At 44.4% G+C, this 880,662-nt stretch overlaps 7 protein-coding genes and 5 long non-coding RNA genes across 27 annotated transcripts; 4 read left to right on the plus strand and 8 right to left on the minus strand.

Annotated features, from left to right (window-relative positions):
• Nucleotides 1-242: 242 nt before the first annotated feature.
• Nucleotides 243-70,632, minus strand: tmem9b (TMEM9 domain family, member B). 4 transcript variants are annotated; one of them, XM_086007959.1, is made up of 6 exons: nt 70,516-70,632; nt 47,550-47,641; nt 43,450-43,492; nt 40,026-40,134; nt 36,383-36,514; nt 243-2,571 (listed from the first exon to the last, which is right to left on the minus strand). In XM_086007959.1, the coding sequence occupies exons 2-6, from the start codon at nt 47,590-47,592 to the stop codon at nt 2,416-2,418; spliced, it is 483 nt and encodes a 160-aa protein (XP_085864085.1). In that variant the 5' UTR covers nt 47,593-47,641; nt 70,516-70,632; the 3' UTR covers nt 243-2,415. The 4 variants fall into 4 exon arrangements, with proteins under 4 accessions (XP_085864085.1, XP_085864083.1, XP_085864084.1 ...); XM_086007957.1 differs by having other exon boundaries at nt 70,361-70,608; XM_086007958.1 differs by lacking the exon at nt 43,450-43,492 and having other exon boundaries at nt 70,516-70,623.
• Nucleotides 70,633-70,828: 196 nt separating this feature from the next.
• LOC147107003 (uncharacterized) lies at nt 70,829-76,900 on the plus strand. Its single transcript, XR_015081001.1, has 3 exons — nt 70,829-70,936; nt 71,885-72,029; nt 73,200-76,900. It is a non-coding gene; the product is annotated as an uncharacterized LOC147107003 (long non-coding RNA).
• Nucleotides 76,901-119,191: 42,291 nt separating this feature from the next.
• LOC147107004 (nuclear receptor-interacting protein 3-like) lies at nt 119,192-146,613 on the minus strand. Its single transcript, XM_086007961.1, has 7 exons — nt 146,172-146,613; nt 138,952-139,134; nt 138,067-138,149; nt 135,656-135,795; nt 133,996-134,048; nt 133,782-133,879; nt 119,192-128,523 (listed from the first exon to the last, which is right to left on the minus strand). Exons 1-7 carry the CDS (start codon nt 146,343-146,345, stop codon nt 128,514-128,516), a joined length of 741 nt encoding a protein of 246 aa, XP_085864087.1. The 5' UTR covers nt 146,346-146,613; the 3' UTR covers nt 119,192-128,513.
• A 23,994-nt stretch (nt 146,614-170,607) lies between these two features.
• On the minus strand, nt 170,608-340,265 carry scube2 (signal peptide, CUB domain, EGF-like 2). Its single transcript, XM_086008515.1, has 23 exons — nt 340,256-340,265; nt 338,855-339,011; nt 334,449-334,516; nt 332,163-332,384; nt 326,726-326,851; nt 298,969-299,103; nt 252,892-253,017; nt 252,211-252,327; nt 249,064-249,153; nt 245,767-245,883; nt 243,800-243,922; nt 236,985-237,101; nt 235,922-236,044; nt 235,255-235,371; nt 225,357-225,524; nt 224,610-224,825; nt 201,509-201,679; nt 188,979-189,146; nt 187,176-187,337; nt 182,160-182,357; nt 179,143-179,295; nt 176,470-176,549; nt 170,608-173,174 (listed from the first exon to the last, which is right to left on the minus strand). Exons 1-23 carry the CDS (start codon nt 340,263-340,265, stop codon nt 173,022-173,024), a joined length of 3,117 nt encoding a protein of 1,038 aa, XP_085864641.1. The 3' UTR covers nt 170,608-173,021.
• LOC147107006 (uncharacterized) lies at nt 226,640-231,996 on the minus strand. The gene is made up of 2 exons (XR_015081002.1): nt 231,909-231,996; nt 226,640-226,762 (listed from the first exon to the last, which is right to left on the minus strand). It is a non-coding gene; the product is annotated as an uncharacterized LOC147107006 (long non-coding RNA).
• Nucleotides 340,266-341,056: 791 nt separating the features above from the next.
• Nucleotides 341,057-365,838, plus strand: LOC147107007 (uncharacterized). Of its 2 annotated transcripts, XR_015081004.1 has the most exons (5): nt 341,057-341,394; nt 341,641-341,736; nt 363,480-363,589; nt 363,775-363,880; nt 365,379-365,838. It is a non-coding gene; the product is annotated as an uncharacterized LOC147107007 (long non-coding RNA). The 2 variants fall into 2 exon arrangements; XR_015081005.1 differs by lacking the exon at nt 363,775-363,880 and having other exon boundaries at nt 341,059-341,394.
• A 1,888-nt stretch (nt 365,839-367,726) lies between these two features.
• On the minus strand, nt 367,727-378,154 carry sinhcafl (SIN3-HDAC complex associated factor, like). 3 transcript variants are annotated; one of them, XM_086007968.1, is made up of 6 exons: nt 378,033-378,154; nt 376,112-376,269; nt 374,632-374,731; nt 373,541-373,694; nt 372,601-372,751; nt 367,727-371,977 (listed from the first exon to the last, which is right to left on the minus strand). In XM_086007968.1, exons 2-6 carry the CDS (start codon nt 376,237-376,239, stop codon nt 371,824-371,826), a joined length of 687 nt encoding a protein of 228 aa, XP_085864094.1. In that variant the 5' UTR covers nt 376,240-376,269; nt 378,033-378,154; the 3' UTR covers nt 367,727-371,823. The 3 variants fall into 3 exon arrangements, with proteins under 3 accessions (XP_085864094.1, XP_085864096.1, XP_085864095.1); XM_086007970.1 differs by having other exon boundaries at nt 373,571-373,694; nt 378,033-378,152; XM_086007969.1 differs by lacking the exon at nt 378,033-378,154 and adding an exon at nt 377,153-377,539.
• Nucleotides 378,155-378,301: 147 nt separating this feature from the next.
• Nucleotides 378,302-421,243, plus strand: LOC147107009 (uncharacterized). The gene is made up of 3 exons (XR_015081003.1): nt 378,302-378,403; nt 378,517-378,583; nt 419,627-421,243. It is a non-coding gene; the product is annotated as an uncharacterized LOC147107009 (long non-coding RNA).
• On the minus strand, nt 403,905-643,228 carry LOC147107010 (DENN domain-containing protein 5A-like). Of its 5 annotated transcripts, XM_086007963.1 has the most exons (25): nt 642,907-643,228; nt 556,482-556,553; nt 555,408-555,517; nt 551,592-552,264; nt 535,412-535,599; nt 521,873-522,190; nt 505,790-506,005; nt 503,420-503,654; nt 500,432-500,521; nt 496,786-496,936; nt 495,705-495,798; nt 494,424-494,522; nt 489,047-489,178; nt 485,701-485,853; nt 476,712-476,799; nt 476,021-476,102; nt 446,817-446,945; nt 430,941-431,062; nt 426,647-426,792; nt 424,195-424,313; nt 422,217-422,398; nt 420,152-420,234; nt 419,418-419,541; nt 418,799-418,967; nt 403,905-415,514 (listed from the first exon to the last, which is right to left on the minus strand). In XM_086007963.1, exons 1-25 carry the CDS (start codon nt 643,001-643,003, stop codon nt 415,331-415,333), a joined length of 4,056 nt encoding a protein of 1,351 aa, XP_085864089.1. In that variant the 5' UTR covers nt 643,004-643,228; the 3' UTR covers nt 403,905-415,330. The 5 variants fall into 5 exon arrangements, with proteins under 5 accessions (XP_085864089.1, XP_085864093.1, XP_085864091.1 ...); XM_086007967.1 differs by lacking the exon at nt 521,873-522,190; XM_086007965.1 differs by lacking the exon at nt 494,424-494,522 and having other exon boundaries at nt 642,907-643,227.
• A 16,265-nt stretch (nt 643,229-659,493) lies between these two features.
• On the minus strand, nt 659,494-664,030 carry LOC147107011 (uncharacterized). The gene is made up of 3 exons (XR_015081075.1): nt 663,947-664,030; nt 660,247-660,339; nt 659,494-660,152 (listed from the first exon to the last, which is right to left on the minus strand). It is a non-coding gene; the product is annotated as an uncharacterized LOC147107011 (long non-coding RNA).
• A 79,986-nt stretch (nt 664,031-744,016) lies between these two features.
• On the minus strand, nt 744,017-788,107 carry tmem41b (transmembrane protein 41B). Of its 5 annotated transcripts, XR_015081006.1 has the most exons (8): nt 787,545-787,786; nt 779,010-779,127; nt 771,782-771,910; nt 768,140-768,233; nt 765,593-765,697; nt 763,404-763,542; nt 756,172-756,262; nt 751,346-751,431 (listed from the first exon to the last, which is right to left on the minus strand). XR_015081006.1 is itself a non-coding variant. In XM_086007974.1 (7 exons), exons 2-7 carry the CDS (start codon nt 779,093-779,095, stop codon nt 751,262-751,264), a joined length of 723 nt encoding a protein of 240 aa, XP_085864100.1. In that variant the 5' UTR covers nt 779,096-779,127; nt 788,033-788,107; the 3' UTR covers nt 744,017-751,261. The 5 variants fall into 5 exon arrangements, 4 of the variants coding, with proteins under 4 accessions (XP_085864100.1, XP_085864097.1, XP_085864098.1 ...); XM_086007974.1 differs by lacking the exons at nt 756,172-756,262; nt 787,545-787,786 and adding an exon at nt 788,033-788,107 and having other exon boundaries at nt 744,017-751,431; XM_086007971.1 differs by lacking the exon at nt 756,172-756,262 and having other exon boundaries at nt 744,017-751,431; nt 787,545-787,785.
• Nucleotides 788,108-798,719: 10,612 nt separating this feature from the next.
• Nucleotides 798,720-857,537, plus strand: ipo7 (importin 7). 2 transcript variants are annotated; one of them, XM_086007976.1, is made up of 25 exons: nt 798,720-799,074; nt 806,849-806,930; nt 817,289-817,442; nt 819,856-820,014; nt 820,934-821,090; nt 823,410-823,499; nt 824,226-824,320; nt 824,739-824,823; nt 825,316-825,450; nt 826,788-826,887; nt 828,416-828,492; nt 829,621-829,737; nt 830,269-830,358; nt 838,404-838,569; nt 839,542-839,702; nt 839,973-840,101; nt 840,283-840,349; nt 840,431-840,556; nt 842,020-842,117; nt 844,217-844,312; nt 845,608-845,828; nt 850,307-850,512; nt 853,654-853,854; nt 855,151-855,267; nt 857,180-857,537. In XM_086007976.1, the coding sequence occupies exons 1-25, from the start codon at nt 798,991-798,993 to the stop codon at nt 857,413-857,415; spliced, it is 3,249 nt and encodes a 1,082-aa protein (XP_085864102.1). In that variant the 5' UTR covers nt 798,720-798,990; the 3' UTR covers nt 857,416-857,537. The 2 variants fall into 2 exon arrangements, with proteins under 2 accessions (XP_085864102.1, XP_085864103.1); XM_086007977.1 differs by lacking the exon at nt 857,180-857,537 and adding an exon at nt 855,618-856,794 and having other exon boundaries at nt 798,721-799,074.
• Nucleotides 857,538-880,662: the final 23,125 nt, after the last annotated feature.

The raw sequence follows: 880,662 nt of genomic DNA on the forward strand, positions 1-880,662 counted from the left end.
TAAAACAAAAAGATGAGGCATTTCAAAATGATAGCAACTCTGAACTAGGGAATTGAAATGTTAATAACCATACAATTTGTACCTGTGCTGGATCTACTTTTATGTGCTGTACAACAATGTATCCTAATATTTCTATCAGTTTTGGACATGAGCCCCTTGTAAGTTTGCTTTCTCACTTACCTGGGGTATTTTGCACAAAGATATAATTATATATGCCATTGCACATGAATAAACAGTCAGAATTTAAAAGTCAGAGTTTTTTAATTTATGAATTATAGCTTATAAAAACAAAATTGAAGCCCCAGACTATACACACTTGTATCATTTGGATAGAGAAGGGAGGCCGGGGTGGTTGGGAGAGAAATACAGCATGATTTAAAGGGCTCTAGTCTGTTCCATTTAAATACTGAACGTGTGTAAAAAAAACAAAAATCAATTCCTATACAATCCCACATATTTAATCATTAATTGTGCAAATAGTATTTAACTGTTTGGAATAATAGCCATTGACTTTTCATAATGTAGTGAATATCAATGTAGTACTTCTTATAAACCTTTTTGTGGCATGATCTGTTTTGATCCCAAGTTTAAACACGCCAGCAGCCATTCAGTGACTCATCAGAATGCAATATATGAGTTTACCAATTTAAAAAAACACAAATGTGTTTTTAGAAGTAAACTTTTTCTTTCAACTTTGTGTGGCAGACATTGAACAGTTAAAATTAGACTGAAGTGTTGGTGCAGCACACAACTGTAACATGCTACACATAGAACAAGCCTTGATGCCCATTTTTCCCCACTTGGCAAGTTAGTTTCAGTTGCGCTATTGTATGTGTATAGAGGGTGGAGGGAGTAATGCTCCTTTCTAAAGGAAAGGAAGAGGCAAAATAACTTCAGGTACTCCAATAGCCCCTGACAGCTGGCTGCAAAACAGTACAGACAGAAACTTGCTAGCCCAGCCGCCATCTGACCAGGAATAGTGTATTTCACAGAGATTGACAGAGGAATACTTAAATCCCATAAAGTATAAAATAAAAACAGACCATCATTGTGTTAACATCTAATTACACGATAAGGCCAGGGCTCCTCTTGGGTAAATACATTGTATGTCACGGTGCTGAATCATACAGACCAGAAAGATCTCCAGTTCAGTCTCTGGATTGTGTTGATTTTACTGATCTGTGATGTGATAAGGGAGGGGGTGAGGGGAAGAGACACTACATCTGGTCTCAATGCCCATCAGCTGGGGGAAGGGGGGGAATTGATTAGCCAGAGTGCTCTTAACCAGTATCCAGTGAACTCTACCAGAGAGTGCACATGGATATTAGGTGTGGACAGGGTTGAGCTTGGCTATGGTGCTTCCCACAGTGGAATAGTTTACCAATACAATGTCTTGGCCAACATTTGAGCAATGTAAGAGGAAGGTAGTTGCTGGCACCAATGGAACTGTGCCCCAGACCGAGTCGCTGCCTTCAGGAGAGAAGGAAAGGGAGAAAAATTGGGGATAAAAAAAATCTAAGACTATTGATAAACTGCAAAATCAATTTTTTTAACTGTACAATGGAAACAGGCACTTTGAACCAACACTGGTGTAAACAAATAGCTGTAAAAGGTGCATCATACCCTAGCACCATTTTTCAAAAAGTTATTAGTCTATTTCTGTAATGTTTGGGTCTGCAACAATGATCAAAACTAACTCTTTTCATCAGTGCAGCAGTAGGTGTTGCATTTAATTTTTTTTACACTAGATCAAATTAGCTGCAAACAGTTCCTTGGCAGGGGGGTGACACATACTCCTGTAATGTTTGATCAGTTATCTTCATAATCATGTTTACAGTTGTCATCTTTAGGCTTCACTACTTCATTAAAAAACGTCAAGTTAAAAACAAAAATGAAAAGGAGGTGTTGGGTGTCAACAAAAATCTTAGGCACTTCCTCTAGGACAGGGAGTGCTGGGAGAGCTCAGCAAAGAATGAATTTTGTTAACAGTCATTCTGTGATTATATCAAGAGTTGCAAGTTTTAGCCTTCTGTCATTATCCTGTGTTATTACCAAATTATTTTTTTGTAACTGCACCATAATTAATGCATCCAGGAAAAAATATTAAATATTAACTTTTACCTATATTTTATAATTAGCTTGTTATCTTGTGGCATTTGTTCCACAACTATACTATAATTTAGAGGGAAAACTATCACTAAAATAATTAAATGAAAATCGTGATATCAAGAGAATATTAAACTATTAGCATGATTACTATACTATTTTCTCAAAGAACTAACATTGAGGCGATAAAGATAAAAGGAATTCCACGAGCAGGTAGGACCATAGAGAAGATCATCAGTCAGATTGTTTCTATAGGTCCACTGACTTTTCTCTTCCTGTTTTCCTGTATATTCTTCAGAGGCAGTGTTTTTAGCTGAGGACAACATGGCGATCAAAGACCGATTTCCGCTGTTCTTGAACTTGTCTCTTCCAGCGCTGTTGTGCATATTCAACTTTATTCAACACGTTGGCACGTGACCGAGAACGGGACAGCACTTCATGAGCATTGGCAAATGGCTGTGTGTCCTAAAAAGAAAGCAGGTCCTCTTTAGACAATACAGAAGACAGACAAGTCAATACAGAAAAATGGCAACAAAAGTACCAATATATTTGTGTCTTGCAATAACTAAAACCAGTACCCTTTAACTAACAGATATTTTGTAATGAAAATGAATGGGAGAGCTATCAAGAAAGTGACAAGTGGTGTACTATTACCTGTGGGTGGAATAAATAGACTATATGGTGCAAAATTGCATTGTAGAACTTATTAAAATTATGACTTTTTCAAGCTATGGTTTTAAGAGTATTTCTTAATACCATCAAGTAGGCAAGTTTAAAAATGTAAATAAATTCCAAAACAATGAATCTGTAAGAAGTCCAATTAATAGTTACAAAAATTATTTTTCACTTTTAATAAAATTGGTATTCAATGCATCAAATTGTCATGAACTATAAACCAGTTGCAAATTAATTTAACATTCACATTAAAGTGGTTAATATGATGCAGGAGATTTTCGGTGTTCTATTACAGGGGAGAAAGGAGCCTACTAATGTAGCGCTTATAAAGTAGTATTTTGGTACGTGCTTTTGCTCTATGCTGCAAATACTGGTACTATGAAGGTGGCAGAGCAGCACTAGACCTCCGATCATAGCAAATGAAAGAAAAATAAAATATACCTCCATCCTTTCCAATAGAGCAGAACTTTAACACACAATCTAGCTTGACACACTAGTGCAGTACTGAAGAAATATTGTATTGTTGGAGGTACCAAGGTACCATCCTTGGATGAGTCATTAAACCGAGTCCTGTCTGCCTATTCAGGTGGATATGAAAGATCCCATGGCACTATTCAAAGAAGAGCAGGGAGTTCTCCTAGTGAAAATTCCTCCCTAAACCAACACCACTAAAATAGATTAACTGGTCATTCAAGTCATGAAATTGTGGGGCAACTTGCTGTGTGCAAAATGGCTGCCACATTTCCTGACATAGGAACAGTTACTACACTTCAAAGTACTGTAGATGATTGTACTTTGAGACATACCAAGAAATGTCATACGGCAATATATAATGTAGTCTTTTTTCTTATTTATTTTCTGGCACCAACCTGCACGTGCTTCATACCACTGAATAAGATTTATTCTTCACAGAACAAAAAAAACTTTTCTGTCTTAATTTTAAAATAAAACTTATGTGAAAGAGTTTACTGCCATACAAATCTGGCCCAAGCTAATTGGCTTATTTATAATGAAACTAACAAAACTTCTGAATTCTTTAGGTTATATAAAGGAGATTCAAGAACGAAATAGACAAACTGTTGGTACCAAGAGACATTAAAATCAATCTAGGGGGGGGATGTGAGGAAAAACTTTTTTACGCAGGGAGTGGTGAAGACCTGGAACTCGCTGCCGATGGAAGTGGTGGAAGCGGAGACACTCAATGTTTTCAAGGGGAGACTGGATAGGCACTTGAGGGAAATAAACTTGCAGGGCTACAGAGATAGAGCGGGGGAGTGGGACTGACTGGATTGCTCTGCAGTGAGCTGGCGCAGACTTAATCAGCCGAACGGCCTCCTTCTGTGCCATTGACTCAGTGACTATGATTAGTAGCTACCAGTGAAGCAGAAGAACGGTTAAAGATAAAATAGGTCTATTAGTTTGGAATGATGCATCAATACTTTTGGGTGGATGGGTAAAAAGTTTTAAAACAGAATAAAGAAATTGAACAAACTCCAAATCAAAACAAATTAGGTTTGTAGCCTATAACAAATCTGGAAGTCAATAAAGCATATTATAGTGAAACATAATGTACTTAATATCTATAGGGCACTTGGGACAAATAATATGCAGTATAGAATCCAAAATAAATAACAGGATGGCCAAACAAAAGATGGTCAAACTAAGTCAATTGTTTTTATTATATGGTATTTACCACCTTACATCATAGTCCAACCACTAATTCTGTGTCTGAACTACTGTTTTAATAAGGCTCTACGGTCATCTGCCAAAAAGGCAATATGGAATATCTGGACAGAATGTTCGAGGTCACCAAGTTTATAATGATTTTGCAAGTTGGCTAATCACCATCAGATACATTCATGTCATTGATTCAAACAGAATTACAAACATCTGATAGTAATGGAAGATCTACCACTGTAGCTAATGTTCTATGGATCAGAATAAACAGAGATGTTGTTCATCTAGTGTAATTTAAGAAATGGTTTTATTAAAAGAATAGTCAATATATACTTTTGCAATATTATATAAGGGCTACTAGCTAATTCAATGTACATATTCTTTGTCACAATGGTTTGTGTATATATAATATTCATAAATCTAAAAACTAGTCCCTATGCACAATTAATGAACTTGTGGCCTGCAAATTGTTGGGTTAAGGCTTTTGTGATGAGCTGGAAATGGAATTGTCTTCATAATACAATGACAAATACCACAGTGAAATAACAAAAAGAACTCCAATTACAGGTAATAGGTTATAAGAACATAAGAAATAGGAGCAGGAATAGGCCACTTGGCCCCTCGAGCCTGCTCCGCCATTCAATAAGATCATGGCTGATCTTGGGCTCAAAGCCACTTCCCTGCCCGCTCCACATAACCCTTCACTCCCTTATCTTGCAAAAATCTGTCTAACGCCACCTTAAATGTATTTAATGACCCAGCCTCCGCAGCTCTCTGGGGCAGAGAATTCCACAGATTTACGACCCTCTGAGAGAAGAAATTCCTCCTCATCTCAGTTCTAAAAGGGCGACCCTTTATTCTAAAACTGTGCCCCCGAGTTCTAGATTTCCCCACGAGGGGAAACATCTTCTCTGCATCTACCTTGTCGAGCCCCCTCAGTATCTTATATGTTTCAATAAGATCACCTCTCATTCTTCTAAATTCCAATGAGTATAGGCCCAACCTGCTCAACCTTTCCTCATAAGTCAACCCCCTCATCTCTGGAATTAACCTAGTGAATCGTCTCTGAACTGCCTCCAATGCAAGTAATCCATGATGCCACCTACTGATTCAAGGGTGAGTCTTTACCTCAAAATCAGCTCTTGCAAACCATCAGAAACTAAAAATATTTCACAAACAATCTTAGATATTGTTTCATTGCTCAGGTTGCAGTTAAATTTTTAAATCTTTGTATAATGCCTGCTGTACCTGTTGCTCAGTTTACTAATCCAGCAATCAACAGTTAATATATCCATCTGACTAGGATGTCTTTCCTGCAAGTTACAGTACGGGCAGACTTGGTATACATTCTGGTACACATGAACAGATAACTAATCATATATCTTGGTACAGCCAGAGACTACAAACAGACCTATGTTAAGTTGATACTAAGCAGAATAGGTGAAGTGCACAATGTTAAATAATAAACAGACTTGCTGGACAGATAGTGAATTGGAAAAAAGCGATCCCTAAACATTCTGTTGAAAATGCAAAACAGTACTGAAGAATACAGCTGTATTTTTAAACTGACAAATGCCCTAATTGCTCACATTAATCTTCATTCTTAAGTGAACACCTGCAAGTCTGCAAAAGTTTTCTTAGTAAATAAAAAAAAAAAATCTGAACCAGGTAAATTTTACAAACAGAAATAAAGTGGAGAACTTTCTCCAGTATGTCACGTTCCAATTCCTCCAAAGTTCCATTAGCCTGCGGTTCTGGGACATGGGCCTCTTGCATCTGAGCCAAGACGCTTAGAAATGGCTTGGGGCGGGTGACGTTCCGTTGGACGGTTGAGTTTCCACAGCAAAACTGTCAAGATGCGGTGAAAGTTGCTTATACAATTCAAATGCTTGTTGGCACTTCATAAGAACGCTGAAGCAACATGTTTTACCTGTTTTACCTGTGAATTTGCCTTTTGCAAAACATCAATAACTATTTCAGTGATAAGACAATTTACCCAAGATCACACTCGTCTCAAACGGCAGCTGTCCATAATTTAAAATTAATTTCTGTCCTTTTCGCAAAATTTCAAAAAGATTTATAAAGCAAAGAAACTTTATTTGTCCCATATTGATGTGTACAAAGTAACCAGAAATAGAACAAGAAAAGTTTAACAGGTTAAAATTCTAATCATGAACCTGAAACAGTTCAGCACTAAAACAATTTTGCAATTGGGAATTGTTTCTTAAATGTTATAGCAAGGTTAACTCCTTGGGCTTTCAAAGCATACTTTGTGAAGGCCTTGGGGCAACATTACAGAAATACAATTATTACAGAGATATACATCAGCAAAGATGACCAACTTAAACAGATACAGTACCATCCTGATACTGGGTGAAAAGTACAGGTACCAGATTAAGATTTAAAAAAATATTCTGTTCTCTGCAGTGTCATTATAATACCACTTCATATGAATGCCAAACAGTTATGAATGTACATCAATGCTAAAGTGGTTGTATAACTTGGAAATTAGGTTGGCAATCTGACTTGAGAGAATATTAAAACCAAGTGGTGCAAGACCTTCTCCAGGAGAGCAGCATCAGAATTCTGATTATTCAGCATTGCTGGTCTGTGGGCAGGCTGAGGTTAGCCCCAAGATGGCATAACTGGAGGCAAGAAGTGCCAGCGGGAATCATTTAGCTTTGCACCACTGACACTTATCAGAGGCACCCAATGAAATCGCCACTAAAGAAATATTTCTGTGCTACTTATGGTACTAGCGCTAGGTTCATTAATTACAGGGTTGCCTCTGATGGCACACTTTTCTTTGTAGGCAACATTACAGTATAAAAATGGCATGCAAGGGCTCCCTCAATAGCTCAGTGGGTTCAGGCAGTGAGTAATTGAGTCATGCAGATCAGGAAATCCCCAGGTTGGATCCCCAGCCTGTATTGATCTCAATCAAAACAACAGTAAAGCATTACAATTGGCATCAGTACTCTTGGAGTTTGAGAGTACAGGGGGAAATGGCTATGGTTCCTGCTCGAACTGCTAGCCAACAAGCCCCTACTGCAAGTGTGCATGTGTAGATGTTGACTGAATTGAGCTGACCACTCATACTGCCCGCAGTCAAATAGCTTGCAACTAACTCACTGTCAAGAACACAAGAAAAGTCAGAGATGAGAAAAGGTAATTCAGCCAATCATAACTCATCATTCTAGTACCCGGACTCTGGGAACACAAGGCAAAAGTTGCAGCGGTGCTGCTCTGTGACACTCCCTATATGACTGTCTTCATTGAGGTGATAAAATCGATGCTTCAAAAGAAACAAAAAAAAGTGTCATCTTATATAAAAGGGGTCATATGATGAACAAACCCTATTTCCCCTATAACAGAAATAGAAAATGGAATATGGACAAGGTCTCTTTAAACTACCCCAGAACAATCAGCATAGTGCTTCTTGTGCTGAAGTAAGATTTCAGCTATCAGAATCAATCTTTAATTCCTTCTGTGGCCCATAAATGCACTGAAATAGCATGTTATGTCGTCTCTATAATTCAGTTTGTTGCTCAGAAAACAATCTGGACTGCTCTCTCGCAGCCCTGTTAATTCCCAGTCTTGAGCGTTCATCATTAAGGTGTAATATTGTCCTGAGTTTCTTGAATTACTTTCCCTCACTGAGTTTTAGGAATAAAGGAAAGACAACCGAGTAATATTCACAGTAATTAAAAGCAGTCATTCCATATAGTACCAAAGAGTCTAACTGTCCCCATTCAGAAACCGTACAACACCTAAGATTTTTTAACAGCTTTGTGTTATGGCCAACGGTACATCTTGGTGGCTGATTTGGTGACATTAGCCACCTTGGATTGTCTTCTGCAGCTTTGCTTCAGTACAGTTTTAACAGCATGGTATCATTTGGAATGTTTCTGTTATGAAAACATTGCTTTGCAGCAGATGTCTTATACTATACACACAGGTGAATAAAGTGGTGGTCAGTAACCAAAGAAGATATCCCCTGTACTGTACAAAACAAATGGAAAGTACAATGCTTGAGAGAAAATAGAACATATTTATACATTAAAAGCAATAAATACCATAAATATTTTCAGCAATTTACTGTTTTGTAGCTCCATGCACCTGTTTATTGCAGTTGCAATGTCATTGCTGGGTGATAGATGAGTCCTCGTTTGGTCGGAACAATCTGCACGTAGTTTTCTCCCTTTATTTACTATCCTATCCTAAAGGGGATGATTCTTGCTAACATACAATTCTATAGTGTGAACCTAAATAATGAATGTTGGCAGGCAATTTGGACATAGAGGGCATCACCAATGAGCCAAATCCTGTGAGGCCAATTGTAGTGCCACATCTGCTTCCCTGGTTGAGACGAGCTAACTCGGCAGAATCTGGGAAACTAACCTGGGACCTTCTGGTCTGTATGGCTTAGTAGTACATTGTACAGACCGTTGCCCACTCAGGTAATTCGGGATCATTTTTAAACCAAGACTATTCAATCACATTTTTAAAGGTCAATACATATACAGTATATAGCTTTTCTGCAGGTCCTTGATAATTATCTTCCAAAAATACTCTTCAGTTTATAATACTCTTCAGTTTATAAAGTTAACTTAAAAAGTAAGATTTGCCTACCATGGCCATTCATTTTATTAGATTTCACTCAGTCTATAATTTTCCAAAATTTTGCCAGAGGACTGGAGAATGGCAAATGTAACTCCCCCTCTTCAAAAAATAAGACAGGAATAAGCCAGGAAATTATAGGCCAGTTGGGTCTTACTTTAGTTGTTGGCAAACTGCTAGAGTCTATAATATGGGATGAAATTGCCAAGCACTTAGAGAAACGAGTTAATCAATGTTAGTCAACATGAATTTCTGAAAGGCAGGACAACTAACCTTATAGAATACTTTGAAGAAATAGTAAAGAATAAAGGAAATGGCAGTCAATGTGACTTAAATGGATTTTCACAAAGCATTTTAAGGTTTCACGTAAGTTAAGTGCCTTATAGCAAAGATAATGGTACATTGAATTAAAGGGAATGTGGCCAAATGGATAGAGACATGGTTGGAAGGCAGAAAGGAAAGGGGAGGATAAGTTTCTTGTACTAAGATGTGGTAAGTGGTGTTTCACATGGGTCTTTATTTACTACATATATAATTATCTGGACTTAGGAATTGAGGCATGTATATCAAAATTTGTTAATGACATTGTGGTAAACCACTTTTGTCGTTCACTATTGTTACACTATAGTTATCACTGTTATATCGTTATCACTGTTCACACTGTTGTATCACTATACGAGGTCGCCTCTTGTCACGCTGTTATACCTGGGCTGACCACTGCTGACTCCGCCCATGGCTCCACCTACTTGCCCAGGTATAAAGGTGGTCGACTGGCTGGTATTCCTCCTTGTTGGATCCGATCACCCACGAGGGTGGGCTCTGTTATTTAACCAATAAAAACCTATAGTTACTTTCTTAACTCGTCGCTTTTCATTGGATGAATTGATAGGTGTATCAATTTTATTGGCTAAACTTTAAAAATGTCGACACCTGGACAGTCAAACGACCAGCCAAGCGACCAGCCAGACGCCCAGCTACAACAGCCACAGCAGCCTGCCTGGCTGCGAGCCCTCAGACCACCGTACCTGGACCTAAATCCACAGGCAGCAAACTCAGCCCTCGACTTTGAACACTGGCTGAGCTGCTTCGAAGCCTACCTGGGAGAATCCGGCGTGCCTCAGAAATCCATGCTAAGAGTTCTGAACGCCCAAGTGAGCCCTAAAGTATTCGCACTCATCCGGGACCTCAAAACATACGAGGACGCCATCAACCGGCTGAAAAGACAGTACCAAACCCCGGTAAATTCCATGTATGCCAGACACCTCCTAAGATCCCGCCCGCAACAGCCAGGAGAGCCCGTGGAGGAATTTTTACGGGTGCTACAAGCACTCGGCAGAGACTGTAACTTTAAAGCGGTAACGGCGGCAGAAAATACTGAAGACAATGTCCGCGATGCCTTCGTGAAAGGCCTGCGGTCCGACTACTCACGGCAAAGACTACTGGAAGCAAGGGACCTCGACCTGGACAAAGCTGCAGCCCTCGCTCTCTCTCTAGAAGTGGCCCATCGGGACCTCGAGGCATACTCAAGGTACTGTAACTCGCGACCCTGGGACTTGGGACCGACCCCGACCGCGATACCCCCCGCAGCACCCCCCCTGGGACCTACCTCAGCGTCGGCGTCCCGGACCCGATCGAGACCGCCACCCCCGGTACCGGCTCCGACATCGGACCCCCGCGATCGGGCCGCCGGCTGCTTCTTCTGCGGCCAGGCGAAACACCCGAGGTCGCGCTGCCCAGCCAGGAACTCTACCTGCTCAAACTGTATGAAGAAAGGCCAATTCGCTAAGGCCTGCAGAGGTGGATCATCAGAGGCCAGCAGTGCCTCATGCGAGCTGTGGGGGCGGCCATCTTCCTTCAAGGCAACAGAGGCCAGCATCCCCACATGTGAGTCATGGGGCGGCCATCTTTGATACAGGCAACCGACACCAGCAGTGCCTCATGTGAGTTACGGGGGCAGCCATCTTCGCCGCCATTTTGTCCAACCTCGTGGGAGACGCCATTTTACCCACCACGCTCGACCGCCACCGTGCCTCTAGCCCCGACTACCGCCTCACCCGCAGACTACAACGACTCGCTCAGCCATACACTAGCCTCCGTGACGACACGCTGGACCAAGCCCGCCCGCATCACCTGTCCAAGTCAATGATGGACATCAGAGTAAACGGCCACGCCACGACCTGCCTGTTCGACAGCAGAAGCACGGAGAGTTTCATCCACCCAGACACGGTGAGCCACTACTCCCTCCCTGTCCTGCCAACGCGCAACCGGATCTCGATGGCATCGAGATCCCACGCCACAGACATCAGCGGCTACTGTGTTGTGACCCTATCAGTTAAGGGTACGGAGTATAAAAATTTTAAACTCCTCGTCCTTCCCCAGCTATGCGCCGCCGTCCTACTAGGGCTAGACTTCCAATCCCACCTCCAAAGCGTCACGCTAGCATACGGCGGACCCCTCCCCCCACTCACAGTCGACAACCAACAGATTTTAAACCGCCCACCGCGTAACACCTGCGGCCTATCCACCCTCAAGGTCCCGCCACCTTCCCTGTTCGCTAACCTCACCCCCGACTGCAAACCCGTCACGACCAAGAGCAGGCGGTACAGCGCCGGGGACAGAGCTTTCATTAGCTCTGAGGTGCAGCGTCTCCTAAAGGAGGGCATCATCGAGGGGAGCACCAGCCCCTGGCGTGCCCAGGTCGTGGTCGTTAAGACCGGCAATAAAAACCGCCTGGTCATCGACTACAGCCAGACCATAAACAGGTACACCCAGCTGGACGCATACCCCCTTCCCCGCATATCTGATATGGTCAATCAGATTGCGCAGTACCGGGTATTCTCCACCATCGACCTTAAGTCGGCCTATCACCAACTCCCTATCCGCCCTGAGGACCGCCAGTATACAGCCTTCGAGGCGAACGGCCGCCTCTACCACTTCCTTAGGGTTCCCTTCGGCGTCACCAACGGGGTTTCGGTCTTCCAAAGGGAGATGGACCGGATGGTTGACCAGAACGGGCTGCATGCCACGTTCCCCTACCTAGATAACGTCACCATCTGCGGCCGCGACCGGCAGGACCATGACGTTAATCTGGAGAGATTCCTCCGTACGGCCCAACGGCTGAACCTCACCTACAATAAGGAGAAATGTGTGTTTAACACCTCGCGCCTTGCCATCCTCGGCTGTGTAGTAGAGAACGGAGTCATCGGCCCCGACCCCGAAAGAATGCGTCCCCTCATGGAGCTACCCCTCCCCCACTGTCCAAAGGCTCTGAAGAGAACCCTGGGGCTCTTCGCCTACTATGCCCAATGGGTGCCCAATTATGCAGACAAAGCCAGACCCCTCATGAAGTCCACATCCTTCCCCCTTACGGAGGAAGCGTGCGCAGCCTTCTCCCTCATTAAGGGAGACATCGCCAAGGCCACAATGCACGCAGTGGACGAGTCCATCCCCTTCCAAGTGGAGAGCGATGCATCCGACTTCGCCCTAGCCACTACCCTTAACCAGGAGGGGAGACCAGTGGCCTTCTTCTCAAGGGCCCTACAGGGCCCTGAGATCCGACACTCGTCGGTCGAGAAGGAGGCCCAAGCGATTGTGGAGGCGGTACAACGCTGGAGGCATTACCTGGCAGGCAAACGATTTACCCTCCTCACCGACCAGCGTTCGGTCGCTTTTATGTTTAATAACAAGCTGAGGGGCAAAATCAAGAATGACAAGATATTGAGGTGGAGAATCGAACTATCCACCTATGATTATGATATCTTGTACCGGCCAGGTAAGCTGAACGATCCCCCTGATGCTCTGTCGCGAATTACATGCGCCAGCGCGCAAAGTGATAGACTTCAGACCCTCCACAACGACCTCTGCCACCCCGGGGTCACCAGACTTTACCACTTCATTAAGGCCCGCAACCTGCCATACTCCATCGAGGAGGTCAGGACCATGACCAGGAACTGCCAGACCTGTGCCGAGTGCAAACCACACTTCTTTAGGCCGGACAGAGCAAGCCTGATCAAGGCCACCCGCCCCTTCGAGCGCCTGAGCATCGACTTTAAGGGGCCCCTCCCGTCCTCTGACCGTAATGTGTACTTCCTCAACATCGTTGATGAGTACTCCCGTTTCCCCTTTGCCTTCCCCTGCCCAGACATGACCAGTACCACGGTCATCAAATGCCTGAACGACCTCTTCGCCTTGTTCGGGTTCCCAAACTATATACATAGTGACCGGGGCTCCTCCTTCATGAGCGAGGAACTCCGTCAGTTCCTACTAGCGAGAGGTATTGCTGCAAGCAGGACCACCAGCTCCAACCCCCGAGGGAACGGCCAGGTAGAAAGAGAGAACGCGACGGTATGGAAGGCCGTCCTCTTAGCCTTAAAGTCTAAGGGCCTCCCAACCTCCCGCTGGCAGGAAGTCCTCCCGGCAGCTCTGCACTCCATCCGGTCACTACTTTGCACTGCCATTAACGCCACCCCCCATGAACGAATGTTTGTTTTCCCCAGGAAGTCGACTACGGGAACCACACTACCAACCTGGCTGACCTCCCCGGGGCCCGTCCTGCTGCGAAAGCACGTGAGGACCCATAAAACGGACCCCCTGGTCGAGAAGGTGAACCTCCTGCACGCCAACCCCCAGTACGCCTATGTGGCTTACCCGGACGGGCGGGAGGACACAGTCTCCTTACGAGACCTCGCACCCTCGGGCATTCCGGAGACACCACCTTTACCCCCCCCCCCCCCCAATTCCAGCTCAGGTAGACGGCATGCCGGAACCCCACGAGCCTTCGCCGACCACGCAGACACCAGCATCAACACCGGAGAATGCAACACCGCCGCTGCGACGATCAGAAAGGCTTACGAGGCCTCCGGACAGACTGACTTACCAGAACTGGTAGTACACTTCACCCCGCCGGACTCAAATCTAAACAAGGGGTGAATGTGGTAAACCACTTTTGTCGTTCACTATCGTTACACTATAGTTATCACTGTTATATCGTTATCACTGTTCACACTGTTGTATCACTATACGAGGTCGCCTCTTGTCACGCTGTTATACCTGGGCTGACCACTGCTGACTCCGCCCATGGCTCCACCTACTTGCCCAGGTATAAAGGTGGTCGACTGGCTGGTATTCCTCCTTGTTGGATCCGATCACCCACGAGGGTGGGCTCTGTTATTTAACCAATAAAAACCTATAGTTACTTTCTTAACTCGTCGCTTTTCATTGGATGAATTGATAGGTATATCAGACATCTAATTGGGTCTATGGCAAATTGTGATGGGCATTGTGAACGTCTGCAAAAGGACATAGAAAAGCTAGTAAGCAAATACAATCTTTGTTGTATCTAGAGACATAGAACACAAAAAAAAACTTATACAAGACTTTAGTTAGGTCACAGTTGGATTATTGTGCTAAGATGCTACTAGGGATGATGGGCTAGACATGAAGAGAAACTTGAAACATTAGGGTTTTTTACATTACAGCTGAGAAGGTTAAAGGGAACTTGACAAAGGTGTTCATGATTATGAAAGTATAAATAGTGATAGATTGTTTCCACTAGTTGGCAAGATGGTAATGAAAGGGACCAAATTTAAAAATCACAACAAGAATTAAAGGAGAAGTTACAACAACAGCTTGTATTTATATGGCCGCTTTAACGTAGTAAAACATCCCAAGGTGCTTCACAGGAGCGTTATAAAGCAAAATTTGACACCGAGCCACATAAGGAGATATTAGGGTAGACAAAGAGGTAGGTTTTAAGGATTGCCTTAAGGGAGGAAAAAGAGGTAGAGAGGCGAAGAGGTTTAGGGAGGGAATTCAAGAGCGTAGGACCTTGCCAGCTGAAGGCACGGCCAACAATAGTGGAGCAATTAAAATCGAGGACGCTCAAGAGGCCAGAATTAGAGGAGTGCAGATATCTCGGGAGGGTTGTGGGGCTGGAGGAGAAATCTGAAACAAAGAGGTCTAGACAAAGTAGATAGAGAGAAACTGTTCCCATTGGCAGAAGGATCGAGAACCAGGAGGACACAAATTTAAGGTGATTGGCAGAAGAACCAAAGGCAACACGAGGAAAAACTTTTTTTACGCAGCGAATGGTTAGGATCTGGAATGCACTGCCTAAAAGGGTGGTGGAGGCAGATTCAATCATGGCTTTCAAAAGGGAATTGGATAAGTACCCGAAGGAAAAGAAATTGCAGGACTACGGGGAAAGGGCAGGGGAGTGGGACTAGCTGAAGTGCTCTTGCAGAGAGCCGGCACAGGCTCGACGGGCCAAGTGGCCTCCTTCTGTGCTGTAACCATTCTATGAACATTAGTGTTGCTTGTATATATGTATATACAATCAAATCACTGAGCACAACTTTGTCAGTATGCTACTTCATACAATTTGATTGGTATTTGTTTATTAAGCAAGTGTGAATTGTGAATGAAGTAAGTGCTGTTGTTTTACACCATGCTTTTATTACAGAATCAGTGCCAACATGACAGAATGTCATTACCTGGAATACTGTATCTTGAATGTAATATTTTAAGTGAAAAGTTAATTATCACTAGCTGAACCAGAGTTGCTGGACCATGCACAAAACTATCGCCTGTGACTTGCCCACTCATACTCCAGTACAACTTCTCCAAGAGTTTCTGTGCTCCCAGCAACCAGCTTGGCCAAATTCATAAGACATCTGTCCTGGTTACAGTTGTGTCTAGCCACATGGTTATGCTACCTAATCTATCTATATTTATATTTAAACTCTAACATAAGGCATGCACCCTCCAGTCAACAATTCATACTTCCTGTTGTCACTATTTTTGCATTAATATTTTCTATTATAAATTGGTATGTCAACATTACCCATTCAATCTTGCTATGTCAACTGTGAACTATCACAATTACAGGCTTTGTACACTAGGTGGTGTGAGGAATGATTTTTGAAATTGCCAATGTATTTCCACTCAGACCACTGTGGTGCTTTTAAAAAAAAATCTTTCTGAAACACGGTAGTCATTTCTTCCTTGACTTTGGGTACTTTCCCCACTTTGGATCTTCAAAACACGATTTTCAGATTTTTCAGCCAATAATCAGTTGCTAATTTCCAGACTTCTCCCTTCATCAGTCCATGATTTTTGAGTGTTTATTTTTTCCTCCATGCTTAAAGCCCTATTTTTGGGATCAGGAATTATGCACTTATTTCTATCAAACAAAATGAATAGAAATATCTGATGTTATTGCATTCCATGTGGTGAAGGTACTCCCACAGTGTTGTTAGGGAGGGAGTTCCAGGATTTTGACCCAGCGACGATGAAGGAACGGCGATATATTTCTAAGTCAGGATGGTGTGAGACTTGAACGGGAACTTGCAGATGGTGGTGTTCCCATGCGCCTGCTGCCCTCGTCCTTCTAGGTGGTAGAGGTCGCAGATTTCAGGAGGTGCTGTCGAAGAAGCCTTGAAGATGGTACACACTGCAGCCACGGTATGCCGGTGTTGGAGGGTGTGAATGCTGGTCTTTCGAACGCCACTTCTCTGTATTACACCCGACCACAGCACTTGCCTCCCCCACTCCACATGCTTTTCCACCAATTACAAGGTGACACTGTACCAACTCTCCTTCTCATTCCAATCACACACTAACCTTTTGCTTGCTGCCTTTACAACAGGCTCCAGCAGCATTCTGCCTTCACCTGGTAGCATATTGATGTATGTTTTCTCAGTTCACAGTCCAACTTCTTCCTTTCTATTGACCAAAATGTCACAAATTGCTGCTTCTCACTCTCAGAATGCAAACTATAGGAAGCCCCTCACATATGCACATCACTTTGCAAATGATTCTCTCTCTTTCTGCAGTACAAAATGGCGCAGAATACAAGAGGGGCAAAAACAGGGAGAATCAGCAAGCACGTAGGTGCTCAACCAGATGGAGCTCGTATCCACAAATATCATCAGGGCAGAGTGAAGAGCATCAGCGATGGCGATGCTGGGAGCTGCAATCGGCAGGGTGTCTGCCCATTACTCGTACCCTTTCCTTGTGTCAAGTAACCACTCATTCAAGCAGCTTGGCAACTTTATGTTGCACAGTGATGCCAGTCAGCACCTACTACGTAGCCTTTCACTACCATTTTAACTTTTGTCCCTTTTCACTTTTTCTAGGTCCTTCTCAACACCTGGACCCAGTGGAAGAGAAGTCGGAGATGGACAATCCTCCAGAAGAAGCACCATCACTTGAGATTGGCAGCCTGCATGGGTTAGTCGGTGAGTTAATGGGCATTGGTGAAGCACTCAGCACGAGCGAGCAGGAACTGGGAGTAGTAGAAAAGACAGCCCAGGAGATGGCTCACCAGAGGGCAATCTCGGCTCCAAGCTCTGCTGAGGACAGAGATGTTGAATTCAAGGGCTCAAGGCATTCAAAAGAAAGCTGTTTTCTGCACAAATGCAATTGTATGATGTAATGGAAAGCCTGTCAAGGATCCGTCGTACCATGTCTGAAAGTTTGGAGGAGTCCGTTTCCAGCTTGTGTGGCATTCTGGCACAGGGCATCATCAGAGTGCAATCTACCATGGAGAGTATGGTCACCTTCACAGGCGCTGCAGCCGGGCCCTCACAGCAGGAATCTGCATCACCAGCTCTTGCAGCTTTGTTACAAACTCAAACTACTTCCACTCAGTCTCTGGGCTTGAGCATCTGCACTGCCTTGGAAAGGCTGGTGTATCACATGATATGGGCATGACAGCATATCTGCCCCTTTGCTACCCCCTCAATCAATGCCCGCCATTGTGCCAGAAAGTCAGTTGGGCCACACTGCCCCAGCAGCAGCCGAGATGCTGCAACCCGCAACCAGGCCCTCTCATGCCTAAGCTCACAGAGTTAGCCGACCACAAGCAAGTGTCCTCACTTAAGCAACAGCAGCCTTCCACCAGCTATGCTGAAGCTACTGGGGGGCACCTTTTCGGAATGGTAGGATAGTTGAAAATTGTAAGAAAAGCACAAGTGTCTGGCACATGGGTGCTAAATGATGTTATGGTTATTATTGGGTTAGCCATTTTGATAGCAGGCTTTGAGCCTACACTGTCAGGAAATCATTGTGGTAGTGTGCTGCATCTTGTACTACCTCACTGTGCAAAGGGGAATGCACATATAGGAAGAACAGCAAGAAGACCACCCTCCATTTGACGAGGAAAGAGCAAAAAAAGGAGGGCAAAGACACCAGCTTGCAGATGTTCAGGATTAGTTAATTGCCATCGTTTGCTTGATCTACTCATTCCACAACACCCTCTCCACAGTCCTCATACATCCTCTACCAGTCTTTCCACCCTGCAATAAAGAATCTATAAAGAATTATGATAGTTGGCTCAGAGATTGGAGGTTTGTTTAGTCCTGTAACATTAAGCTAACAGTGCCACTTGCAGGTGCAATTCCTTTAGCATGCTGAGACTATTGAGCATTTTAAATATACAATTGATAATTATAATTGAATGAAGAATGAAGGTAATGGGAAATCCAGTCCAAGCTGCAGCTGTACAATTTTTGCTTTGTCTTTCTGTATCCTATAGGAAATGTTGTGCAATAACAGCATGTATTTTTTAATTATTAATTTATTATTTATACATAGTAGAATATGTATTCTTAAACTGGTTACAAATACATGTAGAAACACTAATATACTCTTTGAACACGAAATTTCCTGTGGTTTTTGGCTGCTGAAGAGTTAATTACCCAAGTCTCAGCCAGAGTACAGTCAGTTTTACGGGGATATTTAAAAAGACCTCAGCATTGTTGCAGTTACATTGCTGAGTTTCACTTATGGCCCGAGGATAATAATTTTTGTAAACAATTTCAGTTCTTTGTGAAATAGGAGATCCAAACTGCTATTCTTTGCTCAGTAGCTGCCTCTTGTTTTTGAGCGTCACAAATGAAGACTGGCCTACATATATCCTCCTCTCTGTTGAATAAGGCATATGCTTTGGACAAAGGCTAGCAAATATGAGGCAAGTGAAATCTGATGTGTGAAGCATACAGCAGCATAGTTTATAGTTGTGTAATGTGTGCACTGTGTATTTGAGGTCTATAGGTAATATGTACACTATGTATATAATGTGCATCACTGGTTCACCCGTGCTGCAGGCTGAGTAATACCTACGCTGCATATCTATCTATTGATCTATCTATCTATCACTTATGGACAATCTTGCACAGGGCAGGCATTTTCTGTCCACGAAACTTACTTCATTTTGTCACACTTTTTGGTTAAGATTTACCATTGCAAATTGCTATCTCAACAATTCCCATTAAATTTTGCTATGTCAACTGTCACGTTGGCCCGGAATTTGCGGTCAGCGACAAAGCAAAAGGCACTCGCCACTGGCCCCAAAGTAAGCTTCACACAAAGATCTTGTGATCTCTGTCGAGATGTATGGGTTTTCCGACGTTTAATTCAAATCAACGTAGTATAGTGGGAATCCCATACTGTGATGTCAACAAGCTGTCTAAGCAGCCAATCAAAACACAGAATTCTCACAGACAGCAAACAAGGAAGTGGGTAAGCTCTTAAAATACTAACTTTTTAAAAATGTTAGAGAGCGCAAAACAAAGATTGGGACTCTCACATGGGGAAAAGGCAAACCTGAAATAAAGATGAACACTTTTTTAAAGTTTTAGTAAAATGGATAATTTTGACACTGCACAAAATTAAAATCAGATTTTCAGGCCCATAACCTTTGTTTAGCAGTCAATATGCTGTTAAAACCTCAGTTACACCTAATCCCTTAGTGTCTAACTTTTAGTGGGGAATTTGACAGCGTAATTACTGCGGAAGAGCCAAAGTTTTCATCAGTTTCCATGATTTGAGAAATTTCACTGACTGCAAGCCTGTGGAGGAGCAGTGAATGACAGACCGCAACTTCAGGATTTCCACATTAGGCTGCGCAAGCGCTAAATCCTGAAGTTGCGGTATGTAGTTGCAGCTCTGGCCACTATGGAGCGAGTTTCTGAAGTCGCTCTCCCAGCTCTGACACCATATATAGGTGGACCAGTGGCATGAGTCGCCCAGGTCTGCCCACCTTTTTGTTTATCCCACACAATTTTCAGCATTTTTAAAATCCGTGGCAAAGTTTATTTTTAGCTGCTCTCCCCAAGTAAACGTTGAATCTTCTCTGTACTGCCAGCAAATTTTGCTAGCCACTCTTCCAGTTCTGCTAGTGCCCCAGTTATTTTATTCTTCTGCATGCTATATGAATGAACTTTCAGTGTTCTGCAACTCATTTAACTTTCCGGGCTGTATTGAATTAATTTACACTGTTTGAAGTCCAGCTGGGTGGAACTGCACTCGCCTGGTTCCATTCTTATCTATCTAATCATAACCAAAGAATCACCTGCAACGGCTTCTCTTCCCGCTCCCGCATCGTTACCTCTGGTGTCCCCCAAGGATCTATCCTGGGCCTCCTCCTATTTCTCATCTACATGTTGCCCCTTGGCAACATCATCCAAAAACACAGTGTCAGTTTCCACATGCACGCTGACGACACCCAGCTCTACCTCATTACCTCTTCTCTCGACCCCTCCACGGTGTCTAAATTGTCAGACTGCTTCTCCGACATACAATTCTCCAATTAAATATTGGGAAAACCGAAGCCATTGTTTTCGGTCTCCGCCACAAACTCCGTTCCCTAGCCACTGAGTCCATCCCTCTCCCTAACATCTGTCTGACTGAGGCTGAACCACACTGTCGCAACCTTGGTGTCATATGTGACCGTGAAATAAGCTTCTGACCACATATCCGCAACATAACAAAGACCGCCTACTTCCACCTCCGTAATATCGCCCGTCTCCGCCCTTGCCTCAGCTCATCTGCTGCTGAAACCCTCATCTATGCCTTTGTTACCTCTCGACTTGACCATTCCAACGCACTCCTGGCTGGCCTCCCACATTCCACCCTACGTAAACTTGAGGTCATCCAGAATTCGGCTGCCCGTGTCCTAACACACACCAAGTCCCATTCGCCCATCATCCCTGTGCTCGCTGACCTACATTGACTCCCGGTTAAGCAGCGCCTCGATTTCAAAATTCTCATCCTTGTTTTCAAATCCTTCCATGGCCTCGCCTCACCCCTTCCTATCTCTGTAATCTCCTTCAGTCCCACAAACACCCCCGCCCCCCCAACCGAGATATCTGCGCTCCTCTAATTCTGCCCTCTTGAGCATCCCTGATTATAATCGCTCAACCTTTGGTGGCCGTGCCTTCTGTTGCCTAGGCCCCAAGCTCTGAAATTCCCTGCCTAAACCTGTCCGCCTCGCTACCTCTCTTTCCTCCTTTAAGACGCTCTATAAAACCTACCTCATTGACTAAGCTTTGGTCACCTGCCCTAATTTATCCTCATGTGGATCGGTGTCAAATTTTTTGTCTTAAAATACTCCTGTGCAGCGCCTTGGGACGTTTTACTACATTAAAGACGCTATATAAATACAAGTTGTTGTTGTTATTGTTTGTGAATGAATTCTCAGTTTATTCAATTCCTTTTGGAAACTGTATATATTGTAATTTATTGAAACATAGAAGATAGGAGCAGGAGTAGGCCATTCGAGCCTGCTCTGCCATTCAATGAGATCATGGCTGATCATCCAAATTCAGTACCCTGTCCCCGCCTTCTCCCCATATCCCTTGATCCCTTTAGCCTTAAGAAATATATCCAACTCTTTTTTGAATATATTTAATGAACTGGCCTCCACCGCCCTCTGTGGCAGAGAATTCCACAGGTTCACCACTCTCTGGGTGAAGAAATTCCTCCTCATTTCAGTCCTAAATGGCTTACCCCTTATCCTTAGACTATGACCCCTGGTTCTGGACTCCCCGGCCATCATAAACATCCTTCCTGCATCTAGTCTGTCCAGGCCTGACAGAATTTTATAGGTTTCGATGAGATCCCCTCTCAATCTTCTAAACTCCAGTGAGTATAAGCCCAACCGACACAATCTCTCCTCATACGTCATTCCTGCCATCCCAGGTATCAGCCTGGTGAATCTTCGCTGCACTCCTTCCATGGCAAGAACGTCCTTCCTCAGGTAAGGCGACCAAAACTGCACACAATACTCAAGGTGTGGTCTCACCAAGGCCCTGTACAACTGCAGCAAGACATCCTTGTTCCTGTACTCGAACCCTCTTGCTACGAAGTCCAACATACCATTTGCCTTCTTAACCGCCTGCTGCACCTGCATGCTTACCTTCAGCGACTGGTGCACAAGAACACCCAGGTCTCTTTGCACTTCCCCTTCTCCCAATCTATTGCCATTCAAATAATAATCTGCCTTCCTGTTTTTGCCACCAAAGTGGATAACCTCACATTTATCCACATTATAGTGCATTTGCCATGTTTCTGCCCAATCACCCAATCTGTCCAAATCGTACTGGAGTTTCACGACATCCTCCACACAGCTTACCCTCCCACACAGCTTTGTGTCATCTGCAAATTTGGAGATATTACATCCAATTCCCTCGTCCAGATCATTAATATATATTGTGAACAGCTGTGGTCCTAGGGCCGATCCTTGCGGTACCCCACTAGTCACTGCCTGCCACTCGGAAAACGACCCGTTTATTCCAACTCTTTGCTTTCTGTCCGCCAACCAGTTCGCTATCCAAGTCAATACCTTGCCCCCAATCCCATGTGCCTTAATTTTGCACGCTAATCTCTTATGTGGGACCTTATCGAAAGCCTTCTGAAAGTCCAAATACACCACATCCACTGGTTCTCCCTTATCTATTCTACCAGTTACATCCTCAAAAAATTCCAGTAGATTAGTCAAGCACGATTTACCTTTTGTAAATCCATGTTGACTTTGTCCGATCCTGTCACTGCTTACCAAGTGCTCTGCTATTACATCTTTTATAATAGATTCTAGCATTTTCCCCACTACCGATGTCAGGCTTACCGGTCTATAATTCCCCGCTTTTTCTCTACCACCTTTTTTGAATAGTGGGGTAACATTAGCTACCCTCCAATCCATGGGTACTGTTCCAGAGTCTATCGAGTTCTGGAAGATGACCAGCAATGCATCTACTATTTCTAGGGCCACTTCCTTAAGTACCCTGGGATGTAGATTATCAGGCCCTGGGGATTTATTGGCCTTCAGTCCCATCAATTTTCCTAACACCATTTCCCTACAAATACTGATTTCTTTCAGTTCCACCCTTTCATCAGGCCCTATGTTCCCCGGCATCTCTGGGAGGTTATTTGTGTCCTCCTTTGTGAAGACAGAACCAAAGTATGAATTTAGTTGGTCTGCCATTTCTTTGTTATAAATTCCCCTGATTCTGACTGCAAGGGACCTACGTTTGACTTCACCAATCTTTTTCTCTTCACATATCTATAAAAGCTTTTACAGTCAGTTTTTATGTTCCCTGCAAGCTTACTCTCATATTCTATTTTCCCTTTCTTAATTAATCCCTTTGTCCTCCTTTGTTGAATCCTAAACTGCTCCCAATCCTCAGGATTATTGCTTTTTCTGGTTCAATTTATATCTCGTCTCCTTGGATCTTATGTTATCCCTAATTTCCCTTGTTAGCCACGGTTGAGTCACCTTTTTTGTTTTATTTTTATGCCAAACTGGGATGAACAAATTCTGTAGCTCATCCATTCGGTCTTTGAATGTTTGCCATTGCCTATCCACCGTCAACCCTTTGAATGCCATTCCCCAATCAATCCTACCCAACTCGCTCCTCAGACCATCGTAGTTTCCTTTATTTAAATTGAGGACCCTAGTCTCTGAGTCAACTACTTCATTCTCCATCTTAATGAAGAATTCGATCATATTATGATCGCTCCGACCCAAGGGGCCTCGTACAACAAGATTGCTAATTAATCCTTTCTCGTTACATAATACCCAGTCTAAGATGGCCTGATCTCTGGTTGGTTCCTCGACATATTGGTCCAGGAAACCATCTCGTAAACACTCCAGGAATTCCTCCTCCACAGTATTGTTACTAATTTGGTTGGCCCAATCTATATGTAGACTAAAGTCACCCATGATGACTGCTGTGCCCTTATTGCACGCTTCTTTAATTTCCCTTTTCATGCCATCCCCAACCTCCGCCTTACTGTTGGGAGGTCTACATACCACTCCCACTAATGTTTTTTTCCCCTTAGTATTTCTCAATTCTACCCATACAGATTCCACATCATCAGAGCGAATATCCTTCATTACAATTGTATTAATCCCTTCTTTAACCAGTAATGCTACCCCACCTCCCTTTCCTTTTTGCCTATCTTTCCTGAATATCGAATACCCCTGGATGTTGAGTTCCCAGTCTTGGCCATCCTTGAGCCACGTTTCCGTAATCCCAACCAAATCATATTCGTTTACCTCTATTTGCACAGCTAATTCGTCCACCTTATTACAAATGCTCCTCGCATTAAGACACAAAGGCTTCAGGCGTGTTTTTTTAACGCTCTTAGACCTATTAGAATTATTATTTACTGTGGCCACGTTTGATTTAAACCATTGATTTCTCTGACTGCCACTTTTGTTTTTCTCCTTCCTATCTTTTGCTTTTATCCCTGTTTCCCTTTCCTCTGTCTCCCTGCTCAGGTTCCCAACCCCCTGCCATTTTAGTTTAAACCCCCCCGAACAGTGCTAGCAAACCTCCCCGCAAGGGTATTTGTCCCGCTCTGGTTCAGGTGCAACCCGTCCGACTTGTATAAGTCCCACTATTCCTCAGCTTATTTAAATCCCTTTGCATGCTTCTGAATTGATTTACTGTTGCTCGATTCATTTAATTTATTTTGCACGTGGTACTGAAATTAATTTATGTTATTCAGCTGATTTCCTTTTCCATGCTGTACTAAATGAATTTATACTCTCAGCTTAATTAATTAATTTCTGATGTTATTTAGAATTAATTTACATTTTCCTCGTATGATTTAATTCCTTTTTATGCTACATTGAATTAATTCTGTTCCCCAGCTCTTTAAATTCATTTGCTTGCCATACTGAATTAAAATACACACTTCCCCAGCTTTTTCCATTATTTCTTTTTGTAGGAAAAAAATTCTCAGTTAATTTTTTGTGCTCATGCGCCAGTTTAAATAAAATTCTGTACACCTATGAAGAACTCTGGCCTTTTTGTGCATATGCAAGTTTTTAAATATTTCACCCAACATCAGAAAATAACCTGCTAATCTATTTGTGGTGGTGTTGGTGGAGAGACATATTAGCCAAGTCAGTGCTCCTGTTTGAAAAAGTATCATGACATCCTTTATACATGAACAGGCAGCCATGGCCCCAGTTTAATATCTTGTCCAAAGGACAGCATCACCAACCATGCAATACTGCTTCATTACGCCAGTGAATTGTCAAATTAGACATTGGCCCAGAAATTCGGGTCTCCATGGGTGAGTACGCATGGGGTACTCACCCGTAAGCCCAATGGAAGTGCCGGTTTCCTGAATGAAGGGGTTCAGAGGTCGAACGCGTGTGCAGGAGAGGCTGCGCATGCGCATTCGAACTTAGGTTTTTTTTGCAGGTTTTCCCAGGAGGGTAAGACTGCAGAAGTTACACATATAAAAAGCAGGCGTAAGGCCTGCTTTTTACAAAGTAAGTGGTGAATTAATTAAAATTAAAACATTTTTTCCACAGGTTTATTATTTTTAAATACTTTAAAGCAAGGTAAGTTTATTTTTAGCCCCGTTAGAAAATAAAATTATTTTTTTCAAAACTTTAAATTATTGTTTAAAATAGTTATTTCATGTAATTTATAGTTTATTTTAAAAATGTGATTTTTTTTAAAATTTATTTGAAGATTTAGTGATGTTTTGGGGCCCGTAGTATTTATAAGTTTTGACAGGTCCTTATGAATGGGCATTCCCTGCTCCGATTGGCTCTCCATGGCGCACGTGATCCCAGGGGACGCATCAAACTAACTGCGCCCCTGGGATACGCAAGCACTGCGTGCCGGCAGTTGGAGCAGGCCCAGCATCAGAATCCCACGCGGGCCCACAGCTCAACGGCCGGCGCGCAAGGTAAGTGCAGGTCAGGGGCTTACACCCGCGGGAAGCCCCCGACCCGAATTTCTGGGCCAATGTTCTAAAGTAGGGCTTGTGACGCAGAGGCAAGAGTGCAGCTACTCAGTCAAGCTTCTTTGCTAATTAATTCTCGGTATGTGGGCATCATTGGCAAGGCCAACATTTATTGCCCATCCCTAGTTGCCCTGTGAGAATGTGGTAATGGGCATTCTTGAACCACTACAGTCCATGTGGTGAAGGTGCTCCTATAATGCCATTAGGTAGGGTGTTTCAAGATTTTGACCCAGGAACAATAAAAGAACAGTGATACATGTCCAAGTCAGGATGGTGTGCAACTTGGAGGTGATGTTGTTCCCATGCACCTGCTGCCCTTGTCCTTCTAGGTGGTAGAGAACTCGGGTTTTTGAGGCGATGGCGAAGAAGCCTTGGCGAGTTGTTGCAGTGCATCCTCTAGATAGTACACACTGCAGCCATGGTACGCCGATGGTGAAGGGAGTGGATATTTATTCCAGTGGATGGGTGCCAATCAAGCGGACTGTTTTGTCATGGATAGTATCAAGCTTCTTGAGCTGCAGCCATCCAGGCAAGTGGAGAATATTCCATCACACCCCTTACTTGTGCCTTGTAGGTGGTGCAAAGGCTTTGGGGAGTCAGGAGCTGAGCCATTCGCCGCAGAATACCCAGCCACAGACCTGCTCTAGTATTGTCCTTGCTTTGTTTGATGTCTCTGAACCATAGGGGTTCAAAAAAAAATTACAGACAATTGATTTTGTTCCCAACAAATTATATTTGGCCAAAAATTGTGGTTGGCAGCGTACCTGCAAAAAGAATATGTACCTACCTGATGGTGGCCCTCCTTCGTAAACTTGCTCTCGGACGCTGCGTACTGGAGGGCAGCATAATGGCCCACAGATCACAGGGACGCAGCCTGTGTGGAAGCATACCTGGGATCACGTGGGCCTGGTCCTCCAATCAGAAAACAGATGTTCTTTCATTCATTTAAATTACTACATTACTTCATTACTACAGCCTTTAAAATGCATACAGATTTAGCTTTTATCATGGGAATCCAATTCATTACTCATAATTCCCACTTCTAAACAAATACTGTGCACTGTGCAGAAAGTTATGAAATGTAATAGTTATTTTTAAAAAAACCTACAGCATTAATATACACTAGGATTGCTTCTCATTAAAATTTATAATGTACCTGGGTGTCAGTTAATTAAAAAAAACAGTTTTTCAATTCGGGTATCCCCTTACGCTGTGGAAACAGGCCCTGCACCTGTTTCCACCAGCTGTAAAATTTTTGTACGTAATTGCTGGGCAAATAGCCCAACTCTGTGCCAGCAATAGATTTTCGGTGGCAGAGCGGATGACCTGTCAACGCGCAGGCTGACAGACCGCAATTTCAGGATTTAGCGCATGCGTTTCCCGAACTTGTGGTGGATTTCAAAGGCAGTATGACGGCGTACTCAGAGTACACCATCATACTAAACACAAACTCCGGGGCCAGTACATTTATTAAATTCAGTACATGGAGCACTCATTTCATTGAAAACCTGCAGTACCTGTTATTCCTATAGGTGGCACTGTAATAGGCCGTTTTAATGTTAAATGTGTCACACTGTATGACGCACAATAGCTGATCTATTTTGTAATTGTGCAAACTAACGATAGGTTTCCCATAAATTATTATTTTTTTAAAATCCACCATATTCTCCTCAATAACTGAATTTTCTATTGTACAAAATATGGGTATAAACAAATAAAAATTCCAAAAAAATTACATATTTCACAGTAGCATGATTAAATTTTATCAAATAAATTGTTTTCTGTCTTTTATTGTCTTCTTTAAATTTTTTACTTTCATCTGAAATTTTTGCCCAGAACTGGGACTCTTATCAGCTGAATTTGGATTGTACATTCTGAGCATGTGCACCTAATTTCCCAGGATGCACAGTATTGTTCAGTCAGTTATAATGATGGATATTTTTCTTCAGCTCCCGAGCACTTTCTGCCTAGTAGCTTTTCTTCAAATAATTTTCAAAAACCAAGAGGGTACATTCCAAAAGCTTTACTGAGGAAAAATTTGTATAGAGTGTTTTTTCCCCCCCAATAAAACAGAAGCTATGTGCGTGCATGTGTGAAAGAGAGAAAAATTAATGTTCTGATGATCCATCTATTGTAGCTTTTGTTTTATGTTCTATAAACTCTAAAAAGTGCATTAAACTGAGGGGGGGGGGGGGGAATGCAAATGACTTTTTATATTTGTCTTTTAATTCAGATTTCTAAAGCTCAGTGTCCATGCTGTTAAATCTGTTTTCTGTAGACTGGTGGCAGACTTAAAGATTCAGGTAACACTGGGTCTACAAGTCTGCTGGTACTCTATCGAAATTGGACCGAACAGTATAAATGCTGGGAGCCAGCTGACAGATGATGTGGTCCCACAATTCCTGTTAAAGATCAATATAAAAAGTAGTTTAAGAGAGTCAGTGGATTGAAAGTGTTTAAGTGTTTTTTTTTTAAATAGCGGCTCCAGTTTCCTACTCCTTGTATGGTTTCACTATAATGTAAGTTAGTGTTAGTGCTAAACCAGTTAGATTGCCACATATCTAGTTCTGAGGGTCCAGTTTTTGAACAGTGTGTCAAGACTTTTTAAAAAGAGTAAAAACTGGATGCTCAAATTTGTTTTTGTTTTTTTTAAAATAGCTCACTTTTTTCCATTTTCTTCTCATATTTCATTATAAGCAAAGCAAATACTAAAACTCAAGCCATGAACCCATCCTCTGTCCTCTTCCTATTCTGCCCCTTGTGTGGCTTTGACTTGGCAAAAGATAGTAACCCTATAACCAGTTCAAACAGGAATTGATGAGGTTTGTACTAACATCCTTTCCCACAATGGCACTTAGTTTAATTTTCATATGAATGTAAAGTTAGTAGTGTAAACGGGGCTATTAGTAGTATTTACTATTCCTCTCCACATTGTTATTTATGGGGTATTGCGCTGGCACATCTCCAGAATGACTAAAATATAAAATCTCACACATTGTTAAGAAATGATAAAGCTTTGTACTCTAATGTTAACAATACAGAGTTAAAAAGATTGGGTTTAGATAAATTTTCTCTCAATTTTTTAAATATATAAATAAACACCTTAAAGATTAGATTGACAAAAAGTTGATTTACATCACAGCAGCTGCATTTCATGAACAATGGATTAACCTCTTCACAATAAGTGAACAGAATTTGGGAATGTTTATTCTTCCAGGTTTTAAAGCATACAGCCAATGTCACTTAGTATGAAAGATAACTAATGATTTCCTGCCATAAATTAGGGGATATAGCATGTTGATTCACAGCACCCTCTCATTTTGTGTTTCAAAAGCAGTACGTAATTACTGGTAGATCTTCAGGTTTCTTGCCTCCAAAAACCTGACTTCAGTTAAAAAATAACTTACTTTCCCCTAAAGTAAATCACAGCTTTATAAAATTATTAGTCCCGTTTAAATGCTTAACAAGAGTAAACCCTACAGCTTGAATACATTCAGAGATCAGATAGTCCTAAATTCCTTTTTAAAAGCTTATTTTTTTAACAAGAAAGTTTTTGTCACACTGAATCATTTAATCAGTGAACACTGTCACAACTGCATTTTTTCTCAAACTCTTGACACACAATTTCTGATTAAATGAACTATGCATTTAAAAATAAACTTCAAATGGGATTTTAAATGCTAGACGCTGATTGTATTGCGTGTATGCTCATTAGCATATTATCATTCATAATTGATGGTTTTAAGGCGATTATACATACTGAACTAATATCAACAACTTGCATTTATATAGTGTCTTTAACATTGCAAAATGTTCCAAGTCACTTTACTACGAGGTGGATGAAGGGTGTTACACAGACACTGAGCAGGAGGTAGGAGAAGAGTTAGATGAAAAGATTAAAGGCATGGTCAAAGAGAGGTTTGAAGATCTATTTAAAAAGGTAGAGAGAAACTTACGTACTAGGTGAAAGGATGAGGAAAGAAAATTTCAGAGGGCAAAGTTGTGACGCCTCTGGCGCTCATGATGAACAGAAGAGAGAGGACGATACACAATAAGCCACGGTCACAAGAGTGGAGGATGTAAGCTTGGAACCAGGGCTGGAGGAGATTGCAGAAGTGAGATGGTGCCTTGGAGAGATTTATAAATAAAAAAAGGATTTTGAAATCATTGCATTGGAGAATCTCTCCAATAAGGATTTTTCCCCTGCCACAGCACCAAAACAGTCCTAATCAAAGTCACAAATGAAATCCTCCGTGACCTTGGTGCATTATCCCTCCTCATCCTCTTTGACGCCTCGGCAGCCTTTGATCCAGTTGACTATACCATCCTCCTCCAACACCTCTCCTCTACGTCCAGCTCTGTGGGAGTGCCCTTGCTTGGTTCTACTCTTACCTATCCAAATCGTAGCCAGAGCATTTCTGAAAATGACTTCTCTTCCCACCCACACACCACTACCTCTGGAGTCTCCAAAGAATCTATTCTTGGCCCCCTCCTCTATGCTACCCCTTGGCAACACCATCCATAGATAGGAGTTAGCTTCCACATGTTCACTGATGATAATCGTGTCTACCTCGCCACCATCTCTCTCAATCCTTCCACTGCCTGTGTTGTCAGACTGCTTGCCCAACATCCAATCTTGGATGAACCGCAATATCCTCCAGTTAAACATCGGGAAGACCAAAGCCATCTTCTTCAGGCCTGCTACAAACTCCGCAAAGTTGCCATTGATTCCATCCACCTCCCAGGCCACTGTCTCAGGCTGCACCAGACTGTTCACAACTCAAGCACCTTTTCGACCCCAAGCTGAACTTCCAACCCCATATCCTCTCTATCACAAAGGCCGCCTATTTCCACCTCTAACATCGCCGCATCCACACTTACCTCTTCTCATCTGCTGTTGGAACCTTCATTTGTGCCTTTATCACCTCCAGACTCCACTATTCCAATGCTCTCTCGGTTGGCCTACCATCTGCCATCCTCCATAAAAGAGCCTTCATAACCTTGTCCTCTGAAATTGTTTATCCTCGCCCTTTCACTTAGTTAATTTCTCCCTACCTTTAAATGCATCATTAAAACCTCTTTTTGACCATGCCTTCAATCTCTTCACCTAACTCTTCTACCCCAGTTCAGTATCTGTTTAACACCCCAAACCCACATCTTAGTAAAGTGCTTTGGGATATTTTGCATTCAGCTCATCCAAATCTCAGCTGCCAGTATCCTATCCTGCACCATGTCTGCTCACCTGTAACTCCTGGCCCTGATGATCTACACTAGCTCCCGGTCCCCACAACGCCTCCATTTAACATTCTCATCCTTGTGGATAAATCCATTTATCTATTCAGGATAGCAAAATAAAGAAAGAACTTGCATTTATACAGCAGCACATCTCTCAAAGCTCTTCACATCCAATTTCTGAAGTGTCGTCACTGTTACATAAACAAATGTGGCAGCCAATTTTGTGCACAAGCAGAATAGCAAATGTGATGAATGACCAGTTAATCTATTTTTGGTGGTGCTGGTTGAGGGAGGATTGTTGGCCAAAACAGAGTGAACTCTCTGCTCTTCTTCAAATAGTAGACGTGGTCCTAGCTTAATGTCTCAAGAGAAAGATGGCAACTCTTCTCTTAGTAGTGCACTGAAGTGTCAGCCTAGATTTTGTGCTCAAACTCTGGAGTAGGGCTTGAGCCCACAATCTTTTGACTCAGATAACAATGCTTGGTGCTGAAACTAAAGATTTGTCTGATCTTCCAAATAAAATATTAGATTCTCCAGATACTTTACACCAAGGCTTAACTGACCTGACAGATATTTCATTTGAATATTTTCTCCTTGCTCCAACATACATAATTACCTAGATGAGGAGAGACATACAAGCGAACTGTTCCCATGCCTCTGACAATCCCATTCTTAAGTCAGCCTCTAGTGAATCATAACAAAGGCCATAGCCTGCTTATCCAATTTTCCTTCCTTTCCTGTGGAGAAGTAAATGACCACATGGCCGTACTGCAGTGCTCCTCCTGCTTCCAATTCTAAAAGTTAACTACAATTTCCACTGCCATTATTAGATTGTACAAATGTATCAATAACCAAATAAGTGTGTTACGAAATAAGTTACTCTTTTCTAAAATGAATAATCAGAGTCCCGTAAGGCACTGTGAAGGCTGAAAAGTGTAAACGAGAATATGAAGTAAATCAGAAGGTAGTGATTGGAAGACATCAGGTTTTGAATTTTAAAAGCTTGAAGAGCAAGGTAAATAGTTTTCGTTTTGAGGTCCTGGAAAGGATTAAGTTATAGCAGTCGACGATGTGATGTTATAATCTATATATATATAAATCGGTACTTGTGTCATTCTGTCTGTCTATCTGTCTATCTGTCTGTCATCGCGTGTGCGTTGCGGGTATGCACTCGAAAGTTACAGGGCGTACCTATGCGCGCGTTACCTCCAAAGAAAGCTTACGCTTCCGAGACGGTTTTAAGCGTATTTACGTTTCGGCCGGGCTAAAATTGCGCCCGCGGTATCCCAAAAACCTTCAACATTCCGCTCATTAGCATCTCATTATCCGCTCATTAGCGACAGAGTGACCTCGAGCTCGACCAATCGTACGCCGGGTTGCTGGCGTGTGCCGCCGGGCCAATCGGTGCGCGTGTGGCCGGGCTTTATCGTTCTGAACCGAGGTGAGTCGCCGCCATCTTGATTCCAAACTTTTCCTTTCTTTTTCCCGCTTTCTGCGTCTTAAAAAAAAACGTTGCTTTTAAAACACATATTGTTTTTAAAAAAAATGATTTAGAAAGTAATTAACTTATCTAATCTCATTAATTTTCCTACCTTTCCCCGTTTTTCCAGGTAGGCCTAGAAGCCTCGGCGTCTCCTCCGCACCCACGCCCGAGCTAGGCACCTCCCGGCCCCACTCGAAGGCTGGAGGGCCGAGCCTCAGCCCAGCGCCGCTAGGGTGCGCGCGCAGCAGGAGCGGAGACGTCTCTCTCTGCCGGGGCTTGCTGAGCGTCCAGCGTTACCCTGGCAACGGGCGCAATCGGCGGTCTTCACCTCGGGGAGAGGGGGGGGGCGGCCGCGACCCTCGGGGGGGGGGGGCCGTGCGCGCAGCAGGAGCAGCTGAGACGCGGCGTCTCTCTCTCTGGCTTGGTCAGCGTCACGGTTGCCCTGGCAACCGGGCCCGCCGGCCGAGAGAGACGCCGCGTCTCAGCTCCTGCTGCGCGCGCAATCGGCGGTCTTCACCTCCGGGGGCGGGGGGGGGGGGGGGGTCGCGACCCTCGGGGGCCGCGACCCTCGGGGGGGGGGGGGGGGCGCCCGCCGCCCTCCCTCCCCTCCGCCCTCCATCCCCCCCTCCCCTCCCCCGCCCTCCCTTCCCTCCCCCCCGCCCTCCCTTCCCCTCCCCTGCCTTCCCCTCCCCTGCCCTCCCTTCCCCTCCCCTCCCTTCCTTCCCCCCTCCCCTCCCCCCCGCCCTCCCTTCCCCGCCCTCCCCCTCCCTTCCCCTCTCTTCCCCCCACCCCTCCCCTCCCTCTCTTCCCCCCACCCCTCCCCTCCCTCTCTTCCCCCCAGTCGCTCTCTTTCTTCCCCCCCAGTCGCTCTCTCTCTTCCCCCCAGTCGCTCTCTCTCTTCCCCCCAGTCGCTCTCTCTCTCTCTTCCAACAACAACATGCCCTCGAAAAAGCCTCGGCACCGCCGGGCACTTCAGCTAGTAATCTATACATTAAAAATCTTATTCTGCATGCAGTCGTCAATATTTTCCAGTATAAATTCCCATAACCACATTTATAATGGAAACTGCTTGTCATACTGTAATTACATCCTGCCGGCAGATATGTGTTGCAACACTTCCACTGCCGTGAGCATGTAATTATAGCGTGACAAGCTTACATAGGCGGTTTCCTTAACGTGGACATAGGAAATTATAAAAGGGAAATACAAAAATAAGGACAGAATGAATGACTATCACCTGCCCTCTAACCCCGGTTCACCTGAAGACTACACTTGATCTTGACTCCCCATGTGCAGCGCCACAGGTGATTGACTCGGTTTTAACAAAAATTTTAGAAAGTGAAAGAATTACCATTTTTGTACAATGGTATGATATGATTGCATTTGTTAGAATTTGAGAAAGAGCGGGGCAAGACAGAAAGATAGTCACCAATCCCAACTTCCATTATAATAAGTTTATACTCTTCTTCAGAAAAATTGAAACCAAAAGAATACAGATCATACTACTTCCTACCTAAAGCCAACATATTTACATTGGAGAAGATCATATTTTTAATAGAAGGAGGACATTTGTAAGTGTTGCATTAATACATTTATATGGGGTGTCTCTCATTTCTCCTAATCTACAGCTCAGTACAATTATTATTTTGGTTGGTAAAGTCTTGGTAATTCAACAAGTTGCTGTTTGGACTCCAGCTCCAAAATTTACTGGAATAGATTTTTCCCCCCCCCCCCCCAAGTTAACTTTTGAGAAAAGCTGAGAGCCACACAGCAAGTTATAAATTTGCAATGGCCCTAAACAATATTCTACTGCTGAGAAAAAAATTACAATTTGGACAATTTCATTTTTAGAAATTGCTCATTAACTAAAATACTTAAAAATTGTGCATGCAAACTACCAAGCCAATTCTGAATGTTCCATCAAATGAAAAGCCTCAGAGTAAATCTGTCTTCAGTTGAAACTGAATTCTACCTAGTTAGATGATCACACAAAATGGGGTATCATGTTGGATCTATTCCAAATTTAGACAACCTATTCCAAATTTAGACAACCTGGGCTATTCATATATTGACATCTTCAGCCAAGTTTTATTTATTATCAAGACATATTGTACCAATGACTTGATCTCTCACTACTTTGCTACTTCTATATGAGTTTTATGATCAAGCTAAAAATGGACATTTAAAAGGTTTCACAAAAACAATTTGCTGATACAAATCATTTGTGTGGAAGAGAAAATCTAATTAAACACTAGCCTCTTTTGCACGTCTGCAAATTGCAAATGACCTCTGGGAAGTTCCTTTGAAGCTGTTAAGAGTCATACCTTGCTTTGGAATTTCAGAGTGGGGAGAGAAGAGTAGTAAAACTCAAAAATCCTGCTGTGCACCTTGTTGAACCTGCCATTAGGGAATGCAGACCTAGAGAGGAGTGGCCACAATACATTGAGGGCCTTTGAATGTCACATTAGATAAGTTTCATCTTGTAATTTGAAGAACTGTGCAGTCAGCAAGTAGATTTAAATCAAATTCTCAAGCTGCACCCCCTGGGGGCTTGGTCACACAGCACTGTAAATAATAGTTTCAGCCTTGGCTAACTAAAAAGAATTGCTCGAGAATATGGTACCCTTTTACATCATACACCCCGTCCATCACCACCCTCCTACCATCACCGACACTTTTAGTCAATTGCCAGGAGGCATGCAATAATAGCTCTATATTGACTTCTCATTTGCTCTGCAAGACAAGCCTAGTCTCCTCAGGGCACCTCCCCAAAACAGCTGAGGTTACAAACTACAGTTGAAGAAATCAAACATGCACCTACCATTTCACAGTACTGGTACTGGTACTGGGCTAACTATTTCTATTGGAAGAATTCATCTGTTGTGCTGCTGCCACAATTTTGGAGTGGTGCTAAACATTCAGAAACTAAACAGTGAATGATCTAAAGCGAGCAAAAATCACACAAGATCCCAGTGTCTTTAAAAGCCTTTCATTCCTCTTATGTCTCAGTGCATAAATGCCACCTGAGCCATAAAGACCAGGACTAAGCAACATAACATAATCTGGAATAACAACAGAAAATGCTGGAAATACTCAGCAGGTCAGGTAGCATCTGTGGAGAGAGAAACAGAGTTAACGTTTCAGGTCAATGACCTTCTGTCAGACCTGCTGAGTATTTCCAGCATCTGCAGTATTTTGCTTTTGTATAACATAGTCTGGTATTGTTTAGTTAATAATATCAACCAGCTTTTTCATGCAACAGAATTTGTCTGGCTAATGATGAAATTAGTTGCCTATGTATTTCAATTATATTAAATACATAATATGATCAAGACCCTTTCCTGTAATTAGCTTACCATTACATCATCATGCAATATATTACGTTTCAAATGAAGTATTTCATGTGCCATACATAAAATCAAGTACCTCATCAGATAACAAATGCTGTCTTTATCTCAGGTTTTATTCACCCTCTCGGGCCTTTATGTATCCCTAAAGTGAACATTTCAGATTTATTGCATATGCATAAGAACTCACCCCAAAGTCTTCTTCATTCTGTAGCAGCTGTGAACGGAACAAACGTTTCTTCAGCAAGGGTTCCACTAGTGTCAGGTAAATCATATAAAGTAGCAGCAAGCCCAGAATAGACAAATAAATGATGATGGTTGCCTGCAGATGAGGAAGGTTAAAAAAAGTGAATAATACATCTTTTGCCTATTAACATGAAAATAACAGTTCTACACGAGAACTACCTCTCTCTTGAACCTTTTCATCTCTCCTGTAGGAAGCTCTACCATTATCTTGGGAGGGAGGTTAAAGAGAACCTTTTCCATGAAAATGTTCCTACATTGTCTCTACATATAAAATGGTCATCACTAGTTGATATAGCTCGAAACAATCTTAAAATGGTAGCCTGAGCACAGGAATGTTCTGTATAGCAAATTCCTCCCAGTATGGATATTAACAATATGATGGCTCACAGCAGTACACTTTATGTTTATATCACCATGAAGCAGTGGCATTACTTGAGATATGATTTTCTAAATAATAAAAAAAAGCTATTTTTGCCATTAATCTGTTAACATAAATGAAACACAAAAGATTTACTAATAAAACTTCAAAGTGCATCATATGGTTCAGCCAATTTCAGCAGATACATGGAGCAGAAAGAAAATTCCAAACAATTTATTAGATTCATATTTTAGTGTTATTTTACTTATTCAGATGTGACATTAACTGAATGACAAATGTTTTTGACTGTAAACTAGAAATTCTGGTATGACAAATTATTGTTAGGAATACTTTCCTGTTTGTTGCAAGTTGTAATCTGTCATTTAGCAGGATTATACAAGAGCTCCTGGACTGATGGCAGATTGTAGAACTGTTAAAGTTGTTACGGCAAGTAAATATTTTTGTGACTTTTATGTATGTTACAGACTAGCTACTATACATGAAAAACATTTGAGTTTGTAGCTAAAGAGTAAGTTATACGGTATTTGTTACAATTTTGATTTAAAAAATAGAATGCCATCGCTTCATTTACAATTAAATAGTAATATTAAGTACAAAACCAGTAAATGTTGAAAGTATTATAAATATATACATATATACATACAAGAAAATCTGTAATGGCTCAATTACTTTTCATACATACACTTTCAGATTGAACACAAGAGTTTCCATGTACTCAATAAGTTCTGGTTTCTGGTGCAGCAAATTCAGTTGGTTTTATATGTTTGTTAAACTTTCTGTATTAGCATATTGTATCCCTCAAACAAGTTGTGAATTCTAAATGTTTCATTTCAGCAAGCCCCAGATTTTGGATCTCTTATCCTGCTTCAAGCTCCTGCTTTTAACTTCTTAGGTTGAAATCAACATTTCTATTAACTCTTTGATGTTATGGTTCTACGGTAACCTCAATTTCATACATATAAATGATTAAAAACAAAAAAAACTGTCACAAATAAAATGTTGCATATATAAATCTATACAATGGAAGAAACTATGGGCCAGATCTTCCTGGGAAAATAATGGTGTGTTAACGATGCATGCCGTAAATGTGCAAATCGGCCAGCAAGATCAGGGAATTAAGAGATACGGCGTGAGTTGCAAATCTCCAGAACTTGCTAGTTAATTGACGCTGCTCCACAATTTGCTTGGCACAAACAGCATCTCATCCTTAGCCTCCCCGTTATTGAGAACTTGCAGGATTTGCACATTAATTTCCCATTAAACTCTCCATAGAAAGTTAAGTCTCATAATTAAGAGCACAAGTACCTTTTTAACTACGAGATAATTATTAAGGTAATGCCAATCAACCTCTCTGACCCAGAATAAGGACACTTTAAAGTGTTCAATCTAATTCCTGCACGTAGTGAATTGTTGTCAGAGATTTTTTAAATGTCAAAATTTTAAATTTTAATTATTTTTCTTACTTTTTCTTTCTGTCTCTTTTTTTCCCTGTCTATTTCTCTTTCTGTACCAGATTTCATTCTAATTCACCCTTTCTAATTCACCCTCCTTCTCTTTCTGTACCTGATTTCATTCCAATTCACCCACTCTAATTCACCTTCCTTCTCAATTCTTAAATCTCATTGATTAAGGAGATGCACTGTTGGTCCCGCTGTTAACTAAGGTCTCAGTTGCCCTCGCCACCGTTATCAGCTTGCACTTCCAGCAAGTTATGGTGCAAAAAATGTTTGAGCTAAAGCGTGCAGAAAAATGTCTAACTAACGGGTATACCATGAGATGCCCCACTCCACCAAGATCCAGCCCTATTTACATAAGATATACAGCACAGAAACAGGCCATTCGGCCCAACCAGTCCATGCCGGCGTTTATGCTCCACTCGAGCCTCCTCCTGCCTTTCCTCATCTAACGCTATAGCATAACCCTCTATTCCCTTCTCCCGCATATGCTTATCTAACCACCCCTTAAATGCATCTATACTAGTCGCTTCAACCAACCACTCCCTGTGGTAGCGAGTTCCACATTCTCACCACGCTCTGTAAAGAAGTTTCTTCTGAATTTCCTATCTGATGTCTTGGTGATTATCTTATATTGATGGCCTCTAATTATGCTCTTCCCCACAAGTGGAAACAGTCTCTTGTTTCTTTGACATCAAATAAACAATGTTAAGTCAAAGAAACAAATCTGTGTGTTCTTTTGATACAAAGATACAGTCTGATCTTTAAGTAAAATTAAATGAGAAATTCAAATGTTACAGTATTGAACAAAATTTTAATGTTTCTATCAATCACTGCACATTATAATAAAGAACAATGCAACAGAATATCTTGGTGTTTACATTGGCTCTATTTGCATTTAGCAACACAAGCGTTTCCTGCCTAATCAACAATATACAAGTACCATGGAAACAGAGATTTTAGTGTAATTATCCCTAATTATTAGGATGTTATTTTAACAGGTTATTGGCGATAAATCAATTGTGACATAGTAATATGGGATAACTGAGCGACACCAAGAAAATAGATATTTCCATTTATATTTACTACCAGACAATTCCATATATTTCCCCTTGAAGAATGTATCAAGCAAAACATGGTGATAAGAACATAAAAAACCAGGAGCAGGAGTAGGCCATTTGGCCCTTCAAGCCTGCTCCGCCATTCAACAAGATCATGGCTGATCTTCTACCTCAACTCCACCTTCTCGCACTATCCCCAGATCCCTTAATTCCCCAAAATTTATCGACCTCTGTCTTGAATATACTCAACGACTGAGCATCCACAGCTCTCTGGGGTAAAGAATTCCAAAGATTCACAACCCCTTCGAGTGAAGAAATTTATCCTCATCTCAGTCCTAAATGGCGTACCCCTTATTCTGTGACTGTGATCCAGTGTTCTAGATTCCCCAACCAGGGGAAACATTTTCCCAGCATTAACTGTGTCAAACCCCTTAAGAATTTATACGTTTCAATTAGATCACCACTCATTCTTCTAAACGCTAGGGAATATAGGCCTAGTCTACTCAATCTCTCCTCATAGGGCAATCCCCTCATCCCAGGAACCAGTCCAGTGAACCTTCACTGCACTCCCTCTAATGCAAGTATGTCTTTCCTTAGGTAAGGAGACCAGAACTGTACACAGTACTCCAGGTGTGGGGAAGAAAGCCATGATGTAGGGAAGAAAGCTATTATGCTTAAACTTAAAAAAAATACCTTAATTGTAGCTGAGCTTCTTTCTTCATATTTGCATTCACATCTCAAGCAGTAAGCTTCAACATCTGGTCCAGCAACTGGCATGGGTTTAACAACATGTAGGCAGTCACTGAAAGAGACAAGATTTCAATTGCTGTCAAATGTACTAAGGTGCTATAAACTCTCTTCTTGCCCCACTTACATTTACTCCATAGAAGCAATACTATCAGGGATGTTTGGTCAGATCTTTTCTAATTGTGTCAGTGAAGGAAATTATAACTATATTTAATTCTAAATTAAAAAAGACAATGGCCTAGAAATTCAGTTTGGGGCGGCCAGCTCGCTTGCGCCCAGAAATTACCGCTGCACGCGGAGCCACTTGCGCCCGCCGGAAATTCAGTTTCAGCGCCCCAAGTCGAAGCCGGCCGCAAATCAAGGGTTTCGGCGCCCCCGCTTGGGGCGCTGAAACTGAATATCGGCGCGCTAAGTGCCGCAGCGCCACCCGCTGCGGAGCGGCAGGCTGCGGTACTGCAGGCCTTCCTCCCTCTCTTAAGGGGGAGGTGCCTGCAACAGCGCGATCGCCGCTCGCTAGTGCCGGCAAATGAGCCCGGCACCACGGAGAAGTGCCGGGCTCCCGGAAAACAGCCGGCAATGCCGTGGGGGGGGGGGGGGGGGGGTGGAGGAGGCCGGGGAAGGAGGTGCAGGCAGGCGGCCGCCGAAAAAGCGGCCGGCCGCACCTCCGCCTTAACTCGCCCCACTACCGCATCAGGTAGGCCCCGTTTTCTGGTCGCTGTTTGCGGCCGCGGCGGAAGAGGCGGCCGCAACTCAATATGGCGGTCGGGCCGGTAGTGGGGCGGTAGCGGGGCACTGCGCACACCGATGATGTCATCGGTGGCGGCGCAGCGCTACTGGCTAACGCCGCCATTACCGCACCGCTGAATATCGGGGAAAGTTTAGCAAGTGGCGCAAAAGCCCTCTTTGGGCGAAAACTGAGCGCAAAGCCAACCGACTTTCTAGGCCAATCATTCTGAATTATACTGTAATAGTTAACTTTAATAGCAGAAACACAAAAAGCTTAAGAATATTTTAGCAGGTTCAGATTTTGCAGAGAATGCTTTACACATTATTTCTGAGCTATAACTAGAAACAAGAACAACTTGCATTTATATAGCACCTTTAATGTAGCAAAACGTCCCAAGGCGCTACACAAGAGCGTTATCAATCAAAACTCGACATCAAGCCACAGAAGGAGGTATTAGGACAGATGACCAAAAGCTTGGTCAAAGAGGTGTGCTTTAAGGAGCATCTTAAAGGACAAGGGGTAGAGAGGCGGGGAGGTTTAGGGGGGGAATTCCAGAGCTTAGGGCCAAGGCAGCTGAAAGCACAGCTGCCAATAGTGGAGCGATTAAAATCGGGGATGCACAAGCTGCCAGTATTGGAGAAGCGCAGAGATCTTGAAGGCTTGTAGGGCTGGAGGAGGTTACAGAGATAGGGAGAGGCGAGGCCATGGGGGGGTTTTGAAGACAAGGATGCGATTGTTCAAACTGAGACGTTGCCGGATCGGGAACCAGTGTAGATCAGAAAGCACAGGGGTGATGGGTGAATGGGACTTGGTGCGAGTTAAGATACAGGCAGCAGAGTTTTGATACAGGCAGCAGAGTTTATGGAGGGTGGAAGATGGAAGGCCGGCCAGGAGAGCATTGGAATAGTCAAGTCCTGGCTCACATCAAAGCCAGTGTTCCCGCCTCTCTTGACCAACACCAGTTTGCCTATCGTGCAAACAGATCAACGGAGGATGCAATCACAACTGCTCTACACTCTGCACTGTATCACTTAGATGGTAAAGAGACCTACATCAGAATGCTGTTCATAGACTACAGCTCAGCATTCAACACTATCGTCCCCAACAAGCTGGCCACCAAACTCCACACTCTTGGCCTGAACACTTCCCTCTGCAACTGGACCCTGGACTTCCTAACAAACAGACCCCAGTCTGTCAAATTAGGTAACCACACCTCCCCCCCCCCGACCCTGAACACGGGGGCCCCACAAGGATGTGTGCTGAGCCCCCTCCTCTACTCCCTCTTCACCCACGACTGTGTGGCTGTTCATGGTTCCAACACCATCATCAACTTTGCGGATGATACCACAGTAGTAGACCAGATCACCAACAACGATGAGTCAGCCTACAGGGAGGAGGTCCAGCATCTCGTGAAGTGGTGCGCCGATAACAACCTGGCCTTTAACATCAAGAAAACCAAAGAAATCATTGTGGACTTCAGGAAGTCTAAAGGCGGAAGTCACACCCTCATCCACATCAATGGGGCTGTGGTGGAAAGGGTGGACAGCTTTAAGTTCCTCGGAGTCCACATCACGGAAGACCTCTCCTGGTCCCTCAATACCTCCTCTCTGGTGAAGGCGGCCCAGCAGCGCCTATATTTCCTAAGGAGGCTGAAGGGATGTAACCTGTCACCCCTGATCCTCTCTAACTTTTACCGCTGCACAATAGAGAGCATCCTGACGAACTGTATCACAGTATGGTATGGCAGCTGTAGCTACTATGACCGGAAAGCCCTGCAGCGAGTAGTCAAAACTGCCCAACGCATTACCGGCACCCAGCTACCGACCATAGAGCACATATACCAGAAACGCTGTTTACGGAGGTCACGGTCCATCATCAAAGACCCTACCCACCCCAGCCACAGTCTGTTCGCCCTCCTGCCATCTGGGAGACGCTACAGATGCATTCGCACCCGTACGACCAGATTTAGGAACAGCTTCTTTCCCAGGGCTGTCATCCTACTGAACTCCACAAATAAACTCTAAAGCCTGCACATCTGCCAATGCACTTTATTATGGTTATGTTTATGTTAATGTATTACAAGCCAAATGTATGCTGAATGTTTAAATGTCTTAATCTAAATGTACACTCTCGGGAGCCGCAAGCCTACATTTCGTTGTACTGCACTTGTGCACTAACAATGACAATAAAGTTGATTATAATTATGATTATGATTAAAGGTAACAAAGGCCTGGATGAGGGTTTCAGCAGCAGATGAGCTGAGGCAGGGTCGGAGTCGGGCAAAATTACAGAGGTGGAAGTAGGCAGTCTTGGTGATGGAGCGGATATGTGGTCAGGAGCTCATGTCGGGGTCAAACACAATACCAAAGTTGCGAACTAAGATCAACACTGAGAAGAATCCTCCTTTCTCCACAGATAGGTGCTGAAAAAAAAAATCTCTAAAGCTTTTCTAAGTTATAACAACAAGTGTTGGGGAGCACAGGGAAGAAAACAGAGATCCTGGCAAAATTATGGCAGACATTTCATTACAGGTTTAAGGGGCTGAATGGCCTACTCCTGTTCCTATTCCTGGATACTCAGCACAATTACAGATCAGAATTAACACAACATTCTGGTTTGTTCAATTTTATGCATTACCCTTACAAATGAATTGCTTGCAAATGTTGGAATTTTCTGTTGAACCTTCCTGAAGAAGCAAACAAAAAATGCTTCAAGATAAAGCTTTAAAGTCTTAAACTGTACAACATATTAATATATTTCACTTCCCCAATGAAATCTGCCATTTCTGATCTCCTGTGGCAGCAACAAACTTCTCAATTGACATCAGCAAGCAGCTTCATGTGGAGGAGCACAAATCAGCATCCTTTCCATCCAAGATGCCAACTCTGAAGTACCCAAGCCACAAAATGTTAGTACTGGCTAAGTAATCCTAACCACCTGTCCTATACTGACGTTTTCCACTCCAAACATGAAACCAACGCCAATCTACATTATGTCTTTTGAAGCCGCTTGCTGGTTGCCACCTGAACAGCTTGTTAGGTGCCAAGACCTGAAATAGCATGTCTAAACAGCTGTGTGACTTAACAGTTAATTCACACTCCCAGTAGGAAAGCTGTAGTCAAAGGGAGATAAAGCTATCACACTGGCCCGGATTCTCCAAACTGCACTCTCTTCCAGCCTATAAGCTTTTAATATTTCCTATCAGATAGCAATTTGACAAGGGTTAAGGTATTTTCCTGCCACTTGGGTCCAGTCTAGATTAATGGTAAAAGAAAGTCCCCTCTGCTGACAATATGAAATGAGCTCACAACCCAGTGTCTACTAGACACAGGACCACAGCACAAAACTGCCTATAATTTGTCACAAATTTGCAACTAATTGGGAGTGCACTCACTGAGACCACAAGGATGGCTGATGTGTGAAGTGGAAACACAGGAATAAGAGTGGGCCATTCAGCCCCTTGAGCTTGTTCCGCCATTCAATGAGATCATGGCTGATCTGTATCCGAACTCCATTTACCTGCCTTGGCTCCATATCCCTCGATACCCTTGGCTAGCAAACATCTATCGCTCTCAGATTTAAAATTATGAATTGAGCGAGCATCTACTGCTTTTTGTGGGAGAGAGTTCCACACTTCTACCACCCTCTATGTGAAGAAGTGTTTCCTAACTTCTCTCCTGAATGGCCTGGCTCTGATTTTAAAAGTTATGTCCCCTCGACCGAGACTCCCCCCACCAGCGGAAAAGGTTTCTTTCTACCTAAACTATCAATTCCTTTCAAAATCCTAAAACCTCAATCAAATCACCCCTTAACCTTCTATATTCCAGGGAATACAAGCCTAATTTATGTAATCTGTCCTCATAATTTAACCCGTGGAGCCCTGGTAATATTCTGGTGAATCTGTGCTGCACCCCTTCCAAGACCAATATATCCTTTCTAAGGGGCAGTGCCCAGAACTGTACGTAGTACTCCAGATGAGGTCTAACCAGAAAATCTAAAAATTCACAATAGCACGCTATTAAAGTTGGGGTTCAATAAGAAGATTACTCTACATCTGGCCATGATGTACTTAATTTAAGAATACATAATATGGAAACTGAATACTAAGAAATGGAAAAAGATCTCCCACTCTCCAACCCCAACACTGATATTCCCTCAGCTCAATGAATACAAAACTCACCCAAAAATAATAATACATTGGACCCATTGGTTTAATTCTCCATACCACCAGCTCCCATCATTAGCTCCATCACTGGGAGAAGGCACCAGCAAGGGAGGGGAGGGGGAAAAAAACGTTTGTATCCTCACATAGATGGACACACATCATCCTTTTCACAGTATAGTATTCATAGTCATACCATCTACTACATTTAGGTCCATTCATATGTGAAGTGGTAATTAGCATTACTCAGTCGTCAAGCTGTATGCAATAGCACCATCTAATGGTCATAGCTACAAATAAGTTTTCTGCAAAAAGAAAGCACGTGTTACATTTTCACCTGCGAGGACGTTACCAGTAAAGTACAACGGACCCGTAGTCACAAAATATCTTCCAATACATACACTGTTGCAGAAATCAGATCAGCAGGGAACACGAATACAGCATTTTTAGAACACAAACTTTAAGAGTGATGGAACAGACCAAGACTAAAAACTTTTAACAACTCTCCCAGTTCCCATCTAGTGGCCCTATTAAAAATTCTGGTCTGCCATAGATACCTGCTCAGGTTTACGGAGATCAGTCATTCCTGTAATCAGTCTAAGCATCTTACTTGATACTTATACAATAGCATAACCCTAGGGTGTAACCATAGCACCTCTTGTAACCTGAAATAGATAATAATGTCTTCCACACGTGTACTTCTTTAATCTCTCTGAAGGTGGACATTTGGCAAAACAAGGTTTGATACAAATCGTTATGCTGCTTTATTTCATAGTGAGTGAACATATGGGGCAGCTGTTATTATCAGATTCACTTAGTTCAATCAGTACAACTTCACTTCATGCTTGACTGCAACAAACTAATTTCTAACTTTTCCTGCACTGTATCCATTGTGCAGCCTTTCACTGAGCCTCACTGCTTTGCAGCTTTCTGTTTCAACAACCTGGCTGTGTTTTATCTCACTGTTCACAGGCAAAAATAGGATCTTTGACTTTGACTTTCCAATACAATGGATGTGAGGTTTTTTTGCACTCTATAGACAAATAACATCAATGCTAGCGCAATAGCATCTTAATTACCCATCATTTCAGGGCCTTTTTTTTTTTTAAACATGCGCAAACACTATGCTTTAAAACACAACAACATTTAAAGTATATCTTTTTCCAAATCCTCTCTGTAGAAAAATAGTCAAGAAATCCTAAAACATGCATTAGATTCACATCAACTGTAGGTCTGCTCAAAAAATCCTAAGATTGGACAGTGTGGGAAATGGAAATGGTACATTGGTGCAATTGTAACTGAAGCACATTGCTGAGACAGTGTAAAAGACGTTTTATTCTCCATCTGATCTGGAGTGCCCGATGTCAACACTGGAAACTTAACAGAAGTGTTTCATTGCTCAGTACTGAAATCTTCCAGCTTTTAAAAAATTAATTCTCGGGATGTGGGCGTTGCTGGCAAAGCCAGCATTTATTGCCCATCACCTGCTGCCCTGAGAAGGTGGTGGTGGTCCTTTGTAAACCTCTGCAGTCGTGTAGTGACGGTGCTCCCACAATGTTTGATGCAACTGAGTGGCTCACTAGGCCACTTCAGAGGGCAATTCAGAGTCAACCACATTGGTGTGGGACTGGAGTCACATATGGGTAGACTTGGTAAGAATGACAGGTTTCCTTACCTAAAGGAAATAAGGTTTAGGTTTCCTTACCTCAAGGAAACTAGTGGACCAATGGGTTTTTACAACCATCTGACAGCATCATGGTCACTTTTACTGATACCAGCTTTTTACTTCCGGATCTTTTAAAACTGAATTCAAATTCTCAAACTGTCATGGTGGAATTTGAACTCACATTCTCTGGATTATTAGTCCAGGCTTCTGTATTACTAGTCCAGTAACATAACCACTACATTACTGTACCTTATATTACACTCAGTCTATAATGGTAAATTTGCTTGTCCTCTCTTTATTGGGGCGAATTCATGCCAAACTAACTTACTTAAAGGCAACTGCCTGTCTGACGAAAATATTTTAACAACATCCAACAGGACAGGCTTTCACACAGAAGAGCAAGATGCTCTAGATATTCCACCTTAAGGGTGACAGGAAAATCAACATTGGCTCAAACTGCAAAGGGACATCCCATCAGCCAAACATAGAGCAGCACTGACAGGTCACAGGTTTTCAAACTGGGATCCACAAGGAGATTCCGGGGATCCTTGAAGTCATCAGATTCATGTCTGTCTGAGGCAGTCTCATGAATTCTGTATTCATATTTTTTCCTGTATTTGTTGACCTACTAGCACATTATTTTTGATATTGTGTACTACTAAAAGCATTTTCTGCTACAATGATTACAAGGTTTTCTTTTGGGTAGCGGACCATTTCAAAAGGACTCACCCACATAGGAATATTTGAAATTCATTGAATTAGTTTACTGTCAGTCCTACTCTCCTTATTGAAAGAGGCAGTCACAGACTTTTGCAGGAAAATTAATGGAGAAGCCAATAAGGAATAGAAAATGAAAAGCAATAGTTTTTCTTTAAATGACACAGATTCAATATTTTGAGCCAGAAACCTACTTACCAATCCTTCTGCGATATATTTTTGTTATAAATTTGGCCTGCATTATCTTTGTATGGTGGACAAATACACTTACATCTGATATCTTCAAAATTCTGCAACAGAACAGATGAATAATTAGACAACAGTAGCAGTACAACTTTATGCACGTTGATTTAAAACTATTGTATGAGCATTGCGCCACTTACTATTGAATGTGTAAGGACAACTTAGGAATACACGTCTATTTTGGAACATGCACTGTGAAGGCCCAGTACCATCACAAAGATGGCTTTCCATAAACATACTCATGCCACATACCACCACTGCAAAACTGTGAACCACCCAGATTGTCACTTTAAAAAGTATAGTAGAACTGAACTTCAGCATTGAGAACCTATAGGTCTGGTACATTTATCTATAATATATTAATCTACAATCATAGAATCATAGATTGATACAGCACAGAAGGAGACCATTTGGCCCATCGAGCCTGTGCCGGTTCTTTGAAAGAGCTATTCAATTAGCCCCGTTCCCGTGCTCCTTCCCCATAGCCCTGCAATTTTTTTCCTTTTCAAGTATTTCTTCAATTCCCTTTTGAAAGTTATTATTGAATCTGCCCCAACACCCTTTCAGGGCAGTTCATTCCAGATCCTAATCACTTACTGTGTGAGTTTTATTTCTTCACGTCGCCTCTGGTTCTTGGCTACTTACCTTAAATCTGTGTCCTTTGGTTACCGACCCTTCTGCCGCTGGAATCAGGTTCTCCTCATTTACTTGATCAAAACCCTTCAAGATTTTGAACACCTCCATCAAATTTCCCCTTAACCTTCTCTGCTCTAAGGAGAACAACCCCAGTTTCTCCAGTACAATAGCAAAATACTACGGATGCTGGAAATCTGAAATAACAGAAGAAAATGCTGGAAACACTCAGCAGGTCAGGCAGCATCGAGGAGAGAGAAACAGAGTTAATAGGCTCGATTTTGCCAGGCCCGAGGAGGCGGGATTGGAGGCGTGTGAGGTGTTAAAAATCACAGAAAATGGCTGGCGGATCCAATACTGCCTCCAGCCCGCCTCGAGTAATTTTGCCAAAATTGGGGTTTCAGACTCCATTTCCATCCCGCCTCCAAGAGGCGGGATAGGCCCTTAAAAACCAGTTAAGTGTCTCTAAAATCCCATTTTGAGAGGCCTTTCTGAATTTAACACTTTCCCCCCGTGCCGCACGTCTCCTCTGGAACACGCCAGTTAATCCTGGCGGCCTCGCAAGTGGATGGCTTACTAACAGCTGCAGCTCCACCATTAAAAAGGAGTTTTCAGCAATCATCATTTGCAGGTGGCAGAACTTTGTTGTCTCAGGTCTGGGGGAACTTTTAGCGGCCTACTCATTGTTGTGGGAGTTTGGAGCCTAAGACCCATCTCCAGTGTGACCTCCTGGGAAACCCCTCTCCCCACCTTGACTGAGCGTTTCCTCAACTGAGGTATTTGCCAGAAGCATGGGAACCATTTATTTCCTTTCCTCCTGGACATCAGATTCGGACGAAGACCAGCCGCGGCAGCAGCAGAACCCTGAACAACAACAGCACCAACAGCAGGAGCAACAGGAGCGCCAAGCTGCTACTCACCCACCTGAAGCTGCACAGGCCAGAAGGTGCCAGCGCATGGAAGCACGTCGCCGCAGGAGATACCCCCAAAATAGGGTTTACAGAGGATGAGCTACCTCAACATGGCTGAGCAGCAGTGCCAAAGGAGGCTCAGACTTTCGCGAGAGGTAGTGGGTGACATCTGCGCAATGCTGCAGCAAGACCTGGAGCCCAGAGGAGCGGGTGGCCCTTAAGGCACCCCATCATAATCCAGGTATTTTTGTCAACCACAAGGGCTTCCACTCCCTCAACGTGCAGCTGGTGTGTGACCACAAGGAGGAAATTTTGCGCCAAGTACCCTGGCAGTTGCCATAATTCCTTCATCCTGCGGCAGTCTAGTACGCCTCCGCTCTTCAGTCGCCAGACCAACTTTTTGGATGGCTACTTGGAGACAAGGGCTATCCCCTGAAGACGTGGCTAATGACGCTGTTGAGGAGCCCATCCAACGAAGCTGAGGAGAGCTACAACTACAGCCACATTTCCACCAGATCCATAATCGAGCAAACCATTAGCTTGCTGAAGATGCGATTCAGATGCCTTGATAGATCAGGTGGAGCCCTGCAGTACTCAGCAGCCAGGGTCTCCAGAATCGTTGTGGTCTGCTGTGCACTTCACAACATGGCACACCATCGTGGCTTGCAGCTGGCTGAGGTACAAGTGGCTCATCGCATAGCCTCCTCAGATGAGGAGGAGGAGGAGAGCGACAACGACCAGCTTGCGGAGGCACATCTACCAGCGGCAGCAGCACGCAAGCACATTGCTGCCCGGGATGCACTCATCTTGACCAGATTTGCGTAGCCTGCTCAATCAAACACTTTTGCCTTGCACCTTCTTACCAGAGCATCGACAATGGGCAAGAACCTGCGGATTCCTATCACTCTGACCACCACACTGACAATTGCAAGTCACCCTAAGCCCTCAAAGTGGAAGTCCCATTTGCGAAATGACACAGGCCACAACTTCAACAGTTTGCCATCAGGTTTTTTTATCACATCAAATCATGGATGGCTTTTCAAAAATAAACACAACAGAACACCCAAGTGACGACTTGTGCTTTATCTTCCTCTTCCGCGTGCTCCTACATGGTGCTTCCCCTGTGGCTTCAGCAGATGTGGAGGCCCCTTGCTGCTCCTACCTCGAAACCTTTGGCGAGCGTCCTCTGGGGTTGCAAGCCTGTGAGGGCTCAGCAACAGTCTGCTGCACCTGTGACTGTGCAGGGGCTGAGACGCCGATCTCAGTTGGGTGAGGACTCTGGTGGGGCTCTGACCAAGGACTCTGCAGTAGCATGGTCGTGTGAGCACTTGGAGAGGAGCCGCCACTTCCTTGTTCTCTGCCACCAACATCCCTCTCATGGGTCAGCCCCACTTCAGAGCTCGCAAGTGGCTTGACAGCACCTTGCTGCACTTCAGCGGGGCCATGAGGACCCGTTTCTGCACTGGAAGTCCTACTCCAGAGGACTTCCATGAAGGTCTGGTTTCTCTGCTCAATAGCTGACCATCGCTCCTCAAGAGATGTCAGTCTATTCTGAACAATGACCATGTTTTCAAGACCCTGGCGACTAAGCTCCTCCATGGCCGTAGCCATCCTCTCCTCTACGGTAGCCAGCCATACCACGGAGGTAACCATCCTTTCCGTGGTGATGCGTTCATGTGCCACCGCCTCCACAAAGGCTCTGCTCATGTTAGCGATGGACTCCTCCATTCGCTCCACACTCGCAGCAACCCTGGAGACAAAACCTGCCGGAGACTCCTGCACCTGTTCCTGGAGTTCCAGCACCGCTCTCCTTCTGGATGGACCCGGAGGCACAGGGTTGACATGCAGCTGAGCTGAGCTGGGAGAGTCCTGCGCCCTCCGACGAGGACTCTCCACTGCTGTCCCTGTCTCCACCATCTGCTGATGCTCACTTGTGAGCTGTGATACACCAGGTGACAATTCTACTCTATCTCCTGAAGGTCCCACCGAGATGAGAGTGTCTGCGCTGGTGCTGGGTGCGCTTAATTCTGCTGACGCTGCGCCCTCAGAGGTTGCAGCTTCCTCTGAGGAGTCTGGGGGCTCCAGCTGTTTCTCCTAGACAGTGGGGAGGGGGGCTATCGCTGGTCCTGTGAGGAGTAAAGGAAAGAGTTAGACAATGCGAGATAAATGTTGCATGCACACTGAATTGTGCAGATGATCATAAGTCAATCTGTTAGAGCATCAGAATCATTATCAGTGACTCATGCAATGTCAATGAGAGAGATGAAAAACTATTCTGTCACCAGCTGGCTCTGATGCACCCATTTGTCCGTCCCCCACTTGCGCATCCTCCTCCACTCCCGCGATTTCCAGAACCGCTTCCTCTGCTGTGGCGAGCTGAGCTATTGAGGGTGGCCCTCCTCCTGTCCTTGCCCTCTTATTGTGGGCTCTCTCTTCCTGCAATGAGGGAGACAAGTGGAGTTTGAGTGAGAATGAAGGAGTGTAGAGAATCCATAGCATAGATGCTTAGAAGGACACAAAGATGGAGTGAGGTGCCAAGACCAAGGGCCATCCCTGTGTGTTGTAAGTTGTTGTCATTGCATCACGGTGATAGGGAGTGTGAGGGCTGCATAGTCGAATAGTTAAGTGAATGTGAACATAGAGAGGGAATGGGTAAGGGTGCAGGGATGTAAGGGTCAAGTGGGATGTGCAGGAGGAGGTTGACAAAGCAGAGTGCTGGTGATGAGAGGCGATGGGGATCAGATTGAGGGTCATGTGGATGGAATACTCACTTTTCTTGTGCAGAGGTCATGAAACCTCTTTCGGCACTGCAGCCAGGTTCTGCTGCACATTGAAATGGCATTCAGCTCCTGTGCCACTTGCAGCCACACAGCTTCGGTCTGTTGTGGAGGCTTTTTCCTCCCTGAAGAAGGAAACAGCACTTCCTTATTTGCTCTTGCTCCCTCCGCCAGAACTTGGAGAAAGTTCTCATCGAATCAGGGTGCACACTTTGGTCTGGTGCTGGACATGGTTGCAGTAGGAATTCCTCAGAAGTATGATGCTAAAGTTGAAAGGCTGAAAAAGAACCAAGGCTGCTTGCAGGCCTTAAATGCAGCTGCATAGATGATGTCATTGGAGGCGAGTTTCAGCATCAAAATACTCATTGGACCAGGGGTTCCCACACGCTGGAAATCAAGTGCCCAATTAGGGCAAAATCACTCATTTGTCCCACCTCACATCAGAGGCGGGGTCCGGACACGATGACCACCTGACACGCCCCCAGCCCACCCCAATGACAAAATCCAGCCCAATGTTTTGGGTCGATGACCCTTCATCAGAACTGGCTTTTTCCAGTTCTGACGAAGGGTCCTCGACCCGAAACATTAACTCGGTTTCTCTCTCCTCGATGCTGCCTGACCTGCCGAGTGTTTCCATCATTTTCTGTTGTTATCCCAGTGTCTCTAGTCTCTCCACATAACTGAATTCTTTCATTTCTGGTACCATTCTAGTAAATCTGCTCTGCATCCTCTCTGAGGCCTTGCCATCCTTCCTAAAGTGTGGTGCCCAGAACTGGCCACAATACTCTAGCTGAGGACTAACCATAAAGGTTTTTTACAAAGGTTTAGCATAACTTTCTTGCTTTTGTACTCTATGCCTCTATTTATAAAGCCATGGATCCTATATGCCTTTTTAACAGCCTTCTTAACTTGTCCTGCAATCTTCAAAGACTTGTGTACGTACACCCCTAGGTCTCTCTGTTCCTGCATCCCCTTTAAAATTGTACCATTTAGTTTATATTGCCTCTCCTCATCCTTCCTACCAAATTGAACCACATCATATTTCTCTGCGTTAAATTTCCTCTGCCCCCTCTGTCTATGCCCTTGTGAAGTCTGTTACTATCGTCCTCACTGTTTACACTTCCGTGTTTCGTGTCATCTGAAAACTTTGAAATTATGCTCTGTATACCCAAGTCCAGGTCATTAATATATATTTCAAAAGGAGCAGTGGTCCCAACACCACTTCCCTTCAGTCTGGCAGCATCCTCCTCTTTAATGAAGACAGGTGAAAAGTACTCATTACGTACCTCAGCTATCACAAGATCTCGTTTGGTCCCTAATCGGCCCCACCCTTCCTTTGACTACCTTTTTACTATTTATAAGTTTATAAAAGACTTTTGGGTTCCCTGTTATGTTACCTGCTAATCTATTCTCATATACTCTCTTTGTCCCGCTTATTTCCTTTTTCAGTTCTCCCCTGCACATTTTGTATTCAGCTTGGTTCTCTACTAAATTACAAACATTTACAATAAGCCTCGTTTTTCTGTTTCATTTTAATCTCTACATCTTTAGTCATCTGGGGAGCTCTAGATTTGGATGCCCTTCCTTTCCCCGTCAGGGGAATGTGTCTAGTATGTACCCGAACACGCTTCTCTTTAAAAGCTTCTCCCTTTTTTATTTAAAAGTAGGGTTGGAGGAGGTTACTGAGCCGGTAGGAGTTCGGCCATTAAAATACGTGGATAAGAATTTTAAATTGAAGGCATTAGAGTACTGGGGGCCAGTTTCAGTCAGTGAGCACAGCGTTGATGGGTGAGCAGGACTTGAGAGGTTAGGATATGAGTTGCAGAGATATGAATGAGCTGAAGTTTATGGAGGGTGTAGCATGGAAGGCCAACCAGGAGAGCCCTGGAATACTCGAGTTTGATGGGGACAAAGGATTGAATGAGGATTTCAGCAGGAGATAAGCTGAGGTGGATGATGTTACAGAGATGGAAGCAGGCAGTTTGTGTGATGGAGAGGATATGGAGTTGGAAGCTTAGCTAGGGATCTACTAGAATGCCGAGGTTGTGAACACTCTAGTTCAGTTTGAGACGGTGGCCAGGGAGTGGAATCAGTGGCGTGGGTGTGGAGTTTGTGGTGAAGGCCAAGGACGCTGGTTTTGGTCTGGGGGAAATTGCGGCTCATCCAAGACTACATGTAGGACAAGCAGTCTGACAACACAGAGGCAGTTCAGGATCGAGAGAGGTGTTGGGGGATAGAGCTGGATGTCATCTGTGTACATGTAAAATTTGACCCCAGGTCTTCAAATTATTTCGCCAAGGGGCAGCATGTAGATAAGGAAGAGAAGGGGGCCAACCTTGTGGAGAGCCCACAGACAACAGTTTGGGGCAGGAAGAAAAGCTGGAAATGCTCTGGCTACGATTGGATAGGCAAGAATGGAATCAAGCAAGGCATATACCATTAACCTAGACAATGGAAGGCAGGCATTGAAGGAGGATGGTGTAGTCGACCGTGTCAAAGACTGCAGAGAGGTGGAGAAGGAGGACGAGGGATAGTGCTCCATGGTCACAGTCACAGAGGATACCATTAATTACATTAATTAGGGCTGTTTCAGTGCTGTGGCACGAGTGGAAACCGAACTGAAGATATTTAAAGATGGAGTTGTGGGGACAAAGGGGCCAAATTTGGGAGGTGATGACATGTTCATGGACTTTGGGGGAGGAAAAAAAGGTTGGCGATGGGGCGGTAGTTTGCAAGGAGAGTGGAGTTGAGAGTGATATTTTTGAGGGCGGCGGCAGGACCATGCAAAAATAGGTTCGCTGGCCTCATTTGTTTATTACCGGCAAGTTGCGGGCCCCGGTTCCAGGGCCAAAAGCAGCTCCTGGGTGACGTAGGGAAACGAGATCGGTCGGCTAAGATGTTAGATCAGGGTAGCAGGTAAGTCCTGGGGGGGGGGCGGGGGAAGGCGGCTCTTCCTGGCTGCATATTCAGGCAATTATAAAATTTTGACTTGCCTTTTTAGTGGCAGCCTTCAGTAGCCTCTTTAAGAACTGCTGGTTTGACTGCTACGTGCCCGAGAAAAACGCATGCTGAGAGTCTGTCGCAATCTAATTTAGCGAAGGGGCATGAAATAGACATTAGCCCTCCAATTTGTATTGGCAGTGGCCTGCTTCAGGTGGGCAAACTGGTGACTGCAGGGCGCTGTAACCAATATGCTGCTTGGCACAATTCTGCTGTGGAGTGAGTGTATACATGTCGCAATTGTATAATCTGTATAAAAGGGTGCTGTGCAATCAGATTTCTAGGCTTATGTTTTTGGAACTGCAGCAATAAATTACTAAACTCCCCAGATTCAGAGGCATCAACTAGACTATCAAGCTTCTAAAAACCCATAAATCAGAAACTTTTCCAAAATTTGCAGCAGTCTCCATCATTACCAGCTCTGAAAGCTGCAAATTGCAGAAGGACATGAAGAAATGAAAGCTGCTTGATTTTCATCTAAAGAGCTATAAAATAATAATCAATAATTGATCAGACTAATCTTTACACCAAAAAGGGCTGCATAAACCAAACGATCAATTGCCATCGGGAAACTACACACAACAGTAAGGCTTAAAGTTAAATCAAAAGCCAACACAAATACATACGGCACTTATGAATCACAGGTGAAGTAAATAAAGCAGTACCATTTATAGACACATTTCCTGTAATGGCAGTAAACACTGACAATTCTCTTCAGAAATTCAGATTATACAATTGCTGAATTATTGGATAAATCACTGGCAGTTCCTAGTTGAATGGTTTTAGAATTTAAAATATTTTAGGCTGTAAACTACTGCTCTCCCAACAAAATAAGAAAAGCAAAACGTCGAGAAGGATATTAAATCAGTAAGCAATACGTTCCCAACAATCTTTTTTGAAGTAAATTAATTCAATATCTAGGTTTACTAGCAGAATGCCAAGTGTCAGAGTAGGCACAGCAACTATCACAGGTTTTGCTCAGTGGGGAGAATTCACCAGTTCTCAGAACACTCCTGTTCCTCATTCACATCAATGGAATGCCACACCTGAAGAAAGGAGTTTTATTTTTGCAATTTGCTGGTGACATTGCTATTTGGATATCCTCCAGGAAGTCAGTAATCACACCAGAAAAGCTGAATGATCTGGAAGAACAGGCATGCCCGTGGTTGCCAGACTGTCAAACCCCAGAAATAACAGTGCACGCTGTTCTCCAAAAGAAAAAAAGCACAAGGAACAGACGTGATGATTGAGTTACTGTCAAAACCTATCAAAACCAGCAAAAAGAGATGCCTGGGCATAATCTTCCAGAGGAATATGGCTTGGACATGGCACATCAATGACATCATAGCCAGGGGCATCAGTCAGGTTGGACCAACACAACTCCTCTGTGGAAACAAGCAGAGAGTAAGCCCAAGAACTTCCTCAGACTACACGAATCCTGCGCCTGTCCACACATTGTGGGGGCAGGGGGGAAAGAGTCTCAAGCACGGGAGTTTAAGCAGTCAATAACAGCGGGGAATCCGTTTTCAGTGGCGTGCTACGTGCTTTGCCTTACTGTCCCCACTGCTGACATTGGTGGAATGCACCCCTCATGGGATTTTTTTTTTTTTTTTAATGTATTCATTTTAATTTCAAGGCAGGGATTGCTTTCAGCTTAAAGTAACACAAAGACAGTGGGGGAATGGAAATAAAAGTATTAGAAAAATTATTTGGGGGTAGGTTCAGTTCAAATTAATTTCTAAACAAACCTTAATAGTTCAGTGAAAGTCTCTTAGTACAAAACTTGGTTGTATGTACCTTGTTATTAACTTGATACTGAAAAGAACAATCCAGGCTGCTTGTATTTTTTTTAAAGCCTAGTATGTAATTAAATTGAATCAATATATTTTTTCTCCCAAGTACATTTCTTACACTTCTGCTTTTTCAACAATTTTTAAAGTGCTTTTCATTTAATGATTTTCAAAACAAGGTTTAGGGTGTGCAAACAAGGAAAAACATTCCTTTTCTTCCAAAAATGCTTAAAATCCAAGAGCAGCCAGGGACATTTTCCACTTGGGCATTTAACTTAATTTCAAAAGGAATGTTTACGTTCTAAGAGCTCACTTGTTTATTCATCAAAAATCGCAGTAATGCAAATAGGAATTTTAAATATTTTTTAAATCCTGAGTTGCACTTCTTTGGTTATTTTTTATTGCAAATTTTCCAGAAAATATAGGATTGCTTGAGAGAACAGGCTGCAAACAGTGTTGACTAGAATATCACATTTAATCATATTTTACAGTTGGAAAACCTGAAACTATTCTTCCATTTTGGTTTTTGTATTAAAATGTAAAATAAGATGAAACATTAAAACATATATTTTTGTGTTGTTTCATTCCAGATGTATGTTTATCTTTAAGCAGTTAGACTTCAGAAGATTTGTATGAATCCAGAAATAGGAAACAGGGTTTTTATGCTGGGCTGTTTGTTGGATGATAATATCAGTAATAAAACAAACTTGAAACAGATGGATTCAGAAATTGTATTAATTAAATATGCAATCAAAACCATGATTAACAGATTAAATTATCAAGATAAATCATGATTTTTTAAAAATCACTTGACAGCCTTACCATAAACCCTTCCTAAATGGGATGCCCAAAACTGCACAATAGATTCCAGCTGCAGTTGAACCAGTGTCTTCTAGAAATTCAACATAATTTCCTTGCTTTTATATTCAATGACCCCCCTCCCCCCCACCCCCACAAGTATAAACCCAAACTTTCATATTCCTGAGATACATTTTCATCTTCCCATTAGGCAAAATATTTATGAAGCATTTCTGCCATTCCCTCATTCCCAAATACAAGATACCTATTCATCTCTAAGTGATCTCATTCTTTATTGACTACAGTATATTTTCACTATGTGCTTAGGAAAAGCCTTTATGTTGACTTGCCAGACTTCATCATACTCCCGCTTAGCGTTTTAAAGTTCCTGTTTTGCTTCCCTTCTATACTTTTTAAATTTTCAGTTCTTCTGTATAATTGCCCCTCTATAATTGTCACATATGCCTCTTAAAAAAACTAAAATTTCCTCTAACCTCTCAATTTATCCATGGAACTCCAGCCTTTAATGCATCCCATTTAATTTTAGTCAGAATGTATCTAAGCTGCATTTCATCAATTTCATATTTAATTATCTCCCACTACTGGTCCAGGTTTGATCTGCTATTTTTTTTCCAATCAATTAATTTGGGCTCGGTCCCCTTTCATCTCAATGAAATTAGCTACTTTCCAGTTGAGCACCTTTATTGTTGGCTCCTCTTTTTTTGATGTGACCTTAATTAGATTATGGTCATGGTTTCCTACCTTCAGGTTGCTTACTTGTCCTGTTTTAAAATGGACATATATCATAAGAACATAAGAAATAGGAGCAGCAGTAGGCCATTTGGCCCTTTGAGCCTGCTCCGCCATTCAATAAGATTATGGCTGATCTTCTACCTCATCTCCACTTTGCTGCACTATCCCCATATCCCTTAATATTCAAATATCTATCGATCTCTGTCTTGAATATACTCAATGACTGAGCTTCCACAGCCCTCTGGGGTAGAGAATTCCAAAGATTCACTACCCTCTGAGCGAAGAAATTTCCCTGTAAGAATTTTGTATGTTTCAATGAGATCACCTCTCATTCTTCTAAACTCTAGAGAATATAGGCCTAGTCTACTCAATCTCCCCATCCCAGGAACCAGTCTAGTGAACATTTGTTGCACTCCCTCTATGGTAAGTCTATCCTGCCTTTGGTAAAGAGACCAAAACTGTACACAATATTCCAGGTGTGGTCTCACCAGGGCCCTATATAATTGCAGTAAGACGTCTTTACTCTTATACTCAAATCCTCTTGTAATAAAGGCCAACATACCATTTGCTTTCCTAATTGCTTGCTGTACCTGCATGTTAACTTTCAGTGATTAGTGTACAAGGACACCCAGGTCCGTCTGAACCCCAACATGTCCCAATCTCACACCATTTAAAAAATACACTGCTTTTCCATTTTTCCTACTAAAGTGGATAACTTCACATTTCTCCACAATATATTCCATTTGGCATGTTCTTGCCCACTCACTTAGCCTGTCTATATTCCCTTAAAGCCTCCTTGCATCCTCCTCACAACTTACATTCCCACCCAGCTTTGTATCATCAGCAAACTTGGATAGATGACATTTGGTCCCCTCATCCAAATCATTGATGTAGATTGTGAACAGCTGAGGCCCAAGCACTGATCCTTGCAGTACCCCACTAGTTACAGCCTGCCAACCTGAAAATGTCCCGTTTGTTCCTACTCTCTGTTTTCTATCCGTTAACCAATCCTCAATCCATGCTAGTATATTACCCCCAAACAAATTTTGTTTAATAACCTCTTGTGTGGCACCTTATCCAATGCCTTCTGAAAATCCAAATACACCACATCCATTGGTTCTCCCTTATCTATTCTGCTAGTTACAACCTCAAAAAACTCCTAACAGATTTGTCAAACAAGATTTCCCTTTCATAAATCTCTGCCCAATCCTATTATTAGTGCCCTGTTACCATGTCCTTAATAATAGATTCTAGCATTTTCCCTACTACTGATGTCAGGCTAACTGGTCTGCAGTTCCCCGTTTTCTCTCTCCCTCCTTTCTTAAATAGTGAGGTTACATTTGCTACCTTCCAATCCGCGGGAACCATTCTAGAATCTATGGAATTTTGGAAAGTGACAACCACTGCATCCACTATTTCTATAGCCACCTCTTTCAAAACCCTAGGATGTAGGCCATCATTTCCAGGGGATTTATTGGCTTTCAGTCCCGTTAATTTCTCCAGTACTATATTTTTACTACAGGTAGACTATCCTTTATCCGAACTTCCGAAAACCGAAAACCTCTAAAAACCGAAAGTTTTTTCGTTCAGCGTAAGTCGTGCGCACGACATGACCAGAGTGGCGCACGACTTACGCTGAGCAGGGCAGAGGGTCACAGAGTTCCCTCCTGGGTAGGAGATTGCAGGCCGAGCCGGGCAGTGTGAAGGAGGTACCGGGAGAGTGAACCCAACAATACAGCGGCCCGTCCGATAGCTGCAGCGGCCCGTCCGATATTCTTTTCTCCCCCCGACCCAACCCGAACCGAACCGCGGCCCGTCCGATATTCTTTTCTCCCACCCGACCCGACCCCCGATCTGTCCGATATTCTTTTCTCTCCCCCCCCCCACCGGACCCGACCCGAACCACGACCCGTCCGATATTCTTTTCTCCCCCCCCCGCCACCCGACCCCTCACCCGTCCGATATTCTTTTCTCCCCCCCCACCCGACCCGACCCGCGGCCCGTCCGATATTCTTTTCTTCCCCCCCCACCCCGAACCGTGGCCCGTCCGATATTCTTTTCTCCCCCCGACCCGACCCCCCACCCCCAACGACCTGAACCCCCCCGACCCGACCCCCGCCCCGACCTGAACCGCGGCCCGTCCGATATTCTTTTCTCCCCCCCCACCCGACCCCCGACCTGATTTGCAGGCCAGCTTCGTAGGAGTCAGCCAATATCCAGCTTTCCAGAGAAGCAGGAAGGGGAATGAGACATGGAACAGTCGCAAGAGGTAGCCTGAACTTTTAAAATTTATATTAAATACAAATTTCCCAGTCTTATAATAATACCTTCTAAAATCCGAAAAATTCCGAAAACCGAAACTCAGTTGGTCCCAAGGCTTTCGGATAAGGGATTGTGTACCTGTACTACTAATTTCTTTCAGCTCCTCATTCTCGCTAGACCCTTGGTTCTCCACTATTTCCGGGAAGTTTTTTGCGTCTTCTTACGTAAAGACAGACACAAAGTACTTGTTTAATTTCTCTGCCATTTGCTTATTCCCCATTATAATTTCTCCTGTCTCAGCCTGTAAGGGACCCACATTTACTTTTGCTAATCTTTTCCTTTTTACATACCTATAGAAGCTTTTACAGTCTGTTTTTATGTCACTCGCTAGTTTACTCTCATATTCCATTTTCCCTTTCTTTATCAATTTCTTGGCCCTCCTTTGTAGGATTCTAAAAATCCTCCAATCCTCAGGCTTACTACTCTTTTTGGCAACATTATAAGCCTCTTCCTTTGATCTATCTTCTCTTGTTAGCCATGGTTGGACCACTTTTCCTGTGGGGTTTTTCTGCCTTAAAGGAATGTATATTTGTTGTAAATTATGTATTAATTCTTTAAATGCTAGCCATTGCTTGTATTCCATCATACCTTTTAATGTAGTTTCCCAATCTACCTTAGCCAACTCGCCCCTCATACCCACGTAGTTTGCTTTGTTCTGATTTAAGACCCTAGTTTCGGAATTAACTAAATCACTTTCAAACTCAATATAAAATTCTATCATATTATGGTCACTCTTCCCTAAAGGCCCCTTTACTACAAGGTTATTAATTAACCCTTTCTCATTGCACAATACTAGATCTAAAATAGCCTGTTCCCTAGTTGGTTCCTCAACATACTGATCTAGAAAATGATCTTGTATACATTCCATGAATTCGCTCTCCACACTATTGCTGCCAATTTGGTTTGCCCAGTCTATATGTAGATTAAAATCCCCCATCATTACTGTATTACCCTTGTTACATGCACCTCTCATTTCCTGATTTATACTCTGCCCTACATTACAACTACTGTTTGGGGGCCTATAAACAACTCCCACCAATGTTTTCTGCCCCTTGCTGTTTCTTAGCTCCACCCAAACTGATTCTACTTCTTAATTTTCGGAGCTAAGATCCTTTCTCTCTACTGTCTTTATCCCATTCTTTATTATCAGGGCTACCCCTCCTTTTCCATTTTGCCTATCTCTTCTAAAAGTTAAGCATCCTGGAATATTTAGTTCCCAACCTTGGCTATTTTGCAACCACGTCTCCATTATAGCTATTAGATCAAACCTGTTAATTTCTATCTGTGCTATTAATTCATCTATTTTGTTGCAAATGCTTTGCGCATTCAGATATAGCGCCTTTAGCTTTGACTTATTTCTATTTTTCCCTGATGTCACCTTAGTCACTGATGCCTTATTACCTTTATTACTCTCGCTGTCCCTTCCCGACCCACTCTGCTTATTTTTACCCAAACTCTACTCTGCTCTAGAGCCTTGACATTTGCCTTGCTGTTTTTAAAATCACTATATCCTGAATCGTCACAACAACCCCCGCCACCCCCCACCGCCCTTCATTAGTTTAAAGCCCTGTCTACTGCCCTAGTTATTTGGTTCGCCAGGACACTGGTTCCAGCCCGGTTTAAGTGGAGCCCGTCCCAACGGAACAGCTCCCTCTTTCCCCAGTACTGGTGCCAGTGCACCATGAACTGAAATCCCTTCCTCCCACACCACTCTTTGAGCCACGCATTTAAACCTCTAATCGGTTTGTCCCTATGCCAATTTGCGCGTGGCTCAGGTAACAATCCAGAGATTATTACCTTTGAGGTTCTGCTTTTTAATTTGGATCCTAGCTCCTCAAACTCCCTCAGCAGAGCCTCATTCCTAGTTCTACCTATGTCGTTGGTTCCAACTTGGACCACAACAATTGGATCCTCCCCCTCCAAGTTCTTCTCCAGCCACAAGGAGATGTCTTTAACCCTGGCACCGGGCAGGCAACACAACCTTCGGAACTCTCGGTCACAGCTGCAGAGAACAGTATCTATCCCCCTGACTGTCCCCTACATTCCCTTTCACAATATGTATTAATGATCTAGATGAGGGAACTAGATGTAATATCTCCAAGTCTGCAGACGACACAAAGCTGGGCGGGCGTGTGTGCTGTGAGGAGGATGCCGAGAAACTCCAGTATGATTTGGACAGATTGGGTGATTGGGCAGATGCATGGCAGATGCAGTATAATGTGGATAAATGCGAGGTTATCCACTTTGGTGGCAAAAACAGGAAGGCAGATTATTATCTGAACAGCAATAGATTGGGAGAAGGGGAAGTGCAACGAGACCTGGGTGTCCTTGTGCACCAGTCGCTGAAGGTAAGCATGCAGGTGCAGCAGGCGGTTAAGACGACAAATGGTATGTTGGCCTTCATAGCGAGAGGTTTCGAGTACAGGAGCAAGGATGTCTTGCTGCAGTTGTACAGGGCCTTGGTGAGACCACATCTTGAGTATTGTGTGCAGTTTTGGTCGCCTTATCTGAGGAAGGATGTTCTTGCCATGGAGGGAGTGCAGCGAAGATTCACCAGACTGATACCTGGGATGGCAGGAATGACGTATGAAGAGAGATTGGGTCGATTGGGCTTATATTCGCTGGAGTTTAGAAGAATGAGAGGGGATCTCATTGAAACTTATAAAATTCTAACAGGACTAGACAGACTAGATGCAGGAAGGATGTTCCCGATGGCAGGGGAGTCCAGAACCAGGGGTCACATTCTAAAGATAAGGGGTAAGCCATTTAGGACAGAGATGAGGAGGAATTTCTTCACCCAGAGAGTGGTGAACCTGTGGAATTCTCTACAACAAAAGGCAGTTGAGGCCAATTCATTAAATATATTCAAGAAGGAGTTAGATATATTTCTTAAGGCTAAAGGGATCAAGGGATAGGGGGAGAAAGCAGGGACAGGGTACTGAATTTGGATGATCAGCCATGATCTCATTAAATGGCGGAGCAGGCTCGAGGGGCCGAATGGCCTACTCCTGCTCCTATCTTCTATGTTTCTATGTTTCCCCCCACTTGAATGGCCTCCTGCACCATGGTGCCATGGTCAGCTCGCTCGTCCATCCTGCAGGCTTTTCCCTCATCCACACAGGCAGCAAGAACCTCATACCTGTTGGACAAGGGCAAAGGCTGAGGCTCTTCCAGCACTGCACCTGGGATCCCCTTACCTGCCTGAATTGCAGTCACACCGTCCTGTCCCTGACCACTAACCAGACCTGCACCACTCCCTAACCTAAGGGCTGTGACTGTCCAGGTAACTGTAGTGTATGTGCTTTAAGTCAGAACTACTTTTTACAGCTCCTGTATACTGTAGTACCGGCAGTGACCACACCAGTATATAAGCTGTGCGCATGCCTCTGTACCCCAGTCTAGAGATTACCCTCCTCCAGTAAAGACCTGTTATTTATTTATGTACAGCATCCGTGTAATTATTTATCCACTGAACCACGGATCTAACAGTGGCGACGAGTGTTGATGCGAATCTAACTGCAACCTGCAACATTAAAAAAAAAGTCGAGTCCAGGAACACGGGCGTCGACCACGAGCAACCGCCCAGCAGTCAGGCAGAGATCCAACTTCGCTGGGGAGGCTGTGGAGAGCCGGGCTTGGTTCCCCAGCCACAACGAGCAGTAAGAGACCGACGACAGGTCCAGAGCAGACCCTTCCCGAGCAGCGGCGGCTGGAGCCGACCGATGGCAGAGAGGAGAGAGCAGGGCGCAGCCGGGGGTTGATCACCGAGCGGCGTCGAGGAAAAATACTGCAAACTGGAGAGAGGGTAAGAAACAGCCGGGTTCTAGACTGAGCGGCGTCGACAAATATCAAGAGAAGAACGCGCAGAGCACAGCCAGGGATCACGGGCTGATCAGGGTCCGCGGGGCGAAGCAAGGAGAGACGCCATTGAGCCGCGGAGAAGCAGGGAGAGCGCGGGAGACGCCATTGAGCCGCGGAGAAGCAGGGAGAGCGCGGGAGGCGCCATTGAGCCGCGGAGAAGGAAGAGCGCGGGAGACGCCATTTTGCGAAGCCGCAGCGGAGAAGACGGGCGAGCGCGGGAAGGAAGGAAAGCACGGGAGACGCCATTTTGTGCCAGCGGAGAAGAAGGGGAAGCGCGGAAGGCGCCATTAGTGATAGTTAACGCACAACCAAGGATGCCGAAGAGTGGCAGTATCTCTACGTTCGACAATGAAGTCGAAGATTGGGCGACATATGTGGAACGTATTGAGGTGTACTGCAGGGCGAATGAACATAGAAACATAGAAGATAGGAGCAGGAGTAGGCCATTCGGCCCTTCGAGCCTGCTCTGCCATTCAACGAGATCATGGCTGATCATCCAAACCCTAGCACCCGGTCCCTACACCGACAGCCATCCCACCCAAGCCCTATCCCCATAACCCCGTAACCCCACGTATTTAATCCCCCTAACACTAAGGGTCAATTTTTATCATGGTCAATCAACCTAACCCGCACATTTTTGGACTGTGGGAGGAAACCGGAGCACCCGGAGAAAACCCACGCAAACACGGGGAAAATGTGCAAACTCCACACAGTCACCCGAGGCCGGATTTGAACCCGGGTCCCTGGCGCTGTGAGGCAACAGTGCTAACCACTATGCCACCGTGCGAAGTGCCAGATGCTAATAAAGTACTGGTTCTGTTAAATTCCATGGGTGCAAAAACTTATGGGTTACTGCGAAATCTAATAACCCCAGAGAAGCCGGTAAACAAGAATTTTGAAGGCATAGTAGAAATCCTACAGGGCCACTTAAACCCCACACCGCTGCTGATAGCAGAACGATTTAAGTTCCATAAAAGGAACCAACACAAAGACGAAAGCAATGCTGAGTACCTAACGGAACTGCGCAAGCTATCGAAATACTGCCAGTTTGGAGCGGGACTAGCATACACGTTAAGGGACAAGTTTGTGTGTGGGCTACAAAGTGAAGGAACCCAGAAACGGCTTCTATCAGAAAAGGACCTTACGCTGGACAAAGCTTTCAGTATGGCAGTATCACACGAAGCAGCCGCAAGGGGCGCTGCAGAGATACAACGGAGACCGCAAGAATATGGCACCAACGAAATGACCTATGGAACAGGGAAGTGCTATCGCTGCGGCAGAACAACACATGACCAGAAAGATTGTTGGTTCAAGGACCAAGTGTGCAGACAGTGTGGGAAAGCAGGACACATAGCAAGAGTCTGCAGGTCTGAGAAGAAAACCAACAGTAAGAAATCTCCACAGGAGAAGTACAAAAAGGTACACCAGGTGATGGACAGTGGATCAGACGAACAGAAAAGTGACACAGACTCCGGAAGCAAGGAGCTGGGTTGTCTGAAACTACATAATGTAACCGAAATGGGGGGATCACCAGACTATCTGGGTTACACTCAAGATAGACGGAGTCCAAGTGGAAATGGAATTGGACACAGGGTCAGCTCCAACAGTCATAAATCAAAGAGACTACAAGCGGCTATTTTCACACATACCCTTGAAAGCTACAGAGATTGTCTTGAAGACGTATACGGGGCAAAAAGTCCACCCCAAAGGAAAAATAAGGGTGAAAGTGACATATAAGGGGGCCAAATGGAGGACCACCACTGCTAGGACGTGAATGGATCCGGAAGATACATTTAGATTGACATTCCATACAGGCACTGAAGGTGGAGGCCAAAAAGGATGACGACGTCACACCTGGACGACTGTCAAAAATGCTAACTGACGCAAAGAAGTGTTCCAGGAGGGACTAGGAACACTAAAAGGAATAACAGCAACAATTAAAATAGAGGATAATGCAAGTCCAAAGTTTCTGAAGGCCAGACCAGTGCCTTATGCGATCAGACCAGTGGTTGAAGCAGAGCTGGAAGGGTTGGAACGTTCAGGAGTACTGTCCAAAGTGGACTGGAGTGAGTGGGCTACACCCATCGTTCCTGTAATGAAGAGGTCGTTGAGTAATACGCCTGGGGAACCAAAGAAGGTCCGCATCTGTGGGGATTTTAAGGTGACAGTGAACCCAGTCCTTCACATGGTGCAATATCCGCTTCCACGAATTGAGGATATTTTTGCCTCACTATCTGGTGGTAAACGCTTCACCAAAATTGATCTAGCCCAGGCGTACTTGCAAATGGAGGTAGAAGAAGCTTCGAAACATTCCCTTACGATCAACGCCCATAAAGGTCTCTATCAATACAACCGGCTGGTGTTTGGAGTAGCCTCGGCTCCGGCTATCTGGCAAAGGGCGATGGATCAGGTCCTGCAAGGGATCCCAGGGACCCAGTGTTATTTGGACGACATCTTGGTCACGGGCGAAAATGACGGTGATCACCTTGCTAACTTGGAGAAGGTGCTCGCCAGATTAAAGGAATATGGGCTACGAGCTAATCGCCACAAGTGCGAGTTTTTCCAGAAACAGATCTCGTATTGCGGCCACGTCATCGATGAAGAGGGGTTACATAAGTCCCCTGACAAGATAGAGGCAGTAGTCAAGGCTCCAGCACCGGAAAATGTGTCACAACTGAGGTCGTTCCTCGGGCTGGTAAACTATTACCACAAGTTCTTACCAAATTTGTCTACGGTATTACACCCACTGAACACCCTACTGCAAACAGGGGTACCATGGAAGTGGGATGACGAACGTAGACGAGCTTTCCAGAAGTGTAAAGAATTGATCACATCAAAAGAGGTGTTGGCCCATTTCAACCCAGCACTACCAATTCGTTTGGCATGTGATGCATCACCCTGCGGCATTGGAGCGGTGCTGTCGCACAAATTCCCAGACGGGTTGGAGAGGCCAGTAGCCTTTGCATCTCGGTCACTAACCTCAGACAAGCGCAACTACGCCCAGATTGACAGGGAGGCCCTCAGCCTAGTATGGGGAGTAAAACAATTCAACCACTATCTGCATGGACAGAAGTTCACCTTGCTGACTGACCACCAACCACTTTTCTCCATCTTTAATCCTAAGAAGGGCGTGCCAGTAATGACTGCACAGCGGTTACAAAGATGGTCCCTGTTTCTAGGGGCGAATCAATATGAAATAGAATATAAAGGCACGAGGCAGCATGGGAACGCTGATGGGCTATCGCGCCTGCCACTGCCTACTGTGGAGGAAGCACCAACAGTGGACCCTATCGAGATATTTTATTCGTCGATAATTGAACGATTGCCAGTAACAAACGCGGATATAGAGGAGACCCGCAATGATCCGACGCTGTCACGGGTATATGAATTGACGGTGAGGGGATGGCCAGCACATGGCGACTCACTGTTGCCAGCATTCTCATCCAGAAGAGAACAGCTGTCAGTGTGCTAGGGGACAGCGATGTGTGGATCCCGAGTGGTGATTCCACCCATGTTAAGGGAGAGAGTGCTAAATGAGCTACATGAAGGTCATCTGGGGGGAGTGAAAATGAAAAGCCTAGCTAGGGCTTATGTGTGGTGGCCGGGAATCGATAAACAAATCGAGGACCTAACTAAGAGCTGCTTAGGATGCCAGAAGGTCCAAAATGCACCACCACATGCCCCTCTACACCCATGGGAGTGGCCCTCCTCTCCATGGCAACGGGTGCACATTGATTTCGCTGGTCCATTCATGGACTCAATGTTCTTAATAGCAGTGGATGCTCATTCAAAGTGGCCTGAGGTGATAAAGATGTCTTCAACCACTACAGAGAAAATGATTGCAGTCCTACGGACCATATTTGCCAGAAACGGGTTGCCAGAGCAGATCTGCTCTGATAATGGACCGCAGTTTGTGTCCGACGAGTTCCAAAAATTCATGAAAAGGAATGGGGTAAGGCATTACACATCCGCCCCGTATCATCCAGCCACCAATGGATTGGCTGAGAGGTTCGTACAAACCTTTAAGAAGGCGATAAAGGCCATGTGCGACGAGGAAATTCCACTACAGCATAAGATGGACAATTTCTTATTAGCCTACCGAAACGCGACACATGCAGTTACCAACCAGACCCCGGCCATGATGTTCTTTAACCGAAGGTTGAGATCTCGTCTGGACTTGCTCAGACCAAATGTGCGAAGAAATGTTGAGGACAAACAATTCCAGCACATCAACGAGAAGCCGACAAAGAGCTTCAATGTAGGGCAACCAGTCTTGGCCCGGGACTATCGAACAGAGAAGTGGCAACCCGGAACGATATGTACAAGGCAGGGGCCATTAATGTACACAGTGGATGTCGGGGAGAACATTGTGAGACGCCACGTCGATCAGATCTTAGCATCACAGGAATGCGTCAACCCCATGTCTCGAGTAGCTGGGGATGAACCCGACATACCGGTAGTATCTACTTCAGACCCAGTAGCAGTGGAACCCGATGAACTACCCGATGAAAGGGGGTCAGAATCGCCTCTGCACCATGATGTGCCTCAATAATTCTGAGACTCGAAGGTAGCAGAACAAAACAAGGCTTTTATTAACTTAGAACAAAACACGTAAGCGAGAGAGATGTCGTCCTTCTGGAGATTGGGGCTAGACTGAAGCTAGCTTACAAACGGGGCCAGGTATGGGCGGAGCCCTACACACAGCACATTCCAGCACATTCCAGTATACAATACAGCACATTCCAGTACACAATACAATGAGGTCTGGGGGAAGGGAAATGACACTGAAACCGATCTCAGTCACAGGCAGTGATGAATGGAAATATTTCATCACACACCAAGAACAAGAACCTCCGGAAAGGCGCTATCCCGAAAGGGTCAGGAAGCCGCCCCAAAGACTGAATCTATAAATGGACTTTTGTTATTGAATGTACATGTAAAAATGTAATTGTTATTTGAATATTAAGGGGGTATTATTAATCTAAAAAGGGAGGAATTGTAGTGTATGTGCTTTAAGTCAGAACTACTTTTTACAGCTCCTGTATACTGTAGTACCGGCAGTGACCACACCGGTATATAAGCTGTGCGCATGCCTCTGTACCCCAGTCTAGAGATTACCCTCCTCCAGTAAAGACCTGTTATTTGTTTATGTACAGCATCCATGTAATTATTTATCCACTGAACCACGGATCTAACAGTAACTATAACTAAAAATAATCTTTTTCTCAAAGGTTAAGTGTTTGCAATAATCTACCAGAAAGGTAGAGGAATAAACATTTGGGACATTCAAAATGCAATTGCAAACTATACGGAGTAAGTTTTTTAATGTTGTATATCAACACCCCATTAGATAGACTACCATGTTTTCGTCCCATTTTTTAGTGTATATCTTGTAAAAGTTTATCACTTTGAGCTTTTAAACTCGTTAACAAGTTAAGTCGGTCAGTCACAGGTCACTGCTTGTGATTTCCGGTAGCTCAGTTTGAACGTCACTTCTCAAAAATCGCGAGACAATTTATGGAATGGTCGAAACCAATAATGTGTACAAGTGCACCAGAGAATTACTTTCCAACCAGTTTAATAAAATTGGCATGTGGGTACTAACAAAAGGAAAATATTTATTCACAATTAACATCTTAAATCAGGCCTCCTTCGTTATCCGGGTCTTAAATTAACAGAATTAAACTTTAAAACAATCAGTGTGCAGAGTTGTCAACAATGGCATTCAAGATCAGAAAGGAGTGGCACAGTGTGTAAAGCATTTAAACAAAGGAAGGCATGTTAAAAGCGACTGATCAAAATAGATCGGATTTAGAAAGAAAAACCAAGAGACTTGTTACTCCTAATGAGACAGGGCAGAGCTGCTAACCACACACGGCGACGCCGTCAGTGAGCACCGCCCATCACTAATTCCAGCTCACATTGGATGATGAGCCCTTGATAACAGGCGGTCCGAAGCCCAAGCCCGGGGCGGTGCCGCCATCGCTCCGTCTCGCAGGAGAGGACGGGATTGTTGCCCCCGGGGTGCCCGGCCCGGGGCTGTGGGTATTTCCCCCTGCGGACAGCCTCCCCCTACCTCGTCCTCGTTCTCGTTCTCTTCGCTCCTCGCCACTACAACCAGACACAGCAGCGATATCAGGGCCAGGCCAACCACGCAGCCTCTCGCCATCACTCCGCCTCTCTCTCTTCGGTTGTCACGGCTCGGTCTCCTGGAGACGGCGTTTCCCTGGTAACCAGTGGCCGGGCTCGCAATCGGCCGCCGCCAACACTGAGGGCGGGTCCGTCACTCAACGCACACCCCGAGCGACGCCGGCACTACCGTTCCGAGGCGGATAATTACAACCCAAAAGGGATTATTTGCTCATTAGAAGCCGGCGCGCCTACGTTTATCTTTTTTATTTGCTTTTTTTATTTTAAGGCGGGGCAAAGAAGAGTTTTGCTGCTGTTTTTGTCTATTGCTGTTTGTGCCAGGCGTGTTACACACTATGTTGTCCGGAGTAAGTTATTATCCTCGAGCCAGATTGCTTTGATTCACTTTTCACAGACTTCTCCCTTCTCATCAATCAGGACATACTCTCATTTGATATGTGGTTTATCTCTATCAAAATAATAAATCATGGACAGGGTCCTATTTTATTTAAATATAGGTGACTGATCGTTAAACCTCTTACAATTTAGTTGATCTCGAGATCCGTCCTAACATCAAAAAATGAGAGTTATCAACACCAGTGAGACTGATTACAAATCCCTTTAAAAGTATGGAGCTATATTTATTTTTATTTGAACATACATTAAAATCAGTCATAAAAACCAAAATTGTGCGTGGCATTCCTAATTAGTGAGGTTTAACAGGTTTGATAAAGTCAAGTTTGCCATGCACAAGTACAAAACATGAGTGAGCCATTTTGTACAATCTTCCACACTGTTGAGGTCAGGGAGTTCAATGATTTGCGCAACAGTATGAAGGCAAGCCAACAGTAATATACAAATGGATAATCTAAAGAGAGATATGGATTCTGAAGCCATCTTATAAAAAGCTGATTGCAATGTTGGCATTCTGTTGCCATTATGACCCAAATGTGGCGTGACAGTTGAAATTAATGTACCAAACGGACAGCAAATGATGCAGACCCTCACATAAGAGGCAACCGAAACTTGGCAGTTAATTGTCAATTCAAATTTGTAAGCAAAGCACAGACTGTCCAATAATGGCAGGTGTCATTTTGGAAATAAAGAGGGAGGCATTATATAGGGAAGAAAAATATATACCCACTATAATTCACATCCTGTGTATGAAATGATGTAAATTAATTGGTATGTCTTATGCATGATTTAGCACAGCAGCATATGAACAAAACAAATCCTGATATTCACAATTGCTATAAGGCTATTTACTGAAAATGATCGTTTTGTGTTTTTTTTATGTCAAACTGGCTTTTTACCAGTCCCAGAATTTGCTACAATGGAGAAAGATTCTGTGAGAAGACCATACTGCCCTGGGAGGCACACCCAATTGAATCTGTTAACTGTGAGATCCTTCTAGGAATAGCTTCTCCCCACAGGATGGGGTGGTCCTGCAAACCCGTGAAGGTATGTAGATATCATGTGCTGAGCACAGTACATTTCTGACAAGTATCACAGTAACCAATCATTAAATAAAGGCATTCATACTGCATGGTCATGACTACACCATGTTAACATGTTCTCCATTGCTGGATGTTTTCTGTTCATAAATGAAGGTTCCAAAAGTCCAGTCACTGGCACCTCAGGAGCAAAAGAAACAACAGGAGGAGCATTCCCAGTCCATACAAAATAGAATTATATATTTATCTTTACATACATGGAACAATTTATACTGTGTACAATTTTAGGACAAAATGAAAATACATGTAATCTGATAGTAAAAAGTATGTGTCAAGGCTGAGGACATTTCAATTTTTGTCATTGATTTATTTCATTTTTTAATGCTCTATCTGTAAGATCCACACCAGGAAATTGGGAAAAATAACAGATTCTGCAGTACTGATCTATTTACATAATTATACACAAATATTTTTGTGAAATCCAGAGAGAGCTCAGCCCTTTGCTTATACTCGCTCAAACGCTGCTTGTTAAGTGGCCTCTTTAGACTATGGTGTTCACTGATTTTTTTTCCCCCAGTGACAGCTGGTAATTTGCAGACCTAGTAACTCTCAGAGTTGGTGTGAGACTCAGTTGTTTAAGTTTAAGAATGTAGCCTTTGGGGGAAGGCTCGATGTGAAAAATAAACATCACTTGTATGTAGATAAATGACCTACAGACTGTAAACAGTTGTTAGTTCGTCAAATGTTTGACAACACTATATTAGGAAGATTAGTATAGACAGATGATTCAGTTAACACTCTGCAAAAGTTCTTAGAGTAGATATGCAACTTGGAGAAAAAAATGAAATTTAATACTGATAAATGTAAATTTTGTGCATATGTCCAAAAATATGGGTCACAAGCACACAATGAATGGAATTCAATTAGCATGGGGAGACATAAAATTAACCTGGAATTAACAGTTTCATTTACTTCACTTCACTTTACAATGTCCAGACAACATAACAAAACAATTAAGAAAGTCTATAAAATGCTAGGATATACAACCAGAATCATAAAATGTAAAACTGAAGAGATTATTCAAAGGCTTTCTAAAGTACTGGTCAGACCACATTTAGAGTACTGTGTTCAGTTTTGGTCATCATGCCACAAAAATATATATACTTGCACTCGAAAGGTTACAGAGAAGAGCAAGCCGGGCATGGTGGCCAGAGCACTGATCGTGAGCGGGAGAAGCAGGCCACCACACGTGGAGCCGGCAACAGTGAGGAGGAGGCCGCGGTGACGAGGAGGACGGAGCAGCTGAGGGACATCGTGCTCCCACTGCCACTGGATGCCATTGAATTGACTTTCTGAACACGGCGCTGTAAGAATAGCTGACGTGTCCCTACGGGGAGTAAGCATTCCATTGTACTTGTACTAGTACTAGTTACATATGGCAAATAAAAAATTGAATTGAACAAGACTAATCCCACATACAAAGGGGAAGAGCTATGAAGAAAGATTAGCAAAGCTTAAACTTTACAGTATGAAAGAAAGTGTTTCAGGTGGGACCTCATCGAAAGTACATCTATAATTGTAAATAGCATAGGTAAGGTAAATCCAGATTACTACTTCAAAGTAAGCCATGAAAATAGGAGCAGGGACAACAACGGAAAATAGTGAAAAGTAAGTTTAAAACATGCATTGAATCTCCAATGGATTGCTCACGGTTAGTCAGAGGAAACAATATAGAAACATAGAAGATAGGAGCAGGAGTAGGCCATTCGGCCCCTCGAGCCTGCTCTGCCATTCATTGCGATCATGGCTGATCATCCAAATTCAGTACCCAGCCCCTGCTTTCTCCCCATACCCCTTGATCCCTTTAGCCTTGAGAAATATATCCAACTCCTTCTTGAATATATTTAATGAATTGACCTCTACTGCCTTCTGTGGTAGAGAATTCCACAGGTTCACCACTCTCTGGGTGAAGAAATTTCTCCTCATTTCTGTCCTAAATGGCCTACCCCTTATCCTTAGACTGTGACTCCTGGTTCTGGACTCCCCGACCATCGGGAACATCCTTCCAGCATCTAGTCTGTCTAGTCCTGTTAGAATTTTATAAGTTTCGATGAGATCCCCTCTCATTCTTCTAAACTCCAGCGAGTACAAACCCAATCGATCCAATCTCTCCTCATACGTCATTCCTGCCATCCCAGGTATCAGCCTGGTGAATCTTCGCTGAACTCCTTCCATGGCAAGAACATCCTTCCTCAGATAAGGCGACCAAAACTGCACACAATACTCAAGATGTGGTCTCACCAAGGCCCTGTACAACTGCAGCAAGACATCCTTGTTCCTGTACTCAAACCCTCTCGCTACGAAAGCCAACATACCATTTGCCTTCTTAACCGCCTGCTGCACCTGCATGCTTACCTTCAGCGACTGGTGCACAAGGACACCCAGGTCTCGTTGCACTTCCCCTTCTCCCAATCTATTGCCATTCAGATAATAATCTGCCTTCCTGTTTTTGCCACCAAAGTGGATAACCTCGCATTTATCCACGTTATATTGCATCTGCCATGCTTCTGCTCAATCACCCAACCTGTCCAAATCATCCTGGAGTTTCTCGGCATCCTCCTCACAGCACACACGCCCACCCAGGATTGTGTCGTCTGCAAATTTGGAGATATTACATCTAGTTCCCTTGTCTAGATCATTAATATATATTGTGAATAGCTGGGGTCCAAGGACCAATCCCTGCGGTACCGCACTAGTCACTGACTGCCACTCGGAAAACGACCCGTTTATTCCAACTCTTTGCTTTCTGTCTGCCAACCAGTTCTCTATCCAAGTCAATACCTTGCCCCGATCCCATGTGCCCCAACTGAAGATAATCATTTCACGACTAGATCAAGTCAGAAAGCAAGTTTGTATTAGGGAGGGAAGTTATGGGTGTTGCTTCTGATACCTGATATAATCTTTATGCAATGAGTGATAAATGTTGGGAATAATCTTTCAGGCAGAGCAATAGAGGCAAAAACAATTGTAATTCTTCAAAATACAGTTAGATCCTGTTATGGGAGTGTTATTATGGTATCAGAGGAATGGCCTTTCCAGACTTTTCTTATGTTCTTGAATGGAGTATAAATCAGTTTACAGTCTTTATCATTCCTTTTGATAACAAATTTCATTCCTAACAGTTTCCTCTCTGCTAGTCCACTAGATGGCGTTTTGTGTCCATGGAGATGTTCTTCAAATGCAGCGACTCCTGTGGTCGGCTGAGCTCAGAACAGGACTGCGCCATAAGGACGAGGATGTATGAGATAAATGTTCAATTATTTTTTTTATTAAGCACAGTATTTTTCTGATTAAGCAACCACCATTTTCTATGACATTCTCTTCCAACCTACTGAATATTTTTTCTGCAATTTTTACCCCTTCCTCCTGTCCTGAAGATATTGGAGAATGGTTCCTCTGGGCAAGCACCCTGCAGAATTTTATCTTATTGTCCATTACTGATGCAGGGACATTTACAGTCAGGCTACCCGATGGGGAGGGGGAAGGGAATCAGAGCTAGGCCAATTCTCTTTCACTTGATGTCCACAGATGCTGAATTCTACTACACTGCACTTGTAATACTTTCATACAGAAAAGTGCCAAATGATTATTTATATTAATCACATTTTAAATTTATATTGATGTTACTTTCAAATTTAACTCTATGGTGAGAGTGGTAAAATTTTGCATCACATTAAAGTAGGAGCATAACATTTGGCTTCAATGCTAAGAATTATATACAATTTAGTGTATCTTTCTGATTCCACCTCATGTATAATGCTTTGAACATTTAAAGTTTTATTTTATTTTAATTTCCAGATATTCTGTAATGGAAAATGACGTCATATTTTAAAAGATGCCTAGCCCATCCAAACCCAAAGAGCTAATTATTTGTTTAACATTTGATGGTGCTCTGTTATTTCAAATGGGAAAATTAATTGAAATTATTATTTATTTCCCTTGACTGATTAAATTTGATGACCTATGGTTTGGAACTGTAGTGTCCGCGTATCAATAACACACAGACTGCAGGAGAACGGTAATAACAGGTGTTTACTGAACAGAGGGTATGCTGGAACTGAAAGTACAGAAGCCTGCTACGGCTTTATATACAGGTGTGGTCACTGCCGGTACTACAGTATAAAAGCAGTTCTCTCTTAAAGGTACATACACAATAATTCCTCCCCTTTTAGATAAACAGTACATAACATTCATTTAACAATTAAATAATAACTCATTACAATTACAATTTTCTCTGTACTATATACATCAACTGAAGTAATCATTTATAAATTCAGTCATTGAGGAGGCTTCCTGATCCTGTCTGGATAGCGCCTTTCTCGAGTATCCTGTTTTTGCGGTGGAGTCGATTCTGGCTCATTGTCATTGGTTGGTTCGTCAGCTTCCAATACCACTGATTCTGAGGTAGATGCAATCTGTACTTCGGGTTCATCACCAGGTGCGCATGCTCGTGGTATGGGTTTGATTTGTTCCTGTGACTCTAGAATCTGGTCAGCATGGCGTCTCACGATGCTCTCTCCAACGTCCACTGTGTACATTAGTGGTCCCTGCTGTGTGCATATCGTTCCTGGCTGCCATTTTTCTGTTCGGTAGTCGCGGGCCAAGACTGGTTGCCCTATCTTGAAGCCCCTGGTTGGCTTCTCATTGATGTGCTGGAATTGCTTATCCTCAACATCTCATCTTATGTTTGGTTTGAGCAAATCCAGGCGACATCTTAACCTTCGGTTAAAGAACATTATGGCTGGAGCTTGGTTGGTGACTGCATGTGTCGCATTCCGGTAAGCAAACAAGAAATTATCCACCTTGTGTTGTAGTGGTATGTTGTCGTTATACATCGCCTTTATTGCTTTTTTAAAGGTTTGAACAAACCTCTCAGCCAATCCATTTGTGGCTGGATGATATGGGGCAGATGTGTAATGTTTTACCCCATTATTCCTCAAAAACCTCCGGAAATCCTCGGACACAAACTGTGGTCCATTGTCGGAGCAAATCTGTTCTGGCAAGCCATTCCTGGTGAAGATGGTCCGTAGGACTGCAATAGTTTTCTCCGTGGTGGTGGAGGACATTTTGATGACCTCTGGCCATTTTGAATGTGCATCCATGGCGATTAAAAACATTGAGTCCATAAATGGACCAGCAAAATCAATGTGTACCCGTTGCCATGGAGATGAGGGCCACTCCCATGGGTGTAGCGGGGCCTGTGGTGGAGTGTTTTGGACTTTCTGGCATCCTGTGCATCTCTTGGTCATATCCTCGATTTCTTTATCGATTCCCGGCCACCACACAAACGCCCTGGCTAGGCTCTTCATTTTTACCCCTCCCAGATGACCCTCATGAAGCTCATTGAGCACTCTATCTCTCAACTTGGGTGGAATTACCACTCGGGATCCACACATCAAGGTCCCCCAGCACACTGACAGCTGTTCTCTCCTTGGCGAGAATGCTGGCAACAGTGAGTCGCCATGTGCTGGCCATCCCTTCACCGTCAAATCATAGACCCGAGAGTGTGTCGGGTCATTTCGGGTTTCCTTCTCTATACTTGAGTTTGTAACAGGTAGACATTCGACAATGGTCGAATGGAATATCTCAACAGGGTCCACTGCAGGTGCTTCCTCCACCGTAGGCGCGACAGCCCATCAGCGTTTCCATGCTGTTTCGTACCCTTGTACTCTATGTCGTATTGCTGTGTCCCTAGAAAAAGGGACCATCTTTGCAGCCATTGCGCCGTCATCACCGGAACGCCCTTCTTTGGGTTAAAAATGGAGACAAGAGGCTGGTGATCAGTCAGTAGGGTGAATTTCTGCCCGTGCAGATAGTGATTGAACTTCTTCACCCCCCACACCAGGCTGAGGGCCTCCCTGTCAATCTGGGCGTAGTTACGCTCGGCTCAGGTTAATGAGCGCGACGCAAAGGCTATTGGCCTCTCTGAACTGTCAAGGAATTTGTGTGACAGCACCGCTCCAATGCCGTAGGGAGACGCATCACATGCCAACCGAATCGGTAGTGTTGGATTGTAGTGGGCCAATACTTCTTTTGAAGTGATTAGGCATTTACATTTCTGAAAGGCACGCTTACAGTCATCACTCCATTTCCATGCCACTCCAGTTTGCAGCAGGGCGTTCAGTGGGTGCAGAATTGTAGATAAATTTGGCAAGAACTTATGGTAGTACTTCACCAACCCGAGGAACGACCTCAGTTGCGACACATTTTCCGGTGCTGGGGCCTTGACTACTGCCTCAATCTTGTCTGGGGACTTATGCTTCAAGACCGCTACCATTATTCCTGTGCCAAAACAAACAGCTGTGACGTGCCTGAACGACTATCGACCTGTCGCACTCACACCCATCATAATGAAGTGTTTTGAGAGATTGGTCTTAGCCCACATCAAAGCCAGTGTTCCTGCCTCCCTTGACCAACACCAGTTTGCCTATCGTGCAAACAGATCAACGGAGGATGCAATCACAACTGCTCTACACTCGGCACTGAATCACCTAGATGGTAAGGAGACCTACATCAGAATGCTGTTCATAGACTACAGCTCAGCATTCAACACTATCGTCCCCAACAAGCTGGCCACCAAACTCCAAACTCTTGGCCTGAACACTTCCCTCTGCAACTGGACCCTGGACTTCCTAACAAACAGACCCCAGTCTGTCAAATTAGGTAACCTCACCTCCCCCCCCCCCCCCGACCCTGAACACGGGGGCCCCACAAGGATGTGTGCTGAGCCCCCTCCTCTACTCCCTCTTCACCCACGACTGTGTGGCTGTTAATGGTTCCAACACCATTATCAAGTTTGCGGATGACACCACGGTAGTAGGCCAGATCACCAACAACGATGAGTCAGCCTACAGGGAGGAGGTCCAGCATCTCGTGAAGTGGTGCGCCGATAACAACCTGGCCCTTAACACCAAGAAAACAAAAGAAATTGTGGACTTCAGGAAGTCCAAAGGCGAAAGTCACACCCCCATCCACATCAATGGGGCTGTGGTGGAAAGGGTGGACAGCGTTAAGTTCCTCGGAGTCCACATCACGGAAGACCTCTCCTGGTCCCTCAACACCTCCTCTCTGGTGAAGAAGGCCCAGCAGCGCCTATATTTCCTAAGGAGGCTGAAGGGATGTAATCTGTCACCCCTGATCCTCTCTAACTTTTACCGCTGCACTATAGAGAGCATCCTGACAAACTGTATCACAGTATGGTATGGCAGCTGTAGCTACTATGACCGGAAAGCCCTGCAGCGAGTAGTCAAAACTGCCCAACGCATTACCGGCACCCGGCTACCGACCATAGAGCACATATACCAGAAATGCTGTCTACGGAGGTCACGGTCCATCATCAAAGACCCTACCCACCCCACCCACAGTCTGTTCGCCCTCCTGCCATCTGGGAGACACAGATGCATTCGCACCCGTACGACCAGATTTAGGAACAGCTTCTTTCCCAGGGCTGTCATCCTACTGAACTCCACAAATAAACTCTAAAGCCTGCACATCTGCCAATGCACTTTATTATGGTTATATTTATGTTAATATACTACAAGCCAAATGTATGTTGAATGTTTAAATGTCTTAATCCAAATGTACACTCTCGGGAGCCGCAAGCCTACATTTCGTTGTACTGCACTTGTGCACTAACAATGACAATAAAAGTTGATTTGATTTGATTTGATGTAACCCCTCCTCATCAATCATGTGACCACAATACGAGATTTGTTTCCTGAAAAACTCGCATTTGGGGCGGTTGGCTCGTAGCCCATATTCTTGTAATCTAGTGAGCACCTGTTCCAGGTTGACAAGGTGTTCACTGTCATTTTCGCCCGTAACCAGGATGTCGTCCAAATAACACTGGGTCCCCGGAATCCCTTGCAGGACTTGTTCCATTGCCCTCTGCCAAATAGCCGGAGCTGATGCTACCCCGAATACCAGTCGGTTGTACTGGTAAAGACCTTTGTGAGTGTTTATCGTGAGGTATTTTCTAGATGCTTCTTCGACCTCCATTTGTAGATACGCTTAGGCCAGATCAATCTTCGTAAAGCGTTTCCCTCCAGATAGTGAGGCAAAAATATCTTCTATCCGTGGAAGTGGATATTGTACTATGTGCAGGACTGGGTTCACAGTTACCTTGAAGTCCCCACAGATGCGAACCTTCTTCGGTTCCCCAGGCGTGCTGCTCAATGATTTCTTCATTACAGGAATGATGGGTGTGGCCCACTCGCTCCAGTCCACCTTGGACAGCACACCCGAACGCTCCAGACTCTCCAGCTCTGCTTCGACGGCTGGGCGGATCGCGTATGGTACCGGTCTGGCCTTAAAAAATTTTGGGTTTGCGTTATCTTCAACTTTTATCGTTGCCGTTACTCCTTTTAGAGTCCCAAGTCCTTGTTGGAACACCTCTTTCGCGTCAGTTAGAATTTTTGACAGTCGTCCAGGTGTGACGTCGTCATCCTTTTTGTCAGCCACAGTTAGCGCCTGAATGGAATGCCAATCCAATTGTATTTTTCGGATCCATTCATGTCCCAATAATGGTGGTCCTCCATCTTGTAGTATATATAGATACAGTTTCTGTGTTTCCTTGCCGTTGTATTTAACGGGCACCCTTATTTTTCCTCTGGGGTAGACTTTTTGCCCCGTATATGTCTTCAATACAATGGATGTGTCCTTCAAGGGTATGTGTGAGAATAGCCGCTCATAGTCTCATCGATTCATGACAGTTAGGGCTGATCCTGTGTCCAATTCCATCTTTACTTGGGACCCTGCTATCATAAGGGTGACCCAATGGTTCGGTGATCCTCCTTTGCGATCACGTCATGTAACTTTAGACAACTTAGTCTCCTGCTCCCGGAGTCATTATCACTCTCCTGATCTTCTGAACTACTGTCTGTCATTTTTTTTTACTTTCTTGTACTTTTCCTTAGTAGTTCTTTTAGTGTTGGTTTTCTTTCCTGACCTGCAGACTCTTGCTGTGTGTCCCACTCTTCCACATTGCCTGCATACTTTGTCCTTAAACCAGCAGTCCTTCTGGTCATGGGTTGTTCTGCTGCAGCGATAGCACTTTTCTGCTCCATATGCCATTTCGTTGGTGCTATATTCTTGCGGTTTCTGTTGTATTTCCGCAGCTCCCCGTGCTGTTGCTTCGTAGGATACTGCCACGCTGAAAGCCTTTTCTAGCGAAGGTCCTTTTCCGAAAGTAGCCGTTTCTGGGTTCCATCACTCTGGAGCCCGCAGACAAACTTATCCCTTAAGGTATCTGCCAGTCCTGCTCCGAACTGGCAGTGCTTCGATAACTTGCGTAGTTCCGTAAGATAGTCAGCATTACTCTCATCTTTGTGCTGGTTTCTTTTATGGAACTTGAATCTTTCTGCTATCAGCAGCGGTGTAGGGTTTAGATGTTCCTGTAAGATATTGACAATCTCTTCAAAGCTTTTCTCCATTGGTTTAGCTGGGGTAATTAAATTCCGCAATAGGCCGTACGTTCTCGCGCCCATCAAATTTAATAATACCAACGCCTTCTTTTCATCGGCCACCTCATTTGCCTTGCAGTACACTTCAATTCTTTCCACATACGTGGTCCAGTCTTCTATTTCGTTGTCGAAAGCAGTGATACTGCCACTCTTCGGCATCTTGGGTGGTTTAAAATGGCGCCTCCCGCGCTTTTCCTTCTTCCCCAATGGATTAAAATGGCGCCTCCCACGCTTTCCCTTCTTCCCCTTGCTGCCAATGCTGCTCCTAGCGTTTTAAATAGTAATGGCGGCGCCCCACGGCTTCGGCGCGTCTCTCTTTTGTTAGTTAAATTCCTTCGTTTTATTCTTCTTCGACGCTGTCCACTGCGCATCTCTTTTCCTTCCCCTCTTTTTATTTTCTCTAACGCTGCCCGGCTCTTGAGCACCGACCGCGCCCTGTGCGCTCCACCCTCTCTCTTTTCCTTCCCGACGACGCTACACGGCCCCCTTGCAGAGCCGCTCGATCGAGCTCAAGCCCGCCGCAGTCCGGAAGGGTCAGCGCACTACCTGCTACCAGCACGATTTGCTGGAACACCTTGACTGGGGAGCCAAGCCCAGCTCTCCACAGCCTCCCCTGCGATTCTCTGAACTCCGATGGATCACTGGGCGGTTGCCTGTGGTCGACGCCCGTTGCTCTGACTTCGACCTCCAAGAAGCTTCTTTTCAGGGATGGATCCCTGTGAGGTGATGCAGTACTGCAGGTGAGTTCGAACCTGCTCGTCGCCAGTGTAGTGTCCACGTATCAATAACACACGGACTGCAGGAGAACGGTAATAACAGGTGTTTACTGAACAGAGGGTATGCTGGAACTGAAAGTACAGAAGCCTGCTACGGCTTTATATACAGGTGTGGTCACTGCCGGTACTACAGTATAAAAGCAGTTCTCTCTTAAAGGTACATACACAACAGGAACAGCATAGAGTAACTCAAAAAAAAACTGAAGGAAGTTCATCCTAGATCCAGCTGAGTGAGTGATCTTGCACATCACACGTACAACTGATGTGCTTGTGTATTGTGAGTTGAATCCAGTATGGAGTGGAGCTGCTCCATTTACAATGCAGGTTCTTAGCAGGAAGCATGTATAAGTGAGAAAGTTTCTGTCTTCACAAGTGCAAGCTTTTTTTCATTGATTGTATAAGGTGTGAAGAACAGAACAGATGCAGCAGCATATCTGGTAATTGTTCACATTGCACTGCCTACAAATTAGAAACCACCCTAGAAATGGATTATTTCATTGAATCATAGAAATTTCAGCACAGAAGGAGACCATTTGGTTCATCGTGCCTTTGCTGATGCGAGCTGCCTATCTTATTTCCTTGCTCTTTTTCCAGTCTTTTTCATGTTTTTCTTTTTCAAGTATTTAATTCTGTCATGTAAATTTAGGACAGAGATGAGGAGGAATTTCTTCACCCAGAGAGTGGTGAACCTGTGGAATTCTCTACCACAGAAGGCATTTGAGGCCAATTCATTAAATATATTCAAGAAGGAGTTAGATATATTTCTTAAGGCTAAAGGGATCAAGGGATATGGAGAGAAGGCAGGGACAGGGTACTTGGATTTGGATGATCAGCCATGATCTCATTGAATGGCGGAGCAGGCTTGAGGGGCCGAATGGCCTACTCCTGCTCCTGTCTTCTATGTTTCTATGTAAATGTAGTGATTGCCAATTCTCAGAAAAATCAATAAAATAATTAAATGAAATATGTGTCAAACTAATGTACATTCATTTAATTGAATACTAATATTTTTCATTTTTGCTGTAATTTCTGATAGTATCAAATTATCTTCTGCAAAATATGTAAGAAAGCATGAAAGGCACGCATGGATTCTAAAATATTTCTCTGGTACATCCTGAATTTTTCACAGCATTTCTATTTGTTATCATACCATTAGCACAATATAATAATCATCTTAAAAATATTTTATATGCAATATTCCCAGATGTATGCAGAAATATACTGTACACAATAAATCCTACTCCTCAAAAGTCCAAACTGCCAGTGTTGCATCATGGCTAGGAGAAACTGCTGATCTGAAAAAGTTCCTTCGTAATCTAAGTCCTAAAAGACGGTGTTAACTTTGCGTAAAATGGCTTTGCCAATGGGAAGACCTGACCGGTGCAGCAGTAAGCTATGCAGACCCACAAAGTCCCAGGTTTGATTTAGTGTCTGTGCTGAGTTCATTCATCACCCGTGGGGCGGCAGCCTTACAATTAATTTCATTTGACCATGTTAGGCAGTGCAAAATTGACCAGGTTACCACTAATGATTGATACACATCAATCCAGCTTAAAAGCAAGAACTCTTGGGCCGCGATTTTGCCGGCACACACAGTGCGGGTTTGGAGCGGGTCCACTGTCAAAATCGAAATGATTGACAGCGGGTTGAGAACCCGCTGCAAACCCACCTCCATGTAAGTTTCCAAAGTGTCGGGTCTGCGATTTCAGAACAGACCCGACACCAAGCGGCAGGGGAGGCATTTAAGATAGTTAACTGCTTGTTAAGTGCTTGTTATTTTCCCATATTTTTAACAGGGTTCACGTCATTCAGAGATCACGTCAGGTAAGTAGGTCGGGTTCTCTATGTCTCCCCACTGCTGTCAATAGGTGACAGCTGCAAAAGTGGTATAAAAGCTACCATTTCACAGCTGTTCACTTTCCAATGTCAGAAGCTTGAGCCGTCAGCTGTATGCAGTTTGGAAGTGTTTGGAGTAAACTCTCTATCCACTGTCACCTCCTTGGAGCAAGCTCTATCACCATTGACAGATCGCTCTGTCATCTTAACTTCAGCTGCCATCTATTCCAGCAGTATCGGTGCCCTTGAATAAATCTCAACTTGGTCCGCTGAACTCCTCCACGATCAGCCCCAACACCAACAACAACACCAGCCTTCTCTGCAATCACCTGATGCTGCACTGGGAGGCCAGCGATGGCATCACCATGGCCAGATTTAGTTCATTTGACCCTGTACACCCTGGCCACTACATGTTGCGCCAGGTTAACACCACCCCATACCAGCACCATAAAGCATTCCTACAATGAACAAGCCATTCCTTTCACACTCATCACCATTGTGGGGGATACCGTTATGTCTCACCATTCACTGTAACTCACTAAGACATTTCCAAAGGTGAGCACAGATCTGTACAATAAGGCAGTGTTGAAAATAAGGATTTCAGTGTTTGACAACACATTAACAGGGAATTTACATGAACATTGCATAAGACACCCAAGTGCCTACCCTTTTGTTTTGTTAGTTGGTATGATTGCACTAGGATGAGGGTGAGTGTGAGGGGTGGCTAGTGAGATGGGGAAGTGATAATGTAGATAGAGAGGGATGGATGGAGGTGCAAGGTAAGTTGGTGTGAGTAAGGATGTGCAGGAGTAGGGTAGGGAAGGCAGAATTATGGGAATGTGATGAGTGGCACAGCAGGATGAGGTTGAGTGTGGCTTTACAGTAACGTTTTGTGATCTACTGTGATCATTGAAAGGTTTGTGCCACTGCAGCCTGGTCCTCCTGACCACATCCCTGCTTGTGCCCTCCTGTGCAATGTGCAACCAGGCTGTGTTGGTGTCCTGGGGAGGTCTCTTCCACCCATGGGAAGGGAAGAGAACCTCCGTGTGCTGTGACTCCCTCCATAAGCATATGAAGGGCGTCATGCGAGAGCCTGGGTGCAGCCGTGCACCTTTGTGCAGTGCTTTCAGTGTTTGCAGCACCTCAATGCTGTAGAACACTGACAGCAGAACTGTCAAGATCAATTTGGACATGGCCCCTTTAAGGAAACCGGCTGATGACGCTTCATCAAATGACATCATCAGACCCGCTTCCTTTTAATTGGCCGGGAACCCCGCAGGGCGGGCTTAACAAGCCCTATTAACGGAAAATCCTTTTGACAGAGCGGCTACAGCCAGGAGCGAGACCGGAACCCGCCAACTACCTCTCCCACCGCGATCCCACCTCCGCTGGGAAAATCCAGCCCTTGGTGTAAGGAGTCCCCTCCCTGGCTTCACTTCCTTTTGCTTTGTAATGGGTGCACAGAGGTTCCACCCCTTAAATGATAACCAGGAAACTCCCTGAAATGGCACATACCTAGTGCAACCAGGTCTCTTGACATTTTCCTGCGCGGTTCGGCCTGGTTCCAGAAGGAGTTATTGTGAGAGACCAGTGGAACTCCTATGGAATTTTCCAGCCTCATTTTCTAGGCTCACACATGAAGTGCACATACCACTCGGGTGAGGTATGGGGTTGGCTGCCAGTGTCAGTAGAATCATACCATAGCAAGAGTCAGTGCCTTCAGGGTGCAAGAAAAAGGAGAGGAAATTGAAAAAACATATTTTCATATTGTGTAAAATATATCTAGATAGTTGCATTTATTTAGTTTTAAGTTTGCAAATGTTAAAAAGTTTTGCAAATGGTCACTTTTGTATTAAGAAAGCACAGGGTAATGCAATCCTTAATGGTAAAAGCTGAATGAAAAATCCATTTCAGTGGGAATATACTTCCACTCAAAGAACTGCCGCTGTTCATAGAATCATAGAAACTTACAGCACAGAAGGAGGCCATTCGGCCCATCTTGTCCCTGCCGGCCGACAAAGAGCTATCCACCCTAATCCCACTTTCCAGCACTTGGTCCGTAGCCTTTTATGTTATGGCACTTCAAGTGCATATCCAAGTACCTTTTAAAGGTGATGAGGGTCTCTGCCTCTATCACCCTTTCAGGCAGTGAGTTCCAGACCCCCACCACCCTCTGAGTGAAAAAATGCCTCCTCAACTCCCCTCTAAACCTCCGACCAATTACTTTAAATCTATGCCGCCTGGTTATTGACTTCTCTGCTAAGGGAAATAGGTCCTTCCTATCCACTCTATCTAGGCCCCTCATACTTTTATACACCTCAATTATGTCTCCCCTCACCCTCCTCTGTTCCAAAGAAAACAACCCCAGCCTATCCAATCTTTCCTCATAGCTAAAATTCCCCAGCCCAGGCAACATCCTCATAAATCTCCTCTGCACCCCCTCTAGTGCAATCACATCCTTCCTGTAATGCGGTGACCAGAACTGCACACAGTATTCTATCTGTGGCCTAACTAGTATTTTATACAGTTCAAGCATAACCCCCCTGCTCTTATATTCTACGCCTCGGCTAATTTTTTTTAAATTTGTTTGTGGGATGTGGGCGTCACTGGCAAAGCCAGCATTTATTGCCCATCCCTAATTGCCCTTGAGAAGGTGGTGGTGAGCCACCTTCTTGAACCACTGCAGTCCATGTGGTGAAGGTACTCCCACAGTGCTGTTGGGTAGGGAGTTCCAGGATTTTGACCCAGCGACAATGAAGGATCGGCGATATATTTCTAAGTCAGGATAGTGTGTGACTTGGAGGTGGTGGTGTTCCCATGCGCCTGCTGCCCTTGCCCTTCCAGGTGGAAGAGGTCGAGGGTTTGGAAGGTGCTGCAGAAGAAGCCTTGGTGAGTTGCTGCAGTGCATCTTGTAGATGGTACACACTGCAGCCATGGTACGTCAGGCAAATGCAGAGTATTCCATCACACTCCTTACTTATGCCTTGTAGATGGTGGAAAGGCTTTGGGGAATCAGGAGGTGAGACACTTGCCACAGAATACCTAGCCTCTGACCTGCTCTTGTTGCCACAGTATTTATGTGGCTGGTCCAGATATGTTTCTGATTAATGGTGACCCCCAGGATGTTGATGGTGGGGGACTCGGCGATGGTAATGCCGTTGAATGTCAAGAAGCGGTGGGTAGACTCTCGCTTGTTGGAAATAGTCATTGCCTGGCACATCTGTGGCACGAATGTTACCTGCCACTTATCAGCCTAAGCCGGAACATCGTCCAGGTCTTGTTGCATGCGGGCATGGACTGTTTCATTATCTGAGGAGTTGTGAATGTCACTGAACACTGTGCAGTCATCAGCGAACATCCCCATTTTTGACCTTATGTTGGAGGGAAGGTCATTGATGAAGCAGCTGAAGATGGTTGGGCCTAGGACACTGCCCTGAGGAACTCCTGCAGCGATGTCCTGGGGTTGTGATGATTGACCACCCACCACCACAACCATCTTCCTTTGTGCTAGGTATGACTCTAGCCAGTGGAGAGTTTTCCCCCCGATTCCCATTGACTTCAGTTTTACTAGGGCTCCTTCATGCCACACTCAGTCAAGTGCTACCTTGATGTCAAGGGCAGTCACTCTCACCTCACCTCTGGAATTCAGCTCCTTTGTCCATGTTTGGACCAAGGCTGTAATGAGGTCGGGAGCCGAGTGGTTTTGGCGGAACCCAAACTGGACGTCAGTGAGCAGGTTATTGGTGAGTAAGTGCCGCCTGATAGCACTGTCGATTACACCTTCCATCACTTTGCTGATGATTGAGAGTAGACTGTTGGGGCGGTAATTAGCCGGATTAGATTTGTCCTGCTTTTTGTGGACAGGACATACCTGGGCAGTTTTACACATTGTCGGATAGATGCCAGTGTTGTTGCTGTACTGGCACAGCTTGGCTAGAGGTGCGGCTAGTTCTGGAGTACAAGGCCTAGAAATTGAGTGGGGTTAGCGCCCAATTAGCGGCGCTGGAGGGCATTGCGCTGGAATTATAGCCGTTTCTGAAATTGACTTGGGCCTTACCATCGGCGTTAGCCGGTAGCGCTGCGCCGGCACCGATGACGTCATCGGTGTGCGCAGCGTCCCGGTTGCCGTGGTAACCCGGCCCCAAGCCCAAATTCAGTTGCGCCCGCCTCGCCCGTGGCAGGCGCAACCAACGATTGTGGAAAGGGTTCTTACACGCCTTTGCGCCGGCGCATAAAGGTGGAGCGGCGGCCGGCCGCGTTCCCAGCGGCCGCCTGCCCGCACCTCCCTTCCCGGACTCCTGCATCACCCCCCCCGCGGCCCTGATGTGTGTGTGCTGCGAGCCCGGCACTTCCCCGAGGTGCCGGGCTCAGATGTCGGGGGAATCCGCCGGTCAGTTGTCGGCTGCAGGCAGCTCCTCCTTAACAGAAGGAGGAGGCCTGCAGTTCCCCAGCCTGCCGCACCGCATCGGGTGCCGCAGCGGGGGATTAGCGCCGGAAAACCCAATTGAACGCCCGTTTTGAGGCGCTAAAACCCTCCCTTAGCGCCCGCCGCCGTCTGGGCCCGGCGCAACCGAATTTTCGTCGGGCGCTGCCGCATTAACGCTGGCGCAAAATTTCTGGCGCTACAGCCCTGGCGAACCCACAACCCAATTTCTAGGCCCAAGTCTTCAGCACGCTAGGCAGGATGTTGTCGGGGCCCATATCCTTTGCTGTATCCAGTGCGCTCAGCCGTTTCTTGATATCGCAGCATATAAAGGCAAGTATCCCGTATGCTTTCTTAACCACCTTATCTACTTGTCCTGCTACTTCAGGGATCTGTGAACATGCACTCCAAGGTCCCTCTGCTCTTCTGCACTTCCCAGTGTCCTACCATTTATAGTGTATTCCCTTGCCTTGTTAGCCCTTCCCAAATGCATTATCTCACACTTTTCAGACTGATTTCCATTTGCTACTGTTCTGCCCACCTGACCAGTCCATTGATATCTTCCTGCAGTCTGCAGCTTTCTTCTTATCAACCAAACGGCCAATTTTTGTATCATCTGCAAACGTTTTAATAATACTTCCTACATTCAAGTCCAAATCATTGATATATACCACAAAAAGCAAAGGACCCACTACTAAGCCCTGTGGAATCCCACTTGAAACAGCTTTCCAGTCACAGAAACACCCTTCGACCAATACCCTTTGTTTCCTGGTTCTGAGCCAATTTTGGAATCCATTGGCTTTTACTTTCGTGACCAGTCTGCCATGCGGGACCTTATCAAAAGCCTTGCTAAAATCCATATAGACTACATCAAATGCACTACCCTCATAAACCCTCCTCAAAAAATTCAATCAAGTTAGTCAGACACGACCATAACAAATCCATGCTGATTTATCCACTTTCAAAGATGCTAAACCCCTTAATACTTCCTCTTTCACTATGTTTATTTCATCTAATATTTCACACTCCTCCTCTCTGATTGCAATGTCGGCATCGTCCCTCTCTTTTGTGAAAACAGACGCAAAGTATTCATTAAGAACCATACCCATGTCTTCCGCTTCCACACACAGGTTACCTTTATGGACCCTAATAGGTCCTAAGGGGTAAACCATTTAGGACAGAGATGAGGAGGAATTTCTTCACCCAGAGACTGGTGAACCTTTGGAATTCGCTACCACAAAAGGCATTTGAGGCCAATTCATTAAATATATTCAAGAAGGAGTTAGATATATTTCTTAAGGCTAAAGGGATCAAGGGATATGGGGAGAAAGCAGGGACAGGGTACTGAATTTGGATGATCAGCCATGATCTCATTGAATGGAGGAGCAGGCTCGAGGGGCCGAATGGCCTACTCCTGCTCCTATCTTCTATGTTTCTATGTTTCTGTTACTCTTACTTTAGTTATCCTCTTGCTCTTAATGTATTTATAAAACATCTTTGGGTTTCCTTGATTTTACTTGCCAATATTTTTTCATGCCCTCTCTTTGCTTTCCTAATTTCCTTTTTAATTTCACCCGTGCACTTTCTATACTCCTCTCGACTTTCTGCAGTATTGAGTCCTCAGTATCTGTCGTAAGCTTCCCCTTTTTTCTTTATCCTACCCTGTATGCCCCTTGAAATCCAGGGAGCTCTAGATTTATTAGTCCCATCCTTTTTCTTTAAGGGAACATACTTGCTCTGAACCCTCACTATCTCCTCCTTGAATGTTTATATTGTACATTTGCCAGGTATGATAGGGTTATCCTGCTGCACCCCTTTTGTGGCTGTATTATTGCATAAAGTCTCTGTGGAAAAAATAGTTGCATTATCCAAAGGCTGTTGAATTTCATGAGAAGATGTAGTCATGTAAATGTCTCCTCCAATGCTCTGTGCATTTAAACCTCTTGGTATACCAGATGAATGAGATGTGTAGATGATAATACACCTCCTGCAGACTAACCACTTTGTATTGAATAAGCAACAACATTTCAAATATCAGTGTTGCATATATTGTATAAAAAATCAATTCATAATTATCCATCCCAATTTCAGTTTGGATACAGTATAATGAATTTTACAGAGAAAGCATAATAGTACACATGGTTTTTATTGTAACAAGAGCTATGGCAGGAACTGCACTGCTATTGATGCTTGCTGCTATATGAATTATAACAACAGCATGCTGGTGACCCAGTTATCCCAGGTTTCTATGACAACTGTATTTGAATGTCTTCCTTTACTGTGTACCTTCAGACTGAGTCACCAGCCTGAGCAGCTGTGACTGAGTAATGCTTTCGGATATTTTTTTCCCCTTTCTGAGTTTTGCCATGATGTGTTGGTGCGTGCGAGGCGCATAACAATTAAACAAAATGTCCCCCATCTACAATTTCTCCTCTCCCCTCCCCTCCTGATAGAGCTGTGGCTGGGATACGGCGTCAAGAATGTCAGGTGCCCTCCAGTACCGCAGCCAAATGACCATTATTCGTATGTGACCTATGACAATGTGTGCCAGCAAACCATTCAGCTGTGGAAGATATCACAGTTCAGCCCATTCCTGTCCTCCGGTGACATGCACACTTCCACAGGGGTCATCAGAAAGCTAGTTAGAGCACATGTTGGATGTTGGATAAATGCAGACTATGCTTAGCTGTAATGCCCTTCAATGTCAATATAATTGTCCACCATAATTTAAGGCTGAATTTAAGCCTAATTAGACCAGGTTAAAGAAACACACATGTCAATTTTAACTTTGGTCATTGAATCGGCATCTGATGGGCTGTGTGCCCAATGAAATGTGTGAGATACTTGAACCACTTTGATGGTTGGGTCTCTAACTCCTAATAAGAAATATGATATAAAAGGATCATAACCTCGGCCTACATTACATTTTTACTTATTTTTTATCCACACCTTTGTTTTGGCCCTCCCCCCCTTTTTTTTCTCTCTCTCTCCCACATGGCAGCTGTCTCTCATTCTGCCAGCGCATTTCACACCTAATCTAGAGCCGTCTTTTGTCTCCACTAGTCCTATCACCATCTCATCTTGTTTTGAATACCTCTTAATGTCTCTTCACTTCTCTTTTGTTCTCTCCCAGCCTGGCCTTTTAATCTATTTCATTTCCTGTGCTTTTCCAGTCTTGACAAAGGGTTTGACCCGAAACGTTGACTCGATTTTCTCTCCACGGATGTTGCCTGGCCTGCTGAGTTTTTCCAGCATTTGCTGTTGTTAGTTCGGATTTCCAGCATCTGCAGTATTTTGCTATCGTGATATAAAAGGATGGTATTCTTACCTACTCCATCACCCAGTCCTCCATTATTTGTGATCTAATAATGGTAAAGGATGATTAGATTCAATAGTCAGTGAGCTGTGGTAGGTGTATTATAAACTAGCTGAAGTGCCCGGCGGTGCCGAGGCTTTTTCGAGGGCATGTTGTTGTTGGAAGAGAGAGAGAGAGCGACTGGGGGGGAAGAGAGAGAGCGACTGGGGGGAAGAGAGAAAGCGACTGGGGGGAAGAGAGAGAGCGGGTGGGGGGAAGAGAGAGAGCGGGTGGGGGGAAGGGAGGGCGGGTGGGGGGATGGGAGGGCGGGGGGGGAAGGGAGGGAGGGCGGGGGGGTGGAAAGGAGGGCGGGGGGGAAGGGAGGGCGGGGGGGAAGGGGCGGCGGGGGGAAGGGGTGGGGGGAAGGGAGGGGGGGAGGGGGGGAAGGGGGGGCGGGGGGGGTGACGGGAGGGGGGGGAAGGGGGGCGGGGGGGGGAAGGGGCCGCTCTCGGAGCCCCCGCCCCGCACTCTCGAGAGCCCTGCTCTCCAAGCCCCGCCCCCCCCGCCCGAGCCGAGCGCGGAACACTCACCAAGGCCGAGAGCACTGTCGAGAGCCCCGCCCCCCCCCGCCCGAGCCGAGCGCGGAACACTCACCAAGGCCGAGAGCCCCGCCCCACACCCGCCCGAGCCGAGCGCGGAACACTCACCAAGGCCGAGATCACTGTCGAGAGCCCCGCCCCCACCCCCGCCCGAGCCGAGCGCGGAACACTCACCAAGGCCGAGAGCACTGTCGAGAGCCCCGCCCGAGCCCAGCGCGGAACAGAGACGCCGCGTCTCACCTGCTCCTGCTGCGCGCGCACCCTGACCCTCGTGGCTGACGCCGTTGCCCCGGGTAACGTGACACGGGGGGGGGGGTGAGGAGCTTAGCAGAAGCCCAGTCACCTAGCTCGGGCGTGGCTGGGCAAGAAAGGCGCAGGCTTTCAGGCCTAAGAAAAAAACGGGGAAAGGTAGGAAAAAGAATGTTCAGGTTAGAGAAAATATTTACAAATGAGTGATTTTTTTAAAAACAATTTAATAAATTCAATTTTATTTTGGTGGAAATGTATATTTGAAAAGAAAGACGCAGAAAGCAGGAAAAAGAATGGAAGCAAGATGGCGGCGACTCACCTCGGTTCAGAACGATAAGGCCCGCCCACACACGACCGTCAGGTCACCAAAGCGTAGGATTGGTCAATCCTCCCGTCACTCAACCGTAGGAGGGCCCGGCCGCACGCGGCAGCAAGCCGCCGTACGATTGGTCGACCTCGAGGTCACTCTGTCGTTAATGAGCGGATAATGAGATGCTAATGAGCGGAATGTTGAAGGTTTTTCGGATACCGCGGGCGCGATTTTAGCCCGGCCGAAACGTAAATACGCTTAAAACCGTCTCGGAAGCGTAAGCTTTCTTTGGAGGTAACGCGCGCGTAGGTACGCCCTGTAACTTTCGAGCGCATAGCCCGCCAGATGCACACGCGATGACAGACAGACAGACAGAAGGACAGATGTACCGATTTATATATATAAACTAGCTGAAGTGCCCGGCGGTGCCGAGGCTTTTTCGAGGCCATGTTGTTGTTGGAAGAGAGAGAGAGCGCGCGACTGGGGGGGGGGGAAAGAGAGAGAGAGCGCGACTGGGGGGGAAGAGAGAGAGCGACTGGGGGGAAGAGAGAGAGAGCATGGGTGGGGGGAAGAGAGGGCGGGGGGGAAGAGAGGGGTGGGGGGAAGAGAGGGCGGGGGGGAAGAGAGGGCGGGGGGGAAGGGCGGAGGGGGGGCGGGGGGGAAGGAAGGGGGCAGGGAGGGGGGCGGGGGAAGGGGGAGGGGGGGAAAGGGCGGGGGAGGGGGGGAGGGGAGGAGGGGCAGGGGGGGAGCGACGGGGCGGGGGGCGGGGGCGGGGGGAAGGGAGGGGAAGGGGGGGAGGGAGGGCTTGAGGCTGAGAGACGGCCACGCCCGGTTGCCGGGGTAACCCTGCCGCGCCGCCCCGCACTCTCGAGAGCCCCGCTCTCGAAGCCCCAGCCGCCCCGCCCCGCTCTCCGAGCCCGCCCCGCACTCCCGAGAGCCCCGCTCTCCAAGCCCCAGCCGCCCCGCACTCCCGTTGCTGGGGTAACCCTTCCCGCTCACCAAGGCCGAGAACCGCACTCTCAAGAGCCCCGCCCCCCCCCCCCGCCCGAGCCGAGCGCGGAACAGAGTCTCACCTGCTCCTGCTGCGCGCGCACCCTGACCCTCATGGCTGACGCCGTTGCCCCGGGTAACGTGACACCGGGGGGGGGGCGGGCGGTGAGGAGCTTAGCAGCAGCCCAATTACCTAGCTCGGGCCTGGCTGGGCAAGAAAGGCCCAGGCTTTCAGGCCTAAGAAAAAGACAGGGAAAGGTAGGAAAAAGAATCTTCAGGTTAGATATAATATTTACAAATGAGTGATTTATTTTAAAACAATTTAATAAATTCAATTTTATTTTGCTGGAAATGTATATTTGAAAAGAAAGACGCAGAAAGCAGGAAAAAGAATGGAAGCAAGATGGCGGCTACTCACCTCGGTTCAGAACGATAAGGCCCGCCCACACACGCACCGATTGGCCCGGCGGCACACGCCAGCAACCCGGCGTACGATTGGTCGAGCTCGAGGTCACTCTGTCGCTAATGAGCGGATAATGAGATGCTAATGAGCGGAACGTTAAGGTTTTTCGGATACCGCGGGCGCGATTTTAGCCCGGCCGAAACGTAAATACGCTTAAAACCGTTTTGGAAAGGTAAGCTTTCTTTCGACGTAACGCACGCGTAGGTACGCCCTGTAACTTTCGAGCGCATAGCCGCCCAGACGCACACGTGCAGATAGACAGAAGGACAGACAGAAGGACCGATTTATATATATAGATGATGAATTCAGTCTTGTATTAGTAATGATTCCAGTTAGTATTCTATGAATGGTTCACCATTAGAATGACACACTTGTCCTAAGAAAATTACTACCTCAGCCAAGGGTCTATTGCTAATGCAATTCAATTCAGACAGAGATGAAAGCAAGGACACAAAAGGCAGGATGAGAATGAGTGGAACGTAGATAGAGGAAGCAATATAATAGCCTCCACCAGTAAGAGGTTAGTTAAATTATTCATTTTGAGCAGAGTTGTTCCAGTTAAATTAATATCCAGTCTTTGAGCTTTCAGCACTGGAAAACACTCTCCACTTATGAAATCCTACTATATGTTACTGAATAATACTTATTAATCAGATATTTTTAATGATCTTCAACAAAAAAAGGAAATCTTTTTATTCTGTTTACACAAGAGTAATATATGCTAAAAATCCTTCTTTGATCAGGAATATTAATTTAATTTTTTTGTTTTGGTTAATCTTTGTGCTTATTATGGTTTGGGGTGTCAGTGCTGGGAAACAGCTCACTTTCTAATTTTGACACCCAGCATCCCAATTTTGCAAGGTCCTGCACTACTGGCAGGGGTCTCGCAAGCAGCAGGTGGGGGTCAGAAAACTAAATACAGGAATTTGTGCCCCTGATTCTTAGCACGCACAATTTTCAGACTGCAATTTTGGGGAGTGCAGGGCAGGAGTGGGAGGAGGCCATGCTGCTGGCATGAGCGAGACTCACTTAAATGCCTGATGTATTTAAAATAGACGCCACACCAAATTTCACATTTGGGTGAGGCACCGCCCAGAACTTTAGGCTCGTCTATAGAACATGGGCGCATAAATTCTGAGGCTTCACCTGCTTAAGACTGCTTCTTAAAGGCAGGTGTCTAGGTTGCAATGAAAATCTTTTTTGACTGGGAACATTTTGCAGCCTGTGTAATGAACATTTTCAAAAGATCTTTTGCTTCCCTGGTGTTTCCTTTTTGCACAATCGTTACTTTTGCTGTGTTGCATTTGCATTTAAAGTGCCAAATAGCCATAGTAGTACACATTGGGCTCGATTTTGCTAGTGTGGGCGGGCTGGGGCGTGTCAGGTGGCATTCGTGTCAGGACCCCGACTCCGAAGTGAAGTGGGGAAAAAGTGCGATTTTCCCCTAATTGAGCAATTGATTTCCAGCGTGTGGGAACCCTTGGCCAAATGAGTCTTTTCATACAGAAAGTCACCTCCAATGACGTCATCAATGCTGCTGGATTTAAGGCCTGCAAGCAGCCTTGCTTCTTCTGGAGACTGCAAACTTTATGGTGATTGTAGTAAGGAATTAATTGATCGACTATGTCCACCAGAAGGCAAAAGTGTGCGCCACGCTTCGATGAGCCCTCCCTCTGAAAGGATAATTACTAGTCCTAGCCCCTTTAGGGCTACCCCAGATCAGGCGTATTCCCCAGATGTTCACTTTCAACTAAAGTTTGAGGTAGCCGAATCCTAAAGATGCTTAATTAGGTCTAAAGGTCCAGACTATCTCTCCCTAAAGGAAAGGAACAACCTAAAAATGTTACCATCCTTCAGATAGCACTTTTAATAAGTTTAGCTAGACTGTAACGTTCCGGATATTATGAGGGTCCAGAAAACTCCCTCAGAATTCTGCAACTCCTCACCAAGGAGCGTACAGAGATTTGAGTCTACAAGTTTGATACATAGAAACATAGAAGATAGGAGCAGGAGTAGGCCATTCGGCCCCTCGAGCCTGCTCCGCCATTCAATGCGATCATGGCTGATCATCCAAGTTCAGTACCCGGTCCCTGCTTTCTCCCCATACCCCTTGATCCCTTTAGCCTTAAGAAATATATCCAACTCCTTCTTGAATATATTTAATGAATTGGCCTCTACTGCCTTCTGTGGTAGAGAATTCCACAGGTTCACCACTCTCTGGGTGAAGAAATTCCTCCTCATTTCCATCCTAAAAGGCCTACCCCTTATCCTTAGACTGTGACCCCTGGTTCTGGATTCCCCGACCATTGGGAACATCCTCCCTGCACCTAATCTGTCCAGCCCTGCCAGAATTTTATAAGTTTCAATGAGATCCCCCCTCATTCTTCTAAACTCCAGCGAGTACAAGCCCAATCGACCCAATCTCTCCTCATACGTCATTCCTGCCATCCCAGGTATCAGCCTGGTGAATCTTCGCTGAACTCCTTTCATGGCAAGAATATCCTTCCTCAGATAAGGCGACCAAAACTGCACACAATACTCAAGATGTGGTCTCACCAAGGTCCTGTACAACTGTAGCAAGACATCCTTGTTCCTGTACTCAAACCATCTCGCTATGAAGGCCAACATACCATTTGCCTTCTTAACCGCCTGCTGCACCTGCATGCTTACCTTCAGCGACTGGTGCACAAGGACACCCAGGTCTCGTTGCACTTCCCCTTCTCCCAATCTATTGCCATTCAGATAATCTGCCTTCCTGTTTTTGACACCAAAGTGGATAACCTCACATTTATCCACGTTATATTGCATCTGCCATGCTTCTGCCCAATCAACCAACCTGTCCAAATCATCCTGGAGTTTCTTGGCATCCTCCTTACAGCACACATGTCCACCAAGCTTTGTGTCATGTGCAAATTTGGAGATATTACATCTAGTTCCCTTGTCTAGATCATTAATATATATTGTGAATAGCTGGGGTCCAAGGACCGATCACTGCGGTACCCCACTAGTCACTGCCTGCCACTCGGAAAAAGACCCGTTTATTCCAACTCTTTGCTTTCTGTCTGCCAACCAGTTTTCTATCCAAGTCAATACCTTGCCCCCAATCCCATGTGCCTTAACTTTACACGCTAATCTCTTATGTGGGACCTTATCGAAAGTCTTCTGAAAGTCCAAATACACCACATCCACTGGTTCTCCCTTATCTATTTTACTAGTTACACCCTCAAAAAGCTCCAGTAGATTAGTCAAGCATGATTTACCTTTTGTAAATCCATGTTGACTTTGTCTGATCCTGTCACTGTTATTACATCTTTTATAATGGACTCTAGCATTTTCCCCACTACCAATGTCAGGCTTACCGGTCTGTAATTCCCTGTTTTCTCTCTACCACCTTTTTTGAATAGTGGGGTAACATTAGCTACCCTCCAATCCATGGATACTGTTCCAGATTCCATCGAATGTTGGAAGATGATTAGCAATGCATCTACTATTTCTAGGGCCACTTCCTTAAGTACCCTAGGATGTAGATTATCAGGCCCTGGGGATTTATCGGCCTTCAATCCCATCAATTTCCCTAACACCATTTCCCTACAAATACTGATTTCTTTCAGTTCCTCCCTTTCATCAGACCCTATGTTCCCCGACATTTCTGGGAGGTTATTTGTGTCCTCCTTTGTGAAGACAGAACCAAAATATGTATTTAATTGGTCTGCCTTTCTTTGTTCCCCATTATAAATTCCCCTGATTCTGACTGCAAGGGACCTACGCTTGACTTCACCAATCTTTTTCTCTTCACATATCTATAAAAGCTTTTACAGTCAGTTTTTATGTTCCCTGAAGCTTACTCTCATATTCTAGTTTCCCTTTCTTAATTAATCCCTTTGTCCTCCTTTGTTGAATCCTAAACTGTTCCCAATCCTCTGGATTACTGCTTTTTCTGCCAATTTATATGTCCTCTCCTTAGATCTTATGCTATCCCTAATTTCCCTTGTTAGCCACGGTTGAGTCACCTTTTTTGTTTTATTTTTATGCCAAACTGGGATGAACAAATTCTGTAGTTCATCCATGCAGTCTTTGAATGGTTGCCATTGCCTATCCACCATTAACCCTTTGAGTGACATTCCCCAATCAATCCTACCTAATTCGCGCCTCAGACCATCGTAGCTTCCTTTATTTAAATTCAAGACCCTGGTCTCTGAGTCAACTACATCATTCTCCATCTTAATGAAGAATTCGATCATATTATGATCGCTCCGACCCAAGGGGTCTCGTACAACAAGATTGCTGATTAATGCAGAAGTACTATGTGAGACAATTCTAAAAATATATAGATTTATTAAAGAACCGACATGTAATTTACAGTTGGTGATTCAATCGCAACATTAACAGTTCCAAATATAAAAATCATACAATTCTATTATCAGAGATCCTTATTCTCAAATCTTAACTTCATTACATTTTTACAGTTCTTAGTCTTTATTCCAGGATATCCACCAAAATCAAATACAGTACAATACCTTGATCCCCGAGGTACAAAGAGTAGTAGACTTACAGAGCTTGCCTCTGAAGCCGAGAATCGCTTTGCCCCTTTACAGCGAATCTATCATCCCATTTGAAAGTTCAATTTTTATACCCTTTTGCAGTGGTATTTCCTTTGAAGTTTTCTGCTGATGTGAGCTAATTATCTCATCATTTTTCTGCTGACCCCTGCTATTTTTACAGTTAGATCAGCTGGTAGCAATGTCTCTACCCGAAGTGTTTGAAGCTTATCATAAAAAACGGTGTGCAGCAGGTGCATCTATTTGATGTCATTTTTACCAAGGTCTTCTATTTGTATCTTTTTACGACGTGTATATTAAAACACCTCAACCGGGTGCACCATTGTCTTCTTAGTTATCTCAGCTGGTTGTAACACAGACTCGTGTCTCCTGTCCGTAGGTGTTCTAAGTTTAACATAAAAATGATTTGATGGCAGATGTTTCTTTTACTTGATATCATTTTTACGAAGGCATATGTTTCTTCTTCTTTCATGTGCCTGTTTACGAAATGTACTTTAGAACACCTTAACAGGGTATACCATTGTCTTTTTTCCAAGGCTTCAGACTTTCAGGAAACTCCAATCTCCTGTTTCAATAAGGTTATTGATTCAGTGTCAACAACTTATCTTATCTCAATAGCCTGTATGCTGTTTACAGCTTCTCATTGTTGAGGCTTTTAGATTTTCACGCCCAGTTTGTCATGTTACAAAGGCCAGAATTCTTCATAGAATGGTGTATTTTTCTGAATATGGCTTATTCCTTCACAGCTCCAAGTTCTGGTGGGGGGAGCAAGATCGAATAAGGAGGTGCTCTTCCTTTCCTCAGGGAGATAAAAGCCACCCCAGCAGACTAAAGCTGTGTGGCTGCAAGTGGCCAGGGAGATCAACTCCATATCGATGAGCTGCAGAACCTGGTTGCAATGCAGGAAGAGGTTTCATGATCTTCTCCACACAGGAAAAGTAAGTATGACTTTCCCATCTCCCTCAATCTGATCCCCATCACCTCTCCTCACCAGCACTCTGCTTTGCTAACCTCTTCCTCCACATCCCACTTGACACTTACATCCCTGCACCCTTACCCATTGCCTCTCTCTCTATGGTCACATTCATTTAACTATTCGACCATGTAGCCCTCACACTCCCTATTACAGTGATGCAACAACAACTTACAACACACAGGGAGGGCCCTTTGTTTCCTTCTAAGCATCTATGCTATGCATTCTCTACACTCACTCCTTCATTCTCACTCAAACTCCACTTGTGTCCCTCATTGCAGGAAAAGAGAGCCCACAATAAGAGGGAAAGAGCCATGACAGGAGGAGGGCCACCCTCAGTAGCCCAGCTCACCACCTGAGAGGAGGCAGCCTGGAAATCGCTGGGATCGAGGAGGATTCCCAAGTGGGGGACGGACAGGCGGGTGCATCACAGCAAGCTGGTGACAGAATAGTTTGGCATCTCTTTCGTTGACATTGCATGAGTCACTGATAATGAATCTGATGCTCCAACAGATTGACTTATGATCATCTGCACTATTCAATGTGCATGTAACCTTGACCTCACATCTCTAGCTCTTTCCTTTACTCCCCCACAGGACCATCGAAAGTCCTCATCTCCACTGTCCAGGAGGAACAGCCTGAACTTCCAGACTCCTCAGAGGAAGCTGCAACCTCTACGGGTGCAGCGTCAGCAGAATTCAGTACACCCAGCAACAGCACAGACACTCATACCTCGGTGGGACCTTCACGAGATAGAGTAGTGCTGGCACCTGGTGTATCACAGCTCACAAGTGAGCATCAGCAGATGGTGGAGACAGGGATAGCTGTGGAGAATTCTCGTCGGAGGGTGCAGGACTCTGCCAGCTTGGCTCAGCTGCATGTCGAACTGTGTCTCCGGGTCCATCCAGAAGGAGAGCGGTGCTCGAATTCCAGGAACAGGTGCAGGAGTCTCTGGCAGGTTTTGTCTCCAGGATCACTGCGAGTGTAGAGCGAATGGAGGAGTCCATCGCGAACATGAGCAGAGCCTTTGTGGAGGCATTGGTGCATGAATGCATCACCGCGGAAAGGATGGCAACCTCCATGGAAAGGATGGCTAACTCCGTGGTAAGGCTGGCTACGGTAGAGGAGAGGATGGCTACGGTAGAGGAGAGGATGGCTATGGCCATGGAGGAGCATAGTCGCCAGGGTCTTGAAAACATGGTCATTGTTCAGAATAGAATGACATCTCTTGAGGAGCGATGGTCAGCTATTGAGCATCGAAACCAGATCTTCATGGAAGTCCTCTGGAGTAGGACTTCCAGTGCAGAAATGGGTCCTCATGGCCCCCCTGAAGTGCAGCAAGGTGCTGTCAAGCCACTTGCTAGCTCTGAAGTGGGGCTGACCCATGAGAGGGATGTTGGTGGCAGACAACAAGGAAGTGGGGGCTCCTCTCCAAGCGCTCACACGACCATGCCACTGCAAAGCCCTCGGTCAGATTCCCGCCAGAGTCCTCACCTAACTGAGGTCGGCGTCTCAGCCCCTGCACAGCCACAGGAGCAGCAGACTATTGCTGAGCCCTCACAGGTTCACAACCCCAGAGGACGCCCGCCAAAGGCGTCGAGACGGGAGCAGCAAGAAAGTGAGCAAGGGGCCTCCACATCTGCTGAAGCCACCGGGAAAGCACCACGTAGGAGCACACGTAAGAGGAAGATAATGCACAAGTAGTCACAAGGGTAGTCACTTGGGTGCTGTGATGTATTGTATTTTGACCAGCCATCCTTATCATGGTATCATAAACAGATTTAATGGCAAATTGTTGAAGTTGTGGCCTGTGTCATTTCGCAAATTGTTCTTTCACATTGAGGGCTTAGGGCGACTTGCAATTGTCAGTATGGTGGTCAGAGTGATAGGAATCCGCAGGTTCTTGTCGATGCTCTAGTAAGAAGGTGCGAGACAAAAGTATTTGATTGTGCAGGCTAAGCAAATCTGGTCAAGATGAGTGCATCGCTTGCATCCCGGGCAGCAATGTGGTCGCACGCTGGTGCCTTCTGGCCTGTGCAGTTTCAGGTGGGTGAGCAGCAGCTTGGCACCCCTGTTGTTGCTCCTGCTGTTGGTGCTGCTGTTGTTCAGGGTTCTGCTGCTGCCGCGGCAGGTCTTCGTCCGAATCTGATATCCAGGAGGAAAGGAAATAAATGGTTCCCATTCTTCTGGTTTATACCTCAGTTGAGGAAGTGCTCAGTCAAGGTGGGGGGGAGGGGTTTCCCAGGAGGTCTCACTGGAGATGGGTCTTATGCTCCAAACTCCCACAACAATGAGTAGGCCGCTAAAAGTTCCCCCAGACATGAGACAACAAAGTTCTGCCACCTGCAAATGATGATTGCTGAAAACTCCTTTTTAATGGTGGAGCTGCAGCTGTTAGTAAGCCATCCACTTGTGAGGCTGCCAGGATTAACTGGCGTGTTCCAGAGGAGACATGCAGGATGGGGGGGAAAGTGTTAAATTCAGAAAGGCCTCTCAAAATGGGATTATAGAGGCAATTAAGTGGTTGTTAAGGGCTTTAGGGGTCTATCCCTCCTCTTGGAGGCGGAATGGTAATGGGGTCAGAAACCCCGATTCTGGGAAAATTGCTTGGAGGCGGGATGGAGGGGGGATCGGGCCTGCACGCCATTTTTTGTGATTTTAACACCTCACATGCCTCCAATCCCGCCTCCTCGGGCCTGGGAAAATCGAGCCCATTGAATCTAAGGAGTTTTTTTTAATTCGTTCATGGAATCTGGGCATCGAAGGCAAGGCCATCATTTATTGCCCATCCCTAATTGCCCTTGAGAAGGTGGTGGTGAGCCACCTTCTTGAACCGCTGCAGTCCATGTGGTGAAGGTGCTCCCCCAGTGCTGTTAGGGAGGGAGTTCCAGGATTTTGACCCAGCGACGATGGAGGAACGGTGATATACTTCCAAGTCAGGATGGTGTGTGACTTAGAAACATAGAAGATAGGAGCAGGAGTAGGCCATCTGGCCCCTTGAGCCCGCTCCACCATTTAATGAGGTCATGGCTGATCATCCAAATTCAGTACCCTGTCCCTGCTTTCTCCCCATATCCCTTGATCCCTTTAGCCCCAAGAAATATATCCAACTCCTTCTTGAATATATTTAATGAATTGGCCTCAACTGCCTTGTGTGGCAGAGAATTCCACAGGTTCACCACTCTCCGGGTGAAGAAATTCCTCCTCATCTCATTCCTAAATAACTTACCCCTTATCCTTAGACTGTGACCCCTGGTTCTGGACTCCCCCGCCATCGGGAACATCCTTCCTGCATCTAGTCTGTCTAGCCCTGTTAGAATTTTATAAGTTTCAATGAGATCCCCTCTCATTCTTCTAAACTCTAGCGAAGGAGGGGAACTTGGAGGTGGTGGTGTTCCCATGCACCTGCTGCCCTTGTCCTTCTAGGTGGTAGAGGTCGTGGGTTTGGGAGGTGCTGGCGAAGGAGCCTTGGTGAGTTGCTGCAGTGCATCTTGTAGATGGTACACACTGCAGCCACGGTACGCCGGTGGTGAGGGAGTGAATGTTTAAAGTGGTGGATGGGGTGCCAATCAAGCAGGTTGCTTTGTCCTAGATGGTGTTGAGTTTCTTGAGTGTTGTTGGAGCTGCACTCACCCAGGCAAGTGGAGAGTATTCCATCGCACTCCTTACCTGTGCCTTGTAGATGGTGGAAAGGCTTTGGGGAGTCATGAGGTGAGATACTCGCCGCAGACCCCCTAGCCTCTGACCTGCTCTTGTTGCCACAGTAGTTATGTGGCTGGTCCAGTTAAGTTTCTGTTCAATGGTGACCCAAAGGATGTTGATGGTGGGGGATTCGGCAATGGTAATGCCGTTGAATGTCAAAGGGTGGTAGTTAGACTCTTGCCTGTTGGAGATAGTGATTGCCTGGCACGTCTTTGGTGCGAATGTTACCTGCCACTTATCAGCCCAAGCCTGAATGTCGTCCAGGTCTTGTTGCATGCGGGCATGGACTGCTTTATTATCTGAGGAGTAGTGAACGGCACTGAACACTGTGCAGTCATCAGCGAACATCCCCATTTTTGACCTTATGTTGGAGGGAAGGTCATTGATATAGCAGCTGAAGATGGTTGGGCCTAGGACACTGCCCTGAGGAACTCCTGCAGCGATGTCCTGGGGCTGTGATGATTGACCACCAACCACCACAACCATCTTCCTTTGTGCGAGGTATGACTTCAGCCAGTGCAGAGTTTCCCCCCCCCCCCGATTCCCATTGACTTCAGTTTTACTAGGGTTCCTTGATGCCTCACTCGGTCAAATGCTGCCTTGATATCAATGGCAGTCACTCTCACCTCACCTCTGGAATTCAGCTCCTTTTTCCATGTTTGGTTGGGAGCCGAGTGGTCTTGGCGGAACCCAAACTGGGCATCAGTGAGCAGGTTATTGGTGAGTAAGTGCCGCTTGATAGAACTGTCGATGACACCTTCCATCACTTTGCTGATGATTGAGAGTAGACTGTTGGGGCGGTAATTGGCCAGGTTGGATTTGTCCTACGTTTTGTGGACAGGACATACCTGGGAAGTTTTCCACATTGTTGGATAGATGCCAGTATTGTAGCTGTACTGGAACAGCTTGGCTAGAGGCGCGGCTAGTTCTGGAGCACAAGTCTTCAGCACGATAGTCGGGATGTTGTCGGGGCCCATAGCCTTTGCTATATCCAGTGTGCTCAGCTGTTACTTGACATCACGTGGAGTGAATCGAATTGGCTGAAGACTGCCTTCTGTGATGCTGGGGACCTCAGAAGTAGGCTGATATGGATCATCCACTCGACACTTCTGGCTGAAGATGGTTGCAAACGCTTCAGACTTGTCTTTTGCACTCACATGCTAGGCTCCACCATCATTGAGGATGGTGATGTTCATGGAGCCTCCTCCTCCTCCCGTTAGTTGTTTAATGGTCCACCACCATTCATGACTGGATGTAGCAGGACTGCAGAGCTTTGATCTGATCCGTTGATTGTGGGATCGCTTAGCCCTGTTTATAGCATGCTGCTTCCGCTTTTTAGCATGCACATAGTCCAGTATTGCAGCCTCCCCAGGTTTTTTGGTATGCCTGGTGCTGCTCCTGGCATGCTCTTCTACACTACCTATTGAACCAGGGTTGGTCCCCTGGCTTGGTGGTAATGGTAGAGTGAGGGATATGCCGGGCCATGAGTTTACAGATTGTGGTGGAACACAATTCTGCTGCTGCTGATGGCCCACAGTGCCTCATGGATGCCCAATTTGAGCTGCTAGATCTGTTCTGAATCTATCCCATTTAGAACGGTGGTAGTGCCACACAACACGATGGAAAGTGTCCTCAGTATGAAGACAAGACTTCTTCACTACAATGACTGTGCGGTGGTCACTGCTACCAATGCTGTCATGGACAGATGCATCTGCGACAGGTAGATTGGTGAGGACGAGGTCAAGTGTTGGTTCTCTCACCACCTGTCGCAGGCCCAGGCTGGCAGCTATGTCCTTCAGGACTCGGCCAGCTCAGTCAGTAGTGGTGCTACCAAGCCACTCTTGGCGATAGACATTGAAGTCCCCCACCCAGTGTACATTCTGTGCCCTTGCTACTCTCAGTGCTGCTTCCAAATGGTGTTCAACATGGAGGAGTACTGATTCATCAGCTGAGGGAGGGCGGTAGGTGGTAATCAGCAGGAAGTTTCCTTGCCCATGCTTGACCTGAAGCCATGAGACTTCATGGGGTCCAGAGTCAATGTTGTGGACTCCCAGGGCCACTCCTTCCCGACTGTATACCACTGTGCCACCACCCCTGGTGGGTCTGTCCTGCTGGTGGGACAAACCCAGGGATGGTGATGGAGGATTTTGGGACATTGGCTGAAAGGTATGATTCTGTGAGTATGATTATGTCAGGCTTTTGCCTGACTATTCTGTGGGACAGCTCTCCCAATTTTGGCACAGGTCCCCAGGTGTTGGTGAAGAGGACTTTATAGGGTCAACTGGGCTGGATGTGCCATTGTCATGTCTGTAGCCGGTGCCGGGTGGTCTGTCCGGTTTTATTCTTATTATTGTTTCTTATAGCAGTTTGTTACAACTGAGTGGTTTGCTGGGCCATTTCAGAGGGCTGTTAAGAGTCAACCACATTGCTGTGGGTCTGGAGTCACATATAGGCCAGACTAGGTAAGGACGGCAGATTTCCTTCCCTAAAGAACATTAGTGAACCAGATGGGTTTTTATGACAATCTGATTACTGATAATGGCCCAGAAATTCGGGTCGGGGGCTTCCCGCGGGTGTAAGCCCCTGACCTGCACTTACCTTGCGCGCCGGCCGTTGAGCTGTGGGCCCCCGTGGAATTCCGATCCTGGGCCTCCTCCAACTGCCGGCGCGCAGTGCTTGTGTATCCCAGGGGCGCAGTTAGTTCGAAGCATCCCCTGGGATCACATGGGCCATGGAGAGCCAATCGGAGCAGGGAATGCTTCATTCATAAGTTTGACAGGAAGGGCTGTCAAACTTATAAATACTACAAGCCCCAAAACATCACTAAATCTTCAAATAATTTTTTTTTTAAATCACATTTTTTAAATAAACTATAAATTACATGAAATAACTATTTTAAACAATAATTTAAATTTTTGAAATTTTTTTTTTTATTTTCTAATGGGGCGAAAAATAAACTTACCTTTCTTTAAAGTATTTAAAAATAGTAAACCTGTGGAAAAAATGTTTTGATTTTAATTAATTCACCACTTACCTTGTAAAAAGCAGGCCTTGCGACTGCTTTTTATATGTGTAACTTCTGGAGACTTACCCTCCCGGGAAAACCTGCAAAAATACCCAAAGTTCGATGCGCACCCTCTCCTGCGCACGCGTTCGAACTCTGAACCCCTTCGTTCAGGGGAACGGAAGTGCCAGTTTCCTGCGCACGCAGGAAACCGGCACTTCCATTGGGCTCACGGGTAAGTACCCCGTGCGTACTCACCTGTGGAGACCCGAAGTTCTGGGCCACTAACTTTTTTTTATTCAAGATTTATTTAATTAACTGAATTTAAATTCCCTAGCTACCGTGGTGGGATTTGAACTCACGTCCATTACTGGATCATTAGTCCAAGCCTCTGAATTACTAGTCCAGTAACAGAACCGCTATGCTACCGTTCCCATTTGGGAGGATGAGGCTCATGGGGTGGGATTCTCCTCTCATTGACGGATTAGCGGCAGAGTAGGACAACGCCTGCCCTTGGTGACTCCTTCAGTAAACTGCTGAAATTTCCTCCACAATTTCCATTTGCTATCCTGATAAAAAGATAAGAAATAACTTTTTATATCATTCTTTGGAATCAGGAAGTTGCTGGCAAGGCCATAATTTATTGCCCATCCTTAGTTGCCCTTGAGAAGGTGGTGATGGTTCTACTTGAATCACTGCAGCCCATGTGGTGAAGGTATTCCTACAATGATGCTAGGTAGGGATTTCCAGGATTTTAACCCAGCAACAGTGAAGGAACGGTGATATATATCTAAGTGTGCGACTTGGAAGTGATGGTGTTCCCTTGCCACTGCTGCCCTTGTCCTAGATGGCGGAGGTCTCGGGTTTGGGAGAAGAAGCCTTGGCAATTTGTTGCCATGTATCCTGTAAATAGTACACACTGCAGCCATGGTGGTGGAGGGAGTGGATATATTTCTGAGCGTGGCTGAAGATTTCCCTGTGTGGCTGAAATCCTCCTGCTTGTGCAGTTTAGAGCTCTGTAATTTGAACTGTTTATGCTAAGCCTTTGATTCTCTTTTCCAGCAATTTACTTGTCATTTTCAGGTTAGGTTGGCATATTCAGAAGTAACCAGCCTGTGATCTGGGTGCACTCAACTGCCATTAAACAGTTGACTGCTATAGAAAGGCTTAGATATTCTAACAAAATGATAACATTGCTTAAGTATAATATTGTTATAATTCTACAGAGTAATAGAGTCCGTAATACCCATCTGACATGACTAACACTTAACTTTCAGTAATTAAAAAAAAAACAAATTGTCAAGATATCTTATTTTGCTCATGAGATAAAATCATATTTTTTTGCAGTCCTTTACTGTAAGGACATACTTTAAGAACCATGTAACTATATTCATGTGAAATTCAAAATGTGATCATTTATAAGTAGAATGGAGAACTACAATTGCAATTAAACCAAAGTTGTCAATCTGACAAGTTTATCAAATATTTTGGTACTACAGAATTGTGAATAAATATGAGCCCAGAATTTGTGACGCTGGTAAAGTTGGAGCTGTGCTCAATAGAGAGAAAAAGATAACTTTTCCTCTATAGACTCCAGTTGATTCTCCTCTATAAATCACCACTGTCAAAATCAATTTTCTCTCTATTTTTCTAACCTTATTAAAATGCTTGCTCATCTTTTAGTTTTGATAAATGGTATACAACCAAAATATGAACTTGTCAATTGTCTTTTCAGTCACTGACTGATCTATATATTTCCGGTATTTTCCATGTTATTTTTATATCGAGGAATAAGTGCACCTCCCCCTACAATAAGTACTTAAGTTATTAACTGGAGTCATTAACACTGCATCTGTCCTGTGAGCCATTATTGCACCAATGTTTTAGTAAAGTAACATACATAACATTACATATATTTAAGTATTTATGTAAAATTAATGTATAATAGAACATGCACACTAACAGCTAATGTGCACATTCACAAATATACAATACCTCACCATATGTATCTAATTTTCTAAAACTGAGCCCTTTCAAAATGTTTTAATAATGTCACTGGCTTCAGAATATTGAACCAGTCTTCAGTGCTTTGTACTGGCTGACGTCAAAAGACCAGACCGATGTAGAATTAATAGAACAGTGAGAATGACTTCCTTGGAGATAGAGCAGAGGGGGATGGAACAGTGTCTGAGTCGTTTGTCTACATTTTACAACCCACGTGCTTTTGGATGAGGTTATGTGCAGATTATCTCCTGCAACTACAAGTCTTACATCCCCATAATGGCAGTGATTTATTCAGTTATTAAATCACATTGGTAACAAATATGCCTTAAGCAGCAATTTATATTGCTCCATGTCCCTTTATTTATGGGGGGAAAAAATTATAAAAATGTGCCATGTGCATTAGTGCCGTGACAGCCTTCCTAGAAATAAAGGATATTAAATGGTGTTTTTGCAAATGGCAAACTGATTGCACAATGCATCAGCAACACAAGGTTTTGTTAATGTTTCTGAAAAGTTGGCAATGCACGGATATCTGGCTACTGTATTTTTATATCAAAAAATAGTTATTTTGATGGCATTATGTTTTTTTTGAAGATGAATATAATGTATGGGCAGCTACTGGCACCGAGGTAAAGCACCACTACCTGAAACCTTCCTCTGAGTCAATGCTACATGACCGGCTAAGGAGTATGCTGCTGTATCATTCTTTCATGCTGACTGCCACATTTTATACATGTAAGAAGTCACACAACACCAGGTTATAGTCCAACAGCTTTATTTGAAATCACAAGCTTTCGGAGCGCTGCTCCTTCTTCAGGTGAAGTGGAGAAATGCATAAAGACACAGCTTATATAGTCAGAGAATCATGTCAGATGTTTACAGGTAACCTTTCCAACTGCCATTTATCACACCTCGGCAGAGAGATCATCACAGCAGTCAAAGGTGTGAATGGTGTCCAAACAGGTCAGTCAGGGAAACATTACATCAAAGAACAATGAGGTGGGGTCACAAGGGGTCAAATATAGCAGATGCTGGGGTCTGTATGAAAAACAAAAAAAGACAAAAAAACATTTTTTTTGGCTGGAAATCACAGCAGGTCCGGCCGCATCTGTGTAGAGAGAACAAGCCAATGTCGACTCGAGTCTGGATGACCCTGCATCAGGTGGGGTTACATGTAGCGTGACATGAACCCAAGATCTCGGTTGAGGCCGTCCTCATGAGTGCAGAACTTGGCTATCAGTTTCTGCTCGACGATTTTGCGTTGTCGTGTGTCTCGAAGGCCACCTTGGAGAATGCTTACCCGAAGATCGGAGGCTGAATGTCCTTGACTGCTGAAGTGTACCCCGACTGGGAGGGAACACTCCTGCCTGGTGATTGTTGCGCGGTGTCCGTTCATCCGTTGTCGCAGTGTCTGCATGGTCTTGCCGATGTACCATGCTCCGGGGCATCCTTTCCTGCAACGTATGAGGTAGACAACGTTGGCCGAGTCACATGAGTATGTACCATGTACCTGGTGGGTGGTGTCCTCACGTGTGATGATGGTATCTGTGTTGATGATCTGGCATGTCTTGCAGAGGTTGCTGTGGCAGGGTTGTGTGGTGTCGTGGTCGCTGTTCTCCTGAAAGCTGGGTAATTTGCTGCGAACGATGGTCTGTTTGAGGTTAGGCGGCTGTTTGAAAGCGAGTAGTGGAGGCGTGGGGATGGCCTTAGCGAGGTGTTCGTCATCATCGATGACATGTTGAAGGCTGCGAAGAACATGGCGTAGTTTCTCCGCTCCGGGGAAGTACTGGACGACGAAGGGTACTCTGTTGGTTGTGTCCCGTGTTTGTCTTCTGAGGAGGTCTATGCGATTTTTCGCTGTGGCCCGTCGGAACTGTCAATCGACGAGTCGAGCGTCATATCCCGTTCTTACAAGGGCGTCTTTCAGTGTCTGTAGGTGTCCATCGCGTTCCTCCTCGTCTGAGCAGATCCTGTGTATTCGCAGGGCTTGTCCATAGGGGATGGCTTCTTTAACGTGGTTAGGGTGGAAGCTGGAGAAGTGAAGCATCGTGAGGTTGTCCGTGGGCTTGCGGTAGAGTGAAGTGCTGAGGTGTCCGTCTTTGATGGAGATTCGTGTGTCCAGGAATGAGACTGATCCCCTATGGACAAGCCCTGCGAATACACAGGATCTGCTCAGACGAGGAGGAACGCGATGGACACCTACAGACACTGAAAGACGCCCTTGTAAGAACGGGATATGACGCTCGACTCGTCGATTGACAGTTCCGACGGGCCACAGCGAAAAATCGCATAGACCTCCTCAGAAGACAAACACGGGACACAACCAACAGAGTACCCTTCGTCGTCCAGTACTTCCCCGGAGTGGAGAAACTACGCCATGTTCTTCGCAGCCTTCAACATGTCATCGATGACGACGAACACCTCGCTAAGGCCATCCCCACGCCTCCACTACTCGCTTTCAAACAGCCGCCTAACCTCAAACAGACCATCGTTCGCAGCAAATTACCCAGCTTTCAGGAGAACAGCGACCACGACACCACACAACCCTGCCACAGCAACCTCTGCAAGACATGCCAGATCATCAACACAGATACCATCATCACACGTGAGGACACCACCCACCAGGTACATGGTACATACTCATGTGACTCGGCCAACGTTGTCTACCTCATACGTTGCAAGAAAGGATGCCCCGGAGCATGGTACATCGGCGAGACCATGCAGACACTGCGACAACGGATGAACGGACACCGCACAACAATCACCAGGCAGGAGTGTTCCCTCCCAGTCGGGGAACACTTCAGCAGTCAAGGACATTCAGCCTCCGATCTTCGGGTAAGCATTCTCCAAGGTGGCCTTCGAGACACACGACAACGCAAAATCGTCAAGCAGAAACTGATAGCCAAGTTCCGCACTCATGAGGACGGCCTCAACCGAGATCTTGGGTTCATGTCACGCTACATGTAACCCCACCTGATGCAGGGTCATCCAGACTCGAGTCGACATTGGCTTGTTCTCTCTACACAGATGCGGCCGGACCTGCTGTGACTTCCAGCCAAAAAAAATGTTTTTTGTCTGTTTTTTTGTTTTTCATACAGACCCCAGCATCTGCAACATTTGACCCCTTGTGACCCCACCTCATTGTTCTTTGATGTAATGTTTCCCTGACTGACCTGTTTGGACACCATTCACACCTTTGACTGCTGTGATTATCTCTCTGCCGAGGTGTGATAAATGGCAGTTGGAAAGGTTACCTGTAAACATCTGACATGATTCTCTGACTATATAAGCTGTGTCTTTATGCATTTCTCCACTTCACCTGAAGAAGGAGCAGCGCTCCGAAAGCTTGTGATTTCAAATAAAGCTGTTGGACTATAACCTGGTGTTGTGTGACTTCTTACATTTGTCCACCCCAGTCCAACTCCGGCATCTCCACACCACATTTTATACAGTTCATGTTCCATTTTGTGCTACATAAATTCACTGCTGTTCTCTTGTAACTGAGCGCAGGGTAGCATTTCAAACTTTTTTTTAGAATTAAATTACTGTCCAAATGGATGGAAACACTTTAAAACTTCAACAGGATGAAAATAAGCTCTATGCTCAATGTAAAAGCTGCTTTGCTTTTTGGACCTTTAAAATAAATTGTAATTATTTTTCAATTATAATGCATTAGAATACAATTGCATTATTGGTTTATAGTATATCATGTAGAAATTCACGTGGGGGGGGGTAACACAAAGCAGACAGTATCGTGTTGGCCACCTGTTATACTCCTCACGCGATATTCAGTTCCATTGAAGTCGTTGAAGGTCGATGCAATACCGCCTGTTTTGCGCTACCGCCCAAGACGAACTTCTACCCCACCCCATGTCAGCCATGGCTCAGCAGTAGCACTCTCACCTGAGTCAGAAGATTGTAGGTTCCAGTTCCACTCCAGAGGTTTGCGCAGAGTACTGCACTGGCGGAGGTGCTGTCTTTCAGATGAGACGTTAAACCGAGACCCCATTTGCCCTCTCAGGTGAATGTAAATGGCACTATTCAAAGAAGTGCATGGGAGTTCTCCTGGTGTCCAAGCCAATATTTATCTCCCAACCAACATCACTAAAACAGATTATCTGGTCATTTATCTTATTTCTGTTGGTGAGACCTTGCTGTGTGCAATTTGGCTGCCACGTTTCCTACATTAGAACAGTGACTATACTTCAATGGCTGGTAATCACTTTGGGATGTCCTGTGGTTGTGAAAGGCACTATATAAATATAAGTTCTTTCTTTTATATACAAGAGTGTCAAAGGGTAGTGTAATGTATGTAATGTATATATACCTTAAGGGAGAGAACTACTTTTTACAGCTCCTGTATACTGTAGTACCGGCAGTGACCACACCTGTATATAAACCCTGAGTAGTGATCTGTACAGTTAGTTCTAGAGTAACCCTCATTCAGCAAACACCTGTTGAATCGTTCCCTGCAGTCTGTTGTCTGATTATTGAAGGACACAACATTAAGATACACGGACATAACATTGGCGATGACGCAGATTCAAACCTACCTGCAACTCTGCATCACCTCCCAGGGATTCGCTCCTGGAGAACAGTGGAAGGAGGTCGAGTCCAGAAGCACAGGCGTCGACCACGGGCAACCGCCCAGTCATCCAGCGGAGATTTGAGCATCGCAGGGGAGGCTGTCGAGAGCCAGGCTTGGCTTTCCAGTCACGGTGGCCCAGCGAAACGGGCTGGCAACAGGTACTGCGCAGGCCCTTCCCGGACAGCGGCGGGCTAGAGCCCGACCGAGCGGCACAGAAAAAGGCCGAGCAGCGTCGACGGGGGAGAGAGAGATGGCAGAGCGCACAGGGCGCAGCCGGTGTTCAGGACCGAGCGGCGTCAACGGGGGAGAGAGATGAGAGAGAGCAGAGCGCAGCCGGTGGTCAAGGGCCGAGCAGCGTCAACGGGGGAGAGAGGCGCACAGGAAAACGCGAGGCACTGCCATTGCTACGAGGACCGCAGAGAGCAGCATTGGCAGCAGCACAGGAGCAGCGCACGAAACCCACAGGGCGTCGCCATTTGCCACGAGGACCGCCGAGAGCGGCGTTGGCAGCAGCGCGGGAGACGCCATTTTAAGCCGCAGCGGGGAAGAAAGGAAAGCACGGGAGATGCCATTTTAAGCCACAGCGGGGAAGAAAGGAAAGCGCGGGAGACGCCATTTTAAGCCAGTCTAACCACACCCAAAAATGCCGAAGAGTGGCAGTATCACAGCATTCGACAATGAAGTCGAAGATTGGACGACATATGTCGAACGCATAGAAGTATACTGCAAGACGAATGAAGTGTCAGATGACAAGAAAGCACTGGTATTGTTGAATTCAATGGGTGCAAAAACGTATGGCTTACTACGAAACCTAGTAACCCCAGAGAAGCCAGCAGAAAAGGATTTTGAAAACAAAGTGTCAATCCTACAGGACCACTTAAACCCCACACCGCTGCTGATAGCAGAAAGATTTAAGTTTCACAAAAGGAACCAGCATAAAGATGAAAGTAATGCTGAGTATTTAACGGAACTGCGCAAGCTATCGAAACACTGCCAGTTTGGAACGGGACTAGCAGATACTTTAAGGGACAAGTTTGTGTGTGGGCTTCAAAGTGAAGGAACCCAGAAACGGCTTCTATCAGAAAAGGATCTTACGCTGGACAAGGCTTTCAGCATTGCAGTATCACACGAAGCAGCAGCACGAGGCACTGCAGAGATACAACGGAGACCGCAAGAATATGGCACAAATGAAATGTCATACGGAACAGTAAAGTGCTATCGCTGCGGCAGAATAACACACAACCATAATGATTGCTGGTTCAAGGACAAAGTGTGCAGACAGTGTGGAAAAGTAGGACACATAGCAAGAGTCTGCAGGTCGGGAAAGAAAACCAGCAGCAAGAAATCTCCACAGGAGAAGTACAAGAAGGTACATAAGGTGACAGAGAGTAGTTCAGACGAACAGAAGAGTGATACAGACTCCGGAAGCAAGGAGCTGGGTTGTCTGAAACTACATAATGTGATCAAAATGGAGTATCACCAAACTATCTGGGTCACGCTCAAGATAGCAGGAGTCCAAGTGAAAATGGAATTGGACACAGGATCAGCCCTAACAGTCATAAACCGAAGGGACTACAAGCGGCTATTCTCACATATACTCTTGAGAGATACAAAGATTGTCTTGAAGACGTACACGGGGCAAAAAGTCTACCCCAAAGGAAAAATAAGGGTGAACCTTATATATAACGGCAAGGAAACACCAAAAATGGACCTATATGTATTGCCAGATGGAGGACCACCACTACTAGGACGTGAATGGATCCGGAAGATACAGCTAGATTGGCATTCCATACAAGCACTGACTGTAGATGCCAAAAAGGATGACGACGTCACACCTGGACGACTGTCAAAAATGCTAACTGACGCACAAGAAGTGTTCCAGCAGGGACTCGGAACACTAAAAGGCATAACAGCGATGATCAAAATAGAGGAAAATGCAAGCCCAAAGTTTTTTTTAAGGCCAGACCGGTACCTTATGCGATCCGCCCAGCCGTCGAAGCAGAGCTGGAAGGTTTGGAACGTTCAGGAGTACTGTCCAAAGTGGACTGGAGCGAGTGGGCTACACCCATCGTTCCTGTAATGAAGAGGTCGTTGAGTAATACGCCTGGGGAACCAAAGAAGGTTCGCATCTGTGGGGACTTCAAGGTGACAGTGAACCCAGTCCTTCACATTGTACAATATCCGCTTCCGCGGATTGAAGATATTTTCGCCTCGCTATCTGGAGGGAAACGCTTCACTAAGATTGATCTGGCCCAGGCATACCTGCAAATGGAGGTAGAAGAAGCCTCGAAACAGTACCTCACGATCAACACTCATAAAGGTCTCTACCAATACAACCGGCTGGTGTTCGGGGTAGCATCAGCTCCGGCTATTTGGCAAAGGGCAATGGAACAAGTCCTGCAAGGGATTCCAGGGACCCAGTGTTATTTGGACGACATCCTGGTCACGGGCGAAAATGACAGTGATCACCTCGCCAACCTGGAGCAGGTGCTCACTAGATTGAAGGAATATGTGCTCCGAGCTAATCGCCACAAATGCGAGTTTTTCCAGAAGCAGATCTCGTATTGTGGCCACGTTATTGATAAAGAGGGGTTACATAAGTCCCCTGAAAAGATTGAGGCAGTAGTCAAGACTCCAGCACCGGAAAATGTGTCACAACTGAGGTCGTTCCTCGGGCTGGTGAACTACTACCATAAGTTCTTGCCGAATTTGTCTACCGTACTACACCCATTGAACACCCTACTGCAAACGGGGGTACCATGGAAGTGGAGTGACGAATGTAAACGAGCTTTCCAGAAGAGCAAAGCATTGATCACATCAAAAGAGGTGTTGGCTCATTTCAACCCAGCACTACCAATTCGGTTGGCGTGTGATGCATCACCCTATGGCATTGGAGCGGTGCTGTCACACAAATTCCCGGACGGCTCGGAGAGGCCAGTAGCCTTTGCGTCTCGGTCACTAACCTCAGCCGAGCGTAACTACGCCCAGATTGACAGGGAGGCCCTCAGCCTAGTGTGGGGAGTGAAAAAGTTCAATCACTAACTGCACGGGCAGAAGTTCACCTTGCTGACTGACCACCAACCACTTGTCCCCATCTTTAATCCGAAGAAGGGCGTTCCGGTGATGACTGCACAACGGCTACAAAGATGGTCCCTTTTTCTAGGGGCGCACCAATATGAAATCGAGTATAAGGGCACGAAACAGCATGGAAACGCTGATGGGCTATCACGCCTGCCACTGCCTACTGCAGAGGAAGCACCAGCAGTGGATCCTGTCAAAATATTTCATTCGACTATAATTGAATGTTTGCCAGTAACTAACGCTGGTATAGAGAAGGAGACCCGAAATGACCCGTCACTGTCTCGGGTATATGATTTGACGGTGAAGGGATGGCCAGCACATGGCGACTCACTGTTGCCAGCATTCTCATCCAGAACAGCTGTCAGTACGCCAGGGGACCTTGATGTGTGGATCCCGAGTGGTAATTCCACCCAAGTTAAGGGAGAGAGTGCTCAATGAGCTTCACGAAGGTCATCTGGGAGGGGTGAAAATGAAAAGCCTTGCTAGGGCTTATGTGTGGTGGCTGGGGATCTATCAGCAAATCGAGGACCTGACAAAGAGCTGCTCAGGATGCCAGAAGGTCCAAAATGCACCACCACATGCCCCTCTACACCCATGGGAGTGGCCCTCATCTCCATGGCAATGGGTGCATATTGATTTTGCTGGTCCATTCATGGACTCAATGTTTTTAACAGCCGTGGATGCGCACTCAAAATGGCCGGAGGTGATCAAAATGTCCTCCACCACCACGGAGAAAACTATTGCAGTCCTACGGACCATTTTTGCCAGGAACGGCTTGCCAGAGCAGATTTGCTCTGATAACGGACCATAGTTTGTGTCCGAAGAGTTTCGAAGATTTATGCAAAGGAATGGGGTAAGGCATTACACATCCGCCCCGTATCATCCAGCCACAAATGGATTGGCTGAGAGGTTCGTACAAACCTTTAAAAAAGCAGTAACGGCCATGTGCAATGACGACATTCCACTGCAGCATAAGGTGGACAATTTCCTGTTAGCCTACAGAAATGCGACACATGCAGTCACCAACCAGGCCCCGGCCATGATGTTCTTTAACCGAAGGTTGAGATCTCGTCTGATTTGCTCAGACCAAATGTACGAAGAGATGTTGAGAGTAAGCAATTCCAGCACATCAATGAGAAGCCAACAAGGAGCTTCAATGTAGGGCAACCAGTCTTGGCCCGCGACTACCGAACAGAGAAATGGCAACCAGGAACGATGTGCACACAGCAGGGGCCACTAATGTACACAGTGGATGTTGGGGAGAACATTGTGAGACGCCATGCTGACCAGATCCTAGAGTCACAGGAACGAGTCAACCCCATGTCTCGGCCATACGTACCTGGTGAGGAACCCGACGTACAGGTCGCATCTACCTCAGAAACAATAGCATTGGAAGCTGATGAATCAACTGACGACAGGGTGCTAGAATCGCCTCCGCACCAAGAGCGAGACACTCAGGAAAGGCGTTATCCAGAAAGAATCAGGAAGCCTCCCCAGAGACTGAATATATGAATGGACTATTTTCATATAACATTGTATATTAAAAATGTTAATTGTTAAATGAGTATTATGGTACTGTTAATCTAAAAGGGGAGGAATTGTAATGTATGTAATGTATATATACCTTAAGGGAGAGAACTACTTTTTACAGCTCCTGTATACTGTAGTACCGGCAGTGACCACACCTGTATATAAACCCTGAGTAGTGATCTGTACAGTTAGTTCTAGAGTAACCCTCATTCAGCAAACACCTGTTGAATCGTTCCCTGCAGTCTATTGTCTGATTATTGAAGGACACAACATTAAGATACACGGACATAACAGGTAGCGGTTCTGGATTATCGTGGCATTTTGTTTAACTCCCCAGGAGTATTTTGCTAAAAAATGTTTCATAATCCTCCATTCACTATATATGAACATCTCATTTATGTTGGACAAGAGCAGTATCCAGCCGGGGGTTACCCAATGAATGTGCAGGTCTTGGTATTGGACCATCTTCTTAGGCTGTTTTTACACTACAACATCTGTAGCATCGCATCAGCACAAGACAGTTTCTCTTGACACCAACTCCAAGCTGTTCTGGTTTGAATCTGAAGTAAGCATTTAAACTGACTCCTCCAGGGTGTCTCATTCCATTTCAGTCTGCAGTCAGCTGGGGCCCTGACTGGTTTTAGATCACAACTTTAGCACTGGTGGGAAGGAAACTGCATCTTACTAATGCTACAGTTATAATGTAAATGTCTTAAGTTCCCACAGGGAGTAGGTGGTGCTGAAACCAATTTTGCTACGTCCCACATGCCTGCTAGCAATACCACCCAAAAGTACAGAACTTTGTCAGACTTTCAATGTATATATTGGCAAGTACCACATAATCTGTAACACAGCAAAGCAGTCCATCTTGTGTCAAAAGTGTCTGAATTTTGTGCAACTCAAAAAATAGATATCCTGTCCTAAAACAAAAGATGAAATTGTGGTGACTGTACTGGTAAGATATTGCATGTTACTTTCATTACATTTTCCTAAAATGAATAAACAAACCACACACAGAGCTGCTGTAAAATAACTTTAATCAACATACACATCATTTAACATTACTGATCAGAGCTAAAAGCATAGAAACATTTTTAAAAATCTGTTCAAACAGAGCTGTTTACAAGATCTTCCTGAATGACAGCAACATGCATGAATTGTTGTTAGTTTTCAAAATACAGTTAACATACAAAGGATGTCTTTTCCTATCTAAAAAGCAACACAGAACTGTACCAGGTACAAAAAGGAGCTCTATACCACAAAATATTTTGGTTTTTTTACAACTAGAAAAGGCCAACATTAAAAAAGACAGGCACTAAGAATGATTCCGAAACTACAGCTGGTCTCACAGTACTGAAAGCACAACACCATAGCCCATGATGTTCGACTTAGGCTGAATGTTAATAATATAGAGGGACCCTCTTGAACTGAATTCTTATTCACTACAAGGAAAAAGTCTGATTAATAATGAGACTTCAACTGAATTCTACAGTTTTATTTGGTGTTACGACTAAAATAAAGAAAAAGCTGTCACAGAACCGTAAGACAACTTGCCAACAACTATTACTAGCCAAATGTGGCAAAAGCTGAGAATCTTGCAAAAAAGGTACAGTGTCAGTCATTGGGTTACTTGGGAAAAATCTCAGATCTGCTTTACACCACAACTTTAGCATTGGTGGGAAGGAAACTGCATCTTACTAATGCTGCAGTTGTAGTGTAAATGTCCTAAGTTCCCACAGGGAACAGGTGGTGCTGAAATCAATTTTGCTATGTCCCACATGCCTGCTGGCAATACCACCCAAAAGTGCAGAACTTTTGGTTCTGACGAAAGGTCATCGACCTGAAACATTAACTGTTTCTCTCTCCAAAGATGCTGCCTGACCTGCTGAGTATATCCAGCATTTTCTGGTTTTGGCCTTGTTGGTCCAGCTGCAGACTGCACCATCTCGGCATGGACCAAAGCAGTCTGCCCCAGCTGGCTGTCAGTTTAACCTCAGTGGTGGGGAGACTTTTAGAAACAATAATCCAGGACAAAACTAACAGTCACTTGGACAAGTGTGGATTAATTAAGGAAAGCCAGCATGGCTTTCGTGTTTAACTAACTTGATTGAGTTTTCTGATGAGGTAACATAGAGGGTTGATGAGGGTAATGCATTTGATGTGGTGTACCTGTGCTTCCAAAAAGCGTTTGATCAAGTGCCACATAATAAGCTTGCCAACAAAGTTGAAGCCCATGGAATAAAAGGGACAGAAGCAGCATGGATAAGAAATTGGCTAAGTGACAGGAAACAGAGAGTAGTGGTGAACGGTTGTTTATCGGACTGGAGGAAGGTATACAGTGGTGTTCCCCAGGGGTCGGTACTAGGACCACTGCTTTTCTTGATATATATTAATGACTTGGACTTGGGTGTACAGGGCACAATTTCAAAATTTGCATATGACACAAAACTTGGAAGTATAGTGAACAGTGAATAGGATAGTGACAGGCTTCAAAGAGGACATAGACAGGCTGGTGGAATGGGTGGACACGTGGCAGATGAAATTTAATGCAGAAAAGTGCGAAGTGATACATTTTGGTAGGAAGAACGAGGAGAGGCAATATAAACTAAAGTGTCCAATTCTAAAGGGGGTGCATGAACAGAGAGGCCTGGGAGTATATGTGCACAAATCATTGAAGGTGGCAGGGCAGGTTGAGAAAGCAGTTAAAAAAGCATAAGGGATACTGGGCTTCATGAATAGAGGCATAGAGGACAAAAGCAAGGAAGTTATGATGAACCTTTATAAAACACTGGTTCGGCCTCAACTAGAGTATTGTGTCCAATTCTGGGCACCGCACTTTAGGAAGGATGTGAAGGCCTTAGAGAGAGTGCAGAAAAGATTTACGAGAATGGTTCCAGGGATAAGGGACTTCAGTTACGTCGATAGACTGGAGAAGCTGGGGTTGTTCTCCTTGGAGCAGAGAAGGTTGAGAGGAGTTTTGATAGAGCTGATCAAAATCATGAGGGGTCTAGATAGAGTAGATAGAAACAGTTCCCATTGGTGGAAGTGTTGAGAACCAGAAGAACAGGTTTAAGGTGATTGGCAGAAGAACCAAAGGCGACATGAGGGAAAACCTTTTTACGCAGCGAGTGGTTCGGATCTGGAATGCACTGCCTGAAATGCTGGTGGAGGCAGATTCAATCATGGCTTTCAAAAGGGATTGGATAAGTACCTGAAGGAAAAAAATTTGCAGGGGAAAGGGCAGGAGAGTGGAACTAGCTGAAATGCTCTTGCAGAGGGCCGGCATGGGCTCGACGGGCCAAATAGTCTCCTTCTGTGCTGTAACCATTCTATGGTTCTTTGATTTAAGCAAGTGCAGAGGCAGGAAAAGGAGGGAAGGGAGGAAAGAACAAAAGGAGAGATTAAATGACAAAAGGTATGATTGTACAAGGCAAAATGAGATGGCAACAGGACAAGTAAAGAAACAAAAGATAGGTCTAGAATAGGTGTAAATGGGAATATCAGAATCATCAGCTTAAGCTGCCATCTGAAAAAATGGGGACAGAGGTTATGATCTGAAATTGTTGAACTCAGCACGATTAGCAGGTTCTATGAACCTTTCTTGTGTTTGTTGTGGGGCTGAGCGGATCTATGTATTTTATCCAGCGTGCCACCCAACACTGCTCTCTGTAAATTGGCTGAAGGGATGCTCACTGGTAGCTGAACAATTTGAATATATTTTGCTGTGAGCTTCCGATTACTTCAGAAAAATGGATGTTATGAACAGAATAGGCGGTGGCTAGTGGGAGCCAATGTTTACACAGTGCAGGTGCTGTTACTGGGCATGATTTCAAAACTTAATTTTTAAAATTAATAGGCGGTTGCAGTTATGCCCCCTAAATGCCGCAGGAAGCTTATCAGCTGAGAAAAGGCTATTTATTTTGCACTCTGATCTTTGCTCTCAAGACTCATGAAAAATTGGACCCAGGCACCATTACAGGCATAGAATCTGCCTCTTTTATATTATAGTGTGCCATTGGTGATTGGAGTACTGACAGCTCATCCATGTAAACATAGTTTGAGTAATGCAGTATGATGGATTGAAGAGATCGCAAAGTCTCTGTTTGAAGAATGGACTCAGTCGAGAATATTTTTGTGGACTTTATGGGCTGAGGGTGTTTTCCCTGTGGTGGGATCGCCCTGTGCAGATGCGTGGGGGACTGGTTTGTTAAAACTCCAGAGAACGCATGGCAGTTGGCTGTGACAAAAGAACTGTCAGTCATCCAGAATGTATGGGTTCGCCCGACAGTCCATTGAACTTGAACTTATTAGAAAGCCACTCTAATATGCAAAAGCACTTCTCACCTCCATCTCAGAAGAGAAGCAGAACAATGAACCCACTATAACAACAGAAAATGCTGGAAAAACTCAGCAGGCCAGGCAACATCCGTGGAGAGAAAATAGAGTCAACGTTTCGGGTGAAAACCCTTTGTCAAGACTTAACCAGCCGAAGAGGAGCCAGTTTTTCCTAACACAAAGACCAAAGATATGTCCCAGACTTAGGGCCATTAATCCAATCATGGAATACTCATGGGTCTGATGATGACCCATCACTAATTAAGCACTGGAGTGCTTAGAAACAAAAAGGATTTTAAAGATAGGGGTAGCCAGACTCCTATAAAGATAGAATTGCAAAATACTGCGGATGCTGGAAATCTGAAATAACAACAGAAAATGCTGGAAATACTCAGCAGGCCAGGCAGCATCCGTGGAGAGAGAAACAGAGTTAATGGCCCTGAAATTAGGATCGGGAGCTTGCCACGCGTGCAAGCCCCAGATCTGCACTCACCCTGCGCGCCGACATCTGAAGCCCGGGCCTGCTCGCATTTCCTGTCACAGGCCCGGTTCAGCTGTCGGCGCGCTGTGCTTACCTGATCCAGCGGCGTAGTTAGTGCGATGTGCCGGCTGGGATCAGGTGAGCACTGTGCAGCCAATCAGGGGAGGGGAAACTCATTCATGAGTTTGACAGTAAGAGCTGTCAAACTCATGAAAAGTATGGGCTGCCAAAACACTACTTTAACTTTAAATAAAATTTAAAAAAAACATCCCACTGATTATATTAACTATAAATAAAAGTTTTTAAAAATGTTTTAAACAATTAATCAATTTTTTGTAAAAAATAAAAAAATTTAAAATAGGGTCTAAAACTAAACTTACCTTACTGTAAATTCTTTAAAAATAACAAACCTGTGGAAAAAAAATGTCTACATTGTACTAAAAGCCCACTTACCTGTAAAACTAAATACTTACGTCTGGTTTCTCCACGCGTAAAGACCGGAGGCCTTTACACTCGGGCAACTCTGAAAAAAAAAAAAGGAATTTCACTGCGCACGCGCTGCCTGTGCAGTCGCGCGCGTACTGCCTCTTAACCCCTTGGGTCAGAGGACAGGAAATGCCGGTTTTCAGCGCATGCGCTGTGCATGCTGAAAACCGGCAATTCCTCCGGGCACACGCGTGAGTACCCCATCCTTACTCACGCGTTGTGCCCGGAATTACTGGGCCAACGTTTCAGGTCTGGCATTTAGGGGGCATGACTGCAACCGCCTATTAATTTTTAAAATTACGTTTTGAAATCATGCCCAGTAACAGCACCTGCACTGTGTAACGTTTCAGGTTCTGATGAAGGGTCCCAGACCTGAAACGTTAACTCTGTTTCTCTCTCCACGGATGCTGCCTGGCCTGCTGAGTATTTCCAGCATTTTCTGTTGTTATTTCCTATAAAGATAGATTCTTTTCCACCATTCTTTCTCTCTCTCTCTCTTGCTCTCTCGCTCCACCAAGATCGACCTAAGAAGTACCAGAGGAAGAAGCCGCTGAGCGAAGCGATCGAGACCGATTGTGTGTGGTGGTAAGCATAGTCTCGAGTGTCCCAAACTGGTAACCAGATATCCCAGGCAAGCTGGGTGAGGTGTAAGGGGCTCAGGGTTTTCCTCAGAAGTGAAGCTTTTGGGCTATTCTGGGGTGGAAGCTTTGTTTGGTTCAGCCAGGAGAAGGGGTTTATGCGACTGGGTAATTCGTTGGTAGGGGTGGAATTAGAGTCCACCATAGCAACAAGGGGATTACTGCATGTTATAGCCCCCAGTTGTGTACTGTATGTAGTTTGTAACCTGGATTTTATTCTCCACAGGGACAGTGATTTCATTTAGTGCATGTTTTAGCCAGTGTATGTTAGACCAAATAAATATAAGTTTGATTTTTCACCAAAGCATTCCTGTCCGTGACTTATTCCATTTATACTCTGAATAATAATTCCCAAGTATAGAACTTTCGTAAGGCGGGGGCGATTCGAACCATCTGTCTAGCAATTGGGCTAGAATCAAAAACCTCTTACAGGATTGAGGAGCGGGGTAAGAAATTTAACCATAAATAATTATGAACTAAAATTCTAATCTAAAATTTTAAATGTAATTTGAGCTTGTAATATTGACCAACTGAGAATATTTTAAATTGCAATGAACTAGATTTTTTCTAGATAGAAAAATGGTAATATTCAGTGCAGCTCTTAAGAGGGTTCCACTGTAGTAACCTCATCAGATGCAAAAAAAGAACATTGAGTCATTGCTTTGAAAGCTGTAAATGGCAATGTTTACTTTGATCCTCTTCATATACATTAAAGAAATTGCTTGCTGACAACTGAATGTGTACCTTGAGTTTATCAATCATTATTACAGCTCCATAGATGTGTTTTATAATAAGTAACATCAGAGTTTAACTCTCAGGCCCAGTCACTAATTAGTCTAATTAAATAATAAACTCAAGCCAATTTAATGTAACACACCCAGTCATGTTTTCCAATGACTTTAAATACATGTGTTAAAAGTAATAAGGTAGCCTAGTGGTTACAATACAGCTATATTAGAGTCACAAACCTTGAACTTTGAATTCAAAATCTCCCGCTGGCTGACATTCACACACAGACTCACATGGAAGGTGAATTTATGAGCCACAAGCTGGGCATCAAGATGAAGAGTGTGGAAATGTCAAGAAAGTTGACCAAAAAATTGTAGCATCTGTGGAGCGGGGCTCCAATAACTAACAACTAGACCAAACCACCACTCATAGTACAGAATTACAAAATAAAACTGACATTTGCCATACTTGAGCAGAGTTCCATAACTACTATGAATTTATTTTGTTTAGCATTTTCAAATACTACAGCTACTAAAATATAATTTGGTGTGGTGGTACAACACCATTCATCTTGATTGTGAAGTCACTCCAATCTTTTCATATTCCCATTCATAAACACACACAAAAGTCCCAAAGTATTTAAGTAAGAAAGTGTTAGTTACAGGAGTGTGGGGGTTTGGAGGCGGGTCTGCTGTCAAAATCAAAGATTGACAGCGGGTCGGTATCCCTCTGTAAACCTGCTGCCTTGCCAGTTTCCCAAGTGTCGGGTCTGTCATCCCTGAACAGACCCGACACCAAGTGGTGGATCAGCCAATTTAGGTAGTTAAAAGCTAATTAAAAGGTAGTTAAGAACCATTTTCCCATGTACTTACCATTTTACCAGGTTTTCAACGAGGTTCCCAGAGAGCGGCTGTCACGTCAGGTAAGTATGATGGGTTCTCAATGATTGTGGATTGCTTTGAATAGGTGATAGCTGCAAAAGTGGTATAAAACCTACCATTTCACAGCTGTTCACTTCCCAATCTTAGAAGCTGGAGCATTAATGATTTGGAAACCACTTTTGAGCTTTATGCACTTTTGAAATGTTTCGGTAATCTCTCTATCCACTGTCACCTCCTTGGAACAACCTATCTCAACATTGATAGATTACTTCTGTCATCTTAATCTCACCTGCCATCTATTCCATCAGCATTGGTGCCCTTGAAAAGATTTCACCTTGGTCCTCAGAATCCCAACACGATCAGCCCCAACACCAGCATCACCGGGCACACCAGCAGCACCAACAACAACACCAACCTTCTCCGCAATCAGCTGATGCTGCATTGGACACAGGGCATCATCACCCGTGCACATTGCTGCCCGGGACGCCAATGAAGGCCTCACTATGTCCCGATTTGCTTCACTTAACACTGTACACCCTGGCTGCCACATGATGCACCAGATTGGCACCACCCCACACCAGCACCACAATGCCCAAGCCATTTCTTTCACACTCATCAGCATTGCAGGGGGTACCATAATGTCTTACCATTCACTGCAACTCACTAAGCCACTTCCAAAGGTGCACACAAATCTGTCCAAGAAAGCAAAGTGTTGAAAATAAAGATTTCAATGTTTGACAGCACATTAACGAAGACTTTACATGAACATTGGCTAAAATACCCAACTGCTTACCCTTGTGTGTTTGTTGGTATGATTGGACTAGGATGAGGGTGAGTGCAAGGGGTGGCTAGTGAGATGGGGAAGTGATAATGTAGATAGAGAGGGATGGGTGGAGATGCAAGGTAAGTTGATGTGAGTAAGGATGTGCAGGAGTAGGGTAGGGAAGGCAGAGTAATGAGGATGCGATGAGTGGCACAGAAGGACGAGGTTGAGTGTGGCTTTGCAGTAACGTTTTGTGATCTACTGAGATCATTGAAACGTTTGCACCACTGCAGCCAGGGACTCCTGACTACATCCCTGCATGTGCCCTCCTGTGGAATGTGCAACCAGGCTGCGTTGGTGTCCTGGGGAGGTCTCTTCCACCCATGGGAAGGGAAGAGAACCTCCCTGCGTGTTGTGACTCCCTCCATAAGCATATGGAGGGAGTCATGGGAGAGCCTGGGTGCAGCCGTGCACCTTTGTACAGTGCTTGTCAGTGTTTGCAGTACGTCAATGCTGAAGAACACTGACAGCACAACTGCCAAAATGAACGTGGACATGGTCCCTTTAAGGAAACCGGCTGATGATGCATTATCAAATGACGTCATCAGACCGCTTCCTTTTAATTGGCCGGGAACCTCGCAGGGTGGATTTAACAAGCCCAATCAATCGAAAACTCTTCTCAGAGCGGGATGGAGCCGGAAGCGAGGTCACAACCCGCCACCTACCTCGGCCGCACTGAGCCCGCCTCGGTAGGCGAAATCGCAGCCAGGGAATCTAAAGTTATACATTTTTTTAAAACACACTTTTTGCTCCATGTACCACCCACTCTCTGCTTACCTCATTCATAATAAGCTCCCACCTGGCACTGAATTGAGAAGTGTTTGGGAGTAGAAATTATTTTGTTCAATTATTTTGTATTTTTCCCTTTTTCAGTCTCTCCAATGCTACTCAATGTTCTTCAGTTCTGAGGGTGGACAGGTGGGTAGCTTGCTTGCCAGCTTCTGTAAAGCCTCTTTCTGACCAATGTTAGAAAGTATGCAAGGCTGGTTGGGAATGATTCATCCTCTGAATTTCCCATTTTCTCTGTTGGGAATTGCTTGGTTATGCTTGGGACTTCCCCAGACAACCCAAAATCAGGAACTCACTATGTGCAAAATTTCAGTAAACAAATCCACATTTTCCCCTACCTTCGTACTGTTGTACTCTGCACACCAACACACTGTGCCATCACACTGCTAGTTATGAGACGATCAAAATTCAGGTAAAGGGGCGACCAGGATCTACCAAAGGTAACAGATTACTGATGTACATGGGTAATTTTACAAACTAACATCAGTCTGCTCACCCCATTATGTGTGCATCATTCATGTTGACTATATTGAATAGGCCTCCAGAGAATGGAATTTATAGACATGCATCGCTTAATCCTTTGAGGATTGCATTAATACTTGTCCAAAAACAAAAACTGCCGCTGGATTGTCATTCTATCTTATGCCAACAATTGTTCTATGACTCTGTACATAATTTGTAAGATTCATCATTTGGCAAGTACAGATAACCAGTTTTGTATAGATCATACAAGAAAAAGAGGCCTCATTTTGAAAGCAGAAAAACTTTTTCAATGCTAAGGGCGTGGAATTCCACACAAGTGTAGTTCTCACATCTGTAACCTGGACAACATGTTAGGCCCTTACTCTCACAACAGATGCCTTAAAACCTCACAAAACATACAATTGTAAAATTATTCACAAGCTATTTGTTATACTGTAGAAAATATCAAATGCCCACAATATATAAATATAGGCATTAAGTCAGAGACTACAGCAGATCTTACTGTACAGAGACACAACACCAGAATCATAAGTCTGACTAGGATTAGCGAAGTTAATCTCTCAGTTTCAACACAGTGCACAGGTGAATAAAGGTTAACCCAGAGAACAGAATGTTAATATCATTTTGTAAAAATAAATTAAAATTCAACATTTTTAAACAAAGCACAGGAAAATATTCTTTGTGTAATTAATGTTGTACCCCTGTATGCAGATACTAAATAATGAAAAATAGGCTTATATGATAGCCTAAATGCCTGGGAAATTCAGCAGCCAGTGTTAATTCTGGACAGTTGTACTGCAGAAGAAGCAAAGAGCGTAGGCTGGAGTTAGAGAAGCAGTGTATTGTATGTTGGGTCATATTTGTGCACTAACCATTGAAGAGCACCTTTGTATTCGACTGTTCACCTCTGCCACTCATTTCAGCATCAGTTTTCATCTGTACTTTATGGAGAGCTGGTTTTAGAAAGACAGCAATTATTTATTGTTATAAAGAACAGAAACACAGGCATCTTGTCTTTTTAAAACTCTTGTTTAAACAGTAAGGGGGAGAAATTCGGTTGGTTGTGCCAGCAATTAGCGCCTAAAGAGGCCGAGAAGTGGGGCGTTAGCCAATTTTTGCCCGGGCGCAGTGAACCCAACGCCTCTTGCTATATTGAGTGGGTTTTAGCGCCGGCGCTAAAGCTTAGCGCCCGCTTGCGGGCGCAGGCAGATCATGATGTCATTTCAGTGTGCAACGCCTTTTTGGCGCCCCGGACCGGAAATTCAGTGGTGCGCGCCTTCGTTCCGCCTGGCGCTAATAAGGACTGCTTACCTGGAACGTTCCCCAGTCGCTCTCGGGCTGGGGTGGGGGCGCTCTTTAAAGGGGACTGCACTGGTATAAAAGCAGCAGCCATTTTGGGAGCACAACTTCCTCGAGACTTTCACAGAGTTGCTGAGCTGCACTGAGAGCCATTGCACCAGTGAGCCAGCGCTGGCCAGAGGAACTTCAGCCTTCTGACCTTCACCTTGCTGCTGGTGAGCATTTACTATGCTTTCAATTCCTTGTGCGCTGTTATTATGGGGGCTGCATTGGAGGGGAACGTCCTGCTGCTGAACCATTTGGAAAGGGCACAGAGACGCTGGGAGAGAGGGGCAGGAATGGCCAGACGGAGGAGGGACAACAGACATCGCCACACCAGACCTTACGCTGCCAGGGTTTTCAGACAGCAGTTCTCTTACCTGAACATGTCAGAGGAGCAGTGTCTTAGAAGGCTGTGCTTCAGAAAGGAGGTGGTGACTGAGCTGTGCCACCTGCTTCAGCCAGATCTGCAACCTCAGATAAAGTGCAGGACCTCTCTGTCGGTGGCTGTCAAGATGACTGTTGCCCTGAATTTCTATGCGACTGGCTCCTTTCAGACTGCAACTGGGGACATCGCGAACATATCGCAGTTTGCGGTGCATTGCTGCATCCGTCAAGTAACAGATGCCCTATTTAAAAGGAGGCGGCAGTACATCTCCTTCCCTGTGACACTGGAGAAGCAGCGGGAGTGCGCAGGGGGCTTTGCAGCAATAGCGGACTTCCCCATGGTGCAGGGCGCCATTGACTGCATGCACGTGGCTTTGCAGGCGCCTGTTTTGAATCCTGAGGAGTTCCGCAACCGCAAGGGGTTCCATTCCTTGAATGTTCAGCTGGTCTGTGACCACTGACAGCTGATCCTCGCAGTCAATGCGCAGTTCCCTGGCAGCAGCCACGACGCCTTCATCCTGTGCCAGACTTCAGTTGCAGACCTCTTCGAGGCCCCGGCTCACCCAGCAGGCTGGCTTCTCGGTGACAAGGGCTATCCTCCGTGCCCATGGCTGATGACCCCGCTCTGTTCGCCCAGCACTCCTGCTGAAGAGCACTTCAATGCGAGCCATCAGGCGACGAGGAACATTGTGGAGCACACAATCGGTGTGTTGACGCAGCGGCTCCGCTGTCTGGACCATTCCGGAGGCGCCTTGCAGTACTCACCAGAGCGAGTCTCCCACTTCGTCGTTGTCTGCTGCATGTTGCATAACCTCGCCATCCTACGCACACAGCCAGTGCCACCAGACCAGCGGAGGAGGAGGAGGAGGAGGCGGAGCAAGACAGGAGGGAGGAACAAACTGGAAGGGCCGTCCGTCAGAGGCTGATAACAGGCCGCTTCTAGGCCCCTCTGATGGAATGCTTGGTGCCATTCGATGAGCACGAATGGAACTGGTCGGATAACCCAAAGCCTATGAAGGGCAGTATGAATGTAAATAGCAGACATGGGCAATGTAAATAAAAAAAGTTGTTTATTTGGCAAAATGTGCTTCCTTCCAACATGACAAAGCAATGGCTACAGAAAGCAAAAGTAACACACTAACACATAAGTGACTCGCACACCCGGGAGACTATCCAAAACAGAACTAACATTCAGACCAGGTGACTCGCACACCCGGGAGACTATCCAAAACAGAACTAACATTCAGAACAGGTGACTCGCACACCCGTGAGACTATCCATAACAGAACTAACATTCAGACCAGCATCCACGGCCTTGATTTCTACAAATAAGACGTCTCAGCAGCACCTTCTACTCTTTCGCCCTTGTGAGATCGGCCCCTTCCCCCCCTGCAGCTCCTCTGTAATGGGAGCCCAGTGGCTGCATCAAGGCTGGGGGAGGCCTGCTGGCTGTCCGAAAGCGCAGATGCCCCTGAGGTACGTCCTGGACGACCTCTGGCCTTGGAGGGCCCGGATTCTGACTGCTCCAACTGTGCATGGGTGGAAGCAGTCTGTCCTGCAGGTGGTGGCAGCTGCAGTGGAGATGTGCCAATGGTGGCATCAGGAATGCTGACATCCTAAGAGTGGACAGCAGCTCCCTGGTCGACCGACACACTGGCACTCTGACGGGGCAGCACCGCAGCATGCGCACCAATCGGCTGGTCCACAGATTGATGCCCTGCGGTGGTGCTGCATGGGCCCCGGGTAATACCGCCTGATCCATCGAGGGTGGCAGCAGTCATTGGTCGCATGGCGTCAATATGCGTCTGCATGAGACCAGCGAGTGACTGCGTGGCAGCACTCAGCACTTGCGTGGCAGGTGCAAGTGCTTCGGTGAAGCCCTGGACAGTCCTTTCCAGTGATGACCCAATGCCCTGGACAGTCCTTTCCAGTGATGACCCAATGCCCTGGACAGTCCTTTCCAGTGCTGCCCCGAAGTCCTTGACAGTCCTTTGCAGTGCTGCCCCAAAGTCCTGCGCACTCCTTTCCAGTGCTGCCCCAAAGTCCTGCGCACTCCTTGCCTGTGCTGCCCCGAAGTCCTGCGCACTCCTTGCCTGTGCTGCCCCGAAGTCCTGCGCACTCCTTGCCTGTGCTGCCCCGAAGTCCTGCGCACTCCTTGCCTGTGCTGCCCCGAAGTCTTGGACACTCCTTGCCAGTGTCTCGATGGAGTCAGGCATCCTCGCCACTGCAGCCATGAGCTCAGTGTGCCTGAGCCGAGCCTGGGCGCTCATTTCTGCGAGGGAACGCACCTCTTCTGCGCTCTGTGCAGCAGTACTCGCGGCCTGACTCGCCCTCCGGGGAGACGGCCCCCGAGCTTCCCTACCCCCCTTGCGTTGCTACAGCCTGCTGGTTCCTGGAACTGGTTCCTCCTCAGTGCATTCCCCCCTGCTCCCCTCCAGGGAAGTAGTCTCCCCAGTCTGCAGAGGGGCTGGCTCGCCTGAGGGTGGCAGGGATGGTCCGGCTTCCTCCTGCTAGTCGCCTCCGGAGTCAGTGGCAGTGGCAGCATGAGGGCCCGGCTCCCGAGCTGGTGATGCAGCATCTGAAAGCAGGGAGGTTGAAGAGTGGCTTTAGCGAAAGGACAGGGTGGCAGCAAGGCATGCATGAGTGCTTCAATGCTCTGACATGGGTCCAGAGTGAAAAAGCATGCTGGTGGGGGGAACAAGTGGAAGGAGAGAGTTCCAAAAGGTGATGACCTTACCATCGCTGTGCACAATGGGGCCGGCAGCTCCAGTGGTGACAGGACCAGTCATCCGGCCTCCAACAATCTGGTGAACTCGTTCCTCCAGGGCCGTCAGTGTCAGCAGCTGAGGAGGGCCTCCACCGGTACGATGCTGCTCCCTCCGGTTCCTGGCCAGCTTGGCCTGCAGGAGAAAGGACGGGAAGTGATGAAACATGCTGGCCTGAGCTGACATCACATGCCCCCATGGTAGAATAGCCCTTCCATTATGCATTGAGCTGACATCACATGCCGCCCATGGTAGAATAGCCCTTCCATTATGCATTGCGCAGAATGTGCGTGTGTTTCCAGAAAGGGCCATGGGTGCTGGCTGACAGATGGCCATTGGGGCTTCGAGCACCCTCTGGCCATAATGTCAGGTGCAGATGGAGCGATGAATAAGATGGCAAAAAAGGCACTCACCCTAACGACCCGAGTGAGGTCGTTGAACTTTCCCTGCATTGCACAGGAGTCCTGGCCACCACGCTGCTTGAGGTGACTCTTTGACAAACTTCCCTCCAAGCCCTGCGGTACTCACTCTGATGAGGCCTCCTGCCATTGTCGGGGTACAGCACAGCTCGCCGGCGCTCCACTTCGCCAACCAAAGCATCCAATGCCCCATCGGTAAAGCGCTCCGCTCTCTGCCTCACCCTCTCCATATCCTCAAAGTTTGTAACGCCACAGAAAGCACAGCGCCGATTTTGAGGCCTACAAGGCGCAGAGTGTGTCTGCTGATCCTAATTGACCCGCCCCTTTAAGAGCTGGCCGGCGCCAGCATGTCTCGGGGTAATCGATTATTGACAGCACCTGCGCTGTGCTCGGACACCGCCATATTGAGTAGCGCCTTAAGACTCCCGTGCAGCGCCTGAATCAACGCCGCAATCACCTTCAGGGGCGCAGCAACCCAATATTGCTCGAGGTGGCGATAAGTTGCGCCTGGCAATAAAATTTGCGCATTGCGAATTCTAGCGTCCCGAGCGGGGCTATACCCAATTTCTCCCCCTAAGTTTTTTAAATTAGGGCTGTAATGAAGAGTGAAATATGGTCTGACTATTTTTGGACTCACACCAATGTTTCTGAGAATGTTATTTCATACTAAGCACACCTGCAAGTGCTCTTTCTGCATTAAGCATACTTGCTTCTGATAAGCAACCCTATTTGCTCTTTTGTACACCAGGCATGTCCCCCTAGTACTCTTCCTACACTAAGCACATCCGCGTGCATTCTCCCATTCTTAGCACATCTCTCTGCATCCTCCCACACTGAGCATATTCATGTGTACCATTTCACATCATTGTCTTACAATCAGGCAGGGTGCGACATCCAACTTTCCTGCCTGTCATGGCCAGGATCTTTCCTTCCATTAGTGAAACCATTAGCAGGGTGAACAGGGCAGTTTTGCCACCTGAGGGAGCAATGGTCCTTTGTAGCATAAAACTGTGTGAAAATATTTCTTCCGCTCAGAGAACTTTTACCACTGCTGCTACCGTAGGGGCTTATCACTAACTCATTCTTCTTCAATGTGCACATTTTCCTCACAAAGTCAGGACTCCAGTACATTTTTTCATCACTGCCTTGATTACTCAATTATATCAAGTCCTATTCAAATGGCAACTCTCATACACTTGAATACTGGATTGTTAACAATTATCTTACATATAAAATCATATAAAAGAATTATATTTATACAATGTAGTATAAGTGCAGGCAAATTATTTTCATTGCACTTACCAGTCTTGATTCAAAGTGCCGTCAATACCCAGAAATGGAATCTCCTCTTTTTCCTTCTCTCCAAGAATTAAATATTGTTTTTCCATGTCTATGATGCACTAAGTACAAAATAGAGCAGACATTACTGAAGGCCTGAAGGCAAAAAAAGGACCCAAAATGTCTCTTTCCAAACCTGATTATATGAAAACAAAGAAATTGATTTGTCACTTTCTACCTTTAAAGACCTCAATGTCTGCAGCCCAAGAGAAAGAGTTTTCTCATCACCATCTGCCAAGGAAAAAAATAATTCAGTGTGAAACATTAAAACAATTGATTATGAGTATTCCTAATTATAACAATTTCTACCAATGGTATCACACTCTGACTCTCTTTATAAACTGAATAGTAATACTATTCAGTATAACCAAAGAGGGGCAGAATTCCGCATACTTTAAAATGAAGTGTATAGTAAAAACAAATCTGTAGCATTTAAATTGAACCAATAACTTGCATTGAACTAATTGTTAATCTGTTTGCTTTTAGACGTGGAAGGTGATTTCTGTAGTATGTTTCAGTATTACAGTGAAAGGCTCCGGTGGTTAAAAGGAGGCATTGGTTGCAATGTTTTCCTCTCTGACTATCTCTCACTATCGTTCCTTTCTGGAAAGTGACGTATCACGAACACTGGTGGCCATCCAGTACCTCACCTAAGTGGCTATTTTTCATTTGCGAGACTGGACAGTGAGTGGTCGGGTACATCATAGCCAACCCTACCTTTCCACCCCCAACACTCAAGTCAATTGCAAAATACTCACTGTTAGCCTGGCTACAATAAGCTACTTCAGTACAAAGTAAGAAGGGACACTGGGAGTTTCTTGGTCTATATGGCTCTGTACCACACCACTGACCCCTCAGGGAAATGCAAATTCAATTTTTAAATTCAGGTCGAACCTGAGCAGAATATTGTAGTTTTTTTCCTGTAATGCTAATTCATTTAAAACTGTTTGCTTGCTTTAGTGTTCTTTGAGTCAGCTGAGCAAATGAGATGAACAAAAACCAATCCCCATGCTTAGAATTTACTGAGAAATCCACATAAGTAGAGTTTCTGTTTGCTCATTAAGCAATCATGTCCCACCCGTCTCAGCTCAGAGAATATAGCCAAGGATTAATGACTCCCAAGTATACCTAGGGGCCCTGGTGGAATTTTACCAGCCAAAACCATGCAGCATACTAAGTTTCCCTCAGCTTGTCAGGCGCGAAGCACTCTACTTGTTAGGTCATTGCTTTGCAGAGTTATCTGGAGCCAATTGAAAAGAATTTCAGTTCCCAGTAACAGGTCTACTCCTCTAGGTCCCCAGTGAGCCTGACTGGCTTGTCAATCAGCAACAATCCCCTAGAGTACGACAGACCTACCTGAGTCAGGTATCAGATTACCAACTTTGTCACAGAGGATTGACTGATTCCCAATTTCCCATTAATTTGTCCACTCAAAGAAACCTCACTTACCAATCTACCCAAAAGAATGTACGCTTATTTTAGTAAGTTGTGCTCATTAAGATGCAGGATGTACATGCCGGGGAATAGAACATTTATTGAGCACTCGCTGGTCAGGTAGACCTAAGATGAACACTCGTTCTATTCAACCTGAAAATGTATATCAAATCTAATCTACTAAGATCTCCCCCCCTATTTCTGTTATTATTATCCGTGTTGCCTTGAAATTAGATTGTTAATTTTGCGTCAATTGGCATCAATTTGTGTGCTAAGTACTCACATCCACTAGAAACTAGGTGTAAAAGGACAATCTGTTGAATATAAATTTAAAACAAAACCAAGCGGTTAAAAAATATATAATTATTAAAGAAATGACAATTCTAATAAGTTTGAAAACTTACCCACTACAGCTGCTGAACACTCAATATTGAGCTGTCCTATAGTGATTGCAATATTTTCTATTTGGCCATTAATCTTTGAAATAAGAGGCATTCCCATTTTTTCAATTTCATCCTTGTCTGTTTTCACAAGTTCCTTCAACCTATAAAATCAATCAGTAATTTTGAAGATTGGAGTTAGATAATGTTTATAGCACACAGTGATTGTCAATACTATACCAGGCATGATTAAAAATATTCAGAGCAAACAGGTCTATTGCCGATCAGTTTAAAGAGGCTGAATATGTAATAGGATTCCATATTTTCAATACATGAATGCAATGCTACACTTATGATTGTGATTGCTTCTTGTCAGAAATTGAAACATCACCCATGATTCCCCACATTCTACATTACCAATTTCAATTGTGTCACTGTGAGCAGAATAAGAGTTTTGGAGCCCCCAATATGGTTAGTCATGGGGACTTATTCACAGGCTGTCCTATTCCATGGTGCCCAAGCTTTTTTAAAAATAGCTACCTAATTTGCTTTAATCTTATTTTTTTTGCAGTGTGTTGTACATGTAGGAAGCAGCGGTGGAAATGTTCAAGATAATTAAAACAGACAACCCAAACGAGAGCTCTGTGGCCATCCCAGAAGAGCTTGTGTGTGCTATTGGTGTACGTTTGGCAGCAAGAGAGGTCATGGTCGTTCTTCAGAGCCACCTGCTCACTGAAGTTGTCCTTTTAAAGGAAGAACTTCTGGACAGTCTTCCTTTCTTATACAAACTAATCTTTTAAAATTTTGGATATGGATGAAAGACATGAGGTGAAGGAAACTAACTATGGACATCTGCTATAGACCACCAGGCCAGAAGAAGGGATTAGACAAAGAACTTTAGAATCAAAATGGTTTCGGTCTGTAATATTGCATGCAACCATGGTCGCTGTACTATAGCAAGGATATCCAAACATTGGAGGCAGTGCAGAAAACTGCAACTGAACTGCTACTTAACTTAAGGCATCTGAGCTATGAGGGGAGGTTAAAGAGCCTGGGATTGTTTACTTTGGCAAGGAGAAGACTCAGGAGAAACAATATTCAAGATTCTTAAGAGAACAGATAAATTGAACCCAATAAAAAGTTTAAGATTACGACAAACTCTAGAACCAGCAAACGCGACCCTCAAGCTTAGAAGACAGAAGATGCACAAATAGTTTAGATTTAACTACTCGACACAGATCGTGGTGAACATGGAGCAATGGAGGCAGGTGGCGCGGAAAAATTTAAGGGACAATTGGGCAAATATTTGAGACAGTGGGAGATTGAAAGGTTTTGGGACCAGCCAGATAGACTGCAATTTTTTTGTTTAGAATAATCCTGTATTTTTCTACGGTCCAAGATTAGCACCACCTAGATCATTACTTCCTGATTTATCTCATCTGTTTTTACTCTGATCAACTTTGGTTGCCTCCTATTTTATGAGCCTTGGCCATTCATCTTGTATTCTGAATATCATTTTTTTTAGAATACTGCTAATGTACTATATTCCCATGAGAACAGGAAGTTAAAATAGAGACCTCGCATGCTACTGTGGAATTTTCAGTCCAAAACAGGTTCCCACTCCATAAACTAAACAGCTGATTCCATTTTAATTTACTTTTAAATTGATTAAAATAGTTGTCAGGTTGAAATGCTAATTTTCTAATAAATTCAGTTCATGGAAAAAGCAGGAACAACCTATGCCAAAATCTTAATACAAAAGCAAAATACTGCGGATGCTGGAAATCTGAAATAAAAACAGAAAATGCTGGAAATACTCAGCAGGTCAAGCAGCATCTGTGGAGAGAGAAACAGAGTTAACGTTTCAGGTCGATGACCTTTCGTCAGAACTGATGAAGGGTCAGCGACCTGAAATGTTAACTCTGTTTCCCTCTCCACAGATGCTGCCTGACCTGCTGAGTATTTCCAGCATTTTCTGTTTTTATGCCAAAATCTTACTGTGCTGGTCACTTAATTTCCCCAGTGTTTGTAACAAATGTTTCCTTTTTCTATTTTGTAAATGTTATTGCACCACAATAATTTATCACACATTCTACAATGTCATCTTGTACAAAGTTAGCAAATGTGGAAAATTATATTTTGAGACACTATAGATGGCATTGTTCCTTTAAATTTATTTTGAAGGATATGTTTCTGCTTGAGTTGATTACAAATCCCAGTAGGCCTTCAGCCAGAACATCTCATTATTCCAGCCATCTGTGGTGACATCTGTAAATTCACACTAGAGCTATTCCCATCCCGTCATGTGAAAAAAAATCACAGTTCAGTCCAATAAAACACACGGTTTCTTGGCTGCAACCTGAATCAGCACTGCCATTGGATGAGGGAAAAACAAGAAAAATAATGATCAAATAAAGTTCTGCAGGGTTACCTACCCTAGTTTATCCACACAGGCAGATGAAATGAGATTATTTCGAGTGCCAGTGTCAATCCGTACTTTCATCTCTATTCCAGCACACTTCAAAAAATTGAAAACAGACTTAGAACCATCCAAGATACATTGTAAAATCATATGTATTACTGTAGCAGTAGAACTACAATAGTATTTTGCAGGCTTAGGGCAGCAACAGTGATCAGCAGTCTGGTAAGTAATACAGCATTAAATGTATTATAGTAATCATTGGTAAGTTGTAGATCAGGAGTGTTCAACCTTATGGAACAGGGGGCTGGATCCATCTGCCACAGCTAGTGAATGGGCCGTGTATGATTAAAAGAATTTATGGTTAGGCAGAATTCTAATTAGAATTCAAACATCACAGGATTTAAGTGTGTTGGCAACACTGTATGCACTATGTCCCATTGTTACTCATACATACCATTTTTACCCCTGGAGTTTTCTTCCCTAATCCCTCCTGTCCTAAAGGTGGTTACTTACACTGGGTAGGGCTCTATGGATGTCTCATTGAAGCCATCAAACAGACATGAAAACAATCTATGCAATAATTTATACAGTGGGGATTGGGGTAAATAGGTGCTTAGAATCAGAACTTTCTTTATTATATACACAAGGATCAATGATGTAATGGTGGCACCACATCAAAACATGGAAATGCATCAACAGCCCTGTAATAGAAGAAGCTCAAGCATTCTTTAAAAAAATAAGCACTGTAATCTGGTTTGCCTGCTTATCCTTACATAGTGATATACCTTAAACAGAACTGTAATTATTTCCATAGATGGGATAGTTTACACAATTAGCTAATTTTAGCCATTTTGGTTGGTCAGTTATGTCATACGCTTTGTAAGGCATAGGCAATTACCTTGCAACACACAAATATCATGTCATCTTCATGTGTTCTTTTGTGAAGTTCTTGTTTAGTCTGATGAAAGCTTTTGTTCTGCACTGGAAACGAATTATTAGAAGGCCATGCCCCTCGATTGTTGGCTTGAAATTTTGACAAGTTGGTTTCTAGTAAACGTCTCTGCAAGATGTTATGTGGTTGCTAAAAATAATTTTTTTTTAAATACAACAAAGTCATACAGGCATGATGGGCTTGACAGCCTTAGCATTTATCTATAATTATCAAGTGAATTCATTTCGCTGACTTGAAAAGTAATTTCATACATTCACCTGTGTCAAATACCAGTCCAATCTATTCTTTCACTTAGAGTAAATTATCACCAGTACATTTGCTAAAATGGTACCAATCCCAATTTTCACTTTTCCCAAGGAAGGGAAAAAAGTAAAAACTTTTGAGATAAATATTGGCCCGGATTTTGCATTAAGAATAACGGTGAGGCTAACAGTGCTCACCGTTATTATGGAGTAAATCGGACAGCAACTTTTGGGGCAGGATTTTCATTGGGCCGTGGAAGCAGGATTGGAGGTGTGTGGGGGGTTAAAATCGCAAAATCGGGGGGCACGAACCCATCCCACACCCAACCCGCCTCCATGCCAGTTTCAAAGGAGGCGGGTACCCGTCCCGCACTGGGACCTGCCTCCCCGAGGCGGAAAGGGGATTAGTGCCAATTAACTGCCTGTTAACAGGTAGTTAACAGACAGTTTTTAGCCTAATCCCTATTTTTAATGTTGAAGTGTGGGATTCCCGACGGCTCCAAACCACGCCAAGTTAGAGGAGGCGGACCGTCGGGATGAAGGGCTTGGAGGGGTCCAGATGTCCGGTGTTCAGGTGAGTGATGGGTGTATGAGTGCAAAGGTAAGTGTGTTTGGTGTGTGTAGTGTTTAAAGAAGTTTTACATACCTTTACTGCCTTCCTTCCTTCAGGTCTCGGGAGTCCCTCATCTCACTGGCACAGAAAGCAGAATGGCTGCGAGCTGTCAAAAATTGCAGCATTCTGTTCCGGAGAGATCTCTAAATCAGCCTGAGAGGAAGGAATTAACCTGGAGTACAGATTATTAGTGTTTGACAGCTCCAAATGGCTGTCAAACGCTGATATTTCATCTGTCAAAAGGTCTTGACAGATGAAATATCAATCTGTGACATCACCTGTTGCCGGGTGGCCCTTAATTGGCCTGCTGAGCCTGCTGGGCGGGCTCAACAAGGTCAATCAAGTCAAAATCGCGTGGGTTGGCTGGAACTCAATGGAGGCGGGACTACAACCCCGAAAGTTGTAGTCCCACCTCCTACCCGACTCCTCAATGAAAATCCAGACCCTGGTGTCTGCACATGCACAGTTAAACGAGGAAATCCGGAAGTTGCTGTCAGAGATACACTGTTCCTCCACAAGGTGCGCTGTAGCAGTCCTCGCTGATAGACTCAGCACTGAGATGGCATGAACTTGGGGTACTTGCCCACTAGTTCCCCACTAAAGATGAGAGAAAAAGTTAGGGCTGGTGCATTCAGGATCAAGTGAATTTTTAATGGTGTGATAATTGATACTTACTGCCAAGCAACCTCTCTAGCCCTGAAAAATTAATTTTACAGATGTGGCGTCTCATTCCTTCAGAAGTTAATTAGTGGAGATTTTTTTTTTTAAAGAAAAATTAAATGTTACTTAGCTTTTTCTGTCTGTCTGCTTTATATCTCCCTCTCTCTTAATCCCATCTGTCTTTCTTACTCTTTATCCTGTTTTCTGTACATGATTTAAATCTAATTTATATTTCCTGCTTTGTGCTTCCTGGTTTAGACTCGGTGGACGGGATTTTGCTAACCTCGGCAGGTCTGGGGCGGGCGAAGCTGGTGGCAGGTCTCAACCCTGTTGCTGGCTCCATCCCACTGTCCAAAATGATTTTCTCTTGATAAGGCTTGTTAAGTCCACCCAGCACATTTGCCGGTCCAATTAGAGGAAGCGGGGCCGGTGATGTAATTTGATGACGCGTCATCAGCCGGTTTCGACCATGGCCAACTTAATTTTGACATTTGTGCTGTCAGTGTTCTACAGCATTGACGTGCTGCAAACACTGACAATCCCTGCACAGAGGTGCAGGGCTGCACCCAGGTTCTTCCATGACTCCCTCCAAATGCTTATGGAGGGAGTCACAGCACGCAGGGAGTTTCTCTTCCCTTCCAATGGGCGGAAGAGGTCTCCCCAGGAGACCAACACAGCCTGGTTGCATATTGCACAGGAGGACACAATCAGGAATGTAGTCAGGAGGACCAGGCTGCAGTGGCGCAAATGTTTCAATGATCTCATTAGACCATGAAACGTTAGTACAAAGCCACACTCACCTTCATCCTGCTGTGCCTCTCATCACATCCCCATCACTCTGCCTTCCCTACCCTACTCCTGCACATCCTTACTCACACCAACATACCTTGCACATCCACCCATCCCTCTCTATCTACGGTATCACTTCCCCACCTCATTAGCCACCCCTCGCACTCGCCCTCATCCTAGTGCAATCATTCCAACTAACAACACACAAGGGTAGGCACTTGGGTGTTTTATCCAATGTTCATGTAAAGTTTCTGTTAATGTGCTGTCAAACATTGAAACCTTTATTTTCAACACTTTGTGTTCTTGGACAGATTTCTGTGCACCTTTGGAAGTGGCTTAGGGAGCTGCAGTGAATGGTGAGACATAACAGTACCCCCCACAGTGGCTTGGGCATTGTAGGGATGCTTTTTGGTGTTGGTGTGGGGTGGTGCCAACCTGGCGCATCATGTGGCAGCCAGGGTGTATAGTGCCAAGTGAAGTAAATCTGGCCATGGTGATGCCATCCCTGGCCTCCAGGGCAGCAATGTGCTCAGGTGCTGATGCCATCTGTCCTATGCAGCATCAGGTGATTGCGGAGAAGGTTGGTGTTGTTGTTGGTGCTGCTAGTGTGCCTAGTGCTGCTGGTGTTGGGGCTGATCATGGTCGGATTCTGAGGACCAAGGATTAGACAGTATAAACGGCACCCATGTTGATGGAATAGATGGCAAGTGAAGTAGAGATGATGGTGAGAGAGTTCTTCCAATGAGGTAAGAGTGGATAGAGAGTGGAAAGTGGAAAGCCTGCAGAATCTGTGCTGGAAATTGACTGAGAAACAGCTTGTGGCTGAGGCAAGTGATGATCTGTCAGGTGGGAGCTTTTACTGTACATTTGAAGCTGTCAAGTAATCAGCTGGAGCAATGGCCACTGAACTCCTGCCTCAGGTTAACAGATGTGGTCACCGAACAGTGTGGTTCCTGTGGCCATGAAGTTAAAGTGAAAAGGTAAGTTAAAAAAGCCTCTTAATCATCTGTTAATAACATTATAATGAGTTTAATTGGGTCCCCCACCGCTGCCTGTCGGCTCTGCTCAGCGCTGACAGACCCGACATTGGGAAAGGCGCATGGCAGCGGGTTGACAGCGGGGTTCCCGACCTGCTGTCAAAAAAACCCACTTTCCCACCAGACCCACCACTGATCCCGCCCGATGAGCCCCCGGAAAATTCCAGCCTGTGTGTCTCAGTGAGGATTCTTCAATCTGATTGGTTGAAGAGCCTTGCTGTTGCTTGACCTGCTCACAGATCCTCTGTAGAGGGCACCACGCTGGATCAGACACCAGATTAGAGCATGTCTCCAGTCCAAAGCCTGTAAAAACTTTGTGGGCAGCTGTCAGCGAGGTAAATGGCGAGTGTCGTTCCTTTTCCGCTGACCGCAAAATTCGGGCCATTAAATGCCATGCAATTATGAAAAAAGCCTGCAGGGTTTGTCTGTTTCAGAAACAATGTGAGATGGTTTCATAGAAGGTTACAGCAAAGAAACAAGCCATTCAGCCCATCAAGTCACTGAGGGAGCTCTCATCCGCATGAGTCACCTAGTCTAATTCCACTATCCTAGTTGCCCCCATTCCATTTAAATTTCTTTTTCAAGCAACTAATTAATTCCATTTTAATAAAAATGATGGACTCTACTTCAACAATGGTTTGTGGCAGAGAATTCCATATTCTAACCACCCTCTCTGAAGGAATTATCTTCTAACCTTCCCTTTTTACGATTATATTAAATTTGTATCCTTCTGTTACCACCTCATCAACCAGTAGAAACAATAATTACTTACAATATCTTAATGCTTCATAACCATTAAGACCTGTATCAGGTAACCCCTTAACCTTCTCAGCTCTAGTTTCAAAAGTATCTTCATAACCATAACTCCTTAAACCTCCTAATATCCTAGTGAATATATGCTGCACCTTTTCCATTGCTTTTATATCATTCAATTAATGATGTCCCCAAAACAGCGTGTAATATTCCAACTTTGACCAAACCAAGCTCTTGTACACACTCAGAATTACCACCCTGCTTTTGAAATCTATGCCGCTAGATAATAAACTATGTATTCCATTTGTCTTCTTTATGGTCTAATCGATTTGTGCTGCCAGCTTTAATGAACTGTCTATCTGCACACCAAGGTCCCTGTGCTCATCTATTCCATTAAAAAAATTACCATTTAAGGTGCATTTCCTTTCCCTATTCTTACTCAAAATATATTACTTCACAGTTTTCTACATTAAACTGCATTGTGAACATCTGAAAAGAATAACAGTAAAAGACCAACAGGCTCATTAAGTCCACCCCAACCAGACATGGTGCAACCCACTGACCCACTCCCTAACCATGCAATCTCCAAGGAAGCCAAAAAAAACTTACAGCCATTTCACAAAAAGCTCTGCAAAATTCCTCTCCAACTCCCTAAGGCAATCACAAGAGGCCACAGAAGACATTGCAGCCCATAATTCCTCATAATCCTAGCTAACTGGCAGCTTGCTGACCATAACTGGATGTATCCTGTTCTCTCAGAAATATGCAAGTGGGTAAAGGGTCGCTATAGTCCATTTAAAGGACTGTAGTGACTCCTTACCCACTGCAAGTTTTGATAGTCTATTCAGGAAAATATCTCTGTGAAAATAAATATTTCCTAAGATCTAACCTAACTCCTTGCCTATGGATTCTATTTGCATGGCTTCTAGTCGTACCATCCATACTGAGTCCAATCCCTTTGTTATTTTAAAAACCTCAATCATATTCCCTCTAAGCCTTCATTTCTCCAAAGTAGATATCCCTAATTCTTGGAACCTATCCTTAAAGCTAAAGCCCTTAAGACTATCTGCCATCTATCTGCCCATCCAATCAACTTTCAATATCCTTCTGCAGTCTTTCAACCACCACATAGTTTTCCATCTCTCCAAATGTGATGTCATTGACAAATTTCAATACTGTTCCCTTGGTTTTGGGTTAAAGTTATGCCCTTGATTTTATTTGCACCATCTATTTGAGATGTTGGAGCAAGTCATCTTCCATAAAATGGACTTTAATGTACCATTGGGTGTTTGTGTGTGGAAAGAAGGTTAGTCGAGTGGTTAGGTCGGGGATATAGATGTGTAGCGCGTACGTTCTGAAAATATATGGCCTAGATTTCCCAACTGTCATTCTTCTGACATTGGAATTAACCTGTTTAAAATAAATGAGTTAATGAAACTGGAATTTAAATTGTGTAGTGTGACTCGATCATTAAAATGTCTTCAGCTTGACAAACAAGTAGGTTTCAGGCACTAAAAATAGTTAAAATTATCCAAAATTAACTGATCAAACCACACATATGTAAATGGGTTGGCAACAGTAATTTGCTACTAAATCTGAGTTAATATTGTGCAAGTAGTCTGAATTCATCCACTGTACGTTGGTCACATATTAAATTGTAATACTCGTATCCTCAATTCTGACTGCTAGTTCCAATTGTCATCACGATACAAACTCTGAATGGTTAACCCTTTATGGGTACATTTATTTTAGGTGGGTATGATTGAGATTGGGTCGATTGGGCTTATACTCGCTGGAGTTTAGAAGAATGAGAGGGGATCTCATTGAAATTTATAAAATTCTAACAGGACTAGACAGACTAGATGCAGGAAGGATGTTCCTGATGGTTGTGGATTCCAGAACCAGGGGTCACAGTCTAAGGATAAGGGGTAAGCCATTTAGGACTGAGATGAGGAGGAATTTTTTCACCCAGAGAGTGGTAAACCTGTGGAATTCTCTACCACAGAAGGCAGTTGAGGCCAATTCATTAAATATATTCAAGAAGGAGTTAGATATATTTCTTAAGGCTAAAGGGGTCAAGGGATATGGGGAGAAGGCAGGGACAGGGTATTGAATTTGGATGATCAGCCATGATCTCATTGAATGGCAGCAGGCTCGAGGGGCCGAATGGCCTACTCCTCCTAGCTTCTATGTTTCTATGTTTTTCCTGTTCTGTTGAAGTATCTCCTCGCTTCACTCACACAAGCACTGACTGATGACTGCTCCAGAACTGGCTGAGAGTGATGCCTGGTGTCTGTGGACACATGTCCTGATAACTTGGTCAGATCAAATCAGATTAGATCAATTCCAACACATATTGGGGTCATTTTAACTTTTGGCGATAATGTAAACCGGCCAATATCGGACGTTATACACCTCTCCCGATTTTCGTTTCTGATTTTCAGCGTTTGGACAGCGGCTAAACTCATCCAAAGGCTCCCATCGTTTCTAATAAACTATGGGACATATCCAGTACTGTGACTATTTCTAGAATTATCAAAAGAAAATAATAAACAATTAGTGCTTCAATAGACCAGGCAATATTTAGTTTGATCCCGAATGAAGGGGCCCTCATCCCTTAACAAATACTTTACATATGATGACGCTTTCAAGCAGAGAACGATATCCGATCGCTGCTGTATTTGGTGCTTCACAGTTTGGTCCCATCCTAAATGCTCTATTCTCCCTCAAAGATCAGTGGGTGAAATGGGAGCAATAGATTTGGTGAAACCAATGGTAACGGGGCATTTTCTACAGAACCCAAACAATGAAAGTACAAGAGCAAGCTTAAAGCCTGAGGTTGGGATTTCAAGCAGATCCACATTTAATAATATGCCAGCACCACACCGGACTACTTGCGAGTCCCCCACCCGGCGAAATGTTGGGAAATCCCAGTGTAGCTCACTTCAAGTGCTGATGGAGTGCGTTAATCCTCTCCATATTGTGGAAGATACCAGATACAGGATGACCATTCTTAATAATCACTGGTTACCAAGCTAACTGGTGTTTTCCTAACATTAGACAGTCACTTACGGTTTCTTTGGAGGTTCCCAGTTTTTTGAGCCCATCCAGGGGCAGCAGATCCGCCGAGTCTTTATGGATGAACTGAACAGCTTGTTTCATCCGTCTCTGCTGGCGAAGAGAGGCGGCCTCTCGGATATCCATCTGCTGCCGACGGTTTTCCCTCAGAATATCCGAGTAAAACATTCTCTGCAGCAAAGAACTAGGAGGTGAAAGGAAAACCCAAACAGTTTCCCCAGAGCGTTAGAACCTCCCGATCGAAATGAGAAGCTCTTCTGAGCCAGCCTGCTTTTAAAGGGACGCGCCTTCGCCTTCAGTGATTGACACAAACGTTCCAGCCCCCATCGATTCCAGGGCACAGTGCTCCAGAAACACCTTTACCCGACCAGCTACCTGCCCGGGAGCTTTACTCCACAGAACATGGCCCAGGAAAGAAAGGCTGCTGTCCCACCCTCTTGCAGTTTGCACTGGCCGATGAACCTACCCGCAGCTCTCAAAGTCCCAGCAATTCAGGAGCCACCATGTCCCAAACAGCTCTAGATGCCGTCAATCGACAATGGCCAACCCAAGCTGCTTTACATGTGAGGCAGAAACAATTCTTTACTCATTTCAAATCTTGCTTGAGGCTTGCTAATTTTGAGAAAGAAAGAACTTACATTTATATAGCACCTTTCATGACCTCAGGATGTCTCAAAGCGCTTTAGTCAATGGACTACATTTTAAGTGAATTCACTGTTGTAATAAGTGCTGCAGCCAATTTGCACACAGCAAGGTCCCACAGCAATGAGATAATGACCAGATAATCTGTTTAGGGTGTTGCTTAAGGGATAAATGTTGCCCTGGATGAAGAATGAAAGGTGATCTCATTGAAACATAGAACATTCTTAAAGAGCTTGACAGGGTGGATGTTGGGAGGATGGGGAGTCTAGAACTTGGGGTCACAGTCTCAGAATAAGGGGTTGACCATTTAGGACTGAGGTGAGGAGAAATTTCTTCACTCAAAATGTTGTGAATCTGTGTAATTCTCTACCCCAGAGGGCTGTGGATGCTCAGTTGTTGAGTATATTCAAGACAGCAATTGATAGATTTTTGGATACTAAGGGAATCAAGGGATATGGGGTTAGTGCAGGAAGGTGGAGTTGAGGTAGAAGATCAGCCATCAGCTTATTGAATGGCAGAGCAGGCTCGAAGGGCCGAATGGCCTACACCTGCTCCTGTTTCTTACGATCTTATGTACCTATGGACACTGAAAAAACTCCCCTGCCCTTTGACGTAATAAAACTCACTCCGCACTTGGTTTGAGCATAAAGCAAGGCTTTAATCAACTTGTTTCAGAACATGGAGGTCTAGTTGTACTTCACTAGCTCCTTGTCTTACAAAATGCCCCTGGAAAGCTGGGGCCAACGCCCGAGTATTTATACTCCTTGGACGGCGCCACCAGCTGGCCGTCCAGTGTTATTTCATAGGTAGTTTCTCGATGATGAGATTTATGACACCCTTCTTCCAATAGTGCCATGGGATCTTTTACATCCACCTGAGAGGGCAGACCTCTACGTTTAACGTGTCATCTAAAACATCCTGCACTGAAGTGCCGGCCTGGATTATGTGCTGAAATCTCTGGAGTGGGGCTTGAACCCACGATCTTCTGACTGTACTGGTATTTGCAAATTGTATGTGCAGCAAAAAAGAACAGCCTGCTTATATGATGGGTTTTGATATATATCTGGCCTTATTTGTAATTCAAGATATCACAATTTCATATAAACTGATCTATATTGTCATTGAACATATGGTACAAATGTATCATAGATACAGTCAACCCTTTTGCATCTATAACGCACTGCAGTCCTGTTCAGTAGACACTCAATTCCCCATATTTTTGTTATACATTTAACAGAGCAGAAATAAATGGGAAAATTCTGTCTTTTGAATCCAGAATATGTTGGAAAGGAGATATGAGCACATTTTATCAGATTTTGACTTCAGGCCCTATCTATTAATTCTCCAGGGTTGCCACCAAATGCTCTATAATTGACATTCTCTTATTTATAATGCTGGTGCTGAAAAATCTCTAGTTCCACATTGGTGCTGAAACAGAAATTCAAATTAACAGTATGGAAATGAAGAATTACTGCCATTTCAATACATGCAATTTGTGTGATTCTAATCCACATCCCTAAACTTCCTTAAATTTACACTTTGCTTACATTATTTTTTGCTGCTGCGTTCAGGAATTTAGCTTAAAATTTCACGGTGCATATTGCCATCATTCTTATTATTTTTATATCCTTGTACAGGGTTCTATTTTGGCTCATAATAACACTGTCCATTTGGTACTTTACAAACATAACAGGAGACACAAAAAAGGGAGTGTAGGGAACTTTGCTGGAAGGTGCAAGGAAAAATTTGAAAGCAAGCCAACTCCTATTGTTCTCTAGCACACCTCCTAGCAAATGGTTCAAGGCTGGCATGGACAGTGGCATGGGAATAAAAACCTATCTTCTTGGCCTTGAAATAATATAAAGAAAGGTATCCTGGGAGGATTTTTGAGGATAGTAATAAGGACACCAGTCTTGAAAGGATGGGGACAGAACCTGAAGAGAGGGAGCTATTGATGATGACAGATTGTGGATAGCGAGAACTTTATTTGTAAGGGAGCAGTCATTTTGAATGGCAATGCGTAGTGTATGGGTACAACAACAAAAACTTGCATTTACATAGCACCTTTAACATAGTAAAATATCCCAAGGCGCTTCATAGGAGGGTTATCAAACAAAATTTGACACCGAGCCACAGATATTAGGGCAGGTGACCAAAAACTTGGACAAAGAGGTAGGTTTTAAGGTGTGTCTTCAAAGAGGAGAGAGAGGTAGAGAGGCAGAGAGGTGTAGGAAGGGAATTCCAGAGCTTAGGGCCTAGGAAGCTGAATGGTGGAGCGATTAAAATCAGGGATGCGCAAGAGTTTGACGTGCGCTCCTTGCGCTGCCTGCGCTTGGCTTCCGCTTGCTCCCGGCGAAGAGACACAAGGTGTTCGGCACCTTCCCGGATGCTTCTCCTCCACTTTGTGCGGTCTTGGGCCAGGGATTCCCAGGTGTCGGTGGGGATGTTACACTTTTTCAAGGAGGCTTTGAGGGTGTCCTTGAAGCATTTCCTCTGCCCACCTGGGGCTCTCTTGCCGTGCCAGAGCTCCAAGTAGAGCGCTTGTTTTGGGAGTCTTGTATTGGGCATGCGGACAATGTGACCCGTCCATCGGAGCTGATTGAGCGTGGTCAGAGCTTCGATGCTGGGGATGTTGGCCTGAGCAAGAACACTGACGTTGGTGCGCCTATCCTGCCAATGGATTTGCAGGATCTTGCGGAGGCAGCGTTGGTGGTACCTCTCCAGTGCTTTGAGGTGCCTGCTGTACATGGTCCATGTCTCTGAGGCATACAGGAGGGCAGGTATCACTGCTGCCCTGTAGACCATGAGCTTAGTGCCAGGTTTGAGGTCCTGGTCTTCAAACACTCTCGTCCTCAGGTGACCGAAGGCTGCACTGGCACACTGAAGGCGGTGTTGGACTTCGTCGCCGACGTCTGCCCTTGTTGACAGTAGGCTCCCGAGGTATGGAAAGTGGTTCACGTTGTCCAAGGCCTTGTCGTGGATTTTGATAATCGGGGGGCAGCACTGTGTGGTGGGGGCAGGTTGGTAGAGGACCTTTGTCTTACGGATATTTAGTGTAAGGCCTATGCTCTCGTATGCTTCGGTGAAGGTGTTTACGATGGTTTGGAGTTCGACCTCCGAGTGAGCGCAGACGCAAGCATCACCAGGGAATTACAGGCCAGTGAGCCTAACATCAGTGGTAGGGAAATTATTGGAAAAAATTCTGAGGGACAGAATTAGTCTCCACTTGGAGAGGCAGGATTAATCAAGGATAGTCAGCATGGCTTTGTCAGGGGGAGATCATGTCTACCCAATTTGATTAAATTTTTCGAGGGGGTGACTAGGTGTGTGGATGAGGGTAGTGCCGTTGATGTAGTCTACATGGACTTCAGTAAGGCTTTTGACAAAGTCCGGCATGGTAGACTGGTCAAGAAGGTAAGAGCCCATGGGATCCAGGGCAATTTGGCACATTGGATCCAAAATTGGCTTAGTGGCAGGAGGCAGAGGGTGATGGTCGAAGGTTGTTTTTGTGACTGGAAGCTTGTGTCCAGTGGTGTACCGCAGGGATCGGTGCCGGGTCCTTTGCTGTTTATAGTGTACATTAATGATTCAGATATGAATGTAGGAGGTATGATCAGTAAGTTCGCACGAAAATTGGTGTAGTGGTAAATAGCAAGGAGGGAAGCCTCAGGCTACAGGACGATATAGACTGGTTGGTTAGATGGGCAGAACAGTGGCAAATGGAATTTAACCCTGAAAAGTGTGAGGTGATGCATTTTGGGAGGACTAACAAGGCAAGGGAATACACAATGAATGGTAGGATCCTAGGAAGGACAGAGGATCAGAGGGACCTTGGTGTGCATATACATAGATCCCTGAAGGCAGCAGGACAGGTAGATAAGGTGGTTAAAAAGGCATATGAGATACTTGCCTTCCTTAGCCGAGGCATAGAATATAAGAGCAGGGAGGTTATGATAGTGCTGTACAAAATGCTAGTTAGGCCACAGCTGGAATACTGTGTGCAGTTCTGGTCACCACACTATAGGAAGGATGTGATTGCATTGGAGAGGGTGCAGAAGAGATTCACCAGGATGTTACCTGGGCTGGAACGCTTCAGTTGTGAAGAGAGACTGGACAGGCTGGGGTTGTTTTCCTTAGAGCAGAAAAATCTGAGGGGGGACCTGATTGAGGGGTACAAAATTATGAGGGGCATAGATAGGCTAGATAGAAAGGAACTTTTCCCCTTAGTAGAGGGGTCAATAACCAGGGGTCATAGTTTCAAGGTAAGGGGCAGGAGATTTAGAGGGGTTTTGAGGAAAAACTTTTTCACCCAGAGGGTGGTTGGAATCTGGAAGTCACTGCCTGAAAGGGTGGTAGAGGCTGGAACCCTCACAACATTCAAGAAGCATTTAGATGAGCACTTGAAACGCCATAGCATACAAGGCTACGGACCAAGTGCTGGAAAATGGGATTAGGATAGGGCTTGATGGCCGGTGTGGACACGGTGGGCCGAAGGGCCTCTTTCTGTGCTGTATAATTCTATGGGCTCGATTTTGCCAGGCCCGAGGAGGCGGTATTGGAGGCGTGTGAAGTGGTAAAATCGCAAAAATTGGCGGGTGGGCCCGATCCTGCCTCCATCCCGCCTCCGAGAATTTTCCCAAATACGTGTTTTCTGACCAAGTTTCCATCCCGCCTCCAAGAGGTGGGATAGGCCCTTAACAACCAGTTAAGTGCCTCTATAATCCCATTTTGAGAGGCCTTTCTGAATTTACCACTTTTCCCCCGAGCCGCACGTTTCCTCTGGAACACGTCAGTAAATCCTGGCGGCCTCACAAGTGGACTGCTTACTAACAGTTGCAGTTCCACCATTAAAAAGGAGTTTTCAGCAATCATCATTTGCAGGTGGCAGAACTTTGTTGTCCCAGGTCTGGGGGAACTTTTATCAGGTCTACTCATTGTTGTGGAAGTTTGGAGCCTGACACCCATCTCCACTGTGACCTCCTGGGAAACCCCTCTCGCCACCTTGACTGAGCGCTTCCTCAACTGAGGCATATACCAGAAGCATGGGAACCATTTTTTTCCTTTCCTCCTGGACATCAGATTCAGACGAAGACCAGCCGTTGCAGCAGCAGAACCATGAACAACAGCACCACCAACAGCAGCAGCAACAATAGGAGCGCCAAGCTGCTGCTCACCCACCTGAAGCTGCACAGGCCAGAAGGCACCAGCGCACGACCACATTGCTGCCCGGGATGCAAGGGATGCACTCATCTTGGCCAGATTTGCTTAGCCTGCAAAATCAAACACTTTTGCCTCGCACCTTATCAGATCATCGACAATGGCCAAGAACCTGCGGATTCCTATCACTCTGACCATCATACTGACAATTGCAAGTCGCCCTAAGCCCTCAATGTGGAAGTCCCATTAGCGAAATGACACACGCCACAACTGCAACAGTTTGCCATCAGAATTTTTTATGACAATAAGCAACTGATGGCTTTTCAAAATTAAACACAACATTACACCCAAGTTACTACGGTAGCCATCCTTTCCATTCATGCGCCAACGCTTCCACAAAGGCTCTGCTCGTGTTAGCGATGGACTCCTCCATTTGCTCCACACTCGCAACGACCCTGGAGACAAAACCTGCCAGAGACTCCTGCACCTCTTCCTGGAGTTCCAGCACCGCTCTTCTTTTGGATGGACCCGGAGGCACAGGGTTGACATGCAGCTGAGCTGAGCTGGGAGAGTCCTGCGCCCTCCAACTAGGACTCTCCACTGCTGTCCCTGTCTCCACTATCTGCTGATGCTCACTTGTGAGCTGTGATACACCAGGTGACAACCTACCTTGCGAAGGTACCACTAAGGTGTGAGTGTCTGCGCTGGTGCTGGGTGCGCTGAATTCTGCTGACGCTGCACCCTCAGAGGTTGCAGCTTCCTCTGAGGAGTCTGGAGGCTCAGGCTGTTCCTCCTGGATAGTGGGGACGGGGGCTTTCGACGGTCCTGTGGGGGAATAAAGGAAAGAGTCAGAGATGTGATGCCAAGGTTACATGCACATTGAATATTGCAGATGATCAAAAGTCAATCTGTTAGGGCATCAGAATCATTATCAGCGACTCATGCAATGTCAATGAGAGATGATAAGCTATTCTGCCACCAGCTTGCTCTGATGCACCCATCTGTCCTTCCCCCACTTGCGCATCCTCCTCCACTCCCACGATCTCCAGGGCCGCCTCCTCCCAGGGGGTGAGCTGGGCTACTGAGGGTGGCCCTCCTCCTGTCCTCGATCTTTCCCTCTTATTGTGAGCTCTCTTTTCCTGCAATGAGGGAGACAAGTGGAGTTTGAGTGAGAATGAAGGAGTGAGTGTAGAGAATCCATATCATTGATGGTTAGGAGACAAAGATGGAGTGAGGTGGCAAGACCAAGGGCCCTCCCTGTGTGTTGTAAGTTGTTTTCATAGCATCACAGTGATAGGGAGTGTGAGGGCTGCATAGTCGAATAGTTAGGTGAATGTGACCATAGAGAGAGAGGGAATGGGTAAGGGTGCAGGGATGTCCGTGTCAAGTGGGATGTGGAGGAAGAGGTTGTCAAAGCTGAGTGCTGGTGAGGAGAGGCAATGGGGATCAGATTGAGGGTGATGGGAAAGTCATACTCACTTTTCCAGTGCGCAGAAGGTCATGAAACCTCTTCCTGCACTGCAGCCAAGTTCTGCAGCACATAGACAAAGAGTTGACCTCCTGGGCCACTTGCATCCACACAGCCTTCGTCTGCTGGAGAGGCTTCTTCCTCCCTGAGGAAGGGAAGAACACCTCCTTATTTCCACTTGCTCCCTCCATCAGAGCTTGCAGGGCGGCATCATCGAACCTTGGTGTAGACTTTGGTCTACTGCTGGACATATTGGCTGGAGGAATCTATCACAGCAAAGAGCATAAGGTTTGCAGTCTGCAGAAGAAGCAAGGCTGCTTGCAGGCCTTAAATCCAGCAACATTGATGATGTCATCAGAGGTGACTTTCAGGATGGAAAGATTAAGTGGGCCAGGGGTTCCCACACGCTGGAAATCAATTGCCCAATTAGGGGAAAATCGCATATTTTTCCCACATCAAATTGGAGTCGGGTGGCTAACACAAAAAGCGGCTGACACGACCCCAGCCCGCCCCAATGGCAAAATCGAGCCCTACATTAGCACCACTGCCAAGTTTAAATTCAAACTTAGTAGTCATCGAGCTTTGATATGAGTTTTCAATCGTTTAGTACTTCATGGTTCATTTCTTCCAGTAAACAAAGAAGTTAATGAAAAAAATAGACTTAAGGGGAGATTTTCTCCTCCCGGCATGACTAAGGCTTTTGTGTCTTGGAGCAAAGTTGACCAGCAGCATGGTGAACTGACTGCTCCAGTTATCCGCTTCAGCTCATTTGAATAATTATTTATAGCCGTCCATGCAGCTTTGGCCTTGTGCAAGGAGAAAGCCCAATGTGGGAAGTTGAAAATCTGGCCAGCAATCCAAATTAAAGGGATGTGCACATTTACAGGGTGTGTGCCTGTATATGGGGATGCATATTTGTTTCAGCTTTTATCAGTCTTCAAAATGATTTTTAAATATTCGTCAGCATTGGCCAAGGCTGGGAGAAGTGATAGATGTAAATGAAGCAAAAGGAAATTTAATGTGGAATCTGGAGGCAAGTGAAGTAGTGGTACAGCATCTGACCCCCATTTAATGGATGGCCAAATGGATGAGCAAATGCATGAGGTGGGTGCGAGGAGGGTTGCCCTATTTGATAGTTCAGGAGTCAGCAATACAGTATTTCTGGCAGCAGGTGATAACTAAGCTCAACACTGAGTACACTACCTGTGGACTTTGGAACAATATCAAGGCAGCATACTTAAAAAAAAGGCAAGAAAACAGTACCCAACAATACCAAGCTTGCATGCCTTGAATCCTGCCTGATCCACATTTACAGCTCATCATACCAAATCTTCATATAACCTTACAGCTCTTTCTTTGCATCGTACGCATACACAAACCTCAGTAGGACACACCTTCAAAATTAAAAATGGAATAAAAAACCATACCACACATGCACCTTCCAATGCTATAACCCTTCAAGTCTTTGTAAAATAACCTTGCTGCATGAGGCAGTCGCTTACCAACACCCAGGTATGCAGGTAATGCACATGTCCATCACTGTGAATGTGCTCCTTAAACTTTCACTATCTCAGGCTACTTTTCTACTAGTACAAAAAGATGGCACCTTGAAGGTAGAATTCCAACCAAGGAAAAGCCCTCCCTGGTCAAGTGCAGGCACATATCCTCTGCTATGCCTAAAGTATCTCAGGTAGGGTCTGTGCAACCCACCTCAGGTATGGGTAGACCTTCTCCTGATCATTCCTCTGGAATTCTTCCTTGCCCTCTAGTTCCCTGATGGAAAGAGGAATTATAAAAGCAATGCCCACCCTCAAATGGGGCTGCTGCAAATCATAGTAAATTCCATTGGCTGGTAGGGAGTAAAAATACAAGTTTTTTAAAAAGTAAAAAGCAAAAATGCATCAAAAACATTCCAAAAGGGTAAAACAAACTCACCAAACTGAGGGAGAGACAACATTAAGAGGACGAGGTAGTTACCTCTCTTGGCTGTGTCCTGCTGCGCTGGTGATGTGAAAGTGTGGGAAAATGAACTAAATATATTTTAACGCTCCGTTAAGGCTTGTACACTTTAGCAGTTGGAGTCTCCTGCTCCCCCAGCGCTGCCCAATCAAAATACTGGACAGCACACTCCGAGCGCATTTCAGAGGCTCAGGCCAAAATTTCACCTACTGAGGCGGGTCCAGGGCGACTGGGGTTGGTAGCGCGGTCCCAGCCTGCTGCCTGCTCCATCCCGCTCTGTTTAAGTGATTTTACATTGATAGGGCTTGTTAGGCCCGCCCAGCGAGGCTCCCAGCCAATTAAAAGGAAGCATTCCTGGTGACATCATTCATGACGCGTAATCTGCCGGTTTCCTTAAAGGGGCCATGTCCAAATTTACATTGACAGTTGTGCTGTCAGTGTTTTACAGCACTGAGGTGCTGCAAGCACTGACAAGCAATGTGCAAAAGTGCACGGCTGCACCCAGGCTCTCTCATGACTCCCTCCATATGCTTATGGAGGGAGCCACAGCATGCAGGGAGGTTCTCTTCCCTTCCAATGGGTGGAAGAGGCCTCCCAGGACACCAATGCAGCCTGGTTACACATTGCACAGGAAGGCCACAAGCAGGGATGTCGTCAGGAGGACCAGGCTGCAGTGGTGCAAACCTTTCAATGATCTCAGTAGATCACGTGACATTATTGCAAAGCCCAACCTCATCCTGCTGTGCCACTCATCACTCTGCCTTCCCTACCCTACTCCTGCACAATCTTACTCACACCAACTTACCTTGCACCTCCACCCATCCCTCTCTATCTGCATTATCACTTCACCATTTCACTAGTCACCCCTCACACTCACCTTCATCCTAGTGGAAGCATACGAACTAACAACACACAAGGGTAGGCACTTGGGTGTTTTAGCCAATGCTCATGTGAAGTTTCTGAAAGTGTGCAGTCAAACATAGAAATTTTTATTTTCAACAATTTGCGTACTTGGACAGATTTCTATGCACCTTTGGAAGTGGCTTAGTGAGTTGCAGTGAATGGTGAGACATAACGGTACACCCCCTCCCCCCTGCAATGGTGATGAGTGTGAAAGGAATGGCTTGGTCATTGTAGGGATGCTTTATGGTGTTGGTGTGGGGTGGTGCCAACCTGGCGCTTCAAGTGGCAGCCAGAATGTACAGTGTCAAGTGAAGTAAATCTGGCCATGGTGAGGCCATCCCTGGCATCCCAGGCAGCAATGTTGTTGGGTGCTGATGACCTGTGTCCTGTGCAGCATCATAGGAACATAGGAACAGGAATAGGCCATTCAGCTCACAGTGCTCCAGGTGTGGTCTAACCAGGGATTTGTCTAGCTGCAGCATAACTTCTGCCCCCTTGTACTCTAGTCCTCTAGATATAAAGGCCAGCATCCCATTAGCCTTTTTGATTATTTTCTGTACCTGCTCATGACATTTTAATGATCTATGTACCTGAACCCTCAAGTCTCTTTCGACATCCACTGTTTTTAGCTTTTTACCATTTAGAAAGTATCCTGTTCTATCTTTTTTAGGTCCAAAGTGGATGACCTCACATTTGCTTACATTGAAATCCATTTGCCACAGTTTTGCCCATTCACTTAATCTATCAATATCCCCTTGTAATTTTATGCTTTAATCTACAATGCCTACACTGCAGCCTATATTGGGCCAGAAATTCAGGTCCCCACGGGTGAGTACGCGCTGGGTACTCACGCATAGGCCCAACGAAAGTGTCGGTTTTGTGCATGCACTGCGCATGCGTGGGAAACCCCTTAAAGGAAGGGGTTCACAGGTCGAACGCGTGCACCGGAGAGGCAGCACGAGCACATCAAACTTACACTTTTTTTGCAGCTTTCTCTAGGAGGGTAAGTCTCCAGGAGCTACGCTTTTAAAAAGCAGTCGCAAGGCCTGCTTTTAACAAGGTAAGTGGTGAATTAAGTAAAATTAGAACATTTTTTCCACAGGTTTATTATTTTTAAATACTTTACAGAAAGGTAAGTTTATTTTTAGCCCCATTAGAAACTATAATTAATTTTTTCAAAAATTTAAATTATTGTTTAATAGTTATTTTATGTAATTTATTGTTATTTTTAAAATGTGATTAAAAAAATGTATTTGAAGTTTTAGTTATGTTTTGGGGCTGAATTGTATTTATAGATTTGATAGGTCTTCCTGTCAAATCTATCAATACAGATTCCCTGCTACCATTGGCTCTCCATGGCCCACGTGATCCCAGGGGACGCTTCGAACTAACTGCGCCCCTGGGATACGCAAGCACTGCGCGCCGGCAGTTGAAGCAGGCCCAGGATCGGAATCCCACGCGGGCCCACAGCACAACGGCCGGCGCGCTAGGTAAGCCTCCGACCTGAATTTCTGGGCCACTGTGTCATTGGCAAATTTGGATATATGACTTTCTATGCTATCATCTAAATCATTAATAAATATTGTGAATAGTTGAGGCTCCAACACAGATCCCTGCGGGACACTATTAGTCACATCCTGCCAATTTGAGTACCTACCCATTATCCTTACTCTCTGTCTCCTGCCGCTGTGTCAATTTCCTAACCAGGTCAATAATTTGCCCACAACTCCGTGGGCTTCTATCTTAGATAACAGTCTCTTGTGAGGGACTTTATCAAATGCCTTCTGGAAGTCCATATAAATAACATCCATAGACATTCCCCTGTCCACTACTTTAGTCACCACTTCAAAAATTCAATCAGGTTTGTCAGGCATGACCTACCTTTCACAAATCCATGCTGACTCTCTCTGCTCAACTGAAAATTTGAGGTGTTCAGTCACCCTATCCTTAATTATAGACTCTAGCAATTTCCCCTCAACAGATGTTAGGCTAACCGGTCTATAATTTCCTGGTTTCCTTCTCACCATTCTTAAAACGCGGCATGACATGCGCAATTTTCCAATCTAAAGGGACGGTTCCTGAATCTAGGGAACTTTGGAAGATTATAGTTAGGGCATCTGCAATGTGCTCACCTACTTCCTTTAAAATCCTGGGATGGCAACCATCTGGCCTGGGGGATTTGTCACTCTTTAGTGCCATTATTTAATTTAATTTTACCTACGTTAATTTTATTAACTGTCCCCGATTCAATATTAGTTGGGATTTCCGGCATGCTATCCTCTTTTTCTACTGTAAATACTGACGCAAAGTAATTATTCAACATATCTGCCATTTTCCCATCGTCATTGACAATATCACCACTTGATTGAGGAGAAGCTTGGTGTTGTTGTTGCTGCTGGTGTGGGGGCTGATCTTGGTGGGATTCTGAGGACCAAGGTGAGATATTTTCAAGGGCACTGATGCTGATGGAATAGATGGCAGGTGAGGTGCAGATGACAGAAGCGATCTGTCAATGGTGAGCGAGGTTGTTCCAATGAGGTGGCACTGGATAGAGAGTTGGCTCCAAACACTTGCAAGCTGCAGAAAGCTCAATATGTCTTCCAAATGCAGTAACCAACAGTTTCTGAGCTTTGAAAGTGAACAGCTGTAACGTGGGATCTTTTATACAACTTTGTCAGCTGTCAGGTCATGAGATAATTCAATACTGAATCCACTCACATGCTGAGCTGACGTGTTCCCGAGTAGTGGGTAACCGTTGGGGGAGCACGTACAATTGAAAGGTAGGCAGAAAGCAATACTTAATTGGCTGTTAACCAATGCATTTAATGATATCAATTGCCTCCCCTGCGCTTGGTGTCGGGTCTGATCGGCTCTGACAGACCCAACACCTGGGGGACTCATGTGGAGGCGGGTTGACAACGGTCCCGACCCACTGTCAATCTTTGCTATTTTCACAGCTGACCCGCCTTCCATCCCTTCCGCTCAGTGCTGGTAAAATTCTGGCCTCAGCTTCCATCCTGGTTTTTCCACTCCTGCACACGGAGGCAGAGATTCCCCCTTTATACACACCGTTATATTTTATATAACAGTTTACCGAATAAGAATTCTTAATGCAAATCACATTTCACTGGATGTTGATAATCTTGCAATGTAATAAAAGTTAATTAACATGACGCTATTCCATTTGTGCTGTTCTCCTTTTTGCACTTCTTGATGTAGTTTGTGTTTAACTAGAGCTGCTCTATACACCAACTTGCTCAGGAGGAAGTTGGAAGTGACCTAGGATTTTAGTATATTCGACATTTCTCAGGTTCAGTCACTGTGCAGCAGCAATCAACAAAGCAAATAGAATACTGCCCTATATTGCTAGCTGGGTAGAGTGGAAACTGGAGGTCATTACTGCACAGCTCGCTTTAGTATTGCCTCCAGTGTTGGCCACTGGGGCCCAAGTGAAACATTCAAGCCTTCCGGGCAGTACAGCAAAGGCACCACAAGGCTGGTCCCTTGACAGAACTGAATTATGAAGACTTCTTAAACCTGGCTCTTGAGCTTCGAAAGAAAACCACCGAGAGAGGATATTAAAATGGTACAGAGGTAATCCAGGTAATCGCAGGCCAGTTAGAAACATAGAAAATAGGAGCAGCAGTAGGCCATTCGGCCCCTCGAGCCTGCTCCGCCATTCAATGCGATCATGGCTGATCATCCAAATTCAGTACCCGGTCCCTGCTTTCTCCCCATACCCCTTGATCCCTTTAGCCTTAAGAAATATATCCAACTCCTTCTTGAATATATTTAATGTATTGGCCTCTACTGCCTTCTGTGGTAGAGAATTCCACAGGTTCACCACTCTCTGGGTGAAGAAATTCCTCCTCATTTCTGTCCTAAATGGCCTACCCCTTATCCTTAGACTGTGACCCCTGGTTCTGGACTCCCCGACCATCGGGAACATCCTTCCTGCATCTAGTCTGTCCAGTCCTGTCAGAATTTTATAAGTTTCAATGAGATCCCCTCTCATTCTTCTAAACTCCAGCGAGTACAAGCCCAATCGACCCAATCTCTCCTCATACGTCATTTCTGCCATCCCAGGTATCAGCCTGGTGAATCTTCGCTGAACTCCTTCCATGGCAAGAACATCCTTCCTCAGATAAGGCGACCAAAACTGCACACAATACTCAAGATGTGGTCTCAACAAGGCCCTGTATAACTGCAGCAAGACATCCTTGTTCCTGTACTCAAACCCTCTCGCTACGAAGGCCAACATGCCATTTGCCTTCTTAACCGCCTGCTGCACCTGCATGCTTACCTTCAGCGACTGGTGCACAAGGACACCCAGGTCTCGTTGCACTTCCCCTTCTCCCAATCTATTGCCATTCAGATAATAATCTGCCTTCCTGTTTTTGCCACCAAAGTGGATAACCTCGCATTTATCCACGTTATATTGCATCTGCCATGCTTTTGCCCAATCACCCAGCCTGTCCAAATCATCCTGGAGTTTCTTGGCATCCTCCTCACAGCGCACACGCCCACCCAGCTTTGTGTCGTCTGCAAATTTGGAGATATTACATCTAGTTCCCTTGTCTAGATCATTAATATATATTGTGAATAGCTGGGGTCCTAGCACTGATCCCTGCGGTACCCCACTAGTCACTGCCTGCCACTCGGAAAAAGACCCGTTTATTCCAACTCTTTGCTTTCTGTCTGCCAACCAGTTCTCTATCCAAGTCAATACCTTGCCCCCAATCCCATGTGCCTTAACTTTACACGCTAATCTCTTATGCGGGACCTTATCGAAAGCCTTCTGAAAGTCCAAATACACCACATCCACTGGTTCTCCCTTATCTATTTTACTAGTTACATCCTCAAAAAATTCCAGTAGATTAGTCAAGCACGAGTTACCTTTTGTAAATCCATGTTGACTTTGCCTGATCCTGTCACTGTTTTCCAAGTGCTCTGCTATTACATCTTTTATAATGGACTCTAGCATTTTCCCCACTACCGATGTCAGGCTTACCGGTCTGTAATTCCCCGTTTTCTCTCTACCACCTTTTTTGAATAGTTCAACAACGGTGGTAGGGAAATGTTTAGAAACTTTAATCAAGGAGGCATAACCCGTCTCCTGCTTGCAGAACCCGGAGGTACGTTGGGGCAGAACCTTATACACGCCTCACGGCAGAATATAGGAACAGTATAGTACTATAACTTCTCTCTGAGGACTTTTAAGCACAATGATTTAAATACTCATTTTTAAATCTCAATTTAGTTAGCATTATACATGTTTAGTAGCCCAATCAAAAATCCAGCACCTATAATCTGGCACAGGGTGGTTGTGTGTCCAAAACCAAAGCAAAATACTGCAGATGCTGGAAATCTGAAATAAAACCAGAAAATGCTGGAAATACTCAGCAGGTCAGGCAGCATCTGTGGAGAGAGAAACAGAGTTAGGGCTGGATTTTCATTAAGCTGTCGGGAAGGAGGCGGGACTACAACTTTCGGGTTTTAGTCCCATCTCCATCGACGTCCGGCCAATCGACGCGATTTTCCCTTTATTGACCTTGTTGAGCCCGCCCAGCAGGCTCAGCAGGCCAATTAAGGGCCACCCGGCAACAGGTGACGTCACAGGCTGAAATTTCATCTGTCAAGAGTTTTTGATAGATGAAATATCAGTGTTTCACAGCTGTTTGAAGCTGTCAAACACTGACAGTCTGACTTCTAACCTGAGTCCTTCTACACAGACTCAGTTAGAACTCTCACCGACACTGAAAGCTGAAGGCTGTCACTTTTGACAGATCGCAGCCATTCAGCTTTCAGTTCCGGCTGAGTGATGGACTCCCGACGCCGAAAGGAAGAAAGGCTGTTAAGGTAAGTACAGGTAAGTAAAACTTCTTTACGCACTTTAGACAGACCAAACACACTTACCTTTGCACCCATCACTCACCTGAACACCGACATCGCGACCCCTCCAAGTCCTTCAACCCGACGGCCCACCTGCTCTAACCTGGAGTGGTTTGGAGCCGTCGGGAAACCCACACGACACCCCTCAAAATAGGGATTAGGCTAAAAACTGCCTGTTAACTACCTGTTAACAGGCAGTTAATTGGCACTAATCCCTTCCCGCCTCGGGTCGGTGGGTCCCAGTGCGGGGCAGGTACCCACCTCCCTTGAAAATTACGTGGAGGCGGGTTTTGGGCGGGATGGTGTCGGGATCCCCGAATTCGGGATTTTTGCCCCCCGCACGCCTGAAAGCCCGCCTCACGGCACACTGAAAACCTGGCCCAATGTTTCAGGTCAATGACCTTTCATCAGAACTGGAGAACCCAATATTTCCAGCATTTTCTGGTTTTATATCCAGATTGTATGTGCATGTGGCTCAAATAAGTTGGTCCCATTCACACTCCAAAATGTGTTTTCTGTTCTCAGCGCTAGGTCCTCTCAGCATGACTAGCAGAAAATATGTCTAATTGTATTCCATCCACATGGAAAAATAGGGCAAGCACTTTTTCCAGGATTATATAAATGTATCCTTTAAGATCAGTTAATTAACAACCATCCAGATATAAGGGGGTACACGAAAAGGTGTATTGATTTACCAGGCAATAAAGCACAGATTTGATAAGTCACAAAAATAGTGTTATAAGGCCACCTCACAAGTGAGACACCACTCACCTGGATTTTTATACAATGCACAGGTTTTGTTTCATCGATTATAATGTTTTAGAAAGATGTGAAAAATACTGCTGACATATGCAGTGAGTGAGCTCACAGTCCATTCACTCCTGGGTTCTGGTTTAAATCCCTCCCAGGTTCTGGTTTAAATCCCTCCCAGTCTGATGGGATGAAACTCTCTCCACTCTGTAAAGGTCTTAAATGGGGCAGTTTGAAGCAATGTCAAGCCAGTTCTAGCTGGATATGGGTCACACATACTGCCCCTTAATTTAGCACACATTGGGGATAATTTTAACTTTTGGCGATAAGTGTAAAGTGGGAGATATCGGATCTGCCGCCCGTTATACTCTTCGTCAGATCTGGAGAGATATATAACGGGCGGCCGATCTGATATCGCCCATTCATACTATTGGCAAAAGTTAAAACTATCCTCTTGGCTCACAATTGCTAGAATGGGAAATGAAAAATTCATGCTGGTATAGTCCAGATCAATCTTCTGAGACAGTGCTAAAACATCTTTTTGAGGTGTGCCATATTTGAAGGGCGCTGGGTGTCAAAAGAGGAAATATTCCATTCTGCAAAACCAGCCTCCGCCACCTCAGCAACCCCAGGATCAGTCACTGCCTTCAAAAGAGTCACGGGGGAACATCAGTGCAGAAAATAAAGACTGCCGGGTTCTTTCTGCTTTGAATACTTACAAATTCTCACAAGTCTAAACATTCAGATGATAACCACTCTCACTAATGCTGAGGCTGTGAGTTGAATTGTGCAGTTGCCTCTATATTTGAAGGAGCTGGAGTGAGACGATCCTCCGAGGTGGATTTGGATACCCAGCAAGGCATCTAATGTGTCGCAAACTATAGAATTAATTTTCCCCTTTCAGAGAACTGCACTCCGGAATAGTAATCCCCCGACAAGAGAATCAAGATGGTCAGTGAAAACATTCTGGTACATACAGTGCAGACGTGACAACATCAAAATATTCCCGTGTAAGCGCAGGAGATGCGACACATGCCCTTATACCTCCCCTCTTCCCACTGTTCAGGGCCCCAAACACTCCTTCCAGGTAAAACAGCGATTTACTTGTACTTCTTGCAATCTAGTATACTGTATTCGCTGCTCACGATGCGGTCTCCTCTACATTGGGGAGACCAAATGCAGATTGGGTGACCGCTTTGCGGAACACCTCTGTTCAGTCTATAAGGGGGACCCTGAGCTTCCGGTCACCTGTCGCTTTAATTCACCGCTCCATTCCCACTCAGACCTCACCGTCCTTGGCCTCTTGCATTGTTCCACGGAAGCTCAACGTAAACTCGAGGAACAGCACCTCATCTTTCGATTAGGCACTTTACAGCCCTCTGGACTCAACATAGAGTTCAACAATTTCAGATCATAACCTCGGCCCCTATCATATATATATTTTTTATCCACACTTCTTGTTTGTGCTTTTTTTTTCCCCCTCCCACATGGCAGCTGTCTTTAATTCTGCCAGCGCAATTCACACCCCATCTAGAGCCATCCTTCATCTGTCTCAATACCATCTCCTCTTGCCTTGAATATCTCCTAATGCCTCTTTTCTTCTCCTGCCTTCCATCCTATCACAGACTTTCCCTTTTGTTCTTTCATCCCCTCCCCCATTTCTCAGCCCCTAAATTTGCTTTAAAATCTGTTCCTTTTCCTGCTTTTTTTCCAGTTCTGACTAAAGGTCTTCGACCTGAAACATTAACGCTGTTTCTCGCTCCACGGATGCTGCCTGGCCTGCTGAGTTTTTCCAGCATTTTCTGTTATTTCAAAATATTCTAGATTACATTGGATAATCTCACTTAGCACTTTACATCACGTTTTAAAAAGTCTCATTTTACCATCATAGCTCTAATCAGATACCGGATAAGATGTAACTTCAGATCGTTCTTTTCCAACCTTGTAATCTTTGAAGATTTTCTCTGTACTAAACACAGATGAAAACTCTCAAGATATTGTATGCTAAGAATGGCAACAGTTAATGTTGGACACTGCTTATTTCACGTACTGGCACCAAATTTGTACTTTATAATATAGCCCAGAATTTCCTGGAAAGTTTTGGCATAATTGCAGTGCAGGAGTAGAGTTGTGTTGTTTTTATCCAAGGAAATTCACGCGCAACTGATTCGTGCCGGTTTTACGTGATATCGGTACACGAGAGTTTCCTCAATCATTTGCACCGCTCCCGAATTATGTCCAACACCTAATTAGCTCATTAACATAGTCTTCCCCCCATGCAAAAGACCAGAGACAGCAAGTTTCCTACATTTATACCAGTTTTGAATGGGCGTAAACTTATGGCCAGAATATTAGGCTCAGTAGGACCCAACATCACTAATTCTGGTATTTTATAGCAATTTATTTCTCCACACTGAGACCTGCACTGTACTTTCTATATCTTTGAATGTTTTTATATGGCATCAGAATCTGTTACATTAAAAAGAGAAAGATTTTCTGCAATTGCATTTTTTAAACATGTTGTGCTTTATGTGCATAAATGATAATTCCATGACTTCAAACTTTAATTTTCATAATATATAAAGATGGACTTAAAGAAGATGGTGTATGTTCCACACTTTCCTTGGGTCCTGATTGTTTTGACTGATTTCTGCTTGCTTTATGCTGGTTTTTATGTTCAGGCGTATGCTGATGAGATTCTCAGGAAACTTCAGTGTAAGTTGTTGTTGGCAAAATCAACGTAGAAACTGCATAAATTTCAGTGCAAATCTGATCGAGGGAATTCCAGCACAATATACTTCAATGTTATGCGATATATTTCTTGTCCGATACTCTTAATTAACATCAGATTGCATCCATCACTTAAACCGGGCTGGGACCAATGTCCTGGCGAATCAAATAACTTGGGTGGTAGGTAGAGCTTTAAACTAATGAAGGGGGGTGGGAGGATTCAGGAAAGGTAAATTCAAAAGCAGTACGAGATATGTCAAGGATTTGGGTAAAAATAAGCAGAATGGGTCAGGAAAGGACAGAGAGCTTAACAAAGGTAATATGGCATTAGAGACTAAGGTGACATCAGGGAAAAATAGAAAAAGGTTAAAGCTGAAGGCACTAGATCTGAATGCACAAAGCATTCACAACAATATAGATGAGTTAATAGCACAGATATAAATAAATGGGTTTGATCTAATAGCCATTACAGAGATGTGGTAGCAGAGTGACCAAGGTTGGGAACTAAATATTCCAGGATACTTGATTTTTAGAAGAGATAGGCAAAATGGAAAAGGGTGAGTGGGGGTTAGCTGTGATAATAAAGGATGAGATAAAGACAGTAGAGAGAAAGGATCTTAGCTTGGAAAATGATTATATAGAATCAGTTTGGGTGGAGCTAAGAAACAACAAGGGGCAGAAGACACTGGTGGGAGGAATTTATAGGCCCCCTAACAGTAGTTGTAGTGTCAGAATATAAATCAGGAAATTAGAGGTGCTTGTAACAAGGGTAATACAGTAATCATGGGGAAATTTTATCTTCATATAGACTGGGCAAACCAAATTTGCAGTAATAGTGTGGAGAATGAGTTCATGGAATGTATTAAAGATAGTTTTCTCAATCAGTATGTTGAGAAAACTATGAGGGAACAGGTTATTTCAGATCTGTTATTGTGCAATGAGAAAAGGTTAATTAATGACCTTGTAGTAAAGGAGCCTCTGGGGAAGACTGATCATAATATGATAGAATTTTATATTGAGTTGGAGAATGATTTTATAATGGCCCAGAAATTCAGGTCGGAGGCTTCCCGCGGGTGCAAGCCTCCGACCTGCACTTACCTAGTGCGCCGGCCGTTGTGCTGTGGGCCCGCGTGGGATTCCGATCCTGGGCTTGCTCCAACTGCCGGCGCGCAGTGCTTGTGTATCCCAGGGGCGCAGTTAGTTCAAAGCGTCCCCTGGGATCATGTGGGCCATGGAGAGCCAATGGTAGCAGGGAATCTGTATTCATAGATTTGACAGGAAGACCTGTCAAATCTATAAATACAATTCAGCCCCAAAACATAACTAAAACTTCAAATAATTTTTTTTTTAAATCACATTTTTAAAATAACTATAAATTACATAAAATAACTATTTTAAACAATTTAAATTTTTGAAAAAATTAATTACAGTTTCTAACAGGGCTAAAAATAAACTTACCTTTCTTTAAAGTATTTAAAAATAATAAACCTGTGGAAAAAATGTTTTAATTTTACTTAATTCACCACTTACCTTGTTAAAAACAGGCCTTGCGACTGCTTTTTAGAAGCGTAGCTCCTGGAGACTTACCCTCCCGGAGAAACCGGCAAAAAAAACGGAAGTTCCAGGCGTACATGCTGCCTCTCCGGCGCACGCATTCGACCTGTGAACCCCTTCCTTTAAGGGAACGTAAGTTCTGGTTTCCTGCACATGCGCAGTGCATGCACGAAACCGGCACTTTTGTTGGGACTACGTGCGAGTACCCAGCATGTACTCACCCGTGGGGGCCCGAAGTTCTGGCCCATTGAGTTTGAGTGATTTTATATTGAGTTTAAGAGTCCAAAACCAGGGTCTTAAAACTGAACAAAGCAAACTACATAGGTAGCAGGGGCAAGTTGGCGAAGGTAAATTGGGAAACTAGATTAAATGATATGATGGTAGATAAGCAATGGCAAATATTTAAAGAATTAATTCATAATTTGCAATGAATATACATTCCTCTGAGGAAAAAAAATTGGGATTAGTAGCCCAACTGTGGCTAACAAGAGTAGTTAAAGATAGTATTAGATTAAAGGAAGAGGCTGAAATGTTGCCAAAAAGGATTTTAGAATTAAGCAAAGGATGACCAAGAAATTGATAAAGAGAAAAGAGAATGAGAGTAAACTATCAAGAGACATAAAAACTGATTGTAAACGCTTCTATAGATATTGAAAAAAGGAAGAGATTAGCAGAAACAGGAAAAATGATAATGGGGAATAAGGAAATGGCAGAGACATTAAATAAATACTTTGCATCTGTCTTCACAGTAGAAGACACAAATAACAAATCCAGAAATAGTGGGGAACCAAGGGTCTAGCGAGAATGAGGAACTTAAAGAAATTAGTATCAGTAATTGTACTGGATAAATTAATGGGACTTAAAAATCGACAAATCCCCTGGGCCTGGTGGTCTACACCCTAAGGTTTTAAAAGAGGTAGCTATAGAGATAGTGGATGCATTGGTTTTGATCTTCCAGAATTCTCTAGATTCTAGAACGGTCCCCATGGATTGGAAGGTAGCAAACATAACCTCGCTATTCAAGAAAGGAGGGAGAGAGAAAACAGGGAACTATAGTCCAGTTAGCCTGACGTCAATAGTAGGGAAAATGCTAGAATCTATTATTTGGGACAAGGTAACAGGGCACTTAAAAAAATCATATGATTGGGCAGAGTCAACACGGATTTATGAAAGGGAAATCATGTTTGACAAATCTGTTAGAGTTTTTTGAGGTTGTAACTAGCAGGGTAGATAAGGGGGGGGGGGGACCAGTGGATTTAGTGTATTTGGATTTTCATAAAGCATTCGATAAGGTTCCACACAAGAGGTTATTACACAAAATTAGGGCTCATGAGATTGGGGGTAATAAGCATGGATTGAGGATTGATTAACGGACAAAAAGCCAGAGAGTAGGGATAAACATGTCATTTTCAGGTTGGTAGGCTGTAACTAGTGGAGTACCGCACGGATCAATGCTTGGGTCTCAGCTACTTACAATCGAAATCAATGACTTAGATGAGGGGACCAAGTGTAATGTATCCAAGTTTGCCGACGATACAAAGTTAGGTGATAAAGTAAGCTGAGGAGGACGCAAAAAGGCTGCAAAGGGATATAGACAAGTTAAGTGAGTGGGCAAGAACATGGCAGTTGGAATATGTGGAGAAGTGTGAAGTTATCCACTTTGGTAGGAAAAATAGAAAAGCAGAATATTTTTAAATGGCGAGAGGCTGGGAATTGTTGGTATTCAGAGGGACGCGAGTGTCCTTGTACACAAATCAATGAAAGGTTACATGCAGGTACAGCAAGCCATTAGGAAAGCAAATGGTATATTAGTCTTTATTACAAAGGGTTTGGAATACAAGAGTAGTCACTACAATTCTATAGGGCCTTGGTGAGACTACACCTGGAGTATTGTGTACCGTTTTGGTCTCCTTACCCAAGGGCTCGACAGGATAGATGCAGGGAGGATATTTCCCCTGGCTGGGGAGTCTAGAACTAGGGGTCACAGTCTCAGAATAAGGGGTCGGCCATTTAGGACTGAGATGAGGAGAAATTTCTTCACTCAAAGGGTTATGAATCTTTGGAATTCTCAACCCCAGAGAGCTCAGTCATTGAGTATATTCAAGACATAGAGCGATAGGTTTTTGGATACTGAGGGAATCAAGGGATATGGGGATAGAGCGGGAAAGTGGAGTTTAGGTAGATCAGCCATGATCTTATTGAATGGTGGAGCAGGCTCAAAGGGCCGAATGGTCTACTCCTGCTCCTATTTCTGATGTTCTATAATCAGAGATTTCTCAGACCATTTTTACTGCTGGTTCTTTCTCCAGGAACTGTCTGCATTTATCTACAAACTGATATTCCCATCCTCTTCCCCAACAGTGTCTGTGGTCACAACAGAAAATGCTGGAAACACTCAGCAGGTCAGGCAGCATCAAGGAGAGAGAAACAGAGTCAACGTTTCGGGTCGAGGACCCGGAGTCAGAACTGGGAAAGTTTAGAGAACAGAGATTTTTAAGCAAGGGCAGGGAGTTGGGGAGGAAAGAACAAAGGGAAGGTCTGTGATAGGCTGGAAGGCAGGAGAGATTGACTGACAAAAGTGATGATGGTAAAAAGAAAGGTAATGGGACAAGTTAAGAGACAAAAGATGACTCTAGACGAGGTGTAAATGGTGATGGCAGAATCATCAACAGCTACCATGTGAGAAAACAAGGGGGTAAAAAAATAGGGGCCGAGGTGAGAGTCTGAAATTGTTGAACTCGATGTTAAGTCCAGAAGGCTGTAAAGTGCCTAATCGAAAGATGAGGTGCCGTTCCTCGAGCTTACGTTGAGCTTCGGTTGGAGCAGTGTACAAGGCCGAGGATGGAGAGGTCAGAGTGGGAGTGGAGTGGAGAATTAAAGTGACAGGCGACCGAAAGCTCGGGGTCACGCTTACGGACTGAACTTTTCTGTTGTTATTTCAGATTTCCAGCATCCGCAGTATTTTGCTATTGTATTAGTGTCTGTGGTCGGTTCATTCTACCCTCCCGCCCTCACTAATGAAAATTTTATTCATTTTAAATGTTTTCCTTATTATATCCCCTCCACAGAGGAGCTATTTCTTATGTTATGATCAATGACAGACCTGTACCTACCAGCAAGTAATCCCATTTATAACATAAAAATCACTAATTATTATCCATATTTGTAAAGATAAAATCAATCAACGTGTTTTTTTCCACAGTTCAAATGGACCCAAATCAAAAATGTCATATGCTCACCATTAAATGTTACTGAAATTCTGGTGACAACACTGATTAAATGAATGTATAATTGAAGTGGGTACAATAAAGCGACCTGGCATTTTCAAACTAACCTATATAAAGTATGTAATAATCACCAATGCAACAGTTTCATTCACGGTAAAAATTTGTATTTCCAGTGACAGTCAATATTAAACTTTGTAGGACAAACATTTGACAACTTTATACATAATTTACAGTAACAGTTTAAAAGCATAAGAAGGCAGCAGCATCTGTTCCAAACTAGAGCTGATTAAACAAACTGCGTAGAGCACAAACTTCAAAATAAGTCACTGAAAAGATGGAATCAATCTTGCATTGTTTAGTACAATGCATTTTCTTAAATCAGTATTAGATAGTTTTACCTATGGTATTTGGGCATTAAACTCGTGACATGTCCTGTTGAAACTTGTTTTAAGCAGAGCTTTTTGTAGAAACCTGGGATGTCTTTCACAACTGTAACAGCTGGGGTCACTGTGACTCAATAAATATGCTGCGGTTTCCAATCAACCAATCAAATTCAACTTCCTTCTTTAGCAAAATTATGCAGTGAATTGGTGGTGGTCTTGTGCATCCTGGACTTCCAACATTCCACTATGCCTTCAGCTGTCTAGGCCCTAAACTCTGGAACTCCCTCCCTAGACCACTCTGCCTCTCTCCCCTCCTTTAAGAGGCTCCTTAAAACGTACCTCTTTGACCAAGCTTTCGGTCACCTGTCCTAATGTCTGCTTTTTTGACTCTGTCAATTTTTTTGTCTAATAACGCTCCTGTGACATGCCTTTGGACTTTTTACTACAATAAAGGCACAATATAAATGCAAGTTGTTGTTGTTTGGAGGAGGGGTTAGAAATGAAAATGTGTTGAGGTGTTCCACAAACGCCCTTTTGCATTAACAGTACGCTCTCTAGAATTTATAGGTTGTTTATGGAATTCCCTTCCTAAACCACTCTGCTTCTCTACCTCTCTCTCCTTATTTAAGACGTTCCTTAAATCTTACCTCTTTGACCAAGCTTTTGGTCACCTGTCCTAATATTTCCTTGTGTGTCGGTGTCAAACTTTGTTTGTAAATGCTCCTCTGAAGCTTCTTCAGATGTTTTACTATGTTAAAGGTGCTATATAAATGCTAGTTTTGTTGTAAAAACAATTTTTTATACTGTGATGTAGTTTCAGGGCAGGAGTTGGATTGCAAAAATAAAGCGACAAGCGCAACACGGTGCTTTCCATGATCTGCCTCAGGTACCAAAACATGTAGATCACTAATGTTTTTATCACGCTTTCTTTTGGAGGTATTGCTGATAAAGGAATTCAAAGGATAACTAGGAATTCACATTTTTCCAGGTGACTATGTTACAAAGACAATTTAGACAGATATTCTTCTCTCACTGAAAACAGGAGCACTAGTAAGTATGTAAATGACAACCTGTCTGGGGCAGATTCATTTTCCTGCAATTCTCACATGTCCACAGTGGGAATGTACACTGGAATGTGCATTCAGTTTTCATGGTTCAATCCAACTTGTAACGGCAAAGATTACAATTTTTTGGAAGGGCAGCGGTGGTGGAAGAGAACCACCCAGAGCACATTTCAAGCTTTAATATGTTCAAGACAACCAATACTGAACTCAGAAAATAACTATACACCAGATACTACAATACACTAGAACAATACTAAGCAGAAAAGAACTTTCCTTAGAAACATTGTGAAATATAAACAATGAAAGTACAAGTGCAAACATATTCATTGCCACATGTAAGCATAACTACAGAGACCATTGTGATGCCCAAGTGGCTTAACTGATATATCATATTCAATAAACATTGAAATGCAGAAATAAGGTATTTGTAACTTACAAAAAGCTGATTAAGACCTACCACAATCTCATTTTACTGTTTTAACAGCAGAGATTAAAATTAATAGGTCACTAAAATAAGACCACTAAATTTAACAAAAGACAAGTGGCTGTGACAGTGTGACTAATCTACTGGATAAGACAATGCATTTTGATGGCATGCAAGCTCTCTGCAGTTGGCTAGCACATTCTGCAAGCTTCCTATGTATGTTTTATATGTCACTTCCAATAAACCCGTGTTTATGCAAGGTATAGTTAGTTATTTGTAATTCTAATGATGACCAACCAGTGCATTTTTGCTATTGCGAGTCTTTGCCAGCCACTGGTCCCATTGTTGAGTGGTCCTACAGCATTAATTTTCAGCTCTGTAACAGTATTACTTTGCCCAAAACATGGCAAGGGTGAGTGTGTAGATACAATATTTTTGATGCTTAATATAAATTAAAAAAGAAAATGAATATTGTCTTTTTTCCAATTGACCATATATTTCTATTCCACCATGAATGATTTACAGTGTTCAATGCTTTGGATACTTAACAGAGTGCAATGATGTGGGACATCCAAACTTTACGTTCCTATGTAAAGGAGTTCATACAAACTGCAGGTGAACAGATTAAATGAAACATTTTAAGTTTTTCTAATGAAATACCAAAGTGTTCAAGGGTGTCAGAAATTCTCAACTATTTGTACGGCCGTAGAAATCTGGAAACTTTTGAGCGCAATAGTCGAATAAATGACCTTGGAAACATTTCCCTGGATTCTTGTGCTGTGTATTTAAAGTAATTTTGTGGATGTGCTAACACGTCAAACAGAGCCTTGATGAGTTTCTTGTCCTGAAAAAAAGATTTGTACAAGTATCAATCAAACTCCAAATTTTGTAATCGTTAATTAACAGATAAAAAAAAACATGGGCCAATATGGCCTCTGATATGTAATTCTGATCCAAATAAAACTTGGGATTACACTCTCTGACTATGCAATTTTTGTACTTGTTTACGTATTTGTAGCAAGTTTATCGAAAGTATATTTTTCTTAGTGTTCCTGGGCTATGAATGAGGAAAAAGTAATCAGAGTCCCCACTGCTGATTGGTGACGAGTGACTTCTGCAGGAAAGTGCATGTGTATGGAAAATGGATGAAGACATGATCAGTAGAGGGCTGCCATTGCAGAATCAAAAATATCAATAATGGGCCAAATCTTCCTAGAAAAATAACAGCGTGTTAACAACGCACACCGTTATTAATGCACCAATCAGGCAGCAAGTTCAGGGATTAAGAGATAAGCCTCGAGTTGCGAATCTCCTGAACATGCTGGCCGATTTATGCCGCTCTGCTGTCTGTTTTGCACAAATGGCATCTCACCCTTAGCCTCTCCGTTACTTTTAAGAACTTGCTGGATTTGCACATTAATTGCCTATTAAACTTGCAACATTAGGGCTCATAATTAACAGTACTCTTTTAACAACGTAATAATTGCACAAGTGCAAAAGACAAAGCTTAAGCGTTTTCAACCATCTTCAGCCAGAAGTACCAAGTTGATGATCCATCTCGGCCTACTACTGAGGTCCCCACCACCACAGAAGCCAGTCATCAGCCAATTCGATTCACTCCACGTGATATCAAGAAATGGCTGAGCGCACTGGATACAGCAAAGGCTATGGGCCCTGACAACATCCCGGCTGTAGTGCTGAAGACTTGTGCTCCAGAACTAGCCACACCTCTAGCTAAGCTATTCCAGTATAGCTACAATACTAGCATCTACCTAACAAAGTGGAAAATTTCCCAGATATGTCCTGTCCACTAAAAGTAGGACAAATCCAATCCGGCCAATTACTGCCCCATCAGCCAATTCTCCATCATCAGCAAAGTGATGGAAGGGATCGTCTACGTGCTAACAAGCCACGCTTACTCACCAATAACCTGTTCACCGATGCTCAGGTTGGGTTCCACCAGGACCACTCGGATCCAGCCTTGGTCCAAACATGGACAAAAGGAGCTAAATTCCAAAGGTGAGGTGAGAGTGATTGCCCTTAACATCAAGGCAGCATTTGACCGAGTGTGGCATCAAGGAGCCATAGTAAAATTGAAGCCAATGGGAATCAGGGGAAAAACTCTCCACTGGCTGGAGTTATGTCTAGCACAAAGGAAGATGGTTGTGGTTGCTCACACCAAGTCCCGTTCACCCATCACCCCCGTACTTGCTGACCTACATTGGTCCCCAATTAAGCAACGCCGCAACTTTAAAATTCTCATCCTTGTTTTCAAATCCCTCCATGGCCTCACCCCTCCCTATCTGTGGGTTCAAGTCCCACTCCAGAGACTTGAGTACAAAAATCTAGGCTGACATTCCAGTGCAGTGCTGAGGGAGTGCTGCACTGTTGGAGGTGCCATCTTTCGGATGAGAGGTTAAACCGAGGACCCGTCTGCTCTCTCAGGTGGACGTGAAAGATCCCATGGCACTATTTCGACGAAGAGCAGGGGAGTTATCTCTGGTGTCCTGGCCAATATTTATCCCTCAATCAACATAACAAAAACAAATTATCTGGTCATTAGCACATTGCTGTGCGCAAATTGGCTGCCACATTTCAACAGTGACTACACTCCAAAAGTACTTCATTGGCTGTAAAGCGCTTTGTGACGTCCGGTGGTCATGAAAGGCGCTATATAAATGTAAGTCTTTCTTTCTTTCTTTCTATCTCTGTAATCTCCTCCAGCCCTACAACCCTCCAAGATATCTGCGCTCCTCCAATTCTGGCCTCTTGAGCATCCCCGATTTTAACTGCTCCACTATTAAAAAGAGTCTTGCATTTATATCGACCGCCGGGTGTCCCAAAGCGTTTTACAGCCAATAAAGTACTTTTTGAAGTGTAGTCACTGTTGTAATGTAGGAAATGCAGCCGCCAATTTTCGCACAGCCAGGTCCCACAAACAACAATGCGATAATGACCAGATAATCTGTTTTAGTGATTGAGGGATAAATATTGGCCAGGACATCAGGGATAACTCCCTAGCTCTTCTTCGAAATAGTGTCAAGGGATCTTTTGCGTCCACCTGAGAGAGCAGATGGGGCCTCGGTTTAACCTCTCATCCGAAAGACGGCACCTCCGACAGTGCAGCACTCCCTCAGCACTGCACTGGAGTGTCAGCCGAGATTTTTGTACTCAAGTGTCTGGAGTGGGACTTGAACCCACAACCTTCAGAAGAGTGCTACCCACTGAGCCACAGCTGACACACTGGCAGCCGTTCCTTCAGTTGCCAAGGCCCTAAGTTCTGGAATTCCCTCCCTTAACCTCTTTGCCTTTCTACCTCTCTTTCCTCCTTTAAGATGCTCCTTAAAATCTACGTCTTTGACCAAGCTTCTGCCCCAATATCTCCTTATGTGGTTCGGTTTCAAATTTTGTTTGATAACGCTCCTGTGAAACACCTGGGGACGTTTTACTACATTAAAGGCGCTATATAAATGCAAGTTGTTGTTGTTGTTGTATGGAATTAGACATAATGCTGAATCAGCAGAAGTGAATTAGGAAAGCACTATATAAAAATTCACCAAAAGTTCTACCAGAATCTGTGCAAAAGCACAGTAAAGAACCACCTCTTCCCCTAAACACACATTATAAAGTTCTAGGAACTCAGCTCTCAACTTTACAAGTCATATTTTATGAACTGTTATTCACCATAACAATGTGACTCATTGTTGCATACAGAATACTCAGTTCCCAAGGATTATGTTATGAGGGTTAAACGTCTCTCATCAATAACCACAGGTTCCCCCAGATGGTTCTGATGTTTTAATGCTAAAATAAACATTTTAACAATTCATAGAGAATACCATAACTCAGTCACTTGTGAGGTGTCTTATATTTACTTATTTCAGAAAATAAGATTTAATTGCGTGCTACTCCTAGCCTAGAAAGTATAGTCTAGTGCACAAGACTGAAAAAATGGACAGAATTCAGAGGGTGAAAATAAAAGTTATCACAGAAAATATAAATGATTATTTATCATGATTCTACTCAACAAAGAATGCTGTTAATTATGAATTCTGTGTGTATCAATGTTGTAAAATGAAAATTGAGAAAGCACTACTTTCAAATACATTTTGCTCCAGTATCTGTTCTTTGTAATCTACCTTTAGTATTTCTTGATGATTCTCAGATGCATACAACCGACCATCTCGAACTATATCCTCAATCAGCTCTTGGTAATCCTCTGTTAACAGAAAAAAAATCAAGGTTTAATTTGATGGTTTTGATAAGTACAATTGCAAAAAGTCTTCTAAACGGAGGTGATGTGACTGGACAACAGAACATTTACTCTTTTTTTCCCTCCTTTCCTTTGCTGAAAGTTTTGTTACTTTGGTAAAGAATTTACCTTTTCCCCCCCAAACAAGCTTGTTTACTTTCTACTATTTCTCGGTTCAGTTTTCTATTCTAACTATTACTATTCCTTTTAAACTTGATCTAACTAGTGATATATTAGAATGTTATAAAGCCCACTTCATCAAACAGACCACATATGATACTCCAAGTCATGGGCCGCGATTTTCTCTACCTCGGCGGGTCTGAGGAGGGCGAAGTCGGTGGTGGGTCCCAACCCCGCTGCTGGCTCCATCCCGGCCTCCGACATGACTTTCCCTTGACTGGGCTTGCTAAGTCCGCCCAGCGAATTTCCCGGCCAATTGAAGGAAGCGGGTCTGATGGCGTCATCGGCCGGTTTCCTTAAAGGGACCATGGCCAAATTTACTTCGACATTTGTACTGTCAGTGGTCTACAGCATTGAGATGCTGCAAACACTGACAAGCACTGCACAGAGGTGATGGGCTGCAACCAGGCTCTCCCATGACTCCCTCCATATGCTTATGGAGTGAGTCACAGCACGCAGGGAGGTTCTTCCCTTCCAATGGGCGGAAGAGACTTCCCCAGGAGACCAACGCAGCCTGGTTGCACATTGCACAGGAGGGCACAAGCAGTGATGTCATTAGGGAAGCCCTGGGAGCAGTGGTGCAACCCTTTCAATGATCTCAGTAGATCACGAAACATTACTGCAAAGCCACACTCAACCTCATCCTGCTGTGCCACTCATCACATCCCCATCACTCTGCCTTCCCTACCCTACTCTTGCATATCCTTACTCACACCAACTCACCTTGCACCTCCATCCATCCCTCTCTATATCTACATTATCACTTTCCCATCTCACTAGCCACCCCTCACATTTACCCTCATCCTAGTCCAATCATGCCAACTAACAACACACAAGTTAGGCACTTGTGTGTTTTAGCCAATGTTCATGTGAAGTTTCTGTTAATGTGTTGTCAAACATTGAAATCTTTATTTTCAACACTTTGCTATCTTGGACAGATTTGTGTGCACCTTTGGAAGTGGCTTAGTGAGTTGCAGTGAATGGTGAGACATAACGGTACCCCTCGCAATGCTGATGAGTGTGAAAGGAATGGCTTGGGCATTGTAGGGGTGCTTTATGTTGTTAGTATGGGGTGGTGCTAACTTGGCACATCATGTGGCAGCCAGAGTGAGCAGTATCAAGTGAAGTAAATGTGGCCATGGTGAGGCCATCCCTGGCGTCCCGGGCAGCAATGTGGTCAAGTGCTGATGCCCTCTGTCCTGTGCATCAGGTGATTGCGGAGAAGGTTGGTGTGGTTGTTGGTGCTGCTGGTGTGCCTGGTGATGCTGGTGTTGGGGCTGATCGTGGTCAGATTCTGAGGACCAAGGTGAAAAAGTATAAAGTGCACCCATGCTGATGGAATAGATGGCAAGTGAAGTAGAAATGACAGAAACGATCTGTCAATGGTGGGAGATATAATGAGGTCAGACTGCATGGAGACTTGTGTAAAGACTTGCAGCATCCTGAATCTGTAGTGGAAATGCAGTTTAGCGATGCTAGTGCTTAAGGGAAGATATGTGAATCAGCTGGGAGCTTTGAGCTGACATTTGAAGCTGTCAATTCATCAGCTGATTCAATGGCCACTGACCTCCCGCCACAGCTTCACTGACAAGGTCTAGGCACAGCGGAAAACCAGTGGGAGACCTGTGATAGTTAAAAAGCTGGGAAAAAGAGCACTGTTAAGTGGCTGTAAACAAGCCACTAATGATTTGAATTGGGTCCCCTGCCACTGCCTGTCGGGTTTGCTCAGCATTGGCAGACCCAACATTGGGAAATTCAGGTGTGCGCGTTTTGACAGCGGGTTCCCGACCCGCTGTCAATCATTTTACATTTCACAGCTGACCTGCCACCAATCGGGTCCACTGAGCACCAGCAAAATCGCGGCCATGGTGTCTCCCCAACATAACTACAACTGGCCTCAGCAACCATGAGCTAGGGAGGGAAGATGGGGAAAAATATCAGTCAGGGATCACGTTCCTAACTTCTATCCAGTGGCCCTTACTGGAAGTGAAAATGTTTGCTGTCAGGTAATGAGAGGACGAGGTTCTGCCTCTCATGCTCTTATGCCAACATTTATGTATAAACTATGACCATTTGGGAATGGTGTCAGAAAGCAGCTTGTGCCCTGGAATTGTAGCCCAATATGAGCCACCAATTTCACAAAATGGATGAAAAGAAAAACAGATTTAGTTAGTTTACCTGGGAATCAGCAGGTAAAAGTGGCTACACCATTCAAGTACCCATCTTAGTGTTTCACCAAGCATTCACATCGACAGCATCTATGGAGCTGTCTGCTAGGTGGGCTGTTCCACATTCCTGATTGAGGAGGATAATGCGGAGCAGGAAGACAAATCGGACACACATTAAAACAAAGTTTTATAAAGGAGGTATTTGTATTTACCATCATACGTTACGTATGGAACCTGAAATCCTTTGCCACTATTCCCTTCATTGGACTTGAATTGAATCCATAATTTTCTTGATCTTGAGGTGAATGCTATGGGCCGTTCATAAGTTTGACAGGTTTCGTACGTTGTCACTGAATTAGACAATGCTGGTCAATTACACAAGAACAGACATGGTCAATGATATCGATAATTTTTGAGCATAAATCAATTCATCCAAAACTCAGATCAAATTGTATTGCTGTGCAGCTCTCTACTATTAATATTGCTATAGTTAGTGTCAGTAGATTAATTGAAACAACTATCATTAAAGAAAGGCTAGGAATGCAACATTTTAAACATCACATCTAATATTGTTCTTGTGTTTAATTCAAAGCTCAATCAATTGCAGGTCGCAAAATCTAACATTTGTTCTCCTGGAAATTCTATGGGGTTGAAATTTCACTATGCCATATTTACAACACATTGGTTAATACATTCATGTGACATTCTTCTTCATTTGAATAAAGTTGTTAACCCATTACACATTTCACACAAAAGGAATTCAACCCCTATATGAAATTACAATGTCAGGTAAATTACTATTGATCAGATACCTAGGTACAAAGTATGTAATTTCTCAGTAATCAAATGCGGATTATTTTTCAATAATGAAATCATAATCAAATACTGCATTTGTGGGGACATTATCATATCTTTAGGAGATGGAGTGCACGGAGAGTTAACATGCACATGGACTGCATGGGGAGGGAGATCAGGCAGTAATTTCATGTTGATAATCTATCACTGAAATGCATAGGACAGTTTGAACCTGCTCAAATTACACTCTACACCATCAGCCAGCATTCCCCAGAGACCTCAATGGTGAAAAGCACCTTGTGATACAGTACTGAGCTATACAGGCCAGGAAGGTTTCAAGTTTGATCCCTGATCTCTGCTGAGTTCTCTGATCTCAGCTGAGGTGGCAACGAGGGGCGGGAAGAGGGGGATTGCAATTGGTCTCAGTGGGAGAAAGAAAACTGGTCAGAGTTTCTGCTTCGCTGACTAACCACTAACCTCTGCTGTCTATGGCTGCGATTTCACAATCGGAGGCAGGAGAGGGCATTGGTGAGTCCCGGCCCCTCTCCTGGCTCCAGCTGCTCTATGAAAAGGATTTTACGTAGATTGGGCTTGTTAAGCCCGCCCTGCGAGGTTCCTGGCCAATTAAAAGGAAACGGGTCTGATGAGGTCATTTGATGATGCGTCATCAGCCGGTTTCCTTAAAGGGACCATGGTCACATTCATTTTGACAGTTCTGCTGTCAGTGTTCTGCAGCATTAAGGTGCTGCAAATACTGACAAGCACTGCACAAAGGTGCATGGCTGCACCCAGGCTCTCCCATGACTCCCTCCACATGCTTGGAGAGAGTCAGAGAGTCACAGCACGCAGGGAGGTTCTCTTCCCTTCCAAGGGCAGAAGAGACCACCCAGGACACCAACACAACCTGGTTGCACAGTGCACAGGAGGACACAAGCAGGGATGTCGTCAGGAGGACCAGGCTTCAGTGGCGCAAACCTTTCAATTGATCTCAGTAGATCATGAAACATCCCATCACTCTGCCTTCCCTACCCTACTCCTGTACATCCTTACTCACACCAACTTACCTTGCACCTCCACCTATCCCTCTTTATCTACATTATCACTTCTCCATCTCAGTAGCCACCCCTCACATTCACCCTCATCCTAGTCCAATCATACCAACTAAGAACACAAAAGGGTAGGCACTTGGGTGTTTTATGCAACGTTCGTGTGAAGTTTATGTTAACGTGTTGTCAAACATTGAAATCTTTATTTTCATCACTTTGCCTTATTGGACAGATCTGTGCTCACCTTTGGAAGTGTCTTAGTGAGCTCCAGTAAATGTTGAGACATAACTCCCACCCCCTCCCCAGAATTGTGATGAGTGTGAAAGGAATGGCTTGGGATGCTTTATGGTGCTGGTGTGGGGTGGTGTCAACCTGGCGCATCATGTGGCAACCAGGGTGTACAGCATCAAGTGAAGTAAATCTGGCCATGGTGATGCCATCGCTGGCCTCCCGGGCAACAATGTTGTCGGGTGCTGATGCCCTGTGTCCTGTGCAGCATCAGGTGATTGCAGAGAAGGTTGGTGCTGTTGGTGTTGGGGCTGATCGTGGAGGGATTCAGAGGACCAAGGTGAGATTTTTTCCAAGGGCCCCGATGCTGTTGGAATCGATGGCAGCTGAAGTTGAGATGACAGAAGCGATCTGTCAATGGTGAGAGAGCTTGCTCCAAGGAGGTGACAGTGGATACAGACAGCTCAAAAGTGTCTTCTAAGTCCTGAAGGCTCAAGCTTCTGACATTTGAAAGTGAACAGCTATGAAATGGTAGCTTTTAAACCACTTTTGCAGCTGTCACCTATTGACAACAACGGGGAGACATAGAGAACTGACGTGATCTCTGAACGACGTGAAAACATTAAAAAAGTGGTAAAATAGAAATAGGCTGGCAAAATACTATTTAACAGGTGTTTAACAAGCATTTAACTATTTTAAATACCTCCCCCGCCGCTTGATGTCAGGTCTGTTCTGAAATCACAGACCGACACTTTGGAAACTTACATGGAGGCGGGTTCGGTGCAGGCTCCCAAACCGCTGTCAATCATTTCGATTTTGACAGCAGACCCTCCTCCGAACCTGCCCTCTGAGCGCTGGCAAAATTGCGGCCTTTGTGTCTGTGCATATGTGTATCCAGCATACTGCATGAGCCCAGATTGAGCCTGATTGTAATGCCAGACTGAAGATGGTAACGTATTGTAGGGCTATAATCACCTATGGAACCATATTCCCATCATGAATCCATCATCACCTTCACCAAATTGCAAGTTGAAATTACAGCCTTGAAATCACTCAAAGCTATTGACTCATATATAGTGAGCAGATAGGTGCATATTTATTTTTAAAATCTAATTGCGAAATATTATAAAGTAATGAATTTTATCATCGTTCTGACTTACAGCTTTTTCTCATGACCAAGTAGTCACCACACTCATCATCAATCGGTAGGAATATTTCTGGGACAACAATGAGAATGCGGCGTTTTGGAGGTGGACTTAAGTTCCAGGTACATTCAACATTTGCAGGGTAGTCTCCAGGGTAATTTGGAGACTCAATATATCCAGTATAGTCTCCAAGTTCTCCTCCACATTGTCTGTCTGATACACAATAACAACAAAGAATTTAATTAAGAACTGCTATGTGTTTTACTAATAAGCCATCTCAAGCTACAGAGTCAGGAGTTCTAAAATACAGGCAATCAAATACATGAGCACTAACGCCAATATACCAGGATGGTATATGAACTCTTTGGTGACTGAGAACGAGCTCTTTGGGTGACTAAGAACATGAACCCATTCCTCCTTTCCCTCATCTGGACTGCAAGAAAACAAATGCATATCCACTCTGGGGCCAGAATTTTCCTTACTTTGGCGGGTCTGGTGCGGCCGGTGTTTGTGGTGGGTCTTGACCCCGCTGCTGGCTCCATCCCGCTGTACAAAATGAACTTACCTTAATGGGGCCTATTTAACCCACCCAGCGCGTTACCCGGCCCAATGAGATGGAGCGGGTCTGGTGATGTCATTCATGACGCTTTTTAAGCCGAGATCCTTAAAGAGACCCTGGCCACATAAAATTTTAAGTTTAATCTAACATCGTGGGTGTTGAATATCTACTGTACAATCATATGTCATATGAGTGACAAAGAAATATTTAAATAATACCATGAAGTAATATGACTCCATCTACAAATACGATCAAGAATATAATTAAAAAAGTACATTAATTGGGAAGTTATTGGTGCTTTAGTCACAAATCTATAGACTTTTGTATCAGTAACTGGTACAAATAAATGATGTGTGTGTATAGGTAAGACATAAAATTAAGGAGATTTTAAATGTAATTGTAAAGGGGTGGATTTACAATCTTATGCAAGTTCAGCAGGAGAGCTGCGGAATCCCTGACAGTGTAATTGGTGTTTACAATGTGTTTCTGGGATTTCTGCAGCTCTTCCCTTGAAGTTAACAATGGACAAGTGACAGTACCTCTGTTGAAACTCACCCTAAAGTCTCAGACTGAAAAATTAAATTAGTTATATTCAGGGACTGAAAGCAAATTGAACCAGTGGAATGAGTGATGAGAAGGAAATTGTTACGGTTGATGACTTGATTTAATGTGTAATTGAACAATCACAGTATACTGCGAGAAAAACCTGACCAGAAACAACACAAAAATTTATTTAAATGGTATGTGTCATTTTTTTATTGTGCAGATCAATTCACTGCAATTACACTGTTGAGTTGGAAGGCAACAGCCTGTCAAGTAATCAGCGGGAGCAATGGCCATGGAACTCATGCCTCAGGTTGACAGACGTGGTTCCCGAGCTGTGTGAATCCCGTGGCCATGCAGGGAAATTTAAAAAGTAGGGGGATAAAGGCTCTTAAGTGCCTGTGAAGTACCTCAATGATTTCAATTGGGTCCCAGCCGCTGCAGGTCGGGTCAGCTCCACGATGACAGCTGCGCCAGTGGGAAAGGCGTGTGGGAGCGAGTTGCTGTCAAAAAAACACACTCTCACCCGGCCCGCTACCACCATGGAAAACTCGGCCTTAATACTCCTAATTATTCAACATTTCTCAGGTGTTTATATTTAATCATTTCCCAGTGCACTTTTCTTTTGTAATGTCAACAGCCCAACATGTCAAATAATTTATAGAACCACCACAATTGTGATGCCGTTAGCAAATAACAAATACTGTTCATTAAGGGTGTCTTAAGTACTTACAATAACAACTTGCATTTATATAGCACCTTTAACATAGTCAAATGTCCCAAGGCACTTCACAGGGGCATTATCAAACAAAATTTGGCACCGAGCCACATAAGGAGATATTAGGACAGATAGGTTTTACGGAATGTCTTGAAGGAGGAGAGAGAGGTAGAAAGGCGGAGAGGTTTAGGGAGGAAATTCCAGAGCTTAGGGCCTTGGCAGCTGAAGGCACGGCCGCCAATGGTGGAGTGATTAAAATCGGGGATGCTCAATAGGCCAGAATTGGAGGAGCACAGATATCTCGGAGGGTTGTAGGGCTGGATAAGATTACAGAGATAAGGAGGGGCGAAACCATGGCGGGATTTGAAAACAAGGATGAGAATTTTTAAATCGAGGTGTTGCTTAACCAGGAGCCAATGTAGGTCAGCGAGCACAGGGGTGATGGGTGAATGGGACTGGGTGCGAGTTAGGACACGGGCAACATTTAGTCACTAGTCATGGTTAATTTACATTAACACATACAATTAAGTTTAAAAACACTAGTAAAATACAAATATTTGAAGTTCACAGCTCGATCATCATTTCACAGGCTGCCCATGGGACAGATGTGACAGTCTGTTTATCAGTTCACTGTTCTGGAGGAAGACAGTTTGGTTAAAGGTGCAATATAGGAGCTCTTGAAAAAAGTTTAAAGACTGCTTCAAAGTGATGAAGATAGAATATATAGATTAAAAATTATACACCACAGAAAATGCTAAAAAAAATTACACAATGCAGTACATATGATCTGCCTCTATTGTAATCAGTATGGCAAAATAATGGGTTGACGTTACATTGCATCAATCAGTGAAACCCATTATTTTGCAACGTTCAACACAGGTATGAAGTAGGGTTGACCAATCATTGTCACAGAATTATCATTGCAAGAAGACAAGCTCCTTCACATTGATTAACTACTGTACTGACCCATTGATGAAAATGGTCACAATGCTAGCTGTTCGATTAATGCAATTTCAAATGAGTAATGTGTAGCGAATAGCACATAGGCTGCATGCAGTATGCAAGTAGGCAGTAGCACAAGGTTGAGATGATATCATGAATAACAAGCCCTAAATCCAAGTGATTTACCAATATAATTTCAAACACAGTAGGTGTTATGTCCTTGAAACATAATTTAATATGTGCTATGGTGCTTGTTATTATAATACATAAAGCTGTTGAAACCAATTTCCTTCCTTTTATGGCAAGATTTTTTTACTCAGCAGTCACAAATGACCGGCTCCCACTATTGAACCATATCATTTGAAAGGAGTTGCTATTATACTCGACAATTTGAACTGAAATGCTATTGCACTGAGTGTTGTGCATTTCCATTTGACTCAGAGACGAGTGTGCTACCCACTGAGCCACAGCTGACACATCTTGAAAACTTCGATCAAATCACGTCTTAACCTTCTAAATTCCAGGGAATACAACCCTAGTTTGTGTAATCTCTTATCATAATTCAACCCTTGGATTCTAGGTATCATTCTGGTAAATCTATGCTGACAGTGCTATCAAGCAGCACCTACTCACCAATAACCTGCTCACTGATGCGCAGTTTGGGTTCTGCCAGGACCACTTGGCTTCAGACCTCATTACAGCCTTGGTCCAAACATGGACAAAAGAGCTGAATTCCAGAGGTGAGGTGAGAGTGACTGCCCTTGACATCAAGGCAGCATTTGACCGTGTGTGGCATCAAGGAGCCCTAGTAAAACTGAAGTCAATGAGAATCGGGGGGAAAACTCTCCACTGGCTGGAGTATACCTCACACAAAGGAAGATGGTTGTGGTGGTTGGAGGTCAATCATCACAGCCCCAGGACAGCGCTGCAGGAGTTCCTCGGGGCAGTGTTCTAGGCCCAACCATCTTCAGCTGCTTCATCAATGACCTTCCCTCCAACATAAGGTCAGAAGTGGGGAAGTTCGCTGAGGACTGCACAGTGTTCAGTGCCAGTCGCAACTCCTCAGATAATGAAGCAGCCCATGCTCGCAATCAGCAAGACCTGGATGGCATTCAGGCTTGGGCTAATAAGTGGCAGGTAACATTCGCACCACACAAGTGCCAGGCAATAACTAGCTCCAACAAGCGAGCATCTAACCACCGCCCCCTTGACATTAAATGACATTACCATCACCGAATCTCCCACCATCAATATCCTGGGGGGTCACCATTGACCAGATATTTAACTGGGCCAGCCACATAAATACTGTGGCAACAAGAGGTCAGAGGTTGGGTATTCTGCGGCAAGTGTCTCACCGCCTGACTCCCCAAAGCTTTTCCACCATCTACAAGGCACAAGTCAGGAGTGTGATGGAACACTCTCCACTTGCCTGGATGAGTGCAGCTCCAACAACACTCAAGAAGCTCGACACCATCCAAGACAAAGCAGCCCGCTTGACTGACACCCCATCCACCACCTTAAACATTCACTTCCTCCACCACCGGCACACCGTGGCTGCAGTGTGTACCATCTACAAGATGCACTGCAGCAACTCGCCAAGGCTCCTTCGGCAGCACCTCCCAAACCCACGACCTCTACCATCTAAAAGAACACCACCACCTCCAAGTTCCCCTGCAAGTCACACACCATCCTGACTTGGAAATATATCGCCGTTCCTTCATCGTCGCTGGGTCAAAATCCTGGAACTCCCTCCCTAACAGCACTGTGGGAGTACCTTCAGCACACAGACTGCAGCGGTTCAAGAAGGCGGCTCACCACCACCTTCTCAAGGGCAACTAGGGATGGGCAATAAATGCTGGCCTTGGCAGTGACGCCCATATCTGATGAACGAATAAAAAAAAACTCCCTCCAAGGCCAATTAATTCTTCCAAAAGTATGGTGCCCAGAACTGAACACACTACATCAGGTGTGGTCTAACCAAGGCTTTGTATAGCTGTAGCACACTTCTATCCCCAAGCCCAGCTTTTCATTAGCCTTTTTGATTATTTTCTGTACCCGCCTATGACATTTTAACAATCTATGTTCATGGACCCCCCCCAAGTCTCTTTGGACGTCCACTGTTTTTAGCTTTTCACCATTTAGAGTGTACTCTGATCGATCCTTTTTAGGTCTAACCAGGTCCAATAACTCATCCAGAAGTTGCACCAAAGCAGATGCCTATAGACAGATGATGTGTATTCCGTGTATGATACAGATATTAAACACCTACTTTTACATTGAGCAATATTAGTTGATCCATCAAAATCTGTTGTAGTATTTCCAGGACAAGCAACGCAGTGATTCTGCCCAAACTCTGGCTGATACAACCCCACTGGACATCGTATACACCTGTGCGTGTTTGTATCATAAAAATGACCAGGCGAACACTGAACTGTGGAAATAGAATGGAAGATCCAAACAAAATCTTAAACATTTATAAAATGCAAAATTTCATGACCCTGAATTTCATTGAGGGTTCCACCAGACTCTGGTGGGAGTCTGGCAGAATCCACTGGAAAACCCACCTGGTTACGCCAGGAGTTTTCAGGTCAGACTTGTAAGGGGTGAAATCTCCATCTCCCTCACCCACCCAGCCCTGCCCCATACAAGGCCAATGGTGCTAAGGGGACAGAGCTAGGGATTCCTTGATTCAGGAGGGAGGCCAAATCACAGAGATGAGGCTTAGCAACTTCCAAATGGGTGCAAGTGGGCCTCACCACAAGGCAAGCAGTGTGAACCCCCAAAAAAGTTAGAATTTTTTATTTTATTGCGATTACCCTTTTTACACAGAGGGTCAAGGAGGAGCTGAATGGCATCTCAGAGGGCACAAGGGGCTGGGTCAGCACTGGAGGACACCAGTAGGGGTAAGGATCAGGATCACGGCCTGTGGAGATTCAGGGCCGCCTATATCTTCTGACCCAGATTGTCCAATAATAAAAATCTCTCAATCCTTTAAGATGAGAAAGCATTCCCAACAGCACTGAACATGATCTGGTACAAGTTTGAAATAAAATAATTGAAAAGGAAATACGACTCATTTTCATCCCCCATCATTTCACTAGGCTGAAAATGAAATAGGGAATGGGGCTGCACATGAATTTTCACAAAAAGGGTAGTAGAAATCTGGAATTCTGTCCCCCCCAAAAGGTTGTGGATGCTAAGACAATTGGAGCTTTCAAGACTGAAATCGATAGACTCTTTTTAGCTTTTGGCTTTTTTATATGGCTTCAGACCACCTGAAATTCAGTGAACCCAAAGCTAAAGGCAAAACCAAATTTCAGGATTTCAACCCTGTCAGTGAGAACAGTGCAGATTGATTTGGCTTCCAATGTCCCCAGAGTTTGAACAGAAAAAATGCTCCACCAGTTCACTTCAATCCATTTTAAAATGCTCCTTAAAGCAGAGAAGGGTTTTAATAGAGTAAAAAAGGAGAAACTGTTTCTACTGACAGAAGGATTGGCAACCAGAGGACACAGATTTAAGATAATTGACTAAAGAGCCAGAGGTTAGACGAGAAAAATTTGTTTTACGCAGCGAGGTATTATGATCTGGAATGCACTGCCTGAAAGGGGTGGAAACAGATTCAATCATAACTTTCAAAAGGGAATTGAATAAATACTTGAAGGGGAGAAAATTGCAGGGCTATGGGGAGAGAGCCGGGGTGTGGGACTAATTGGAGAGCTCTTTCAAAGAGTTGGCACAGGCACAATTGCCCGGTAGCCTCTTTCTGTGCTGTAAGATTCTAACATTCAAAAATATGATTCAAAAATAAAGTTGCAGCAAACATGAAGATATTAATGCATCTGTAAGCACATCATTGTGCTTCACTGTGGGATATAACCAAGGTGAAGTGTGCTGCAAAACCCTCGACAATGGCACTGTTCTGATAACCAAGGATGGCACAATTTTTTTTTCTAAAATTTTATTTCTCTCAACATTCACAAAGAAAAACACGCCAAGCCTCAAGTTTTTAACTAATACATTCAGTAAGTCTTATCAGGATTAGCAGACATAATTTACAAATTGATCCTACCTTTAGTTTCACAATCCCGAAATGTTGCTGCTCCTTCACGTTTTGTTGTTAAACCTCCACCACAAGAAAAGCATGATGTCCGCCCAACCTCTGGCTGGTATGTTCCAAAAGGACATGGTTGGCACGGCCTGAATCCATCAGACGAAAACTCTCCGTCAAAACACTGCCCTGAAAACAAAAACAAGAATGAACTATTTCAAGCTAAAATGTGTGTGCATCGCAGACCATTTCACTTAATTAAGTCACACAATATTGTTTCACGCAATTAAATCGCCTTCGAGGCTCGACTTCTAGGATACATTCTTATTTTTTTGTTTCCTTACACAAAAGAGTGTGGATTGCCCTAGTGTAAAGAAATTAAAATCTGGTGAGAACAATCTTAAACTGCCATGCTTTAATAAATACAGCCCAAGTTCTGGTCTTTTTTTCCTAAAAAAAACTGGAGGAAAAACTGCTCCCAAAGGTGCTCCATGTGAATATTTCCTTTGATTGATAATGTAAAGATGGAGAATTCCTGCTGGATGTGATTTTTACAACAGTGGACCAGTCCAGAAAAGATGAGTGATGAAACAGCACCGTTTTATGATGCCACGTGCATGAGTTAACATGAAAACATATTTACTACTTAAATAAAAGATCCAGGAAAAATAAAGTATCTAATGGGTATTATTCAAGGTTATACACCAGAGGAATAGTGTGAAACTACTTCCTAAGAATGTCCGGACTTCACTAAACAATAATGTACAGTTGAACAAAGCCTACAGCATACAATGAATAAAAATGAGTTTGTGAGTGAGCGAGAACAGCAGCAGTTTATACGGCTTTAAAAATAAGCATTCCAAAGCAGAGTAGTAATCTTGCTCCTCCTGCCTGTAAATAAGTAAACGGGGATATTTATTACAGGTGGTAATCGCACAACTGATTGACACAGGGTAATAAGTAATATTTTATATAAGTTTTATGCACAAAAAAAAATAAACTGCTGTAAAAATTATTCCTTTTTCAAATTTCAAACCTATAACAATTCTGAAACTAGATTTAAACTTGGATAGGAAAGATATTGGGGTCAATTTTAGCTTGCCAAAATCGTTGTTAAAGGGGCAGTAACGGCCATGAAATCGGCGACTTACGAACCCATTAATGTTAATGCTCTGCCCACTGCCATTTTTAAAGAAGCCTATCACTAGATGGCCAAAGCGCCTGCCTGTTTCAAACCTTTTCACATGATGAACATAGGACCCCAACTGTCATTTTAGGACAGAATTGGTTGAAGCGTGCACCGTGCACTCTCTGACCAGTTATACGGGCGATGCTTCTGAAGAGGCCCCAGAAAAGTAAAGTTTTAAATTATTTTTGTGGGGCCAGAAGGAGCAGGAGCCTGTTGTTTCTAGTTTAATTCTTGCTAGACTGGAAATTAAAAACTAATCTAATGGGGGGGGGGGGGGTCTATGATATATTACTTAATTACAAATCTGACTAAAACATTTCACGGTGGTGTTAACAGCTAGCATCATTTTCTGTCAAGCTGCAATTATTTCTGGTTGCAATTCCTCATTACCCTATGGCAATGAGCTTTGGCAGTTCACAGCCAGACTGCTAGGTGGAGCACTTCACCATGCACAAGCGCTGACACATGCAGCCTGGCCCCGTGGCCAAGCACCTTTCCTCGCAAACTCACAACAGTCACAATCAGAATATTAGAAGCAATGGTGAAATCCAAGAGCCGATTTCCAGTCCCCCAAGCTGGAGGGGGTGAATGTGAAAGCACCATGACTCTATGACCAGTAACAGGAAAAATATATATATATCAATGAAGAGAAATTCAAAATAAATCAGTGTGTACTTAAAAGTATTAGTACATATAATCTTATTTTATATCAGAATTTGTGATATGAAGATGGATAATATAGAAATTACCTATGCATTAATGAATATTCAGTTTCCTTCACAGGCAATGTTAGGGATATTTGCTAACTAACAGCTCAATACCACCTTTGACTAATTTCAGTTTTCCTCTGAAGTGATTTCCTCTACTACAGGTTGACTATCCCTTATCCGAAAACCTCGGGACCAGCTGTGTTTCGGTTTTCGGATTTCAGAAGGTATTATTTCAGACTGGGAAACTCTGAACATTAAATTAATTTGGTAATTAGTATTTGTATTTAATATAAATTTTAAAAGTTCAGGCTACCTCTTGTGACTGTTCCGTGTCTCATTCCCCTTCCTGCTTCTCTGTGCTGCCGCTCACAGTCTGTTTACAGCTCCCCCCTGCTCCGTGTCTCATTCCCCTTCCTGCTTCTCTGAATTCCTTGACTTAGCGGGGGTCTGGGGCTCGACTGCCGCCGCCAGTTGTGGGAAAGCCGGATATCGGCTGACTCCTACGCTAAGCTGGCCCGCAAATCAGGTCGGGGGGGGGGGGGGGGGTAGAAAAGAATATCAGATGGGCCGCTGCAGCTATCGGACGGGCCGCTGTATTGTTGGGTTCGCTCTCCCGGTACCGCCTTCACACTGCCCGGCTCGGCCTGCAATCTCCTACCCAGGAGGGAACTCTGTGACCCTCTGCCCTGCTCACAGGGAAAGGCAGAGCTCCCTCAGTCACACTTAACATCGAGAGCGAAGGCCGGCGTGTCGACAATCTGCAGGAATTCTTGTTCTGGGCCCCGGAGGACCACTCCTGTCATGTTTTGCGCCACTCGGGTCATGTCGTGCGCACGACTTACGCTGAACGAAAAAACTTGCGGTTTTCAGGGGTTTTCGGAAGTTCGGATAAAGGATAGTCTACCTGTACTTGCAAATGATGCTTTGTAAATAATGCAGGAAGATGGTGGTAGCCATGATCTCTACCACTAAGAACAAGAGCAGCAATATCATGGGAACTCCATCAGCTCCAAGTTCTCTTCCAAGTCACACACCTGACCTGCATATATATCTATTGCTGTTTCATCATTGTTGCTGGGCCAAAATCCTGGAATTCCTCACGTAACACCATCGTGGGGGCACCGTCACCACAAGGACTGCAGCTGTTTGAGGCCCTGTCAGTGTCACCCACAGTGAGCAAATTTAAAAAAAAAAAATCCTCTGCCAGGTGACCTACAGACCAAGCTCTCTGGGCAGGTTTTTCCTGTGTCTGTAGGACGGGTCATTCAATTCAAATATGAGAAAGTAAGAACTTGCATTTATAAAGCGCCTTTCATGACCTTGGGATGCCCAAAGCACTTTACAACCAATGAAGTACTTTTGAAGTTTATCCAATGTTGTAATGTAGGGAAACAAACCATCCAATTTGCGCACAGCAAGGTCCCACAAACAGCAATGAGACAAATGACCAGATAATCTGGGAATTAAATTCATCACCATTATCACATTTGGTGCTTTAGTCTGGAATGTGGTTTTATAGCTGCTTCTGAGTTTGTCATCGATATAGAAGTTGACTGCTGAGATCAATGGGGAAGGTGCCGTACTGTTAGCCCTGACAAACAGGGCAATGATAACCTGCTTAATGCAGTTGTGTACTGCAGGCTGGGATATGCGTGAGATTTCCCCTATAGCAGACTGAAAGGAGCCACTGGAAAAGCATGGCCCCCCCCCAGTCCAATAGGCAGCAGGTCCTTTTGCAGGAGGCTGCAGAGGTCTGCAACAGCCTGCTTGGAGAGGGGCAGCCTCCTGATACACTGCTTTTCAGATAACTCAAAGAAAGCCTGCACTCCCTGGTGCTGGGTACGGCCTCCTACGGGTGGCCTCACCTGCTGTCTTCCAACTGGACCAGGTGCTGCTGCTGCTCCTTTTCCACCAACTGTTCCTCCATATAAATTAAACTGGCAATATTAGCACCATGATAAGCAAAGAGAGCTTACTAAGGCAATAAAGTGTGAGAAAGAAGCAATTGGGAAGTTGGAAATTCAAATAGCACAATGGCACACAGATCCTGTGATCCAATTACCTACAGCTGAGTGCCTGCTTAAGTAAATGGATAACTCAAAGAAAGCCTGCACTCCCTTCTGGCTGGTTTTGCTGTTTCATTGCTGCAAGATGGATTTGTCAGTAATGAGTCACAGGCAAGCTCCCAGGTTTTCTGAAGCCTCCCTTGTGGAGCTTGAAGAGGTGGTGAGGGCGATGAGGGGATTCCTGTTCCCCAACAATGTTAGAAGGGTTGCCAAACATCTTGACAACAGGTTTGGAGAGAGATTGCAGAGGTCGTTAGCTCCAGGAGTCTCACCTCCAGGACCTGGATATAGAAATGGTTCAATGACCTCACGAGAAGAACAATGGTGAGTACTGAATTCCTCTCTCTCTCTACAACACATGACCACAGTCATTCACCCCCCTCCCCCACCATTCTCAACAATTCCCTTCCCACCATTACTTCCTTCACCACGCAGCACAAGGCCACACTATACCACCTCTCATTCCCATTTCCAACACACACTTACATCTGCCACAAGCACCATTCGCCTCTCACCTGGAAGCCTTTGCACAATCCCCAACTTGTGTCAGGACTCTTTCCCCACCTCAAACTTCAGTCACTTGATTCCCATTCAACACCTGCTCATCTTGCTTGCATATTGTTTCTTCTCCTTCTCAGTAAATGCTTTCACACAGCCACTCTGCTTAATTCCCATATTTAGAAGCTTTAAGTGATTCAATGGGATCATCCTTTCTAGATGCAGACAATCCCTTGACTAGAAAAACAAAATAAGCTATGAAAGAATTAAACAGAACTTTGCGAAAAGCCAAGAATGGTCTTTTATTTTGGAAGACAGTATATATTCAACAAAAAATTAATTGAATCCCAAAAATTAATGAACAGGAAATCACTTTTTCAATCCGAGGGATGTATTCAAAAATGAAATGGAAATGAACAAGGGGTTTAGTTAGGACAGGAAGCAAACCTTGGGAGGCATGATAGAAGCTTTCGACAGGAAATAACTGTAGCTGTAACACACAGCACCTAAATATGGCAACTGAGCAGAGTGGCTGTGTAAAGCCACCCTTCACCAATTATGGGAAGCAACGGGAGAAAGAAAAGCAGGGGCCACAACTGTTAGAGCAAGCAATATTTCTCAAGGTGACTCTTGAAAGAAAAACTAACTCAATTATTAACACCATCTGGACGAAACATTTACTTACTTCTCGTAAAAATTCCTTAGAAGCGTCCCCTCCCCATGTAATAAACTCGAAAATCAGAACTGGACAATCCTGAGTCGCCATGAGCAGCAGAGAAGGAAGCTTGGTCACTCATTCATCAATAACGTTCTTCCCTCATTTGAACAGATAAAAGGGAAATTTGGAATTCCTAAATCACAATTTTTCCAGTACTTGCAAATAGGAAAGCACTTAAGTGTGTTTGAGCCTTAAACAGATTAAACCCGACAGATCAGATTTCAAGGAATGGATTCAGACCACAAAGGACAGGAAGAAGCAGGTCTCCTGAACCTTTGCATTCCTCATTAGCAAAAAGCATCCAGGACAAAATGTTTTTTAAGGTAACTTTGGAAAAGGAGTTGGATTACCAACACAGCAGATGGCCAATAGAAAGTAGGACAAGGAAAGCCATACATATGTTATAGTATGAGGTTAAAGCTCTGACCCAATCTAAAATGGTCCACCTAGTTTTCCTTCATAAAACAGTACCGATGACCCCTGATAAATCCTGGCGAGGAGCCACATTAATACATATGTTGAGGGTATGGTTCCAGTGAAGAGTACATTGGATAAATACTCCAGTACATGAGATCTAGTATGGAAGACAATGAAGCAGAGTCTGATACACACTAGATGTTCAAGGGAATTGGTTAGACATCTGGGTTGGTTTCACAATCTGAATGAGAAAACATAAAACAGAAGTAATACCAGCAGAATGCAAGGATTTCCAAAGAGGTTATCCCAAGGAAGCACACCTTAATTCAATATGGAGTGTCAGGATAAATACATAAATAAAGGGTTTCCAAAACAATAAGAGGGGTGAAATTATATGATGATTGTATGTGCAAAATGAAAAATCCAATAAAAGTGTTAATTGCAAACACTTTTTTCTCTGCCTTTTCTTCTCTTACTCCTCTTCTGAAGGTGGTGACGTGCTGGAAGTTATGGTTTCATGGATATTAAGAAGTTTCCAGTACCTCATACAAGTAGATATCATGTGTGTGTTAGGCTACGTAGTGACTGTTGGTAGGCAATTCAATTATTGGTGTAGGGGGTTGGGGAGGTGGGAGAAAGATAATCCTCATCAAGTCTGATTCTGTCACCACACATGTGCACACTCTGGAAGGGGTCACAAAACAGCTGTCTGAGAGAGAACTCTGGCTAATCTTTGCCCTCACTAGTCCAGGGACACAGATGCCAACAGCAGTACCCCACCACTGACTGAGAATAGGAAACAACGTATCTTGGATTGTAAATGTAACCTTCCTGTTCCCAAAGGCCCAGTAAGACACTACAGAGCACATTTACGAACTGAACCATGAGGAATTATTTCTACCATTATTTTTCTGTTTTATCGTTCACATTTGTTGTGGCCTGTGTACGACAGACGTGCCAACTCATTTTTGGTTTAAAGACAGCTACTTTGTGTATGCCATTCGGAAGAACAAGCCTAGCTCCATATGCAACATGTTCCCGCAAAGGTCAAGGGTGGGACCAACAAGCCCAGGGAACCTTGGATGTCAAGAGATGTACGAGAATGGATCAGGAAAAAAAGGGGGGCTTTTGGCAGATACAAAGGACTAAAGACAGAGGAAGCCCTAGAGGAGTATAAAAAGTGCAGGGGGATACTTAAAAAAGAAATTAGGAGAGCGAGGAGGGGCCATGAAATAACACTGGCGAGCAAAATAAAGGAAAATCCTAAGGTGTTTTATAAGTATATTAAGGGCAAGAGGATAACTAGGGAAAGAGTAGGGCCCATTAGGGACCAAAGTGGCAAACTGTGTGTAGAGCCAGAGGATGTAGGTGGGGTTTTAAATGAATTTTTTGCATCTGTGTTCACTATGGAGAAGGACGATGTGGACATAGAAATCGGGCAGGGGGACTGTGATATACTTGAACATACAGGTAGACTACCTTTTATCCGAACTTCCGAAAACCGAAACCCTCTAAAAACCGAAGGTTTTTTCGTTCAGCGTAAGTCGTGCGCACGACCCCGACCCCCGCCGACGACCCCCCGCGGACCCCTGTCGACCCCGACCCCTGCCGACCCCCCCGCGGACCCCGACTCCCGCCGACCCCCCCCCGACCCCGACTCCCGCCGACCCCGACTCCCGCCGACCCCCCCGCCGACCCCGCCGCGGACACCCGCCGACCCCCCCGCCGACCCTGACCCCCGCCGACCCACCCCCGACAAATTTCCCAGTCTTATAAAATACCTTCCGAAATCCAAAATTTTCCGAAAACCGAAACACGGCTGGTCCCGAGGTTTTCGGATAAAGGATAGTCTACCTGTATTAGCATCGAGAGGGAGGAGGTACTAGCGGTTTTAGCAGGCTTAAAAGTGGATAAATCCCCAGGCCCGGGTGAGATGTATCCCAGGCTACTATGTGAGGCAAAGGAGGAGATTGCAGGGGCTCTGACACAAATTTTCAGAACCTCTCTGGCCACAGGGGGTGTGCCAAAGGACTGGAGAACAGCTAACGTAGTACCATTATTCAAGAAGGGTAGTAGGGATAAACCAGGGAATTACAGGCCAGTGAGCCTAACATCAGTGGTAGGGAAATTATTGGAAAAAATTCTGAGGGACAGAATTGGTCTCCACTTGGAAAGGCAGGGATTAATTAGGGATAGCCAGCATGGCTTTGTCAAGGGAAGATCATGTCTGACCAATTTAATTGAATTTTTCGAGAGGGTGACTAGGTGTGTGGATGAGGGTAGTGCAGTAGATGTGGTTTACATGGATTTCAGTAAGGCTTTTGATAAAGTCCCGCATAGGAGACTGGTCAGGAAGGTAAGAGCCCATGGGATCCAGGGTGCCTTGGCCCATTGGATCCAAAACTGGCTTAGCGGCAGAAGGCAGAGGGTGATGGTGGAAGGTTGTTTTTGTGACTGGAAGCCTGTATCCAGTGGGGTACCGCAGGGATCGGTGCTGGGTCCCTTACTGTTTGTGGTCTACATTAATGATTTGGATGTGAATGTAAAAGGTATGATCAGTAAGTTCGCAGATGAGACAAAAATTGGTGGGGTGGTAAATAGCGAGGCAGGAAGCCTCAGGCTACAGGACGATATAGATGGGTTGGTCAGATGGGCGGAACAGTGGCAAATGGAATTTAACCCTGAAAAGTGTGAGGTGATGCATTTTGGACGGACTAACAAGGCAAGGGAATACACAATGAATGGTAAGACCCTAGGAAAGACAGAGGATCAGAGGGACCTTGGTGTGCATGTACATAGATCCCTGAAGGCAGCAGAACAGGTGGATAAGGTGATTAAAAAGGCATATGGGATACTTGTCTTCATTAGCCGAGGCATAGAATATAAGAGCAGGGAGATTATGATGGAGCTGTACAAAACGCTGGTAAGGCCACAGCTGGAGTACTGTGTGCAGTTCTGGTCGCCACACTATAGGAAGGATGTGATTGTTTTGGAGAGGGTGCAGAGGAGATTTACCAGGATGTTACCTGGGCTGGAGCGCTTCAGCTATGAAGAAGGACTGGACAAGCTGGGGTTGTTTTCCTTGGAGCAGAGAAGGCTGAGGGGGGACCTGATTGAGGTATACAAAATTATGAGGGGCACAGATAGGGTGGATAGAAAGGAACTTTTCCCCTTAGTAGAGGGGTCAATAACAAGGGGGCATAGATTCAAGGTAAGGGGCAGGAGGTTTAGAGGGGATTTGAGGAAAAAAATTTCACCCAGAGGGTGGTTGGAATCTGGAACTCACTGCCTGAAAGGGTGGTAGAGGCAGGAACCCTCACAACATTCAAGAAGCATTTGGATGAGCACTTGAAATGCCATAGCATACAAGGCTATGGACCAAATGCTGGAAAATGGGATTAGATTAGATAGGGCTTGATGGCCGGCGCGGACGCGATGGGCCGAAGGGCCTCTTTCTGTGCTGTATAACTCTATGGTTAAATGGGTTGGCATCCATGTCCATCTTGTTGATCACAAATATGATGCAAAGCAATTCCACAATGTTGACAGTTCTGATACTGTTACAGTGACACTATAATGGTTTGAGTGCAACATGGATTTACAAAAGGTAAATCGTGCTTGACTAAACAACTGGAATTTTTTGAGGATGTAACTGGTAGAATAGATAAGGGAGAACCAGTGGATGTGGTGTATTTGGACTTTCAGAAGGCTTTCGATAAGGTCCCGCATAAGAGATTAGCGTGTAAAGTTAAAGCACATGGGATTGGGGGTAAGGTACTGACTTGGATAGAGAACTGGTTGGCAGACAGGAAGCAAAGAGTTGGAATAAACGGGTCTTTTTCCGAGTGGCAGGCAGTGACTAGTGGGGTACCGCAGGGATTGGTGCTTGGACCCCAGCTATTCACAATATATATTAATGATCTAGACGAGGGAATTAGATGTAATATCTCCAAGTTTGCAGACGACACAAAGCTGGGTGGGCATTTGTGCTGTGAGGAGAAACTCCAGTATGATTTGGACAGGTTGGGTGATTGGGCAGATGCAGTATAATGTGGATAAATGTGAGGTTATCCACTTTGGTGGCAAAAATAGGAAGGCAGATTATCTGAATGGCAATAGATTGGGAGAAGGGGAAGTGCAATGAGACCTGGGCGTCCTTGTGCACCAGTCGCTGAAGGTAAGCATGCAGGTGCAGCAGGCGGTTAAGAAGGCAAATGGTATGTTGGCCTTCATAGCGAGAGGATTCGAGTACAGGAGCAAGGATGTCTTGCTGCAGTTGTATAGGGCCTTGGTGAGACCATACCTTGAGTATTGTGTGCAGTTTTGGTCACCTTATCTGAGGAAGGATGTTCTTGCCATGGAGTGCACCGAAGATTCACCAGACTGATACCTGGGATAGCAGGAATGACGTATGAGGAGAGATTGGGTCGACTGGGCTTATATTTGCTGGAGTTTAAAAGAATGAGAGGGGATCTCATTGAAACATAAAATTCTAACAGGACTAGACAGACTAGATGCAGGAAGGATGTTCCTGATGGCGGGGGAGTCCAGAACCAGGGGTCACAGTCTAAAGATAAGGGCTAAGCCATTTAGGACAGAGATGAGGAGGAATTTCTTCACCCAGAGAGTGGTGAACTTGTGGAATTTTCTACCACAAAAGGCAGTTGAGGCCAATTCATTAAATATATTCAAGAAAGAGTTGGATATATTTCTTAAGGCTAAAGGGATCAAGGGATATGGGGAGAAGGCAGGGAGAGGGTACTGAATTTGGATGATCAGCCATGATCTCATTGAATGGCGGAGCAGACTCGAGGGGCCGAATGGCCTACTCCTGATCCTATCTTCTCTGTTTCTATGAGGAGGGTGGGAGTAAAATAGGTCCACTATTATGCTGCCTCATAATCTGCTTCAGCTCATTTGAATATTCTTAGCTGCCCATGCAGCTGCGCCCAACAGGGGAATTAGAAATTCTCACCAGCGGACCCAAAAGGATAAGCACACTAAAGTATTTCTTCCTGCATACAGGGACAACTAATTATTTCATCCTTTATCAAGCTTCAGAAATAATTTTCAGAAATTTGTCAGCATTGGCCAAGGCTGGGGAGGATGCATGGGGGAGAAGGGGCAGGTGTAAATGAAGTGGAAGGAAATCCAATGGGGAGGCATAAAACAGAAGTGAAGGACTGGCAGAACACCCGACCCCATTTGATGATGGCTAAATTAGACATGCAGTTGACGTGAGTGTGAGGAGAATTTCTCAATTTGGCACTTCAGGGCACTGTCCCCAGAGGACAACAGTGTACCATTCCTGAAGCAGGTGGTTAGCAAGTTCAACACCATGTATATTAGCTGCAGGACCTGGGAACAGATGCAGAAGACAGTAGGGTTAAAGGAATGTGGCAAGGAAACACTACCCAACAGTGTGATGGATCTCATGATTGACCCAAAGTTTGCTTTCTGCAAAGTGTTGCCTGTTTCACAAGTACTCCTCACCCACACAAAGCCCTCACACAGCCTTGCAGCTTATTCTTTGCATCTCCTGCATACCCAGGAGATGCAACGTAGAACCAAAAACCTTACCACACTCTCATCTTTTGAGGCCTTAATACCTCAATCTGTTTAGAACAATCTAGCTGCATGGTACACACTCACTTACTGACACCCCCATTACATGCAGGTTGTGCACATGTCTATCACTGTGCATGTGATCCTTCAACTTCTCACCACAACATTTATGCTGGTGCAACCACATCCACATCGAGGGCACAATTCCAACCTGCAGAAAGGCCTCAGTGGTTAAGCGTAGCCGCCAAAGGCACGTCGCTGCTGACATATCCAAGGAACTCTGACGGAGTCTGTGGACCTACCCACATGGATGCCCAACTCAAGTAATGGTAGGCCGCCTTGTAATTAATCATCTGAAAATCCTTGTTGTTTTCTAGCTCGCTGAGGGTAAAAGGAATTTCAAAAGCTGTTTCCATGCTATCCAGAGGGGACTGCTGCCTATCTCAGGAAAACTGCTTCCTCAGTGCTGCCCTAGTGCAAAACCCTGGGCTCTATGCTTTGAATTCAAATTGTGGCTCAAGGCATCTGCCCCAATTCTGCTCTCCACCCCTTGCCTGGTCCCTGCACGCACCAATGGCACACTTCAATTGAATTTCAGGTCCTACCTTTATAATATGTACTGCATATTATCTCCGTCACCTGTGGTCAAATATAAACTATTTAGCTTAAGTTGTTCTTTTTCCCCCAAAGATACTTCTGAGAGCTACCAGTTGAAACCACTCAAAAACAGTATCAATAAAATTACATTAAAAATGTAAATTTAAGAAAGAAACAACTTGCATTTATATAAGTGTCATCCATGTCCTCAGGACATCCCAAAATGCTTCACAGCCAATAAAGTACTTTTGAAGTGTAGTCACTGTTGTTATGTAGACAATGCAGCAGCCATTTTGTGGACAGCAAGGTCCCACAAACAGCAATGAGATAAATGACCAGATTATCTGTTTTTGGCGGTGTTGGTTGAGGAGTTAATGTTGACCAGGAGAAGTCCCCAGGTGTTTTTTGAATAGTACCATGGGAGCTTTAACATTACCCGAGCTGGAAAATGCGATCGAGGTTTAATGTCTGAACCGAAAAATGACACCTCCACAAATGTGGCACTTCCTCAGTACTGCATTGATGTGTCAGCTGCTTCAGGATCGGAGTACATTTATGTACTCAGATCCTGAAGCAGGGCTTGAACCCACAACTTTCTGACTCACAAAGCTCGAGCTTCACGCTCATGGCATTTAAAAGAATGGTTTTTAGGCTCTAATGAATGTTACACTTGAGATGACAATCTATCTTTATCCTTCAGAAGCTGAGAGACCTGCTGTGCATTTCCAGCATTTTAATTGTACCATATTTTATCACTATTCCATTTGTATTAGCTTGTCAAAATGCCTCACCTCCACATTCTGAAACATTACGTGCACCAGTTGACCTTTGGTTCCCTTGGCTCTCAGGGTTTGGGCAGGGCTCACACGAAAGCTGTCCTTCTTCATCCTGATATGTGCCAGCAGGACATAACACACACTTCTCCTGTTCGCCATCATAGTACGTGCCAACACTACAACTAACTAACAACAGAAATCAGAAGAAACAGTCACTGTATAGATGGAAGAGAACACGTTTTTCAGATTTGACAGGATAATCTGCACACCTCATACTGACTTGTTGAAAAGCGTAAAAATTGCTTTTATGGAGCTATGTAAAAAATGCTGAAAGATAACTACAGCAGACTGCGAGACACCAGTAAATGTAATTGCAAACAGATTTAAATCTGCTTCGCATAGAATGTCAAAAGCACATCTGACCTTTCAAGCTGATTTTGAATGTGCTTTTATCTCAATATAACATTAACGCTCAAGTTATTACATGCTGAATGTTTGTACTACAGTGATATGCTTCTACGGTTTAATTTAATTTGTATTAGTTGTGTATGAACTACTAGCATTTGGCATAGGCTTGGATAATAACATCTTATTTTAAATAACCAACCGATTAATTATTGCAGCTACACTGTAATGTGAATTAGTTGACTGCATGTTGTGGAACCCAGGTTCTTCTTGATGCTATTTACTATTCATTTCTATAGATTTATTTTCAAGTAGCCTGAACTGGTAATATTTTTAGTACTCCAAAAACTATACAGTGAAAACATATGGCAGTACATTCCCAAGAGATCCTGCAAACCTCAATACAAAGATATCAAATGCAATACATATTTTTGATGCATTATAACTTTTGCTCTAAGACATTCTACTGTATTTATGTGCCATTCCTCAAGAGAGAAAAAATAAACATAGATTTAGTATGTGTGCCCTTCACTATAACTAGCTTTTTGCATGGCTCCCAAAGAGTGTTACAAAATGTTACTTTATATTTTGTATACCACAAGTGGTCTTTTTATTCAAAGTTTTTTTTTAGATTTAGCAACGTATTTATTATAAACAAATGCATTCCTAAGATAACACATACTTCCATAAATATATCTGACTGTACTTGGGTCTAACCATTCAGATTAGTTAGCAAAAGGAATGCAGCCCTATGGGTCATCTCGTGATGATCTGAATCAGTGTACTGAACACTATACAGTTGAATTGGATTAGATTTTTCCCCCCTTGTAGCATTTCTAATATCAAAAACACTCTGAACATGACATAATTAAGATTACTGCACTTCAATGTGATTCCACATAATTAATAAGTCCAATTGAGCCAGCACATTGATGCTTATGTACTGAGCTGTGCTACAAAGTAACAGGATGTGAAATACCCATGCACCAAGTTCCTGTGATCTTTGACAAATTGTCATGCCGGAGACACCAAACATACTCAGCACTTCTTCATAAGGGTGGAGGAAAGGAAGGAAAACTAGAGGGTGAGAAACACTGGGTCATTCTCATGCAATTCATAGTTGTTGACTCAAGCGACGTTGGTAAAAGCCAAGGGGGAGGTTATCTACGTGAAAAAATGTAAAATGGGGCTAAAAAGTACATCTGCAACTTATGTTTCTACTTTCTTTTTACAAGTGGCACGTCCACTTTTCCCTCATTGTCTGTTTTCGATGCCCTGGAATGTCAGTGTAGCAAATGCATCTCATGGAATTTTGTTTAAATAACTATATTCTAAAGAAAATAGTTTATTAAATAGTTCTACCAGAGTAACAAACTGCATTAATCAATTTGGCATGTCACGGCCTTGCATGATACCATTTGATGTAATTTTCTGCTCCTCCCAGCCTATGTGGTTACTGCGCAAATGGTACAACCAAAATAATTAGCTTGTGCTGCTGATGCTAGGAGTTTGGTGTAAAGCGGACGTCAGTATTGGTATAAATTCTGTACCATGTTCTTTTTTTCCTTCATGCTTTTTCTGAAAATGTTCTTCCCTTCCCAGTATTCCTTTCTTCCTCTGCTGAAAGCATCAATCCTTGGTTATAAAAGCAGCAGGTGCACTCCAGCGTCTCACTCAACTAGTCAAACTTCATGTGTAACGTGCCTTTTAGGCCAGCAAAACATGCGAGAGCTTCATTTTAATACATTACTATGTGGTAATGACATGGGAATCAGTGCATGGAAATCAATGTGCGATTCCTCACCTTTTACATCAAAATATGCTTTGCGTTCAGTTTGTCCACAATGAACTGGCTGAGCTGACAGCAAGTTAATGCTGAAAGAGGGACCAGCTGTAATTTTATTTGGAACATATACGAGCATAGACTTTCAACGTTTGGTTTGTAAGAGTTAAATTTTTGTGTATTATTTTTGTCACTTTTTTGGGGAGACTTTTGTCTCTGATTTTTAGCAACACAATAAAAAATCTGGATATTATAATCCCAAGGGGTATTCCTCTTCCAAATAGCACAAGAAGAGAGTAAGAAAAAGATGAAAGGAGAGATGTGCATTCGGCTCAACTGCACCAGAGAGAGAGGGAATGAAAAAGAGTGAGCAAAAGAAAGAGAGAAAGAAAGTATATTTTACGCCCATCTGAAAGGTTTAACATCTCATCTGCAAGACGGCACTTCCGACAGTACGGCACTCGCTCAGTACTGCACTGCAATTTCAGCCTAGATTATGTGCTCAAGTCCCTGGAGTGGGGCTTGAACTCATGACCTTCTAACTCAGAGGTCAGAGTGCTACCACTAAGCCAAGGTTGACACTTAATTTAATTAATCTTCATATAGATTGGACAAATCAAATTGGCAAAGGTAGCCTTGAGGAAGAGTTCATAGAGTGTATTCAGGATGGTTTCTTAGAATACATTGTGGAACCAACCAGGGAGCAGGTTATTTTAGATCTGATAATGAGATAGGATTAATTAATGATCTCATAGTAAAGGATCCTCTGGGGAAGAGTGATCATAGCATGTTAGAATTTCAAATTCAGTTTGAGGGTGAGAAACTTGGGTCTCAAACTGGTGTCCTGAACCTAAATAAAGGCAATTACAAAGGTATGAAAACAGAGTTGGCTAAAGTGGACTGGGAAAATAGATTAAAGGGTAAGACGGTAGATAAGCAGTGGCAGACATTTAAGGAGCTATTTCATAACTCTCAGCAAAGATATATTCCAGTGAGAAAGAAAGACTCTAAGAGAAGAATGAACCATCCGTGGCTAACTAAGGATGGTATCAAATTGGAAACAAAGGCATACAATGATGCGAAGATTAGTGGTAGGCCAGAGAATTGGGAAATTATTAGTAACCAACAAAGGATGACTAAAGAAATAATGAGAGAGAAGATAGATTATGAGAGTGAGCTAGCAAGAAATATAAAAACAGACAGCAAGAGCTTCTACCGGTACATAAAAAGGAAGAGAGTAACTAAAGTAAACGTTGGTCCCTTAGAGACTGAAGTATTAATAATGGGAATCAGGGAAATGGCAGAGACTTTGAACAAATATGTTGCATCAGTCTTCACGGTAGAAGACATTAAAAGCATCCCAATAATAATAGATAATCAAGGGGCTATAGGGAGGGGGAAACTTAAAACAATCACCATCACTAGAGAAAAAATACTAGGCAAACTTATGGGACTAAAAGTGGACAAGTCCCCTGGACCTGATGGCCTGCATCCTAGGGTCTTAAAAGCTGCAGAGATAGTGGCTGCATTGGTCATAATCTACCAAAATTCCCTGGATTCTGGAGAGGTCCCAGCGGATTGGAAAACTGCAAATGTAACAGCCCATTCAAGAAAGGAGGGAGACAGAAAGCAGGAAACTATAGACCAGTTAGCCTAACATCTGCCATTGAGAAAATGCTGGAGTCCATTATTAAGGAAGTAGTAGCAGGAAATTTAGAACATCATAATACAGTCAAGCAGAGTCAGCATGGTTTTATGAAAGGGAAATCGTGTTTGACAAATTTGCTAGAGTGCTTTGAGGATGTAACGAGCAGGGTGAATAAAGGGGAACCAGTAGATGTAGTGTATTTGGATTTCCAGAAGGCATTCGATAAGGTGCCACATAAAAGGTTAGAGCTCATGGGGTTGGGGGTAATATATTAGCATGGATAGAGGATTGGCTAACTAACAGGAAACCGAGAGTTGGGATAAATGGGTCATTTTCAGTTTGGCAAACTAACTAGTTGGGTGCCACAGGGATCAGTGCTGGGGCCTCAGCTGTTTACAATCTATATTAATGACTTTGATGAAGGGACCGAGTGTAATGTAGCCAAATTTGCTGATGATACAAAGATAGGTGGGAAAGCAAGTTCTGAAGAGGACACAAAGAATCTGCAATGGGATAGGTTAAGTGAGTGGGCAAAAATTTGACAGATGGAGTATAATGTGGGAAAGTGCGAGGTTATACACTTTGGTAGGAAAAATAAAAAAGCAAATTATTATTTAAATGGAGGGAGACTACAAAATGCTGTGGTACAGAAGGATCTGGGGGTCCTTGTACATGAAACACAAAAAGTTAGCATGCCGGTACAGCAATAATTAGGAAGGTAAATGGAATGTTGGCCTTTATTGCACAGGGGGGTGGAGTATAAAAGTAGAGAAGTCTTACTACAACTGTACAGGGCGTTGGTGAGACCACACCTGGAGTACTGTGTACAGTTTTGGTCTCCTTATTTAAGGAGGGATATAGTTGCATTGGAGACAGTTCAGAGAAGGCTCACTAGGTTAATTCCTGAGATGAAGGGGTTGGCTTATGAAGAAAGGTTGAGCAGGTTGGGACTATATTCAGTGGAGTTTAGAAGAATGAGAGGTGGTCTTATTGAAATGTATAAGATTCTGAGGAGGCTTAACAGGATAGATGCAGAAATGATGTTCCCCTCGTGGGGGAATCTAGAACTAGGGGGCATAGTTTCAGAATAAGGGGTCGCCCATTTAAAACAGAGAGGAGGAGGAATTTCTTCTCTGAGGGTCGTGAATCTTTGGAATTCTCTACCCCAGAGAGCTGTGGAGGCTGGGTCATTGAATATATTCAAGGTGGAGATAGACAGATTTTTGAATGATAAGGAAGTCAAGGGTTATGGGGAGCGGGCAGGAAAGTGGAGTTGAGGCCAAGACCAGATCAGCCATGATCTTATTGAATGGCGGAGCAGGCTCGAGGAGCCAAATGGTCTACTCCTGCTCCTATTTCTTATGTTCTTATTATCCATCCTTACGCACCCATATGCATACAGCTGTCCACAGAGACCCTGGCACACCTAACTCTCGGTCCAATCCTTCAGTATATTGAAGCTGAACAGGACATACTCTCGAAGACTGGGACCCAAGGCCTCTATATCAGCAGTGTGAGCATTCACAAGAGATTCTTCTACAGGAAACTCTTTATTATCCGGCACCAATGGGACCGCCGTGGTGCCGGTTTATCAAAAAGTCCAGATTACAGAGAGGTATAGTTTAACAGGTACGCGAGCTCCATACACAGCAACAAATCCAGGCTTCCCTGTTGCTTAGCAACATGTGCAGGAACTCTGGCCACAGACCAAGCATCCCTGTTGCTTAGCAATAAGTGCACGAACCCCAGTTACACAGCCACAGATCCAGAAACTGCCACTAATATGAAGTAAAACTTAACTGAACCTACTCCTGAATTTTGCCGGTTAACAGAGATTTCCAGTTATTTAGGTGTCGGTAAATCGAGAGTTTCCTGTACTATGTGAAGGACCTGCATCTCCCTAAGCTCTAATTCAGATGTCACTGGAGTTCATGATAGACTGCATTTGAACGAAGTAATAATGCACATCTCCTCCATAGCCATTGCCAAACCTTCCAGAATTTTTTGACATGCTCTCTAAAAATATTCCTCATATAGCATCCTTCTTTTAAATGCTGGCCCCATGAGATCCAAATCCCCATGCTTGGGAGTTGAGGAAGGCTTTCTGACGACTATGTTTCTGGTCCTCCACTGGCACAAACAGATAATAAAATGAACTGAGGAAACATGATGTCCATGTCGCCATCTGCAGATGTTTATATTTTATACCGCTAGTATTCAGAGATTGAAAGCACCAGGAAAAACTCCTTCCAAAGAGAATGTTGATGCCTCTGACAGCATGGCCATCACTTTGCTTACTTTACAGGGTTGCCTTCAATGGTGCTCCTGTCATTGGAGGCAACCTGTAAAGTAAATGGAACATTATAATCTGGCTTCCGACCACCTGAACTGCACTAAAAATGAACTTCTCATTCCTAATCAGCGCAGACCTTTGCAAAATTATACAGAGTTTACTTTCTTATTATTCATTCTAGATAACCACTTGGAATTTCTGCCTCTGTTCTAGTTCCTCAAACAGCTGTTTGCTAAAATTTAAATCCATATTATGCAAAAACAGAATCCACTCGATGGCATGATTAAGGGTTACAAAAATGATTAAAGAACAACATTTTCTCCCCTTTTCAGCACTTCAGCCTGTCCATCTGATGATATAGACATACGTTATGGCATCACACGGACTAGGAGATGAACCAAATCAAAGAGGTCATGGTCTCACATTTTACCACTTTCTTAATAGGAATCACACCTAGACGTGTCAAGGAAAATCACAAACAGCTGATGCAGATTAATGCACACAGTGTCGTCAGAGTCACCCCATCTGAACAGTTCACACACTGAGGGCATGCTGTGTAACCATGTGTACAATGCATCAATCACAAACTAGTATGAATGCAGAACCATTTAAAATTTTAACATGGTCAATAAAAAGAATATAGATCACATTTAACTTTTATTTCCAACCAATTACAAGACTGGAAGGTTTTTGAGAGCACAGGAACTCTCAAAGAACAGACACTACTGTATTTAGAATAAGGCTGACATGATCACTACTTGATCCAATGATAAAATCTAAATAGATTGATCAAAACAGGAAATTCATTATGTATAATAATGAATGGCACATTATTACATTTAATGTTTGTGCGATTAAGTACTTAAAATATAAACATTTTCTTTGTATTAAACCACAATCTTTTGAAGGAATGAGCCATTGCATTGGTTTATCATTTAAAATGATTGCACACATCTGTACTTTATTGAATTGAACCAACATCAGAAGGCCTCTGTAGTCTATTAGTCACAGTTATTCATTCATAGATAAACAAACATGGATGAAAAACAAGCACACCAAAGGCTATTGGAGACGATTCCTTGCACATTATTAGTATCTTGGGACAAAGCTGGTACCACTCCCAAAGCTTGTAAAACAATCCGAAGCTCTGTGATGTTGTACAGCTAAATGTCAATCGACCTTATTGAAAACATACCCTAACTAAAGTTGTTTTAAATGCAGTTCCTGATGGATTGGCACATGATCTCTGATAAATCAGTTACTCGCAGCATAATATCCCAATAAAAATAGGTCGACTTAGGAAAATAAATATCTTAAAACTGAATTGTTGTATCTTGGGATTCTGTCTAGAATTACCAGTGCTGATGTCCATTATCTGTCAATACCTTAAACCATAATAAATGCAAACCACTTGATAATTATAGATTAAAACACAGACTGGAGTCTATTAACATTATCTCAGCTCATCAATGTGCTACTGTTTTGCAACATTCTCCAAAAGTGCATAACTGTATATATAACACAAACAATTGTGGCGATTTCTTCTTTTCTCTGCCTTTTCCCCGCTGGCAGACAGCTGGAGTTTGCAAGCAAACCATAATTTGGCAAAGCAGTGATATTACATCACATGATATTACAACAGTGAATTTATTGCACAGCTTCAGTTTCAGAAGTAGAGCAACTGACATGGCATATCCTGTAAACTGTTACAGTTATCAATATAACACTCATAATTTGGTGCCCCAAAGCATTGCAATTTTGTATTAAAAGTTCTGGAGGCCATGAAAATATCTGAGTGTGATACAATATCACTTACCTTAATAATGATGAATATATGATATTAAGTGACTATGTAGCTTTCAGCACCACAGCAGAAACCATTTTCCAAAATCACCAGGTCTTAACAAGAACAAAAAATATGAACTGAGAAGATTGTAGAAACCATCCCTTCCATTCATATTTCAATTGAATGTGATTAAAGTCTCTATATATCTAGAAAGCTGCATCCACCACCAGCCAACACCCCCACAATGGCTCAGTGTGCAACAACCTCACCAAGTGTGGCACTTACTGAGCCACGCAGATCAGAGGGGTCCCAAGTATGATCCTTGATCAGTGTTGAGTTAGCTGATCTCAGCTGGAGCTCTGTGGCGATGCCTCAGTTTCCACCCCCCACCCCCCAAGTTAGAGATGGAAGAAAAAAATTAGCCAAAGTTCCTGTTCTTGATCCCGACGTGACTCACGGCCTTCAGGAGTAAAGAAAAGGGGAGAAAACAATAAAAATAAAAATGACATTTGGCATGCAAAAGGTTAACTGAGCATAGCTCACCCAATGGTAACACTGAATTTGTTGAAACTTTGAACGAATTTATTATTGCTAAATATGGGAAGGGGGGGGTGAAGAGGGCGATTTTTACCCATTCCACTTGTCAGTAATGGGGTAGCTGCTCAGTTAAAAGCGCATCTGAAAACTTATTGCCCCTTCCCGCTCGATTACTGCTCACGCACTTTTTTTAAATTTTTTTAAGGTGGTCGAGGTGGCTACCAAAAGCAGGCAGGCACATCATGAATACTTGCAACTCAGGGTCCATGATGCCATTTTTAATTCGAAAAATCAGAAGTCCCGCCCAGCAGCCAACTCACTGAGTAAAACCTAGTTTCAGAGGGCCATTGGAAGCACTATTTAAAGAACACTCAGGTGCAGGCGCTCAGATCTTGGGGATTCGTGCATTATTGTGCTTTTTGGATTTCCAAGGGATTTTTGAGCTTGGAGATTGCTTGTTTCTGATTTTTTTTTCTTTACTCACCCTGAATATGCACTCACAGCTCATCATGAGTGCCATTCTTGTTTCATTGTCTTGGATGGAGGAAGAGGAGCAGCCCCAACAACCAGCTGGAGCAGCCAGTGAGCCTGTTAGAAGACAGCAGGTGAGGGGGGGCGCTCGTAGAAGAACTTACCCAGCCCACAGGGTCTACAGGCCAAGAGTAAGTTTGCTGAATATCTCCGAGGAACAGTGCATGAGAAGGCTGCACTTCTTCCAGGCAGGTGGTCGCTGATCTCTGGAGCTTCGTGCAACAAGACCCGCTGTGCCAAGTGGCCATGCTTTGCTGGTGCCTGTGAAAGTCACCAACGAACTTCACTTTTTTTTGCTTCTGGCTCCTTCTGGGCGGTTTCAGGGGACATCCCTGCATTTCCCAGTCTGCACTGCACAACTGCACCAAGCAGGTCATCAATGCCCTACTTGCCAGGGACAACCAATGGTGAAGGAGTGGATGTGCTGACATCCTGAGCGAGGGCAACGTGTGCCGCTCCCGTGGGGCAGTGGCTCATCATTCCCACTGATCTGTGGCAGAGCGTAGGAGATGAGTGAGGCCTTGAAAGCCTGATCCATGTGGTCCACCAGTCTCTTCAAGGTGGAACACACATTGGAGCAGAGTCTGGATGGCAGGTGTTTGAGCTTCCATCAAAGCTACAAAGGCTGGTAACACAGATTCCTGGTGTGAGGGCCTGGCTGAAGCATCCTTGGAGATGGCCACACGCTCCAAGGTAGACTGCAGAGTGAGGATGCCATAAGACAAGACACCACACAAGCTGGAAGTGGACTCCTCCACATTTTCAGTCATGGTGCGGAAACTCCTTGGCAGGTCTTCCAATACCTCGTATAATTGATTGTGTGACGCATGTAGTTTTTGTCTCATTGCTGGGCTCCGGAAGTCCTCAATACTGTCCTGCTCAGCAGAGCTGGGAGACAACCTCACCCTTCAGTGAGTTGTCTCCTGGGCTGTCCCTGCCACCAATACATGCTCCTGTTTATTCGGGCTTGGTACTTCATTAAGTGCAGGCCCTTCTAACTCACTGTCTAACTCAGGCAGGGTGCCAGTCTGCATGTTGGTGCTTGAGAGGGATGGGCACGTGACAGCGCATCCTCAGGAAGATTCTCGTCCTCTGAGGTTTTTTCAGGGTCTTGCTGCAGAGAAGGACCTAGAGGAAAGAAAAAAGGGGCAAGAGTTACCATGCCACTGATAGGCTGGACAGTCGCAGATGACAGGCTTCACAATGCAGCTTGAAGTTGTCAAAGTGTTTAAATGTGCAAATTTTTGAAGTACATGAAGGGGTACAAGTAATGGGCAAACACCCAGTTCGAATAAGTTGCCAGCTTCGCCATCTCCAATGTGCATCGCTCTTGAAGGGCCACTGATTCCACAGCTTTCTGCTCCATCTGGTGAGGGTTATGATGCTGGATGGTTTCCCCCCACCCATCTTATTCTTCGCCTTTGTGTTGTGCATTGTTCTGTCCTGCAGAAAGAGACGACGCGAGTTACTGAGTGGCTACTGAAAAGGAAATTATGCATGTATGGGGCTTCTGCATGTAGTGCATATGCTGAGAGGGAGAAGAAGCAGGATGAGGAGATGTTGAATGGAAAGCAAGTGGCTGGAGTTTGAAATAAGAAAGCAGTTATGAGAGAAGTTCCTGGTTCTACAGTTGCTACCATGTGAGAACAGAATGTTGTTAGTGGCTGTTGTGAAGGTAACAAGCAAGAGGTGAGTGTTTGGAATGAGCATTAGAGGTGGTATAATGTGCCCTTGTGATTGGTGGTGAAGGATGTGATACAGGAGAGGGAGTTGTTCAGCGTGTTGGTGTGAAGGGAAGATGTTATTGAGAGAGATGAGGAAACAGAGAGCTGTACTCACCTTGCTGCTCTTGTCACTGAAGTGTTTCCTGCATTGAATCGAGGTCCTGGAAGAGATTCTCTTTAACTGACCATCTCTTCCACCTCTCTCCAGACCTGGTGTATGTAAGCCCTGGGAATCTTCTTCCTACTACTGGGAAACAGATGAACCTCCTTACCTTCATCGCTTCCACTAAGACCTCCGGGGAGACATCAGAGAACACTGCATTTGATACAAGCGAGCTCCTGGACAAAACTCAAAAGAATGGTGAAATAGCATCACCACAGAGTCCAGAAAACCCGAGTTAATTAGCATGCTGTCCGACATCCGTAATTTCCTCAGGTAGCCTTAATGCTGAACAGATTTTCTACATATTCATATGAATGAGATAGAACAGTTCATTAAGAATACTATGAGACTCTCAATATAAAAAAAAACTAACACAAAGAGAGGCCAGAATTTTGCCAGCGCTCCGAGGACGGGTTCGGGGGCAGGTCCACTGTCAAAATCAAAAGGATTGACAGCGGGTCGGTATCCTGCTGTCAACCCGCCTCCATGTCAGTTTCTGAAGTGTCGGGTCTGTCATCCCTGAACAGACCCAACACCAAGCGGCGGGTCAGCCAATTCAGATACTTAAAAGCTTGTTCAAAGGTAATTAAGCAGCATTTCCCCATGTACTTAGCATTTTACCAGCTTTTTCACGAGGTTCCCGGCGCGCGGTAATCACGTCAGGTAAGTATGTCAGGTTCTCAATGACTCTCCATTCCTCTGAATAGTTGACAGCTACAAAAGTGGTATAAAAGCTACTATTTCACAGCTGTTTACTTTCCAATGTTAGAAGCTGGAGCCTTCAGGATTTGGAAGACACTTTTCAGCTTTATGCAGTATTTAAGTGTTTGGAGTAAACTCTCTATCCACTGTCACCTCCTTGGGGCAATCTCTCGCATCATTGACAGATCGCTTCTGTCATCTCAACTTCAGCTGCCATAGAAACATAGAAGATAGGAGCAGGAGTAGGCCATTCAGCCCTTCGAGCCTGCTCCGCCATTCAATGAGATCATGGCTGATCATCCAAATTCAGTACCCTGTCCCTGCCTTCTCCCCATATCCCTTGATCCCTTTAGCCTTAATATATCCAACTCTTTCTTGAATATACTTAATGAACTGGCCTCCACCGCCCTCTGTGGCAGAGAATTCCACAGGTTCACCACTCTCTGGGTGAAGAAATTCCTCCTCATTTCAGTCCTAAATGGCTTACCCCTTATCCTTAGACTATGACCCCTGGTTCTGGACTCCCCAGCCATCAGAAACATCCTTCCTGCATCTAGTCTGTCCAGGCCTGACAGAATTTTATAGGTTTCGATGAGGTCCCCTCTCAATCTTCTAAACTCCAGTGAGTATAAGCCCAATCGACACAATCTCTCCTCATACGTCATTCCTGCCATCCCAGGTATCAGCCTGGTGAATCTTCGCTGCACTCCTTCCATGGCAAGAACGTCCTTCCTCAAGTAAGGCGACCAAAACTGCACACAATACTCAAGGTGTGGTCTCACCAAGGCCCTGTACAACTGCAGCAAGACATCCTTGTTCTTGTACTCGAACCCTCTTGCTATGAAGGCCAACATACCATTTGCCTTCTTAACCGCCTGCTGCACCTGCATGCTTACCTTCAGCGACTGGTGCACAAGAACACCCAGGTCTCTTTGCACTTCCCCTTCTCCCAATCTATTGCCATTCAAATAATAATCTGCCTTCCTGTTTTTGCCACCAAAGTGGATAACCTCACATTTATCCACATTATAGTGCATTTGCCATGTTTCTGCCCAATCACCCAACCTGTCCAAATCATTCTGGAGTTTCACGACATCCTCCTCACAGCATACCCTCCCACCCAGCTTTGTGTCGTCTGCAAATTTGGAGATATTACATCCAATTCCCTCGTCCAGATCATTAATATATATTGTGAACAGCTGGGGTCCTAGGACCGATCCTTGCGGTACCCCACTAGTCACTGCCTGCCACTCGGAAAACGACCCGTTTATTCCAACTCTTTGCTTTCTGTCCGCCAACCAGTTCTCTATCCAAGTCAATACCTTGCCCCCAATCCCATGTGCCTTAATTTTGCACGCTAATCTCTTATGTGGGACCTTATCGAAAGCCTTCTGAAAGTCCAAATACACCACATCCACTGGTTCTCCCTTATCTATTTCACCAGTTACATCCTCAAAAATTCCAGTAGATTAGTCAAGCATGATTTACCTTTTGTAAATCCATGTTGACTTTGTCCGATCCTGTCACTGCTTTCAAGTGCTCTGCTATTACATCTTTTATAATAGACTCCAGCATTTTCCCCACTACAGATGTCAGGCTTACCGGTCTATAATTCCCTGCTTTTTCTCTACCACCTTTCTTGAATAGTGGGGTAACATTAGCTATCCTCCAATCCATGGGTACCGTTCCAGAGTCTATCGAGTTCTGGAAGATGACCAGCAATGCATCTACTATCTCTAGGGCCACTTCCTTAAGTACCCTGAGATGTAGACCATCAGGCCCTGGGGATTTATCGGCCTTCAGTCCCATCAATTTTCCTAACACCATTTCCCTACAAATGCTGATTTCTTTCAGTTCCTCCCTTTCATCAGACCTTATGTTCCCCAGCATCTCTGGGAGGTTATTTGTGTCCTCCTTTGTGAAGACAGAACCAAAGTATGTATTTAGTTGGTCAGCCATTTCCTTGTTTCCCATTATAAATTCCCCTGATTCCAGCAGCATCGGTGCCCTTGAAAAATCTCAGCTTAGTTCTCACAATCCCTCCACGATCAGCCCCAACACCAACATCAGCAGGCACACCAGCAGCACCAACAACAACACCAGCCTTCTCCGCAATCACCTGATGCTGCACAGAGCATCAGCACCCGACCACATTGCTGGCCGGGAGGCCAGGGATGGCCTCACCATGGCCAGATTTACTTCACTTGCTGCTGTACACCCTGGCTGCCACATGATACGCCAGTTTGGCGCCACCCCACACCAACAACATAAAACATCCCTACAATGCCCAAGCCATTCCTTTCACACTCATCACCATTACGGGGGGTAACGTTATGTCTTACCATTCACTGCTACTCACTAAGCCACTTCCAAAGCTGTATACAAATATGTCCAAGAAGGCAGAGTGTGGAAAATAAAGATTTCAATGTTTGGCAACACATCAACAGAAACTTTACATGAACATTGGCGAAAACACCCGAGTGCTTACCATTATGTGTTGTTAGTTGGTATGACTGGACAAAGATGAGGGCGAGTGTGTGGAGTGGCTAGTGAGATGAGGATGTGATGATGTAGATAGAGAGAGGGATGGGTGGAGGTGCAAGGTAAGTTGGTGTGAATAAGGATGTGCAGGAGTAGGGTAGGAAAGGCAGAGTGATGGGGATGTGATGAGTGGCACAGCAGGATGAGGTTGAGTGTGGCTTTGCTGTAATGTTTCATGATCTACTGAGATCATTGAAACATTTGCACCGCTGCAACCTGATCCTCCTGATGACATCCCTGCTTGTGCCCTCCTGTGCAATGTGCAACCAGGCTGTGTTGGTGTCCTGGGGCAGTCTCTTCTGCTCATTGGAAGGGAAGAGAACCTCCCTGCGTGCTGTGACTCCCTCCATAAGCATATGGAGGGAGTAATGGGAGAGCCTGGGTGCTGACGTGCACCTTTTGCAGTGCTTGTCAGTGTTTGCAGCACTTCAATGCTGCAGAACACTGACAGCACAACTGTCAAAATGAATGCGGACATGGCCCCTTTAAGGAAACTGGCTGATGATGGCGTTATCAAATGACGTCATCAGACCCGCTCCTTTTAATTGGCCAGGAACCTCGCAGGGCGGGCTTAACAAGCCCTATCAACGGAAAATTCTTCTCACACAGTGGGATGGAACCAGGAGCGGGGTCACCGTCCGCCACCTACCTCGGCTGCACTGAGCCTGCCTCGGTAGGCGAAATCACGGCCAGAATGTGGGGTTTAATTCAAACATTCAAAATTATTTTCTGAAATAATTAAAATCTACATTTTCAAAAATTATTGCAACCTCTGCTTGTGCTTACAGAGACCTTTGTTTGAATCTGTTCCTTTTAAGCCAGTAGAACATCTCATGCCAAAAATTAAAACATTCACTTTTCACCAATTGTAAAAATATTGGCCCAGATTTTCTTGTCAAAATAACAGTGAGGCTAATGGTCCTTGCCGTTATTTATGTGCAAACTGTACAGTAACTTCAGGCGAGGAGCAGATGCGCAGTTAAACTCAAATATCCAAAAGTTGCTATCCGAGTTGCGCCACTCTGCTGTTAGCTGTGCAAAACAGCATCTCGCTGTCTGACTCACCACTGATACATAGAAACATAGAAAAACAGGAGCAGGAGTAGGCCATTCGGCCCTTCGAGCCTGCCCTGCCATTCAATATGATCATGGCTGATGCTCTATCTCAATACCATATTCCCGCTCTCTCCCCATACCCCTCGATGCTGTTTGTGTCTAGAAATGCATTGAATGTCATGAAGAAGTTGCAGTATTTGCGCAGTAGATAAAAAACTAAATGTGCCACAGAAAGTTAAATCTTGCCCATTCCCGTCGAAGTGCCCTTTAAACAACATGATAAGTGTTAATTACTGTCAATAAACCTCTCCGGCACAGAAAGTGAACAATTACAAGTGTAGATCTCATTCCTTCAGGTTGTGGCAAAGCCACCAAGGGACTCCTGTATGACTATATAACTGCCTTTAACAGAGTGCTACAGCACCTATGTTTGTTTACTGTTTGTAAATAACCCGTTCTCGGTAAGTTCCAGAACCAGCGCGATGACATCATCACGTTGGTCACGTGACGTCCCGAATGGCAGGAAACGTGATGACGTCATGTCAGGCTGGGAGGTTCCCAGGTCAGACCTTGTGAAGCCAGCCTTAAGAAAAGACCTGTTGATTGTTTCTCCTGCATTCCATTGTTTGTTCTTTAGTTTACATTAAACTTCGTTTAATTATCGGACTGACTCGACCTCAGTGTTTCAGTTAGGGATCTGACGATTCCTACAGTGGCGACCCCGAAGCTTCGCGGACGATTTTCGCGGAGGAAGCACGACGCAGCACGATGGATGTTGATGCAGTGACCTTGAAGCTCCCTCAATTTTGGGAACAACATGCGGCCTCCTGGTTCGTCCAAGCGGAGGCTCAGTTCCAACTTCGGAACATCGTGCTGGATCAGACCCGTTATCTTTACGTGGTCTCCGCACTGGACAGCTCGACGGCTTCGAGGATCATCAGCCTGCTGGAAAACCCGCCCGTGGATAACAAGTACGATACGCTTAAGGCGCGACTAACGCAGGTTTTACGGCCTCACGAAAGCGGAGCGCGCGCGACGTTTACTCACACTGCCCGGGTTAGGCGACGCCAAGCCGTCTGAGTTGATGAGCCAGATACTCACGCTCCTTGGTTCTGAGCCGCAGTGTTTTCTGTTTCGGGAACTGTTCCTGAGCCAGCTCCCCGAGCAGGTGCAAGCAGCCCTCGCCAGGTCGAAGGCTACGGACGGTGTAGCACTTGCGGCCGAAGCCGACACTATTTATGCGGTGATGCAGCAGTACTGCGCCACCTCGAAGCGTCCCGCCCCGAAGAACCCCGCTTTGGCGCCTCCACCATCCGGTCTCTGTTACTATCACGCCCGTTTCGGCCCAAAACCCAGATGCTGCCATCCTCCCTGTAGTTTCGTGCCTAATGCAACGAGAAAGCAACAGCACTGACTACGTGAACGGAAGAACGACCCCGAGGTCGGTTTCGCATCTACGATGGCGGTTGGAGATTCCGGGAAGTTACTTAATATCACCGACTCCATTTCAGGCCGGCGGTTTTTGTGTGACACGGGCGCCCAGTGCAGCATCCTCCCCGCTTCGCTCCTCGACGTCAGGGCCGGGAGGCGCGGTTCTCCACTCCAGGCCGCCAACGGCAGTGCTATTCGTACGTTCGGGAAGCGGCGGATCCAGGTGTGTTTCGGCGGGCAACGTTTCCTATGGGAGTTTATCACCGCCCAAATCGCACAGGCAATCCTCAGCGCTGACTTCTTCTGTGCCAATGGCCTATTGGTTGATTTACGAAATCGCCGTCTGATTCACGCCGCCACGTTTGCCTCCATCCCGTGCTTTCGGGGCTTAGGCGCGACTCACACGGTTTCCTGCACCGTGCCGGCGCCCGACGACTTCGCCCGCCTTCTCGGGGAATTTCCGGATCTAACTCGGCCCACCTTCTCGGCAACGACTGCTAAACATGGTGTGGAGCACCACATCGCGACAACCGGCCCTCTGGTCTATGCCCGGGCTCGGCAGCTGGAACCCAGTAAACTCGAGTCCGCGAAGGCGGAGTTCGCCACCATGGAGCGGCTGGGGATTGTTCGCCGGTTGGATAGTCCCTGGTCTTCACCACTTCATATCGTCCCTAAGCCCGGCGGTGGTTGGCGGCCCTGCGGCGATTATCGGCGCCTCAATGAGGTCACGACGCCCGACCAGTACCCAATGCCGTACATCCAAGATTTCTCTGCACATTTGACGGGCAATTCGTTTTTTTCCAAAATCGACCTCGTCCGGGGGTACCATCAAGTGCCCGTCCACCCCCAGGACATCCAGAAGACGGCGGTCATTACCCCGTTCGGACTGTTTGAATTCCTCCGAATGCCGTTCGGGCTCAAGAATGCGGCGCAGGCGTTCCAGCGCCTTATGGATTCAGTGCTGCGGGGCCTTAAGTTCCTGTTTGTGTATCTCGATGACATCCTGGTCGCCAGTACTTCGAAAGAGGAACATCTCAGCCACCTGCGCCTCCTTTTTCGCCGCCTCCATCAGCATGGCCTCATAATTAACCCGGCCAAATGCCAATTTGGGCTGCGACAGATCGACTTTTTGGGCCACCGCATCACTGCGGAAGGAGCAGTGCCACTTCGGTCGAAGGTGGAGGCGATTGCTGCTTTTCCACGCCCACAATCCGTTAAAGCGCTCCAGGAGTTCCTCGGTATGGTAAATTTTTACCATCGGTTTGTTCCCCGGGCCGCGCAGCTTATGCGGCCACTCTACGAGGCACTCAGAGGGAAACCGGGGAAGGAACCTGTGGTCTGGACACCAGAGATGGATTGCGCTTTTGTGGACACTAAAGATGCTCTCGCAAATGCAACGATGTTGGCGCACCCGCTGCCTGGCGCCACCATCGCGCTTATGACTGACGCTTCAGACTACGCCGTAGGCGCCGTCCAGGAGCAATGGGTCGACGGGACGTGGCAACCGCTGGCGTTTTTTAGTCGCCAATTGCGTCATAACGAACGCAGCTACAGCACATTCGACAGGGAGTTGTTGGCGTTTCTAGCCATCCGCCATTTTCGTTTTCTGTTGGAGGGACGCCAATTCACCGCGTTTGTGGATCACAAGCCCCTGACGTTTGCCATGGCCAAGACGGCTGAGCCGTGGTCGGCTCGACAGCAACGACAGCTCACCTTTATTTCTGAGTTCACCACCGACATCCGGCACGTGGCCGGCAAGGACAACGTGGTCGCCGATTGCCTCTTGTGTGCGACGGTCCAGGCCGTCCAGCTGGGACTCGATTATTCACTCATGGCTGCTGACCAAGCGGCTGATCCGGAAACACAAGCTTTCCGTACCAACTCCTCCTGCCTTCAGCCAGCAGATGTGCTTTTCCACTCGGCCGGCACCTCATTGCTCTGCGACGTCTCCTTGGGGGACCCCCGCCCGATCGTTCTGCTGTCCTGGCGTAGGAACGTTTTCGATGCCATCCACGGGCTTGCGCACCCTGGCGTGAGGGCTTCACAAAAACTACTGGCGTCCAAGTTCGTCTGGAGAAGGATGCGCAAGGATGTCCGCGACTGGGCAAACACCTGCGGCGTGTGCCAGCGGGCTAAGGTGCAGCGGCACGTCAAAGCTCCCGTAGCCGTTTTCGAAGTACCGGAGCGGCGTTTCGATCACGTCCATGTCGACCTCGTTGGCCCACTACCGCCGTCACAGGGTTTCACACATCTCTTGACTATTGTCGACCGTACCACCAGGTGGCCGGAGGCCGTTCCTTTGACGTCCACCACCTCCGCGGATGTCGCCCAGGCTTTTCTTTCCTCCTGGGTTGCACGTTTCGGCATTCCGTCTGATATTTCGTCGGACCGCGGGCCGCAATTCCCGTCTGCACTGTGAAACGCCGTAGCCTTGGGTTTGGGCACCAAGCTCCATCGGACCACGGCTTACTATCCGCAGGCAAATGGACTATGTGAGCGCTTTCATCGGTCCTTGAAGACGTCGCTGCGGTCCAGCCTCCAGGGGGCCGCATGGATAGACAGGCTGCCTTGGGTGATGCTCGGGTTACGCACAGCGCCCAAAGAGGACCTGCAGGCATCGGCCGCCGAGCTGGTTTATGGACAGCCACTCCGGGTGCCAGGTGAGTTTCTCCCGTCACCAACGCGACCTTGGTCGGCAGCCGAACTGGAGGCCCACCGGGATGCAGCTCAATCTTTTAGGCCAATTCCGACGTCACATCACGGTTTGCCCGCGTCACACGTTCCGCCGGAGCTTATGCAGGCTAAATTCGTTTTTGTCAGGCATGACGTCCACCGTAGTCCTCTCACACCTCCATATACAGGCCCTTTCCAGGTACTGCAGGCGGGTGCCAAGAGTTTTTTTAGTGGACGTCGGGGGCAAGCCTGACCACATTTCCGTGGACCGCCTCAAGGCCGCACACCTGGAACTCGAGCGACCGGTCGAGGCAGCCCGCTGCCACCGCGTCGTGGGCGGCCGCCCGCTGCCGCCACACCTGACCGGACTGTTCCGCAGGCCAGCTCATCGTCTGCCCAGCCCATTTCTCTCCGGGAATATCGGAGTCCTTCGAACAGGCTTGTCCGACCTCCTCTGTGATTGACTTTTGTGGTTAAAGACACTTCTGGGGGGGCGCATGTGGCAAAGCCACCGAGGGACTCCTGTATGACTATATAACTGCCTTTAACAGAGTGCTACAGCACCTATGTTTGTTAATAACCCGTTCTCGGTAAGTTCCAGAACCAGCGCGATGACGTCATCACGTTGGTCACGTGACGTCCCGAACGGCGGGAAACGTGATGACGTCAGGCGGGGAGGTTCCCAGGTCAGACCTTGTGAAGCCAGCCTTAAGAAAAGACCTGTTGATTGTTTCTCCTGCATTCCATTGTTTGTTCTTTAGTTTACATTAAACTTTGTTTAATTATCGGACTGACTCGACCTCAGTATTTCAGCTAGGGATCTGACGATTCTTACAAGGTTTTAATTGTTATTGGATATTTTAAAAATGTAAAATTAAAAAAAAATTCTTTTACTTTTCGTCTCTCTTAATCTAATCTTTCTTTCCCTCTCTTTATTTCACTTTCTGTACCTGATTTGACATTGAATTCACACATTCTAATTTACACTTCCTTACAGTTCTTGTTAATTTCGCAATCCTTCACTTTGATTGGTTTCGCAGATTACACAGTTGTGTGGCCTGTTCACTCGGGTCCCAGATGCTCGGTTTCCCTCGCTGCGCAGTTATCAGCTCGCACTTTCAGCAACTTGCCACACACAAAATTTTAAAACCTAAACTTGCAAGAGCAAGGCTAACTAACAGCAAATGCCATTAGATGCCCTGCTACAGCAAAGTGTGGTCTATAATGCAAAGCTGACTTTGTGTACACAATTCATAAATATAAGCTGTTTGGTAAATGGTCCAAATGAGCTTCATATAAAAATTTCATAATTATTCCATACATGAGTTAAAGTTGATTAAAACAGTAAATACATAAAGACAGAATATAATAGTCAAAACAGCCATAATTCTGAGCATTGCTTGGTTTAGTGACAGTGATAACACTTCAATATTTCAAAAAGCGACTTCAGTTATATTGTGAATCTTAGACCAGGTTATTCTGCTCTGTGCTGACCAGGCCATGAATTTCTAGCCTTTTTAATGAGTGGACAAAAAATTGTGGAGTGGCAGTTTGAGGATGAGAGAGTTGGATCTCAAACCAGCATACTGAGCTTAAATAAAGGAGACTATGAAGGTATGAGAGTAGAATTGACTAAAGTGGACTGGGAAAACAGATTAAAGTGTAAGACGGTACAAGAGCAGTGGTCTACATTCAAGGAGATATTTCACATCTTTCAAGATAAATATATTCCACTGAGGGAAAAGGGGAATAAATAAAAGACAGCTATCCGTGGCTTAGTAAAGTAATAAAGGATAGTATCCGACTGAAAACAAGGGCATATAAAGTAGCCAAATCTAGTGGGAGGATAGAAGATTGGGAAGCATTTAAAAGCCAGCAAACAATAACTAAAAGATTAATTAAGAAAGGGAAGATAGATTATGAAAGTAAACTAGCAAAAAATATAAAAACAGATAGCAAGAGTTTCTACAGCTATATAAAAAGAAAAAGGGTGGCTAAAGTGAACGTTGGTCCCTTAGAGGATGGGACCAGGAAACTAGTGGTGGGGAACATGGAGATGGCAAAGACGCTGAACAAATATTTTGTATCAGTCTTTACAGTAGAGGACACTAAAAATATCCCAACACTGGACAAACAGGGGGCTATGGGGGGGAGGAGCTAAACACGATTAAAATCACTAAGGAGATGGTACTCAGTAAAATAATGGGACTTAAGGCGGATAAATCCCCCGGACCTGATGGCCTACATCCTAGGGTCTTGAGAGAAGTGGCAGTAGGGATTGTGGATGCATTGGTGATTATTTTCCAGAACTCCCTGGACTCAGGAAAGGTCCCGGCAGATTGGAAAACTGCTAACGTAAGACCCTTATTTAAGAAGGGAAGTAGACAAAAAGCTGGAAACTATAGACCAGTTAGCCTAACATCTGTGGTTGGCAAAATGTTGGAGTCCATTATTAAGGAAACAGTAACAGAGCATTTGGATAAACATAATTAAATAGGACAGAATCAGCATGGTTTTATGAAGGGGAAGTCATGTTTGACAAATTTGCTTGAATTCTTTGAGGATGTAACATACAGGGTGGATAAAGGGGAACCAGTGGATGTAGTGTATTTGGACTTCCAAAAGGCATTTGACAAGGTTCCACTCAAAAGATTACTGATCAAGATAAGAAATCACGGGATTGGGGGTAATATACTGGCATGGTGGAAGATTGGCTATCTAACAGAAAACAAAGAGTTGGGATAAATGGTTCATTCTCGGGCTGGCAATCAGTAACTAGTGGTGTTCCGCAGGGGTCAGTGCTGGGACCCAACTCTTCACAATCTATATTAACGATTTGGAGGAAGGGACCGAGTGCAACATATCCAAGTTTGCCGACGATACAAAGATGGGAGGGAAAGCAGTGAGTGAGGAGGACATAAAAAACCTGCAAAAGGACATAGACAGGCTAAGTGAGTGGGCAGAGATTTGGCAGATGCAATATAATGTTGGAAAGTGTGAGGTTATGCACTTTGGCAGAAAAAATCAAAGAGCAAGTTATTATCTAAATGGAGAGAAACTGCAAAGTGCTACAGTACAAAGGGATCTGGGGGTCCTGGTGCATGAAACACAAAAAGTTAGTATGCAGGTGCAGCAGGTGATCAGGAAGGCCAATGGAATCTTGGCTTTTATTGCGAGGGGGATGGAGTATAAAAACAGGGAAGTCTTGCTGCAGTTATACAGGGTATTGGTGAGGTCACACCTGGAATACTGCGTGCAGTTTTGGTTTCCATATTTAAGAAAAGATATACTTGCTCTCGAGGCGGTTCAGAGAAGGTTCACTTGGTTGATTCTGGAGATGAGGGGGTTGACGTATGAGGAAAGGTTGAGTAGGTTGGGACTCTACTCATTGGAGTTCAGAAGAATGAGAGGCGATCTTATCGAAACATATAAGATTGTGAGGGGGCTTGATCGGGTGGATGCGGTGAGGATGTTTCCACTGATGGGTGAGACTAGAACTAGGGGGCATAATCTAAGAATAAGGGGCTGCCCTTTCAAAACTGAGATGAGGAGAAACTTCTTCACTCAGAGGGTAGTAAATCTATGGAATTTGCTACCCCAGAGAGCTGCGGAAGGTGCAACATTAAATAAATTTAAAATGGAGATAGACAGTTTCCTAGCAGATAAGGGAATTAGGGGTTACGGGGAGAGGGCAGGGAAGTGGACATGAGTCTAGCTTTGGATCAGCCATGATCCTATTGAATGGCGGAACAGGCCCGAGGGGCCGTATGGCCTACTCCTGCTCCTACTTCTTATGTTCTTATGCAGAAGCAGAAAAACCAGGCCTTAGAGTTTTGTACCCACCACATCTGTTGTTCTGAAGAACCTGGCCAGTTCCACATGGCTCCTGTAAATCCACAGCTTTGGCTGTTTTCTTAGTCACCTCATAGTCAGTTCCAGCTACACGCAGGTAGAACTGTTCCCTGTTGATTGATTTCCTCAGTGTTCTTGTTGTTTTTCGAAGCCTTTTCTCAGTCTTCCTTCGTATGCACCCAAAATCACAGGTTTCTACAAGAAAACAAGAGAGCCAATTATACAATTACAGTACATGAAATAATAACAGTCTACTGGACAGAATCTCTTGAGAACCTCGAGAGGAAAGCACCAATTCACCACCATACCACTGACAATATAAACATGCTTTACTTACATCACCAATTCATTCAAAATACAAAAAAGTACAGGCCAACCAGCACCATAGAAATCAGTTGTACACAACATGGGAGTGGAGAGGTTTCCTTCAGATGTGTGAAGGTAAATGAATGGTCTTCATCTAATTTTTTTTTATATTGCATCCAAATATTGTACATATGAAGTCTTTATTTAGCCTGATAGAATACATGATCAATTGTTAAATGAATTTTAGTTTTTTGGGTTCAGCTTCTTCCAAGTTGAAAGCCACATCTCTCCCAACCAAAAAAGCACTGACTTCTAAAAACAGGAGATACTTTTGTTAAGAAGAACAGACAAAAGGGAAGAGAGATGAGAGAAAATAAATAAAGCTCACAAGAAGAAATATGTAAATGCACCTTCTGAATTCTTCAAACCAACCTGTCACCTCCTCTGGTTTCATTTCAACCTCAAATACAGCAGAAATGATTGATCCCTCGTTTCTCATTGCCTTGTGATTCCAATGGTCATGACTTTTCTTGGAGGAGCTGCACTTCACGTTTACAAAGTTCAGCTGACAGTTCTTTGTACTCGGAAAATTAAGTTTTTCTGTGTATTGAAATAAAGGCAAAAGAGTGCATGATTAGTAAGAGGAAAGGATTTTAATTTATTATCCGATCCATACTTAAGCATGGCGGATTGGTTTGGAGGAAGTGCAAAATAATTGTCTGTGATGGATTTATGCTGTCAGTACGTTTAGGTAGGTATTTAGAAATGTACATTATAATTTTTGGGTACACAGATGTCTCATAAATCATCACTAGCTTACAGATGAGTTTTGATATAATTTGCTTTAGTCATGCATGGTGGAGTCGGAGAGGTGAGGAGATTGTACACTGAATTTAACTGGGTTATGGATTATAATTACAAATAGGTGCTGACAGCAGCTGGGTTTGGTTCCCCTCAAGGGTGCCAGACACCTTCCAGTACCTTGCCAAAGCGGCCTTTCTTCATATATGAGCCTAGACACGTAGTGTTGACAAGCTATTTGCCCTCAAAGCAAATTAGCCAAGCCTGATCCTGTCCTCACCTAATGTCTACATACGTACTTTCCAGAAGAGATCACTGGGCGACGACCAGGAGCAAAACAACCAGCTAGTTTTTTTACCCCCTCCCTAACTGAGGCAGGCTGAAGCCAATTGTTGTACCCCAGTTTACCTCAGGTGAGATCATCTAACTCAGCACAAACCTGGAACCTTCGCTCCCGTATGGCTGTTACTTACTACTACTGCCAAATGAGCCATCAAGAAACTCAAGTGACATGTTAATTAACTTCCTGTTCTGCTATTATCTGAGTAATATGCACAACTAAATATGTGAGAAATGACTGTATCTGGTTTTGAGTAAAGTGAGTTTTAATTTGAAGGATGATTAGTAAGGGCAATGATGAAAGACATGCCATGGTTAATTTCACTTTGTAAGTAAGCAGCTGCAGAGAACAGAATAACACCACAAACGCTCCAGCTTTAATTACTTTCTTGACTCACTGTCAAGAAAAACTTATTTCTATTTCATCTTTTCGTTCTTTGTGCTTGGGACAAAATTAGAAATTGTGTAGATGGAGCAGTAATACTCTGAGCAATTATTTTCTGGTTTGATTTTTAACAAAAGGCTGAGCTAGCAGCCTAAGATGACTCATGCTCCTTAGAAATGCATCTATGTACCTGAAGAGACCTGCTTGAGACTATTTTTAAGCTTCTCTTTGATTCCTCTTAACTCACATCTTCCCATGTTGATTTTAAAAGTTGCTGTTGTCTTTACTGTTGGCAGGTTTGTAGCATTCAACCCTGGAAAGAAAAAGGGCAACATTCCTTCAAAAGCTGTTCAGGTAAGTACTGACAGAAATTTTACTATACAGCACACTACAACAGCAGCACTGAATATGGAATGAAAAACTTCATGCTTACAGAACTCATTTTATGAAGTGTTTGTTTGCACTGGAAATCAAAAGTTTTATACTTATTTGCACTACTTCATTGTCTGAGAACATTCAAATAATGAAGTAACTGAGGCAATTAATGTTCCAGATTTTGCGGTAGAAATAACGGTGAGGCTAAGTTAACATGCAGGTACTGCAAGCAATAAGGAGAGCAAATGGTATGTTGGCCTTTATTGCAAGGGGGTTGGAGTACAAGAGTAAGGAAGACTTGCTGCAATTGTACAGGGCCTTGGTGAGACCACACCTGGAGTACTGTGCACAGTTTTGGCCTCCGTACCTGAGGAAGGATGTACTTGCCTTAGAGGAAGTGCAACAAAGGTTCACTGGACTGATTCCTGAGATGACAGGGTTGTCCTATGAGGAGAGATTGGGCCTATACTCTCTGGAGTTTAGAAGAATGAGAGGTGATCGCCTTGAAACATATAAGATTCTGAGAGGGCTTGACAGGGTAGATGCCGAGAGGCTGTTTCCCCTGGCTGGGGAGTCTAGAACTAGGAGGCGTCGTCTCAGGATAAGGGGTCGACCATTTAGGACTGAGAAGAGGAGAAATTTCTTCACTCAGAAGGTTGTGGATGCTCAGTTGTTGAGTATACTCAAGGCTGAGGGCGATAGATTTTTGGAATCATGGGGAATCACGGGATATGGGGATAGGGCAGGAAAGTGGATTTGAGGTAAAAGTTCAACCATGATCTTACTGAATACCGAAGCAAGCTCAAGGGGCCGTATGGCCTACTCTTGCTCCTATTTCTTATGTTCTTATTAAGGAGTAAATTGGACAGCACTTCCAGAATACGCACATGCGCCGTTAAATGCGGAAATCAGGAAACTGCTGTCCAAGTTGCCCTGCTCCTCCAGAAGGTTTGCTATAATGGTATCTCACCGAGAGACTCGACATTCACATACATGGAAGGGCGTGAATTTGCGGTACTTACCCACTAAACACACCAGAAAAAGTTAGGGCTTGTCCTTTCAAGTGTAAGTGAATTTTTAACGGCGTGATAAGTCTTAATTACTGCCAAACAACCTCTCTGGCACTGAAATTTTACTTTTAAAATTGTGGAGTCTCAATTTTTCAGATTTTAATTATTGTTGGAGTTAAAAAAAAATTAAAAATAAAATCTTTTTTTTAAACTTTTCCTTTCTGTCTCTTCTATCTCTTAATCCCATCTTTCTTTCCCTCTCTATTTTGCTTTCTGTACATTATTTGGCATTGAATTAAATATTCTAACTTACACTTCCTAGTTTAGACTACGCGCCTCAGTAAGGATTCTTCAATCCGATTGGTTAAGGAGATACACAGTTGCTTGCCCTGTTCTCACAGGTCCGAGATCCCCTCTAGAGAGCGCCGTGCTGTTTCCGATTTCTAATCACCGCAAGTTCCAGTGCAAAAGCCCACAGAAAGTCTGTGGGCAAATGTCAGTGTAATGAACAGCGAGTGCTGTTCGTTTGCCGCTGACTACAAAATCTGGGCCAATATGCTGTGTCCTATCCCTGATCTGTGCTGAATTATCTAATTTCAGACAGCGTTTCCACAGGGTGCTACAATTGGCCTCAGTGTTCCTAGGCTAGGAGCGGGAGAATAAAAATTAGCGAGGGTTCCTGCTCCTGGTCACTGTCCAGTGACACCCGCTGGAAAGTGTGTATATTTGGATGCTGGTTGAGGACAGGACAAGATCAGACTCTGGTCCCCTGGTCAAATAACCTGCCTAGGTGCACATATGAAGAATGTGCATTTAAGAGAGATACTGGTGGCAGCCAGCAATTTTTAACAAACACTCCTGTGCCAATTATCTTTGACAGTATTTTATATCAAAGATCTGTGTTTGTAGATAAGAGAGAAGAAACAAAAAGAGTCAACCAAAGCACAAAAATAGATTTCTAAATGCAACATTCTTTGGAGTCGCAAAAAATAAAAGATTACATTTTGCATTTAAAGTTTGAAAATTAACAATTTTCTCAATTATGAAAAAAACAATTTCATTACTTAAGCAATGGTATGTTATCCTGAACATTCATATAGGATTATAGCTAATTGACAGACTCTAATGTGCAAAATAATGTGCAGACTCTAATGTGTCTGTTTTTGTGACAATTTGACAATCCAGGAGGGTGGATCGGCTGCGTCTTGTGTGCGAGCCAACATTTTCTCAGCAATCGCTCTGATGAAGTCGATAACTTCGCTATCTGAAAATATTTCTACTGGTTTGCATACTTTTCTGAATTGTAAAGAGATAATTTTTCTCTTTGTAATCTCAAAGGCAAATTAATCATTAGCATCTGACAGCTGGGGTCATGCAAGACACACTTCAGATACAATGGCCCGGATTTTCCGTGGCCTATGACTGCGTAGGCGGTGAGTGCCCCGCAAGTTCCGGGTTTCCGCGTGCGATGCGCATGTGCGAAAACCCGGAACTTGCGGTCTGTCAAGTTTTAGCTCGACAGATTCACTGCATCCCCGGGAAATGGACATTCGCTGGTGCAGGGTTGGGCTATTTGCCCAACTACTGCCCAGTGAATGCCCGTGAAACTCTTGGGCCTGGTAAAAGCAGGTGTACGGCCTTCTTTTACCAGCGTAAGAGTTTAAATAAACATTAAAAAAACTTTCAAATTAGTTTAGGTTATTTTTAGCCCATTTAAAAACGTTAAAATTTTTTAATTAAATTGTATTTTAATTAATTTTGAACAGGTAATGATTTATTTTTATTTAACTGGTGTGTAATTGGGTTTTTTAGGGACTCCTATTCATGCTCATAGGGATTCCGTACGTAAATGGAATCGCTATAAGCATAATGGGGATCCCCCTTTTTGATTGGTTGAGCCGGCCCACGTGATCCCAGGGGCGCCTGCGAGGTATACGTGCAGAGGCCCAGGAGCGCAAGTGTCCGAACCGCTGGGACCGCGGGAAGCCTCTGACCGCAAATTCAGGCCCAATATTAAAATGCATGTGACTTAAGTTATTAGCTGTTAAACGTTTTTATTAGTCAGCCTCACATCTGAGCTGCAACGATCACAAGTCAGAAATGAAGATTTGAGACCTAAATTGTGCCTGTGCTGTACGTCGAGCAAAGCTCATTCAGACTAGTTTGTAGAAGGAGACTCTGATTTGGTTAGCGCTGCAACACCAATACTGTCAGTTGGTTGTTCTACTAAACAGATGTTTAACAAGTCGCAATTCTAAATTTTACAGGTCTCACCGATATGTAAACCTCTCATCATAGCATAGCTGTGCTCTAATTCTGGTATTTTAGCTTACTTTCCATGATAGCCTTAGCCACATGTGGCTAATTGGAAATCCAGATTTGGCTAACAGCATTTTCGATTTGTAAATAAAAAAATAAGTAAGAGATGCTGTCGTTGTGCATATGATCTCAATACTCATATTCACGCAGTGTATGCATGTAAAGTTTAACCTTATTGCACGTGTGTGGGTAAAATGGTAAGACAAAAAGCAGAGTGTGCAAGTAGTTTTTAACGTTGTGTGTGCTTCACTTCCATGGTTACTGCTTGTTGGCTATCTGCTAAAATAGGGTGTGATACGGGTGAAAACGTCAGACTTGTGCACCAGGAAACACCAGCAACATTGACATGAATCAGTCATTCATGAAAGAAAGACTTATGAAATAATACTGAGCGGCCTGCGGGTGGGCCCGTGCTAGAGTATTTATACTCTCCCTGGACAGCGCCACCCGCAGGCCGCTCAGTATTACTTCATAAGTCTTTCTTTCATGAATGACTGATTCATGTCAAACATTGTTTGGAGAGGGGACCAATCAGAATAACCGTTCCAGGCCAGCAGAAGAACGACAACCAACAACAAGCAGCTCCAAAAGGGCACGTCATGGCAAAGAGCAAGCAGCTTCCAACTCCGTTCTGGATGGAGAGCACAGAGGGTGGATCTGCTGCGTCTCGTGTGCGAGCCAACATTTTCTCCACAATCGCTCTGATGAAGTCGAAGTATCGCTTACAACTGCTAGACAAAAACCTAGAAGCTGCACTAAGATGTGATGATAAACTCATGCCATAATTATAAACTCTGGTAAAAGAGAAAGACTGCAAAGTTTCACACCAAATTGTAGTAGATGTTTAAGTAAATACGCAGGTGAAGTATTTTTATCCGTATTGTGTGTACGGCGTTTTGTGCTAAAATTAGTGCATGTGGCTAAAATGGTTTCGCTGTAGCCATGCCTGTGGCTAGTCAGCGATTTCTATTGGACTATACTGCTCTGCAATACTAACACTCCAATTAAAATCCATTATTAAAAGGTTGGAGAAAATTTTCAGATAAAAATATTAGAACATTAATAAATCTATTACTAATTCTAAGTCGCTTCGAAAACGTCAGAGTAGGATCGAATCAATAGACTCGCAGATCTCCCATGGCATTGCTCACGGATACTCTGGAGCACAACTGCAATATTTAGCTGCCAAGATGGAGCTGCATTTAACCTGCATTTAACCCTTTACAACCTCTGCTCAAGTACTCCTGTGAGGAAGTGAGCCAATGAGGTAAATCATGTCATTGTACCTGTTTGTAAATTCTGCAGGTCAATAGCTGCTACTTGTAAATTACAATGTAAATTAGAAGAACCTAGCCTGAAATGACAGGCTTTCTTGTTTTTTTAAAGGTTTGTTTTGTATCTGTAACAAAGTCTGACACTTTTAAAGGTGCTAGACACAAAAACAGATGTTCAAACAGTGAAAAAAAAATCAGATCACTGACCTTCAGGTAGCTACTTCGAAATATGTTTAATCTCAAATTTAAAAGCAATGTAAAACCAATTTTCTTGTCCCCTCACTGCCAAATCCAAATATAACATTATTTATAAGATGTATCTGGGGTTTCTGCCGCTCTTCCACCGAAGCTACGGCAGCCGATTGGGAGATCCACTGAGGAAATTCTCAGCAATCATCAGTCAAACCTTATAAAATGCAATGCCAAAATATGTCTTCAAAGGAACAAATGTTAACCACATGGAAATCCTCCTTTTACTTACCTGAACAATGTGTAACATTTTTTATGTTGTGACCGAAGTGTTGGCATTCAGAAGACACGCCACATCTAATTGTGTAAGAATCTTCAGACTCTGCCAAATACAGCACATTAAAGAAAAATTAGTTCAATTGATAAAACTCTCTTCAAGAGTAACAACTTTGTAAATTAAGACCAATAGGAGATCCTTGACATTTATATTTACACATATTTCAAAACACTTAACTATTAGCTATTTAATACCTAAAAATCAGAACTTGTTAACGTGGACACGATCAAAATTTGTCATTAATCATGGAGAAATTTCATCATCTGTTCAGTGGCAGTGTAGAAATTCCAAATTGAAAGGAATTACAGATAAATTGAAGAAACATGGGCTCGATTATCAGATGGACAGTGGGCAGAGTGATCTTAACATCTGCCTGATGTCGCCAGCAAGAGGCCCGAACCATTCTGATGGTTGGGCATCATTTGCATACAACTGGTGAGGTGGCAGTGCATGACAGCTCGGTGTTTTGAGGGGATGGTGGGGGAGAATTCGGCGGGCCATCCACAGATCACAGGCTTGCGGTAAGGGATTAAAGTGGAGGCCTGGGCCAATCAGTGGATGGGGCGACACAGGGCATTATTCAATGGAGGGGTTAGCAGCAAGGTGCAGGGAGAGCAATTATGCTCATCTTACTGCCTAAAAAAATGGCAAATAAATAATTTTTTTAAGCTGCTTACAGCGATCTCTTTAAAGGATGCTGTTTCTGTCCATTTCCTGTTCCGTGAAGAGGGTGGTTCCAGCTCAGCTGGCGCCATATTTAATTGCCCGGAAGTGGCATCGGTGTCCTAACAACATCAGTGAATTTGATTTGCATTGAATAATGAAGCTCACACCTGTTCCCGGCAGGAGCACTGGCCACCTAAATGAAGCCCCACTCAAAAATGGCAGCAGGCTGGAAGTCAGCACGAAGGTCGTTTTCGCCCATTTGGTCTCAATACTACTTCGTTGCTGCTGAAAAATGCGGCAGGGACACCAAATTTGGGGCCTTGTTGTGGGTCTCTCAACAAATTTGCATTGCCAACTTTGGAAAGTCGACATTTCTACAAAGTGGATATTGTGAGTGCTCCTTCACGAGTCTATACCAGGTTATATGTTTGATTGCACATTGCTAGAGCTAGGGCTGCAAGATATTTATATTGACATCAGTAGAATAATCAGTACAAAGATATGTACAGAATCTTACAACCCTCAAGATATTCCTTTCTACCTAGATTTTCCCGAGGCAATGTGACACTGATGGTTGCTTATAAGATTATAAGTATCTGGCACAACCAAATGAAAAATATATTCAACACATCACATGCAGGAGAGTACATGAATATTGCAACTCTATTACAGAGAGCAACTATTTGTTGTCCCGTGACATTGCTCAGAATTAAAAATTCTAAATAAACTTTGTCTCTCTCAATATAACTGTATCTCTGTTCTCTCCAATTCCTTTGCTCTTCTTCTCTATCTTCCACTCTCTCTCTATGGGGCATTTTTCATCTCCCTATCATGTTCATGCTGAAAAACTGGGCAGCTGGCAGACATTTTTTTTTTTTTTTTTAAAACCTACTACCAACTAGCTGCCCAAGTCCTACCCGGCTCAATTATCAAGCGGGTCTTGAAATGGGCAGTCAGGGTTGCTGCCCAAAACTGGCGGGAGCCTCATTAAAAACAAATATTGGTTCTATGCCCAAGGCTATTGTTGGGCCCCAATGGGCTGAGCGTACACCGCGCACGCTCCTCTCATTGGTACTGAACATAGCGCAGTCTAACCAACGGTCTGTAAAAGGATTGCTGCAGGCCGCTCCAAAAATGCTGTTATGCCAATGAATGCTCCACCTGACCCCACAAAAATCTTTCAGCCCGTTACCAGTCCTTCTTCACCCACAGAACCCCCCCCCCTCCCGCGGTTGCCTTGCCTCCATTCCTGAAGCACTTCCGCTCGGCTCATCAGAGTAGCCACCAGATTTCTCTTTCCCTCCCCCAATTGGTGAGCTGTCAGTCAGGGCTCGTTGAGCATTGGCAGCTTGTCGATATTATACAGACGAGGCCTGACGATGAAAATGGTTTGCGCCTCCCGCTAGTCCCATGAGGCACGTGTAGCAGATGCCCGCACCCCCCCCCCCCCACCCCCCCCAACACAACACTCGCCCAGTTGTCACCACATCTGATAATCAGCTCCTATGTCTCCCTTACACATTCTCTTGTTCCTATTTGACTCTGACTCGGTGTCACTCTACCTGTTTCGCTCTTTGTATAAATCTGCTTTCCTCTGTCTCCTATATGATTGGTTCCCAAACTGTGCTCCTTTATTGATTTACTGAATTTATATCTTCCACCTTTCTGCTCAGTTGCCTCTATGCTATCAGACTGCTCATTCAATACCAACTGAATGAGTCACAGCTCCCTGGAATAACCCTGGAAAGAGTGGGGCAGAATGTGCAGAGGCAATCAATCAGGTCCATGCTGGAGAGTATTCTGCAGCTGCAGGCTAGTACCAATTAATGGTGTTTATGTACCTGTCCCTAATCTTTCAGACACTATGTCATTCACTAACTTAGCACGCACGAGATAAATAGGCTTTCACTTGGTTATGTCAAAATGCTTAGAATCTGCACTGACTACATCATATTTTCCACAGCAAACATAAACTCTTCCATGAACCAGCACAATCGGACAGTGTAATAGAACGTAATAGTTTCCTTTTCTTCTTTCCATTAAAAACTATACCTTGATGTATTTAAGAGTGGTAACCTGGTGCAGTTTGATTAATACAGCTGAAAATGGGTTTATCACCAAAAACAAGCATTTTTAATAAGAGTATCCAGTCCTCCACCTGGGAGTAACCTGATTTAAAAATCACTGAAAATGACTTTAAAAAAAAAAACGATACTGAATCATTTAATAGTTTTGTTGGTGTATGCTAGTCAGTTTCTTAGTAACTGAAGTATTTTTCGAAATGAAAAAAAACTTATAACTCACTTACGTTTAAGATTCCCCGATCTTTTACCCTGGTTTGGCCAATTCCGCCTGGATTGCGTTGATATTACTAGCGGAATCAAGCGGAAACTCTACCCCCTTGTCTTTAACTCTGGTTGCTGCCTTACAACTCTTTCCTGCATTACTTTTATTCTAGAGATGTGAAATCTTAGAAACTGCTTTTTGTATTACAATATGACATGCAGTACCCATCTGTCCTCAGTAGTCAGTAGACTATTCATTTAAAAAATATTTCTAACAGTTGAAATATGTTGTACTAAAGCTATATTGAATAGTTACAGGAATCTTTGTAACATCTGCTTAATAAACTCACCAGCAGCAAAGTACACATTTGATTGGCAGCTCAAAGAACACATATCAGCTCCACCTCTTTTACTGCAGTTAAGCAGGGCTTTGGCTGACACTTTAGTTGGTAGGAGCTTCTCTGCTTCTAAAGAGGATAAAAACATGACACACTCATGGGAAAAATTAATTGCATGGTTAAGACAAAATAGCTTTTAAGTCAACTTTTATACTGCGTCCAAATTACATTCAAATCCCATCACCACGAAAGGCAGTATGGTGGCAAAATTCATCTCACGGCAACCAGCTTCTGCTACTCAGTAAAGGAAAGTCAACAAAAAGCAAAGATAAACTGTATGAATTATAAAAGTATGGTGAACACAAGCACATATTTCAGAGGGAAAATGCCAATGTTAAAGAGAGAGAAAAATCACTTAGGATGATTGCTGAGAAATGAAAAATCACAAAGAAATTAGTGAAAAGTATCTCCTGTTCTCCACTTGCTACAAATACTAAATGGGTAATAAAAATTATATTAAAAGTAAACATGTTCACATCAGTAAAACAGAGGATCCATGAAGTGGGGGAACTGGTCTAATTGTTCACCCAGATAGAATCCCATCAGTGGCTTCCAATGACATTTAAAGATTTGGCAAACAAAAGGGCACAGCAATAATCAGCTCCATACGGTTTCTTACCAACACAGTCTTTCTTGTTCCAATGTAGTTTGTAGCCAGGATGACAATGGCACTCATAACTTCCCACCTTATTTACACATCTGTGTTCACAACCTCCATTGTTGATGCTACACTCGTCAATGTCTAAAAACAAGAACAACGTATTTTCAACCAAAAGGGGAAAACTACATTTACACAATTACAAAATGTAGCTTTATACTGGCTCCCTTGGTGGCTCAGGGTGAAAATCACCATAGTGTTGTGGTAAGGCATATAGAACAGGTTGTATCCTTTGATTGATCTCAGCTGAAGTGGAGATGCTATAATGGAACAATGATCAGTTCATGGTCCTGCAATGCATTTTTATCCAATGTCATTTGGTACAAAGTGCTCATGTGTGAACGTTAGATGATGACAGGATGAGATTTAGCTGTGCTGTTGAAATGTCCTCCATCTCTGCATAGCCGGCCACAGATATCCAATAGGCTCATACACAAAGAAGATCACTTGAGCGAGGGACCAGAGGACTGCCTGTGCCCACGGCCGAGTAAGAGCTGCCAAAACCAGAAGAGAAACTGGGAAGGAAAAGGACAGTTACTTCTATTAAAATTAAGTAGCACAGCAAGTTGGTGATCCAACATACAGTGCCGTGGAGTGATATGACACCAGTCCATACCCGCAACTCCCCACACAAAGAAAAACTGATCTCAGCTGAGTCATCGAGAGTAGGTACCAAGCTTGGGAGGGGTGGGTGCTTTCCCAACCGAGAGAGAAAATCTGAGCGATAATTACTCGTACTAACTATTGTCCACCGAACGTCAAGTTATAGAGCAGCATTGGTGCAGCAACTTTACAGTCCGTTCTCAGCCAGGGAAAATGCACGGCACAGAAGACTTCAGGGGTGTAAAGGGGGCAAGATAGCAACTTTAATAAATATAAACAATCACATCACAAACTATAACATATCTTTTCTGTAAACATTTTTTCCTAATTTGTGCTCCAACTGTTAACCACATGGTGTAAAATACTGAAATGAAAATATGTACTCTGAAGAATATCCTATTAGACACTCATCTAGACGTACCTCCACAATGCGTCAGCCCATACAGGGTATATCCTTTCTTACAAACACACTCAAAATATCCTGCGTAGTTGATGCAAATGTGATCACATGCTCTTTCGAAGAAGCATTCATCAATATCTACAAGTGAAAACATACATATTTTGACGATAAAGGAGCAATCAATTACAAACTAAACGCAGGAACTACTGAACAATAGAACAGAAACACCAGCTCCCCAGACAACTTAGTCAGTAAATGTATCATATGGCATGATACGGTGCAATGCCATCCAAGGGGGTACCTGTTCCGATCCCCAGTATATGCTGATCACAATCTAAGGTGGCAGGAGGTTGCTAGAATTAACCCCAGCACCTCTGGGCTAGGAAAGGAAATAAAAACTTTCAGATCGCTATCGAGTGACTCCTGCTGCAATGTGCCTGTGTTTGGACACAAGTGGGTTTAATTTGCTCTGTTTTAACATGGTTTTTAACCATTTTGTTTAATAAGTTAACATCTATGTTGAGAGTTCCGACAGGAATTTGTGCAAACACTAACACTCAAACCAGAGAGGAAATTAAACCCAAGCATAAGGACATGATTTAGCTTGGCTGTGATGCCCTACATAGCCGAATAGCCCATCAAAAATGAGGGGAGAAATTTCAAAATCAGCCTGAACAATAAGCTTGAATATGATGAACAACAAAATGCCTTTACCAACATTTCTATCCAATAATTTTTGTTACTTGAAATGTAATTTCATAGTCAATAATTGTACATAATTTCCTAGGAAATGGCATAAGCTTCTTGCCAAACAAGAACTTGGGTCTCTCAGCGTTCCGTATCATAAACAACAATATGATGACACATGACAATGTTGCATATGTTCCCACCAAGGACTTAAAAACCCTGCACCGAATGTCAGGTTCTTGTCTCCCCATTTCTCCTGAATGTGATAGCTCATGCTGGGGGACAGGTCTGAGTGTCTTCATGAGCGACCCTAGACATATTCAAACCAGGAACTTACTGGTCTGTGTTGTGTATGTACCTTTAAGAGAGAACTGCTTTTATACTGTAGTACCAGCAGTGACCACACCTGTATATAAAGCCGTAGCAGGCTTCTGTACTTTCAGTTCCAGCATACCCTCTGTTCAGTAAACACCTCTTATTACCGTTCTCCTGCAGTCCGTGTGTTATTGATACGCGGACACTACAGTGGCGACGAGCAGGTTCAAACTCACCTGCAGTACTGCATCACCTCACGGGGATCCATCCCTGAAAAGAAGCTTCTTGGAGGTCGAAGCCAGAGCAACGGGCATCGACCGTGGGCAACCGCCCAGTGATCCATCGGAGTTCAGAGAATCGCAGGGGAAGCTGTGGAGAGCTGGGCCTGGTTCTCCAGTCAAGGTGTCCCAGCAAATCAGGCTGGTAGCAGGTAGTGCGCTGACCCTTCTCGGACTGCGGCGGGCTAGAGCTCGATCGAGCGGCTCTGTAAGGGGGCCGAGCAGCGTCGTCGGGAAGAAAAAGAGAGAGAGAGGGTGGAGCGCACAGGGCACGGCCGGTGCTCAAGAGTCGGGCAGCGTTGGGAAAAAAAAATTAAAAGGGGAAGGAAAAGAGACGCGCAGAAAGCCGCGGGGCGCCGCCATTACCTGTTAGAATGCTAGGAGCAGCATTGGCAGCAGGGGGAAGAAGGAAAAGCGTGGGAGGCGCCATTTTAATCCATTGGGGAAGAAGGAAAAGCGCGGGAGGCGCCATTTTAAACCACCCAAGATGCCGAAGAGTGGCAGCATCACTGCTTTCGATAACAAAATCGAAGACTGGACCACGTATGTGGAAAGAATTGAAGTGTACTGCAAGGCAAATGAGGTGGCCGCTGAAAAGAAGGCGTCGGTATTATTGAATTTGATGGGCGCGAGAACGTACGGCCTATTGCGGAATTTAATTACCCCAGCTAAACCAATGGAGAAAAGCTTTGAAGAGATTGTCAACATCTTGCAAGAACATCTAAACCCTACACTGCTGCTGATAGCAGAAAGATTCAAGTTCTATAAACGAAACCAGCACAAAGATGAGAGTAATGCTGACTATCTTACGGAACTACGCAAGTTATCGAAACACTGCCAGTTCGGAGCAGGACTGGCAGATACCTTAAGGGTTAAGTTTGTCTGCGGGCTCCAGAGTGAAGGAACCCAGAAACGACTACTTTCGGAAAAGGACCTTACGCTAGAAAAGGCTTTCAGCGTTGCAGTATCCTACGAAGCAGCAGCACGGGGAGCTGCGGAAATACAACAGAAACCACAAGAATATAGCACCAATGAAATGGCATATGGAGCAGAAAAGTGCTATCGCTGCGGCAGAACAACCCATGACCAGAAGGATTGCTGGGCTAAGGACAAAGTATGCAGGCAATGTGGAAAAGTGGGACACATAGCACGAGTCTGCAGGTCGGGAAAGAAAACCAACACTAAAAGAACTAAGGAAAAGTACAAGAAAGTACAAAAGATGACGGACAGTAGTTCAGAAGACCAGAAGAGTGATAATGACTCCGGGAGCAGGAGACTAAGTTGTCTAAAGTTACACAACGTGATCGCAAAGGAGGATCACCGAACCATTTGGGTCACCCTCATGATAGCAGGGTCCCAAGTAAAGATGGAATCGGACACAGGATCAGCCCTAACAGTCATGAATCGACGAGACTACGAGCGGCTATTCTCGCACATTCCCTTGAAGGATACGTCCATTGTCTTGAAGACATATACGGGGCAAAAAGTCTACCCCAGAGGAAAAATAAGGGTGCCTGTTAAATACAACGGCAAGGAAACACAGGAACTGTATCTATATATACTACAAGATGGAGGACCACCATTATTGGGACGTGAATGGATCCGAAAAATACAATTGGATTGGCATTCCATTCAGGCGCTAGCTGTGGCTGACAAAAAGGATGACGACGCCACACCTGGACGACTGTCAAAAATTCTAACTGACGTGAAAGAGGTGTTCCAGCAAGGACTTGGGACTCTAAAAGGCATAACGGCAACGATAAAAATTGAAGATAATGCAAACCCAAAATTTTTTTAAGGCCAGACCAGTACCGTATGCGATCCGCCCAGCCGTCGAAGCAGAGCTGGAGAGTCTGGAGCATTCGGGTGTGCTGTCCAAGGTGGACTGGAGCGAGTGGGCCACACCCATCGTTCCTGTAATGAAGAAATCATTGAGCAGCACGCCTGGGGAACCGAAGAAGGTTCGCATCTGTGGGGACTTTAAGGTAACTGTGAACCCAGTCCTTCACACAGTACAATATCCACTTCCACGGATAGAAGATATTTTCGCCTCACTATCTGGAGGGAAACGCTTTACAAAGATTGATCTGGCCCAAGCGTATCTACAAATGGAGGTAGATGAATCATCTAGAAAATACCTCACGATAAACACTCACAAAGGTCTTTACCAGTCCAACCGACTGGTATTCAGGGTAGCATCAGCTCCGGCTATTTGGCAGAGAGTGATGGAACAAGTCCTGCAAGGGATCTCGGGGACCCAGTGTTATTTGGACGACATCCTGGTTATGGGCGGAAATGACAGTGAACACCTTGCCAACCTGGAGCAGGTGCTCACTAGATTACAAGAATATGGGCTACGAGCCAACCGCCCCAAATGCGAGTTTTTCAGGAAACAAATCTCGTATTGTGGCCACGTGATTGATGAAGAGGGGTTACATAAGTCCCCAGACAAGATTGAGGCAGTAGTCAAGGCTCCAGCACCGGAAAATGTGTCACAACTGAAGTCGTTCCTCGGGTTGGTGAACTACTACCATAAGTTCTTGCCAAATTTGTCTAAAATTCTGCACCCGCTGAACGCCCTGCTGCAAACTGGAGTAGCATGGAAATGGAGTGATGAGTGTAAGTGTGACTTTCAGAAATGTAAATGCCTAATCACTTCAAAAGAAGTATTGGCCCACTACAATCCATCACTACCGATTCGGTTGGCATGTGATGCGTCTCCCTACGGCATTGGAGCGGTGCTGTCACACAAATTCCTTGACGGTTCAGAGAGGCCAATAGCCTTTGCATCACGCTCGTTAACTTCAGCCGAGCGTAACTACGCCCAGATTGACAGGGAGGCCCTCAGCCTGGTGTGGGGGGTGAAGAAGTTCAATCACTATCTGCACGGGCAGAAATTCACCTTACTGACTGATCACCAGCCTCTTGTCTCCATTTTTAACCCAAAGAAGGGCGTTCCGGTGATGGCGGCGCAACGGCTGCAAAGATGGTCACTTTTTCTAGGGGCAAATCAATACGACATAGAGTGTAAGGGCACAAAACAGCATGGAAACGCTGATGGGCTGTCGTGCCTGCCGCTGCCTACGGTGGAGGAAGCACCTGCAGTGGACCCTGTTGAGATATTCCGTTCAACCATAGTCGAATGTCTACCTGTTACAAACTCAAGTATAGAGAAGGAAACCCGAAATGACCCGACACTCTCTCGGGTCTATGATTTGACGGTGAAGGGATGGCCAGCACATGGCGACTCACTGTTGCCAGCATTCTCGCCAAGGAGAGAACAGCTGTCAGTGTGCCGGGGGACCTTGATGTGTGGATCCCGAGTGGTAATTCCACCCAAGTTGAGAGAAAGAGTGCTCAATGAGCTTCATGAGGGTCATCTGGGAGGGGTAAAAATGAAGAGCCTAGCCAGGGCGTTTGTGTGGTGGCCGGGAATCGATAAAGAAATCGAGGAAATGACCAAGAGATGCACAGGATGCCAGAAACTCCAAAACGCTCCACCACAGGCCCCGCTACACCCATGGGACTGGCCCTCATCGCCATGGCAACGGGTACACATTGATTTTGCTGGTCCATTTATGGACTCAATGTTTTTAATCACCGTGGATGCACATTCGAAATGGCCAGAGGTCATCAAAATGTCCTCCACCACCACGGAGAAAACTATTGCAGTCCTACAGACCATCTTCACCAGGAATGGCTTGCCAGAACAGATTTGCTCCGACAATGGACCACAGTTTGTGTCCGAGGATTTCCGGAGGTTTTTGAGGAATAATGGGGTAAGGCATTACACATCCGCCCCATATCATCCAGCCACAAATGGATTGGCTGAGAGGTTTGTTCAAACCTTTAAAAAAGCAATAAAGGCGATGTATAACGACAACATACCACTGCAACACAAGGTGGATAATTTCTTGTTTGCTTACCGAAATGCGACACATGCAGTCACCAACCAAGCTCCAGCCATGATGTTCTTTAACCGCAGGTTAAGATGTCGCCTGGACTTGCTCAAACCAAACATAAGACGAGATGTTGAGAATAAGCAATTCCAGCACATCAATGAAAAGCCAACCAGGAGCTTCAAGATAGGGCAACCAGTCTTGGCCCGCGACTACCGAACAGAAAAATGGCAGCCAGGAACGATATGCACACGGCAGGGACCACTAATGTACACAGTGGACGTTGGAGAGAGCATCGTGAGATGCCATGCTGACCAGATTCTAGTGTCACAGGAACAAGTCAAACCCATACCACGAGCATGCGCACCTGGTGATGAACCCGAAGTACAGATTGCGTCTACCTCAGAATCAGTGGTATTGGAAGCTGACGAACCAACCAATGACAATGAGCCAGAATCGACTCCGCCGCAAGAACAGGATACTCGAGAAAGGCGCTATCTAGACAGGATCAGGAAGCCTCCTCAAAGACTGAATTTATAAATGATTACTTTCAGCTGATGTATATAGTACAAAGAAAATTGTAATTGTAATTAGTTATTATTCAATTGTTAAATGAATGTTATGTACTGTTTATCTAAAAGGGGAGGAATTGTTGTGTATGTACCTTTAAGAGAGAACTGCTTTTATACTGTAGTACCGGCAGTGACCACACCTGTATATAAAGCCGTAGCAGGCTTCTGTACTTTAAGTTCCAGCATACCCTCTGTTCAGTAAACACCGTTCTCCTGCAGTCCGTGTGCGGACACTACAGTCTGCACAGCTCAGGAAAACACCAAGTGGGTGAAATTGGTCATGGACAGTAACGCAGAAGGGACGATAGAGAATTGGCTGCCCATTTTACAGCCTGCCTGATTTTCATTTCCACTGTCTTGAATGGATAAGAAAAGTAGGTATCGTGTACAACTGGCTGCCAATTCGCGATAGCACATTTTGCACTACCACCCAAGACTAATTTCATCCCCAAGAGTCCAGTGATTGAAAAAGCCATAGGCAGACTTCAAGAAACAAACTTTTACCCTAATTTTAAAAATTATAACTCCCCGTTCATGCCACAATATTTTAAAAAAATAAGCAAAACCTCATTTGTCAGCTGTAGTCTTCCGGACTAAATCCTGAGCAAAATAGAAGCCCATTAAAAAAAGGTGGCTGCCAGTTACTGCCCACCTACTCTGCTGTACATCCAGTTCAGCTTCTTAAATTATATTCAGCCAATTCATAGATAACCGTATTATTCCAGCTGTTAATGTTGTCGTTATTTTTGGATTCACAGAATTAGTATTTATTCAACTGACTTTATGTAGCTTTGAATTTATTTTTCCGTAGACACCCCTATGCTTGTTGGTGGTAAGTAAAGCTGAAGTGCTCTGAAATTCATTTTTTTAAATTGAAAAATGAAGGATAACTCAACAAGTAGAGATAAACTGAAGCCAGGTTTGTGTGTGGTGTGTGTGTATCAATTCTTAAATGTTAATCATTGTATGCAACATAAACTGCATAAAGATCTTAACCTTTGATAGGTAGCTCTAGACACATACCTTTGGTCTGGAAAACCTAGGAAGCAGCTCATTTGAATAATCCTAAACATTTTTAAACCAACCTTGGCAGGTTCTTTCATCTGTTAAAAGTTTGTAGCCTTTCTTGCAGCTGCAGTCAAAACTGCCAATAGTATTCTTACAGAAGTGATCACAATCACCATTATTGATCAGGCATTCATCAATGTCTGCAAGACAATTGAAGAGCATAAGTACTTTTACACTTAAACTCTTGGTTAAGCCATCTGAGAAAAGCCATTTGAAGTGATGCATTTTGGGAGGATGAATAGGAGAGGATATATAGACTAAATACAGCAGAAGAGTAGAGAGACTTAGGGGTTCAGATATACAAATATTTATAACATGGGAGGATAAAGATTTTTTTTTTTTTAATGCATTTGGGATCCTGGGTTTTATAAGTCGGGGTATAGACTACAAAAGCACAGGGGTAATGCCTATACAAATAGCAGTAATAATAGTGTTCAGTTTTGGTTGCCTTACTTTAGGACAAGAGAGTGCAGAAGAGATTCACTAAGATGGTACCAGGGATGAGAGGCTTTATTTATCAGAACAGACTGGAGAAACTGGGTCTCTTTCCATTAGAACAGAGAAAAAGATCTAAAAGAGATGTTTAAAGTTATGAGTTTTCATATGGTAAATCGGTGAGTCAATAACTAGAAGACATGAATAATCAAAAGTACGCAAGAACATGGGAAATGGAGAAGGCCAAAGTGAATGATCTCACACTACCCCACATTGAACTCCATCTGCCATAGATTTGCTCACTCACTTAGTCTGTCTATGTCCCTTTGGAACTTTCTCTTCCCATCCACACAACTTACTGTACCCCGTAACTTAGTGTCAGCTGCAAACTTGGATATACAACTCTATTCCTCCATCCAAGCCATTAATATATATATATATTCCATGTGCTCTCATATTTGCTAACAATCTCATGAGGAGCTTCATCAAATGCCTTCTGAAGTCCATATAGACAACATCTATAGACATTCCCCAATCCACCGTGCTAGCTAACTCTGCAAAAAAATTACCTAGATTAGTCAGACATGACCTAACCTTCACAAATCCATGCTGACTCTCTGATCAATTGTTACCTGTCCAAGTGTTCAGTCTTTCTGATGATAGATCCAGTAACTTCCCCACAATTAATAAACTAAAAGGTCTACAGTTACTTGATTTTCCCTCCTTCCTTTCTTAAATAATAGAGTAGCATTTGCAATTTTCCATTTCAAAGGCACGATTCCAAAATCCAGCTTTGGATAATTATGACTAACACATCAGCAATTTCCTCACCTATTTATTTTAATACCTTGGGTTGGAAACCATCAGGAATTGACATTTGTGTATCTTAAGTCCCATTATTTTCTCCATTACCATTTTATTCTTCTTATATTAAACAATGGTCACAGTTAGAAGAATTTATTTTTTATTTTTTACACAGTGATATTAGGATTTGGAATGCTCTACCAAAAGCAATGGTGGCGGCAGAATCCATAATAGCTTTTAAAATGGAAATAGCTAAATATTCAAAAAAGAAAAAAAAAAGGGCATGGCAAAAGGGCAGAGAAATTAGGCTCTATAGCTCTTTTAGAAAGCCAACACAAATACAATGGGCTGAGTGACCAATTCTATGAAGTGTCATGAAGTAGGAGACTGTTGCAATCTATGCCCAACGTACATACAATTTACCTGCTGAGTGAGCACCAAAACGGTGGTGTGTACTTTACTCAAACTATTGTATTTTAATACTTAAGGAACTGTACATTTTTACTCAGTATGGTCACAAATGCCTGTATTATGTACCACAAAAATAACACCATATTTAATAAGCAAACTTACTTTAACAAATATGAAAATTTAACTGAATAGGGCATATATCACCACAAAAAGTTAAATTAAAACAAGTAAGAATCTAAAAGATTAAATCATGTCTAAATATCAAAAACTATAGTATTTTAAATATGTCAAATTATTTAGTACATACAGAAGTGATTAAAAGTTGATGTCTAACCTTTACAAGTCTTTCCATCTGGTTGCAATGTGAATCCGACAGGACAGCTGCATCGAACACCAGTAGAGGTGTCTTTACAGGTACGATCACAGCCCCCATTGTTAACTGCACACGTTTCTGTAGATAGCGGGAAAATTATTTGCTACCAATTTCTATTCCTGTATTTTTACTATTTGAACTCATTAAAAAATCGTAATGAACTTAATGGGCTAGATTTTACAGCCAATCATAGTAAATGGGCTAAAAACAACTGACAGTTGTTAATTTATGAAAGGAAAAAGCACCGAGTGATGCTTTTGAATATTCCTCACCTTAATGAAAAAAACAATCTGCAGTATTACATAATATTACAAAGTATTTACAGCACAGAAACAGACCATTCGACCCATCAGGTCCAGGCCAATGTTTACGCTCCATACAAGCCTCCTCCCACCCTTCTAACCCCATTAACATATCCTTCTATTCCTTTCTCCTTCACGTGTTTATCTAGCTTCCCCTTAAATGCATCTTTCTATTCACCTCAACTACTCCTGTGGCAGCGAGTTCCACATTCTAACCACTCTCTGGGTGAAGAAGTTTCTCCTGAATTCCCTATTGGATTTATTAGCAACCTTCCTATATTTAAGGCCCCTAGTTCTAGTTTCACCCGCAAGTGGAAAAACCTTCTCTATGTCAACCCTATCAAAGCCTTTCATAATCATAAAGACCTCTATCAGGTCACCCCTCAGTCTTGTCTTTTCTAGAGAAAAGAGCCCCAGCCTTTCCTGATAGGTATAACCTCTCAGTTCTAGTATCATTCTAGTAAATCCTTTTTGCACCTTCTGCAGTTTCTATAATATGGAGACCAGAACTGTTCACAGTACTCCTAGTGTGGTCTAACCAAGGTTCTATAAAAGTTTAACATAACTTCTCTGCTTTTCATTTCTATCCCTCTAGAAATAACCCCCAGTGCTTTATTTGCTTTTTTTTTTACTTTTAGTGATCTGTACCCCCAGATTCCTCTGTTCCTCTACCCCATTTAGATGCTTATTTTCCGTGGAAAATGTGGCCTCCTTATTCTTCCTACCAAAATGTACCACCTCACACTTATCTAAACTGAAGTTCATTTCCCAATTACACATCCATTCTGCAAGTTTATTAATGCCTTTCTGTATTTTATCACATTCCTCCTCTGTATTAACTGCAGTCCCCAATTTGGTGCTGTCCGCAAATTTTGAAATTGTACTTCCGATTCCCAAGCCCAAATTGTTTATGTAAATGATGAATAACAGTGGTCCGAGCACCGATTCTTGTAGAACACCTTTTGCCAATCTGAGTAAGTACCTTTAACCCCATCTCTCTTTTTTCCTGTTTTGTAGTCAGCTTGCTATCCATTCTTCTACTTGTCCTGACTCCACATGTTCTGACCTTAATCATGAGTCTACCATGTGGCACCTTATCAAACGCCTTTTGGAAATCCAAATATATTACATTACTCTTGTCTACCCTTTCTGTTACTTCTTCAAATAATTCAGTAAGGTTGGTCAAGCAGTACCTTCCCTTTTGGAATCCGTGCTGACTGCTCTTTTTTATATTTTCAGTTTCTAGATGTTTTTCTATTACTCCTTTGAGTAAGGATTCCATTATCTTTCCTACCACCAACATTAAGTTAATGAGTCTATAGTTTCTAGTCATCTTGTATCTCCCTTTTTAAATATAGGAATCACATTAGTTGTCTGCCAGTCCTCTGCCACTATTCCCTTTTCTAATGTATTGTTCTATGTATATATCTAATATCTCTATCTATATCTATCTATAGATATAGATCTATAGATAGAGATAGAGATATCTATATATCTATAGATATCTATATCTAGATTATATATTTATATATATATATGTAATAGTGCCTCTGTTATCTCTTCCCTAACTTGTTTTAATATGTATGGATGCAATCCATCTGGACCAGGGGTTTTATCCTCTCTATGTTTGATTAGTTTATCAATGATCTCTCCCTTTCCATCTTAAATGTCTTTATATCTTTTTGATCTCTTCTTCCAGTGTCATGTCCACCATATTAGTCTCCCTGGTAAATACTGAGGCAAAGTAATTATTTAATATTGCTGCCATCATTGTGAGTTTATTGTGAGTACCTCTCAGTGCCCCTATCCCTATCCCAATTTTTCTTTTGTTATTTATGTATCTGTAGAGTACTTTACTATTTCTTTTTATATTCCTTGATAATTTAATTGAGATTTCTCTTTGCCTTCCTAACTTTTTTTGACTTCTTTCCTAACCTTTTCGTATTCCCTTCTGTCATCCTCTCCTTAGTTGTCTATGTACTTAGTGTATGCCTGCCTTTTTCTTTAGATTCAGTTTTGCCCTTACAGGTTGAGCGTCCCAAATCCAGAGTTCGGGAATCTGGAACAATGGGTGGCAGGGGTCCGGAATCCATAAAATGTTCCGGAATCCAGACACCCTGAGGGAGGCTTACCAAAAACCGGAACCTGGGCCCAGGCATTTCTGGACTCGGCACGTGTTTCTGATGTCTGAAGTCCGGAAATATCGCAACCTGGGCTCAGGCGTTTCCGGACTTCGGACATCAGAAACACGTTCCGAAGTCTGGAAAAATCCGAAAACCAGCTCGGCCTCGGTCCCGAGGTTGCCGGATTCGGGACATTCTATCTGTATTTCTTTATTCATCCCCGGTGTGTCATTACTGGCTAGTTTGTTCTTGCTTTTTAGTAGGATATATTTCTCCTGGACTCTATTGATCATCGTTTTAAATATTTCCCACTGTTCTATTTCTTTGTTTTTTAGTAAATTTTACTGTAAAGACATACAAATATTATCATACGTGAGTTAAATAAGGTCAATTCTCAGTTAATATGAAATGATCCACATTTTTCTGTCCATTATTTTATCATCAAAACCGTTAATAACAATTCTTTCCTCTTTTTGGTGAGGTGACTGCTTTCACATAGAAAAGTAAGGTACATCTTGACATCTTTCTAACCTTTTAATGTATTTTCAGCATATTTAGTAAGAGATTGAGATTGCAAGAAACATCTTAGGGAAACAGCAACATTTACTTGTTAGAATCCATTGCCAGACACTGCAGAGACAATTATATGCGTATTAAGTGTGCAAGGAAGTTAATACAATAATGGTTAAACATTGAAAAGAAACCCATGCACACCAACCCAAGTGACAGTGTGATGACGTTCAGATCCAGCTGAGAGAGCTAGGCTTGCAATGAAAAGAAAGAGAGAGCAAAAAGAAACTATCCGTGCACTAGAAGCTTTTTATTTTTTTTACCCATTAGCAGTCGGCGTTTCACCCGCTTGTCCACATCAGTTACTGACGTGGCATTGTATTCAGAGTTCTCAATTGCAGCCTCAGCCTTTTCTATAATACAAGTAAGCACAAAATATATTGCAGTTGGTCAAACCAAAGCAGAAAAAGTTGCCTTTTTTCTTTTTTATATGTTGCAGAAAGGCATCTAAACAATGCCTTTCTCTTTATTGCTTTGTCTTCCACACTATCAACAACTAGTCTTTACAGAATTAAAAACAGAAAGTACTGGAAATGTACAATAAAGATATTGCCGTTGGGACCTTTCTCTTTCAGACACTAACCAACCTGCTGTGCATTTCCAGCATTTCCTATTTTTATTTCAGCTTTCCCGGTTTTTCTTTTTTTTTAATCTGTGGTTTACAGCAATACATTTTCTTATGTTATTAATTCTGTTTTCCCGAGTACATGTAGCAGCTAGGCTTCCCTTTTCTTGGCAGAATAAGAAAGGCTGTAAATGAGGGCGGTCAAAAACACACAACTATGCAAAAAAAAAATCTTAATTGAGAAACAAACAGAAAAAGCATTCAAAAGCAACAGAAAGTGCGACTGAGATTTATTTTTAAACGAAGCAGCCTCTGCAAGCTGAGAAGCAATTCAGTGCTGGATAAAGTTGGTAACCAACTAGAAACATCTCCATGAAGGAAAAAGCAAAACAAAATGCATGCAATAAAGTAAATGTTTGCTGCGGTGGTGATTAGTGCAGTGCTCGTTGTCTGCTGGTCCAGAATTGATAAAGACAAATATAAAAGCCAAACAATGTTTTGTTAAATAGCATTGCAGAAAAAAAACCAGACAAAATGAAATGGTAACTTTTTGACAGGCTTTCAAAATTCTTAACATTATTATTTCAATGTGGTTAAAAGCAGCCAATATCCAAGACAAATATGCAAGTTCCTAACTTCTATGACAAGAAAGTTAGCATCAATATACAGGGAAAGGATAAACTGTTAATGTATCTTTCTTCTGACAAGCATGTTTCCGTCAGCTTTTAAGCAGTTAGTTGAAAAAATTAACAGATCACCTAAAAATATTTGCATTTCATGCATTTCATTAGTGCGTCCAAGCAAGAACAAATGACATTATTAGCTGAAAACTGACAAACTCCTCTGTGTTACATGTGATGGAGTTTGTGCCTCTCTCCAATCCCCCAGTCAGCTAAGAGAAGTCGCAGCTTCTTGTACTCTACATGTACAACAAATTAGGATTGTATAAAATGATGATGGAGCATGGCTGCAATAGAGATCATTATGTTGTAAATGTTTTGCTTATTTTTAAGTTCAGTTTGGCTGCAGATAAGACAGGCAATCAGAGTCATCACCAGAGCACAACAGCTTAGAAAGGAGAAAAGGGAATCACAGAGGAAAAGAATTAGTAAGCTTCTTGAAGAGGACAAAACAATATCAGTGTGAGTTAAGCAAATAAATTCTCATACTTTCTGTTGCATTTGTATCACCAACCTTTCTAAGTAAATGCTAAATGATCTTAGTCTTTGAAATATGTACAATATAAAGATGATGTAAGTTTAAAACATTGATGTATCTTTTTGAATATGTTACAGCTCATTAGGATTTATAACAGAAAATGCTGGAAATACAGCATTGGTGAAGAGAAAAGGCAGGTTCTGAAGTTTCTGGTGTGTACTTTGAGTTCCGATATCTGAACGTTGGTCTGATCAGGAAACACATCCAAACCATCGTAACCTGTCTTTTCTCTTTACTGACCTGCTGTGCATTTTTAGTGTTTTCTGTTTTTATTTCAGATTTCCAACATTTGCAGTTTTTCCTGTTCAATAGGAATCATCTGAATTAAGTACAATTGAACATTTTCAAATTCGTTACTGCAAAATAAGATCGTGCCAAATTTATATCAAATCTACTTTTTTATTTTTATTTTGCAGACATCAAGTCCTAAGATGCACGTTAAATTGGATAAAACAACACTCATGCCAGCTCTGGAATTTTCCAGCGTACTTCGATTTCTATCCTCTAACATGGTAGTCAGGTACAATGGGGCAACGGACTGAACTTTCCCCAGAACAAGTTGTAGTGCATCAACTGGTCAGCATGTCTGCACTAAACTACCTTTCACTCAAGAATGATTTTTTTGACTGAGTTATAGTCCTTTTCTATAGTAGCACTAGTTATTTTTGTGGGGTGTTTTTTCTTACAAAATCTGATCACTAAAATTTTTAAGTCATTTTTTTTTAAGAAAACAATAGAATCAGCAGCACTTACATTACCACTTTGTGATTGCTAGTATCAAGTACGGTGAGAAGAACCAATGTGACCGTTGAAAGCAGCTCGGAGGTTTATTAGAGGGTAGGGCTGCCCAATGTGACATCAATCATACAATAGCAAAATACTGCGGATGCTGGAAATCTGAAATAACAGAAAATGCTGGAACCACTCAGCAGGCCAGGCAGCATCCGTGGAGAGAGAAACAGAGTTAACGTTTCAGGTCTGGGACCGTCGGGCCTGCTGAGTGTTTCCAGCATTTTCTGTTGTGACATCAATCATACTGGATAATATTTACCAGAATACGCAGTAAGTAAGTACATTGTATTATTTTCCATGCAGGCTGCATCAAATGTAATACTTCTCACAATAAGTAGTTTTACTTTATATGCAGATTTTTATGATTGAAGAAAAACTGATTAATTTCCATTCATTTCAAATAACACTACTGTATTAAGATAATTTTAACTTGTCACCACAGGTGGAGCTATAATTGCACAAAATAGTAGCCGCTTTGACCAATAGTCAGTTGTCTGAACAGTAACCACTTGGGATCTAAATTAATGTATCTATCAAAAAAAAATACACTGAATACATTCATATACTCTTAAAATAGAAACATTTATATTTCCTTTTTCAAGACTTTGAGGAAGCCGAATTTGCTTGGCTGAAATAACACTAAAAAGTTGGATTAATTTATAAAATTACAAACATCTACTGCCCAGACAGGAATAAGAGGGATCCAAATCTACCATCAGGGCAAACAGACAAGAACTGTATTACAGGAGCATACTTCAAAATGTAATTTGTCTTTGACTTGGGCAAACAGTTCAGAGTATGCAGGAAAAAGGGCAGGAAGAGCCAGTTCACTTACCAATACAGATTTTCCCATCAGACAGCAAGGCATACTTTTGGTGGCAGCCACAAACAGGTCCATCATCTGTATCATCACAAGTATGATGGCACCCACCGTTTCCATGATTACATGTTACTAAAAAAAATTACACACATCTAAAAGAAACAGCTGATCATTAAATATCACATCATATTGAAGCATCTTGGAAATCTTTAAATTTATAAACAAAATAGGACAAGCAATAAATTCAGATTTTTATTGAAATGTTGGGCTCATTCACCAGCCAAACAAGTTAGTGCTAAAGCTCTTGGCATGGTAGATATTTTGTGAGACATTCAAACTTAAATTTGTGTTGGTGAGGCTGTTAAGCACATCTTCTTGTACAGACACTCCCGACTTTTAAATCTTTATTTCAAGAATATGCAGTCTCCTATCCACAATCTTCTATCCAGGCTCATACTCAAGGTACATTTGTAAGCAGCAATCCAGCACTTTACATCAAGACTGGGGCAACTCAGGAATAAAAATCAAATTTTGTATAAGTAATGCATTTTACACCAGTCAACTTAAATCAAAGGTCAAACACTTAAGGAAAGAGGACAAGTTAAGGACAACTGGGAAGGTTAAATGTCTTTGTAGTGTTTTCAATATCCCAAAAGAATATATAATGAAACAGAAAAATGAAAGGAATTTACGTACATATGCATCCCCTCTGATTCTTGGCTAGTTCAAAACCAGGCCTACATTCACATGCTACTCCTCCTTTTGGTGTTTCTCTACAGATGTGGGCACATCCGTGGTCTTTGTTCATGCAACTCATTCCTTCTGAAGCAGGACAATAAAACAATCAAAAAGACAATTCATTAAGAAATCTTGTTCAAAGCAATTGTTTATACAATACAAAATGGAGCCAATCTCAAACAAACCGAACCAGAACTGTGTGTCAACTCATTGTATTCTGTAAAGTTACAATATTTCCTTTTTTTTTTAAGTGAGTTACTTTGGGAAAACTTTGGGTAAATGTCAATGTTAGTTCAGTAGTAGAACTCTCACTTCTGAGTCAGAGGATTGTGGGTTGAAGTTCCACTTCAGGCCTTCAGCACATAATCATGACTGACATTTGGTACGGAGGGAGTACTGATTGTCCATAGGTACCATCAATTCGGATGAGACATTAAACCAGGAACCCATTTGCCTGTCAAAGTAGATATTAAAGAGCCAATGGAACTACTCACAGAAGAGCAGACAATTGTTCCGGTGAATGATTCTTCCTCAATCAAACACCAAACAAAGGACTAAGACCCTCCTTAAAACCCACTTCTTCTCCTGCCAACATCTTTTTTTACTTGGCATCCATTTGTTTGATTACGCTTCTGTGAAGTGCCTTGGGGTGTTTTTCTAAGTTAAAAGCACTATATAAATACAAGTTGCTGTTGGCTAATCAGTCATTTGTCTTATTGCTGCTTGAGAGATCTTGTGTAATGCCGTAGTTGCCTAAATTTCAATAGTTTCTGCATTCTGAAACTTAATACATTGTGTATGAAGCACTTTGAGATCTTTCTCAAAAGTGATGTCACTATATAAATGTAAGCTTGTTTTACTTTATTTTACCTCCTCCATCTTTTTCTGACAATTTCTCTCCCCTCCTTTTTACGAAAGTGCTGACCTTGTACTGAGGAACACTTCCACAAGCTCCGGTCACCCTCCTGCCCTTGCTTAGGTGGCCATTCTTCAAGTATGTGCCAGTGAGTGAATGTTGGGAGGCTATTCGATTGCTGAGGGCATCACAACCGAACCTCATGATCCTGCCCTCATCTGACATCCAAACATGCGGAGGGGTCACTGGATAGCAATCAGCAGGAACCCTGACCAGTTTCCCCCTAAACCGGAGGTACCAAGGCAAACTGTCGAATCCATCCCACCCCTCTTGCTAAGAACAGCTAACAGCAGAGCGGGGAATAAGCTTTCCTGGTCTGTATAGCTCAGCTACTCACCGTCAAGCAGCTGAGCCATCAAGAGAGCTTACATGACATCTTTAAATCATCATCAGTGATGATTACTGCTAATGTGTGACACTTGAAAGATCTGTATGCTATAAAAAAAATGACCAAGAAGTGAGGTTAAAGCTGTAACATAATCTTGGAGATCAGAGGACAAGTAATCTACACTTCAGTCTTGAGATTTATGATGTCATCTGAACTTCTCTTGGAGTAAATCACTCTCACATATCCATTATTCTCTACGTAATTTGTCTCTGACAGTTGCAAGCTGTTCACACCAGAGCTATTAATCTGCACGCTGCTCGGGTGAAAAGGATACAGCAAACCTGACTCAGCAGGTTTTGACCAAAGGGCTGTGACCAATTAAGCTATCAATGGATGTGCCACGAGTATTCATTAAACTGTAGCTTTAACTTTCTCTCAATTATGTAATATGTAACTCTTAATCATCAGATAACTATATTACACAGAATTTGGCATTGAAGCCCCAATTGTACGAAGCTGTGCTGATGGCACAGAGCCGGTCTGCTGGTGGGCATGGCTCACAAAATTGGCCAAATTTTTCAAAGCACGATTTTCGGGGGATGAAAGTAGACAGCCTTGCAGGCAAATGGAATCCAAATTTAAATATTAAAATGATTGAAATAAGGTCCCATGCTGAATGTTGTGATTTGGGTTGAAATTCCGCCCAAATAAAATGGACATCCGAGAGCTCAATAGGCCTGGCCTGCATTAGCCTAATTCTTAATGCAAGGTTGCTGTTGTTTGAATTGTAGGTGTTGAACGGTAGTTTTTTGCCAGTAAGCAACTACAGGTACTGTGTTTAACATTTTGCATTGCTCTTTTGGCCTGTGCAATTCTGCATAAGCCTTTAGTTGTTAGGTAAGACTTTCCTGGAGACTTGGCGATTGCTGCTGCATTGCAAGTTGCAGCTAACAAAGTTGGAACAATAGGAATCCCTTTGGTTGTTCCAATTGCGCTACATGAACTTGATGACTATTTCATGGAGGGACAAAATCTACAGGATCAACAATAACTCAGCTAGGCTTCACATCAACCATAATACATAAATGAACAGGAAGGATTACCAATTCAAATGTTCAGATGGTTTCTGACCAGGGAAGTGTGATCCTGCACATTAATACGTTATCTAGGGTACCCATGATGCATTTATTATGTAGCAGTCCACAGGGCCCATCTTATTTGAAAGTGACCAAGAGTATGAATGGATGGTTGCTCGGAGACCCTTTGCAGCCATGGCTTAGAATCCTAATTAGACACCCAACATATGAGAAAAGCACAAATACAATGAGGCCCAGCCAAACTCTCCAAAATCATCACCGTCTGCTGCACACTACATTGAAGTACATCTATATATATAAAGCGGCTCTTCTGTCTGTCCCGATGTCTGTCTGTCCGTTCTCTATACGTTTGAAAGCTACAGAGCGTACCGACGCGCGCGTCGACTCAAAAGAAAGCTTGCGATTCCGGACCGGTCATAGGCGTATTTACGTTTCGGCCGGACAAAAATCCCGCCCGCGGTATCCCAAAAACGTTCAGCGTTCCGCTCATTAGCATCTCATTAGCGACCGTGTGACGTCGAGGTCCACCAATCGGACGGCGGGTTCCTTCCTACAGTTGAGTGTCGAGCGACTCGACGATTGACCAATCCTACGCTTCGGTGACCTCACCGGTCGACCAATCGGTGCGTGTGTGGGCGGGCCTTATCCTTCTGAACCGAGGTGAGTGGCCGCCATCTTGATTTTTCACAATTTTTTCCCCCACACTTTCTGTGTGTTAGGGAAGGTAAATATTTTAATGATGTGTTAGGGAATTAAATAACAATTTAATAGGGGGGGGGGGCGGGGGGGAGAGCCTCGGGAAATCGCGGGGGGACGGGGGGAGAGCCTCGGGAAATCGCGGGGGGGGGGGGGGGGAAGAACCTCGGGAAATCGCGGGGGGGGGGGGGGGGGGAGAGCCTCGGGAAATCGCGGGGGGGGGGGGGGGGGGGGAGAGCCTCGGGAAATCGCGGGGGGGTGGCCTCGGGAAATCGCGGGGGGCTCGCGCCACCCGCACTGACCGCGCATGCGCCGCCCGCCCGCATCGGCCGTCCATCAGCCGCGCCATACGCAGGGGACCTCAGCTCCGGTCCGTCCCGGCTTCAGAACCGGACCTCAGGCGCTAGGCAGGGGGAGGGGCCGGAGGGGAGAGGGGGAGGGTAGGTGTGGGGGTGGGGGGAGGGAGGGAGACGGAGACAGGGGAGGGAGGGAGACAGGGGAGGGAAGGGAGGGAGGGAGACGAGGGAGGGAAGGGAGACAGGGGAGGGAGGGAGAGGAGGGGAGGGAGGGATAGGACAGGGAGAGGACATGACAGGGAGAGGGGGGACACGCAGGGGCAGGGAGACCAAGCGCCCCAAAATTGCCCTCGCAACGCGGGGCTCCCCAGCTAGTAAAGCGGCTCTTCTGTCTGTCCCGATGTCTGTCTGTCTGTCTGTCTGTCCGTTCTCTATACGTTTGAAAGTTACAGAGCATACCAACGCGCGCGTCGCCTCAAAAGAAAGCTTGCGATTCCGGACCGGTCATAGGCGTATTTACATTTCGGCCGCACAAAAATCCCGCCCGCGGTATCCGAAAAACGTTCAGCCTTCCGCTCATTAGCGACCGTGTGACGTCGAGGTCGACCAATCGGACGGCGGGTTCCTTCCTACAGTTGAGTGTCGAGTGACTCGACGATTGACCAATCCTACGCTTCGGTGACCTCACCGGTCGACCAATCGGTGCGTGTGTGGGCGGGCCTTATCCTTCTGAACCGAGGCGAGTGGCCGCCATCTTGATTTTTCACGATTTTTCCCCCACACTTTCAGTGTGTTAGGGAAGTAAGGTAAATATTTGAATTATGTGTTAGGGAATTAATTAACAATTTATTTGAGTTTTATATTGTGTTTAGCAACCCCCCCCCCCCCTCCTCACCCTCGCGCAGGGGGGACTCGGGGCCTGAAGCTCAAAAAATTTCTCTCTCTCTCTCTCTTTCTTTCTTCCCTCTCTCTCTCTCCTTCTCTTCCCTCTCTCTCTCCTTCTCCTCTTCCCTCTCTCCTCTTCCCTCTCTGTCTCTCTCTACTTCCCCCTCTCAGGTTTCACGGTGTCGCAGACGGAGCGCGGGCGGGCCACCCGAAGTTTCCCGCTCGCTAACGGCCGCCAAGCCGCCCTTGCCTGCTCCCCGCGGGCCGCCTCGCGCCGTCCGCACTGACCGCGCATGCGCCGCCCGCCCGCAGCGGCCGTCCATCAGCCGCGCGATACGCAGGGGACCTCAGCTCCGGTCCGTCCCGGCCTCAGAACCCGACCGCGCCTTAAGTGCTAGGCCCCGCACGGCCGCTATCGCAACGGCACCGGACCTCAGGCGCTAGGCAGGGGGAGGGGCCGGAGAGAGGGACAGAGGGGAGTGGGGGAGGGGAGGGGAGGGGGTGGGGGTGGGCGAGGGGAGGGGAGGGGGTGGGGGGAGGGAGACAGGGGAGGGGAGGGAGGGAGAGGAGGGGAGGGAGAGAGGGGAGGGGAGGGAGGGATAGGACAGGGAGAGGACATGACAGGGAGAGGGGGGGCACACAGGGGCAGGGAGACCAAGTGCCCCAAAATTGCCCTCGCAACGCGGGGCTCCCCAGCTAGTAGAATATATAGCACAAAAACAGACTATTCAGCCCAACTGGTCTATGCTGGTGTTTACACTCCACACAAGCCTCCTCCCACCCGACTTCATCTAACCTTATCAGCATAACCTTCAATTCCATTTTGCTCAATGAGTAGTGAGCATGTGTAGGACAATAAGGAAGTCCAAGGGGCTGAGGCCCACAGGAAGAGGATAGTGAACAGAAGGATGTCGACATGGAAGGGGCTGAATTACAGAAAGGGAGGTTGGTGAGGAATTCTGTGATTGAGAACTTCTTCTAGTAATGGACATATTATGCCTCTGACCAATTTTGTTTTGCTACAAAAGTCTACACAGCAATCCCCCAAGAATACACGTCTGTACTGAAGTTCCCAGCATTTAGTGCATTTCCACATCCATACACATATTGTCCACACGATGGAGTTATTAAAAAGATCAATATTTATTTACTTACATTTGCATCAATTATGTGCTCTAACCCCTACAGCCATGCTTCCTCTGGTACCCTATGGGTGTGCTCGTCTCACCAAATAATCTAAGGTTATGTCTAAGTGCTTCCTGAGTGGGAGGAGCAACTGTGATGGCAGGTTGCTGTTGGGTATTAGGGATCTGTAAGGCAGGTGCATGGCCTTACCAACAGCTGGAGCCATATCCAACAATGCAGTGGCTGCCAGCACCTACTCTCTCGCTAACACTTCATTAAGCATGGGAGGAGCCTGGCTGCAGTGCGAGGATGTGTAGAGGCCTTATGTGGAAGCAAAGTCAAATAAACCTTTCTCTTCCCACATCCCAGATGCTGGGCACCACAGCTGGGACCAATACCACATGTGTTAAGCCCACCAGTACTGCTCTTTACAAACTATCACTCAGTCAGTCAAATCCAGAAAGTGACAGACTTGTGGAAATGGATATACAATGGCATCAACTAAAAGTCTTCGGCTCATACATCAACTCCAATCTGATGGTGGATCTAGGAGGATATCAATTCCTTGCCCATAAAGCAAATATGACATAGGATCTCAACCTTGCCTACTCCTTGCTGTACCCTCCTGCCACCTCCACTCGCTCCTCCTTACCCGTGAGGAGTGAATCACCTGTTCCTCCTACCTCAGAGTCACTACCTACATTTTCTGGGGTGCCAAGACCTGTGCTAGTGCTTGGGATGGGTGTGTACGTGATGCAAGTTGCTGTGATGTGCCAGGGTCAGTGGTGCCACTCGCTCTGCCCTTGCCATCTTCAGATGACCTACAGAAAGAGAAAAGGAAGATGAATTACAATACATCCCCAATGCAATGCCTTCAAAGAGAGGTACAATTCTAAGGCAGTGTGTGTGTCAGGCACCTGCTAAGCAAAGCTAGCCCCTGACGTTTGGATTAAGGAAGTGAGTTAAGAAAGTAGGATAGATAAAAATAAATGGAGGATACTTGCTGAGTAGTGGCACCATGCCTACAAACTGCCCCACAGATTCATGGCCAAAAAGCATGGCCATCCCTTCATATTGGGACAGTTGCATCAGCAAGCTGGTCCACTGCCTGTCTTGTCCTACACTCTGTGATTGTGTGCTGCCTTCATCTGTGGACAGAACACATTTACGAAGATATTAACAACTGCCTCAGCAACACAAACATCACCCCTGTGCTGAGTCTATCTCTCGCCTTGTGTCAATCCATTGCAAAGTAGCTTGCATGCCATTTTTGGTAGCCGTACTCTTGTGCTGAACTTTGAAATACCTGCTCATGGTCTTATTGTCCCCACTAATGCTGTACCCTGCAGCTTGTGTTGTATGAAAAAGTATTCCTTGCATGCTATCACCTTGATATGCAGTAAATGAACATTTAGATTTTGTCCATGCCTTCATGGACAAATAATAAGCACATATACAAAAATAAGTACACTTAGATTTGCACTTCTCCTGATACTGAACCTCTTTTGCTTCCAGATGCAGCGAACCTGGAAGACTTCACTTACTGGCTTGGAAAATGTCCATCCAAGCAGCTTGGGCCTCTGCTTTAACAGGTGGGTGCCCTCCAGCTCTAAAGAGAGCCACCCTCCTTTGCATCAGCACCTTCAAGAAACTGTGAGCGTTCCCCACTCCCCGCATTGCACATATTCTCCCACATATAATGGTATATCTCCTCCTTACAACAAATACATTCCTTCAGGATAATGCATAAAAACAGTACAGAACTCCCTTCTAATGGGGAGCAGCAGGCCTTTAACAGCTGCTGGCTTGTTGAATTTTGCATGTCTCCGCGTAGGCCTGGTTCCTATGCACATTTCCATGTGCAGGGAGAAAATTGTCATTAAAAGGAGGGTGTTGCTTCACAAATTTGGTGAGGCCAGCCCCCACTGCTGCCAAAATTGGGGAGCAAAGGTAGAACGGTCATTTTTGAATAATAATGGGCCAGATTTTGCTGCAGCAGGGCATCTAATGGCATCTGCCATCAGTTCGACTTCCCCTTGCATTCTTCAGCTTAAAACAGATCTGTCCACTAAGGAGCTGAAAGTGAGAGTTGATGACGGCGTAGCAAGCAACACAGGGCATCTGGGACCTGAGTGAACAGGGCAAGCAACTGTGCATCTCCTTAACCAATCAGGTTGAAGGATTAAGAAATAAACAACGGAATGACGGAGAAGAAAGTGAATTCAATATCAAATCAGGTACAGAAAGAGAAATAAAGAGAGGGAAAGAAACATTGGATTAACAGAGGGAAAAAAAGACAGAAATGAAATTGTAAAAAAAGTTAAAGAATTTTTAAATTTGACATTTTTTAAATATTCAACAACAATTAATAGCAGAAGGAATGAGACTCCATGCTTGTAATAGTTAATTTTCAGTGCCAGAGAGGTTGATTGGCATTCATTAACACTCATCACGTTGTTATGCTTGAAATTCTGTGACGAGTTTAGTTCGTATTTACTATGCAAATACAGCAACTTCACACCACTCAAAGCATGTCAATGGTGAGACATACAGCGAAATGCAGCAACATTTGGATATTGGCATGTAACTGCGCATTTGCTCCTTGCCTGAAGTTGCTGTACCATTTACACATAAAATAACGCAGGCATCATTAGCCTCACTGTTATTTTGACAGCAAAATCTGGCCCAATCTATTAAATAAGAGGTGTTATATGAATGGAAAATCCTTTGTTAATTCATACACCAGATAAAAACCAAAATGTATTCTCGTTTTCATTACTTATACAGCATCATAATCAGGAGCAATAATGTTGTCCTCAACTACCACTCCCACCCACTCCATGATTAATAGCAATAACTAAAAAAAAACTTCTCCTAAAATTAACCCAAAGCACGTGCTATAAACAGTACGCTGTGTTGGAACTGATCATTTATATTACACTCAAAAAAACTGCAGTCAACACCTCAGGTATTTGTGACATCTGATGACAGAATTTGGTAACACTACAGGAACAGGACAACTATCTTGTTGTTCTATTACTTACTGATGTATGTAATTATTATTACATTTTTCCACAAATCAGAAGGCTTTTTTGGAATTATGAAAATTGCTTCATAGTTAAGAACATCACTTTTCATTTTAGCAAGATAATGTACCACATGGAATTGCGACTAACCATACGCACTGAATAAATAGATTTCTTTCCAGCCTTCCTAGGAGTAGAATTCTGTGAAGTCGCTAGGTGTAGCAACATCGGAAATGCATTCTTGAAGTTTTCCTCAAGTCGGTATTTTTTAGCAATACCCATTACCATTGTTCACACTCCTGTCCCATCTTTTTCAAAACTGCCATTCCTCAAAAAACCCATCTTCAACTCCTTTGTCCTCGCCAACTCCAATGTCCCGTTCCTCACCAAGGCCCTTGAACAAGACCTCTGGCTCCATGCTCATCTGCAACTCCGTTTGAATCCCTCCAATTCAGCTTCCGCCATTCCCACAACATCAAAATGGCCCTGACCAAAGCCATGAATCACATATGACTATCATGCCATATCTCCTCAACCTCTCCACAGTCTTTGACATAGACACCATCCTCCATCAATGCCTCATCTCCGTTGTCAAGCTTGGTGGGACTGCTCTCATTTAGTTCCACTCTTAATTATCCGATCATAGTCAGAGCATTTCTAGCAATGGCATCTTTTCCCACCCTGCACTGTCATCTGAGGAGCTCTCCTAACAAAAGTATCCTTGGCTTCCTCTGGTAGATTGTAGGAGGAAGTGAAGATTGAAGGAGGTAGATAACAATGTCATGGAAAAGAATCAATTAGAGTGGAAGATAGTGTGACGAGTCTAAATTTCAACACAGTAAGGATGCAACGAGGTGGAAGAGTGCACAGGAAAGTTTATTTGGCGCTTAGAAGAAATGAGAGAAAAAAAATTAGGGGAGTAATTACCACAGTAGAATTGTTTTAACGGAGAGAAAGAAAGTTGCAAGAGACTGAGCAAGAGAAGGATATCTATCGGACAAGAAGCTTTTTCTTGAATCCTGTCCAGCAATGTGAGGGAGTTGCAAGAGGATTCTCCTGGGATTTGGGACTAATATTCAAATGTTGGACAGAGTTGTGCTTTATCAAGAGTTAAGAGTTGTTGAGGTGGAAGGAAGTGTACGGCATGAGGGGGGAACTGGGCTTCTTGCAGGTTGGTTTTACAACTGAGAAGATAATAAAGTCAAGACTGTTGAAGTATGGAGCCAAAGATAAAAGGTAGTAACTGTTGGGTGGGCTTTCAAGATACATGAAGAAAATGCGTCTTCAAAGAGTGAAAGAAGCAAGATTTTTCATTACCCCACTAAAGGAAATGTAGTGATTCAACCAGTGCACTGTGAATTAAATGAAGGTCGTGTGCATTTAGGGTATGCAAACTGAAGCAATTTTATGAATTTAGCACAGAATCAGCAAAAAAGTTGGTGTTGTTGGATAATCAGTGGAGGAGGTAATTGAGATAGAGGAGAAGCAGAATGTGAGAGAACAGAGCCCTTGAAAACCCTAGCTTATGTGTCATTGAAATCCTCCAGTGTAGTGAAAAAAACAGAATGGCCAATGTGAAATTTGAGGAAAAAAATTAGAGACTAATGTCCCAGGTATTATATATACTTCTAAACCACTCATATTTTCATCATTAATATGCGCCAGTGCCCTTCAAGAGTCATTAGGCATAATAAGCATCTCTAGGAAGTCTAAAATCTTGTACAGTATTAATATAATGGGATTTGGCAGCAAGGTGACGACACCAAAATTCTCATTGAACATAAATTTCCCAGGATCTATCATTTGATGACTAATACCAGACAAAAAAAATCAAAATCAGTCTTCGCTAATCAAAGTTTCCATTGACTCCAGGGGAAGAAAATAAATGGCACTGAATCTATTTATAACAGTGCATTTAGTTTCTGTCTTATGACCTCATCTTGTTACAAAAATCTTTGGTACCAATCCTAGCGAATGGTTGAGCAACGTTAGAGCAATGCATTGGGGTGAAATTGGTGTTGAGCGGTAGCGTACAATGGGCGATAGCGAGTCGGTAGCCCGTATTACACCCCACCCGATTTCATCTGCATTGTAGGGCATGTAAAATCACTATTGCCAGTTTTGTACTAGCGCCCAAACCAATTTCACCCCCATTTTATTTTTTGTTAACATGGAGCCTGGAGGTAAGATGCAGAAACATTGGGCTGGTCCAAACAGATAAGGTCTAACTCCATTAACAATTGATTTTACAGTAAATGATGACGAAGATGTATCCTCTTTCTTAGTCAGAGAAGTAGGGTACTATGATTAGTACTTTCCTTTCATACTTTAGGAAAAACAAGCAGCACAAATGGCATCAAAACTAAACTGTGACACCATAAAACTTTATTGAATAGCACAGCAGGATAGACTGTGAGAAACAGAGCTAATGGAGAAGTTTAACTAACAAAACAAACAGAATCCCCTTTTTACACAGTGCACATTTCATGGGCTGTTTAATATGGGCATTCTTTGCAATCTAAAGTGTAGATCTGAAGTGAAGAATGGAAATCCAGATAGCACTATCATATCCACCTGCAATAAAATTCAAACGAGTTTATGAGTGCAAAAAAATCATATACCATGCCAATCAAACAAAAAATAAATGTTTTTAAATATAAAGGAACAATAAGTGCAGCTCTGTGAATTAGCAAAAGGCATTGCTTTCTTTGCATATAATAAATGATAAATTTGAGGCAATTTTACAAATACATACCAGAATTCTACTTTTGTCAGAAGCACCAACAAAAGGTGATTGGCAGTGTACATTGACAATCAATGTTTGGTGATATGTTCTATTTGGTGATGCAATGTGATTGTAACTCCACAAATATAATTAAAGCAGTTATGCTGCCCTTTTTTGTAATGGGGCAAAGGGGATGACTGAGCACACAGCCTGGCAGAAGGTAAAGGAGTTAGTTTTTACAAATGAGTGCTTACGCTATGCCAACACGGTGCTATTCCTGAGTATGACTGGGTCATGGTCCATTTAGCACCAAACAATTAACAGAACACTGTTACCAGCACTCAAAGTGCTGTATGAATGTGTACTTTACCAGTCCTATAAAATCTTCCTGAAGTGCAAATACAGGGTGGAAGGGAATCATTTTTGTTGCACTACAGCTGTTCCTAATGCGATACACTTGTGCTAATACATTACTAAGTTCGCAATAGAGCAACAGGAAATATAATTGTTCACAAAAAAATCAGGACTGGCTTTTGGCGAATATTTAGCTCTGTAAATTACACTTTTGCATCAATCATTTTAAGGATGAAGGCAGAAGAAAATATGTTAACTGTCTTTACTGTTTGCCAGGTTTCAGTTTACTTCAAAGTTCTGTTTGAATAGCACAATGCACGTCAGCATAGTGGCAATATTACCACCAGTTTCCTACAGGTTCACACATTATTCATACCTGACACAGCCTGGAAAAAGTTCCAATCACCATAGCAACATGCTTCATTAGTGGGTCTACAGAATTTCAAATGCACAACCTCAAGATAATAAAAAAGCCATGTTAAGCTTCGAGAGCCAGGTCCATCATTCAAAGTGATAAGTGCTCCAGGGTGCTCCAGCAGGGGTCTTTTGTTCTGTCTCAGTTGAAGGTCTATGAGTTTGACAGCAATGCCAAGATGAATAGTGAGGGAGAGGAGGAACCTCTTTTTAGTCAGAAATTCGACTGCTTCAATAAGTAACATTTATTGAGCAAGACAAAATCGTTTCCCCCCCACCCGACCAAGATTTTACTCACACACGCAAATTTAAACACAGACACAGAGATAAATGCCAGAACTGCTACTTATCAGAACAAATATCACAATACAATCTATGGCTTTTGCATTTATTGTAACAGTGTGGTGGAGCCACTAAGGGACTCCGATAAATTGTATATAATTCCCTTTAATAATATGTTAGCTACAGCCTGAGTCTGTATCTTTGTTTTCACTGTTTACATGTACAGAGCGCGATCACTTTAATAGCACGGGTAAACGCGATGACGTCACGCCGTTCATCACGTGATCCCCCACCGGCGGGAAAAACATGATGACGTCATGACGTCAGCCACGGGACCGCCCAAGCAGTCCTCGTGGAGCCTCCGACCTGACTAGACCTATATTTGATGTTATCCGTTAAACTCTGTTAGTTTTCATTAAACTTCGTTTATTTGATCGCCCGAGTGGACCTTAGTCTTTTGGATAGGAACTAGGCATTCCAACAATGGTGACCCCGACTTTTGCGAACGGTTTTCGCAGAAGTTACTGAACATGGAATCGAACGCCGTTGCTTTGAAGCTACCACAGTTCTGGGAGCAACAGCCAGCCGCGTGGTTCATCCAGGCTGAAGCCCAGTTCGCAATCAGGAACATCGTTGCGGATCAGACCCATTACTATCACGTGGTCTCCGCCCTCGACAGTGCCACAGCCTCGCGGATCGTCAGCCTGCTTGGTAATCCACCAGAAGATCGCAAATATGAAATGATAAAGGCGTGGTTGTTACAGGTCTTCGGGCTCACGAAGTCGGAGCGCGCCCACCGGCTGCTCAATATGCCCGGCCTCGGGGATTCCAAGCCGTCCGAGCTCATGAGCCAAATACTCACGCTCCTGGGCTCCGAACCGGAATGCTTCCTCTTCAGGGAGTTATTCCTCAGCCAGCTACCGGAGCAAGTTCAGGCTGCCCTAGCCAGGTCGGAAGTCACAGACTGTGCAGAGCTGGCTGCCGATGCGGACAAGATCTTCGCGGTGACACAGCAGTACTGCGCTGCCACGAGGCGCCCATCCCCCACAGATGCTGCCTCAGCCCCTCAACCTGCGGGGTTGTGCTTCTACCACGCCCGTTTTGGCGCGAAAGCAAGATGCTGCCGTCCTCCCTGCAGCTTTTCGCTCAAAAAAAAAAAAACAGCAGCCACCCTGTCGAAAGAGGACCGGTTATAACGAGCGCCCCGCGGCTGCGATGGCAATTGGTAATTCGGGAAAACTCCTCTTCATCAACGACTCACTATCTGGTCGACGTTTCCTCTGCAACACCGGGGCGCAGTGTAGCATCCTACCCGCGTCAAATCTGGATCTACAAGTCGGGGGGCACGGTCCCTCCCTCCAGGCAGCTAATGGCAGGGCCATTCGGACCTTCGGAAGCCGGCGGGTCCAGGTGTGCTTCGGCGGCCAGCGGTTTTACTGGGATTTCATCACGGCCTAAGTCTCTCAAGCCATCCTCGGGGCGGATTTTTTGTGCGCCAACGGCCTCCTGGTGGATGTACGGCACCGCCGGTTGATCAATGCGGCCACTTTTCACTCCATCCCGTGCCACCGCGGTAACATCGTGGCACGCACTGTCTCCTGTGCGTTCCCACCTCCGGATGACTTCACTCGCCTCCTCGGAGATTTCCCAGACCTGACCAGGCACACTTTCTCTTCCACGGCCATGAAACATGGTGTCGAACATCACATCACCACTACTGGCTCCCCGGTCTACGCACAGGCCCGGAGCCTCGAACCTGGCTGCGAAAGCGGAGTTCGACACGATGGAGCGGCTAGGGATTATTCGCCGTTCGAATAGTCCCTGGTCTTCACCTCTCCGCATTGTTCCAAAACCTGGCGGCGGATGGCGGGCTTGCGGCGACTACCGACGCCTGAACGACGCCACTACTCCTGATCGGTACCCGATCCCTCATATTCAGGATTTCTCTGCCCATTTGGCGGGAAATACCATTTTTTCAAGTCGACCTTGTCCGTGGCTACCACCAGGTCACCGTACACCCGCAAGATGTCCCGAAAACTGCAGTCATCACCCCATTCGGCCTGTTTGAATTTCTGCAGATGCCGTTTGGATTAAAGAGCGCTGCACAGGCTTTCCAGCGCTTGATGGACTCCGTGCTTCGGGACCACATGTTTCTATTCATCTACCTCGACGACATCCTCATCGCCAGCCCTAATAAAGAATAGCACATCTGCCATTTGCGCACCCTCTTTAGATGCCTCAGTCAACACGGCTTGATCATCAACCCGGCCAAGTGCCAGTTCGGCCTGCAGCAGATTGATTTCTTAGGCCATCGCATCACATCGGACGGCGCAATTCCCCTGCAAACGAAGGTGGAGGCAGTTACTTCATTCCCGCGCCCGCAGACCGTCAAGGCCCTGCAGGAGTTCCTCGGGATGGTAAATTTTTATCACCGGTTCGTCCCTAATGCAGCTCTGTTCATGCAGCCCCTGTACGAGGCCCTCAAGGGCAAGTCCGGCAAGGATCTGATTAGCTGGACAGTCAACATGGACCGGGCGTTCGTCGACACAAAAGGCGCTTTAGCCAACGCAACCATGCTGGCACACCCGCTGCCAGGTGCCACCATCGCCCTTACCACCGACGCATCAGACTACACCATTAGTGCAGTGCAGGAACAGTGGGTGCATGGGACGTGGCAACCGCTGGCATTTTTCAGCCGTCAACTACGGCGAAACGAAAGGTAGTACAGCACGTTCGACCGGGAGTTGCTGGCCCTTTTTCTGGCCATCCGCCATTTCCGGTTCTTGCTAGGGGGACGTCCGTTCACGGCTTTTGTGGACCATAAGCCACTAACGTTCGCTATGGCCAAGACCACCGAACCGTGGTCAGCTCGGCAACGTCAGTTGACGTTTATCTCAGAATTCACCACTGACATTCAGCATGTGTCCGGTAAAGACAACCTGGTGGTGGATTGCCTCTCCCGCGCGACCATTCATGCAGTCCAGCTCGGCATCGACTATGCCCTCATGGCTGCGGCTCAAGCCTCGGATCCGGAAGTCCAATCTTACAGAACCAACCCCTCCAGCCTCCAAGCGGCGACGTCAAATTCCATGCCGCGGGCACTACGCTACTCTGTGACGTCTCCGTAGGAGATCCTCGCCCTATCGTGCCGGTCGCCTGGCACCGAAAAGTTTTTGACGCCATACACGGGTTGTCGCACCCTGGCATGAAGGCCTCGCAACGGCTAATGTCGTCCAAATTCGTGTGGTGGGGCATGCACATGGATGTTCGCGACTGGGCCAGCACCTGCGTGGTCTGTCAAAAGGCCAAGGTGCAGCGTCATGTCAAGGCTCCATTGGCCACTTTCGCTGTTCCGGAACGTAGGTTTGATCATGTGCATGTGGACCTGGTGGGGCCACTTCCGCCTTCGCACGGGTTTACTCATCTTACAATGGTGGACCGCACCACTCGATGGCCGGGGGCGGTTCCTTTGTCATCCACCACTTCCGCAGACATCGCCAGGGCATTCATCTCCTCTTGGGTCGCCCGTTTCAGGGTACCGGCGGACATCTCGTCTGATCGTGGGCCGCAGTTTTCTTCAGAGCTCTGGAACGCTGTGGCTCAGGGGCTCGGCGTCAAGCTACATCGCACCACTGCCTACCATCCACAGACGAACGGCCTGTGTGAACGATTCCACAGGTCGCTCAAGGCCGCACAGCGAGCCAGCCTTCAAGGCGCGGGCTGGGTGGACAGGCTTCCATGGGTCCTTTTGGGTCTTCGTACGGCGCCTAAAGAAGATCTTCAATCGTCCTCGGCGGAGCTCATATATGGTCAGCCGCTATGCGTACTAGGGGATTTCCTTCCGACTCCAACAGAGCCATGGTCCGCATCCCAGCAGCTCATCAGCCACCAGAAGTTTTGCTCCAGTGCCTACGTCACATCACGGCTTGCAGAGCTCCCACGTCCCAGCTGAGCTAAAGAACGCTGACTATGTGTTTATCCGCCACGACGCTCATTAGGATCTGCTCAAACCCCCTTACACTGGTCCTTTCCGCGTGATAGAGCCGGGAGACACGTCTTTTTCAGTCGATGTCGGAGGTAAACCGGACCACATTTCGGTTGACCGGTTGAAGCCGGCTCACTTGGACCTTGACCGCCCAGTCGAGATTGCACAACCGCCGAAACGTGGCCGACCGTCCACAGTCGCCGTGCCAGATCAAACGCAACCGCCCGCCAGCTCACCCGCCGTCCATCAGCTTCCACTTCAAGGTTGCAGAAGTCGATCCGACAAGCTGGTTAGGCCTCCTCGCCGTTTTACTTTTGCTATTAAAGACAATTCTGGGGGGGCGCATGTGGCGGAGCCACTAAGAAACTCCGATCAATTGTATATAATTCCCTTTAATAATGTTAGCTACAGCCTGAGTCTGTAGCTTTGTTTTCACTGTTCACATGTACAGAGTGCGATCACTTTAATAGCGCGGGTAAACGCGATGACGTCAAGCCGTTCATCACGTGATCCCCCACCGGCGGGAAAAACATGATGACGTCATGACGTCAGCCACGGGACCGCCCAAGCAGTCCTCGTGGAGCCTCCGACCTGACTAGACCTATATTTGATGTTCTCCTGTAGTTATCCGTTAAACTCTGTTAGTTTTCATTAAACTTCGTTTATTTGATCGCCCGAGTGGACCTCAGTCTTTTGGATAGGAACTAGACATTCCTACAACAGCATTATTGTATTTTTTTTTTACATAGAATAATTTGTGTGGCATGGAGTAAAGGCTAGATACATTTTCAAAATCTGTAATCAAAGTGGCAACTCATCCTATATTTCTAACTGTGCTGCTTTCAAAAGTATTTTCTTGACATTTACAGCTTTGCCCTGTTGGCAAAACATTCCTGTTTATACAATGAGCAAAGCTACTGGTTTTAATTGAAAAACAGACAGAACTGCAGAATGAAGTTCCCAAAACATGGATAAAAATACCATACTCCCATGTAATAAAAATAGCATTTGGCTTATTAAGTCATGGAGGAGACAGAATTTGTTTCAATTGAACATCAGGAGAATTGAAGCCATTGTTTTTAGCCCTCACCAGGAACCCTGCTCCCTTGTCATAGATTCTGGTTTCTAAAGCCAGCTGAACCTTGTCCCTCCATACCTCTCCCACCTGCTCTAAGTTTATGCCTCTCCTATGCCCTCTGACCATCTTCGACTGCACCCCACCTAGACTGCCCCCTCCACCATCAGTGGTACAGCCTTCAGTTCTCAGCCTCTTCTCTGGAACTTCTTCCCTGAAACTGCCTTCTATCTCTTTCTATCCCTGCCTTTAAAAGCCTCTTCAACCGATTCTCCAGGCATCTCTCGGAGTTCCCTACACAGGCTCAGCACCTCTTCCTTTCTTCCTCTGTGAAGCACCACAGTTTGAGACATTAAACGTTCTATATAATTGTAAGTTACTGTTGTTTTTGTTATTCAATCACCATAATAAACCATTGGCCTTGATCACAGGAACTAGCATTCCCTTAGCATATTATAGGCAGGGCCACTGGTTTTCCCATTTTCACAGGAAAATGGAAGGAGCCAATTCCCTCAGCCTCTTCTCTGGAACTTCCTCCCTGAAACCTCCTTCTATCTCTTTCTTTCCCTGCCTTTAAGACAGGAAAGTCTCTGGCTTGATCTCTGATCTGTGCAGAGTAGCTGATCCCAGCCAGGCTAGCAGTTGGTGTGCTACAATACACTTCAGCTACCCTAAGTTGGGGTGGGGTGGTGGAGGATAAATCAGTCGTGGTCCCTGTTCCTGGTAATTGCTTGCTTGTGGCCCCTGTGGAAGTACTTGAACATCAGGAGAATTACAAGAAAGTAATAAGCATAGAATTACAGCTTGTGATTTCCTCCCACCCTCTCCACCCTCTCCATAACCATAACTAAAAGTGGTCAATAGCTTCACGAGAGGAAAAGGAGGGGGAACTAAAATTGGTGGAGAAAGGAGGGGGGGAAATTGAAGATAAAACCCCAACTGCAGGAGCCTTTCTGCAGCATAACTGAAGCAATTTCAGGAGGATTACTGGTGCTGGTGACTAATGACTTCAAACTCGGAAAATAATAACACTTTTAAAGTTTTAACAACGCTCTCCTGACAGGTGGGATTGGTAAATGCATTACGTGATACGATAATCAGCCAAAGGAGCAGGAAGCTTCCAGGTGACAGCTGGATTGCCTTAGGCTGCATGTCCCCATAGTCTAAGAGCCTACCAACACTCTGTCCAGGTTAATAACACAAAGGCAGATGCTTGGATTGGCAGCACAAATGAAGCCATTCCCCCGAAATCAGCCAGGGCTAACTCCTGTTTGTTAGCGATCAATTTCTGCTGGAAGTACATCTGTCTGTGTGGGATTTGGCCGAGTGCAGGATGGATTGGGCTGCATTTCCCCCCCCCCCCCACTTCTTCTCTGCTCTGCTCTCCTGACAACGAGAGATTTTAAGTAATCTGCAGGTGCACCTGCCACATAACATGCTCATACATGACATACACCTACTTTTAAAAACTATTTTCATATCTCTAGCTCGTCATACAGGAGCAACGGTGCGGGTTAAGTGCTCCTAAAATTACTTTAATTTCCAAATAGAGGGTGTGGTGCCAGACAGTCAGACTGCAGGCAGCCAGGTTTTCTAGACACCACTGACGGCACTTTTGCCACCATAAGAATTTATAGTGGCAGGAAACTGGAAGTTAAAACTCATCTTTCAACAACATTTGGGCAGCAACCAAAGGGGAGGTCTGCCTAAGACAGCCAGCTTTTTAGTCACATTTAAAGTGGCAAACAGGATTTAAATTATATATTTATTCCACCCCAATGTGCTCTACTGGTACCAGGATTGCCCAGGAGGCTCCTAGAATCGACGATTAATCTCCCAGACGCTATTGCTGGCAACCCGGGAGAAAATGCGCAAGTAGGGTTTGCAGTTTGTGCACACGGGACTTCTCACAAGGCAGCTTCTCAAGTTCTGGTGTTAAACCCTTCCTGCCCCCAGTGCCCTGAAGGAGAACTGAGGAAAGGCCGTAGTCAGCAGTGCAGAACGGTCAACACTGGGGAATCAGCACCGGCAGTACGGGTGGGGTCGCCGTGTTTGGATCAAGTCCAAAACCAGACAAGAGGTCAGATAAATTCACAAAATATGTTAAGCCACAAATAAAGAACTGGTTTAAACACATTTAAAAAAAGAATTAACTTCAAACTATATTTCTTAACAAAGATGTGATGTAAAAATAGAATACAAAAAAACACATGCATAACCACTGGACTACACTACACTATTTTATTTTTATTTTCTATTTAAAGCATTTAATAAAACTAGGGACTAGAAATTCATTCTAGCCCAGGAATGGGCAGTATCATTAGAAATGTTGGAGAATTAGCACCATGCGCTAATGCTTTAGACTGCACGCAAAATTCATTCTCACTGCTCAAAGAAATGATTGGAGTGCTAATTCATCTTTAAGCTCAAGCTCATTGGTCTTACACTCAAAGGGTGGACCAATATCAGGTGCTGTCTAATCACAAGTTATGATTGCCACAGGCTTTATCCAATTCTTAAAGGGGAGGTTCATTGATGCTGCAGAACCTCATTCTCAGCATTGCTGGCTGTGCAGCTGCCTCAGCAAGCAGAAGCAGGCCAAGGAGAAGGAGCCGGAGGACTGACGCAGCTGTACTCATGGCAGACTCATGTCCCAGGGAGAGAGCCCGCAGGTTCTGCGATCAAGCAATGGAGGCATTGGTGTTTGCTGTGGAGAGATGGAGTGCAGTGCTCTACCCGGCAAGTAGCAGGAGGCCCTTGTCGCAAGTCTTCTGAACCATGTGGAGGGAGATATTGCAGCACATCTTGGGCAGCACTGTGGTCCCCAAGACCCCCACACAGAAGAAATTTAATGACCTCACTCAGGTGGTCAAGGTCAGTGAATGATTCAACAAATGTTACATACCACCATCTGTACCACAATCTTCACACACTGCCCAAAGCACCACACCCCCAGCACTCACCCACCAACAATCTCCCTACCAACACACTCACCCACATCTCACCTTGCACACAATGACAGCTATTCAACTATGGCAGGCACATCACCCAAACACATTGCTCCACACTCACTCATACACTTTCCTTTCTCTTGCAGGCCAAGGTGGCTCACAACAGGAGGGAGCAGGAGTGCACAGGTAGGGGACAAGCCAACACCCAACCACTGTCTGTGCTGGAGAATAGAGTGCTGCAGGTTATTGGGCGCCAGGTGGTTGGCGCCATGGCCACTGGTGACGTTGACCCCCTTGCTAATCATGCTGTATGCATGCATTTCACCCTTCCTGCCCCACTCCCCTCACCTTAACCCAACTCTTGTGCCTTTATGCTTAGAGATAATGAGCAAGCACCGGAGCAGCCTGCCCCTGAAGGCACCGTAGAAAGCGAGGTGGGAGAAGAGAAGGAGGAAGAACACACCGCGTCACTGCATGTCTCACCCGCAGGCACCAGCTCAGATACTGGCACTACGCGTTTAGAGGCTAGTATCTGCACAGGGTGAGGCACCGGGGATGAATGGGCTGCAGCAAGGCCAGGTGTAAAAGGGTAGCTCAGGGGCCAGCTCCCCAGAGGGTGAGTTCACGCACGAGTTCTGCTGCAGAGGACTCAGATGAGGACCTCTATGGGGAGGCCTTTAGCAGAAGGGTGATGGTCATGCACACGGAGATGATAAATACAATGGCAAGGGTGCCCGAGAGCCTCTTAGCAATGGTAAGGAGTGTGGAGGAGTCCGCCTCCAACATTGCACAAGGCTCTGCGCACACCATAGAGCCCATCATTTCCAGTCTGCAAAGAATGGTCGAGTCCCAGAGAGACCGTAGCGACCCAGACCTGATGCTGCGTGTGATGGCCGATTTGGCAGCTTCCATTGCAGCACAGGTGGAAGTGACGCAACATCTTAGTGCTGTATTGCAGTTAATGCTTGGTGGCATCCAATCTCAGACTGCTCTCATGCAGTCTCAGCTTGATGCCACGCAAGCTCTGACTGCTGTCATCGTGGCTGGGTCTACCACCGTCGACCGGAGCTTTCACAGTGTCGCAGTAGGCCAGCAATCCGTGCTCCAACAAGGATGCTGAGGTGCTGCCCCGGAGGAGTGGCAGTGGGTCAGGAACCTGCTTTCCTCTCTCAGGATGACAGCATTCCTGCTCCTACCATTGTCACTCCGCCATTGCTCTTGTCGCTGCCTGTCATCCAGCCAGCCCAAACTGCTGCCGCCCATGCTGAGGTGGTGCAGTCTACAGCCAGGCCTTCCAGGCCCACAGCTGGTCGAGGGCATCCTGCAAGGCCATCTGAAATCTCCCGCAGGGTCACTCAGCAGCCTTCCACCGTGCTGCAGCCACTGGGCCAACACTTTGTAGGAGCACTAGAGTAGGCAAAGGCACAGTAACGAGAGGCACTGAGGGATTGCACAAGGGTGAATAGTTAATATTTTTGCTGTAAATATGTGTTCACTGATTGCCGATAAGTTTATTAATTCAGTTCGGATTCTTTTATGGTGTGTCTCATTTCAGCTTTGTGCTGTGATATGGCCTGCAACAGGGATGGAATGATGGGGATGTGGCGAGCAACGGGAATCCGGGGTTTAATTCTTTGGAACCGCAGTCTGATGAGGCGGTCACAGACCGCCCTTCCGGAAGGCCGATTGAGTGTCTGCCTCCTCACTTGCTCCAGTTTGTCCTTCTCTTCCTTGTCCTCCTACTTCTCCACCTGAGGTGGTCCTGCAATCTCTGGTGTCAAGGGCTGGGCCCTCATGATGGCCAAGTTGTGGAGCATGCAGCAGACCACCACAAAATGGGACACCCTCTCAGCGAGTACTGCAGGGCTCCTCACGAGCGGTCAAGGCAGCGGAACCATTGCTTCAGCAGGCCGATAGTCTGCTTTATGATGTCCCTCGTGGCAGCATGGCTCTCATTATATGAGCGCTGGGCAGGAGTGTTGGGGTTGCGGAAGGGAGTCATGAGCCAGGTGGAGAGTGGATAGCCCTCGTCTCTGACCAGCCAGCTGCGAGCTTGACGTGGTGGCTGGAAGAGTGCTGGCACACTGATCTGGCACAGGATGAAGGCATCGTGGCTGTTGCCAGGATAGTGGGCATTGACATTGGGGATTCGCTGTCCATGGTCGCACACCAACTGCACATTAAATGAGTGATAGCCTTTGCAGTTACGGAAGATCTCAGGATTCTTATGCGGTGCCTGCAAAGCCACGTGGGTGCAGTCAATGGTGCCCTGCACCATGGGGAATCCCGCTAACCTGGCAAAGCCACATGCACACTCGTCCTGCTTCTCTCTGGTGATGGGGAAGGAAATGTAGTCCCTTCTCCTACTGCAGAGAGCCTCTGTGACCTCCCAGATGCAGCGATGGACGGTGAACTGCGAGGTCTTAGCTATGTCTCCTGTTGCAGACTGCAAGGATCCGCTGGCGAAGAAATTAAGAGCGACAGTGACCTCTCCTGCTACGGAGAGAGCCGTAATCGCCCTGATCTGAGGCTGGAGGTCTGGTTGCAGGAGGTGGCAGAGTTCTGTGACTACCTCCTTGCTGAAGCGGAGCTTACTAATACACTGCTCCTCGCTTAATTGGAGGTAGAAAAAGTGCTCTCGCAGGGTAAGGCCTCCTGTTGAGAGCCCTGATCCTCCCTCTGGGCACATGTTGCAGTCTTTCTCGCTGCCTCTGCTCCCTCCGCCGTAGATCCTGGAGGGAGAGGTCGACTGCCAGTATAGCCCCCATTAATGTAACCAAGTGTAGCGGTTCGAATTTTTAAAGAATAAATGTGGCTACCTTTTAGTTGGCGTAACACTCCCCATGCAAAATAACCTTGAAATTACTGCATTTAGCTGTTGCACTGTGAAACTGATAAGAAACCACTAAAACCCCACTAACCTGACAGCTGCGAGTCATTATTGATGATCCCTTTAAATAATGTCCCTGGATCCACCTTCCTGCTGCTTCACACCAGCTCTCCCTGTCGCTGTTTACTCCAGGTGCTAAGGTCGGTGGCAACAATCAATTTCACAGATCGGACACTCAGTGAGCGTTGCACACTCACTGATGTTACGATCCACCTGGCGTTGAGGTTCCCAGCGATCACTGTTAGCGGCGGCGCTGCGGGGGCATGATTTGGCATGCGCCGTTGGATTTGTCTCGCCCAGGCAATAATGATCTAGCGCCCCATTAGCGCCATTTGCTGGCGCTAACGGGAGGCGTTAATGTACCGAATTTTTCCCCTAAGAATCTTCAACAAGTATTGGTTTCGCTTCAAGTATTTGTTTAGCTTAAATCAGCTTCATTTGATATGTCAGTTGCCAGAACACTTTTGTATGTCTACTGTACAAATATCAACATGGACAAAAATGAATCACGGTATATAGGAGATAAAACTGGACAGATTGGGAGGTTATTTTGACTTTGGGTGATATTGTAAAATGGATATCGATTCAGTTGCCCATTAATCGGGGGGAGATGTATAACGGGTGTCTGAATCAATATTGCCCATTTTACACTACCACCCAAAGTAAAATTACCCCATTGGCCCAGAAATTCCGTTCGGAGGGCTGCGATTTGGAAAAATCTCCGCCTGGACCGAAGGGCTCCTGGGAGGTGCAGAATTCCATTGCTGTGCCTCTTCAAACTGCCAGTGTGCAGGACACGCGTATCCCAGAGGCGCAGCTAGTGCGCAGCGTCCCTGGGATCACGTGGGCCATGGGATGCCAATCAGAGCAGGGAATCTCCATTCATAGATTTGACAGGAAGGTCTGTCAAATCTATGAATAGAGATCAGCCCCAAAACATAAGTAAAACTTCAAATAATTTTTTTTTTTTTTAAATCACATTTTTAAAATGACTATAAATTACATAAATTAATTATTTTAAACAAAAATTTAAATTTTTGAAAAAATTATTAAAGTTTTTAATGGGGCTAAAAATAAACTTACCTTTCTTTAAAGTATTTTAAAATGATAAATCAGTGGAAATTTTTTTTTTTTTTTTTTTTTTTTTTTTTAAAACTTTCTTCAACTCTCAGCCTGGTAAAAGCAGGCCTTGCGCCCAGGAGCTGCCGGCTGTATGCCTGCTTTTCCAGGCGCAGCTGTTTCCGACTTACCTGGACTGAAGCAACTGTGAAAAAAACGGAAGTTCCAGCCGTACGCGCTGCCTCTCCGGCGCAGGCGTTTGACCTGTGAAGCCCTTTCTTCACAGAACGGAAGTTCCGGTTTCCAGCTCATGCGCAGTGCATGCCTAAAACCGGCACTTCCGTTGGCCCTACGGGTGAGTACACAGCGCGTACAAACCCGTAGGGAACGGAATTTCTGGGCCATTATATTTTTTGGCTAAGTAAATTTCTATAAATACTAGTATTTAATTCATATCTTCTAAATTCAGAAAAATGACTTGAACTGATGCAATTTCTATGTTTTACAAAGGAACAAACCTAAAAATGTGAGTGCACTTTACTTATCTGGACTTTGCAATAAGATAGTTACAAAGAAAAAATGGAATACATGAGTGTTCAGTTTACTTTTACACAAAATCGGCATTCTTTAACTATTTTTATATTGGTCCAGATATTCGGGTCTCCACGGGTGAGTACGCACGGGGTACTCACCTGTAGGCCCAATGGAAGTGCCGGTTTCCTGCATGCACTGCGCATGCGCGGGAAACCGGCACTTCCATTCCCCTGAAAGAAGGGGTTCAGAGTTCGAACGCGTGCGCAGGAGAGGCTGCGCATGCGCATCGAACTTACGTGTTTTTTGCAGGTTTTCCCGGGAGGGTAAGTCTCCAGGAGTTACACTTTTAAAAAGCAGGCGTAAGGCCTGCTTTTTACAAGTGGTGAATTAATCAAAATTAAAACATTTTTTCCACAGGTTTATTATTTTTAAATACTTTAAAGCAAGGTAAGTTTATTTTTTAGCTCCGTTAGAAAATAAAATTATTTTTTTCAAAAATTTAAATTATTGTTTAAAATAGTTATTTCATGTAATTTATAGTTTATTTTAAAAATGTGTTTTTTAAAAATTTATTTTAAGATTTAGTGATGTTTTGGGGCCCATAGTATTTATAAGTTCTAACAGTTCAAACTTATGAATGGGCATTCCCTGCTCCGATTGGCTCCCCATGGCCCACGTGATCCCAGGGGACGCATCGAACTAACTGCGCCCCTGAGATACGCAAGCACTGCGCACCGGCAGTTGGAGCAGGCCCAGGATTGGAATTCCACGGGGGCCCACAGCTCAACGGCAGGCGCGCAAGCTAAGTGCAGGTTGGGGGCTTACACCCGCGGGAAGCCCCCAACCCAAATTTCTGGGCCATAGTTTAGCACAAACAAAAACACACAATTAGAGGCCCCAACTTTTTTTTTTATATACGGTAAATGCAAAAAAAATTTGCAAACTGCGGGCATATCATGTGATCAAATATCACAGAATTAAACATCACATGATCCAACCCCCCGGAATACATCCAACCAGAGTTGGCAACCCTATCTACTAGAAACAATCTCTGAGCACAAATATAACAAAATATTTAACAACAGAAAGTGAGAGTTTCTGATGCTGGCACCAAGCTTTGCTAGATTTTAAGTGCATTGTCGAGGCTACAATGTTGCAGCCCTGTCTCCGACCTGCGCTCACATCTAGCGAGGAGGCTTCACACTGGCAGCAGAACCTTGCCGCGCCTGCCCATTTAGTCAGATCAAATATTAACATAAGAATATAAGAAATCAGGAATGAGAGAAATCCATTCATCACACCAGTGAGAGTTCATACTTAAGATATGTGCAAACAATTTTGATTTCTCACCCACCTTGAAAACAAGCCCTCTCTTTCTACAGCCTGTTGGATCATAAATATGTGGTTGTCCTTTTTCAATGTTTTTAAACTTAATTCGCATTCCAAATAGTTCCCTGATGCTGACCGTTCTAATTTAGTTTCTAATTTCCTTAATCATAATCATCTCCTCTAGTTCTTTCCATATAAAATCTCCAAGTTTGCAGATGACACAAAGTAGGTGGGCGTGTGTGCTGTGAGGAGGATGCCGAGAAACTCCAGTATGATTTGGACAGGTTGGGTGATTGGGCAGAAGCATGGCAGATGCAGTATAATGTGGATAAATGCGAGGTTATCCACTTTGGTGGCAAAAACAGGAAGGCAGCTTATTATCTGAACGGCAATAGATTGGGAGAAGGGGAAGTGCAACGAGACCTGGATGTCCTTGTGCACCAGTCGCTGAAGGTAAGCACGCGGGTGCAGCAGGCGGTTAAGGTGGCAAATGGTATGTTGGCGTTCGTAGCGAGAGGATTCGAGTACAGGAGCAAGGATGTCTTGCTGTTGTACAGGGCCTTGGTGAGACCACACCTTGAGTATTGTGTGCAGTTTTGGTCGCCTTATCTGAGGAAGGATGTCTTGCCATGGAAGGAGTGCAGCGAAGATTCACCAGACTGATACCTGGGATGGCAGAATGACGTATGAGGAGAGATTGGGTCGATTGGGCTTATATTCGCTGGAGTTTAGAAGAATGAGAGGGGATCTCATTGAAACTTATAAAATTCTAACAGGACTAGACAGACTAGATGCAGGAAGGATGTTCCCAATGGCGGGGGGAGTCCAGAACCAGGGGTCACAGTCTAAAGTTAAGGGGTAAGCCATTTAGGACAGAGATGAGGAGGAATTTCTTCACCCAGAGAGTGGTGAACCTGTGGAATTCTCTACCACAGAAGGCAGTTGAGGCCAATTCATTAAATATATTCAAGAAGGAGTTAAATATATTTCTTAAGGCTAAAGGGATCAAGGGATATGGGGAGAAAGCAGGGACCAGGTACTGAACTTGGATGATCAACCATGATCTCATTAAATGGTGGAGCAGACTTGAGGGGCCGAATGGACTACTCCTGCTCCTATCTTCTATGTTTCTATGTAAATAACTTCTTTATGTCCACTCCATTGATTAACTTCAAGAATTAAAAACTTGGATCATTTTTCATCTCTTCCTTTTATTCACGCTCAAAAATAACAAATTTACCTCCTTTATCTTACTTCGTGGCTCATTGACACACAACCCAGTGGCAACCTTGTTGTTCCTCCTTTCAAATTTTACACGAGTACTGATTTAGTTTGGATTTATGAAGACTGACATCCATGAGCTGACTCCCTGTGTTTACATTACTAAATCCAGCTCTTTTATACCGCTGGCAGAATTATAGACCAGAGTTTTCTTCCAGAATCCAAGCTAAGTCAACATCAGTGTAAAAACAGTTTTACTCTTTTTGTACATACAGTAATCAAAATTGTACAACAATGTCTCGTCTCATTAAACCTTTACATTCTTGAACTTATACTTCAAGAATCTGCTTGTACACACAATGTCCTGTTTCCCGCAGCAATTTTTAATTCAGAATGTGTAACATTCATTCGTTAGTCAGGTAGCACATCCTAATCTATACCATAATTATCATTGCGGTCCAATATTTGTTATTAAATTAAAACTTTTTGGGGCCTCTTTGCCAGCATCGCCATTGAAACTGATCGGATGGTGTACGGTGCACGCTCAGACCAATTCTGTCCTAAAATGGCAATTGGGGTCATATGTACATCAATTTGCATATTAAAAGGGGCCTACTGCCTAAAACAGGCAGGTGCTTACGTCGCCCAGCCGTAGGCCCCTGTAAAAGTGGCATTAATGGCGCGGTAAGTCCACTGACTTCATTCTGAGGCCGTTATCGGCCTGTTAACACCGATTTCAGCAAGTTCAAATCAGCCCGATTGTTAATAGTAATGGACAGATGAAAAGTGAGTAGATATCATAAAAAACATAAAGGACTATATATGGAATCAATTTAACTGCACTTTTTAAGCAAGCAGCAAAGTTCTCTTTGAGCTGCACAGTCCAATATTTGTAGTCATCATAATTTGTTTCACTCCTATACAGTAGCATCGAGGATCTAATAGCAACTGAACCCGAGTCATAGGTTCATTTCTAGTGACCTTCCCTAGCACTTTAATCAAAAGCATATGATCCCTCAGCCATCTGAGCAAGCATTTCCGCACAGCATTTTTCAGTGATAGTGTGAAATGGCATTTTGGCCTGTGGGAATTCATCACACTGGATTGATTTTGTCTCACGTTTACATGCTCTAGACCAACAATGAGCATTTCACTATGCAAGTTACATTTTTTTTTAAACATATAGTTTAAGCAAGCAACCACAGAACAACTCTGCTCTCACCATTGATTATCTCCCTTAAATTTTAAAAAGCAACAGTGGAGAAAGATCATCTTAGTGTTGATAAACAAGCAGGACCTTTTGTGAAAATGAATTAGTTTATGTACTGCTGTGTTGCAAGTGAAAAGAACAAGTAGCATATTGAGGAATGGATAATCTTGTGAATCTGAAACACTATTAAACCAGTTGTACTTCAAATCTCTTAAAATCATTCCTTTTTAGACTTCAATGATACATACTTATATACTTTGTAACAGGACAAGAGAAGAGTGAAGATTTAATTTTCTGCACAGTCATTGCTCATGGACTAGTGAGGACAGCTTCTACCTCCATAAATTATCACTGCAGTTCATATCTGGAGTCAACCTCTGTTCTCCTGACTTGTGAGCCGTTTACAAGGCAGATGTTGAACTAGTTGTAAAGCTAATGAACAGTGAGTAATTACTTTCCTAATGCTATCAGCTGCCTCAGTTCCATCTCGCATTCAAATAAATTTCTAACAACTCAGTCAGTGAAGTTGAGTACTGTTCTCTTTAATTCTAAAAGAACGTTTCTGAAATCAAACTATTCAAGAAAGGAGGGAGAGAGAAAACAGGGAACTACAGGCCAGTTAGCCTGACATCAGTTGTTGGGAAAATGCTGGAATCCATTATTAAGGAAGTGGTAACAGGGCACTTAGAAAATCATAGGATGATTAGGCAGAGTCTACATGATTTTATGAAAGGGAAATCGTGTTTGACAAATTTATTAAGAGTTTTTTGAGGATGTAACTAGCAGGGTAGATAAAGGGGAACCAGTGGATGCAGTATATTTGGATTTCCAAAAGGCATTCAATATTATGCCACATAAAAAGTTGTTACACAAGATAAGGGCTCATGGGGTTGGGAGTAATATATTAGCATGGATAGAGGATTGGTTAACATCAGAAAACAGAGAGTAGGGATAAATGTGTAATTTTCACGTTGGCAGGCTGTAACTAGTGGGGAGCCGCAAGAATCAGTGCTTGGGCCTCAGCAACTTATAATCTATATCAATGAATTTGATGAAGGCACCGAGTGTAATGTATCCAAGTTTGCTGACGATACAAAGCTAGCTGGGAAAGTAAGCTGTGAGGAGGACACAGAGTCTGCAAAGGGATATAGACAGGTTAAGTGAGTGGGCAATAAGGTGGCAGGTGGAGTATAATGCGGGGAAATGGGAGGTTATTCACTTTGGTAGGAAGAATAGAAAAACAGAATATTTTTTTAAATGGCGAGAAACTTTTAAATGTTGGTGTTCGGAGAGATTTGGGTGTCCTCGTAAAAGAAACATAGAAAGTTGGCATGCAGGTGCAGCAAGCAATTAGGAAGGCAAATGGCATGTTGGTCTTTATTGCAATGGGGCTGGAGTACAAGAAAAATGAAGTCTTGCTACAATTGTACAGGGCTTTGGTGAGACCACACCTGGAGTACTGTGCACAGTTTTGGTCTCCTTATCCAAGGGTATACTTTCCTTGGAGGTGGTGCACCGAAGGTTCACTAGATTGATTCCTGGGATGAGAGGGTTGTCCTTTGATGAGAGATTGTGAAGAATGGGCCTATGCTCTCTGGAGTTTAGAAGAATGAGAGGTGATCTCATTGAAACATACAAGATTCTGAGGGGGCTTGACAGGGTGGATGCTGAGAGGTTGTTTCCCCTGGCTGGAGTGTCTAGAACTAGGGGGCATAGTCTCAGGATAAGGGGTAGGCCATTTAAGACTGAGATGAGGAGAAATTTCTACACTCAGGGTTGTGAATCTTTGGAATTGCTCAGTTGTTGAGTATATTCAAGGCTGAGATAGATAGATTTTTGGAAAATCAAGGGATATGGGGATCGGGCGGGATAGTGGAGTTGAGGCCGAAGATCAGCTACGATATTATTGAATGGTGGAGCAGGCTCGAGGGGCCGTATAGCCTACTCCTGTTCCTATTTCTTATGTTCTTAAACCGATCTGTTTTCCAGTGATTTACAAATGCTGGAAATGTCCCCTGCAAGTGCGAGAATCGGCGGGAATCGCGGGCTGAGCGGCTGTATAAAGTCCCCAGAGACCAGGTAAGGCCTACCAATCTCCAGTCTCGGACCTCCGAGGGAAGGAGAGAGGTAAAAAAGTAATCCAAGTGTGACATCACCAGAAAGCGGGTAAGTGATTGGTTGGTGAGTATTTCTCTCTTTTTTAAGCTTAAACTCTGTGGTTTATAGTTTCTAAGGTGCGATATTCATCATCTAGAATCGGGGCAGAGGGTATTTAAGAATAATATTAATAAATTTAATTAATTACATAGAATGGGAGATCAGGTGATGTGTTGCTGCTGCAATATGTGGTTGCTGGTGGACACCATTGATGCTCACGGTGATCACATTTGCAGTAAGTGTTGGCTGCTCGAGGAATTCCGGCTCCGTGTTGAAGAGCTGGAGTCCGAGCTTCAAACACTGAGACACATCAGGGAGGGGGAGAGTTACCTGGACTCTGTGTATCACGAGGTATTCACACCAATCAGATTAAATTAATTCAGATGTAGTCCGTGGCCAGGGTCAGGATGGTGTGACTAGAAGTGAGGCAGGTACAGGGATCCAGGAGGTAGTGTTGGAGGAGCCACAGCCCTTGCTCTTGTCCAACAGGTTTGAGGCTCTTACTCCCTGTGAGGATGGGAACGGGGACTGCGGGGAGGATGAGCAACCCGGCCACAGCACCATGGAGCGGGGGGCCATTCAAGTGGGGGGAGGTAAAAGAAATGTTGCAGTGGTAGGGGATAGTATTGTTAGGGGGATAGATAGAGTTCTTTGCAGCCGAGAGCGAGAGTCCCGAAGGCTGTGTTGCCTGCCCGGTGCCAGGGTTAAGGACATCTCCTCTGGGCTGGAGAGAAACTTGGAGTGGGAGGGGGAGGATCCAGTTGTCGTGGTCCATGTTGGTACCAACGACATAGATAGGACAAGGAAGGAGGTTCTGCTGAGGGAGTTTGAGCAGCTAGGGGCCAAATTAAAAAGCAGAACCACAAGGGTAATAATCTCTGGATTACTACCTGAGCCACGTGCAAATTTGGCTAGGGTAAATAAAATTAGAGAGTTAAATGCGTGGCTCAAAGACTGGTGTGGGAGAAATGGGTTTTGCTTCCTGGGACACTGGCATCAGCACTGGGACAGGAGAGAGCTGTTCCATTGGGACGGACTTCACTTGGCCAGTGCTGGGACTAGAATCCTGGCGAATCGAATAACTAGGGCTGTAGAGAGGGCTTTAAACTAATTAGTGGGGGGGAGGTTTTAAGAGAGCGAAAAATAAAAATGACAGCGGAGAAGGCAATAGAGCAAGGTAGCAGTGGGGGAATTAAAAACCAGAGCGTGTCAGGAAGGGACAGAATGTATAATGATAAAGGTAAAGTAGTAAATGGGGTAAAAGCAGGAATAAATTGTCAGAAAACATATTTGAAAGTTCTTTATCTGAATGCACGCACCATTCGTAACAAAATTGACGAGTTGACGGTACAAATAACTACACATGGGTATGATCTGGTGGCCATTACGGAAACATGGTTGCAAGATAATCATGACTGGGAACTAAACATACAAGGGTATTTGACAATTAGGAAGGACAGACAGGAAGGAAAGGGAGGTGGGGTTGCTATGTTGATCAAGGATGGAATCACTGCAATAGTCAGAAATGATATTGGGTCAAAGGATCAGGATCGTGAAATAGTTTGGGTGGAGATAAGGAATAATAAGGGGAAAAAGTCACTAGTGGGCGTAGTCTATAGGCCTCCTAACAGTTGCAACTTTGTTGGTCGGAGTATAAATCAGGAAATAGTTGGGGCTTGTAATAAGGGAACAGCTATAATCATGGGGGATTTTAACTTTCATATTGACTGGACTAATCAAATTGGGCATGGCAGCCTTGAGGAAGAGTTCATAGAGTGTATTAGGGATGGGTTCCTTGAGCAGTATGTAACTGAACCAACCAGGGGGCAGGCAATCTTAGATCTGGTCCTGCGTAATGAGACAGGATTAATAAAAAATGTCCTAGTAAAGGATCCCCTTGGAATGAGTGACCATAATATGGTTGAATTCCAAATTCAGTTTGAGGATGAGAGAGTTGGATCTCAAACCAGCGTACTGAGCTTAAATAAAGGAAACTATGAAGGTATGAGAGTAGAATTGACGAAAATGGACTGGGAAAACAGATTAAAGTGTAAGACGGTACAAGAGCAGTGGTCTACATTCAAGGAGATATGTCACATCTTTCAAGATAAATATATTCCACTGAGGAAAAAGGGGAATAAAAGAAAAGACAGCCATCCGTGGCTTAGTAAAGTAATAAAGGATAGTATCCGACTGAAAGCAAGGGCATATAAAGTAGCCAAATCTAGTGGGAGGATAGAAGATTGGGAAGCATTTAAAAGCCAGCAAACAATAACTAAAAGATTAATTAAGAAAGGGAAAATAGATTATGAAAGTAAACTAGCAAAAAATATAAAAACAGATAGCAAGAGTTTCTACAGCTATATAAAAAGAAAAAGGGTGGCTAAAGTGAACGTTGGTCCCTTAGAGGATGGGACTGGGAAACTAGTGGTGGGGAACATGGAAATGGCAAAGACGCTGAACAAATATTTTGTATCAGTCTTTACAGTAGAGGACACTAAAAATATCCCAACACTGGACAAACAGGGGGGAGGAGCTAAACATGATTAAAATCACTAAGGAGATGGTACTCAGTAAAATAATGGGACTAAAGGCGGATAAATCACCCGGACCTGATGGCCTACATCCTAGGGTCTTGAGAGAAGTGGCGGTAGGGATTGTGGATGCATTGGTGATCATTTTCCAGAACTCCCTGGACTCAGGAAAGGTCCCAGCAGATTGGAAAACTGCTAATGTAACACCCTTATTTAAGAAGGGAAGTAGACAAAAAGCTGGAAACTATAGACCAGTTAGCCTAACATCTGTGGTTGGCAAAATGTTGGAGTCCATTATTAAGGAAACAGTAACAGAGCATTTGGATAAACATAATTTAATAGGACAGAGTCAGCATGGTTTTATGAAGGGGAAGTCATGTTTGACAAATTTGCTCGAATTCTTTGAGGATGTAACATACAGGGTGGATAAAGGGGAACCAGTGGATGTAGTGTATTTGGACTTCCAAAAGGCATTTGACAAGGTTCCACACAAAAGATTACTGATCAAGATAAGAAATCACGGGATTGGGGGTAATACACTGGCATGGGTGGAAGATTGGCTATCTAACAGAAAACAAAGAGTTGGGATAAATGGTTCATTCTCGGGCTGGCAATCAGTAACTAGTGGTGTTCCGCAGGGGTCAGTGCTGGGACCCCAACTCTTTACAATCTATGTTAACGATTTGGAGGAAGGGACCGAGTGCAACATATCCAAGTTTGCCGACGATACAAAGATGGGAGGGAAAGCAGTGAGTGAGGAGGGCATAAAAAACCTGCAAAAGGACATAGACAGGCTAAGTGAGTGGGCGGAGATTTGGCAGATGCAATATAATGTTGGAAAGTGTGAGGTTATGCACTTTGGCAGAAAAAATCAAAGAGCAAGTTATTATCTAAATGGAGAGAAACTGCAAAGTGCTACAGTACAAAGGGATCTGGGGGTCCTGGTGCATGAAACACAAAAAGTTAGTATGCAGGTGCAGCAGGTGATCAGGAAGGCCAATGGAATCTTGGCTTTTATTGCGAGGGGGATGGAGTATAAAAACAGGGAAGTCTTGCTGCAGTTATACAGGGTATTGGTGAGGTCACACCTGGAATACTGCGTGCAGTTTTGGTTTCCATATTTAAGAAAAGATATACTTGCTCTCGAGGCGGTTCAGAGAAGGTTCACTTGGTTGATTCTGGAGATGAGGGGGTTGACGTATGAGGAAAGGTTGAGTAGGTTGGGACTCTACTCATTGGAGTTCAGAAGAATGAGAGGCAATCTTATCGAAACATATAAGATTGTGAGGGGGCTTGATCGGGTGGATGCGGTGAGGATGTTTCCACTGATGGGTGAGACTAGAACTAGGGGGCATAATCTAAGAATAAGGGGCTGCCCTTTCAAAACTGAGATGAGGAGAAACTTCTTCACTCAGAGGGTAGTAAATCTATAGAATTTGCTACCCCAGAGAGCTGCGGAAGCTGCAACATTAAATAAATTTAAAATGGAGATAGACAGTTTCCTAGCAGATAAGGGAATTAGGGGTTACGGGGAGAGGGCAGGGAAGTGGACGTGAGTCTAGATTCGGATCAGCCATGATCCTATTGAATGGCGGAGCAGGCCCGAGGGGCCGTATGGCCTACTCCTGCTCCTACTTATGTTCTTACGTAAGTGGATCAGCATCTTAGATGCACAGAATATCACATCATAGAAAGAATGTGATATTGCATATTGACCTTGTGCACAGGGGGCTCCACGTTCACTAGATGGCTGGGAAAATAAGGACTACAGCAGCTCAAACTGGCTGCTGCACTGAAAGTGCTGCTGTTTAATTTTTCCTGGAGCCTGACCACTGGGGCCAAGATGATGGCTGCAGCAAGAGGGAGAACTACCCACTTCACTGAAAAAAATGTGGATGTGTTTCTGGATTAGGGTGCACCAGAGGAAGATGGCCATTTCTGGTGCTTCGGGGATTCCTCCAAACCAAAGTGTACCAAGCATGGCTGAAGGTGACCAGCCATGTGAATGTACTCTTCTATGTCCAGAAGTCATGGTAGCAAATATGGAAATGTTCTCTGGACTGAGAAGGACCAAGATAGGGTTGGCTAAAGGGTAAACACGCAAATTAAGGGAATGCTTCTATTACGTGCACATCAAGCAGTGAGCTCACAACATGGTGCCACATCAGCAATGCAGACTGGAAGTGCTGCCCTCCTCCTCTAATCCGACCTTCCGTAACTACTATGGCTGCAAAGTTACAACTTCAATTTGGAGCTGCCAAAGAGAAAGACTTCCTTTTTTTTTTCCACATAACTGATGCACATTCCATCACCAAGTCCCTATGGCTCCTCAAACTACTTGCATGCACTATGCTCATCCTATCGCACCAGATGAATGGTCACTGAGGTGTCCCTTATGTTAATTGTATGTATACTTATGTAGACTTAAGTGTCTATTTGGTCTATAATCATTGGGAGAAAATCCACACTGGTGGCAGGGGGTAGGGGTAAGTAGGAGAAAGAACAGAGAGAGATGGGGATTCAGGGCTAAAGTGGAGCGGGCTGGAAGTAGGGGGGGGGGGGGTGCAGGGGGGTGATTTTGGCTTGTTCCGCAAGGGGAAGGAGCGTCTCCGTGACAAAGAAGTCACTGATTAGAGGCGAGAATGAAGGGAAATGGGGCTCAGAGTCAGTTGTGGAGGTGCGGGGGATCCAGGAGTCATGCAAGGGTCAGATTATCAGCTGAGGCACTGGGAGCCATGGAGGAGTGAGCATTCGAAGTACTTAGAGCGATGAAACTGCAAAGTTAGTGTTACTGATTTTGCCTGAAATCACAATGATTTGGAAGGATTCTGTATTCTATGGGGCAGTGCTTCCTTGAGTTGTTTCAATTTTGATTGTACAGAGTTGACTGCTGTACAAAGGAAGTTTTCCACTTTGTTCAACAGGAGTGAATGATTTCATGCTGATAATGCAGCGCCAATACCTCTTGGGTAATTGAAAAAGAGTTGATTGTACTTGTTAAATGGATTTAAGCCTGGTGCTGTTGAAAGAACATGGGAGCTACTAGCCTAATTTCAGGGTTTATATGATGTGCAGTTAAGCGACATACGGCATAATAGCAGATTATAGCTTTCAAGTCGACTTCTATTTTCTCCAGGATTTAAAGCACCATTATGTGTTTAGACCAATGTGCAGTTTGTGTTGTGAGAAAAGGAGCCAAGAAGCCAGCAGATTACAATAAATGAATAAGTCTAGTGTGTGCTCTTTTTGTATACCAAGATTCCTTTTAGTAGAATTCAGGAATTTAGAACATGATGCTGCAAAAAAACCTTTCAGAATCTTGTAAATCAATGAAATCCAGACTGCTTTTACACTCTCCCCCCCCCCCCCCCGCCGCACCACTACTTACATTCTGCGTATCACTTAGTATAGAAAATAGGTGTCAAATTCATTCCAATTTGTTTATGAATCCCACATCCAGTTTCCTGTTGGTACATAAAACTGACCTGTCTACACTATGATGTACACCATCTAATAAACTCTCAAATATCAAGCATGTCATCTGAACTCTCAAGTTAAGCAGTCAACTCCGGTCTTACCTGTTTCAGACAAATAAAACAACCACATAGTTGCTGCTGCCAATCACTATCAACATTATGGGGGCAGCACAGCCTAACTCAATCCTATCCTCATCCTCACCGGACTTCCCGCGTGCTCCTTCCAGCACGGATCAGTGGATAACAATCAGAAGTGGAAACACTGTCTGATTTTTTTCCTCCCTAGCCTAAGGACATTGAGACCAGCTGCAGCACACTTACTTCTAGCACACTGACTTCTACCACAGCTGAGGTCAGCTAGCTCAGCATAGATCAGAGATCGAACCTGGGACCTTCCTCATCTATATGACTTCATACCACACCAGACAGTGCATTTACCGAGTGGGCTTTTGGATAGCTTCTAAAATTACAATTTTTAAAAATCTTATGATGTGCTAGATCTTTTGTCCTCCTTCTGTCACTGTTCATGTTTATATTTATCTCAGTATTCTCTTCTGGATTAACCCTCCTCTTCATTTACACCTGTAGTTTATTAGACCCATTATTTTGTTATATTGCCATCAGTCATATTGCCTCTAGAACTGCAGGTTACATGGCTAGAAAATTCCATTCAAATTCAATTCCAGTAGATTCTGCAAACACAAGCTCTGAAATGTTTATTGTGCTTTCAATGGCGTTGACTACGTTCAGGTAATCGTAAAGGGGTAAAAGCTTAGCTTCTAATGCAGCAGAAGGCTGGGGAAAGTATTGATACAGATGGAGTGTGTCTATATGAAACGTTTTGCTTTCATCTTCATCAATTACATTTCAAAACTGCTATTTGCATCAGAAGGTAAGCCACTACAGTCAGCTCCAATTACGATTAACTGTTCCTTTCTTGTTTGTAATACCATAGTGATTCGATATTTAGTCAGTAATGTTAATGTCAGTAATTAAATTTATCAATTAACCAAGTTATAATTTGGTTATTCCTAACTACCTCGCTGCATGTGGAACAGAGAACAGGATTTTGGGAAACGTTAACACAATAGCAAAATACTGCGGATGCTGGAAATCTGAAACAACAACAACAGAAAATGCTGGTAACACTCAGCAAGTTAGGCAGCATCGTGGAGAGGGAAACAGAGTTCACGTTTCAGGTCCTGAAGGGTCATCAACCTGAAACGTTAACTCTGTTTCTCTCTCCACGATGCTGCCTGGCCTGCTGAGTGTTTCCAGCATTTTCTGTTGTTGTTTGGGGGGAAACGTATTGGTTGAAGTGTAAAATACAATTCTCAAACTCAATGGAAAAAGGAAGATAAGGCAGAGTTTTCTAACTGAATCATAGGAATTTGTTAAGACAGATGGAAAAAAGCATAAAACAAAAGCACTCCCGTGAGTAGAATTCATAAACAAAACCAAATTCTGCTGCTTCCAGCATCATCTTCCATAACACAATATACTTAGCAGAGGCAAGTCTAACCTTAACACATAGAGAAACACTTTGAAACAACCCAGATTCTGCTTTAATATTCAGTACTAAACCAACAGTACTAAAGCCCAGTGAATTAGGAATGAGATTGCTTGCACCTGAGAAAAGCTCATTTCTCTGCTGGGTGTACAAGATATCTGAGCCAGCAGGACTGATAAACACAATAACCTTCAGCTGCTCTGATGAAGCTTCACAGAAACAGAACCAGCATTTGAGTGGGTTTCATTTATTTTCTTTCAGCACATTTCCCTTATGTCAGCAAGTTAACACTTCTGCCCATTTCCACTCATCACCACCAGAATCCCAAACCCCAAAGTGCTGCTTCCTACCCAGGTGTATTACTGACCCCAGCAATCAAATCTGTCGCTTCAAAGACACCAGAAGAAGCAAATTTTTACAAGTACTAATCAGCTTGAAGGATATTTTACACCATGACAGACCTGCCAAATTGATTAAGCAAACACTGATTTCGGGGCAGGGTAAATTATGTTTATTCTATCCATTTACTTCACCTCACATTTTCCATGCGTATCATTCAGCTGGGACTGAGTGGAGTGAATCAGTGAATGGAGCGAAGCTGACACTTAGAAATATACTTTGTACCACAGACAAGCAAAAGGATCAGGTTTTACACTCCATTCTCATAGCGTGTTCAATGTACAAGAAAGGGCCCTGGCTTCTTGTATAAATCTGGACAGATTTAACATCTGTTTTCCTGCTGGTGATTAAGCCATCCTATTTAAATTGCAGGGTGATTTCTTGAACCAGCAGGACACAGGGTCAATACTGCTCCGACAGCTTTTCCCCTTCATTCAGTTCAAGCACCCATCATAAAGGTACTGGTTTTTACCGGACTCTCATCCCTTTTCAAGTACTGTTGATATGCCTTGGCCTTTCTTTAGAGTAGTAAGTACCAAAAGGCATGCCAGACTATATAGTTATAAAGTGGCAGCACAACAATAATCAAATATCTTAGAAGTGTAATCATTTGCCCCAAAAGTGATGATTAACAAGAACAAATCTGTTCATCTAACTTTGCTTTAAGTTTTCTCACAAATTGATCCACTGTTAACGAGTACCCCAGTTTAGTGATCTGCCAAACACTATACCTTGCTATATTTTGTGCTGTTAAATTTAAAACTGAAAGGAGTATTTTTTTCCCCAATACAAGTCTCTTTATTTAAGTTTGAAGTGTATAACTAGGGTGAAAGAAAATATCAATTCTTTGAAAATTGCTGAAAACTTTTCAAATGAAACAGATCAATTTAGGATATGGCTGAAAATATTAGAAGATGGAGACAGTCACAAAGATTTAGCATCAACAACAGGATCATCTGATCCATTCTCATTCTTCACCCTTGTTAGACAACATAATGAAAAGTATGCATTTATTGTGGGTTTTAGAATACCAGAGACCATTGTGAGGCAAAGTTATATACTAAAATAGGGAATGTTGTGTTAAAGCCTATTTATTGAAAATGCAAAATGGTTTGAATAAATTATTGAAGTGGACAGTTACTGTTTATACCACTGTCAAGGGCTGATAAGCTATTTCTGCAGTCAGAACTAATTTCCGAACTCTTACTTGCACCAATTTGAGGTATTAATTGACCAAAATACAATACACTCTACACAAAATTTCTCACAACAGAGTCAGTAATTTTCAAACTTTCCAGTGCCTGGCCTAAATACTAGATTTGTGGCACTCAACAAAGTGGGTTATTTTTCTTTATGTTGGAATATATAGGGCAGAATACAGCTATCCACTATATACCTTAATATGCATCAGAAGGTAATCCTGAGCTCCACCAAGAGTTCACTGAATTTATCAGTTCTAAATTAGCCCACCTCAACCAACTGGTAAGACTCGTCACTAGTAAGGGTGCTACAATTGGCCTCGGGACTCATGGGTAAGGAGGGGAAAGTTTGGCCAAGGTCACAACTCATGGTTGTTATCCAATGACCTCTACTAATAGTGCACACATGAGGAGCCGATGACAACCTACACAACAACAACTTGTATTTATGTAGCACCTTTAACATAGTAAAACATCCCAAGGTGCTTCACAGGAGTATTAAAAGACAAAAAAAAATTGACACCAAGCCACATAAGGAGAAAGTAGGGCAGGTGTCAAAAAGCTTGGTCAAAGAGGTAGGTTTTAAGGAGCGTCTTAAAGGAGGAAAGAGAGGTCGTGAGGCGGAGAGGTTTAGGCAGGGAATTCCAGAGCTTAGGGCCTAGGTAACAGAAGACACGGCCATCAACGGTTGAGCAATTATAATCAGGGATGCTCAAGAGGGCAGAATTAGAGGAGCGCAGATATCTCGGGGGGTTGTGGGGCTGAAGGAGATTACAGAGATAGGGAGGGGTGAGGCCATGGAGGGATTTGAAAACAAGGATGAGAATTTTTAATCGAGGCGTTGCTTAACCGGGAGCCAATGTAGGTCAGCGAGCACAGGGGTGATGGGCGAACGGGTCTTGGTGCGAGTTAGTACACGGGCAGCCAAGTTTTGGATCACTTCAAGTTTACTTAGGGTAGAATGTGGGAGGCCAGCCAGGAGTGCGTAGGAATAGTCAAGACTAGAGGTAACAAAGACATGGATGCGGGTTTCAGCAGTGGATGAGCTGAGGCAAGGCGGAGACAGACGATGTTATGGAGGTGGAAATAGGCGGTCTTAGTTATGCCACGGATATGTGGTCGGAAGCTTATTTCAGGGTCAAATATGACAGCAAGGTTGAAAACAGTGTGGTTCAGCCTCAGACAGATGTTAGGGAGAGGAATGGAGTCAATAACTAGGGAACAGAGTTTGTGGTGGGGACTGAAAACAATGGCTTTGGTTTTCCCAATATTTAATTGGAGAAAATTTCTGCTCATCCAGAACTGGATGTCGGACAAGCAGTCTGACAATTTAGAGACCGTGGAGGGGTTGAGGGAAGAGGTAGTGAGGTAGAGCTGGGTGTCATGTGGAAACTGACGCTGTATTTTTGGATGATGTCACCAAATGGCAACATGTAGATGAGAAATAGGAGGGCCAAGGATAGATCCATGGGGGGCACCAGTGGTAACGATGCAGGAGCGGGAAGAGAAGCCATTGCAGGTGATTCTCTGGCTACGATTAGATAGATAAGAATGGAACCAGGCGAGTGCAGTCCCACCCAGCTGGATGACGGTGGAGAGGCATTGGAGAAGGACGTGGTCTCCCTGTGTGTTCCAGTTCACCAAGAACTTCTTAGCTGATGTCATCAAGAAGACGACCGAACGCCCGAAAGCGGTCTCCCGGTTTGAAAAGCATCGAACATGTCAACCAAAGGTCCCTTTCAGGACCAACTAACCAAGATAATTGGCCCAGTACTCAGCATTTATCAACTCAACATTGAAGGCCTATCTAGAGCGAAGTGTGAGGCCTTGTCAAGGGAACTTAGAATGCAAATGATTGACGTTCTTGCCCTCCAAGACACCCACCTACCTGAACCCAACCCATACCAGATGCAGATCAGTGGATTCCACGATAGTGTGCCAATACCACACAAAATATGGTATGACCATGTCCTGGCCGACCTAATTACTGAAGCTGAAGAAATCCCGCCGGCAGACAGCTCACTGTTTTCCATCACAATCAGAGAGGGCAAGCTGACTGTCGTGAACGTCTACAAGCCGCCGATGGAGACATGGCCAAGCATCACCCTACCAACCGCCAACCACCCAGCCATCTACATCGGCGATTTCAACAGCCACCACTACATAGCAGTCGAACGAGAAGACTGGGCGCTGGCCTCCAGTGTCCATCTCGTCTATGATGCCAAACAGCCAGGCACCTTTTTTTCTGCCCGCTGGTGGAAGGAATACTCACCGGACCCTCTGTTTCACGACCGTTGCCAGCAAAGGATGACCACTCACCTGCTCTCGGAAGATGCTTAAGAACTTCCCCCCGCTCACAACATGGACCCAGCATCGTACATGTAGGGATTGAGGTGCCGATAGTTGCCTCGTTCCCGAAACCAGGATAGAACTTATGTAAGGCTTCATGGCCCACCTTCAAGAGCATTGTCCCCAAACAACGACGACTGTTTTGCTCGGCTGCTGAAAGTGGGGGCCGCCAGAAGCATTCCACGTGGCTACAGAAAAGAATACATGCCATGTTGGTCCCAGGAGACCGAGACACTGCTGGCACAGTTCAATGCCACTCAAGACCTGGATACAGCCACAGCACTTATGGGTTCCCTTGATGGAGGCAGATTAGCACGACGGCAAGAAACCACTGAAAACCTGGATTTCTCACACTCCAGCAGGAAACCCTGGAACTTGCTCTGCTGGCTTGGCGCCACCTCACTGCCCCCATGTGAGGCGCCAAAGGTCAGTGCAGATACCATTGCGGTCTGCCTCCTAACCAACTCAAAAAGTAACTACCACCAAAAACAAACGCAGAGCGAAAAAGCTGCTTAAACTCTCTCTGCAAAAAGCCGCATCATAGAGTCATAGAGTTTTACAGCACAGAAAGAGGCCCTTCGGCCCATCGTGTCTGCGCCACCCATCCATCCCTGTCCAGTCTAATCCCATTTTCCAGCATTTGGTCCATAGCCTTGTATGCAATGGCATTTCAAGTGCTCATCCAAATGCTTCTTGAATGTTGTGAGGGTTCCTGCCTCTACCACCCTTTTAGGCATTGAGTTCCACATTCCAACCACCCTCTGGGTGAAAAAGTTCCTCCTCAAATCCCCTCTAAATCTCCTGCCCCTTACCCTGAATCTATGCCCCCTTGTTATTGACCCCCCTACTAAGGGGAAAAGTTCCTCTTTGTCTACCCTATCTATGCCCCTCATCATTTTGTACACCTCAATCAGGTCCCCCCTCAGCCTTCTTTGCTCCAAGGAAAACAACCCCAGCCTGTTTAGTCTTTCTTCATAGCTGAGGCGCTCCATCCCAGGTAACATCCTGGTGAATCTTCTCTGCACCCTCTCCAAAGCAATCACATCCTTCCTATAGTGAGGTGACCAGAACTGCACACAGTACTCCAGCTGTGGCCTCACCAGCGTTTTGTACAGCTCCATCATAACCTCCCTGTTCTTATATTCTATGCCTCGGCTAATGAAGGCAAGTATCCCATATGCCTTTTTAACCACCTTATCTACCTGTTCCGCTGCCTTCAGGGATCTATGTACATGTACACCAAGGTCCCTCTGACCCTCTGTACTTCCTAGGGTCCTACCACTCATTGTGTATTCCCTTGCCTTATTTGTCCGTCCAAAATGCATCACCTCGCACTTTTCAGGGTTAAATTCCATTTGCCACTTTTCCGCCCATCTGACCAACCCGTTTATATCGTCCTGTAGCCTGAGGCTTTCCTCCTCGCAATTTACCACCCCACCAATTTTCGTGTCATCTGCGAACTTACTGATCATACATTTTACATTCTCATCCAAATCATTTATGTAGATCACAAACAACAAGGGACCCACCACCTTTTCGGCAGCCTTCACCTACGAAGAGGTGGACACAGCGCTGACAGCCACCAAATCTGGGAAGGCCGCCAGGATCGATGGCATCTTCCCAGAATTTCTCAAGAACCAGGGCCCAAATGGACGGATGTGGCTTGCCAAAGTCGTCTCCAACATCCTCGACACTGGGATAATCCCAGAAGTATGGCGCCTTCCCAAAGTCGTTGCCATCCTCAATCCAGGAAAACCAGCCAACGTTCCCAAAAGCTACCGCCCCATATCCTTCTGTCTATGGTCTACAAGGTGGTCGAACTCAAAGGTGACCCGATAAAACTGGCTTTAGAAGCTGCCCTCCCAAAACGAGCAGGGTGGCTTCAGAGAGGGAAGAAGCTGCTCTGACCAGGTCCTTGCACTCACTACCAACATTGAGGCAGGGTTCCAGAAGCAGCTGAAGACCGGAGCTGCCTTCATAGACTTGTCATCGGCATACGACACTGTCTGGTGCAAAGGTCTGCTGTTGAAGTTTCACTAATATTCCAATGCCACAAAACTCTCAGGCTTATCAACACCCTAACAAGCAACCGTAAGTTCCACGTCTAACTTGGTGACAAGACCAGCTGAACACAGACGCTCAACAACGGTCTGCCAGAGGGGTTGGTGCTCATACCAGCCTTTTTCAACATCTACCCATGAACCCCACCCAAAATACCTGGGTGTCACCCTGGACAGGACTCTCACCTATCCGCCCCATCTCACCAACACCGGCCAAAAAGTAAAATCCAGGGTGAACCTGGTCTGGAAACATGCTGGTACATCATGGGGGGGCGCAGCCAGAACACTTCGCACTGCAACAGTGGCCCTAGTCTACTTTGTGTCCTGCAGCCGCCACACAAAGATCATGGACGTGCAGCTAAACGCCGCCATGAGGACAGTGTCAGGAACGTTCAAGTCCACTCAAACTGAGTAGCTCCCAGTGCTGTCCCACATTGCCCCGCCTGCCGTTCACCGTCACTGTGCTCCACAAGACGGAAAAAATCATGAGCAACATTGACCTTCCCATTTACGAAGACTTGAAAAACTCACCACGAAAGCACTTAAAATCACGCCGGCCATTCTGGGAAACAGCAGCTAATATTCATGCAGCTGGTATCGACCCACTATCCAGAGGGATGGACTCGTGAGATGCATGTAACAAAGAACCAACACCTCATCACTGACCCAACAGCAGAGGTCCCTGGCTTCAACCTCCCTCGAAGAAGTGGATGGTGCGCAACTGAATCCGCACAGGGCATGGATGATGCAGCCACCTGCTCCACAAGTGGAAGATGAGGGATGACCCGAAGTGTGACTGTGGCTATGAGTCCAAGACCATGGAATACATCACATCAACTGCCCACTAAGATCTGCTGTGGGATGCACCTCATTTCTCCACTTGGCATCCCAGGAAGCCATTGAATGGATAACCAAATGGACATCCCATTATAAGCTTTTCCCATCATACGAAACAAGTGCACACGTGTCAATGTTAAGAACAGGATCAGGTTCAGCTATGATGTTCCAGCCAGCCAAATAGTCGGGCAACATATGAATAACAGACATGTTAGGTGCGATACCAGAGAGCAACTTATTCCCATGGAACTGTCTCACAGCAAGAAGTCAATGGTTCCAGGAAATAAGGGGAAGAGAGAAAATTGGCAAGAGAAGAGGAATCCTAAGTTAACTATTTAAATAACGTAAATCTTATATCTTGAATTTACACTGATTTAGTAACTGCCTAATTATACGAGCATTCATGTTTTGAGATGTGTATATTCAGGTTTTTTTTTTATAAATTGAGAAACTTAAGTGAAGAGTAAAGAGCCAAAGCAGGAAATCACTAAGCTTGAAAAAAGTAGAAACAATCAAGGTGTGATGGTTAGGTGAAGGTCAGTGTGAGTTCAGAAGCATGTCGGAGAAAAGGAAGACTGAGGGAGTTAAGGAGTTCCATAGTTTTGAGTTTCTGGGATTATAAGTCTTGATTTTAATAATAGAGAGAGGATGAACAATATACAGTATAAGATAACATATGTGTAGCTTGTGGAGCAAAAACAGAGGAGCAACAAGTACATTCACATCAATAAATTGGAGACAGACAAGAAAAATTATAAAATCAGTTGGAGGCTGAAAGTGAGAGAACGATAGCCCATCAGACAACTATTATCATCAACGTTTTAGCAACACATCATAATACTGAAGTTCATAAGGTTCATATAAAAAGTTTGTGCATACATGTATCAATCGATATACAACACTATAGTAACGATACACGATTTCCACTGAACTGAACCATAAAACAACTAAGCAAAGGAACTCCTAGTGTTGTCCTCCACTTGAATAATATTCATTAGTCCTAATTTTTATGAAGTAAATTCAGTAAAATGAAGTTACATAAATGTACAGTTTTCAATTACACCAACAAAGAATGAATATTGCTACACAAGAAGCCTAGTTCTTTGGTGAACATACCTTCTGAACGATGAATACAGGTGTGCTGGTTGTCACTCAGAAAGAATCCTTCTTTACACTGACACTCATAACTACCCACCGTATTTACACATGTGTGTTGGCAACCACCATTGTTAAATATACACTCGTCCACATCTAAAAGGAGGGGGAAAAAAAGTTATTTTAGTACCAGTTTGTGATTTATTATTAATTCAGAGGTTGTAAATAGACATTGATATGAAATTAACTCTTGTATCTCTACCTTAATTTGTTAGCAAGCAATAATAACATTTACTTTTTAACAATACTGTCACACTTCAATTACTTACATACATACATGACTCACTCTACAACAAGTTGCATACAAGTCCTTATACCAAATAAAACGAGTGATTCATAATCATTGTCTTCTGCAGAGTTTGGATTTGTAAATGCTACATAAAATATAAATAAAGTACCAATTATTATGTAATCTACTTCATTAATAGCCAAGCTTGAAAGTTGTAAATTAATAAGTAGTCTCTTGGTTTTAGAGCAGTTGAATTAACTAAGGACAATGCCTGTATTTCCAGTCATCTTCAAAACTGAAGGGCAATCTACAAACACAGCTAAATGAATGAAATTTAAAATGAAACCTTATGAAACTAGAAACCATCATTCTTACTACCAGAAACTCTTGATGTACTTAATGCAATGTTGATGTTACGACAATATAAAGACTTGACATTTCATGATTTTTTTCCTGATATAATTAGTGGAAATAATCATTACTATTAACACAAATGATCAATCCTGATTTGATTTTAATAAAGCACAACAACGATGAAGAATTCTCAAATCAAATAACTAAGTTACACTTAGAGTTGCTAATTCAGAGAAAAAAGCTGTCATTTATTATGTAGAAAATGAGCTAAGTCATGAAAAAGTTTGGATCACTCAGCACCCATTTACTACTGTAAAATATAGTAGATTCAGAAAAGTCTCAGATTCACCATTTGTTTTTGTTAACCTAAAAAGTCAGATTTCCCACTGCTATAAATGCTGGTCAAAGGCGAATCAACTTCCTTCCCTCACCATTGGCTCCAACAAAACCTTCACCGTTTCCCCTCCTGGTCATTTCTCCGGTTCAGCCCTCATTTTGCTCTTTCAAGTCCAAGGGACACAAACTTGTGCATATTTGGTATACAACTGGCTCGGCCAGCCACTGTCAGCTCTGGCTCGGCCATCCACTGTCAGCTCTGGCTCGGCCATCCACGGTCAGCTCTGGCTCGGCCATCCACGGTCAGCTCTGGCTCGGCCATCCACGGTCAGCTCTGGCTCGGCCATCCACGGTCAGCTCTGGCTCGGCCATCCACGGTCAGCTCTGGCTCGGCCATCCACGGTCAGCTCTGGCTCGGCCATCCACGGTCAGCTCTGGCTCGGCCATCCACGGTCAGCTCTGGCTCGGCCATCCACGGTCAGCTCTGGCTCGGCCATCCACGGTCAGCTCTGGCTCGGCCATCCACGGTCAGCTCTGGCTCGGCCATCCACGGTCAGCTCTGGCTCGGCCATCCACGGTCAGCTCTGGCTCGGCCATCCACGGTCAGCTCTGGCTCGGCCATCCACGGTCAGCTCTGGCTCGGCCATCCACGGTCAGCTCTGGCTCGGCCATCCACGGTCAGCTCTGGCTCGGCCATCCACGGTCAGCTCTGGCTCGGCCATCCACGGTCAGCTCTGGCTCGGCCATCCACGGTCAGCTCTGGCTCGGCCATCCATGGTCAGCTCTGGCTCGGCCATCCACGGTCAGCTCTGGCTCGGCCATCCACGGTCAGCTCTGGCTCGGCCATCCACGGTCAGCTCTGGCTCGGCCATCCACGGTCAGCTCTGGCTCGGCCATCCACGGTCAGCTCTGGCTCGGCCATCCACGGTCAGCTCTGGCTCGGCCATCCACGGTCAGCTCTGGCTCGGCCATCCACGGTCAGCTCTGGCTCGGCCATCCACGGTCAGCTCTGGCTCGGCCATCCACGGTCAGCTCTGGCTCGGCCATCCACGGTCAGCTCTGGCTCGGCCATCCACGGTCAGCTCTGGCTCGGCCATCCACGGTCAGCTCTGGCTCGGCCATCCACGGTCAGCTCTGGCTCGGCCATCCACGGTCAGCTCTGGCTCGGCCATCCACGGTCAGCTCTGGCTCGGCCATCCACGGTCAGCTCTGGCTCGGCCATCCACGGTCAGCTCTGGCTCGGCCATCCACGGTCAGCTCTGGCTCGGCCATCCACGGTCAGCTCTGGCTCGGCCATCCACGGTCAGCTCTGGCTCGGCCATCCACGGTCAGCTCTGGCTCGGCCATCCACGGTCAGCTCTGGCTCGGCCATCCACGGTCAGCTCTGGCTCGGCCATCCACGGTCAGCTCTGGCTCGGCCATCCACGGTCAGCTCTGGCTCGGCCATCCACGGTCAGCTCTGGCTCGGCCATCCACGGTCAGCTCTGGCTCGGCCATCCACGGTCAGCTCTGGCTCGGCCATCCACGGTCAGCTCTGGCTCAGCCATCTAGTGTCAGGTCTGGCTCGGCCATCCATCGTCAGATCTGGCTCAACCAGATCTATCAGGCATCTCTCTGCCAAAACTGCCCATTACTCTAGGATCATTCTGGAGGGCAAAGATAACTCCAAATTCTTTATTTCCATTAGTAACTGCTTCCTTAAACCCCTCTCCACTGTCCCCTCCACCTTCAGCTCTAACATGAGGACCTCATGGATGGCTTTGTTACCAAAGTGAAGACCATGGCCTAAAAATTCAAGCGCACCCATTTCCAGGCACACAGGGAACGATTCTTTGCCTTAATGGATAGGCCCGATGCACACCTAATATTGGACCTCGGGCCTTATTATCATAGAACCAGCGAGCTGCAGACACCCAATCAGCATCCCCAGGCAGCTCACCAGAGAAGAGACCTGGAAGATTGGGCCGCTGCTATGCCGGTAGCGTCCCTCAGGTAAGTCCTTAAAGGGGACCAGGAGAGGGGGGCACTGAGAAGAGGGGGTGAGCGACTGGAAGGGACGCGATCGGCAGAGGGGAGTGACCGGTCGGGTGTGTAGCGGAGGCTGAGATCAGGAAGGGCGGATAGCGGAGGCTGGGATCAGGAAGGGTGGGTAGCGGTCAGCAACGATCAATGAGGGCAGCGGTGGTGATAGGTGGGGTCGAGGTCTTGATCGGGGGTGGAAGTGGGAGCAGTGACCGGTAGTGGCACGTGTAGTTTGATTGTGGAGCCGGGAGGGGTACTCCTGCTCCTCCTCGCTCCATATTCAGGTAAATATATTTTGAACACTTGTCTTGTTGGTTACGACCTGCAGCTGATAGGAAATCCAGGTCTACATGCGGCCTGAGCGCAACCGGCCCGGTGTTGGCTGCGTTCAGGGCAACCCAACGTTGCACAGGGAGCATCAAAGAGGAGTTAGGCCCCTTATTTGAATATACAAAGGGCCTAACACCTGTTTCAGGCGTGGGACCTGGACGCCTATTTTTTTTTTTCCGACACCAATAGGGCAGGTGGCGCACTTCTGGTGGAAAGTGTTCGACGGGAAAGAACAGGTTGAAGAATAGCTGTGAAGCTCTCCACGTTCAAATAGTTGACCAACATTCAGCATCTTGGCTCACACATGAAGTCGGCCATGTCAAATGCTGCAGAGAGGTCCAGGAGGATTAACAGTAATAACCCAACATGGTCACAGTCACAGAGAATGTCGATCATGTCTTTGGCTAGGGTTGTTTTAATGCTGTGAGGGGGTGGAAACCTCTTTGGAAGGATTCAAATTGGGTGTTGCTGGAGAGATGGGCATAAATACAAGACGACTAAAACATGAGGCGGCTGGAGGGGGAGCTTTGGCTTAGTGGGCAAGAAGAAAGGATGGGAGCAGCCGAGGCTGTTGAATGGATGGTCTCTATCCTGGAGAAGAAATCAATAAACTACTCGCACTTGTTGCTAGAGATAAGGGTGGAGTGTTTAAGGAGATGGTTGGTGGTCAAGAAAGGGAGCTTGCCGATAACTTTGCCCTCCAGGATGGTCCTCGAGTATTGGGTGGTTTTGGCAGTGGAGAGCAAGGCCAATCAGAGTTTCAGGGGGTTAAGCCAGATCTGGCGTTGGATGCCTAAGCCAGCTGTGTAATAGGTACACATCCCAAGGTGTGCGGCAAATGGCTGGTATAATGGTTGAATCCACTGCCCTGCTGTGCGCCAACATCAGAAAGTTCAACTCATTACAAGGCAGACTGGAGAAAGTGGGCAGGTGCAGGAGCAGATAGAAACTGTGTCAGAATAGGGCAGAGAAAAACTTGTGTGGTCACAAGGGGTGTTTGTGGTGACAGAAACAATTATGTTTCTGTAAACAGTTGTAATAAATTACTGGAGTATTTAATCTAAGAGTTGTTTGATGTTTGGTTCTCTAGTACGAGAACGGTGTGCAGGTAATGTGCTGATGTTGTGGCTCAGAATTAGGATGCAATGGCTAGCTGTCAGGAGCAAGGAACTTACATGGACCGTAGAGAGTTTGGTTAAAGGAGGTAGATCATTGATGGACTAGAATTTTCAAATAATGATGCTGCATTTATCTGTGAAGTTGTGCTGAATGAGTCTGTCTCTCAGGTACCCAGCAACCATTACCTCTGCATTTTCCTTCTGTTCTTCATGGGCCTGCTCTACAGCATCACCAGGCTCTATGGCCTGCTCTGGAACATCTACCATCTGTCATTTCTTGACTGCAAAATTGTGAAGCACACAACACGGTACCACAATTCACAAAACAGCGCTGGGTACATACTGCAAGGTATCGCCGGAGCTATACCAGTTACTAGAACCTTCCTTTGAGCAGCTCGACAATTTGCTCAATTCTTATTCTTGTCTTCATGTGTGCTTCATTGCGGCCGCTCCTTTGCAGCAGTAATGGTCCCAAGAGGTGTCATGAGCCATAGGACTAGCAGGACTTGTTGCCAAGCAGCCAGCAGGGCCCTCGACTCTGCTGTTGAAATAGAACTGAGATACAGTACTGACAAAGTACAAAAAGATCATGACATGTCCCAGCATGTTGTGAATTCACGTGCAAGAAGCTGTGCCTATCATTGTACAAAGATGCTACACATTTAGGGAATGGAAGCCTTTGTATAATTCATATAGATATGGAGGTTTACATTTAGGACAGGCAACACATCATGGGTGCAATCAATAGCCCCAATAACCTTGGGGAATTCAACAATTCTGAAATGTGATGGCCCTCTCAGATACGTGTGTGGGAGCACGGTCAAATTATATAAACTGAGCTACCCTGGCAAAGAGAGCATTGGTGACTTGCCTTATAGATGAGTGCACAGAAAATTGAATGATATGACAAAAGTCCTCTGCGGCTCCCTGTAATGAAGCTGTGACATAAAAGTTGAGCGCTGGGGTTACTTTCACTGCCACAGGCAGAGCTGTGTGCCGCGGACTTTTGGCTGCAGCAACAAACAGAGCTCTGCTGAAGCTTCATAACTGAAGTGCAGCCTCCTGAGACAGGTCTCAGAAAAAGCACCTGGATCTCGACATCCTTCTGATAGGGATGATCTGGCTCTCCTCTGCTGCTGCCTGATTAATCTAGTTTGCCTTACAGCCTCCTGCTGCTCCTCTTCCTCCAGCATATATATTGTGTTAATGGAAATTTCCATTGAGAAGCCCATTGCGCAGCCCTCAGATTCTAGCATTTGTCTTGAAATAGAATGCTTTCCAAGGGCAATCCAGAATGTAGGGAAGGCTTCCCAAGTACGAGTGAAAAAAATGTTGCAGCACATGGAATGAGTCCCAAGATATGGCCAAAGGTCTCCTCAAGCAAACTCAGTAAGCAATGACCATTTAATTAAGTGTTTTGATCTTGATGAACAGGCCCTATCCACTGTGCCTATTAAACAGGTGCACACTGTCACAAGGGCGGATGGGAGGCAGAAATCCAAGAATGTAGGACAGGTAACATCATCTCATCCTAGCTCTCGTCATTTGCCTGTGGTTGCCAGGAGGGCGCTTCTTCAGTGCGTCCTGAAAATGAACAGAATTTATGCCAGGGCATTTCTCCAATGGACCCCTAGAATAAATCGACTCAGATGCAAAGATGAAAATCCCAATCTATGCCCTCCCCAATCCAGACATTTATGAATTTCTGTGGAAGTGATAGATAACCAAGATGGCAGCCAAAACTATTTCCAGTCAACCTTGCATGCCTTTGGGGCTTGGAGGGGGTGGGGTAGGTGGGGGGAGTGGGTTGGGAAGAGAAGGGTAGTTGATGAAAGGTCATCGACCTGAAACATTAACTCTGTTTCTCGCTCTACAGATGCTGCCTGACCTGCTGAGTATTTCCAGCATTTTCTGTTTTTATTTTAGTTGATTTCAAGATTGCCTCACCTAATGCTCTTGCCTCAATTTTTTGATCAGTGAGAGGAGTTTGGCCTGCAGAGTTTGGATGGGACGATGAAGCATTCTCTGGTCTTCCGGTGTCAGAAATGACGAGGATGACAATTATCTTAAGACTGACCCGCATAAAGAAATCTCATCATTTCCTGCTGATGACTAAAGGGTTCGCAAGGCTTGATCTGTGGCATCCTCGATGGACAATATCCTTTGGCTTTTTAAAAAGATCCTGCTTTGACTCTGCTAACTTTTAAGAGCGCTCACATCACTAAAGATTGTGCGCCATAAGTAAACACTTCAAACAATGACTGCGTCAATCAGTGATTGTAAAGGATTGACGAGAAGCAACTTAGATTATGAAGGCTGGTTGGATATAGGCCACAAGGTTCCATCAAGCAGCTAAGATGAGGTTGTTTGAAAAAGACAGTACACACTAAAAATGGCACCAAAATAAAACGGGCTAACTAGCTTCCAGCCAGGGTCATTGGAAAACTATCAGGAACAGGAACACAGGGCAACTTTACTCCTCTGGAAGCCAGACACACTGAGGCCAGTTGCAACACCCAACCACCACCCTGACTAAGATCAACTATCCTGAAACAAACCAAAGTTCAAAGCTGGAACTTTCCTGGATGTGCAGCTCTATATTTCCTGGTTGTGTAGCTGCATCACATATTGCACTTATCTACTGAACCATCAAGGAATCCAAGAGTACTTTTTAGGATAACAGATTATATTTAATAAAAATGGAAGAGAGATCCCTTTATACTGCCAACATGCAACAAGAAAACTGCTCGTGAATTTCTTTACCCCAGGAGCATTTTGGACTTCCTGTGCCCAAGAATAATCTGTTTACCCATCAGAGAGTCAGCAAAAGAGTCCAGAAGTCTTTTTAAGGCATTAGTGGGACCAGTACAAACTGGACGGTTTACGCCTGGGCAGGACCAGGACCAATGTCCTAGGGGGAGTGTTTGCTAGTGCTGTTGGGGAGGGTTTAAACTAAAATGGCAGGGGGTTAGGAACCTGTGCAGGGAGACAGAGGAAAGGGAAGCAAGGATAGAAGCAAAAGACAGGAAGGAGAAAAGAAAAAGTGGCAGTCAGAAAAAACATGGCCACAGTAAATAATAATTCTAAAAGGTCTAAGAGTGTTAAAAAAAACAAGCCTGAAGGCTTTGTGTCTTAATGCGAGGAGCATTCGTAATAAGGTGGATGAATTCGCTGTGCAAATAGATGTAAACGGATATGATATAATTGGGATTACGGAGACATGGCTCCAGGGTGACCAAGGCTGGGAATTCAACATCCAGGGGTATTCAATATTTAGGAAAGACAGGCAAAAAGGAAAAGGAGGTGGGGTGGCATTGCTGGTTAAAGAGGAGATTAACACAATAGTAAGGAAGGATATTGGCTCTGATGATGTGGAATCTGTATGGGTAGAGCTGAGAAATACCATGGAGCAGAAAACATTAGTGGGAGTTGTATACAGACCCCCAAACAGTAATGCTGAGGTTGGGGATGGCATTAACGGGAAATTAGAGACACGTGCAATAAGGGCACAGCAGTTATCATGGGTAACTTTAATCTACATATACATTGGGCTAACCAAATTAGTAACAATACTGTGGAGGAGGAATTCTAGAGTGTATAGAGTGGTTTTCTGGACCAATATGTTGAGGAACCAACTAGAGATCAGGCCATTTTAGACTGGGTATTATGTAATGAGAAAGGATTAATTAGCAATCTTGCTGTACAAGGCCACTTGGGGCGGAGCGATCATAATATGATCGAATTCTTCATTAAGATGGAGAGTGAAGTAGCTGACTCAGAAACTAGGGTCCTGAATTTAAATAAAGGAAACTGCGATGGTATGAGGCACAAGTTGGCTAGGATGGATTGGGGAACGTTACTTAAAGGGTCGACGGTGGATAGGCAATGGCAAACATTTAAAGATCGCATAAATGAACTGCAGAATTTGTTCATCCCTCTTTGGCATAAAAATAAAATGAAAAAGGTGACTCAACCGTGGCAAACAAGGGAAATTACGGATAGCATAAAATCCAAGGAGAGGACATATAAATTGGCCAGAAAAAGCAGCAAACCTGAGGATTGGGAGCAGTTTAGGATTCAAAGGAGGACAAAGGGATTAATTAAGAAGGGGAAAATAGAGTATGAGAGCAAGCTTGCAGGGAACATAAAAACTGACTGTAAAAGCTTCTATAGATATGTGAAGAGAAAAAGATTGGTGAAGTCAAGCGTAGGTCTCTTGCAGTCAGCATATGGGGAATTTATAATGGGGAACAAAGAAATGGCAGGCCAACTAAATACATACTTTGGTTCTGTCTTCACAAAGGAAGACATAAATAACCTCCCAGAGATGTCAGGGAACATAGGGTCTAATGAGAGGGAGGAATTGAATGAAATCAGTATTTGTAGGGAAATGGTGTTAGGGAAATTGACGGGATTGAAGGCCGATAAATCCCCAGGGCCTGATAATCTACATCCTAGGGTACTTAAGGAAGTGGCCCAGAAATAGTAGATGCATTGCTGGTCATCTTTCAAAATTCTATAGACTCTGGAATAGTTCCCATGGATTGGAGGGTAGCTAATGTAACCCCACTATTCAAAAAAGGTGGTAGAGAGAAAACGGAGAATTATAGACCAGTAAGCCTGACATCGGTAGTGGAGAAAATGCTCGAGTCCATTATAAATGATGTAATAGCAGAGCACTTGGAAAACAGCGACAGAATCGGACAAAGTCAATATGGATTTACAAAAGGTAAATCGTGCTCGACTAATCTACTGGAATTTTTTGAGGATGTCACTGGTAGAATAGATAAGGGAGAACCAGTGGATGTGGTGTATTTGGACTTTCAGAAGGCTTTCGATAAAGTCCCGCATAAGAGATTGGCGTGCAAAGTTAAAGCACATGGGATTGGGGGTAAGGTACTGACTTGGATAGAGAACTGGTTGGCAGACAGGAAGTAAAGAGTTGGAATAAACGGGTCTTTTTCCGAGTGGCAGGCAGTGACTAGTGGGGTACTGCAGGGATCGGTGCTAGGACCCCAGTTATTCACAATATATATTAATGATCTAGATGACGGAACTAGATGTAATATCTCCAAGTTTGCAGACGACACAAAGCTGGGTGGGCGTGTGTGCTGTGAGGAGGATGCAGAGAAACTCCAGTATGATTTGGACAGGTTGGGTGATTATACTGCATCTGCCATGCATCTGCCCAATGTGGATAAATGCGAGGTTATCCACTTTGGTGGCAAAAACAGGAAGGCAGATTATCTGAACGGCAATAGATTGGGAAAAGGGGAAGTGCAACGAAACCTGGGTGTCCTTGTGCACCAGTCGCTGAAGGCAAGCATGCAGGTGCAGCAGGCAGTTAAGAAGGCAAATGGTATGTTGGCCTTCATTGCGAGAAGATTCGAGTACAGGAGCAAGGATGTCTTGCTGCAGTTGTACAGGGCCTTGGTGAGACTACACCTTGAGTATTGTGTGCAGTTTTGGTATCCTTATCTGAGGAAAGATGTTCTTGCCATGGAGGGAGTGCAGCGACGATTCACCAGACATGGCAGGAATGACGTATGAAGAGAGATTGGGATGGCAGGAATGACGTATGAAGAGAGATTGGGTCGATTGGGCTTATATTCGCTAGAGTTTAGAAGAATGAGAGGGTATCTCATTGAAACTTATAAAATTCTAACAGGACTAGACAGACTAGATGCAGGAAGGATGTTCCCGATGACGGGGGAGTCCAGAACCAGGGGTCACAGTCTAAGGATAATGGGTAAGCCATTTAGGACTGAGATGAGGAGGAATTTCTTCACCCAGACAGTGGTGAACCTGTGGAATTCTCTACCACAGAAGGCCGTTGAGGCCAATTCATTAAATATATTCAAGAAGGAGTTAGATATATTTCTTAAGGCTAAAGGGATCAAGGGATATGGGGAGAAAGCAGGTACAGGGTACTGAATTTGGATGATCAGCCATGATCTCATTGAATGGCGGAACAGGCTCGAGGGGCTGAATGGCCTACTCCTGCTCCTATCTTATATGTCTATGTTTCTATGTCAAGTTTCTCAAGCCAGCTATCTCAAAAGCCAGCTTGATGCAAATTTAAAGATGTTGCAATCTGCAGTAATCAAATTAAGCATATTCTAACATGTCCTTTTCATTCTGTACTACCAACACACAGCAACAGAAAATAAACTTGTCTAATGTAATAACAGGAATTCCCTTTATTTGTAGCACAAGATCAAATTGAATTAGTTCTAACTTCTCCATCAATGCTGGCCTTCCTCCAAATACACTGTAATTTATCATTGTCAAGTTTGTTATTTAGATCTGTATCCCAGGTTCCTCTCAATACTAATAGAGTATCAGCACTAACAGTCAGCAATGATGGATAAATATTTGAAGCAATGTGTTTTGACACTTAAATTTTTTTAACATTTTCAAACTCAGGGTGGTTTGGCAGGGGAGGAAAAGCTGCAGTCGTAGATCAAGTGCATCTGTTAACGTATGCCTTAGTTGAATATATACAAATAATTCAATATTGGTTTTCTATTTGTACGCAAGGAGCACGAATGAATATCTAAACAGTATGTCTGGATATTTAGAAATCATTTCATAACCGGACAATAGGAAGAATGGGCAAATGAAGCTCTTGTTATGTCACATATGTAGTGCTGGACTTCTATCTCTACAGAAAAGAAACAATTTTATCAAACACTTCTACAAAAAGTAAGAAATTATATAATTCCCTAGATAATATGGGGTTCATTTTCTATTCTGTGCATACCTGGGAAACACACGTACAGTGGGCTATCGAACCCACCCTCACCCCCACCCCACTAACTTTTTAAAAAGCCAAAGGATATTATCCGTCAAGGATTCCCTGCAATCAACATGACTTACGGTTACCTACCCTCCCAGATTGTCCAGGAGTCTCCCGGAATTGAGAATTGATCTACCGAGTACTGCTGTGAGCAGTTAGGAAAGATAATATGAACCAAAAACGGCAAATGTAGGTAATAATGTAGGGAGAGGGGTTGCACGTTAGTTTAACTTCTCTAGATACCTGCCGCATCCATCGAGTGACTAGCAGATGAAATACTAGGCATAATGGGGGTATAATTCCTCCGAATGGAAAACAAGAGAATGCCTATCTTTCTCGATTAATGACTTGGTAATGAAATTGCATTCTCAAATCATAGATTTCAAAGCTTCACATTCCCACAAATTCATTAGCAGGTATTTAATTATGAAATAATCAGGCAGCTACCCATTTCTGGCTGGGACGGAGATCACCTCTTACAGAAGGTAGGTACTGCAGGGACTTCAAGGCCAGAGCGATCTCCTGGACTAGTTTCGATTGCCTAGATGGGTCGGAGAGAAATTTCCCAGATTTTTTTCCCCCCAAATTGGCCTGGGTTTTTTGCCTCTCCCAGGAGATCACATGGTTTCGGGTGGGGTGGGGTGTATATGTTGTGATACACAAGGTATCGCAATTGTATGGGACAGGGTCGATGGACCAGATGGTTTTTACCTGTTCGTCATTGTTCATATGTACCCATTTTTCAATAGAAGGCGACTTTCTGGGCCGTTAATTATCTAAACAGGTCAAACATGTGACCTAAACCAATCCCATTCATTTCTAGAATGTGCCAGGTCTCTTGTATAACACTGATGATTTCAAAGGTCTTATTCACTGACAGAAGTAATATCGGACAATTATCACTATGGTACTCCTACTGTTATATGCAAGACAAAGAAACATTATTTTTGAAAATCTTATTTAACTCTTTGTAGTGCTCACACAAAAAAAATCACAAGGATCCATCCTCCTTCTGAACAGTAATTAATTTGGAAACCCAAATCGCTGGGTCAAAATCCTGGAACTCCCTCCCCAACAGCGTTGTGGGAGTACCTTCACCACATGGACTGCAGCGGTTCATGAAGGCCCACCTCCAGCACCTTCCCAAGGGCAACAAGAGATGGGCAACAAAATGCCAGTCTTGCCAGCAATGCCCATATCCCGAGAATGAAAAAAGAAAAATGTAGCCGAAGGTTGTGTCACCTGATTAGACAACATGGAATCAACAAAATGCTTCTCCTCAGCCCAAAATACCATCAAAACTCAGTGAGCAGGATATCATACAGGAGTTGCTGATCAGGACGCAACTGTATAATCACGAGATCAACCCGACTAATCAAATCCCCTCAAAGAATGTCCTTCATATAAACCTAAAACATTCTATGGGATGACTTCTTGTAATGTTCTCTGGCAGCATCCTTAATTGCAAACTGCTCAGAGTAGCTATGCACTATGGTAAAATATTATTCTTCTATCAAAAAGGATTACACACTTCAAAGCCTGTTAATTCTAAAACCCATCAGAGGACCCACAGGCGCAAAACTGACTACAGATGTACTTTTAATTTCATCCAAATAATTGTGAAGCTGATCAACTAAAAGGAGAACATGCTCTCGTGTGAAATAAAAACAGAAAATGCTGGAAATACTCAGGTCAGGCAGCATCTGTGGAGAGAGAAACAGAATTAACGTTTCAGGTTGATGACCCTTCGTCACCGATCTCACCGAAGTTTGCATGATCAATGGGTGAACACTGCATTGGCACGGTCCCAGTGGGTGTCCCTGTACCAGGAAATCTGAAATATGGCACAAATGTTTGCCACATCTTTGAAGGTCACAATCCTGGACTGGACCCCTAGGTGGGGGGCCACAACCACCATGAGATGCTCTCATCTGACCTGCCTTCAAGTTCCTGGATTCATTGCTTAGAGCTCCACATCAGTCTTCCAAAACTTCCCTGTCTGCTGTGAAATCTTCAACCTGCTTAGAGGCAAGTCTTATCAGAGTACAATTTCTAAAGCTAACTGTATGGTGCGAGTCACACTTCTAGAGAAACCATCATTAAGCAACTGGATATGATTGGTAGCTCAGAGGGAGTTGCTCAAATAGAGAATACCAAAAATAAAGTTCCAAAGCAATTTCCACACCACTATTACTGCCAAATTACTTTATACTCTCCAAAATCAAGGAGAACATGATCTGGTCATAATAGGGGAATGGCATTTCATTACAAGCTCTAAACTGAAAGTGTTCACTTATCTGAAATCGCAATACTGAAGTCACAACCTATAACTTGTATGTACAATGCACAATGAATCTATGAGGCCAACATTCCCTTGCAAGTGTCGCATGCGTCAGCTGCTGAGCTCCAGCACCGATCCCACCGAAGTTTGCATGATCAGTGGGAGAACACTCCATTGGCACGGCCCCAGTGGGTGTCCATGTACGAGGAAATCTGAAATATGGCTCAAATGTTTGCCACATCTTTGAAGGCCACAATCCTGGACTGGACCCCTAGGTGGGGAGCCACAACCACCATTCGGCAAAATGGTCACCGATGCTCTGCCCGGCCTCTGAGGCTGGGAAGCCAGAAATTACCAGTATTGGGAGCCCCCACCTTCAAAAGGGCCAACTGGGAACTGTGGGACAAGTTCGAGACCCAGCATATCTAGATCCGACCTCATTTGTGGTCATTCCACCAGAGTTACGGCAGAAGTGCACTGGAAGGGCTGCAGCTTTTTGGCCCCAGTCTGTCTGACATAAGTTGGTATATCCATGCCTCCAATCAAAATCTCTTCAAATGGATGAGCCACAAGCTAGCATTTGACTCTTCACTGCACCTGCATCTAGTTTTCCAGGGAATCTAGCTGGAATTGTTCATATAGTCCACAATTAATAGCACACACAGAAGAAAAGATCATTCAGCCCATCGAATTATGGCAGGCGTGTGTACAAGTAATCCATTCCTCCACATGCCAGCGTGGATGCAGAGAGTTCCTGGTATAATGATCAACAGTAGCACCATTCTGGGTTTCCTTCTGGATATCTTTATTGTCTTCCCTATAACCAGGTCCTTGGGGTTGATTATCTGGTTACCCTAGAACTTGGAGGCAGGGTGCTTACACTCCTAACAAAAGCCCTTGATCATCATTTTACACATGATTCATTTCTTCAAGGGTAGACTGTGCTTTAGATAGTGGTGGCATAGAAAGAGTGTCCACTACAGGCATTGAAAGCAACCTTCATTACTCATATCACTATAAGCCAGGATGGACATCCTGATCAATACCTCCAAGTCTAATGCAATCTAAACATGGAATTTTAGTTGCAATCACAGGGTATTACACTTAGCTCTACTTTTGTATGCGTCCATAGTTGTTCAATCCTGGATATTAGGTACATCAGCCAGGTAAGTTCTCCTAGATATGTTAGGTTCCTTATCAAATTATATTATAATGGGTTGCTGTCTGGCATTTCTTAAGAGGGCAGCACACACACTTAGCTAAATGTACTGTACAGTGTTCTCGCCATACCAGTCTTCCTGGGTGCACTGATGTATCAGGAGCTACATCCTTATGGTCACTGTCTGGTTCCTGACTATGATTCTGGATTGACTTCTTCCTTCTCCATGGTTAGGTCCATTTGTATAACAAAGTTATGGATTGTGCAGCAGACGACTAAGATCTTGGCGATCCTGGGAGTTCCTGATTTGCCCAGACATCTGAAGTGCTGCCTCAAGATGTCGGTGGCGACATGAATCTTGTCATTCATGTGGAAATGACTTAGGAAATAATACTGGGCGGCCTGCTGGTGGCGCTGTCCAGGGAGAGTATAAATACTCGGGCATGGGCCCAGCTTGCTCAGTAACAGGAACTAGTGAAGGACACAACTAAATCTCCATGTTGAAAAACAGTTGATTAAAGCCTTGTTTAATACTCAGACCAAGTGCCTAATAGTTTTCTTATGTCAGGTGGTGTGCTCAATAATGAACCTGGTGGTTGAAAGGGCCATGTTGTACCTGTGCTCTGCTTTTGTCCATGGCAGCTGGAAGAATGCCTGAAGAGAGTTGCTTTTGGTTTCTCAGGAGCCATTATTCCCCATGTTCCCTTAAGTAAACCTGATACACATGGGAGCAAATAGTTAGAGCCCCTAGGCCATGTACAGGAAGCAAATGGCTTGACAGAGTAGGTACTGGGAAGATATTTCCCCTGGCTGGGGAGGCTAGAACTAGATGCCAGAGTCTCAGAATAAGGGGTCAGCCTTTTAGGACTGAGATGAGGAGAAATTTCTTCACTCAAAGGATTGTGAATCTCTAGAATGCTCTAATCCAGAGGACTGTGGATGCTCAGTTGTTAAGTACATTCAAGGCCGAGATCAATAGATTTTTGGATACCAAGGGAATCAAGGGATATGGGGATAGGGCAGGAAAGTGGAGTTGAGGTAGAAGATCAGCCATGATCATACTGAATGGTGGAGCAGGCTTGAAGGGCCAAATGGCCTACTCCTGCTCCTATTTCTTATGTTCTATAATCAGAGATTTCGCAGACCATTTTTACTGCTGCTTCTTTCTCCCAGGAGCTGTCTGCATTTATCTACAAATTGGGATTCCCATCCTCTTCCCCCACAGTGTCTGTGGTCTGCTTGCTCTACCCTCCCCCACCCCCATGAAATCAGCTTGAGGGGCTTCATTTTATTAATTTTAAATTTTTTCCTTATTATATCGATATCCCCTCCACATAGATCAGCGTGTTAAAAAACACTGCGGCTATTTTTGACGTTTTTATATTTAGAGAAGAGCAAATAGTGAGATTAATAATGTTTATGGGTAAGAGTCAGAATGGAGGGGGAAATCTATTCGGGTTGATGATTAAACCCACCGCCATTCACAGAGGGTGTGTCTTTCTGGTCACTGAGTTGTTAAACCAGAGTTGGGTGTAGCTGGAGTTTATATTTGAATAAACCGCCACATTCACTTTGTTCTGTTCCGTTGTGCTGCCTGAATGCTGCTTGGAGAAGGCTGAAGCACTTGATCTCCCCTTCATTAAGTCCAAGCAGGCACGAGGATGCAAGATATAGTGGCGATGGGGCTCCATATCAGCCATCAACTTCAAGTTATAAGCAGTCTTGGCTCAGTCGTAGCACCAAATCAGAGGGTTGTGAGTTCAAGCGCCGCTCCAGAGACTTGAGCACACAATCTAGGCTAACACTCCAGTGCAGTACTGAGGAAGTTCTCTTGATGCCTTGGCCAGCATTTATCACTCATCTAACACCAAGAAAATAGATTTAACTGCTCATTTATTTCACTGTCTGGTTCTGCTCACCTTCATGCACATCTACTGTTGTTTGCACAGGGATGCTGAACGGGTCCAATTTGCCTTTACACTGAGCCATACCTTGAAGGACTGAAGCGACTCATGTAGACAATGCATCTTCATCTGTGGCTACTTCAGCCATGGCACTGCTGCTGGGCATGTCCACATATTTGTGAGAGATCAGACCTCTGTGCAGCAATGAGTTATGCGAATTCACTCAATCTGATTACCCAGTATGTGAAAGCCCAGACAAGGAAATCTATTGCAGATTGCAGGCCGAGGCCTCTAGATCAGTAGCTTGATCATTCATAACTCTCCTGTGTTCAAGATCAGTTCCACTGTGGGATCTGCTGCAAATGCCACATGTTCCTTGGTAGACTGCAGTACAGGCAACCACTCATCCATTACTGCACAGCTCCAGCTGGTGGACTCCTCTGTTCTCAGCCACACCTTGAAGGGTATTTTACTTAGACTGAAGTGACTCCTGTAGACGATCCTGCTTAGATAGCAATCATTTTTTATAGGAAGGTCAGAATCCCTAGGAACAGCAGCAGAAGCACCAATTATGCTAACTCTCCAAGCAGCAGGCACTACTCATCTGCCATCACCACTTGCTCCTTCTCATCGATGAACTGCGGCTTACCTGTTGCTAAGTCAACAAGCTCACTATTTACATCCTCTGGGGTGCTGTAGCTGTGCCGTGCTTGGTAAAGGTGGTGGGAGTGACACAGGGTGCTGCGAGGTGCTGGCTGACTGGGGGCATAAGATTTGCTGGCAGTCCCTTCTTCCAGGTCTAGAAAAACTGAAGAAAACATGTCAAAATGCTACCTCAAAGAAGCACTTTCAAGAGGCTTGGCATTGCAATATACTGTGTGTGTGAGATGTTTCTGAGCTTCAGTGCATGCTGGTGCGCAAGTGACGGAGTAGAGATCAAGACATAAGACTAGATGGTACTAGTCCTGAACTTGGAGGAGGTCTCTAGTTTCACCCTCCCTTCTCCTTCTTCAATAGTATCACATTCAATGATATCTAGAAGAGCTTCCTCAAATGGTGCCAAGAGCTTCGAATGCCTGCCTCCTCCTCCAGTTTCACTCCATTCCCTTTTATTATGCGCCTTCCTATCCTATACGCAGATAAAAAATCTCAAGACTTTGCTAGCTTAGGTAGCACAGACAGTAACATACAGCTGCTCGTTCTCCAGACCATCTTGCCCGATACTAAATGAACATGCATCATGCAACTAGGTTGCCTTAAAAGGATTTCCTGTGTCAAACAGATTTAATACTTCTGTGAGACTACAGTTTGGAGTTATGTATTGCAACTTGTATTACATCATTCAACTGTCTGTTTCTCTCATGCCAGGATTACACAGAATAAACCAATACTAAGGATAGCTCAGGACAAAATGCTTCACAGATGACAGTTCTGGTCTCCACAGTAAATAAAGGATATTGAGGTACTGGAAAGGTGCAAAAAAGATTCATAAGGATGGCACCAGAACTGAGAGGATATATTTATCAGGAAAGGCTGAACAGGCTGGTGCTCTTTTTCCAAGAAAAGAGAAGGCTGAGGGATGACCTAATAGAGGTCTTTAAAATTATGAAGGGGTTTGATAAGGTAGACATAGAGAAACTGTTTCCATTTGTGTGGGGAGGCCAAAACCAGGGGCCATAAATATAAGATAGTCAACAATAAATTCAGTAGGGAATTCAGGAGAAACTTCTTTACCCAAAGAATGGTAAGAATGTGGAGCTCACTACCACAGAGAGTAGTTGAGGAGAATAGCATAGATGAATTTAAGGGGAAGTTAGATAAGTACATGAGGGAGAAAGGAACAGAAGGATATGTTGATGGGGTTAGATGAAGAGGGGTGGGAGGAGGCTCGTGTGGAGCACATGTGCCAGCATGGACCATTTGGGCAAAATGGCCTGTTTCTGTGCTGTGGACTCTGTAATTCTATGACATTTTGTGGAATGCCTACTTGAGCAGGTACTGAAAGCTGTATTTTAGCCTTACCTAAACAGCTTTCTTCAGGTCAGCAATCCTCTTCTTGACCTGTATCGACGTCCTTGGATCCCGGACACAGAATTTATTCTCTCAGCATTCCACTCCCACGTCTGTTGGACTAATCAGTTTTGGAGAGGAGGCCCTTCTGTACCACACAGGACAACCCTCCTTTTCCTTTCCTTGCTTAGTTGTCAAAGTTGGCCACTTACATAATTACCATCAAATGGTTCTGTAAAACCCTGGCCTGTTCTTCCTTGTGGAAATGAAGAGGTTTAAATGCCTCCTTAATCCATTTAGCACCTGCGCCCTACTGTAATCGGTTCCACTGGTGAGCTCCAGGAATACCTGGGGTTACACTGCATGGGTGGCTCCTTAGGTAATTGCAGTGCGTTGCATGGCGCAGAGCCATATAGATCAGGAATATCCCTGGTTCTATTTCATGCTCTGCTGAGTTAGACAGTTGCTGATTCAACAGTACAAACCCCACAACTGGGCTTTGAGAACTTGGGTTACAGAGGACTAAAGCAAAAGTTCCTGCTCCTGACTGCTACAGAGTGAACCCTACTTGAAAGCCCTTGTTCAATTGGAATTTTAGTTGCGAAAGACACAAAATCAACCTCTATGTGCTGCTGTCCTGCATTTATATTATCCTTTGCTTCTGATTTCCTGTAGGCCCGTTGAAGGCTGATTTGAAAATGAAACCTGATCTTCCGCACATGCATGAAAAGATAGCCATTGTTTCTCAAATTAGCTCTAATGAGCCCACAAGAGAGCAGAGGCAAAGTAAGATTCAGATGGTTCTTGATTTTTTTAAAAGTCCAAGTCGCAGGCCGAGGTACCGAGATAGTCAAGTGCATCATGTGTGCCACAGTATGACACAATTTTACACATCTCAGGTACCCATAAACTCTACCCCTGCACAAAGCAACAAATTCAGGAAGATAGCGAGAGCTAGGAGGAAAAAAGTCAGTAAATAGGAGGAGTGGAGGGAGACCGCAGTATGCTTGTTTTCTCACTCTCTGGAACTTAGATGAGTCATGGAAATATATTAATGCTGGAGATCTCTGTTGGCCGGTCGTGCTGCCACACTGGCTTAGAAATTAGTCTGGGCCCAGCGAGCGTCCAAACTGTGAGGCTCAGGGATCGGTGGAAACCTATTACAGACTCAAACTGGCCCATAGTTAAGGCACCAAGTAAACAACTTTATACAGTACGAGTACTGAACTAAAATTAAGTAAATTTAAAATCAAACATAATAAATAATTAAAATGTCAATACATATATACTATATAAAAAGACTTGTGTATAGTACTCACCTCCTGTAAACATCACACTTACTTCCTATCACACTTCAGCCAATACATTTTAGTGGATCTTCTGGCTCACTAACAAAGCACTAGTATAGATTTACAGAGAGAAAGATTTTAGTATGCCCAAATATGGATGGATTTTTTTGGGGGGTGGGAGGGGAGTTTGCCTAACTGGGCAGAGGCAGATTTGAGGGGAAGGGCAGTGAGAGTTTTGTTTAATAGACCTGATGTCTGGATTCTTAGAGTAACAGTATTAGCCTCAGTGGACAGGCACATTGCCCCCAGTGACTGCGTCCCCCAGTGCCCGCTTCTCCCTCCCCACTTACACGTGTTCAAGTTCCTGATAAAACTAGCAAAGCAGAGTTCGAGAACAAAAGCTCTCACATTTAAATAATACCAAAAATGTATGTAGATCCTCAATTCTTCTAAATCTGAGGTTCCATATGCTCTAGACAACTCATATATTTCTCCATTTGCTAATTTTAGTAAAAAGTAGACGCGAGTTTGAAGCGATGTTCCTACATCAGGCCATGTCAAAGTTTTTGCTAAAATGAATGAAAGGAGAAAGATATATCTCTCTGTGCTCAGACTATTTTTTTTTTAGAAAAGATGCAGAAATATCAAAAACGAGCCTGCAACATGGGTAAACCTTTAAAGTTTTGAGAAGTGTTTAGGGGTTTAAAAGTTGAAACATCACACTTTTTAATTGCTCCAACAGCTAAAGAAATAAATGATGCTACACAAAAAGTAACAACAATTTTTGGACTTTTGTTAGATATCGGTACCACCAAGAAGGCAGTTATTATAAAGTTGCCACAAACCATTCCCAAACCACAACAGCAGGCAGGCAGAAAACCTGCCAATGTTGACCTGCATGCAGTTTTTCCTCCCTACCATCTACTCGGCCTCACCGTTCAGGAATTCGCCAAGTGAAGTGGGAACCTACCACCTCTTCTCTAACACAGATCAAATATAACTTTTCTGGCTTCCCGATTCTACTGGCGCCTGGCAAGTGCTTCCTCCCCCATTTCCCAAATTGGTTCTTGCAATCAAGGGAAACATTGGTGTAAAGTCTGTGGGTTGTATAGCGAAGTAACACACAGACCACAAGAGCAACTCCAACAGGACTTTACTATTCGAAGGTCAGGGCGAATCTGCCCAATAAATTCTGCCACAGCACTTATATACCGGTGTGGTCACCGTCGGTATTACAGTATACAGCAGCCAGGATAAAGTAGTGCCCCACCTAAAATAGTTCTCTTAAAGGTGGACGGTTACATAAAATAGTTCTCTTAAAGGTAGAACGGTTACATACACTACAATCCTCCTTTTTTAGCTTACAACATACTTATTCTCCATTAAACATACATGTATTCAACTTCATGTAAAACAATTCACAGATATAGTCTTTGTGGAAAACAGTTCACAATTTCAGTCTCTGTGGAAAACAGTTCACAGATTTAGTCTCTGTGGAGGCGTCTCCTGTGCTTCTTAACTCAGTCCGGACAACGCCTCCGTTGTGTAGCAGTTCCCGGTGGTGTAGTCGGTTCACGTTGCTGGAGTGACTCATCCAATAGTCCTTCCCTAAACTTAACAGCTTGAACTTCCGTCACTCCTGAACCAGCATTGCTGACTTTTAAAAACCACTGGATTCCTTGGGGAGTTTTTCTACTTCCAACTGATTTGGCTCCATTCGGAGGGAGCACGTGCATGGTCTGGTAGAGGTGATAATGGTTCAGATGGTCATTATTTTCTGCTTCGTCTTTTCCTTTTCTGCTTCTTGGAGACTCTCTGGGCTCCACTGTCAGCTGCCAGCTGCCTGCACAGTTCCTCCCGTAGTAGCGCCACCATCTCCCGATGTTCCTTAGACTTTGTGATTCATCAAGGTTTCTGCACTTTGGGAGTTTTCATCACAAGCTGGGCAGAACAGGTCCTCGTAATATTCGGTGTCGCTCAACAGGTCATGGTCATATTCGGTGTCGTCCTGAGCTAAGCCAGCGGGAGGGTCTTCTATTTCCTCCCTACCCAGCTGGATGTTAGCCAACTTTTGTTCCAAATCCTGACATCTTTCCTGAAGAGACTTCTTGTGTTCAGCTTCATCCCGCTTTTCCTGGGCTTCCTGCAAGTCTTTTACTAATGACATCATTTGTGATTTCAATACTTCAACTTCATTCGGAGATTGATTGATCGGACTATTCAATCCCTCTACTGAAGTAGCTGTTTCAGTATTCTGTTGTTCTGCATTGCCGTGTGTCAGCGTACTTTTGGCATCCAAGGGCTGTTCTGCTGCAGACTTCTCAGTCTGGGTTGCCACCTCAGCTCTTCCAATGACTTTTGAGAGCTCCCTTCCCTTTGAAGATTGAGGCTCGTATTTAAGTTTTTCCCATTTTAGAGTTTTATCCCTCAGCATATGAATGAGTTGGCTGACTGTTAACTCTTCTGCCATCATCCCTTTTCCATTAACTACAGGGCTGTTTATAACCTTGTCCTGGAGGAGTTGGCTGACTGTTAACTCTTCTGTCCTCATCCCTTTTCCATTAGCTGCAGGGCTGTTTAGAACCTTGTCCTGGGGCTCCTTTGCTGCTTCTACTTCGCCATCATCCGCAGCCCCCATCATTCGAATTTCCACTAATGAGTCGTCCGGTGATGCTGCACCCAACTTCAGTAGGAGCTCGGAAGTCATGTCGACCAACTCAGCTTTTTCTGCCTGCAACCTGCTAACAAGCGCCTTCAGTTGCGGCACATCTTGTTCCACCGGATTGGAGCACGCCCCTTCAGAAGCCGAATCAGCTTTGATTCGTTTGGCCTCCTCGTGCAGACGGTTTGTGTGCTCCTGCTCCCTTTTCTTCCCCAGCTGCTTCTGTTGTCTTTCCAGATTCTCCCATTCGGTATCATAGAACTTTTTCATTGTTTTCATCTCTTGCTCGAGACGGCAATTCAATTGTTCTAATTGCTGTCGTAATCTGAAATAAGTTTGCGTTCGAGCTCGATGTTCCTCAGTAATATATATGTCTGTAACTTGAACAGACTCAGAATTCTCTGTCAAGCTATGTTGTTGTTGTTCAGAGGGATTCTGTTCTGAAACTTTGTTCTCCTCTGGAGCATAAGCCTTTATGCCCACATTCGTTCTACCAACCTTAGTCAGCAAGTTCATTTTAGACTTGTCTTTCATGCTTGGGCTGGTCTTATCGGCATCCGTTTCAGAGTCTGAGCTGATTGTCTGCCCCGAGTCCTCACTCATTATTGCTTTGAGGTAGTGCCATTCCATGTCTATTTTCTTGATCCACTCCTGTCCTAGAAGTGGTGGTCCTCCCTCAGGTAGTACGTATAAGTCCATTCCAGGGTGTTCTTTGCCCCTGTCTCTCACCTTGACTCTTATCTTTCCCATGGGGTATACTTTATGCCCCATGTATGTCTGCAATACGAACTTGGTATCTCTCAAGGGTATATGTGAGAATAGCCGGTTGTAATCCCTTCGATTTATGACTGATAGGGCTGATCCAGTGTCCAACTCCATTTTTACTTGGACTCCGGCTATTTTTAGCATGACCCAGATAGTTTGTAGGTCAGCTTCCTTACTCACATTGTGAATTCTCAGACTACCCAGTTCCTGGCCGTTTGGGTCTGAATCCGAATTCTGTTCGTCTGAACTCTTCTCAGCCACCTTGTGTACTTTGTTGTACTTTTCCGGTGATGGCTTTTTTTGGTTGTTGGTCTTCTTTCCTGACCGGCATACTTTAGCTATGTGCCCCAGTTTGCCACATTTTCGACATTCCTGGTTTTTAAACCAGCATTGGTTCTGGTCATGTGTTGTCTTCCCACAACGATAACATTTCGTTGTACCCGAAGTAATTTGATCCACACTGAGTACCGCTGCCTTTAGCTGCATTTCCGCAGTTCCTTTCGCTGCGGCTTCGTGTGATGCTGCAATAAGGACAGCCCTATCAAGTGTAAGGTCGTTCTCTTCGAGCAGTCGCTTTTGCGTTCCTTCCTTCGACAACCCGCACACGAACTTGTCTCGCAATGCCTCTGTCAGATTTCCTCCAAACTGGCAGTATTTCGCTAATCTACGCAGTTCGACCAAGTATTCCGCGTTGCTTTCCTCTTTCCGTTGCGTTCTCGCATAAAATTTGAATCGTTCCGCCAACATCAGCGGTGTGGGGTTCAAGTGATCCTTCAGAACAGCAACAATATTAGCGAAGGTCTGATCCGCCGGTTTAGCTGGTGATAGAAGATGCTTCAATAACCCGTATGTCTTCGCGCCCATCGAGTTTAGCAAGGTTATAGCTTTATCATCATCTTCTATTTTATTGGCCTCACAATATATCTCGATACGTTCTACGTACGTGGCCCAATCTTCCACCTCGGCATCGAAGTTGTTGATGTTACCATGCTTAGGCATCTTCACTATCTCTCACTATCTTTCTGCGAAACAACAGGATTTCTCTTTAACTTTTTCTTTTTTTTCCAAAAATGGCAGGTTCCCGCGCTTGTCTTCTTCCCCCCTACTGGCAAAATGGCGGTTTCCCGCTCCTGACTTCTTCCTCTGGTGGGAGGGGTAAGCTTTGCCCTCGGGCGATGACCGCTGGTTTACGGGGCTTGTAGCCTGTGCGCCGGCTTCAGTTTATTCTGAAGCGCGCGCTAGAAAAGCCGATCGCGTTCCTTGTCCCCCCCCCCCTTCTTCTTTTCGGCAGGGGCAACCGGCGCTGGGGACAACCAGTTGGCGTCGGACAGATCCAGCTCCTGGTCCTTCACGGCAGCTGCTGCAAGCTGCTGGCCGGAACCTCGCTCGGTCTCTCTCTCGGGCTCTGTCTCTCCCGCTTGCGCGGCTCTCTCTCGGGCTCTGTCTCTCCCGCTCGCTCGCTCGGCTCTCGCTCGCTCTCTCTCGGGCTCTGTCTCTCCCTCAGCGGCTTTAAACGCCTCTCCCAGACCGGTCCGGTCCTTTCCTCCCCGGCTGCGGCTGATTCTTCGCGGGTTATTTAGTTATTTATTTATTTATTGCCTCCGCGCCTTATGATCCCGGTCGCAGCGCCTCGCGGCCTCGGTAGGTGCCCGGCCTTTTTCACCCCAATCGCGCCTCCCAGCTTCTCGCAGTCCGGTGCTTTCCTCCCCGGCTGTGGCTGAGTTCTCCGTGGCTTATTTATGTTTATATCTTCCCGCGCCTTACGATCCCGGTCGCAGCGCCTCGTGGTCGCGGTATTTGTCCGGCCTTTTTCGCCGTCGCGGTCTAGTCGTCTCACGACGCTCCCCAGCCCGCTTGTACCGCGGCTTCTGCTCCACGCTGCCCCAGTCTCAGCGCCTCTGGGCCCGACTTCTGTCCGGCTCCTTTCCCCCTCAACCGTGGTCGAGTGCACCGCCCTTATCCTCCGTTTATTTGTTTCTATTTTCCCTTTACTCACAGTCACCGTGGCCGACTTGCTTCTCGTGCTAATCGGCTCACTCCCCACCGTGGCAGAAGGGACAATCAGTGCCTGTTGCTGATGGAAGGCGTCTTGTTTGAAGTCTTCCTTCCTTCTTGCTCTGCAGCCTCGAGTTTTCTCTCAGCAAAACGATGAGGGCGGGTGCCTCTTTTCGACGCTCGTTTACTTCTTCAGAAGTATTGTTGCCGCAGGGTAAGATCGAACTCGTCGCCACTGTAAAGTCTGTGGGTTGTATAGCGAAGTAACACACAGACCACAAGAGCAACTCCAACAGGACTTTACTATTCGAAGGTCAGGGCGAATCTGCCCAATAAATTCTGCCACAGCACTTATATACCGGTGTGGTCACCGTCGGTATTACAGTATACAGCAGCCAGGATAAAGTAGTGCCCCACCTAAAATAGTTCTCTTAAAGGTGGACGGTTACATAAAATAGTTCTCTTAAAGGTAGAACGGTTACATACACTACAATTGGCAACTAATTTCTGATACCAGATAACAATATTTTCAACCATGCATGGCTCTGGCGTGCAATCACCTCCTGTGAGGCTTGGATCCTTAGATCATAAGTTTGTTGTTGTAGGCAAGTCTGCCTGCAGTTCATGCCGCCTAGCACTTATCTGCCTTAGCAGGAAGCACAAATAGCTTGCCAAAAACATTTTGGGATGTCTGTGCCATTAACTAAAAGTATACATACAGCTTCCATCTAGTCCATCTGTCTTGTAAGGGACACAAGATTATGTGGCTATGGATTTGGTTTGAACTGGTCATAAAAACATTAATATTTTATCTTGGCAAATAGATCAGTTATGCTAGTTCTGAAAGAGACTGTCAAAAGAAGTCTTCGTGACCAGCATTTTGAAGGATAGGGAGTGAGATTTTATTTTATAAAACAAGTCAGCACAGATTTATCAGGATATGCCCAGTACACCTCCCATCAGACAATACGGAGTGTCTGTGACTATGGAAGAAATCTGCAAACTAGACAGCCCTGTCTTCCTGAATTAATTGAATGTGGTCAGAGAGAAGTCAACTGTCTAGACCATCCTGTATTTTTGGCTGAAGAACAGTGCAGGGATAGGAAGGAGGTAGAAATGGCAATGTAACAGGGGAGAAAATTGAAAAAAAGCATAAATTTACCTTCATATAATTAATAGTCTGGTTGTCTAACCCCTTGTTTAGTCAGACAAGTGTTAGGTGTTTGCTTTCTGAATCAAATAGGAAACACATTTTCCTGAACCCAATTTTCCTTTTATTCCCTTGAAATGATGCAGACACATTTATGTACACTGGCTTGACCCAGTTCAGTGCTATATGGTAACTGTGGAATAGGCTCAAAGCCAGTCATCAGTAAGCTGTCACTTCATTCCTAACATTATATCTGTTAGGTCAGGAGTTAATCTTAAATAAGACACAGAACCTCCTCAAATGAACCAGGGAGACCTTTCTACCTTATACCAATCTACACGCCACATTTAATGTAATGAAAAACAGATGATATTTTATTAAACATATCATGTGCAACATTTTCATACCACTTGGCAATAATTCTACTTGAGAAAGCAAGACAAACCCAACATTATCTTAACAGAACTCATTTTTTATGTTTCATGTTTAAAGAGTATAAGTTGCTAAAAATACAACTTGGATGAATTATTTCCACTTCTTTCAGTAAATTAAAGTCTGAATAGTCACTCAGTCGGGTAGAAGCAACGACTATTTATAAAGTGCATCTTAAGAAATGATAATGAAAAAATCTTTGCCTTTTTCTCCCCCCGCTGAAACAAAGCCAAGCCTTTAGCTTTGAAGATCTGTTTAAGTTAACAGAAATGGAGAACAATACAAACTCTTTTGAAAGTATTCTTCACAACAAGAGATGATGGAGCAAAAGAGACCATTGTGTTTCTGCAGGTTGCCAGGCAGTTCAGTATGTTCTCTAGAATTTCACATTCCAATTGAAAGCAAAATGCAATTGCAGTCTTAGAACTTTTTACTGACAGCTAAATTCCAAAGGGACGATCTAAATGTGGTGTCACAATAAGTGTATCAGTGTTTAATTGATCCCATAGTCCTTTCACTGAATTCAACACTGATGTGTCTCAAACTTCATTTAAAAAAAGTCACTTAGAAAAATAAACAAACCATTATTTGATTCTCACATGCATATAAACAGATTTTTAAAAAGTGATGCCAGTATATTTAACCCAGCATTTTGCTTAAGAGAATTCATTAATTTTATTTTTAATTATTCATACATATTGGATCTAAATCTTGCACAGATGACAAAATCTAACTTCAAATAATGTTATTTGTTTGTATAATTTATATTGCTATATAATTTGAACATTAAAATCTTTGGCTATACAATTTTCAGATCCATTTGCCATACTGGAGTACTTATTTTCTCTATATATGCAAATGTACAGCAATAAATTCTTCCTACCCAAACAATTGTGTCCATCATGTGCCAACATGAATCCATCATAGCAAGTGCAACGATAGTTTCCTGGAATGTTAATGCATTCATGTACGCAGCCTCCATTGTATTCATTATCACATTCATCAATGTCTAAGAGATAGAACACAAAACAGAATGATGGATGTTTTCTGTTTAAAAAAGGACATTGACACAGCCAAAAATTGCAAATTGTTACAAAGCCATTTAAAGCCATGTTAATCGCACTTAGAACCCCACAGTCCCACCTATTCTCACTTCTAAAAAATCGTCACTTAATATTAAACCAGGCACTGAACATGCCAGAGGTAAATATAAACTGGGAATGTGACAGTGTTAAACAAGATACTGTGCGAAACTGGTCATATCAGGAACATATTTCAGGCAAGAGGCCATTTAATCTGCTCATCCAATTGCTCCTTTTTATCCTGCTGTATAATATAATAACCATGAATCTTTCTGATGCCAGGAAATTAACAATTCCCTTTTTAAAACTGAAGGACTAACATTTTCTTTATTACATGAGAATCCAACCTTGTAAGAGCCTAAAAGACAACCATTAACAGTACAACAGTGCAACATGAAACAATTCATGTTTTGGTCACAAATCATTTGGTGAAAATAGTTTCCACATCATTTGATCACAAATGAATTGACACTATTGGACATTGCATAAAAATTGGTATACAAAATAGTAAATGCACTGATGACATACAGTAACTAGGCAAATGAGAACTATATCCAAAACATGTATTCTCAACAGCCTCATGCCATGAAATATAGGTACGTTCTATACCTTCAATATAATGCATGACTATTGAGTATTTTGAGAGCAAATGTTCCAGAAGTGACCAAGAGTATGTCACATTACTTGAAGCTGAAGATTGATTCTATTATTGTCACGTTAACTAAGGTTTGTAATTACAAGTTTCGGGCCTTGTTTAAAGTGTTACCAGTGAGCTGCGGGTGCCAAAAGGGCGCTCCACAGGTCACCAGTCTGGTGTGGTGGAATATCGGATGGCTGTTGCACGCAGCTGGCTGTTGAGGGAGGGGGAAGGGGGCCCGAGGAGGTGTTGGCAGCATGCTGGAGATTTTTGTGCGGCCAGGAGGAGCATTTGTGCTCGTCCTGGCCCCACATAAATCTTTTAAAAAGCAAAAACATTAACTTTTCCGAGTGGCCTTCAACCGTCTCTTTAAGGACCACTGGCTAGGCCCCTCAGCGCTCAGAAAAACTGGGAATAATGCACTCTGCATGCTCAGCCCAGTTCTCCATGAACAACCGTCAGGCATAGGATCCCGATTTGCATCTTTAAACAGCCTCTCACCTTTTTTGGCCATGCACCCATTTAAAAGCCTGCCTGAAAATTGAAATAGGTGGGAAAATGAGTGTCGAAGGTCCCCACCAGATTTTATTCTGCCGGTCATCTGTTTTTCAGGCTGAAAACAGGTGCCCAGCAACTGAAAATCTCCCCATCCCAACGTTTCCAGTAAAATTATAAATACACACACATTTTTACCTGTCAAAAATTAAGATTTTTCTTCCACTAAATCTAAATCGTCCATTCATTTTTTGTCCCTTGTTGGTATTTAATTGTCAATAACGAACACTGCATTCTGATTTTCTGTTACAGGCTAGTTTATGTTTAAGGAGGATGTCGTGTGTGTGCCAATAAATATGTCACAGGTAGAAGATAATCATAGTTACCTCATTATTATTTTCATTTTCTTAAAAAAAAGTAAACAACTAAACACTAATATCTAATCTCTCTCCTGGATTCTCTTACTGTCCCACATGCAGTGAGGAAACCCTCTCTAATAACACAATTATTAAACAACCACAGAAAGGCAAGAAAATCAGAGGGAAGTAGAAAATTAGCTGGACTGAGATAAAGGGGAAAGTGACTGGAACATTTAGAGTACCAAAAAGTAAGAAATCTAGTAAAGAGATGTTTAATGAGTGAAATTACAGCTTAATTGAGAGTTTTGATGACAATTATGTCAATTAATATTTAATTCACTTCAAATATTTGTATTTTTTGGGGAATCAAAATTCTTATATTGTACTAGTGACTCTTCCTTGGCATTGCCCGCTGAGGAGGCAACGACCGGAGTCAAACTCAAGAGGGAGGTATTGGCAGGAGTCTGAGTTACGTCAGGCTGACAATGGCGGAAAAGGTCAGGGCCCGAGTTACGCATGCATAAACTGACAGTGAGGGGCACTGATGGCATGTGCATTCAAAGGGACCCCAAAGAGTATTGAGGGGCATGGAGTTTGGACCTGGAGAATAAATTGGAGGAAAGACTACTAGCTCTGGGCAAAGCAGAACTCAAGCTCAAGTCCTCAAAGAGATGGGCTTGCCTACGTAGAAGACAGTAGATGCAAGGTTTTCTAGCCGACAATCAGTATGTTTTGTAAGTTTTTTTTTTAATGATTTATATATTATATAAATATAATTTTTAGCTGTATACAACAATAGATCAAAAAGCAACATGGATGCCAAATTCACTTTGGAAAAAATCTTGAGCGATTTGATTGGTCAGATTTTTGGTGGTTGTTTTGCTGATTGAAATCTGATTTTGGGTAGGAAAAAGCTACCAGTCAATTAATATTGTTCACTTAACAGACTATGGCTAGTCATTGCTTGGTCCCTCAGCATGATCTTTGTGCTCCACAGATACTTAAGGTGTGACGGCTTAAGCTATAACATTCACTTTTGAGGTATGATGCCCTACAGATGCACAATATGTAGAGAGATAGATAAAGAAACATGCTGGATCTATAAAGCCCCAGAACATTCAGGGAAATAAAACCAAGTATCACTTCAAGTCACAATGTGGGTGCGTGCTATCTATCCTATGAAGCAAAAAAAAGGGCTCAAAACTGAATAAGCTTAAAGGAATTATGTCTTAAAATATGAAACTAGTCAATGACTCATGGTGTTGCTCATAATAAGTTGTTTTATATTGATTGGAGCATTATACCATGTAATGCTCAATGTATTATTCTGTTGCTAAGCTGCCCTATCCACTTAAGACCATAGAGTGTAACTGTTGTAAGTAAACACAGCCTGAGGTCAGAGAATAACTGTTGCTTGGTAAGGTACGTTTCCAGACCAGAAGGGGCTTGTACATTCCCCATTGGGGAAAGTAAGGTCAAATATATATATATATATATATATATATATATATAGAGGTTTAAAAAAAACGCATACTGGTTTGTATTTAAAACCAACACATTTCAAGATGGCATTAATAAACCAATCCTTAGGTTTTTATCTTCAGGTAGTGATTATACCTTAGCCAATATCAGCTTAATTCATTGGACAGGATGGTTGCATTTATTTTTCCTTTAATTTTCTCTACAACTTTCTCCACTTACCCCTGTTCTCCTGAACATGCTGACCCATATTCGGGTATGTTCAGACCAGAGCAGCCTACTTGTCCCTCACCCAACTGAGGGATTCCTCCTGCATGAATCAAGACAGTGCCTGCTAGGAGGCTATTGGACAGGAGAAAGTGGGGGTAATCATAGTGAACCAAATCAGTGAAACCCGATGTCTTCATATGCCCATCTTTCAGCAGAAGTTACCAAGCGGAACTCGCACCCTGCAATGCACCTTTATTTTGCCAAATATCTAAATAAATGATAGCATGGCCCAGGGATTGCAAGAGAACCCTGATTCTGTATACCAGCTATTGGAATGTAACATGCTGCCACATGAATTCTCCTGTCTTTATGCAAGGTGAAGTGAATCGACGGATAGGTTGATAGGGTGAGATGAAGTAAGGTGAGAGGAGGCTCACGTGGAGCGTAAACACCGGCATGGACCATTTGGGTCAAATGGCCTGTTTCTGTACTGTAAATTTCTATGTAATTCCCAACAGGAGTCAGAATCCTAAATTATATTTCCCTTCTCGAGCCCAAGGGCCCTAGGTCAGGGGTAGTATCAATATGACCATTGCAGCTGAGATCAGCTAACTCAGACTGAGAAGCGAATTTTTGATTTTCTTGTTCTCTGTAGTTCAGTTGTACACTGTGTGGTGCACTTACCAACTGAGAGCTTTCTAACATGCAATCAAAGTGCAAAATGACACCATAAATGTACTAGTGAGAATCCTATTCTCTAAATTTCTTAAACCACTAATGCTGCATCAACTTTAAACATCAGCTTTCCTGGCTATCCATTTGAGCTGACATGAACTGACAAGAAGTATAATCACATACATTCATGTTAGGGTCCGGCTTTTCAATATTCAAAAGCACTTAGATGTTGAACAGGTGCATTTATGAGATTCTCCAAATTCTTTTGGCACATCCTAGGTGTATAATTTCTCTTACCCACATTTGAAAATATTAGTTATTCTGCAGAACTCCTTTAATGCAACATTACCTTTAATTTGCCATATTTTAAACAAGAATCGCATGTTCTAAGCCACAGCTAAATCCTAATCTTTGAGGTAAAACTTTGTACAATCCACTAACTTCATAAAAATTACTTAATTAACCATTGTTTACCCCTTGCTTAGGGGGTAAACACACAATGCAGTGTAGTAACTAAGCCACACAGACCAGAAAGGTCCCATGTCCAATTTCTGGTCTATGCTGAGTAAGTCGATGGTGGTGGGAGTAGCAGTAATGCTACTGCTGGCCTCTCTGTCTCTGGGTTTGGGGGCTGGGGGTGGGGGGAAAGCAGAGTTACTGCTCTTGATTGCTATCCAGTGACCCCTGCTGGGAAGAGACACACATACACAGTAAGGGCAGGATCAGGTTTGTTTATGATGCTACTTGTAGTTCCCCCCAGTCCCTCGTGGTCAAATAGCTTACCAACACTCACTATCTAGATTCACACATCAAGAGTGCTCACTTAAATGAGGAGCGGCGAGGGGATTTAGTGCCCTGGAACTGTGCCACAGCATGAGTCAGTCACTTTCTTTCTGTCATTTTACAGGATATAGCATGAACAGTCCAGAATCTCCGAGCACGTATGTATTTGATAGTGAAAACTGCCTGCATATTTCAAAAGTTACCAGACATATTCAGTGCTCAAAGAGTTTACTTTTTTTAGTTGTGGCTTATATAGTATGAAATTCCTCACAGCAAAGAGTTAAATGTGTTATTATTCTTGTATTCAAAGTGAATGACAGATTCTGTGAAATGACAGACTGTTTGAAACAGGATAGGCACTAAGTAGGTATCTGTTTTTATTGAACATACACACAGTAAACATATAAAACTAAATCATTTTTAAGCTTGAATGACCCTTGAAATGTTCACATTATCTTTATCCTGTAAAAGAACAAACAAAAATGTACACTCGTTTAAAGAAACGTCTTTTGTAGATTATAGTTCGCCTGATTAAGGAAAGAATTTTTTCCCCAATTTTGCTTCAGTAATGAAATGCTGGTAAAAGCAGATTATGATCACCTTCACATTTCTTTCCATCACCCTTATAGCCCGGTTTGCACATGCATTTATACGACATCTGTGTATTCTGACAGATTGCATCGACATGACAGTCATCAGTTCCTTCTGTGCACTCATCAATGTCTGTAAAACAAACAGGAGGTACAGAATAACAAAGCAGAGGCCGAGAGAAGCCCCAGGGAACACAGTAATTACATGTCAGTTCCACATTTTGATCCAACACTCAATATCTTTGGTTTGCACGCGAATGTGAAAAAAAAACTTTTGAGCTGTTTTTGATTAGCTATAAAACAAGGTTAACAGAGCTGGAAATCAGTCAAGAAAAACAATCTCAAAAAGGTGACAAAATGTCCTGAAGTAACTGCTTCTGAACAATACACATATTCGTACCACAAAAAAGCAATGCATTTGGAAAATGTCAGACATCAAAAACAATTTAGTTAGGGACATGTTTTTAATCTGATAATCAAATTCACCAAAAGGCCAAAAAATTCAACAATAAAATGCAAAACTGAATAAAATGTAGCCTACAAATAACAAGTGAAATACTGAGTAGAAATGACACTGTCACTGCAAAAGCACTATAGAAGTACTGCAAACTATTATCCTGGGGAGCTCATAGCATTTTGTGAAATTTGCAATTAAAATTATGTCAGGACGACAAAAAACACAAACCGCTAACTCACCAATTTAATGCCCATTATCAAACTTGCAATGTGTTTTAACGTATCTGGTAGAATTTACCAAATGACCATCTTGTTTGATAAAAATCCAACTAAAATGCTGCAGTTATAGATTTAAATTATGTATAAGAACATTAACTCTTCTGTATTATATGCATCACATCTAAAAACAAAATTTCACATATAGCACAACTGTTCGCAATAGTCTACTTCAGATTCCACATTACTCAATGCAACACACCAGCCATGTACTCCAGATAATTTCAAACACTGTACCTGTTTTAATAACAGAAACAAACTAGTAAATGTGATAACATTTTGGAGACAGCAATATTGTGTAATACTTTGTTTCATTTCATACGACAAAGAGCCACTATTTTTACTTTGCAGGATATTATTCCAGCAACATTTAATACAACAATTTTCTTGTTTGGCTTTAATCTGTTGCAAGGCAATTGCAAAAGTATTTTTAAACAAACACACAACTTATCTCTCAACAACCAGATTCTTAAAATTACCAAGTCCTCGTAAAGCAGCCCATTAAGGAATATATTTACATTTGTAAATAAAATGAGGATACAAAAAAAAATTTCAACTGTCTGATATTGGAGCAAAAATTGTCTTCATCCACAGAAAAGACTAAACCAAATGCAGATCTTTCCGTCTTAAGGAGGAGTGAAATGAAGCAGGAATTTCACACCAGTGACTGCAAACTTACCTAGAATTCCAGCGCTTGCAGAGCTTTCACGAGTGTTTAACAAGAGGAAAAACAAACAAAAGTGCCATGCAAAACAAATAGCCCCCATGATGATACGATCCGATCCTTAGTGTCTCTTTGCAAAGACACGTTTGAACTGAGAAATAGGGTCGTCCTGACTGGCTGATGGATTCAGCAGGATTGTTTGTTATGCCTGCCCTTTAGCCTGTGACGTCATTAGGGTAACGGATTGATCCATGGAACTGGTCTGACTAACTTCACCACTAATTAGAACAGCTAATTTAATTACCTGCAAGTAGACCTGTCAGCACTGTACTGATACTGCCCTCTCTATAGCATAGACCGCAGATCTCGTTCCTGTGCGTTGCAGTTCATCTGTAATGCCTTTTCCAAGTAAGCAGGCTTCACATTCTGTGCTTTCTTGCTCCTTCAGTCTCTTTTTGGAGCAATCTTTATAACATTATTTGCACTTTCCATTTTAATCTTCGTCTTCTTTCTGGTCTCTCAATCTGTAAATGTAACCCTTTGTCCATATTATTTTCATTCACACTCTGCCATTTTTTCCAATTGGGCTGTTTTCTGTACTTCACTTTTCACAATTTTTTTTTTCTCCATATCCCCTTTTTTTCCTCTCTTCATGTTTACCCTCATTTTTATTCCAGTCCGATAATGCTTCTGTAACAAAATTGTCCAGCTCTGGGGTCCTGCCCCATTGACTGCAGCAGGTGTTTCAAATCTAAACTCCGAACATTGCAGGTCGAGAAATTTGGAAACAGCATTCCATAACCGTGGATCAAAAAATGTTTAAATTTTAAATTAAATTAACAACTATGGCTTCAAAGACACAATACCCATACTTGGCCTATCCCACATAACCATCCATACCCACTTCAGCATCAATCACAGTTACCAGCACACAAACCCCAATACAATTACCCACAGTTGAACACCATCTGCAAAAGATCACAATTATTGAAATGACTATACCATAGAATGTTTTGCACTGAAACGTTATGGGGCACCGTTGCTGAAAAAAATAATGGCTGCTGAGTGGCACATGCGTTATTAATGCAAAAAAAAACGACTTGTACCAAGAAAGAGACACCTCATGAATTGCGAATTGCCAAAAGTTGCTGGTCGATTTGCTCCGCCGCTAGCTTTGCGAAAATGGAATCGTGCGCTTAACCGCCCCGAGGTTTTCATCAAGTTGCTGCATTTGCACATTAATTGCCCATTAAACTGGCCACAGAATATCAAGTCTTGTAATTAACAGCACAAGTACCTTTTTAACAATGTGATCATTTTTAATGACTGCCAATCAACCTCTTGCCCAGAAAGTGAATTATAAGTATAGAGTCTCATTCCTTTAGGTTGTGAAATGTTTGAGGAGATTTTTACATTAAATTTTACATTTTTTTTTTAATGTCTTACTTTTCCCTTCTCTTAATCCAATTTTTCCCTATTTCTCTTTCTGTACATTGAATTCACCCACTTGAATTCACTTTCCTTCTCATCCCTTCCTCTTTGTATGTCACAATCCTTAAATCTCATTGGTTAAGGAGATACACGGTTTGTCCCAGTGTTCATCAAGGTCCTAGATGCCCTGTTGCCCTCGCTGTGCCATTACCAGCTCACATTTTTAGCAAAAATTTTTAAGACTGAAACTTGCACAAACAAGTCTAACTAACGGGGCACGCCGCAAGGTGCCCCATTCCAGCAAAAATCTGGGCCATTAAGTATGGAATACAACACACACAGATGTCAAAGAACTTTTTTCACCACAAGGAACAGTATGTTTCCACTTTTAATGAAATCCATAATACTGAATATAATCAACAGCCACAACATTAAGGATATTCTATGCATAATACATTTTATTAGCTTATCATAATACTTCACAATTAGGAGGCATTTGAAGAATATTTAAAACTTTTGTGCAATTAATTATTTCATATTAAAATGTTACTCCTTTACACCTCACTATCGCCAACCACCAAATCCAGGCTCAGATTATGGCAGTTTAGAGTTAGAAGCTAATTAACATTCACATAGCCTGCGTATGTCAGGTAAATCCGCAGAGGAAAATAAAAATCACAAGGACACTGCTTCTTTAATGAGATTTATCCCCTTTCCTACTTCATCAATTCATTCATTCCCTGTGGAAGTTTGGTATCATTTTTTGTGGGAATTCAAAATTGGTTCTAATCCCCTCTAAGTCACAAACAATAGTTTTACTCTGCATCTGGCCTACAGGTGAAAGAAAGGAATACATCATGCCAGTGGTACATACTTCTAACGTTTCCAGATGTCATGCCAGCTATCCTGCTGAGGAAGAGATAATGAAATTGAAGATGAAACTGCATCTGGTTTATGCCATACCTGACCAGGGAGGCTGATACTTGGTGCCAAAAGTCTTCCATTCTCCAGCACTAACTCCACTCACCTGATGAGAACAAAACCTTTACTGGGGGGAAAAAACATCTGAACTCTGAGTAACAAAAGAATCTTACAGCTTTCACTGTACACACATCTATTCTTCCACAATATAATACTGAAGACAGATGTTATAAAGCAGAACCCAAATTCAAACTAACAAAAAAATGAAATGTTTCCTTATTTAAAATGGATTGTCCAATATAATGAGGATGGGCAGAAGGAGGTTAGGGGCTCAAAAATGTTTTTTCCCCCAAAAAGAATAATAATATAAATCAACTAAACTATATCTGAGATATAGAACAGGTTTCAAAATGTTTTTCTAAACCTTCTTGCCAATGATGTTAGTAACAGAGTCCTACTGTGAGACAGAGCTGCTCAGGGTATGGCCTTGTTCCACAGAATTCCTCACACCGCGAGAGAAGACTGAAGACATTTCTTTATTTAGAAATGTAGGGTTTCCTGAGAATGAGAGCCATACAGTAACCCATATTTAAAAGGTTATTAATAGTGACAGCCCTGCATTCAACTCATTTACAAATAAAAAATTTCTTCTACGAAAATGTGTTTGCTCTTAAGAAACATATGGTTTTTCTTTGAACAGAAATGAGTGCAGAATACTTCACATATATCTAATCAAAAGTTCTTTCAAAAAAGAGGCGAGTGTATTATTCCTTACTCCTAAGAATGCTATAACTATGTATTTCGTTTGTTGCAGTGAAAGCATCAAATCTTAAGGTGACACTTAAATTCATTTGGGAACATTATGCACAGCGTGATTGTTAAATGTCTAGTATTCACTCCAGTAGGTTGTTTTTAATTATCACTCAAGTGAATTATCACTTGCTTGGCAATTAAAATAATGTTCAATCCCATAGATCGAATAGATTATATACTGAACTGGGAACTGTGCATTGCTAGCTTTACTTTAAGATGAAGAAAAACGTTAAACTCACCAGTTAAATAAATCCAGTGATGTGCTGCTACCAGTGCAATATTCTCATGATCATGTATCAGTTACAACATGAAAATACCAGGTTCGATCCCAAGTCTATGCGGAGTGAAATGATCTCAGCTGGAACAGCAGTAGAGGCACCATAACTGGCCGGGGCACCCTTAAGTTGGAGGAGAAACTCCTATGCACTATCTAGTCACCACTGCTAGAAAGTGCGTGGGCATCCAGTGAGGGCAAGATCATGCTTGACTGATTCCACCACCAACCCCCCCCCACCCCACCGTTGAATATCCTGCCAACACCCCGTGTTTAGGCTCACTGATTGAAGGTGGCCACTTAGGCGAGGTAGCAGGGGACATGCCCTGACATTGGACTGAAAACTGAAGGGATTCTAAAAAAAAAAAATCAATCACGGTTTAAGTCCAGAAAGAAATAGCACGAAACCTTTTTCAAACATTTATAACATAAAGTGATGTTTAGGTAGTCAAACAAAAATAGTTAACAATGATAATGCAGTGGACGGTAGGGTTGCAAATTACGGTTCGCACAGGTACAAGTTATCACTATCATATATACCACTGAAGTTCCCATGACAATGTTCGCAGTAAGTTAGAGGCTGCATTGTTTTAAAAGGACAATAGTATTACACCATTCCTGAAGAAGACACAAGAGAAATGTGTGGCAGAACCTGGATCTGCCGGGCTTCCACTATTTATGCTGCATCTAAAATTCTAATCATCAGGATGGATGGGGGGGGGGGGGGGGTGGGGAGTGCTTGGCTGCCCCTCCCTGATGTACACAGCCAGCTTTGGGGTGTCCCTGCACCACCCTGGGATTTCCAGCCAGCATGCACTCCTTAGGCCCAGCAGCAGCCCATCTCTTCTGTTGTGAGATTACTAAAGGCCCCAGAAGCATAAAGAGATAAAGATCATCATACCTTTTACATTGCTCCCATGTTCAATTCGCTGTTGGAGAGTAACATTTGTTATACTTTCAACTTTGGCCCATTAAAAGCCTCAGAACGTGCCTATTCAAAAGCAATTATACCAAGCATGAAACCTCTTCCCAGTCCTCTCCTAATGACAATCTTAAGGAGAAGAGTGCAAACAGCGGCCAGGTGAACTCACCCTTTCATTTTCCCCCTCTCTCTACAGTAATGTCCACTTTTACAGAGGCTTCAACTGAAAGAAGAATATTTTTGAGTGCTCAAGATAGTACTCTTCGGAGCAATGAAGAATATAATCTTGAGTTGTCATCACTCCTGTTCTGCGCAAGATACCCAGGCACTTAAATCCTGGATCCAACATTCTAAGAACTTAAAAAACAGGAAACAGGAACAGGAGTAGGCAAATCAGCCCCTCGAGCCTGCTCCGCCATTCAGTAAGATCATGGCTGATCCAATCTTGGCCTCAACACCACTTTCCCGCTCTTTCCCCATACCCCTGGACTCCCCTGTAGTTCAAATGTGTCAATCTCCACCATGAATATATTCAATGACTCCACCTCCACAGCTCGCTGGGGTAGAGAATGCCAAAGATTCACAACCCTCTGAGAGAAGAAATTCCTCATCTCCATCTTAAATGGGTGACCCTTTATTCTGAAACTATGCCCCCTAGTTCTAGATACCCCCACTAGGGGAAACATCCTCTCAGCATCACCCTATCAATCCCCCTCAGAATCTTATATTTCAATAAGATTACCTCTCATTCTTCTAAACTCCAATGAGTATAGGCCCAACCTGCTCATTCTACTGCTCTCCAAGCCTGGATACCAAACACCCAGGCTTTTCCAGTAGTTGCTACTTTCCCCACATTACCTATGTATGTGAGAGTCAGTTCCATGGCTGCGGGAAGGGGCTTTGCTTCACTCGGGCTATAATGTTGAGCCTTGATGCCAGCCCAACCTCAGCTGCTGAGCTATTTCATGTGGGACCACATCTCTGGGGGTCTCAATCAACTCAGAGAAATCTATGAAGTGGCAAGAAGCAACATGATGAAATAAGTAACCATCTCCAGAGACTCCACATGTCGAGATCGGAGTTCTGGAAAAAAGTAGCAACCCTAATTATGAAAAAAAAAACTTTTAAATTATAAACAATTGCTCTGCTCAGTCCCCAAACATTATACACCATGGTGTGAGGCTTTCTTTGTTTTGTTATGGATAGTGGTCTATATATATCAGCCAGATTTTGCTTTAGCATTGCATCTAAAAGCATCTGCCGTTAGTTAGGCTTGCCCCTGCATCCTTCATCACAGAAACATTTTGCCCACTAAGTTGCTGAAAGTGTGAGCTGATAACGTCACAGTGAGGGGAACAGGTCATCTGGGACCTGAATGAACAGGTCAACCAACAGGGTATCTCCTTAACCAATGAGAGGGAAAGAAAGATTGGATTGAGAGAGAGCGACAAAACAAAGAGACAGAAAGGAAAAGAAAAAATATTTTAAAATTTAACATTTGTAAAATCTCCTAAAACAATTCCCAGCCTGAAGGAATGAGACACCACACTTATAATAGTTCATTTTCAGTGCCAAAGAGGGTGATTGGCAGTCATGAACACTTATCACATTGTTCAAAGGATACTTACGCTTGCAAGTACTAGCCCTAAATATCTGCAGCAGGTTTAGTTCGTATCTACCACACAAATTCAGCAACTACACGCCATTTAATGCATGTCAATGGTGAGGCAGACAGTGAAATGCTGTTTTCACAAAGCTAATGGCAGAGCAGCGCAACTCGGACAACAAATTTTGGATATTTAACTGCGCATCTGCCCCTTGCCTGAAGTTGCTGTACCATTTACGCTTAAATAACGGCGAGCGCCATTAGCCTCGCTGTTATTTTGATCAAAAAAATCTGGGCCAGTGTCTTTTTGAGGGTAGGTTTGCATGCTGTGGTATTTTTGACCAATTAGATGACAAAATTTCTTATCATGAAACACTGAGGCTTGCCCACCCACAAATCCATGTAAAGCCATATGCAATGCCATAAGAGGTAATGAACTTTAGATCTAAAATTTTAAGTAAACCAATTTTTTGTTAACTCAATAAGGTCATTTTTAAAACAGCATAGTTGAGAGAAATATAGGTCAAATATTCAAACTGGTCAATTCTCCCTCATTTAACTTATTTTAATATAAACAAACTCCAATTCTTTAAAAAAAAAATTCCCTCCTGTGCCCCTCTCTAAATAGATTTCCAACCGCTCACTTTTTAATTATAAACCTCCTCCTCCACCCCTCGCCCCCATATTGCTAACTTTAAGGTGCTATACTTTTTTTTGCAACTTGTGTTTGATCTTTTTACCGCACGGCATTTTGAACAGAGAAACGTATTTGTTTACAAATGTGTTCAACTTCTGTTTCTCTCGTACCACCTTCTTCAACAACAGCTCACCCGCCACTCCTGTAAGAGAAGCGAGGCCTCGACAACCTGCTCATTCCGGCCCTGCTGCCTCGCAAACTGCGGCCGGGCCCCACCCGGGAACACGTGCTCAGCAGCCGCACACTTCCCACCAACACAACTCCTGCACCAAGAGCGAGGTTACGCTGCACCCGTTTCAGGCGGTTGGAATATTTCCAGACTCTGCTTTCAAAAATAAATGTTTGTGTAAGATATGTTCTTGTTGATTTCCACAGCCCAAGTAAGAACTCGTTTTGAAATAGGATTCCATTTTCTAACAATAATAGATTTGGTTAAATGGGAACAAGTGCTTACTGATGTTATTTTTTAATGTTCTCCGCTTGAAGTCCTTACTCGGGTTTGGTCCGTCAGCCTCTTGTTTTTCTTGGCAGTTAGTTAGGGGAACTAGGTTAACCTGGTTCTCCTGTTTTTAATTCTTTATTCAAGTACAACAGTACTTAGACAACTCATCAATTACAAAGTAAATCCATTACATCCATTGACCACAATAAGAAAATAAAGCCTTAAAAAATAGCTTTATGGTTAAGACTATAAATGCAATGATAAATTTTTACAAATAAATCAATAATATTTACAGTACAAACTACCACTATTTTAATAAACCAAAAAAAACCCCGTATCACGCCAGTCGTCAGCCTCTGTTATGTCACCCAATTGGCCGTTTTTCAAATGTGTGTCTTGACAACGGGGATTGGCAGCTATTCAACAGCAGGGGGCCATCACCATGGAGCTCGCGCCTGCTATCATCACCTGCACTTCGAGTACCGAGAGGTGACCAGGAGCAGTAAAACAGGCCAGTCTTCATCTTTAACCATAGTACCAGTGATCACACCCCTACTTCAACACCGCCCCCCCCCCAAACTGTGATTAGCTTACTCAGCAAAGATTGGGGATTGAATCTTGGACTTTCTTCGTTTCTACAGTTTAGCTACTTACTGGCTAAATTCACTGAGCCATTGGGGGAGCCATATTCAGTTTTTGAGGCGCCAAAAGGCAGCAAGATTCTTTTCTACAGTAAAGAGGTATTGACTCATTTTAAATTGGATCACCTTTCCAGTGTCTGAAAATAAATCCTCTGAAATTACACACTTGAAAATCTGTTTGCCCAATATGAAAGTGAATTAATGTAGCTACATTGTACAGTATTTTAATTAGTAAATTAAATTGTACCCTAATAATTCTTATCTAAGTTTGCTAGAGCAGGATAAATTTCATTTAATATGCCCTATTGTTTGAGGCTAACGTATCCCCGTTTAATATTCAAACAGCAGATCGATTAACTGCACTCGGCCCTTCTAAACTGTCCAGGAAAGCGCAGGAAACAAGTATGCAAACTCTTGCAGCATAAGCCATACACAGGATCGGTGAGTTGGGGAGTGGGAGAGCTCTATACTAAACATAAAAACAGACAAGGCTACATATAAAGATCACTTCCAGTCAAAATGGATCGGTAGTACACAAGAACGTAAGAATTCGGAGCAGGAGTAGGCCATACGGCCCCTAGAGCCTGCTCCACCATTCAATAAGATCATGGCTGATCTTCGACCTCAACACTATCCCACCCGATCTCCATATCCCTCGATTCCAAAAATCTATTTATCTCAGCCTTGAATATACTCAAAGACTCCACATTCACTGCCCTCTGGGGCAGAGAATTCCAAAGATCCATAACCCTCTGAGTGAAGAAATTCCTCCTCATCTCAGTCTTAAATGGCCGACCCCTTATCCAAAGACTGTCACCCCTAGTTCTAGACACTCCAGCCAGGAGAAACAACCTCTCAGCATCTACCCTGTCAATCCCCTTCAGAATCTTTTATGTTTCAATGAGATCACCACTCATTCTTCTAAACTCCAGAGAGTATAGGCCCAATCTACTCAATCTCTCCTCATAGGACAACCCTCACATCCCAGGGATCAGTCGAGTGAACCTTTGTTGCACCGCCTCTAAGGAAAGTATATCCTTCCTCAGATAAGGAGGCCAAAACTGTGCCCAGTACTCCAGGTGTGGTCTCACCAAAGCCCTGTACAGTTGTAGCAAGACTTCCTTACTCTTGTACTCCAACTTGATTACATAAAGGCCAACATGCCATTTGCCTTCCTAATTGCATGCTAACTTTGTGTTTCCTGTATGAGGACACCTATTCAAAAAAGGTGGTAGAGAGAAAACAGGGAATTACAGACCGGTAAGCCTGACATTGGTAGTGGGGAAAATGCTAGAGTCCATTATAAAAGATGTAATAGCAGAGCACTTGGAAAACAGTGACCGGATCGGACAAAGTCAACATGGATGTACAAAAGGTAAATCGTGCTTGACTCATTTTTGAGGATGTAGCTGGTAAAATAGATAAGGGAGAACCAGTGGATGTGGTGTATTTGGACTTTCAAAAGGCTTTCGATAAGGTCCCGCATAAGAGATTAGCGTGCAAAGTTAAGGCACATGGGATTGGGGGCAAGGTATTGACTTGGATAGAGAACTGGTTGGCAGACAGAAAGCAAAGAGTTGAAATAAACGGGTCTTTTTCCGAGTGGCAGGCAGTGACTAGTGGGGTACCGCAGGGATCAGTGCTAGGACCCCAGCTATTCACAATATATATTAATGATCTAGACGAGGGAACTAGATGTAATATCTTGCAGACGACACAAAGCTGGGTGGGCATGTGTGCTGTGGAGGATGCCGAGAAACTCCAGTATGATTTGGACAGGTTGGTGATTGGGCAGAAGCATGGCAGATGCAATATAACGTGGATAAATGTGAGGTTATCCACTTTGGTGTCAAAAACAGGAAGGCAGGTTATTATCTGAATGGCAATAGATTGGGAGAAGGGGAAGTGCAACGAGACCTGGGTGTCCTTGTGCACCAGTCGCTGAAGGTAAGCATGCAGGTGCAGCAGGCGGTTAAGAAGGCAAATGGTATGTTGGCCTTCATAGCGAGAGGGTTTGAGTACAGGAACAAGGATGTCTTGCTGCAGTTGTACAGGGCCTTGGTGAGACCACACCTTGAGTATTGTGTGCAGTTTTGGTCGCCTTATCTGAGGAAGGATGTTCTTGCCATGGAAGGAGTGCAGCGAAGATTCATCAGGCTGATACCTGGGATGGCAGGAATGACGTATGAGGAGAGATTGGGTCAATTGGGCTTGTACTTGCTGGAGTTTAGAAGAATGAGAGGGGATCTCATTGAAACGTATAAAATTCTAACAGGACTGGACAGACTAGATGCAGGAAGGATGTTCCCGATGGTCAGGGAGTCCAGAACCAGGGGTCACAGTCTAAGGATAAGGGGTAAGCCATTTAGGACAGAGATGAGGAGGAATTTCTTCACCCAGAAAGTGGTGAACCTGTGGAATTCTCTACCACAGAAGGCAGTAGAGGCCAATTCATTAAATATATTCAAGAAGGAGTTAGATATATTTCTTAAGGCTAAAGGGATCAAGGGATATGGAGAGAAGGCAGGGACAGGGTACTGAATTTGGATGATCAGCCATGATCTCATTGAATGGCGAAGCAGGCTCGAGGGGCCGAATGGCCTACTCCTGCTCCTATCTTCTATGTTAAATCTCTCTGAACACCAACATTTAATAGTTTCTCACCATTTAAAAAATATTCTCTTTTTTTTCTATTCTTCCTACCAAAGTGAATAACCTCACATTATATTCTATCTGCCACCTTATTGTAGTTGGAAAGAAAGACTCTAAGGTCCTTTCCCTAAAAGAAAGAGACTGTAATTAAGTGCCCAGTATATATTAAATTCACATAAGCATAGCCACTGTCCTATTCCTGAACTCGATATTTACTCCATCATTTCTCAACTTTTAGCTGAATTTCATTGTGCACTTGTTGCTCTCTGTTGGTGATTATTTGTTCCATTTCTTTATCTAATTTATACTCGGACTCAGGATACATGTAAATGATCAGATCTGCATTAATGCCAATGGAATGCAAGTCACCCCACAATAAAAGTGAGGCAAATTCCACAGCAACCAAGCCCGATATTGAATAACTGCTTCAAGAATCAGTTCTGGAATATAACTGGGGCAGAAAGATTCCCTGATGGTGTTTCTTATTTGCAGCGAGTGCTGCCACATCAGGCCCTGTTCATGTCAAGACACCTAACTCCAGTATATTTTCAAATGACACATTCTTTGCACTGATTTGCAATTTTAAATGGTAATTTTAAAATTATTTTTTTGGCCAGCACAAGAACTCTTTTATTAGCTAGGAAAATAAAGAGCAGGGTCAGCTCACACCAGTGACCCTTTCTGCCATTGAAAACAACAAGAGCGTGAACAAATGTGTAACTGTCATCTAGCCTGGGGGCAAGCTATACAGTTCCTACTCTCAGACAGAAACATCTTATAAATGCTTTTAATAAATATATATGCATCTGTTGCAAACCAGAAGATCCTGCTTTATGCAATAATGTTGTTACTTAGTATTATAAATATCTCTAGGATCAGCTAATCTCTATTTTAGATTCAAAGTCACTTAATCCTTTTCATACTCAGTCTAGGTGCAATGACCCCACTATTAGGCTGTATTAGCATATGAACAGCTCCTAACCATTGAGCTAATCCTCTAATCCCTTCACACCTGTTTGGCAACTTTTTTTTTCTAACTTTTGGTCATTTCTTGATTTCTTCCCCGTGCTTTTCTTACTCCTTTCTATTTCATTTGAGTTTTGTTCCAATCAATCTTTGTATCTGTTGCAATACATCAGTTTAATTTCACACATATGATAATAAAAGCACTCCTGACAATTCTACACCCTTTCGAAGTTATTTTGGGAGGTAAAGATATTCAAGATCTTTTTTATAACATTAAACTGGATTAAATTGGTGAAGAATGGTGTATAGTTGTCTCTATAAACATGCTTATTTACAGAATCAGGATAAACTATCCTGAGTTTTCTAAGTGTGGAATGTCTGCCATTGCAGAGTAATATTGAGCTTTTTTCAAAAGCTGTAGTAACTCCTGTTGAAATGGGGTCAGTGGGATCTAATGCAAACAATTTTGTTCAACAGGATTTAATTGGATGACCAAATAGCAGCCAGCCACGATGAATCTGCAATAATTCTCCCTTAACAAATCTGAAGCAGCTCAATTGCCACCTAATATAAATGACAAAGTTTAGTAATTCAGCCTGTGTGTGATACATGTGCATTATTAATTCAATCAAAATGGAAAAATATCTCCCCTTACAATGTTCAACAAGTAGTAGGATACTTCCACTTCCATAATATCATCCACTGCTTCCCCATCCTCAGCCAATCTTTGCTGAAACCCTCATCCATGCTTTTGTCACCTCTAGACTTAACTATTCCAATGCTCTCCTTGCAGGCCGGCTGCCCTCAAATGTTCCGTGCATCCAAAGCTCTGCTCCCCGTAACCCATGCACACCAAGTCCAGCTCACCAATCACCGATCCTTGTTGATCTTCACGAGTTCCTGGTCTCCCACCACCCTAAATTTAAAGTTCTCATCATTGTGTTTAGTTCCCTTCATGGCCTCTCCCTGTCTCTAATTTTTTCCAGCCCTACAACCCCTCCTTGAATTCTCCTTTCCTCCAACTCTGGCCTTCTATGCACCCCTTTGCCCCCACCATTGGCCTTCAACCATCTTTGTCTGGGTAGTCGTGGCCGATTGTTTAAGGCGATGGACTAGAAATCCATTGGGATTTCCCCACACGGATTTGAATCCCACCGACTACGGAAGTGATGGTGCCGTCCTAAGTGACGCGTTTTGTGTTGCATAGTACTAGAGAAGAAAGTAGTTCTAGAGGCGGAAGTAGTACCATATTAGATAGGAGCAGACTAAGAAAGACTATGAAAAATTCAAAAATGGGTTTAGAATGCATGTAAGTAAACGCACAGAGTGTGGTGAATACGGTTGGTGAGCTACAAGCACAATTAGCTGTGTGGCAATATGATGTTGTGGCAATAACAGAAATGTGGCTTAAAAATGGTGAGGACTGGGCACTTAATATTCAAGGGTACAAGGTGTTCAGAAAAGATAGGGAAAGAAAAAAGGGAGGTGGGGTGGCAGTGCTGATTAAGGAAGACATTGCAGTGTTGGAAAGGGAGGATGTTCTTGAGGGGACAAGGACAGAATCTATTTGGTTAGAGTTGAAGAGCAAAAAGGGTATGATCATGCTATTGGGGGTATTCTACAGGCCTCCAAATAGCGAGAGGGAGGTAGAGGAGCAAATCTGCAGGGAAATTGCAGAGATATGCAAGAGCTATAGAGTGGTGATATTGGGGGACTTTAATTACCCAAATATCGATTGGGGTAATGCTAGGGTAAAGGGAAAGGAGGGAGAGGAATTTCTGAAATCTGTTCAGGAGAATTTCCTTGACCAGTATGTTCTTGGCCCAACTAGGAAGGAGGCATTACTGGATCTGGTGCTGGGGAATGAGGTGGGCCAGGTTGACCAAGTGTCTGTGGGAGAACACTTGGGTACGAGTGATCATAGAAACATAGAAGATAGGAGCAGGAGTAGGCCATTCGGCCCCTCGAGCCTGCCCCACCATTCAATGCGATCCTGGCTGATCATTCAAATTCAATACCCGGTCCTTGCTTTCTCCCCATACCCCTTGATCCCTTTAGCCTTGAGAAATATATCCAACTCCTTCTTGAATATATTTAATGAATTGGCCTCTACTGCCTTCTGTGGTAGAGAATTCCACAGGTTCACCACTCTCTGGGTGAAGAAATTCCTCCTCATTTCTGTCCTAAATGGCCTAACTCTTATCCTTAGACTGTGACCCCTGGTTCTGGACTCCCCGACCATCGGGAACATTCTTCCTGCATCTAGTCTGTCCAGTCCTGTCAGAATTTTATACGTTTCAATGAGATCCCCTCTCATTCTTCTAAACTCCAGTGAGTACAAGCCCAATCGACCCAATCTCTCCTCATACATCATTCCTGCCATCCCAGGTATCAGCCTGGTGAATCTTCGCTGAACTCCTTCCATGGCAAGAACATCCTTCCTCAGATAAGGCGACCAAAACTGCACACAATACTCAAGATGTGGTCTCACCAAGGCCCTGTACAACTGCAGCAAGACATCCTTGTTCCTGTACTCAAACCCTCTCGCTACGAAGGCCAACATACCATTTGCCTTCTTAACCGCCTGCTGCACCTGCATGCTTACCTTCAGCGACTGGTGCACAAGGACACCCAGGTCTCGTTGCCCTTCCCCTTCTCCCAATCTATTGCCATTCAGATAATAATCTGCCTTCTTGTTTTTGACACCAAAGTGGATAACCGCACATTTATCCACGTTATATTGCATCTGCCATGCTTCTGCCCAATCACCCAACATGTCCAAATCATCCTGGTGTTTCTCGGCATCCTCCTCACAGCACACACGCCCACCCAGCTTTGTGTCGTCTGCAAATTTGGAGATATTATATCTAGTTCCCTTGTCTAGATCATTAATATATATTGTGAATAGCTGGGGTCCAAGGACCGATCCCTGCGGTACCCCACTAGTCACTGCCTGCCACTCGGAAAAAGACCCGTTTATTCCAACTCTTCGCTTTCTGTCTGCCAACCAGTTCTCTATCCAAGTCAATACCTTGCCCCCAATCCCATGTGTCTTAACTTTATATGCAAATCTCTTATGCGGGACCTTATCAAAAGCCTTCTGAAAGTCCAAATACACCACATCCACTGGTTCTCCCTTATCTATTTTACCAGTTACATCCTCAAAAAATTCCAGTAGATTAGTCAAGCACGATTTACCCTTTGTAAATCCATGTTGACTTTGTCCGATCCTGTCACTGTTTTCCAAGTGCTCTGCTATTACATCTTTTATGATGGACTCTAGCATTCTCTCTACCACCTTTTTTGAATAGTGGGGTAACATTAGCTACCCTCCAATCCATGGGTACTGTTCCAGATTCCATCGAATGTTGGAAGATGATCAGCACTGGTAGCAATCCTGAGATTACTACCTTTGGAGGTCCTATTTTTTAATTTACCTCCTAACTCCCTATATTCAGCTTTTAGGACCTCAGCCCATTTTTTACCTATATCGTTGGTACCTATATGCACCACAACAACTGGCTGTTCACCCTCCCCTTCCAAAATGTTCTGCAGCCGCTCTGAGACATCCTTGACCCTTGCACCAGGGAGGCAACACACCATCCTGGAGTCTCGTTTGCGGCCGCAGAAACGCCTATCTAATCCCCTTACAATAGAATCCCCTATTACTATAGCTCTACCCCTCTTTTTCCTCCCGTCCTGTGTAGCAGAACCACCCCTGGTGCCAGGAAGTTGGCTGCTGCTGCCTTCCTCTGATAAGCCATCCCCCCCAACAGTACTCTAAGTGTTGTATCTGTTTGAGAGGGGGATGTCCACAGGGGATCCCTGCGCTACCTGCCTGCGCCTAGTACTCTGTCTGTTGGTCACCCCTTCCCTTTCTGCCTGTCCAACCTTTGCCTGCGGTGTGACCAACTGATTAAACGTGCTATTCACGACGTCCTCAGCATTGCGAATGGTCCAGTATGTATCCAATCGCAGCTCCAGTGCCGCAATGCGGTCTGCCAGTAGCTGCAGCTGGATACACTTCCTACACACATAGTTGTCGGGGACACAGGAAGTGTCCCCGAGTTCCCACATAGCGCAGGAGGAGCATACCACGGCACCGGGTTGTCCTGCCATGACTTACCCTTTAGTTAATTGCGATTAAATTAAAACAAATCAATCCCACCAATTACACTACAGTTAAATGGTATATTTTAGGGCCCTGGTTTTTCAAACAGTCCCCGCTACACCACAGAGAGCTTAGAAACTATAAACCACAGAGTTAAAGTTTAAAAAGAGAGAAATACTCACCAACCAATCACTTACCTGCTTTCTGGTGACGTCACACTTCGATTACTTTTTACTTCTCTCCCTCTCTGTGAGATTGGAGATTAGTACGCCTACCTGGTCTCTGGGGCCTTTTATAGCCCCGCTGCCGCCGCTGAGTTTCCTGCCAACGCTGTGAGGCCTACCTGGTCTCTCGGAGCCTTTTATAGCCCCGCTGCCGCCGCTGAGTTTCCCGCCGACGCTGTGAGGCCTACCTGGTCTCTTGGAGCCTTTTATAGCCCCGCTGCCGCCGCTGAGTTTCCCGCCAACACTGATCATCGTATCATAAGATTTAGATTAGCAATGGAGAGGAGCAAGGAACAACCTGGAGTGGAACTTCTAAACTGGAATAGGGCTAACTTCAATGGGATGCAAAAGGATCTAGCCAGAGTAAAATGGAACCAAAGAATGACAGGAAAAATTGTAACGGAACAATGGGAGATCTTTAAGGAGGAGATATTTCAAGTACAGGCTAGGTACATTCCAACAAGAGGGAAGGATAAGGGAACCAAAGCAAGGGCTCCTTGGATGATGAGGGAAATAGAGAAGATGATGAAACAAAAAAAGAGGCTGTATGATGAATGTCAGGTGAATTCTTCAAGGGAGAACCAGACCAAATACAATAAGTTGAGAGGGGAAGTGAAGATAAAAATAAGATTGGCAAAGAGAGACTATGAGAGTAGAATGGCAGTTAACATAAGGGAACCCAAAAATCTTCCACCGGTATGTAAACAGTAAGCTGATAGTAAGAGGCGGGGTGGGGCCTATTAGGGACAAAGAAGGTGATGTATGCTTGGAGGCGCAGGGCAAGGCTAGAATACTCAATGAGTACTTTGTATTGGTGTTTACTAAGGAGGTGGATGCTGACAAAATATCAGTAGAAGTGGAAAAGATAGAAGCAATGGAAGGGGTGAAAATTGATAGGATGTATTGAAAGGCTGGGTATGCTTAGAGTGGATAAGTCGCCTGGTCCAGATGGCTTGCATCCCAGGTTGCTAAGAGAATTGGGGGAGGAGATAGCGGAAGGGTTTGCCATCATTTTCCAATCTTTCCTAGATGCAGGGGAGGTGCCTGAGGATTGGAAAGTGGCAAATGTGACACCATTGTTCAAGGGTGTCGGGACAATCCTAGTAACTACAGGCCAGTCAGTTTAACATCAGTGCTGGGTAAAGTTTTAGAAACAATAATCAAGGAAAAAGTTAACGGGCACTTGGAGAGGTTTAAGCTAATTAAGGAGAGCCAACACGGATTTGTAAAAGGCAGATAGTGTTTGACTAATCCAATTGAATTTTTTGATGAAGTAACAGGGTGGATTGATGAAGGGAATGCAATGGATGATGTCTACATGGATTTTCGGAAGGCGTTTGACAAAGTGCCACATAGAAGGCTGGTTAACAAAATTGAGGCTCATGGAATAGGTGGGTCAGCGGCAGCTTGGATAAGGAATTGGCTTAAGGACAGAAAACAGCGAGTTGTGGTAAATGGCTGTTTTTCAGACTGGAGGATGGCAGGCAATGGTGTTCCCAAGGGTCAGTGCTGGGGCCCCTGCTTTTTTTGAAATGACCTGGATATTGGAATACAGAGTAGAATTTTTAAAGTTGCCGATGACACCAAACTTGGGGCTGTGGCAAACAGTGATGATGATGATAACAATCAACTGCAACAGGACATAGAAAGGCTAGCAGAATGGGCAGACAAGTGGCAGATGGAATTTAATACAGAGAAGTGTGAAGTGATGCATTTTGGCAGAAGGAACAGGGAGAGGCAATATACACTTAATGGCACAGTTTTTAAAGAGTGTGCAGGGACAGAGGGACCTGGGAGTTAATGTGCATAGTTCCCTGAAGGTGGTGGGACATATTGAGAGAGTGGTTAGCAAAGCATACGGGATCTTGGGCTTCATAAATAGAGGTATTGAGTAGAAAAGTAGAGAAGTTATGCTGAACCTTTATAAAGTGCTGGTTAGGCCACAACTGGAGTACTGCGTCCAGTTCTGGTCACCACACTTTAGGAAGGATGTGAAGGCCCTTGAGAGGCTGCAGAGGAGATTTGCCAGAATGGTTCCGGGAATGGGGGACCTTAGCTACAAGGACAGGTTGGAGAAGCTGGATTTGTTTTCATTAGAGCAAAGGAGGTTGCGGGGTGATTTGATAGAGGTGTACATGATTATGATGGGTTTGGATAGGCTAGACGGGGAAAGGCTAGACGGGGAAAGGCTGTTCCCACTAGTTGATGGTACAAGGACTAGGGGACACAGATCTAAGGTTTTGGGCAAGAAATACAGGGGGGACATGAGGAACAGCTTTGTTATGCAGCAAGTGGTGAGGACCTGGAACTTGCTGCCGACAGAAGTGGTGGAAGTGGAGACACTCAATGTTTTCAAGGGGAGACTGGATAGACATTTGAGGGAAATAAATTTGCAGGGCTACAGGGATAGAGCAGGGGAATGGGACTGACTGGATTGCTCTACAAAGAGTCGGCATGGACTCGATGGGCCGAATGGCCTCCTTCTGTGCCATTATGACTCTATGACTTGAATTCCCTTCCTAAACCCCTCCACCTCTCCTCCTTTAAAATCCTCCTTAAAATCAACCTCTGACCAAGCTTTTGGTCATCCCTCCTAATATTGGGCCAGATTTTCCAATCAGAGGCTTCCTATGGGCGGATGCCTCCGATCGGAAAAAACCTACGAACTTACCTGCTGGCTCTGTAGGTCCAGACACTTCCAATCCTGGGCCTCTCCTGGTTCGCGCGCGCAAAGGCCCAGGTATCCCAGGGGCGCAGACAGTTCGCAAGCGTCCCTGGGATCACGTGGGCCATGGGGAACCAATCAAAGAAGGGAATCCCCCTTCTTACTTGTCTCTACGCATAGATCTGTCAAACGTATGAATGGGGATCATTTAAAAAAGTTAAACATTAAATAATTTTTTTTAAATCCCGAATTTAAAATTAGCAAAAGTTACAATAAAAAAAATTAAATTTGTTTAAAATATTTAAAATAAAGTTTTTTACAGAGCTAAAAATAAACTTATCTTTTTTTAAAAAGTACTTTAAATTATAAAAGTGAATCAAATATTTTTTTTAAACTCTTATGCTGGTAAAAGCAGGCCTTACGCACGCTTTTACCAGGTGTAAGATTTTTAAAGGTTTTCAGCGGGCAGAGGTTGTGCAGAAAACGGAACGCTCCATCCGCGGAGGCCCTTTTCCCAGGCAGGTGGATGATCGGTCAAGAATTGGAAGTGCCGGGTTTCAGTGCATGCACTTCACATGCCTAAACCCGGCACTTGCGCGGCCCCTACGGGTGCGTACACACCCGTGGGGGTCGGAATATCCGGCCCATTATCTTCTTTAGCTCGGTGTCTATTTTTAATTCTGATTTTGCATCTATTATTTTCTGTTTAAGCCTACCTGAAGCACCTTGGGGCATTTTTCTATGTTAAAAGGTGCTATATGAATGTCAGTTGTAGTAAGAATTGCATTAGAAGCACAAAAGAGGTGTCAGGATGTTCAAATTATAAATTGAATCATAAGTAGACTATTTAAAAAGGAAATCTGCATATTTACATAATTTTTTTTCTTTACAGATTTATGCAATTCTACATACATCAGTATTACTTTTTCTAATTTTTACAAATTTCAGAAAATAAATCATAAAAGTTGAATCACAGGGTGTAACAAGTTTACAAAAGTTGACACTTGAGTCTAAACTTTGTGAGCCCGCCATGGCCACAGATTCAGAAAACTTAGCCCTTGGTGAAACCAATTTTTTAAATCAGTAGGTGTAGGTACTGTTTTTTTGGAACCATGGGGGTTTATAGTTCAAAAACCCAGTGTCTGTGTTGGCTCTTTGCTAGAGCAATCGAAACTGATCCAAACTGCCCTGCTCTCTTCCCATAGCCGTGTATCTTTCTGTGCATCAAATATTTATCCAAGTTTTCCTTAAGTGATAAAGTTCTCTGTTTCAATCACTCCATGTGGCAAAGCATCGCATGCTCCAACAACCCTGTGTTTAAAAACCGCTTTCCTCATCCTTTTAGTGATAATTTTAAATTTATGACCCTTCATCACTGACTCCCCAACCAGAGGGAATAATCTTTCCTCATTAGGAACATAAGAACCATGGAAGTTTACAGCTCAAAGACACACATCGTGTCTGTGTTTGCTTTACCTTATCAAAACTTATAATTTTGAAAGCCTCTAGTATATCTCCTCTTAACATTCTCTGCTCCCGTGGAAACAGTCCCAAGATCTCAAGTCTCTCCTCATAACTATGGTTTCCCATCCCTGACAACTACTGTATTATATATTGCAGTGTGTGTGTGCCTTATATACCACAAGATACTTGTGAATCAGGAAGACCATTCGGCCCATCTTAATTCATCCATCCAGCATGGCTTTACACTTCCCTCCTCACTGCATCTAACTGCTTCCCATGTTTTCACCTCCACCATTCTGCACAAAGTCTATTCCAGGAATTGATAACTTGCTAAATGAAAAACTTCCAAATATCAATCCTAAAATTACCTTTTCCTAGTCTGACCTTGTGTCCCCTTGTCCTGTTCCCATAATTTAATTTATAGTAGTATTCCAGAATAACACTTATCCATACCACTTACTTCCCAGATGCCTCTTTTCCACATTTCTCCAGTCTTTCCTCATAACTGAGACCTGACACTAGAGATGACCCTTGTGGCTATTCTCTGCACTTCCCTCCAATGCTTGAGTCATCTCCCTTGCTTCTTGGCAACTAGAACTGGATACAGTACTCAAGATACAATCTGATCAGAACGCTGTACTGTTTGAACACAACTTTCTCTGACTTGTATTCTACTGTTTTGGAGATGGAGTTCAACATTATGATGGCTTTATTGATTGCTGCTCTGCATTGGTTGAGCATGTTTAGGATTGAATCTACCAAGACTCCCAGGTATCTTTTAACTTCATCTTTAGCTATTTCGACACCACTCATGGTGTATGTAAACCACCCGTTTTGCCTTCCTAGGTGCAGTACTTTACATTTTTCTACATTAAATTTCATCTGCAATTGTTCAGCCCGCTCACATGTTTTGTTTAACTCGTTCTGTAATTCCTGGGTGGACTCCTTCAATTCCCCTACCCCTCCTATTTTGGCACCGTCTGTAAATCTGACCATATATCTTTGTTTTTTCCTAATGTGAATTGAGTGGCTTTTATAAAATCATGTATTTACATACTGCACTGACCTTCTTGACAACAAAGATTTGTCATTATGATTAGGGCTGCTACCTTCTGACAAATCCAAAACTAGACAGGGGAGGCAGAATAATGGATAGAGGGGATCATGGCAGCCGTTCTGAGATTTAGTTTACCTATGGTGCAATTTAATCATAAACTTTAACTATCTCAATCATTAGTAAATGGAAAAAATTTACTTATTTGAAAACCGTTGTCTTAAAAGTTTCTGCACAGACCCCTCAGTAACTGGCAGCTTTAATTATGGGGAAGACACTGTTGTGGCCTGTGTGTCAATGTTCATTGGCCATTTTCTCATTCTTGATGAATATAGCTTGATGTGAACTACTAGCACCCTCTACCAGTAGTAACCTTTAGTGACAAGGAATCACACCATACTTCCAACAGTCAGATGCAGCTAAATGGAATGCTACTTTGTTGGGAAGTTTCATCCTTGCATCTGAATTTGGTAAGCTCCAGCTAATAACAAATTTGCTAAATTCAATCAATCATTCAGCAATTCATTTAAATAAAACCGTAGAAAACACTTTCTTGATGGGGCCTGGAGATGGTCTCCTGCCTCCGCCAAACACAAATTACCCGACCCTGGGAAGTGGGATGGGCACAGCAGCCTGGCAGCTAAAAGTCCCGTCATATTTCCAACAGCAGAGTGGAGCTCCAGGAATTTCAGGCCCAAAGTTTCTTTGCGGTTCAAACACTCCCACATTCTGTTCTTGTGGCAAGGTCAGTTGATATAAAGACCATGAGAAATACATGCCTTTTCCCCCAAAGGTGATGCTCCAAACATTACATTCCTGTATGAGGAAAATGGCAATTTTATTCTGTCCTTAGATCATAGCGCAGGATCAAGAATATGTGCTTATTTAAACTGAGCCAGAATAACCAGTAGCCAGTATGCCCTGCTCTTTTCACCCTCCGGTCTACTGCAAGTAAAGAGCACCATCTACTGGGAAAGTAGATCTACAACAGACCAGGAACTAAACCTTTTAGTCTATGGTTCTGCCTTTATCAACTGAGTCAACAGGGAGCCCACTACATTTAATGTAGAACCGATATCCAGTTTGTTGCCTCCTTAAAATATTAAAAGACATAAATCTTCTACACTGAAGCCGTTCCTCATCTGTAAGTATCTTGTGATATTGTGCCACCTGCTTGAAAGAATGTGTAGAAAGAAGCTCAAATGAGGACAGGAACGGGATGGCCTGTGATGCCGTCCCCGTCAAATGGCCTGGCAACACTCGGTCTGGGTTTACATGTAAATAATGGCACTTGCATGAGGAACTGTATCCCAGCATGAAAGGAGAACAGAAAATTAGGAGGAAATATCTTATTCATGTTATTGCAAAGATATGATGTCTGACAACTACAGGTTTGTGAAAACTGTTTAAACCTGTAATTTAATTCCTCTTCCATACTAAACTTTTAAACATTGGAATTGCTAGATGAAAAAAGGCCACAATCCATCGAGTTTGCTTTCTACCATCCTGGAAGTCACATGATCCTAGTATGTATCAAATTACTCATGCTGTATCCCAAAAAGTTATTTAAATTGTTTTTCTCTTCTGGTTAGAAGGTATTTTCAAAAGACATTCAATAAGGTGCCACGCGAAAGGTCGTTAACACAAGGGCTCGTGGGTAATATATTAGCATGGAAAGAGGATTGGTTAAAGGACAGAAAACAGCGTAGGAATAAACAGGTCATTTTCGGGATGGCAGGCTGTTACTAGTGGGGTACCGCAAGGATCAGTGCTGGGGCTTCTGCTATTTACAATCTATGTCAATGACTTAGATGAAGGGATCAAGTGTAATGTATCCAAGTTTGCTGATGATAAAAAGCAAGCTGTGAGGAGGACAAAGTCTCTGCTTCAGTTCTTAAGCTTTTACATTTAATTTTGTATCGATGGCAGAAAGGTCGGTAACCAGAGGGCACAGATTTAAGGTAATTGGCAGGTTAAGTGAGTGGGCAAGAAGGTGGCAGATGGAGCATGTGGGGAAATGTGAGGTTATTCACTTTGGTAGGAAGAATAGAAAAGAGAATATTTTTTAAATGGTGAGAGACTAATAAATGTTGCTGTTCAGAGGGATTTGGGTGTCTTTGTACACAAAACACAGAAAGTGAACATGAAGGTACAGCAAGCAATTAGGAAGGCAAATGGCATGTTGGCCTTAATTGCAAGAGGGTTGGAGTACAGGAGTAAGGAGGTCTTGCTGCAATTGTACAGGGCGTTGGTGAGACCACACCTGGAGTACTGTGCACAAGTTTGGTCTCCGTACCCAAAGAAGGATATACTTGCAATGAAGGTTCACTAGCTTGATTCCTGGGATGAGAGGGTTGTCCTATGAGGAGAGATTGAGTAGACTGGGCCTAGAAATATAAGATTCTGAGAGGGCTTGACAGGGTAGATGCTGAGAGGCTGTTTCCCCTAGCTGGAGATTCTAGAACAAGAGGGGATAGTCTCAGGATAAGGGGTCGGCCATTGAGGACTGAGATGAGGAGAAATTTCTTCACGCAGAGGATTTTGAATCATTGGAATTCTCTATCCCAGAGGGCTGTGGATGTAGAGTCATTGAGTATATTCAAGGCTGAGATTGATAGTTTTTTTCCAAAGGATATGGGGATCGGGCGGAAAAGTGGAGTTGAGGTCAAAAATCAGCCATGATCTAGGCTTGAAGGGCCATATGGCCTACTCCTGCTCCTAATTCTTATGTTCTTATGCAAGGATCGTTTGGCCCAGACTTTCAACTATTTTCACATATTGTCAATACAGCTCACACTACCTACAAGGATGCAAAATTCAAGTGTCATATGATGGGTAGTATCGGTCTCCTTTTGCTCTGCGCTCAATAATGTCGTAAGAGTTGATGTAACTTACGCAAACACGGCATGTGAATCTGAGTGACTGGTGTTTACAAACTTCAAGTTGAAAGTCAAAGTTTCCTAGATGTAAATTATCATTGATGAGTTTTCTACAGCTGGTATTACCATAGTGGAATTATGCAATCCTCCTGTAAAATTGCTCATTAATTCCATACCAGAATTGAGAATTCAGTCAGTAAAGCGCTCAGGCCTGGGATGGAATTACTTCATCCTACCATAACCTTAGTCCAATCATGGAGTTACTGAATTCTACCATCAAATTACACAAGAAAGAAATTGATCCTACAATGGAATTATTTAATCCTACCATTGAACTGCTCATTGAGTAGTTCAGTTGCAGGACTGAGTATCTCAATTAAGTATTTTATCCAATAGTGGAATTATCCAATCCCACTACATTACTCTAAATTATTCAATCCTACCATGGAATTACTCGGATTGAATGAATTCTACTTTGGATGAGTCAACTGTGGAATTGCTTAATCAAGTACTTCCTTGCAGAGGAGTGGTGAGTGATCTAATGATCTAACCTGTCCATAGCCTCCAGAAATCTTTTGTAGCCCTCACCACTTGTCAACCCTCTTACCTTTGTGTCATCTGTAAATTAATATTTGCTCCCTGTATGCATGACCAAATGATCTATATACACACACAACCTGAACAAAACTGGACCCAACACTGGCTCCTGGAGTACATCACTTCCAACAATGCTTCTTTCCTTCTTGTACTAGAAACATACAGCCTTAGGAAGCAGTTTTGAACGCATTCTAAAACCATTCCCCACTTTGACCACGTACATTACCTTTTTGTCTGTCTATCTTGGGATAGTTAAATCACTGAACACAAATAGGCCATTCAGCCCATTTGTGGTGGCATTTATCCTCCATTAATTCTAATTATATTTACTCGCTGTTCCCATATCTCCTCAACCCCTGGACCTTCATCTACCTATTGAATAAAGTCTTGAATGTTTACAATTTCTGCATCAGCCGCAAACCCTGGAAGTGAATGCCACTGCTTCAGTTCTTAAGCTTTTACATTTAATTTTGTATCGATGGCAGAAAGGTCGGTAACCAGAGGACACAGATTTATGGTAATTGGCAAAAAGAGCCAGGTGGTGAGATGGAGAATTTTTAAAAATATAAAACACAGCAAATTAGGATTTGGAATTCACCATGCAAATGATATGGAATGCAGTCTGAATGGGTGGTGAAGCAGATTCAATAACTTTTCAAAAAAGGTTATTGAATAAATATTTGAAGGGGAAAATTTACAGGGCTATGGGAAAGAGCAAGGGAGTGGGACTAATTGGATAGTTCTCAAAAGCCAGCACAGGCACGATGGGCCTCCTTCTGTGCTGCGTCATTCTACAACTATGATGGACCGATTGCACCTCAAGGCTGAACTATTACGGAGGCTAAACTCCACACGCTCTTGGCCTTTTGCATTCCACCGATTCAGTGTTCAAGATTAATCTAGACCAATCCATCACTAGTAAACCCAAATTTACACTGTCCAATACACAATAGCCCAAATGCCACAAGAAAAACAGCTACCACTTATATAACCAATGAATTAACCTTTTAACATCTCAAACCATTCCAAGGTAAGACCCCAAACAAACAAGTTCCTCATGTTGAACAGCTAAATTTAAGTAAATTAAAGTCAAGATACAATAAGGTAAGTCAATATTTCAGTACTTATGCCCCAATCACTCCCAGGGGCTAAACACACATGGTCCTCTCCTTTAGCATTTAAAATAAATTTCAAGACTTAATTTGGGTCTGAGCTCTTACCCATTTCATCTAATAAAAAGCCAGAACTAACAGTTATAAAAAAAGGCACGCTCCCCTCCTGATGGTTCGGTGAGTAAATATACCGCATGGTTCTGGTGTGGAGATATATATTCTGGAAAATTCCAAGTTTGATGCCTGGTCGATGCCGAGCAACCTAATCTCAGCCAGGGCAGTTGTGCGACTCGCCTCAGCATCCTCATACATAGAAACATAGAAGATAGGAGCAGGAGTAGGCCATTCGGCCCTTTGAGCCTGCTCCACCATTCAATGAGATCATGGCTGATCATCCAAATTCAGTACCCGGTCCCTGCCTTCTCCCCATATCCCTTTAGCCTTAAGAAATATATCCAACTCTTTCTTGAATACATTTAATGAGCTGGCCTCCACCGCCCTCTGTGGCAGAGAATTCCACAGGTTCACCACTCTCTGGGTGAAGAAATTCCTCATTTCAGTCTTAAATGGCTTACCCCTTATCCTTAGACTATGACCCCTGGTTCTGGACTCCCCGGCCATCAGAAACATCCTTCCTGCATCTAGTCTGTCCAGGCCTGACAGAATTTTATAGGTTTCGATGAGATCCCCTCTCAATCTTCTAAACTCCAGTGAGTATAAGCCCAATCGACACAATCTCTCCTCATACGTCATTCCTGCCATTCCAGGTATCAGCCTGGTGAATCTTCGCTGCACTCCTTCCATGGCAAGAACGTCCTTCCTCAGGTAAGGCGACCAAAACTGCACACAATACTCAAGGTGTGGTCTCACCAAGGCCCTGTACAACTGCAGCAAGACATCCTTGTTCCTGTACTCAAACCCTCTTGCTACGAAGGCCAACATGCCATTTGCCTGCTGCACCTGCATGCTTACCTTCAGCGACTGGTGCACAAGAACACCCAGGTCTCTTTGCACTTCCCCTTCTCCCAATCTATTGCTATTCAAATAATAATCTGCCTTCACTTTGCTGGCAAAAACAGGGATAACCTCACATTTCTCCACATTATAGTGCATTTGCCATGTTTCTGCCCAATCACCCAACCTGTCCAAATCGTACTGGAGTTTCACGACATCCTGCTCACAGCTTACCCTCCCACCCAGCTTTGTGTCATCTGCAAATTTGGAGATATTACATCCAATTCCCTCGTCCAGATCATTAATATATATTGTGAACAGCTGGGGTCCTAGGACCGATCCTTGCGGTACCCCACTAGTCACTGCCTGCCACTCGGAAAACGACCCGTTTATTCCAACTCTTTGCTTTCTGTCTGCCAACCAGTTCTCTATCCAAGTCAATACCTTGCCACCAATCCCATGTGCCTTAATTTTGCATGCTAATCTCTTATGCGGGACCTTATTGAAAGCCTTCTGAAAGTCCAAATACACTGGTTCTCCCTTATCTATTTTACCAGTTACATCCTCAAAAAATTCCAGTTGATTAGTCAAGCATGATTTACCTTTTGTAAATCCATGTTGCCTTTGTCCGATCCTGTCACTGCTTTCCAAGTGCTCTGCTATTACATCTTTTATAATGGACTCTAGCATTTTCCCCACTACCGATGTCAGGCTTACCGGTCTATACTTCCCCGCTTTTTCTCTACCACCTTTTTTGAATAGTGGGGTAACATTAGCTACCCTCCAATCCATGGGTACTGTTCCAGAGTCTATCGAGTTCTGGAAGATGACCAGCAATGCATCTGCTATTTCTAGGGCCACTTCCTTAAGTACCCTGGGATGTAATTATCAGGCCCAGGGGATTTATCGGCCTTCAGTCCCATCAATTTTCCTAACACCATTTCCCTACAAATACTGATTTCTTTCAGTTCCACCCTTTCATCAGACCCTATGTTTCCCAGCATGTCAGGGAGGTTATTTGTGTCCTCCTTTGTGAAGACAGAACCAAAGTATGTATTTAGTTGGTCTGCCATTTCTTTGTTCCCCATTATAAATTCCCCTGATTCTCCATTTATTGCTACAGGATTGTGCATTAAACAAAAAAGCAGCTGAAGACTCAGCCAGTGTTACAGAGCCAAAGATGCAAAAGCTTCCTCCAAGGATATGTACTGCATATACACAAAAGAAAATATTTTAATTTAGATCTTATGGAAAGCATCAAGAATATCTGGAGCCGCACCACTCAATATAAATGAGCGTGTCCATATTATGGTACTAGGTCTCCGTACAACCACGGCATTAAGAATGAGGTGCGTCAGGGATGATCAAACATGGAGGTTAACAGTTACAGCTAAATTCAAAGAGTCCAATCAGAATGCTGTAGAAGGGTTTGATTTAATAGGGATGGGGAGAAGCAAAGTTATGGATGGCTTTGGAAAGGAAACAGTTAAACTATTAGACCAAATAACAAACCTTTTTGTCTTGAAATACAGAAGCGTAACAAAATTGGCACAGATGTACTGTACCATAAAATGTATCAAAGTAATTTATGCCCACTATTTCCCCACAGGGAGAGTTCCTGATCATAGCTAGACCATCAAGAAGTATTTTGAAAAAGTAGCCACTGGATGCCATGAAGTGGCAATGCAGAGTCGGTCCACATCTCCAGAGTTTCCAATCTCAGCTGTAGTGCTCTGAGATTCTGCCAAGTGGAGGGGACAATGGCAGATTGGAAAATGGCATGGCAGAATCCTGGGAAGGAGTCATTTAGTTTCTTGTTTAGCTGCAGGCAGGCAATGGAGAAAGAGGAAGAGGAGAGGAATTTTATGCCTCCTTCACAAATGTGAAATCTCTATGGAACCACAACAAAGAGCGTAGGACAGCAGTGATGCCTATCAAACCGTACTGTTGATTCCACTCCATCTCTGTAGAAGTACCCACGTAGTAATTACAGTACAAAAAAGGCAGCACTACAGCAGTGGTAACACCTTCAGCACAGAACCTTTTCTTGGTTTATTGAGAAAGCCGTCGACATTAATTTTTTTTTAAAGAATTCACAAAACTGGTGGTGCAGTTCAAGTGTACTCTCCCATTGAACAGTACACTTGCATTTCTTCCCCATCACATCTTTGATCTGTATTTGCAATTATTATAAAATGTGGTCCAGCAGTAGTCTCTGCAGCAAGAACAGTTGTATTAGACACAGCATTTAATTTCCCATATCCATTCAGCAACTCCACCATTTGCCAACGTGCTGATTAACATACCAATCCCCGATCACATTCTTGAATGGGCTCGTGAGCAGCAATCGCTCTCCGGCACTATTCAGCGATGAATCTCTACAGCAGTCCGGAGACTTCTCTGTCCTCTTTCCAGCCTACATCTGAGATTGAGCTATTCTTCCCTAGTGTCAAAAATTGGCAGCAGCCCAAAATTAATATTTTTCCAGGATCATGCTTATACAGTGTTGCTTCGGGAGGAAATGCAAAGATAGCAGCCGATTAGGATGGTACCTTCCACATCGTCCTAATCAGCTGCTAGCTTTACATTTCTAGAGGAATGAGCAGGCCGGACAGCAAGTCAGCAGCAGCGTTCTGGATGGTTGGAGTTTATGCAGGGTGGGGCTAGAGAGGCTAGGATGGACATTGGAAAAGTAGAGTCAAGCCTGGAATGGACAAAAGGAGTGGATGAGGCTTTCAGTGGCAAGATAGGAAAGTCTTCAGAAACCAATTAACTAGTTATTAATTTTATAGCTGTCTGGCTTCTTGCTGTGCACAAAATGGGAGATGTTTTCATACATAAAGTCACTGCATTGCAAAGTAATTGATTGTAAAGTGACTTTTTATATAAAAAAAAGAGCATTCTTGATGTATCTTGCATTTTTATTAACGATTTCCTGGGCTGCTATCAAGTGAAAATCACCACAGCTTTAAAAAAAAAAAATGAAAAGCTGTTTTTCCTTTTTTCAATGACAGAATGCGATGACTTTTAAGCGCACCCGCCTAAGGAATAGAAAAAAAGGCTGCTGCTATTTCTGGCACAGAAAAATAATGGATCAGCCATGGATAATCAAAGAGAAATCCATGAAGAGTGTAAAACATTTATAAACCTTTTCAAATGAAACCTCAGGAATGGAATTATTTTCAAACTATAACTGTGATCATGATTAATAAATTACGCGGGACAGATTAGATTCTAACCGAGGTAGAAAGATACCCAAACATCTGAAAAAATATAGCTTTATACCAGGATCAATATGAAGCAGGTTGCTCCTGTCCTCACCTATCCATTTGATGTAGAAAAGAAACTATCCTAAATTCTACTAACAGTCAAAGACTCTTGTTTTAAACAATACTGCTCCCCTACAAAATAGCTCCAAGGAGGACACAAGATACTTGGCATTAAATTCTGAACTTGTACCAAATACATCTCTCACTTTTTAAAAACTCTTTCACTCCTTTTCCTAGATGGTACATCTGCTCCTGACCTCCAACACTACACTAAACAAGATATTGATAAGGCATTACAATAGCTTTCTCAGAGCAGCACAGTGGAGATCAAGTCAGCAACATACAGGGTGAGTCCATGATTCCACATCACCTGAAGCAGGTTATGACCATACACTACACTACTTATTTTAAATGAAGGCAATGATTAAAAAAAGACACATGCATCAACCAAGTTGGTTGAAGGAGGGTGCAGACAAAAACTTACACAAGTTGAAACTGGAATCCACAGAAGTGTTCTTTTCCTTCTCTACAGGGAGAGAAATCAGCAACCTGCTACCAACAGGGGCAGAAGCCGGCATCTGGTTCAAGTGCTTGCAGTTGGGATACAACTTTAGATTGCAAACACCCCATTACTAAAGGTTTGAGAGACACATCAGTATTTTCATAAAAACTACTTAACCTGAACACTATCCCAAGTTCAGAACGCTTGCAAACTAGATCATAGCTAAAAGCCGACATTGCAATGGAATAAAGACTGACCAACTGCATGGTCAACTGCTAACCGACTGCTCCAAAATCGCAGCTTTTTGATGGAATTTCTAAAAGGCGTTGCAGGCTGAAAACAGTGTTCTCCTCCTGGAAGAGCATGGCAGCAATTTTTCTAGCTTCAGTGATGGAAATGTTGATTTCTTGCACTCCAAATAGACCATACTCATTCATTTCAACAGGAATGTGATTTAGTGGTTAATTTCATGCTAAAAAAGCTAAAGATTAAAATGGTTTCACCAATTATTGTCCAAGATTGGTATTGTTTGACCAATTAGGCATTACTATATGAATTTTATTTCCATATGATTTCAAGCAAAAACAATTTAGGTACACTAAACTCAACACACTGCACCCCAAAACAATACTAAGACATGTCATCCAACCATTCAACTCCACTTATGCAGAATTTGCACAGGTGTTCAACTAGAGTAGGCTGGTAAATCTCCCCATGGAAGGATTGTCCCATCAACTTCATACCAGCTGGCTGATGGGTTAATCAAAAGGTGGACACAGAGGAAAAATGGATGAGGAAGAATATCTTAATTAGATGCATCCATTAAATATTAAATCAATATCAGATATGTATACAATAATGAATACAATTAAAGTTTCATTAAAAGGATGAATGCAAATTTAGCTATGAAATGTTCTAGAGAAAACATTAAGGCCATATTAGATGTCAATTTGTAGTATTCAAATCACTACTGCTACCTAAAACATCAAATATAGATTGTTGTAAAAAAAAGTTTGTTCGCTAGAGGTGTGAAAGATTCAGGAGACATTGTGGGGAAGAAATTTGCTAACTTGTTTACCATCAGTAGGAGAAAAGCATGATATTTAGCAGTGGTCACCTTTGATAATAGTGGTACACAGTCCAATAAACATACCAAGCTAAAGAGACAATTGTCAGTCCAAAACAAAAACTAATTCTAGAACAAAGACAACTATGCTTTTTTTCCTCTTGCATTACATCTTTATTTAAATACAAAAAGTATCACAAGTATCTATAAAACTGCAGTCATATGAAAGCTGTTGGTCACAAAAAAAGTCTCATTTGGTAAAAGTGCACAAGCTTGAAGACTTTGGGACAAGTATTGGACTCTGGTTAGTAACAGTGTATTCATGGAATGTTCAAATAAATAAATAAATAACAATGGACAAAACAGTTTCTGCCAAACCTCTGCGAGGAAATAAAACCTAAAAAAAAATCCTACATGCTTCTTCATTGGTTTTTATTAAGGCACAGCTACAAAAATTTCCATTTGGCAAAGTTTTACCAGAAAACCAGATGACAGATATGACCAAACCATTAAAATATTAATATTTTGCCCAAAGATATAACTGAACTTTAAAATTATTTTCTTGCAGAATATGCAGCATCTGGAACAAGGCAGCACAATATGCAGAGTTGAGACTTCGCTGCAAAAGCAGAAATAAAGATCCCAGAAGTACAGTTCACAGTAATGCAGGGATCATGTAACCAGAGAACTTTTCGTATCTGAATTTAGCATTTGTAGAATTACCTCCATACCATCTAGAACCCTTACACAAGGCGGCTTTGTAAACCTACAAATCAAAACCTGAAAACAGTAAGACTACTGCATCAATTGTATTTTGTGTATTTCTTTTGAAAACTATTAAGTATACAGGTCACCAAAATGAATCTGCTCCTGTAAACAAAAAGTTTCAGTGCTGGTAAGCAAGTTCAAAACAGAACTGTTCAACGTCTAAATTTATATTCTAACAACCATACTCTAGATTTCAGAATGCAATCCACTTCAGTGTTCTAACAAATGGTATTTAAATTAATACTGGCACTCCAGACTTTTAATAAAAGGTTATTAAGTACAGCCATGCACCTAATTTATTATGATGTTTTGCAGTAAGCTTGTCAAGAATGCCAAAGTATCATCGTGCATTTAATAAAAACAGGGGTCATCCCACTGAATATGTGCATATACAATGGAGAGACTGCCCCGTAAACCTATTTAAGGAACAGTACAGAATTTTTAATGTTGCTTTCATATAGCAGCTCTTCTTCCCGATTTCTCCTTGCAATCCCAGCTCCCAATATTCCCTTCTGCCCAATTTTCTCCCTTCGCCTAGGCACAAACCTATATGTGGGTACAATACCACAGACACCAGCAGACTGCCAGTATCTTGCTCAAATGGCTTTTCTTGATGAGCCCAATGACTGCTGGTAGACTATTAGACTGGGAGAGCATCACGGCAGATTCCAATCCTATTTTCTATCTTGCACACAAGTGTACCTTCCAGCAGCTATCACTAGTTAGCAAATAAGATCAGAAACCCAAGTCATTTCTTCCCCAACCCCAGCTCAAGAGGCAAGCCCAAAATAAAACATCAAAATGTTGCCCTCGAAGTAGTAAACTAACTCAGCACTGATCAATGATCAAACTAGGGATATTCCTGGCTTGCATAGCTCAGTATTACACCACTAGGTGCATTTATCCACCAAGCGATCCTAGAGATACTCCTCGCTTTATATCTTTTTAGAGATTACAAAGATAGCCTTCACAGGTCCAGCCTCTTAGTACGAAGTCCAGGCAAGAATTATGCGATGATACTGGCAAAAACTACCATGTAAAAAAAAAATCAAAAGGGAATTTGGTAGATTTACTATTAATACCTAGGAGTCATTATTCTTTACAAAAGAGAAGTGATTGATTTAGTAGATAGTTACCATTACCATCTCAAATAGGACTAAAAGTTTGATCAATCCATTCTCCTGCAAGGGGCAGTTCCTTTAAAAATGTGAAGTACATCATTACACTTTTATATAAAATTAAAATCCTATTTACAGTTTAAATGCTTAAAATACACAAGGATCTATGAAGACCAAAATTTTCCATTTTACAGGCATATAAAAAGATACGGTACATCAATGAAACATGTTTTTCCAAATACATTTAAGATTGATTTTCTTCAACCATACATACATTTCATTGGAGAGTGTTGCTTGCAGCGAGTTACTAAGCTGCAACAGTTTGCATTCACATTAAACCAGTCTTGCGCTGCATGCTGAAAGATTGACACCACTTAATGGGGCAGAATGCAGGAGAGGAAGAGGGAAAGAGAGAGAAAAGGAACCAACAGAACCAGTTGGCTAAGTTCTCACTGGGCAAAAAGAGGCAGAGGAAGTGGTTAGGTCACCACCTCCAAGTGTCAGCCTAATTCAGTGGCAGCACTCTCACCGGAGTCAGGTTATTGGTTCAAGCCCCACTCAAGATTTGAGCGCATAATCTAGGCGGACAATTTCAGTACTAAGGGAATGCTGCACTTGAGGTGATGTCTTTTAGATGAAATGTTAAAGAGTTCCTATCTGCCCCCCTCAGATGGACACAAGAATCCCATAGCACTATTTAAAGAGCAGCAGGGGAAGTCTCCCAGCTGAAATGTCCGAGCCAAAATGTATCCCTTAACCAACACATCAAAAACATTTAACTAGTCATTATCTCATTTCTATTTGCAAGACCTTGCTGTGAAAAAAATTCGTTGTGTATGCCTACAAAACAGTGATTACACTTCTTGGCTGTCCAATGCTTTGGGGTTGTACTGAGGATGGGAAAGGCACTTGGTCAGGTGCTGCCTGACCTGCTGAGTATTTCCAGTATTTTCTGTTTATATATAAATGAAAGTTCTTGCTTTCCAGTAGATAAGCTTTGAAAGGACTTTTTATTGGGGGGGGGGGGGGGGGGCGGGGGGAAGAGAAGAAAAGGAGAGAGAGAAAAAAAGGGGGAAATGAGAAACCCCAATCCAAAAGAATGGTGTCTAGCATTGGTTAAATTCACTGACCAACTTGGAGGGGGAGGAAAGAGAAAGAAGGGACAGAAGCACTGTCAGCAGGAAAAAAGGTGACAATATACTCTCTAGATATTTAACATTTGCCACCAATGACCCATACTGAAATCAGTAACCATTCAAGATCTGGGGAACTCTCAATGGTATTTTGGCAAAAACCAATTAATACTTCAAGCTGTCCAATTTAGAAACAGACGCAGCAACATATTTCATCACATGGTGACATGAGTGCAAGAGCTCCCTGCTTCAACCATTTCAAAAGTCCTTATGGATGTGGCGGTGCAGGGGAATAAGAGTAAATGTTAACCCACCCACTGGAACACAATTTTATGGGCCAGATGAACAACAGCACTAGCAAGGCCAGAGAACAGATCTTGCAGTCCATCCCCTCTGAAGGCGAATAGCCCAGCGAGACCATTCATGTCCGTAAACTCTCCCTTGCAAAAAGCATACCATGCTATGGTGAGCGCACCAGTAGGATCAGCTTTATGATGAGGTCAAATCTACAGTGATTACTACTAGACAATTAAGTAGTTGCACTGAAGACATCTTCCTAACAGTTTAGTGTCTCATGATTGCTCCTACTGCTTTCCATCAACAGGAAATAAAAGGTATACACTACAGCAAAATACCACCATTTACTTGATCAATATGTAGCAGGCCAATGAAATCACTTAATAGAAATGTCTTCATCAAATGGGGAGTGGGCAGGGGGGGTGGGGGAGGAGAAGCACTGGTGACAAAGAGAGAAGACTTGCCTTAAATGGATGCAGTTTATTCATATATTTTCTACCTTGAAATATTAGGTTGGAATTTTAGTATTTCACCCTCAGCGTTTTGGCCGTGTTTATTTTGAGGGAAGCGGGTAATCTAAATGAAGCAAATCAATTGAAAAAGGTCTCAAATGCGAGTTGTTTGAGCAGCTAAACGTTCAAATAATTTTAGGCAGTTCAGCCATCTTCACATTGACATTGTAAAAAAAAGTTCAGTCAACATATAAATAATTATATTTAACTGAAACAAAAATGTTTGATTAAAGGAGGGAAAGCTATATGCAAAAGATTAAGAATTCTGCAAGGCTACAAAAAAATTCAAATTGCTCACATGTGGAAGTTGTTCTGTTTGAATCAAAATTCTGCTGCATTTCCTATTAGTTACGTGGGCCCGGAATTTGTGGTCAGGACGACGGCGGCAAACTGGCAGCATTCACTGCCATTCTGCCTTTGAAACAGAACATAACTTCAGGATCTGGTGCTTGCGGAAATCCTGAAGTTGCAGCCAGTCTTTGACGGTTCCGAAAGAGGCAGCGCTGTGCCCATTAAAAAGTCTGTCCATCTTTATTTCAGGTTTGCCTTTCCCCCCCATGTGAGCCCCAATCTTTGTTTTGCTCTCTCCAAACATTTTTAAAAAGCTAGAATTTTAAGAGCTTACTCACTTCCTTGTTCGCTGTCTGAGAATTCTGCATTTTGATTGACTGCTTAGACAGCCTGTTGAGGTCACAGCAGCTCGCACTAGGGGATCCCCACTATACTCAGTTGATTTGACTTGAAGGTCGAAAAACCCGAAGTTCTCAACACAGGAATCACGAGATCCTTGTGCGAAGCGTACTTCGGGGCCAGTGACGAACGCCTTTGCTTCGCTGCTGACTGCAAATTCCGGGCCCTGGTTTTCAGCAACATGGTTGCCCAGAGGCCACAGCCTCTAGTGTCTCAATGTTATTTACATGACTATGTTGTAGCAGGGTTTACTGAATGAGAACCAATCGAAAATCTTTCCAATACATAAAACTTGAGATTTAATCATGTTAAATTGAATCAGTAGTTTTGTTTTATAAAAGTGTGCAGTTTTCATTTTTAGTATAACAGATAGCCATACAAGACTTTAAAATTTCAAGTCTAGCCAGTTAAACGTCAATATTAAATTAGACTTTCGTAGTCTACAGTGTAATGAACGTAAAGGGATTACTTCAAACAGGTTAATAACTGCGATAAAATGGCGCATGTTTTTAAGAGGAAGTTAAACCCTCAAACTATTTATACACATTCATTTAATCATTGTCTGATCACCTTAATCAATCATAATCAAGGGCCATGACAGTTTTTTTTTAAATGGGGGTACCCGAATTTACACCCAACTCAAATAGAAGATTTTGGTCAATTCTCCTACACTGATTAGTCTTGTACTTAAACTCTTGGTACATTTTTATTTGAATTTACATTTACAAAGTGGCATTGAAATCACTCAGAAGTTAAAATGGGTATCCCAATCTGGCATTCTGGCTACTAAACTATGACTAGCTGCAAGAAAGGACACACAAATGTGGGCTCATTTCCTTCCCAATCCCCCCCACCCCAAATAAATTGCCAATTTACATTCGTGTGATACATGCCAAGAATCTAAGCACATTTCTCTGAACACTAGTGCTGCCAGCAGTCCTACATTGGAGTGACACTTCGGTCTCGCCCAGTACCAGAGTCCTGAATCCCACCCAGGCCTCACTCCACCCTTTACTGATGCCAAACTTGTTCACCAGAAGCTTAAAGAATTACCATTTAAAAACATGGGATTGCGAGACAGACAGTTACACCAGCGAGCATTACAATCCCGATAAAATCCCAGTCAGACAACAACCACCAAATGGCAGTGGTTAGTCAAGGAAAATAAAGCAGAGTCCCCAACACAAGTTCAAATTTTGGGTTCCAACATGTGTAAATGGTAAACATTATGAAAGCTCATAGTTAAACGTTCAGAGCTGAAAGTAACCTAAAACTTGCAATATTTAAATTGAGAAGCATTAAATATTTCAAAAAAGAATGCAGAAAGGGTTGTGGGCACAGGGGGTGTTAGAGAAAGCGGGAGGAGTGAAATTGAAGGGTGACAAAAAGATGAAGCCAAGGGAAAATAACTTCTAGAGTTAGCCAAGAAACAAAACAGTGGTTTTGTTTAACTAATGTAAAAAAAAATCCTGAACCAAATTTAGTGGAGTTGGCACATTGCAAAAACAAAACTCTGTCCACATGGAAATTTACTCTACTTCTTCCCTTGCTGCAAGAAAAAACAATGACCTACACTGAATGAACCTCCCCCCCCCTTTTAAATTCACTAACATCTCCACTCAAGACATTAAAAATGGCCCAACAGTATGTAATTTTATATTCTAAGTCTCCCACCTCCCCATAGTTGGATAATGTGATAAATGTAATTTGCCATTCAGCTAACAGGACAGTCTATGACAGCAGGATGAGTACAAAAGTTACTTATTTCATAATGACTTTACTCTTAAAAGCAATTTAATTTGATTATGGAATCAAAAATACATTGGAGTGAATGTCGCAAAATACTTCCTAATTTGCCACTGAATTAAGGGACAATAAAAAAGTCTCCATTGCATGACAGATACTGCCTGTATTGTACCAACCAAAAAAGTTGCCAGTGCACATCCCAGAACAATTCTGCAATCCTGGTCATGAGAATTTGGGATATTCTGGGGTAGAAAGATGAATAGTGGAAACTAATGATCTACACTATGCTCCATTTGGTAATAGGAAATCTAATTACAAAATAGAAAATGACAAGTTTCCAGAAAGACAGAATATCTACAATTTAAACAGCTGCTTAAACATAAAACTCATCCATTATATAAAAAAATTACAGCAATAAAATTCATTCCAAACATTACAGCAATAAAATTCATGCCAAAGTATTCAATGGCTGGAGATCTCAAAACTGCGAATGAATAATCATCCTACTTTTTTTTTTAAATGCAAAAGACAGTGGAGATTTACAAAACTGAGATTGTGGTTTCAAGCAGTCATAGACCAAGAAAAAAACTCATTCATCATAATTTATCCCTTCAGTGATTTGGCTTTTTGACAAAATGATATCAAATACTTTTTAAAAAAAATAGAAGTCTGCCACTGGAGACAAAAGGTTGCAAATACAGGTGAAATGACCTGAGACGAACTTCAACTTCGAGCTGCTACAGTGCACATTACCAATCTCCTTTAACAGCCTGAAGTGGTGTTTCTGCCCGTGTCGCAGATTCAGAGTCCTTTTTTGTGCTACAACAAGGTTTAAAAAGACGAGGATCAATCAGCACCTCACCAAAACGACCCTTGTAGATAATGCCACAGCAAACCTTTTGCCTGTATTACAGAAGAAAATAAAAAATGAAACATTTGCAGCTTGAACAGTGTTTTGATTTTTATGTTTGAACTCCAACTTGCCATTTGACTAACTAGCTACAGATTTGCACTGTGATGTTCAACAGCTACCAATTTCAAGTAACAGCATGTTGAAATAGATCCACTTTTACTACTTGGAGATTGTTACTGGTTTTAAAAGTAAAGCAACAGTATTGCTCTTGTATCCATTGTGCAACTTAATTTACATGCATTTTTGTCAGGCATTTTCTTCCCCATTGTTTCCCTCCCCCCTCAAAAAAAATTAAAATCTGGCAGACAGCTCACTTTAAAAGCTGACTGCAGGAAGAGGACACATTATCAATTAAATTTTCACAATATTCCTAACACCATGAGGGCCTCTGGAAATTTTAATGTAAAAAGGCCTGAAGCACAAGTCAGTATTGTGACTGGTCATTAAATGCAGTACACGATAGATGTGCAACAGATGAAAATATTTAATTTGACAAAGAGGATTCTGCAAAAACAAATCAGATATAATTACTGGCAAGAGATGACAAGTCACGTACTTTTAATAAATTGCATGCCAAGATAAACTGAAAAAGCAATCAAATCAAAAAGCTCACCTCTTCCAATAAGTCAGATCAAGGAATGAAAAGACTGGTTCTAAGGAAAGGCTTTTCTGGGTTTCTGTATCTGAGCCTTCATCAGACTGGTTACTGTGGCTGGGCGATTGGGAAGGAGAAATACTAGATGTTGTGCTATGTGCATCCGAATCTGTACAACATACAAGAACACACACACACAAACAATTTGAGGCTACCAGATTTTAATAAATCTAGGTCATGCAAAAAGTACTAGCAAAAACAAAATCTAAAAGGATGATTAAACATTGCAAGATATTCAGTGGGACTGAAGTGAAAACTCTACAGTCAAAGATAGTAAATCATTTACTTTGTCAGCATGTGTAGGTAGGAATATATTCTATGTATTATCGTGGACTACATTCAGAAACAAGATTTCCTTAAGGAAGAAAACGACTTCATATTAAAGACGAGATTTTTAGGAATCGGAAAAGGAAGCGCAGTGGTATTTCAGTTCTTCTCCAAGCCTCAATGTTTCAGCTACAGAAATAGCCAGAAACAAAAGATGATCGGCAATCAAATGGAGGACTCATTGCCATATCCCATTTAGTTTTAAACTGTTTGCAATTTTTTTTTATAAATGGTGCCAATCTGAAGCAGATGCTACAGGTGATTTACAATTCACTGCACATCACGCTAAATGACATTTTGGTTTTGCCATTCTGACACGGAAGTATCACTTATTGCAAACAAGGGCCCTACAGCCAACTAAGGCGGATTTACTGAAGGAGAACTCTGCAATGTGAAAAATCCTTTAAGAGAAAGAAGTATGGATTTACACCATATTCCTATTATTTCAAATACAGTATGTTTAAATTAGTAACTCGATCAACGCCACATATTACCCGTCAAAACATTCAAGTTTGGCGGTAGGGGGGGGGATGGAAAGAAAGGGGACAAACAAACATTTAAAAGCACTCACTAGCAATTAAACAGCTGCAAAAAGCCTTACTCTGTTGTTTTAGCTTTTGCTGGAGTCTCCTCAATTTGTTTTTCTTTTTGCCGTCACTGCCAGATTTCATTTTCTTCGGTTTCACAAGTGTTTTAAGGCCTGGGCCAGCTCGTGCATCAACCACCTGAGATGGGGGGGAAAAAATCATTTTCTTCTTCTGAAGTGTCTCAATTGCAGATATTAAATAAATTGAATATTAGGTACTGTTTCAAATAGATTAAATGAAAAAGATTGAAGAGTAAATCTGTCCAACTAGCATGCCAGTGGCAACCACAGAAATGTTGAGATTACACATACATCACTTCAATGATAACATATAGTTGCACAAAGCTTTTGTGCTATTAGGCAGCATAGCTTTTGCTTTGCAACCCCTGTGACAGCACATCCAGATCACATGGTCACAGGACAAGCACAGCAGCCCAAACATTAGTGCACTCACACGCTATCGAAAGACTGCTCTCCTGCAATTTATAGTCCCATGGTGCTTCTGTAGCCCGGTCAGCACTCTCCAACCTTACAGAAATGGAAAGCTATTTCATTGAATGGCCCATCAGGAACCAGATAAATTCAAACACCAAACCATCATGAATTCCACCATAGCCAAAGGGCTGTTTCAAATCCAAATCATCTGGCCAAGAGCCAGAATATTTACCATCAAAACCACTAAAGTACACATGCACTACTTGGCAATTTAATGGCATGAAATATTCTCCAAAATTGAAATTCTGCCACTAAACTAAATTTGCTAAAATGAAAAATCATGCAAGTAGCCAAAAAAAATCTTCAGGTTGTCCTAAATGCATTTTACAAGTCACAATAGATAGTCAAATCATGTCTCGCATATGCACAATTGGGAAAGGTGAAGAGGTTATGCATACTGCATACTCCTGATGCACAGGAATGAACTCCTCTAAATTTTCAGATAGGCAAGACAGCAAATGCCACAAGGAGGACACACCACACTCCATGTCAACTACTTAAGACACTTAATTCTTACGGGTGTTTGGTAGGAGCACTTCACCAACATGGTGTCTATTCGGCTCAACACTTCACACACTTACATGACTCCAGTTCTTTTTGGATCCAGCGGGAAGTTTCTTCCATCTCTTCACCAAAAGAACACATGCATTACATATATCTCCTGCACGCGCCTCTACCAAACTGTGTGAAAGCAAAGAAACATCAGATTACTATAGAAACAGATTTTAACTTACACACTTGCTGCCTACTTTTAAGGACTACATTACATGTTAAATATGGGGCCCACCTCAATTTGGGGGAGTTGTTTCTGGTACTATTTTTTAAAAACTTAGTTGAATGAGATTATTAATCTATTTAAAAATAATCAACTTCCAACAACTGTTACATCTTCATTGAACATTCTGCAGCATCTAGCACACTTTTCTACACCAAGATAACCAGATTTCATTGACTGAACAATTCCCGATCAGTCAAGTCATTCTGACCCTTTAAAGGCCATTTGAAAGGTTCGTATCAAAATATCTTTTTGAACACATCCCAACCCTCAATGTTCAAAGACGTTTCCTAGTTATATTTTATCCCACAATGTAGCTTCCAGCACAAAGGAAACATTCAACTCCCAAGCACAGTTGAAAGTCAAGTGTGACATACATGAAATGAAAGGACCCTGATGGAGCAACAAAAGTACCATAAAATATCCGACACCATGAATAGATTCTCCGGCCATGTCAGAGCCAACATATTTTCATTCAACTCCCAGAATTCTAAACTTGTTTTACAAAGTTATGCTGAACCACTATAGTTCTTGTACTATTCAGAACTTGTTCACAATGGTGTGGAATGCAGAGCTCCCAATGTCATTGTCCCACTTGAAAGTCTGACAGTTACTCACTTCTGTTGAAAGCCATTAGTGTAACAGTCCCTAATTAACTACCTTCCACAAGGGGTGGAAATCTCCTCCCAGGTAGCCACTAACCAGTCCCTTAGATTGGCTGTCAGCAATAGCACTACAATAGCCCAGGGACAAAACATGGATTTTTCCTCAGTCCTTATGAGGAATACGAACCGGAGAATGGTAATTTAACTTATTCTAACCAGATTCGTAGTGTTGATGTGAAAATTCCAAGTTGGGGGGGGGGCGAGGTTAATGTCAATCAGGTCCAGGACCCGTGTCACTTTTCACTAAATTCTTATTGGGCAACTATTCTCACATCTATAGTGTCTTGATTACTGGTGCGGACACTGCGATTTCTTGTATCTGCGGGGCCGGTTGGCTACGGTTAGATTTCAGTCCCCCCCATCCTCCATTTGCTGGTTTCTGATTAGGAATGACTCACTCCTCGAGTCAGTTATAAAATTCCAGAAAGAGAGGAAATTAGACTGACAGAATGCGCAAAGCTTTTTTCTTCAAAAAGCTTACGACGTTTTATTTCTGCAGCAACAATAAGGAAGTGGACCCAAGGACTCAACATTAAGAAGCTCTTCCGGAACTGGCTAATCAGGGGAGGGAGGGAAGTGGGCACAAAGATAGAAACGAAAGAAACATCGATCGGCTCTTACCCAAAACAAAGTTTAAAGCTTTCCTCATATCGTCTGCTATCAGTGAAACGAGAGCTGGAAGATTTGGTCTTGCAGATACAACAGCCCTCCAAGCTCCGGTAGATTTTGGATTTATGGAAACCAAACATCGTCTTTCACCGTCTGTCAAAGTCTCCGCTCTGTTTAAAAAAAAACAAAGGCAATCCAAGCGGATGTCTTACTTTTCAAAAACATAGCTGTATTAAGACAACCCCCATTATCAGTTCATACGTTTAGTGGCCTCAAGTTTTATTGTACTCAGGTTAATTAGAAGTTCAGACCACAAAATAACATGATTGGTGTAATTATTATCGATGTAATAGCACTGGTTTCAAGTTTCAGGTCACTGAGCGAAATCGGCAGAGAATCAGATTTCCTCGTTCACGACATGACTGATTAGCAGATTTTAGCCAATGGCCCGACTTCAGCGAGAGCGCGGACACCCGTCCAAAAAAATTAAAATCGCTCAAAAAATGCTCAACACTTGTATTTTGCGAGAGGGTAAAATAAGATCGCTGCAATTAAAAGGAAACAGTTTAGTTCGTCCCCATATCCAAACCCTGCGACATCACATGCTCGGTGCAAGCGGACCTATTTTTACACAATCTGCCCCAATAGCAACAGCCAGACACAACAAAACAGCCGACAACTCGCTCACAAAGACAGCTAGAGTCTGATCCAGAGCAATAGCGTTGAATCATCCCACTGCATTTAAAGCAGAGCAGTCTCCCCGCTCACCGTTATCTCCAATGATGCCGATCACATTGGCTGGGAATGGCAGCTTTACCTTTGGCTCGATCTGTGCCATCGTGCTGCCTGTCTCAATGCAGTCAGAAAAAGGGCCACACACGTTTGCGCTCTCTCCATTAAGCGTGGCGTGCGTTTCCCTCACATTAGGGGAAAAAAATGACCGAAGCGCGATCTTTTGTGTGTTGGGGAAAAGCAGCAACGCCAACCTAACAATCGGGTTATATCATCCATGGAAAAAACAAAATATATAAACGCATTTACTCTTTCCCGTACCTGCGGTCTCGGACCATAAAAATAGCGCCAACACGTTGTGATGAATGGATTCTCAACAATAAACTCGGAGACTGGAGCAAAGGCAGAGTGACTTGGTAAAGAGCGGCGAGAGGCGGACGCCGCTCGCAGCAGCTGAAGTTTAGTTTTGCCGATGGATGGATGGATGTCCGCCACAATGTAGCGCCTGCGGATATCCGAGGCTGCAACGCAACAGCCTGGAAACTGAAAGTTGTCGCGCATTCACTGCAGACACATTGTAGACTTCTTGTTCAGGATTTCCCCTGGCGGCGCTGCCCTCCCTCCCCGTGCTCAGCGGGTCCTGAGCGACGCCAGCACTGCGCAGACAACTCGGCAACAGATAACAAGTCTCAAAAAAAACATTTAAACCGACTGCGGCAACTCCGCTTCTCACACCCACCCCCTCCCCTCCCAAATGCTGAGTTTTAAAATGCAGACAGGCAGTTTATTATTTACCTCCCCCTGTCACTGCTTTGTATCCCAGACGCTGCAGTGCAGTCACCCACCAAAATGGGAGGTGCTCTTTCAGAGGGTATCAACACGGCAGAATTTTTAATAAAGAGGAACGCAACGGGAAAGAGGACGCAGGATCTCACAGTAATGGACAATATTTGGAGCATCGTCAGCGAGAGTGGAAGAAAAGTCAAGCCGAACCAGTCACACGCGTTCCTATTGTGTCTCAATTTCAAACACCTTTACTTTCTCCCCCGCCCGCAACGTGCACCTATTTCAAATTTACCACTATGTATAATGTAGACAATACACAGCCCCAGAGGACTGGAGTGCCGTTTGTAATTTTAAGGGCAATATTTCGGTTTCTTCAAAAGAAAACTTCTAAATATTTGAAAACAAGTGTGCTCACCCAGCAAACAAAACTTCAGTCACCTCGTTGTTATCCTGCTGCTGGGCCGCGCATGCTTACTACTCATTCAGCATACAGCTGGAATTTAGCATCACATTTACATCCGAAAGCGCTCATTAACATAGGGCGCCCACCACCATATTTGGGCATCTGGCCCGGTTCCCCGCTGTGATGACCGGGCAGGGTGTCGTGCAGCATGTTGGGAGTTGCAGTCTGTTCCCCGGAGACATTCCTCTGCTCACAATGCAAACCGCGCCAAATGTCCAAACTCCAAATCCCAGCGCTCCCAGGAACAAAACATCTCAGCATAGAATTGTTCACGGTAGAGCGTGAAATGGCGGGAATGGTGGCAATCTGTTCTTTATTTAACAGTGAGCAACACTGATTATTGTTACTATACTGCCGAAACGCGGTGTGATGTTGCAGATTAGCTTGCAAACTATAAAGGTTTACTTGTTGACGATTGTTTTCTATTCCCATGCAGTTCTTCAAACAAGTCGCTTCCCCTTTTACCCGACGTAAAAACACGCAAGCTACGTGCACGTTTAAAGGTATTTTATTATTAGACTTGTATAAAAGAGCACATTACTGTAAATCTGAGTGCTTGTGGCAAACATGAAGCTGCGCATACAGTATTTTAGATCTGAATGTAAGTGTAATTATTTGCAAATTTTGAATTTTACCTAAAATCGCTTTCTGCATTCACACAGAAATGCAGATTTATTGTACGGCAGTGATTTGTCAGAATCGGAATCTCTCGCGTGTTGTGATCCAGCTATTTCAAAACAAAGAAAACGTGCTGCCAGAAGCAGTGGCCCAGTGAAAATGCACCACTGTGATAAGAACATAAGAAATAGGAGCAGGAGTCAGCCATTCGGCCCCTTAAGCCAGCTCCGCCATTCAATAACATGATCTACCTGAATTCCACTATCCCCATATCCCTTGATTCTCTTAATATCCAAAAATCTATCTGTCTTCAATATACTCAATGATTAAACCTCCACAGCCTTCTGGGCTAGAGAATTCCAAAGATTTACTACTCTCTGTGTGAAGAAATTTCTCCTCATCTCAGTCCTGAATGGTGGACCCCTTATTCTAAGAATTTTGTATGTTTCAATGAGATCACTTCTCATTCTTTTAAACTCACGAGAATATTGGCCTCATCTACTCAATCTCTCCTCATAGGATAATCCCCCCATCCCAGGAATCAGTCTGGTGAATCTTTGTTGCACTCCCTCTATGGCAAGTATATCCTTCCTCAAGTAAAGAAACCAAAACTGTACACAATACTCCAGGTGTGGTCTCACCAGGGCCCTATATAATTGCAGTAAGACATCTTTACTCTTATACTCAAATCCTCTTGTAATAAAGGCCAACATACCATTTGCTTTCCCAATTGCTTGCTGTACCTGCATGTTAACTTTCAGTAATTCATGTACAAGGACACCCAGGTCCGTCTGAACACCAACATTTCCCAATCTCTCACCATTTAAAAAATGCTTTGCTTTTCTATTTTTCCTACCAAAGCGGATAACTTCACATTTCTCCACATTATATTCCATTTGCCATGTTCTTGCCTACTCCCCCTTGAAACCTCTTTGTATCCTTCCTCACAACTTAAATTCCCACCCAGCTTTGTATCAGCAAACTTGGATATATTACATTTGGTCCCCTCATCCAAATCATTGCTATAGATTGTGTATAGCTGAGGTCCAAGCACTGATCCTTGCGGTACCCCACTAGTTACAGCCTGCCAACCCGAAAATGACCCGTTTATTCCTACTCTCTGTTTTCTGTCCGTTAACCAATCCTCAATCCATGCTAGTATATTACCCCTAATCCCATGAGCCCCAATTTTGTTTAATAACCTCTTGTGTGGCACCTTATCAAATGCCTTCTGAAAATCCAAATACACCACATCCACTGGTTCCCCCTTATCTATTCTGCTAGTTACAACCTCAAAAAACTTAACAGATTCGTCAAACACGATTTCCCTTTCATAAATCCGTGTTGACTCTGCCCAATCCTATTATTATTTTCTAAGTGCCCTGTTACCACGTCCTTAATAATAGATTCTAGCATTTTCCCTACTACTGATGTCAGGCTAACTGGTCTGTTGTTCCCTGTTTTCTCTCCCCCCTCCTTTCTTAAAATAGTGGGGTTACATTCCGTGGGAACCGTTCCAGAATCTATGGAATTTTGGAAAATGACAACCAATGCATCCACTATCTCAATAGCCAGCTCTTTCAAAACCCTAGGATGTAGGCCATCAGGTCCAGGGGATTTATTGGCTTTCAGTTCCATTAATTTCTCCAGTACTATTTTTTTACTAATACTAATTTCTTTCAGTTCCTCATTCTCGCTAGAGCCTTGGTTCTCCACTATTTCCAGGAAGTTTTTTGCATCTTCTCCCGTGAAGACAGACACAAAAGGCTCAATTTTATCACTGGGGCGGGTTGGGGTGGTGTAATCCGCTTTTCGTGTTAACCACCGAATTCTAAATCGATGTGGGAGAATGATGCGATTTTAACTTAAGTGGGCAATTGAGTTCCAGCGTGTGGGAACCCTTGGCCCAATTCGTTTTTTCAGTCTGAAACTCGCCTCCGATGACGTCATCATTGCTGCTGCATTTAAGGTCTGCAACAAGCCTTGCTTCTTCTGCAGACTGCCAACCTTTTGGCCTTTCATGTTAGAGGGACCTAGAGGCAGAATGACCAGCGAGAGACCTAGGTCTGCTCCCAGGTTTGATGACGTTGCCCTGCAAGCTTTAGTGGAGGGAGCAAGAGCCAATAAAGAGGTGCTCTTCCCTTCTTCAGGGAGGAAGAAGCCTCCCCAGCAGACCAAGGCTGTGTGGTCAACTCTTTGTTGATAACCCGCAGAACCTGGCTTCAGTGCAGGAAGAGGTTTCATGACCTTCTGCGCACTGGAAAAGTGAGTATGACATTCCCATCACCCTCAATCTGATCCCCATTGCCTTTCCTCACCAGCACTCAGCTTTAGCAAACTCTTCCTCCACATCTCACTTGACACTGACATCCATGTACCCTTACCCATTCCCTCTCTCTCTATGGTCATAGTCACCTAACTATTCGACTATGCAGCCCTCACACTCCCCATCACTGTGATGCTATGAAAACAACTTACAACACACAGGGAGGGCCCTTGGTCTTGCTACCTCACTCCATCTTTGTCTCCTAAGCATCTATGCTATGGATTCTCTACACTCACTCCTTCATTCTCACTCAAACTCCACTTGTCTCCCTCATTGCAGGAAAAGAGAGCTCACAATAAGAGGGAAAGAGCGAGGACAGGAGGAGGGCCACCCTCAGTAGCCCAGCTCACCCCCTGGCAGGAGGCGGTCCTGGAGATCGTGGGAGTGGAGGAGGATGTGCAAGTGGGGGACGGACAGATGGGTGCATCACAGCAAGCTGGTGACAGAATAATTTTCCATCTCATTGACATTGCATGAGTCGCTGATAATGATTCTGAAGCTATAACAGATGGACTTATGATCATCTGCAATATGCAATGTGCATGTAACCTTGGCATCACATCTCTGACTCTTTCCTTTACCCCCCCCACAGGACCATCGCAAGCACCCGTCCCCACTAGCCAGGAGGAACAGCCTGAGCATCCAGACTCCTCAGAGGAAGCTGCAACCTCTGAGGGCACAGTGTCAGCAGAATTCAGCGCACCCAGCACCAGCGCAGACACTCACACCTCGGTGGTACCTTCGCGAGATAGTGCAGTGTTATCACCTGGTGTATCACAGCTCACAAGTGAGCATCAGCAGATTGTGCAGACAGGGACAGCAGTGGAGAGTCCTTGTCGGAGGGCGCAGGACTCTGCCAGCTCGGCTCAGCTGCATGTCGACCCTCTGCCTCTGGGTCCATTCAGAAGATCAGTGGCGCTGGAACTCCAGGCACAGGTGCAGGAGTCTCTGGCAGGTTTTGTCTCCAGAGTTGCTGCGAGTGTGGAGCAAATGGAGGAGTCCATTGCGAACATGAGCAGAGCCTTTGTGGAGGCATTGGCGCATGAACGCATCACCACGGAAATTATGGCAACCTCCGTGGAAAGGATGGCTACCTCCATGGTAAGGCTGGCTACCGTAGAGGAGGGGATGGCTACGGTAGAGGAGAGGAGAGGATGGCTACGGCCATGGAGGAGCTTAGTCGCCAGGGTATTGAAAACGTGGTCATTGTTCAGAGTAGACTGACATCTCTTGAGGAGCGATGATCAGCTATTGAGCAAACAAACCAGACCTTCATGGAAGGCCTCTGGAGTAGGACTTCCAGTGCAGAAACGGGTCCTCATGGCCCCCCTGAAGTGCAGAAAGGTGCTGTCAAGCCACTTGCTAGCTCCGAAGTGGGGCTTACCCATGAGAGGGATGTTGGTGGCAGACAACAAGGAAGTGGGGGCTCCTCTCCAAGCACTCACACGACCATGCCATGGCAATGTCCTCGGTCAGAGCCCCACCAGAGTCCTCACCCAACTGAGATGGGCGTCTCAGCCCCTGCACAGCCGCAGGAGCAGCAGACTGTTGCCGAGCCCTCCCAGGTTCGCAACCCCAGAGGATGGCCACCAAAGGTGTCAAGACAGGAGCAGCAAGAAAGTGAACAAGGGGCCTCCACATCTGCTGAAGCCACAGGGGAAGCACCATGTAGGAGCACGCATAAGAGAAAGATACTGCACAAATAGTCACAAGGGTAGTCACTTGGGTGAAATTTGATGTTTAATGTTAAAAAGCCATCAGATGGTTACTGTAAATAAAAAATCTGATGGCTACTGCTGCAGTGGTGGCGTGTGTCATTTCGCTAATGGGACTTCCACATTGAGGGCTTAGGATTACTTGCAATTGTCAGTATGGTGGTCAAATGGTTAGGAATCCGCTGGTTCTTGGCCATTGCCGAAGCTCTGGTAAGAAGCTGCGAGGCAAGAGTGCTTGATTGGCTAGGCTAAGCAAATCTGGCCAAGATGAGTGCGTTCCTTGCATCCCGGGCAGCAATATTCTCGTGTACTGCTGCCGCTGGTTGATGGACCTCTGCAAGATGTTCGTTTTCGCTCTGCTCCTCCTCATCTGAGGAGGATATGTGAGGAGCCACTTGGTCCTCAGGAATCTGCAAGCCACGACGCTGTGCCATGTTGTGACGTGCACAGCAAACCACGACGATTCTGGAGACCCTGGCGCTCCTGTTGTTGCTGCTGATGTTGGTGCTGCTGTTGTTCATGGTTCTGCTGGTGCCGCGGCTGGTCTTCGTCCTCATCTGATGTCCAGAAGGGAAGGAAATAAATGGCTCCCATGCTTCTGGTATATGCCTCAGTTGAGGAAGCGCTCAGTCAAGGTGGCGAGAGGGGTTTCCCAGGAGGTCACACTAGAGATGGGCGTCAGGCTCCAAACTTCCACAGCTGTGGTTATGCCTTCTAAAAGTCCCCCCAGACCTGAAACAACAAAGTCCTGCCACCTGCAAATGATGGCTGATCAAATATCCTATTTAATGGTGGAGCTGCAGCTAATAGTCAGCAATCCAATTGTGCTCCCGCCAGGTTTCATCGCCGTGTTTCAGAGCAGGCGTGCTTCACGTCAGAAAAGGGTTAAAATCACAAAGGCCTTTCAAAATGGGATAATAGAGGCAATTTAGTGCTTGTTAAGGGCTTATCCCGCCTCTTGGTGGCGGGACGGAGACAAGAGCAGTAAACACGATTTCTTGAAAATTGCTTGGAGACGGGATGGAGGCGGGGTTGGGTCCGCCCGCCACTTTTTGCAATTTTAACACCCCACACGCCTCCATTCCTGCCTCCACAGCCCTGGGAAATTTGAGCCCAAAGTATTTGTTTAATTTCTCTGCCATTTCCTTTTTCCCCATTATAATTTCTCCTGTCTCAGCCTGTAAGGGACCCACATTTACTTTTACTAATCTTTTCCCTTTTACATACCTATAGAAGCTTTTACAGTCTTTTTATGTCTCTTGCTAGTTTACGGTCATATTCTATTTTCCCACTCTATTAATTTCTTGGTCTTCCTTTGCTGAATTCTAAAATCCTCCCAATCCTCAGGCTTACTACTCTTTTTGGCAACATTATAAGCCTTTTCCTTTGATCTAATACTATCTTTAACTTCTCTTGTTAGCCACGGTTGGACCACTTTTCCTGTGGAGTTTTTGTGCCTTAAAGGAATGTATATTTGTTGTAAATTATGTATTAATTCTTTAAATGCTAGCCATTGCTTCTCTACTGTCATATCTTTTAATGTAGTTTCTCAATCTACCTTAGCCATCTGGCCCCTCTTACCTACATAGTTTGCTGTTTAGATTTAAGATTTAGCTAAATCACTTTCAAACTCAATATAAAATTCTATCATATTATGGCCACTCTTCCCTAAAGGCCCCTTTACTACAAGGTTATTAATTAATCCTTTCTCATTGCACAATACTAGATCTAAAATAGCCTGTTCCCTAGTTGGTTCCTCAACATACTGATCTAGAAAACTATCTTGTATACATTCCATGAATTCATCCTCCAAACTATTACTGCAAATTTGGTTTGCCCAGTCTATATGTAGATTAAAGTCCCCCATGATTACTGTATTACCCTTGTTACATGCGCCTCTAATATCCTGATTTATACCCTGCCCTACATTACAACTACTGTTTGGGGGCCTATAAACAACTCCCACCAATGTTTTCTGTCCCTTGCTGTTTCTTAGCTCCACCCAAACTGATTCTACTTTTTCATTTTCCGACCTAAGATCCTTTCTCTCTACTGTCTTTATCCCATCCTTTATCATCAGATCTACCCCTCCTCCTTTTCCATTTTGCCTATCTCTTCTAAAAGTTAAGTATCCTGGAATATTTAGTTCCCAGCCTTGGCCACACTGCAACCACATCTCCGTAATGGCTATTAGATCAAACCTATTCATTTCTATCTGTGCTATTAATTCGTCTATTTTGTTATGAATGCTTCACACATTCAGATATAGTGCCTTTAGTTTTGACTTATTTCTATTTTTCCCTGATGTCACCTTAGTCACTGTTGCCTTCTTACCTTTGTTACTCTCTCTGTCCCTTCTTGACCCACTCTGCTTATTTTTACCCAAAACTCTACTCTGCTCTGGAGCCTTGACATTTCTCGCGCTGCTTTTAAATTTACTCTTTCCTGAATCCCCCCCCCCTTCATTAGTTTAAAGCCCTGTCTACTGCCCTAGTTATGCGGTTTGCCAGAACACGGGTCCCAGCGTAATCATCAGGTTAAACTCTTAAAAAGCGTGCATTTAAAAAGTTAATGATTCAAACTACTTCGAGCTTTTTTTTTTCGTGGACACATTGTTATTTTTAAAAATTACCAACACAGCCACACATTTTCCTTCTTAAATAGTTATGTTTTGAATGATTAAGTAAAAGTGGCATTTTGCATAAAAGGGGGATCCATTAGCCAACACACTGAAGCAAAACTACTGTTGAGAAAATAAAACATTTTTGCTTTTTATTGCCAAACAATAGTAAAGGCAAAGAAAGATTACCTACCTTGGTAGAGCATTTGTCTTTCTTCTCAGAAGCATTCTCTGCACACCACTCGGGTGTTTCAGGAGGCACTCTTCAGGAAGATTCATGAAGAGGAATATATTTTCTTAAAGACTTTCAGTGGCATTATGAGATCACTAAACCTGAGTAATTGCCCTTTCCTGGCGACCTGTCTGCTCAGTAACTCATGAAAGGAAAGCATTGGTTAGGTCTCAATTAAAGGGCACGCCATTACAAAAAGGTCATTGAAGTCAGAGAGAGCCTACAGTATAAACTCACCAGGATGATGCCAGGGATGGAAAACTAGTTATGAGGAGAGACTTGAGATACCTGGACAATTTCCATTGGAACAGAAAAGGCTAAGGAGGAGAATTAATAAAGGTTTTTAAAATTATGAAGAATTTTGATAGAGTGAATAGGAAAAGACTGCTTCCTCTGGTTGGAGAGTTCATGATCAGAGGTAATCAATTTACCATTGTCATTGAGAGAGGAGAGAGGTTAGGAAAATGTATTTACGCAAAGGGTTGTTGGGGTCTGGAATGCTTTGCCACAGAGAGTGGTGGAAGCAGAGATCATTGCTCTTAAGGGAAAATTGGATAAATATTTGAAGCAAGGGAAGCTAAAGAGCTATAAGGAAAGAGTGGAACAGTGAGATTAGTTTTGGATTGCTCTCGCAAAAAGCCAACACAGATACATGGCTGAACAGCCTTCTGTGCTGTAAACTTCTATGGTTTAAGCGCCTTGGGACGCATTACATTAAAAGGTACTATATATGTGCAAGTTGTTATTGTTGGTTTGAGACTTGATTTCTATCCCTCCAAAAAGATTAGATTTATAATCTTCTGAGTGGGTGAACATTTATGAGAGTTCTGTTGTTTGAATTGATTCAGGGAGATGTACAAACATCAGTAAAACCAGGATCCTGTTATTTCTTTTAAAATTTATGGCAGAAAATCTGAAATTAATGGCAACATTTCATAGAAAGTATAATGTAGGGTTAAAGACTATGGCCCCAAAATTCCATGCTGTGACTTGTGCTAATGTGTCTGGAGCATCGCTTGCTGATACTCTAAAGAGCTGAATCTGCAGAATTTCCAGAGTCAGCTCATTTGCATATCTATTGGAGGATTTCCAGCACAAATCCCATGTAAAACAGAAGGGTGCTTGGACATTAGAGTGCAGCCTTTAAAAAGCAAAGTCTGGCCAAAGAATACAGTAGCACGCAATCTTCAGCCAGACTTCGCTTTTACACTGGCAAGTACCAGCTCAGAAACTGGCATCGCACGACCTTTAGATAGTAACGTGGAGGGGTCACCACTTTATGATGCACTGACCATAAATGTGCAGGAGCAAGGGTAGAAGGAGAGGACAGCTCAGGACACACTCACTGGAAGGGAAGTTCATATCATAGCCCTACCGTAGAGGGTAGAGATGATGTATTTTAAAGCTATGCCTTGGAAGATAAGAGCTGGTGGTGTACCAGGAATTTTCAGGTGCAATGGACTACTTCTTAGAGGGCTATGAAACATGATGGAGAATGTGGAGGAGTCTATTTTCAACTTATGTGTGACAGTCACGCATGGCATCAAGTCACTGCACTACCAAGAAGCATATGGTGACCGCTATGCAAACTGCAGTTGGGCCCGCTATGTAGGTGGTTTGGCATCAGTGGTAGCATCCGTCAGGGATACACGTACTGAGGCCATGCAAGCTCTGAGTTCCATCATTTCTTCCAGTTTACTAAGCTTTAAGGAAATCACGGAGTGAGGATTCCAAGATGCTGCAGCACTGCTACGACAGTCTGCTTTTCCACAGATCAGTGGCAGTGCTAGACACTGCCCCACTCGAGTGACAGTGGCACCACAGGAGAGGAGCATGTTGGTCTCTCTCAGGATGACAGCATGCCTGGCTCCCCCTGCCACTTCCTTGTCCGGTGCCAGTCATTGTATTGCAAAGCCAGTTGGAGCAGACTGCCCCGGTAGCAGTCAAGGTGCCACAAGCTGTCGCTGGGCCTTATCCAGTTCAAGCTCCCGGAGGTCATCGACTAGGTATGTCCTGTCTACAAAAAGCAGGACAAATCCAATCTGACCAATTACCGCCCCATCAGTCAACTCTCAATCATCAGCAAAGTGATGGAAGATGTTGTCGACAATGCTATCAAGTGGCACTTACTCACCAATAACCTGCTCACTGGTGCTCAGTTTGGGTTCCGCCAGGACCACACGGCTCCAGATCTCATTACAGCCTTGGTGCAAACATGGACAAAAGAGCTGAATTCCAGAGGTGAGGTGAGCGTGACTGCCCTTGACATCAAGGCAGCATTTGACCGAGTGTGGCATCAAGGAGCCCGAGTAAAATTGAAGTCAATGGGAATCAGGGGCAAAAATTCTTCACTGGCTGGAGTCATACATAGCACAAAGGAAGATGGTTGTGGTTGTTCGAGGTCAATCATCTCAGCCCAGGACATCGCTGCAGGAGTTCCTCAGAGCAGTGTCCTCGGCCCAACCATCTTCAGCTGCTTCATCAATGACCTTCCCTCCATCATAAGGCCAGAACTGGGGATGTTCGCTGATGACGGCACAGTGTTCAGTTCTATTCGCAACTCCTCAGATAATGAAGCAGTCCATGCCAGAATGCAGCAAGACCTGGACGACATTCAGGCTTGGGCTGATAAGTGGCAAGTAGCATTCACACCACACAAGTGCCAGGCAATGACTATCTCCAACAAGCAAGAGTCTAACCATCGCTTCTTGACATTCAATGTCGAATCCCCCACCATCAACATCCTGGGGGTCACCATTGACCAGAAACTTAACTGAACCAGCTACATAAATACTGTGGCCACAAGAACAGGTCAGAAGCTGGGTAGTCTGCGGCAAGTGTCTCACCTCCTGACTCCCCAAAGCCTTTCCACCATTTACAAGGCACAAGTCAGGAGTGTGATGGAATACTCTCCACTTGCCTGGATGAGTGCAGCTCCAACAACACTCAAGAAGCTTCACACCATGCAGGACAAAGCAGCCCGCTTGATTGGCACCCCATCCACCACCTTAAACATTCACTCCCTCCACCACTGGCGCACCGTGGCTGCAGCGTGTACCATCTACAAGATGCACTGCAGCAACTTGTCAAGGCTTCTTCGACAGCACCTCTCAAACCCGCAACCTCTATCACCTAGAAGGACAAGGGCAGCAGGCGCATGGGAACACCACCACCTCCAAGTTTCCCTCCAAGTTACACACCATCCAAACTTGGAAATATATTGCTGTTCCTTCATCATCGCTAGGTCAAAATCCTGGAATTCCCTCCCTAATAGCACTGTGGAAGTACTTTCACCACACGGACTACAGCGGTTCAAGAAGGCAGCTCACCACCACCTTTTCAAGGGCAATTAGGGATGGGCAATAAATGCTGGCCTTGCCAGCAACGCCCACATCCCAGGAATGAATTTTTTTAAACTACGTTGTTGCACTAGGGTGAACAGTACTTAATGATAGGTGTAAAGATCACTGTAAATTACATTCTTTTTCAAAATTCTTCTGTGCAGAGTTTGTTTGGAGTATATTTGATGACCACCCAATGGCCCGGAATTTGCAGTGAGCAGCAAAGCAAAGGCATTCGCTGCTGGCCCCGAAGTACACTTCGCACAAGGATCTCACGATCTCTGTGTCAAGAACTTGGGGTTTTTCAACATTCAATTCAAATCAACAAAGTATAGTGGGGATCCCCTTGTATGAACTACTGTGACATCAGCAAGCTGTCTGAGCAGCCAATCAAAACGCAGAATTCTCACAGACAGCAAATATGGAAGTGGGTAAGCTCTTAAAATTCTAACTTTTTAAAAATGTTAGAGAGCAAAACAAAGATTGGGACTCTCACATGGGGGAAAAGGCAAACCTGAAATAAAGAGCAACAAACTTTTTTTTAAATTGATTTTATTTTAAAGTTTCTTAAAAATTTTAAATGTTATTCAAATGGACAAATTTCACACTACACCAAATTAAAACTAGTTTTCCAGGCCCTTAACATTTGTTTAGCAGTAATAACGCTGTCAAATCCTCAGTTACACCTGATCCCTTTGGGTCTATCTTTTAGTGGGGAATTTAACAGCGTACTTACTGCGGAAGAGCCCAAGTTTTTGTCAGTTCCCCTGATTTGGGTGATTACACAGATTGCCGGCTCTGTGGTGGGGTGGGGGTGGGGGGCACACCGCAGCCAGTTTCGGAGCTGTCAGTGACAGACTGCAACTTCAGGATTTCCACTTGTGCCTACGCATGCACCAAATCCTGAAGTTGCGGTCAGTTTCAAAGGCGGAATGACGGCGAACACTGCCAGTTCACCGTCATCCTGACCGCAAATTCTGGGCCATTATGTTTTGTCTGAAAGCCCCATGCTTGTGTTTGGGTTCACTGCAGTTGTAAAGATGGTGGAAGGCTTGGGCCTAATGTTGGGAGGAATTGTTGGTGCAGGGGAATTGCACCTTTTCAGATGAAGTCCTCCTCAATGAGCTGCTGTCGAAGAGCTCGTTCAGTTGGCAGCATAGGTGGCTCTTCCTCAGTGTCTTCCTGTTGTGCATGCTCCTCCACCTCCACGTCTTCCTCCGCAGGTGGCTTGATGGGTTGCCCCTCTGGATGGCAAAGTTGTGCAGCATGCAGCAGACAAGGAAGATCCTAGAGTCTCTTTGGGGGCTATACTGCAGGACACCTTCAGATCTATCTAGGCAATGGAAGTGTTGCATTTGTGCTCGGGTTTCATAAGCCAGGTTTGGAGAGGATAGCCTTTGTCCCTAATCAGCCAGCCTCTGATCCAGTGCTCAGGGTGAAAGAGAGGGTGAACGGAGGATTGGCACCGGATGAAGATATCATGGCAGCTACCAAGAAACCTGGCACAGACCTGCATGATGCTCTGCATGTTTTTACACACAAATTGGTCCTAGCAATACAACCTGAAACCTTAGTTGTCTTCTGTATCACCAACCTCACACTGCTTGTGCATTTTTAATCAGTTATCAACAATTACTTGCAGATCTCTTTCTTGGTCTATTAGCTTTAATGGGTAACCCTGCATGGCATAAACATGCCTAGAGTTTCCACATTGAAGGACACCTAACACAAATGGACCAGTTTCCCTAACTTATTTTAAATTGGCCTGCAGTCTATTGATTTAGTCTGAATTACTACCCACTGTATACAATTTCATGTCATCTGTGAATTTACAAATGGTATATATCTCATCCAAATCATTAATGAGGTTGATGTACAGCAATGGTCCCAAAACAGAGCCTTGTAAAACGCCACACATGACCAAGCCCCATTCAGATTTAGTCTTGTTAATGACAACGCTTTGCCTATAAGATTTAAACGAATTACCTATCCTGCATAATATTCTTTTTATAATTCCGTAAGATTTCATTTTCTCTCATAGCCTTCCATGTAGTACTGAAAGACTTTTTGGAATCAAGCTATATAATATAAACAGGACTATCATCATCCACTATTCTGGTCACATTCTCAAAGAACTTGAACAGGTCAATGAAGCAGCACCTACGTTTCCTGAAAACACGTAGGGAATCCTGAATAACCATCAAACTCTCTAAGTGATCATAAATCACATGCCGTATAATGTGTTCCAGCAGCTTTGCTATAAGTAATGTCAAAGTAATGGGCCGACTATTCCCAGGGTTTGATTCTTTCCCCTTAAGTAATAGGACTACATTTGCCTCCATGGAAACCAACCTACACTTTTGAGCGATTGAATATGTGAACCAATGGCTCACATACAACATCCCCCTCCATTTCCTTAAGCTTATGTGCAGTACTGAGGGAGTGCTGCAATATCGGATGTGCCATTTTTTGGATGAGACGTTAAAGCGAGAACCCATCGTCCCTCTCAGGTGGATGTAAAAGATCCCACGGCACTATTCGAAGAGCAGGGGAGTTCTGCTGGTGTCCTGGCCAAGATTTATCCCTCAACCAACAGCTAAAACAGATGATCTGTTCATTTATTTCATTGCTGGTTGTGGGAGTTTACAGTGAGCAAATTGGCTGGTGCATTTCCGGTATTCCAGCAGTGACTACACTTGAAAAAGAACTTAATTGGCTGTAAAGGGCTTTGGGATGTCCTGGCTAGGACAGCAGGAGAACTCCTCTGCTCTTCTTCATATAGTACCATGGTATCTTTTATGTCCACCTGAGAGCACCTTGGTTTAATATATCGTCCAAAAGACAGCTCCCATGACAGTGCAGCACTCCTTCAGTACTACACTGAAATGTCAGCCAGATTATGTACTTAAGTCTCTGGAGTGGGGCTTGAACCCATGAACTTTAACTCAAAGGCAAGAATGTTACCACTGAGCTAAGGCAGGCTTCACTTTACCATGAACAGTCCTCTTTATCCTAGGGACATACAACATTTCTTTGTCCATTAAATAAATTTAATTTTACTTCTGTATTGCAATTATTTTTATCAAACAGCATACCCTAAATTTATATCCTCATAAGTGAAAACTTAGCCATCTCGATATCGGGTACAAACATCAAATTATCAGCAGCAATAAGTTACCTCACTAACTGAAATGTAAGGAAAGCTATTCCCCAGAGGGACTGGAGTTCTTCATCATCCCCGAAACCAAATTTTAATTTGTTTTGTTAAGTTTACTTAACATTTTTAATTTACAGCTGATTGGTTGTGCCCCTTTAAAAGGGGGGCACTTTTTATATTGGTGATGACACCTGACATCAATTAAAGTAATCAACCAATAAGTAGCTGCGATTTTCCCTCATGGAGAGCAGATAGCATCTCACAATCAGTGCTAAGTACTAAATCTAATAAATTGTTCTCCCCAGTACTCTCGCAAAGATGTTGAACAACAAAGCAATCGACAGTAACTGCTAATTAAGATTTGCCTCCCTCTGAACTTGGCTGTCTACTTACACTTAATGGATGGATCATTAAAATCCCTTTTGATGACAACTCTACACTGGTGCGTTACTAATCTGATCATAAATTTCCCTGTCTTGCTCAACTGGTTGCCCTGGAGGCCCATAACAGGTGCCAAGGATCAACTCCCTGATCCAGCTGCACCCAAAACCTTTCAAATCCCTGCTGCTGACCAATATCCAAAGCTCACCTCCTCCTTTCAGACATCTCCTATCTTTTCACAATCCCTTAAAAGTTTTCAACTGCGCTTCAGATCCATCAGCCAATCCTTCATCCATATCAGTGCTGAGAATGTGGAACTCGCTACCACATGGAGTGTTTGAGACAAATAGCATCGATGCATTTAAGGGGAAGCTTGATAAGTACGAGGGAGAAAAGAGTAGATATGCTGATAGGGTTAGATGAAATAAAGAGAGTTGGTGGAATCTCATGTAGAGCAGAAACACCAGCATAGACCACTTGGGCCGAATGGCCTGTTTCTGTGCTATAAATTCTATGTAATCACTATTATTGAAGCAAGGTTCAGATATATACCTATAATATCTAGATTCTGCATCAAAGCATATATCTAAAAGTCCAATATGTTAAGGTAGATTTTTCTCCACTATCCTGTCTGAAATCAGGCAGCATAGCCGCAGAAAAGGAGCCTACCTCACTGCATCAACCTGAATTTCCCTCCCCTGCTGCTGGCCATTCCTTCCCCATGCATGCAAATATGAGTGGGGAGGCGGGGCCAGGGTTTCTGACCAATTTCCTTCCCTTCTGCCCGTCTTACTGCCACTCCCCAGGACTGCCGGGAGAACCATGGTGTTAGACTCAGGGTAGCAGCAGTAATGGCCCTAGATGTTCCAGGTGGAGGGAGAGGGCTTAATAGAGGCCTTCTCTCCCTCCAACTTGCCTTACCTGCTAAAGACCTCGGGCTCAGCGGAATCCTTCAGTGGATGTCTTTGGGGTTTGGTGAATGCTTCATCTTCTTCAGGCCTCTTCTGTTGCTGCAGTGGTGGTCCTGCTGCATCACTGCCTGTATCTTTCTGGGGACAGGAACTGGGATGCAGAATTTCTTTGTTGGAAACCCCATTGTTTAGCTGCGGGAGATGGGCTCCTTGGGGTATATCCATCATGTTTTTCAACCAGAGGCATGAAAAACATGCTGGCAATTATGATCCTAACATGTCTTATAAACAGGGTGCCCACTACTTTGACTGAAAGGCCTGCTCTTACGTATCAAATTGGGATTAGCTAGAAGCTACTGGTGCTGACACTCATGGTCCTCAAGCAGTTCTTCAACTTGTCCTTCAAAGGGAAAACTCTAAAGGCTTTTTCCACTATTTAAGGGGAGGCTCATTGCTGCTACAGCACTTCATTGTCAGGCTTATTGGGTCTGCAGCTGCCTCAACAGAAAAGCAACCAATATTAAGAAGAGATCAATTATAGCCATGGCAGACCGGAGATGGAGGGAGAATTTGTAGGTTCTCCGATGAAGTTCTTGAGGCTGCTAGGATAGCGGGCATTGACAATGAGGGTTCTCTGTGGTCACACACCAACTGCACATTAAGTGAGTGGTAGCCTTTGCGGTTACGGAAGATCTCAGGATTGTCATGTGGTGCCCACAAAGCCACGTGAGTGCAGTCGATGGGGCCCTGCACCATGGGGAAGCCCGCTATCCTGGCAAAGCCACATGCACGCTCGTCCTGCTTCTCTATGCTGAGAGGGAAGCCAAAGTAGTCCCTTCTCCTAGTGTAGAGAGCCTCAGTGACCTCCCGGATGCAGCGATGGGCAGTGAACTGAGATTTTAGATATGTCTCCTGCTGCAGACTGGAAGGATCCGCTGGTGAAGAAATTAAGGGCCATGGTGACCTTGAATGCCACTGGGAGAGCTGTGGTTGCCCTGGTCTGAGGCTGGAGGTCTGGTTGCAGGAGGTGGCAGAGTTCTGTGAAAACCTCCTTGGTGAAACAAAGCCTCCTAATATGCTTCTCCTTGCTTAACTGGAGGTAGGAGAAGTGATGTTGGATGTCCCTAGGTGGGTAAGGCCTCCTGTCGAAAGCCTGATGGCCCTCCTCCTCCCTCTGCGCACGTTACCATCTTTCTTGCTCCTTCCGCTGTAGATCCTGGAGCGCGAAGTCGACTGCCAGTACAGCCCCCATGACTTTCAGCAAGTATTGTAGTTTGAAGCGTTTCAAAAATAATGAGGGAGTTTTGTACTTGTAGGAACACTCCCCGATACCAAATAACCTTGAAATAACTAAAGAATACTCTTCCAGTTGCAGGAAGTCACACACAGCCATTCAAACTGCAAAACCCTGTCAGGTGATGATCCCTTTAAATATTGTCGCTGGAGCTGGCTTCCTGCTGCTGCACGCCAGCTCTACCTGTCATTGCTTTCTCCAGCCTATAACTGCAATGGCCAAAACCAAATTAGGAGATCGGGCGTCAAGTGAGCGTTGCACACTCACTGACGTCAAGGATCTCCATGATTTCAATGTCCCCGGTGATCGAGTTTACCGGCAACTCGAAAATGGCGCCCGCCGGTGGAACTGCCACCAGCTGGCGTTTTAGCGCTATCTCATGGCACTGAAGACACAATTTTCAGCCCACGATATCTAAGTGTAGGATTCGCAAAATTGGACTTTGTATTAATAAGGCTCAAATGGCAGAAGAGGCCAAGATTTTAAAGACTGTTTTAAAAGAAGCCCAGAAAAAGGGGCATACAAAATGGCCACCATACCATGTGACCAGCTTATTGGGACACTTCAAAATGGTTCCTGCGCAACCTCAGACAGCTTTGTGGATTCAACCCACAGCAAGTTCTGGAAGCCGTTTCTGAGAGAACGAAACCAGACCCACACGTATGCATATGGATTAGATGCAGATCCAGTCAAGATCAGCCTGGAGACAGAGGCCATCAAAATGTTGGCCCAGACAAAAGGGGACAATTTCATATTCATGAGAACAGCACCCAGGACTAGATAACGAGATCAGCAGGACATTAAAAACAATGAAGGTAATTCCAGACCAGAGATGGGTCTTTACCGGCCGTTTAAGACATTTAAAAATATAATAACTACCCCGCTGTGCTCCCAGCCCACCAAAAATAAAAGACTAACCTGATTTTGGGCGGGAGACGGAAGTTTCTGGAAGAAAGGTATATTTGGAAGACTTTTCGGCAGTTGGGGCAAGCTAGAGCTGGTAAACTTGCAGCTTGAGCTCAGACGGAAGACACACTCAGAAGAAGAAGCAGGCACTCGCAGGAGAAAGAAGAAAGCCATCATCGAGAAGGCCATCTCGAAGCCGGCGTCCCGCCCCGGGGAAACACATCGGGAGATCATCGACCATCCCTGGGCCGTTGCCGGAACGAGAGGCCATCGACCCAACTTGGGAGAAGAGACAAAAAAATAAAGGTCCCAAGAGAAGAAACCTTCCAGCCACCCCGGCTCGGGAGAAGAGATAAAAAAACTGAAGAAGCGATGGGAGCCAGCCCAAGGCTCCTCTAACCAGGGTCGAGCCGACGATCCTCGACCCCGCCGACATCCAGGCCCGCCGGTGTCCAGCCGCCCCCGACCCCCACCTCAGTAGAGAGGTGTGGCGCAGCTCGCAGGGGCTCCACGATCCACGTGGAGACGAAACGCCTGAAAGGACCAAACACAGACTCGATTTCAAAACCTGCACTTCCTAGTGGGATTGGTGAGCATGTTTCTGGCCCTTCACAATCAGATCTAGATAGGTTTAATAAGGGGGTGGATTTAAGGGTACAATTAACATGAGTTGTTGTCCCTCAATGTTCCATGTGTTTCCTTATTTCATGATGATCTTTGTAGAATATAAGATGCCTGTATTTGCCTTAGTTAGGACTGTGTCGTTATGATTTGTTTGTGTGTTTTTCCCTCCCATGTACTCTCTTATCTGCTTGCATTTGATTTGATATTTTTCCTTATGCAATAAAATTCCATTTCGTTTCATCAAACTTGGTCTACAAGAGTTTTCTCTACATTGTAGTTCCTGCCCCTAAGTCCAGATTATAGAATCTAAGGGGCGAGTGGGTCGAACCACTCAAGGTTTTACTGTGCAAGAGAGAGAGGCCTCTAGAGAGAGAAACCTCAGGGAAATCTCTCAAGGAAAACCCCTTACACTAACCAACCGAAAATAGATCAAGGTTATCTGCTTCAGCTCCCTGTCCAGTGCAAGTGACAGGTCAGTATCAGGACCGCCCAGTACTGCATCATTCATTCCCATTCAAACACCTTTTTCAGAAAATATAAGCAGAGCGCCTGGCAGATATTGGCTTGGATTTTGAGGACAGTGGTGAAGAAACGATGCTCACCATTCTCCACGCTAACAGCTGTCCACAGAGTTTTCGCAGGCTTTTGAGCGGAGACTTGCTGACATCGGGTGTCTAATCCAGCGCGGTGCCCTCTACAGGGGCTCTGTGGCATTTGTGAGCAGAGCAAGCAACAGCGCGGCTCGTCAGCCAATCAGATTGAAGAATCCTCACCGAGACACGTGGGGGTGAATTTTAACCCTATAAACAGGTTGGTTGGGGTTGGGTGAGATGTTAATTTTTAAAATCTCAAACTTGACCCTAACCCACCCGCTTCCAGATTTAACAGAAGCGGGACGCAGCCAACCTGCTCCCAGGAGTCGGGTTGGCCTTTTAAATATTATGAGCCTCTGATTTAACCTGTTTTACAGGTTTAACCCTGGCCGGCCGGGTATCCCAGGCCTCAGGGCAACCCGGCAGCTCAAGGGAGGCGAGGACAGCTTCGGGGAAAAGGCAAGTGTCTTTACAGCACTGCTTTTGGGCCAGGAGGAGCAGAAGTGCCGGAGTCAGGTATCGGAACCCCCCAACTCCAGGTTCAGACCCTCACCCAGGATTAGACCCCTCCGGGAATTGGGGATCAAACCCCCCCCCCCAACTCCAGGTTCAGACCCTCACCCAGGATTAGACCCCTCCGGGGATTGGGGATCGGACCCCCCCAACTCCAGGTTCAGACCCTCACCCAGGATTAGACCCCTCTGGGAATTGGGGATCGGACCCCTCCACGCTCCCCCCAACGCTCCCACGAGCAGCTGCAAGCTCCTTACCTGGGGCTGCAGCCTGCTCCCCGCCCAACTGGAAGCCAAGCCTGTCAATCAGGCTGACTTCCAGGCAGGGATTCTGCTGTAGAAAAAAATACTTCTGGGTTTCCTGACTAAACTCCTCCTCCCACCCACCAAACCTGCCCCTGTCAATATCGGGGCTGCAGTCTAAACCAGGCAGTATAAACCAAGAATTATAAATTAGATTTCAATAGTGTACAGAAATCGAAATAAAGGTGGGATAGAGACAGAGATATAAAAGACAGACAGAAAAAGTAAAAAAAAGTAGAAAAACATTAAAAAAAATCTCCAACACTAACTTCCGAAGGAATGAGTCTCCACACATGTAAAATTAAATTTGCAGGGCCAGAGGGGTTGTTTGGCAGTAATTATGCCTTATCACGCTGTTAAAAATTCACTTACATCTGAATGCACCAGCCTTAACTTTTTCTGCTGCATTTAGTGGGTAACTAGTGGGTGAGTACGGCAACTTCAAGCCATTACATTGATTTCAATGCTGAGTCGTTCAGCGAGGTACTGTTACAGTGCAGCCTGTGGAGGAGCAGGGTAATTCTGACCGCCATTTCACGTTTAACTGTGCGCATGTGCATTCTCCGGAAGTTGCTGTCCGATTGACTCCACAATAATGGTGAGCACCGTTAACCTCACAGTTGTTCTCAATGCAAAGTCCGAGCTATTATCTTTACTTCTTTCCATTTTAGCAGCCAATATAGTGGTGAAGAAGCATACAGATGCACAAATTCATGACCCATCCTTGTTTTTTTCCCCAAGGTTCCATGCCTTTCCTAACCTAGTTCTAAGGAATGGATTTCCACTAAATTTTCTAAACATATAATTAATCTTTACTCTTCCAATGCGAGTTCATCACCTGTAAATAAATGGGCAAAGTGATTACCTTAGGAATAGGGTTGCAAAATTCTGGGAATTTTTAAAAGAGGAAACTTTCCATGGGAATTTTGAGCTTTTTTGCACACTGATGGTTTTTGTCTCTGACCCTTATATTATCTTTGTCGTCAAAATAGACATACTGTTCCATACAAATAAAAACAGGCTTTCAAAACTTTATTTAGGTTATCATTTTGAACTTTATTGAACCCCCACAAAAAAGACCCATCTAAAATAAAATAAAAAGAGCATCAGCTTATTTAGCCTGTATTTGTCCTTATTTTGTCCCTTTGAGTCTTCTACTCATGGGTCTTCTGAGTCTCCTACTCCTCATTGCTCCTCCTGATTCTCTGACTCTGGCTCTGACATGTCCATTTCCTCCTCTGTGTCAGTGTCCAGCTGTGTGGTGGACACTTCTGTATCTGGCTCAATAAGTTGTAGGTTCGCCCGGATAGCCACCAGTTTCTCCACTCTCTTGTTAGTCAGCCTGTTGCGCACCTTTGTATGCGTATTCCCAAAAAGTGACCAGTTTCGTTCAGAGGCCGCTGATGAAGGTGGGATTTGGAGTATCACCGATGCAATAGGTGACAGGGCCTCAGATGCACAAAGTCCCTTCCACCAGGTATGTGCACTGATATGCTTGCATGATTCCCATATCCCATCCCCATTCCAAAGACCTTGCTTGGTAGAGAACTTTGCCAGACTTCCCAGAACTTTGCCCACATCCAGATTGAGATGGTGTGAGAGGGTAGAAATCACACTGTAAGCGCTGTTGATCTGTTCTCCAGAAAGTATTGGTCTCCCAACATGCTTTGGGTCCAGCATGTATGCTGCAGCATGAATCGGCTTGACACAAAATTCTTGACGTGTCTGTATGAATTGAACAATTGCCTTCTCCTCTGCTTTGAGCAGCAGGGATGTGGGTAGGGCAATGCTGATTTGTTCTTTTAAATCAGTAAAAAGCCTGAGAACATCTGACAAGACAGCGTCATCTCCTTCAATCTGAGCAATTGCAGATGCTACTGGTGAGAGTAGTTTAAGGCTGCTAACCACTCTCTCCCAAAACACATCATCCAGCAGTATTTTCTTGATGGTGGTTTCCATATCCCCAGACTGGGATATTGCCATTTCTTGCAGCGACTCCTTACCCTCCAGAAGGCTGTTGTACATTATGACAACACCACCCCATCTAGTGTTGTTGGGCAGCTTCAGTGTGGTGTTCTTGTTCTTTGTCATTTGCTTGGAGTTGTAGGTTGCTGCAACTACCTGTTTTCCCCTGACATACTTAACAACTTGCTTGGCTCTCTTGTACAGTGCTTCCATGGTTCTCAAACCCATGATGTCCTTGAGGAGCAAGTTAAGCCCATGAGCTGCGCACCCAATAGACGTAATATGAGGGTAGGCCTCCTCCACTTGAGCCCAAGCAGCCTTCATATTCGCAGCATTGTCAGTAACTACTGCAAAGACCTTTTGTGATCCAAGATCGTTGATGACCGCTTTCAGCTCATCAGCAATGTATGTGCCTGTGTGTCTGTTGTCCTTCGTGTCTGTGCTCTTGAAGAACACTGGGAGAGGAGTGGAGATGATGTAGTTTATGATGCCCTCCCCTCGTACATTTGACCACCCATCTGAGATAACTGCACCACAGTCTGCCATCGCTATCGTTTCTTTGAGCTTTCCTTGGACTCTGTTATACTCAGCCTCCAGCAAATAAGTAGACAAAGCATGTCTGGTGGGAGGACAGTATGCAGGGTGAATAACATTGAAAAATCTCTTCCAGTACACATTGGCTGTGAGCATGAGGGGTGAGCCTGTTGCATATACAGCTCGAGCAAGGCACTCATCTGCATTCTTCTGGCTATGGTTATCCATTGTATCAAAGAACCTTCCAAGTGGGTCAGGAGTTGCTGATGATAAGGAGCCTGATGCTGAATGAGAACCATCATCTTCTTGAATGGAAGCAGAGGAACTCTGGGCTGACTGCTGTGAGCTTTGAGTGAAGTTGTTGCATTTGGATAAATGCTGCTGCATCTTTGTGGCATTCTTTACATATGACTTTCTACAGTGTTTGCACATGTACACAGTCTTTCCATCTTTAATGCCTGGGGTAAAATGCTTCCACACATCCGACGGTAAACGTGGCATTGTTCTATGCAGAGAAATAAAGGGCATTCATCTCTGTGTCGAACTGCGGTCGATCAGCACGATTGCAACAGGGTGAGTACATTTTTGCTGATGCTCCATGTGATGGAAGCATGACCTGTACACACACGACGCTACATCACCAATAGTGTATTATTTTGTATATTTTAAATTGAAGGACAACAGAGTTCAACAAGTAACTGGTTTATTTGGTATAAAGTCTGATTTACTTACTGCATCATCACAACATCAGCAGAAAACAAAATGACTTCCCTCAGGACCCCTAACCTGGATCTTAAAAAAACTATAGCAGTCTTACAGATGCCTGCAGGCCAATCACAATTCGATATGCAAACATTACAAATAGAGGGAGCTAATCGCTCATCCACTCATCCAACCAATCAGGACACATTTGTTCACAGTCACACACAAAACTTGTAATTATTAAAACAAGCCAAGTAAGAAGATAAACTTATATTGATTAAGAAATTCCTTAATAATTAAGATTCCATCTCTGTTAGTAATTTTAAGAGAGGACCTGTGGAAAAAAAAGAAAGAAATACAAAAAAAACAATATTATGCTAGCATGTGCTTTTTTGGCTAAAATTCCCAAGCTAAACTTCCCGTGGAAAATTTCCGGAAATTTACCGGAAACCTTCCACCCCTTTGCAACCCTACTTAGGAAGATGGCATCATGCAATATCCTCTAAGCATACCCCTGGCAGATTCTTCAGGTTCTTGGTCTGAGTTAGTGATGATTTAAACACTGACCAGGAAGGGGAAAGTGAGTCAAGTGGGAGCATCGGAACAAGTTCGCCAGGACATATTTCCATTATAGGATTAGAAATTTCTTATGCAAAGGTAACACAGATTTTGGATAAATCAACCCCGATCCAGAGGTACAGCTTGGGGTCTCCCAAAAATCCTAAATAGCAATTTTGGGGGGATTCATCCTTGTGTTCCACAGTCCACCGACTATGAATTACATGAATATCTTTTCATTGCTTGAGAAACATGGCAACATTTGCACAAATAGGATCTATTTCCCCTGACCACAAACCTAAATTGTTAGACTGCTGCTGGAGATACTGAATATTTGTGCAAGGTGTGGATTGCATGTCACCGGATCTTTTAGGTAGCTTTTTACTCCCAACAAATTTTTGAGTTTGAAGCTGTGGCCGAATCAGCCTATCCTTCCTTTGGTGAAGGGCCTTCTCCAAAAAGCTGCAAAGAAATAATAGGCAGCAATACTTGCATTTGGCGTACAAATGCTGAAATCTCCTGTTTCACCATCTAGCATAGTTACAGCTCTCCGATTTCTCTCCAGATGTGCAATTTCAAGAATGTAATCTTTGATAACCAGGTCTATTTAGCAGACTTCAGTACAGGTGTGGTTGGAAAATTATAAACGTAATCAAGAAAACCTAAGTTCTATTCCAATTTTAATACATTAGAAAAGGATGTCGTTCTGCAAGGTGAATTACTCTTTCCACAGGTCATATTATCTGCAATCCTTTTGGATCACTAATTGGAGTCGCCATTCAATGGACTATTAATTGCAGCCTGTCATCCTGACTTGACAACTGTTTTCAGAGGTGACTACTGCAGATTCGCTGCAAGAGCTGTCCCAATCATACCTTCCAGCTGTGACTCCTTTGTTCCCATCATATCTCCAAATATCATGGTGGAAGCTTACTCGTAGTGGCCCAGTGGGAGGAATATACCTCAAATGCATGGGTTTTAAAGACCATCAACAGAAACCATTTCCAATTTTAGAACAACCCTTTCTTGTTTTCATGGGATCATCCATCCCAATAATTCTCAGGACCCTCAGCTGAGGGATACACTTCTATTATCTTGCCTGCAATAGAGTAAATTCAATCAGATCAGGAGAGGGATGGCTTTATTTCCATATTATTTCAGGGTACCCCCAAAGTTTAACAGTTTTGTCCATTTTCAATCTCTAAACAAGTTCCACCTAGAAGAGGAATAGTTCAAGATAGTGACACTGGCTTTGGTCGAAGAGACTAGCTGGGCATTAGAGAGCTAACTGCCACACAACTATCCGTTGTTGTAATCAGAAATATTTATGGTTCAAATTCCAAGGCCACGGTTACAAATACAAGGTTCTTCCGTTCGTAAGCTCCCAGAGTATTCACAAAATACTTTTGTCACTGTGGTACATCACATACTATGTTCTTTGCATATCTACCTTTATTTAGATGATCGGCTAGTGACAGATCATGCCACACATTATATGGCATATGAGCCATACAGTTAAACAATCTCAATAAGGGTGGCCAGCACTACAATTGATCTTAATTTTGCCTATGAGGAAGGGAAAATAGTTGCCCAGGGTTCTCACTCTTAATTGCTGCCCATTGACTATCTGAAAGCATATATGCATGTTGGATGAGGACAGGATTCGGCTCAATTGCAATGGTTTCTTCAACACCACCCATCTCCACGGTCATGGTATTGAAAGGCTGCGAGAAACTATGGAAACACACCGAGTACGAGTCACTGCCTTCAGGAGAAATTGGGGTAGAAATGAGAAAAACAAGATGAGGGCAGCAAAGGGAGCCAAGATCCTTATTCTTGGTAACATGAAGAACAAGAGGTTCAATCTTTTTAAATTGTGATTTGATGACTGGCTTCTAAAGTTGTTTTAAAATGAAATCGTATTTATAGGATAAGAACCTACATAACAATGGTGACATCATTTCAAAAGGTAATACATTGGATGATAAGCACTTTGGCACATCTTGAAGGCACAATAAAATACAACATAAAATGCAAGTTTTTTCTTTTCTTTACTAGTTATATAAAACTTCAGAAGTAAAGTTGGATCCTATTTTAGTTGAACATGTAATTCAGTGAATGCTGGCTCTGTGGATCTTTCCATAAGGAACTGCATGAATTCGGTTTCAGGATAATTATGGGTAGCACTGACGTCAAACTACTATTGGACAGAACAAGCTCTGTAAGTGAATGAGCTTTTCATAACTCCCAAATATTTATTTTGTGAATTGCTAAATCTGGCAGTGAGCTGGCTATAATGTTACTTGTTGATTTGACAATTTGTTGGTACAAATTTATGGCCAACTGATGTTTATTCACCCAATTATAATCACAGTTGTTACATGACCCAATTTCTGTAATGTAATTGGCTGAAGAATAAGCATGAAGCTCCGTACTGCTAACATTACATTTTAAAACAAAAATGGGAATATGAGTATTCTACATTAAGGGCACAATATAAATGAAAGTTGTTGTACACAGACAGGCAGAAGATAATTATCAAACATTTACAGTTTATTTATAAGGACAGTCTGAAATACAACATCACTAGGCCATCTATAGTACAGATCTAGTTTTTGTTTACAGAATAGATAACCAGGGCAGTTAAACAGATATAAACAAGCTATTCCTTCTATAAACCCAATCCCCCGTACAATTATTAGTCATTATCTACTCACAGGAGCAAATTCATCATGTAAAAATATACAATACACTTATAAATACAGACTTATCACTATCAATATGTCTTCATTATTAATACAATTTAAATTCACTGTACACAATTACCAGTTAGTTATGACATACATTAACACTCACCCACCAAAATCTCGGTTGAATAATTAATTCTGGTTTGTATTAAATGTAATTCTCTTCAGCTGCCTCCACTTAAGGAACACCAGGAGAAAGAACTATTAGTTTTTTAAAAAACTTAACTGGCCATAGTTTCATGAAAATAACTCCACAGCAGTAAACCCTTTCAAGGGAAAAAAAAACCATATTGCATTATATTCTCCATGTCAAAATATATTTAAAATATATGCAATGTAATTAATCTTTTATCTATAAGGGAGACACAGTATTTGTGAACAATTAAATCTTTTTATACTATCTTCTATGCAACTTGTTATAAAGCATTCTTCATAAGAATATTAATCACTAGAGCTTATGGCAGGAAAACACAAAATATTCATGTGTTAAAAAAACACAACTGTTCCAACTACAACTAGGAAAATTAAATTGTAGCCCTAATTTAGTTTCTGTCACTAAAGAACGGAAAAATTATCTGTTTTTTAGATGCATCACTTAAGTTAATGCAATAATACAACCATTTAGAATTATATGAATTTAGTATTGTGTGCATTTAATGTGAGAACTTTAAATATGCTATTGATGAGACACTTGTAAGCTCTAATGTAGGTATAATAATAGCCATTAATGCACTCATACCAGCAACACACCAAGATAAATTTATTCCCCCTTTCTGCCCTCCACTGTCCTGAAAATACCAACTCACATTAGGACATTGCCACTTGGGTGAGGTACTTTCTCCATACTTGATCCTAGACAAGCTATTCAATCATTAGGAGCATCACAGCCAAAATCAATCTGGTTCTCATCCAACACCGGTACATATGGACTTTTCAGCAGGGATCACTGGATGATTTCCCTGCCTCCCCTCCCCACGCGCCCCTAGTCCAGGAACACTACCAATTCAAACACCCCACCACCATCCCCATTTACTTCCATTCCAAATTAAAACTTCTTTGTCACCTTTTCCTGGCCAGGCACATCAAAACCATCCTCAAACTCCAGATATCACAGAAGGTATCCTCATTATTAACACTGGATCTTTTACAATAGAATTCCATTGCAGTAGTTTGGCCCAGAAATGGGTATTTTGTTTAAATGGTCAGTCGTGTGATGAAGGTGGGCACTTTAGAACTGTACCTCAGCATTTTCTCAGTGTACTTTGCGTCTGGCAACTTTTTATCATCACAAAAATCACAAGATAAGCTAGACAGAGTAGTTGGTTTGCTGCTCGCTTGCTCTGGCATTGGCCCTACTTTTAACTCTTTATCACTTCCGACTTCTCCAAATGTACATCATTGTGCTTAAAAGTAACAACTAGCTGGCTCAGCATGTGACTTAGTTAGCTGGTCTCATCTGGGACGCCATAAGGGTTGAGGATCCTTGAGTTAGAGAAAGGGGGATGTCCATAATCACTGTTGAGACTCACACTACAATAATGGCCAGTTTGATGAGGTTTCAGGAGTTTTGGAGCCCATTGAATTGTACCCCAGCAAGCAGTCAAAATCTTTGAGGGAAGAAAAGAGGAGAGAATTGGTGAGGAGGAAAAAGTGATTGATATACCTTCTAGAACATAACTAAATGACAGCTTTAGTAGAAGCTTGACATAGAACTATTTCACATCTTTTTGCTTTTTCAGGAGAGCTGTTCCCTGTCCGTTATGGCATCTTATAACCCATGTAACTTCACTCCGCATATCCAAATACAGTATACCCATTGTAAGCTGCTTTTATACTGGTGCACAATTAGATCTGATTCAGGAGACTGTTGTCTGTAAATTGGTTTGGGAATTTACATCTCTAAATCTGACTTCCTTCTCCCAGTTGCAGAAACATAGGCCCAAGAATAAACTGGGTCAATGATTCCACTGGGATAAAGGAGACGGATTTTGTATTATAAACACCAGGAGCTAGTTCATGGCTACCCAGTCTTGCAGAATCAGAGCTGAACAAGAACCAGTATAAAAGTAGCTCTACTGTGAACCAGTAACAAAGTTCTATGCAAGGGCTTTCACTACCAATCTCAGGCTACAAAACTGTATGCTTTAGAAATCTAGTTTGGGGGGTGGGGGGGGGAAAAGAGGGGAGGGGGGATGTCGGGGAAAGAGAAGGAAACCATAAAGTTGTCATTGTAAACACCAGATTATCAGGAATTTTGATTGAATTCATCAATTGGCATAGTGACGTCACCTTGAACTGAATGTTCCCATCACATTCCTATGGGACAGAGGCAGTAACTGGTGCTGCATGATTCTGCTTTTGATGGGAAAATCAATACTCAAATGGTCTTGTTCAGCTCTGATTCTGATAGACTGGTAGCCATGAACTGGCTCCTGGTATTTATAATACAAAATCCATCTCCTTTATCCCAGTGGAATTGTTGACCCAATTTATTCTTGGGCCTATGTTTCGATTTTATTGCAGGAAAACACAATGGACTTCTGCAAATTGAGGCAATAATGTAATCCAAAATGACATTTATGATGTCTTAATGAGCTCTCAAATCTGCATGTCAATGAAGTCTCTTGCAAATCCATTTTATTACCTACAGTACCTTTACAGCATTTTAGTATACAATGTCAGTGTTCTTGCTCAGGCCAACATCCCCAGCATCGAAGCTTTGACCAGCTCCGATGGACAGGTCACATTGTCCGCATGCCCGATACGAGACTCCCAAAACAAGCGCTCTACGCGGAGCTCCGGCACGGCAAGAGAGCCCCAGGTGGGCAGAGGAAACGCTTCAAGGACACCCTCAAAGCCTCCTTGAAAAAGTGTAACATCCCCACCGACACCTGGGAATCCCTGGCCCAAGACCGCACAAAGTGGAGGAGAAGCATCCGGGAAGGCGCCGAACACCTTGAGTCTCTTCGCCGGGAGCAAGCGGAAGCCAAGCGCAGGCAGCGCAAGGAGCGCACGTCAACCCAAGCACCCCACCCACCCGCCCCTTCAACCACCGTCTGCCCCACCTGTGACAGAGACTGTAGGTCCCGCATTGGACTCATCAGTCACCTGCAAACTCATTTTTAATGTGGAAGCAAGTCATCCTCGGTTCCGAGGGACTGCCTAAGGAGGAAGAATACAATGCCACTGGAGATAAAACTAAGATCAATGAACTAATTGAAATTAAACATTATTCAGTATTTAAAGAAACAAATGGTATAGGAGCCAGTGTTGTCTCTTTTGTTATACTTCAAATATGTTATTTAATATCTATATATTTGTAGAAATGTTGCCCATCAAACTTTCCTTTTTCTCTTTACCTCAATTTGTAAAAGGCCATTTTTCTGCAATAAAATATATATTTGAGCTTTGATTTTCCAACCAAAATTATGGGCCACACTTTTGAATTGAATGTTAAATATTTTGTAAGCTGCTGCTTTTCTACTACAATACTCCAATCCAACAGTCCCCCTCCCCTTTCTTAAATAGTAACTGGGAGATACATGGCACAGACTGGATTGCACTCTGCTCCGTGTTCAGTTTATGTGCTTTCACATTAAAACAATAACATCGATGTTTTGACCTTAGTGTCACTTTAAACAGGCTAAACAGTGGATCAACAGGTTATGCAAATACTTGGTTGGCGATACCCTGCATTGAACGGGAAAGGATTAAAATACATCAAAAATAACCAGATTTATATCCTTAGGTAGAAAAGTATTCATTATGATTTAAAAAAAATAAATGAACAACACTTGCAGCTCATGCTGCATCCTGCCAGTTCAGTATATGCAGAGTAAACATTTAAAACCAATATCCATGTATACATGGATATATACTTAATAGATAATGAACAACTGGATTAGACAGCTCACCTTGTACAAGACTGTACAAGCAATTATGTGGCATTAGAAAACGACAGCAATATTCCCCATAGTCACAAAATGTCATTTTTCCACAGGATACACCCGTTTCGTTAAATTTCACATCATGTTCATTGGGTCATTTTGATAGTACAGGTACTGCAACAAATTTGTATGAAAAAAGTAATAAAAAAATGTAATTTTTAGTAAAGCGACAATGTGCTTTAGTTTACATCATGCAAAAAGTACAATAAAGGAATATCTGAACTTGCATGGTTCCCCACAATGATTATAAAATGAAGTTAAAATGAGTAGTCAAGTATGCTGCTGCAATTTTGAATATTTTTAGGCTTGTAGTTGTTAAAAAAAATCCTCTTAATTTCTCAATCTATCCTATTGCCATTCTTTACTTGCAATATATATTAATATACTGTATGACCTAATGGATCAGTGAGCTTTTTTTTTTAGCAATGTCAGCCATTCAGACCAGGATAGACCCAGGGACAATCTCCAATCTGTGCTGAGTTAGCAAATCGCAGCCAGGGCGGCAGCATTGCCCTCCATGCCCCTGGGTTAGGGAGAACATGGGTCCGAATTCCCTCTCCTGATCACTATCCAGTGGCCTTTACAGGGAGAGACAGAGGTGTGTGTATGTGATTATAATCAGCTATGGTGCTTCCCACAACCACCATCAAAACATTATGGGCACATAAGGGTAGAAAGCTGGCAAGGAAAACAGCAATTATACAATATTAACTGATTACAGGTATTCTGGGTTCTGGAGCACAGTTGTGATGTTTAGATGCCAATATGGAGTATTGTTAAAATTAGCCTGTCTTTTTAGGCCATAAAATCTAATTGATATAAGTAAACACAATCTGAAGTCACTCCTCTTAATTGTTTAATGAGGGAACTTTACAGATGGGAATGTGGTCAGTTTCTGGCTGCAGCTCAGAAGCACCCCATCATTTTAAGACTGTTTTGCATCTGTAACAGAGTAGGATCTCTGTACACACTAGATATGTTTTTAAACATAGTAGCAAATCTCCTGTGGCACTGCTCATAGTGGGAGTATGTACTGTTTTATAGGGGCAGGAACATTATACATGTAAAATATATTGCATTCTAAAGTGTATGACTTTTTAAGGCTATAAAATCCAACTGTGCAGGTTTAAAAAAATAATGAAATGGTTGCAGAGATTCTGGTTTAGTATTGTGCGTCCATGGCAAGTCCTTTTATTCTTTGTTTCCCTCCCCCCTCCCAAGTGTGACATCCAAAGTTACATTAATGTGTGACATCTTAAGTGTGATGGACAAGAAGCATGTGCATTTGTAAAGTTTGTATATTACTAGCAGATCTTTCATGGAATTGTCCAATGTGAGTCAGAGAACATGCTGCTTTATAATAGGGTGTTATACCGTGTAATGCATAATGTATAATCAGGACCACTCATTTATGGTGAACGAATAAGTCAAATTTCATTGTGTTATATGGTATTTTGGGAATTTTTATTGGGCTTAGGGTTCAAATTCTGAAAACTATGAGTAGTCTTTGTTATTCTATCCCTTTGCCTATGTATTAGGATTTTATCCTTTACCATTTTTAAAGCTGAGGATCTGCAGTAATACACTGTGCAAGATGCAACAGTTGGAAGTGGGTAACTGGCATTTGACGGTACAGGTGAGTTGGAATGCAGTTTAGCAGTGCTTCTTGGTGGTCCTGGGCTTTGGTAGAGTGGAAGGATGCCCCTGGGTTTTGGCAGAACAGAGATGGGAATCCTGCAGTATAGGGTAGAAGTCCTGTGGTTTGGCACCTTTGTGAAGGGGAACCTGGGTTTTGGCTGACGGTCAGATTCCTGGAGTCCATTAGCAATTGGTAGGAAAGCATAAGTAGGACAAAATGGGGGCAGGGCAATTGGTCTGGCAGCATTGGATTGTAAGTTTCTAAGAGATCTCCACAAATAGGGAGTGTTTTGCGATTGGTTCCTAGAAAATAAGTACTGTATATACTGTTTTCCTTTGCAAAATAACTGCCATAGAATGTAGTTTATAGATTCCAATATCTGTCACTGCCTCTGTAAAACAATAAATAAACAAATAGTTGCCTTAATAACATTTATTTTTATTTTAGATCAAAATTCAGGCAGCAATTTTTACATCTTAGAAACTGGGTAGGAGGGTTGGTGCTTTCAACCATTATCCTCTGTGAATGGCTAGTCTTGCTGTCAAACACTTTGAGAAATGTGCCCTCTGGCTTTTCTTTTTATTTTAATTTTGAGAAAAAACTGAGCTGAAATAATGCTGAAAGATGCAGAGAAATATTCCTGCAGTTGGATTGACTAAATGCTACTGATACATCCTGGGAAATTGCGCAAATGCACATGCTCAGACCGCAGGATCTGCCTTCAACTGACAAGCTCTGGCAAAAGGATCAGGTCCACACCCAATCTCTTGGAACAGCCTAAAGCCTTCAAATCAAAGCTTAAGGAAAATATTATAATATGCAACAGGGCAATTCAGTGAATAAATGTGATAGTGAAATATGTATTTTTTATGTTTTTACTTTGTTTAAAACCTTATTTTGGACATAGAAATTTCAGTTATTGAAGAAAAATGGAGGTCAAAATATTTGAAAAAGCATTTTGAATGATTGGATAGGTTCACAATTTAAAAAAAAAGTAGGTTCTTCTGACTGATCATTCAAGATTGGTTATTTTTTATAAGTCATTAGCAGTTTCTAATTGACCATTTTCTAGCTGCTTTTCTTGCTTGCTTTTGATTTGCTTGTTCCCCAGCCCTTCTGATTTGGTGCTGTTTTACTTTGAGCCGATCAACAAAGTGTGCCAGCAAAATGTTGGCACCAAAATTGTTAATGCCAAAAATGTTGACAACAAAAGTGTAATTGAAAAATCATGACAAGGAAATAAGGTGAATATGTACATAAAATGTGCTATATACAATGCTTTTATTATAGACAGATATACATATATTAAGTAAAATAGTTGTTAATCATATGTCGGGGGGGAGGAATGTTCATAAAAAATAAAAGCATTCTGCAAAAAATATCAGATGGGGAAAATCTCCGTGATTCAAATGGGGCACAGAATGGTGCACACATCATCTACATTGGAATATACTATGTACGTTTTTATTTGCAATTTAATTTCATCCTAGCAACACAAAAACTGAGCAAAATGTAGTGTTTAAATTAATGTACTATTTTAGATAGTTAGGGAGAGACAGGTGAATTTATTCTAGTATCTTTAGTAAACATTGTTCAGTATAAACTAACCAAAATTTGTAACATCTCGTGAAATATCAGTGAAGAATCAAATCATTTTAAGGCACGAGATCACTTTTAATTATAGAAATGCAGATTACTGGGTAATCAGGTGAATGTGTATTCTTGTACTGTGTGTATCTAAACAAGCCTCAATAGAGTTGAAGAGGGAAGTCTGTTAAATGCATTAAGTGAATGTGCATTATTTTTGATAAGTAAAAGTTATGAAAACTAATATTATCATACACAGAGGTCAACCTCACATATAATAAACCTGAATTTAAAATTACATAGAATGTACAGCACAGAAACAGCCCAACTGGTCCATGCCAGTATTTATCCTCCACACGAGTCTCCTCCCACTCCTAACTCATCTAACCCTATCGGCATAACCTTCTATTCCTTTCTCCCTCGTGTCTTTATCTAGCTTGCCCTTAAACGCATCTATGCTATTCGCCTCAACTGCTCCTTGTGGTAGCGAGTTCTACATTCTAACCACTCTCTGGGTAAAGAAGCTTCTCCTGAATTCCCTATTGGATTTAATAGTGACTCTCTTATATTTCCAAGTGGAAACATCTTAAGTATTAGAAAAGTTCTATTTTACACTTGTGACACAACTGTTATACACTGTATAAAACCATCATAACAGTACAGATGAAGAGAAGCCAGTATGTCTACTTAGTGCTGCTACTTTTAGGTGCATTTGGACAGCAACAATTGGACTGAGACCAGTAATTGCAGTTCAGGCTTATACTGACTGGGTGAAACATTGGTCCAGAATTTGCTGTCAAAATGACGGTGAGGCTAATGGTGCTCGCCGTTATTTATGTGCAAATTGTACAGCAACTGCAGCCGAGGGGCAGCTGCGCGATTAAACTCAAATATCCAAAGGTTGCTGTCCAAGTTGCGCCGCTCCGGCATTAGCTTTGCAAAAACGGGCTCACCATTGAAATGCTTTGAATGCCGTGAAATTGCTGTATTTGCACAGTAGATACGAAAACTCGCCACAGAAAATTAAGTTTTGTAATTTTAAGTCCAAGTACCCTTTTAACTATGTGTTAATTACTGCCAATCAACCTCTCTGGCACTGAAAATTAACTATTATAACTGTGGAGTCTCCTTCCTTCAGGTTTTCATTGTTGTTGGAAATTCTAAAAATGTTAAATTTTATATTTCTTTCCCTCTCTTTCTGTACCGGATTTGACATTGAATTCACCCACTCTAATTTACACTTCCTTCTCATTCCTTGAGCTGTTTAGTTCCCAATCCTTCAATGTGATTGGTTAAGATACACAGTTGCTTGCCCTGTTTCCCTCACTGCACTGTTATCAGCTCGCACTTTCAGCAACTTGCCACGTAAAAAAATTAAAAACTTAAACACGCAAGGGCAAGTCTAACTAACGGCATACGCTGTTAGATGCCCTGCTACAGCAAAATCGCGACCGTTAATTCTGTTTCCCAGTGTAGAACTCTTCAGATACATACTTTCCCAACAGTTAAATGCTGTGAAAGTTCTGACATTTTAAGTTAAATGCAGGTAGGTTACAGTGTCCATAAGGTACAAGTGAACTTATTGAGCATTTTGTTACACCTAGTTTTGACACCACACTGAATTTAAACTCCATGCAGGGTCACCCCCCATCTTATTAGCAGTGTCTGGCTAATTGTATTCCAGAAACTATATAGGAACTGCTGACTATAACAATAACCTACACTAGTACAATCATTAATATGTGCTAAAAATCATTCTTATATATAACTTTAAGCATTTCAACTACACACTGTTCATTATTTTGAATGTATTAAGTTTTTCCACATTAATGCACAAAGACTTTTCTTAAAAATGATAAAAAAATTGCATATAACAATATTATGAATGCAGCATGATAATAGTTTGGTTTTCAAGAAATGTAATGAGTGCTATTTGATTGAAGTTCATGGTTTACTGCACACTGCAATTGCTCATAACATAAGTTGAAAACAAACAGTTCTTCATGCAACTCAATCAGAATGGTTCATCTCTTTCAGTTCTATTCAACAAAGTCATCAGATTTTGGAATGTAATTAATGCATGGAAATCCACTGTTGATATCCACAAGGAGGAATAATGGCAGAAATCACTGGCAGCAACTATGCTCTGCAGCAGTGTTAGTGCCAGACTTCTAAAAGGAACAAAGGAGAGAAAGAGATAGAGCGAGAGAGAGAAAAGTGTTTCTGTTCAGCCTATCAACAGATGTAGCTCGGCATCTCCTTTCTTCAGGAATACCAGCAATCCCCAGTTTGCTAATGGCACCTGCTTGCCACCAATTCCAAGCCAGTAGCAGTACCTGGAGACAGAACTTTCTCAATTCCACACTAACAGGACCTGCCTGCTAAAGCCCCTCAAAAGGTAGAAGCTTTGCGGTTCCTCACTATTAATTCTTGGCTGATGAATGCTACTGGAAGCAGAAGCTTACCAGTTTCTCAGGTAAAGCTAAATCATTACTAATGGCTTAGAGGTCTTTTTTCAACCTTGCATGTAAAACTAGAGACTTGTTTATATTTAATTTATTTTACAAATGTTTCAAGCTATGTTGGAAACAATCTGGGTAGTAAGTTGGGCTATTGGCGAGCTCATCTGGGAAATAATACTGAGGTTCAGACCCTGTGAAAAAAGTGTTGCCATAATAAAAATGATGCAGCGGGAATGCTGGGGAGGAATGTGAAGGCAGCCCAGTTTACAGAAAAATAATTTGTAATTGATGAGAAGTTCAGCAACTTCACCTAAATCATAGCTGGATGCCATAATTATTATTCATCAGAGGAAATCTGAAAGCTTTTGAATGAACATTCAATTTTGCCTTATTTTATGCCATACAGTAAAAAACTGGACAAAGTATTAAGAGTCTTGGTAGTGCATTTGTATATTGGTTGTAAATAAAAGGTAAACCTGAATATGTAGGTAATGAAAGACCTAAAACTACCAAGACAAGACATTTATCATGTTCTGAAATGTTAAAGTCTGACCAACGTACACGAGAGAAAGCATTGAATACAAGGGCGATAACCCTCTGGGTGGAAATTCCTCCTCTGTTCCCTTGACTACAGATGGCATTACAATAGGTAGCAGCAGCCAATCAGAAAATGCATTAAACACCAATAGTCATGCATTCACGCACAAAAATTGTATGACTTTTCGCAATACATTTTGTTCTTGAACCTTACCCACTCTAAACAAATTCTGTTTAAAGTCAATACTTCCCATAGAGACTTCATAGCAACTTAAATGCCAAGGGAACATGTTTAATTATGGGCAATCAAATCTCAACTTTCAAGTTTCAGAAGGTAAATGAAAAGCAATCAAGAAGGGGAGAGAAAGGACGAGTATCAATTTTTTTTATCGAAGAGAGTTACAAATGAGTGTATTTTATCAGAACAGTATCAGTCTCTTATCTTCAACCCTTACCCATCAACATTTGAAAAATACTACCTATTTCCCAATTAAATTTACAAGAATACTGTCTATGTGTATGTATGTATATTATATATATTACACACACACATATATATATATTCTTACAAACATATGTATATATGTACATTTTTTTTTTTAGCAGCACTGACTTTATGTACACTTTTTTAAAATTCAGACATTTTTTAAACTGCAAGTTAACAGTGCAAGTATTGGCCATCTGCAGAAAAATAAATCAAACATAATACTTTTTAAGGAAAAAAAAAGTTTGAAACAAGCATTGTTCTTGAACAGGCTGCGCAGCACTGTACAACCAAGAAAACCTACCAACAGTTGACAGTAAACATTAAAAATCGGAGTGTATGCACATTCTTTCAAACCTTACAATAGCCTGATGTGATCTCAGGCACAGGTTCAAAAAGGCTCACTGCACACACTATATGGCAAGTAGTTCCTGCAACTTCAAAACAAGTTGCTGAATTCCAATATTGCAGGTAATTTTTTCTGTAATTTCAAAATGTTGTGTCATGTAGGCACCATTTTCTGCAAACTCTTCCCTTGGGTGCTGGTGATTGGCTTTAAATGTCAATTCCTTTGACCAGCGATGTCTCGAGTGTGATATTAAATTCCTGCAAGGTTTGCAGCACTCGGATTAAGGAGTTAACCAGGGTGTGGTCTTTAATCAGAGCTAAATCTTCATACATCTGAGCGATGAAGGGGCAGTCAGCAAGCAGCGCAATCCAGTGATGCAAGAGATGATCCCTGTCAGGTTAAAAAAAAAGACACGGTGATGAATCAATCCATTTATTCAATTGTGAGTAATAAGAAACACAGCTGGAAAAAAACAAAGTACTGGAATTTAAAAAAAAAATCAGATGGGTACAAGCAGGAATGAAAAGGTCAGATTCAGTGTGGCTGAAATGCAGACTTTTTTTTAATTTAAAAAACAAAAGCAAGTGGCATATACACATCTGATCAGCCTACAAGATGAATATAAGATTAGTATGGCACTAACATTTAAATTAGTAATACATTTTGAATAATTCTTACTGAAATATTTAAATGTTTCATAGTTATTATTCCCCAACTGGTACAACAGACCTTGGAGATTCACCTTACCTTGTGTAATAGAGGACAATCACTGGAGCAACTCTGTTGTCTGAACAAAGCAGTCAGTGTCAGAAATTGCAATCCGTGTCAGAAATTGCAATCCGTGTCAGAAATTGCAATCCGTGTCAGAAATTGCAATCCGTGTCAGAAATTGCAATCCGTGTCAGAAATTGCAATCCGTGTCAGAAATTGCAATCCGTGTCAGAAATTGCAGGCACCTTGTTAGCATTTTCCCCTCCTCAACAATTTATATCACTTTCCTTTTTAGAAGAACAGCTAGCTAAAAAAAAGTGCGAAAAGTTTCCCCGAAGCCTTTAATTTTGCTACTCTGGGTTTGTGTGTGGTTAATGCAAATAAAATTAACTATACCGAATTATTTTTAAAAACACCTGGTAACAATAGTGCACACAGGAGTGCAGTACAATCACGTTAAGCATTCATACATGAATTTCACCTACGGGAATTTCTATGCAAGCAGGTAAAATTTCACACACATTCATTTGTTGATGGGTCAACATCAACTCCTGTACATTTATGCTGCGAACTAATTAAATTATTGTCCAGCCGTCCTCTGTTGTCCAGCTCCGTGAGACTACCCTTGTTTGGTTGAACCTTTACCTATCTGATTATAGCCAGAGGATTTCTAGCAATGGCTTCTCTTCCTACCTCAAAATATTGGGCTGGATTGTCAATGGAGACGTGCTGGAGGCAGGACTGCTGCTTGTCGGGTCTCAGTCCTGCCTCTATCAACCTCTGGCCAACCAGCGGGGTTTTCCCCCGATTGACCTTGTTAAGCCCGCCCAGCGGGCTCAGCAGGCCAATTAGGGGGAAGTAACTGACAGAGCACGTCAACGTCTGACGTGCCATCTGTCAAGATTTCTTGAAAGAAGAAATGTCAGCGTTTGACAGCTCTGTGAAGCTGTCAAACACTGACATTCTGTGTAGTTTGATGAGTCCTTGTGTTCAGGACTCATCAAACCTTTCTACTTTGTAGAAATCTGATGACTGTTGGTTCGGAGGATCCAACAGCCAGTTTGTGAAATCTACAATGAAGGTGTTGGGACTCCGGATCCAAAGCGGCTGAAGGCTGTAGGCAGAAACAAAGGAAAGTGAACATTTTCTAACACTTTACACTCACCTCACATACTTACCACTCCACACTTGCACCCATCACTCACCTCTACATTGCACTTTCAGACCCTTCTGACCCCCGCAGACCTGCTACTCTACTCCTCCACCCCGTCGAGGTTCTCCGAGGTTGGGATGCCTGCACTTGGAAAGGTAAAATGGGACTAAGCCTTTTTTCTGCCTGTTAACTACCTGTTAACTGGCAGTTAAAAGGATTTAATCCCTTTCCTGCCTCGAGGAGATGGGACCCGGGGCAGGACGGCTTTCCGCCTCCTGGCAAAAGGGCACGGAGGCGGGATGGGGGCGGGTTTGCCAGCCGCCCCCACATTCTGCAACTTTACCGGCAGTCCCGCCTCCATACCCGCCTCCTTGGGGCTGGCAAAATCCAACCCATTGCCTCCAGAGTCCCCCAAGGATCCACCCTTGGTTCCCTCCTGTTCCTTATCTACGTGCTTTCCCTCATCGACATTATCTGCAGATGTGGAGTCAGCTTCCACATACGTGCTTATGACGCACAGCTCTAGCCCTAGCTCTACCTCACTACCATTTCATTCAAGCCCTCCATTGTTTCTGTGCTGTCAGATGGCTGATCTGACATGCAGTCTTGGAGGAGTCTCAACTTCCTCCAACTGAACAAGGTGTGAACACCAAAGTAATCATCTCGGCCCCACTATAAACTATATTGGGCCAGGATTTACGTTGGGTAATGAAGGCGAACTAACAGTGTTCGCTATTATTGCCCCTTTGAAACTGACCGCAACTTCAGGATTTAGCGCATGCGCATCCTAACGTGGAAATCCTGAAATCAGTGAAACTAATAAAAACTTGGGCTTTTCTGCGGTAATATTGCTGTTAAATACCCCATTAAATGTGAAGTCTACATGGAATAGGTGTAACTGGGGTTTTAACAGCGTATTGACTGGTAAACAAACGTTCTGGCCCGGAAAAACTCATTTTCATATTTGTGGAGCGTCAAATTTCTCCATTATGATAAAAATTACAATTAAAATGTTTCTTATATAAAAGTTTGTGCATGATATTTCAGGTTCTACCTTATCCCAATGTGAGAGTCCCAGTCTTTGTTTTGCTGTCTGTAACATTTTTAAAAAGTCTGGATAAAAGCAGCTTCTCATTTCCTGGTATCCTGTCTGTGAGGATTCTGCATCGTGATTGACTGCTTAGACAGCTTGTTGACGTCACAACAGTATCGCACTAGGAATTCCCATTACAGAGCGCTGAAATCAAATGAATGTCAAAAAAGGCAAACTTCCCCCTCTGTGGGCGGCTTCCTTCGGGGCCAGTGGCGAATGCCTTGGTTTCGCTGCTGACTGCAAATTACGGGCCATTACAGGAAACTTTGGTTTATCTGGAGGTTGTACGTCCGGAATACTCGATCTAACGGCAAAAATCAGGAGCCGTTTTCTGTAAGTTTTTTTAGATCTCGTTCTTTTTTTTCCCCAGTCAGCCACTGCAAGGTCTGTAGCTATAGCAACAGCTTCAGCTAGAGACACTTGCAGCTGCAGCCAACTCTTTAGAAGCTGTTGCTAAGCAACAGTGTTTGTTGTCAGATACAGAGATGAAAACCTCCGTATGCTTCAACATTAACTTTGTATGTCCGGCAGTTTTGATAGATCGGCAACACGCCGGTCCCGGATATCACAAAGTTTCCTGTATATTAGTTTGCTCAAAACAAAAATATAATTCATCTAGTTTTAAAACATATAAACCAACAATTCTAGTCAAGATCGCATAGATTGCAGTATTAATGTGTTTTCACCTGTACACAGAAGTATAAGCAATTTTATTACCTTGCTCCCAGACACACCAGTAGCTGAAACTTCCCATCCTTTCCAATGTTCCTGGGGGCACTATTGATAGCAGCAACAAACTTGCAAAAATTCTTGGCCCTGGTTTGCCAATTCTCTTCCTGGGTATGTTCGGTATGTTCCAAGCTCTCAAAGTATACATATGCTTTTTCTGAATAACATAAGATATAAACGGTACAACCTTGGTTACAGGACACTGTCATGCAAATGCACTGGTAAGTACTCTGTAACCCCACACAACGTTTATGCCGATTTTGGATCATTTTAATTTGTGCTTATGTCTACAGTTTAAATACTTTAAAACAACTCTGGATTCTGTATGTCTCGACACTGGCTCAGTGGCTAGACATTTGGGTTTTCCTCTATACAATCACATATCTGCAGCCAAAAAATAAAAAATACTGCATCAACCAATCAGAGGTCAAGCATAACTATGTGCAATGGCACCGAATTCCGTTCTGTTGAAATGGATCCCAAAAAGGCAAAATTATTCCATGACAAATTGTTACCACAACATACTCTTATTGTCTCATGTACCCATTAAGAATAAAAGCATGACATATTACAAAAAAAGCCACGAGTTTTCTTTAAATAGACTTACCCAAAAAATCCCAAATGAAAACACTTTTGAAGAGTCGAGGTGACTTGAATCCATGGTGGAACACTTGTTCTAAAGCTGACACAAGTCCATTTTCCCCACAAAGCAGTAATGTCAGGCTGCCCCTCTACATTACAATCACATAAAAAACAAATACTGTATGTTGATGTATATATATATATATATTTTTTTTTTTTTTTTTTTTTTTTAAGGACAGTGTGGTTTGGAAAGCTTACATGAAGATCAATGCACTAACCGATTGGAAGTGGCGGATTATAGGAAATAACCAAGTGGAATTCGTGAACCTTTAAATGAGATTGAGAGAGCATTTGGGATATGTGCTCTCTAATGTCTTGAGCAGGATTTTCCACATCACAACTGTCAAGTAGAATACATTTTGTGTGGTACTATAGTACTCAATAATACAGGCTGAAGTTAGGTCATGTGACATCAACAGCCTGACTTTCAAACTCAACCTCAATGGAAGATCGAGTCACCCAGGAGGAAACTTTACATATCTCGAAGTCACCATCAGCATGGCTGTCAATTTAAACAAATGCCTTCACATGAAAACTTAATTACTTCCAGCATTTTGATTTGTAATCTATCTGCAATAAAAACCTGTTTTTGAAAGAAAATTTCAATGAAGTGAGTTCTCAGCCAATTGGGTAATATCAAACTTCCATTATTCTGTAAGTAATGTTTTTCATTTGTTTATTTAAACACCAGTTTCTTACCTCCTTCTCGGGCTTGTGAAAGTGTTTGACGATTCCATTGATAGCTTCACCAACAGACTCTTGTATCTGGCCGGTGTTCAGCTCTGTGACAATAAAGGAATCCCTTCAGAATATGTTCTGCTTATTCTCTGCTGAGTTTTCAAATGTGATTAATTACAGAGTACAGTGTGTTTAGATGATCAACTACTAAAGGAGAGGCAAATTTAATAAGTGGAAGGACACCAGGTAGTGCAGGTTTGCAGCCCTACAAACATGATCATTTATCAAAGATCATATGTTGCTCAAAAATTCATCAGATTAGTTTTCCCTTCCCAAACAACAAAATTTTCCAGTCGAGGATGGACAAGAGATAGTCCTTGGTTTCTGCAAATGATGCTATTGAGCTGCCATTACTAGATGTATGAGATAGACCAGCAACTGTGATAGACCAGCAATGGTTCTGCCTTAACACAGTGACTCCTGCCCAAAGTAACATTGGATACTCTATGAGCTGAATTTTGCGAGCGCTCAGAGGGTGGGTTTGGAGGCAGGTCAGTTGCCCAAATAGTAAAGGTTGACAGCGGGTAGGGAACCCGCTGTCAACCCGCCTCCACACGAGTGAACAGACCCGACACCAAGCGGCGGGGGAGGTAATTCACATCATTAAGTGGGTTGTTAACATCCAATTAACTGTTATTTTAAGCCTACATTTCAATTTTACATGCTCCCCCACGGGTTACCCACTGCTCGGGAACACGTCAGCTCAGCATGTCGTGAGTGGATTCAGCATTGAATCATCTCATGACCTGACGGCTGCAAGTGTTTGGAGCCAACTATCTATCCAGTGCCACCTTAATGGAACAACCTCTCTCACTATTGACAGATCGCTTCTGTTATCTCAATCTAACCTTCCCACCCCACACCAACACCATAAAGCATCCCTACAATGCTCAAGCCATTCCTTTCACACTCGTCACCATTGCGGGGGGGCGGTACCCTTATGTCTCACCATTCACTACAACTCACTAAGCCACTTCGAAAGGTGCACACAAATCTGTCCAAGAACGCAAAGTGCTGAAAATAAAGGTTTCAATGTTTGACAGCACATTACCAGAAGCTTCACCTGAACATTGGCTAAACCACCTAAGTGCCTACCCTTGTATGTTGTTAGTTGGTATGCTTGCAGTAGGATGAGGGTGAGGGGTGGTTAGTGAAATGGGGAAGTGAAAATGTAGATAGAGAGGGATGGGTGGAGGTGCAAAGTAAGTTGGTGTGAGTAAAGATGTGCAGGAGTAGGGTAGGGAAGGGCAGAGTGATGGGGATGTGATGAGTGGCACAGCAGGATGAGGTTGCGTGTGGCTTGGCAGTAACGTTTTGTGATCTACTGAGATCATTGAAAGGTTTGCGCCACTGCAGCCTGGTCCTCCTGATGACATCCCTGCTTGTGACCTCCTGTTCAATGTGCAACCAGGCTGAGATGATCCCCTGGGGAGGTCTCTTCCGCCCATGGGAAGGGAAAAGAACCTTCCTGTGTGCTGTGACTCCCTCCTAAGCATATGGAGGGAGTCATGGGTGAGCCTGGCTGCAGCTGTGCACCTTTGTCATTGTTTGCAGCACCTCAATGCTGTAGAACACTGACAGCAGAACTGTCAAGATCAATTTGGACATGGCCTCTTTAAGGAAACCAGATGATGACACGTCATTGGCCAGGAACCTCGCAGGGCGGACTTAACAAGCCCTATTAATGTAAAATCACTTGGAGAGTGCGGGCTGGGACCGCGACACCGACCCCGGCTGCCCTGGACCCACCTCGGTTGGCGAAATCGTGGCCTATAATTCTATAATACCCGAGGCTCATAGTTCTAGGGAATCCATTCCAATTATACTGCACAGCAGATTTCACAGCACAAATGGCACATGCTAATTTTATCCTATGATGAAAAACATTTTTTTATCTCCAAACTTCTAATAGTCCTAATAAAGAGTTCTGCTGCTAAAGCACATATCCAGTTGATTAAAAATTATTCTTCCTTTTACTGTGGTTTAATTCCCAATTCATCCCATTAGAAATCCCATCTTTACTTACTTGGTCTACTGGTAGGAGTTATATTGACAAATCTCCTGATCATACTCGGTGATTGCTGCAGTGGGGGTGTTCGACAGTGACGCTCATCGGTTTCTTGAGTGGCTGATGCAAGTTCGCCAACCAGAATCCTTTCCAGACTCCCATCATCTACCCCTTTTCCTAGCCACCTACCACATGGGAACCTGGCAACCAAATAAATACAGTTGACTTCATTATGTTGCAGAGTTGACAAATAAATACATACCTCTTGAAGGCATTCAGTTCCAAAAGTGGTAGCTCACAGGTACCTTAACTAAGTGGCTGTTCTTCGTAGTCAATGCATTTTATTCGCTGTGGGGGCTATTAAAATAGAGCCTCATCTCACCTGATGTCTACACATGCACTTCCAGCAAGCATCATGGAATAGTTATCAGGAGCAGGACTCTGCCATACAATGGCATTGCCAATTGAGTTATCAGACAAACCCCAAACCAACTGTTCAATATAAAACACTATTTAAAATCTAAAGTTATATTATCCCAGACTGAAATTATAATGTATAAGAGCAATGTTCCATTATCTTTCTTGTACCACAGTAGATTAGGAATGGTTGCTTAATTAGGGCTCTCTCTCCTCTTTCTCATCCCGCAACCCCCTTCCCAATAGTGAACAATCCACAAAGGCCATATGTGCCTGGTTCTGTAAACACTCATTTTGCATTGAGTGCACAAATATTTAATTGTGTTATGTGCATTTATACATAAGCAGTCATTGATCGCAGTTGTTTTTGTGCCTCATGAATCCATAAATTGGGAGCATCATCAGTCACTGTGCCCAACTAATGATGTTTCCCTTTTAAATTTCTTGGGCTAATTGTTGAATGGAGGTCGCCAATGAGATCTGTTGGAATAAGGTCTAAAAACAAATTCAAAGCTAAATTGATCCACCAACGATGCTCAAAAATACAACAAATGTTATTTATCTGAAGAAATATGGGGGTGATGGAGGAAGAGGCATCCTTCTTTGTGGATGTGCTGGCTCTAGCTGTATATTTTTGGCTCACTTTCCATCCGTTTACTCTTCAGTACCCACTGGTGTGCATTTGTACTTTGTACATCCAGTTATTTCCCCATCAATAATATGGAAAGAAGAAAATGTAAGTTTTTGACATCCTCTCTGGTGAGTGGAGAGCAGGTTGATGAAGTTGTCTCTCATTGCTACTGGATATCTCTAGAATGTGTTGTAAGTTCTTGTCATTTATAAAACAACCAGCCATATCTGGTGGCAAAAAAAATCATTCTGTTTTCCAGTCGAGATATTTCAAAATAAAATGCCTTAAAATCTACTTTTTTATTGCTTCTATGAAATTGATATAAGGTGGCTCCAATGTGCAATACTGATTATATGTTGTCATTATTGTTGAGCAGCTCTGAAGAATTGCAACCGGAATTGTTACTGTTAGTGGTCAAAGGCTCACATCAGTTCCTCTGAAACTACAGCCCAGTGGGTCATTCAGCACCAACAAGAGCAAGATGTCACGGTTGGAAAATACAAAAATTCCAACCACAATCCAAATGTTCACAAGCACATTACACATGCCTAGTCTCTTAAACTTATCACAGACGGTAAACAGCAAATGCTGTGAAGAACATAATGGTACTTGAGCTGTTGGGACCATGAGCATGTCATGCCAAGGCAAGTTAATGCTCCAGGATATATAGTTCAAGATCTCAGATTGTTCTGATATTCTGGAGTTTTGTTCAATTGGCTGTAGGCAGCCAGGGAGGAAAGCTTTGCAGATGCCTTCTCCCTCCCCTCCCCTGCCCCCCAAGAGGATGTGGGCTAGGTAGAGTTCACAATAGAGCAGATTGTGCTTGATATGTGGAAGGAAGAGACTTGGATGGACTGAACAGTCTTGTTTTCTTACTTTCTGCTGCAGTTTTAGTTTTAAAGAAAGCTCCTGAAATTTCCCTACTTTTTAACATTCAGAATGACTTACTTGTATGCATGACCAGTTATCTCATTTCTAACCACGACGCAGTCCACCAGCCATTTGGCATACAACCCGGAGTTATCGTGGCCAATCAGCACAGTTGTTAGCTTTCCCAAGTTCTGACACTAGAGAAGTGAAGAAATAGCGGAAGAATATTTGATGTTGTTATGTCAAGCAAGAAAACAACTCACTTTGGCAATAACACAGAAAAAGCATTTTACTGGAATTAATAGATTTCTCCCAACATCCTTGATAGTTGTCTTAACCGTAAGAGCTAAATTAGACATCACAGATTAAAAACCTGAGAAACAAATTGAAACCTAATCCATTATCCCTCCTATGGCATTCGCATCGTTTGATTTTTCTAGGGATTCGAGTTTTCTTACAATTGCGGATGGTATTTGTACTTCCAGCTTGGGCAGCTCCGTCTTTGCTCCTTGAGTAGAGTATACTGTCAGTAGTTTCGGCAGGGAGAGGAGTATCTCCTTTGCTGATCTTTTTGTCAGTTGGTCCAGTCAGTGTCAGCTGTGGCTCAGTGGGTAGCACACTCGCCTCGGAGTCAGAAGGATGTGGGTTCATAGTCCCACTCCAGGGACTTGAGCACATAAAGCTAGGTTGACACTCCAGTGCAGTGCTGAGGGAGTGCTGCACTGTCGGAGGGCTGCACTGTCGGAGGTGTCGTCTTTCGGACGAGACGTTAAACCGAGGCCCCGTCTGCTCTCTCAGGTGGACGTAAAAGATCTCGTGGCACTATTTTGAAGAGCAGGGGAGTTATCCCTGGTGTCCTGGCCAATATTTATCCCTCAACCAACATAACAAAAACAGATTATTTGGTCATTATCACATTGCTGTTTGTTGGAGCTCGCTGTGCGTAAATTGGCTGCCGCGTTTCCCACATTACAACAGTGACTCCACTTCAAAAGTACTTCATTGGCTGTAAAGCGTTTTGAGACGTCCGGTGGTCGTGAAAGGCGCTATATAAATGCAAGTCTTTCTTTCTTTTCTCATACACCTACTGGAGGTTAGTTGCAAAGACAGAGGGCTAGGAAATAGGTCATCCACCTATCCTTGATTGTAAGTGGCATTGGCAAATTAAACAAATGGGGGAGATAGTAAAGACATTTTCTGAACATTTCCCTGTCTCACAATAATAAAAGTCTAAGCAAAGCAAGAACGAGACAATACCCAAGCTTGGGCTGATAAGTGACAAGTAGCATTTGTGCCGCACAAGTGCCAGGCAATGACTATCTCCAACAAGAGAGAGCTGAACCCCTTGATGTTCAATGACAGTACCATTGCCGAGTCCCCCACCAACATCTAGGGGGAGTGACAATAGACCAGAAACCCAACTGGACCAGTCACTTAATGTCGTGGCTACTGGAGCATGTCAGAGGCTCGATATTCTGCAGTGAGAGTCTCACCACCTCACTCACCAAAGCCGCTCCACTGCCTACAAGACACAAGTCAGGAGTGTGATGGAATACTCTCCATTTGCCTGGATGGATGCAGCTACAACAACACAATAAGCTTGACACTATCCAAGACAAAGTAGTCTACTTGATTGCCAGCCCATCCACCACCTTAAATATCCGCTCCCTCCACCACCAATGTACGGTGGCTGCAGTGGGTACAATCTACAGGATGCACTGCAGAAACTTGCCAAAGTTTCTTCAGCATCATCTCCCAAACTCACGACCTCTACCACCTAGAAGGACAAGAGCAGCAGGTGCATGGGAACAACATCACCCCAAAGTTTCCCTTCAAGTCGCACAGCATACCGACTTGAACATATATCGCTGTTCCTTCATTGTCTCTGGGTCGAAATCCTAGAACTTCCCACCTAACAGCATTGTGGGAGCACCTTCACCACACTGACTGCAGTGGTTCTAGAAGAATTCCCACCACCACCTCAAGGGAAAAACTAGGGATGGGCAATAAATGCCAGTATTGTTAGCAACACCCACATCCCAAGAATAAATATAAAAACCTCAACTATATTGAATTTGTGTAATAAAATAATTAGTAGTTCTACATAAAACTGTGTTCTGTTGCATCTTTGCTTTCTTTGGAGTGAGCCAAAGTTTTCATGTGTTGTTGTGTTGGTTTATGTAGAACCTAAGAACTAAATTAAGCATCACAGATTAAAAACCCGAGAAACAAATTTAAACCTAAATCCTAATTCCTACAAAACAATCTATGACATTCTCAAACACCTACTTGAAATTAGTTGCAAAGACAGAGAGCTACGAAATGAGTCAGCCACCTAACCTTTCAGCTGGGAAATAGGTAAATGGTAAAAATCAAAAAAATGGGGCCAATGGACAAGACATTTTCTGAACATTTTACATGTCTCACAACAATAAAAATCTAAGTAAAGTTGTATATCAAACTTGGCAATGAAGAACAATAAATAGAAATTTAATAGAAAACAAGTCAATTCATCATATCTTCTACTGACCTCGAATGTCATTTCAAGGATACTTTTAGGTATTTGTAAGATACCCGTCTCTCCCAGCTCTCCTGATATACAGATCCAGGGATTAGCTGTAAACATGGAGCCACCTAACTTCTTACTGGGAATGACCAACACATGGTATGGAATCACTGTCAATATAAAATACATAATTTTCATAAAACATACTGCATGCAACACCCTTACTAGTATAGTACAAAGTGTGTGCAGAAATCCTTTCTCTTATCTTATTGATTATGGCCCAGAATTTGCTGCCAATATAACGGCAAGTTTAATGGTGCCTGTTGGTATTAATGTGTAAATCGTCCAGCAACTTGTGGCGAGGAAGAGATACCCCATGAATTGCGAATCGCCACAAGTTGCTGGACAATTTGCACTGCTCTGCTGTTACAGAAAATGGCAGCTTGTGCTCAATCACCCCACGAGTTTCGTGAAGTTGCTGCATTTGCGTCGTAGAAAGTTAGGGCTGGTACTTAACAATGCAAGTACCTTTTTAATTAGGATATTTATGTTCCTGCAATGCCAATCAACTGCTCCAATCTAGAAAGGGAACAATTTAAACTGTGAAGTCTCATTCCTACAGGTAGTAAATTGTTGTTAGAGATTTTTAAAGTTTAAATTTTAAAATATTTTTCTTCCTCTTCCTTTCTGTCTTTCTTTTCTCTCTTAATCCAATCTTTCTTTCCTTCTATTTCTCTTTCTTTACCTGATTTGACTCTAATTCACCCACGCTGTTCCTTTCTCAATCCTTAAATCTCATTGGTTAAGGAGACAGACTGTTGGTCCTGTCATTAACTAAGGTCCCAGATGCTGTGTTGCTGTTACCAGCTTGCACTTCCAGCGACGTACAGGGCAAAAAATGGTCCAGCTGAAGGGTGAGGGAAAACGTCTAACTAACAGGGCACGCCGCGAGATGCCTTATGAGGAAAGGTTGGGCAGGCTAGGCTTGTATCCGCTGGAGTTTAGAACAGTAGGTGGTGACTTGATTGAAACATATAAGATCCTGAGGGGTCTTGACAGGGTGGATGTGGAGAGGATGTTTCCTCTTGTAGGAGAATCTAGAACTAGAGGTCACTGTTTAAAAATAAGGGGTCGCCCATTTAAGACAGAGATGAGGAGAAATGTTTTCTCAGAGGGTCGTGAGTCTTTGGAACTCTCTTCCTCAGACAGCGGTGGAAGCAGAGTCTTTGAATATTTTTAAGGCAGAGGTAGATAGATTCTTGGTAAGCAAGGGAATGTGGAGTAATCAAATCAGCCATGATCTTATTGAATGGCGGAGCAGGCTCGAGGGGCCGAGTGGCCTACGCCTGCTCCTAATTCGTATGTTCGTAAAATGGTTCAGTGCTTCACCATGCAGTGGACATTCAAAATTCAGAAATTTGTTGTTTTTGCAGAGTGCTAATTAAATAGCACATTACCATCAGGTGTGTATTCCAAGAGTCCATTTAGTTCTATACAATTTCACGAATGAATAGGGTCATAAGTACCACCATTAATTTGCTCAGTCGTGGCAGCACCTATGTTACTTAAAAAAAATCCACTTTGGGAATTAGAGCACAGCACTTTATACTAGCAGCCAACTGTAGACTATCAAGCAGGTTACAAAGAAGAAGAGACCCACACACTTACATCGTGCCTCAGTTAGTAAATGCACTGTATAGTGCAGGGCTGAGTCAAACAGGTCAGAAAGGTCTCAAGGTTTATAAATAAATGCAACCAAGTTACACGATCATCCTGTATAAGATTCACTGGATTCATTAAGAGTTGACCAAAACTAGAAAACTAATGTAACTGTGGAAATTACCCTAAAAGTTGCATTTGCTGTAAAATTGAGTTGAAAGTTAGTTAACAGTAACTCCAAGTAAATAAAAACTCCCCAAACATCTCATCTTAGTAACAAGGAATAAAAATTAAATGTTTTGCTTTTGGACAATAGCAATTAGAAGAATTTTTTTAGCAAACTGCTGGCAATCTCCCCACAGCAATAAACTGATTTTTTTACATCACTCACAAAGGCGATGGCAATGTGATGGTGGGGAATGTGCGGATTGATGCTTGAGGTGGGAACCCTCCACCAGAACTCTGGGCTGTCAAGGTAGTCTGAACCATCAGTCTCAACCTGCTAATTTCAGCTACCAGGCCCCTGTGCTGTGGGAGCCTGCTCTGCTTTGCCAGTTTTTCATGATTCCCTTTCTTCCTGCCTATTCCCCACCTCATCAAGCTATTCATATGTTCCCTGTGTCTTGTAAATGTCTTTTATTTCTCTCATTATGCCTCCTGTTGTCTCACTCTAATATCACTTCTGCCATTTAACTGTATTTTCCAATACCTATGGGTGTGTACGCACTATGTACGCACCCGTAGGGACATCGGAAATGCTGGTTTCAGGCATGCGATGCACATGCGCTGAAAACCGGCATTTCCGATCTGTCAAGAATGCTCGACAGATCGGACACCTGCCCTGGAGAAGGGCCTCCGCGGGTGGAGAGTTAAATCTCCACCCGCTAAAATCACTTAAAAATCTTATGCCTGGTAAAAGCAGACATAAGGCCTGCTGTTACCAGCATAAGAGTTTTAAAAAAAGTTTAAAAAAAAAAAAAATTTCCACTCATTTATAATTTAATACTTTTAAAAAGGTAAGTTTATTTTTAGCCCCGTAAAAAACCTTAATTATTTTTTCAAAAAATTAAATTGTGTTTAAAATATTTAATTTGATGTAATTTAAACTCATTTTAAAAACATGATGGTTTTTTTATAATTTATTTAATGTTTTAGTGTCTTTTTTCAGTGATCCCCATTCATACTTTTGACAGGTGATTTCCCTTCTTTCATTGGCTCACCTGGCCCACGTGATCCCAGGGATGCTTGCAAACTGCCTGCGCCCCTGGGATACGTGGGCCCTGCGCATTTCGACTGTGGAGAGGCCCAGGATCAGAAGTGTCCGGACCTCGCGAGTCCTCAGGTAAGTGCGTAGATTTTTTTTCTGATAGGAGGCTTCCGCACGCAGGAAGCCTCCTCTCGGAAATTACCGGCCCTTCTGTTTTCCACTTAAGCACTTTACAGATCATTCTATTTCTTTATGCTCGTTAATTTTCAATGTGTTCAAGTCCTTTCATGGCCTTGTCCCTCACTATCTCTATAACCTCCTCTAGCCCTACAACCCTCAGAGAAATTGGAGTTCCTCCAACTCTGGCCTCTTGTGCATCCACCCACTGCCTTTACCCCACCATTAGCAGCCGTGCCTTCAGCGGTCGAGGCCCTAAGCTTTGGAATTTCCTCCCTAAACCTGCCTGTCTCTCCACCTCTCTCTCGTCCTTTAAGGCACTCCTTAAAACCTATCTCTTTGACAAAGCTTTTAGTCTCCTTTCCTATCTTGGGCTTGGTGTCAATTTGTTGTCTGATTATGTTTCTGTGAAGAGCTATGCGACATTTTCCTATGTTAAAGCTGCTATATAAATGCAAGTTGTTTGCGTGTATATATGCACGGTGCATATGGTTTCCCTCCCATTTCCATTCCTTCTGCGGATTTTTAAATGTGTTCATCATTACTATCTTCCAGTTTTGATAGAGTCTCCACCCAAAACATCAACTTGTCCTCTCGACAAATGCTGTCTGACCTGCTGAGTGTTTTCAGCATTTTCTGCTTTTGTTTCAGATTTCCAGCATCTGCAGTATATTCCTTTTTGTTTATATGGTAATTTATTTTTTCTTTCTGAGGCAAGGATTAAAATAAGTTATTAAACAATCAATTTATAGCTTTAATTTACAAATTTCTGAGATTATAATATCTAGAGGTTTCTTGTACAAACAAATAATCAGTACTGAATGAAAGGTTAGTTTTTCTTTTGGACAAGGGCCTTTGTTAAGTAGAATAGAATTCATTGTGAAACCCCTAGATACAAGGCGGGTAATACAAAATGGTTTTAATAAGCGATTACAAATTTATTTTTCAATATCATTTTTCTACCGTATTTGTCAAAATTCAATAGAAATGTGATTTTTCCCCATCAAATTTAAATGTGATTTTTCACCCACAAACATATAGCATTGTACTTTTTGTTTAAAGTGCCGATCTGATGAACTGTATAGATTTAAAAACATTGAAGTGATACATAAGCTACATAATTACTAATGTATGAATCCTAAAATCAAGTAAATAAATATCAAATAAATGTATTGACAGAAAAGTTCAAGATACTCTGTAGTTGCAAATTACTATTAAGTCATAAAAGTTCCTATTAATGGCTTAGTCATTCTTAGCATATCAACAATTACTTACTGATTGTTGTAAAGACATTAGTAAAGCAGAAGTAATCCACTGCATTGAATGAAAGGAGGTGGTAAAGGAACTGTTCCTTCTCATCGTCGCAGCGAAGGAAGGCATAGCGTTTATATAGTTTTCTGAAATTAAAAGAAAAGTTACATTCAAGCAAGAATATCTTCATGTAAGGAAATAATTGAGAAAGGTCACTTAAATGTTTGACCAAATGTTAACACTGTGTTAGGGTGTTTCTATATGTGCCAAATCCAACAAAATGTTAGTCATTATGAAATGTATTTTTCTTAATAAAGATCTTATATCCAACCATACGTTATAGTACTGCACAGAAGCAGGGTTCATTTCATCTCTGGAATTGCCACAAAGGTGGCAGACACTGGGATAAAAGAACATAAAGAGTGGCAAATTCAGTGGACAAACTGGAACTTGTGTCATCCATGTGCAACATCTCATCTTGAAGGTCTATCAAAGAAAAAAATCAAGACTTCTCTATTCAGAGGATCCGGTGGCTGACAACAGACTAAGAAGTAGCTCACATTAATCTCTTGCAAACATATTCTAGTTAAGTATTTTACCGTTTTAGGTCTTTTGCTTCTCTGTATTTCATCTGTAAATCAATCTGACCAAGCAGCTTTAGCCTATAATGCACTGGTCTGGCAGTGTGTTACCATGTATACTACAATAAACCATTTACTGCAATTAGGGGTTAATTGTTAAACCTGCACATACTAATCCTGTACAATACACTAAATAAGGACGTAGGTTTCAGTTCATAAGGGACACTTGTGTGCTTAAGGAAACTCTAGTCTAGCTCTGAACACAGGAGCAAGTATTGGGAAAAAGCCCAAACTGAAACAAATGTTTACTGTCTAGGTTCGCACAAAAGAAATGGCGAATTGGAAATAGCATGGGATGGCTGCCTGTACTCTTGTGCTCCTTCTGTCATCGTCTTCAAGAGAGCAGGAAAGAATGGGAGGGCGTAAAATGTGGGCAAGAAACTGCCCTTAACTAAAAATATTCAACGATAGAGTAATATTCTGTAGCACAGACACCATCATTTATATATTCTGCTGTTTGTTGCTTTGTTTGTAAATCCAGAAATGTAGCAGGCAGGTAACAGTGTGGTTGAAATTTCAGTCTTCAATCTCTACCACAGAAATATTTTTGCGCATTTCGATGGGATTTTTCTTCCCGGTCCTTTAGCACTCAGTCTATTACAACAGTCACAAAGGTAACAAGGCTAGACATGACCCAGTTCCTTTCAACCTCTGCACATTATGAATAAATAAAATGGAACAGCTTGCATCATGGATTATTCAATGTAATCAGAATCAATCAGGCTGGCCCACTTTAAAATTACAACAATCTAAAGGCAATTCAGGCAACATAGGAGCTACCATATATATTTTTTTACATTTTTGAAGATTTTTTGAGCTACAGTCAAAGTGAAGATTAGACCCAGAAAAGAAAAAGAAGAAAGATATATTGACGATTCCCAAATGGTGATGACAGCGAGCACCATTGTGGAAGCACCATCACATGGACTGCAGCAAATCAAGAAGTCCCCCCACCACTTTTTAAGGCAACTAGGGATGGGCAAGCAATGCAGCCTTGCCAGTGTTGCCCACATCCCAAGAACAAATACATTTTTTAAAAGCCGCAATTTCAATACATCCCGTACTGGCAACATTAATATGATATATGAAATCTGAGAAAAATCAAAAATCATTCCGACAGAAGAAAGATTGCTTCCATGGTTTTAAATTTTACAAAAGCTGCAGTATTGTTCAACATTAAACAAATGATCCTATGGTATTAAATAAATGTTCAAATCAACACAGATCACTTGGCCACTTACAGAAGCAAGCAATAAAAGGTTCCAAAGCTGTTTACTTTTAAACAAAGAATGCAAGTTCATAACTATTTCAGATCACTATAAATCAATGAGTATTAAAAAAGCTCTAGAAGTAATTATTGATGAGTGCGTATATGTTGTTGTACCGTGGATGGGCTGAACCGCTGAGACAATGGGGGGGGAAATTGGGTTGGTTTGCGCCTCTCATTAACGGGGCGCAAATTCCCTAGCGCCCGGGCGCGGCTAATGCCGCCTGCAAAATTCCGCGGGAGGTTAGCGGTGGCAGTAGCTGGTAGCGCCGCTGGCGATGACGTCATCACTGTGCGCGGCGCCCCGGCCGCAAACTTCCCTTGCGCCCCCTGACCTATCGCCGCACGATTTGTGCGACAGGATCAGGGGGGTGGTTTAGCAGAGGCGGCGGTGCAAGTTAAAGGGCCGGTGTCGGGCAGCCATTTTTATTTTGGCCGACTGCCTGCACCTGCCCCCTTTCGCTTTTGTATGCGGGGTGCCAGCCACGATCGCTCAGCCCAGCACTCCGAGTGCTGGGCTGTTTTCACGGCACCCCACTCCCCGGCACCCTGCTCCCTGCTGGTCCAGTAGGGCCCTGGTGTGCGCAGCGCTAGGCCCCTCCCCTTTAATCAGGGGAGGAAGCCTGCAATGACGTAGCGCCGCAAAATTCAGTATTAGCGCCCCAAGCAGGAAGTGGAGCGCTTTCCAGTAGCGCCCCGCCTCCTGTTTGGGGCGCTACTACTGAATTTACGGCGGTGGGTGCTAACTTTTTTGGGGCGCTAAAATTAGCGCCCCGGCGATGTTAGTGCCCCAAAATGGGCGCCACCAAATTTTCCCCCCAGAATCCTTTACAGCTTGTCAATTTGAAACAAGTACATGCCCCACTGCAATGCTGTTATCACATTTTAAAAAGTTTTATTTTCTTCTCCAATATTTCTTTGTCTTGTATTTGATAACTAAAGGCATTCATATTTCTCAGTATCAGCTTGGCTCAGTGATAGCAATCTCACCTCTGAATCAGAGGGTTGTGGATTCAAGCCCCACCACTTCAGTGTATAGGAAGTGCTGCATTGTTGGAGGGGTCATCCTTCTTTGCTGAGATTTTAAACTTGTGGAAGCAAAGATCCCATGGCAATATTTGAAAAGGAATGGGGAGTTCTCCCACTGTCCTGGCCAACATTTATTCTCAAACACTGCCACCATCAAAACAAATTAACACATTTATCTGTTACGTGCAAATTAACCGCTGTGTTTGCCTAAATAACTGTGATTAATTGGCTATGAAACACTTCACACACCCTGGAGGACATGAAAGACGCTACGCAAGTGTAAATTCTTTCTTCTTTCTAACACCATCCTGAAATCAATTGCCTTACAAGGTTAAATGTGTTACTTTCACAATGGCCCGGAATTTGCTGTCAGTGGCGATGCAAAGGTGTTCGCCGTTGGCTCCGAAGTATGCTTCGCACAAAGATCTCGCCATCTGTGTGTCGAGAAATTTGGGTTTTCCGACGTGTAATTTTAATCAACGGAGTATAGTGAGGATCCCCTAGTGCAAGCTGCTGTGACGTCAACAAGCTGTCTAAGCAGCCAATCAAAGCGCAGAATTCTCACAGACAGTGAACAAGGAAGCTTTTAAAATTCTAACTTTTTAAAAATGTCCAAGAGAGCAAAACAAAGATTGGAGCTCACACATGGGAAAAAGACAAACCTGATATAAAGATAAAAAACTTTTTTTTTTAAATTTAAACATTTTAAGTTTCTTAAAAAAATTAGTTTTTTTTTATTAAAATGGATAAATTTGACCCTGCACAAATTTAAATTAGTTTTTCAGGGCCATAACCTTTTTTTAAAGCAGTCAATACTTAAAACCCCAGTTATACCTAATCCCTTTGGGTCTAACTTTTAGTGGGGAATTTAACAGAGTCTTTATTGCGGAAGAGCAGAAGTTTTTGTCAGTTTCACTGATTTGAGAGATTTCACTGATTGCCGGCTCTGTGGGGCGTTGCGGGGGTGGGCGGATCACAGCGCAGCCTGTGAAGGAGCAGTGAATTACAGATCGAAACTTCAGGATTTCCGCATTAGGCTGCTGCGCATGCGCTAAATCCTGAAGTTGCGGGCAGTTTCAAAGGTGAAATGACGGTGAACGCTGCCAGTTCGCCGTCATCAGGACCGCAAATTCTGGGCCATTGTTTTTAAGCAGAGAGCAGTTACGCTATTAAATTGTAACCCTGCTGTTCAATAAAGGAGAGAGAGAGAAAACAGGGAGCTATAGTCCAGTTACCCTGACATCAGTACTAGAGAAAAGGCTAGAATCTATTATTAGGGACGTGGTAACAGGGCACTTAGAAAATCTTAATATGATTAGGCAGAATCAACACGGTTTTTTGAAAGGGAAATCATGTTTGACAAATCTATGAGAGTTTTTTTGAGAGTGTAACTGATGAGGTAGATAAGGGGGAACCAATGGAAGTACAGGTACACTATCCCTTATCCGAAAGCCTTGGGACCAGCTGAGTTTCGGTTTTCGGATTTCAGAAGGTATTTTATAAGACTGGGAAATTTGTCGGGGTCGGCGGGGGGTCAGGGTCGAGAAAAGAATATCGGACGGGCCGCGGTTCGGGTCCGGGGGGGGGGGGTCGGGTCGGGTGGGAGGGGGGAGAAAAGAATGTCGGGGGTCGGGTTGGGTCGGGTGGGGGGTGGAGAAAAGAATATCGGACGGGCCGCTGTATTGTTGGGTTCACTCTCCTGGTATACCTCCCTCCTTCACACTGCCCGGCTCGGCCTGCAATCTCCTACCCAGGAGGGAACTCTGTGACCCTCTGCCCTGCTCAGCTAAGTCGTGCGCCACTCTGGTCATGTCGTGCGCACGACTTACGCTGAACGAAAAAACTTTCGGTTTTTAGAGGTTTTCGGAAGTTCGGATAAAGGATAGTCTACCTGTAGTATATTTGGATTTTCGGAAGGCATTCGATAAGGTGCCACACAAGAGGTTGTTACACAAAATTAGGGCTCATGGGATTGGGGGTAATATATTAGCATGGACTGAAGATTGGTTAATGGAAAGAAAAGAGAGTAGGGATATACGGGTCATTTGTGGGTGGGCAGGTGGTAACTAGTGGAGTGCCGCAAGGATAAGTGCTTGGGCCTCGGCGACTTACAATCTATAACAATGACTTAGATGAGGGGGGCTGAGTGTAATATATCCAAGTTTGCTGACGATACAAAGCTAGTTGGGAAAGTAAGCTGTGAGGAAGACGCAAAGAGGCTGCAAAGGGATATAGACCGGTTAAGTGATTGCGCAAGAAGGTGGCAGATGCGCAAGAAGGTGGCAGGTAATGTGGGGAAATGTGAAATTATCCACTTTGGTAGGAAGAATAGGAAAGCAGAATATTTTTTCAAAAGGCAAGAGACTTGTAATTAATTGTTGGTATTCAGAGGAATTTGGCTGTCCTTGTACATGAATCACAGAAAGTTAACATGCAGGTACAGCAAGCAATTATGAAGGTAAATGGTATGTTAGCCTTTATTGCAAAGGGATTGGAGTATAAGAGTAAGGAAGTCTTGCTGCAATTATATAGCACTTTGGTGAGACCACACCTGGAGCACTATGTACAGTTTGGGTCTCCGTACCCAAGAAAGGATATACTTGCCTTAGAGGGTGTGCGACGAAGGTTCACTAGATTGATTCCTGGGATAAGAGGGCTGTCCTATGAGGAGAGATTGAGTAGAATGGGCCTATATTCTCAAGAGTTTAGAAGAATGAGTGGTGGCCTTATTGAAGTGTATAAAATTCTTAGAGGGCTTGACAGGGTAGATGCCGAGAGGCTGTTTCCCCTGGCTGGAGAGTCTAGAACTAGGGGGCATAGTCTCAGGATAAGGAGTCAGCCATTTAGGACTGAGATGAGGAGAAATTTCTTCACTCAGAGGGCTGTGAATCTTTGGAATTCTCTACCCCAGAGAGCTGTGGATGCTCAGTCGTTGAGTATATTCAAGACCGAGATCGATAGATTTTTGGGCACTAAGGGAATCAAGGGATATGGGGATAGGGCAAGAAAGTGGAGTTCATGTAGATGATCAGCTATGATCTTATTGAATGGCAGAGCAAGCTCAAGGAGCAGGCAGGAGCATGGCCTACTCCTGCTCCTATTTCTTATGTTCTTAAGACGCTATGGGTACCCTCCAATCTGCCTTTCTCCCATTACTTGCATAGAGCTCAACTGATTTTAACCAAATATCATCTGGAATTATCCTGTGAAGTGCCTTAGGATGGTTTACTACGTTAAAGGTGCTATATAAATGCAAGTTGTTGTTATTATTATTAGGATTGCACTATGGGCTCTTCGGATCTTAGAATTAAAGAGCTCTGGTGATCTAAATTTAGGCTTCAAAAGCGAAATATGCTAAATAAAAATGTTCAGATTAAGATGCAGCTTTGGGCTATCTGAACTGATCCCAAATCGAATATCAGGTGCTGTTTTTTATTAGATAATTTCAGATCTTTTCAGTTCCTGTAGTAACAGAACCAATTGACAATTGAAGTGCAAAATTAGATAAATTGCTCTTCATTAAGATTTTAATGCCAAAGACACAAAATTATAAAGTTTAGCTGAAATACAATAAATGTTGGTAACTTCTTGACTATTTTTTTCAAATACTGTAGATTCCTTGACCATCCTGACTGCCTTTGTACGTGTGCATCTTACAATGAGTGAGTGAAGGAATGGGTAAAGTCAAGCTCGTGCCATATTCATAAACATAGGCAACATCTGTTTAGTAGATGTTGAGGGAAGAATATTGGGGAGGACACTGGAAGAAGTCTCTGCTCTTCTTCAAATACCGCCATGGGCTCTTTAAGTCCAACTGAATAGGCAAACCTGACCTCAGGTTAACATCACAACAGAAAGACAAAACCTACAATACACAGCACTGAAGCATCAGTCGAGATTGTGCACTCAAGTTCTGGACTGGGGTTTGAACCCACAACCTTCTCATTCAGGCATGAGTGCCAACAACCTCGCTAAGCTGACATGTGATAACTGCATTGAATAGCATGCTGCAGCTGAAGCATAAATATATAGGTGTAGAATGCAACATCAGACTAAATACCATACTACATTTTAACCAAATTGATGGTAGTTGGAGAACAGTGTGGACTAAATATAATGAGTGCAAAGGGTGATTCACTTTGGACCTTTAAAAGCCATCATGTCGTTTTCAGAATACGGTAAAATCAAACTTGGATCCATAGCAGTGAAAGGTAGTAATTGGATTGTAGTATACACATAAATTAATTCAGAGAAGAATACAATGCAGGTTTAATATGTATATTTTGATTCCAAAACTGACATTAGAAGTTAGCTTAAGAGAATTACAGAATTTGTAACTTCCTGGATTTTACAACTGCCTGGTAATCAAATGATTGAATACATAAAGAATAAATATTATTTTCAACTATATTATTGTATCAGGATATAACAGAAATGTTCAAAGTCCAGAGACACAAAGCAAAGATCCATTCAATCCTTGATTTTTGCAACTGAAAACTCAGTAGATTATAAAATGGCCTAGTGACAGAAATTGGGTATTGCAGTGTCATCTGTTTGCCAAAGAGATAACCCACAACTGTTATTTAAACCAATCATCTTCTTTATAGTGGTATAAAAGTAGATTTTTTTTTTTTTTTTTTTTTTTTAAAGAATAGGTACTCAATCCCTGCCCTGCATAATCTTGACCCCATTGCCATTATATTTGATTCTAATACATAACCCTATAACCTTTACCCAATTTAAGTCAATAAATAAAATTCTGTACAAAGAAATAAAACTAATGATTGAAGCTTAATAAAAAGTAGTTTCTTTAATTTAAATGCATCCCATAGTTGTCTCAAATATCAATATTAAAACAAAAACACAGTGGGGATGTATTTTTCAAGCAGACAGGACTTCAGTAACACCAATTCATTAAGCATATCAATAATTTACCACCAAGACTCAAAAGGGATGCAAGAGTGGAGTAAGGAGAAAAGGCAAGGCTCACAGGCCGCTGCTTATTATGGTCTATAACTAGTTCCTCAGGAACAAGCCAGGAAAATCTCTATTTTTGCCATCCCACAGTGAAACAACAGGACTCTGGCTTTGTGGCTCTGTATAATGATCTGCCCCCTTTGCCCCTCATGCAGTCTTGATGATATAAAGCTAGCATGCCCAGGACTGCTACACTTGAATACTCTTATGATTCATTTGAGGACTCTGTGGCCTAGAAATTCAGTATAGCCACGTTTGGGGCACTACAGCCGGGCGGCCGCTAAAGTTTGCGCCCGGCGCAACTTCGCGCCACCTTCGCCGATATTCAGTGGCATCGCCCCAAGAGGTTGCTGCAGCGCTAAAACAGGTGATGCACGACTATCATTAGGCGCTAAGCCAGCGGCCCGGGGCGAAACCCCCGAGGGCGGGCGCAGATGCGGCGAGTTGCTGATTGACGGCAGACACTCTGGCGCCGGTGAGCTCTTAAAGGGGGAGGGTGGATTTGTTTGCCTGCCACGCCCTGCACACTGCAGCCCTGAAGCAAGGCCTGACCACTGCTGCTTGATCTGTACAACGCCCAGGACTATGGAGAAGGCCAGGGAGAGAGCGCAGCGCTTCAGCGACGGTGACCTGAGGGTGCTGGTTGGCGCAGTGGAGCGCAGGCGCGATGTTCTGTTCCCTGAAGGTGGCAGGAGGCTGCTGCCCAGCGCCTATCGGAAAGCCTGGAGGGAGGTGTCAAACAGGGTGACCTCCAACAGCGTGGTTGCCAGGACTCCTGTGCAATGCCGAAAAAAGTTCAACGACCTCACTCGGGTTGTCAGGGTGAGTACCCTTTCCAGTGTCCTCCTCATCCCTGCATGTGCACCTCAGTTTATGGGCTAAGGGACCTGAAAGCCCTAATGCCCAGCCCTCATCCAGCAGCTATGGGACGGTCATGAAAATCACTTGCACATTCAGCACTTTACACACTGTAAAAGCTATTCTGCCATGGGAGGCAGTACAGCCCAGATATGGGCTTCACACTGTCAGGGCTAGTCCACCATGGGAGGCAGTGCAGACAAGATCAGGGCTTCACACTGTACTTAGAGGCCGTCCTTTCTCTTGCAGGGCAAGGTGGCGCACAACCGAAGGCAGCAGCGTGAGACCGGGGGAGGCCATCCTGACCTCAAACAGCTCTCCGACCTGGACCAGCGTGTGGAGCGCATTATGTCAGGCCGGCTGATTAGCCCCATCGCCAGTGGAGATGCCGACCCTGTTGTGGGCCCAATGGTAAGGGCATCACCTTTTTGACCTATCTCCACTTGCGCCTCAGAACAGCATCCTTTGCCACTGTCGGCCCAATGCAGTGCATAGCAGCACTCATGCCTCCCTCGCTGCCGCCCTGTCCTCACTCTAAAGCAACTCTTGTGCCTCCCTGCTTTCAGATGGTGAATCGCCAGGTGAGGAGGCGGGCCCTCCCTGGCACTGAGTGTGAATCGGAGGGCGAGGAGGAGGAAGAGGAAGAGGAAGCCGGACCATCAGTGCCACCCTCAGCCGAGGCAGCCCATGGCGTTGATGGGGACACGTCTTCCCTGGAGGGGAGCCGGGGGGAAGGGTCGGAGGAGAGTGAAGCTCCGGGGCCCAGCGGCCTGCAGCAACGCGGGAGGGGTGGGGAAGCTCGGCGGCCTTCTCCCCGGAGGGCGAGTGCGGCCTCCAGTCCTGCTACGGTGAGCGCAGAGGAGGTGCGGCTCCTAGAGGAAATGGCCGCCCAGGCTGAGCGCAGGCACACTGAGCTCATGGCTGCAGTGGCAAGGATGCCTGACTCCATAGAGTCACTGTCAAGGAGTGTGCAGGAATTCCAGGCAGCACAGGCCAGGAGTCTGCAGGACTTCGCGGCAGCACAGACGGCTTCTAGCCAAGTGCTCAGTCGTGCCGTCCATTCACTGGCTGGTGTCATGCGGACACAGACCAGGGCCACAAGGGCACTAACTGCTGCCACCCTCGCTGGATCGGCCAGGCATCGCCAGGGCACTCGCTGCGCCGCAGCAGCCCAGCAGTCTGTGCTTCAGCAGTTTGCTGCGCATGCTGCAGTGCTGGCCCGTGCGAGTGCCAATGTCTCAGGCGACCAGGGAGTACCTGTGATCTGTCAGGTTGGCAGCATTCCTGCAGCCGACACTGCCACTCCTCCACTGCAGCTGTCACCAGCCGCTGGACAGACTGCTGCCGCCCAAGCAGAGTTGGAGCAGTCAGCAGCCGGCCCCTCCAGGGCCAGAGCTGGTCCAGGCCGACCCCCAAGGGCATCTGCCGTCTCGCCATCTGACCCTCAGCAGCCTTCCCCCAGCCTTGCTGCAGCCACTGGGGTCCCATTGAGGAGGAGCTGCAGGGCGGGCAGGGGCCAGTCACGGATGCGAAAGGCATCACCCTCACAGGGCAAAAAGTAGAAGGTGTGGCCAAATGTTTTGTTTCACTTTTAAAGGCCGAGACTGGTGTATTTGTTTTTTTGGAAAGGCCGAGACTGGTCGATTTGTGTTTTTTGAAAGGCCGAGACTGTTCGATTTGTGTTTTTGGGGGGGCTTCTCTCCATTAGTTTGCTATGTGGGAAGGGCACAGAGGTATCAAAGTAATAAATGTTCTTAAATCGCACTGTCCATGCTTTCTTTTGGAAGTCCTGGTTGCCCTGCTCGTCTGAGGGCTTGTGGAGCGGCTACATTCATCTTGTGTTGGCACAAGCCATTCCCTGAGAGGGGGCCTAGAACCGACGTGCAATAAGCCGCCGATGGGCGGCCCTTGCACTTTCTGCCTCCCTCCTGTGCTGGTCCTCCTCCTCCTCTGGTGGTCCTCCAATGTCTGGTGGCAGTGGCTGAGTCCTGCGGATAGCCAGGTTGTGCAGCATGCAGCACACGACCACGAAATGGGAGACTCGCTCAGGCGAGTACTGTAGGGCTCCTCCGGAACGATCCAGACAGCGGAACCGTTGCTTCAGGACGCTGATTGTTTGCTCAATGATGTTCCTGGTTGCTTGATGGCTGTCATTGTATCCCTCTTCAGCAGGGGTGCTGGGCGCACGGAGCGGGGTCATCAGCCAGGTGCACAAAGGATAGCCTTTGTCCCCGAGAAGCCATCCTCGTGGGTGAGGCTGGGCCTGGAACATGTCTGCCACAGAAGTCTGGCGCAGGATGAAGGCATCGTGGCTGCTGCCTGGAAAGCGGGCATTGACAGCTAGGATGATCTGCCTGTAGTCACACACCAACTGCACGTTGAGCGAATGGTAGCCCTTCCAGTTGCGGTAATCCTCGGCATTCTCTAGAGGTGCCCGCAAAGCCACATGCGTGCAGTCAATGGCGCCCTGCACCATGGGGAAGCCCGCTAATGCTGCAAAGCCCATTGCACGCTGTTGCTGCTTGACAACGGCCATGGAGAAGGAGATGAACTGACGTCTCCTTCTGAAAAGGGCATTGGTCACCTGGCGGATGCAGCAATGTACGGCAAACTGGGAGATGTTGGAAATGTCCCCAGCAGCGGATTGGAAGGAGCCGGTGGCATAGAAGTTGAGAGACACCGTCACCTTCACTGCCACCGACAGAGATGTCCTGCTCCTCAGCTGTGGCTGCAGGTCTCCGCGAAGCAGGTGGCAGATCTCAGTGACCACCGCCCTTCGGAATCGCAGCCTCCGAACACACTGCTCATCAGACATGTTCAGATATGAGAACTGCTGGCGGTATACCCTGGGTGGGTAAGGCCTCCTTAGCCGACGCCTGTTGCCCCTTCTCCGTCTGGCCATGACTGCCACTCTCTCACGGCGTCTCTGAGCCCTTTGAATGCAATGGAGAAGGCCAACGTTTGCACCCATTGCAGCCCCCATTATATGTTTCCAATCAATGCTATGACACTGAAGTTAAAGACAAGTGCAAAGCTGTGGCCTGAAACCACAAGTACCTGTGTGTGTTGAGCCAAACCAGAAAGCTCTCTACCTTTGTCTCTCTGCAAAGCTCCGTCTCTCACAAAGAAGGAGTGTTGCAAAATGGCTGCCATTTGTACTGCAGGAGGAGTGCCCTTTAATTTGCGCCCCCCGCAGCGACTGGGAACCGTTCCCCTCTACCAGTCGCTAGGGGCGTCAGGCGCACAATAGGCCGGCACCACTGAATTTCTGGTTTGGGGCGCACAAAGGGCGTTGCACGATGAAATGACGTCAGGATCTGCGCACGCAGCTGAGCGCACGCAAAGGCTTTGCGCCGCCGCTAAATCTTTACTGAAGTTGGGGAGAGGCGCAGATCGCGCTGCGCCCGGCCGCTAGCCGCCTAGCGCCCCACATCTCCTCCTCCTAAGGCGCTAGCGGCTGGCGCAAACAACTGAATTTCTAGGCCTATATGTTTTTAAAAATTAAACTCTTTATAAAAAAGTATAACCTAAAAATGTTTTTGTAATTTTTATTCCTTTTCTACCTTCCCTGGCCAAATCAGGAGCCTAACAAGCTATTATTATAGGGGAAGAATTTAGAAAGTTTTTTACTTTTTAAAAGTACTAAAAAAAAAAAAAAAATTTTTTTTTTTTTTTTTAATTCCCCTTCTTGTAAATAGGGGAATCAAACTGAATGTGTGTCTAGTGCATGATGAATCAAATTTCTTACTGGTAAGAGACTTACACTTACTCGTGAGAGATTAGTCTTGAACAGCAAGAGACCAGTGGCGTGCGAAAGGTCAACAAAATTGTGGATTTTTGCCGCAATACTGAGTTATTAATTTACTTAGTTCAATATATTTTAACATTAATTTCATTTTAGCTGTTTAATACCAGAAACTGTTCAAGTTAGGTTATTTGGTGCCTTACCTGTTGGCTGGTTTAATCCAGTAATAGCAAAATTGATTGGTTACATAAGTGGCATGATTGGCTGTTTTCTTCTTGTAGCGGTTGGGCTATTGTTAAATTAAGACAGCATAAAATTGATCTTACTAGGGAGATGAATCTTGAGCAGCAAGACGGGCAGATGGAAAAGGCCAGGAGAGTGTGGAGTTTAGCCAGAGTGGGATTTGAGCCTTCAGATCCACTTCATCTAAAATTATACTTGAGGGGTTAAATCACAAAGTTGTTGAAAACAGTGTAGTATGAGAAGACAGTTGAAGCCCATCATGTGTGGTACCCGAGTGATATGGGATGTCCTGGGTGCTTCCTGTGTCTGGGTTGGCCAGAGGTGTGGCAAGTGTCACTGACTGCTTGCAAGCTCGAGGAGCAGCTAGGCCATTCTATCATACAAGGGAGGCTAAAAGGCTCCTGGAGTGCACATTCCATCAGGTAGTTACCCTGCAGGCAGAGCAAGTTAGTCAGGAAGGGAAGTGGGTGACCATTTATCAGGACAGGAAGAGGAGAGAGAAGGCAAGGCAGTGATCTTCTGAGTGCAATGAATTGACAAAGAGGTATTCATACCTGTGACAATGACAACAACTCAGAGGAAGCCAACCACAAAGCAAAAATCACAGCACTGAGGAGCAAGTGGTTGCCAGCGGGGAAAATGAAGTGAAGATACACAGTATCAATGCATTGAATACAGACTGTAAATTTAATCTTGCCAAGTCCATACTGTAATCTTGGACACTGAACATGGCTTTGTGATAGTTACTAAGCAAAATCCAGCGAGGACTGAGATGTTGTGAAGCACTTAAATTACTGTTGCATTTATGATCATTTAGATTGTTGATTATATCAGCTTTCTTTTACTGTAGTCACCAATATTAGTTCTTGTGATGGTAATCCCCCCGGGGCAGATGTTATAACGTAGAGCTGAACGCTAGCTAACAGACAGAACAAAAGCTGTGAAAGTGGAATTCTGAGATAGTCTCGTCATTAAATCATGAACTGGCAAATACTGTCTGCACATGCCTGGCTGAACATACTAGCACATGCATACATGGTATTTTTCTATTCTGCAGGCCTGTCTCTGGCCAATTCTCACACTTCTGCCAGTGTGCACACTGTTCTGGCCCACTCTAACCCTGCAATTGTGGTTTTAATAGCTCTGTTAATTTGATTGGCTTCACAATAACATTTTGTGTTTGTCAGGCCAGCAATTTCTCCTCTTTGCCAAACAGGTCTAAAATTATTGATGTATTCTGACAAGCTGACCGACAAGATTAATTCAAGAAAACAAGGCAAGTCTCAGTTTAACTTCACAGGACACTAGCTTGCGTATTGAATTTAGAAAAAACAATCCTGACACAAATAGATACCCTGGAGTTTTCTATAAATGGAATCCACAAAACAGAACACTTCCTGCCAAACAGAAATCTACAGAATCAAATAACGTCACAGCAAGGCGTGGATAGAATGACAATATAACTAAAATATACTACTGAGGGTCACAATGGCTTAACAAGTTTATCTAAAACAGCTGGGCCATTTATATCTTGAAGGTCTCTGGTTTGATACCCGCTCTGTACGGGGTAAAAACGAGTCATCACAACTTTCAGGGAACAGGGACTAAGCGGGGTAATCACAAGGAAAAGGAGACAAGGCATTCATTTATCTAGGATGTAACAATCTAGGCTACCACTTCAGTGCAGTACTGAGGAGTTGCTGCACTGTAAGAGGTGGTATCTTTTGCAAGAGATATTAAACTAAGTTCCTCTCTACTTGTTCAGGTGAACATAGAAGATCCCTGGGCACTGTCAAAGAAGAACCGGAGGTTCTCCCGATGTCCTAGACAGCTTAACTGTCATTTATCTAATTTGTTGTGTGTTTGTGGGGCCTTCCTGTGCACATAATGAGCGGCTGCATTTTCCTATACGACAGTGACTGAACTTCAAAAGTAATTTATTAGATGTGAAGCGCTTTGAGATGTCCTGAGGACATAAAGTGTTATATAAATGCAAGTTCTTCATTTGTTCATTATAGTTATTATTTTGATCCCTTGTTGGAACTAGGTCTAGATGAAAATTACCTCTAGTAGCAACCATAACACACAAAGTCAAAAAACAATCCAAGACCACATTCACCAGTTCTAATTCTGTTGCCTTCCTTCCTTCTGGACATTTCCAGTTGGACATTTCCAGTTTTTACTGGGTTGAAGTCAACATTATTGTCTGTAAGTACCCTTTTATCTCATGGTATAACATAGCAGCACCACCTTTATCCTGCCCACAGGGTCGATAATAGACTCTTCTTGGTAAACATGTCTTCAATCTGGCTGTTAACTTAAGTAAGATTATTTCATTTTATGCATTTCCCTGGTGTGTGGGTTCAAAATAGGAAATATTGGAGAATTTAAATCAGAGTTTAAATAAGTTTTATACTGTAATTTAATTTAGAGACAAAGATCAAATATCAGAGCTTAAGTTCCCCATTACAAGTTTCAAATACCATTTCAAATACAGGAAACTTTCGATTAACCGGCCCCTAAATAACTGGAACGCTCTATCCACCGGCAAAATTCAGGAGTCGGTTCAGGTAAATTTTTTTACTTTTAGTTACTTGTTTTACTCCATTTGTTGCTATGCAAAGGTGTAGCTGAAGCTGTTGCTAAGCTACAGAGACGCTTGCAACTTGTGCCGATTGTTTTGAAGCTGTAAGCAACAGGGTTTGTTGCTTTATACGGAGCTCAGAGCTCCGTATCTTTCACTATAGCGTTCGGTTATCCGGAATTGTTGATGAACCGGCAACACGTCGGTCCCAGCCGTGCCGGATACCAGAAAGTTTCCTGTATAGTGGCTGGATTCTGAATTGCAAAAAAATGTTTTTTCTTCCGGTTTTGACACCATCTCGAACTACAACTTAATTCTAGCCCATTTGAACACATTTTACGATAGGGCATCAGTCATAGTGTAAATAGTTGTGCCATCAAGTTGACTCAGGTACATTAGAAATTCTGCAATCACTTATACATGCTGCGTAAGTTTAGACATTTTACTGGCCATACTACTCTTATTTTTTAGTTAACAGTTTACACTGGCCACTGATGTAGTACACATTAAAGATGGCTCTGGGTAGTTATCTGGAACAGTAAACTGTAATCCTTACTTTGTTAACTCATGGTCTGAGAGGAGCTGCTTGAGATGTCTGGACAGCAGTTTCTTCTCCATAGAGAGTCTCACCCAAGCTCGGGCTTTGCCCACATCAGTTTTGATCTCACCAATATTCTGGATGTGCCTGGAATAGAAAAAAAAGATTCAGAAAGTAAGGCAATCCATTCCACCCGTGCTTGCCACAACAGCCCAGTTTGTGATCTCTAGCTGACATGTGGAGTTCTGCCAGGAACCATTACTGTAAGCTCTACAAAATAGGTCAGTTAAAAGAGATATAAAATATGCAGACTAATGACAGATATAAAAGATTTCCTCCTATGTACCAAAAATAACAAAACATGGCAACACCACTGCAACTTTAAAGCCACTTGCAGCCCTTGTGAACAAAAACAACAAATCATTTGAAGGAATTGACAATTTTGTAATTAATTTATCAGGTATAACAATGGGAAGATTCTAGTTTTAAAGGAATCAACAACCCATCAAACCATGAATGCTCATTGAGACAGTTCCAAGATATGTATTCATCCGTACAGGCACAATGTGCTGAATGGTCTCCTATGCAGTAATTTCCATTACTCCGTCCTTTGTGAATTATGGCATTGGGCTCATTATCCCCCAGTTCAGTGGTTAAACTGCAAACAGATCAGCACTGATAACCTGCTGTTGCATCTGATATTTTCAAAATCATCAACTAACTCTTCCATAGTGATTTCAATTCAATCAGTGCCCCCTCCCCCCCCACCACCATTAATGACCATGATGTGGAAATGCCGGTGTTGGACTGGGGTGGACAAATGTAGGAAGTCACACAACACCAGGTTATAGTCCAACAGCTTTATTTGAAATCACAAGCTTTCGGAGCGCTGCTCCTTCGTCAGGTGAAGTGAAGAGATGCATATAGGCACAGCATATATAGTCAGAGAACACAGCCAGATGATTACAGGTAATCTTTCTAACTGCCCTTTATCACACCTCGGCAGAGAGATAATCACAGCAATCAAAGGTGTGAATGGTGTCCAAACGGGTCAGTCAGGAAAACATTACACCAAAGAACAATGAGGTGGGGTCACAAGGGGTCAAATGTTGCAGATGCTGGGGTCTGTATGAAAAACAGGGTCTGTATGTAATGTTTTCCTGACTGACCTGTTTGGACACCATTCACACCTTTGATTGCTGTGATTATCTCTCTGCCGAGGTGTGATAAAGGGCAGTTAGAAAGATTACCTGTAATCATCTGGCAGTGTTCTCTGACTATATATGCTGTGCCTATATGCATCTCTTCACTTCACCTGACGAAGGAGCAGCGCTCCGAAAGCTTGTGATTTCAAATAAAGCTGTTGGACTGTAACCTGGTGTTGTGTGACTTCCTACCATTAATGACCTTAGTGTATTAAATAGTACAGTTCAGACATGCACAATCAGACCATCAATGTACTATCCTGCAAATTTACATCAGTGTGGAAACCAGTGTACAACTCTTCTCTTTCAGAAAAGAAGGTGCTTTTCAAACTGTTTATACCTGGACTGTTGATTATTAAATATTTTGGGGGAGAAATTCAGTATCGCCACGTTTGGGGCGTTATACTCGAGCGGGCACGAAATCTAGTGCCCGGCGCAAATTATCGCCACCTACAGCTAAATTGACCTGCTTCGCCCCAGGAGGTGCTTGGCATGCTAAAACAGGTACTGCACGACTGTCCTAAGGCGCTAAGCTGGAGAAGCGAGGCGCTACCACCGAGGGCGGGTGCAGTGCAGGTGCGGCCAGTTAGCGATTGCCGCAGACACCGGTCAGCTCTTAAAGGGGAGGGTCGATCTTGGTTTGCAGCCACACCCTGCACATCGGAGCCCTGATTCTCGGCCTGGACAGACCTGCTGCCACATTCTAATGCCTAGGACCATGGAGAGGGCCAGGGAGCGAGCGCAGTGGTTCAGTGAGGGGGCCCTGCAGGTTCTGGTTGGCGCGGTGGAGCGCAGGTGATCTATCCTGTTTCCGGACAGTGGCAGGAGGCCGCTGCCCACCGATAATCGCAAAGCTTGGAGGGAGGTGGCTCACAGAGTGACCTCCAGCAGCATGGTGCCTAGGACCCTTGTGCAATGCAGGAAGAAGTTCAATGACCTCACTTGGGTCATCAGTGTGAGTACCCTTTTCAGTATCCTCTTCATCCCTGCCTGTGCACCTCACTTTATGGCCAAAGGGTCCTGAAAGCCCCAATGCCCAGCCCTCATCCAACACCTATGGGCCTTTCAGCACTTTACACACTAAGGGCTATTCGACCATGGGAGGCAGTACAGCCAAGATCAGGGCTTCACAGTGTAAGGGCTGTTCCACCATGGGAGGCAGTGCAGCCAAGATCAGGGCTTCACACTGTACTCAGAGCCCATCCTTTCTCTTGCAGGGCAAGCTGGCCCATAACAGAAGGCAGCAGCAATGGACCGGGGGAGGCCGGCCTCACCTTCAAGACCTCAGCGATCTGGAGCAGCGAGTCCAGCGCATTATGGCAGGCCGGATGATTGACCCTGTCGCCACTGGAGATGCCGACCCTGTTCTGGACAGCAATGGTAAAGTTATCACCTTTTTGACCTCTCTCCTTCCACTTGCGCCTCACACCAGCATCGTTTGCCACTATTGAACCAATACAGTACATTGCAGCACTCATGCCTCCCTCGCTGCCGCCCTGTCCTCACGCTAAAGCAACTCTTGCACCTCCCTGCTTTCAGATGCTGATTCGCCAGGTGAGGCGGTGGGCCCTCAAGCTGCCACCGTGAGTGATTCTGAAGGCGAGGAGGAAGAGGAAGCCGGACCATCAGTGCCACCCTCAGCCGAGGCAGCCCATGGCCATAATGGGGACACATCTTCCCTGGAGGGGAGCGGGGGGGGGGGGGGGGGGGCGGGAAGGGTCTGAGGAGGGTGAAGATCCGGGGCCCAGCGGGCTGCAGCAATGCGGGGGGGGGGGGGGTAGGGAAGCTTGGCGGCCTTCTCCCCGGAGGGAGAGTCTGGCCTCCAGTCCTGCTACAGTGAGCGCAGAAGAGGTGCGGCTCCTCGCTGAAATGGGCACCCAGGCGGAGCACAGGCACACTGAGCTCATGGCTGCAATGGCAAGGATGCCCGAATCCATTGAGTCACTGGCAAGGAGTGTCCAGGACTTCGGCGCAGCACAGGCAAGGAGTCTGCAGGACTTCGGTGCAGCACTGGCAGCACAGGCAGCTTCCACGCAACTGCTTAGTGGTGCAATGCAGTCAGTGGCTGGTCTGATGCAGACGCAGATTGAGGCCACACAAGCACTGACTGTTGCCACCCTCGCTGGATCGGGCACGAATCGCCGGGGCCCTCGCCGTGCCGCAGCAGGCCAGCAGTCTGTGCTTCAGCAGATTGCTCCGCATGCTGCAGTGCTGCCCCGTGGGAGTGCCAGTGTGTCGTCCAACTAGGGAGTGCCTGTCCTCTGTCAGGATGGCAGCATTCCTGCTGCCAACACTCTCACTTCTCCACTGCAGCTGCCACCATGCAGAGTTGGAGCAGTCAGCAGCCGGGCCCTCCAGGCCCAGAGCTGGTCCAGGCCGTCCCTCAAGGGCATCTGCCGACTCAGTTTCTGACACTCAGCAGCCTTCCCCCAGCCTTGCTGCAGCCACTGGGGTCCCATTGCGGAGGAGCTGCAGGGTGGGAAGGGGCCAATCTCGCAAGCGAAGCAGATCACCCTCGAAGGGCAAAAAGTAGGAGGTGTGGCAAAATGCTTAATTTTTTTGTGAAGGCCGAGGATCGTGGTCATTTTTTGTTTACTCTTTTGTTCGTTGTCTCCAGGTTGTGAGAGCCAGTTATGTGTCTGACTGCTTTTTGGGGGGTTTCTCTCTATTACTTTGTCATGCGGGAAGGGCACACAGTTTGTTAAATAAAGAAGTGTCTTTATTCAGATTGTGCATGTTTGCTCTTTGAACTATTTGTTGCCTTGACCGGCTCAGGGGTTGCGGAACGGTTCCATTCATGTTCTTTCAATGGCACAAGCCATTCCCTCAGAGGGGGCCTAGAACCGACTTGCAATAAGCTGCTGACGGACGGCCCTTGCACTTTGTGCCTCCCTCCCGTCCTGGTGCTCCTCCTCCTCCTCCTCCTCTGCTGGTGCTCCAATATCTGGTGGCAGTGGCTGAGTCCTGAGGATTGCCAGGTTATGCAGCATGCAGCACACTACAACGAAATGGGAGACTCGCTCAGGTGAGTACTGAAGGGCTCCCCCGGAATGGTCCAGACAGCGGAATCGTTGATTTAGCACGCTGATTGTGTGCTCAATGATGTTCCTGGTCACTTGATGGCTCTCATTGTATCGTTCTTCAGCAGGGGTGCTGGACGCATGGAGCGGGGTCATCAGCCAGGTGCACAGAGGATAGCCCTTGTCCCCGAGAAGCCAGCCTCCTGGGTGAGCTGGGGCTTCGAAAAGGTCTGCCACAGAAGTCTGGCGCAGGATGAAGGCGTCATGGCTGCTGCCTGGAAAGCGGGCATTGACAGCTAGTATCAGCTGTCTGTGGTCACACACCAACTGGATGTTCAACGACTGGAACCCCTTCCGGTTGCGGTAATCCTCGGCATTCTCTTGCGGCGCCCGCAAAGCCACATGCGTGCAGTCAATGGCGCGCTGGACCATGGGGAACCCCGCTATTCTTGCAAATCCCATTGCGCGCTCTTGCTTCTTGTCCAGGGTCATGGGGAAGGAAATGTACTGACGTCTCCTTTTAAAGAGGGCATTCGTGACTTGGCGAATGCAGCAATGCACCGCGAACTGGGAGACATTGGCAATGTCCCCAGTAGCGGATTGGAAGGAGCCGGTGGCATAGAAGTTGAGCGCCACTGTCACCTTCACTGCCACCGACAGAGACGTCCTGCTCCTCAGTTGAGGCTGCAGATCTGGCTGAAGCAGGTGGCAGAGCTCAGTGACCACCTCCCTGCTGAATCAAAGCCTCCGAAAACACTGCTCCTCAGACATGTTGAGGTAGGAGAACTGTTGGCGGAATACCCTGGGAGGGTAAGGCCTCCTGTGCCGACGCCTGTTGGCTCTCCTCCGTCTGGCCATGATTGGCACTCTCTCTCGGCGTCTCTGAGCCCTCTCAATGCAATGGAGAAACACAACGTTTCCACCCATTGCAGCCCCCATAGTATGTGGCCACTCAAGGTTATGCCAGTGAAAAATCAAACCAACTACAAAGTTCTGGGCCGAAGCCAGAAGTACCTCTGCGAGCGCTGACTCAATGCAGAAAGCTCTCTCCCTTTGTCTCTCTGCAAATCTCTCTCTCTCTCTCACACAGAAGGAGTGGTCCAAAAATGGCTACTACAAAGAAGCCAGGAAGAGCCCCCTTTAAATAGCGACCCCCAGCCCCACAGTGACTGGGAACCGTTCCAGTCAACCAGTCGCTGGGCGCGCCAGGCAGAAAGGAGGGGGGGCGCCACTGAAGTTCCGGTTCGGGGCGCCCCAAGGGCGTTGCACCATGAAATGACGTCAGGATCTGCGCGTGCAGCTGAGCGGGCGTTGCGGTTTTGCGCCGCCGCTAAATGTCCGCTCAATTTCGCGAGAGGCGCAGGTCTTGCCGCGCCCGGGCGCTAGCCGCTTCGCGCCCCACTTATCGCCCTCTTAAGGCGCTAACGGGTGGCGCTAACAACTGAATTTCTCCCCCTTTGTGTTTCAATTTGCAGTATGTTTCTAATGTTTACTTTCTTGTTACCATCTCAATGACCAGTGAAACCAATCTGTCACTTTTTACCCCATCATAAACCTCCAGTATCTCAAGCATTTTTATCAGGTCACTCTTCAATCTTTTCAGCTTTGGAGAAGAAAACCCTAACTTTTCAAATCAGTCTTCATAACTGGAACCCGTCATCTCTGGTAACATCCTAGCGAATACACACTACACCTTTTAAATTGCTTTTATAACCGTCCTATAATGGGGTGCCTAAAAAAAAACAAATACTCCAACTGTGGCCTAAGATCTTGTTTTCTCTCTTTCCTTTTGTATTCTAGGCAAAAGGATTCCATTTGACTTTTTATGGCAATATCTACTTGCACTTACAGTGATCTCTGTCATCAATGTCCCTCTGATCAATTTAAAATCTTACCAACGAGAGTACTTCCTGTCCCTATTGTTACTTCCAAAATGTAATCCTACATGGAATTGCATCTGTCATCTATCTGTCCACTCTGTTGGTCTTTCTACATCCTCCTGCAGTCTTTGTCTAGCCTTGTCACAATTTGCCATATCCCCAAATTTTTTAAATCAAAACATTTTGGTATTGTTCCTCAATTCCTTATCCAAGATCATTTATTTATATATTTATACGTGGATCCTTGTGGAATACCGTTCACCACATTTACATTCAGAGAAAATGTTTTGCTATTCCATCATTCTCCACTAGAAGTTTGTCTCCTTCAGCTCTGAGCAGCTGTTCTTCCTTCACTTATCCTGCCCCCTCCCAAAGAAAACCCATACTGAAAGGCAATCTGCGATGTAATCAACCTTCTTCATTAGGGAAAGAGCTGAAATGCAAGTAATCTGACCAACATAATCAAAAAAGGCAACACTTCCTCCCCACAAATGATATTGCCAACAGTTCAAAGTTTCCATATGTGATCAATGAATGCTTAACAGCAGGACAGCCCTGGAATGGAAAATCTTGCATTTAGAAAAATGGACTCAGGCATTCATTATTTATATCTCTGCAGGGTTAATGTTAACTAGGTTGGAAATAATGGAAAATCTCTGTGGTAAATGTATTTCCCCCTCTTTACTTATTTAAGGTACTTCCCACTTGTCATTGTCAGACTGACTTATTAAAATCAAGACATTTAAAATGCCAGAGTAAAAACACAATAATACTGAGCGAGTAACATGAAATTAATAGCATGAAAATGTCTTTCTTCTGTATATTTTCTCCCCCTCATCTCCTGAAGGTGTTGATTCCCTGCTGCGCAAGTGTTCCACAGATAATGTGCACCCCTACAGTACCAAATGCCGAATATTCAATGTGCGAACCTGGACACAGAGTCCAGCAAGTTATTGCACTACAAGAGGTATCTGATCCTGTCCTCACTCAACATCCACACATGTGCACTTCCATCATGGGTTGGTGGATTGCAGACAGGTGCAAAAATCCTGGCATACTTTAACTGCACGATCTCCTCTACCCCAATTTTGTTGAGCTGTGGCTCTACAGGCATCAGCACTCCCAAGTGGTCATTCTTTACATATAAACGCAGACAACAAACATTAGCAAGCTATTTAACCACAGGAACAGTAGATATGAGCCAGATAACGTTCTTGCCCACGGGCCACACATACACGGGACGGATAAAGGTATCAGAGTTGTATGGGCTCGGCAACATAGTGGTTATGTTACTAGACTAATGATCCAGAGTACACGAGTTCAAATCCCGCCATGGCAGGTGCGGAATTTAAATTAATTAATTCATTAATTCAATAAATCTGGAATAAAATGCTAGCATCAGTAATGGTGACTATGAAACTACTGGATGGTCCTAAAAAAAAATCTGGTTCATTAATGTCCATTTGATTCAAAAGTGTTGCTAAAACATGGATTTCTGGAAGTTCCCGTGATGGAGAATTTATTCACAAGTAGGTGAGCAATCATGACCAGAAACGTGGTTTGCTCAGTTAGCTGATCTCTGCGTCAGTGGCAGTAGGTAGGCTGCTAGAATTGGTCTCAGCATCTAAGTTAAGGGGGAGGAAGAAAATCTTGCTCTTAATTGGCAAGAAATGACCTGGATGAGGTACTGGAGATTGACTGGTACTGTGGGACTATTCTTCAACAAGTGGTAAATAGCGAGGAAGGAAGCCTCAGGCTACAGGACGATATAGACGAGTTGGTTAGATGGGCAGAACAGTGGCAAATGGAATTTAACCCTGAAAAGTGTGAGGTGATGCATTTTGGGAGGACTAACAAGGCAAGGGAATACACAATGAATGCTAGGACCCTAGGAAGGACAGAGGATCAGAGGGACCTTGATGTACATGTACAAAGATCCCTGAAGGCAGAAGTACAGGTAGATAAGGTAGAAAAGGCATATGGGATACTTGCCTTCATTAGCCGAGGCATAGAATATAAGAGCAGGAAGGTTATGATGGAGCTATACAAAACGCTAGTTAGGCCACAGCTGGAATACTGTGTGCAGTTCTGGTCGCCACACTATAGGAAGGATGTGATTGCATTGGAGAGGGTACAGAGGAGATTCACCAGGATGTTACCTGGGCTGGAGCGCTTCAGCTATGAAGAGAGACTGGACAGGCTGGGATTGTTTTCCTTAGAGCAGAGAAGGCTGAGGGGGGACCTGATTGAGGTGTACAAAATTATGAGGGGCATAGATAGGGTAGATAGAAAGGAACTTTTCCCCTTAGTAGAGGGGTCAATGACCAGGGGGCATAGTTTCAAGGTTAGGGGCAGGAGGTTTAGAGGGGATTTGAGGAAAAACTTTTTCACCCAAAGGGTGGTTGGATACTGGAACTCACTGCCTGAAAGGGTGGTAGAGGCTGGAACCCTCACAACATTCAAGAAGCATTTAGATGAGCACTTGAAACGCCATAGCATACAAGGCTACGGACCAAGTGCTGGAAAATGGGATTAGAATAGACAGGGCTTGATGGCCGGCGCGGACATGATGGGCCAAAGGGCCTCTTTCTGTGCTGTATAACTCTATTGACTCTAAGGAGTCAATAGCTTCAACAGGAGAGTGCAAAAATTGGAGAGAGGTTTTTTTTTTTTTTTTTTTTAAAAAGGGGAAAAATAAATCCCTGATTTCTTCATAAGGTTCTCCATTTGCCACTGCCCCGGAACAATATTTTGGGATTTTTTTTTTATTTTTTTACTAATCACTATTGTTCCTGGAAAGTTTTTCAACATGCGAAAGAATGAACCACAAATGTGTGGGTGTTTTCACGAGATGCTGCTGGTCACACGGGAATTTAAATTCAATTAATTAATTAAATAGATCTGGAATAAAAAGCAAGCATCAGTAATGATGTCCATGAAACTACCGGATTGTCCTAAAAACCCAACTGGTTCACTAATGTCCTTTAGGAAAGGAAATCTGCCGTCCTTACCTGGTCTGACCTATATGTGACTCCAGACCCACAGCAATGTGGTTGACTCTTAACTGCCCTCTCAAATTGCCTACCAAGCCACTCAGTTGTATCAAACTGCTACGACAAAGTCTTGGAGTCAATGAGTCTTAGAGTCATAACGGCACAAAAAAAAGAGGCCATTCGGCCCATCGAGTCCGTGCCAGCTCTCTGTAGAGCAATCCAGTCAGTCCATTCCCCCGCTCTATCTCTGTAGCCCTGCAAGTTTATTTCCCTCAAGTGCCTATCCAGTCTCCTCTTGAAAACATTGAGTGTCTCCGATTCCACCACTTCCGTTGGCAGCGAGTTCCAGATCCTCACCACTCGCTGCGTAAAAAGGTTTTTCCTAACATCCCCCCTGTATCTCTTGCCCAAAACCTTAAATCTGTGTCCCCTAGTCCTTATACCATCAACTAGTGGGAACAGCCTTTCCCCGTCTAGCCTATCCAAACCCATCATAATCTTGTACACCTCTATCGAATCACCCCTCCAACCTGTCCTTGTAGTGAAGATCCCCCATCCCCAGAACCATTCTGGTAAATTTCCTCTGCACCTTCTGAAGGGCCTTCACATCCTTCCTAAAGTGTGGTGACCAGAACTGGACGCAATACTCCAGTTGTGACCTAACCAGCGCTTTATAAAGGTTCAGCATAACTTCTCTACTTTTGTACTCAATACCTCTTTTTATGAAACCCAAGATCCCACATGCTTTGCTAAGCACTCTCTCAATATGTCCTGCCACCTTCAGGGACTGATGCACATCAACTCCCAGGTCCCTCTGTCCCTGCACACTCTTAAAAACTGTGCCATTAAGTGTATATTGCCTCTCCCTGTTCCTTCTGCCAAAATGCATCACCTCACACTTCTCTGTATTAAATTCCATCTGCCACTTGTCTGCCCATTCTGCTAGCCTTTCTATGTCCTGTTGCAGTCAATTGGTATCATCCTCACTGTTTGCCACACCCCCAAGTTTGGTGTCATCAGCAAATTTAGAAATTCTACTTTGTATTCCAATATCCAGGTCATTTATGTACATCAAAAAAAGCAGTGGCCCCAGCACTGACCCTTGGGGAACACCACTATCTACCATCCTCCAGTCTGAAAAGCAGCCATTTACCACAACTCGCTATTTTCTGTCCTTAAGCCAATTCCTTATCCAAGCTGCCACTGACCCAACTATTCCATGAGCCTCAATTTTGTTAACCAGCCTTCTATGTGGTACTTTGTCAAACCCCTTCCTAAAATCCATGTAAACAACATCCATTGCATTCCTTTCATCGATCCTCCCTGTTACTTCATCAAATAATTCAATTAGATTAGTCAAACATGATCTGCCTTTTACAAATCCATGTTGGCTCTCCTTAATTAGCTTAAACCTCTCCAAGTGCCCGTTAATTTTTTCCTTGATTATTGTTTCTAAAACTTTACCCAGCGCTGATGTTAAACTGACCAGCCTGTAGTTACTAGGATTGTCCTTACACCCTTGAACAATGGTGTCACATTTGCCACTTTCCAATCCTCGGGCACCTCCCCCATATCTAGGGAAGATTGGAAAATTATGGCAAGCTCTTCTGCTATCTCCTCCCTCAATTCCCTTAGCAACCTGAGATGAAAGCCATCTGGACCAGGCGACTTATCCACTCAAAGCATACCCAGCCTTTCTAGTACATCCTATCTATCAATTTTCACCCTTTCCATTGCTTCTACCTTTTCCACTTCTGCCAATATTTTGTCAGCATCCAACTCCTTAGTAAACACCGATAGAAAGCACTCTGAGTATTCTAGCCTTGCCCTGCGCCTCTAAGCATATAACACCTTCTTTGTCGCTAATGGGTCCCACCCCACCTCTTACTACCCGCTTACTGTTTACATGCCGGTAGAAGTATAATAAGAATAAAACCGGACGGACCACCTGGCATCGACCTAGGCATCCGATTCAGACACGACAAAAGCACACCTAGCCCAGTCGACTCTGCAAAGTCCTCCTCACTAACATCTGGAGACTACTGCCAAAATCAGGACTGCTGTCCCACAGACTAGTCAAGCACTTGGCATACCTAAAAATAAGGTTCCAATCTGGTGAAGCTACAACACAGGACTACATGCATGCTAAACAGTGGAGGGGGCATGCCATAGACAGAGCTAAGCGATCCCACGTCCAATAGATCAGATTAAAGCTCTGCAGTCCTGCCACATCCAGTCGTGAATGGTGGTGGACAATTAAACAACTAACGGGAGGAGGGGGCTCCATGAACATCCCCAACATCAGTGACGGCAGAGCCCAGCACGTGAGTGTTGAAGCATTTGCCAGAAGGGCCAAGTGGATGATCCACCTTGGCCTCCTCCTGAGGTCCCTCACCATCACAGATACCAATCTGCTGTGGTGGGGACAGCCAATTTGATTCACTCCACACGATATCAAGAAACGGCACAGCGCACTAGATACAGCAAAGGCTGTGGGCCCCGATAACATCCCAGGTGTAGTGCTGAAGACTTGTGTTGCAGAACTAGCCGAGCCTCTAGCCAAGCTATTCCAGTATAGCTACAACACTGGCATCTACCCGACAATATGGAAAGTTTCCCAGGTATGTCATGTCTACAAAAAGCAGGACAATTCCAATCCGGCCAATTACTGCCCCAGTCGACTCTCAATCATCAGCAAAGTGATGGAAGGTGTCGTCAACAGTGCTATCAAGTGGCACTTACACACTAATGATCTGTTCACCGATGCTCAATTTCGGTACCGCCAGGACCACTTGGCTCCAGACCTCATTACAGCCTTGGTCAAAATAGCAGAATTCCAGAGGTGAGGTGAGTGTGATTGCCCTTGACATCAAGGCAGTATTTAACCAAGTGTGGCATTAAGAAGCCCTAGTAACATTGAAGTCAACGGGAATCAGGTTGCAATCTCTCCACTGGCTAGAGTCATACCTAGCACAAAGGAAGATGGTTGTGCTTGTTGGAGGCCAATCATCTCAGCCCCAAGACATCGCTGCAGGAGTTCCTCAGGGCAGTGTCCTAGGCCCAACCATCTTCAGCTGCTTCATCAATGACCTTTCCTCCATCCTAAGGTCAGAAGTGGGGAGTGACGTAATAAAACTCACTACGCACTTGGTTTAAGTATAAAGCAAGGCTTTAATCAACTTGTTTCAAAACATGGAGGTCTAGTTTTCTTTCACTAGTTCCTGTTTACAAAATGTCCTGGGCAAGCTGGGCCCACGCCCGAGTATTTATACTCCTTGGACGGCGCCACCAGCTGGCTGTCCAGTGTTATTTCATGAGTCTTTCTTCATGGATCATAAGATTCATAACGGGGAGGTTCGCTGATGATTGCACAGTGTTCAATTCCATTTGCAACTCCTCAGACAATGAAGCGGTCTGTGCCTGCATGCAGTAAGACCTGGACAACATTCAGGCTTGAGCTGAAAAGTGGCAAGTAACATTCGCACCACGCAAGTGCTAGGCAATGACCATCTCTAATAAGAGATGGTCTAACCACCTCCCCATGACATTCAATGGCATTACCATCATCAAATCCCCCACCACCAATATCCTGGGGGTCACCATTGACCAGAAATTTAACTGGACCAGCCACATAAATACTATGGCTACAAGAGCAGGTCAGAGGCTGGGTATTCTGTGGCGAGTGACTCACCTCCTGATTGCCCAAAGCCTTTCCACGGACAAGGGCATGGGAACACCACCACCTTCAAGTTCGCCTCCAAGTCACACACCTTGGAAATATATCACCGTTCCTTCATAGTCGCTGGGTCAAAATCCTGGAACTCCCTAACTAACAGCATTGTGGGAGTTCCTTCACCACACTGAATGTAGGCGGTTCAAGAAGGCGGCTCACCACCACCTTCTCAAGGGCAATTAGGGATGGGCAATAAATGCTTGCCTTGCCAGCGACGCCCACATCCCGTGAATGAATAAATAAAAGCACTGGATAAAGATCAGGATTTTTCACTCACTATCCTGGAGAACTTGGTCAATTGTAAGGCTCGAACTGCAGCTTAGGGTAGTAACTTTGTCAACAGTTGATACTTGTTGCCTAAGCTCTCATGAAAAATGGCCATTTGGTTGAGGCACTGGATAGTTGCAAAAAACAAAAGCAAAAGCATAAATGGTGTACTTCATTTCAACCTCCCCGTGCAGAGTTATATAACTGAGTCCAGAATATGGTACCAGGGCTCAGCATAAACTGGACATTATATGGTCAGTATTGCTGCAATTCATGACTTTTTTTTGTGGAAAAAAAGGGTTTTTAAAAAATGAGACAGTACTGGATGGCTCCAAAGCACAATAATAAGTAACAAGAAATACAGCTTTGCCTGCATAACAGCCAGTGCATGTGTGAAGTGATTTGTGATGTTTCAATGATATGACATGGTGCTGTGTAAATGCAAGGACATGACTGCCAAATAAGCAAGTGTTCAAGTTTTTCCAGGAAAAAATAGCATTACCGTACATTTTTAAAGAGGTGCAGGAAGAGAGGGGCCTGGGGTGTGTGCACACACAAATCCTTTGAAGGTGGCGGGACAAGTTGAGAAGGCTGTTAAAAATTATATGGGATCCTTGGCTTTATAAATAACGGCATAGAATACAAAAGCAAGGAAGTTGTGCTAAACCTTTACTGGTTAGGCTTCAGCTGGCGTATTGTGTCCAATTCTGCATACCACAGTTTAGGAAGGATGTCAAGGCCTTGGAAAGGGTGCAAAGGAGATTTACTAGAATGCCAGGGATGAGGAATTTTAATTATGTGGAGACTAGAGAAGCTGGGATTGTTCTCCTGAGAGCAGAGAAGGTTAAGGGGAGATTGAATAGAGGTGTTCAAAATTATCAGAAGTTTTGATAGAGTAGATAGGAGTAGAGGGTCTCTTGTCTTATCTCCACGTGTTCTGGGTTGACCATATAAAAAGTGTGAAGGGCAGGCGTTCCTTATTTTATGTCATCTTTACGAGGGCAGATGTTCCTTATCTTATGTGCCATCTTTACAAAGTTTAAATTAAAACACCTTAATCCAGTATGGGCCATTGTTTTGTTTCCAAAAGACCAGCTTGTTGGAGCCATGCACCTTCTGTTTCAATAAGGTTATTTATTCAGGGTCAACAACTGTCTTATCTCAATAGCCAGAATTCTTTCATAGTTCGGTTTCTAAATTTCCAAACCCAGTTTGTCATGTTGTAATAAGGCCAGAATGCTTTCAGAAGATAGTGTATTTTTCTGAACAGGTTATATGGCTTATTCCTTCACACGCTAACCAGAGGACAGAGATTTAAGATAATCAGCAAAAGAACCAGGAGGAGAGATTTTTCACACAGCAAGTTGTTCTGATCTGGAATGCACTGCCTGAGGCAGGTTCAATAGCAACTATCAAAAAGGAATTGGATATGTACTTGAAAAGGAAAAAAATCCAGGGCTATGGGGAAAGAGCAGGTGAGTAGGACCAATTAGGTCGCTCTTCCCAAGAGCCGGCACAGGGACGATGGGCTGAATGACCTCCTTCTGTGTTGCATGACTCTATGATTAAAAAAAAGGTGTAGCTAATACTCCAAAATCAACTTTAAAAAAAAACTTTAAAAAACTTCCTCATCAGGCATAATTTGGTAACTAGCTGTATTCTATATATGTAACATACCTCAAAAATCAGGGAACAGGCACATCTTCATGGCCTATATATTCTCACCTAATCACTGACAAAATTATTTGAACAATTCTACAATTTCTTAGGCACTTTATATTATTCAGTTTATGAATTTGTTATCCTATCCTTCTCCCACTGCATTCTGTTGCTTACGATGTGGACATGTGTTATCAAAATAAATACAGTGACAGGACAGGGAGCAAATTTACTGCATTTTGTTGGTTTAAATAAGCATATGTGATGATCTGTCAACTTCTTCATCAATTGCAATGTTAGCACTGCCACACAAACAGTGTGAACTCAATAAAACAATACAAGAGGGACACTGGAGATTCAAAGTGTCAATGATTCATAGTAAAGTAATTTTTAAAAATGAATATAGCATTGTTAGTAGAATATTTCAATCTTCATTTCAAATTTTAAATAAAATTAAATTATTTTTGTCATTGATCCCCCCCAAATAAGACTGCTGGAGCAGAATTTTTGGAAAACAGCCAAGTAACTGTGTGAAATGACTGACAGGAGAGACAAATGTAGTGAAGATGAACACAAAGGATTCTGCAGACTAGATGTCCCATGGTGGATGGAGTGATTTAACTGGTGACTGACATAAGACAGCTGTGAGACAAGTGAAGCAAAATCATCTCCTTACAAAGTACACCAGTTGAACTACATCCAAAGGAATCAAGCTGCAATTGACTGCTGCTGAAGGAGCTGAAATGTTTCATGCTGTGCGACACAGCCTGTCTGATGACAGATGCACTTCAATGCAGGCTTGACCTAACCATTCAAGTGTGTAGTAATTTGGATATTGCACGAAAGCTGTACTCTGGGAAATGAGGGCATGGCAATCGTTTTATCCAACAGATTCAGTGCAGGCAATACCAATTGTTTCCAATGGTTGTACTATATTTGATAATGTTTGAGCGTGGAATGTCCTTTCGGTTTCCACAATGCAATGTGCTGCAAGTCAGCTTTGGGGTGGGACTGTAGAACTAGTAAGCGAGCTGATTTTGTCAGTTAAGAAGTCTTGTGCGTCATGCTGCTTTTCTCAGTGGTGTTGTTTAACCTCCCAATTAAATATGGAAGTCAAGAGGTTTTTCAAGAAATTCCTTCAAAGGAAAAACATTTTACTGCATTGTGTAGTGTATGTACGTTTAAGAGGAACTGTGTTTTTGAAGCCCCTGTATACTGTAGTACCAGTAGTGACCACTCGGGTATATAAGCCTGTGTAGCGTCTTGTGTAGTTAGTTCACCTCCAGACTTTGTTCAGTAAACACTTGTTAAATCTACTCCTGCATTCCGTGTCTCCATTAACACACGGATCTAACAGTGGCGACGAGTTAGAAACGAACTTACCTGCAATTCGGCAGCACCTCAAGGGGATCGATTCCTCAGACGAAGGTCGAAGCCAGAAGCAAGAAAAAAAGAGTGGTTTCACCAGCTAAACGGGCTGGTGGCAGGTAGTGCACTGATCCTTCCTGGGCTGCGGCGGGCTAGAGCTCGACCGGGTGGCACTGCAACGGGGCCGGGCAGCGAGTCGGGAAGCAGAAGCAAAGAGAGAGAGGGTGGAGCACTCAGGGCGCGGCCGGTGCTGCAAAGCAGGTCGGCATTCGGACCGAGCAGAGGGAGGGGAAAGTCCCAGAGGGTCCGCTCCACGACGGGAACGGTTCTCCAAGTAACGGAGAAACTATTGAAGCAATATATTTAAAAAAATAGAAATACCGCGAAAAGCTGCAGGTTGCAACGGGAACGGCGGAGAACAGCGTTGGCAGCAGCGGGAAAGCGCGGGAGGCGCCATCTTAACTCGGCGGGGAAGAAAGAAAAGCGCGGGAGGCGCCATTTTCATCCATCGGGGACGGAGGAAAAGCGCGGGAAGCGCCATTTTAGATTTTCAAGATGCCGAAGACTGGCAATATTACTGCGATAGTGATATAGAAGATTGGACCACATATGTGGAAAGAGTGGAGGTATATTGCAAGGCGAATGAAGTAGCGGATGATAAAAAGGCATCGGTACTTCTAAATCTGATGGGCGCAAGGACATACGAGCTGTTACGAAACTTGATCACTCCAGCCAAACCGATGGACAAGAATTTTAAGGAGATTGTTGATACCTTACAGGAGCACTTAAACCCAACACCGCTGCTGATAGCGGAACGATTCAAATTCTTCAGGAGGAATCAGCACAAGAATGAAAGTAACGCTGATTACCTCACCGAATTACGAAAGCTGTCAAAGCACTGCCAATTCGGGGCAGGACTGGCAGATTCTCTACGAGACAAATTCGTCTGCGGTCTCCTAAGCGAAGGAACACAGAAAAGACTACTTTGAGAAAGATTTGACACTGGGCAAGGCTTTCAGTGTGGCTGTATCATACGAAGCAGCAGCAAGAGGAGCTGCAGAGATACAGCAAAAGCCACAGGACTTTGGCACCCATGAAATGACACGGGGTTTCGAGAGATGTTATCGCTGCGGCAGATCCACCCATGACCAGAAGGACTGCTGGTTCAAGGACAAAGCATGCAGGCAATGCGGAAAGATGGGACACATTGCACGTGTATGCAGATCTGGAAAGAAATCCGCTGACAGTAAAAAGGTCAATAAGGAAAAGTACAGAAAGGTACAAATAATGACTGACAGTAGCTCCGAAGACCAGAAGAGCGATAGCGACTCCGGAAACAAGAGACTAAGCTGTCTCAAATTACATAATGTAATTGCCAAAGAAGATTACCAGACCATTTGGGTTACCCTCACGAAAGCGGGGTCCCCAGTCAAAATGGAGCTAGATACAGGATCAGCTCTGACCGTCATAAGTCGATGGGATTACGAGCGGCTATTTCCGCATATACCTTTGAAAGACACATCCATTATCTTGAAGACATATACGGGGCAGAAAGTATACCCCAGAGGGAAAATAAGGGTGCCTGTTGTATACAACGGCAAGGAAATACAGAAGTTGTATTTATACGTTCTGCAAGATGGTGGTCCACCGTTGTTGGGACGTGAATGGATCAGAAAGATACGTTTAGACTGGCACTCCATTCAGGCACTGATGGTGACCAGTAAGAAAAAAAACGATGATGACGTCATACCTGGACGATTAAAAGAAATCTTGGCTAACGCCAAAGAAGTGTTTCAACAGGAACTAGGAACCCTGAAAGGCGCCACCGCCTCAATAAAAGTGGAAGATGCGGCAATTCCCAAGTTTTTTAAGGCAAGGCCGGTGCCATACGCAATTCATCCAGCCGTCGAGGCAGAGCTGGAGAATTTGGAAAAAGCAGGCGTGTTATCCAAGGTAGATTGGAGCGAGTGGGCAACACCCATCGTCCCGGTCATGAAGAAAACGTTGAATAATGATAAATCTGAAGAACAGAGAAAAGTTCGCATCTGTGGGGACTTCAAGGTGACTGTAAACCCGGTTCTTCACACGGTACAGTATCCTCTTCCGAGGATAGAAGATATTTTCGCCTCACTATCCGGAGGGAAACGTTAAACCAAAATTGACTTCGCACAGGCATATCTACAGATGGAGGTTGAGGAGGCCTCTAAAAAGTATCTCACGATAAACACACACAAAGGCCTGTACCAGTACAATCGACTGGTTTTCGGAGTGGCATCAGCTCCGGCTATCTGGCAAAGAGCTATGGAGCAAGTCCTGCAAGGGATTCCGGGGACTCAATGCTACCTAGACGACATCCCTGTAACAGGAGAAAACGACAACGAGCACCTTGCCAACTTGGAGCAGGTGCTCACGAGGCTGAGAGAACGGGGCCTACGAGCAAATCGCCCCAAGTGCGAATTTTTCCAGAAACAAATATCATATTGTGGCCATGTCATTAACGAAGAAGGGTTGCATAAGTCACCTGAAAAAATTGAAGCGGTCGTAAAGGCCCCAGCGCCTGAAAATGCCTCACAATTAACGTCGTTCCTGGGATTAGTAAATTACTATCATAAATTTTTACCAAACTTGTCAACGGTTCTGCACCCTCTTAACGCACTGCTACAAACGGGAGTAATTTGGAAATGGAGCAAAGACTGTAAACGTGCCTTCCATAAATGCAAAGGCTTGATCACGTCCAGGGAAGTGTTGGCTCATTACAACCCATCACTGCCAATCAGACTGGCGTGCGATGCATCCCCTTACGGCGTGGGAGCGGTATTATCGCATAGATTCCCTGATGGCTCGGAGCGGCCGATAGCTTTTGCGTCACGCTCATTGAAGTCAGCTGAGCGTAACTATGCCCAGATCGACAGGGAGGCACTCAGCCTGGTGTAGGGGGTGAAGAAATTCAACCATTACCTACACGGACAAAAATTTACCTTGTTGACTGACCATCAACCCCTCGTCTCCATATTCAACCCTAAAAAGGGCGTTCCCATTATGACAGCGCAAAGGCTACAGAGGTGGTCCCTTTTCCTAGGGGCACACCAATATGACAGAATACAAAGGAACAAAACAGCATGGGAATGCTGACGGGTTATCGCGCCTACCGTTGCCAACGGTGGAAGAGGCGCCTACAGTGGACCCACTCGACCATAGTGGAATGTCTACCGGTGACAAATTCTACCATTGAAAAGGAAACGCGAAATGACCCGACTCTCTCACGAGTCTACGATTTAACGGTGAAGGGATGGCCAGCACATGGCGAACCACTGTTGCCAGCATTCTCGCAAAGAGGAGAACAGCTGTCAGTGTGCCGAGGAACCTTGATGTGTGGATCCAGAGTGGTGATTCCACCCAAACTCAAGGATAGAGTGCTAAAGGAGCTTCACGAGGGGCATCTGGGTGGAGTGAAAATGAAGAACTTAGCCAGAGCGTTTGTGTGTTGGCCAGGTATCAATGGAGACATTGAAGAAATGACCAAGAGCTGTCTAGGATGCCAGAAGGTCCAAAACGCCCCACCACAAGCCCCTCTACGTCCATGGGAGTGGCCCTCATCTCCATGGCAAAGGGTACATATCGACTTTGCTGGTCCATTTATGGACTCAATGTTCTTAATCGCGGTGGATGCACACTCCAAGTGGCCGGAGGTAATAAAGATGTCCTCCACCACCACGGGAAAAACCATCACAGTATTAAGGACCATATTCGCCAGGAATGGGCTGCCTGAACAGATCTGTTCTGATAATGGACCGCAATTTGTATCCGAAGAATTCAGGAAGTTCTTAAAAAACAATGGGGTTAAGCACTGCACGTCCGCCCCATACCATCCCGCCACCAATGGATTGGCTGAAAGGTTTGTCCAGACCTTCAAGAAGGCCATAAAGGCCATGGGTAATGAAGACATAAATCTACAGCATAAGGTAGATAACTTCTTGTTTGCGTACAGGAATGCAACACATGTGGTTTCAAACCAAACCCCCGCCATGATGTTTTTCAATAGAAGCCTAAGATGCCGGCTTGATTTGGTCAAGCCAAACGTCAGAAGGGACGTAGAGAACCGGCAATTTCAAAGCATGAATGAAAGGCCAACTAGAACCTTCCAGATAGGTCAACCAGTTTTGGCCCGGGACTACCGTACCGAGAAATGGCAGCCTGGAACTATTTGCACACGACTAGGACTGCTGATGTATACCGTGGACATTGGAGAAAGCATAATAAGGCGCCACGCTGACCAGATCATAGAGTCATCCGAAAAAGGACAACCTACACCACAACTCTATACGTCTAGTGATGAAGCAGAGATACCCATAGTATCTACCTCTGATCCGGTGATACTGGAACCAGATGAACCCGACACTGGCATTGAAGCCGAATCGACCTTGCCAAAAGAACCTACTACATCACCGAGGAGTCAGGAAGCCTCCAGAGAGACTGAATTTGTAATTGATTAACTTCAGCAAATGTGTATATTATTGTTCTTGTAAAAGTGTTATTTAATGATTACTTAAAATGTTATGTACTATTTATCTAAAAGGGGAGGAATTGTAGTGTATGTACCTTTTTAAGAGGAACTATGTTTTTGAAGCCCCTGTATACTGTAGTACCAGTGGTGACCACTCGGGTATATAAGCCTGTGTAGCGTCTTGTGTAGTTAGTTCACCTCCAGACTTTGTTCAGTAAACACTTGTTAAATCAACTCCTGCATTCCGTGTCTCCATTAACACACGGATCTAACACATTGGTCAGGTTTGTAAGACTTAAACCAAGTTATCAGCTGTGCCTGTTCTGTTAAAGAACCATATTGCACACTGCTCATTGTATATAATATACAATACTGCAAAGAAGGAAACTGCAAAATTGAGCTAGGACTGAAATCAAAACTGCTGCAGGTTTTTTAAAATTTGTTTATGGGATGTGGGTGTCGCTGGCAAGGCCAGCATTTATTGCCCGTCCCTAATTGCCCTTGAGAAGCTGGTGGTGAGCCGCCTTCTTGAACCGCTGCAGTCCATGCGGTTAAGGTACTCCCACAGAGCTGTAAGGGAGGGAGTTCCAGGATTTTGACCCAGTGACGATGAAGGTGCAGCCATTTTTTCCTGTTTGACGACAAGAATTGAAAGTGATCTTTGATTTATACTGAACAGAATTTCAAACAGCACCAAGACATGTGCCAACAGGATGGTCCTCCCTAAATCCAATCATTGATGCAATCCTAAAGAGATTTTCAATCAGAATTTTATTTTACATTTAAGGTGAAGGGAAAAGAAACAAAGATAATTTGACAATCTTTTTAATAAAAGTAGAGAAGGAATTCTGTTCATTTTTTGCACGGTTCTGTGTACTTGACATAGGGGGAAAAATTCAGTTGTTTGCACCTCCCGTTAGCGCCTTAAGAGGGCGCTAATGGAGCGCAAAGCAACTAGTCCCCGGGCGCAGTGATGTTTGCACCGCTCGCAAAATTAACTAGACATTTTGCGGCAGCGCTAAACACTACCGCCACGATCTCCTGCGCCGGCAGATTGTGAAGTCAGTCAAGTGCGCAACGCCCCGGACCGGAAATTGAGTGGCGCCCCCTGCCTTACCGCCTGCCGCTAGCAACGACAGGTTGAGGGGAGCATTATGCTGTCAGAAAGGGACTAGGGGAGCGCTATTTAAAGGCGACCGCTTCCTGCCTTTTTTTGTCGGTGACATTTTTGCACCACGCATTCTGAGAGAGAGAGAGAGAGAGAGAGAAAGAGCGAGAGAGAGGCTTCTGGAGAGATTCAATGCTGTGTGAAGGAGTTTTGAGTACTGAGCAGCACTTTGCAGGTTTATTTTGATTTGCCCTTCCTTGCTTCGCCAGCGCTCTGAGGTAGCGCCTCGCTCCTCGGCCTTTGCACCTTAAGACAGGTGCTAAGCGCCTGATTTAGCGCTCCAATCACCTCCAGGGGCGATAAAAGCCAAGTTTGGTGTCGGAGGCGCTAATTAGTGCCAGGCGCTAAACTTTGCGCACGGCCGATAATGGCACCCCAAACGGGGCGTTACTGAATTTTCCCCCCATAATTTACTACTTGAAACATCGTATCTCCAACAAGAGCTCGGAAATCACAAGTTCTTTGCAGGAAAATCTAGAGGGCTGATTTAACGATGGCCCGGATTTTGCTTTCAGTGGTGAAGGAACGACGCTTGCCTTTCACCTCGCTGACAGCTGCCCACAACGTTTTTGCGGGCTTTAGAGTGCAGACATTTTCTAATCCGGCCTTCTACAGGGCATCTGTGGCGTCTGTGAGCAGGGCAAAAAATAGTGCGTCTCTTCAACCAGATTGAAGAATCCTCACTGAGACACGCAGGGCTGGATTTTACCAGCCCTGAGGAGGCGGGACTGCCGGGAAAATGGCAGAAACTGGGAGTGGGTACCGACCCCGTTCCCAACCCGCCTCTGTGCCATCTTCCCAGGAGGCGAATCCCCGAGTCACGCAGGGACCCGTCTCCAAGGCGGGAAGGGGATTAGAGCCAATTAACTGCCTGTTAACAGGTAGTTAACAAGCAGTTTTGAGGTTTTTCCCCATTTTACATCTGCAATTGCAGGCTTCCCGACAGTTGCGAACCTCGCCAGGGTCAGCGAGGCGAGCAGTGGGTCTGCGGGGGTGAGAGGGGTCGAAATGTCAGCTGTAGCGGTGAGTGATGGGTGCAAGAGTGTAAAGTGTTAGAAAAAGGTTACTTACCTTTGCTTCTTCCTGCAGGCTTCAACCCTTGGGGATCCGGATGTGCCTCATCTCAACGGCAGAGATGACAGAATAGCTGCTGCATTCTCGTGCTGCAGCCATCTGCTTTCTGCTGGGGAGAGGTGTCTTGGTGAACCTTTGTGCAAGAGCTCACCTTAGAACAGAGATTGTCAGTGTTTGATAGCTTCTCAAAGCTGTCAAACGCTGACAATTCATCTAAAAGTTTTGAGACAGATGAAGCGTCATAAGCTGACGTCATGTCACCAGCTTTCCCTTAATTGGCCGGCCGGTAAGCCCGCAGGACGGGCTTAACAAGGCCAATCAAGGGAAAATAGCGTGGGTTGGTCAGACGTCGCTGGGGGCAGGACTGAAACCCGGAAACCAGAAGTCCCGCCTCCAGTACGTTTCCATTGACAAAATCCAGCCTGCAGAGTCTAAACCAGGAAGTTTAAAAAAAATTAAATCACGGGATGTGGGCATCACTGGCAAGGCTAGCGTTTATTGCCCATCCCTAATTGCCCTTGAGAAGGTGGTGGTGAGCTGTCATTTCAGAGGATGGCAGATTTTCTTCCCTAAAGGACATTAGTGAACCAGATGGGTTTTTACAACACTCCGCTTTTTTTTTTTTAAATTCCAGATTTATTTAATTAACTGAATTTAAATTCACTAGCTGCCATGGTGGGATTTCAACTCATGTCTCCGGATGCCTCTGGATTACAAGTCCAGTAACATAACCACTATGCTATCGTACCCCTATATAAAAGTATAAAGCAGGAAATCTACATTAGATTTAAATTATGTAGATAAAGTGAAATGAAGATTGGAAAATACAAATGGAATTAAGGGAGAGATAAAAGAGACAGACAGAAAAAGTTAAAAAAAAATTCTTGAGGGAATGAGACACCATACTTGTAAAATTAATTTTTCAGGGCCAGAGAGGTTGTTCGGCAGCAATTATCGCTTTTTACGCCGTTAAACACTCACTTACTCCTGAATGCACCAGCCCTAACCTTTTCAGCCATCTTTAGTGGGGAACTCATGGGCAAGTACCCTAAGTTCGCACTGTTGCATTCATTTCAGTGCCGAGTCTATCGGTGAGGACTGCAACAGCGCATCCTGTGGAGGAGCAGGGTATCTCTGACAGCAACTTCCAGGTTTCCGCATTTAACTGGGCACGTGCGGACGGCAGATGTTGCTGTCTGATTTACCCTGTTACAACGGTGAGTGCTATTAGCCTCACCATTATTCCTACCGCAAAATCCGGGCCGATATGTTCTCTGGAGGCATGAAAAGGAAAATCATGACAAATCTTCAAAGGGATGATTGTGGAAAGCTTGGGAAGGGTTTCTCACTTGTCCTCAATACAGCCCATTAACTCTTTTGATGAGGCACTTTACAACCTTCTGGATTTTCAGACAGCAGGTGCTGGTAATGATTCTGCTGTTGCCATTTACACCTCCTCTAGACCCATCTTTTGTTTCTTTACTTGTCCCATTACCATCCCCTTTTGCCTTTCACCATCATCCTTTTTGTCATTTAATCACTCCTGCTTTCCACCCTATCACAGTCCGTCCCTTTTGTTCTTTCCTCCCTGCTGCCCTTTCCCTGCCTCTGTACTTGCTTAAAAACTGTTACATCTCTAACATTTCCCAGTTCTGATGAAAGGTCATCGACCTGAAACGTTGACTCTGTTTCTCTCTCCACAGATGCCGCCTGACCTGCTGAGTATTTCCAGCGTTTTCTGTTTTTATTATATAAGCAATTTACATGGCTCACTTGGATATTGATATTTCAGAAAAAGCCACCTCCTTGTCTGGTTTACAAGTGTTCAACTATTCAAACTGAATACATGCCTCAAATTCTTTGTGATAAGGTGCTTGTCCAGCTAAGAGCAAGCAGGATTGCAAAGGCAGGGTTTCTAAACTGATTAAACCCGAGTAAGGGAGTGACAAAGAGGGGAAAAATTTGAGAGAAAGAAAAACACACACACAGACGCAGATGTTTTCTGCATGGACTAACAGAGCTGGGCTTCAATTGCTGCAAACTATTTTGCTCTCCCTGATGGCTCTGAGCTTAACCATTCCGTAGTTGAGCCATAGAAACTGGGATGGTCCTAGATTTGAGCTGGTGAAATAATTGATCACAGCCACAGCAGCTAAACCTTTTCAAAAGATAATTTAAACACCAAATCTGGAGATGCACGTGTATGGATGTTGGTCAAGGACAGCATTGGGCTCAGCTGTGATGGGCCTCTCCACCTGCTGACAACTCACTGTCGAAGCTCATACATGAATAATGGCCACTTGGGCAGAGTGTGGAACTTGACTCTGGGTGAGGACTTGACGCTTTCAGGGCAGATGGCAAAAAGAAGAAAACTGGTAGAGAAAGTGGGAGATAATTTTTTTTAAGCCTGTAAATCTCACTTGAAAGCCACTAGAAGTTTTAATTTAAATTATCTGTATGTTTAGGCTGGCCTTGGATTCAATCACACCAATGGAAATATATTATTATACTTCTGTTACAAGTATGAAAGCAAAATGCAAAACACAGCATCTTCATACAACATTCATATTTTCATGGCTTTCATTTTGGGATCATTCCAAAATATTTCAAACAACACAAACCACCATTTTATGGCATTTGTAATTGTCTGTCTGTTTGGGGATGTCAGTGCGTGATATTGTTTTCACTTTCACTGGTGTGGAAGATCAAAAGGAAAGCATGTGGAAATGCCAACAATGCCCACCAAACAAACACGGCCACTGAATTTCAGAGACTAAAAATGGCTTTACACAAACCCATTTCATGCCTCACTTGATAGCTTTTGATATGTCACGAAGTCTGATCCTGTCTTAAAGCCCCAGGGATATAGGCTCTGTGGTGTGTTCAACTATCTGTACTTAACTTTATGCTTAAAGTTTAAATGTCTCTCAGTGACATCCATGAAATGTTGCTAGTAGTGCTGAGAATACAGAATAGTTCAGGAAACTAATGCAACAGCAAAAAAATTAACTAAATTACATTCCAAGTTGGCCGCTAATATATAAAATTACCATCTACGCACATTTTTGAAAAGTTTCATATCAGGCTTATTTTTGCTTTACAAACATACATAACCAATTTTGATATGTTACTCCATACAATTTGTTTAAATGGTGTGCAATTGGTTTCACTTTATCGCCATGAACCTTATTTTTTAAATGTTGCAACTGACAGTGTTACATTATCATAGGAGTTATACTTTCCGCTCATAAGTATAATCAGTCTTGTATGTAAGAAACAAATCTAAGATTACACTTCTCTTACAAGTATGGCATTTCAGGTCAAGATAGTGCCAGAGAAGTGCTCAGTTGGAGTCAGCGCAACACAATCTGCAGGTGCCTAACTCACATAACTGCATCAGTATTGTTTTTCATTCATAGAACAGCATCAAATCAGGGGTTGCAAGTCATTCTATAAACCAGTGCCAGGCTCACAACAATAGTTACATAATTAAATGATCCTATGGATCAGTCCTACAAGTGATACACGGACTTTCAGACAAATTGTAGCAAAATCAGGGGTCAATTATAGGTTTTACCTACATTTACTATAGCAACTAAAATGAAAGGGGACCGGTGTGTTTTTACAGGATAAAATTTGAGCACCTACATTGTATAATGTACATGAACCATTAGAACCCCCCATAACAGTACTAGCTGCACCCTTAAAAATCGTTATATTAGTGACTCAAAGTAAGGCCTGAAAAAGGAGTTTCTGTAAACCATAAGTTCATTCTCTACTTTTTTGAAAAGAACAAACAAACATGAGTGTTTTGTAACAGAAGACAAGGGCACACTTTAATTGCATAAAGGACAGATGAAGAAGTTCCCAGGTTCGATTCCTGGTCTGTGCGGAGTGACCCGATATGGGATAGTGGTACGGGTATTACAATTGACTTGGCACTGTGGGCTTGGCGGGGGTCGCAGGAGCATTTCCACTTCTGATTACAATCCAGGGACCACTACTTGAAGTGCGGATATGTGCATGACAAGCAAGAACATGATTGGGCCCAGCTGCTCTCCACTGGCAAATAGCTTGCAGACATTCACAGTCTTGGCTCACATATGGAGAATGGCTATTTGGGCAAGATACTGGCACCTGTGGAACCATACTACAGCATGATTCAACAACTTCTGGAGAGAAAGGGGGGGAAAAAAAGAGACTTGCATTTATATAGCACCTTTTACAACCTCAGGATGTCCCAAATTACTTTACAGCCAAAAGTACTTTTGAAGTGTAGTCACTGCTGTAATGTAGGAAACGTGGCAGCCAATTAGCGCACAGCAAGTCCCACAAACAGCAATATGATCATGATCATTTGTTTTAGGTGTTGGTGGAGGGTAAATATTGACCAGGACTTCCCTGTTCGTCTTTGAAATAGCGCCATGGGATCTTTTACATCCAGCTGCGAGGGCAGACGGGGCCTCAGTTTAGCATATCATCTGAAAGACGGCACCGCCGACAATGCAGCACACCCTCAATACTGCACCAAAGTGTCAGCCTAGATTTTGTGCTCAAGTCCCTGTAGTGGGACTTGGGCCCACAACCTCTGACTCAGAGGAGAGAGTGTTGCCACTGAGCCAAGGCTGCCCGATGGGGGAAAAATAAGGGAATGCATTGTCTGGTCAGAAAAACAAAAATAAATTACTGTCAGAAGGTTTAATTGCTGCAATATTGTATGATGATTTCATGGAATTTACAGAAACTATTTTAAAGTAATTATGCATTAAACAGTGCATCTGAACCATGATTAACTGGGGGGGGGGGGGGGGCGGGCACCACATTTAAAAAATAAAATATTTACCATTCTAAGTGGTATTACGTTTACATTAATGGTCCTGAATTTCCGACCCCCACGGATGCAGACGAGGTGTGTACGCGCAAGTTTCGGGTTTAGGCATGCAAAACGCATGCCCAAGAAAAGTGCCTCTGCGGGTGGAGAGTTGCACAATTTGCTCAACTTCCGCCCGCTGAAAGGCCTTAGAATTCTTACGCCTGGTAAAAGCAGGCGTAAGGCCTGCATTTACCAGCATAAGAGTTTTTAAAAAATAAGATTTTATCACTCACTTATAAATTAAAAATCCTGTCCAATAAGGTAAGGTTATATTAAGCCCCATTAAAATATATTTTAAAAAATTCAATTTTTTTTTTAAACAAATTAAATGCCATTTTTAATTCATATATTATATATGTAATGGTTTTTCTTTATTTATCTCAGTGTGTTAGTGCATTTTTGTAGTCATCCCCATTCATACTTTTGACAGTTCCATGCGTACAGAACTGTCAAAAGTATGAAGGGGGGTTCCCTTTTTCCATTGGTTGAGCTGGCCCACGTGATCCCAGGGGCATTGCGAACGGCATGCGCCCCTGGGATATGTGAGCCTCTGCGCATTTCAAAGAGCAGAGGCCAAGAATTGGAAGCCTCTGTATATCCGGGACCAGCAGGTAGGTTCGTAGAATTTTTCTGATCGGAGGCATCCGCCCGCAGGAAGCCTCAGATCAGAAATTCAGGGCCAATATCTTGTGCATTGAGCAGCACGGTAAAGTAATTGCAAAAATAACCTTGCTACTGTTTCTGTTCCTCAAATTCCAGCTTGTTTGCACAACTGCCCAGCAGATGGCACTGTATAGCTTTCTTATCTGATGCAACTTTTAGACACAAAATGGTCAGGGCCACTAGTTTGCTTGGTCTGTAAACATTCAGGGGTTAGAGAGGGATTTCCAAGATTTTTAGCCCCCACAATTGGTCTAGGGTTTCTATCTCTTTTTTTTTGCCTCTCCCAGGACGTTACGTAGCTGCTGGTGGGTTGGAGTGCGGTGATGGGGGTCACGCTGTTAAGTTGCACCAGGACAGTATGGGCCAGGCTTGGTGAACCAGCTATTTTTTTTCCTGCCTCTCATTTTTATGTTTGTAACACCAATCCCATGGATCTGAACAACTGACATTATAAAAAGGAAAAATTTGCAGGGCTGTAGGGAAAGAGCAGGGGAGTGGGACTAATTGGATAGCTCTTTCAAAAGAGCCAGCGCAGGTATGATGAACTGAATGGCCTCCTTCTGTGCTGTGATTACAGTGTACCTAATTCTTGAAAAAGTAAGAAAAAAAAAACTTAATCCAATTGTTAAACTCCCGTTAAAACTCCCTGATCCTGGAGTTTGACAAAGGCTGTCTGATTCTATCATTTTAGCATGAAGTACTGAATCGCACAATTCAAAATGAGTTAACACTAAACCTTTTCAAAAGATAATTTAAACACCAAATCTAAATTTCTTTGGGACCAAGTAACAAACAGGTTAGGATAATGAACTCGCCTCATATCCTGGGTGAGTGAGATCTTTAAGGGAGGCATGGCAGGACCATCAAATTTTCTCCTCTCTTGATCCTGGATGATTCCTACGGATAACAACAAAATGTGAAATCATTTGGAATTTTCACACATTTACAGCCCCATTTCTGTACCATACATCCTTTTTCCGTTGGCACCAACCACACTGATTTACTGCAATGAGGTATGGTAGTGTCATAATGGGCTACGGTAGTGCGGTGATTGTTACTGGACTGGTAATCCAGAAGCCTGGACTAAATAATCTGATCTGAATTTGAGTTGTTAAAAAAAAAAAAAATCTGGAAATAAAATACTTGTATTACTAAAAGTGAACATGAAGCTGTCGGATTGTCGTAAAAACCCAACTGGTTCACTGGCATTCTTTAGGGAAGAAAAGCTGCCGTCCTTACCCAGAGAAAAAAAAGTTATCACCTAAAACATTTATCCATCTTTCTCTTTCAAATATTCACAAGATAATTGCAGTCACGGAAGGCCATTTGGCCCATCTGAATTTATCCATCCAGAGAGACCCGAATGTCACCCACTATAGCATCCACTTGTTTTTTAAATGATTTCTGAGTTTTTGACACCACTACTTTATCTGGAAGTTTATTCCACATATGATCAACACTTGGCAAATTTCTATTAATACACATTCAAAGATTAAAACTCCCTACCTGAGCTGCTGGTGCCTCCTAATACAGCTTCTTTTTTCTCCTTACTCTCTTGGTAATGTAACAGGTGAGACCATAGTGCTGATTTACCCTATCAACAGAAAATACAACATATGCGATATAACACTTGACGTTTATGTCGTGCCTTTCACGCAACAAAACATCTCTTTCCGAGAGGTAGGTGAGGGTCAGGGAGCAGGAAATAGCTCAAAAAAATGATCAAGAGGCTATGTTTTGTAGAAACTTTTGAAGGTGGACAGAGATATAGCAAGGCAAAAAGCAAGGGGCACAACCACTGAAAGTCTGGTTATAGATGGTGAAGCTGGGGGAAGGGGAGATGAAGGATGAAGAGGTCACAGTAGACCAGAACTGGAAAATTGGAGGATTTTAGCTGGGACATAGGGCCTCAGAAGGTTTGCAGAGGAAAGGTGGAGTGAAGCAATAGAGTATTCAGGATGAGTATTTTGAAATTGTCTAGCTGTAGACAAGGAGTCAAATGGAGGTCAATGAAGACAGTGGCAAGGGCATCAGTGATATACTAAATCATTGTTAAAATGTATTAAAATAGTTTACAATTTAGATGGAAAATTCTCAAAGAATTCAAAAGCCTTCCGACAATTTTAAAGATCAGTACTATCGTGAAATAAAACAGTTCATGGAAAATAAGTAAAAGGGGAGCGTCACCAGGGGTGTGTGGGGAAAGGAAGCATGGAGCTAAAGCAGGATTCAGTGTAAAAAAAAAACCACGAAGAATTACTGTAGAAATCAATCTTTTAATAAACCTCCTTCCTGAAAGACATATTTTAATTTGTCCCAGTCAGAAAAGCAGCCTCATAGACATCTGTTAGGAAAGAACTAGCTTAGATGGCTTTACTGGTGAATGTCTCCAGCAAAGTGCAGTGATTGGTGACTGAATCCTTTCCACTCCTTGATCCTGAACTTCTTGTTTGAGTGCAACTTAAAAGACCAGTACTGGGCAAGCACAATTTTTTTTTAAATGCAGCACAACTACAATGAAGCAAACATCTAACCGCAGGACCCTTGGCCGTCAATATGTAGAAAATACAATGGTTTTAAAGACCATGGGCTGGATTTTGCCAGCCGAGTCGAGTTGGGGGCAGGACTCCTGCCTTCCGGGTTTTAGTTCCGCCCCCAGCGTCGTCTGACGAACACACGCTATTTTCCCTTGATTGGCCTTGTTAAGCCCGCACCGGCCAATTAAGGGAAACCCGGTAACAGATGACGTCAGCCTATGATGCTTCACCTGTCGAAAAATTTTTGACAGCTGAATTTTCAGTGTTTGACAGCTTTGAGAAGCTGTCAAACACCGACAATCTCTGTTCTAAGCCTTTGCACATAGGCTTACCAAGACTTCTCTCCTCAGCAGAAAGCAGATGGCTGCAGCATCTGAAAATACAGCAGCCATTCTGTCATCTCTGCCGTTGGGATGAGGCATCTCCGAATCCTCAACAGTTGAAGCCTGCAGGAAGAAGCAATGGTAAGGAAACTTTTTCTAACACTTTACACTCACCTCTCATACTTACCTGTCCACACTTGCACCCATCACTTACCTCTACATCTTACATTTCGACCCTTTTCACCCCCGCAGGCCCACTGCTCGTCTCGCTGACCCTGGCGAGGTTCGCAGCCATCGGGAAGCCCGCAGCAGAAGGCTCAAAATGGGGAAAAGCCTCAAAACTGCCTGGGAAGACGGCACAGAAGCGAGTTGGGAGCGGGGTCAGTGTCCGCTCCCAGTTACTGCCATTTTACCGGCAGTCCTGCCTCCAAACCCGCCTCCTTAGGGCTGGGAAAATTTCCCCCCCAACCCCATGTGAAGATTTCCTCGATTTTAAGTCCACTTCCTAGTATGCAACTGAGACACACAGACCAGGAAGATACCATTCCCAGATCAGGCTGAGTTCGCTATTCTTAGCCAGGGCAGCAGCAATGCTAATACAATTGGCCTTAGGTGTGTCTGGGGTGGAAAGGCCCAGAAAAGAATGTATTTTAAAACTGAATTTCTTACAAGGATATAGAGAGTGGCTTGCAGTGATTGACATGAACAATAGCCAATCAATTGGAACCTAATAATGCAACCAGATCTTCCACCTGGGATTAAATAATTTGAGAAAACAACCCAAGATCCTTTCCAACTTTTTGATTCAGAAAAGAGAGAAAGAAAAAAGGAGAGAGTAAAAGAAAAAGAGAGAGAGAAATAGAGAGAAGAACAACGAGAGTGAGAAAAAAAAGAGCTAAAGCGAGAGAAAGTGAGAGCAAGGGAGAGAAAAAAAAGAGAAAAGGGGAGAGGGAGGAAAAAGGGAGAGAAATAGAGAAAAGAGAGAAAGGAGAGAGAGAAAAAGGGAGACTGTGAGAAAGAGAAAAAGAGGATGAGTGTGAGAGAGAGCGAACGAGAGACAGATACAGGAACAAAGAAAGGAAAGAAAAAAGAAAGGTAAGGAAAGAAAGAGAAAAGGAAAGAGTAGAATAAAGAAACAAACTCCAGCAGCTCCACTGCAGTGCTGTCAAAGTCCAGGACCTCTACCCCAGTTCTGCTAAGGCCCAGAACCATCCTTCCATGCTCCCAAAGCCCAGGGCTGTCCCTAATGCTACCAACCCATTGGACCATCTCTAGTGCAACTAAACCCCAGTCCCCCCTACCCAGTATTGCTAAACACCTCCCCATGACATTCAATGGCATTACCATCACCGAATCCCCTACCAGCAACATCTGGGGGTCACCATTGACCAGAAACTTAACTGGACCAGCCACATAAATATTGTGGTTACAAGAGCAGATCAGAGGCTAGGTATTCTGCAGCGAGTGACCCACCTCCTGACTCCCCAGAGCCTTTCCACCATCTACAAGGCACAAGCCAGGAGTGTGATGGAATACTCTCCACTTGCCTGGATGAGTGCAGCTCCAACAACACAAGAAGCTCGACACCATCCGGGACAAAGCAGCCCGCTTGATTGGCACCCCATCCACCACCTTAAACATTCACTCCCTCCACCACCGGTGTACCGTGGCTGCAGTGTGTACCATCTACAAGATGCACTGCAGCAACTCGCCAAGGCTTCTTCGGCAGCACCTCCCAAACCTGCAACCTCTTCTGTTAGATCCGTGTGTTAATGGAGACACGGAATGCAGGAGTTGATTTAGCAAGTGTTTACTGAACAAAGTCTGGAGGTGAACTAAACAACACAAGACGCTACACAGGCTTATATACCCGAGTGGTCACTACTGGTACTACAGTATACAGGGGCTTCAAAAACATAGTTCCTCTTAAAAAGGTACATACACTACAATTCCTCCCCTTTTAGATAAATAGTACATAACATTTTAAGTAATCATTAAATAACATTTTTACAAGAACAATAATATACACATTTGCTGAAGTTAATCAATTACAAATTCAGTCTCTCTGGAGGTTTCCTGACTCGGTCCGGATAACGCCTCGGTGGTGTGGTAGGTTCTTTTGGCACGGTCGATTCGGCTTCAATGCCAGTGTCGGGTTCATCTGGTTCCAGTATCACCGGATCGGAGGTAGATACTATGGGTATCTCTGCTTCATCACTAGGCGTATAGAGTTGTGGTGTAGGTTGTCCTTTTTCGGATGACTCTATGATCTGGTCAGCATGGCGTCTTATTATGCTTTCTCCAATGTCCACGGTATACATCAGCGGTCCTAGTCGTGTGCAAATAGTTCCAAGCTGCCATTTCTCGGTACGGTAGTCCCGGGCCAAAACTGGTTGACCTATCTGGAAGGTTCTAGTTGGCCTTTCATTCATGCTTTGTAATTGCCGGTTCTCTACGTCCCTTCTGACGTTTGGCTTGACCAAATCCAGCCGGCATCTTAGTCTTCTATTGAAAAACATCATGGCGGGGGTTTGGTTTGTAACCACGTGTTGCATTCCTGTACGCAAACAAGAAGTTATCTACCTTATGCTGTAGATTTATGTCTTCATTACCCATGGCCTTTATGGCCTTCTTGAAGGTCTGGGCAAACCTTTCAGCCAATCCATTGGTGGCGGGATGGTATGGGGCGGACGTGTAGTGCTTAACCCCATTGTTTTTTTTAAGAACTTCCTGAATTCTTCGGATACAAATTGCGGTCCATTATCAGAACAGATCTGTTCAGGCAGCCCATTCCTGGCAAATATGGTCCTTAATACTGTGATGGTTTTTCCCGTGGTGGTGGAGGACATCTTTATTACCTCCGGCCACTTGGAGTCTGCATCCACCGCAATTAAGAACATTGAGTCCATAAATGGACCAGCAAAGTCGATATGTACCCTTTGCCATGGAGATGAGGGCCACTCCCATGGATGTAGAGGGGCTTGTGGTGGGGCGTTTTGGACCTTCTGGCATCCTAGACAGCTCTTGGTCATTTCTTCGATGTCTCCATCGATACCTGGCCACCACACAAACGCTCTGGCTAAGTTCTTCATTTTTACTCCACCCAGATGCCCCTCGTGAAGCTCCTTTAGCACTCTATCCTTGAGTTTGGGTGGAATCACCACTCTGGATCCACACATCAAGGGTCCTCGGCACACTGACAGCTGTTCTCTTCTTTACGAGAATGCTGGCAACAGTGGTTCGCCATGTGCTGGCCATCCCTTCACCGTTAAATCGTAGACTCGTGAGAGAGTCGGGTCATTTCGCGTTTCCTTTTCAATGGTAGAATTTGTCACCGGTAGACATTCCACTATGGTCGAGTGGAATATATCCACTGGGTCCACTGTAGGCGCCTCTTCCACCGTTGGCAATGGTAGGCGCGATAACCCGTCAGCATTCCCATGCTGTTTTGTTCCTTTGTACTCTATGTCATATTGGTGTGCTCCTAGGAAAAGGGACCACCTCTGTAGCCTTTGCGCTGTCATAATGGGAAAGCCCTTTTTAGGGTTGAATATGGAGATGAGGGGTTGAAGATCAGTCAACAAGGTAAATTTTTGTCCGTGTAGGTAATGGTTGAATTTCTTCACCCCCCACACCAGGCTGAGTGTCTCCCTGTCGATCTGGGCATAGTTACGCTCAGCTGAGTTTAATGAGCGTGACGCAAAAGCTATCGGCCGCTCCGAGCCATCAGGGAATCTATGCGATAATACCGCTCCCACGCCGTAAGGGGATGCATCGCACGCCAGTCTGATTGGCAGTGATGGGTTGTAATGAGCCAACACTTCCCTGGACGTGATCAAGCCTTTGCATTTATGGAAGGCACGTTTACAGTCTTCGCTCCATTTCCAAACTACTCCCGTTTGTAGCAGTGCGTTAAGCGGGTGCAGAACCGTCAACAAGTTTGGTAAAAATTTATGATAGTAATTTACTCATCCCAGGAACAACCTTAATTGCGAGACATTTTCAGGCGCTGGGGCCTTTACGACCGCTTCAATTTTTTCAGGTGACTTATGCAACCCTTCTTCGTTAATGACATGGCCACAATATGATATTTGTTTCTGGAAAAATTCGCACTTGGGGCGATTTGCTCGTAGGCCCCGTTCTCTCAGCCTCGTGAGCACCTGCTCCAAGTTGGCAAGGTGCTCGTTGTCGTTTTCTCCTGTTACAAGGATGTCGTCTAGGTAGCATTGAGTCCCCGGAATCCCTTGCAGGACTTGCTCCATAGCTCTTTGCCAGATAGCCGGAGCTGATGCCACTCCGAAAACCAGTCGATTGTACTGGTACAGGCCTTTGTGTGTGTTTATCGTGAGATACTTTTTAGAGGCCTCCTCAACCTCCATCTGTAGATATGCCTGTGCTAAGTCAATTTTGGTTTAACGTTTCCCTCCGGATAGTGAGGCGAAAATATCTTCTATCCTCGGAAGAGGATACTGTACCGTGTGAAGAACCGGGTTTACAGTCACCTTGAAGTCCCCACAGATGCGGACTTTTCTCTGTTCTTCATATTTATCATTATTCAACGTTTTCTTCATGACCGGGACGATGGGTGTTGCCCACTCGCTCCAATCTACCTTGGATAACACGCCTGCTTTTTCCAAATTCTCCAGCTCTGCCTCGACGAATTGCGTATGGCACCGGCCTTGCCTTAAAAAACTTGGGAATTGCCGCATCTTCCACTTTTATTGAGGCGGTGGCGTCTTTCAGGGTTCCTAGTTCCTGTTGAAACACTTCTTTGGCGTTAGCCAAGATTTCTTTTAATCGTCCAGGTATGATGTCATCATCGCTTTTTTTCTTACTGGTCACCGTCAGTGCCTGAATGGAGTGCCAGTCTAAACGTATCTTTCTGATCCATTCACGTCCCAACAACGGTGGACCACCATCTTGCAGAACGTATAAATACAACTTCTGTATTTCCTTGCCGTTATATACAACAGGCACCCTTATTTTCCCTCTGGGGTATACTTTCTGCCCCGTATATGTCTTCAAGACAATGGATGTGTCTTTCAAAGGTATATGCGGAAATAGCTGCTCGTAATCCCGTCGACTTATGACGGTCAGAGCTGATCCTGTATCTAGCTCCATTTTGACTGGGGACCCCGCTATCGTGAGGGTAACCCAAATGGTCTGGTAATCTTCTTTGGCAATTACATTATGTAATTTGAGACTGCTTAGTCTCTTGTTTCCGGAGTCGCTATCGCTCTTCTGGTCTTCGGAGCTACTGTCCGTCATCATTTGTACCTTTCTGTACTTTTCCTTATTGACCTTTTTACTGTCAGCGGATTTCTTTCCAGATCTGCATACACGTGCAATGTGTCCCATCTTTCCGCATTGCCTGCATGCTTTGTCCTTGAACCAGCAGTCCTTCTGGTCATGGGTGGATCTGCCGCAGCGATAACATCTCTCGAAACCCCGTGTCATTTCATGGGTACCGAAGTCCTGTGGTTTTTGCTGTATCTCTGCAGCTCAGCTCCTCTTGCTGCTGCTTCGTATGATACAGCCACACTGAAAGCCTTGCCCAGTGTCAAATCTTTCTCAAAGTAGTCTTTTCTGTGTTCCTTCGCTTAGGAGACCGCAGACGAATTTGTCTCGTAGAGAATCTGCCAGTCCTGCCCCGAATTGGCAGTGCTTTGACAGCTTTCGTAATTCGGTGAGGTAATCAGTGTTACTTTCATTCTTGAGCTGATTCCTCCTGAAGAATTTGAATCGTTCCGCTATCAGCAGCGGTGTTGAGTTTAAGTGCTCCTCTAAGGTATCAACAATCTCCTTAAAATTCTTGTCCATCGGTTTGGCTGGAGTGATCAAGTTTCGTAACAGCCCGTATGTCCTTGCGCCCATCAGATTTAGAAGTACCGATGCCTTATCATCCGCTACCTCATTCGCATTGCAATATACCTCCACTCTTTCCACATATGTGGTCCAATCTTCTATATCACTATCGAAAGCAGTAATATTGCCAGTCTTCGGCATCTTGAAAATCTAAAATGGCGCTTCCGCGCTTTTCTTTCTTCCCCGCCGAGTTAAGATGGCGCCTCCCGCGCTTTCCCGCCACTGCCGCTGCTGCCAGCGCTGTTCTCCATGGTTCCCGTTGCGACCTGCAGCTTTTCACGGTATTTCTATTTTTTTTATATATATATCGCTTCAATATTCTCTCCGTAATTGAAGAACCGTTCCCGTCGTGGAGCGGACCCTCTGGGACTTTCCCCTCCCTCTGCTCGGTCCGAACGCCGACCTGCTTTGCAGCACTGGCCGCGCCCTGAGTGCTCCACCCTCTCTCTCTCTTTGCTTCTGCTTCCTGACTCGCTGCCCGGCCCCGTTGCAGAGCCACCCGATCGAGCTGTAGCCCGCCGCAGCCCAGGAAGGATCAGTGCACTACCTGCCACCAGCCCGTTTAGCTGGGGAAACCACAGACTGGAGACCAAGCCTGGCCCTCGTTTTCGAGTTTCTTCGAGTTATTTTTTTTTTCTTGCTTCTGGCTTCGACCTTCGTCTGAGGAATCGATCCCCTTGAGGTGCTGCCGAATTGCAGGTAAGTTCGTTTCTAACTCGTCGCCACTGTTAGATCCGTGTGTTAATGGAGACACGGAATGCAGGAGTTGATTTAACAAGTGTTTACTGAACAAAGTCTGGAGGTGAACTAAACAACACAAGTCGCTACACAGGCTTATATACCCGAGTGGTCACTACTGGTACTACAGTATACAGGGGCTTCAAAAACATTGTTCCTCTTAAAAGGTACACACACTACCTCTTCCACCTAGAAGGACAAAGGCAGCAGGCGCATGGGAACACCACCACCTCCAAGGTCCCCTCCAAGTCCTGACTTGGAAATATATCGCCGTTCCTTCATCGTCGCTGGGTCAAAATCCTGGAACTCCCTCCCTAACAGCACTGTGGGAGTACCTTCACCACAAGGACTGCAGCGGTTCAAGAAGGCGGCTCACCACCACCTTCTCAAGGGCAACTAGGGATGGGCAATAAGTGCTGGCCTTGCCAGTGACGCCCACATCCCACAAACGAATAAAAAATCATCAGAGCCAGCAATCTCCTCGGGGTTCTCCTGATCAGCTGCTACGACTTCGGTGGAAACCCTATTCCTGCTGATCTTTCACCACAGTTATAGCAGCTGATCGGGATATACTTGAGGAAACTCCCAGCGCAGATATCTAACTCCAACTGGGACATCCTGCATGTTATCTTGCTGTCTATTCTCAGGTTTAAAATTGGTAAGGGGCAAAAATTAAATACACAGGTAAAGGAAAAAATATATGCACCACTCATTTATAGCTTTCACAGAATAATGGACAGTCGTGGAAGTTGATCCAAAGCATCAGTAAAAATTGCAAAATACCACTTAACAAAAAATAGAATTTGTCTTAATCAGCAACTATAAATCAGCATTCCTGAGGTTATCCTCGACATGGCCTAAACACATCTATATTGTATATTGCTATAAAACAGTGTATCCTTTGACTCACCATAAGCAATGCCACAGAAGATCTGCATATATTTCACACACAAATGACTCCTTACATTCATGAATGGTGAAGGAAATTAATGAAAGAGTTAGAAATCCCTGAAATGTGCCTTGGTTACTTACCTGTTTGACCTGCAGGCCATGACTCCATATTCTCTCTAACAAATCACAGAGGCTGGCAATTAGCGTATTCTCCTCCACTCCTGTGATAGTCACCTCACCGTGACCCAGTTCTACTGCTTCTCGCCCCATTTTCTCCACCAACATGCGCTTAGTCTGCAACAGAGAAACATGTGGATCGATAAGCACATCCAAAAATAAACACAATGGGTTTGATTTTGCCATTGGGGTCGGGCTGGGGCATGTCAGGTGGTTTTCGTGTCAGGACCCCGACTCCAGTGTGATGTGGGAAAAAAGTGCGATTTTCCCCTAATTGAGCACTTGATTTCCAGCATGTGGGAACCCCTGGCCCAATTAGTCTTTCCATCCTGAAAGTTGCCTCCGATGACGTCATCAGTGCTGCTGGATTTAAGGCCTGAATGCAGCCTTGCTTCTTCTGGAGACTGGAAATGCTTTGGACATTGTATGAAGGACTTCATTTAGTGACCATGTCCACCAGCAAGCAAAAGTGTGCATTTGCTTTGATGAGCCCTCCCTCCAAGCTCTGGTGCAGGGAGCAAGATCTAATAAGGAGGTGCTCTTCCCTTCCTCAGGGAGAAAAAAGCCACCACAACAGACTAAAGCAGTGTGGCTGCAAGTGGCCAGGGAGGTCAATGCCATCTCTATGTGCAGCAGAACCTGGCTGCAATGCAGGAAGAGGTTTCATGACCTTCTCCGCACAGGAAAAGTGAGTATGACTTTCATCACCCTCAATCTCATCCCCATCGCCTCTCCTCACCAGCACTCTGCTTTGCCAACCTCTTCCTCCACATCCCACTTGACACCGACATCCCTGCACCCTTACCCATTCCTTCTCTCTCTATGGTCACATTCACTTAACTATTCGACCATGCAGCCCTCACACTCCCTATTACTGTGATGCAACAACAACTTACAACACACAGGGAGGGCCCTTTGTCTCCTTCTAAGCATCTATACTATGCATTCTCTACACTCACTCCTGCATTCTCACTCAAACTCCACTTGTGTCCCTCATTGCAGGAAAAGAGAGGCCACAATAAGAGGGAAAGAATGAGGACAGGAGGAGGGCCACCCTCAGTAGCCCAGCTCACCGCTTGAAAGGAGACGGCCCTGGAAATCGCCAGGATCGAGGAGGATTCCCAAGTGGGGGACAGACAGGTGAGCGCATCACAGCAAGCTGGTGACGGAATAGTTTGGCATCTCTCTCATTGACATTGCATGAGTGACTGATAATGATTCTGATGCTCTAACAGATTGACTTATGATCATCTGCACAATTCAATGTGCATGCAACCTTTACCTCACATCTCTAACTCTTTCCTTTACTCCCCCACAGGACCATCGAGAGCCCCCGTCCCCACTGTGCAGGAGGAAGAGCCTGAGCTTCCAGGCTCCTCAGAGGAAGTTGCAACCTCTGAGGGCGCTCCGTCAGCAGAATTAAGCGCACCCTGCACCAGCGCAGACACTCACACCTCAGTGGGACCTTCGGGACATAGAGTAGAGTTATCACCTGGTGTTTCACAGCTCACAAGTGAGCATCAGCAGATGGTGGAGACAGGGACAGCAGTGGAGAGTCCTTGTCGCAGTAGAGAGGACGCTCCCAGCTCGGCTCCGCTGCATGTCGACCCTGTGCCTCCAGGTCCATCTAGAAGGAGAATGGTGCTGGAACTCCAGGAACAGGTGCAGGAGTCTCTGGCAGGTTTTGTCTCCAGGGTCGCTGCGAGTGTGGAGTGAATGGAGGAGTCCATCGCTAACATGAGCAGAGCCTTTGTGGAGGCGTTGGCGCATGAACGCATCACCACGGAAAGGATGGCAACCTCCTTGGAAAGGATGGCTACCTCCATGGTAAGGCTGGCTACTGTAGTCACTTGGGTGTAATGTTGTGCTTAATTTTGAAAAGCCATCAGTTGCTTATTGTCATAAAAAAATCTGATGGCAAACTGTCGAAGTTGTGGCGTGTGTCATTTCGCTAATGGGACTTCCACATTGAGGGCTTAGTGCGACTTGCAATTGTCAGTATGGTGGTCAGAGTGATAGGAATCCACAGGTTCTTGGCCATTGTTGATGGTCTGATAAGAAGGTGCGAGGCAAAAGTGTTTGATTGTGCAGGCTAAGCAAATCTGGCCAAGATGAGTGCGTCCCTTGCATCCCGGGCAGCAATGTGGTCACGTGCTGGCGCCTTCTGGCCTGTGCAGCTTCAGGTGGGTGAGCAGCAGCTTGGCGCTCCTGTTGGTGGTGCTGTTTTTCATGGTTCTGCTGCTGCCACGGCTGGTCTTCGTCCGAATCTGATGTCCAGGAGGAAAGGAAAAAAATGGTTCCCATGCTTCTGGTATATTGAGCAAGTGCTCAGTCAAGGTGGCGAGAGGGGTTTCCCAGGAGGTCACACTGGAGATGGGTGTCAGGCTCCAAACTTCCACAGCAATGGGTATGCCTGCTAAAAGTTCCCCCAGACCTGAGACAACAAAGTTCTGCCACCTGCAAATGATGATTGCTGAAAACGCCTTTTTAATGGTGGAGCTGCAGCTGTTAGTAAGCAATCCACTTGTGAGGCCGCCAGGATTCACTGGCGTGTTCCAGAGGAGACGTGCAGGACGTGGGAAAAGTGGTAAAATCAGAAAGGCCTCTCAAAATGGGATTATAGAGGCACTTAACTGGTTGTTAAGGGCCTATCCTGCCTCTTGGAGGCGGGATGGAAACGGGATCAGAAAACATGCATTTGGGAAAATTGCTCAGAGGCGGGATGGAGGCGGGATTGGGCCCGCCTGTCTTTGTTTGCGATTTTACCACCTCACACGCCTCCAATCCCGCCTCCTCGGGCCTGGCAAAATCGAGCCCAATGACTCAAGCTAATAATACTGGCCTTCTTCTGGAAAAAAAAGGTGAGAACTTCGCATTGGCTTTGTGAGCTAATGCACCATCTGGCATAGTATTATACAGATTAGAAAGACCCCAGGTTTGATCCCTGACCTGTGCTGAGTTAGCCGATTTCAGCAAGGAAAACAGTTGGGGTTTTGATTACAACTAGCCTCAGTGGTCCTGGGCTGAGGAAGGGAGTGGACACAAAAAAAAGACAGCTGCACTTTCTGCTCCTGTTTACGATCCAGTGACTGCTGCTGAAAGATGCCTGTATGTGTAGACAGGATTGAGCTTGGCTGCAATAATCAATATGTCCCAAATAATCTGATAACAATCATGATCTAGACTTAGTCATGAAAATGGCACTTGGGCGAGCTCCTAAAAGGTGCTGGTATGGCGATACCATACCCCCAGCCACAGTCAGTGTTTTCAGGAGGGAAGGGGAGAAAATTACATAGAAAAACACAATTACCTTATTACGACATTCCTTCAATAGGCCCTCAACAAACTTCCAGTTGGTGTGCGCGATTACCGATGGAGAGAGGTTGGACAGCTTAGGCTGACGCATGCCTGTTCCCAGATTCCGAGCTTCCTGTATGTACTTCTGCAATCGGAGAAACAGAAGAATAAATGTTATGAGCCACATCACCAGAAGGTGCATGTACAATCAACTTGCATTCAAAATCAACAGGTCATCATGCTCAAATAGTTTTGAATGGGATTCTATATTGGGGAGAGGTAGGGTTAAAAAAAATTTTTTTTTTTTTTTTTAAATAAAAGATCGATGAGTGGACCAGCATGATAAACTGGAGAAAAACTAAGTTTAAAGTTATGGTAAAACCAGAAATGCAAATACTTTTCATAATACACTCCCATAATAATACATTTTATAATGTTCAAGTCAACTAACAGCAATAAATATGTACCGGAATGCCATTTTAAAATCAGAAAAAAGCTTCAGGATATTGTGACAGAGAATTTTAACCTCCCACTGAAGAGAAATACCACAACAAATTCTGCAATAACCTTCAATATTACGTTTGGACTCTTCCACATATATACACTGCCATTTCAAATGTGCCAATGTACACACTGACCCATTTCCCCAAGTATCATTAGACAATATACACATGCACTGTCAATATACACAGGACAGAACAAGTACTTTCAGCTATGGGCAGGCTGTATGCATAAAAAGGACTGGGCTCTCGTGTCTAATTTATGCACAGTGGGTTTTTGTATTTTGTTAAACTGCTGAAAATCTGTTTTAGAATCCTGTCCATCAGGTCCTAAATCCTGAAACAACATGGAATCTGAAGTTTCGTTAAAAATAAAATGAATGCAAGAAGCTGTCCTTTTAATCTCTGTGGCTAAGCTTCAGAACCAGCTCAGGCAAATGGAATAAAAGTCTCTTGGGGGAGAAATTCGGTGGAGCCGCAAACGGGGCGCCCAGTTTGCCTGAGCGCCGGAATTACCGCTGCAAATCGGAGCAGTTGCGACCGCCGGAAATTCAGCTTGTGCGCCCCAAGAGGGACACGGGGCGCTGCTCGAGGCGCTCCGCGTCCCTCTTAGGGCGCTGAAACTGAATATCGCAGCGCAACGTGCCGCAGTGCCACACGCTGCGGCACGGCACACTGCAGGCCTTCCTCCCAATCTTAAGGGGGAGGGGTCTGCACCAGCGCGATCAGAGATCGCGAGTGCCGGCAAAAGAGCCCAGCACAGAGGAGTACTGCCGGGCTCTCGGAAAACAGCCGGCACTGCCGCGAGGGGAGATCAGGAGGCTGGGGACGGAGGTGCTGACAGGCGGCCGCCGAAAAAAACGGCCACCCCGCACCTCCACCTTAATTTGCGCCACTCCCGCCACAGGTAGGCCCCGTGAACCGGGCGCGATTTACGAATGGCGCTACAGAGGCAGGCGCTACCAAATATCGCGATCGGGGCGGTAGCGGGGCGCTGCGCACACCGATGACGTCATCGGTGGCGGCGCAGCGCAACAGGCTAATGCCGCCATTAGCGCCCCAGCTAAATATCGCAGGAGGCGTGGCCAGTGGCGCTAAAGCCACTGAGTGCCCTCTTTAGGCGCTAACTGGTGGCGCAGCCCACTGAATTTCTAGGCCCTTCTCTCTTTGACACCAAGGGCCTGATGTGAAATAAGCTTAAGCTACTGTACACCCAGTTCCCAATGGGTTTGGGGCACCACAGCAACAACAAAATAAAAGATTTTGCCCGTAACACAGCACAAATTAGCAAACTTACTAAGTAAGCCAAGGACAGCCTGCTCAGTAAATGGAAGATTCTACACTGGTGCAATATGGCAGCAAAGTTGTGGCAAGTTATATTACTGGGCACTGCAGAAGGAACTTAACTCTGCACTGAAAGTGTACAAGTTCCTTAGGTTAGAAAGCGTGACAGCTCGCCTCAGCTTGTTACTTTGGTTTTCTTTGCACTAACTGCAGTCCTGTCTAATAGGATAGCTGTGGTGTTAAAGTATGTGAATTTGCTTGATTCTGAGTTCCTGTTCTATTTCATTCATTATTTAAAAATTACTAAAAATATATATTTTTTTTAAATCAGAGAATTAGCTCAAGTCAACCATACCTGCTGTTCACAGTTGAAAAAGGATTTTACATGTGTATAAGCCTTGATTACATAGAATTTACAGCACAGAAACAGGCCATTTGGTCCATGCCAGTGTTTATGCGCCACACAAGCCTCCAGCCACTCTATTTACTTCATCTAACCCCATCAACATATCCTTCTATTCCTTTCTCCCTCATGTACTTATCTAGCTTCCCCTTAAATGCAGCTATGCTATTTGCCTCAACCGCTTCATGTAGTTGCGAGTTCGAGTTGGTTTCTTCATTTCTTTCCACCAAGCACCCAACAGCAGCAGAAAATCAGACCTTCCAAACTAAATTCAGTATCACGTAGATAACTATTTTCAATGAACACCATAATCAATCCCATAAACATTTTACAGAAAACAAATTCATGGTTAATTTTGTTTGGAAAATGTTTGCATTGACCTTAAAGTGAAACTCTAGGTGTTTGATGGTATCTTTTTTAATTTAAACACATCTAGACTAGTGATCCAACCCGTATGTAAAAATTTGACAGTTTTAATTTCTCCCACTCTCCAACCAAATTTAACCACCAGATAACGTGACTTGCAATAATTTTTTATTTTTTAAAAAGACATCAAACATACCCAAAGACCGAAATATCTCATGTTTAATTAACGGTCTGCACTGAGTTCGCTGGGCGCAGAAAGTGGCAGTTAGGGTGCTATAACAGGCTTCAGTGCCCCTGGGTGCAGTGTTTAAATGTCTTCACAAGAAATGGTATTCGAACTCTTTCTTCCCTCCCCCATATTAACTTCTTCTTAACACACAAATCAATAATGCAATTGTACAGAAACTGTAGGATACGCTAGATCTAAAATCCATTTCTTTCTTTGTTGTGGAAGCTTTTGAGCAAGATGCAGAAATACTAAAAATTGAACTCAACTGAAATCAGTTTATGTTAAACATGTTAATTTTATAATCATAGAATGGTTACAGCACAGAAGGAGGCCATTCGGACCATCGAGCCGGTGCCGGCTCTCTGCAAGAGCACTTCAGCTAGTTCCACTCCCCCGCCCTTTCCCCGTAGCCCTGCAATTTTTTTTCCTTCAGGTACTTATCCAATTCCCTTTTGAAAGCCATGATTGAGTCTGCCTCCACCACCCTTTCAGGCAGTGCATTCCAGATCATAACCACTCGTTGCGTAAGAAAGATTTTCCTCATGTCGCCTTTGGTTCTTCTGTCAATCACCTTAAATCTGTGTCCTCTGGTTCTTGACCCTTCTGCCAATGGGAACAGTTTCTCTCTATCTACTCTGTCTAGACACCTCATGATTTTGAACACATCGTCAAATCTCCTCTCAACCTTCTCTGCTCTAAGGAGAACAACCCCAACTTCTCCAGTCTATCCACGTAACTGAAGTCCCTCATCCCTGGAACCATTCTTGTAAATGTTTTCTGAACCCTCTCTAAGGCCTTCACATCCTTCCTAAAAGGTGGTGCCCAGAATTGGACACAATACTCCAGTTGAGGCCGAACCAGTGTTTTATAAAAGTTCATCATAACTTCCTTGCTTTTGTACTCAATGCCTGTATTTATAAAACCCAGGATCCCGTATGCTTTTTTAACTGCTTTCTCAACCTGCCCTACCACCTTCAACGACTTGTGCACATATACCCCCAGGTCTCTCTGTTCCTGCACCCACTTTAGGATTGTACCCTTTAGTTTATATTGCCTCTCCTCGTTCTTCCTACCAAAGTGTATCACTTCGCACTTTTCTGCGTTAAATTTCATCTGCCATGTGTCCGCCCAGCCTGTCTATGTCTTCCTGAAGTCTAATCACGATCCTCCTCATTGTTCACTATACTTCCAAGTTTTGTGTCATCTGCAAATTTTGAAATTGTGCCCTGTACACCCAAGTCCAAGTCATTAATATATATCAAGAAAAGCAGTGGTCCTAGTACCGACCCCTGGGGAACACCACTGAAACCTTCCTCCAGTCCGATAAACAACTGTACACCACTACTCTCTGTTTCCTGTCACTTAGCCAATTTTGTATCCATGCTGCCACTGTCCCTTTTATTCCATTTTGGCTGATTTAATTTTTTTTTCCAAATACAAGTCTCAATTTAGTTGCCAAGTATCGCTGATAATTTGCCATGTTTGCCAGGAAAGAAACATGCAAGTGAAAGATCCTCTGTGAAATGAAACAGGCACATGCAATTCTTCAATTTATCTGAGCCGAGGACTGTTCCACACCTCCCCATGAAACTGGAGGCACACTGTTTTCAGGATTCTGCCCTTTCAGCTGACACCCAGACTTGGAATCTGCTCAGAAAAAGAGGAAGACGGATTTGTTATGTAAAGGGAAGCATGGCAAGGCAATTTAATTGATGCCATGAACAACCATATGAGTTATCACATGTCGAAAATGTATTCCATTTCTCAGCAATATTATCTCTCATCTTGAAGCTCTTATATCACTAGAATGCTGTTGACTGCAGAAACACAGTTCTCTCATTGTCGACACATTTTCAACACTGAATTTCATAAAATTCCTTGAAATTACAACACAGAACCAGGCCGTTTGACCCAACTAGTCCCATGTTGATGCTTATGCTCCACATGAGCAGTAGCCCTAATCCCATATGCACACCCTATTCCCTACAGCACAGACCCATTTCCCCCCCCCCAAAAGGTTTTAGAATCTGCCATCCATGAACTGCATCCTCCTCTGGCCCATCAAATGAAATCAGTTTAGTATGTCAGAATGCTTACATACAAACATATGAAAATGACGGGCAGGAAAAGACTAGCTGGTTCATCATGGCTGCCCCACTGTGACACATACTGACAAGCATTTTGACACACGGACGGACCTCAGCACTGATTCCCAAGCCCATTACAATATTTGGAGGACAACGGAATAAATTAATTTTTACAGGCACTGGGAACAAATTTTTAATATTGGTTATATTGCCACCATTGCCTTATGTTCCAAAGGGCGAATCTCCATCAACCATCTTCTAATGGACCTACAGAAGAGCGGAAGCAAATGGCAATATAAACGCTGGAGAATAGTACTCAGAAGTAATTCTTCTGTCGCTCTTCCAAAGGCTTATGTACAAGGCAAAAATGTCTTTAATGACAACATACAAACAAACAGCCACATCTCAACTCCATGAACATTACAGCTGATGGGTTTGCCAGAGTTTTGAAGGGTGCAAAGGATGTATGCAGTGACAAAGGTGTTAAATGATTGAGCAGCAGGTGAGCCGCTGCAACGTACCAGATAAAACTCAGACACAGATTTTATAGAGGTCCTAGTGGTCTGATTAAGCCTGTCCAAGTTGAAATACAATACGATCTCCAGTTCAGGCGACAGATACTGACGAGACAGGAATCGTGCGAGCGAGACACAGACAGACAGACAACCAGAGTAACAAAAAGAAAAGAAATAAAGCAATACAGACAAATATTCAACCTTATAAAGACAAACAGATAGACAGAACTAGAACATGAAAGCAAGTCATCACAGAAAGTAACAAAAACAGAAGAAGTTGCATAATAAGAAAAAGTGGAATTGAAATCAGATAAAGGATTCTTAAAATAAAAACAGTACACTGGCTGCTGTTTAGAATAATTAGATTTTTTAATATATATTAGGACTTTCCCATTACTGCACTCTAAGAGGCGTTCTTGTACTTCCACTTGAACACAATCAAGCCCAAAAAAGGTAGTCCCATGTACATCTCTATCCTTGTCATCTCACCAAACAACCCATCAGCCCCAGATGATGGGAAATTGTGCATCAAGTTTCTGTACCTACACTTACGTCTGTTGTGAAGATGATACCACGAGTTAGTCTCCCAGTTAATGGTAAAGCTTTTTAAACATTTAATTTCCCCCCCCCCCAAAATACACAGGTTTGTCCTTTTCAAGATGACTCTGTGGATAAGAGTAAAATGGAATGCCACTTATACAAATTTATCATGCCTTCCAGCGTGCCCTGTATTATTTTACCATATTGTGAATCTACTTCTGTGCTGAATTAATATTGTTTAATGTAGAATTCCCCAGTATACACAGTTCTCTGAATTTTTCACTAATCTAATGGTTTACCATATATTTTTTAATTAGTTTGCACATGACTGAATTAACATAGAATTGCACACTCAATATTATGACGTTATAAATGTCTTGCAAGACGCTTCAATGTGAGGATAATGTCCCTTTATGCTCAAAGTAAAGGAATGCACAAATTTACTTTGAATACTACAAACATAGGAAGAAAATCCATGCAAGCACATTAACCAGTGTACTAAAAATAGCATAGGGAGCAAATTGAACCCCTTAGAGTCTATGCAAGGATTATGCCCTATCATTTAATACTGCTGCAATGACCACAAGCAATCAGAAGCTCAACAATCAACTTCCTTTATTGATTAGTGTAGTAGGTATACATTACACGGCAGCAAACAGTCTGAAGTATTAATTTGTATTTTTTTGAAAGGCCAGGTATTGTCAGAAAATCTAACTACTGTAAATGACTGTAAATAAAATGACTGACCTCTCTCTGGTCATTGTCCAGGTGTAGGTGTTCTGTGTGCTGCTTTTGCCTGTCCTTTCGTCTCCACTGGGCTGGGGCACTCCGTTTCACCCACCTTAAATAGATTAAACACATTATAACCGTGCAACGAGATACACAATCGCTCATTTACTTTGTTGGTTACTGCCACAGTCTAATAATCAAATAACATTCACAGTTAAGGTGCACATATGAATAGCCACTTTAACAGGATGAATGCCCATGGACTCTGGTGAGGTGGGCATTGGTTTTTGTTTCAAAATAAAATAGCGAACATCCTGTGGCATACCTCAAGGCCACATCAGAGTTGCTAGAAAGCAGCACTTGGACCAGCCAGTGGCCTCAGAGCCAAAGACAAGTCCCGGACATCTGATAAACTTAACTGACACATTCCCAGTCAGAGTGGGCAATTATCTGGCTAAATTGAACAAATTAGTTATGTTTTTACATGTTTTCTATGTTATAAATTGTATGTTACTTCTACAGTTGACCAGCAGACCAACCAAAATGGCGGCTGAAAAATAATTACGTAAAATATGCGAGTGATTTCATTGATTTGCCTTTCCTTGGACCATAAAGATCAGGGTGGCCATTGGGCCCACTTACCTAACTCATTCTTCCATACAATTAGTTTATCCTTTCACAGTAGGCTTTGCTGACTAGTCATTCAGGATTGGTCATTTTTATACACCAGAGTATTTTTCCATTTATCTATCTGTCTTTCCTATCTTCGATTGATATAGTGCCCGTCTGTTCAGTTGTGAATGTTGTTTTATGAAGATGAATTTTGAGTCAATCAAGTGCAAGGCTAATGCATATTTTGCATATCAAGTATGACGTAGGAATGGTGAAGCACAAAACTGGATAGATGGACGATAGACACAAAAGGTGTTTTTTTCCAATGAACACTCAGATCACATTAAGGTCTTAGGCAGGTGTTTCTGCAAGACAATTTTTCCTGTCAAATTGAACTGGATCAGAGGAGGGGTGCACTGTAAAATAGAACAGCAGGACAATGTAACTGAGCAGCCCATGTACACTGGGATACACCAGAATTACTTACTTGTTACTGGCTGGTGAAGAAGAAAGCACGTCTGACTGCAGTTTGGGAAAGAATCCAGATTCATACTTTCCCTGCCCAATCTTCATATCCAGCAGGTGAGGGTGTACTGCAGTGTGGTCAATTTTTGCAAGTCTCAGCTCAATCGCCTTCTCTGTAGAACACGAGTCATTTTGATGATTGATTTATGCTCTCAATTATGCAAGCACAACAAAATTTGAAAAACACTTTTTTGTGCCCACTGGGCAAGAACAGAAAATTAACCGCTGCAGTGGCTTGCAGGATTTTACTGAATCAGAGCACAAGCAATGCAATTATTTGTGAAGACCCAACACAAATACCATGCAATCATATTCTCACCAGATTTTATTAGTTCAAAATTCACCACAATCATTTGCATTTTTGTTGCAGCAAAGCAAATTATTAAGAGCGGATTATCCATGCAGGGTTGAAGTGAATGTCACTTGAGTTTTGTTTCCATGGGACCTTTTCATATGGCACCCCTTCAACAAGTGTTAGAACAGGCAATGCTGGAACGTAACGTAGTAAAGTTGTGTCCTATGAAAAATTTGAGGCTCCTCAGTGGGTAAATGTCCTGCATAATGTGGTACTGAGTCATACAGACCAGAATGATCACAGGTTCAATCCTGGTGTATGAGCTGATCTCAGTCAGTGCAGCAGTGGGGATGCTACATTTGATTCTAGTGCCACGAGAAGCAAGGGGATGGGTTGAGAGATGGAGCAAACAATGGGAAATGGAAGGGGGAAGGAAGGTGTGAAGAAAGGAAGAGGGAAGGCAGCAAGAGGGGGAAGGTGGCGAGATAGGAGATGGGGGGAGGGGGGGAATGAAAGAAAGAAAAAGAGATAAACAGATGGGGAAGAGAGAGGAAATGAACCAGCCATGATTCCCACTCCTGAGCCTCGTGTGCCAACTTGGCTCAGTTGGCAGCAATCTCACACCCAAGTCAGAAATTTGAGAGTTCAAGCCCCACTCCAGCACATAAACTAAGCTGACACTCTGGTGCAGTACTGAGGTACTGCCACATTGTCAGAAATTGTATCAATTAGATGAGACATTAAACTGGTTCCAGTGGTTCAGGTGGTTGTTAAAAGATCCTATAGCACTTTTTAAAGAGTAGGAAGTTCTTCTGGTGCCTTGGCCAAGATTCTTCTCTCAACCATTGCCACCAGAATTAGATTAATTAATCTCATTGCTGTTTGCAGAACACGGCTGTGCACAAAAAGGCTGTTGTGTTTGGCTGCACTTCAAATGATAACTAATTGTACGTGCGGCATTTTGTGACATTTCTGAAATGAGAAGATATTATATAGTTGCAAGTTCTTTATCTTTCTTTCTATCTAGCCATTGACTGTTGTTGGAAAATGCATACATGTGGATATTAGGGCTTAGATTTTCAGTGTGCCGTGAGGCGGGCTTTTAGGTGGGGGGGCAAAAATCCCAAATTCGGGGGTCCCAACACCATCCCGCCCAAAACCCGCCTCCATGTAAGTTTCAGGGGAGGCGGGTACCCGCCCTGCACTGGAACCCGCCGACCAGAGGCAGGAAGTGATTAGTGCCAATTAACTGCCTGTTAACAGGTAGTTAACAAGCAGTTTTTAGCCTAATCCCTATTTTGAGGGGTGTCGTGTGGGATCCCGACGGCTCCAAACCACGCCAGGTTAGAGCAGGCGGGCTGTCGCGATGTCGGTGTTCAGGTGAGTGATGTGTGCACGAGTGCAAAGGTAAGTGTGTTTGGTGTGTCTAAAGTGTGTAAAGAAGTTTAAATTACCTGTACTTACCTTAACAGCCTTTCTTCCTGTAGGCGTCGGGAGTCCATCACTCAGCCAGCACTGAAAGCGGAATGGCTGCGATCTGTCAAAAGTGAGAGCCTTCAGCTTTTAGTGCCGGTGAGAGTTCTAACTGAGTCTGTGTAGAAGGACTCAGGTTAGAAGTCAGACTGTCAGTGTTTGACAGCTTCAAACAGCTGTGAAACACTGATATTTCATCTGTCAAGACCTCTTGACAGTTGAAATTTCAGTCTGTGACATCACCTGTTGCCAGGTGGCCCTTAATGGCCTGCTGAGCCCGCTGGGCAGGCTCAACAAGGTCAATCAAGGGAAAATCACGTGGATTGGCTGGACATCGATGTAGGCGGGACTAAAACCCGAAAGTTGTAGTCCCGCCTCCTTCCAGACAGCTTAATGAAAATCGACCCCCAGGTGAGGGCAGGTAGCTGGGTTCAACAGTGATGGCCTCCACAGGCAGATAGCAGGAAAACTGTCACTTGGGGACAGGACCAGAGGATGTGGAGCATCTGGTGGGTGATCAACACCTCAGGAGAGGAGGGATAAGGGGCAGGAGAGGGAGAAGGCGAGAATGTCAGATTGCCCAAAGCACGCAACAAGAAAACGAATGAAAAGTAGATGAGCACAGGAAGTAATTGGAAACCCAATCAGTAAGTAAGAATTGAAGGACCGATGTTTAGCAGAAAGTTTTGTTTAATCTCCCATCTCCAAAAAGTAGTTTTCATTTATAGGTCCATATAGGCTGCATTTTAATAGCACCCAATTTGAAGACAAACCTACAATGCCATCTTTTATTACATATATCTTATATATTCATTAAACAATTTTATTATTTAAAAAAATCTGAAACATTTTCATGGTGTCAACATCACTACAGGTGGTAACCATTTTTTTTTTTTTTTTTTTTATAAATAGTCCAGTTGACAAATTTAGTTTGGAGCACTTGCCACCACATTCCAATCACCGTCCCCCAATTAATTCTTCTTGTTCCCGAATTTTCCAAGGTACTTCCTCCCAAAAATACAATAAAAAGCTAACTGTTCCAAGAGCTTTGCAGCATTTGATTAAGTCATTGGGAGGCTCCTAGGAAACAGTACAGGTTTACCCTCCCTCTGAGAGTGCCTCAGCTCCACTGTTGGTTTTCCACAAAAACAGACATACTGTGACCAGGAACTTGGCAATTTAGGAATTATGCAGAACGTTTGTGTAAACTGGTCCATACAGTTTAGATTGAAGCTGAGCTAGGTTTGGAAATGCAGCTTAAATAGTCCAGTAAAATAAATACTGCTTAATTATCAAAAAGTGAATTGCATCATGGCTACTCAGACTCCATTTACAAGAACAATTTTTTTCAGGACAACTAGAATGGATTTTTAAGTTTATTTTTCTGCAGATTGGTGGTGATGCAAAGTTGAAGTAACACTCTGGTACAGGTACTACACTATGACATAATCAAATGTCAATTATCGCAGCTCACGTCTGCTGCAATTACTGCAGAACACACTCTGTTTCCCAGTTAGCACAGGCGACTCAAACTGTGCTGAAACCGCCTCTCCTTCCGACCACCACCCACGCCACCCCCATCTTTCGTCCAATGTTTGTCGATTCAAATTTAAACTAAACCAGAATTTTTAAATTATACTGTAACATTTGCTCTAAATACATCTTAAAACCTGAATTCAAACTGATAATGTAAATGGAGTCGGAGAAGCCAGAGTACTGCGCTCTACTGTATGTAAAATTTCAACAAATCCTTGATCGTAAAAATGGTAAAAAAGTTCAAAAGATAAAATGGAGCTTTAGCACCACCACACCCTAATGCAAAAGAAGTTACTGTAGTTACTAAGGTGAGCTTTGCAGTTTTCCATTCCAACAACGTGAGGCACTGGTGCTACTATGTCAATATTTTCAAACCTCTTTTTAAATAGTGCATCTGAAAACGGCAAACAAATAAAAGGATTAAAACGCCATCAGCTTGAACTTCTAAATAGCAAGGAGTATAATTTCCACATAATTTACTTCAATCGAACAACTAGCCTGACTGTGAGGTGTGCAGGAGAAGAGGGAGAGGGGAAGAAAAATGTGACGTAATGAAGTTCAATTCTCAATACAATTGATATGAGGATTACATGAATAAAATAATCTGTTAAATAAATCCAAGCCTTCAGTTCACTGGCTGCCACACACACCACTTTTTCTCATTCTTATTCTTCATGGTTGCACATCAGGTTAGAAACAACAGCATTTGATTCGAAATCAGTGGCAGTTCAAGCCTTTTCATCAGCCAACACTCTGAAGATTACCCAATAAAAGAATAATTCATTTAAGGGTAGCCTTGTTTTGCTGTTACTGTTATAATTCCTGGTGTCTAATTAATTTGTTTACATACTCAGCCTTGACTAAAGGTCCACAAAGTTGTTCAACACTTGAACCTAAAATAAAGATATTTACATTAGGTGACAAATTTGAATCTTCGAGTTCCCCTACGCCAATGGGTCAGTATGTCTTCAAGGATGCTTAAATTTATATAACTAAATATATAGTGATTTGGTAAAAGGACTGACATGAGCACTACCTTTAACCTATCAATGGAAGAGACCCAAGAAAACAGTTAAATATTGTTAATGATTCAAGCTTCTGTTAAGCTTGTAAACTTTGTGTTTAGACAAATAGTTTTTAAATAAATATTATTTTGCCCATTTTAAATATATTTACATCCCTCTATTTTGGTCTCTGCTATTTCGTCCTTTATTACATCACTCTGATTGAAGGGATGCGCATGTGTCTTGCTCCTGGGTCCCTACAAATTCCAGTCTTAACTTGGCCAGCAGAACTAAGCAATTATGGATGAATTCTTCCCTCTCCCTATCAGGAAAAGGTTAGACTCTGCTGAGTACTTCCTTTCATAAGGCCAAGATTGGGAATTTGACATATTTGAAGAGCCTAAGGATAAAACTTGTGTCCTATACACAGCACAATGTGTTGTAAGCTCCAATTGGAGCTACTGTACTATACTGCCAATGGATCAAAATACGAGTATAAAAAAAGCCAAGTCATTTAACTGAAAAAAAATACTTCACTCAAAACCCACAGAGAGATGTTCGGAACAGTTTTCCAAGGTCAAATGTTGTCAGCAATTGAGTAGTTTACTCATTCTGCTTCAAGAATTCTGCTCCATGCTAACTTCTGCTGGACTAAGCACTGAAGTATCCACCTGATGTTCCTCACAGATCCAATGTGAAAAGAAGTTGGGCAATTTAAAAAAAACCTTTGTCGTCAAGATGTGAGCAATGCTGGTAAGGCTGTATTTGTTGCCCAGGTAAGTTGGTGAGGCCCACCACTAATTCAACACCATCAGTCTTGCTCAGAAATGCCAAATGATGGCTGACGTGGGAAATGGGAAAATTTATATTGGCCCAACATTTGCGATCGGACGCTTCCCGTGGGCGGATGCCTCCGACCTGTACAATATCTACGCATTTACCTGGTGGCCCGGGAGATATGGAGGCTTGCAATCCTGGGCCTCTCCGGGTACGCGCGGGCAGAGGCCCACGTATCCCAGGGGCGCATGCGGTTCGCAAGCGCCCATGGGATCATGTGGGCCGGCCCAACCAATAAAAGACGGGAATCCCCATTCATACTTATGGGAGTTCCGTGCACATGAAACTCCCATAAGTATGAATGGGGTCGACATTAAAAATACACGAACACATGAAATAAATAAAAATTATACATTTAAAATGCCATTTAATTAAATTTAATTTTTTGAAATGTTTTAATATGTTTTAACAGGGCTAAAAATAAACTTACTTATTGGACAGGGTTTTTAATGTATAAATTAGTGATACATTTTATTTTTCTATTTTTTAAAACTCTTATGCTGATAAAAGCAGACCTTACTCCTGCTTTTACCAGGCGTAAGAATTTCACGGGCATTCAGCGGGTGGAAGTTGGACAAATAGCGCAACTCTCCACCTGCAGAGGCCCTTTTCCCGGGGATGCGGAGGATCTGCCAAGAAGATTCTTGACAGATCGCAATTTCCGGATTTTAGCACATGCGCTTCACCCTCCAGACTTCACCTTCTCCTTCTCCTTCTTCTACTTCTTCTCCTTCTTCTCCACACAGTGGTGTGCAACCCCTACGGGCTCGTACACACCCCTAGGGGTCACAAAATACGGCCCATTGTTACACTTCTGAGATGTATTGTTGCGGTAGAGTAGGAGGAGATTTATTGTGCATATAGCCATGATATATGGCCTGAGTGTGCTTGATGCCTCAGTGGTGCCCAAAATGGATTGTGTTCCATTCCCCTGAACCAACATCCCTCAGCTTATCAAGCAGAAAGTTTGAGGAAAAAAGTAATGTTTAAAAAATATGAATGTTTGCCTCCACTCCGTACCTTTACATAGTGGAATTTATCTTTGGGAAGATATGGATCCATCTGTGCTCACCTCACAGGTTGTAGATGTAGAGCTTTTGACAACACGTTCTACATCATGCTCCAGCTGAGAACTGACTACTGGTTAGACGGGCAGATCAAAATCAGAAACTGCTGTGGCTCAAACTCAAGACAGCATCAGTATCAGACAAACCAACCTATCCAGCCGAATGGATCTTAACTTATTCTGGTGTGATATGATTATTATTGCAGCATGGCTAAAATTAAACTATCAACTGAATACTGATGAGTCAAGACGCACTGACAGACAAATGTCTTTTTGATCCAGATATTCTTGTGTTTAAGTGAAATCGAAACTGATAACAGTCAACTGAAAAATAGAAGTTAAGTAGAATATAGTTCACACATCGGACATCCCATGGCTCCCTTACCTGCTGCACCTATGGTAGTACACTTCTGATACAATGACGTGCGGAGCGTTGGCGTTCTCACATTCAAAGTTCTGATTTTGTCAACTCGGGTATCAAATACCCTCAAGATTTGGTCTTTATCGTCGTCATCATGGCACATTATTTTATTGTCAATGAACGAAGCAAACATTTGTGTTTCAAGGAATCGGGACAAGAATGGCAGGTAAGGCTCAGGCTGATCGGAAAGGAAAGAGGCCTGTGGAAACCGAATACAACAAAAATGACTCAACAACATACAAGCAATTAGAGATAAAAATAATTTTTTTATTCTACAGTTAATGAAAAGCCTGGTGATCTAAACTTTGTCTGGGGGTGCCACGGTCTACTTATAATATAGCTAGCATGCACCAGGTGAATGAATGCCTGTGTTGCAATGCAATGTCTGTATGCTTAAATGAATTGACCTCGTTGTTGTGGGTAGCATCAGTTCCTGGAATACTGCAACAAAAATCACTACTTTTGACGCCGTTAGCTGCCATAACTGGAACTTTTACCCAGCAGTTTTAATGATTAGTGTTGCACATAGGGAGTCAAGATCAAGTGCAGTATTCAGGTCAAGCAGAGTTAGAGTGCAGGGGCACAATTGGGGGAGGATGAAGAGAGGAGGGAAGCCAGGATGAAAAATACCTCAGTGGGATGCAGTGCTGGGGTCTCAGCAGCGGTGGAAGTTGGGCCACAATGTGTGGCAACATCAGGAGTATGTGACAGGACAGTGAAGGAAGGAAGCAGACTGAAGAATCACAAGGGGTAGAAAGGGCCTTGGTTTAACATCTCACCCAAGAACCAGCACCTCCAATAGGGCAGCACTCCCACAGTACTACACTGAAGTGTCAGCCTTGATTATGTGAAGTCTCTGAAGTAGGGCTTGAACTAACACCCTTCTGACTCGGAGGCAGGAGTGCTACTACTCAGCCAAGGCTGCTACTCTAATACAGGTGACATTTATTTTTCAATCATACAACCTCTACATATAATAATAACACCACTGTGTGGGACAGGAATGTTGTAACATCCTTAGCATTGAAAGCTCATCACAGCGCCAGCTACAGGTGTAACTGGTACTATGGCACTATAAGGAAGCTTCATATGAAAGTTTTTGATAAAATGTGCACTTCATGTACTGAATTTAATACACAATAAATGTATTTGGCTGATAAGGTGGTTAACAGACACTTAAAAAGGTACTTAAACGTGTGATATAAATGCAAGTTCTTCCTTTTAGGATAAATTTTCTAATCTAGCCTCCAATCAGGCACGAGTTGGTGACATGTAACAAGCACCCCGCAACCCCTACTCCACTGATGTGCCGACATGTCCTTAAATTCCTGGCACAGATTCATTTACATAACATAGGTGAGCTTCTATCTGGGGAGGGCCTGGCATCATCAGCTTGCTGCACTGGGGAGGGGAAGGAAAGAGTTGCTTACCATTGGCGATGGATAAAATTGGAGACATTGTGTATATATCAGTCTTTGCAAAACCAGCTCAAAAAACTCAGTGGGTGGCGCAATAAATGTGGAGGCAGGAAATTGGGTCTTTGGCCATGGGTAGAGCAGTGCGACACTGAAAACCGCCTGTTTGAAGATTGGTGAAGAGCTCTTGCATGAATGGAGGAGGGTAGCCCAATTTGTCACTCCAGAGCATCCTCTCCACAGGATGATTGCAGCATGCTTGAAAGGTGGCAGAGGGGAGAACTTGAGGGCACAGCTGACCATTACTGCTACTGGCAGTGCCACCCAATGTTGCATGCTAGCTGTAGGTATTCTTGCAGCAGTTGGCACAGCTTTAAGTGCTTTCCTGGTGATTCAGAGTGTCTGCAGGTAGAGCTCCTCTGATAAATCCAGGTAGGTGTGCCTCTAGCTGTAAATGCAGATGTGAGGGTGCTACTGCTTGGGTGCGTCTGCCTCTGCTGTAGTCATACCTGGTTGGCATCCTTCCTCTTCTTCCAAAAAGCAGAAGTAATATTGCAGATGTTTAAAAGAAAAAGGAAGTGTCAAAACACCTGGCCTCAAAGCCTCCTGAGCAACTGAGTGTTGACAAAGGGGGAAAGGTACAGAAATTAACAAAAGTAGCTTGAAAATACAGAAATAAATCTTTTTACAAGTCTTAATTAAAAGGTCCCTGTCATGGAATTCTCTCAACGTGAGACACCACCTTCAGAAGAAGAGTGATAAGGACTGGAAAACAGGAGAAAAATGGAGGATCAAGAAAATCTGTTAAAGATGCAACACCATGACATCTTCAACAAAAAAACTTGTATGCATCCCTTCAGCCTCCACTTAAGAGGTATTCAGCAAACAGCAAACAATGTATCTTTAGTGTTTAACTTACCTTATCAAAGTTCTGCATCTGTTCCCGGTTGCTGAACCAGGATTCCTTGTCCTGGTTTGGCTGAATTACAAACACCTCATAATCTGCAAACATCTGAGTAAAGCGATTGGCAAAGATTTCCCTGATCTGAATGTTAAGCTGATGAATCTTCAGCTCTTCCTCATCACAATGAACCTTTAAATCTTTGTTACTTCCAGCTTCCACCCTCACTTCCAACTGCAACAATAAAACAGACAACGGGTCAATCATTCCTTACAGTTCAACACACTGTGGGGGTCGGGGGGGGGGGGAAATCCCTGAAGCTGCCTCAGCTTCACTGCTCAAGGTATTTAGCTACTGATTGTTTTGATGCAAGATTGCTGTTCATTTACTGAACACACACAGTAGAATTTCTGATTCTTCCAAACATTATGTACAACTTACAACCATACTACATCTAGTTGTTGTGTCTGTGTATAATAAGACACAGACTGCAGGAGAACGGTACAACAGGTGTTTACTCAACGTGGCTCACAGTTGAACTGATCTGTGCAGATTACTACTCTGTGCTATATACAGGTGTGGTCACTGCCGGTACTGCAGTATACATGAGCTGTAAAAGATAGTTCCCCCCCTTAAAAAGGTATATACATTACAATTCCTCCCCTTTTAGATTAACAGTACCATAACACTCATTTAACAATTAAATATCAAACTAATTACAATTAACACTTTTAACATGCAACATTAGCTGAAAATAGTCTATTTATATATTCAGTCTTTGGGGAGGCTTCCTGATCCTTTCTGGATAGCGCCTTTCCCGAGTGTCTTGCTCTTGGTGCGGAGGCGATTCTGGCCCCCTGTCGTCGGTTGGTTCATCAGCTTCCGATGCTACTGTTTCTGGGGTAGATGCGACCTGTACGTCGGGTTCATCACCAGGTACGTATGGGCGAGGCATGGGGTTGACTTGTTCCTGTGACTCTAGGATCTGGTCAGCATGGCGTCTCACGATGCTCTCCCCAACGTCCACTGTGGACATTAGTGGGCCCTGCCGTGTGCATATCGTTCCTGGCTGCCATTTTTCTGTTCGGTAGTCGCGGGCCAAGACTGCTTGCCCTACATTGAAGCTCCTTGTTGGCTTCTCATGGATGTGCTGGAATTGCTTACTCTCAACATCTCTTCGTACGTTTGGTCTGAGCAAATCCAGGCAAGATCTTAACCTTCGGTTAAAGCACATCATGGCTGGGGCCTGGTTGGTGACTGCATGTGTCGCATTCCGGTAGGCGAACAGGAAATTGTCCACCTTGTGCTGCAGCGGAATGTTGTCATTGTACATAGCCTTTGTTGCCTTCTTAAAGGTTTGTACGAACCGCTCAGCCAATCCATTTGTGGCTGGATGATACGGGGCGGATGTGTAATGCCTTACCCCTTTCTTTTTCAAGAACCTCCGGAACTCTTCGGACACAAACTGTGGTCCGTTGTCAGAGCAAATCTGTTCTGGCAAGCCATTCCTGGCAAAAATGGTCCATAGGACTGCAATAGTTTTCTCCGTGGTGGTGGAGGACATTTTGATGACCTCAGGCCATTCCGAGTGCACATCCACGGCTATTAAAAACATTGAGTCCATGAATGGACCAGCAAAATCAATATGCACCCGTTGCCATGGAGATGAGGGCCACTCCCATGGGTGTAGAGGGGCCTGTGGTGGTGCATTTTGGACTTTCTGGCATCCTGAGCAGCTCTTGGTCAGGTCCTCGATTTGTTTATCGATTCCCGGCCACCACACATAAGCCCTGGCTAGGCTTTTCATTTTTACCCCTCCCAGATGACCCTCATGAAGCTCATTGAGCACTCTATCCCTTAACTTGGGTGGAATTACCACTCGGGATCCACACATCAAGGTCCCCCGGCACACTGACAGCTGTTCTCTCCTTGTCGAGAATGCTGGCAAAAGTGAGTCGCCATGTGCTGGCCATCCCTTCACCGTCAAATCATATACCCGAGACAGTTTCGGGTCATTTCAGGTTTCCTTTTTGATACAAGCGTTAGTTACCGGTAGGTATTCAACTATAGTCGAATGGAATATTTCGACAGGATCCACTGCTGGTGCTTCCTCCGCAGTAGGCAGTAGCAGGCGTGATAGCCCATCAGCATTTCCATGCTGTTTCGTGCCCTTATATTCAATCTCATAGTGGTGCGCCCCTAGAAAAAGTGACCATCTTTGTAGTCGTTGCGCAGTCATCACCGGAACGCCCTTCTTCGGATTAAAAATGGAGACAAGAGGCTGGTGATCAGTCAGCAAGGTGAATTTCTGCCCGTGCAGATAGTGATTGAACTTTTTCACTCCCCACACTAGGCTGAGGGCCTCTCTGTCAATCTGGGCGTAGTTACGCTCGGCTGAGGTTAGTGATCGTGACGCAAAGGCTATTGGCCTCTCTGAGCCATCCGAGAATTTCTGCGACAGCACCGCTCCAATGCCGTAGGGTGACGCATCACATGCCAACCAAATTGGTAATGCCGGGTTGTAATGGGCCAATACCTCTTTCGATGTGATTAGTGTTTTGCTCTTCTGGAAAGCTCGTCTACATTCGTCACTCCACTTCCATGGCACTCCAGTTTGCAGTAGGGTGTTCAGTGGGTGTAGTATTGTAGACAAATTTGGCAAGAACTTATGGTAGCAGTTTACCAGCCCGAGGAACGACCTCAGTTGTGACACATTTTCCGGTGCTGGAGCCTTGACTACTGCCTCAATCTTCTCTGGGGACTTATGTAACCCCTCTTTATCAATAACGTGGCCACAATAAGAGATCTGTTTTCTAAAAAACTCGCATTTGGGGCGGTTAGCTCAAAGCCCATATTACTGCAATCTAGTGAGCACCTGCTCCAGGTTGGCAAGGTGATCACTGTCATTTTCGCCCGTGACCAGGATGTCGTCCAAATAACACTGGGTCCCTGGGATCCCTTGCAGGACTTGTTCCATTGCCCTCTGCCAAATAGCCGGAGCTGATGCTACCCCGAATACCAGCCGGTTGTATTGGTAGAGACATTTATGGGTGTTGATCGTGAGGTATTTTTTTGATGCTTCTTCTACCTCCATTTGCATATACGCCTGGGCCAGATCAATCTTAGCGTTTCCCTCCAGATAGCGAGGCGAAAATATCTTCAATCTGCGGAAGTGGATATTGTACAGTGTGAAGGACCGGGTTCACTTTTACCTTAAAGTCCCCACAGATGCGAACCTTCCTTGGTTCCCCAGGCATGCTGCTCAATGACTTTTTCATCACAGGGACGATGGGTGTAGCCCACTCGCTCCAGTCTACCTTGGACAGTACACCTGAACGTTCCAGACTCTCCAGCTCTGCTTCGACGACTGGGCGGATCGCATAAGGTACCGGTCTGGCCTTAAAAAATTTTGGGCTTGCGTTTTCTTCAATTTTAATCATCGCTGTCATGCCTTTTAGTGTTCAGAGTCCTTGCTGGAACACTTCTTTCGCGTCAGTTAGGATCTTTGACAGTTGCCCGGGTGTGACGTCGTCATCCTTTTTGTCAGCCACAGTCAGTGCCTGTATGGAATGCCAATCCAGTTGTATTTTCCAGATCCATTCACGTCCCAGTAATGGTGGTCCTCCATCTTGCAATACATACAGGTCTAGTTTTGGTGTTTCCTTACCGTTATATATAACGGTCACCCTTATTTTTCCTTTGGGGTAGACCTTTTGCCCCGTGTACATCTTCAAAATAATTTTTGTGTCTCTCAAGGGTATGTGTGAGAATAGCCGCTCGTAGTCCCGTCGGTTTATGACTGTTAGGGCTGATCCTGTGTCCAATTCCATCTTTACCTGGACTCCTGCTATCTTGAGAGTGACCCAAATGGTTCGGTGATCCTCCGTTGTGATCACATTATGTAGTTTCAGACAACTCAGTTCCCTGCTTTCGGAGTCGTTATCACTCTTTTGTTCGTCTGAACTATTCTCCGTCATCTTATGTGCCTTCTTGTACTTTCCTTTGGTAGGTTTCTTATTGCTGGGTTTTTTTCCCGACCTGCAGACTCGTGCTATGTGTCCTACTTTTCCACACTGTCTGCACACTTTGTCTTTGAACCAGCAATCATTCTGGTCGTGTGTTGTTCTGCCGCAGCGATAGCACTTCTCTGTTCCATATGACATTTCGTTTGTGCCATATTCTTGCGGTCTCTGTTGTGTCTCTGCAGCGCCTCGTGCTGCTGCTTCATATGATACCGCAATGCTGAAAGCCTTTTCCAGCGTAAGGTCCTTTTCAGATAAAAGCCGTTTCTGGGTTCCTTCACTTTGAAGCCCACACACAAACTTGTCTCTTAAGGTATCTGCCAGTCCCGCTCCAAACTGGCAGTGTTTCGATAGTTTGCGCAGTTCTGTTAAATAATCAGCATTGCTTTCATCCTTATGCTGGTTCCGTTTGTGAAACTTGAATCTTTCTGCTATCAGCAGCAGTGTGGGATTTAAATGTTCCTGTAGTATCGTTGCTATGTCTTCAAAACTCTTTTCCATTGGCTTCGTTGGGGTTACTAGATTTCGTAATAAACCATACGTCTTTGCACCCATTAAATGTAACAATACCGACGCTTTCTTGTCATCTGACACCTCATTTGCCTTGCAGTATGTGGTAAACCACTTTTACCGTTCACTATCGTTACACTATAGTTATCACTGTTAGATCGTTTCCCTATAGTTATCACTGTTCACATTGTTGTATCACTGTACGAGGTCGCCTCTTGTCACGCTGCTATACCTGGGCTGACCACTGCCGACTCCGCTCATGGCTCCACCTACCTGCCCAGGTATAAAGGTGGTCGACTGGCTGGTATTCCTCCTTCTTGGATCCGATCACCCATGAGGGTGGGCTCTGTTATTTAGTCAATAAAAACCTATAGTTACTTTCTTAACTCGTCGCTTTTCATTGGACGAATTGATAGGTATATCACAGTATACCTCTATTCGTTCGACATATGTAGTCTAATCTTCGACTTCATTGTCAAACGCGGTGATACTGCCACTCTTCGGCATTTTGGGTGTGGTTTGAAATGGCGTCTCCCAATGGCTTAAAATGGCGTCTCCCGCGCTTTCCTTCCTCCCCCGCTGCTGCCAACACCGCTCCCGGCGGTTCTCGTGGCAATGGCGGCGCCCTGTAGGTTTCGCGCGCTTCTCCTGCGCTGCTGCCAACGCCGCTCTCGGCGGTCCTCGTGGCAATGGCAGCGCCTCGCGGGTTTCTGCGCGTCTCTCTCTTCGACGCTGCTCGGCCCCTGAACACCGGCTGCGCCCTGTGCGCTCTGCCCTCTCTCTCTCTCCCTCTCTCCCCCGTCGACGCTGCTCGGCCCTTTGCTGTGCCGCTCGGTCGGGCTCTGGCCCGCCGCTGTCCGGGAAGGGTCTGCGCACTACCTGTTGCCAGCCCGTTTTGCTGGACCACCTCGACTGGAAAACCAAGCCTGGCTCTCGACAGCCTCCCCCGCAATTCTCGAGTCTCTGCTGGATGACTGGGCGGTTGCCCACGGTCGACGCCCGAGTCTCTGGCCTTGACCTCCAATCCACTGATCTCCAGGAACGAATCCCCAGGAGGTGATGCAGAGTTGCAGGTAGGTTCGAACTTGCCTTGTCGCCAATGTTGTGTCTGTGTATAATAAGACACAGACTGCAGGAGAACGGTACAACAGGTGTTTACTCAACGTGGCTCACACTGGAACTGATCTGTACAGATTACTACTCAGTGCTATATACAGGTGTGGTCACTGCCGGTACTGCAGTATACATGAGCTGTAAAAGATAGTTCCCCCCTTAAAGGTATATACATTACGCTAGTGGAAAAAAAGGGCTCCCAATGAGGACAAACGTTCAATCTGGATTAAACAGATAGCTTTTAGCCAAAGTCTATTTCATAACACTAATCAGGACATCACACAACTATTTGAACTAATGTAGAATGTTATCTGCTTACTGTTGAGACTACTTTTATCCAAAAAATTTAATGTACAGAGCTTGTGACTTAGAATACATTCACTATTTTAAAAAAAGTATTCTATGCACTTTGAACTTAGTAAAATAAGCAATAACAGAACTAAATCAAATTCATATGAAAGGAATAAGATGAAACAAGATCCAGACTATTATATGAAATAACAGCAGCTGAAAAATCCATTTTATTCAACCAACAATGTATAGTGTAGTCAGAATGAAGAATTAATTCTAACATAATAGCAAATCTGATACCACAGTAGAAGCCACGCAGAGTTCAATGCTTTGCAATTAGTTACACTTTTTTATATACAGCTGCCAAGTATATGTGAAATTATCTATTTCTTTGGCAGCTTTTAATTAAATGCTTTGTTCACCTCCCAGCGAATGCAGCAGGCTGGAATTAAGAAAAACATATTCATAATAGAAACTGCGGATCTTCCAGTGCAATAGGAGTTCAACCCATTCATGTTCAAACACCTGCACTGAATACAATTTACAGCCTATGATTGTGATTCATTTTCTTATTGATTAGATGGCAGGGTAAAATATGTACCCGTAAGAAAATTCATTGGCTCAAAAATCAAGTTGAACAATGGCTTGCTCAGAAAATTAGGCATTTCCATTAAAGTGAAAGTTGAGGCTCCAAATTCCACATCCTAACTGCTTTTTGTTCTCCACAATCTTCGTCTCTCTCTATTTCCGCCACCCACCCCCCACCCCCAATGATCCCAAAGGGGCCAACTTATGCCAAGATATAGCATCATGAGCACCAATCACCCTCTGGCACCTCACTCGCCAATCTTCATGTATGAATCTAGACAGCAAGTGTTGGCTGGTTCAATTGTGTGGGGGGGGGGGGGGGGGGGAGGGAGGAATCAGAGCCAAGCTGTCTCACACGCACAAAACTTTCAAGAAGGGTTACTGGATAGCAATGAGGAACACAAACTGTTGATTTTCTTCTCCCAAACTAAAGGACATCGAGGTCAATTATATCACTCCCACTATTGCCCCAGCTTTGATCCACTGACTCAGGGCCATGCCTGTGATTATACTGGTCTGTATGATTCAGTTCTACAATAAGCAGCGCATGTTCTAACTGAGGCAATAGGGGAAAATAAACTTTAGAAAAAGGACTTCCCAGTAACCTTTGTCACCCAGATGATGACATTATAAAGCTATTTATTAGCTAAACTGTATGGCGGGAGGGGGGGGGGGTGGAGGAGGGCAATGTTAAAGGCCTTTTAAATTACATATAGTAATATTTTTGTGGCAAAAAGAGTTTAGGCATTAACTAAAGTAGCAGTGTCGTCTGCTACTTAACAGCAATTCTGTTCTATCAAGAAATATACCTTATTTAAAAAATAAGACAGAATTTCTTCATCTGTCAAAAAGCTATTCATGAACTCGCTAAAGCCATTATTGGCCAATAATTGTCCATCTTCTTATTGCAACACAGGAGTTCCTCAAGAAAGCATGCTTCATCCAAACTCTTTCTCGTCGTCTTCAATGGCCTAGTGATACTGCTCCGTTCACTGATGAAAGGGGGTGGGAGTCTTGCATTTATAATTAAACCTTCCGATTTAAGTTTTACTTTATTTTCCTACATTTGGGTAAAAAACAGTTGAAATCATTTGCAAGTAAATCTGTTTTTTTTTTTAGTTTTCATTAGCAACAGTTTTGGAAGGAAATAAAACATTTAAATAATAAGCACAACTGTCTTCACAACGTACAATGCTAAAAGGATGCGGTATACATAATTAGCACCATCCTCAATGCCTCCTCTCCCATAACGCTCCCACTTTTAAATAACACGATTTGAATAAATTATCAAACTAAATCTTCTGAAGTGACAACAGAGGAAATAAATTTGACAGTGGTCAATACTGCTGGCAAACCAACGTTGTAATAAATTTAAAGATAAATTTCTCCAACCTCCTTTACAATGAAAGATTAGATTAATCATTGATTTTTCCCCAGTTATCTGGCTCACCGTAATTGGCTAGTAATTGGTTTGAGAAATATTCATTAGGAAATATATTAAACAATATATTAAAGCTGCATGGCGTGTTAGACTGAGAATTAGTTGATTTTAACCTATGTAAATAAACAAACAATAAAGATGTCCCTTCCATCATTTTCTTGAAAGAGCATAAATCAAAGAACAGGATTTTAACAAAATATTGAGGTGATTTTCACATGACCAAGTATGGCAGAATCACTGTAGTGGAAATTAATTGATTGAGCTTTGATTTTGAAATTCTCAAGTTCACCCTATAATTTTTCTTCAAAAATAGTTTTGGGGATTTTGTTAATGACTCCATTTCATTTTGTCCAATTTCATGGAGTCTAGGGGCAGGATTTTCATTGGGCCGTGGAGGCGGGATTGGAGGCGTGTGGGGGGTTAAAATCTCGAAATCGGGGGGCACGAACCCATCCCGCCTCCATGCCAGTTTCAAAGGAGGCGGGTACCCGACCCGCACTGGGACCCACCTCCCTGAGGCGGGAAGGGGAATAGTGCCATTTAACTGCCTGTTAACAGGTAGTTAACAGGCCATTTTTAGCCTAATCCCTATTTTTATTGCTGAAGTGTGGGATTCCCGACGGCTCCAAACCACGCCAAGTTAGGGAGGCAGGCCGTCGGGCTGAAAGACTTGGAGGGTTCGAGATGTCCGGTGTTCAGGTGAGTGATGGGTGCATGACTGCAGAGGTAAGTGTGTTTGGTGTGTGTAAAGTGTTTAAAGAGGTTTTACTTACATTTACTTACCTTTGCAGCCTTCCTTCCTTCAGGTCTCGGGAGTCCCACATCTCACCGGCACAGAAAGCAGAATGGCCGCGAGCTGTCAAAAGTTGCAGCATTCAGCTTTCTGTTCTGGAGAGATCTCTAAATCAGCCTACGAGGAAGGAATTAACTTAGTGTACAGATTGTCAGTGTTTGACAGCTTCAAGCAGCTGTCAAACGCTGATATTTCATCTGTCAAAAACTTTTGACAGATGAAATGTCAATCTGTGACATCACCTGTTGCCGGGTGGCCCTTAATTGGCCTGCTGAGCCCGCTAGGCGGGTTCAACAAGGTCAATCAAGTGAAAATCGCGTGGGTTGGCCACAACTCGATGGAGGCGGGACTACAACCCCGAAAGTTGTAGTCCCGCCTCCTCAATCAAAATCCAGCCCTACACCATCAATTATAATCTTTTAACTTTGACATGCCTTAAATTTTTCTTTTATTATTTAACTGGTTTGGAAGATCACAATTAAAGCCATATCCTGCTCAGAACCAAACTTTTTTTTAACCAAGCAGTTAATCCACAGACTTTAAACTCTGAGGTCCACAGCTGCATTCCTGTACCAAAATCCTCAAATGTAACAAGATTCAAGGTCTTGTCAGTTCCAAGAATAGCTTCAATAAAGTTTACCTATTTATTGAATTCTATTTTATAGTCCTAACCTTAAGAAATTTTCACATCAGGATTTACCTGAAAAATGAGATGGGCAGGCTGCTCCATTAGGTCTAAATCAAATTACCCATTTTTCTCCTGCAATATCATTGTTACAATTCAGGCTGAAAACTGTTCATTTACCTATTCTACATTAAATAAATTGACCCTTGGTTTATAGCCTGAGTCTTGATCTGATAGAGTGTATGTTTATTCCGCCCACTGACGAAAGGATAATCTCATGGCAGGCCATGCTACATTCCAATCGGCTGTCATGCAGTGGCAAAGGTTCTCTGCTCAATCCCTGGGTCTCACTATTATTTATGTAGAAAATGAGCAGTAAAGACACACTCCAGAACATATAGGACACAAGGTTGATGATACTAAACCAGAGTAGAATATCTTGCATGGTATCCAAAAACACAACAGTCTGATAACCTGTTGAGACAGCCATCAAAGGCTTGGTACAATGATACATATATCAGACTAAATGTGGGAAAATCAGAGCTCAAAGCAGCACACAGTATTTCAACTGCAGCCTAACCAAGGTCTTGTACAAGTTAAACATTAAACTTTTGTGTTCTATGATTCTAGTTACAAAACTAACCTTTTAATGGCCTTATTTACATGTACTGTAACCTTTACAAGAACTTGCATTTATACAGTGCCTTTAACACAGAAAAATGTGTCGAAGTGCTTCAGTGCCGCAAGGGGAAAACCATGACCTGTGTCTCTGCACACCAAGGCCCTTCTGCTCCTCTATCGTGGTCAGCCTTGGCTCAGTGGTAGCACTCTCACCTGTGTCAGTAGGTCGTGGGTTTAAGCCCCACTCCAGCGACTTGAACACATCATCTAGGGAGTGCTGCACTTAGAGGTGCCGTCTTTTGAATGAGACGTTAAACAGATGTCCCATCTGCTCTCTCAGGTGGGTGCAAGAGATCCCAATGCACTATTCAATGAAGAGCAGGAGAGTTGTCCTGTAGTTGTGTCCAGTATTTATCGTTCAATCAACATCACCAAATGCAGATCATCTGGTCATTTATCTCATTACTGTTTATGGGAGCTTGTTGTGCGCAATTTGGCTGTCGCATTTCCTCACATTATAACAGTGATTAGACTTCAAAAGTAATTCAATACCTCTGAAGCACTTTGGGCATCCTGAGATCATGAAAGGGGCTGCATAAACGCAAGTTCTTTATTTCATCCTTTACTCCATTTAATATAATAAAATAAATAAAACAAAAAAGATGACTCAACCGTGGCTAACAAGGGAAATTAGGGGTAGCATAAGATCCAAGGAGAGGACATATAAATTGGCCAGAAAAAGCAGCAAACCTGAGGATTGGGAGCAGTTTAGGATTCAGCAAAGGAGGACAAAGGGATTAATTAAGAGGGGGGAAATAGAGTATGAGAGTAAGCTTGCAGGGAACATAAAAATTGACTGTAAAAGCTTTTATAGATATGTGAAGAGAAAAAGATTAGTGAAGTCAAGCATAGGTTCCTTGCAGTCAGAATCAGGGGAATTTATAATGGGGAACAAAGAAATGGCTGGCCAACTAAATACATACTTTGGTTCTGTCTACACAAAGGAGGACACAAATAACCTCCCAGAGATGTCGGGGAACATGGGGTCTAATGAGAGGGAGAAACTGAATGAAATCAGTATTTGTAAGGAAATGGTGTTAGGGAAATTGACAGGATTGAAGGCCGATAAATCCCCAGGGCCTGATAATCTACATCCTAGGGTAGTTAAGGAAGTGGCCCTAGAAATAGTAGATGCATTGCTGGTCATCCTCCAAAATTCTGTACACTCTTGAACAGTTCCCATGGATTAGAGGGTAGCTAATGTTACCCCACTATTCAAAAATAGCAGTAAAGAGAAAACATGGAATTATAGACCGGTAAGCCTGACATCGGTAGTGGGGAAAATGCTAGAGTCCATTATAAAAGATGTTATAGCAGAGCACTTGGAAAACAGTGACAGGATCGGACAAAGTCAACATGGATTTACAAAAGGTAAATCGTGCTCGACTAATCTACTGGAATTTTTTGAGGATGTAACTGGTAGAATAGATAAGGGAGAACCAGTGGATGTGATGTATTTGGACTTTCAGAAGGCTTTCGATAAGGTCCCGCATAAGAGATTAGCATGTAAAGTTAAAGCACATGGGATTGGGGGTAAGGTACTGACTTGGATAGAGAACTGGTTGGCAGACAGGAAGCAAAGAGTTGGAATAAACGGGTCTTTTTCCGAGTGGCAGGCAGTGACTAGTGGGGTACTGCAGGGATCGGTGCCAAGACCCCAGCTATTCACAATATATATTAATGATCTAGACGAGGGAACTAGATATATCTCCAAGTTTGCAGACGACACAAAGCTGGGTGAGCGTGTGTGCGTGAGGAGGATGCAGAGAAACTCCAGGATGATTTGGACAGGTTGGGTAATTGGGCAGATGCAGTATAATGTGGATAAATGCGAGGTTATCCACTTTGGTGGCAAAACAGGAAGGCAGATTATTATCTGAACGGCAATAGATTGGGAGAAGGGGAAGTGCAACGAGACCTGGGTGTCCTTGTGCACCAGTCGCTGAAGGTAAGCATGCAGGTGCAGCAGGCGGTTAAGAAGGCAAATGGTATGTTGGCCTTCGTAGCGAGAGGGTTTGAGTACAGGAACAAGGATGTCTTGCTGCAGTTGTACAGGGCCTTGGTGAGACCACACCTTGAATATTGTGTGCAGTTTTGGTCGCCTTATCTGAGGAAAGATGTTCTTGCCATGGAGGGAGTGCAGCGAAGATTCACCAGACTGATACCTGGGATGGCAGGAATGACGTATGAGGAGAGATTGGGTCGATTGGGCTTATACTCGCTGGAGTTTAGAAGAATGAGAGGGGATCTCATTGAAACTTATAAAATTCTAACAGGACTGGACAGACTAGATGCAGGAAGGATGTTCCCAATGGCGGGGGAGTCCAGAACCAGGGGTCACAGTCTAAAAATAAGGGGTTCGCCATTTAGGACAGAGATGAGGAGGAATTTCTTCACCCAGAGAGTGGTGAACCTGTGGAATTCTCTACCACAGAAGGCAGTTGAGGCCAATTCATTAAATATATTCAAGAAGGAGTTAGATATATTTCTTAAGGCTAAAGGAATCAAGGGATATGGGGAGAGAGCAGGGACAGGGTACTGAATTTGGATGATCAGCTATGCTCTCATTAAATGGCGGAGCAGGCTCGAGGGGCCGAATGGCCTACTCCTGCTCCTATCTTCTATGTTTCTATATCTTGCCATTCAAGGTGTATTTACTTTCCTTAATTCCAATGACTGCACATTTTTTCTACTTTGAACTACATCCATCGGCAAATCCAGTTAGCGTACCTATGTCCTCCTGAAAAATTGCGATAAAACTTCCATTCTACCTGTCTATGCCTATTTACATACACAACTGAAGAACAACAAGGCCTCAGGAGCAGATGGAATCCCTGCCGAGGCACTAAAGCATGGCGGAGAAGCATTACTGGCATGAATTCATGAACTAATTTCTCTTATCTGGAAGGAGGAGAGCATGCCAGGGGATCTCAGAGACGCCGTAATTGTGACCATCTTCAAGAAAGGTGACAAGTTCGATTGCGGTAATTACAGAGGAGTTTCCCTGCTGTCTGCCACAGGGAAAGTCATCGCAAGAATCCTCCTCAATCGCCTTCTCCCAGTGGCCGAAGAGCTTCTCCCAGAGTCGCAATGCGGATTCTGCCCACTAAGGGGCACAATGGACATGGTCTTCACCGCACGTCAATTACAAGAGAAATGCAAGGAACAGCACCAACCGCTGTACATGGCCTTCTTTGACCTCACAAGGGCCTTCGACACTGTCAACCGTGAAGGATTATGGAGTGTCCTCCTCAAATTCGGCTGCCCTCAAAAGGTTGTCACCATCCTCCGCCTGCTCCACGATGACATGCAAGCCGTGATCCTGACCAACGGTTCCACCACAGACCCAATTCACGTACGAACCGGGGTCAAGCAAGGCTGTGTCATCGCACCAACGCTCTTCTCGATCTTCCTTGCTGAAATGCTCCATCTCATCCTCAGTAAGCTCCCCACCGGAGTGGAGCTAATTTACAGAACAAACAGGAAACTGTTCAACCTCCGTCGCCTCCAGTTCAGATCCAAGGTCGTCCCATCCTGTGTCGTCGAATTACAGTATGCAGACGACGCTTGCGTCTGCGCTCACTCTGAGGTCAAACTCCAAACCTTCGTCAACATCTTCACTGAAGCATATCAGAGCATGGGCCTTACACTAAACATCCGTAAAACAAAGGTCCTCTACCAACCTGCCCCCGCCACACAGTACTGCCCCCCGATTATCAAAATCCACGACAAGGCCTTGGACAATGTGGACCACTTTCCATATCTCAGGAGCCTACGGTCAACAAGGGCAGACGTCGACGACGAAGTTCAACACCGCCTTCAGTGTGCCAGTGCAGCCTTCGGTTGCCTGAGGAAGAGTGTGTTTGAAGACCAGGACCTCAAACCCAGCACTAAGCTCATGGTCTACAGAACAGCAGTGATACCCGCCCTGCTGTATGCCTCAGAGACATGGACCATGTTCAGCAGGCACCTCAAAGCACTGGAGAGGTACCACCAACGCTGCCTCCACAAGATCCTACAAATCCATTGGCAGGATAGGCGCATCAACATCAGTGTTCTTGCTCAGGCCAACATCCTCAGCATCGAAGCTTTGACCACGCTCAATCAGCTCCGATGGACGGGTCACAATGTCCGCATGCCCGATATGAGACACTCAAAACAAGCGCTCTACTTGGAACTCCGACACGGCAAGAGAGCCCCAGGTGGGCAGAGGAAATGCTTAAAGGACACCCTCAAAGCCTCCTTGAAAAAGTGCAACATCCCCACCGACACCTGGGAATCCCTGGCCCAAGACCGCACAAAGTGGAGGAGAAGCATCCGGGAAGGCGCCGAACACCTCGAGTCTCTTCGCTGGGAGCAAGCGGAAGCGCCAAGCGCAAGGAGCACACATCAACCCAAGCACCCCACCCACCCGCCCCTTCAACCACCGTCTGCCCCACCTGTGACAGAGACTGCAGGTCCCGCATTGGACTCATCAGTCACCTGAAAACTCATTTTTAATGTGGAAGCAAGTCATCCTCGGTTCCGAGGGACTGCCTAAGAAATTACAACTTCAGAGAAGAAACTCAAAGACACTCTGCATCTGTGGAGAAAACAGACAAGTTAACGTTTCAGGTATGGAAGGGTCCACATGTGAAACATTCACTTGTCTGTTCCCTCCACAGATGCTGCCTGGCCTCCTGAGTGTTTTTTTTTTTAAAAGCAATTTCTGTTTTTGTTTTAGATTTCCAGAATTTTTCTTTTTAGAATCATAGAATGATACAGCATAGAGGGAGGCCATTTGGCCCATCGTGCCTGTGCCGGCTCTTTGATAGAGCTATCCAGTTAATCCCACTCCCTCGCTCTTTCCCCAAAGTCCTGTAAGTTATTTCCCCTTCAAGTATTTATACAGTTCTCTTTTAAACGTTACTAATTAATTTGCTTCCACCACCCTTTCAGGCAGTGCATTCCCGATCACAACTCATTGTGTAAAAAAATGTTTCCTCATGTCGCCTCTGGTCCTTTTGCCAATCACCTTAGGTCTGTCTCCTCTGGTTATCGATCCTTCTGCCACTGAAAACAGTTTCTCATTATTTACTCTATCGAAATTATTCATGATTTTGGACACCTAGATCAAATCTCCTCTTAACCTTCTCTGCTCTGTTCAAAGACTCACATAACTTCGAGCCAGGTAATGTGTGTATTTCAATTGGCCAACCTGTGCTCAGTCACAGCAACAACCAAAATTTTCAACTCACTGCGACACTCACCAGCTGCAAAATCCCAGAAAGAAAAATTAAAACAGCGTCTATTCCAATTTGAAACCTGACAGATCTTAGATCTGTTGTCATCACATCAAGTCAGAGTGAAGTTTTCACAGATTGCCGAAAACACCACAAAGCTAATCATCATATACACATGCTGATTTGATTAAAAACGCAACAAGCTAGATTTCTTTAATATACAATTTCATACTCTCAAAATAGCAGTCAAATGGGTGGGTGGCAGGGGGTGGGGGGGGGGGGGGGAGGGAGAAAAAAAAAGCTTAAAGTTGGGTGGTCTGACTCCAGTTTGTAACTACAAATTTCATGACATTGACTGACTTGAAATAAATAGAACACCTCAAAATGCAAAGCTTTCATTACTATAGACATTGGTGGGGTCCATAAACTTACATGGCAAAATAAATTAAATGAAACAAAAACGTATGCCTATTGCCAGTGCACCTTTTCTCAATGGCTTTAATGTAATCCACTAAAGACAGTAAAAAAAAATTAACACCTGTAAATCCTTTCTTTCCTCACCCCTCAAAACATTTTTGCATTCTTATCAGTATGGGAGGAATTAAAAATAGTTTTCAAGACAGAAGAAAAACAAAAACAAGCATTTCTGTATCAAAGAAATCATTATTATATTTTTCAGATGAATATATCCAAGGATGAGGCCGTTCATCCTAGTGCATTTTAATGCCTCCTCAGAACTGCAATGATCTTCACAGCCATCATTGGGAGACAACTTCAAACTGTGCCGTATAACCCTAAATAAATTAAAAACTAACCTTCGCCAAACTGACACCAGTCCTTTTGACAAGGGCCTGCAACCGTGCCATGGTCTCATTTTCCTTTAGCAATTCATATGTGCTCAGTGCTGGTCCGGCTACATTTCCATTTTTCTTATCGCAGACCACATCGCTCCCTTTAAAATTCTTCAGCTTAGAGGCACTTTCACTGCAGTGCAGGTTCCCTTCAGGTGGAATCCCAAATGCCATTAGGATCTCAGAGATTTCTTGAATGAATTCTAGTTTATTTGGAAACTGTGGCAAGTCTTCTGGCAGTTCAATAAAATGGTTGTCTATATCCACAAAGCACAGATTTGCCTGAAATTGTTAAATATATATTTAGAAAGATTTAAAGTTGCGTTTCTGTCAGAAAGGCACACATTTATAATGCTACTAGCATTAAGCAACAAAAAACGACACATGCCATCAGTCCCTCTCCCAGTGTAGACAAAGGAACAGATCAGTAAGGTTTTATGGCTGGTTCCTGGTCTGTGACGCGTTCGTCAACAATGGGCCTCCAGCTCCTTGAGCTTGAATTCCGACAATAAACAGACATATTTTAAAATCAGCCAGAGTTTACATTTCTTTCATGACACAGTGACCCTGCTGGAAGCATTCAAGACTGTTGGGTAAAACAGGATCAGGCTTTGATAGAACATATGGTCAGCCAAAATACTCATCATTCAGGCTCGTATGAAAATTGGTAAGTTAAGTACACTCTACGCTAACATGCGTCATTACCTTAATGAGGAGGAATAAAGGGAGAAAACTGGATTAGAAATAAAGACAATTCTACTACAATGTTCACCAGCTCTAGCAACCACCATGATCCAAAGAGTGTGAATCACAGTTGTATTGGGCATATCAACTTACCTGACCACATTTGCCAAGCTTTATTTGTTTTTCAGCTAGTCCACCATCTTGGGGAAGTGAGGAAACCGAGAAGGAGTTGCATCCTACATTTTCATAGCCTACAACCACTGACCCATGAAGAAAATCTGCTTAAAAATAGCAGACCATAATGGGACCAAAAAGCCACAATCTGCCTCTGCCGCTTTAACAATGGCAAATTGGGACGACTTCTGTGTCACGGTTACATGCCTAACCCCATTGGGTCCCCAGGCTCCACTGAAAACTGTCAACTACAGAATAAGTAGAAAGAGGTACTCTTGTATTTAAATAGCAACATTAACTTTCTGAATAAGCCAATTACTTTTTCACTTTACAAAAGCAAAAATCAATTCTTACCAGCCACCTCCCCCCTTTAATCGAAGAGATATAATTGTTTTCAAGTAGAACAACAACAACTTGTATTTATATAGCACCTTTAACATAGTAAAATGTCCCAAGGCGCTTCACAGGAGTATTAAAAGACAAAAAATTTGACACTGAGCCACATAAGGGGAAACTAGGGCAGGTGACCAAAAGCTTGGTCAAAGAGACAGGTTTTAAGGAGCATCTTAAAGGAGGAAAGAGAGGTGGAGGTTTAGGCAGGAAATTACAGAGCTTAGGGCCTAGGCAACAGAAGGCACAGCCACCAATGGTTGAGCGATTATAATCAGGGATGCTCAAGGAGGGCAGAATTAGAGGAATGCAGATATCTCAGGGAGTTGTGGGGCTGGAGGAGATTACAGTGATAGGGAGGGGCGAGGCCATGGAGGAATTTGAAAACATGGATGAGAATTTTGAAATCGAGGCGTTGCTTAACTAGGAGCCAATGTAGGCCAGCGAGCACAGGGGCAATGGGTGAACAGGACTTGGTGCGAGTAAGGACATGGGCAGCCGAGTTTTGGATGACCTCAAGTTTACGTAGGGTAGAATGTGGGAGGCCAGCTAGGAGTGCGTTGGAATAGTCAAGCCTAGAGGTAACAAAGGCATGGATGAGGGTTTCAGCAGCGGATGAGCTGAGGCAAGGGCGGAGACAGGCGATGTTATGGAGTGGAAATAGGCGGTCTTAGTTATGCCGTGGATGTGTGATTGGAAGCTCATTTCAGGGTCAAATATGACACCAGGGTTGCGAACAGTCTGGTTCAGCCTCAGACAGATGTTAGGGAGAGGGATGGAGTCAGTGGCTAGGGAACAGAGTTTGTGGTGGGGACCAAAAACAACGGCTTCGGTCTTCCCAATAGTCCCTACAGAAAAGGATGCAACAATGTGTTAGGTAATAAAACATTTTTGTCCTGGGTCAAACACAACACTATTGCACAAAGCTCAAGTACCCTGATCAAGAATGTCTGGCACTCATGTAGTGTTACTTGCAGCACAAATTTCTGCTATTTTCCCCACAGTTGTTTAAACATTCCTATCTATGTGGAAAAACATTCGTACACTTTCTTTCTTCTTGCTGTATAAATTGAAACATCAAACAACATTGCTCTGTAATAACATCTAAGCTTATGCAGAGAACAGCAGCTATTAGAGATTCCTCAACAGATAGGTGATTATTTGGCCAAATAATCACCTATGTTGAAGAGCTTTATTCAGCCAGCAAATCAGCTTCATGCCAAGAACAAAATATACCATGGCAGACAAAGAAACACCATTCTGTACAACTTCCAACAGTCTAACTTTCCTTCCGCATGTACCACTTGGCACAGGAGACATGGCTGGAATTTTTTTAAGTTTTCAGAAGCGAGTGAAAAATCCATTTGTTGCTTCAAATTCATTGAGCATTTTCCTGCCAATTGCATTGTTTGCAGGTGTCTCTGTTATTCCCTTGCATTCCCCCAACCCTCAGCACACTATAATTAACTAAAGCCTCTTAAAGTAGCAAACTAAACCCTTATTCAGTAAAAAACATTCATACTGCTGACACAATTAAATAATTAGTCAAATACATTTGACCTAAATTCAGTCCCTGGTTAAGTCCCATTCTGCCACATCCAGTCGTGAATGGTGGTGGACAATTAAACTACTAATAGGGGGAGGCGGCTCCATGAATATCCCCATCCTCAATGATGGTGGAGCCCAGCACGTGAGTGCAAAAAACAAGGCTGAAGCGTTTGCAACCATCTTAAGCCAGAAGTGCCGAGTGCATGATCCATATCGGCCTCCTCCTGAGGTCCCCACCATCACAGAAGCCAGTCTTCAGCCAATTCAATTCACTCCATGTGATATCGAAAAACGGCTGAGTGCACTGAATACAGCAAAGGCTGTTGTGCTGAAGACTTATGCTCCAGAATTAGCCGAGCCTCTAGCCAAGCTATTCCAGTGCAGCTACAACACTGGCATCTACCCGGCAATGTGAAAAACTGCCCAGGTATGTCCTGTCCACAAAAAGCAGGACAAATCCAATTCGGCCAATTACCGCCCCATCAGTCCACTCTCAATCATCAGCAAAGTGATGGAAGGTGTTCTCGACAGTGCTATCAAGCAGCACTTACTCACCAATAACCTGCTCACCAATGCTCAACTGGGTTTCACCAGGACCACTCGGCTCCAGACCTCATTACAGTCTTAGTCCAAACGGACAAAAGAGCTGAATTTCAGAGGTGAGGTGAGGTGAGAGTGACTGCCTTTGACATCAAGGCAGTATTTGACCAAGTGTGGCATCAAGGAGCTTGAGTAAAATTGAAGTCAATGGGAATCAGGGTGAAAAATCTCTACTGGCTGGAGTCATACCTAGCACAAAGGAAGATGGGAGTGATGGTTGGAGGTCATATCTCAGCCACAGGACATCGCTGCAGGAGTTTCTCAGGGCAGTGTCCTAGGCCCAAACATCTTCAGCTGCTTCATCGATGACCTTCCCTCCAACATAAGGTCAGAAATGGGGATGTTCGCTGATGACTGCACAGTCTTCAGTTCCATTCGCAACTCCTCAGATAATGAAGCAGTCCACTCTGCAACAAGACCTGGACGACATTCAGGCTTGGGCTGATAAGTGGAAAGTAACATTCGCACCACACAAGTGCCAGGCAATGACTATCTCTAACAAACGAGAGTCTAACCACCACCCCTTGACATTCAACGGCATTACCATCGCCGAATCCCCACTATCAACATCCTGGGGGTCACCATTGACTTGAAAATTAACTGGACCAGCCACATAAATACTGTGGCAACAAGAGCAGGTCAGAGGCTAGGTATTCTGTGGCAAGTGTCTCACCTCCCGACTCCCCAAAGCCTTTCCACCATCTACAAGGCACAAGTCAGGAGTGTGATGGAATACTCTCCATGTGCCTGGATGAGTGCAGCTCCAACAACACTCAAGAAGCTCGACACCATCCAGGACAAAGCAGCCTGCTTGACTGGCACCCCATCCAATACCTTAAACATTCACTCCCTCCACCACTGGCGTACCGTAGCTGCAGTGTGTAGCATCTACAAGATGCACTGCAGCAACTCGCCAAGGCTTCTTAGGCAGCACCTCCCAAACCCGCAACCTCTTCCACCTAGAAGGACAAGAGCAGCAGGCGCATGGGAACACCACCACCTCCAAGTTCACCTCCAAGTCACACACCATTCCTTCATCGCCACTGGGTCAAAATCCTGGAACTCCCTCCCTGACAACACTGTGGGAGTACCTTCACCACACCGACTGCAGCAGTTCAAGAAGGCGGCTCACCACCACCTTCTCAAGGGCAATTAGAGATGGGCAATAAATGCTGGCCTTGCCAGCGATGCCCACATCCCATGAACGAATAAAAAAAAAAAAATTGGGAAGCAAATTACATACTAGATTTTATTGTAGACCCTTAAACTCTTTTATTGAAAGTCTACATTCCAAGATGCTTGACCAAGGCATAATCCAAAAAGTGAACACTGAGTGAAAGGCTTCATAATATGAGGAAAGAGGTGGGTTTTACAGAAGGTCTTAATAGCTCAGAGGGATTTAGGGAGGGAATTGCAGAGTATGAGGCCTAGGTAGTTGAGGTGTACGGTTCTAGAGTTACAGAGTTTGTAGGGGTGTTGTAGGCCTGGAGGAGGTTAGAGAAAGGGGAATTAAACGCAAGGATTACTGTGCGATCAGGTTGATGGCTTCTGCAGAGAATCAGCAGGCAGGTGCTTCACCAACCTGTTTCCATTTTTATTTTAATCAAATGCCTCATGTAATTTCGGTACAATTTCCTGTACTTCATCACCAACCTGTTATTGCCACCTCTCTTCTTTCTTTTTCCTTGCATTTTTTCTTCCCTTCTCTTGCTCCCATTTTTAATTTTTTGCCATGACTTGTGCACTCCCTTTCCCTTTGACTCATCTCTCCTTTCCTACAGTTCTAGTCTGTCTCTGCCAGATTTTTTCCCGTTGACGTATTTTCTCTGCTACAATTTCCCCCCTCTTTTTTTTTTAAACAAACTCACTCTACTGCCACTTTTTCCCATTTCAGTCTATCTACATTACAGATTTTTCCTCCGCTCCTTTATTACATTCCGCTTTATACTCTAGTCTGTATCTGTCTGTAGTTTATTTTTCCCTTCTTTCTACCTGCACTCATCACGCTGTCATGTGGTGGGTAGTGGAGCAGGGATTGTGCTGCCTCATTGGATAGCCACATGAAAAAGCATGTGGGCCACTAGAGCAGTCGGAGTGTCAACAGTCAGTCTGTATTAATGGACAAATAGCATGTCCTCATGTGCAAAAATAAACTTTGCACAGATCTCCAGGTGCCAGAACAGCAGGGCAACAGGCTGCAGACACTGTTGCACTAAGAACAGGTTCTGGCAGGCTAAATGTTAATAAATATATATTTTAAAACTACCATAGACAAGAAACTGGCTCGACTGGAAAGGCCAGGAGAAAGAAAATGTTATTAAAAAAGGTATCAGGATATCAACAGATTCACAACTCCTCAGATAATGAAGCAGTCCTTGCTCACATGCAACAAGACCTGGACGACGTTCATGCTTGGGCTGATAAGTGGCAGGTAACATTCGCGCCACAGAAGTACCAGGCAATGACTAAACCCAACAAGCAAGAGTCTAACCACCGCCCCTTGACATTCAACGGCATTACCATCGCCAAATCCCCCACTAATCAACATCCTGGGGGTCACCATTGACCAGAACCTTAACTGGACCAGCCACATAAATACTGTGGCAACAAGAGCAGGTCAGAGGCTGGGTATTCTGCGGCGAGTGTCTCACCTCCTGACTCCCCAAAGCCTTTCCACCATCTACAAGGCACAAGTCAGGAGTGTGATGGAATACTCTCCACTTGCCTGGATGAGTGCAGCTCCAACAACACTCAAAAAGCTCGACACCACCCAGGACAAAGCAGCCCACTTGATTGGCACCCCATCTACCACCTTAAACATTCATTCTCTCCACTACCGGCATACCGTGGCTGCAGTGTGTACCATCTACAAGATGCACTGCAGCAACTCGCCAAGGCTTCTTCGGCAGCACCTCCCAAACCCGCGACCTCTTCCACCTAGAAGGACAAGGGCAGCAGGCGCATGGGAACACCATCATCACCAAGTTCTCCTCCAAGTCACACACCATCCTGACTTAGAAATATATTGCCAATCCTTCATCGTCGCTGGGTCAAAATCCTGGAACTCCCTACCTAACAGCACTGTGGGAGTACCTTCACCACACGGACTGCAGCAGTTCAAGAAGTCGGTTCACCACCACCTTCTCAAGGGTAATTAGGGATGGGCAATAAATGCTGGCCTTGCCAGCGACGCCCACATCCTATGAACGAATTTTTTTTTTAATGATTCTGGATCATTCACTGTGGTGCAGGCAATGTATCATCAAAGTTCCTTTTATATTTCTCTCCTCGCTCCAACTCCCGATTTCCTGCTGAATATTTTCTAAAGCACTCCACTGATTAGGCTGTGACTAGACCACCAATTCTCCCTTGTAAAATGGACACATGCCAGTTCCAAAAGGAGTCATATTGGGATAAGTAAACATCATTCCTTATACGGATCCCAACATTACATATTTTTAAAAATGGTTTACATAACATTTTATCACTGTTAAAATGTCTTAAAGCGCTTCACACAATTAATTTTGGTTTGAAGTGCAGTGACTGTTGTGCAGGCAAATGTCTCCCTTTAAGGAGAAATGTTCTAAAGTACATTCTAAAACACAGCAATAGTTTGCAAAAGAAAAAGGCAGCAGAGAGATAAAATACTGTTTAAAAGCAATCTCTCTGCCAACAATTATTCTATTGGCACTGCAAAAGTTATAACATCCCTTTAAATCTGTTGTACTGTGGACATGGTCCATGTAGATAATATACAGTTTGCTGAGCTGCTTAGTTCTTTGGCTCAATGAACATTACACGCCCCTTGGAGGGACAAGATATAAACAGCAAGTCACTGATAAATGCAAAGGAATGGACAAGGCCCAGATTTCTGTTGTTTGAGCCGGAAGCAGCGAGCAAGTCTTTCCCTTTTTCATATTGCACACTTACGATTCAGTAAATAAAACTCACAGTTCAAGTGCAGTAACTACAATCCAATTTTACTTATCTAATTAATGTTATAAATATGTTGCATCAGAAAAAGGGTATAACATTTTCATAATAAAAGTTTTTACTATTTCTTCCAATTATACAGTGCAATAGGTCAGCTAATGCACATGTTCTTTACATTAGAAATTTGCAGGTACACATTGATGATACACTTACCCGCACTCCTGTTTATATAATAGTTTGCAAATGCGTACATTTACGTATTAAGTTATCGGCACTATTGTGTGTAGTTCTCGGCACTATTGTGAGTAGTTCAAGGGCACCATACAATTAACAAAAGGTACCTCAGTCATCCAGTGATTAAGAGCCTGGTTTTGCAAGTTGTCACACGTGAATGGGCCATAAGTTTGATGTCGCCTCTGATTTCATCTTCCACAAGTTGGTTTGGCGCTGGGACACAGGTGGCGCATTAAAGGATTTCCTTAAGTTTGAGGGTGGTGGGCTGATAGAAAGGGAGCACTATGATCTTATCCAGTTATCTCTTCCCATGTCTTAAAAGTCACCAGGAAGTTGGAACATTCCTACATCTTGAGGTTTTCATTAAAGTTGCGTTCATAAAAAGTTACACACAGTAGAAGATTTGTTTACTTAAAAAAAGTATCTGAAAAACCTAAACACAGATGGTCCACTTATAATTGCCAATTACCATAAACATCACTAAGATGCACAGAAATAATCAGAATTTCTTCAGTAAGAACTTGTATATATAGGAGGGAAGAATCTTTTGGAATTGCTATTTTCTATAATAGTTTCATACATTTAAATGTAGGAGGATTTTTAATAATGCACACATTTTTTCCAGTACTGTAAAGCTGGATAGCCGATATGGATTTCTGAGTGTAAACAGATATGCTACATCAGTTTAAAATGTAGACACTTGGGGTCTTCCAGGTCTCTATAGCTTAGGGTTACATTACATAGTGCATTTACCCAACAAATCATCCGGGGAGCTGCGTGAAGCTGAATTTAATTCTACATAAAATACAATTCCATCCATTTTAGGTCGAAGGCCTCATTATTGCCTCCTCTGGCATGAACAGCATGTCCCCATTTATATTATGGCATTGCCTCGGAGGTGCAGCTCCTATCGATGGTATTGATTTAATATAAAATGGGTGCAAGACAGTGAATTACTATGGTCATGGCAGTAAGTAAAATCATTCACACTAGTCATGGACCACCAGTAATGACCTTTATCCGGTTTATTTCTTACAGTAACTACACAATGGTGATATATGGTGCAAAGTTGTATCCTACTTTTTCCACATACAATTCTAAAGCTGTCTTGGCACAACTAACAATCATAAATTTACACCGTAAGCTAAAAATAAAATGAAGGGAATGAATCAGCAGATTGCAGAGTTTGCAAAACCTCTTAGAAAGGGCAAATTAATTATTTTATTTAAGCAAATGAGTGTAAGTTTTCTGATCAACCATCATGGCCAGTTTCAATAATGACATTTTAAGTTGAAATTATATTTGAATTAAGTTTGGCAGAGATAAAAATGGAACTTTTTTCAAACTGAAAATGTGCACAATATCAGTCTCTGGATTACATTACAGAACCGTCAAGTCTGCAACCACTTATTCATCCTTCCCTAGCCGGCACCAAAATGTGTATGCTGCTCGAGATCTTACAATAATGAATTCATGAACATAGGAACAGGAGGAGGCCATTGCGTCTGTTCCGCCATTTAATCTGTGTCTCAACACCAATTATAGTATAACATCTTTATAGTTCCTAACTGTTCCTACTGCAGTGGTGGACATGTCGCTTAAGGTGATTTCTGAGACTTTTATTTTTAAAAAAGTAGTCAGTCTCTTGTGGCATTGTACATAGGAAGTTAAGGCCAAGTATAGCCTTCAGGTGAAGCTGGGTTAGAGGATGGGAAATAATTGGATCATGGTATGTAATTCAATGCCCATTTTAAAGGGAAACGTTTTGTCCTGTTTTTCATATTTCCACTCTAAAATCCTATGTCCACATTTATAATGGAAACTCCCTGGGGACGATTTTCCCAATGGAGGCAGGTTTCGGTTTGGGTGGGTTCCAAACTCGCCTCCACTGAGGCGAGAAAAATTTGCGATTTTCCCTAATTTCAGCGGTGTGGGTTCCCCTGGGCAAATTAGTGTTTTGGGACTGAAACTCACCTCTGCTGACGTCACTTTTCCAACTTCATTTAAGGGCTGTTTGCTGCCATGGCTCATTCCATTGTTTTTTGGTTGATGCCGCACCACCTCCAAGCTGTTATTTCCTTGAAAAATGGCCAGCTCCAAGGCAAGGGCCTCCCCGAGGTTCTCGGATGAGGCGCTGGGTATGCTGGTTGAGGGGGCAAGAGTTAGCAGGGAGGTGCTTGTCCCCTCATCTGGGAGGAAGAGGCCTCCCAAAGAAACCAAGGCTGTGTGGGTCCAGCTGGCAAGGGACATAACCTCCAGATCGGTGTGCAGATTGGGTGATTGTTTCTGTTTATTAATGAAATGCCATCCCTGTGGGAATGTATTAAAATTAGGTGATGGCAAACTGTTGGCATGATGGCATCTATTATTTCGGCTTAGGCAGCTCCACATTGCGGGCTCCGCGACACTTACGTGGTGAGGTTGGTGGTCAGAGTGAAAGAAGGCCAGAGAGTCATATCCATTGTCTATCATGTGTTAAGAAGGAGCCAAGCACATGTGCCACAATGGGCAACCTATGCAACCTATGCAAATTCCTTGCACGGCGTGCTTCCATGCGCTGGCGCCTTCTGCCCTGTGCAGCATCAGGTGGGTGAGCAGGAGGTTGGGGCTCCTGCTGCTGAGCTGCCTGGTTCTGCTGCTGCCGTGGCTGCTTCTCATCTGAATCTGAGGTCCATGGAGAAAGGAAATAAATGGTTCCCATGCTGCTGGCAAATACCTCCATTGGGGAAGCACTCAGTCCAAGCAGGGAGAGGGTCTTCCAAGGAGATCCCACAGTTGAGAGGTAGAAGCTGCAGCACCTCCGACTTTGGTAGGCCTGCTAAAAGTGCTGAAAGACCTTTGGAACAAAAATTCTGCAAACCTGCAACTGCTCCCTGATGAAAGCTTTGTTTTAATGGTGGAGCTGCAGCTGTGAAGAGGCCACCCACTTATCAACCCACCAGGATTAGCTGGCGTGGTTTAGGAGGGTCATGCAACACGCTGAAAATGTGGTAAAATAACAAAGGCCTGTCAAAATAGGATTATAGAGGCCCTTAACTACTATTTAAGGGTCTTAACTACCTCTCCCGACTGATGGAGGCGGGACCGAATCGCACCCATCAAACCTGCCTCCGGCAAAATTGCTCGGAGGCACGTTCCGAACCCGCCCTCAGTTTTTGCCATTTTGCCAACTGTCCTGCCTCCAAACCCGCCTCCTCGGGGCTGGGAAAATCGCCCCCTGCTGTGTAAACTGGGCCTACTGTAATTACACACTCTCACCACTGGTGGTGTTGCAGCACCTCCACTGACAGGAGAGTGTAAATACAGTATGACAAGTTTACATAGGCAATTTCTATTAAATATGGACATAAAAAGAAAGTCTTGCATTTATATAGCACCTTTCAAGACCACCGGACATCCCAAAGCGCTTTACAGAAAATGAAATATGTTTGAAGTGTAGTCACTGTTGTAATATAGGAAACACGGCAGCCAATTTGTGCACAGCAAGCTCTCACAAACAGCAATGTGATAATGACCAGATAATCTGTGTTAGTGATGTTGATTGAGGGATAATTATTGTCTAGGACACCGGGGATAACTCCCCTGTTCTTCTTCGTAATAGTGGCATAGGATCTTTTACGTCCACCTGAGGGGGCAGACAGGGCCTCGGTTTAATGTCTCATCTGAAAGATGGCACCTCCGACATTGCAGCACTCCCTCTGTATTGCGCTGGAGTGTCAGAGTGCAGATTTTTGTGCTCAAGTCTCTGGAGAGGGCCTTGAACCCACAACCTTCTGACTCAGCGCCAAGGGTGCTACCAACTGAGCCACAGGCTGACACAGAACTTATAATGGGAAAAACTGACAGAAAGTGGACACAAAGGCTAGTGTTTAATATATTAAAAGTAAATCTCCAGTGGCGTAGCTTACAGAGAGTCATAGGAACTGAGGTTTATTAACAATAAAGGTGTTTATGCTATGTAAGGGATAACATCAGGGCCACTGATTTACAGTGAGTGAATAAATCAGGTTCTATTTTTATTCAAATGTATTCTGGGATTTTTGCTGTACTTTGAGTTGACTTCCACAATGCTATCCAATGCCGTGAAAACATTATTTCTTTATCTATGTATTTATTGCTCATCCCTCACCATTTATAAAGCTGATGAAAATACACTGCAGGATGATAGGCAAGGTCATAGAGTCATCATAGGGTCAAACAGCACAGGAGGAGGCCATTCGGCCCATTGAGTCCGTGCCGACTCTCTGAAGAGCAATCCAGTCAGTCCCATTCCCCTGCTCTATCCCCGTAGCCCTGCAAGTTTATTTCCCTCAAGTGCCTATCCAGTCTCCCCTTGAAAACATTGAGCATCTCCACTTCCACCACTTCCGTCGGCAACGAGTCCTCGCCACTCGCTGCGTAAAAAAGTTTTTCCTCACATCCCCCCTGTATCTCTTGCCCAAATCCTTAAAATCTGTGTCCCCTAGTCCTTGTACCATCAACTAGTGGGAAAAGCCTTTCCCCGTCTAGCCTATCCAAACCCGTCATAATCTTGTACACCTCTATCAAATCACCCCTCAACCTCCTTTGCTCTAATGAAAACAAATCCAGCTTCTCCAACCTGTCCTTGTAGCTAAGATCCCCCATCCCCGGAACCATTCTGGTAAATCTCCTCTGCACCCTCTCAAGGGCCTTCACATACTTCCTAAAGTGTGGTGACCAGAACTGGACGCAATACTCCAGTTGTGGCCTAACCAGCACTTTATAAAGGTTCAGTATAACTTCTCTACTTTTGTACTCAATACCTCTATTTATGAAGCCCAAGATCCCATATGTTTTGCTAACCACTCTCTCAATATGTCCTCCACCTTCAGGGACCTACGTACATTAACTCCCAGGTCCCTCTGTCCCTGCACCAACTGGAGGTAGATAGCTGGTATTTAGCAATACTGGGGAGGGGGAATGGGGTTTATCTGCATTTGGGAACAGCTAAATGGGGATATGGGAATTTATAGTGAAAAAAAGTTGACAAAACGGCATGTTGTGCAGAAAGAAAATGTGTGCAGATGTAAGATTTTTTTTAATGAAATACCCTGTACCGATATACAAAGTCATCCTGGAAAAAAAAACAGGTGCCTTTGACTTGTGCAATATAATATCAAAAACATTTGACCTTTCTACACTTCCAATTCTTCCTGTTATTGACAGCGTTTCAACTCCTTTCATTTGAAATGCAGCCATTAAATACTGTAAAAATAAATAGCATTACAGCCACTTCTTAGTTCAGTCAACAGGAGGCAGGCTAACCATGGGTGTGGGGGAAGGGGGGGAAATTGCAGAGAAAAAAAATTAAGTTAATATCAATATAATGTGTGTGTGTGTGTGTGTGTGTGTGTGTGTGTGTGTGTGTGTGTGTGTGTGTGTGTATCCATTCTTGTGATGCGAGTGTCACTGGCAAGGCCGGCAGTTATTGCCCATCCCGAGTTGTTTTGTAATGATGGCGGGAAGTCTTCTTCTTGAACCATTGCAGTCTATTCTTTGTAGCGTTTTGATACAACCGAGTGGCCACTTCATAGAGTAATTAAAAATCAATCACCTTGGTGTGAAACTGGAGTCACACTGGGTAAGGATGGTGAGTTTCCTTCCCTATGAAGGATGCTAGTGAACCAGGTGGGCTTTACAACAATCCGACAGCTTTATAGTCACTGAATTTTAATTTCAAGAGTTTTAATACTAAATTCAAATTCTCAATCTGCCATGGTAGAATTTAAAGTCATGTTCTCTGGATTATTAGTCCAGGCCTCTGGATTACTAGTCCAGTAGCACAGCCACTACACTAATGTACCCAGCCAATTATTCCATGAAGAAAAAGACATTACAGTATAATAGAGAACCAGACAATCTTTCTCGACAACTAGAAATATTACATATTTGGAGTTAAATAAATTAAGAGAGACTTACCTCCTGCGGTAGCTCTAATTTGGACCGGTCATCCTGCCCGTTGGAATGTAAACCCATCAAGTAAGGAACAGGAGCATCTAAAAAATGAAGGAGCGATGCAGGGAGGATAGGGACGTATACATGCTGCCACTGACAGGGGAAGAGTATTGCAGTGATACTTTCTGCTACTGTCATCAGTCGCTGGTAATCTGTTTATAAAAATACACACAACCATGAAAGTGTTATATTTAAATCCATGCAGTAACTGTCAACTCCATTTTCCAGATAATATATTTGACCTGGAAACACCACGATCAAAAGCAATAGCTATGAAGACAAGATATCCCACTCTCACCATCTGCCACTTGGTGATATTTGTTGTTTCTGTGTGAAAACTGTGAAAATATTCAATGAATAGCAATTTCTGCTCTTATGACCCCTTATAAACCTTGAAAATAGCCCAGGAAAATTCTTCTAAAACAGCAACATTGACTACAATTTTTATAATATTGCACATCCTAATAAACGTCCAGTAATTAGATCACAATTCTGAATCCAATCCTGAAGTGTGGAACCAGTCTCTCACAAACAAACAGAAAAACACTATTGCAAGCTCCATGGTATATTTGATTACATTAGCAAAATAAAGCACATAGGAATGATTTCAAAGATGTTGGCATCTAAAATTGTAACTCATCTTTCTCTTTCAGATGCCAATCAACCCACAGGTATCCCACAAATACTGGGTTAATGAGACTCTCAGAATTTTCCAATGTAGGATATCATAGACCACGAAATAATGTATAAAGAGCCAAGGCTGGGGACTACAGGTGCTGTGGTCCTTTGACCAGGGATCTCAGCCCATTTAGTCCATTTGTGCCTTAGGAATATTCAGGTTAGCACCCAAGTGTTCATATTTCACATACTTCATTCCAGATTACACAGCAACCTTGAAAAGTCATTGCGGTGTGCAAAACTGGGTCATTCACAGCAACAAATGCAGATTGTATTTTAGTTCACAATTCAGAAAAACACCACTGACATATCAGGGCTAAGTTTTTAAAAAGTGTCAACACACATGCTACTGAGCTGCAGGCTGAACAGCAAGACTCCCTGTTCCTGGGACTAGGGACAGGGTCACTGGCAAGGCTTGGAAGCTAAGCAGAGTCAGGCCTGGTTAGTACCTGGAGGGGTGACCATCAGGGAAGACCAGGTGCAGAAGGTCACGGAAGGAGCCCCGAGGAGGGGCGGTTGGTGGGAAGGTCACGGAAGGAGGGGCGGTTGGTGGGAAGGTCACGGAAGGAGGGGCGGTTGGTGGGAAGGTCACGGAAGGAGGGGCGGTTGGTGGGAAGGTCACGGAAGGAGGGGCGGTTGGTGGGAAGGTCACGGAAGGAGGGGCGGTTGGTGGGAAGGTCACGGAAGGAGCCCCGGGAGGGGCGGCTGGTGAGCAGGCCCGGGCGTTGGGCTGAAGATTGTCGTCCAGGAGGAATGGTGGAAATGGAATGGCGGCGCGCACAGACGCAGCGGCTTTGCTTCTCCCAGGACGGTGCTATTTACGTTTAATGTTAATGTTATTTGTACTGGACTCATGGGAGCTTGCAAGATCACATTTCGTTGTTCATGTACTTGTACAATGACAATAAAGTTGAATTATTATTATTAGTGATTTTCAACACAATCACAGATGAAGATGCCAGATAAGCAACTATCTAGAGCTTCTGGTCTCAGGAAGATGACTTTAGTTTCTGCTTGCCTTGATATTTAATGGCCATCTTTGGTTTCAAAAACAAAAAAGATTCCTCAGTTTCTTCCAAAATTGCAATTTTCATGAACTAGCAATTATTTAAATTAGGATTTCATGTTGCAAATCATTAAAACAACATTGCAAACTCTAAAGGTTCAAGCACTACTGACGCTTCATAAGTTTTCAGCATTCACATTTCATATCAGTTGAATATACTCAACCAATTATTACGATACAAGGCCACTGAGGCACTGACAATGTAAACTTCATTTAGGAAAGTGTCAACTGACTAAGATAAATAGTGACAGTGCAGACTAGATCCAACCAGCAGTTGTCAAAACTGACTCCTTCAGAGTACCTGGTAAATCTGTACTGCAGCTGACACCCTGCATCGATTGAAAATTTGAGATAACTCAGCATAATGAATTAATCAGAATGGGAAATTAAAACCTAATTTCATTTCAAAGATTTTGAATGGTAATATCTCCACAATTAAGTAGAATATAATGTTATCTGTAAATGGTGATATTTATTAAAATGGAAAGGTTATTAGGAATTTTTTAATTCAACCACTTTTCATTTATTATGTCTACTTCTCACTTTTATTTAGTTTACTTTTGATTTTCCTTGGTTAAATTAGGGCATTGATTACCAAATAGCTGTTACTTTTATAGACTGATAAATTATCGAATTAAGGTGAATGACATCAATGCTCTACTTTGGCACCAAGTATCAGCATCAATCCTCCCACCAGATCAGATGTGACACAACTATAGCTATATGTGCAGTAAAAGAAACTTCCTCTACTGTTCCCAAATTATGTTAACTCCAATCTCTGAACAACCCTCCACTCCAACTGCCTCAGTGCTTCTTTTCATGTCTCACACCAGCTATTCTGGTAATCTGAATAATATTTCTAATTTGATACTAATTAGCGGCAGTTTTGTGCTATTTATCTTTAATGTTGATAATCCAGAGTCCCCAAAAATGAAAGCCAAGTTCTGCAACCCACTATGAAACCCACTCCCCAGTTGTTCTTAGAATTGTTTCCTTAACTAAATTTCTTCCTTCAATTTGTTTTTCTTGCTTACGGAAGGAGAGAAAAACTGGGTGGGATTCACCTCAAGCTAAGAAATACATTGTTCAGTTGTCAAAAATGGAACTGAAGGTGAAGATTGAATGTAGATTGTAATTTGAATTGATGTCTTGGAATTTTTACATAATAGAGAGGGTTTGCAAACAGGTTACAATATTACATAGTATTTACAGCACAGAAACAGGCCATTCAGCCCAACAGGTCCATGCCGGTGTTTATGCTCTACATGAGTCTTTGTTCCTCCACTGCATCAACAAATTGAAATGTATTTTCCATTCTTGCTCCCAAAACGTATTACTTCACATATTTCTACATTAACCTGCACTTGCCACTTACCTGTCCAATCTGCTAGTCTGTTTACATTTCCCTTTTAGTCTCCTACATTCTTCCCGGCAGTTTGCTATTCTTTCCAGTATCAGTAAACTTCACCAATTTAATTCCAAGTCCAGATTATTTATTTAGCTTCCATGGTAATGCATGTGGTGAGTCTAATGTTACATACAATAAATTATAAGAGCTATTTAACACAAGTGAATAAGTGAAATTGTGACAGAATATTGTGGCAGTTATGTGGCATTTTCAGACTATTTCCAAAATTGTGTTTATATCTGTACATTGTGTGTTGCTTGAGAACGGGAGGATTGTGTGTGCATTGGAGAATGTATTATTGTGCTGATATATTATAAGGAAAATGCCCTGTAAATTGCCTGAAATGGGTCCTCAAAATGGAATTTCAGCTTAAAGGAAATGGTTAAACTGAATGCTGGGGAATCCAAAGGGCTGAAACTAATTAAAGCCATGAAGATGTACATTTAAACAAAACATTCCTCACTAGTGACAGAAAATCTATTTTGGAAGGCACAAGCCAGGAGATGTAAATATATCATGCTTTAGCTGATCCAGTGCAAGGCCCTCTGTTAAAGAAAAGATTGAGGAGCTCGGGAGTAAAACTGTACTTTGGCATGCCTAGGCATCCATTAATTTAGAGGTCTTCACTTACATGACTGTTAGAAGTGATTGACAACTAATGAGGTGAATTCTTCTGATTCGTCAATTCACTCGATTAGTCAATGGAATGGAAAGGATTTTGTTTTATACTAAGATATATAAACGGGTGTTTGGCATGCCTCTTGGATTATTTTAGATTCCCTGTTTACATTTACAGGTTGGGTGACTGGGCAGAAACATGGCAAATGCACTATAATGTGGATGAATGTGAGGTTATCCACTTTGGTGGCAAAAACAGGAAGGCAGATTATTATTTGAATGGCAATAGATTGGGAGAAGGGGAAGTGCAACGACACCTGGGTGTTCTTGTGCACCAGTCGCTGAAGGTAAGCATGCAGGTGCAGCAGGCGGTTAAGAAGGCAAATGGTATGTTGGCCTTCGTAGCAAGAGGGTTTGAGTACAGGAACAAGGATGTCTTGCTACAGTTGTATAGGGCCTTGGTGAGACCGCACCTTGAGTATTGTGTGCAGTTTTGGTCGCCTTACCTGAGGAAGGACGTTCTTGCCATGGAAGGAGTGCAGTGAAGATTCACCAGGCTGATACCTGGGATGGCAGGAATGACTTATGAGGAGAGATTGTGTCGATTGGGCTTATACTCACTGGAGTTTAGAAGATTGAGAGGGGATCTCATCGAAACCTATAAAATTCTGTCAGGCCTGGACAGACTAGATGCAGGAAGGATGTTTCTGATGGCCGGGGAGTCCAGAACCAGGGGTCATAGTCTAAGGATAAGGGGTAAGCCATTTAGGACTGAAATGAGGAGGAATTTCTTCACCCAGAGAGTGGTGAACCTGTGGAATTCTCTACCACAGAAGGCAGTTGAGGCCAATTCATTAAATATATTCAAGAAGGAGTTAGATATATTTCTTAAGGCTAAAGTGATCAAGGGATATGGGGAGAAGGCAGGGACCGGGTACTGAATTTGGATGATCAGCCATGATCTCATTGAATGGCGGAGCAGGCTTGAAGGGCTGAATGGCCTACTCCTGCTCCTATCTTCTATGTTTCTGTGTTTCTATTAGATGTAGACTCTTTTGTAGTAATCTTTACCTAGTATATGCAGAACGGTACATTTACAAGTGCCAAAGTATAACCAGGACAAAGAGGAAGTGGTTATAGAAGTCAGATTGTACGGCTATACGAGCAAGTGACAGGCAGAGATAAGTGTGTCACTTCAATGTATAAATTGTCTGAGATTAAGGAAGGTGAGAGTTAAACCACCTAGTTCAGATACAGTTACTAGTGGATAAGGTAGATTTGGCCCGGAGCAGAGGATCAACATCAAACGGATAACACCTTTACCAAGAGAGGTTCATCACCCAATAGCCCAGAAGCCAACATCAGCATCCAAAAATATGCAAATAATCAACTCATCCATAACGACACTGTTGTGTAAATTCTAGAACATTGCTAACCACCTGCACATAGACTCTAATCTATTCAATAGACTGGTTATCTAATGTTGTTAACTTGTCAGCTATCCAAGGAGTTGGTCCTAAATTGATCTCAATTTGCTGTAGTCTCAGACACTGATCTCAACTATAATTTGATGATCAACAATCTAGTTAATGCTGCACTACAGTGATATACTGAACTGCCTTCATAATGTCGGCTATTCATTTTGTTAAGTGGCTATCTATTAGTTGTTATGCAAATTGCTAGATGACTGTCTACAATTTATGTTACTAATTATTTATATATTCAATGCTTAAGTAGTGATAATTATGATTTGGAAGTCAATAAACGATTGTTAGTGTATGACTTCTTTAATGATTTAGCAGGAAAGGGTTAATTCATTCGCTCAGCATCTTGTGGGTATCCTAATTGAGGGTTGGGAAGATGAACTCATATTCAATCCAAACTGGGCGATGTAAGCCAGTTCAGCGAGCCAAACCTAAGCATCATTCACTCCTAGACCCAAGATGGATGGTAAATCCCAGATGGTCCCATACTGAGGTGTTTAGACAAGGGGGTTATGGATTTGTCTTGGTTCCTTGACATATTTGTCAGAATACCGAAATCCAGCATTCTTATCGTATTTTTGATGTTGCTGGGAATAAAAGCAATGTTGGATAAAATAAAGAAATGGAAATTGATGGATATATATATGCCTGTATAATCACTAAGCATATGGACTCCCATGGCAGGCATTGTTGCACCACCCACAGCAACTTGAAAGATTTTTTTTTTTTTTAAACTAAAAGCCCACTTAAAATTACAGGTTTTTAGTTTGCTAAGATACTTAAGAGTTAGTACTATATAATTGTATAGTATATCACTAAATGCTTGCAAAGGATTCAGTTTGTTAAAGAGTTTACTGTTTGTTTAGCCAGCACGAAGATTAGTCAGTTGGAAGAAAACTCCAACGAGGGAAGAAAAGGTGCTAAGTATAGGAAAGAGAGGGGGAGAATTGGCGAGATCAAAGGTCACAGTTGGGGCGGATGTGGTTGGGGGGGGAACAGAGATTCAAAATCCAAGGAGATAGCAGTGGTCAGGTTTCAAGCCTAACAAAATTATGAAGTCAGTGAGGACAGGACAGTAGACAGCCCATACATCTATCCAGCTTGCCATAAAATGGGTTGGTAGATCTGTGTGCTGAGCTCCAGCCCAGAGCAATTAATACCAAGGAAAGCAAACAGGGCGGGTGGAGAATCGTTAGGCTACAGCCCGAGACCCAAACGTGGATCTAGATGGCTTCACACTAGTCCAGTGGAGGGTGGAGATCCCCAGTTGCCCGACAAATTAGGTAGAAAAAAAATTGTGTTCAAAAGACCCCAAAATCAGGTGAAAAAGTAGAATAGTGGGCAGACCTGGATGACTCACGGTACAGTGCCATTAGTTGCCAGAAGCCTGTAATCATAGCATGACAGGCAAATGATAAAATAGGCTTTTCCCTGTATAAATGTTAAACACAACACAAAAAATTGTGATACAGGAAATAAGGTTACATCTTTAAAATAATGAAAGGATTAAGTTCGATCTATGTGAACAGGCTAGTTGAGTTAAATAGGTTGGGGAGGGCCAAGAGGCATAAGTATAGGTTGCATAAGCATAGACCTAGGTTAGATATCAGGAGGTATTTCTTCTCACAGACAGCCGCCGACCTATGTAACAAGTTGCCAGCTCGTGCATTTGAGTGTGGATTTGTTGCAAATGTTCAAAAGGGACAAGTTCCTAACTGTGGTTGACATCACTGTGTATAAAATAGCTGGGATATTGGGGATGCGTCTCACAGTCGCAAAGGTCTCCTGGAACTTGTTTGATCACCTTTTGGGGGTCAGAGAGGAAATTCCTAGTTTTTTCCCCCCAAAGTGTGGTATTTTCTCTTTTATTTTTGCCTCTCCCATGACACTGAGTGGCTAGTAGCTGGAGGGGGAGGGGCTGTAATGGGGGTCATAGGCCACAATTTTGCCAACCGAGGCAGGTCTGGGGCGGCGGCACGGTCCCAGCCCGCTGCCTACTACAGCCCACACTCTCCAAGTGATTTTACGTCGATTGGGCTTGTTAAGCCCGCCCTGCGAGATTCCCGGCCAATTAATAGGAAGTGGGTCTGATGACGCATCATCAGCCAGTTTTCTTAAAGGGGCCATGGCCACATTGATTTTGACATTTGTGCGGTCAGTGTTCTACAGCATTGAGGTGCTGCAAACACTGACAAGCACTGCACAAAGGTGCACGGCTGCACCCAGGCTCTCCCATGACTCCCTCCATATGCTTATGGAGGAAAACACAGCTCTCAGGGAGGTTCTATTCCTTTCTCATGAGCGGGAGAGACCTCCCCAGGAGATCAACGCAGCCTGGTTGCACATTGCACAGGAGGCCACAAGCAGGGATGTCATTAGGAGGACCAGGCTGTAGTGGCGCAAGCCTTTCAATGATCTGAGTAGATCACAAAACGTTACTGCTAAGCCACATTCAACCACATCCTGCTGTGCCACTCATCACATCCACATCACTTTGCCTTCCCGACAATACTCCTGCACCTCTTTACTCACACCAACTTACCTTGCACCTCCAACCATCGCTCTCTATCTACATTATCACTTCCCCATCTCACTAGCCACCCCTCACACTCACCCTCATCCTACTGCAAGCATACCAACTAACAACACAAGGGTGGGCACTTGGGTGGTTTAGCCAATGTTCATGTGAAGTTTCTGTTAATGTGTTATCAAACATTGAAATCTCTATTTTCAACACTTTACCTTATTGGACAGATCTGTGCTCACCTTTGGAAGTGTCTTAGTGAGTTCCAGTGAATGTTGAGACATAACTTCCCCCACCCCCCTCCCCAACCAATTGTGATGAGTGTGAAAGGAATGGCTTGGACATTGTAGGGATGCTTTATGGTGCTGGTGTGGCGTGGTGTTAACCTGGCACATCATGTGGCAGCCAGGGTGTACAGTGTCAAGTGAAGTAAATCTGGCCATGGTGATGCCATCGCTGGCCTCCCGGGCAGCAATGTTGTCGGGTGCTCATGGCCTGTGTCCAGTGCAGCATCAGGTGATTGTGGAGAAGGTTGGTGCTGTTGTTGGTGATATTAGTGTGCCTGCTGATGCTGGTGTTGGGACTGATCGTAGAGGGATTCAGAGGACCAAGGTGAGATTTTTTCATGTTGCTGGAATAGATGGCAGCTGAAGTTGAGATGACAGAAGCGATCGGTCAATGGTGAGAGAGCTTGCTCCAAGGAGAGGACAGTGGATAGGGAGTTTACTCCAAACACTTCCAAACTGCATTCAACTCAAAAGTGTCTTCCAAGTCCCGAAGGCTCAAGCTTCTGACATTGGAAAGTGAACAGCTGTGAAGCTGCCTCGTTTCCTGTGGGAAACGAGGCAACAGCGGCGAGGCTTAAAGGCGGTGGCAGAGACCAGGTAGGCTTACCAATCTCCAATCTCAGAGGGAGGGAGAGAAGTAAAAAGTAATCGAAGTGTGACGTCACCAGAAAGCAGGTAAGTGATTGGTTGGTGAGTATTTCTCTCTTTTTTAAACTTAATCTCTGTGGTTTATAGTTTCTAAGCTCTCTGTGGTGGAGCGGGGACTGTTGGTAAACCAGGGCCCTTAAGTATATCATTTAACTGTAGTGTAGTTGGTGGGATTGATCTGATTTCATTTAATTTGAATTAATTAAAGGGTAAGTCATGGCAGGAGAGCTCGGCCCCGTGGTATGCTCCTCCTGCGCTATGTGAGAACTCAGGGACACTTCCTGTGTCCCTGATAACCATGTGTGCAGGAACTGTGTCCAGCTGCAGCTACTGGCAGACCGCATTGTGGCGCTGGAGCTGCGATTGGATAAATACTGGACCATTTGTGATGCTGAGGACATCGTGGATATCACGTTTAAGCAGTTGGTCACACCGCAGGCAAAGGTTGCACAGGCAGAAAGGGAATGGGTGACCAACAGGCAGAGTAGTAGGTGCAGGCAGGTAGTGCAGGAGTCCCCTGTGGACATCCCCCGCTCAAACAGATATACCACCTTGAATACTGTTGAGGGGGATGGCTTATCAGAGGAAAGCAGCAGCAGCCAACTTCCTGGCACATGGGGTAGCTCTGCTGCACAGGACGGGAGAAAAAAAGAGGGGTAGAGCTATAGTAATAGGGGATTCTATTGTAAGGGGAATTGATAGGCATTTCTGCGGCCGCAAACAAGACTCCAGGATGGTGTGTTGCCTCCCTGGTGCAAGAGTCAAGGATGTCTCAGAGCGGCTGCAGAACATTTTGGAAGGGGAGGGTGAACAGCCAGTTGTCGTGATGCATATAGGTACCAACGATACAGGTAAAAAACAGGATGAGGTCCTAAAAGCAGAATATAGGGAGTCAGGAGGTAAATTAAAAATAGGACCTCAAAGGTAGTAATCTCAGGGTTGCTACCAGTGCCACATGCTAGTCAGAGTAGAAATAGAAGGATATTTCAGATGAATACGTGGCTAGAGAAATGGTGCAAGGGGGAGGGATTCAAATTCCTAGGACATTGGAACCGGTTCTGGGGGAGGTGGGACCAATACAAACCGGACGGTTTGCACCTGGGCAGGGCCGGGACCAATGCCCTAGGGGGAGTGTTTGCTAGTGCGCTGGGGGAGGGTTTAAGCTAAAATGGCAGGGGGTTGGGAACCTGAGCAGGGAGACAGGGGAAAAGGAAACAAGGATAAAAGCAAAAAGATAGGAAGGAGAAAAACAAAAGTGGCAGTCAGAGAAATCAACGGTTTAAATCAAACATGGCCACAGTAAATAATAATTGTAATAGGTCTAAGAGCGTTAAAAAAAACCAAGCCTGAAGGCTTTGTGTCTTAATGTGAGGAGCATTCGTAATAAGGTGGATGAATTAGCTGCGCAAATAGAGGTAAACGAATATGATTTGATTGGGATTACGGAAACATGGCTCCAGGGTGGCCAAGGCTGGGAACTCAACATCCAGGGGTATTCAATATTCAGGAAAGATAGGCAAAAAGGAAAGGGAGGTGGGGTAGCATTGCTAGTTAAAGAGGGGATTAACACAATTGTAAGGAAGGATATTAGCTCTGATGATGTGGAATCTGTATGGGTAGAACTGAGAAATACCAAGGGGCAGAAAACGTTAGTGGGAGTGGTATATAGACCTCCAAACAGTAATGTGGAGGTTGGGGATGGCATTAAAAGGGAAATTAGAGAAGCGTGCAATAAGGGCACAGCAGTCATCATGGGTGACTTTAATCTACATATAAATTGGGCTAACCAAATTGATAACAATACTGTGGAGGAGGAATTCCTGGAGTGTTTACAGGATGGTTTCCTGGAACAATATGTCGAGGAACCAACTAGAGATAAGGCCATCTTAGACTGGGTATTATGTAATGAGAAAGGATTAATTAGCAATCTTATTGCACGATGCCCCTTGGGGCGGAGCGATCATAATGGCCCAGAAATTCGGGTCGGGGGCTTCCCGCGGGTGCAAGCCCCCGACCTGCACTTACCTTGCGCGCCGGCAGTTGAGCTGTAGGGCCCCGTGGAATTCCGCTCCGGGGCCTGGCCCAGCTGCCGGCGCACTGTGCTTGCGTGTCCCAGGGGCGTAGTTAGTGCGATGCGTCCCCTGGGATCACGTGAGCCATGGCAGCCAATCGGAGGAGGGAAAAGCCCATTCATAAGATTGACAGGAAGACCTGTCTAAACTTATGAATACTACGGGCCTCAAAATAGAAATAAACCTCCAAATAATTTTTTTTCTTTTTTTTTTTTTTAAAAAGCACACTTTTTCAATAAACTACAAATTACACTAAATAACTATTTTAAACAATAATTTAAATTTTTGAAAAAAATAATTTTATAAAAAAACAGAGCTAAAAATAAACTTACCTTGCTTTAAAGTATTTAAAAATAATAAACCTGTGGAAATTTTTTTTTAATTTTAATTAATTGACCACTTACCTTCTAAAAAGCAGGCCTTACGCCTGCTTTTTAAATGTGTAAATCCTACAGGCTTAACCTCGCGTGAAAACCTGCAAAAAAAAACTAAGTTCAAAGCGCACACGCAGCCTCCCCTGCGCGCGCATTCGACCTCTGAACCTCTTCGTTCAGAGGATCAGAAGTGCCGGTTTCCCGCGCATGCGCAGTGCATGCAGGAAACCCGCACTTCCATTCGGCCTACGGGTGAGTACCCCGTGCATACTCACCCGTGGAGAGCCGAATTTCTGGGCAATTATGATAGAATTCTTCATTAAGATGGAGAGTGAAGTAGTTGACTCAGAGACTAGGGTCCTGAATTTAAATAAAGGAAACTACGATGCTCTGAGGCGTGAGTTGGGTAGGATTGATTGGGGAATGTCACTCAAAGGGTTGACGGTGGATAGGCAATGGCAAACATTCAAAGACCGCATGGATGAACTACAGAATTTGTTCATCCCAGCTTGGCATAAAAATAAAACAAAAAAGGTGACTCAACCTTGGCTAACAAGGGAAATTAGGGATAGCATAAGATCCAAGGAGAGGGCATATAAAATGGCCAGAAAAAGCAGTAAACCTGAGGATTGGGAGCAGTTTAGGATTCAGCAAAGGAGGACAAAGGGATTAATTAAGAAGGGGAAAATAGAATGAGAGTAAGCTTGCAGGGAACATAAAAACTGACTGTAAAAGCTTTTATTTATAGATATGTGTGAAGAGAAAAAGATTGGTAAAGTCAAGCGTAGGTCCCTTGCAGTCAGAATCAGGGGAATTTATAATGGGGAACAAAGAAATTAAATCCATATTTTGGTTCTGTCTTCGCAAAGGAGGACACAAATAACCTCCCAAAGATGTCGGGGAACATAGGGTCTGATGAAAGGGAGGAACTGAAAGAAATCAGTATTTGTAGGGAAATGGTGTTAGGGAAATTGACGGGATTGAAGGCTGATAAATCCCCAGGGCCTGATAATCTACATCCTAGGGTACTTAAGGAAGTGGCCCTAGAAATAGTAGATGCATTGCTGATCATCTTCCAACATTCAATGGAATCTGGAACAGTACCCATGGATTGGAGGGTAGCTAATGTTACCCCACTATTCAAAAAAGGTGGTAGAGAGAAAACGGAGAATTACAGACCGGTAAGCCTGACATCGTGAACCTGTGGAATTCTCTACCACAGAAGGCAGTAGAGGCAATTCATTAAATATATTCAAGAAGGAGTTGGATATATTTCTTAAGGCTAAAGGGATCAAGGGATATGGGGAGAAAGCAGGGACAGGATACTGAATTTGGATGATCAGCCATGATCGCATTGAATGGCAGAGCAGGCTCGAGGGGCCGAATGGCCTACTCCTGCTCCTATCTTCTATGTTTCTATGGTAGTGGAGAAAATGCTAGAGTCCATTATAAAAGATGTAATAGCAGAGCACTTGGAAAACAGTGACAGGATCGGACAAAGTCAACATGGATTTACAAAAGGTAAATCATGCTTGACTAATCTACTGGAATTTTTTGAGGATGTAACTGGTAAAATAGATAAGGGAGAATCAGTGGATGTGGTGTATTTCGACTTTCAAAAGGCTTTCGATAAGGTCCCGCATAAGAGATTAGCGTGTAAAGTTAAGGCACATGAGATTGGGGGCAAGGTATTGACTTGAATAGAGAACTGGTTGGCAGACAGAAAGCAAAGAGTTGGAATAAACAGGTCTTTTTCCGAGTGGCAGGCAGTGACTAGTGGGGTACCGCAGGGATCGGTCCTTGGACCCCAGCTATTCACAATATATATTAATGATCTAGACAAGGGAACTAGATGTAATATCTCCAAGTTTGCAGATGACACAAAGCTGGGTGGGCGTGTGTGCTGTGAGGAGGATGCCGAGAAACTTCGGTATGATTTGGACAGGTTGGGTGATTGGGCAGAAGCATGGCAGATGCAATATAACGTGGATAAATGCGAAGTTATCCACTTTGGTAGCAAAAACAGGAAGGCAGATTATTTTCTGAATGGCAATAGATTGGGAGAAGGGGAAGTGCAACGAGAACTGGGTGTCCTTGTGCACCAGTCGCTGAAGGTAAGCATGCAGGTGCAGCAGGCGGTTAAGAAGGCAAATGGTATGTTGGCCTTCATAGTGAGAGGGTTTGAGTACAGGAACAAGGATGTCTTGCTGCAGTTGTACAGGGCCTTGGTGAGACCACATCTTGAGTATTGTGTGCAGTTTTGGTTGCCTTATCTGAGGAAGGATGTTCTTGCCATGGAAGGAGTTCAGCGAAGATTCACCAGGCTGATACCTGGGATGGCAGGAATGACGTATGAGGAGAGATTGGGTCGATTGGGCTTATACTCGCTGGAGTTTAGAAGAATGAGAGAGGATCTCATTGAAACTTATAAAATTTTGACAGGACTGGACAGACTAGATGCAGGTTGTTCCTGATGGTCAGGGAGTCCAGAACCAGGGGTCACAGTCTAAGGGTAAGGGGTAAGCCATTTAGGACAGAGATGAGGAGGGATTTCTTCACCCAGAGAGTGGTGAACCTGTGGAATTTTCTACCACAGAAGGCAGTAGAGGCCAATTCATTAAATATATTCAAGAAGGAGTTGGATATATTTCTTAAGGCTAAAGGGATCAAGGGATATGGGGAGAAAGCAGGGACAAGATACTGAATTTGGATGATCAGCCATGATCGCATTCAATGGCGGACCAGGCTCGAGGGGCCAAATGGCCTACTCCTGCTCCTATCTTCTATGTTTCTATGTTTCTATACCACTTTTGCAACTGTCACCTATTCACAGCAATGGGGAGACATAGAGAACCTGACCGACTTACCTGACCTGATCTCTGAACAACGTGAACCTCATTAAAAAAGTGGTAAAATAGAAATAGGCTGGCAAAATAGCAGTTAACGAGCAGTTAACAAACGTTTAACAAGCAGTTAACTATCTTAAATGCCTCCCCCGCCGCTTGGTGTCGGGTCTGTTCTGAAATCGCAGACCCGACATTTTAGAAACTTACATGGAGGCGGGTTAGGATTGGGTTCCCAACCCGCTGTCAATCATTTCAATTTTGACAGCGGACCCGCCTCCGAACCTGCCCTCTGAGCGCCGGCAAAATCGCGGCCATTGTGTGCATAAGTTGCACCATGGGACAGGCCTGGCCCACGAGTCTCTGTTTAAAGCCATATTTTAGAATTGAGAAATTTCAGTTAGCAAGAAAAATGGCAGCCAAAAAGTTTACATGCAATACATTATAGGTAGATGAAGAATAACTGATCCCTAGAGCTGAAATAACAACAGAAATTGCTGGAAAAACTCAGCAGGTCAGGCAACATCCGTGGAGAGAAAGTTGAGTTGACGTTTCGGGTCGAAACCCTTCTTCAAAACTGGAAAGAAAAGAAAATAGATCGAAGGCGGGGCTGCGATCGAACAAAAGAAGTAAAAGAGACAATAAAAGGTATTCGAAACCAGACGAGATAGTAATAGGCCAGTGGAGACAAAAGACAGCTGAGATTAGGTGTGAAGTGTACTGGCAGGATAGGAGACAGCTGCCAGGTGGGAGAGAGAAACAAAAGGAAAGGGGGGGGGGGGGGGGGAAAGGAAGACCCAAAACAAAGGGGTGGAAAAAATTAGAAGTAAAAAAGTAATAGGGGCCGAGGTTATGATCTGAAATTGTAATTTCTAGTAATTCAGAGGAATATCAATTTACCACAGCCATTACGGTTTGGTTTTCAGTCATTTTTCTGAGACATGCCACCAATTTCTTTTTTATGTCATGGCCCTAATTTTCTCAACCAAGTTCTTATGCGATACTCTGTGAACTTCCAGAATGCATTTGATAAACAATATCTACTGCAGCCCATCTATATTTTCTGCTCTTCTCTGAAAAAAAATTCAAGTTAGTCATACATGACCTACCTCTCACAAATCAATGATAACTGTATCTATCAATCCATGCCCTTTTAAATATTCATTTATTTTACCTTGAATTATGGTCTTAAGTGATTTACCTATGACTGACATATAGCTAACAGTTTGACTGTAGTCTTGCTTATCCTTTCCAGTTTTTGAACAAAGGTGCAACATTTGCCATCCTCCAGTCGTTTGGCACATGAAATTTGAAAAATTCTTTTTAGCCCCCTCCATTACTGCCTCAAGAAGCAGTTTCAGTATTTTGGGGTGAGTATCACCTGGACACGTCAATTTTAATTCATTTACTCATTTGCTTATTAATGCATACTTCATCATCTGGTTGCTCTTCCATGTCCTCATTCACAAGTTTCTGAAGACTTACTTCTATCTCCTTTATAAATACTAAAAAGCAAGTATTCATTAAACATCTCTGCCATTTCCTTATCCTCCTCAATGATTCTCTTCCCCGCCCCTCCCCCACAGGTTTATAAAAACATATTTGGTTTCCCTTGATGTGAGCTGCAAGTTTATTTTTCAAATTCCCTTTCGCTCTCTTTAACCTTTTTGTTTCCTTTTGTAGGTTACAGTATTTCTCCCAACTGTTTTTTTGTGCCGCTGGCTTCAGCTTTTTCATACATTCTGTTTTTAGCAATTTTCGGCATAATCTAACTATTGATTCATGGAACTGCAACTTAGACGCAGCTCTATTTTTTCTCACTGGACTGTACTGTGCCATACCAATCTCGCACATCAATATTTCTCACTGTTCCACCAGTTAATTTTGCTCCTATTTATATCCAGGTTAAATCCTCTTAAATCTCTCCATAGGTTGCTCTTCTCAATCAACTATTTTTGATTCTATATTTTCCTTCTCTATTTTAACATTGAAGCTAATTTGTTACTTTCCACTCAGGTTGTGATCTGAACCCCTCGATTAAATTATTGCCTTTATAATCTCTTGCAGGTATACTACTATTTTCTATAGTAGTCAATATATCTTCCATAAAATGTAAAATTAATTCATAAATGTTGGACTTACGTTGAGAGTACAGCAGGATTTGAATCTCCAGCAATGCACAGGTGAAGAGTTGTAGCACATTTTCCAGACCCAATAGCTCAAACATCTCATTAATTGGAAAGTCAAAAAGTGGTAACTCATTGGTGCTCGGCCTTTGACAAACAATTGGGCCATATACACCCAGGAATTTTAAAGACCTCCCTGCTGGTGGCAGTGGCACCTCATACAGTATATTGTAAACATAACTTTCTAGTGGTAGTGGAGGAGGTTGAAGAGACGTCACAGCTTGATGGAGTTGCTCAAGCACCTTCTTACAGGCTTGCATGAAAGGCATAGGTGCAATCAAGCAAATGCATTTCGAGACATACAGCGTGTCCTTGCTAATATCGTATGAATTAAAACGCTGTAGCTTTGTCATTCCAGTAGGTACGTCACTGCAATTATCAGAGTTACTCTCAGATGAGTTTATGCAGATCGTAGACGAGGTGTGAAGAATATCATATTGTTCTGCATTATGCATGTGATACAATGTCTGCATTGCACTGCAGATCTGTTTACTAGCCACCTCTTCATAAAACGTGAGGGCAAATCCATAGGTGCGAGAACCATCTTCACGGGTGATGATAAACGAATGGAATTGTGGATCTCGGTTGTCAGACTGTGTTTTAAAGGAAAGCCCTTTGGGCATGCATAGCTTGAACAAAAAAATACAAGAAAATTAGATTATATACACACAACAGTGCAAAGCACATGACATTAAAACATAGGCTTTCAAATGGAGGTCCATGGATTCTTGAAAATCCATGAAGGGATCCTAACAGATCCATTAATTTGTCGGCCTGGGACATGAGCAATGTATTGAGAATTCTGTATTTTTTCCTATATTTAACATGGAATTTACAGCACAGAAATAAGCCATTCGCCCAACAGGTCTATGCCAGTGTTTATACCACACAAACCTCCATCCACCTTACTTCATCTCACCCTATCACCATATTCTTCTATTCCTTTCTCCATTATGTACTTAATCTAGCTTCCCCTTAAATACATCTATGCTATTCACCTCAACCACTCCCTGTAGTGATGAGTTCCACATTCTCGCCACTCTCTGAGTAAAGGGAGAGTAGCTCAGTATACCCATTGACCGACTAGCATCTTATATCTGTTACAATAGCAAAATACTGCGGATGCTGGAAATCTGAAATAACAGAAAATGCTGGAAACACTCAGCAGGCCAGGCAGCATCCGTGGAGAGAGAAACAGAGTTAACGTTTCAGGTCTGTGACCCTTTGTCAGAACTGAAATGTTGAGGCAGAAATTCCGGTCCCTATGGTTGTGTACTCACCCGTAGGGTCGACGGAAATGCTGGTTTTAGGCATGCACTGCGCATGAGCTGGAAACCAGCATTTCCGATCTGTCAAGAAAGCTCTTGACAGATCCTCTGGCTGCCCTAGAGAAGGGCCTCTGCAGGTGGAGAGTTCCATTTTTTGGAGACCCTCCGCCCGCAGAAAACACGTACAATTCTTGCGCCTGGTAAAAGCAGGCGTAAGGCCTGCTTTTACCAGGATAAGAGTTGAAAAAAGTTTTTTTTTTTTTTTAAATTTCACTGATTTATCATTTAAAAATACTTTAAAGAAAGGTAAGTTTATTTTTAGCCCTGTTAAAAACTTTAATTTTTTTTCAAAAAAATAAAATTTTTGTTTAAAATACTTAATTTATGTAATTTAAAATCATTTTAAAAACGTGATTTTTTTTTGAAAATTTATTTAAAGTTTTACTAAGTTTTGGGGGTGATCTCTCTTCATATATTTGACAGGTCTTCCTGTCAAATGTATGAATGGAGATTCCCTTCTCTGATTGGCTCCCCATGGCCCACATGATCCCAGGGACGCTGCGAACCGCCTGCGCCTCTGGGATACGTGGGCCCTGCACACCGGCAGTTTGGAGAGGCCCAGCAATGGAACTCTGCACCTCCCAGGAGCCCTCCACCCGCGGGAGGCCTGCGATCGGAATTTCTGGGCCATTAACTCTGTTTCTCTCTCCACAGAGGCTGTCTGGCCTGCTGAGTGTTTCAAGCATTTTCTGTTGTTATTTCTTATATCTGTTGCTCTACACTAAAAAAACATTTTCTGTAATAAAGGAACTGTTCAGCTTTGGGCAGATGCCAATGTCTTTGGAATTAGGACATGGTGTTAGAAGTTATGAAACCCAGCAGTGTGAGGGAGCTAAATCACAAGACTACTATGGCAACCCATGTGAAAGATTACATCTTGACCAATTAATTCAATTAGTTTAATAAGTTGAAATCAGTAACTTCTCCAAGTCAGTTCTCACAAATTGGCCTTCAGATTCACATAAACCAACAGAAGGGAAACAAAATACAACTCTTTGTGGCCGTTTGATTTTGTGGTTTACAGGAATTCCTGAATTTTATTTTATCAAAGAGGGAACCTCGTCAACAGTGCTTGTTCTTAAAACTTAACTTTAGATCATTTCTTATCCATTTATTTCATTTACTGTCAACAGTGTGGTAGCTAAAATTATGCCAGCTACCCCACAGCTTATTCTGCTGTACAGGATTGTAGCACTGTGAGGATTTAAAATGAGTTGCCAGATTCATTCATACAATACTCACCAGCTGTGCTGTCCCCACAAGATTTTAAGATGGTGGGAGAGGAAAATACTTATTGGCCCGGATTTTACATCAAGAATAATGGTGAGGCTAACAGCGCTCAGCATTATTATGGAGTAAATCAGACAGCAACTTCCGGAGTCCATACATGCGCAGTTAAATGCTGAAATCTGGAAGTTGCTCTCAGAGTTGCTTTGCATTAAAAATTTAATTTTACAAGTGTGGAGTCTCATTCCTTTAGAATTAAATATTGTTTGAGATTTAAAAAAAATAAAAATAAAATAAAATTGTTTTTACTCTTTCTTCCTGTCTCTTTTATCTCCCTCTCTTAATCCCATCTTTCCTTCTCTCTCTATTTTGCTTTCTGTACATGATTTTACAATGAATTAAATATTCTAATTTATACTTCCTGGTTTAGACTCTACAGCCTAAATCTTAACTCTGAAAAAATGGATGGGATGGTGTCCGGTCAGAGGTTAAAATTCAAAAAATCTGAAACCGGAACCCAACCCGCCTCAAACCCGCCCATTTCCGGTTTTAACGGAGGCAGGACGAGGTGCGGATGATCAATCCGCTCACGGGAGTCGAGTTGGTCATTTAAATATTATAACGAGGCTGTCTGCCTTCATTTTGGCAGTCATTCTATTTTTAAACTCAGGTCGGCCGGGTTTCCCAGGCCTCAGGAAACCCGGAAGCTGAAAGGAGACGAGAAGGACTGAATCCATGAAGTAAGTGCCTTTAAAGCACTCCTTGTGGGGCAGGAGGAGCAGGAGTGTTTCCTCCAGGCCCAATAAGCTACCCAGTAAATCCCACACCCCGCAATCTATCTGACCCGCCCCCCAGCAGACCCCCCAACCACCATCGGATCCCCCCCCCCCACGATCGGGACCCTCCTGACCACCATACCGATTGTCCAATTACAATAACAGATAACTTGGCTTTCAGGCTTCTATTGGGGAAAAAAAGGAGATACTCAATTGTTGCCTGAGGTGACTCAATTACCACTTTCTCTTCTTTCTGCACGAAGAAGCATCGGCCCTCAGCTCAAGCATTCACTTGAAGCTCACCATATGAACTTGTCCCACGATTACCACCCAGGGTTCAGGATGTAAAAACAAGGAGATCTATTCCTTTTCTAGAAAAAAAAGGTTTCCTTGTTTGTTTGGACTTAGACCAGTTTCTCAGAACATGTTATGCATACTAACCATCCCAACAGCATCCTGGTCAAAAGGGTTCCATTCCACATTTTCTGGATAGTGAGCCAACACTTTAGATTTAAAAGTTCTTCGCAGTGGACTCTGCTCATAGTTTTCACCTGAAACAAAGAAAACAAACATACGGACTGATAAAAGTTTTCCATCCTAAACACAAGTACAACAGCACAGCAGTGACCAAAACCCAAGAAAGGACAGAATGCATCATAATAAGTCACCCTACAAAAGGAAAGGTAGAATCCATAAAGTACTGGTCATAAAAGTGGCCATGGATGCACAAAGATACTTACATAACAAACACTGTAAAGTATTATTTAAGGCCAAAATTTATATGGCTTTATATGTGCATAATGAAGCTTTAAAAAGTGCACAGTGCTGATCTTTCATACTGCCAAGTTAAAAATACTGTAATGCAGAGTTTCATTCTATTTTCGGATTGTTTCAATTAGCAAATAAAAGGTATAAAAAGATCTTTGCACAAGTCACCACCTATTTTAAGAGTCATCGTTTTTGTGTCCATATTTATGTGCTACTAGTCAGAAAATAGTCATTCTTTTGCTCATCTGAAAATATATTTTTTTTAATATAAGGCAGTTTTTTTTACACTATTCCTCTGAAATCCCAATAGGTTAGCAGTAAACAGAAATGCAAAGTTTGGTGTTATTAAAATCTTTCAAGTGGGGGGGAAACAATTACTTTTAGCCATTACGGTCGTGTACAGGAGTAAATCGAGAGAAAGCTACAAGCACTGCTAACTGCAGTCTTTGTTTAACAGAATAAGTTCTGAAAGCTTGCTGTGGTTTTTTTGCATTAGATAAAGAGAAAAGCACACAAAACAGAGGCGGCATCTTTTCAGAAGGAGGGAGAGCTTCAAGAAAACACCACAAAATTAAAAAAGAAAGGCTGTTCCAAGAGCTGTATCCAGGCGAGGAGCCCAAAATACAATCTGGAAGTCCCGTCACCTGCTAAGCAACATTGCTGTGAAAAGGAGGAACTGGATAGTTAAAAGATCAAAAGGTCACTAGAGTCACAAGGATGACATAGGACCATCAGAAGGGATTTTACCTTCGTCTGTACTTGAACTGACACGGCCAGCACCATCTCTGCCTTTAGAAGCCTGTAAGAACTGGCATAAAGCTATATAACAAATAAAATAACAATTAATTACAAATTGATTTGTTCCTGGTACATTTAACAAGAGAAAAGAAATGAGTACATAAATATCAATCCAGTGGTGTAAGGTTACTTGACCAGTACAAATAGTGCACGGATGCTTTAATGAAAAATAATTAGCATACTTTTCCATAACCTGTATAATATTTACAATTTTGTTACCCAGTCCACTCCTAATGCATAACAGCAGAATACACTTCATAACAAACTTAGTTTTAAAATCATTTTTGGAGAAATTAATAAGAACTACAAATTCAATCAACCACTCATACAGATAGAGTATTTTGCTGAATTTTTTTTTCAAAATTAGATCAAAACCATCTATTTGGAACCATCATAACCTATCGACAGTCTGTATCCTATCCAAGGCTACAGTTGAACCCAACTCCCTAAAAGGTAAAAAAATAAAATTTTTAAACAAACAAATTTCTGCTATTATTAAAAGTATCTTCACAGTTGATAATGATTAAAACAAAAAACTAAAAGTTGCACAAAAATGATAATTGTATTAAAAAGTCAGCTACCCCACAATTAAAGTAGCATTTGCTCCAAAATTGAAAATCACATATTGAACGCAAGACCTCAAAAAAACTACTTCACAAGAGAGAAAAAAATGGATACACATCATCCAGATTGTGGCAAACCAAAGAGCCAGAACTCCAGAAGAATAAGAAAAGATCAAGCAACAAAAACTTGAACTGCAGGATACTTATCTGGATCGTTGCTACAACAATTTTAAGAACTCAACAAATTGATGGCATTAGGATCTAATTTCCTCCTTCCTCTCTTCCCCAACAACAATGTTCAACATCTGCTGACTTGTAATTTTAATAACTAAATCAGTTTGTAGATGGCACTGGGGTACAGCTCACATCGAGCACCAATGCACTGCTCCACATCAGCAGGCTCCACCCAGATTAAGCAGAGTTCTCCATCTCAGTCATGCTGTTGTGGAGAATCACTGAAAGAGAGATCAGGTCCCCTCCTACAGGAATGAAGGGAGGGAAATGTCCAAGGTACAGCCATTCATGAACTACAACAACACAGAATAACTTAACGGCATATTCAGAGCAGCACCGGCAGAGGCCGCGAACAGGCGAGATCCATCTTCATAGCCAGAACAAATTGCCCAAGACGACCATATGGCAGCTTCATACACTCTTTCACAACAACTAACACTTGTAGTGTGCCTTTAACGTAAAAAAAAATTCCAAGGTGCTTCACAGAAGTGTAATGCGACAAAATTCTACGGCAAGCCCAAGGAAGAGATATTAGGATGGGTGGCTAAAAGCTTAATCAAAGATGTGAGTTTTAATGAGGTTCTTAAAAAGAGAGGGAGGTGGAGGGGCTTAGCGAGGGAATGCCAGAGCGTAGGGCCTCGATGGCTGAAGACACAGCCTCCTGTATGGGGTATAGGGAGGGGGTTAAAGCACAAGGCCACAGTCAGAGGAACACAGTAGGAAGGATTGAGCTAACTATGAAGCAGATCACCAAATAAAGTAAAAAGCATAAGTAATGATAATGGGCTACGTGGCCAAAAAGCATTTTAAAAGTTTTAGTGATCTGCTAAGCCTTGTCAGAAAACAAGAATGAACCTGGTGTTAATATTTTTGATTAAATGCAAACCTCCTATGTTCTCATTTAAAAACCATTCCTCAGGGTACACAACTCACACATTTTGACTGTAAATTGCAATTCATGACTAAGATTTACAGTGCTATCGGGCAGGATATATTGGAACGAAAAAAAGACGGAAACAGTTTTACTGTTTACTGTTGAGTAAACACTGGGTGAGGTCAGAGTTTAACTGCTGTTCAGACTGCAAATCAGATTTCCTTTTTTTATTATTATTCAAACTGTGCTTGGTGAAGCCACTCAAGAGGTTACAGACATTGAAGTTGAATTGCCACAAGGCTTTGCCTGTTGTAACTCTAGTGGAAGATCCATGAAAACTCCGGAGAAACACAAATTATGCCATTTCTCGAGGGTTTCTGCAGATCTCGCACAGTCTTGCATAGTATTTACAGCACAGAAACACGCTATTCAGTCCAACAGGTCCATGCCAGTGTTAATGCTCCACATGAGCCTCCTCCTACCCCTCTTTATCTAACCCCATCAACATATCCTTCTATTCCTCTCTCCCTCATGTCTTTATCTAGCTTCCCCTTAAATGCATCTATGCCGTTCGCCTCAACTACTCCCTGTGGCAAGGTGTTCCACATTCTAACCAGCTTCTGGGTAAAGAAGTTTCTCCTGAATTCCCTATTGGATTTATTGGTGACTATCTTATATTTATGGCCCCTAGTTCTGGTCTCCCCACAAGTGAAAACATCTTCTCTACGACTACCCTATCAAACCCTTTCATAATCTTAAAAACCTCGATCAGATCACCCCTCCATCTTCTCTTTTCTAGAGAAAAGAGCCCCAGCCTGCTCAATCTTTCCTGATGTGTATAACCGTTCTGGTATCATTCTAGCAGATCTTTATTGCACTCCTTCTCCAGTGCCTCTACATCCTTTTTATAATATGGAGACCAGGACTGTTCACAGTACTCCTAGTACATCAAGGTTACAGCTGACAATCAGGAGAGCCCCCTCGGAAATTTAAGCCCGTTCTGTCTATGGTGTCAAATGACTGTTTCTGCATGTTTATTTTTCTTTGAAGTATGATTTCTTTTCATCTGCCACGCTTCTGCCCAATCATCCAACCTGTCCAAATCATCCTGGAGTTTCTCGGTTTTCTTCATTCATTTTGGGTGGCAGGTGGTGAGTGACATGGCATAGTGTGGTGGTTAAAGAAGTCAACAGCGGTTGCAGGCTGCATTTTCCTGCGGGGTTGCATTAGGGGTCAGTTTAGTTTTCCATCTGTCTATATGTCCAATGAAAAAAATTTAAACTACTTTAAAATGTTGGAAAATATGAAACCAACAAGCACATTTCAATCAGAAAATTTCTCTGACCAGAATTATATTGTGAGTGACTTCAGTCAGTGTTTGCTGATAACAATTAAGCTTTCTGGCCTTAAGGGACATGCCAACTTAAAAGCAGTATAATACTTCCTATTAGTAAAAGAACAATTTATTATTCGATTTACCATGAGTAAAGCAATGGGAGATCCACTAATTCTATATTAAAAGTCTTGTACAGGTAGACTATCCTTTATCCGAAAACCTCGGGACCAGCCGAGTTTCGGATAAAGGAGAATTTCGGATTTCGGAAGGTGGGTCGGCGGGGGGGGGGGGGGGGGGGCGGTCGGCGGGGGGTCGTGCGCACGACTTACGCTGACGCTCAGCGTAAGTCAGTCGGGGTCGGCGGGGGTCGGGGCCGGCGGGGTCCGCGGGGGGGTCGGCGGTTGGCGGGGTCGGCGGTTGTCGGGGCCGGCGGGGGGGGTCGGGGCTGGCGGGGTCGGCGGTTGTCGGGGCCGGCGGGGTCCGCGGGGGGGTCGGCGGTTGTCGGGGCTGGCGGGGTCCGCGGGGGGGGTCGGCGGTTGTCGGGGCCGGCGGTTGTCGGGGTCGGCGGGAGGTCGTGCGCACGACTTACCCTTTATCCTAACTTCCGCAACCGGAACCCTCTAAAAACCTTCGGTTTTTTCGTCCAGCGTAAGTCGTACGCACGACTTACGCTGAACGAAAAAACCTTCGGTTTTTAGAGGGTTTCGGTTTTCGGAAGTCCGGATAAAGGGTAGTCTACCTGTATATAGTGCGCACTTCCAGTAAAAAATGAACTAGTTGGGCGTCTCAGAGACTCTCCTAGCGGTATAAACGAACGCCTCATGACTCTTCGGCTCACCCTAGCCCGGAACCAGTGCGCTACGGTCATCAGTGCGTACGCCCCAACACTGGAAGCCACAGACAAGACCAAAGAGGAATTCTACTCCAGCCTCGAACAATCCCTGTCCCGAGTCCCAACGGGTGACGAGCTGATCTACCTTGGCAACTTTAACGCCAGAGTTGGAAAGGACACAGACCTCTGGGGAGGTGTGATCGGCAGAGAGGGGGTAGGGAAAGCCAACTCCAACGGTATCCTCCTCCTGACGAAATGCTTAGAACATGGCCTCGTCATAACCAACACCTTGTTCCATCAGAGAGACAAGTACAAGGCTTCATGGCAGCACCTTTGCTCCAAGCAGTAGCATCTGCTGGACTACGGCATCGTCCGAGCGAGGGACCACCAGGACATCCGCATCACCCACGCCATGACAGGAGCTGATGACTGCTGGACAGACCACCGCCTAATCCGCTCTGTCATCTCCATCAATGTAGCCCCAAAACAGCGGCGGCAACAGAAACAATGCCGCAGGAAAATCAATGCTGGAGCACTCAAAGACCCCGCTAAGAAAGCCCTATTCAGCCTGCGCCTCACAAACAACCTGACGATTCCCAGTGATGCAGAGACACAGAGTGCCCACACCACCTGGTCTGCACTCAAGGCCTCCATAATCAGCACCTGTGAAGAGACGCTCGGTCACTCGACCAGGAAACACCAAGGCTGGTTCGACGAGAATGACTAGGAGATCCAGGAGCTAAAAAGCCGCAAGCGCAAGGCATTCCTGATCTGGAAACAGTAACAGAACTCGAGAGCAAGAAAGCAGCTCTATAGACGCCTGAAGGCCGAGGTCCAACAAAAAACACGCGACCTAAAGAACAGATGGTGGGTGGAGAAAGCACAGGAGATCCAGCAGCTAGCCGACAACCACGACCTGCATGGATTCTTTAGTGTAGTCAAGACCATCTACGGCACAAGCACACAAGGCCCTACCCCACTGCGGGCCAAGAATGGAGAGGTACTCACAAAGGACAGAGAGGCAGTCAGTGCCCGCTGGAAGGAGCACTTCAAATATCTCCTTAACCGAGACTCTGTCTTCGACGCTAGTGTCCTCAACTCCATCCTGCAGCATGCTACCCACCACAATCTCAGCACAACCCCAGCCCAGCATGAGGTTGAAAAGGCCATCCGACAACTGAAGATCAATAAGGCCTCAGGAGCAGATGAAATCGCCGCCGAGGCACTAAAGCATGGCGGGGAAGCACTACTGCCGCGAATTCATGAACTTATTTCTCTTATCTGGAAGGAGGAGAGCATGCCAGTGGATCTCAGAGATGCCGTAATTGTGACCATCTTCAAGAAAGGTGACAAGTCCGATTGCGGTTAAGTACAGAGGAGTTTCCCTGTCAGCCACAGGGAAAGTCATCGCAAGAATCCTCCTCAATCGCCTTCTCCCAGTGGCCGAAGAGCTCCTCCCAGAGTCGCAATGCGGATTCCGCCCACTAAGGGGCACAATGAACATGATCTTCACCGCACATCAATTACAAGAGAAATGCAGGGAACAGCACCAACTGCTGTACATGGCCTTCTTTGACCTCACAAAGGCCTTCGACACTGTCAACCGTGAGGGATTATGGAGTGTCCTCCACAAATTCGGCTGCCCTCAAAGGTTTGTCACCATCCTCCGCCTGCTTCACAATGACATGCAAGCCGGTGATCCTGACCAACGGTTCCACCACAGACCCAATTCACATACGAACCGGGGTCAAGCAAGGCTGTTATCGATCTTCCTTGCTGCAATGCTCCATCTCACCCTCAGTAAGCGCCCCACTGGAGTGGAGCCAATTTACAGAACAAACGGGAAACTGTTCAACCTCCGTCGCCTTCAGTCCAGATCCAAGGTCATCCCATAGAAACATAGAAGCAGGAGTAGGCCATTCGGCCCTTCGAGCCTGCTCCGCCATTCAACGAGATCATGGCTGATCATCCAAACCCTAACACCCGGTCCCTATACCGACAGCCATCCCACCCAAGCCCTATCCCCGTAACCTCGTAACCCCACGTATTTACTCCCCCCTAACACTAAGGGCCAATTTTTATCATGGCCAATCAACCTAACCCGCACATCTTTGGACTGTCCCAACCGTCCCATCTTCTTTCATCGAATATCACTATGCAGACGACGCTTGCGTCTGTGTTCACTCGGAGGTCGAACTCCAAACCATCGTCAACACCTTCACTGAAGCGTACGAGAGCATGGGCCCTACACTAAATATCCGTAAGACAAAGGTCCTCGACCAACCTGCCCCCGCCACACAGTACTGCCCCCAATTATCAAAATCCACGACAAGGCCTTGGACAATGTGGCCCACTTTCCATACCTCGGGAGCCTACTGTCAACAAGGGCAGACGTCGATGATGAAGTCCAACACCGACTTCAGTGTGCCTTCGGTCGCCTGAGGAAGAGTGTTTGAAGACCAGGACCTCAAACCCGGCAATAAGCTCATGGTCTACAGAGCAGTACTGATGCCCGCCCTGCTGTATGCCTCAGAGACATGGACCATGTACAGCAGGCACCTCAAAGCACAGGAGAGGTACCACCAACGTTGCCTCCGCAAGATCCTGCAAGTCTATTGGCAGGATAGGCGCACCGTCAGTGTTCTCGCTCAGGCCAACATCCCCAGCATAGAAGCTTTGACCACGTTCGATCAGCTCCGATGGACGGGTCACAGTGTCCGCATGCCCGATACGAGACTCCCAAAACAAGCGCTCTACTCAGAGCTCCGGCACGGCAAGAGAGCCCCAGGTGGGCTAGGAAACGCTTCAAGGACACCCTCAAAGCCTACTTGAAAAAGTGCAACATCCCCACCGACACCTGGGAATCCCTGGCCCAAGGCCGCACAAAGTGGAGGAGAAGCATCCGGGAAGGCGGCGAACACCTCGAGTCTCTTCGCCGGGAGCAAGCGGAAGCCAAGCACAGGCAGCGCAAGGAGCGCACGTCAACCCAAGCACCCCACCTACCCACCCCTTCAACCACCGTCTGCCCCACCTGTGACAGAGTCCCGCATTGGACTCATCAGTCACCTGAGAACTCATTTTTAATGTGGAAGCAAGTCTTCCTCGGTTCCGCCTAAGAAGGAGGAGGAAGTAAGCCTCACACGTACAGGCTGTCACACACTCCTCAGGCTCTCACACTTGGTTGATTGGCTTGCCCCAACTACTACCCATTATAAAAAAAGTGTATCCTCCAACTCGGCGATAAATCTAGATTGATAGATAAATCAAAAGAGATAGCATTGAACAGTATTGTACATAGGAAATATGGAGTCAGAGACAAATATAGAAACATGGAAGATAGAAGCAGGAGTAGGCCATTCGGCCCCTCGAGCCTGCTCCGCCATTCAATGCGATCATGGCTGATCATCCAAATTCAGTACCCGGTCCCTGCTTTCTCCCCATACCCCTTGATCCCTTTAGCCTTAAGAAATATATCCAACTCCTTCTTGAATATATTTAATGAATTGGCCTCTACTGCCTTCTGTGGTAGAGAATTCCACAGGTTCACCACTCTCTGGGTGAAGAAATTCCTCGTCATTGCTGTCCTAAATGGCATACCCTTCATCCTTAGACTATGACCCCTGGTTCTGGACTCCCCGACCATCGGGAACATCCTTCCTGCATCTAGTCTGTCCAGTCCTGTCAGAATTTTATAAGTTTCAATGAGGTCGCCTCTCATTCTTCTAAACTCCAGCGAGTACAAGCCCAATCGACCCAATCTCTCCTCATACATCATACCTGCCATCCCAGGTATCAGCCTGGTGAATCTTCGCTGAACTCCTTCCATGGCAAGAACATCCTTCCTCAGATAAGGCGACCAAAACTGCACACAATACTCAAGATGTGGTCTCACCAAGGCCCTGTACAACTGCAGCAAGACAACCTTGTTACTGTACACAAAAGCCTCTCGCTACGAAGGCCAACATACCATTTGCCTTCTTAACCGCCTGCTGCACCTGCATGCTTACCTTCAGCGACTGGTGCACAAGGACACCCAGGTCTCGTTGCACTTCCCCTTCGTCCAATCTATTGCCATTCAGATAATAATCTGCCTTCCTGTTTTTGCCACCAAAGTGGATAACCTCACATTTATCCACATTATATTGCATCTGCTATGCTTCTGCCCAATCACCCAACCTGTCCAAATCATCCTGGAGTTTCTCGGCATTCTCCTCACAGCACACACGCCCACCCAGCTTTGTGTCATCTGCAAATTTGGAGATATTACATCTAGTTCCCTCGTCTAGATCATTAATATATATTGTGAATAGCTGGGGTCCAAGGACCGATCCCTGCGGCACCCCACTAGTCACTGCCTGCCACTCGGGAAAAAGACCCATTTATTCCAACTCTTTGCTTTCTGTCTGCCAACCAGTTTTCTATCCAAGTCAATACCTTGCCCCCAATCTCATGTGCCTTAACTTTACACACTAACCTCTTATGCGGGACCTTATCGAAAGCCTTCTGAAAGTCCAAATATACCACATCCACTGGTTCTCCCTTATCTATTTTACCAGTTACATCCTCAAAAAATTCCAGTAGATTAGTCGAGCACGATTTACCTTTTGTAAATCCATGTTGACTTTGTCTGATCCTGTCACTGTTTTCCAAGTGCTCTGCTATTACATCTTTTATAATGGACTCTAGCATTTTCCCCACTACCGATGTCAGGCTTACCGGTCTGTAATTCCCCGTTTTTTCCCTACCACCTTTTTTGAATAGTGGGGTAACATTAGCTACCCTCCAATCCATGGGTACTGTTCCAGATTCCATCGAATGTTGGAAGATGATCAGCAATGCATCTGCTATTTCTAGGGCCACTTCCTTAAGTACCCTAGGATGTAGATTATCAGGCCCTGGGGGTTTATCGGCCTTCCGTCCCATCAATTACTTAACACTATTTCCTTACAAAGACTGATTTCTTTCAGTTCCTCCCCTTCATCAGACCCTATGTTCCCTGACATCTCTGGGAGGTTATTTGTGTCCTCCTTTGTGAAGACAGAATCAAATATGTATTTAATTGGTCTGCCATTTCTTTGTTACCCATTATAAATTCCCCTGATTCTGACTGCAAGGGACCTACGTTTGACTTCACCAATCTTTTTCTCTTCACATATCTATAAAAGCTTTTACAGTCAGTTTTTATGTTTCCTGCAAGCTTACTCTCATATTCTATTTTCCCCTTCTGAATTAGTCCCTTTATCCTCCTTTGTTGAATCCTAAACTGCTCCCAATCCTCAGGTTTACTGCTTTTTCTGGCCAATTTATATGACCTCTCCTCGGATCTTATGCTATCCCTAATTTCCCTTGTTTTCCACGGTTGAGTCACCTTTTTTGTTTTATTTTTATGCCAAACTGGGATGAACAATTTCTGTAGTTCATCCATGCAGTCTTTGAATGCTTGCCATTGCCTATCCACCGCCAACCCTTTGAGTGACATTCCCCAATCAATCCTATCTAACTCGCACCTCAGACCATCATAGTTTCCTTTATTTAAATTCAGGACCCTGGTCTCTGAGTCAACTACTTCATTCTCCATCTTAATGAAGAATTCTATCATATTATGATCGCTCCGACCCAAGGGGCCTCGTACAAAAAGATTGCTAATTAATCCTTTCTCATTACATAATACCCAGTCTAAGATGGCCTGATCTCTGGTTGGTTCCTCGACATATTGATCCAGGAAACCATCCCGTAAACACTCCAGGAATTCCTCCTCCACAGTATTATTACTAATTTGATTAGCCCAATCTATATGTAGATTAAAGTCACCCATGATGACTGCTGTGCCCTTATTGCACGCTTCTCTAATTTCCCTTTTAATGCCATCCCCAACCTCCGCTTACCATTTGGAGGTCTATATACCACTCCCACTAACGTTTTCTGCCCCTTGGTATTTCTCAGTTCCACCCATGCAGATTCCATATCATCAGAGCTAATATCTTTCTTTACAATTGTGTTAATCCCTTCTTTAACCAGCAATGCTATCCCACCTCCCTTTCCTTTTTGCCTATCTTTCCTGAATATTGAATACCCCTGGATGTTGAGTTCCCAGCCTTGGCCACCCTGGAGCCACGTTTCCGTAATCCCAATCAAATCATATTCGTTTACCTCTATTTGTGCAGCTAATTCATCCACCTTATTCCGAATGCTCCTTGCATTAAGACACAAAGGCCTAGAAATTCGGTATAGCCACGTTTGGGGCGCTAGTCCTGGCGATGCGCAAAGTTTAGCGCCAAACGCAATTTAGCGCCACCTAGCGCGATATTGGGTTGCAGCACCCCTAAAGGGGATTGTGGCGCTAAATCAGGCACTGCACGGTACTCCTAAGGCGCTAACCCGGCGGCGCAACCCAATTTCGCGGTGGCAGTGTGCAGCGAGGGTGCTGTCAATAATCACTTTCCCTGAGACACACTGGCACCGGCCAGCTCTTAAAGGGGCAGGTCAATTGGCATCACCAGACACACTCACTGCCTTGTAGGCCTTCAAAGCGGTGGGAGCCCACCTGTGGCACACCAGCCTAGCAAGACATGGAAAGGGTGAGGCAGAGGGTGGAACGCCTCACTGATGGGGCATTGGATGCTTTGGTTGGCGCAGTGGAATCAAGGCCAAGGAAGATGGTCGGAATGTGATTTATGTTTTGGACAGTCTCCTGGGTGTGAGAGGCAGTTATGTGTCAGTGTATTCGTTTTGCTTTCTGTTGCCATAGCTTTCTCATGTTTGAAGGAACCACATTTTGTGTAATGAAACACTTTCTTCATTTACAATGGCCATGCCTGCTATTTACATGCATCTTGCCCTTCACAGGCTTGGGGGTATCAGACCGGTTCCATTCCTGTTCTTGGAATGGCAGCAAGCATTCCGTGAGAGGGGCCTAGAAGCTATTTCTGATCAGCCTCTGACGCGCAGCCTGAGAAGAGCCGCTCACGTAGAAGTTCAGGCTAGCAGGCATCTTCTCAGCCACCGACAGAGATGTCCTGCACCTTATCTGAGGCTGCAGATCTGGCTGAAGCAGCTGGCACAGCTCAGTCACCACCTCCTTTGTAAATTGCAGCCTTCTGACACACTGCTCCTCCGGCATGTTCATGTAGGAAAACTGCTGTCGGAAAACCCTGCCAGCGTAAGGTCTGCTGTGGCGACGTCTGTTGGCCCTCCTCCATCTAGCCATGCCCGCCCCCCTCTCCCAGCATCTCAGTGCCCTTTCCAGATGATTCAGCAGCAGGACGTTCCCCTCCAATGCAGCCCCCGTAATAAGTGCCCACAGGAGGTTCCCCGTTGTCAAGGCTCACCAACAGCAAGGTGATGGTCAGAAGGCTGAAGATCGTCTGTCTGCGCTGGCTCAGTGGTCAAATGGCTCTCAGTGAGCAGCTCAGCAACTCTTAACATAGAAGATGATAGGAGCAGGAGTAGGCCATTCGGTCCTTTGAGCCTGCTCCGCCATTCAATGAGATCATGGCTGATCATCCAAACCCTAGCACCCGGTCCCTACACCGACAGCCATCCCACCCAAGCCCTATCCCCGTAACCCCGTGTATTTAATCCCCCCTAACACTAAGGGCCAATTTTTTTATCATGGCCAATCAACCTAACCCGCACATCTTTGGACTGTGGGAGGAAACCGGAGCACCCAGAGAAAACCCACGCAAACACGGGGAGAATGTGCAAACTCCACACAGACAGTCACCCGAGGCCGGATTTGAACCCAGGTCCCTGGCGCTGTGAGGCAACAGTGCTAACCACTATGCCACCGTGCTGCCCTTTGTAGCTCTCAAGGAAGTTGTGCTCCAAAAATGGCTGCCGCTTTTAAACCACACCAGTCCCCTTTAAATAACGCTCCTCCAGCCCGAGAGCAACTTGGTATGGTCCAGGTAAGCTGTCACTATTAGTGTCAGGCGCTACGGAGGGGGGCGCCACTGAATTTCCGGTCCGGGGCACCCAAAAGGCGTTGCACACTCAAATGACATCATAATCAGCCTGCGCCCATGAGCGGGCGCTAAGATTTAGCACCGGCGCTAAATGCATGCTCAATATGGGGCGAGGCGCTAGGCGCCTTGCGCCCGCCCGGAAATTGGCTAGCGCCCCACTTCTCGGCCTCTTTAGGCGTTAATCGGTGGTGCTAATAACCGAATTTCTCCCCCAAAGTCTTCAGGCTTGTTTTTTTAACGCTCTTAGACCTATTAGAATTATTATTTACTGTGGCCATGTTTGATTTAAACCGTTGATTTCTCTGACTGCCACTTTTGTTTTTCTCCTTCCTATCTTTTGCTTTTATCCTCGTTTCCCTTTCCTCTGTCCCCCTGTTCAGGTTCCCAACCCCCTGCCATTTTAGTTTAAACCCTCCCCCAGAGCACGAGCAAACACTCCCCCTAGACATCGGTCCCGGCCCTGCCCAGGTGCAAACCGTCCGGTTTGAACTGGTCCCACCTCCCCCAGAACCGGTTCCAATGTCCCAGGAATTTGAATCCCTCCCCCCTGCACCATTCCTCTAGCCACGTATTCATCTGAAATATCCTTCTATTTCTACTCTGACTAGCACGTGGCACTGGTAGCAACCTTGAGATTACTACCTTTGAGGTCCTATTTTTTTAAATTTACCTAACTCTCTATATTCAGCTTTTAGGACCTCATCCCATTTTTTATCTATATCGTTGGTGCCTATATGCACCACGACAACTGGCTGTTCACCCTCCCCTTCCAAAATGTTCTGCAGCCGCTCAGACATCCTTGACCCTTGCACCAGGGAGGCAACACACCATCCTGGAGTCTCGTTTGCGGCTGCAGAAACGCCTATCTATTCCCCTTACAATAGAATCCCCTATTACTATAGCTCTCCCGCTCTTTTTCCTCCCGTCCTGTGCAGCAGAGCCACCCCTGGTGCCAGGAAGTTGGCTGCTGCTGCCTTCCTCTGATAAGCCATCAGTATCCAAAGTGGTAGATCTGTTTGAGAGGGGGATGGCCACAGGTGACCCCTGCACTACCTGCCTGTGCCTAGTACTCTGCCTGTTGGTCACCCGTTCCCTTTCTGCCTGTGCCACCTTTATCTGCGGTGTGACCAACTGATTAAACGTGCTATTCACGACGTCCTCAGCATCGCGAATGGTCCAGTATGTATCCAATCGCTGCTCCAGCACCGCAATGTGGTCTGCCAGTAGCTGCAGCTGGACACACTTCCTGCACACGTAGTTGTCAGGGACACAGGAAGTGTCCCTCAGTTCCCACATAGCGCAGGAGGAGCATACCACGGCACCAGGCTGTCCTGCCATGACTTACCCTTTAATTAATTGAAATTAAATTAAATCAGATCAATCTCACCAATTACACTACAGATAAATGATATATTTTAGGGCCCTGGTTTACCACCACAGAGACCCTAGAAACTATAAACCACAGAGTTAGAGTTTAAAAAAGAGAGAAATACTCACCAACCAATCACTTACCTGCTTTCTGGTGACGTCACACTTCGATTACTTTTTACTTCTCTCCCTCTCTCAGATTGGAGATTAGTAAACCTACCTGGTCTCTGGGGCCTTTTATAGTCGCTCTGCCCCGAGATTTCTCCCGCCACTGCCGCTGTGAGGCCTACCTGGTCTGGGTTGGGGCGGTTTGGGCATCCGTCCCCAAATTCTGCATGTATTTGGATTTCCAGAAGGCATTCGATAAGGTGCCACATAAAAGGTTACTACACAAGATAAGAGCTCACGGGGTTGGGGGTAATATATTAGCATGGATGGATAGAGGATTGGCTAACTAACAGGAAGCAGAGAGTCTGGATAAATGGGTCATTTTCAGGTTGGCAAACTGTAACTAGTGGGGTGCCGCAGGGATCAGTGCTGGGGTCTCAACCATTTACAATCTACATTAATGACTTGGATGAAGGGACTGAGTGTAATGTAGCCAAATTTGCTGATGATACAAAGATAGGTGGGAAAGCAAATAGTGTGGAGGACGCAAAGAATCTCCAAAGGGATATAGATAGGCTAAGTGAGTAGGCAAAAATCTGGCAGATGGAGTTTAATGTGGGAAATGCGAGGTTATCCACTTTGGTAAGAAAAATAAAAAAGTAAATTATTTAAATGGGGAGAGATTACAAAATGCTGAGGTAGAGGGATCTGGGGGTCCTTGTATATGAATCACAAAAGGTTAGCATGCAGGTACAACAATAATTAGGTAGACAAATGGAGTGTTGGCCTTTATTGTAAAGGGAATGGAGTATAAAAGTAGGGAAGTCCTGTTACAACTGTACAGGGCATTGGTGAGACCACACCTAGAGTACTGCGTACAGTTTTGGTCTCCTTATTTAAGGAAGGATATACTTGCATTGGAGGCAGTTCAGAGAAGGTTCACGAGGTTGATTCCTGGGATGGAAGGGTTGTCTTATGAAGAAAGGTTGAGCAGGTTGGGCCTATACTCATTGGAGTTTAGAAGAATGAGAGGGGATCTTATTGAAACATATAAGATTCTGAAGGGGCTTGATGGGGTAGATGTAGAGAGGATTTTTCCCTCGTGGGGGAATCTAGAATTAGGGGGCATAATTTCAGAATAAGGGGGCACCCTTTTAAATCAAAAATTAGGAGGAATTTCTTCTCAGAGGGTCATGAATCTTTGGAATTCTCTTCCCCAGAGAGCTGTGGAGGCTGGGTCATTGAATATATTTAAGGTGGAGATAGACAGATTTTTGAAAGGTAAGGGAGTCGAGGGTTATGGGGAGTGGGCAGGGAAGTGGAGTTGAGGCCAAGATCAGATCAGCCTTCTTATTATTATTATTGAATGGCGGAGCAGGCTCGAGGGGCCAAATGACCTACTCCTGCTCCTACGTCTTATGTTCTTATAAAACTCCAAAGAATTAATTAGCCCACTAATTAGAGTATAAAGTCTTTTATTTTACCAGCCAAGGACAACTATAATTACAATTGCAAAATATTATTAAAAGAGGATCTTCACAAAGTAACTAGACTTCCACATTCTGTAGTCTGGCAAGACTGGATCAAATTACACATTGCAGGGTTATCAACAGCAGGCAGGATCAAATTATACATTCCAGACAAACTGTTGGGCGTGTCTTGTCCTCCAAGGGGACCAATCAGAAATCTGGTCTTGTCCTCCAAAGGGACCAATCAGAAATCTGGTGTTGTAAATAGACAACCATAAAAGGGAGTTGTCATCTTTTCCTGGTCTGTCTAATGAAGGGTCTCCACCTAAAGCACTAACCCATCCTTTTCTTCTCCAGATGGTCACAGATCTATTGTGTATTTCCAGCATTTTCTGTTTTTTTCATATTTCCAGTTTTGCTTTTCACCTATATAGTGTATATTGCATGGAATATTTCCCAGAAACAAGTTGAAGATTTAGTACAGTTCCCATTATGATTTTTCAAATCAAAACATCAATTGCTGCGTTATATCTTTACACCTATATTGCTGGTGCACCAATGCTACAAGCAATCTAACCTGAACAGAAGCTGATTTTACAAAAAATTGAAGTGACAGCTGATAAAAATCAATAAATAGAACTTCCCATAATGGCTCATTGTGTTTCTGTTCCCTCATGTGGGATAGCCACAAAAAGTAAGGAGGTAGTCTGTTGAGTTAGTTGACCTCGGCCAGGGCAGAAATGAATCACTGCAACAGGACTTGGTGTCCCTGAGCAAGGGAGCAAATAATTAGAAACTAGGAATGAAACCCTGACCAATTCTCTGGTGACCCCTGCTGGAACTGCATACATGTAGATGCTTGTCAAAACTCTTGCAGGTATTATGTTACCTGTGAAAATTGCAAGGTAGCAGTTTCATATGTGGGGGTACAAATATTCCTTCATCAATCATTCAGGTTTTACTCTTGTAGTTTATATTTTAAAATCACTCAATGGAAATACTGTAACTAAATGCCATTAGAATAGCGAGAGAGCAGCATTATTTCTCCAGTAACCCACTGCAGATTACATCACTATCGCAGGAATATAGAGCTTTAAATAATTACTAGTCGATGTTCCACCCCATTGCATGCAGATTTAAAAAAGTGGAGGATTTAGTACCCAGGGTGAAGCACCACATTTCTTTTGTGAACCAGTACCAAGCACCGAGGTCATTCCATTGTAAATAACACTATTATGTATTTACAGGTTTAGACAGTATAATACTGTTTGGTCAGGTCCTAATAATCCCCTGAAGCAATGTGAACATACTGAATAAAGGTTGCAAAGAGATGAGACTAAAGTCTGGTCTGCTGTGCTCTTGCCAGAAAAGGAAGAATTAGAGAGACCCAAGTGAAAATGTACTGGCTGGTGTTAAGCTAGCTGAAGCCTCTTAAGAGGAAATCTCCAAGAAGAGTGAAGAAATGTAAAAATAACATGCAGAAGGAATAAACTAAATAGTGGGTACAAGACATACCAGTGTTCTCTGGCATAAATGATTCATCTAAGAGCCGGAGATTTGCAAATAAAAAGACCTTCCGGGGGGGGGGGGGGGGGGGGCTGAGCAACCATGAAATAGTTTTAAAATGCTTCAATACTTTAATACATTATCCTGAAATGAATAGTTACATTTATCTCAACTATTAATCTTGAGTTTGTGTGAACATTTTATGTCAGTGCATCCAATACTGTACTGAGCCTGTATCATTGCACATTAGTCACGCATCACAGCAGCCTGTGTTAACTATATGACACCAAGGACAAATCAGATCCACACAAGCGGGAGTGGACATCCTGTAACAATTGGCATTTCATATTTGTGAATTTGAACTTATAAAGTGTGAATTTATGGCTGTAAGATGATATCACATTTGGAGAACCTGTGAAGTTACTTCTTTATTGAAGCACAGAGTTAGTATCTGGGAAGTAACTGCAATGACATTCAGAAGGCATTATTAAGCCATAAGAACAATAGCATAAAAGGGTCCGATACCCCAGGACAATGGGAGGAATAGCTTGAATAGAGGATGGCTAAATACATACTCATACATCAGAGCTGAATAAATTGGGTTTGCAACAAAAGAATTAAAGGGGATCGGTTTTGGATGCTAGAAAAGGAACTGGTAGAGAGCTAAAAATGTACAGTTAGTATTCAATTAAGACAATCTACAATGATTAATGAAACAATAACCATTTAAATGTCAAACTGTTGAAGTCTGAGACATTGCGTATTAGATGTGGTTGGATCCATTACAATATGCCATCTCAAATACTGTCTCAAGATGTCATTCATAAGCAGTATTCATTAGCAGTTATCAGGGGTGAATTTCTGCGGGGGTTCTCCCGCTCATCCACCATAACTTCAGCGAAGAATCATGGAAACTCCAGAAACATAATATAAACGGCTCTTACACTATTTTTCCAAGTTTTCCACAACTCGATCAGCGAAGCTGCAGTGGGCAGAAGTTACATGGAAATTCACATTATATATTTTAAATACGACTCTGAAAACGTGATTCTGAAATGCCTTGTGGGCAGTGATATAGGAGTGTTAATACAAAGTGCTGGAGTTATCATGAAGGACAATAGGTCAACCTGTGATAAAGATAAATTGAAAATGCAAAGCTAATGAACTATGCTGTAACTACGATACATGTGCTGCTGATTGGTGAAGCTAACATCATTGTAACTGAAGCTAAATGAAAAATGAAACATTTGCAATATTAAGAAGTCTGGAGCTCAAATAATACAGACAATACTTAACATATCAAAATACAGGAACGGTCACAGTGGACTACCTAGAATCCAGGAAGCCCAATTTGAAAACTACTGCTCAACTATACTGTTAACTAAGTCAGAAGGTTCTGGGTTCAAGCCCTACTCCAGAGACTTGAGCACCTGACCTAGGCTGGCACTTCTGTGCACGACCGAGGGAGTGCTGCACTGTTGGAGGAGCCATCCTTCAGATGAGGCGTTAAACCGAGGCCCCATCTGTCCTCTCAGGTGGATGCAAAAGATCCAGCATCACTATTCAAAGATCGTGGGAGCTCTCCCGGTGTCCTGGCCAACAATTATCCTCCCTCAACCAACACCTAAAACAAATAATCTATGTGGTCATTTATTTCATTGCTGTTTGTGGGAGATTGTTGTGTGCAAATGGGCTACTGCGTTTCCTACATTACAACAATTATTACACTTCAAAAGTACTTAATTGGCTGTAAAACTCTTTGGGACATCCTGAGGTCGTGAAAGTCGCTATATAAATGCAAGTCTTTCTTTTCTGCTGTTTATTGCATATTTCAATAAACTAAATTGATCAATACTTTTCTGTAATACACATTATTTATTGGTGATGCATATCATTTGTAGGAACAAAATTTGCTCCCCTCTTTTATTGATGATCCAATTTTTTCCTTGTGGTTTCAACTGACCTTCATAGAATGACCTAGAACTGATGTTGCAATTAAAAACAGGCAAGTGTTTCCCCAGTGGCTCAGTGAGTACATTCAGTTCCAGTTTCAGACGCTATTCTGAGCTGAGTTCACTTATCTCAGACTGTGCAACAGTACAGGCATTACAACTGGCCACAGTGTCTCTGGGCTAGAGAGGGGATAATTGGTCAGGCGCCCAAACTTAGTAGTGAACCAGCAAACTCTGCTGGAAAGATATATGCGGGTAACAGGCAGGATCATACCCAACTATGAGGCCTCCCCACAACAGTTGAATAACTTGCTGGTACACACCGTCAGGGCTTCAGTGCGGTACTAAAGGAGTGCTGCCACAATAACTTACATTTATAGAGTGCCTTGAATGTAAACAACAATAAAATGAAACGTCCCAAGGTGTTTCACAGAGGCATAATAAGACAAAAATCAACACTGAGCCACAGGGGGAGATATTAGCAGGGGTGACAAAAAAGCTTGATTGTAAGCAGGGTTTCAAAGGATAAAGCCTAGAGAGGCAGAGATTCCAAAAAGGATTATTCTGGAGGACATTGCAGATTTAAAAATACTGTAAATCAAAAAGGATCTCAACTTTAGGAGATTAAGCATATGAGCAACTCTGAATAAATGATTTAAACAGAAATAATGACTCTGCAATTAAAATGGAACAGGACATCCAATGCACAATTAATTAGATCGGACAAAAATCCAGTACCTCTTGAATGGGGATGCAATAATACACCACAATTTTATCAAAAAATAACATTTCATTTTCAATCTGCATGATTAAAATGGTTTACATAAAAATTAAAATTATGTAAAGCAATCTTAATTATCTCGAACATATTACACAATTGAATTAAACAATGAGTTACAATCCACTTGTTGAGTTGAGAAATCATTAGGTCATTCAGCTCATAGGCAGTCTTAGTCTTATACAGTATTTAGCACACGTCACCTGTCAAATCAAATTGACCCAAATCTACACTGAACTCAAATTGTAAAGCAACTGCAGCTTGGCCTGCCTCAAAAGTAACTAGGCAACCAAATCTACTGTGCAAAACAACCATGTGAAACACATTTTAAGGTTAAAATTCAAGATCTATTTTAATAATAAACTGAAGATTTAGCAAGATATTTAGTTATGGGGTAATCTGTTTCACAGAAGAATTCCCTCATGGATTTTTGTATATTGTGAATGCTTAATTTCTTCGATAAAAGCAAAAATTGATGCTGTGCATGTACGACAAAAAGAAAAAGCTGCAAATGCTAGAAATCTCAAATAAAAACAGAAGTGTTAGAAATATAGAGTAGGTCAGTCAGCAACTGTAAAAGGAAATGATTGGTTACAGACCCAAATTGTCAATAACCTTTCATTAGAATATTTTTAATGCATTTCCAGCATTTGCTGTTTTTATTTTAATGCACATATAAAACATGTTAATGTAGGAATTGACGAATTCCTAACTAATAACTGAGGTCGGCTCAGGAGATCAACTCAAACAGGTCTTTAATGTTAAACTAAACGAGTTCAAACAGTTTGATGAGATCGATACAGGAGAACCACGAAACAGGTCTCAACAAGATGGAGCTTCCACGAGGACTGCCTGGGCAGTCACGTGGTTTGCGACAGGACGTCATCGCGTTTGCCCGCGTTTTCCCATGCTCTTAAAGGGGCCACGCCCCGTGCATACAAACACTATATACAAAACGTAGTAATGTCTAACACAATGGTACAGGCTTAGGCTGGTGTTAGAACATCGTTAAAGGGAATTGTGTACAGTTGCCCAGAGTCATTCAGTGGCTCCGCCCCAGAATTCGCTTTAACAGACAAAGTCAAACGGCGAGGGGGTCTGATGAGCCTGTCGGAACAACTCCTGTACTCCTGAGGTGGAGGCTGCTGGGCAGCTGGCGGGCGGTTGCGCTTGGTCTGCCGGAACGGCGATGGGTGGCCGATCTCGTCTCGGCGGTAGTGCTGTCTCGACGGGGCAGTCGAGGTCCAGATGTGCCGGCTTCAATCGATCGACTGAAATGTGGTCCGGCTTACCACCGACATCTACGGTGAAGGTTTTGTCCCCTGCCTCCAACACGCGGAACAGACCAGCATATGGGGCCTTGAGTGGATTCCTGTGAGCATCGTGGCGGATAAAGACGTATTCTGCCTTGTGAAGCCCCGTTGGAACGTGCGAACTCTGCAGCCCGTGGTGCGAAGTGGGCACCGGCGCGAAACAGCTGGCCGCCTCCCGGTGACTAGTAAGCTGGTCAGACGCGTGTAATGTATATACCTTTAAGGGGAACTATCTTTTACAGCTCATGTATACTGCAGTACCGGCAGTGACCACACCTGTATATAGCACTGAGTAGTAATCTGTACAGATCAGTTCCACTGTGAGCCACGTTGAGTAAACACCTGTTGTACCGTTCTCCTGCAGTCTGTGTCTTATTATACACGGACACAACATTGGCGACAAGGCAAGTTCGAACCTACCTGCAACTCTGCATCACCTCCCGAGGATTCGTTCCTGGAGATCAGTGGATTGGAGGTCAAGACCAAAGACTCGGGCGTCAGCCACGGGCAACCACCCAGTCATCCAGCAGAGACTCGAGAATTGCGGGGGAGGCTGTCGAGAGCCAGGCTTGGCTTTCCAGTCGAGGCGGTCCAGCGAAATGGGCTGGCAACAGGTAGTGCGCAGACCCTTCCCGGACAGCGGCGGGCTAGAGCCCGACCGAGCGGCACAGCAAAGGGCCGAGCAGCATCGACGGGGGACAGAGAGAGAGAGAGAGAGAGAGAGAGGGAGGGCAGAGTGCACAGGCCACAGCCGGTGTTCAGGGGCCGAGCAGCGTCGAAGAGAGGGAGAGAGAGGGCAGAGCGCACAGGGCGCAGCCGGTGTTCAGGGGCCAAGCAGCGTCAGAGAGAGGGAGAGAGAGACGCACAGAAACCCGCGAGGCGCCGCCATTGCCACGAGGACCGCCGAGAGCGGCGTTGGCAGCAGCGCAGGAGAAGCGCGCGAAACCTACAGGGCGCCGCCATTGCCACGAGAACCACCGGGAGCGGCGTTGGCAGCAGCGGGGGAGGAAGGAAAGCGCGGGAGACACCATTTTCAGTCATTGGGAGACGCCATTTTAAACCACACCCAAAATGCCGAAGAGTGGCAGTATCACCGCATTTGACAATGAAGTCGAAGATTGGACTACATATGTCGAACGAATAGAGGTGTACTGCAAGGCAAATGAGGTGTCAGATGACAAGAAAGCGTCGGTATTGTTAAATTTAATGGGTGCAAAGACGTATGGTTTATTACGAAATCTAGTAACCCCAACGAAGCCAATGGAAAAGAGTTTTGAAGACATAGTAACAACACTACAGGAACATTTAAACCCCACACCGCTGCTGATCGCAGAAAGATTCAAGTTTCACAAACGGAACCAGCATAAGGATGAAAGCAATGCTGATTATTTAACAGAACTGCGCAAACTATCGAAACACTGCCAGTTTGGAGCGGGACTGGCAGATACCTTAAGGGACAAGTTTGTGTGTGGGCTTCAAAGTGAAGGAACCCAGAAACGGCTTTTATCTGAAAAGGACCTTACGCTGGAAAAGGCTTTCAGCATTGCGGTATCATATGAAGCAGCAGCACGAGGCGCTGCAGAGACACAACAGAGACCGCAAGAATATGGCACAAACGAAATGTCATATGGAACAGAGAAGTGCTATCGCTGCGGCAGAACAACACACGACCAGAATGATTGCTGGTTCAAAGACAAAGTGTGCAGACAGTGTGGAAAAGTAGGACACATAGCACGAGTCTGCAGGTCGGGAAAAAAAACCAGCAATAAGAAACCTACCAAAGGAAAGTACAAGAAGGCACATAAGATGACGGAGAATAGTTCAGACGAACAAAAGAGTGATAACGACTCCGAAAGCAGGGAACTGAGTTGTCTGAAACTACATAATGTGATCACAACGGAGGATCACCGAACCATTTGGGTCACTCTCAAGATAGCAGGAGTCCAGGTAAAGATGGAATTGGACACAGGATCAGCCCTAACAGTCATAAACCGACGGGACTACGAGCGGCTATTCTCACACATACCCTTGAGAGACACAAAAATTATTTTGAAGATGTACACGGGGCAAAAAGTCTACCCCAAAGGAAAAATAAGGGTGACCGTTATATATAACGGTAAGGAAACACCAAAACTAGACCTGTATGTATTGCAAGATGGAGGACCACCATTACTGGGACGTGAATGGATCTGGAAAATACAACTGGATTGGCATTCCATACAGGCACTGACTGTGGCTGACAAAAAGGATGAGGACGTCACACCTGGGCGACTGTCAAAGATCCTAACTGACGCGAAAGAAGTGTTCCAGCAAGAACTCGAAACACTAAAAGGCATGACAGCGACGATTAAAATTGAAGAAAACGCAAGCCCAAAATTTTTTACCTTATGCGATACGCCCAGCCATCGAAGCAGAGCTGGAGAGTCTGGAACGTTCAGGTGTACTGTCCAAGGTAGACTGGAGCGAGTGGGCATGCACCCATCGTCCCTGTGATGAAAAAGTCGTTGAGCAGCACGCCTGGGGAACCAAGGAAGGTTCGCATCTGTGGGGACTTTAAGGTAACAGTGAACCCGGTCCTTCACACCGTACAATATCCACTTCGGCGGATTGAAGATATTTTCGCCTCGCTATCTGGAGGGAAACGCTTCACTAAGATTGATCTGGCCCAGGCCTATCTGCAAATGGAGGTAGAAGAAGCATCAAAAACATACCTCACAATCAACACCCATAAAGGTCTCTACCAATACAACCGGCTGGTATTCGGGGTAGCATCAGCTCCGGCTATTTGGCAGAGAGCAATGGAACAAGTCCTGCAAGGGATCCCAGGGACCCAGTGTTATTTGGACGACATCCTGGTCACGGGCGAAAATGACAGTGATCACCTTGCCAACCTGGAGCAGGTGCTCACTAGATTGCAGGAATATGGGCTCCGAGCTAACCACCCCAAATGCGAGTTTTTTAGAAAACAGATCTCGTGTTGTGGCCACATTATCGATAAAGAGGGGTTACATAAGTCCCCAGAGAAGATTGAGGCAGTAGTCAAGGCTCCAGCACCGGAAAATGTATCACAACTGAGGTCGTTCCTCGGGCTGGTAAACTACTACCATAAGTTCTTGCCAAATTTGTCTACAATACTACACCCACTGAACACCCTACTGCAAACTGGGGTGCCATGGAAGTGGAGTGACGAATGTAGACGAGCTTTCCAGAAGAGCAAAACACTAATCACATCGAAAGAGGTATTGGCCCATTACAACCTGGCATTACCAATTCGGTTGGCATGTGATGTGTCACCCTACGGCATTGGAGCGGTGCTGTCGCACAAATTCTCGGACGGCTCAGAGAGGCCAATAGCCTTTGCGTCACGATCACTAACCTCAGCCGAGCGTAACTACGCCCAGATTGACAGGGAGGCCCTCAGCCTAGTGTGGGGAGTGAAAAAGTTCAATCACTATCTGCACGGGCAGAAATTCACCTTGCTGACTGATCACCAGCCTCTTGTCTCCATTTTTAATCCGAAGGGCGGCGTTCCGGTGATGACTGCGCAACGACTACAAAGATGGTCACTTTTTCTAGGGGCGCACCACTATGAGATTGAATATAAGGGCACGAAACAGCATGGAAATGCTGATGGGCTATCACGCCCGCCACTGCCTACTGCGGAGGAAGCACCAGCAGTGGATCCTGTCGAAATATTCCATTCGACTATAGTTGAATACCTACCGGTAACTAACGCTTGTATCAAAAAGGAAACCCGAAATGACCCGACACTGTCTCGGGTATATGATTTGATGGTGAAGGGATGGCCAGCACATGGCGACTCACTGTTGCCAGCATTCTCGACAAGGAGAGAACAGCTGTCAGTGTGCCGGGGGACCTTGATGTGTGGATCCCGAGTGGTAATTCCACCCAAGTTAAGGGATAGAGTGCTCAATGAGCTTCATGAGGGTCATCTGGGAGGGGTAAAAATGAAAAGCCTAGCCAGGGCTTATGTGTGGTGGCCGGGAATCGATAAACAAATCGAGGACCTGACCAAGAGCTGCTCAGGATGCCAGAAAGTCCAAAATGCACCACCACAGGCCCCTCTACACCCATGGGAGTGGCCCTCATCTCCATGGCAACGGGTGCATATTGATTTTGCTGGTCCATTCATGGACTCAATGTTTTTAATAGCCGTGGATGTGCACTTGGAATGGCCTGAGGTCATCAAAATGTCCTCCACCACCACGGAGAAAACTATTGCAGTCCTATGGACCATTTTTGCCAGCAATGGCTTGCCAGAACAGATTTGCTCCGACAACGGACCACAGTTCGTGTCCGAAGAGTTCCGGAGGTTCTTGAAAAAGAATGGGGTAAGGCATTACACATCCGCCCCGTATCATCCAGCCACAAATGGATTGGCTGAGAGGTTCGTACAAACCTTTAAGAAGGCAACAAAGGCTATGTACAATGACAACATTCCGCTGCAGCACAAGGTGGACAATTTCCTGTTCGCCTACCGGAATGCGACACATGCAGTCACCAACCAGGCCCCAGCCATGATGTTCTTTAACCGAAGGTTAAGATCTCGCCTGGATTTGCTCAGACCAAATGTACGAAGAGATGTTGAGAGTAAGCAATTCCAGCACATCCATGAGAAGCCAACAAGGAGCTTCAATGTAGGGCAACCAGTCTTGGCCCGCAACTACCGAACAGAAAAATGGCAACCAGGAACGATATGCACACGGCAGGGCCCACTAATGTACACAGTGGACGTTGGGGAGAGCATCGTGAGACGCCATGCTGACCAGATCCTAGAGTCACAGGAACAAGTCAACCCCATGCCTCGCCCATACGTACCTGGTGATGAACCCGACGTACAGGTCGCATCTATCCCAGAAACAGTAGCATCGGAAGCTGATGAACCAACCGACGACAGGGGGCCAGAATCACCTCCGCACCAAGAGCAAGACACTCGGGAAAGGCGCTATCCAGAAAGGATCAGGAAGCCTCCCCAAAGGCTGAATATATAAATAGACTATTTTCAGCTAATGTTGCATGTTAAAAGTGTTAATTGTAATTAGTTTGATATTTAATTGTTAAATGAGTGTTATGGTACTGTTAATCTAAAAAGGGGAGGAATTGTAATGTATATACCTTTAAGGGGAACTATCTTTTACAGCTCATGTATACTGCAGTACCGGCAGTGACCACACCTGTATATAGCACTGAGTAGTATAGCACAGCATGCACAAGGATGTGGACCTGGTGGACATGGTCAAACCGTCGCTCCGGCACTGTGAAGGTGGCCAACGGAGCTTGGATGTGACCGCTGCACTTTGGCCTTTTGGCAGACCACGCAGGTGTTGGTCCAGTCGTGGACATCCTTGTGCATGCTGTGCCATACCAATTTTGCTGACATCAGCTTCTGGGAGGCCTTCATTCCTGGGTGCGACAACCCATGTATGGCGTCGAACACTTTGCGGCGCCAGCCGGCCGGTACGACAGGGCAAGGGTCCCGTACGGAGATGTCACACAAGAGCGTGGTACCTGCCGCATGGAGCTTGACGTCGGCCAACTAGAGGCCAGTGACGGTGGTTCTGTAGGCTTGGACTTCCGGGTCCGAGGCTTGATCCGCTGCTATGAGGGCGTAATCGATGCCTAAATGAACCGTATTGACGGTCGCGCGGGAGAGGCAGTCGGCCACCAGGTTGTCCTTACTGGCCACGTGCTGTATATCTGTGGTGAACTCGGATATATAGGTCAGTTGACGTTGCGGTCGGGATGACCACGGTTCGGCGGTCTTGGCCATGGTGAAGGTGAGCGGTTTATGGTCCACGAGGACGGTGAAGAGACGTCCTTCGAGAAGGAAGTGAAAATGGCAGATGGCCAGAAAAAGAGCGAGCAACTCCCGGTCGAAAGTGCTATACGCTCTCTCGTTCCGCCGTAGATGACGGCTGAAGAATGCCAACGGCTGCCACGTCCCGTTCACCCACTGCTCTTGCATGGCGCCGATTGTGTAGTCTGACGCGTCGGTGGTGAGGGCGATGGTGGCTCCTGGCAGCAGGTGCGCCAGCATAGTCGCATTGGCCAAGGCGCTTTTGGTGTCAGTGAACGCCCGGGCCATGTCATCCGTCCAGTCTACCTTATCTTTGCCGGTCTTGCCCTGGAGGGCCTCGTACAGGGGCTGCATGAGTAGTGCTGCCTTAGGCACAAAACGGTGGTAAAAGTTTACCATGCTTCGGAATTCCTGCAGGGCCCTAATCGTTTGCAGGCGTGGAAAGGATGTCACCGCCTCTACCTTCGCTTGTAAAGGAACCGCTCCCTCTGAAGTGATGCGCTGCCCCAGGAAATCAATTTGTTGCAGGCCAAACTGACACTTGGCCGGGTTGATAATCAGGCCATATTGGCCGAGACATCGAAAGAGGGTGCGTAGGTGACAGATGTGTTCTTCTTTATTGGGACTGGCAATGAGAATGTCATCCAGGTAGACGAAGAGGAACTTGAGGTCCCGCAGCATGGAGTCCATCAGGCGTTGGAAAGCTTGGGCGGCATTCTTCAACCCAAACGGCATTCTTAAAAACTCAAAGGCCGAATGGGGTGATGACTGCGGTCTTCTGGACATCTTGGGGATGAACGGGGACCTGGTGGTAGCCCCGGACGAGGTTGACTTTCAAGAAGGCAGTGTTCTCTGCCAAATGGGCAGAGAAATCCTGGATGTGGGGGATCGGGTACCGATCAGGAGTGGTGGCATTGTTTAGGCATCGATAGTCGCCGCATGGCCGCCATCCGCCGCCAGGCTTTGGGACGATGTGGAGGGGTGAAGACCAGGGACTATTTGACCGGCGAATAATCCCTAACCGTCCCATGGTCGCGAACTCCGCTTTTGCGACCGCCAGCTTGCCAGGTTCCAGGCACCGGGCCTGCGCGTAGACCGGGGGGCCGTTGGTGGCGATGTGGTGTTCCACACCATGTTTCGTGGCTGTGGAGGAGAACGTGGGTCTGGTCAGGTCGGGGAATTCGCCTAGCAGGCGAGCGAACTCATCCGGAGCCGGAAAAGCACAGGCAACAGTGCGCGACGTAGTGTTACTGCGGTAACAAGGGATAGAATGAAAAGTTGCCGCGTTGGCCAACCGCCGGTTCCGCACGTCGACCAGGAGGCTGTTGGCGCACAGGAAATCCGCGCCGAGAATGGGTTGCGAAACCTTGGCCATAAAAAAGTCCCAGTAAAAGCGTTGGCCCCCGAAACACAACTGCACGCGCCGTCTGCCGAAGATCCGAATTGCTCCGCCATTGGCCGCTTCAAGGGCGAGGCCTGTGAATCCCAGTCTGCACATCGAGGGCGGACGCGGGTAATATGCTGCACTGCGCTCCGGTGCCGCGCAGAAAACGACAACCGGAGAGAGTATCGGTGATAAACAGCAACTTGCCCGCATTGCCGATCGCCATCGCGGGCGCGGGGCGCCCGTTAGACTCGTTCCTCGGTGGTCGCAGTTGTTTTTTGTTTTGGGGGAAGCTGCAGGGAGGGTGGCAACATCTCGCTTTCGCGCCGAACTGCGCGTGGTAGGAACACAGCCCAGCAGGCTGACGAGCTGGGGCGGCGTCTGTGGGGGATGGGTGCCTCGTGGCGGCGCAGTACTGCTGAGTAACCGTGAAAATTTTGTCCGCCTCTGCCGCGAGTGTGGCGCAGTCCTCAACTTCAGATCTGGCCAGGGCGGCTTGCACCTGCTCCGGTAGCTGGCTGAGGAATATTTCCCGGAATAGGAAGCATTCCGGTTCGGAGCCAAGGAGCGTGAGCATTTGGCTCATTAACTCCGAAGGCTTGGAGTCTCCGAGCCCGGGCATAGCGAGCAATCGACGGGTGCGCTCCACCTTAGTGAGCCCGAAAACTTGCAGCAACCGCGCCTTGAGGGTTTCATACTTGCACTCCGCCGGAGGGTTCTCGAGGAGGCTGACGATCCGCAAGGCGGTAGAGCCGTCGAGGGCGGAGACCACAGAGATATTTGGTCTGATCCACAACGATGTCCCTCAGGGCGAATTGGGCCTCAACCTGAATGAACCACGAAGTCGCTTGCTGCTCCCAGAACTGCGGTAGCTTCAGCGAAACGGCGTTGGCCTCCATGCTGTGTCCTTTTTGCGAAAAACGTTCACAAAAGATGGGGTCACCAATGTAGGAATTGACGAATTCCTAACTAATAACTGAGGTCGACTCAGGAGATCAAATTAAACAGGTCTTTAATGTAAAACTAAACGAGTTCAAACAGTTTGATGAGATCGATACAGGAGAACCACGAAACAGGTCTTAACAAGATGGAGCTTCCACGAGGACTGCCTGGGCAGTCACGTGGTTTGCGATATGATGTTATCGCGTTTGCCCGCGTTCTTAAAGGGGCCACGCCCCGTGCATACAAACACTATATACAAAACGAAGTAATGTCTAACACAATGGTACAGGCTTAGGCTGGTGTTAGAACATCGTTAAAGGGAATTATGTACAGTTGCCCAGAGTCATTCAGTGGCTCCGCCACATTAATATCTATAAACTCACCTTCCCTAAGTTTATAGAACTACCAGTTATGAAGGACATTCCACTTAAGGCCATAACAAAAATTGAAATCTTAAATCAGAATAAAAGTTGAGTGGAGATATGGAACACAAAAAGTGGAAAGAAGATACCTGAATAAAAGAATTTTGTTAAATGTAAATGTCAATGATTTGGAGTAAAGAATGTGTATCCAATAAAACGGATGTCGCGACCCCATGACTGAATAGTCTGCTGAGATTCACTGGTTGGCAAAGTACCAGAGGGCTGCCAGAACCTCTGGAACCATATCCTTGCATGAGTCACTACTTCAACAACTCCACTGGGAAGTGGAGCCACATTGCTGTAAAAATATTAAAACCACAACACAGTGGGATGTTACTGATACAAATGCTTCTTTTCCGTTAACCAAACTGGCAAACTCCCAGCGTGCCCTGTGCATGTTTATTCCATCATAACGTACATCAGGTTCCGTGCTGAATTTATAGCACATAATTTAGTACTTGACTAACTAATAAGCAGTTATCCAAATTATTTATCTTAGTCAATCAAGCGCTTTACCCAAAATATTACGATATGGTGCTGGCGTTCAAGAAATATTTCTCAAATAATTATATTTGCAGAAAATTAAAGCTGGTCAATACTTTAAGGAAGACAGTGGGCTGGATTTTACAAACCTCGGGGGGGGGGGGGTGGGGGTGGCGGTCTGTGGTAGGCGACGTCGGTGGCGGATCCCAACCCCGATGCTGTCTCCATCCCGGCCTCTGAAATGAATTTCCCTCGATAGGGCTAGTTAAGCCTCCCAGCGCTTTTCTTGGCCAATTAGAGGAAGCAGGTCTGGTAACGTCATTTGATGACGCGTCATCAGCCGGTTTCCTTAAAGGGACCATGGCCAACTTTCTTTTGACATTTGTGCTGTCAGTGTTCTACAGCATTGAGGTGCTACAAACACTGACGAGCATTGCACAGAGGTGCAGGGCTGCACCCAGGCTCTCCCATGTCTCCCTCCAGGAAGGGAGTCACAGCACACACGGAGGTCCTCTTCCCTTCCCACAGGTGGAAGAGAATGCCCCAGGAAACCAACGCAACCTGGTTGCACATTGCAGAGGAGGGCACAAGCAGGGATGCCGCAAACGTTTCAATGATCTCAGATGATCATGAAACGTTAGTACAAAGCCACACTTAACCTCATCCTGCTGTGCCTCTCCGCATCCCTATCACTCTGCCTTCACTACCCTAATCCTGCACATCCTTATTCACATCAACTTACCATGCACCTCCACCCATCCCGCTCTATCTACATTATCACATCCCCATCTCACTAGCCACCCCTCACATTCAACCTCATCCTAGTCCAATCATACCAACTAACAATACACAAGGGAAGGCACTTGGGTGTTTTATGAATTGTACATGTAAAGTTTCTGTTAATGTGGTGTCCAACATTGAAACCTGTATTATGTAACGAGAAAGGATTAATTAGCAATCTTGTTGTACAAGGCCCCTTGGGTCGGAGCAATCATAATATGATCGAATTCTTCATTAAGATGGAGAATGAAGTAGTCGACTCAGAGACTAGGGTCCTAAATTTAAATAAAGGAAACTACGATGGTCTGAGGCGTGAGTTGGGTAGGATTGATTGGGGAATGTCACTCAAAGGGTTGACGGTGGATAGGCAATGGCAAACATTCAAAGACCGCATGGATGAACTACAGAATTTGCTCATCCCAGTTTGGCATAAAAATAAAACAAAAAAGGTGACTCAACCGTGGCTAACAAGGGAAATTAGGGATAGCATAAGATCCAAGGAGAGGACATATAAGTTGGCCAGAAAAAGCAGTAAACCTGAGGATTGGGAGCAGTTTAGGATTCAACAAAGGAGGACAAAGGGATTAATTAAGAAAGGGAAAATACAATATGAGAGTAAGCTTGCAGGGAACATAAAAACTGACTGTAAAAGCTTTTATAGATATGTGAAGAGAAAAAAATTGGTGAAGTCAAGCGTAGGTCCCTTGCAGTCAGAATCAGGGGAATTTATAATGGGGAACAAAGAAATGGCAGACCAATTAAATACATATTTGGTTCTGTCTTCACAAAGGAGGACACAAATAACCTCCCAGAGATGTCAGGGAACATAGGGTCTGATGAAAAGGAGGAACTGAAAGTAATCAGTATTTGTAGGAAAATGGTGTTAGGGAAATTGATGGGATTGAAGGCCCATAAATCCCCAGGGCCTGATAATCTACATCCTAGGGTACTCAAGGAAGTGGCTCTAGAAATAGTTGATGCTTTGCTGATCATCTTCCAGCATTCGATGGAATCTGGAACAGTACCCATGGATTGGAGGGTAGCTAATGTTACCCCATTATTCAAAAAAGGTGGTAGAGAGAAAACGGGGAATTACAGACCGGTAAGCCTGACATCGGTAGTGGGGAAAATGCTAGAGTCCATTATAAAAGATGTAATAGCAGAGCACTTGGAAAACAGTGACAGGATCGGACAAAAAGGTAAAATCATGCTTGACTAATCTACTGGAATTTTATGAGGATGTAACTGGTAAAATAGATAAGGGAAAACCAGTGGATGTGGTGTATTTGGACTTTCAGAAGGCTTTCAATAAGGTCCCGCATAAGAGATTAGCGTGTAAATTTAAGGCACATGGGATTGGGGGCAAGGTATTGACTTGGATAGAGAACTGGTTGGCAGACAGAAAGCAAAGAGTTGGAATAAACGGGTCGTTTTCCGAGTGGCAGGCAGTGACTAGTGGGGTACCGCAGGGATCGGTCCTTGGACCCCAGCTATTCACAATATATATTAATGATCTAGACAAGGGAACTAGATGTAATATCTCCAAATTTGCAGACGACACAAAGCTGGGTGGGCGTATGTGCTGTGAAGATGATGCCGAGAAACTCCAGGATGATTTGGACAGGTTGGGTGATTGGGCAAAAGCATGGCAGATGCAATATAACATGGATAAATGTGAGGTTATCCACTTTGGTGTCAAAAACAGGAAGGCAGATTATTACCTAAATGACAAAAGATTGGGAGAAGGGGGAAGTGCAACGAGACCTGGGTGTCCTTGTGCACCAGTCGCTGAAGGTAAGCATGCAGGTGCAGCAGGCGGCAGGCGGTTAAGAAGGCAAATGGTATGTTGGCCTTCGTAGCGAGAGGGTTTGAGTACAGGAACAAGGATGTCTTGCTGCAGTTGTACAGGGCCTTGGTGAGACCACATCTTGAATATTGTGTGCAGTTTTGGTCGCCTTATCTGAGGAAGGATGTTCTTGCCATGGAAGGAGTTCAGCGAAGACTCACCAGGCTGATACCTGGGATGTCAGGAATGACGTATGAGGAGAGATAGGGTCGATTGGGCTTGTACTCACTGGAGTTTAGAAGAATGAGAGGGGATCTCATTGAAACTTATAAAATTCTGACAGGACTGGACAGACTAGATGCAGGAAGGATGTTCCCGATGGTCGGGGAGTCCAGAACCAGGAGTCACAGTCTAAGGATAAGGGGTAGGCCATTTAGGACAGAATGCGGAGGAATTTCTTCACCCAGAGAGTGGTGAACCTGTGGAATTCTCTACCACAGAAAGCAGTAGAGGCCAATACATTAAATATATTCAAGAAGGAGTTGGATATATTTCTTAAGGCTAAAGGGATCAAGGGGTATGAGGAGAAAGCAGGGACCGGGTACTGAATTTGGATGATCAGCCATGATCGCATTGAATGGCAGAGCAGGCTCGAGGGGCCAAATGGCCTACTCCTGCTCCTATCTTCTATGTTTCTATGTTTCTATGTTTCAACATTTTGCGTTCTTGGACAGATTTCTGTGCACCTTTGGAAGTGGCTTAGTGAGTTGCAGTGAATGGTGAGACATAACGGTACCCCTGCAATTGTGATGAGTGTGAAAGGAATGGCTTGGGCATTGTAGGGATGCTTTATGGTGTTGGTGTGGGGTGGTGCCAACCTGACGCATCATGTGGCAGCCAGGGTGTACAGCGTCAAGTAAAGTAAATCTGGCCATGGTGAGGCCATCCCTGGAAGCAAAGCAGTTGGGTGCTGATGCCCTGTTTAGCATCATTGTGGATTGTGGAGAAGGTTGGTGTTGTTGTTGGTGCTGCTGGTGTGCCTGGTGATGCTGGTGTTGGGGCTAATCGTGGTGGGATTCTGAGGACCAAGATGAGAGAGTTTCAAGGGCACCCATGCTGATGGAATAGGTGACAGGTGAACTAGAGATGACAGAAGCAATGTGTCAATTATGGGAGAGGTAATGAGGTCAGACTGGATGGAGACTTGTGTAAAGACTTGCAACATCCTGAATCTGTAGTGGAAATTCCATTTAGAGAAGCTAGTGGTTAAGGGAACATTTCTCAATCAGCTGGGAGCTTTTACTTGATATCTGAAGCTTAAAACTCATCAGCTGATTCAATGGCCACTGACCTCCCGCTTCAACTTCACTGACGACATCTAGGCACAGCGGGAAACCAGTGGGTGACCTGTCAAATCCAAAAAGCTGGGATAAAACCATTGATAAGTGGCTGTAAACAAGCCATTAATGATTTTAAGTGTCTCCCCTGTGGCTGCGTGTCGGGCCTGCTCTGCTCAGTGCGGAGACCCCCGACATTTGGTAAAGGCGCGTGGTGGCGGGTTCACAGTGGGGTCCCAACCCGCCACCGATCGCGCCCACTGACCCTCCCGCCCACCCCCCTGTAAAATCCAGCACAGTGTATCTACAGTTACAGCCTTCAACTACAAGATTTAGCAACACTTCAAAGTTGTTTGCTGAGGTAATAGATGGGTCACTGTGGCTCTGAGTTGGACCATTCATTTAGGGCACAGTATAAATTCATTTCTGCAAACAAGAATACTAGAGCCAAGGGTACCAAAAATCAGATATCTGCATTCAGTTCTAGGCATAATGCAAAATAAGCATTTTTTTTTTCAAAACCTCAAAAAAAAATTATACTGGCTTTAAAAGGAAAGAAGCAAAAAGATCAGAAAATGTGTCACCTTGTCTGTCAGTTATGGCAATAATAGAAGAACTGCTTTAAGGCCCATTAATTTTCTGTATATTTTTTAGATCACTTATCACTCATGGTGCAGATGCAGGGTTGTAAATATTTCATGATTTTTCAAAAAGGGTGGTTATTCTCTCAAAAAAAGTCCAAGTGTTGATCTGGAAAGGTTTATAAAGTTTACAAATGCAGTTCAAATCTAAGAAAAAGATAAACACTAGAAGAGATTGCAGCTGAAAATTGGAGATCCTGTGCTCATTCGGAACAGGACTGAAGGTTATAAAGACAGGCAGAAATGATCAAATACTCCACGGACCATGGTGAATACTATTCTATAATAGTGGACCCACTGCTGAATAATGCAAGTCGTTAGGTTAGATAGGTATGCTGGAGTTCTGTACAATTACATTTTGGGCAGCCGGGAGAATGTTTTGCTGAACTTTCCCTTAGGAATTGTTTTTTAATGGGTACATTATAAGACACAGCAGATGCTGGCGGTATGTGTTTGGAAAGAACAACCCTTTATTATTGCACGCTTTCTTACATTACATTCTGGTCACTAAAATACTGGAGGAAACAGAACACAATATACTGTCGAATACATTCTATACTGTTGAATACATTTTTAATAAAGATGAAAAATTTGTGTCTCCATATACTATTGGTCATAAGAACATCAATGAGTTTAGAGCATTCCTATTTTTGACCAAATGCAGCCTGCTGAAAGGAAATTCTTTCACAAATTTTGTGGAATTCTTGATAGATATTGAAGTAGTTCTCAGCAGCCCCTCTTTCAGAAAAAAGTACAATGAGCATGGAGTTATGTTTGGTGAGAATCAGATAAACATTTGCTGAAGTTGCTGAGGTGACAAGTTACTGCTTAATGATGGAATGACTAAGGCTGCACACTCAGAGACACAGATAATCGTCAGTATACATTATTGTTATAATTAAGGAAAGTCGATGGTCAAAAGAATGGGGTAGCAAAAAGGTTGACAAAAGGATCATCACCACAAGACAGATCTCATAACCTCAGCCTAATTGCTCTCTGTCCGATTGCAGTAATTACAGAGGAGTCTTCCTGCTGTCTGCCACAGGGAAAGTCATCGCAAGAATTCTCCTCGATCGCCTTCTCCCAGTGGCTGAAGAGCTCCTCCCAGAGTCGTAATGCGGATTCCACCTACTAAGGGGCACAATGGACATGATTTTCACCGTGCGTCAACTACAAGAGAAATGCAGGGAACAGCACCAAGCCTTCTTTGAACTCGCAAAGGCCTTCGACACCGTCAACCATGAGGGATTATGGAGTGTCCTCCTCAAATTCAGCTGCCCTCAAAAATTTGTCACCATCCTCCGCCTGCTTCACGACGACATGCAAGCCGTGATCCTGACCAACGGATCCACGACAGACCCAATTCACGTACGGACTGGGGTCAAGCAAGGCTGTGCCATTGCACCATTGCTCTTCTCGATCTTCCTGGCTGCAATGCTCCATCTCACCCTCAGTAAGCTCCCTGCTGGAGTGGAGTTAATTTACAGAACAAACGGGAAACTGTTCAACCTCCGTCGCCTCCAGTCCAGATCCAAGGTCGTCCCATCCTCTGTCGTCGAATTACAGTATACAGACGATACTTACGTCTGCGCTCACTCAGAGGTCGAACTCCAAACCATCGTCAACACCTTCACCGAAGCGTACAAGAGCATGGGCCTTACACTAAACATCCATAAGACAAAGGTCCTCTACCAACCTGCCCCTGCCACACAGTACTGCTCCCTGATTATCAAAATCCATGACGAGACCTTGGACAACATGGACCACTTTCCATACCTCAGGAGCCTACTGTCAACAAGGGCAGACGTCGATGACGAAGGCCAACACCGCCTTCAGTGTGCCAGTGCAGCCTTCGGTCACCTGAGGAAGAGAGTGTTTGAAGATCAGGACCTCAAACCCAGCACCAAGCTCATGGTCTACAGAGCAGTAGTGATACCCACCCTCCTGTATGCTTCAGAGACATGGACCATGTACAGCAGGCACCTCAAAGCACTGGAGAGGTACCACCAACGCTCCTCCGCAAGATCCTGCAAATCCATTGGCAGGATAGGCGCACCAACGTCAGTGTTCTCACTCAGGTCAACATCCCCAGCATTGAAACTTTGACCACGCTCGATCAGCTCCGATGGACGGGCCACATCGTCTGCATGCCCAATACGAGACTCCCAAAACAAGCGCTCTACTCGGAGCTCCGACACGGCAAGAGAGCCCCAGGTGGGCAGAGGAAACGCTTCAAGGACACCCTCAGCCTCCTTGAAAAAGTGTAACATCCCCACTGACACCTGGGAATCCCTGGCCCAAGACTGCACAAAGTGGAGGAGAAGCATCCGGGAAGGTGCTGAACACCTCGATTCTCTTCGCCGGGAACAAGCGGAAGCCAAGTGCAAACAGCGGAAGGAGCGCACGTCAACCCAAGCACCCCACCCAGCCGCCCCTTCAACCACCGTCTGCCCCACCTGTGACAGAGACTGTAGGTCCCACATTGGACTCATCAGTCACCTGAGAACTCATTTTTAGTGTGGAAGCAAGTCGTCCTCGGTTCCGAGGGACTGCCTAAGAAGATAATTAAGGAAAGTCGATGATCAAAAAAAGGTTGACAAAAGGATCATCACCACAAGACAGATCTCATAACCTCAGCCTAATTGCTCACTGTTTAGACACAAATGAAGACTGGGCACTTCAGCAAGGTGCTGGAGTAAAGCTGCTGCTTGTGCAATCAGGCTCCAGCAATGAATCAAAGTCTTTAGGCGAGGACAATAGAAAATTGGCAAGAGAAAAGATCACATCTAGGGAATACCAGGCACAAACCATATTTACTATTCCATAGCATGGTAGATTAGTACACCAAACACAGAGACGTAAGGATGTTTTAAACAACTTTTTCTGGGGCGTTCAATAAAAAGATTACTGATTGAAAAATAAAGCAATTTAGATCTTTTACTTCAGGTGTCCAGTGCACAAACTGTAAGAGTTAATTACTTCAAAACTGACATTTAATTTTGTTACAAAAAAATTGAAGTCATTGAAGAGATAAATAAAGCTAATGGAGAGGTTAGAATGAAAAGGGTTCAATGTCCCTAATCAAGCTGTCTAATGATATTAATTCATGTTTGATGTAGGAGAAATAAAGATCATGTAAATATTTTAACAGTTTTAAAATGGGCCATTATAGTCCCATTTATGCACAACTGTGTAAGGATGCAGAGAGAGAAAATGGAGATTCACAGAAAATACACAAAAAACACTGCTATAAAAATAAATCATTGTGAATGTTTAATAGGTTCTGGAATTTTTGGTTAATCAATATTCTGCTACTCTCCTCATGGTTTTCAAAAGTGTCCTGAAAACTAAACCGAAATGTCAGAGCCCAGCGAGCAGACCGTGACTAAACTCTTAACGTTCCTTTCACACCCTTCACTTGGCTCACTTTTACTTGCCCAATGCCATGCAATTGGTGAGGCTCAAACTAATTACTTGCAACGAGCAGACAGGCACAAATTATTAGAAAAGGTAAACCTGAAGCAATCCCACAACCTTGTTCTGAAAATCACAGATTTATGGTTGTGTAAGTGAATCAGTAACATGAATGCCGAGCAAACTATTTACTTGGTGGTGTACAAATTAACAAAAAAAGTAACCACGATGACGGTCTCAAAATAAATGCACATCATGGAGAACTGAATCACTTCACACTAAAATATATTCACAAACAGAAAGGCAAAGAGCATTTTAACTATCTGAATACCATTCTGCCATGGAAAAATTATGGCAATTGTAAGTGTCAGCGAGTTTTCAATTTTCATAATAAATAGAAGATGGTTTGCTTCCAACTTTAGAATTACCTTATGCCAAGAAAAGTATAGAGTTCCATTCTTATTTTTTTAATGTTTTAAATGTTGATCAAAATTTGTGATGGAAGCAATTCACATTCAGCCTTACTAACCATGCTACTGATCTCTTTCACTTTTAATTGTTCCTACTTACAGAAATGGTCTGAGACAAAATAGTCACTTCCTATACACAATAGGAAAAAATGACACCATCAACAAACGTAATAGAACAGATGCACATCATTTGTGAACAGAATACAGCAATGTAAATCATGTTGATAATCCCTAAAATGTATAATCACGTGCACATTCCTTGTTCTACAGTGCTGATAAAATCTCATCAATTATACAGTGGATTGAACAGCTCTTTGGGAATATAGTTTACTGCTCCTATAAACATACAGCTCAATCTGTTGGGCAGTGCCATAGGATCATTGTCTTAAAAATCAATGCAGTCACAAACTAACAGTAATGTTTAGATTCCACAGTCAATTTAAAAAGAACACAATTTTGGACAAATATAATTTTACTCAATGGACTATGTGAACCAGTCCATGAAAGTACATTAGATATGATCAGCACAAAGCACTGACTAACGGCTATTACTGTGAAAACAAAAGAAAAAGAAAGACTTGCAGTTATATAGCACCTTTCACAACCTCATTATGTCCCAAAGTGCTTTACAGCCAATTAAGTACTTTTGAAGTGCAGTCGCTGCTGTAATCACAGAAACCCCACAGTGCAGATAGAGGCCATTTCGGCCCATCGAGCCTGCACCGACACATATCCCACCCCATCTCCGTAACCCCACGTATTTAATCCCCCTAACACTAAGGGTCAATTTATCATAGCCAATCAACCTAGCCCGCACATCTTTGGACTGTGGGAGGAAACCGGAGCACCCGGAGGAAACACACGCAAGGAAACGTGGCAGCCAATTTGCGCACAGCAAGCTCCCGCAAACAGCAATAAAATAAGTGACCAGATCATCTGTTATAGATGTTGGTTGAGGGATAAATGTTAACCAGGACACCAGGGAGAACACCCCAGCTCCTCTTCGAAATAGTGCCATGGGATCTTTTACGTCCAACTGACAGGGCCTCGATTTAATGTCTCATCTGAAAGACGGCACCTCAGACAGTGCAGCACTCCCTCAGTATTGCACTAAAGTGTCAGCCTAGATTATGTGCTCAAGTCTCTAAACCCAATGCCAAACAATGCATAACAAAACAAAACTAAGTCCAGAGTAAGAAAAAGTCACTCAGGCCATCAAGACAGCTCCATCCAGAGTCCATCTGGGATTATCGGATCACAACTTTCCCCTCACTTGCAAGTTGCTGTATTCAGAAGAGTATCCTCCAAAAATCATGAACAGCCAACAAAATAAATCATATTGATCCTAACAATCAAAAACACTAACTTTTGAAACAAAAATAAATATGGTGCAAATCAAGGCAAAGGAGGTTCTAAATCTAAACACTTTCCCCAGTTCCATCACTCGATGTCAGCATTAACTTCTCCCAGGTATAGCACATGAACAGCCAGATGCAGAGTTAAGCTCTTTCTAACCTTGACCATGGAAAATGGTCTCCAACTACACCAATGTAACATTTCCCACATCAACCATCCTTGTGACCATTAACTAACATTGCCAGTTGGTGTCAAATTAGTAGAAGTTTTGTGCTACGGGCCCACACCTACCAGGATCTGGGTTAAGATCATCCATTCTAAGATCATAAATTCATATCCTATGGGTCTCTTACAAAAGGAACATGGAAAAGTATAGAACTGGAAGACTAAGTAATCCATCTGGCTTGGTCCAAAAACAAATCCCTCCCAAATGGTTACGCACAGCAGATGGGCAGGCAACGACAATTTACATTTCTATTGCACTCATTACATACAATCTTAGTGTTTTACAGGGTAATGGCAACTGAGCCCAGCAAAAGAACATCAGTACGGGGCAAAAGCAGTCAAAGAGGAAGGCAATATGGAGTTTTTTGAAGGTAAGGAGGGAGAGGCCAAGATAAAGATACTGAGGGACGACCTGCCAGAAGGGAAGGGCAAGGTGACTGAAGCAGCAGCTGACCATGGTGGAACAAGTAACAAGGAGGAAGGCGAGTGTTGGAAAACTACAGGAAGAGTTCAAAAAAGGTAGGGACGGGGCAGTCATGAAGGGTTTTGATGGTTGTAGACTTTAATCAATTCAACATAACAATGATGGCGATGACAACTTGCATTTATAAAGTGCTTTTAAAGCAACAACAGTCCAAGGCACTTCACAAATAGGGGCAAGCAAAATGGATACTAAGCTTAGAAGGGAGAGATTAGGGACGAAAAGCTGGATCAAGAGATGTGAAATTAGGCAATATTACAGAGATGAAAGAAGCCAGTCTTGGTGACAGATCAGATGTGGGGAAAAAGGCTCATCTCAGGGTCGAGCAAGTTCCACGTCTCTGAACTAAGTCTTGTTAATGGCCAGGGAGGCATATGGAGTTACGGTGAAAGATTCATAGGTAATTGCAAGAGCCAGAGGATAGCCTTGGTTATGCCAATATTAAGCTGGCTCATCCATGCCTTTGTTACCTCTAGACTTAACTATTGAAATGCTCTCCTGGTCAGCCTCCCATCTTTCACCCTCCGTAAACTTGAGCTCATCCAAAATATTGCTGACCGTATGCTAACTAGCACCATGTCCTGTTCACCCATCACCCCTGTGCTCACTAACCTACATTGGCTCCCACTCCAGCAAAGTCTCGATTTTAAAATTCTCATCCTTGTTTTCAAATCCCTCCATGTCCTCACAAACCACCCCGCCCGGCCCAAATCTCTAACCTCCTCCAGCCCTCCGAGATCTCTTATGCTCCTCCAATTCTGGCCTTTTGCGCATCGCCGATTTTCATCACTCCACCATTGGCAGGCGTGCCGTCAGCTGCTTAGGCCTTAAGCTCTGGAATTCCCTTCCTGCCTCTCTCTCTTCCTTTAAGGCGCTTCTTCTTTGACCAAACTTTCCTAATATCTCTATGTGGCTCGGTGTCAAATGTTGTTTGATAACGCTCCCGTGAAATGCCATGGGACATTTTACTGTGTTAAAGGCACTATTGAAATGCACGTTGTTGTTGTAGAATGTTGCATAGGCAGATAGACACTGAGCAACAGCAGTAGGGTTGACAGAGGAGAGAACATGGTAGAGTTGGGCCTTACTAGCGCATATAGATTTCTTACACACAGTCAAACTGTTGCACGTTGGGAGCACTAAACTACTACTTTGTTAGGGCTTCCCTTTTTTGAAGGTAGAAGACAGATAACCAAGAATAGCAGCTCAGAAAAGAAACTAATCTGTTTTCTTCAACATCTTTGTTTGCTGAAGATGCAACAGCAGATTTGGGGAAAGGGACTTACGTCATGCATTATTTATTTTTGAGCCTCAACAGCGAGTGTCGGCAAGCTATTTGAACATGGGGACATCAACAGCGAAGAACTCACAAAAGATGCCTACGAGCATTTCCAGCAGAAGTCAGTGAATAGCGATCAGGAGCAGCAGCCCAGGCTGACTTTCCCCTTCGTAATCCAGGAGCAGTCATGCCATTTGGGGTGACCCCACAGACACCTTAGCAAAAATCAGCTGACTTAGAACAGGTCAAGGGTCAAACCCAAGACCTTTTCTGTCTGTATGGCTCCGTTAGTCAATGAATAAACTTGTTGAACTATTGGAGTGAGCAAATTATTACCTTTTCTCCCTCCACAGGTGCAATAATAGTCAGCTGCAAGTAAAGAGTGACCTTAGGTAGATGGATGGATTGGCAGTTGAACCTAGTATAACAGCAGGCTTGGTAAACAACAACAACTTGCTTTTAACGTAGCAAAACATTCCAAGGCGCTTCACAGGAGCGAGATCAAACAAAATTTGACACCGAGCCACATAAGGAGATATTAGGGCAGGAAGAGGTAGGTTTTCAGGGGCATCTTAAAGGAAGAGAGGTGGAGAGGCAGAGAGGTTTAGGGAGGGAATTCCAGAGCTTAGGGCTTAGGCAGCTGAAGGCACAGCCACCAATAGTAGGGCAATGCAAATAGGGATGCGCAAGAGGCGAGCTTTGGAGGAGCGCAGAGATCTCGGAGGGTTGTACAGCTGGAGGAGGTTACAGAGATAGGATGGGGCGAGGCCATGGAGGGATCTGAAAACAAGGATAAGAATTTTAAATTCGAGGCGCTGCTAGACCAGACCAGACCAGGAGCCAATGTAGGTCAGCAAGCACTCGGGTGATGGGTGAACAGGACTTAAGTACGAGTTCGGATATGGGCAGCAGAACTTTGGATGAGCTGAAGCTTTCGGAGGGTGGAGGATGGGAGGCTGGTCAGGAGAGCTTTGGAATAGTCAAGTCTAGAAGTAACAAAGGCCTGGATGAGGGTTTCAGCAGCCGATGGGCTGAGGCCGAGGCGGGCAATATTACAGAGGTGGATGTAGGTGGTCCTGCTGATGAAGAAGAGGTTGGAAGCTCAGCTAAGGGTCAAATAAGACACCAAGGTTGCAAACAGTCAGGAACAGCCTCAGAGGCCAGGGAGTGGATTGGAGTCAGTGGCTAGGATACGGAGTTTGTGGCGAAAAAATGAAAGCAATGGCTTCGGTATTCCCAATATTTAATTGGAGGAAATTTCTGCTCATCGAATACTGTATGCCGGACAAGCAGCATGACAAATCAGACGCAGTGCAGTAAACTACAAAATAAAAATGACATTAGCAAGTTGACCGAACTGTCAAATATTTGCCAGTGATCAATTTCTAAATTAGTACAGCAGGATTACTGATTAAAAGTTAGAGAGGCAACGTGCTCAGTTGGCCCTTTTAAGATATGTGCAAAAGGAATGATCTGTTCCTTTCTGAGGCATAGAAAATCTACCACTTAAAATTATCAATATTCACATATGCGGAGGAGTGTGAAAGAAGGTGTGCCTTGCCTCACTGTGCAAATATGCAAAAAGAACTGCAGTTGGCGCATTACTTCTTGCTGGAGCTAGAGCTGCTTTTTCCAAAAGGGGACTGTGAAAGTGAAGTGCTTTCTACATTTATTCAAGCACAGCTGTGCAAGTACCAGTCCGTTTACATTCTGGATTCTTGTAATTTGTAGCTTCAGTCAACTCAGTGAGAGTGAGCCAAGAACAACGACGAAAACAACTTTTATTTATATAGCGCCTTTAATGTAGTAGAATGTCCCAAGGCGCTGCACAGGAGCGTTATCAAGGAAAATTTGACACCGAGCCACATAAGGAGATTTCATTTCCACTCTGCAGCAAAACTGTCCTCATTTAAAAGTTGTAACATTTTAAACTGTAGTCCTCAAATATAGAATGCTCACCAAGTTATTTCCTGACAATCAATTGGAGATCATCACTCCATAATCATTTAGTTTTCGCAGAGGACAAACAACACAGACCATCTTGTCCAGCCTGACACACCAAAACAACACAGAAAGCAGCATGCAACTGCCCTACCAACAAATTAAAGATATTTTTATACAGTCTAGCATTATCATGCACTGCCTACAAGAGTAAAATGTATTATCTGTAACACTTTCCATTTCTGTTATGCTTAATCTTACATATTTATTATAATTACCGCCAATTGATTCCTCCCAGATCAGTCTAGAAGTGCGGTAGAGCTATGGAGAACTGAAAGAGCCTATAATGATCAGGCCTCTCACCCAATGCTTAGTCCTGTTGCCTCTCTCCATTCACAGAAATCACAGAAACCCCACAATGCAGATAGAGGCCATTTCAGCCCATCGAGCCTGCACCGACACATATCCCACCCGATCCCCGTAACCCCTACACCAACACATATCCCACCCTATCCCCGTAACCCCACGTATTTAATCCCCCTAACACTAAGGGTCAATTTATCATAGCCAATCAACCTAACCTGCACATCTTTGGACTGTGGGAGGAAACCGGAGCACCCGGAGGAAACCCACGCAAACACGGGGAGAATGTGCAAACTCCACACAGACAGTCACCTGACCAACCGTCCTCCCCTCCCTCCCTGAACTCTGAGGTGGCCTTTCATCCATCTTCAGTCTCTACTGCTGCCACTTCCCTCCTGAATGGCCATGCTTCTTCCTCCACTCCCCACTTCTGACCTGCAAAATGCGCAGGTGGACATCTGTTTCGGTACAGGATTAGGCTACACTGTAATGCTCATCCTACAGTCTAGTAGCAGATTGAATGTCAGGTTACTCCTGTTTTTAGTTACACCAGATCACATTAACCTGCTGCCAGTTTTCCACACATGGATTTTCTGAAATGATTTTTCTCCTCATCTCTTCCAAAGATATTAACTCATGCTAGGTATAGGTCCTGAAGCAACAGCAACCCATCCTTATCTTGCCCAAGTGGACATTTTTCATGCACGAGCCTAGACAGTGATTGTTGGCAGGTCATTCAATCAGAGAATGACTCCTGTTAGAAGTGGTCACACATGGATGCAGGTGAGAACATCATCAAGTTAGGTGGTGATGCCCCCGTCTCCTACACTCCCCATCGTGACCCAATAGCCTGCTGACACTCACCATCAACGCTCATTAAAAAATTGCTATTTGGACAAAGCAATAAGAGGACAACGGTCACCATCATACCATACCACAGCAAGGAATCACATGTATTCAGAAGAGGAAGTGAAAATAAATTGACAAAAAGAGAAAAACACATTTGGGTTGCCAGTTTCTCTCCACAAAAGATATGACCACTAACATGGAAATGTCCTCTTAAAAGTTCTATCCACAAGAGAAATCCTGATAACAGTTCAAAAATAGGTCTGCTCCAGCTTGCCAAAAAGAAATAAGTTAGTGAACGATACCTTGAGCTGCCAGATTCTAGTTTGAATTCCTGCCTCAACTGAAGTTTACACTTCCTTCTACCAAACAGCAAGTTGACGACCTCAACCTGCTGCTCAATCACAGTCCTGAACAGAGAGGAGGCATACAACCAATGAGAAGGAATAATCTAGACCTTGCATTGTACTTTAAATGTTCCCCACAAGCTGGTCACTTAGACCATGTAGATGCCTAGAGTCACCTGCCAATTCAGGATGCAGAGCTTTGGAAGATTTGGGAGGGAGCAGGGAGAATGATAGAAAACTAAGCAGCATTACAAACAAAAGGCAGACCGAGAAGGAGATACTTGTATTTATAGAGCACCTTCTTCTTCTTAGGCAGTCCCTCGGAACCGAGGATGACTTGCTTCCACACTAAAAAGGAGTTCGCAGGTGGCTGATTAGTCCAATGCGGGACCTACAGTCTCTGTCACAGGTGGGGCAGACTGTGGGTGGGGTGCCTGGGTTGGCGTGTACTCCTTGCGCTGCCTGCACTTGGCTTCCGCTTGCTCCCAGCGAAGAGACTCGAGGTATTCGGCGCCTTCCCGGATACTTCTCCTCCACTTTGTGCGGTCTTGGGCCAGGGATTCCCAGGTGTCGGTGGGGATGTTACACTTTTTCAAGGAGGCTTGGAGGGTGTCCTTGAAGCGTTTCCTCTGGCCACCTGGGGCTCTCTTGCTGTGCCGGAGCTCAGAGTAGAGCGCTTGTTTTGGGAGTCTCATATCGGGCATGCGTACAAGGTGACCTGTCCATCAGAGCTGATTGAGCGTGGTCAAAGCTTCGATGCTGGGGATGTTGGCCTGAGCAAGAACACAGACATTGGTGCACCTATCCTGCCAATGGATTTGCAGGATCTTGCGGAGGCAGCGTTGGTGGTACCTCTCCAGTGCTTTGAGGTGCCTGCTGTACATGGTCCATGTCTCTGAGGCATACAGCAGGGCAGGTATCACTGCTGCCCTGTAGACCATGAGCTTGGTGCCGGGTTTGAGGACCTGGTCTTCAAACACTCTCTTCCTCAGGCGACCGAAGGCTGCACTGGCACACTGAAGGCGGTGTTGGACTTCGTCGTCAACGTCTGCCCTTGTTGACAGTAGGCTCCCGAGGTATGGAAAGTGGTCCACGTTGTCCAAGGCCTTGTCGTGGATTTTGATAATCGGGGGGCAGCACTGTGTGGCGGGGGCAGGTTGGTAGAGGACCTTTGTCTTATGGATGTTTAGTGTAAGGCCCATGCTCTCGTATGCTTCGGTGAAGGTGTTTACAATGGTTTGGAGTTCGACCTCTGAGTGAGCGTCTTTTACTGTAGAGCACCTTATCACATGGCTGAGTACCATTTCAAATTAATTACTTTTTTTCAGTGCAATGCAATCACTGTTGTTATGAAGGCAAATGAGTAAGATCTTCATATGTTTGCATTGTTGAGATACCGCGGCAAACATGGGAGTCGAGACCAGAGTTGATGGAAGACAACTGCTTTAATTTACATCATGGCAAAGAGAGAGGTTGAAAAGCCCGCGCAACCACTTAAATACTCCCCAGACAGGAAGTGCTCCCGGCAGCCTGTCCCTGCGGGAAACAAGTTGCCGGAAGAAAGGGCCCCCGGCTGAGGGCAGCTGCTGCCGGCAGTGCGCCTGCGTAAACTGTCCGTGCTGCCGTGAGCGGATTATGTCCAATGGTGGCGTGTCGCCACAGAGCTCCCCCCAGAATCCACTTAGGAGGAGCGGACGAGTCGCGACGGTGGTCTAATGGTTCTGCCGGAGCGGCTCCGAGTGGTCGCCGGTCTAGTTGGTGGGGCCGGGCGGTTCGCCGCCGGCTGTGCTGGCTTGCTGGACGGCCTCTAGTTGGAGGTCGGGCCACGGGAACCTGTTCCCCTGGTTCTGTGTGTGCTGGTTTGAGTCGGTCGATGGAGACTGTTTCGACCCTGTCGCAGCTTGAAGACCTTGCCCCCGGTTTGTAGTACCTCGTACGGTCCGTCGTACGGGGGTCGCAGGGGTCCGCGTCGTGTCGCACGAAGACGAAGCGTGCCTGCTGTAAGTTTGGCAGCTCCCCGCCAGCATCCGCCCGCTCATGGTGGAGTCTGGCTCCACGGACCTGAATGAGATAGCCGAAAAGGCCGAGGAACTCCTGGAGGCCCTTGATGGTTTTGGGGCGGGGGAATTGCTGGACGGCCTGCACCTTGTTGGGCAGGGGGACGGCCCCAGCAGGGGTGATGTGGTGGCCGAGAAAATCGATCTCGGCTAGGCCGAATTGGCACTTCGCCGGGCTAGGCGCCCGAACAGGATGCGAAGGTGTTCGAGGTGTTCCTGTTTGGAGGAGCTGGCCACGAGAATGTCGTCTAGATAGACGAATAGGAAGTTCAGGTCCCGGAGGACTGAGTCCATAAGGCGCTGGAAAGCCTGGGCTGCATTCTTGAGGCCGAAGGGCATCCTCAGGAACTCGAACATGCCGAATGGGGTGATGACGGCCGTTTTGGGGATGTCCGCGGGGTGTACGGGGACTTGGTGGTAACCGCGCACCAGGTCGACCTTGGAGAAGACGGTTCATCCGGCCAGTTGGGCCGAGAAGTCCTGGATGTGCAGCACCGGGTATCGGTCGGGGGTGGTGGCGTCGTTGAGGCGGCGGTAGTCCCCGCAGGGGCGCCAGCCTCCGCTGGGCTTGGGGGCGATGTGGAGTGGCGGATGATGCCGAGTTGCTCCATGGTGGTGAACTCGGCCTGCGCGATTTCCAGCTTGGCCGGGTTGAGTCTGCGGGCGTGGGCAGAGACCGGGGGGCCGGTGGTGGGGATATAGTGCTCCACACCGTGTTTGGCGGCTTTGGCCGAAAAGGTCGGGTTAGTGAGGGCGGGAAACTCGGCTAGTAGTGCCGAGTAGTCGTCCGTGGCTCTGGCGAGGCAGTAGGTCGTCAGGCCGGCCAAACGGGCCGGGGTGAATGCGCCAGGGATGGGGGCCATAGTGTTGATGTCGACGAGGCGGTGCCTCGGAATGTCGACAAGGAGGCCATGGGCGCGTAGGAAGTCGGCGCCGATGAGTGGGCAGAGGACCTTGGCTGTGAGGAACTCCCAGCGGTAGCGGCGGCCTGCGAGGTCGAGCGAGACCATGCGGGTGCCGTATGTGCGGATGTCAGAGCCATTGACTGCGGCCAGCGTGATACCCCGTGCGCCGCGTTGGATTTCGAGGGCGGAGGCGGGGGTGATGCTGTGCTGGGCTCCTGTGTCGCACAGGAATCGGCGGTTGGTGCTGTCGTCGGTGACGTACAGTAGGGGCCCCTTTTGCCCCGCGGCCATCGTGGGGGCCGGTGCGGTAGGGGGTTTGAGAGTGCACAGTGGCGTGCAGCGTTGGGCCCTAGTGCCAAAACGGGTGTGGTAGTAGCAGTGACCCGGAGTGGAAGGGCGGTCGGGCCTAGTGGGCTGGGGGGACCGCGTGGTCGTTGCTATGAGGTCGGGCGCGACGTCACGGGCGGTCTGCGCGGAGAGCAGCCGGTCGGCCTTTTCGGCTATCTCATTCAGGTCCGTGGAGCCAGACTCCACCATGAGCGGGCGGATGCTGGCGGGGAGCTGCCGAATGAAAAGCGTGCGAAAGAGGGCGCCAGGGTTTTTGTCATCCGAGAGGGACAGCATGTGGGAAAGCAGGTCTGATGGTGAAGCGTCACCAAGGCCTGGGAGGTCGAGGAGTTGGCAGTTGCGCTGGTAAGAGGACGCCTGAAATTTTTTTAAGAAGCGCGGCCTTCAGATATTCGTACTTGCCTTCCTCTGGTGGATCCTGCAGCGCTGCCCAAACCTTGGGAACTGTGGCGTAGGTGAGAGAGGCGACAAGGTAGTCATACTTCATGGCGTCGACTGTGATGCTTCTCAGCCGGAATCTGGACTTGGCTTGAACGAACCAGGCCTCGGCCAGGTTCTCCCAAAAGTCCGGTAGTTTAACGGTGACTGCGTTTGTATCCGCCATGCTAGCTTAGGATTCGTCCTGAGCATCGGGGTCACCAGTGTTGAGCTACCACGGCAAACGTGGGAGTCGAGACCAGAGTTGATGGAACACAACTGCTTTAATTTACATCATGGCAAAGAGAGAGGTTGAAAAGCCCGCGCAACCACTTAAATACTCCCCAGACAGGACGTGCTCCCGGCAGCCTGTCCCTGCGGGAAACAAGTTGCCGGAGGAAAGGGCCCCCGGCTGGGGGCGGCTGCTGCCGGCAGTGCACCTGCGTAAACTGTCCGTGCCGCCGTGAGCGGATTATGTCCAATGGTGGCGTGTCGCCACAGCATTTCTAATTTCCAGTACACTGTAGTCAGCAGTAGGAAACCTTCACAGTCTCTTTAAATACAAGAAATTACCAAACCGAAAAAAGCAAGAAAAAAAAACCCATGAAAGAAAATTTTGTGCAGGGCCAAATTGAGAGGCACTATTGTAAGGAACTCAAGATTCCCCAAGGATCATTTATAATCAGAATTTCCAACAGAAATTTAATAAAAGTCCATTAAGTGCATTCATCAGATTTATTGACTGTTGCTCTGCTTGATTTAAGAATATTGCTCGAGTTTTTTTTGCTTTCCTAGCATGAGTAAACGCTTTTGAATACAAGACACTGCCACCGACTGATGGGGCTAACAACCCAGAAAGACAAAGGTAGACTGCCACAAAATAAAAACCTTGCACCAATCCCGAAAAAAACCCATTGCGAAGCAAATAAGGAGTTCCAAACTAGAACTGCTGTTACAATTATTCTCTAAAACTAAGTATATGAACAAGTTTACAAGCCATATTTATTTTTTCCCTTCTCTTCTAAAGGCAGTGACATAAGTATCAACAACACTGGTAGCCCGTCTCCATGTCCAGCGGGGGTCAATAAATAATTATCAGGAGTGGGGACCATGTCTGTTATTGAGGACATGGGTGCAAGAACTCCAATTTTGATTCATATTTTAATTAAAGCATTTTAATTTCCAGGGAATAAAATTACAGGAAACTTTGGTTTATCCGGAGGTTGTATGTCCGGAAACCTCGATCTAATGGCAGAAATCAGCAGCCGTTTTGGTTAGGCTTTTTTTCTTCTCCTAGCATTTTTTTTTATTTTTTTTTATATAAAACAGTCAGGCTCTGGAAAGCGTCTCTGTAACTTAGCAACAGCTTCAGAGACACTTCCAAGGTACGGGCCAAGTGTTTACAAGCTGTTGCTAAGCAACAGTGTTTGTTGTCAGACACGGAGATGAAAACCTCCGTATCCTTCAACATTAGCGCTGGTCTATCCGGAAGTTTTGATAGATCGGCAGCAGCTCGGTCCCGTCGGTGCCGGATATCGCAAAGTTTCCTGTATAATGTATTGTCATTTTCACATTAGCAACTCCTCCAGTGAACAGTTTCCTGTGGAGAAGAAACCAACTTCAGCACTTACACAAATAGGAAATTAGTCTATTTATCTAGATTTCTACACTTGGTGGAGCCAAGGAGAGTGGAAGTTCACAGTCTGATACAGAATGTTGAGGTGAAGCTACAGGACTTCATGTTCTTGTCATAAATACTTGCCATTCTTTGGTTGTACAAGAGATGGCTGGTCACAACTCTCAAGTCTTGTGCACGGAGGATTTTGGCATGTATTTCAATTATCTTGATCCCAGGAGCAAGAAATTTCATCTCTGTTGCCTGACAAAAAAGGCTACAATAGGATATTTGCTTTTTGACAGTGACAAATAGGCCAGACTTTTCTGAGAATAACCATTCTACCAGCTATCTGCACTATTTGTTTTTACTCAGTATAGATTGAGCACAATTACCAAAGCAGTCTACAAAAAAAAAGTCTTGCTAGGATTTGCACAAATATGATGTCTAGTAACGGGCCATCCATCCTGTACCGCAGTAGCAAGCAAAATGCAGCTTGGATGTAGATAGGAGCAATGATTTAGGAGTTTTAATTTTCTTTGAGCAGTGTAGGGTGCAACAATCAACAGCCATGAAGCAGTTAACAAAAATCAGAATTTTGTAATTTTAAGATACATACAAATATTTTATAAAGTCGCTGACAGTTTTGTCGCACAATATTTATGGGACTGGCGCATTTAGGGCAATTATGGCTATCCATACACTTGGGGCAATGCGCTGCTTTGGGTTGGAATATTTCAATGACAGTTTCTGGAGTTTGCCTGGGTCAGGGGAATGCAACAGTACTGCCCAATACTGAAAGACTTTGGAAGGTTAATTTATTAGCCTTTGTAGACAACTGGGAATCAGGAGTTAGTGACCCCATTCTAACATTCTTGGGAAGTGGTCCAAGTGTGTGTGGGGGAAAAGAATCTGGGAATTGTGAGCTTCCAGGAAAGAGCTCCAGTCTCAGTCTGTCGCTCTCAATAATGGAACCAAGAAAAATTGAATGAGAATTTTGTGATGGCTTTTCTGAAAGCTAAACTCCAAAGAAATCATACCCCACACAAAGTAGCTAACTGACAAATCTTTCTCCAAAGCAGCTCTTTGGGAAGGTTGACTTGCCCTCCAATGCTTATTACCTAGAAGCACCAACCAGATCTTTCTTATTGTAAGCAGAGTGAGATATCAAGAAGCAGGGAGAAGTGGTGAAAGAAGGAAGCAAGAAGCCAGAAAGACATGAGAGGCAAACAAGTGAAAGGGAAACAGGACACTACACTAGGACTGCCAATCCCAGTTACATGCAAGGTTTATTTGACACAAGTCAGCATATCCTGGAGTGGGCCTTTGGCGTAGCAGTAAGCATCCCCGCCGCTGGGCCAGAAGGTGTAGGGTTTCGAACCGCGCTCCAGACAGTCCCGGCAAGTAGAGTCGGAGCTCCGGCTCTAAATTCTGGGTTGACATCCAGCGGGATACTTGCGTCCGTGGGTGTGGGTGGCCCCCCCCCCCTCATTTGGGTTGTGGGAGCCCGTAAAACCCTCCCGCCATAGGACTAACCACCCTAATGGCTGGTATGAAGATGGTTACGGTCACGGAAGGAGCATTTAATGCGGCCAGAAATCCTTCCACTACTTCATACTGTTCCCCAAAGGGAACAGTGTGTAGACACGATAAGAAGAAGCATATCCTGCACACTGGTGTTAATGAACATCCTTTACCTAGCAACAAGCTAGAGGCATCAGTCTTTCCAAACAGCAGAACAGAATGTACTTGGAAGCAGAAGGTCTCCCACACAAAAAAAGACTTCTTTGAATTGCTCCATGGATAGTCATTTATTAAACATGCCCCCTGGGCCATTCAATAATCATAGCGTGCATGAAGATTTGAACATTTACTACAGAAAAATAAACTGCATTCACAAACGCTTAAAACAGCCTCTGGCTGCTAGGTTAGGATAGGGTAAGATAATTTCTGCACACAAGAGGTGGAAGCACCATTTGAGTTGATTTAGAGAATACTCAGAAAACCCAATAAAAAACTAATTCAATGCTGATCAAAAAAATAATTCAGATTAAGATAGATTCGTGACACAGATAAAATGCAACACACAGAACTGAATCACTAGAATGTTCTTGTAGCCAAGCCAACTCATCACAAAGGAGCTGTGTGAGTTCATTTATTTCGCACTTCAGAACCCATTTACCATGTAAATTTATCAATAACATTGATTAGCAGAATTTATCCATTGAATAACTGAGCCTTACAGACCAGGAATGTCCCAGTTATAATCTTCCCTCTATTCCTTCAACCAAGTCAATAATATATCTGCTGAAAAGCTGAAGCCCTAGTACAGATCCCTGGGGAACATTACATATCACATGCTGCCAATCAGAGCACGTGTCCTTTATCCCTACTCTATGTCTTCTCCCTCCCAACCAAATACCAATCAATGTCACAAGGTTATCTCCAATTCCGCATGATTTCCTTTTTGCCAATAATCCCTTGTGCGGAACCTTATCAAATGCCTTCTGGAAGTCCATATATACACATCCATTGACACTTCTCTATCCACCATACTAGTGACACCCTTTAAAAAAGAGATGATTAGAAATAAAGTTGACTGATACTCAACACAATATTTGAAAGGGCTTGAGATCAAATCCAGAGCCCATCCTCTCAACCAGGGAAAGTACATAGAAGAAGTTGCACAAAACAAAACAAAAAATAGGGAGAAATCAAAGTAAGAGAAATCAAGAACAGCCTTAGGTTTGGAGTAGCTTGGATCTATAAATGGTATTTTAAGCTCCCCTGATGGTTCAGTTTGTTATATAGAGCAGAAAGGTCTCATATTCAATCCCTGGTCTGTACTAAGTAAGTTAATCTCAGCTAAGGTGGCAGTGAGGGTGCTGCAATTGGCTTTACATAGGATTACATGGGATATACAGCACAGAAACAGGCCATTCGGCCCAACCAGTCCATGCCGGTGTTTATGCTCCACTCGAGCCTCCTCCAGTCTTTCCTCATCTAAATCTATCAGCATAACCCTCTATTCCCTTTTCGCTCATATGCTTGTCTAGCCCCTCCTTAAATGCATCTATACTATTCCCTGTGGTAGGGAGTTCCACATTCTCACCACTCTTTGGGTAAAGAAGTTTCTTCTGAATTCCCTATTGGATTTCTTGGTGACTATCTTATATTGATGGCCTCTAGTTATGCTCTTCCCCACAAGTGGAAACATTCTCTCTGTATCCACTCTGTCAAAACCTTTCATAATTTTAAAGACCTCTATTAGGTCACCTCTCCGCCTTTTTTCAAGAGAAAAGAGACCCAGCCTGTTCATCCTTTCCTGATACAGGAAACTTTGGTTTATCCGGAGGTTAACTGTCTGGAATGCTCGTGCCACCGGCAAAAATCAGGAGCCGTTCAGTTAGTTTTTTTTTTTTTTCGTTGCTTTTTTTTCCACCAGTCAGGCTCTGCAAGGTCTCGCTGAAGCTGTTGCTAAGCTACAGAGACGCTTGCAAGGTACGGCCGACAGGGTTTGTTACCAGATACGGAGCTCAAAATCTCTATGTTTTAACATTAGCGCTGGTTTGTCCGGCAGTTTTGATGGGACGGCAACAGCTCGGTCCCGTCGGTGCCGGATAGCACAAAGCTTCCTGTATGTATACCCTTTTATTTCTGGTATCATCCTTGTAAATCTTCTCTGCACCTTCTCCAGTGCCTCTATATCCTTTTTATAATATGGCGACCAGAACTGTACGCAGTACTTTAAGTGTGGTCTAACCAAGGTTCGATACAAGTTTAGCATAACTTCCCTGCTTTACAATTCTATACTTCTAGAAATAAACCCAAGTGCTTGGTTTGCTTTTTTATGGCCTTGCCTTGCTAACCTGTGTTGCAACTTTTAGCGATGTGTGTATTTGTACTCGGAGGTCTCTTTGTTCCTCTACCCCACCTAGACTCGCACCCTCCAAGTGATAAGTGACCTCCCTATACTTCCTACCAAAATGTAATACCTCACATTTATCAGTGTTGAACTTCATTTGCCAATTATATGCCCATTCTGCAAGTTTATTAATGTCCTCCTGTAATTTGTTACAGTCTTCCTCAGTATAGACTACCGCGCCCACCACCCCCCCCCCACCCCCGCCGCAATTTGGGTCATCCGCAAATTTAGAAATTGTGTTTTTGGTTCCAAAGTCTAAATTGTGAACAGCAGTGGTCCCAGCACTGATCCTTGTGGAACACCACTACCCACCTTCTGCCACTGTGAATAGCTACCCTTTACTCCTACTCTCTGCATTCTGTCTTGAAGCCATCTAGCTATCCATTCTGCTACTTGTCCCCTGACTCCGCATTCTCTGACCTTGTTCATTAGTCTCTTATGGGGTACTTTATCGAAGGCCTTTTGAAAATCCAGATAAATTATATTTACTGCATTACCATTGTCTACTCTCTCTGTTACCTCTTCAAAAAAATTCAATAAGGTTAGTCAAGCATGATTTTCCCTTTTGAAATCCATGTTGACTATTCAATATTATATATTTTTTTAATTCATTGATGGGATGTGGGCGTCGCTGGCTGGCTAGGCCTGCATTTAGTGCCCATCCCTAATTGCCCTCGAGAAGTTGGTGGTGAGCCGCCTTCTTGAACCGCTGCAGTCCATATGGTGTAGGTACACCCACAATGCTGTTAGGAAGGGAGTTCCAGGATTTTGGCCCAGCGACAGTGAAGGAACGGCGATACAGGTCCAAGTCAGGATGGTGTGTGGCTTGGAGGGGAACTTGTAGGTGGTGATGTTCCCATGCGTCTGCTGCCCTTGTCCTTTTGGTTTCTAGATGTTCTTCTATTTTCTCCTTTAGTAGGGATTCCATTATTTTTCCTACCACCGATGTTAAGCTGACTGGTCTATAGTTCCCTGGACATGTTCTATCCCCCTTCTTAAATATTGGTATTACGTTAGCTATCCACCTCTGGCACTACACCTTTTACCAACGAATTATTAAATATGCGTAGTAATGCCGCGGCTATCTTTTCTCTAGATTCTTTTAAAATGCGTGGATGCAATCCATCCGGACCAGGGGTTTTATCCTTTTGAGTTTGATCAGTTTATTTAATATATCCCCTTTTTTTTTTATTTTATTTTAAATGCACTTATCTCATTACTAATCTCATCATCCAATGTCATGTCCACCTGTTCTATCTCCCTGGTAAATACTGAAGCAAAATAATTATTTAATATTTCTGCCATCACTATCGTTACTTGTGATATTATCCTGTCTATCCCTTAATGGCCCTATTCCCATCCCAACCTTCCTTTTTTTATTGATGTGCCTATAAAATATTTTACTGTTTTGTTTTATGTTCCTTGATAATTTAATTTCATAGTTCCTCTTTGCCTCCCTAATTGTTTTTTTTAATTCTCTCCTAATCTTTTCAGATTCTCCCTCATCATGCACTCCCCTGCTGTCTATGTACTTAATGTATGCCTCTTTCCTTACCCTTAATTGTTTCCTTATGGCTTTGATGCCACTGACTTGAGTAGAGAGAAAAGAAAGTAGCCAGGATTCCCACTTTTGATTGACTCTGTTGGGAATGGGGAGTGAGGTTGTGTTGACATCAAGTGAAGACAGGATGATCATGTAGTCAAATGGCCTGCCAACACTCACTGTTAGGACTCGTAAATGAAGTGTGACCACTTGAGCAAGGTATTGTAGTGACAGTACCCATGGAGCCACACTACAAAAGAACTCAATGCCCTCGGGGGTGGGAGGGGAGAGGAGAAAAACTAACAAGGAAAAAACGACAATTCCCAGCATTGAACACTGGTACTTACACACGCTCAGTCAGAAGGTTTGTTCTCCAGTTAAAGCTAAAATATTATTACAACATTCTTTTGTGGTGGAATTATAATCAGAGCATCTATCCCCAGTGGAGTTTATTTCTGCAGACAGACATCCCCTAAGCAAAAAACATAAAGCTCACTATGTGTAGAATGATAAAACATCATAATATAACTCCTCATAACTGAGGAGGGGAGCTAGAGGTCAAGTGAAGTATTATTCACATTTGAATAAGTAGAATGCAGGGCTCAACTGATGACACCGGCACATCAAATAACCACAGGGGCCATCACTACCCACCCCTCTCCACCGCAACTGTTAGCCAGCATCAGTGCAGCACTGGAGAAATTTACATATCATGAGAGTTGGAACTGATGAATGGCAATATTATCTGGGCATTATGCAATACTGGCCCCCAAAACAATGGTAAGATTACAGTTGCATACTGTGATCCAATTTAACCCAAATTCCCCCACCCAAAAAAATACTTTATTTTTTATAAGCAAATGAAAGATAAAGTCTTGGAAAGTGATTGCAAGTTTCTATTTTTATCTCCCAACAAACACAAATATTCTGGTTACCTGAATCTCTTTCACCAATTAAACAAACGGGCATCACTACAATATATATATTTTTTTAAATTGTGGAATTCAATGCACAAGGGACCAGTAAAAAAAATCCCAGAATGCTAGTTAATAAAAATGGAATTTAAATTATTCAGTCATTGTAAATCAGTGGCCCTGATGTTGTCCCTAAGTAGCATAAACATCCCTATTGCTATAAAATAACAAATCCTCTGACTTACTATTAGCATGTCATGGAGGTATAGTAGCAATATATGGAAAGCTTTTCAAAATAGAGGAAGGCCATGTCAGACAATTTCTGTCACGCCCGGGTGTTCGATGTAAGCTGGTATGATTTAATTTCCCTATAAAACTTATATTGTATGTACCTTTCAGTCCTCTCAGCTCCTGAGATTTGGATCTCCAAAAGTGATTTAGTTTTCCTCCACAGACATCATCGCCTCCCATCCTTGAACACCAGTGCTCTGCATCGCTCACCCAAAAATTCGGCCTCCAGGCTTAATCTGCCTGCAGCTTGAAAAATAAGCCCCCCCCCCCACCCCAATCACTGCAACACGAAAAATACAACTTCAGAACCCAATCCCTCCCCGAACCCTCCACTAACAGCACAAAAATGTGGTCTCCAAGCCCAATCCCCTCCCTACCTACCTTCATGTAACCCAAATATAATTCTCCATCCAAGCCAAAACATAGAACAGTAGGCCACAAAAGGAAAAACGAGAGAGAAACGCAGTAAGAGCAATAAAAAGAAAAATAATACAGGAGAAAACAAATAAGATAGAGAAAGCTGCAAAGAAAAATTTGCATTCGTATAGCACCTTTGACATCGTCGGTTGTAAAGCACTTTGGAACAAACCAATGAATTACTTTTGAAGTGTAGTCATCGTTTTATTGGCAAACACAACAGCCGATATGCACACAGCAAGATCCCACACATGGTGCATGACCAGTGGATGTTGGCTGAAAAAAATGCATGTTGGCCAAGGCACTACTCTTCTTCGCAAAGTGCCACGAGATCTTTTTGATTTAAAAAATCATCTGAAAGATAACCCCTCTGACAATGCAGCACTCCCCCATACTACACTTAAGCATCAGCCTAGATCATGAACACAAGTCCTTCTGTGGTTCTTAAACCCATAACTTTGACTCTGATGGGAGAGTGCCAACACTGAGCTAAGCTGACAGTAAACACGATGAGGGAAAAGAAGAACGAGAGCATATGATTGACAGGTAAGGCATGGACTATATCCTTCAACTTATGTTGCGCAATGTCACAGGAGACAAACATTTACACACACGCACAGTGAACTGAGTGCAAAACAAGTGGAATATATCTATCTCCGGCCACAGAGCACTACAAAGAAAATAGAAAAATTCTAATCTTGCATTATTTTTGAATCAATACACAATTGATACAAGTACTGCACATATCCTGTAGTGTTGAATCAGCATAAGCTCAGCCTCACAGGATCTGCTTTCACTGCGTGAACTCTCAGACCAGCAACCAGACCAGTGCACAGGAAATCCTGCCAAACAGCACAAAGCCAATAACGGTTCCATTTATTAATAGGACAATTGAAACTCAAGTATAGAGCACTGCCTAATGGTCCTTTAGAATGAGTTAGAAGCATGATAGACATTTCAGTCAATAAGAACCACAAGACTCAAAGATCAGTAATTACAAAATTAGATTTAGGAATGATCGACTACATTACTAAAAATAAAGGACAACTTAGCTGTGGTACAGAATGGTGACTGGCACCCATGGAACTGTACCTCAGGAGAAATGGGGAGGAAATTAAAGAGGGGGAAAGCATACACAAGAACTGTATCCCACTTTGCAAAGTGGAAATTTCAGAACCAGAGTTCAGTATTTGTACTTATGACATTCTCTTCTGTGACCACACAGGAGAGATGCTGGTGGCCCTGCTCACCCCTCAATAACAATCAGCAAACCTTGGCACATAACTCGGTAGTATCTAAGGATTTTGACCCTTTACCTAGGTTTTTCAATTTAAAAGAAAAACCAGCATAGTTTCATGTAAGCAATTCAATTTGGCAGAATAGTACAGTGGAATAGATAACATTATTATGCCAGTATTTACATTAATGAATAAGTCTTACTGTGATCAATTTAAAGAAACACTTGGTTGCTGGAGATTAAAAGTGCTGCCTGTAATTAACAGAATACAGTTTGCGGTTATTCCACCTGCTCCAGGTTTTTTGGTCTCCTTCCTAAAGGCACCAAAATTCCTGTTGTAGTTCCACAGGTGATAAACACTTTTCTGGCCCTCACCCCAATGGGCATTCTTCATCCATGAACTTTAAATTGTCGCAAGCTACTTAACTGTTGGAACATCAAAGCAGAGCCCAACCTCCGCACCAAAAGATGTCCACGCACAGGTATTTTTGAGCAGAGATTACTGAATAGTAATCTGTAGCAGGAACCCTGACTGAATTATATTTTAACACCATCAATCTTCATGCCAAACAATCAACACACACAGCAACGAAAGAAAAAGGAACCCAAAGAACTAGCTAAATTCCTTCAAATGATGGCTGAATACACCAGCTGGGTTCAGATTTCAAACACAGGCATGAGTCTTGCTGTTGGTACACAGCTGCTCTCTGCTCACATCTGACACTTGTATGCCTGGCTCAGAATGTGTCACAGTTTAGCGTATGCATGAGAAGTGCTGCATTTTCCCCACTGACAGATAAATACAAACAATTCAGGCAAAAACTTCTCTCGACAAAAAGAATAACAGATTCACAATTCATCTTCAAAACTTGGTTTTGTATTTTAATGTTTAAGACATGCAAGTTACTGTAACTTAACTTTTGTGATTTGGGAACAAAAAAGTTCATCAAAAGTCTAATAAGAATGATTTAAATACCCTGCTCTAATGATCATCTTACAATACAGAAGAGATTGTGATCAGTTACAGTGTCTGATCACTGACTGTACCGACCACCAAACATCCAAACCATAATTTCCCAGAATGCCATGGATCTCATGTTTATCACTTCAGACCTAAACTATCTCTTCCATTTTCTTAAGAGTTGTAGCCTGGGATGTGCAGCAGCAATGCTCCCCCTGAGTTTTTTGGGTGCACGGCCCCTTTAAGGGGCTGCGCGGCCCATTCACAGATTCGTGCATGCGCAAAATTTAACACTGAAAAAATCGGTCCCAGGCTGCGTGGAACCAGCAGAGAGCTGCACGGGAATGTTGTGCAGCAGGTCTGTTGGGGAACTAAGTTAATATTGGAGGTGTGGATCAGAACAGTTCAGGCAGGGTCTGCACCAACAGGTACTTACAGCCTGCTATATGTTTCACGTCAGATTTCCAGTTTCTTTCATTTTTGATCTTTTAATGTATTTTCACTGCCTCACAGATAATTTTCATAACTCTTTCACCAGCTTTTCAATAAAACCTATTCAACCCAATTATCTCTCTTGTTTCTCCCCCCACCCCCTACCTTTTGTTCTGTCCTATTAAGGGGGCTCACTAATCATTCAGTTTTCCATTTTGACAAAGAGTTCACATAAGAAATGTTCTCTTCAGAAATGCTGACAGACGTACTGTGTATATGCGGCAGTTTCTGTTTTCATTACTGATTGCACCATGTTGCGAGATGTTGAATGATCCTAAGTGCCCTGATTCACCGGAACACACAGGAAAAAAAAACCAGAACTTGGGGAGGGGGCTACACAAATAAACAGAGCAACTGTGCCAGAAGTGTACATTAAACCAAGTGCAATATCCAGATGTCTAGAATATTGTCAGTTCAATTGTGCATATAAAGATTATCTGGTTCATTTTATCTGGGTGTAGGGGAAAGAGAGGAGGAACAAACAACTACCTGAACAGAAAGGAGGAGATATTCCCAAGGCACAGAGTAACCTCCAATACAACCAAGAAAACATTAATAGGTCGGACCACCGAGTTCAACTAACCAACCCAACTGAGTCCCAGAAATCAAAAGGTCATTGCAACCCGCAAACACACATTGTTTCCATGCAAGCACAACCATACCAAGAAACTAATGTACCGCTCTCACAGGCACCTTGTAAACAGTCACATATATAATATAAAATGTACATTTCAAGAGTTTATATTCTTAAGAATTGAAAGTCAGAATATTAATATCGGAGGCTACTAAATGCCCCTAGGCCCATTGAGTCGATGGGCGCAATAGACACTGGGTCATGTACTGAAGGACATGTACTGTGATCCACACAGCTAAAACATCAAAGTAAATCAACATTCAAATTCTTCAATTTACCAGAACATGAAATTAAGTGTATCATTTTTGTATTACTCTTAATTAAGAACAGTTTAAATGAATCAAAAAGTACAGATTGTTAATTTGATGTACAATTGTAGAACTATTTTCAACTTAACGGCTCCATGTCACAGATAACATTTTTGCAGACATGTTGTGTAATTTTGCAGTGCCATTTAAAAAAGCAGAAATAAATGCTGCATAATAAAACATTACGGTCCTGCCATTGCTACAGAAATGTTGCTACGTACTGTAGTGAGAAAGATTACTTATGGAGGAGTCTTGTATGGACAGAGAAAAGTTGCTGCTCTGAGAAAAAGGTTCTGACCATCGAGCTGGACTTTTCCTGCCTTCTCATCATCTCTGCAACAACCAAGGCTGTTTCCAACAGCAACAGCATCTTAAATTAGATTAGATCACCCACAGCATCACCACATGGACGAATGACAGATCCTTAAAATACAGTCATCAGAAGAAGGTCTAAAAATGAAGACTGGTACTTTTACTGGAGTGGTCCGCCTCTCTGTTAGACTGTCATCAATTTCTGACAGAGTTAAATTACTTGTGACTGAAAAAAAGGATTTTGATAAAACAGAATTCAGAACTAAACTTCATTCTCACCCATCTAGGCTTCCTGTAATTAAATAAAAATGAGCCACTTTAGTATCAACAATTTTTTTTAAATCTACTATTCTAAGGTCACTCCAATCTTCACTGGACCAAAAACAAATCTTCAAAAACAAATACTGTAGCTGATGAAAGCAAGCTGTTTCCTCCCCCCCCCCCCCAAATTGGCTACTGTGCTATTTTCACACTGTTGTGCTGTGGGTGCAAATTTACACTTGCTACAAATTCACTAAGTGCCCAGTGTAAGCAGCTGTAAAGTTGCTAAGTTCATTTGCGCAGCTTATCTGCTGATTGGGAAGGGAGATCCAAACTTCACATTAAGTTACAGTTTGAGACTACAGTCTTGATTCATTGTCTGTGCTGATCGCAGCCACATATCAGTAGAGGTACTATAATTGGCCTCAGCAACTCTGGGCTAGGGATGGGGGGAGGAAAATTCAGCCAAGGTTAACATTCCTGATCACCAGTGATTCCTGTCAGAAAACACACAATTGTAGGCAGGATCAGACTCTGCCATCAATAGCTGAATAAGCTGCCAACACAGAGTGTAGGCACACGCGTGTGAATGGCCACTTTGTTGAGGTACCAGAATGCTATCTGGAAGCGTAACAGAGTCAATCAATCAATGATTTTGTGTGGGGGAGAGGAGAGAGAGAATTTGCATCCACTACCCTCAAATGAGTAGCCCAATAGAAGCATCCTATTTGGTAGCACAGTGGTTTTGTTGCTGGACTAATGATCCAGAGACACGAGTTCAAATCCCACCATGGCAGCTGGGAAATTTAAATTTAGTTATTTAAATTAATCTGGAATAAAAAACTAGTATCAGTAATGGTAACCATGAAACTATCAGATTGTCGTAAAAACCCATCTGGTTCACTAATGTCCTTTAGGGAAGAAAATCTGCCATCCTTACTCGTTCTGGCCTATATGTGACTCCAGACCCACAGCAATTTGAGTGACGCTTAACTGCCCACTGAAATGGCCTAGCAAGCCACTCAGTTGTAACAAACAAACCGCTACAAGAAACAATAAGAATAAAACCGGACGAACCCAGCATTGACTTCAGACACGACAATGGCACACCCAGCCCGGTTGACCTTGCAAAGTCCTCCTCACTAACATCTGGGGAATTGTGTCAAAATTGGGAGAGCTGTCCCACAGACTAGTCAAGCAACAGCCTGACATAGTCATACTCACAGAATCATACCTTTCAGCCGATGTCTCAAACGCCTCCATCACAATCCCTGGGTACGTCCTGTCCCACCGGCAGGACACACCCACCAGAGGTGGTGGTACAGTGGTATACAGTCGGGAGGGAGTAGCCCTGGGAGTCCTCAACATTGACTCCGGACCCCATGAAATCTCATGGCTTCAGATCAAGTATGGGCAAGGAAACCGCCTGCTGATTACCACCTACTGCCCTCCCTCAGCTGATGAATCAGTGCTCCATGTTGAACACCACTTGGAAGAAACACTGAGGGTAGCAAGGGCACAGAATGTACTCTGGGTGGGGGGCTTCAATGTCCATCACCAAGAGTGGCTCGGTAGCACCAATACTGACCAAGCTGGCAGAGTCCTGAAGGACATAGCTGCCAGACTGGGCCTGCAGCCAGTGGTGAGTGAACCAACACGAGGGAAAAACCTGACCTCATCCTCACCAATCTACCTGTCGCAGATGCATCTGTCCATGACAGCATTGGCAGCAGTGACCACCACACACTCCTTGTGGAGACGAAGTCCCGTCTTCACACTGAGGACACCATCATGTGTGGCAGTACCACCGTGCTAAATGGGATAGATTCAGAACAGATCTAGCAGCTCAAAACTGGGCATCCATGAGGCGCTGTGGGCCATCAGCAGCAGCAGAATTATACTCCACCACAATCTGTAACCTCATGGCCTGGCACATCCCTCACTCTACCATTATCATCAAGCCAGGGGACCAACCCTGGTTCAATGAGGAGTGCAGAAGGGCGCGACAGGAGCAGCACCAGGCATACCTAAAAATGAGGTGCCAACCTGGGGAAGCTGCAACACAGGACTAAATGCATCCTAAACAGGAGAAGCAGCATGCTATAGACAGAGATAAGCAATCCCACAATCAATGGATCAGATCAAAGCTCTGCAGTCCTGCCACATCCAGTCGTGAATGGTGGTGGACAATTAAACAACTAACGGGAGGAAGCTCCATGAATATACCCATCCTCAATGATGGCGGAGCCCAGCACGTGAGTGCAAAAGACAAGGCTGAAGTGTTTGCAACCATCTTCAATCAGAAGTGCCGAGTGGATGATCCATATCGGCCTCCTTCTGAGGTCCCTACCACCACAGAAGCCAGTCTTCAGCCAATTTGAATCACTCCACGTGATATCAAGAAACGGCTGAGCGCACTGGATACAGCAAAGGCTATGGGCCCTGACAACATCCCGGCTGTCGTACTGAAGACTTGTGTTCCGGAACTAGCCGTGCTTCTAGCCAAGCTGTTCCAGTACAGCTACAATACTGGCATCTACCCGGCTATGTGGAAAACTGCCCAGGTATGTCCTGTCCACAAAAAGCAGGACAAATCCAATATGGCCAATTACCGCCCCATCAGTCATCTCTCAATCATCAGCAAAGTGATGGAAGGTGTCATCAACAGTGCTATCAAGCGGCACTTACTCACCAATAACCTGCTCACTGATGCTCAGTTGGGTTCCGCCAGGACCACGCGGCTCCAGACCTCATTACAGCTTTAGTCCAAACATGAACAAAGGAGCTGTATTACAGAGGCGAGGAGAGAGTGAATGCCCTTGACATCAAGGTAGCATTTGACCAAGTGTGGCATTAAGGAGCCCTAATAAAATTAAAGTCAATGGGTATCAGGGGGAAAACTGGCTGGAGTCATACCTAGCACAAAGGAAGATGGGAGTGGTTGTTGGAGGTCAATCATCTCAGCCCCAGGACATCACTGCAAGAGTTCCTCAGGGCAGTGTTCTAGGCCCAACCATCTTCAGCTGCTTCATCAATGACTTTCCCTCTATCATAAGGTCAGAAGTGGGGATGTTCGCTGATGATTGCAGTGTTCAGTTCCATTCACAACTCCTCAGATAATGAAGCAGTCCATGCCTGCATACAGCAAGACCTGAACAACATTCAGGCTTGAGCTGATAAGTGGCAAGTAACATTCATGCCACACAAGTGCCAGGCAATGACTATCTCCAACAAGCAAGAATCTAACCACCACCCCTTGACATTCAACGGCAGTACCATCACCAAATCCCCCACCATCAAAATTCTGGGGGTCATCATTGACCAGAAGCTTAACTGGACCAGCCACATAAATACTGTGGCTACAAGAGCAGGTCAGAGGCTAGGTATTCTGTGGCGAGTGTCTCACCTCCTGACTCCCCAAAGACTTTCCACCAACTACAAGGCACAAGTTAGGAGTGTGATGGAATACTCTCCACTTGCCTGGAAGAGTGCAGCTCCAACAACACTCAAGAAGCTCGACACCATCCAGGACAAAGCAGCCTGTTTGATTGGCACTCCATCCACCACTTAAACATTCACTCCCTCCATCACCAGCGCACCGTGGCTGCAGTGTGTACCATCTACAAGATGCACTGCAGCAACTCACCAAGGCTTATTCGACAGCACCTTCCAAACCCGTGACCTCTACCAACTAGAAGGACAAGGGCAGCAGGCGCATGGGAACACCACCACCTCCAGGTTTCCCTCCAAGTCACACACCATCCTGACTTGGAAATATATCGCTGTTCCTTCATCATCACTGGGTCAAAATCCTGGAACTCCCTGCCTAACAGCACTGTGGGAGTACCTTAACCGCACGGACTGCAGCGGTTCAAGAAGGCGGTTCACTACCACCTTCTCAAGGGCAATTAGGGATGGGCAATAAATGCTGGCCAGTGACGCCCACATCCCAGGAACGAATAAGAAAAAAAGTTTTAAAAATTCAGTGAAGGATCTTTAGTTGAATTAATCTCAGCCACACAATGTTCGGAACAACAATCTTTTACAATTCTCACCTAACTGCTTTATACAAATGCACAAGAGCACCAATTTCATTCAGTCTCCAAGAAGGGTGGGAATATTTCTCTTTATTCACAAAAGCTGAAATAAGAATGCTAAGTATTAAAAGTATGGCATCCTGCTACTTTTGTTGAAAGGCTTTTATTAATACCAGTTGTGGCTTGCGAGAATTAATTTAGTCCTTTACAGTGTTACTGTTACCTCAGCAATAAGTAAGTAAACTCGGAGAACACTGCTGTACCACAGAAAGATATTGATATTCCTGTATTTGATCAAAACCAAGAAGATGTATCGATGCCAAATTTGTATTCAACACACATGGACTCACATCCCAACACAGTTACTACTTTCTAGGTGGTGTTGGTGGGTGGAGGGGATAAAGCATTAAAAATTAGGGAGAGGGAGAAGAAAATAATCTTAAGAAAACATTCTCTTCATTATGGTTTCTTGTTAGTCTCTATGCCAAGCTGTATCCTCACTCAAGAGAGTGAATGCAAATAAGTTGCTCCCAGGCCTCTGCCAATGATGCCACTTTGTAACTGGCTCTTAAGCGGAGCACAACGGAGCGGACACTTCCTACAATGCTTTTCCTTCCCCACCTTCTCCTTCCTTCCTACCTTCCTCCCAGAAAGGAGGGAGAGAGAAAACAGGGAACTACAGGCCAGTTAGCCTGACATCAGTCATCAGGAAAATGCTAGAATCCATTATTAAGGAAGTGGTAACAGGACACTTAGAAAATCATAATATGTTTAAGCAGAGTGTACATGGTTTTATGAAAGGGAAATCATGTTTGACAAATCTGTTAGAGTTTTTTGAGGATGTAATTAGCAATGTAGATAAGGGAAACCAGTGGATGTAGTATATTTGGATTTCCAAAAGGCATTCGATAAGGTACCACATAAAAGGTTGCGACACAAGATAAGGGCTCATGGGGTTGGGGGTAATATAGTAGCATGGATGGAGGATTGGTTAATGGACAGAAAACAGACAGTAGGGATAAACAGGTAATTTTCCAGTTGGCAGGCTGTAACTAGCGGGGTGCCTCAAGGATCAGTGCTTGGGCCTCAGCTATTTACAATCTATATTAATGACTTAGATGAAGGGACTGAGTGCAATGTATTCTGTTTCCTGATGATACAAAGCTAGGTGGGAAAGTAAGCTGTATGGAGGACACAAAGAGCCTGCAAAGGGATATAAACAGGTTAAGTGAGTGGGCAATAAGGTGGCAGATGGAGTATAATGTGGGGAAATGTGAAGTTATTCATTTTGGTAGAAATAGAAAAACAGAATATTTTTTAAATGGTGAGAAACTATTAAATGTTGGTGTTCAGAGAGATTTAGGTGTCCTCGTACAGGAAACACAGAGTTAGCATGTAGGTACAGCAAGCAATTGGGAAGGCAAATGGCATGTTGGCCTTTATTGCAAGAGGGTTGGAGTACAGGAGTAAGGAAGTCTTATACAACTGTACAGGGCTTTGGTGAGACCACACCTGGAGTACTGTGCACAGTTTTGGTCTCCTTATGTGAGAAAGGACAAACTTGCCTTAGAGGCGGTGCAACAAAGGTTCACTAGATTGATCCCTGGGATGAGAGGGTTGTCCTATGAGGAGAGATTGAGCAGATTGGGCCTATACTCTCTGGAGTTTAGAAGAATGAGAGGTGATCTCATTCAAACATAGAAGTTTCCGAGGGGGATTGACAGGGTAAATGCCGAGAGGAAGGCCTGAATTTTGGCGGTCCTCAGAGTGCGGGATCCGTCAAAATGGCAAAGATTGACAGCGGGTAGGAAACCCGCCGTCAACCCGCCTCCAATCAATCTTCCCAAGCGTCGGGTCCCCGATTTGCACATGGACACGACACCTAGCGGAGGGAAGATGATTATAGCCACTTACCTGGCTGTTAACAGGTACTTAATACTTGTTAACAGGCTCTTTTTCAATTTTGCCGTTTCTGCCTCGGGTTCCCCGACGTCCGGACACCACGCCAGATAAGTGTGGCATGTTGTGAGTCTGCTGTAATGTTTCTGCATTGACGACAGCTGCAGAAGTGGTGTGAAGGATCCAATGGTGCACTGGTGAGTTTCAGAGGTAAGGAAATGTTTGGAAAATCATTTTTAATGCATTTACGCTTTTCTGTAGGTAACAAGTTTTGAATTGGCTGTCTAGTCACACCTCATTGGGAGAACCTCGCTCACCAGTGACAGATCGCTTCTGTAACCTCACTTGCAGCTGCCATCTGTTCTAGCCTAAGGAGGGAGTCGCTGGAGAGCCTGGGTGCAAGAGCTCACCTGTGAACAGTCATTGTCCGTGTTTGCAGCACCTCAATGCTGTCAAACACTGAGAAATGAGCTGTCAAAGAAAAATTGTGCATGGTCTCTTGAAAAAAACCGGCAGATGATGCGTTATCAAATGACGTCATCTGACGGGCTTCTTCTTAATTGGCCGGCAAGCCTGCAGGGCGGGCTTAACAAGGCCAATCGACATAAAATCACGTCCGTTGGCCGGATGCAGTTGGGGGCGGGACTGGAACCCGAAAACCAGCTGACCCGCTCCCAAGCCGCATCCATTTGCAAAATCGTGGCCGCAGTATCCCCTGGCTGGTGAGTCTAGAACTCGGGGGCATAGTCTCAGGATAAATAGTGAGCCATTTAAAACTGAGATGAGGAGGAATTTCTTCACTCAGAGGGTTCTGAATCTTGGAATTCTCTGCCCCAAAGGGCTGTGGATGCGGAGTCGTTGAGTATATTCAAGGCTGAGATCGATAGATTTTTGGACTCTTGGGGAAATCAAGGGATATGGGGATTGGGTGTGAAAGTGTAGTTGGGGTCGAAGATTAGCCATGATCTTATTGAATGGCGGAGCAGGCTCAAGGGGCTGTATGGCCTACTCCTGCTCCCAATTCTTATGTTATGTTCCCTCCCTCTCCCGCCAATTTAACAAATAGCACTGCCTCTGCTCAGCTGAGACTGGGAGCAAGCCCATATCAAACAGCACAGCACAATTCCCTAATCCAAACACCAGCCAAGTCCTCTAGTTACCTCAAACTTCTGTATTTAGTGCAAATCTATACATTCCCTGTAGACATTAACATAGTGGTGCCATATTTAAAATTGAAAATCTTAAAAGAATAAAGGACTTAAACATTAATGTCTGCATAGTGACCAAGTATTTTGTTGAATTGTCAAGCATTCTGTTTGGTCCAATTTTTCTCAAAATTCCTACATCTCCCATTAGGCCAAAAACAAACAGGCAGCCAACCCCCCCACCCCCGCCATAACAAAGCAGCGGGGCCCTCAGAGCCTGCTCCTTGGCACAGTAAAAGAAACAGTAGCATCAGCATCACATGATGAAGTCAGGAGCACACTGACACCATTAGCAGCTGCTCAGTACAAAATTACTACATTTTGAACTAGAATGACACAACCGCTCTGCACGGAAGCCTATATAAACAGGAGGCTGCAGCTGCAATTTCAAGATCAGGAAGGCATTATCAAAACTGCCCACCTCCCAACAGTTTCACAGTTCTGGCTCATTTGGTGTTAAATCCTTAGCTAATTTCTGCCTTCCCCCAGCTCTGAAAATTCTTCTTTTGAAGAGATAATACCCTAGTCAAAACTATGACTAAACAAGGCAGGATTTAGCAGAATGCAGGTCTAATGTCTGCACACATGGTTTTCTTCACCAAAACACTGATTTCCAATTGCAATACAGCTCCATTGCCGTGGTCTAAAAATAACAGACTTAGTCTAGCAAAAGTAACATTAGCTTTTTTTCCCCCCTCCTTAATTTCCTCTCATGCTATCCTGAAGATATTGAGTCCTGATCGACTATACAGTTCCAAAGGCACCAGTAACCCTCATATACCTCTTATAACTGATCATTCTTCATATGTTTGAGACTATTTGACTGTGGAGGGCAGGGGAACGGAGCCCAATAGTGTCCTCATACGATGTCCACACACGAGGATGTTACTAGATAGTGATCAATCCTGGCCTAGCCTTTCCTCCCACCACCGTTCACCCCCACTCCCACCCCCAGCCCTGTGTCCTCGCCTCCCCTCCTAACAGGACACTGAGGTCAAATGCAGGACCAGCACCACCACCAACCAGCTGAAATCAACTCAGCGCAAATGAGGATACAAAACTGTACCGTTACCGGTCTGAAACACCATTTACTGTATTTATCCAGGGATCCCCGAACCATCAGCAGAACCTTGGTATTCTTAAAATAACTCTTCAAAAAAAAATTATTTTGAAAATTCTGATGGTGAATCATTATTGAAGGTGGGAACCATCCAAGAAAAAGAAAAAAAAACACACGGTCATCTCCCGATGGTTCAGCTGGCGAGTGTTATGAGCCATACAAACCGTGCAGGTCCCAGGTTCAATAGCCATGCAGCCAGATAGCCAACCAATAGGGATAAGAAAAATAATAAAGTTGGTGCCGACCTGCAGCTGACACCCAGGAAACCGGACTCCAAAGATTCAATTACTTCAGGAAAAGGAAACTGCAAGGGGAGAACACTAGCAGTAAAAAAACAAGAAAAATACCCGACTGAAAAAAACCACTCAAGTGAAGTTACAGGAAAAGCTCATCAGGGAAACAATAGCAAAAAAACGTTAATATGTACAACTATAAGACACACTGACTAAAGTTATTCAACTTCCCAGAAAGAAGAAATGCTCTCCTATTTAACATGCATAATGAAACACCATTCACATTTTGTCTGTCATTGACTCAATCCTGCATCATGCTTCAACATTTTGCCTTTGAAGAGTCCACCATGTACCCGACTTGATTCAGGTTCAACCCAGCTTTAACAGTGCAGTACTTACAGTTCCCACTCCCAATGACCTCAAACTACTGTGGATGATCCAAATCAGTGAGGGAGACTGGACTGACCACATACTAAAATAGAAAAAGAAAATACTGCAGATGCTGTAAATCTGAAATAAAAACAGAAAATGCTGGAGAAACTCAGCATCTGTGAAGAGAGAAATAGAGTTAACGTTTCAGGTTGATGACCTTTCGTCAGAACTGGAAAAAAAGCAGGAAATGGAACAGATTTTTAAGCAAGTGAAGAGGCTGGGAAAGGGGGGAGGGGATGAAAGAACAAAAGGGAAGGTCTGTGATAGGATGGAAGGCAGGAGAGGTTAAGAGATATTCAAGGCAAAAGGAGATGGTAATGGGACAGGTTAAGAAACAAAGGATGGCTCTATATGAAGTGTAAATTGCGCTGGCAGAATGAAAGACAGCTGCCGTGTGGGGGGGAAGAAAAAAAGACAGACAAAAAGTGTGGATAAAAAATATACGTAAATGATAGGGGCCGAGGTTATGATGTGAAATTGTTGAACTCTATGTCGAGTCCGGAAAGCTGTAAAGTGCCTAATCAAAAGATGAGGTGCTGTTCCTCGAGTTTACGCTGAGCTTCCGTGGAACAATGCAAGAGGCCGAGGACGGTGAGGCCTGAGTGGGAGTGGAGTGGTGAATTAAAGTGACAGGCGACCGGAAGCTCAGGGTCCCCCTTACAGACTGAACGGAGGTGTTCCGCAAAGCGGTCACCCAATCTGCGTTTGGTCTCCCCAATGTAGAGGAGACCACATCATGAGCAGCGAATACAGTAAACTAAATTGAGAGAAGTACAAGTAAATCGCTGTTTTGGGCCCTGGACAGTGGGAAGGGGGGAGGTATAAGGGCAGGTGTTGCATCTCCTGCGCTTGCACGGGAAGCTGCCGGTCGAAGGGGAAGGGGTGTTGGGGGTGATAGAGGAGTGGACAAGGGTGTCGCGGAGGGAGCGGTCCCTACGGAATGCTGAAAGGGGAGGTATGGGGAAGGTACGTTTGGTGGTGGGATCACGCTGGAGGTGGCGGAGGATGATCTGTTGAATGTGGAGGCTGATGGGGTGAAAGATGAGGACAAGAGGAACTCTTTCGTGGTACCGGGAGGGAGGGGCAGGGGTGAGGGCAGAAGTGCGGGAGATAGAACGGACACAGTCAAGGGCTGTGTCAACCACTGTAGAGGGGAATCCTCGGTTGAGGAAAAAGGAAGACATGTCAGAAACACTGGTATGGAAGGTAGCATCGTCAGAGCAGATGCGGCGGAGACAGAGAAACTGGGAGAATGGAATAGAGTCCTTACAGGAGGCGGGGTGGGAGGAAGTGTAGTCCAGGTAGCTGTGGGAGTCAGTGGGCTTGCAGTGAATGTTTGTCAATAACCTATTCCAGAGATGGAGACGGAGAAGTCGAGGAAGGGAAGGGAAGAGTCGGAGATGGGCCATGTGAAGGTGAGGGAAGGGTGGAAATTGGAAGCAAAGTGAATGAAATTATCTAGTTCCGGGCGAGAGCAGGAAACGGCACCAATTCAGTCATCAATGTACCGGAAAAAAGAGGTGAGGGAGGGGACCTGAGTAGGACTGGAACAAAGAATGTTCCACATATCCCACGAAAAGGTAGGCATAGCTAGGACCCATGCGGGTACCCATAGCAACACCTTTGATTTGGAGGAAATGAGTGGAGTCAAAGGAGTTGTTGTTCAATGTGAGAACAAGTTCAGCCAGGCGGAGGAGGGTGGTGGTGGATGGGGACTGGTTGGGCCTCTGTTCAAGGAAGAAGCGGAGCGCCCTCAGGCCATCCTGGTGGAGGATGGAGGTGTAGAGGGATTGTACATCCATCGTGAAAAGGAGGCGGTTGGGGCCAGGAAACAGGAAACTGCTGAAGTGGCGGAGGGCGCGGAAGAGTCGCGGATGTAGGTGGGAAGAGACTGGACAAGGGGAGAAAAAAGAGTCGAGATAGGAAGAGATAAGTTCCTTGGGGTAAGAACAGGCTGAAACGATGGGTCTACCAGGACAGTCCTGTTTGTGGATCTTGGGAAGGAGGTAGAAGCGGACTGTGCGGGGTTGGGGAACTATGAGGTTGGCGGCCGTGGGAGGAAGATCTCCAGAGGAAATGAGGTCAGTGACAGTCTTGGAAACGGTGGCTTGATGTTCGGTAGTGGGGTCATGGTCCAGGTGGAGGTAGGAGGAGGTGTCAGAGAGTTGGCGTTCAGCTTCCGCTAGGTAGAGTCGGTTCGCCAAACAACAACAGCACCACCCTTGTCAGCGGGTTTAATGAAAATGTCGGGGTTGGATCTGAGAGAATGGAGTGCTGCAAGTTCAGAGGGAGGTAGGTTGGAGTGAGTGAGGGGAGCAGAGAAATGGAGACGGCCGATGTCACGCCGGCAGTTAGCGATGAAAAGATCTAGAGAGGGTAAGAGGCCAGGGGGAGGGGTCCAGGTAGAACATGAATTCTGAAAGCAGGAGAAAGGGTCAGCCATGCGGGGGGAAGACTCCTGGCCAGAGAAGTGGGCACGGAGACTAAGGTGGCAGAAAAAGAGCTCAGCATCGTGCCGAGCTCTAAATTCATTGAGGTGGGGGCGTAAGGGGATGAAGCTCAGGCCTTTGCTAAGGACTGATCGTTCGGGGTCAGAGAGGGGAAGGTCAGAGGGGATGGTGAAAACGTGGCAGGGGGTGAGATTGGGAGAAGGGATGGGGTCAGAGGAAAGTGAAGGGGAACGAGGTTCCGGAGGGGCATTGGTGTCCAAGAGTTGTTGAAGCTTGCGATCCTTGACACCTGAAAGGAAGAAAAAAAGTTTTTTGTTAAAGCGCCGGATGAGGCGAAGGATGAAATGGAACTGCGGACCAGGACAGCTTTGAGATAGAGTGCATCGGTGCTGCTGAAGAGAGAGGTCGAGGGTGTGCATGTGGCGTTGCATGGAATTCAGCGTGGATCTCAGGATACGGCGAGAGCAGTGGTTCAAGGAACGCTGAATATCTTGGAGATATCTGTAGTCCTGGGTGGATCCAAAACACGAAGGGTGGAATTTCAGTTGGAATCCACGTGGAGTAGGTCGGAGCCGGAGACAGTTGCTGAGGAAAGATATGTGCTGTGAAAGCGAGTTTTGGTAGATACCTGATCAAACACGAGAAGGGAGACAGAAAGCAATGAAGATGAACAAGGTAAAAGAGACAAACGGAACTCCCATCGGAGAGAAGAGCAGAACTTCTTCAAGGTGGGCATTCCTGGAAGAGAAGTGGCAGTGAATTAAACACTAATACAAAAAGAAAATACTGCAGATGCTGTAAATCTGAAATAAAGAGAGAAAATGCTGGAGAAACTCAGCAGGTCAGGCAGCATCTGTGAAGAGAGAAACCGAGTTAACGTTTCAGGTCGATGACCTTTCATCAGAACTGGAAAAAAGCAGGAAATGGAACAGATTTTTAAGCAAGTGTAGGGGCTGGGAAAACCATACTAAAATAGGTTCATTTGAAAATACTGGAACCTTCGTATCCAAACAGGAGAAAAGAGAAATGAAGTGATTAAATGCAGTCTAGCCATCTTAAGGTGTAGGAACTATTTTGTTCTGTACATAATATTTTGCATTCGGTTAAAATGATGGGGAAGCAACCTTGCACGAAAACAGGAAACCACGTTATTTACAATTGAATGCATAATCTAGAAGCTGCATGGGGAAGGGAAGAGAGAATGACTCAAAATTCTAGGCAAGGCAATCCTTTATTCCAGGATTAATTTGGCTTTGTTCTGGGTTTAATTTCTTTTCATAGTACAGTTACCAGGGCACATTTAGCTCAGGAGCATTTTTTAAGGCAACCTATTTAAATGGCACTCTAATCACAACATTTGAATTATGCTGGGTAGTACAACAGAGTTCCAGTAATTTTTTAATTTTTTTTTTTTTTTAATACAGTGCTCTATTGATAATGTATGGAGCAAGTCTGACCACTCCTGCACTTGTTCTGAAAGACACTCCAACATCAGAGCCTGCTTTCTCACTTCCTTCCCCCATATCTCTGTTTCACTAACAATGGTCTCAGTTTTTCACCAAATGTTATTTTTAAATTAGGTGTTTTTTTCTGTAGAGGTGTAAGCCTCTTAACAAAGTAGAGAATTGACATAAAACAAACCAGAAGTGTTATATTTCATTCTCTTTGTATTGTTCTCTTTGATATACTTCTTGGTAGCAAATGACAAGCATGTGGCCGGGGCGGGGGGGGGGGGGGGGGGGAGGAGAAAAAGAGTAGAAACGGAACAAGGAAATATTACCTATTACCTCTACTTAGAAGGCCCAGTGTGGTCAGTGCCACTTCGTGAAAACACCCACACATTTTGTGGTTCATTCTCTCACATGTTGAAAAAATTAATTTCCAGGAGTAATAGTGATTGTTAAAAAAAAAATCCCAAATACTTATGTACAATTATGGACCGGTGGCAAATGGGGAACCTTATGAAGAAATCAAAGGTTTATTTTTCCCCTTTTTAAAAAAAAAACCTCTTGCCAATTTTTGCAGTCTCCTGTTGAAGCTATTGACACCTCGTTGAAGAATAGCCCCGCAGGTGCTAGTCAACCTCCAGTACCTCATCCAGGTCATTTCCTGCCAATTAAGAGCAAGAACCCTAGCTGATTTTCTTCCTCCCCCTAACCTAAATGCTAAGACCAATTCTAGCATACTCCTATAAATCACCATATCATCTCCCATAGTTAGGTGCTTCTCTACTGCTTTCGAACTGAACAGAGACAGTGGGCCTTGAAGACCTATTGGGCCTTAGTGACAACAACAAATGCAAGTAAATACAAATCATATCCCACATTAAACTATCTCGTGGCCTACACACTTTACAGACTAGTGATGACAATGCTCAAAGATGGCTAAAATTATATACCAACTCTGCATACACTAAATAAATAACAGTTGTGCAGTGGAAGAATAAACAACAACAACATGAGTGGAGGAACAAAGGTTCAAATTCCCTCCCAGCTCCACTGAGTTACCTATCTCAGCCATGTTATTTTATGGCCTGTCAAGACCCGTTTGGCAGAAAGATTTGACACTTGCAACAGGAAACAAAAATACAACAGTTTGTTGTCTATGTGTGGCAATTCAGCTGGTGAGCCAGTAATCTTACCTTGGAAGTTATATAGATCACTAATCTAAGGGGGTGATTTTGCCCAATGGTGGTGCGTTGGAGGCGGGACTGCTGCTTGTCGGGTCATTATCCAGCCTCCATCGACTTGTGGCCAACCCACGCTATTTTCCCTTGATTGACCTTGTTAAGCCCGCCCAGCAGGTTTAGCAGGCCAATTAAGGGAAAGCCGGTGACAAAGAACGTCAGCGTATGATGTTTCACCTGTCGAATGGTCATCGTTTACAGCTTTGAAGCTGTCAACACTGACATTCTCTGTTGTTTGGCGAGTTCTTATACTCAAGACTCACCAAACCTATTTTCCGAGCAGAAAGCCGATGGCTGTTGCATCGGAGAATGCAGCAGCCGTTCTGTCATCTCTGCCATGGAGATGCCAGAGCCTCCGGATCCCCAACGATTGAAGCCTGTAGGAAGAAACAAAGGTAAGGAAACTTTTTCTAACACTTTACACTCACCTCACATACTTACCTCGCCACACTTGCACCCATCACTCACCTCCACAGCGCACTTTTCGACCCCTCTTACCCCCGCATACCCACTGCTTGCCTCACTGACCCTGGTGGGGTTTCCCAACGTCGGGAAGCCCACACCTGTTGGAAAAATGGGGATAATCCTCAGGTAGTTAAGTGGCTGTAATCCCCTTCCTGCCTCCAGGAGAGGGGACCCGGCGCGGGTCGGGTACCCGCCCCTTGTGAAGATTGCACGGAGGCGGGTTGGGGGCGGGATGGGCACCCACCCCCAGATTCTGCCATTTTCCCGGCAGTCCCGCCTCCAAACCCGCCTCCCCAGGGCTGGCAAAATCGTCCCCTAAGTTACTGAGTCACAATCGGTCCTAGGACCCCAGCTATTCACAATATATATAAATGATCTAGACGAGGGAACTAGATGTAATATCTCCAAGTTTGCAGATGACACAAAGCTGGGTGGGCGTGTGTGCTGTGAGGAGGATCCGGAGAAACTCCAGTATGATTTGGACAGGTTGGGTGATTGGGCAGAAGCATGGCAGATGCAGTATAATGTGGATAAATGCGAGGTTATCCACTTTGGTGGCAAAAACAGGAAGGCAGATTATTATCTGAATGGCAATAGATTGGGAGAAGGGGAAGTGCAATGCAACCTGGGTGTCCTTGTGCACCAGTTGCTGAAGGTAAGCATGCAGGTGCAGCAGGCGGTTAAGGCGGCAAATGGTATGTTGGCCTATGTATCGAGAGGGTTCGAGTACAGGAACAAGGATATCTTGCTGCAGTTGTACAGGGCCTTGGTGGGACCACACCTTGAGTATTGTGTGCAGTTTTGGTCGCCTTATCTGAGGAAGGATGTTCTTGCCATGGAGGGAGTGCAGCGAAGAGTCACCAGACTGATACCTGGGATGGCAGGAATGACGTATGAGGAGAGATTGGGTCGATTGGGCTTATACTTGCTGGAGTTTAGAAGAATGAGAGGGGATCTCATTGAAACTTCTAAAATTCTAACAGGACGAGACAGACTAGATGCAGGATGGATGTTCCTGATGGCGGGGGAGTCCAGAACCAGGGGTCACAGTCTAAGGATAAGGGGTAAGCCATTTAGGACAGAGATGAGGAAGAATTTCTTCACCAAGAGAGTGGTGTACCTGTGGAATTCTCTACCACAGAAGGCAGTGGAGGCCAATTCATTAAATATATTCAAGAAGGAGTTGGATATATTTCTTAAGGCTAAAGGGATCAAGGGATATGGGGAGAAAGCAGGGACAGGGTACTGATTTTGGATGATCAGCCATGATCGCATTGAATGGCGGAGCAGGCTCGAGGGGCCGAATGGCCTACTCCTGCTCCTATCTTCTATGTTTCTATGTTTCTACAACTATCTGGTTCTTGTACTAAAATAGGAGAATTCTCTGAAGGTTAGCAGGTCTTTAGGTAAATTATGTGGCACTGCATAAAGTAAAAAAGTTGTGATTCAGCTTACCAACAGCAATCAAAGATAAGGAGTAATTTGTCAAGAGAAGTTTTCCAAAAAGAAAACTAAACACAGGAGAACTCAGAAACATAAGCAGAACCAATATTAATCCAAAAAAGGACTTTGTTTTGAGAACCACCTGGAGACAATGCTGTGATATTTGAAAATAAAACCAACTTTAGACATCCATACGTTTGACAAATAGCCAAAAGAGTACAAATTGAACTTTTACAGAATAATTGGTTCGACGCTGGAAATCAAACAACAAGGAGAAATAACTACATACAAGGTGGAGTAACCTATTTATCAATCGTTATTGAAACCTCAGCTATACATTTTCCATCCTACCTTCAACTTGACCAATTAGCCTCAAGGTGGGCAGTACTGATAATGACAACAGCAAATTCGTCAATTTTATCCTTGTACCTAATCCAGGATTACTTCAAAGCAGCAGAGCGGACCAAGTGAAAGATATGCAATGTTAAAGATGTTTCTTGAGCCAGAGGATCAGTTGATTAGCATATTGCTTTTCACCGGCAAGAGTTTGGGCAGAGCTGTCTCAACCCAGTTCCCCATAGGTGCGTGAATTAGGCCACTGTTGGGGAAATGCTAATATGATTTATGATTAAGGTCATAAATCCATTTAAAATGGAGCTTCACTTATTTTTTCATTTAAACTGAATCCATTTTAAACCCAAACGGCAAGTCTCAATAAATATGAACAAAGCTCCTACAAAACAACACAATTTGAGAATCTCGGAAAAGGTCAAAAGATTGCCGGTGTGGGACATGGAAAATTCACAATTCTGCGGTAAGGAGTAAAAAACATAGAAACATAGAAGATAGGAGGAGTAGGCCAGTCGGCCCCTCGAGCCTGCTCCACCATTCAATGAGATCATGGCTGATCATCCAAACTCAGTACCCTGTCCCTGCCTTCTCCCCATATCCCTTGATCCCTTTAGCCTTAAGAAATGTATCTAACTCCTTCTTGAATATATTTAATGAATTGGCCTCTACTGCCTTCTGTGGTAGAGAATTCCACAGGTTCACCACTCTCTGGGTGAAGAAATTCCTCCTCATCTCTGTCCTAAATGGCTTACCCCTTATCCTTAGACTATGACCCCTGGTTCTGAACTCCCCCGCCATCGGGAACATCCTTCCTGCATCCAGTCTGTCTAGTCCTGTTAGAATTTTAGAAGTTTCAATGAGATCCCCTCTCATTCTTTAAAAGGTTGAGGACTTTATGCTGCATACAGTAGTTCCATTCCCCAGCACTGACATCCCTCACCTAATAATTCATCAAAATATATTGAAGATGTTGGGGGAAACTGTAAGAATGATTCATTTATTACAAGTGTGGGCAGAGGAATCATCTGGCAGATAGCTCTGTGCCAGCTAGCTCTGTATTGGCAGGTCTTCTGTGTAGGTGGTGATTGTGGACCACTGAGCACAACACCTGTATAGTAGATGGAAGTAATTTCTGACTATGGAGAGGCCTTCTCTCTATTTATCCAGTTCATAGATTTTAACAACTAGTTTGCAGTTGTGTCAAGCTTTGTGATAGAAAGCAGATCAAGGTCAGAAGTTACGACATAAGTTTGCCGGAAAAGTTTTGCATCACTTTGATTTTGTCATCAAAAACTTTGCCAATTCAGCACACTCTGGAGTTTTTTTTTAAGCACCTAGAATCATGGAAACCTACAGCACAGAAGGAGGCCATTTGGCCCGTTGTGCCTGTGCTGGCTCTTTGAAAGAGCATTCGTGCTTAATCCCACATCCCCACCTTTTGTCCGTAACCCTGTACATTCCTCATCCTCAAGTACCTGTGCAACTCCCTTTGAAAATGATTCATGGAATCAGTTTCCACGTCTCCAATTCCTGCAGAGGACACAAACAAAATTTTACTGTACGATGCACAGTCCTTCTCACCTCTAGCTCCCAATTTTTTCTACTTTAATCAACTTTCTTCACAAGCTCTAAATGCACTCAATAGTCTTCCTCTTCTCTACATCTTTAAGTATTGAAATGGCACCATCTCCTATAATCTTTCCCAGGACCTCAGAAACTATGGAACTTCTTGCCTTCCTCAGCCTTTTCCTTCCTCTTGCAATCTATAGACTTCTGAAACCCAGGCTTGGTCATCTAACTACTACTTCTTGATTTATGCATCTTCTCTTCTACTCTTCAATGTTGGAGGCATCCTGCACTATGAGCTGCGACTCTTCACAGATTCTTCAATTTTAAAAAAGTTTTCCCTGACCATATAAACGTATACAGGAGAAGAGCAAAGAAAATAAATCAAACACAAAACACTACTGAGAGACGGAGATTAGTTTATTCTAGTCAGTTGTACAAAGGACGGGGCAGGATTGACGAACCTCAATCTTTACCTAATTTAATGCAATACCGTGCAGGAATAAGTATTCTGGCAGCAAACGGATTGCACAGGGAGTGTGGAATGTTCTGGAATTCCCTCCCTAAACCTCTCTGCCACTCTACTTTTCTCTCTTCCTTTAAGACACTCCTTAAAGCTACCTCTGACCAAGCTCTCCATAATGTACGGTAGCAAAATACTGCGGATGCTGGAAATCCAAAATAACAACAGAAAATGCTGGAAAAACTCAGCAGGCCAGGCAACATCCGTGGAGAGAGAAATAGAGTCGACGTTTCAGGTCGAAACCCTTCATCAAGACTGAAAAAGCACAGGAAATGAAACAGATTAAGAGGCCAGTTTGGGGACTGGGAAATGGGGATGTGAGAACAAAAGAAAAGTGAAGAGACATTAAGACATTGGGTTTCGACCCGAAACGTTGACTCGGTTTCTCTCTCCACGGATGTTGCCTGGCCTGCTGAGTTTTTCCAGCATTTTCCGTTGTTATTTCTCCATAATGTGGCTTGGTGTCAAATTTTGTTTGACAATCGTTCCTGTGAAGCACCTTGGGACGTTTTACTGTATTAAAGGTGCTATATAAATGCAAGTTGTTGCCATTGCTGTCACTGAGCACAGACTGAACTGATAACTTAGTTAACAAACAATTCTGAATACTTAGTTGAAATAAACAGTTCTGATTTCTAACCAAGGCAGAACAATTGCTTGTGTGACAGACAACTAATTAAAAAAGAGATTTTTTTTTTTTTTAAAGAAGTACAAAAATTGTGTGGTTCAAGCAAAATTTAAGCATAGAATTAATGAAAAAAATCTGCCAATTTATCATTCAGGGGAAAAAACCTCATAGCACATCGACTGCAACTAATTCTTGGCCAAACGCAAGATCAAATAAAGATAATCTATACAATCTACTAAGGTTTAACAATACCACCAAGATATTCCAAAATTAAAAAAAACAATTAAAAAGTCTCAAACACATCTCTTTTTCCATCGAGAACCTGTACTTGACACTGGTCCACAATGATAATTATAAACTATCCCTAATTTAGCACTAGTTGACAATTCCAATGTGAGAGGCCGTGTAAATGGCTGAAAATGTAAAATGCAGTATTGGTCCTTATCTGGTTGTGGAGCAAGATTTTTTAAAAAGGTGCTTGCAAATAAGAAAGGGCCAATTGACTTTGTTCTGTCAGTAATAGTCACTGTTTATTTTTGAACTACACTAGATTTGCTAGCTCTGCTTCTGACCAACATATGCTAGCAGGTGAAAAAAGTAAAATGGTGCAGGAGCAGCACTAGGAGGCCAGCATAGATACACTCTCCCAAAACTGGCACAACAACACATAATGCCTACAGCTTTATTCTACATAATGCCTACAGCTTTATTCTGCTTGATGTACGGTGCCCAAATTAGGAAAGAATTCCATTTCCCAACATTAATAGTCCTTGCCTTGAGCAAAAATAAAAACACACCAGGGATAAAATCCTCGAACACCTCATCCTTTTGTTTCTCTTCCCCTTCCCCAAATCCTAGGTGTTCACTAATCATAGCAATCAATCCGTATCAATTAGTCAACAACAGACCCAGAGAGGACATGGGGAAAACCCCAGCTTTGAGAACCTTAGGTCCAAAGTCACTTTTTTTTCACCCAAGCATGCTACACTTACCACGTCCTAACTCAAATTACTCAGATCATGTATCCCAAAATGTTACTTGCTCAAAGAGGTCTATCTAATTTGCATTTGAATGAATCAATACCAATTGCTTCCACTGTCTCCCCCTTCAAACGCAGGCTATGTCCTCTGGTTCTACAAGGTGAAACAGCTCGTCATGGTTTACATGATCTAGTCCCTTTAGAATCCTAAAAATAACTCACCAAGGCTTCTTCGGCAGCACCTTCCAAACCCGCGACCTCTACCACCTAGAAGGACAAGGGCAGCAGGCGCATGGGAACACCACCACCTCCAAGTTCCCCTCCAAGTCACACACCATCCTGACTCGGAAGTATGTCGCCGTTCAAGAAGGCGGCTCAAAACAACTTTTCAAGGGCAACTAGGGATGGGCAATAAATGCTGGCCTTGCCAGCGACGCCCACATCCCATGAACGAATAAAGAAAAATCTTATCACCTCTCAACCTTCTCTTTTCCATTGAGAACCGGCCCAATTTACATAATCGCTCCTCATAATCCAATCCCTCCATCCCCTCAATCATTCTGGTTGCTCTCTTCTGTATCCTTTCAATAGCTGCAATATCCTTTTTGTACTGTGGAGATCAGAACTGTACACCGTATTCTAAGTGCAGCCGCACCAATGAATTATAAAGTGGCAGGATTACCTCACTATTTCGGCTCAATATTGACTTTTTAATACAGGTAGACTATCCTTTATCCGAAAACCTCGGGACCAGCCGTGTTTCAGTTTTCGGAAAATTTCGGAAGGTATTTTATAAGACTGGGAAATTTGTCGGGGGTGGGGGTCGGCGGGGGGTCGGGGTCGGGGTCATGCGCACGACTTACGCTGAACGAAAACACTTTCGGTTTTCAGAGGATTTCGGTTTTCAGAAGTGCGGATAAAGGATACACTATCCCTTATCCGAAAGGGTGGGGGTCGGCGGGGAGAAAAGAATATCGGACAGGCCGCTGCAGCTATCGGACGGGCCGCTGTATTGTTGGGTTCACTCTCCCGGTATACCTCCTTCACACTGCCCGGCTCGGCCTGCAATCTCCTACCCAGGAGGGAACTCAGTGACTCTCTGCCCTGCTCAGCATATGTCGTGCGCCACTTTGGTCATGTCGTGCGCACGACTTACGCTGAACGAAAAAACCTTTGGTTTTTAGAGGGTTTCGGTTTTCGGAAGTTCGGATAAAGGGTAGTCTACCTGTACATCCTAACATCAACCAGAAACGTTAACTTTCTCTCTCCACAGATGCTGCCTGACGTGTTCAGTATTTTCCAGCATTTTCTGTTTTTTTATCCGATTTGCTTTACTCACTACCACCGAGCATTGTTACGATCGCTTCAATTTATTACCAATCAGGACACCCACAAGTCTTTCATTTCCCATGTACATTATTTTCTTTCCATTTAAGTAATAGTTTATTCATTTACATAGCTTAATGCTTAACTATGAAATTTCTCAGATCCAAATTCAGTCAAGTAAGTGAAGATGTAAACATTTCCAAAGAGGTCATGGTTCATTAAATAGTTCAATTAGACAGAAGTTAGACTACTATATGATGCAAAATAACAACAGAAAATGCTGGAAAAACTCAGCAGGTCAGGCAACATCCGTGGAGAGAAATTTGAGTTGAGTTTTGAGTTTTGAAGAAGGGTCAAACCCGCAACGTCAACTCAAATTTCTCTCCACGGATGTTGCCTGACCTGCTGAGTTTTTCCAGCATTTTCTGTTGTTATTTCGGATTTCCAACATCTGCAGTATTTTGCTATCGTACTATATGATGCATATTATTTAAACACTTAAAAAAGTGCTTTTCTTCTAGCTCAACTGACTTGAAAAGGCAAAACAAATTCCACACTGCAAACAAAAATCCACACTGTTTCATTACTCTTAATTTGGGGTATAAATCAAGATTGGCAATAAAACATGGCCCAATTCCTGAAAAGAGGCGTCCAGCTTTGTCTCATTCCTGACATTTTTAGCACTACCACCAATCATGATACAGAGCAGTTATGTAACAAAGTAACGTGCACACTGGGTGATAGTAGTCTGTACTGGAGTGCAAATAAGGACAAAGAAACTCATGTTCCAAATTGTTGGCAAGTAGTGAATTGTAAGATTTGTAACCACATCCAGTTTTCGTCACCAAGACACAAGAGAAACATTCAGACCCCAGAGACAGTTCAGAAAAGAGTCATGAAACTGATCTCACATCAGAGAGAGCAATGAAGTGTATGAAGAAACTGGAGGTCCTCAAAAGAGGGGGCAACCTTTGCACTCACCTTCAAATAACTCTGCAAGCAAATGCCATAACTGGTAGGATGGTCTTAGCTTGACAAGCAGAAAGAAGCTTAGCAGCTGCACGATTTCACCCGATTAATCTCGAGCCCTACGTCATGCACACTTGTGGGCCCCTAAATTTCTGCCAAGCTCTCTGGACTTAGGCAAGCCAGGTGTATTATCATGCGGAGAGTGCGTGCACTTCATAATAAGCAAACAAAAATTCTAGATTTCTCAGTAACTTGGCTTGAAGATTCTTAAACTTGATGATTGATGTCAGATACACAATAGACATTTTTTTAAATGCCATAGGAAATATAAAAGCGCTTTACAAATGCGGCAACCAGATTGCACATAGCAAGGTCCCACAAACAGCAATGTGACAGCAACATCATGGTGTTGGTTGAAGGATAACTATTGGCCAGGACACCAGGAAGAACTCCCCTGCTCTTCGAAATAGTGCCATGGGACTATAGTCTACCCGAGAGGGCAAACGGGGCCTCATTTCCTGGAGTGGGACTTGAACCCACAACCTTCGGACTCAGGCAAGAGCGCTACCACTAATCCACGGCTGATACCTTGAATAATATGCCAGCTTGTACCCCTATGCTGCTGTACATTAAAATGGCAGACTTGCCGATGTTATGGGAGGAGTTAAATGTAACACTGTAGAACTATGGCTGATATTTGTTTCCAAATAACTAGAATAGCAATTATAATATCTGGAAGCAATTTATTAAAGAATGCCCCTCAGAAACTCATGCATATTCTGACAAAGGAAACCGAAGCTTGTAAAAACCATCTGTCTATGCATTGTTTCCTTAGCAGCATTTTATGATTGAAAATAGGGGCCTGGTTATTCTGTGTATATTTTATTTACATTCATACCAAGATAAACTGGCAATAGAGCTGCACAGGAAAAGGAATACCCTGGTGCACATTTTAAAGCATTTCATTCAAACCAGTTTAAATCAAGAGCAGCTGTATGCATTAACTAAGAAATTATTAATATTCTTTGGTATCCCAGCAATATTCTCGGTTCATTCACAACCGCATTAGCTAAATACCAAAGCCTGTGCCAGGATTGGCCGTTCAGCATCCCCAGAGAAACATGCAGCAGTTGCTGTCTTCCTGTAGAGAGTTTCAGTTACAATGACATCATCCTTTTAGAGCCTCGCTTGCGAGGAGCTGATGTGGAAGGACCCCAAGGACAATTTGAATGCAGACGATTCAAACCCACCCCCACCCGCACTTCTATGGATCTCTCTATTGTTTACAAGACTGTAGATTGCTCAAGCCAGTGTAACCTAACACAAAAATAAAACTAGTACTGCATTCACCATGCAAGATAACGAATACCTCAAGCAACTTTATCACACTAAACACTACGCATGTGCAAGAACTGTGTTAATACTTCACTGGGTTTATAAAATGTACATCTTCAGAAGCATACCAAAAAATTGAATGCATTACCATACACACATATACACAATGCAGTGTACAACACAAAGATACTTTCTGATAAGATTGCAGCACTTAACCCTTCAAGGCCTACAGTAGCATTTTTCACAACAAAAAGTTTGAATTTATTCAGAAAATAGCATAGCTCCACACTGTTGTAATATTCATTTATAAACATGTAGTTCTAGAAATTTAAAGAACATTTTAGTTTAGCTAACTGCTTGAAGACAAAGTGGTATAAGAAAAAGAGAAATTTAGTACTGGAAGGGTTCATGCACAGGAGGTAGGATTGTTGCAACAGTACATGAATTTTAAGACATTTTGAAATATATATCTGCAAAACCTAGGAGTCAAGAAAATTTGGTGTACTTGATAAACTTTAAAGTCTGGTAAAGAACACAACAGCGTGTACCACATAATAATTGCAACGCTGAATTACTATTAAAATCGGATGTGTGTTTAATTCCACAAACAAAATATTAATCGTGAAATTAGAGACTGATTGCAACTATTTGCTGTACCTTTATGTAGCAAAACTGTAGTACCGCAAGAGCAAGACTAATTATACTTCCAATAGCTAGACTTCAATACACCGAGCAGGACTTTGTTCAAAACGTTACATTTAGAAAACTAGGTCATAGCTTAAAATATAGTCACCAGAAGCCCTGTGGATCACTTTGAAATGTTAGTACATGGCCTATTTAATATGGTCAAAAGAGGAAACTGATAACCGCACACAAATGGTTTTCGTATCTGTGTAACGTCACATGCAAACATTAACATGTTGTGAATTAATGTAATCTATTGATATTGTGCTGTGCGTTAAACACGGCGCCTTTGTTTACAGTTGTAGCACTAGTTATAGGACTATAGGCATGAATATAATTGCATCTTTTTAAAAACTACAAATAACAGTAATAATAAATTGCGATGCCCACCAATAAATATTTGCACTAATGAAAACTTGCCAAACTATTACGGGGCTCAAAATATCAAACCAACAGTGAAGATGCACATTTCAGAATCTGCTGTAAAATAAAGAGTGGACAAAGCGAACTCCATTTCCAGTGCTGCGAACTGTCAAAAGGCAGCTCTACATCATCACTTCCTGCAACAGTCGATGGCAACAACGTTGGCTTTATGTGGACTAAAAGAGCTACCGAATCATTCAAATCTTTACTTCTATTCACTGGGATTCCGAAAGACTTTACTGAAGTGCTCCCGGTCGTGTATTTTTAGTGCAATGCGCCAGGAGCTGGGAGGTTTTTGAAGTTTGCGCTTTGCTCGGCTCCAATCACAGAAGCGGCTTGGGTTACATTGTGAGTAAAAAAGAGACACTCACCCGAGAGCTCGTCCGGCTCCAAGCCGGTCTCGATGTCCAGCCCAGAGATGACGAAGTAATCTGCAAAGCGGCAGCCGGCGGTGTTGTTGGCAGTCATGGTGCGCGGTTTGCAGCGAGCGGCGGGGACTGGGGACTGGGATCGCCGCTGCCGCTCTCGAGCTCCGGCTCCAGCTCGAGCACTCTCTAGCCCGGACTAGCGTTCGGCGCTTCCATCACAGCTCGGGCTGCAGGGGCTGGCAGCGCGCTGCACTGCATGCTGGGCCACGCCACAACACAATGTGCAAGGCAATCACTGCTTAAAGGGGCAACTGTTCACCCGCCAGCGCAGAGTCTCCGCCTCACCAAGGCAGCAACCAAGAATGCACCACCTCTATTCTACCGCACCCCCTCCTTTACCTCAGCTCACTAGTGCTACGATTCAAATCAGTACTTCCCTATCTGCAAAAAAAACCTCCAAAACTCCAGGTCAAAATATAATGCAAATTTACATCCATTTAATTTTCTAGCTGATTGAAAGTTGGCAAAATTGAATTTCTTCACACGCTAGCAGCCTGCCAATCGTGACATAATTGCACTGCAGATCAGAGAAAAAAAACAACACCCTTTTTTTTGGAAAGGGGAATCTAAGTGTAAGTCATTTTTTTCCGTCCATCTCTGGTTGTGCGGAAACTACAACATATTTCTTCATAAAATAAAGAATACTTAAATGCTGATTTTTGTTACTATTTTTTTTCTCGTGTTGATTACTGTTACCAAAAAAGGGATTCGGTAATGCAGTTTTAATGATGTGCATTACTCATCATCGACCAATCTGTGGATCAAGGAGTATCAGTAAAATGACAAAGTTCTTATAAGGACCATTTATCTTTAAATCTTTAGATATTGCTGATTTATTAAAAAGTATACAGATTAATTCATTTCGGCATTGTTACTCTTGCTATTGTTAATATTTTAATTCTATCAGCAGCAACCTGACAGATAAAAAGCATCCGCAGTATTTTACAGTATTTTTATGTCAGATTGTTGCTGATAGAAATTAAATATTAACAATAGCAAGACTAACAATGCCAAAACGAATTAATCTGTTTACTTATTTTAATATGAAGAAAGAAATATATGTCGAATCAATTTGAATCCATACAGGAATTAAAATTAGGAGGAGAAATTAATCTGTGTGATTATACATAGAAGATATAACACAGAAACAGGCCATTCTGTCCAATTAGTCCCTGTCCGCATTTATCCTCCATGCAAGGAAATAGTTCAATCACATTTACTCACCCTGTTCTCACATCCCTTCAACTCCTTTTCCTTCCTTACATATGATATACGGCACAGAAACAGGCCATTCGGCCCAACCAGTCCATCTATCCAATCTAATCTTGCATGTAGAAACATAGAAGATAGGAGCAGGAGTAGGCCATTCAGCCCCTCGAGCCTGCTCCGCCATTCAATGCGATCATGGCTGATCATCCAAATTCAGTACCCGGTCCCTGCTTTCTCCCCATACCCCTTGATCCCTTTAGCCTTAAGAAATATATCCAACTCCTTCTTGAATATATTTAATGAACTGGCATCCACCGCCTTCTGTGGTAGAGAATTCCACAGGTTCACCACTCTCTGGGTGAAGAAATTCCTCCTCATTTCTGTCCGAAATGGCCTACCCTTTATCCTTAGACTGTGTCCCCTGGTTCTGGACTCCCCGACCATCGGGAACTTCCTTCCTGCATCTAGTCTGTCCAGTCCTTTCAGAATTTTATAAGTTTCAATGAGATGACCTCTCATTCTTCTAAACTCCAGTGAGTACAAGCCCAATTGCCCCAATCTCTCCTCATACGTCATTCCTGCCATTCCAGGTATCAGCCTGGTGAGTCTTCGCTGAACTCCTTCCATGGCAAGAACATCCTTCCTCAGATAAGGCGACCAAAACTGCACACAATACTCAAGATGTGGTCTCACCAAGGCCCTGTACAACTGCAGCAAGACATCCTTGTTCCTGTACTCAAACCCTCTCGCTACGAAGGCCAACATACCATTTGTCTTCTTAACCGCTTGCTGCACCTGCATGCTTACCTTCAGTGACTGGTGCACAAGGACACCCAGGTCTCATTGCACTTCCCCTTCTCCCAATCTATTGCCATTTAGATAATAATCTGCCTTCCTGTTTTTGCCACCAAAGTGGATAACCTCACATTTATCCACGTTATATTGCATCTGCCATGTTTCTGCCCAATCACCCAACATGTGCAAATCATCCTGGAGTTTCTCGACATCTTCCTCACAGCACACACGCCCACCCAGCTTTGTGTCATCTGCAAATTTGGAGATATTACATAGAAACATATTACATCTAGTTCCCTTGTCTAGACAATTAATATATATTGTGAATAGCTGGGGTCCAAGGACCAATCCCTGCGGTACCCCACTAGTCACTGCCTGCCACTCGGAAAAAGACCCGTTTATTCCAACTCTTTGCTTTCTGCCTGCCAACCAGTTCTCTATCCAAGTCAATACTTTGCCCCCAATCCCATGTGCCTTAACTTTACACGCTAATCTCTTATGCGGGACCTTATCGAAAGCCTTCTGAAAGTCCAGATATGCCACATCCACTGGTTCTCCCTTATCTATTCTACCAGTTACATCCTCAAAAAATTCCAGTAGATTAGTCAAGCACGATTTACCTTTTGTGAATCCATGTTGACTTTGTCCGATCCTGTCACTGTTTTCCAAGTGCTCTGCTATTATATCTTTTATAATGGACTCTAGCATTTTCCCCACTACCGATGTCAGGCTTACCGGTCTGTAATTCCCCGTTTTCTCTCTACCACCTTTTTTGAATAGTGGGGTAACATTAGCTACCCTCCAATCCATGGGAACTGTTCCAGATTCCATCAAATGTTGGAAGATGATCAGCAATGCATCTACTATTTCTAGGGCCACTTCCTTAAGTACCCTAGGGTGTAGATTATCAGGCCCTGGGGATTTATTGGCCTTTAATCCCATCAATTTCCCTAACACCATTTCCCTACAAATACTGATTTCTTTCAGTTCCTCCCTTTCATCAGACCCTATGTTCCCCGGCATCTCTGGGAGGTTATTTGTGTCCTCCTTTGTGAAGACAGAACCAAAATATGTAATTAGTTGGTCTGCCATTTCTTTGTTCCCCATTATAAATTCCCCTGATTCTGACTGCAAGGGACCTACGCTTGACTTCACCAACCTTTTTCTCTTCACATATCTATAAAAGCTTTTACAGTCAGTTTTTATGTTCCCTGCAAGCTTACTCTCATTCTATTTTCCCCTTCTTAATTAATCCCTTTGTCCTCCTTTGTTGAATCCTAAACTGCTCCCAATCCTCAGGATTATTGCTTTTTCTGGCCAATTTATATGTCCTCTACTTGGATCTTATGCTATCCCTAATTTCCCTTGTTAGCCACAGTTGAGTCACCTTTTTTGTTTTATTTCTATGCCAAACTGGGCTGAACAAATTCTGTAGTTCATCCAAGCGGTCTTTGAATGTTTGCCATTGCCTATCCACCGCCAACCCTTTGAGTGACATTCCCCAATCAATCCTACCCAACTCGCGCCTCAGACCATCGTAGTTTCCTTTATTTAAATTTAGGACCCTAGTCTGAGTCAACTATTTCATTCTCCATCTTAATGAAGAATTCGATCATATTATGATCGCTCCGACCCAAGGGGCCTCGTACAACAAGATTGCTAATTAATCCTTTCTCGTTACATAATACCCAGTCTAAGATGGCCTGATCTCTGGTTGGTTCCTCGACATATTGGTCCAGGAAACCATCCCGTAAACACTCCAGGAATTCCTCCTCCACAGTATTGTTACTAATTTGGTTAGCCCAATCTATATGTAGATTAAAGTCACCCATGATGACTGCTGTGCCCTTATTGCACGCTTCTTTAATTTCCCTTTTAATGCCATCCCCAACCTCTGCATTACTGTTTGGAGGTCTATATACCACTCCCACTAACGTTTTCTGCCCCTTGGTATTTCTCAATTCTACCCATACAGATTCCACATCATCAGAGCTAATATCCTTCCCTACAATTGTGTTAATCAAAATCAAATCAAATCAATCAAATCAACTTTTATTGTCATTGTTAGTGCACAAGTGCAGTACAACGAAATGTAGGCTTGCGGCTCCTGAGAGTGTACATTTAGATTAAGACATTTAAACATTCAACATACATTTGGCTTGTAATACATTAACATAAACATAACCATAATAAAGTGCATTGGCAGATGTGCAGGCTTTAGAGTTTATTTGTGGAGTTCAGTAGGATGACAGCCCTGGGAAAGAAGCTGTTCCTAAATCTGGTCGTACGGGTGCGAATGCATCTGTAGCGTCTCCCAGATGGCAGGAGGGCGAACAGACTGTGGCTGGGGTGGGTAGGGTCTTTGATGATGGACCGTGACCTCCGTAAACAGTGTTTCTGGTATATGTGCTCTATGGTCGGTAGCCGGGTGCCGGTAATGCGTTGGGCAGTTTTGACTACCCGCTGCAGGGCTTTCCGGTCATAGTAGCTACAGCTGCCATACCATACTGTGATACAGTTTGTCAGGATGCTCTCTATTGTGCAGTGGTAAAAGTTAGAGAGGATCAGGGGTGACAGGTTACATCCCTTCAGCCTCCTTAGGAAATCCCTTCCTTAAGCAGTAATGCTACCCCACCTCCCTTTCCTTTTTGCCTATCTTTCCTGAATATCGAATACCCCTGGATGTTGAGTTCCCAGCCTTGGCCATCCTTGAGCCACGTTTCCGTAATCCCAACCAAATCATAATCGTTTACCTCTATTTGCACAGCCAGTTCATCCACCTTATTACGAATGCTCCTCGCATTAAGACACAACCTTCAGGCTTATTTTTTTAACGCTATTAGACCTATTAGAATTATTATTTACTGTGGCCATGTTTGATTTAAACCCTTGATTTCTCTGACTGCCACTTTTGTTTTCTCCTTCCTTTCTTTTGCTTTTATCCTTGTTTCCCTTTCCTCTGTCCCCCTGCTCAGGTTCCCAACCCCCCACCATCTTAGTTTAAACCCTCCCCCACAGCACTAGCAAACACTCCCCCTAGGACATCGGTTCCAGCCTTGCCCAGGTGCAAACCATCCGGTTTGAACTGGTCCCACCTCCCCCAGAACCGGTTCCAATGTCCCAGGAACTTGAATCCCTCCCCGTTGCACCATTCCTCTAGCCACATATTCATCTGAAATATCCTTCTATTTCTACTGACTAGCACGTGGCACTGGTAGCAATCCTGAGATTACTACCTTTGAGGTCCTATTTTTTTAAATTTACCTCCTAACTCCCTATATTCAGCTTTTTAGGACCTCATCTCGGTTTTTACCTATATCGTTGGTACCTATATGCACCACGACAATTGGCTGCTTACCCTCCCCTTCCAAAATGTTCTGCAGCCACTCTGAGACATCCTTGACCCTTGCACCAGGGAGGCAACACACCATCCTGGAGTTGGCATATTTTCTGCCTTAACCACTAACCCTGACAGTGAATTCCACAGCCTCACAGCTCTGTAAAGAAGTTTCTCCTGTCCTCTGTTCTAAATCTCTTACGTTTAATCTTGCACATATGGCCCCTCATTCTTGACCCTTCGACGACTGGATTCTATCTACCTTGTCCCATTCTTTCATAATTTTAAACACTTCTATCATATTGCCCCATAATCTGCATTGTTCCATTGAAAAAAGATCCCTTTCAGAGCAACAATGCCAGTGATCAATTACCTTACCAAATTAACACCATAGAATATGAAATTTGATTGCAATGGGAACATAAAGGAGAGTTCAAAATATATAACTGCAATCCTATAGTCATGTGTGTTATAAATCTCATCATTCATCAAGAAACTACTCGTGAAATAATGCTGGACGGCCAGCTGGTGGCGCCGTCCAAGGAGTATAAATACTCGGGCATGAGCCCAGTTTTCCAGGGACATTTTGTAAGACAAGGAACTAGTGAAGTACAACTAGACCTCCATGTTCTGAAACAAGTTGATTAAAGCCTTGCTTTATACTCAAACCAAGTGCGTAGTGAGTTTTATTACATTAATGTGAAATTAGAGAAATAATTTCTTGATGGAAAATAAAGTTTCAAAGGGATAGCTGTACATAGTGCATTAGTCCAATGTTTTCCTTGTCCCTCTTCTGCCAAATCCAATTCCATGTCACCCTTGAACCCAATCTTCTTGCTTGCTCTTCTGACCAATCTATAATAGCTGCACCTTGCCACATCATTATCTGCCTCTGTTATTCCCTCCTGATTAATCTCCCTCATGCCCCTTTCCTTCCAGCTCCACCTGGACAAATGTTTGCTGGCAACTGCACTCACAGCATGAGTCAATAGGCACTCATTATAAAACCAGTGTAATACTAATAATAGGAATAGAACAATTTAATCTCAGTGACTGGGATGGCTCTACTTCCCAAACCCAGTAGTGTTGATTAATTGATCTTGTCTGCGACAGGAGGAGCAAATAAAACAAGGCAGCTTAAGTACAGGAAGTAGTCTAGTGGTTATGGTACTGGACTAGCAACCCAGATGTTGTGAGTTATTACCACCATGCCAAGGTAAAACATGGAATTCAATTTGTAGGCTAGAACCAGAAAAAATGTCCATGAAAACTGTCATTTAAAACCCAACTGGGTCACAAATGTACTTCAGGAAAGTGACTTGGGATTTCTACCTGGTCTGGCGGACATGTAATTTCAGTCCCATACAATGTGGTTGACTCTTAATACTCCCAGTGCAACTAAGTATGAACAATAAATACTGCTTTGCTAGTGTCACCCACAAAAAAATTAAAAAAGGCAGACACATTAGTTGACAATGGTGAAGCAGGTAAAAGGCATGAAACAAGAAGGACATCATTGTCACAAACACTGGAGGGAAAGTGAAATGAGAGTGAGAATCACAAAGAGGAAGAATTTAAAAAAAGCAGAAAACAATTAATGAAATAACATCAGAGGAAAAAACAGGGAAACAGCAGAAGAGGAATACATACATACATTAGAGGAGAGCATACTATAACAACAACAACACCAACTTGTATTTATATAGCACCTTTAACGTAGTAAAACATCCCATTTGACACCGAGCTACATAAGGAGAAATTAGGGCAGATGGCCAAAAGCTTGGTCAAAGAGATAGGTTTTAAGGAGCGTTTTAAAGGAGGAAAGAGAGGTAGGGAAGCATAGAGGTCCAGGCAGGGAATTCTAGCGCTTAGGGCCTAGGCAGCAGAAGGCACAGCCACCAATGGTTGAGCAATTATAGTCAGGGATGCTCAAGAGGGCAGAATTAGAGGAGCGCAGATATCTCAGGTTGTGGGGTTGAAGGAGATTACAGAGATTGGGAGGGGCAAGGCCATGGAGGGATTTGAAAATAAGGATGAGAATTTTGAAATCAAGGTGTTGCTTAACCGGGAGCCAATGTAGGTCAGCGAGCGTAGGGGTGATAGGTGAATGGGACTTGGTGTGAGTTAGGACACGGGCAGCCAAGTTTTGGATCACCTTAAGCTTACATAGGGTAGAATGTGGGAGGCCAGCCAGGAGTGCGTTGGAATGGTCAAGTCTAGAGATAACAAAGGCATGAATGAGGGTTTCAGCAGCGGATGAGCTGAGGAAAGGGCGGAGACGGGCGATATAACGGAGGTGGAAATAGGCAGTCTTATTTATGCTGCGGATATGTGGTTGGAAGCTCATTTCAGAGTCAAATATGACACAAAGGTTGCGAACAGTGTGGTGCAGCCTCAGACAGATGTTAGGGAGAGGGATGGAGTCAGTGGCTAGGGAACGGAGTTTGTGGTAGGGACCAAAAACAATGGTTTCGGTCTTCCCAATATTTAATTGGAGAAAATTTCTGCTCATCCAGAACTGGATGTCGGACAAGCAGTCTGGCAATTTAGAGACCGTGGAGGGGTCGAGAGAAGTGGTGGTGAGGTAGAGCTGAGTGTCGTCAGCGTACATGTGGAAACTGACGCTGTGTTTTCGGATGATGTCGCCAAGGGGCAACATGTAGATGAGAAATAGGAGGGGCCAAGGATAGATCCTTGGGGGACACCAGAGGTAACGATGCAGGAGCGTGAAGAGAAGCCGTTGCAGGTGATTCTCTGGCTACAATTAGGTAGATAAGAATGGAACCAGGCGAGTGCAGTCCCACCCAGCTGGACAATGGTGGAGAGGCATGGAGTGGTCCGCCATGTCAAAGGCTGCAGACAAGTCAAAAAGGATGAGGAGGGATAGTTTACCTTTGTCACAATCACAAAGGATGTCATTTGTGACTTTGATAAGAGTTGTTTCAGTACAGTGGCAGGAGTGGAAATCTGATTGGAGGGATTCAAACATGGAATTGTGGGAAAGGTGGGCACAGATTTGGGAGGCGACAACACGTTCAAGGACTTGAGAGGAAAGGGAGGTTGGAGATGGGGCGGTAGTTTGCAAGGACGGAGGGGTCAAGGGTTGGTTTTTTGAGGTGAGGGGTGATGACGGCAGATTTGAGGGAGAGGGGGGACAGTGCCTGAGGAGAGAGAACCATTAACAATGTCCGCTAACATGGGAGCCAGAAAAGGAAGTTGGGTAGTCAGCAGTTTGGTAGGAATAAGGTTGAGGGAGCAGGAAGTGGGTCTCATGGACAAGATGAGCATGGAGAGGTCACGAGTCGAAATCAGAGAGAAATTGGAGAAAGATGTGAGTTCGTGGCTATGGCGGGGGGAACCTTAGAGAAAGTTTGGTCTGGTGGGCTAGGGGAAAGAAGGGAAGTGGTAGAGGTGGCTGAATGGATGGTCTCAATCTTAGAGACAAAGAAGCCCATGAACTCTTCACACTTGTTGTCGGAGGTGAGGATGGAGGAGACAGGAGAGAGGGGTTTAAGAAGACGGCTAGCAGTGGAGATTAGAAGCCGAGGTTTATCTTTGCATTCCAGAATGATTCTGGAATAGTGAGCAATTTTGGCAGATGTGAGCAGGACCCGATAATGCTTTATGTGGTCCAGCCAGATCTGGCGGTGAATGGCTAAACCAGTTGTCCGCCATATCCGTTCAAGTCTGAGTCCCTTGGACTGAGGGAGCGAAGATGAGGGCCGTACCAGGGGGAATAGCCACGGTGAGAGGGGGTAATTGTTTTAATAGGGACTAGGGCACCAAAGGTGGTGGTAAGGGTGTGGTTGAGCAGATCAGTAGCTGCAGAAATGTCATGGTGAATGGAGGGCCAAAGGCTGGACAGTTGGGATTTCATAAGTGCAATTGTAAGAGAGTTGGGAAAGAGTTTTTTCCAGGGGCGGACACAGAAGGAAGTAGGATTGGGGCTGGGGGGTGTGGTGGAGGAAGGGGGATGTGGGTGGAGAGCCATACGAGGAAGTGGTCAGAGATGGTCTTATCTGTGATTGACACGATGGGAGTAGCGAGGCCACGAGAGATGGCAAGGACGAGATGGTGGCCGTGAATATGTTTTGGGGAGTTTACATGGAGGGAGAGATTAAGGGAGAATAGGAGGCTAGTGAACTCAGAGGAGAGAGAGCATGATGAATTGAGATGGAGGTTGAAATCACCGAGGATGAGAAGTCGTTCAGTGCAGAGGCTGAGGCAGGAAAGCAGTGAAGATATCTTGGTAATCAAATTTGGGTGGGCGGTAGAGAATGAGAATTTTAAATGAGAGGTGAGAGGAGTGGAATAAGGTGAGATTCACAAAGGAGGAGAAAGTGCCAGAGGAGTAGGGGGACAGACCAAGGTGTGATTTGGTGATGAGAGCCACACCGCCACCATGGTGGTCTGAGGGGGGCAAGTGGTGGAAGGTATAGCCAGGCGGGGAGGCTTCATTTAAGGGTAAGGTGTCATCACCCCTCAACCAAGTTTCCAACAGGGCCATGATGTCGATGCAATAATCCACGATAAGCTCATTGATGGCAAGGGCCTTGTTCGCAAGTGAATGAACATTCGAGGGAGATGCAGAGAGGGTCGGTGATAGCTGACCCACTGCCAGCGTCCACAGGGTCAATGCTGGGGGGGTGAGTTGTAAGGGGAGGAGATTGGCAAGATTTGCCCCCAGTGGGCGCGCTGGGCGGGAAGGTCGGCGAGAGTAGGATGGGACAGTTGGGGTTGCTGCTCCTAAGGATGCAGCAACGAGTGCCTCGATGGGCCCTTGGTAGGATGCCAAGAGAGGCACAGTGGGAAGCTGTAGGCTTATCTAAGAGGGAGTCAAGCCTGGGACGGCGGCAGGAGAGTAGGAAGGTCAAAGAGTAATGAAGGATTGGGGTAGGGATTTGGGAGGGCTGAATATCCGAGAGAGAAGAGATGAAAGGAGGCATGACGACAGGAGAGAGCGGTCAGGGAGGGATAGAGAGAAAAGGAAAAGAGGGGAGAAAAGAGTAAAAGTATTGAATGGCTTGGGTGCGCATGTGTATGGACATGGGAAAAGCTCAGGTTACATCAGCCTGTTTAGATGTAGTAATTAATGGAATACATATTGTGATGAAATATTCCATTCATCACTGCCTGTGACTGTGGTCGGTTTCAGGTTTCTCCTCACCATCGTATTGTATATCACTGCCTGTGACTGTGGTTGGTTTCAGGTTTCTCCTCACCATTGTATTGTATATTGGAATGTATGGAATGCATTGTGTGTAGGGCTCCGCCCATACCTGGCCCCTATGTAAGCAAGCAGTCTGGCCTCATATCCAGTACTGCAGATCTCCAGATGGAAGATACCTCTCTCCACTGCGTGTTATCTTCTAAGTTAATAAAAGCCTTGTTTTGTTTCGCTAACATCGAGTCTCGGAATTATTGAGGCACATCAATTTTATTAACTTATTTTTCAACACAATGGACCAACTCCTGAAACCCGAACGTTTGGATTTGGATCAGCATGCTCCGGACGCATCAGCACGCTTCGGACACTGGTTTATGTGTATGGAATTCTTCCTGGACAATTCCGCAGCCGTCAAAGACGCTACGGACGCTGCGAGGATGAAACTCGGAATTCTGCGGAATTGGGTAAGCCACCGGGTTTACCCCCTCATCCAAGACGCCGACACGTACCTGGCCGCCTGCGACATCTTAAAGGCGCATTACCAGCAGCCTACGAATGAGGTGTATGCTAGGCATCTGCTCGCCACTCGCGCACAGCGACCTGGGGAATCGGTGGAGGAGTTCCTAGGCACCCTGAAAATGCTTGGCAAAGACTGCAAGTGCCGAGATGTAAAAGCTGCAGTGTACACCGACGAGCTTGTTCGCGATGCCTTTATCACAGGCCTCAGCTCCACTTACATCCGGCAAAGACTGCTGGAAAAAACGGGATTGGACCTGAAACAGGCTGCGGACACCGCGCGATCCCTGGATGTGGCCCAGAGAAACTCGGACGCCTACTCTTCAGCCCGCGCCGTCCACGCTGCCACGTGTGCACCAAGGGCACCGCCATCTTGGAAGGCATCTTCCCCGCCCGGCAGCCCGACACCGTTGGGGCCCCGCTCTCCCCCCAGAAGCCCTACGACAGCCGCGACGCGTCGGTGACCCAACTGCTACTTCTGCGGGCAGCCAAAGCATACCAGAAACCTGTGCCCGGCGAAAGGCACCACCTGCTTTAAGTGCGGTAAGAAGGGGCACTTCGGGAAGGTGTGCAGAGGGAACCCCGCCGGAAAACCAACCGCCGGAAAACCCGCCACCGCCGCGTGCGTGCCGTGGGAGCGGCCATCTTGGACGCCATCTTGCCCGACCTCGTGGGGTCCGCCATCTTATGAGCAGACAGCGTGGACGCCATCTTGTCTCGATCAGGGCCCTACAGTGGCATCGGTCACAGTGGACCAGACCAGGCCGCACCCGCTATCCAAATCAATGGTGGACATCGAGGTAAACGGGTGCCGGGTTAAATGTTTAATTGACAGTGGAAGCACGGAGAGTTTTATCCACCCTGAACTGGCACAACTACTCTCCCTAAAGGTGGTCCCTACTCAGGGTACCATCTCTATGGCTGATAAAACCCAAACATCGACCGTTCTGGGTTACTGCACGGTACAATTGTCCGTTAACGGAACTGTTTATGATAATTTTAAAGTATTAATCATGAAGAATCTATGTGCGAGCGTGATCTTGGGCCTGGATTTCCAGTGCAACCACCAAAGCATCACGCTCAAGTACGGTGGGTCCCAGCCGCCCCTCACAGTGTGCGGTCTGGCTACCCTGAAGGTAAAGCCGCCTTCGCTATTCGCGAACCTTACCCCTAACTGCCGGCCAATAGCGACCAAAAGCAGGAGGTACAGCTGGGAGGACAGGCGGTTTATCGCGACCGAGGTAGACAGGCTCCTGAAAGAGCGCATTATTGAACGCAGCAACAGCCCGTGGCGTGCCCTAGTGGTAAGGGGTAGCGAGAAGAAACGGATGGTGATCGACTATAGCCAAACGATCAACAGGTACACCCAACTAGACGCCTACCCGCTACCCCGCATATCAGAAATGGTGAACCAAATCGCCCAATACCGGGTGTTCTCCACCATCGACCTTAAGTCAGCGTACCACCAGCTCCCTATCAGACCAGAGGACCGCCCGTACACCGCCTTCGAGGCGAACGGACGCCTCTACCAATTCCTCAGAGTCCCCTTTGGGGTGACGAATGGGGTCTCGGTCTTCCAGAGGGAGATGGACCGCATGGTCGATGACCACCACTTGCAGGCAACCTTCCCCTACCTCGACAACGTCACCATCTGCAGTCACAACCAGCAGGATCACGACTCGAACCTCGAGAGATTCCTGGAAACCGCACAAAAACTCAACCTCACCTACAACGAGGACAAGTGCGTTTTCAACACCACGCGCCTCTGCATACTAGGCAGCGTGGTGGAGAATGGGGAAATCGGACCAGACCCCGACCGATTGCGCCCCCTACGGGAGCTGCCCCTGCCCAACACTCCCAAAGCCCTGAAAAGGTGCCTGGGGTTATTTTCTTATTATTCCCAATGGGTCCCCAACTACTCCGACAAAGCCCGCCCCCTCTTGAAAGCATCCTCTTTTCCGCTCTCTGCTGAGGCCCACGCCGCCTTCAAAAGCATTAAGCAGGATATTGAGCAGGCCACGCTACAGGCAGTGGACGAGAACACTCCATTTCAAGTGGAAAGTGATGCGTCTGACTTCGCCTTGGCGGCCACCCTCAACCAGGCGGGGCGGCCCGTAGCTTTCTTCTCGAGGACCCTCCAAGGGCCCGAGATCAGACACTCCTCCGTGGAAAAGGAGGCCCAAGCCATCGTGGAGGCAGTGCGCCACTACCTAGCCGGCAAACGCTTCACCCTACTTACCGACCAGCGGTCGGTAGCGTTTATGTTCAATAATAAAGAGGGGGAAGATTAAAAATGATAAGATTCTTAGGTGGCGGATCGAGCTCTCCACCTTCGAGTATGACATCATTTACCGGCCAGGGGCCCTTAACGAATCCCCTGACGCCCTCTCACGAGGAATGTGTGCCAGCGCCACCGGGGATCGGCTACAGACCCTCCACAACGACCTCTGCCACCCAGGGGTCACGCGGCTGTTCCACTTCATAAAGTCCCGTAACTTACCCTACTCGATTGAGGAAGTTCGGTCTCTGACCAGGAACTGCCGCACTTGCGCTGAGTGCAAGCCTCGGTTCTACCGCCCAGATAGAGCCCACTTAATCAAAGCTACACGGCCCTTTGAGCGGCTCAGCTTAGATTTCAAGGGCCCCCTCCCGTCCGTCGACCGCAATGTTTACTTCCTGAACATTGTGGACGAATACTCCCGGTTCCCATTCGCCTTCCCCTGCCCAGACATGACCAGCGCCACGGTCATTAAATGCCTCAACAGCCTGTTCTGCCTGTTCGGTATGCCGAGCTACATCCATACGGATAGGGGGGACGTCCTTCATGAGTGAAGAGCTACGCCAGTACATGTTGTCCAGGGGTATCGCCACGAGCCGTACCACCAGCTACAACCCCCGGGGTAACGGCCAAGTGGAGCGAGAGAACGGGACAGTATGGAAAGCAGTCACTCTAGCTCTAAGGACCAAGGGCCTCCCTATCTTCCGCTGGCAGGAAGTCCTCTCGGATGTGCTCCATTCGATACGGTCGCTATTGTGTACTGCCACGCCTCATGAACGAATGTTTGTCTTTCCCCGGAAATCCACCTCAGGCGTATCCATGCCGTCATGGCTCTCCACCCCAGGTCCGGTATTCGTGCGAAGGCACGTGAGGGGCCACAAGACGGACCCTCTCGTGGAGCCAGTGTACCTACTCCACGCCAACCCCCAATACGCATATGTCCGGCACGCCGACGGAAGGGAGGACACCGTGTCCATAAAAGACGTCGCCCCAGCCGGTAACGACAACAACCACGGCGATAGCAGCGACAACGATCGCAGCAACCCTTACCCACCCACTACTCTTTCATCACCCCCGGAAGAACATCGACCAACGGCACCCCCACCAACTACCCCATCAACAACCCTGGCGACACCCCTGGCAGAGACCCAGGAGGCCCCCGGGGACACCCAGCCGACACCCGCGACACCACATCAGCCACGTCGGTCGCAGAGGACTACCAAACCCCCGGACAGACTAAATCTATAGAAGGGGTGAATGTGATGAAGTATTCCATTCATCACTGCCTGTGACTGTGGTCGGTTTCAGGTTTCTCCTCACCATTGTATTGTATATCACTGCCTGTGACTGTGGTTGGTTTCAGGTTTCTCCTCACCATTGTATTGTATATTGGAATGTATGGAATGCATTGTGTGTAGGGCTCCGCCCATACCTGGCCCCTATGTAAGCAAGCAGTCTGGCCTCATATCCAGACTGCAGATCTCCAGATGGAAGATACCTCTCTCCACTGCGTGTTATCTTCTAAGTTAATAAAAGCCTTGTTTTGTTTCGCTAACATCGAGTCTCGGAATTATTGAGGCACATCACATATTTCCTGGTAACAGAGAATAAGTTGGAGGCCAGGGTCAAAGTCAGAGCTCCCATAGAGGGACAAAGCCAACATAAGCAGGATGGGGCCGACGCAGAGCATCGACGAACCGCTGTCCAAGGCAGGTGAGTGAATTCCAGAAGCTATTTGAAGGGCAGAGAGTTTGAGGATGGAGGTTGTTGCCGTAGGAATGAGTTGGTAGCGGTGCAGAGAGATAATGGCCTAGAAATTCAGTTAGGAGCGCCCAGCTCGCCTGGGCGCCGGAATTACCGCTGCGCGCGGAGCCACTTGCGCCAGCGGGATATTCAGTTTCAGCGCCCCAAGTGGAAGCCGGCCGCTAAACAAGGGTTTCGGCGCCCCGCTTGGGGCGCTGAAACTGAATATCGGCGTGCAAAGTGCTGCAGCGCCACCCGCTGTGGCACGGCAGCCTGCGGTACTGCAGGCCTTCCTCTCAGTCTTAAGGGGGAGGTGCCTGCAACAGCACGATCCCCGCTCGCGAGTGCCGGCAAATGAGCCCGGCACCAAGGAGAAGTGCCGGGGTCTCGGGAAACAGCCGGCAATGCCGTGGGGGGGTGGTGAAGGAGGCCGGAGACGGAGGTGCGGGCAGGCGGCCGCCGAAAAAGCGGCCGGCCGCACCGCCACTTTAACTCGCCCCACTACCGGCACAGGAAGGCCCTGTGTACCGGTCGCAGCAACCAAATATGGCCAGCGGGGCGCTGCGCACACCGATGACGTCATCGGTGGCAGCGCAGCGCTACTGGCTAACGCTGCCATTAGCGCCCCGCTAAATATCGCGGTAGGTTTGCACAGTGGCGCAAAAGCCCTCTTTGGGCGCAAACTGGTGGCGCAGGCCACTGAATTTCTGGGCCAATGGTTAAATTGACGCAAGTTGGAGGTCACCGTAGATCAAAGCGGCGGGTGGGGGGTGGGGAAATAAAACCACAAGCCAACGTCCAGCAAGGCTGAAAACCGGTAGAACGAGTCACCGGACAGCAAGTGAAGCAGCAGCTGCTAGATAGAAGCCAGCAGAGCAGAGAAGCAATTTGAGAGTAAACAAAAAGTTATAAATATCAATAATATAACCATTAATAAAAATTGTGGGCTCTTGAAAATATAAAGGTATTAAAACAGTTTATTGTTTCTAGACTTTATTCTTGGTATATTTTATGTGCGTATGTATGTAAGAAAATATACAGGGAAAGCTAAAACCCAAAAGCAAATACAGGAAGAATACAGAAAAAAATGTGATCTACAGGAAACGCCAATCCGAATATGAAGCACTGATAGTAAAAAAAAGAAATCCCTAACTCCCCCTCCAGCTATTTTTTTCTCTCCCATTCCTCTTATTTATTGATGTTGAGAATAATATTCTGGTAAATACTGCGTGTTGGAAGTCAGAGGGGCCATGAAATTGAAAACAACCTCATCTGATGCCTGCAAGAACACAAATTACTGATGCGGAGTTGAACTCTTGCTAACTGGACCTACCAGTTAATGGTTTCACCCCAGTTTTGACTTATGCTAGAAGTGGTGTAGTTTTTTTATTTGTTGCTTTTTTACTAACTCACCTGCCCCACACCCCCCCTCACATGCCCTGCCCCCCACACACCCTCACATGCCCTGCCCCACACCCCCCCCAATCCATGCTAACTCATGCTTGACTGCAGTACCCCAGAGATTGGCAGCCCTCCGATACCTCAGTCTATGACCATTATTCATGTGTGAGCCTACACTAGTTGACCATTGGAGGCATGACAGTAGAGTCTAATCCTGTCCTCGCCCAGGCCCAACATCCACATCGTGCAGCAGGGAGTGATTAGCTTGTGATCACGGGCAATCCTACAGGCTGATTTTTTTAGGCCCAGACAATAAAGAGAATTGTAGCAACCCCAATGTTACCACAGCTTACATCAACGACACAGAGCAGACTAGAAACTGGACATGAAACCCTCTAACTTGTACGGCTCAAATCACATTTGATTTCACCAACACCAACTTGTGATCATGAGTGAACCCACCCTAATCACTCAGAATATAATTATTGTAAAACTCCAGTGTCCCTCCTTCTGTTGTATCAAATTTAACAATTTTATCTGGAAACATTGAACGTGCTGGTTTTCTGTTCTCTGTCATGTAGATAATTACTCCTTTCAGACTTTCATCTCCCTCTCGCCTTGTCATTTGGATCAATGAAAAGGGATTTCATTCACTTCACTTGGGGCATTTTGTTCACGCCAGCAGCCAATGTTTTATCTGATCGAGAGTCTTATAACATTCCACTGTGTATAGATCCCTGTTTCTAATTGTAGAGGTATAAACATAAAATAAATTTTACTGGAATTCTGGAATAAAAATAGAAAATGCTGAAAATACATAGGTCAGATGCTGCCTACCTTCTGAGCATTTCTGACCATTTTCAGTTTGTATTCCGGTTTCTAAATCTTTATTCTGCTCCGGGGTTGCTTGTTTAAGCATGAAGGACAGATCTTTAAAGAAAATGCCACATGAAAAGAGCTGGTGAGACTTCAGACAACCGAATGAGTAATCAAAGGTTTAACATTTTAAGCATCCTCACAATTATCTGGTCCCTCCTGCAGTGGCCCAGTCACTAAGAAATATAAACCAGAACTAAGCTATATTTTCTTTTTGGTGAATTTTTACACACACACACACAATTATAGACAAGACGTTAAACCTGGGAGCATCCTGGTCCGTCTGGCTCAGTTCACTTTTTTTTTTTTTTTTAAGTCCACCTAAAAAGAATTGCCCAAAAGGAGGAATTGATCTTTAATGAAGTAAGATTTGTGTTACATCACAGCAGGTCAATTCCTCCCAATGCACCTTTGGAATTCTAGCAACAAACAAAAAGCAAATTGGAATTTCACTTAAATCCACTTTTTAAAGAAATACTTACATTTATATACAGCCTTTTCATTATTGTCATGATCTTGGACTTTACACAAAAAAAACGTATTTTGGAATGAAGTGACTATGTTACAATGTGAGTAATATGGCAGCCATTCCGCACCAGCAAAGTCCCACAAAAAACATTGAGACAGATGACCAGTCTAATTGGTTTTGATGCTGTTATGGGAGAAGAAATGTCAGCCAGATCTTTGGGATTGCTCCTTGATCTTCTTCAAATAGTGTTATTGGATATTTAATGCTACCTGAGCAGGTAAACAGGACCTCTGTTTAAAGTTCCATCCAAAGTTTCTGGACTTCAAACAATGTAGTATTTCCTCAGTACTGCAGTGGCGTGACAACATAAATTATGTGATCAAATTCTGGAGTGAGGCTCGACCCACAAAGTTCTGACCAAAAAGACAGCAGTGTTACCAACTGAGCCAAATTAACAGATGCTCAAAATATTTATTCAACAGCATGATCCCTTGGAAAGTCAAATTTTTCCTGTATTGCATATTTACTCCTACAGGATGTTTGATTCCATATTTTAGATTTCTGTAACAAATGAAGAACATACAAATGAGGCCAGTAGCAAATTTTAGTCTCCTCAGTGATATCCAGGCATTCAACCGACAACAAAGTGCTGTATATAACAATCTGTAATCGCTTTGCTCATCATCCCTCCTATTCAGTCTTCTAAAACCTGGCTCCTGTTCCTACTTGTTTAACTTATCATCAAATGGTTGATGATTTCAATGTCACTTGTCCAAAAGAGCTGTTAACATAAATATAAAACACTATGGGGGAAAAATTCGGTACATTAGTGCCTCCTGTTAGCACGAGAGCATTATCGCTGGGGTGAGGAAAGATGAATCCAGCGCCGCACGCCAAATCCTGCCTCCCCCCCACAGCGCCGCCAGTAACAGTTATTGCTGGGAGCCTCAACAGCAGGTGGATCGTGACATCAGTGAGTGTGCAACGCTCACTGACTGCCCGATCTGCAAAATTGATTGTCGTCACCTACCTTAGCGCCTGGAGTAAACAGCGGCAGGCAGAGCTGGCGTGAAGCACCAGGAAGCCTGCTCCAGGGATGTTATTTAAAGGGATCATCAGTAATGAGTCGAAGCTGTCAGGTTAGTGGAGTTTCAGTGGTTTCTTGTCAGTTTCGCAGTCCAACAGTTTTATTCAGTAATTTAAAGGTTCTTTTGTATCAGGAGTGTTATGGCAACTAAAAAGTAGCTACATTTATTCTTTAAAAAAATCAAACTGCTACGCTTGGTTACATTAATGGGGGCTGCACTGGCAGTTGACCTCGCCCTCCGGGATCTATGGTGGAGTCAGCGAGAAAGACTGGAACATGTGCCCAGAGGGAGGAGGAGGGCCATCAGGGCTCTGAATAGGAGGACTTACCCTCCGAGGGTATTCCGAGAGCACTTCTCCAACCTCCAGTTAAGCGAGGAGCAGTGTATTAGAAGGCTCCGCTTCACCAAGAAGGTGGTCACAGAACTCTGCCACCTCCTGCAACCAGACTTCAAGCCTCAGATCAAGACGACCACGGCTCGCTCAGTGGCAGTCAAGGTCACTGGCGCCCTCAATTTCTGGGCCGCAGCAGATCCTTCCAGTCTGCAACAGGACACAGCTAACATCTCGCAGTTCGCCGTCCATTGCTGCATCCGGGAGGTCAGAGGCTCTCTACAGAAGGAGAAGGGACTACATTTCCTTCCCCATCACCAGAGAAAAGCAGGACGAGCGTGCATGTGGCTTTGCCAGGATAGACAATGGTGCAGGGTGCCATTGACTGCCCTCATGTGGCTTACAGGCACTGCATAACAATCCTGAGATCTTCCATAACCGCAAAGGCTACCACTCACTTAATGTGCAGTTATCGTGCGACCACAGACAGCGAATCCTCAATGACAATGCCCGCTATCCTGGCAGCAGCCACGATGCCTTCATCCTGCGCCAGACTAGTGTGCCAGCACTCTTCCAGCCACCACGTCAAGCTTGTGGCTGGCTGGTCAGAGATAAGGGCTATCCGCTCTCCACCTGGTTCATGACTCCCCGCCGCAACCCCCAACACTCCTGCCCAGCACTCATGAGAGCTATGCTGCCACCAGGAGCAGACCATCAGCCTGATGAAGCAACAGCTCCACTGCTTTGACCACCAGGAGGAACCCTCCAGTACTCTGCTGAGCAGGTGCCCCATTTCGTGATGTTTGCTGCATGCTCCACAACTTGGCCATCATGAGGGCCCAGCCCTTGCCACCAGGGATTGCGGGACCACCTCAGGAGGAGGAGGAAGAGGGAGGGGAGAAGGATGAGTGAGGGAGGAGGAGGCAGCCACTCAATTAGCCTTGTGGAAGGGCGGTCCGTGACCACCTCATCAGACTGCAGTTCCAATGAATTAAACCCCAGATCCCCGTTGTTCACCATATCCCCATCATTCCATCCCTGTCGCAGACCATATCACAGCGGAAAGCTGAAATGAGACATCACAAAAGAATCCAAACTGAATTAATAAATTTATCAAAAATCAGTGAACACATATTTACAACAAAAATATTAACTATTCACCCTTGTGCAATCCCTTAGTGCCTCTCATTACTGTGCCTTTGCCTACTCTAGTGCTCCTATGAAGTATTGGCCCAGTGGCTGTAGCAGAGCTGGTGGAAGGCTACTGAGTGTCCGTGCGGGGTACTTCAGATGGCCTTGCAGGATGCCCTCGACCAGCTCTGGGCCTGGAAGGCCTGGCTGTAGTCTGCACCACCTCAGCATGGGCAGCAGCAGTCTGGGCTGGCTGGATGACAGGCAGCGACAAGGGCAATGGCAGAGAGGCAGTAGTGGAAGCAGGAATGCTGTCATCCTGAGAGAGGACAATAGGTTCTTGCTCCACTGACCCACTGCCACTCCCCCAGGGCAGCACCAGAGCATCCTAGCAATCTGTTGGAGCAGTCGACAGTGGTCGAGCCAGCCACAATGACAGCAATCAGAGCTTACGCAACATCAAGCTGAGACTGCATGAGAGCCGTCGGAGATTGGATGCCACCAAGCATTGTCACGGGGCCGTGCATTCACGGGGCCGTTTTGCTAGGATTTCGGTAGTGGACCCAAGTGCAAGAAACCTATCCAAGGACTCGAGACCGGGTAGAACTCGAAAGATGCTTCACTTGATACTCAAACACATACATGGTAACACCAAAAGGAGATTCACTTGAGACTCGAAAACAGAGAGCGACTCGAGAGAGCTGCTACTTGCAAGCAGGCAAACCCAGGACTGAATAAAGAGGACAGGAAACAGGAAGCTTAAATACAGGCCAGAGTGGTCACGTGACAATTAATCAAATGAGACAGGAGACAAATACATTAACATGACACAGGTGAGGCCAGAGGCATCAAGGACAAGACCGAACAACTTTATTAACTAGCCTAATTACTCTGATGAGATCAATTACTCGAGAAACAGGTGAGGAGAGGGGCCCAAAGGCACGGCAGCAGTGCACCGAAGCCTCAAAAACCACCCTCAGGCGGCGAGCAGAGGGAAGTGCCGCTGAAGTCGTTACAAGCATAGACTACATTACAGCACTAAAACGTTGCGTCACTTCTGCCTGTGCTGCAATGGAAGCTGCCAGATCGCCGATCACACGCGGCATGAGGTCTGAGTTGCCACGGTCTCTCTGGGAATCTACCATCCTTTGCAGACTGGAAATGATGGGCTCCATGGTGTGCGCAGAGCCTTGTGCAATGTTGAAGACGGACTCCTCCGCGCTCCTTACCATTGCCGAGAGGCTCTCGGGCACCCTTGCCACTGCAGCTATCATCTCTGTGTGCATGTCCATCACCCTTCTTCTAAACACCTCCCCATCGAGGTCCTCATCTGATTCCTGTGCAGCAGAACTCGCGCGTGAACTCGCCCTCCGGGGAGCATACCCCCAAGCCACCCTTTCCCCCTGGCCTTGCTGCAGCCCACTTGTCCCCGGTGCCTCACCCTGTGCCGATTCCACTACTATACTAGCCTCTAAAGAAAGCATAGCGCCAGTATCTGAGCTGGTGCCTGCGGGTGAGACATGCAGTGACGCGGTGTGTCCTTCCTCCTCCTCTTCTCCCACCTCGCTCTCTATAGTGCTCTCAGGGACAGGCTGCTCAGGTGCTTGCTCATTATCTGAAAGCATAAAGGCACAAGAGACGGGTTAAGGTGAGGGGAGGGGGGCAGGAAGGGAGAAATGCATGCATACTGCATGATTAGCTGGAAAGTGCAAAACGCTCGTGGGGTGAGGGGGAAGTGCGATGTGAGCAGAAGGATTAGGGATGAACATACCATTGTGTCCCCAAGGGGGGCCAACATCGCCGGTGGCCACGGCGCCCACCACCTGGCGCCCAATAATCTCCAGCACTCTATTCTCCAGCACAGACAGTGGTTGGGTGTCGGCTTGTCCCCTGCCTGTGCGCTCCTGCTCCCTCCTGTTGTGAGCCATCTTGGCCTGCAAGAGAAAGGAAAGTGTGTGAGTGAGTGTGGAGCAATGTGCTTGGGTGATGTGCCTTCCATAGTTGAATAGCTGTCATTATGTACAAGGTATGAGATGTGGGCGTGAGTGTTGGTAGGTAGAGATCGTTGGTGAGTGAGTGCTGGGGGTGCGGTGCTTTGGGCAGTGTGTGAAGACTATGGTTCAGATGGTGGTATGTATCATTTGTTGAAGCATTCACTCACCCTGACCACCCGAGTGAGGTCGTTAAATTTCTTCCTGCGCTGTGTGGGGATCCTGGGGACCACAGTGCTGCCTGAGACATGCTATACTACCTCCCTCCACATGGTGAAGAAAACTTGCAGCAACGGCCTCCTGCTACTTGCTGGGTAGCGCACTGCCCTCCGTCTCTCCACAGCGAATACCTACACCTCCAATGCTTGATCGCAGAATCTGTGGGCTCTCTCCCCGGGGCGTGGACCTGCCATGAGTACAGCTGCTTCATTCCTCTGGCTCCTTCTCCTTGACCTGCTGCTGCTTGCTGAGGCAGCTGCACAGCCAGCAATGCTGAGAATGAGGTTCTCCAGCATCAATGAACCTCCTCTTTAAGAACTGAAAAAAGCCTGTGGCAATCATGACTTGCGATTAGACTGCACCTGATATTGGTCCACCCTTTGAGTGTAATGCCAATGAGCTTGGACTTTAAGGGGGAAAAATTCAGTTGTTTGCGCCTCCCGTTAGCGCCTTAAGAGGGTGCCAAGTGGGGCGCAAAGCAACTAGCGCCCTGGGCGCAGCGATGTTTGCGCCGCTCGCGAAATTAACTAGACATTTCGCGGTGGCGCTAAACACTACCGCCACGATCTCCTGCGCCGGCAGATCGTGACATCAGTCGAGTGCGCAACGCCCCGTTAGCGCCCCGGACCGGAAATTGAGTGGCGCCCCCTGCCTTACCGCCTGCCGCTAGCAACGACAGGTTGAGGGGAGCATTTTGCTATCAGAAAGGGACTGGGGGAGCGCTATTTAAAGGCGACCAATTCCTGCCTTTTTTTGTCGGTGACATTTTTGCACCACGCATTCTGAGAGAGAGAGAGAGAGAGAGAGAGGCTTCTGGAGAGATTCAATGCTGTGTGAAGGAGTTTTGGGTACTGAGCAGCACTTTGCAGGTTGATTTTGATTTGCCCTTCCTTGTATCGATTTAGAAGAGACTATGGGGTCTGCACTCTGAGCTCTTTCCCCTGGTTCTCTCCATTGTTCTTTCCAGCAGATTTGATGTACAGGTCTCTCCAGGCTGAGATTCAGGCCGAGATTCAAGGCTGCAATGAGCAGGTTGTGGATGGAGAGCAAGATCAACCCTCCCCTTTAAGATAAAAACAGAAAATGCAGGAGAAACTCAGCAGGTCAAGCAGCATCTGTGAAGAGAGAAACAGAGTTAACGTTTCAGGTCGATGACCATTCGTCAGAACTCCCCTTTAAGAATTGGACGGTGCCAGTGTGTCTGTGTTACATTGCTGACTGAAATCACATGAGCTTCGCCAGCGCTGTGAGGTAGCGCCTCGCTCCTCTGCCTTAGCGCCTTAAGAGAGGTGTGTAGCGCCTGATTTAGCGCTCCAATCACCTCCAGGGGCGATAAAAGCCAAGTTTGCTGTCGGAGGCGATAATTAGCACCAGACACTAAACTTTACGCACCGCCAATAATGGCGCCCCAAATGGGGCGATACCAAATTTTTCCCCCTTAGACTTGATTTAGAACTCTAATCATTTTTTTGAGCAGTGAGCATGAATTTTGCATGCAGTCTAAAGCATTAGCGCCTGGCACTAATTCATGGGCGATAATGAATTTCTAGCCTTGTATCTTTATTCTACAGGTTCTTGCTTAGAACAGCACATACAGGTAGACTATCCTTTATCCGAACTTCCGAAAACCGAAAACCTCTAAAAACCGAAAGTTTTTTCGTTCAGCGTAAGTCGTGCGCACGACATGACCAGAGTGGCGCACGACTTACGCTGAGCAGGGCAGAGGGTCACAGAGTTGCCTCCTGGGTAGGAGATTGCAGGCCGAGCCAGGCAGTGTGAAGGAGGTACCGGGAGAGTGAACCTAACAATACAGCGGCCCGTCCGATAGCTGCAGCAGCCCGTCCGATATTCTTTTCTCCCCCGACCCGACCCAAACCGAACTGCAGCCCGTCCGATATTCTTTTCTCCCACCCGACCCGTCCGATATTCTTTTCTCCCCCCCCACCCGACCCGACCCCCGTCCGATATTCTTTTCTCCCCCCCACACCCGACCCGACCCGCAGCCCGTCCGATATTCTTTTCTCCCCCCCGACCTGAACCACGGCCCGTCTGATATTCTTTTCTCCCCCCACACCCGACCCCCGACCTGATTTATGGGCCAGCTTAGTAGGAGTCAGCCGATGTCCGGCTTTCCAGAGAAGCAGGAAGGGGAATGAGACACGGAACAGCCACAAGAGGTAGCCTGAACTTTAAAAATGTATATTAAATACAAATTTCCCAGTCTTATAATAATACCTTCTGAAATCCGAAAGATTCCGAAAACCGAAACTCAGCTGGTCCCAAGGCTTTCGGATAAGGGATAGTGTACCTGTACTAATGTTGAAAAGTGCACCCATATTTCTTTTTTTGTCTGGCTAGTTTTCTTCCCTTCCTTTCTTGAAGATGTGCGATTCTTCCTGGGGTACAGTTCTACAGCCCCTTTGATACCTCACCCAAGTGTCATTATTCAAGTTTGAGCCTTGACAGTAAGTGCTGACAAGCTATTCTGTCATAGGGGCATGACAGCCATGATTGGTCCAGTTCTTGATCAACATCAAACATGCACACTTCCAGTAGAAATTGCTGGATAGTAATGAAAAGCAAAAACACTAATTGATTTTCCCACTCCTTAACCCAGGGTGTAAGACTATCTGTAGCACCTCTGGCTGGGATCAACAAACTTTATGCCAGCCCAGGGATTGAATCAGGGATCTTTCTGGTCTGTATGGCTCAGCTACTCACTGAATAGACTTGCTGAGCCACCAGCCACATTTATTTATGTTATTCCTTATTTCAATTTTTCACTTTTTTAAAAGTATTTTACATCTTCATTCGGTTCTAGTATCTCAACTGTGTACACTGGGTGAAATCAACTAACTCAGCACAGACCAGGAATTGAACTTCAGCCATCTGGCCTGTAAAGCTTAGTAATATACCAGATGGTGCCAAAGCTATTCGGCAACCTTTCATTTGTGCTTTTTTTTGTATCTGACACATATCCCATGGCAATTCATCATTACATATTCTTAGTTAGTACTGAACAGTTTGAACACTTTCACAAATGCTAACTCACCGATTTCTACTGTCTGCTTGAGTACAATGAAAGCACAATTGAAGCAAGAGGCTTTGTCACTTTTTGCAGTTACACATCCATTATCACAGGTAAAAACACAAGGGTTTTACAGTTACTGAATCACAACAGATTGTTTCTTTCATGTTTTTCCTCTGATACGTTTTGAAGAAAACTGACGTAGCAGATTGAGAGCACTGACAATGAAATAATGTTTAACAAGAAGGTGAGGAAACGTCATTGTGTCAGAAGCAACTAGACTGCAGAGTTCACAAGTTTCAGTGGAATTAAAGGAGAGGGATTCTTTGTCGGGAAGTGCTTTCAGTCTTTCATATCTTATTTCATCAAAACTTTCTCTCTTGACAGTTGGGCTCAAATATCAGGTTAGGCAACAAGCATTAACTATCAAAAAACATGCAGGAATTAAAAGAATGCCAGTCTCCATCTTTGCAATAAAGGTACTTGCTGACAATGCAGCACTCCCTTGTGACTGACACCAGTTGAGTATATTTTCTAGGAACATAAGAACAGGAATAGGCCATTCAGCCTTTGAGCCTGTTCCGCCATTCAATTAGACCATGGCTAATCTGTATCTTAACGCCATTTACCTGCCTTGGTTCCATGGGGGAGAAATTCGGTATCGCCCCATTTGAGGCGCCATTATCGGCCGTGCTGCTCAGTACCCAAAACTCCTTCACACAGCGTTGAATCTCTCCAGAAGTCTCTCTCCCTCTCAGAATGTGTGGTGCAAAAATGTCACCGACAAGAAAAGGCAGGAAGCAGTCGCCTTTAAATAGCGCTCCCCTAGTCCCTTTCTGACAGTATAACGCTCCCCTCAACCTGTCGTTGCTAGCGGCAGGCAGTAAGACAGGGGGCGCCACTCAATATCCGGTCCAGGGCGCTAACGGGGTGTTGTGCACTTGACTGACGTCACAATCTGCGGGCGCAGAAGATCGTGGCGGTAGTGTTTAGCGCCGCCGCAAAATGTCTAGTTAATTTCGCGAGCAGCGCAAACATCGCCGCGCCCGGGCGCTAGTTGCTTTGCGTCCCATTAGCGCCCTCTTAAGGCGCTAACGGGAGGCGCAAACAACTGAATTTTTCCCCCCATATCTCGTAATGCCCTTGCCTAACAAAAATCTATCAATCTCAGTTTCGAAATTTTCAATTGACCTAGCCTCAACAGCTTATTGGGGAGAGAATGCCAGAGAGTTTTCTGCTGCATTTACAGTATATTACTTGAAGTGATTCGATGTTATTGCCCCAGGCTCCAGGTGCTGTGGAATGCATCCTGTCTGCAATGTGGATTCCATAACATTGAAACAACATAGAAGCAACTGTGCAAGTGCAAACTTGCACATGAGTAGTTGCTTTTTAAGTTATAGTTTGTCACCAGATCTTCTCCAATGGCTGGGAAAGATCCATACAATTCAGCAAGTGAAAAATTGCTTTGTTGGCCCCCAAAAAATAATGACCTCCACCGCCAACATTCATTGCTACCGAGAGGGGAAAGGCACCGACATAACTCACTTCTTTACCTTACAGCTATGCCATCAACATGATTGCTGCAATGTAAATGTGTAAACATCAACTTCAGCACAGTAATGTACGTTTAGGAATTTCAACTCAACAGTGCAGCAGTATAAATTAGCGGGGGTCATTGGATTGTGATCAGGAACAGGAATTCTGGCTGATTTATTGGTTCCATAGTCTTAGGACAATGAGGCCAATTGCATCAAACCCTCCAGTACTCCAGCTAAGGACATCTCACTCGGGAGTTTAACCTGGAAATTTCTTGGTCCTTATTGCTCAGGGGTACACCTGGGCTCAGGGGCTCAGAGGTGCTTTTACCCACTAAGTTAATTGGGGAGCCTCAGCATGCTTTTTGAAAAATGTGTCTGATGAGAGGAAGTCATATACAGCAAACTCTTTTTTATCCGGCATCGACGGGATCGGCGTGGTGCTGGTTGATCAAAAAGTCCGGATTACAGAGCGGTATACTTACCAAGGTACGAGAGCCCCGTACATGGCCACAGGTGCAGGAGTCCCGGTTACACGGCACTTGTGCAGGAGTCCCGGTTACACGGCCACAGATCCAGGAGTCCCTGTTGCACGGCCACAGGTGCAGGAATCCCAGTTACACGGCCACAGATCCAGGAACCCCGGTTACACAGCCACTAATATATAGTAAAACTTACCTGAACCTACTCCTGAATTTTGCCGGTTAAAAGAGAGTTTCCTGTACAAACATATGATTTTTGCTACAATCTGGTTGAGTATTTTAAAGGTGCTTACATGAATAGCAACTCTCTGTGAACATACTGTGAAATACAATCCAGGAGCAGCTTGCATGCCGATTCACAACAAAGCCACCACAGGCCCCATGGTAGCAGATCACATTTGATAACAAACACACCTTAGGAAGAAATTAAACTGCTTATTTTATTCAAATGCTTTCATGAAAGAGCTGATTTTGATATGTTTAATAATAAGTATCCCAAGAAAATTAGTGAGACTGCTTCTAGATACCAGTTCTCATAGAATCATAGAAATTTACAGCACAGAAGGAGGCCATTCGGCCCATCTTGTCCGTGCCGGCCGACAAATATCTATCCAGCCTAATCCCACTTTCCAGCACTTGGTCCATAGCCTTGTAGGTTACGACACTTCAAGTGCATATCCAAGTACTTTTTAAATGTGATGAGGGTTTCTGCCTCTACCACCCTTTCAGGCAGTGAGTTCCAAACCCCCACCACCCTCTGGGTGAAAGAAATTCTGCTCAAATCCCCTCTAAACCTCCGACCAATTATTTAAATCTATGCCCCCTGGTTATTGACCCTTCTGCTAAGGGAAATAGGTCCTTCCTATCCACTCTATCTAGGCCCCTCATAATTTTATACACCTCAATCAAGTCTCCCCTCAGCCTCCTCTGTTCCAAAGAAAACAACCCCAGCCTATCCAATCTTTCCTCATAGCTAAAGTTCCCCAGCCCAGGCAACATCCTCGTAAATCTCCTCTGCACCCCCTCTAGTGCAATCCCATCCTTCCTGTAATGTGGTGACCAGAACTGCACACAGTATTCCAGTGTTTTATACAGTTCAGGCATAACCTCCCTGCACTTACATTCTATGCCTCGACTAATAAAGGCAAGTGTCCTGTATGCCTTCTTAACCACCTTGTCTACCTGTCCTACTACCGAAGTATGTTAGGATGCATCTGAGCTGAAAAATGCAGAACCAAGTTCTTTATATTGAAAGTACTGCCCTGTCTCCCCCAGTGATTGAATTATAATTGAACTACTGAGACCTATAGAACAGGAAATTCCCAGCTTCAATCCCTGATCTGTGTTGAGTCAGCAGATCTCAGGCAGAGGCAATACAGACACTATGGGCTCGATTTTGCCAGTGTGGGCGGGCTGGGGCGTGTCAGGTGTTTTTAGAGTCCTGAACCCGACTCCAGTGTGATGTGGGAAAAAGAGCACTTTTCCCTTAATTGAGCACTTGATTTCCAGCGTGTGGGAACCCCTGGCCCAATTAGTCTTTCCATCCTGAAAGTCGCCTCCGATGACGTCATCAATGCTGCTGGATTTAAGGCCTGCATGCAGCCTTGCTTCTTCTGGAGACTGGAAACGCTTTTGACATTGTATGAAAGACTTCATTTACCGATCATGTCCACCAGCAAGCAAAAGTGTGCACCTCGCTTTGATGAGCCCTCCCTCCAAGCTCTGGTGGAGGGAGCAAGATCTAATAAGGAGGTGCTCTTCCCTTCCTCAGGAAGAAAAAAGCCACCACAACAAACTAAAGCTGTGTGGCTGCAAGTGGCCAGGGAGGTCAATGCCATCTCTATATTCCGCAGAACCTGGCTGCAGTGCAGGAAGAGGTTTCATGACCTTCTCCGCACAGGAAAAGTGAGTATGACTTTCCCTTCACCCTCAATCTGATCCCCATCGCCTCTCCTCACCAGCACTCTGCTTTGCCAACCTCTTCCTCCACATTCCACTTGACACTTACATCCCTGCACCCTTACCCATTCTCACTCTCTCTATGGTCACATTCACTTAACTATTCGACCATGCAGCCCTCACACTCACTATCACTATGCTGTAATGACAACTTACAACACACAGGGAGGGCCCTTTGTCTCCTTCTAAGCATCTATGCTATGGAATCTCTACACTCACTCCTTCATTCTCACTCAAACTCCACTTGTGTTGCTCATTGCAGGAAAAGAGAGCCCACAATAAGAGGGAAAGAGCAAGGACAGGAGGAGGGCCACCCTCAATAGCCCAGCTCACCACCTCGGAGGAGGCAGCCCTGGAAATTGCCGGGATCGAGGATGATTCCCAAGTGGGGGACGGACAAGCAGGCGCATCACAGCAAGCTGGTGACAGAATAGTTTGGCATCTCTCATTGACATTGCATGAGTCACTGATAATGAATCTGATGCTCTAAAAGATGGACTTACGATAATCTGCACTATTCAATGTGCATGTAACCTTGACCTCACATCTCTAACTCTTTCCTTTACTCCCCCACAGGACCATCGAGAGCCCCCGTCCCCACTGTCCAGGAGGAAGAGCCTGAGCTTCCAGACTCCTCAGAGGGAGCTGCAACCTCTGAGGGCGCTGCATCAGCAGAATTAAGCGCACACATCATCAGCGCAGACACTCACACCTCGATGGGACCTTCGCGAGATAGAGTAGAGTTGTCACCTGGTGTATCACAGCTCACAAGTGAGCATCAGCAGATTGTGACGACAGGAACAGCAGTGGAGAGTCCTCGTCGGAGGGCGCAGGACTCTGCCAGCTCAGCTCCGCTGCATGTCGACCCTGTGCCTCTGGGTCCATCCAGAAGGACAGCAGTGCTAGGACTCCAAGAACAGGTGCAGGAGTCTCTGGCAGGTTTTGTCTCCAGGGGCGCTGCGAGTGTGGAGCGAATGGAGGAGTCCATCGCTAACATGAGCAGAGCCTTTGTGGAGGCGTTGGCGCATGAACGCATTGATGTAAGAAAAAGGAGGCTTACCATCAAGTAACTTTAAAGTAAGCTTTAAGTAACTTATAAACACACTATATACAAGAGAGGTCTTTACCATGCCTCTGGTAGAAGCCTCTTACAATACTGAACAGACCAGTATTTATACCAGTCCAACAGGAAGTGACACATGACAGGAAGTGAGGTATGTACACAGTTCATAGTTCACAGTTCACAGGAAGTGATGACATAACTTCCCGGAAGTTATTATTTTTATCACATTCTTCCCTCCTGCAGGTTTAGGAGGCTGTGGTCTACCTTTTGGTCCGCAGCCGCCGAACAAGGAAGAGTCGCACCCGTTTGGATTCCTGTCGTAAAGGATCGCTGGTCCGCTTACATGCGGTTGGCCATTGGCCAGAGTCCGTGTGGCCTGGATTGCCCTGTGAAGGGTTGGGGAGATCATGGCTTCGAGTACGAGCCCCAATAGGTTCAAAGTCAGACTGCCTCTGTTCAGAGGGAGGTGCAGAGCTGGTCTGTGGCGGACCAGTACTTTCATGCGTGGTACTGGGAGGGTCGCAACCTTGAGCACGGGGTTCTACCGGCACCAAGCTAGTTGGTGTCCGATCAGGATCCTGGAGAGGGGTACCCGATAGGTCCCAAGAGTTTCCTGGTGAAATGCCATCACCCGATGTCCCACTAGGTCCTGGTGGGCAGGGAGCCAGATCCCGTAATGATACGGTAGATTCTCGGCCGTCGGAATATCGTATGTTTGCATAGGTGGGGTTGGCATCGGTTAGTTCGACCTCGTCTACAAGAGGGTCATTTTTAGACGTCCGAACGTATCTTCGGAGTAATACAGGTCCAGGAGTAGTTAGCCATGACGGGAGTGATGTCCCATGAGATGAGCGACGCTGGAATCCAAAGAACCGCTCATGAGGTGTAGTATTTGTGGCTGTAGAAAGCAGGGACCGTATAGAGTGCAATGCATCCGGAAGCACTGTTTCCCATTGCTGGTCTGGTAGGCCCCGAGATCTTAAAGCGAGACGTACGGAATTCCAGATGATACCGTTATACCTCTCTACCTGCCCATTTCCGATGGGATGGTATGGTGTTGTTTTGCTTGTAGCAATTCCCCGTTCTGAGAGGTAGTCCTTGAGTTCCCTCGACATAAAGGATGGACCCCGATCTGAGTGAATATAAGCCGGCATGCCACAGAGAGAAAATACCTGCTCAAGGCAGCAGATTACTGTGGACGCCAGCATATTGGAGCAGGGGAAGGCAAACGGAAAACGTGAATATTCGTCGATCATGGTGAGCAAATATGTGTTCCGAGTTGAAGAGGGCACTGGACCCTTAAAATCGATGCTAAGTCGTTGCATCTGTTGGGTTGCATGTATGAGTATACCATCTGAGGGGCGGAAGAACTGAGGTTTTAATTCCGCACAAAGCCGGCATTCTGAGCATATTTTCTTTACATCTCCAGTGGAAAAAGGGAGATTCCGTGATCGTACGAAATGTAGCATGCGCGTAACGCCAGGATGACACAAACCATTGTGGACATCCATGAGGGTGGAGGATGACATAGTGGAGCAGAATGCCCGTGTGAGGGTGTCCGGGGCCACATTCTCCTTGCCAGGCCGATAGAGAATGGTATAACCAAAAGAGGCCAGTTCCATCCTCCAAAGTTGTATTTTATTATTCTTAATTTTGGTTCGTTTTCGATTATCGAGCATGAAGGCGACTGATCGTTGGTCCGTGATCAATGTAAAGTGCTGGCGAGCTAGAAAATGGTTCCACTTCCATACTGCCTCTATGATGGCTGTGGCTTCTTTCTCAACCGGAGGATAATGTAGCTCGGCACCTTGTAAGGTCCTGGACATAAATGCTACAGGACGACCTTCCTGATTCAGAGTAGCCGAGATCGCCACCTCTGAGGCATCACATTCAACCACGAAAGGGAGATTCTCATCAATGGAGTGAAGAGCCGCTTTCTCCAACTGTTTTTTGAGAAGGTTAAAGGCTGCAACAGCCGCTGTTCCCAGTGGAAATGATCTAGCATGCAGCAAGGGTTGGATTTTGTCCGAAAAATGAGGAATCCATTTAGCGTAGTATGCAAACAGACCGAGAGCCCGACGTAAAGAAGCCGGATTCTTAGGTGACGGGAGCTCTTGGAGCGGGCGAAGTCTTTCTGGGTCTGGCTTAATGATACCATTGCCTACGCAATAGCCAAGGATGTTGATGGTCGGTTGCGACTCAACAGATTTGGATTCATTCAGGGTCAAATTACGGCGATGGAGGGCATCCCGAAATTTTTGGAGGTTGGAGTCGTGTTCCTGTTGATCGTGACCTGCAATGGTAATGTTATCAAGATAGGGAAAAGTGTCCCTTAGGTTTTCCTGCTTAACCAGGCCATCCATTGCCCGTTGAAAGACAGCCACTCCATTAGTAACCCCGAATGGGAGGCGACGAAATTGGTACAGCCGTCCATTAGCCTCAAAGGCTGTGTACTGCTTATCTGAGACCTTCAAGGGTAACTGATGATAGGCACTTTTTAAATCGTAAGTTGAGAACACTTTGTATTCGGCCAGTTTATTAACCATATCATCAATGCGTGGCAATGGGTAGGCGTCCAAGTCGGTATATTGGTTGATGGTTTGTGAATAATCGATGCATAGTCGCTGTTTGTGAGGTTTTAGAGGGTTCTTGACAATGACGACTTGAGCCCGCCAGGGCGACGAACATGGTTCAATGATACCCTCTGCTAGAAGTCGAGAGATTTCAGCCGCAATAAAAGATTGGTCTTCCTGATTAAAGCGCCGCGATTTCGTTATTATCGGTTGGCATTGAGGTGGAATACTGGCAAATAATGAGGGTTCATCAAGTGAAGCTGCTGATAATGCACAAAATGGTAATTTAGACGGTATATTAGAAATAGTAAGTCCGGGTTTGGATCCACCAAACTCAATGGTGAGTTTCTTATGCTGTTTTTGGAAGTCCAGCCCTAAGAGGAGGTCACTACATAAGTCCTTGAGCACCGAAAGTCGGGTGGAGGGATACATACGACCATGAAGTGTCATATCAACAACACAAAAGCCGGAGATTCTGGTATTAAGTGATGACTGGGCCATCGCAATTGCCTGGTCCGATGGGAAGACATGTAGTTTCAATTTCGCAACAATCTGTTCCTTAATGAAACTATCAGTACTTCCTGAGTCAATTAAGGCATCTAAGGTATGCCCTTTAATTGAAATTTTTGTGGCTGCATGAGACAGGTTCTGTGGGCAAGCAGCTGTAATTGGTGTCGTTGCACAGAGAGTGGCTAAAACTCTCGGTGTGCTTCTTCGGGAGAGAGCCCGAGAGGAAGCTTGATAGGTCCTAGCTGGAGCATCTTGATAGGCCCTAATTGGGGCAGTTCGGTAGGCCTTAGCTGGATTGGCCCTCGTAGAGGCCCTTGATAGGCAAACTTTAGCAAAGTGTCCTTTTTTCCCCGCAATAACTGCAGATTGCATTGCGAGCAGGGCAGGTTTTCCTAGGGTGAAAAGCATCTCCACAAAAGAAGCATTCCTTCCTAGATTGCCAAGAGGCTGCTAAAGTGGGGTCGTCCTCCTCTTCTTCATCAGAATTATCAGAATTAGATTCCCCCATGATAGGGTTCACCTGAGACCGCTTGAATTGTCTGGTTGCAGCTACAGCAGCAGCTCGAGATCTGGGCAGCTGATAGAGGTCTGCATTTCTCTTTGCCAAATCCAGTGAACAAGCTAGGTCAAAAGCTTTTTGTAGCTCAAGTGTTTTACTTTCTAGTAGACGCTGGCATATAAATGGAGAGGCAATCCCGCAGATGAAAGCATCACGAATCATTTCTTGGCGGTACAGCTCAGCTGAGGCTGCCTGAAAGTTACAATCTACGCTGAGCCTGCGAAGTTCTTGCAGGAATTCGTCAATTGATTCCCCTGGCCCTTGTCGGGCTGTGGCCAGTAGATGTCTAGCATAGACCTCATTTGGGGTCTTGGCATACAGTTTCTTAAGTGCCCGAATCACCTCATCGTAATTATCCCATTCATCAACATATTCGAACACTGTTGGGGTCACATAATTGATAAGTATTTTCAATCTAGCAGGAGCATCCGCTTCACATTCATCCAGAAAATTCTCAAAAGTATGGTACCAATGCTTCCATACCCTGCCAGCTGCTGGTGCATTCGGGTCCAAGTCCAGACGAATAGGTCTAAGGATTTTCTCCATGATGGGTGGTTCCCTGGATCCTTAATTCCGAGTTTGTCCGAAGGTCTAGTATTTGTGAGTGTAAATACTAAGTTACTTAAATTGATGTAAGAAAAAGGAGGCTTACCATCAAGTAACTTTAAAGTAAGCTTTAAGTAACTTATAAACACACTATATACAAGAGAGGTCTTTACCATGCCTCTGGTAGAAGCCTCTTACAATACTGAACAGACCAGTATTTATACCAGTCCAACAGGAAGTGACACATGACAGGAAGTGAGGTATGTACACAGTTCATAGTTCACAGTTCACAGGAAGTGATGACATAACTTCCCGGAAGTTATTATTTTTATCACACGCATCACCACGGAAAGGATGGCAACCTCCGTGGAAAGGATGGCTACCGTAGAGGAGAGGATGGCTACGGCCATGGAGGAGCTTAGTCCCCAGGGTCGTAAAAACATGGTCATTGTTCACAATATACTGACATCTCTTGAGGAGCGATGGTCAGCTATTGAGCATACAAACCAGACATTCATGCAAGTCCTTGGGAGTAGGATTTCCAGTACAGAAACGGGTCCTCATGGCCCCCCTGAAGTGCGGCAAGATGCTGTCAAGCCACTTGCTAGCTCTGAAGTGGGGCTGACCCATGAGACGGATGTTGGTGGCAGACAGCAAGGAAGTGGGGGTTCCTCTCCAAACGCTCACACGACCATGACACTGCAAAGCCCTCAGTCAGAGCCCCACCAGAGTCCCCACCCAACTGAAATCGGCATCTCAACCCCTGCACAGCTGCAGGAGCAGCAGACTGTTGCCGAGCCCTCACAGGTTCGCAACCCCAGAGGACACCCACCAAAGGTGTCGAGACAGAAGCATCAGGAAAGTGAGCAAGGGGCCTCCACATCTGCTGAAGCCACAGGGGAAGCACCACGTAGGAGCACGCGTAAGAGGAAGATAATGCACAAGTAGTCACAAGGGTAGTCACTTGGGTGTAATGTTATGTTTAATGTTGAAAAGCCATCAGATGCTTATTGCCATTAAAAATTCTGATGGCAAACTGTTGCAGTTGTGGCGTGTGTCATGTCACTAATGGGACTTCCATATTGAGGGCTTAGGATTACTTGCAATTGTCAGTATGGTGGTCAGAGTGATAGGAATCTGCAGGTTCCTGGCCATTGCCGAGGGTCTGATAAGGTGCAAGGCAAAAGTGTTTGATTGTGCAGGCTAAGCAAATCTGGCCAAGGTGAGTGTGCCCCTTGCATCCCGGGCAGCATTGTGCTTGCATGCTGCCACCGCTGGTTGATGCGCCTCTGCAAGCTGTTCATTGTCGCTCTCCTCCTCTTCCTCCTCCTCCTCATCTGAGGAGGCTATGTGATGAGCCACTTGTTCCTCGGGCATCTGCAAGCCACGATGCTGTGCCATGTTGTGAAGTGCACAGCAAACCACGACCATTCTGGAGATCCTGGCTGCTGAGTACTGCAGGGCTCCACCTGATCTATCAAGGCATCTGAAGCGCATCTTCAGTAAGCCGATGGTTTGCTCTATTATGGATCTGGTGGACATGTGGCTGTAGTTGTAGCTCTCCTCAGCTTCGTTGGAAGGGCTCCGCAATGGCGTCATTAGCCATGTCTTCAGGGAATAGCCCTTGTCTCCAAGTAGCCATCCGCAAAGTTGGTCTGGTGCACTGAAGAGCGGAGGCACACTAGACTGGCGCAGGATGAAGGAGTCATGGCAACTGCCAGGGTACTTGGCACAAACATGCAAAATTTCCTTCTTGTGGTCACACACCAGCTGTACGTTGAGGGAGTGGAATCCCTTGCGATTGACAAAAATACCTGGATTGTGGTGGGGTGCCTTAAGGGCCACATGTGTGCAGTCGACGACGCCCTGCACCCTTGGAAAGCCTGCCAGATTGTCAAACCCAACCGCACGCGCAGTTACACTGGCTTGATCCTTGGAGAAATTGATGTGATGGTGCGCGATGGCAAAAAGGGCATCAGTTACCTGCATGATTCAAGTGTTTGCAGCCTCCTGGGAGACGCCGCTGATGTCTGCTGCTGATCCCTGGAATGAGCTGAAGCTAAAAAGTTGAGTGCGGTGGTGACTTTGACGGCCACTGGTAAGGGGTGTCCACCTGTTCCTCTGGGCTCCAGGTCTTGCTGCAGCATTGCGCAGATGTCACCCACTACCTCTCGCGAAAGTCTAAGCCTCCTTTGGCACTGCTGCTTAGTCATGTTGAGGTAGCTGATCCTCTGTCTGTAGACCCTGTTTTGGGGGTATCTCCTGCGCCGACGTGCTACCATGCGCTGGCACCTTCTGCCCTGTGCAACTTCAGGTGGGTGAGCAGCAGCTTGGAGCTCCTGCTGTTGCTCCTACAGTTGATGCTGCTGTTGGTCAGGGTTCTGCTGCGGCCGTGGCTGGTCTTCATCCGAATCTGATGTCCAGGAGGAAAGGAAATAAATAGTTCCCATTCTTCTGGTAAATAGCTCAGTTGAGGAAGCGCTCAGTCAAGGTGGGGAGAGGGGTTTCCCAGGAGGTCACACTGGAGATGGGTGTCAGGCTCCAAACTTCCAGAACAATGAGTATGCCTGCTAAAAGTTCCCCAGACCTGAGACAACAAAGTTCTGCCACCTGCAAATGATGATTGGTGAAAACTCCTTTATAATGGTGGAGCTGCAGCTGTTAGTAAGCAGTTCACTTGTGAGGCCGCCAGGATTCACTGGCGTGTTCCAGAGGAGGCGTGCAGAACGTGGGAAAAGGGTTAAAATTGGAAAGGCCTCGCAAAATGGGATTATAGAGGCAATTAAGTGGTTGTTAAGGGCTTTAAGGGCCTACCCCACCTCTTGGAGGTGGGATGGAAACGGGGTCAGAAAACTCGCATGTGGGAAAATTGCTCGGAGGCGGGATGGAGGCGGGATCAGGCCCACCCGCCATTTTTTGCGATTTTAACAACTCACACGCCTCCAATCTCGCCTCCTCGGGCCTGGCAAAATCGAGCCCGATAATTGCCCTCAGTGTCTCTAGGCTAGGCAAGGGAAAAATCAGCCAGGGTTCCCACTCATAATTGATATCTAGTCAGTGCTATTGTAAAATACATTTGTGGAGATATTGGGTGAGGAAAGATAACAGAGTTGGTTATGGTGTTCCTCAATCGTCAACTGACCTAGCAACACTCAAGCACTCATTGTTTAAGCTCAAGGGGGTGGGAATTCAAAGTTAGGAAGTGATGCTTCAGTTGTACAGAGCTTTGGTCAGACCCCACCTGCAGTATTGCATTCGGTTCTGGACACCAAACCTCACGAAAGATGTATTGGACTTGGAAGGGGTACAGCACAGTTTCACCAGAATTACACCAGAGCTTAAAGGGTTAAATTATGAGGACAGGTTGTATAAATTTGGCTTGTATTTCCTTGAGATTAGAAGGTTGAGGGGTGATCTAATCAAGGTATATAAAAATGATAAAGGGATCTGATAGAGTAGATACAGAGAAATTATTTACTCTGGTAAACATAACCATAAAATTAGAGCTAGCCCATTTTGGAATGAAATCAAGAAGTACTTTTTCACATTGTGGAAATCTGGAACACACTCCCCAAAAGGATGTGGATGCTAGGAAAATTGGAGTATTTAAGACTGAGATCAATAGATCAAGGAGTATGGAACAATGGTGAGTAAATGGAGTTGGGGTACTGATCAGTCATGAGCAAGTGAATGGCAGAACAGGTTTGAAGAGCTAAATAGCCTACTCCTGTTTCTATGTTTCACACATGAAGAATGGTTACTTGAGTGAGGTGCTAGAGAATGGCCGGTACCCATGAACCGCACTTCAATATGAGTCAGTGTCTTCCGGAGAGGCGAGAACAACATTGGAGGGAAAAATGAAAGTTCTCCTCCTACATCCACCCTTTCAAGCACCTGTAGGATAATGCCACAATGGAACTTTATCCTGATGTGTTTCTTTAAATTGTTTGTAACAGAATTCTCTGCCCCAGAGGGCTGTGAATGCTAAGTCTTTGAGTATATTAAAGGCTGAGATAGATAGATTTTTGGGGGGAGAAATTGAGTATAGCCCCGTTTGGGGCACCAGCCTCGCCAGGGCGCTAAAAGTAGCGCCCCGGAAATATTCGCGCCCCCGCACCGGAAATTGAGTTGTTGCGCCCCAAAGGGAAGCGCGGCACTACTGGAGGCGCCCCGCATCCCTCTTGGGGCACTGCGAGTGAATATCGTGGCGCTACGTGCCGCAGCGCCACACGCTGCGGCACGTCACACTGCGGTATTGCAGGCCTTCCTCCCCTTCTTAAAGGGGAGGGGCCTTGTGCAGTGCGATCTGGGGCCCAGCTGGGCCCCCGAGGATTGGGAGTGCAGGCAAAAGAGCCCGGCACCAAGGAGAAGTGCCGGGCTCTTGGAGCGCAGCTGGCACGCCACGGGGGGCGGGGGGGTTCAGGAGGCCGGGGACGGGAGCGCAGGCAGGTGCTGGCAGGCGGCCAACAACAAAAATGGCCGCCCCGCACCTCGCCTTTAATTTGCGCCTCCCTGGCCGCAGGTAGGCCCCCATGAACCGGTCGGACATAGCGTCCGGCGGTAAATCAGGGGTCGCTGCCAAATATCGCGGCCGGGGCGTCAGCGGAGCGCTGCGCACACCGATGGCATCATCGGCAGCGGCGCAGCGCTAACGGTTAGCGCCACCACTAACGTCCCGCGGAATTTAGCGGGAGGCTTGGGCAGTGCCGCGCCCGGGCGCCAGTTGGCTTGCGATCCACTTAGCGCCCTCTTAAGGCACTAACGGGTGGCGCAACCTACTGAATTTCTCCCCCTTGGACTCCAGGGGAATCAAGGGATATGGAGATCGGGCGGGAAAGTGGAGTTGAGGTCAAAGATCAGCCATGATCTTATTGAATGGTGGAGCAGGCTCGAGGGGCCGTATGGCCTACTCCGGCTCTTATTTCTTATGTTTTTATGTTCTTATGTACTTTGTGCAATTTTCTGAAACACAAGTTACTTTACAGCGTTTTAGTACCTGCTGTGTCACAATGTCATGATTAACGTGTGAATGTCAGTTGAGGACAGGATCTGGTTGACATTGATTCCCTCCTTTCCCCTTCCCATGGCTGACCATTGTGCTGAAGCTCCTTGTCTAGGCCCACATACCAAGTATGGCCACTGGAGGGCTCCTAGTTCTTGTGGGACCCTGCCATCACAAAAGTCAGCTGAGGAGGAGGGAAGCAAACTGAGGGGAGACCCGATAGAGGTCTTAAAGATTATGATAGCGGTTGGTTGATAAGGTAGACATAGAGAAAATATTTGCATTTGTGGGGGAGACCAGAAGTCTATAACCAGTAGGGGTTATAAATATAAGATAGTCACTAATAAATCCAAATAGGGAATTCAGGAGAAACTTCTTTACCTGAATGTGGTTAGAATCTGGAACTTGCTACCACAAGGAATAGTTGAGGTGACTAGAATAGATGCATTTAAAGGGAAGTTAGATAAACACATGAGGGTGAAAGGAATAGAAGGATATGTTGATGGGGTTAGATGAAGAAGGTGGGAGGAGGCTCCTGTGGAATATAAACACCGGCATGGACCTGTTGGGCCGAATGGCCTGTTTCTGTGTCGTAAACACTATGTAATACTATGTAAGAGACCGAAGCTGAGCAGCATAGTTTTAAGAGCAGCTTATTTTGATGAGCAACGACTTCAACAAAACATTCACATGGTCATGAGCTGGAAGATTATGCCCAATAACCAATTGACCTAACCTTGCGACAATTAACATTTTTATCCACTTACAAACCTTACTATTGAAGCATATTTTTGATATGTATAAGTAAATAGATCATTTACATTCCTAAGAATAGAATAGATAATTAATCTAATATATGATGTATATTTTAAAGTTGGTAAATATAATGTCACAGAAGTACTTAATCATTTGTTGTAAACGTAAATGTTCTACAATTATAGACTTCATTAAAAAAAACTATTTTCAGTCCCTTGACAACCAGTAATTATAACTTGGGCACTTTGAATGGTTCAAGTTCACAGAAGAGGAATTTCCAGTTTCTCAGTACACTTAAATTTTGACTAATTGTTTTTAATTAATTTTCCCTTTTTCTCTAAAGAATGGCCTGTTGGCCAAGTTAATGAAGGTCTGCTAGCATCCATGGAACCATATTCTGGCATGAGTCACTGCTAGTAAAGGATAAATTTGGAGAAAATAGGAAAAGCAAAGCTAAATTGGAAAATTTGTCAACAACATTATCAAACCAGGTTTGTTGTCAGACAACATCATGATGCAATTGCAGTCAAAATAAATGCCAAGTCAGAGTTTTGAGTGATAGATTAGATATTTAGGTCCAGAAATTCGGTTGGTAGCGCAAGCGATTAGCGCCTAAAGAGCCCGAGAATTGGGGCGTTACCCAATGTTCGGGCGGGCGCAGTGAATATTGCGCCACCTCCCATATTGAGTATTGTTTTAGCGCCGGCGCTAACTCTTTGCGCGCGCCCGCGGGCGCAGGCAGATCATGACATCATTTCAGTGTGCAACGCCTTTTTGGCGCCCCGGACCGGATATTGGGTGGCGCCCGGAACCTTTGCGCCTAGCGCTGTTAGTGACAGTTCAATGGAACGCTACCAGGCCCTTCTCGTAGTCGGGGGGCGCTATTTAAAGGGGACAGCTCTAGTATAAAAGCTGCAGCCACTTGGCCTGTTCATTGTGATCGTTGCTGGAGAGAGTTGGTGAGCTACTGTGGAGCAGATTTTTTGGAATTTAGTCTTAGAATACTTGGGACCTTCAAACCTGTCCGGAGCAGCTGGAGCGCTACACCTAACAGCGTTTGGACCGACTGGCATCGGTATGGGAGCTGCTTTGGATGGCAATGTCCTCATGGCCGGATACTGTGAAGGGGCAGAGAGACGGCGGGAGAGAAGGCCGGGATTGGCCAGAAGGAGGAGGGGCAATGGAGGTCGGCCAATCCGAGGGTACGCTGCGAGGGTATTCAGGCAGCAGGTCTCATACCTTGCAATGTCAGAGGAGCAGTGTGTGCGAAGGCTCCGATTCGGGAAGGAGGTTGTAAATGAGCTGTGCCACCTGCTTGCTCAGGATCTGCAGCCGCGTCTATGGTGCAGGACCTCTCTGTCGGTGTCCGTTAAAGTGACTGTTGCCCTCAATTTCTATGCCACTGGATCCTTTCAGGCAGCCACTCGGGACATTGCGAATATCTCTCAGTTTGCAGTCCATTGTTGCATCCGGCAAGTTACAGCTGCCCTTTATAGACGAAGGCGTCAATTAATCAACTTTCCTCTGAGCCTGGAGAAGCAGGCGGAGTGCGCGCAGGGCTTCGCTGCTATTGCGGACTTCCCCATGGTGCAGGGGGCGATTGATTGTACACACGTGGCTTTGCGGACACCATTGCTCAATCCTGAGGACTTCCGCAACTGCAAGGGGTTCCACTCCCTCAATGTGCAGCTGGTCTGTGACCACCGCCAAATGATCATGGCAGTCAATGCCCAATTCCCAGGGAGCAGCCACGATGCCTTCATCCTGCGGCAGACCTCAGTTTGTGACCTTTTTGAGGGGCCGGCTCGCCCACAAGGCTGGCTTCTTGGGGACAAGGGCTATCCTCTCTGCCCATGGCTCATGACACCACTCCGTTTGGCCGCCACCCCAGCAGAAGAGCTGTACAACAGCAGCCATCAGGCGACCAGGAACATTGTAGAGCACACTATTGGTGTGCTCAAACAGCGTTTCCGCTGTCTGGACCATTCGGGGGGAGCCCTGCAGTACTCGCCGGAGCAAGTGGGTCACATCGTCGTTGTCTGCTGCATGCTCCACAACTTGGCGATTCGACGCACCCAGCCAATGCCAGCTGTCCCTCAAGGTCCAGCACAGCAGGCGGACGAGGAGGAGGAGGAGGAGGACGAGCAGGCGGACGAGGAGGAGGAGGAGGAGGAGCAAGCGGATGAGGAGGAGGAGGAGGAGGAAGAGGAGGAGGAAGATGGGAGGGCTCCTGCAAGTGGAAGGGCCATCCGTCAGAGGCTCATCAGGACTCGGTTCCAGGCCCCTCTGGTGGAATGATGGGTGTCATTCGTCCTGCGCACTGCGGATCTTTGAAAGGCTCTGAAGGCCAGCATGACTGTAAATAGTTACGTGTACCATTGCAAATTAAAACTTTTCTTTATTGTCACAAAAGTCCTTCCTTCCAGCATAACAACGTCATGTCAACAGAAACCATAACAACAAAATAACAGTTAACTCTTCGGCAAAGCCGCAAAACTAAACAAACCATTTCCAACTATCACAACAGGTGAGGGAGTCCTTGAATTTGGCCAAAGAAACGTCTCTGCACCTCCCTCTACTGCTGGCCCCTTGATGGAGAACGACTTCTCTTTCGCGGTCGGCCCCGTCCCTCCCTGCTGCTCCTATGTAATTGAACCCCAGTGGCGGGGTCAAGGCTGGGGGAAGCCTGCTGACTGTGTGGAAGCGCAGAAGCCCCTGAGGGATGGCCTGGCCAACCTCTGGTCTTGGAGGGTGCGGATGCAGGCTGCTTGATCTGAGCATGACTGGAAGCAGTGTGCCCTGCAGGTGGTGGCAGCTGCACTGCAGACGTACCAGCGGTGGCATGAGCAATGGTCACCTGCCAAGAGAGGACACCTGCACCATGGTCGGACGACACACTGGCTCTCTGAGGGGACCGGTTCAGCTCAACCGCCAAAATCCCTTGCTCTATTGATTCCTGGCCTTGTATGGGACTGGAAGGGCCCGGGGTGATCCTAGCTGATGCAGATAGGGTGGCTGCAGTGAGAGTTCGCGTTGCCTCAATCTGGGTGTGGACGAGGCCAGCAAGTGACTGCATGACAGCAGTGAGGACCTGTGTGGCAGGTGCCAGTGCTTCGGAGAAGCCCTGGACAGTTCTTTCCATTGCTTCGGACAAGGCCGGAGCAGTCCGTTCCACTGCCTCGGACAAGCCCTGGACAGACCTTTCCAGGGATTGTCCGAGGCTCTGAACAGTCCTTTCCATTGCAGCCTCGAAGCCCTGGACAGTCCTCTCCATTGCTGCCCCAAAGCCCTGGACAGTCCTCTCCATTGCTGCTCCAAAGTCCAACACACTCTTTGCCAGTGTTTCTATCAACTGAGGCATCCTCCCCACTGCAGCCATCAGCTCAGTGTGCCTGAGCCGGGCCTGGGTGCTCATTTCAGCAAGGCTACGCACCTCCTCTGCACTCTGTGCAGCAGTCATCACTCCCTGCCTTGCCCTCCGGGGAGCCGGTGGCCGAACTTGCCTACCCCACCGCGCTGCTGCATGCCGCTTGTTCTGGCAACTGGCTCATCAGCAGAGCCACCCCCCCTCCCCTCCAGGGAACTACTATCCCCAGTCTGCAGATGTGTACGCTCCCCTGAAGTTGGAACGGATGCTCCGGCTTCCTCCTGATCCTCGCCTCCGGAGGCACTGGCACTGGCAGCTTCAGGGCACGGATCCCGAGTTGGTGATGCAGCATCTGAAAGCAGGGAGGTGGAAGAGTGGCTTTAGCAAAAGGTCAGGTTGGCGGCAAGGCATGCCAGATTGCGGCAAGGCTCTGACATGGCTGCACACTGAGAAAGCATGCTGGCGGGAGGACCAAGTGGAAGGAGACAGCTGAAAAAGGTGAGAGCCTTACCCTCGCTGTCGAGAAGGGGGTCGGCAGCTGCAGTGGTAACAGGACCACTCAGATGTCCTCCAAGAATCTGGTGCACTCTCTCCTTGAGATCCGTGAGAGTGACCACTTGTGGAGGTCTGCCACCGGTTCGACGCTGGTCCTTTCGGATCGTCGCCAGCTTGGACTGCAGGGGAAAGAAGGGGAAGCTCTGTTACATGATGCCCTGAGAGATCATCTCATGCCCCCCATGGTGTAAGAGCCCTTACATGATGCCTTGAGAGAGCATCTCATGCCCCCCATGGTGCAAGAGCCCTTACATAATGCCTTGAGAGAGCATCTCATGCCTCCCATGGTGCAGGAGCCCTTACATGATGCCTTGAGTCAAATGTGCATGTGTGTGCCCAGAAAGGGCCATGGGTGCTTGCTGACAGATGGCCATTGGGGCATCATGGCAAGAGGGTGCGCGTAGTCAGGTGCAGATGGAGGGAATCAGAAGTTTGCATAAACAACACTCACCCTAACGACCCGAGTGAGGTCGTTGAATTTCTTCCTGCACTGAACAGGGCTCCTGGTCGCCATGCTGCTGGAGTTGACCCTCTGAGAAACATCCCTCCAAGCTCGGCGGTAATCCTTTTGATTCGGCCTCCTGCCATTGTCAGGATACAGAACATTTCGACGGCGCTCCACTGCAGACACCAACTCCTCCAGAGCCTCAGTGCTGAAGTGCTCTGCTCTCTGTCTCACCTTCTCCATCCTGACCAAGTTTTTTGCGCCAGAGAAGGAAGAGCGCCGATTCTGAGGCCTACAGGGCGTTGAGTGTGGAAGCTGAGGCTGACTGACCCACCCCTTTAGGAGCCGGCCGGCGCCTGGAAGTCTCGTGGTTATCGGTAATTGAGATCACCTGCGCTGCGCCCGTCCGCGCCGATATTGGGTAGCGCTGGAAGTTTTGCGCCTTAGGAGGCCCGTGCAACATCTGAATTCGCGCCTCAATCCCCATTGGGGGGCGATGCAACCCAATATCATGCCAGGCAGCGATAAGTTTCGTCTGGCTATAAACTTTGCGCAGCGCCAGTTCTAACACCTCAAGCGGGGCTATACCCAATTTCTAGGCCTTAATGTCATCAAAATAATGTGCTGTAGTCTATGAGCCTTCTAGTAAATATGTATGGTATTATATTGTTAACAGTACATTTATAAACATGTTTTCAGATGGTAGACTCAATTTAACTTATTCCTACGTATAATGGTTCACCATCTCATATAGCAATTGATAAACAAATTTGAGAAATTACTGAACATGCAGAAAAAATATATATTTTTTATTCGTTCATGGGATGTGGGCGTTGCTGGCAAGGCCATCATTTATTGCCCATCCCTAGTTGCCCATGAGAAGGTGGTGGTGAGCCGCCTTCTTGAACCGCTGCAGTCCGTGTGGTGAAGGTGCTCCCACAGTGCTGTCAGGGAGGGAGTTCCAGGATTTTGACCCAGCGACGATGAAGGAACAGCGATATACTTCTAAGTCAGTATGGTGTGTGACTTGGAGGGGAACTTGGAGGTGGTGGTGTTCCCATGCGCCTGCTGCCCTTGTCCTTCTAGGTGCTGGAGGGCGCGGGTTTGGGAGGTGTTGCCGAAGAAGCCTTGGCGAGTTGCTGCAGTGCATCTTGTAGATGGTACACACTGCAGCCACGGTGCGTTAGCGGTGGAGGTAGTGAATGTTTAATGTGGTGGATGGGGTGCCAATCAAGCGGGCTGCTTTGTCTTGGATGGTGTCGAGCTTCTTGAGTATTGTTGGAGCTGCACTCATCCAGCCAAGTGGAGAGTATTCCATCACGCTCCTGACTTGTGCCTTGTAGATGGTGTAAAGGCTTTGGGGAGTCAAGAGGTGAGACACTCGCCGCAGAATACCTAGCCTCTGACCTGCTCTTGTTGCCACAGTATTTATGTGGCTGGTCCAGTTAAGTTTCTGGTTAATGGTGACCCCCCAGGTTGTTGATAGTGGGGGATTCGGCGATGGTAATGCTATTGAATGTCAAGGGGAGGTGGTTAGACTCTCGCTTGTTGGAGATAGTCATTGCCTGGCACTTCTGTGGCGCGAATGTTACCTGCCACTTATCAGCCCAAGCCTGAACGTCGTCCAGGTCTTGTTGCATGCGGGCATGGACTGCTTTATTATCTGAGGAGATGTGAATGGCGCTGAACGCTGTGCAGTCATCAGCGAACATCCCCATTTCTGACCTTATGTTGGAGGGAAGGTAATTGATGAAGCAGCTGATGATGGTTGGGCCTAGGACACTGCCCTGAGGAACTCCTGCAGTGATGTCCTGGGGCTGTGATGATTGACCTTCAACCACCACAACCATCTTCCTTTGTGCTAGGTATGACTCCAGCCAGTGGAGCATTTTCCCCCTGATTCCCATTGACTTCAGTTTTACTAGGGCTCCTTGATGCCACACACGGTCAAATGCTTGATGTCAAGGGCAGTCACTCTCACCTTACCTCTGGAATTCAGTTCTTTTGTCCATGTTTGGACCAAGGCTGTAATGAGGTCTGGAGATGAGTGGTGCTGGCGGAACTCAAACTGGGCATCAGGGAGCAGGTTATAAGTGAATAAGTGCTGCTTGATAGCACTGTCGACGACACCTTCCATCACTGTGCTGACGATTGAGAGTAGACTGATGGAGCGGTAATTGGCCGGATTGGATTTGTCCTGCTTTTTGTGGACAGGACATACCTGGACAGTTTTCCACATTGTCGGATAGATGTCAGTGTTATAGCTGTACTGGAACAGCTTGGCTAGAGGCGTGGCTAGTTCTGGAGCACCAGTCTTCAGCACAACAGCTGGGATGTTGTTGGAGCCCATAGCCTTTGCTAGATCCAGTGCGCTCAGCCGTTTCTTGATATCACGTGGAGTGAATCGAATTGGCTGAAGACTGGCTTCTGTGGTGGTGGGCACCTCAGCAGGAGGCCGATATGTATCATCCACTCGGCACTTCTGGCTGAAGATGGTTGCAAACACTTCAGCTTTGTCTTTTGCACTCACGTGCTGGGCTCCACCATCATTGAGGCTGGGGATATTCATGGAGCCTCCTCCTCCAGTTAGTTGTTGAATGGTCCACCACCATTCACGACTGGATGTGGCAGGACTGCAGAGCTTTGATCTGATCCGTTGATTGTGGGATTGCTTAGCCCTGTCTATAGCATGCTGCTTCTGCTTTTTAGCATGCATGTAGTCCTGTGTTGCAGCTTCCCTCGGTTGGCACTGTATTTTTAGGTACGCTTGGTATGTTCTTCTACACTCCTTATTGAACCAGGGTTGGTCCCCTGGCTTGATGGTAATGGTAAAGTGAGGGATATGCTGGGCCATGAGGTTACAGATTGTTGTGGAATACAACTCAGCTGTTGCTGATGGCCCACAGCGCCTCATGGATGCCCAGTTTTGAGTTGCTAGATTTGTTCTGAATCTATCCCATTTAGCACGGTGGTAGTGCCACACAACATGATGGAGGGTGTCCTCAGTGTGAAGACGGGATTTCGTCGCCACCATGACTGTGCGGTGGTCACTGCTACCAATGCATCTGTGACAGGTAGATTGGTGAGGGCGAGGTCAAGTAGGTTTTTCCCCTCGTGTTGGTTCTCTCACCACCTGTCGCAGGCAGCTATGTCCTTCAGGAGTAGTGGTGCTACCGAGCCACTCGGTGATGGACATTGAAGTCCCCCACCCAGAGTACATTCTGTGCCCTTGCTTCTTCCAAGTGGTGTTCCACATGGATTCTATTAGCTGAGGGAGGGCTTGACCTGAAGCCATGAGACTTCATGGGGTCTGGAGTCAATGTTGAGGACTGTATACCACTGCACTGCCACAGGAGTTGGGGACATTGGCTGAAAGGTATGATTCTGTGCATATGACAGGCTGTTGCTTGCCTAGCCTGTGGAGCACAGATGTTAGTGAGAAGGACTTTGCAGGGTCGACTGGGCTGGGTGTACCGTTGACGTGTCCGTAGCCGGTGCCGAGGTCGATGCTGGGTGGTCCATCCGATTTTATTCTTATTTGTAGCGGTTTTTTACAACTCAGACCATTTCAGAGGGCAGTTAAGAGTCATATATAGACCTGGTAAGGACATTAGTGAACCAGATGGGTTTTTACGACAATCCAATAGTTTCATGGCCACCATTACTGATACTAGCTTTTTATTCCAGATTTATTTAATTAACTGAATTTAAATTCCCCAGCTGCCGTGATGGGATTTGAACTCATATCTCATAGATCATTAGTCCAGGGCTCTGGACATAACCACTATGCTACCATTCCCGAGGTACTAAATGAGTACTTTGCATCTGTCTTCACCAAGGAAGAGGATGCTGCCATAGACATAGTGAAGGAGGAGGCAGTGGAGACACTTGATAGGATAAAAATTGATAAAGAAGAGGTACTAGAAAGGCTGACTGTACTTAAAGTAGATAAATTACCAGGAGTGGATGGGATGCATCCTCAGCTGCTGAGGGAATTGAGGGCGGAAATCGCGGAGGTACTGGTCATAATATTCCAATCCTCCATGGATACGGGGGTGGTGCCAGAAGACTGGAGAATTACCAAAAGAGTACACCATTGTTTAAAAAAGGGTGTAAAGATAAACCCAGCAACTAAACACCAGTCAGTTTAACCTCGGTAGTGGGGAAGCTTTTAGAAACAGTAATCAGGGACAAAATTAACAAAATTAACAGTCACTTGGATAGGTGTGGATTAATTAAGGAAAGCCAGCACGGATTTGTTAAAGGCAAATCGTGTTTAACTAACTTGATTGAGTTTTTTGATGAGGTAACAGAGAGGGTTGATGAGGGTAATGCGGTTGATGTGGTGTACATGGATTTCCAAAAGGCGTTCGACAAAGTGCCACATAATAGGCTCGCCAGCAAAGTTGAAACCCATGGAATAAAAGTGGCAGCATGGATATGAAATTGGCTGAGTGACAGGAAACAGAGAGTAGTGGTGAACGGTTGATTTTCAGACTGGAGGAAGATATACAGTGGTGTTCCCCAGGGGTCGGTTCTAGGACCACTGCTTTCTTGATATGTATTAATGACTTGGACGTGGATGTACAGGGCACAATTTCAAAATTTGCAGATGACACAAAACTTGGAAGTATGGTGAACAGTGAGGAGGAGAGTGATAGACTTCAGGAAGACTTACGATAGCAAAATACTGCGGATGTTGGAAATCCGAAATAACAACAGAAAATGCTGGAAAAACTCAGCAGGTCAGGCAACATCCGTGGACAGAAATTTGAGTTGCCGTTTCGGGTCGAACCCTTCTTCAAAACTGGAAAGAAAAGATGGATCGGAGGCAGGGCTGCGATCGGACAAAAGAATAAAAGAAACAAAAGAAGTATCCCGTCGAAGAGAAGAGAACTTCTTCAAGGTAGGCATTCCTAGAAGAGGTGTGGCAGTGAACCAAACACTAGTACGATAGCAAAATACTGCGGATGTTGGAAATCCAAAATAACAACAGAAAATGCTGGAAAAACTCAGCAGGTCAGGCAACATCCGTGGACAGAAATTTGAGTTGACGTTCCGGACTCAATATCGAGTTCAACAATTTCAGATCATAACCTCGGCCCCTATTTCATTTTTTCTTGTAACTTTTCCACTCCTTTCCCCCCCGCCCCCCCTTTCCTTTTGTTTCGCTCTCACACCTGGCAGCTATCCCTTGCCCTGCCAGTACACTTTACACCCAATCTCAGCCTATTACCATCTCGTCTAGCTTCTAACACCTTTCATTGTCTCTTTTTTACTTCTTTTGTTTCTTTTATTCTTTTGTCCGATCGCAGCCCTGCCTCCGATCCATCTTTTCTTTCCAGTTTTGAAGAAGGGTTCGACCCGAAACGTCAACTCAAATTTCTGTCCACGGATGTTGCCTGACCTGCTGAGTTTTTCCAGCATTTTCTGTTGTTATTCAGGAAGACTTAGACAGGTTAGTGAAATGGGCGGACACGTGGCAGATGAAATTTAACACAAAAAAGCGTAAAGTGATACATTTTGATAGAAAGAATGAGGAGAAGACATATAAACTAAATGGTACAATCCTAAATGGGGTGCACGAACAGAGAGACTTGGAGGTATGAGTGCACAAATCCCTGAAGGTGGCAGGGCAGGTTGAGAAAACAGTTAAAAAAGCATATGGGATCCTGGGCTTTATAAATAGAGGTATAGAGTACAAAAGTGTGGAAATTATGATGAACCTGTATAAAAAACTGGAGTACTGTGTCTAATTCTGGGCACCACACTTTAGGAAGCATGTGAAGGCCTTAGAGAAGGTGCAGAAAAGATTTACGAGAATGATTCCAGGAATGAGGGACTTCAGTTACGTTAATAGACTGGAGAAGCTGGGGTTGTTCTCCTTGGAGCAGAGAAGATTGAGAGGTGATTTGATAGAGATGTTCAAAATCATGAAGGGTCTGGACAGAGTAGATAGAAACTGTTCCCATTGGCAGAAGGGTCGAGAACCAGAGGACAAAGATTTAAGGTGATTGGCAAAAGAACCAAAGGCGATGTAAGAAAAAACTTTTTTACGCAGCGAGTGGTTAAGATTTGGATTGCACTGCCTGAAAGGGTGGTGGAGGCAGACTCAATCTTATCTTTGAAAAGGGAGTTGGATAAGTATCTGAAGGAAAAAAATTTGCAGGGCTATGGGAAAAGGGCAGGGGAGTGGGGCTAGCTGAGAGTAGGCACGAGCTCGACGGGCCGAATGGCCTTCTTCCCTGCTGTAACCATTCTATGATTCTATTGTTGAGAGATGTGACATAAATATAATATAAATACAAGTCTTTTTTCCGAAGTTTCTTTGTCTCTCTGGGTGAAATCTGTAAAACTTACATGAGCATATGGTTGGCGAACTCCTCAGTCATGAATACCATTGTAACCTCAGGAGCAAAGCAGAAGGTCAGACTTCCTTGAAGTGACCAGTGTCACTTGGCAGCTTACTATAAACAGATGGTAAAATGAATCCTTAGGGAAGACTTTTTAATCTCATAGACAATCGCCTTGCTGGCTTGAACAGTAGCTTTATATTTTTACCAGCTGTGGAAGGCTTCTGGCGGTATTTTAGCAGCTTCTTTTTCCCTCTCCATTGTGATTTCCATTGTACACTTTTCCCCTTATTTACTTCCCTCACACATGTATGTTGGTCAAACTAGTTGGACAGGCGGGACCGTACAGACCATGGATATGTCCACAGATACCATGAATGTTGTCTTTTTATGACTCACCCAGGATCCATGCAGTAAGGGAGTATCCCCCACCTCCTGTCAACACACCACAGACTGGCGAGCACAGACAATACTGACTTTACTGGGCATTTGAACTTGTATAACCGGAGATAAATCCAGTGTTCCTAAACCAAGTTTGGTACGCCAGACTGGTGTTTGAGTGCATTAATGTATCAGTTTGTTTTGTGACCAAGTATCAATATGTGGGTTGATATCCAGCAGAGCTTCAGAAGGAGCATTTTGAGGTGGCACCAAGTGGTGGTAAGAGAAATTAACTCTGCAGAAAGAATTTCCCAAGGCTATTCTTGCAAATTGTCTAACAGCTTAATATAAAGTGGGATTGACAGAGAACTCGGAGACAATTGACCTTTCAGTCTGAGGTAAGTGTGGGCTGCAGCGAAGAGAATAGTACAGGTTGAGACTCAAACATATGGGTTTTAATTCATTAAAAGTACTACAACATCACAGATTAAGGCATGTCATTGGGGCAGTTCAGATGCAGCTTTCCCACATACAATATAGCTTATCAACCCTGTGCTTGCTGACCTACATTGGCTCCTGGTCAAGCAACGCCTTGATTTTAAAATTCTCATCCTTGTTATCAAATCCATCCATGGCCTCGCCCCTCCGTAACCTCCTCTAGCCAAACAACCCTCCAAGATATCTGCGCTCTTTCCAATTCTGGCCTCTTGCGCATCCCTGATTTTAATTGCTCCACCATTGGCAGATGTACCTTTAGCTGCTGAGGTCCTAAGCTCTGGAATTTCCTCCATAATCCTCTCCGCCTCTCTACCTCTCTTTCCTCCTTTAAGATGCTCCTTAAAACCTATCTCTTTGACCAAGCTTTTGGTCATCTGCAATAATATCTCCTTATATGGCTCAGTGTCAAATTTTGTTTGATAACGCTCTTGTGAAGCGCCTTGGGGCGTTTTGCTATGTTAAAGGCGCTATATAAATGCAAGTTTTTGTTGTTGTTGATTATTCATAGCATAGAACTATCTCACCTTGTTAGGCACAAACCTTGCAGGAACATACAAAAATGAACAGATTATGAAACAATGTAAGATGGTACCTTATAACTAGGACTGACCAGATGCTAAACATAGGGACAAACTGGTTAGATGTGTTGGGTAGGTTTGTAATACAGCATCTTTAGCCAAATTCATCTTTATTGCCAGGCAAGCCTTATTTCTGAAAAGGTTACATTTTGTTAATTCGATTATTTTGAATGAAATAATAAAACTGAATCAGGTTTTCAAAAGCTCAGTGTTAAAAGTATATTCTGGACGCTCCTGATTCTCAATGAATAATTGCACGACTCAGCTGGTACTAAGCCTGTAAAATCAAGCAATTCATGTCCAGGCTCTGCTGAATTAACTAATCTGAGTCAGATTAGCTGTGCGGCCATTGGAATTGCTCTCAGCATCTCATGGCTAGCAAGAGGGAACAATATAAGCCAGGTGTTCTGCTTCAGATCATGGTGTGGCAAAACCTGCTGGAAAGTGCAAGTGTATGGCCGTCAAATGAGGATAAGATCGGGCTTTGCTGTATTATTCCCCGTAGTTAATTAACCTGCCTTCACTGACTATCTAGATTTACAAATAAGGAATGTAAGGGTGTGAGGGAATAAGCCATGTTTCAAAAAGATACACCATAATATGAACAGAATACTGATATTATTAATACATGATATACTGGGTTTAAAAATCTAAAGCCTCGGAGACACAGGCTGTAAACAGAAATACAGGCTTCTGAGATAAAGATCAGTTGTTTAACAAAGTTGTAAAAACCAAACAAGCTTTGAAATGGGAATTAGTTAAATATACTAAAACAATGACACTATTGAAATGGCAGTTTGGCGCTTCCAGAGGGTCTAGGGTTTGCAACTAACACAATGAGAAGATTCAGTTTAAGGTGTTATAAGCTAACACGTGAAACAGAAACACAAACATTAAAAGAGGCATGTGCCTTTGAAAAGATGACATCAAGTAAAAGAAACACCTGCTGGTCAAATAGTTTTTATGTTAAACTTGGAAGACAGGAAACACGATTAAATATGCAACCAATTGAGATAGCTAGAAATGCATGAACCACCTTAGTTGAAGTGTCTTTAATATATACATAGTAAGTATGATACCAACAAGAACACATTGAAGATATGACTTCAATAGATGCACCAAGTAATTACATTGTGTTTGTATTGAAATTGGAACACCACGGAGTCACAATGTCTGCTAAAAACCAGTAAAGCCAATATTAAGAATTGAATAAAAGGATTTTGTAAGAATGGCATCAAACAGAAACCATAGCTGTCATATTGTTTTTATGATGGTTTTTGAAACACCTAAAGGTAGAGACATAATTATGCATGCAATAGTTGAATTGACAGTAAGATAGAAAGCATTAACAGAGGTCTCAATAAAGACAATTAGCTGACATCAGCAGAGAACTTCAAAGAACAAACCACTGCAAAAAGGGTATAAAAATAAGAGCTTTTCAAACAGAAAGTCAGAACTTACTCAATGGGCCAAGCATTTCTCAACTTCACAGGCATGCTCTGTAAGTTTTTAACTATGAGTCTCGGGTAATCAAAGTAATTGATTTTGGTGGATAATCTGGATTTAAAAATAAGTAAGAAATGTAGAAATGTAACGAAGTAAAGATTTGAAAATAAGGATCTCTGAGAAATAAGAAATGTAAGCTATCTGTATTTTGAATTGTTAATGTTGTGACTGATTCAACTGCTGTTAAATGAATGTCAGCTCTTAAATAAAACGATATATTTGTAGAATTGTCTCAAAGAGTAATTCTGTATAACCTCGCAAACCCAATTTCTGTACACTCTTTTGTAAGGAGTTGCAGAATTCTGGGGGGTATTCCGGACCCTCATAATATCCGGAAGGTTACAGTCTAGTTAAACTTATTAAAAGTGCTATCTGGAGGACGGTAACATCTTCAGTCGTTCCTTTCCTTTAGGGAGAGATAGCCTGAACCTTTAGACCCATATAAGCATCTTATGGAATTCGGCTATCTCTAACTTAAGTTGAAGGTGAACATCTGGGGAATACGCCTGATCTGGGGTAGCCCGGAAGGGCTAGGACTTGTAATTACCCCTTCAAGGTGGCTGCTGGTGCATATGGAACTGTATCCAGTAGGAGTCAGCACCTTTGCGAGGGAAGGGTTAAAAAGACTATGGGGGTCATTTTCACCTTCATTGCCTGGGTGGTAATCTAGTAGAATGGATCACCCACCTGTTGTAGAACTAAAAATGACTCCTTAACTACAGTACATTTCAGCAGAGACCACATGGGAAGCCCACCATACTCTTGTGCCTACTCTAACTGATTGTAAATACCTTTCATTTCAGGCTAAAACTAATAGTTAAACTTATTTACAAGTAAAGGTAAGATTTATTTACAGAAGTAATCAGACACAGTAAGTTACTATTGGCCTAGCTGAAGTAAATTTTTAAATCACATTTACTTTATGTAAAGCCTTATAAAATTATAATATTACACATGTTTTATTAGTTGATGCCCTGCTTTTGTCACATTACCTCAATTTGAACTATAGCTAATGCTTATATAGTGAATGGCCCAGCAGGATTAATGCTGGAATGGAAGAGCTCAAGCCATTTCAAGCATTCAGCTCTTAAAGGCTCAAGCAAGATTCGGTATATAGGATGCTTCTGTGCATCTAATAATAGTTGTGCAAATTGATGCAAAAATCCATATATATCCATCATCATATCTATATATAAATTATGAATATTGACCTTTATGCTGGATCAGAACAGAAAGCTTATTTTTGCAAAATTTGACAAGGGGATGAATGCCTGTGTTTCCTCACCAGTCCCTTGCTGCACCACATGCCTCCTGCACTTATTCCAGTATAAAAAAGCAACAACTTGCATCTCCTGGCAGCAAGACATCCCAAAGTGTTTTACATTATGAAGGAAAAAAGAATGGTTGATGCTACGCCAGAGGAGAAGGGGGAAAGTGCTGAAGACTTGTGCTCCAGCTGTAACACTGGCATCTAACCGACAATGTGGAAAACTGCCCAGGTATGTCCTGTCCACAAAAAGCAGGACAAATCCAATCCGGCCAATTACCGCCCCATCAGTCTACTCTCAATCATCAGCAACGTGATGGAAGGTGTCATCAAAAGTGCTATCAAGTGCCACTTACTCACCAATAACCTGCTCACTGATGCCCAGTTTGGGTTTCGCCAGGACCACTCGGCTCCCAACCTCATTACAGCCTTGGTCCAAACATGGACAAAGGAGCTAAATTCCAGAGGTGAGGTGAGAGTGACTGCCCTTGACATCAAGGCAGCATTTGACAGAGTCTGGCATCAAGGAGCCCTAGTAAAACTGAAGTCAATGGGTATCAGGGGGAAAACGCTTCACTGGCTGGAGTCATACCTAGCACAAAGGAAGATGGTTGTGGTGGTTGAAGGTCAATCACCACAGCCCCAGGACATCGCTGCAGGAGTTCCTCAGGGCAGTGTCCTGGACCCAACCATCTTCCGCTGCTTCATCAATGACCTTCCCTCCAACATCAGGTCAGAAATGGGGATGTTCGCTGATGCACAGTGTTCAGCGCCATTCAGAACTCCTCAGATAATGAAGCAATCCATGATAAGTGGCAGGTAACATTCACGCCACAGAAGTGCCAGGCAATGACTATCTCCAACAAGTGAGAGTTAAACCACCTCCCCTTGACATTCAATGGCATTACCATTGCCGAATCCCCAACTATCAGCATCCTGGGGGTCACCATTAACCAAAAACTTGTCTCACATAAATACTGTGGCAACAAGAGCAGATCAGAGGTTAGGTATTCTGCGGCGAGTATCTCACCTCCTGACTTCCCAAAGCCTTTCCACCATCTACAAGGCACAAGTAAGGAGTGTGATGGAATACTCTCCACTTTCCTGGATGAGTGCAGCTGCAACAACACTCAAGATGCTCAACATCATCCAGGACAAAGCAGCCCGCTTGATTGGCACCCCATCCACCACCTTAAACATTCACTCCCTCCACCACCAGCGTACCATGGCTGCAGTGTGTACCATCTACAAGATGCACTGCAGCAACTCGCCAAGGCTTCTTCGGCAGCACCTCCCAATCCCGCGACCTCTTCCACCTAGAAGGACAAGGGCAGCAGGCGCATGGGAACACCACCACCTCCAAGTTCCCCTCCAAGTCACATACCATCCTGACTTAGAAACATATCACTGATCCTTCATCGTCGCTGGATCAAAATCCTGGAACTCCCTACCTAACAGCACTGTGGGAGTACTTTCACCACACAGTCTGCAGCAGTTCAAGAAGGCGGCTCACCACCACCTTCTCAAGAGCAACTAGGGATGGGCAATAAATGCTGGCCTTGCCAGCGACACCCAGATCCCATAAAAACAATTTTTTTTTTAAATGGAACATATTAGGGTTGGGGAACTGAAGCCTTAGAAGAGAAAAGTTTAGAGGCTTTTAAAAGCAGGGATGGGAATGCAAAATTGATGGGAGCTAGGCAGAGAGTTCCAGAAGGCAGCACCATAGTGGCTGAATGAGTGGCCATCAATACTGGAGAGGAGGGACAGGCGACTGGGAGTCGTCAGTAATCTTGGAGTAGATGGTGAGTAACAGGGACATAAGGCAGGTGAAAAGTATGAAGTGTTTTGTGGCCATGGTGGAATCTGAAACTTGGCGTGAGAATTTTGAAGTCAACTCACTGAGGCATAAGGAGCCAGTAGGGTTTGGAATGATGGGGATAATGGGAATGCAGGTGAGGATGCAGAATGCAATGCTTTCGATAAGTTGAAGTTTGTGGAGGCTAGAGTACAACAGTGACTGCAATTCAAAATTACTTAATTGGCTGTAAAGTGCTGTGGGACCTCCCGAGGTCATACAAGGCGCTATATAAACACAAGTTCTTTCTTTTCTTTTGTGATCTGGGATTGCGTTAGAGAAATTGACCTCAAGGTGATTCAGGCATGGACTTGGGTTTGAGTAGTGATGGGGGTAAGGGCAGAGACAATTCGGGGTGGAAGCGAGTAGGGGTAGAATCAGAGGCAGGAATGTTAGGGAGGTGGCAGGTTAGCAAGGAAGCAATCTTAGTAATTAAGTGGAGAGAGAAACAGAGTTAACGTTTCAGGGGATAGGTTATTGACCAACATTCACTACAAGCCCACTGACTCCCACAGCTAGCTGGACTACACTTCCTCCCACCCCGCCTCCTGTAAGGACTCTATTCCATTCTCCCAGTTTCTCCGTCTCCACCGCATCTGTTCTGACGATGCCACCTTCCACACCAGTGTTTCCAACATGTCTTCCTTTTTCCTCAACCGAGGATTCCCCTCTACAGTGGTTGACACGGCCCTCGACCGTGTCCGTTCGATCTCCCGCACTTCTGCCCTCACCCCTGCCCCTCCCTCCTGGAACCACGATAGAGTTCCCCTTGTCCTCACCTTTCACCCCACCAGCCTCCACATTCAACGGATCATCCTCCGCCATTTCCGCCACCTCCAACGTGATCCCACCACCAAACGTATCTTCCCCTCCCCTCCCCTTTCAGCGTTCCATAGGGACCACTCCCTCCGAGACACCCTAGTCCACTCCTCTATCACCCCCAGCACCCCATCCCCTTCGCCTGGTACCTTCCCGTGCAAGCGCAGGAGATGCAACATCTGCCCTTATACCTCCCCCCTTCCCACTGTCCAGGGCCCCAAACACCCCTTCCAGGTGAAACAGCGATTTACTTGTACTTCTTGCAATCTAATATACTGTATTCGCTGCTCATGATGTGGTCTCCTCTACATTGGGGAGACCAAACACAGATTGGGTGACCGCTTTGCAGAACACCTCCATTCAGTCCGTAAGGGTGACCCTGAGCTTCCGGTCGCCTGTCATTTCAATTCACCGCTCCATTCCCACCCAGCCCTCACCATCCTCGGCCTCTTGCATTGTTCCACGGAAGCTCAGCGTAAGCTTGAGGAACAGCACCTCATCTTCTGATTAGGCACTTTACAGCCTTCCGGACTCAATGTCGAGTTCAACAATTTCAGATCATAACTTCGGCTCCTATCATACTTTTATATATTTTTTATCCACACTTTTGGTTTGTGTTTTTTCCCTTTTTTTTCCTCTCCCACATGGCAGCTGTCTTTCATTCTGCCAGCACATTTCACATTTCATCTAGAGCCATCCTTTGTCTCTTTACCTGTCCTAGTACCACCTCGTCTCGCCTTGAATATCTCTTACTGTCTCTTCACCTCTCACAGACCTTCCCTTTTGTTCTTTCATCCCCTCCCCCATTTCCCAGCCCCCAAATTTGCTTTTTAATCTGTTTCATTTCCTACATTTTTCTCAGTTCTGACGAAGGGTCTTCGACCTGAAACGTTAACTCTGTTTCCCTCTCCACGGATGTTGCCTGGCCTGCTGAGTTTTTCCAGCATTTTCTGTTGTTATTTTGGATTTCCAGCATCCGCAGTATTTTGCTATCATATTAGTAATTAAGTGGATGTGTGGTAGATTAACTAGGGGGGTCAAACAACAGAGAGAAAGGCCACTTGACTGTATACACTTTATAGAGATGTGAAGCTTTTTTAAAACTATGTGACTTCCAATATCATCTATAAGATTTAGTGATGGCATATTCAGTTTTTAGGTTGCAGTTTCAATGTAACAATGTGACCATTTTTTCCTCAGTAAATCAGTGGAGTGGCATGATTACAGTTCAGATATATAATTTAGGCGGCAGTGCTTGCTTTCCTAGCCCAAAATAGATTGACCTTACAAAACTATCACAAAACAAAGCTGTAAACACTTTAAACATGATCTCTCTAATGGAGGTGACACCTGAAAGAAACTGAAATCTAGGATTTTGTTTAGCTCAGCAAATATTATACCAGTAAGTTTTTCTGGCATGTGTTAATTTTTCAAAAGGCTGGAATATTTAATAGTTTTGTACAAATGTCCAAAATAAAGAAGAAATTAGAAAATATTATTCAGAACAGTTATATGGCTAAAAGGAAAACAAAAGTTAGAAATATTAGATTTTGGAAATTTCACCTTGATGGTTTCAAGTCTGCCAACTTTTATTGGAACCTTCAATGCTATATCAACTTTTTAGACCATTGACAACACTGGACAAGATCCTATCTATGAAACCAAAGACAGTTAAATTCGTTTTCCTATCTTACACTATTCTTTTATCTTTGTACCCAGTGATCTCCAGCTTTGCTTGGCTCACATGAAGCGCTGATCCAGTGATGTTCAGGAATATTTAATGGTAGTCAACACAGCCTCTACCAGTAACTAACAGGGACAGTTGTAGATTCATCACAGGACTTACTTTACACCATGGAACTGAGCTATACCTCATATTTGCAGAATGAGAGGAAAAATTAAAGGAAGCTTCAATTCAGCAACCAATTCATGGCAAGATTAGTTCAGGCCTAGAAAAATATAGGTCATCCTTTTGGTTGCAGGTGGTGGATGAACTAATAAAACCAAAGATATGAAATAAATAAGATATTCTATTTTTTCTAATTACTGAATAAATATTATGTGAAGAGTGAATTGAAGGGTGCAGGGTGACAATGCCTGGGAATTAAACATACCAGGTTATTTAACGATCAGGAAGGACAGGCAGGAATGAAGGGGAGGTGGGGTGGCTATGTTAACAAAGGAAGGAATCACTGTAATACAGAGGAATGATATTGGGTCAAAAGATCAGGATAATGAAACAGTTTGGGTGGAGATAAGGAATAATAAGGGGGAAAAAACACTAGTGGGCGTAGTCTATAGGCCTCCAAACAGTTGCAACTCTGTTGGACGGAGTATCAATCAGGAAATAGTTGAGGCTTGTAATAAGGGAACATCTATAATTATGGGGGATTTTAACTATCATATTAATTGGACAAATCAAATTGGGCAGGGCTGCCTTGAGGATGAGTTCATTGAGTCATAGAGTCATAGAGTCATAGAGTTTTACAGCACAGAAAGAGGCCCTTCGGCCCATCGTGTCTGCGCCGCCCATCCATCCCTGTCCAGTCTAATTCCATTTTCCAGCATTTGGTCCATAGCCTTGTATGCAATGGCATTTCAAGTGCTCATCCAAATGCTTCTTGAATGTTGTGAGGGTTCCTGCCTCTACCACCCTTTCAGGCATTGAGTTCCACATTCCAACCACCCTCTGGGTGAAAAAGTTCCTCCTCAAATCCCCTCTAAATCTCCTGCCCCTTACCCTGAATCTATGCCCCCTTGTTATTGACCCCCCTACTAAGGGGAAAAGTTCCTCTTTGTCTACCCTATCTATGCCCCTCATCATTTTGTACACCTCAATCAGGTCCCCCCTCAGCCTTCTTTGCTCCAAGGAAAACAACCCCAGCCTGTCCAGCCTCTCTTCATAGCTGAGGCGCTCCATCCCAGGTAACATCCTGGTGAATCTTCTCTGCACCCTCTCCAAAGCAATCACATCCTTCCTATAGTGAGGCGACCAGAACTGCACACAGTACTCCAGCTGTGGCCTCACCAGCGTTTTGTACAGCTCCATCATAACCTCCCTGCTCTTATATTCTATGCCTCGGCTAATGAAGGCAAGTATCCCATATGCCTTTTTAACCACCTTATCTACCTGTTCCGCTGCCTTCAGGGATCTATGTACATGTACACCAAGGTCCCTCTGACCCTCTGTACTTCCTAGGGTCCTACCACTCATTGTGTATTCCCTTGCCTTATTTGTCCGTCCAAAATGCATCACCTCGCACTTTTCAGGGTTAAATTCCATTTGCCACTTTTCCGCCCATCTGACCAACCCGTTTATATCGTCCTGTAGCCTGAGGCTTTCCTCCTCACAATTTACCACCCCACCAATTTTCGTGTCATCTGCGAACTTACTGATCATACCTTTTACATTCTCATCCAAATCATTTATGTAGATCACAAACAACAAGGGACCCAGCACCGATCCCTGAGGTACCCCACTGGACACAGGCTTCCAGTCACAAAAGCAACCTTCGACCATCACCCTCTGCCTCCTGCCACTCAGCCAGTTTATGATCCAACGCGCCAAGGCACCCTGGATCCCATGGGCTCTTACCTTCTTGACCAGTCTCCTATGCGGGACTTTGTCAAAAGCTTTACTGAAGTCCATGTAAACCACATCCACAGCATTTCCCTCATCCACCCCCCTAGTCACCCCCTCGAAAAATTCAATCAGATTTGTCAGACATGATTTACCCTTGACAAAGCCATGCTGACTATCCCCGATTAATCCTTGCCTCTCCAAGTGGAGACTAATTTTGTCCCTCAGAATTTTTTCCAATAATTTCCCTACCACAGATGTTAGGCTCACTGGCCTGTAATTCCCTGGTTTATCCCTGCTACCCTTCTTGAATAATGGTACTACGTTAGCTGTTCTCCAGTCCTCTGGTACATCCCCTGTGGCCAGAGAGGTTCTGAAAATTTGTGTCAGAGCCCCTGCAATCTCCTCCTTTGCCTCCCACAGCAGCCTGGGATACATCTCGTCTGGGCCTGGGGATTTATCCACTTTTTGGCCTGCTAAAACCGCTAGCACCTCCTCCCTCTCGATGCTAATATGTTCAAGTATGTCACAGCCCCCTTGCCCGATTTCTATGTCTGCATCGTCTTTCTCCATAGTGAACACAGATGCAAAAAATTCATTTAAAACCCCGCCTACATCATCTGGCTCTACACACAGATTGCCACTTTGGTCCCTAATGGGCCCTACCCTTTCCCTGGTTATCCTCTTGCCCTTAATATACTTATAAAACATCTTAGGATTTTCCTTTATTTTGCTCGCCAGTGTTATTTCATGGCCCCTCCTCGCCCTCCTAATTTCTTTTTTAAGTATGCCCCTGCATTTTTTATACTCCTCTAGGGCTTCTTCCGTCTTTAGTCTTTTGTAACTGCCAAAAGCCCCCCTTTTATTTCTAATGCATTTTTGTATATCCCTTGTCATCCAAGGTTCCCTTTGCTTGTTGGTCCCACCCTTGACCTTTACAGGAACATGTTGGCGTTGTACTCTCTCTATTTCCCTTCTGAAAGTCTCCCACTGTTTTGATGCGGATTTTCCTATAAGTAGCTGCTCCCAGTCCAATTTGGCCAGATCCTGCCTTATCATATTAAAATCGGCCTTCCCCCAATTTAGAACCCTTATTTCCGGGCCGTCTTTGTCTTTTTCCATGACCACCTTAAATCTCACCGAATTGTGGTCACTGTCGCCAAAATGCTCTCCTACTGACACTTCCACCACTTGCCCGGCTACATTCCCCAGAATTAGGTCCAGTACCGCCCCCTCTCTTGTAGGACTTTCTACATGTTGGCTCAAAAAGCTCTCCTGGATGCACTTTAAGAATTCTGCACCCTCTAAGCCTTTCACACTCTGACTATCCCAATTTATATTGGGGAAGTTGAAATCCCCCACTATTATTACCCTATTATTTTCGCACTTTTCTGAGATTTGCCTACATATCTGTTCCTCTATCTCCCCCTGACTGTTTGGGGGCCTATAGTACACTCCCAGCAAAGTGCTTGCCCCCTTTTTGTTTTTAAGTTCTACCCATATGGCCTCATTAGAGGAACCCGCTAATATATCATCCCTCCTTACAGCAGTAATTGACTCCTTAATTAATATTGCAACACCCCCTCCCCTTTTACACCCCCCTCTGTCTCGCCTGAAGATTCTATACCCCGGAATATTGAGCTGCCAGTCCTGACCCTCCCTCAACCATGTCTCCGTGATAGCAACAATATCGTACTCCCATGTGTTCAACAACAACTTCAGTTCATCCACCTTATTTGCAAGACTCCTTGCATTAAAATAAATGCCTTCCAGCCCTGCCATATTCTCTTTTGCCTTCACATATTTGCTTTGCCTTCCCAGCTGACTTGTTTTTCCCTCTGTATTTGGCTGTAAATCACCCCCTACTATAGCTCCACTCTGTACCCCATCCCCCTGCCAAATTAGTTTAAACCCCCCCCAGCAGTGCTAGCAAACCTCCCCGCAAGGATATTGGTGTATTAGGGATGGGTTTCTTGAGCAGTATGTAACTGAACCGACCAGGAGGCAAGCAACCTTAGATCTGGTCCTGTGTAACGAGACAGGATTAATTAAAAATGTCCTAGTAAAGGATCCCCTTGGAATGAGTGACCATAACATGGTTGAATTCCATATTCAATTAGAGGGTGAGAATGTTGGATCTCAAACAAGCGTGCTAAGCTTGAATAAAGGAGACTATGAAGGTATGAGAGCGGAATTGAGTAGAGTGGATTGGGAAAATAGATTAAAGGGTAAGATGATACATGATCAGTGGTGTACATTTAAGGAGTTATTTTACAAATTCCAAAAAATATATATTCCACTGAGAAGAAAAGGGTGTAAAAGAAAAGACAGCCATCCGTGGCTATGTAAAGAAATTAAGGATAGTATTCGACTAAAAACAAGGGCATATAAGGTAGCCAAATCTAGTGGGAGGTTAGAGGATTGGGAAAACTTTAAAAGACAGCAAAAAATAACAAAAAGATTGATTAAGAAAGGGAAGATAGATTATGAAAGTAAATTAGCAAAAAATATAAAAACAGATAGTAAGAGTTTTTATAGTTATATAAAAAGAAAAAGGGTGGCTAAAGTAAATGTTGGTCCATTAGAGGATGAGACCGGGAAATTAATGGTGGGAAATATGGAGATGGCAAAAACACTGAATGAATATTTTGTATCAGTCTTTACAGTAGAGGACACTAAGAATATCCCAACACTGGACAAACAGGGTGCTATAGGGGGGGAGGAGCTAAATACGATCAAAATCACTAAGGAAGTGGTACTCGGTAAAATAATGGGACTCAAGGCGGATAAATCACCTGGACCTGATGGCTTACATCCTAGGGTCTTGAGGGAAGTGGCGGTAGGGATTGTGGATGCATTGATAATAATTTTCCAAAACTCCCTGGACTCAGCAAAGGTCCCGGCAGACTGGAAAACTGCTAATGTAACACCCTTATTTAAAAAGGGCAGTAGACAGAAGGCTGGAAACTATAGACCGGTTAGCCTAACATCTGTGGTAGGTAAAATTTTGGAGTCCATTATTAAGGAGACAGTAACAGGACATTTGGATAAACATAATTTAATAGGACAAAGTCAGCATAGCTTTATGAAGGGGAAGTCATGTTTGACAAATTTGCTGGAGTTCTTTGAGGAAGTAACATATAGGGTGGATAAAGGAGAACCAGTGGACGTAGTGTATTTAGACTTCCAAAAGGCATTTGACAAGATGCCACACAAAAGATTATTGCTTAAGATAAAAAATCACGGGATTGGGGGTAATATTCTGGCATGGGTAGAGGATTGGCTATCTAACAGAAGGCAGAGAGTTGGGATAAATGGTTCATTCTCAGACTGGCAATCAGTAACTAGTGGTGTTCCGCAGGGGTCAGTGCTGGGTCCCCAACTCTTTATAATCTATATTAACGATTTGGAGGAGGGGACCAAGTGTAACATATCAAAATTTGCAGATGATACTAAGATGGGAGGGAAAGTAGTGAGTGAGGAGGACATAAAAAACCTGCAAGAGGACATAGACTAAGTAAGTGGGCAGAGATTTGGCAGATGGAATACAATACTGGAAAGTGTGAGGTTATGCACTTTGGCAGGAAAAATCGTAGAGCAAGTTATTATCTTAATGGCAAGAAACTGGAAAGTACTGAAGTACAAAGGGATCTGGGGGTCCTGGTGCACGAAACTCAAAAGGTTAGTATGCAGGTGCAGCAAGTGATTAAGAAGGCCAATGGAATGTTGGCTTTCATTGCTAGGGGGATAGAATATAAAAATAGGGAGGTATTGCTTCAGTTGTACAAGGTATTAGTGAGACCGCACCTGGAATACTGCATACAGTTTTGGTGTCCATACTTAAGAAAAGACATACTTGCTCTCGAGTCAGTACAAAGAAGGTTCACTCGGTTAATCCCGGGGATGAGGGGATGGACATATGAGGAGAGGTTGAGTAGATTGGGACTCTACTCATTGGAGTTGAGAAGAATGAGAGGCGATCTTATTGAAACATATAAGATTGTGAAGGGGTTGGATCGGGTGGATGCGGGGAGGATGTTCCCGATGATGGGTGAAACTAGAACTAGGGGGCATAGTCTTAGAATAAGGGGCTGCTCTTTCAAAACTGAGATGAGGAGGAACTACTTCACTCAGAGGGTGGTAGGTCCATGGAATATGCTGCCCCAAAAAGCTGTAGAAGCTACATCATTACATAAATTTAAAACAGAAATAGACAGTTTCCTAGAAGTAAAGGGAATTAAGGGTTACGGGGAGCGGGCAGGAATTTGGACATGAGTCTAGGTTCGGATCGGTCATGGCCCTGTGGGTAGCGGAGCGGGCCCAGGGGCCGTGTAGCCTGATCCTGCTCCTATTTCGTGTGTCTAATTCTGTTAGATTCAGGAGATGGTTCTGTGATAGTGGATTGGCGGTTAGGATCAGATCAGCCATGATCTTATTGAATGGCGGAGCAGGCTCGAGGGGCCGATTGGTCTACTCCTGCTCCTATTTCTTATGTTCTTATGTTCTTATTTTAAATATAAAGGTACCAAATTAATCTAAGTATTGAATGTTTAAAGATGCATACTCTCATACAATGCTCCAAAATGTGGATGGTTTGGAGCTTGCCCATTTTCAGTAGAGCCCGGTGTCTAATGAGGGGAGGACAGTTGAACTGGAGGCAGTACAGAAAAATGCCATAAAACTAATGCCCAACATCAGAGGACTAAGCTATGAGGGTAGATTAAAGAAACTAGGGCTTTATAGCCTTGAAGGAGGGAGACAGAGGCAGCAGTCAAGAACTTATATATTAACTGGTATATTAGGAGTATTACGCCAAAGTAAATCAGGATGAGATCAGTACAATAGTGAGAAATGATCTCGGCTCAGAAGTTCCAGATGTAGAATCAATTTGGGTGGAGGTAAGAAATAGTAAGGGAAAGAAGGCACTGGTGGGAGTAGTCTATAAGCCCCCTAACAGTAACTACACTATAGGGCATAGTATAAATCAAGAAATAATGGGGGCTTGTAAGAAAGGTACAGCAATAATCGTGGGCGATTTTAATCTTCATATAGATTGGACAAATCAAATTGGCAAAAGCAGCCTTGAGGATGAGTTCATAGAGTGTATTCGGGACAGTTTCTTGGAACAATACATTATACCAACCAGGGAACAGACTATTTTAGATCTGGTAATGTGAAATGAAACAGGATTAATTAATGATCTCATAGTAGAGCATCCTCTAGGGCAGAGTGATCATAACATGATAGAATTCCACATTCAGTTTGAAGGTGAGAAACTTGAGTCTGAAACTAGAGTATTAAATGTAAATAAAGGCAATTACAAAGGTATGAGGAGAGAGTTGGCTAAAGTGGACTGGGAAAATAAATTAGAGGTAAGACGGTAGAAAAGAAGTGGTAGACATTTAAAGAGATATTTCATGACTCTCAACAAATATAGATCTCAGTGAGAAAGAAAGACTCGAAGAGAAGGATGAACCAACCATGGCTAACCAAGGAAGTTAAGGATGGTATCAAATTGAAAGAAAAGGCATACAATGTTGCAAAGATTAGTGGTAGGCCAGAATGTTGGGAAAATTTTGGAAACTAGCAAAGGATGACTAAAAAAATAATAAAGAGGGAGAAAATAGCTTATGAGAGTAAACTAGCAAGAAATATAAAAACTGACAGTAAGAGCTTCTACAAGTATATAAAAAGGAAGAGAGTAGCTAAAGTAAACATTGGTCCCTTAGAGGACAGGACTGGGGAAGTAACAATGGGAAACAAGGAAATGGCAGAGGCATTGAACAAATATTTTGTATCTGTCTTCACAGTAGAGGACACTAAAAACATCCCAGTAATCGTAAAAAATCAAGGGGCAAATGGGAGGGAGGAACTTCAAACAATCACTATCACTGGAGAAAAAGTACTAGGCAAACTTATGGGTCTAAAGGCTGACAAGTCCCCTGGACCTGATGGCCTGCATCCTAGGATCTTAAAAGAAGTGGCTACAGAGACAGTGGATGCATTGGTTGTAATCTTCCAAAATTCCCTTAACTCTGGAAAAGTCCCTGCGGATTGGAAAACCGTAAATGTAACGCCCTTATTCAAAAAGGAGGGAGACAGAAAGCAAGAAACTATAGGTCGGCAGCAGCGGGAGCGGCAGACCTGCGAGGGAGCAGCGGCTGTGGGTGAAAATAAAGGTCGGTGATTTTCAGGCCCAGTCGAGCAGCAGGAGCGGCGGCAGAATTCGAGAGTGACGTCACAGTACAGAAAGTGACGCCGACGCAGGGGAAGCAGCTGATTGGGTGAGTATGGCCAGGTGAGTATTTATACTACACTATAGTTTGACAGTTAAGGTTAATAGTTTATAAGGTTTACAAGGTCTTACTTTTGTGGTTTATAGTTACTAAGGTCTCTGTTGTGTAACGGGGAGTGCTAGTAAACAAGGGCCCTTGAGTATATCATTTAATTGTAGTGTAGTTGGTGGTATTGATTTGATTTAATTTAATTTGAATTAATTAAAGGGTAAATCATGACAGCACAGCTTGGCCCTGTGGCATGCTCCTCCTGCACTATGTGGGAAATCAGGGACACTTCCTGTGTCCCTGACGACCATGTGTGCGGGAAGTGTATCCAGCTGCAGCTACTGGCAGACCGCATTGCGGTGCTGGAGCTGCGAATGGATACATACTGGAGCATTCGCGATGCTGAGGACATCGTGGATAGCACGTTTAGGGAGTTGGTCACACAGCAGGTAAAGGCTGCAGAGGCAGGAAGGGAATGGGTGACCACCAGGCAGAGTAGTAGGCGCAGGCAGGTAGTGCAGGGGTCCCCTGTGGCCATCCCCCTCTTAAACAGATATACCACTTTGGATATTGTTGGGGGAGATGGCTTATTGGGGGAAGGCAGCAGCAGCCAACTTCCTGGCACCATGGGTGGTTCTGCTGCACAGGACAGGATGAAAAACAGCGGGAGAGCTATAGTGATAGGGGATTCTATTGTAAGGGGAATAGATAGGCATTTCTGCGGCCGCAAACGAGACTCCAGGATGGTATGTTGCCTCCCTGGTGCAAGGGTCAAGGATGTCTTGGAGCCACTGCAGGGCAATCCGAAGGGGGAGGGTGAACAGTCAGTTGTCGTGGTGCATATAGGTACCAACGATATAGGTAAAAAACGGGATGAGGTCCTAAAAGCTGAATCACAGAATCACAGCAAGAATCACAGCAACCCCACAGTGCAGACAGAGGCCATTTCGGCCCATCGAGCCTGCACCGACACATATCCCACCCGATCCCCGTAACCCCTACACCGATGTCCTAGGGGGAGTGTTTGCTAGTGCTCTTGGGGAGGGTTTAAACTAAAATGGCAGGGGGTTGGGAACCTGTGCAGGGAGACAGAGGAAAGTGAAGCAAGGATAGAAGCAAAAGACAGGAAGGAGAAAAGCAAAAGTGAAAGGCAGAGAAATCAACGGTGTAAATCAAACAGGGCCACAGTAAATAATAATTCTAAAAGGACTAAGAGTGTTAAAAAAACTAGCCTGAAGGCTTTGTGTCTTCATGCGCGGAGCATTCGTAATAAGGTGGATGAATTAGCTGCGCAAATAGATGTAAACGGATATGATGTAATTGGAATTATGGAGACATGGCTCCAGGGTGACCAAGGCTGGGAATTCAACATCCAGGGGTATCCAATATTCAGGAAGGACAGGCAAAAAGGAAAAGGAGGTGGGGTAGCATTGCTGGTTAAAGAGGAGATTAACACAATAGTAAGGAAGGATATTAGCTCTGATGATGTGGAATCTGTATGGGTAGAGCTGAGAAATACCAAGGGGCAGAAAACGTTAGTGGGAGTTATATACAGGCCCCCAAACAGTAATGCTGAGGTTGGGGATGGCATTAAAAGGGAAATTAGAGATGCGTGCATTAAGGGCACAGCAGTTATCATGGGTGACTTCAATCTATATATATAGATTGGGCTAACAACAGAAAATGCTGGAAAAACTCAGCAGGCCAGGCAACATCCGTGGAGAGAGAAATAGAGTCAACGTTTCGGGTCGAAACCCTTCTACAGAACTGAGAGAAGAGGCAGGAAATGAAAAAAAAGGCTGTTTGGGGGCTGGGAAAGTGGGGAGGGGATGAAAGAAGAGACATTAAGAGATATTCAAGGTGAGACGTGATAGTAATAGGACAGGTAAAGAAACAGACAATGGCTCTAAATGAAGTGTGAAATGCGCTGGCAGAGTGAGAGACAGCTGCCATGTGGGAGAGAGAGAAAAGGAAAAGTCACAAACCAAAAGTGTGGATAAAAAATATAAAAATATAATAGGGGCCGAGGTTATGATCTGAAGTTGTTGAATTCGATATTGAGTCCGGAAGGCTGTAAAGTGCTTCATCGGAAGATGAGGTGCTGTTCCTCGAGTTTACGGTGAGCTTCCATGGAACAATGCAAGAGGCCGCAGACGGTGAGGTCTGAGTGGGAATGGAGCGGTGAATTGAAATGGCAGGCGACCGGAAGCTCGGGGTCACCTTTACAGATTGAACCTCCGCTTCTTCCTTGAACAGAGGCCCAACCAGTCCCCATCCACCACCACCCTCCTCCGCCTGGCTGAACTTGTTCTCACATTGAACAACTTCTCCTTTGACGCCACTCATTTCCTCCAAATTAAAGGTGTTGTTATGGGTACCCGCATGGGTCCTAGCTATGCCTGCCTTTTCATGGGATATGTGGAACACTCTTTGTTCCAGTCCTACTCGGGTCCCCTCCCTCACCTCTTTTTCCGGTACACTGATGACTGTATCGGTGCCGTTTCCTGCTCTCGCCCTGAACTAGACAATTTCATTCACTTTGCCTCCAATTTCCACCCTTCCCTCACCTTCACATGGTCGATCTCCGACTCTTTCCTTCCCTTCCTTGACTTCTCCGTCTCCATCTCTGGGGATAGGTTATTGACCAACATTCACTACAAGCCCACTGACTCCCACAGCTAGCTGGACTACACTTCCTCCCACCCCGCCTCCTGTAAGGACTCTATTCCATTCTCCCAGTTTCTCCGTCTCCGCCGCATCTGTTCTGACGATACCACCTTCCACACCAGTGTTTCCAACATGTCTTCCTTTTTCCTCAACCGAGGATTCCCCTCTACCGTGGTTGACACGGCCCTCGACCGTGTCCGTTCTATCTCCCGCACTTCAGCCCTCACCCCTGCCCCTCCCTCCCGGAACCACGATAGGGTTCCCCTTGTCCTCACCTTTCACCCCACCAGCCTCCACATTCAACGGATCATCCTCCGCCATTTCTGCCACCTCCAATGTGATCACACCACCAAACGCATCTTCCCCTCCCTGCATTCCGTAGGGATCGCTCGCTCCGAGACACACTAGTCCACTCCTCTATCACCCCCAACACCCCTTCTGCTTCATCCGGCAGCTTCCCGTGCAAGCTTGGAGATGCAACACCTGCCCATATACCTCCCCCCTTCCCACTGTCCAGGGCCCCAAACACCCCTTCCAGGTGTAACAGTGATTTACTTGTGCTTCTTGCAATCTAGTATACTGTATTCGCTGCTCACGATGTGGTCTCCTCTACATTGGGGAGACCAGACGCGGATTGGGTGACCACTTTGCGGAACACCTCCGTTCAGTCCGTAAGGGTGACCCCGAGCTTCCGGTCGCCTGCCATTTCAATTCACCGCTCCATTCCCACTCAGACCTCACCGTCTGCGGCCTCTTGCATTGTTCCATGGAAGCTCACCGTAAACTGGAGGAACAGCACCTCATCTTCCGATTAGGCACTTTAAAGCCTTCCGGATTCAATATCGAGTTCAACAACTTCAGATCATAACCTCGGCCCCTATTATATTTTTATATTTTTTATCCACACTTTTGGTTTGTGACTTTTCCTTTTTTTTCTCTCTCTCCCACTTGGCAGCTGTCTCTCGCTCTGCCAGCGCATTTCACACTTCATTTAGAGCCATTGTCTGTTTCTTTACCTGTCCTATTACTATCTCATCTCACCTTGAATATCTCTTAATGTCTCTTCTTTCATCCCCTCCCCCTTTCACAGCCCCCAAACAGCCTTTTGTTTCATTTCCTGCCTTTTCTCTCAGTTCTGTAGAAGGGTTTCGACCCGAAACGTTGACTTTATTTCTCTCTCCACGGCTGTTGCCTGGCCTGCTGAGTTTTTCCAGCATTTCTGTTGTTATTTCAAATTTTCAGCATCCGCAGTATTTTGCTATCGTATAGGTTGGGCTAACCAAGTTAGTAACAATACTGTGGAGGAGGAATTCCTAGAGTCTATATAGGATGGTTTCCTGGTCCAATATGTCGAGGAACCAACTAGAGATCAGACCATCTTAGACTGGGTATTATGTAATGAGAAAGGATTCATTAGCAATCTTGTTGTGTGAGGCCCCTTGGGGAGGAGCGATCATAATATGATCGAATTCTTCATTAAGATGGAGAGTGAAGTAGTTGACTCAGAGAATAGGGTCCTGAATTTAAATAAAGGAAACTACAATGGTATGAGGCGCAAGTTGGCTAGGATGGATTGGGGAGCGTTACTTAAAGGATTGACGGTGGATAGGCAATGGCAAACATTTAAATATCGCATGGATGAACTACAGAATTTGTTCATCCCTGCTTGGCATAAAAATAAAACAAAAAAGGTAACTCAACCGTGGCTAACAAGGGAAATTAGGGATAGCATAAGATCCAAGGAGAGGACATATAAATTGGCCAGAAAAAGCAGCAAAGCTGAGGATTGGGAGCAGTTTAAGATTCAGCAAAGGAGGACAAAGAGATTATTTAAGAGGGGGAAAATAGAACATGAGAGTAAGCTTGCAGGGAACATAAAAACTAAATGTAAAAGCTTCTATAGATATGTGAAGAGAAAAACATTGGTGAGGTCAAGCGTAGGTCCCTTGCAGTCAGAATCTGGGGAATTTATAATGGGGAACAAAGAAATGGCAGACCAATTAAATACATACTTTGGTTCTGTCTTCACAAAGGAGGACACAAATAACCTCCCAGAGATATCGGAGAACATAGGGTCTAATGAGATGGAGGAATTGAATGAAATCAGTATTTGTAGGGAAATGGTGTTTGGGAAATTGACGGGATTGAAAGCCGATAAATCCCCAGGGCCTGATAATCTACATCCTAGGGTACTTAAGGAAGTGGCCCTAGAAATAGTAGATGCATTGCTGGTCATCTTCCAAAATTCTATAGACTCTGGAACAGTTCCCATGGATTGGAGGGTAGCTAATGTAACCCCACTATTTAAAAAAGGTGGTAGAGAAAAAACGGGGACTATCGACCGGTAAGCCTGACATCGGTAGTGGGGAAAATGCTAGAGTCCATTATAAAAGATGTAATAGCAGAGCACTTGGAAAACAGTGACAGGATCGGACAACGTCAACATGGATTTACAAAAGGTAAACCATGCTTGACTAATCTACTGGAATTTTTGAGGATGTAACTAGTGGAATAGATAAGGGAGAACCAGTGGATGTGGTATATTTGGACTCTCAGAAGGCTTTTGATAAGGTCCCGCATAAGAGATTAGCGTGCAAAGTTAAAGCACAGGGGATTGGGGGTAAGGTACTGTCTTGGATAGAGAACTGATTGGCAGACAGGAAGCAAAGAGTTGGAATAAACGGGTCTTTTTCTGAGTGGCAGGCAGTGACTAGTGGGGTACCACAGGGATCGGTCCTTGGACCCCAGCTATTCACAATATATATTAATGATCTAGACGAGGGAACTAGATGTAATATCTCCAAGTTTGCAGATGACACAAAGCTGGGTGGGTGTGTATGCTGTGAGGACGATGCCGAGAAACTCCAGTATGATTTGGACAGGTTGGGTGATTGGGCAGATGCATGGCAGATGCAGTATAATGTGGATAAATGCGAGGTTATCCACTTTGGTGTCAAAAACAGGAAGCCGGATTATTATCTGAATGGCAATAGATTGGGAAAAGGGGAAGTGCAACGAGACCTGGGTGTCCTTGTGCACCAGTCGCTGAAGGTAAGCATGCAGGTGCAGCAGGCGGTTAAGAAGGCAAATGGTATGTTGGCCTTCATAGCGAGAGGATTCGAGTACAGGAGCAAGGATGTCTTGCTGCAGTTGTACAGGGCCTTGGTGAGACCACAACTTGAGTATTGTGTACAGTTTTGGTCGCCTTATCTGAGGAAGGACGTTCTTGCCATGGAGGGAGTGCAGCGAAGATTCACCAGACTGATACCTGGGATGGCAGGAATGACGTATGAAGAGAGTTTAGGTCGATTAGGCTAATTCGCTAGAAGAATGAGAGGGGATCTCATTGAAACTTATAAAATTCTAACAGGACTAGACAGACTAGATGCAGGAAGGATGTTCCCGATGACAGGGGAGTCCAGAACCAGAGGTCACAGTCTAAGGATAAGGGGTAAGCCATTTAGGACAGAAATGAGGAGGAATTTCTTCACCCAGAGAGTGGTGAACCTATGGAATTCTCTACCACAGAAGGCAGTTGAGGCCAATTCATTAAATATATTCAAGAAGGAGCTAGATATATTTCTTACGGCTAAAGGGATCAAGGGATATGGGGAGAAAGCAGGGACAGGGTACTGACTTTGGATGATCAGCCATGATCTCATTACATGGCGGAGTAGGCTCGAGGGGCCGAATGGCCTACTCCTGCTCCTATCTTCTATGTTTCTATGTTAGTTAGCCTAACATCTGTCATTGGCAAAATGCTCAAATCCATTTTTAAGGAAGTAGTAGCAGAGCATTTAGAAAATCATAATACAATCAAACAGAGTCAACATGGTTCTATGAAAGGGAAATCGTGTTTGACAAATCTATTAGAGTTCTTTGAGGAGGTAACGAGCAGGGTGGATAAAGGGGAACCAGTAGATATAGTGTATTTGGATTTCCAAAAGGCATTTAGCAATCCTTTGCTCTCTTTCCCCCCAGTCTCCTCTCTTCTGCTGTTTAAGCTCCCCTGGCTCTAACAGTGGGTGCATTTTAATCCCTAACTGCAAGTTCAAGCTGCAAGGTTAAAGTTACCTGAGCCCACTGCCCATCCCCCAACCATGCCTGTTCTTTGTTCTCAGTGAGCACTGGCTCTTCACTTAAACTTAGCTCCCAAAGCGAGAATATCAGTGCTAATTTGATCCTGTGAGAGACAACATCATTCATGTCTGAGGCCGGGACCCAGGAACGAGGACAAGCCCAGCAGCGAGGTCAAGGCCCAGGAGTGGCGCAGCGTGGACCAACAGCAGGTCGGGGCCCAGGGAATGTGCGGCACAGGCCAACAGCGAGGTCGGGAGGACCAAAATGCATCCTACGAAACCCAAGCAAAGAGGACCTGCGGGAAGGAGGGAGGAGGACAGTAGGAATATGTTTCTGTGTGTGTGCTAGGCCGTTGTAGCAGAGCCTGGTCTCCAATTGTCTTGGATTCCCTTGCCATTGGACCAAGATCTTGCTCTGTCAAGCCCGTGTGGTAGCTGGTGTGCAACAACCACCCCACATTAAAAGAATTCACGCACAAGCATCTTCCACCCTTTAAAATGAAGTTCGGGACCTGGAATGTCAGGACCCTCATGGACAACCCCAACAGTGACAGACCGGAACGCCGTACTGCTATCGTTGCCCGGGAGCTCAGACGCTTCGAGATTGACATCGCCGCCCTAAGTGAGACCCGGCAGGCAGGGGAAGGCCAGCTCAAGGAGCAAGGCGGTGGTTACACCTTCTTCTGGAAAGGCAAACCCGAAGAAGAACGCCGCCTCCATGGGGTAGTCTTCGCCATAAAAAATGAACTGGTCGGGCGTCTCAGAGACTCCCCTAGTGGTATAAACGAGCGCCTCATGACTCTTCGACTCACCCTAGCCCGAAACCAGTGCGCTACGGTCATCAGTGCGTACGCCCCAACACTGGAAGCCACAGACGAGACCAAAGAGGAATTCTACTCCAGCCTCGAACAATCCCTGTCCCGAGTCCCAACGGGCGACAAGCTGATCCTCCTTGGCGACTTCAATGCCAGAGTTGGAAAGGACACAGACCTCTGGGGAGGTGTGATCGGCAGAGAGGGGGTAGGGAAAGCCAACTCCAACGGTACCCTCCTCCTGTCGAAATGCTTTGAACATGGCCTCGTCATAACCAACACCTTGTTCCGTCAGAGAGACAAGTACAAGGCTTCATGGCAGCACCCTCGTTACAAGCACTGGCATCTGCTGGACTATGTCATCGTCCGAGTGAGGGACCGCAAGGACGTCCGCATCACCCGCGCCATGACAGGAGCTGATGACTGCTGGACAGACCACCGCCTAATCCGCTCTGTCATCTCCATCAATGTAGCCCCAAAACAGCAGCGGCAACAGAAACAATGCCGCAGGAAAATTAACGCTGGAGCACTCAAAGACCCCGCTAAGAAAGCCCTATTCAGCCTGCGCCTCACAAACAACCTGACGACTCCCAGTGATGCAGTGACACAGAGTGCCCACAGCGTCTGGTCTGCACTCAAGGCCTCCATAATCAGCACCTGTGAAAGAGACGCTCGGTCACTCAACCAGGAAACACCAAGGCTGGTTCGACGAGAATGACCAGGAGATCCAGGAGCTAATAAGCCGCAAGCGCAAGGCATTTCTGATCTGGAAACAGCAACAGAACTCGAGAGCAAGAAAGCAGCTCTACAGTCGCCTGAAGGCTGAGGTCCAACAAAAAACTCGCGACCTAAAAAACAGATGGTGGGTGGAGAAAGCGCAGGAGATCCAGCAGCTAGCCGACAACCACAACGTGCGTGGATTCTTTAGCGCAGTCAAGACCATCTTCGGGCCAAGAACGGAGAGGTACTCATCAAGGACAGGGAAGCAGTCAGTGCCCGCTGGAAGGAGCACTTCGAAGATCTCCTTAACCACGACTCTGTCTTCGACACGAGTGTCCTCAACTCCATCCCACAGCATGCTACCCGCCACCATCTCAGCACAACCCCAGCCCGGCATGAGGTTGAAAAGGCCATCCGACAACTGAAGAACAACAAGGCCTCAGGAGCAGATGGAATCCCCGCCGAGGCACTAAAGCATGGCGGAGAAGCACTACTGGCGCGAATTCATGAATTCATTTCTCTTATCTGGAAGGAGGAGAGCATGCCAGGGGATCTCAGAGATGCCGTAACTGTGACCATCTTCAAGAAAGGTGACAAGTCCGATTGCGGTAATTACAGAGGAGTTTCCCTGCTGTCTGCCACAGGGAAGGTCATCGCAAGAATCCTCCTCAATCGCCTTCTCCCAGTGGCCGAAGAGCTCCTCCCAGAGTCGCAATGCGGGTTCCGCCCACTAAGGGGCACAATGGACATGATCTTCACCGCACGTCAATTACAAGAGAAATGCAGGGAACAGCACCAACCACTGTACATGGCCTCCTTTGATCTCACAAAGGCCTTTGACACTGTCAACCGTGAGGGATTATGGAGCGTCCTCCTCAAATTCGGCTGCCCTCAAAAGTTTTGTCACTATCCTCCGCCTGCTTCACGACGACATGCAAGCCATGATCCTGACCAACGGTTCCACCACAGACCCAATTCACGTATGAACCGGGGTCAAGCAAGGCTGTGTCATCGCACCAACGCTCTTCTCAATCTTCCTTGCTGCAATGCTCCACCTCACCCTCAGTAAGCTCCCCACTGGAGTGGAGCTAATTTACAGAACAAACGGGAAACTGTTCAAACTCCGTTGCCTCCAGTCCAGATCCAAGGTCGTCCCATCCTCTGTCGTCGAATTACAGTATGCAGACGATGCTTGCGTCTGCGCTCACTCTGAGGTCAAACTCCAAACCATCGTCAACACCTTCACCGAAGCATACGAGAGCATGGGCCTTACACTAAACATCTGTAAGACAAAGGTCCTCACCAACCTGCCCCCGCCACACAGTGCTGCCCCCCGATTATCAAAATTCACGACAAGGCCTTGGACAACGTGGACCGCTTTCCATACCTCGGGAGCCTACTGTCAACAAGGGCAGACGTCGACGACGAAGTCCAACACCGCCTTCAGTGTGCCAGTGCAGCCTTCGGTCGCCTGAGGAAGAGAGTGTTTGAAGACCAGGACCTCAAACCCAGCACTAAGCTCATGGTCTACAGGGCAGCAGTGATACCTGCCCTGCTGTATGCCTCAGAGACATGGACCATGTACAGCAGGCACCTCAAAGCACTGGAGAGGTACCACCAACACTGCCTCTGCAAGATCCTGCAAATCCATTGGCAGGATAGGCGCACCAACGTCAGTGTTCTTGCTCAGGCCAACATCCCCAGCATCGAAGCTCTGACCACGCTCATTCAGCTCCGATGGACGGGTCACATTGTCCACATGCCCAATACGAGACTCCCAAAACAAGCGCTCTACTCGGAGCTCCGGCACGGCAAGAGAGCCCCAGGTGGGCAGAAGAACCGCTTCAAGGACACCCTCAAAGCCTCCTTGAAAAAGTGTAACATCCCCACCGACACCTGGGAATCCCTGGCCCAAGACTGCACAAAGTGGAGGAGAAGCATCCGGGAAGGCGCCGAACACCTTGAGTCTCTTCGCCGGGAGCAAGCGGAAGCCAAGCGCAGGCAGCGCAAGGGGCGCACGTCAACCCAAGCACCCCACCCACCCGCCCCTTCAACCACCGTCTGCCCCACCTGTGACAGAGACTGTAGGTCCCGCATTGGACTCATCAGTCACCTGCAAACTCATTTTTAATGTGGAAGCAAGTCATCCTCGGTTTGGAGGGACTGCCTAAGAAGAAGAAGACGTAAAAGGTTCCTGCATAAGATAATGTTGGGGGTAATATATTAGATTGGATAGATGATTGGCTAACTGGCAGAAAACAGAGAGTCGGGATAAATAGGTCATTTTCAGGATGGCAATCTGTAACTAGTGGGGTGCCACAGTGATCAGTGCTGGGGCCTCAACTATTTTCAATCTATATTAATGACTTGGATGAAGGAAGCGAGTGCATTGTAACCAAATTTGTGGATGATACAAAGATAGGTGGGAAAGCATGTTGTGAGGAGGACATAAAGAGTCTGCAGAGGGATATAGACAGGTTAAGTGAGTGGGCAAGAATTTGGCAGATGGAGTATAATGTGGAAAATGTGAAGTTATTCACTTTGGTAGGAAGAATAGAAAATAAAAATATGATTTAAATGGAGAAAGACTACAGTATGCAGCGGTACAGAGGGATTTGGGTGTCCTCGTACATTAAACACAAAAAGTTAACGTACTGCAAGTAATTAGGAAGGCAAATGGAATGTTGGCCTTTATTTCAAGGGGGATAGAGTGCTACAACTGTACAGGGCGCTGGTGAGACCACACCTGGAGTACTGCGTGCAATTTTGGTCCACTTATTTAAGGAAGGATATACTTGCATTGGAGGCAGTTCAGAGAAGGTTCACTAGGTTGATTCCTGGGATGGAAGGGTTGCCTTATGAGGAAAGGTTGAGCAGGTTGGGCCTATACTCATTGGAGTTTAGAAGAATGAGAGGTGATCTTATTGAAACATATAAGATTCTGAGGGGGTTGGACAGGGTAGTTGCTGAGAGGATGCTTGCCCTCATGGGGGAATCTAGAACGAGGGGGCATTGTCTCAGAATAAGAAAATGCAAGGCTAATAGCGAGAGCTGACAGCTTGGAGGGCCAGCTAAGGGATATAAAGATAGCTTATAAAGTAGCCAGGAGTAGAGGCTATGAGGAAGCAGATCACAGACAAAGTAAGGAAAGGATCCAAAAATTGACCCAAGCCTTGTCTGGAGCCAGAGGTATAGCCTGGGGAAAACCGGGGTAGACTGGGACAAGGAGGGTCAGGAGCCTGATGATAGGGCTCAGGACAGGGAAGTCCGACCGGCGCCTGAAGCGCCACTGAAGTTCGGTCCACCCGTACCAAATGGTGACCCAGGGCCTGCTGCAGAGTGATTGCGTGGTCCTGTACACAACCCCTCAGCTGCAAGCCATGCTGTCAGGGACGCCCAAGCTCAAGCGGGACGGGGACCCCTCAGTTCACTTTATGGAAGTAGAACAGGTAGGGGGGGCGGTCAACGGATGTAGTGAGGGTGAGATCAACAGGCTGATGCTGTTCTCCGTTGATGGGGGATTGTATCAGAGCTTATCCGCAGCCACAAAGCTGGGGGGGACACCACAGAGGGGTTGAAAGATGAGATCCTGAGGGCCATGAGTGTTAAGTCTGTGTGTTCTAGTTGTAATTACTAACACAGACTACAAGATTAAAGTTCAACAGGTCTTTACTGGTTGGAGGTCAGGACTATACTAAATACAATATTACTACACAGTGCTTATATACCGGTGGTCACCACCGGTATTACGTATACAGCAGCCAGAGAAAGTAGTACATCTCTTAAGGTGGAACAGGCTTAAGTTCTCTTAAGGTGGAACAGGTTACATACACCACAATCCTCCCTTTTTAGCTTAACAGTCATATCCCCATTTAACATAACATAATAACATATATAATTTCAGGTATAAACAGTTCAAAGGTTCAGTCTCTCAGGAGGCCTTCTGATTCGGTTTGGATAACGCCTTTCAGTGGTCTCTGATTCCTGTTGCTGAGGTGACTCCTCTAGTTGGTCTCCCATGCATTGGGTGTTATCATCATCAGGTACATTCCCTGCCGAGGTAGATGCTTCAGGTTCATTAACGTCTTCCACAGTTGTCTCTGTCGCAACCATGGGTTCGACCCTTGCTCTCGATTCTACCAGTTGATCCGCATGATGCCTTATCACATTGTTACCAATATCTACTGTGTACATCAGAGGTCCTTGTCTGGCCCGAATTGTTCCGGACTGCCATTTTTCGTTTCCATAGCCCCTTGCCAACACTGGTTGTCCTACGTCGAAACTTCGACTGGTCTTGTTATTAATATGCCGGAACTGTTTGCTTTCCACTTCCCTCCGCACATTTGGTTTTAACAAGTCCAACCTGGACCGCAACCTCCTGTTATAAAACATCATGGCAGGACTTTGGTTAGTCACTGCATGAGCGGCGTTTCGATATGCCATTAGGAAATTGTCCACCTTGTGCTGTAGCGGAATCTGATCATCGTTCATGGCCTTTATTGCCTTTTTGAATGTTTGGACAAATCTCTCGGCCAACCCGTTTGTCGCCGGATGATATGGGGCAGAGGTATAATGTTTCACCCCATTCTTCTTTTAAGAATTTTTGGAATTCTTCCGACACGAACTGTGGTCCGTTGTCCGAACAGATCTGTCCTGGCAATCCGTTCCTTGCGAATATTGTTCTTAACACCGCAATTGTCTTTTCTGAAGTAGTGGTATTCATCTTGATCACTTCTGGCCATTTGGAATGTGCGTCCACCGCAATTAGGAACATGGAGTCCATGAATGGACCAGCAAAGTCAATATGTACGCATTGCCATGGGGCTGAAGGCCATTCCCATGGGTGTAGTGGTGCGATCGGAGGTGCATTTTGCACTTTTTGGCACCCAGCGCAGCTTTTCATCAACTCCTCTATCTGTTGGTCAATACCCGGCCACCATAAATAAGCCCTAGCAAGACTTTTCATCTTAACTCCCCCCAGATGACCTTCATGCAGTTCTTTTAGAACTCTTTCCCTTAACTTGGGAGGAATAATCACTCTTGTCCCATACATCAAGGTACCATGGCAGACGGACAGCTGGTCTCGCCTTGCCGAGAATGCCAGTAACAGAGGATCACCACGTTTTGGCCATCCTTTCACTGTCACCTCGTAGACTCTGGACAGTGTCGGGTCGTTCCTGGTTTCTCTTTCAATACTTGCATTGGTGACTGGTAAACACTCGATGATGGTCGAATGAAATAACTCAACAGGGTCAACTTTCGTCGTTTCTTCTTCTTCAGGTAGTGGCAGGCGCGACAGCCCATCAGCATTGCCATGCTGCTTCGTACCTTTGAATTCTATTTGATATTGATGTGCCCCTAGGAAAAGGGACCATCTCTGGAGACGCTGTGCTGTCATCACTGAAACACCCTTCTTAGGGTTAAAAATGGATACCAACGGCTGATGGTCTGTCAGAAGTGTGAATTTTTGGCCCTGCAGGTAATGATTAAACTTCTTCACTCCCCATACAAGGCTGAGAGCCTCCCTATCGATCTGCGCATAGTTGCGCTCAGCGGAGGTCAATGATCTGGATGCAAACGCGACTGGCCTTTCCGTGCCATTTGGCAACTTGTGTGAGAGTACTGCCCCAATACCATATGGAGAAGCATCACAAGCCAACCGAATAGGCAGTGTCGGGTTGAAGTGAGCCAACACTTCCTCTGAGGTGATCAATTCTTTGCTTTTGCGAAATGCCTTCTTACAGTTTTCGCTCCATTCCCATGGTACCCCCTTCTGTAAAAGAGCGTTTAGCGGGTGCAGTACCGTGGATAGATTTGGTAGAAATTTATGGTAATAGTTAATCAATCCTAGAAACGACCTCAACTGAGAGACATTATCCGGAGCGGGAGCCTTTACAACTGCCTCTATCTTGTCAGGAGACTTATGAAGCCCCTCCCAGTCAATGACATGACCACAGTACGAGATCCGCTTCTGGAAGAACTCACATTTCTGCCGATTAACTCTAAGTCCATACTCTTTCAGTCTGTTGAGCACCAGTTCCAAGTTTGCGAGGTGTTCTTCATCACCATCACCTGTAATCAGAATATCGTCCAGGTAACATTGTGTGCCTGGAATTCCCTGTAATACCTGCTCCATGGCCCTCTGCCAAATTGCTGGAGCCGATGCCACTCCAAAAACCAGCCTATTGTACCGGTACAAACCTCGATGCGTGTTGATCGTGAGGTATTGGCGTGACTCTTTTTCAACCTCCATCTGCAAGTATGCCTGCGCCAGGTCTATCTTGGTGAAGTGTTTCCCGCCAGACAACGAAGCAAAAATATCCTCAATCCGCGGAAGCGGATACTGCACCGTGTGAAGCACCGGATTAACGGTGATTTTGAAATCTCCACAGATGCGAACCTTCCCTGGTTCTCCTGGCTTGTTGCTCGAAGGATGTTTCATAACGGGAACAATGGGCGTAGCCCACTCACTCCAATCTACCTTAGACAGTACACCTGAACGTTCTAGCGCTTCCAGTTCCGCTTCTACAGTAGGTCGTATTGCATAGGGTGCCGGTCTGGCTTTAAAAAATTTTGGGTGTGCATGTTCATCAATCTTGATGTTTGCCATAATTCCTCTCAGTGTTCCCAGTCCCTGCTGGAACACCTGTTTAGCATCATCCAATATTTTGGACAATCGTTTAGGTTTGACATCTGTTTCCCCGGAATCTACCGTTAGTGCCTTCAAGGAGTGCCAGTCCATATTCATTTTCCTAATCCACTCCCGTCCCAATAGTGGTGGACCTCCTTCAGGTAGCACATATAAGTCCATTACTTGGCTTTCTTCGCCCTTGTGGACCACTTTTACCTCTATCTTTCCGATGCGGTACACTCTTTGCCCCGTGTATGTTTTCAATATAATCTCCGTATCCCGTAGGGGAATATGTTGGAATAACCTTTTGTAATCTTTCTTATTCATGACCGTCAATGCCGATCCAGCGTCCAATTCCATCTTTACTTGGACTCCTGCTATCTGAAGGGTGACCCAAATTGTCTGGAGATCTGCATCCTTACCAATGTTGTGTACTCTTAAGCTACCCAGTTCATTACTGCTAGCGTCTGAATCTGACTTCTGTTCGGTCGAACTGTTCTTTGTCACCTTGTGTACCTTTATGTATTTTCCTTGCGGTGACTTTTTGTTGCTGGTCTTCTTTCCTGACCGGCATACTTTAGCTATGTGGCCAAGCCTGCCACACGTTCTGCATTCTTGGTTTTTAAACCAGCACTGGTTCTGATCGTGCGTTGTCTTTCCACAACGATAACATTTTACAGTACTCAAACCCAATTTATTTGTACTGAGTTCCGGTGACCGTAGCTGCATTACTGCCGTGCCTCTCGCTGCGGCTTCGTGTGCTGCTGCCATGGTGACCGCTTTCTCAAGCGTCAGCTCATTCTCCTCGAGCAGTCGCTTTTGTGTATCTTCTTTTAATAAACCACACACAAATTTATCTCGTAGCGCCTCTGTCAGTCTCGTTCCAAACTGACAGTACTTTGCTAGCTTACGCAATTCCATTAAATATTCAGCATTGCTTTCATCCTTCAGCTGCCTTCTGCTGTAAAATTTAAATTGTTCCGCTAGCATCAGCGGCGTGGGGTTTAGATGATTTTTCAGGACAGCAACAATCGCCTCGAACGTCTTATCCGCCAGTTCATCTGGTGATAAAAGGTGTTTCAATTGCCCGTATGTCTTCGCACCCATTAAGTTTAATAATGTTAGTGCTTTCTCTTCATCTGGGATTTTATTTGCTTTACAATAATTTTGTATGCGTTCTACATACATGGCCCAATCTTCGATGTCGCTATCAAAGGTATTAATGTTCCCATGTTTAGGCATCGTTGCAATTTAATTTATTTTTATTTTTATCCAAGATGGCGGCTTCCCGCTCTTGTCTTCGTCCTCCGCCTACAAAATGGCGGTTTTCCCGCGCTTGGCGGTCTTCACCCATCCCCCGACGCTGTCTCCGCTTCACCGCAGCTCTCGCGGCTTCAGTTGCCCCAGACGCTGCGCCTTTTTAGCCCGAATGCGGCCCGGCCCTTATCACCAGCCGCAATCGATGTCCCCGCACTGCGCCTTTCGGCCCGAATGCGGCCCGGCCCTTATCTCCGGTCGCGATCGATCTCAACGCCCTTATTCCTCCGTTTTCCCTCCCCGTCTGTACAGCCAACGCGGCCGACTTTCTGGTCGCGTCGCTGCCCGGCTTACCCACCACCGAGGTAGAAAGAAGATAGCTGACAGCCGCTGATGGAGGCTTCGAGTTCAGGATGTCTTCTGCACTCTGGTTTCTCGATGTCTGCCGCGCGACGTGTCTTCCAGCAGGGTGATGAGGGTGGAAGCCTCTCTTCGACGTCCGTTCTGTGGACGAAGCCGCCGTGGATATAAACTGCCACAGGGTAAGAATCGGACTCGTCGCCACTGTTAAGTCTGTGTGTTCTAGTTGTAATTACTAACACAGACTACAAGATTAAAGTTCAACAGGTCTTTACTGGTTGGAGGTCAGGACTATACTAAATACAATATTACTACACAGTGCTTATATACTGGTGGTCACCACCGGTATTACGTATACAGCAGCCAGAGAAAGTAGTACATCTCTTAAGGTGGAACAGGCTTAAGTTCTCTTAAGGTGGAACAGGTTACATACACCACAATGAGTCATATCCAGGGTAGCCTGTTCTTACAAATAGAACGGACTAGGCAGCTGGCCGGCGAGGCACCAGATGCATTCGCGGACAGGCTATGGCCTGTGTACATAAAGGCAACTGGAGGGTCGCTCAACCACATGCAGTTGAGAGGGGCCCCCAGGAATCATTGGCTCAGGATCCTTGTGGCGAACAGCTTGCCAAGGATCAGGGTCAGGCAGAAGCCTGGTTTGACCCCGAGGACCTCGCGAATACAGAGGCAGGCGTGCTCAGAAAGCTGAGTCTAGCCTTTAAGGCCGATTCCGGGGAGGAGGTCAAACCAAAGGGAAGGGTCCATGAAATGAAAGCCAGTGAGGGTAATAGGAAGGAATGGCGACAGGAAGGGGTTAGTACCGACAAGTCTTTGACATTGACTTGGATAGAGAACTGGTTGGCAGACAGAAAGCAAAGAGTTGGAATAAACGGGTCTTTTTCCGAGTGGCAGGCAGTGACTAGTGGGGTACCGCAAGGATCGGTCCTTGGACCCCAGCTATTCACAATATATATTAATGATCTAGACGAGGGAACTAGATGTAATATCTCCAAATTTGCAGACGACACAAAGCTGGGTGGGCGTGTGTGCTGTGAGGAGGATGCCGAGAAACTCCAGTACAATTTGGACAGGTTGGGTGATTGGGCAGAAGCATGGCAGATGCAATATAACATGGATAAATGTGAGGTTATCCACTTTGGTGGCAAAAACAGGAAGGCAGATTATTATCTGAATGGCAATAGATTGGGAAAAGGGGAAGTGCAACGAGACCTGGGTGTCCTTGTGCACCAGTCGCTGAAGGTAAGCATGCAGGTGCAGCAGGCGGTTAAGAAGGCAAATGGTATGTTGGCCTTCGTAGCGAGAGGGTTCGAATACAGGAACAAGGATGTCTTGCTGCAGTTGTACAGGGCCTTGGTGAGACCACATCTTGAGTATTGTGTGCAGTTTTGGTCACCTTATCTGAGGAAGGATGTTCTTGCCATGGAAGGAGTTCAGTGAAGATTCACCAGGCTGATACCTGGGATGGCAGGAATGACGTATGAGGAGAGATTGGGACGATTGGGCTTGTACTCACTGGAGTTTAGAAGAATGAGAGGGGATCTCATTGAAACTTATAAAATTCTGACAGGACTGGACAGACTAGATGCAGGAAGGATGTTCCCGATGGTCGGGGAGTCCAGAACCAGGAGTCACAGTCTAAGGATAAGGGGTAGGCCATTTAGGACAGAAATGAGGAGGAATTTCTTCACCCAGAGAGTGGTGAACCTGTGGAATTCTCTACCACAGAAGGCAGTAGAGGCCAATACATTAAATATATTCAAGAAGGAGTTAGATATATTTCTTAAGGCTAAAGGGATCAAGGGATATGGGGAGAAAGCAGGGACCGGATACTGAATTTGGATGATCAGCCATGATCGCATTGAATGGCGGAGTAGGCTCGAGGGGCCGAATGGCCTACTCCTGCTCCTATCTTCTATGTTTTTAAGTCCAGGGCTTGTTTCAGGTGTGGGAAGACGGGACACTGGAGACGAGACTGCCCGTTCCCCAAAGAGGGGGGAGACCAGTCCCAGGGGGTCCTCCAGTGCAAAAGCCATGTGTTACAGAGGCAGAGGGGACAACCAAGGAGTCGTTCGAGCTTCTGGTGGCTGCCCTATCGAAGGCTATGGGGAAGGACAAAGGCAAGTTAGACGCTGCCGTGAGCAGTGAAGCGCCTACCACACCCGTACGCCCCCCACCCTGACTAGAACGCGCCCAGCCTGAGTACCTGTGTCCGCTCACGTACAACGAGTGGGGCAGGGCCTGTGTAAAGATGGGGGTGGAGACGGTGCAGGGGAAATATTTGGTGGACACCGGGGCTTCCAGCACGGTGGTCCATTCAAAAAACCCGACCAATTCACCCTGGTCTAGCAGGGTCCCATTCAGATTCGTGGGGTTCACAGGGAATGAGCAGGCTGGGGCAATCTCAAAACCCTTGGCCATAGAACTAGGATCCCTCCATACCACGTGGGAATGCATCCTGATGCAATGGGAACAGCCAGGATCAGGAGTCCTCGGGGCTGACTTTATGTTAGCCAACTGAGTGATTGTGGAGTTAAGGAATCACTGCCTATGGGGGGCAGCGGATTCAGATAAAGCTGAGGAGGTGCTAGTGATCCCAAGAGATAGGGAAGGAAGGGGTAGTGTATGAAGCCCAAGGGGAATTACGACCTAGAGCAGTTGTTCTGTAATACCCCAGCCAAGTATCAGGCGAATGTGCGGGACAACCTCGCCGCATTCACCAGTAACAAGCACGACTGTGGCAGGGTGACAGGGCTAGAAGTCAGGGTGCAAGGGGACCCCATGTCATGGCCACAGAAACAGTACAGTATTCCCAGAGAGGCAGAAGACGACTTAGAGACGGCACTGGGATCCCTTGTAGAACAGGGGGTGTTGAGGCCGATAGCCACCCACGTAAGCAAAGATTCACCAGACTGATACCTGGGATGGCAGGAATGACGTATGAGGAGAGATTGGGTCGATTAGGCTTATATTCGCTAGAGTTTAGAAGAATGAGAGGGGATGTCTTTGAAACTTATAAAATTCTATAAGGACTAGACAGACTAGATGCAGGAAGGATGTTCCCGATGACGGGGGAGTCCAGAACCAGGGGTCACAGTCTAAGGATAAGGGGTAAGCCATTTAGGACTGAGATGAGGAGGAACTTCTTCACCCAGAGAGTGGTGAACCTGTGGAATTCTCTACCACACAAGGCAGTTGAGGCCAATTCATTAAATATATTCAAGAAGGAGTTAGATATATTTCTTAAGGCTAAAGGGATCAAGGGATATGGGGAGAAAGCAGGGACAGGGTACTGAATTTGGATGATCAGCCATGATCTCATTAAATGGCGGAACAGGCTTGAGGGGCCAAATGGCCTACTCCTGCTCCTATCTTCCATGTTTCTATGTAACTCACCACTTTGGCCGGTTAAGAAGCCCGACCAGTCGTGGAGAGCCACTGTGGACTATCGGGTGCTCAATAAAAATATCCCAGCCTGCGTGCCCACAGTCGTGGCTGTTGCTGACTTCATAGGGAGCATTCCAGCGACTGCAAACACGTTCAAGCTGCTGGATGTCTCCAATGGGTTCTGGTCGGTTCCCCTCAAACGGGAAGACCAGTACAAATTTGCCTTTACATTTAAAGGGCAACAGTACACCTGGACATGCCTTCCCCAGAGGTTTCACAACAGGCCCTCCATATTTCACCAGTGTATGGCCGACGCACTCAAACGTTTCAGCTGACCCAACCAGCTAATCCAGTATGTGGACGACTTGCTTTTGTTCTCCACGGAGGGGGAGGAGCACGGGCCACTGCTGGACGAGCTGTTGAGGCTGTTGCGGGGGACAGGGTTTAAAGTGAACCCAAAGAAAGCCCAGGTCGGTCAGCAGGAAGTCAAATTCCTCAGGCTGACCGTGAGGGCTGGTGAGTGAGCGATAGATGAGGCAAAAAGAAAGGCAGTACAGGAGTTACCAGCCCCCAAGGATGTAACAGGGGTAAGATCCTTCCTGGGACTCACAGGGTATTGCAGGGACTTTATAGAGGGTTACGCAGCCACGGCAGCCCCTCTGCTTTGGTTCCTCCACAAGGGAGTTGGGTGGGAGTGGGACCAGAACTGCCAGGAAGTGTTCACCCACCTCAAGGAGAATTTACAGACGGCACCCGCGTTGGGAGCCATTAACAGTAGTGAGAAATTCCTTTTGGAGGATGCAGCCAGCGGGGATAGCTTGAGCACGTTGCTCCAGGAGCGGCAAGGCAAGCTACAACCCATGGTCTACTCCTCAAGGGTTCTCTCTGAGGTAGAAAGGGGATACTCCAACTGCGAGAGGCACCTCCTAGCCACGCACTGGGCCGTAAAGCGCTCCCAGCTCTTTACGGAATCATCCCTGATAACTTTACTAACTCACCACACCTCCACTCAGATGTTGTTAGACGGGAGGATAAAGGACGGAACAGTGAGCAGTGCCCATATTGCTCGCTGGACTTTATTGCTCTTGCAAATTAATCTGAGAGTGCAGGGGTTGACAGAGCCAAAGCTGGCTATGAATTTAATCTACCCAGGGACTGCCCATGCATGTACTGTAGAAGGGGTGTGGGACGTAGGTGTGGGATTCCGGGCCGGGATACACCCGACAGGCCGGGACATATACGTAGACGGGTCCAGTTCAGTGGTGAGCGGGGAGCGTCTCACCGGGTGCGGGATTTATGACCCCACAGCTAAGGTAGCGAAGGCCATTAAACTCCCCAGCACCCTGAGCGCTCATCATGCCAAACTGTCAGCCGTGGCTTACGTGGTTACCCACCCCGATGAATTCCCCACCCCCAATACCATCTGCTCAGATTCCATGTTCACCTGTAATTCATGCACGGAGTACTTGGCCATTTGGGCCAGGCGCGGTTTCAAGTCCGCAGATGGGAAGCCCCTAGTGACAGCAACATTGCTAGGGAGAATTTTAAAAGTCGCGGGCACCCGGGGAGATTACTACATACACAAGGTTAAAGCCCATTCAAAGTCAGAGCCCAAGTGGGAGGGCAACCAAAAGGCAAACGAGCTGGCCAAACAGGGGGCCAGGGAAGGAGTATTCTGGGATCTGTACAGAGCAGGTCCAGTAGCAGCAATCCGGGACAAGGGAGGCACACAGGGGGTAGATTTGGCTGCGGACTTAACACAAGTCCAAGCGCAGGATTCCATACTTAAGGCCGTCCTTGTAAAAAGGGAGAATGGCGAACCGGTAGAGGGTCTGTTCGGGGCAGCGGACATCATGCTTTTCAAAGGGGATCGTTGGATAGTTCCAGCAGAGCACCGGGACGAGTTCCGCCAGTTGGCCCACGGGGGCCTGGGGGCAGGACACCCAGGGCCGGAAACTACCTGGCAAAGGGTAGAGGAGGCGGGGTGGTGGCCCCATCTCAGGGAGGAAGTCAAAGAATTCTGTGCGAATTGTTTGATGTGTGCGGCTAACAACCCCGATCCCCAGCGCAGAAAAGCCCCCATAGGACACACCAGGAGGGTAGAGGGACTGTGGCGGTCCCTGCAGGTCGATTTCATCGGACACTACCCATCACTAAAGCAGGTAACAAGTACGGCTTAGTCCTGGTGGACGTATTCTTGAAGTGGGTGGAGGCCTTCCCATGCCGAGCAGCCACAGCACTAGTGACAGCTAGAATCCTAGTGAGGGAAGTATTCTCCCGATGGGGACTGCCACAGGTCGTGGAGTCCGACTAAGGGAGCTATTTCACGGGGCAGGTGATGCAGGCCACCTTAAAACTCTTGGGAATACAAGGGAAGTGACATGTGGCTCACAACCCCCCGTCATCGAGGATTGTGGAGCGCATGAACCGGACACGGAAAGAAAGACTGAGGAAGGAGATAAGCCCGTTCCCGCAGAGATGGGATGAGGTCTAGCCTCCAATCTTAATGGGTGTCCAGGCCAGCCCCTCCAGAAGCGCAGGGTACTCCCCACATGAGCTCATAACCGGGAGGATTATGCGCACCCCAACCCACATGTTGGCACCAGTCCTCACAGAAGCTCAGGTCAGGGAGGTAAACTGGGACAGATTTGTCCAAAATCTGTTTGACACTTTAAAACAGATTCACTGGCAGGCAGCCAGTAACCTGGGGAGCCAGCACCAAAAAGATCGGTTGTTGCTAAAGCCCCAAAGAACCCACGAGTGGAAGGTGGGAGACCAGGTAATGGTCAGGAACGATGTCTCCGTAGGGGCGTTCGAGCCACTGTACATGGGGCCTTATAACATCGTAGATGGGGTGAGCCTCGTGGTATATATGGAGAGACTCCCAAAACGCACAAAATGGTTACACATCAACCAGTGCAAGTTGCCGAGGAGGGGAAAACAAAGGCAAGGAGAAACCTGGGCACGATAATGAGCCTGGTTGATGCGGGTCTTCCTCCCATGGTGTGGGACGATGATGATGACCCGGAGGACGGGGCGGTAAGTAGAAGCAGTCAGATACCATGGCCTAGGGTGCCGTGGACGCTTCCCTACTCGCCGACCATGAGCCACAAGAGGCCCCGGTTGGAGAGAGTGAAACGTGTAATGTCCGAGGATCAATAATACTCAGACTGCAGGAGAACAATAAAACAGGTATTTACTGAACAGAGAGTAATTCAAGACTGAAATACAGAAGCCTGCTATGGCTTTATATACAGGGGTGGTCACTGCCGGTACTGCAGTATAGAATCAGTTCTTCTCTTAAAGGCACATACACAACAATTCCTCCCCTTTTAGATAAACAGTACATAACATTCATTTAACAACTAAATAATAACTAATTACAATTACAATTTTCTCTGTACTATATACATCAACTGAAATAATCATTTATAAGTTCAGTCTTTGAGGAGGCTTCCTGATCCTGACTGGATAGCGCCTTTCTCGAGTATCCTGTTCTTGCGGCGGAGTTGATTCTGGCTCATTGTCATTGGTTGGTTCGTCAGCTTCCAATACCACTGCTTCTGAGGTAGACGCAATCTGTACTTCGGGTTGATTACCAGGTGCACCTGCTCGTGGTATGGGTTTGGTTTGTTCCTGTGATTCTAGAATCTGGTCAGCATGGCGTCTCACGATGCTCTCGCCAACGTCCACTGTGTATATTAGTGGTCCCTGCTGTGTGCATATCGTTCCTGGCTGCCATTTTTCTGATCGGTAGTCGCGGGCCAAGACTGGTTGCCCTATCTTGAAGCTCCTGGTTGGCTTCTCATTTATGTGCTGGAATTGCTTATCCTCAACATCTCGTCTTTTGTTTGGTTTGAGCAAATCCAGGCGACATCTTAGCCTTCGGTTGAAGAACATTATGGCTGGAGCTTGGTTGGTGACTGCATGTGTTGCATTCCGGTAAGCAAACAAGAAATTATCCACCTTGTGTTGTAGTGGTATGTCGTCATTATGCATTGCCTTTATGGCCTTTTTAAAGGTCTGAACAAACCTCTCAGCCAATCCATTTGTGGCTGGATGATATGGGGCAGATGTGTAATGCTTCACCCCATTATTCCTCAGAAACTTCCGGAAATCCTCGGACACAAACTGTGGCCCATTGTCGGAGCAAATCTGTTCTGGCAAGCCATTCCTGGCGAAGATGGTCCGTAGGACTGCAATAGTTTTCTCCGTGGCGGTGGAGGACATTTTGATGACCTCTGGCCATTTTGAATGGGCGTCCACAGCGATTAGGAACATTGAGTCCATAAATGGACCAGCAAAATCAATGTGTACCCGTTGCCATGGAGATGAGGGCCACTCCCATGGATGTAGCGGGGCCTGTGGTGGAGCGTTTTGGACCTTCTGGCATCCTGTGCATCTCTTGGTCATATCCTCAATTTCTTTATCGATTCCCGGCCACCACAGAAACGCCCTGGCTAGGCTCTTAATTTTTACCCCTCCCAGATGACCCTCATGAAGCTCATTGAGCACTCTTTCTCTCAACTTGGGTGGAATTATCACTCGGGATCCACACATCAAGGTCCCCCGGCACACTGATAGCTGTTCTCGCCTTGGCGAGAATGCTGGCAACAGTGAGTCACCATGTGCTGCCTATCCCTTCACCGTCAAATCATAGACCCGAGAGAGTGTCGGGTCATTTCGGGTTTCCTTCTCTATACTTGAGTTTGTAACAGGTAGACATTCGACCATGGTCGCATGGAATATCTCAAAAGGTTCCACTGCAGGTGCTTCCTCTACCGTAGGCAACGGTAGGCACGACAGCCCATCAGCGTTTCCATGCTGTTTCGTACCCTTGTACTCTATGTCGTACTGATGTGCCCCTAGAAAAAGTGACCATCTTTGCAGCCGTTGCGCCGTCACCACCGGAACGCCCTTCTTTGGGTTAAAAATGGAGACATGGGGCTGATGATCAGTCAGTAGGGTGAATTTCTGTCCGTGCAGATAGTGATTGAACTTCTTCACCCCCCACACCAGGCTGTTGGATTGTAGTGGGCCAATACTTCTTTTGAAGTGATTAGGCATTTACATTTCTGAAAGGCACGCTTACACTCATCACTCCATTTCCATGTTACTCCAGTTTGCAGTAGTGCGTTCAGTGGGTGCAGAATTGTAGATAAATTCGGCAAGAACTTATGGTAGTAGTTCACCAACCCGAGGAACGACCTCAGTTGCGACACATTTTCCGGTGCTGGAGCCTTGACTACAGCCTCAATCTTGTCCGGCGACTTATGCAACCCTTCCTCATCAATCATGTGGCCACAATACAAGATTTGTCTCCTGAAGAACTCACATTTGGGGCGGTTGGCTCGTAGCCCATATTCCTGTAATCTCATGAGCACCTGCTCCAGGTTGGCAAGGTGTTCACTGTCATTTTCGCCCGTAACCAGGATGTCATCCAAATAACACTGGGTCCCCGGGATCCCTTGCAGGACTTGTTCCATCGCCCTCTGCCAAATAGCCGGGGCTGATGCTACCCCGAATACCAGTCGATTGTACTGGTAAAGGCCTTTGTGAGTGTTTATCATGAGGTATTTCCTAGACGCTTCTTCCACCTCCATTTGTAGATACGCTTGGGCCAGATCAATCTTTGTAAAGTGTTTCCCTCCAGATAGTGAGGCGAAAATATCTTCTATCCGTGGAAGTGGATATTGTACTGTGTGCAGGACTGGGTTCACAGTTACCGTGAAGTCCCCACAGATGCGAACCTTCTTCGGTTCCCCAGGCGTGCTGCTCAATGATTTCTTCATTACAGGAACGATGGGTGTGGCCCACTCGCTCCAGTCCACCTTGGACAGCACACCCGAACGCTCCAGACTCTCCAGCTCTGCTTCAACGGCTGGGCGGATCGTGTAAGGTACCGGTCTGGCCTTAAAAATTTTTGGGTTTGCGTTATCTTTGATTTTTATCATTGCCGTTACTCCTTTTAGAGTTCCAAGTCCTTGTTGGAACACCTCTTTCGCGTCAGTTAGAATTTTTGACAGTCGCCCAGGTGTGACGTCATCATCCTTTTTATCAGTCACAGTTAGCGCCTGAATGGAATGTCAATCCAATTGTATTTTTCGGATCCATTCACGTCCCAATAATGGTGGTCCTCCATCTGGTAGTATATATAGATACAGTTTCTGTGTTTCCTTGCCGTTGTATTCAACTGGCACCCTTATTTTTCCTCTGGGGTAGACTTTTTGCCCCGTGTATGTCTTCAATACAATGGACGTGTCCTTCAAGGCTATGTGTGAGAATAGCCGCTCATAGTCTCGTCGATTCATGACAGTTAGGGCTGATCCTGTGTCCAATTCCATCTTTACTGGGGACCCTGCTATCATGAGGGTGACCCAAATGGTTCGGTGATCCTCCTTTGCGATCACGTTGTGTAACTTTAGACAACTTAGTCTCCTGCTCCCGGAGTCCTTATCACTCTCCTGATCTTCCGAACTACTGTCAATTTCTTTACTTTCTTGTACTTTTCCTTAGTAGTTCTTGTAGTGTTGGTTTTCTTTCCCGACCTGCAGACTCTTGCTATGTGTCCCATTTTCTCACATTGCCTGCATACTTTGTCCTTAACCCAGCAGTCCTTCTGATCATGGGTTGTTCTGCCGCAGCGATAGCACTTTTCTGCTCCATACGCCATTTCGTTAGCGCTGTATTCCTGTGGTTTCTGTTGTATTTCCGCAGCTCCCCGTGCTGCTGCTTCGTAGGATACTGCCACGCTGAAAGCCTGTTCTACCGTCAGGTCCTTTTCCGAAAGTAGTCGTTTCTGGGTTCCTTCACTCTGGAGCCCGCAGACAAACTTATCCCGCAAGGTGTCTGCCAGTCCTGCTCCGAACTGGCAGTGCTTCGATAACTTGCGTAGTTCCGTAAGATAGTCAGCATTTTTCTCATCTTTGTGCTGGTTTCTTTTATGGAACTTGAATCTTTCTGCTATCAGCAGCAGTGTAGGGTTTAGGTGTTCCTGTAAGATATTAACAATCTCTTCAAAACTTTTCTCCATTGGTTTAGCTGGGGTAATTAAATTCCGCAATAGGCCGTACGTTCTCGCGCCCATCAAATTTAATAATACCGACGCCTTCTTTCCATTGGCCACCTCATTAGCATTGCAGTACACTTCAATTCTTTCCACATACGTGGTCCAGTCTTCCACCTCGTTGTCGAAAGCAGTGATACTGCCACTCTTCGGCATCTTGGGTGATTTAAAATGGCGCCTCCCGCGCTTTTTCTTCTTCCCCAATGTAATAAAATGGCGCCTCCCGCGCTTTTCCTTCTTCCCCAATGGAATAAAATGGCACCTCCCGCGCTTTTCCTTCTTCCCCTTGCTGCCACGCTGCTCCTAGCATTCTACAGGGTAATGGCGGCGACCCGCGGCTTCGGCACGTCTCACTTTTCCTTCCCCGCATTCTATCCTCTCCACGCTGCCCTGTTCTTGAGCACCGACCGCGCGCTGTGCGCTCCACCCTCTCTCTCTTCCTCCCGACGACGCTGCATGGCCCCTTTGCAGAGCCGCTCGATTGAGCCCGAGCCCGCCGCAGTCCGGAAGGGTCAGCGCACTACCTGCTACCAGCACGACTTGCTGGAACACCTCGACTGGGGAGCCAGGCCCAGCTCTCCACAGCCTCCCCTGCAACTCTCCGATGGATCCCTGGGCGGTTGCCCGCGGTCGACGCCCGCAGTTCTGACTTCGACCTCCAAGAAGCTTCTCTTCAGGGAAAAGATCCCCGTGAGGTGATGCAGTACTGCAGGTGAGTTTAAACCTGCCCGTCGCCAGTGTAATGTCCGAGGATCAATAATACTCAGACTGCAGGAGAACAATAAAACAGGTATTTACTGAACAGAGAGTAATTCAAGACTGAAATACAGAAGCCTGCTATGGCTTTATATACAGGGGTGGTCACTGCCGGTACTGCAGTATAGAATCAGTTCTTCTCTTAAAGGCACATACACAACAAAACGAACTATAAATATATGTAAATAACAAAAGCCAGACCTGTGGAGGAAAAGCCTCTCACAGAGCGGTGCTGCTTTGTCTGTTTGTCTTAATATAGAAATCAGAAGAAACCGGAGAAGTAAGATGGAGACAACCCTAAGACTGAGTGTGCTCATAATTCTGGTTGGAACAGGACACATGGAGAGAGGAGATACCGAGGTGTCCTTCCTCTACGGCTGCACAGGAGGAAACGGACCTACCGTGACACAGGGGGGTAGGACAGGGGACACGGACGGGATGGCTGCTTACTTCCACGAGGGAAGGTGGCCGGGGTGGTTGGGGTCGAATTCGACTAGATACTCCAACCACACCGGTTTCACATTTGGGGAAGCATCCATACCGTGTCCCAAGCTGCAGATCACAGCCACACGGGTTAGGGTGACCGAGGGGAAGCGCGTTTGTTTAAAATGTGAGGGACACATTCCCTTGGGACGGTGGTGGTGGTTGAGAAAGTTGGACCAGGCCAAGGGTAACAGATCCGCGGACTGGGAGAGAACACGTACCGACAGATTACGGGGACGAATGGGGGAGTGGAAGTGTGCTGGAACAAGTGGTGGAAGGAGGAGCAGGGCATTTACGTGTGTGTGTGGGGGTCGGAGCGGATCTGCCCGATGGGTGTGTCGATTGCCTTTTCGCGGCAGTGGCAGGACTCTGGGGCCGGGATCGGATGGGATCGGAGTTTGGACTCCTGCGTGATCCCAGACCCTCCCAACAGAGTAAATGCCACATAACTGGTTGCACAGGAGAGGAAGCCCCTGCCCACAGCTACAGGGAACAGAGATTAGGTGTCCCGCAACCACACCAGGACCGAGAAATGGGTTAGTGTTGGTCCCGACCGGAAAGATCTTGTATCATGATGTACATTATGAGGTAGCGTCAGTCATTTTGAATTGAACCTGAGTGCAGCTGCCCCGGTGGTGTCCGGCAGAAACGGAGAGAAAGTGATGCTCCGCCAGTTTTATGAGCTACGTTACGGGGATGAGAGTCGGGAAGGGTTATAAATATTTAATACGAACAATCGCGTTGGTTCGGGGAGACAGAGGAGAGGGGTGTTCAACGATGCTGCCACAGCGTTCAGCACAGGAACATCTCTGATAAACAGTTTGGACGATGCACAGCTGCAGATGCAGGTCAACACGCTCAGGGATCAGCTGTGAAAAATACTGGGGGAGGGTAACGAATTAGCGGGGTCGGAGTTACGGGAGGACCAGGCTATGACCATACATTTAAAGGAGGTCATAGCCGAGCTGGAGGTGCACGCTCAGACGATCAATAGTTTGATCAGGGAGGATCGGAATGCGTCGGCACAGGCAGCTAGAAATGGTGCGTGTTTGCTAAACGAAGGGCGCAGTAATTTGGAGGACCTGCAGCAAGGTCGCGTCCCTTCCTGGGTTAGCAACCGGCACCTCATCACGCTGAGCCCGTATGATAATCTGATGAGCCCCGTGTCAACTCCGGCTGGCCTCAGAGGCCTACCTGGTCCCAGTTGATTGTGGCCAGTCCAACCACACAGTAATGGGGATTGTACTCCGGATGCCAGGTCACAGCGGCCAGCACCGGTATACCGGGTAGAAAACATTGGCGCCCTGAGGAACGGGGTGCACGTGCGGCATAATGGGGCCCCGCCGTTTGTAATAAAGTTGGAGCACGCCATGACCGGCACTGACCTCCAGGGGTGCCAGAGCAGGGGCGCGCATGTGGTGTTGTGTCCCCAGCACCTGAACGCGTTCGATCGACCAGTGTGTGGGTTTAAATCGGAAAGTGCAGAGCCCATCAAATGCACCATGGAGGTGATGGCCCAGGGCCACGTTCCACCCCAGATAGCATACGCGAGCAACGGGACGTACTGCGTCACGACGAGTGTGGACCAGTATCGGGTACACCGTGACACTTGGTGTCCTGTCGCCAACAAAACTTTCTGTTTCAAACCCCACACAGAGGTTCAGGTGGCGCAAGAGTACATCATCCCCATTTCAGATTTTGCCACGGTACACCTCACGGTGAATGACACGGTACAGGACCTGCAGCAATACGTAACACGGTTCGGGTATGAAATTCCTCCTCTGCCCAAACACCTCACAAAACTAATAAAGGAAGCTGAACTCTCTCAAAAACACTTCTACACCCTCAAACAACAGAACAGGGAAGCGGGGGAAGAAATAAAAGAAATGGCTACCCCGCCCTGGTGGGACTTGGGTTTGAATGTCGAGATCCCTCCATGGATCCGAATAGTTTCACACACAATAGTAGTAGTACAACTAATCATGGTGTCTTAATGTCTCTCAATGTCTCTTAATCTCTCCTGCTTCCCAGCCTATCACAGGCCTTCCCTTTTGTTCTTTCATCCCCTCCCCCATTTCCCAGCCCCTACGCTTGCTTAAAAATCTGTTCCATTTCCTGCTTTTTTCCAGTTCTGACGAAAGGTCATCAACCCGAAACGTTAACTGTTTCTCTCTTCACAGATGCTGCCTGACCTGCTGAGTATTTCCAGCATTTTGTTTTTATTTCAGATTTCCAGCATCTGCAGTAATTTATTTTTGTACTCATGGTGTTGTATCTGTTAAAGTTATCCTGTAAAAAGAGAAGGAAAGCACTCCGAAATCATTGCGAGGCCCTAATAAAAGGGTAACCAGTTGTATTGCTTGTAAATATGGCAAATTGAATTGTTATAAGAAACGGGACCCCAGGTATAATTGATAAGTAATGTACGGTTTGGTTGAGACCCACAATGCGTCTCCCACAGCAGATGATGATGAAATCCTTGATATTTCTGGTTTTGGTGACGAAATATCAAAGGGCAAAATGTAGCACCAGCTTTCTGGCCATTTTTAGGAATCATATTTTATATCCAATACCCCAAGAACGGTACTGATGGGGTAAGCTTGTGGGAGTGGCTTAGGGAAAAAGATTGCAATTTGGGCTAACCTAACTAAGGTGCATTCATATGTAAACAGCCATCTCACACTGACAGGCTGGGTGGAAGGGAACCCAGGCCGATTGACGTCATCACCATCTAACATGATCACTGGGAACAATACCCCGAGAGGTAACTCAGACACTATCAATAAAACACAGTCCCAACCGAAACTGGTGGAAGGCAGATGGCCAGGCCGTTATCTTCCAGGAGATAAGCCAGTTAAGCAAGTTCAGATTGAGATTGAAACCCATTACCTGCTAATGGGGGCCATCAACTCAGGAAACAACAGACATCCAGTAATCAGCACTCATTGTCTCTCCAGGTGCCAGGCCTGGGAGCAGGGAAACTGAGAATATCATTTTTCACAAAGATTTCAAAGGTCATGAGTCACTCCAGGCCACAGGGGGGTCCAGACAGATTACCTGAGTCAATACATCGATCAGTATTGGCGGGAGGAAAAGGCGATGGGTTTTGGGTATTTCAGGGGCTGCTCTTTTCTCTACTCCTCTACATCAGTCTATGAGTCTCCCGAGTGGGGCTCGGCTCGACAGAACACCGCAAGAAGCTGAGCGCTGCTCTTCATCCCTCATCAACGGACCTTGACTCAAACTGGAATTTGGATACTGCGTCGGCGGTACGGAACCAGGAGCGAAATGTACAGGAGGAAGCTGCAAGCAAGACAACAGGCAATCGGGGTGAGCATATTGCCTGCGCCTACACATCCACAAGACCACTTAGCTGCGTGAGGGGGTGATTGTAAGTCCCAACCAAACCTTAGAGGGGTTTAGTGCTGGGGTCCTGTGTTAGTTTATTTCACGGGAGGATTCTTTTATTAGACCGTGGTAATGTATGGCTTGTTGGACAAGACAGGGTTGTATTGGTTTGTACTGTTACGAGTGTTATTGTTAATCCTATTAAACAGCATACGGTTGAGCTCAAACAGGTGTCCAAGTCTGATCTGTTCCATGTAATCCCTATCGTCCAGAACTTGTAGTAAGAGGTGTGCTTTCAGTGCGCCCAAGAAAACCAGTTACAGATGTCTGAAAAAATGTCTTCCCACAAAGTGTAATCAACACTTAAAATAAACTTACAGGAAAAAGAGTAGAGGCAAAACCTTTAGCGAGTCACGAGCCTAATGGATAGGGTGATAGAGGACTGTAGGTTTTACTTTGAGTGGCTGAGTGAAGATGGGCAAATGGATTGCCTCATCTGCATTCATCTTGTGATGTTTGTTTAAAATCTAAGATCAATGTTATTAAATTATTAAAGCACCAGGTTATAAAGATGCGGGTAGAATTTATGTCATTTCTGCTGAAGTTACAGTGGAACATCAGGAAATTCCTTGTAGAACCTATACCCCAGGGTGTTAATATCAAACCCACTGGATTCTAGGGCCTGTTGGTTAGAAGCCCTGTATTAACCATCAATGGTTCATCGTAGCAATAAGCCACGCAGATCAGAAGGGCCCCGAGCTGGATTCCTCATCTGTGGTGATTTAGTTAACCTCAGGTGAGGCATTATAATTGACCTCAGTAGCTCCAGGCCATGGTGGCAAAAATCAGCTAGAACTCCCACTCTTGACTGCTGTTCAGTGATACTCATTATACTGTGTATGTTTGGATGTCAGGTGGGAACAAGATCCAGTTCAGTTGCCGATCTTTCCATTGCGAAATATCCTCCCAGCATCACTGTCTAGTCTCACACATGAATGGCCACTTGGGCGATGTACCAAAAGACTGCCAGTACCCACTGCAGTGTGCTTTAGAAAGAAAAAGGCACCACTTTAGTAACATGCAAAAGTGTACTGTTTATATTTTTATGTTTCTGTCACAGTCAGCTTAGGAAATGTTGTGATCATAACAGACTGTTCTTGCATAGGGTAGTACAATACAGTACCATGTTTCTCACCTGCATATTTTTGATATCAATATTAAGGAGGTGCCAGGTCAAGTAAAGGAGGAGAAGTGCCCGAGTCACCCTGGCCACTTTTGTACATCTCCAAGTGGTGAGCAGAATCAGCAAAACCCTGGAAATAAATAGTTTGACCACAAGCTTAGCTGAGGAATAGGAAATGATATTGGGAGGGGATGGAACATTAGAAAGAACACGCTGAGGGTAAAAAAAAGTTTAAAAAGGAATTTTATTCTTTAATCAGTTTTGGATATGCAACCACCAACATGTGTAAAATAAACATAAAATCACATAACTGCAATCATAATGCGCAGCATTTTGAATGTGTGGGTCTGATCAAATCATTGCTGCATGTTTCCTGACACTTACAAGCTGACCCCAGTTTCCTAGCTGCAAATAGTGCACCGACAAATGAGACACTCACTCATGTGACATATCGCTCCATTCAGTTCCAACTGTGAACCTTTCCTATTTAGCAATATGGGATTTTATGCAGGTATTTGCAACAGTTCACATCATTGCCTCCACATGTTGTAGTGATTATGGTCTTGCAAATGACAAGGCACAATAATACTCAAGTGCCTGCAATATTCAGCAGACTTACATCATTATTCTGTTGCACTGCATGAGGATCACAGCAATATCTTAGCTCCATAGGTCACCTATTCACTGGATAACTTTGCTGAGACACTGGGGGAAGCTTCAGTCACACCAATATTATTCAATTCTATCCATATACCGACAACAGTATATTTATAGATTTCCTGGTTTTGCCACCCACTCTTTACGTAGAAAATAAGTGCATTATGCATAGGTTCCCAGATCTCTGCCAATGCAGTTCAGCATATCCACCATGTGTGCAAGAATGGCCTGGGATAATCTACACTCCTACCCTCAGCTCAACACCTATGCCTGCTAACATTGGAAGCCCAGGTTATGGTTAACTGTAACCCTGAAATTAGCCATTCCATTGCACTAGGTGCAGGCTCACTAATATGAGGAATCTCTTTGCTGCACTTCTTGTTTATTGAATTATTTTATTTCTGCCTTTACAGTTGGTATCTTCACAGTACATCAGTAAACCAAACCATATAGATCATGAAAGTCTGAAAATTGACTCTTGGGGCTGGATTTTCATTGAGTCGTCGGGTAGGAGGCGGGACTACAACTTTTGGGGTTGTAGTCCCGCCTCCATCGAGTTCTAGCCAACCCACGCGATTTTGACTTGATTGACCTTGTTGAGCCCGCCCAGCGGGCTCAGCAGGCCAATTAAGGGCCACCCGGCAACAGGTGACGTCACAGATTGAAACTTCATCTGTCAAGACCTTTTGACAGATGAAATATCAGCGTTTCACAGCTGTTTGAAGCTGTCAAACACTGACAATCTGTACTCCAGGTTAATTCCTTCCTGTCAGGATGATTTAGCGATTTCCCCCCCAGAACAGAAAGCTGAATGCTGCAATTTTTGACAGCTCGCAGCCATTCTGCTTTCTGTGCCGGTGAGATGAGGGACTCCAGAGACCTGAAGGAAGGCGATAAAGGTAAGTAAAGGTATGTAAAACTTATTTCAACACTTTACACATACCAAACACACTTACCTTTGCACTCATGCACCCATCACTCACCTGAACACTGGACATCTCGACCCCTCCAAGCCCTTCATCCCGACGGTCCGCCTCCTCTAACTTGGCGTGGTTTGGAGTTGTCGGGAATCCCACATTTCAACATTAAAAATAGGGATTAGGCTAAAAACTGCTTGTTTACTACCTGTTAACAGGCAGTTAATTGGCACTAATCCCCTTCCCACCTCAGGGAGGCTGGTCGGGTACCCACCTGCTTTGAAACTGGCATGGAGGCGGGATGGGTTCGTGCCCCCTGATTTCGGGATTTTAACACCCCACATGCCTCCAATCCCGCCTCCACGGCCCAATGAAAATCCTGCCCTTGGTCTGTGCTGAATGACCTGATCACAGCTGGAGTGCTACAATGGGCCTCAGCATTGTCAGAAGCAAATGGAAACAATCAGCCAAGGTTCTCACTCTCAATTGCTTGCCGGTGATTTCTGTTGGAAAGTGTGCTTGGTTAGAAGCGTGTCAACATCAAATGAGGACAGGGTTAGTCACTAATCAAATACTTTACGGACACTCGGACCCCAATTTTAAACGGAGGGCGGTAACGGTGTGCGCAAGCCCCGAAGCGGACGGCACACCCAAGGACATGGAGGCCTAATGGGTCTCAACGGACGGGCCTCATTTCCATGAACTTTCTCGGAAACCAACCCAAACGTGGCCAGATCCACTACCTGGCTGGCGGGCAGGAGCAGAAATTCAGTGGCAGGAAGCCACAGCTGGGGGCCCAGGTAAGTGGTGAGATGATCGGGGGAGGTAGGCAAGCTGGGCGGGGCAAGGTGAGGCCCGAGGCCTGGAGTTCTGGCCCACAAGGAAACCTAAATTACACTTTTTAAAAAACTTACCTGCACAATCCACCTCCCTGCAGGTCTGGCCTGATGGGGAAGCTATCACTGCTCCCCCACTCAGGCCTCCAACTAAAATGGCAGATCGGGTCCAGATGACATCATCGGGACCCGATCTGGATATTAAAAAAGAACCCCACTGCCTTCCCGTGGGTGTCCCGCTCGACTGCTCAAAATAACAGGTTAATATCAGGACACGGTGGGAAGGCAGCGAGATCAGAAGGGATAAGTCACTGCTCTAATTTTAACTGCCCCTGCCCAGTTTCCACCAGCAGGGGGAGTAAAAAATCAGGGCCTCTGTTTCCAAGTTCACACAAGAATGATTACTCGATTGCTCATGAACCACATCCCATTATAAACTGCAGCTTTCAGGAGGAGGGGAGGAAATTTAAGAATCCCCTTCCTTCTCAACAAGTTCGTTTCAAACACTTCACACTATTTTACGTGGTTGTACAATTTGAAATGCTGTTTGCTTTAAATGCCCTCAAAGCAGTAGCAATAGTTAAAGACTGTAGAGGGGGCAGTGGCTGTATTGTGAGCTAGCTCTGAAACTATGACCAAAAATGCACACTTTAAATTTAACAAATTAACATATTAATGTTCACTTTAAGGGCAATATATTCCATACTGACTTCAACATGATGTGGCTGTACATTTTGTAATCGTTGGAATAACTTATTTAGAACTTCCATCTTGAAAAATACTCTTTTTTGAAAAATAATTCTCTTCTCTGCTGTCCCCTACCACAAATCAGGAAATCCATATTTTACACCTCAGATAATGTGAAAATGAATTATTTCTTCAGCGCTTGGATTTGTTAAGGAAAGGTTGTGTCTCACTAACTTGATTGAATTTTTTGAGGCAATAACTGGGAGGGTTGATGAGGGTAGCACGTTTGATATAGTCTACACGGATTTTAGCAAGGCTTTTGACAAGGTCCCACATGGTAGAAAAGTAAAAGCCCATGGGATCCAAGGAAAGTGGCAAGGATGTCACTGCTCTTGCTGGTGGCAGGTAATCATTGAGAGGGGGGAAAACATAAGCTTTATGCTTCAGTGGGACAGAAATAAGGTGTTTATTAACAATTCATTTTAAAAGTTACCTCAAACATTATGCATTCTAGTGATGGGGATGCATAAATCATGTGGTGCCTTGATGTAAGGCAGGCAGTTACTGTTTTTCTACATAAAAACATTTACTTCATCCCATGTTTTCATAAATAGAAGTTAGATGAACAGAGCCCAAACTGAGCTGCCAAAATTTTACTTTTTAAAAAAAATCAAAATTAAAGATGGTTAACCCATATGCTGTTGGATAAACAGGAAACCCATAGAGAGCTAGCACAAAAAGTTCCATTGTTAGTGCTTTAAATGATTCATCCTTTATGGTTCTGATACATATCTATGCTTTATTTATTGATAGAGATGAGTAGCAGATGATAACAGAAGTTGGGTCAAATTACTCCAGTTTTCTTTCAAAACCACCCAATATAAAAATTAGGCATGAGACAGGTTATTCTGGTCAACATATTTCTTGATCAATAATTCTTTTTTTTTTTTTTAAAGTCTCTTAGAATATTTTATAAACTTTACTTTTTGCTTTGAGTGCACAATAAGGCAGCGAATGATAAAGAAAGACAGCCGCAGTATATTAGCAAGATTCACTCTTGCACTTCCGCTCGGAGGTGAGCTTGCCAGTGTTATGGGGAGGGAGAGATAGTTGGAAACTGTACAAGCAGTCCTTCCCTGCACCATTTATGTGCTGACTGACAGTCAATGTAAGCTACTTTTATATTGCAGGAGACCTGTGAATTGGGAGCCAGGAACACGAACATGGGTCTTATATATTGCAAATATAAAAGCAGCTCAAGACTGGCATTGATGGAGAAATTCAAAGGCCAGACATCGTGCTCTCTTATGTGAGAAGAGCAAGTTAGATCATTAGGACAAGTAATTAAAAAATGCCCAGATCCACTCAGAAACCTTAATTTGACTGCATCGGGACATTTTTAGCAAAATTCCAGTAATCAAGAAGGAAATAGCACTACATGTAGTAATTTTAGAAATGTGCGAGATATACAAGATATTGCACCATACCAAAGCACTTGCCCTTTATTTAAAACAGTTATCCTCATCTTATACAAGCTCCACTCTGCACTTTTTAACATTGGTTTGCAGAGGGAACATGACAAGACATTTGCCCACTGACCTTTATTAGCACACAATAGTACCAACTCTCAAGGGCTTCTCAGCCATTCAGGCCAAGGTTACAATAAAACTACTAATTTCTGGGAGTTATAAGCTTTGCTTCCCCCTCGCCAACTCTGTTCCTGAACAGGTACAGTACAGTGAAGGACCACTTTGAAACCTCGTCGATAGTTTACAATTCTGATCAACTCGGAAGTGACGATTGTCAATAGCACAATACACGTTTTATTCTAGAACTGCATCTGGTCATACCAGATTTGCATTCAAATTTATTTGCAGACAGTATACCTCGATGGCACCACTTCTAAATTAGCTAAAATGTGATACAAGGTTAGTATCTGAATACTTTGAAACAGATTTCAAAGTGTCCGATGCAGGATTTGGAAGGCATTATATCCTTCCTTCAGTTGGGTAGATGCTTTTGACCCAAATATCTTCCAAAAAAAATGGAAATGCTGGAATTAGACAGCAAGTTTGTCAGCATCAATAAAGCGATGAGCTGTGATGTTTTGGGTGTAGACTTTTAGTCAAGGGCATTATCGTTCCTCTTTACAGAAGTCAATTGGCCTGCTTTGTATTTTGAGCATTCTGATGTTGTTTGTTTTCAGCAATTGCAGTTTTATCAGTCTTAAAAAATGAGTGGGTTCCCCAGACTATTGTTGATGATTGACATCCTGCAAGAATTATAAATTAGTAAGAATTTGAAAATTGCTTCCATAGAATATTTAGCAGCAATTTTGTTTGACAGTTGAACAATAAGACTTTGATGATTCAGAATTTCATTGCAAACTCTCAAGCAACAGTTTTTATTATCTTCTGTGATCCCATTTCAAAGTATTTTTCCCCTTACTCCATGGGTTCCCTTCAGCCATACTCCAACTCTTGACTAGGCAGGGAATCTTCCCCCCCTCCTCCACAGGCCTCTCTAAACTGCAACTTGATATTGTTATGAGACAAGAGTGGCTTACTGTGACTTGCTCTGATTTCTCTCTTCGTGCACCACGCCGCCGCCTCCCCCCCCACCCCCCATTACTCTATGAGGAGGGACATCAGCCTCTGCTTGATGTCCCCTCCAGATAGCTAAGCTGAGACTGGGAATTCACCATGAGGCTAACCTTATTATACCCTCCAAACCACCAGGGGGCTGAATCTGCGGTCGGAGGCTTCCCGCGGGCGGATGCCTCTGACTAGCAAAAAATCTACAAACTTACCTGATGGTCCCAGGGGTTTGGACACTTGCGCTCCTGGGCCTCTCTGCGTAGGCCTGCGTAGAGGCCCACGTGATCCATGGGGCACATGCGGTTCACAAGCGCCCCTGGGATCACGTGGGTCGGCCCAACCAAAGCAGGGGGAAATCCCCATTCATACTTATGGAGGTTCAGTTTGTACGGAACCTCCATAAGCATGAATGGGATGACACTAAAAATAGATTTAACATAATAAATTTAAAAATCATTTAAAATGAATTAAAATACAATATAATTAAATATTTAAAACAAAAATTTATTTTTTTGAAAAATAAATTTACATTTTTTAAATGGTCTAAAAATAACCTTACGTATTTTAATGTTTAAATGAATGAAAAAAAATATTTTTGTTTTTTAAAACTCTTACGCTGGTAAAAGCAGGCGTAAGGATTTCACGGGCATTCGCTGAGCAAAAGGTGGGCAAATAGCACAACTCTCCGCCCGCGGAGACCCATCTCCTGGGGATGCGTGCGATCTGTCAAGAAGATTCTTGACAGATCGCAAGTTCCGGGTTTTAGCGCATGCGCTTCGTATGCCCAAACCCGGAACTTGTGTGGCCCTACGGGTGCGTGTGCACCTCGTATGTACCCGTAGGGGCCACAAATTACAGCCCCAAGTGTTCAGAGTCGCCATGCCACCTAGTGGGCATTTTATTAACATCAGTACAGAAGAGAAATTATAATACAACCATTATCAGAAAACACATACAATTGTTTACAGTGCACTTAGGCACAGTGCTACTTGCTCTTCAGGATTTTTACAGACACTTGTTTATTAAAATTACAACATATAGCCATATTATTATACCACTTAAAACTGAACAAATAGTACACAAGGAATGAGTACAGAAAGAAATACAGCCTCCATCCCATCCAATAAATATTTGCACCAGAACGTTAACTGTTTAGTAACCAAAAACATGTATGATACAAATAATGATATGCTAAGATTTTGTGTATTTATTGCAGTGTTGATGTTCTTAATACTGTTACAGGCATAAGATTGCAGATAGTTAATTATTTTTTAAATCTGAAGTACCTTGCACAAATGCTTCCACTACATGTAACCACAAGCACAGGAAAATGTTTGCATTTAAAATGTGCGAGGGTGTGGAAGCGAGGTGAACTTAGCATATCTGGAATTGGGAAGGGCTTGCTGCAATTCCATCACGTGCTTAGCCCAGTTCAGCTACATTCTGCAACAAATTCCATTGTGAAGAATAAATAGAAAAGCAGACAAGCCATATGCAGTCTTTCTAATCAACAGCCAGTACACAACATATGACCTAGACAATGCTAATGTAGGGGAATTAAAAACAGGGAAAGGTGAAAATTTTATGACCAAAGAATAAATGTAAGTCACATTTTGCGCACTTCATTAGAAAAAAAATTAAAATTGTGATTTATTTACCTTTCAAATCCAAATATAATCTTTACTACAATGGACATTCGTTAGGCTCCGTGTAACTGAAGGTAACTTAAAGGCAAATTCTGAGCCACGATGTATGAGGTGCAAGATTGTGCTAAGGTTAGGAGAACTTTTGCTTCAGCTTTTTCTGAAAAAACACTGGAAGGAGGGAGAGGACTGCCAAGATCATGAGAACAAAGACTGAATTCCAGGAAACAGCCTCTCCTGCCGTTGTAAGTTGGTAAAGGGTTGTACCAGCTTTAATAGCCACAAACGATGGAGGTGCTACACCTGAAGGGAAACAAAAGGAATTGGATTAAGATTTTTCTTTAGTGGCAATAGCCTATAATATCCATGTCATTTGAACTTTGACATCAACATTTTAATGCTTAAGATTATTTTGATTAAAATTGAATCATAGCTTCCCCCGATAGTGTACTACGCCATATATGTCAGAAGGTCCCAGGTCTGTGCTGAATTAGCTAATCTCAGGCAGGACAGTGAGAAGAGCACTACAATTGAATTCAGTATCCCTGGGCCAGGAAGGCAAAAAATCCAACATTTTTGATTGCTATCCAATTGCTGGAAAGTGCACTATACATCTGGCATGGCCAAGATGAGGCTCAGTCCTTTGGAGACTACATTCAGCTTGCATTAGCACAAAACTAAAATTAATTGATTTGCTGTAAAAGCAATATGCCTGCTTAAGGGTACACAATTTAAAAATATTTGTTTGACTTTCATCTTACCATACTTTATTACTTCCCTCCAACTCAAGGACAGGCTATGGCCTTTTCCACAGGTGTTTTCACAAATGGGTCCTCTTTGGTTTGGGTGTCAGGAAAGTGACACAAGTGCACCATTTTGCTGTGTTTACACACAAGAGTGGAGTCGGTTTCTTATTTAAATCGGTTCTTGGATCCCTGCACATTTGAATGGCTTTAGCAATATGGCCACTACACATGCAAAAAGTACTGATGTAATGACGCCTGCTACAACCAACTCCAATCTCAGGTGCAAATACGAGGCAACAGAGCACTCCGGTTGCTCTCTCATTGCCCAGACTCCAGAAGCCTCAGTGTAAAAGCACCAAAAGAGTGATCTGCATTATTTAAAGTGAAGGGTGGAGGTGCAGGACATCTCTTCCAACTACCCCTCTGGTACCATCTCCTCCTTTGAGCACCTCACCTTGTTCTGCCCCTCTCGCCTCTCCTTTAAAATCCTCATTCTCTACTGCCCACCCAAGCACCACGCCAAGTTTCTCACCAAGATACCGTCACTGCTTTCCTCCCTCAGCCTCTGCATTGAGCAACTTCTCATCCTCTGTGATTTCAATCACCATCTCAACTCACCTTGCCCTCTTTCCTGGGAATTCACTGCCCTCCTGTCCGTCCTTAACCTCTCCCTCCATATAACCCCCCCTCCCCCCACCTATATTCACAACCAACTCCTGGGCCTTGCCATCTCATATGGCGTCTCCAATCCCATTATTTCAGTCACAGACGAGGACATCTCTGATCGCTTTTTTATATCCCTTCCCACTCGCATCCCCTTTCTAAACACACTTCCTCTGCATCCACCCCTGGAAAAAAACTCTCCCCCAAGTCACTTTAAACTGCACTTTCAAACTCCTATCTGTCGAGCCTGTGGCCCTCCCTTCTGCCACAACGTTTGCAGGTGTTGGTCTGCCCAAACACTCCCTCTCGCTCCCTCAAGTCCGAAAGTAGCAGAATTGAATGTATCTGGCACCAAACCAGTTTAACCATCCATCGCCAGATCTGGCTAGACCACGTCAAGCACTATTGGGCTCTGCTCTCTTCTGCCAAAACTACTCACTTTTCCAGGGTCATCCTGGAAGGCAAAGATAACTCCCAGCTTATTTTCTCCACTATCAACTCTAGCCTCACACCCCTCTCGCCTGCCCCCTCTACCCTCCCTTCCAACAAGTCTGATGAGCTCATGGACTTCGTCACTTAAGTTTGAGAACATCTGTTCAGCTGCCTCTGCCGCAGTCCCCCCTTCAGCTTGCAAAACAAGCCAAACCTCTTCCAAAGTCCCCCCCTATCCTAGCCCTGAACCCAAGTCTTTGTCTAGTTTCTCTCCTATCTCCTCTCATGCCCTCTCCAAGCACACGTCGTCCACGAGACCACCTCCTGCTCTCTCAATTCCATTCCTACTAAACTGCTGACTACCCAACTTCCCTTCAGGTCGCCATACTGGCTGACATTGCAAACAGTTCCCTCCTCTCAGGTTAATGTCCCCCTCCATTTCAAAATTACCGTCAAAGATACCCCCTTCCTCAAAAAGTCCACACTCGTCCTCTGTTCTTGTAAACTACCGCCGCATCTCCAACATTCCATTCTCTCCAAAGACCGTTAAAATGTTGTCGCCTCCCAAATCAGTGCATACCTTTCCTGTAACTCCATGTTTGAATCTCTCCAAATCAGGGTTCTATCACAACACTGAAACGGCTGTAATCAAAGCCACAAATGACATCCTCTGGGATTGTGACCATAATGGACTATCCCTCCTTGTCCATCTCAACTTCTCTGCAGCCTTTAACATGACTGACAACACCATCCTCCTCCAATGCCTCTCCTTCGTTGTCTACCTTAGTAAAATTGCCCTCACTTAGTCCCACTCTTATCTAACCAATCGTAGTCAGAGGATCTCCAGCAATCCTGGATGGGCAGCACGGTGGCATAGTGGTTAGCACTGTTGCCTCACAGCGCCAGGGACCCGGGTTCGAATCCGGCCTCGGGCGACTGTGTGTGTGGAGTTTGCACATTCTCCCCGTGTTTGCGTGGGTTTTCTCCGGGTGCTCCGGTTTCCTCCCACAGTCCAAAGATGTGCAGGTTAGGTTGATTGGCTATGATAAATTGACCCTTAGTGTTAGGGGGATTAAATACGTGGGGTTACGGGGATAGGGTGGGATATGTGTTGGTGTAGGGGTTACGGGGATCGGGTGGGATATGTGTCGGTGCAGGCTCGATGGGCCGAAATGGCCTCTATCTGCACTGTGGGGTTTCTGTGATTCTGTGATTGGCTTTTCTTTACACTATCTCTGGAGTCCCCTAAGGATCTATCCTTGGCCCCCTCCTATCCCTCATCTACATACTGTTGTTCAGTATCAAAAGACATGGTATCAGGTCCCACATGTACGCTGACGACACCTAACTCTATCTCACCACCACCTCTCTTGACCCCTCCACTGCCTGTGTTGCCAGCCTGCTTGTCTGACATTCAGTCCTCGACGAGTCGCAACTTAGGGCAGGTAAACACTGGGAAGAACAAAGCTATCGTCTTTGGACCACCCCCCCACCCAACAAATGTTCGCTCGCCACCGCTTACTTCCATCACATCGCCCGTCTCTGACCTGCCTTGCCCATCTGCTGCCTCATCCCTGCTTTTGTCACCTCCAGACTTAACTATTGCAATGCTCTCCTGGCCAGCTTTCCATCCCCTTCCCTCCATAAACTTGAGCACATCCAAAACTCTGCTGCGCACATCCTAACCTACACCAAGACCCTCCCACCCATCACCCTTGTACTCGCTGACCTACACTGCCTCCCTATCCCAGACGCCACCAATTTAAAATTCTCATCTTTGTATTCAAAGCCGATCATGAACTCGCCCCTCCCTATCCCCAACATCTACAAGCCCTACAAACTTCAAGATCTTTGCATTCCTCCAACTCTGGCCGTTTACAAATCCCCCACACCCTTGGCCCCATCATCAGCGCCCATGCCTTCAGCTGTCTAGGCATTAAGGTCTCAAATTCCTTCCCTAAACCTTTCCACTCACCCTCATCATTTAAGACCCTCCTTAAAACCTATCCCTTTGACGTAGCTTTTAGTCTGCCGTCTTAATATCTCCTTCTTTGGCACTGAGTCAATTATTGTCTGATTGTGAAATGACTTGGGACGTTTTATGTTAAAAGTGCTATATTGTAGTTGTTGTTGTATACGGAGTTAACCCCTGTACCTGCAGATACCGATATTATGTTACAGAATGATGAATAAGACTGAATGAGCTTAGTGGCCAGTAAACCGAGCTGTGGGAACCACTGGCAGTTGGGAAGACTGGGTCTTCCCTCCAGCAGGATTTATAAGGCCCGTTAACTTTATCTTTGACTTGTGGAGCCAGCAGCTTCACCAGAAGCTGGCGACGGAACCATAGCATAGACGTGCCTTGCAACTGAAATCAGCTTTTCCACTGATGGAGTGGCCCACCTAGTGGTATGGATTGCAAAAACTCAACACATGATAGCCATGCTAGAAATCACAGTCCCTTCAGTAAGCAAAACAGTTGGATAAAGTGTTTCCCTTAAACTGGCATTGTTGCATCGTACTGCTGCTTTAATGTGAAAAAATACAGGATTCTGGATCAATGCCATTAGATTAACACTAGAACAGAAGCTTCAAAAAGGCTCCCGATTTGTTTGACCAAAGTTTACAACTGAAAAGAACTGTGATGGCAGTTATAATAAAGAAAATTGGTAGGGCTACTTTCGCAATTGTCAAAAGGGTTAAAATACACCTGGGTGAAGTACTTAGTCATACCGACCAGAAGGTCCCAAGTTCGATTCCTGATCCGTATTGAATCAGGTGATCTCAGCTGGACCAGTAGCTAGGGAGCAGGGATATTGAGCAAGGACAAGATTGAGCTTAGCTATCATGTTCTGCACAGATATTGCCACTGCCATGCTCATATATAAAAGATGGCTGTTTGAGGAGTTTGAGTGGGGATGGAACTATACCAAACACAAGTAAACCTTCAAGACAGGAGAGAACTAGAGTAGGAGGGGACAGGGAGAACCAAGTTGCTGTAATTCAACTGAAGTTTTGGCAAAAGTCATTTTTTAATTAAACAAATAATTGTCTTACCCAACTTCTCCATTATGGAATCCAGTAGAGGAGAAAAAGAAATGTAAAACACACAGCCATTTTAAATGCTTATTTTAAAACATGAGCTCACAGCAAACAGCAAGAAGCGTCTATAAACTTATGAGTAACTGTAGCTCAGTCTTACAAGCTCATATTTTTCACCCAGCAGCATTTAAAACAGTCAGATTTTCTTCTTCCAGAGAGAAGTCAGGCATGACCCTGTGGGCAAGTTTAACCTAGATGAGCGGACATATAATTATATTTAATAAAAATTCACTAGCCTAACAATGTCACAGAGCAAGATAAAATAAAAGTTCATATCTTCGTGCACATACAAATTTGGTAAAACATTGCAGTCAGTTCTATGGAACGTGCACCAGTTTAAATGTGACAACTGGTTATTAAAGCCCTGTTGATCACCCAGGTTTTACTTTATCCTAAGTTAGATCCAAATGAATTGGGAAGTCCACATTTAGTTTTGAAAGGACGCAAGTGCCAGACACAAAACCACTTGCATCATCCAATACAACAAACAGCAGATCTGCGGTGACCTTTCCAATAAAACCCTCTTTGAAGCTTTTGAAAAGCAGCCTGATCTTCACATCGAACCTTTGATATTTCAAAGACTTTTTCCCTAAAGGGCAGAGTGGTCTCCCTGTCCACTATCATGACTGATCTGTTACTACCAAGAATAATTTCGCCTGAATATGAGCACTTACCATAATAGTTGTTCACCTTTCCAACTAAATACCCATTTATCAAAAACAAAACTGCATAACATGCACATTGGCCCAGTAATTCCGTTCCAAACGCGTGAGTACGGTCGGGGTACTCACGCGTCTGGCCGGAGGAAATGCCGGTTTTCAGCATGCACAGCGCATGCGGGGAAAACCGGCATTTCCTGTCCTCTGAACGAAGGGGTTCAGAGGCACAGCGCGTGCGACTGCACAGGCAGCGCATGCGCAGTGAGCTTTGTCGATTTCATTCATGGATTCAGTGAGGGTAAGTCCTGACAACTTACACATGAAAAAAGCATGAGTAAAGTTGCTCCAGAGGCTGCGGAGGAAGATATATTTTATCGTGGAGCTTCTGAAAGGCAATATTTTTGTTTGGGAAAGGGAGGAAAGTTATTTTAAGAAATTATGAGGTAAGTTTTAAAGTTTAATTTTTTTTTTTTTTTTTTTTTTTAAAAGACGGGTTTTCAGTACTGTAGGTAGAAGAAGCAATTGTGGCTGTGTGAATTGAATTTGCTGTGTTTATTAAATGTGAAAATGACTGTTCTAAAATGAGTAATGTAACATTTCCAACATTTTTAAGAAACTGTTCATCAGTAATATATTCTTTTAAGTAATTATGTATGTATGTCCGTATATATTCCTTTACGTATATGTATATATTCCTTTACTTGTGTATGAATGTATGTATTTAATTATGATTTTCCAATAAGTTACTTTCTCTGAAAGTCATAATTAAATACATACATTCATACACATAAGTAAAGGAATATATACATATACGCAAAGGAATATATACAGACATACATACATAATTACTTAAAAGAATATATTACTGATAAAGTTTCTTTCTTAAAAATGTTGGAGTCATTTTCACATTTAATAAACACAGCAAATTCAATTCACATAGCCACAATTGCTGCTCCTACCTACAGTACTGAAAACCCGTTTTAAAAAACAAAAATAAACTTTAAAACTTACCTCAGCATTTCTTAAAATAACTTTCCTCCCTTTCCCAAACAAAAATATTGCCTTTCAGAAGCTCCACGATAAAATATATCTTCCTCCGCAGCCTCTGGAGCAACTGTACTCATGCTTTTTTCATGTGTAAGTTGTAAGGACTTAACCTCACTGAAAGCATGAATGAAACCGGCGAATTTTACTGTGCACGCGCTGCCTGTGCAGTCGCACGCGTTCTGCCTCTGAACCCCTTCGTTCAGAGGACAGGAAATGCCGGTTTTCCCCGCATGCGCTGTGCATGCTGAAAACCGGCATTTCCTCCGGCCAGACGCATGAGTACCCCGACCGTACTCACGCGTTTGAAACGGAATTACTGGGCCAATATTTTACATGTCAATAAAATGAAAAATTTAACAATTGCACGATTTGCCCCCTTGCATCTGCGACTGAGGGTCCAAGGAGGTGCATTGCGCAAGAGGTCATCGTCGTACGTATCCTCACACTGTTCCCTTTCGGGAACTGTATGAAGTGGTGGAAGGATTTCTGGCCACGTTAACGCTCCTTCTGTGACCATAACCATCTTCATACCAGCCATTAGGGTGGTTAGTCCTATGGCGTGAGGGTTTTACGGGCTCCCACAACCCATCTGAGGGGGGGGGGGGGCCACCCACACCCGCACCCGCGGACGCAAGTATCCCGCTGGATGTCCACCCAGAATTTATAGTTGGAGCTCCGACTCCACTTGCCGGGACTGTCTGGAGCAGGGCTCGAAACCCTACTCCTTCTGGCCCAGCGGCGGGGATGCTTACCGCTACGCAAAAGGACCACTCCGCGCAAAAGGTGACACTCATACGTTTCCTGCGCCTCTTCCCTCCCCGTGACTGGAGCCCTATGCTGCCACTTGAAAGACCAAGCTATCATCTGTCCTTTTTGCGGCGCCTTGGACTTCTCATTACCAATGATGAGCAGGCGCTGCGCCTCCACCTCGTTGAGGAGATTGCTGAGGTCATCATCAGTTCAATTGTGAGTTCTTTTAATGCCGTGAATTGTGCTCATTCCAGCCATTTCACGTTGCTAATCTGAGTGGGCCTTTGGCGTAGCGGTAGCATCCCCGCCGCTGGGCCACACGGCGTAGGGTTTCTAACCCCGCTCCAGACAGTCCCGGCAAGTGGAGTCGGAGCTCCGGCTCTAAATTCTGGGTAGACATCCAGTGGGATATTTGCGTCCGTGGGTGTGGGTGCGCCCCCCCCCCCCCCCTTCGTATAGGTTGTGGGAGCCCGTAAAACCCTCCCGCCATAGGACTAACCACCCTAATGGCTGGTACAAAGATGGTTACGGTCACGGAAGGAGCGTTAATCACGGCCAGAAATCCTTCCACCACTTCATACAGTTCCCCAAAGGGAACAGTGTGAAGACACGTACGACGACGACGTTGCTAATTAAATAAATGGAATGAAAAAAATGCTTTCAGGGCTTTTAAAAGTCTTTAAATCGCTTTAATTCTGTTTAAAACTACTTCAGATTCTTCAAAATAATGTAAACGTTTTTAAAAGTTTATAAAAGTTACCAAAAGCTTCTTAAAAATACCAAAAACCTATTTAAAATGCTGCTCTACATGTAAAAATGCTTTGCAGCTTGTGAGAAACATTGGGGGCGTGTCCTTTTAAAATGAGACCTCAAGGGGCGTGTCTCACTTGCACTGCGCGCTCCAGGCTTCGCGCTGGCTGCACTCCTGGGCGGCGTGACATCAGACGCTGCCCGGGAGTCAACATTTTAAAACAGCAATTCCAAGCGTCCCTGAAGCTCAACGGCCGGCGCGTCGCGTAAGTGCAGATCGGGGGCTTGCACGCGCGGCAAGCCCCCGACCCGAATTTCTGCCCCATTAACTTTCACTGGAGAATGGATAATTAAACAGGACTAAGGTATGAAATGAGTAACATTTTTAGTACAGAGAAGGACATACCATTTCTCATATTTTACACAAGGTAATGGCTGTTGCCCATATTTTCTCACTGGAGACATTGGCTGGGAAGTTCCTCGGAGTCGTTCCTGCTCCCCCATCGCAACTTTGCCGGAAGTGCAATGGAAACTCAGTTTACATGTGAAGTTATGATGGAGAGCGGGAGCTGATCCAAGGGAATTTCCAGCCTTTTTGACATGGTTCATGATCAATGCTATCAATAATATTGCAAAAAGTGGTTTTCCCAAAGGGACAAAGATGGTTGTGAGTAATGAATAAGTTCTACATAGAAACATAGAAGATAGGAGCAGGAGTAGGCCATTCGGTCCCTCGAGCCTGCTCCGCCATTTAATGAGATCATGGCTGATCATCCAAATTCAGTACCCTGTCCCTGCTTTCTCCCCATATCCCTTGATCCCTTTAGCCTTAAGAAATATATCTAACTCCTTCTTGAATATATTTAATGAATTGGCCTCAACTGCCTTCTGTGGTAGAGAATTCCACAGGTTCACCACACTCTGGATGAAGAAATTCCTCCTCATCTCTGTCCTAAATGGCGAACCCCTTATCTTTAGACTGTGACCCCTGGTTCTGGACTCCCCTGCCATCAGGAACATCCTTCCTGCATCTAGCCATCCCAGGTATCAGTCAAGCTAAAATACACTTCATTAATGCTTTTTATTTGCTCCCTGTAATTGCCTAGTGGGTAAATACATTGTGTGATACTGTACTGTGTCATACAGAACAGGTTCAACCCCTGGTCTGTGCCGAGTCAAATGAACTCAATTGCACAACAGCTGGAGGTCAATGCAGAGTTCCTAGGAGAAAGAGGAGTTTCAGTTCTGGGGCACTTAAGTTCACTGTGTATATCAATGATTTTGATTTGGACCTAGAAGTATTGTTGAAATTTACAGATGAAGTCAAAATTAATTATTTAGAAGACCAAAGGAAGCTACAAAAGGAATATTGATAAGATGGGGAAAATGGGGTCAAAAGTGGCAGATTAAATTCCAATGTCCGGATGTATGAGGCGATACATTTTAATGAAAAAACCATGAGTAATTATACACTGAATGGAAGTAGGTTCAGTGCTGTGGAAGAGCAGAGGGCTCTGGGGGTACAAAGTCACAGGACATGAAAAGCAGCATCTCCGGTTGATAAGTCTGTAAAAAAGCAAATGGAATTCTAGGTTTGATCACGTGGTATAGAGTATAAAAGCCAAGAGGTAATGAGGAGCCTATATAAAACCTTAATGACCCGAGTTCTGTGCGCAGTATCGGTCTTCAAATTATAGTTAGAATATTCAGGCTTTAGAGGGTACAATGCAGATTCACTAGGATTCTGCTAGTGTGAGGAAATACAAACACAGAGACTTCAAATATTGAGTCCTTTCTTTCGTTAGAGCGACACAGGTTTTGGGGCAAAGATAGAAGTGCTTAAAGTTATGAAAAAAATGGTACAGGGTAGATAGAAACAGACTGTCTCCAGTAGTTGAGGGGTCTCAAATTAGGGGATATAGATAAAAGAAATGCAGGGAAGAATTAGGTGGCGCCTCCTTTGGGGTACCAACGTCGGGTGGCACTAAGAGTTAGCGCCCCTGCGTCGTAAATTCAGTAGTAGCGCCACAAGCAGGAGGTGGGGCGCTGCTGGAAAGCGCGCCCCCTCTTTCTTGGGGCGCGACCAGTGAATTTCGCGGCGCTACGTGCAACAGCGCCACGTGCGGCAGCATGTAATGCCGCGTCATTGCAGGCCTCCTCCTCTGATTAAAGGGGAGGGGCTTAGCGCTGCACGCACCGGGGCCCTGCTGGACCACCGGGGAGCAGTCGCAGCCAGCACGCCGTATACGGAAATAAGAAGGAGCAGGTGCTGGCAGTCGGTCAAAAAAGGCACCTGCCCTTTAATTTGCGCTGCCGTTGCTGCCAAAACGCCCACTGAACTGGTCAGACATATCGTTTGGTGATAGGTATGGGGACGCAAGGGAAGTTTGCAGCCGGGGCGCTGCGCACGCCGATGATGTCATCGCTGGCGGCGCAGCACCACAGGGCGCTGCCGCCACCGCTAACCTCCCACTGAATTTCACAGGAGGCATTAGCGGTGCCTCGCCCAGGCGCTAGGGGTTTTGTGCCGCTCTAGCGCCCCCGGGGGCGCTAACAGGAGGCACAAAGCAACCCAATTTTTCCCCCTAAGTGTATTAGATTTAGAAGAGAGTGTAGGAGAAATGTCTTTACACAGGGAGGGGTGAGGATGTGGAATTCACGCTCAGGTTATTGGTTAAGGCAGAAAAGATCAACACTCAAGATTAGATTGAATAAGTGGATGAAGGAAAGGGGGTTGAAGGATATGGGAATAAAATAGATAAATGTGATTAGAGCTATTGCCCATATGGAGAGTAAATGTGAACACAGACTGGCCGGGCCAAATGGCCAGTTTCTGTGTTGTAACTTCTATGTATTCTATGAGATACTGTCCCAATCAGGGTCAGTGCAAACTTCAAGAACAATGTCGGAAGCCAAAGAGGAGATGGGGAGATTCAGAATGGGAGAGGAAGGCAAAGATCAAACTTGTGATAAAATGGACATTTTTCACAAAGAAAACTTTCAATTTGGGGTTTGCCCTCACCAGGAATAACAGATACAGCATATTAGAATTGAGAAAGTACACGCAAACAGGAATTGGTCATTCCCTATTCACTCCATCTAAACTCTTCATAACTTTCAAAGGCTCTTACTAAATCTTTTCTTGACCTTCTTTGCTCCACTATAATAGTCCCAATATCTAAAAGCTCTCTACATAGCTATAGTTTCCCATTCCTGGCATCATCCTGATGAATCTATGCTGAACAGTCGCTTTAGCTTTAATGTTCCTTCTACAATGGGATGCCCAAAACTGCAGACAGTACTCCAACTCTGACCTAACCACTGCTTTATGCAAATTGATTATATGTTTCGTCATGTACTCTATAACCCTATTTATAAAACCCCAAATTATTTTATTTTTGTTTCAGCCAGATATCGGACATGCAAAACCAATCATGCTTAAGAACCTCCAAACCAAGCTGAGAAATCCACACCAGTAGAGTATCTGCTTGGCCAATATGGAGTGCCCACTCTCTTCCCACATAGCTAGTCCAGAAAATCCTGGTGTAAGCTGACAAGTACCAAGTTTCAGGAATCTCCCAAGTGAGCAGGGATACTGCAAGAGATTAAGTAGCATCACACTGGCAGGATTTCAATTGTTTGTCTAGCTAGGAACAGCCTACCAATTATTAAAAATTAGCCAGAAAAGGTCCCATACTTCAGTGACAGGTGTACCCCTCCAGATTTCATCAGTGAACCAGGGTGGCTAGTTAATCATCAACACCACCCTTGGAAACATGGAACTGGCAAAGGTATCATATTACTGAGTCTGTCATGGAGAATTGACTTGGCTCCAATCTTCCATCATCAAATGTTACTTTAGGGCCATCTCAATCCTAAATAAACTTACCTTTCCCAAACTACCACACGGAGAACAGTCACTATTTTGTCATTAAATAACTCAAAGTGTGGGTTTAGGCACTCACTAGGAAGAAAGCAAATTAATACCAGATACGAGCGGCATACTGAACAGCATAACTCACCAATTTCCCCCCAAAAACACTGTTTAGCATGCTTGCTCCAACCAAATCAATGGAACTTTAAAAAATAAAACAAACAGACTCTCCATAAAAACACACATACTTACCTAAAAATGTGCCAATGAAAAAGACACCCAGAGGTACGTTTATTACAGGACTGGTGATGTTAATGAACCAGTTTGGCAGGAAAGGAGTTATTCGCAAGAAAATTATATAATTAATAAGATGCTCCCTGTGCTTGTCAACCTGCAAGAAAATGTAAATAAAAACACATGCCAATTAGGTACAATTTGAATGATTTTTCAGTCCACTGCATTCAGACATGAATACTTCTCTTGCACTCCCCTCTTTAGTATAACTGCATTAGGAATTCTGCAACAGATGTAAGTTATATAGCATTGCCACATAACACACAGTACAAAGTGTCATTCCTGATAGACTACATTCCCAACACAATAGTCATACGTTTGCCGATGGCATAACAGATTAGGCAGATAACCTATGTCACTCTGACTACTGGAAAGTGCATGAAAGCAGAACTAAGTGATTTCATGCATCCATTTTGTTTCTGTGAGGAAGCTCCCAGGTGATGCTCTAATTCCATTCATTCCCCTGCACCTACATTAACGTGGAGGACAGTGGCAACTGGTCGTGTAAGAGTGAACCCGAATCTTACTGCTCAGATGCGCTTCTGCAAGGCAAGACTGCAGTTTTTCCTCTTCTCTTTCCTTCCAACCGTAGAAATACTATATTTGACCCAATGCAGACAGATAACTTCAAATATTACTCAACACTGAAATTTTCTTTCAATACTTCCTTTTTAAGTAATTTTCTTTCTTTGTAAACTATCCTTCATCCTCAGTTCCACTGGCTGTGTTTCTAAGAGGATGGAAGGTCAGTCTATGGCCAGAATGCCACTAATGTATATCTCCCACAACTAGCTGTGAGGAGGCCCTGCAGACCACCAGGCATGACTCCCATTTTAACCTTCCCTCATTCTTTCCTTGAGATGCTGTAATCTCAATGATGCCTCCCTGTACAGGCCCATTCAGATCAGGAATCAAACTTACTCTGTCACTTAATGTTAGACCTAACTTGGGATTTCAATTTGTAACTTTGAAGTTAGGAGAACACTTTGCCTAAATCCTTATTAAGAAAAAGGAAAAACAGTTTATGTAGATGCAAGGTGCAGTTTGCCTAAAACTGAGATCAAAACAATAAATTCTGTTGCCCAACTGAAATTTACTAGATAAGAACATTCATTGCAAATATTCTTTCCAAATTTGAAGGACACATTTCCTGTCAGAGCAAATGTAAATTGCGATTTTCTATACATTCCAAATACTGATTAAAAATAGCATTAGTGAAATATATGAAACAGGAGCACATATTAATTTCCAATAATCACTTGGTTAAACAAAAGATGTATGTTGGCATCAATATTCCATCAGCATGAATAAATGGCAAGACTAATTTTCCATACAGCCCTGAGATTGTCAGCAAAGTAAACAAGGCAATGCACACCAGCAAAAGTCAACAGGATTAATGCTCACGGGAGGCATCCATGAAACAAAAATAGAAAATGCTCAAAACACACAGCAGGTCAGTCAGCATCTGTGGAGGGAACAGACAAGTTTGCATTTTGGATATTGTCCCTTCTTGAGAACTGAAATGATCTGCTACAATATTTCAGTCATGATTCCACTCTGTGTTTGGGTGTTTTAGGATACAATTTCTCCCTCGCCTTTTTCTGATTGTATTACGATGCCTGTCCGCCTCTTCATTTTTTAAGTTCCAAGGGTCCACACCTGAAACGTAAACTTGTGTGTTCGCTCCACAGATGCTGACTGACTTGCCGTGTTTCTCTAGCACTTTGCTTTTGTTTCAGATTTTCAGCATCAGCAGTATTTTTCTTTTTAAATGTTTTTGGCTCGAGGAGATTGAGCAGCTGAATGCTCATGCCTGCCCAGTTCTTTGGTAAATCTAGACGTACAAGCCAGTGAATTAATCAGTGGGGAACACAGCAACCCAGATAAAAAGTCTAACAATGACTTTGCGACAGCTGCGCAAGTACAGTCCTTTTAGAAGGTCAAGCACACGCTGAACACTGCCCCTCAACGTAAATCAGGGCCCTTTCCAAAGCACTGGGAACTGCATCTGGCATTACAAAACCACTCTGTTATATCTAAAATCGAGCTTCCGTTGCTACATTATTTAGCGTTTCTTTTAAACTGCAAAGTGACCAACTTCACTCATAGTGGAATCTCTAAATAAGTGAAAATGAGAATAATGTTACCTGTTGCGACCATTTTGTTGCCCTGTCTGTCAAATATTTATAAACAACTGGTCGTCCGACTAAATACGAGAGCATGTAGCAGAAGGTAGCTCCAAGACCAGAACACTGCAATTATTGGAGAAAAACAGAATCTACATTGAATTATTAGTTTAAAAAACATGGGTTACTTCACAAATGTGGTTACATTTCACTGCTTGTGGCTTAAACTGCTTTCAACTTGGTTCCACTACAGGAAGTATTTCTTTGTCAAGTTATTCCCTTCCCTCTCCACTTGCAAAAAAAATCACAAATCCCAGAATGTATTTCTCTACTAATTAGTTACACAACTTTAAAATTTAGGTTACAAGAGCAAATAGAAACATTTGCAGAAATTAAAAGATTTTTAAAAAAAGGCAAGCTTTGAGATTGAAATGTTACCCTCAACCATAATACAGTACATGGATTATAGGGGAGAAATACAAATAACTTTTTTTTTTAAGCACTAGATGTACAATGAAACAGCACTGAGAGGTTATATGCATATAGCATTATCAAGAACTCTAATCCTCTTATAGTTTAAGCTTTCAATTATTTACCAAATTATTCTGCCTAAACTTTGCCAGTTTCATTAACAGTAGTGTTTCTAAATAGTCAAACCAAAATTCTAGCTGCAAATTTGAGCATAAAAAACATAAATTAACCTCAAACAGCAGGTGCAAGGACTGCAGCAGTTAACTTGGAAATATCAGAATTGGAGTGAGATTTAGAAAGTCAGAACAAAAATAACAACCATTGGCTCACAAGCTGCTTTTATATTGCATGAAACCTGCACTAGCCGTGACAGTTTCTGAAGTGCACATCTTGTCAGCTACAAGTCAAAAGTAAAATTGTCCAAACCCACTTAAAACCAGCTGCTGGGAAGTCCCATTTATAGGTCATACAGGCCAAGAAAGTCCCACGTTACTTTTGATCTCCTGTCTGTTTGGAGTTGGCTCTCAGCCATGGCAATGGCAGGAGAATTATAATAGGTCTCAGTGCCCCGGGGGAGGGAAAAATGGGAAAACAAATCAGGATTACCATTCTTAATCACTATCTCCAGTTGGAATGTGCACATGAGTGAACTTGCACAAGAAAACAATTGGGTTTAGCCATGATTCCACACTAAGTGAAATTAAACAGCTCATCAACGTTCATGGTTTATGTGCGCAAATGAAAAACAACTACTTGGGGCAGCCTGTACCATTGGAATCATATCCTAGCACAAGTCACTGCCTTTACAACAGATGTCGGGGGCAGGTTGAGAGAATGAAAGAAAAGCAACATCATCCTAGGTCACTTTCCTGTACCAACTAGGGGAGTGCTGTGTGGTCATGCACCAGAAAGAGACAAATAATCGAATTAAACATTCAGTTTAGGGGTAGAGGAGCAGAGGGATCTGGGGGTACAGATACACAAATCACTAAAAAGTAGCAACGCATATTAATAAGGCCATTAAAAAAGCAAACAAAGCACTAGGATTTATTTCTAGAGGGATAGAACTGAAAAGCAGAGAAGTTGTGTTAAACGTGTATCGAACCTTGGGTAGTCCACACTTGGGAGTACTGTGAACAGTTCTGGTCTCCATATTATAGAAAGGATATAGAGGCACTGGAGAAGGTGCAAAAAAGATTCACTAGAATGATACCAGAACTGAGAGGTTATACCCATCAGGAAAGATTGAACAGGCTGGGGCTCTTTGCTCTAGAAAAGGGAAGACTGAGGGGTGACCCGATAGAGGTCTACAAGATTATGAAAGGATTTGATAGGATAGACGTAGAGATGATGTTTCCACTTGCGGGCGAAACCAGAACTAGGGGCCATAAATAGAAGATAGTCACTACTAAATTCAATAGGGAATTAAGGAGAAACTTCTTTACCCAAAAACTGGTTAGAATGTGGAACCCCCTACCACAAGGAGCAGTTAAGGCGACTAGCATAGATGTATTTAAGGGGAAGCTAGATAAACACGAGGGAGAAAGGAATTGAAAAATATGCTGATGGGGTTAGATGAAGTAGGGTGGGAGAAGGCTCGTGTGAATCATAAACACCAGCATGGACCTGTTGGGCCCAATGGCCTGTTTCTGTGCTGTAAATACTATGTAGTGTAACATAGAAAGGGAAAAATAAAGACCGATTTTGAAAGTAGTTTTACTCTGTGTTGAACCCAAGACCCAGCTTGTAAACAGTGAAAGTGACATACTCCCAAGTTTTTATTCCCATTCTTAAAAGTAAGAGCCTTTAAGCACAGACAAACTCCCCGCACGCATGATATCTCATTGATTATAGGAGCACAATCATTGGCGGAACGCACAGGTCATTTCCGCACACACTTCTTAGAGCAGAATCTCTCCTGTTCAAAAAGCAACTTTACTGCAACACACAGCAGGAAGGTTTCCTAAATGAACTGGAGTTGCTCCAGATACAGAGAGTAAAATGGAGGTCGGTCTAGTGGAAAGACATGGAGAGAATGGTTATAACAGATATTCCATATTAACAAAAAAAATTTATTCCATTTTCTTATCAACTTACCAGACAGACAAGGAACAGGGCTAATGGGAATGGGTACAGAAATCCTGAGAGGATGCTAAGAAATATGGAACCTGGTATGGCAAATGTTTGTAAACTGGAGAGAAGGTCAAGGATTATTTCAACACAAAATGTGATATGCCGTGCAACACTGCGATCTCAGATTCATCCAACTGCATTATACCATGTACACTGTAATTCTAAATGTCCTGCAGCTGCCATTAATGCAAACTTAAATGTTTACCATATGTACAAGAACAAGCAATTACATAGGGTTTCCCTGTTCTCGATACTAGTGTGTTTATTTGTGTGATGCAATTGTAACAATGACCTGAACATCGAACAAGTCACAAGTCATTAGGCTAACGTGCATGCAAGTTAAACAACTAATCACATAATCTCATCATGAAGTGAAGACAATGAAATTAAAAAGTTTTAATCAAGTTTGTGAGACTCCAAAGTAATGACTGAATTTGTAGACAATGAGTGGGAGATGCTCGAGATGAAGGAAAAAATAGATCTCCTAGAGCCTCACACAGTTTGCTGATAGTCAGTAAACATCAGCAATGTTTGTAGTGAGAGAATTGCATTAAGGTTAGCTCTATAGAAAGCAGTTACTGCCCTTCCTTCTTGGGTCTCCTTGCAACACCCTGCCAGAAAGGACGCCAGCCCTCCACCAGTTGGAGAGAAAGCAGTTCCCCCTTCTCTATAAGGAAACCAACTGGTCTTCAATCACAACTCCGCATGGTGGCGCACTTTAAACAGAGAACCGAACACAAATTGTAAGAGGGGGGAAACAAGCACTTGAAAAGTGTCAGCTGTGGCTCAGTGGGTAGCACTCTTGCCTTGGAGTCAGAAGGTTGTGGGTTCAAGTCCCACTCCAGAGACTGGAGCACAAAAATCAAAGCCGACACTCCAGTGCAGTGCTGAGGGAGTGCTGCACTGTCGGAGGTGCCATCTTTTGGATGAGACATTAAACGGTCTCCGAGGTAGACATAAAAGATCCCATGGCAGAGTTCTCCCCAGTGTTCTGGTTAATATTTATCCCTCAACCAACATCACTAAGACAGATTATCTGATCATTATCTCATTGCTGTTTGTGGTATATTACTGTCCACAAATTGGCTGCTGAGTTTCCCTTTATTATGACAGTGACCATACCTCAAAATTAATTAACTGGCTGTAAAGCACTTTGGGACATTTGAGTTTGTGAAAGGTGCTATATAAATGCAAGTTCTTTTCTTTCTAACAAAAATACTTTGCAAGCCTTCCATTTGAAAAGAGGTCCTGTACCATGACTATCCTGTGCTACACTACTTACACTCATTCCTATAAGCAAATATATCTGAAACCATTACCTGCATTTTAACTGAATCTTTCATACACATATCAAACAGTATTTGAGAAACATACAGTATAGAATCATAGAATTGTTACAGCACAGTAGGAGGCCATTTGGCCAGCCGAGCCTATGCCGGCATAGTGTTCCTCAGGGGAAAAATAAAATGAGCTCGTCATTGAAAGGTGTCAAACTCAGCAGCAGTAATGAAGAAACAAACTCAAATGGCAAACAAGGAGAAAGTTATATCATTTCACATGTATGCCGACAACACCCAGCTCTACCTCACCACCACCACCTCTTTCGACCCCTCCGCTGCCGCTGATTTGTCACACTGCTTGTCAAACATCCAGTATTGGACGAGCAGAAATTTCCTCCAATTAAATATTGGGAAGACCAAAGCCATGGTCTTCAATCCCCTCCACAAACTTAGTTCCCCAGCTACCGACTCCATCCCTATCCCTTGCTATTGTTCAAGGCTGAGCCAGACTGTTCCCAACCTTGAACATAAGACGTAGGAGCAAGACGTGGTCATTTGGCCCCTCGAGCCTGCGCCACCATTCAATAAGATCATGGCTGTTCCAGAGATTTGACCCAGAGATGAGCTTCCGTCCCCATATCCGCTCCATCACCATGAGTGCCTACTTCCACCTCCTTAACATCGCCCAACCCCGCCCCCGCCACAGCTCATCTGCTGCTGAAACCTTCATCCACGCCTTTGTTACCTCTAGACTCGACTATTCCAACGTTCTCCTGGCCGGCCAGCTGTCCACCAACCTTGCACCCTCCGTAAATTTGAGTTCATCCAAATTTCTGCTGCCCATACCCTAACTCGCGCCAAGTCCCATTCACCCATCACCCCAGGGCTCGCTGACCAACACTGGCTCCAAGTCTGGCAACACCTCAATTTTAAAATTCTCATCCTTGTGTTAAAATCCCTTCATGGCCTCGTCCCTCCCTATTTCTGTAACCTCTTCCAGCTCTACAACCCTCCAAGAACTCTATGCACCTCCAATTCTGGCCTCTTGTGCATTCCGTGTTTTCATCACTCCACCATTGGTGGCCGTGCCTTCAGCTGCCTAGGCCGCAAACTTTGGAGGTCCATCCCTAAACCTCTCCGCCTCTCAAATCACTCCTTAAACCTACCTCTTTGGCCAAGCCTGTCCTAATATCTCTTATGTGACTCGGTGTCAAATTTTGTTTGATAACACTCAATGTTATGCTATGTCAAAGAGGCTATATAAATACAGGTTGTTATTGTTATACCAGGAAAAAAATTACAGCACAGGATTCTGGTGAAGCTCACACTTTGATCAGTGTTGATTTAACGGAGGTCAGTCTGGCAACAGGGTGCTACAATTGGTCTCAGTGCCACGGATTAAGGAGGGGAAAATGAAATCAGACAGTATTCCAGCTTTTGATCACTTTCTAGCAACTCCTGCTGAAGTGTGTGCATGTGGTTGTTTGCAGTCAAATAGCCCGCTAATATTCAGTCTCCAGGCTCATACATGAACAATGAGGAAGAGATCGACATTCAACAACACAATAATTTTATCCAACATGATGGAGGCATTTCTCAAAACAGTGAAAACACTCCAGTAAAATGTTATGCAGTATGTACAAGGTATCGCCAATACAAAAATACAGGGGGCACTCTGCAAAGACTCAGTGGCTAAATACAGTGCTCCATGTGATACTAAACCATACAAGTCAGAAAGGTGCCAGTATCCATCCTGCTACTGCAGTCTTTTGTAAGAGGAAGGAGTATACAAAAATGCCCTAGTGATTTTTATCAACTTACCAGTCACTCAAGGGTCCCTATGCTAATCTGTACAAAGTCTAACTATTAACAATGAAACGTATTTTCTAACTATTCAGCAGCCTTCATCTGTGGAGTGAGGTCATCTTACTTTTATACAGAAAACAATGTGAACAGGAGAGGAATTGTATTTTTTTTCCAAGCCATTTAACATTTATTTTTACCATCTGCTTTCAGCGCCCTCCGCAACCACTCCCTAGCACCGAGGGCTTCACCATTACTACTGCAGCCTAATGCTAAGGATTACGAGTGCAGCATAGGCAGACTCTCCTGTCGATTTTTCCCTCCTTCCTTGTGGGGATGTGCCTCGCATCTGCTCCAAGCCTCCACCAGGGCACAATCAAAATCAGGATCTTATTATGCGAGCATAAACCTATGCATTCTTCCAGTCCATTGGGTACAAGCACGTTGTGCAACTCAAAGATTAGAATCTAGCAGACTAAAGTAGATGCTCCACCCTTTTATTATGCAAACAGGGAAAGGATACAAAATATATGTGGTAAAGTATGCCACTAATACTTGTACATAGTAGGTGTCCTTGTATTTGGAAAGAACCTTTCCCAGTGCCTTGGCATCATCCATATCTTTAGGAATTACAATGGTCTTTCGCTCCTCTCTATTGAGATCCAAAAACAGAATGACAAGGTTAATAAACAGCTTTAAGGCAAATATTTTTAAAATCCCATTACCTGATGGAAAATACACCTTTTCTCAAAAAACAAATTTAATTACTTTTTATAGGTTTCCTATAGTACAACATTATTTTTGTTTCCAATATTCCCATCTCACCATCCGGACGTGGAAATATATTGCCATTCCTTCATCGTCGCTGGTTCAAAATCCTGGAACTCCCTCCCTAACAGCACTGTGGGAGTACCTTCATCACATGGACTGCAGCGGTTCAAGAAGGTGGCTCACCACCACCTTCTGAAGGGCAATTAGAGATGGGCAATAAATGCAGGCCTTGCCAACGACACCCACATCCCAGCTTTGTCTTTGCATTCTTAGGTTATTCATAGTTTTGATTAATTGTTGCATTTGATTGGTATCTGTCTGGGCTATGAAGATTTGCAAAGGGGGGGGGGGGGGGGAGGGAAAGGACACTTCTGCCTTCAATATGAGCAGAACTCAACCCTTTCTACGTAGCCAGTCAACCAAAAACCAGCCTGCACTACAGCAGGGGATTGTTTCCCCTGGCTGGAAAGTCTGAAACTAGGGGGCAGTGTCTCAGGATAAGGGGTCGACCTTTTAAGACTGAGATGAGGAGGAATTTCTTCACTCAGAGGGTGCTGAATCTTTGGAATTCTCTGCCCCAAAGGGCTGTGGATGCTGAGTCGTTGAGTATATTCAAGGCTGAGATCGATAGATTTTTGGACTCTTGGGGAAATCAAGGGATATGGGGATTGGGTGGGAAAGTGGAGTTGGGGTCGAAGATTAGCCATGATCTTATTGAATGGCGGAGCAGGCTCAAGGGGCCGTATGGCCTACTCCTGCTCCTAATTCTTAGGTTATGTCCCCTCCCAACCTCTCCCGCCAATTTAACAAATAGCACTGCCTCTGCTCAGCTGAGACTGGGAGCAAGCCCATATCAAACAGCACAGCACAATTCTCTAATCCAAACGCCAGCCAAGTCCTCGTTACCTCAAACTTCTGTATTTAGTGCAAATCTATACAATCCCTGTAGACATTAACATAGTGGTACCAATTTTAAAATTGAAAATCTTTAAAGAATAAAGGACTTAAAGATTAATGTCTGCATAGTGACCAAGTATTTTGTTGAATTGTCAATCATTCTGTTTGGTCCAATTTTCTTCTATGCAAATCTTTGGAATTCTCTGCCCCAAAGGGCTGTGAATACTGAGTTGTTGAGTATATTCAAGGCTGAGATTGATAGGTTTTTGGACTCTTGGGGAAATCAAGGGATATGGGGATTGGGCAGGAAAGTAGAGATTTTGGGAAGGTTTTCAAAAATAAAGAGGGCAAAGGGACAAAGGGTTTTGGACAGGTCTTTTAAAATGATAGGGTTAAGGGTCTGTCACCATAGGTAGGAAATAGGGAGGGACAGAGAATGCACAAAAAGACAGATTTGGAGGACTGATATCCGTGGACAGGGATGCAAGGCTGGAGGAGTTTGCAGAGATAGGGTGGTGCAAGGTCATGGAGCGATTTGAAGATGAGGACAAGGAATTAAAGTCAATGCTTCGGGGGACAGAACCAATGTAGGATTAGTAAATTGAGTTTAATTAACTTTTTGATTTTCAGAATTTAATTTTCAACATAAACATACATACTATATAGTGCTAAATTCATATTGGAACATACAAAGTAATTGGTGAGAAGTTGTGCAAATTAAAATGAAACACTTAAGAACCAGAATAAACAAGGGATGCACAGTAAAATACAGGAGCATACAAACAGTTGGACATTATTGAACATTTCATGTTGGGGTACAGTTCCAACATGACTGGCAGCTCTCTGGTAACTCTCCCTAGTGGCCATTCTTCATGCGTGAGCCTAAACAATAAGCTACTTAATTACGGGAACCTTGTGTCTGCTGGTTCTCATCCAAAATTCAAAGATACAACCTTGCCAGCAGTGGTCATTGGATGGAAATCAGGAACAGGATGCCAGGTCAATTTTTATCCTCCTTGGGATACCGAGGTCAACAGTAGCCATCATAGCCACCGGAGATTAGCTAACTCAGCACAGATCAGGAATCCAAGCTGAGACATTACTAGTCTAAGATGGTGTAATTACCCACTGAGCCATCAAAGGAGCATCACCATTTGAGCTGAAACAATTCTTACAAAGGATAGTGTTTGTTCTGTGTCATGCACCCAAAACTCTGTCAATACTAATCTTGTTTGAACTGTATTCAACACAAATGACCTACACATTGGAATAAAGTTACATGAGAAATGCTCGTGAATATTCTTTCAAGGATTTTGGTACATCTTAATAATGGACTTCACATTCTACAGCCATTAACAGATGCTCATATCATTACTATTTAGTTACATTTCTTTCAGCTGCATATAGTGACACCACTATTCTGAGCCAGAATGGAGATGATTGGTTCAGTTCCCTGTCAATCACGCTTGGAAAACACATTGCTGTAAGTAACAACAGAAAATGCTGGAAAATCTCAGCCGGCCAGGCAACATCCGTGGAGAGAGAAACACAGTCAACATTTCGGGTCGAAGCCCTTCTACAGAACTGAGGAAAAAAAGGCAGGAAATGAAAGATTAAAAGGCAGTTGGGGAGCTGGGAAATGGGGGGAGGCTGAAACGATGGGTCTACCAGGGCAGTCCCGTTTGTGGATTTTGGGAAGGAGGTAGAAGCGGGCTGTGCGGGGTGAGGGAACTATGAGATTGGTGGCCGTGGTGGGGGGGGGGGGGGGGGGGGGAGGAGGAAGATCTCCAGAGGAGATGAGGTCAGTGACAGTCTTGGAAACGGTGGTTTGATGTTCGGTCGTGGGGTCATGGTCCAGGCGGAGGTAGGAGGTGGTGTCGGAGAGTTGGCGTTCAGCTTCCGCTAGGTAGAGGTTGGTTTGCAATGAAAAGATCTAGAGAGGGTAAGAGGCCAGAGGGAGGGGTCCAGGTAGAATGAGAATTCTGAAAGCGGGAGAAAGGGTCAGCCATGCGAGGGGAAGACTCCTGGCCAAAGAGTCCAGTCTCCCCTTGTCCAGTCTCTTCCCATCTACATCCGCGACTACTGACGCCCTCCGCCACTTTAACAGTTTCCAGTTTCCTCCAAGTTAAAGGTGTTGCTATGGGTACCTGCATGGGTCCTAGCTATGCCTGCCTTTTCGTGGGATATGTGGAACACTCTTTGTTCCAGTCCTACTCGGGTCCCCTCCCTCACCTCTTTTTCCAGTACATTGACGGCTATATCGGTGCCATTTCCTGCTCTCGCCCTGAACTAGACAATTTCATTCACTTTGCCTCCAATTTCCACCCTTCCCATGGTCCATCTCCGACTCTTCCCTTCCTCAACTTCTCCATCTCTGGGGGATAGATTATTGACCAACATTCACTACAAGCCCAGACTCCCACAGCTACCTGGACAACACTTCCTCCCACCCCGCCTCCTGTAAGGACTCTATTCCATTCTCTCAGTTTCTCCGTCTCCGCCGCATCTGCTCCGACGATGCCACCTTCTACACCAGTGCTTCCGACATGTCTTCCTTTTTCCACAACCGAGGATTTCTCTCTACCGTGGTTGACAAGGCCCTCGATCGTGTCCGTTCTATCTCCTGCACTTCCGCCCTCACCCCTGCCCCTCCCTCCCGGAACCACAATAGGGTTCCCCTTGTCCTCACCTTTCACTCCACCAGCCTCGACATTCAACGGATCATCCTCTGCCATTTCCACCACCTCCAACGTGATCCCACCACCAAACGCATCTTCCCCTCCCCTCCCCGCATTCCGTAGGGATCGCTCGCTCCGAGACACCCTAGTCCACTCCTCTATCACTCCCAGCACCTCTTCCCCTTCACCCGGCACCTTCCCGTGCAAGCGCAGGAGATGCAACACCTGCCCATATACCTCCCCCCTTCCCACTGTCCAGGGCCCCAAACACCCCTTCCAGGTGAAACAGCGATTTACTTGTACTTCTTGCAATCTAGTATACTGTATTCGCTGCTCACGATGTGGTCTCCTCTACATTGGGGAGACCAAACGTAGATTGGGTGACCGCTTTGCGGAACACCTCCATTCAGTCCATACGGGTGACCCCGAGCTTCCGGTCGCCTGTCATTTCAATTCACCGCTCCATTCCCACTCAGACCTCACCGTACTCGGGCTCTTGCATTGTTCCACGGAAGCTCAGCGTAAACTCGAGGAACAACACCTCATCTTCCGATTAGGCACTTTACAGCCTTCCGGACTCAATATCGAGTTCAACAATTTCAGATCATAACCTTGGCCCCTATTATATTTTTTATCCACACTTTTGGTTTGTGCCTTTTTCTTTTTTTTCTCTCTCCCACATGGCAGCTGTCTTCCACTCTGCCAGCGCATTTCACACTTTACCTGTCCTATTACTATCTCGTCTCACCTTGAATATCTCTTAATGTCTCTTCTTTCATCCTCTCCCCCATTTCCCAGCCCCCAAACTGCCTTTTAATCTCTTTCATTTCCTGCCTTTTTTCTCAGTTCTGTAGAAGAGTTTCGACCCGAAACGTTGACTCTGTTGCTCTCTCCACGGAGGTTGCCGGGCCTGCTGAGTTTTTCCAGCATTTTCTGTTATTTCAGATTTCCAGCATCCGCAGTATTTTGCTATCGTACACTGCTGTAAGTGACTGGGATTGATTTTAACTACATAATTTATATGCAACTATCTTCCACTCACTGCATTTTGCTAGAGAAATCACCCTGCTTTTATCAGGAGACATTGCTGCAGTTTTGGTCACAAGGTCTGTTTGCTGCAGTTCGTAGTGACTCTTTTTAAATAGACTCTGTCGACAGTTTGGTGTAGTGCACTGTTTAAATAGAAATAGACTTTGTTTGCTGTAAAATACACTGCTTGCTGTGAGTCCTGCCGTATGTCTCGCCCAACCTCCAACTCATTGGCAGACAGTGGTGTCAATAGACATTCTGATTTCTTTCCAAGTTACAATCCTGTTTATCATAAAAATTCATAACAGCAAATGGTTACCCATTCAAACATTTATATTCTGGACAATTTTAAGTTTTAGTGCCTTAATAAACCAGACAAGCATCTGAACCAAAGCTCTCCAATTTAAATGGGAGTTCCACCCAATACATATTTATAGTTTTGCAATTTTTTTATGGCTAAGATTTATTGTTAGGATTGTAGTGCACAAGTCCAAGAGGTAGCACTCATGAAATAGCAAAAATGAAGCTGTTGCATATGCCTTATAGAGCACTTTAATCTATTCAAAGTAGTATGCTTAAGAATCACAATTGCCAAACTTCTGAAATTTAAACTGGAGTATATTTTACTCAGGTCAAATAAGCCCACAGGACCCACCATTTTTGGCATGCTCTCCTAAGTTTAGTTACTATCTCGCCCATTATTTTAAATCTGCTGCACAAAATTATACAATCTTGTGATTAACTCAATATTTTTTTTTCCACTGCACAACATACCGAGCAATCTACGCAACTGATTTTAGCATCTAACAATTGATTGTTGCTGAGGATACTGGAGATTTGTCCACTGGTCTAATGGTCTCACTGAAGTTAATTTCACTTCTAGAAACATAGAAGATAGGACCAGGAGTAGGCCATTCGGCCCCTCGAGCCTGCTCCGCCATTCAATGAGATCATGGTTGATCATCCAAATTCAGTACCCTGTCCCTGCCTTCTCCCCATATCCCTTGATCCCTTTAGTCTTAAGAAATATATCTAACTCCTTCTTGAATATATTTAATGAATTGGCCTCAATTGCCTTCTGTGGTAGAGAATTCCACAGGTTCACCACTCTCTGGGTGAAGAAATTCCTCCTCATCTCTGTCCTAAATGGCTTACCCCTTATCTTTTGACTGTGACCCCTGGTTCTGGACTCCCCCGCCATCGGGAACATCCTTCCTGCATCTAGTCTGTCTCGTCCTGTTAGAATTTTAAAAGTTTCAATGAGATCCCCTCTCATTCTTCTAAACTCCCAACGAGTATAAGCCCAATCGACCCAATCTCTCCTCATATGTCATTCCTGCCATCCCAGGTGTCAGTCTGGTGAATCTTCGCTGCACTCTCTCCATGGCAAGAACATCCTTCCTCAGATAAGGCACCAAAACTGCACACAATACTCAAGGTGTGGTCTCAGCAAGGCCCTGTAGAACTTGGCAACTCACTGTACACCAAGGAGGTTTTGACCTTTACAAGCAATTGGGGAAGTGGTTACATCTCAACCAGTAACTGAGGTCAGAGCAAGACAACACAATGTGGGCTGATCAGGGGATGCAATTTGGTTAACTAGCAGAAGCTATTTTCTCCAAATTTTTCAAACTTCTCATTGCTTCTATAAGCACATGAAATAGCTCCATATTTATGTTTGTTACAATGTTCTCATTCTAATCAAACAAAGATACAGCGAGTCAATCAAGAACACAATCAATTAATCAATCCCATTAATTCACTCGCACCACCTCTACATTTAAATCTTCCTCACTTATGCATGTGCCTGAGGGTGTTGTACTACACATCAGAAAGCAATACTGCCAAGCCACTACAGCAAGACTCTATTAAATACATTTATATTTTGAGAGACCTACCTACCAAGCTTGGCCAAGATGGTGGCACTCTCATCTCTGGGTCATAAGGATGTCTCTTTGACCTCCATACCAGGCATTGAGTAAATAATCCACACCAACATTCCAGTTCAGTGCTGATAGAGAGCTACATTGTCAGAGGTACCACCCTTCAGATGAGATGTTAAACTGAGGTCCTGTTTGCCTGTACAGATGGATGTTAAAGATACTATGGCACTGCTTGAAGAGCAAGATATTATTCTGGTGTGCTGTTGATCAGTTCTACCTCAACCAATAGAACAACAAAACTAAACACAGGTCTACCGGTCATTTATTTTAAGGCTTTTTGTGGCACGGATGACTGCTGTACTGGCTTACAAAAACAGCAGGCATCGCACAAAGTTATTAATTGTGTGAAATGCTTAAGGCGTTTTAACATGATAAATGCAAGTGCTATTTATTTGGAAGCAATAGTTTTCCTTTCAATCATATGGATACTTACTCATCAAGCTCTGGGAAATTCCTGTACACTAGGTACATTACAAAAGCAGCTGAAAGGAAGGTAGAAATAAGAATGAAGAGAGACATCCGGGCTGATCCTCCTTCCAATGATGTTTTTCCTAAAAATACAAAACTATGATTAGAATCAACTGGCATTATACAAATGATTTCAGCGACAGTAGAGATATTAAATATATATCTATCAATATATTCAATGTCGTAAGACTTTGTTCTTGTGTCCTAATTTGGTCATGCTCTGTGTAACAATTCTCTCCCACCCCAGTAATGCCTCAATGAATTACCTTATAAAGTTGAAATGACTGCATACTCACCATTACTTACCTTGCACTGTAATCCTAATAGGTGGCCTGTTGCACTTCTCCCCACCATCTCTCAGTTCACCCAGCCCCAGATATTGGCCCTGGCTCGTACCTTCTGCCATTCAGCCACCAACCCCACCGAGAGAGAAAGTGAGAAAATAAAGAGAGGGAGAAAAGAGAGAGAGCACGAGGGCGAGAGAGAGAGAGAGAGGAAAATAGGAAGGGGAGAGAAAGAGAGATAGAAAATAAAGAGAGAGACAGAGAAAAGAGAGAAAAACACACTGAATTGAATGTTTACAGAGATCACTTGGAAACTTACAAACCACTGATGCCAGATCTGGAACCCTCCCCTCCCCTCCCCTCCAGTGCTGTCATGTCTGTGCCCTTCCCCTCACTGCTCGGGGACACCAGAAATTCACCAGTGAACCAAATCACAAATTCGACTTCCCAATTCACCAAACCTCAGGTTTCCTTGCCAACGCTGTGCCAAACCTCACTCCTACAGTGCTACCGATACCAAACCAAAAGGACCTCAAACGATTCAAGGTGGCCAACCATTAGCTGGATCTCATAACTAGTCAACATATTATGAATACTGTCTTTAGAACAAGTAAAATTTCACCAACCAAGAAATCATCTTCAGAAGAATTTGCTTTAATGATTTCAAGTTTTATTTTTTTCTTATTCATTTTCCAACATCAGAATCTTATTTCACATATTATGGCTACAGTAAAAAAAAAAGCTGCATCAGATGTGTGTTTTCCCCTTACTTCCACAGTTTTTGTCAGAGGCTCTCTCTCATCCATACTAACGCACAAGGGAACAACAGCCAGGCACTCTTTTAGAAGACTTACAATGAATGAACATAATCAGTTACATCTTCACTCTCCATGAAAGGTTATTCTAAAACAATGCCCGTCACAATCCATAGCCTCAGTATATCCCATTTCTTTAACAGTTGCTTCATTCTGTCACAGCTTTAGCATAACCAGTGTAAGAAGCTTTGGTCTGTCAAGTTGGGATTGTACTGACAAAGATTTTTTAAATACATCACATTTAATCTGGAGGACTGAATATTATAAGTGTGCCTGTTCGAAATTTGATCCCTTACTCTCCTGGATAAGCACGAGCACCATTATTTTTCAGGATTTCTATCTTGGCGACACCATTCAAAATCACGTTGTCAGGTACCACATGTATGCTGATGACACCCAGCTCTACGTCACCATCACCTCTCTCGACTCCTCCACTGCCTCGGATTTCTCACGCTGCTTGTCAGACATCCAGCATTCGATTAGCAGAAATTTCCTCCAATTAAATAGTGGGAAGGCCAAAGCTAATGTCTTCATCCCGAACACAAACTCCTTCCCCAGCCACCAACTCCATCCCGCTCCCTGGCCACTGGCCGAGACTATTTGCAACTGAGCTTCCGACCCCATATCCTCACCATCACTAAGATCACCTACTTCCACTTCCACCTCCGTATCATCGCCCGTCTCCACCCCTGCCTCAGCTCATCCGCTGCTGAAACCCTCATCCAGGCCTTTGTTAGCTCCAGACTCGACTATTCCAAAGCTCTCCAGGCCGGCCGCCCACCTTGCACCTTCCATAAACTTGAGCTCATCCAAAACTCTGCTGCCCCGTGTCCTAACTCACACCAAGTCCCCCTCACCCATCACCCCTGTGCTCGCTGACCCGTATCCTAACTCGCACCAAGTCCCCCTCACCCATCACCCCTGTGCTCACTGACCCGTATCCTAACTCACACCAAGTCCCCCTCACCCATCACCCCTGTGCTCGCTGCCCCGTATCCTAACTCGCACCAAGTCCCCCTCACCCATCACCCCTGTGCTCACTGACCCGTATCCTAACTCGCACCAAGTCCCGTTCACCCATCACCCCTGTGCTCGCTGACCCGTATCCTAACTCGCACCAAGTCCCCCTCACCCATCACCCCTGTGCTCGCTGCCCCGTATCCTAACTCGCACCAAGTCCCCCTCACCCATCACCCCTGTGCTCACTGACCTACATTAGCTCCCAGTCCAGCAATGCCTCAATTTAAAAAAAAGTTTCTTAAAAAACATCCTTGTTTTCAAATCCCTCCTTGGCTTCTCCCCATCCAATCTCTAACTTCCAGAAAGAAAGAAAAAAAAACAGCAGAAAAGAGCTTATCACATCTCTCAGACCGTACAAATTCTCACATCCAATGAATTACTTATTTGAGGTATTGTCAATTATCTGGATAAATATGGCAACCAATTTATACACAGCAAAATCCCACAAACAGCAAATGAGATGAATCTACAGTTCGTTTAGAGGAATGTTAGCCAGATCTGTACTTCTTCAAACAATGCCATGGAATCTTTTACATCCATCTGAACCATTGGAACAGAAATGACCTCAATTTAACACCACATTTGAAGGATGGCACCTCTGACAATGCAGCACTCCCTTCATATTGCACAGTGACAGCCGAGACTATGCGCTCAAGTCCTGAACCTACAACCTTCTCACTCAGAGGCATGAGCACTAGTTAATATGACATTAACGGCCGTGCCTTCAGCTGCCGAGGCCTCAAGCTCTGGAATTCCCTCCCTAAACACCTCTCTCTCCTCCTTTAAGACACTCCTTAAAACTTAGCTCTTTGACCAAGCTTTTATAGTCCTCTGTCCTAATATCTCATTTGGCACGGTGCCAAATTTTGTTTGATTTAAAGCACCTGCAAAGCACCTTGGGATGTTTTACTACTTTATAGCCTAATTTCGTTTAAAAACACAACTTTATAATTAATGTTAGATTATTTATGGTAGTCACAGCTCAGTCTTCCTCATTCAATTAATACAACTTAACCTCACAAAAATAAATAGTAGATTCTCCTAATGGGTTGTTGACAATGTCGGATTTATTTTTGTGTGGTTAAATTCTGTTCATAGAATGAAGAAAAACATCAAGGACACTGTCTTTTTCCAAGCTCTGTGCCACACTTGCATGAGGTGTTATTCCCATGTCTGCATATACTGAGTCTTGTGACCAAGAATCTCAGTTGTTGACAGATACCAGTAATAGAGGCCATAATATTGAATGAAAGCACACAATTGTACAAAAAAAAACATTTTATGCAACAATGATCAGAAGTCAAGGGGCAGAAATGGTGGGAGCTAAATTGTATTCCTAGAATGTGGAAGACCATACCTACAATTGATACTCAGCTCATCTGCCGCTGAAGCCCTCATCCATGCCTGTTACCTCTAGACTGGCTGATCCAATGCACTCCTGGCCGGCCTCCCCACTTTCCACCCTCCATAAACGTGAGCTCATCCAAAACTTGCTGCCCGTGTCCTATCTCGCACCAAGTCCCATTCACCCATCACCCCTATGCTCGCTGACCTACATTGGCTCCCGGTTAAGCAACGCCTCAATTAAAAAATTCTCATCCTGGTTTTCAAATCCCTCCATAGCCTCACCCCTCCTTTACTGTAACCTCCTCCAGCCCTACAACCCTCCAAGATATCTGTGCTCTTCCAAGTCTGGCCTCTTGCACATCGATTTTAATCACTCCACTGTTGGTGGCCGTGCCTTCAGCTGCCGAGGCCTCAAGCTCTGGAATTCCCTCCCTAAACACCTCTCTCTCCTCCTTTAAGACACTCCTTAAAACTTAGCTCTTTGACCAAGCTTTTATAGTCCTCTGTCCTAATATCTCATTTGGCACGGTGCCAAATTTTGTTTGATAAAGCTCTTGCAAAGCACCTTGGGATGTTTTACTACTTTATAGGCGCTATATAAATGCAAGTTGTTGTTGATCGTCTCTTGCCTCTTTGTTCAATATTGCTTACAAATAAGTGTACACCAAAGTAGTGCAAAATATGGAGTTGGGATTCCCCGAAATGTGTACACCAGCTTGGAGCATTGCAACACTAAAGCACCAGCTGTCTTAATCTGATAAATCAAGACAATTAATGCAATGTGAAAGCAATGGTTCAGTGACTGTCCTACTAACAACATTTCAAAAACCCATTACAGATTGATTCATGAGGGTGGCATAGCACAGGTAGAATGGGTATGAAGTTGCCCCCATTGTTTTTAGCCAATGAAAAAGTTGCACAGGCATCTTCTATCATTATTGCTGTACAGTAGTACAGTGGTTGTATTACTGGATTAGTAATCCAGATGCCTGGACTAATAATCCAGAAAATGAGTTCAATCCCACCATGGCAGCTTGAGAATTTGAATTACACTTTTAAAAAATCTGGAAATAAAAATAAAGGCTGGTATCAGTAAGAGTAACTACCAAGCTGGTGGATTGTTGTAAAATCCCAGTTGGTTCACTAATGTCTGTTAGAGAAGGAAAGCTGCCGGCTTTACACCAATGTGGAATATCAGTAAGGAATTTCATCAGCAGGGCTAGATTCCCTTGTACAATTGGTATCTTGGTGTCAATTTTAATCAGAGCTGAAATACCGATGACTAAATTAGCTCTCACTGAGACCTATGCAAATAACGACGTTAGCACTGGAGTGGCAACCTAACACCTAAAAACCCCAAGTCACTTGCGTTACCATTGAACTGCGAGCAGTTTTGTGACTGGACCTGGAGGAGGTTCCGAAAGACCTTTGCCCTCGTGTCCCATTGGCCTGGTGAGCTAATGCAAAAAAAAACTATCTTTTTCTAATAGCTGCTGAACAGAGTTCTGATTTGAATCCAATCTTCTGATGTGGAGCTTTTAGGAAATAGAACTCAAGTTCTTTTGCTGAGATGAATTAAACTTGAACAGAATAAACTTCATTGAAAGGAAGTAAAGTTTTAATAATTTCTCAAATGGTTTGACATCGTAGCTCACACCTTCCACTCTTCTGATTTTAGACTACTTTGTACTTCCTTCCTCCTGTCATTCTACCATAGGTAAAAATGTCCTCAACAATCTCTCCCTAAATCTTCTTCCAAATTCTTGTTCAGTATCCAATCCCACCTGCTCTGTAGTGCTTTAGGGACGTAATTCACAACCTTATTGCAGATGATAACATTGACATTACAGCTTTGACAGAAACTTGGCTCATGGATGGCGACACCTTGCCCCTTACCGAAGCCTCCCTGCCTAGCTATACTTTCAATCATCTGCCCCGCCTAAACTGTCGTAGTGGTGGTGTGGTCTTCATCGCCAAATCACACCTTGGTCTGTCCCCCATCTCCTTTGAGCATCTCCCCTTGTTCCACCCTACTCACCTCTACTTTAAAATATTTGTCTATCCCCTCGCCATCCTCATCAAGCCCCATACCGTGTTTCTCACCAAGTTATTGCCCCTCCTTTCTTCCCCCAGCCTCTGCACTAAGTGACTTATCCTCTGTCATTGCAATTTCCACCTTGGCTTCCCTTGACCTCTCCTCTGAATTCACTGCCCTCCTATTCTCCCTAAAGTCTCCTACCCCTATTCACCATCACCCCCTTAACTTTACCATCTACAGTCTCTCTACTCCCAAGGTCTCGATCACTGGCATGGCCATCTCCAACCACAGACTTAAGTGAACAACTGGCTTAACCATCCATCACCAGATCTGATTGGACCAAGCCAAGCATTATTGGGCCTCACTCACCTCTGCCAAACCAACCACTAATCCAGGATCATCCTGGAGAACATCGATAACCTCCAGTTTTTTTTCTCCATTACCAGTTATCTCCTTAAACCCCTCTCCCCTGCCCCCTCCATCCTCACCTTCAACAAGTGCGAAGTTCTCATGCACTTTTGTCACTGAGGTTGAGACTATCTGTTCAACTATTTTGCAATTCATTCTCGGGATGTGGGCATCACTGGCAAGGCTGGCATTTATTACACATCCATAGCTGGCCCGGGAAAATAGTGCTAGATCTTCTTGAACTGCTTCCACACGTACCCAACTGTAGCCAAAGGATCTTGACCAAGGGCTTCTCTTCCTGCCCTCATACCATCATTTCAGTAGGGTCACCTAAGGATCCATTCTTGGCCTCCTCATTCAGTCATGGCTCAGTTGGTAGCACAAAAATCTAGGCTGACATTCCAGTCCAGTACTGAGGGAATGCTGCACTCCCAGAGGTGCCATCTTTCAGATGAGATGTTAAACTGAGGCCCTGTCTGCACTCTCAGGTGAACATAAACGATCCCATGGCACTATTTCAAAGAAGAGCAGTGGGGGTTATCCCCGGTGCCCTGGCCAATATTTATCCTGCAATCATAATCACTAAAACAGATTATCTGGTCATTATCACACTGCTGTTTGTGCATTTTTTTTTTATTATTCATTCACGGGATGTGGGCGTCGCTGGCAAAGCCAGCATTTATTGCCCATCCCTAATTGGCCTAGAGAAGGTGGTGGTGAACCGCCGTCTTGAACTGCTGCATTCCGTGTGGTGAAGGTACTCCCACAGTGCTGTTAGGGAGTTCCAGGATTTTGATCCAGCGATGATGAAGGAACAGCGATATATTCCCATGTCAGGATGGTATGTGACTTGAAGGGGAACTTGGGAGTTGGTGGTGTTCCCATGCGCCTGCTGCCCTTGTCCTTCTAGGTGGTAGAAATCGTGGGTTTGGGAGATGCTGGCGAAGAAGCCATGGCGAGTTGTTGCAGTGCATCTTGTAGATGGTACACACTGCAGTCACTGTATGCCGGTGGTGGAGGGAGTAAATGTTTAAGGTGGTGGATGGGGTGCCAATCAAGTGGGCTGCTTTGTCCTGGATAGTTGAGCTAAGAGTGTTGTTGAAACTGCGCTCATCCAGGCAAGTGGAGAGTATTCATCACACTCCTGACTTGTGCCTTGTAGATGGTGTAAAGGCTTTAGGGAGTCAGGAGGTGAGTCACTCTCTGCAGAATACCTAGCCTCTGCTCTGTTCTTGTAGCCACAGTATTTATGTGGCTGGTCCAATTAAGTTTCTGGTCAATGGTGACCACCCCCCCCCCACAAGGATGTTGGGAGATTCGGCTATGGTAATGCCGTTGAATGTCAAGAGGAGGTGGATAGACTCTCTCTTGTTGGAGATAGTCATTGCCTGGCACTTGTGTGGCACTAATGTTACTTGCCACTTATCAACACAAGCCTGGATGTTGTCCAGGTCTTGCACACGGGCACTGCAAATTGACTGCTGTGTTTCCTACATTACAACAGTGACTACATTTCATTGGCTGTAAAGCACTTTGGGATGTCCTGAGGTAGTGAAAGGCACTATATAAATGCAAGTTCTTTCTTCTTACTCATCTACATACTGCCCCTTGGCAACATAATTCGCAGATATGGTGTCAGCTCCCACATGATTCCAGTGTCATCCAGCTCGACCTCGCCACCGTGTCTCTCGACCACTGTGCTGTTGAACTGCTTGTCTAACATCCACTCTTGGGGAGGCTGTAGTCTCCTCCTGCTAGACATTGGGAAGATCAAAGCCATCATCTTCAGCCATCACCATAAACTACAAACCCTTGTCACTGTTTCAGGCATCCTCTTCTTCTTTAGGCAGTCCCTCAGAACCGAGGATGACTTGCTTCCACATTAAAAATGAGTTCTCAGGTGACTGATGAGTCCAATGCGGGACCTACAGTCTGTGTCACAGGTGGGGCAGACGGTGGTTGATGGGGCGGGTGCTTGGATTGACGTGCGCTCCTTTCGCTTGGCTTCTGCTTGCTCCCGGTGAAGAGACTCAAGGTGTTCGGTGCCTACCCGGATGCTTCTCTACTTTGTGCGGTCTTGGGCCAGGGATTCCCAGGTGTCAGTGGGGATGTTGCACTTTTTCAAGGAGGTTTTGAGGGTGTCCTTGAAGTGTTTCCTCTGCCCACCTGGGGCTCTCTTGCCGTGCCGGAGCTCCGAGTAAAGCGCTTGTTTTGGGAGTCTCGTATCGGGCATGCGGACGATGTGACCCGTCCATCTGAGCTGATCGAGCGTGGTCAAAACTTCAGGCATTCTATTCGACCCCCAGCTGCGCTTCTGGCGCCATATGCTCTCCACCGGAAAAACTACCTACTTCCAGCTCTGTAACTTTGCCCACCATCACCCCTGTCTCAATCAATCTGCTGCTGAAACACTCACCATACCTTAGTAACCTCCAGACTCGACTATTCCAATTCTCTCCCATCCTCCACCCAGTGAGAGTTCTTCTCACCCTCTCCCCAAACTCGGAACCAAGCTCCCTTTATCCGCACATCGATATGAACTGCAATCGCCGCGCGTTTTCCGGATACACCATTTTGGTCCCCGTTACCCTTAGCGTCGTCGTCGTCGTCGCCACCCGTAGCGGTCAAGTCGCCCAGAGGCGCCGCTACATGTTGGCCAGCATTGGTCAAAACCGAGCTCGATTGTCTCACGACTTCATCACTTCTCTTTCTGGCCATTTTTCTGCGCCGTAAAGACCGATTCAGCGAGCCGGTGAGTAAGCGATGGATGCCGGTCACAGTCCGGCACTTGTGACCTTTCACCTTTCACACAACAAGGCGCATCTGCAAGAGCGACAACTATCTGCAACGTGGACATGTCAAGAGCTCCAGCGCCACCGTGGCCTGGCGGTGGAAGTACTATTACATCACCGATGTGCTCTCTTTAATTCTGCATTTAGATTTTGACTTGTTCCTTTCTGCAACCATCAATTCAGCTCAGTTCAGTTCAGCTTTATTTGCCATATGTAACCAGTACAAGTACAAGCAAGTACAATGGAATGCTTATTCCCCGTGGGGACGCGTCAGCTATACATACAGCGCCACGTTCAGAGTCAATACAGTGGCTTCCCGTGGCAGTGGGAGCCCGATGTCCCTCAGCCGCTCCGTCCTCCTCATCACCGCGGCCTCCTCCTCACTGTTGCCGGCTCCACGTGTGGTGGCCTGCTTCTCCCGCTCTGGCCACCATGCCCGGCTCCCCTCCTCCCAGTCGGACTGCGAGTTACCCGCCATGGAGCTGCAAACTAAGACTATGACACTTTAAAATCCACCTTGAATTCCTAACAACCAACTATATTTTAAGTATATATTTAATGTTTATTTATTGGTATATTTCAAATCACAAAGAAGAATGAAAGTTCTGTGATAACCCAAAGCTTCTGGGGTCTGAAACCAAACCCCTGATTTCCTGGCAAATTATGCCAGACTTTATGTATTGGGCTCGTGTCAGTTCAATAGTTCACCCATGGTCATGAAAAATGTCCACTTCTGCAAGATACCAGATAGGTCAACACTTGGGTGTCAGCTGTGGCTCAGTGGGTAGCACTCTTGTCTTCTGCAATCATGAAGGTTGTGGGTTCAAGTCTCGCTTCAGAGATTTGAGCACAAAAATTCTCGGCTGATACTCCAGTGCAGTGCTGAGGGAGTGCTGCACTGTTGGAGGTGCCGTCTTTCGGATGAGATGTTAAACCGAGGCCCTATCTGCCCTCTCAGGTGGACATAAGCATTATTTTGAAGAAAAGCAGGGGAGTCCTGGCCCATATTCATCCCTCAATTAACATCACTAAAAACAGATTATCTGGTCATTTAATTCATTGCTGATTGTGGGAGCTTGCTGTGTGCAAATTGGCTGTCGTGTTTCCTACATTACAACAGTGACTACACTTCAAAAGTACATCATTGGCTGTAAAGCGCTTAGGGATGTCTGGTGGTCGTGAAAAGTGCTATATAAATGCAAGTCTTTCTTCTTTCTGTAGAATCCAGTAAGAAATGAATACCTTTAGAAGAGGAGGGAGGGGAGAACAGTGGCCGAGAAAAGGGAAATAATTTTTCCCAGTGACAGTAGAGTATAACTCTAGTGGAACAGTATATTCCAGAGTAACAGGTCCCAGGTTCAATTTCTAATCTATGCAGAGTTAGCTGATCTCTACGACAGTGGTAGGGGTATTACAATTGGCCACAACATCCCTGAGCCAGGAAGGAGGAATCTACCACGATCCCTGCTCCTAACTGATATCCAGTCAACTCTGTGAAAGTGCATGAGCCTGTATGTCAGGTGAGGACAGGATCGGACTTGGCTGTAATGACCTCCCTTGTCAAATAGCCTGTCAGTGCTTATTGTATAGATTCAGACTTTAAGAATGGCCATTTAGGTGAGCTATCTGAGGGCTGCTCGCACCTGTGAAACCAAACCTCAGTCGTAGTTACTATCTTGAAGTGAGGAGAAATTGGGGAGAATAGGTAATATATTTCATAGTCATCTAAGTTCCTTGCAGGGTAGCTAGAGCCAGGGAATCGTAAGACTTTGTGTGTGGGGCAGGAATGAGTATGGGCCCCACTTGTCTGTGGACATTTGGTTGCTGCTTACAAATGGCCTTTTTTGAGTGAGGGAGAATTCAAGTTCTATATTTTCCATAACATCACAGAGTCAATCACAAATTCTGAACTGTATGTTTTTCCTTTTTCTTGTGAACTTGCCCCAAATTTGGGACCTGTGTTATGAATTATCTATATAACAATGTAAGAGTTAACTTTATGCTTTGTCATTTTCATTTGTACACAAAGGATCTATCTCTCTAATGAAAATGCTTGTGACTGTAATCTCTGTAATTTTTTCTGATTGGTTACGTGTCTGTACCTAAGAACAGGTGTGGGTTACTCAGCACATTGCACCTGCTCCACCATTTGTTAACCATGGCAGTTCTATTTTTTGAATCCAAATTCCCTGCCCTTTCTCTATATCCCCTAATACCCTTACTTCTCAAGTAAATATTGATCTCCCTTTTAAACACCTCAGCTGACTTTGTGTCTCTGGCCTAATGGGCCAGTGCATTCCATACGATAGCAAAATACTGCAGATGTTGGAAATCCAAAATAACAACAGACAATGCTGGAAAAACTCAACAGGTCAGGCAACATCCGTGGACAGAAATTTGAGTTGACGTTTCGGGTCGAACCCTTCTTCAAAACTGGAAAGAAAAGAAACTAGATCGAAGGCAGGGCTGCGATCGGACAAAAGAATAAAAGAAACAAAAGAAGTAAAAGAGATTAGAAGCTAGACGAGATGGTAATAGGCTGAGATTAGGTGTAAAGTGTACTGGCAGGGCAAGAGATAGCTGCCAGGTGTGAGAGAGAAACAAAAGGAAAGGGGGTGGGGGGAAAGGAGTGGAAAAATTACAAGAAAAAATGAAATAGGGGCCGAGCTTATGATCTGAAATTGTTGAACTCGATATTGAGTCCGGAAGACTGCAGAGTGCCTAATCGGAAGATGAGGTGCTGTTCCTCGAGTTTACGTTGAGCTTCCGTGGAACAATACAAGAGGCCAAGGACGGTGAGGTCCGAGTGGGAATGGAGCAGTGAATTAAAATGACAGGCGACCGGAAGCTCGGGGTCACCCTTACGGACTGAACGGAGGTGTTCCGCAAAGCGGTCACCCAATCTGCGTTTGGTCTCCCCAATGTAGAGGAGACCGCATCGTGAGCAGCGAATACAGTATACTAGATTGCGAGAAGTACAAGTAAATCGCTGTTTCACCTGGAAGGGGTGTTTGGGGCCCTGGACAGTGGGAAGGGGGGAGGTATAGGGGCAGGTGTTACATCTCCTCCGCTTGCACGGGAAGGTGCCAGACGAAGGGGAAGGGCTGTTTGGGGTGATAGAGGAGTGGACTAGGGTGTCTCGGAGGGCGCGGTCCCTGCGGAATGCTGAAAGGGGAGGGGAAGATACGTTTGGTGGTGTGATCACTTTGGAGGTAGCGGAAATGCCGGAGGATGATCCGTTGAATGTGGAGGCTGGTGGGGTGAAAGGTGAGGACAAGGGGAACCCTATCGTGGCATCTGCTCCGACGATGCCACCTTCCACACCAGTGCTTCAGACATGTCTTCCTTTTTCCGCAACCGAGGATTCCCCTCTACCGTGGTTGACACTGCCCTCGACCGTGTCAGTTCTATCTCCCGCACTTTTGCCCTCACCCCTGCCCCTCCCTCCCGGAACCATGATAATCTCAGCCTATTACCATCTCGTCTAGCTTCTAATCTCTTTTACTTCTTTTGTTTCTTTTATTCTTTTGTCCGATCGCAGCCCTGCCTTCGATCTAGTTTCTTTTCTTTCCAGTTTTGAAGAAGGGTTCGACCCGAAACGTCAACTCAAATTTCTCTCCACGGATGTTGCCTGACCTGCTGAGTTTTTCCAGCATTTTCTGTTGTTATTTCAGTGCATTCCATATTCTCATAACCCTTTGTGAGAAAAAAACCCTTTTTCAAGATTTCTTTGTGACTGACATTAATTTGAATTTTAAGATATGTCTCCTTGCTCTTGATTCCTCTATGAGAGGGAAGAATTATTCCCTATTAACCTTGTTGATTTCTCTCCGTATTTTAAACACCTCAATCAGATCACCCCTTAACCCTCTCATCTGCAGGGTATATAACCCAAGTTTACTGAGTCTCTCATCACATCCAAGTTATCATCCTGATGAATTGTTGCTGGACTTTCTCCAAGACCAGTTTTTCCTTCCTAAGGTAGAGCACATAAACCTGAACTCAGTATTCCAAGTGATGTCTGATCAGTGCTTTGTATAACTGTAGTAAAACCTCATTGCTACTGCCTGCCTCCCTTCCGCGGCCATGTTCGCGCCCGGGTGGCCCTGGAGATGGAGCACGCAGTGTCCGCCGGCACGCTCGAGACCTTCCGCGACCGGTGGGCACCGCAGGGACTGGAGAACTAAATTTTAATGTAAGTTGTTAAGCTTCATTTAATGTTTTATTCGTTACAGTATTTTTTGTTTAAGTGTGCATCAAAAGAGTACACTCAAAGGGTGGGACTGGAGAAAAAAAAAGCAAAAAAAACCTTGTTGCTTTTGTATTCTGTGCCTCATGATGAAGACTAGCATTCTGTTAAGTTTTTTGCTTGCTTTTTGCACTTGCAAGCTATCTTTTGATGACTTCTGTAACTGCATTCTGCTTTATTTGTTTACCTGCCACACTACTTCCCCATTTAGACAATTTTCCCATCTGTCAGTCTGATATACTACTTCTTGTTATGTTAAACTGTTTTTTCGAGCATTCTCCCATTCATTTTATGCCCATTTTCTGCTCTCTTCTTCACAATTCACTATACTTTCTAGCTTAATATCTATAAATTTGGCTAAAATCCCTTTTATTTCCAAATCCTGGGCATTTATATATGGAGTGGAAAACTTGGGTCCTACAGCCAATCCCTAAGGGACACTACTTTTCATTGTCCACAATTCCGAGATTGTTGCCTTTACCCCACTCTCTGTCTCCCACCTTCCTTTTCATGACACAAGGTTGCGTCCAACTTCATGGGAATCAATTTTAGTCAGTAACTTTATCTGAAAATCCAGCAACTCACCAATATTACATCAACAGCAGCTCCCTCCCCTACAACTCTACCCACAGAGAAGGACAACAACAGCAATGTTGTGGGAACATCATCACCTTCAAGCTCCCCTCCAAGTAACATACTATCCTAACTTGGACATATGTTGCCCTTCCTTCATCATTGCTGGGTCGATATCCTGGAATTCTTTAGTTAACACCATCATGGGAGCATCATCACCATAAGGTTTTGAAGAAGTTTTGAAGAAGGGTTCGACCCGAAACGTCAACTCAAATTTCTGTCCACGGATGTTGCCTGACCTGCTGAGTTTTTCCAGCATTTTCTGTTGTTATTTCGGATTTCCAACATCCGCAGTATTTTGCTATCATCACCATAAGGACTACAGTGGTTCAAGGAGAAGCCCCACCAGCACCTTCTGAAGGCAACTAGGGATTGTCAAAAAATGCCAGATCCTGAGAAGAAAACAAAAATATATATGGCATTCATTGATCCTTCTCTATTCACCACATCAGTGACTTATCAATGAACTCTGTTATGTTTGTTAGACATGATCTGCCTTTAACAAAACCATGCTGAATCTCCGAATCAATATACTTTTCCAAGTGCTGACTTATTGTTAACTAATTCTAGCAATTTCCCCATTGCTGATGTTAAACTCATTGGTCCATAGTTACTGAACATGGCGCTTCTTTTCTTTATGAATAATAGTGCAAGGCATCCTGTTTTCCAATCCCCGCTACTAACACAAATCCAGAGATCTTTGGAAGGTTATATCTAATGCATCCCAAATTTCCTTGCCTATTTCTTTGAATATGCTTGGGTGGAAGCCGGCAGAACCTATAAGTTTATCTGGCTTTACTTTCATTAATTTATCCATTGCAATTTTTCTGTTTATGCTAAATTTGTTCCCTTAAAGAACATAGTCTCCCCTGTATCCTCCAGTGGAGTATCCTCCTTTTTCATTGTGAAAACTGAAGCAAAATATTAATTTAGGAGTTATTTAATTCCTTATGTTCTACTACTGTAGTATCAATCTATTTTAACTAGCAGGGGGTGCCCGGCGTTGCCAGGACAATTTTGGGCCACGCGGTGTCCCTGCCCCTGTCTGTCCCCCCTCTCTCTCCCCCTCTCCCTGTCCTGTCCTCTCCCTCCCCTCCCCTCTCCCTGCCTAGCGCCTGAGGCCCGGTGCCGTTGTGATACCGGCCGTGCGGGGCCTAACGCTTCAGGCCCGGCCGGGCTCTTGGGCCGAGACGTACCCGAGCTGAGCTCCCCCGCAGATCGCGCGGCTGACAGCCGGCCGCTGCCGCTCCCCCGCCCGCTGTGTGTGTCGGGCCGAGCAGTTGTGAGGCGTGGCCTGAGTGATCCCAACTCACCTCCCGCTCCCGGAGCCGCAATGTGTGGGTTTGTTTGGCTGGTGCTTTCGCTGTGGGGATGAAAAAAATGGCGGGGAAGTTTTGGGAGGCTGGAGGATTGGGACCCGCCCGTGACGCACTGATTGGTCAACCATCAGGTGAGTGAACTGTAGGATTGGTGAAGCAGCACGTCACTCAACGCTAATGAGAGGTAGGATTGGTCAACCGCTAATGAGTGGATTTTTGAGGATTTTTGAACGTTTTTTGTATACTGTCCAAACAATTTTTGTGTGACCAAAAAGTAAATATGCCTATGAGAGTCCCCTAATGATAAGCTTTCTTTTGATATAACATATGTGTAGGTACGCTCTATAACTTTTGATTGTATAGCCGGACAGACAGAGGGAAAGACAGACGGAAAGACGGACTTTTATATATACGGAAAGACGGACCGTTTTATATATATAGATGGGGGCACCTGCTCCTTAATTACTTAATTACTTATAAAAATTCTTGAGACCATCTGCAAGTTTTTTTTCATACTGCCTCTTTGCCATCCTTATTATTTTTCTGGACTCGTTTGTTGCTTTCTGTAACCTTCTTGTTTTCACCCTTATTCAATTCTTCTACTTTTGTTTAATAGTGGTCCTAATAACGCTTGTAGATCGTGGTTGCATCACCCCAGAAGTATGTCTTTTGCCTGTTAAAAATTGCCCCAATTTTCAAGTCTTGCACTAGACATCCTATCGGGTTGGGCGATACCAGTCACTCCTGAAAGCAGATCCCACGTCCCTTATGATCCAGAGTGCACTTTTTACTGCCCAATATCCAGTGGTTTCTGCAACAATGTGAAACACTCTATGGTATGTCATTAATGTTAAATATTTATGTTGTTCAGGATTTTGTAGCATAGATTTTCCTCTCTGGGAGAAAGCTGTCCACATTTTTTTCTCCCAAGATCCACAATCCAGGTGCAGACCTACTCCAACCATCCAAAAATTGGGAGGAAATCAAAGCACATCTGGAAGCCTCCAAGATCAGGAGATTTTGGCTACTGATGGAGATCAGGACCTGGAAGGCCCAAATGCCTTCAATTATCGTGGGAGGGAAGATACAAAGAAAATTTCACTTGACTTCAAAGACTTACATTTATATAGTGCCTTTACAGCCAATGATAGTACTTTTGGAGTGTAGTTACTGTTGTAATGTGGGAAATACAGTAGCCAATTTGCACACAGCAAGCTCCCACAAACAGCAATGTGATAATGACCAGGTAATCTGTTTTTGTTGTGTTGATTGAGGGATAAATATTGGCTAGGACACAAGGGATAATTGCTCTTCTTTGAAATAGTGCCATGGGATATTTTATTTCCACCTAAGAAAGTAGACAAGGTCTCGATTTAGCATCTCATCCGAAAGATGGCACCTCCAACAGTGCAGCACTCCCTCACCACTGCACTGGAGTGTCAGCCTTGATGTATGTGTTCAAGTTCCTGGAGTGGGACGTGAACCCACAACCTTCTGACTCAGAAAGCGAGTGTGCTACCCACTGGGCCACAGCTGACTGTCAATAACCTGCTTCTGGATCACCAAGAACCTGCTAATCAGCTGGGGTCATAGTTTCGGTGTGGGATGCTTATCAAGTGGATCCATCGAAGAATGAGCTGGGTGATCAGGAATGTCCCCTTCTACCTCAAAAAACACGTGTGCTTGCAATTTATTTGTGGACAATGTGTATTAAAACTCCTCTTTAGTATTCTATAGTGCTGTTGTAATATTAAATTTAATTTTAAAGTAATATTATGAGGGTTTGCATCATTGTTACATGTCAAAATAATATTTTGTCTTGATATTCAGTTCTAAATGCCATTATCATTTTTTTTTCAATTTGTGCTCAAAGGCTAACCATTTTGGCTGCTTGAAGTAAGACGGTTCTTTTAGATGTCGGACGTGGCTCAGTGGTAGCATTCTTGCTTCTAAGTCAGAAGGTTTGTGGGTTCATAGTCCCACTCCAGTGTGTTGAATACATAATCTAGGCTGACACTCCAGTGCATTACTGAGGGAGCGCTGCACTGTTGGATGAGATGTTAAACCGAGGCCCTGTCTGTCCTCTCAGGTGGACATAAAAGATCCCACGTCACTATTTTGAAGAATAGTAGGGCAGTTCTCCCCGGAGTCCTAGCTAATATTTATCCTTCAACTAACATCACTAAAAAACAGATTATCTGGTCATTATCACATTGCTGTTTGTGGGACCTTGCTGTGTGCAAATTGCTGCGTTTCCCACATTATAAGTGACTCCACTGCAAAAAAGTACTTCATTGGCTGTAAAGCACTTTGGGACATCCTGAGGCCATGAAAGGCTCTATATAAATGCAAGTCTTTATTTCTTTTTTCAAGAAGCCTGTCAGTTAGAGGAGGTTGTCTGCAGACACATTTGAGCAGGAGACTTTTCATTGTACTTTTCATTGTACTGATACTCAATATTTCATTTGATTCTAAAAGACTTTTTGACATATCTACTGAAAAAAACCTTTGAGACCAGTTCTTTGACAGCAGTGCTGTATGTATCTTAACATTGCTTTGTGCTCTGTAGTATTAGCTTATTCACAATCCTTTTGTATGTTCTTTAACACGTAAATAAATATTGTAGTAATTTTAGCCTGTAAACTGTGAACTATATTGTGGCATTCAAGATAAAAAATTGAACTTGCATTTATATAGCCCGATTTACATCTCATGATATTCCAAAACACTTCACAGCCAATGAATTACTTGTAAAGTGCAGTCACTGTTGTTTTTTAGGCAAACACGGCAGCCAAATTATGTACAGCAAGGTCCCAAAAAAGCAATAAGATGAATGACCACGTAATTTATTTTGGGTGGTGACATCCTTACCCCACTCCTTCAAATACTACAAGGACAGGATGAAAAGGGTCACAATTTAATGTTTCATCTGAAAAACAGCACCTCTGATACTGCAGCACTACCTGAGTACTTCATTGAAGTGTCAGATTAGATGATATGCTAGAGACCTGGAGCAGGGCTTAGAACCCATAAATTTCTGACATAGAGGCAAGAATGCTGCCGCTGAGCCAAGGCAGACACAAATGGAGCTGGAAACATGGGTTAGCTTTATTTATTAATGCTGCTGTCTGCACTCAGAAACAGGCCGTTTGGCACATCAAATCTATGCCAGTTTATTTGACTATGAAGGTGAATCCAATCCTGTCCTCAGTTAATATCAATACAGGCACACTTTCCAGCAGGAGTCACTTGACAGAAATCAGAGGCACTGAGGCCAATTATATCAGTCCACAGATCAGCTAACTGGGCACTGATCAGAAATTGAACTGAGAACTTTTGGCCGGTGTGACTCAGCACCACAGTCCAAACAGTGCTTTTACCCACTAAGCCATCAGTAGAGCTATAAAAGAAAAAAGACTTGCATTTATATAGCGCCTTTCACGATCACCGGACGTCCCAAAGTGCTTTACAGCCAATTAAGTACTTTTTATTGAAGTGTAGTCACTGCTGTAATGTAGGGAATGCGGATGCCAATTTGCGCACAGCAAACTCCCACAAACAGCAATGTGATAATGACCAAATAATATTTTAGCATTTTTGATTGAGGGATAAATATTGGCCAGGACACCGGGGATAATTCCCCTGCTCTTCTTCGAAATAGTGCCATGGAATCTTTTAGATCCACCTTTAACATCTGGAATATTTTAGATCCAACTTTAATGCCATGGAACCTTCTAGATCCACCTTTGGGTTAACGTCTTATCCGAAAGACGGCACCTCTGACAGTGCAGCGCTCCCTCAGCACTGCACTGGAGTGTCAGCCTAGATTTTTGAGCTCAAGTCTCTGGAGTGGGACTTGGACCCACAACCTTTTGTGACTCCGAGGCGAGGGTGCTACCAACTGAAAATAAAGAAAAAATGTAAAAAAAAGTTAGCGAACAACCATTAGTTCCCAGCCAGCAATTTCCCTTTAAGAATGCGCATCTGGAAGTGGGTGGCGGGGTTAAGGTGAGACTTTTTTTTTTCCTCAGTCCTGACGAAGGGTCGTCGACCTGAAACATTGACTCTGTTTCCCTCTCCACGGATGTTGCCTGGCCTGCTGAGTTTTCCAGCGTTGTTATTTCGGATTTCCAGCATCCACAGTATTTTGCTATCGTAAGGTGAGGTTTTTTTTTAATTAAACATATTTATTTAAATATGGTAGTACTTGTTACAACTCATCAATTACATAATAAATCCATTACATTCATTAGCCGCAATAAAACAAAGCCTTAGAAACAGCTTTAGGGTTAACAGTATAAATGCAGTGGTAAATTTTACAGATAAATCAATAATATTAACAGTACAGGTACCAATAATGAAAAACAATTTTACGCCAGTCCTATTGGCAATCTAGTGACTCTTCGTTTTCGTAAGGTGAGGGTTCCTCTTTTATTTAAATCTGATGATAGTACTTGTTACAACTCATCAATTACATGATAAATCCATTACATTCATTAACCGCAATAAAACAAAGCCTTAAAAAACAGCTTTAGGATTAACAGTACAAATGCAGTGATAAATTTTACAGACAAATCAACAATATTAACAGTACAGGTACCCATAATGAAAAACAATTTTACACCAGTCCTATTGGCAATCCTGTGACTCTTCGTTTTCGTAAGGTGAGGGTACGGTCCGGCACTCAACTGGCGCCTGCGCACAGGGTGCGGACTACATTTCCCTGGTCGCCCTGCGAACGGCGAGGCGGATGTGGTTGGCGGAAGCGGAAGGTGGTGAGCGGGCGGTCTCGCGCCCATGTATCCGGGCACGGCGGGCGACGCTCTTCCTTTGGCGCCGGCGGCTGTTGAAGCGCAGCTTCCATGTGCGCATCGGCCGCTAGCTGAGAGGCCAACTTAGCAGCACCCGGCGGGGCGGCCCACCAGCGCGAGTACTTCATTAATTATTTTTTTTATAAAGAGAAAAAGACACGCGACTTTTTTTTTTAATTTTTAAATTGAACGTCGATTCTCTTCGAGTGAGCGCGGCAGAGAAACTTCCGATGGATCCAAATAAAATCATCGAGGCCCTGAGGGGGACCATGGACCCTGCGCTGAGGGAGGCGGCCGAACGCCAGCTCAACGAGGTAACACAATAATTGAAGCCCAGGCCCCGGCTCTTCGCAAGTAGCGGGCGGGTTGTCGGTCGGTCGGTGTGCGCGGAGTATGAAATCCAAGGCTTGCGGCGAGCCAGGCCTCGGCGTTAGCGCCCGCGTCCGGCCTGAGGCCGGCTGCTGCTGGCAGACATGTTACAAGGTTGAGCGTTTCTTACGCCTAAAATCGCACATAACTGATCAAAATGTTCTTGGAGTCAATTTATTGACCGTTAACCTGCAGATATTGCTTCCTCCTCACTAGCCGCAATAAAGTGATGAATAGTTGAACGTGCCTTTTGGGATTGTATTTACACCAGCCTAGTAATGTCGAGTTTTTCTTGTTCATGCATCAAGTGGATTGCGAACTTTATTATGTGTATTTAGTGGGAATGCGGGTACAGCATTCGTCCCTGGGCCATAGAAGCACAACCCTCGTTTTCCTAATTTGTTAAGCAAATAAAATTGTGGCTGCAACGTTAAATAACAACAGTTGTAACGTTAAAGTACGGAGTTCTTTTGTCAAAGTTCAGAGAGCCAGCTTTTTTTTTAGGGTGCTTTAGCCTTATCTATATTCTTTCCTCCCCCCCCCCCCCCCCCTTCTTATTTATCTTCATTTCACTTTAACTCGTGCTGCTGCCAAATGTGGCTTTTGCCCAGTTCTCTGTCAGTGCCTGCTTGACAGGGCACTGTCAAGCAGGATGCCTCTACTTTGGGGAACTGAGTGAAGAATGGAACCTAGGTTGTCCTGCTCTCTTGCAATGATTACAAGTGCTCCAGTGCTCAATCACAATGTTGGCCTGGTTGTTACACTTCCCCTTTTCCCTTCCCCTCCCCCAAAGTGTATGTTAGTTTGTGTAGACTTGAGTTAATAAAAATACGATTAGCTTGTCACAAAACACTTTTTTCCTTTGCTGTTACATTTGAGCAAGCTAGATTTAAATCTATTAAATCAGCTTCTTGCAAAATACAACTTGATGTTAGAATCATAGAATGGTTGCAGCACAGAAGGAGGCCATTTGGCCTGTCGAGCCCGTGCCAGCTCTCTGCAAGAGCACTTCAGCTTGTTCCACACCCTCACCCTTTCCCCATAGCCCTGCCAATTTTTTTTCCTTCAGGTACTTATCCAATTCCCTTCTGAAAGCCACAATTGAATCTGCCTCCACCACCCATTCAGGCAGTGCATTCCAGATCATAACTACTCGCTGTGTAAAAAAGTTTTTCCTCGTCGCTTTTGGTTCTTCTGCCAATCACCTTAAATGTGTCCTCTGGTTCTCGACCCTTTTGCCAATGGGTACAGTTTCTCTCTCTACTTTGTCCAGACCCTTCATGATTTTGAACACCTCTATCAAATCTCACAACCTTCTCTACTCTAAGGAGAACAACCCCAGCTTCCCCAGTCTATTCACATAACTGAAGTTCCTCATCCCTGGAGCCATTCTTATAAATCTTTTCTGCACCCTCTCTAAGGCCTTCATATCCTTCCTAAAGTGCGGTGCCCAAAATTGGACACAATACTCCAGTTGAGGCCGAACCAGTGTTTTATACAGGTGGTTCATAATTTACACACTTTTGTACTCTATCCCCCTATTTATGAAGCCCAGGATCCTGTAAGCCTTTTTAACTGCTTTTGTAACCTGCCACCTTCAACGATTTGTGTACATATACCCACAGGTATCTCTGTTTGTGCACCCCCTTTAGGATTGTACCATTTTAGTTTATATGTCCTCCCCTCATTCTTTCTACCAAAATGTATCACTTCACTCTTTTCTGCGTTAAATTTCATCTGCCACGTGTCCACCCATTTCACTAACCTGTTTGTCTTCCTGAAGTCTATCACACTCCTCACTGTTCACTATACTTCCAAGTTTTGTCTCAACTGCAAATTTTGAAATTGTGCCCTGTACACCCACGTCCAAGTCATTAATATATATCAAGAAAAGCAGTGGTCTTAGTACTGACCCCTGGGAAACACCACTAGATTGGGACTCTACTCATTGGAGTTCAGAAGAATGAGAGGCGATCTTATTGAAACATATAAGATTGTGAAGGGGTCGGATCGGGTGGATGCGGGGAAGATGTTCCCGATGATGGGTGAAACTAGAACTAGGGGGCATAGTCTTAGAATAAGGGGCTGCTCTTTCAAAACTGAGATGAGGAACTACTTCACTCAGAGGGTGGTAGGTCCATGGAATATGCTGGCCCAAAAAGCTGTAGAAGCTACATCATTACATAAATTTAAAACAGAAATAGACAGTTTCCTAGAAGTAAAGGGAATTAAGGGTTACGGGGAGCGGGCAGGAATTTGGATCGGTCATGGCCCTGGGGGTAGCGGAGCGGGCCCAGGGGCCGTGTAGCCTGATCCTGCTCCTATTTCGTGTGTCTAATTCTGTTAGATTCAGGAGATGGTTCTGTGATAGTGGATTGGCGGTTAGGATCAGATCAGCCATGATCTTATTGAATGGCGGAGCAGGCTCGAGGGGCCGATTGGCCTCCTCCTGCTCCTATTTCTTATGTTCTTATATGTTCTTCCAGTTTGAAAAACAACTGTTTACCACTAGTACGATAGCAAAATACTGCAGATGTTGGAAATCCGAAATAACAACAGAAAATGCTACTCTGTTTCCGGTCACTTGGCTAAGTCTGTATCCATGCTGCCACTGTCCCTTTAATTCCATGAACTTCAACTTTGCTGGCAAGCCTATTATGTGGCACTTTGTCAAACATCTTTTGGAAATCCATGTACACTACGTCAACTGCATTGCCCTCATCAACCCTCTGTTACCTCATCAAAAAACTCTTATCAAGTTGGTTAAACACGCTTTGCCTTTAACAAATCTGTGCTGGCTTTCCTTAATTAATCCACACCTATCCAAGTGACTGTTAACTTTGTCCTTGATTACTGTTTCTAAAAGTTTCCCCATTACTGAGGTTAAACTGATTGGCCTGTAGTTGCTGGGTTTGTCTTTACATCCTTTTTAAACAATGGTGTACTCTTTTGGTAATTCTCCGGTCCTCTGGCACCACCCCTATGTGTATGGAGGATTAGAATATTATGGCCAGTACCTCCGCGATTTCCACCCTCATCACCCAGTACTTCCGCGATTTCCGCCCTCAAATCCCTCGGCATCCAAGGATGCATCCCATCCGCTCCTGGTGACCTATCTACTTTTAAGTACAGCCAGCCTTTCTGTTACCTCTATCAATTTTTATCCTATCAAATGTCTCTACTACCCCCTCCTTCACTATCTATGGCGGCATCCTCTTGGTGAAGACAGATGCAAAGTACTCATTTAGTACCTCGGCCATACCCTCTATCTCTATGCATAGGTCTCCTTTTTGGTCCCTAATCAGCCCCACCCCCCCTCTTACTACCCTTTTACTATTTATATGCCTATAGAAGACTTTTGTATTACCTTTTATGTTGGCTGCCATTCAATTCTCATACCCTCTCTTTGCCCCTCTTTTCGTTTTCACTTCTCCTCTGGCCTTTCTGAATATACAGGAAACTTTCGTTTAACCGGAGGTTAAATGTCCGGAAAGCTCTATCTACCGGCAAAATTCAGGAGCTGTTTCCTATAAGTTTTTTTTACTTCTCGTTGCTTTTTTTTCCAGTCAGGCTCTGCAAGGTCTAGCTGAAGCTGTTGCTTAGCTACAGAGACGCTTTTAAGCTGCGGCTGACTGTTTTGAAGCTGCAACAGGGTTTGTTGATTCACACGGCGCTCAAAAGCTCCGTATGTTTTAACATTAGCGCTGGTTTCTACGGCAGTTTTGATGGTACGGCACCAGCTCGGTCCCGTCAGTGCCGGATACCAGAGAGTTTCCTGTAGTCTGATTCTCGGATGTTTTGCAATCTGACACCTGGCATACGTGCTCTTTTTCTGCTTCATCATAATGGCTATCTGTTTTGTCATCCAGGGAGCTCTGACTTTAGTTGCCTTACCTTTCCCCCTCGTGGGGATTTACCTCGACTCTACCCTAACTCTTTCCTCTTTAAAGGCAGCCCATTGTTCCATTACAGTTTTACCTGCCAATCTTAGATTCCAGTTTACCCAGGCCAGATCCGTTCTCATCCCACTGAAATTGGCCTCCCCCGCCCCTCCCCCCAAGTTAAACATTCTTACTCTAGATTGCTCCGTCCTTTTCCATAGCTAATGTAAACCTTATGATACTATGGTCACTGTTCCCTAAATGTTCACCTACCGACACTTGCTCCACTTGACTGACCTCATTCCCCAGATTCTGATGGCAGGTGCTGGGGCAAGTGTAGCTTGGTATCCTTACCAATACACTGAGTTATAATAAACTGTTGGGAAGAAAGCTGGAGCACTTGGGAATAATGTATTTGTTTCATATTACATAGAATTTTACAGCACAGAAAAAGGCCATTCAGCCCAACAGGTCTATGCCAGTGTTTATGCTCCACACGCGCCTCCTCTGATCTTATTTCAGCTCACAATATCTTTCTATTCCTTTCTCCATCATGCACTTATCTAAATTCCCGTTAAATGCATCTGCTATTTGCCTCAAGCAAACTTGAAATAACTTGCACACACTTTCATCTTATCGTTTTACTAACATGTGTAATATGGTTAAAGTAGACATGCATACGCCATGAGAATGAGCATTGCGATCACATGGTGTCTATTACTCATTTTTTAAATTTACTAATCAAAAGTGCACTCGGCCACATCTGAAATCTCAATTAGCCACATGCGGCTAGTGGCTAACATATCAGACACCACCAGCATATATGACTTATTAAATCAAATTTAATCCTCCCATGACGTTAAATGGATCCTTCTCAACTTTAGATTCCATTACATCTCCAAATAGGTTTGCCCCTCTGATTTAGGGGATTCTACATGCAATGGCATCAGCATCACCCCAACTGATGACCCTCACTGCTCACATCAACCTCCCAGAAAAGGCATGGGGAATGCAACAAAAACGGTCACCAAAAACACAGGAGATGCAACGTGCAATCCTCACAGGGACTCCATCGTGCAACATACAGATAGCCTGTGCTGATGCAAGGCTCTATCCAGAGCAGTCTGTTGTTTCCCGGGGCACAGAGTCGCACATCTCCAGGACCATGTGGACAACCTGATGCGTGCCAAGTGTCAGGGTATTGTGGTTGGCTTACGTATTGGTACTAATGACATGAATAAAAAGCCTTTTGTATTGCAGGACACCGACAGGAATCTTGTAACCCACTTTCTACTTTTCTGAAGACATTTATTCTTTTGTCGGCGTACAGCTCATGGATGCTATTGCTCTTTGGTACTTGTCCAAGCAACTATTCTACATGCATGAGCCTTAGTGAATACTGTTAAACTATTGTACCATGGGGATATCACCTGATCTCTCCACATTTACTTTCAGTAGGGACCAGCCATCCGGCGTGGGAAACTTGGCCAGTATTCATGTGAACCTTGGCAGTGAATGTTACAAGGTTATTGAATCATAGTGGACATCACCTGACACGTGCTTGTACACTACCAGGAAACAGTGATCAGGTGTAGGAATTTACTTTTTTCTTTCTCTCCTGCTTCTCTTCGCTCAACCCCCTACCCCCCAATCTCAGGATCCAACTAGGCCCCAGAATGTGATGGGAAAATTTTGACGAAGGTATTTGCTGGAAATCGTTGGGAATGTACACTTGGTTAATGTAACTGCTATTAATGTTTAGTTTTGATTCACTCAACTTTGGAACACTGAGTTCTAGTTTCAGAATCCATGCTCATTTTAAATCTGTTTGGATATTTGCAGCAGTTATGGTTTTAGACCAGACTTGAAACAACAATCTAACCTGTGTTTCTGGTTTGTCTGAGTTTGCCATGATTATTCAACATCTCAATGTCTTTTTCAGAACAATTCTAACCTGATCTGTTGTCTATATTTATTTATTTTTATTTCTGGGAGTCAGTCACTGGAAATGAAATATCTCCGTGTCTTGTGTCAAAACGTGAATCAATGGAGGCTTTAGTGGAACTATGTATGATGCAACAAATAATGTGCATGTTGGACATTTCTGTCTCTACTTCTGTGCAGTGTATTTTCTGTAAGGGAAGGCAGTGATAGGCCATTCACAAACCTCTGTTCATTTCTTGCTCAGAACAGTTTAGCTCAGCCAATGCAATATTCCCACAGTGGCTGCAAATGGGCTCTGGCAGTCCTGCAGAGATTCTATTCTAATTTTTACCTATTACAGTAATTTTAACTATACAAGTCAAGATCTGTTAAATATTTTGGCCAGCTGCCCTCGTGATTAGTGTACCTATGTGGGCCTGAAATGGATCTGACTACTCTAGGATCCAGACATAGTACAACTGTAACTTGGGTTGAAAAGGATAAATCCCTTCCCCCTGCCTCCTTTAATGTAAAGTAAGTTAGCAATCCAACAGTGTTTTGTAATATAAATTTATGACAATTGTATCAGCTTGACCTACTGGATCTATTGAAAGTACATTTTACAAGAACTGTTCTTTTTTTAAGGATAAGACTTTACTGGTTTCTTTAAAAGTATGAACATTGATTTCAGTAACTTCAGACTTTAGCTATGCCCTCATTTTCAAACCAGCATTAATTCCAACATGACTTTGTTTTTCCATGTTTCCTATCTATCACATTTCTCCAAGATCTGCACATCCATGGCTATTTACTCACTGTCTCTTTTAATGTTTTTCTAATTGTATTAATATGCTTGTCCACGTCTCATTTTTCAATTTTGAAAAAGGGTCTGCACCTGAAATGTTAACTTGTCTGTTCTCTGCACAGGTGCTGGCTGATCTGTTTCCAGCATTTTCTGTTCTTGTTTCATTTCCAGCCTGTATGGTATTTTGCTTTTTACTTAACCTGTTTTAGTCTTGGGTTTCTGCTGAGTTAGCTTCCCTCAAACAAGATAACAGTTGCGATGACTACTGTTGACCTTGTTCCCGATAGCTGGCCAGTAACTCCTACTGGAAAGTGTGTCCATCTGAGTAGCATGCGAGGGCAGGTTTGAACTTAAATGCAATGTTCAATAGTTTGGTAATCCTCAGCCATCAAGCTCACGTATAACTAATGACCACTTGGAGGTATACGAGATCTGCTGGTTGCTGTAACCATACTCTTAACAAGAGTTGGCACCTTTTTAGGAGAAGGAAGAAAATTGGAAATATGAATACTGATACTCTGCAGATTTTGTTTCTAACATTTTGTACAGGAGAGTGTTGCCATTCCATTAAGAGATAAATCAGGAATTTGAATTGGAAGTTTGAGTGTTGCACACTGTTCTTTCACCCCTTGTAGCTAGGTTCAAATCAAGATAAACTGGTGGGGTGAAAGAAACTTCTCCTTGGCTGTAGAAGCCCTACTTGAAATGAGTTTCAGTAATATCAACCTAATCTTTAGGAAGGAATTTGTGGCATAAAATTGCACAACATCCAGAACTAAATTGCCTCAATTATAGCCAAAAACAATAACTGGTTGGGAAGTAGTGGGGGGGTGGAGAAACCCATACTGGTGTAGTATGGGGCTGCTCATCTAAGATTGGGGTTAAAGTGTATTGAGGTTACAGCATATTGTAGGGATGGGATCAAGTAGAGGGGGCTTTACATTGCATCTAACTGCTGTCGGCATGGTTCAAGCACTCTTTTTGACATCAGATGACCAGACTGGAAATGTGTTTCTCAACACTGATTCCTGTTGCCTTTATGAAATTATAATCTGCACTAATATTTTAAATAGTTGTCTAATAGATTCTTTTATTTTTTGTAAATTACAGGCCAACAAAGCTGTTACCTTTGTATCAACTCTGCTTCAAATTACAATGTCAGACCAACTGGATCTGCCTGTGAGGCAAGCAGGTAAGTGATTAACTGTCCAGAAACAAAGTACAATGAAGCCCAAAGCAGCTCCAAGTTGGACATTCCATATTACTGGCTATATGTTGTCCTAGCTGCTTGTATGTAGCTTCTGAGTAATATCCTTTTTGATCTGGTGAGATTATTCACCACATTTAGTTCTGCATGTTGCATCAGAGTCTAGTCAATAGCAAGAAATAATTTGGAAATCTAAATATGTAAGTGCAACACTTTTAAATTTCCTGGATATTCAGAATATGTCCAAATGACTAGGAGAGAGAGAGATGGTGCTAAACCATTCCACATCCCACTACTTGAAAAAGCTGCAACCCATCTCCTTCTTGAAACTCCTCTTTGCCCAAGTTTTCAAGCACCCTCCTAATCACTCTGGCCTAGTATCCATTTTCTTTGTGGTTATTTTGAAGCACCTTTGTGATATTATTTAAGGCACTATATAAGTGAAAGTTTATTGCTGAAATATGGTGGAACTACACCTGACTAATGTGGAAGCATGGTTTTATAGTTAAGCTTAAGTAAACATGGAAAACTTTGTTGGTAATCTATTTTGCTTACCGAATACTTTTTTCTCGCTAGTGTCATTCAGTGGACAATATAAAAGCTTACTGCTTGCGCATGACATCATTTAGCGCTTTGGTGCAGAACTGTGCACTTCCTTAAAAAAACATTGGATTTGCTCTTTATCCCTCGGACTGCAAGTCCTGGAAATAGACTGTCTCCATAAACCAGATAGCTTTGTAAGTTGGAATAAGCATAAATGCAGTAATTCAGCTAAAGTATCAGGTGTCGCTTGATTATTTTTGCAGTTTAACAGTTATATTAAACAATGCCTTATTAAAAACATTTTAAGTATCCTAATTTGGCCCCCTCTCTTCCCCCATCCTGTTTATTTTCTCATTTCCCATTCTGATTGTATAATTTTACTTTTTTTCTCTTTTAATCTGTCTTTCCTCGTTTTTCACTTGAAGCTAACTTTAAAAATACTAGTTGCTTTATTTAAGTTTCTCTCTGACTCCCATTGTCCATTTTGGAGGTGGCAGCTACTTTATTTTAAAAAAAAAGTACTCTGGGTGGAGGAAGTGCTCTTAACTTTTCAGTTTATTAAAGGCAGGTCAATCTGACTTTTAAAGGCTCGAACAGGAAGGGGAGGAGACTTACTCCAATGGCTACTAGTGGGTATGGGCATTGCCCAGTGCAGCACTAAACAACACTAACCAAGTTCAGTTCCCAGTCTCCGTTGAGCTGGCTGCTTTCAGCCAGCTGGGGTTTGAATTTGGTAGCTACAAATGCCATTCGGCCCAACGGGCCTATGCCAGTATTTATGCTCCACACAAGTCTGCTCAAACTCTACTTCATCTAAACTCATCAACATATTCTATTCCTTTCTCGTGTGTTTATCTAGCTTCCCCTTAAATGCATCTATGCTAGTCACCTCAACTACTGCTTGTGGCAGCGAGTTCCACATTCTAACCACTCTCTGGGTAAAGAAGTTTCTCCTGAATTCCCTATCGGATTTATTAGTGATTAACTTGTATTTATGGCCCCTAGTTCTGGTTTTTCCTGCAAGTGGAATCATCATCTCTGTCTATCCTGTCAAACACTTTCATAATCTTAAAAACCTCTATCAGATCACCCCATAGTCTTCTCTTTTCTAGAGAAAAGAGCCCCAGCCTATTCAATTTTTCCTGATAGGTACAACTTTTCAGTTCTGGTATCATTCCAGCAAATCTCTTTTGCACCACCTTCAGTGCTTCACTATCCTTTTTATAATATGGAGAGCTGTTCACAGTACTCCAAGTGTGGTCTAATCAAGGTTCAATACAAGTTCAACATAACTTCTCTGCTTTTCAGTTCTATCCCTCTAGAATTGAACCCCAGTGCTTTGTTTGCTTTTTTAATAGCCTTATTAATCTGTGTCACGACTTTTAGTGATTTGTGTATCTGTACCCCCAGATCCCTCTGCTCCTCTACCCCATTTAGACATTTATTTTCCAAGGAATATGTGGCCTCCTTATTCTTCCTACCAAAATGTACTATCGCACACTTGCCTTTATTGAAGTTCCATTTGCCAGGTACACACCCATTCCGCAAGTTTATTGATGTTTTCCTGTATTTTGTCGCCGTCCCCCTTTATTAACTACACCCCCAAATTTGGTGTCGTCCGCAAATTTTGAAGTTGTACAGGAAACGTTCTGATACCTGGCACTGACGGGACCGAGCTGGTGCCGTACCATCAAAACTGCCGTACAAACCAGCGCTAATGTTAAAACATACGGCGCTTTTGAGCTCCGTGTGAATCAACAAACCCTGTTGCTTAGCAACAGCATCAAAACAGTCGGCCGTAGCTTAAAAGCGTCTCTGTAGCTAAGCAACAGCTTCAGCTAGACCTTGCAGAGCCTGACTGGGAAAAAAAAAAAAGCAACGAGAAGTAAAAAAAACTTATAGGAAACAGCTCCTGAATTTTGCCGGTAGATAGAGCTTTCCAGACATTTAGCCTCCGGTTAAACGAAAGTTTCCTGTACTTGCAATTCCCAAGTCCAAATCATTTATGTAAATAGTGAACAGTCGCCCCAGCACCGATCCCTGTGCAACACCACTTCCCACCTTTTGCCTTTAAACCTTATAGCATTTAAAGATAATCTATATTGTGCATATGTGTTTTGGGTACTGAAATTAGCTAACCTTTTTATTTTTTTCCTCAAAGTTTAGGCTCCAGATTGAGTTTGTAAACAAAATTTGAAGCATTTGAGGGAACTATTACTTAAATTTCTAGTTCTTGGTCTCTAGAATCCCCAGCAAAGAAATGCACGCTGCATTAAACTTCAACACTGACTCTTGCATGTGTAAATGCACTTCAGTTGTAGACTTTTATTTTATTTTCAACTAAGTCACGCATTTCATTTATGTATGATGGTGCATGGGAGACACCTTTAATCATTCCTGTGAGAGCCAATGTTTGCAGCCTCAAGCCAGGCATGCCGTTGCAGATTGGTGCCAGGAGCTGGTATTGCATTGCTGGTGTTGGTGTAATGAATGTACAAGTGGTGTTGCCAGAAACTGCCTACTGACAGCAAACTACCTCAGACTTTCCCAATGTTTTTAGACTGTAAATTGATGACAGCAGTGATTTTCTTGCTAAGAATTAGGCCTGATACAGTACTTTTAAAAATTCATTTTTAATTGGTTGTTGTCCCATTAATAATGGATTTGTCAGAAAATGGAAAAAACACAGCAAATTTGGTTCATTTTATATCCATATTTGCTCAAGTTTATGTATTGGAAAAAGTATATAATCTTAGACCTTTCTAGTTTTTCATACAATAGTAATGCTGCAGCAACCGATGCCTCACTTTTACAATGAGTCAATTGGACCAGGCTTTTGATTTCTGTTCACATTTTTGCTGCTGTCATCAGTTTTTCTCTCCCTAATTCGGGGGAGCTGAGCTGAGGTCAGTTGAAGCACCATTACTACTTTCCTGTCTGAGTTCAGTTAACTGAGCAGAGAATTAGGTGAGCACAACAACAACTTGCATTTATATAGTGCCTTTAAAGTAGTAAAACGTCCCAAGATGCTTCGCAGGAGCGTTGTCAAACAAAATTTGACATCAAGCCACATGAGATATTAGCACAGATTGGTCAGAGATGGGTTTTAAGGAGCGTCTTAAAGGAGGAGATGGATGTAGAGAGGTGGAGAGGTTTAGGGAGGTAATTCCAGAGCTTAGGGCCTTGGCAGCTGAAGCACTGCTGCCAATGATGAAGCGATTTAAAATTGGGGATGCGCAAGAGGCCAGAATTGGAGGAGTGCAGAGATCTGAGGGTTGTACGGCTGGAGGAAATTAGAGGTGGGGGAGAGCGGCCATGGAGGGATTTGAAAACAAGGATGCGAATTTTAAAATTGAGGCTTTGCAAGACTGGGAGCCAATGTAGTTCAGCGAGCACAGGGGTGATGGGTGAACGGGACTTGGTGCGAGTTACGATGCGGGCAGCAGAGTTTTGGTTAAGTTTCAGATTATGTAGGGTGGAAGATGGGAGGCTGGCCTGGAGAGCATTGGACTAGTCGAGTCTGGAGGTAGCAAAAGCATGGGTGAGGGTTTCAGCAGCAGGTGAGCTGAGGCAGGGGCGTAATGGGGTAATGTTACGGAGGTGGAAGTTGGCAGTCTTGGTGATGGAGCGGATATGTGGTCGGGAACTCATCTTGGAATCGGATACAACACCAAGGTTGCAAACAGTCTGGTTCAACCTCAAAACAGTTGCCAGGGAGAGGGCTGGATTTGGTGGCTAGGGAACAGAGTTCGTGGCAGGCACCGAAGATGGCAACTTCGGTCTTCCCAATATTTAATTGGAGGAAATTTCTGGAGTTGGCCAAGCAGTGTGACAAATCAGCCAGTGGAGGGGATCGAGCCACGGATTTTCTTGGTCTGTATGGCCTAGCCACTCATCTAATAAATTCTAAACCATCAAAACCGCTTCCCCAGTTTAGTTTTATTTAATGGTTGTAGCTCCTTATTCTACATATTTAAATTATTTCAGGCCGACTTATATCATTTTACGCTCCGTTCTGCAGTTAGAATATTAGAGTATTGATGGGAAGTTCCTCATTTTGGTGAGATCGTTCCATTTATACTACAGGATGGTTTCATTAAAAGGAGGGGAGATATGTTCTACCATATGTGGTTTTAATGGGACATAATTTTAGTTTTTTTTGCTTTGCGAATAGAAAGATTGAAGGTGAGTCTTGTTGAAACCTAATGGGAGGGGATAGGAGATAGACTGGTTGCAACCACACAACTACAAGTTTAAGCCTGCTGGCATCTAAAATGGGAACTGTTTTGTATTTAAAGATGTGTGGAATAAACTGTTTACTTACAACAACTTTAATTTATATAGCACTCCTCTTGTCTTGTAATAAACTAGCACTTTTCAAATATTAAAAGTCTTGGCTTTAAAAGACCCAGAAGGTAGATACCAAGAAGAAAAGCAGAGAGGAAAATTTGTGGGATGGGTGGGGAGGCTTGATGCATCATCATACAGAAAAGGAGCCCTTTGAAGGTAGGGAGGGGATAGCAAGGTCAAGTTGTTTAAGGAAATAATTCCACACGGCAGGGTGTGTAATGTGACAGAAAGTGTAGCCTTTGACAGTGCAGTAGCAAATTGCAATCCATCAGAGGAGCGAGGATGTGTGCAGGAATGGATTGCTGAAAAAACCAGCTCCGATTGCATGGGGCAGCGACATGACATGTTGATTTCCATGAAACTGGGGCCAGTGGATCTTGGTAAAGGATGGGATGATGGTTATGTGAGAGAGGACGAGGCTGCAGAGTTTTGAATAAGTTGTAGTTTGTGAATGGTGGACTCTAAAGTGGAAAGCATTGAGACAATGAAAGGTTGGATTAGAATTTGAGCGCTAGTAGAGGTACAGTAGGGGTGTAGGTAGACAATATGAAAGAAAGCAATCTTGGCAGCTGACCAGGTGTGCAGTAGGAAGGTTAGATCCGGGTCGAACAAGGCACTGAAGTTGCATATCTCTGCAGGGGCAACTGGAGAAGTTGATGCAATCCAAGACCAATCGAGCACAAGCAGAGAACAGTGCTTTTGGTTTTGGTAACATTGAGCTTTAAGAAATTTTGACTCCAATTTTATAGCCGTTGCAGGTGAGAGATGATCACCCTTTCTTCACCTCCTACCACCAGAAATGTAGCTATTTTTGATTTGAAACACTAATATTTTAAGCAGGTACAGTATGTTTTTTTTAATACTTTCTCCCTTTACTCTCCTAAAGATGCCAGCTCTTGCAGGGGTGCAGTTCATGGTGCTGGCAGCCCTTTGGTACTTCACCTAAGTGGCCACTATTCATGTGAGCTCAGACCTTAAATGTCAGCAGGCTATTTGCTTATAGGTCAGCAAACTCGCCTTTTGCTTGTAGGATAGCACACTCACCTGATGCTGTCCTTGTCCAATATCCACTTTCCAGCAGGGATCACTGGGTAGTGATCAGAGTGGTATCCTAACTTTTCCATTCTCTAGTGCAAGGTTCAGAATGGTCAAGTCTTGAGGTTACAGATACAGATGTGTGTCTATATATTGTGGATAGTTTGTTTTTCCCCCTCAAATATATTTGAAAATACAAGAGGCAGGTGTGGGACTTCCTCACATTACTGAAGCTGTGCTGCACCACAGCTGATTTCTGGGGATCTGAAAGTGACTAGTTTTATCAAGAGAATTCCTGGAGATCAACTAGAAATTGGAATCTTCTAATGGTGGAATTGTGGGTGCAAACTGTTGTTCCCAGCCGCCACCTGGTTTCTGTCTTGGCCTGGGAAATGGTGTGCCAGCACCTCCAGCTTTGCAATTTCTTGTTTTTGTTCATGTATAGTATGAAAATTGGGCATTAGCACCTACTTAATATCCATTGCAGTTTTTCCTCATCAGTTTCAGTCCTTCTGTTACAAATTCAGATCTACTGGTTCAGTGGTGTCATTCATTCCCACAAGCCGTCTGAGCATCTCGCACTGCCTAATATCTACTTGTACAATAGCATAACTTGGAGCATACCCGTAGTGTCCCTTGATGAACTGAACTAGATAGTCATGTCTTTAGCATGGGTGCTTCTTCAATCTCTTCGAAGGTGGACTGAGTAAACACTTGGTGAGATGAAACTTGATACAAATTGATGAGCTACTTTGTTTCACAGAACAACAGTTGTGCATGTCCCTTTCATTCAAAAAGTACAACTTCACAAAATACCAAATACAGGAAACTGTGCTATCTGGCATCGACAGGACCGAGCTGTTGCCGTCCCATCAAAACTGCAGGACAAACCAGCGCTAATGTTGAAACATACGGAGATTTTTAGCTCCGTATCTGGCAACAAACCCTGTTGCTTAGCAACAGCTTCTAAACAGTCGGCCGTACCTTACAAGCGTCTCTGTAGCTTAGCAACAGCTTCAGCAAGACCTTGCAGAGCCTGACTGGTGGGGGAAAAAAAGCAACGAAAAGAAAAAAAACCTAACTAAACAGCTCCTGATTTTTGCCGGTGGCTCGAGCATTCCGGACAGTTAACCTCCGGATAAACCAAAGTTTCCTGTAAAGACAACCCTGTACTTTCCCACATCACTGGTTTGCCTTCCTTGATTTAAACAAGATAATTTCTGACTGCTTTCCTGCGCCCTAATCTTCTTGTAGCCATTGCCTCCTGACTGTCTCTGCATGTGTGTTATAGCTCACTGTCCACAACCATTAAGGCGATTGAAGGCTTTCCATCACAATACAAGAGGTGCCTTTTGATTGCTGAGATAGTCTAATGATTTGCGTATTATTTATAGTCTATGGGGAAATATTAACGATAACTTATTAGCATCTTAACGACCTATTATCTCTGCCTCTCTTTAAACCTGTGTGAAAGCGCCATGATAAACCCAGTGTTGAATGTAACTTTTTCCAAATCCTCCCTTGGAAAGAAATGACCAAAACATGCCACAATATGATCCCATGCTAATGTGTAAATAAAATGGTGGATATTTGTATACATGGTCAGTCTTGTCGCACTTGCTTTGAAATTAATTTGGTTCTGTTCTGTTGAGAGGAAGATGCTTTGTCTGCGAAGAAAGTTAATCCGATCAGAATTTTAAAAAAACGACACGTAAACCATGCAGGGAACCATACAATTCAATCTGTGCTGCGGTAGCTGTTCAGCTGGGGTGGTGGTACCAGTGATACAACACAGATGGAGGATCAAACCTCGCACCTTCCTGGTTTGCGTGTCTCTGCAATCATTGCATAAAATTGCTGAGTGTTCAATAGAGCTATAAACGCATCTTTACCTTGGTGTGATGCTGAGCCATACATAACAGGCAGGCCTGTGGTTTGATCTGGTCACTTGGTATTGGCTGATTTTGAGGAGACAGTACAATTGATCTCAGCACTTGTGGATTTGAGAGTAGTGATCCTTGCCAAAAAGTGTTCGTGTGTATGTTGGGTAAGACAGGATAGGACTGAGCTATAATGTACCCACTATCAAATAACCTGCTGACCTGTCTAGGCTCTCGTGAATGGGCAAGCTACTAGAAAGCTGCTGTTGCTCATTGAGCTGTAACTCAGTGTGAGCAGATGTTATTTACTGTATCATTCATTCGGCTTAACGTTCTGGTCAGGCTTATTCTTGAAGGTTAACTGGGCTCCAAAGTGGTCACTCAGGATTGTGCTCGTCACTGACAACTGTTGTGGCAAACTGACAACTGAGAAATTGTTCTTGTTGGTTGGCTTTTTAATTTTTAAAAAAGTTCAATTCTTTCTGTTAAATTGCAGAGAGGCCAGATGTATGGTCTTGTGAACAATTTAGTATTTAAAGTTAGTTATTACATAGATTATTAAATAATTCAATTAAGAGTTTGTAGTGGACTGCAGTTAAGGAATTTCAGTTATATAGAATTACAAAGAATGTTACAGCATAGAAATAGGCTATTCAATTGGGGAATGTTTTGAGACTCTAATTTCCTCCTATTTATGGTAAATTCTAAATAAGCTTATCAATTTTTTATTTTTGGTATTCAGTGAAATTTGATTTGAGGAAGGGAATAGAAGGGAAGGGCAGGTCATTGCCTTTTCATAATTCCTTTACTGCTGTAAGCAACGACTAGGTATTTTCCTGTTGTGATTTTCATGCTCTACCTTGTAAACAGTGATACAGAATTCTGATGCCTGTTGTTCACAACACTTGCCCATGATACAGGGGACTGGACTTTGCTATAGAAATAATGGTGAGACTACCAACGCTCACTGTTATTGAAGTGTAAATTGGACAGCATCTGCCAGTGACCGCACATGTGTAGTTAATTACAGAAGTTGGGAAGTTGCTGTCCAAGTTGCCCTGCTCCTCCAGAAGCTTCGCTATAATGGTATATTGCCGAGACACTTGACATTGAAATAATGCAATGGCGTGAAGTTGCTGTACTTATGTGAGATATACTCAAACAACCAGAAAGAGTTCGGGCTTGTCTATTCCAGTTTAAGTCAATTTTTAATGATGTGATAAGTCTTATTACTGCCAAACAACCTCTCTGGCACTGAAAATTAACTCTTAAAAGTGTGGAGTCTCATTCCTTCAGATTTTAATTATTGCTGGAGGTTTAAAAGAAAAGTAAATAATTTACTATTTTAAACTTTTTTTTCCTTTCTGGCTTTTTTTATCTCTTAATCCCTTCCATATTTTGCTGTACCTGATTTGACATTGAATGAACTATTCTAACTGACACTTCCTGGTTCAGACTCTGCTCCTCAACGATTTTTCAATCTTATTGGTAAAGGCGATACACAGTTGCTTGCCCTGTTCACACAGGTCCCAGATCCCTTGTAGAGGGCGCTGTGCTGAAATGGCTCTTAAATCACAGTATGTTCCAGTGCAAAACCCCATAGAAAGTCTGTGGGTAATTGTCATGAATGGCTGGTGCCATTTGTTCACCGTTGAGAGCAAAATCCGGCCCATGGCGTCTGGAAATATTTGCTTTACCTGAGTAACTTTAAATGAAATGAGACTGTTTCATTTAAATTTGTGTGTTTTTCTGTGCCTATATGCACACACCTCTCCGTCAACTCTGGTGCCAATCATGGTGTCGGCCGTGGCCTAATGATGGCACGCTTGCCTCGGAGTCAGAAGGTTGTGGGTTCAAGCCCCACTCCAGAGACTTGGCCGTATAATCTCGGCTGGCACTTCAGTACTGCGCTGTCAGGTGCCATCCTTTGGATGGGATGTTAAACTGCTCTGAGGTGGATGTAAATGATCTCCGCATTATTCAAAGAAGAGCAGGGGCGTGCTCCTGGAGTCCCGTCCAACATTTATCCCTCATCTAACACAAAGCGACACGTCATTTTGCAGTACTGAAAAAGGCCATTTGGCCCAACGGGTCCATGCTGGTGTTTACGCTCCAAACGAGCCTCCTTCGACCTTATTTCATCTCGCCCTAACAACATGTCCATCTATTCCTTTCTCCATCATGGGACTTGGCTGCTGTATTTCCTACATTACAACAGTGACTGTTTCAAAAGTACTTCATTGGCTGGCAAGCACTTTGGAACATCCTGAGGTTGTGAAAGGTGCTATATAAATGCAAGTTTGTTCTTTCTGACTCTGAAAATCAATTAAATTAAAGTGATTTCAACTGGAATTTAAAGTGTTCCTGCTTTACAAAAACTGGAGAATCTGCTTGTGCTAATCAAATGCAAATATTTAGTAACGCACAAATCAGTAAATCTTTCCCAGATTATGTATTTTAATCCCAGAATTGTAAATCATCAGCAATGTTGGTAAGTAATGTGATGCAGTTTCTAATGATTTAATTCTCTCTTAGGTGTAATTTACTTGAAAAATACAATTACACAGTTCTGGGCTGAGCGTGAAGCTGCTTCAAGTGATGTGCCACCATTTACTATCCCAGAGGAAGATCAACAGTTCATCCGTGACAACATAATAGAGGCTATTATTCAGTCACCTGAGTTGATAAGGTTTGTAATAGGAAAGGTACCTTTTTTTAATAAATGCTACTGTAAACACCATACTGCAAATTAACACAATGGGCGGGACTACAATTTTCAGAGTTGTAGTCCCGCCTCCATCGAGTTTTAGCCAACTCACGCGATTTTGACTTGCTTGACCTTGTTGAGCCCGCCCAGCGGGCTCAGCAGGCCAATTAAGGGCCACCCGGCAACAGGTGACGTCACAGATTGATACTTCATCTGTCAAGACCTTTTGACAGATGAAATGTCAGCGTTTCACAGCTGTTTGAAGCTGTCAAACACTGACAATCTGTACTCCAGGTTAATTCCTTCCTGTCAGGATGATTTAGAGATCTCTCCGGAACAGAAAGCTGAATGCTGCAATTTTTGACAGATCGCGGCCATTCTGCTTTCTGTGCCGGTGAGATGAGGGACTCCCGAGACCTGAAGGAAGGAAGCCTGTAAAGGTAAGTAGAACTTCTTTAAACACACCAAACACATTTACCTCTGCACTCATGCACCCATCACTCACCTGAACACCGGACATCTCGACCCCTCCCAGCCCTTCAGCCTGACGGCCCGCCTCGCTAACTTGGCGTGGTTTGGCGTTGTCAGGAATCCCACACTTCAAGAATGAAAACAGGGATTAGGCTAAAAACTGCCTGTTAACTACATGTTAATTGGCACTAATCCCCTTCCTGCCTCGGGGAGGCGGGTCCCAGTGCGGGTCGGGTACCCACCTCCTTTGAAACTGGCTTGGGGGCGGGATGGGTTCGTTCCCCCCCCCCCCGATTTCGGGATTTTAACCCCCCACATGCCTCCAATCCCGCCTCCACGGCCCAATGTCTGCTACCATCCTGTGAGAATTTGCAGTAATGCTTTCTAAATGCTTGAATTCTACATTCTCTATCCTCTCTTGTGAGGTCCTTTTCACCTGGGCCAGGAAGCCATACAGATGGCTTGCTCCCAAATCTTTGCCAATGCTTGGTAATCAACTGCAAGGTTGTCTACAAGAGCAGCCATGGGCAACTTGCATGTGTTTTTTTTCCTTGGTGAAATCCTTGAGCTTGCCCTTGTTGCTAGTCCTTCAATTTTCTCCCATCCCAGAGGCTCAGTGATGCTGGATCCTGGTTCTGCATGTTGACCACTTCCTCAAGTACTTCACCCAAGTGGTCACTCTTTAGTGTGAGCTTGATCCTGCTAGCACCTGATGTTGACGTGTACATTCCTGAAAAAGTCACTGGATGGTGATCATGGCCAGGAGTTGTAGGTTGTTTTCCCTTCTTTAGCCCAAGTCACTGCTGTCCTCCACTGTCCAGGTCCTACTGCACAAGCATGTGACAGAGGGTAATTTTAGTTCCACTGCCATCTTGGCTAAGGTCGGCTCACCCCGTTCATTCAGGTAATCGAAAGTGGGACCCTGATCTGTTTGGTTCAGTTATATGCTGGATTTACTGACTGTTGGGCAAGTTCATATAGTATCTCCCTTTTGGTATGGTGGTTTTTTTTCTTTCTCAACCTCCTCATACAATACTCCTTTCAGGCTTACTGGTCAAATATTGGTAGATGCTTTTCACTGTTGCATTTTAGTGCTCTTGCTGTCATTGCCTGTTCTGGGCAAAGAACTCTGGGTGCTGCCTGGAATGTGAGACTCAAGAATGGCAGTGTGGGGGAATATGGTATTTTCCCCTGTTGATTAATAGCCTGCTTGGATGTATTAAGTTGATCCTCTGTCAAAGGGAAAAAGAAAGCCTGCCTAGCGAGTAGCTGAGCATTACAGACAGGGCAAGTCCTAGGTTCGATCCCTGGTCTGTGCTGTTAGCTGATCTTTGCAAGGGTGGTGGTAAGGGTGTTAAAGTTGCACTCTGTGACCCTGGGTTAGGAGAGGGTTGAAAATCACTTGGGATTTACGCTCCTGATTGCTATGCAGTAACCCCTGCTGTGTGCAAGTGTAAATTTCTCAAGCGCACATTGGGCTTTGCAGTGGTACTTCTGCCAACACACACGGTTGAGGTTTGCGCATGCATAATGCCTGCTTGAATCAGGTACTTGAGCACAACTTGCACCAGAACGAGCTTTGAGAGGAAAATAGAAAGACCATATATGAAGCAGGTAACTTTATGAAAAAAATCTTATGGGATTAAAGGAAGGGGAGCAATGCACATAAAGCGCTGCATTGATGTAATCTGCATTTAGCTGGTGTGCAAATGCTGTAGCAAAGCTATTGTATTTAGGCATAGCATTTTGGCTATACTGAGTTTAAAACTTGAATGTAACTTGTCTAAAACTTAGTTACATTTTAGAGTTCATTAGCATCTGTTATTTTGTTGCATGTTCATTTATAGAACTGCGATGCAGTTTGTTTTTGTGAGTAGCTGGTGCTATCTCAATATCTAGAATTAATACTATTCTGTTTTTTTAGGGTGCAGCTTACTACTTGCATTCACCAAATAATCAAGCATGACTATCCAGGCAGGTGGTCAGCAGTTGTAGATAAAATTGGATTCTACCTGCAGTCAGACAACAGTGCCTATTGGCTTGGGATCCTCCTCTGCCTTTATCAGTTGGTGAAGAACTATGAGTAAGTTATTCATATATTTTTGGTTCTAAATAGTTTTCCTATCTGCTTTTTGGGCATTTCAGCCTGAGTAGCCAAATAGTACAGGAAACTTTGTGCTATCCGGAGGTGAGCTATCCGGCAATCTGGAGCCACCGGCAAAAATCAGCAGCCGTTTTTAATTTTTTGTTTTTTTTTTGCTTTGAACAGTCAAGCTGTGCAAGGTCTGTAGCTATAGCAACAGCTTCAGCTACAGAGGCTTGCAGGCCACACCTGAGTGTTTAGAAGCTGTTGCTAAGCAACAGTGTTTGTTGTCAAATACAGAGATAAGAATCTCCATATCTCTCAACATTAACTCTGGAGAGTACGGCAGTTTTGAGGCAATGGCAGCAGCTCGGTCCCGTGGGTGCCGGACAGCACAAAGTTTCCTGTACTTTGTTTAAAATCTGTGTACTTGAGATGTACTTGCGACTCCTCTTCCCTCCCCCTCCCCCCCCCCCCCCTCCACAAACACCTTTTCTCCTCCTCCCCCACACCTTTCCTGGACTGAGTGACATTTTGATAGTGCAGTAATTATTCATGCCTATGTAGCGTTTAAAGGGGAAGGAATGTATATGGGGAGTATTTTTTTATTGAAGGTGAAAGCACTAAAATTATTAACATTTAAAAAAGAAAATATCTAATCTTATCGGTGCCTTGCCTGTAGGTCACTCTGATACTGATTGGGTAGAGCACTGTGTCCCCTGAAGTGGTTTGATCAATTGTGAAGCGAATTGCAACTTCAGACGGGTCAAGAAAGCAATCCTACCAGGGAAGCTGATACTGATTGTTCATTGTGGCAATGTTAGACACAATGAGGGAATGTGGATTTCAAGTATAGGAATATTTTTCTGGTGCTGCGCTTGTATTTTGGCATATAATTTTGCATTTTTTGTATACACAGGTACAAGAAACCAGAGGAACGTAGCCCATTGGTGGCAGCTATGCAGCACTTTTTGCCAATGATGAAAGATCGTTTTGTCCAACTTCTCTCTGATCCTTCAGACCATTCTGTCCTCATCCAAAAACAGATCTTCAAAATTTTCTATGCACTTGTTCAGGTATTCTAATGCAAAATGAAGTGTCTTCTCCTATACTGCGTAGAATATTAACTCTATCTGTGCACTAGTTACCTAACCCAGTAAGGGTCTTTGAACATGGCTGTGCTATACATAAGCTCAATTAGTGTAAATGTTTCCTAAAAGCAAGTTCAATACCAACCTTGAGTTTATGTGGCGGCCGACCCTCCTAAATAGTTTACCATGGCCCACGAGTATCTGCCAGTTACCGACGAAGTGCAGCTTCTCCTTGCAAAGATCCTGAAGTCACATGTCGAATCCAGTGATCTTGCTCTTCCTCTGGTGATCTGGTCATAACTTGAGTGGCCATGAGACCACTACCCTTGTTCTGCAGGTCAGTTACAAGATTCCTGTCGGTGTCCTGCAATACAAAGGGCTTTTTATTCATGTCATTAGTACCAATACGTAAGCCAACCACAATACCCTGACACTTGGCACGCATCAGGTTGTCCACATGGTCCTGGAGATGTGCGACTCTGTGCCCCGGGAAACAACAGACTGCTCTGGATAGAGCCTTGCATCAGCACAGGCTATCTGTATGTTGCACGATGGAGTCCCTGTGAGGATTGCACGTTGCATCTCCTGTGTTTTTGGTGACCGTTTTTGTTGCATTCCCCATGCCTTTTCTGGGAGGTTGATGTGAGCAGTGAGGGTCATCAGTTGGGGTGATGCTGATGCCATTGCATGTAGAATCCCCTAAATCAGAGGGGCAAACCTATTTGGAGATGTAATGGAATCTAAAGTTGAGAAGGATCCATTTAACGTCATGGGAGGATTAAATTTGATTTAATAAGTCATATATGCTGGTGGTGTCTGATATGTTAGCCACTAGCCGCATGTGGCTAATTGAGATTTCAGATGTGGCCGAGTGCACTTTTGATTAGTAAATTTAAAAAATGAGTAATAGACACCATGTGATCGCAATGCTCATTCTCATGGCGTATGCATGTCTACTTTAACCATATTACACATGTTAGTAAAACGATAAGATGAAAGTGTGTGCAAGTTATTTCAAGTTTGCTTGAGGCAAATAGCAGATGCATTTAACGGGAATTTAGATAAGTGCATGATGGAGAAAGGAATAGAAAGATATTGTGAGCTGAAATAAGATCAGAGGAGGCGCGTGTGGAGCATAAACACTGGCACAGACCTGTTGGGCTGAATGGCCTTTTTCTGTGCTGTAAAATTCTATGTAATATGTACTTCAATGGTTACTGCTTATTGATTATCTGCTAAAATGGTGTGTAACACTGGTGAAAATGCTGGACTTCAGTGCCATTGGAATACCAGCAACATTGTATGATATGGGAAACTATCATCGTGGTCAGCTCAACCAATCATAATAACTGCTCTAGGCCAGCAGACGAGCGCCCAACTAATAACGAGCATCTTCAACAGGGCATGTCATGGCGAAGGGCGAGCAACATCCAACCGTCTTCTGAAAGGAGAGCAGGGCTGTGTCTGGCATGTCTCGCTGAGTGAGTCAACATTCTCAGCAATTTCTCTGGACAACAGTTGGACATTAGCCTAGAAGCTGCACTAAGATGTGCTGTGTCTAATAAATTCATGTCCGAATTCCAAGCTTTGGTGAAAGCAGCCGCAAAGTTTTGCACTGAATGGTGTTCGATTAAGTAAATATACATGTGAAGTACTTTTACCTGTATTGTGTGTATGGCATTTTCTACTAAAATTAGTGCATGTGGCTAAAATGAGGTCGCCATAGCCATGCCTGTGGCAGGTCAGCGACTTTCTATTGAATAATAATTGTATGGTCAACCTGTTTCTCTTCCCATCTCACCGTGCCAGTTATTTTTCTTCTTCGTGAAATGCATCATTCTGTGACCGAAGGTGGGCATGCTGCTTCTGCTGTTGAGACAAGCTCTGCAGTACTTATGCAGGTTGACTTGCCCTCGGATGTTTTACTCTACCTGTTTGGAAATGCCAGTCCACTTGATTGTACCTCCTTAGTGGTATGGTTAAAACTGGGGAACTTGCTATGTGAAGAATAGTGTGTTGTGTTTTTATGCAAGCCTGCTGTTGCATGGCACCATACATTGGAGTGCACCAATAAAGGGGCCAAGTTTTTGTCCATTTAGTTGTTAGCAGTTATGGTACTATGTTTGATGATAAATGCAATGGAATTGGGCAATTTAAATTATTGCATAAAATGACTTCACTGAACTTTTGTTTAATATGTGTTAATTTACAAAGGCAAATTTTATTTTGAATGAAGTGAATAGTGTTGGCTGAACTTTGTAACTTTTGTCGTTTGATTAATTTTGTTTTGTTTTCTGCCTACAGTACACTCTACCGTTGGAGCTGATAAGCCAACAGAACCTTACGGAATGGATGGAAATACTCAAAACTGTTGTTGATAGGGATGTTCCTCCTGTAAGTTTTTCTCCCTTTTTGCTCCTCCATTTCTTCCCAGTGTTGATTGCCTAAATATATGAACTGAACGTTTGTATCCTCTTAACTAAGGAGAGTGGAGTAAAGGTGAAGTGCAATTAAAAGTGCAGCATGTTTGTTTTACTAGGGAATATGTTTTTTTTTAAAACTTTGAAGCCCTTGTTTCTAGAGTAGCCTTATTACTTAGTCTTATACTGGTAAAATGTAGCAATTTAAAAAAAAAAAAAAAACATTTTTTTCCCCTTTTCTATGCTTTCTTATTTCTTCTATAATTAATGTTAAGCAGCTTTTTAAGTGCTATATTTTACTTCAAAGTATTCCTACCTGCATTTCTTTACCTCTGCCATCCTCTGAAAATGAGCTGGTACATATGTAATAAGCTTGTTGTTCTTAATTGGCTTTTAAGTTTTGAAAGTTTTATTTCATAACCCAGTTAAGAGACTGAGCATTGCATCATAGTGCTGACCAGGTCAATATATGCAAATCAGACCATTTGCAAGTCTCTCAGCTTGAGCTCCTGGTGTAAACTATGTATTCTGTATATGTATTCAATGTGTATTTCCTGCAAAATATTTCCATTATAGGTTTCTTTGTCCACATCTATAATGGAAATTGCTTGTGTAAACCCATAATGCTGTAAGTATGCACTCCTGCAGTAGAGGTGTGTGTTTAGCAAGTTCTCATAATTGAATTTGTGCTGGTTTTAAGGAAACTCTTCAAGTTGATGAAGATGATCGACCTGAGCTCCCTTGGTGGAAGTGCAAAAAATGGGCGTTGCACATCTTGGCTAGATTGTTCGAACGGTGAGGGTTTTTCAGTGGTTTGTAATTTATAGAATAAGTTGTGCAACTTTATTTTTTGCCGAATTTTTCTCCTCTTTCTGAAAGTGTTACTCCTAGCTGGGGTTTAGGTCCACAGATGTCATCCAGTACCTTGCTCAATTGTCCATTATTCATGTAAGCCTGGACATTGTGTGTTGACTGGCTGTTGAACCATGGGGGCATTACAGCTGAGCCAGTCCTGACCTCGTCCAGTGTCCATGCTTAAGCACTCCCAGCAGGAGACATTGGATAGTGATCAAGAGCCAAAATTCTGAGGCTATCCTGGTCTGTTACTTGCTTACCCATTCGGGGGACCCCCCAATTGTGAAACTTTCAAATGCCTCTCTTAAACTTCAAATGTTTCAATGAATGAGTACTGAAATGTATTTGTATCCACCAGATACGGAAGTCCGGGTAATGTTTCCAAAGAATATAATGAATTTGCTGACGTATTCCTCAAAGGTTATGCTGTCAGTATCCAGCAGGTACAATATCATTTCCATGCAATTCTTCTCAGCCCCTTCAAAAACAATATGCTTTTGTCTATTTTGAACCTTACTGCTTTTGTCTTTTGCGCTTTCGCCTTCAGCTAAGAAAATGGGAGGGGTGGATAGTTTAGTATATGGACTTTTCATATTGCCATTATGAATTGCTAATATGTAATTGCTTGATGGAAAATCCACTTCCCTGGTAAAACTGGGTCTGGAATTGAAAGTTACTTTTTTTTATTGGTTATTGATTAAATTAGCGTGCTGCACTTCATTATTACAATTTAATACTAATTTGTATCAAGTCATCTTCGTTATTGCCAGCAGATGGCCATAGAGATGATATGAGTGACTATAGTAACACTACAGAACAGTGCTGCTACATCTTTAGATTGCATGTATAGACCATGTATTTCAGATCTTTGTACTAGATATTTTCTAAAGCACACATCTATAAGCTAGTCCTTTACTCAGTATATCTTATTACAGGTGCTGTTGAAAGTTTTGTATCAATACAAAGAAAAACAATATGTTGCTCCTCGAGTATTGCAGCAAACACTGAATTACATTAACCAGGGGGTTGCTCATGCTGTCACTTGGAAGAATCTAAAACCCCATATTCAGGTAAGGATGCTTGTAATGCCAACCTAGTTCAACATGGTTTGCCAAACAAGTCTGAGCAGTGTTATTATATAGAAGACATTAAACAATGCTTTTCTATTGTTTAGTCGGTATAATAATGCTGTTGTCAAAATCAGGATGTGCCCAGGACTCTTGAATCATGCTTGTGTAAGTTCATGGTCTGTGAATTTATCAGTAGAGACATGAACCCCAAGGTACTTAATGAAATGGAACTCCCCCCATCCATTGCCTGACCTGAAGCTGTTGACACCTTGCAGATGTGCTCTTCCATGGGCACTGCTTGTCATCTGATGCTTTACCTGAATGGCCATTCTTCATGAGTCCAGATAGTGACTATTAGTTAGCTTTTTAACTGGTTGAGACAACATAGCTGAGCCAAATTCTGTCTTAATGATATCACTGTTTCTGAACTGGTGTAGAATCATACAGCACAGAAGGAGGTTAGATATTGAACAGGAGTGAGAAGCTATACTGCTATGTCTTCTTTCCTGTCTGCCCCTGCTCCCCAAACCCAGCGACAGTGAGGCTAATTGTAATTTCCCAACTGCCACCACACAGCTAATTTGGTAAAGTCTGAGAATTGCTGAGTTACCAATTGCTTCAACTACTTAAGCATTTGGGGAGCCCCAGGAATGTTTAAATTAAACTACATCATGGTCAGCTCCTTCACACTTGGGCGTAGTAATAGAATAAGCAAAGGATTTTGGTTAATTCTAATCCTAGTTAATCTTGAGTTGAACAGTAACATTCACATAGCTGCTTCTCTGTATGTCAAGTTTCTATATATTTGGAAAATTGTGTAATTAATTTTTCAAGAAATATTACAAGGATGTCTTTCAACTGAAGCAGTGAATAATTTAGAAAAAGACTTGGGCTCCCCATGTAGCTCAGTAGGTAATTGTACCACTTTGAGTTAGCTAATCTTGAGGATTGGGGAGGGAGCAGGGACTGCTATATTGGCTTTTGTGCCCCTGAGCTAAGGAAGGGCAAGATCTTCAGTTAAGGTTCCTACTCCTGATCCAGTAATTGCTGCTGGAAAATACATTAAGTGAGAACAGTGACTTTGATGGTACCCATGGGTGGAAAGCTTGCAGACATTCACTGTCTTGGCTCACATGAAGAATGGTCATTTGGGTAAGCTATCTATACCTATGAAACTGCACCCCAACAAGAACCACCATCTTCAGGAAAAAAGATGTGGGGGATTAGTGAAATTGACGATTACTGTTCCTAACCAAATTATTTTTTGAGTTTGTACTAGTTGAAGGCTGATTTTTATTTTTATAAATTAATTTAAGCAAACTGTTTGCTGTTCATAGGGCATTATCCAAGATGTTGTCTTCCCCTTGATGTGCTACACAGATGCAGATGAGGAGCTCTGGCAGGAGGATCCATATGAGTATATTCGTATGAAATTTGGTAAGTTATGTTTACTTCACAGGTGGGATTGTTGACTTAAAATATGTATCGTTGCTTCAATTATTAAGAAGATATAGCAGCCTGATTAAATATTAAGTGGCCTTTTTAAAAATTAAAAAATCAGTCCTTTGTCTTTTCCACCAAATCTCATTAGTTTTGATTGCTCTAGCAAAATCCTGGTACTGACAAAAAGGCCTCTGCACTTCTGTGGTTGTTCTTTCTGTGGTATCCTCTTCAGCATTAATTCCTTGCTGTAATATGGTTCCACGTACGCTATTACCCTTGGATATTTCATCCAAGTAGGCATTGTTCATGTTGAGTGTAGACAATGGGTGGCAGCAGGCTTTTATCCAATCACGCAGCATTGCAGCAGAACGCAATCCCACTGATCACGTGCATTTACAGCAGGGATTTTTGGATATAGATTCTTCTGAGCAGGAGTGAGAATCCTGACTTTTTCTTCCTCCCAAATCTAGGGGTACTGAGTCAGATTGTAGCACCCCTACTGTTGTCCTGTCAAGGATCAGCTAATTTGGCATAGACGAGGATCTTCCTAGTCTAAGGCTCAAATATGATGCTATTCTCATTTCATTTTCCCCCCTCTCTACTTCCAACCTTCCCACCCCCCTACAAGTGAGTCACCCATAAGATTCTCAGTTTACTTACTGCATGAAACTTCAAGTTTCAGTAGCAGTTTACAGTTGATGGAAAATTTATTCAGCTGAAGTGCTGGTATGTTAAAACTGTAGAGTTTCATAACTGATGGTTTTTGTGATGATGTCCTAACTAAAAGTTAGCTGCCACATAAATTACTTGAAGGTTTTTTTGTGTTGAACAATGGTTTGTTTGTACAGGAAACTTTGTGCTATCCGGCACCCACGGGACCGAGCTGCTGCTGTTGCCTCAAAACTTCCGGATAGACCAGCGTCAATGTTATCAGATAGGAGCTTTTCATCTCCGTATCTGACAACAAAGACTGTTGCTTAGCAACAGCTTGTCAACACTCGGCCCGTGGCTTGGAAGCGCCTCTGAAGCTGTTGCTAAGATACAGAGACACCTTCCAGAGCCTGCCTGTGAAAAGAATGCTAGGAGAAGGAGAAAAACCTAACCAAAACGGCTGCTGATTTCTGCCGTTAGATTGAAGCTGCCGGACATTCAACCTCCGGATAGCACAAAGTTTCCTGTATACATATTATCTCAGCCTGCTACTCTTTGCTGTCTTTATAAAAGTTTTCCCATGTTGTACTTTAAACTGTTTAGCAGGTGAGCTTCTTCTGCTGACACACTATCTTTAATAAACCTGAAAAAGGAAGCAAAGATGTACAAATTTAAGGGTATTGCAGTTCAGTTTGAATTTGGGTCATCTAATAATGGCTTTAGAGGTATTATCTTGAGGCTAAATTTGGTATGGGGAGATCAGTGCTATTTTGATACAAATCCAACTATTTAAACGTGTTCAACTTGCAATTGGGGATTTAATCATTATTGTAATTTATAGCACTTAATAATTGCTGGGTTTTCTGTGTAGATGTGTTTGAAGATTTCATCTCTCCAACGACAGCTGCTCAGACATTATTATACACAGCCTGCAGTAAGAGAAAAGAAGTGAGTATTTCACTGTGATCTTCAGATGTTGCTAATAGCTGGGCTTTTGTCCTACAGTTTACAAATGTCCACGCAAAATGTCGTAATTTACTTACGAACTTAAATATTGCTGTGGAGCTTTTTCTGCTGGTTTAGGTCTCGGCCATGGACACTCTGCCTAGTGTCTGTTCAGTGCTGTTTTCTAACAGTTCTGCAGCTGCATTGCAGTGCCTTGCAAGCACTGATGGCCATGGGGAAACTTGAGGTCATAATATGGTCTAGCAGTGTTTCAAACAATTTCGGTTGCTGACCAGCCTCCAACTCAAACAACTAAGTCATGTGACCACTTTAAAAAAAAAATTTGTTTTTATGGGATGTGAGTGTCGCTGGCAAGGCCAGCATTTATTGCCCTTGAGGTGGTGGCGGTGAGCCACCTTCTTGAACCGCTGCAGTCTATGTGGTGAAGGTACTCCCACAGTGCTGTTGGGTAGGGAGTTCCAGGATTTTGACCCAGCGATGAAGGATTGGCGATGTACTTCTAAGTCAGGATGGTGTGTGACTTGGAGGTGGTGGTGTTCCTATGCGCCTGCTGCCCTTGTCCTTCTAAGTGGAAGAGTTCGCAGGTTTGGGAGGTGCTGCCGAAGAAGTCTTGGCAAATTTCTGCAGTGCATCTTGTAGATGGTATGCACTGCAGCCACGGTACGCCAGTGGTGGAGGGAGTGAATGTTTAAGGTGGTGGATGGGGTGCCAATCAAGCGGGCTGCTTTGTCCTGGATGGTGTCGAGGTTCTTGTGTTGTTGGAGCTGCACTCATCCAGGCAAGTGGAGAGTATTCCATCACACTCCTTACTTGTACCTTGTAGATGGTGGAAAGGCTTTGGGGAGTCAGGAGGTGAGACACTCGCTGCAGAATACCTAGTCTCTGACCTGCTCTTGTTGCCACAGAGTTTATGTGGCTGGTCCAGTTAAGTTTTATTGCTTGAATAGATTAAATGTATGCATTATCTGTTTACCTAGTACTTACTGTGTTTTGTCTTTAAAAATAAATGTATTTATCCCCTTGTCTTTCCATTTATTCTTTGTGCTGCAATATTGTGAACTATAGCTTTAGTATAAGTATTAATCCTCCCAATGTATTTTTTTGATTCAGGTGTTGCAAAAAACAATGGGATTCTGTTACCAGATACTCACAGAACCAACTGTTGATCCCCGGAAAAAAGATGGAGCTTTGCATATGATTGGCTCCCTAGCAGAAGTACTATTAAAGGTGATTAATATAGCGGTACATAAAGGAAAGCCCTACTTAATTCATAGTTGTTCTGTGCTCTCTCTCCCCTGGCAGAAAGAGAATGGACTCCGATGCACAACCTTGGAAAATGCAAGGCAGTGTTTTGCAGTATGTTGTAACACCAACCTTTGCAGAGGAATGGGTTTGTACTTGTGGTTCCCTCCATGTCACAGATTTAGTGATCTTGGCCAATGTGTTGTGGAGAAGAGGCAAGCAGATATCGGATGTTTCTCCACTCCAATGGGTAAATTAGGGAGGAGTCAGAGGGCGTATCATTGGGCCGCTCTTGCATGGTTCCCAGAAGTTGACTCATGACAGCATCCTGGAAGCAGAGACTGTTAATTGTAGTTGGTGGGTGCCGAAAGAGACTGGAGAGGGAGCACATAATTTAAAGAATGCATAGGTTCACACACAAACATGGCTTTCTTCCTTTTATGTTGTACACAATTGATGATCTGCCCATTGTCTCAATTTTAAATCTGTTTAACCAGCTGTTTGTTCCTGAAACAGAAAAAGATCTACAAGGACCAGATGGAATTCATGTTGCAGAACCATGTCTTCCCATTGTTCAGCAGTGAGCTGGGCTACATGAGAGCAAGGGTGAGTGTGTACATATGTTCCCCATTTCATCCCTTTGGAATTGCCCCAAAACATCAAGGGAGGCTAATCAGTTTAACCTGCCCCCTCTTGCTTCCATGTAGTGCTTCATCAAATTAGTTAGGTGAAAACTGACTGGTTACTCAGCTGAGGCAAACCAGTAATGATAGCGATCCATCATCACAATCAGTACTTTACAGGGATTGAAGTAAGTCCAATTGTATTATTGCTGGGTATTCTGGTAATTTTACCAGTATTTTAGGGATGAAACTGCACAATTGTCAGGTTTCTGTGAAAACTATTTAAGGTGTGGTAAACCACTTTTATCGTTCACTATCGTTACACTATGGTTATCACTGTTTATATCGTTACACTATGGTTATCACTGTTTACACTGTTGTATCACTACACAAGGTCACCTCTTGTCACGCTGTTATACCTGGGCTGACCACAGCTGACTCCGCCCATGGCTCCGCCTGCTTGCCCAGGTATAAAGGTGGTCGACTGGCTGGTATTCCTCCTTGTTGGACCCGATCACCCACGAGGGTGGGCTGTGTCATTTAGCCAATAAAAACCTATAGTTACTATCCTAACTCGTCGCTTTTCATTGGATGAATTGATAGGTATATCAATTTTATTGGCTAAATTTTGAAATGAGTGGACCGGAGCAGCCAAATGACCAGCCAAACGGCCAGCTACAACAGCCACAGCAGCCGGCCTGGCTGCGAGCCTTCCGACCGCCGTACTTGGATCTAAACCCACAGGCAGCGAACTCAGCCCTCGACTTCAAACACTGGCTGAGCTGTTTCGAATCCTACCTGGGAGAATCCGGCGTGCCTCCGGGATCCAAACTAAGAGTTCTGACCGCCCAAGTGAGCCCTAAAGTATTTGCATTCATCCAGGACCTTACTACATACGAGGACGCCCTCAATCTGCTGAAAGAGCAGTACCGGAGCCCGGTAAATTCTATGTATGCCAGACATCTCCTAAGATCCCGCTCGCAACAGCCAGGAGAGTCTGTAGATGAATTTTTACGGGCGCTACAAACACTCGGCAGGGACTGTGACTTTAAAGCTGTAACGGCGGCAGAAAATACTGAAGGGAATATCCGCGATGCCTTCGTGAAAGGCCTTCGGTCCGACTACTCACGGCAAAGACTGCTCGAATCAAAGGACCTCGACCTGAATACAACTGCAGCCCTCGCTCGCTCTCTGGAAGTGGCCCATCGGGACCTCGAGGCGTATTCCAGGTACTGTGCTGCGCGACCCTGGGACTCGGGCCCGACCCCGGCCGCAATACCCCTCGCACCGCCGCCTCTGGGACCTACCTCAGCGTCGGCGTCCCAGAACCGATCGGGACCGCCACCCCCGGTACCGGCTGCGACATCGGAGCCCCGCGATCGGGCCGCCGGCTGCTTCTTCTGTGGCCAGGTGAAACACCCGAGGACGCGCTGCCCTGCAAGAAACGCGACCTGCTCCGATTGCCACAAGAAAGGCCACTTCGCGAAGGCCTGCAGGGGGAGAGCCACAGACGCCAGCAGTGCCTCATGCGAGTTGTGGGGGCTGCCATCTTTCATCAAGGTCACAGATGCCAGTATCCCCTCGTGAGTCGTGGGGGTGGCCATCTTTGATCAAGGCCACCGACGCCAGCCGGGCCTCATGTGAGTTGTGGGGGCGGCCATCTTCTCCGCCATTTTATTCAAAGTCGTGGGCGCCACCATTTTGTCCGCCACCTTGTCTCCAGACCCGACCACCGCCTCACCCGCAGACTACAGCAGCTCGCTCAGCCATACACTAGCCTCCGTCACACTGGACCAAGCTCGCCCGCATCACCTGTCCAAGTCCATGATGGACATCAAAGTAAACGGCCACGCCACGACCTGCCTGTTAGACAGCGGAAGCACGGAGAGTTTCATCCATCCAGACACAGTGAGCCACTACTCCCTCACTGTCCGGCCAACGCGCAACCGGATCTCGATGGCGTCGAGGTCCCATTCTACAGACATCAGCGGCTACTGTGTTGTGACCCTGTCGGTTAGGGGCACGGAGTATAAAAATTTTAAACTCCTCGTCCTGCCCCAGCTCTGCGCTGCCGTCCTACTAGGGCTGGACTTCCAATCCCACCTTCAAAGTGTCACTTTGGCATACGGTGGACCCCTTCCCCCCCCCCCCCACTCGCAGTCGACAACCAGCAGCCTTTAAACCGCCCACCGCGTACCACCTGCAGCCTATCCACCCTCAAAGTCCCGCCCCCCCTCCCTGTTCGCTAACCTCACCCGCGACTGTAAACCCGTCGCCACCAAGCGCAGGCGGTACAGCGCCGGGGACAGAGCTTTTATTAGCTCTGAGGTGCAGCGTCTCCTGAAGGAGGGCATCATCGAGAGGAGCAACAGCCCCTGGCGTGCCCAGGTCGTAGTCGTTAAGACCGGCAATAAAAACCACCTGGTCACCGACTACAGCCAAACCATAAACCGGTACACCCAGCTGGACGCATACCCCCTTCCCCGCATATCTGATATGGTCAATCAGATTGCACAGTACCGGGTATTCTCCACCATCGACCTTAAGTCGGCCTATCACCAACTCCCTATCCGCCCTGAGGACCGCCAGTATACCGCCTTCGAGGCGAATGGTCGCCTCTACCACTTCCTTAGGGTTCCCTTCGGCGTCACCAACGGGGTTTCGGTCTTCCAAAGGGAGATGGACCGGATGGTTGACCAGAACGGGCTGCAGGCCACGTTCCCTTATCTAGATAATGTCACCATCTGCGGCCGCGACCAGCAGGACCACGATGTTAATCTGGAGAAATTCCTCCGAACGGCTGAACCTCACTTACAATAAGGAGAAATGTGTGTTTAACACCTCGCGTCTTGCCATCCTCGGCTGCGTAGTAGCGAACGGAGTCATCGGCCCCGACCCCGAAAGAATGCGCCCCCTCATGGAGCTTCCCCTCCCCCACTGTCCAAAGGCACTGAAGAGAACCCTGGGGCTCTTCGCTTACTATGCCCAATGGGTGCCGAATTATGCGGACAAAGCCAGACCCCTCATGAAGTCCACCTCCTTCCCCCTGACGGCAGAAGCGTGCGCAGCCTTCTCCCTCATAAAGGGAGACATTGCTAAGGCCACAATGCACGCGGTAGATGAGCCTATCCCTTTCCAAGTGGAGAGCGATGCATCCGACTTCGCCCTAGCTGCAACCCTTAACCAGGCAGGGAGACCTGTGGCCTTCTTCTCAAGGACCCTCCAGGGCCCTGAGATCCGACACTCTTCGGTCGAGAAGGAGGCCCAGGCGATCGTGGAGGCAGTACGACGCTGGAGGCATTACCTGGCAGGCAAACGATTTACCCTCCTCACCGACCAGCATTCGGTCGCTTTTATGTTTTAATAACAAGCTGAGGGGCAAAATCAAGAACGACAAGATCTTGAGGTGGAGAATCGAGCTCTCCACCTATGATTATGATATCTTGTACCGGCCTGGTAAACTGAACGAACCCCCAGATGCTCTATCACGAAGTACATGCGCCAACGCGCAAATTGATAGACTGCAGACCCTCCACAACGACCTCTGCCACCCCGGGGTCACCAGACTTTACCACTTCATTAAGGCCTGCAACCTGCCGTACTCCATCGAGGAGGTCAGGGCCATGACCAGGAACTGCCAAACCTGTGCCGAATGCAAACCGCATTTCTTTAGGCTGGACACAGCAAGCCTGATCAAGGCCACCCGCCCCTTCGAGCGCTTGAGCATCGATTTTAAGGGGCCCCTCCCGTCCTCTGACCGCAATGTGTACTTCCTCAACATTGTTGATGAGTACTCCCGTTTCCCCTTTGCCTTCCCCTGCCCAGACATGACCAGTACCACGGTCATCAAATGCCTGAACGACCTCTTCGCCTTGTTCGGGTTCCCGAACTATATACATAGCGACCGGGGCTGATCCTTCATGAGCGAGGAACTTCGCCAGTTCCTACTAGCGAGAGGCATTGCTGCAAGCAGGACCACCAGCTACAACCCCCGAGGGAACGGCCAGGTGGAAAGAGAGAACGCGACTGTCTGGAAGGCCGTTCTCTTAGCCTTAAAGTCTAAGGGCCTGCCAACCTCTCGCTGGCAGGAAGTCCTTCCAGCAGCGCTGCATTCCATCCGGTCACTGCTTTGCACGGCCATTAACGCCACCCCCCATGAACGAATGTTTGTTTTCCCCAGGAAGTCGACTACAGGAACCTCGCTACCAACATGGCTGACTTCTCCGGGGCCCGTCTTGCTGTGAAAGCACGTGAGGGCCCATAAAACGGACCCCCTGGTCGAGAGGGTGGACCTCCTGCACGCCAACCCCCAGTACGCCTATGTGGCATACCCAGACGGGCGGGAGGACACGGTCTCCTTACGAGACTTTGCACCCTCGGGCACCCCTGAGACACCACCGTTAACCCCCCCACCACCCCCCCCCCCCCAAATCCAGCCCAGGTAGACGGCATGCCGGAACCCCACGAGCCTTCGCCGACCACGCAGACACCAGCATTAACATCGGATACTGCATCACCGCCACCGCTGCTGCGCCGATCAGAAAGACTTACGAGGCCTCCGGACAGACTGACATACCCGAACTGGTAGTACACTTCACCCCGCCGGACTCAAATCTAAACAAGGGGTGAATGTGGTAAACCACTTTTATCGTTCACTATCGTTACACTATGGTTATCACTGTTTATATCGTTACACTATGGTTATCACTGTTTACACTGTTGTATCACTACACAAGGTCACCTCTTGTCACGCTGTTATACCTGGGCTGACCACAGCTGACTCCGCCCATGGCTCCGCCTGCTTGCCCAGGTATAAAGGTGGTCGACTGGCTGGTATTCCTCCTTGTTGGACCCGATCACCCACGAGGGTGGGCTCTGTCATTTAGCCAATAAAAACCTATAGTTACTACCCTAACTCGTCGCTTTTCATTGGATGAATTGATAGGTATATCATAAGGCCTTTATTCTATTTTCCTTTTATACATGGCAAGATGTAGCAGATTCACGGTAGGTGTTTGGCAGTATTGGGGTGGATCCTGAATTTTGGCAGCATTGAAGTAGGGGTCCTGGAGTTGGGCACTCCTGTAGTGTGTGGCAGAACTGGCGGGGGGTGATGATCCTGATATCTAGTTGGGTGAGGAAGAGTAGGGGGTTCCTGGGTATAGAAGCAATTGAGGAGGTCCAAAGATCTAGGAGATGGGATCTGTTGGTATTGGGAGGAGGTGAGTCATGGGTCATGGAGAATGGGACAAGGCAGGCCAACAACCTCTGCCTGTTGCTTGTTCTTGCTGCCTAAAGTTTCTCCGCTCTCAAACCATTGCTAGCTTATAGCTGGTTTTCAGCATTGAACAGTAATTGTGTAAACTGGGTCAGGCATGCATTAAATGTCATGAAGTTGCTGTATTTGTGCAGCTGATAAGAACTAAACACGCCGCAGATATTTAGGTCTAGTAATTACAAGTGTAAGTAGCCTTTTAACTGTGATCATTGTTAATTACTGCCAATCAACCTCTGGCACTGAAAATTAACTCTTTTAAAAGTGTGGAGTCTCATTCCTTCAGGTATTGAATTTTCAGGTAGATTTTAAATTGTCATTTTTTCCTTTTTTTTTCTCTCAATTCAATCCTCCTTTATCTTTATTTCTCTTTCTGCACCTGATTTGACATTGAATTCACCCCCTTTAATTCATGCTCCTTCTCAGTACTTCCTGTGTTTATTTCCCAATTCTTAAATCTCATTGGCTAAGGAAGTACCCCTGTTGGTTGCCCTGTTCACTCGGGTCCCATTTACCCTGTTTCCCTCGCTACAGTTATCACTTGCACTTTCAGAAACTTTGTGGGCAAAATTTTTTTGAGCTGAAGGATGCACGGGCCAAATCTAACTAACGGCAGACGCCGTTGGATTCCCTGCTACAGCAAAATCTGGCCCATGGTGTTTACCTTGCATATTAAATTTCACTTTGAGTAGCGGGTCTCAGTGAATGGGAGAGTTTGGCTGGGGGTTGGTAAAGAAGTGGAATAAGAAAAGTAAACAAGCGGGCCAATATTGAGGGGGGGGAAAAGTAGATGCTGCATATTTCAAGTTGCAGGCCTGAAGTTGGATTGCATAGGGGGAAGTAAGCAATGTTGTTGGAAAAGTGAGGAATTGCGTGGCAGGCAATTATTTCAAAAGAGTAAACTGGCTGCACACTTGTAAGATGAATTCAATAAATATAAATTTGAAATCAATCTTGCATAGAATGGGAAGCAGCAAATAAATGTATTGAATAAAATTGGCAATTTGTGATTAACTTGGGAAAATTAAGTAAATATATAGGCTTTGATTATGGAAAGCAGCCTTGGGGAGAAACTGGAAAATAATTTGAATAAATTTGGCAACAGTTAATTTTTATTTCAGATTCCCAGCAGTTGCAGTTTAACGAAGCTATTTTTTCCTCACCATTTTCTCTGCTACTTTTCCACAGTTTGTGGAAATCGAATGAAGATATGTGTACCCAAGGATAAATTAGTGATGTAACTTTTGGACTGGAAAGACTGGGGTCCTCGGGCGAGATTCGTTGAAAGTTACGTCAGCTTGCTTAAAGTTGAGCATGGTTTATTAGAAGCATAGAAAGTTGCAGCACAGAAGGCGGCCATTCAGCCCATTGTACCTGTGCTGGCTCTTTGAAAGAGATGTCATGCTTAGTCCCACATCCCTGCTTTTTGCCCATAACCCTGTAAGTTCCTCATTCTGTGGCACCTGTCAAACTCCCATTTAAAATTATTTATGAAATCAGCTTCCATCGCTTTTTCAGAGAGCATTCCAGATCCCAACAACTGTGAGTGAAAACATTTCTCCGTCTTCCCTCTAGATCTTTTGCCAGTGATTTTGAATCTACGACGTCTAGTTATTGACCCACTCGCCAGAGGGAATAATTTTTCTCTACCTACTCTATCAAAACCTTTCATCATCTTGAAAACCTCTATTAGGTCACCTCTTAACCTTCACTGTTCCTAGGAGAACAGTCCTAACTTTTACAACCTCTCCTCAAAATTGAAGTTTCTCATCGCTGGTTTCTCATCCTCTGTACCCTTTCTTAGGCTTTTATATCTTTCCTGGTGCGGTGCCCAGAATTGTCCACAATACTCCAGCTGAGGCCGAACCAGTGATTTATAAAGTTCTAGCATGATTTCTTTGTTTTTATATTCTATTCCTCTATTTATGAACCCAAGTAACCTACATGCTTTTTTATGTAGGAAAAGTGAGGAAAACTTCAACAAATTTTTTTTAATTGACTTTTTAAACTTAAAAGGGAAGTAGGTGAATGGTTGGTTGGAAATGTGGAACACATGGCAGAAAGACTCAACATTATGCTGCATATATCAAATATAGAAATGTCCACTGGTTTGTGATGTTGGTAACAGTAGCTGGTGGCAGATTATAGTGAGTACATTTAATTTCTATTCTCACACATTTGATTAAAGCATATTTGTAATATAAATTCAGAATATTGCAGCTGCAAAATACATTTGGAAGCTGTTTAAATGCCTTCTATTTAACCCACAGTTACTGACTGACTTTCTGCAAATCAATATATAGCAAATCAATATATAGCAGGCAAACAGCAACACCCGCCGCTTATATTGGGTGTTGCGGTTTGCCTGCTATATAAGGTGGACTGTAAAACGAGTGGTGCTTCTAATTAATCTGACTTTCAAAATGCCCCCAAATCGCCAGTAATAAAGTAAATCGGTGTGTTTACGGATTCAAAAACTATTTGAGCCACATTTGTTTTATAAAAAACAGTAAAGCTGTTGGCGCAAACTGTAACCCGCCACTAATGACGGGGGATTAATTAGTCATGATAATTGCACTTTAACAAGGTTTGAACAGCTGAGTCTACCTGATCTAGCCATAGCATCTAATATGCTTTTGTCATTGACATTAATGTAAATAGCTAATGTTAGTTAGGCCACATTAACCACAGGTAGTATAAGTGGTAGGGACTGTAATGCTAACCATAAAACTCACTGACTTTTAACATTTCAGGCTTGTTGGGTCCTTCATTATTTCTGTGAGGTTAAGTTTAAGAATGACCAAAACCTGCAGACTGCACTGGAGCTGACTCGAAGGTGCCTGATTGAAGATAAAGAAATGCCTGTGAAAGTGGAGGCTGCTATAGCTCTTCAGGTCCTCATCAGTAACCAAGAAAAGGGTAATAAAAGCCAGTTTGAAACTTATAATGTCACTTTTTTGTTCTTAAAGGTGAATGCAATATTGTGGGAGGCATTTATCTCTTCTGACCCATATTTGACTTTGGGGAAAAAAATTATAATTTCCCCAGGTGAATGGTTCTAAACAATTAATATAGGTACAATATCCTTCAAATTGTTGTCCTGAGTATTTCTAATTTAACTCCACACTATACTGAATTTTTACCATGTCAGAAATGCTCACGTGGTTAGCACAAGTGCCTGTTTTCTCACCAGAGTTTTACACTTGTCCTTCAACAAATGAACTGGTCATTTGCTGTTTGTGGAACCTTGCTGTGAGCAAATTGGCTGCTGCCTACATAAATAATTGCATTTCCAAAAGTAATGCATCAGCTGTGAAGCACTTTGGGACATTGAGGATGTTGAAGATGCTATAAAAATGCAACTTCCTTTCCCCTCTCCCTTCCTTAGCCAAGAAGACGAGGAGAGTAATCTTAACCTGCCAGGCAGGAAACAGACTTCAGTGGAGAATAAAATCAGGCGGGATGTAAAACAAGCGGCTGACCCGAACCTGCCTCTTTCCCACCTGACAGGTTATGTTAAAATTACTCCCTAGCTATTTATGGAAATCCTGTGGCCTGGCCCATTGTGGCACAGAGAATTTCCCCATATTTTACAGTTTGAAGCATGCAGATTGTCAGACATTGTGTTGATGGAGAATATTGGGGTATTAAGGAGAGGTACTGCCGCGAGAGAGAGAAATAGTCAACAGTAGAATTGCCTCTGGCTGCATTATGCATCTACTACTGGGTGGTTTAAGAGGTTAAACCCAGCTTGCCCACCTTTCCTTTTGTCGGGTGAAAGTGTGTGGCATAGGGGAAGCATCAGAACAAATAATGGAAATGTCTCTGCCCTCTAAGTGTAATAAATCATTCTCTGGAGAAAAACTAAACTACATTTTGTTTCCTTTATAGCCAAGGAGTATATCAAGCCTTTTATTAGACCTGTGATGCAGGCCTTACTACACATTGTGAGGGAGACTGAGAATGACGACTTAACTAATGTGATTCAGAAAATGATTTGTGAATATAATGAAGAGGTGACCCCCATCGCAGTGGAGATGACTCAGCATTTAGTAAGCCGTTTGATTGTTATGTTAGATACGCTTGCAGCTGAAATTATATATTGTGTCTATGACAACCACATAATTCCAGGTAACTCTAGCACTGTTTGCTGCATGTTGTGTCCCTTAAGTGCCCTACTGCTTATTCAACTCGTTGTTCGTTCTGTGCGATTGGACAGTTGCTTGTTTCAATTGTGATAAAACTGAACTAAAAGCAGGCAGCTCCTTTAAGCTGGTATAAAAGGACTTATAATAAGATTAGAGCCTTTGTTTTTATTCTAGGCAATGACCTTTAACCAAGTCATACAGACGGGCCCAGATGAAGAGGGCAGTGATGATAAGGCAGTAACTGCAATGGGAATCCTTAATACTATTGATACTCTCCTTAGTGTTGTGGAAGATCACAAGGAGGTTAGTTCTTCAGATGGTGGACTTTTATTAAAATCTCCAACTTCTGTTAGTTTATTGGGTTGGTTATATGCTATTCAACCCTTGAATGAGATGTTTGCACCCTGATGTACAGTTTTGGTCATATTGATATCTATTACTAAACCAAGCTAATAGGATTTCAAAATTTTACATTTTGTTTTAGATCACACAGCAGCTGGAAGGCATCTGTTTACAGGTTATTGGGACGGTCTTGCAGCAGCATGTGTTGGGTATGTAATGTCTTCATAAGTGGTACGACAGTTAATTGGATCGTACATTTGTGGATTACTGAGTCCTTTTTTTTATTTCAGAATTTTATGAGGAAATCTTGTCTTTGGCACATAGTCTGACTTGTCAACAAGTCTCACTACAAATGTGGCAGCTCTTGCCTCTTGTGTTTGAGGTCTTCCAACAAGATGGTTTTGACTATTATACTGGTAAGAAAAAACACAGCTTAGATTTGCAATGCATACAAGACTTCAACAGCCTTTCAAAGTGTGTTTTATAAAATGTGAATAGCAAATAGATGTACGTATCTACACTATTACCAGGAGTTCAAGTAACCATAGCCCAATAACTCTGAACAGTTGACATCTAGTCAAGGGAGATATGAGTTCATAATTTCATCCTCAATCATTCTTGCCTGTCTTAATTTGCTAATTCTTGATCATGATCAATTACAGAAGCCTATAACCTGGAACTATGTCGACTGTTAGCTGATTGTAGCTATGGAGAAGTCTACAGCCTAGATAGTCTCACCTGGATGAAGTTAAATAACTAGCACGGGCAACCTTATCCATGGGGTTACTGGTGTCGATTGGCGTTCTGAACTTTACAGAAGAGGAAGGTCACATCGTCAGTCCCTTGTTTGTGTTGAGCTAGTTGTTCTTGGTAGGAGTGCTACAATTGGCCTTCCTGTTTGTTCTTGGGCGAGGGAATGCAAAAAGTCAGCCAGGCTTCTTACTCCTGGTGGATGTCAAGTTATCTCTTATGGAAAGTGCATATATGTGGAAATTGGACACTGGCAAGACAGATGGGCTGTGATATAGACTGCTGTCTAAGTGAAGACATAACATGGTCATTTAGGAAAGGGCACCTGGTACCTGTGGAATTGCACCTTGGCATAATCCAACTTTGAAAAGATGAGAGAGGGGGGGGGAAAAGTGAACAAGGAATGAGGAGCAAAATGTTTACAGAAAAATGTGCACTGCCAGCGAGAGCAGGTTTAATAGAAATGTTTATGGTATTGGGTATTAAATATTTTTAATTTAGAAGTTGCTGCGCTATCTTCAGATCAATGGTCATTGTGCTGTTTTGTCACTTTTTCCTGGTCTCTAGCTCACTGCCACATTAAGTGGGGCATTTACTTGCAGCCTTTGGGGGAGTTTTGAATTGAAATAATCCTACAAGTATGCTGTCCTATTAAAAGATACTTGAGTTGCTTGGGGGAAGAGAATTGAGAGGTGAGACTGTTGACTATTGGAGCAGGAAGTCTGTCTATACTTATGAGTACTTTCTCACAATCCTGTATTGTTTTGCCTTGGATTCTAATGGCTGCAAAGTTCATAATATTTAGAATGGTTGTGAATTAAACATACGCAGCTTTTAGTTTCCTGACTAGCAGACAATGGTAAGATTTTAGAAATCTGCTTTTTTTTTAGCTTAAAGATAGATAATCGAAATATGAAATCAAAAAATGAACATCAAATGCATCTGTCTCTTTCAGATACTGATCAACCTGCTCTGCATTTACAGATTTTTCTCTCTTGATTTGCTTACCGTACCTTCAGTAGTCCTTTAAAATGTTCCATAACACTTTGTAGCTAAAAGTCAAGGGAGGGGAAAAAACTAATGAACTACAGTGAATTTGATTGTTCAAAGCTTGTTTTTAAATTTGCAGATATGATGCCTCTCTTACACAATTATATAACAGTGGACACAGACACACTACTGTCTGACACCAAATACTTGGAAATGATTTACAGTATGTGTAAAAAGGTGAGTCAGTTTGTCATACATTGTGACATTGTAATTGTGTACTGCTTTTTCCTGACGTAGAAATATAGAAGTTACAACATGGAAACAGGCCGTTAAGCACCATTAGTTCATGCCAGTGTTTACCTTGCACGCGAGCAAATGGGTTAACCCACTTTGTTACCATATCCCTTCACCCACTTTTCTTTCATCCACGTATCCAATCTAATTTTGAATGTTGACAGTTTCTGCCTCAACCATTAACCCTGGAAGTGAATTCCACATCCCCTCAATCCTCTGTGTGAAGAAGTTTCTCTTGCCCTCTGTTCTATATCTATGGCCTTCAATCTTGACCTCCTGAACTACTGAAAACAGTCTGCTTCTTTGTACCCTGTCCCACCCTTTTATATTTGCACCATATTCTGCATTCTAATGAAAAAAAGCCCAATTTTTAAAGTATTTATTCATGTTTGTATTTCATACCAGCAGCATCTGCGTGAATTTATGTAACACCATCTCTAAAGCCTCAATATCCTTCCTATAATGTGGATCCCAATACTGTTCACAATACTTCAACTGACGTCTTAAGGTTTCATACAGGCTCAACATGACCTCTTTTATATTCTTTACCTTATGATAAAATCTTGAATTCCATTAATTTTATTTAATACCTTATCAACCTGAGGAGTATATTTAATGTTCTGTGAACCTGTACTTCCAAACCCTTCTGCTCTTCCACAACAGTGAGCCTACTTCCATTCAGAGCATAATTACTCTGCTTTTTTTTGATCAAATGTATCACTTCGTACTTATTGAATTTCATCTGCCATTTTGTTTTAAGCCTGTTCCACCATCTTATTAATATTCCTTTGCAGTTTCCTTTGGTCTTCTAAGGAGTTAACTAGTATTTTGTTATCTACAAATTTCAACACCACTCCCTTGAGGCCTGCATCCAAATTATTGTTGTACACAGTGAACAGAAGTGGCACCACTACCTGCTTCCAAGCACTCTGGACAAACTGCCTTAGTTCCTACTCTGTTTTCTCCCTCCTAACAATTAATTTTTAATCCAATTTGCTTACTTTGCCTAATTCCATTACCCTTAATCCTGTATATTGCATCCAGTGTCTTTCTCCTCTTTCCTCCCTCCCCACCCCCAACCATGTCTGTTACCTCCTCAGTAATTGAAGTTTGTCGAGCATGATTGTCTCTTGAAATACATGCTGGCAACTTCTAACTGTTATCTCTATCTAGATAATTGGTAATTTCATCCTTAATTGAAGGCACTCAAATTTTGCCTACCACATTTGTTAAACTAACTGGCCTGTATAATTACCTGGATTAGCTCTATCTCCCCTTTTAAAAATGGGTACTACATTGACCACTCAAGTCCTTCGCACACATCCACACTCAATAGAGCCCTAAAATATAATATCTAGGGTCTGTGCAATGTCCTCCTTCATTGTGCAGTATCCTAGGATTTATCCTGTCAGGCCATGGCACTTTGTCTTCCTTTAACATTACTAACTTATCTAAAATTTTCTGTTTATTCCATCATAATGTCGCTCTTAGCCACTTCAGGATTCACCTCTTTGATATCCTTCTCTTTTCCGTCAAAGTCAGTGGGGAAAAACTATCTGGTGGAGTGTAAAACGTGTTATCATTTGTTCCGTTTTGCACTATTGCTGAATTTCCAATTTCACTCCTGATATATTGGGGTTCCAATTGGGTGTGCCACAGAGCAGTGTGGCAGATTGTCTCCTAAAATTTGAGTTCCCAGTTCTATCCGTGTTATCAGAGGGAGGTAGAGTTGAGGCATTTTATGGAAGGAGAGGATCACCCTGTCCTGTACTTGTGAACCTCCTAGTGTTTAAGAACAACTGACAGATTCCTGGGAGCAAGTTGCCTGGCTGCACCCTTGGCTGAGGAATGGTATGCAGACTGGGAGATATAGTGTGAAAGACCAAAAGTGAAGCTGGGTGTTGATCGTCTTGAAGCTTCAATCATTCTGCCAGGAGGCAACCATTCTGGGCCCTGTCATTTTTGTAGTACTAATCCTTCAATATATCACTTCCCTTATGATGTTTTATACGGAGAAAAGTCCAATTTATTTTTCTTTTTAGGTATTGACAGGGGATGCAGGGGAAGATGCAGAATGCCATGCAGCTAAGCTGTTAGAAGTGATTATTCTACAGTGCAAAGGGCGTGGTATTGACCAGGTTAGTAAAGTACAACGGAACTTACATTTTTGATGGCATTTAGGCAGCCCTTCAATAAATCTGACTTCAAAACTTTGGTATGGTTATTTCTGCTCCTAAATCAAAATGCTCAAGCTTTTTCCACTCCATTTTGTGTTTTAGCATCTAGTTAAAATGTTAGAAGTGGAATTTATGGTAATCTGTTTTGCTTTAACACTTACTGAAAACTGATTTTTGTAAAATATAGATTTTAAATGAGCCTTTTATAGTATTTTGGTGCAGGTGTGCTAGAAGAGTTTTTTTTTAAACTGTTAACAGTGGCAGAGGGAAAAAGCTTTAGCAATCTTTAAATTAATACATCACTGCCCTAAATAGTCATTTCGATTAGTTTCCAATTGAAAATAAACATGTTCAGCTTCCTGTTGATTTAGTGGGTAAAAGCAGTGGGCTATACAGTCTTATAGAGCCCCAGGTTTGTCTCCTGTACTGCGTTAACCAATATTTGAGCAGCCTTTGTGATGATACAAATGGTTACTTCCCGTTGCTACCACAGACGACCGCTAGAGAGACCATGCAGATGTCGAGTGAAAACATGATCGGCCTTGAATACGATGTCCTCCACAGTTCGTGTACCTCCTAACACTTGCTGTCAAGGTTCACATATACAGGAAACTTTGAGACATCCCGGCACCGACGGGACCGAGCTGTTGCCGTCTCATCAAAACTGCCGGACAAACCAGTGGTAATGTTAAAACATACGGAGCTTGAGCTCCGTATCTAGCAACAAACCCTGTTGCGCTTCTAAACAGTCGGCCGTAGCTTGCAAGCGCCTCTGTAGCTAAGCAACAGCTTTAGCTAGACCTTACAGAGCCTGACTGGTGGGAAAAAAAAGCAACGAAAAGAAAAAAAAACTTACTGAACCAACTCCTGAATTTTGCCAGTGAATCGAGCATTCCGGACAGTTAACCTCCGGATAAACCAAAGTTTCCTGTAAAGAGTGGTCACTTAGGCAAGATACCAAAGTTGTTTGCATCTTTGGAAAAGCTGAGTTTTTTTTCATCCTTAAAATTGTCCACATGTTCGACTGTAACTTAAAGGTATTTTGGCAATTCACCCAAACCTCAAAAATTCAGTTAACACCAAGAACTGCCTGTTTTGGACCACGTCTGCAAATTTTCAGTACAGTTAATTGTTGCCTCAATAACTTGATATTTTGGAAACTTGACAAGTTGTAGGACATTCTCTTAAATTCTGTTCATTCCCTCTAAATGCACTTCACCTTTTGAGACTTAAAAATTTATTTTATTTTTTTCTAGTGTATACCTCTGTTTGTGGAAGCAGCACTTGAGAGGCTGACCAGAGAAGTCAAGACCAGTGAACTAAGAACTATGTGTCTGCAAGTTGCCATTGGTGCTTTATACTACAACCCACTCCTGTTGCTGAGTACCTTGGAAAACCTCCACTTTCCCAACAACACAGAGCCAATCACCACACAGTTTGTTAACCAGTGGCTGAACGATGTAGACTGCTTTTTAGGGTAAGGCTTGCTGTACCACAAAATGGGTGTCCAATTTGTAGTCTATTGAGGCTGTTAAAAGCTGTGAAAATATTGTACTATTTGTATGCTATTTGAGATTTAATGGTCTGTGTGCAACGTGATGGGTTAGTGGATTAGACTTGTATGGACCTGGAATGGTGCAACTTGCTGAGTTTTCAAAATTTGCCAGAGCAGTTGGGGAATGCACTGCTTTTATGTGAAAGGGAGGGTTGACTATTGTGGTTTGTAGCTGATTAGTGGGACGAGGCATTGGTAGGAAGGAGAATTGTGGTATTGGGAGCCTTCCACAAATGAGAGAATGTTTGTTTGTTTTGGGTGAATATTAGGAAATCTACAAATTGGTGGAACATAGATCTTGTAGATTTACATTTTCCAACAGCTTATATAGCACTAAAACTTACAAAAACAGCCAGAGAGTCTGATCACACAGCAAGTAGGAACTGGGAGGTCATAGTCATAACAGCACAGGAGACCACCATTCAGCCCATCGAGTCCGCGTCAGCGCTCTGTAGAGCAGTCCAGTCAGCCCCATTCCCCTGCTCTATCCCCGTAGCCCTGCAAGTGTATTTCCCTCGAGTGCCTATCCAGTCTCCACTTGGGGAGAAAGAGGAGTTTTAGAAGAGAGTTCCAAACAGCAGAGCTGAAGGTTGTGTTGTGAGTGGACCATATAGAAGACGTAGCAAGCCCAACAAGAGAGGGGGGTGGTTCTGGACCCAGTTTTATGGAATGAAGCTGGGCAGGTGGGAAGCATATTGGTGGTAGTGATCATATTTCAGTTAGATTTAGGGTAGTTATGGAAAAGGACAAGGATAGACCAGGAATACATATTCTCAATTGGTGAAAAGCTAATTTTACTAAGCTGAGATGTGATTTAGCCAAAGTGGACTGGAGACAGAAACTTGAAGGTAAATCAGTATCAGAGCAGTGGGAGGCATTCAGGGAGGAGATAGTGAGGGGTTCAGAGCAAGTATGTTCCCTTAAAGAGAAAGGGTGGGACTAACAAATCTAGAGCTCCCTGGATGGCACGGGGCATACAGGGTAGGATAAAGAAAAAAGGGAAGCTTATGACCGATAGCGCGGGCTCAATACTGCAGAAAGCCGAGAGGTGTGCAGGGGTGAAATTAAAAAGGAAATTAGGTAAGTAAAGAGAGTATGAAAAAATATTGGCAAATAAAATCAAGGAAAACCCAAAAGATGTTTTATAAATACATTACAAGCAAGAGGATAACTAAAGTAAGAATAGGGCCTATTAGGGACCATAAAGGTAACCTGTGTGTGGAGGCAGAAGAGATGGGTATGGTTCTTAATGAATACTTTGCGTCTGTTTTCACGAGAGGGATGATGCAGACATTGCAATCGGAGGAGGAGTGTGAAATATTAGATGAAATAAACATAGTGAAAGAGGAAGTATTATGGGGTTTAGCATTTTTGAAAGTGGATAAATCCCCAGGCCATGATAAAATGTATCCTAGACTGGTAAGAGAGGAAATAGCAGAGGCTCTGACCATCATTTTCCAATCCTCTCTGGCTACAGGTGTGGTGCTGGAGGACTGTTAACGTGGTACCGTTTTTTAAAAAGGGAGAAGCCGAGTAATTAAGGCCAGTCAGCCTAACCTCGGTGGGAAAGTTATTGGGAAAAATTCTGAGGGACAGGATAAAACTTCATTTAGAAAGACATGGACTAATCCGGGACAGTCAGCATGGATTTGTTAAGGGAAGGTCGTGTCTGACTAACTTGATTGAATTTTTTGAGGAGGTAACGAGAGTCGATGAGGGTAGTGTGTTTGATGTAGTCTATATGGATTTTAGCAAGGCTTTTGATAAGGTCCCACATGGCAGACTGGTCACGAAAGTAAAAGCCCATGGGATCCAAGGCAAAGTGACAAGTTGGATCCAAAATTGGCTCAGAGGCAGGAAACAAAGGGTTATGGTCGAAGGGTGTTTTTGTGACTGGAAGGCTGTTTCCAGTGGGGTTCCGCAGGGCTCAGTACTGGGTCCTTTGCTTTTTGTGGTATATATCAATGATTTGGACTTGAATGTAGGAAGTATGATTAAGAAGTTTGCAGATGATACAAAAATTGGCCGTGTGGTTGATCATGAAGAAAGCTGTCGACTGCAGTAAGATATCAATGGACTGGTCAGGTGGGCAGAACAGTGGCAAATGGAATTCAATCCGGAGAAGTGTGAAGGAATGCATTTGGGGAGGGCCAACAAAGCATGGGAAACACCATAAATGGTAGGACACTGAAGTGCAGAAGATCAGAGGGACCTTGGAGTGCATGTCCACAGATCCCTGAAGATAGCAGGACAGGTAGATACGGTGGTTAAGAAGGCAAACGGAATACTTGCCTTTATTAGGCGAGGCATAGAATAAGAGCAGGGAGGTTATGCTTGAACTGTATAAAACACTAGTTAGGCCACAGATAGAATACTGTGTGCAGTTCTGGTCACCACATTACAGGAAGGATGTGATTGCACTAGAGGGGGTGCAGAGGAGATTTATGAGGATGTTGCCTGGGCTGGGGGATTTTAGCTATGAGGAAAGATTGGATAGGCTGGGGTTGTTTTCTTTGGAACAGGAGGCTGAGGGGAGACCTAATTTGAGGCGTATAAAATTGAGGGGGCTAGATAGATAGGAAGGACCTATTTTCCCTAAGCAGAAGGGTCAATAACCAGGGGGCATAGATTTAAAGTAATTGTTTGGAGGTTTCAAGGGGATTTGAGAATTTTTTTCACCCAGAGGGTGGTGGGTGTTTGGAACTCACTGCCTGAATTGTTGGTAGCGGCAGAAGCCCACATCACATTTCAAAAGTACTTGGATATGCACTTGAAGTGCCGTAACCTACAGGGCTACGGATGAAGTGCTGAAAAGTGGGATTAGGCTGGCTAGCTCTTTGTCAGCCGGCATGGACAAGATGGGCTGAATGGCCGCCTTCTGTGCTGTAAATTTCTATGATGCAGTGGTCCAGAATCCAAACACCACAGGGTGCGAGTTGACACAGTTGGAGGAGGTTGCAAAAATAGGATGGTGTAAAGTTGTGGAGGGAATTATAAATTAAATCAGTGCACTGGCAGACAGGAAGCCAGTGTATCTAGGTTATGGGTGAGCAGGACATGATAGGTGGTTAGGTGGCAGTCTTCTTGATGAGTGAGTTTGTCAATAGGAGAGATAGTCCAGGAGAATGTTGCAAAAGTCAAGTATGTAGACACCAAAGGTATAGATGAAGGTTTCAGCAGTGGTGGGGGTGTTCCAGAAGTGAAAATAGGTGACCTTGGTGGCTGTTTAGCTGTGGGTTTGAAGCTTAATTCAAACCCTGAGAGATTCAACCTGGGGAAGAGGGTGAAATTTTTGTTGGTGTTTAGTGGGGGGGGGGGGGGCAGGAGGAAGAGAGATTGCAGCCAAGCCTAATGTCAAAACACAATATAGTTCCAATATGAATCACTGAATAGTTATGATTGGGAACCCTATGGCCCTATCTCTGAGCCTGAGGGCACTGAAGCAAAGGCTTGTGCCCCAGTTGATATGACTAGCTAAGCATGCAGCTGAAACCGTCTTCACAATGTCCAGACTTTAACTCAAACATGTGGAACTAGTTTGGGTGTCTATATTTTTGATCCAAAATTTATAGTTTGTGTAGACTGGTTTACCAATTCTGTAGCTGGTCTTCTGGCAGTGCCACCCACTGGTATTGGTGTGGATCTGTGCCAATATATTCTGAAATTTTTCCTGCTCCACAGCAGCACATTGACATCAGCAACTTCACAGTGGAAGGGGTTGAGCCCACTTCACCACCTCCCCCACCCTGTTACATTGGTGTTGCAGTTGACTGGTGAGGCAAGAACAGTTCTGTTCATGAACATAGAACGAATACCAGAGTCACTTAATATTGATTGGAGTGGTAACCTTGGCTTTCTTTCTCTTCCCCCATCCATAGCCCAAATTATAGAACTCCAAGCTGAGACCTGATTCTGCATAAACCTGGGATCCTCAGCCAGTATGACTTGATATTCTTGCCATTTGAGCCATCATTGGAGCCATAGCTTCTGTTTTTAATTAGTTCAGAATATAAAATCCATGCTAATGGAAGCACAGTTTGTAGGGTGTGACAGCTTTCCTGAGAATAGTGGAAGATCACCTGGATGGGAGATGTAGAGTTGAAGTTTTGAACTTCAAATGATGAAGTTGCATTACTTGCCTAGGTCATTTCCTCATTTCACTACTGTAATGGGTTATAGTACTTTGTAACTGCACTCAGGATGCGTAATGGTTTAGATCCATTCACTCCATCAATAGACTTAACCATACAACTAAATTGATATTTTACTGAGTATAATGCCTACACTTGTTGGAGGAGTTGCAATTCTTCCCTCCCACCCCCCCCAGTTTAATTTAGAAATAAGGAACTATCTTCTGTTTTTAATATGTGCTACATCCAACAAACTTTCCTTTTATCTAGTTTACATGACCGGAAAATGTGTGTCCTCGGTCTTTGTGCATTGATTGAACTCGAACAGAGACCACAAATTGTGAACCAGGTTTCAGGACAGATTCTACCAGCTCTCACCCTTCTCTTTGGTGGACTGAAGAGAGCCTATGCTTGCCGTGCAGAGCATGAAAACGACAGTGATGATGATGAAGATGGAGAAGATGATGATGAAAATGGTATGACTATCATTTGTGACTGAATTTATAGTTTCCGCCTGAATTTTCATGTCTATTTAGAATAATGGATACCTGGGAAATGAGTTACAAGATTAATCTAATCAGTGATTCATACACTATCCTGAAATGTAAGTTTCATGCTGATCGTATGAATTCTGAGACGAGCTTCCGACCACACGTCTGCACCATCACTAAGACTGCCTATTTCCATCTCCGGAACATAGCTTTCCTCCGCCCTTGCTTCGGCTCATCTGCTGCTGCTGAAACCCTCATCCATGCCTTTGCTGCCTCTAGTCTTGACTCTTCCAATGCCGGCCTTCCATGTTCTATCCTCTGTAAACTTGAGGGTGTCCTAACTCGCACCATGACCCGTTCACTCATCACCTGTGTGCTCACTGACCTACATTGACTCCCTGTTAAGCAAGGCCTCGACTTTTTTTATTTTTACTTTTTTAATTCTCATCCTGTTTTCAAATCCCTCCATGGCCTCGCCCCATCCTATCTCTAATCTCCTCCAGCCCCACAGTCCACTCAGATCTCTGTGCTCCTCCAATTCGGGCCTCTTGAGCATCCCCGATTTTATTCACTCTGCCATTGGTGGTCGTGCCTTCAGCTGCCAAGGACCTAAGCTCTGGAATTCCCTCCCTTAACCCCTCTGCCACTCTACCCCTCTTTCCTGCTTGAAGACGCTCCTTAAAACCTACCTCTTTGACCAAGTGTTTGATCATCTACCCTAATATCTCCTTATGTGGCTCGGTGTCAAATTTTATTTTATAACGCTCCTTCGAAGCGCCTTGGGACGTTTTACTACATTAAAGGCATTATATAAATACAAGTTGTTGGATTAATTGAACCCAACTCCATATATTTTTCAAAAACTATGTGTAATAAAGCTAGTGTCTAGATTAGGCAGTCGCCTTCCTCTGATTTCTATAATCCTCCCTTGTTAATGCATTATTGCTGTTATTTTTGCTCCACAGAACAGATGGCTTGGGGTGTGTTCAAAGCTGTAACACACAAGGTTTGGATGGTGTCATAAACCAGGAAAGCTAAGCTTGAGAAATTTTATGAACAGTGCAAACGGTCTTTGTGATCCAGCACTTTACACACAGGCTTACTGGTTAATATTTGCCATTGAAGTTCTTTATATTTTTCTCCCTCATTTATAGCTGTAGAATTATGTTTTGAGTTACATGCTGGCTAGTTTGGAAGGTAATAAAATCATTAGCTGACTGGAAGCATTTCACTGAAAAATAACTTTATAGATTAATATTGCAGTTTTGTTATTGGGAATAATTAGTGTATTGGTGCAAAATAGTTTTTTAATCCTGCACCAATGTTCTCCTTGCTGAGCATGATTCCAAAGGTGCTGGGTGACCCCTGGTACCTTGCCCAAGTGGCCATTGTTTATACATGAAATGCTAATGTGGATACTGGTGGCTATTTTGCCATGAGTGGTATAGCATCCCAACCGATCTTGGCCCCATCATCCGTAAAAGCACATTACTAGCACGGATGGGCAGCCCGAGCTGTTTCTCTTCCTCATTTTTAAACTTCCCACCCTCTTTGGGGGCACAGAGCTCAGTTGTAGTGTGTCTACTCTTGTCCTGGCTAAATCAGCCCAGGTTAAGGATTGAATGTGAGATCTTCCTGGCTTGTGAGGCTCACTGCTGCTCATTGAATACATTGGATTAACCAGCTGGGAAACGAGCTCGTATACTTCACTGTTAATATGCACCTTAGTACTCCTGGCAGTATTTTGTTTGAAAAATTAATATACAGGCACAAGCAAGTTACGAATTCTTTAAATTGTAGCTTCACTGCACTCCTTCGACCTTGCCGTCTCACGCAGCCTTTCTATTCCCTTTGTCTCAGTCACTTCCTTATTCTTTGCCTCTCACATCTCGCTTCTCCCTTCTACTTCACTTCCTTCTACATCTGCCCCTGGAAAGAAAACTTGACTTATCTGCTCAATCACCCCTTCTCCCCAGTAAAACCCTCACTCTCTTACAAATCTTGCTCTGAGGTGGGGAGGTGTTTCCTGTATTGCATTGCTTAAGGCAAAGGTGTGACATGCACAATGATTTTACGCAAAGAAACCAATCGAAATAAGATGTTCACATTGTTGGGGTTGAACATCCCTTTAACTTGCTACAGTAAGTTCTGGAAGTATCTTGTGGGTTGATCTTCCCACTTGGCTGTATTGAATTTATTGTCTTATCTGCAGCATAGATGATTTTAAGTATTCTCTATTGGTGGTAAGAGCAGTTATAACTAAAAGTTAATAGTGAACAAAGGCAAAATAGAGAATTAGATTTTGTGAGCATATTCAAGCATGTATTTGCAGATTTGAGGTTACTGTATAGGTGCAGTTAATAAGCAAATATCTACCACTTCAGTCCTGTCCGTGCATTCAGCAAATATCGTGACGGGGGGAGAAAATTTAATAACTTGAAAATTGCCTGAACAAGTTGTTGACCAAGCAGTCCCCAAATTTCTAACACTGCAATGGATTCACTGAAAGAATCCCCTCATGTCATCTTGGTGGCTCTCTTTTCCCCCCCCCCCCCCGCCAGGATTTGCAGAGGACTCCACCTAAAGCACTAATTGCAATTATACTTTTTCAAAAAAAAGTTAAAAGAAAATATGACTGGCACATGAAGTCAGTGCACCTCATTCATTTTAAATATCAGTGTTGGTTTCCCTTTATAGTACAGGAAACTTTGTGATATCCGGGACCGAGCTGTTGCCGTCCCATCAAAACTGCCAGACAAACCAGCGCTAATGTTAAAACATACGGAAGCTTTTGAGCTCCGTATCTAGCAATAAACCCCGTTGCTTAGCAACAGCTTCTAAACAGTCGGCCGTAGCTTGCAAGCGTCTCTGTAGCTAAGCAACAGCTTTAGCTAGACCTTGCAGAGCCTGACTAGTGGAAAAAAAACTTACTGAACCGACTCCTGAATTTTGCTGGTGGCTCGAGCATTTCGGACAGTTAACCTCCGGATAAACCAAAGTTTCCTGTAATAGGAGTTCCAGCTGGCACTGATCCAAATCTACAATTTAACCTTATTACTGAGCAAATGTGTGAACAGTCTTGATCTCTTATGTTGGAGAAACCACTAACTGTCTTACTTTTGACAGAACTGGGCAGTGATGAAGATGATATTGATGAAGATGGACAAGAGTATCTAGAAATGCTGGCGAAGCAAGCTGGGGAGGATGGTGATGATGAAGAATGGGAAGATGATGCAGAGGAGACTGCTCTTGAAGGATACTGCACCATTGTTGATAATGAAGACAGCAATATTGATGAATATCAGATATTCAAAACTGTACTGCAAAGTATGAATAGGTTTTGCTTTTAATTTTCTCTATTTGGTTTGGTCATTTTTCATGTATGAGCATTGATGGTAAATGTTGGCAGGCTATTTGACCAAAAGACATGATGAGGGCCTGGTCCTATAATCAGTCAGTGCTCACAAACTCACTTTCCAGTATGAGATGGTGGATAATCAGGAGCAGAAATACTGACTGACTGTCACTCCCTACCTATGAACACTGATGCCAGCTGCGGCACACTAATTGGTGGCTCTTGATATAAATGAATATAATTTAAATCTTAATTCTGACTGCATTTTTGTTGAGTCTATTGATGCTCTGGTCTTAAATATAGGAATTCATCAAAGTCATGGCTTAAGAACATCAAATGTGCAAGAGCACATTTTAATTATTCATTACCTGGAGTTTTATGCTTTTTTATTTTAACAGAATCTGCACCGAGGGAAGTCCAACCTGTGGCCTTCAAGTACTGGCAATCTGGTCCTTGAAGCTCAAGCAACTCAGTCCTAACTGTGTGCATTTCTTGTTGATTTGCCTTGTTTTAATTTTGTGGGCCTGGAGATACAGAAAGAACTGTATTTGGTGCTGTTGCCTCATTGGTGAATAAATACAATACCAGCAACTTGAGAGATATACAAATTAATGGGGACACAGACATAAACTACATGTGACACCTGAGGTTGCTTGGTAACCACTGATATGGCCCACAAAGACGACAAGTTTGGACATCCTGGTTTAAACAACTGGTATCTCCAGAGCAGCTCCAGTGATATATTGGCCCACTAACCCTCTGCACTAGAGGCTGTTCAGACATGTGGGCACATTCTAAGTTGAGAATGTGGAGAGAGAAAATGTACATCAACTTGTGACACCAATGTAGTTCATTCAGTGTTGTGGAAGTTTAGGAACAAGATGGTTCCATATTGTGCTGTGACCTTTGATTTATTTATTTTTAGTAACAAGTGCTCGTGGGTGTATTTAGATGTTTCAATTTGGTTTGTTTATCTGGAAACTAGCAATTGAATTAATATTTATCACCTGACTACTTTGACATGGTATTACCAAAAATAGTATTTGAGTTTATAGACTTTACTCAAATTGTACTGTTTTACTTCTGTTTACAGTATTTCAATGAGAATAGAACTGATTGGTATAAATTGGCTGCAGCTAGGATTTCAAAAATCTGTTGCTTAGTATTTCATCTTTAATTACTTTGTGATTACTGCAACAGTATTGGTACAGTTCAGATGGTATCGTAGCTCAGTGTACAGTGTCATCAGTCTAATTTTTCTTTTCCAGCTATTCAAAACTGTGATCCAACCTGGTACCAAGCCCTAACATGTAATCTTACTGATGAGCATAGGAAGCAGTTGCAAGACATTGGAACTCTTGCAGATCAGAGACGAGCTGCTCTAGGTATTTATGTAATCTGATCTTATTAAGGGGTTCCTCCGTCGTTTGAATATTACCTATTATGTTACAATTGAAAATGTGTTGGAAAATCTTGGTCCTTGTAAATACAATCGCCATTCCACATTGACCTTTCAATTGGAAATGTTGCATTTGAACTGATGAACAATATAAAACAGTAGTAATTGTTGAACTTTCTGTACTTTTAATTCCTGGAAACATGTTGGAATTAAAAAATATATTGTTTTAAAATATCTGATACTTGTTCCCCCTTCTAGTATAATCAGATTTTAAAACTTGGGCCTGTTGATTTCTAAGGAAATCTTATTTGATTTTTTTTCTTCCTCTTATTGCAGAGTCCAAAATGATTGAAAAACATGGTGGCTACAAGTTCAATGCTCCAGTAGTGCCAACTTCCTTTAATTTTGGTGGTTCTGCCCCAGGAATGAATTGAGCTGACTGTTGATTCATTGTACTGTGTGACTGGTTGTAGTGAAAGCTTGTGGTGTTCCTCCCAGTAGTGGTTCCAGACAAACAAACTCCGTTCTCATCATCCACAAAATCCACTCAACTTCCTACTACATGGAAATGGACAAAATGACCAGAGAAGTGGGAATTTGATCATGAGAGCCCTCTGGAAAAGAAAAACAAAAGTTTCAGAGGAACATCGGCCTGAGAGAGAGAGAGAGACTAGTGTTAACAAAAATAAATATCTCCAAACCATAGGAACCTGAAAAGCGAGGGGAAATGTCATGTTGACAGCTTATTCCTTGATTTCATTTCAGGCAAGGAAATCATTGGCTTCTGGGATAATTTCAGCACATCTGTAGTTTAGGCTAGCAGGCTCCTCCAGTGTTTACATCCATAATAGTGTTAGTATTAGTCTGGTTTTCCACATTTCAAGTTCATTTTTAATGTAAATAAGACACGGCAGGTGGATAACTCGCAAAATCGTCTCCAAATTTTCCTGTTCACGCCAAGATTAAAAATGATTGTATTCAGATGTAGACTATCGGACACAGAACATAACACTACATAATGGCAGATGTGTATTTGTAAATGCATAAATAGCACTTTGATATTATGAAAGCCTTCTAGCCTTCTGTACTGAATAGCAAGTTTATTTGCTGTTCTACAAATTCAAGGGATATGTGATCTAAAATATAAGTGGAGACATTAAGTTTAAAAATGGAGGTGTCTTGCCTGTCGTCACCACCTCTGATTTTGATTGGGATTTTGGCTATACGAGAGTCAATGATATTCCATTGCTGCTGAAAATGGCAATGCCCTCAGTGCCCTTTTTTAAGCTCTCTATGTACAAGTCTTTTTTTTTTTTTAAATAAATTTGGATACAGTGAAATTGTAAGCACTGAGACTAATTCAGTAAACAAATCTAGAAGCATGTAAAATTGGACTTGAACATAAAGCTCTAATATCCGAGCGGAAAAACACAAAGTACTGTAATTGGTTGAGTGTATGGATGAGCCATCTGTATATGCAACAAACTATTAAAAAAAAAAAAATTGGGTTGAACTTTGTTGTAAAAAATCGTCTTTGTTTAACTTGTGTAATGTTAAACTTTCTCTTAAAAAGGGCCTTCAAGGTTAAGAGGAAAATACACTGGTTATCCTTTTCCAGGCAGTTGTTTTCTCATGAGTAACCAGTTCATCATTCTCAACACACAATTCTAATTGCAATGTGCATTGTTAACAGTGCAGATCACAGTTGTGCTTGTGCTAATAAAATGCACAGTGTGACTTGTGTGTAAAATGATGTTAAAAATGAAATGGTCATCTGTTCACTTGGGTTGCAGAACAGTTGTGGCCGCTCTGTTTAGTTACCTGGTGAACAGGTTAACCTTTAAGTTAATGTGCTCCAAAAAATCAATATTGCATTATGCTGCACTTTTTTAACACAGGTTGTGATCAAGAGGTGTCATGGTTGAGCAATGGTGATTTTGTACTTCATTGCAATAGTGTGGCTGATGATTACAAAGATGGGAAAATGAAGGAGCGGTGTTTGGAGTGCAGAAAATCACGCTGGAAGGCTGGGGAATTGGATGGAAACGCCAAACTGGCTGAAATTGACACAGAAGCTATTGTAAAAACAATCTGGCAAAATTCAGAACCAAGGATGATGAAGTTGGGACCTTGAGTATCTACCAATAAAAACCACGTGGTGATATCGCAGAAGAGCATTAATAATTTTTGCAGATTCCTGTAACCCTGTGGTGATATTCTGTTACAGAACTTTAATAAAAAAAATTGAGCACTCGATACCAAACTTGAACGTTAAGTATACTTTATGTGCAATCAGTAGGAGTAGGCTGAATTGAAGATGCTGCCAGAATACACCAAGTGTATCTTGAATGTAACTATTATAATATGCATTAAATTGACCGTTTCACTTTGAATTCCCACATGACTCTTAAACAGCTTGTAATTGGTGAGCTATATAGCAAAGCAAAATGCAGCAGAATATTTTGGGTCAGAAGTGATTAGTTTATTAACTATTAGAGCCTCCGCATATATAATTTTACATACTGGCAGTAATGCATAAAGTTGGAAAAATGGCTTACTCAATGTTTTACTTTTTTTAAGTTTTCCCTCTACCCCGCCATCATTGAGATCACTTTGTTCAATAGTGGTGACATGATAATGGCAATGAAAAGAATTGAGGTGCAATCAAGACATTATTATTGAGCACTATGATAAAGTTAAGGAACCTATATTCTCAGAAGAACCAATTTTTAATGGGTAGATAGTGAAAGGCATTTTGTATAAAATTGGGGTAGAACTATAGAATATGATAAGCTACAGAAAAATGAGGGAGCTGTTTTAATGATTCAGCCGATTTATGTGGTGAAGAGGTGAGCTCTGCAGATCACTAAGCTCCCTGATCGAAGGTGTTAACGGGTCTTAGCTGGTATGCACTGGTCAATGACTCGTGTTCCGAGTGAGATTCTAGCAAGCCATTATTCATGTGAGCCTGGATAATGAATATTGGCAGATTCTCTTGACTATTTTCAGCTAAACTTGATTCTATCTTTACTCAATATCTACATCCAGAAGGGCTCAGTGGATAGTGATCTACTGAAGATTCCATGTGGGACTGCTGTTTGGCTTTCTCTCTCAACACTTTCCTTAGCTAACCTCCGGTATGCTCAGGCCAATGAGTCTCCTGATTTGAATCAAATAGATGCATCATCTAATCACTCTTCCAGTACTTTGGGTTAAATGCTATGAGAATGTTGTATGACAAGCTGGTTTTAGTAGTTACATTGTCTGAAACAATGTAACTAAATGGGTGGAAAGTTAATTTGTGTGGATTCCTGATCTCTTGCTGGGTAAGAGTCATCTGTTGCTGAAACCTACGCCAGAAGAGAAGAAAATTGTAGAAATAACATCAATGGGGAGTTCTATCTGCACTCTTAGTTTTGGTACAGATGAACACTGCAAGACCAACAATCCTCCATATCTGTCCAATTACCTGCTATTTCCTCTTCCATTTTTGCCCTTTATGGGCATGTTTTCACCCAAGCGCACTCGCTAAATACATTAATTTTATAATTTAATATCAACTAGGACTTCTATAGGACTGAGCCACTGCAGTATGGTGGGGTGACCAGTGCTTCTGCTCTGTATTTGCTGGGGAGGCAAGGTGGGGGAAGCATCTCTCGTTTTTTGGACCAGGGAGCCACCAAACATTATATTTGGCCTTTTTTTTTAATCTTAAGGGCTGAGCCAACTCAAGTGTATAATACATATTTTGCTACTTTGTGTAATGGTGCAAACATGTAACAGTTCACTGCATTTCCAAGCCTGATTAGAGTTCCCACTATCAACTTACATTGTACCGCATGTTTAGTGAAATGTCTTGAGGTGTTTCACGAGTTAGAGGGGAGGTAACCAGAATTTTGTGGAATTTGTGACTTTATGGCACAATAGATAATAGTTGTGGAATTGCAGGTGGCAGCACAGTAGTAAAGCTGGCATTACATTTATGGGCAGTATTGAAATACAGTATGTAGATGAGGACTAGGAGGGGGCTACGGACAGAACTTTGGAGCATGCCAGAGGTGGGCATAGGAGGAGAAGCCATTGCAGGAGATATGCTGGCTATATTGGGATAGCTGTAAATAGAACCATGAAATGCCAGTACTACAGAGGTGGAACACTGGAGAGAGGATGATAGAGTGATCAACTGTGTCAAAGGCCACAGAGATGAGGAATGTGCCATGGTCGCAATCACATAGGATAGCATTGATTTTAACCAGGTCTCGGTGCTGTAGGTTAGACGGAAACAAGATTGATGGAGAGATTCAGGAAAAACTGCATCTCTGGTACCAGTTGAACAACCCAGACTGCTAGGCTTATATTTGGTTATGCTTTAAGCAGCACAGGATTTGCACATCAGGAATCAGCACTAGTGTAATCTAAAAGTGCCTCAAGTTACTCAAAAGCACTTCAGGGGAATACAGGACTGCATCAGCCACTGCTAATTATGAAAAGCAATGATCACTCCTAGGTGTGGTCAGATGTTTGTTACTCCAACAACTTACATTTATATAGTGCCTTTATAATGTAGAAAAAGTCCCAAATTTTACAGGTAAAAGTAAAATCTATAAGAATCATAAAATTTAAATAATTCTGGCTAAAATACATAATTGTACTCCTGAAATTACTTGTATGTTGTAAATCCCTGTCATGTTTTTTCTGAAATGCTTACTTATAACCACCAAAATGAACTAAATTAGCAGTAATTCCCTGCAACTTTTGAGCTTTGCTGCCCATTTATACAGCCTAAAGGTGTCTCAAATTATGCATGTGTTGTCTGTGCAGACCAGGTTTCCCCCTATTTTCTTTGGGGTCCATTTTATGGTTCTTTTGTCCTGCAGTAATGTTGATTATTTTTCACTGCTCTTTTATATTGCATATTACTTTTATACAGAACAGGATAGGCACATAGATTATTAAATAAATAAGCTGGGTGGATAATTGAGCTAAAAGGGTTGTTTGGATTAAAACACAAAGGCCGCGATTTTTCCTCTCGATGCGGCTTGGGGGCGAGACAGCTGCTGCCCGGGTTCCAATCCCGCCCCCAACGACGTCCGACGCACAGATGTGATTTTGCATCAATTGGCCTTGTTAAGCCCGCCCTGCGGTCTTGCCGGCCAGTTAAGAGAAAGCCGGTGTCAGTTGATGACATGTCATCTGCTGGTTTTCTTAAAGGGGCCACGCACAATTTTTTTTGACAGCTGATTTTTCAGTGACAGCATTGAGGTGCTGCAAACACTGACAATTACTGTACAAAGGTGAGCCCTTTGTACCCAGGCTCTCCAGTGATTCCCTCCTTAGGCTAGAACAGATGGCAGCTGCAGGTGAGGTTACAGAAGCGATCTGTCACTGGTGAGAGAGGTTCTCCCAATGAGGTAGGACGACACAAACAATTCCAAACTTGTCACCTACAGAAATGTCTAAATACATTAAAAATGATTTCCCCAACATTTTCTTACCTCTGAAACTCACCAGTGTATCATTGGATCCTTCACACCACTTCTGCAGCTGTCATCAATGCAAAAACATTACAGTAGTCCCACAGCACGCCACACTTACCTGGTGTGGTGTCCAGACATTGGGAAGCCCGCAGTAGACCTGTCAAAATTGCAAAAAGCCTCTTCACTGCCTGTTAACAACCTGCTGACAAGCAGAAGTGCCTATAATCCTCTTCCCGCCATGCGCAAATCGAGGACCGGACACCTGGGAAGATTGTTTGGAGGCGGGATGACCGGGTTTCCGACCCGCTATCAATTTTTGCGATTTTGCCAGATGTCCCGTCTCCAAACCCGCCCCGAACGCCGGCAAAATTCCGGCAATAGGCTTTTAAAACACAGACTGTTGATCACTGCAGAAGTGAGTGTAAGGAAGAGATTGCTGCAATATAAAAAGGAAATAGCTTGCTATGCAATGTTTTGTACAACAAAGCTATGGCTCAGGAAAAGTAAGATACAAAGTAACAGTAACAGGGCTCGGGGAAATTGCAGTACAAATAGTTCAAAAACAAGGGGAAAATAGTAGAGTAACAGTCAGAAATTGTGCTTTAGGCACTACAGGTAAAGGGAAAACTAAAAAATGTAAAGCAATTAAACCAGGAGAGAGAAATAAGAAACATGTGAGTAAAACATTAGAGCTGAAGGACAGGCTAGGGTGTGTAGCCCAATTAAGCTTTCTTTATACAAACGCATGGAGTATAAAGAATAAATTGAATGAACTGCAGGCACGAATTCAAATTGGAGGGTATGACATGGTAGCCATTACTGAGACATGGCTGCAAGACAGTCAGGACTGGGAACTAAATATACCAGGTTATGCGGTCTACAGGAAAGATAGGGAAAATGGCAGAGGGGGAGGAGTAGCCTTAGTGATTCAGGATGAAATCACTTCAATGATGAGAGAGGATATAACAAAAGGTAAGCAGTCAGTGGAAACCTTATGGGTTGAATTAAGAAATAGGAAAGGATCTAAGACTGTAGTGGGAGTTGTTTATGGGCCCCCTGGTAACAGCTCTGAAGTGCTAGATTGTATAAATGCAGAGATTAGACAAGCGTGTAGTAAAGGCAGAGTGCCTTTAATGGGGGTTTTAACTTTCATATAAATTGGGAAAAGCAGACTAGCACCTGTCAGAAAGGTAGTGAATTTCTTGAGTATGTCCGGGATAGTTTTCTACAACAATGGCCTGTATTTTCCGATCGGAAGCTTCCTGCATGCGGAGGCCTCCGATCTGGAAAAAATCTACAGATTTACCTGAGGGCTCCCGAGGTCCGGACACTTCCGCTCCTGGGCCTCTCCAACTCAAAATGCGCAGGGCCCACGTACCCCAGAGGCCCATGCGGTTCGCAAACGTCCCTTCAATCAGGTGGGCCATGGGTAGATACATGAATAGTGATTACCCCAAAAACACTAAAACATTTTTTTTTTAAATTTTAATCACATTTTTAAAATGAGTTGAAATTACGATAAATTAAATATTTTAAACAAAAATTAAAATTTTTGAAAAAAATAATTGAAGTTTTTTACGGGGTTAAAAATAAACTTACCTTTTTTTAAAAAGTATTTTTAAATGATAAATGAGTGAAAAAAAATTTTAAACTTTTTTCAACTCTTATGCTGGTAAAAGCAAGCCTTACGCCTGCTTTTACCAGGCATAAGATTTCTAAGGGTTTTCTGCGGGCGGAGGTTCTCCAGAAAGCGGAACGCTCTGCCCGCAGAGGCCCTTCTCCAGGGCAGGCGTCCGATCTGTCAAGAGCATTCTTGACAGATTGGAAATACCAGTTTTCAGCGCATGCGCTTGGCATGCCTGAAACCGGCATTTCCAATGTCCCTACAGGTGTGTACACATCTCGTACACACCCGTAGGCATCGGAATATACGGCCCATTATGTCCTAGAGGCAACAAGGGGGCAAGCCATATTAGATTTGGTAATGAGTAAAAAGCCAGATTTAGTTAACAGCCTAACTGTGCGTGAACATTTATCCAGTAGCGATCACAACATGATCGAGTTCAACGTAGCATTTGAAAGGGAGAAATGCGAAACAGCTACTAAGATTCTAGATTTAGGTAAGGCCGACTTCAACGGGATGAGGCAGAGACTGTCCACAGTAAACTGGACAAATCTGTTAACAGGTACAATGACCGAAGCTCAGTGGGAGATGTTTAAAAAAGAATTTAATGTGATACAGAACCAGTTTATACCCCTGAGGGGCAAGAGCTCTACTTGCCAAAAAAACAGCCATGGACAACTAAAGAGGTAAAAGGGCAGCATAAAACTAAAGGGAAGGGACAGCATAAAACTAAAGGTAAGGGACAGAATAAAACTAAAGAGGTAAAAGGGACAGTATCAAAGTAAAGAGGGAAGGGACAGCATAAAACTAAAGAGGTAAAGGACAGCATAAAACTAAAGAGGTAAAGGACAGCATAAAACTAAAGAGGTAAAAGGGACAGAATAAAAGTAAAGAGGTAAGGGACAGTATAAAACTAAAGAGGGAAGGGACAGCATAAAACTAAAGAGGTAAAGGACAGCATAAAACTAAAGGTAAAGGACAGCATAAAACTAAAGGTAAAGGACAGCATAAAACTAAAGAGGTAAAGGACAGCATAAAACTAAAGGTAAAGGACAGCATAAAACTAAAGAGGTAAAGGACAGCATAAATCTAATGAGGTAAAGGACAGCATAAAACTAAAGAGGTAAAGGACAGCATAAAACTAAAGAGGTAAGGGACAGCATAAAACTAAAGAGGTAAGGGACAGCATAAAACTAAAGAGGTAAGGGACAGCATAAAACTAAAGAGGTAAAAGGGACAGCATAAAACTAAAGAGGTGAGGGACAGCATAAAACTAAAGAGGTGAGGGACAGCATAAAACTAAAGAGGTAAAAGGGACAGCATAAAACTAAAGAGGTAAAGGACAGCATCAAACTAAAGAGGTAAGGGACAGCATAAAACTAAAGAGGTGAGGGACAGCATAAAAGTAAAGAGGTAAGGGACAGCATAAAACTAAAGAGGTAAGGGACAGCATCAAACTAAAGAGGTAAGGGACAGCATAAAACTAAAGAGGTAAAGGACAGCATAAAACTAAAGAGGTAAGGGACAGCATAAAACTAAAGAGGTGAGGGACAGCATAAAACTAAAGAGGTAAAAGGACAGCATAAAACTAAAGAGGTAAGGGACAGCATAAAACTAAAGAGGTAAGGGACAGCATAAAACTAAAGAGGTGAGGGACAACATAAAAGTAAAGAGGTAAGGGACAGCATAAAACTAAAGAGGTAAAAGGACAGCATAAAACTAAAGAGGTGAGGGACAGCATAAAACTAAAGAGGTGAGGGACAGCATAAAACTAAAGAGGTAAAAGGACAGCATAAAACTAAAGAGGTAAGGGACAGCATAAAACTAAAGAGGTAAGGGACAGCATAAAACTAAAGAGGTAAAAGGACAGCATAAAACTAAAGAGGTAAGGGACAGCATAAAACTAAAGAGGTAAAGGACAGCATCAAACTAAAGAGGTAAAGGACAGCATAAAACTAAAGAGGTAAAAGGACAGCATAAAACTAAAGAGATAAGGGACAGCATAAAACTAAAGAGGTAAAAGGGACAGCATAAAACTAAAGAGGTAAGGGACAGTATAAAACTAAAGAGGTAAGGGACAGCATAAAACTAAAGAGGTGAGGGACAGCATAAAACTAAAGAGGTAAGGGACAGCATAAAACTAAAGAGGTGAGGGACAGCATAAAACTAAAGAGGTAAGGGACAGCATAAAACTAAAGAGGTAAAAGGACAGCATAAAACTAAAGGTAAGGGACAGCATAAAACTAAAGAGATAAGGGACAGCATAAAACTAAAGAGGTGAGGGACAGCATAAAACTAAAGAGGTAAAAGGGACAGCATAAAACTAAAGAGATAAGGGACAGCATAAAACTAAAGAGGTAAAGGACAGCATAAAACTAAAGGGAAGGGACAGCATAAAACTAAAGAGGTGAGGGACAGCATCAAACTAAAGAGGTAAGGGACAGCATAAAACTAAAGAGGTAAAGGACAGCATAAAACTAAAGGGAAGGGACAGCATAAAACTAAAGAGGTAAGGGACAGCATAAAACTAAAGAGGTAAAGGACAGCATAAAACTAAAGGGAAGGGACAGCATAAAACTAAAGAGGTAAGGGACAGCATAAAACTAAAGGGAAGGGACAGCATAAAACTAAAGAGGTAAAGGACAGCATAAAACTAAAGAGGTGAGGGACAGCATAAAACTAAAGAGGTAAAGGACAGCATAAAACTAAAGAGGTAAGGGACAGCATAAAACTAAAGAGGTAAAGGACAGCATCAAACTAAAGAGGTAAAGGACAGCATAAAACTAAAGAGGTAAGGGACAGCATAAAACTAAAGGGAAGGGACAGCATAAAACTAAAGAGGTAAAGGGACAGCATAAAACTAAAGGGAAGGGACAGCATAAAACTAAAGGGAAGGGACAGCATAAAACTAAAGGGAAGGGACAGCATAAAACTAAAGAGGTAAAGGACAGCATAAAACTAAAGAGGTGAGGGACAGCATAAAACTAAAGAGGTGAGGGACAGCATAAAACTAAAGGGAAGGGACAGCATAAAACTAAAGGGAAGGGACAGCATAAAACTAAAGAGGTGAGGGACAGCATAAAACTAAAGGGAAGGGACAGCATAAAACTAAAGAGGTAAGGGACAGCATAAAACTAAAGAGGTAAGGGACAGCATAAAACTAAAGAGGTAAAGGACAGCATAAAACTAAAGAGGTAAGGGACAGCATAAAACTAAAGAGGTAAGGGACAGCATAAAACTAAAGAGGTGAGGGACAGCATAAAACTAAAGAGGTAAAGGACAGCATAAAACTAAAGAGGTAAGGGACAGCATAAAAGTAAAGGAAAGGGCATACAAAAAATGGAAAAAATAGCACAGATCCTGGCAAATAGGAAAAGTACAAAGAACAGCAAAGGGTCACAAAACAGATAGTAAGAGCTACAAAAAGGAGTATGAAAAGAAACTTGCAATGGATATCAAAATCAATACCAAGAATTTTTACAATTATATTAGGAAAAAGAGGGTAGTCAGGAGCAATGTTGGCCCCTTAAAAACTGAAAGCGGTGATATTGTCAATGACAATGGGGAAATGGCAGGCATGTTGAATAATTACTTTGCATCAGTATTTACAGTAGAAGAAGAGGATAGCATGCCGGAAATCCCAAAGAAACTAATAATTGAGTCGGGGACAGCGACTCAATAAAATTAAAGTAAGTAAAATAACAGTAATGAAGAAAATAATGGCACTAAAGAGTGACAAATCCCCAGGGCCAGATGGTTTCCATCCCAGGGTTTCAAAGGAAGTAGGTAAGCACATTGCAGATGCCCTAACTATAATCTTCCAAAGCTCTCTAGACTCAGGAACCGTCCCTTTAGATTGGAAAATTGCACATATCACTCTGCTATTTAAGAATGGCCAGAGAAGGAAACAGGGAATTATATACCAGTTAGTCTAACATCTGTTGTCGGGAAATTGCTAGAGTCTACAATTAAGGATAGGGTGACTGAACACCTTGAACATTTTCAGTTGATCAGAGAGAGACAGCATGGATTTGTGAAAGGTAGGTCATGCCTGACAAAAGTGATTGCATTTTTTGAGAAGGTGACTAAAGTAGTGGACAGGGGTGATGTGCCTCAATAATTCCGAGACTCGATGTTAGCGAAACAAAACAAGGCTTTTATTAACTTAGAAAGTAACACGTAAGAGAGAGAGGTATCTTCCTTCTGGAGACTGAGGCCAGACTGAGCTAGCTTACAAAAGGGGCCAGGTATGGGCGGAGCCCTACACACACAGCACATTCCAGCACATTCCAATAAACAATACAATGAGGACTGGGGGAAGGGAAATGACACTGAAACCGACCACAGTCACAGGCAGTGATGAATGGAATATTTCATCACATTCACCCCTTCTATAGATTTAGTCTGTTCGGGGGTTTGATAGTCCTCTGCGACCGACGTGGCTGTTGTGGTGCCGCGGGTGTCGGCTGGGTGTCCCCGGTAGTCTCCTGGGTCTCTGCCGGGGGTGCCGCCAGGGTTGTTGAAGGGGTAGTTGGTGGGGGTGCTGTTGGTCGATGTTCTTCCGGGGGTGATGAAAGAGTAGTGGGTGGGTAAGAGTTGCTGTGATCGTTGTTGCTGCTATTGCCGTGGTTGTTGTCGATGCCGGCTGGGGCGACGTCTTTTATGGGCACGGTGTCCTCCCTTCCGTCGGCGTGCCGGACATATGCGTATTGGGGGTTGGCGTGGAGTAGGTGTACTGGCTCCACGAGAGGGTCCGTCTTGTGGCCCCTCACATGCCTTCGCACGAGTACCGGACCTGGGGTGGAGAGCCATGACGGCATGGATATGCCTGAGGTGGATTTCCGGGGAAAGACAAACATTCGTTCATGAGGCGTGGCATTAGTGGCCGTACACAATAGCGACCGTATCGAATGGAGCACATCCGAGAGGACTTCCTGCCAGCGGGAGATAGGGAGGCCCTTGGTCCTTAGAACTAGAGTGACTGCTTTCCATACTGTCCCATTCTCTCGCTCCACTTGGCCGTTACCCCGGGGGTTGTAGCTGGTGGTACGGCTCGTGGCGATCCCCTTGGACAGCATGTACTGGCGTAGCTCTTCACTCATGAAGGACGCCCCCCTATCCGTATGGATGTAGCTCGGCATACCGAACAGGCAGAACAGGCTGTTGAGGCATTTAATGACCATGGCGCTGGTCATGTCTGGGCAGGGGAAGGCGAATGGGAACCGGGAGTATTCGTCCACAATGTTCAGGAAGTAAACATTGCGGTCGACGGACGGGAGGGGGCCCTTGAAATCTAAGCTGAGCCGCTCAAAGGGCCGTGTAGCTTTGATTAAGTGGGCTCTATCTGGGCGGTAGAACCGAGGCTTGCACTCAGTGCAAGTGCGGCAGTTCCTGGTCAGAGACCGAACTTCCTCAATCGAGTAGGGTAAGTTACGGGACTTTATGAAGTGGAACAGCCGCGTGACCCCTGGGTGGCAGAGGTCGTTGTGGAGGGTCTGTAGCCGATCCCCGGTGGCGCTGGCACACATCCCTCGTGAGAGGGCGTCAGGGGATTCGTTAAGGGCCCCTGGCCGGTAAATGATGTCGTACTCGAAGGTGGAGAGCTCGATCCGCCACCTAAGAATCTTATCATTTTTAATCTTCCCCCTCTGTTTATTATTGAACATAAACGCTACCGACCGCTGGTCGGTAAGTAGGGTGAAGCGTTTGCCGGCTAGGTAGTGGCGCCAGTGGTGCACTGCCTCCACGATGGCTTGGGCCTCCTTTTCCACGGAGGAGTGTCTGATCTCGGGCCCTTGGAGGGTCCTCGAGAAGAAAGCTACGGGCCGCCCCACCTGGTTGAGGGTGGCCGCCAAGGCGAAGTCAGACGCATCAATTTCCACTTGAAATGGAGTGTTCTCGTCCACTGCCTGTAGCGTGGCCCGCTCAATATCCTGCTTAATGCTTTTGAAGGCGGCGTGGGCCTCAGCAGAGAGCGGAAAAGAGGATGCTTTCAAGAGGGGGCGGGCTTTGTCGGAGTAGTTGGGGACCCATTGGGAATAATAAGAAAATAACCCCAGGCACCTTTTCAGGGCTTTGGGAGTGTTGGGCAGGGGCAGCTCCCGTAGGGGGCGCAATCGGTCGGGGTCTGGTCTAATTTCCCCATTCTCCACCACGCTGCCTAGTATGCAGAGGCGCATGGTGTTGAAAACGCACTTGTCCTCGTTGTAGGTGAGGTTGAGTTTTTGTGCGGTTTCCAGGAACCTCTCGAGGTTCGAGTCGTGATCCTGCTGATTGTGGCCGCAGATGGTGACGTTGTTGAGGTAGGGGAAGGTTGCCTGCAAGTGGTGGTTGATGTAAGAAAAAGGAGACTTACCATCAAGTAACTTTAAAGTAAGCTTTAAGTAACTTATAAACACACTATATACAAGAGAGGTCTTTACCATGCCTCTGGTAGAAGCCTCTTACAATACTGAACAGACCAGTATTTATACCAGTCCAACAGGAAGTGACATATGACAGGAAGTGAGGTATGTACACAGTTCATAGTTCACAGTTCATAGTTCACAGGAAGTGATGACATAACTTCCCGGAAGTTAGCATTTTTATCACAGTGGTCATCGACCATGCGGTCCAGCTCCCTCTGAAAAACCGAGACCCCATTCGTCACCCCAAAGGGGACTCTGAGGAATTGGTAGAGGCGTCCGTTCGCCTCGAAGGCGGTGTACGGGCGGTCCTCTGGTCTGATAGGGAGCTGGTGGTACGCTGACTTGAGGTCAATGGTGGAGAACACCCGGTATTGGGCGATTTGGTTCACCATTTCTGATATGCGGGGTAGCGGGTAGGCGTCTAGTTGGGTGTACCTGTTGATCGTTTGACTATAGTCGATCACCATCCGTTTCTTCTCGCTACCCCTTACCACTACCACTTGGGCGCGCCACGGGCTGTTGCTGCGTTCAATAATGCGCTCTTTCAGGAGCCTGTCTACCTCGGTCGCGATAAACCGCCTGTCCTCCCAGCTGTACCTCCTGCTTTTGGTCGCTATTGGCCGGCAGTTAGGGGTAAGGTTCGCGAATAGCGAAGGCGGCTTTACCTTCAGGGTAGCCAGACCGCACACTGTGAGGGGCGGCTGGGACCCACCGTACTTGAGCGTGATGCTTTGGTGGTTGCACTGGAAATCCAGGCCCAAGATCACGCTCGCACATAGGTTCTTCATGATTAATACTTTAAAATTATCGTATACAGTTCCGTTAACGCCCAATTGTACCGTGCAGTAACCCAGAATGGTCGATGTCTGGGTTTTATCAGCCATAGAGATGGTACCCTGAGCAGGGACCACCTTTAGGGAGAGTTGCTGTGCCAGTTCAGGGTGGATAAAACTCTCCGTGCTTCCACTGTCAATTAAACATTTAACCCGGCACCCGTTTACCTCGATGTCCACCATTGATTTGGATAGCGGGTGCGGCCTGGTCTGGTCCACTGTGACCGATGCCACTGTAGGGCCCTGATCGATACAAGATGGCGTCCACGCTGTCTGCTCATAAGATGGCGGACCCCACGAGGTCGGGCAAGATGGCGTCCAAGATGGCCGCTCCCACGGCACACACGCGGCGGTGGCGGGTTTTCCGGCGGTTGGTTTTCCGGCGGGGTTCCCTCTGCACACCTTCCCGAAGTGCCCCTTCTTACCGCACTTAAAGCAGGTGGTGCCTTTCGCCGGGCACAGGTTTCTGGTGTGTTTTGGCTGCCCGCAGAAGTAGCAGTTGGGTCCCTGACGCTCGCGGCTGTCATAGGGCTTCTGGGGGGAGAGCGGGGCCCCGCCGGTGTCGGGCTGCCGGGCGGGGAAGATGCCTTCCAAGATGGCGGCGCCCTCGGTGCACACGTGGCGGCGTGGACGGCGCGGGCTGAAGAGTAGGCATCCGAGTTTCTCTGGGCCACATCCAGGGATCGCGCGGTGTCCGCAGCCTGTTTCAGGTCCAACCCCGTTTTTTCCAGCAGTCTTTGCCGGATGTAAGTGGAGCTGAGGCCTGTGATAAAGGCATCGCGAACAAGCTCGTCAGTGTACACTGCGGCTTTTACATCTCGGCACTTGCAGTCTTCGCCAAGCATTTTCAGGGTGCTTAGGAACTCCTCCACCGATTCCCCAGGTCGCTGTGCGCGAGTAGCGAGCAGATGCCTAGCATACACCTCATTCGTAGGCTGCTGGTAATGCGCCTTTAAGATGTCGCAGGCGGCCAGGTATGTATCGGCGTCTTGGATGAGGGGGTAAACCCGGTGGCTTACCCAATTCCGCAGAATTCCGAGTCTCATCCTCGCAGCGTCCGTAGCGTCTTTGACGGCTGCGGAATTGTCCAGGAAGAATTCCATACACTCAAACCAGTGTCCGAAGCGTGCTGATGCGTCCGGAGCATGTTGATCCAAATCCAAACGTTCGGGTTTCAGGAGTTGATCCATAGTGTTGAAAAATAAGTTAATAAAATTGATGTGCCTCAATAATTCCGAGACTCGATGTTAGCGAAACAAAACAAGGCTTTTATTAACTTAGAAAGTAACACGTAAGAGAGAGAGGTATCTTCCTTCTGGAGACTGAGGCCAGACTGAGCTAGCTTACAAAAGGGGCCAGGTATGGGCGGAGCCCTACACACACAGCACATTCCAGCACATTCCAATAAACAATACAATGAGGACTGGGGGAAGGGAAATGACACTGAAACCGACCACAGTCACAGGCAGTGATGAATGGAATATTTCATCACAAGGGGAATGTCTATGGATGTTATTTATATGGACTTCCAGAAGGCATTTGATAAAGTCCCACATAAGAGACTGTTATCTAAGGTAGAAGCCCACAGAATTGAGGGCAAATTATTGACCTGGTTAGGAAATTGGTTGAGCGGTAGGAGACAGGCAGTAGGGATAATGGGTAGGTACTCAAATTGGCAGGATGTGACTAGTGGTGTCCCGCAGGGATCTGTGTTGGGGCCTCAACTATTCACATTATTAACGACTTAGATGAAGGCATAGAAAGTCATATATCCAAATTTGCCGTTGACACAAAGATAGGCGGCATTGTGGGCAGTGTAGATGAAAGCATAAAATTACAAAGGGATATTGATAGATTAAGTGAATGGGCAAAACTGTGGCAAATGGATTTCAATGTCAACAAATGTGAAGTCATCCATTTTGGACCTAAGAATGATAGAACAGGGTACTTTCTAAATGGTGCAAAGCTAAAAACAGTGGATGTCCAAAGAGACTTGGGGGTCCAGGTACATAGATCATTAAAATGTCATTAACAGGTACAGAAAATAATCAAAAAGGCAATGGAATGCTGGCCTTTATAACTAGAGGACTAAAGTCAAGGTGGTAGAAGTTATGCTGCAGCTATACAAAACTCTGGTTAGACTACACCTGGAGTACTGTGAGCAGTTCTGGGCACCACACCTTAGAAAAGATATATTGGCCTTGGAGGGAGTGCAGCGCAGGTTTACCAGAATGATACCCAACTTCAAGGGTTAAGTTACAAGGAGAGATTACACAAATTAGGGTTGTATTCCCTAGAATTTAGAAGGTTATGGGGTGATCTGATTGAAGTTTTCAGGATATTAAGGAGAACAGATAGGGTAGATAGAGAGAAACTATTTCCGCTGGTTGGGGAGCCTAGGACTGGGGGCATAGTCTAAAAATTAGAGCCAAACATTTCAGGAGTGAAATTAGGCAACACTTCTACACACAACGGGTGGTATGGTTTGGAATTCTCTTTAGCGAATGGCAATTGATGCTAGATCAATTGTTAATTTTAAATTGGAGATTGATAGCTTTTTGTTAACTAAAGATATTAAGGGATATGGGCCAAAGGCGTGTATATGGAGTTAGATCGCAGATCAGCCATGATCGCATTGAATGGCGGAACAGGCTCAAGGGGCTGAATGGCCTATTCCTGTTCTTATGTTCCTAACAGTATGGTATGAAAAGATATGAGGCCCTCATCCCTATCTGGCAATCTGTTCAAACAACTGGGGGTCATAAAACATAGTGTTGCATCCAGCAGGAAGTAGAAAATTGTATAAAAAGAGATACAATATTTGACTCAGTTGGAACTTTGCTTTGCCAACAAGACCAGGTACATGAATAGGCTTTTTGGATAAGCCATTCTCACAATTTACCTCTAGAAGTTCCCTGCGGAGATAGTTTCAGACATGGGGCTAAATGTGTACTAAACTGAATGGAATATGAAATGATGAATGTTTTGAAGCAAGAATAAATAAGTTAATTCTCAGACATATTACTGAAGCTTTATGAATCTGTTAAAAGAAAGAAAGGGGGAAAAATGAGTTAGCAACCATTTTGGGTCGCTAACATCGCATGGGCACTAAATTTAGCGCCCGGCGAAAAATAGCACCAGCGATCGCTAACTTCAGTTTTAGTGCCCCAAGAGGGAGAAGGAGCGCTAATTCAAGCACTCCATTTCCTTCTTAGAGCGCTAACCCCGAATATCGGGGCGGTGCGTTCTGCAGCGCTACACGCTGGGCCACGTAGTGCTGCAGCATGGAAGGGCTCCTCCCCTCATTAAAGGGGAGGGCCCAAGCCCACAGCTCTGCTGGACCCTACCTGGACCACCAGGGAGCGGGGTGCCATGCCAGCAGCCCGGCACTCAAGAGGCGTGCCAGGCTGCCAGGTCACGGCACGGACCCCATGTTCAAAGACGCAATGGACCGCGAAAAGTAAGTCGGCCGCTTTTTTTCCCCCGCCCGCCACCTCCCCTTTACTTAGCATCCCGCGAGCCCCCTGCTGCTCTGTTCCCACTCCCTGAATCCGTCGCTGTCATCGCCCGGTGCAGATTCAGGGGACGTGGGCCAATTTTGCAGGTGGGATGAAAACAGGGCGCCATCACCGTGCACAGCAGACTGAGACACTACCGGTTACTGCCGCTGCTAAACTCCCGCTGAATTTAGCGGGAGTCGTTAGCGCTGTTGTGCCTGGGTGAAATGTTGTTTGCGCCCTGTTAGCGCTAACGACAAACGCAAATGCACCAAATTTCTAGCCCAAAGACTTGCATTTATATAGCACCTTTCACAACCACCGGTCGTTCCAAAGTGCTTTACAGCCAATTAAGTACTTTTTTGAAGTGTAGTCACTGTTGTAATGTAGGAAACGCGGCAGTCAATTTGCCCCCTGCAAACTCGCAGATATAGCAATGTGATAATGACTAGATAAATACTGTGGCAACAAGAGCAGGTCAGAGGCTAGGTATTCTGTGGCGCGTGTCTCACCTCCTGACTCCCCAAAGCCTTTCCACCAACTACAAGGCACAAGTAAGGAGTGTGATGGAATACTCTCCATTTGCCTGGATGAGTGCAGCTCCAACACTCAAGAAGCTCGACACCATCCAGGACAAAGCAGCCCGTTTGATTGGCACCCCATCCATCAGCTTAAACATTCACTCCCTCCACCACCGGCGTACCATGGCTGCAGTGTGTACCATCTACAAGATGCACTGCAGCAACTCGCCAAGGCTTTTTCGGCAGCACCTCCCAAATCCACGACCTCTTCCACCTCGAAGGACAAGGGCAGCATGGGAACACCACCACCTCCAAGTTCCCCTCCAAGCCACACACCATCCTGACTTGGAAGTATATCGCCGTTCCTTCATCGTCGCTGGGTCAAAATCCTGGAACTCCCTCCCTAACAGCACTGTGGGAGTACCTTCACCACACAGACTGCAGCGGTTCAAGAAGGCAGCTCACCACCACCTTCTCAAGGGCAATTAGGGATGGGCAATGAATGCTGGCCTTACCAGCAACGCCCATGTCCCATGAACGAATAAAAAAAAATTAAACAAGATCATCTGTTTTGGTGATGTTGATTGAGGGATAAATATTGGCTTGGACACTGGGGATAATTCCCCTGCTGTTCTTCAAAATAATGTCATAGGATCTTTTATGTCCACCTGAGAGAGCAGGCAGGGCCTCGGTTTAACGTCTCATCCAAAAGACGAATAAAGGATAAGGAAAGAATTATCCAACAGACGGCATACTGCCTTTAGTGCTCCCTCTGTAGCTGGAGACTCTGGCATTGACGGTTGTGGGTTGGGCACATGCTCAAATGCAATTTTCTGCAGAATAAAACTGTATGACATAGCATATGCTTGCCAGCACCCTTGATAGGAACCAGCTTGCTGGGATTTCTTGAAGACCCTATCAAAAATTGTGGTTTAATGTCACTAAATTGAAATAAAGTGGAAGACTCAGTGAAAGAGAAGCAGAAAAACAGTAAGTGATGTTTTGGAATGATCGATAGAAGTTTACAGTACAGAAAGAGGCCATTAAACCCATTGTACCAGCTCTTTGCAACAGTAATCCAAAAATAATCGCATTGTCCTGCTCTCTCCCTATAGCCTTGTGTCTTCCTCTGCTTCGAATATTTATCCAATTTTCCCTTGAAAAGTGCCATGGTCTCTGCCTTAACTGCTCTGTGGCAAAGCATTCCATGGTTTAACAACACTCTGTGTTAGCAACCTTCAGTGTCTTTCCATTAAGTGTACACTCCCACTCCTTGTTATTGTTTTCTCCCAAAATGTACTTCCTTCCTCTTATTCACATTAAATTGCAAGTCACCTGTCTGCTGATCTGTCCATGTGTTCTTGAATTCCTTCACAGTATGCTCACTATTTGCCAAACTGTCTACTTTTATGTCATCTGAAAATTTTGAGATTCTGTTCTATATACTCAAGTCCAAATCATTTATATTTAGTGAGAGCAAATGCTGATCCGTGGATACACCATTTCTAACCTTCCTCCAGTCCAAGGAACATGCATTTACTAAAACACTTTGTTTTGGTTATTTACCTATTTTCTACCCTAATTCTCCTTCTTTGGTCACCTCAGCCACATTCCTCCCAGTCCAAGAGTGCAGTCTCCACCTCCTCTGCTCTCGTGCTGGGTGCTGGGAGTTGCACAATGGCCAAGGTGACAGGCAGTCTGATTCTTTTCCTTTGCCCCTGGGGAAGCAGTTTCTTAGCATGAATAGTTGAGATAAGCATCTTACCAAATGGGGAACTGTACGCATGAACTCTTATCTCACCATACTATGGTCAAATTATTGGCAAATTTGTGTCACCGTGTGGCCCATTGAGATTGCACATTCCCTTTGCAGGAGAAATTAGTTTTTTATCAAATTTGCTGGAGTTCTTTGAGGAGGTAACGAGCAGGGTGGAAAAAGGTGAACCAGTGGATGTGGTGTATTTGGATGTCCAGAAGGCATTCGATAAGGTGCCACATAAAAGGTTACTGCATAAGATAAGAGTTCATGGTGTTGGGGGTAATATATTAGCATGGATAGAGAATTGGCTAACTAACAGAAAGCAGAGAGTCGGGATAAATGGGTCATTTTCCGGTTGGCAAATAGTAACTATTGGGGTGCCACAGGGATTGGTGCTGGGGCCTCAACTATTTACAATCTACATTAATGACTTGGATGACGTGTCCGAGTGTAATGTAGCCAAGTTTGTGGATGATACAAAGATGGGTGGGAAAGCAAGTTGTGCAGAGGACGCAAAGAACCTGCAAAGGGATATAGACAGGCTAAGTGAGTGGGCAAACATTTGGTAGATGGAGTATAATGTGGGAAAGTGCGAGGTTATACACTTTGGCAGGAAAAATAAAAAAGCAAATTATTATTTAAATGGAGATTACAAAATGCTACAGTTCTGAGGGACCTGGGAGTCGTGCATGAAACACAAAAAGTTAGCATGCAGGTACAGCAAGTAATCAAAAAGGCAAATGGAATGTTGGCCTTTATTTCAAAGTGGTTGGAGTATAAAAGCAGGGAAGTCCTGCTACAACTGTACAGGGTATTGGGGAGACCACACTTTGAGTACTGTGTACAGTTTTGGTCTCCTTATTTAAGGGAGGATATACTTTCATTGGAGGCAGTTCAGAGACGATTCACTAGGTTAATTCCAGAGATGAGGGGTTGACTTATGAGGAAAGGTTGAGCAGACTGGGCCTATACTCATTGGAATTTAGAAGAATGAAAGATGATCGTATTGAAACATAAGATACTGAGGGGGCTCGACAAGGTAGATGCAGAGAGGATGTTCCCCTCGTGGGGAAATCTAGAACGCAGGGGCATCGTTTCAGAATAAAGGGTCGCCCTTTTAGAACTGAGATGAGGAGGAATTTCTTCTCTCAGAGGGTCGTAAATCTGTGGAATTCTCTGCCCCAGAGAGCTGTGGAGGCTGGGTCATTAAATGCATTTAAGGTGGAGATAGACAGATTTTTGCAAGATAAGGGAGTGAAGGGTTATGGGGAGCGGGCGGGGAAGTGGCTTTGAGCCCAAGATCAGCCATGATCTTATTGAATGGTGGAGCAGGCTCGAGGGGCCAAGTGGCCTATTCCTGCTCCTATTTCTTATGTTCTTAATGGCTTTCTACTCACTGGGTAAGATTGCAGAGCCAAACAAGGGAGCCTTAGTTATTTCATTCATTTTTTGTTAATTTTCCCCTTTCTGAACATGCTAACTCCTTGCTAGAGTATGGTTCCACGATGATTTCCGGTAGTTCACCCAAGTGGCCATTATTGATGTGTATTCCCTGGCTGTGCGAATTGGTAGGTTATCACAGCTGAGTTGAATCCAGTTGCCACATGACATCCACACACAAATGCAATTCCGTTCAGGATCATTGCATAGCAATCAAGGGTAGGGCTGATTTTCCTGTCTCTAACCCAGGTACATTGGGCCTGACTGTAGTACCCCTACCACTGGCCCAACTGAGATCAGCTAACTCAACAAAGACCAGAGATTGAAACTCTGTAAACTTCAGTGCATCCATAAATCTGTTGTCGTTATCCTATCCTGCACCAAGTCCCACTCACCTATGTCCTCACTGACCTACATCCTCGTGTTCAAAAAATCCCTCCATGGCCTTGCTCCTCACTATCTCCGTAATCTCCTCCTGGCCTAGTAAGTTCCCCCTTTTCATTCTCTGTTCCTCCAACTCTGGCCTCTTGCTCATCTCCATTCCCTTCACATCATCATTGGCAGTTTTAACCAGCCACTAGGCCCCATGCTCAATAATTTTCTCTCTAAAGCCCTTCACCTCCCTCTACTCCTTAAATCCAACTCTTTGACCAAGCTTCTGGTCACCCCTCCTATTATCTCCTTCTTTGGCCTTGCATCCATTTTTGGATTATGCCTCTGGAAAGCACTTTGGTGTGGCGGAGACCACATAGGGACAATAGCACAATTCACAATGTATAGCCAATGTTGTTATATGTACCTAAACACAATTCACTATGTATAGCCAATGTTGTTATATGTACATACTTGGTTGGGTTATCGGGGCAGGGTCCCTTTAAGAGCGTCGGTAGCGTGATGACATCATGCGTCGGTAGCGTGATGACGTCATAGCCCTGCAACGAGGCTAAGACCCTCAGTCCTCATGGAGAGTGAATAAAGTAACACGCATTTTGCCTTTGCTGCAACAAAATTCTCAGAGCCTGTTGATTTCTAGCGACTCCAACAGTGTTGACCCCGCTGCTCTTTTGGACGATTCCAAAGACCTCATCCGAAATGGCGACGAACGCCGTTTCCATCAAATTACCCAAGTTTTGGGAACGGCAGGCTGCCACTTGGTTCGCCCAGGCCGAGACTCAATTTGCACTCCGGGACATCACCGTGGACGACATGAGGTACTACTACATCATCTCTGCTCTCGGCAGCTTCACCGCGGCCAGAGTCGTGAGCCTGCTCGAGAACCCCCCGGAGCTCAACAAATTCGAAACGCTGAAAACGCACCTCTTAGAAACTTTTGGACTCACCGAAGCCGAGCGCACACGCCGGCTTCTCTCTCTACCTGGGCTTGGCGACTCCAAGCCCTCGGAGCTGATGGACCACATGCTGGCCCTCCTGGGCACACACACGCCGTGCTTCCTCTTCAAGGAACTGTTCCTTCAACAGCTGCCAGGTCAGGTACGGTCGGCTTTAGCCAACTCTTCCAGTACCGATTTCCGCGACCTGGCCAAGGAGGCCGACAAATTTTTCTCCGCCGGGCAACAGTACTGTGCGGCCACGCAGAGCCCTGCCCCCACCGATACAGCCCAACGGTGGCAGCCCCCAAGCCTCTGCTTCTACCACGCGCAGTTCGGCCCCAAAGCCAGGAAGTGCCGGCCCCCGTGCAGTTTTCCCGCGTCGAAGCAAACTAAAGACCATTCGTCGGCTGCTATGGCTGTCGGCTGTTCAGGCAGTTTGTTATTTATTACGGACACCAACTCCGGAGTCGTTTTCTTTGCGACACGGGTGCCCAGGTGAGCGTCCTGCCTGCGTCAACCATAGACATGCAAGGGGGGAACCACGGCCCCGTCCTCGAAGCCGCCAACGGCAGTTCCATCCGCACCTTCGGGAAACGGAGCGTGGCGCTTTGTTTTGGCGGGCAGCAGTTCACCTGGGACTTTGTCACGACAAAAGTGTCCACCCCCCTTCTCGGCGCTGACTTCCTCTGCGCCAATGGCCTTTTGGTGGACGTCAAGAACCGACGTCTCATCAACGCTGAGACTTTCAGCTCGCTCCCGTGTTCCCTCAGCGGGTCCAGCACGACGAAGTTGTCCAGCGCACTCTCGGCCTCCGACGAGTTTTCCCGCCTCCTCGCCGAGTTCCCGGACCTCACGAAGCCCATGTTCTCGTCCGCCGCCACCAAACATGGGGTAGAACACCACATCTCGACCACCGGTCCGCCCGTCTACGACCGCGCTCGGCGCCTCGACCCGGGGAAATTTGCCATCGCTAAAGCCGAGTTCGACACCATGGAGCGCCTCGGCATCATCCGCCGGTCGAACAGTCCATGTGCCTCGCCCCTCCACATCGCTCCGAAACCAGGCGGTGGGTGGCACCCGTGCGCCGATGACCGGCGTCTCAACGACGCTACGACCCCCGACTGCTACCCGATTCCACACATCCAGGACTTTTCCGCCCGCCTGGCCGGGAAAGTGGTATTCTCGAAAGTGGACCTTGTCCGGGGTTACCACCAGGTCCCTGTCCGGCCACAGGACGTCCCGAAAACCGCGGTGATCACCCCGTTCGGGCTGTTTGAATTCCTCCGCATGCCATTCGGCCTCAAAAACGCCGCCCAGGCTTTTCAACACCTAATGGACACCGTGTTACGGGACCTGACATTCCTGTTCGTATACCTGGACGACATCCTCATCACCAGCGCCTCCAGGACGGAGCATGTGTCGCACCTTCGGACTCTCTCCCAACGCCTCAGCCAGCACGGCCTAATCGTCAACCCGGCCAAGTGCCAGTTCGGGCTGTCCTCGATCGACTTTCTCGGGCACCGCATCACGAAGGATGGGGCGGTGCCACTGCCATCGAAAGTGGAGGCCGTGATGGACTTCCCGCGACCCTTCACTGTGAAGGCCCTGCAGGAGTTTTTGGGCATGGTGAACTTTTACCATCGCTTCGTCCCCCGAGCAGCCCAGCTTATGCAGCCCCTTTACGAGGCCCTCAAAGGCAAGCCCGACAAGCTCGCCGTCGACTGGTCTGAGGAGATGGCCAATTCTTTCACAGACACGAAAAGGGCCCTGGCTAACGCGACCATGCTGGCGTATCCGTTACCTGATGCGCCGATCGCTCTCACCACCGACGCCTCGGACTATGCGGTCGGCGCCGTCCATGAACAGTGGGTCAACGGCACCTGGCAGTCGCTTGCCTTCTTCAGCCGGCAGCTCCACCCCAACGAGCGGAAGTACAGCACCTTCGATCGCGAGCTTCTCGGCCTCTACCTCGCCGTCCGCCACTTCCGTTTCCTACTGGAGGCTCGCCCGTTCACAGCATTCGTGGACCACAAACCGTTGGCCTTCGCCATGGCCAAAGTTTCCGAGCCGTGGTCGGCCCGTCAGCAACGCCAGCTGGCCTTCATCTCAGAGTTCACAACGGACATCCAGCATGTGGTTGGGAAAGACAACCCCGTCGCCGACAGTCTCTCCCGAGCTGTCGCCAGCGCCGTACACCTTGGCATCGACTACACCCGCATGGCGGCCGACCAGGCCTCTGACCCGGACGTCCAGGCCTACAGGACGGCGGTCATGGGCCTTCAACTAGCGGACGTCGCGTTCGACGATGCCGGCACCACACTCCTGTGCGACGTCTCCGTTGGGCAGCCACGTCCCATCGTGCCCGACGGGTGGAGACGGCAAGTTTTCGACGCCGTCCATAATCTTTCCCACCCGGGCAGGAAGCCGTCACAGAAGCTGGTGGTGGCTAAGTTCGTCTGGCACGGGCTCAGGAAAGACGTTTGCGACTGGGC

This window comes from Somniosus microcephalus, chromosome 15 (genome assembly GCF_052327205.1).
Source record: "Somniosus microcephalus isolate GS21.2 chromosome 15, FLI_Smic_1.0, whole genome shotgun sequence".
In the NCBI taxonomy this organism is placed as follows: domain Eukaryota; kingdom Metazoa; phylum Chordata; class Chondrichthyes; order Squaliformes; family Somniosidae; genus Somniosus; species Somniosus microcephalus.

Coding starts and splice junctions, on each gene's coding strand:
- scube2 (XM_086008515.1), bottom strand. Junction 245,884..249,063: donor GAAACGCCGACTGCTAATGG/GTAAAAAAAATA, acceptor CGCTATCTACAG/AAACGTGTGCAGTTAACAAT. Junction 235,372..235,921: donor GAACAAGAAAGACTGTGTTG/GTAAGAAACCGT, acceptor TATCCTCTTTAG/AAGCAGAGAAGCTCCTACCA.
- tmem9b (XM_086007957.1), bottom strand. CDS start 70,608: ATGGCGAGAGGCTGCGTGGTTGGCCTGGCCCTGATATCGCTGCTGTGT. Junction 36,515..40,025: donor GAAGCTCAGCTACAATTAAG/GTATTTTTTTTA, acceptor CCTCATCTGCAG/GCAACCATCATCATTTATTT. Junction 2,572..36,382: donor AGAATGAAGAAGACTTTGGG/GTGAGTTCTTAT, acceptor CTTTCTTTTTAG/GACACACAGCCATTTGCCAA.
- tmem41b (XM_086007971.1), bottom strand. CDS start 787,674: ATGGCCAGAAAGAGAAGTGATGAAGTCGTGAGACAATCGAGCTCGGTT. Junction 779,128..787,544: donor CGACGACGACGACGCTAAGG/GTAACGGGGACC, acceptor TTGTATTTTTAG/GAAAAACATCATTGGAAGGA. Junction 771,911..779,009: donor AATTTCCCAGAGCTTGATGA/GTAAGTATCCAT, acceptor GGATCTCAATAG/AGAGGAGCGAAAGACCATTG.
- LOC147107010 (XM_086007963.1), bottom strand. CDS start 643,003: ATGACTGCCAACAACACCGCCGGCTGCCGCTTTGCAGATTACTTCGTC. Junction 522,191..535,411: donor AATTAGAGCTACCGCAGGAG/GTAAGTCTCTCT, acceptor TAACAATTTCAG/GCAAATCTGTGCTTTGTGGA. Junction 496,937..500,431: donor AAACTGCAAAGCTCACCTTA/GTAACTACAGTA, acceptor CGTGTTCTACAG/AGAAGGCGATTGAGCTGAGA.
- LOC147107004 (XM_086007961.1), bottom strand. CDS start 146,345: ATGTTTTACTCGGATATTCTGAGGGAAAACCGTCGGCAGCAGATGGAT. Junction 138,150..138,951: donor TGATATTTGTGTGTTGCAAG/GTAATTGCCTAT, acceptor AATTTTTTGAAG/TGTGCTGGAATAGAGATGAA. Junction 135,796..138,066: donor GCCTGTGTGGATAAACTAGG/GTAGGTAACCCT, acceptor TTGATTTTATAG/GTTGAAGGAACTTGTGAAAA.
- ipo7 (XM_086007976.1), top strand. CDS start 798,991: ATGGATCCAAATAAAATCATCGAGGCCCTGAGGGGGACCATGGACCCT. Junction 823,500..824,225: donor TTGATAGGGATGTTCCTCCT/GTAAGTTTTTCT, acceptor GCTGGTTTTAAG/GAAACTCTTCAAGTTGATGA. Junction 829,738..830,268: donor TAGCAGAAGTACTATTAAAG/GTGATTAATATA, acceptor TTCCTGAAACAG/AAAAAGATCTACAAGGACCA.
- sinhcafl (XM_086007968.1), bottom strand. CDS start 376,239: ATGTTTGGTTTCCATAAATCCAAAATCTACCGGAGCTTGGAGGGCTGT. Junction 374,732..376,111: donor AGCTTTAAACTTTGTTTTGG/GTAAGAGCCGAT, acceptor GCTTTCACACAG/TTTGGTAGAGGCGCGTGCAG. Junction 371,978..372,600: donor GATCTGACTTATTGGAAGAG/GTGAGCTTTTTG, acceptor TCTGTAATACAG/GCAAAAGGTTTGCTGTGGCA.